Consider the following 1,133,913-nt stretch of genomic DNA (forward strand, 5'->3'; position numbering starts at 1 on the left):
TTAAAAAATTTGCCACAATTATATTAAATTGTATCTATATTTTTGAAAGTAATTCTTCTGTATTGTTTAAGATAAAGTGATCTGAAACCGGTTTCTCCAGACGAGGAATTCCCGAAGTATCTTTTAGTCTTATTACTTTTTTTCAAGTAAAAATCACGAATAAGATGACACACTTAAAAAAAATTGAATGATTAAACTAGTTTTATACATTTTTTTATAATAAAACTAAAGAAAATATTATTAAAAATATAGTATATAATGATTTATATATTTAGAGAATAACACATTAATTCTATTGCAAGAAGATTTCTATTTTATAAGAGCGTTGCGTAAAACTGAACCTATTGTGCATGATGTGTATTTACACATGCAACGGCCCAATATATATAGAATAAATACAAAGGAATATTAAGAAATATTCTAGACAAAATATATATTGATAAAATAACTTCTTACTCATTTAGGCTATAAAATCGAGGTGAGAAAAGTGATTGCGTCATATATTAAAAATGTAAATCTTTTCTCAAGTTTTCTATAGATTTTGTTTCAAAAATCTTAAAAAATTATATCTATAACATAAATATTTTATAATTGCGTATGACAATATTTAATTTTAATATCTAATGCAAAGTACAGCATTATATAATTTGAAGCATTACATTATATGATTCATTATATAAATATAATTTATTATGTAAATAGAATATAACATGTTATTTATTAAGATAAAATATAAAACAGTATAGCAACATGTTTAAAAATTGACATGTTTGATATATATAGAATGTCTACATTTGAGGCCAAAAGATTTAACACACACACACACACACACACACACACATATATATATATATATATTATAACAAATTCTCAACAAAATTAAAAATTTCGTAGAAAAAGCTTGGTAATACATAATTTTTATTTTAAAAATAAATAATTAAATAGATTGGAAGCAGTATAAAAAAGTTTTTCATTTTAATTTAGTTGATTTAATCGGAATGTGTGAAACATATTCCTTGTAAGGCATAATTCATGTAAATAATTTTTGTCGAGTATAAATTTGTCCAGTTTTATAATTAATATTTATAAGTAAACCAAACAGCAAAAAATTATTAATTTTGACTTATAGCCTATTAATATATTGATTATATTAATTATAAATAATTTTTTACATATTAAAAAACATAAATGTACAAGAACATTAATTATAACACTAATTAAATTATAAAAGCACATAAATTACGTTAATATATTGTACATATATTAATAATATTAAATTAATATTATTGTTAATGTTTATATTATTTTTTTAAACATTGTTAATATTTATATTATTTTTATAATAAATACCAATAAACAAAAAATATATCTAATTAATCTATAAGAAGAAAAGTATAACAATAATTTTTGATTAATTAATTAGCGAAACGAAAAAAATAATGCCTATGAAGACTTTTTACATTATTACCAAATACGAGTGAAATTCTATTAAGAACCGGAACTGTGCTCTAACAATCTTTATTGCAATGTTCACGCATGGTGTATATTCAACAATGATAAGCAATATACGTGTATCAGTGCGCATTTATGAAAGTGCACAAATTTGTAATACAAAGGCATTAAAAAACAAAGTAAAATATAATATAATAAAACATAATAATATAAAATATAATATAATATAAAACATAAAATATAATATAAACATACAAATGTACAAAAATATAAAATCTATAAAAAATACAAAAATAAAAAATATAAAAAAATGAAAAAAAAATACACTGTACATCCATAGAAAGAATCAGTATTTAATTCATTTTTTCTGATATTTTCTGATAATGAGAATAGTTATGCCGTAAACATTACATATAGATACGTCAAGGTGATCCTGTTTTTAGAGCTCTCTTATTTCTTAGCCATTTTTCCTCAACTAACCATCATAATAATGATAATAGCATTGAGATGTTTTGCTGAATATATTTTTTACATCCATTTAATTTTGATCTGAAATTGGAAAACACATTTATTTAAACAATATATAAAAACAGCATTATGTATAATATTACATGTATAATATGCAATTCATGTATGCAAAATTAATAATTGAACAAAATAATGTCAATTTATTTTATAAAAACTGCTGTTTAAGCAAAGATTCAGAATCTTTCAATAACACAGTTATGAGATTATAATGAAATTATTAAATATAAAACGATATGAAAATCACTTTTATATAAGTTATATAACGTTCATACATGTATACAATAGACATATACACATATAGATATTTATATGGTGTATTTTTTATCTGTTTATATTTTTTATTATACTATACTATATACTATTATTTCCCTCCGTAAGTTTCTTTCCATATAAATAATTTTGTTTTATTTCTATTTGGAAAATGTGTATGTACATGTATGTATTTATACACCTTCTAAATTATATTAGTATATATGATTAACATATATTATTAGTGTGTGTATATATATATATATATATATGTGTGTGCGTGTGTGTGTGTGTGTGTATGTGTTAAGTATAATCCAATATGTAATAGATATTTCATTAAAATAAAATTCTTTATAAAAGATTTAAATAATTAAATAATTATATTACTAACAGCAATTAAAACATCTTCTATACTTATTATTAGCTGCAATGATAAACTTTATTAAACTTTTGATATTGCATGGAATATCTCTATGCGATATTATATCTATTAAAAAAGTAGATTTAATAAAATTAAAAAATGTATAAAAAAGAAATTTTAATATATTATCATATATATTAAATATATATATACAGGGTGTCTCATAACTAATGAGCCAACGCTCGTGAGTGGGTAGAGTACAGTGAACTGAACAAAAAAGTACTAAGTCATTTTGCGATTTTTGCAATAATTATTAAAATATTAATTAAAAACGCTTAGCGAACAATATTATACATATCTACAAGATGTCCGGTAATAATCGCCCCAACTCTCTAGGACAGATAGAGCAGGTCAAACTGAACATAAAAGTCCTGTATCATTTTGCGATTAGTGCAATAATTATTGAACTATTAATTAAAAACGCTCAGGGTATGCTGAGCGCTATATGCGGCACGCACTCGTGCGCTGAGCGTGTTTAATTAATATTTTAATAATTATTGCGAAAATCGCAAAATGACCTAATACTTTTTTGTTCAGTTCACTATACTCTATCCGTTCACGAGCGTTGGCTCGTTAGTTATGAGACACCCTGTATATGTATATATATATATATATATATATAAAAATATATATATATATATATATATATATATAATATTTTATTTTTTATAATTTATTACAATATTATTTATTCATTGCGATGTTTTGTCGTCTCCGCAGTACTTGAAGGTTAACAAATTATATGCAAAGTGTTCCATAAAAACAAGAAGTATAACGTAGTAGGCAACGCATCGATATTTCAAGTACTGGCGCGACATAGCTTACATAACTTCATTCAATATTTGATAATATGTCTATATACATGGTGATAGATACGCGTAGATGAGATATACACAGATATACACAATGTACAAAGATATACACATATATTGTGTAAATGCAAGTATATTCGCTCACAAAAAAGTCGCGTTTGTTATATTCATATAATATTCAAGATTATTTTGATATTTCTAACATATAATTATAATAAGTATTACACTTGAAATTATGATAAAAAGTAACATAAAAAAAGTAATTTTTATTTATATACTTTTTGTTAGATATTATAAAGTTGTATTTTGTAAATTATTATGCTGTTTATAATTAATAATAAAACATAAAAAATAAAGCCTTACACACACAGTGTTTTATAAACGGTACAAATTAAAATAATTTAAATATAGAAAATATATAAAAAAAAAAGAATTTTAATGTTTATTTAAACTTTGTTCTTTTTTTTCTTTGCTATTGCATTACTTACTTATTATTTTAAACTTTAATTGCACCAGCTGTTTATTGATAATTATATTGCAAATATCAGATATAATGACGTACATTACTGAGAACGCTCGTTGATAATTATCTTGGGTTTTTTAGAACAAAAAGAAATAAAATAGTTGTCAGTATTATAAATGCGAAGTCAAAGTTCAGTAAATTATAATTTAAAATTTAATTCCTAAAATAGGTGAATACCGAGCTAAAATATTGATAATTTGAAAAATAAATTATAGTGTTTATGCATTGCTTTATTATAACATTTATAATACATAAAATATTTTACATTTAAAGATTTTTTTGATAATTTTCGAGAAAATAGAGTAAATGCAATTTAGAATATTTTTGTTACGTTTTTAAAACAAAGTATTTTATTTTTACACACACAATCTTATTTAATTAAATATAAAAATGAGTTAAACATCTCAAAAACGTCGTTTCTAGTTTTATATAACAAATAATAAATTTTGTTTTTACTATTCATTTACTTTTTTTTATTTTAAAGTAATTTTTTTTAAGTGTATAAAACTTATATTACTGATTTTATACATTGGAAGGGAGAGAATTCGATTTCTAAATTATGATATATATTAGATAAAAATTTTTTTCCAATTTTTAGGATCAAGTATTTATCAATCAAGAGATTACTACGGCTCTGTATCTGAAAACAACTTTAAAATTTCTCTGCCCACTAAACGCCGGATAGACTAGTGTGTCAGTTTAATAGAAATTTTTACAAATATTTCTTGGTCTTATACCAAATATATGTAAATAAATCTCTATACTTGAGATTCTAATAAACCCCTATTTACCCCCCTGAAGAGAATAAACGAGAAAAATGTCGGGGCGAAGATGTTGAATCGGGACTTGAACGTGATTCTTGTTGGGCAACTGCTCTTAATGGCAAAATTAAAAATGTTCTTACATACAGAACTATATTAATTTCTTGATTATCAAATCACGCCAAACGGAAGATGACATTATTATTCTTTTTAATTATTAGATCTTTGCAAACAAATATAAAGAAGTATAAAAGGTCTAAATAGTTTTGCGATAAGAGCAGTCGCCTGGCAATCGAAAGATTCGGCTCCTTTAATCTTAATCCTTTAATCTTACTTTTATCATTATTTTAAAGAAAAAAAAATAAAAATATTAATCTGCATTTTTTAAGTAATAAGAAAAAATAATTTTAAGTTGCAGAAGTTTATATAAATAATTTTCTTAAACTTTTAATAAATAAATAAAATTTCTAATATCTTAAGTTTATTATTTTAAATTGAAAATATATAGCAGTTTTTAATGTTTCATTTAAGTTGAATTTTTTGATATTTGCTGATATTTAAAAATAAGACATATAATAATATATATAACATTGAAAAAATGAGCAAGCAAACTTCTAAATATTATTCTACAACAAAATCACCGTCAAAAATATATGATTTGTATTTCTCTTGGTGATCGTTGTGCAACTCAATAGTTATGACTTTCTTTCGTATGACGGAAATGGCACACAAAGAGAATGCTCGAAAAGCTAAAATCATCTTGAAACACACTGATCACACTTTCGTTTTCTCTTAGTGACAACTGTGCTATAAGATTTGTACCATCAAGTAGTTACATAATTGTTTTTAAACTGTACTTTCTTACTCACACACAAATAAGTAGTTTTTATCTTATAAACTGACATGTTAAAAGTCATGCAACTAATGACTAATTGTATGCAGAATGATGACCTGCAACGTAAATTGTGAGTCTTCTGTTTGGTAACGACGACGCTGCTCCTGTTTCAAATAGACACAAGGTCGACCAGATGCTTTGCAAACCAGTTTTCATTTCGAGCCATCAGCTATTTTTCAACGGCGAGTTTATTTTTTCTGCGTATCATTCTGGAAATCTCTTAGATGAATTAAGAAGGAACTTAAGAAAACTTATTTTGCAGAATAATGACTTTAATAAATATAATGCACTACAAATATCACAATTAAGGACATTATTTAATTATTAAAAATAATCAAATAAATTTAATACACCTGTTGATTGACCTTGTGCATCTGCTTTTGCCGTTCATAAACATATAATACAGGAAAGTATATCTGGTTGCTCAGATACAATCATAGGTAGGTAACGCTTAGCCGGTCTCCGATGATAAGAATGATCAGAGTCATGATCATTTCAAGATACATTTCAGTTGCTAAGACTTTATCCATATATCAGAACAATTTTATATTTTTTATTTTTTAGTTATACTTTCAGATTTTATTTCTCTATACATATAATGTCAAATACTAATATTAGTAATTGCTGAAGCATTAAATATAAAAATATTAATAACAAACTATTGTATTATTGCACTTTTTTATCATAATAATTACAATTGATTTTTTGATAATGTACAAACAAATCTGTAAACAATATTCCTAAAAAAATGTCTGTATATATATACACACACACACACACACACACATATAATATATATTAACTGCGTAATTTTTATGTCCAATAAATTATTTTAGATTCGATTTTGCTCAGTAATATAGATGATTTTAAAATCCTCTCATCATGGATAGAGATAAGAGGATTCTAAAATCATCTGTATTACCGACCAAAATCGAATCTAAAATAACAATTTATTTGAATATACATAAAAGTTTTGCAGTTTATATGCAAAATAAGAAAGATTCTTACTTAGAAAGTGCATAAAGAAATATTTATGAATTTTTAGAAAAAATTAGAAGTCTAATAAAATTTCACAGACACTTTTTAATTAAAAATCTTTTTTACTAGGCTTAAAGTTATTTCCAAAAGTTTACTAATATTCTGTTATATTATTCCAAACACGGACGCTATATCTCTTGCACAGACATACCGTAGAACTTTTTATATTATAAATAAATATTGTTATGTTACGACGTAACTGTAATTCTTTAATTTTTTATCATTTTTATATGAAATTATTAGTCCCAGTGTGTTGTCTTTATAAGTACTTTAATTGTGGAGAAAGATTTATCAATCTTCGTAGCCAAAAAAAAGATTTTCAAAATCTGTAATTCACATTCTGAAGGTAATTTTAATCTCCTTAATTAGTGAAAGTACGTTTATTTGTTATGGAACATTTAATAATAATTTGGAAAATAAAGAAACAATAATACGCTTATCTCGATGTATTTTGTGTGCTGATGTATGTTTGTACAAGAATTAATCATAATTATCATTATGGATATTGTGCATTTTGATAGTTTGAACAAGTATTAAAGATTGATAATTTTATTTGACAAGTAATTTTATCTGTTAAGAACAACTTTGATATTGATTAATTTGACATATGGTCTATGTATAACATTTTATATATATTTTATATATTTTATTTTTTTATATATATGGTCTATGTACAACATTTTATATATATTTTTTGGCGTAAATATATCCTATATTTTATACATATTTCCTATGTATATCTAAAATGATAATTAAGTAATTGAATTTAATTTTAAATAGTTTATAATAAATGTCATAGTTTGTTAGTATTTGTTTACCGAGCAGAAAAGTTTTAATCTTAAAGTCAGGACTTGAAAGAATAAACCTTGATGTTTATTTGATATTATACTTTGATAATTTTGTGATTTTACATATATGATTATGCATATGATTATATCAGTGTCAGCAGAAATTAAGATATCTGTTTCTTACAGGTCAATAAATGATTTTTCAAAAGCATGCATGTATTCGAATATATATAATCTTTCATAATTTATAATTATAATTTCCAAATTTGCATTTATTGCATAAATTCCTTCGTAAATAGTACCTGCTGAAAGATAATTAACAACATTGAATATCTCGCGTTCTACGACTCTTTCCCTACTTTACGCAGATTGCGCACTTACGAGGTTGCTGTCTCCTGAAACTGAAAGTACGTTTATACCTGTATTTGAACGTACTAGTCCTTGGATTTTACATCAGTTGAGTCGGGAAAGGTTTACGTATGGCTCGAATGTTTGCTTTCGGGATTACTTAAGAAACGAGATATAGCGCGTTTATTAAATGTTTTGTAATAAAAACAATCAATGATTTGCAAAACAGTTACAAATAATTTGTGCTGTGTTCTTAAGTGTACTTGGGAATTATTCTAATTTATTAATCTTTAGACGGTTCTGGTGCAAGCAGCACACAAACGAAGTGCTTGGATCTTTTTAAAGGTTTACTATAGTTTTTCTCTCCTTTTCTCATCTATATAAATAGTTCAAGTGATACAAGTCGAAAAAACAAAAATTTAAGAAATAAATTTTTTGTTTTTACTATAAAGACATATAAATGATTTAACTACACAATCTAATTGATCTTCTGAAAATCAGAAAAATATAGAGATATAGAGCGTGGAAGTCCCATAAGGAGTGTGTGAATAGAAACATAAGGCGGTTGAAAAAAAAAAACAAAATTGAGCGATCTGGCTCCTTATATAAATATATATATTAGTATAGTATTTAAAACTCGCTTACAAACATGTTAACGTGTTCTAAATATGGACCTATATGAATATCTATTAATAATTGAAGATTAAATATACAAAAATAGAAAATATGTCATAAAAATAGGTTACAGATATAAAAAGTAACTGTTAAATTCGTTACTGTTATTAAAAAAATGTAACTACGTTACCGCTACAGTTACAGAAAAGAAGTAGTAACGCCATTATCACACTTTGTTATCAAAAAAAGTAATTGTAACGGTAACGGCGCTACAATAAGTAACGCGTTACTTCCCCATCCTGTGTATATATATGGAATATATTCTATATAAAATATATAAAAGTCTGTGATTATAATAGTTGATGCTACATTGCATTGTCTATATCTAAAATCTTCTAATAATTCAAAATCAAATTTAAGTGGACTTGTACCATTTACTATCTCAATCACTCATATATTTTACAATCAATTTTTTTTTATTAAAGCAATTAATTTTTTGATTTATAAACTTTTCTTTCTCATTTGTATAAAATAAATAATGTAACCAGTATAATATAAAAAGCAATATATAAAGAATATTGTTTTCATAATGTATTGTATATACATTGTATACATGCGTTCCAATCTTCTTATTGCCTTTTGTTTTATATAATTACTGTTATTTCCGATATATATATATATATATATATATATATATATATACCGTCTAAAGATATTATATATATATATATATATATATATATATAACGTTTCCAACACTTTCCATCTATTACGGTTATGCATTTTTTATCTTCTTTCTCTCTCTCTCTCTCTCATAGCTTTAATCGCATTTAAGATCTAGTTGGAAAAAATTAGTATTTTTTACTTCAAATTAATTCTCCATAGGTTCACATGTTTTTCTCATCTTTCGATACATTGAATGGTTTTCTTACTGTTGTAGACTTTCAAAGGGTTACTTTTTATGTCTTTTATTTTTAAATGTCTTTTATTACTCGATAGGTTTTTAAATCAAATATTCAAAGTAAAACCAGATTTTACTCTTCTTTTGTATTGAAGAAAAAGTTGAAATTTCAATTGTGTCTTCATCTCCAGTGTAACTATAAAGAATTAAGTAACACTCATCTTTCTATATTATATTTTTATGAATTACAGACAGGACAGATTAGTGTAAATTTGTCAGCAAAAAGACTTTTTCACAACAAGACTTAATTTATAACATTTAATCTGATCCAATTTTCCTGCGTGTACGAATTAGATCGAAAATTGTAACAATTTTTAAACAATAATCAGGGTAAAAAAAACTAATATTAATTTTGTTATTTAATCTACACGTTATTGTAGCTTTTCAAATTATTTGGGCATATATATTATATGTATAAAGAAAGTTGGAATAACATAAAATAAATGAAATTACATATACATTTTAGTTTCTTTTTAGAAGAAATGCAATTTTCTTTTTATATATCGCAGATATTTATCGCTTTATTACATTTTAAAAAACTAATTTTAAAATAAATTAAGACAAGATGAGTATCGTGTCTGTCTAATTAATAATATTTTGTCATCAAAGATAACACTGCATCTATACTTGCTGAACAATTACAAAGATCAAAGACACACTTTATATGAATTTAACAATAAATTTTTTTATTGTGATCAGCTGTATGCATCTATTCTCCAAATATTATCAACTGAAAATTTAAAATAATAGAAAATATTTCCTAACTCGCGGATAATAAACAAAATAAAAATATAAACTATTAATTTTTCTGATAATAATTAATATATAAGAGAATTAATATTAGTAAATGTTAATTAATATATAAAGAGAAAATAATTCATCTAATAGACTATAAAAATAAATTATCATAACAAAGAATATTTTATAATTCTCACTCATATAATTCATCCTCATCAATCATATAATCAATCTTTGTTCTGGTTGTTTAAAAAAATTTCTTCTTAAATGTCGAGTTAAACTTCATGTAACTAATCGATCCTCTTTCTGAATACAGTCTCAATTGATTTCTATTGTTGATAACTGTTGTTATTAAACATTTCAAGATATAAAACTTTATTTTAAATATTTTAGTTGTGGTATAAAATGTATTTATAATCGTTAATCAATAGTTATTTATGAGTGGAATTTTTACAATTAGTCGGAAAAATATAAAAAATATTATAGAAATATTATGTTCTTGCATATATATTTTACTTTCTCATAAATTATTTGTAAATTAAACATCGTACGATAGTTTTTACGTAACATCGCGATATATCACAAAGCATAAGCAATTGTTAAACTTTTAATGAATCTACCACCGATCCATAGATCCCCACCATCCCATGTATCTATTACCATTACCAGTATTCCGGGTGAATCTAGTATGCTACTAAAACGGGGTCAAATGCAGTCTTTGCTGAACTTGTGTGACGAACGGAACGTTTGGTTAAGTTTGCAATATCGTATAGTCATACACTTTATACATAGTGCCTTTTTCTAAAAATGCATCAGTATTGTTAATAAAATTATTTTGAGAATCTGTGAAATTTATCAAATTTTGTTAACAAAGTTATCTTAAAATTTTTTGCAAAGTAAAAAATTGAATTAAAAACTGATTAACATTTTTTTCATTCTAAAATATTTAATTTTTCTATCAAAAATGTTATAATTTATTAAAATTTTGTTTAGAAATAAAATAAAATTAAAATTTAAAATAAAAATAAAATGAAAAAAGACGACGTTTTCTATAGAATAAAACAAGTTTTTCTTCAAAATATAAAGTTATAATATAATTATAAATTATATCCATTAAAAAAAAATTGTATACAAAAAGTGTCAATGATATAAATATAATTTATAACATTATATTGAATTAATTATCAAATTGAATCATCGGCCGTAAATCATTCGATAATACGCTTATGCGCTAAAAGTGTCTTTCAATTTTTGCATTGCTAAAAGTGGAACAAGGACAACATTTTTTAAACACACCCATCTTTTAACTACATTTTTTACTTCCCTTTTTTTAAAATTAAATCAATAAAGCTTTTATACGGAATTCAATTTATTTTTACTTTCCAAATCTTCAAATTATAAAGTATTTTAATGTCTACATTATAACAATATAAAGTTAGAATTAATGATGGAACTAATACCAATTCAATTACATATGAATAATAAACTGATTTAGAGGTATTACTATTTATGTATAGAATTTAAATTATAATTTTTTGTCAACAAAATTAAAGCCTTTTTTGTCAAACAAAAAGCATTTTTTATTTAATATATTTCTTTCTAAATTTGCTGATGCCACATTAGATTAGTTTAATTGATGATGATTATGTTAACAAAAACAAGCAATAAAATAATAAAATAATTAAATACGTATAGTGTGCTACAATAAAAACGTACAACAAAAAACAACCAAAAAGAACGGCGAGAAAGTTTAAAAAAACAATAACTGTTTGCTTACTAAATTGAAAGCAAGTGAACGTCAATGAGAATAATATTGTTATTGTGTAAAGTGTCTTTATATTTTTAAAATGTCGTCAGCATTATTATATTATATTATATTATTACATTATATTACTATGAAAGATATTTAAATTCTTGTCATAATAGTAATTTTGAATTGTTGATGATTAACTAATTTTATGACCGGAAGTTTTCTTACGTCAATGATGTCTTTGTACAATCGAAAAGGTCAGTTATTCTCTCATAAATCATGATAATTTATGAAAATGAGCAATAATTCAAAAAATGACTATTGAAGGACTTCACTTTCACTAAAAAAATTGAAGAAAATGATAGATGATATTAAAAATGTGAAAAACTTTGTCTGCTCTTTTTTGAATTTATTTATAAACTTGTCTGTGTGTGTGTGTGTGTGTGAGTTCTCTGTGTTTAATTTATTTACTAATGAGTGTTACCATATTTTTATTGCAAAAATTAAAAACTAATAACTTATTTGTTTTATTTGTTTTATTATTCTTTAAATATATTTCTTAATTCTGCTTAAATTAAGAGGCAAAATTAAATAGACAAAATTAAATAAATTTTTTTTTTAACGCAAATTACGCAAATTTTTTCATTTCTTTACGCAATTTTAATTATAATCTATAAACATAGAATAAAACATTAAAAATTACTTTTGTTTTTTCTTTCTCTTTTCTTATCTTTGTAATTCATAAAGTTACTGGATTTTATTATGTAAATATGACGAGACGAGAGAATGTTGTGTAAACTTTTTGCTAAGTTCAATATTGATACACCATAAAAAAATTAAAACAATTATTATGCTTGACGTATGAATTATATAAACTGTTCTAAATATATTACTATGTATGAATTATAAAGTCATTTATTTTAATTCTAACTGAATTATAATAAATATAACGTCATTTAGTTAATAAATTACTATACTCAAACACACTATCACCCACTTATCCCTCTTACATTTTAACAGCTTTTTTGTAAATAAAATGTTATTAATTTTCTTTGAATATTTATTAAAAATTTTATTTACATAAATAATTAACGTAATTAAATTTTTATTAAAAGTAAAAATTTTTAATTTAAACAAAATTTGCTAAAAGAAAAAATTTTATCACTGATTTATTTCTTAAAATAAAATTTTTCAGAATATATTTGAACACTATGGCATAAATGCATCGACCTAGAATTACACATTTTCTACATCTTGCGCATGCAATCCTATCTATACAGCTGATTCCGACCAACTTCCGTTACGAAAAGATTCTCCTAACGGTAGATAATCCGCGTACGAATTTCTTCAGTACAGAATATACTTACAATTAGAATTGAATTTGATTTATTGAGATTCATTTTCATTTATCATCATCAGATTTCTTATATTATATACGGTGCATGTCAAAAGTTCCGAAAAGACGAATTATCTTGGAAAATATTGATTTGTTGAAAAAATGTGCGTGGGTGTGTGTATTTCAATTGAGCAAACGTTTATATTGACACGGACACACACACACACACACACACACACACGCAGGCACGCACACGCACACGTACGACCAACAAAGCACGCATACACACACACGCGTGCGCTCACATAAAAGAAGTGTAAATTCGACTAGGCAACCTCCGCGTGGTACACTTTGAGTAATGCTAATGCAGGCGGTACTGTAAGTTTCAAGTCTCGTAACTCGAAAAGTACTTTATAAAAAAATACTTAATTATAGTGTTTTAGAAAGCTCTCGAGATGAGCAACAAGAATGTGCAATAAAAAAATAGAGAGTTCCATTTAAAAAAATCAAGATGACTATCATGTGACTTTGACACCGCTACCTATGGTGAAACTAATGAGATTAGTTAATAGATATTTTTAAGCCCTATAACTTTTGTCTGACAAGGAGAGGGCGCCAACTTGGGGTCACCGATTTTAATGGGGTTTTTTCTAGTATAGTACTCTATTAGAAGAGTACTTGAGTAAAGGGATAGGGCGCAACGCTCAACCGTTTTCGAGAAAATTTATTTAAAAAAATACAATGCAATTGTTGGAACTAGCAGTTGTGGAGAACACAAATCAACTGTAAAACCTTCGAAATTCTCAACTCGATAGTTTTATTACAACATTATTATAAGTTTTTTTTATAATTAAACGTAATTTAAAATAATCATGATAAATATAGATATAACATGTAGATCAAATCGACATTGAATTATTGATAAATCTTCAACTTCATCATTTAATGTAATTTCAGTGTAGAATTGGAATGAAACTATAATAAAAGAACGTAATAAATCGTCATAAAATTAAAAACGTGTATATATATTACTCAAAAATGTTAATTATCGACAACATATATGTTAAAATGTGTTAAAATAATCCATGATGTGTTAATTATCGTTATTATATATATATACACACACACATATGTTATATAGCTTATTGTTAGATAATAATAAGAAACAAAATAAATTTACATTAAAATTATACTTTGGAATTACACTCACTAAATAAATGAAACAGACTACAATTTACAAAGAAAAATAGTGCGCAACAATGAGAACAACTATATTCATGAACAATTATTTCTAATTAACTGATTATAAACCTAGTTTCATTGGAATCTCTAGTTTAAGATGGCTAATTAATAAAATTTTTGCAATGTTTATTATAAATAATAATAAATATGATTGAGTACAATATGTGGAGAGCTGTAAATTTGACATTAAAAAATTGAAAATTAAAAATTAAAAATTAAGAATTTTAAGAGTAGTAGTTTATTTCAAATATAGTACCAAAAAAATATATACTAAGGCGCATTAAATTGAAACAAAAAACTAACTGATAAATTAATACAAAAAGCGGACGTTTTGGCTTGACCTTTACTCTTTTGATTTTATCAGAAATATTATCAATGTTTGCGAATAATGTTAATCTATTTTTGTTTTTAATTTTGTTATATAACTCACCTTGTACCCAATCATATTTATTATTATTAATTAACATATAAATTTGGAAAAAGGAAGGCAATATGAGTCAGTTGCAGTTGGTGAGGCGTAATTTAATAATTGTATTCAATTCAAATTAATTACGCCTCACCAACTGCGATTGACTCGTATTGCCTTCCTTTTCCCAAATTTATATGTTAATTTTAACGAGTCTTACTATTTTAATTTATTGATTATTAATTAAGTTTAGAGAGCTTTCATACAACGTTACTGTTTATTATAAATATTTGTCCTTGAACACAGTAGACATGAGAAATATATTTTATCAATATATATTTAAACAACTGGTACTGGGCAACTTTTCTCTGTATATATACCTAGTGACTATAAACAGTTTCAGTAATGCCATATCTTACTTTAAAAAATCGTGGACTAAAACTTTTTATACATATTTTTTATATTTCTACAAAAACTTACTTGAAAAATCGCAAGTATTTGCAGAAATAAAATAATTTTTTGTAAAAGAATTATGTCCTTAATGTGAAAAACATGATACATATAATATTTCCTATAGCCAGAAATATATATATATATACATATATATAAAGTAACAAAATTTCAGTTTCAATTACAATATCTTTGACAAGGTCAAAATGCTCTAATCAACCCTACATTATAATGATGTTAATTTTAATTAATATGCTGATAAACGTATATAGTATGTAATTTGCGGACCATGCTGTGGGGAAGATGGAAAAAATTTACCTTGTCAAAATTTATGTTGGCCATTCTTAAAGTCCTTTCACCAATTTAAAAACTTAGGAGGTGTGTAAAGAAATATTCTCAGTGTTTGCGAATAAGTTAATCTATTTTTATTTTTAATTTGATATCATATTATTGCACCAAAGAGTGCTTGAAAGGTCAAGTTGAAACGTCCACTTTTTATATTGATTTAGCAATTAGTTTTTTGTTTCAATTTAATGCGCCTATTAGTATATATTTTTTGGTACTATATTTGACATAAACTACATATACTCTTAATATTCTTAATTTTTAATTTTTAATTTTCAATTTTAATTGTCAAATTTACAGCTCTCCACACCTTGTACCCAATCATATTTATTATTATTAATTAAGTTTAGAGAGCTTTCATACAACGTTATTAAAAAGTGTACGTAATAAATTGAATTTATTTAAATATTTATTATTATGATATTTATGTGAATTGTAAAAAATAGAAATTAATACTTTTTTACATATGTTGTTACATATTAAAGCGTGGAAAAATATTTATATACAGTAGTCGACTGTGTGTGTACTTAATAATAAATTGTTTCGTTCCCCTAGCGAGGTGAACATTGACAGCATATAAAAGGCAGTATGCATACTAAGGAAACCTTCAGTCTTCGCGTAGCGCGTATTTAAGAACGTCTCGATAAAATTAACGGAGTGAATGTCTATAACAGCCGCATAAAATAAATAATAAAGTCTTTAAAACTTTTTAAATCTATAGTATGTACAGTATTTTATGTAGTTTGTATCTCTTTCGTTAATACATTATATATATATTTTAATTATATGTGACAAAATTAATCCAATGTGATCTTTAGAATAGTTGAAAAATATCTTGGTAGATCGTGAAAACAGAACACCTTTATTCTTAATTTTTGATAATTAATTGAAATGCTGCTTTTATGATCGGAAAAATATTTTTAAAGAAGAAATTGTATCGGAAGAAGATTTGCATACGTATCAAGTATTTTTTGGAAGACAAAGAAAATGTTACAGATTTTTGACTAATGTGGTATGTATTAGTAGTATAAAGATAAATATAAAATATAACCACCAGAGAATGCTAAAATATAATAAAAAACAGATATAAATTACAATAAAATATAAAAATTATAATACAATACGTTATGTGTTCTGTTTAATTTGTATGAATTTTAAAATAAAAAAAATAAAATAGCAAAAAAATATTTCTTAAGAAAGTTAACTAAAATAAAATTAATCGATCAAGATTTAATTAAAAGTTAAGTATTGACTTGTACACATATCGCATAATTTATTAATTGAAATTAAATTAACTAAACAAACTTAAAGAAAAATATAATCTAAATTCTGTACAATTGAGAAAATATAATTTGGGTAAAATAAAATGATAAGTACAACTGATACAGGTAGTAATGGAGTAAAATAATTGTTAATAGAGTAATAAGTTTGTCTTGCAATATATATATATTTAAATTAGATTATTGATGTTAAATCTTATTTTGATACATATTAAATATTTACATAAATTAAATTATATTACATAAGCAAGATAATGTATAATATAAGCATCTTTAAAAATAATTGTTCGTTGAAAAATAGCAAGAATTATATGTAGGAAATATTTACAAACTATATTGTTTATTTTGTTATTAAAAATTTAGTAAATATACTTATATACAATTAAATGAGGCTATATACAATTTTTGCTAGTTTTAAACCAATTAAGTTATTTGTAAAAATCCATCTATTGCACTAGTTGTCTTGCATATGCAATAACTTTTTTTCAACCGTACTAATTTTCGTATTTAAATTAGGGATGTCAATGGCGATAATGACGATAACATATCTTAATAAAAAATTTCTACGTTTCGACTTTGTCATAATTGTGTCGACATTTACGATATACTTGCACAGAAAAAAAGTAAGCGTCAAATCAAAATTTACATACTCATACGTATTCATTGTTTCATATATACGCAACAATTTATAATCTTCTTGGAAGAATTAAAAAATCTTAAATTTTAACAATATTATAATCTTATTTCAGTACTACGATTGTCATTTCAAGAGTAAAATAACTATTTTAACTTTAAGAAAATTATAATCTTCGATTTGAACATGTGTTATTTTCTATCCAACATTTTTTCCTCTCCACTCAACAAAATTATTCTTAAATAACAAGAATATATTTTTCTTGGTTGAACTATATAAAATGTCTTCATCCAAGCAAATTTTCTTTGTTTAACGCAATATAATCTCATTTCAAGATTTACATTTTAAAACTAGCAATATTGTCAAAATAAGAATATTCTTTTTTTCTTTGTAGAGCAAAAATAAAGACACTATCTTTATTGACACTATTTTATATAAATTTAAACTCAAGATATCAATTAAACCTAAAACCTAAAAACTCAATTTGTTCAGAGGTTATTTCAATCTGATAATCTCAACTAGCTTGTGTTTGTATAAAGATACACGGCCTTGCTGTACTACACGCGATTGCTGTGCATCTACTTGGCACACTACCGTGTCTCTTGACAGAGTTTACAAAATGTCTATACAAATGACATTAGAGAAATTAAAGGAAAATAAGATCAACTAACAATGAGTAATAAAACAATGTTTATCTCAGTCGCATTGTGCAATAATTAAACAATTGATTTGACATATATAATTATATTGGCAATATTCTCTAATAAGTTTTTAATATAGCATTTGTACATTTAAGTAATTCTTCACATCATAAAAATATAATTCAACAAAAATCAATTAAATGACCAAAACGAAATATATATTATACATTTCCGATCATAGCTAACATATTATTTTTTCAATTCGTAATTACTAATTCTCGCGAAATATTCGCAAAATTCTCTAGACTTCTAAAAGTTACATTAACTAAATTAAAGATCTATCTAGACATATATTACCAACATTACTGTCACATCATCAAATATTCTTACATAAATATTAAAAAAGTAGTTATAAATTCATATTTTTTAATCATTAAAAATTAAATATATCAATCATACAAATACATATTGATCATTATAGAAACAGATTGCCGCTGTTATTAAGAATATATAATTAAATGTTAAGAAAAAGTTATAAAATATGCAATACGCAAAGAGCAAGTTTTTGTTAAAATTTACTATTTAAAGATTTTATTATAATATTATTTGAATTGCTGATAATTTTGATGCACATTATTTTGTTGTATTATTTTATTTTTCTAAAAATTAATTAATGTAATTCAAATTTCTAAGAATTTAATTAATATTGTGCAATAGACACAATTCACTGATATTTTTTTCATTAATTAAATTATGCCAACTGAATTGATAAGAGAGTGCCGTAACAACTATATTCGCTGTTTATTGCAAATAAAAAACAGTTTGTCAATTCAGCTTCGTCGAAACAATAAACCCAAGTCAGCAGAAAAAGGGATAACCTTAGTAACTTCCATTGTTCATATTTTTTTCTTTTTAATATTCTATTCAAAATAACTTGGATAAATCACATTTTGACATTTATTACTTCAGCAAACACATACAATGACTCATTAAAAAACTTTTTATCTTTTCTTTTAATCATTCTTTAGTTCGTTGCTGCAGGCTTAATTTGTTCTATGCTTATAAAATAAAAAAATTATTAATAATAGATTGATACATATAAATCCTAATGTAAAATAAGAATGTATAAATCTATTGTGAAATCTTGTGAAATCATGAATTTCTGATGACAAAAGGTATTTCAAAAATATGTAAAAAAAATTAGAAAGATCGATCTCTGTTAAATACTAGAAAGATATCAGGACAATTTTCCTATTATTTTTTTCTTTCTGCAATAACACTTCCAAATAGTAGTCGCTCGAGGAAAGACTAGGCAGCGTTCGGATTACCCAAACCAAAAATATATTACAGTTCGATCGCTTAAAAAACAGTCCTCACCGTTCTGTAAAATGGTTAAAATCTATACTTATTTTTTATTGTTTAAATTATAAAAGTGCGTATTAAAATTATATAACTGCGAATAGTACGTAAATATCAAATCCGTAAACATTGTATAAAAAAATAATTAAAATAATATACATACGTATTGAAAATTTAAATATTGTTTCCATTAATAATGTTAATCGAACGTACAAGCTGTCTATAAATAAATATAAGGTAACCTAGAAGAACATGATAAGATCAACTGAATAATAAATCAACGAATGTTTGAATCACACTATGTAATAATTAAGCGTTTGATATGATGTATGTATACATATTATATAATAACTGTAACTATTACCCTCTATTTATATATCATCATGCCAAATTTTATATAACATAAGATAATATAGCAATAAATAATATATATTAACCATTATTAAATATTCTTACGCAAACATTAATTAAAGCAATACAATTTACAACTGCATATTTTTTAAACGTATAAAATTAAATAAAGTAATTATACATATTGAGGGTCATAAAACCAGATTGCCGTCATAATTAAAAAAAAATAATTTAATGTTACGTTCACGTCATAATAATGATATAAAATGCAAAAAGCAAGTTTTTATTAACATTTAGTAATTGCATTTGCTGATGATTTGTTGATAACAACTTAAGAATCTATTAAGAATAATGATTTTGATTAACATATCATTTAATTGTGTTATTTTATTTTTCTAGAAATTAAATAATCACAATTAGAATTTCTGAGAATAATTTTTATTGAATATTTTCTGCGCAATAGATATAATCCTGTTGTTCTAATGTGCCTTTCATTAATTTAATTATGAATTAACAATAAATTGATAAAAGTGTTATAACAATGATATTTTCTGTATATTAAAAATATATAAGTTTATTACAAATAGAAAAAAAATAACTAACTCAAGTCAGCAAAAAAATTACCTTAGCAACTTTTATTGTTCTTATTTTCTTCTTTTTATATTTTATCTTAAATAACTTAGATAAGTCACATTTTAAGATTTCTATTTCAGCAAACATATATAATGAATTATTGAAAAACGTTCCTAATAATTTTTCTATATTATTTTTGTTAGTATAGGCTTAATTTGTTCTATGTCTATTAGAAAGAAAAAACTATTAATAGTAGATTGATACATATAAGTAATCCTAATGTAAGTCTTAACGTAAGATAAGAATGTATAAATCTTGTAAAATCCATTAATTATTATAGATGACAATAAATATTTCAAAAATAAAATTTAGATAGCTCGATCTTTGCTCAAAATTAGAAACATATCGAAATTTTCCTACATTATTCTATTTTCTTTCTATAATATTTTTAAATACTCATCGCTTGAGGAAAGACTAGTCACTTTTCGAATTATTCAAAAACAGAAATATGTTACAGTTCGATCGCTGAATGAACAGTCCTCGCCGCTCTGCAAAATGGTGCAACAAAATGCAGTGGTCGTGAAAAATGCCGTCAAATATTATGTACCAGACAAACTAGTACTCGACAACCTGTACATGACCGTCCCAAAGGGTTCCATGTAAGTAATCGCTATTCATTAAGGTTCATTTATATAAAAAATTAATCACTTTCTTATCGAGTTTCGCTTTAAACTAATTAATTGCAATTAAGATTTCCAACGAAATTGAAAAAGATGTTCACCGCGTGAAAAAATATGATAAAGAAACAATTATATCGATTTGTAAAGAAATTATTTGCGTAGTTTTGAATATTATTCGACAAATATAAAAAAATCTTCATACGATGCACGTCACGTATGTACTTCTCGTACCAAGCTGATATTATTTCAATTACTCCGTCCATCGACTTGTTGGAAGTGGCCTGAAAATTGTCGTCACGCACTTTTCCGCGTACATTCACCGATTGCTTAAATTGCCGTCAATTGCACAATAACGGACGCCGATAATCGCGTGACTTTCTAACAACCGTTCAGATAAGGAGCCTTTTGGATTCTATCTCGGAATTTTACAATCTCGCTCTGTTGTACCTAGCCATCTAAAATAGTTCGATATTTCGCGATATTTCATTGCAACATGAATAAGTAGGTTTATTCATTAAATTCTCAAATACACCTATATTTGTAGAGTTAGGGATCAATAATAATAAGGGTAATAACAAAAACGTATTGGTATTTATTCAAGTACTATTCAACATTTTTGCGCGTTCCGTATATGCGCACATGTATAATTAACTCCCAAGAGCGCTAGAAAGTCTTATAGACTTATTTGTAGATTCGAATGTATGTGTACGTGTACATATAAACGGATTGAAAGTAGTATCTAACATCTAAGATCAAGCCATTTATTACCAGAATCGATCATGCGTTGACGTGTTTCTGGAAATGCATTCCTGAAGGGATCTCTTCGAGATTTTATTCTAGCAATGCCCTGACATCAGCTCATCCTGGGGATCGTTTTTTTTAATCTTTTTGATCCTACTTCCGTAAGATTTTCCGGTGGCAAGACTTCATTTACCGCTTTTAAAATCTCATTGATCAGTATCTTTGTCTTTTCTCCTTCATGAGAATTGCTTTCCATCTCTTTTCTTGATACATAACGAAATTTTTGTTTTTTATTATTATTCTCATCCGGATGAACGATATCCTGTAAGGTTCTTTGAGAAGCAATCTTCGGTTTATCTACGTTTTTTCTCGAGTATCTATCAAATATGACGTGCGTTTGATCCTGTTTTTCTTTCTCGATCTTTTTTACAGTGCTCGTAATGTTCGTACCTGATAAAATTGCATATACTTTCTTCACCTCGTTAGACCGGTTTCTATGATCTTCGAAACTAGTTGCAAGAGATTTGCCATGAGGGATCCTTGTAAATGTATTCATTTTTGAGATTTCTCGATTATCCATATCAGTTTTATACTTATATTTAGTTTCAGTAGATTTGTTCATTATAAAGTTTTGATTGGTGAAATTATTAATATTTTTAACGGTAGAACTTTTATTCTTGAAATTATTACTACTGATATTTTTTAATTGTGGATAATTCATAATTCGCGTCTCAACTTTATCATCCATTATATTTTTGTTTGTTCTTTGAATTTTATTCTTTAGTTTCTCTATTTCAGTTTTATCAGGTTTATCAGGAAAATTCTTTAAACCCTCTTTATTTAACGTGGTTACTTTCTTAATCTTGATCTCTTCATCATTTGCAATGTCGTTTTTGCTTTCATCGCTTGAAAAATTATCTTTGCTCTTTTCTGTATGTTGTGGTTGGTTCTCTTTAATTAGATATTCCAGAAGAAATTCTGCTTGTTTCAGTAAATATAAAAGTCTCTCTCTAAAGCTGTCATCAAAATCATCATGCAATTTAACAGCGAACAATCTGGTTAACCACGACAAACTATCTTGAATTGAAACTATCTTGATGTATTTGAAAAGCAACTCATTTCTTAAATTTAATCTCTTTCTTTCAAGCACAAGTTCGACGTTGGAGAGAATTTGAGAGAGCATGTAATATTCAAGTTCTTGATCAAGATTTATGGAATTTTGATATCTTTGAGGAATAACAAAACATCGTAAATCTTTATGCTGGATAGAGTCTTGATGAATTAATTTTTTGTCACATTGCTAAAATGTTAAGAAACTTATTAATCAAATTGTTTCAAAGAAATACATGTATTTCAATAAATATTGGGAAATTAAATTTTTTTGTGATGTTCTTGCAAAATCATTACTACACAGTTTTTATACAAATATTTTTTTACGTTTCTTTTGTGTTTATTCAGATTTATTCGTCATATTAATGTTGACAATATTAAATAAAGTTGTCAAAATTCACCTCTGAAAAAGAATAAATTTTTTTTAGTTACATGATTACAAAAAAGTTTAGCTTCTTAAATTCTGATTATAATTTCTTGTGTATTTCTATATTGATTATTGTAAGATAATTATTAATAAAAAGTTAGATACATTTTCCAGTCCAGTTATTGCGCGAACAAGTAAAGATAGTTTGAAGTAAATTAGAAATTATAATTAAAAATAAGTTTGAAGATAATTAATAATATTAATATCTCCATGAGCTTAAAAATAACTTTTTACTTTTGTATTTATTTCACGTATAATATATATCAAAAACAAATCAAATCACCAAAACAATCCTGTTTACGATCAGTCCCATTAATAATCTCGATAATCTTCTCTTCCAAATCCAAGTGAATTCGCAGCTTTGCATTTGCTGTTCTCCATTTCTTGATTAATAGGAGATTATTACTGACACTCGATTTATTCGCATGCAAATTTATCGATGTTGTATCGTCATCGATCGTCGATATCAATCCGTGGACCAGTAGGGAAGAGAAAACTCCTCTTGCGAACAGCAGAATTGCGATGATACTAATAACCATCTTGTTGCGGCGAAACTGAAACGAGTTCCGGGTCCGCCCAATGATTTTATGGTTTGTACCAGATGACGATATCATCTTCAGTTATATCGCGATTTAACGGGAACAAAAAATTGCACTGGCACTGACAGTGCCTAAGAGAGAAAAGAGATCGGTCGATTTCTTAATCTTAGCCGACGATTTCAGATTACATAGGTGTACTGTTCATTCATGTAATTAATATTTATACATATATATTATACGCAGAGTTTTCTCTGTTATTTAGATAAAAATAATTAGATAAAATAATTACTAAAGTAAAGCTAAAGCTTATCTTTATTTAAATCATCAAAGTATATATTCAGATTATTATCTTAGAATAAAAAAAGAATATTTGTGTTCTTTAAATTATTTAGATAATATTTATAGCGAGTTTAGTCTACATCAATAAAAACATATAGAATTTCGCTTTTGCATAACATTGGAACCTTTTTCATTACGAGCAAATACATATATATATATTACCAGATAGAAATCGTCAAACAACCAGAAGTTATCTAAGCGGAACATATACATAACATGCATTATTGCACATATGTCAAAATCATATAACTACACATTTGCATATTTTCAGGACAAACTCTAATATTTAAGTTTTGACATTACGAATAGATATAATAAACGTGTAATAATGTTAAATTTATTTTCCGACTCATAAATAAACATTTCATAAACAAACTCTCGAAAATTCAGATTTTGCACACCTAGGCACTGTGTCACTCCACTAATCGTTTTTCGCTAACGAGCTATCGTTACATTCGCACGTATTTAACGATTTAAGTCGACCGAGATTGTGACCATTTTATTAACGATCCGCTACTTGCCATCCCATATTGACTGATTATAATTTGCAAAGGAAATCGTAAAAGCTATTGTTCTTTGACGAGGCACAAAATTCGAATAGATAAGGATAGATAAGGCTTTCAATGGGAAAGTTATTATTACGCAAAATTTTTTACTGCAAAACTAACGGAGGTTTATCTTCAATCTTACTTAGATATACGTTCACGCTCGATACTACGTGTCATGTAAAATATATAATATATATATTAAGCATAGCAATCTATTTTTCTTGTCTTGCTCCAAACAGATATGGACTATTGGGCGCAAGCGGATGCGGTAAGACGACATTGTTATCTTGCATCGTCGGAGTTAAGAATCTCGACAAAGGAAGCATATGGGTCCTAGGAGGAAATCCAGGCAGACAAGGCTCCGGAATCCCAGGACCTCGTGTGGGCTACATGCCACAGGAAATCTCCTTGGTCGGAGAGTTTAGCATGAGCGGAGCTCTGTATTACTTCGGTAGGATTAACGGACTCGAGGACGAGGAGATCGGTAGGAATAGAAAAATATATTGTATCGTCGCATACAATATATTGTATATTACTGAAAGTTTCATTTTCATGAAATACTCTTGAGTTGATTTTAATTTCTACTCTGAAGTAGATTTCTACTTTCATTTGTGTTTGCGAGATTTTATGACGTGACGTAAGTTATTTCGAAACATGTAGCTGCAATCTACCCGTTTATTGTTTCCAAGATGCGAGACAGAAATTCCTCTCGGAATTACTTCAGCTGCCGCCAACTAATCGTCTAATAAAAAACATGAGCGGAGGTCAACAAAGAAGAGTCTCCTTCGCTGCTGCGTTGATTCACAGTCCAGAATTCCTGATTTTGGACGAACCTACCGTAGGGCTGGATCCAATTTTGAGGGAGAAGCAAGTAGATTTGGCTCTTTCTTTAAAGACCTGACATGTATACGAAGAATAGTAGAAAAATATTTAAATGTTCTTTTTCTTTGTGCAGCATCTGGATCTATTTAACCAGGATTACTCAGGAGGAAGGCGTCACTGTATTAATCACGACGCATTATATCGAAGAGGCTAAAGATGCTAATATGGTGTGTTTCATTCTTTATTGTTCTTTCATTTCGTTGAACATTTTCAATATATCTTTGATGCTATGCAGATCGGTTTGATGAGAAATGGTAAATTGTTGGCGGAATCCTCACCGCAACAATTGCTGGACCGATTTCAATGCTCGTCCTTGGAAGAGGCGTTCCTAGGACTGTGCCAGGCGCAAAACAGTCCAATGCTCGCAAATGCTTCCGAGATCCGAGAAGTCAAAGATGCCGAAGATGATACGTTACAGCAAGATGAAGATAGTTATAAACGAATAAAAGTATACATCAAACAATTATGCTGTTTTTAATGCTGTAAAAACGGACAATATATACAAATCAGTAATATTTAAAATCAATTATGTTAAGGATCGAATCGCAGAGTATCGAGCGAGAGCGGTATATAATGTCTCAGCATCGAGAAGATTCAAGGCTTTGATGATAAAGAATGCTATACAATTTTTCCGTTTTTATTCGTAAGTATCTGTCAATAATTAACTTTCAATGAGAAAGTGTATATTATATATTAAAAAAATTTTTAACTATTTTAATCTCAATTTTTGCCATATATTTTTGAACAACAATACATGTTGCATACAAAATATGTTGTATTTAAAAAAATTCTGTTTTATGAATCGTTACACAAGGTTCATGTGAAAACGATAATGATAATATCAAACAGCATATTTCTTTAGAGGTATTGTTTTCGCGGTGTTATTCCCGCTGATAGAAGTCTCCACATTTTTTATCGGGGTCGGTGGTGATCCGAGAGACTTAACGATTGGTATTATCAATCATGAAGCTGGTAACTGTGATTACGGCAATAACACCGGCAACGTCTGGTACAACGAAGAGAGCTTCACCTGCAGCTTTGTTAATCTCAGCTGCAAGTTTCTTCACGAATATGGCGATTCTATCGTAGATCAGGTATGATAATTTAAAAATTGATCATATACTTATATCTTTATTTCTTTTCACATTTTTTCTCAAATTTATTTAAATATAAATTAATAATGATATAACACTGACGTGTTTTTTGGAGAATCGTTATGATATAATCGAAATTGATTAATATAAAACATATGTAAAAAAACCTTTTTTATACAATAACTACATTTTTCATTAAAGAAAAATTGTTATTATTTCATTATTTTATTTTTAGAAATTTTATGACGATATATCTGAAGCGAGTGATGCTGTACGCGATGGTGATCTCGTCGGCGTGATGTACTTCAGCCACAACTTTTCCGAAGCTCTACAGAGACGAATTCATGACTTCTCATTTGCTAACACAGAAGATATTCTGTTCGGTGAAATCGACGTATTTCTCGATATGGGTGGTACGTATATATTATTTATGCTATGTTTCATATAATATTAGTTTTAAAAATTTTTAGGTAATTTAAAAGAAAATTATTTCGAGTAAAAAAAAAACATAAAAAGGGGAATTAATAAATTAATTAAAATATTAGCATTTTAGACTTTGAACATTTTGGCAAACAGCATACAAATTAATTAAAACGGTTCATTAACAGAATTATTGAAGCGTATAATGATTTTTGTTACAGACATGCGAATTGGGCAATATCTGGAGAAAAAGCTGTACGAGCGTTTCTTTGACATTTTTGGAGATTTGATGAAAGATTGTAAATATCCTTCAAAATTAGGCAGTGTGCCTATTCAAGTGAGTATATACAGAGTTACTAAAGTCTATCCCCACCCCTATATTTTGGAAATGATTTAAAATCCTGAAAAATCACAAAACACGTGTCCAATCATTTGGAGGAGTTACTTTTTTAAGAGAGTTAACAGGATTGCAGCTCCAAGAGGATGCAAGAGGGATCCAATTTGAAAATTGTAAATAAAACCTCGTTTTTTTATTGCTCTGACCTCCTTAAAAAAACTCTCAAAATGATCGAATACGGTTTTGTGATTTTTCGGAATTTTGAAAACCGTTTTTGAAATATAGGAATGAGAATAGACTTTATAGAAACACTATATATCTTTTATTATGTTATAATTAAAACTTTTCTCTAACGCATAGCATTATAATGAGATAAAAATAAGAGAACAGAATTTTAATTAATTTCAGTTCGAAGATGCGGTTTATAGTGATATGGAGGACGGTTATGACTATTTTATGGCACCAAGTTTTATGCTAATGTAAGCATACACACATACACTTGCGCGTAAAAACACAATAATCTAAATCGAAATAATAAATATAATCGATTTTTATAACCATTATTTTGCTAAAACTATTTACATTTTTTCAGATTACTCTTTTTTCTATCCACTACAGTTTCTACTTCCTTGATAATCACAGATCGGATGGAGGGTGTTTGGGACCGAAGTCTGGTTCAAGGTATATAACTCATTTTAGTCGGAAATTTTTTCTTTAAAATTATTTCTTAATTATTGATTCACCTTTTATTTGCAACTGTTTTTATCAATAACACACGATTATTTATGACAGGTGTGAAGAACAGGGAAATTTTAATATCTCACATTCTCACTCAGAGTACTCTCATATTTGTCCACGTTACGGTCATAATGTGTCTATTCTTTCCTATATGGGATTTAAAATGTGAAGGATCGCTTTTTCATGTGTTTCTCATCATGTTTCTTGAAGGTCTTACTGGATTAATGTACGGTAAATACATTACACTATATCCTGAAGAAAACACAAGCATTAAAAATATTTTTATACTCGTATATATATGTAAATGAAATTCATCTTGCGATGTATCAAAAAAAAGACAACCAGTAAAAAATTGTTACATAAATGAAATTAATCTCTCATCGGCGTAATATATTCTCAGGGTTTTTCATCTCCGTAACATGCAAGAATCACACTATGGCGAATTATGCTTCGGCTGGAACTTTTCTCCCACTAATAATGATAAGCGGTGAGACTGCACCTTTTTTTCCATTTATAGAATTATTTTTATTTTTATTTATTTATTATTACTATGTTATTACGGAAAAGTAACAGAATACACATTATACAATTTAGTGCTATTGTTACATATAAAATTATTATTAAACATTATAAAATTAGTTTTAAAATTATTATTATACATTATAAAATTAGTTTTAAAATTTTCTAAAAGTATGCTTTTGCTTCACATATACATACAGAGGGTCCGGTAATTGGTGAGAAACCATGTTAATGGCAAATTCTTGAAATCATTTGGAGTCGATTTTTCCTTAGCGAAAATATTGAGAGACGTCATCATGTTTTGCAAGTTTCCAATTTTTATTGTTATATATCTTTGTAATTAAACCTTAAATTAAAATTCTATTAGAGTAAACTCTATATGAAATTAACTGAAGATATAGTTTTGGTCATTTTTTAACTTCAAAAAGTTTAGTTTGCGAAAAGCGCCTTTTTTCAATCACTTATAACTCAGAAATTATTGATGCCTCGACATTTTTACTGAGGAAAAATCGCCTCCAAATGATCTCAATTATCTGCCACTAGCAGATTTTTTACCAATTACCGGACACCCTGTATATATATATATATATATATATATATATAATTATTATATTATTAATATATAAGAAAAAACTTAATAAAAGTTTATTATTATTATTATTGAAGTAAACTTAATATCGATAAAATTGTTTATGGCAAAAGGTTTATAATTTATATTAATTTATATTAATAAATATTTTTTGTAATTTGATAAAACTAGCGTCCATATGGCCGGCAGAAGGAATACCAAAAATACTTCGCTTTGTCAGCTACTGCATGCCGACGACCTTGCCCGCCATAGCCTTGAGAGCAGTCATTTTCAAAGGTTATTCCTTAGCCGAAGAACAAGTTTATACTGGTATTCTAATAAGCGTTGCATACGTAGTGACTTTCTTTATCATTGTATTATTCGGCGTAAGGTCGAAAACTTAAGATGATAACATTTATAAATATAAAGAACATACATTTGAAAGAAAGACAATATTTGCCTCGCAAATAATTAAGAATATGATTCAGTTAGTTAAAGATACAAGGTATTTCGCTTAACTCGAGCCAAAGTATATTGTATAATTTTATTGTATTTTATTTTATTTTAATATTTATTTCTTTAACTATGTGTGTGTATTTACAAAAAATTATTTACTTTGAAAGGATAAATATAATATTACATTACATTACATATTTCTTTATTTAATTACTCTGGTCAACATGTCAAATGCGAATTAGATTTTTCGTAATCATATCGACCAGTGTTATTAATCTATTTTATTCTCTTATTAAAGTAAAATAATTCTAAATTGTTCTTCCTAACATTTAATATTATTTACTCTTATTCTTATTCTAATTTTTTTTCTATTGTACGTTGGGCCTAAGAGCATTTGCCGGCGCATCGATGTTTGCGCAAATAAATCTCGTAGACTAATATCTTTATGTCAAAAAATTTAAATTTTATTATGTATGTTTCTTATGTATTTTATCACATATGCATTTTTATAACTCGCATAATAAGTTGCATCATAATAATACAAAATTGCACGTAATAAGTTTTCAGAGCAATTAAGTGTAAATACGTATTGATTATTATCAAATGTTCTTATATAAGTATTAAAGAACTTACTTAAATATATAATGTGTGTTTGTGTGTGTATGTGTGTGTGCACGCGCGCGCACGTGTGTGTGTGTGTGTGTATGATAACAATTTGAATTGCAAAACGCAGAAACCAATAATTTGTGATAAATCACTTTTATGTATAAATGCATGGGAATATTCCAATATTGTTAGTAATACACTATATATATATGTGTGTGTGTGTGTGTGTGTGTGTGCGCGTGCGTGTGTGTGTGCGTGCGTGTGTGTAAAGGCGTGTGTATCTAACACAATTTATTTCCTTAGCTAGGTAAAAAATTGAGAGTCTACATAAAATGCAGTATGCTTAGAAACCTTCAGTTGTCATGCAGCGTGACTAGAAAAACAGCTCTCGATAAGATCAAAAAATGTCTATGATAGTCGCGTATAATAAACTCTTTAAAACTTCTTTAAATCTATAATATAAACAATATTTTATATAGTTTGTATCTTTTTCGTTAATACATTTTATATATTTTAATGAATTTTAATTATATGTGAAAATTATTAACCCAATGTGATCTTTAAAATAGTGGAAAGATATCTTGGTGAATCGTGAAAACACAATAACTTTTTTCTTAATGTCTGGTAATTAATTGAATTGTTCCTTTTGTGATCGGAAAAATAGTTTTAAAGAAGAAATTGTATCGAAAGAAAATTTGCATACATCGTAAGTATTTTTTTGGAAGAAGAAGAAAATGTTAAAAGTGTTGATTACTGGTACCTATATATTAATAGTATATAGACAAATACACTGTGAGGAATGTTTTGTATCAGTAACCAAAATTTGGTTACAGACGCCAAAACTATTTATTGGTATGTGATCAATTAATATAATATGTGATCAATTAATATAAATTAAATTAAACCGTTGGTTATCGCATCAATTTTAATTCTTTGATTTAATCATATAATAATTCATTTACTAATACAAAATTGTTTTATATGCTGTACAAACATTCTTTTTAGTTAAAAACAAAATATTTTGTTACCAGAACAAAAAAATCACATAAATATCACATTTTGTCATCTTAACAAAATTATCTAATTCTTCTAATGAAAAACGGCAATCTGTGAATAAAACTTTTTTTTTGTTATTATTACTATAACTTTTCTCTCAGTGTAAAAAATATATACACTAAAGGATGATAAAATACAAAAAGAAAAATAAAATATTTAAAAAAATGCTAGTTAAGAAAATTAAATTAGTCATTCAAGATTTAATTAAAAGATACACACTAATTTACACACATATTTACATAATACAGGATGTTTACAAAAGAATGACGGAGTTTAAATACCCATTTAATTCAGTAAGTGAGATACATTTATTCTATTTTTTTCTATTTGTTTATTTGAGCGTATTCAATAACTTAAAAAAATTTTAAATAGAGAGTATTTCCTTTAGAATATCTCTGTTTCTTTTGATAATACAAAAAAAAATTAAAGGCAAAAGTTGTTTGATTCAAAAGGATTAATATCTTTTTTTAATGTAACCTTTTACGAAATTTCGAGGTAATCGACATTTTTTTTAAATAAAAGGGCATATTTTCATTGACGCAGTAATATAGTTAAAAAAAAAATCAAATTTAACAACCTAAAATATGTTGATTTTCAAATGACTTTGAATCACACTGGTATGGACATTGTATGGACACGCTGTATGAACACAAATATAATCGAACTGTAATTAGGTGAAACACCATTTTGTTGAAAAAAAAATAATTTAAAAAAATCCGCTTTTTTTGTCATTCAATTAATGCGTCATTTTCATTCGTGTAGCAGCGTCATTTATTGGCTAAAAAATCATCTATGTAAATTTTTTGAGTTACTGAAAACGCTCGAACAAACAAAGTAAACGTGTTTCACTTATTGAATCAAATATGAATTTTTAAAACTCCAGCCTTTCTTATAAACACTTTATACTTCTTAATTAGATTAAATTAGCTAGAAATTAAAAAAAATTTTTTAAATTAAATAACATAGAATTTGATTAATAAATGGATCATTGAATGGAACATTATATACTTCTTAAACCAATCATATGATTGATATAATCCAAATTATGTATAATATATTATATGTCAATTCAATTTGTGTAAAAAATGATAAACAATAGGACTGATATGTGTATAATGGAGTTAAATAGTTGTTGAATAGATGATATCAATATGTGTTACTCATTTTTCCATTTTACAACTATTTTGTTGTTAAATCTATACTTATTTTTTATTGTTTAAATTATATAACTGCGAATAGTACGTAAATATCAATGCCGTAAACATTGTATAAAAAATAATCAAGATACATAAACATACATAAATTTAAATCTCGTTTCAATATATAATGTCAATAGAACATACAAAGTGTCTATAAAAAAATATAAGGAAAACTAGAAGAACATAATAATAAGGTCAACTAAATAACAAACCAATGAATGTTTGCATACTATGTAATAATTAAGCGCTTGATATGATGTATGTATAAAGTATACATATTATATAATAACTATAACTATTACCCTCTATTAACACAAACATTAGCATTAATTGAAGCAGTACAATTTACAACTGCATATTTTTTAATCGTAAAAAATTAAATAAAGCAATTAAATATATTGAGAGTCAAAGAATTAGATTGCCGTCATAATAAGAAGAATAATTTTAAAAAATTCAAAAAGCAAGTTTTTATTGACATTTACTAACTGCATTTGCTGATAACAACTTAAAAATCTATTAATGATTTTGATTAGCATATTATTTTGTTGCGTTATTTTATTTTTTTAGAAATTAGTTAATCGCAATTCGAGTTTCTAAGAATAATTTTTATTAAATATTCTCTGCGCGATAGATATAATCTTTTTTTTCTAATTGCCTTGCATCAATTTAATTATTCCAACTAACTGAATTGATAAAAATGTTATAACAACTATATTTTCTATATTAAAAATAAGTTTATTACAAATAGAAAAAAAATTAACTAACTCAAGTCAGCAAAAAAATTACTTTAGCAATTTTCATTGTTCTTATTTTCTTCTTTTTAATATTTTACCTTAAATAACTTAGATAAATCATATTTTAAGATTTCTATTTCAGCAAACATATATAATGAATTATTAAAAAACTTTTCTAATCATTTTTCTACATTAGTTTTGTTAGCACAGGCTTAATTTGTTCTATGTCTATTAGATACGAAAATCTATTAATAATAGTAGATTAATATATATATAAGTAATCCTAATGTAAGTCTTAATGTAAGATAAGAATGTATAAATCTTGTAAAATCACATTAATTGTTATGGATAACAATAAATATTTTGAAAATAAAATTTAGAAAGATCGATCTTTGCTCAAAACTAGAAAGATATCGAAGTTTTTTTACATTATTATTCTTTTTTTCTACAACATTTCAATAACATTTTTAAATTCTCGTTGCTTGAGGAAAAACTAGTCACTGTTCGAATTATTAAAAAACAGAGATATGTTACAGTTTGATCGCTGGACAGTCTTCATCGTTTTGCAAGATGGTGCAACAAAATGCAGTGGTCGTGAAGAATGCCGTCAAGATTTATATGCCAGACGGACCAATACTCGACGGGCTGAACATGACCGTCCCGAAGGGTTTCATGTAAGTAATCGCTATTCATTGTATTTATACAAAAAGATTAATCGTTTCTTTATCGAGTTTCGCTTTAAACCAATAATTGCAATTAAGGTTTTCCAAGAAAGAAACAGGCTCATCTCGAGAAAAAAGTATAATACAGCGACAACCGTATCGATTTATAAGGAGATTATTTTTGTAATTTTCGTAATTCGTCAATATAAAAAAAATCTTTATAGGATACGTTTCACGTGGTACTTCTCGTATCAACCTAATATTATTTCAAACCAGTATTATTACTTCGTCCATCGATTTGTTGGAAGTGACCTGAAAATTATCGTCACGCACTTTTCCGTGTACGTTCATTAATTGCTGTCAATTGCACAATAATGGATTACAAAAAGATTAATCGTTTTTTTATTGAGTTCCGCTTTAAACCAATTAATTGTAATTAAGGTTTTTCAAGAAAGAAACAGACACTCACTGCAAGAAAAAAGTATAATACAGCGACAACCGTATCGATTTATAAGGAGATTATTTATATAACTTTCGTTATTTATCTAATATAAAAAAAAATCTTCATATGATACACGTCTCATATGGTGCTTTTCGTATCAAGCTAATATTATTTCAAGCCAATATTATTACTTCATCGACTTGTTGAAAGTGGTCTGAAAATTGTCGTCACGCACTTTTCCATGTACGTTCATTAATTGCTGTCAATTGCACAATAAAGGACACCGATAACTTTCTAATAACCATTCGATAAAAAACCTTTTGGATTCTATCTTGGAATTTTATAATATTTCTTTGTTGTATCTAGTCAACTAAAATAGTTTAATATTTCGCTATTTCGATATTTTATTGTGCAACATGTGTATTTAGGTTTGTTGACTATATTCTAAAATATCTGTTATTTTTATAAAGTTAGGCTCCAATGAGAAAGGAATACAAATGTATCACGGCATTTATGTTCAAGTATTATTCAATATTTTTGCGCATTCCATGCACACATGTATAATTAATCCCCAAAAGTGCGCTAAAAAATCTTATTAGACTTATTTGTAAATTCAAATGTATAGAAATATATGAATAAAAAAATTGAAACTTACAATCTAACCATTTATTACTAGAATTGATTATTTAATTTTTAATTTATTTATTAAATCTAAATTTTACGGGAAAAATACCTTCTAGTACATATGACATATAGTAAATATACAATCAAAGTATAATTATACATAGTAATATAATTATAAAAACAAAAATAAAAGAGCTAATATTAAGTGAAAAGAGAAAAGAAAACACTGTTTTTTTCTTTAAATTAATATTTTTAAGATAATATTTAACAAATTTAATCTATATTAATGCAAATAAAAAATTTTGCTTTTGCATAACATTGGCATCTTTTTAATTGCAAGTAAGTATATATATATATATATATATATATGTATTACCAGATAGAAATCATCGAACGACAAGAAGTTATTTAACCGGAACATATACATGATATGTATGATTGTACATATATATCAAAATCATGTAACTACAGAATTGAATATTTTCCGACCAAACTCAAATATTTAAGTTTTAGCATACGAATAGATATATTGAACGTGGACTAGTGTTAAGTTTATTTTTTGACATTTCATTAACAAACTCTCGAAACTTCAGATTACACACGTAGGTAACTACTGTGCCACACTCTAGTTAATCATTAATCGGTTTCGCAAACCAGCTATCGTTCGCAGATATTTAATGACCAAAGTCATCCGAGATTATGGCCAACGTTTTATTAACGATCCATTACATATTGATTGATTATTGGCAATTTGCGAGGCAAATCGTAACTGCTATTGTTGATTCTTTTACGAGACATAAAAAGCGAGTAGATAAAGAAGTTTTTAATGATAATATCCATACGAGAAAATTGTTATTACGCGAAATTAATTACTGTGAGACTAATGGAGATTTATATACTTAATCTTGCATATTCATGCTCGTGTCACTTAAAATATAAGATTAACCATTGATAGAGCAATCAATTTTTCTTACCTTGTCCAAAACAGATATGGATTATTGGGCGCAAGCGGATGCGGGAAGACGACACTATTATCCTGCATCGTGGGAATTAAGAATCTCGACTCAGGAAGCATATGGGTCCTGGGAGGAAGTCCAGGTAAACCAGGCTGCGGAATCCCTGGACCTCGTGTGGGCTACATGCCACAGGAGGTTTGCTTGATGGGAGAATTCAGCGTGAGCGGAGCCCTGTATTACTTCGGCAGAATTAACGGACTCGAGGATAAGGAGATCGGTAAGAAAAATATATTTGTCGTCACATACAATATATTCCATGCTGCTGAAAGTCTCAGTTTCATGAGATAATTGAGTCGATATCAATTTTTATTCTGAATTTCTTGTTTGTGTCTGCGAGATTTGATGACATGACGTAAGTTATTTCGAAACACACAGCTGCAATACATTTGTTTATTGTTTCTAAGATGAGAGACAGAAATTCCTTTCGGAATTACTCCAACTGCCGCCAGCTAATCATTTGGTAAAAAACATAAGCGGAGGCCAACAGAGAAGAGTCTCCTTCGCTGCTGCGTTGATTCACAGTCCAGAACTTCTGATTTTGGACGAACCTACCGTAGGGCTGGATCCAATTTTGAGGGAGAAGCAAGTAGATTTGGCTCTTTCTTTAAAGATTTCACATGTATACCAGGAATAGTAGAAAAATATCCAAATGTGCTTTTCCTTTGTGCAGCATCTGGCTCTATTTAATCAGGATTACTCAGGAGAATGGTATCACCGTGTTAATGACGACACATTATATCGAGGAGACTAAAAATGCTAATATGGTGAATTTCATTCTTTATTGATCTGATTTCATTAAACATTTTTAATATATTTTCGATGTTACGTAGATCGGTTTGATGAGACGTGGTAAATTGTTAGAGGAATCGTCACCGCAACAATTGCTGGATCGATTTCAATGCTCGTCTTTGGAAGAGGTGTTCCTAGGACTGTGCCAGGCGCAAAATAATTCAATGCTCGCAAATACTTCCGAGGTCCGAGAAGTCAAAGATATCGAAGATGATGCGTTACATCAAGACGAAAATAGTTATAAACGAATAAAAGTATACATGAAACAATTGTTTTGTTTTTAATGCTGTAAAAGCAGACAATGTATACACAAATCAGTAATATTTAAAATAAATTATGTTAAGGATCGAATCGCGGAGTACAAAGTAAAATCAATATATAATGGCTCAGCATCTAAAAGATTCAAGGCTTTAATGATAAAGAACGTCACACAATTTTTCCGTTTTTATTCGTAAGTATCTGCTAATATTTAATTTTCTCGTGAGGAGAGTGTATTTACATATAGAAGAAAAATTTTAATTATGTTTTTCTCTCTTTTGTCATATTTTTTTGAACAACAATATACATTGCATGAAAAATCTTTTACATTTTGATAAATTTAGTTTTATAAATCGTTATACGAGATTCACGTGAGAACGACAATGATAATATCAAACGATATATTTTTTTAGAGGTTTATTTTTCGCGGCGATCTTCCCACTGTTACAAACTGCCTGCTTTTTCATCGGGGTTGGTGGTGATCCAAAAGGCTTAACGATTGGTATTATCAATCATGAAGCTAATAACTGCGATTATGGCAATAACATCGGCAGCGTCTGGTACGATGAAGAGTACCTCACCTGCCGCTTTGATAATCTCAGCTGTAGATTTCTTCACGAGTATGGCAATTCTATCATAAATCAGGTATAGTGATTTAAAAATCGGTTATATATATCCTTTTTTTCTTTTGATATTTTTTCTACGGTTTTTTTCTGGATATAAATAGAAGATAACATTGTTAAAACTGATGCAAGTGTATTTCTCGGAAAATTGTTGTGATATAAAATCTAAATATAATCGATGTAAAACATATAAAAAAAATATTTTTTATATATAACAACATTTATATTTTTGATTAAGGGAAAATTGTTACTAAAATTCCATTTTCAGAAATTTTATGACGATATGTCTGAAGTAACTAAGGCTATACGCAACAGTGACCTCGTCGGCGTAATGCACTTCAGCCATAACTTTTCCGAAGCTTTACAGAGACGAATTGACGACGTCGCAATCGTTAAGCCAGAAGACATTCTGTCCTCTGATATTAACGTGTTTCTCGATATGAGTGGTATAAATATATTATTTATGCTGTACTTCATATAATAAGCTTTAAAAATTTTTAGATAATTTAAAAGAAAAAATTATTTCGGGAGTAAAAAAAAGTCCCATAAAAATTAAGACATAAACTACTTTAGATTCTAAGCATCTTAACTAGCAGCATTCTAATTAATTAATATAGTTTATTGATACAGAGTTATTGAAATTTATAACAATTTTTGTTGCAGATTTGCACATTGGACAATTTATGATAAAAATGCTTTACAAACGTTTCTTTGAGATTTTTAAAGATTTGATGCAAGAGTGTAAATATCCGCCAAAATTCGGCAGTATGCCTATTCATGTGAGAATATATATCTCCTATTATGTTAAGAATAAAACTTTTCTTTCGTGTAGCGTTATGAGATAAAGTAAAAGAACAAAATTTTATTCGATTTTAGTTCGAAAATGCGATTTATGGCGATATAGATGATGGTTATAGTTATTTTATGACACCAAGTTTCATAATAATGTAAGCACCCACTCGTATGCAATTTTAATAATATATATAGAAAATTTTAGTAACATATATAAATAATAAATATAATCGATTATTCTAAAATTATCTACTTTTTCAGATTGCTCTTTATTCTGTCCACCACACTCTCCACGTTCCTGATAGTTTCAGACAGACTAAATGGTGTTTGGGACCGAAGTCTGGTTCAAGGTATATAATTTATTTCAGTCGAAAACTTTTTCTCTAAAATTATTTCTTAATTATTAATTCACCTCTTATCTGCAATTGTTTTTGTCGCGATAACATACTATTGTATATGACAGGTGTCAAAAACAGGGAACTCTTGCTAGCTCACATTCTCACTCAGCTCACTCTCATATTTGTCCACATTACGGTCATAATGTGTCTATTCTTTCCTATATGGGGTTTAAAATCTGAAGGGTCATTTTTACATATATTCTTCCTTATGTTTCTTGGTAGTCTTAATGGACTAATGTACGGTAAGTACTCTACACGATGTCTCGAAACGCAAACAGCAATAATTAAGAAAAATAATTATGCAATAATTATGAATGAAATTAATCTATCATTGACGTAATACATTCTCATTGTCAGGTTTCTTCATCTCCACTATGTGCAAGACTCACATGATGGCGAATTATGCTTCGATTGGAAGTCTCGTGCCGTTATTAATAGTAAACGGTAAGACTTCATGTTTTCTCCATTTCGAAAATTATTTTTAATTTTATTTATTATTAGTATTATGCTATACAAAAAGTGGCGATATACATTATTAAATTTAGTATTGTTGTTATGTACAAAATTGAGTCTAAAAGTCTGCTTTGTTTTCTCATAATGTATAATGACATATATAATAATATTATATTTTTAATAATATATAAGAAAAAAATTAGTAAAAGTTTATCAAGATAATCCTAATATAAATAAAATCTTGATAAAGTCTTTGTAGTAAAGGATTTATAATATATACTAATCAATTTTTAATTTGGTTAATTAAATTATAGGGACTTTATGGCCGTTAGAGGGAATGCCAAATATACTTCGTTACATCAGCTACTGTGCGCCAACGACTTTACTCTCCTTAGCCTTGAGAGCAGTCATCTTCAAAGGCTATTCCTTAGCCGAAGAAGAAGTTTATGTTGGCATTCTAGTTAGTGTGGCATACATAATAATTTTGTTTATTATTGTATTATTTGGCATAAGGTGGAAATTTTAAGATGATAGCGTTTAGAAATATAAAGGAAGTACACTTGAAAGAAAGACAATGCTTTACAATTAATTAACTAAACATGTAATTTAGATAAAAATACAAAGTTTTTCGTTTGACTCAAGCTAAAATATCCATTTAATTATATAAGAGAATAAATATTGTGTAAATATTTTGTTTCTTTGGTTACTTACGAGAATATATTTACTTAAAAAAAAGGATAAATATAATATTGTGTACTACATATATATATTTCTATATTTAATTAGCATTAATCACATAATATTAAATTTATCTTTTGTTTTTGTTTAATGTAGTAATTATTTTTCTCAATTTAGGTCTAATTAATATAAAATTATTGTTTAATAATTATTTAATGTTAAAAATGTTAAATTAATGTTATAAATGTTAAATTTAAAAAAAATTTTTTTTTACACGTTTCTTCCTTTTTAACTCTTCCTTTTTTCTCACAAAAGAACTATAGATTCCATTGCAATCGGTTTATTAATTAATAAATTTTTAAAGAAGTAAGTTGATGTGTTATTTGTAATTGATATATGCAAATTGGAAAATGTTTGTACAACATACAAATCAAAATTAAAGATGATTTTCAATCACAGATATTCTCTCTTTCGTATTTATTATATGTAAAACAATATAATATAATAAAATAATTAAACATGTTGTTATATAATAATTATATAATTAAACAAACAACACGTGAAAAAATTATTTCCTTAGATACTGAATTTTTGAGATTCCACATTTTTTTATCTATTTAGACAAATTATATTTAATTTTATCTTTTTTTTATTTCTGACTGTCAATAGTTACGTGACAAAAAAAGTAGGAGATTGTATAAATTCATTCTAACTTTGAAAATCTCAATTGATTAATTTAATATATAAATTAATAATTATATAATTACACATAAATAAGATATAATGTAGACTAAACAGTCAAAGCTTCTTTGCGAATTCACTATTCGCGTTTTCGGTATTCGCGGAGTAAAAAGCCATTTTTTTCATTCACGACCAGAAAATTCCATATTTGCGGTCAAATTTTCAGTTCTATTTTATTATCTTTGTGAATTTTTCATAAACATATTGATATCAATCGAAAGAGAGAGTTATAAATTTGATTTTTAAAAGAAAGATAGAAAAAGTAATGGCCGAATATAACCTTGAGTTTAGGAGGCTGCAAAGTGCCATAAAATAAGATAAAAATGATCAAATTATTAAACAAATTTCTAATTAAGCGCTCAATAAATATTTAAGTAATTTTGTAGCAATTGTTGCAGTAATTATTGCAATTTTAATAACGTGGATATCAGAAAATATTTTGCAATCATATTGAGTATTAGTTATGTCTAAATGTTAATTTGAAAAAAAATATTATCTTTTTAGAACGCACATACTTTTATACATTATACCATTTCATATAAGTGTTTTCTATATTGGAAGCATTTTAATGGAATCTATTTCCAGCAAATAAAGAACTTCAAAGGTATTATACATAATTTTTTTTAGAATAGCAAATTATATTCAGAGCAATAGTTTTTTCAAATTATATACAGAGCAATAATTCTCTCTTAATTATAATAAATAATATGTGACTGATTTTTATTAAATATTTTATTTAAAATTCTTAAACGTGCTCAATTAAGTAATTGATAAAATTTACATCAAAATATATTATTTATGTATTACGCAATATTCAGAGCAATAATTTATTCAAATTATATACAGAGCAATAATTCTCTCTTAATTATAACAAATAATATGTGACTGATTTTTATTAAATATGTTATTTAAAATTCTTAAAATTGCCCAATTAAGTAATTGATAAAATTTACATCAAAATATATTATTTATGTATTACGCAATATTTATAATCATATTTCATCACTAAAGTAATTTTTAAAGTTATAAATCATAAGTTATAGTAATAATCATAACTTTCTAAAATATTATGTAGTATGCAAAAGATATAAGAGCATATAAAATAAATATTGTTTTAAGATATTTAAAGCATATTTATACAGACGAATTACTGTAACACATACATTCGTCTATACATACAAACTAATATTAATAAACTTTCAATGTTGAAATACGTCATATATATTCATTAAAATCCCATTCGGACCTTTTAAGAGATTGATCTTTATAGTTCGATTTAGTAGTTAGGGAAGTGGCCTCTGAAAATAATGAAAAAACATAATTTTATGTATATATATATATATATATATATTGATTAAAATAATTTGACATTTTATATACACACTATACATTTCTTTCTTTTATTGAATCTCTTTTATTAACTCTACGATATGGCATGCTAGTTTCCTCTTTATTATCAATGCAGTTTTTAATAAAAATTTAACACATTGTATGCAGGAAAAAAGAATTACTATTTTTTATTAGTTTGAACCCGCATACAATGTGTATAATATTAATCGAATTGTAATAATTTTATTATTAAAATGTAATCGAAAATATAAAGTTGTAATTAGTTACGTGAATCATGACTTACTTATATATAGCGTAGGACGTAGCACATGCAAGCACCGCCGTGTTGTTTCACGCATTGTCCACCAGTGAAGTTTGAGTGTTGGTCATTAATACACTTATTATTGCAATGAATAGTAATACTAACATCAGGACTATTATTACAATCATCTTCCCCATCGAGTTTGACTACTTTGAGAAATACCATTTTCCAACTTTTTTTTTCATGTGGCGCCCCGACCCCGAACTCAACGCGGTCTTCGACAGGTATCGGTATTTCATTATCTAAACACATAACAGAAAAATAGTGTTATAATATTAAAACAAAATCACAATACTTATAAAGATATAGTTATTAATATTTAAAAAATTAAAGTAAAAATATAGACTTAAATATATTTGAATTATTTTTAATGTAATATAAAAAAAACATGAAAACAAGAAAACTGTCGCACATGTTATATTTAATTTAGACACGCATAACACATTATCATTTGCGTGTGAACATTCTCATTAGACTGTGCGTTGAGATTAAATTATGAAACTGTAAATATATATTTAGCTTCTGATTATATACTTTTAATAGGAAATGCGATGACGACCGCAGTCACGACCAAAAGAGCGAACACGTAGATTTTCATCTTGAGGCTGAATATTTCCCAAAACTTGTAATACAATCAGCGTTCTCCAAAAAAGATACAGGATGACAGTTTCGCTGCGACTCTAAGCAGACAATTGTCTATTTAACACACTTCTCGTCCATATTCATTACATTGGTAATTTAAGACTTCTCGACACTATTGAAAAGCATTCATTATAAAAAATAAATAAATCTCTTACTTTCTGTATGCATATGGAGTTAAGGATCCCGGGTAATCTTGGTCTAATCTAATTATGTATAAGAAATTACTGACAGATAAATTCTTATTATTTAATTATCGCGAACAAGACTATAGCACTCTATCTCTTTGCGTCCCATCATCAACTGAACGGGAGCGGTCGTCCGAAGGAGATTTTATACCGTAGGAATTCGAGAACCTTCTAGAATGTTTTTGATTTGTTTGTTGAGTGATGTATAGAAAGTCAAAATCTCAAAATTGTTATTCTGCTTTAATGTTATTGTTTTCTCAGTTTCTCCGGACGACCGCTACATGACAAAGTCGAATACGAATCGAATCGAAAAGATGACTTTTGATTCGCGAAGCATGACTTTGAGGCGTGCTAGGATTAGACGGCGCGCGCCGGTGTTATAATGCGGCAATTACAATTTAGTGTGCTTGACAGCTTTATTCTTTTTTTTTTTTACATTAATTATAATATTTTCTCAATCTCTAACATCTTCTATGAGCCAAATAACATCTGCCACAAATTATTTCGTATTTTAAGCGTGCGATTTATATACTAATAAATGATATTAAAATTATAATAGTGGGGACATAGTTCAATGATAATAAACATGTTGGTTTTGCCGAGTAGAAATGTTTCATCGGAATTTCTTTGTTTAGAGGTCACACAGAATAAACATAATATTTATTTGAAATAAATATTTATTATTATGTATAAAATGATGAGAACTTATTTTGACAATTTATTTATCAGCATAAACATCACGCATTTCGAAAGCCTCTACAACTCTTGTAAAGGAATTGCTTTTTAAGACAAAATTAATTAAAAATTCACTTTTATAGAAAATATTTGTACATTCTCTTATAATTCACCTAAAAATTTAAAATTAGGTGAAAAGAATTAACTATGCATGAATGACTAATTGCTGATTTATGTCATTATATTAGAATTAATTTTTAAACAATTTTTGTAATTCTTAAGAGACTTTCTTTTTGAGATAAAAAATATAATACATATTGTACTCAACTTAATTTATACATAATTATATTTACTTAATTATGATTATACAATATTTTAGAGAATAATGGATTTTTCGTGACAAATTGAGAATTTATTAATTAATGATTAAATAAAATTCTTAGCCTTTAAAATGCTCACCTAAATAATTCATAGAGTTTCTACAATAAATGTAATATTGAATAAGCAATTGCATTATCTACGTAGTATAAAATTTATTAGATCATGGAAATTTTCTTAAGTTATGACTTGACCACTGTGAATTTAAGTGTGCTTCTGAAAATGTACAATGAAAAGCAAAGATTTAATCTAAGCACATATATAATTGATTTAATAAAATGATGTAATATCAAGAGATTTGGTAAAAGGATATTTTCTAAGTATATTTATTATATGTATTTCTAATACACACACACATACACAAAATATATACATTATGCATTTTTGATATATTTGTATTTAATAATGCTAAATAATAACTATAATTCAAATAAGCGAATTATATGCGATACATATATCGATTAAATGTTATATTTATCTGTCTATAGACAGATAAAATTATAAAAGAACAATTGTCATAATTGGATTTAGCCGAATCATTTTCTGAAAATAGTGAAAGAAAACTATATTATATTAGGCTATAATATAAAATTAAATATAATAACTAACAGAATATGTTAATTATCTTTTATTAAATTATTAATTTTATGATGTTTTTCTAATTAATTATCTATGTAGTATTTCAAAGAATTTGATTAACAATAATAATATTAATTATGAATTTTTCTGCAACTTATGAAGTCTCTTATTAATGATGTAAATTGCAAATAAATATTCGCTCTTCTCTATTATTATGATGAAATTTCTATTTCATTAACGAAATAGTCTAAAATATAAGACTGTAATTATTGTCGCGCTCGCGCATAAACTTACTTGCAACACTTGCATTCACCATCTTCGGTGCATCTTCCCCTTTTCTTCCTTTGAGAAAACAACGTATAGCATAAACGGTATAGTTAATAGGTTTTGTTAGAACATCATAAGTAATCTCTACGTTCGCGATAGAATTCTTTGGCAGGTGCTAGCAGCAATTCTAAAGAAAATTTTATCTTCATTTTCCATTTCCAATAAGTCTAAAGATATCCATTCATCTTCATCTAGTATTTTTATATTACAAGTTATTGACACAGCTTTATTTTGGAAATGTAAAATTATTAATTCAGACTTTACATAACACGATAAAAAGTTTTAGAGACCAGTTTGAAGAATTCTGAAAAATGCTTAACGACAAAAAGATTATATTTCAAAATTGATTCGCTCAAGCTAAAACGCAAAAGAAAGATACTCAACAAACTTGAAAGCTCGGGAGAATTTTAAAGACTGTTATACAAATATTGAGGATAAGTACATACAAGAGACTGTATTATGAAATAATCAATGTTATTAATTGTTTAGAAAAAAGATTTGAAACAGAAGTGAATTTTCTTTTTTGACGAAAGCAGAAAAATTCGTTTTGGCAGATGATATATTTCAAACATGAAATGGTAGACTATTTTGGTTCAGACATTAATAGTGAACGACTGATTTTGCATCGAAATATGTTACGTAATATATATATATAAAAGCAAAGATAATGCTTTTTTTTATTGTGATAACTCTTGTGTAATATTAAATTTTATAATTTTGAAAAAAATAATAGTATTTTATGTAAAAGTATTTTATATAAAAAAGAATTTCTGTGTTTATAATGGTTATTCAGTTTCAACAAAATAATTATTTAATTTTTTATTACTTATAGTATTATCAATAAGAGAAAAAGTATAATAATTGAATTTTTAAATGAAACCTAGCAAATAATATAAAAAACAGTGTAATATTATATATAACGAACAACAAAATACATTTTCATATCGATTACCGATTATTTCCTTAAATCTGTACAGAAGTAACATATACTTGTGTGTAAGATGGGTAAACATGGGAAGGAAAAATAATCAATAAAAAGAGAGCTAAATAAGAAAGAAAAATCTGCAGCACAAGTTTCATTAAACCTGTTTCTCTGTTGACAATATATTAATCTTACATGTACAAATATACGCATTATTTTCTATATATGTACAAACATACAACATGCCACTTCACTATATTCATTTTGCTTTAATTATATATGATTCTCTCTGTTATAATAATTATATCATTTCATAATATAATTATATCTGACAATAATCCTGAGACAGAGAGATACATAATTTTGGCGATTACTATCGCAACGATATAAATATAATAATTATAATCAAACGCTGCTTATCACAAATTTGTCATCATTAAGCTACACAGTAATAATACACAAAATTCTCGGTTATTATTAATTTTATAATTATTAACTATATAATAATACGTCTCGTATATATATATATTTTTAATAATAATTATGATACAGGATTACATATATAGATAATGCCGATTAATATATAAATATATTAATTATCATTTGACTGTTATAAATAATTTTTATTTCTATCTGTATTTAAACTATATAACTTTTATTTTCTCTGCCTTTTATAGTTATTTTATTTTGGAAATTTTTTTAATTTTTTCGAAGTTTTGACCACACACTTTTATTTTGGAAAGCTCGCATTGAGAGATCTAAAACTCAAAATAGATATCTAGTATTTAGCAACAATTTAAAAACTATTAAATCTCTATCATTTCAAACAGCTAGCTCATGCTCAGAAATCTATAAAAAATAGGTAGCCCCAATCTAATATATTAATAAATCTCTCTTTTCTATTTTGAAGAGCTCATGTTTTAAAGATTTATAAAAAAATAGATAGTTGATTTAATAGAGCGGAATTAGATGTAAGAATGATCGAGATAAGTATTCCGCGTGTTCTTGAAACTTTCAGCGCACTCGTTGTTGTTGTTATTGTTGTTGTTGTTGTTGCTGCTCTCATTGCTGGCAGCTATGCTAATGTCCTGATTAAGATCATTAATAGCGCGATTAGAGTTTATAGCAGAAAGAAGAAGCCGAGGGCCGCAGGTTCGGATTGGTCGTGCAGCAACAAGACAGTCAACTATCTGTCTTATAGTAGGCATGCAGGTTTTGTCGTATCCTGGAAAACACACGTCACATGCTCCATCAGAACTGAAAAACATACACCAGCTATGGTCACGTCATTTTGGGTTTAATTGTAAATTAAGATACTTGCAGTTATATATTTAATTATTTAATCAAAATTTTTCTCAAGGGTTTAAGGAACGAGAAGAATTCAGAATAAAATTTTGTTATATATTCTTGAATGCACGCGATGCAACGATTCGACTTCAAAATTGTAATGTCCTAAACAAATTTCCCAATATATTAGTTTACAGAATCATACACATCGTGAACAGCTTAAAAATCATAGAAAGAGAAATTTTTGTCTCGCAAAATTAAAATATTTTAGTTTTTTTTGTAAAATATCATTTTCATTAATTCTTGATTATTGAAAAATAACTCTAATTCTCTTTCATGAGAATGTTTCGTAAAACTGAAACTTTCGAAATATAATATTTCTTATGTGCAGCAACTCAATATTGAACCCAAAAAGACGGATTTATATACTTTCATTATAACAAAATACACAGATCACCTAAACTTGAACTTTAATAAATGTATACGAAAGACGAACATCAGGGTTGAATCACATGCATATTTAAATTGAATGGGAGGGCAAACATAGCACAGAAATAAGTAGCGAACAGAGAGAAGATCATGAAAATCTGTAAATTATTAAAAGATATCATGAAAACGTCAAGCATCGAGTCTGAAATGAAAGGTCATTTTTTTCCTTTAAAATAATCATCATTGTCAGGTACAGCTTATCGACGATCGTGCAACTTTTCGGGACTCAATGTCGGTAGTTTTATTATTTAAATTTTTTAGTTTTATTATTTTATTTTATTATTTTATTTCGGTTTATCATTTAAAGGTACTCTTGGTGTTATCTGTTTAATTTAATCAAGATGAGAATTATTTATTATCGTTGAATGCCTCAAGTGAATAGATGCGTAATGTTATTATAAAAACAAAAGGAAGAACTTTTAGACGAGTCAGTAAATAAAATTTAATCCACATTAGCATTCCAATACTTGCGCTAATGTAATGGGACTTAAAAATACACCATTATCTAATATGAAAAAGAGATGATTAAGCGGATCATAAAAAAGGGAGGGACAGACGCTATAAAGAAGTCTTTAGACGATCAATAACATATGTCAACATTTTAAATAAGCTGATAATAACCACTAATTGGTTAATTGATAAACTACTGACCGCACTACTAATCTTGTAAAAAAATTTGTTGTTTTACATGTCATAACAAGCCTGACAAAGCTTGATAATGCAAAAATTTCTACTAGTAAAATATAACGATTTATATGCACTTATAAAGCTGAAAAATATGCACGCGAAATACCATTTCATTATAGAGAGACATTAGAGAGAAAGTGTTTCGTAATAATACTTAGCTGCGCAATATATACTCCGCATTTGCATGCAAAAATAAATAGACATACAGATACTGAGTAAAAAATTCATAGGAAAAATGCATAGGAGCTTATTAACGATTATTATGCCATAATACAGATTCTTTCACAATTTCTTGGCACATCTCGTTACTTCCATATTTCGCGTATAAGATGTCCCGAAAAAACGTGAAAATCGATAAATTTCTTGTCAAGTTTAAAATTCATTTTTCTTTGAGACAAAAATGTTAGTGTACTGTTTGGCGTATATCTTTTTAGTTTTCAACAATAGTCGAATAATTAAATTAATTAATTTGCTATAATATTGAAAATTAAGATCTGCGCTAAACATAGAATTGACATTTTTGTCAAAGAGAAGTAAATTTTAAATTTGACAAATTACATTAAAAAACCAGTACGTTAAATTATTAAATTATAAGTGATAAATATATCAAAGTTTTATATATTAAGTGTACCTCAAAATTTGAGTCATTAATTAAATTCTACACCTGAAAAACACCTGGAAGAATCCACATAAGAGAAACGACACATCCAAGAAATAATTTTCTTCATTTTTCGCTCCATATAATTTCAGAGCAAAGCGTTTTATCCTTAAATCGATGTATCGCTTTGTCACTTATAGCTACAATTGTTCTGTGCAATATTGACTGAGTAAATGTTACTAGGATTGTCTTGTTGTGTCATATGCAAGTCTTGCGTAAATCATCCAACAATTTCCCGATCGTTCATCGAGAATAACAGTTTCCATCGTTGGTCCTTTCTAGATATCGGGCTTTCTAGATATCAATTTAAATCGCACTTTAATAATAATTATAATAAAACTATTTTGCAATAATTGCATAATACTGTTACGGCGTAAATGTTTATGCAAAGCCGAGATATCGATGTAACATAATTACGCTTCGATGCTATCATACTATTAATTTGACACTCACATCTTTATATGTCTTATCGTTTAAATTAATTAATTAATTTAATTAAATATATATCAAGTAAAATGTATTTAAAAAATTTTTCATGCCATTAATTGATTAACATTATGTTAATTACTTAATCAATTTTAATCAATTTTGTGTAACGTGTTATAAAAACGTGGCACATGTCAAATTATATTTATTTATTTAAACAAGTTGTTTCAAAAAGCTATGAATATAAATTTAATTAGTTGTTAAAATTCATTAAAAAATCTTAATTTTGCGAAGTCTATTAAACTGCAACACATTTCCCATGTGTAATATATTTAAATATAAATTATATATTATCCTTCTCTTTTTTTCTTTCTCTTGAAAAAGTTTTATCGGTTTTTATCAAAGTAATTGTACACGCCTGAAATACTCATGTTTATAAACCGATGAAACTTTTATAATAATTTTTTTGACTCCATTATTTAACATTTTTTTTAAATTTCTATATCATCCTGTGTATACTTTGGATTCTAAGCCACTACAGAAAAATCTTGCGCATTTCCTTCATACTTATTCGTTCAATGTTTATGTAATAAAAAAAAAAGATTTCTTTTTCTCCATAAAGATTGCTGTCACATATATATGATTTGGTGCGAGACTAACGCGTTTTCTCATTTGCACATTGAATTTCTCAACTAACTTTTAATATTTAAATTGTTCGAAATATTCCATTAATCTACTCGTCAAATCGAACCACTTACGAATACTCGGCCAGTTATAAGGCAGTCTCCTTCTCGCTGATGACCTTGATTCCGTGCTGCGTAAGAATCATTTTCACCGCTTCCTTATCTCGAATATTTGATTTCTCGGTCGATCCGTCAGCTTCGCTTACCTTTCCCACGTTTTTCGCCAAGTCTAGATTATCAGTAGACGAATTTAAGCGATCCACGTCATCAGTCGATCTTTGCAGAGACTTGGATCTCCCTCTCGTTATTTGCAAGTTATCAGCAGATCCGATCAACGTTGAATCCTTTGCGGTCTTGAGCGCTTTGTCACTTGCTTTCGGAGACATTTTCGCCAGTTGAAGACTGTCCACTGAAGAGTATCGTCTTTTATCTCGCGCGCTCCCATCGAAATCCTCCTTCTTCCTAAACAGGGAACCCTTGCGACCGATTCTTCTGGCTCCGCTTGTCAATATAGCTATCTCGTCCTTGGGTATAAAGTATAACTCTCGCGGCTGATCCTTGACCATCGAGGAACCGTGGATGAATAAGGATTGTGACTTTGGTCTTCCGGGCTCTTTCATCTTTTCTTTCTCCGAGAGTCTACTTCGCTCATCAGTCGATTCGGTACCGCTCTGAAAGCCACAGTTCTCGATCTCGAAGCTATCGTCGTCGTCCTGATGCTCGACGAGTTTGAAAGCGTATCTATCTATCGGCATAGAATCCTGATCAAAACTGCCGTCCACCTCGCCACAAATTCTGCAGAGATCGCAGGGAATCTCTTGAACTTTGCCCTCGAGATCGTCAGCGGATTCTTGAAGATTAAGCGAACCGCAGATGTCGCATTCAATTGAATCATTGTCATCGTCGTCGTCAGCTAGCGAGCTACAGGTCGATCTGAGCGTGTAGAATGTCTCCTGATTCGGGCTGCTCACTTCCTCTTCTGTTCGGAAGGTAATCTCATTCATGTAACAGCAGATCGAGCAAAATTCGTCCGGAATGTCGAGCTGCGAACCGCTATTGTTCTTTGTCGACGGCACACCCAGAAACACCTCCTGAATGCGTTTGATCGACTCGTAGCTCTTTGACTTTTTTGAAAACGCATCATCTTTTTTCGGCTTTTGCGCGGACACTTCCTCAGACACGATCATCGAGTCTAAGCTACCTTGAAGAGGTACGTTATAACGCCGCACTTTCCTCGTGTACACATCCTTGATCTCGTTAAAGTCACGTTTCGTTCTGTTATCGGCATCTTTCGTCGTTTTTATCATTTCTTGTCCTTGTTGCGTTCTATCATCGTTCAGTCTCACGGTCTTTTGATCCTGAATCTTCTTCGGGCTTTTCATGGAAGACGTTCTGGAAGAATGCTGAGAGAATTCTTCAGATCGAAACGATTCTCGATTGTCGGCAGATCGAGTTTGCTTTTTCAATTCGCCATAATTTTCGGAGTCTTTCTTGAGAGTTTCCGTTTTTGTTGAAGACTTTTTAGAAGAATCTTGGAAGACTGTCTCCAATTGAGAAATCACGCGATCGTTGACAGATCGATCGTAATTCTTCATTTCGTCGCTTCTATAAAATATTTGACTTTGTTTGCTCTTCTTCGGATTTTTTACGCTTGAGGATGTCCTTGAAGATTTTTGAGAAGCTTTCTCAGATCGAGATGTTTCACTAATGGATCTATCTCGATCCTTAAATTCGCTTTCGTCGATTTGAAGTTCTTCGATTTTTCTAGGACTCTTTACCTTTACGGAAGCAGATCTTGAAGAGCTTTGGAAGACTTTTTCTGCACGAGAGGTTTCTCGATTCTCAAAAATTTTACCTTTCTTTTTAACATCATCTATGTCGTAAATTTGTTCCTCCTTGATTTTTTCAGGACTCTTCGTCTTTGTAGGAGAATCTTGCAATTCTTCAAATTGAACGTCCGGTTCATCGATGAATGTATACTCCTTGATTTCGAAGTCACGAATCTGATCTACCTTGATCTTTCTTGGACTCTTGCGCGAGTTTACGATCGATTTGAGATATTTTCCGTCTATCTCGAGACTCGAGTCGCAAGATGTAGTTCGCTTCTCCGAAGAATGCGTATCACACTCTGATTCCTTTTCCATTCGGCTCACCTTATCGATTTCTTGTGAGATCCCTGATACTTTTTCAGATCGTTCTCCGTTTTCATTAACCTTCTCCGCTTCTATTTCTTGAGACCATTTCACGACAAATTTCGATTGGTTTAGCTCTTCAGAAGATTTCGCTCGATTATTAATCTTTTCAGTCGCGAAATCTTCGGATTTTTTTTCTTGGTTCTCGTGAATCATTGCATTAATCAATACTTGGCTGGTATAGGTTTGAATATCACTTTCTTCGGCACTAGTCTTGCTTTCGCTTACAAAGTCATCTAATATATCTTCTTTTTGATCGTCAATGTATTTCGTTAAACTCGATCTAGCGATATATACATTTTCTTTTTCCTCTTCATCTTCGTTCAAACCATATTGACTAAGTCGATAATCTTCCTTGTCTACGCTAAAATCGGAGAGAGCGCACTCGTGACGACCATCCAATGATGTAGAGATACTTAATGATGAAGTAGTCGCCTTGGCTTCTAGATGTACGACTTTATCCAATTCAAGATTGGCTATTTTCTTTCCGGAAATGATTCCCGCGTCGTCGATTTCAACATTATTCTTCCTCTCTGAATTAAACTTGATGGATTCTATCTCATCTTTACCTACCTTATCCAGCTGTAAATTTTCCTTATTAGATTTATTTCTTTCTTCGTCGAGCTTGCTTTTAAGCTCGTTCGTAAGTTTTTCTATCATTAACTTATGATCTTCCTGTAATCTAACGATACTATGACTTGAATGAGCAGGCTGAACCTTCACAACATTATCAGCATCAATGAAATCTAGCTCAACATCAACTATTTCTTTCTTAAGATTTATTTTTTTGCTACTAACGTCAATTTTTTCCTTCGCGACGCTTTTCACCTCGGGACTCTTTTCCGGTTTAATTTTGCTAAAACTAGATCGGTCTACTTTGTCATTGATCGCATCTACCGTCGACCTATGTCTTTCCTTCGGGACGAGAGTGATCTTATCATCTAATCCTAGTTCTACATCAATTATTTCCCTCTCAGAAGTGATTTTTCGATCGCAGATTTTAATTTTATCATCCGCAGTGCTCTCTCTTGTGGGCCAACAACATTCTCCTAGTCGAAGTTCGCTAGAACTCGGCTGGCTAGGTGGAATCTTCATTATTATCTCACGATCGTTGTACAAACCTAACTCTACAACAGCAATTTCGGTCTTGGATCTCAAATCTGACACTTCTCTCTGTCCAATCTCAATTTTATCTTTACCTATACTTTCTATTAATAATTTACAATCTTCTATTGACACTGGTTCACTAGAACTTAACTGACTAGCTTGAATCTGCATTATTATCTCATTTGAACCTGTATCTGCAACCTTAGATTTCAGATCTAATGCTTCTTTATCCCTCGCTACACTATCTACTCTCGGCTTACGGCCGTCTTCTGACGAAGAACCTCCTGATTGAGACTTCGCCATCGGTTCGTCAAGCGGACCTACCTCGTCTACGATTCGCATGACGCCGGTTTCGCTGGCGATGATCTGTTTCGCCTGACCCGGATACGCGGCTCTAGCTACATGCTTGACGTTACCGTTGTTGGCGTTGTTGCTGATCGCGCTTATGATGCGCTCACGAATCTCGTCGAGCCCGCCATCACCTACATTCTGCAGATTTTTGCGCAGCACCGCGTCCGGCACGTCGATGGACGCGGCAATCTCGATTGGGCTCGGCGAGTCCATAGTCACATCGCTGGGTGACGGTGTTAGGAACGCGGTTAGATATCGGGGATCTATGTGCAGGTAATTGTTTGCGTTCGGTGACGGCAGTTCCAACTTACTTTGGTGTCCAATCGGCAGCGGCAGCGTGAAAAACACGACAATTCTTTTTAGAGGACATTCAGTCTTTTTAATCGCACTTTCGTATAACACAATTCAGTAACGTGAGCTTGTTACGATCTCATCACATTTCTTTACTCGCAGTTGTGAATTATTATTATATATCATTGTATATAAAATATTAAATTTTATATCACTTAATTTTCAAATCTCAGTGGAAACAAAATATATATGTAATTTTTAAAAATTTAGTAATATTCTTAAATTTTTCATAATAATCTAATATATCATTATACAATAATTTAATAGAAGTTAATGATTCTATTATATTACTAATAATATATTACTATAATGATATGTATTTTAGTTTTGACTGAGAGATTTTACTCGTATATCTGCAATTTTGATTTTATTCATTACAACCTTTATGCAATAAATGGAATGAATGAGGTTACAACGATTTCACACAATTACTGAACAGTTGAGCTATCTCTTGCTAACTCGATTCACTGACTTATTATCCTTGAAATATTAATCAAAACTTAAATAGTAAAATTTTGTACTTTTATCTTATTATTGTCATTAATAAAATTTTAACTTTTATTTCAAGAAATTGCAATAATTTTAATTCTTACCTCGTCAGTGAATAGAATAATTTAAAATTAATGTTACTCTAATGATAAACTTAAGTGATGTTATGTCAACCCTCAATAGATACCATGAATTCTTAATTCTTAAAAAAATTGAAATTAAAGATATATTACAAAAATAAAGTTTTATCAATTACTTTATACATAAACCTGTATATATCTCTCATTGTTAATAACAGCAACATTTTTTAATTTATAAAATTTATAAAGTCTACTGAATACTATTTTATGTAATCTACTAAAGAGGTGACATATATCTAAGACTATTTTATCAAAAATATACAAAGAAAAATCTTACATATTATATATTGAATAAAAAATATAAATAAAACACATACAGAATTTAAAGATCAAATTGAGCTTGCTTTTGAACAAAAAGAATACATACATATATATATATATGTATATATATATATATATATATAAATGGCTAACAAAATTTATTCAACATTTAAATGCACATTCAAATAAAATTCTTAACATAATTAAATTAATTGTAGTAAACAGAATAAAATTCTTTACATAAGTTCCTTATAAGACATTGTACATTTAAATTAATTATAGTAAACAAAATATAAATTCTTCCTTATTGAATATTGTGCATTTTGACGAAAGACTGACAAGAAGACTAGATTAAAAAATATTATACATCAGCCTGTAGAAATTTGACAATATTACAGGGCTGAATTATATATATACATCGTTTTTTTAAGTATCATTTTTTTAAGTATCTCATTTTATGTACAATTGCTTCGAAATTGCTTTATAATTGATACCATGATATAAAAAAATAAGAAGAATATTTTCATAGGCACACAGTAAATAATCAATTAAAAAATAAATAATCTTAAATAAAAAGTAATATGAATAAAATTAATATCTGTATTAATAATTAGTTGATAGATTAAAATTAAATAATTGTTCAAATTTAATTTAGTTAAATTTTTTATAGAATTTCATATTGTGTGTGCATATTGTGTGTGCATGTGTGTAATTGTCTATAGTTTTATATTTTTTATCATATACTTTTGAAAAATTTAATTGCAATATAAATTTTTATTAATATATCATTAATTTTGTATTTTAATGATATGACTGTACTCGGAACCGGTTTTTTATTAAACTGCTACAGCTGTTCTCTATTATGCATAATGTTATCATATTTTTTTATATCATGGTAGATGTTATTGCTACACAAGTAAAACATATACCTTTTTTTATAAAATATATAAAAAATTGTGAAGCAATATAGACCACAAATATTATTTACAAAGCCTATTATTCATTACTATTAATATTTTAAAAAACCCATTTTCATTTTTAAAAAAGTGTATCTAAACACAATATTTGAGACTCACATTGTTGTATTTGACGCTCTCGCATCATAGATTTCATGCTTGTAGATATAATCGATGACGGAATCCTGCAGCAGATATCTGATGCTCTGACTGCGCTTCAGAGCTCGCCTAATTCTCGTCGAGCTAACTTCATTCGGGATCCATTCAGTTACAATGCAGATATTGTGCTGAAAATAAAGAAAAATTAATTTTTTAATAGTTAGAAAGAGATTCATCAAAGTAATATCTGAGACTGCTTATAAAGATTAGCTTCGTTGCTTGTAATTATTAGTATTGTCTTTTCAATAACTTCAGGGGTTTCTTTCTCTCATACATAATCTGATAATTATACTTGTCAAGAAAGTTTAAATTAATTGTTTATCTACATTAATGTGTTAAAATCCAACATTTACTTAAAATAACAGACCAGATAACAGGCAATCAACTCGTCTTAACACAAAATCCTTCACAGTATAATACCTCCAATATTTACAGAACAGATATCATAAACAAATATTAAAAAAAAAATTAATTTTTTTAGTATATTATAAGAATAATTTAATAAGCACAATATACTGAGGAGTAAGCAAATATAATTTAACAAGAGGCCCTCTTTAGCAAAATAAATATAATTAATTATATTTACCATGTGTTTGGAAAGAATATCCGAGTCGTAAATAAATTTGTTGGGATTACAACCTTCTCTAGTAATAACCACAAGACCGTGCTCGCCAATGATAGCATCAATCTGCAACAAAAAGATCAATTAATTCTTTTGTTATGATTTTAATTATTTTATTTCATATTCCATATAGTGCTACATGTACTAATTGGCAACTAAAGACTTTATTTCTAAACTGTAAATTTGACTTACGGTTATAGAAGTGAAATTAATCTTAAATCTCATTTAAAAAAAATAAATTTTATAAGATTGTTAGTAAACATCCATCTTCAAAGCAATCATTTCTGATATATTTTATAATATTTCTAATATATATAACTCACATCTTCTTCAAGCCAAAGTCCACAAATACCAAAACTTTCCAGAAGATCTGCACCACATAGTAATTTAATTTGTATTGGTGTATTATCTGAGCTATTTTTAACATTCTCTGGAATCCATTCTATGTCATCCATCTGCAAGTGATGTTTGATATCATTGGAATTACATAGCATAGAATTGAGCAGATTTTGGTGGTGTTGCAAGCACAATCGAGTCTTGGTCCAGCAGTTCTGTCTAGTCTCCCAAGTACTCAGTCGAATCCAATCATTATTCTGCAATGCTAATCGCAACATTGCGCATCTGTGCGTCGCATTAGCTAGTTCCTTCTTGGCATATGCATCATGCACTGGAGAAATCACTCCACCAACAACAACATGTGTTCCCATTCGATGCAAATGATCTCGAGCAATTTCTGAAATGCATTATATGTGTATAAATATACTGTGTATATGTATACTGTGTGTGTATGTGTGTGTGTGTGTGTGTGTGTATACATATATATGTGTGTGTGCAGAAGTGCACCGAGTACATAAAAATAGATTATATATATATATATAATTAATATAGAATAAAAAATTTATATTGCATATTTGCTGCACATTTGTTTACTTATAATTAGGCATATATTTCCAGTTAAATAAGAAGAAAATTAAAAGAAAACTATATAAAAATAGATAATTAGAATAGGTCTCATTACGCAAACGCGTTAACAATTCGTACGCGTGACAACAATGTGACGTCACGCGCAATGACGGAATATGACGTGAACATTCGCTGTTCAATACAAACAGCGCCATTCGAACGAAATGACGACGAATGGATACGTACCGAACATTCGTAGATGCATGTTTGTCGGCGGGTTATAGCTGCCGCACGACATAAGAATTACACGCGTCGGCGCCATTTTGCGCGCTCGTAACTCGAAATAGCATCGACGACTGACCGCACCTCCGTCCCTGTTGTGGTTGAATCGACCTGAGACTCTGCCAAACCGCACAACAATAAACGACACACACGTCACGAGGTCGCGCAACCTACTGACCGCGTTCGCAATGTACGCACCGCGCGTCGATCGCCGCCATGTTATCTCAAAAGTCATCGCTGACCAATAATAGGTTTGCACGGGTGCGCCATCTGGCACGAACTAGAGGCTTCACTATCACACGCAATGACCAATGAGAATATGCGCTTTCTAGAGATATTAATGGTGATATAGCTAATGATACTCTTGTCTCCAAGAAATAAATTTTTCTATTGGATATCGCATGCGATACACTTGTCACTAAGAATACTTCTTGATATGAAATGTTTCATTCAAAATGTAGGAAGAAGCTCTTTTTAACGCTTAGTGCAGAGTGATTTTTTTGGCATAAAGAGATTTATAGTTCTTGCACACAACAACTCGGTATGTGATACGATTAATTAATTAGTATTCTCTACATATTTAATTTTTCACAGAAACGAAAAGTTAATTAATCACATCGTGTAAAATATGTTTTCTCAATTTCTATTCTATTTCTAATAATCTTCCACTGGAATTATTCGAACTCTTTTGTAATACGATTCACAATTTACAAAATTTAATTGTTACAGATTCATTTAGATATTAATTCATTCATAAAGTAATTCATGAAATAATATATTAAATTCTGAAATTTTTTTATAAAATTATGTTTCTACAAAATTATTATAATCTCTTTTTCTTAACTCCCACAAATATATTTTATAAAATTAATGTATATTTTTATCGAAGAATACTTAAACGTTTTTAATCATATATAAATAGATTTTTAATAGTTTTATAAGTTCCTGCAATATCTTTACTTTATAGTAATTTTGTATAAGGAAATTCAAACGTTTGGAATTCGATATTTCAATAATGCAATATAGTTAACTTTTTTCTATTTTCAAATGACTGTCTTATATCTATGCTATATTTCCTTATTCTACGGAGATGAGAAGAGGGATTGGTTCAGTAATACACAAATCTAACTTTATTCACATTTTTTTTTGTTGTTTTCTTTTCCGCTGAATCATCGAAGAAATGATCTTGAGAGAACAGAACCTCTGCGATACGAATAGCAATTACAGTAAATATGTACAATAATAATATATATGTAATAAGTGATGGTTGCCCTTCTTTTTTTTTTCTTCTTCTTTCTTAATAGTCGTCTCATTTCGCTCAACGACAGTCAACCAATTAGCATATTTTAACCGTAATAATTCGCAATAATCAATCTAATCTCTCCCACGCATCCATCTCCATTTAAGCATTAACCACTATCGATCATCGAATATCGCGACAGTATCGACGAATTGACAGAAATGCTTTCCTAATTCAATCCATCAATGTTCAAATCACTGACCGTACTCTTTTTCACTTCATTTCGGAATCATCGCACAAAACTCGCGCAATCAATTTTAATCGCGATGCAAGATGTTTAAACATTTGTTTAAAGGGATGTTGTCAATATTATCTTTTTCTTTCTTTTGCAAGGAATTTACGTTCTACGACTTTAAAATAGCAATTCCCAGAACGTCAACATTTTGCATCGCTCTCAATATGTTCGCTTTATAATTAATTTCATTTATTGCGACCATCGTGTTGCGCTCAATAATTGTATTTTCGCTTCCGTTTAAGCGTCTCCATTTTTTCGTAAAATTCTTTCTCGCAAGTCTTAGACATGTATTTCATTGTCCAAAACCGTACACTCACACACTTGCACATTCGTTTAAATATTACATTATAACGTTATATTCATCTGTTTCTTTCAAATCTCTTTCTCTCTCTTTCTTTCTCTCTATTTTTTCTCCCTTTCTCTCTAATTCTCTTTTTTCATTCTCTCATTCACTCTCATCGTCTCTAATTGCTCGCAATTCATGTAAAGTGAAATGGCTATCTGTATATCAAATATAATCAGAATTTACTTTCTTAGACTTATACGTTAATTAGGTCAAATTATAAATTATCATTTGTAAATATTAATAAAATTTAAAATAAAGTGATAAGTATATCTTTTTATACATGTTAAAACACATTACTGACACATTTGCCGATTTGTTATCTTTAATAAGTGTTATATTGTCATTTCTGGATGATTTTGTATAAATTAATTTTTTTCTTATTTTTTCTACTGTACTGTACTGATTGTTGTACTTATATATTAAATAAGATAAAAATAAAATAAAAAATAATTTATACTAAATAATACCAAAATTGCAATATAACACTTATTAAAAGAAATAAGAGTGTTTTCTCATTTTCATTTTTTATCTAAAAAGTGTCAGAAACCAAACACAAAAATGTTTAATTACTCTGATGCTGATTATATAATTATATTCCATTTCATTCTACTTCAAATAACCAATGGACACGCTTCAAGATGCAAATTTTAGATTTTCAGGCAAACATCCGACACGTATCACTGGACGACATGACGTTGTTAAACTGTCATTAATCCGAGCTAAGGAAAATAACCGACAAGTATACAGTTCATCCTACTTATTACGATTCGTCTCTTTTTTTCTTTTTTTTTTTTTGCTTTTGCTTTGCTGCTAGCTTGCTTATTATAAAGTGATCTTGTCGTCGATTTATTTACTTTTCTGTTGTTTGGATCGTCTATATTAATAATATGTTCGTCAATTTGTGCGTATAACCGTAAAATCCCTGAATATCAAAATCCTGAGATACTTGTCTTTCTACTTTAAATTCATGACTATATTCTTTTGGAGTATTTCTTGAATTTCTCTGAATCCTAAAATATTCCTGTTTTACTCTAATTCATACTTTTCTCGATCTTTGAGAATCTTTTGATCCGCTTGTTGGGTTAATCCTTAGAGTTTTAATGCTTCATCTTATTTTAGCCTTGAAGATTTCAACGGAAATCAAAATCAAGATCCTTCTCTAGATCTTTTCTAGAGTATCAACCTATCAATTATAGATCGATTTAAATAAAAAAATTTTAAATTTAAAATGTTTGCATTTTAAGATCTTCAAATTTCTTGATTCATAAAAAAATCCTGGATAAAACTAAAACCTTGCGAGGAGATAATTATCAGTTTCTACACGAAGATAAATTTTTCCTATCTTCGCCCTTTAAATATTTTCCTCGCTGGAAGTCTGTGGACCTTAAAATCTCTAGATCCTTCAATCATCGAAATCTAAGGATCTTTGAATCTGGGGAATCAAAAGTTACTACGCAAAAATTGACGAAACTTTGCAACAACCCTCAACATAGAGTCTCTCGCCTAGCGAGAATATTCTCCACCTCATTATTATCACTTTCCCTTTGTTTATCACTGCCCATTATTATCATCGCCCTCATACTATTATTTTTCCCGTTCTTCTCTTTTATCATGCCAAATTTACTCGAAGATCATCCTCCCATCGTCTTGTTTGTTGTATATAGAGAGATGAGAGATTAGGTGAGAATCTTCATTTTCTCGTGTAGGACTCACGTGACTCAACAACGACTGAGAAAAGGACCGCACTTTTCGTCTGAAGGAGTATCGCCACGCAAAATTCGCCCTCTTCTGCCTAGACTCTCATCCCTCTTTTTCGCTTTACTTTTTCTTATTATCGTGCTTCTATATTATTACTTCTATTAAATAGTTTCTTCCTCTAACTTGCTTCATATTCTTTATATTTTTCCTTTATAAGAACATCGCTTTTCTCACGTACAGGGATTAACTATCGCCCACAAAAATGTTGATACACCGACAGCTTTCTCTAAGTTTTTCCTAACTTATTATTTTTTTATTAGTCCATCTTTTACAAGTACATCATCTCGATGTACAAGATATTACATAAACACTCAATTATATAAGTATTATATATAACCACTGTTTAAAAATGTTTGGACACCAATAGCTTGTTATTATAAATAACTGGAAATGAGCTGTTCGGGTACTCAACTTCAAAAATGCTAATAAAAGATACAATCTTGCAAAATTTCTGTTGTAATAATAATTTTTTATTTTAATGGCGTCCGAAAAGAGGACCACCTTAAAGGAGGACGATCTTCGAGGTGCGATCGAAAACCGATCTCGGCCTTCAAGGACTTAAAAAATCTGTCGCTACACTTCTTCGGTATGTATCTATCCTCCATCTTCCTTTAATTATCTAAACAATGAAAGCGACAAAACGTCGAATGATGAAAAAGATGTCCCCAAGCGACACTCCAAAAGGTTAATCGGAATTAAATTCAAATTTAATTCGCATACTGTCAAAGTAAAATTGAGAAATTTAATTCAAGATCGTATTAATCGAGAAATTAAATTCGAATTTTATATCTATACATATAATTTATATTTCACATTACATTGTGACTTAATACATCTTTGCAAAATTAAATTAGAATATTTTCGAAATTAAATTATAATTCATTTTGTACATTTATTTATTATGATTTTAAAAAATCTTATATATATGTAAATTAGGAATTAAAAATAAGCAGATTTAAAAACTAGACAATTTAAAAAGTAACATATTGTTGGAAAAAAATTCAAAACTCAAAATTAATTCACACATTATTGAAATTTCAAAAAAATTCGAATTTAACTCACGATTGTATAAATCAAGATTAAATTTTCAGATTAAACGATCGAGCTAATATTAAATCTTACTCGATTAATAGAAAATTAAATTTAAATTTACTTCGCATCCCGCTAAAAATCGCGTCAACTAAGTTTTACCTACATCCTTTAAATCCTTATTACGAGTACTGTAATAGTAGTGTAGTAGTAGTAGTAGTAGTTGTAGTAATAGCAGCGATAATAGTAATAGTTATAGTAGTAATAGTAGTAGTAATAATAGTAGTATTAATAGTAGGTTGTCCTTTTTTTTATTCCTTTTTCTGCTTAAGCATCTTTTTTTAATCCTTTAGTTTTTCTGATTTCTGATAATCTAATAGACATCTAAAAATAACACCTATTTTTTGTTTTCATTACTATTTGTATTTTTATCCTCGGTTTCTCCTTTGCTTTCCTCTTTTTCAAGCAAGCGTTACTTAAGGGACTCCTTTTATAAATTTTATTCTGCGCTCGAAGACCTCCTCGACGTTAACATCTTAATTAAAAAAAAAATATGTAAAATTTCCGCAAAATTTTGAACAATTATTGAAATAATGACAGACAAACCTCAGAGTCGCGGAATTGACTGGTATTGATTTAATGATTGATGTGTTGATAATAATTAATATTTATTTATAATCATCAATTTACACATTTATAATCATCAATTTATAATCATGAATATAATCGGCTTTAATATTTGTTATTATTTGTTATTATTTGTTATCAAAATAATAGTTATTAGAAAATATGTTAAGTTATCAAATTGATTATTAATCGGTTATTAATCAATATTATTTATTAACAACTGCAAAATATATGAATATTAATCAATATTGATTAATAGACGATATCATAAAATATTATTTACTGAAGCTTCCGTGGTAGATTTTATAATAATAATTAATATTAATTAACATTGTTATTGTCGATTAAGTAAGCCGAATTATTTTTTTATTTGTCACTTAATTTGCATTAATAATTTTTAAAGTAATAATTTTTACAAATTTAATTTCTTGCGCACAAGACGACCACAATTATAATTACACAATAATTTATATTTTAACTTATTAATCAATTAATGATATAAATAAATTTTAATTATTAATATTAATTCAATTTGGACATATCAATTATATATATAATTTTTTGTTATTTAATTAGAATTTTTATTAAATTCATATATTTTAAGTTTTTATTTAGTCATTTGTTTTGTCTTTTCAATACCGTGTCAATACTTATTGCTCCTTTAACAATTTTTTCTCTTTCTTTCTCTGAGTTTTTAAATATTTTTTCCTAATTTTTCTGTTCTCTTTATTTTGTTTTCACCTCTTTTTCTTTCCTTTATTCATTCTCTCTTTCTGTTCCTTTGATTTTGATATTGAATTTTTCGAACGAAGAAAGGAATAATATGAAAAAAAGTAATTAATGAAAATTTTTTGTGAAAAAAATATGTACCTACATATGTATATAAAACTATAATTATTTTAATTAATTTAATTTAAACCAAATCAAATACATCGAAAAATTCGGAAATTATTTTAAACCAAAACAATGTAACTCTTTTTCGTGTCTTTCTTTTCCTTTATTTTTTTCCACTTATTTCCTTTTCCAATTCTCTCATCCTTTTCTCTCCTTTTTTTGCCTTCATCCTCCTCTCTTATAATATCAAGAAAAAAATTATCTATACTAAATCAAACACATTATTCAAAACCAAGTTTAATAAGTGAAATTAAGTATCAGCAAGTGTGATCACAATATGTAACTGTTTTTAATGCTCTATTTATCGTATCTATTTTTACTTATTTTTTATTGCAGTTGTACATTTATATTATAAATTTATGTATTTTTTTCTAATTTAAATCACATAAATTTATAATACAAACTCTTGCAATGGTAATTTAAGAGAGCATTATTATATTAAATTAATACATATTAAATTAATATATTTCTTCCTTGTCAATTATTTTTAAATTATATATATACAGAATGTTCAACGGAAATAGAATTATTTTGAGAACAACGGAAATAGAATTATTTTAATATAAATGTGGAAATAATTTAAATAATTACTTGAAAAATTACATGAAGTAAAATTCTTGAAATTTAGTAAAAAGACAGTGACAAGGAAAATTCGTCTTTGCTCTAATTTAAAAAAAATCAATTTTCGAAATTTACGTTGATTTATTGCGTTAATGCAAAGAGTTGTCACATTTTTCTATAATGTTTCGTTAAATAACATCGAATTTATATATTTTAAAAAAAGAGGCTCAAAGAAATGTTCTTCTTGAGCATTTGTATTGTAATTCACCATGGTTCTATTAAAGTTGTGTAATTTCATCTTCAACTTTACTTGACAAATATGAGACAAATCTTCTGCATCAACTTATTATATATTTTTAGAAAAAAATTCCGTCATTATTAAAAATTAAAAACATTGAATTTATATATTTTTATGACGTTTTCGTCTTTAGATTAGCATATCTTCTTAATAATTTATTCTATAATAATTATTTATTTTTATTGTTACAACCGCAATCATCATTCCAATTACACATCCTAAAAAACAGATTTCTTTATTCTCTCTCTAGTTTCTCCATTACATATTAAATATGAATATTTGTATTGCCTTTCGGCAAATTCAAAGAAGGACAACGTGTTCAATTTGACGATGTTTAACTCACAATTACATTCTTTTTTTCAATTTTCTGTAACAATTTTAGCATATTACGAAAAAGTTCCCCATAAATATACTGCTTTCTTGTTAGACATTTCGTACAATATTTTTCTTCTCATTTGGAAAAATCATATAGCGCAATATATTTTATTTTAATCCATTAAAAGCCATAATATAAATAAATAAACTAAAAATACATATTGTTTTTATTTTATAGATTTAAAATTTTTTTAAACAATTAGGTTCATTTAAATATAAATATATTATATTTGAAAATTAGATATTTAAAATTAAAAGAAAAAATGTATAATCACCAAAACTATATAAAATTTATCAAAAAATAATTTATTTATAATATAATTTTAATGATTTTTTTTTCATGAATAAATTAATAGTTTAAAAAGTTTTTGAAATAGTTAACAATAATATTTAATGTTTATAAACTAAATCTTAAAAAAAAATTTTAAATTATATATATATATAAAATTTCGTTATTTATAATAAATTTTTTATTCCGTTTGTTATAAAACCGAGTTAAAATAAAGACGGCATGTACTACATATGCCAATTTTTTTTTAAATTTTGGTTTTAATTAATTGATTTGCTTCTTTAAAATTCTACGCAGAGGTCTCGTTTATTTTTGCGCTTATTTTTTTTAGGGGGGGGGAGGGGAATTTTATAGTTCTTTGTAGCCGTTAGTTTTTTATTTTGGTTCTTGATGATTCCCTCGTTTTGTTCTGCGCGCATTTTTTTTCAAGAACTTTTTATCGTCCTGGCGTACGAAGATCGACGGCGATTCAGTATAGATCACTCTTATTTAAAGTTGTCCCTTTAATTAATAATCAGTAATTAGACAAACAGACAGCATTGTTTTCTGAAGAAACTCAAATCAATCTATAGATTCCTGATTCCTTAGATCACGTTGAATTACAACATTAGAAATGAAAAATCATTTGAATATCAAACGCGTATAGATGATATACAAAACCACTAATTTATTTCGGCGTATTTTGCAAGCAAAATTTCATATTCTATCACTTCTAACGTAGTAATTCAACTGCTATTATAAAGAAACAAGAGGCTTAATGTTTTTTTTAAACAGCACGGAAGCGTATGTTTTTAAATCTAAATAATTCCTAAGAATAAAAATATATGAGAACATTCAACCGAAACACAGAGTTAGATTTTTAAAGGACCAATCATCTTAATCCATGTTTTAGTTGAACACGTACCTAATATTTCATTCAAAAAAAAGGAAAAGAAAATTCTCTCAAATTTTGTTGAAATAAATAGTAAACGAATAAAAGTATCCTGTTTGCAATTTCTATGTAAAAGAAAAAAACATCAAACTTCCTGAGTTGTGTTAAAAGATAAAGTTATAGAGTCACACAATTGCGGCCAAAGCCCGCCATTTGTAAATGTAATGTATTCGCCGCGATAGATTCATGCAACAACCAATATGATTGCGATTTAGTTATAGACGATTGTTGATACAACAATCGATATATGATTCAATATTAAAAACCGCGGCGTGCCTCGCTGAAAATATTTCACTTGGCTTGGTCGCTTTTTCGGCGGGATTTGACCTTGTCCTTTGATCTTTTGTGAACCTTTATCATCTTCGCAATCTCATTCCTTGTCTTCCTTCTATTGGTTTCTGCCACGTTTTTTTCTTCCGTGTGTATTTGTATTTTTTATGTCCTTCGTCTATATTAACCCTGACATACAGTTAACCCTTTAACTTACGTTATACATTTAACTTTCAAGTTTAATCCTTTAAAAGTTAAACCTACGCGCGCGTGCAAGTTAAAGATCCTTTTTTAGTTTTGATTGTTTAAAATATTTTATTTGTTTAATTGTTAAATATATAAAACATTATATATTTAAAGAAAAAAAAATTAATATTAATTCGTACAAAAAATTTTATAATTTAAATTTGTTATAGCTTATATTTGAGATTTTTTGTCCTTTTTTTTTTTAGAGATCCCTGGATTTCTGATTAGATAGATTTTAAATTTATTATAAATTTCATTAGAGTTTACAAATTTTATAAATTTTTCGAGTTTATATATATATATATATATATATATATATATATATATATATTTATATTTATAATCTTGAATTTTGTTTTATTAATTTGTATTATGAAATTATTTTAAAATATTTACTTATTATAGAATACTGCTCAGAATATTATAAAAAAAACAATTAATGAGAAAATTAAATTATTTTCAACATTTGAATTTCTTAAAAAAATTGCTTGACTTAAAAAAAATTTTTAATTTAATATTTGTTCCAATTCTATACATTTTCTTTATGGAGTCTTCAAATTTTAATTCTAAATACAGTCGAAACTTTTAATATTTAATACTAAATTACCAGAATATATTTTCGTTTTGTAAATTAATTTTAATATTAATAATACTGTATCTTAATAAAATATCAAGACAATAAATGTTCAAAATAATCTAAATTAACAGATAAAAGAGAAACATAGAAATGTATACAAAAATAATAAATCCAAAAATGAAATAAAAACAAAAATAATATCGAAATAAGGTATTTTTAAAATAAAATATGCGTTTATAGAGGAGAAATCTTATATTAATTTGTCGTAGAACTTTCTTTCGCAAAAATATCTCGCTTAACCACGTCATATTTAATAAATAAAAAAATCTGTTATTTGTAAATGTTTGTCTTTTTTTGCAAACTAAAATTTTGTTTGATATATTTCTCTAATTTCAATTATTTTAATTATAAAAACACAATATTTAAAAGTTAATGAAATTTCTTGTTTTTAGTTTGTTAAAGAAAAATCTCCTATTAACGAATATTGTAATAAAAAGAGAAACACATTATATACATATTACTTCACTATAATTCGCCTTTGCACTTTAATGATGGATTCTCCGGCCAATTTGTTATCTCACATTTGTGAAGGAAAGTTAAAGGGTTAACCGACGGCATATGTTCTGCGAGGGAATATTTTCCGAAATATGCTTATGAAAAAGTTCGCTTCCAGCCTACAATTTAACGTCGGTCTTCAGAGATCATCCATTACATTTGGTAGTCAGTCTATCCATTAACGCGTCTAAAGCCGATCTTATCGTACGAATCTTTGCCCTTTAAGCCAAGAATTCCGACTTTCAATATTTTTTTAGATTAGGCATCGAAATCGTTATAATTTCGTTGAGTTCTTTCAGTATTTTGTGCTGTAGTTTAAAAATACTATATTTTCCAATTTCCTTAGGTAACAATAATTTTTATATTTCTTGATAAAACAAAAAGAGAAAAGTTATTAAATTAATTATATATCTTTATTCTAAATTGGAAAAAAATGTCAATTACTTTGTTATTCCACGTCAGTTTTCATGTATTCATACTATCGAAATATGAACTCAGCGACATTATATCGCTTTCGATTCACTATCTAGTTTATTTACTTTGTAAATCATTCACGAATGATCTAGGAATAGTCAAAGATCATTCTCGTGAAAAAGAAACGCATCACATAAAAAGGTGGTAACAGCCCCGAGAACACCCCACGAGGGATTTGCGGAATTTGTACTCTTCGAATGTGTACTAGAGTGTCCCTTATTATTTCAATTGCATTCACACAGCAGCCTATATATTGTTTCTTTTATTATAACAACTTTCTTAAATTTTAAGACAATTTTTTCTTCTATAGAATTATTATCTTTGATAATACCTATCTCTTCAATTTTTACTCTATTTTATACTTTAAATTATTTTTTCATTTCTTTTGTTTATAACTTTCTTACTTTTAATTGTTTTTAATCCTTGTTTCTTTTTAGTACAAGTAGATTAATAAAATGCGTTATAAATTCTGCCAAGAGCAAAAATCACTCAGGACTTTTTTGTTTTTATAACTAAAAATAAGGGACACTCTATATTTATGTGTGTATATATATATAATGAAACATCACTTATGCCGTATTATAGTTATCAGTTTACTTTTTTTGCTTTTTATACTTTGCTTTGCTCACTTAATTACAGAATAATAATGACTTAACATATATGTGTAAATGTATGTCTGTATGTGTGTGTGTATCCGTTTACTTGTGTCTATGTAAGTCTGCATTGTAGTCTATTAATTAATCGCAATTCATTATTCATCGAGAAATCAGCCGTTTATCTTTCTTTGTCTTATTCTTTTCTCTTCACTCTCTAAATTTTCCCTTCCCTCACATTCTTCTAATATTACGCGATGTCGAATTTTTTGCGAATTTTTATTTACTTCGTCTTACAAATATGGCGACGGCGCAGGGATTGTTTCTTTAGTAAGTTTACTTAATGAACTATTTATATAGTTTATTTAAATATTGAATGGAAGAAATTCGCAATTTAGTTTGGAAAATGACTTTATGCTTTATCGAATAATTTATATAATTTTTTAAGTAATTCTAATTTTTATACATAATTTTATATTATAAAAATAATTTCGTATTTTATGACCTTAAAATATTATAATTAATTCCAAATACTGCATATATATATAATTTGAATTTTAAATTAAATATACAATTTTATAGATAAATTTTTGTAGAATAATTTTACATTATAATCTATCCAATATATATTACAAATTATTTTAGTAAATAATTTTGTCGTTTTGAGTTAAACAGATTGCTTCGTAAATACTTCGAAATTTTTCGATTAATTTCGTAATAAATTTCTATAAAATAAATTTCTAAATTAATTTTGATAAAACTATAAATTTTTTTTAGAAATTTACTTTATAAAATTATAGTTTATATCTAGTTAGTTCGAAATAATTTTGTAAATTTTTATAAATTAATTTCTATATATTTATTTTGTTTTATTTTTATTCTCTCTCTCTCTCTCTAAATATATATATATATATAACCAAATTTATTACGATATTAATTGAAAAGTTGAGAATTATTTGTGAGTCAATCTCCACAGTTTGAAACAACAAAATTAATTAAATAATTAATTAAATTTTTAAAAATATATTTCTAACAAATTTTTAATTTTGTCAAATATTGAGAAAAATAAAATCGAGAATATGTTTCAACGATCGAGTCTCGAAATAATCAATCAACGTTTTATTTAATCGTTTCTGCGAGAATCTGGACTAAGCCTGCAACAAAACGAAGAACTTCCCTACTGTTTTTGTTCAAAATTTTTATTTTCCATTTCATTTCTTACTTACTCTCTCTCTTTTTCTCATCCATTCTCTCTTTCTCTCTTTCTCTCTCTCTCTCTCTCTCTCTCTCGCATATTTACGCTCGATAAATTTGTTTGTTCTTAAAAATATGTACACTGTTGCTGCGGTTCTCCGTCAACTCTTGATAGTTTACAACTGTCCTCTTTATTTTTTGTATTTTCAAAGTCGCGCTTGTTACCTTTTCATTTTGTTTTCTTCTTTCGTGTGTTGTCGATCCTTTTTTTATCCAAGTTAATCCTCTCGAAAAGTTGCTGGCTTTCTTATTGGTTAAATTTTTTTTTTATTTCTTCTTATTTATTTTTCTCATTTCAATTAGCTTTTCTCTCTCTTAGTTCTTATTTTTATTTTTTTCTTTTTTTTTCTTTTGTCTCTTCTTCTAGTTTTTTTCTTTCTATGTATAACATCATGTTTTACTATCATTTTTAAAAATGTTGCACTCTTTTAATCTGCGTTCATAACTTTCAGAAAGTATCTTCTTTATTGATTTTCTTCTTGATCTAAAACTTTCTTCTTTGATTTTTCTTAAAAGTTAGATGTTTCTAGATATTGCCTTTTCGTTAAGATGTCAAATTCGTAATGAATTGAACACATTTTTCCCCTTTTACACGGTTCTTTTTTTTCTCAGACTCTTCCGTAAGCATCTATATATTCTTTAATACATACTCTTTGGATTATCTCTTTTTTTATAAATTTTTAATGACTCCAAAGTCTCAAAAATTGTTCTTTATGTTGTAGGCTAGTACCAAATGGTATGAAAGACGATTTTTTTCTTCTTTTTCTTCACGTTAGGATTGATGTCTTCCGAGCTCTTTCGAATTTTTACAACTCCTCCTACTCTTCAGTGATTTCTAATTTTTGAACTCTTCTTCGTTTTCTGAAAGTCTTCGCAAAGTTGTGCAATGCTGAAAGTCTTCTTCTTCTTCTTCTTCTTCTTCTTCTTCTCTTCTTTTTTAATGTTGCTTTGCCAGCCAGGCCATATTGGAAGGACACAAATATGAATTTAAATGTGCATTTTGTGTGTATATGTTTATATGTGTATGAATCGATATCTCTCGCGCCGTCAATTTTCGTACGCCCCAATGGATGTTCTTCCTTTCGTTCTATCTTTCCCTCCCCTATCCTTTTCTCTTTTTCAACCGCTTCTTCTTTCGCCGCCATCTCGCCGCCTCTTTGTCTGCAAACAGCGCAGAGGAACCAATGTGAGAATTTATTTGTCAAACATCTACTTCTCCACTTTCTATTCTTATTTTTCGATTTTTGTTCCTTTGATGACGTCTTACACTCTTAATGGATTTCCCGTACCTTAACGTGTCTTTTTCATTATTATAGGACACAATCAACTATAATTAATTGTTTGATCTAATATATTTCAATAATTAAAATCGTAAGAAAATTCTATTTTAATATTCAAGTACAATTCATTTTTAATTAATTATTATTTCTTTTAGAGTAAAATTCCGCACCTATTTTGTTTCATAATTAATCGAATTGTATACGTACCTAAAGATTGTCCATCATTTCGGAAAGAGTCAGCCTGGAGGTGGACATTGCGACACCGCTGTCGCTACTACTCTGTACGCTACTGTGATCATCGGTGTCCGATTGATTGCTCGTATAACCGATCACATCCACTTCGTCTATAACAAAAAGCATAGATTCTTGTTCATAATCTGTTATAATCTAAAAGAGAACAATGGAGATGATAAAATAATCTTTCATTTATACATAGCGCGTGTGACAAACAACAAAAACGGATAAATCACTATTTATATTATTTATATATTATCAAAATCAAAAAAGCTTCTATTATTATGATGAATTTTTTTATTTAATGTTGATTAACGGAAATATAGACTATATATCACAAAAAATTAGTAAAAATTTATTGTCTCGCATCTGTCACTATTGTGATAAAAGCTAGTTGCGTGTCTGAAATCTTCCAAGATAGCAATTGACAACATTTATTAAACAAGATTAATTAATAAAAAAGAAAAAAAGTCATCTTTTAAGTATTAAAAAAATCAATATTTTTTTATTTTTACGACTATATTTTTTTCATCAAATTCTATGGTTTCCATTGTGTTCGCAATTGCTTCGTAAGTTTTTGTCGAGTTCGTTTCATTTTCAAACAATACACCACATATTTCTATCGCAAGCTATTTCCCAATCCTTCTAAAAAAATTCGCAGATAAAAGTGCAATTAATTTAAAAAATCTTATACAAATCATTAGTCATTTCATGCTTTATTTATTATTATTCACGCTTTCATTGTAAATTTATTAATTTTTTGATTATAGACCTAGTAATATTTAACGTTGAAGACTTGTGCGAACACATTTCAAATAGTCTTTCTTTAAATAAGTTTCAAATAGTATTTCTTCCTAATCGAAAGGATTATCTTTTGTGACAAAAAAAGACACCCTAATGTGCCAACTGCACGAACCGGCTGATCAACGAGGAAGGGATGAGTGCCGGTAAGAACGCGACGTTATTATAATATTATGCCGTCAGATGAAGAGATGATAGACAACAAATGGAATGGAGGACGGATTGAGAGGAGAGGAACAAGGAAGAACATGACAGAAAGAGAGAACGAGAAAGAGATTGCGGGGTGAAGTAGCCATAACACCAGCTGGAAGACACGGCTCGAAGAAGACGAGGGGGTGTCGACCACACTTGCAAACCACCCTCCCTCCCTCCCTCCCTCCCCCTTCGCGCCGCTCAGAGCCGGGGGTATTTTTCCATAATCAATAACATGCCTCTATTCTCGTCACACTAAGCGAACCAGATCTGCCCTCGTCACCACCCGCTTCCCGCTTCTCACCCCACTGCGTTGTCGACATCGCTAACCTGTCCAGGTGACAGTGACGCTCAAAACAATAGCAAAAGATTTTCAAAAAGTAAAAAAAAAGAAACTTAAACTAAATTATAAAATATTGAACAAATTTTTGAATATATCAAATAGATACGAAATTCCAATACAAAATTATAGACTAAACCACAGTATATAATATATAGAATAAATGTTATCTCGCGATCGGTTGCGGATATTGATCGGTGAAAACGGGTAGAGAGAACGAAATGGTGCGACTTGAGAGGCACTGGTTAAAACGGCGGTTTAAGGGTTGCACGAGTGGCGAGCAAAAGAGTTCATTAAAACCAGCGTCGTGCGCACCCCTGCCACCATCGAATTCGTTCCTCATCCCCCTAACGTGGGACGTAAAAAATACGCGGGACATTCGTCGATGTTTCCGATTGCTTGCTGAGCAAATGAATTTCAATTTTCAGAGCGAAGCGAATAAAAATAAGTCGTCGTCCCCGCCGCATTTTCCCTCTCAATTAATCATTCCTCGTTATCATACGGTAATAAACAGCACGGCGCAGTCCTGTTGCGTGTCCGCGCGTTTATCAGGAACGAATGGAAGAAAAGGGAGGCAAAGAGGGAGCAGGGGTGGCGGTTGACGGCAGATAACGATAATATTTGCCACGGCCGCGATAATTAACTCTTAGCTCGTTTGAACGTTAATTTTCGCCAAGGTGCATGCATGCAGACATTTTTCATATGCAACGATTCAACATTAGATAACATAAATATCAACGTTCAAACGCGTAAATAGATTCATAAATAAATTTATAAATTACGACTCGATCAATTTTAAATCACTATGTACAAAGCAATAGAAAGGCATCTTCTTGATGTAAGATAAAGAGAAAAAGAGGTAGGAAGCCGCGCCAAACCGTCTCTCTCGATCCTAAATCGTCGACTTCCGCCTACGCTCGACGAACGAATTATCTGGTCTATTTATACACGTTGTCGATCCATGATTAAATCTCAATTATATTCCAAGCCAGTTTGCAATAACTTTTTAACAACGCATCAAAGTATAATGTATACTCATCGATCAGCATGTATTTGACCGGTCACGTGACGTGCGTGAGAGATACGCAATCGCGTCGCACACATCTCGAGAGTAAGGAAATTTTCGGAGAGCCTCGCCGAGAAATTCTGGGCGGTCAATATTTCTGCGCCCGCGGATATAATTTACCGACGACGACTATAAGTACATATGCACGACTGTTGACAAATAGTTTCACCAGCACTCCTGCCTCTTCTCCTCCTTTCCTTGCCATTGTGAGTTTAAATATATATAGAAAGAGACAACTCGCGTGTGGGAGTGTAAGAGCAGGTGCACTGGGCTCATCGAAAATCGATAAATTATTCATTCAGTTGAATCATCTTTCTTTTTTCCCAGTCATTTTTCAAATACATTTCCCAATTCGATTTGAATTAAAATCGGTAATTAAATGAAAAATTTAAGAAACGGGAAAAAATTTAAGATCGGAATTTAGAAATGTACGAAATTTAAAAGTAAAAAACTTTATATAAGATATTAACTTTATGAAAAATAGAAAGAATAATAAAGTCTTTAAAAGTCATTTCAGAATTCAAATGAATTATTTCTAAAGAAATCTAGTCTTCTAATTTTAATTTGAAATTGAAAATTCAGAAATAGAATTGAGAAAAATTAGATATATTATACATAAATAGTATATTATGAAGATTGGATGAAGAATATTTTCTTCTCTTTTCTTCTTCACATACATACATAATATACATGTTGTTGATACATCTAAATGTCATAATTACAAAGTAATCATCTAGCCATTATGAAATTCACCCTGCCGGTTTACATTTAAATTAAGAGAAATTGAGAAAGGGAGAGAAAGAGAGAAAGAGAGAGATAATAGAGTGATCATTTTTCCCTCTTTCCTCTCACGCATATAATTATTTCAAGACAATTTTCTTCTTGCATTTTAATGTTATGAGATTGTTACGCTTAAATAAACTACCAAACATGATAATATCCTTATGAGTTATTTCAAAACAATTACATCTTCCTGACGTCTTAATGTTATATAAAAAAGATTGTTCAAATAAATTAATAAATGATAAAATTAAAATGAATAAACTTAATAAATTGAAAATTAATAAATGATAAAAGTTATAATATAACTCATCAAAAAGCTCTTTTACTTCCAATTCGCGATTCGCATTCAAGTTAAAAGATTTGTTCTTTGTAGTTGAACCTTTTACATTCTTTGTTTTTCTTTTCTTTTTTTCAGCTTAAAAATCTACATTTAGCTCATTGCATTTCGTTCTAATTTCAACTATAAAGAACAAATCTTATGTCTCAGCCCTAGTTGTAATATTACAACGTCAGGATGGCCGAGCGGTCTAAGGCGCTGCGTTCAGGTCGCAGTCCACTTCTGTGGGCGTGGGTTCGAATCCCACTTCTGACATTTCTTTTTTACTCTAAAATTAAAATAACATGATAATTTTGCTTTAGAGGATTAATATTTAAAAATAGATGAAGAGATCATAAATGTATTAATAAATAAAAAAAAAAAAAAAATTAACGAACACCTTCTCTGACGCGTCTCGTGTGAATATTTAGTTTTAGTGTGTTATATAATGTTGTATAGTTGATCAGAAAAATTTGTTACTAATATCTAGAATGATAAATCATAAGGAAAGATATTATCATGTTTGATAGTTTATTTAAACGTAACAATTTTATAACATTAAAATGTTAGAAGGAAGTCTCGAAATAATTATATGTGTGAAGAAGAAAGAGGAAAGAATTGATCCTCTCTTAACTATACACATTATCTATCTTTCTTTTAATTATAAACCAACAGGATAAACATAATTGCACAGTAATCATCTGATCATTACGTCACAATGATGCCAGATGATTACTTTGTAATCGTGACATCTAGACGCGCGTACGATGTCAACAACATGCATATTATTGACGTAAGAAGGACATCGAAGAAAAGCAATTTTTCTTAGCCATTCGAATGTGTCAAAGATATTTAACGGTGAAAATGAAGGTCACTATTATGAACGAGGTAGAAAAGCGCGGAAAATTCGGGGTGGCTTTCGAAAAATCGCCGGCGTGGCACACGTGACTTATGATAAGTGCTTCGCCGGGGATATTCCCGCGGGATCATCAATTTCAACGTCCACCCCTCGCGCGTATACCCCCACCGGCAACCTTCCGATTTCCTTCACCTACCCCGCCAGCTCGACCTCCTTTTTCTCCAGCTCAACTCCTTTGGAAAATCCATCCACCCCCGCATGCAGTAATATTTCATGTGGTAGCGAATGCACTTTTACGACGCCATAGTGGTGCCTCAGCTCAGACAATTACTCGAATTTTTGAAACTTTATCCACGAATATAATTACATAATTTCAAATCGTTGGATAATAAAGAATCGCGAATTATAGTGCGAAAGAATAAATGCTCGTGAATAATCAAGATAGCAATGTCTCTTCTCGTTTATATACAACAAATTAATCAGGAAATAGAAAATACAAATTCGATTCAACTAAATAATTTTTTTTTTTGTTAGTATATAATCATTTTTTGAAACAAACAAAAGATCGCAAGTTTACATTCAGAAAATCGCTCGCGCACCACTGCGTGTCGTGATATAATAGCGTGAGATTGTGAATATATGTATGTTGTATATGTATAATGTGTTATGTGCACGACTGCACGCTATGCTTAAACAATGACGCTTCGGGAAATTAAATAGATCCACTCGCATTTAATTTTACGACGCAGATAGAGCAACCGACGTGGCTTCTATCGTGCCGCTTTCCGTCTTAATTCCAACTCGCGACGATTAAGATTTAATCGGCTGATCAGGGAGAGAAGATAATGTTGACGAAAATTCTCGGATACTTGTCGGGTATTTTGAAGGCTTTGCCTCACGAACGCGATAAGTTACACGGAAAGGATCTTAATCCGGGGGAGAGGAACGATTAAAAAAAAAAAAAAATAAATAAATAAATCGTTATTACGGACAATCAATTTGTTTTATTTTTTTATTCCCGTCAGAGATTAGAATTATATTGAATCGTAGTGTACGAAATATCGGACTCTGTTAAAATTTCAGTTTAATGAAAACCTCTTATAACGGTTGTTTGTTGGATACCAAATGTTTTTGTTTGTATAATGGTTGAAAATCTTCGTGGAATATTTACGATTTCTCAAGTACAATAAATTTAGGAAAGATTGACGAATTAATATTATACTCCGTGATTTTGAAATCGAATATAATGTTGCAAAACAATTCGTTAAAAAGGCTTCGAAAAATGATATATTTAAGAAAATTTAAAACTGAAATCTCGCAAGAATAGATCGCGTTCGAGACTCTGATATACTCTAACAAGGTTTCAGTTTGTATGGGGAAAAAAAAGGATCTTCGACGCAATGTATACAATAACATTTTGCACTCACCGGACTCCGAGACAGATGGACTGCCCGCAGACCTGTCGGAGTTTATGGAGCTCCCAGTGGAGCTGGTGGACGCTGTGCCCAGGGAGCACTCGGAGATGCTACGCCGTTTAGACAGCATCGCCGCGGACGCGGCGGCGGCAGCGGCAGCGGCTGCAGCGGTGGCGGAGCCGGTCGGCGCGCTCGTACTGAGCCCGTGGAGGCCGTGAAGCGCATGAAGGCCGTGAAGGCTGGTCTGGCTCGTCAGCTGTTCGAGCCGTCGTCTCAGATACCTGTGCTCGCGCGACAGCTGCTCCTTGTGTATGATGTGCTTACGATCGCGATCCTCTAGATTCTGCAATGCAATAAATATGATGATATAAAATGTATATATGTGTGTTTTTATATGCACATAAATAATACAATAGAGATTATGCTATTAGAGATTTTAAAACAATTTTCTAAGAGATATAATACTAATTTTTTAATATTAATTTCATATTAGTTTTATTATTTCTTTTTATATTAATTTTTTTAAAAGATTTTTTAGATATATTATTCATATAGTTATATATAGATATTAATGATAATGATTATACGACGGCTGTAGGAGACTACTATTCGCGATTATTATTCATGTACGTTCGTTTGTTGTTTGATCGTATGTGAGAAAATGTAAATCTATTCACTAAACGTTAAACTTTTAATTTAATCATTTGTCATTATATATGTAAATCTTTTCGTTCTCTTTGTTCTGACCGATGTTGGCCAATAATCGGTTTCCTTTCTATTGTACACAACATGCCATTTCGTAACGCAACGATGAGTGCTTACCTAGAAGAGGTTGGTCAATTCCGGTGCAAATTACCGAATGGGAAATAATAAAGCACTAATGCATATACTACTGCGCAGTATTTGAGGTACATAAATTATGAGAGATTTTTCGAATCTTTTCAAACGTCCACAAAATGTAAAGTTTTTAAAATCTTGCATTCTTAAAAGATTTCAGTTTCTAGATTTCAACACTTTAAAATTTAAGATATTAACATTTTAAATCTTAATTATCGAAAAATTTGATCGTAATAGACCTCAAATGTTGTTAAAGTAACTACTCTCTTTTCCTGATTATTCCCAAACAAATTTATGCAAATGCAGCGAACATAGATTGTTTCACTATTATTATCCACGTTATATATTCTCACTCTGCGAACTTGGAATAGTAAGACGATAGCTAGGAATCAATGGCGATCCGAACGTGGGGTGGATGGCACAAGGGTGGAAATAGCAGGTGACGGAATCATCTGATCGTAGATAACAGTTCTACACGATAGGCGAAATGTATCTGCGTGTGTGTTTATGCCGATGTGGCTGGTACCACGTTCGTAGGAAAGTTCCTGACTTCGTGCTCGATTTCCATTCGGCTCGATATGAATTTACAACGTAGATAAAACGAGGTTAAGGCGAGGGTGAGACAAGGTGAACCTCTTCGTAAAACAAATCGACCGATCCTACTTCTATCGTTTATGTTGTGTCGCTGACTGTGTGTATAATCGGCATCCACATTTTTGCAAACACTTTTAATTAATAAAAAAACCCGTGTTCAATCTCATTACAAGATTGACATTAAATTGTTTTTTTATATATACATATATTACAGATAACAAAAAATATTAAAGTATTTTTAGAAAATTATAAATTTCTCTCAAAAAGTCTTGATAAAAATGTTATGCCAAGAAATGAATGGAGTAAAAGATAAAATATGAGAGAGCGTGAAATAATTAGCCACAAAGATGGCGACAAAGATGTCTCATCGAGGGTGTGAAAAAGATAAGGCGAAGATAAGGTGAAATATAGGAGGGAAGAAATTCAGAAAGGCAGACAAATGAAGAATTACACGTCGCCAACCGCGCAAAATACAAGTCCTCTTCGCCCCTCTGCTCACTCTTCTCCCCTATTTCGCCCCTTTCTCTAAGTTTTACTTCCTCGTGGGGATGTATAAGTTATTCTTGCAGAGAAACGATACTTTCGTGTATCTCATTTCCTCTTCCCGTGGCCTCCTTAGCTTCCATTTATCCTCTTTTAATTTACTTCCTTCACATCTTTCCTTCCTCTATTTCGCCGATCAAAATTTTTTTCATCCTGCTGTCATAATTATTCTATAGTCTTTGAATTTTTGCACGCGAAATGTCGGATTCCGAAATTTTAAATTTTACGAAATATTCTTATATATATATATATATATATATATATATATATATATATAAACATCTGAGATAATTAAATATTGCATATTTTTCGGGCTAAAATAATTTTTTTTACGTTAAAATATTACTATATTTCTGATAATGATACGCAATCTACTGCTGCACTTAAACTGTGCGCAGCAACTTTTCTCCTTAAATGGTGGACTGGCTAACATTTTTTCTAACGTATCTAACGCAAGCATATAATGTACATAGATACTTGCAGGTCAGATTGATGTACACGCTGAGTCTCCCACGCGGACTATGCATGCACGAATGAACGGTGGATACGCACTGCTGCTCGCCATTCTACAGGGTGTCGCAAATATACAACAAGTGCACAAAGTCTGACAAATGATTGAAAATTACATCAATGTATAAAGCCTTTTTTATATGATACATTATTATAAAGTAAATATTTATCATTTTTAAATATTTGTTTTCAATTAATCAAATTTATTTTTACTAAAAATTTTATCTATTAAAAATGTTTATTAAAATTATTAAAAATATGTAATAATTTTTTTTTTGGTTTAAACTGATGATTTTCACATCTATACATTTATTATCAAATTTATTTATTTTTTCAGTTATCCTTAAAACTTTTTTTCTCTCTCTAAAAATAAAAAAGAAACTTAAGATCTTAAAAAAGAAATAAAACAAATTAGATAAAAAGTACTATCAGCTTAAGTACACTTCGAAAATACACATTGTAACGTGTATGTAAGTACACAGAGTGAACGAACAAATGGTGTGTATATTTTAAGTACTATTTATAAAGACTATTGCTGACGGAAACAAGAGACGCGTGTTGCTTAGTATCCTCGTCACCTGTTAGAATCCGTGTTCTATCCACGTCACCCTGTAGACTGCGTGGAAAACACCGACGCACGCACACGCACTCACTTACACAGTACACATGCCATTGTCCCTGCCAGTCTGTAATTTACTAACTACGCATCCATTGTGTGCGTCGCCACTCCGTTTGCTGCAACACCTTCTTGCTCTGCCTTTCTTTATACCGCCTGGCTCTTTTTCCGCCCCCATTTTTTTCTTTTCCAAACTCATTCTAACTAAGAAACAATAAGTTTCGAATGCGACACCGGTTACATATTGCCTGTTACATCTCAGGAGTCTTGTGATTTTGTTTAAATATAATAATTTTTCTTTCTCACTACATATGACACTATATATTCTCACGATTGAATGACAAATTTTAAGTATGAACCTAGAGTAATAATTACTTGTTAAAGATAACAGAATAATCTATTTTCAAAAACTTTTTATCTTGCACTTTCTACGACTTGACCTCCAATTTTCCATTAAATCTACCTTGATAAAATCCATCAAGTTTACCTTGATAAAGCGCTTGGCCTTGGTCAAAAGACCTAGCGTAGTATGCCTCGAAGTTTCAGGCCCAAGTGGTACCAACAGTTTCAACTTCTCAAGGCAAGTCCTAAGGTGAGCTCTCCTGCAACAGAAAAAAGTTTATTGCATTATAATTAATTGTAATATTATCACTATTAAAAATTATCAATACTAATACAATACATAATAAAATTAGATAACACTTTCATGAACGTCCTCTCCTATTGTCAATCATTCTTAAAAATTACAATACAAGACGTTAAAAAGTTTGTCTTAGAACAATGTTTTAATCAGTGCGAAATGATGTCTACTTTCGGCGGCACTTTCATAAAGATACGTGCATGTTGCGTGCGTTAAATTACGTTTAATTATAAATATGATCGGTTTATAACTATCCTAGAAAATAGAGACCGCAACGATGGAAGAACGAGAGAGCGGAAGTTTCAAATTAAGATAAACTCACACAAAAAAAAAAAGAAAAAAAAATAGAAAAAAATTAGAATTAAATAATGAGAAGAAAATAAAAAACTGATATTATTTTCCAGACGTTCATAATATTAAATTATATTTAAAAAATCACTTGACTTGTTTTTCTATATTTTCTGCAAATAAATAATTATATTAATGTAATAAATTATTAATAAAATTAATGTAACCTCAGCTTTTTTAAAAATATCTTTCACAATAGAAAATGTATATTAAAAGATTCAATGCTGACTTATTTTTATTTGACAAATATATAATAAAATTTTAGAGCATCAATATAATTTAATACTTAAAGGATTCTGTGAATCTGATTGTTAAAACTATCTTAATATTCTTAAAATGATTAATCATTTTTACAATCCTATTTTAATAACAATTACATAACCGTGTAAAATTTTGTAATATCTTTTAAAAAATGTAAAAATTCTTCAAATAATTATTATATTTTTGAAAATAAATTGTCATGATGAGTATGTTGTTAAGAAGGATGTCGATGACATGTATGGACAAAGTTTAATTAACAATGAGAAAACCGTCCGAAGATAGAGAGAGACGGCGCGTTTGCACGTACATTTTACGAGAAACAATAAGCCAACTCTGGCTTAATGACGTCATCAAACGGTATTATACCCTGCAAGTCGTGAAGTGGACGTGTTTCAAGCGTAAGTAGACGCATTTCTATCCACGTGTCCTTATGTCTATGTCTCTGTCTAGATATGTACTCGACATACATATATACTCGATATACTACACAAGGTGTCTCAGAAACGTCGAATATCTTCTCACTACGGCTTCTTCAAGACGTGAATTACTTTCTTTATAGAGAATATTAAGGCCAATCATATAATACACGCTTATCTAATAATAAATGACACACAAAAGAATATTATGTAGTTTTTCAATTAACAGATAATTAAAGATAAATTTTAAGCCAAAAATCTTCCATAACTTTTGTGTGTCCACTTTTATTCTATAAATTACAGAACCTGTTAAATGAAAATGTTGCTGAAAACCAATATCTTCTTGCATAAATCTATCGTAAATCGCAGGATACTACAGAAGCTTCCTCATCATTCCTAATCACTGGCAACATTTTTGCAGTGGCAGGAAATTAATGAGGAGCGGGAGAGAGGGGAAAGGTAAAGGGAAAAGGTGATCCTTCAATCAATGGCACAGCGCGTGACAGCGGCATTATGAAATTCTTGTAACAGCTATGTTCAACGTACCAGGGGTACGCTGATGAATAAATACTTCGCACGGAATTCCCGCGTTGGAGTCGTTGAGTTTACTTCGGCAAAGACGTGGTTAGGAAGGCGGGAATGCGGATCAGGGGGGGAAGGGGGAATTGCCCTCAAAGGGCAGAATGCCTTGGGGTGCAACGTGAGCGAGCGAAGTAACAGTCGAGTATTAATTCGCTTGCAAGTCGCTGGACGAGGATCCTGAAGCGTCTATAATACACTCTCCCCCTCTTCCATTCGTCCTACTCTTCAATTTGAAGAAATCATCGAGCTATGTTTGCTTTCGTATTTTACGATCGTGAAACAAATGTAACGTTGTTTTTTTTTTCTTAATAAATCGACGATTTATATAATAATAATTAAGCAACTATTCTTGATTCGTCAGATGTAAAACTAAAATTACATTTGAGGCGACCTGTACAAAGTGTGAATAACGTCGCAAGTGCGTAGCCAAGCCTGGCGGGAGCAATGGCCGGCCATGAGTTAGATCGCTTTAACAGCCTCCTGTAAACAGCCTCGTAATTTTATTTCTACCCCCGCTCCAATATCTTCTCCCTTCTTCTGCGTCTACCCCACCACATTGCTGCATCCCTCTGTTGCATATTCGTCATTCGTCCTTGGTCTTTCACTCTTTTTGCCTCTTTATCTCTGCCCTCCTTTTCTACTTTTATTTGTATTTCATTAATCTTCTACACAATTAATTATTAATGCTAAAATTCCATAATTGTACTAATAATGCCATGTGTGTATGTGTGAGATAACGGTTATATATTCCTACGTAATATTATTTATTGCGACATTACATTAAACTGTAAAAAGGTTTATTATTCTAAGAATCCTAGAGTAATCAGCATATTTATTATTCTACCAACAATTAGTAATCAAATTATAATTCATTGCATATTATTGGATTTTAATTAATCTTTAATTCACTCCAGAAAATTTATTTATTATTATTGTGCCTCTCACACATTAGCAAGCAATTATAAAATTATAGCAGTAGAAAAAATAGCTACTTGTTACACTTGCACTTATAAAAAATATTTATAGAAAATTTCGACCAAAAACAAATTAATAGCTTTACCATAAGATACCTTAAACAAATATCGAACATATTCAATAATTTGAATAAAATGAGATGTGAAATACTATACAAAATAAAATAATTAAAGATATAAAATAATAACAATATTGATACCAAGAATTCCTTGAATAAGAAAGTAATTGAAATATAATCCCTCTCGAAATATAATATCTTGACTTTATTCATAATTGAATTTGAAAAAATAATAAAGTTTTATATATAAGTGTACAAAGACTAAATTGTAACTAAAAAAATTAATTATTCTGCATTGCTTCTTAAATGGATTAAAGCTAAATTTTCTTAATTCCAATTTTCTCTTCTCCATTGAAATTAATATCAATCATTTATTTCTAATCGTTTTTTTTTTTTTTTTTTATTAACTATTGACTTGATCAAATTTTATCAATTTTTTGCAAACTATCTCATTTTCGTCGAAATTAATATTCTTGATTAATCGAACAGTAAACAGAGTACAAAGCGGAGTAACCGTTCAAGCAAGATGAGCTTTCGTTTGAGGGTCGATTCGGGATAGTTTAGCAATTCATTAGGACGGACACTCGAAAGTGGAGACTTTGGCGAACTTGGACTTCCTTCAACTGGCACCCGCTCTATAGAGAGGTTGAACAGAACGTGAGAGGAAGAGAGGAAGAGAGAAAGAGAGTGAGAGAGATATATGGTGGAGGCATTACTGCAAAATACCGTTTGTAGACACAAGCGAAATGGGTCTGGCTTAATTAAACTGTATGCAGGCTTCTCAAAACGGGATTCCATTTAAAGTCGAACTTTGCCTGGGATCTCCGTAAGCTTCTTTTCGCGAGATCTTTCCTCATCTTCCACTCATCTTTGACTCACAGTTAATCGCGCAGAATTATAATAAACTTGACCATTCGAGATGCCATGTAAAACAGATGTTCATATAACGAATAAATAATTTGAATTTCTGCATCGCAATATCCTCGCAGCTTAATTTTTAATTTATCACGTAAAATCATAGCAATTTTTCCAGCATTTGAATACAATGTATAGAAAATCTATTAACAATAAATAAAGCAAATTGTTTGCGTCATATTTTGAAATAAATTAAAATTTTTTAAATAATGTTTTAAAATGTCTAAAGTAAATCTCTTGATAAATCTTATACAATAGTAGGCTTAATTTTTCAAATGCAGAACATTTATAGAAATGCAAGAAGAAGAAGAATGATAAATCGTAATGATAGATCGTATTAAAATCGAAGATATAAAATCCATGTTAAAAAATGTATACAATAACATGAAAAAATGTATATTAATATGCAAAATCTAAATATAACTCTATTATAACTACAATTATATTTAAGACACCCGTTACAGTTGAACGTGCACTCATGTGGGTATTCACTGGCACGTGTAAACGCAATACGGACAGGACTGTATGTAATACTGGTTTCGCTTAATTAAGCTGCGTCTACTGTGTCGAAATCTTTAGTGAACGACAAAGGCAAGTCCGCACGTGCTTTCATTAAGACTTCCCAATTTGGAGTAGCGATCCCTGACTATCTAGCCATGTAGCCTGTATAGCTAAAGGGTTTTAGAGATAAACGCATCTTCTTCGATATTGAAAGAACATAGTTTTTTTTTTTATTACTTCTCTTTCTCATTCTTTTTTTTAAAGGGCCATGTACAATTATAGTGTAATTATATTGTAACCGTAAAATCAGTGTATAGCGTTAAATGTTATGCCTATTAAATTTACAATTGATTAAAACTGCGCAAAATTAACTATTCTTGTCCGTGCAGCATCGCGTTCTTATGTCTACGAGGCAAAAGAAAAGAGAAAAAAAAAATGGTAAAAAAATCGTGTATAATCAAATAGGAGCATTGGCCGATTGCCATCTTATTTTTAAAGTCGATGGTACAGAAGAGCGCGTTATTCTCCTCCTTTCTCCCACGCTCTCTCGTCGCACCTCCCCTTTTCTCTCTGTATTCGCGGGTTCCAGATCGCATCTCTCTCGGCAACTTGATCTTGACCTCTCGAACCCGCACGTGATTGTGTCGGCTATTTCTCTTCGTACTCTTCACCGGCCGCTTCGCTTATTTCTCTTTTGCCCCTTCTCTTCCTTTTGCATCTATTAGCTTCGCTCTGTCTATCTCTCTACTTTTTTTTCTTTAGCTTCTTCGCTATATATAAAAGCTTGCATTATAATGCAATTCAAAATATGATTGTAATAAATTTTTCTGCCATATTTTCCTAATAAACATTTTCTGTTTATGCTAGTTTTATATTTTCAACTCGATTTATGAATAAAACGCAATTCTTCATTCATGTCACTCAAAGCACTTCTTCTCTTTCAAGTCTGCTTCTCGAAGACTTTTTGAATCGAGAAAAGCTAAGCATTGGCTGACAAGTCGTTTCGCTTTTCTCGGATGCGAGAGTAAGACTTTGTTGATCGTAAAATTTGGAGTCTCGCGGCTCCTCCTCCTCTTACTTCGTTCTCATACTTCTTCCATAAAACTTTCATCGCGCCTCAAAGTCTCGTTTGAGGTTCATCGAAGAGCCAGCGAGCAGGAAAAATTCGCGGCCGTCTTATCTTTCCCAGCGATATTATATTCAGCTCAATATAGTTCAACTCTTTGGCTTTTACAGCATACTTATCTCGCGTACTTTTACAGCACATTTTTATACGCTTTTATAATACACTTATTTTATTCTAAACGTAGAAAGTGTAAACAAGAGAGTATAACCAAAGCTGTCAATGATATTTTTCAAAAATAAAAGTTCAACAGTTTGTAATGAGCGCTAAATACGGGAGATGTAAATTCTAAAAAATACTTTTTTTTGTTTGTATGTAAACTTTGCAATACACAACATTCATTTACTTTGTTCTCATTGCGCAGTCGCACGGTTTCTCGCCGAATGATAAAATCGCTTATCACCAAGATCCTTCATGACTTATTCAATGCATGACTCGAACGTAAAGCTTTCCCCACCCCCCACCCTGCCAACGTATCTATTCTCATATTCCTATTCTGGATTAGAGATATTTCTGTTCTTATAATACGAAAAAAATATAGATAGAAATTGAAATAAAGATAATAATGTAAATAAATATAGAATATATCAAAACTATTAAATGCTTTCTATCGATAAAAAAAATCGAAAACAAAATTATAGTTCAAAATAATATCTATTAATAAAGATTATCTGTCATCTTTGAATTAAATATTTTTTGTATGTAAAAAAAAACTTTTTCAATTTGTTAAAAAGAAAAAAATCTTAAACATATGCTAATATGAATATTGTGCATCGCGAAAAATTCACATACACACACATAAGTGTTTCTCAAATTTACATGTACATCGTCATTTATTCGTACTTATGTTAGTACACTCATTACAAACTGTTAGCTATTTTGCTATTACTTTTTGTAAAATATAAAAAAATATCGATTGTTTTTGCTGCACTTTTTAGAATAAAATAAACTCTCTTTTAATGCTTTATCTTAATATAATATGTTGTTAAATATCTCAAAAATAAAACATATACATATCATAATAAAATCATACTGAAAAGTTCAATAAATAAAGTATGGCTGATACCAAATAATCATTTATACATGTATATCCACGAACAATTTTCTTGACTTCGTTCGTGGCTTGGGTCAGGTCAAGTAAGAGGGACAAAAGTGCACGACTGTCACGAGTTACGATTACGAATTACACGCTGAAACGATTAGAACCTCACGAATATTATCCGACATTATAGATACAATAATGACTACGTGTTTCTTTTTAATTCCTTTCTTAACGTCTCCTATTTTTTTTATTTATTAAACATAGCATCTAATATTAATATTCAAAACAGAAAATTGTAGAGCTATAAAAATTACGAAGATAGGTATTGTGTTATATAAATATTTCGCAAGTTTTTCACGTAAATTTAGTCATTTTATAAAAAGCTTCAGTCTTTTTATAAAAAAAGACTAAATTTACAAAGAACAATATATGTTTATATGAACATTGTTATTATTGTTGCATCGTTATATCAATATTCAATAAACAATTTTTTAAATATTTTCCCTTCTTTTTCTCTGTGCGCGTATATGCTGCTTCTGGATGAACACAAATAACCCAAGTTAACCTCTCACCGAGCACGTACTATGCTGTTTTCTAGAACGATACAGTTACTTGCTAGAGCACGTCCGACCGTTAGCCAGACTCCGATAATCGCGTGTAGCGTGTCTATAGGTCGATCCAGGTCGAATGCAATATTCGTTGCAGTTGAAAAAGCACGACGATGAGCATTTCGATTCTTTCGCCCTTTCCTCCCTCTTTCCTCTCTCCACTGTATAATTTCAAAAAAATTCCCGCGGAATGTGCCACAAAATCATCTTTTTATTTTTAGAAATAATATAATAAACATTATATATATATATTACATTATAATAAAAAAATTGATTATACTATAATATGGTTTCAAAACATTTTATTATCTCAATTTGTAAATTTTATTGTCATTGAAGACAGAATGTTATTTTAAACTTCATGATAAAAATCGAATTTCAAATGTAAATTCAGTATTACATAAAGTTACATTATTCTAATGCAAATTTTGATATGCAGAATAATACGATGTAGAAATAGCATCGATGATGAGAACGAGCGATTTTGTCTCATCGACAGCGCGCGGTTTCTTTGGATTACCGACGATTTTACAAATCGAGGAACCGATCGTCTAACAAACGAATGTGCGAGAATACCGCTTTAGTTCACTTTCACCTGCGCGGGTTCGATGTACTCGACGACGCAATTGCAATGGCACGGTATACACATCACGTTGGGCTACGTCCAACAACATAGAACTTTGTTAGAGACTTGTCCGAGTTTCACATTTAGGTCTTTGGAAAATCGCTTTCAAATATGAACACACAACGTGCCCAATAAATCAGATTATAATCGACGAAAAAATAAAATTTTTAAAAATATTTATTGATCCTGTAGTTTTCGAGAGAAAAATTCCGTTTAATAATTTTACGGACATCGTAAAAATCAGAGAACAAAGAGAAAAGAAGAAAGGTGTCATGAAAGGTTACGACGTACTACACGATTTTACAAAAAGGAGAGGAAAAGGAAAAAAGAAAAAGTAGTAGAAACCGACACTACGCTCCGGATACCAGTTGGCACGATCTATTGAACGCAATCTTTCCTAGATACGACCTGTACAATCGAGGAGGAGAAAAAAAGAAAGAAATCAATCGTCATCTCGAACGCTGAGAATTCACATCAAATAACAAAAAGAAGACGAAAGGAAGTAAAAAAACCCGCGACTTTGTCTATATCAGAAGTAACAAAGAAATTTTACATTTTTTTTCACTGTTAAATATATGAAAATATTCAATAAAATTTAGATTTTAATGTAATATTTAACTTAAAAATTGTACGATTCTAATTTTCCATAAATTTATTATAACCTGGAAGATTGTACGCATTTCGCAAAAAAAATTAAAACATGTTTAAACAGTATGTCAATGTTAATTAAATTCGTAGATACTTTGAAGTAATAATTCCGAATTATTTCAAGCAATGTATTACCGAAAAATTTCTTAGAACTTCTACAAAATCATTACCAAGAAGTTGTTACTTGAGAATGCAATTCACATCGTAGCCGCGTGAACGTGTTACTCCTCAATTTCCCTTGAATTTCTTTCATAAGAACCCGTTTCTAAGGCGAATCTGTGGACAAGACGATGATCCCGACGTTCCTGCTGGCTTCGCAGGATCCACTTGATCGTTAAGGAAGCGAACAGGAGAACGGGAGAGGATGGAAGGGAGGAATCCCCAAAGTGCACCTCCGCTCTAAATCCTGAGACTTCTGTCCCATAGAATTAGGTGGAGGTCCTTCAGCACGGCTGGAAGTTAGGTTTCCTTCCTGAAGGTCCAATCCCTTTCAGCTCCCGATAGGGGTATATCCCCGAGGACGATGTCGTTCACATCGCGGCAAGGAGTAGGAAAGCGGGATGATAAAGACGAGATGGAGGATAAGGTGGAAAGGAGTCTTATCCAATAGCTGATCCCGAATGTCCTTAACGAGCACAATAGGTCAGGTATTGCGCAAGCTTTCGCTGACTCGACTCGCACCTCTCGCACGAGCCGATTCGAATCGTTCACCTGCGACTTGTCACTTGTCATAAAAAATGCGAAGTGAGTCACATGATTCGATTACCACGGCTATAATATAACTATTTAATGCTGGATTATTTGGTAATCTGTAGAAAAGTATTATTTCACACAACTCTCTCTGTAAATTTCTCTCAATGAAACAAAAATTTAATTGTTCTTCAAAAAGAGGAAAAAAACCAGTGTGCAATAAAAACTTAAATATAAAATTAAAAAGTTATTATTTTATTGTATGTAGCTCTTGCAGTATCTTTTTTAGCGGACAGAAATAAATCCGTAATAAGGTTTTGAATGGTTCGCCAAATATGTTCGAAAAGTTCATTGATTGTTTCGCGGAACATCCCGTATATGCGACGAGGGAATGTTCGATTTCCCTTCATCGCGTCCTCACTTCCGGGTGGAAATGGAAGAGAGATCGATCGGATTGGCTCTCGTGCAGAGAACCACTATGAGAAACTCTATTCTGGAATCGTGCAATTCGGACGACCTCCACCTTGAAATCACAGTTTAGAAGCACGACTCGTTTATCGAATTCACCGTATCGATGATAAGAGTTGAATTATATGATAATTGTACCAAAATATCGCATCTCTTGATGATGACTAGTAAAAACGATACCTTGTCATGTTTGTTTGTTTCGAAAATCAAGCTAATAAAAATATTGTTTACAGTTTATTTTATATTCAGCGATTTCGAAATGACGATAGTCAAAACAAGAAATTGGCATGAGATAAAACTCGCCGGTAAACAATAATAAATGCATATAAAATTATTTTAGGATCATAATAAATATTCAACAGAAAAATTATTTAAAACCTTATGAATATTGAACGTAAACTATTGTTGAAGTAATCCGCACGTATAATAATTCAAGTAATTAAAATGTAAAATTAATATAAATATTAAGTATAAAATACAAAATTATTAAACTACAAGTTATCAATGGCAACAAATTTTTAAAATTAATGAAAATCTCTGATAAATTCATAGTATCAATTTCTTTTTCAAAGAAACTATAAAAATTAAATAATCATTCTGTATAGCAATTATAACATTACATAACTTTATTCTTTATAACTAAACTTTAATTTTACAGAATTCTCTATTAACGTCTATACAAAATTAAAGAATGTTTATTATATATATATTTTATTATATATTTCTCATTAGAATTGTGCTATATTATTTTTCATTTTGATACATAATTTGCATAAATTTAAATGTTTATGATTTAAGAAATGTCAACTTTTGTTAAAGAAATTGATTTGTTAAAAATATATTAAAAAATTTATACGAGATAAGTTATTAATTTATTCAATTTTATTAAAGAAAAATCCATTTCAGAAATTAATAATAAAAAATTTATATGTAAAAGCCAAAAGATTTCTGTCCGGAATACTTTGTCAATTCGATCATGGATTAATTGTATTTCTAAGAGAGATTTGATGCGATCTGTAATTGGAGACTCTTAACGCGTAATTAACGCCATGCTGTTATGTCCTCCCATTTCGACAATGCCTTCCTTTCTACCCTCCCTTCCATTCAACCACAAATCTCCTAATCACCGTGCAAACCGTCAATATAACCTGGATCCTTCGAAAATTACGGGAAACTAGTCAGCATAGAAACGTGCCTCCTTCTGTTTTCATAGTCTCTCTCTACTTCCTTTCTTTACTCCTTCGCCTCTATTCTCTTCGATCTATTCGCGTCCAACAGGTATGCACCTGAATACTGCATTATTGCTGCAATAATTGTCTTATTCCCAAGAATCAATTATCTTTGTCAGAGACAATTGTCTACTCTCTCTCTCTCTCTCTCTCTCTTCTCTTTCTTTTTCCTATTAACGCTGCTTATTGAAATTGAGAAAATAACAATAAATAAATAAAATAATAAGAACATTTAATTAAGAATTTAAAATAATATATTGGATCATTGCATATAAAACAATGTATTTGCGAAAGTTCATAAAATGTTCTAAAGTTTAAAATAAAATCTTCTAATAAATTACGTTATAATGGCACGATTCTTCTAAATCTAAAAAAAGGGAGCCTCTGTATTACTGTATGAATTTAAATGTAAAGAAAAAATATATAGTATTTGGAATATCTGTAAATGTACTTTTAATACTTGACGATTAATTCAACGTGACACGAGAACTTTCCAGTCGTGACGGAAAACGATCTCTTCAATCCCCAAGTATTATAAAAGGGTGTCGGAATGAAATAAAAAAATGTGTAATTAAAAACGCGTACACCACACACCCGTCCTCGTCTCGCATATCCGCTTACAACCGGTTCGGATACGATACTGACATTATGTCATACAAATATAAAAACCAAACGAATGATTTCAGCGGAATGGTCAGCAAAGTTTTATTCGATAATGACAAAGAAAAGCACATGTGTGTGGACACTTCTCAATTTTATATTAAAATCAATTTCAATCTTAATGTTTTTACGTTTCGTGACCATATTTCACTTATAATATTAAAAAAATAAAAATGTCTCTGTATTAACTCCTAATGGATGTATAAAATTTTTAATTTTAAAAATAAAAAAGTTGCGTCAGATAATCAGTTCATCAATTTGATTTGAATCACATAATACGTTTTTTTTCTCGCGGAAATATCTTTACAACTACGTTTATAGAGTTAAAGGCCTGTATTCCGAGTTCACATTTATCATTAAATGTGCTCTTTTAAATATGTTTATATACATTTAGAAACACATTTAGCGATAAATGTGAGCTCAGCATACAGGCCAAAGTGTTTATAATATCTAATCCTATAATTCTTTAATAATAAGTAGAAACAGCTATCAACATCCGAGTGTCCGTAACCGATCATAGTCAAATTTCAAATTTACGTAACTCTCAATCAACAAAGTCTAACGTTCCAAATCCAGTTTTAGGAAATCTACCGAATATTTATTTGCATAATTATAGTGCTACGATTATATGAAATATGAACGAGAATGAGTAAGCACGAATGAGAATCACTGTTCAAGAGAGCTCAAGGTGAACGAGCTTCAAAGTGGCAATGGTGAACCGCGGAGAGCCGCGTCGAGACGAGCGAAGGGTCCGTGGGGCCCTAATGCTCGCATCGTTCCTTACGCGGAAAGTGCACGAAACATTTCCACCCTCCCTATTTTTCTTGCACTTCACAGCTGTACTAATTGAGTAAACAACTTTTGTGAGAGTATCAGTTTATAATGTCTCAAGAGTTTCCAAAGAAACAACATACATATATATGTGTGTAAATACGATAAAACGCAAATACAATGCAAATATATGTACATAAAAAATATATGTTAATGAAAAAATTAAATAACCTTTTTTACGTTTCCCAGACTAAAATGTTATTTTTATAATTACATTTCAATTAAAATAGCAAGTTTAAAATGGAAAAGGAGATTAAAAATCAAGAAAATACCTTCAGCTTTGTAGACTGGATATTAAATTTTATAAAATAATATTAATTTCTCTCTTATTTTCTCTCTCTCTCTCTCTCTTATAAATAGCTCCTCTAAAATTATAATTTATTTTACAAGTTTTTTCATATCTAATTTTAGAAGTTTTAGATGGAGCATTATTACACTAATTTTCTAAATGTATTGTAATTTCAAAAGTTGCAAAAAAAACTGAAGAGCATATTTTTATAAAAAAAGAATCGTGTTGCTTTTATGTAATTTTAATACACGAGTTTCAGAATAAGTTCACTTTACCAGAACATACATAAAACCGAAACTTTCATAGTCTGATACTCCACATACAACGATCAAATATGTGACGCCTCTAACCAAGGTCGGTCGATGCTCTAAACAACATCGGGCACATCTCCCCAACGTTAGAGAATGAAAGGAGGTACACAGGGTGCACGCTCCGCCGAGTCGTCCTTGACCCCGAAGTCAGTCTGCATTCTGCCCTGTACATCTTGCGAAGAATATAATGTACATCCGCGCACGCATATCAATATTTTGATCATTTAAATTATTCTGCTTCCATAGCCTTGTGCCTCTTTTACCGCTCGTTTCCCTAAATATCAGTTTAATTTCTGACACAATATTTTGTCCCAAAAACACTAGACAAAATGTCTATTTATGATTTAAAAACTAATTAAATTAGCAGCCTCGTTAATTCAATTTTTTTGATCAGTTTTTTTTTCAATTCTTTGAATGCAACGATACTGCAAGTAAATAACACAAACATTTATCGACCTTTGCTCTCCAATAATTTGAGAAGTCGATACGATAGAATTTCTTCAAATAATCGGCCCGCTTATTTACGTATCGATTATTTTAATTAACACTCTCTCATCCCATTAAATGATTATCCCGTTACGTAAAGTAATACAGGTTTATTTTATCACTTGTTTTCAGATTTGATTCAACTCTGTAATTTTTGCTTTTTAATCATAATAATTTCTGATTAATATTGTAATCAAAAAATGTCGAAAGTAAAATACAAAATGCTATTAGATATAAAATTTGTAAAATCTATAAGTGTTCAATGCTTTATAATAAATTGATTTCTAATTTTAATTGTTTTAAATTACATAGTTTAATAATTTAATTAATAATTATATTAATAATAGTAAAGTTGTTTGTCCTACAATTTTTTATTAGTAGTTTTATATATATAATTTAACAAACTTATCGAATATGTAATTATTATTACATTATTAAATGTAAAAATTTATCAATTTGAATTATTTAAATATTAATTAATTAACTAAATTAATTAAAACAAAAAGTTTATTAAAATCATAAAAGCGTAACTTTTAGTCAGTCGAGAAAGGTTCAAGTCAAAATTATGAAAAATCAACGGAAGGTCAAAGAGTGAGGATCCGAACCGGAAGTTGGCTATCTCATAGCGGCGGCACAAAGGATGGCACTTAAAAATTCAATGCATTTCAAATGGACCAGGAATCTGTCCTGAGGCGCCGTTCGCGAACGCCATTTTCACTCGCGCTGGCGTAACCATTTGTTGAGTTTTCGTTTTCGGGCTGACCTGTGTGATATCTCCTCTCTCTATATTCGGGAAAATCTCACGATTTTGCATAATGACTCACATAAATAACTTGCAATCAAGCGATTCATTATCACTTCTGTTTGCTAATTTCGATAGATAACAAAATTCTATCTTTAATTTTATCATTCATTATTATCAAATAAAAATTAATAAATTTTTGTATTTAATAATATGTAATAAATACAAATTCGATAAGTTTATGCAATTGTTATTTTAATTCTTTTAAGCTTCAATCCTTTCTGTATGTGTATATCTTTTGTGAACGTGCTGTGTATATACATATGGTATGCAATTTTATATCGTATTTTCTTAATTTTCGATCAATGGACCGCCAATTTTTAATTAAGAGTAATAATCACGAGATAAGATAAACATTAAGTAAAAGTAAAGAAATTTGAATATAGTAACACTATACATGTAAAATTTTCAGAAACCAATGTAGGCAGCTAAGAAAAATGGAAAAAAAAGAGCCTGAGAAATGCAAAACAAGATATCAAAGGCAATTGCTCATCAATCAGAGTATAATCGAACAATCATCAATCGTAATTCAATTTTAATCGTAATTTTAACGCGTGATAGACATGATGTCTAAACTTTACGCGCGCGTACACACAAAACTCGCCGTCAATTTATTTCCGCCGCACAACATGCGCCAAATTTAGGACAGTGTGTCATCGGCTTCTATGCACGCTACATTTGTCACACGTAATGCGTACTTACGCATTATTTACACCAGCTTATTAGTATAGATAGACGCGTAAACAATATTAATCAAGAAATGTAACTTTTTTAAAAAGAAACAAAAATAAATGATTCTATAAGTTCTTATAAACAGTTACTTAAAAAAAAAATATATAATATTTAAAAATATTTGCTTGTCTCCAGATATTTGTCTACAGCCTATTATTTCTAAATATAAAATTATTATAAAATGTTAAATTCTGAAATTGCAATTGCAATTTTATGTAACATCCTTAAAAGAAAATAAATAATTTCGTAACATTTTACATTGTATATCGCGATTCTTTTATAATATAAAAGTAAGTCTGTTTCTCTTTAAATATTTTCAACTTAATTTATAAAAATATTAAAAATAATTCCATACAATGTTATCAATATTTATCAGTTTAAAATCGAATATAACCTTGCAAGAACAGTTCCAAATGTAAATTCCATATATAGAAAAATTCATATTATTATAAAGAAAATAAATCACAAAAGTTAACACGTAATTGACACAGAGCAATTTATACATATATTCATCTTGTACTCGCATATTATCCACATCTCGAAAATTTCTTAAATTGTCTCATTGTTGAAAAATAGACTATAAATATTTGGAGAAAAAAAGGTCAAAATTCTCGTTAGTCAGCCAGATGCATAAAAAGAGAAAAAGAGGGGGTAGAAGAGATGTTCTAGCTCTAGAGAATAAAAGAGAAAGCGAGATAGTCGCAGGCGGACTATCGATTTTTTTTATATCCAAGCAGCCCATGTGCGAATAGTGATCGTGATGGGGAGAGGGATAAGGGGAGCAAAAGAAGTTACACAAAGGGTAGCATGACACAGAAACGGCCGATATGAAAACCCGCTTGTTCTATTACACCTTATATTTGCGTTACATTACGCATATTACGCATATTTTCTCATTTCTGGCTTCGAATTATAACACTATGTTGAAAATTTAATGTTTTGCAATTTTTTTACGCCTTTCCACTTTATCTTTTTCCAATACAAGTTGTATTAATCTCTACTAACACATTTACTTTTTTATTTTCAAAAAAATTAATTTAAGAATATTACAATATTGTTGTATTTTAAATATTTTAATGTTTTATAATTTTAAATATTTGTATTTAAAATGCAGATTTTATTTCAATATTCTTCAATTACTCTAAATTATTTTTCTCGGATAATTTGTGATAATCTTATTCTGATTTATCTTTGATACATTTTGATATTGATGCATAACAAGTTTGCTTCTATAAATTATGAATTTATAAATATATATTTACACTAATTTGCACAAATTTAATTTATAAAATAAATTTATATGAGCATGCTCTCTCTCTCTCTCTCTTTCTCCAACATTTATTATATCTATAATTCTTAATAGATATCACATTACTTATTTTTAATATTTAAATTTACGTCTAAAAAGAAAAGATATTTATAAATATAGTTTATGTTAACGGTTTATAACGGTTAATAACGGTTATCAATTAGTTCACTAATTCATATAGATAATAAAAAGAGAAATTTTCTTTCTAAAAATTTAAATTCCCTTCATAATAATATGCGAGTAAAAAAGTACAAAATAATAAATTATAACTCGTAAAAGTTGTAAGTTATAATTATATGTTAACTTATTGTTAGTATAACACTTTAACAATTAATTTATTATCTGTAAAACACTCACCTATTTTTCTCCAACTCGTTATGCGTCGTCCTGTAAACAATAAAAAGAAATATTCATTATGTTTTTGAAAAGCAGCAAAAACATGATTTATGATAAGACCAGAAATTGACGATAATAGTAATATCAAGACCAGTTGATACAACACAAATATGATACAAAATCGAAAAAGCCGAAATTTATCAGATAAAACATATTGCAAATGTAGCTATAAATAATTTTTAAATTACAGCAACAGAGAGAGAATTTAACAATAGTAATTGCATTTTATTATAAATCATAAACGATTAGCTGCCAATTAGCAATATTTTGAATCATTGCGTATGAAGTGTCAGATTCCGAAGTCATTTAATAATATTTTAATATTTTATAAAATAAATATTTATAAAATTATTTTATAAAATAAATAAATGTCTCTTTATAATAAAGTATTATATTATCACATTACAATGATATTAGACTATTTTTACAAAATCACGTTTCTTAAAAAGTGCTTATAATTTTTCGAATTACAATAAGTTTATAAAAATATAAGAGATTGAAAAATTTGTGCACAATTCAATATACAAAAAATTTGTATAACATAGCTTTTTATAGTTTAAAAATGAATATGACTGTAGAAACAGTTTATAATATAAAAGACACTTGAAAACTTATATTATTGTAAAAAAAAATCAATATTACATAATTAATATAAATATTAACATATGGAATGAAAAAAAATTGCAAAGGTAATTTTAACTATAAAATTTAAATAATTTTTTATGCCATTTTTAAAAAGATATCTGTGTAGACAAACCTGCTGCCTTGGGACTTCTTTGTCTTTGGCCTCTTTGTAACCGTCCGCATATCATCGGGTATTGGCATCGTTGAAGCATAGCCATGTTCAGCTTCTGTAATCATAAAGCAATAAATCGATAAGTGGAATGCAAAATTACGTACAGTTTGCTAAAATTAATGGCCTGAGCCTTACGGAATCAAAATAAGCGGAGCTTATTAAATGGGAGAATAAATATTCTTTTTCGCTAATGTCATCTTTTTCAGCTTCAAAATTTTCAATATTATACGATTTAATTCTTAATAATATTTTCGTATTTTCAAAAAAACAATGCAATTATTTTGATATAAGAGAAACCACGACGTGACTCTCATGAGAAAGTTGTAACTTTCGAAGCTTGTTAAGCTCGTTACAGAGCGAGTGAAGACGCGGACGCACCGATATTAAGTCACGTTTTATTTTCTTAGACCGTTCCAGGAGAGTCACGTCCGATTAAAGTACGATCGTGCCTCGTTTTGTGATTTTTCAAGCAAACAAACGCTCAACTATTTCAATTCAATAAGTGTGTATCATTGAGTTAGGCCCATATTGCTCGAGTATTAAATGTTGTGTAATGTTTACTTTCGTACAAATAGATATCGAATTAAATTGAAATAAACAAATGTATCAAATAGATGCATCAGAAGATATTTGTATAATTAGAGTTCTGTATAAATAGGTTTTAAATTAAGATACGAACAGATACTTTAAATCAGATAAAAATAGATACTTTAGAATAAATTTCCATAAATAAAAAGATCGCGGATAAATTGAGACCAAACTTTGGGGGTTGTATTTTCTTAGATTCATCTCAGATTTACTTTCATTCATCAAAATTTCAATAAAAATCACATATTCGTAATAAATATTCATAGCTTATTTTAATTAAAATTCTGTATAATTTGGCATTTATTATAAGATAAACGTTTCCACAAATTGTTTTTATAATATCACACACACGTCTGATTATACGATCATAAAGTAATTTTCCGATTTTATTTTCCGATCTAAACTTACGATAATTTGAAAAATCGCTAATATTTTATAAAAACGCGCTTTACGATTTGTTAAAAGAATTATACATTATTTTAATACAATATATAATATTTAATCATTATAAACGATGCGCGCATGTTTATGTTACAAGAGTGTTATATAAAATTGGAACTTGCGAAATTCATATGCAAATGAGACTCGATCGCTCTTTCGGAAATCTAACGTCGTACTACGCACGAGGGGACACGCGTGCGCACGCGCGCGGAAAGCGACGTGCGTCCTCGCATGCACGCGGCTCTAAGTGCGACGCAGCAGCATTATAAGTGGAGTGATAAAATGAGATCATCGCGCCGCGTACGATCCACTACGAAAACAAAGATAACCGTGGCGAGATGAAACGTATTTTTAAATCGTATTTTCTTTTTAAAAGGCCAAATTCTAAATAGAAGCTTTTATTGCAAAAAAAATTTATTTGAAAGATTTAAATTATAGTCTCACATATTTAAGAGAAATCCGAATATCCGCATTTAAATTTAATTATGAAAATTCTCAGAGAGCGATTCGATTAATTGTTATGCGATAAACTTTGAAAGCAAATATACATCAGAGTTTAATAATAAAAAGCGACAATTTCTTGAAAGATTTTTCTATCGATATGCTTAAACTTTTAATTAACAAAACAGTGTTTGACATATTGACTCTAGATAGCAATTTCTTTTACATAAAAAATAATACATCAAAAATTTATTTAAAAATATTATATTACAAAAACTACATTATTTTATATAATTAAATATTTCTCTAAAAAATTTAAATCTACCACGATAAAATTGAATCATGACTTATCGCGTATGAAGTAATTTTTAGTTTTTTTTTTTCTATACATTTACATGATTTAATAACTTAACAGGAATCCCATTATGACATTGCATATTTTGTTTTATAAATTCTTAAGAGAATATTTATCCACAATACAATTGATTATAATCACAAGATGTTTATATCACGTAAGCAGAAAAGTACTTAAATTAAATCAGATATTAAAAGAGTATGTGCGTGTGAAAGAAAATAAGAAGCGCGAACACTCACCTCTTTCCCTTCGTTCAATGTACTCGGCGGCCTGCAGTAGGGCAGCAATGCTCATATTTCCTCGGTTTGGCGTAATCCTGGCGGCTTCCGTTCACGCTCACTCTTTCTTCCTCTCCTCCTGCCGCACGCTCCGGAGCCGACACACGCGACGAAACACACACGCGCACACACTCAGTCCACTTACACACCCGCGCGCGCGCGCACGTGCGCGTACGACGGGCGCCTGGGCGAGAATGAAGGGGGAGGGTGAGATACGTAATCGTGATGTCTTCGGCCGCCGTGCCGCGCCGCCTCGGCCGATTCCGCCGCGCTTCGGTTAACTTCGGCCACGTAACTGCGCGCACCAACGCGCACGAGCAGCGAGGAACGACGGCGATGATGACGCGCACCGAGCGAGGAACGTGTACGCAATCCGCGAACGGCGACAGCGACGGCGACGGCGACGGCGGCGAATCGAGATGAATACGCAGAAAGCTTCTTCTACACTGCTGTTCCCGTTTGATCCTGGAGCAGCCTTTCTCGCGACTGTCGCGAACGCGAAATCAGTAAATATTCCAGACGAGTCCTCTCAGTCGTCGTTGAATCTCACTCCGGTTAAGATAAACTTCCACGAAATTCCAATGTGTTATTGAACACTTCCAAATATTCTCTCCAATCGTTAATGTCAACCGATAATATCAAATTTGTCAATATCAATCACTGAACGTTTTCAACACTTGAAATTCCTCCCGAATGTTCGAATGTTCTTTTGTTGTAGTAGCGTCGTTCCCCCAGCGTCGTTTCAAGCACCGTCAGATCGCCAAACAAGTCAGAAGCCGCGTTCCGTATGATCCGATGTGTTTCCCCTTCGATCGTGATTGTCCCAATCGTTTTATTCCTTCCTCCTGGTGTCACAGTGTACTTCTCCCCTCTTGCTCTCTCTTTTTCTCCTTGTTTCAACTCCTTCCACACCGTGTATATCACCACATTTACCGCGATTATACTAAATCACACAAGAAAAAACCGATTATCATCATCGTTGACGTGCTCAGCACTTTCGCGAACGCGATTTCGTGTATACGACTCTAACGACAACAACACAATGCTCCCATAAAGTACCGCGTGAGGTAACTGCGCTTCGAACACCGCCGAGAGAAGCCGATCACGAACAGCGCATACGCACAAGTAAACACAAGCGGGTACGCGTGCACACACACACACACACACACACGTAACATAATACACACATGCAGACGCGAAGCATCGCACGCTGATTGCGAGTGAAAGAGTGAGAGAAGACGGAAGAAGAAGAAAGGGGACGGAATGAAAGAGAGAATACGCCTACGCGCGGTCGCGTAACGCGAGAAAAATAAACAGCAAGTAAAACGGAAACAGAGCGAGAGCGAGAGAGATGGAAATAGACGGATAAATATAGCAAGAGCGATAAAGTAAAATTTATTACACGCTTCGAAATGAAATTCCCTGCTAGTTAAAAACATACGGAAGACAAAAATTTTACATAGCTTTTATTGGATATTTACGTTTTTAATAGTTAAATAAAATTTTACCAGCATAATTCTATACAATGATGAAAACACAAAATCAAATAAACATTTTAATACATATGTGCGTATGCAATCGTATAATATGCCTAGCACTTAAATATTCCAAAGAAATATTAAATATATTAAAGACCTTTCTATTATTAAAAATAAAATATAATAAAAATGTTAAACCTCTTTTAATTTATCTTTATTAAAGTTTTTACTAAAAATTCTTTAATGTTCAATAATTTGTTAAACATTTAATTATGCAATATGTACTTTATGAATTATTTAAATATATAATATATAAAATAATTATCTTTGTCTTTATCCTTATTACTTATATATCTTTAAAACAATAAAAAAGTGCACGGGAATATTTCGTAAACACACATCATAAAACTATTTGATATGCCTTTGATTTAAAGATAAAAATTGGAAACTATAATTCGCGGGTTAAAAATTAAATACAAAAATGGAAAAAATAAATACGCACGTATCATGTTTTAAAAATTAAAAAAAAATTTCTACAGTTGTAATTTAAGTAATGTGAATTATATACTAGTGTCCTATTTGTGTATCAGTAGCCGTCTCATCCTTTTGTAAACTTTTTCCATTGTGTGATTAACACACATTAGTTACACATCATTCCAACAATTATAAGCGGAAAAAGAAACCATTTCAGATAAAAATAATCACGCAACGTGTTTTGTTCGAGAGTACTAAAGAAAAAAGATACTATACGATAAAAGATATACTATGTATGATGTGATCACAAATAGAACTAGAGAAAAAAGAAAGTTTATCAATTCTCTGCATTATATAATGAAACACGCACGAATAGCTATATACTTAACGATCAAAAAATATATTTAGTATAATAAATAATAGATAAATTAAGCGAAATCATAACAAAAAAATTTATTTACAAAAAAATTGTTTATTTTAATTATATTTTGTACAAAAAAAAACATAAAAATACATTTAAAAAACATAATATAAAAAATAATGCACATTTGTACTTGTAAAGATAGCATAAATGAGAAAAATCTTCACAGAAGTTCTGATATAAAACGAGATGTCAAGAAAAAGAAAGAAACCGAGAAAGAAGACATTTTTTTATCTGAATAAACATTTTGACTTTATGTGTCTTAATTTTATTGTTTTAGATATTTTGTCTATTTTTTTCAAGTCTTTTTCTTATTATTAAAAATAGTTCTTTCTCAATCTATTTAATTATGACCTTGTGTCTGAATTTCAGCAAATTTATGGCCGCGAATCAAGAAATGTCGAACAAATAAATGTTAAGACATTTATAACGTTTAGTATACATTACCAAATATCTCGTTTTCTCGCCGCATTGAATATTTGTAGAACATTCTTTGATATAAATTTGAAATTGATTTTAAATGTTCGCGCGACGTTATAATAAAAATGATTCTTAACCTTTTTAACGTCAAATATCACGAGAAAAAAATTAAGATTTCTATTCACATAAAAATCTACCACCTTGAAAGTTAACCGAAAAGCCATCTGTCATTACGATTGAATACGATGAATATATGCATAGGAAGCGAGAAAGGGGGCAGAGAAGGGCAGGAATGAGCCTCAAACAACATTCTCTATAGATGGTTTTGCATAAAACTACTTTCTTTCACGCACGCGATTTTCGAATAAGAGATTCTTACAACTTAAATTCGTCGAAGCCCGTTGCTGTTGCGCGGATCGAGACCGTTATTGTTACGAGGCGTAAGCAACGCGCCAGCTGATAACTCACAAACAAAGAGAGGCGGCAGGCGACCTGCCTCCGCGCAACAGCACTTTCTACCCAAACGTCCACTAGAATGCGCCAGCTGAGATCCCCTCGTCGCGCATACAAGGCGCCCCGTATGCGTACGTCTCTCTACTGGCACATACACATATATACATTGATATCATACATACATTATATACGTCACGTATGTACGTATACAAATATACATTCACGCCCCTGCGTATATTTACGTACGTACACGTACGTATATATACGCCTAACATCCGCCCGATGACATTTGGCACAGGCCACGGTGATAAAGGAATATGCGAAGATAAATGAAAGAAAAAGAGAGTCAGATAAAAAGATATAGAGAGGAAAAAAAAATAGAGAACAAGAGAGAGACTGACAACAGTGCCTGTTCACTTTGTTGTGAGGACGATCAGCTCTGCCCAGCGCTAGCTCTCTCGTAGGTTTCCCACGGGGGCGAAGGGGCGCTCGGCGGCGGCGGGGTGGGAGCGGGTTGATCGGACAACGAACAATGCCGAACGCGAGTGAAGAGCGAATGAACGGCGGCCACGACGGCAAAAACAGCGATTGTGATGCACGACGACTCGAACGACGACGGTAATGACGATACACGAACGATTCGGAACGAACGAATGAACAAGCGGACGAGCGAGCGAGCGACAGCCTGACACCTCCGCGCTTCGCGAGCACTCGCACGCATTTATCGATGTCAAACGCTCTCCTCGGCGGCAGCAGCGCTCTGTACGGCGATGCGCGCGCTTACGGCCGCAGCGATTGGTCGTACGCGGCGGCAAGCGCGTTACGGCGGCCAATCGCGATCGCTGTAACAAGCGTCGCCGCGAACGTCGCGTGCCGCCACCAACACCCGCCGGCTGTCACGTGAATCTCATGCCCGAAAACAAAACAAACAGCTGGCCGCCCAGCGTCGCCGCTGTCGTTCTCTTCCAGTGGGCTGAGCTGAGCGCTGAGCGTTGACAAGCGCAGCTGAACGGAGGCGAACGAAGCCGAACGGACCCGATTCTCCTTTCGTATGTAAATTTAGATCGAGAGATTGAAATAATCTTACTTGAAATTATCAAATTATTAAAAATCAAAATTAAATATAATTTATTTGAGAAAAATTGATCTGCATTATATATATACATAATGTTTGTCTTTTTATTCGAGCAATTTTTTATTGTATAACAGAGAAAAAACTGAAGAAATGTTTTAAAAATTTCTCAGATAAAAATTTATAATTCAAGATAAAATAAAAAGAAAACAAAAAGATAAAAATGTCATATGTCAATGATTTGGAAATATATTTTTTTAAATATGCAATTGAATAAAAATGCAAATCCAAAAAAGAATCAAAATATTAAAACAATAAATATAAACTAATATTAATATATATTATATATTGTATATATATTTAAAAAATCTAATAGAATAACTTTTAAATAAGTTTATAAAAAATTATGTATACAATTGTTATATACAAATCATATTTTATTATTGTTTTATAAAAATTATTTTTTATTAAAGTTTTATTTTTAAATAAAAATTATTTAAATCTTTCCTTTCACGATATTATATCACATTCGCGATACTGGTGTGATATCTAAAATGTCTAATGCATTCTCTAATACAACTTGCAATGCTTGTAACATATACAACCTTGCAAACATCTTAGCAATCAAATGATCACCTCCTTCCTGCAATTTATAAAATATAACTTGAAGTAAAAAAATATAAAATATAAAGTATAATTTGGTATAAATATATATGAAGCATAAAGTGCAACTTAATAAATAAATGCTTTAAACTTTTTCTCTTACCGTTAGAATTTTAATTCTTCGATAATAGACACTGAACTTTTGACATAGTCGTGATAAAAATAGACATAATACTTGTGGATAAATACAAAACTTCGTCTCACACTTTAAACAATCATCTATCATTTGTGGATATCCAAAAATAAAATTATATATGAGCTCCCATTCAGCCTGCAAACGAATCATATATTTCTTTATAAAATCAATAAAGTTCAGATGATTAATAAATTAATTAGCTAACAGAAAATCTTTAAAATAAAAAATATAAATAATAAAAGTATTAAACTAAGTTTATACAAATAAAAAATGTTTGAAGTTTAATTATTAAGTATTTCAAAATTATAAAAGTATAAATTGTTGAGAAATGCTCTTCATACTTCTTCATATAATTGTGAGAAATCTACATTTTCGATATTTGGCAAACTGGGGTAATTTCCACAAGACACTTTCTCATTGTACTTCATTATAATTGTTGCTATTCTGGCAGTGTTGTACAACACAAATGAGGCACCTATAATATTGACATAATTTTTAATTAGTAATGCACACAATTCTTATTTGATTGTCATAAATATTTATCAAATAAAATTCAATAAAATTAAAAAGTAATTATTACTAAATTATTTTTATGATTACAGAAATTCAAATACAGAATATAACTTGATAATTAAACAAATTTAGGATCTAAAAAAGATTAAGAAATGTTTTATCACAATTAATTTAAAAATTTGATTTATTAGAAGTAAATAATTTATTGATATTAAAGATATATAACCTTTGTTATTTGTGATGCTTCTATTGTCTTCAAAATTATTTTCAATAACAACTGATCGACTAGGTTTCACAGCCATTAATTCAAAAGTAACAATAGCATTGGCCAAGTTGTGCAAAAAGTAATCTTTCTTCGTATTATTTCTTTCGTTTTCGATAAGTTTATGTTCACTTAATTCTGCCAATTGGTCCATTTTACATTTTACATATTGCTCCCAAGTGAGACATGTCTCTTTTGAATTTGTGTGGTAATTTGTTACAACGCCACATATATATTTCTCATATCCCTTGTCAACTGATCCTTCTGATTTGCTGGTGAACATGTATTTGTCAGCACAATTTTCCTCAATGGATAATGTGTAACCATGTAGACTTAATGCCTTTGCAGCAATATTTTTTATTAGACATAGCCTGTGAGTAGTGAGATCTGATTGTGCATCAGGCTGATACTTCAAATTAAATGTTTTACCAATCGTCTGAGTCCTTCCAAATGTCATTCCCTGTTCAACAGCCATCCTTATACTATTTGCAATGATATCTTCTCGATTTAAAAACAAGCAGACCCTTTCTCTTTGCAACATACATTGTTGTATCCTTATTGGCCAGCTGCTACTCTTTAGTATTAATTGTCTGAAGACCTGCCAAAATTTAGAAACTTTGTAATCACAAAAACAGTATTTGATTATCAGATGTTTATATTGTAAGAATGTTTCATAAACTTTTAAAATGAAACATTTCATATGCAGCAATACAATTAAAAAAGACCTATCAAATTTATTCGTTTTAGTCATGCATTCTTTGCACTTTGCTTCTTTTTTCTCTATATCCTTCGAACGTAAAAATATACACGTATTATATTTTTAATATATGTATAAGTATATAAAAAACTCGAACAAATATACAGGTAAAGTTTGAAAAATGAGGTTAGTTTTAATATAAAAAAATCCATTAAAACATAAACAATTTATTTTGAGTTTTATTTTATTTATTTACCTCTTCAGTCAAATCTGCGTCTATATTGTCTCTTCTTATACCGTGTATGTGTACGAAATGTTGCAAAATACTTGTGCAATTCTTGACACATGTTGATATACTCTTCCATGCTTTAAAGTTACACAAAAAATGTAGCTCTCCATTTTCAGATAATTTTTCGCTATTTATTTTGATTATTGAAGAATTTTTATGTTTATCACCAGTCAGTTGAAAGACAATGTTGTCGATAACAGACTTAATACAAAATTCTGTCCAACTTTCCATCGAGAATTCCGATGTCAAATCAGCTGATCAATGGCAATGGCAGCAAATGACAGGGATTAACAATTTCTATCGTAGTAAATTGTTTTTACACTATGTATTATGTCATACATTCTGCATTAAGGAGCAGATAAATATAAGTACTAAATATAAATAAATTAATTAAAGGGGAAAAACTTAATAAAATGAATCCTTGCTTAGTTTAGTTGAATTGTCTGCATTTAAAACAAAATAGGTTATGATTACACTTTGGAAAAAGAAAAGGAAATAACACAAAAAGAAACATTTCATCCATTTCATATTTTCAATAAATTCTATTCTATCTCGATAAATCTACTCATTTTTTTAACTATATTTTTATATAATTATTTTAAACAAAAAAAAGTGCATATATACATACTTCTGACAAAGAAAAAAAATTGCACATTTGCATTATACTAGTAAATAAAATATTTGTATGCATTGAAATTTTCTTGTTTGTGCAAAAATGTTCTTATATTGTAAAAATATAGATTGTTACAACTCATTGCCAATAATTCTGTAGTAAATATTTTGTACAATTTAACAAAACAGATATATTCTAGAAGTATGTGAATACAATAGATATTCTAAAAGTTTGTTAATTAGGTTATTAAAATAAAATAATCATAAGGTATCACTCTTTGTAATAATAGTTTAATTATGTATTTGTGTTATACTTAATTATAGATTTGTGTATCTTACAAAATATCACAAAAAGGATTTGCTACTTAAAATATAATACAAGTAATTATATATATTTTTTTTCAGTATACATTAACATCTATAATTTACTTAAGTTACATTTCTATTTAACAAATTTTTTTGTACGTAAAAGTTTGTTAAATAGAATGATGATACTTAACATATGCTATGGCTGCGAGATCTTTGCAAAATTCTTCTGTTACTATAGCGCTTTCATATAAAATATTTTCCTTCTCTCTGAAATATAAATATTAGAACATATAAGAAGAAATAGTTCATGCATAATATTAAAAACTAATTTAATAATGCAAAAGAATTAACTTAAATGATTCTTCATATCTTAATAATCAAATGTAATTGTAGTAAAAAAAAATTTTAGGCTTTGTTTCAAAAAGAAAAAAATATTTTCTAGGACCTAAGCTTCGTAAATATGAATCAGCGAATAAAACTTTATTTTTTATTTAATTTCAAAATAAAATTTATTTTAATTCTGAAAATATTTAAAATTAATTTAAAAACTAATTGACTATTTACAAAAATCAGATCCAACTTACTCTTCTTCTTGAGAGCAATCACTCAGCAATTTCAGCCTTGTTTCTTTCAACATTGTTTTACTCTCTGTAGTTTTTGGTATTTCATTGACAAGCTGTTTGACAACTTTCTGTAAGCACAAGAATAAACTCTTTGTGCCAGGAATCAGAGGTAGCAATGGATTCAGCAAAAATTCGTGCAGGTACGGATGCGGTAGTAACGCCAATTTGGAGATCAATCCTGTAACTTCTAGATTAACTTCATACGTCTGCCTTGGCATGTTACTGACTTTATCGAAAAGCATGCTCAGGAATGGTCCCATGTAGAATCGACCTGAGCAATGGTCAGCTTCCGGTCGCGAGTCGGAACTTGCGGAATCATCTACCATTACCGCCTCCAAAGGCCATGCCATCAGAGCGCAATCGGAAAGTACCGAAGAGTACTGCCGTTCCCAAACTGGCATGTATTTTTCATAGTTGTTAACATCAGGGTCTGTTTGTAAGTAACGTGGTATCAATGACAGGAAACTGAAATAAAAGTCGAATGTAGCATTGATGAGTTATTTATAGTTCTCTCTCGTTTATCTCATTCTCTGAAGAAGCACAACGAACTCACATATCTTTAAATTCGAGATTTCACAATCAACATCCTCAAACCGCTTATTTATTTTTAATTAGTTTTGTTATTAATGTGTCATTTTTAATATGTTATATTCTTACCAGTTAATAACTCGATGGATATTACTGGGTGCTAAAGTACGGCTGTGATTCTGCTCATAAGAAAGATCTAAACAACCCTTCTTTTCCTTCTCTCTTTCGTCTTCCTCTTCACTCCACGAGGCGATAGCGCTATCCGCAGCGGTGTTATCATAATATGCTCGCGTTGATAGATAAATCAGCATAAGACAATGCAATATGTGCTCGCTTCTTTTATCTATCGCCTCTTCGAACAATTTCAATGTTTCCACTGTCAGGTCATTACTGTCCGTGAAGCAGTTCTCTATCAGTCTGTGTAATACCGGCGACGTCCACACATTTGGTATTTCTGGATCTCTATCTTGTCCGACCAACCAATAACTCACCTCTGAAAAATCGTTAAAATTTCAGAGATAGGATAAATCGACAGGAATTCCAAAAATTTCATCAGCTTAGGAAATATAGTTGTAGGTTGCATTATCTTCTAAAAAGATTTCAAAAAATTAAGATTTTGCCTATGCAACACTGTACAATCATTTTGTGTATTACATTTTATGTTTTCAGATTATTCTACACATACCTGTGCACAATATAGAGGAAGTTATCTCTTTCAAACATTTAGTAACTAGAGCTGTAATAAGTACGACGTGATGATCGACCAAGGCGGGCGTCACTATTCTCTCAAAAAACATCACTCTGATAGTCCTCGCCAGCGTTTCGGCGAATTCTGTCTGGGCTTCTCTGATTAACTGGTCGCAGTAGTCGAACCACATAAAGAATGCGGCAACTTGTCGACAACCAGGAAATTTTTTCTCTTTGGTCCACAACGGTGAGTCCAGACCCCACGTAACATCCACGTTATAGATATCCAAGTGATCTACATGCGCTGGAATAGCGTTGAACAAGTTTTCTAGACGAATTGTCACTATCGACGGCAGTTCGCTTCTAGCAACCGTTTGCGCGAATGAGGGATCGTCCAAGGAAGCCAGGACCATTATTCCCTCGCACGCTCGTATTCTTACAGTGTTGTCCTGAAAATGAAGAAATGATAAGCATGGTCAATTATTATATGTACATTACAATTATTAGCTGTAATTAATTCATCAACTGTTTATTAATTAAAAGATCAACAATTATATTTTTACCGCGCTATTTAAATAGCTCATTAGGGCATCCAATAGAAGACACTTAGACTTTTCCGGTATATATGGTGATTTCAAACTTTGATTATCAGGCGCTATGTAACTTGCATCGTCATAAACATTACAGTCTGTATCTAATCGCAAATCTCTCAAGTTTTGCAAATGTTCGTCGATTTTATTTCCTGAATCTTCTTGTCTCTTTTCTTTCCACTGTTCATTGCTCTTTGTATCTATTGAAGGTGAATCGCAAACAGATTTTTGAGCCAGAGGGCTCGATGACATACTCTCCTCTCTCGAAGAGATAGATTCATTTGATCTTCTCGATGAACCCTGCGATGACGTGGTTGCTCTGAAAGACCTATTTGAACGCAGCAATCTTCTCTGTTCTTTGTCAAAGAGATTCGGATTGATTAATGTGACTGCTTGCGTATCCAAAGGTTCAAACAAGGGATTGGAATTATTTCTTCTTCTGGTTGGGACATAGGTCACCTTCTGGATCTCTGTCTTCTCATTATCTTTCTTGGGAGCATTGCTGGTTGTCTGCTCAATTGGCGCATCATTGATGATACTAGTCACATGAGGATATTTGCATACCAGAAAGCAGATTGTGAGCAGAAATTGTACCTAGAAAGAGAAACGATATTTTTGTAGAACTACGTATCTATCTTTGTAATTAAATTATAAGTATATAGTTTTTTCTATAAATGATTTTTTTATATAAAAGATATGTTCATATTAAAGACTTGAAAATTGGTTCCAAATATCCCACATATATATAGTTCAATAAAAATAAATTATTTGCTTTAGCACAAACTCGTCTTTTTATGTACTTTATTCAATAAAATTCTTTTATTCTATCAACAAACTTTGCTATAATAAGTAATTACATGGCAGCAAAATTCTTTTGCTACGTATGTATAAATATATATGTGTGAGGTTATCATATCAAGACATTTTGAACTCGATTTGTGGCGCAATACTGTCGAATACAGCCGAAAATAGACGGATATAGTCGAAACGCAATGTTCTCTACTTGACGTTCGTATTTCTGATTTTCCCATAAATGGAAATTTTTTTCCTTCTAAATAGGATAATCATATTTTAAATTATGATTTCAGATTGATTGGAAAGTCGGCAATCTACCGTAGAATGCAATCGAAAATGCGAAAACGATACATACACGAGTGAACGTTTGAAATGACATTTCAAAATTGCGAAGTGTCTCGGCCATTGGCGCGAAACCGAATGCAGCCGAGCAGAAACGGGATTAGCCGAAGGCGCATTCGAAGTGTAACGTTGCACATCGGTGGATGTGCGGGTAAGCGTAGCGTGAATAAATTTACGATTTTTCGCGTGTGCAGGAAGAAAACTTGGAAAACTCTGACTCGAGATTGTTCCCGAATTACTCCTCATCACGAAACGCTGGTGAGAAAACGAAGTAAGATGTACATACGAGTGTATCGTGACATTTTGGAATCGCGAATTAACTCCATCACCGATTAGCGAAAAGTCGAGTACGATTGAAGGAAAGTGAAATTAGTCGAAGACGCGAATTTCGCGCGTTAACGCGTGTGTTTGAAATCACAAAGTTTGCGAGTATACAATTCAGGAGTGAGATTATTCAAGGAACAGTATTCTGTACAATTCGGTGAACTAAGTCGTTTTGCGGAGATAGACGAGAAAAAGACTATCGGTATAATCTTCGCTGACAAAGCCAAAACATGATCCAGTGGAATTGCGGCAGGTCACGTAAGTTGATATGTAAAAATTTCTCAGATTAGTTATAAATGAATGTACGACTTATATTTAAGCCATTCACAAGGTCTCAATTATTCTAGATTTATATTAATTGAATATTGCAGTGTTTGCATTATTTTTATTTCATTCTCACATTTTAAATATTTATATTTAGCCAATATTATAATATTTATATTACAATTTAATATAAAAAAATAAAAATAATAAAAATGAAATAAAGATAATAATAAACGAATTTTAATAAATTGATTTACTAGTAAATGAAACATATACTTGTGAAATAAAAAAATAAATTATATAATTTTAAAAATATATAAATATAAAAAAGAATGAAAGATTGTAACAAATAATAAATTTTTAAAAAATTATGTAAATTTAAATAAAATACAAATTTTTCTAGTTTTCTAAGATGACTTTTGATTAAAAAATGAAGTTCTTGTGTATAATGAGATATACACAAAAATAAAATAATATAAAAATATTTCACAAGATTTCTTTTGTGAGCTACGTAAAAATATATGAATAGAAAATTTTGCATATAAATAGGCACAGCTCCTAATTTCTACAGTAAAGAATTAAATTCTAAAAAGACAAACAGACATATAAAAATAGTATGCAGAATGAAATAGTTGTAATGCCTTATAATTATGGATTCTTTGTTTTGTTGATTAAATTTGTAAGTGAATTTTTCCTCAAAAAGTTTAGTTTAACTTAATAGATTGCAGTAAATTGATTCTACTACTAACTATACCTCTTCACTTTCAATTGGAGATGGCGGGTTTCCATTGCAAAGTGCGACAAGTCGTTGTATAGGCGCGTAGATAGATGCATGATGTAAGAGAGGATATTTTGATCTACCCAATAATTTCCTTAAGAAGGCGAGACAAACTGTTCGCATACCAGGCGGCGTTTCCGCACTAGCCAAGGTAGCTAGAAGATCCAAAAGTTTGTGCTGTAAAAGATATTCCAAACAAGGTCCTGGTTCATTCACTTCTTTTTCTTCTTGCAATAAGATTTCTAGCAATACATCCAAATGTCGAGGTATATTGGTGTTCTGTACTGGAACCTTGCAATCGGTCAAATGGCTCACATAGAAATTCATCAATTGCTTCCAATGATAAGTAAAATCTTGCAATGGCGTTGCCGGTGGGGCTATCTGAAAATGTAATGGCATACATTTTGAATTGAGAAATCAAAATAGATTAATTCATTCTGAAAATTATTTTAATTAGATTCATAATAAATTAAGATATTAAAAATTTTTAAATGAGAAAGTCAATATGGTTTTAAAATTCACATTTGTGTAGGTCACAATCATAGACATTAACAATTGCAATTGTAGTCCAGAATTATTAATACCTGTATGTCAAACAATTATATATATAATGTAAAAAGAATCATAAAATTATAAATAATGAATAAGAAATCAATTTGTAAGTATTCACATTAGATTAGTGGCCTAAATAATTTCTCTTTTGATTATATTTTTTATTACAAAGAAGAATGAAAGAATAGTACACACATATATAAATTTTTGTTTTGTTTTCCAAATTTCAAATTATGATAACTGATATTATTAACAATTTCTGATGCATTTGCTTCATTTTAATATGAAGTAAAAGACTTTACAAGTTTACATGGGAGCAAAAAAAAAAAATATATATATATATTACATTATTTTTTATAAAGATTTATATAAAGATACAATTGCAGTACATTGAAAGTCTGGAAAAAATATCATCCAATGTTCAGAACGAAACGATTTTATCTGAAATACTAAAGCATGAAAATTGTTTCCAATTGTGAAAATATTATTGGAATTATAATTACTGCGAAGAAGAGAGAATTCTACTTTAAAAGAGATCTACTTATTATAGACGAATGAGCTATATAGAAATTTGAATAAATTATGCATACAACATATTTAGCTATTAGACCACATATGTCATTCTGTCTATTGATAAACATTCTTTTCTGTCAATATATTGTATTCAAATAATTTTCTGTAAAACTGTAGTTTAGTCAAACGAAATGTTTCTTCAGAGTCATTACCCTGCGATCAATGCATCATTAGATTTTTTCCTGTGAGAATTCCTATGGAATTGAAATAAAATAGCACTAAATTTGTTATCTTAAAAACACAAGGACAAACGGAATTGCGTGATAGCAGACGTTCTCGGCAGTCGTCCTTGCCGTCGACGTCGTAACCGACCGATATCTACTCACCACGTCAATGGCATTCTTTAGGGCGCTCTGAATGCCGCTGATCATGTTAACTCATTCGCGGAATACACTCGTGTACACCTTTTGCTTTCATTCGCAGATTCGATAGCCGTTCTCGCGAAGTGCCGTTCCGATATGCTTCATCGCGTGGCGAAGAATAAATTTTCCGATAGCGGCCACAGACCGCAACTTTGACGTGTCCCCGTGATGTTGAACGATCAAAGGTGCACTAGATGGCGACACCAAACTCATAGCGTGTGTAGGAAATTATACCCGGTGTCGTGCAAATAAATTCAGAGAACACGATTCAGTTGTGATCTATCGGATGTGCGCTTACATTCAGCGTAAATTTTTATATTTAAGAAACATTTTTTTTTTTTGTTCATACATAATTAATTTTATCGTTCAGTTGTTTCGTTAAAGTGTCCTTGTGAATGTGAGCGCATCGTATATTATAAATATACTTGACAACAGCTGAGTAAATATCTTCACGCAAACACGCGGGGTTTATGAATGTTTGTAATACAAATAATTACAGCAATATTAAACATTTTAAAAAAATTTTTAAATAATAGTCATTAAAGTTATCTAGTTTGCAATTAGCTTAAATGAAATAAAGAGTAAAAATTATTAAAAAATTATTAAAAGTATCAAATTACATTAGTTATAGAAAACATTCGGCAAAAAGGATTTGAAATTCGAAATTTTTAAGTAAATCAAAGAAAAAACAATGTATGGCTTTTACTCTTCTTTCTGTCAACATATCAAACAATATTTAATGTGTTTTTATAGAGACAATATTTATTAGATAGTTTCTGCAGAAACAATATTCAATTGTTCGAAAATATTTATTTTGTATAAAAGCTGTAAAGAAACAAACTTTTAAAATGCATTTCATATGCAAGAACCCAATAGTTTATGATGGAAATAAATTGTTTCTTCATTTATAATTGTTTATATATATATTCTCAGCATCAACGTGTACATAATAACAACATTAATGATATGCTATTTGTAAAAAAGTCACGAATTCGAGAACGATGTCGATAATATACACGCATTTGAGCAATCAATTTCGCAAGTTTTGACTCTAATATTTTCTCTCTCTCTCTCTCTCTCTCTCTTTCTCTCAATCATTATATATTCTCTTGTGCATTTTTTTGTCCCCATAAATAATTTCTATGACGCATTATGTACGACAGTAAGGAAATATATTTTTTTTAAATTATGGCTACTCGATTTTACATTTTATATTTTACATTACACTATTTAATTTAATACATATACAGCACGCAATTACATCAATACTCAATTTATCGTAAAATTTATTGTTTTGTTTTTCTCTCAAATATTTTTAAACTATCTTCTAAAAATCTTTTTTTTTTTTTCTTTTCTTTTAGTAAACTTACAGATATAATAGGTGTTGCTAATTTTTGCTAGTAGTAGTAGTATTTAAGACTCAAGTTGATTGATTGTGTATGTGTATATGTCACGCTTTGGCTCATATCATATTTCATTACTTTCAAATTTACTCTAAACGTAAGTACATACTCACCAATTTGAGTGCTTGTAATTGTCGTAACATAGCAACAGAAAAACTTGCGTAACTTGCAAGAGAGAATCAAAACTTCCAACTTCTAAAATCCTGAAATATACGCGCTATAATTGAAACCTGACACTTTAACACGTTAATGCAGTTCGCAGAACTTCAAGATTTATCATTAGTCTTATCAAACTTTATCACGCTAATGATAAGAAAGTATGCTCAATTAATAATGACTAAGTTTCTTCTTTATCTCATACGTAATCACACAAGTTATTTGATAATAATGAATAATAGGATAATGCATAACGAAAAAATTCAGTCCTTAAAATTTCAGTTCAGTAAAAACATATGATAATTTATATATTTTTTTTAAATATTGTTTTTAATATTGTATAACTTTTTACATTAATATTGTTTAGTTACACTTTAAATTAGAATTTTATTAAAATAATTCCACGCGTTGCTAAATAATCCCGAAATAAAATAATGTAATTACAAAATTCTTTTTTTAATATATATATATATATATATATAATTTTTTTTCTTTGAAATGAATTAAAGAATAAAAGTTTGATTATAATTGATTTATTTTGTTTTTTTTTTCTGTGCCGCTTAAGTTTCAGTATTTTATTAATTGTTAATTATTCGAAAACTACAACAAAAAATGCTTCTGTATTTGTATTGAGAAAAAAATCATCTGAAAAATCTGTAATAAAAGAAGACATCTGCTTTGGGATACTGTGTATAGTAAAATGAAAGGATCAACTAAAGTAATACTCAATTAAATATCGATGGAGAATTGTGTTTATTCTCGAATCTATCAATTCCTTATCGTTTTTCACAATCAATTCGATGTCACGTGATCGATTTAGTATATCATCGATTAAATTCGTTTGCACTCGTTGATATTTATTAACAACGATAACTTGACATCCTTCTTGCCAGTTAAATTTATCTGACAGCTTTTCAATTTGTTCACACGTATCTAATTTTTTCTTACTAATTTCTCATTGAAGAGTCACGAGATGATTAACCAATTACGGTAACGAGTGGATATGCAAATTATTAATGAATTACGCTAATTAGCGAATATTGTACTTGACTGCCGCAGAAAGAATATCTATGTCCTTGATTTTTCCTGGTTTCTTGAAAGAACATTAAGTATTTACTTAGTACTCTAATATGTTAAGTTACAGTTTTTGTGCTCTATATGTACAAGAATTACTCGTCGCGCAATTTATCTGTTCATTCTTTCTAAAAATTTATTTTCTTGCATTTTCTACACTTAAACTAGGAGAGGTGTGTGTGTGTGTGTGTGTATATGTGTGTGTTTATATATATATATACACATATACGTGTTACTAAAATTTTTTTTATCGAAAAAGGGTTTACACACTCTTTTTCTCGACTAGCAAATTATTCAGACCTTGAAGAAGTCTTAAAATAATAACCTAGAATAATTTTAAATGAATTTAAAGGAAGAAGGACACAGTGTAGAAAATGCAATGTAAAGAAAAATCTTAATTTCTCTGCAAAGCTCTCGCTCGTATTCACTCGATCATCATTCATTCAGATCAACTCTCTCGTACCGCCGTTTGTGTCGGTTTTATGTTACACATAATTAAATTCTATCTCACTACCGACAACCGCGTCTTCACCGCCTCTGTGATGCAACTGCGGCGACCAAAGCTGCACCACGGCCGCTGCCGTCTTCCGAGAGCATTAGATCAAACTACAACAAAAAAAAAAAACGATTTTCACTGAAAATTATTCAAAATGAAATGTTATTTTATTCATTATAATATAGAGCAATTTATGATCTCGTCATTTCGAAAGAATTTTATGTCACGCACAAACATAAATTATATTCGCTGTACATTCTTATAACCGATTCTTCCGAAAATCTTGATTTTTATATCCTACACTTCGATAATTTTTCTACAATGTTGTCGAGAGACACACTCGTCTCTCATATTTTGTCATTGTCCTCACCTTGTACGGTTGGAGTTCGCTGATCTTCGCCGTCATGAGATCGTGGAAGTGCGGATGGAACCGATATACCGAGCCGTCAATGCCCACAGTGACATTGTCTTCGCCCATTTTATTTAGCAATGCTGCTATCCCTGCGCTTACCAAATGCGCTGCTCTTCTCGATACTATCGAACAAACATATCTCACGTTCTCGCAATCCTGATCGCTCACATTTCGCAGTCCCAGCTCGGCCAATATCTCCCGACAGTTCGTATATCTTCCCTTAGGATCGCTAAAAATTCATAAATCTATTTTCAACTTTTCTTCAAGGTTTTTTTGCATCTGTAATGCTCAATTAATTACACATGACAACGGGTTATTTTAGCCGATGTTACTAGACTTAACAAATGGCGAGTACGATTAATTATGTTACGAATCGAATGCTATTGATTGATTGCTAAGAATGATTGCTTTTCACATAATCTAATACAATTTCAATGTGACAAGTCTGAAAATATTATATCTAAATTATTAGATTATATCTAAATCAGATTCGTACTTACTTTTCAATCTCAGAGACGTATTTGGTGAAAAATTTGCCGCGTTTTCTGAGATCACCTGGACATTTACCGCCGAAGAGAAGACCGGCGTTCACCAACTTTTCGAGAACTAGTCTTGTTAGCTCACCCATGTACATCCCTGAGATCATCTTCTCAAACAGCTGTTTCGTTGGATTAATAGAGTTCTCATCTATAGCGCGATCAAATTCAGTTATTATGAAATCCAGAACACCCCTTTCACCGAAAGCGCCCCATTCTGTGTTGATGAGCATATGGGGCTTCTTTTCGGAAAAGTTGCCTGGAATTGCACACTGCGCATTCTTTGTTTTTTCAACGTAGCAGGCATTACTTCCAGTACCTGTAAATGCAGAAAACTTTACTGATGCATTTAGAATTTATAAAGACAAAGAAAGTTAGAATAAATTTGTTCTCGAGAGTGGAAATCCTTTTCCCTTATGTATTTTGATAATTAGATTAGCAGATAAAATTTATCTAGATGGAATACAACTCATTCGTCTAATTAATTAAATTAGTGACATTACAGTAATAATATTAATAACATTATGGTGATAATATTTATATTATACGAAACTTCCTTGTCAATGATGCAAGATTAAATGTTGCATACGTACCAACAATTAAACCAATCCTGCAGTTTTGATTTTTCCAAGCACATGACATTAAGGTACCGATGGTGTCGTTTAGAATTGCGCATACGTCGATTTTAACGTCCTACAGAAAATATTAAATGATTAAATTATATAGAAGGTGTCCGGTAAAGATTGAATCAACGTTCGTGAGCATGTAGAGCGCATTAAACTGAATAGAAAAGCCCTTTATCATTTTGCGATTTTCGCAATAATTATTAAGAAATTAATTAAAAAATATCGACCAATTCGCGCTAATATATTAGCGCTCTGCGAAAAGACAGCCCGCTGTCACGCGGTTGCCAGGAGCAAAACGAAAAGTGACAGCTCGCTGTCACGTGGTCGTTAAGAGCACAGCGAGAAGGCACAGCCCACTGTTACACGGTTACTATGCGTGCGACTAACAATCGCGTCACACCGGGCTCGCTTTGCTTGCCACGTGCTAATCCTCACACGAATTAGTCGATACTTTTTAATTAATTTCTTAATAATTATTGCAAAAATCGCAAAATGGTAAAGGACTTTTATGTTCAGTTAAATACGCTCTACCTGCTCATGAGCGTTGATTCAATCCTTACCGGACACCCTGTATAATATGTATTAATATGATTATACATTAATATTAGATTACACGTATAATTTTCCCGTTTTAATATATCTTTACATACATAACAAATGTTAATTTTTACAAGCTTCATGTATATTATAAAGATTATTTAATTATATAAGTAATTATTGACAATATTATAAATATTAAGGATTAAACTTAATATTCAAATATAAATTGCCATTCTGAAATATTGTGTTTTGATTATTTCTCAATCTATAAAAAGGAAACAAAATTATATTTAATTAACATCTCAAAAGAGGTAAATATTTTATAATACTATAGCAATATATTTGCTTAATATAACTTTTCCTTATTTTTTCTTTTATTTTTATTAATTTTTTTATTATTTTGTTCTTACAATAAGTTATCATGTTACCATATCGAAATCTCCGTTCATTTTTTACTCTCATACTTACGTTTCTTCTGTTAATTGCTTCTTCGAGAAGGGCGACAACGTCTTCACCGATCACACCGCTACAATTGAAACCTTTGGTCCACCTCACCAAGTAACCCTCTGTTAATCCATGCTGGGATAGAGGGAAACTAAAGGTGAAACCTAATGGCAGTACCTCATTCTGCAGTTTCAAATCCTTTACGAATAATGCTAGGCACTGGGCGATGTGATCGAACAGTTGAGTACCGGTTCCCAGCATTAAGCTTTGTGGTATCGCGTAGATTTTGCTTTTCATGTCGAAATTCTGGCCATCCAGCGTGATTAACAACACTCTGAAATTTGTACCACCCAAATCTAGCGCCAGGAAATTGCCTTTCTCTAGGACAAAAAAACGTTTAACGTTAATCTGACATAAATATCTCAATAACTGCAAATATCTTTAGTAGATATTTGTAAAGAAAGACATGTGTAATAACTTCTTCGCAATCTTAATAAAATACAATCGCGTACCTAATAAACTTTTACTGTTAATTTTTCCGTAAAAGAAACTTCAAGATATAATGTACAAAGTTAAAATGTAGGAAGAAATTTTATTTTCTATATTTTCAATTTAGTTTTACGTGAAAAATTACTTGATTTCTAATAATATGAATTATGCTCTATTTTCTAAGAGTTTTATTTTATTTAAAATGTTTTTCTTTCTTTTATGGCTGTAAGAAAATTGGAAAATGTAATGCAACTTGCCGTTGGAGCAAAATGCATTTTTTTTATTTACCGGTGCCATCTGGCAGATCTTGCACGTAAGTGGTGAAGCATTTGACAATTGCATCATCGTGAGTCGCCTTCGCTAAACCCTTGTTTACCTCGTCAATGAACTTCTGCATGAGAAGGCGGAGTTGATCATCAGGCAGGACGAGGTCCTTGCAGGCATCTCGTATCTACGGATAGAGAAACGACCGATGAGACTCGTTATCGATCCGCACGGCAGTGTTATTGGGTGACCTTGAGTCGTCCTTCGATACCACGCGCGTCGCGTTCGCGGCCGAGAAACGTTGCATAACGTTCTTGCTCCTAATGCGCATATAACATCGAGAAACTTTTAACTGAGAAACGATCGATTCTTTCCTATCGATTCCTGGCATCAAACCAGAGATTGTTAACTCCATGGGATATCCCGTATTCACCAAAAAATATTGTTTCTAAGATTCCTTGGGCTAATAAATCTTTATTTCAAAATCGACTTTACTTCAAAGCTATATTAAACTATATACATAAATGTTTTTTTATATATTATTATTCTTTTTAAATAAAAAAGATCCTAAATTATATATTTATATATTTATTTTTCATAAGAACCTTTATGCATTTTTATATTTATATATTTCTTCTTTACTTTATTTTCTTTTCATTTGTTTATAATTTTATTATTTAGTGATTAATTTGACTGGTGGATATCCAGAGATAATTATTTTTAACGCTCAATGTGATAAAAATATTTGATTTTAATTACAAAAGATGTAATGTAATACAGTTAAAATGAATAAATTCTTAAAAAACGGAAAGATAAAGAGGCATATACTTTTAGAAAATTATTTGGAAAAGGAATAGAATAATATAACTGCTATTTTATAATAAATAGTATTTTTTCTTTACATTTTCTAAATAAACTCTTCTAATTTTGAATTTGATTGTACATATATTTAATAGAAGTAAAGAATATATTTAATTCAACAAAAAAATATTTGAAACAATTAGAAGATATTGAAAATATCATATTTCCCGCCAATTCGTTATACTCTTCCTCCCACCAAGAATGAAATATCGATCTGTGACGTCATTGACACACCCGCCCGCTGGCCAATAGGATTTATCATGAATGAATAACATAGATGAATGTGCAATACTCACGCAGATACACTAACTGTAGTGAATACGAGCATGATATGCAAAAGACATAGTAGATAATACACGTGGATTAATATATGTGTTCGAAGATCGAATAAACTTTTTTTTTACAAAAAAACAGTTAATTGGCTAGCATATATTCGCATTGCATTCTAATATCATAAATTCTAACGAAAACGAAATCGATGATTATATTAATAGAACTAATAAACATATATATATATATATATATGTTTGATAATTTCTGATAAAAAATTAAAAAAATTTTTTTTTTATATATATATATATAGTTTTATTTCTTAATTCTTCATGGGCAATACCTGTTGCGCATACAGGTGATCATTATTATTCTGAAATTTATGCAAAGTAGACTTTATCAGTCGATGGGTACAACGCATAAATTCTGAATATAACTAGAATACATAATTATAAAATCAATATACAAAAGGTTTGATTTCTTTGCATAAATAAGAGGTCATTGCAATAATTAAATTAAAGAAATTTTTATTTTCTAAGAACAGTGTCTTTTTGTGATTATTCAATATTTAATTATTTTTTTATTTTAAATATATACTTGGATATTTTGCGAATATTATTTTTTTAAATGTAAAATAGAAAATAAACATTATTATATGTTGTCAATCAATAAAGAAAAAAAACAAGAATAGTGAATACATCATAATCGACCACCTTTTCATTGTTTGCGGACAATTACATGACTACATGCGTATATTAATTACATAATGGTGAATAATCAATATCATACAGATAGAACTGTTTGCGGAAAATATTTTTCTTGCTATCAGTTATTGATATTAATCATTGTTATATTATAATTATCAAATATAAGTATGCTACTATATATATATTGTATATTATTTTAATGAATTCTATTGTTTGATAGGAATTTATGACACAAGATGAAGGTTTGACACGATTATTATTTTCGTTTTTTTAATGAACAAAATGTCGTTTGCCTATTGTATTTCATAGCAGTAAGAGCTATTAAATCACTTGTTTCTATTTGTTTATTACTTGTATATATCACAAGGTAAAAAACGCCCGACATGGTTCTCGGTGAATACGATTAAATGATTCCGTTATCGCACTGTTGACGTCGTCAACGTTGACATTTAGAAGAGACGTGGTTTATACATTTCTTAAGCAGGATTAATTCCGCTGTACCGTAATATTTTTGTTTTGTACATACATGTAATTATAATTATTATAAGCCCCTGTCGCTTAAAAATTTTATTAATATGATTGCAATTTTCAAGAATTTTTATCTTTATAAAATTTTTTTTTTTTTTTTTTTTTGGAATAACGTCTTTCTAATATTGAACAATTCAACTGATGATACTCAATTCAATGTAATCGTAATTTCACCGAAGATATCTTTTCACTCGTTTAAATTTTTAGAGTTTAAGGAGGAAATGTACATATATGAGAAGGAATTTATAATCACAAAATCTCCGATTTTTCCGATATTTCAGGAATAAAATATATAAATTTGTATCATTGTTTATTGTTCGATATATTGTTATTTAATTTTTTTTTTTACGGTATGCTTTTGCTGTCAAGCTTTTTTTTTTATTCTTCATGTTACCTTTGCTATCTATATCTTGGCTCTTCTAATCTAATCTAAACTTATTTCGTTTCTGATATTTCTTAACATTTTTAACTTGCATAATTAAAATTTAAAATCTCAATATATTGTTCTACATTCTCATAAATGTATATATATATATATATACACATGTATTTGTTCCAGACTAAGTTAACAACAAATTTTTATTTGACATTTTGGAAACTTTGTTTATATTCTCATTTTGCTCTCTATCTCCTTAAGTTTTAATTTTTTTTTATTTTGACAATATCAAAAATTATTGATCATTGATTATTGCATTTTATATTTTTTTAATTTGTCTTTTTGTTTTATTATTTTGGAATTTTTTTTACTTTTTACTGTCTATTTAGTTTTTTTTTCTTATTTATCTAACCTTGTCTCTCGCCTTTCACCTCTTGCATCATACAATCTTAATTTACATACAAATGGACAAGAAATTTCTTTTGTCTTTTTATAACAGTAGAAATACCATTTTTCCATTTCTTTTCCCCTTCCAGCTTTTATCCTTCTCTTTAATTTTTTTAACCTTAGCTCCAATCGTATCTGTCAAATTTGCTTCTCTGACATTTTTAATCTTTTTTCGATATATTCCAAATGTAGATTTGATTATTTCTCAAGATTTTTCCTACAATTTCTCAAGAAATTTTCTACAATGTCATCTTATATTTTCTCCCTAATCTTTTTTCTTTAGAATCTCTAATCTCTAACAAATGTTACAATTCACACAAGCACATACGTATATACAATTATCTTTTAAAATAATGACGAAATTACTCAAAAAAACTCCTATCTTAAATTTTGATTTTCTAATTTTCTGATTTTCTCTCGAATGTTGTCTACTTAAATACATATAGTACGTATACAGAAGAAAAAAACCATACACATCTTTAGAAAGAAATTGTATTATATTTTAATGCAATATATTATACTTAATTATCAAAAAGATTATCTAATAAAAATGTTTTCTAAGATAGAAATATTTAGAAGAAATATGAAATTTGATATACAACTTAATATATTTATGTCCTTTTTATTCAAATGCAGAATTATTATAAATATTTTATAGTTTTGCATATTTGCAGTAATTTATCTCAAAGTACTGAAGGAATAGTTAATAATAATAATAATTTTTCCGATCTCATATGTCTCGAGTCTCGCTTCTAACCTTTTGACTTTACCTCAACGCTTTCCAATTTAAGTATTCATAGTAGTTTATATATAAAACACTTTGCTCTTTTAACACGGCTTTCAACACTTATATAAATACAATTAATTCAGAAAAAATTATCACGGTTTTTACAAAAAATTCATCAAGATTTTGATCATTTTTTTTCTTGCTCGCTAGATAATATGTAGTCCTAACAAAACTTGAAATGACAGATGACATGTATCCAATTGTGTTATCTAATTTAAAATGGAAATCATTATACGCTTAATGCATAACGATTACATTCATAAAAAATATCAAAAGTCTCTTTCATCTATTTTTTTAATCGATAACGTCTCTGTTTTTGCTCCTAACTTACCAAACTTCTTTCAAATATCCTTCAATCCAAGTATACATGTTACACTACAGACATGCACAGAGACACAGATACACATTTTACCCTCTAAACCTTTTTTAACCTTCCACTTTTCTATCACTTGCTCACCTCCTGCTTGATCAAGGCACTGGATAATAATGTAGATGTCTTCATGGCCCTCCCAATCTCGCACTCGGTAGCGCAGCCCTCGAGCAGCTTCGTGGTTGCTGATTAGAATGATCAGCGGAAAGACGCAAATTAGACCACGTGTCGTGACTGTTTTTTTTTTTTTTTTTTTTCTTTTTTTTACGTAGTTAACTTCGTGGACGTTGCCGAGCAAGACTATTAACTTAGCTCAACTAGGAAGTGAAGTTTTTCCGATTCCTGATAAATGTGCAAGAGTTACTAGCTATCTCTGTGAACTTTATATCGCGACTGCCTGGAACGACGTCGGACGGCGCCTGTTCCCCACGAGAACGATTCTGGTGGTGGGAATGGAACTTGTTCGCAGTGGGGCAAAAGGAGGCCATGGAGGAGGCAATGGTATCAGTGACGGACTTGTTCTCAAACTCGCCTGTGATTTTTAATGTTACTTTTCTACGAAAATATTTCACAGAATATTCTATTATCTGAGGTCGTTGCACAGATCAAATATCGAATTCCGATACATTCACTTTTAAAACTTTAAAATAAACTTTTTTTTATTCGATTAGCTTCGGAATTTTGCGTGTATATGTAATGATACTTTGCCCTTTCCTTCAGACTATCACGTTTTATTATATTTTATTATGAGAAATACTGAAATATATATTATTTTGAGAAATTATATGAAGTATAAGTGCAGGTTATTAATTTTAATTAATATGATTAACAGAAAACCGCAAAAACAAATGTATGTGTAAGCATTTGCAAATACTTGAAGATTTATGCATTAATTATTATTCAAATTTTTGTCTATAATATATATATATTCTCGAAATATTCATTTTTACATTTTACATTTTTTTGCAGAATTATAAGTAAACATCCTATTTGTGAGAATTAAAATTGAGATTGGGCAATTTTGATTTAATCTAAATAAGCTCAAATTGTTATTTAATTTATTTATATATGTTTTTAATTTCAAAATTTCTTGAAATTAAAAAATTTTAATTAAAATATTTTTTAAATTAATTTTATTATTATAAAAAAATATATGAAATTACTCTTTAAATTACTTAATTGCTAATGTGACTAATAATATTTAATTGAATAGAAAATTTAATAATAAACTTTATTTTATCATTTAATTTAATGATAAAAATCAACAATAATGTTTTTAATTAAATTATAATATCGAATTTTTATCTGGTTAATGATAGTACTATTTAATAAAAATATTTTATTTTAGAAATATTTTTTTAGAAATTACTCTCTTATTTTTTTATTTATGCTTTAATTGCGTGTTAATTTTCGATTAAATATAAAATAAAGGTCGCCCACACATTAATGTCATGAGTCGGCACTGTAGTAAATCTGTTAGAGATGGAAAGGGACGCGCGTGGCGTAGCAATGATAGCAGAGAGAGAGGGGTGACTTTCCCCTCGCTGTTAAGATGGAGGCTCGTCTTTGCAAGGGCAAACGGGTCAAAGGTTTTTTGAAACAATTTCCTGAAATCATTACATTAATATGATTGGTATCAGTATTAAAGCTGATTGACAATCGATACTTAACACTCTTTTCGTTAATTATTCGACATAATAAAATATATTATTTCCGTCTTTTGAATCGAGAAAAAACACACACACACGCACATAGAAGAGAAATAAAAAAAAAAAGAAAAATCTCTTACATTCTAAGTAAGAAACAATTATAATAATTATAACACTTAATTAAATTTAATCGTTGAATTTATTATTTGATAAAATGTTTATCAAATTAAATTCAGAGATAATTAAATATTTAATTAAAACTTATTTTATTGAAACTTGTTTCGTAGCATTCTTGTTGCAAGTATATAATACTCCTATATTAATTCAGATTAATTTCGATTATTTTTGAGAATGAAAAAAATTCCATTTTAGGCACGTTTCGGTTACCATTATTAGAGCTAAGATATATTGAAATTAATTAATTAATATCGAAAAATTGCATCATTATGATGAAATACGCTGTGCGAGACGGAACTTTTAAATTTAAAAGCTGATGCAACGTTTTAGCAGGTTCAAGTATGAGGGAGTGAAAGTCGAGTTGTGATTGGATGGCTCTGGGGGCTCGCCCGTTCAATCCTTCGTTAGTGACGTCACCGAGTCTCTCCGGTTAGAGAGACGGAATTGTGTCTCTTAAACTACTTTTCTGTTCTTTTCAGTGTAATAACTTCTGTATTTTTCTTTTAACTCTATATCTTTCATTATTTACTTTTTTAAATATCTGGTACATTTAATTTTGTAATTTTATTCTTTCATACAATCTTATTCTCTTCCTTCCCTTTCTCTATTCTATATCCTCTTAGCAGAAAATTATAATGTATAAATAAATACATATATTAGATAATAAATAATTAAAAATTACATAATTAAATATTATATTATAAAAACAATATTTTTTATTTAGTTATTGAATTAAAATCTTGAATTATAATTTTGAATAATACTGAGAATTTCGAGATTATTTTTTTTATATCGTGCAGTGTAATTGCTAAGCATTTTCACAATTTATACGTAGCATTACGTTATCTGATTCTACGAAAGGAATTAATTCAATGTTAAGACGTTGATCCTTTCCGGCTTAGACCTATATCTCTCTAATAATAAGTTGTCAATAAAGTCTAAGAACTGATAAACAACGACCGATAAGATAACGATTGCTTAGTCACCGATTATTGATGCAATTTCATTTTTTGCATGTTAATCTAATTATGGAGTATATTTCAAACAGAGAATTATATTACATCAGAGATATGACTAGTGTCATATGATATAATAATAGATACAATATAGTATTGATCTGTGCTATTACCTATGTGTGATTCTTTAATAAAATTCTTATATACGAAATATATTTTATACATTCTATATAATATTATATATTTACTTTAATTGTTTTAAAAGTAACAAAGATTAATAATTTTAATAAAATATTTTATATATATGGTGTATATATATCTATTTTAAACAAAAATTAGTGTAAAACTTTTAACATTTAACTTTTAACTTTTAACATTAAGACAATTTACGATGTACATATAAGAAGATGTAAAATAATATTAAAAGTAATATTTGAGACATATTTTTTTTATTTATAAACTTTACGTCGGATATAATATTTATCTAAAATTATATTTTTTCTTATAATAAAAATAAATATATGATATGAAAACTTTTTCTAAACTTTTCTACATATATTACATTTTGCACTACACAAATAGAAATTTTTAATTATATACCATAAAATTTTATTTTTTTACTGTGAATTTTATTTTATTACTTTGACATAATATATGTATTAAAAATTGTATTTATTAAAATGTAGCAATCAACTGTGTACTTTATTTTTATATATTTATATTTTATGTATTTATTTATATATATTTGAATTGTTCAGATTATGTTTATTAAAAAAAAATATGTTTTTTTTCACTACTACTATTATTATTATTATTATTATTATTAAAAATATATGTGATGTATTAAATATAGATTCGTTAAATAATTTCTCTGATAATAATTCTCTACTTAAGAGAATAAATTTCTCTACTTAAGAGAAATTTGTTTTAAAAAACTAGTTTTGTTTTCATAAACATTAAAATAAATGAGACGGATGTTTTTTCCATTGAACTTGCGGGCTCTCCGATGACGATAACCCTCGACAAAGCTATAATTGATAATCGGTGACTCTGCGCAATAAACGCGATAACAACAGTACTCAATTATATTGTTTATCTGAAAGATTTGTGTTGGTTTTAAACGGAAATAGCCGGTTTTATATACGCTTCGATAACCGAACCGAAACATCGTCTGAACGAGAAAACTTTGCATATACATATATCTCTTATTTTTCTCTGCATTAATTATCTTGCCGACGATCAAAGTCCGCATATCATTCAGATAAGATTGTCACAAGACCCGGTATCATTATTTTAGGGTTATCATAACGATATGTGTTCTGATTGCACATATCCGCTTTTAGGTAAGAAGGAAATAAATTCTGATCACATTCGATATTTTTCTACAGCGTAAAAATCGGTCTCTAAATTAATCAAAGAAGCTGCAGTTAAAGTGACGTTTGTGCGATCACATGTTAACATATGATACATAAGAATAGCCGACATATGATATACATATGGGGGATCCAACTATTGGCAAGATAAACATAATTCAGACACATGTATTTTAGGGATATACCTACTCCGAGGAAATTGCGTACGTTCGAATCCTCAGGTACGCACTCGTTCCGAACTTGCCTACGTGACCCGTTACACACATTCAACGTAACGCGTCTTTGAAATTGAGAAAATTCAAATTTTCAAAATTTGAATATAGATAGTATCTTGAAATTATAAAGGGACATAGACTTGAAAATTATAAAGGAATAGAAATTTCTCAATTTTTTATACAATTTGTTTTCACAAATTTTTATTGTAAAAATCACAATTATTTCGCAACTATTTTACAAAAAATGTAACAAAAATGCATTTTGTAAAAAAATCATATTACTTTAACGTCATCTAGTATGTAAGTATTACTTACTAGTTAAAAAGTCGGAAAAAATATTTACTTTGCAAGAGCAAACTGTAAGACAGATTTTCGAAATTCGATATTTTATATGCAACGACTTAATATTTTAAATAATAATTTCCAATAATTTAACATGTTGTTGAATATCTCATACTTAATATAACGAGAATACATTTTATAATCGTGTATATATAATCGTAAATGTAGGCAGAATTCACTCGAACGCTTTGGACACCGCGTGAAATAGGATCGTTGCAATGTTATATAATAGCTATCAGCAAAAAGTGCGATGTTGTTACACTCATTACTTATATGTGTTGTGCATAGTAATATAAAGTACGTGACGTATGGCAATATAGTCAATTGTTGATGCAGCCAATGATAGAAGCGTCGAATTACAGCGTCTAGATTAATCATGTATAACGAATTAATCTTCTATATTCAAAAGAAAAAAATTGAAGATCTTTCCAAAGTGAAAAAAGAAAATGTATGATGACATTACAATGTGTGACATACCGAGAATTCTTTTTCACACTTTCCGGCGAACTAAAAAAGATAACATTCGTAACACATGATGAATATTCAATGTTAACGACGTCATGCGACAGAAGCTTGCTAGTATGTCAAACGCTTTATTATTATTATTTAGCAGCATACCGACTACTCATTAATATATATATTTTTCGATTTAAAGTTATTTTGTGTCAAGTATTATGCGTAAACATGCAAAACACGCTTTATATTTACTTACTCAAGTAGTACTTATCCATCTATCGAAACGCACACGACGATGAAAATATGCAGAAACAATAATTAGCTTTCAGAATATTTGTGATTTTTTTAAAATTAATAGAATTTCTTTTCATTTTAATTCATCATTTGATATGTCTTTCAGAAATGAATTATGAATTTCATTATTTCAATTTTCTGCTTATTTTAAACAGGCTGTGTCTTTTTTAAAATATTTTATATAGATTAAATATTCCTTCTCTTACATCATATTTTTTTCTAAAAAAATAAAATATGTATATATATACATATATATATATATAATTTAAAAAGTTTAATAGTATATTTTTTTTGCTCTTTCCTCTCAGAATAAGAAGAGCCTTTTCCATAATCTAAATTTGATGTATAATAGAAAATTTATATAAAAATGGAAAGCTTAAAAATTCAAAAACACAGTTTTATATTCAGAATGTCAAAATCTGCATTAATATGCATTTTTTTACGTTAATTATTCTGTCTAAAAAAATTTAGAAAATTTTTATCAAAAATGTTTGTACATATTATTTGATTTTATAATCAAAGAATAATTTATATCGATTTTCTAACTCTCTATATCTTTACTTAAACTTAATTTAAAAAATTGCAAAAATTTAGGAAAAACAAATACATATTTTGTTAAGAAATCATATACTGAATAAATCAATATTGGATTATCAGCAAATATTACTGTACAAGAGTATTCAATAAAGTTGAAATGTTCAAAAGCCAATATTTCATATGCAATAATTAATAAGATTTGATAATAATTTTTTTTATATTGATATCTTTAATCTCCTAATATTTTCAGTATCTTCCCATTTAATTAAATATCATTAATTAACTATCATTAATCTAACCTATATAATCTAATAATAATTAAAATATTAAAAAGAATGGATTGCCTGTTTAGACACTTCTGGGGTGCACATTTCCGCTTCGTTGTTCTTACAACAAGGTCTTCGGATGAACACCGTAACTGGCTAGAATCATTGTGCTAGCTAACTGACATACGAACAATCTTACATATATATAAATAAAAATACACTTCTAAGAAATTTTTAATTATTTTTCTTCAATAATTCTTAATTATGTTTAATTTTTCATTTCCGATAATAATATTTTAATTTATTTATTTTCAATTATTTCATGCAATATCATTGCATATTTCTAATTATATTTAGTTAAAAAATATGTATGTTCCTTTATTTTTGTAAGATATATAATTATTGATAATTTTATTGAAAATTATATACCAAATTCGCTCCAAGTATATATCCATGTTCCATATTTATAAAAAGAAAGTACTTTCTTTAAAGAATACGATTCTTAAGAACCTTGTAAACAACATGTTATAAAATGACATAAGTATAATTACTGTAATGAAGTGTGTTAAAAGCATACGATTATTTTCAAAATAAACGAGCTATTTTTAGAAATCGATAATAAGGCGAGCGAAAAAAGAAATAAAATAAAAATAAAATATCTTACATATAAATGAGAATATTCAGATCACTAACGTTCAAACATTGATGTTTGTATGATACATCTGTAGTACATACAATAATTTTCAGTAATTATAATATTTACTCTCCGTAGCGGAATTTCAATCTTTACTATAAATTTTCAATCAAAATTATTAGGTAAAGATCTCTGCTAAGTTTTAATTAAAGATACATAATTCATGTTTTTTATTTTATGTGTATTTTATTTTTATATAATAATCTTACTGAGAAAAAGAATATTGAGAATATATAAATTAGAGAGTAGTTAGTGGTATTCGAAATAAATCTTTTAAAAAAGAAAAAGAATTTTACATATATAGCTTATTTTTTTTTTTTTTTAATTACTAGATTCAAATTTTATAAGTATATATAATATAAATACTGACTTTTACATGAACAACTCATGTGTATTTTTTCTCTTTATAATATCATTTAATTTTAAGATTAAGATAATAATAGGAACTTTTCGTAGTAATTTTGCAATTAATTCTTTGTATAAGCATATTATTTTTTCGCTATCTATTTTTAGCTATCACATTGAATCTGTAAGACCTATTCATCTTTGTGCTTTTATGATATAAATATACTTATATAAACTTCAGAGATATTAACATGATTATAGATATCATAGTTTCGAATTTATTATTATTTATAATAAAAATAAAAATGTAGCATCATAACTTACAATTTTATAATTTCAAAAATAAATATTTAATTTATAAGAAACTAGTGTCTTGATTCAGCACAGAAAAAATATTTTTAAATGATACATAAACATAAAAAAAGTTTTACAACTTTACATAATTTTTTTATGTAATAATTTAAGATATAACTATTAGAAGAGTTTATAGTTTATTTTTGACATTATTTTAAAAAATTGTTAATATATAATATTTTAGTATTAACATGGAAAGTTTAAGCAATCAGCATAGCTAATTTTAGAATAATAAAATTTTCAAGTGCTACCATAAAAGATGAATTAAAAATTTAAATAATATAACAATTCATGTGTATTTTTTCTCTCTACATAATATCATTAGATTAAGATAACAATAGGAACTTTTCAAAGTGATTTTGTTATTAATTCTTTGTATGGGCATAACAGTCTAAAATAAGAAATTTTCAAGTTTTTTATTTAATTTTTATAATTAGAATTTACATATATGAATTTTTCGTTAATTTGACCCACATGTTCAAGAATTTTTGCAGCAAAAAGGAATCCACAGTTATACGACATGAACAAATAGAACATCTAAAAATTCCTTGAATAACGATGTCTAAATAATAATGTATTCTGACATCCTAAGAAAGACATGTAAATTACCTCGAGTGTCGGACTTGGATGCAGATCCTCATTCTCACATCTCCGCGATATGTCTTTCTTGCTGTAACACTTGCATAGCTTACTGAATAAGGACCTGTTCTTCGTCTTCATTTCGATAATTCACCTTGATACTTTGACCTTGACTTTTTCCACTAGCTTACACTTTCCTAGCAAAACTGAATCCGTGACTAGTCTTTGCACGAATGAATTGCACTGTCCGCTCATTGACTGTCTGAGAACGATATCAGAAGGCATCTGACCCTGAACAAATTCTTACGAAATAATTTTGGTCAGCATGTTAATAGCGCCATCTGAAAGTATTTTCCTTTCAAAGTATAGCACATACACACGAGAACGAAAAATCAATATGACACTAGCCGAAGTCAACCGTATCGCCAAAAATTTTGGAATCACAGATTGTACATACGAAAGGGAATAATACATGATATTGTATTCATAGGAAAGATATCTTTCTTTCCGAAGAAATTCAATTAATATAGAGAAAGAAAAGATGAGATGGGAAGAGCATGTCCTAATTGCATTTCTGTACGAAAGCTGCTGCAAATTTCCCAGTAAATTGAAAAAAAATGTTCGTTATAGCGTTAACGTTACAGCTAAAGTTTATATCGCTTGAAAAACGTCCGAAAAATTTTATTATCCTGTCATTTTTTCTGACAGGATCTCCCTATGTTTTAGCATGTAACTTTTTGGCTCGAAATTCAAATGTCTCGCAAGATGAGAAACACATTGTTACTCCAAATTAAATTTAAATATTTTTTTATTTGTTAAATATTTTTAATATTTGAGAAATTAAAAAACGTCTTTTATTTATTTCTTGCTAGAGATTTCTTGATGGAGATAAGAGCGACTTAGCAATAAAATATTAGAAAACGACATAATTTAAGGATTTAAACAGCGAGAGAAAAAAACGCGGATTTGCACTGTATTAAACATAAATTGCCCAATAAAATCTTTAATACGCCCTATAAATTGTCATATCTTTACAACATCAATAAAGTGCTTGAAAAAATAAGGATATAGGTTATTAGTGATATAGGACATAGGTTATTAGTGCCATATAAAATTTTTTTATTCTTAGATAGTTACAAGAAATTTTTTTGGATTGATGTCAAGAAAACAGAAAGGATTTTTCAACATTTTCCTTTTATTTTACGACTTAATCTTTCTTTTCTTCATTTTGTGTGTGATTGTTCACATAAAATGTATGCAAAAGGAAGCTGCTGTAACAGCCTACATTAGGAATAATAAAAAAAAGTTATATAAAAATATTTCCAGAATGCAAAGATTAAAATTTATTCTCAAATAAATGTATAATGTAATGCTTCTTGATTACAAACTTGATTTCACAAGTCAGATTAGATAATGTGATTGGTTTCGTGACCTTTCTTTTAAGTTTATTTCGCAGCACAGATGGAAATCGCATTTATTATTATCTCATTCCACTCTATTATTGTTTTCGAAATAATAAATTATTTTATGTTATAACCATGTCATGCACGGGCATAATAACTTTGGACATTGTTTTCTAAAGCATTGAGGATCATTCGAATCTGTTTCATGAGATCCGTTGTGTCCATTAAGAATTAGGGCGAATTAATAATTTGCACACAAAAACTCACAATACTTATGCAACAAAGGACAAGGATGCTAAGGGAGAGAGAGAGATCATCGACTCACCGATTGGTCAATGTGCTCCCATTTCTCTCCAACATAATTCCAGACTTGTTCGGTCATCGTTCGCGAGAAGAAAAAGAAAAAAAAACGATGCAAATATGAGAATGAGATATGATAAATATCGATGGAGGTCGTGATTAGCAACAGATAAACACGACTCTCTCGAGATCACTGCGGGCTTACATCACTTGCACTGGTGTTCACGGCCACAAATATACCCAAGCTTGATCCTTGAATGTGTGCGTCTCGCTTCGAGCTGTGATTATGTAGATGCGCTTTCATACGTATTTTCTCAGAGTATTTTGGGCGAGAGCAAACGTAGAGAGATGGGGCTGAGTATCGCGCAAGATAGATTTGAATCAACTAATATAAAGTAATTTCAAATCCCTCGCGATTACTTCAAGACGCGAAAGCAAAACAGAAGATATAAATCCAGAAGTAATAACTTGCAATCATTCTGATTTCGGTCCAAAGATTATTCGTTGTGATTCATAAATTTTAGAACTCAACAAGAGCAAAAGTCTTAGTTCAAGAATACAATTGTTTCAAGGATATGATCATAGATAATCCGAGATCTCAGAGATGAAAGTTCAATTTTGTATGTATTTACATTTACTTATTATTAGTCGGAATTTATTCCAGCATTTGGATTTCATGGAGTGAGTAAGAGACCTATTTATAAAAATTGATATTTTATTCGTATATTAGCAAAGAGCGAGAGAGAGAGAGAGAGAGAGAGAGAGAGAGAGAGAGAGAAAGTAAATTGATCGATTATTTTTGATTGTTAAAATAAATGTCTAGTGTTTGTACGTAAATTTTTAAATCCCTTCTATTTTGAGTAATTGTAAAATTTATGTAATTAATATTGCCGTGTAAGTAATAATATTGCCAACTAATAATAATCCGATAAGATAGAAGAAAGTTCAAATTTATTTATTCTATTTAATTTAAAATATTGCTTTTATTTCAAATTTTTATAAAAAACTTACGAGTTTATCTTATCTAAGTTCGAATTTACTTTGAAATTTCATCAATGTCTATTTTATATTTCTTAATAGAATCGAAGTCGGTAATTTCGATTGTATAATATTTTCCTCAAAACTTATTGCGTAGCTTCTAAACATTCCGTCATTTTGTCTATTTTTATATTCTGATTAAGATCTCATATGAAACTCTTCATTTATTGTATTTCTCTACAATACAAAAGCAAATTTTTATATTTTGAATTGTTTAATCGCGCGATTTGTTCGAGTCTTTGTCTGACTGAGCCTTGATCACCAGGCCAACATAATGTCAGGATGGCCGAGCGGTCTAAGGCGCTGCGTTCAGGTCGCAGTCCACTTCTGTGGGCGTGGGTTCGAATCCCACTTCTGACAAATCCTTTTGTTTCAAGAAATAAAACAACAATTTCTGAATATGGTATATGTATTTAAACATTATACAAAAGAATATTAATATATTATATAATACACTATTATATAATTTTATGTTTGGAACCGACCAGCAAATTGTCAGCAAGTAAAGGGACGAATCTATTTTTTTTTTCGAGAACTACGCTATAAATCTTCCGGATCAATAGAGCAACAATAATAATAGCCAAAATATAAGCAAATGATTTTCGACATCAAAGCTTAACTGTTACCTTATGTTGGCCAAATGATCAGGTAACGTTCATTAATTCAGATGAAAAGACTCGTTCACTCGAGACATATGATGGATTTCGAAATCAACATATTACTTAATACAGTGTCATAAAATAAAATAATTATTTATAAAGTAAAGCAGTAGTGTATATTTAAATGTAAAATCTTTCATAAATGTTTATAGTAATATAGGAAATTAATAAATATTATGTAGGAAAATATGTATTTATTATATATATATATATATATATATATATATATGTAGTCTGTGTCATCGTATGCATACATCATATTTATCATTATTTATGTAACGAAAAATTATTTCCCATACCAAAACAAATCGCACAATCTTTGAACTATATTATTTATAAAACGTACATATATTGTATAAATGTAAGATACATTTGTCTTTTTAATCGGATCTAATATGTAAATATAAAACATGTTCTATTAAAGGTTTCTAAACGCACTACTGCATACCGCATATATCAAGGCCAATATATATGTAATATGAATTGGCGCACGTGCGGCTACGTCAGAAGAAGAGTTGGCAGGGCTGACAGATGGCAGATGGCAGTTGGCAGTATCCACTAGGCATTCGTCGTCAACATGGCGGATAGCGACTTACTCGTTACGATCTCGGGCGCGGCGCTTTCGCTGCTATTCTTCGAGAATGTCCGCAGTGCCGGCAATCAGGTAAACTCGATCGCGTCATAACATTTTAATAATTTTACATGATCTTCTGTCGATGAAAATTCTGTCGCTGAAAAAATTAGACGCGCTTTTACTCTTTTATAACCTCTACGCTCGGTGAAAATGACATTTTGTAACCTACAGATGGGCTTTCTTCTCGGGGAGACGCTCGAATTCATTGTCAAGACCTACACTGACTCTGACAATCAAGTGGAGACCGTCAAAATTCATATTAGTGAGTATAATTACTTCGACACTATACGTCTACTTGTAAACAACGAAAGAGAGATCGAGTGCAGAAAGTGCAATTCAAATTCATTTTCGAGAGATGCAAGAAGTGCAGTTAAAAAGAGCAGATGATAAATGTTTAAAAATGTTTCAGATTTCGATGAAAATATATACTTACTCGTAAGCTTTTTTTATACATAAAAAAAGAGTTTCAATAATTTCAAAGTTATTTTTTGGAATTGTAAAGAAAATAAATCATTCAAAAGTCAAATTTTTAAGGTTAGAGAATCTGTCACGAATCGAATAAGTACGCAAATTTATATAATTATAATAAATGTATAATTGATATATTTTGAGATTATTTGAGTAAATGATTTACTTGAACGTATTTATTAAAAATTCGAAAATTTTCGTGTAATTATACCATAAACTCTCACATTGTAGAAATCTTAAATTTTACTAATGTGAGAAATATATATGCATTAAAATGGAAATACGTATAAAAGATTAACGTAAATCTTTGCAAAATTAGTATATTTGTTAAATACAACTACTATATAAGTTAATGGGATTATAAATTAAAATAATTATATATTGGAATAATAATAATATTAGCATTAATCATAATAATTAAGATATAAAAGTTTGTCAAGTTTTATATCAAACTTTTTTAGATAGAGAAAGCTATATTAATTTTATTATCTATTATCTGTATTGTTAGAGAGAGAGAATTGTATAATCTAACAATAAGAATTAATCGTTCAAATACAACAGTTAAATCTAACATACTTTTACGTCTTAATAATGACTCTAATATTATTACTACTGTTTTTTCTATGTTATTATTTTATAATTTATCATGCTATTAAGAAATATTAATTATTCTTTCAGATGTGGAGGCCATTGTAACATGTCCTTTGGCTGATCTTTTGCATGATTCCACTGACCGTATTAATAAGGAGAAATTGAAAGATTTTATGCGTGATAAGAGTAAACAAGTGATTGGTTGGTTCCGCTTTCGCAGAAACACTACGAATCTGACTCTTACATTAAAGGACAAGCTTCTTCACAAACAATTTGCTTCACATTTCTCTGGTGCAAATGGCTGTAAGGAGGATTTCTTTCTTACCTGCCTTCTCAGCGCTTCTACTTCTGAAACATTTGGCACTCACAAGTTCCGACATGTATTCCTCAGACGTAATAAACGAGGGTAAGTATTGTGTCTGATGTTAGAATCTAAGAATTAATCTTCTATTTATAAGACATTTTTTTATGATTTAAATCTTTATTTTGAATTTTGAATTTGCTAACATGAAATTAATTATTCATAATGATTAGATATCTTCAAAAGTTAAAACATAATTATGAGAATTTTTATCTTCATATATTTTCACTCTCCAATATATCATTATTTGGTTTCAGAATATATTGATTACATATTAGTTACAATTACAATGCATAATTCTTTTTCGATTGATGTAATTTTATATTCAATTGTATTTATATTTTAGATATGAAATACCCTATAACTAAATGATATTTTTAATAACTATGTTCATATATAACAAAAAATTAAAATTTTGACTGTGACAAGTAAGAGAGAGATGAAAACTTATTTATGTTATTATTTTACAGTTTTATTACTTATTATTGTTTATTATATTATCGATTATTATATTATTTATTATTATTGATTATTGTAGGATTTTTGAACCAATATCTTTGAAAATAAATAATCTGGGAGACGATGCATCCAGACACGATGGTTCGGATTATAAACCGACACCTGTTAGAAAGTCTACACCTGATGGCTTTACCGAACTAATAAAATCATTGAAGTGAGTAATATTCATTACACTGTAATTATTGCATTTAATAATATTTTTTGTCTCAAAAGTAAGTAATCATTTTCATAATCTCAATTTATTGATCTATCAATTAAATGTATATGTATGTATATTTATGTATGTAAACGTATGTGTTTTGAACATTTTTTATTTTCTAATAGTTTGAAATCTCGAACATTAAATGTTATAACATTTATTTTAATTAATTAATATTATCCATTCTTTTAATGACTTTTAAAATATGAAATATGTACTCTGTGAACTGTTTATCATCATTTATATATTTGATAATATTATATATAGCTTTAATATCATAAGCTTTTTGACTTTAAATTCAATATTGTATATGCAAATATCTCAATTTTCTATGTTTCTATAAATTTATTTATATATATAGTTACTTGAAAAATTGCAAAATTGTTTTATAAAAATTGTAGCTTATTTTTGAAAAAAAATCTTGTCACTTTAATTTAATATTTGATTAGGAGAAAATATTTATATGAAATTACTTTATGTAAGAACATTGTGTTAAATTAAAATATTGTGTTAAAATAAAAAATTCCGAAATCCGGATTAAAATTTCCGAATTGTTTTATGTTTCAACATTAAAATTTATAACAAATATACACAATACAATTATACAACAATTAAAAATATCAATTACGGATTAATTAGATATGTATTTTTTACAGTTTGGATGTAGTGAGGCTAGGTGGATTAGACTCTGCTATGCTAATTCAAAGGGCGGCTGAGCAACACTTGATGTCACTGATCCCGAAAGTGTGTGAATCTGATTTGGAGGTAGCCGAATTGGAGAAACAAGTGCGTGAATTAAGAAGCAAAATTGCAGTACAACAATTGGCTACAAAGTCAAAAATCAATGGTGAAAACTACAATAGGATATCCAAGACAAGTAGGGAGAATTGCTTTTTAGAAAAAATGGATGCTTCGGCAAAAAATGAGATGAGGATAGGTGATGACGCGCGTCTTCAAAGAGATCACATCCCTTGCGTATGTTATCTTGCATAGATATTAAATAATATAATACATGGTATATCTCAAATAAACTATACTTTTTTTTATTTATTACAGACTTTGTCAAGAATTTTTATATTAATTTTTTCTTGCAAACTCACTTTTCTTCAATTTTTAAAAAATTTTGTTATTAACATTTCAATGTAACCAAGTAAAGTTTTACATTAGACTCTAAGATTGCAAGTAATAAATATTAATGTTCAAATTTAAAAAAAAATGAAACAAAAAATGCATGTGTATATGTATATAGACATTTTTTAAATATTTTATTTATATATTTGTTATATATTTCTTTATATATTTGTATTATATATATATATATATATATATATATATATATATATATATATATATATATATATTATATAAATATTATATATATGTATATATTTATATACTATATTATTCTAATTAGGTCCAACCAGTTACCAATAATCGAACTCCCTGTCGCAATACCGCCGCCTCTATTGCTAAAAGCGCGGAGAAATCTCGTCGATTGGGGCGCAGTACTCCACAAGAAAGTGGTAATCAACAGCAAGAAACACAAAATTCTTTTACCAATAGCAGGCGTCCCATTCCGGAAATTGCTACAGAATCCATTTGTCAAGAAGGCAGTGAGATAAGCATGGGTAAGGGCAGAGGGAGCGGTCGAAGTCACGAATTCACGCCAGGCATGAAGAAAACACGACATATTGCAGGCACACCTCACATGCATTCTTCCTGCGAAAAAACCACCATACCTCTGGAACAGGATTTTTCTGATGCAGACTGCCCTGCTAATGTATCTCTTGGCTCTCCCGTTCTCACGAGGTAAAGAGAAGCGAATATAAATTAAAAAAAAAATAGAAAAAAATAGTTGTTTAAAAAAATTTTTTTTTTTTTTAAAAGAACAAGAAATAATTATAGTTAAAAAGAAAAAAATCGAATAATATTTACAAACAAACAACTATTAACTTAACGAATAAGAGCCATACGCAGATGTTAATGCGTCTTAGAAATTAATTTTTTCCGCGAAAATTGAAACGTGCACAAGGCACATATTTTACTTGGATTTGCTAAGAAATAGATTCTCATTTTTGAAAATTTTGCACGTTTCAATTTTCACGGAAAAAATTAATTTCTAAGACGCATTAACATCTGCGTATAGCTCTTATTCGCCAGATTGAAGTTGTTTGTTTGTAAATATTAAGAGCCTTATATTCAAAATATCGAATAATATTGTTTCTTTTTATTTAATTAAATTAACTGTGGATTATTTAAAGTAAAATATTCTTATAAGGAAATTAACTATTTTACTAACAAAGATATTTTCTTTAAATTGTCAATAAATAATAAAATATAAAATGAATAAAACATAATAAAATTTTATTGATATAAAACAGATAAATACTTAGTTTAGTAATACTTACAATTAATTATGCCTCACAGATCTTACAACCAAGTGACAAAAAAGACAAATCTGGACAAGTGCAATTCAATAGCACCATTGGATATTTGAGAAGACAAATAAAGTCCCAGAGAAATGCTTCGGATTCTCTCTAACTTCAGACACTTAAAAATTTAAAGAAGATGTAAAAGAATCTGAAAAAATAAAGGAAATCCTAATAGAAAGTACAAGAAGGAAATTAAAGAAAAATTGATAGAAAGAAAAAAAAAAGGAAGTGTCATAGTTAAAAAGGATTAAAAGACATCTCTGGAAAAAAAAACTGTCTCTAAGCTTTGAGGGGGTAAATATGTTTATTGTAAGAGATTAAAAACAATTTTTGTATCAATTATTCTATTTATAGGTGCCTTAAATTCCGCAAAAAAAGTCGAGAAAATTTTATTAAGGATTCGACAATAGATTAATTATATATTTTGTTTCTTATTTCATGTTTGTCACTTAATTCATATTGTTTATTGTGCCATTGAGTTTCTATACAAAGTAAATATATTTTGCATATAAAATAACATGTAAACTTTTTAGTTAGTACACTGAAAATACTTTGTAAATAAAAATAAATTGCAAAATAACGACTATTGTATTTTATAAAATGATTAACAATTTATATAATTAATATCAGTTAACTATCTGATCCTTAACTAGGATTGAGAATATTAATAAAAGTAAACGAAATTTTTTTAAGTGAATTAATGAAGTTTTTATTAATTTATATTTTATGCTGATTAATGCTCCTAATTCCTCACTTAAAAATCTACATTTTTTACTTCTAGTATTATAATTTAATAAAACCATAGTGAAGAAAGGAGGCTTATAATATAAAAATTAGAAATGTAAATACAATATGTCAATTAAAACGAATTTTTATTTTGTTAAAAATTTTACGAAAATATTTATATATAACAATCAACAAAAATTAAAATATCGTTAAAAAAATAATCGAAACTAAAAAAGAAAATATAAGAATATATAATTATCACAGAAATCTAAATACTTCAAAAGAAATCTTCGAAAATGTAAAATGACAGCTTGAAAAATATCAAAATCCAACATTTAAAAAATGAAACAATGACATGATGAAAATGCAAATATATATGTCTGAAAATTACATGGTGCCAGTCAAAAACTTTATTTGGAGAATGCAATTTTAGAATATATCTGCAAGATTGTTCGGTACGCCAGTAACTTCCCAGATAGTAGCTGCCAGTCTTCGGGAGTGTTCCAGAACGCAAGTCGATGTGGTCAATCCTAAATGCACACAATACAATTCGTAGATCCGAACCTTGCTCGGCGAAAGTTTGGGAAAACACGTCTCAGTTAGTTTCCTGCAGAAAAAGAAGATTTAGATATTTGTACTTTATGATACTATATTAACTTATAACATTTTATATCATTGTGTTTATTTTGAAAGATTTCTTCATTAATAAAAAATTAATTTGTATTGTGTAAAATATAATTTTAAATATTATATATTCGTAAACATTCTCTCTGTACATATATTAATGCCAAGTAAAAAGAAATTACATTTTGATATATATATTAATAGAACAATCTATTTCTTTCTTATTATATTTTCTAATATGTATCTTAAAAAATTTTAAATTTTTATACACTTATAATAATTATTTTATTTGCACAAATTATCTTAAAAAGATATTTTTAATGCCAGATTCAAGTAATTATAACATTATTATAATTTATAAAAAACTGCTATGGTGAAAGAGAAATACTTAATTTAAGAGAATGTAACAAATAATATAACCTGTAATAATCTCCACAAAGTATACCCGGTACCGGAAAATTTTTCATCACATAATTGAGATAGACTTTACATTTTGGTGGTGAACAGCCCTGAAAAAATATGAAAACGTTCTTTCATACATATATATATATATAGAGAGAGAGAGAGAGAGATTTTTCACGTACAGAATTGTCCTCGAACCATAGAAAGTAAGAATAATTAAATGTGGTATCTTTCCACATAACTGATAAATGACCTTCTTGTAAATGCATTCTACTTTGTTCGACCATGTTCCAAATCTAAAAAGAAACAAAAAATTTCTATGTTTTTACATTTTCTACGTTTCATTCTATGGCAAACAATTAAATTTGACTGACAATAACAGATATAAACTTTTTTATAAATATATCTTTCTACTAAATAAAAAATCTTTACAATTAATGTAATTTAACCTGTATTGATCTATTTCAAATCTAAAATTAATTTAATTGACTTCATATTAAAATTAATAATTTCCACGTATATTATGCTTTATATATGTATATAGTACTTGACAAGACTCACTTTTTTCATCGTAAGAGCGAGCGTCTCTGTACTCGTGAAATCTAACGTAGGTGCAACGAGTCTGTGGGTCGTTCTGTCGATGTAGATGAAGTGTACCAGACCCGGAAACTCTTCAAGATACTTGTTGATAGTTAGGGAAGTTCTTGAAAAATGTATAGCATTAAGGAGATATACTAAATAAAAAATATTTATATATTATCGGATCTTTATATATGTAATATGATTTTATAGTAAATTACATTTTCAACTAATTTCTGGAAGAACAAAATATCTGTAATTGAAAAATTTTAATAATGTTTTTGTTATTTTTCTTAAGATAACAAGTCATATTTTTATAACTTTATTTTGATTTTGATTAAATGAAAGTTTAAAGATGGAAAAAGTTAAAAACATATATACTTTATGTACATAATTATTTTGAAGTAATAATGTATGTACTTTAGTATTTTTGTTTTTTAAATATATTAGAAAACGTTTACTTTGTATGAATAATTATTTATATTTATTGAATTGTTATTTATAACAACTCAATAAATAAACTTTACTATTGTATAAACATTTTTTAGATGAAACACAAATCATAATCATGTTGCTCAAATTTTTTTAGAAAAGGATATGATCCTAGGGTAAAGTTCTTCAGGGCTTTAACTTTCAGAAAATCGCTGAAATCATTTAGCTTTTGCCTCACGAGTCTACCAACCGTCGTCAGAACGTCAATTCCTTGCTTAAGAAAATTTTTATCAAAACAGGTCAAACGTAATAATTCTTTCAGAGTTTCCAGAAAGCCGGAAGTGTTAGCCTCGATCTGCAGAACCACTTCCAAATCTCTAGAGCGCAATAAATCACTGTATTTTTTTCGAACAAAGTCCCACTTAGTTTGCAACCTTTTTTGACACATATCGACATCGTTACTGACATTAGAACGATTCTTTTTAATTCCTTCCAACACTCTTTTTATCGCTATATCGAGATTCTCAAAAGCAGGCTTTAATTCATCGAAGTCTCGTTGAAACTGCAGATTGTTTATCAAATTTAAATAATGGAAACTGTCACATAATCCTGAAGAAATGGAAAGATTTGTGGCTTCAACGATTGTTATTAAGTTGATGGAATCTGATAATTCGAAGATATGAACTGCATTAGCTGTGTAATTATGTTGACTGCCAAGAAGGAGCAATTGGCTATAAAGGTCATCGTCAGTTAAGGACGAAAGGCCTTCGTTCACAGAAGACTCTCTGGAACCTCCTATAATCGATAAAGGATAATTATAATTTATCTAAATTAAATTTATTTTTTATTCACTTCAAATTTTCTATCAAGTGAAGAAATATATTTATCAACCAAAATAAGTAATGTGCTATAAGAACCTACGAAAAAGATTTGTAATATCCTCTGAGGTAGGAGTAGCTAGTTTAGCTCCAAAGTTTAATTTGGTTTCATCACTTTTAGAAGCACTGCTTTCTGGTAACAGGATATCATTGTTATCATCATTACCTTCGCTATCATTACTCTCCGATCGATCATGCTTTCGTTTGTTATTTACCACCCAGCACAATAGTATCATCAACAAAATATCCGAGGCGTATAAATCATGAGCGTTTTTGCTGGAGTACAGTGACAAAAACTTAGAACCCACTAAAAGTAGCACATGCAGATTGCTAAATTCGGGTTGTGAATTTTTTAACTTGTCACAGGCATCATGTAACACCTTCAAAACTGAGGAAGCTACCTCTGCATTTACAGATAACTGTTCCACTGCTTCTGTCAGTATACTTTGTTCACAATTTCTTAAATTAGACCACGCATCTAGTAAAGAAGATACTAGGCACACCTTCTGCCAATTGGTTTTCAATCTGCAAAAAAGCAATTAATTAGCCAGCTGCAGTAATTAAAAATTAAATGCAAAGTTGTTATTATAATGTGATCATTATCATAACTATTCTATAAATTATAAAGCATAACAATCATTTATTATAACCTAGTTGCAATACACAATGCGAGCTAAGCATTGCTTACTTTTAATTTCAAATACAGTTTATTTGCTAATTTTATTGTTTTCTTGATAAAAATTATGAAAAACTACTGTCATTGTAATATCTTAATACATTTGCCACTAAATATGAAAAATATATTTAATTTTCATGATCTCTTATATTCTTTTTATATTTGTCATTTATTTTTATTATACATACTACCAACTACAACCTATTAACTACATACTAACATTGCAATATCTGGACCACACACATGCCGTACAATGGATACACATACTCCCAGTGTGCGTCTCATGAGCTCTACCTCTTTCATGGCAATATATATAAAGGTATAGCCAATATATTCATCAAAAACCATATTAGTTCCATCTTGGAATTTCATAGAAGTATAGGAATTTCCAAATTGTGAAGCCATTACATGCTGAGAAGTAACAATGGGTGAAAATAGCTGCATTATGATATTAGAATTTGGTAAGGAATTTTCCAAGTTTTCAGTATCCTATAAGAAGTATTCACAATTACTCATTAATAAATTACAATTAACAATTTGTTTATGTTTAAATTTTTTTTCGTCTAATATTGCAATAGTTTTTAAATAATTTTTCTATTCTCTTTCCCTCTTTCAGGAATATCTGAAAGAATTTATATACAACTTTGAGACGTTTTCTCTTCAAAGAGAGAGAGAGTTAATGAACATATTGTTATCAAATGTTACCTTATCATCATCGAGCAATCCTTGCATTCTTGCCAGCTTCAAGATGTGATTCGCGAATTTTTTATTGCATTTTGCAAACAACACATCATTCAGGTGATCGAATATCAATATAGCCCTCATTTCGTTCAGTTTCACAACTACTCTTGTTTGCAATTTAATGTATAACTGTCACTCAAATCTCTACTATGTAAACAAAGCTATCATTTTTACTGAATTTCTTATTGATTATGCAGATACTATATATTTATTATTTTTTTTCACGAATCGGCTGGAGAGGAAAAGTTGGAGACTACCCATAGAACATTTGCACATAGAAGACAGAAACTGAGAGGAATTACGTCACTGTTGTTCTGTTTTCCGTATGATTTTTTCTTTGCAGTACGTTAATGCCAAGTGCCAGTTATCCATCTTAGAACCGGCGAAATTACATGGCCAGAGGCTAGATTCACTTTTCAGATGTCCCGATTAAAAATTATCAGTTGTACATCTCATTATAGATCGAATATCACTAATTTTCTGAAAAGAAAGAAGAAATCTTTAATTTTATATTCGTATCACATGTAATTTAAAACCAATAACATTTCAAAAAATCTTACACATAAAGTTGTTAGACATGTCTATATCTTTAAGGCCGGTATTCATAGTCCGTTTTTACACAGAGAAACCTGAGGGTGAAAACCCATGCAGCGAAATAGCGTACGTAGAAAATCGCGGAACGAGAATCTTGACCAATCACAAGCGTTTCATGATTTTTAGGAATGCTTGTGATTGGTCAAGATTCTCGTTCCGCGATTTTCTGCGTACGCTATTCCGCTGCATGGGTTTTCACCCTCAGGTTTTTCCTTCATTCTACAATCTACAATTTCTTTCGCGCAAACGAAAATGAGTAAATAAAATAACAAATCAAATATTATAAATAATTTATTAAGTAAAATATATATATAAAATGGTTTCAGATATGTATTGATAATAATTAATATTTTTGTAAATTCATATTTAATTATTTTTCAACATTTTATGTATTATGTAATTACTTTTTATTAGTAAATTTATGACTTGATTTATATCTTCGAGATTTTTATTTATGAATGTATTCTCATATTACGTTCTTAGAGTGCATGCCATGAAACTGAAGAATTCTAAAAAATCAATAAACATAGTTGGCACTTTTGATTGCTGTATATACATTTCAAAATGTAATTATTTTTTATCCGAATTCTTCAATTGCTTTCGCGAATTTGATTTAATGAAAAGAATCACTTATTGCCAATTACAATTCACATTATCTTAGATATTGTAAATAGAATATATGTTGGACATGTAACTTATTAATAAAAATAGGTTCTATGTATATGGTATCAAGAAAAGAGAAAAACTATTAAAAAGAGAAAAACTATTAAAAAGAAAAAAACAACTATCACAATTTTTTCCGCCTTTTCTTTTATTCAGAGACAGAAATAAAAATTATGTATTAGCAACAATATTATCAATGATTGTTGTTCATTTCTTAGCTGGCTGCTTGGAAGTAGCAGTTTTCGCGGTATCTTTTTCAGTTTTCTTTGCCGAAGTTTTCTTCACTCGAGGCTTCAACTGCTTGATTTTAGCAAGTTGTTGTTTCCTCCTCTTCTGAAGAACAAGAGCCTTCGATGCCAGTGCGTCCTTCGGCAATGTTATCTATAGTGCATAGAATCGATCAATTAGAAAAAGTTTCTGATACATTAACTATTATCACTATTTTGCAGTGGATTTTATTTTATAGTTCATGTTTTTATATTTTACATTTTCTTAAAAAATTAAAAAATACGATATAATAAAATAAATAACACTAAATAAATTATTACTAATTAATTATTTCCTATGTTTTATCTTTATCTAATAACTCGCGTTCACATTGGAGTTTGTCGTTTTTTATAGATTTATTTCACAATCAAGTCCTTTCTATTCATATTAATTTTTTTACTTCATATAATTTTCTTCAAAATGGAAAGTCTTTATAACTTTGATATTAATATATATTTTTCAGATTTAGAAATATTGTTCTTGAATATAAAGATTTCAAATTGTATTATCTGAGAATCTTATATTGTCTTTATACTAAAATGTCTATAAGTAAAAAGATATAGTAAAACTACTTACGCCTCGTTTTTCAGCGAGAACACGATCTCTCTCATGTTGACGCTTTTCCGCGGTCAAAATGGCAGCACGTTTCAAAACGGCTGCATACGGATTGAGACGCAGCATAGCCCGCGTGTTGACCAACGGGTTCAATTTCTTCACTCTGCGCACCACCTTCTTCCTATAATTATATTGAATAAATTGTATCAATCATCAACAATGAAAATGTATGTAATCAAGATGCATAATATAGATTAGTTACGATCATTAGAATAATTAGTGTTCATGCAATACAAATCTGAATTAATGTTACATTTTTCAAAATAGTACTTTTTACTGTTAGATTAAAAGGAAATAAAAATGCAATTACTAGAATTTCTTCACATATATAATTACCTAGGAGCCCTTAGAACTTTCCGAATTTCTTCAGATTTCAAGAGTCTGGATAAATCAGTGTTAGCCATTTTAGGAAATGGCAAATTATATCCTTTCTTAAGTTGTGATTCTTTACGCCAGGTTCCATAAAGAGCGTCTAATTGTTCAAAAGCAGATTTCGTCCAAATAACGAAACGTCCAACATGGCCACCTGGTGCCAATTTCAAAAGATTCATCTTGTTGATGTTCATCAGACTGACGCCAGGAATGTTGCGGAAAGCTTTACGGATACCCTAGAAGTCAGAGATAATTATAATTATATGCTTTGTAGATGATTTTTCATAGTTTATATGAGAGATCTGATAACTTTTATGGACAAAATTTATTTTAATTTTGATACAACTTATATCAATAGGAAACTTAATCTTAAAAGAACGTTACTGACCTGATCTTGACCATAAACAATTAGAGGTCCACGTCGGTGGATGCGTCGGCGATTGCGCATTTTACCTTTGCCAGCACGAAAACGTTGAGATTTGTATACCTAATAAAATAAACAATAAATAAAATATTATTAATCACAGTATAAATAGTTAATATTTAAAATATAAAATATTTTTACAAAAATAAAAGAAAGCTTATAACTCAGGAGGATTCAATTAATTGATTCTTTCACAAAATAAAATCGTGATTATCTTTTAAAAAAAAGTTCTTATACTATCATAAAGTTATTATAAAATTTCTAGTAAATTTTGTAATATAAAAGATACATGACAATATAGAAAAAAAGAATATATTGTTTGGTGATTCATACCCTTTGCTAGTAAGTGCAAATTAACTAGAAAAGAACGCCTGAATACCATGTTTTTCTAGCACCTGTCAGGAGCATCTGAGCTAAACGCACTTAGCAAAAATGCGGACATTTTTTGGGTGCATATAGATGTGACACAAAAGAAACATAATATAAAAGAATTCTTAAGATTAAAACTTAAAACTCAAACCTTTTGAATATCATTCCAAGCTTTGATGCGTCTTAAAAAGATGACAGCTTGCTTGGTTTTCGTGTACTCTTGAATTTTATCAGAAACAACCAGAGGAAACTCTGGGACTTCTTCGATCATGTGTCCTGCATATAATATATAAATGTTATATATTACAATTTATTTATCTTTATATAAAATACGAATAAATTAGATTAAATTAAATATATATCAAAAAGTAATTACAAAATTAATTGACAAACCAATAATACTAAGTAAGTTTCTATCATTTAAAACACAAGAAATTTTACATCAAAATTCAAAAATATATTTAAAAATGTAAATTATTAATATAACTATTGCAAATTATTATTAATTATCTTAAAAATGTATTATAATTTTCTATAATATTTCCATATTAAAGAAAAATTGTAAAGAAAGTTTCAATAAACATTTTCTAAACTATTATTTCTTTTTCTTCTTTAGTGAAAATATTATTTTAGCAAAAAGTACACACCTTTAGATTGTACAAGTGCAGGAACACCAGATGCAGCAATAGCAGAAACGAGGGCATAACGTTTCTGATTAACGTTGACACGATGATGCCAGCGTCGCCATGGCTTAGTAGGAGCGAACATGCGTCCTCCTCGGCACATGTTACCAAACGCACCCTGACCAGAACGGTGGGTACCACCGCCACGTACACGAGGTATACGTGCCACAGCTCGTCCAGTGCCCCATGATTCAGCAGAAGTTTGATGACCTAGGAAATAAAAATTATATTAAATAATTCTATAAAACAAGACACATTAAATGTTAGATCTTGTAGATATATTTACCAGCTTCTTTAGAGACACAATAGGGTTGTCTACTATTGGTAGAAATCAACTGGTGAACAACGTTGACAATGTCTGGGCGAATCGGAGCTTTGAAAACAGATGGCAGAGAAAGTACATCACTCGATGCCTCATTCTTGTCGGTATATACCGTAATAATCGGTCGCGCCGTTGATAACGACTGTAAAAAAATGTATATAATAACTCAAATGTGTCAATAAACTAATATCATCTTATTATAAACAATAAATAGGTACAATTTTAGTAACTTCAGTTCTAACAGCAATAGAAAATCTGAATGTAATTTTGTTAACAAAATTTCACACAGAACTTCTTTATTATCTCTAAGAATTTATGGATATAATTAATAGAGTATACAATATAAAATCTTTAAGAAAATATAAAGCTTTTAGATAAACTTAAAATAACTGACAGTTGAACTTTTTGTATCTTATATTTTATATACTATTTAAAAAAGATAGAATCTTTCCTTCTAACAAAACATTACTAGTTCTTTACAAAATTCTTTATAACTATATATGTAGTTTTACTAAAAAAAAGTTTTATTAAAAGTTAAAAATATATTTATCTCAATCAAATAATTTTCCTTTTAGTATATTTAGTCTTATTTGTATATGTATATATATATATAAATTATAATGTTACAGATATGGATTAGATATTTTATATATTTTCAGGAATGTTAAAAAACATTATTAATATATCTGTAAAAAAAAATTGGTTTAATTTAAATACATTTTTATATGAAATTTTGATATTTTAATGATATATGAATCACGAGGAATACAACAAGAATTTTCAATATTTTCGAATTTCTTAAAAATTCTCCGTTTTTAATATATTATTTACTATGTAATAAATATATATATATTATTTCCTATAAATAAATTCTTTTAATAAAATAGATAATTTTTCTTATTTTTTTTAGGTTTTCTTTCCAAGATAAAAACCTATTGACTTTTACAATGTTTCTTTTAGGCTAGAAATATTATTCAAAATTTAATATAATATTTCATTACTGAATAATTTATAGATTGCACACATTTGAGAGAATTGAAAATTCCAATCACCTGCTCTCGATTACCTGCCTCATTATGCGGCATATGTCACGGAAAAATCATACTTGATTATCGTAGATTATTTTCACTCATAACTTAATTCATCAAAATTCATTATTTTAAAATTCATAATTTAATATAAACTCCTTTCGTTTTACTTCTTTCTCACTTGACGATTTACAGACATGGATATTCGTTTCTTACACAGTATCAATATCGCGTAATGGCGGATTATACCGGATATGCTGTCCCGATCCACGTGCTATCGAAATATGATATACACTAATAATTTTCGCCAGGTTTTGTATACGTTATCACGTTAAATAAGACAAAATATTGTTAAAAGATAAGAAGAGTACGAGTAAAAACATCGGAATATATTTATTTCCAGGATATTACAAATGGTATGCTGAAGATTACACGAGCACGCGACAGGGTACGATCTTTCGGAACAAAGTAGTCCTCGCAAAAGCATGTAAAATCTGCGAAAGAGACCGCGGATCTTGACATAAAATGCGACGAAACATTCGCGTACACAAGAAGTAAAATTTCTTACCATTTTGATAAGTGCTTCCTATAATTTTTCACGCATGAGACGTGTGAACTAACCCGACTACGTTTTCACGTCTCGTCGGTCACGAACAAAAAGGATCAGATAGATTGGAAGTAGATGCGACATAAAAAAATTCAAGTCTAAAGCTGCGTTTATATGTTCGCTTTACGAGTGACTGAGACCTGGCAATCGATTCTGTCTTTCTGAATGAGTGAAAATGCGAAAAATGAACAGCACTGATTGGTGTATATATTGTTAGATTTAAAAGTATGCACCAATCAGCGATCACGCAAGCTGCTAACATTTAACATTTTCACTATGTTTCAGTTACAGAATCGACCTTCTGGTCTACAATATATTCGTAAATTTTTATGGCCAGTAATTATAGTCCGTTCTTATATTCAAGCTCGTCTTAAGTAAGCTCTTAAAATTCTATTCGGCTATCTGATTGGCTGAACGTAGTCTTAAGTCGACTAAAAACATGTCTTAATGATCTTATATATAAGAACGGACTATAAATACCGGACTTAGAGTGAGTTTCCACTAAACGCGTCACGAGTTCAACCAATCAAAACATTTCATTTTACTGCATCACTTGTTACGCAATAATTTAAAGAAATCCTTAAACTACGCATTAATTAATTTGAAGATTGAAGATTAAAAATAAGAATTTAATTAATCAGAACAAAGAAACTCAAATTGTTTTGTCCTGATTGGTCAAATTTAAATCTTCAATGCGTATAGTCTCTGATACGAGGCTTACTTTATCGCGATGGTTACGCCTTGTTGCGGTGAAATTTTGCACTAGCAACTCGGTAGATCGGCCATCTTCGTAAATGTTTATTATCGATGATTGTGCATCGAGTCTCCGTAAAATTTGCCCGCGTGCCGGTTACATACAGTTCGCGCGTGCATAACGGAAAATTGGGTATCTCGTCCGCATTTTTGTGGATTCACGAGATCGAGGACGTCGTGTGCAGAGGAAACATTATTGTTTTTGGAAAGCAAGCGAGAGGTACGTACGTGCTAATGTCATATTGCCGTCACATCCATGCCATCGAATACGCTAATATTTCCAAATCCTTTCGTTTCGTGGCAATTTAAATATTCTTTCTGTGGATTTCGCAGTGTGAGGGGAATAATTATAAATTGAGGAAAAAAGAGAGACACATGTATATTTTTTTTCTTGAACAACGTAATTTACAGTAGCGTTTGAATATCGATATAATAAATGTTCCTTAAAAAAAAAAAAAAAAAAAAAAAAAAAAACGAAATGCAGTTGCTTCTACACTTGCGTTTAAGATAAATGAAGCAACACGGGATAGAAAAAGAGAGAAGATGAAAGAAATAACGTGGGAGAGTGTAGATGCAAATAATGCAGTTACAATAAACATATTGACTATTGTGCAGAGAATGAATTTCTTCATCGATTTGGACGAGATTTGTTATTAATATTGTACGTGTTCATGAATAAAATCTAAATTTGATAATTAAGATCGATGTTTAATACTGGAAACACTGTGATCAGCCATCGAAAAAGCGATGCTCGTTTTAAGGTTAACAATAAATTAATCGGTATAGACTCACATAATATATATTATTTTATTTTTTATAGTAATTTATTTGAGTAAATTTGTGTGACAAAAATACTCGGGTTTTTTGTAACAATATTACAAAGTTTCAAGTTACAAAAATCTTTCATTTCTATGTTAATATGATAAATGATTATAATATCAGAGTCTCTTTGATAAGACAATGAACTGAATTAAATTATAAATAATATAAAATAATGCTCTGCAGTATATTTTATTAAGATAAAATTATTAATTTGATACATAGAAAGAAAGAAAGTAGGAATATGAGAAAGTTTGTTATAGGTAAAACATGCTAGTTAACCATAGATTAAATTAATTGGAATTTTTTATAAAATAAGTTTCTGAAACACAATCTAGAAAAGCACAAAGCCTTCCATATAAGATGTACATTTGTTTAACAGAAAATATACATTTTATTCTATATGTATATAAGTGAAACTAAGATTTTGTTCGCAAAACCATACTTTGCTTAGGCATTATGTGTATAAAAATCTTAAAGATAGATAAACTTGAATATAAAGGACAAATTGTGGTAGGTTTCAGCTGGGAATTTGTTGTCTTTTATTGTGCTTCTTATCTTATCTTCAATATAACAACAAAGATTGCGTAAAAAATATTACAATCAAGAATGCATTAGAAAAACATGGTGTTTCCTTCAAAAGCGCGTACATTGTATGGAATCTCCTTAAATTTTAATGGACGAAGTGCAATTCGTGATCCCTTCATGCAGGATACATGCACAATTATCTCATCTAATCGCTATAACAAGTAGTAGCAAAAACAAGCTCTTTTTTGCTGCGTGAAAAAATTTATACTGTATACAAGTTGAGGTTGAGTTCAAAGCATGACACAAAATCTGAGATTTCAGAATATACAGAGATTATAGAAAAATATATTGAGAATAAAAATTATAATTCTTAAGAAGAATAACTATGCCATTTTTTTTCTTCTGCATTCTGAAAAAGATTAATACGTCACATTTTAAACATACCTCATCCTGCATACAACTACCTTTACTTTATGCTATGCTTTACGTACGCTTATTCTAATTGTAAGGCGTTTGTATAACATTGTAGGCAACTATATATTAGATATAACATTTTCTTATATAACATTTTCTTTATTAATTCGTGAGATGTGATGTCATTGTTCTCATAGTGTAAAAAGATAAAGTATTGTATTGTGCATGATGGCAATCATAGATTCATGAGATCAATTATGAAAATAATAATGAAAGATAATGAAATTAATTTATGGCGAAAAAGTGACTAAAATAAAAATTTATTAATTAAAACGAGTAAATATTTTAAAAAAGCGATTATATAAAACTACTGGAATGAAACCGAAGTAACAAATTTTAAAAATTACGTTATTTAAATCTGTGTATAACGTTTATAATAATTATTTTATATACATATTACTTTTATTATTTGGGACTAATTTTTTATTTGATTGTCCATCCTTTGTGTATTCACGAAAATGTGTTATATCTTATCTTTTTACACCATGAGCGTGTGTTAGATTTCGTTTAACTTTTCTTATTCCTTAGATCCTCTAGTGAGTTCATTTAATTAATTGTAGCAAAAATAAATCGAATGATAATATACAGAAAAGTATAAATTGTGTCAAAATGTACATAATTACTTGCTATAAAGCGATTAATTGTCGGAATTATTAAATGTTTTTGAGGACGAGTATTGTACATTAATCATAGACTCTCTTTATCTCTTCCGATACATTATCTTCTTTCAATCGGAATAACATATATATATATATATATATATATATATATATATATGCAAATGAGATAAATAATATAAAGCAGCTATCGCCTTCGAGATGGTCATTTCTAGATGCAACTTCATCAAGAAGTAGCATTTGTAGCCATCCAGTGTGCGATCCTTTTTTTAAGCCTTGTACAAATCTTTGACTCTTAAGTGCAAAAGACAGTTATAAATGTTGAAAATTTTCATACTTGGGTAATAATTTGTAGAATTTGGCGATAAGAAATAAATATTGTATTCGTGGTTATTTAGATTATTTATCAAGAAGACAACTCTTATCATGTTAATTAAATTAAAAAAAAAAAAAAAAACAATTATTTAACGTATAATGATTATATAATAGGTAATTGAGAATTGCAGTGTGTGAAGCTGGATAGCTTAAACAAATAAAAAAGTATAAAAAATATAGCTAGAACTCTTCTTAATTTATTATGAGTTTCCACAAAATGATGCGAAATGATCAGCTTCATATATACGTTGCAAAATAAATCATTTTTCGATTTTTTAATTATCCGATTTTTAATTATACGACGAATGACAATTTGAAAATATTTCTGTTATAGAAAATTGAAGAATATCTCGAAAAACTTATATAAAAGCGACAAATCTTTTGCACCATCGTGATATATATCGGTTAAGAAATATCGAGATTTAATTTCTAAAAGGATCGCAGAAAGGATCGAAATGTAGTGATTGTAAGAAACGACCTTAAACCTCGAAGGCGTCCCACTGCTACGCGATCATGGCGGCGATCGGGCTGAATCGCATGATCTTACTGAGGAGGATCCAGGCGACCGACGCGAGGGCACAGAGGGTGACACCCCCCCATCCTAGATCCATGCTCCATGCGGTAGTGAACTTTCTGGCCTTGAGGATGCTGCGAGGAACAGGCATGCCGATTACGCCGTCCTCAGGACCTCCGTCCATTACTAATTTGGTCCCGTGGTCCCTCTTGAAATGAATGATCGTCAGCGTAAATAACGCGAAAGTTGCTGAAATGAAACCCAACGATAATCCTAATTGAATCATCGTTGCTTTGATTGCTACACTATACATAAGTAATCTTATCAAAATGATATAAACAGTTATACCTGCAAGAAGGTACATTACTCCCGTCACGAGCACAGCCGATATCTGATGTCTGCATAATCCGAAAAATCCTATAAGTGCGGCACATCCTAGAATGATTAGGCACACTAAAGAGCACGAGATACTCAGATTCTGCATTCCTGAAACAGAATGTGGAGGTTGCAATCGATCCTTATAACTATATTATTTCTATGTTTTCTGATTGATTATCGCATAAAATTTGTGTGTCACAATGATTGATTATCAATCATGTTGTATATATTCTCGGGATATAAGCTCAATATTGCACTACATGGTTTAATTTAATTTGTTTAGTATTCACTTACGATTTTGCCAAGCTACGCGTATTTCTTCGTGCGCATCATCTGGTGTCAAATAATTGATGCATCTTTCTTGCGGAAAGCCCACCTGACCTAACAGCTGTATTTCTTCCTCTAAAAAGCACAATTTGATAATCTTTACCCTTCTCATTTAAATACATAAAATTTGGATTATTGTATTGAGAATTGGTCATTAAGATAATTTTCTCAAAATCATCTGAAAAAAAAAATAAATGCAATGCAATCTTTTTTTTACTTTCGACAAATAATATTGTGTGAGTTTCCGCCCCGTTCTATCTCTTATCGTTTTTTTTTTTGGACGATGAATGCATTTTTCTAAAAGATTTATATAATTTATAGATATGTGATTTGATAATTTATAGATAAAATATTCAGATATTTTTTATTTATCTAAATTAGTATTGTATTCTTCAAAGCGGAGTCCTGCATTCATACATTTAATCCAGCGATGTTTTCATTATTGGAAATACTTTTAGAATTTTTCAATTAAAATATTAACACGATAAAATTTATCAAAACCTTTTCTTTCTCTAGTATTTTGCTGATGCTGATTTCTCTCATATATCTTTCAATTAAGGAAGCAAAAAAAATATGACCGCGGAAGGAAGCTATATTTATGTGTCGGTTCAGGCGAAAAGTTGTCAAATTATGGAAAAGCTATATAAGATCGTGCATTTTTGACATTGCATCGTTGTATGAATCATCGTTAACACTTTGGCCGTATGATATAAATGTAATGCGCAAAACGGTGCTAGGCACTGTACTTGGCGTGTTCAGCCAATATAAGGATAATTTTCTGACAAAAATAACTAAACGAGACAATTAGGCCTCCGAATTCTTCGAATAATCCAAGGTTACACACGTTTGATTAAGTGAAAAAGAAATTATATTGACTATACATTTTTTGTATCATTACAACTTTTTCCGCAATCATGTTTCGAGACATACAAGATGTTCGAGATCGAATCGTCTTTATTTTTGATCAATTTATAGAATTCTTCATCAATTTTAATTTGTAAAATTTACGATTTTTTTCTTAACAAAAATACATATCGATTTATAATTTTTAGATTTTAAGCAATTAACAATGAATGAAAAAAGAATTCTATGGGATATATGCTGCAGTTTCAAAGAGATAGTAAATTTAAATAAATTTAAATATAATGTAAAGATTAAATTAGTTGACATTCAACTATAAATTTTATCAAGAAGAAAAATATTTTCTTAGAAAAATGTCCATTACTATTTTTCGAAGATTAATATATATATCATCTAAAAACTATTATTACCATTAAAGATTATCTCCAAAAACCTATGATTCTTTTTACAAAGTATCTTGTTTTAAAATTAATAGAGACTTTATTAAAAATTTATTTATATAAAAGAGAAATTAATAGAAAAGTTAATATTGTTTTGTAGAAGTGCGATAAATATTTTTTGTTGGAATTTTATCAGAAAGAATGATGTTTATGTTGCTTATACGCGTGACTATATTTAGATGCTACCTTGACTCTGTCGGGAGATATCGAACCGCCGAATCACACTGTTTGAACAGCACATCCATACGATCGCGTGACCGTGAGATTCTCGTCTTTTCCATGGATTTGAGGAAAACATGAGCTTATTAACCTAGACCTAATCTTCGTCCGTTTGCTGATTCATAAAATCGGTAATATTTCTATTGATCGACAAACGAAAAAAAAAATGACCAATGTCAATGTGAGAATTTTAATTAAAATATCAAAGAAAAATAAAACATGGTTCTGAGGCTTTTTATTTAACTGTGAATGAAATATTTAAAAAAATGTATTCATTATTTTGATATCTATGGCAGTATATAATAGTACTTAATAGTACTTAATTTTAATAAGTAATTAAAATCATAATCAGCATTGAAAGCATCTATAACTCATAAATGACTCTCATGAAATAAATATGTGTATTTTTTACATGTTTAGGATAATATTTAAAGGAAAATCTCAAATTGCATTTACCATTATTCTCTAATAAAACTTATTAAAGGGAGAGGGGGAGAAAAAGCTGTTTATGAATAAGAAAAAGTTGATTATAACACACAGTTTTAAAATTTTAACAGCTTGTACCTGACAATGTAACACACATAATCCAAATCCCGCCGTGCATGGGGACCAAAAAGGATGAACTTTTGGTAACACGATTAGTTCGACGACTAACGGAAGACTTTAGCATTGCCACCTGACCGTCCAGATACCACGTGAGATTAACGTTCGCGTGAATTAGATCTTCTTTGTCCCAGCCGATCTCTTCCCAATGATCCGACATTATCGCACCGCATAAGAGCCCCGTCGCTGAAAAATAAAAAAAAATGCAATTATTTGATCGGCGCAAAAGTGTTTATAAAATTTTTCTTTAGTAAAAAAAAATTAGATTTTTTTTGGTGAATAAGACAAGTGCCAAAGTCAGTGTTGAATGTTGTGATTAATAATATTGAATTCGAGATTGTACAATTTTATTTTCATTAGACATTCACACACATATAGCATTTATGCCATTAATTATGAAAAGATGAATGAATGTTGTAATAGCGCGATTTAAAATAGAGATTTTATATTCTCGCTACACTTTTTTATCGTTGAATATTTCAGTAGACACTTCTCTTGGACGAGACGCGATAAATGTCAAGATCATGCTCGAGTTTCATTTTATTTCGATTAAAGTATAAAAAAATATATATAATTATCGAAATATATGTAACGAATCTTTTTACAAATTTCTTTTCAAGTTAGGTATACATGCGCAACAGATCTTCATACATACTCTTTACGCATCATAAGAGAGGCTTAAGACGAACGTCAAGTTTATTTTTCGTGGAATATACGAGAGAAAAGTGTGTTCTCTTTACCTGCGAAAGTCAAGACGAGCGTGGCGAAGAGGAAGACGAGGCGCGGACCGGGGCCCCGGGGTACGCGGGTCGGCTCCATCTGTTCTCGGTCAGCGGGGCGCCCAGGGCGACGCCTGCAAGCGTCGCTCGCGTCCCCCGACTCGTTACTGGCCGATATACGCCCTTGGAACTCGCTCTTCCTTTCTCTATCTCTCTCTCTCTCCCTCTGGACATTCTCGCGATGCGGACGCCCTCGTCCTTCCGCGTCGAAGCGCCGCGATGAATCGACCCACGCGGAGAACCACCCTCGTCCGTTCTTCCCCACCCGTGGGATGCTGCGGATACCCTTCTTATCATCTACATGTCGTGCGAATAATCGAACTGAAGCTCGTGTCTTGCTAAAGCAATTTGAGGAGAGAGATTGAGAATAATATTGCTTTATGATTGATTATTGAACGTCGTTTGACCGTTTACGCGCACGTGGTTCATTAATTAAATTCGTAGGCAAAATGTATTTAAATTCCTGATTTATTCATTCAGCACTTAATATTCTTTTTCAAAAACCTTTTGCGTCATATGCATTGATATTAAAATCATTCGATTAAAGTAATATATCAATCAATAAATTTACTCTTGTAAACGTGTCGTGATATACATATATATTATATGCTGTCTTTTTTTATACATTTTCAATTAGAAAAACAAAAAAAGTCATAGCAAAAAGAAGCAACATTTGCTTTTTATTTTAGACAAGAAACTCGAACGATAGCAACTGAAAAACGTTTTATTTTTATAAAAGATTTAATTAATGTTTCTTTACAACTCGAAATATATTCGAGGAGCATCCCGCATTTTTATAATTTTTTTATCAACTTTATTTTAATTCAAATTTTAATATTACAGGTTTTTCTTTTAATATACTAAGAGATATTAGCACACATTCTTTCAGCTCTTTAACTAATTGTAATATCTAAAGATTGTTTCAAAAAAACATTTAATTTTATTCTCGCGTACATAATATACGTGTACATAATATAGTATTCAAAAAATATCTATGGATGAAATCATGTTTTATGCAGAAATTTTAATGTCCATTTTGTAATAGGAAGTTAATACCACACATATGCGTTTACAATACATATATGCTCGTCGATGTTTTATTATCACAAACACGGCGATGCATTTGAATTTATGCAGTGCACTTACAAGAGAATGATGTGATTGAATATAAAGGTTTTTTACTAATTTGCATTTTTTGTTCCTAAGGAACAATGTTCTCTCATCAGTCGCTGGTTGATTTGACCTATGACTTTGTTCGCGCGTCGTTGGAATGCGAATTTCTCACTCTTGTTTTCACTTCCAAAAATAAGTGATAATTCTTTGTGTATATGGGGATTCTCCCGTCTTTCTTCCTTAGATGGCAGATCTGTCAGAGGAAATACCGATCAAGGATGCCGCGACGGCGATCTCTCAGGGCAAACGTCATCTCCTAGTACGCGATTACAATCTGGCAGTGGCCGTCCTAGCTCAGGCCTGTGAACTTCTTGCCCAGGAACATGGAGAGACGGGCGACGAGATGGGTGAACTCTATCTGCTTTATGGACGAGCCCTTCTGGGTCTAGCACGCGAGGAGGCAGGGGTATTGGGGGGCGGCGTGCCCGGTTCCGAGGAAGTTAGTCAGGACGAGCAGAATGAAGAGGAAGAGGAGGACGAGGAAAACGAGGAGGGGACCACCGCAGAAAGCAATAGTGGTACGGGTAATAGTCCTTGTACATCGAATGGCAAAGAAGATGATAAACGAGAATTGAAAGAAAATGAGGATCCAAAAGATACCACAAAGAATGAGAAGGACAAGAAGACGGAAGAGTCCGTTAAAGTTGACAGCAAAATCGAGGAAAAAACACAAAAAGAGGAAATTCCTGGCTGTAGTCGAGATCCTGATATATATAATGGCGAGGCTTCTGGAAGTGGTACGAAGAGAGTGGAGGATGGAGATGAGGATGAGGAGAACGGGGAGGCAGGAGAGGAAGACGTTGAGAAGGAAAATGAGGATGACGTGAATAACTTACAGGTGATCTTTTTGGATAATTGCAATGTCTAGTTAAATCGTATCAATAAGTTTTCTATCTTTTTTTTCTAAACTTAAATAGAGCTAATTTAACGCAATTTATCGATAAGTATCAATACTGTATTGAATCAATTATATCTATTTATGTCTAATGTTTATTTATATCTAATTTTCTTTTTTCTAGATCGCCTGGGAAGTCTTGGAACTGGCGAAACTGGTACTGCTAAAACGCGGATCTTCAGGATGGAAACTGTTAGCTGAGGCATATCGTCTTTTAGGCGAGGTGGCAATGGAAGGCGGTAACCACGAGAGCGCACTAATTGATTTCAAAGCTTGTTTGAATCTGTTGGAGAAAATAACTCCGCGCGACCATCGTGCAATTGCCGAGATCCATTATCAACTCGGACTGACTCACGCAATGGCAAATAATTTCGACACTAGTGTCGAACAATTCAACCAGGCATCCGCGCTGCTGGAAGCGAAGATTGTGCACCTGAAGACAGTACAGGACAATCCACCTCAATCCGATGATCCCTTTTATACTGTCGAAGGAGAAATCAAAGAGCTGCAGGAACTTCTTCCAGAAATTCAAGAAAAAATCGCAGACATCAAGGACATGAAAAAAGAAGCCGATGTAATCAAAGAAATTAAGGAAGAAAGATTGAATGGATGCTCTAAAGATGGTGAGGCGAGCGAAGCTTCCGGAAGTGGTAGTACATCTAAACCAGCTAGTGATATTTCGCATCTGGTAAGAAAAAAGCGCAAGGCGGACGATGAAGAGGATATTGGTTCTGTTTGCAAGAAACAGTTGCAAGAAAAGGATGTGGCGTGAAAGGTGCGAGTATTTGATTTTATGATGACTAGAATAATCTGAACTCTAATAAAAACCTAGAAAATGTTGATATTTTTCTCGATGATGTAGAGGAATAGTATTTGCTGATATGTAAAAAAAATGTTTTCTACAAAAACGACATCTTATCCATCAGTGAGAATTAATTTTCAATATAGATATCAATAGAAATAATAATTCGGAATATTCAGGAATTGATATCATTCAAAATTTTTGTCACTTGAAATCGCCTTATACTTAATACACAAATTAAATAAAATTGTTTCATAAATGTGTAGTCTGTATAATAGATGAAAAATATTAACTAATATATAATTTTCTTGATAAAGTAGAAAATATTTACTAATGTGAAAAACAATGTTTTCTGAAAAGATTGTTTAAAAAAAAAATTAATCATTTGTAATACAAATAATCGTCAGAATACGCCAAAAATTAATGTATACTTTTGAAATTTATCTCAAAACTTTTTTTATATGGTATAGTGAGATGAATCATTTTATGACCGAAGTTGATAATACTTGATAATAGAAATTAAAAGGATAAATGTAGTAATAGTTTTTATCTTTTATTAAATATGTGTGCACATGTGATGTGCATGTGCGTTGTGTGTGTGTATGATGTATGTATGCATATATTGGTGTGTGTGTGTGTGTGTGTGTGTATAAGGATACCTATCATTTGTAGCTTATTAAAGCATCTCTTTCTCTCTTTTTCTCTTATTCTCTGTGTTGAATTGAAATATATTTAGTTCTGATAGTTTGTCTCATGTTAGAAGAAATTGAGTGTGTGATTCTACAAGTGACTTTACAACCCTACTTTGAGTAGAAATCTCTGAATAAAATTTAAAAAATTATTCAGTAATATATGTATGTACGTGTGAGTGTATTATAAATTAGTGTTCTCATAATTTTTATGTAAAAGAACTTTTATTTTTTGAGTAAAGATTTCTCATTTTTATTTTTTTCTGTTGCAAATATATTTCTTTTAATTGTTGATTTAGACTTCAGCAAATACATTCATAAATTAAAAAATAGACAAATAGAGAATTCTTTTGTATTTGATTTTATGTAATAATTTGCCACAATCAAGGCTGAATTTGTAAAAAATTACATGTGTGTGTGTATGAAGATAATCTTTTGTTTAGAGAGGAGACTATTATGGAATTATTTAGAAAAGTTTTTGATGAAAATAATTTTGTTTTCATTGATTAGCCTTAATAAATATTCAGTTAATATTTCTAAATTTTTTGATTAAAAAGTTTTTGAAATCTTACGAATAAATGCAAAGTCAATTGGTTCAATGGAAATTTTTAATAATGAGAAAAGATTTTTTTATTGTATTGTTTTATGATAGTATGAGGTCTATATATACCAAAAAAGATCCATAAAGATTATAATAATAGTTCAAAGACACAGTAAAAAAACTGTAAAATTCGTGTCCTTTTCATCAGAAATAAAGTTAGTTTCATGATAGATCTCTAGTTTAGAATGATGTATTTATTATTGTAAGAGTTGAAATAGAACAGAACAGAGATCGACACATTGTTTTGAATTATAGACATAAGAATATACAGTAAAGGAATAAGAGATTGTATGAAAATCATACCAATAAATGTTCGAACAATAATTTTTTTATATACGCATGTATTTTTATCATGATATAATTTATTGATTTAAGTTTTATGCGTAAAAAATATTGAAGTAAGATTACAAATTTTTAATTTTCAATATAATAAAAATATCGTGTTTGGGAGAGACACATACGCACTCACACGTGTCAACTTTCTTATCGACAATTTAAAGGTGACTTTTTTACCATCTGTAGTTAACTATATTTCCTCTTTTAGTTACAATAATTGCCAAAAAAGCGTTAGTGTATTAACCATGTGTCTAGCGATGCTTGAATGTATGTATATATTTTGTTAATAATGAAACCTAATGTGTGTAAAAATTTAAGATATTATTCGTAATAAAAGAAAGTTACACATTAACTGATTATTGCAAGAAAATATTTCAGCATTTTCACAGAAAATAGTATACAGTTCTTCATATAAAAGATACAGATCAATATAATATTTTTAAGTTGTAAGTACTTTAATGATTTTAAGATAATAAATAATGGCTTGATAATAATAATAAATAATTGTACATTACAATTCTGTATTATACGTCTGAATATAAAGTATATGATGTATTAATATATTTTAGAATTAATATACATGAGTATGGCTCACGAGAATTGCGCAAAGAAACTCAAGCTTGAAGAATTTGTTATAAATGAAGGAAAAGCACAGATAGTTACAAAAAAAGATGTGTTTTATAATCCAGTTCAAGAGTTCAACAGAGATCTCAGCATAGCGGTATTAACAATATTTGCACAAGACAGATGTAACAAAATAGTAGAAAAAAAAAATTTAACAAAGGACAATAAAACTAATGCACTATGTGATACCGGGATAAATACAGAGAGGCAGAAGGGAATTACCATATTGGAGGCTTTATCTGCGACAGGTTTGCGTAGCATACGATATGCCAAGGAAGTGGAAGGTGTCCAACAAATTATGGCCAACGATATTTCTGCAAAGGCAGTGGACAGTATCAGACAAAATGTCGTGCATAATGGAGTTGAAAATTTGGTAACACCTTATCATGAGGATGCAACATTGTTGATGTATCAACATAGACGAAATCGTTTTGATGCGGTTGACTTAGATCCATATGGCTGTCCTTCGATGTATCTGGATGGAGCGGTACAATGTATAGCCGATGGTGGTATACTTTTGGTTACTGCTACTGATATGGCTGTACTAGCTGGTAATACTCCAGAAACTTGCTATTACAAATATGGAGCGATATCTATAAAATCAAAGTCTTGCCATGAGATAGCATTACGAATATTACTTCAATGCATTGCATCTTATGCAGGACGATATGGACGATATATAATACCATTATTATCTATAAGTGTTGATTTTTATATAAGAGTATTCGTCAAGGTCTTTACAGGCTACAATAAGTGTAAAGAAAACGCTAGCAAAATAGGGATGTTTTATCAGTGTAATGGATGTGAAAGTATAAGTTTTCAACCATTAATAACAAAAAGACCTTGCAATAATTATAAATTGCCAAATGCACCCGTATTAAATCAGCTATGTAAACATTGTCAATATCGGCAACATATGGCAGGCCCAATATGGTTAGGATCTTTGCATGATCAAGAATTTGTATCACGACTGTTATGCAACTTGAATAACATACAGTTAGGTACATCAAAAAGAATAGAAGGTGTTTTGACCATGATACACGAGGAACTGGATATTCCATTATATTATAATCTAGATCGCTTGATGTCCATAGTTAAATGTGATGTTCCATCGATATTGAAATTCAGATCAGCATTACTAAATGCAGGATACAAAGTATCATACTCACATGCGAGTAAAACTTCTATTAAAACGGACGCGCCAAATGACGTGATATGGGATATTGTACGTGCTTGGGAAAAGGAGCATCCTGCAAAACGGGAGAAGCTGGATGGGGATAGTCCGGCTGCACGTATACTTAATGCATCGTTTACGAGAGATATCTCTCTCGCAGAACATCCCTTAGCAAATCCAATTTCTCGCCAGAAACATTTGTCACGCTTTCAACAAAATCCTACTGTAAATTGGGGACCAGGCGTTCGTGCAAGAATCAGAGTAGGTCTTGAAAATAATATGGAAGATTCGAAAAAAATAAAAAATCAAAATAAAAATAGTAAAAAGAAATTACCTAATGTAGAACAAGTAATACAACAATAAACATAAAGAATTTATAATTTATACGCTCGAGGTGTTTATATCTCAATATTATTATATTTTAGATGATTATTTTATCTTTTTTTGACTAAACATATCAAATTAAAAAAAAACTGCAATCCTTTATGTACAATTAATATTTGCAACTTTTCTCAACTAGCTTCATAGCTTATCTATATACTTTGATAAATGGCGAAAAAATTAATTTGTATCAGTGAAAGAGATACGTAAGTTACATATCTTCGTATTTTTGAACCTTATCTCGTAGTACTATCAAAGATTGTAGTATTTTTGCATTGTTTATTTGTGCAAATAATTAAGTATTTTATTTTGATAATAAGATGTTTTTTTTTGCAAATTTTGTAATGTCATTTATATGTAGCCTGTCAATTAATTAAGCATAGTAAGAGTAATTTTTCAGTTCGATTTTTTGAGATTGGATAATCTTCAAAATACTTTCAACTCTTAGGTCATGTGTGTGTGTGTGTGTGTGTGTCTTACGTATATTTGCCATATGTAACTTGACACAAAATAAGTTTCCTGATACTTTATAGTGATAAAGTAAGCTAGTAGTGACTAGCTATTATTTATACATTTCTTTAAAAAAAAGTTAAATTTTTCTTAATAAAAACATGATAATATTTATTTTGAAGAATGGGGTACAGATTTCCTTACTAGAACTTATTATATGGTAGGTAGAAGTAAGTATAGTTGCTTATATAAATAAAATATATCTTATATATCTATAATTTTATAGATATTAATTGTAAATTTTTATAAACAAAAATTATATCTAATTGAACATTACACAAATTTTAACAAATAATGTTTAGTTTTTTTAACATTTTCATCTCTCTAGGTTCTTCTAAAAGTTTTTTATAAAAGTTTCTATTATAGCATACTTTAAGCACTCTCTCTTTCTCTGCCTTTCTCCTATCTCTCTCTCTCTCTCTTTCTCTCTCTTTATTCAGATGTTATGTACATACACAATATATATGTACAGAATTCCATTTGAAATTATAAATATAAATATTATAAATATAAATATAAATATTATTTTAAAATAAAATTTAAAAAATTAGGCTGAACATGTTATCGATGCTGGATATTGACATTTCAATTCCCAGTGAAAAAGACCTATCGAATTGATATCAAATTGACGTCGATTTGATAGGTCTTTTTTCACTGAGTTGTACTTATACATATGAAAATAAAAATTGACAAAAAATCTCAAGATTATTACAGAGAAAATAATAAAGAGGAAGGCTTATCATTAATAAGATAAGCTGGGTATATTCATGTTGTTGTATCTGAATCTTTTTCTAATCTCTATCTTTATTAATCGATTATGTTATCATTAAATTATGAAATTATTGCACATTAACTGTGGCTTGCCGCAGATCGATGCATAATCTTAAGAGTTTGACTAATATGTGGAATCTTCATTTTGATACATTAAAATCTATACTTTTTAAATTCAATATCCGAATATTTTTGATTCTCGTGAAATGACTCTTAAAATATTGCATTATCACAATCATTCTAGATAAGACTTAAAGTTATATCTTTTTATCACATATACATTGTTGAAAGATATAGTTAATGAAAAGAGCGTGATTTGCATTGTAATTTATATTATATATTATAAGCATATTTCAGGTTGTAAAAAAAATTGAAATCATATTCTTGTTTTTACAAATATTTTCAGAATTAATATCAATGAAAAAACAATAAATAGCTGTATCTATTTTATGTCAGATTAGATAAATAAAATGTCATAAAAAAAATCAAACATGAAAATATCTTGAAAATTATCTTGAAAAAACATTATATCTACATTGCCTACTTGTTTAAATAAACATTTTACATGATGTTAAAGAATATTTTATTTTTAAATTCACTAGATCTTCCTCATTATTGTATGCCACAATATTATCTAACCTGACAAAATAGATATTACACTAGTTAATCGTTAAAGCAACAAAAATTATTTAGCGTTATCACACATTTAGTCAGTGTTTTTTTGTTTATGGTAGATTAGCAGAAAATGAGATTGGAAGTGGCATATTCTGGTTACGTAATGGCTGTCCATAAATAGAACCTGAATGGACTATGAGAAACAGTTGTTGCAATCTATGTGCAGCGTAGAATCATAAAATCAAGAGTAGACGTGTTAATATAGTGCCGGTAAAAATATTAATAGTTTTTGATATTTTATCATAAACATGCCAAACGAAACGCAAGTTACCTGAAGTGCATTTTTATAATAATAAAATATATTATCAAATATATTTTTATAATAATTTTTCTGATTTCTAGAAGATGATGAGTACGAAAGTTCTTGAAATCGTAGAAATAGAATTTGATATTCTATTATTGTTTATAACACTAATATAATATCTAATTACATTTTTTTCTTTTTCACTAATTGTACAATTTAAATTGTTGAGTAAAATATTCGTATTAATAAAGCAACATCTGTCCTATATTACATTTTTTTTGAAAATTAATAATTAATTTAATATGTATTACATAATTATAACAATTTTTTTATTAACAAAGAAAGGGTTCTTAAATATTTAATCATAAACAAAAGCTAAATTGATTATTATAATATCAATTTAGAAAATGTAAAATTTTTTTTCTTTGAATTCTGTTGAATTCGAATAATTGTTGACGTTTGATTCTTAATATGTATATCTCACAATACAAACACATCACATATTCCGTTGAGCTTATATTGACACGTGATATTATCGTGTCTCCTAAATTTTGTTTGTATATATTTTTTATCGTTTAACATTATTTGTGACCGTTCTGATCAGAATTTGAAATTGTGTACCTCATATTTATAACATCGAGTGTTCCATATTTAACACAACGTTATAAAATACTGTGTAATAGAAGTAACAAGAGAATCTTAGTTAATCGCAGTGCTTTCTATCACTGATGATTTTTAGTATTCCTGTTTCAGACGGTTTTTATCGACAATCATAATGGCTGATATTCCAACAGTTACATTCTCTAATGGATATAAAATGCCGATGTTGGGTCTTGGAACTTACAAGGTAAATCATTTCGTAACATTGTGCATATAACATATGATATAGGAGATTGCATGTCATAAAGCGAATCACACGTTATTCATTTGTACACGTTTGAAATCGTACAAATTTAAAAACTAAGTTCTCTACTGTAGAAAATGTTTGCACGGAATTAATAAATTTTGAAAGGGAAAAAACGATCCTTTAAAATATAAATATAATTATATTCTTTTTTTTTAACAGTCCGTGAATAAAGATGTAGTAAGAGCTGTTAAAGAAGCGATAGATTTTGGATACCGGCATATTGATACAGCATTTTTTTATGGAAACGAGAAAGAGATTGGAGAAGCTATTCGTGAAAAAATCAAAGACGGTAGTGTAACCAGGGAAGATCTATTTATTACCACAAAGGTAAAATCAATGCACGATTAAATACGATTTGAACACATTCGTTTAAAATCTTTAATGTTTTTTACCATCCATTCTTTCTCTATAAACTCAAATCGTCGTTTTAAATTAATTAAAGCATTTGACTTTGTAAATTTAATTAATATATATTTATATCATTTTATTTTTTTCCTAGCTGTGGAGTAATTGTCACAAAGAAGAACTCGTTGTTCCAGCTTGTAAAAAATCATTGGCCAATCTTGGTTTAGATTATGTAGATCTTTATTTAATTCACTGGCCATTTGCTTTCAAGGTAAGGATTATTGACAAAAAATAAAACAGTAAAAAAATTGTACATTGTATTTAAGCTTCCTGACTACAAAACTCTATTAAAAGTTAAATAATAGAGGTTTCTCCAAGACGCGAAAACAGAATATAGTCATTTAATAATAAAAATAAAAATGTATGTAAAATCAGGATTTGAAGAAAAATGTGCAAATTTTAACATGTAAAGCAGAGCGCGTTATCTTTCAGCAAATATCTTTATTGTAATCTTTCAGCAAATATTCATCTGAAAAATACTGTTTTTTTAGGAAGGAGATGATTTGACGCCTCAGGAGAATGGGAATCTGATTGAATCTGATGTCGATTACCTGGAAACGTGGAGAGGAATGGAAGAGTGCGTTAACCAAGGATTAACTCGTAGTATCGGGATTAGTAATTTTAATTCTGAACAAATAGGTCGTCTGCTTAAATCGGCTCGAATCGCACCGGTTAATAATCAGGTATATGTTAAATATCTTTTCTATCAGCTTTACATTTTCTAACGTCCAATCTTATAACACGAATAGTAATAATCATATAAAAATTTTAATCACGTGAAAAAAATATTAGTTTCGATAATCACTTAAAGAATCTCATAAAAAATTATTAAACTTTTATCTTATAAATAAGATAGATGATCTCATGATGATTTCGACATATCTATGTCGAAAATAATAATGCGTGAATATTTGAACTTGCACTATAATATATAAATTTATACTTTAATTTTTTTCTTAATGCTGTATTAATATATGTTATATTTTAGATGGAGTATAGAGATATTAATATTTATATATGTAAATTTATATATATTTATTTTATATATATTACAATGCTATAAAATTTTATTTTAATGTAAAAAAATTTGATTATAGATTGAAGTTAATATAAACGTAAATCAAGAGAAATTAATAGATTTTTGCAAGAAACACAATATTACTGTAACTGGTTATTCTCCTTTGGGACAACCAGGAAATTCATCAGGTATTGGAAACCAATTAGATAATCCTGTGGTGTTGAATATCGCAAAAAAATACAATAAGACTCCAGCGCAAGTAGCGCTTCGATATGTGGTATGTAATAGAAAGAAAGTGTGATAAAATTGTATATAATTAACAAATTCGAAATGTATGTCATATTTTATGATTTTTATATAGTTCCAACTCGGAGTTGTACTAATACCGAAATCTGTAACTAAAAGTCGAATCAAAGAGAATATGGAATTTTTTGATTTTACATTGACATCCGATGAAATAAACGCTATTCGAAATATTGGCACTGGAGAGAGGGTAGCAGGTTTCTATATGTAAGTATTGTGATGTATTAAAACAATTTATTATTTTTCTCTTTCTATGAATGCTAATACTTTGAACAATTTATCTATTTCCAAAATTTTCAGTCAGTATTTCAATTAACCAGCGTTTTTATTGTTTAAGTGTGTTGCATGTTTAATGTAGTAAAAAGACCTGAAATGTATGATTTATCATAAATTATTCGCAATTTAATACTTTTCCATTTACGTATAACTTTTTTCTGTGTTTCAGAATAAAGCATTTTAAGTACTTTCCTTTCAACATTCCATATTAAATGAAATCAGTATGAAAAAGGGATCGATTTTATTTTTTAAAATGATATATAGTACATACATTATATGAATATATAAAACAAAAAAGCTTTATCGAATAAATCATATACATATAAATAAACTACATATACTACATATTTATCTTAATTTATTTCAATGTTTAAAATATTTAATATAATTAAAATATGCTTTCTAAAATATAATTTAAAGACATTTTCAAATTAACTTTAATAAAAACTTTCTTCCTTCTTTATAATTTAATATAATATTTCTCTTAAAATTATTATTTTATTATCAGATAACGTTGTGAATTTATAAGTTAAAACATAAGTGAATTTATAAAGTTAAAAAGTAACAGGATACAAGTTGTAATACTACATCGTATGTAATTGTAATATCCCCTTAAAAGTGGCACATGTTCTCATGACGGTACTTGATGCTCGTTCGACCCTTGGTCTATTCAATTCCCAGCTATTGAACGTTGCGAAAAATTTCAAAAGGTCTGGACTAAGATCATTCGTGCGATTTTTTATTTGGCTTATTCGTCTTTTTTATGATTTCCGTTTTATTAAAATTACGATAAAGCACGACTTAATATATGTTTGAAAATTTCATGCGTCACAATGTTTAATATAAATCGAGATAAAAGGTTTGAAAGTTGAAGGAAAAGTGAAATATCTTAAATACTTTTATTTCGGTTATGTCTATATCGTCACGTATATAAAATAATTATTATTCTGATTGTTTTAAAGAATATATATACATTATGGACCATATTATTTATATATTTGCAAGTGCATAAATAAATATTATTTTTTCTCTGTGTATCTAATATAATTTTAGCGAAACTTGTGCGTTTTACATTAGGCAATCTATTGCATATAAATATGTATTTCAGTTTCTTTATCGAATTTTGATTAATCTGTTTTTATCGCAAGTTTCTTTATCAAGTTTCTTAATAAATCAATATTTAGTAATTGATCCTGATATATAATATCAATGTAAAATAAATCAATGTCAAAATAAAAGTAAAATTTTGTTGAAACTTCGACTTAATAAAAAGATAATATTTTATTAATTATGTAACTTATGCTTTTGTAAGATACACATTTTTGAAACACATTCGACATAACTTGTTATAATATTTGTTTAGTTTCTAAAAAAAATATTTTAACATATTGACTCTTTAACGATCAAAGTTATATTAAAAATACAAGTATTATGTTAAAATATAAGTGAAAAAAATGTCATGATTTACACAAAAGATATAAAAATCAATATCCATTTTTTCCCATACAACATCGATGTAAAATGTGTTTGAAAGAATTATATTTAATTATTATATATTAATATATTAATATATTAATTTTAATATTTTATATTATAATTTAATATATTAATTAATAAAACAGTAAATTAATTTTTATCCTGAATTTACATATACAAGTTGCATATATATATATATATATATATATATATATATATATATCAATATCTCATACTAAACCTTCCGCAAAGTATTGTTATTCCACAAATATATTACAAATTAAAAATTCGATGATTAATAAAATTTAAATTTAATTTAAAAAATTTAGTAAATTAAATTGATCAATTTTTTTCGTCAGAAAAGAGTTTATAATTATTTAATAATTATTCGATAATTCGAAAATTGTAGAATTTATATCAGAGACAATTATCTATCCCATTGGAATATATAATTATAAATAAAATAAATTTCAAATAACTATACAGTAATAATAATTAGAGACAAGAAATATATGTACTTTGTGGATATATGATATAGATTGCGTTCACTGCTAGTACTGCAAATAATTTATAATTCATAGCATGTGTACACTCTATATGTCTAGATTTTCAGCCTATAATCTCAGTGTCAGTAATATGTATAACTTATAATGATCTGGGTGACTTTCTTAGATTGTACTACTATGAATAAAATATTGTTCTTCCGTCATCGAATCGTCAAGAGCTCGATTCATTGCTCCAAATGTTCCTCAACGATCGTTGTAATTTTCCACAGCGTTGGATTGCCATAAGCGAATTCAGCTACCACTACAAATAAGTCATTCGAATCAGTTTGTTACTGACCATGTACTGTTGATATAAGTGTTGTCTAGCAGTGTGATATCATTATTACGCAAGATTCTCATGACGTAAAAGCCAAAGTAAAGAATTTAATATGTTGCATTTTTCAAGATAAAAAAATGCTATATAATTCTATATACGATAAACTCAAAATGTTTCAATCGTGCATATATATAAATAACAATATTTATTAAAAAATAAAATAAATAAAAATTGCTTCAAAATTAATAATTGTTAAGAATTGAGTGTTTCGAGCACGGAATGGAATAATTTCGAGTGAATATCGTTTTACACATAATAAAAATTTGAAAGATATATATTATCACTGCGATTGCGCCACTAAACATATAAAAGCGTCTTTGTGGGAGTAAGATCGATCTTGTCGGTTAGTCTGAGTCTCCTTGGGTTGGGTTAGGCTACTTATAAAAAGAATTCTGTGAATCAAGTTGTAAGCATTGTGCAGCATCGGTCGGGATTAGTTGTCTCTTCGTCACAGCTCTCAAGATTCAAACTATCTGCCTTTGTGTAGCGAACCGGCACGTTCGACATCTCTGTGTAAAATGTCTTTGAACGCACCCACATTGAAATTTAACAACGGCAACGAAGTACCAATCTTCGGTTTGGGGACCTGGAAGGCAAGTAACATCTCATTGTCCTTTTGCGATCCAGACATTTTTCATACCCGGCGTACGTAATTTCCTTGTTAGATCGAATTTTGTAAAATTCTTTTGTCAAGATGAAGAATAATCTATACAAAGAGAGAGAGAGACATTCTTGTACAAACAAGGATTTTTTTTTAAATTTTAACAGCAGTTTTTGTCATTAACATTCATGAGCTATTCATATCTTTACCTTGTAAAGTGAGATAAGAGATAAGGAAAATATATATTAATGTAGACTTTATAGGAAACTGTTGAATACTAATGTGATATACGACTTACTATTTGCGCACTAATTATGTTATTCTACTGCATTTTTATTTTTTTTTTTTTTTATTGGCCATAAATGCAAATATGTTGCACAATCATATCATATGTTTCAATTTAAATATGAATAACAAGTTGTGATATGTTACATAATACTATTAAAGTAATATAATTAACTTAGAAATAAATAAGAATTAACTTAATTCAAAATCTTATCTTTACTTTTACTATCTCTACTTATTTTTCCAAAATATAATATACAGAATATTCCTATTATAGAAATTTCTTAAAAAAGAGAATTTATTTCAAGATGGTCAAAAACTTTGTTTATTTTAATTTAACTATTTTATTTCAGTCTAAACTAGGTGAAGTTACCCAAGCTGTAAAAGATGCTATTGATATCGGCTATAGGCATATTGATGGTGCTTACGTTTACGGAAACGAGAAGGAAGTTGGTACTGCTATTCACGCAAAAATAGCAGAAGGTGTTGTGAAAAGAGAGGATCTGTTCATTACCAGCAAGTTATGGAATACCTTCCACAGACCCGATCTGGTTGAGCCAGCCATCAAGCAAACACTAGCTGATCTTGGTCTTGATTATATAGATCTTTATTTAATCCACTGGCCAGTTGGATATGAAGAGGAAAGAGAGTCCCTTTTTCCTACAACTGAAGGTGGCATTAGCTTGAGTGATGTAGATTATCTGGATACTTGGAAGGCTATGGAGAACGTGCTGGCAAAAGGTCTGACAAAAAATATTGGAGTCAGTAATTTCAATTCCAAGCAAATTTCTAGAATAATTGAGAATGCATCTGTTAAACCTGTTACAAATCAGGTAAATTAAGAATGATAACAATAAAGAAAATTCAAAGAGATTAATCCTTAATTCAACATAATTCAATATAATTGCACTAATATTATAATGACCCGAGAAAAAAAGTTGGTCATATATGGATTTTGTCAATATCTGATCATGTCTTACCAAGTATAGTCATATATGATATTATATGATAATTAAATAAAATCATATGATATATATGATTTTATTTAATTATCATATTATCATCATATAACTATATTTGGCAAGATATGCTCAGATATTGACAAAATCCATATATAGCCAATTTTATATGGACTTTTTATTCCCAGGGAACTACAAATTGTTTTAAAATAATACTCTATTCATAAAAAGTAAAAGTTTGATCTAATAAGCATAATCAAATTTTCTTTAATTTATCAAATTTATATAAAATGCATTTATATAAAAAGAAATTTATATAGAGTTCTCTTTGTTATAAATATTCTAATTGTTATATTATTTTAGATTGAATGTCATCCATACCTAACACAGAAGCAGTTATCAGATTTTTGCAAAGAAAAGGACATTCTCATTACTGCATACAGTCCACTCGGATCACCAGATAGGCCATGGGCGAAGCCAGATGATCCAATATTGCTGCAAGATGAGAAATTAATTGAGCTTGGACAAAAGTACAACAAGACACCTGCGCAAATACTTATACGTTATCAAGTATGCTATTATATGACATTTTTTGATAAATTAATACATTAAATATGATTGCAAATTTTTAAATTATTAATATTTTAGAATTATAATATTAATATATATATATTAATATTGATATTTTAGAATTCATGATATTTATATATATATATTATTTCTGACATATATTTCGATAATTATAATACATTAAACATAATTGCAAATTTTTAAATTTATATTTTAGAATTCATGATATTTATGATTTTTGACATAACTGATAACTATATATATATTAATACATTTAAATTTAAATAATTTTAATAATTGTTTATAGTTGGATCGTGGCCATATTGTGATTCCCAAGTCAGTTACCAAATCACGAATTGCTGAAAATAGCGAAGTATTCGACTTCAAACTTTCATCTGATGATATTGCATATATTGACACCTTTGATTGCAATGGACGAATTGTACCATTAACTGGGTAAGATCTCAATATTATACATTATTATTTATAAAAATATTTTATACCTTTATATAGAGTGTATTACACTTTTTATATAAAGTATATTGTTAAAATATATTTATGTATATTAGAATATATTTATGCAGGATGTCCGCTAATAATCGCCCGACGCATTTCATGGACAGATAGAGCAGGTCAAACCGAATAGATGAGTCCTTTACCATTTTGCGATCTTGGTAATAATTACCGAGAAATTGATTAACAAAGATTAACATATCCGCGTGAATACAAGCGCGCGGCGAGAAGGCCCATCCTACTGCTACGCGGTTACTAGGCTTGCAGTGAATGATAGGAGGAGCGGTCTGCGACTGGCAATGGCTACGTATGAGCAGCGCACTTAGTAACCGCGTAGTAATGGAATGGATCTTGTCGCTCGATTGTACTCGCACGGATTTGTTAATTTTTTAAAATTAATTTCTCGTTAATTATTATGAAGATCGCAAAATGGTAGAGGACTTTTCTATTCGGTTTGACTTACTCTATCTATCCATGAAAGGTCGGGCAATTATTACCGGACACCCTGTATAATGTATATAGAATGTAGTATTAGAATTGATATCTCAAATTGCAGCATGCATTAATGTTTTTTTGTTTTTTATTTTCAGCGGAGAGGCCAGTCCTTATTATCCTTTCAATATTCCATTTTAAGAGAGCAAAAATTAGAAGTCAATATAATATATCTATGTTTCATTAAATTTTTTACATTAAAACATACTTTCTGTTAATAGTACTATTTGGTATGTATCATATAATGTTATTATTTTACATAATATATTATTAATATATGAATTTTTTTTCTAAATGCATATCAAAAATTGATGAAACCTCAATGTTATTATTTCATAATATTGCAAAAATACGAAGTTTTTTCTATAAATTTATTGTAGCTTTTGTAGATTATATTGTGCAAAATTTATCTAATTGTATATTGAAATAAAGATATTTTCATAATATATAAAATGATTTTATATAATGAGTATTTTTTTATTAAGTGATTGAATAATTGTTTAGATATTAATCATATCGATGAATTTTCGGTGATTTCGCAATCACAAGTGCAACAGTCGCAGAACTCTTCATCGCTGTCGCTGTCCTCTATTTCCGATTCCAAATATAGTTTCTCCGACATTGTCGATTGATGGTGAGTCTTGTCTAACAGCGTAATGCTACAGTCACAGGGTGTAGTCGACGATTCGCGTACGCTCTTTTCTTGACATCTGCAGATATTAATTTGTTTACATGCAGCAGAAGTCTTGCATTCATTGCACGTTTTGCCGAGCTCACATGATACCGAGGATTGTGTTAATCGTTTGAACGCTCGTGTAACATCTGAAAAAATTTATATGTACGTAATTTATTTGTACTTTTGCATATTTATTAATCTTAACACAAAAGAGGGTACTCAAATTCTTATGAGTTTTATGTAAAATAATTTTATATAATTCTGTAAAAAATTTTATGTAAAATATTCCAGATAAAATTTGCGACGTAGAAAATGAGCTGGCGAATATATGCCTGTTTTCGAGACGGCACTACGTAGAGATTCGCAAGAAAGATTCGTCGATGCATAGGGAAATTTGGATTTGAACATAGTGGTAGAGATTCGTTGGCAAGGTGTGCAACATGGTTTGCAACCGTGAGATTTGATTTTGCTATTGTCCAGAGGGATGCAGCACGAAGGCGGCGGGTAGAATTTTTTGCGCTCTTTAAGCAATTCCTTCGACGTTTCCTCGTAATCGATTAACATTACTGACGTCGCACACGAGCAACAAGTCTTCTAAATCAGAAGAAATGCATAGAATTATGGAAGAAAATCTATCTTACGTGATTTACATTTCTTCTACTCACTCGTCCCTTATCTTTAGGAGCATATTTCCTCTTTGTCACATATGCATCGTGTTTGCGATCTTTCAGCGGACACCATAGCTTTCTGCTATTTCTCTCTATTTCCGTCTTCTTTCCGTTATCGCGTTGAAGCTTCTTGCAGGACAGTAGTTTGTTCATTTGTCGTCTATACGTGATTTCCTTGCTCTCGAGCTCCTTGATGCTGTTCTTCAGCTTCAATTCCTCTTCGGCAAGCTGACGAATTTTTTTCAAACATATCAGATCATCAGAGTGAATGGAGTGTAGGCTAGGTGTACTGTATCTTGTCACTTCATTTCGCAATCCTATTAGTTTTTCCTCCATCTCCTTATTAGCCAGTTCCAAGGATTCCAACTGCATGCCGGTTTCTTCTAATTTTACATCTGCATTTATGATCTTTTCCTGCATCGATAAGAAGGGACTGTAAAATTGTCACGATAGATTTTTAAAAATTACATGAATTTATTATGATTTCTTCACAATTATTAATTTTGCGATTTTCAAGGCTCTTTGTTCTATGATAACGCGTTAATATCGCTCACGCGATACTGTTATCGCGGTAAAAAAAGCACACTGGCAAAATTTACCCAGAATTCTTATCGTCGAATGTGTCAATCGTGCCGTACATGCAACTCTGTCGTTTCTCGATGAAGGTCGTCAACTATGCTTCTCAATTCGGCAAGGAGTCTATCGGCGGGATCCGGCTGCGATGATAACTTGTTCACGACTTTGCGCACCTTTTCGCATGACGTGTCTTGGTGATGGTCATCTTCTCGGCGTTCGGTTGACCACAGGTTGTATGCCATCAAAGCCGGGATGGAGCGTTCCAGCGTGACGATTTTGTTCCGAAGGTCTCTGTGGCGGCAGATCAAGTCGCATTGACGTTCCTCGATTTCTGAGGCAACATTCGCCAAAGGCGAACATGAGTCAACAGCTTTACCTATGAAAGAGATAAAATACCAGTTTTATTTAATATATAATATTATTTAATATATTATTAAATATTATAGATAACATATAATACATTTCTAAAATATATTAAATATATATATATATTATATTTATTTAATATACTAATTAGAATCTTTCAGCAATTAATAAATTTTTTTCTTTCTCTTTTTTCCTGCTAATTACTTATCTTTTGAGTCAATAGTTAATAGTTAATTAAGCAGAAATTACTCACTGGTTTTGGTTGACATTTCAATATACGTTTTAAAATATGATGATAAAATTATTAAGAATCGAATTATTTTTACTTGAAACTTTTAAATTGGAATACAAAAGAATGGAAATAGTGAATCACTGCCGGAAAACGGGTATGACAGTTTCGAGTAAAGGTGTATAGCTTCCGCCGACAATATCATTATCGTAGCATCTTTGAAAATTTGATATTTCGATAGTCGTGAGTGATCGAAGTAAATCTAGATCGATCTTTATGTATCGAATACATCGAAAATATACGAAATAAAAGAAATCTGTGACAAGTCCGGGTCTGGGTTCTCGTGTCAATTAAATTCTCTTTCAGGATTTTTTTATATCTCTCAGTCGCGATTAGTATCCTCCAGACGAAATGCGGAATAATACAAACATTGATTGATTGAGCAACTATAATTCTGCAAACCGAAGTCGAAAGATTATCGGGATATTTGAAATCTGGAGAACGCAGCGCATCAAGCGAGTCATGATGATGCCATTCGGCTCAATGAAGAGTATAAATATAATTTTAGATATTATTCGGAAAAGAGTGACTCGGAATTTATTTAGTATGACTCGGCATTCTGATAAATAATCCTATGACTTGCACAATTTGTGCAATTAATATTTTCTAATTTTATTAAGAATGCAAGCTTTTCGCTATTTGTTTGTTACATATTTTTTTTATGAAAAAGCTAAAACATTTCGACCTGTGACTTACTTAAAACGATTATGTAAAAGGTCCTGTATGTTACAAATGTTAAGTGCAAATAGAATATCATTTTAGAAAAAGAAATTAACATTTATGCAGTAAATTGGACGAGCCGATACGTCGGGACGTGGACGATGACGGCTTCTCTCTAGTAACCGTGACTAGCATTTCTCTTCAAGAAAGCACCGGTAGTACCTTCACGGGATCCGTCTGCACAAATTGGGAAGAAAAATTCGCATGTCGCGCATTACAGAGACGAGGCCGTATATTTAATTATCGAAGAAGAAAGATTTATATCGACGATGGGATTTTTAGTGCACCGGCTGGCGTCTGCCCGCGTCGCGTCACCTCGTCGATTATTCGTCGTAATACAGGTGAAACATTTTCACGAGCCATTTTTATCGTTAAATCGTAAGCGGATAAAAGATGAAAGTTGTCATTTTTTAAAATTATTTATTTCCCCCCCCCCCCTTTAAATTAGTAGCATTATCCAAATTCAATGAATATTTTACGGTTTTAATGGTTTTATAATGAAATTTATACACATTCAACATTTATTAATGTTAAGGTTTTACGGAATTTTCTTTTCTATGCAATATAATATAAATATTTGCATATGCAGATAAAATAATTATAGTAAACATCAGTACACCTCTCTTGAGTTATGGCTAAATCGAGACGAAAATTAAAGAATATAATTTATTACTACGAATGATCTTTCTTTTAGAGTATGAATAAGAGAAAAATAAATTATATGTATAAATACACTTTTTTTCTCTTATAGGAGATTCCCGACTCGTGTTTATCTGGCCGCAAAAAGCTAGCAAGACGCGGTTATCGAATTTTCTCGCACCTCTATTTCGCGGTGTCTTGATCGGATTGTTATTCGTAGACGCTTTTCACCTGTGGCCCGGAGAATTTTTACCCACGTCACTACCGTCGAATATGCCGATTTCCTTGCCACCTGTCAAATGCAACGTCATCGAGCCACGTTGGTTTGATAATAACTGAGTCACAATCAGTTTCATCATCGTTTATTGCAAACATATATATTCTTTTAAAGAGAAGAGAATATGATTTTTATTGTAATATACTATACATATAATATTTTTGGTGAAAATAAAATTGTTTCATTTATTGTGCAAACTTACTTGGTTTCTTAAACTGTATTTGTGATAAGCAAACAGATTTGATACGAAGTTTGACGAAAACAAAACAGTTCATGTTTGGAACGCATACTTGGATTATAATTCGATACCATCCCAGCACAACCTCATACTACAGAGAGATATTGGATTTTAAAATTATAACAATTAGGATTTGAAATCATAACAAAGGCATGAATTAAAAAGTTAATGGTATGTACTTAATTTTTCAATTTAAACACAACATAAGATTTTACAGCTACACAAATTTGTAATATCACGACAACACGAAAAAAAGTTTATCTTCTCATGTGATTATATCTGTTTTTTTCACGTAATGCTTTTTTGCATCGAAAGCTGTTTGTTCCAATAATTTACATATTTTCTATCTGTGATAACAATGTTTTCCAACATTATTATGTATCTCGTATATTGCGTCCTGATGAATTAAATTGTTCTACATATAGACATGCGTTGTATAATATCTGTGTATATATGTAAATGTGTAATGTTTTATTAAAAGGTTTTTTAATTTCTATATTTATTTCAATACACAATACTTAACTAGATGCGTTTAGTCAAGTTGACGACTTTTTTTCAATGTATTGAAATAAATGCAATAATAGTTATCATTTCTTTAGTTGACATATTTAAGTAAAATATTTCATATTTATGTAAATAATTTAAATATTGTGCAGAATTGCGATATATTTCTATTATCGTAAGTGTGCTTACATCATTACTGGAACATTAATTACCGGTAAAAAAAGTTTTTTTTCTGAGAATAAAACAAGGATAAAGTAGTTATAAGTAATTATTGTAACCGGTTTGAAAGAAAGAATCATGATTAACGGAATATGCAAGAAGATTACAATATAGTAAAGTTATATACATTATATCATTACGAGATAGAAATGATGATTAAGCCTCATGTTGTTTAAAATTAAGCTTACTATGCATATTGTTAAGTATCCGCACTTAAGAATTAATGCTTACATATTCTATGTATATGTAAATGACAATCAGATTATTATTTGCATATGTTATATATATACATATATATATATATATATATATATATATACACACACACACAAACACAAGCAGTTTTATCTCTTTCATTGTTATAAAAGATCAGTACCCATACGATATTCTCCCAAACGTGTAAAAACGCTCGCGAGAAGAACTCAAATAATATAAGTGATACGATCTTGTGTATTGTGTTGTGTATTTATACATACATCGTGAGTTTGAGTAACGCAAAGCGAGAAAGAGATATATCTAATAGATATCATATGCGCAAATATATTCGTAATTATATCTTAAATCAAGAAAAGATAAAGATATTGTGTAAAAATTAAAAAAAAAATTTATATAATTTTTTGCTTTTCCGTCTAAATACATATTATATGTTTCAATGATAGATTAATAATGAATATAGATTCTGTATTTAAATGAGTTATACGAAAATAATTGAGAAATATTTTATCGACGAAATATCTTTATATTCGAGTTTGATCGGTGATATGCATTAATGTGTTTACACATTATATTAATCTTTATGTTAATAGAGTATCTTTATTAAATATTCTCGGTTAATAAATCACAATAATGATATAAATATTGTATCAATGAAATCTGTCAATAAAATCTTTGTAAATGTATTTATATATATGCATATATAAGATTCTAATATAATTCTACTTTACTATTTTAAATAGTAATTTATGCACTTTTATAACTGTTAAATATATTCACAGATTCCGAGAATGGAGTTAATTTCTTTGATACTATGCGCCTTATTCATTGCTTTAGTAATCCCTGCAATTATATCGACACTTTATCAGCAGTATGTTCTACGACAAAAATTAAAAAACATTCCTCAATGCGGCAGATTTCCTTTTGGCGTGATATTTGAATTAATAAAAATGAGAGACTATGGTAAAACATTTGATAAATAAAATACCATGCTTTTACAAATGTTTTTAGCAAAATATTTAAAATAATAAATTCAGACACATATATCACTTATTTTAAATCAGTAAAATAATTAGCAAATATTGAATATTTGATTATGTGTTTGTCCACAGAACGTGTACAATGGTTTGCGAAACAAATGCAACGTTTTAGCAAAGAAGGAATTTTCATACATTGGCTTGGCATGAAACCATTTATTAATCTTTATAAACCTGAATTTTTAGAGGTAAGAATAAAAAAATCTTGCTAATGTAAAATATGAATTATTATATTTTTAACTATGATACAAATATACAAATAGTAATTTATTATCATAAGAAAGTCAATATTTTTGTAATAATGGAATAGAGCAAACTTTTATAAACGTATTATTAAAAAAATTATTTTATTATTTATTAAATACATAATATATAACTATTAATCAAAAGTGTCTTAATGTGATAATTACACGTAGATAAATAACGTTATTAGTTGTCAATAATATATTTGTTGCTATTGCATATATGTATATGAAAATGACCACATTTTGCTATTAAAACAAATTATTTAATATTATAGTAGAAAAACTTCTTTTGGTATAATAGAAAAATTATGCTAAATAAATTTATTTAGAAATATATTATTTATATTATAGAAATATAAATATTCACTGATAATGTGGAAAAATTTATTTCTAGTAAAGTGCTTCTTGCCATTTATTTTTGATGATTATAGAATAGGAAGTAATTTAATATTTTAGCAAAATAATTGTGTGCGTGTGTGTGTGTGTGTGTATGTGTGTGTAACGCACGTGCGCGTCAAAATTTAGCAAAATTATTTTGAGCAAAGAAAATTAATATTCTGAAGAAATATTTTTTATTGCTATCTATCTAATAATCGATCTAATTTTACTAAGAAAGTGTAAAATATCATTTGCCGGGTCATGATAATTTTATTTCTACGTAAGATGTTTATCAAATCCTTCTTTTGTTAGATAAACAATAAAATGTATTGAGATTATTTGTATGTGATACAAATATATTTTACATTCAGATTAAGAGATACTACTTAGATAATACTTGCGTTTATTATATTTTATTTGCATTATAAGAAAAAATTGATGAGTCTCTCAAGCAAGACAGTTTACGGTCAAATTTCACTTTCCAAGTTAATTTATACATTTTAGCGATCTATTATCGGTTGCATCTTAAAATATTATATAGAATGTTTTGTATCTAATGATATACCAAAAAAACTACCTAACGAGATACAAAAAATAAATTGAAATATGAAATAAAATTTTTGCATACGAAACTTTGTTTTCAAAATAATTAAAAATTTGAAAAAAATGTACAACAAATGTAGTCAATTATTACACATACGGATATATTCTTTTTAAGCACATTTTTACAGATTATCTTACCCAGCACTGTAAATATTGAGAAAGGATATCCTTATGAGATGCTGGAATCTTGGTTAGGTAAAGGACTTCTAACTTCTACAGGTAAACGTCTTTTACATGTATTTTATATCTCATTAAAAATGAAAAGTAAATTATAGTTTACAGTAGATTATACATTTTTGATAAATTTGCGCAATCTTTAACAAATCACAAAAAGACGAAGGAATAAAGTTCAAGGAATAAAAAAGTCATTCTAATGTAAATACGCAAAGTATACATATGTATATATCTATAAAAAAAAGATATTGCTTTTCGTATTCTTATTTTTGTGTCAATTTACTTATGTAACTGATATTACATTGTTATCAATTAATCATGTAAATTAGAGCGTTTGGTAAACGTGCAGAAGAAATGTATAAGAGTATTTTTAGGAGTAAGTCATTATTAAAAAATTATTAACAAAAAAATATTGTAAAACTGCACCTCTATTCCGAAAGGAATAACCTAATAGGATCAAACCGGAAGTTACCCCCAAACTCTGGATTTGTACCGAAATCATCGCTAGTATGTGTCAGAATGTGTAGGATCATTAGTATGTATTTACAAATAAGAATAATGTTCTATTATTTGTACATGGTGTCAAGAAATTATGTTCTGCTTAATAGATTTTTCGCTAATAATTTTTTAATAATAATTTGCCTCCTTTTTTTATTTCATTTTTATAATATTTTTATTGATTGCTATAAAAAAAGTTGAATTTTTCACTGGAACATTACTTTCCGCATTTATCGAGTATTTTAAAATTGGAGAGCTAACAATGAGTTATTTGTAGAATTTTTCTTATTTACATTTCAAATATTTAGTGACGATATACAAGAAAAGTAAAACTAAAATGCGATCAAAACTGAATAATTCGTTTCTTTTATTTTTATTTGTATTATCTATGCGCATTTATATTCTTTATTTCTTTTACGATTTTTAACATGTAAATATATCATATGATTGATACTATTTTAGGAAAACAATGGAACCATGATAGAAAACTCATTGGGCCAACGTTTCATTTTACTATATTGGATCAATTTGCTGTGATTATGTTCGAAAAAGCAGAGATCTTGACAAAATGTCTTGAGAAGGAGATAGTAAAAAATCCAGGGAAAGCCATCAATATATTTCCATTCATTAACAATGTTACTCTTGACGTTATATGTGGTAATAATATATATATATATATATATATATATATATATATATATATATATCATAAAATTATACTAATATCCTTCAGACACAAAAAGTTCGCTGACAGTATATTTTAAGCTGTAATAGCAAATTTTATTAATTATTTGAATAATAAATAAACTTATCAATTATATTAAATTTTAATTTTGCTGAATTGGCAAGCTCTTTCATTAAAATAATAAATCATTTGTTTATTTATATATTTTTTCACTTATTTTGCTAAGCTTATTACTAAAAGCAACGGTTAAAAATATGTTTACAGAAAAAATAGATTACTTTGCATCAATTTTATATTTGTGTTCTCACATTCAAAAATCGACACACAAGATTTTTCTGTTTTGTCGAGAAAATTAATTTTACCTGCAATATCAAATAATTGATTTCTGTATCAAATGCCGTTTGTTTTCACAAAGTGAAATTTATTGAATGTGTAGTGGCAATGTTTTGCTGCAACAGCAAAATTCTTTTTCTTGTGTACAAACACGGATTACAATACCAGTATAATGTTCAATTTTTAACATGAATGAATATATAATTCGACACAAAAAAATCAATTTTACGTCACATTTTATTTAATTGTTGATTAAATATAAAAACTTTCTCTCTTATTTTCGAAGATATTTAAATATATACAATTAAAATTTTATGTTGGTATTAATTCTATGTATAAAAAATTAATTATTCGACTTTATATTATTTTCGCCAGTTACAAGTATCAATTTTATTTTCTTTTTGAAATTTATAAGCAACATAGCATACTTTGACGAGAGAGTTATGACGATACTAAATTATTATTTTGCAGAAACGGCAATGGGTGTGGATGTACATGCTCAAGAAATTGAAACCAAGTATACTTCAACAATTCATAGGTCCGAAAAGTTATGAATTATATTATTTTATTAATATAACAATAAAATAGTTAAAATATCATTATTAATTAATTAATTTACTAAACAGATTTTTGAAAGAATTAACAGTAATTTTATATAATTAAAATAATTTTGTATTATAATTAATTAATACAAAATAATAGCATAAAGTTGCTATTGTGTCGGTTTAACGTCTTAATCGTACTTTTAGAGGATCTAAATTAATATTTGATCGACTCTTGCGACCGTGGTATGGGTCAGATTGGTTGTACGACTTAGTGCCTTCAGGAAAAGAATATAAATCAGTGATTGATACAATACATAAATTTACAAAAGAGGCAAGAAAAACGCTAATAATACATTATAATAATTAAGATATCGACAGAATTTTATTAAATTAATTTACGCTATTTTTTTGTTTGGATAAATTCAACAAGTTAACAACGGATAAATAATAAATTTTAGGTGATACGTAAGAAAAAAATTGCGCGACAATCGCAAAACAATTTCGCCAAATCAGAAAACGAGGATGATAAAATTGATATAGGTGTGATTATTAAAGTATCATTATACATATATTTTTATTGCTTGTGTGTTTGAATTATTCTTATGAAATTAATACTTTGTTAGGTAAGCGAAAGAGAAAAGCCTTTCTAGATTTGTTACTAGATCAGAATGAGAAAGATGAAGCTCCATTAACCGATGATGAATTGAGGGCACAAGTTGACACATTCATGTTCGAGGTGAGTAATAAAATTTAAAGAAAACTCGTTTTTATTCAGATAAATAATATAATTATAAGTAAGTGTTATAAAATAGTAAGGATATAATGTTATAGGGCCACGATACTACTGCAGTTGCGATAACATGGACGCTTTTTCTTTTGGGCAATAATCTTGAGCATCAAGAAAAAGTTCATGAAGAACTCGAGAAAGTTTTCAAAGATTCAGAGACACCAGCTAATGTAAAAGAGCTGTCTCAATTAAAATACCTCGACAGGATCATAAAAGAAACGCTCAGATTATTCCCAAGTGTACCTATGATCACAAGGAAATTAGCGGAAGATGTAAAAATGGGTATAACTGGATTCTATTTCTATTAATATTAAGATATGAAAGAGAGATATTTAAGATATTTAAGATATTTACATTAATCTGTAAATTTCTAAAATTCTTTATAAACAGTAATATTTTCATTTAAATGATGAAGAGCGTATAGTTTTATTAAGATAGATAACTTCTGATTTATTAAAGAATAAATATTTAGTAAAAGAAATAAATATTTAGTAAAAGATCAATAGTTTAAAATTAAATTTAGACGGTCTCTAATTTGCGACAAAAATTTAGGATAAAAAATATTTTATTATTTTATGTCTCGCATTTATATTAAAAAAAATTGTCGATATAAAATTTTATGTATGTGTATTATGGTAGAATATAGTCTATAACAATCTGTTTTATTTTAGGTGATTATATGCTCCCGAAAGGTACTACAGTTTTAGCGGCAATTGGATTAACGCATACAAATCCAGAAGTTTGGCCAGATCCAGAAAAGTTCGATCCAGATCGCTTTCTTCCGGAAAATTCGAAACATAGGAATCCATATGCCTATATTCCATTTAGTGCTGGACCAAGAAACTGTATCGGCCAGAGATTTGCTTTACTCGAGCAGAAAACGATATTAACAGCTATTCTAAGAAAATGGAGATTAAAAAGTGTAAAAACAATGGATGTAATTGAATATAGTGCCGCTCTCATTTTCCGACCATGCGAAGATATATTCATTCATTTTACGCCAAAGAAATAATTTATTAACAAATATTCATTTCTTTTTATCGTGCGCAATCTTTATATTGTTTCTCGATTGTGGAATTAGAATGTTTTTCATCGTTGTGTACATAACGTATATGCTATGTATATATTATACACTTCTATATGTATATAATAATTAAGTTATATGAGATAAGTGTTTAAACATCACGAAATATCAAATAAATATATGCTTTATTATTACATAACTAAGAATTCGAAGAACATAAATGATTCGTGAGCATTTATTTCTTATACAAATATTGTTGATTGTCTTATAATCACAAAATATCAATAATATATGTATATATTTAAAAAATGTATACATATACACAAAGATTTAATCCGTTATCGATAAGATGAATCTTTTACGGCATAGGTCGTTTTTAAATTTTAAATATTTCAGAAGTCAGCAGGAGTCCTGCGACCTTTACAAAAAAACTGTAAAGATATTCTGTTAGCCAAGAAGCGTTAGTGTTCGTCAGGATGTGCTCGATTAAGAATTAATATAAATCGAGCTTGAGTTTTCAATATTATAAAGTAATAATGTATTTTTATTTTATTTTAATTTGTTTCTGAAAAAATTATTTTAGTATGGAAAAATGTTGCTTTTTCTCATTATTTTGCATATGTGAGTTTTTTTTTTAAATTTATCAATTTTCCGTTGTTAAAATATTTATATTTTTTAAAATATGAAATTATACTTTTTAAAATAATTAAAATAATTATACTTTTTGCGGCCGGTATTTTTAAGTCGTTTTTTCAAGGTCTACTCTAGTACTAATATCTGCAAAGTGTTTTTTGTTAATATTTATTTGTTGTGCTTAAAATGAATTTTTAAGTAATTTATCCAGATTTTTGTTTAAATTCTCCAGTTCACAATAAGCGTGCATGCGCATACACGACACACAAACATTTCAGATTAATTTGAATAATACTTTATCTAAACGAAAATATAAGATAAAGCTTGAAGAGGTGGTAGGAGTGGACTGCGTAGTATTGAATGAAATAGAATGTTCATACAGCCGTGAGGAGTAGTAGACGCATCATTTATAGAAAGTTTGGTTAAACTTGCGTTGATTCAAATAGCTACCAGTGTGTTATTTGACAATTTTGTGCTTGGTTTTGTTGAAAATAAATGCTTGAATTTTTAAGAATGTTTTATATATCTTTATAAGAAATGCTTTAACTCTAAATGATTGCAAATACGGTAGTTTTTAAATTAGGTCTTTGTTTAACATATTTAATGAAGTTTTGAATTACTGTGGAAATTTTTATCATCGATCACGTAAGTACAAAAATCTGCAGAGAGATTTTGTTTATTTCAATAAGAGGAGAGGTTAAAATAAAGTTACTTATTTATAATTAATTTCAAAGTCAAACAAAAATGAAGTATTTTTTTGTTTTTTACTGTATCTACGGCATTTATTTATATTTTACATAAGGAATGAAATACATAAAATATAAAATGCAATTTTTAGTTTGTTTCGAAGTTGTTTTTCTCGTGCAAGGTACAATTTTTTGTTTGTGTTTCTTTTCTTGACTGAAGTCTACTTAATTTTTTTAAAATAATAAAACAATTTATATATTATTTATCAATTTTATTTATTGTATTTGAAGTAATAAAACAAATTTTAATTAATTTTTATGGAAATAAGTAATTAAATTTATTTTTCAAATAAAAAATTATCTTTCTTATCCATGAGCATCTTTCATATTTTTTCGCCGATAATAATTAATAGCATAGTTAGATTTTGAAAATTTGACATTTCGATAATTAAGAGTCGAAGTAAATATGGATTGATTTTTATACAATGAATAAATAAAAATACACAAAATAAAATAAATTTGTGATATCTCTATGCTCTTATGCGTCAAATTCTCTTTCCGTCATTTTTTTTTATCTATCAATTGCAATTACAAATAGTATGTATGGAATGAGATATATAATTATATAAGCATTTATTGATCGATCCATTATAATCTTGCAAACTAAAGTTGAAATTATTTAGATATTCTAAATCTAATTTGAAAGTGAGTCATAGTATTGTTATTGAGCTCAAGGACTAACAATGATGACTTGTCAGATCTTTACTCTATGATAACATGCATCGAGATTAAATTACTGTGAATGTAACTTCTGCTACGTCTACACATTTTTTTTATAAAAAAAAGAAAAATTAATAAAAATAGTTTGTGTAATTTATTTGAAATAATTATGTATGTAAAGAACATCCTATTATTACAGGTTGTGCAATAAATATGCAAATAGAAGCAACATTCTTTTCAAATGTAGCGTCATCTAATCACTTATATTCCAAGGTCATGAGTTATTACAATAATAAAAGAATTGTAATCCATTTTTCCTTGTTTACAAGTATATAAAATTTCTTATGGTAATACGATTTTTATTGTATATACGATATTTTCTATAAACAATATTTTCAATAAAAATAAAATTATTTTATTATTATGCAAATTTTACTATGCTTGACTTTTTAAATTCCGTTTCTGACGGGTATAGACAGTTAAAGAAACATCAGACTCAAGATTTAACGAAAACGAGATAGTCATGTTCGGAATGCGTACGTGGGCTGTAATTTAACATTGTCCAACACACTTACAATTAGTCTCACACTATAGAAAAGTATTGGACTTTGGACGTAATCTTAATGTCAATTATATCACAGTGATAATTATCAATTTAAATCAGTGATATGATATTTATTTCACAATTAAAAACAAGATTTTACAAACTATTGATATGTAATGTCACAACACAAAGAGACATTTAACTTCTCATTATTAGATTTAATATTAATTAATATTCTATAATTAGATTTAATTATTAAATAAATTTGCTTACATATATGTTTTTCTATACATAAAACTTTCTTGCATCAAAATCCATTTGTCTTGCAATAATTTGCATATTTTCTTCTTCTTTATTAGTAGTAAAAATATTTTCCATGTACTACTATCTCATATATATACAAGGTGTTCCATTTTAATTCCTTCAGTCGAATATCTCGAAAACCAAGCCCGGAAGAGAAAAATGTTTCAGGCAAAAGTTATTTGATTTCGAGGGAGCCATAAGATGGTATCATTGGTCTGACCTTGAAGAGTCATTTGAAGGTCACATGAACGTCATGTTTAATTTTTTAAATGGGACAGTCTATATATTATTGCATATTTTTTGTAGCTTATCCCGAGTGTTTTCCAAAACACTATAATAAAATATTTTTTCATTAAATACTTTTCGAGTTATAAGGCTTCAAAGTTGCAGTATTTTGACATAAAATACAAGATATCTCGTAAAATATTCATTTTTCGATTATCTTACCCTAATACTTTTATGCACAGAATAACGAATCAATTGGCGTAATTAAAACACATAATTATGTTAAAGTAAAAATATGTAACTGTTAGTTACAAATTCAGATTTTTTTTAAAGCTAACTATGTGTTTTCTTTACACCAATTGATTCGTATCATTATTATGTGCATAAAAGTATTAGGGTAAAATAATTGAAAAATGAATATTTTACGAGATATTTTGTATTTTATATGAAAATATTGCAACTTTGAAGCCTTATCGAAAAGTACTTCACGAAAAAATATTTGATTATAATATTTTGGAAAACTCTCGAGATAAGCTACAAGAATATGCAATAATATATAGGATGTCTCATTTAAAAAATTAAACATGACCTTCATACCATCTTATGGCCCCCTCGAAATCAAACAACTTTTGCCTGAAACATTTTTCTCTCCCGGGCTTGGTTTTCGAGATATTCGACTGGAGGAATTAAAATGGGACACCCTGTATATATGGAAATCTCGCCTAGAATAAATTTTTAATTGCTTTATGTATATAAAATCCTGTATGTGTATAGATGTGCAATGTCATACTAGAAAAAAATTTTTTAATTTTTTTACATTTATTTCAATATACCGAGAAAAAAATCGTCCATTAAACGCGTTTAATTGTTATTTCTTTAGTTTAGAAATATTTAAAATACGTCATAAGTGTCTAATACTTAAATATTTCAACTAAGACAAATAATAACTAATTACGTATTTAGCCAACTGAACTACTTTTGGTTGTTACTGTACAATTGTAATAATATATATTAATATACATTTTAATTAATTATATTTAATTACATTACTAATTAATATAAATTATCTAACACTTGTACATTATTACTAGATATTAATTATTGGTAGTAAAAATTGATTGTTTTCTAATAAAAAATAAAATAAGGGGGGGGGGAGATAAAGCATTTTAGGTACAGTAGGTACATATGCAGTTTCAAATTTATCATCTAATAATATACTCCATATGTAAACAATTACTCGTACGTTATATCGTCATAAAAGATCAACTTTATAATAACATTTTTTTCAACAAGCAAGAAAACTCTATAAAAAGAAATGAGATTCAGTTTTATACATTATATTGTGTTAGTATTAGTAATTATATTGCGTGTTTGAATATAAAAAAAGTAGAGGCTTACGTAATAAAGGTCGAAAGCGCCGTACTATTTCACAGTTGAACCTTGAATTAAAACATGATAAATTTTGTATTATATAATTAGTGAAGCAACTTCTAAATATATCTTCTAAACATACGTATCCAATATCAGAGCATCATTGAACAATAGTGTTTTAATGTAACCGACAGTAAGTATCAAAATGTTTCCCTTTTTTCAGTATTATCTAATATTAAAATTTTTTGTTTCTTTTTTTATTTTTTTCAAGACACGAAATAATTTGCGCAAAATTAATATGTGATATTTTATGATAAAACCAATTTTTCTCTTTAATATCTCGATTCTTTAAACTGTATTATATAAAATTATGGCAAGTAATCATTCGCAAACAGAATTAACTATGTATTTTGAAACTCGTGATTCAGAAATTTCCGAAACTCGACTATAATACATATGTACATTTCAATTAAACAGTAATTATATGGTCTTTTACATTGTTGCGTAAATGCAATAAAATATTCATTGTTTTACAAACGCTTGTTATATCTTCAAATGTTTATTGGAAAAAGAATAATTATAAAAGAAAATTATAAAAAGAATAATTTTAAACAGTAAATCTTTTTAGAAATCTCAATAAAAAAATATGGTAAAAAAATAGAATGGATATTAAATGTACCCATTTAACTTAATTTTTAATGTGTTAATAATTTATAAATTAATACATTAAACATATAACTAAAAAGTTACATTTGGACACATTGATTTTAGCCATCCTCAGTATTACAATCGCACGCAGTCACATTTTATGTTCGAAAAATGAACAATCAATATATAAACTCATATTTAATATAAATTAAACTAAAATTTGCATAAGTTCAATGATATATATCAAAATGTAAATTAATATAAAAATAGGCTAGAATTAAACAGCAAATATAAGAGCGTATGAGTATGTATTGCAAAAATTAAAAACAATTACAATTACATTAAACAGTCGTTTTATTGCAGTGCTTTAAGATCTTCCTCAGCACTACGTAATAATACTAATAATTAAATCGTTACATAAATTTAAAGATCGCAGTTAATGGTAAATAAAATTTAAAGTAAATATAAATTAGAGAAATGTAAATGTTACGTCCTGACGGTCCACAGTTTTTTCTTCCACGAAGATAAAATAATAATCGTCCGATTGGTAATAAAGAAAAGTCGCTCGACAAATAGAACCGTTCCCGTCAAATAATTTTTTAAACATTTGAACGTTATAATCAAACAAATACACAGAAAGGATCGAAACATTATCAATTTCTTCTGTAAACAAAACCGAATAACAGACACTGCTGCATAATTTCAAGAGATAAACGAATGCGAAGAATAAGAATTTCTTAATCTTCTAAGAGCCTACACCAGAGAACTTTCTAAGAGGACTCATCAATCAGCGACAATCAAAAATAAAGCGAAAAAAGAACCCGTCGAACGACAATTTTAATACATATATGAACGAGTTACATAGAAATATTTCGTCGACAAAATATTTTTTCGATTATGTTGTATTAAATAATATAAATTCATATATATTCAATACGTTATATATAAATCTCTGTCAATTAAGTTAAAAGGAAAAAAACTGGAATCGACATTGATTTTATATTCGAATTTCATTGATGATTTACATTTATATGTATTTACATCATATCGATCTTCATGTTACTATCAATAAATAATGTCCTTTTATATCTTGATTAGCAGATCATGTAAATATCTTGTCAATGTATGTGTATGTAATTCTACTTTCAAAAATATCTATAGTAATTTATGCATTTACATATTTGATAACCACAACTTTTTAATATATTTATAGATTATCAGAATGGATATAATCCCTTTGATACTGTGCGCCTTATTTATTGTTTTCATAATTCCTGCAATTATATCGACATTGTATCAGTATTATGTTCTTCGACAAAAGCTCAAAAATATTCCTCAATGCGGCACATTTCCTTTTGGCGTGGCATTTAAATTAATGAAACTGTCGGACTATGGTAAAGAACTTTATAATTAAACGTTGGTATTATGCTTTATTTTAGAAATTTTACTTATATGTGTTTTCAAAAACTTAGAACAAGAAATTGGCGTGCGTGCACGTTATTGATTTTCAATCAATATAATAATTAATAAGTAAATAATCTAAATTTTTAATTATGTGCTCTTATCCACAGAACACGTACAATGGTTCACGCAACGTATGCTACAATTTAAAGAAGGAATTTCCATACATTGGCTTGGCATGAGTCCGATCATTAATCTCTATAAACCTGAATTTTTAGAGGCAAACATAAAACAATTTATGTTAATGTAAAACGTATAGGAAACATATAAAATATGAAAAAGTTGAACTTAAAATAAATGTTTGTAATAATATTTATCTAAGAAATATTATATTATAAATTTACATATAATAAATTATATATATAATTTTATGTAAATTTGTAATATAATATTTTTTAGATAAAAAAATTATTACAAACATTTAAGTTCAATAAATAAATAAAATCAGTGCTCTTTTAAATATAAACTAAGAATAATAAATTAAAATCGGCAATAGAGAGCTAAAATGTGTCATGAAAAACGGAATAGGTAAAAAATTAACGAATGATATAATAAATAACAAAGTAAGGTATATTATAAATGATATTAGAAAATTTAGGACTTAATCATACATATGTCCCAATACACTCAAGTAATAAATTACCAATAAAACTAATTATATATCGCAATAACGCAAAGTTACATGATCAATGATATTAAAAAAACGATAAATGTTAAAATATTAGAAATACAATTAATTACATAGAATGCGGACGTTTCGAGCTCTAATTTTGAGTCTTCTTCAGCGCGATAATTAAATTACAATTATAAAAATTACATAAACCAAGGAAAGGAAGGTTGACCATGATTTTGACTGGGATAACCTTAGAATACTTGATGAAGCTTCATTTTATACCAAGAGGCTTATCTCTGAGATGTTATTTATCAAAAGACAAAGGAATGGTCTGAATCTACAAACTAACACGGAAAATTTACCGAGTGTCTATCATGATATTGTTAATACTCTTCCAAAAATATAGTGGTGGGAACAACATTATAAAAACACGTAACTTGTATCGTTTTTTGACATTATCCGAGCGACCTCCACAGTATACGGAGTTGAGTCAACAAATTATTATCAACCGTCACAAAATATTGTTAAAGAGTGAGTAACCGCCCAACAGTTATTGAATAATGATTATTACAGTCAGATTTTACTTCTTTCTTTTTTTAAACATCACCAATTTTACAGATTTCAACGATCATTGTTTATTCACATACAATATTACCAAGTCAGTGACTTCTTTGTTAATGTTGATTCTGTCGTATGTTAAAACATTATTAAACACCAATCGGAGACGGTCCATAATAGTTAAGTTGTTAGCTTAATTACATTTTTATGTATAATTTATTATTTTTACCGTATCATTTCGCAGTGGAATCTTAAAATAAATAAAAGTAAAGACTTTATACAATTTTTATGTTTTCAAAACATTCTTTGGAAGGATTTTTTTTATGAAAAGATTTTATTCTCTTTCTCTCTTTTTCTCAATTATTTTGGTATGTATTTAATTATATCTACTATATATTCGAGATCCGCAAATATTTCTATTGATAAGTAAAATTGTAATCGCGCAAAGTGGAATTGCCGCGTTATTAATCATCAACGCCGATTAATTGTGGTTCTTCTAGAAGATTCTAATAAAACAAACTCCCGACAAATAAATCTTCACAAAAAATCTTTACAAAAGAAAAAAAATATGTCAAGTTAAAATCGATTATACGGCTCAAAAATAAATGAGATCAGTATAGACAATACGCTAAGTGTAAAAGGTAGATCAATTTTCGCAAAAGTATCATTTGATGTAAAATTTATCGTAGTTTGAAATAGAATATGTTACAAAATTATTTGTATTAATATGGGAACATTATATGTATGCGTGTGTATATATATTACACATTTCGAGTACTTACTAGTCTCGAAATTGAAAAATTGCTATGCATTCGTTCATTTTTCAATTATTATTTATTTCACTAGATAGATCCAGTACTCAAAGAATTAAAACTAAAGTGACAAACAAAAACTTGGGTCGAGGCATTAAATTATTATATTTTTATTCTTTCTTTATATTTTATTTGAACTTGTCATTCTTAAATGAAGAATTTTTAGAATCGCAATAAATATTAAAATTAACAATAAATATTAAATTTATAATAAATCTTTTACATTTTTTACATTTTATGCTACAACAATGATTTCTAATTAATTTTATTTATATTTTACTGATAATTCAAGATTCTCTACTATTCTTATTATATTTTAAATTAATTTTCTAAACTTGTTAGTTGTTTATAGTTTACATTTTATTAAAGCTATGTTATATTTTTAATTAATTTTATTTGTATTATACAGGTAATTTAAGATAATTCTATTTACATATACTTAAATTTGCTAATACATATATACAGTTCAATGCATATCAGTTTTTTTAATGCCTCGATCCGAGCACGCCAAGTTTTTGTTCGTTACTTTAGTTTTAATTTTCAAAAACTAGTTTTGGATATGTCGTCAATATCAACAAAATTTCCAGAGGGATTCATCACTATGAATAAAAGATCGATGCGATAAGCGCGCCGCGCACTTCTTGCTAAGTCTTGTTCGCTATCACAGCACAAGTTGGTCAAATAATTTTCAAGTCGATCGTACGAAATTTGGTGAATATCACTTTCGCGTCATCTCATACTCTGACGTTTCGGTCATTAAATTGTAAAATACTATAAATAGTATCGTTTATTATTAAGTAAATTGCGCCTTATGATAGTTAATTAGCTTAATTGCCGTCCTGCGCTTATCAGACTGAATTACTTCAGTTGTCGCGATACAGTCACTCACGCACATTAGGTTCGTTCGCTCTTTTCGCTAGGTCGCGAACATATTATATTTATATAAAGCATGACAAATTGTAATAAATAATTAATAGTGAAACAGCAATATCTACTAAACATATCCAATATCTTACGAAGCATCATTATTTGGATATTTAGTGCTCCGATGTAAGTTTTAAAACCTTTCTTTTTTTCAGTCATATAATATTAAAACTCTTGGTTTAGCTTTTTATTTTTTTAAAGACACATCCCTGCTAAAAGAAGTAACTTTTTCCTCAGCGAAAGAAGAAGACAAAAGTTATTATTTCTTGCTAGTTTCCAAATTTTGCTATTATATATCTCTGTAACTAAGTCTTAAATAAAAATTTTAATAAAGTAAACTCCACCTAAAATTAACTGAAGAATAAATTGTGTTAATCTTTTAATTCTACAAAGTTTGGTTTGCGAAAAGCACGTCTTTTTCAATGGCTTATAACTGAAAAATTATTGATACCTACATTTTTGCTGAGGAAAAAGTTGCTTTTTTTGGCACGGACAATCACGCTGTACATTTCGCGAATTCTGGGACATTCTGTATACATATATTTCAATTAAACAGAGATTATGTAAGGCACTTATATTTGCGGAAATGCACTTTTATTCAAAATTAAAAATTCAATATTGATTTAATATTTTGTAAACGCTGGTCTTTTAATTTTTATTAATAGGAGAATAATTATATATTTTAAGAAATAAATCTTTTTAAAGATCTCAATAAAGGAAATACGATAAAAAGTTGAATCGTAAAAATTTGACTAAAGAACCGTATGCTAAATGTTCCCTTGCGAAATTTATGGTAATAATTCAAATATTAATACTTTAAACACATATACATTAAACATATATTAATATATTAAACATAATAATTCATATATTAATATCCCAGGTAGCACTGTGCGTTTTATAAACGTTTTCTAAACGTATCTAATACGAAAAGATGCGTTTAGAAAACGTTATAAAACGTTTATAAAACGAACATGTGCTACTTGGGACACTAATACATTAAACAAAAACATACATTTTGGCATATTGATTTGAGCAATCCTCAGTCTTACAATTGCACACAATATCATATTTTACGTTAAAAAAAAATTAACAATTGTAATATAAACTCATATTTAATATAAATAAAACTAAAATTGAATAGGTACAACGATATAAACCAAAAAGTAAATTAATATAAAAATAGGCTAGAATCAAACAGCAAAAAAAAGAGCGTGTATGTATTATAAAAATTAAAAACAATTACAATTACATTAACCAGACGTTTTGATTCAATGCTACTTCAAGTGCTACGTAATGCTAATAATTAAATCGTTAAATAAATATAAATGTCATACTCAATCGTTAGTCAAATTGAAAGTCAATATAAATTAGAGACATATAGGTAAACAAGACCGATATTATGAACAAACAAAGAAAAAGATCATAGAAAATGAGAATATAAAGAAAATTTGCATGTTTGTTTCGAAGCTATAAAATAATAAAGTGAACGTAAACGCTAAATTAAATTAAATTTAATTAAAAAATTCTTATTATCAATCAACATAACTACACTGAATTCGTCTACTGAATTTGTTTATTTTCAAGGTCCGACAGATTATATAGATAACTCATCCTTATATACAATTATAGCAAATGCATAGATAAATTATCCTTATGTTATGGCAAATGCGAACACAAAAGATTTTATTTTTCAAACTTTTGTTTTTTTGAACTTGAAATCCCTTGGCATCTGACAACTCACATATCAGGGTGTTTCACATAAAGTATCACAATGTGTTTTCTTCGAAACTTGACTATCTATAAAAAATGTTTTAGGTAAAAATAAGATATATAGGAAATAAAAGAGATATAGGATATAGGAATATAAAAGGAAAAAATGTTGTCTTGAATTTTGTTTTAAATTTGTAACTCATGAGGCCGACAGGAAATAATACTACGCCGAATATTGCGAGAAATTGATTTATTAAAAAAAACTTAAGGTGTTTTTTAATAAATCAATTTCTCGCAATATTCGGCGTAGTATTATTTTCTGTCGGCCTCATGTTTTTTTCCTATTGCAAAGTCACGATAATAATCGTTTAATTAATGATATAAAAAAAACTGTTTGACAAATAATAGAGCCTCTTGTGCGTGCATATGTGTATGTGTATGTGTGGATAATTTTTCGGACATTTTATTATTTTTTAATGATTATACCATGAGAAAAAACCTTTTGTTAATTTACGTAATCGATTGAGTAAAAATATAATTTTGATTATCTTAAAAAATATATTTTTTTATTCGTAATTAATCCCGTTTCACCAGATTTTCTTAATCTTTCCCTTTTTATTTCTGTAAAGAGAAAAACATGATACAAATTGCGATAAGAAATTATTTTTACCATAGAAATTATTTGTACCAAGTTTTCTCGTTTGTAAAAATAAAAAAAGCATAATTGCTTCAAAATACATCTTTGTGTTTCTTATTGTTAAAATAAAGTTAATTAAAAATTAATTTTAAAAAATTTAAATAAATGTTATGTTGTTTTTTAAATTACGCACTGAAGTGACAACTTTTAAAATATATATTTTAGTTTAAAAATAGTGCCTTATATTAAAAAACGCAAACGTCATATATTGAAAAAAAGACATTATTTTTGACCAATTAAATATATAATTTATTACGTTTATTTATTATTTTTAATTCATTATATAAAAATGTATTGCGATTTTCATATACATTTTGATTAATAAGCACAGATTTCACATTTAAACGAGTTACATAAAAAATAATCAAAAAATATTTCGTCGGCGAAATATTCTCTCGATTATGTTGTTTTATATAATATAAATTCATATATATATTCAATACGACATATATACATATAAATCTCTGTCAATTAAGTTAAAAAAAGGAAAGCTGGTGTTGATTTTATATTCGAATCTCATCGATAATTTGCATTTATAAATATTCACATCATATCGATCTTCATGTTACTATCAATAAAAATTGTCCTTTTATATATTCATTGGCAGATAATAATCATATAAACATCTTGTCAATGTATGTGTGTGTGTGTGTGTGTGTGTGTGTGTGTGTGTGTGTGTGTGTGTGTGTGTGTGTAATTCTACTTTCAAAAATATCTATAGCAATTTATGCATTTACATATTTTGTAACTAAAACTTTTTAATATATTTATAGATTATCAGAATGGATTTAATCTCTTTGATACTGTGCGCCCTATTCATTGTATTCATAATCCCTGCAATTATATCGACACTGTATCAGTATTATGTTCTTCGACGAAAGCTCAAAAATATTCCTCAATGCGGCACATTTCCCTTTGGCGCGGCACTTGAATTAATGAAACTGTCGGACTATGGTAAAGAACTTTATAAATAACGTTTTTATTATGTTTTGTTTTAGAAATGTCATTTATATATATTTTTAAAAACTTAAAACAAGATATTTGCATATGTGCTTGTTATTGATTTTAAATCAATATAATAATTAATTAGTAAATAATCGAAATTTTTAATTATGTGCTCTTATCCACACAGAACGCGTACAATGGTTTGCGCAACGTATGCTACGATATAAAGAAGGAATTTTCATACATTGGCTTGGCATGCATCCGATGATTAATGTCTACAAACCTGAATTTTTAGAGGTAAAAATAAAACAAATCTTGTTAATATAAAGTACTAATTATTATATTTTTTGTATGCAATGATACATAAATATATACAAATAATAATTTATTATCGTAAGAAAGCGAAATTTTTTACAATAGTGAAGTGGAGCTAATTTTGTAAATATATTATTTTTTTTTTTTTGAGACGACCTCATTTTGAAAATGAGTAATGGAAAATGTATTAAGCTATTATGCTTTATAATTTTTGTAAAAGAAAAAACGGGATATGTAACATTTAAAAAAATTTAATACCGATTTGTGTCACGTTCTTCTCTTTGCTTATATAAAGAAAAATTAATTATTTAAAATCTTTTTATAACTAAAAATAAAGTTAATTCAAGAAATTTTAATAAAACGTGATGATTTTTTTTTAAATTACGCATTGAAGACTCAATTTTCAGAATATATATATATTATAGTTAGAAACAGTATGCCTTGTATTAAAAAATAAAACGTCGTCTATTACAAACAAAATGAAATTTTTTGGCCAATTAAATAATACTTGCGTTTATTATATTTTATTTGCTTTATCAAAAAAATGATACATCTCTTAAGCTGGACAGTTCACGGTCAAACTTTATTTCCTAAAAATTAATTTCTTTACTTTAACGATTTAATCTTATTATTGGTTTCATATTTAAAATAGTATATAGAATGTTTTGTACTTAATGATATATCAGAAAAATCTCATCTAACATGAAAAATGACATGAAAAAATAAGTTAAAATATGAAATAAAATTTTTACATACGAGATTTTGTTTTCAAAATAATTAAAGATTTGAAAAAAATATCCTGAAATAACAAATATGATAAATTATTATATAGGCATGGTTATATTCTTTTTAAATTTATATTTTCAGATTATCTTGCCCAGCACCATTAATATTGAGAAAGGATTTCCTTATGTGATGATGGAATCTTGGTTAGGCAAAGGACTTCTAATTTCTACAGGTAAACTCAAACTTTTTTACACCTATTTCTAACATTTTATTAAAGATATAAAGTAAATTATAGCTTAGATTATATATATGATGTATTTGTTATTTGTGAATATAATAAACTTGAGCAGACTACAAAATGATGACAGAATAAAATTTAACCTTAATACAAATGCGCAAATTTGTATTTGTCTGCACTGATACAAAAAAATATTTTTTTTCGTTATTCTTATATTTATTAATTTACTTATATAACTGATTTTTGCATTGATATTAATTATCAATGTAAAGTAACTTTAAAACGGTACTGATAAATTGTTTATTGTATTTTTCTTATATTTGTGTATATTAATACTTTGACAAAAATCATATTCTTTCTTATTATTATTTCAGTGTTTAATTATTTATGAACTTATTTTATATTTATATTAATTATTACATTTTTACATTAATTATTATTATATGAAAAGGCGATCGCTCTAAAACATTACTAAGTTGTTTGTAAAATATTTTTTGTTTACTTCATTTTATGTTATTATTCTAAATAATAACACTATATTACTACACATGTAGTGTACATGTACGCACATTTATATATTTTTTACGATTTTCTAACACGTAAATGTATCGCTGATTGATATTATTTCAGGAAAACAATGGAACCACGATAGAAAACTCATCGGGCCAACGTTTCATTTTAATATATTGGACCAATTTGCCGTGGTTATGTCCGAAAAAACAGAGATCTTGATAAAGTGTCTCGAGAAGGAAATAACAAAAAATCCAAAAAAAGCCATTAATATTTTTCCGTTCGCTAACAATGTCGCTCTCGACATTATATGTGGTAATAAATATATGTATATTATTATTATAATATATATCATATTATTATAATATAAATATCTCATTTTTGACAAAAAAGTTCGCTGACATAGTATATTTTAAGCTGCAGCAATAAATTTTAATCAATTATTTGATTTAAATAATAAATGGACTGGTCAAGTATACCAAACTATAATTTTGTTTAATTGACAAGTTCTTTTGTTAACAAAATAAATTGATTATTTACTTAGCTATTTTTGTTTACTTATTTTGCAATCAAAACAACGGTTAAAAATATGTTTACTAAATAAAATTTATTATTTTGTTTTAAAATTAAATCTATATTCTCGTTAGCAAACTTCATCAACACAAGAGCTTTCTGTTTTGTAGAAAATAAATTTTATCTGTCACAGCAAATAATAACTGATTTCAAATTATTTTTATTTTCACAAAATAAATTTACTGAATATGTGTATAGTGACAATATAGAATAATTTTGCTGCAAAAGTAAAATTTCTTCTTTTCGTGTATGTGTAGAATTACAATATTAGTATAATTTCAATTAACCTGATTTCAACACTGAATATCTAAATTTAAACTGATTTACAAAGTCGGATCTTATGTCACATTATTTTATTGTGAATAAATATAAGAAAAAGAAGATTTTCTTTCTTATTTTTGAAGATAAATATAAATTTAAATATAACAAAAATTTTATGTCATGTTACGACAATACTAACTAAACCATTATTTGCAGAAACGGCAATGGGTGTGGATGTACATGCACAAGAAATTGAAACTAAGTATACCTCAACAATACATAGGTCTGAAAATTTATGAATTATATTATTTTATTAATAGTAAAATAGTTAAAATATCATTAATAATTTATTAAGAAAATTTTTTTAAGTATTAACAACAAATTTTATATAATTTAAAAAATTTTATATTAATTAATGTAATAGAATAAATATGCTGTTTTTTTTTAATTTAACATTTTAATCGTATTTCTAGAGGGTCTAAATTAATACTTGAGCGAATTGTTCGACCGTGGCATCATCCAGATTGGTTGTACAGTTTAGTACCTTTAGGAAGGGAATATAAATCAATAATTAAAATAATACATAAATTTACGAAAGAGGTACGCGCCAAAAACGTTATTCATATACACTAATCTTTATAATGTATTAAGATATTGGCAGAATTTAATTAAATACTTATGCCGCTTTTTATTTAGATGAATTCAATACGTTTATAACTGATAAATAATAAATTTCAGGTGATAGATAAGAAAAAGATTGTAAGACAATCGCAAATTGATTTTGCCACATCCGAAAACGAGGATGATGAAATTGATATAGGTGATTATTAAAGTATCATACATTATACATATATTTTTATTGCTTTTGTGTTTGAATTATTCTTATGAAATTAATACTTAGGTAAGCGAAAGAGAAAAGCCTTTCTAGATCTGTTACTAGATCAGAATGAGAAAGATGAAACTCCATTAACCGATGATGAATTGAGGGCACAAGTTGACACATTCATGTTCGAGGTGAGTAATAAAATTTAAAGAAAACTCGTTTTTTTCAAGATAAATAATATAATTATAAGTAAGTATTATAAAATAGTAAGGATATAATGTTATAGGGCCACGATACTACTGCAGTTGCGATAACATGGGCGCTTTTTCTTTTGGGCAATAATCTTGAGCATCAAGAAAAAGTTCATAAAGAACTCGAGGAAGTTTTCAAAGATTCAGAGAAACCAGCCAGTATAAAGGAGCTTTCTCAATTAAAGTATCTTGATAGGGTCATAAAAGAAACGCTCAGATTATACCCAAGTGTACCTATGATTACAAGGAAATTAGCTGAAGATGTAAAAATGGGTATGGCAGAATTCAATTTTTATTAATATTAAGATATGAAAGAAAGATTTTAACATATTTGTATTAATCTGTAAATTTCTAAAATTCTTTATTAAATAATAATATTTTCATTTAAATATTGAAGAGCGTGTGGTTTGGTCTGATATCAGAAAGATAACTTTGATTTATTAAAGACTAAATTTTTTGAAAGATCAAATGTTTAAAATTTACTTTAGACGGTCTTTAATTTGAGATAAAGTTCAAGATAAAATTCTTTATTATTTTATGTCTCACTTATAAATTCGTCAAATATTTTTATTATAAATAAAATGTTGTCACCAAATATGCTATACACATCATTTAAAGTAGATTTAACATTATATATTACGAGTTTTACACATATCATGTAATGTGTGTATAACAGAATATAATCTATAAAAATTTTATTTTAGGTGATTATATGCTCCCGAAAGATACTACAGTTTCAGTGGCAATTGCATTAGCGCATACAAATCCAGAAGTTTGGCCAGATCCAGAAAAGTTCGATCCAGATCGCTTTCTTCCGGAAAACTCGAAACATAGGAATCCATATGCCTACATTCCATTCAGCGCTGGACCAAGAAATTGTATTGGCCAGAGATTTGCTTTACTCGAAGAGAAAACGATATTAACAGCTATTCTAAGAAAATGGAGAGTAAAAAGTGTTAAAATGTCAGTTGAAGTCGGGCTCACTATTATTTTTCGACCATGCGAAGATATAATGATGCATTTCACCCCAAAGAAATAATAAATAAATAATAATATATAAATAAATAATCAATTTACTATGCAAATGTCTACTCTCTGTATCATGAGTAATTTTTTAGCAATTTCTATTTTTATGCTAAATATCTGGTTTTAATATTTATACAGCTGTTAGTCAATTAAATTATATACAATTATGACATAATGTTAGAAGTAAGTTTTGTCTTGTGGCTTTATTGCATATAAATACTTAATAATAAAATAAAAATTGTCTTAATAAAATAAATTATGAATTCTATATAATTACCGAATCATTTTTATTTCAATTGGACAATAAAAAAATTATTGAAAAATAATTGCAACTTTGCGCATTTTGTTTTGATTAATAAAAATAGGCTAGAATTAAACAGCAAATATAAGAGCGTATGAGTATGTGTTGCAAGAATTAAAAACAATTACAATTACATCAACCAGACGTTTTAACGCAGTGCTTTAAGATCTTCCTCAGCACTACGTAATACTAATAATTAAATCGTTACATAAATACAAATATCATAGTCGATAGTGAATAAAATTGAAAGTCAATATAAATTAGAGATATGTAAATGTTACATTCTAACGGTCCATGTTTCTTCCTTCCACAAAGATAGAAAAATAATCTTCCGATTGATAGTAAAGAAAAGTCGCTCGACAATGGTACCATTCTTTCCAAGTAATTTTTTAAATAATTCGAAATCATTTTTTAAATATTTGAACACGGTGTCCAAATACACAGAAAAAGTCGAAACATTATCAATCTTCTCTGTAAACAAAAACGAATAACAAACATAATTTAAGGAGATAAACAATTGCAAAGAATAAGAATTTCCTAATCTTCTAAAGCCCGTGTCACACTATATATTGAGGACACGAATTTGATTGAGATTGCGGTAGTGTTACACGGGCTTTACGGCCCATACCGGATTTATCAATCAGCGACAATCACAATTAAGGAGAGAAAGTCAGACAACAATTTTAATACGTGAAAGTCTCGAAGTGCTCCCCTTCCCAAAAAAAACCTGAACACCTTCGAGTACCAATCTAAAAAGAGACCACTAACGAGAACGCTGTAATATCATCACTATTCTTCTTTCCGAATTCTAAGTTAACACAACTCATTTTTTTTGTTGCGTTTTTTCATTCAATTTTCTACGAGTTTGCAATCCAATTCGTGATTAGAGTCAGTGTTGATAAAAACTTTAAGCGAACTACCTTTTTCGAGTGGAAGCCCACTAGTTGATTCTCGCACCTCACTCAAAGTAAGTCGATTGTAATTTTTTTAGCTCATTCTTTTTACTCTTAGACATCAGATACTTATTTTTTTTTTATTTTTCTTTCTTTTCTACTCCTATAAAATTATTGTAACTGCCAACCAATATTTAAAATTTAATTGTAGAGTCATATTTCTCTTTCTATTCTGATTAACGCCCACCGAACTAATGTAACACACAGAACACACACACACACACACACACACACACACACACACACACAAACACATACATACACACATTCATAAACGTTTGGAAAAGCAATAATAGACATATCGTCTTTTATCTGCTTTCCGAGTCCTTAAGATTCGTTCGACCGTATCATTCGTCCGTAAAACGCTAGACCTCGAAACAGTTATTGTTAGTCATGCTTTTTAAAGTATTGGAAGCTGTAAAATAATAAAATAATCGTAAACGCTAAATTAAATTAAATTAAATTAAATAATTCTTATTATTAATCAGTATAACTACAATGAATTTGTTTATTTTCAAAGTTAAATAAATATTGCATAAATAAATTATCTTTATTACATATATAATTATGGCAAATGTATAGATAAATCACCCTTATGTATAGTTATGACAATTGTGAACACAAAAGATTTTATCTCTCTTATTTCTCAAACTTCTGTTTTATTTGGACTTGAAATTCTTTGGTATCTGACAACTCACATATTAGTGTTTCACGTAAAGTATCACAACGTGTTTTCTCCGAAACTTGACCTGTATAAAAAATGTTTTAGGTAAGAATAGTAGGATTGTGAAAGGAAAAAAATTTGATGGTCTTGAATTTTAACTAAAATATTTGTAAATCTACTTGATTTTTTTATGTAAATTGATCTCTCGCAATATTCGGCGTAGCGTTACGTCCTTCGGTAAACAAAAGAAGCATGATTGCTTGAAAATACATCTTTCTGTCTCTCATTGTTAAAAAAAAGTTAATTGAAAAAATTCATACAAATGTCACAATATTTTTATATTACGGACTGAAGTGCAAACTTTTCTAATTTGTATATAATTTATAGCTCAGAAACAGAGCTTTGTATTAAAAAACGCCCAAATATTATTTTATTATGTATTGAAAAAAAGACATTACTTTTGACCAATTCAATATATAATTTATTATTTTTATTTATTATTTTTAATTTTATTATATAAAAATGTATTGCAATTTTCATATATATTTTGATTAATAAGCACAGATTTCACATAGTTTTGGTAATTTTTTAACTTCAAAAAATTTAGTTTGTGAAAAGCGCCTTTTTTCAATCGCTTATAATTCGGAAATTATGTTTTGACATTTTTGCTGAGGAAAAATCGTCTTCAAATGATCTCAAGAATCTGCCATTAGTAAAATTTTTAACTAATTACCGGACATCCTGCATATTATTTAACACCTCTACATTATTACTAGAATATTACTGGTTGTAAAAAATTGAGATTTTCTAATGCGAATAAACCAAGCATAAAGTATTTATAAATTATTGTAACCTCTTAAAAAAGAAATAATCATTATTGGAATACAAAATCGTAATGAATAGTTATATAAGTGCATAATTCGTTATGCTAAAAATAAAAATGAATATCGAGATTATATCACATACATTGCTTTAGAAATACATCTGCATTTCTTGAATATGTGCGCTTAAGTTTCATTGCTTACAGAAATTATTTACATATATAATATATGTGTAAATGATTTTTGTCTACCGTATCTTATAAAAGGTCAAGTTAATGATACAGCTCTTTTCATTGGTTAGTACTTTTATTGCGTGTTCGAGAAGGCCAAAGCGAGTAAGAGCGTAATAAAGATCGAGAGTATCGACAGTACCGCTCATTTTGCAGTCGAATCTTAAATCGAATAGAAGTGAAGACTTTATATAACATGTTTATTTTTCCATTTTCAAAAAATCTTTGGAAAGACTTTTTTTTTAAAAAATAATCTATTCTCTATCTCTTTTTCTTTTCGGTTATTTTTGTGTATTGAATTATATATTTATATAAAGCATGATAAATTGTAATATATAATTAGTGGTGAAACAACGATATTTTCTAAACGTAAGTATCAAAATCTTTCCCTTTTTTCAGCATTATCTAATATTAAAATTTTTTGTTTCGCTTTTTATTTTTTTCAAGACACAAAATAATTTGCGCAAAATTAATATGTGATTTAATAGAAAAACTCATCAAACAAAGTACGAACAGATATTTTATGATAAAACCAATCTTTCTCTTTAATATCTCGATTCTTTAAACTATATTATATAAAATTATGGCAAATAATTATTTGCAAACAGAATTAACTGTGTATTTTGAAACTCGTGATTCAGAGGTCTCCGAAACTCGACTATAATACATATGTACATTTCAATTAAACAGTAATTATATGGTTTTTTACATTGTTGCGTAAATGCAATAAAATATTCAATGTTTTACAAACGCTTGTTATATCTTCAAATGTTTATTGGAAAAAGAATAATTATAAAAGAAAATTATAAAAAGAATAATTTTAAACAGTAAATCTTTTTAGAAATCTCAATAAAAAAATATGGTAAAAAAATCGAATGGATATTAGATGTACCCATTTAACTTAATTTTTAATGTGTTAATAATTTATAAATTAATACATTAAACATATAACTAAAAAGTTACATTTGGACACATTGATTTTAGCCATCCTCAGTATTACAATCGCACGCAGTCACATTTTATGTTCGAAAAGTGAACAATCAATATATAAACTCATATTTAATATAAATTAAACTAAAATTTGCGTAAGTTCATGATATATATATCAAAATGTAAATTAATATAAAAATAGGCTAGAATTAAACAGCAAATATAAGAGCGTATGAGTATGTATTGCAAAAATTAAAAACAATTACAATTACATTAAACGTTTTATTGCAGTGCTTTAAGATCTTCCTCAGCACTACGTAATAATACTAATAATTAAATCGTTACATAAATTTAAAGTATATATAAATTAGAGAAATGTAAATGTTACGTCCTGACGGTCCACAGTTTTTTCTTCCACGAAGATAGAATAATAATCGTCCGATTGGTAATAAAGAAAAGTCGCTCGACAAATAGAACCGTTCCCGTCAAATAATTTTTTAAACATTTGAACGTGATAACCAAACAAATACACAGAAAGGATCGAAACATTATCAATTTCTTCTGTAAACAAAACCGAATAACAGACACAGCTGCATAATTTCAAGAGAAAAACGAATTCAAAGAATAAGAATTTCTTAATCTTCTAAGAGCCTACACCAGAGAACCTTCTAAGAGGACTCATCAATCAGCGACAATCAAAAATAAAGCGAAAAAAGAACCCATCGAACGACAATTTTAATACATATATGAACGAGTTACATAGAAACATTTCGTCGACAAAATATTTTCTCGATTATGTTGTATTAAATAATATAAATTCATATATATTCAATACGTTATATATAAATCTCTGTCAATTAAGTTAAAAGGAAAAAAGCTGGAATCGACATTGATTTTATATTCGAATTTCATTGATGATTTACATTTATATGTATTTACATCATATCGATCTTCATGTTACTATCAATAAATAATGTCCTTTCATATCTTGATTAGCAGATCATAATCATGTAAATATCTTGTCAATGTATGTGTATGTAATTCTACTTTCAAAAATATCTATAGTAATTTATGCATTTACATATTTGATAACCACAACTTTTTAATATATTTATAGATTATCAGAATGGATATAATCCCTTTGATACTGTGCGCCTTATTCATTGTTTTCATAATCCCTGCAATTATATCGACATTGTATCAGTATTATGTTCTTCGACAAAAGCTCAAAAATATTCCTCAATGCGGCACATTTCCTTTTGGCATGGCATTTGAATTAATGAAACTGTCGGACTATGGTAAAGAACTGTATAATTAAACGTTGCTATTATGCTTTATTTTAGAAATTTTACTTATATGTGTTTTCAAAAACTTAGAACAAGAAATTGGCGTGCGTGCGCGTTATTGATTTTCAATCAATATAATAATTAATAAATAAATAATCTAAATTTTTAATTATGTGCTCTTATCCATAGAACACGTACAATGGTTCACGCAACGTATGCTACAATTTAAAGAAGGAATTTTCATACATTGGCTTGGCATGAGTCCGATCATTAATGTCTATAAACCTGAATTTTTAGAGGTAAAAATAAAACAATTCTTGTTAATATAAAGTATAAGTTTATATATTTTTTGCATGCAATGATACATAAATATATACAAATAATAATTTATTATCGTAAGAAAGCGAAATTTTTTGCAATAGTGGAGTGGAGCTAATTTTGTAAAAATATTACTTTTTTTAAGACGACCTCATTTTGAAAATGAGTAATGAAAAATGTATTAAGCTATTATGCTTTATAATTTTTGTAAAAGAAAAAACTGGATATAAACATTTAAAAAAATTTAATACCGATTTGTGTCACGTTCTTCTCTTTGCTTATATAAAGAAAAATTAAGTATTTAAAATCTTTTTATAACTAAAAATAAAGTTAATTCAAGAAATTTTAAAAACGTGACAATTTTTTTAAAATTACGCATTGAAGACTTAATTTTCAGAATATACAGGGTGGACCATTTTAAACCATCCAGTCGAATATCTCGAAAACCAAGCCCGGGAGAGAAAACTGTTTCAAACAAAAGTTGTTTGATTTCGAGGGGGCCATAAGATGGTATAAAGGTCATGTTTAATTTTTTAAATAAGACATCCCTATACATTATTGCATATTCTTGTAGCTCATCTCGAGAGCTTTCCAAAACACTTATGACAAAGTATTTTTCATTAAGTATTTTTTGAGTTATAAGGCTTCAAAGTTGCAGTATTTTGACATAAAATACAAGATATCTCGTAAAATATTCATTTTTTTATTATCTTACTCTAATACTTTTATGCACAGAATAATGAGACGAATCAATTGGTGTAAAGAAAACACATAATTATGTTAAAGTAAAAATGTGTAACTGTTAGTTGCTAATTCAAATTTTTACTTTAACATAATTATGTGTTTTAATTATACCAATTAATTTGTCTCGTTATTCTGTGCATAAAAGTATTAGTGTAAGATAATCAAAAATGAATATTTTATGAGATATCTTATATTTTATGTCAAAATACTGCAACTTTGAAGTCTTATAACTCAAAAAATTCTTAATAAAAAATACTTTGCCATAAGTGTTTTGGAAAGCTCTCGAGATGAGCTACAAGAATATGTAAAAATAAGGGTGTTCCATTTAAAAAACTTGAATTGACCTTTACGTGACCTTCTATTGATATTTCAAGGTCAAACCAATGGTACCATCTTATGGCCCCCTCGAAACCATACAACTCTTGTTTGAAACATTTTTCTCTCCCGAACTTGGTTTTCGAGATATTCGACTGGATGGATTAAAATGGTCCACCCTGTATATATTAGAGTTAGAAACAGTATGCCTTGTATTAAAAAACAAAACGTCATCTATTACAAACAAAATGAAATTTTTTGTTCAATTAAATAATACTTGCGTCTATTATATTTTATTTGCTTTATCAAAAAAACTTATACTTTTCTTAAGCTAGACAGTTCCTGGTCAAACCATTTTTTGTAGAAGTTAACTTCTGCACTTTAGCGATCTAATCTTATTATCGGTTTCATATTTAAAGTAGTATATAGAATGTTTTGTACTTAATAAAATATCAGAAAAAAACGCATCTATCAAGACACGAAAAAATTAGTTAAAAATATGAAACAAAATATTTTCACATAAGATTATGTTTTCAAAATAATTAAAAATTTAGAAGAAATATTCTATATAATATAAATGTGACAAATTATTAATAATGTATACATGATTATATTCTTTTTGAACTCATTTTACAGATTATCTTGACTAACACCGTAAATATCGAAAAAGGACATCCTTATCAGTTGCTGAACTCATGGTTAAACAAAGGACTTTTAACTTCTACAGGTAAACTTATAAACTTTTTTACATCTATTTCTAACGTTGCATTAAAGATCTAAAGTAAATTTTAGCTTACATTAAAATATGTGTTAATGTATGGTTATTTAGAAATGTAATAAACTTAAACAGATCACAAAATGATAAGAATAAAGTTTGCCTGAGTATTTGTATTAAATTTGCGATTTGTATTTATCTGCACTGATACAAAAAAAAGATATTTTTTTCTTTATTCTTATATTTATTAATTTACTTATGTAACTGATTTTATATTTATAATAATTAATACATTTTTACATGAATTATTATTATATGAAAATGCGAGCGCTCTAAAATATTATTAACAAGAAAAGGTACGGAAGTGTCCCCCTCCGATTTTAATGCGCTTTGAATATGTTGTAGTCTAGGTCAAAATAGGAGACACATATTTTTTTATACGTGCCCATACGACCGTTAAGGGGGTGAAACACTCTTTTGAAGGAAATCGGTTTTTATATTTTTGAGCAAAAACCGTCGTAACGGTAAAAGATATAAAAAAAGGTTCTAATAGGAAAAGGATTTTCGAAGAGGATTTCGAAGAGAATGTTTCACCTTCTTAACGGCCGTATGGGCACGTAAAAAAATACGTGTCTCTTATTTTGACCTAGACTACAACATATTCAAAGCGCATTAAAATCGAAGAGGGACACGTGTATACCTTTCCTTGAAGTTGTTTGTAAAATATTTTTTGTTTACTTCATTTTGTGTTATTATTTGAAATAATACGTCACGTATTCATCACGTAACCGGTTTCATTTATACAGAATTTTTTTTATCGTTTTTCTGGGTATCGAAGAGAATGATGCGTATAAACTTAAATTAGTTTTTTGTATATAAAATTTTTTTACTTTATGCGTCATACTTACAACATCATTCTATATATAGCATCGGAGTTCGGTAATCGACAGTTTCTGATTCTTACAAAAGCGAACAAGAAAAATTGAAAAATTATCTCTGTTTATCGTTAAAGAATTCACTGTTATCAGTCAGTTAGTTCTTTCTCGTCATCACGCTATCATTCCGTTAACAAAAAGAACTAATAACTTTAGCTCAAGCTTTGCTCTTACAAAAATATTTCTGACACTTGTCCTATTTCTTCCATGCACTTCTGCAGCCAGTCAAGACTCGCAATTCTTTATCAATCAATTGAATTCCTTTTTGTTTCTTCTGTTTATATACGACTTTTCTCTCCCCATACATTGCAAACATTAAGTGGCGATATACAAGAAAAGCAAAACTAAAATATGATAAAAAATTGTATAAAAATGTGTTTTCTTTAATTTTTATTTATATTTACTTTACATGCACTATAAGCGTATTTATATATTTCTTACGCTGACTGATATTACTTCAGGAAACCAATGGAATCACGATAGAAAACTCATCGGGCCAACGTTTCATTTTAGTATTTTGGACCAATTTGCCATGATTATGTCCGAAAAAGCAGAGATTTTTACAAAATGTCTCAAGAAGGAAATAGCAAAAAATCCAGAGAAAGCTATTAATATTTCTCCGTTTGCTAACAATGTTGCTCTCGACATTATATGTGGTAATAAATATATATATATATATATATATATATATATATATTACATTATTATTATTATAATATATCACATTATTATAATATAAATATCTTATCTTGGACACAAAAAAGTTCGCTGACATATATACATATATATTTAAATATAAGCCAATTTTTATGTATGTAGTGTATACAATATTAACTAAGCCATTATTTGCAGAAACGGCAATGGGTGTGGATGTACATGCTCAAGAAATTGAAACCAAGTATATCTCAACAATACATAGGTCTGAAAAGTCATGAATTATAACTATATTTATTAATAATAAAATAGTTAAAATATTATTTATAATTTATTAAGGAAATTTTTTTAAATATTAATAATAAATTTTTTATAATTTAAAAAAATTAATTAATGTAATAAAATAAATATGCTGCTTTTTTATTTAACATTTTAATCGTACTTTTAGAGCGACTAAATTAATATTTGACCGAAACGTTCGACCGTGGTATTGGTCAGATTGGTTGTACGGCTTAATGCCTGCAGGAAAAGAATATAAATCAGTGATTAATACAATACAAAATTTTGCAAGAGGGGTATGAGCAAAAAAAACCTTAATAACACATATAATAATTAAAATATTCACAGAATTTTATTAAATTAACTTACGCTATTCTTTTGGGGTGACATTAACAAGTTAACAACGGATAAATAATAAATTTCAGGTGATACGTAAAAAAAACATTACGCGACAATCGCAAAACATTTTCGCCAAATCAGAAAACGAGGATGACAAAATTGATATAGGTGTGATTATTAAAGTATCATTTTACATATATTTTTATTGCTTGTGTGTTTGAATTATTCTTATGAAATTAATACTTAGGTAAGCGAAAGAGAAAAGCCTTTCTAGATCTGTTACTAGATCTGAATGAGAAAGATGAAGCTCCATTAACCGATGATGAATTGAGGGCACAAGTTGACACATTCATGTTCGCGGTGAGTAATAAAATTTAAAGAAAACTCGTTTTTTCAAGATAAATAATACAATTAAAAGTAAGTAAAATAGTAAGGATAATAAAATAGTAAGGATATAATGTTATAAGGATAATAAAATAGTAAGGATATAAAGTAGTAAGGATATAATGTTATAGGGCCACGATACTACTGCAGTTGCGATAACATGGACGCTTTTTCTTTTGGGCAATAATCTTGAGCATCAAGAAAAAATTCATAAAGAACTTGAGGAAGTTTTCAAAGATTCAGAGAAACCAGCCAGCATAAAGGAGCTTTCTCAATTGAAGTATCTCGAAAGAGTTATAAAAGAAACGCTCAGATTATACCCAAGTGTACCTCTGATTACAAGGAAACTAGCTGAAGATGTAAAAATGGGTATTGAAGGATTCAATTTCCATTAATATTAATATACGAAAGAAAGATTTTAACATATTTACATTAATCTGCAAACTTCTAAAATTCTTCATTAAATTATTTTATTTTCACTTAAATAATGAAGAGCGTGTGGTTTTGTCTGATATCAGAAAGATAACTTTTGATTTATTAAAGAATAACTAAATTTTTAAAACATTAATGTATTAAAATTCACTTTAGACGGTTTTTAATTTGTGATAATATTCAAGATAAAATTCTATTCATTATCTTATGTCGTATTTATTCATCAAATATTTTTATTACTAATAATATTTTGTCACAAATTGCTATACATATAATTTGAAGTAGATTTAACATTATATATTATGAGTTTTACACCTATCGTGTAATGTGTGTATACCAGAATATAATATATAAATATCCTATTTTAGGTGATTATACGATTCCAAAAGGTACTACAGTTTTAGCGGCAATTGGATTAGCGCATACAAATCCAGAAGTTTGGCCAGATCCAGAAAAGTTCGATCCAGATCGCTTTCTTCCGGAAAATTCGAAACATAGGAATCCATATGCCTATATTCCATTTAGCGCTGGACCAAGAAATTGTATTGGCCAGAAATTTGCTTTAATCGAAGAGAAAATAATATTAACAGCTATTCTGAGAAAATGGAGAGTAAAAAGTGTAAAAACGGCGGTTAAAGCCGGATTCATTATTGTTTATAGACCATGCGAAGATATAATGATGCATTTCACGCCAAAGAAATAATCAATTTACTAGGAAATGTATATTTTTTTATTATCGCAGTTAACCTTTGAGTAACTTCTATTTACATTCCAAGTAGCGATTTTAATATTTATACAGCTATTATTATATTAAATTAATATTTATACAGCTATTATTTAATTAAATTTTGTACAATTATGACAAATTAAAAAGTTAAAAATAATATTTGTGTTCTTGTTGTTGTGATTCCTTTGCGTATAAATGCCACTTGATACAATAAATTATAAATTTTATATAATTACCGTATCATTTTTATTTAAATCGGACAATCAAAAAAGTTATTGAGAAATAATCGTAACTTTGTGCATTTTGTTTTGATTAATAAGATACAATCGTTTTTATTCTCTAAGTGAAATGTACTAATAGTGTGACGTATCCATTATCAATTAAATAACTTGCAATTATGCTTTTATATTTATTCAACTATTTAAATTGACATTGATATGAAAATGTGATTGATATTATGCTGCAGTACTTATAATATTCGGCAATGATTTTATGTATTTATTTATTTACGTTACGTTTAAATAATGTTTTAGAAAAAGTTAATCAAATTTAGCAAGCGTGGCATCTCTGATATCTTGTAACATTATTTGAATTTTACTTACACAATCCTAATTAAGATAGACAATTTCTCGTGGGCATGTAGAGTAATCTGATAAGTTTCTATAAATTTTTTTTATAACATATCGTTATCGAGATATTTGTCTTTAAAGTTAAAATTTAAAAATAATTTTTCTCAAATCATTTTTAGATCTTAACTATCTGTAGATCTTAATAGTGTATAAGAATTTTTCTTCATATTAATTAAAAATCTTTGAAATAGCGTAATAGATTTTTTGATACCACCTTAGAGAGCCAGGAACAATGCACTTATAAGACTTTCAATCTACAAAAAACTTTTAAGTCAGTGGCTTTTTTTATTTTTAAATCTGTTTTTAGATTCTCCACATCTTTCTTTAAGAAAAATGTACTCTTGTTTCATTCCATTAAAAAAAAACACTATTTTCTAGAAAAACACATTTTATCGGTCAAAGATAAACTTTCATTCAGATAATCATAACAATGGTAACTGTAAAACTGTACAACTTATTAAAACAAAATAGATTTAATCAACATTACAAAAATACTCAATATGACTTCTCCCGATTATATTTCTATATACTCTGAATTAAAAGATGATTATGAGATAATAACAGTTAATATAGGCTCTCAATTCAAAAATAAATTAATCGATAGAAAAAGCTTTAAAAGCCGAACGCCTGATGAGGAGGCATGAATAAAAACAGTGTTTTTATTAATAATCATGGAATAATCATGAATTTGACTGGGATAATGTCAAAATCTTGGATGTGAAGCCCTGTTTGAAAAAGAGACTTGTGTCGGAGATGTTGTTTATTAGGTGTCAAAAGTACGGTTTGAATCGTCAAGAAGATAAGGAATTTTTGAACTAGGCATACATAAGATAAATTGCAAGCCGAAATTCATTGCCAGTATTGGTAAATTTCGGAAAGCCTTTGTTCACGATTTCTTACGGATGAGTTTAACGGCGCGTTTATACATACATGTGATGTTGCATTTCAACACTCTTTTTTTTATGAAAATTATGCCGAGTGAATTTGGGAAAGTAAACGAAAGAAAGTAACGATAAAAATAACTGTTAAACTCGCTACTTGTTAGCAAAAAATGTAACAAAGTTATTTTTTCCATTACAAACAAAATTTATAACACGTTGCCGTTACAGTTACTTTTTAATATTTGTTGCATTACTTTGTCGATTTATAAAATAAACTATACAGCTCAATATGGGTCATTTGTATTGATCAACAACATAATTGGTTTGTATTGATTAATAACATAGTATGTTGATAACATCGTTACAAATGCACTACCTTGTTGATTTATATAATTTATTCTATAAATTGATTTATAATTACTTCATACGGTATAACTGATAGAAAATTTAATTTAGTGGATTGTATTTATTCAGTTACATCATAAAAAATTATTTAATCCAAAGTAAGTACTTATTTGTTTGAGAGGAGTAAATATACAATCGACATAATGAAATTCTTCAAAAATACCGTGCGCCATTGAAGAAAAGATTTTAACTTATAAAACAAAAACATGACTTAATGATCTGATTAAAATAATCATGTTGACTTAATAAAATTAATTTTAAGTGCACTGATGTTGATTCAACAATATTTTTTTCTTAGTGAATATTCCATTCGATTGCAATTTTCTTATTAATATTAAAAGAAAGATTGCGCGTTAAGATCAATTTTTTTGTTCCTATTACTCATTCACTTACGATGTTAAAACTCTTTTGTTTCAAAATCCATTTGTTTTGCAATTTGCATATTTTTTTGTCAGTAATAAAAATACAATGGAAGCAATAAATTCTGATTTAAAAATAAATTGAAATAACGGATCAATGATCTTTTTTTATTCAGTTGAACCGTCTGACCATTAAATACGTGTGCGTAAAATTTATTACTTATATAATGTATATGTAAACGGATGCTGTCTTTCGTACCTTTTTTATATAAAAGGTCATGTTCATGATTTTTTCAAACGTGTCACACGTTAAAAGAACTAGCATAAGATAAGAATACATTTCATTGTGTTAGTATTTTTATTGCATGTTCAAGAAGTACAAAGCGAGTAAGAGCGTAATAAAGATCAAGACCGTATCATTTTGCATTCGAATCTTAAATCGAATACAAGTGAAAACTTTATATAATTTTTATGTTTTCAAAAAAATTCTTTGGAAAGATTTTCTTTGAGAAAAGATTGTATTCTCTTTCTCTATTTTTTTCTCGGCTATTTTGGCGCGTATTTAATTATACTATATTTATATAAAGCATGACAAATTGTAATAAATAATTAATAGTGAAACAGCAATATCTACTAAACATATCCAATATCTTACGAAGCATCATTATTTGGATATTTAGTGCTCCGATGTAAGTTTTAAAACCTTTCCTTTTTTCAGTCATATAATATTAAAACTCTTGGTTTAGCTTTTTATTTTTTTAAAGACACATCCCTGCTAAAAGAAGTAACTTTTTCCTCAGCGAAAGAAGAAGACAAAAGTTATTATTTCTTGCTAGTTTCCAAATTTTGCTATTATATATCTCTGTAACTAAGTCTTAAATAAAAATTTTAATAAAGTAAACTCCACCTAAAATTAACTGAAGAATAAATTGTGTTAATCTTTTAATTCTACAAAGTTTGGTTTGCGAAAAGCACGTCTTTTTCAATGGCTTATAACTGAAAAATTATTGATACCTACATTTTTGCTGAGGAAAAAGTTGCTTCTTTTGGCACGGACAATCACGCTGTACATTCCGCGAATTCTGGGACATTCTGTATACATATATTTCAATTAAACAGAGATTATGTAAGGCACTTATATTTGCGGAAATGCACTTTTATTCAAAATTAAAAATTCAATATTGATTTAATATTTTGTAAACGCTGGTCTTTAAATTTTTATTAATAGGAGAATAATTATATATTTTAAGAAATAAATCTTTTTAAAGATCTCAATAAAGGAAATACGATAAAAAGTTGAATCGTAAAAATTTGACTAAAGAACCGTATGCTAAATGTTCCCTTGCGAAATTTATGGTAATAATTCAAATATTAATACTTTAAACACATATACATTAAACATATATTAATATATTAAACATAATAATTCATATATTAATACCCCAGGTAGCACTGTGCGTTTTATAAACGTTTTCTAAACGTATCTAATACGAAAAGATGCGTTTAGAAAACGTTATAAAACGTTTATAAAACGAACATGTGCTACTTGGGACACTAATACATTAAACAAAAACATACATTTTGGCATATTGATTTGAGCAATCCTCAGTCTTACAATCGCACACAATATCATATTTTACGTTAAAAAAAATTAACAATTGTAATATAAACTCATATTTAATATAAATAAAACTAAAATTGAACAGGTACAACGATATAAACCAAAAAGTAAATTAATATAAAAATAGATTAGAATCAAACAGCAAAAAAAAGAGCGTGTATGTATTATAAAAATTAAAAACAATTACAATTACATTAACCAGACGTTTTGATTCAATGCTACTTCAAGTGCTACGTAATGCTAATAATTAAATCGTTAAATAAATATAAATGTCATACTCAATCGTTAGTCAAATTGAAAGTTAATATAAATTAGAGACATATAGGTAAACAAGACCGATATTATGAACAAACAAAGAAAAAGATCATAGAAAATGAGAATATAAAGAAAATTTGCATGTTTGTTTCGAAGCTATAAAATAATAAAGTGAACGTAAACGCTAAATTAAATTAAATTTAATTAAAAAATTCTTATTATCAATCAACATAACTACACTGAATTCGTCTACTGAATTTGTTTATTTTCAAGGTCCGACAGATTATATAGATAACTCATCCTTATATACAATTATAGCAAATGTATAGATAAATTATCCTTATGTTATGGCAAATGCGAACACAAAAGATTTTATTTCTCAAACTTTTGTTTTTTTGAACTTGAAATCCCTTGGCATCTGACAACTCACATATCAGGGTGTTTCACATAAAGTATCACAATGTGTTTTCTTCGAAACTTGACTATCTATAAAAAATGTTTTAGGTAAAAATAAGATATATAGGAAATAAAAGAGATATAGGATATAGGAATATAAAAGGAAAAAATGTTGTCTTGAATTTTGTTTTAAATTTGTAACTCATGAGGCCGACAGGAAATAATACTACGCCGAATATTGCGAGAAATTGATTTATTAAAAAAAACTTAAGGTGTTTTTTAATAAATCAATTTCTCGCAATATTCGGCGTAGTATTATTTTCTGTCGGCCTCATGTTTTTTTCCTATTGCAAAGTCACGATAATAATCGTTTAATTAATGATATAAAAAAAACTGTTTGACAAATAATAGAGCCTCTTGTGCGTGCATATGTGTATGTGTATGTGTGGATAATTTTTCGGACATTTTATTATTTTTTAATGATTATACCATGAGAAAAAACCTTTTGTTAATTTACGTAATCGATTGAGTAAAAATATAATTTTGATTATCTTAAAAAATATATTTTTTTATTCGTAATTAATCCCGTTTCACCAGATTTTCTTAATCTTTCCCTTTTTATTTCTGTAAAGAGAAAAACATGATACAAATTGCGATAAGAAATTATTTTTACCATAGAAATTATTTGTACCAAGTTTTCTCGTTTGTAAAAATAAAAAAAGCATAATTGCTTCAAAATACATCTTTGTGTTTCTTATTGTTAAAATAAAGTTAATTAAAAATTAATTTTAAAAAATTTAAATAAATGTTATGTTGTTTTTTAAATTACGCACTGAAGTGACAACTTTTAAAATATATATTTTAGTTTAAAAATAGTGCCTTATATTAAAAAACGCAAACGTCATATATTGAAAAAAAGACATTATTTTTGACCAATTAAATATATAATTTATTACGTTTATTTATTATTTTTAATTCATTATATAAAAATGTATTGCGATTTTCATATACATTTTGATTAATAAGCACAGATTTCACATTTAAACGAGTTACATAAAAAATAATCAAAAAATATTTCGTCGGCGAAATATTCTCTCGATTATGTTGTTTTATATAATATAAATTCATATATATATTCAATACGACATATATACATATAAATCTCTGTCAATTAAGTTAAAAAAAGGAAAGCTGGTGTTGATTTTATATTCGAATCTCATCGATAATTTGCATTTATAAATATTCACATCATATCGATCTTCATGTTACTATCAATAAAAATTGTCCTTTTATATATTGATTGGCAGATAATAATCATATAAACATCTTGTCAATGTATGTGTGTGTGTGTGTGTGTGTGTGTGTGTGTGTGTGTGTGTGTGTGTGTGTGTGTGTGTGTGTGTGTGTGTGTGTGTGTGTGTGTGTGTGTGTGTGTGTGTGTGTGTGTGTGTGTGTGTGTGTGTGTAATTCTACTTTCAAAAATATCTATAGCAATTTATGCATTTACATATTTTGTAACTAAAACTTTTTAATATATTTATAGATTATCAGAATGGATTTAATCTCTTTGATACTGTGCGCCCTATTCATTGTATTCATAATCCCTGCAATTATATCGACATTGTATCAGTATTATGTTCTTCGACGAAAGCTCAAAAATATTCCTCAATGCGGCACATTTCTCTTTGGCGCGGCACTTGAATTAATGAAACTGTCGGACTATGGTAAAGAACTTTATAAATAACGTTTTTATTATGTTTTGTTTTAGAAATGTCATTTATATATATTTTTAAAAACTTAAAACAAGATATTTGCATATGTGCTTGTTATTGATTTTAAATCAATATAATAATTAATTAGTAAATAATCGAAATTTTTAATTATGTGCTCTTATCCACACAGAACGCGTACAATGGTTTGCGCAATGTATGCTACGATATAAAGAAGGAATTTTCATATATTGGCTTGGCATGCATCCGATGATTAATGTCTACAAACCTGAATTTTTAGAGGTAAAAATAAAACAAATCTTGTTAATATAAAGTACTAATTATTATATTTTTTGTATGCAATGATACATAAATATATACAAATAATAATTTATTATCGTAAGAAAGCGAAATTTTTTACAATAGTGAAGTGGAGCTAATTTTGTAAATATATTATTTTTTTTTTTTTGAGACGACCTCATTTTGAAAATGAGTAATGAAAAATGTATTAAGCTATTATGCTTTATAATTTTTGTAAAAGAAAAAACGGGATATGTAACATTTAAAAAAATTTAATACCGATTTGTGTCACGTTCTTCTCTTTGCTTATATAAAGAAAAATTAATTATTTAAAATCTTTTTATAACTAAAAATAAAGTTAATTCAAGAAATTTTAATAAAACGTGATGATTTTTTTTTAAATTACGCATTGAAGACTCAATTTTCAGAATATATATATATTATAGTTAGAAACAGTATGCCTTGTATTAAAAAATAAAACGTCGTCTATTACAAACAAAATGAAATTTTTTGGCCAATTAAATAATACTTGCGTTTATTATATTTTATTTGCTTTATCAAAAAAATGATACATCTCTTAAGCTGGACAGTTCACGGTCAAACTTTATTTCCTAAAAATTAATTTCTTTACTTTAACGATTTAATCTTATTATTGGTTTCATATTTAAAATAGTATATAGAATGTTTTGTACTTAATGATATATCAGAAAAATCTCATCTAACATGAAAAATGACATGAAAAAATAAGTTAAAATATGAAATAAAATTTTTACATACGAGATTTTGTTTTCAAAATAATTAAAGATTTGAAAAAAATATCCTGAAATAACAAATATGATAAATTATTATATAGGCATGGTTATATTCTTTTTAAATTTATATTTTCAGATTATCTTGCCCAGCACCATTAATATTGAGAAAGGATTTCCTTATGTGATGATGGAATCTTGGTTAGGCAAAGGACTTCTAATTTCTACAGGTAAACTCAAACTTTTTTACACCTATTTCTAACATTTTATTAAAGATATAAAGTAAATTATAGCTTAGATTATATATATGATGTATTTGTTATTTGTGAATATAATAAACTTGAGCAGACTACAAAATGATGACAGAATAAAATTTAACCTTAATACAAATGCGCAAATTTGTATTTGTCTGCACTGATACAAAAAAATATTTTTTTTCGTTATTCTTATATTTATTAATTTACTTATATATAACTGATTTTTGCATTGATATTAATTATCAATGTAAAGTAACTTTAAAACGGTACTGATAAATTGTTTATTGTATTTTTCTTATATTTGTGTATATTAATACTTTGACAAAAATCATATTCTTTCTTATTATTATTTCAGTGTTTAATTATTTATGAACTTATTTTATATTTATATTAATTATTACATTTTTACATTAATTATTATTATATGAAAAGGCGATCGCTCTAAAACATTACTAAGTTGTTTGTAAAATATTTTTTGTTTACTTCATTTTATGTTATTATTCTAAATAATAACACTATATTACTACACATGTAGTGTACATGTACGCACATTTATATATTTTTTACGATTTTCTAACACGTAAATGTATCGCTGATTGATATTATTTCAGGAAAACAATGGAACCACGATAGAAAACTCATCGGGCCAACGTTTCATTTTAATATATTGGACCAATTTGCCGTGGTTATGTCCGAAAAAACAGAGATCTTGATAAAGTGTCTCGAGAAGGAAATAACAAAAAATCCAGAAAAAGCCATTAATATTTTTCCGTTCGCTAACAATGTCGCTCTCGACATTATATGTGGTAATAAATATATGTATATTATTATTATAATATATATCATATTATTATAATATAAATATCTCATTTTTGACAAAAAAGTTCGCTGACATAGTATATTTTAAGCTGCAGCAATAAATTTTAATCAATTATTTGATTTAAATAATAAATGGACTGGTCAAGTATACCAAACTATAATTTTGTTTAATTGACAAGTTCTTTTGTTAACAAAATAAATTGATTATTTACTTAGCTATTTTTGTTTACTTATTTTGCAATCAAAACAACGATTAAAAATATGTTTACTAAATAAAATTTATTATTTTGTTTTAAAATTAAATCTATATTCTCGTTAGCAAACTTCATCAACACAAGAGCTTTCTGTTTTGTAGAAAATAAATTTTATCTGTCACAGCAAATAATAACTGATTTCAAATTATTTTTATTTTCACAAAATAAATTTACTGAATATGTGTATAGTGACAATATAGAATAATTTTGCTGCAAAAGTAAAATTTCTTCTTTTCGTGTATGTGTAGAATTACAATATTAGTATAATTTCAATTAACCTTATTTCAACACTGAATATCTAAATTTAAACTGATTTACAAAGTTGGATCTTATGTCACATTATTTTATTGTGAATAAATATAAGAAAAAGAAGATTTTCTTTCTTATTTTTGAAGATAAATATAAATTTAAATATAACAAAAATTTTATGTCATGTTACGACAATACTAACTAAACCATTATTTGCAGAAACGGCAATGGGTGTGGATGTACATGCTCAAGAAATTGAAACTAAGTATACCTCAACAATACATAGGTCTGAAAATTTATGAATTATATTATTTTATTAATAGTAAAATAGTTAAAATATCATTAATAATTTATTAAGAAAATTTTTTTAAGTATTAACAACAAATTTTATATAATTTAAAAAATTTTATATTAATTAATGTAATAGAATAAATATGCTGTTTTTTTTTAATTTAACATTTTAATCGTATTTCTAGAGGGTCTAAATTAATACTTGAGCGAATATTTCGACCGTGGCATCATCCAGATTGGTTGTACAGTTTAGTACCTTTAGGAAGGGAATATAAATCAATAATTAAAATAATACATAAATTTACGAAAGAGGTACGCGCCAAAAACGTTATTCATATACACTAATCTTTATAATGTATTAAGATATTGGCAGAATTTAATTAAATACTTATGCCGCTTTTTATTTAGATGAATTCAATACGTTTATAACTGATAAATAATAAATTTCAGGTGATAGATAAGAAAAAGATTGTAAGACAATCGCAAATTGATTTTGCCACATCCGAAAACGAGGATGATGAAATTGATATAGGTGATTATTAAAGTATCATACATTATACATATATTTTTATTGCTTTTGTGTTTGAATTATTCTTATGAAATTAATACTTAGGTAAGCGAAAGAGAAAAGCCTTTCTAGATCTGTTACTAGATCAGAATGAGAAAGATGAAACTCCATTAACCGATGATGAATTGAGGGCACAAGTTGACACATTCATGTTCGCGGTGAGTAATAAAATTTAAAGAAAACTCGTTTTTTCAAGATAAATAATATAATTATAAGTAAGTATTATAAAATAGTAAGGATATAATGTTATAGGGCCACGATACTACTGCAGTTGCGATAACATGGGCGCTTTTTCTTTTGGGCAATAATCTTGAGCATCAAGAAAAAGTTCATGAAGAACTCGAGGAAGTTTTCAAAGATTCAGAGAAACCAGCCAGTATAAAGGAGCTTTCTCAATTAAAGTATCTTGATAGGGTCATAAAAGAAACGCTCAGATTATACCCAAGTGTACCTATGATTACAAAAAAATTATCTGAAGATGTAAAAATGGGTATGGCAGAATTCAATTTTTATTAATATTAAGATATGAAAGAAAGATTTTAAAATATTTGCATTAATCTGTAAATTTCTAAAATTCTTTATTAAATAATAATATTTTCACTTAAATAATGAAGAGCGTGTGGTTTGGTCTCAGAAAGATAACTTTGATTTATTAAAGACTAAATTTTTTGAAAGATCAAATGTTTAAAATTTACTTTAGACGGTCTTTAATTTGAGATAAAGTTCAAGATAAAATTCTTTATTATTTTATGTCTCACTTATAAATTCGTCAAATATTTTTATTATAAATAAAATGTTGTCACCAAATATGCTATACACATCATTTAAAGTAGATTTAACATTATATATTACGAGTTTTACACATATCATGTAATGTGTGTATAACAGAATATAATCTATAAAAATTTTATTTTAGGTGATTATATGCTCCCAAAAGATACTACAGTTTCAGTGGCAATTGCATTAACACATACAAATCCAGAAGTTTGGCCAGATCCAGAAAAGTTCGATCCAGATCGCTTTCTTCCGGAAAACTCGAAACATAGGAATCCATATGCCTACATTCCATTCAGCGCTGGACCAAGAAATTGTATTGGCCAGAGATTTGCTTTACTCGAAGAGAAAACGATATTAACAGCTATTCTAAGAAAATGGAGAGTAAAAAGTGTTAAAATTTCAGTTGAAGTCGGGTTCACTATTATTTTTCGACCATGCGAAGATATAATGATGCATTTCACGCCAAAGAAATAATCAATTTACTAGGAAATGTATATTTTTTTATTATCGCAGTTAACCTTTGAGTAACTTCTATTTACATTCCAAGTAGCGATTTTAATATTTATACAGCTATTATTATATTAAATTAATATTTATACAGCTATTATTTAATTAAATTTTGTACAATTATGACAAATTAAAAAGTTAAAAATAATATTTGTGTTCTTGTTGTTGTGATTCCTTTGCGTATAAATGCCATTTGATACAATAAATTATAAATTTTATATAATTACCGTATCATTTTTATTTAAATCGGACAATCAAAAAAGTTATTGAGAAATAATCGTAACTTTGTGCATTTTGTTTTGATTAATAAGATACAATCGTTTTTATTCTCTAAGTGAAATGTACTAATAGCTTGACGTATCCATTATCAATTAAATAACTTGCAATTATGCTTTTATATTTATTCAACTATTTAAATTGACATTGATATGAAAATGTGATTGATATTATGCTGCAGTACTTATAATATATATATATTCGGCAATGATTTTATGTATTTATTTACTTACGTTACGTTTAAATAATGTTTTAGAAAAAGTTAATCAAATTTAGCAAGCGTTGCATCTCTGATATCTTGTAACATTATTTGAGTTTTACTTATACAATCCTAATTAAGATAGACAATTTCTCGTGGGCATGTAGAGTAATCTGATAAGTTTCTATAAATTTTTTTGATAACATATCGTTATCGAGATATTTGTCTTTAAAGTTAAAATTTAAAAATAATTTTTCTCAAATCATTTTAAGATCTTAACTATCTGTAGATCTTAATAGTGTATAAGAATTTTTCTTCATATTAATTAAAAATCTTTGAAATAGCGTAATAGATTTTTTGATACCACCTTAGAGAGCCAGGAACAAACCACTTATAAGACTTTCAATCTACAAAAAACTTTTAAGTCAGTGGCTTTTTTTATTTTTAAATCTGTTTTTAGATTCTCCACATCTTTCTTTAAGAAAAATGTACTCTTGTTTCATTCCATTAAAAAAAACACTATTTTCTAGAAAAACACATTTTATCGGTCAAAGATAAACTTTCATTCAGATAATCATAACAATGATAACTGTAAAACTGTACAACTTATTAAAACAAAATAGATTTAATTAACATTACAAAAATACTCAATATGACTTCTCCCGATTATATTTCTATATACTCTGAATTAAAAGATGATTATGAGATAATAACAGTTAATATAGGCTCTCAATTCAAAAATAAATTAATCGATAGAAAAAGCTTTAAAAGCCGAACGCCTGATGAGGAGGCATGAATAAAAACAGTGTTTTTATTAATAATCATGGAATAATCATGAATTTGACTGGGATAATGTCAAAATCTTGGATGTGAAGCCCTGTTTGAAAAAGAGACTTGTGTCGGAGATGTTGTTTATTAGGTGTCAAAAGTACGGTTTGAATCGTCAAGAAGATAAGGAATTTTTGAACTAGGCATACATAAGATAAATTGCAAGCCGAAATTCATTGCCAGTATTGGTAAATTTCGGAAAGCCTTTGTTCACGATTTCTTACGGATGAGTTTAACGGCGCGTTTATACATACATGTGATGTTGCATTTCAACACTCTTTTTTTTATGAAAATTATGCCGAGTGAATTTGGGAAAGTAAACGAAAGAAAGTAACGATAAAAATAACTGTTAAACTCGCTACTTGTTAGCAAAAAATGTAACAAAGTTATTTTTTCCATTACAAACAAAATTTATAACACGTTGCCGTTACAGTTACTTTTTATTATTTGTTGCATTACCTTGTCGATTTATAAAATAAACTATACAGCTCAATATGGGTCATTTGTATTGATCAACAACATAATTGGTTTGTATTGATTAATAACATAGTATGTTGATAACATCGTTATAAATGCACTACCTTGTTGATTTATATAATTTATTCTATAAATTGATTTATAATTACTTCATACGGTATAACTGATAGAAAATTTAATTTAGTGGATTGTATTTATTCAGTTACATCATAAAAAATTATTTAATCCAAAGTAAGTACTTATTTTTTTGAGAGGAGTAAATATACAATCGACATAATGAAATTCTTCAAAAATACCGTGCGCCATTGAAGAAAAGATTTTAACTTATAAAACAAAAACATGACTTAATGATCTGATTAAAATAATCATGTTGACTTAATAAAATTAATTTTAAGTGCACTGATGTTGATTCAACAATATTTTTTTCTTAGTGAATATTCCATTCGATTGCAATTTTCTTATTAATATTAAAAGAAAGATTGCGCGTTAAGATCAATTTTTTTGTTCCTATTACTTATTCACTTACGATGTTAAAACTCTTTTGTTTCAAAATCCATTTGTTTTGCAATTTGCATATTTTTTTGTCAGTAATAAAAATACAATGGAAGCAATAAATTCTGATTTAAAAATAAATTGAAATAACGGATCAATGATCTTTTTTTATTCAGTTGAACCGTCTGACCATTAAATACGTGTGCGTAAAATTTATTACTTATATAATGTATATGTAAACGGATGCTGTCTTTCGTACCTTTTTTATATAAAAGGTCATGTTCATGATTTTTCCAAACGTGTCACACGTTAAAAGAACTAGCATAAGATAAGAATACATTTCATTGTGTTAGTATTTTTATTGCATGTTCAAGAAGTACAAAGCGAGTAAGAGCGTAATAAAGATCGAGACCGTATCATTTTGCATTCGAATCTTAAATCGAATACAAGTGAAAACTTTATATAATTTTTATGTTTTCAAAAAAATTCTTTGGAAAGATTTTCTTTGAGAAAAGATTGTATTCTCTTTCTCTATTTTTTTCTCGGCTATTTTGGTGCGTATTTAATTATACTATATTTATATAAAGCATGATAAATTGTAATAAATAATTAGTGGTGAAACATCAATATACGCTAAACATAATTAATATCTTACAAAGCATCATTATTTACACATTTAGTGCTCCAATGTAATCAAAACCTTTCCTTTTTTTAGTACCATATATAATATTAAAACTCTTGATTTTGCTTTTTATTTTCTTTAAGACACGAAATAATTTACAAAATTGAAATATGATTTAATAAAAAAACTCATTAACTTATTTTGAGTTAATGAGTTATAAAAGATTGTTTTGCCTATTGAATTGTAATCATGTTTTGCAATTTAATTTTATAAACGTTGCATCATACATAAATACATTTGTAAAGAAAAGTACTGCTCACATATATACATATATAACGTAACATAATACATATCAGAATATATGTATGTATATATGCGTTGAAATGTATGTAACACGTAAAATTAAAAACAAATTTTTATCTTAATTATCGCGAATTAGAGTTTGTCTAATTCTTCTCTCTAAAAAAATCAGGCAATATATGAACTCTAAAAACTGAGATTAGATTTTTGATCAAAATTAAATCGAAAGGAACAAAGATTTCTTTGTCCTGATTGGCTTATGCAATGCTAGTTTTCAATGCATAGTCCGATATTGGCTTAAAGCGAGCTTGAAAATATCGAGTATCGAGTGTCATTCTTCGATTTCTTACTCCGTGCACGTGGTTATAGTAGTTATAGTTACTCCGAAACGCGCCGCCACTGTATAAGTACTTATACTGTGGCGCCACAATGGATCGCGCAGTTCAAATTTCAAATCGCTCTTCAATTTTCGCGTTTATTGCTGTTTCACAGTCAGTAAAAACTTTGCGCGAAAAGTTATAGCAAATGTTGGGTAAGTATTTCGTCTTCAACGTAAGTGCATATTCAATCTCGTTGTACGTCAATATCGCGATTTCGGTATTTACGATCCGTTTCGTCGTGTCGTTTTCTCTGTGCGGGAATTGATCGACCGTCTCCCTGTATTTCAAGACATCTTTTCGTCAGCAGAGAATATTGTCAGGTATATATATATATATATATATATATATATTACACATATATTTCTCGAAACTAAATAATATAATAAAGAATGTTTTGTGTATTAAATTTGTGCTTTGTACGATTAAACATAAATCGTTGCAATATCATCATTTTATTTGTAACGACAATCAGTCGTACCAACGTCCAATTAATCATTTGCTTTGTGCAACGCAATCTTTCTGATTTCGTCACCATCATGGTGGGAAACGTAATAGTGAAAATATTCGCCGTAGACGCGTGATAACCTATTTTAGGTTATCCGTTAAGAAATACGCTAAAAGTGTACGTAACGGCATATAATGTTTCGATCATGTCATTTCGCTAATGTGGCCACGCGGGCTATTGCCGTTAGAAAAAGCAATATACGATTTGTAAGTTTTCATAAACTGAAAGAAAGATTCAAAGATTTCTTGAGCATCGGTTCCAATAATTTACCATATAAACATGTTTGCCAAATTGGCGATCCTGTCCTACGTGGTCGTGCTATGAAGATTGAACCAGAAGTCATAAAATTGGCGGACTTTCAAAAGGTATTATTGTAATGTCAGTTTATGAGTAAATAGATTTTTCAGAATTTTTATATATAGAATAAAGTGTTTTTGTAAGTCAATTTGTAGTAACTCTAAAAAATATTTAAAAGAAAAAGCTGTAATTTTTGATTTGCACACAAACATAAATAATTAAGCTGCGATGGTAATAAATATAAGATTTACAAGGATTATATAGAATAAAAAGAAGAAACTTATAACTTGTGTGTGATTTTCAATTCTTATGATTAGTTTATAAGATAAATTTATTTTCTATAAACTATATCTTATTGTAAAACTTTTTTTTTTTTTTAGTTAAGTAGTTAGTCTTTAGCGATTATAGATAATATCAAATAACTTGAAAAATCAATGCAAGAATTATATCTTTTTCTATCCAATTTTTTTACAATTATATTATTTTTTAAATAGTTTTATTATGTATTTTTCTTATTATTGTAAAAATTTGTTTTATTATAATAAATTAAAAATCTCATAATCCAAACATATAAAAATAATATTGCATTACTATTGATTATTTAGGCAATCACACATTTGATAAGCATTATGCGGAGTTATAAAGCATGCGGATTATCTGGACCACAAATTGGACTGCCATGGCAAATATTTGCAATAGAATACACAGAGGAATATATGAAAGAGAGTCACGATATTATCAAGAAAGTCCATGAGATGGAAGTCATTCCAGTGACAATTTTTATCAATCCTGAATTAAAAATTATAGATCATACATCTGTTACTCTTTATGAAGGATGTGAGAGCATTCGTGGATATTCTGCTGCTGTACCGAGAGCTTATGAAGTTGAAATTACAGCTCTGAATGCTTCCGCTGAGCAATTTACATGGAGAGGACGTGGATGGTCTGCTAGAATAGCACAACACGAATATGATCACTTACAAGTAAGATTTAGAGAAAAGAAAAGAACTTACACAGACACATATGCCATGCTAAAATAGATAGATTTTTATGTAAAAAATAATAAAGAATATATAGAATATATATTAAAGAAATAAGAATATACTAAAGAATAAAAACATACTAAGTAAATTTTCTTTTAGGGAAAACTATATGTAGATAAAATGGATATAAGCACATTTCACTGTACAGCTTGGGAAAAAATTAACAAAAACAGTGGCGGAGTACACTTAAGTTATTGTCCGAAAAAATAAAATGTGTATTATTATTTTTATAGACTGAAATAGATGCAGTGTTTACGTAAGAATTAAGTATGTTTTTTCCACAATGTAATCTGTATAAAATATGTGAAACTGAAATCTAAATTTTATCATTTAGTTATTATTTTATTAGTATTATTCTACAAGTCTCTCAGCTATTATTTTTATCTCACATGTATTTTTATGTTTTGTAGATAAAATTATAAATAGATAGATATGGAAGAAACTATAATATCTATAATTTATTTACAGAATGATAAAATGAATTAAATTATTTGGATAATAAGGTAAATTGAAAGGTTTATTTTATCATTTACTTGAAATGTAATTATTAAATAATTTACTTAAAATATAATTATTAGATAATTATTCAAAGTAATTATCTAATAATTATATGTGTCATATATGACACATATAGTGATTTATCTTGATAATAGAAATTGTTTATATTTCAGCACAGATGCATGTAGTCATTTTGTCATATTGATAGGAAATACAGCTATATAAAAAATTAAACATTTTATTTATGCATTTTCCAGAATACAATTATATAGCATACTATTAGACATATGATTACAGGTATGCAGAACTATATCGTATCGAATGAATGAACAGAATAAATATTTTTTTCATGTGAACCATGTTTTTTTACATGATTCTATAGAGCTTATACCTTTTTGCGTTACATTTAGTCGCTATCTTACTAGCGCAACTTTGAATATCGTTCCATCATTTTATATGCTATCACGTTGCTTATATTTTTTTCAATGGTCTCTGAAATATGATATTAAATATATATTATATTAATGATGACATTATGACAATTTATGATTCTTTTTATTATATATAATATGATTTTTTATTATATATATGATTTTATTGTTATTTCTCAATAACAAGAAATAATTTTCTAACTTTTTCCAATATTTTGAAAATATGTACGAATAATATATTGACATAATTTTTTTTTCAAATTATGTTGGAGTTTATATTTTTTCATAGAAGAATTTCAAATAAAAATCTTACCCGTCTATTTTTATTTAGAATAAACTTTATCTAGATAGAGATTTGCGAATAGCTAGAACGGTTGATACAAAAAGCGAGTTATAAATATCACAACAGCCGTGGTATGAAAAGTTTCTTGGTTCCGAGTGTATCCTGTTTATTGTTTCAGCGTCATTCATGTATAGAACTGTTTTGGACCGTTTAGAGAGATGAAGCGTGCTCACTTTTTTCGATAATATGATCTTTTAGCTGCGCGTTTGTTATCTTCTTATTCGTAAATAATCACGATTTTGAATATTTTCTTAATCATATATTTTTTATTATAATTATGCTATTATGTGACGTGTAATATGTACATCTATCTTAAAAAGCGTTTGTTTTCCCAGAGTATTTCTTGCTCCGACAACATCTGAAATTCTAAACGAAATACATTCGTCATAAAGAGAAATTTTAGACATTTTTTTAAAATCCATTAATATTTAAACTGTTCAAACTGGCAATGAGAATAAATAAAGTAATCATATACCTAAAAGAGACATATGTTAAAATAAAGTTTCTTTAAAATATTATGCAAGTTATTATCAAAAAAAATGGTAACATATTTTAATATTAAAATATATATTACAAAATCTTTTATCTTAAAGTTTTATTAAAAGACTCAGACTGGCTTTAGGATAGCAATATATCTGAATTTGTATCATTTTCAAATTTATTTCATAAATGAGTGAAGCGATTAAAATTGAGACTTTTGCAAATAAAAAATAATATTGTGTGAGAAGATTTACTGATTATCTACGTGTTCACAACCACATTCAATGTGCATATTCACATAATTTACAACGTTTAATTTATTAACGAAAAGCTCGTAATTCATTGCAGTTAATTGTGAAGATATATATAATCTTAACTAAAAATTTCTACGTTTGATTTTTCACTTATTGTTAATGTAAAATATACATGAGATTTTTATATTTTTGTTCTTAAGCTTATTGATTGAAGAGAAATGTCTTATCTTTCAACAAGATTAAGCTTTATAGCATTATCTTAAATTTTTTAATTTTTTCGAAAGAATTAACACATAGGAACACGACAATTACGCGATGTTATACATTATAAACTGTTATTTTTTTTTTATTTAAACATTACACTCTTCTAACATCGATTATCCGCGAATCGTATAATGTTCCCGTTTTTGAAAAACATTGTGTATTACTGTTATGGAAACTGCAATATTGGTCCGTCCATCTTTTTTACGTGATTATGAATGATTATGTCAGTAGCAAGATAATTCAATAACCAACAGAATTACAATTTTTGAATTACACCTTCTTACAATACAATACAATAATACAGATATCACAATTAGCCAATAAGTAATCAGAGAAAAACTTGACTAAAGTTCTCGAAATAAAATAATGTATCTTTGATGTGTTACAGAGAGTGACTAGCTGACAGCAAGAAATGTTGCTTCTTCCAAGATGTGATTAAGCACAGCTACGATTCAGTCGATCGCGCAGGCAAAGAGGAAGAGACTAGAAATAGTTTCTTATATCCAGGTATGTACTCGTTGTTGCTGAGAGTTTTCCTCCTCCTGTCAGGACACGTGTCCTCTGGTCTGCGAGGTCCTCCACTTTCTGCCATGACCTCGATGATGAGCCAACAGCCGGTCGTTTCCGCCTCTCATTGATTGCAGGTGCAGTGGTATTCGCACCGTGCCTATCAAATTAGAAATAGGGCTTGTTTGCTTCGATACATCGATTGCTACGTATCGTGCTACATCCAATTATACTATGGTAATTAATAGAGCCGTTTCGCGCCGCTGTGTTTAATCGTATGCGTTAGTTCAGTGTAATTTGCCCGCGAGTGATCGTTCGTTGCCTCGTAACTAGAAAATCGTGCGAGAATCGAAAAGATATATATATATATGCATTTATTATGTGTATGTAACATTTTCTATAATACAACATGTATAAAAAAAAACTTGTAACATAACTAAAGTGACAAGGATATTTTATGGAAATGAAATATATTATACAAAACAAACTTGATAGAATTTTATGAGATAATATCGAAAATTATAATATTAACATATAACGACAATAAAGTTCGCTTTTATTTATAATTGCAATAAAACTCAAGATAGAATTCTATATATATTTTTTTTCATTACACCTATTATATAATATAGAAAACATATATAGGAGAAAAAAGTAAATAAACTCATATATATTAAAATATATAATTATAGATAGATTTCGCTCTTGAATTTATGTGAATGTGTATGTGTGTCACGAATTATAAAATTATATATTCTAAAATAGTTATTTTAAAGAACAAAAAACATTTAATTATTAATTAAAAAAGATACTCTCTGGAGAAACAACGCGTTAAAATTATATATTTCTTAACGTAATTTTACTGCTAAAAATTAATCTCTTCAGAGGTGAATTGACTTGGAATTAGTTGATTCAATTCTTGATCTTGCAAATATATCTCTCGCGAATTAATGATATTATCAAATGAAAAACGTGTAACAATTACAGTTTATTCTCCATCACGCTTATTGCTTTCCTGGCCTTCCAGGTTGCTGAGCCGAGATCGATAACCAAGCGAAACGAATTTAACCTGCATTGTACAACATTCAGCACTGAATGTATCTGATCCTCATTTCTCAGCGAATTTATACAGTACGCAAATAAAAATTCAAAAACGAAAATCGAATGTAGAGAGTCTGTATAGATTAGATATGAATTGTTTAATGTAAAATTAAACGTTCTCTAAATTTAAGTGCACCAGTTTACATGGAATTTCGTGGTAATCAGTACGATGTACAATTCCTGGATGTGACAATCGCGCCATCGTCGCCGACGCTATCGACGATGATATTGGGGGACAAATTGCACAAATCTATGGAGGAAGTTCGCGCGTTTCGTGCCAAATTAGCGTGCTCGGGATGAGGCTGCGATTCGCTCTTAGGCGTCGTGGAGCCAGTGTCGCAAGCGTGCTCTGAGGCGGTGCACGAGGACGTACCGTTCCGCGATATCCTGGTGTGCATGTCCGGGCTACCGGTGCAGCTATAGCGCGACGTCACGGCCTCCGAACGCGATAGGGACGGTTCCGCTGTCACTCGTATCCATGGACACCAGAAAAAAAATTGGGCGAAGCCACGGCGAAATCTGCAGTGTACAAAACACGCAGAGAGATTAGCATTAGTAAAAAATTCTAAATTTATTTTTGAGATTAAATTATATTATGATGTATGAATTTCTAATCTAAATAATCTTTATTCCTTAAAACAATCTTACTGTACTTAAAAAAACTGCACACGAATATTCCTTTATATTTTGTTTTAGAATATGCAAAGTTTGGAGATATAAGTATTAAAAAATTGTCTTTTCATAATAAATCAAGATTATTTGATTCAAAGGTTCATATATCGCATGATAACTTTCGTTTTAGCACTTTTACTTCTCATAAAAAGAAGTTGTAATATAGTCGCTGTAGAGCGTAAAATTTTCTCGTATAGGTCGTCTTTTTTCTATGGTATCCCCGTGAGAAATGAATGATTTAAATAATACATATATAGAGAGAGGTAAAGCATTTAATTTTTCTGAGGAAATATCTCTGTCATTCGATTCACATATCACACCAATCACATATAAATTTGTCTTGATACTTTTATTTCCCGTAAAAAAAATTGTAACATAATAACCGTAACTTTTCTTAATATTTCTACCATAAAATTCTTAATATTTAGTTTTCTTATAGTTTGTCTATTTTCATGTTACGAAGAAAAACAATGAAGAAAAATTATCAAAAAGTACTAACAATAAGAAATAAGATTATCGTAAAAACTACTATTTTTCAAGGAAAATTTATTTCTTAATTTTATTTTAACACTTTATAATTTCCCGCAAAAGTAAATTATAATATAGTAGCTCGCAAAGTTTTCTTACATGGTTCGTCTTCTGTTCACACATTCTCACAAAAGAAGAAATCTTCTAAGAAATGCACATTACTAAAATCACCTTTTTTTTTAGAAAAATAAATATCCCGCTCAAATAATACAGAAAAGACTATAATCCAATTATTACATAAAGAATATATATCGCGTCATTATTATTATTGTTTATTGTCATAATGAGATTGCAATCTGAGCATAGAAACACAATACACATATCATTATATCTATACGAATATTTATGAGAGATTAAAACATATTTTAATCAATGACATATTAAAAAAATTGAAATTCACTATTATCCGTATCTCGCACAATGAGACATATCATATATCTTGTATTCTGTTATTGCTTATTATTTTTTATATTACACTTTTGTACAAGACTATAAATTTTTGCAATGCCGATTTTAATAAGGAAACAAAACGCACGCTGCGTGTGACGTGTAAAAGATCGGGATGTTTGGGGTCAAAGCGATTGCCGATCGTTGCTCTATTCATATTTTCATTTGCGGGTGAAATTATTTCGATAAAAGATTCGTGGCTTTTACCTCGGTTAACGATGTCTCTGGAGCATACACGAGTACAGATCGACATATATGTTCGTATACATATATGAAACAACGTTTCTGCGGTGTTAGTCAGGCCATTCCGTCCGCGAGGACGCTTATATTTTCTATCGGAATCTCGGTCTAGTTGACCGCGCGTTTCAATTAACCAGGAAAAAGGAAATATTCGTCATTCAAAATGGGTCGCGTTTGTGTAAATGGCGTTAATGGCAGCGCAACGGTGTTATTTTCTGTGTTCCGTAATAACTTCGGTTTCCCGTCTACTTTGTAGAAGTATCTCTAAAGCCGGATGAGCTTATCTTCTGTGCTACGTTGGATTAACTCCCGACAGTTTGTCAAACATTCTCGATGAGGTAGCGGCAGCGAAATGAATCGCCAGTACTCGGGTTTTCTTAATTAACAACTTTTAAAATGAAGCTGAATTCAAAGATCGCGATGAATGATTAATCTATTTCAACAGATCTCTATAGTTTCACAAATATGCGAGCGTATCCCGCTTGATGAATTTTTTTATCTCGATGGTTTGAAAGATAGTATATGATCTATATAGAAATGTAGTAATGGAATCTGAAAATGAAATTTATATATAAAAATATATATATTTCATATCACGTTTTAATATACGCGATTTATAAAAATGATAGGAAGAATTCGAAGTATTTCTCAGAGGAATTATTTAATTATTTAATATATATATATATATATATATATATATATATGTATAGGTTTTTCTCAGAACAAGAACGATATATTTTGTAGATCGGGAATCCGTATATTTAATTTGTGTGTATAAATCCGCGCTAATTAACATAGAATAATTTAAGTTGGTCCTCGATATAGAGATAAAGATAAACTTATGAAGTAAAGTACGGTATCTAAAATGACGAGAGGAAAACTTTGGCGAACTCTGTTAATGAATGAGAGAGGATTTGTTGATACTATGTCTACGTATTCGCTTATCTTATGAAATACGAGATGGACTTTCAGGAAATAAATCTGGAATTTTAACCGACATTACGATTTGATTTTAATTATAAATATATCGAAATTATAATATGTAGTATACATTTGTCTTATTAAATATGTGAAGTATATTACTTTGATATATACTTTATATATTTGATAAGACAATATATTGGAAGAATGAAGTAACAAAATAATGCAATTTTAATATAATTGAGTAAAAAAGCATAAATATTTCTTACCTAGTATTCATCCAACAATAAATTATCGGGTTGTACATGCTGTTGGACATCGCCAACCAGTAAATGCCCAAAAAAACCTCCTGGATGTATGGTTCATTTGTAATCTCTGGTAAATAGGACGTCACTATGAAGTATACATGAAACGGAAGCCAGCATACTGCGAATATCACTACTACGACTATCATCATTTTTACGACCTGCAATAAAAAGTATTTTCCATCAGTCGAAAAATTATGACGTCGGTCATTTATCTGCGATTCTCTATGAAGTCTTTCCAATGTTGTTATGAAGATATTAATGTAAAAAAACCGAAAGCTGATGGTACTTGAAATAATTTATATTGTGCATACATTTAATAATTAAAAGACCCATAAAAATAAATTATTGTAAGTAGATAATACTTGCTAAATCTCTTCTTATCGTATCACAATTTAATACATTGATTTTGCCATTAATTTCACAATCAATTATAAACAATCAGAGATATTTATTATTATGCTTAAATTATAATGTTAAATAAATTGTACTGTTCAAGTAGTATAACGAGAAAGACAAGTCTAAGCAATCAGCTTTTCATATCTGTTTTGAGAATTGAAGAGATAATATAAACATTACAATCTGAACAGTTTATAATATTCAAATAATCTTAATTATTTTATAATAGAGATATGTACGATATGCGCGAATTTCATGTCACTAAATTACCAATGATTTTAATGAAAACACCTTTTAGATTTCATTCGCGTTGCTCGTGATACCGCGAAAACGTGAATTTTTCACAAATATTTAATCTTTAAATATTTAAATATTTAATATTACGAAAAATGTATCGAGAAATAACAGGCAAACTCTCAGAATGGATTAATTAAAGTTAGAAAAGGCATGCAAAATTTAATTACAAAACAGCAATAATAGGTAGTAATTATATTCACTATCAATCTATTGCAGAATTTTCTGCAAACTCTTTTCCTTCTAGTCTTTTCCTTTGACATTTTGTAAATGAGTGTTGTACAAAATGATATTGCGCCCATTGAAAGTAGCAGCGTTATTGACAATTCAAGCATTTCTAATTTCTTGCTTGACAAAGCGTGGCAATTAACAAGCTCCGCGTTAATTATTAATGCAGCGCGAGAATAAAACTATCGATTGTGTCGGTTTTTGTTTCGATCCTTTGATCCATAAACACACACACATTAAATATCTTTCAATATGTACTTTTTACATTGAAGAATTGCACAGGTGATTAAATTTGCAACAAAACAAAGTATTTGAAACGTGTCAATTGCTTCGTCGCTTTTATTATTATTGCAATGTTTCTTCTTATTCTTTCTTTTTTCGCGTTAATACTTATATTAAAACGCTCTTGTCCTTTCAGTGAGAGATTTTCTTTTTTCTTTTGAAATTAACGACCTATTCCATTTCGCGCAGGGTATAGTTCTTGTAATCAGGCGAAGACAGCTTGCAGAGGACAGCTACTTGAGAAATAACTTAAATTGGATTTCTTAGGTAGTTACAAGCCGAACTCATTAGCTTCTTTAGATAATTGAAAGATTCTTCTCACGTATATGTATCATGATTTGAGGCAGATATATGGGAATTGCAATTTATATAACCTACAATAAAATTAATAAGTATGTCTCCGTCAATTTACGTTGGAAGAGACAATTTTAATATTGCGAATACTTTCGAAAAATTACTATAACGCAGCGCATCGTGATATTCTATCCAAATATTACTTATGTTGACCTCCGGCAAGTGTCTACGAGGCTTTGCGATATGCTCAGAATTCTTATTGTTTCTAACCCACGTTTTCTACAAAGTCGAGTAAGAATCTGCATTTTTCTTCCTTGCTAGAAAAATCCACGGTAATCGTGCCAGCATTTTGTTCGCGGCAAACAATGAATTTTGAATAGCGCTTAAAAAGTATCTTGTATAATTTATCTTTCCTCTCTCTTTTCTTCGTTTTTGCTTTAATAATTCTTTTTCCTCATATTTTCTTCAGAGTGACTAATGAATAAGTACGTGAATAAAAAAAAATAAATAATGGGGATATTTTGCATTATATCTGCACAGTGTAAAATATTCTGAAATTTGTTATCTTGAAATTCGTCTAAAATTGAGGATAACTCGAAATTATATAATGATTATTCATTCGCATATAATTGCGTTTATTTTCAGGAAGAAAAAGCCACAGTCCAAGAGACCCGAATGGCGAGAGAAATTAGCGGATTCCTATTGATGTCGATTCTTCTAGCAGTTGAACGAAAAGAATTGGCCCCCGGATCAGGATTCTCAAAATAAGCGGAACTATACAATTCGGATCACGAAGCATATCCATTCGCCGTATTTTATCCGGAAGGAGAATGGATACTGAGCGGTTGTCGGGTAAGTCTAATTAAGGTCAAGGGAAGTGCGTCCTGACACGGCTGGTCATATTAATCACCTATCCTTTTTCTCGCGAACAATATCAGAGCCTAGCCTCGCTATTAGTTTCTCCATTATTCTCGGGTTTGTAATAGCACACACATTTATACCTTACAAGCCGTTTCCGTTTCTTGCATTTCTCTGACGTGAATTGAGTACACATCCGATACGATACGATCTCGGAGAGTTTTCGTTCTTTTGCGACACAGTTATGTCGCAAAAGAAATGTAATTGTCCAAGACTATAAAAGAAGTCTAGTCGATGTTTATTACTATAGTTCCAGTATTTTATATTTAACAAAAATGCAAAACATGAAACCAATCATTTTATTATAGAGATATGTGGAACAAGAGATATTTGATGTATAACGTTTCAAGGGCTAATGGGACCATTGCAAATGTACACGCCTAAGTGCCAGACATATTCGCAATTCAAATTTAAGAACGACACTCCGAGGAGCTCAAGTACTTTTCCTCCGGCTTATGTTTCGCAAGCACCTTCTTTAAACCACATATATTTCGTTGCATTTTAAATATCACACGATTGAGAGCTTTTAAATTTTTTAAGAACACTACCGTTATCTAAGAATTGGAAAGGGAAATACAAACAATAATAAAAAGCTTTAGCTTTGCTCCATTCGTATGTAAATTTAATGAAGAGAGCGACTTATATCATTTGACTAAACTGAATTCCGCTGAACAAAGTACTTTCCATTTTCAAATAAATTATTTCTCAAGAGAGAAATTATTAAAATGTTATAAGAAAATTGCAAGTAATTTTTTTTAAAGGAAATAATATTTAAATAGTAGATATAATATATGTATAATATACATAAATAATATATATATATATATATATATATATGTATATTTTTATAGATAATATTATATTAAATATTTTATAATATATTATATTTTTTAATATTATATATAAAAATAATGCATGCATGCCTTGAATGATAAAGTAGCTATATCGCAACCATTGTGATACACCACGGTCTTTACTCTAGTAGATATCGGCCGTTTGTGTCCACACATATCGGTGCGGTATGTCTACATAAGGGCTGCCACTTGTAATACACTGCCTGCTCTGTGACGGACGTGAAACCCGTACGCCTGTATGTCGGCGGTCGGGACATTGCGTCGATACGATATGTGACGGAATGGAGCAGCGATTCCGAATATGGCAGAGCAGACGCCTTTTGTCGTCTAATCGAAATCCAATGGGGCTCTCCCGCCGCGCTTGAACATGCCGAGGAGAGTAGCTTAAACTAGATTCTCCTTGAACTCGCGCGCGCAGCTTATTGTTATGCCATATCTCCCGATTCTCTTCCGCACATTCTCCAAATAAAGGGTTTTTCCCTCTCGGTGAACATAAATCAATAATAATGAATTTATGAATTGATTTATAAATGAAAGAATATGTTTTACACATTCAGAACATCTTAAAAATACATTATTCATAACATATATGTATAATAAAAACTATATAAAGTTCCACATTTAATCTTCATTCTTCGCGCATATATATATATATATATATATATATATATATATATTGATTTATCTGTGTAGTCCTACGTGTACAAGTAAAGAAAACTCGTGGTTTTATGCATGTGAAATAGAAATTATAATTAAAAATTAAAGCGTGAAGACAAAGGATTAAATAATTGAAATTTAAATGAAAGAGTAAGTTATAGTTCTCTCTGATTCATTTTCCGCTTCACTTAAGTTTTCCACACACACACACACACACATATAGCTACCTTTATTATCTGCGTTATCATGCTCGGCGCCTTTGCGCGTATTATTACAGCGAGAAAAAATAAGGTCGTAACAATGATTAATTACCGATTAGATTTGCAATAGACTTTGTTGCACATGTAAAATGTTAATATAAAGTTTCTTTTGAGTTTTTGTTTGAATTTTTAAGAACGTGAAAGAAGAGCGATAAGTTATTAACTTCTGGTTTTTAACTCGGCGATCAATAATTTCAATTTGACGATTTTCACAGATTAAGGTAAAGGTATTCTTATAAAAAAAATTGTATGGCAGTTTTTATTGCGGAGATTTCTAAGATTAATTACAGAAATGTGTATCGCGTTTGTTGTTTTTACATCGAGATGATGACGTATTAGTATCGAATTACGAATATAACTTCTTGGATAGATTCGAGAAAATATGCAACTGATCTTGTTGTACTTGTATCGATTTGAACTCCTTGTCGCGAATTCATTATACATCCATTAAACGACGGTCACTTTTATAGCTGATAATTACGTTTCATCTATTTTCTCGCCCGCGCACCATCACTCTATTCGATTAAAGATCAGTATTATAATTATATTTATTTCATATCATTGTTACCTCGCAAGTGTGACGAATTTTTCATATGTTATATTTATCATTATTATATTATAATCATGCGTGAATAAAAAATGTTCTTCGCTTTAAATGAGCGAAATCGCGCAACTACGTTCGTGAAATAATGGCAACGGCGAAGATACGAAAGGTATATCTTTATAATTTATTTTCTATCATGAAAACAGATTACAGAATGAAACACTCATCGAAGCGGTCGATGTTCGTCGATTTATATTTTCTCGAGCGAATTGAATCGCACGGATATATTTCTTAAAGACAAAAGGAGCGCGTCCCTTGAGGAAATACTACTGTTTCTTTTCTTTCTCTCTTCCTTCCTGTATCCAGAATTAGCTAAGCGTCTCAGCGTCGTATTATTGCCTTTGGAGATCAGATGAAACTTCCTGTCGCGCTTTATTGACCGAGAGTAGATGGGAGTTCAAGTCAAAGCATCGGAAGCAGAGGCCTGCCATGTGACCGAGCAAAGGTGCAGGCCGGGCAGTCTAATTACAAGTTACGGCTTTAGATTTAAACCCCGTCGTGTCTCTGTGGTGTTTCCACTGCATATATTCGTCTTTCACGTGTATACGTGTGATCTTCGACCCGAAGTTAAGCGCCCATCATTGCAGATTGCACCCAATTAGAAAGGCGCAAGTTGCGGCGGAATTTCCGTCGCATCATAATGACATTTGCTATCTCGTCTCGTATGTAGCAAAATATGAAATAATCACTACTACTAAGCTTCGTATAGTTGGTTCTGCTAAATCCTAAATTAAATTAAATGTTCGTGAAGTAAGGTATAAATATTATTAATCATTGTTTCTGAAGTGTTTATAATTTATACGTTTGAAGAAATTGCGCAATAAATTCAGACATGTTTGTCTTTTGTATAATTTTTCTAGCTGCACTACAAGTATAATAGATAGGTATCTATTTTTAGTTTCGAGGAGAAAGCCATATGTACAAACCATCTATCCATCATACAAGCAATAAAAATTGTAAAGCCGTTAAAAGATAAGGAAAGACAAGGACAAATTTCGAAATTCCTACGCATTGTTGCGTGAATATTATTAGAAAATCGCTGATGTTAGTTAAGGGAAAAAAATTGCGGAATCATCTCTCCCTTCCTTCCCCACAGCATCGATAAGCCGGGTTTACGAGGGTTAGATAAAACCAATATCATCAAGAATATTATCATTTTGTATGAATCTTAATGCTGTTCCGCACATTCACTTCCGGATCTGATATTTATTATGCGTAGAATCGCGCGCGCCTCGCAATCGATTTTTTACGTTATTTACCATAATCGATGTACAATTCTCAGAGCTCTCTCTGTCCGATCAACAATGTTAATTTATTTTTCTCGAAAGCTAATGTTAAGTAAACGCATTGACGGCTTGACATTGATACGAAGAAAATGGAAGATCGGAGATTTCAATGAGATATCTTTTGACGATGATAAAGCAAAACAACGGTGAACGAAATATGTCATGATCGCTATCGTATCTTCTCGCTCGCTGCACATAACACCAATAATGCGTCGTACTATTTTTCAACGTATATTGTTACGTCATTATCAAAGATAATCAACAAGACGGTGCTGCTGTAATAACATCAATCGTTAGAATGATTAATAAAATTTGCGTTATATAAATAATTTAGGTATTCGTGATTTATTTAGTATTCAAAAAATTATATAAAGAGAAAAGAGCGGCATATATTATATATATATATATATATATGTGATATAGAACTTTAATTGAGTCATTAAGCATAATAATAAGCATACTTATAATAAATTTTATCGCGAATTCACAAAACTTATTAACTTTTATTTCTTCTTCGTCCATTCATATTAAGAGCAAGAACAATTTATTTTTTCTTTAATAGAATATCTCACCCTTATAAAAAAATCGGACAGGAAATATTTTTGCTGCTGCAAATCGACTTTCGATCAAACGTTTCTTTCGATGAAATAAAAGCAATTTCAGCATCTGATTGTACGCGGGAGGATATTTTTATTTTATTTTATTTATATACGCGATACATACCCTTCGTTTGCTTCGAATGTTCTCGAGCTGTCTGGCTGTGGCTTCGCCGATACTCTGTGAACCCCACAATTCCAGACCGACCCTGGCGTATGTGAATGTCATAGATCCGATTGGTAAAAAGTACGTCAGTATCATAAAGATAACGTTGTACCTGAAAATAGATTAGGGAATCATACACAACTCACACGAGAACAAATTTATATTTTTTTTATGTATATAATCAAAATTTCTATTTTACAAAGCGTTTCGAGAAACGTACTTTTATTTCAATAATCAACCCTGTTTGAAAAAAATTAGAGTCGACTCTTCTGTAGCTAAAAAGTTGAGATCGCATTATTTAAACTCGACATTAAGAATTAAAGTATCTTGCTTTGAATATTCCAAGAGCTTAAACAAGTAGAAAAAAATTCTGTTTTCTAATTAATTTCGCTTTTCCGTAGCAGAGAAAAGTGTAATTTAATGTTTAATTGCACTGCGCAAGTCTTGAACCGGAAATTAAAAATGTAAAAGTAACAGCCGCAATGAAATTTTCGTTAAGGAAATCTCAATTTCAGAGCCGCATTATCAGATATGTAAATTGATCATATAGTATTATTTTTTCATAGTTATACAGTGTTATGTAATGTTATGATTCATACAGTATAATTTATCCGTGTTGATATTTTGTTGAACCATGTTTTCTGTTTCGAGTGTGGTAGCTCACTTTTGACATAGTAAATTTATGTTAAATGAAAACAGAGACGAGAGAAAAGCTCGTGACACGCGATACTCAAAGGGAATGAAAATATCGCGGTATCGTGCTTTCGTTTAAAAGCACCGTCTCTCGTGGCGCGCGTAATCGCGCTTTCGATGAAAATAATTCACCAGCCTGATCACCGCGTGACGTAACGGATATTATAGCGAGTATACATATTATTAGACTTAATGAAGTGACAAACGGTGTGCGCATAGCCCAGATTGTTGTTTGCCATCGACCGAAGCGTATCAATGGCATTATCAAGTTACAATTGGTCGAACGATGATCAGGGTTGACATCAGTAGCATTTTCGAAGCGTGTAATCATTTACACGCGGCTAATGATAATCGTATAATTGCTGTTAAGCTTTAGCGAACGAGATACAAGTATCGATTTGCAATATCGTTATTGAAATTTATGACGAGAGAGAGAGAGAGAGAGAGAGAGAGAGAGAGAGAGAGAGAGAGAGAGAGAGAGAGACAGAGAGAGAAAGAGAGAGAAAGAGTATAAATGAGTAATTTTGTTGGAAAAGTACCAATTTTTTGTCAGATAAAATTTGAGACAGAGCGCGGATTAAATTCAAAAGATTCCAATATTTTATGCGAGCAAATAATATTTCAAGAATAGTAAATATATTTTTTAATTTTAACATTATTATGAAAGACATAAAAAGCGCGTTGACTAAATTCCATCGGACATTTTCGTATGTGAAAGATGGCGAAAAATAGCGATTGTTGAATGACACACCTATTATTTTCTCGATGTTTCCTCTAATTAAAGTTAATCCTCTTTTATCTGCACATGTATTAATTACGTTAGTTACGATGCGTTGCAAAGCGATGTCGACAGCAATTAATTGTTCAATCGCGAGCATTCAGCTTACCTGATCGAGTACGTTGAAACGTACTCAATGTTAGAATTATTAACAAACGATAATGAATTCATTAATCATCGCGTTCGCGTCGCAATCAGATTACGAGGTGTCGCAAGCAACTCACAGTAGCTGAAATTCCCACGTGATTTTTCCATTTGCGAACATCGGTGTTGATCCAAAACGAATAAAAATTGCCGACGCGCGAATTCACCGGCTTTTACTCGCGTAATCTTGATTTAGAACACGCCAACGCGTTTTTATTTTATTAAGCCATAGAAGGCTGGTAAAAAAAAAACGATCGTAAGCGTGTTTAATGGTGGTGAACGAACGGATGCAGAGATCCCGGAATATTCGTGGAACGATCGATATAAATGGCGTTTCTCGCTGCGTTAATACCGGCATTTATACAAATTTGCTTCCGCTGCACTTAATGCGAGGATTAGACTGCATCTGGGGACGTTTGTCCGTAAATATATTCGGAAAATCTTAGCAATATCGAAAGTAACCCAGTCCTACTACTACTGCAGATACATGCAAATTGCTGGAATGTGAAAATCGGATCTTAAAGTACAGAAAAAAAAAATATATATATATATATATATATATAAGCCCTAAATTATGTATATGTTTTGTTGAATATTGGTGAACGTTTTTTAATAACGCCGTTTGTTTGCGAGTGCGCGTGAACTTTTGAACGATTCATTTGAGATGATCGTAAAAAGTGAAAAAGATGCAATCAATGCTCTGTTGCAAGTTTGATCATGTTGAACGGTGATGAAATTCTATTTTCGATTAGGTTTTAGGATTATCTACGATGACTCATACGTACTCAAACGTAAAATGAAGTTTTTACGTCTTGCGTAATTTTTCAGGACATAAAGTCGCAAGAGAGGCTTTATATCTGTACACAGTTTATAAAATATAGTTTATGACGAAATTATATACTTAATATATTAATATACAATAAATTCGATTTTATGGATTATCTTTCGCCATGTGCACGCAGCTTAAAAGAGCTGACGGAAACGGTGGAAATACTTATGGATGAACATAAAGAAAGTCTTAATCTTCGATGAGTTTCGAGGTCGTTCGGCGTTTTTGTATCGGCCAATCGATGAAACGACGATGTTACACTTTGGACAATTGAAGATAATCGAGCGAAGAACGAAATGAACGAGGTTCGAGTGGTCGCGTGAGTCTCGCGATTGCGAGTTCGGAGAAATTCTTAGACCGGCTCGAGATTTAGGACGATGGGTATCTAGAATCGCGAAAGCTTCGATTAAGTGACGCGAATTATTTAGGGAATTAAGTGCCGTTCGAAACAGCGGAGATTAGAAATTCTCCGGTCGTGTGCGTGATTTTATACATGACGTGCTAAGCACGCTAGCCGGATGGGTTCCAAACTATAACATGTCCAAATCTTTCAATTAGGAAACAGGAAACTCGCCTCGGGGTGAGCGTGTTATCTTGACGAAACGTTTTCACGATCCTATCTTAACGTACGGAACGTAAATGTGGAACAGATCTTGATCTATAATTACAACGTGATCAATCCGATTTAATCATACGAATGGAGCATAAGTATTTTGACTCGCGATACGTTTATGGCGCATCGGATTCAACTAGAATTAACTCTATTTAGCGCGATAGTCTAGCAAAAATTTTTAACTTTTTAAATTTCGGCGAAATGGAAGACTTATTATGCGATGGTACGCGTGCATTTGGAATTTATGTGTTTAAAAACGTAAACTACAATTACGCAATTAATTGTATTAATATACGCAAAATACTGGTTTTACACGCGCATGACAATTATGAGATATTTACAAGTTCTTGAATAAATGTTGCGCGCGAAGAAATTTCTATATTTATATTGATTATAGAGAAAAATAAATTTTATGTACGTATCCACGCGATTCACAAAATATATAAATACTAAAGAATTCACAAATATATGTCTGTTATTAAGATAATCAACTTACAAATATTCGTCGTAACTGAGCCCATTGTCGTCTCTGTTTGGCCAATCACTGTAGCAGATGACACGGACCTCGCCATTCATAAAGTTCTGGGTATAAGTGGTGTAGAAAAGCAGCATCGGTAAAGAAAGTATTGCCCCGACAATCCAAATAACGATCGCAACGCATAACGTTGCTTTCTTTCCCATACGTGGTCTCAAGGGATTTACAATGGCCATATACCTAAAACAAAGTTCACATTGAAAATAATAATTGATGAAGAAAGCTAAAATTACACATGATCGAAAGATTTAATAAAAAAATAAAAAAACGTTACTTTTACGATTTAAACCGTTCTGATTGAAACAGATCGATTATAATATTATTTTAAAAATATTATTTATTACATTTTTCTTATTTAAGGTATTTTTTCATAAATATATATAAATGCTTAAAACAATAATATAATTGTTAAGATCAACGGTATATAATGTCTTACAATCTAAAATTACGCTATTACTTTCGCTAAAAAATAAAATTAAACGTCAAATTGCTAAGAGAAAGATATTATGCACGATGTGTCAGAGAATTTTAGATGATGTGAATTTTGTAATAAATTTTTCTTGCTAAGAGAGGACAAACTGTATCGGGAGAGATAATAGATCAGGCAGAGCATCAATTTCAGTTCTTTTTTTCTTTTTAGAGACAAGACGCGTTGCAAAATTGTCTTCGAACGAGGAAAACGCGAAAACGGGATGTAAAAAAAAAAAATAGGATGACAATATTATAGATAGTACGAAATCATGTTTACGCGACTGATGCACCTCGGAAAAGGGCTTTAAAGCTTTTCCTCGCCGTAGGCGAGCGCATTTATATATATATATATATATATATATATATATATATATATATATATATATATATATATATGTAATTTGATTTCTTTTTGAAAAAGAGAGAAAGAGAGGTAGATCAAATCGTAAAACTCATATTACTGATTGCGAACGAAGATTACTAATACTAAAAGAACGAAAAAAGAGGCTAGAGGTGCAGCGTGTTTTCCTGCAATTTCAACGAATGGAAGTTCGTGCGATGCAAAGGCTCGAGAAGGTCAGACAATAAGGCGATGAAAGCGGTCGCGAAATCCATTTTCTAATATCCAGTAGTCAGGCTATTCTACGCGAGACATGATGTTTGTAGTAGGATCAAATCTCAGCAGTATGTCAGAATCATATCTCTCGCGAAATTACAACGCTCTCTTTTCAAATGGCGTCGAGCGATTCTGTCTTTAACGCCTCCGAGAACGGATGTATTCGCGCAAGTCGTTTCTTGAAAAATCTCGAGAAAAACGCAGATATTTACGGAAATTATACGATAATTTTGAGTATATTCATGTAGGTATAATTTCTTTAGTAAACAGAAACGCTAATGAACTGAAAATGGATGGATAATAATGCTAATAATGATGAAATCTTATCCACGGTTATGCGAGCCATCACATAAATCTAATGATTTTAATAGTTGTATATATATATATATATATATATATATATATATAGTTATATATTCAATGTTGGAGATGGATTTTTATAAAATTTAGCTAAAAATAAGTGAGAAAGGTCAGCCCATTAAATTGAACTGAGATTTTCGGATTAATTGCGACAAGACACTTTTCTAAGTGCGCGTTATATGAATCATAATAAAGGAGAATAATACATTTATGGATCGTGTTCACATGATGTAATAAACGTGGCGGTCGAAAAGAATTCCGTGTTTAGAACAGGACGATAGGGTGGAAAGAATGTAACAAAGAACAATGTTTTTTTTCATCTCTGTCCATGACCCATTTCACCGGGTTATTCGTTAGAGATCGCCGTACTTTTAGCAAAGAATGTATAAAGACGAATGCGTCTACGACTGAAACGATTCCCAAGTGCATTTGCGACACATACAAATTGTAAAGATGACAATATTGATAACAAGAATTTGTCTCTCTTTTCCCAAATGACAACTCGTTACGTTTTATCTTGTTAAGAGCCAAAGGTAGATTATTTTTTCTAAAAATAGGAAATTTCGAATCTTTCTCTTTTTCGAGAAGATCGAATCCGAGTTTGATCTTGAAAAGAACGGCGTGCTTTTTTTCTTTTTTTTTCATTTTAATTTATTATATATATATCCAACTTTCAATTCTGTCATTCTATTCTCAAAGATAAAGTTCAGAACGAAGTTTATCCCGTGGTCTGATCGGATTTCTCTCGCTATAGCTAGTTTCTTTTATTTTTTCTCTTCGAGATTTCGTACACAATGATATCCTGTACATAGTTCTACGTTGGCGAGTAGAAAAATCTAAAACTCTTCCACAAATAAAATATATTTCTCTTCTCAAGATAGAAATGACAAAAAACAAATATATAAAATATTATCTTTTTACATGAGAAATATAATCGTTTTAACTAAATATATATATATATATATATATATATATATATATATATATATATATATATTTAAGCATATATTCAGAACGTATTTTTAGCATATAGTTTATGTTACTTATACTGTAAAATTTCAGTAATAAATATATGTATTTAATCGATAAAAAGTACAAACTAAATACAAACTTCCAATATCAATCGTGGGAATTTTTATTTTTGCAAAAATCTTGTTTGATATTTTGTTTTTCAATGTAGACATTGTGTGCAGGATAAACATTTGATCTCTCCAAAATGTCTGACACAATTCTATCGATTTTTCAAAAATGTGATACTTGCAAAACGTATCTCGTATATACAACGTATATATATATAGAATAGAATGATAAAATTGAAAGTTGGATATATATCTAATAGATTAAAATGAAAAAAAAACACGTTCTTTTTTAGTAAGACCAAACTCGGATTCGATCTCCTCGAGAAAGAGAAAGACTCGAAATGTCCGACACAACTCTATCGATTTTTCAAAAATGTGATACTACTAGCAAAACTGACGCTATCTCGTATATACAATATATATATATATATAATATATAATATATAATATATACAAAGATATCTCTCAACCTCAAATGTTCTGTACATTGTTTCGTATATTCGAGATAGGTAGTGGTGGATATGTGCAGCAGGCAGTTGCAACGCGTGAGAACATTGTTACCAGCGCAAAGCGGAATAGAGAGAGAACTCGAGCTTTCGTAACGGTCGTCACAACGAATGTCCTTGACGTTCTTCAACGTGCTTTTTGTCAGCTGTTCCGCGGATGTTAATCCGGAGATGAACTAAGAGAGACACTATGACGTAATATACACATCCCAAATTCTAGATTCTCTAAGTTTGCACGCTTAGTCCTTGCTTGGTAATACCGCGAGGATTTCCATTTAACCGGCTTGCGGCTTAATCCCAAGTTGTGATATCAATGTTCTAATGTAAGGACCGAATATAACATTACGCTCTAACGCTACCAAGTAGATTCTTGAAAGGGAAATGTTATTATTACAGAGTAATTTTCCGAGAGATATAAATGGATCCGTTAGTCGAGATAGATCGGGACCTAAATTTTGAGAATATGAGACGGATAGCATTGCTCGTACGATTCATGTTTTAACTGTAATATATTCAGTTTGGTTAGTTAAAATAGTTGAATTAAGCTCAGTTAAGTCTTTCAATACTGCCGAGTTTATACGGTGTATAATTTTGATTTAAATTTAGACAAATTATTAAAGTTTAATGATACGAAACTAAAAGATTTATAAATATTTAAAAAGATTCATATATTATAAACATATATATATATATATATATATATATATATATATATATATATATATATTAAAAATATAAAAGTATAAAGATTTATAAATATCATTGTTTTTTTGATAGCAGTATCTCACCTATAAACTGAATTTATTAAATACTTTAACATCAATTAATATAACCATCTGTTGTATTTAATTTAAAGTTTTTAGTTGTTTTATGAAATGAGAGAGATGAATCGTCATCATTTTTTTGACAATTTTTATTAAGAATATGATAATATGTGCATAAATAAAGCAGATATTTTAGTGCAGTTTTTACAAGAAACATTTTGACATTTAATGTTATATTGTATATTGATATTTAATTCTGATATTTACTTTATAATAAATTATATTGTTTTTTTTATATATATAAAATTATTTCTTTAAAGTCGAAAAGAGAATTTTTTAAATATTTTGAACTACTTCTTCGTTTTTATAAAAAATTTTTAATTTCGTTCAAATTTGAACCATAATTATACGTCGCACATAAACGATACTGAAGAATTTTCTGATATGCGTTTTTTGCAGACACTCGTTTTAATTATTTTAGAGTTTTCAAGAATATTTCTATATTATCACATCAAATAACAAACATTGATTTTCTAAACGATAAAACTAGAATATTTTTCTGGAAATTTACGAAAACAAACGTTTATTTGAAAAAAGTTTTTTGTCGGAAAATTAATTTCTCAATTATGCTGCAGGCATTAACTTGTAATGTGTGTATATAACGTTGAAATTGGTCAGGATTTTGCAATAGTAGATAGCTAATATTAAGGAATAGGGCGAGCATAAAAAGATGTCTTCGCAGTTATCAGACAAAATTGGATTGTTAGTTATGTAAATGACTTCGATGAATTTTTAAGGTACATATGTTTCATATTCGTCTTTCAAGGTGGGTTTTATTATTTACGAAACGACCGGTTATTCAAGTTATATAGCGAAGGATAGTGATCGAAAAAGGTCTACATGACCTTTTTGCGTCCGATTTATATAGTTACTCGTACTACTTTTGATGGGAAAACTGTTCTTCTCTTATTGTTTAGACTTTAAATAAACGGTCCGTAAAATTTCAAACGAAGAAAATTATCCTGATAATGTTGCCATCTATCATATGTCGAAAATGTAGTTAATCGTTTTACTTTGCAGCTGTTGGCATTCCCATTCGATACAAAGATTCCAAAGCCGTCTTATTTGTCAGACGCCCTTTTAGACGTCTCTTTTGGACATCTTGTGATGTTGCGCCTTGAATTTTAACAAGGCTCGGCTTATAACTTTTTATTGAAGAAAGTCGTGGAAGATAGATGTTCTTCTGGAAAGAAATAGTCTGTCATATGGTGCACGTTTTCTGGATATGACGAGGCGTTTATAGGAAAGTGGGTTATACGAAAACTCTCAGGAGGTTCATTTACTGTCAGTGATGTCGTCCTTTGGAGAGAAGGGAATGGTCGAATTGCACTAACACATGTTTTACGGGATCCGAGGATCTCATCTTTGACGATTCAGAGTCTTGACCCTTCTGAACCCTTGTTGCATCATGATAATAAATTGCGAGAAATATTAACCTCCGACATCTCGAAAAATAAATTTTCAGAACATGTAAATTTTATATTATACACAAGCAATATAAATGATTTAGGAGTTAAAGCGATATTTAATTTTTGCATATTGTTATGCGCGAATTTACGGCTTCCGCGTTATTCCATGAAACATCACAAAATATTATTTATATTTTTTTTACCTTGCGATACGCGTAAGGCTTTCAAAGAAAGTTCTTTCAGCTCGAAAGCGCGAGGATGCCTCCCAAATATAATTTGAAATGCAAATAGAGTGAGTGAGCAAGCGCGGTATATGAAATTTCAACTGGATTATCCATACTTTTTCAAAGCGTATGTAAAATCACATCACCGCATAGGTGTTGATATTGTAATTTGTCAAAACATGAACACGCGATGATAAAATTGCAATGTAATATGATATTTAATAGTTGCATTTTAAGAGATAATTCTTTCGAAATAAATTACCTTTTTTTTTACATATTTATTCCTCATTTCTGTATCATTTTTTATATAATTCAAGAAAAAATAACTTTTTTAAACATAAAAAGAATAATTACTTTTTATAATTTTTTGACGTACTACTCGGGTTTTCAAATTTTTCCACCACGTTACAAATTTGAGAAATTTGTAAAAATTAAAGTTGCAAACACAAATGCAACTTAACAAACCTTTAAGTAAATACATAATTTAATTGAAAACTATTTATTAGATTTTTAATGATCTAATTTTAAACTTTTTCAAAAAATTAGACTTTTTCAATAGATATTAAAAAATTTAATCATAAATATCTTATTAATTATAATATCGATGCAACTAATTTCTAGAGCTGCAAGTTCTATCAACAAAATTATATATTTTAATTTTAATTTTAATTGTAACACAATTTTTCCAACACATTGCACACCATAGCTACATAATAAAGTAATAAAATAAATTAAAATATATAGTCCAATTTTCCAACTTTAATTAAATTTCTCAAAACTATGTGATGGAGCAATTTTGGGACTAGAATCATATTTAACGTAAAAAAGCTTACGAAATATGATTATTTTCTTTCATATATAAATTTTTTTTGCTGAATTCCATTATTATCATGCGTGAATTTTATCGTACGGTTTAAATATACAAGATTATAATTAAACTTACAAACTTGCATTTACGCGCAGTAGTGGATTTTGCTTCATTAGATTCACACCTTGCTAATCTCGTTATTCTCGTCGGCGGTATGTCTTTTTCGCAGCAAATTACATTTTACAGCGGCCGGATAATCGCTCGACCGCTTCGCGGATGCAATGTATATTTTATCAAGCTACAACTTGCCCAACGTGAATCCCTCGTTAACCGCGTAATCGATTTCGATAAACGTTGATCCGGGCGAAACTTGGATGATTGACCGTTGCGGATTAACTCGTTGGAAGACCCGACCAGATTATCGGATCTTCCGCGGTTTCCCGCTTCGGAGCTTCTTATCGTTCCCGTATCTAGACGTTCTTACCCCCATTGTTGTTGTATTATATAACACAACTTGCGTCAGCTCTTCTTGTCCTTTCCATTTTGATTGTAATTGGCGTTGAAATTCGTGTTGTAGTAAGTTGTAGTTGCGCCTTTTGGGAAATTCGTGATTTAGGCGATTCACGTTGCATTATTATTTTTCGCAGAGAGAAGCAGGACGTTGATCGATGATGCGAATCGGTCGCGCGTCGACGTTGACGTTGGCATTGTAATTGTAGTCCGCGTTGACATTCGACTTTACCTGGCAACGTTCCAGGTAGCTTGGCTTCAAACCGACGCAATCAACAACTGCTGTTTCCCTATACCAGCTGTTTCCATTCGAGGCGTCGACTCATCACAATTTACTTTGTAACTCGAGTTGAAATCACGAGGCCTCTCGTGATTTGAATCATTGTTTGCGGCAACGGATATGCACACCGAACGATAGAATTACAACGACAAACGTTACAGCAGACGTCTGTCCAGCCAAAGGTATCGTCGACCAGAGGAGACCGGAGATGCGCGTTAAACCTCTTCAATTGAAATTTAAGAGGTTTGCTTCTCTGTTTATCATTCTCAATTCGATGTGATGGTGATAATAGCTCGTGATGTTTGCTCGCGTCTGGAAATCGATACTCGGTCGAGCGATACTTTCCTTTAAGTTTCACGAATAGATTCGCATCCCTGATTCACTGCTGGCGTCCGATCGATTTGAGTCGGTATTGTAGATTTAAGATTCGCATTCCGTTTTCGTCCTCAATTCTCGAGGATTGCCGTGAACGAGGACCGGCATTGGAATTTTAATCGGTCTTTTAATCGTTGGCGACAATATCGTCGGTATTTCGATTGAAATTCGCGCTGTTGCTTCGCCGCTTATTCGCATCGGTCGAATGACGTTAATGGTTGATCGAGCGAGCGAGCGAAATACTAAGGAAACCGCTCTACGTTTTGGCAGTTTTTCTCTCACGATTAACGCTCGACCTCGATTCAAACAAACGGAATAAGTTGTTTGGCATTATTTAGTCGCCGCAACAGGTTGCAACTCAACAGGTTCAGTCGCCATACACTTGGAGCATCTGTCCAGGTAGCGCCGATGCGTAGTGGAGCTTTCGTGCGTTTAATCTGATTTTCCACCTCGGAACGGACAGAATCACTAACTCCCGTTGTCGCTTACGGATTCCGCGGGAATCCATTCTCGGCGAACATTCCGGTTTCTCGTGGCCTTTGGAGAGAATTGTTATAGTCAACGTGCGAGTTTGCACTGTTAACATCACCATTTTCCTTCGTATTTGCTCGTAGCTTGTGAATTTCGATGAAATTTATCTTTTTCAAACGTATCGATGACGTTTTGATTGATAAAGCCAATGTTTACGTAACGTTGATCGAAACCGGAGACTGTCTGTGGTTCGGGCTGCAGCATCCCCTTTAATAAGCAGAGATCTATCTGCAGGTTTTGTTTCCGGGTTTTGTTCCGGACGGATTGGATACTGTGACGGACGTTTGCGCGGCTACACCATTGTTTGCGATTCAAGGTGGTATTGACACATTCGCATTGGCATGTCCGATTTTACATAAATTCGACCTCCGTCCATCTGCGTCGATTTCCGCTTCGTCACAGTTTTATATCGGCCGTTATCTCTGGTAAATCGTGAATTCCCCGCCGTGAGAGACCGAGTTACTGACGGCTTAAGAGCGGTTTATTCCGATTCCTCGCCGTTTGATTGAATTTCGAGATGCTCGTTTCGTTTCACGAAACACCGATATTCTCGCTACGATCGGTATTGATGTTGGAATTTAAGGTCGGTATTCGCGTTATAACTTGGCCTATTCGCGATCTAACCTTCTTGCCGGCATCTCGGGAAGATGAGCAACATCGCGTCCAATTTTATGGCGCCTAACAGTTCCGAGTTTTTCGCCGCAGACGGCGAAGCGATTGAATTTTTCATGTTTACGCGCGCGATCGAATTGATATTGCCGTCGGAACTGCCGTTTACGTTGTTATATCACGTTGTTGCTCGAACGAACCGTTTATATTCAGATCCGACGCTGCGTTTGATCGCTACTTTTCACGTTCAACGAGGCGGACTTTATATCGCGTCTTTTGATTCTCGTTTATGTTTTTCCCGAAAGCATCGCTTTGTCCGCGATTTTTCTAGCGGAAAATTTTACGTTTTATTTGAAAACTCGGCGTTTCCTTTTTTTTTCTTTCCCATTAAAAGATGGTTCCACTATTAAACCAAATTGATATTATACGCACACTCATCTCTCATCATTCGTTCCGCGGCGATTTTTGGAATCAATTCTTTCCTTTTTTTCACTTGAATCCCCTCGAATCTGCGTTATCCAGCGCAGAATCTCGAGAGGTTCTGTGGCTTCCGCGACAAACGCGATGAATATCCAGGCTGGATTTCGCAGTCTAATCCGAAAAGAGCGAATAAAAAAAAATTGTTCTCGCAAAACGGAAAGCAATCTCCGTCAATATTTACTCGCGAGTTAACGTCGGGGCGTGTCAGGACAGATCGGCTTCAATTTGTGCAAACTAGTCGGTATTCTGCTGTGAAACAACGCTCACGGACAAGCCATCTTCTCACTGTAAACAAACGGCAAACGGCTGAACGGTGCGGGTTTGCATTCTCATGCAAGCTGATGACCGAATCGTTCGGCTAACTGCTTGTGCGTATCTCATTGTCAGTCCTATGGCTTCCGGTAATACGAACAATGTATAAATGTCCGATACGCGGATCGTGAAGTTTCGACAGCCTGCAACTTGAAGGGCGTTTGGCAGATCTAGTAGTTAGATATCATCTGTAACATCTATCAAGATGACGTTTCCGATAGGACGAACGCAATCGAAGAACGCAATCGAAGAACGCGAAGATAAAATTTATTTTCCACCCCCCTCTCTTTCTTTTCAGTGGAAAATCGATAACGCGAAAACACCTGGTGGCTGTTTGCGGTAAAAGATGTTCTCCCCGTCATTCTGATTAATTTTTCTAATCAAGAGTGCTCTTTTCTCAAGGGAAGGGTTTTTTCCTAGGAAATTCCGAGTTTCCTCCACTTTGTCAGTCGAAGGTGGTGTCGGATGGTCGTTAGTAATGGTCGCTTCCTCGCCGTGTCGTCATAACGATCGTTAAAGTTCTTGAAATACTCCCGTTAGCTTTCCATGCGATTCAGTCAAATCCTCCTTCTCTTCTTGTGCGAGACACTTCGCCCGCAGACCTTCGTTTAAGGCGACTCAAACCACCGATTATCGATTGCGGTAACAATCCCCGCGGGATAATCGATGTCCTGAGGAAATTAAATCGCGGGTCGTTGTCGTTTTGAGAAAAGAGAAGACACCGCCGATCGATTGTGGTTGAAGAACTCTAGATTTAACTCTCGATGTCTTTTCCGCACGTAGTTTGATGACGGCCGCAAGATCCGAACATCGTTTTGCTTTTATATTTAGCTTGAAATCGCTATCGGGTATCGCCACGTCTTCGTACTCAATTTTTCGTACGTGATTTGGAATGAATAAGTCCAATCTTCTCTTACTGTATTATAAATGAACACGATACAATAGTTTGTTTCTATCTCCTTCGTGATCTCTGGTTCAAATTTTCCGTTCAGAAGAATATTTTTCGTGATCTGTTTTTGTGTAAGCAACGTTCGTTTATCGCTCAAGGTGGATTATCAGGTTATAATTTGCATTTGTAAATTCTTCATTTTTCGAATGTTGAAGGCTCAGTATGAAGGCTTGAAATAGCATGCTGCTGTCTGATTGTCAAAAATGTTGTCGTGCTGAAAATGTCGTTACGCATACCAGATTTTCTATCATTCTTATCGATTAATTCGCTTTAAATGGAGAATAAACTTTTCAAAGTATCTATTCTCTTCGTTACCTTCCCCTAAACTATCCGTCCATCAGTCTTTATTGACTAAGATCGCTTTTGAATGATAATCTGCAATTAACAGCTTACTGGATGGACGGTTAATCAATAGTAACGATAAAGAGTGAAATTGATAGAGAATTTTAAGCTCAATAATTTACAGCTTTTAATAGAAAACGTCACATATAATTGCTATTATATTAAGATTAATAAATAGTAATTAATAGAATTATTAATTGATTAACTGATTAATAATTAATAAGAAACCAAGAAGACAAATGTAACAGATGCTCATTCGGAATCGAAATTGCATCGCTTCATCGGAGAATTGTCTCTATCTCGACGTGAATTTATATTCTCTGTCTAGTATGAATCAATACGTTGTTATTATTAAGCAGTTTTTATTGGTCACAAATATAGCATGATGACACCATGTTATATTTCGCCCTCTAATTGACTCATTTTTGTGACTTCCCCAATGTATCCCCGAGCGATATTTCAGAATTTATTCTCCGCCTCTTTTCAGTCAGATTCTCTTTCTCTCTTATCACTCTTCGGAAATAAAAACCAATCTTACTGATCTGCAATTATTTTCATTACGTATCTCATTGAATTTCTAAAGGACCATAATTTAGGACATAAGATATGTCAGGTTATTTCTATCGCTGCCTCAAACGTTGTTGTTGAAGATAGAAGAATATTTTTTTTTTTTTTTTTTTTTTTGAGATTTATGTATTTCTCTCTTATTTCGTGCCACACATGCGTCCTTTGCGGAATTTCGTTTGCGGCAATGTGTATTCCCTCCAATACGCGGCTCTCGTTTGAATCGGTATCGGAAATATGTACGTGACATACCGCGCAAGGAGCTAACTGCATCCCCTTCATTCTTCGCTATCAACATCATCGCGATATGTGCATTTCCGTATGGAATAATGGATGCCAAACATACGCGGGGATGTCATAATGACGTCAATATTTAGAAGTGTTCTTCAAACGCAAGCAATTTTTACAGTTTCGCGTATAAATGCGAAACGTTGTCGAATAAAACAGTTCTCTGTGTATGAAATTTACGATACATCCAATATCATATTTCTTTAAGAATGCGAGCTCACCCTATCGTATTATACTCACCACCGCACTGTGGACTCAACTTTATTACCTGATAATTGGATCACAATAGCAATCTTAAAGAGTTGTCCGATATCCAATTTTACAATATTATTAACAATTCGCTAAAGATCGCTTAGTCTTCTGGTTTCTTTAAATATAAATTTTAAATATAATATTCTAAAAATGAGTAGACGAGATTTTTCTGTAATACGTGTCTTAGAACCAATTGAATTGAAATATTGAATTAATCGATCGGCTCCGTGATAAATCGTATCGATATGATTACTTCTGTTAACGTAATATAATAATATATGTAAATACGCTCTTGTCGAGTGAAAACGTATTAGTTATTTTCTATAAGCGCATGAGTTATTTTCTTTTACAGAAAATTGAACGCTCGCGGGTTTTGAAAATGTTTTCCTGTACATATACAAGAGGTAAATAAAGAGAGAGAGAGAGAGAGAGAGAGAGAGATAGTATTTGATGAAAATTTACGAGAGAAAAGGTTTAAGGGAGAGAAAATTTTTCTTGAATAACGAAGAGACCTCAGAATCTTGAGTATTTTTTCGACAATAGTGTCCTTTTGGGATGAATATCGAGCGAGAAATGTTTGCAACATTTTTATTTGGCTTTACAGACTGCACGATAGATTTGCTTCCAATGGCCTTTGAAGCGAAAATAGCCTGAAAGATTAACTCTCGATTCGGCATTCATCTTTGTATGGTCGGAAAATCAGGTATTTTATTATATGGAATATAAAATAATGTAAATATTTTTGTGAAAAATATTCTATAAACAAACAAAAAGAGAAATAATATTTTATAGATGATTCTTGTGTAAAAATAAAATCAAATTATTTATGCTACACGCAATGCTGAATGTTCAATTGCATATTTTATTTGCATTTTTATTGCAGGTCAATTGGAATGTTAGATCAGAATTTAACCAAAAAGAGAAAATGCGTTTAATATTTTATTTCATAATTATTCGCGTTTAATATTTCAACCGCTAATACGCTCTGTCGATCGATAAGAATCGCTTTTATATGATAAAAGTATGCATTAATTGCAGGAACCAATTCTCGTTCATTATGTGCTTGTCACATAAGATCAAATACTCTCTGCAAAATAATTTCCAATTCCTTCTGGGATTATCCTTTTCTGAAGCAAAGTGCTTCTTCGTTCTCTCTTATTGGCGATACTTTCTGATGTCAACCAGTCTCTTCTTTTTTTTCTCTCTCCAAAAGACGTTTCTCTCAGGCTGTAGGAGTGTCTGAAACGAAAATATTTCAAATGGCGACGAGTGATTCTTTACTTTACGTCGCCGGCGCGCGTGACACTTCAAATTTATTTATCCTCTTTTCGTGATAAAAGGAAACTTTGCCGAGCCTTTTTCTCTCTCGGTTACGCGACGATTGCCTTCTCTTCGATCTCTTCAAAATCGACCTTTCCCTCGCAATACTTGGTATCAATATCCTCATGTAGGTAGTGATAACAGCAATATCCTTATGTGCATTTCGAGCGCGCCGGAGAAAATTAACCGACGATCCAATCTCTGAATTTTTTTTTATATTTACGGCAACGTCTGCTACCGACGTACGTTTATGCATATATATGATGCGACGAAAAAAAAATTGTTTGAATTGGAAAACGAGTTGGAGAGAATCTGCGCTTACTCCTATATGCAATAATACTTAAATACGCTCGATCGGTTTAATTGTAAACCCAGCTTTAGACGAGCTATAATTCGTGACAAAATTCGAAATAAAATTCTCTATTTACAATTTCATGCATCGTATAATAGTAAAATAGTAGAAGGAAAAATTTCTATAAATGTAGAAGATATATCAGACTGAACACATCAAAACTTTAAACTGTAACATATAATTCTATTTATAATATAAAATTACAAAGAATTCTGTCTAAACAGACTTATTCCGAAATTATAGATTGTCTAAGTCGGACTTAGGATATAAATGTTAAAGCGCGTCGCATTCGTTATTACACCGAGTCTTTCGATTCAGTTTTTTTCCATTTGATTCGATTCCATCGCATTTACGGAGGTTCACTGCAGCAGCGTCGCACTGTAATACATTTAATACATTTAATAATCTAGATAAAAGCGCTTCCTTGTCGTAGTGAAAATCGATCGAAACGCGTGAGCTGCAATGTCCGTGTTATTTCTATCTTCGCAACGGACGTCGATGCCTACATTCCAATGATTCCCTTTCTCCTCCGTCTTTATCTGTCTTCTTTGTATCGTGGTGCATTGTCGAAATGTCAGATCCCCGACGCTCGTGATAACGCACATTATCAAAGGACTCCCGTTTGCCGATCAAGTGCGATGCACCAGCGACGTTTTGCACGACGAAATGCCATTTTGGAAATGCCACGATATGGATGCCTGTTGCGGAATGCTGGGTTTCGTCGTTGCACAAGCATACCCTCCGGTATCGCTGAAAATTAGTTCCTGCGATAAATCTGTCCGTGCGACATTCGTGGTTATTGTCAATCGCCACCGGCAACAACGAGTTTCCCTCCTCTGTGTTTTATCCTCGGCATAAAAAGCGAATTTCAGAATTTACGAGCGCTGAGCGCCTTCCAATATACACATCGCATCTGTCGGCGACATCGGGCGATCGAAATTTTATCTCGCTCTCCGTTTTTATTGAGATTCCCCCCCCCCCCCCAAAAAAAAGGCTAAATCTTCGAAAAATTTGTTGTCAATACATGTTTGTTTTTAAATAACTCTTGTGAACGTATAAAAATATCTATACGCGGATACCTCGTGGAATTGACTGATATTCAAAATTGTTTTACGTACTAACTCTGGATGCTGAATTGAATAGCGGTTTTTCTTCTGAAACACATAAAATGACGAGCTTCTGCAATTTGCGGAGAGCAATATTCAGACTAATGGTTTCCGCCGCTTGATTCATCCTTTTAAGCTTTGCTTACGTGGTTGAAGCAATCATTCGCTTGGATGAATAGGTTGCGAACTTAGCATAATCAGCTCTGAGAAATCAGGCTGTTTGATTCGAAAAGTAACTGGGTCTTTAATCGAGATTGCGATAATTTAAGCAATCGCGCTCGAAATATTACGAATCCATTCGCATTTTCCGGCAGAATCTTCAGAGTTCGTGATATATATATCGCATTAGTTATCTTGAGTAAGTGCTTTCTCCCTTTAATATCAAAGGAATTATTTTTTGTTCCGGTCTAATTAAAGAATCGTAATCTAGTTGAATGAAAAAGGAAAGAAAAAATGGATTTATGGCAACGGTAGAAAAAGAGCGTTGAATTATGTATTCCGTTGAGAGTATATAATCCCGAATGTTGTTCTCATTCAAGAGCGGGCAAGAACAAGAGTTGCTTTGAAAAATTAACCCGACATTTTCAAGCTGACAGATTGAATTGCACTTGTTCCGATACTTCTCGCAAAAAAAAGCATCCCTGTTTTATTTGTCCGTTTTTGCGCGCGCTCATATTTCTTTTATCGTTCATTGTAAAACAGGTTTTGACGGGTATGATGTAATGTGTGTCTATCCTGTGAAAAGCGATCGTATTAAATTGTATTAATCTTTTGAACCACACATGGTGTCTCATCAGACACTTTTTTTATAACGGTTCTTAATTATTTTAACAAATTTCTTGACATTAAATACCGATTTTTTTGTTTTCACAGAATATGAATAAGTATAAAAAAAATTAACTGGAAATTTTTATTTGCATAATTATTATAAATAAATAAATAATCGAAATTTGTACTTTTTATAAAAAAATATTAATTTTCGACTAAACTATTATTAATAAATCAAAACAGCAACTTATTCAGGACCTAACCTGAAGTATTTTCCACTTTCTTGTTACTGAAAATCCAAATAAATAGTTTATCTCTTAAAGTGGTGATTTTGTGGGTCACTGAATTTAAATCTGAGGTCAGAATTTTTTTTCAAAACTTTTTTTTTTAAATAATCAAAGTGGTGAACTAAAATTTCGAAAAATATATATTTTTGTAAAATCTAATTTTATATTTCATCAGCGACCCAAAAAATCTCTAGATACAAAGTTCCAGAAAAATCAGTTTGACACAAAAATATATGACTTAAAGGCTTAAAGGATTAAATCCTTTAGTTCAGTATGATGTTAATGATGAACTAGTGATGGATTTAGAAAGTAGAACAACTCATCAGGATATTTTTTCGGCTTTTATATTTTTCATACATGCGTGAGAAAAATATCTAATCTGGTGACGATATCTCGATCAATAGCTGCGAATAAAAAGTTAAGATTTGTTGAACTATGTAATTGGATCTTGACGGCTATGAAGTTTCGTCTCGTTTAATCGCAAGACAGCTGACGCTAGAGCGAGTGTTTATCTTTCTCGTTTTTCTTGGCCAACTTTCGACGTCGGATTGATCGCCGTTGTTAGTCTGACAATCTCTACCATTTCGTCATGAAACCTTCGTTCTTAATGCGACGTCATGTATGTCGCATCCACGCTGTGTGTACTTCGATTCAACGAAGTCGTTTAGATAAACAGGAGGAAATGTGTTTTCCTAGGACCGGACATCGATCTAAGGGGTTTCAGCACGGAAAGCAGTCACACGCTAAAACCGAGAGTGCTCAAGCGAAGAGAAAAATAGACAGCTTATCGAAGTCAGGAGCTACGCTATCAGGATTATTGATTGATGTATCTAAGCATCATGATGATAACTTGTGCTTAAAGAACGATTAATATTGATGATTAATATCCTTTTACGTCTCGTGCAAATCGTGAAAATCCTAAATCCTGTTACGTTGTTTTAAAATTGATTTTAATTGATGTTACACTGATATTTGAAAATACGCGCAATCGCTCTCAAGATTATATTATTCTAAGAAGATAGAAAAGAAAAGTATATAAAAATTGACAGGTTTTTAAATGAATTTTTTTTTAGTAGGAAGAATTGATATATATATATATGTATATATATATATAAATATATATAAAGATCCATTTAATTCACTTATCAAAAGCTCCTAATTTTTATATTCATTTATATGTTAAATTATGTACTAAAATTTTAAAAATTCTAAAGTTATGATTTCTGTATGACAAATTATATAGTTTAAATAGCGCTAAAATACCGAGAATAATTTTGTATTGTTTTTGATATCACATCCTTCTACATATTTAAGAATTTTCAAAAAATTCTTTATTTTTGTTTTCATCTGTTTTTTTATATTTATATGATTTTTTTATAGATAATCAGTTTTGAGGCTTAATTAGATTTTAATTAGATTTCAATTTATATATTTCAATTATTCACTTTTATAATAGAAAAGAAGTTTGAAACAATATATCATATAAATTTTTAGCTGTAGTGCTTGTACGATTCGAACTCAAAATAAAAAATTCCATTACTTTTTTCCTCTACTTACCGGTCGATAGATATCGCCATGAGAGTGAAGACGCTGGCGCAGATAGTGAGGACCGCGATGAACTGACAGATCTTGCAGTAGAGCGTGCCGAATGGCCAATGGCTGTTTAGCATGTAGGTGTAATTAAAGGTGACATTTAAAGTGGACACCATCGCGTCCGCGATGCTGAGATTTACTAGGAAATAGTTGGTGACGGTGCGCATTCGTCTATGTGCCAGCACGATCCATATCACTATCAAATTGCCGCCGGTCGCCACTACGATCATGCCGACGAACAGGAGCGTCCAGATCATCTGCCGCCACCATGGCAGCACAAATTGATTACGCGGCTCCAGATCCGTGTAGTTGGTGCCGTTGTGATAGTAGGTGTCATTGTCATACCACAGTATCGTCGTCATCGTTGCCGTCGTCGTCGTCGTCACGTTCCAAGGGTGTGACGTAGCATTGTATGTCAAGTACTCATCTGCGAAGCTCTGCATAGCGACGGAATCGCGAGAGAGGACTCTCTCTCTCTCTGTCTCTCTCTCTCTCTCTCTTTCTTTTCGTCTCTTACTTATGTTGAACGCTACCACGAAACTTCCTCTTCTTACAATTCAACTGTCATCTTCACTCATCTTTCTGTTTGTAATTCTGCTGTGGCAATTTTGCTTTATTTCTCTTTTCAAAAGAGCTGAGTTTTCTGTCGATCTACGCAATCTTTATTTTTTTTTCTCTTAAAATGTTTATTTCATATTCCAATTTTCTTCTCTTCTCTTCAAGATGTGTTGATTTTCTGGTGACTGGTGGTAATTCCTGACAGCAGTAGTATTATAAAGAGACTTTGTACCGTCGATCAAGATTGTCATTAAATATTTGTTTCTTTCGAAAACTGAGGATTACCAAGATATTCAATCTTAAAATTTCCACAGAAATTTCCTCGATTTAAAAGGTAAAGATTTGTTTGAGAAGGAGTTACGCCGGAGAGAGGAGGTGGGAAGGACGTCTTTCGGGGCGAATAACTCGCATATTTTTGATGATCGCGCATACTAACAACATCGGCCGATCAACTCGAGCGAGCTTTCGATGTAACGCCAAGATTTGTCCTCGCATTGCACTTATTGGTATTCTTGATGCTATTATAATTGAGACAACTTTCGAATTTTCTGGCGTAACATCGCCACAGAAGAAAGTTTCCGTAGGTCAAAAAATCGAGAAACACATTTATTAATTGGCGCCTGTGCGTTGAAGCGGAAATATTCGCTCTTGCAGTCGAGCTTCTCGTTGTTTATTCAAGGTCGGTCTTCTGTAAAGACTGCCGGAAATACGAGCTTTTAATTTCTGTCGATTTTTCCATCCGGTCGATCTTAATTGAAAATCGCGGCGACGAGTCGAGGAAATTGATTCGAAAGAGAAACTAGTTCGCGCGGCCTTCGCGGCCGTTCCGATTACGGAAACTGTTAATTCGAAGCCATTTTCCCGTTTATCGACTTTGTCGTTAATATTCGTGCTCTCGTGCGACGAGCCATCTCTCGTTTAGTTTCACGGCGATACCAATTGCGATGGTCGTCGATGATATTACTGTGATATCACTATGTATTGCCTCTGCCTGTATTAGAGACTGCAAGATAAGCGACACGATCAGACAATTCCGGATTCAACGTTTGATCTCACTTCCATTCGTGCTTTATGCATAATGGTTCTCTGCAAAATCCGAACATGTCCCGGATTTTCATTGTCGACTTATTAGCGACCGTAAAATAATAAATGCACTTTGTCTTCGCTGTCTGTCTCCGATATCTGTCGTAACTTGTCGTAAGTGTTGGTTTTATATTAGCTCGCTGTTGTTTTTTTTTCCTCCACAATAAGGAGTGGATGGTTGTCGTTGATTATTACACTAATCTCTCAGCTAGGAAGGAAGGTCCAATTATTTTCCATTTTAAGTTTATGAGAAAGCACCGTCGCTTCAGTCGTGCATTCTATCCCGTCGTTCGATCCCCTTTTAACGATTGCTAAAGCGGTCGTTGATGTTTCGTCGTGAAATTCGCTCGCGTCGTTTTACGACGAGATGGCTTTTTGCACGTCGACTCCTTGCCGCTGAGGACGATGAATATCGCTCCTGGAATTCGCAAGCGTAGTATTCGTCGGGAATATATGTTCCATGCGCTTTGTTCCGGAGAGAAAAGTTCTGTCCTCGGTAGTCTCTGTCATACGATGCTGTGCACCTAATGGAGCTGCGTTTTTGCGATGATTCTCGTCAAACTTTCGTTCTGCCTCGCTCGATCATAACCCGACGTTTTTTTCCATTCCTCGACATTGTACCGCGCATCGAATCAAGTATTCTCGTTACGTTTTTTCACACAAATGGAAAAATTACACTCTATATTTCAGTCTCTTTCTCACGGATTCGACGTCGATTATATGAGCTCGAAAGAGCAACCGTCGTTCACACATAGCTAATAAAATCTTCTCACGTACATCGGAATCCGTATTATCGATAATCTCTCTTCGCGAATCACACTGCGCTCAATTAGATAGCAACCGGAACTAAAGCTCCCGTGTAAAAACGTTTTCTCGGTGTTTTCGCGACACTCTTAACTTAGATACGCCCTTCGGCACTGCATTACGTCGGTTGCCATTCTCGTCGTCCGACACGCTTGGAATTTTAAGGTACGATAGTCTCGCACATTCTTCTTCACTACAGCGACGACACTGTCACTCGTAATCCTTTGCTCGACATTATTAGAATGAGCAAGAATCTCACCTCGTGTATTTCGCGCGAACGCTCCCAGGTATCTCCTTAATTTTCAATTGACTTGAGGATTTCCTTTTTTTTTTGCTAAGTTCACCGCGGGCAAAGTGAAAATTGTTCGTTCATAGCCGAGAGCATTTTAACGAGGTGAGATAAAAGAGATATAAGAGAGGAGGTTGCAAATCGCGGTGTCGCCTTCTCGGCAAGTTCCCGAAGATTCCAGCGTCCGGAAGAAGAAAGTTCGTTTGATTCGCTTCGCGATCGATGCAAAAGTTCCTCGAGAACAATGCGCGTAACTGGTCCCGGAATATAATTTAGGAAAACTCGGAGAGATATCCAAGTTTCTGAGGGCATCCGACGGAGAACTCGACGAGGACTGCGCTTATTGGAGACGAGGAAAACGATGAGGCTCTCCTTTGGTCCGCTGACTAACGTCGGGAAAATGCTTCTCGTAGGCCGAGCATTCTCGGAGAAATAAGAATTTGCTCCATTACTGCTTATATCAAACACGTCGGAGGATTCTCGTCCAAGAATTACCCCTGTTCTTCTTCGTCTCACCGGGATTCCCGCATTTGTTGTCCGTAATTGCGTGTTTTTATGTTCACGAATTCCTCGCGGGCCGCTGCGCAATCATTACGGTTCCATCCACGCCATCACCTGGAAAAATATATTACGACATCTGGGTTATTATTTCGAATAAAGTGCGTGCGTGCGATCGAATAAACTGCGTGCAAAATTGCCGCGTTTTTTTCCTCTCTCGATTCTCGCACGTGGCGAAACGGTGATCGAGTGTAAATAATCGTAAAAACGAAATCCATGAAATTTCATTTTATTTTCAATTAAATTTTATTCTGTCTTGTTTGAGCCGACGACAAAAAAAAGACTATGGATGGAGAAGAACGCGGTCATAGAGAAACGTGTAAAAAAAAAAAAAAAAAAAAAAAAAAAGAGGACGGATGTGTTGATCATGAGCCGTTGAATTTCTCGAAGGAATTCAATTATAAAGCTGGGGGACCGCGTGGTACACGATCGTCTCGATTAAGACGCTCGAGGATTGCAAAATGCGGCGAGAGCGTCTCATGTACCTTCGAGTAATCATTCTGCGAGATTAATGCTTCCTTCTCCCTTCACCCCCTTCCTCCTATTAACTGTTAAGTTGTTGTTTCAGTGACGCTCCATCAAAATGTAATCATCGAGAGACTATTATTTTGTCAATAATCCACGTAAAACAATACTTGTAACAACCACCATGCTACATTTCGTTTTGAAAACGTTATTTTACCTTTTGTATATATATTGCTGATAATGTCCGTTTTATTTTCCTTTATGTCTGCAGTGAAATATCGTTTGCGTAATTGTGTCGTAGTTGTGCTATTCTTTCCATTATTTGTGTTATCTAAGCTTTTTGCACACCAAAATGTAGAATATTACTGGCAAAAAAAGATAAAAACAATCATTCTGTTTTTCTTTTGTAAAATAATATGTAATATTTTAAAAAAGAATATTCATTTTCAAATATGTATATACGCGATATGGTTTTCTATTTTTTTAATTTTCTAGCCTGATCGATATTTATCGATGATGCATAAATGTTATGAAAAATAAACACAATATAACAGAATTGAGATTGTTTTCTTTGCCGCACGTTATTCTCTAGAATGGTTTTAGATAAATGTTTATTCACATTATTTGCTCACAAAATATACTTTCTACATTTCATCGAAATTTAAAGCGTTCTGGAAAATTAAAACTTTAAATTTGTTAATACAACATATAACATGATAAAATTACGATAAAAACATAAACAAAAGATCAAAAATTAAAAAGAAATAAATAATTAATAAACTAACAAAGGTTAAGATTTCCAATTTTTCACGAAAATTCGGTGTTATGTGTCAAAAATAAAAATTATTATTAGATTCCTTAAGATATCTTGAAATACGAAAAAGATAGCTTAATACTAGTAAAGATTTTAAAAGTAGGATTTATTTTATGCAAAAATATATGCGTTAAAAAATTTTATTCTGCATTTAAAAAAAGAAGAATATATTTAAATAAATATACATATATACACATTTTCCTTCTACTATTTCTTTATTTTTAATTTTATATAAAATTATAATAATGTTATCTTTTATAACTAATAATAATTTTTTTAATTTAATATTTGTAGTATAAAGGAAAACTAAAACAAACTGCATTTTTATTTTTTAATTTATACACATTTACTGTAATAGTTTTTTAAATACTATATATGTACTAATTACTTTACATAGTAAAGAAAGAAAAGAAGAGTTTTCCTTATATCAAATATTTCACACGATTTTTTCCCGAGATTGTTGTTCCATCGATAATTGTTCTTACACTTGGTACAAATATTACCGAAATTTCTACAAAACAATTTTTAAAATACAAATATCTAAAATATTAATTATTAAAATATAATATTAATTATTATTAAATATCTTGTAGATATATTTCAAAATAAAAGATATAAAATATATACACTCAATTTAATAAATTAAATAAATTATAAATTGCTCACCTAGTATCTGTTATCAATCAGCATGGTGCCTTTTTGAGTCTTATATTTTCTCTTATTTATTCTTTGCTGTTTTATTCACTCACGCAAATACAGATAATTACGATTATATGCACATATTAATCAAATTTGATGATTGAGCACTTTGTACAATACTCCTGATGTTTATCGCGCGTACATTGTATTACATATCACGTATCAAGCAAATAAAGACGCGAAAACTTATACGAAGCTATCCACTCAATACATATATACGAACAAGTACACGAAATGACAAGAAAACTTTAATTGTAAAGAAATATATGTTTTAGAAAAATTTTATCACGTATTACATATAATAAGCGAATAAATATGTAACTCCAAGAATATATCATTTTATTATCTCTCGAAGAGACCCTAAAACGCGGTCAATCTCTATAAACAATTAGAAATTAACTCCGTGATTAATTAATCGCGATTTATATATTTCTATTAAATGTATATTTGTTATTTTTGAATTGAAAGTTTATATGAAATGCAGAGAATGGAGTGATCACAATATTAACCATGTATTATTACTAATTAATTTGAAATTCAAGGAATGTAGAATGTTCTGTGTGTAAATATATTCCGAAACTGATATTCTGATACCGCGCGAAATTACGCAAATCGAGTTAATAATCATATGATCCAAAATATACAAGCACAATTCATTGCAGTAGTATTGTAATTCCTTTATTTCCACGACGTAAATCCCGTAAAATACACGTATTACAATAAACGGCCGATATATCATAATTATATTCATTACTTGAATAATCGCTCTTATTTGTGTTATTTGTCATAAGAATTAATTAATTGAATGAGGATTAATAACTTAATTGCAATTGTTTTCGACGAAATAATCGTTTTAAAGAATATTATGAAGATATACGGAGCGGCTTATATCGTGACCATCCTGTTTGAATCGTGTTACACGAATGATAGCAAGGCCGCGGTATGTAAACAATAACGCCCGATACGATCACGAAATATATTCAATGAACTATAAAATAAATTCACCAAGCGGAACACATTCTACACTCCGTAAATTTTTAAGTTGAGTGTTATGTATTTGACATTCACACTTTAAATTTTTCGTCGATTTGAAAATACATATTTTATTCGTTATATTTGCACTAGAAGCGTGAATGTACGAATCGTAAGATCAAACGATTAAAATAATGAAAAGTGTGGTACATCAATCGTTTAATAATGATTTTAAGAAGTAATTTTAAATGTGTACCACGTGAATTTATTTCATAGTTTTTAAAGCGTAATATTCTTTATAGCTTTTAAAACGTAATATTCTTTAAAATATGATTATTCCGTACAGTTTAGATTATTAATCTGCGCAATTAATTAATTCTTACAGCAAACCACACGTAAGAACGTTTATTAACACGTAAGAACAATTATTTAATTCAAGTAATAAAAAATTGATATATCGACTATTCATTATAATATGTGTATAATGAAATTTATGTTTTAGAAATTAATTATTATATTATTACAATACTAAATTTCGCTTGTACATTTTGAAAATATTTTAAAAAATAATCATTGCTCGTAAGGATTACATTGAAATAATAAATTATAATTTTTATTCTTATCATTTTGTTTCATATTTGAAATGAATGAATAGCATGAAGTAACTTGCTTTGACAGCCATTTACTCAATATACTTATGAATTATCAATTGTGAAAACTAATTAATCACGCAAATATAATATCTAATTGTTCGTAGAGAATGTATGTGTAATCGTGTTTGTTATCTTTCTTAGTATTCGCAATCATTTATCTTTTGAAATATTAGGAAATGCAATTGTTCTGTGAGAAAGTAAAGCTTATTAACTCATTTCATTAATTAACTCCAGCGATTGAATTATATTAAGTATGAGGCAATTATTTATTAAATATGTTTTGCACGATACATTTTAAATAAAAATGGAAACAATAGGGATAAAAATTATAAATTATCGTTTTACTGTATTTTAATAAATTTTAATCGAACGGTGAATTTATTTTATAAGAGATGTCACTTTCATTTAATATTTAAATTATGTATATATTTATTTGTGTATAAAATGCAATTGTAAAATTGTTCTCTAAAACATATGTATTATTTATTAACAATCGAATATGTATTGCCAGGATTAATTTGCCCCAGTGATTATTGAGTGGATTTTACTTCGTTAGCTTTCGCTATTGAGTTTTCCAATATAATAAAATGTTTGTGTGATTAACATTGGAAATACCGTGTGGTTATGAAATTCTATTAGTGCATGCCCGACTGTAATTTTCTGTTTTTACGAATGAGTGTCATAAAGAAACAGCAATGAATAGGAGAAATCAAGCTTCAACTTTGCGTATCATACCCCTTTCCCTTCCCAGTATTTTCATTAAAATAATAAATTAAATCATTTTACTTTTTAGGAAAATAAAAAAAACATTTGAAGTATATAAAATTGTAAAAAATTCTCGTTCGAATGTGCGTATATGTAGTTAAAATTTTCTAACGTTTGTCCCTACATTATCAAAAAAAAAAAAACATTGCTTAATTATGATACTCTTTGAGATCTTTTAGGATTGAGAAAAAATAATTACTAAAAATTAAATAATAATTTGCTAAAAATCATAATTCAAAAAGACTTTGTTTTGCTTAAAATACTGCTACGCTTTTACATGTATTCTTAAAAAATTCATATCCACTTTTATACAAAATATTGTTAATATTATATATGTTTCGTGAAAATATTTGTTAAAGAATTTTATTTTGCATTTATCAAAACAAGGAAAATGTACTTAATTAGTATAGTATTATTCATTAGAAGTGTCGCATATAATCACGAGAAAATTATATGGCAATACTTTTTTTATTTATACACGCGTACGTTCGAATAACATAGTTGTGCTACATCAAGCAAACTGTAGCTGACACTACATCGGGTAGCGTTGACGACAATTATTATTTTAGGTCACTACACGTAATAGAATTGGAGTTTACGTAACCTGTCTGACGAATATGAACACTGAATTAAGGAAACACTGTATCAAAGATTGCATTTTCGTGTATTTATTTCACTTTAGCTTAATTTGATCTCTGCTATTAATATTTGCATAATATATACATCAACTTGCCTTTCTCAAAGATTTATTTCCGTGCCTTTTTGTACACTTCACAATTGTGAATCTCAATGCTTGATATTTTGCGTAATCTCTGGTATTAATTGGGATTTATTGCCGAGATGCCGAACGTGTTCTTCATTCACCTGCTGTCGCTTTGTTTGCAGAATATACGTGAATAATTCCCCGGAAAGTTCTTAAACTATGCGTATGCACAACGGTCATACCACGCTATATACATACATATATCGCGCGAGTATCCTCCGATTGTGTATGTATGTACATGTGCTGTTTTGCGGCGAGGGATGAATAGCGGGGCGAAATGGAGCAATTAATGCTCGAATATTGTTCCTGAATCTGAAAATAGCTAACGATCGATATAACGGCGGAGAGGCGGAGAGAGAAAGAGAGAACGTTCGGCTCGCGAAGGGCGTCGTGACGTTTGTGGTATTCGTGACGACGTATGTAATTTACGTTTCCGTAACACATTACTAGCCGCAAGGAAAGTCCTCTCTCTCGCTCCTTCTCTTGGCTTTAGGCGCTTGTGAACTATTAGCCTGGATTAAAATAGGATTGTGTCGTGGACCGTAAAATTACGTAGGTTCCCTAATTTATTGGCACGGATTGTGTGTGTTTTGTGAAAATGCAACTAACAGAAGATTATTCTCATTTATGAGAATAGGATTATCCGTAGTAAAAAATTACTTTTGATTATTATTATTCTTTTTGAAATGCAGGTACGCAGCTGAAAATAATGGACTTTTAGTAGTAGCTAGGTTTCTAGTTCTGCTTAAAAATTCAGACTAAATTGATCACTCGAATGAATGATCGATAACTAGTCCGTACTAATTTCGCGCTTTCTTTTGAGCGCGTTGCAGTTTCATGTCTTTTATTGCTGATAAATTCATCGAACTTGATTGCGTCTCTGTACGGACATGTCAATTTATTAACAGTACTTAGGCGGTTGTTGTGGTCGAAAAAAGATTAAAATTTATATATTGGCGAAATAATGCCGGTGAATATTGACCGTCAATGACTTTCGTTAAGGTTTCCGTTAAGGTATTAAGGTAAGAAGGGCCAATAAAACGCGGGTCGCGAATGGAATTGCCATCCTCTCGGTGCGGTGCACGCCGGTAAAGTATGCAAATTGCGAACCACTCTACTGCCGCGCACACAACTGTGGGTACTGTCCTTCAGATTTTCTTTCGCTCTTCTTGCTTTCGAGAAGAAACCAATATTCCGATTGCAATTGGACGAATAAAGGTATTCTGCCATTCGCGTAGAATTGACTGTTCACTAGAGACACGATCTCTTAGATTCTCATCTGGGAAGAGAAACCTTTAAAAAATCCTTTTATTCTGATCGTAATTTTTATCGCTCTCGCTGCAAGTTTTTAAATTTTAAAAAATGCACTGTTTTAAGATTTCCCATTCTTTTTTTTTTTTTTTTTTTTTTTTTTTTGACACTTGAAACTTCTCTGAAGGTGCGGACGAAAATAGGATAATATAAAAAATATAGAATACGAAATATCGTGAGAATATATCAATATATTTGCAAGGCAAATTTAAATTTTTCCTATGCTGGCAATCTTTTTTTATTTATCGATAAATCTACTGAACAAAAATTCGGATGTAATCCGATTAAATGAAATGAATAATGTTTCTAACAATAAGTAATCTTTCAAAGTATAAATATATGGTTCTCTTTTCTCTTTCTCTTTTTTTCGTGAAAATATCAGAAAACTTTATATCTAGAAAAAGCATCACAAGCTTTGACCGAAAATAGTCGTTCTGAGATAAATCTTAGTTAACTTAAAAGATCGAGCTTATTTCTTGCTCGATTTTCCCTTCGTCGCTTCTTCATTCTCTCGTGACTTTGATATTTTCATTATTTTTGGAGGTCGGAGCTGAAATTTAATATTTTGCGCGAGTTATTGTAGGAAAAATTGCTGAATTGTTACAGCGCAGTCTTTTTGTTAAACGACAAAAGTTGCGAGTTCAAATTTCGCGCACGTGCAACATCTAACATACGCACATCTAACAAACTTTCTCTAAATTTCCAACGAAACGTTGTCACGATTTCTTCGTTCTTTATCATGTTCTGAGCTATAACGGCGGAAAATACTCTCTTGTCGGATTATACATACATACATACATACATACATATAATCTGACATTTTCGACGTGATAAATCTCATAATATTCCACATGTTGGCTGGTTCGCAAAAAAACATAGATCTAATGAACACTGTTCATTATAGTTTGCTCGTTATAGCTTGAAGAACCACAGACTTAATAATCTGCCTCGTAGTACGAAGAATAAAAGGGCTCCGTCGAATAAGAGCACCTGTCTCGGATGATCCATTTCGCCATTATCTAATTATTATAGGAAAGAAAAGTGCTTTTTCTCTATAACAGAAAGATAAAGAGGGAGTAATAATATAATGCAAAATACTGCAAAGTCCGTGTGCATGCAAAATTTTAGTTAATATTTGTATCTACATATGTTAATTCACGATTTTCCGTAAATTCGGACAGAATACGTCTCTCGGTAGATGAAAATGGATTGACGTTCACTTTACATCTCCGACAGGCGGAAACCGCAAGCGGAATGCAACGAAATCGTATTCCTCTTATGTAGGTGGTGGCGGAACAAAGTCAAGCGCTCGAAAATGCAGTAACTTTCCTCCAAACGACATGGGGCTCGTGAAATATAAGGCTATTCTAGCAACGACAACAGCACTCGGTACCGAGGTTATCGAGAAGTCAGCGGACCGTTTGTTAAACTTTACCTACGCACGCGGTACATTTACTTCGTCTTTCTCTTCTTTTTTCTTTATCACTTGCGCCAAGTTGATGTTGAATTTAGTTTGCGTCCGCCTCGTTACATTCATTCGCATTTACAAGATAAGAGTAACAAATTTGTTAAATTATAAACGTTGTTTCTCTTACAATACGTATACATATTTACAAAAGACCCTGTGACCTTTCTTCCGATGAAATAAAATTGTAATTTACGGTAGAATAAATTCTTGTCTCGCGGTTATGCATCGATTGCGTAAGTATTATAGAACGAAAACTTTTTACAGCTTATTTTACAATTTATATTCAGAAATTTTACAATTTATATTTAACGTTTCAATGATTATTTATATTGATGAAAATGAGACAATCTTACTCCCTTATAAATTTTACAAAGATATGAAAATTTGCCCAATATTCGTGCAACACAAAGGACGTCGTTCATGAGTTTTGCAATCTTTTGAGAGCATTCTGTTTGACGCGATTCTTTCGGGCATCTCGGATTACAAAGACGTATGTTATAATAAAACGAGCATTGTAGCCAAGACAGGTATACGCGTTAACAATAGATGCTACTTTGCTTGATGGAAAGACTAGTCGTTCATCCATCCATCTCAGATACCATAAAATCCGATTCCGTCCATCGTCGTTTCTCTTACAAACGTTACTCTCTCGCTCGCTTGAAAACGAGACTAATAGTTCGGGAAGAACGCTGTCCGGTCTTAGAATTTTTGTGGAAAGAAATCTTGTCTCGGACGCGCGCGTTTGATATGAATACGATGATGTCTCGCGAGTACTTCCAACTATCACAAGCGGCCGATCGATATGTCACTGCTTGAAACCGCGACAAGTTGCCCTGGCACTTGCCAAACCCTCTTCGTTTCCTCCCTCCCGCCCTCCATATCCACATTCTTCCCCGCGGAATTGAAATTCTTGAGGTGTCAGAAACGTACGATCAAGCGATGAACATTCTGGAAATGCAGAAAAGAATCTAAAGATCCGTTCATAATACATGAGCATTTCGCGCGCCGCCTTTTATCTTTGGGAACGGATGCGGAAACGCAGAACGTCGCTGAAAAAGAGACAATAAAAAGAAAAAAAAGTATATATATATATTGTATCGCGTTGCAACGTGGGTTTATTTCTGTCACGCGGCCAGACTTGAAACTTAGTGTTGCTTACCGAGGCGAGAGAAAAGCTGGAAAGCACGCGAAGTGAGAATTGTTGCGCAAAACGATAGTGAGAACACGCCGTCTTACAATTTCCTCGTGCTTAGCGGAGGAGAAAAAAAGGAACGATATGATACGAAAACGGAGAGAAGAGATGGAGAAAAAAAAAAGCAATGGACCGTAAATATCTCGCTAATCTTGAAGAATCAGATACATTCCGCGAGATGGAATCGAGATGACAAAAAACTCAAAGTCAAAGTCTGATATATCGTTGGTTTTTATTCCTCGATAATTCAACGATCGTTTTTCTCGTATATTCTCACATAATTCAAGAATCTGACGTTATAATAAACGCTAGTCTTCGCGATTCGCCCTCTAATATACACAGTCGAAAGGTATCGCGTCGCACACTATACGTAAAACAAACTGTGCAACGAATTACATGTCCTACTTTGGATACAACTTGAATTTGCAATAAGCGCCGGTCTCGTTTTGCACTCTATTCCCGTCCGCTCGTTACGCCAATCTTACTTTTCGACCGCACACGCTACCTTCTCCATCGCCTTTTCTTAGAGGAGCGGTAACAATTCGAGATGAAAATAGTATAATGGCGAATATGCTCCGTCACTGGAACTGGCTTTTCCGTTTTATTGTTCATACACGCATTTTCTTCTCTGCTGAGCGAGGAGATATTCTCAAGTCATGCTATTATATAATGACACGCGGGCTTAGAGTCCTTAAAGCGGAATAAACGTTTTGCTTGAAAGTCACTTTGGTTTTCACCTCAAAATCCATTATTAACGTTACCTTCCTATCTTCATATTTTTACATATTTGATGCGCAAGAATTCGTGAACACGCAGGCGCGTCTCCTTTAAATCCTCCGAAGACATGTGTCTCTGACGTTATTCAGCAAAATCAGAAAAAGCTGTAGTAATAAATTACGAGCATAATACAGCTTATCGACGAGCTTTAAAACACATATTATGTAGGAAAGAAATTTTATTTTATATAAACACAAAATTTTGTATCTTAGTTTTTTCCAAAGAATTAAATGTAATAATGCACGCATATTATACGTAAACTGCGAATAATTTTTTTTATAAAAATTTTTCAAATTCTCTCTTCACGGATACTTTATTTTTTCGAGAATTAACTGTTAAATTACTTTTATTCATGATGAAAAAATTCTTGTATTTTTAAGACGTAACGATGGCAGTAGAGATTACATTCAGACTCTATTTCAGTCAGTGATTACGCGGTTCCGGGAAAACGTGTAATTTCATGATTTAACATATAAATTGGAATTAGACAAGAATCAACGCATTGATATCTCTACCGCGAGATGAGGTCGACCGATTGACAATTGGACTTTCTATGTTGATCGAATAGTTCAATCTGCTTCATAAAGCACGAATCTGCATAGTTCTGCAATATTCAATCGCAGTAGATTTAAATACATCGTATATATTCAGGAAATACACTTTGAAGAATTTCCTCAAGCGAAATTAGGTTGCTGCAATGGCGACACTTGAGACAGTGTTCGCTGACTTAATACCGGCAGCATTACGTCGAGAAGAATTTTAAGCGACCAGCTCGCAAAGGTTAATATTTTATCACTCTTGTACAAACATCTAGCGCGGAATTTAAGAAGAAAGCTGAGAAAAATTTTATTAACTTCCTGAGTGTGTTACACAAGTGAAGACGCGAAAAAATTCGAGAAATAGTATATTCGCCTTTCGAAAAACGTAAGAGGAAAGATATCACAAGACCAACATATCATTTGACTTTTAAATTCTAATTTTCAAGTGTTTAGAATATACTTGTCAAAGAAGCTTACAAAAAAGAAATTTCGAATTTTAAAAAATAACTCGGTATACAAGACGATTTCGTATATTAATCAATAAACTATGCTTACAATAAATAAATTGTCAAGAATCCGATTTAGATCAGTTATGATAAAGTGTGACACACTCAGTCGCTGGGAAATAAGCGTATGTCGATTTTCGTGCTTTTCCTCTCACGAATGCCATTCTTTTTCAGTTTTTCCTTCCTTTCCTCGACGATCTTGATTCTTACAGCGCAGTTCCTTTCTCGGCATGGCGAATGCACACAGATCGGAGTCCGGTCGCCTTGTATATCCATACACGTATGTTAATGCAAAACGGGGGATGTGCAACGAGATGCGGCACGCTCTTAATACGATTAGCCCCGCGGTAATGGAGTACGCGAGAGCCGCTGGGTTGTTGGCGGAGTGGCGCCTGATCGTGTTATCAAGACACTGTCAATACTTCCCGAAGCAGTCGAAGTGCCGCGAAAGCCGCTGGTCGCAAAGAGAAGACGTTTCTCTGGTGCATCGCATCGGCACAGGAATATACGTAAGTTATTACAGGGTGCGACAAAGTACGCAATATAATATCCCGCGTTGGGATAATATTATATATTATTTAATTCGTCATTACAATCCAATCGGCAATACAGTTGATGATAATTTCGTTAATTTTTATGTTAATGGCATCCTTGTCACGAGAACTCAAATTTGTATGCATGATTAAATGTTAATTTATTGCCAATTTGTCACTTTAATCCCAAATTTGTTGTTCCTATTAATTATTAATAGAAAATCGATATTAATGACACTGACTTGATGACATTACGCTAGCGTCCCTAAATCCAAAAAATACAGCAAATAATAAATAAAAAATTAATTATCCGATATTATTGCTACTTACTTTTTTAATAATATAATCAAATATTATTGCTATTATTGCTGCTTAAAGATACTAGAAATAGATTTCAAAAATATTACATATCATATAAACGTAATATTAAATATTAAATTATATAATATTAAATATTAAATATTACATTTAATAACGTAGGAAAGAGGATAATTATTTCATTACGTTAAATAAGTTTCCGGCCTGCAAATTGCTCTATCACATCACAAATTCAAAAACTGTGCGGTTAAAGTTGCAAAAAAAAAAAAAACGTTTTAAATGTATTTTATTATGTTATGACGTGTATGATATGTTGAAGACATTTTATTGCGACCAAAATAAAACGTAATATTTTTTAAATCTATTTCTAATATCTTTAATATACGTAATAGTACAGAAGATTAAAATCATATAATTGCTAAGTAAGTAAGAAATTCAATATCTAAGAAAGTAGAAAGTTCAATATCAATCTAAAGTAGGAAGAACAATATCACTTTGATCAAATAGTTTTTCGAATTTATTGTTATCGAAATAAGCTTAAATATCCTTTCGAATTTATTGCTCATGAAATAAGCTTAAAAATTTATTGAGAATACCTAAAAGTAAATTATATGCAATTATTTAGTATTTACAATGTTTTTTTCGAAATGTTTCTCGAGATATATTAATATTGAATTTATTACTCATTATTGAACTTAAAAAATGATTAAATGTTAAGTAGTAGTTTGCCGTATAAGAATAAAATATGTTTAACAAAATTAATTATTGTTTCTTTTTTAATTAATTTTTTAAAATATTTCTGAATTAATTGTTAAAATAACTAAAAATGAGCGAGTAATTAATTTCATATGATAACATGTAATAACATATAATAAATTAATAGAATTGTAAATTGCTAATCTCATAATTAATAATTATTTGCTGATGTCTTTTTTAGGCCCCCTCTCTTCTTCTCTTGTTTATCCTTTAGCACTTCTCACAAAACACGATTAATTATAATCGCACCCACACTAATCACCAGAATATGATAGTACTTTACCTAACACTTTCGACATAATGTACATATAATACTGTATTTTCTAATATAAATTATGTATATTTAAACGTATAGGGTCAATAATGACTGTACTTATTAATTAAATACAGTGACGTTCAAATCGTTACGTTTCATAATCACGGTATTAAATTTGCGTTATAATGATAGAGAATTTGAAAATTACATTGGCAATTTTACTCTGATACTTCACATTAATACTATATGAATAATGATTGAGGTGTGATAATTCCAAAAGTTAATTAATAAATCACACAGCTTAATAATTGTCAATTTTAATAATCGCAAAGATTGATTCTATTTTCAGAGATAACATGACGAAATACATAACGTCTCATGACGTTTCTTGCTTATTCAAGTCTCGCCGCTTGCGCTTGAGTGACAATAACAGCGCCCTACTGTTGTCATTCACAGTGAGACGTGAGACTTGAGAAAACGTCGCGAGGCACTCCGTAATATTACTTCTCTTAACGCGATCATTTTCTACGATTGTTAAAATTAGCAGTTACACAATTTAATAAAGGAACTTAAAAGAAATCTTTTAAAAAAATAACCTTTTCTTGAACACAAGAAAGATGATGATTATTTCATCATGCTAAATACATTGCCGGATACAAAATTGCTCTATCACACTACAAATTTAAAAAATGTGCGGTTAAATTTTTTTGTAAAAAAAACTTTTTTAATGTATTTTATCATGTTATGACGTGTATTTTATTACGTATGACATATTAGAGACATTTTATTGTAACCGAAATAAAATATTGTTAAAACTCCTGTCAACCATCAAAAAAGTTTTTCGCAAAATTTGATAGATTTAATTGCCTAGTTCATAACTTTTTCGTAACACATTTTATATTTAATCATAAATATCTTATTAACCATAAGTAATACAAAAAAATTATATTCTGTTTCTTGTACTTTTTTTCGTTGAATTATGTTATCAATCTACACGATTAATTTTTATGATTATAACGTCTCAATCATATATTAACAGGGTGTTTACTCTCTGGAAAAACATGAAAAACCAGGAATAGTCAGAGATTTTTTATACTCGGGAGTATCAAAGGAGAGATCTAACAATCGTAATTTTGTCGGAAATGGTTTGTTCAAGTAATTGCGAGGGAGGAGAAGGGGAGCGAACATCGTGCGCGAACGAGTGTCGGGATGAGTGCGGAATTGAGAAGGCGGACGTTCGTTTCATTATACATATCTATTAATCCGCAAAAAAGTCTATTAACATATCGATTTTTTTTATACGTATAACGCGCTGTGCGCGGTGGTTCTGTTATTTCGTACGACGACATGTAAGCGGGAAAGTATCGATCCGACATAGATTTCGTGTATCAATAAATGTAATATGTATTGAAATCAGGAATGTCGTGAGAAATGTCGCCAAAGTGTTTTGTGAATGTGAAGATGCATCAACGAAGAATTAGAAGAAGACGAGCAGACTTGGAATGGCATCGGACTTTGTGGGAACAATCAGATAATTTATTACTATTATTATTATTCGCGCAATTAATTTTTTGCCGCCGTTATTGCATAGCATACTTCGTGTAATTCCATTTGGGTGTGTGTGAATCTGTTGTCTCACTTCGGAAACTTATTAATTGAGTTGAGTGTTTTGGCTTTATTTTTTAATAATTCTAGAATTCTTGATAAATAGATTAAACAAATAGTGCTGGCCATTAAAAAAATGAGCCGAGAAAAAATCGGAACAAACTGATTGTGAAACGCCAGGTTCACGCTGCATCTCACTTTGTCCTTTGACAATTTTTTTAACTTTCTTGCCGAATTTTAAACACTTGAGAATGCTGCAATAGTTCTACAAAAATTTTTATATATGCGTAAAAATTATTAGAATATTATTTTAGATAATTATATAAATTAGATCGTCCAAGACCCTGGACGTAAATGAGATTCATGTTATACTGGCGTTTCGATATCTAATTTGTTTAATAAATATTCTAACAATTTAGAATAATTATAAATGAAAAATTATCTTATGAAAGTTATTCAGTTTTTTAGTTACATTTATAAATCTAAGATTGAAACTTAAGAGACTTCGTGTTTCCCTTCGTATGAATGAAAAACATTAAAAAATGCATGTAATAAAAAAAAATTTGTTATAGAAAAAATCTTGAAACTATTCTTTTTACTTGGAATTTTGAATACAAATACCTGGAAAATCAGCGACTTTTCAGGGAATTTTTTTACAAGATTTGAATAAACAACCTGATTAATTCGCATAATATCACATAACATGGTGCAGTATTAGAATAAAGTTGATATGACTTTTAAATTTATTAATCATTAATAAAATATCGCGGATGTATAAAACGCATTGACTCAAGCGTCATTGTAATATGTAAAAGCATTTAATTAATAAATATTGTACGTTACTGTATAATATATATTTATAACCTATATTATATATAATCTATATTTTTTAATATGTATTATAAAATAAGGTGCATGTTATGTAGAGAATTACTATATTAAGTGCCGCCCAATTATTCTATTCCGTTGTGCACACGTGATTAACTATAATTAATGTGCTTTTGCGAGTTAGTAAAAAAACAACCAAGGATCAACAAAGAACAGTAACGAAGCAAGTCTGAGGTGAACAACTTTATAACTTTGTTAATTTATTACTTGATACTTGTAAAAAGATTTAATCGCTCAATTACACAGTAATTTTAAGTCTTTAAAGTAGTAATTTACTTAGCGAAAAATTTAAAATCAAAATTGAAAAACATGCAATTAATTATATTAATTACTCTTTTTCAATGATTCTTGAAATTTTATATTTTGCAAGCAAAATAAATATGGAATTAGAATAGTAAGTTAATAATAAAAAAGCCACATATTAATTAGATATTAATTATATATGTATAATAATTGTGTTATATATTCGAATTTGATTTTTCGTGGTGAAAAGTGCCAAAGATCTGATAATGATTCACAGAAGAAACGCGAGAGTTACATATGTATTAAGCGCAGTGACTTTCGGTTTTGTCATTACAACGACTACGTAAAGCTGTTTTGAATGAATTGGTTGTCATCGACGGCCTGTCAATACGAAATTTTCAATTTTTCAATATCATCTTTACTATAATGATAAAGGACGTTGCAAGCGCTAATGAGTTATAAAAGCACGAAGTGGTCGAGAATTTCTTCCGAGAAAGTCACGAAATACTGATAAAAGCGATAGACTTATTCTTAGATGGGGCTTGCATTCGAAATTTTTTACGTGGCAATTTTCAGATAATAATTTAGATTCTTTAAGAGTGAAAACTGAAACTTGAACAAGAATAATTCCAAATAACGATGTTAACACATGTGCATGGAAATGAAATTAGAAATAGAATTGAAATTGAATTTTTCCCTTACAGGAATTTACACGACTCAATTAAATAATGTCATTTGCTCCGACGTTGGTTTGAAATTCATTTTGGAACATGAAATATTTCTCAAAAATAGAGTTTGCGTGACGATATTTTTTTGACGTGAATCAAAAACATTTTAATAAAAAATGACTATCAACTACTACTAATAAAACTAACCAGCTGATAATAATATCTCAAAATGATAAGAAAATTAAAAGAGCGCGACTTGTCATTTACTTCCATAAGAAGTTTCAAAAGAGAAGAAAAAAAAGTAAAAAAAAGCTTTAGTAAGTTAAAATTAAAGAAACGCTTTTATTTTAATTATATCTCTGGTTATATGTATAATTAACTTGTTTCATTAATTGTCGAATCATACGATTCACTTGAAAATAATTCAATCTTGTCTCTGTTTGTTCCATTATAACGCACAATTCTCGAAATATTAGTGAATGTAATCATAGTTATAATTGTTGCTAATGAATTTTGCATTACCGCTAAAGCATGTAAAACATTACTCTGAATAAATGTACAACACAAATGGGATGCTCATCGCAGTTGACATAAATAAAATAACGAGGCAAAACAATCTCTCTTCTCTCGTACATTATAAAGTCACATTACGTTAATTACCGAGCTTCACGATGCTGGTGTCAAGATGCTTTATGACCGTAGTCATTCAGAATCGATCGAGTCACCCTGACCTGCGGGCGATGATTAACGAAGAGGGATAATCGCTCCTTCGATTTGTGCATCTCATTTACATTGATAGATTTGCGCATCGCACTGGCTAATAGAGAAATCTGAATTAGACAAATTATGGCATCATATAACAGAGAGAAAAAAATGAAAAAACTCTATGTGTGTAGGTTCATCTTACAATTCTCCTCCGTGTATCCGACATCGTAAAATTTTATAGGAAATTCACGGATTTCCGAAGGGCTGCACATGCGAGACGAGATTCTTCTTCCATTCAACGGGCCTGCATTTATGATGCTTGGTAAGCATAATTTCTGCCACGTAATATGCGCGAAAGTGCATACAAGGAATATTATGTTTGGCTGGAATTACGGAAGAGCTCTTACGACACTGCATTTACTCGAACTAACCAGATTGGAAATAGTATTTGGCACGAAGCGATTAAGCCTTGTGAATATAATAATAATAGCGGACATTAATATACCTATCTCGTTAAAAATCTCGTTTTATCTAACGATACAGAATTTTTTTAATAACTTTTCAACGTTATTATTATTAACGTAAATTTGACAGAAAATCTTCATCGAAAAAATTCTTATTGTGTTTTACGTTAAAAACGATCTATTTTCTATTAATTTTGAAACGCGCAGGCTTGTAATTTACCACAAAAAAAACATTGACTTTCTCTCATACGGCCGTAAAAATCCGTTTATTTGCGATAATGCATATTCATGCCCCGGCCTACGCGTGCCCCAGCAAACGGAAATGACATTTAAATGAGAAGTTACTATGACCCGTTACTATCGCCCTAGTAGCTTATGAGTAAATAAACGAGAATGCGGGAAAACTACATATATGTAGAACTGTAAACTCATGGTATCCACCACGGGGAACAGCAGCTTCGCAATATGAGTAGCGGAGCGATTTTGCCGCCGATGGCGTAAAGCTTCGATCATCATCCTATAGTGTGTATGTGTGTGTGTGTGTGTGTGTGTGTGTGTGTGTGTGTGTGTGTGTACCTCGCAAAAACATCTCCCAGTGGAGCTGTAGCCCACGTATACGTAGTTGTTCGTCCTTCATATGATGGAGCTCTCTTCCCTTTAGAAACTGCGGTCTCTAACGCGCATAGTTACACGGCTATTGTAACGCTGCGACTCTCCATTGTATTTCTCCTGTACTTGCGTAGCTCAAAAGCTGCCTTCTCCCGATTGCAAATTCTTCGATGCAAGTTTACATTGACATGCATACACATATGTATCTGCTGGATGGATAACAGCTTTTGAAATTATGAAATGATATGACAAGGAACAGGTAGTTATTTCTTTTGTCACACACATTAAAGTATTTAATAAAATAGATACGTGTATTAAATGTTTGATTTTGAAGAATGTTTGATATTTATAAAATTGCATAAACATAGATGTTATCACTATAATGCAGAAGTTATACATATGCAATATTTAATGCTTTTACAATGAATATTACATTTATTAGACATTAATATATATTACATTAATATATATTAATCTGCAATTAATATTACAATTAATATTACAATTATTATATTTACAATTCGAATGACGGCTTTTGATACTTAAAATAAAATTTGATAAAAAAATTAAATTATTGAATAATCTAGTTAATTACTAGTTTAATATTTTAAAATACTACTTATGATATGCTGCAATATTTGTATTTATAATAAATATTACAGTGTAAATATATTAATATAAAATATAAATAAAGTCATTCCATTTCAAATGGTATCCAAAATCATAATGCATATTATATATCCATATCATAATGCATATTATATATCCAAGTATTATACACATAATTACAGTCATATTGTATATATGTAATCACTACTTTAGAAATGTTAAATTGTTAAGTAATTTAATCGTTACATAAAAAATATTGAAAAATATTATTTAAATTAAAACTATAATTGCAATATTGTTCTCATTATAAATATTGTAAATATATAGCTCTAGCATAATACTAGCTTCTGTATATTGTCACAATAATATTAACACTTGAGTAATTTTGATTGCTCCTGGATGACTGATTCTGACTGTTTATGCATGATAAAAATCGGAATAAGACATTTTCATATTTTATTCAACATATATCATATAATATTTTATATATACAGGGTGTCTGGTAATTGGTGAAAAACCTGCTAATTGCAGATTCTTGAGATCATTTGGAATCGATTTTTTTTCAGCGAAAATATCGAGAGATGTCATCATTTTTTGCAAGTTTCCAATTTTTCTCATTATATATCTTTGTAATTAAGTTTTAAATTAAAATTCTAGTAGAGTAAACTTTATCTAATTAACTAAAGAATGTAGTTTTGGTAATTTTTTAACTTTAAAAAGTTTAGTTTTGCGAAAAGCGCTTTTTTCCGTATATAATAAAACATTATACCATTATATAAAACATTATATCATACGTATGTAATAAAACATTTAATATTTTAAAAAAAGAAATAATTTCTAATAAATAAATCTTAATAAATCTCGCTACGAGAAATTTTGATAGGCAATGTTCAATATTACAGAATCTCTTTCTGAATACAAAACCTTCCCAACGTACACCTTGACATTGGTTGGAAGGTCTCAATACCTGGAAGGTTTATCTAATATGAAGAGGAAACCAAGTGGTTAATAATTTTTTGAAATGTTATATAAGACTTGTTTTATATTTATCGTAAGTACAGAAGTGCCATGTAAAGTGTCTTGCGTCAAAGTGCGAGAGTGCCGTATAAGGTGTCGCACGTATATATATCGATAGATTCCGACGATCCTGATAATCTGAAAGGAGGAGCAGACATAGGAGGCATTGGGCCACCAGCCGAGCAACTCTGGTAGAAGTAATTTATTATTTGTATATTAGATAATTATTAATCGCATTTTCGCGGTTTAAATTACTTCATTAATTATGTAAAGAAAAAGATTTTTATTTAAAAGCTATAATCTGATAAAAGTTTCTGTTTTGAGATGATTATAGTTTTCATATAAAATTATTAAAAAGTTATTAGTCTTTTCAAAATTTATAAAGTTATCCCTTTAATCTGTTTATCGAATAGAAACTTCAATGCATACATAATAATTAATAATTTTTTAAAATATTATTAATTATTTTGAGCGTTTTACTAATTTGAATATTTTACATTTGTATGTTACAGATCAACGTTTCAATGTTGTCAACTCCGCTGTTCCGCATCGGTTGGTGAGTCACAACATTTATTTTAAAAACAGGCAACTGCGCATGTAACAATATTTTGCTTTTTTAAATTTGTTGCATACAAGTTTGAATACTTTGTTCTGTATTTGGCATACGTTTTCATCCTTTTTTTAGTAAGATTATTTTATTAAATTAAAATTTTTGTGTAAAAACCGAGCGCATAACTGACGCTTTTTTATATTAAACTGGCATGTAGGTAGACAAAGGTTTGCACGAGATAGAAATTCGATAGATTTAGGCGCATGGATCTTTTCTTTTTACACGGGCCGCACGAAATAGGATATTTTGCCAGCAATATATAGGGAAAGTGATAGCATGTTGCACGGGTTCTATGACGTCCAGCTGAAAATGTAGTTCTGTATTTCTTTTACATCGTGTGAAAGTATCACATCGCTCGGCAACTAGCATCGTCGAAAGAAGCAATTCAATATTGATCGCGTTTGTAGCCTGCTCCATTAACAGCTCGCACCCATTTTGATGCGACAATCTACAACAATTGTATTTATCGGAACTTATTTTGCTATATATCGAATAAAAACACTGGATTATAATATTACGGAACACGTGGCTGTCTAGAACACGGAGCATAGCCAAAGCGGAATAGACGACTTTCATATAATTCCGCCTTCAGGCGACGTAGAATCGTACCGATATTCCGTCGTGATATACGGCAGTAAGGTGAGAGTCGAAAAAAATATGTGCCGTGGGGGATGAAAACTCCGTAAGTACGCGAGGAGAATCTTAAATACCTCATCGCTAATAATAATACCTTTACGATAGATAAGACACGACAATCTCCCTTGAAGTATCTACAGGCGAGATTGTTTCGTCGTAAACTTTGGCGGAAAGTTTTCAAATAGAAATCTATTTCGCGGGGTTATGGATCCTCGATAGCAATATGTACTTTCATATTTATGATTCACGTCAGTGATATTACACATCGGTGACTCATACTGTAATGGATAAAGTTCATGCTCTTGACACAATGTTTCGCTTGAAATTGCATGATTTCTTTCACAATTGTGATATTTCTTGCTTAATAATGCTATAGTTGAAGAAGATTTATGTAAACATGAATCGAAATTAATAATGAAATTCATTTGTAACGTTTCATCGTAATAATAAATAAGCCAGATAATTTATTAATATATTCAGTCTTCTTCCTTGGTGTACATTCTCTGTATAAGTTGCATAACAAGAACATACATATTAAACATTAATTAAAAATATATTAAATAATTAACGGGAGCTGAGCAAATAAAAAATTAGCATTAATAATTAATGTGCGAAAAGTTTTATGAAATTAAGATAAATGAAGTTTAACCGTGTAAATTATTTGATTATTATTCAGATTAAATATATAATATTTTAAAAATATATAGTATTTTGTAATCGGATACGTAAAACGTTAATATTATCCGTGTTGACAATATTGTTTTTTGTTTCATTCAGTCGTGCTTTAGAGATCGCTCGTTTTACGAACGAAGATAACGAAAAAGAGCGTGTAAATACATGTAATACGAGAATTTTACACAGCCCTCTATCGATAAATCAACTGTTTACGTCATGGAAGATCCCCTCCTGATCTTAAAAAGTGATCATTCGAGTCTCCGTAGTGAAAGTAAGATTTATCCGATCCCGATCGCAAGCAAAGAAGTATTCGGCAAAGTGGAAGAAGGGACTCGGGAGAACCATAAAACGTAAGAATCATCCGATTTTACGAGTCGACTACTTCACACATTTTTGCCAAGTCGACATTGATTAGAAATTCACGCCCAATGAAAATTTGCTCTAAAACACATTTTATGTATTATAATTTTTACGATAATTTAAAGCTCGTTAAGGTAAAAATGCCCTAAACGTGATCTCATTATTAATATTGATTTGTTGATTGTAAGAAGAAAAATATAATTTTAATTTGATGATTTTAAATAGTAAATTTTAGTGGCATTAAAAGTTTATATAAATATATATGTATAATTGATATATAATATATAATAAATTAATATAATATGTAATTTTATATAAATATACATATTATATATAAATATATATATATATATATAATTTTAATAAACATAATAAAATATTTCAAGATACATATGTTAATTAGCGATATATTAAAATTAAAGTCCATTTATTTTGAGAGCACTTCACTCTTTGTAATATGCTGTGAAAAGCGTGACTATTACATGAGATTTTAGCATGAAAATTAATGAGCAAAAAGTTGAAATAATTTGATGGACCAAAAAGTCGATTGTCTTGGGAACAAAATGGTTCAGCGGATAAAAAGCATCAAAAGAAGAAGAAATGGGCGAATTGAAAAAGTTAAATCGATCAATTTTTAACTTCCATCCGAGATCGACATGGATAAAAATGTGCATTACTTCTTTATGTCGCTCATCCAAGCAGGTTTTCATATTCGCCGTAAAATAATCATAGGATAATCATTTCCTTGATTATACACTTGTCTTAATATTTATGAACACATCTCTACGAAGAATATTTCGCAATATTTTCATATTTATTAGGACTTATTGCACGAGACTTATAAGATCCTGTAGTTCTTCTTTAGGAAATTGCGAGAAGAAAGATATATATTTTTTGCATCAGTTATATTTTTTTGACCCTTCAGGCTGTCGAAATCAGGAAAGAGGAAAAATTGGCAGAATTAATAATTACTGAAATCGCGGCAAATGTGGAGCGAATAAAAATCAAGACTGTATTTACAATCGCGATACTCGAAAGTTCTTTGAACAAACAATTTTCTTTCACGCATAAGAAGAAAGTTTCGTAACTATGTTAAAGTAAAACAGCAACAGTTCCTAACCAAGTCTTGCGTTGCGGTTAAGCATTATATTTTTACGTCGATGAACCTCGAAATCTTTCGATATAGACAATGAAATTGATGGAAGTTTTAAAATGGACTCAAGCAAATGAAAAATATTTTTTATAACTATTAGTTATTTCTATACGAGAAACATTTTCATTTATCTAATGAAATATCGTCAAATTAAATGTCGCTAAATCTTTGATTTTCAAGGAAAGAGCATCTCACTAATTGTAAGTCATTAATATCCCTAATACATAAGTGCGTGGGTTAATAATTGGAGAGTGTCGGTCAAACGTGCATTAACGAAATCGATACTCTAATTAGGCAAAGTCACCTGCGAGTGGAAGCTAACAAACATGGAATACATACTTGCTGTCTGTCCACAAAACGGATCGCGCTTTATGACTGTTTGTTGATCCCTACGCGCGGTTTAACGTATGTATAAACGTGTATCCCGGATACACGTGCCGAATATACGCGCGCGAATTACGTTGGCAACGCAAAAATATCAATGACGTCACACTAGAAGCACTAACGATTTGATATCATTAAAGCACCGTGGCCGCTAATCCATCAGTCAGATCAAAGCACTTGGTCAATGTCGGTCTCACGTCACTTGGAAAATGATTTTAGCCTGGATCGCCGGGACCGACCCAGAAAGATACGCATACATATGTTGGTGTATTTTAACTTACGCTGCGCGAGAGCAAGTCGATGTCACATTTTTTTTTCGCCCTTATATTAGAAAAACTATTGTCCATCCCCGGTAAAAACACGGTTGAAAACCGCACCTGGAAATGTAAATTCGTTTACTTCCCTTTTGTTTAAAATAAAGTTTGTTAGGGATACGCCTCTGTGATGACTATTTAACCTTTCACGAAATACATTTTAAACTTTGACCATAACACTTTCGAAACTTACGGCATCGCATCACATTGGCCTGTTTCATGTCTGTCGACTAAATCGATCTACCTTTTTCGCACGAACGAATCCGACACACGTCTCCCTTTCTCCCTTAAATGACTTTCTTTTTAAGATTACGGAAGGTGATAATTCGTATGTGTGCGTGCGTTCGCGGAGATAAACGGCAATATCTGCGTATATGCTTGCGCAATCTCTCATTTCCATTATCAGTTTCGCATATTGGTATTGTGATTGCTTCACTGTAACAAGCTTGCGGAGGACATTAGCATCTCACAGGTATGGACAGGCTCCGTTACGGTATGGTCACCTCCGTTCTATAGATCATCATCCTAACAATGCTTTGTAGAATTATGGGATCATGACAATTTTGAGCGCTAAATATAATCATAGAGAAGAGAAAACGTAATAGAATTTTTAAAAACTCAATCAATTTCGTCATCTCAAAAATCATACCTTTTTGCCAGTTATTCGATATACTAGATTGTCTCGCAAAATTTCATGAGAACGCAAAATTATTACATTCACTCATGTTGCACATCATTAATTGTCCGCATTGCGCCCGTATACATGTACGTGCATGTAATATGTATATATAATTGTTAATAAATTTTAATTACAAATGCTCAATTTCTCTCGATTGCAAGCTCTTTTAATATAATATCGACTCGATATTATTATCGCGACAAATAAATAGTATTAGCAGACTTTCGTATCGCGAGATTCATTTTCTATTTATATAACTCGCTTCGCAGCAAAACTCATTATAATCATTTATTAGCAATGAAAGAATTTTTTTTTTGTCATGGATTAAATTAACACGTTGTAATTGCGATTATAAATACAATAGTCATGTAATATAGAATTCAATTTCTGATTAGCCGGCTTGTCGTAGTTTTACGGAATATCGTTTTACATCTTTTATCGACACACTTGGATATTCGATACAATGGTAATACAGATATATATTCTTTATTATGCACGATATGTCATATTATAAATACGAGTATTTATTGAATTTGCAAAAGTAGCGCGGCAATTATCGGAGAATGAATTTTATCGAAATTATGCGTACTGATATCATCGGACAGGACCGGCGACTCCACGTGACAATCAAGCCGCCGTTGTTTTATTCATACACTGTTAAATTTAATCATCGATGCCAGCCGTACATATACAAAGAGCTAAAAATGGTACACAATAATTCTCCATATTTATGTATCTATGAATTTTTCCATTCATATTTTTTACACTTTGTGTGAATTTCGATCTATGTAAATATTTTATATATATTCTGCGAGTATCGACTGCGCTTGTTTTTGACGCTAAAAATATTAGAAGAATTTGATTCAATTTTAAAGTAATAAAGTAATAAAGTAATAAAGAAATTTTTATTCTGATGGTTAGTCAAACAATTTTTAACTTTCAACAATTGTAACGTCAAAACGAACAGTCTTAATCGATCAAGTGTAACAGATGTGACATTTATATATATGCGAGATGTTTCACGGATCACGTAAGACCAAATCTGTGAAGATAAGGTGAAATATGAGCGAATGCTAAACCGGGTTTCGATCAGATTTGCTGCAGACGCCGTGAGATTCAATTTATATAAGCTGTTGCGTACGAGAAGTAAATTTCCCTGCGCATACAGATCGTCGAAAAGCGTAGAACACCCCTAGAATGCTCGTGCTTTTGAATAGCAATCGCATACCGTCGTGGTCGAAATGATAACTTGCGGAAATAGGAATTTGATACACGAAACCCGCTTACAATCTATGTGAGTGCCTTGAACGAGAATCACTAATACTGTTTTACATTCGGTGGTGAAACATATGTAGATGTATGTATGTCATGTACATGTACATGTACATGTATGTACGAACAACACATTTCATTCGCTTACGAAATAGTAGTAATGCTAGATGTTACTCTGTCCTCATTTCAAGCAATAATGGAATAACATAACATACACAGGATTACTTTTATTCCGCTTAATTTCACAGATTTATACATCATAAAGAGTCTTCTTTGCATACCGCACGATAATAATCTTACGTATCTCAATCGTTTCGTATTAATATTAATGACATTTAATGCTCACCGTATGCAATCAATACATCAAGAGCAATTCCAAATTCGACTAATAATCTTATGTAACTTTCGGGTATCATTATTATTATTACATATACATTATATATTCTCTGTCTGCGAAGTCTCAACGAATCTGCTTCGTGTGTGTGTGTATTACACACTCTTTCTCCCTCTCCGATATTGATTTTCCGACATTTATTTCATCGCTCTTGTACCTATATGTCCATTAATCCTTCATTTTATACGATAGCCTCTGCGCGCTCCATTGACATGTAATATACTTTAACAAAGCAACGACGGCGCGACGCTGCGACCAGTCTTTTGTTGATTTTAATAAGGCATCGGAGATCGGTGAGAGGCATCGGCTTTGTGTAGCGTAATTTACCGAACTGCCGGTATGCCAGTTAAACTCCTGGCACATAATCGGCGATTTTAACCGGAAGTTAAATTACAGTCAAGTTGGTTAGTTACAGTTAGGTATTAAGCGTTACTTTATTTTTACACGTACACACAACACACGAAGGATTAAGCAAGATACAGTAAAGTTTCCAAGATTTATCGAGTGTCTTGTAAACTTGACGCTTGCCAAGCCGTGCTGTAATATTGAATCACTCACACAAGCGTTTAAAAGGCGAGTATTTGCGTGAATTCTTCTGACGGGTGAATTTTTGACCGCATCAATTTTTGACGTTTCAGCGAGATTCCACGAATTTTTCTTACGCCGTGTCAATAAAGAAATTTGCTGTTGCTCTGAATGAGAGTAATGCACGTTCGAATACACACACTACAAACAATTTCCAATAATTTTATGTAATGATGGTGTATGTATATATATATATATATATATATTTTCAGTATACAATGATTGAAATTATTATCTAATAATAATAATAATATTATGAAATCATTATTAAAAGTTTTATCTTTTGAAATATAACATTTAAAATTATTGAATTTTTTCTTTCTGGTACCTCTTTACATATATTTCAAACATTTCTCATTTTATGTCTCATTTTAAATATTATTTCATATTACTCATATTATTAAATATTAGTAAAAAAAATAATAAAAAAATAAGGCAAAATACAAATATGTATCTGTTTAAAAAAATATATGTAATTTCATCGCTTAAAAATAATTAAATATGAGTTAAAACATCATCAAAAAAAGAGTTATGAAACATAAATTATAAGAAAAAAATAAATGTAAATTCGTACGATATTCAAATATTTTATTACAGAAACTATGAAGAAGTGATTTTTAATTGTTTTCTCTATCGAGAAATATATATTTGACATATTTATTTTTTATTTTCTAAAATTAATTAAATATTTTAAATAGAGTTTTAATTCTAATTATTTTATATTAATTAAAAAGAAATAAATAAATAAATATTCTATCAGATAGGATCAGATCAAAGATTTCTATCAAATATTTTATCAAACAATAATGTAGAGAAATAAAAATAAATTCGTGAAAATATTTTTAATAAATATAAATTCCTGAAAATATTTTATATAATAATATTTAATAAATGAAACTTTTAATGAGAAATAGATATTTGAAATAAAATTTTAATTAATATACATATATATAAATTACTATTTTACTTCAAGCATTTATAATCTATAGTAGGATAAAATAGTTTATACACCAAAATATATTTTTTCAAATACTATTCTAATATTATTTCGATCTTTGCTAGCACAAAAACCAATACATATATTCATCGTGAGCGTACAAGTCGACGATGTTGAATGTCGGAAGACTGCGGTTGATTGTGGGAACAACATACCGAAACGAACATGGTCAATAATTATCTAACAAATTAAATTTTGTACGTTTACATTGAATAAATAAATACCCGAGGGAAAATTGATGCGCTCAAAACACAATGATTTATATCGTGCTTCATAGACTATTGATATTACAGCCGATACACACAGAAAGTACGAATGTAAAAAAAATATACATGATAGAAAAAAAGCACAAAATGATTTAATAGAGGAATAAAAAAGAGGAAATATAAAAAATTAATATAAAAAATTAATCGCGCCAGAATCGGAATATTTAACGCAAAATGCAATATTGCGATATAAAATTCTGCGATTAGTTTATCATAACGCTTTACATACGATAGAATTTTTCAACGAAAATCGCTCATCTGTCAATCGTGATGGTTGTTAATTCTTCGGTGCATCTATTCATTCCGATTGAATAATTGCATTTATGTATATATAGGTAATTGAAAAGCCACGGCCATAAATCATGCCAATTTACTATATACAAATTGAACAGATATAGTCACAGTGTGAACATTATGTTAATTACAACATTGTAACGTTAAAATTATGTATGTATACATATTTAGAATGTGATTGATTTGGCTATCCGATATCGTACAGAACAGTGAATTAGTAAAGATGAAATAATATATATGTATTTTAAATAAGTTAAGCATATGATTATCTGTATATACTGATTATATTTGTATGACAATAGTTGTTAATCTAGATTAAACTAGTTTTTTAAAAGTAGCTTTTCAATTTACACGAATATTAATAAGAATATTAATGTAAAAACAGTACGTAATCCGTTTACCAATTTTAACTTAACAAGAGAAAACTGGTTTAAATGTTTCAGCGTGAACGAATTGTCTTCTCATTTCGTTCCGCATCAGTTTGCTCTTTCTTCTAAAGTTTCCACTGTTTTAGTATAATTTCTTTATCGTAGGCTGTACCCAGAAGGCACCGTGGGATAATTCATTGTTGATTTGTCGAAGGGAAAAGACTTCTTGAAACTTTCTCATTTCTAAAACGATAATCGTTCTGTATACAAGCAAATTATATTTATGCTTATAACATTGATATAGGTGCGAAAATTTCTATCCATAAAATAACCGAGTATTTGCTCGTACAATTTGTAGAGTTAAGCGCTTTGTAATTATATTTGCAAACCATTAAACCATCTGACTGACACGTCGCGATTCCCCAGAGATTCACGCCTTCGCTCTGGTTTTTTTCTCCTACATTTTTTCTCTAATATCTATATCTTTTTCGTACGTATATACATACATGCACACACACAGAGAAAAGAGTATATATTTATTTGTGGAAAATTCGCGGTTGGGCGATATCCACGTGTAAAAACAGATTCCCGGGAGTACACGAAACGGTTGCGTCACTTTTTTTTTCGCTTAAAAATCACCGGCGGCGTCGATTCGATTGCTCTCACGACTCAACGTATGTATGTATGTATCACATGGATATCTGGCGACATACATATATATATTCAACGATGTATATTGTTCAGATGGATAAAAGCGGAAAAAGAGTCACTTGAGCGAAATCGCTCGGTGGCTTGGAAATATTGTGGAATATTTTTAAAGCTTTCGAGGTTCCGGTAGCATTCTTATCGGACATTTGAGAGAGGTGGGAAGGGGAAAAAGGATCGAGGGTCTGGGCAAAAGGATATGTTAAAATCTCAGCTGTCGAACTAAACAACACGATTCACGGTATCCCTTTGCAATTTTCAACTTTACCGTATGTCCCTCTATGCACCTTTACATATTTAAGAGTCACACCGGCCGAGAGCAAAGTAGGGCTCATTTTGCTCGCCAAAGTTTCGACGCGACAGTTCCGCCTTGTTCGGTGAAAATTGATTTTCTAACGAAATGTGTAATCGGGATCGAGATTATTTTTTTCCATCCTCAAAGAACCCGCCAAGTGATACCGTTTTAGATGGTAATCTAAATCTGGATGAGACAATCCCAACGACGCATACACTGGACGTTTTGAGCTACGTTTCGTTTGAGTTACTGTCAATGAAAAATGTTATATCGATAAAAAAAAGAAGAAATCTGATAAAGATAAGTAATATACAGAGACAGATAATTTTGCAACTACGTGACTTGTATAATTTTCTCTCTCATTTACGTATTCATTTATTCTCTCTCCTTCTCTTTGAAATATGCATGGGATGTGAATTAAGGACGTTGCGTTGGGTGAATCGATTAGTTCCTCAGGAGGAAGGATCATTAAACATACCACGCGTAGCACGTCCATATTTTCAATATTCACCCTACTCTTCGATCGCAGATCTCATTTATTACATAAGAGAGATGAATGATGGTCATTTTTCTAATACACGATTTCTGATTGAATTTCGCAAAGGACACGATTTCTTTCGTTGCTAGTAAAAAGCGAGACTTGTCTGTACACCACTTATGTCCTATGGGAGAATCGTTCATCTTGTCCACCGCATGGAAGAAACGTTCTCCTACGGGAGGACATCCATCATATTGCTTTGGAATTTTCGGGATGGAGCGAGGTTACGAATAATCGGAATGTAACGGTGCTGGAAATCATATTCGCATTTGTACGCACGAAAAAGTTTATGCGCGAAGAAACGATATTATATCGAGTGACATTCGCGCGTGCGCACATGACATGTACAAAGGGTAAAGTTCCTTCTTTGCTTCATATCAAGAACAGAGTTGGCGACCGGGAACGATTTATCGCGTTCACGCTATTATTCTTCCTCGAAATTCTGACATTACACCACATCGTACTGCACTTAGCGCCTTCGTAACAGTTTCAAACTATTCGTTTGACTTTAGTCAGCGACTTCACAATCTACTTTAAAATAACACGCGATATATACGTGCTTTCATTCAATAGAGTTATAATAAATCGTGTACATTAATTATGCGTGAGATTCACAGAATGATTATAGTAATATTTTATAATCATCTCTCACTTTATTTTCGTCTTTATATGTACGTAATAGAAAATATTTAGAAAATTACGTAGAATTCACGAGAGAAGATCGCGAAAGTTTGTCGTTGCAATTTTGAACCTAGAGTTTGCCGGATGAAATCCCGGGTATTCGATACGATGAGCATGATGAGCGAGCAAAATTAACGTAAATTATCGTAGCCAGCGAACCAGACAAGATGCCCTTAACTGATATCATCGCGAGGCTGCTGTTCGAAATTTCGAGGTAATTGTCGGTCTTTATTCGTTCCTTGCTTTCATAGAAGATACAACAGGGATGGCTCCCGTCGCTCTCGTAGAAAGCCTAGAGTCCAATTACACCGGCTGCGGATGATTCCTTTAATAAGCACCTTCGGCAAATCGCCGCATCTTATCCTCTCTTTCTTTTTCTTTTTATAAATTTAATCTTATCCTTATACATATCTTGTAATATAGAAAGTTCTATTTATTTCCCGCATATTTATAAGTGATAACTCCATTAATCCACAATTATAGAAATTAGAAATATTGTGAACATATACATGTTCTTCCATCATAAATGCAATTGTTATGTAGACTATCATAGTCGTCATACATTTAGTAAAGGTGAAAATGTTGTGGAGAAACATTTATACCGCCATTTATATGTACCAGACTTTTCGGTATAAAAAGAGAATAAATAGATATTCATCGTGATTATTTCTTCGGTTGAAAACAGTTGTACGAATTTTATTAATGGTTGCTTTTTGTTAACAAACTCGGGGAATAGCGGTTTTAATAGCGGTACATTCACGCGCGCACGGGGGACGCATAAAACCCGAGCATTAACACGGTCGCGTATATAAGGGAGTAAATCTCGCACCACTGAATCAACGCGTTGAGCTCCGATAAACGGATTCGAATCTATCGGTCGTATACCATAATAAATAAAAGCGAGACATCGTCGCGCCGTTCGTCTCGCATCGCCCGTGAATCGGATCGCGAATTCGCGCGTTGCTGCATGCACAGGACATTAATTATGACGTAATTGAACGATAGTGTTAAAAACTGGGCTTACGTGGCTCTCGTTATCGCGAAACATTGCGCTTACAGCTTTCGAAAGTCAAGATGTCATTTCTGGACATTCGCGCTACTACGCATGATTTATCGAGGAGAGAGAGAGGGGGGAGGGGGATTGGTATTTGACGGGATTGGCTTCGGGACGATTGATTTGCATAGGCTAAAGTCAACTGAAGCGCAAATCACATCGGTCCCGTTGTGAGACGATGTATTACGGTGAATACATTGCGCTGATTCTGAAAGCACTTGTGCATAAATGCTGTCTCAGTGTAGCATTACTCTTGACGGGTTCTCTTCATACTAATTATGGGAGATGTATGGTATTTAGATGATAGATATATTCTAAGTGAGAAATATTAATAATTATTACATTTATATGTACTTGTATATATATTGTTGAAGGTCATACGTCATATTAAGATTTCAACAATGTGTATGTAAAATGTGTACAAAAGATATTTAAAAACATTCTATTTGTTTTCTGTAAAGGTAATAAAAACGTAAAAATCATTTATTTAAAATGCAATAATTAATACTATTAACTAAAATTATAATTTTTAAATTCTTATTTAATATGTAAAGTTTTCGATTTTTTTTGGACTATTTCAAATATTATTTAAAATATTATGCAGTAAAGAAAATAGAAAAGTGACAAAATACGAATATATATTTATTGAAAAATTAATTATTTATATAATACTAATTTGCATAAAAACTATTGTGATTTAACAAAAAAACGGATTTAAGAGTATTGTAAGTTAACAGAGAAAAATAAATGGTTACTGATTACACAAATTCATGAAAATTATTAGATACTATACTTAAAATTTTTAATAAGATGTATATATATATATATATATATATATATATATTGTTATATATTTATTTTTAATTTGTAAAAATTAAATATCTCAAATAGAATTTTCATTGATAAATAAATTATTATATATTTTTCACATACCGGACATTTCTATAATTTAACAAAAAACATATAGCTTTTTTTTAAATATGTATATTTATTTTCTATTGTTTCAAATAATATTTATTTATCTCTGTATATATAGAAGTAACAAACTGTAACATCTTATTTTAGAAAGGTAATATGTATGATTCATAGGATCATGTTAGCTGTTTCATCTTACTAATATCACTTAATTTCGGTTTATTATAGCTAAGCGCAATTATTTTTCATTAATTATCCAAAATAAATCTTAATTAAATTACTATACAAAACTTGTTATTATATAATAAATCGTTGAGAAATCGTTGCTATTATACAGGGTGTCCGGTAATTGGTGAAAAACCTGCTAATGGCAAATTCTTGAGATCATTTGAAGACGATTTTTCCTCAGCGAAAATGTCAAGGCATCAATAATTTCCGAGCTATAGGCGATTGAAAAAAGAAGCTTTTTGCAAACTAAACTTTTTGAAGTTAAAAAATTACCAAAACTACATTCTTCAGTTAATTAGATAGAGTTTATTCTACTAGAATTTTAATTTAAGGATTAATTACAAAGATATATAACGATAAAAATTGGAAACTTGCAAAAACTGATGACGTCCCTCGATATTTTCACTGAAGAAAAATCGTCTCCAAGTAATTTCAAGAATCTGCCATTAACAGGTTTTTCATTAATTACAAGACACCCTGTATAATAAATCGTTGTTGGAGTTTAATCATTGTTATTACTCGTATTTAATGTATTTCGTCAATTATCAAAATAATTAATTAAAACCACAATTCACAACGAGAAATTAATTTGAAAATTGTCTGATTTTGACACCTGTAGATGTAGATGTTAAATGAACTTTCAAGTGACGACACAATTCTGCGGATTTCTAGGGCTAAAAAAGTGGATGATATATTTTTAAATCAAGGTGCACATTGTTCTTTTTGAGCACAATACTTGTGTCACAACACAACGGTTTCTCTAGAGAAATCTCTTAGAAAAATTATTGTACATTCTATATCTCCGGCAAAACTACACTGTCAGGTTTATTAATTATATATCTGAAAAGATATCATAATCAGAAAACAAGTCAACAGATAATAGAAAAATGATAGAAATCATTTTCTGACGAACCAAATTACTTTTTCTTATATAACAATTTTAATCATAACCGTTATATAATAAAATAACTACATTTATAATGCTTTTGTGCATTTTTACAACAAATTCAATTTTCTCGAGGAAAATTCCGACTTGGCAAAAAATATGTTCTTCACTTTTTTGAATGCGCAATCTATGTATTATAAGCCGTTGAGAAAAAGGGAGCAAAGCGTTCTCTTTATTAAACGATCATCCGTTTAACGACGCACTTTGCGAGAAAATATCATCTTGGCTATATAACTCTGGCCATAGCCAGAGAGATGACCACTCGCGAATTATTTCCAAGGCTGCGACTAACATCTTGTCTGGTAGTCGCGTCAGATCGATTGTCAAGTATAAGTTCCGTAACTGGTGAAAAAGAAATATTGGCAGCGACGATATTTCAAACTGCTGCTGTTGAGAGAGAAAACTTGCACGTGACAACTAAATTATGGTCGATCGAGTGATTTGAGGAGCGTCTCCTTGCCATCTCGCGTGATGAGGCAATGTGACTCTTTATCGGCTCTTATAATCTTCCTAGGAGCGATATATCCAGAAAATAGATATATTTTATTCGTATATGTAAGACGATATATTTATGATATATTTACGATACCAAAGTCAGCTCGGAAAGCATACTGAGCAGTATTATCCCAAGTATTATAGAACACACAGAATTGTGTTTGTATTTGTACGGGATGTTAGGACGGAACGTCTCACCCTCAGGACTGAAAATTTGATCATCCAGTATAACATGAAACAGCAACGTGCGATCGGAGAGATTTACATGTATGTTTAAACATGACTTGGAACCGTACTGTCCCATTCGAGGTATTCAATCAAGACTTCGGTGCGAATCGAGAAATGGATTGCGTATCTGAGTGTTTCCATGTTGGAAAATAGAAAAGGGAGTATATATGTATTCAAATATATTTTCTACCGTTCTATAAAAGTTAGTCATCAAAGAGAAAAAGGAAGAGAGGGAAAAAGAGAGAAAAACTCGGTCGCATTTTTACATATTTACATATTTTTGTAGCCAAATTCAATTTTTGCTGCAGCTCAGAATTTACGATATCATCTTTCGTAAGATATAAAACGTTATTGCGGACTAAATTTTGATGCTCAGTCAGGAACGCAAGTAAAAAGAAACGTATAGGTGGAACCATAATTAAATTAACAAAACCTCGTCGCATATCATTAGTGAACGAGTAACAGAGAGAGAGAGAGAGAGAGAGAGACAGAGAGAGGTTTGTCATTTATTTCGACAGACCTAGAAATAATTAACACGCGAAATTGGAGGCACCGGAAAATGTGGCTTTTTATCGCGAACGTTGCATGCGCTAGCGCAGCAAAGAAAATAAAAAAAAACCATAGTAAGCGCGCTAAAAAAATGCATGCAGAATTAAAATTTACGCTCGATAAATAAGGAACGGCTGTTCCTCGTTATAACGATATAAATTGGCGAGTAAAATTTAATACGCAATTATATCAATTGCTACGTTAAATTGCGATAAACGCGTCAAATCTTGAAATAAATTTTCGACGACTGCAAAGAGACGAGAGTACAAAAGGAAACTGAATCAGATGCATTCTCAATATAATTTTCACGCTGAAGTAGCTACCGTAACAATTCTAACAAGCATCCATCGACGTTCAACACAAAGTTGCGATACGTGTCTTTGATAAGCATACGCTGCAATAATCGAATTCCTATCATAAGAGCGACAGTTGTGAATGTTTCACAAAGTTATCTTTTGTACTGAATGACAGAGAGAGAGAGAGAGAGAGAGAGAGAGAGAGAGAGAGAGAGAGAGAGAGACTGGGAATCTGTGTTTCGGTCAGTTGATTCAATCTTGCAAACTTTATACATGTATAAGTATGCGTGACGTGAGTTATATTTGAATATAAAATTATCGATTTACTTGAATTTTATTTATAATGAAAGGAAAAAAGAAAAATAGATAGGTACTCAAAAGACACAAGTTTTTATTTAGCGGGAAAGATAATATAATATAAAGGTAATAGTGTTCATCATTACGAGGGACAGTAAAAATAGTAATTTCAAACTTCGTGATCTTTTCGTTTGTCCTTCAGAATACTAAACGAGTGACTTACACGCACGGTGAAAAATCTGGCACAGAATCAATGTAACGGCCAATTTGTACGACCATTCACAAGGTTTGCATGCAAATAATATCGCGACCCTGTGTATACATCGTAGGTCAAAATTCTCCTCTTACAAACTTCGGGGACGTGCTCGGAAGGTATCAATCTAAAAGTTTCTACGAATACGAAAAAGCTTTCTTCCTGTCACTATTTGCAGCGCAATGTACGTGTATGTAAATTTTTCATTTATCTAAAAAAAAGATCTATTTATAAACTGTGATAGCTCATTAATCATCTTTTATCCGGTCTGTCGGAATTAGAAGCATGCGTTATAAAATTGTTAAATTTTAAATTTATTTCATTTTCGATCTCGTAATCATAGAACGACGATAGATATCAATCATTGCGTTATTACTTTTCCAAACATATTTTGGGAGCATATAAAGAGGATTTTAACTCATCCTACATATTTATGGCCGAGTAAATTTAATCAGTATATAAATAGGGAATATTTTGAAAATTCATAAATTATCAAAGAAGCGTGCATTCATTACACCGATAGTTTGTGATACGAAAATATCGGCGTACAAAAAGCCAGAACGAAATAACTATCGTGTAATATATATTTTACGCAACAAATATTTCTATTCTCATAAAGGCAACATGTTTTGTTAAAGGAAACATGTAAAAGCAGATAAAGGAAACATATAAAAGCGATATTAACGTATCGTTATAAAATATATATTTTACATATCTTTTATAAATATACATTTTGTATATTTTATATATTTTATATATCGTATATGTTGTTGAAAACGAGACGAGGATATAAATGTATTAAGTTGCTTTAATAAACGCGATTTAATGTTTTGTATGACATTAATGAGAATAAATTTGACTTTAATGGATGTACACTCGATTTGGGCATTTCGTTTCTCCGGCCGTCATTCGTGTCGTAGTGAACTATTTGTCATTCTGTCGCGGTGTATCGAATCATGCACGCGTGTTCATCGTTAATCAATCTTTAATTGAATGAATATACCGCAACTGCATAGTGGCAGATATTCGCGCGCGATTCGATTATTATACGTAATTAATATGAGAACACGGTCCATTAGCGACACTAGTTAAGCGAACAATTCCGCGATTTTGTTTTAAATGGAACGCATGTGTGTGTCGCATCCCGTATTATAGTTTTAGCTCATCCGAAAGTCATTAAATACCGCGGTTATTTCACCCTGATGGTATATTCACCTGATCTGCCCCTCCCTCCTCCCGACGTGTGCATTAGATTATTCAATTTACAAAAGAAAGATTAACCGGCCGATTAAACGCTTGGGTGGCTAAGTATCCACTTATTGTACGTGGGTTATATCGGTTTATCGTTTGGAAAGTTTAGCACGGTAAAAGTAAATAGTTGCGAAGGATTCGAACCCGTCTACTAGAAGTTAGCGAAATTCCCTTATGGCATTAAAGTTCTTAATAGTTTTGCACGCAAGTTAAGATCGAATCGTCCAAGACACGGTGAGAAATTGCACACTCTACAAAGGGAAGTGAGATATAAATTTAGATATATGTATATTTATATATGTACATGTATATAGCATATTACGTTGCGCTTGAAATTTTTTACGCTTTAGCATGAATACATATGACTATTAATTATATAATTATTGGACACACGTATTTTAGAGAAAAGTATCAAAAATGGAATTTTTTTAGGTTCTAATTTTTAGCTAAAAGCTGAAAGTAAAAATTTCTACATTTGCAAATATTTACCAAAAATTATCTTAAAATTACACTATTATTACAGTCCCGATAATATTATTTCATCTTTTTCTTTTGAGCGAAAATTGAAGTTGAGATTCTGGAAACCGTAGCTACTGAAATTTACACAAAATAATAAAAATCGTGGTGAGAAAATAATGAAAGAAATTTAGGATATAATTTTTGTAATTCTTTACATTAGAATTTTACTAGAATTATATAATGAATTATTAATAAGAATATTCTACTATTTAAATTATGTAATTTGTTAAAAAAGTCACAAGAGAAAAAGAATTATCAAACTTTAAAAACTTGATACAAACCGGATTTATAAATGAATGAGAGCTTTTAACGAGCAAACTAATTAAGTAAGTTTATATCAATTTGATAAAATGTAACGCTGGAGGCACGTGAGTATGTCGATTTAGGAAACCTACATCGGTTTTGATGCCTTTACTCAACTAATTTACACATACGTATATACACACATATATCTCTATATTACTTCTCTCAAAGCGAATATTTATCACATTCGAAAAGATTAAGCGAAGCGGTTATTCTCTTAATCTGATTATCATGGGAAAAATGCACACGCAGAGAACGGTAATTTTCTCTTTTAGAGGAGATATCTTTATTATAACGTCGACTTCGCTGATGCGTGGTTACTTGTATTTTCATTCTCGGAACAAGCAACGTTATGCAAATAACATACCATATGAAAATGCGGTCTCAGAAGCATCGTAAATCTGTATTTTACATCGGTAACTCGCGATGACAAGTTGCTTGCGTTATTTTACTTGAATAATGAGATTTATCATCGTCGTAAACTCCTACTTCGGAACCTTAAGAAAACTCGGTGTAACAGTATAATGTTTATCAAAGATTCTCTTCGATCTACTTTAGCAAACGCTTGAATATTATTGTATCGCCTGAAATCGCATTACTAATCAAGATGTGATAAATACAGACACTAATATTTATATTATTTCTAAAATATAACTCTCGACTAATCTCTTTAAATTCTTCATGATTTATCTCTTGTGTTAATTTTTAATAATTATAAGCAATCACATATTACATATTCTTATGAATTGATGCATCGAAGACGGTATTCTATAAATTATTGGAAATGCTAAAGTTTTGTGCTACAGGTGTTTGATAAATATACATTTTTATATAATATATCGATATATATCATCAATATGTTACACCTAATAACGAATGATTTCATTAATAACCGCAGCGAGTAATAATAAGCTAAATGATATGTTACTACGTTTGTAACTAACTGACTTGGCCGATAGTTACCGTAATTTAAAGCCAATCCTGCATCGTCCATGATGCGTTAGCCAGGATAGCTAACACACCCATAAATATGTACCTGTCCCTAACGCGCAAATATATACCTTGCGCTTCAGGCAAAGTTCGCGGTGCACGAACTGCACGATATATTATAGCCCGGATTCGCTCAGATAATAAGATTTATTACCATCCATCTCGCCCTACCTTCGTCAAACTTCCGTGTCTCCACCCATCCTTGGTGACTCTCTCTCTCTCTCTCTTTCTCTCTCTCTCTCTCTCTCTCTCTCTCTCTCTCTCTATCTATCTATCTGACCCGCGTGTGTTCGTCACATCGTTCTCGGATGGTTTCATCCCTCTTGATCATGTCAATGAAAAGTCAGAAGCTGTCAATGTGCCTTTCGTTATCTAACGCTATTCACTGCATCTGTTTCATAATCGCTCTCGTGCAAGTATATCTTTGGATTCTTCCATTTCAACGCGAAACAATGAAACATCTCGTACATACATATGTACCTATTAAGATTAACTATGCTGTTAGCAACACTAGCTTCTTTTCCCGCAACTCCCGTTGAACTTTTTTTCACTTTTGGTCTTAATTAAATTCTCACCTTCCGCCAGAGGCAAATTATATTTAAATTTTTTCGCAGTGGTCAGGGTCGTTACGTTTTTTCAAGATTTAGTTATGAGGCAGTGACCAAAGGAGAAGGGAAGGCAGAATCTGTTAATGCTTTTTGTATAATATTTTTATTAGCAATAAAACATATATATATATATAAAGCTTTACGTCACGTTAAAAATTTTGTTTAAAAATTTTTTTCACTGAAAAAATTATTTTATACATAGATTCCGAGGTATAGAATTCCATACTTAAAGGTCTAGTCAGTATCATGATTGTAATGATGCTTCTGTGGTGGTGGTTGTGAATTTCGGAAAGAATCTAGGAAGAATCTGGGCCAGAAGAGGGAAAGGTAACACTGCGTGTTGGTTATAAGAAAAAAAATGATTAACAAGCGAGCAAAATTCTGAGTGCCCGTTGAAGGCTGTAATAATTTTTCATACGATATAAGATTTCTTACAGCAATTAATTTTAATTTAAATTCGTAAAATATAACATAATAAATTTTAAAGCATAATTCCTAATATTTCTGATTAAAATTTTATCTGAAGAATTATATTTTTCAAAAGACCTTTCATATAAAATACGGTAAAAATCGCCGAAATGCGGGAATTAATGTAAAGATATACTACGCCGAAATTATTCGAATATCTTCTCCTTTATTACACGATGAGAATCTTAATCAATCAGACTGTAAACCGCAATAATTATGTAGGAAATAGACACAATTGTAACGGGCCATTTACCTTGTCATCAACTGATGGCGATCAATTAGTTACAGAATTAGACCATTCATATTGATAAGTATGCATAACAGATTAATCAAGTTATCTCACTAACAATAAGCGAGACTTCGAAGTTTATCAAGGAATCACTGGAAATTAAAACGGATATGCTTTATGGACGCTTTGCCATTGTGTTAAACTCTTTCCACGACAATAAATTCACGATTAAATTAATCATGTCGCGTGGTACTAACAATAAGTCAACGTTAGCACGAAAATGCTAAGAAGTCAATATATCATTCCTTTGCATTCGACACGCTATAAAAAGACAGGTGTTGCACGCGTGTGGCGGTGCTCGAAGGCATACGATGAAGTCGAAATTTTACGATCAATCCTCAGCGCACCTTTTCTAACTCTCTCGTGTACTTTTTGCCGTATCAATGAGACCCAAAGAAAGTGCGACAAAAAAATTCTTTCCAATAACGGAAACGCCGAGAAGAATTTCTCGCCACTCTCTCTTATTGTTAGTATCTTTTACTCTTTCTTCTCTCTCTTTGCCTCCAGCACACTTTTTATCGCGTTTGAATCGACCTTTTGATACCTTTTCTCTTTGCTCCGTGTGCACTTCCCGAATGTTCCTATTTTGTTCTCACTACATTCTTTTTCTCTGACTTGCATTGTTCTTCGCATTTCTTCATTATTTATGCAGGTTATTTCGAATTTTATTATTATGAATTTTTCTGAAATATATATTTCGAAAATCACGTATATATATTCCATAAATTACGCAAAAATAAAAAAAAATATATTTTTGTATATTTTCTGTATAACATTATTCAGATTGTTTTAAATTGAATTTGATTTTTTATGTATTCCTATTTTTGACATAGAAGAAATAATTGTCCATAGCACGCATGGTTAATTGTTGTACATCTACAGGGTGAATCAGTTATTAGTAATTTAATTATTTTTTAAACTGTAGCAAAAAAAATTTATTAACAGATTGTGCTATATAGAAAAAGTTATTATATCATAATGATTTTTATAAATTTTTTATAAATGGGCTTATATACTTGAATTATATTAATGTGTCATTTTTATTTTTTTAATATATATAGAATTTTATAAATTTTTATACATGGATTTTTCTCGTCGTCATTCTGCAAATACAATGTTAAAATAAAAGTATTGAAACAGAATCATGAAAAAAATCAATCAACTTACAAGTTATTCCGAAAGTAATTTATTTTGACACGTGACATAAACTTTTTATTTAATTTTCAATGATTTTATCTTTATTTTATTTTTTGTTTCAAATATTACTAATATTAATGCTTTTGTATACAAAATAATGTTCCGTTGATTAATATGAAAGAACACGTAATTTTACGTCAAAAAGTATATATGATACAACGTTGTATTTGAATAAAAATAGATTCAATAAAATTATTATTCTGTGAAACATTGAATGTGTGCACACTTTAGCATAGAATATTTCATATGTTATATGTCAATATAATACTAAAAAACACTGATAAAATAAATCAAATAAATTGGTTTTATTGTTCTATTTTAATATTTTTAGATATAGATTTAGATTATGAGAACTCAAATGTATATGTCAAATTATATGATTTCATTAAAAAAATGTAATTGACAAAATAAATAGATGTAAATTTTGTTCTATATTTTTTTTATATACTTACGCATAAAGTATCTCTTTAGACATATTAAAATATTTTTATAACATAAAGCATCTTAGTCTCTCCTCTTGTTTAACTTTTGTTTGAAATTTTTTTTTAGCTACTACAGTTTCGAAAATAATAAAAACGCAATTTTATGCTTGTCTTATATAATTTTCATTCTTTATAATTTTCAGTAGGAAAATATCACAAAGATATATGTGTATGCGTTGTACTAGTTATTGAATCCGTGGTGTCTGTATATTGTATGTTATACAAGTAATCAAGCCCAACAGTTTAATTCATGTAGAAACATTTAAGCGTGAGTGAAACGGTCTGTCTGACAAGCCAGACAATCAATATGTAGGTAACATGCGTGTAATGAATGTCACTGTAATTTATCCATTTATTGTTAGTGTAAAACTATGGATACAATATAAGAATGCCAGAACTTTAAATCGCGAAATTATTGATAGATATTCCATCATGTTATTATGACTAATTTATTGAAAGATCATATTTCAATGTCATTTGTTATATGTAGAGTAATTTTAAAACTAGACGCGGCAGCCGGTTTAATCGCTATCTGTATTTCAAGTAATTTAACTTCGCTGTTTTGACAGAGTATTGAATTTTCTGACCTTTCGTCTATCATGCTTTTACGGTCTTTGGAATTGTTCAGTCAATGGAAACCGGCAAACAGAAAACACAGAATTCTCATCTTTCGAGAAATTTCCGCGATTTGTATGTATATTATTGAAATGCATTACGTTCGTCACGGTTGTGGTTATGCTGGCCTTCGTTACATTTTTTCCGAAATCGAAAGTTTTGTATAATTTTTGTGGTCGAAGAGTATCAGAGAAAATCAGTCAATGTATACCAATTGCATTCAGAGAGAAATTCAGACAATCTCGAGAATCCTCTAAACTTTCTGCGAAACAATCCATAAATGACTACTCGACTATTTCAATCTCATGAATTTTCTTGCGATGTTATATCTATTTCCGCATTTCGACATTTCTCACCCCTTCAGTCTGTCCCAAATACTCAATGGTACCGTGCTCTTGACTCGTGCAATAACGTTGCATAGCAGTAAGTCTCTGTTTATGTGCTCCTTCTCAAGAGCTTCTTCGTCCCAACTCACTTCGTCCTTCCGTTTTATTTTACAGCAAGCCCAATTGCAGTATTTACGTCCCTTTTATCTTTAGTAGCTTCTCGTATAAAACGATCTACTTCTACTCTGACCGTCTGATCGAAGAAAAGAAGATTTCAAGAAAAGGAAAAAAAAAAGAGAGCAAGAGAGTGCGCGCAGAAAATAACAGAAACAAAATTTAAAAGAAGAAAGACTCGGGCTCTCATAAATATCGTGCATAAAAAATAATTTGTCGTCTTTTTTTATCTCAATCGTAAATTATATTGACTGCCATCGCTTTTTATTTTCTGTTGCTTACTTGTAAATTACGTAACAGGAAAGTGTTTAGTAAAATGCCATATTCTTAATGAGGTTCTCCCTACTCACTGCGGCATACTTGTTGCAATCCGACTGCAAATCCAAAGTTTTCATGAAACAAAGTTTTACAATGCGGCAACTTGCATTTGTTCCGAGTTTTAAATGAATTCTTAAATTATAACTTCGCGAGCTGTCATATATTTCTCGCAAAGCTATTTCAAATATAATTTATTTTCACACTCGTTATGCTCAAGACATGCGTATGAACTTTTCAAATTCTATTTAAACAGAATAAAACAATATAATATCTACTAGCTTTTTGTTTACAATGCAATATTTCTTTGATATTAAATAAAAATGGCTCAATGAGAGAAAAAAAGAGAGAAAGAGAAAGAGAGAGTTTTCCTTTTAACTCGATCAGTCGTCGAAACAATTGTCAAGCCTGGAAATCCCTTTGAATCGCGATGTACAACAATCGCATAATTGGAGAGCCGTGTGTGAATGCGCGTAGGCGCTGATGGAGTCGGTGAATGTAACGGGGCGATTTTCGCGGGATCATATCGTGATTGTCGCGTTGATCTCGTCGCGAAGAGCGTCCTTTTTTTTTCCTCGGTTCAACGAGAGAGTATCGCGTCGAGCTGACTGCGCTCGTCAACGTCGGCGAGCGCGCGAGCGACCCGAGTTTATGCCAATCATCGTATCGTTGTTGGATCGCAGTTGAATTGTCGAGCAAAAATTTTCATCTCCTTCAACCTCCTTCATCCTCGCCCTAATCACAGTTGAGTATTGAAACGGGCTTTACGGTGACATTAATAAACGTGCGCGTGCCCGGAAGCTGATCCGCAAGAATTATGTATATGTGTATATATCTGCGAAACCCGCATCGTCAAGTACGCGGATATCGGCGGCGATACTCCGCATTCGACGCATTAATCGCGTCACGTTCTCATCCTCTCTTATCCTTTTCTCTTTTATGGTCGCGCACGTTCGTGCCGATGCATACATCGGGACGATTATCCGACAACGTTTAACTCTGTATCGCGTCAAGAAACTAATATAATGACGTTGGAGAGAGTATGTCAATCAAATCAATTGACGACGATTCGTATACGTGACACCGAAGTCTACTTTCCGATAATAAGGCTCAATAATAAAATAATACGTTAATGGAGTAATATCCAATTTAGTATCATCTATGCTCTCTTGTTCTCTTTCTTTTTTCATATAGTATATGATTTTTTTAATTAATCCAATTTAATATTTTGTATGTAGTTAATTCAATATCTTAATAAAATGTGTAAATTTTTGATGAGATACTCTAGGAAACCAAACTGTGGCACTTGTATATTTAAGAGCACTTATTTCTGTTGTTTATCTAAAGATTTTGTAGCTGTACGTGAGAAAATGATGTAGACAGAGCTGTATGAGTAAAATGCAGCAATCTTTATAGCGGAGCTTGAACAAGTATTTATAAAAGGCTTTTAAAATTTATGGGAATAGCCGATGAATATCTTCCTAACGGATATACCGTGATCTTCTGCAAAGTCACTTGTATTAACGCTAGATCCAAAATCCGGAGGGTGGATGTTATCTATGAAAAATTCAGAAAATCCAAGAGAAAAGTCAAACATAAAAAAGTAAAGCTTAATATAAATGTCACGTTTTAAAGATATAATAAAATAATTCTTCTTTCTTGGAACGCAGTTACGTTTTTTTATGCACTGAAAAAAATGTTGAATCAACAAGATCGTAAAGTTAAAATTTATTGAATTAATAAAATAAATTTTAATTATAATAATGACGATTCAACGTTATTTTTTCTGTATATATATTTTACAGTTCTTCTCTGGAAAAATTCTATTGTTTTTTCTTCAAATATGATTTCGTCATATTAAAGCAACGAATTATTTTGATGACATAAAGTCGTAAAAGTCATTCTGGTAAAATGAAATGTTTCAATACAACATACCAATACATATTACATTCTGTATCAAAAGATTGAAACATACGTTGAAAGAGAGAACTTCTCGAAGACGCGACTTTGTGCTATACATAACTTTTCTATCAAAATGTGTAGCTAATATTATACTTTCAAAAACATAAAATTTAATCACCAAAGTAGAAATAAATATATGAATAATAATAGATTTGGCATTTATTTGTTCGGTTAAAATTATTAATGCTACATTATACACTTGGAAATAATTATATGTCCTACTGGAATTAATACGATATCACGTACATATGGTAATATCGTGAGATATCTGCGCTACTTTTACTTATTCGACAAAAATCGTGCATGCAAACTGATGCTTCATTTCTAAAGCTCCTCTCGAAATACACGCGCGTGCGATGTAAATAAGGTTTTTACAGTCAAATATCAGTGCATGCCGTGTATTTTAAAAGGATGCAATCAAGTAGAGCGATACGCGGTACTTAATCTACAAGACACTAATTTCCGAAAGTAGAGTTTTCTCGCCATGCAATAGCAACGATAATACCCTTTCAAACACTGTTCATTCTTTTTTTCAGAGATTATAGTGTATAGGAACTTAGTACGAAATGTTCGTAACGATGCCGTGAATTTCTATCTATTTTAACACGCCATCGAATACGTTATTTCGGAAAAGTTGTTCACTAGTCGATTTAATCCAATTTTATGCGCACGTATAAAGTTTGCTTTTTTATATTTCCAAAACAAATAACGATTGACGTAAATCGATATCCTTTGTTACACAGAGCGATGTTACATCAATATGAGGATGATAATGAAACCAAATAAATTTCGGATACACACACATGTATGTATACGTATACACGTGGCTTTGCATTTTTTTATATCAGTAATTATTGCAAATTTTTTCAAAGTTTATAGGGGCGTATCCTCCGCACATGTTTGGCAAGCGATTAAATACATCACCCCTTCGGACGGAATGCGTTATTAAATACTTGTAACGCGTGCGCTTGAGTGCCGATCATAAATTGCGCAATTATCGGCCGGAGCGATTGCCTCGCGCTCTCAAAATTCGCGCTCAACTGCTGTCACGCGCTGTCAACTTTCATTAGATATAAAATCGTGCGTTGAGTTTCTCGGTCGCATAATTTCTCGCGGCTCGGTTTCAAACGGCAAACAATGCCAGCACGAAACATAGAATATTTTTCATATCGGGCTCATTTTATCTCGGGCGTATTTATTCTCATTAATCGCAAGGTCGCATTACGCGATAGAAGCTATCTTGTATATACGATGATTGTTCTATTCACGAAAGCATTGAGATCTTTTTATAGTTTTATAATTTGATAAATTAAAATGGATAGAAATTCGCGCGCCGCTCTCTCACTTACTCCGTTGAAAAAGGAAATAAAAATTCTTCGGGTACTCTAATATTTTTTTACAGCAATTTGTCATTAGTTCGAATTGTAAGGTAAAGTTTTCGAACTAATAGCCGAGCACGCGATGGTGCATTAAGAACTTTCGGCATGCTAATGTAGCATTAACGATCGACCGATCTTTGTTTAAAACGTGCGGGGTTTGTTGAGTACTTCTTTTTTTTTTTTTTTTTGCAAAAAATAAAACATTAAGAAAGTACCGTTCATGTACAAGTAATTACTAAACAAGTCGAAAGATTGTTTTGAATTTGACTCTAATTTTCATTTCATGCTTTTCTTTTTTTCCTCACTTCTTTATTCAATTCAAAATAAAATTCATTAGCTGAAACTTTTATTTTTATGATATTTGAATCATATAAAGTTGTTTAATTCGCGTACAACTGTTTTGTTTCCCTAAATTTTCTCACATCTCAAGTCATGTAAGACAAACAAATTCTGTACAAACTTCCGACGGGGTGAGTAAATTCTTGTTTTTACTTCAAAGTAGTAATGAAAGTATAAAATAAAACTATTGAAAGTATAAAATAAAAGATCCTGCATCTTGAAAGTGATAACACTCGTTATTTCTCATATAATTCGCGATTTTCTGGCAAGAGTCATATTGGGAAGTTCCACGCGCGAAGTATATTACTTCCGGAAAGACATTTATTACGAAAAGCGTTGCTTACATCCTCGCCATTAGAGAAGAAAGATAATATATAGAGATAATAATATTGCCCGTATATACGTGTGTATATAAAAATAAAACTTAGTAAAAGACCATCCTTTTTTCGTGCATTATTTCCTTATTACACCCTCGACGCAACGTTTAATGCTACCGATATTTTCTCTCTCTTTTTCTTGGAACGATAAAAGCATCATCTTTAAAAAATTAAATATTTCGCTCCATTAATAACAGCTAAATTACAAGCAAAAGGGGGAGAGGGTGAAATTTGTCCAGGCGCGGCCGATCTCTCGATTGACCTTTTCCACTTTGCACTCTCGGATCGCAGGGGTAGAACGTGACACTTGAAAAGAATTTTCAAACTCACCGAGAACCAAACTATCGAAGGGTGACGGGTCCCCCCCCCCCCTATATCCTTGAAAGTATCCCTTGCACCCGTCGTTTGTTCGTGCGTGCGCATGTATACGTACGTTGTACACACACACACGGACGGTGCGGCGTATGGGCAAGCGGGATTTTAAGGGTTGGACGATCGCAACGGGTCGCGCGCCTCCACGATACTGGCCGGCCGCGGCGTCTCGCTCTCGCGGCACTCGCCTCGCGACGCCGGCACAGCCAGAGCGCGTACTCCAGACGCCGACCTATCGCGGCCCATCGCCCGAACCCGGGTCCACCGCCGAAGGTGATTCGCGTCACGACGAGGCTTCTCGATATGGAAAAGCGTGCAGTACCATAATCCGCGATCGAGAGCATTTTTCTTTGAAGTTCCTGAACTGAGATATTTTAGCGCGTGTAAATATAATTGAGACTGATTTATAAAATTTAAAAAGTTTTTCTGAGGTTTTACATTGAAATATCATTGCTCGCGTAAATGTGACATAATAAAATGTTACACTAATCGTATTTTAATTTTTAAGAAAATCTTCTAGAATTTAAATATTTCTGATTTTGCGCTCTCCTTGAATGACCGATTAAAACGAGTACTACTAACAATCCGGAGCGCTCAAGTTAATTAATCAAACTGCAGATTCAAATATTGAAGATTGCGAATTACGGAAAGATTATATTTGCTTAATATTTTCATGGCTGATTAATATTTTAATTGTACATTTTATGAAAGGTAATTTAAAGATTTATATTTCTCGACATGCTGACATGAAAATAATAATTCTGAAATAATGAAACTGATTATAATATTTTACATAAAACATGAACATTTAAGAGTAGATTTATACTCGTTAAAATAAATTGCTCTTTTTATTACATTAAAAAATTTGAACACTTATGAGAGAAATTCCATGACGATTTGCGTTGAAATACAAAACATAATTTTTTTAAATGAAATATACACCGAAAAAATCATATTCTCATTTTAAGAATATACCACTTATTTTTAGAATATCTTCCTCTAAAATAGACGCCAAGAGGATTTTCTTAACTAAAGACAGAAATCCTCTAAAAAGTAGAAAAGTATTAGATATTCTTAATATGTAAGAATATATACACTTCTAGTTTGAGGCTTTCGTGGCCATTAGAATTAGAATCTAAACTGGGGACTTCCGGAAGGATGCCGCGTGATTAAACAGCGTAATGCACGCAATGACGTTTCGCAAACGTTGCAGTTTGCATTTTCAGGGCTAAGAGCCCCGATATTGAGCTCTCTTGGGTTGGGGTTCTTATATCTTGCGAGAGGTTTTTCTATCTACAGAAAAAATATACCGTTATGCCCTCTAGTGGTGTGAGCGCAAATAGGGTTTGTATGATACAATTTAAGAATATTTTCTTTATTTCATATACTATTCTTAACAAAAGATCATTAGAGGAATATTCTGAATTGTTTAGAATATTTTATTGGAGGAAAGCATTAGAAGGAATTCTTCTAAAATAGAGAATACAATTTTTTCGGTGTACATATGATTATACAAAAATAAATTAAACTTTTTACTCATTGTCACACGCAATTTTTGTACATAAAGTCTAATCCTTTTATATTAATTTTTGTCTGCTTTTTGCGTTATACAACATATTGCATATAACTACACCTATTTATATTAATATAATAGGATCGACTTATTGTTAAAAGAATTATCATCGCTTTTGAAATCCCAGCTTTGATAAAAATGGTAAAATTATAAAAATGTCGAAATCTTCCACGCGTTGAGATATTTCTAAATTATTATATATTGTATAATTTTATTTGCTCAAAAAACGTACTTTAATTAACAACTTTGATACAAGTTTTTTAGAAACATTTTATTCTTAAAACTCTGAAACCGAACATATAGCGTATATCGAAACAAGTTGATGTCTAAATGATGCAGATAAATTAAAAAATTTGAAAATTTTTTCTCTCATTGTGAAACATTATTATATTTGTAATGTGACATACGTTCTGAGCAAGTTGTTTTGAATGAAATCAATTAAAAAACGCATAATACTGATAAAAACAATCCAGAATGCTTGTATTAAATAATCAAACTGTGAATTTAAATATTGAATATTGTATAAATTAAATAAAAATTTTATTTATTTAACACTTTTATTGCCGATTAATATTTGCTGATTTATTGTACATTTTTAAATGCATTTATTTTTTGTTTATAATTCTTTTAAAATATTTTAATATGTACATTTAAAAATATATTTTTTATATTCTTTCTATATTTTAGTAGCCTCATAAAGTAGCCAAAAATAAATCAGCCTTTGGCAGATACTAATCCTTGATTATTTTTGCGTAAGAAATCGAAGGCGCCGAATTGGTAGCGAAAGTGTTAACCTTTAAACTATCTACAGGCCATTCGCTGCGCAATGTTGATTCTATAACGAGTTGTTTGATTGCTTACAACAATCCCATTCATATGCATTAAAGCCGTACTATATGATGGTTTTATAACTTTCCCCCTCTCCTGCCTACTACTCAATTTTACGACGAAATTCAATCTCGAGTTTGTCGATTGAACGTAGGCGTTTTATTCGCTTTTCGGCCACTGTGGAATATCAATCTTTTAGTCAACAATTTTTTATCCATCGAAGTTGTTTTGCGCCGGAATTTATATAGAGATGTGCAACAAAATAAAACCATTCTCCTTATCGTACTTTGAGATAAATGATATATTTCTTAATGCTACATTATAATTCAGTGAAATAATATATAGCTTTTAATTTATCATCTAGGTAACTGTTTCGTTTCGCTATTTGAACAATGTTTGGGAAACTTCCTATGATTAATGTTGTAAAATTTCATTAAAATTACAAACTTTATAAATGTTTATTTTCGAACTTAATATTTCAACCTGCAGAACATAGATAAGACATTTAGAGACGTTAAGAGACGTGTCATAATTTTATCAACAGCTCGCACTTTTTTAGAAAAAAAAAATTGAGAGAGAGTGACATACTATTTTTAGACGTTCGCCTATTCCAGAAAAGATGGCGGACTACAGCTCAATACCATGATGCGAGACAGAATATATTTTCTGAATCTTTTACGTACGAGAAAAAGATAAAATTTTTTTTTTAAATAGACGATAAATGTATTTTAACGTATCTCTGTAAAAGCTTATTAAATTCCAAAATGGATTTGAAATTTTAAAATGGATTTCGAATTTAATAACTCTTTCAGATGACGTTACAGTCATTGCATAAGATTCGTCGCACTGATCGTTTTTTCCGTATAACGGACTGAATTTCAATCACGATAAAATTCGGCGTAGATTTCGGCGAAATAAAAACCGCGATGCGCACAAATCGATGGTAATTGCGCACGTTTATGACGAGTTATTATTTTACGAAATAGCACAGCTTTTCATATATAGCTCTGTAATTTTGATATACTGCTTGCATAACAGGAAACGAGGAAGATATATGAGAATAGAACTATGTATAATATATTGCAACTTGTTTTTTTTTTTTTTTTTTTTTTTTTTTACGGATTAGATTAAAGGATACAATACTCTTTTGTATAGTAAAAAATTTGACAAATATTACCTTAAGAAATTCTTACAATATTTTACACGTATATGTATATTATGCACATATACAATATGTAGACGCATATATATATATGTATATATGTGCGTCTGTAAATCTTTTTAGAATACATTGTAATGAAATTATGCAACTGATTTTATTTCCGTTGAATATTACATTGTCGTCGTACCATGTTGCAGAACGTACGACAGTATTTAATGATCCATTATCTAATAGAAACAATAGAGCCGACCATGTAGCTTTTATCTCATCATGTTACTACTAAGCGCAATTTTCGTCACCGGACATTTAACATTAAATAAGGTTTCAAATATACTTTTAATATAATTTTCAGAGATGTTTAATTAGAGTTAATATTTTTCCTCCATTTTCTTATATATTGCCAAAATTTTTAAAAATCTAAAAAGCTTCTGTCTAGTCTCATCGATCCTATCATATCTCTTTAATCCATTGATTTTATCGGGTAATAAAAGAAGTTTTTCTAACGATGAGAAAAAAGCACACTTTAAAAGTATCGGACATTTATATCTCTCTATTTTATTTAGATCAAAATATTCTAAAATATTAATAACCATAATGAGAAGAAAAAAGAGAGAGAGAGAAAAATATCACATTCAATGTGTATTTAAAATATGCAGTGAAAGGAATAAAAGAAACATTCATATTTCTTTTTCTCTCTCTTTCTCTCTCCTCTCATTCCTGGTATTATTTTACATATTTCGTATTTTTATGTTACATGTAACGCTATAAATATATAACATCCATATTTTTTTTTAATTTTTTTTTTAACTTAAATGACAGATCACATGTGACGAGACATGTCGTGCTATATGTCGTGTGTCTGTGATATTTTTTTCGTAGTTCCAGTCGTATGCTCTAATTACACGGATAATCGAATTGGCGAAGAAAAAAAAATACGACCGAGATTAATACCGGTCGCGACGCGTCGCAAACTCAATGATTGGAATATTTTCAATTACTTATGCATACAGCACTTTCAATTGTCGCTTTGACCGAATGAACGTTCAGCCAATTACGAGTGGGTACGATATGGAAATGACGCGACGCGCGAGCGCACACTTCACACAAGGAAAATTTAAAAAAAAATTAGGACAAGTAGAGATACATGAATGGCCATTCATCCTTTCCACTAAATCCATTTAATGTATATAATATATATCGCTGACATTTAATATTAAAAAAAACTGTTATTCAATAAAATTAATAGATATATATTATTTTCTGAAACACGCCAGAGAATTTCATTGAAAATTATCGAGTTTTGTCTCGTATTTGAGAATCATTGGCTAAATCCCGGAATATCCTGGAATTCCGGAATATATCGCGTAATAATCGCTAGGAAATGGCTGCAAGCACATGTACAAACACACATGATTCACTCGATCGACTGTTTACTAGTCGTGTAATTTATGCGCAATTTCATTTGAAAAAACTGCATCCTTGTTAAGCCGTTACGATTTGATCTGGCATAATTAATACGCTTACATATACCTATCGCCGTAATGCGGCTTGTTAGTTCCGCGTATTTAATTCTTCTCATTTTTGTTTCGATATTCTTGCTTCTTTAATTATATCTCTTTATGAAGAGAAGATAAATGAAACTGAAACTGAACTAAATTTCAACTAATTAATTTGAATAATTATGAGAAGAGCCCTTCGGGATCGTTAACGAAGATAAACGGTGTAACAATCATAAGTCAACTCCAAACTGAACAGTACAAGATTACATTCGATTTTTCAAGTCTTTTTGACTAAAACGTCAATTGTATTCGTCTCATGTTTGTTGATGTAGTGATTTTTAAAGAATCGCCAAATTGTAGAAAACTTTCATACATTTTTATACTGCCTCGTGCAAAATTAACGAAAATACATAAAAAGGTAAAATTAATGCTTCCATGAATTTGTTAAAAAATGTGTATAAAAACAAAGCAAGAAGTTTTTAGACGAGTATTTTTACGTAAAACTCGTTTTAATTGAATTAATTGCAGGCTCCATTATTCGAGTCATCCGTTTCCGATTTTGTGAGAATCGTACACGCGCAACTGAAAAATACTTTATCACCGTCATTACTGTTATCCTCGATATGATATACGAGCTTCCCGTAATATGAGTTTTCTCTTCTCTTATTTTGCGTCCGGACATAGTTACATATAAATATCGGTATCATTTCGGATTGTTTGGACGTCAGAAAGAGAGGCGTTAGTCCGACTTTATTAAGGGATAGTCATTATTTCGGGGTGAAATAGAGCCGTGAGGATTGCATATTTGTCACTTATGTAATATAACCCATGTGAAAAATATCATCTAACAGAAGAAGGACACACATCAAAATAACTCGATTCGCTTTTCATTACTATAATATTGTTATATTGAAGAGAATGTCAAAAGCCAATAAATAACTCGTTTATTTATTAGTCTTTATAATTTTTTGGTCTTTCGGTTTGTATTTTACATATATGTACATACAATATAATTACTTTTGACAAATTTAAATTCAAATACGCTGTGTATTGATGCTAACGTCATTATGACATATCCTGCAATTCGTTTTCGAATTAATACAATGGCAATTTCCACGCATACGGTACATTTAACACTGCGCTTGACCAATTGCTCCGGAAATGTGTAATCAAATTTTATTTTATCTAGAAAACGTGAGAATACTCAATATACACATATAAATTATTGCGATATTCGATGAGATCGTGTCGGCATTTGGCCTCATAACTATTTTCATGCATACGATAAAATATTTCTCATGCCAGTCGAAGTATATTGATATCCCTCAAGTATGCTCTCGGTGGAGAAAACCGACGTGGCGTTTCGCTTATTCCCTAACTAGGGTCACGAGAAAATATATTAAATTTATAAAAATGCGATATAGGCTTAATAATAATTTACTTAAGGTATTCAAGAAATGAAAAATAAATTGATACATGAGAAAGCAAATAAGTGATATTAATTTTCTCAATTTATATATACATATATATATATATATATATATATATATATATATATATATATATATATATATATAGCAGTATTGTAAGGACAAAATGGCTTTCTATCAAATTTTTATATTATATATTAAAAAATTCAAAAAGAAAATATAATTTTATAATAAAATCCTATATCTTTGTTATATATATATATTTAATGGATTCTTTAAAGCTGAGAATGATTTGACTGCACTCTATTCTCTCCTTGTGTCTTTCACTATTCTTTCAATGTGATTACGCATAAAATAGTTTTAAAACAGTCGCAATTTTCTTAATGCAATCGAATTAAAGAAGTAAATCAGCAGAAAATGCAATTTAGATAGAAAAGTAGATTAATAGAGATGTGAATACTTTAAGATGAAATTGCAAAGGGATTTGGCGGAAATAGTTTAAAAAAAATTAAAAAAACAAGATTTTAACGTATGTCGAAATGAAAAACATTTAGCATCGAATATGATGAAAAGTAGACGTAGACCTATAGGAAAGAAAATAAATAGCATTAATTTGAAAAACTATACGTGTTATTTATTCTGGAATAAAAATCAAATACTTATATAAAATATTTTTTTCTTCACATAATTTAAATATACCGATACCACATATACATAACATATATGCAAAAATATCAACAAAATATGACAATACATTACATATCTTTTGTATTATATATTAATTAAAGTATACATATAAAACACATGATTTTATCGAATAATAATATATAGTTTCGAGAATTTCTGCCATCAGCCTCTTTTCCCATGAAATCTGCTTTATAGTAACTTTGAGCAATTATTTATATTTTCTTACATGAAATAATTACGAGGTACATGTGATCAGTCTTTAATAGATTTTAGAATTTAATCTATATAAATCTATAGAAACACATGAAATAACTCGAGGATAAGAATATTTATCTTCTTCTTTTAAGAATGATTGTACTATACAGTATTTTTTCGATTTATTATGTAATATATTCTACAATATATAAAATAATATCTCTTTCTCTGACTGTTCTTTTATATTGTGATAAAAATATTTGCTTGCGTGTTTTTTTTTTTATTACCACTGGAAGAATTATAAAAAATATTTTTGAATTTTCTTTCTTAATCAGATAAGGAAAGTATGTGTTTTATATTTTCATTGCAATAATATATAACAGTTATCAATATTCTTATAAGATTATTGACATGTTTCACTTTCTTTGGTATAATACATGGAATCCAAAAAACATTTTGTAAAATCACCGACCACGCTTCTATCTGGAATGCTTTGACTCATTCCGTACATTGCCAACTGAAAAATATTACACATTATCAGCATTTCATAAAAAAAAATCTTGTTGCTAAATTTTATTAAATTTTTTAAAAATATTACCTTTCCTTCTGTCAAAGTATTTCGATTTTCCAAAATTGTACTCAGTTCGGACTTGACGTCCTTTAAGAATTGATCAGCTAATCCTGGTTGAGTGTGCATATGCGTAATACATATGTGCACACCGCAAGGGAATTGTAGCGTGTTCAAGTTCCAGCCTTTGACGCTGAGAGCTTCCGATAGTCGATAAATGTGAAATTCGTTAGAACCTATTGCAATGACAGATGTGGCTGGTGTACCAAACACGAAAATGCCATCCATTTCTCTCAAACTATAATCAAAATTTAAAATAATCAATGTACATGTAATACTTGATGCCTTTAATAAATCTTGGATACTTTCGTTCAATATACATACTTTCGTTCAATATATTTTGTAGTTTCTATAATTTTCTTGGTAGATTCCACATAGTCATTGTATCCAAAATACATTAATGTAGCCCAACAAGAGGCGATAATGCCACCAGCTCGAGAACCATTTATCGTTGGAGAACCATAAATACCACCAGGCCAATCCGTCGTTATCGTATATTGATAATGTCGATACATTTTTTTTCGATATAAAATTATCGAAGATCCTTTTGGCGCATATCCATACTAAAAAAATCATCACATATGATTCTTGTGTGTTTTAACTTCTGTTTTTTAATTGTTGCTCAATAATATAAAACTAACAAATATACCTTGTGAGTATCAACTGATAAGCTTGCAACACCAGGTAGTCTAAAGTCAGATGGTGGTAAATTATAGCCAGCATCAGACATAAAACAAGTAAGAAAACCACCCAAACAAGCATCTACGTGAACAGGAATATTGTACTTCACACCTAATTCAGCAATTGCTTCAATGTTATCCATTGTTCCGTAAGGAAAGTTAGGTGCAGAACCTACCAACTATCAGAAATATATAAACTAGCATAAATATAATTTGTAAAATAAGCTTGTATAATTATACCATGTTGTGCCTTACCATTATGGTATTTTTTGTAATTGCTTTTCTCATAGCTTGGATAGAAACTGCATAACTCTGAGGATCGAGAGATACAGCACGTATTTTTATGTTTAAATACTGTGCAGCTTTGTCAAATGCTGCATGAGCAGTGACTGGCATCACTATTTCTGGCTTCTTGATGCCTTTAACCTCACGAGCATAATCTCTAAATGTTTTACATGCTAATAAAATCGATTCTGTGCCACCTGTAGTCATCTAAAAATATTAATGAAAAATTACATTATATCTATACATTTTTTTCTTCCCTTTTTTTTCTCTAATCTATACGATTTTTGCAATTTTAAAAATAATAGGAAAAGCTACTTGCAGTTCCACAAGTTTCTTCATCTCCATGGAACAAGTGGCAGGCTATTCTAACTACCTCCGCTTCCATTTTACAAATACCAGGAAATACATCTGGATGCAATGGATTAGTATACGATGCAATTGTATATACATCTCCCATTAGCTGTTTAAGTTCATTATTAACTCTGTAAACTGCACCAGACACACGACCTGCTTGCCAATCAAAATCACCTAGAAAAAAATTAAGAAAAAAATTAAATTGAAGTACTGCATCAAAAAGACACATTGAAAAGGTTTGTTTGTCTTACCTAAGTGAACAAACTGTCTTACTAAATTTAATATTTCTTCATTATTTAGTCCGTTTTTTGGAAGATGCACAATAAATGAAGCTTCTTTGAGTCTGTGCACAACATCGTTTTCAAAGGTTTCATTAATCTTAACTAGTTCTCCATTTATTTTGTCACGAATAGAAGGGATATAACGAGCTAGTTTGAACAGCTGTTTCTTTCCACGTTCCAAAAGACCTACAATATATATATCAAAATATGTAATAAATTTTGTAAAACTAATGTTAACGCAAAATATATGTTTTTATATATATCTACTTAATATTTTGTAATAATTACTTTTATCTTGACAGAAGATGAAATTCCACAACCACACTGTAGCGAGAGTAGCTGTACTTGTCATAGTTACTATTTGCCAAGGTTCCTTATTTTTAAATACATCATTTACAATTCCTGGTATAGCATTCACGTAGAGGAGACGCATTTTTCCTTAAGAAAAAAAAAGTAATTTGTATTCTATTAAAATTATATTAATGTATGTAACTATGTACACTTAGAGATCCTCAAGTAACTTGATCTATATATATATATATATATATATATATCATGCTTACGTGTTGAATGTATGTACACTATAAAACCTATCAATGATTCAGACTTTTATGAGGATTAGAATGAAAGTAAACGCCGTGAATGACTCGAAAATGAAATCACTTGAATAATTTTATCGTATAAACGGTTATTTAGATCGCAATTGGTTATTATTAGTACCAAGATTTCTTTATTAATTAAGTAGAATGACTCGACACTATTCACATTCTCAAGAACACGTATGACATTGATCAACAAGGATAACGATAATCTAACTAATCTTGACAATCAAACAGCTCACAAGATACTGATGATAGTATCTGGTCTCTGGTGGAAAGAGACTCTAGTTTTATCTGCTAACGCCCTCTCGAAAATATAATCGAAAACAGTTTCTTTATATAGAAATATTAGTGTGATGATAACACCTTTCAAAACATGATTATATATATATATATATATATATATATATATATATATATATATATATATATATAAAAGAAAAAAATGTGAAAAGGTTATAGTGATTAACGAGATATTGTAAAAGATACCGAACATAAATTTCATAAACACGTGGTCTCGTGTCTCATGACATTTCAAAGAAAGATAAATTTATGATATATAGCATATGTATATGCGAGGTTGAGTTTATCTTGCATTAGTTTTTATCTACGGATCTTTTCATGAACATATTTTCGTCAAAAAAAAAAAGAGAATTATTATTTTTATTAAAAATTGGACAAAATACATAATAGTTCAATAAATAAAAAGAAAGAAAAAAAATAAACATTTCTTATAATTCTTTTACACTGAACACGATCCCGGTTTCATCAACATTAATTATTAATTATATGTTATTATTGTACATTTCAGCCCTTTTAAAAGAAATTTGTTGCATCATTATAGTTAATGAAATATTCATATTAAATATCTATTGTGGAAAAATTACGAATTAGATATCATTGAAGATTAACCAAATATTTTTCAATTATGTTTATTCAATTTTTTAATATGAAAATTATTTAATATGAATGTAATGTCGCAAAATTGAAAAATTAAAACTAGTAGAATAAATGTGGCAGATATTAAACATTTATATTTCTGCAACAATGTAATACACGCAGCATTTATCCTTTTATGTATAATATATATATTTTTATATACTTACATCTTTTATTTTTTTAATTCTCATTCAACGACTTTAAAATAATCTTAAGATTCAATTAACATAATCTAATTCTCAACTTTTTCGTAATAAACGCTATAATTATGAAAATTCTATTAATCATAATCGACAAAACAAATTTCTTTTGAGGGCGAAAGGTCTTAACAAAATATCTTGTATTGTTTGCAAAAAAGTTTCTCTAACATTATACACCATATATATACTATGCTATAACATGATAAAATTCATTAAAATAATTTTTTTGCAATTTTAATCATAAATTTTTTAATTGTAAAATGTTAATGAAAAAATTTGAAAGTCAGAATCGTATTCGGCATTAAAAAATTATAAGAAGTGATCATCCTCCTATTTTGTATTCGAACAAAAAGTTATTTTTTCTCGAATTCTTATTTAGACAATGTGATGGATATAGAGAAATTTAATCATCAGCAGAGGAAGCATTAAATCATATGTATATCTACGTTTTACGCGTAGTATTTCCTTTTTTATTTACAAATAGTCTCGCGATAATGTATTCAGTAACAAAATTACATTGCACATATACAGAATTATCGTTATAGCACTAAGGCAAGAACTGAATTAATAATATACGTCATCCGTACGAGAAAAATCGTGTTTCCAATTAGATACAATGAATAAAATCGTCTTTCTCCTTATGATATATTCAGTCGTAAAATTTACATATAGCGTTTCTTTTTTTCCTTAAGCACGATTTTTTGTAACACTATCATTGAGATAAGGAGAGAAACGAAGCATCAAACGTAAAGGTTAATATATTAAGAATTAATTTGAGCTAGGCCGAACATTTTGGAGGTCAGTCACGTGTTGTTAAGTACGCCTGTCGTGAACGATGAATGAAATAAATCAGAAATCGCAGCAGAGATCTATTTTGCGCAATTACTGAATGTGAATTCTGATCTTTTCTTACATTCTTGGAAAATGCATGGCCTAAATGTGCAAATATATGTGAAATACGTGTGAGAATATAACAAGCTTTTCATATGCGGGGGCTTTCGAGTTATGTATTATGTCGTGTAATCTGATGATGAGGCTTGATGTCGAGTATTAATCTCGTTTGTTTAAATAGGCGGTTTCGGTCAAATGCAAATGTAGGCACTCTATTTTTACCGGCGTTGAAGCGTCGCGCGATCTCCTACGAAATACGCTCAAAGTTCTCGAAGATTACAAAAGAGAAGTATAACGCGTATTTTATTTTACTTTATGTGTACGGATAATCACAGCATCGATATTATTTGACTAGAAAATCGTCTTCGCGTTATATCAATATCTTATACAAGGATCTTCGAATTTTTGTCGCGTTGGTAGCATCTTTATATACGAATAACTGATATTATATGCGGAAAATCATAAATGTGCAATTTTCGCACATATTTCAACTCGCATGAAAATGCTACTCGCGTGACAATTTGAATACACCATTTTTGGGGAGGCCTTAAAACACACAATGATGTAACATTATGTCCGTTTGCTCCGCGTGACTTAAATCCGCTTTGCTCGGCTGAGCCGCGAAGGATGCAATATTTTTACAACAAATGAGATATGTTCGAATCGGATGACGTGAGATGAGGTGTTTAAATGATGTGATGAGACACGATGAACGGTACAGAATTATCCTCCAATCGCGCGCGCATTCCAACTTCTGAATACACTTCTGAGATTTCATTTAAACAATCGTCTCCTTTCATTTCCACTCCCTTCCCCCTTTATTCGAGAAAATATGCTATCCATGTGCCTGTTGTCAAGCTCTTTCAATGGTATTCAAAAGTTAGCGGGGTGTGTGTATATATAGACGCGAGTAACTTTATATCACCCCGGTGTAATTGTATTAGGGAAAACTTTCTATTAAATGCAAAACGCGTGCGCTCGCGAATGAAAGAGAAAAAAAAAGTCCGCACTCGGAATATAAAATCTTTCCTTCCATCGTTATGAGAAATTCGCGAACTCATATACTTACGATTTAAATATCAGACAAGTTTCAGAAAAAAAATTCTTTCACATTCTCTCCGACACAATATATTCAATAGACTTTCGCGATTAAACTTTTCGAATCATCCACGTCACTGCACGAGTTCGCGATTCTCGTCATAACGTTACGTTAAAATAGCGCTCGTTATGATTACTTGCTGCGGATTACGAGAGTGTGGAGTAATATGTAGGAACGACTAGAGGACCAATCAATCGATCTACCGTCAACACTTTGACGATCAGTGCGAATGGCGGGCGAAAGTTTCTAAAACTGTGTGCTGTCATTAATGGATAATGAATCCGTCTCAAACGGAGCGGATGTAGATTCGAAATGGTGCGACTCGCGGTGTAAAAAAGGCATCTGAATCCGGATTAATGCCGTTAATTAAATAAGAACTGGACGAATTAGTCACGTCAAAAGTTAATAAAAATAATACATTTTGAGATTCATGAATTTGACATTTTACCTAAAACACTTTTAGCCGCTTAAAATGTAAAATTAATAATTAATTTGTGAGTTAAAATCAAGATTTGTGCAGTAGAATTAAAATTTTTATTTTCATAAATTTTCGGTGATTGTAAAATTTTCATAATACAATCGCTATAAAAAAGTTAATTCGCTATAAAATAATATTTACGACTTTTGTGATTAAGTTATATTCTACAGGGCAAATCTTTACTTTAATTTTGCTTTGGCTTACAAATTAAATTAATTATTAATTTTATATTTTAAAGGACTAAAAGAGTACTTTGCGCAATGTCAAACTCATGAATCTCGAAATGTGTTAGATTTATTAATTTTTCATGTAGCTAATCCGTCCAATTTTTCCTTAAACGAGTGGCTGCGGATGTGAGAAAATATGATCTTATGAGACGTTACGTAATTTAAGATCCGGGCGCAGAGCGGCGAAGAGGAGCATCGAGAAACAATTCTGCATCGCGCGGATCGAGCAGATTGCGAGCGGGAATCTTGTCTCTTATGCCGTCATCGAAATTTTTGCACGCTCGGCGAATTTTTTGTCGACGACGAACACTTTGCGCTACTGTAGTAGGTACGATCTCGTTCACGTCGTCCTTTTTGTATCGACAAAGCGAGTACCAGGTATGATGACTCGTACGATTTATCTCGCGATGCATATACACTCGCTCGCGCATAAACACACTCGGTGCATACTTTCGCTCTGACTTTTCGATATTTCGCTCTCTCCTTAGGATTAGTCTGCCCCGTTATCTCATTAATGGCGAAGACAGGCCGGACGTCAAACATTACGTTACAATCGTTACTCTTATTATTGTTGTTATTTTTATTATTATTAGCGCTATCATTATCATTACTATTATTATCGTTATTTTTATTATACGCGTTAAGAAACATTTAATTGAACAACATGAAACACTCGCCCGTGTACGTGCGAGTCTGTCAATATATAATATTTATATTTATATTTATATTTATATTTATATATATATATATATGTGTATATAAAATTCGAATACACACACTCGGCGAAACCGCAAAAATGAACGAGGTAAACCGTCAACAGCGTTACTAGACTCCAACGTGTCGCATAAACTATACAAAATGAGCGCTCGAAATTGGGAGAAACGAAATATTTTGGACGGTACGATGAAGAAGCATTCAACAAAACATAGCTGCCGACACAAAATCTTTGTGTTCCACTCAAATTCAAATCGCTCGCAACTGCACTCGCGAAAATTAGCGTATATTTTTCACCGCGCATCGTCCTCGAAACTTGCGATTCGCCCACGTCTTAATTAATTATCTTCTCATCCTGATTACGCGATCCTTTTTACCACGGTAGGATCGATGGTGTGAGTCGGAAATTAATCGCTCGGCCATTATCGTCTCGATAATTATATCCGTCGATACGTTATCTCGGACAGTTGGTGAACGGAATTCCGTGATCTTGATAATTATTTTAAAGGCCTCGCGCAAGAGCTTCATTCTTAAAGATCGAACTCTCTCGGATTCTCAACGCGCTCTCAGACACGTACTTCGCAGAGTTTCTTTTCCATCGTATAGTTTAAACGTGTCGGAGAGCGATAGTTACTTAAGTCGTTGCGTGACGTTCGCCAGAGCGACGGCGAATGCTTGCAAAGCGCTGAACGGATACTGGAAATCCAACGTGTACGCGTTGCCGTCTATTCTTCCGAACTGCATTACCTGAAAAAAAAAAAAAAAAAAATGACAAAAATATATTTTACAGCCAAATCCTGAGAGGCTAAGATCTTGAGAGGAATGCGTCCTTACCTGTCTACCTCTGAACTCGATCTGAAAGTTCTTGGCGCTTTCCTGAGTCACTCTACCGCCGAAATCGAGCTGATACACTTGGCTGGACTCATTCCACATGGGCGCCTTATTGTGCATCACGAGTTGTGCGTCGCGTCTTATCGCTTCCGGCTTGGAAATTCCCGCTCCTCTTTGCTTGAGCTGTAAATATAACGCCTATATTTCGATATCGTTTTCCCGCGTGCTTTTTCCAACCCGATACACTGTGTTTATAAAGACATACTCTCTTTCGGAAGTCGAAAATATTGGCAATACAAACCTTCTGACGTAATTGAGCCTTCTGGAATGTTTCTAAATCTCGATAACTCGTCGTCGACGAGGAATCGTCCTGAAGAAGACCCTCCTCGTCTGAGCTTTCGCCACGACTCTTTCGCATCCTTCTGCTTAACAATGGACTGGATAAAAGCCTTCTACGGATCGGAGAAGCCGATGCCGGTCTCTTGCCTTTCTTAGACGGTGCTGGACTACTCGGCGAACTCCTCGGCAATCTGTGTTTATCGAGCAGTTACAAATCAAGTTGTAATAATGTAAGTACATACATATATCGATACGATATAACTACCTCGATGATGGCCGAGGGGAAGGAGGTGGCAAGGAATGACTGTCGTCGAAATCTCGAAGTCTCGCGGCGAGACCGTCGAGCGACGAGACGAACGATCCGCTCGGACTCGATCCTCTAAAGTACAATCAGCCTTTTTATTATTTGAATTTCAAGCGCAAAAGTAGCAGTTTTCTTTTCTCGAGATATAATACGATACAAATTTTTCGAATTGATTATACTGACTTGACGGGTGACGCGACAGCTTGCGGTTGACTCGGCTTCTCTTCGGTTTGAGTCTCGTGAGTAACGTGTCCGTTGCTCTCCTCGCGTTTGTCAATAATCTCACGCGTCGTATCTTTCGGCGGTCCCGATTCGTCACATTTGACCGCGCTGTCCTCGGTGACCTCGGAATTGTTTACTGCCCCTGTCGTCTCTTCCACATGTTCCGGCAGTTGCGGCGGGGAGGCGATTTGCTCGTTGCTCGGAAAAATATCGCTAGAATCCAGACTCTTGGATTTGCCGCAATTGCGCAATCTAGGTGGCTTCGAGCTCGGCTGACTTACGTCGAGTTGCGGCTGAGGCTTGTTCCTTTTTCGCCGTTTCGTTTTTCGCGACACCAATACCAGTCTTTTATTCGGCGCGTCTCTCCGCAGCATTCTCAATGCCACGTCGCACGGCACTAGTTGAGCATCCACCAGGTCTAAATAACCGACGCTGCAACTCCTGACGATCGAGTCGTTGGAGCACATCGGACCGATACTGATCACCGTCGAGGTTCTGTGAACGCCGCGCGATATTCCCGTATCGCCGCAACCGATATCGTCGTCGCTGAATCGCATCAGATCCTCGTCGAGCTTAACGACACCCGTCGTTCCGGCATTCGTCTTGCCGTAACACACGTGACACTTGGAATCCTTCGGCTTCGCGAAACACTGCGAGCACGACGATCCGAAACACTGTTCGATGTTCTCCGGAAACTGATAGGAACACGCGGCCGATACTATCCCGTGTACGCCGTTTTTATTAACAAGTAGACTCGCGGCTTGTCCGATCTGAGAAGAGCTATTGTTATTCGACGACGTCGCATTAAAATTTGCCCCGGTATTTTGATTATTCTTACTATGTACAAAACTGTGAGCGCTCTGCGACATCGCGGATTGATGGACGGCGTTGCTCGCGCACGCCATATTATTTAGACCGTTCAAGTATACAGCCGGAGTACAGTCGACATTCTCGAGGCCATTCGCAACCGGGCTCTGCGAAATCGAGTATCGACTGCTCGATGCTTCCGCGGCCTGACCGTTTTGCATGGAAATGATGCTAGCTGGACAAGTGCTCGACGTCAGGCACGGCTTCTCGTCCGACGCGATCTGATTGAGCTTGTTGTTTTCGAGTTCCTTCTTCGTCGCCACGCCGGACTGTTGAACGTCCGCGAGAACATTCTTCATCCTTTGAATACTATTGGCGTAATCGGCGCCCGCGTTAGACGTCGCTATCAACGTCTGTGTAGGCGCGACCGCGTTTTTCGGTGACTGTAGAGCCGGCACGTCGCAGCATCGTGGCGGATTGTGTCTCGGTGGCGTACGATAGGTGTTGGTGGGAGCATTTCTAATATTTTCGTACAGATTACCCATGTCCTGCAGATCTACGTACGGCACGTACTCGCTTTCATAGCTCTCGATCTTCCCCAACGACGTCGGCAACGTCTCCGTCGCCAGGAACTGATTTGACATTTGCGACTTGGGTCGACTCGGATGATTCAGACGGGCGTTGCGAGGTGTCATGGGCGCGATCGGCGGCGGTTGCGCTTCCGGGGTGGTTCGTGAACTCGATTCTTGATACGATTCCTCCTCGTCCTCGGAGAATAGATTCGGATTGAACGTCGGATCCGGACCTATCGTGACAATTGTATCGTGATAAGCTTTTATAAAAAGAAAGAAATGAAAGTTATGCAGAGCTAGATGGAATTACCTGCAGGTAGATCGTCTCGAAGCTCCGTCATCACGAGCGTCATTTGCCTGGGTTGCAAGTGCAGCAACGACGTTCGATAAGTCACTTGACCTAGGTTCGCGGGAATCGAGTCCGCCAGGCCGTGAAACTTGAATTTCGTGCCCCAGATGTTCGACGTTACTTCGACCAGTCTCGCGTGCTGCGATCAAAAATACCCTTTATAATGTTCCAATGCCGTGTTTTATAGCACTTAATATAAATACGAAAATGAATATTGTATTACCTCTGGCAAAGTATCCACGTATGTGAGATCATTCGACTTCTCCTCTCGCTCCGTCGCTTCGTCGCTCGGTCTCTCGTCTCTTTTCTTTCTGTTCTTCTTCCGGTACCGGGGCGATCCGCATAAATCCGCAGTGTCCTTCTCGGTATCCGAGCCATCACTATACGACGGACACTGCGACATGTCGTCGAACACTTGCAGAGTCTCCTGGCTCTGCGGGTCAAATATCACAAATTCGGGCCGGATTTTGCTGGTCCGTCTACCTTTCAAAAGTGGCACAAGACCGCCCAGATATTCTAGATACAGCGTGTAACACGGCACAGGCTCGACGGCGTGTCTGAGCATGGTGCAATGTAACCGGCTACCTCCGGGCGGTGGCCTCGACACGAAGCGTCGCAGTTCTCTCGGTTCCGGCACTAAACATCTGAAAGGAACGCACGAAAGATGCGATTACGTGTAACATTTCTTCTTCGTCGGGATATTTTGGTCTTTGACGGTCAAAGAATTTCAATGAAAGCTTTTTCTTTACCGTATCGTGTTAGCAAACAGGGCGGCTACCGAAGCTCTCAATCGCGGCGGTAACGGAAGCTGTTGAACATTGGACTCCCTCGTGAGAGCCGCTCTCACCGCTAGCCTCGACAGTAGTTGTAACGAGCCCACTCTCCTGCAAGAAACAACACCTACTTGATTGTCATCTCATTATATCATCACTCCGATAACTCTCAAAGTGTCATTCGCATTAGGAATCTGCATTCGCGAAAACCTGATTATGTCGAAATGAGAAATCACCTGGAGACCCAAGCGGCGTGGACGCGCGCCCCGGTCGCTACGAAGAGTCGCCTGTCATTGTGTCCCCATGTCAGTGCCGACACAGGGCACTGAAGTGCGCGTGAAGTTGTGAAAAAAAAAATCGTAAAGATTAATTATTTATTCGCATAGAGCGACTTTAGATAGATAAACTTTAGGTAGATAGACAGAGAGGAACGAGCATTCTTTCAAACGTACTTGCGTGTACGGAATCTCAGTCGTGTATACGAGAGTACCGTTGACCGAGTAGAACTTGAGCAGATTCGTGTACTCCAGCGGACTTCCCGGGTGAACGTGTTCGGACTCCTTCGTGCCTGCGATAGCGAGCAGTTTTCTAGAATTGCTCCACTCGGCATGCAAAGGCGGCTTCAGGTTGCTGCGTATCGTGATGGGCGACACGTCGTCGAACGATCGTAACATGACGATGTTGCCGTCGGCAAGACAAACGGCTAGGACGTAATTCCGGTCATCTGCGCTTGCACATACATCACCATAAATGCGTGTGCGACAATTTATCTCGATCGGTGCTTTTTTCCCGGACTTAAAAATTGATAGAATCTCGAGCGTCTAAAAGCTGCGATTGATACCTTTCTGAGATCGGTCACATGTCTCATCCTCCTCCATAGTAAATTTCTCGGCGCTCCATGCCATCGATGTGACACCGGCCGCTAATTGTACCTCTGACACCATAGCCCCGTGAACGTCCATCACGATTAACTGACCCGCGGTCGTCCCGAAATAGACCTTTCGTTATAAATGACAGATGAAAGGTGAATAATGTCATCTTATTTTTTTTTATCGGTGTCCTATCTAGAGATGAAGATATTCTCATCGGTGATAAAGAGAAAGCTTTTAACTCGCTACTGGGTTGCTGTCAAAAATGATTGAGTATAATATTGCGCCACAATGCCAAGCAAGAGTGCTTCTATCGGGAAAGAATATATCGTATTTCACGTATGCGATATAACGCTCGTGTTCCGCCTAATCTTCGATGAAAACGCATAAATATTATGAATGGTCGATTGTTTTTGTTTACCACAATTACGATGTTGATAAATTAAAAAGTCATGCAAGAAAAAAAAGTAAGATTAAAATTTTTTTTCAAACCTGCTGATCGTCCGGAGTCCAAATGCCGCAGGTTATCGTCGCTTTGTCGTTGAGCATCGACGACCAATATCTTTGACCGGCGACACTCCCGACCAGTACGAAACCATCCTGCAATAAAACATTGCATTCTCCCAACTGATACTCTGTAGAAACGTGCGCAACGCGTTTACGACGAGAGATCGTAAATAAATACATAAACCTCTGAAGTCTTAAAAAGAGCGCGTCTCTCGACGCGTTGAATGGAACGTGCTTTGAACTGAATGGCGACTCCATATCGATAAAATAAATAACCAATCGACTTATCGATGTTGATTTAACGAAAACAGAGATTATTTCCTCTTTGTTATATATATATAATTATACTTTTAAAAATATGTTACATTTATAAATAACATTATACATTAAATTTATAAATAAATCTATTATATTAATTTTTCTTTTTTATAGTAAGATATTGTGAAATTATACACAGAAAAAAAGTAAATGTCAAATCAAAACTTTTATACTCATATGAACGCGTTCATTGTTTCATATATATACGCAACAATTTATAATCTTAGAAGAATTTAAAAATTTTTAATTTTAACTATATTATAATCTTATTTCAATACTACAATTGTCATTTCAAGAATAAAATAATTAGTTTAACTTTAAAAAAATTATAATCTTCGATTTGAACATGTGTTATTTTCTATCCAACATTTTTCCTCTCCATTCAAGAAAATTAATCTTAAATAATAAGAATATATTTTTTTTGGTTAAACTATATAAAATGTCTTCATCCAAGCAAATTTTTTTTATTTAACGCAATATAATCTCATTTCAAGATTTACATTTTGAAACTAAAGATATTGTCAAAGTAAGAATATTCTTTTTTTCTGTGTAACTCGTGAAAAAAATCACGGTTATTGTTTCGTAAGCTCAACAAATATTGTAATTTACCCTGTAACATATAAGAGCCATGCGACCGTCGTGAGACCAAGAAAAATGCGTAACAGGTGTGCTTCTGTCGTTGATTAATTCTATACTCCATCGTCCGTCGTATTTTATCCAAACGAAGATTACACCCGAACTGTCGCACGAAGCCAGTTTCTGATAGGGTTCGTTCCATTTGACAAGTATCACCTGCAATTAGACAGGCGAAATTTATAAGCTGAAGAAGTCTAAGAATTATTAAAAGTGTCGAATATGAAATGAATCTGTCAGACATTATTTTTTCAATTTTCTATCGATGTTCCGCAAAGATAATTTTAATGTTCTACACGTTGCCAGCTTTAATATAATACATTACCGTAAATTGATCTCCTGTATTTCATTTTAAGCTCTGTAATAAATTGTATAGGTTCTACTCAACAAACTTATAACAATAAGTCTAATTGGTACCATACCAGCGTTCTTGATGAAAATTTATCATTCTTAATCAGAATCATTCCATCGCTTATTTCTTATAATTAATATAGCTAAAATAATTAATATATTTGATATTAAAATATCGCTTTACTGCTGTTTTAATTACGAGACGTAGTTTCGAACGTGCATAACTTTTTCGATAGATAAACCCTGAAGGCTTGAAAGGAAAGGATTAAACCTTCGAAAAATGTAATCAAAAATATTTAAGGAGATTAAATCAATCATTCAAGGAAGGGAATCGTGACCTTTGTTTTTAAGAGCTAATCTCACGCTGTTGGTGGTTAAGGTAAGTCTAGCATAGGTCGTAGTAGAGACGTGCGCGGAGATATCCACGAAGTGTCATTGCTCCATCGTCGATCGATTGCCTTCTATTGCGGTGACGAGCGAACGCGCCTATAATATTTTTATCTTGCTGATACGGCAAATAGAAGTTTATCGGAAAATTAATTTCTAGAATAAAAATGTTAGATAATTCACACTGTGTACTGCGCTCGTTGACTATTTATATCTCCGCGAATTATAATTAATTAAGTGTAACAAGCAAAAATAGATAAAAATAAAATTTAGAAAGATTTTTTAATTGCTCAAATTTATTATGCATATCTTGTAATTTGTAATAATCGTTATATTTTAGATTTCTTCTTTTATCTCTCCCTCTCTTTCTCATGTTTCACAAATTTTTAACTTTTAATAGATTTTACAATGTCTCAGAAAAAAGTTACAAAATAAAACATAAACTCTATAACATTTTTCTCTTCAGCTCGAGTGCCACGTTATCTTTTTCCAGATTTTTGAAATGCATGATAGATTAATGTTTCTATCCGCGAAGCTTTGATACGATAGTCTATATTCTTTAAAAGAACGGAAAATGCGAAAGGGTGAGCTGCGAAAAATGAGAAGGTGGATGCTGTATACTTGACGTGTATGACAAGATGTACAAGAATATGTGCGCCTGCACACATATTTACACGTGCGTGTACGTGTGTATATAACATATATAAAAGAGAAGAAAGTTATCGGTGCTCTCTCCTAGAACAATTTTCTACCATGTGTCGTCGTACAGCTGAATCGTTCTGTGATTGATTAATCTGCAAGTTGCTGCAAATTTATCTTTCTCCTGGGAAAATTGGTGCTTTTTCAAATATAACAAATGTAAAAGTCGCGTTGTGTGAACGTAATAATGGAAACCATTTTTTTCTCACAGATTAACACAATACACATACACGCAAACTTTCACGGCGTCATTATATTTAATCATTGACATTCGAGGGTTTTATTTAAATCAGACCGAAATGACATATTATCCGCATGGAAAAATCTTATTAAGAGAAAATACTTGAAGAAAGTTTTCTCCCTTCTGATTTTAAGCGCGATTCCATCCGAGCGAAATATCGTCAATGAACGAAATTGCGTTACGATAAGCTGGTCTCGCTTGATGGGAATAAACGGGATTTTCCGTGTGCTCTCTATAGGTGCAATAAAATCTGTCTGGGGACACAGGTTGTAAATTGTGGGGACATGATCGTGCGAGAAAGTCGCTGATAGTGCGAGCGTGCTGATCGATACAAGGGCCTTTGTGGATGTTTTCGGATTTTCTCGCGATCGTGCCGAATCTGAGATTGTGGAATACATCCCGGGAACATGTTAGAATTCGCAACTTTTTTAAATATATATATATATATATAAAATTTTCTCTTCCTTCTATGCACATGTTAAATTGTGTGCTAAATGCGTTTACTTCAGTTTGGATTTTTAATGTTGCATGTTTCAAAATTTGTAGATTGGAAGGCTAGAGAAATTGAGAAGAACCGTGTTTCTAGCGGGTTAGATTCGTCGTTTATAGGTGCACGATCGCTACGTACAGCTACAAATTGACGCAACGGTCTATTTTGAGCGACGGAGATGCCTGCTCTCATAATCGCATTCTATGGAGCGAACGGTGGTATTATCAGCTTTTATATACACAGCACCCCCACACTTTTGCTATGCACGCACCACCGCATTGGCCTAGGCGCAAAATCACATTTTTCGTTTAATACGAATTAATCGTTGAATAGTGCTCCCTTGACTTTCCACACTTCTTTTGTCTCGTGTATAGCGTTCATGGAGCGAGAGAGAAAGACAGAGAGGGAGAACGCAACAGCGCGCCTGATAATTCGGTGTAATTGTATTTTCAAATGTAAAGGGCGGCGAATGAGACTGTAACAACGTGGTTGTCGCTACCTTTTTTTCCCCTCTCGCCCGTTAAGGTTCGTTGAGAGTTCTACGATCTGTAACGTATTGCTGTTTCGTATTTTGCCTTTTCCGTTTCGATGCAACCGTACAACTCCGGGAATGAAGAAGTTTACGCGAGCGGAAAGATGTAATTGAAATTATTCGAAAGAAATACTGCCTTTTTTTCGTTTCTCGCTATATTTTTTTCTCTTTCGCTTCTTCCGTGTAATTTCATCTCTTAATCTTTATTCCGAGGGGAAAATGCAAGTCTCGCGTTATAATGACATCAAGTTGTGTCTTCCATATCTCACTACCGTGCATTATTCACGCCAATTTGTACTGTAGAAATGCATATTGATAAAGGATGGAGGACGAGGAGAAGAGTTAAATTTCTTCTCTTCTCTCTTTCTCGAAAATATATTACAACCTTTCTCGCCAAGCCGCTACTTTTCGCCCCGAAAGCAGGGGCAGATCGTCACGTAATCCTTTGACTGCTAATGCATTGCGGTAAAGACTGCAGCAAGTGCCAGAGCCTCGGCAAGCTCGTTTGGTAAATCAATGATGCTCCTTTTTACACTCGTTCTTTTTCAGTGTCAAGGTAACTCCACGCGCGTTTGCGTATCCCACGAGAAATATTTCCTCTCTCCTTCTCTTTATTTTTTCTCGTCATGTTCTTTTGGCTCAATTTCTCACCTCATGATTTATGACGAATCCCTCCGTAAACCAAAATTTACACTTCTCTACGCTCGAAAATTCCTACATTACTTATACATATATATTGCATGTACGGCATATTTTACGAGAGAAATAAGATGAAAAGCGCGTAAACAGAATATTTTTTTTTTATCTTCATGGGCGAAGTGTTTGACTGTTAGACTTTAAATGAAAGAATGTTTGAGGCGATAATGTAGCCGGTTTAATATAAAATAAAAATTTAATAAACAAAATAGATATCTTTCTCTTTTAGAAGTTATCTCTTCCTTCTTCGGAGTAATGCTCGAATATTTATTGAGATGTTATAATTGCCGGAACATGCAGATAAACATGTTAATTCTGCGTGTGTGCGCTTTTAAAATTGCCGATACATAGTATCTTCATTTATTGCATCAATTCGCGCGCACGTTTTACCCCCATTGACGCTACCTCACGTGCTCTTCCGCCATCGAAATACTGCCGGTTCGCGATCAAAGTGTATTGAGTCCGCCGGATGAATAATTTATATGTATAATACAATATCGTCCGTTTAATATTCCACAGAGTTGGTCCACCAGCACGATACGCTCGTTTTAACGGCCCTATTCTGAATGTTAGACCAAAGTACTTGGTACACTTATCCCCGAGAGATTAGCGGGCACGTAGTTAGCAGGGGTTCTGGCATTATGTTTTCGTCGGGGTTCCACTCATCTCGAAATCTCACCAGCGTTACTTATACACGAGAGGGACTCCAACAGAGGACTAATGATGTTAGCTCGTAGAAAAGAAATATCTTGGCCAACATCAAAGTTTCATTTCTTCCGCGAGTAACGCGGCATATTACATCCTCAGGACGGATCTTCTTTTTGATTCGGATGATAATATTAAAACTTAAAATCAACTTAGACACCATGCGCCAAGAAAGTCTAGTTAGAATCCGGCTGAAAGCCGGACGAAAAGAACACGTGAATTTTTCATCATCCATGGATATGTAGGAAGTTTTCAATGTGCGTAGAGCTTTCCACCTCCTATCTCTATTTCACTACCCTAGGCTGGAAGGGAGTCAAAAAAAAAAAAAAAAGAGAGAAAGACATAAACCAATGGAAACCAGTTGATCGTGCAATTGCGCGTCGCGGAAAATGCGGAAATTGTCAGCGCTCGAATAAGTGACAGTTACTGTATAAGGAGCGCAGATATAATCGCGCTATCGATTCGAGGTCCGAACGCGGCTGGTACGGCCTAGAACAGAAATAACTGAAAATACAGCCCTATCGCCGCACAAGTCGCCGACGGCAATCTAAAGAAAGAGGGACTTGTGTTCCGAATTGCGTCAAGCCAAATTGCCTTCTCTCCTACCATTTCAGAATACCAATTATAACACGGAGGATTTTTATTGCGGCACAAGGGCTCGTTATTTATCCTACAATATATATTCGAGAAGCGCGCCGCCCTCTATTTTTAGACAATGACGATGAATAGATATAGAGTGTTTAAATAAAAGGTGAAAGAAAGAAAGAGTAACGTTCCATCTATAAAAGAGAAACGTCCCTAGACAAATAGTTGTAGCCGCGGAAATGGAAAGTTGAGAACCGCGGTCTTAAAACAGCACTGCGTGCCAGATCGATACCATGGCGGCTACTACCCTTAAACTCTGAAATGTGGACCGAAGTATTGTGGACACAAAATTCCAAGGTTTCGACGTTCGTCGTCGTAATTACGTATATACGAGAGAGAGAGAAAAAAAAGACAGGAAAAGAGCAAAGACATTAAGAAGTAAAATGAAAGGCTTTTTATACACGCGAATCGCTCGAGCGGATAATCGAGAGGGTGAACTGTCAAAAAGTCTCTTTCCATCGGAATCTCACTTGCATATATGTTAACTTTTGACCGTGAACGAACTTTAACTCTTCGACTTCGACTTGTTCGACATTCTAGTTTTATATCGCGAAGAATATCGCACACAGTCGACTTATCTATCTAGCGCGAGTGCATAATTCATGCGTATAAATTATAAATCGACATGACATAACGAAATACGAGTCTTCGACTCGTTCTACCTTTGTCCCGACCTGCTTTTTCTCGCCTGTCAAGATCGTTTCCTTCGTATATGCACTTTGAGTAAGGCGATCGCCTCTCGTGCCTGCGTGTCGGTCTCGCGTTGACTTATTGACTGAGGTCCGTTAAACGAGGCGAAAGGTCCGTGGGGTCCGGGAAAGTTAACAGATGAACACAAGGGGGACACGTGAGCCGATAACACACACGCACACACAGATCAGGCAGACATACACGTCGTGTGCACGCGTGCCGCTATCGTGTCCGGAGCAGGCGCCGATGGGCGGGGGAGCTGATCTCGATTTAATTAACGCCGGTTTAAATGCCGTCGAATAATTTACCAGCAGCTTCGAATACCTCATAGCCGAGTAAAGTATTTGATCTCATGAGATGAGTTTGATACGAAATAGTAGAATAGAGTCTGATAGTACGGTATCCATCGGATAATCTGTTGGTTTCGTTTGATTAAAATATCTTTGATATTTTTCGCCGACTAGTGGAATTATATACTCGAGCCGTTTCATCGCCTAAAGGAATGTCTGCTCAAGAATGAACACCTCCTCGAATGGACGACGAGCGAGGGACAGATTCCTCGCGCGAACGCGCCAACGTCTCATTTGTCACGTCACGTGGAGTGCGTTGGCAATGCTTACGTGCAATCCACGACGCCTACCCTCTCTCCTCACATCCCGTTATCTCACGGAACCAACCCCTCAAGTAGAAGTGGCTCGTATCCATAAAAGATAGGGGCGAGAGTAAAGTGCGCACCAGTGATCGTAAGTGCCAATGCGTCCGCACCCGTGAATACGTGTAGTGCGTTGCATCTGGGAGGGAATCTGTGTATCTCGGTGAGAAAAACATTGAAATGAAAAAAAGAAAAGGAAGAGAATTTTTGAATGGCGAAATAGAAAGGAAATAGCTCGGGTTTATCTCGCTGTGTATAAACCATTTATCTCTATATATAATGATCTTCGTATCTATAAGAGCCATATATATTATTCGTGGATTTACGGCGGACAGATGCCATTACTCGCGTTCTATTGTAATGCAAGTCTCCTTCCGCAGCGGGGAAAAGAGACGGCGAAGATCCGGGGAATGTTACGCGAACTTGGCAAGGAGGACCAGAAAACGAAAAGCTATACGTAATAACGCGCGAACATGAGGAAGGAAGGAAGAAAAGCAGGAAGAAGGGTGCAACCCCTGAGATTTTAAGCCGGTGATATTAATATTGGAGAAGCCGGTGAGAGAGACGAAGTAGCTTGACGTATATATACATATATATATATATATATATATATATATATATATATATATATATAGGAGACTCTGTAGTTGTGAAGTCGTACGACGTAGGTAGGTAGGTCTATGAGCACCTGCAGGCAGTTTGTTAAAAGCGCACGTCACACGGCTTAATATCGATTAAGGGCCACAAAGGACTCCTGCTTCGCCCTGGCCGTTTACTATCGATACCGAGATTACACGAAGTTTCGGCCACGACGGCGCATACAGTTGCGATGTATGTATATTTGCGCGATACGCGTTACGAAACTATTAAATTGCTTCCTCCAAAATATTGGCAAACTTTGTAATTATTATCTGCAATACTCCGCAGGAAAATTTCAATCGTAGTGTTTACTCGATAAATCAATCGAGAATATAAATCGTTTATGATATGTGTAAATAATATTAATCGCTCATTTAATTTTATAATTAGCATATATATATAAATTGCGGCGTTTTATATATATATATATTCTAATAGAGAAAATTCATCATAATTCGATTTATATGAAAATATCAAGATTAATATTAATGTCACATGATATATCAAGTAATTTAAAGATAGATCGACCGCTGGTTGAGATGAAAATTACAAAGATTGAACTTTTTTTCATATAAATGAAAATGAACATTGTTGTATGTTTGATGTTTTAACTACAGCTCGATTAATTAATGACCTTTTTTAATACTTTTTAATACCGAGTTGATAAACGTAATTATTATGCTTTAAATTTAGACAATATGGCAACATTTTTTCTAACAACGATAAAGAAAAAGAATAAGTATCATATCATATTTTTTATATTTATTAAACACTTTTAAATAATATCTGATCAGCTGTGTTTAGTAAAAAATTTATAGTAAAAAGTTTTAAAGTGATTTATCTATCCCTTAAAAGTTGGATAGTTGAATCAATTTTAACGAGAATAGATGAACCAGTTTTAACGGAGATGAATCTCTATTTTAAATCATGTATTTTCAAATAAATAGATTGTAGGACATGTTATATACTTTTAAAATAAAGTGTTAAAATAAAAAGAATGTCATTCGGAAAATATCGGAAACTTATTAAAGGATGCTCGACTTATTAAAGAGAACATAATAATTATGACTGAATTTCAAAAGCATTTTGGTGAAATGAAATTTGACATCTATCTGTTCTATATATTATTTTAAAAGGAGAAACAGATCCTAATTCCTTAATTTGTGTGCTGTTTACTTTCTCTCTTTTGCTAAATAAAAATTTTTAGTTCAAAAAAGTTACAAAATTAAAAAGACGTAGGTTGACATTTTAGGTGGATATTAATTTGTAATTAAAAATATACTTGCTTCTATTCTATATAATTAAAAAAAGATGGTCGATCTATTCTCTGTGAAATTACTTGATATAATATATATATAATATATTGATTTATTATAATATTTGTCTTCTTCTAACGATTTAATACATCATCTCAGAGACTCCTATCTGCATCGTGCAACCATCCAGTAGTTTCTTTACCAATTTAACTCACACGCTCTATGACCGGTTTCCGCGACTGGTATCGAGCAGATAAAGTGTATACACACTGGCTGTTATTAAATGATAACCCTCTCGCGCTTCCTTCCATGATATTGCAAAGTAGCAGTGAATAGAATATTGCTCGCGTCGGAAAGACCTGATTTCCGTAGAATCGTATATACATAGCACTTGCTGAGCTCATTGCATCAGTCTGTAAATTACTATTTTGGTATCGTAAGATTTTTTAAATTACAGAATAGATATATAAAAAGAAAAATATTTTTTATATTAATAAAAATTGTCCTAAATAACTAAAACAAATCCAAAGTCTTAAAAAACAATGAAAAATACATTAAAATGGTCAAAGAAGAAAGAAATTAATTAATATCGATTTCGCTCAAACGTTCATGATGAGAGATTCAAGTTGACGACAAGAAGTTAAAGGAGAGAAGCGATACTCACTTCGCTACGATGCCCTCGGAGATTGTAATTTGCCCTGAGTGGAAGTTCGGCGGTTCTGGTGCGACAATGCGATGTAGTAAAAGTTACCCCTACCAAGCCGCGAGCGTTGCCAGTTGCCAGCCATCCTTCTTGGTAGTAATTTGTACGATCGAGCTTCCATCCTTCATCCTGGTAAACAAAAGCAGTCAATGTGTTAGTTATTCCTTCTCATAAAAAGTAACGTGAAATGTCATTCGCTCACGATAATTTATCGTGATTTATGATATATTAGCCTTGATATATTAGCATGATTTTTTTAACAATTCTGTCGAGGAACGATCATGATAGCTATCACACTCATTTTTAAATCTGTAACGACATAAATGGGACTATGAAACGCCAACATGTAGAATATCGTGACCTACTTTATTTAATGATTGAAATTGTTGACTCTAGAAAGCAGCTTAAATAAAATATCTCTGAATTTGCACGAATAAATTATCTACAAATGAGTTGTCATATGACATGAAAACGTATTCTAAAATGCATTTTCTAATGCTGATTCATTATTCATTCTACAGAATTTGTGATAAGAGTTTCATTAGAACATATGAGCTTTTGCTAAGTACATATAAAATTGATGGACAGCAAACAATTATGTTAATGATTAATTACTGCATTATTTATATCAGATAGCATCATTTTAGAAATCGACCAATTAAAATCGAAAATACTTCTCAAAATATTCCGTCCATTGGTTAGTACGTAATATTTTCAACTCAAACATGACATTGTCAGGCGACGGCTTCAATGTTAAAAAAAGGGTTTCATTCTCCAAACTTTATATACTATACATACATAGACATAATTATTTAAGACAGCCTGAATCCTTAGCAATATCGAGATATATATGCACACTACACAAAAACTTCTCAAGTTTATTTACTGTTTAATATTGTAAGCTTTCTCCGAATAGAGAATTTTTACGAGATTTTTGTAATATGAAAACAGGATTAAAATTATATTATTATGCGTTTTAGACTTCGGTTTTGGCACAGAAACCAATCGCAAATGCAGGAAATATTCGATCTGGATAATTTGCGTCTGTGTCCTCCCTCTTTGGCATCTTTCCCATCGATAGACGAATATCTACCCCTGCAATTCGCTGCAATGTCGAATACAATATTTTGAAAGGGCATTCAAATTTTACGTGTGACTTTTGATTAAAAAGAAAGTTTATCATTCCTTATATAATATTGAAAAGAAACATGTAGATAACAGGATAACAAAAGGTCAAGGAACAAAGAATATTTCTCTTTTTTCTGCGTATTTCTGGACTTTTCGCATTTATGTACATATATAAGATCACATCAGAGATTTCGAAGATATGATATAACATTCTTCTTGCCCATTCGTGTTTGAAGTTTATCTTGAATCCTGAAATATCGTGCGGAGGGCGGCGAGATAACGTAAATTATACGCACAGAATTTCATTAAAATTTCAGATTGAATTACGGTTAAAGTACACGTATACTTTGTGGTTCCTAGTAGACAAGTTCGCGTATTCCGACAGTATGCGTATTCATCGGGTTGCCGGTATAATTAAAGCATGATCTAACAAAGATGTTTTGCGTAGTCATAATGAGATGAAGTCTAAGAAGATAGAACTACGCTGAAACAAGAGAGAAAGAGAGAGAGAGAGAGAGAGAGAGAGAGCAGAGCTGGAGTAGCGATTATACGAGAAACTGAAAAGTAATTCGATAGGTAACTTTCGCAGACTACTATTCGCGAAACAATGAAAGTCAGAAGTGAAAACGCTGCGCGATCAAGCCTCGAGACAATAATCCTTCGCGATTGTCGCGAAAAACAAAAAATTGTGTCCCGCTCGTAAATCTTCGTTGCGTAGTCCTCGCAGAATCGCGTCCCGATTTCTATCATCGTGTCGAGACGAAATGTTTCGCAAACGCCACGCGCGTGATCGATGACCACGGGGGTGGTCTTTATTTGCAAGTCACAGTGATATAACAAATAGGGAGGAAAGAGCGGCAAGAGGATGCGGTGGAAGAGAAATCAACGGTAATCCAATCTTCGCGAACACGTTGGATGCAATTCGCGGAAAATGGGGGGCGAGAGGGGATGGTCTCAATTGGTGGAAATCGATGTTGCGCAAAGACGAGACGCTTTCGCGGAACGAACGCGACTCGCGAGCGGCCGCGATATTTTTTTTTTTTTTTTTTTTTTTTTCGTACCTTGAGGGAGAGATTTTAGGGCTCGAAACGGGTCGGTGCAATTTTCCGGCGAACAATAGCGCGTGGAGCAGCGGCTCTTGATATAATGACGTTATCAATTCGTGAGCGCGATTCACAATAAATGCGAGTATAATGGAAACGTACGCGGGACTGTGAATTATCTCGGTTAGCGCGTACACGCGACCGTGATTCACGTGAAACCGGCGCATTCTGTGATTCTCTGACGGATTATGAATTTTTTTTGCGACATCCTTTCCGTCTCTCATTTCAGAGAGGAAATAATATTATCTATTAAATTTTAAAAAGTTTAATTCAATAGATTTAATTTTTAATTCGCAGAATATCTTTTTTATCGCGAGATAATGAGAAAGATCGATCCTTGTTCACGACGTACGCAAATATGGTCCCTTCTAATGGACTGTCATACATACACATATTTTCCTGACGACCTGTTTTACAGAGACATGGAAAATTTATATAGCGTGTAAAGGCTTTCGGACATTGCCGATCGAGACCTCTGTTGTACATAAATTCATAAAAAATTGGTGTTTTTTGCCAGGAACCTCTATATCTTGCAGCAACGATCGTGTATGATCAGACACGACAAAGTATAGTTAACGAAACCGGGCAAAAAAAATGATGATATACTGCGTATCGATCGCGATTTCCTTCCCCGGGGACAGCAGACTCCGAGCGACTCGATCGAAATATTCGCCCTCTCTGCTAAGTCAATTATTTTTCCAGTAATTGCGCCCTCCTCCCCCCGTCTCGCTTCTCCATGGGTTTTCATCGCTCTTCTTCCTGCGTTCCGAGGGCCGGCTTCCGTCCAAATCGTTCATCAGCAGATTGGCAGTCTCCGGCGATGAATTAGAATAAACGCGAGACGAGAAACGTGCTCGTCGATCGAGAAGCACGATAACCGTAATTAATTCTGATCGATTGCCTCGTCCGAGAGTTCGATCAAATTAATCCCCGTTGTACGTCGCACATGTATATATACATATACATATATATATATATATATATATATATATATATATATATATATATACGAACATTGAACCGGAAAGACATCGAACAAATCGTCAGAAGGAAGACACAGAGAACTTAAAATCCTGGAGATGAAGTGTAACTTTATGAAAACGCGTTCATATGAAAATTATTTTCGAAAGCGACGTTTTATATCGAAAGGATATAAAACAAAAAAAAATAATTTTTTTATTTCTTAGAAAGAGGAAAAGTGCTATCCATTGGTTTTTTATATTAATTATAACTTCAAATTATTTTATTACATGTTTTAAAATCTTGAATTATATAAATATTGTAATATCGTAAAATTAATAAATTAAATCATTTGGGAAAATTATCTATAATCTATAAATATTTTTCAATTGTTTACTCAAATTTAAAAATTTTTCAATTCATTGAATGCAAATCTGATGTCAAAATTAAGAAGTTTTAAATCCATATGATAAAATAAATGTAAAAATTTTAAAAATTAAGAAAATATGTGTAATATCATAAATATGTACAATATAAAATAAATGAGTACAATATAATCGGATCTTTAGTATAGTGATAGATGAATTAATTATTGTAAAATGTGAAACAATAGATTTATTGTTTCATCATGAAGATTCTTAATTTTTACAACAAAGTGTGTCTCGAGGGATAAAAATTCATATAATTTTAGTTGGGGAGAAATAAAATATTTTAACTTGTCGCATACTGTAATTATAACGCGAGAAGTTTACAATTAAAATGGGTTTTTTACAATTTTAAATTTCTCACAATTGTAGCTTTTTAAAATAATATTAAGCAAACTACAGGGAAAACAATTATTCCTTTTTCCATTGAATCGGAAAGAGCCACGTGTAATCCTAAAGTCATTTACGCGCGCGGTGGAGTAAATGCAAAATTTCTTCGATGTGAAAAGAAATTTCGCGGTTACACGCCCACACTCCTTCCGCTAGGTGCACATGGTGCCAGTTCGTGTTTCTCGATGACCTCGGTAAGTGGCACGAAACAAAGCCCGTCGCGAGAAACTTGGGCACTCGTTAGTCGGTCCGTGAAAAGATCCACTCGAGACGCCAAGCACGATCCTCGTAGCCAAGTCAGATTTTACACCAAGACGAACCCTCTACTGTGAAATCCCTCACCCTCGCAACGTCGTCTCGTCCTTCTCCCTTCGCCCCCCTCCCCCCCCCCCGAACGTTCCTTGCAATGTGCACACCTCATCCTGATGGATTCCAATCTCCGTTGGTGGCTGTTTTGATGTGGTCGTGCGATTCTCGGCGTTATTGACTTTCAAGACTTCTCGCAAAGAGACTTTCTCGAAAATTGCCTCGCTAGAGAAATCACATATCTAATTGATTACATGTATGATCCGTACAGACGTTGGCTTTCGAGATACTCAAAGTCTGACATTCTATCGTTGTGCGATAGAGTTACGAAACAGCGAATTAATTAATTTTGGAAGATACCGCTCAAGTTCTCGTTTCAGGACTTGAAGCGGATACATAAGACTGTGAAGAGAGTTAACCGGTTATCTTATTTATCTTATTTATTTACTTAACTCGGATGTAAGATCAGGTTTTCAAAAATGTAGTAGGTATATAAACGTGTATATAAATATTATAATATAATATAATGGTAAATATGCATTATGGTACAATATAATTCTATTATAGAGTATAGTATAGTTCTACTAAAGTTGTAAGCAAACGAACGTGAACTAATTGTCCTAGCAGTTTCGCGCGAGACGAGACAAATTAATTTTGCACGAGTTTTCGCCTGAAGGTGAAAAGTTTTATCTAATCATCGTTTCTCCCCCGCGTTGCACGACAATAGCGAGATACTTATATGTGCGACAGCTGCATTTTTATTCATACTTATATACTGTTTTACTGCAGCGCGCCGGCCGCTGTTCGCGTTTATAATTTTGTTCCCTTCCCTTGTCGTCGTGAATGATGGACACGAATGTCACGAAATGAAATTTCATCGAATCAAGAATAAAAATTGATCGTCCCTGTCGCGATTGCAGAGATTTTTTCGGTATATTTCCGATCTGTTATCGATATATTACATAATCCGTCTAAAGACGGAATCTTTCCGACGATGTCGGCGCGATCGACATACAAAAATAACTACGGCCGATCTTGCGGTAGAATCTAAAAATTCTCTGGAGAGGAACCGAAACGGAGATAAACCTTTGCTTGTAAAGCGAGAGTTCTTCGTTGGCACGCAATACGCAACGAATATACATACATGCAAACTTATTCAACAACTTGCTCGCAAGAACTATTATCCGCAGCGCGCGCGTGTTATAATAATGCGTCGTCGAGTTGTTGCATAACATACGCTAATATGTTAATACGTATTATTATTAACGAGTATGAATAACGATATCATTTTACCTAATGACTTGTGGAACGTGATGCGATAAAATACATTTTTAGACTCTTGCATTTGCGCTCGATCAAATGCGTCGAATCTATCGCGCATAGAAATCGTCGAATTTTTCTTCCCGACAGTTTGACTGTCAAAGGGAAAGGCTAGAAACATATTTCTTCTCATATCCGTGTCTTTTAATGATAAATAAAGATCCATAAATACATGATAAAAAAAAAAATAAATAAATAATTAAAGTCAGTGCTCTCTTAAATATAAAATAAGAATAATATAATCGGCAATAAAGAGCAGGTAAAAAAAAAATATTTACATTGGAGAGACGATCAAGTAGAAGAGAATAAAAAACGCTGACGCACCTGAAATAATTTGATAAATTATACTTGAAAAAAATTTACCTCCGGCGACTCGTCCGGCACTTTGCCCATCCAGCTGAGCGACAGGATATTGCAGTCGCATTTGGCGTTGTTATTCTTCTCAAAGTGCAGATGCATGGTTGCGACGCGATCGGCCTTCCCGTCGGCAGGTCCATCAATCTATCGAATCGGCACCGTTTCCCGCGACACCGGATTGACCCGCGGCCGGATTCCACGTCGCTTTTTCCGCGAGCATCCTCGAGCGCACCCTCCTGCCTTCGTTCCGTGACGGATCCCGTGATCGATAATCGAATCACACAGTCAGCTCACACGTCAGCGCGCCCGCACGCGACCAGCGTGTGTCCCGCGGCCCAATCCCTCATGGTCACCCTCGTGATTTCAAAACCGGGAGGTACATATATAGCCTCCTCCTCGCCGAAGGGGCGGAGAGCGCGTCGCGAACGCGACGCGTCTATATCCCGCGATATCACCGCGGCCCGGGGAGCAGGATAAACCGTAGCCGCACCGTAATCTCGCGCACCACCGAGAGGAGAGAAACCACCCTTGGATTTCGCGCGGCTCTCACAATCAGTTTATCGCTGTTCGCCAATCCTCGATCATTTGTTTCTTATCACGACCGCCATTTTGCCGCCCGAGACGCTACTCCACCTTTCGGGGTTGCCGATCCCCGTGCCGCGCTTTACGTGCGGGTGGACGTGCGTGTGCCTCTCTCTTTCTCTCTCTCTCTCTCTCTCTCTCTCTCTCTCTTCCCCCTCTTTCTCTCTCTCTTTCCCTTTCTCGCGCGTGCTTCCAACGCGCGTGAGTATCCCCGACGCGAGCGTGCGTCCGACTGAAAGCTCGAAGCTCGAAGCTCGGCCGCGCGCGACCACCGCCACCCGCCACCGCCACCACCGCGTTCTCGTTTCTTCCGTTCGTCGCGTCGCTTTCGCACGACGAGCGTATTGATTAGAGCCGGCCGTTCCGCGAGACCGTCTCGCGCTCTTCTCCGGTTGCTGCATTAAACTCGCCGCGAGCTTTTCCGCGCCTCTCGCCGCGACCGGCGCGGAGCCGCCCCGTTTACTCTCGCCTCCATCGGTATCGTTTAAATCGTAAATCTAAATTCATATATTCATTTTACTACTTGAAAGTCAGTCTTTAGTCCTGAATACAGTTTTATTATATATTTCATATACTATTGTATACAATAATTAAATGAAATTTAATAATAAAAATAATAGCCACAACATATAAAGGCTCAATAAAATTTTAAATGTCAGAAATTTGGAGGGTTTTTTTTATAAATACTATCGGTCAAAATTTTGAAACACGACCGTGTCGGTATCTTTTTGCCAATATTATTAAAAAAAAAATAATACATTGTAAATTCTTTTTTACTGATACCGATATAAAATATCGATTTTAATACAGCAAGTTACTACGTGCTGTGAAATCGCGAGGGATAAAGCGAGGAGGGAGAAGACAAATTTTACGCCGCTTTAGATACATCGAAATTTTCATTGACAGTAGTCGATTTTTCTTTGCCTCTCACACTATCGATTCATGAACAATTGCGACTGAGACGATAATAAACTTATGTAATAAATTACACAAATATTTTTAAGAAGAAAAGTGTGGATATATCTCTTCAATGATCTTTCAAGTAGATTATTTTACAAAGATGTATTAATTAATTCGAATATGGTAACAAAATTAATAAAATGTTGAAAAAAAAACTTTCTATAAAATAAAAAATGTTTTCTCATTTTATAAATTTGAAAATAAACACTTGTAAAATCGACAGACATTCGACGAATAAATATGAAAATATACACTCTCGATTTCGCGTTTATCATTCATTCTCTTTTCGATTATCGACTGCTTTAGTATCGACTGTCTAACATCCTCTGATCTCTGATGTCACACGCGAGCGCAACAGCTTGACATGATATTTTCTTACTTGCTAAAAGTAAAGTTGTAAATTATATATTTTAGAGATTGTACTTATTTTATTAATGATGGATTATAAAGATGAACAGCACAATGAAATCGAAGCTTTGGAGTCAATTTATTGTGGGGAATTGGAAAGTATGTATGATGATATAAATTACTATATATAACCTCTTTGCATGCTCAATTAAAAGGTAGATGTAATGATCGTTTAATTTTCAACATGGATTATTTATTGCAAGTATTTCAAAGGATCTATATTTTCTCTTTTACACAGTTTTAGCAACAGAGCCGTTTTATACATTTGCTATACCGATTAAAACGGAAGAATACGAGACAGACACTGTCAATGGTCTTAGTTGTCGGTTAGAATTTACATATACATCAAAGTATCCAGATGAACCGCTGCTTATATCGATTGCGGAACTGGAAAATTTCGAGGATGGTGATGATGAGAAATTAAAGGCCCATCTGACAGAACAGATGAGCGAAAATCTTGGTATGGTTATGGTTTTCACATTAGTTAGCGCAGCTCAAGAATGGCTTAATGTACAGTGGGATAAAATAAAAGTAAGGAGAGAAGAGACTGCTGCACAAAAACAGAGAGAGGAAGAAGAAGCAGAAAGGGTAAAATATCTGAATTGAGATAAATCCAGATAGATCAATTGTAATAATATTTTTTGCCTTGCAGAAACGATTTGAGGGAACTCGTGTAACGGTGGAATCTTTTCTGAGCTGGAAAGAGAAATTTGACGAAGAAATGGGTTATACGAAACGAAAAGAATTGGCAGATCGTGAAGGAAAAAAGTTAACAGGGAGAGAATTGTTTATGACTGATAAAACATTGGATCAATCCGATCTCAAATTCTTAGATGATGGTAACATAGTTTGACAAACTTTATTCCTTTGTGAAATTAAATCTAATTTTAATTTCATAAACACTTTAACATCTGATATGTTATTTTTATTATATAGGTGATGCCGTAAAAGTAGATGAAAGTTTGTTCCAAAATCTAGACGACTTAGATTTAGAAGATGATGATGAAGATGACCCAGACTTTGATCCAAATATCTCGGATGATAGTGCCTAAATGGGTTTTAAATAATTAATTTAATTCGGTAGTCACTAATGTGAACTATGTAGAACAAGTTATAAAAAATTTACTAAATTATTACAGAAAGAAAGTGAATAAAAAAAAATATATATATTTGAAAATATATTTTAAGTACTAGAATTTCTCTTGTAAGCTGGATATTATATCTAGTAAAAAATGCCAGTGATGAATCATTGGTTGAGATAGATAACAAATTTCTTCAAACAATATTTCACTGACAGATAAAATTCACAAAACAGAAAATATTTAAAAAACGAAATAATTTTTATACTTATATATATATAAATTTTGTTTATAAGCTTTGTTTATTAAAGAAACGCGCATAATATCTGTTTATGTTAATATTCGCCCTCTTCCCTCTTCTCTCATATATTTATCACACAATAGGAATGACAACAAGATAAATATATTATTAATAGAATAACGATAATAGATAACGAGAATTTAACATTTATTCTTATAATTTTATAACATTATAATTTATAGACTTAATAATAATAATTCATAAATATATATCCTTGTGACCTGATGGAATCTATTTCTCCTGCAATATTCAAGATGTTTATTCATGGCAGCACAATACATTTTTCTGTGTAGAAATTACACAATTTTAAAAACTTATTTTGTGGCAGTAATAAAAGTCTACGTATATAGTCGATAAACACTTGCGTTCCACAGAACGGAGGTACTTTTTTCGACGAAAATTTTATTTAAAATCCATAGCATTCTTTTCCACAAAATATAAGAATACATGTCACACGACAGAATACAAAAGATATTGATATTATAATATTTTTATATATGTAATAATCATACATAACGATTTCTCTGAGTATTTCTCTGTAGCTTATTTGATGCCCGATTGTTAGTGAAATAAGTAAGTAGCTCCATTTGATTTATTTATTTTATGTCATTATTTGAAAAAAATGTAGGAAGAGGAGAGAGCAATTCATCTTTAATAGCATATTAAATAATTATAAGAGAGCAACTATTCATTAACTATAGCTTTAAAATACAAAATAAATATATGATGTATTTTTTGTCCGTATTTTTTGTTATATAATATGTGATACTATTATTAAAGATAGTTTTGTAATCATTTTAAATAAAAGTCTTCAAAAAAGTAAATAATTTGTTATATATTGGAATATTTGTGACAATCTATGTCAAAGTTAGTGAATAGTTGTATACATTATATACTTCGAGCCTATATGTATATAAAATTCTGCGTTGTGTCCAACATCGCTGTTATTAAATATTATATTAAATAAATAAGTACTTGGAATTATTTAAACATAAAAAACGTCGATTATTATAATTACTGTCAATAAGCAATTTCTCAATATTAAAGAGTATATATAATATTTTTTCACTATAATATAATCACTCGCAACGATATTGACATCTATTTTTTCTAAAAAAAATTAAATTAAGATATCTATGTTATGTCAAAGTAGTCGTCTTGCGTTTAGATTCACCAATATATCATAATCTGTTAAGAAAGAAGTCACAGTTAGTCACACAAAACAGTAAGTTTCAGTTTAACCAAGCGATAAAAGTAAATAAATAATATTCTTATAAATAATTTTTCACAGAGAGAAAAGAATGATTTAAAAAAATTGCAAATAAATATGTAGTTTGTCTTCAATTTTTCCAAAGAAACGTAGCTTGAATCGCTTGGATAAACTTGAATGATATTAAATGTATAAATTTAATATTGTTTTCCAGATAACATTTTTTTTAAAGAAATATATAATTACATTCTCATGTTAAACACTACAAGAATGTTTTGGTTATCGATTATAATTGTACAGAGTCTGGCAGAAAAAAATCTGACGGTTTTAAAATTAATTCAATGCTCGATCTTGAGCTTTTGATAGCAATTTCTTTTCAAGAAAGAAAGACTAATGCTGATTGCTTTAATGCTAAAAATTCATTGAATTTAAATATTTTATAATATATAACCTCTGCTTTATCCATATAGTATTCCATTCATACTGGAATCGCAAGTTTTTGCATATTAACATAATAAAGTTCTTTACATAAATATACAGAAGAATGTGTGTCATTTATAAGTAAATTTATAATTTTCAAAATAATGTCATCGAAATACCATTTTTTCCTACACTTTCTTGTAGCTTAATTTAAAAGTTCTGCATTTACGCATCATACCATGTCTTGAGGTATTGCAACAATTTCTTGAATAATTCTGACGAATTGCATAAACTAATTTTCAAATTAAGTAAACAGTTACTTATACGTTTTATACTTATATATATTTATGGCACACATTATTCTGTACATTTATATAAGAAATTTATTGACATAGAAAAATTCGCTTTATGATATTAATTTTAAAACTAGGTTTTTCTGCCGGGGCCTGTAGAAGCTTGTTCTATCACGTTATGAAATTTCAATATTGCACATTATACAGCATGAAACTTTCAACACAATAATAGTTATGATAGACATTTAGAACAATATTAAATATTAATTTAACGAAAATATTGTCACACAATTCAAATCCAATATATCTTTTTTTATAAAAAAAAAATTTTTTTTATTAAGAAACTATATATTTTTGTTTTCAAATCACACAAAGACCTTTAGAAACAAACATTTCGAACAAACATCATTTAATAGTTTACATGTATATGTTATTTAATATTATTTTACACACACACATATTGCATATAATCTTCATAAAGCATTCAAAAATATATTGCTCAAAGCGGATCAAAAGATGCAATCATCATTTTTAATCTCATTTCACTCATAAATTTTAGAAATTACACTCATAAAAATACTATAAATATGTTTTCTCCAAATAAATGTTTACGCAATCAAATCTATCACTAATATCAAAAAAAGCAATTCTGATTTTTGACCAATCTTATTTTTTATTTGTGTATATATATATATATTTATATATATATATATGCACAAGGAAAAATTTTTGACCCAAAAGCATATGTCACGATCTTTGTTGGAGTTTAGGAAACCATTTTCAGATGGATTACTTTTCGATGATAATTGGTCTTTGGGAAAGAAATTAGGGAAAGAGATAAGGAAGATGTTTTCATATCTCTCCTAGATAATCGTCGTCCGTAAATGTGAAATCGGGAAACCTAAATATATTATATATTTTTAATATTCTATGACCGATTAGACTTCTAATAAAACTCGTGTCACAGAAAAATTCTAAACTCTAATCTTCGTTCATTTTGATAAAAGGAACCATTAACGTTTTATCGTCTGATATACATTTTTACATACATACATTTCTTCGGCATTAAGAAACACATAAAAATAATAAAATAATAAAATTTAAACAATTTAGTCATTTTACAAAATGACTATATAGTATAAACTTTCCTTTATTATACTTTCGACTATTGCTTCTAAAAGTATTATCTTTCTTTAATACTGCTGCAGACGAAGAGGAAAACATTAAGATGCTGCTGTATTGTTAACTTATTGCGATATAAGTAACGCTGTCAGCAATCATGCCGCTATTATGTTAGCACTTCGTGCAAATAAATATTTTCTCTTACAATTAAAATGGTTTACAAGCCATTTTGTAGATTTACGTATGCCGTGAGTGACATTGATTATAAGTCGAAGAAACATCGATATTTTTTAAAGGTAATGATAGCCTTCAACTTTATACTCTCGGCTGATGAAATTCACTACAGATGTTTTAAATCGTGGCGGATTTCTATTTTGTCTCTGGAAAAAGATTAATTAAGTTTCAGCAGTTTTTATCGTGAAAATGAATGAATCAAAGAGGCAATATTAGAACAAGGGAATGAATAGAATACTATATGGATAAAGCGGAGGTTATATATTATAGAATATTTAAATTCAATGAATTTTTAGCATTAAAACAATCAGCATTAGTCTTTCTTTCTTGAAAAGAAATTGCTATCAAAAGCTCAAGATCGAGTATCGATTTTATTATTGCGTTTGCAAATATTATTCTGCGAAATAACACATTCATAAACATTAATTTATAAAAAAAAAATGATGGCCAGAAAAGCAGCTTCGTTTACTTTATTAAACACTGTAATTCTGGAAATAAATGCAAAACAAAACATAAGAAAGCAACGTGCAAAAAATTTGCTGTATTAAAACAAAAGATTTTTTTTAGTTCATCTTCTAAAGGCTCTGCAATCGGACTTACTATTAATCCTATTCGTTCAGGCTATCTACAAAGTCGCTGCGACGCTATTGCTACGATTAACTTAAATTTATCTGACTTTTTTGATTCTACGGCTTGTTGAGAAAACGATCTCATCCTTGGGTTGCGATCTATTGTTGTCTAATTAAAAAAACCGTGATTCGAGACCATTCATTGTACTTACTTTTCCGGTAACATACGAGGCTTAGCATAATCACCCGGCCACTCGTACAGATTTGGCAGTGGACTGTCATAGTTGGCATCGTACATTTTACTTTTGATAAATTGTCGCTTGTCTTTCGGTTCCGGATATTCACTCGCCAAACCACCTGTATTAACGATAGCAACAGATAATATTCAAATCAAATAACGATTAATATTTCTCGATCCTGCTATTACTACGATACCTTTGGCGTAAGCATAATCGGCTATCTTAATCGCGATATCGATGGAGCACTCTCGGATGGTATTTAACGGTGGATACACACTACCCCTTTGAAGATCCTCATCTTTCACGTGATCGGCAACAACCTGTGCCGAGATTAAGAAAAGATCCTCGGTAATGTGATGCACTCCGGTACCGATGACACCCAAAGCGATACCAGGAAAAATGTACGCGTTATTGCCTTGTCCAGGCTTATACGTTTTCCCGTTGTATTTCACTTCACCGAATGGCGAGCCGGAGGAGAATATACATCTACCCTAAAAAAACACAGATGGTTTAAAGCAAGCGGAGTTACAACGTTATTCACGTGTGATTTAAACATGGATTGTATTCACATACCTCGGTATGATCGTATGCCTGCTGCGCCGTACATTCAGCTTTGCTGGTTGGATTACTCAGAGCAAAGATCAACGGCCTCTCATTATTCTTCGCCATCTCTCTGAGAACCTCGGCAGTGAAGGCTCCTGCCGCTGCCGAAGCGCCTGCGAGAAACAATTTAATTATATGTACTTGAAGATCGGTTGAAGGAAGTACTATTTACCTATGAGAACGGTAGGCTTAATTTCTTTCACGACTTCGAGCAACGTTTTCATCACTTTGTAATCCTTCGCGTACCAGACCTTGTGGCCTTCCAGAGTACCCTTGGGCCGATTCTTCACGAGCAATCCGTCGATATCCATCATCCAGATGTTATCACGCGCTTGCTGTTGAGTGCAACCGTCAGCCTCCATCGCTTTCACGCAGAGATCAGCTATTCCGATAGCCGCCTATGGTTGAGTAGAGTAAATATTTTTACAACGTGATTTCTCCGGTAGAGATTATTTCGCACTGTCAAGATATACGGTTAATACACCATCTTGAGAATCTACCTCTCCAGCGCCCAGGAAAACGAATTTATTATCCGCCATCCTCTTCTTAGTTATTCTCTTTGATGCCAGGATTCCAGCTACCGCAACCGCAGCCGTGCCTTGTATATCATCATTAAATGTACAATACTTGTTTCTATATTTGTCTAAGAAACGGAAGGCATTGTGGTTACCGAAGTCTTCAAACTGAAACATAAAATAAGAACGCGCCATTATTATCATATCGGATTCACATGTGTATTAGACACGTATCACTGCGTATATTAGCTTACTTGAATAAGAACGTTTTGTCCGTACTTTTGCACGCAGGCAGCCATAAATTCGTCAATCAATTCGTCATACTCGGCACCTTGACTCCTAGCTTTGTTGAGACCGATGTAGTGAGGATCGTTTCTTAGCTGTTCGTTATTGGTGCCCACGTCGATGGTGATCGGTAAGCACTGGTGTGGTTTAATGCCAGCCAGAGCTGTATAAAGAGCTAATTTTCCGACAGGGATACCCATACCGCATGCCCCAAGGTCACCGAGACCCAAGATTCGCTCGCCGTCTGTCACGCAAATGGCTCGCACGGCTTGCTCCGGCCTAGCGATGTGACAGGAGTCGTAAATATAGAAAATGGTGAAAGAGATAGACGCTAACTAGAAATAGAGACGTTACTAAATGCGTAAAATAATCGTTTTCACTTGCCGTACATTATAAGATAAAGATAACGCGCGCATTGTACGCGTCGCGTTCGATTCTATTTTTAGCAAACATACACGCAGACGCGTATTTTCGTTTAAACTCTACGTTACATATACTCGACCAAAACTATGTTCTCTTTCAACTCACGTTCATTTCTTTATCAATCCTGTCGTTTATTAAAAGAGAGACAAGTGCAAATATTATTAAACGCTTTTGTCTTTTTTTTTTCATAAATATGCAAATATAACTAGATTGTAAATATAAAAAATTTGTAGGAAGATATTTTCTCCGATACTGACCAGTTATTCAAGATCTCATAGATATGACCCTTATCGTATATAGTAATGAAGAGGCCACGAGGTCTGCGATAGATCACGCCGAACTTTTGGCAGGCCAGACCAACGGTGGGCGTATAAACAATTGGCATCATCTGTTCGATGTTTTCGCTCAATAGACGGAAAAATAATCTCTCGTTTCTTTCCTGGAAACCATTTGGCGAGAAAAATTAAATTTCATGATGAGGATTTAAAATGCAATGAAAAGAGAAACGCTGCTCACTTGAAGTTCCACGAGATATAGATATCGATTCAAATCCTCCGAGTACTTCATCACCGAAGCTTTACATAGCGCCAGCTGTTCTTCCTGTGTCTTAAATCTGGGAGGTTGCAGTCCGTGTATCCCCAGAGCTAGCCTTTCCTTCAGGGTGAACGCCAAGCCCTGTGTCATTGCGTCATGAAATATTTATACTTTTAAGAAATCGTAGAGTCGCTAGAAAATTTTATAAATACAAAGTACCTTGTTAAGTCGGGGATCTCTGAGATGTCCGATTCCCTTTATCATATTCATCGGTACCACATCTCCCGAGATCTCGTGGATGTCCCTTTGTTGGACGCCGTCTTTCAAGGCGATATGCGTAGGCACTCGCGTCCATGATCCGCTGCAATTTCTGCCACTGGCCGATCTGACACACATACGCGCGAAAAATTATACTCAGAATCTCGCGATTGTATTAAACTGCGCATTATTTAAATATCCGCCTCGCGGAAAACTATTTTTTTTCTTTTTTTTTTTTCATTGCCGACAAAACCGCTGACGTCCGCCGAACGGTATTAAGATCGTCGACCATCTACACTATAATTAATGACGACGTAGGCGGTGAGTCATTCAGGAAATATTAACGGCGTGAGAATCGACTAGAGTAAAAAAAAATTATAACTTTTTGCGAATAAAAACATTTTTTCATTTTCGAATTACTTATATTAAATGATGATGGATAAATAATACGCAATTTGATGAAATTTAGGAAATGACATTGAAATTCGTTAGAAACGGCGAGTCACTCTTATCACATATCGCTGTGCATATATTTGCTTTCATTAACCTCTTTCTAACAGAATAAATAAATAGGTTTCGTACATATGAAAAATGCTCGAAAAAAATTACCTCAATCTCACACTGATACGTGCTTATATCCTTATATTAATATTAATTAATGTTATAAGTATAGCGTTACACTTTTTTCAACTTTAGTTTTTTTAGAAAATAGCATTAAGTGCGAATAAAAAAAATACAATTAAATTGTCACATTTGGCGCAGTATTTGCGTACTATAATTTCCTCTTTACTACTAAGCACAAAATTGATGATAAAATCGATAATTGCCCGATAAACGCAGATAAGGATTAGATAAGAACTGATCGAATATTAGAACTGAAGCTTATCAATAGATTACGATCAATAGAAACTGCAAATATAGCAAATGATAACTCTACCTGAGTTGTTTCTCCGAAAAGAACGCAAGTTCTAGAATAGTGAACTTAAAAATTTGCACACAACAAAAGTAAAGATTTGCCTTGTAGAATTAAAATTTCTATTTTCATGAATTTTTATGAACTATAAAAAATTAATTTAATATCAGATAATATTTACAATTTTGTGATTAAATTATATTCTACAGAGCTAATTTTTATTTTAACTCTCAAATTAATTATTAATTTTATATATTTTAAAAAATGCTTTGCGCAATGTCAAATTCACAAATTTCGAAATGTATTAGATTTGCTACTTTTAACGTAATTAATCCGTCCAATATCTCCTTAAAAGGCTTCAAAATCAAATAAAATAAAACGTTCTTCCGCTACGCCGGTAAAAAAAATTTTTTTCACAGCAATATCAAAGCGAAATTACTTATTTCAATTTTTTTCTTAAAAAAATATAATAAATCAACTAATATAAAACGATATTTCCCACGTAACAATCTTTATATGTTCAAAAATTGTTCCAGAACGATCAAAAAACGATATCGTCTAATTTTAAATCTTGAAATACCTACTGACTCGCAACAAACATTTTATGCTCACAAAATTATCTGACATCACCTCGAGAATCAAAGCAGGTTATGCTATTATTATTGCCATGGCGTAAAGCCAGCTTTAAAGAAATGACCGTGTGAAATTTGCCTCAACTATATATGCCTCTTTTAGCCATAACTTAGAGATATGATAGTCATGGCGTATTAGGCCTATATTAGTCACGCTACATTTAGTGCCTGAATTTCTCGTGAACACGGGTTGCTTTAAATTAAAGCAGCGCGTCCGTAATAAACGGTTGTATACATTTTTAAACATGCTTCGGACGTTCCTCTTCAGCATTACATCGTAAAGTCCATTTTAAACAAGTTCTAATTCATGACAGTGTATTTAAAAATTTTGTTTATTATTTTTACGTATATATATATTTTAATATTAAATTTGTATATATATTCTGATTTTTTTAAACATTTTTATCGTAAATCTAAAATTCTGTCACAATTTTTTTTTATATATTTTTTATATTATTTTATGCGATCTATAATTTTGCGATAGAATGCAAGATAAAATTCTACCGACAATTTTATGTGCTACATAATTCTAACGTTGCGTATGTTCTGATATGTGTTTTATATATATGTGTATTTTTCCTACATTATATAATTTATAATTACAAAATTGCAAAAAGACTATAATTCTATGAGTTTTATGAACTAAAAATCGTGTAAAATGGGCTTTATGACAAATTCCTTCTTCGAATTTACGAATATAATTACGAATATAATTATAATGCATAGAAGGAGAGTAAGCGTTATAACTGTGCTTTTGTGCTTGCTCTGCATTGTCATTATAATCAGAGAGAATATAGTTCCGATGTTGTGATTAATGGCTCGTAGCCCTCTCACGTAAAGTAGATACTTTGTCGTTGTAGTTTCCTCGTTATCATCAAGCGACCGAAACTGTGTCGCGATTATATATAATGTGTGTGTGTAGAATAAAAGAGTCATTAACTATGCAAGGCATGACCAAAATAAATTCACTCGACTCTCTTTATGTATGTATGCAAAATATAATTTTCGCTGATATTAATAATTATGTAACTTTTCTCACTAACTTAATGGATTCTATAAATATCTGACAAATGCCAGTCACATCAATGATATAAGACGAAGCGTGACGTAATCCAAGTTTCACGTTAGAGTTCGCGCTGAAATATGATTCTTATATACTAGGCCTCTTGTCCGTCTTCTTATAACTCTGTGATCGATCGACTATGACAATAGCGGTAATGTTTTTTACATCGATTTGCATGTCAAGAACGTTCATGACACTTTAATCTGAACAGATTATGTATTGATTTAGTTTTACAAGATTCTAATTAAAATAATCACTGTATTTGTGCAAATCGTTAATTATCAACAAACTATGTATATCTTAAAAAAAAGATTGCAAATGTATCAAAAAAAATCAATAAAAAGTAAAAAAATTCCTTCGAATTTAATATTCAGTAACTGTTAGGACAAATATCGTTTTCTCAAATTAAAATATAAGTAAAATATAATTAAGACGTAAATTTTAAATGCTTTTGAGTACAGATTAGTAAAAACTAAATAACATTTATATCTACGAAAAAGTTTATTGTATATAATAAGTTTTCTCTAATGATAGATAAAATGGCAATTTTCTAAATTATATTTAATATTCGACTTGTACGTTATAAACGTGTCGCATCACTTACAAACGAGACGATACGTGCATAGATCGCAAAACTGTTGTATTACCCTAGGAAACGATGCTCAAGTAATTTGCGCAAATAATCGAATAAGTGCATTTCACAAGCCGCGGATGTAGAAGTACATTAAGTATCGTAAACTGAATCGAGCGGAGCGCGACGCGATAGAGTAACTGAGTGCATCTGTCAAACGTTTCGCTTTACCGCGATTGGTGTCCGTATATCGTTGCTATTATCGATTTATCTTGAAACCACTCATAGATAATTTCAGTGGTATGCCAAACAATTATAAATCGGAAATGGTAATTAGCGAGGAAGAAAGATGGCTCGCTTTCTCTTTCAACCAAACGAAAATATTCGGTTGTATTCAGTTGTATTCTTCTTTTCGATAATCATGGAATTTTCCTACTTATGTAGAATAAAGTAAAGAATACAAAAAATATGCAAAGAATGTTATGTATAAATATATAAGAATTATATATATATATATATAAATGTTTTAAGATAAAATACTATAAATATATATCAGATAAAATATGATAAATTAATAGAATCATGTTTTTATCTAATCACTTTGTTTGTGTTTTATTTAAATTTGTGGTGTTTAAATTTATTGAAAGTCATTAATATAGATGATAACTTATATGTATACGCTTGCTGTGGTTGTATCTCTTTCGATCATTATGCATAATTATTAATGACTGTCAAGTCACAACGATTAATAAAACAGTCTTCATAAGTTGAAGTAAATATCAAAATATTTTTGTGCATTATTCATTAATTTTATTTTAATAAAAACTAATTAACAAACTTTTTACCGAATCCAAGTATATACTTCATAAATTATGTCGACTACCTTCGACGATTTTAAAGCAGCTGAAAAATAAATATTTATGTATATTCATTCTTTTTAGATCAAAAATAAAATGTTTCCCTACCGTTCGGTTTCTCGATATATATATATATATCGCCGCGATTATTTGCAAACGAAAATTATTCTTCGCATCATGTATAGTGTAAAAATTATTACTCACTTTTACAATGTTTTTCTAGTAAAAAGCTACAGCTTCTAGAAAAATAGACGCAAATAAAAAATAGAATGCAAATATTTATATCTATGTTATATTGTTATTTTTGTTTGCTATTTAGCTGAAAAATAAATTAATGATCTTGTTATTTGTTAAGTCGTTTTTTCAACTTGAGTTTTGCTGCCGAATTTAAACAGTATAGTATATTTAATCGGCTTTCGGGAATATCGTTTTAATTGAACATTTAATGTAAACTCGCAGCGTTTTTATTTCTTTCGATTTCTACAACTTTACGAATAAATTATCATGTATTACTATACACTCCTGATACTTCCAGTACATCACTATTTTTACATTGACTACGTCACGAAATTATCCATGTTAATTCGTTATTTCCGCTGTCTTGAATTTCGCGATGGAATGTTAGCTTGTATTTAATTCTATTCAGAAAATTACAGTAAAGCTTACAAAAAATGCAGAGAGTTGTAGAGTAGAGGAAAAAGACTTATTGCGCAACATTAATACTTTCGGTGATGTGATAAAATCGAAATCGTGTGAAACGTTACGATAAATATGATAAGATTTACTTATCTGCGTCAATCTTTATTTGTGCAGTCAAAAGCTAATTCACAACCACACGTATAAGGATTTAAAAAAACACTTTAACGAATTATCGAGATCTATGCAAAGTATACCGGTACACACCAGTACTTGTGTATATCGATTGTGTACGTCGATAAGCAATTCAAGAAAGATTCTTAAGAGATAAATTAAGCGAGATAAAAACCTCTTATATGTATTCAAGAGAAGAGTATTAGACTACTTTTTAAAACACCGGATGATCATTGCAAAACGAGGTGGCAAACGAAAAACGTTGCAAAACAAGCAAATTCTCCGGGACAATAATAAAAGTCACGAATGAAGACCACATAACAAAGAGAGAGAGATAGAGAAAGAAACTAGTCCCAAAGAACACCTGGACAGAGAAGTTTGTCTCTCGGTAACAGCTCGCCTCGGTGCGTCAGTAACCTGGCTTTCGCTACCCGGTATCGATCGCCGGTTGCTGGGGCACTCCTATTTTCAGCACCGCATTATGGAACGCAATAAAAAGAGAGTTGGATTACACTTGGCCCTTTGTCTCTCTTCGTCCGAGGTGTCAGTTCCTTTCTGACTTCGCGTAAATTCCCCGTAATATTATATATACACGAAGAGCTCGCGTGCTGTCTCTATCATGTTAATCACACGTGCTAATCTCGTCGGTCGACGGAATCCGGAAGTGATATTCGAGCGAAAAATTTTGCATTCGGATACAGTAACAGTACTCACAGTATAGACTTCTGCAGGACGAACATCTCGCTTTCCTCGTGTTGCTCGCAGCTGATCGCACCTCCCACCCGACAGGATCGGCGCGCGCGACTGCGCGTTCTCACACGAGGAACGTCAGCCGTAGCGCGCCCGCGCCGCACGGTGGACGATTCGCTTCAAAGCGGCAGCCGACGGCGGCGAAGACGCGCCGCGAAAGGTGCGCCGCGGAACGGGACGTGACGCGGAAGAGTTAAAAAAAAAATCGAAGTTTCATTCTTCTTTAATTTTACATTTTCTTCTCGTTTGCGCGCAAGAAAAAAAAAAATATGCAAAATCTTGAAAGATTTACGTGCGTGCGATCAATCTGTGATTCAATGTTTAAATATCTTGCGCAAGTGAAAGGATTTGAACGTACATATATATATATATATATATATATATATATATATATATATATAATTTCATGTTTTTATTATTGATGTATTATATTTATTTATTTTAAATTATTGATTCTCTTTTGAGCAATATATATATATACTGAATATATCAGAAGAAAAATCAATAATATAAAATAAGTAATATCAATAATAAAAATATCAAATAATATATATTGACGAAAAGAAGTCTGTTTAAATAAATATATACTATTACGACTCTATACACAATTATATTAAAATTATATGAAATAATAATATTCAATTAAACTGTGCATACTTTGATATGCAGAATCAAAACCTTGAAACATCCAAGGATACATTTTAAAAGTATTTTTTAATGATCTTTAAATATTTGCACGTACTACAGGAATAGAGATATTCTTCATTTTCAAGAAAGCAGAGCTCTATTCGTTAACCGATGGTTGATGCACTCACAATCAGCTGTGAGTTAGAACGTTGACAGGAAACGACCTGACCGACTTCATTATGTGAAAAGAGAGAGAAATAGAGAGCTCCCCCTTTATTCATTTTTCAAACTGGAGGAGAATGTTTTATTATCTTTGATGCACGCTATCGTTATCATTTGTTGATAATGCAACGAGCAATTAAAGGAAATCATAAATATAATACTATTTCAAAATATCAAAATACAATCGCGATACAGATTAACATATGGAATATAATCGACTATCTCTATGCGAAATTTTGATCAAAATTACTAACACAAGGTAAACTGTATTCCAATTATATAATTAATTACAATTAATATAATATGGTACCATTATTATAACTTTATCGATGCAAATAATTAATTGCAACCGCAAATATATGATTAGTTTCACATAATCGGAAACTATAGTCTGCAAGTTGAAAATTGAAAAAAAAATAGTTATTGACAATTAATCGTGTAAATTATCTCTCACGCACATTTATTAGCACATAGACGTTGTGTGTAATCATGAGAGCTACGGATGAATAGCTAATTTTCTTCTCTCCCTTCCTTCCGTTATTCACTGTTTGAGCAAATGATCATAACGTATATCTCTTCAAAGTACACTTCGTAGTACGCTTGCGGCGGATTGTGCTGAGACAGAGTTCGTTATGTCTGGCTCGGGTTCTCGAAATACCTAGAATAATTATCTCAAACAATTATGCTGAGAAAGACATTAACGTATTGTAAGAGCATTTCTTGTTTCGTAGCTTCTTCGTAGCATAATAAAGCGATCTTCTTTAGAGATCTATTGAAGTTACGGTGGAGTTTAATCGTTTTCAACCTCATATGTAGGTAATTTTTTAAATGTCGGAGAATAGAAGAACTGATCGATCACTAATTGTTCTGTGCATTAGGCTCTTTTGAAAATTTTCATTTTTTTTAACATCTACTTGGCCTAAAGTAATTTGGCAAGCATATAGATCTATGACGCACAGTGTATTTTGAAAATGGGAAAAGGAATGTAGGAAGAGTGTCGCGTTCTTAAAAATATATTCAAAGACTATAAAAAAAAAAACAATCATATCGTGTGAGACGTATGGATTCATACGTGAAGGTTTATTAAGGACAATAACGATGTGTGATTGCATTACATTCTCGTAACTTATGCGTGAGACACAAGTCGGGCCTCACAAAGGGCCTCAAAACAGAATAAGAAAATACATCCGCTGAGTTATTAGCGGATACCGAAGTCGGTGCTCCAACGGTCCTCCAACTGGTCATTCCTTCGTTCCGGAGCACGACTACGATGTGCTTTCGTGGATAGTTTTAACCGCAGGACAAAGTTTCGGGATGCGCCCCAGGCGCGCGCAACTTGGATAATTCAACTTCATATAGGTCCCGATAATAGGCGGTGTGATACGCGCGAATGGATAATAAAAAGTTACATTCTTAGGACTCTGCATTGTCCTTGATTATACCAGCAGCACGTCACTTCACCGGATTTCTTGACGAGTAAACTTCGTTATAGTATTTTTGTTTTTTTAGACGCAAACGCGAAAATGGAAACATGGTTTAGCAAAGAATTTTTAACTCTCTCAGAAACCGCATTGCGCGTCGTGTAAAGCTTTTTTTTCTTTATATCTTTACAAGACACACTGCCGCGGAAGCGGGAAATAAATAATAGTTCCTTTATTGACAATTTTCTCTTTCGTTTGAATTTATCCAGACTTTTGTAGTATATTTTATAAACAAATTATACGTGTATATAGTGGGTGTTAAAACAAATTAATTCTCAATCGATCAATTGATTGTAAATGCCGATAATAAAATTAATATTAATCTATATAATCATGTCACCAAATTGATGATATAATTTGTAAATTTATATAACATATGCTTATTATAATCAATTAACTTTCAATTGATCAATCGATCGTGCAAGCATCGCTTGTAAAATTAATGTCATTATTTCGACGACGCATTAAAAAGTTGATTAATAACAGATATATACATACATATATATATATATATATATATATATATATATATATATGTATGTATATATACATATATATTTTATTCATTGTCGAAGCTGCGATCTATACTGCTTCTCATTGACTCTCTCGATTGGTGAATCGCTAATACGGGATGAGACGGTATGGTTATGTATAGTGACAGCAGTTGAAACGGATCGAATGTAACAATATTTACATGGTGATAGTTACATATATAAGCATTTTTTGTAGTGCCCGATTATTCAACTTACTAATTAGTCAAGTGTGTGTAGGTTGTCCTTTCCCTTCCTCTTATCGTTAAACACGAGAAAACGTTAACGAAAAACAAAGGTGATCTCTGGTCACACACACGTACATTCCGCTTTATTTCTCACACGCACAAATCACATCGCACACACATATACACACGCACACACACATTCCTTTCGCAGAAATCAGCCAGAAACTCGGAAGAAGACCAACATATTATAAACCTATTTAAAAATCACTCACAATAGAGTATCTAACGTACACAATGACAGTATTGCTACCTAGTTATGTATCTATAGATACACAATTTGATATCGAATTCATACAAGTCCGTTTCATTTCTTTCTTTCCACTTGTGTTTTATTCTTCCATCACTGCCGTTCCTCCGATTTCTCTCGAACGAGAAATCGTGCGCTTAAACTTTTCGACACGATAAGTAGTCGACAGCCGGTTATACCGACCTCCGCGCACTTGATGTGTCAGAAAACGACACTATCTGGTTGTCATAATAGCTGTAATAAGCTCGAGGAAATACGTCGCTTACTAATTCCGCTATATAGCACCAACGCCGCGTTTGAAATCATTTTTTGAGAAAGTGGAGAGAGGAGAATTTAAAGTGTCGATGTAGTGCGAGCGTATCCGGTCGAATTTAAATCCCAGAGATGAGTCAAGTAGATCCTCTTTTCTCGCTTCTTAAGTTGTACAACCTTCACGTAAATTATTCTATAACAAGCTATACTTCTCTGCCGACAAGCGCGCACGACTTTCATCGTCTTTGCTCCAAACAATTTTCAACCTCGACTCAGCTCGATGCACACGTATCGCGCATGAAAACGTACGAAATTAACTCTAGTATCTGCCCCGTTAACTCTTTGAAGATGATGGCACATATATATAATATATATGTGTCAGAGCTATGGCGTGTGTGTGCTCGTACTGTAGTATATATATTTTTGCAAGAATAAAGAACTATGTCAAGTAGTGAGTGTTATGTCGACGAATATTTATAACTGTATTATTTTTGAAATAATTTTGAATTAAAATAAAAAGTGAATTTTTTAATCAATTTTTATTGTTCAAAAAAATTGAAAAATTAATATTGCATCTTTTCAGTTAGTATAATAGACTTTTTTTTATTTATAATTAATTTATTTAAAATAATTATATTTAAAACGAAGATTTTATTATATTTTTTATGGACTCGTTGTTAAAATTTAGTAGAGTGAATTTCGACAGTTAATTTCCAGCAAACTCTAGTTTAATACGAATTTAATTGCCAATATGATAAAAATTGTTCCGACGCGAAAAGGACACTCATTAATTTTTTACTGGATAAAAGTAATGAAAAATAACTTCCTAATTTCTCAAAGAATCAATTGAAGACCCTGCTTTAACAAGAGAGATGATGGTAATTAACGTCTCGTATATATATACTTGTGTGTGAGAAAAGTTATATATTAAATTTTTAGAGATATTAATAATAAATTGAGACTGATTTTAATGATGAGTCGATAAAAAAAGTTTGATCAAAATATATATTTATTATATTCCATTCATAGTTGTATCATTAGAATTTAATGAGAAAATGTAGTAATTATAAATTTGTGTCGAGTGCGATTAATTTTCCGCGATAATGTCCGTGTGTGTGTTTTGTGTGTATCAAATATACAATATACATATATATATTGAAAAAGGAAGATTAGAAGATAAACGCTAATGTTCTCTCTCGCGATATCGAATTACACGCTATCGATACGGTCTCCCCACTAGCTCAAAAAGTTTTCAAAACATTTCCTATTAATCGTCAGCGGCCCGTAAATTCGGTCGATCATTCATTATCGCAACCATTTGATCGCACACATTTTTAAGAACACACATTGCGCTTTAATCGCTCCCATATATTCTCGTTAAATGTGTCGATTGATTACGTATTCTCGCTGGATTCGAAATCCAAAGTTAATTCGCGATTTTTTATTTAAAAAATGCTTGCTTGCTCGCCTAAAATTCTGACGATAAATACTTAACTTTCTAAAATTTTCCGCGTTGCAATCGGCGATTAATACAGTAGATCTGTATATTCTAATTATTATACTCGAATACGAATAACGTCCGCTTTCGCACGTACGATCAGACTTGCTTCTGTCTCTAAAGGTAAACTAATAAGAAAGAACGGGAACATCACAGTCGTGTAGAGGATGTAGTCAATAGTTCGTCCGTATATATAGCGTATCTGATGAAGGCGAATCTTTCTCTTACGGTATGACTTTCGAGCGATAGACACGGACGGTGGACTTGAGAAACTTTTTTCCGCGCGGGAGAAGAAGAAAAAAACATTGGCCATCGAAACGAGAAAATCAGGCTTAAAAATACACACCGCAAAAAATACAATGCAACAACTTCCTTCCACAGCACGCGCACTTTTTATTAAATTCGCTCGGCATTGAAAGAAACATTAAAGAGAATTAAAATTTATTCGCGGACTCGTTTTAGCTGCGATTAAGAACTGGGTATAATTTTAAAGGAAGATATCGCGCGCGCGCGCGCGCGCGCTTTCAAGATATATTTCTTTAAATCAAGACCCCGGCGGAGCGACGATTCGTAATGTTTTCGCAGAGAGCCACCATTCCGCGATCTCTCTCTCTCTCTCTCTCTCTCTCTCTCCTCCTCTCTCTCCTTCTCTCTCTCTCTCTCTCTGAAAATAAGAATCCTTCTCGGGAGAATTAACTGTCGACTATAACTTACCCGCGTAGGCTATTAGCGGCAATTTAGCCATGCAGCCAATTAATCCTACTTCCCACTGTTTAACGGTGTAACGAGGGTTGCAACGGACTCTGAACGAATGACATCGGCCTCTTCATCCATTTCTCCTCTCTCCGCGCGCGCCGCTTTAAGACGACGTAAAAATATTTTTTATTGCCAATGTCTTTCTTTCCAGTAGGAGAGGATAGTTGACGTGACGCGAACGAACGAGAGATAAAATGAAGGAAGGATGAGTGGGGTAAATTTAAAACGCCGTGTCTTGGGGAGGGGAGAGGATAATAGATTTTATAGTAACACACGCTCCCTCTCGATGAATTCAACGAGATTGCCACTTTCTTCGGTGAGGAGACGAACTGTTCGGTGATTCTGGATGGCTCCCTCTCGATCTCCAGATTGCGGTTCGTTGTAAGTTGAGCCAGTGAGCCATCCGGATAAATCCACTTCTTTTTTAATGCGAGACTCTATCGCTGACAGCGTAGAGACGACTCGTCAACAGCAACAGCAACAGGAGCAACGGCGAAAGCGCGACACCTTTAATGAAAAAGAAAGAAAATGCATTTACTTTAACTCATGCGTTTGACATATAATAACGCTCTCTCAAATCGATATCTTTTTATTCTCGCTTTCTCCCCCCCCTCCCTCTCTCTCTCTCTCTCTCTCTCTCTCTCTCTCTCTCTCTCTCTCTCTCTCTTTCTCTCTCTATCAAACACGCGATTGACCTCGCGAAGCGAGTCGCGCGAATGTGTTATCGATCCTGGCGTTTGGCCTGGCATACCTGGGTGCTGCGCGTGTGATAACACATGTGTGTTAACGATGGCATAAATTAATAATATACACACATATCATTCGTCTCACAATGCATTCACGTTCGTGTTTGCTTCTCGTAGACCTTTTTATTGCTGCGCGTATGCGAAAAAAAAATAGAATACAACGGGAGGGAGGGAGGGAGGGAGGGATATTGCCGTGACGAGGTAAAAAAAAAAAGGCTGTAACATTTTTCTGACAATCGTGTGTGCGTTACATGTAGGAACTCCTACGATCGATACGAAATATCCAATTTTTTTTTTTTTCCCCCCAAAGATTCCGTAACACAGTCAATCGTTACAAGTAAATTGCGAGTAAAAGAAACAAAGATATTTTTCTCCTCTCTCGTCTCTTTTCTCTCTCTCTCTCTCTCTCTCTCTCTCTCTCTCTCTCTTTTCAGAAAAGGTGCAGCGAACCCTTTTCTCATTACCCGTTCTCCGTATTTATCAAATTCGACGATAACGTTCGAACTGATATCGGATCCTGTTACGACGCTTCGTTCATTATGCAATCTCACGCAAGCTCCTCTGGACAAATATTGCAAAGTCGGCGATACAATCTAGAATATTGAAACTGCCGCTACACAATCTCGCGGAAAATGCCGGCGGGGAGGAGGGGGGGAGGACAGGGAAGAGGAGTGGGTCGCGACATTATCGTTGATTGCCTATAAATACGCGTCACATCCGGCCGAGTCCTATTTGCAACTTGTTTCGCGACAATGGCGAGCAATTCTAGTTGACCGCGCATGCCGGGGCCGTTGTGCCGAAAGTAATTCATATTGTTTGGTTTCGTCGAGTCAATTTCTCGAGCACTATGTACAACCGTGCAAAATTCAATTTTACATAATTACGTGGCCTGCGATGCAATAGCGCAGTATATTCACAAGCGGGAACGCGCGGCAAATCGCGTTATTATTTGAAACTCCTTTGTACGGTCTCAATCGGGATTGTAATGAGTAATGCGCAGGTACATTTTTGTTTAAAGTTGTGACACACATTTGAAATGTACGAACGAGACTGCGTTCGCGCGAGGAAGAATTATCCTTAACGAAATTAATCAAACCGTACAAAATGCACGAATCCGTACGAGAGTATTTCAATTGCGCGCGCGCGCGCGCGCGAGAGAGAGAGAGAGAGAAAGAGACAGAGAGGGGGAGAAAAATAGCGAGAAGGAGAATTTGCACATTTTTTTCCCCCGTTTCCTTTCGCAATTGTTACCATTCGAAAACGGCGTTTAAACGAGCGACTGAACCGAAGCTCGAAGATGTATTTCGGGCTATTAAGCCCCGGCGTGGGCGCCGAGGCTACTCCCCCGTCCAGCGTGCAACAATGCTCCAAGTTGTAACAAAAGTTTCTCACCGAATCCGAGGTATTCGACCCCGTTTGCGCGAAACGAGTGAATAACGGGCTTCTCTCTCCGCGCAATTCGATTTGACGCGGTACGAGCTCTAAAGTACACCGCCTTAATTCATTCTGCTGCTACCTTTTCCAGGCTCCGCGCTCTTCTATCCATTTACGCGCGCGCGCGTGACTTTTCGCCTTCTTCTCGGTAGAATGAGAATGCGAATGAACGCGAATCTCCGTACAATTCAGAAAGCCAGATCCCTCCACCGGCTTTTCTCTCTCGTAGGGCGTTCTTTTATGTTCAAAAGACTCAATTATTTTCCAGAATGTACATCTGCTTCTTTTTTTCTCTCTGTATCTCTCTCTCTCTCTCTCTTCTCTCGTCTACGAAATATACACAGTAAGAAGAAAAATCAGAGAGCAAGAGGGAATAAAATCTGTCATAAGGATTGCGGAGAGAGAGAGAAGACGTTTAAATAGACGGAATATAATAACTATCACGCGGAATATAATAACTATGACGGTTAACAGCTGCCTACGGATTGTATAATGCAAGCTGCGTTAGTAGGAAGAACGAGACTTGGTCCGGTTGAATTTTCAGCAGAAACCATATTAATACCGCGTACAACTCTCTCGTTACGTTACAAGGAACATTATGTTACATTACAAAACTATATTATTAACTCTAAAATTCAATTGAGTACAATATACGTTGTACTTTTAGCTAGTAATATTATGGGTAGATTTCTTTCGTCTTTCACAAAAGATCTCTCTTCTCTCTGTGTAATGTCATATCTTTCGCACAATGATACTTTTATTCGTTTTACCTCGACTATCTCGACCAACTCTACTTGCCGATTTCATATAATAATTAAAATAAGTGCTCAAATTTTTCTATAATAATAAAAAAAAAATTCGCGATAAAAAATACGGTTTTTTTATAAATATCAAGTGGGATATAACAAACATTTTACTATCATATTATGATTTATATATCGCGATCAAAACTTGCGCGATAACTTTGCGCACTCCACAGTTTACATTTTTTTTTTCCTCTGTTTTTGATATTTATCGTAAATTATTGTATTATATATGGAAAGAGAGCATAACATATATAAAGGTATGAACCCTGCGAGCAGTTTTTGGAAATTCAAATGTAGAAATAAACTTATGCGATAAACCAAATATTCTCATGGGAGTTGGCTGTCGCAATTTTTTTTTTTAGCAACTCGCATTTCATATTTCACATTTTCCATAACGAAATTGTCGACGGGGATAAATAATGAACGGTGTAATATGTGTCTAAATGTTCACCGAGTATACCTAACGTATATTTACGATATTTAGCGAGAAAAATTTTAGGAATCGTGTTTTCCCTCGTCGAGGCACACCATACCTTTGTTAGACATCATGTCAGTCTCTCGTCGTTACGTAATGTATTGCGAATGATATAAAAAATGAGAAAATATCTCTTTTCCTGCACAAGTAGAGACTAAGAACGCGCTGCACAGTGATATAATTAATTAACTAATTTCACGAAAGCCCCTTACCATGCCGTACTGATCCGTTGCTCACAGGTATCTTTATCGTGTAATTCTCCTCCTCGTCTAGGAACACGTAGCTGGCATTAAAGCCCGTAGCGTCGAGACGATCGTTACTCTTGAACGTAACGCGGAAGAACTTCCTGTCACTGTAAATGTCGAATTCCTTCATCTGACCGCAATGTCTCTTGTACTTTCGATCTCTGATCATGTAATTGGAGAATTCAACGTAATCACTGGCTGATACAGCTTCGCACCTGCAAAAAATTCCGGATCGTTAATGATATTTCTTATTATATTAATCGGGCGGGAAAGAATACCATTCAATGCTTCGTTTGATTAATTGATCGCAAACACAGACGATTAAAATTGATAAATATTCTGCATAATTATATCTGTAACAAAATACGTATCACTTATGTACGCGTGCAGTATCGATTTGCAGGATCGTTTCGCCACTGATATTAATCACGAAGATAATGTCAACGATAAACGAAGAAAATGTTGCCGGTTAAAAAAAAAATTACTTTCTAAATATTCAAAAATTGGTTGGCAAAATATATGGCAAGGTGTGTTATCGTAAACATTTTTTACATTTATTGTAGCGAATAGAGTACGATTTTTATTTTAACAACGCAGTTGTTTGCAGCCACGTATGTATATAAATACATAGACTTTTATTGAATGTGTGTTGCATCAACTTTGTGTATCTTTTTTTTTTTTATTTATTTTTCATAACTAAATCTTCTCAAATGTATAATCATAAAAAGTAATAAAAACAGTAATAAAAATTGAGTGAGTGATAAAGCGAGTGAGTGATAAAGCACATATCATAAAACACATTATAATCTATTTCTATCGCATATTACAGAAGCTTTGTACATAGCTCTGTATTCTAACTTTATATATGTATTTATATATCAAGTTATCACGTTTTCATATTAAGTAAAACATCATGCGCTCGCAGCTCCGTAATTTTATCGGAATATATCAAGTAAAATAAATATATTCAGGGGATTAGTTAAAGTTTGGATAGTTAAACGACTCACTTAACTTTTCCTTGCAAGCTTTGATGGCTCAAAAACTTTGCCGGTCGTGCATTTCATTAAGAAAGTTATATGTATCTCTCCATCGTCCATTATTACATCTCTCGAAGAAGATGCCCTCTTGTCAGAGGCAGATTCGATTTTCCACCGACTATACGCGTAAAGTCCAAATCTTTCGATAAAATGCACGCGTATCGGCTGTGTATATTTGAGAATACGAGGATTATAGATTATTAAGCATTGAACTCACCGGCACTCGATAAGCCGTTCAACTTTTTGCGCGCGATTTTACATTCTCTCTTTTCAAAATACGTCTCATACGAGATATACAATACATTGATATATATCCCTGATGAAAAATGAACCAGCAAAAAGCTCCCGATATCTACCTCTGGAAGGAATATCGATAAAACCCGGATGACTTTTCTTAACAGTCTTCCTTGGCTACCCTCTCGGTCATAAATTGCATTCATGGCTCCCTCTCTCTCTCTCTTTCTCTCTCTCTTCTCTGGCAGCATTTCCATAAATAATTCAATCTCGGCCTATTATTCACATCATTCTACCGCGAATGTTATATACTTGTATAAGCCACTTTTTTTACGAGAAGAGTAAAATCTTTTGTTGTTGATAATCATCTAATTATTTTAATGATAATACAATATATAAAGAGAAAATCTCTATTGTCTCTATTATTAAAAATAATATATATTATGTATTATATTACCTTCCATTATACGAATGAATTAAATAATACAATAATATGATCTATTATTCTTTCATCGAGCATAATTGAAAGCGACCGTGGTAGCATCGTCCATCAGATAAATAGAAGCGATAAGTAAGATTTACACGTTCGTTTCCGGCCAAGACAAACGATATATCGTCGCGAAAAGAAATATTGATGCGTGAGCGATGGGGCTATTATCGCGGCGATGAAGAATGTATATCGCGCCCGCTAGTTGGCCCGATGACATAAGTGGCAATTCGGGTGATAGATCATCATTTGCCTGGCGCGCGCGTAACCCAAAATGTCTCGAGGACTGTTTACCGGCGCTCAGATTTACGATCGGATATGCATCTTTTTCCTCGTCTCGCTTCGTCGTCGGGGGTTGAAATGCATCTACCGAATAGAGCACCTTACGATGGATATCGTTCGGTCCAATCGAACTCTCATCTCGTTGCGGTTGAGCGAAGAGAGGGCGATATATATATATATATATATTTACGATATTCCATCTCTGAAGTAGCAACGAGGGAGAATCTTTCCCCGATTCCCTCCACGTGTGTCGCGATAAATAGTGTCCTGAGCGACAAAATTATTAATTTACAGAGCGAATCGCGTTGCAAGCTGACCGGGTGACGTGGATTCCACGTTCCTTGCATCGTGGTGCCGTGTGCGACAAACGAGCGCGTTGTGTTATAAAATTCGACAGAAATTGGCGAAACATGATTAATTAGCGGCTTCCGTGTAATGAACGTAGCGTAACGTTGCCGCCGGAATATTGATGGCCCTGCGATTTAATACGACCCAATTAGGAAACAGCTATCATATGACCCGGACGCACCACTGGCTCCTCCTCTTTCCTCCCGTTTTTTCCCCTCGCCCCTCGCCCCTCGCCGCTCGCGACTACCCTCTTTTCCTTTCCTCTTCGATTCTCTGTATCTTCCGCATGCATACGCAAGCTGTTTACGACACCATCTCTCCCTCTCTAGGTAGCCGTCTATCACGCTCCCGTCTTGTTCTAACGTACGCGGAAACTCCGCTCCACCATCTGCTATATCATATTTTCCGAAAAAAGAGCTACGGTATGTTATATTGTTACATCGGATAATGGGTAATATGCTCGTTAATAACTGTCTGCGGCATGGATGACACGTAATTGCCTCCGTTTCTCGATAGTAACGGCCGCCGATACCCTTCACCGCAGGGCTTCTTCCGTGTTTCGATAAGTAGCTGAGAACTTGGATGCAGTTTGATATAACGAGCCGTCTCGGCTCCCAGTGAGAGTACAAAATTGATCGCGATATATTGTCGCAAATATACTCCATACGCAAATTTACTCGAAGAATATATCTATCGAGTCTCGGCGAGATTATTTAAATCTTACGTTGCACACAAACCCATCTCTCTTTCGATATTCGCATTAAAAAATTTCGAGATAATCAATTTGATTCATTATTAATATCTGAAGCATGGATGTTCCATTAAATATTTACCACAATACATGTATATTTTTGCCGCTAATATAATTATCGTCAGTCGCTTTTATTCCATTACCCGATATCTCGCATTATCATTTATATTAATTAATTTTCGTTTCTCATTATTTCACATTTCCGCGATATCATTCATTGACACATGTTTGCTGACGGTGAATTTTTTTTTTTTTTTTTTTTTTTTTTGTTTCGAAATTACTTGCAACTTTAATGACGTTATTAAAGGCTACTGGGTTCTGTTCGCTCTTTGTGAAGGTAAGAAAAGATTCACTTTCGTTCATTAAACTTACGGTAACACTCCCTCGACGTCGAAGAAGTGGAAATGAAGGTGAACTCGCTCGTTAAGCTGACCATTGAAGAAGTAGTGGCACTCCGTGCTACGAGGATACAGCCCAGGGTAATTTGGCGACGCGAACGTACCATTCCGGGTCTCGTTGCTGTTGAAAACAAAGGCACACGGATACTGCCCCTCCTGCCGACCTGTCGTTATCCCGAAGTCTGAAACAACCAAGCATACATTCCTAAGTATGTTGCAGTTTGAATTGAACGGGTCAAGCAAAAGCAGCACCAGACGAGAAAGCTAAAGGAACGTCTTTCCTTTTCTATCTCTCTTGTATTTCGAGATAACAAAACAAAGTGAAAACTTTATTCTTTCAACTACCTATTTTTTAATTAAATATGCTAGTTATCACAGTGTTTATCAAAGATGGAGAGAGAGAGAGAGAGAAAAAGAGAGGAGTACAATTAATTTAATTTAATTTCTGGCGCGTTAAGCGTACAAAGGGAATCTCACTGTTCTCTTTTTTCATTGTTCACATTTATTATCCTCGCGTACTTCATTATTACAAAAGAGGGAAAGGGGTGCATTTATAATCTCCTGATCGGCTTAATAAATATTGACATGTACTAATAGCTGGGTGTGCACCGTAATACAAATCATTGGCGGTACAGTCGTGACGTTGTAAATAAATGCGCCCGAGAAATATGAATAATATCGAAGTAATTACTATTAAATGTATTATTAATCGACAACAGTTTCAATATAGAGACAGCATCAAAATCAAATATTAAATCCCTCGGAGGGTTTCGAACACGCCGTTCGCGCGTGTATACATGTACAAAAGCCCGTGTAAAGCCTGCGGCGCATGATGGCGCTTGTTCCCATGCTATATTGCTTGCAAGGCGGTTCCCTGACAACGGTTTGGTGTCGGAAAATGCGACGCGTGTCAGAACGACGATCTACAAGGCTAGATTCGACGGTGTTTTCGCTGCCGTTGGTTGCCGATGCAACCAACGAGGCGCATCTTCATTTTTAGTTCATTTTTCGTTTACGAGACTCGAACCTCTCTCCATTGTTTGTCGTGTATAACGATGAGTGGAACAATAAATAAAAATTATCATACAGCCTGTTCCTTTAAACTTTAAACGCGTACTCGATTCGTCAAATGCCGCGAAGAAGCAAGCTCATGTGTTCTCAACGAATTGACCGGAATTGATCAGTTTATCTTGCTCGAGCGAAAAAGTCACATGCGCGCGCTTGCTACCGTACTATATTTTTCTCTAATCCTCCTTTTTTTATCGTCGCAAGAAAAATTTATTTTATCTCACGATCGTCTTCGGGGCGCTCGAGATATAGTTAATTCCGTTCGAGGCTTATCCGTCGATGCGACAAACAAATCGAGAGAGGCATTTCGGGCCGGTGGGACGTAAAATAATTGAATAATTCCCTGCAAACATTCCAAGCGTCCGTAGCTGGCGCGACTTCGTGACCCTTTCTTCCTTCCCGACCAACACCCCCACCGATTAAAATTTCTCGACAGAAGCGGCCGAAACCTCATTACGGACGACTCAATTAACTTCGATCGCGACGGACGCCCCAGAGCGACGGCTGCAAACCGGGAACGGATGGTTTAGGAAAGATTCCCGGCGCTTCCTTCCTCCGGGAAACTTTCCCGGAAAGTGATTTCCATCCCTCGTCCGCTTTCTCTTTCTCTCTCTCTATCTCTCTCTCTCTCTCTTGTTGAAAAATATTCGTCTCAGCGATGCGTCGCCGTTGGCGGCGGCTACTCCGAGAAGTGGGATCGTATACGCGACAAGAGAGAGAAACGTTGAGAGACTTCCGAGAGAAGAGTATGTTAATTACGAGATCGGCCCCCGTTGTCACACACAGGGAAACCGTCCGTTTGAAACGGCTCGGTCGCAGTTACTGCGGAACTCCTCTCGAGAGTTCCTAAAGTGCGGTACACCGCGCTGCGAGTTCCAAGTTTCTCCCGTGGCTGTAAACATCGAGTAATAAGCTTCCGCGAGACTTTTGCGCTTAGTTAGCCGCATTTGTTACGGTCACCGTGTATACGGTCACTCTGTCTTGTTGCGGTTGGCTCGCTGGAAGGAGACGAACAACGGGTGGACGGGTCGATCTCCAGGGAGAAAAGTGCGAAAAGCGTTTGAAAAGCGCTGAGAGAAAGAGCGAGAATCGGTCAACCCGGCCATTTTTCTCGTGAATCCCTTTTCCTTTTTAGCTCACCTCGCGATCGCATATTGTCCCTTTTATCCGCAACGCTAGTCTACCCCCTCGCGCGCGACTCTGTCTACTTCATATTCATAAGAAGTGATATTAAAATTCACAGTAGTAATCCACAAAAATTGCGAATAATGCATAGAAATTGGGACTCTATTTGAATGAAAGTAGCTACGTAGAATTTAGACGGATTTTGAAAAATCAATTTACATACCTTCTCCTCCTCTGCGATATTTACGCGTAAATGAATCTCGCGATAAAGAAAAAGAAAAGAAAACACTAATTTCCTGAAGAAATGCTAGAATTGTGCGGGAACGTCGTTCGAACGGAGCTTGTTACCGTAATTGTAATTTTTCAATACCGCGCGGAACAAATGTAATAATAATCAACAGCCTTTTTTATTTCACGTTCCCCCTTTTTTCTCCCCTCTCCTCTTTTCCGCCTGCACAATCGGAGTGAACGTTTCATGTTTCAAATGTTTGCTGTACAAAAAAAATCCTGCAAATCTTTTTTTATTTATGACTATTGTGTGCGTGTGTAAAACGTTTGTATAAAATTTCGTATTGTAGAAAAGCTCTGTATAAAAAAACTGTACAAAAAAAGAGAATGAAATTTCTCTTTTTTTCGTTTGTTGGTCACGACAGTATCAATTCGCGGGAGCATTAAATTCACATTTGCGCATATTTGTTAAAAAAGACAATACTGGATAAAGTTAATATCAAGAATATTATTTTGTAAAATTGTTACATACAAATATTTTATTATTATTAAAGCTATAAACGTATTGTGTAAATAATGCGCGATCTCCCAGTCTCTTTCGAAAAGGAACATCGCGTCCGTCGTTATGACCGGACGATACCGATCGTATATATTCGTCATTTAATAGAACCTTTAAACATGCACACAGTACGCCGTATTTTTGCCGGAGGGAATTGCTCGACTGCAATTAAGGTTCCGGATTCGCGCTCGTCGCGTTGTGATTTTTATTGTTACGAGCTCGTAAAGGGTACTTCTTGACGACGTACGAGAGATATCGCGAACGTTTAAGCATTCGACGTAATACCCTGCAAGCTAAACTGCGTATCCGTGTATATAGGATGTATGAAAAATTGTGGTATAAACGGAAATCGAGGTGATTTCTTATGCAAATTTAAATCAGAAATATAGAATAATATTTTTTCAAGACTCTGTCTGTGAGAGAAAACCGACTTTGGATATTTTGGAATAGATTTTAAATTTGTCGAATATATGTGCATTTAATTAATAATAAAAATTGATTCAAAAAAATTTCGCTACAACTATTGGCTGTTTGTAAACGATGTTATAAATTGGTATGGATAAAAGTTTGCAAGTAATAAATTTAATAATGCATTTATTTCAAATAACAAGTTATATTAAAAATGCCGTTCTTCTTGTCGCACAATATTATCGGCGAATTAAAAAAGTATAAATTGATAATAATATGTTCTAAATGTTTATTTTTTCAAAATTTTGTAATATTGTCTTGTGTAATTGGAGATAATTTTGATTGTTTTTATAAACCATTTCCGTACTCGACAAATCTTTAAAGTTAATCTTCTCAAAAACCAAATTTTATATCATATATAAAAATTTTATTCTATATTTTTTACTTGCTCTTGAAGAAACATCATTTCACTTGTATTACAATTTTTTATACATCTTGTACATTGTTCGAAATACTTTTTGTTTTTTTCATAGCGCGTGTATACTTATGTATCTTAGAAAACCATTGAAAGGACCATTGCTTTTTTTCTTCCCGCATCTATACTATTCGCTGTATAATATTCTCTTTCTCTTTTCCGTCTCCGCATCGCGCTTTCATATCTTGGCTAAAGGAATATCTTGATTTACATAACGCGATATCATCGCATAACGCACCATTCGCAAAGATATTTTAATCAGCCGAGCGTGATACACGAGCATATGATGTTAGTGCGGATCGCAAACCTGTCTGGCGAATTAAGGGTGGAACTCGACGCTGTTTCATTGTTCGTTGTCGTTCTCTGCGATGTAATAAATGTTATGTAATCAGAGCGATTAAACTGATTTTCCTAACGTCGGCCGAAATTTTATTATCAAAAAGAGCAAAGGTTTGATTTAAATAAAGATATTTGGTTTTTATATGGTAACTACACAAGTCTGTGTTGAATTGTGGAAAAATAAATAAACTATAAAAATAAATAAAATGGTAACGCGCGAAAATATTTCCCGAGGGTATTGAAAGATGCTTTGCAAAAAATGCATCGGTCTCGTGCGATGCATTTTTTGCTAACGCCGTATATTAGCTGGTCTCTTAGCTGGATTAAAGAGAGAGGAAACTTAATGGAATTTTTCATCAAAATTATGATGGACACGTTTATTAAAATTCGATAAAACTACAGTAAATACCTTTCAGCAATTGCGACAAATAATAATGAGGGAGATTTTGTTGCTCGTGGAAAATGTGTATAATAATTGTGATTTTTCACAGCCACGTCATCTTCGTAATCTTAGCCCGATCGAGAGTATGATAAAATATGACAGGTTGAGAACGTTTCCCGGACGCGGCACGATTTCGCCGATTCATCGAGAATGAAATGCTCTGCGCGCGTAAAGTGTCGTGTAATTAGCAGTAAATAGATCGCAGCATCCGCACCTGCTTTTAATAGAATTTACCGTCTCTGATGATCGGGATAGTGCAAATATTTGTTGAATTATATGTGTTCCACATTCTCTCTTTAACGTAATGCGGAATAATCAATAGTATTGCTAAATCAGCTGCTTATTATCGGTGAACCCACTGATTACAGTTGAAATTATCACATTCACTATCACGATATACCAGAGCTATATTGTGTCAGATATATGAATCAAATATATACTTGCGCGCGAATACTATGCTTGGGAGATGTGCGAAAATTAGTGACTATGATAGAGAGACTTTCATCATCATTTCAATTGAAATTTAACGATCAACTAATGAAGAATTTTTTTAAATAGAGCGTGAGAAATGTTGAAAAAGCCGTCAAAAGCAATGAGTTTTACATACTTGTACTGTCGTTACACGCCATGCTTTCGCATATTCTTTCCACGGTGATCAATCGGAGTGACTGATGCGTGTGTTCTGTGCGCGTAATTCCTTAATGCGCTGGCGCCGCGCAATTTGTCTCCTGTTCCGACCGTTGAATTTCGACGTCGAAATCGGATATTTATGACACCGTCGCGCTTCGCTTTATGACATTTCCCGATAGCTCGCGACGCCCGGGCAACGGCGCGGTTAAAGGCATCTCCGGATAACGCGTGTTACGTTCGATCGAACCTGGCCGTGATCCGATATTCATTTGCGGTGTCCGGAACGGAGAGAGTGCACAATCCCTACATCACACGCGCAAACGCGCGTATCGAACTTGAAAATATGACGCACGCCTGTAAATTTAAAAATGACAGTTTTTGAATTATTCCATCTCACACGCGAACTCGCGCTGGGAGATGCGATAAATTATTTTTATCTCTTTTTGTGTGATAGTTTTCTCGCTGTTAAATAAATTAATAAATTTAAATCTATAATTAAATTAAAATATATATATATATAGTATAGTAAAATATAAAGAAATAATATATAATAAGAATAATATAAAAATTATATATATATATATATATAGATATATAAAAAATGAAATATATCAAAATTTAATTAAATTAAAATATTGTATATCACAATTTTTCGTTTCAATATTACGTTACCTATTTTGTGTTTGCTAACTTTTATTATGCAAAGTGTATTGAATCCAAGGAAGGATCCCCAAGAAGAAAGTTGCGTAACAATTACTTATTTATTAAGCGCACCGTTAATAAGTAAGAAGCTCGTAATTTACAGAGTGCCCCAAGCATCGCGCACCTTTTCTCGATTGTAAGTTACTTAGGGAATTTGGAATTCATTTTTCATTGTTTGTTTTTTCAACTTGGCAATTTTTAGTATTTAAATATTCTAGTAACTAAATTCGGCATTAAGATTTCATAACGGTGTAGATGGCTTGGAAATTAAATGTAGAAAATTTGTGGTTGTTGGATCACCTCATGTATCAAAAAGCTGGAATCAGAGATTAGATACATGACAGTGAAGTGTCAATCTCAATTAATTCCGAACGGAAAAAAGATTGATAGATTTATCAGCTCCACGTGTAGAGCTGATAATATATGTATGTCGCTGTGCAAAATGTTGTTTTTTACTGAATATCTGTATCTAAATTTGTTTACGATATCGGTTAAGAGAAGCGTTCAGCGAGAGATATTTTAATGTATTATAATTTAATCGGTCAGTTATTCATCCGCGTAGCGGACACTCTGCGTCAGTTATGCGTTGCGTGAACGCGTAACGCATCGTTCATATTATGAATTGGCTGATTTTATTTCGATGATTACCGGCAACGTGCCAGAAAATATAAACTGTCCCGTCCGATTGAGTGCATTACGATATGGAGTGAATAAATCAATATTACTAAGTTCCCAAATGGCATCATATTGACATGCGTATATAGAGGGCATAAATAAACGAGTTTTCCGAAATGTTCTTGTGAATTATCGGGACTCGATGCCAGTAGTGGATTGTACATGTGTGTGTCGATGTTTATTACCGGGGAATCATCAAATTAATACCCGCGAGCAAATAGTTACGCTCGCGCGATGGTTCTTTAATGTTTATCGAATATTTAGCAAAACGCACCAACGTTGAATAACATTGTATATTATCCGCACAATTTTGGCGTTTAAATTTAATGATCGCAGTCATTTATCTCTCTCTTCGCGTTAGTCTCAAAGAATATTATCACGATATATATTGCGAAATATATTGCTTTTACAATTTAACGTTCAAGCGTTGCTATTACGATCTTATTCGTTCGCCGTTTGACATCTATTATTAATTTAAAGTCCCAATTTTGGTTAGTTTGGTTGTGCAATTTTTTTTCTACTTGTATCGTTTTGTTGACGTTTCGCGTTTCAGCGTAGGGTTTTCATTTCGAAATGACCCCGTCCTGGACCCCACACTCGACTCACTCTTTTTTTCTCGGTCACGCCGCTTGTTTCACGCTGGCAACAAGCAATGTCCGCCCTCCCGTTTAAAGTAACGAGACCGTCGCGCGTTTGTCTGCGCTTTGTTCCACATTTTTACAGCAGGAAATTACAGAGTGCTATTTAAACATTATATGTTCCGATATGCAGACCGCGATTTAACAAGGACGATAATAAAATTGATGATTCATGCGAGATAATCGTAATAAGATACCAATTTAACGGTCTCGTAAGCGCTTATTTAACCGAAAGAAATCTTCGAATTTCGTGATTACGTTTTAGATCAAATGTATAAAGTAATTTAGCAACCTCTTGAGGTATGTTAATAAAAAGATGATAATTTTAACGAAATGGATTAGTTGCTATTTTAAATGTATATATATATATATATATATATATATATATATGGAGATTATGTAATATAAATATGTAAAAGTAAATTTCCCTCGATACTTTTGAAAATAAACTGCTTCGATATTTGGAGACTCGTCGAGAAACATTTTACGTGTAATACTGAAATATACATTTTTATAGAAATATCTCTTGAAATGTGAAATAAAAATACTATTATATGAATAAATAAAGCTAAATAAACATAATTTTTACGTTTAAAGTTCAATGCTTTTGTACACATGAAAAAATTGTCACACAATTTTCATGGAATTGCTTTTGATATTTTTCAACAATATTGTGCCCGATTTTGTCCATTTCACATCGTAATAAAAACCTGTCCTGCAATAGTTATCGGTATTTTTAAAATTTCAGCTTTTTCACAATGTTATTAAAAGCATCAACATATACGATATGTCGAGAGAGATGTTCCTAAATTATTTTACATCTGTTACTGATATTATAACCATACATGTTACACGCTGAAGGAGTAAACAATCTCGCTGTATGTATTTGTTGTCGGACAGGGTTTGTGTTACGAACTTTGGTATCGCGGGTACTCTCGGGATTGCGTGTCGGTCGAACGAATCTCCGTTAACCGGCGAGAGAGTTACACGAGGCAGACGAGAAACCTATTTTGTTTTACCATAGCGATTCCGCGATTGAGATTCACGCACGAGTACCGAAAGAGGGAGAAAGGGAGAGTGAGCAAGAGAGAAAAAGAGAGAGAGAGAGAGAGAGAGCGCGGTCTCTTTTGGCTCCGGTATTCGCGGCGGTATCCGGAGAACGGCGGATCCAATAAAATGGTACGTTTAGTTGCCCGTTACTCCGATAAAGCCTAGCCGAGGCGACCTATGGCATCAATTTTTCAAGGTTGCCGAGACGAGAAATTTTCTTGCCAGAGGAGGGTTCCTTCTCTTCCTCCCTCCGATGAAAGCGGATACATAACTTCATGGATATATACTGGGTGTATTGAAAGTTGCCCCATACTTTTCTTTATTTTTACGTTCTAATGTAGGAATATTTAATGTATGTATCATATATCTTTTGTTGAGAGACTTCTTACTATTCTTCTTCTAAAATCTTATCATGACAGCGACTGACCGATATTTTTCTGTCAGTATTTTTAAATATAAATTAGAGAAGATCTCTTTCTTTTATATATATACAGTTTAATTTTTTATCTGGGACAGTATTTCGGCGAAATTAAAAAAGAAATATTAATATTAATTTAAACACGATTTATTATAATTTCAAGATTTATTATTAAGAGTGAAATACTCCTTTTAATCATTTTAAAATATCATATTTTTTATCTTATTTTCAACTAAAAATTTGTCATTTAGTATTTTTTGCTCAAAAAAAGTCAAAGTCGCACACTCGTAGTCCTTTGCTCTCTATGCACAAAATGAGATTTAACTAATTTAAATATATAATCCTCTATCCTAATTTTACATTCATACTTTTTTCTTTCACGTAAAAAAAATGTTAATTCATGTGTAATTTTTAAAATTTTATTACATTCATGTTTCACAGATATACATATAGATTAAAGAAATACATTCATTTATCTTAATCTAATTATTTATCTTTTGTATTTTCAATCTTCATAATTACAATAATAAATCAATGTATATCTTGGAAACATATGTCAATATTTAATTATATACATATGTCAATTTTTAAAATTATTGTACTCATCGAATCTGAATATTCGTAAGCGATTGTACTCAATATTAATATATACTTCTTCACATATATAAAAGTGATCAAAGCAAGTGACGGCAAGAAAGGTACAAGAGATAAAATGAGAGAAAGAGAGAGCTAGAAGGGGAAAGAAAGAGACGGTGTATGCGCGCGCTTATTTCTCCCTCCTTTTTTTCCAGTATACGTGGCGTATCCGTAAAATTGATAAAGTTTTGCAAGAACTTTTATAATACCCGGTAGAAGAATGTTCAAGTATATACGACCTGGCAATTTATGTTACTCCAGAACACGACGCGCTGCATCCCGAAGTCGACCGAGATGGGTGGGAACCAGGACTGTCCCGAGCTAGCGTATACCTACGTATATATCTATATATATCTATATACATACATATATATATATATATATATATATATATATATATATATATGCACGCAAGAGCTGCTTATCACACTTCTGCGTGGGTATAACTGTCGTTAAAATCGTCCGGTGATCTACATTACAAAAGATTCACCGGCGTCTCGTAGTTTGGCACAACGGTGGCGCTTCGGCTTCGCCGAGGCTTCTCCTCGTCGTTTCCTTCCTTCCTTCCTGGCCCTTGCCTCGCCCAACTTTGCAATTGTAATCAACGATAACGATTCCGGCACCTCGTTTTACTATTCGCGCGGAATAACTCTCTCGAAATGCAAAACGCTCTCTGTTCGAAGGTGGTATTTAAAGGACGGTCGCGTCTCGTGTGAACCCGTTCTTTTTTTGTCCCTTTTATTTCCCGTACAAGGTAGTTTGGGGGACGTTTCGACATGTTCGAGATCTCGATTGCCTCATAATTTAGTGACATCGTGAAACTTTAGAAATATAAAAAACGCTGTTAGAATCATATATTGTGGAACAAATTTTAACGCATGTTTTAATGTTATAAATAAAATTAATTTTATGCATTGTCAAAAAAATGTAAAAGAAATAACTTTTTTATACAAAAATTATGATAATTTTTACATCAAATTTCCATATATATAAATTAGACTTTACGTGTGAACATTTTATGTAACTTTACTTCATGTGGTAGTAATTTTATTTCACATTTTAAGAGTTATATGTTTTAAAAAAATATAAAATTTTTTTGAGCATTACACAAAATGTTCAAATTTCTCTCAAGCACCCAAAGTTCAGCAACATTTTTTTTTATTCTTTTTGAATTTATATATATATATATATACAAATTCAAAAAGAATAAAAAATAATTGTTACTGAATTGAATTTTTTATATATATATCATTAATTTTTTTAAGGGTTACATTTATACATAAAATAAAGATTAAATGTTAATCTGTTTCTCAATTTTTGACAAGATTACAGATACATATAATAAAATAAATAATAACTAGAATTATTATTTTTATGTTAATATGTCGAAATGTTTCGAAACTTTCTCTTTCAAGATTTTATAGCGTATATGTGAAAAGCATGCGATCCCATCTTTTCATATCTTAATAGTTAGTACGTACGATTGAAACAAAGTTTAAGTTCGCTTTATATAAAGAGTTACATTATATAATCGAAGTGCAACGAGACGCCGAGCGAGACGTGAACGAGACACCGTGATGATTCTCTGTATATGACTCGGCAACAATGCGATGTACGATGCACCCCTATCAACTTTGTCGAGTTTGTTGGAAATATTGCGTCGCAACTAAACGTTGAAGTTCGAAAGCGGAATACGTCGGGTTACATTAAAGCGTTACCGCTAATACGGTGGTAAGTTTCAAACCGTTTGCTGCCAGCGGTATACGTGTAAATGCGTACAACATATGTACAAACGTGCCGAAACAAACACCAAGTGAAGCGAAGCATGAATGTCGAAACGCGACGACGATATATTGTTTTACAAAAGCGCCCATATCCCACTTACTGCATCTTCCATCGTTACGATGAATTCGTCAATCCGTCACCGTCTCCTTTCGGCGACGAAAGTCGACAACGTTTTTCTTTCGCCAGCCACTTTCGAAGAATACGTCGCTTTCTAACTCGTCTACGTCGACGATATTTGGCCCGTTCGACCGAATTCCGAAACTTCCGGTCGACGTCCTTTTTCCCCCTCCCCGCGAAACTAAACGACTGCGAACACATCGACGTCGTAGCGATAAGTCTCCGCGGGAAAACGTCGACGGTTTGACGCGAAGTACCGTCCACGTCGTCGACGAGGACGAAGTGAACGGAGATCGATGGTCGAAGTCACCCTTCGAAATGGATTCTTGTGTTATCACGACATGAAACTAGCTCGCGATCGACAATTCTGTGTCAAAAGAGAGAAAGAGACAGATGCACTTTTTATAATTAGATTAGAGGGAGAAAGTACCTAATTTACCATCGCGGAAGAACGAGAGACTAATTGCAAGAAGGGTGAATTGCAGTGAGAGTAGACGCGTCATAAATCTCACGCGTGTTTGTCGTTGCGACGGTTATTATCCCGAAACGTCATAACAAAACGAGGAGCGTGATATGTATGTACACGTGTATTATGCGTCGCACGACTTCTTCTCTTCCGAACAGTGTCATGTTTATTACAAGGACTAATTTAGAGACAGCAGCCGCACAGGGAGCAAATGTATCGCGCGACTCCGGTTGACACGCACATATCAGTCCGGGATGACAGTCTGCCGTTTCCCCCCAAAGGAAATGTCCTAGTCAGCGAGTAGAATGTTATTCCTGAGGGAGATTGGCGAGTCCTTTCTAAGACGCGTCATATCGATTCGTCGCCAAGAACGTCGTTGTGCTTGTGACAGTTTGGGAGTAAGAGACCCGCGTCTCTGATTTTCTACGAGAGGGAAGGAGACGGTCGTTGAAGGGCGTCGACTGTGAATCTCTTCCCGCGGTGTCCGTTCCAGTTCGATTGTCGAACGCCTACCTCGATTTGCGATCCCGTCTTTCTCGAGGACTCTTTCGAGTCTACTTATGTGGGCCTCCTCTTCTCCCCTCCCTCCTTTCCTGTTGAGAGGAGAGTACCCGCATCCCTCAGCGCGCGATAATTCAGCCGCAAAGTTTTCGAGGCGGGATGGAGGCGGACGGATACGTCCCGCTCGTAAAAATTAAGCTCAAACTTGCCGGTTAACGTTCATAATATCCGCGGAACCGCCGAGGAGAGCCGGTGACTTTACCGAAAACTTCGCCGCCCCCGTATCTCTTTCCGCCGTTGCGAAATAGGTCGGATCCATTTTGCCGCGTTTCAATTATGCGATAGCGCGCGAACTTTCGACCGATGGTCGGGTAGAGAGAGAGAGAAAGAGAGAGAGAGAGAGCCGCGGGTGGGAGGGCGATAAAATACCCCGGCATAATCGAGCGATATTCATCCCTTAACTGATGATACGGCGAGGTTGCCTCTCCCTTCTCCACCGCTCCTCGCGCCTTCTCGACCTTCTTCTGCATCACTCCCGCGCTCGCGCCTAGCTTGATATTTGAGACAGATTGTTTGCGTGGCTGTGCCGTTTCTCCGCCAAACTTTCCCTCTGCTTAGATGCACTCTCTCGACTTTCCGCGTTACGGAATCCAAGACGAATACACTTCGCGATCCATTTGTTCCGCTACCGGTAGCTGTTCCCGTCCGCGCGCGTTACAATCCGGGCTCACCTGCTGGTGATAAACGGTGCAACGTGGAGAGACGCATTGCTATCGCGATAGAATGCTCGGCGGAAATTGAAATTTTGACGGGACATGGGTGCCCATAGGAGAGAAAGCCCGGAATACGGGATTCTCCCCTCCCCCTTCCCCCTTCCTCCTTTCCCTCACGTTCGCGGGAATATATAAGATCGTACGTCACTTTCCCGATTCTCGCGCCGCGAACACGTTTCACGTCGATAAGTTATTCTCAATGATGCTCGTCGTCCATCTCTGGACCGGAACATTCTTGATCGATTTTCACGGTAGGACAATACTACGTATAAATCTAAACTCCAGCGCACGCTCGTACGGAGAATTCTGTGTGTGCGCCTCGGAGGATTCGATTTGAATTTTACAGCAGGAAAATATACAAGAGCGTCTTCTCTTTACTTTATCCTCCCATACTTGTATCGTCGTATATGTCACAAATGCGAGCTTATTATTAAAGACGATATATATATATATATATATATATATATGTATATATGTGTCAGGCACTTACTTTCCATGAAGGAGTACGTCGCTTTAAAGCCTTTTGAATGGCGGGACGACGTTACTCCTTGAAACTCCAACGAGAGTCGCGGACCGTTGCTCATGATAGGTCGCGGCGGTGTCTCCCCGCAAAACGAGTCTATTTTTTCCTTCTTTCCATCTATGTGCACGAAAGCCACTAGTGAGTCCACTCCTTCGCAGCTGTAAAATAGAGAAGAAATATATGTATTTATATATTTACATAGAAAATACATATATTTGTATATTTATTTTACATTTCGTCTATCTATTATATTTCGTCCGTGTGTAATCAAAATTGATTATTTAATTCATTTTGAACGCGCGCCTCATATTTGCGGGTATGCGCAACAACCAAAATTTGATACCTTCGAGCGCAATAATTATTGCGGAAAACCAACAATTTCCATATAATTTCAATAATTGCAGATAAAATATCTCCCGCAATCATTTTATAATTTAATAATATGAAATGGTATGGAAGAATGAAGAAGATATAACGTGCATGCACACCGAAATTTTATTTAAAAGGAAATTATTATCTGTCTATATATACACAACTGTTTACGATTATTGCACATTTTTCTTACAATGGCAATTTTAGTTGTGATTTTCATTTAGAAGAATCGTTACAGACACATCAAGCGGGCCGCGCTACGCGGTTATATTAAGGAACCGTCTCTCGAATGCGAAAAAGCCGTCACGCGTTACAAAACGCACACTCGATAGGAAAAACTTTTCATTTCCTTGACAAAAGACGCTCCTCCTCCATCCCCGGAGGCAGCCCGTATTTTCCATTCGCTTCTGATTTCACGTCCTGTTAGAACACAAGGAACAGGAATCAAGATGTATTTGTCCCGGTACGCCGCCGGGACACGTTGTGTACGGCAACACGTTGTGCAACGCGTTGTCCAATTTTATATTCCGGCGCTTACGACGCCGCCGGCGAACTTTGAACGATAACTCGACACCGAGTTGACACTGTCGCGCAGTCTGGACTCTTCTTCGCTTCAGGAACTCTCGCGACACTCTCACCGTTGTCGCCGTGAAATTATCCTTTGCAATCTGTTTGTCTCCGACTAGTAAAACGACCAAGTACGATTAACTCAATGTAATTTAATCGCGTTTATTTCTTGCCAATTAATGCAACATATTTTAACGTTTATTGCGAAATTTTATATATACTCAATTTATGTATTTAATCTGACATAATTTTTTAACTCGTTACCACATGTAGCAATGTCATATGTAAGAGAAAAAAGAAAGTTGCTTAAAAGCATATAAATTTCAATTATTACATTTAAACTTTATCTAATTCATTAATTATAAAATGCAATCTCACGATGCTTTAGTAGGTTTGAATAATTTACTGTTGTCAGACATATCATACGTAAATTTAGAAAAATCGTTTTTATAATTTTTCTTAATACTTAGAGATTAATATAAATTTTCAAAAAACTGAAAAAGAGTGAAAAAAATATTTATCTTCATAGTGAAAATATGTTATCTTAAATGATTAATGACTTAAAATATATTTTGTCTTTTCGAAACGTGATGCCATTAAACAATTTTATTCCACAAACGTGTGGATTGATCAAATCGTTTCTACCTGAGGTCACACACTAGTTCAATAATTTGGATGCCTGAATCGATTACGTTGGAATCTGTGCGTTGCATTTATCGACGAATATGCCGCAAAGTGCTATCTTGTCGAAAGGTTTTCGAGAAGCAGCGAATATTGCGTTCGGGAAGCTGTGATACAAATATACCTGCAATTAGTACTCTTACTTTTTCGGATTGTGAGTATATATGTGTAACAACACATTTAACTTTATTTTGAAATATAATATCAAAAATGTTAACAGCATTAAATTTTGAATTAATGATATACCTGTCTTTGTTGTTTGTTTCAAGTTGAATTCAATCCAACTAAAAAATCTGACTATCTAAGATAATACGATAAGTAAAATATACACACACAATGCACAGAAAATGCATTTTTTAAACATTAGAAAAAACTTTAAAGAAAAAGAGTACATTCTTTACATGGTTTAAATCGAGCGTATACTTGTAGAATTATTTTACGTATTGTGTTAAACGTAGAAAAGAAGCAAACGCGTTTATCTTTTCGTTTTTTACGACAAAATGTTATGGCATAAACTTGAAAGGAACATAATCACGTATAAAACTCATTCTCGTATAAAAATAAAGCTTTCCGTTACTGTGCATTTAGCAACGTTTGAGCGCCCCTATTACGTCCTCCTTCTATTTCAGCTCAACCTGTGGTTTACTGCATTATACATTAATTACAAGCAATTGTGCCTCGCGGGCACAATTCACAATGGATGGCTTTTAATCGACCAATTTACGATTACGGCAAGACATAGCTCGAGTTTGCGCTCAAGCCAGCGGGAAACACGCGTAATAAAGAATATTATTCACTCCCGTGTCTGCAAGGCCTACATGTGTGTACGCCAACATCATTGAGCGGCAACGATTTCGTACATGAGCAAATTTGTGCGACTGCATGAATGCACGCGGCCGCTCGAAGGAAAATTTCGGACCAATCCACTCGGATGATTGGAAGGAAACTGGGCAGAGGAAAATCAGATGTCGACGCGAAACTCTCCAATGTCCTATATTCACGAGAAACCCCTCTAGCGTTTGAATGCGCTCGATGGCTTTTCTGCGTGCGTTACGAATAGATATGACATATTATGAAATATATGCTTATAAATACACGTGACAGACGAGATGGTACTTTTCTTCTTCTTTAATAAAATGTATCTTGCTCTTTCAAGAGAGAGGATATAATGTTGTAGAAGCATATCGTAATGTTACTTTCAACACTAGGTTAATATGGCCAAATAATTTTTTTGCTTTCGCTCACGTGACATTTATTTGACATTTTGATCGATAGTTTTTCAAAACTCTTTTTAGGCATGTGGATATATTGAAAGATTATTTTACAAAGTTGGAAAAAGTTTAGAAAATCATCAACTTTAAAAAAACTGTTATTTAACTATGTTTATTTTTTTCTACATGAAACTATGTTTACTTTTTTCTACATGAAAAATCGTCAAAGGGATTTTTTTCTTTGAATACAACTATATATTTTTTAGTGCACAAAATTGCACAAATTCACATTTGAGCGAATACAGCAGCGTTCAATGCAAATGGAGGTGAGATAGGAAAAAAAAAAAAAACAAATATATCTGAAAAATATGTATGTACTCTAAAACATATTATATTAAATATTAAAATATTTTCTTATATCATCAATAGTTTTGAAACTATTTATTTGTCATAGTTTATTACGTGTTTATAATAATTGATGATGCATTTTTTAAATGTAATCCATTATATAACGATTGTAAATTTGTGCGTGTCTGTAATTAAGTAATTAGGTAATTTCCATTGTTAAAAACGCGATTGAAGAATTTTTTATTTAAAACTCTATCGCTTTATATGCCAGTGTAGCGCGAAGAGCAGAGGATGGCCTGATTACCATTCACACACATACATATATCAATCATAATTCTCAGAGTTTATTTGATTGTAATTATCATTTTAAAGAGACAGACGAACTCTCGATTATCGTCGAATGCACGACAAACAATTGTGAAATGTGATTAAGTACCACTTAAATGCTAGTTCAACGGTACGCCGAAACCCTAATTAAATGGTGTTCAAGATCAGCTACCTGGAAAATGAATGAGAAGATAAGTGATCGCGGCCGGTACAATTGTCGAGGAAACCATTGTATCACAGACGGTTTCCCTGGGATGTCGTTCTGCCTTTTCGACTATGATGACAGTTCCTCTCTTCAATTCTACGTTTTCTACTGTGAAATTATGTGTCAAGATGATTTAATCAGATCAATTCATCAAATTTTGAGGAAATTCAATCTTTTTTTGTGGATTAAATTTGCATATATCATCGGTAAACCGATATAGGAATTTCGATAAATCAGTGTTGATTGGAAAGAAGAAAAGAGATGCATCGATATGTCACAAAAAATTTCCAACGCTACGGTTTTATTAATCGTTAAATTGAGACTGATTCCTTCCTTTACTCTTTCAGTATTTCGATCGAATTATAAGATGAAGTACGATAAAAGCGACGAAGAGCGTCTCGTGAAATTTTGAGAGCGCACTTATCGTAATCTCCGGCGCAATTCAAAGATAGAGGCAGATGACATCCGTTACGCGCACAAATACATAATACATGTACCACGCCTTTTGTGTTGCAAGAATGGACTAAGGGTACTAGACACGATGATATGTATCGCGAGAGTGCACCGTTACTAAACGCAACGACGTTGAATACACGCTCATAAAAACACGTCACACGTATTTCCGTAAAATCTCACGACACATACACGGTATATATCGATCGCGCGCGACCCCGAGTGTCTTTCGCGAGGAACAGACCAAAATTTTATTCGTTTCTTTTTTTTTCAAATTCACGTTAAAATGTAAATTTTCAGACACTAATTTTAGCGTAGCCAAATTATCCCTGGAAAATATAATAAACTTACTCATTCGGTGACATTTCGTTCGGCGAATGAAACAGATTCAGATCCTGTAATATCACCTGCACCCGTTCCTTTCCTCTTCCTTGGAAGTCGTATGTACAGTGCGTCCTGGGTGGATACGGGTTTGGATATCCAGGCGACATGACTATGCCCGTTTTCGTCGAATCGCTATTGTAAACCATGTCGCACAGCGACGCTGTAACAAAAGAAGACGCGCGATGACTTAACGAGCGGCAACAGTCGACGAATAAAAAAAACGAATGTAACAAAAGTAATTAATTGACGCGTCGACGAGTCAAAGGGAGGCAAAGAGAGAAGGGGCCAATTAAATTACGCGACAGCTTTCTTTCGTCGCGGCGCGGCGCGGCGCTTTGTTTCTTTCTTTTTTCTTTTCTTTTTTCTATGCCGAAAGATATACGTTATACGAGTTAAATTATGAATATTTCGCGTTTTAATTACAAGTGCCTTGCGCATCGACGGTTCGCTATAATATGCAAACGAGCTCTGGCTGTTGCGTGAAAATCGCGCAAAGGCTGCAAAAACACGATAATAATTATGTGTGCGGTACATACTTATTACAGTGGAATATTAGTGGAAATGAAATATATCCTCTTTCTCTACCCAAATCAGGATGTATGAAAAAAATTTTTTTAATTTCGCTCTTAAAGGCAGAATACGATGACAAATACAAAGAGGACGAAACATTACATTTGTTAGATATAGCGAATAAAAATTTCGAAAAAAACCATTTTTCTATTATCATATACAAAAAGTAATTAAAATTAATTATAACGAATAATATATATATATATATATATATATATATATATATATATATATATATAGCCAGCTTTTTTGTCGCACTTCCTTTCACAACTCGTCGTCGTTATGAATTCGCTTAGTTTTAAGATTAAACGAGTCTCGTGAGGAGCGCCCGAGGTACGAAATTATATAATGTGATAAATATATCTTAACCCCGCGCGCGCGTATAACGGCACACGATTGTGGCGCGTATTCGTTTCTCGAGTCTCTACGCTTTAATCTTCCTGACAGTTATTAATCTTTCCTTAATTTAACGCCAGAATCGCTAAGGTACATTCTGTAAGATGAATCTTCCGAAGAAACGCCGTCATTAAGCAACCCTTGGCGTTGTACGACGTGCGTACTTGTATATATCCTCGTGAATATATTTTCGGCAATTCCTATGAGAGCTCTACTCACTCTCTCTCTCTCTCTCTCTCTCTCTCTCTGTCTCTCTTGATGAAATAGTGCGGTATCTATTCCTGACTATATTATAAAGTATTGGTTTCATAAAACGATTGTAAAATTCATGCCGCTCCTAAAGGAAACAAAAGTTAAAATTATGTGCTTCCATGTATTAATGATGATAAACCACGATGAAATGAAAAATAACATAATGATGACAAATCACTAAATATGGTCACGTCGTTGCGATAATTATCAGAATTTACCTTCCTAAATAAATGCACGAATCATCACATATCGATAGTGTTAATTTATCATTGACTTGGTTTAGGTTGATTGACCGACGGTAATTAATATTGGTATACCAGGCGTGTAATCGAGAGGTCCGAAAACTCGGCTCAGGGCTGCAATAATGCATGTTGAATACGAGGCATGTTGAATATTGTCCCTCCCTGTCTCTTTCATAATTCATCGTCGCCCACGCGCAACATGCGGTCCGAGACGTGTTCGTATGTTCGCGAAACGCGAAGAAATTCGATAAAAGTGTCATTTGGCTGGAGTCATCGTTACTGCAATCTCGACGGTTTCAAAGCCGTCGTCGCCAACGCGAGCCGCCGACAATGGCTTTTATCGAGTTTGGAAAAAGTAACGCAATATCTTGGCCTGCCAGCTACCTTAACGACCTTCGCGTGCAACATGGGCTCTCTTCCTCCCTCGCCCCTCTCTCTCACGCACATATAAACGCGCGCGCGCGCGCGAGAGAGCACATGTACATATATTTTTCTTATATATAAGTATTATATATTTTTGGTACCTAAGAAAAAAAATATATTTGTATTAGTTCCGATGTGGCGCTTTTAATGGTTGCGTTCGAGAAGGAAAGTCGGCATTGATACGACGAGAAAACCTGGATGAACTGGAATACTGGAAGGGCGCAGAAGGTATCAATGCGTCGTTGTCGTCGTCAGTCATGAATGTTGTATGAGTGTTTGTATCAGAAGTGTACTTATCTCGAACTTTGCGTCGCTAGGAGAATATTGGAAATATCGTTCGTGCGCTATGCTCAAGTTTGTCCCTTTTGATCTGTTTTTTCTCTCTTTCTCCTCTTAACGTCGTTTTTAGCTCCATTTCCGCCCCGAGACTACAATATGCCTATAGTAATGTGCTGGGCGTGTTGTAAGGAAATACATATCGGTATGCATGTTTGAAGAGACGCGAACGTTTCCTCGAGAATAGTCTGTGTCAAAAATCTAACACACACTTTATCCATTTTTTTATACATAATTTATAAAGAAAGCCAAGTCTTAGATAGAGAAATTGCGTCTGCCATTAATTTCCTCTGTCGTGTTTCTTGGTCGTTCCGTCGATGCATAATTTTCACTCCAACGGCGTATTATTGGAAATGTCGGGACTGGAAATGCGCATTATGCTATGCCATAATGGTCGCCCTTAAAGCTTTCTTATTGTTGAGCATTGCGTTGCGTCGTATATACTCTCGCGGGGAAAACTTAGGAAAATGCGCGCATCGCAAAAAAGAAACCAGACATTATGCGATTTTGTGGGCATGTAATGTCGTGAAAATAGTATGCGACGGCTTTACACACAGCCGAGCTGTGTTGACCACGTTTTAACGATATTCGATTAAAAATACATTAATTCCATGAAAATTCAGCATTGCTTGGTTTAACTTTATACATATATTATATGCGTATAATCTACGCAATTGTCTTTTCATTAATTAATCTACGGATTTATCAGCTCGAAAGAATTCGATTACGATTTATTTATCTGCATAATGTTTATCGTACCTGTTATTTAAACATTATGGGTATAATCGTTGAATTTTGAATATCGTTTATAAAGGAAGTCAAATAACATCGAACTAAGAAAGAAAAAGAAAGAGGTATAAGAGATACGGAAGAAGCGGCAACCGTTTTAATTTGCATTCATGAGTCGTCCTCCGAAAATTCTTAGAGTCACCAAGTACGTCTTTCGTTTGGAAAACGAATTCACTTACGGCGATCAATTTCTGTATTGGCGAGAATATTGTTCGCTGTCAGACGCGCTCTGTGTATTTCGGCGAGATTGGCAATCGACAGATTTTTAGAATAGCGATCGCGTTGCTTGTACAAACCTTGTACCGCCCATATATTATCCACGAGAAACGATATCGGAAAGAGAGAGGAAACGTTATGTTCTCCCATCTCGACTTTGTTTCCTACGAGTTTGTAACGTACGTGTGTGTGTGTGTGTGTGCGCGTGTGCGTGGCGTGTAGCACGAGCGGTCTCTCCGCAATCGCTCCGCGCGCTAATAATGCACGGAAACGTTAATGTCCTACAGCGATTAACGCTCTAAATACGAAGCGGCGCAATTTCACGCTGTCGCTTTACAACCGCGAAAAAAGAAGTTTTAGAAACCACCTTCCCCTACGGTGACGATTTCACCGTGCTGTTTTAGAAACTTCCACGTCGCGTCGAGTAATTGCGCAACACATGTATATACATATATACACGTACACGTAATATGGGCGTTTGCATGGCGCGTTGTCGGAATAGTTTTAAGCTCATTTCACTGGCACGGCTACGGGAGATATATCCGCACAAGCCGCCTGTATGTGTAAGCAGTGGTCACGAGGCGCGAAAAGCCTCCACGGCGGTCCACTCTTCATTCTCCTTCCTCCCCCTTTCGCGCCCCTTCCCCCCCCCCCTCACCTTCCGTTACGTAACATAAAACCTCCCTCGCCGTTGACAATCCCACCGTCTTACCACAATCGCGGATTTCCTAATTAAACAGCACATTTAGCCGGGAACAACCGAGTCAGCAGCCGCCACCGTCGGCCCCGCAGCGGGTATTAATAATTTACGAACTTTGTTGAAATTAATTTGAACGCCATTTGCGAGCCGCGTCTTGGCGGTAAGTCCTGTCCCAACTCCGCAGATTTAAGCAACTCTCCCCGGCCCCTCCCGCTCTCTATCCGCCTCTCACTCAGCAGAATCCGTACCGCGGGGTAGGGGATATATCCGCCACGGGTTTCCGGTTCCGTTCCAATGATGAACGTTCATATTTTCTTGCGCATTTTGGCGTAACTGTACTGGGTATACGAACACGTCCAATGTGCGCCTCAGTAGCAGCAGCAGTCGACATGGCAAAAAGTTCGTCGCCCCGGCCAGGGAATTTAATTTCAGACTTTAAATCAGACTTCTTAGACACCCGTCTCCGATCATTTCGAGACGATGTGATCGGCGCGATGAAAAATTACTCGCCGCAATATATATTTATGTGTATATTGATACCAGAGAGCTCTTAAATTATACACGCGGATACATTATACGAGAAATGTAAAATTATCGCGTGGAAACCTGCGGAACTGTGTTTCGTTTTCCTTTGGGAATTTACGGAATCTTCTCTCTGAAACTAAATCATTAGTGTGTGTTCCACTTATTTTCAGTGAAAACACATTTTGCTTTTCCGTCTTATGTTTTACTAATTATCGTAGTACCTATAAGATTTCACTTCAAAAACAATAATATATTTCACTGAAAAGCTATAATATATAGTATATTTATATATATTTGCAAAATTTAGCCTTTTTAAGGTTTTTTTATTTATTTTAAATTGCTGCTTTTTTTTTTTTTTTTTTTTTTTTTTTTAGGAAAAGTTTTATACACACACATAGTCGGTATAAAATGTATAATTAGCATTAAAATTCAGAATTATATGCAAATTATCTTTTTCCTCTTAAGATACAATAAACCTTCAAAAAATAAGGAAGACTCTTTATTAAAAATTTAGATATTTTTTAACAAAATATTGTGTGTTATGACTTTATCTTGCATGTATATTGTATTATTTTAACATAAGACACGTATTTTAAAATATCACTTGGTTGAAGCACTATATCACCAACACACTATTGATTCTTTGAATAAGAGATTTCACTGTTTTGCTATATTTATATAATTAAACCTACTATATTAATAATTGAAACTATTTATTAGTATAACCAAATTGATTATATTTAATATGACGCGGTAATTGCGTAAAATTCATAATAACATATATGGTATTATACTAAACGGGCAGTTACACGCAATCAGTTTGCAGGGCAAAACTTATTTATAACATATTATCATATAATTGTATAAAATTTAATCGATAAATGATTATATAAATATTCGCTATTTGAATAAAAATAGAGTTTACCAAGAACGAGAGCAAGATGTTAGCATATATGTATATTAATATGTATTATTAAATTTGCGCGGACACGTCGCTGACGCATTGTCATGTACGCTGTCTCCGGATTTTCTTATCTTTCTCGTTGCAGTATCCAATTTCAAAACACGTATGAAATAATCGTTAATAAACGATTAAGGAAATTATATAAAATATTACGTTCTAGCTGTCTTATATCAAGTTTTTAATCGCGCACACATGCGAGATGTCTTAATTAAGTTATTCACATAAATTTATTTCATACATTTACTTACACACTGGCGAATATAATGTCGGTGCGAGCGTTTTTTGAAAGTTTGCAATGCTATCTTTATATAATTGAAACCACCATTTGTCAATAATAATATATTGATTTTATTTAAGAAAATGTTGTTCGATTCGCGCATTCATGTATTTATTAGTATTTATTAGTATTCATGTATTTATTAGTATATTGACTAGCGCGTTAGGTGTATTTATTAGTAAAATTATACATATAGGAGTTTGTAAATATATAATGAAATAACTCGAGTTTATATATCCGATATAAACTCGAGTTATTTTGCTCGATCGTGATAAAAAGATTGCTAATCAATCTTTCATGTGGCAGTAATTTTTGCAATAGATATACCGAATATTTTTAGAAATAATAAAAGAGTCTCTTCTTTTTTTTTTTTAAAGAGTCTCGGACCATCATCGCGCGCCACCGCTGCTGGCAAGAGATTCTTTTTATAACGCTCCCAACCGCGTAATATGTCGCGTATATGTAAGATAATTGATTAATTACGAAGCTTTCGAGACAACGGCATCATCGTTGCATAAGCGTCACTAAGTGCTCTTTAACGCGTGCCCTTCCTCTCCCTTTTTTGCGTTTCCACCGAGCGGTTGCTACGAATAGATGAAGATAAAAAAGATGTAGCCTGCGGCCTAGAAAAAGGTTATCACCTACTTTACCGGCTAGCGAGCAGCTCGTTTATCGTTTGCAGGCGCATTAAGTGACCTTTGAGATCGCGCAAGTTCAGCATACTTTATTATTCGGCAAAGGTCAATAGTTCACCATTACAATTTTATCTTTCGCAAACCATATGTTTGACGAACCATATACACCAATCTGTCCTCGTCTACGTTCCGTGTGAATTTCGAAAAAAAAAAAAAGATTTGAAGAATTCGAAGAATAAAAATGCAATTTTTTTTTATTTTGACACATCGAATAAAAATATTCTGTAAATGCTGCAAAAAATAATTGAAAAGCTTGGCGGTCGGAATGGCACGCAACTCCATTTATCGTTGAAAAAGAATATGTTTCAATGGAACGTCCTTCAAAATCTCCCACGATGGTATTGAAACTCCCGACGAAACTTTTTTCAATTTCTCCCTCGACGGTCTTTCTCTGCCAAGACTGATAATCAAAAACTCTCGAATCTCACGGTGCGTTAAGAAAGTCGTGACAAACCGACAACGTCCGGCGTAGAATTTTTTCTCTGCCGCTAGTTCTTCGACATGAAGGTAATGGTATTTAATGTCATCGATAAGACACGAGACAGCTAAAAGCCTCGGGTATGACGCACGCCGGAAACAAACCCTGGGTCTTTAGTCCGGGAAATACCGCGGATACACCGCGCGGTTTTGTCTCACAGAAGTCGGTACAACTCTCGTTCCGCCTGGTAAAGAAACGATGAGGAAACGAGACAAAGAGGGGCAGGCGGACGAACTTCCTCCACCGAGAGAGGAGATAAGCTCGTCGAGAGGGGGAGAGAAAACGAGCAAGGAAATGAGGGAAGAAAGGGAAAGAGAGAGAGAGAGAGAGAGACACGAGTGCGGAAGTAAAGGCAGAAACGAGGCGGAGGAGGAGGAGATGGAGGGCGGAGGCGGAAGGCAACTTACTTAACGTTGCTACAAAATGGAACGGTAACTAATTCCGACTAGGTCGGCTGATTTATCGGCTTTTCGCACCGCGTCGTCGCACTTTGTGCGCCTCGCCGCTTCGAGCCCGATGACTCCGCCCGATTTGTCGTCTCCATCTCTATCTTCCTCCCTCTCTCTCTCTCTCTCTCTCTCTCTCTCTCTCTCTCTCTCTCTCTTTCTCGACTTTCCTCATCTCGGTGTCTCGGCCTCTCGACGTGGCGACGTTCGACGCGATTGTCTGTTGTGCTGTTTGCGTCCCGTAAATTATAATTACATTATTTCCCGTCTGTGCGAGTATAAAGCAATCATCTTCCCTTCCTTTTCCCTCCCTTTCCAATTGACGCTGGCCGTCGTCTTTTTTCGTCGCTGCCGCGGCCGAATATTTTGATCGATATCACTTCCAACGTTCGATCGCCATTTCCATTAGCTGATGAGCTCCTCTCTCGCGCGACCGGGAAAAAAGTTCCCGACGACACGATAGAAGGGGAGGAAGGTGAGATGATAAACGTGCTCTACGGCGGGCGGGGGGGGGGGGGAGAGGGGCGGGGGGGAGCGAGCGGTGTCGGTGCGCGCGTTAAGGTCAATGAAATATTTAATCTCTGCGTTTCGCGATTACTTTTCGTATCGATGCGTCTCTCGTTCCTCCGAGAATCTCTCGAGAAGGACTCGGACGAATAGATTATACTCGGGCGAATCATCGATATTAATCTCCAACGTCACATGACAAATTTGCAATAACTCTCTATCTCTCTCGTGAAGCAACGATGACAGATTTAAACGACACGTTAACTCTTCATTTTCTATCTTGCGGCAAATAAATCGATATCCGCAAAACGTACCGTTCGGGATACGTTGACCCCTATATTATGATCCCATAGGTGGAGAATCCATCATCTATCAATGCCAGCGCGCCCGCCTCGGAGTTGGTCCATCGAGATCTCAATTAGCGACGATAAAGCTCACAGAGTATGAATGAACTCTGTCCGCATCAACAGGGCTGTGTGGCCGCAACTTGATAATCCCCGCAAACTCAGTTATAAACTTAATCCTTTCAACACTCCCGCGCGCTAAGTCGTTGCAAAATACTTGTTATACGATGCGCTCAATGCGGTCAAATGACGGGGAAACTCCAACTAAGCAGCGTGTGTATACGCGCGATGGAGAATAGTAGGGGACGTGCAATCAGGGACGATTCTTTGGGAATGACAAGATTTAAACGCAGGAAGAAAAGAGCGCGAGAGAGGAAAGAGATACACGCTCTGGCCCGAGTCCCGCGAAGCGAGATATCTCGCGGCCTCTCGCACCGAAAGGAGATCGGACTAAACTAATTGCCGCGCGAAAAGAATTACCCCATGAAAAAGTATATCAAGTCTCCGGGATACATAAAATCTCTTTCCTCTCTTTTCTTCCTCCAGCCGTAGCCAGCCAACGCCTGGCGATTTATCTTAAAGAGTCGTAAAGGAGGATTAAGAGAGCGAGAGTTCGAAAGACATAATCCTTGCAAAACACTATAATCCTATATTTCCCGCCGATCGATATATATGTAATAATTTGCGAAACGCAAATATATACATATATATATAAGGTTCTTCTCTGCGCGATTCAAACGCACATCTCGTGCAAACGTGATTCGTGGCGATTTCTGAAACGCGCCTTCTCACGTATCTTTGTCAGATATCCGTTAAGACCACAAGCTAACGGGATTCAGACTCGGCGCGAAACGACGGCCATTCTTCACCGGAAAGGATACCACCGTTTATTTTTTTTTTCTTTTCCCTCACGTTTGCGCACGGACGGACTCGAGACGATCGGTAATCGTGACAGCCGATCGCTCTTCCGGAATTCAGCCAGAGGACAACCGAAGAGTTTCGTGCAAGGAGCTCCATCTCCTTCTCTTTCTCTCTCTCTCTCTCTCTCTCTCTCTCTCTATCTATCTACGCCTTTCGTTCTTCTCGTTTTCTTTCCCTCTGTTTCTTCTCTTACATCCCGGAGTCGAGGACGAAGCAGGTGGCAATGATTAACGCGTTTCCCAAGTGTCTACGTGGTGAAACGTGAAATTTTGCGGCTGCCCCGAGAATTCCGCGAATCCGCGGAATTCGCGTGGTCAGAGGACGAGAGTCCCGGTCGTTCATCATGCGAACACCCGCGGAAGAGGCCGGGCCGAGCGCGAACCGAAGAAAACTAGCAATTAAGTGTCACTCGGCGCCCAAGGACGGGATGAAGAATCGTCCGACTCGTTTTAGGTGTATGAGAGAGCTTACTTCGCCGAGAGACGCGGCGCTTATATTAACGCGGGATACGTAACGGAACGGACGGGAGTCGCGTTTCTTGCCGCGCTACCAGGAAGTTTTATATTGCCCCCGTTATATATTAAGGCAAGCAAGGTTTTCTCATGAAATGTTCGGTAGTGAACGAAGCGAGTCATAAAGTGAGTTTGAATGTTAAATATCCCGAGTCGTTAAATAAGCAAGTCTAGATTAACAAACGCTTTCTCTTTCTCATTCTTTCTTTCCCTTTGGCTCTTTCTCTTTTTGTCTTTGACGGAACAAACCGAGGCAAATCTAAAGTACTTTATACCACGCCTTCGGAAGTATTCCCTCGTCTACGTCCGGATTGCGGCTACGATCTTCTGGAAGCGTAAATAGATCCTTGCCGGTAACCGCTCGTACTTGCGGATCCTCAAAATCCTCGATTTCGAGTAATGTCGCCCCGTTTCAACGATATATTTCACGCTGATCACTGAAGTTCTTTCCCTTGTTGACTCGCAGCAAGCGCAGCTGCTCTCGCACAGCCGGTGACAATATATCATTCTCCCTTCCTTTCCTCTCTCTCGCATAAGGTAAATACGATATTGTTCCGATTTTCGGAACGGCGGATAAAAATTCGCTGTTCACATTGCGCGTTGTTTTTGATTGTGTAATATCCGGAATGTCGATAAACCGCTGACGGCAAAAAGCTATAAAGCGCAACAACAACGGCATCGTAGCCGAGTCAATCAAAATGTTATTTAAAAAATTCTAAAATTCATCGAATTAACGAAGCCATGTTTCCTTTATGGCCTCTATCCTGTCCCATTTTATCTATCGCGCGCTATTGTGCGTGAGCGAGTATTAAAAACCGGTATAGAGCGCAGAAGACGAGCTTTTCAACGTTATTCAATTTTTCACCAATGTCCATTTATATATAACCGCGTTATTTACAACGCTCGCGCCAGTAAATGGTATCGCGATGGCATTAAATGCTATTCTGCCGAAAAGATCATTTAAACAATACGTTATTGGCTTTCATGATTTTATCGCGAATGTATATACACGTAGCAAAGCAACTATTTCTCTCTTCCTGTAATGTCTCCTGTCGTCTGCACCATAAATTATCACTTTCTAGTTGAGAGTCGACATATCCATGGTTCGTTATTTTCCCTTAAAGCCAATAGACGCGACATATGTACATACACACATATGTAAATGCGACGGACTTGGCTCGACGTGTCCACTTTAGAATTGTAAATGTTGTAAAATATCTGCTAACCATAATAATCGTTCGCACACACAAAAATATAAATATACATGCACTTTTTTTAATAAATTAATACCTGTAATGGGTACTTTTATTTGATATTTGACTCCAATGACGGAATATTCAGAATTATTATGAAAGAAGTCATTCGTAACTCGCGATGTAATCCTTTTAATTAAATTTAATTGAATTAAAAATAGATATGATAATTTGCCGGACAGAATGACGCGTGTATATATATATATATATATATATATGTATGTATGTATATTCGTGAAATTTAATACCACATTCTTTGATCTCCAAAGCAAAACATGATAACGGTTTTTGCGCGAAATCCAATTTCCATTTCCAGATGCGACCGTCGATGAATATGGAAGTACGAACTTTCCTAATAGGACGCGTGAACATATAACGTCTCCGTCTGTGCGACGGATAATCGCAGAGTCGTGTAAATCGGCCGGAAGCTCACGCAATTACATCCAAATACACTTTCATTCGCGTCTTTGATCACGAGAGACGCGAATGTGTTTCGTTGCCGGGGGGAGAGGGGAGGCGAGAGCAGTGGAGAGAAAAATGCAATTTCACCGATTACTTTAATTATTCGCAACGCATTCTTTCTCTCGTGAAATAAATGTGGCTTTGTTATCCTGCAAATGTTTAATCACCAAATTCGCTTGTCCCTCTCCGGAATTATTATTACTATTGTGTGTAACCATTGTGTGTTTTATAGTCACGACATTACGTATTTGCGACTATATTTGGCTCCGAATGACCAAATGTTATTGTGCGCGATGTGCTCTTCCATTTTATGCAGTCGTTGATATAAAATCAAGTCCCGCGGGACAGTTAATGACGTCCTGTTTTCTGTTCTCTTTCTCTATCTCTCTTCCTCTTCGCCGAGAGTAATATAATATATTTGCGCATATATCGACTTACGGACATTTGTACGCTTGAACTTTTCTTCCCAGGTGAATTCTAGCTTTTGCATATGTAAGAATTAGTATTAATATTTTACATACAAAATCATACATGCTTACGATAAAGTATGGATAATAATATAACCATTCGATGAGTTTCGCGACATAAATGTTATTGCAACGTCGACCTTTTCCGGCTCGCTTTCGACTGCTCAAAGTCGAGTCTTTGTGCGCTCCATATTTCCGCGAGCGTTAGAAAACTTATATAATAAAGTGCATACACCTTCCTCTTTCTCTTCCTTGTATGACTTCCTCACATAAAATGCTTGATTTAAACGTAAGCTCACGTTCGCGGAAATTTTTCGAACCGCGGCAGGCCTGGATCGATATCCTTTTGTAGAAGGCGCGCAACTACAATTTCCTGGCAGTAATACCTTTCTTTCCGCCGTCCGATAAGTACGCTTCTTATAAATTAATCTACGGATCGGTAACCTCGACTCTCTATCCTAAAGTTTTGAGCGCGCGAATCTCGAGGAATTCCGCAGAATTTTCCGCGACAGGCGACGTCGAATTCCCCTCCAATCCTCTGACGAGCGGTTTCCTTTTCACGTCGTCGTCATGGAAAGAGAACGAAATATCCGAGGTCGCTTCGTTTTGCCCCGCGTGAGATTAACTCCCGATGTGCCGTCGTGTCCTTTGTAAATTCAGGGGAAAACAATTCGAAGCTCGCGTGCTCTCATTCCCGTCGTTTACGCGCGTGTGTGTATCGGGGTCTTGTTATATAATTTCTGTCGGGAAAGGACGGAGGAAGAGGGACCAGATTTAGCGCGTGGGGATGATAGTATAGTGGTGCGGTCGAAGCGACGTCTTCAAAGGGAGGAAGACCATATGTTGGGAATGAAGAAAAAGCGCCGCGACGTCGAGACAAAACGGCCGATATCTGTCGGGCGATCTGTAATCTCGTGACGGGGAGTCGCACCCTCGCTTTTATATTCTCGTCTTATCTGTCTTCGTTTGCACGGCCGCATTTGTCTGGTGACCACTGTATTAGTCAGCGAATAGAGGACCGTACGAAGGGAAAGCATACGACGCTGTGTGAAGAGATTGCTTTCGTTAAAAAAAAAAAAAAAAAAAAAAAAAAAAAAAAAAAAAAAAAAAAACAGAAAAATACAGGAAACACAGTTGAGCACGCTAGAGTTGTAAGAGCCCGCGATTTGTACATTTGATACGATCGAGCACCGCAATTGGAGTCTGTTATTTCGCGCCCCTTTCATTACCGTCATGCAGCGCGTCGTTACCGGTGGTTTCCGATCGAATGAAAGTAGTGGCAAAAATAAGGCGGAAAACAGGAATTTGTTGAAACCTCGCTGAAAGGAGAGAAGAAAAATTAGGTATTAAGGAGAAGAGAGAAAGAAGGAAAGAAAGAGAGGTGAAAGAGCCGTCTCTCAAAGAAACGAAAGGCTGAATGAAAATTCTCGTTGGTGAACGCGCCGCTTTTCGTTCGTTCGTTCGTTCGTACGTGCGGTATACGGAGGAATTTGCGCCTCTCTTAGCTTTCCGGATAAATTATTTTATCGCCGTGCACATTCTCTATCTCGTTATACGATGCCCGAACGCAAGAATAGCAGACGGAAACGGGAGCACTGCATCGGTACTCAACTCTGCGCTTTTCGTATCCCGGAAATTCTGGTGGTATTCTCTCTCTCTCTCTCTCTCTCTCTCTCTCTCTCTCTCTCTTTTTTTGAGAAAAAGGTGGCTAAACTGAAGAGAAGCAAGTGGTCGAGTATAATAACACAATGAGTCCACTTTTACGCGATTCTGAAGATACACCGTATCCTCTGCGATTTCTCTTCCAAGAAACTGGACGCCGGTTCTCTTTGCAGGACACGCGTACACGGACTCAGACTTTATCCGAGATAGCGTGTTACTCTCGCTTAGAAGATAAGATTCCGTTGGAACAACGTCCGCCACGAAATCCTCAGTCCTGGAATTGTACCAGGATCCTCGCTCGCGCGCCCGAGATCCTCCGTTTCTGGATATACTACTGCCGGAGGAGAATAAAGGATCTCCTCGATATCCGAATGGCTTTGCGGCGGGCGGCACGCGCGAGGGGGACAACAAAACGCATTAACACTAATCTGTCCGTACGTCGGGCGCAGTCAATGGTGCGGCACGAGTCCCATTTGTCGTCGACGACGTTTCGTGACGTTATGTGCGACTCTGCTGCCGTGGTAGACGGCGAGAACGCGACCGTCTGTACGCGGTGATACGTATAATAGATATAGGTAGGTTGTACATAAGATATATCAGGGACATCTCGACATCGTAAAAGTAATAAATCAACTAACGATTTTGTGATTTACGCCAATTGAAATGGATATCTTTATATATATATATATATAAAATTAGAAAATATAAATCTTTCAAATGTTTGTTAACACATTTATAAAAAGAAATTCCTTCTTATTAAATTGAGTGAAATGTGCGATATTTATCGTGCAAAATTGAAAATTTGTATATTGCTGAAAGCAGACGTTTCGTCAAATATAAAAGCTTTAAGAATTTTGTCGGTAGGAAATATCCTTTTGAGAAAAATACGGAAGCATGATAAAAGCATCGCTGTCAGACACCATTATCGCATTTCACTGCATGTAGAATACGATACACTCGACGTATCCAGGATTCGAAACGATCGAGCTCCTCGCGTGTCGAGAAAGCACGGTCGCTACCTTCGATTTGGTCTGACGAAGTTCCAGCTTCGCTGCGGATAGGAGAAGGTAACCGCGTAGAGATGCTGGAATACGAAAGCGCGCGTGAGGTCAAAGCGGGGAGGAAGAGAGGATTCGTGGGTTCTGACCTGACCGCTTATCGAACGTGGTTAGCGGCACCAGCCACTCCCGGCTTATCCCTCAGGACAGTGTCCACCCACGCCAACCTGACTATCTGTCCTACCGTCTGGCCCTTTGCATTTGGATTAGATGGCACAGATTGGGATGTAAGGTTGGAGTATGACGTAGATGGTTGTTTCGACCTTTTAGATGGAAAGTTGACGGCAAATCCCTAATGAATTAATTCTCGAACTTTATCATCAATAGCGAATCAATGTTTTCAACACAAGTACCAGATAAAAATTAATAATTAAATAATAAAGTTTGAGTATAAATTAAAATAATTAAAATATAATTCTTTTCTCTCAATTATGCATTTTAGTTAAATCGCGCAGTCTGAATTAGACATTTCTATGAAGAAGAAATAAATCGTATTTTGTTTAAAACAAGTCGTGAAAAAAAGTAAACTGATATTTTTAATCAAATTGAAAATAATTGTTTTTATACATAGGTACATATATAATGACAGAAAATATCTATTAAATAAGCATATTATTATTAAATTAATAATCAAAGTGCTTTTTGAAATGTATGTGCTCTGCAACAGATATTTCTGCTCATTTTTTTTGTTATCAACTGCTTGAATGACGTATATCAATTGTTACTCTGCCCAAAATTCTTTGAATGGAATATTTATTCTTTGATATTCTAGTGGTGTATTTTTATGCAAAACATATAATTAACATATAATTGTTATCTGTTTTATAAACTATTTATTTCAAGCTAAATAAAATGTTTAAAAAGAGAAATCTTTTTTGAACCTGATTCATTTAAAATTGGTTAAAAAACTTTACATTTCCATTTAGAAAAATATTATTTATAAATGAAAACTTTTTAAAACTTTTTATACCAAATTTAATAGACTGGATGTTATTTGAGGTTAAAAATATCAGTTTATAATATTACATAATAGAACGTAATATTTACGAGTTCTCTTTTTTTAGCATTTTTCTTTGTTTATATAAAAAATTTTAATTAAGTTTGACTCCGTAATTATGTACTATATATGAACTCGACAATATTAAAAAATATATTACATGTAATAAAATAATATAAAAATATACAAATATACAAAAAAGTCATCTGTTTTATATTTAAAAAATTCGAGTTTACATCAACTAAGCGATTCATATATTCCTAAATTACTCTAAATAATATGACGGATTTTATAGCACTGAGAGAGCAGACTGCATTATAAATATTTTCTCGAGAGATAAGATATAACCGCAGTTATACATGGAGAGATCGGTGTAATTATCTCGAGTATATCCGGGACGTGGTGTCGTTTCGCTATATGACGATCTTAAGAGCGAGAATCTCTGTGCGAGCGAATGCGTATGTACTCGCCGCGAAGTACGAGTTGGGGAAGGGAGGAGAGGGAAGGGAGGGAAAGGGAGCGACATGAGTATGAGGGATTTATTAAAATTCCTATAAAGCCGTCTGCTGCGCACAGCTCGCGGAATTTGGAATTAGCTCTGTCGCTTTGCGTTAAAAGACAAGATGAACTTTGTGCCACGCGTGCGCGCGTGGTTATAACCAAATGACGCACGGAAAAGCGAAAATTGAATTCCGCGACGAAAACCATGCGGCAACCGCGAGCAACACGCATTAAAACGTCGTCCTCTCGTCGCGCAATGACAGCTAAAATAAGGTTTAAACGTAACGCGTCGCGGACGCGCAAAGAATCCTTCCTCAACCCCGACTGAGCGCGATTCATTACGGTGCTTGAATGCGCACGAGGACGTCGTATTATTTATATATGTTGTTTTTTTTTTTTTCTTTTCGACCTTATCAAGCTTCTTCTTCGGAACCAAGGACTCGTATCGTAGGCCAGCTGTTAAACGCGCCTGTAAACGGCTATCGGAACATGCTCTGCGAGGCGTAATAATTAATTAATGCTTTACTGTGCATTTTATTGCATAATGCTTATATCGATAGCAGGTTGGAAAGATATACATGCATCTCGCAAGAATTGAAATTGGTTGCGAGAATCTTGAAATTATGCCGGCGATAAAGATGATTCTCTCTTTCTCTCTCTCCCTTGCTCTATAAATGTACGTATACACGATGCATTCCGCGAGACCAAATTGCACGATCGTGCGAATCGGGCAAGCGTCGAACATTCCGGATTACGCTCTCCCTGGGAATTGCCACGTATAGCCTCGAGAGAGCCACGTATATAGTCATCTATACTGCTGCACCGTGCTATCCGAAATGTTTAAATGGCTCGACAAGAAGCTCGATGCGGGCGAATTATTTCCCGTAATCCTGTAATCCGCATTTTCTCGATGGCACTCGAGTGCATGCTTAGCCCCTAAAATGGAACAAAGTCACGCATCTGATAGAGCCAAGTTATGTGTGACTCTTGTAATTGCGAAAGCGTAAAAAAATGCCGAACGTATTTCGCAGAAGAGCTTTAGATTTTACGTATAATACGATAAATAAAAATGCGAAATAAAAATATATATCTGAAATAGTGCGAAAAAACTATACTCTTATTATAACATTGACTAAATTCGCGCGGAATCGTTCGGACAAATTAAAGGCGGTGTTTAACGAGGCATCGTGTTCCAATATCTGTACGGTTCAAGTAATCGCGTTGCAACGCGGTAACTCGTGCGTGTAACTGCGCTTTAACATTGAAAATAATGCGCCTCGATCCGGGTACGAGTACGCCATCAGCCGTATGCGATGCGGTTTCGATGGCGTTTCGACACGCGTGCGCTTCTAACAACAAGCGATGCTATTACAATCGATAGGCGTTCCCGTCTCTTAGCGCGAGTGGACGGTTAGTGTTCGTGAAAATTAGCGTTTCTCGCGCGAGGGAATAAATGGCAAGCGCGAAACAGAGCGCAAAACTATTTTATGTTACGGATACCTTTTTTTTAGAATTTTTTTTTTTTTTTTTTTTTTTTCCAATTCGTCGAGAGAATTCAACAAACGATAAAAGTTTCCCGTTCGAGCGATTTGTCACGGTATGCGAAAAAAAGCAACACGCTATGAAAAGGAATTTGTCTGATTGGTCGCGTCGCGACGCGGCCCATTTCCGTAAGATTTCATTTTACATGCCCTCTTCTCGCGTAGCGCGGATATCTTCCACTTTTGCGTCGCATCTGAGACGTCTTTCAACGAGAGAGAGGAGAGAGAGAGAGGGAGAGAGAAGAGGGCATCCAATTGATCCACATCCGTGCACGTTTCGAGAGTTATCTCCGGTACGCCGTAAATGCACCCTCTTCAAGGTGCTTGAGCGCACGTGAGCTCTCTTTCACCGCGTTAGTAATCCCGGGACCGCGCATCGGCTCGGCTGTTTTTCCCCAAATTCCGCCGTCGATTTCATCTTATCCTTTATACTGCCTCTTTCGCATCTATGAGTCGAGAATAAAAAAAACGGCGAAGTAATCTTTATCGTTCAAATTGTCTACAGAGACAAAGAGAGAAAAAAGGCTAAAGAGATAAAGGGGAAGATAAAGCGACGTATGAGGGAGAGAAAGACGTAAAAAAATATATAAAATCGCTATTTCTCTATCTTTTATGTTTTGAAACCTATATATATATATAATACCTGTGCTTGTGTGGAAAAGTGAACGGTATCCTCGCAAATATGCACGGTAATCCTACCTTCCCAAATTCCATTCCGCACTTGTTTCATCACCCCGTTTCATTTTATGAAGTCGGCTCGAAAAGAGCGGGATAGGAGAATAGAATGAAAAATTCAGATGGCGTTCGCACGATCTACTCCACTTCTCTATGTGGGACTTTGTTTTACGTTCTCACCGCGACATTTACGAGCGAGCGTGGCATTGCAAGAGATCCGCGGAACGGCCAACCAGTCGGAAATTCCAATCTGAATGTGTTTGGAGGAATAGAGCCGGAGAAGTGCATCCTTCGTATGTATATTATATATACGTGTAAACATGTATTCGTCATTGCGTGTCGTTCCCCGTTGTGCTATTATTCGCTCCTTGCGAAGGCAAGACGCATATATATATATATATATATATATATATATATATGTGTGTAGAACGCATGTAGACGGATGAGAGCGATGAAACGCGGCAAAAATTCGATGAGAATTACATTTCCGAATGACAGAAGAAGAATCTTTGCAACAATTTTGAACGCGCGAGAAGACAATGTGTAACACGATATACAAAACTTTCGAGGGTGTTTTTTTTTCACAAGAAATTAGCCGTGTGAAACGTTTAAATTACTCTGTCTTTGTATCGATGATATACTTTTAATGGGACGCGAAATTTTCGCTTCCCGCGAATTGATAGCCGCGATCGATGCGACTTCGAGGCCTCCCGGCAGCCAATTAATTCGCAGAGAACAAACATGATCCGCAAATAAACTGGATTGCGCACGAGCGCGATTTCGGCCAACTTTCGGATGGCGACCGCGAAACGTCCGATATTCATCTGGTCGTGTATTGACACGGCGCATCGCGATGGATGGTGGAAACACGCGCGCGTGGCCGCGAAGACGTATTGTGCGTAGCAAATGGTGCCGCCTGTAATCACGCATATGCATCACGTGTGCCGCCTGTCGGGCACGAGTGTACAGAGCACAGAGCGCGGCGGGATATGGAAAAAGTTTCCCGTGTCCCGCGTTCTGCGTGTTCGACGAGGGAGTCTCTGCCTCCCATATGGGGGCGGGGGAGGGGGGGGGGGACTCGGTGATTTTTTTTTCGTGGATCGATGGCGGGCGAGTATAGCATAGATCGTTGAGAATCTTCCCATCCGTTCTTCGCGGTCTGTTCTATTCTCTTCCCCTCTTCGTCCGACTTTCGGCTGTCACGTTCGAATGCAAAACACCGGACCCGTCCGTTTCGTTGGACGACACTCGAAGCGTTTAATCGTAATTAAGCGCTCGAAATTTGTGACTTCTCCTTCCCCGTACGGTGCGCTTCAATTCTACCGAATCCAAGCTCGGATAATCCCGTATTATTGATCAGCGTTGAACTTTCGCCGACGGATTACGGAGGATGAATCCTTTTAGCGATATTTACGATTTTCCTTCGTATATAGTTACGTAGTTCGGCGAATGGATTCGACGACGATATACGGAAACTATGGATTGGATTTAAACGCGGCAAAATACATACAACGACAGATTCCCAATGAACCTTTTCGAGAACGATTGTTATTACTGCACTTGTTATTGCGTGTCGTCGCGATCGCGTCGATCACCTTATCGATACGAAACGCTCTTGCAACAGGCGAAAGAAAATAAATGCGGCGCGTACAGCGCGTATTTATGTTTGGTGGTACAGCTGATATTATTCTAGCACCGGTTACCACGAGAAATTGAGAGGGTTGTAGGGGAAGGGGTTCGTTAGAATCGAGGTTACAATTCGGTTACTGGCACGGAAAAAACGGGCGAGAGCAGCGCCAAATCGAGTAACAAAAATCGATGGACGAGGACTATTGTGCCGAAATGGCGGGCCAGGGCGCGCGGGCGAGAGTTTATTTTTTCATTCTGCGAAGCATACAAATCAAGCGGAAGGATGTTATCAAAACTTCCGTCTGCGTGACAAATTGAATTACGGCGGAAACTCGGACACACAGGAGGACACACGGCCGAAAACTGCGTAATACGGGGAAAAACAGAGAGAGAGAGAGAGAGAGAGAGAGAGAGAGAGAGAGAGAGAGAGAGAGAGAGAGACAGACTGGGAGACAGAAAGGTTAAAAATGGTCTCTGTTGTAAATCCATCGGCGCAACGCGGAAATCTGTCATCGCGCGAGAGAAGAACCGCGCCCAACCGGGAGAGATGGAACGGGGAGGAATGAAGGGGCGAAGAAGAGGGTGCATTATACCGGATTTTTCAGCGATCGCACGGCACGAGTACAAAACGCCAACTGCTCAAGAGAATATTTATAGACGGTCGTTGCTATCGTCGTCGTCGTCGTTGTCGTCGTCGTCGTTGTCGTCGTCGTCGTCGTCGTCGTCGTCGTCGTCTTCGTCGGCGTCGTCGTCCTCGAGCCAGCTATTGTCGTCGCCTGCGCGCACGATGACGATGTCTCTCGGAATCGATATGAATTTACGATGTTTTTCTATTGCGCCGACTTGGCAGAACTTTCTTAAAACGGCACGCCCGCGCCCGGCGCGCGGAAACATTATACGATAATTTATTATCCCCTCCCTTCTTCCGCGCGCGCGAGGAGGGTCTTTAGGCGCGGACCGTGTCGGCGGTAAATTCGATACCGTCGAACTTAATAACCCGCGGAGTGCGCGACTCCGGTGAAATTCTACCGTTGGGAGCCCCTCGCCGCGACAAAATTATGTGAGAGAGCGCACGGTCGAGCTTCTTCGCGAAGCTCGGGGAATAAACGCGATCCAAGAATTTTCAGACGTCGTAATTTGAAGAGTAGTTGGTCGCTCGATTTGTCACGCAGAATGGGTTTTTCTCTCGTGTATAATATTCTTAAGCTCCAACGGGGGAGTGGATTAGATTCGCTACATTTCATTTTCGAGAGAAGTATACGTCTTTAAATATAACAAATATTCTTTGGCCAACATTCTTTCTTTCCATTGTCTCGCTGGTTATTTACATACGTTGACACTCTGCTTGAGAATCATACGCTGCTTTGAAACTAATCTGCTCAGTTTACGCGATGTATAATCATATAGGACGTTATTGCGCGTAAATCTCGCCCGTGATGCTCGGATTTTTGAAAAACTGAATCACATCTGCCGTAAAAAAACGACGAAAGAAAGAGAAAGAAAAAGAGAGAGAGAGAGAGAGAGAGAGAGAGAGGGAGAGACCAGGAGCTCTTTGATGTAATTCAAGGCGCACAAGGAAAACTGGAGAAGAGAGGAAGACATTTCGGTGCAAAAGGGGGCCGAAGACTGAAGCGCGTGGGCGCCGCGGGCGAATGTATGCAGATTTGTAGACAGCTCAGCCGTGGTGTCTAGGTCCATGTTTAAACAGAGGAGAGAGCGCCATCAAACATTCGGCTTGAGATGCACGAGAGCGTTTCACGTAACCAAACATACGTACCCGGACACGCCGGAGGAGAATTCTAGGCTGGAGGACACAAGGAAGGTAAGGAAGACCGTCGCGTAATGCGCGACGGAGGGAAAGAGCGGGAAGGAAGGAAGAAAGGGCAAGATGGAGGTGAATGGAGGGTGATCCGGGAACGACAAATTCTGCCAAACACATGAGAGATACTCGTAAGCTGGCCGCTTGCCAACCACCTCCGTGTTGCTCGTTCGTGCATGTTCTCGGGGCGATCTGGAGGGTATACCAAGGCATCCCAAGTTCGCTTTTCTTACCCTCGAGCTGCCGTTACAATCGGGAGAACCTAACCACCCTCTCTCTTTCTCTTCGTTCTACATCCGTCTTAACTCTCTTAGGTATTCGAGCTTCATACGATTCGAATTTATTTTCGCAAGTAAAAAGTAACGCATTTTTAAGGTATTCAAGTATATTATTCGTATTTTGCTGCCTTTAGGCGAAAACACACGTTTCTTTGTTTCCAGTTCGATACCCCGCATCGTTGAAGTGTGATAGTTTCAGCTTTTGAGGTTTTATATTTGTACGGAACGAACGCGGGCAATAAATCGATGACATCTGCGATGCTAAGTTTGCATGTGACACCTCATGATATCGAATACAGTTTATATTGGCAGAATCAAACCGCCGATGGGAATATCTACACATGTGTGTACATATGTTGCATAAAGATGCGATATTCCATGTAACGTTATGACGTTCGGGCGCACGTGCCTCGTAATATTTGAGTTTTTGTCTAATTACAATTGTTTATCTAAGCGAAATTTTCTCTTTAGTAGATTGTACGTATTCTTTTCACATGACGAGCGTTCTTTTCCAAAGTTTGCTGACTTTGCTATTTCAAGTGTATACAGATTACTTTGCCTTTTCTTTTTCTCTCTAAAATAATTCTTCTCTAAACTCTCTCTCTCTCTCTCTCTCTCTCTCTCTCTCTCTCGCACAGAATAGAATTCTGTGGAATGCATTAAAAGAAAGTACATTTACTTGGAGAGATAAGTCACGTTTCTTTGCACAACTTTTCTCCGTTATATTATCTGATTCGAATCGTTGACCGAATATTTCTTTTCAAACTGGCAGTTGAGTTAAAGGAGCGGCATTAAATTGCAATTTAGACAATTCACGCAATGATAGCACGGCTGTTGTTGAAGATAATAAAATGTAGACAAGGAAGACGAAAATATACTCGAAAAAAGGTACTCGTTATCACGATACCCAAGACGATTCGCAAACGTCGTTAAGACACTCGAGTGTAAAACCGCGAGCTGTGTGTTAATCGCCATACGGTATAAAAGCTAAAAGTAAAGCGTGGCGAGGGAAACTTGTACAAGTTTTTCCTCATTAGCGTCTGAGCAACCACGCTTCTCTCGCCGCCCATTTCTCGCCGCATAATGCAATTAGATGCATTGTGCGCGAAAGAGACAAATACGTTGAAGTAGAAAGAACGAGAATGGAAACGACGATAGAACGGCGGGAAGAGCAAGCTGGCCCCCGATCGCAGAAGACGTCGGAATGAGGTGTCTAATTACGCTCGTTTATTAACCTAACACCCGTGCTCCCCGTACGAGCGTTATTTCATCCCTCGGCGAAAAGGGAACCTTATTTACTTTAACGAGAGCTGAAATAATTCACGAGGTTCTCGCAAGAGTACCTATTACACAGTCGCGTCCGACTATCTCTACGTGTTCTTGGCGCATATCCGCTCCGCAAAGGATAAAAAGCAAATCGAAATTCTCTTCCGCCTACGGCGGGTAAAATTTCATCATTATTCTACAAGATATGCATCTTATATGTTGAATAAAAATCTTTCTTAGATATACACACACAACGCGCATCCAGAATCAATGATGCAATTAAAATAAAATGTGGAAATAAGATGAAAATATAGAATAAAATTCTTTCGTACGAGGTTTCTCGCGAAAAAACAATTTTCAAAATTGAAAGATTAATAATATATTTACACTTTTTAAGAGCTTGAATTATTTTTAACAATGTTTTAATAATATAAATTGTTGAATTTGTTTCTGCAGCGGCTGTTATACATATTAAATAAAAAAAGCACAACGTTCCAGTTTAGTAAAACAATTTACAACTTAATACAATTAAATTCAAAAATATAAAAGGGAAGAGAGTTTACTTTTATTTTTTCAATTGAGCATGTTGTGTTTTTATATATGTTTTAACAGCTGCTGGCGAGAGATTGAATGACCTATTGTAGAAGTTATTCGAGTTTAAAAAAAGTGAAAATATGTTATTAACTTTGCAATTTTTGTTCTTTTAGAAAATGAAACTGAAATGAAATGAAATGAAATGAATTTTCTACATTTTATTTCATATTTTCGCCTAATTTTTCTGAGAGAAATCACTTCCTCGCTTCCTTGTACGTATTATTGATTTTAAACGCATCATATATCTACGTACACAATAGACTATCATGATATCTATATTTTAGCGTCGATATTTCACCGCAAGTTTGTTTCGATACACACTTTGTATTCAATATTAGCTACTGAGAGAGAGAGAGAGAGAGAGAGAAAAGTATTGGAAAATAAAACAAACTCCTATAGTTGTAGGTGTTGACGCGCTGCTGCGGCAACGCGTAAATAAAATCCTGGCCGACAATCTAAATGCACTGCAAACTCACCCCCTATCCGTTCGCAACTACGTAAAGTACCGTAAGCGGCCCTCTCGGTATCACTGGAAAAGTACGCGTCGGAATACAGAGAGAAAGAGAAAGAGAGAGGGAGAGAAGTGTACGGGCATGATTGTGCGCGCACAGCCTGCGGAATTACACGTCGGCGGTTTGCAAACCTGTGACTGAAATTATCGTTAATTTAAATGCTCGCGCTTACACCCGGCGAAAGTGCATAATGCGCCCGTGAAGTTTAAGAGCGGCGACGGGGCTTACTCTGCAATCGCGTGCAGCCCGGGCTTTGAAATTTTAACACGCGAATACGTGGCGAAATTCCAAACTAACGCGGAAGGATTTAACTCCTTTGCCTCTGATACCGCGGGACAATTACAGGTAGCCGAGCTCAATGGGATTGAATCTCGCATTGTGTCGAGTTAAATACGCGTATATTTCACTGACAAATGCTTTCAGCTAAACGTCACGCTGTGTTTAATAATGTGACGGGGAGGAGAAGAAGAGGGAAGGAAAGGGAAGGGAGGGTTACTGAAGGCAGGAATACATAATTCTGAGTTCTTCTCTTCGTCGACGATTCGCGGCCTCAATCGCGGCCTCCTCTTCATGAATTAGCGATGCATTGTCTAAAAAGCTCCGACGTTCAATTTCATATTCCGCTTCATTTTCGGCAGCTAAACTCTCGGTGCGTCACTATTACAAATAATTCAAACGCATTGAGTGAAATTAATGTGCGAGATTGCGTGATACTCGAAAGAAGAGACAGAGTAGTCCTAATACAAAGGCGCCTGTTTTAAAATTAAATTCTCATTGTGTCACTTGAGATTAATTACTTTCCACGAATCGTAATAATAGTAGTACCGGAGCTACGTTACTTTGTAATAAGAGAATATTCACGATTTTCTCCGTGTGCGAGGAATATACGTACATTCTCACTGCGGCATTTTCGTCGAAATGCGATACGAAAGAGGAAGGGAGGGGGGAGAGAAAAAGAGAGAGAGAGGGGAAAAAAGAAAAAAAGAACACAATATATTCCTGCTCTTTCACATCGATCCATCAAAAACTTAAACTTTGATTGCAACGATAAAAGCTGCTCTCGTAGCGTGCAATACGCGCGTTCGTCGCAGGATCGAGCATCGCGTTTCCATACCGGCTATAACCGTGCTCGACACAGCCACTGTTATAATAGGTATGAGGGATATATTGTATACATATACTCGCAGTCGACCCCCATGGCGCTTTTTATTTTTTCTATTTTTATTGTTCCCGATGGCAACACCCCTGACATTGTTTCCCTGGGTGCGTATCTATTTGCGGCGTTAACTTTTCCACAATCAATGCGTGGTGCAAATTGTCACCAATGAACGAACGAAAAAGCCTGTCTCTCTCTCTCTCTCTCTCTCTCTCTCTCTCTCTCTCTCTCTCTCTCTCTTCCTCTGTTTACGTTACGTTATTGATATTTTTTTTCAATGGATATATAATTACAATTTATTCCTGTAAACGAGGATTTTTCCATTCAATGGAAACGAGTAGAGCGCGAATGTGTAGCATTCTAGCTGAAAATAGGATTAGCGCAAGGATGACGGAAAAAATTTCTACGGTAACCTTGAAAATCGGATTTTCCGGAGATGCCGGGAGTTACGTCGCGCTTGAACGTGAGCTTGAGCGCTGTAATATGTCATAGAAGCGGTGTTAAAACGGTTCTCGCTCGCACTCTCGACACTCCCGTAGACGTTCGTTAAGCCGATTTCCTGGTGGAGCGTGGCAGTTTGCATTATCGATAGCTTCGCCCATGGGAAGAATGATCGAGCGACGAGAAATACCATCGTAAAGAGTTTCCGCGAGCCGAAACTGGCGATAACGGCAAATAATAATCCGTTGAGCGATATAGCTCTTCTCTCTTGTCGTCCGAATCCGTTCGAAATATCGAGTCGCTCTACAACCATTTTTTCTCTATCGTATAGTTAGGAGGAAAAAAAAAATTGCCTTGATACATGCACAATGGAAGACAGTCGAGTCATTTTTTAAACCAGCCAAGTTCGTTCGATACACGGAGGGGACGCAAGGGATACAGTGCCGGTGTTAACGCTCAGCGAACAGAGAGACGATGTTCCCTCGTGTATTCATAAAGTTCGGGTCATCGTCGTCAAGGCTTTTGAGAGGTCTGAAGGAGCTTTCTTTGTGACATCACGCCGAGGTAAGTGGAAGTACGAATGGCGCGCGTTGTTTGTTCAAGCTTTCTTTTCTCTTCCTGGCCGGTTGGTGCAAGAAAGTCGGCGAGCTACTCGAATCGCGAGGGGCACGGTCGTTAGGTTGCATTAATCATTAATGGAGACTGGTGGCACTTAATGTCCCCCTCGACTGTCACGTGTTTTCTCAAGCGTCGACAAGGCATTCGTCTTACATTCTTTTGAGGGCCGAGTCCGACGATGTCTCGTGAATATTCACGTTAGCTAAATTGGATGATTCTTTGAAGATCGAATGCATATCTCCGTTGTGAATAACACGAACAAAACATATAATATATCAATGTTTTTGAGAGATTAAAAAATGGTTAAAAATAATATTGTCAATATTTTGCGAAAATCAATCGGAGGCTCATGAAAGACTAATCTGTTAAAGTTAAAAAAGAATACGCAACCCTGTGTGTGTCGAATGACCTACATGAGCGACGGCTTTCGACATTTATGTTATACGATGGCGCGGCTGCCCGTTGGGGATGTTTTGTCACTTTTAGGCTGGACGTATCACGCATGTATGTCCGGCCGTTTCATCCGTTGCATCGGTATAGCGACATATGTACATACACAATGTCAGTGACAATATAGATGGATTAAAGAGCGCCCCGTTGAATATAAATATCTCTTTACAAAACATTTTTCGCGAGCTTGATTCCTTTTTTTTTTTTTTTTTTTTTTTTTGTTCAAAGTTTTTAAATATGTGTATGCCAAGTCTATGATTAAGATATGTGTGCAAAATGGATTTCTACAATCCTCCCAAATTCTCTTCGCATACCAACATCCAGACTCGATAATCACGTGTATCGATTTCGATATACGTTTGTTTTGCATTCATGTGACTAGTTTCTGCACATGAAAAATGAAAATCTTTACAAAAAAAAAAAGAGTACAATTTGAACGAATTGATATTATCTAAATTATTTTTTTTCTCGCAAGTTTTATATATGTATGTTTGTATATATATATATATATATATATATATATATATATATATATATATATATGTATATGTAGAGCTCGATGTCATCAAGAAATTCAATGCGAATTTTTCTATATCACAGCATTCCGCATTTTTTTTTTTTGTTATTACTGTTGACTGTTTTTGACATCCCGGAAAGTTTAATAAACGCTTCTGTACCGTCTACCAACAATTTCTGTGCGTTATCCAACTTTTAAACGATGTCAACGAGAACATGTTATATTCTGTTTTTGAAATTTCGCTTTCGCATCATGCTTTTGTCCATCCTGTTTTAATACGTTTTAAATACGCCGTATTTAATCTCACCTATGTTAGTCGCGGTCGATCTCTCTTAATTCGGTCAACGACCGTGTCTCTCCGATGGGAAGAGAGAAAGAGAAAGAGCGGCGATAAAAATTTCCGGTTGAAAACCACCGACGGTGCAAACACGCGTCGCGCGTAATCCGTAGAAATAGCTCCAAGTGTCACGACTATCGCGTAACGTGTCCTGCAATAGCTGTCGCACAACGATCCGGCACTCGTTATCGGAGCACATCGATATATCTCTGGCGAATCCCTCTCCCTTTCCTCTCCCTCCTCTCTCATCTCTTCCCCCTCCCCCTCCCCACGCCTCCCCCCCCCCGATCGTTTTCCAATTATAATCGCCGCCGAGTCCGCGAGTTAACTATCCGAACTTCCGAGCGCGCCGACACCTCGTTACCGTGATTCTTCGTGCATGGTGATCATTGTAACTACGGCCGAATAACGGTGCACGAGGGTGTCACGAGCGGAAAATGTAGCCGGCCGTACACGATGGCGCACGGGTAAAAATTCTCGCGCCGAGCCTCCGAGCGTAAATTAAATTATTTATAAACGTTCACTCTCGTGCGAGGGTCGCGCGGAGCGAAAGTCGCGCGAGACAGAGATAATCGAGGAGATTAAAAAGAAAAAGGATCGAACCGGACCGTTCCGTTCTCTGTGTTTATGCCACCCCCATATTGTGAACGCGCTCCCGCCTCCCTCCTACCCTGAACCGCGCAGCAAGTTCGGTGAGTTAATTGATTCAATTAGCACGCGCGACTCGCGCGCGTATTAAATATGCTGGGCTGAGTCTAATTAAAGGCGGCCGCGGTGACGCCGATGCGTAAAGCGTGTGTTCGATGTATATTGGTCCTACCTCTCCCGCCACCACCCTCTTTGAATATGTGTCGTATGTAAATTATTGATTATTCTATATTAGCAATTTGTATATATTATCGATATCTTGTATTGGTAATATAGTATACATATGCATAGGCGCGAGTGCTACAGCGTGCCGAGAAATATCACGGTGAAACTATCAGCGATTCGATAGCATCGTAATGTTATTAAACGCCTTTGTTTTTTTTTTTATCGGGCAACGTTATATTACGCGGCGAGAGAGGAGAAAAATGGTTGATATCAGCTATGTTTATGAGCGTCTACTTTAAAAATGCACGAGATACGCGAAATTGCGAGCGGCGCAATAATAGCGCGCGTCGTGTACACAAATGGACTGCCGTGATTAAAATGAATCCGGGTAAATAGCGGAGTGGCTTGAAAGGATACCGCGCGGTTTTAAATATTCGAGCGTTGTAACGCGAGAACACGTTGCGTAGGTTTCTCGTTGTCGCGATTTCATTATCTAAAAATAAGCCGTGATATTGTAGCGCGCTCTTATACGTAGAGTGTCGCTGTCGGTTATATTTGTTGAGTACGTTTCTGTTGTTATTAATTGTACACGAGAAAAAGTTCGATGAAACGCAGCGGAAACAACACCTCCGTTAACATGGCACAATGAAAAATTAAATTTAACCGCATGACATAATTAAATGCTAATTTATTGTTAATTGTTGCTGTAATTTTGAATTTATTGCTTATAAAATAAGTTTAAAAAACAATCGAGAAAACGCTTCGATGCGCTGAAAGGATAAATTATATTACTTAATGCAATTAAGTGCTCTCTTTTTCCTCCGATTTTGATTTTAAAATGATTTCCAAATTATTCGCTCTCGAGATATACCTATATTTATAAATTTATTATTTATTATTTAATTTAAAAAACACGAATTGCATATATGGCAATGTTTGCTTGTTTCGTACAAAAGTAAAATATATTAAAAAGAGATCTTTCTCTTAATTAATTGCTCCCTCTTTTCTTTTTATTTTGATACTAAAATATAAATATATTATAATTGTTTTGGAGAGGTATCATTTTCGAATGTATAATTCGTCAACTAAATTTTTAATTAAGAGTAAAATAGTTTTTTAAAATAATTAACCTAAGAACCATATTAATAGTAAAATCAGAAAAGCAATTAAGTTTTTAAACATATTTTATATTTGTACGGCAACCTAACACTTTAATACGTTTCGATTATTGTATAAATTAAACGATCAAGATGATTAAATTAAATTTTCCACTGGTATATCGCGAGAGCAAATAATTTGATTTTAAGATTATATAAAAGAGAACTCTAAAGAGAAATATATTCAAAATTATATAAAGCACAATGTCCAAAAATTAATTAGTATTTCAACAAATAATTATAATGTATAATTAATTTTTTATTCACATTCTTTGTGAAATAAATATTTAATAAAGCAAATTATAAAATTTTACAAAGAATTTATTTTAAATTTAATTAGCACTTGTATAAAATATAATAAATAGAATTTTCGTTCTTTTATAAGAAATACTTGAAAGAGAATTATAAATCGCAAACAATATGTACTGAAATATTTTACACTAAAATATATCGCGAGAATTATTTGTTTTGATAAATAGTTGTCGCCTCGGTACGCGTTATGAGAGTCATCAATCGCAAGAATTAATTTATTGAAACAAATATTTCTTGTGATACATTTGTTTGAAGTAGAAATCTCGAAATGTATATTTATAACATGTGATAGGAATGAGAATTATAAATTAGTATTACAATGCAATACTTACAAACAGTAATTACTTCTTTAAATACATGTATATAATATATGTATATATTTTATCTCAAATATATTTCTCTTTGCACTTCACATTTACTTGTTGATTTAGATGTAATTTGCTAATAAATTTCAGATTGAAAACACATTAATATATAAATTGAAACGTATAGTAATACCGAATCAAATGATTAAAACAGAATGATCAAAGTAGAAATCGTAATTTTAATTCAATTACTAATAATTAATTAAAAATTTAAGAAATATATATGTATATATGTTATGTGAATATATATGTATATATGTTTGTAAATATATATGTAAATATATCTATTTTTTAAAAATATATATATACATTTTCATTATATATATATATATATATATATATATATATATATATATTTATGTTTTATATACAAAATATACATATGACGCACATATATACATTTAGAAAGAGAAAGGAGCGGGAAGAGAGAGAGAGAGAAAGAGAGAGACGTAGGACATAAAATTGTAATTAAAATTCTATCTTGAGTTTTGTAGCGAATTATGTGCAAGTATAAAGATAATTATTTAATGCAATGCGACAGTTTCGCGAAGATAGATAAATAAATAAGTAAATGTGAGGAAGAACATGTGAAATTCATTGTTGAGAGATAGAAAGAGCCGTGGACAAAAAAATTTTTACGTCATAAATAAAGCTAAAGAACATGAGGCTCGAGCAACGCTTGTACAATCTTGATCAGTTTACGTGACGGAGAGATAGAATTAAACGATATATGTGCATATACAACGTGTCTAAAACTCTAATATATAATTCTAGCAATTATTTCTAGGAATTATTTAATAATTCCCAATCATTACAATTAACGATTATTAGATCGCATAATTGATTAACACGCGCGATAAATGACAGGCTATTTAGTCCAAGTACAAAAATAACATGAAATTGATTGTTTATTAATATTTCATATTTCGGATTGAGATCTATGCTTACAATATTGAATTTCGTTTATACATATAATTACTGCGTTTAACGTCTTAATTAGTTATTAACGCGGCTCGCGAAATTATCGCGATGAATGGTAAAGTCGATGTTAAATATATATTTTCACGTTTATTAGCAAAACATCGGATGTAATAAATCGGATATAACGCATCGACTTCGAATCGAGCGACATCGTAATGTGTTTAATTAGTAAATATAGTGATTTTATTAATCTTATTTTGTGCTATAATATTTATCAATCGTGTACCATGTAAATTCAGCGTTTCTACATTAAACACGAGAATTACACGAGAATCCGATCGAAACCTGTCGGCAAATTTTTTTTAAATACTGTAGTCCGTGGATATATTTATTCGCGCTTATAATAAACACGAAATAATAAAATTACTCTAAATGCGTGTACTATACTCATTTTTATTTTTTAAGCGTTTTTATTACGATAGTTGAATATTAAGTTAGCAGGACCATAATTTTTTTTTAATTGGCACGGGGTACAAATTTATTTTCGGTGGTACAAATTTGTACAAATTCAGTATTAATTGTATCTGTTTTGTTTTATTTATTTTTAAAATTTTTTCTTTTGGTCCTGCTAGTTTAATATTAAATTAGCAGTGCCACGATTTTTTCTGAATTGGCATGGGGTACAAAATTATTTTTGGTGATACAAAATAGTACAAAATAAGTATTAAATAATCCATTAGGTCCCATTTGATTTGGTCCTGCCAGCTTAAGAGAGCTGATATTCTTACGTGTAGTTTCTCATAAGAGTTAATCAATTATGTTAACAATTGCTAATTATAAAGATTATAATTAGCTAATCGTATTTTAAAGAATAATACGAAGTACGCATACCTATTCCTTCGACTGTCGTCGTACATATGACAAAAGCAACAGCGTGCTACGTCTGTAAAGGTCGAGCGCCGAACACTGTGTGACGATGTAAGATAACAAATTCCTTATGCCTATAAAATAATATACGTAGGTATACCGAATATCCTTTGTAAGAAATAGTGACGCGTCCTTGTTTGTATCCTTGGTATGCGTGACGTAGAAAGACACGGCATAGGACATAGTGGGGGAAGGCAAGTGGGGGAAAGGACCACCGCGCCGCGTCGCGCAGAAAGCAGAGAGACGAAAAAATTATTATTATTCAGCCAACGCTCGAGAGTTAACAAGTACGTATTTGAGATACATATGTCGTTTATATCAATAAAGTTTTTCTACCTCATTGTCAGTAGCTTTCGATATACGATCTATCTGATTCTTTTGTAAAACTAGTTTTACTTACAACACCTTTCGTTCTTGAGTTTCAAATTAATTTTATTAATAAATGAGTGTATTACAATTTTTCGTTTCATCATTCGATTCGTATTATCTCAATCTGAAAATGTTTAATATATTACATCATCTCAATTCGCGAAAAATCCAAAGTATGAAAAAGCATCTAAGGTATATTTAAAGATTATTATTAGGGAAATATGTATCGCCCGTAATAAAATAATAAAATTAGTTAATAATATTAAATGGAAATCGCGAGAAGTATTGCTATGATATATTCGAAATAAGAATTGCAACTAGATACTAGATATGATGAAAATCATAAAAATTAAACATACTTAGCATCATACGTTTTCAGATTTCCTCCGATTTGCATGTAATTTTCCAATCATTTTTAGATTAAACGTATAATAATATACAAATTAGCTCTCTTAAGCTGGCAGGACCAAATCAGCAAAATCAAATGGGCAGGACCTAGTGGATTATTTAATACTTATTTTGTACTACCAAAAATAATTTTGTACCCCATGCCAATTCAGAAAAAATCGTGGCGCTGCTAACTTAATATTAAGCCAGCAGGATCACAATTTTTTTTTTAATTTGCACGGAGTACAAATTTATTTTCGGTGGTATAAATTAGTACAAATTCAGTACTAATCAGATCAATTTTTATTTTTCATTTTTTAATGGTTTTTATTACGATATAGTCGGACCTCTTATCCTACGACATTTTCGGTCCGGAATCTTCCCCTTAAACCTCTGATCCTACGACAAAAATTTGAGAATGGGGGTACAATTCCTCTTAAGAGACCTAATTTGTATATTATTATACGTTTAATCTGAAAATGATTGGAAAATTACATTTACATGCAAGTCGGAGGAAATCTGAAAACGTATGTCGAATATTATACGTTTAATCTGAAAATGATTGGAAAATTACATTTACATGCAAGTCGGAGGAAATCTGAAAACGTATGTCGAATAGGTCCTTTCCCCCACTTGCCTTCCCCCACTATGTCCTATGCCGTGTCTTCCTACGTCACGCATACCAAGGATACAAACAAGGACGCGTCACTATTTTTTACAAAGGATAGTCGGTATACCTACGTATATTATTTTATAGGCATAAGGAATTTGTTATCTTACATCGTCACACAGTGTTCGGCGCTCGACCTTTACAGACGTAGCGCGTTGTTGCTTTTCTCTTATGTATGGCGACATTCGAAGGAATAGGTATGCGTACTTCGTATATACCGTATTATTCTTTAAAATACGATTAGCTAATTATAATTTTTATAATTAGCAATTGTTAACATAATTGATTAACTCTTTTGATAAACTACACGTAAGAATATCAGCTCTCTTAAGCTGGCAGGACTAAATCAGCAAAATCAAATAGAACCTAATGGATTATTTAATACTTATTTTGTACTATTTTGTACCACCAAAAATAATTTTGTACCCCATGCCAATTCAGAAAAAAACGTGGCGCTGCTAATTTAATATTAAACTAGCAGGACCAAAAGAAAAAAATTTTTTAAATAAATAAAACAAAACAGATACAATTAGTACTGAATTTGTACAAATTTGTACCACCGAAAATAAATTTACCCCGTGCAAATTAAAAAAAAATTGTGGTCCTGCTAACTTAATATTCAACTATCGTAATAAAACACATTAAAAAATGAAAAATAAAAATTGATCTGATTAGTACTGAATTTGTACTAATTTGTACCACCAAAAATAATTTTGTACCACCAAAAATAAATTTATATCCCGTGCCAATTAAAAAAAAATTGTGGTCCTGCTAACTTAATATTAAGTTAGCAGCGCCATGTTTTTTTTCTGAATTGGCATGGGGTACAAAATTATTTTTGGTGGTACAAAATAGTACAAAATAAGTACTAAATAATTCATTAGGTCCTATTTGATTTTGCTGATTTGATCCTGCCAGCTTAAGAGAGCTGTCATGACCTTAACATTGTCGTGACCAGTGACGATGCCAAGTTGACTACACAATTTCGAGTGCGGAGTGGATTGCCGTTAATCTTGTATTCGTTCCTTAGACGCGATATAACAAGTGCGTGCGATTAACGTTGGAGGTCTGTGCAAAGTGTCGTGCGTTGTATTCCGTTCGTGCTCGCGCGATATTAACCGTAATTAACCGTGTTTTCACGATCAAACAACAAGAGAGGAAGAGAAAGCATCAGGATAACGTCGGGTAATAGCAAAAGCTAGTGAGGTGAGCAATTTATAATCTTGTTAATTTACTTGTTATCTAAAATTAAAAATGCTTGTTATGTAAAAATGTTTTTGCTCATTTTTGCAACACTATGTCATCGTGCAAAATATTCGTGCAAAATAGTGTAAAATATTCTAGCTACTGTTTTGAAAAATATACTTAAAATATTTATAATAATATATTTATACATGTAAAACCTTCAGAGCGTATTATTTGAGATTTATAATTCTTTAAATACTTCTTACATGAAAGAATTAAAATTCTGTTTATTATATTTTATACACGTTTATATATAGGTTACAGTTTGAAAGAAATTTATTTAATTTGATGATGTTTTATTAAATATTATTTTTAAAAGAATGTAAAAATTTAATTGTGTCCAATTTTAATATATTTATTATTTTGAACGTTGTTTTATATAATTGGGCTCTATATTTATAATTTATACGCAACATTCGAGTTTATAACTTTGTATATTCGCAATCAGAATTTTTAACTATTTTTTTATCTTGTGCTATATAAAGCTTATAACCGCCTATAACATTATAAAAATAAATTGTAATGCAATTAAATGTTGCAGTACAATTTTGATATTAAAATGTTTTTTTTAAATTATTATTTTCCAAATATATCAATGCCAAATTTATTGTGTGTGTTCATTGTTTAGAAAAATGGATCAAACATACGACAAAAGCTTGCTATATAACATAAGAATACAAATATAATAAATTAATTGGTTTGCTTTTATTTGATTTTGGTACTAAAAAAATTTAATTGTGTCCGATATTTTATTAATATTAATTATTTTGAACGTTGTTTTGTATAATTGGGATATTTATATTCATAATTTATAATTTATATATAACATTTGAGTTTATAACTTTGTATTGTAAAACATTTCCTGTATTATTATTTTATTATTTTATTTATTATTGTATCACTTTTTGCTTCTTGTGAATTTAATGCTAAATATTTTTGATTATTATATTTATATTTTATCAGTAATAAATTCGGAATTCTAATTGTAAGAGATATTTCGGTTAATATGAAAAACAATTTGATATCAAATCGATATTAACTTCCTATTATATATATATATATATATATATATATATAGTATTTTATATTTAATAAAAATTTGAAATTTCACAAATTTACTTATATTATCTTTTTGAGAAGGAGCGCACGTAATCAGTAAGTAATTTTTTATATAAGTTTTTTATCTACGATTTCTTTTAAATATTTTTTAGAAGCAGTTGGTTTGAAATTAAAATTAAAAATATAAATGCTGATTTAGCATTCGTATTTTTAATATTAATTTACTCATACATATTTGAATAATTTGTGAATTAGAATAATATATATATTATAGTAATAAATTTGCATTTAATTATGCTACAAATTGGAATTTGATTTCTCGTAATCCATTAATAGAGCTGAATACAATGAATTAATAGTTTATATTTGTCTGACATTTAAAGAGCATTTCACAAGTATTTTCTACTCTGGAAATTAATTAAAGGCTATTCATCACTTCGATAATTAAATCCTGTTCTATAATGGAAATTTTATAAAAGAGAGAAAATTGGTAATTTAAATCGACAGTTTCACTACTTATTGTTAAAGTAGTTGCATCTTTATTTATCGATATATTAACTATTTTATTTAATAACTTTGAAAAGATTTGTACAGCAAAGAATTCTTTATATTTCGAATATCGATATACTATCGCCTATTATAAGTTTAGAAATAATTATTAGGAATTATCCAGTGTACCAGTTAGTAGTGGTTTAATTAAATATGTTTTATAATATTCGCGCGCGTAAGAGAATTATTGTTTAAAAATGCCATCGCTACATGGGGGCGAGAGATATGATTACTTAAATGAGGAAAGAGAGTTTTAACTGTTAAATGTGTATACCTTTTACAAATAAAGATTTATAATAATATATTTATATATGTAAAATATTCCCGGCATGTTTTATTTGAGATTTATAATTCTTTAATACTTCTTATATAAAAGAATTAAAATTCTGTTCATCATATTTTATACAAGTTTATATTTACACTTTTTTAAAATTTTTTATGTTGTTTTATTAAATATTTAGAGAAAAAATTTAATTGTCTTCAATAATTTGATATATTAATTTATTTGCAAATAGCAAAATACTAACTTTAATATATTTAAATTAGTATTCCTAAAAAATAAATATAAGGTTTCTTTAGGACTTTAGAAACAGTTTTTTAAATTAAAGGTATAGAGGAATATATAAAAACCGAGAGAGGTTTCAGAATTCTTTCTTAATTATCAAAGTCTTTCTGATGTTGGTGTACCTCTGCAACTCATGCCGAAGAAAACGTGCATTAGACATGGACAGATAAAAAAAGTTGTAATTAGCATTAGCGAGAGCTTGAATAATTGGCGCTGGGAAATCGTTGCTCATTAAAGCGTTAAAACGGCGGATTCATCGAGCACACCCCACCGCGTTACCATACTAGGACGACGGTCGTACATCGGAGACGATGGGGGTGGGAGAGGCGGGCAGCGCGAGCGCGGCATGCACTTTGATCCAGGCGCGATTATCTCGGAAGCGAACCCGCTGTAACGTGCGGTGCGTCGACCCAATAGAATTCTCGATAACGCCATTATACGCACGGCGTGCAAACTTGATGCTCGCCGTTCCAACTAGGAGTCTCTAGCGTCGGTAGCCTGCTTAAAACCGGGACCTAAACCCTCCCCCGGTCTATTGTATCACGATGCGGAAACCATGAGCGGTTTATCGGTCGCCGCTGTTGGTGGTTCGTCGTCGTCGTCGTCATCGTCGTAATCGTCCTCCGTCCTTTCCGCATTTCCGCGGTTTGTTTCGTTGCGTCACCGTCGACAGTGACGACGCAGCCCTTTCAGTTTTCCCACCCGCCCTTAACGATGTAACTGCACCAGCCAAGCCAACCCGAGGCAGCCACCACCGGAACCCACGCGGGCGAAGAACTCCGACTATCACCGCGCTTAACGCCATTCTTATTCAACCTTTCAAGTTTTCGATTAAAACTTTAATTGCGCATTATTCGATGCAACGTCTTTGAGGGCGGAGAAGGGAGTAAAAAGCGAGGAGGATGACGGCAGGTATGGGAGACAATTCGTTCGTTGCTCGCCAGGGGGAGGCGACCGAATCGCGCCATCCGCGTTTATCTCACTCGGTAATTTACGTTTTAATAGAGGGATTAAGAGAGAGGAATGCGTCCTCTTTTCCTCTCCTCGGCGTGGCTTCTGAACCGCGGTTTATGCAACCGAATGCGTATTTAAACGAGGAGAGAGAGAGAGAGAGAGAGAGAAAGAGAAAGAGGAGGAGAGCTGTTGCGTCGCCGGGGTGGAAAAGATGGATGAGATTTCGGCGATGGTATCTACGCAATTCCGATAATCGCGTTGTTACGAGTCGCGGGACTCGGCGAAACGGTAATGGCCAATGGCCCGAGGAATATTTCCCGTTCCTGTTTCCTCTGAGTAGGTGTTTTATACAAATCCTGGGATACAATCCTCTTCGAGAGTTCGCTTATCCAGGAAAATATTATCCGAGAAAAATAACAGAAATCGCGATAGATGAATACGCATCACGCGTAATCGAATTTGCTTTAATCCTCAACAACGCAGTCCGGATGCATCCGATGACGGTTCGTAAAAGCCAGCTCCGTATCGGACGGTCGCGCATTTACATAGTAATACATATAGCATAACCGATATATATATGTGTATATATATATATATATATATTATATCTCTCTCTACCTGCTTCATATTCCGACTAAATTTGAATCAATTTTATACGCGCGACGATAGCATCGTAAGCGCTAATATATAAGGTATATCGCATTCAATATTAATTAAGAGCATGTGAAAAATTATACTGTAATACATAGTGTAATATATATATATATGTATCGCTTTATTACGCAAATAATATGAGAAAGACTGCGATATTATTGAATACACTCGCAGGCGGAATAAAAATCTCGTGCATAGTCAAATTATGAGTGATGAGAGAAATAATTCTGTAATTGACTCGTTTTGTTTCTGCTCGAACCCAAGAATTTAATAACGTGTGCGATATGTTTCTGCTGTCTCTTTCTTTTTCTTTTTTTAGGTTACAGCGGTTAGATATCTCTCGGGTTCCAAAAATAATTAAATTTCGTATTATTAAACTCTGTATTATTTATAACTATTGAACGCAGAATAACTCTGGCAAAACTCAAAATATGATATTTTAAAATAGAGGCGTTATTACATTAGTTACTTACATTTTATCAGTTGATGAGATCGGTAAACTTTTTTCCTTTCTTTAGAAAAATTCTATTGATTTATCGTATTTGAACAGAAAAAGAAGTAAAATGAAAAATTATGGAATGTTTAAGATCATATAGATTCGCCACCTTCTCTTTTATATGCATCGACGAGTCTGGATTGTCGGGGAGGGAGAGAGGGAGAAAGGAAATCGTTGGCTATCGTCCAAGATCCTCTCCGGATTAACATTCTCATTCGCGTCGAAAAGTTGAATAGCATTGGTTAGCCACGAGCAAGGTTACCACGTGCATTCATTATCGCGTGGCGAATCTCAACCGCGTGTTATTGCCTCCCTTCGACGAGTCGGAATCTTGATTCTTCGGTTATACATGAGATGAAATGAAAACTTTTTTTCATCTCGTATTACTAGAAAAGTTAAATAGCCAAAATAATTATAACGCTTAATTTAGCAACACGAAGAGATCCGTCGTCTCTATACGTGGTTATAACCACCATGACTGCGCGAAGAGCAGCTCTTACGGAGGAACATGGTGTCCATTAAATGGAAACGATCTCTTGCCGCTGCCGACTTTTCAGGTATGGATTAAATAATGCATACATAGGTCGTTGCATAATATAATACTGCGGATACATGTTACTATGCCCCTCAGTCGCAAACGGAACGGACGCGAATGAAATTTTCTACGCGTGCGCGCGTGCAACGCCCGGCCTGCACTTTTGAAAGGAGATAGAACAAAAAAAGAGAGAAGGTCTTTGCAGGTCGCTAAAAGTGACGTAACGGCCGCGCGCAATCCAGTTTTCAAGGGAATATATAATGTTGTCATGAATCATTCACAAATTCACACACGGCGGAACATTTCGCGCATTATTGTCCGGGAACACAATGAGATCGCCTTGTGTTTAAGAGAGAATCTCGGGAATATATATATATATACAACATCTTATAGTTTATAGTGGACGTGATTTAGCCCTTCTCGTTTGCAAAACTATCTCGTTGTAACGTTAATAATTCGCAAGTGCACGATTCGTTCTACACAAGCATGCACCAGGTCGTCACGCGGACGTGATTTCGTTCCCGGTTCGCGTGACACACCCGATAAGTGGATTACGATGCCGGCGAAGTGAGAGCCGGTAATTTGCAGTTGATGAAGTTGTAATTGAGTTTTATTGCATTTTAATCTAATAAAGTCGCGTATACACTGCGAGGATGCGGTGGCCTGTGAACGACGAGAGCGGTTGGCAGGCTGTACATTTGTCGCCTGTATAGGTTTGCCACGTCATTGCTGGACACAATCCGTTAAAATTATGACAAGAGACAGGTGCAAAGTATCGCTGCAAGTTTCGCCGCGCGATGAAGTGTCAGATTTACCATCTTCCTGCGGGGAAAACACGAGCGATGTTTTTATCATATTTTTTTTCTACAAAAGGAAATGACATTTAGTTGTCTTACTATCAGATTTAGCTTTTCTTTCATATTTAGAAAGAAATGTTGAATTTTAATGCGAAATCTGTTGTATGACTCGACCTTTAAGAGTTCTATATTTAAATCGTGTAAATATAAGATGAACATTTTTAACGATTTTTCATGCTACAGCGATCATATTTATTCAGAGATAAATTTTAAATGCCGGTAGCTATTATAATCAAAACGAATTAGCATGGCCAATTACTTCATATAAGCGTAGGAATATTACATCAGATATCAATCATAATTCAGAGTTCGATGATAATAATCGCTTGCATCAATATATACACACTTGAGAAATAGAATAAAAATCACTGAATGTTATTTTATTGTATTTATTATTTGTAAAAAAATTGGCACTTTAAAAACGATAATAAATCAAAACCTTTTTTGTTGCAAGTGTTATAGCAACATGTAGCGTTAACGGTACATACACACATAAAGATAGAAATATATTTCACATGTACTCTACTGAAAATGATCATTCACATAGTGTATGTCGTATAAAAAAAAGTATTATTGGAACATTTTAGTTTTTAAAAATGATAGACCCAAACGCGTAGGAAATGTTTATTTTAGAGACAATAATTGAAATTATTACTTGAAATAATAGTTGAAATGTATTAATTCTGTAGAAGAATTATTTTATAGAAATCATATTTCAAATTTTGAATTAACCATTTCTAATATTATATTTTTTTTGCATTATTTCAAATAATAATTTCAAGTAATTATGATTATTATTTTGAATGAAATTATATAATATAAAAGAAATCACAAAAATAAGACAAATACGTATATATTTTGAAAATAATTATTGTTTTAATGCTAAACAAATCGATTAACATAATTCAAATGAAATATGAACAAACATGTAAATTGCAAAAAGGACATAAATAGGATAAATAGGAATTCCGGAAAGCAACATTCAGATATAATATTTTACTACTCATGTAATGAGAGAGGTAACTACTTTAATTGATTAGTTGAAATTTTAACGAGAAATATATATATACGTAAAATATTTATTTCTATATCGTAAAATTTCTATATCAATTATGTATTTCAAATAAACTAAAATTTAACTGACATGTAAAAATATGAATTATTATTTCATTATTATTTGTCAGTTATAAATAAGAGAGATAGCTTTTTTGATTATACATTCATTGACATGATTGGATATTCTCATGTAGAAACGTATCATTCTGAAAAATATATGCAATGTAGAGGTGTTGTATCGATTTTGTTTAGTATATTAAATATGCATCCTTTAACTATCGCTCGTCTTTCGGAGTAAAGTTTTTACAAAATTTTTTCTTACAAAACATTTGTAGATTTATACTCGATATTTTTTGCAATTTATCTAAATCCTTGTTTGTGAGAAATGACAGCATCTCGCTGATTGATTCCCCCCCCCCCTCCCTCCTTTCAAAGTATCTCAAATATTCTAAAAGACACACGGTTGCGATAGGAAAATACGTCACGATAACGGTCGAAACAAGATGTAATTCTCTTAGTCGACGCGGCGCATCGGGAAGTGGTTCTCTACCCTGAGGATACGAACGCAGAGTAGCAAAGAGTAATATAATTACATGGAGTATATGCGGAAGAGAGAGAGGAAGGAAGTAACGCGCGGGAGTCCTCAAACGGAGGTGGGTGCCCCTATCGTTCCCCCGTATTGTTTCCGCGACCTTTATGCGCTTCCGTCGTGTAACGAGGTTATTCAGCGACGTCGACGATTCATTATTGTTGTTGACATTCGCATAGTTGGCGGGAATTTTTCGTTGAGCTGATAAACGACAAACGACAAGAGCGCGGAAGGGATTCGTTTCGCTTCTCCCCAGGCGAAACGATCTTGAGACGGAGAGAGTTATGTCTCTTGCGACGAAGCGGATTACGCGAACGTAAAAGGGCCACATCGCGAGGAAAGCGATCAAGAGCCTTTCTACATATATACAAGTTCCAAATTCCATCGGCAAATACCTGATACTTCTTTGTAGCATTACGGCGAATATTTTTTTTTTTTTTTTTTGCCTGAATTTTCTGCCGCGCATAGCGGCGGAAGAAGAGTCTTGTTGTGTCGGGATAATGCGTCGCTAAAGACGACTACAAGTGTATGCAAGTATAGATGCATAAACATAAATATGACTCTGGTGAAAAAAAAATTTATTTATAATTACTCTCGCGCATAAAATATTTAGCTTCGTTGTTGCGTAAATAAAAAAAAAATATAATCTTCTTTACGTGTCTCGTCAGCGCTGAAATGGCGATTAACGATGCAGGAAGAGCGGATTTTGAGAGTGATCGACAGGGATCAATCGAACGACTAGGGATCGATTAAATGCAAATGTCAAAATTCGGCAAGTATTGATGGAGCCGCGCTAGAATACATGTAGCGTCAATTTTTCGTCAACTGTCGGTGGCGCATCACAAGGGATATTCGATCCTCAGGCGGTAAGATGTCGTTGATAATAGAATATTAGAGGAGGCGCCGGGGTCGGGCGCGTGAAGTTAGTATCTAGTTGTTGGGAATAGGCGCTACCGCGCTCGTAAGAGCGCCTGGGTGGAAGAGCCCGTCTCTATAATGCATGAGATGCAGACGCGACCCTCCTTAGATATGCATGATTGGCCATTTGCTTAGCAAATACACTGTTGCTATGGGACCACTTACGACAACAGCTGCTACGTGGCAAATTGCAATTTTCTCGGGCTGTTTGCCCAAGTTTGGTCATATGTGTGTGTGCGTGTGTGCGTATGTATGAGCGTGTGCACGCGCGGTGATTCGTAAAACATCGCGCTCTCTACGCGCGCGGAGAGATATGGATATGGATATAAAACCACGGACGCGTGGAGATTACGTGCTCCATTCGCGTTCCCGTTTACGGAACTCTCTTCTTTCCCACTCGCGAGCGGAAGCTTTATTTCCCACTAGACTCCCGAGCATTTACCCGTGCCATTCTTGGCGCGCCTTTAAAACTCCCCTTGCACACGTACGAAAAACTTTGCGTTCTTTTACGACTGTTTTCTTTTAAATTGCGCTGATATTTTGTAGCGGTTCTTACATTCACGGAATGCCGTAACCAACAATTTGCCGAATTGCGTGCGTGCGTGTGTGTGTGTGCGTGTGTGTGTGTGTGTGTGTGCTGTATCACTAACCGCAAAATTTTACTTGCTAAAAAATAAAATCTATTTATTAATTAAAGATAGAATAATTGAAGACAGGATCGTTATTACTTTTTAAAATGCATTGTTTTTATTTATTAATAATATTAAACTGAAATTCTCACATGTTTCAATACTTGTGTTTTATAATATATTTTAATATAGTACTAATCTTATTTTATATTTTTCGCATATATGATATCTCGTAAATAGTTACAACAAAAGGTAATTTTATATGAAAAAAAAATAAATTGAAAATGTGGAATAAAACTTTCATACAAGGATTCTCTTTTGAGATTAATTTTAAAAATTTAATAACGTATTGTGCTTTTTTAAATTTGCTTGGTTTTACACAACTTTGTATTATACATTATCGAAATATATTTTATAATTATTTTTTAATAATCATCTTGTCACAATTATTAATTATTTCTCAATTATTTTTTAATAATCATTTTTAACAATTATCTTTTGACGAATAAAATATATAGCATTTTTTTATTAAATAAGTACTAATTTTTATCTGAACACTTTTACATATACAGACACAATTTTTTTTAGTAACTTAAATTATTGTAAATTTATTTAAGTGAAATGACGTGCGTTTATATTTCTATATTAAAAATTACTGTGGGAGCGAATTCAAAAACATATAAAACAAAATTATTATATTTCCTCTTGTTTAAAAAAAGTGTAAATATATCATTAATTTTCTAAAAATTTCTAAAAAACTTTTAAAATAAATTTTTTTTTGGTAAAAAGCTTTACCTAAAAAACTTTTCTTGACATTTTAAATTTATTTTTTCACATAGAATCATTACTTTCCGTTTGTATCACAAATTATGAGATGTTTGTTGTGTACATGAAAATACATATACGTACGGCGCAACACGCATGAAACTGTCACGCACAATTTTGCATCGCGGCAGCCGTGCAAAAGGGAATAATACGAGTTTTACTACGTATATACCGCCTGATATCATATATTCTACTTGTCCGGATAAATTTGTGTCAGAGTTGCATACATTGCGCGTTACTTATAGTTAACGTACTTAAACCTCCTGTTCTATCCCTTTTGTGTGCACTTCAAACGCGCGGAACGCGCGCGAAACATTTTCCCGTCGTGGTTACTCTATATTTCACGATTGCCCTCCGACTTGCACCCCCCTCGAATCTCTTTCGCGAGATGATGAACTCGCGCCCGCTTACTGCCACCCTGCAGCCGCATCATCAATAATAAAATAAGCGCAAGCTCGTCTATATATCCCTAATAATACATGGTACAATCTTGACATGCCGCACAAAGTTAGATTATACCCCTAGTGCTACAACTTGCTACTCGGCTGTTGGAGTTTTGCAACTTCGTGCCTTAAGTTAAATATATTCGAGTGTGGATTCTAAAACTTTACGGCACTCGTGTCTTCCTCGATGAGAGTTTTTTTTTTTTTTTTAGCTATTCCCGTTAATCGTAGCCATTAGAATCTTTTCGAAACTTATAAAAAAAAAAAGAAAAAATTCTATTGACGAAATTTGTACCGATGCAACAAATTTTAATCAAGGTTAAATCCCGAGTTTGCTATTTGACATGACTAGCTGCTTATGAGTAGCTCTATTCGAGAGTCTTCATAATGATGGATAGGTAGACATCTCAAGCAGCTCGCGAGCTTTCATCACCTCGGAACTTTAACCGCCAAAGTTTCGCCAACTACCGGGGCAAAAGTTTCTCACGGCAAACCTCGTCCTCCCTTTCTGCCCCTCCCGTTGTCACCCAATTAATATCCGTTATATTTTCGCTGCAGAGAAATCGCCGCGCCACTCTGGGAATCCCATTAAAGCTACACGAACTGTGGATGCAAAGATCGCTGAAACTTATTTAATCGTCGATAGTCGAGAGATAAATATCGAATTGGAAGTCGTCGCGCACCCGGTTAAAATGTATATAAGACGTGGATCGATCGATCGCGGCTTAAACGATGCCGGCTGCAAAGTTGAAATCGTCCATCGCGAAGCAGAAATTTTATTTTCTGCGAAGCGAGCGAGAGAGGTAGAGAAAGAGAGAGAGAGAGAGAGACAGAGAGAGTAAACGTTGTTCCGGCAAAACTCTTAAAATTGTGTTGCATCCCGCGCTATCCAGTTTGCGGCTCCGCACGAAGAACATATTGGTCGTACGTGAACGGGCGGCTTTAGGAGTGTTCTGCATTATTTATCTCTCGGCGGTGCATGCACACGAGACGAGGCGCGCTCGTGCAACGTAGCCCAGCCAACCAGCCAGCCAGCCAGCCAGCCAGCCAGCCAGTCAGCCAGCCAGCAGCCAGTCAGCCTCACGTGGCTTACACAGATCACGTTAATACCTCTTGGGGCATTGTCGTATTTTATAGAGAGAGCTCGAATTTTTGCTTCCTTTCCTCCTCATCGGTACAATCCGTGCTATACTTATACTTCCTTTCTGGCAATAACCGCGTTTTCCGCGGTCCTTCGCGACGCTACGCGATCTCTACATCGATTCGCGTCGCTTCACGGTTTGCTGCGATGAATTTCACATTTGTAGCCGCAATAAAAAAAAAAAAAATCATCCGCAACGCATAATTTTAGCGGCGTTGATGAATAACGAGGGCGCGTTTTGTATGCAATGTTAAAAATCCAGTAAAACGTACTCCCATAGCATCAAATGTATTTAATCATCGTACTGTAAGTACATACACACGCGTACACGTGCGTTGAATGATCTCTATTTCGTGATTTTCGCGAAATAGTGGCATCTGTTTGCGTTGCATTTTCTTTGCTTATATTGCAATATCTCTCAGTTTTTTTCTCATAATTTTATATATATTCTGCTATTCGTAGGAAAGGATGCAAGAAAGAAGAAGAAGTGGTGTATATAACGAAAACTCCACGATCCCGCACAATGTTGCGTTTATTATACTAACAGGAGGACGTGCATTTTCTTACGAGAGCGACTTCTGCGGTGAACTTTGCTTTGATCGCCGCCCGCCGACCCTCCTGACCCGCAACAATGAGAACTTCAAACGGACTCGAATGCAAACAAGGTAATTATAACTAAGAGTGGCTGCCTGGTTGGACCAGTATAAGAAACCACCTCCTTGAGATAGCACTTTTATTAATGCAGCCCAAGGAGCGCTTTATGCTGATCGCTTTAATTACAAGAGGATGAAAACTCCTTCGAGCAAACTATTCGAATCATCATGGCTGTGAAGAAGTCTTTTTTTATTGCTACGCTTTATGTTCGATCTTATTGGTTATGTGTCAACTTGAAATAATTTTTACAATCAATCGATGCGATAGAAATTTTATCAAATAACTTATCTGGAATTTTTATTTAAAAAACATGTTTTTAATTAAAATATTTTTATATATGGTAATTACTATCTTGTAAAAAATCTAATAGTACTTTTTCCTTGATATAAGTTTTCAATTGCTATGTTAGAATAAAATTGTTACAGTTATTATTTCCGAGATGATCTAGTCGATGAAAATTATTTATTTTATTAATTTTTTTTTAATTTTACATTTGCGCTCATGCGCGAGATTTGTTAAAATATAATTTGTTTTATATCTGCAGAAAGAAAAAAATTAGAAAATTTATCTTGAAGAGAAAGCTAACAATAAGTAATCAAACTGTATTGTTAATTTTCAGTGTGTTACAAATTATTCGTCGCGTTTTTCCGTGATTTCGCAATTATAACTCTCAATTCTAGCTTGATATTATTTCATCGATTCAAAGTACGATTTCTGCGCAAAACGGAATATTGCGATCACGGAATTCGGGAGTGCCGTACAAAGTGTCGCGCGTTTAAGTGCGAGAGTGCCGTGCAAAGTATCGTGTGTTTAACAATATGTGCGGGAGTGCCGTCCAAAGTATCGCGCGTGTGAATCAACTAATTCTGATGACTCTGAGAGGAGGAGGAGGCTTAGGAGAGGCATCAGGCGTCAACGGAGCAACTCTAGAGTGAGTAATAATCTATTATTCTTTATATATTATGTTTTTAGTAATCGCGCACGCGCATCTATTTATATTTGATTTATTTATTTAAATAATCTAAAGAAGAATTAAAGAGAAAATTTTGAGAATTTATACATAAGAAAAATAGTTTTTTTTAAAAATTATATAATTATTCTATTAACTAAAATTTGTTTGAACGATGAAAATATAAACTTTGATACATACAACCAAAAGTATTAGGCACCCTTAATTTTTTCTCATTTTTGATATGTAAATACTGAAAAATATTGAAAAAAATAAAAAAAAGTTTTTAAAACTATCGATAACATACTAAAGCTGAAACTTTAAGTTTCAAAATACCTTTTTTAAACTTTCCTACGATGATTTTTCGCAGTATCGATAACTTTTCTGAAAAATACACAAGTTTAACTTCAAAGTTATGTAACTCGGTCAAATAATATTGTAGAAAAGTTTAAAAAAAGCATTTTGTAAAATATTGTTTATGAAACTTAATTTTTAAATTTTTTACTTATGACTTAAATTTTTTTCGAGAGAGATTTTTTTTATCGAGTTACAAAGTGTCAAAGTACAAAAATTATTAGGTACTCTTATTTTTTTGTTTTTTTTTAAATATATATGTACACAAATAAATGCAATAAAATCAGTTAACAGTTTTATTTATTAATAAATTAATTTAGTAATCAATCTAGAAATTATTGCAATAAAAACTAATTAATTATTTCTTAGAAATATGTTAATACCTAATAGGGTACCTAATAATTTTTGTATTTTTTGACACTCTGCAGTTAGATAAAAAAATTTCTCTCAAAAAACTTAAGTAAGTTCTATAAACTACTCTACATCTACAAAATTCTATTTTTTACCTACAAATTTTTTTTAAACTTTCCTACGATTATTTTTGGCCGAGTTACATAACTTTGAAACTAAACATGTATTTTTCAGAAAAGTTGTCGATACTCAGCGAAAAATCATCGTAAGAAAGCTTAAAAAAAAGCATTTTAAAGTTTGAAGTTTCAGCTTTAATATGCTCTCGATGGTTATTAATTTTTTTTTAATTTTTTCAGTACTTTCTCAGTATTTACATAATAAGAAATAAAAGAAAATTAAAGATGGCTAATACTTTTGACTGTACAATAATAATAATTCGAAACATTAATTATTTTGATTGCTATTACAATTTGGATCCTACTTTTTGTGTTACAGATCAATGTATCTTTAATATCATTAACTCCGCTGTTACATTCAACCGGTGAGTAAAAAACTTTATTATAAAGAACGATACTTATTGTTAGAGATAACTCTCAACAGAAAATAACTCAATAAGTTATGTCTTAATTTTTCTCTTTTTTTACTGATTATACATAAATGTAAAATATTTTTTATATGTATTTGAAGATATATTTTCTAAAAACTTTTTTATTAAAATTTTACATATAAATTAATAGAAATAAAATATTGTCTCAATATAAAATTGTACATTGTCGTTGAAACGAAAAGTTTACTCAATTTACTATTCTCCACGTCAATCAGCCGATGCAAATGCTACAATTCGTTGATGCGTACATTTAGCATTTGCGTGGATTGCGCGAAACGATTTAATCGGAAATCATCTCGCGTACTATACAAAGTCAATATATTATCAGTATCGTAGATATATAGCTGTGAACAGGGCTTGTGGGATAATAGAAGCACGCTGTGTTTAATCCGATGAAGTAGTAATGTGCCAAAGCCAAATTTGACGTTCATAGATTTTCGCGTAGAAATGTACTTCGCGCTTTGCTTTAGAGTTAAACGGAATAATGTAACGAGCAAAAAGTAAATACAAGCGAAAAAATAAAGGATTTTTCACATTTTAAATTGCCATATGTAACAAACATTCGAACAATTATTAGCTAAGTAAATATCTCTAGAACTCGCGTACGTACTGAATATATATAAACAATTATGCCCTCACGATCGGAAATTGAAAATAATGCACGATTATTCGCCGACATGAATCTCGTTCCGGCGGTAAATATTGCGGCTGCAAAAATCCGCAAAGCGCTTGCGTTGGATATCGAACAAAAAAAAAAAACTACATGCATTTCCTGTATATCGGCGAGAGGAGGAGGTAGAAGAGGTGGAGTGCGATGGTAACAACAGAGAGAAACGTGGCGCGTGGCGTGCGCGCATTTGAATTTGCATCCGTTGCATGTCGGTCGCTCGGTCGCTCGGTTGGTCAGTCGCGAGAGAGAAAGAGAGAGAGAGAGAGAGAGAGAGAGAGAGAGAAAAGCATTACGAAAGAGACCGTCATTATTTTCGCATAAACTATTCAGTCTTGTGGATAACGTCGTCCAGCGGCATGCCGAGTTTAGCGAGGTTTTGCTCTGCGGGTCGAGGCTCGGCGTTAACGTTAACGTTAACGTTAACATTAATATATACACGTACGAAATCTCACGTGACGCTTGCGCGCCCGCTTGTATCGACGACGATGTAGAGAGGACGTAATGCAGGCCGAGACCCGCACTCTCCTGGGAAATACCGGCTGGCTTTACCTGCGTTCTCTATACCTTTCTTGGCGCGACGCTCTATCGTCCGAGGCAGACCTATCTACTTACCGGGTACTGTACACTGGTTGGGCATCGAGGTGCCTTTGGTACTGGCACGGCCAAAGGCTTTCTCTAGCCTGCCGGGATCAGGCGAACCTTTGGCTCATAAGACGACTTTCTTGCAGAGCTCGGGATCGATTACCGCGCAAGCCCCCGGCGAAGTTGAATTCCACGTCGTTCTTCGTAATCCGCGAAATGTCTTTTCGAGTGTGTGTGTGTGTGTGTGTGTGTGTGTGTGTGTGTGTGTGTATAGGACGTCATTTCAACATTTAATACGACTGGTCGCGTGCGTTATGAAAAACGTTCGAAACGAAGGAATCGAACGCGTGAGGGATGAATAAAAATACGTTACATCCGCAATGCGGATGACAGGATGGTCATTTCGCGTTTATTTATCAGACCAGTTAGAGAACGCAATCGCGATAAGTATTCGGAATAAAAGTATCGTGAATAGAAGGCGAATCCAATAATGTCCGACCAACTTTCCCTTTGCGTTAGTAACCAATGATAAAAAGCAAAGTCGTCTTCCGCGCAAATCTATTTTAGACATTTCATATTTTTCTTCGAGTTTCCTTGAAAATACAGAAATGGAAAAGTCGATACGCATTACGTCTTCTCGGCGATGAGTGATCATCGTCGATTATTTTCTAGAAATCCTTGAATTGCTGTATACGTCGTTTGTTGCGTTTTGTTACATTGAAAAATGTTCAAGTGCTATCGCTCCCTGTTTTTTTTTTTTTTTTTTTTTTTTTTTTATCCAAGTTAAGTATATTGACGGTATGCGTGATTACGATGATTGATTAAATGTCCTTCGATATTAATGCGCGAGAGAAATATTTTTTCAATTAAACGATTTTGAAAGAAATAGCGATGATAAGCGCTGTCACCGTGTTCGCATTTCAAAGATGCTTTGAAATAACATTGCTCATGCTAATCTTTCCAATAAGTATATGAACAATCAGTAAAAATATTACGTTATATTAAAAAGTAGCTTGGATAATTGCGCAAGCTCTTTCATAAAAAGAGAAATGGAAGAGAATTTACGCGTTTCTCTTAAACAGGAGAATAAATGTCGATGCAACGCTTCACTGGCACTCACACATTGCTAATGATTACGTGCCTTTCACAGAAACGAAACACGAAAGGAATGAAAATTCTGCGCATCGCGGTTCGCGCTTTAAAACCGTAATGACTTCACCGGGCGAAAACGCCGCTTTTAAACCATCGTGCACACACGGTGATGGAAACGCAATCGTGAGCATCGACGTGGCGTGGCGTGTCGTGCCAACGTCGCTTCGTCAGGACGGTAAATTCTTGTTTGCCGACGCAGAAGGGAGGGATATTCCGGGAGAATACCGGAAAAGAGAGGAAGAAATACAAACGACATTCCGTTCGAAGAGCGCCAAGCATGACGGATAGCGAAAGTCCGTGTGCATTCGGTGACGCATTCGCCGCGAATTCCTAAAGATATTCGCTCCATTGGACCTCGGCGAGATGCACTTTGACACCTTTCAGACATGTGCCTATACACATTATGCGCCGCGTGTAATCATACTTTCGCGTGTTTCTCTCTCCCTTTCTCTTTCTGTCTTTCTCTCTCTCTCTCTCTCTCTCTCTCTCTCTCTCTCTCTCTCTCTCTCTCTCTCTCTCTCTCTCTCTCTCTCTCTCTCTCTCTCTCTCTCTCTCTCTCTCTCTCTCTCTCTCTCTCTCTCTCTCTCTCTCTCTCTTTCTTTTTGCGTCTTTTCGAGCGCTGTCGCGCTTTGAACAATAACCATTGCAAGAGGGTTGCGTCAAGCACGACAAGTGCATGCTGGAAAAGAAGTTGAAAAGCATTTCGCGAGCCCTCGAGCGCTTGGCTTCCCCCCATTGAGAATCTCTCCTCCTCGACGTTTCCATAAGGGATGATGCGTTATTGCGAGTACGATGGATTGGCATAGAAGAAATCTTTCAATTCTGGTATTTCAAGAATATCTTTTTAACTTTTTTTTTAATTTTTAAATTTCGAGTGGTCTTAACTTTCTATTGTAGCTGTTTCTTTCCCTTCTAAAATTGTAAAGGCTATCTATAGGAATGGATATCTAGAGATGCTGAGAACTTTGTATTTTCCAATAATCACTATTATTTTTTTCTATTAATATTTTTCTTTTTTTAAATCTCCAAATTTGTTCACTTATCTCGAGAAAAAAGGATTTTTTAATTTTATAATAAATTATAACACACAGCTACTTTTTTATATATAATTTTTTCCATCTAAAATATCTTTTACTGCTGCCTCCGCATTAATTTTGTTTGGACCTACTTTTTCGATCTTTTTTCCCTTTATTTCGGAGTATTATAATCATCTAGAAAAAGAGCAAAAGTAAAAGTATGTACTTAGAGAGTAGAGGTTGTAAAAGGCAAAAATAAAGAGCTAAAATAAAGAGCGAAAATAAAAGCATGTTGTATTAAGGTATCTCTGGTATATAATAATTTTGCTCAAAATGTGAAAAAAATATTAGAACTGATGAAAAAGTATAATTTTGTAAATATTACACTAAGTAATAATTCAAATTATAATATAGAATCTTGTGTATTTGAATTTCTTGTACAGATTTTTTTTAATTATGAAAAAGATAAAAAAATTATGTAAAAAGGAGATCCAAAATTAAACGACTACATAGTTGTTCAGGATGAAAGTAGACAGTAACTAAAGCGGCACGGTTAAGCTGCCAGTCTTAAAATTTTCATTATCGTTAAAAGATACTAAAACATGTCTAAGGTACAATATTATTCCAAGTAAATGTCACTTCTATATCGATATTCTATTAACAAAAAAAAAAAAAAAGAATTAATCTTTAAACGTAACAGTTAAAATGAATTTTACATAATAGCGTAGAAAAAAGTGATTGTCAACAAGATCTCAGCTTCTGAAAAAAAAACTCGTCAAGAGAATTCCTATTTTTACAGCTCGGTCGAAAAATTCTTTTCAAACTCGCGACGAGATCACGCGAGTTATCACGCGCGTCGCTTAATGAGGCGGAACTAAGTTCTTGAACGCGATAGATCGAACTTATTTTACAATCTCTCACAGCCCAGATGGCTCCTGATGCTTAGGCTACGTTCGAATCACTGCTCGTTAGATGTCGTCGACTCGAGACGAGGCGCCAAGTCAACGATAATTTCTTGTGAAAAATCAGACTAACCGCAATTTTTCTCGTTCACGATTTTCCATTCGAATTTCCGACAATTTGTGAAAAAGTTTTTCCTTCCGCGAACCATTTTTGGCGCGTTGTGACCGTATCATAAATTATCTTTCAATCATTGTTATACGAAACATCGAGGACATTTGAAACTAAGCGTTTGTCTGCGAGTATCATTATTAAACAATTCAACGCATTGTGCTCTCATAGGATCACGTTGCATCTCGTAACAATGCGATGCGCGCGCGGCAGGTTGCATACAAAACGAACATTTCCTGAAGCTACACGTTTAATCCCGTTCTCATAGAACGAGAGAGTATGTGAAACGTAAGATCGTGGCAACTCGGTAATCCCCGTAACGCCAGAAGTTTGGCCAGTATCTGGAGATGCTAGAGGAAGAGAGAGATAGAGATAGAGGAAGACAAAGATATATATATATATATATATAGAGAGAGAGAGAGAGAGAGAGAGAAAGGAGGATAGAGTGTTAGACATTATCACACAGATAAATCGTGCTGTATATCAGAACGAGGCGCGCGCCTCGAATCGACTTGGCAGGTTAAACCGAGAGGAATTCCCGACTTTCGGACCGCGCAGGTAAATCCTCATAATATTCCGAGCGAGAGAGCGAACGGTCTACAACCTCGGTATTCCAATTTCAGTCAGTTCAGGTGTAGAGAACCGTCCCGTGCGCGTGCTCACAGAGGCGCTTGATTAATTTCCTTTGCCCGTTACACGCCGGCGCTCGTCTTGTTCAAGCGTATACACTTTTGACCTCGGACGACCGTCTCCACCACCAACGTCCCGCTGCTTTCGACTTTAACGAAGCCGCGACGTTCTCCCGTCGACGATACTACTTTTTTATGACGTAAAACGTAACGGGACGACCGCGCATTCTCACATGCCGTCATACGCACACACAACACGAAACGTCATCCTCTTTCGTCATAATCCCATACGCTAGTCGCGCGTTTCCGCCTTTCTGTCGCTAATTATGCGTATCCCGTGGTTCCCGTGCATTCAGGTGCATTCGACCGGCGTTCACTCGCGTTACGATTGAAAGCGCAGAGCCATGCAGAGCTAACTGCGAGCAGAGCAGGTTACAAGCTCGTTTACAAGATCGTTGGTTCATCGTTAACCTCCATCCACGGTGAAGGTATCCTTGAAAATAACGCGCGAGTTCAATTGAGTTCGTTAAAATTCCGTGCTCGCAGCTTTTTGCGGAAATATCTTGCGGCATTCGTCGTTCTTAATCTATCATGGACGCGGTTGGCTTGCGCCGGGATCCGTCGTCCTGAAACTAATTCGATTCTCCGTGTCCTGTGTGTATCCGAGCAGCGCGCGCGCGCGCGTGCAGCCGTCCCTTCGTCCTTCTCATTAATGATACGTACAGATTTCTCGCGGGAATTTCTTCCATAGTGATACGAATATTAACTATATTATGGTAAATAAAACAGATCAGAGCAGCAAGAAATTATTAACCCGACGTACCTCGAATTATATCAAACATTGTTTTGACAATAGTTTCCGCTAACTTCACCGAGAAATACATAATTGTGTCAACGAGGGTTGCGTCGGGGTTTTCGGACTGTGCATAGTTGGGAAATTTTAACAACTCGATGCTTGTTATCGTAAATTCATATTTACATTATTTTAATAAGTGCTACAAGTCTCCAGCATTTTTCTTCTCTTCCTTTCAAACGCATATATGTATATGTATATATATATATATATATATATATATATATATATATATATATATATACATATATTGTACATATAATGTGCACTTTTAAAGCGTGTAATAAATTATTTCACAAGGAGTCCCCCGTATTCTCCGCTCGAGAGAAAAGACGCGCGATATATTTCTTTGAAGGAAGAATTTATTATACAAATACACTTGGCGCGACAAGCTACTGCTTGTCTCCTTTGATATTTATGTACCCGTCTCTTTCTACTTCTTTAATTTTAAAGCCTCATAATCTATAAGGGAGGAAACTATGTTTACATTATATTTTTATATTATATTTATGCAAGATCTTGTCTTGTTAAATTATTCATAGCGAACTCGATATAGTTGAGGGATTATTGCGTATAGAAAATAGGAAAAGAAAAACAATTTTTTTTGTAAACGTTTTGAGTCTTTTTATCGAGTATCAAAAGTACTTGACGTTGAAAACAATTTTTGCGGCCATTTCAATGGTTATTCTCTTCGTTCGGTATATTATGATACGCCATGCGTTCAGAAAGGATAGGAAGAGCGTAATTTAATTGAAAAAAGAGACAGCGAGGCAGACCGGGAATAGGCTCTCTCAATTTAATTGGAAGTCTGAAAGCCGCCTATGGAAATGCAGTCTGAATTCATCGTAGGCACGGTTTTTAAATTGACCACACGAAAACTTACAATTGCGAAATAAATGGATATAAGCGTAAAGAGATATGTGTATTTTACACGTGTCTACATATTTCACAATTAAAGACCAATCATATTATCGACAGGCATTTATCTCTATTACTCTATGCAAATTAATTAGCCCTCTTTTATAATTATCAAATACTAAATATAAATGAATTAATTTTTCGGTGCATAAAGCACTCCAAAGTGCATCCCGTAATTGAATAGTCTAGTAGATTTGATTTTAAACTCCCCGATAAGCAGATCGTTCATTCAATGAAAATATCGATCGCCGTAGAAACGAATACCGAATATCGCTAAAAATATTGCACGTTGGTGGATTCAATTCAACCTATCGTTCGTGCATTTCGAGCGTGGCCACGATTTGCATTCAGCGTTTCTGCTGCATGGATCCAGCGGCATTGTTCGATCTTACCGTACTTTTTACATCTACGCTTTTTCCGTATTACATGAATTTCATTACATTACGTTAAAAATATCTAATCTAACGTTATAAATACGCGTAAGCTGTCTAAATTTAATTAAAAACTTTATACTGTATATATTCTTTCATGTCACACGTATAGTTTTTATTCTCCGCTATTCCGAAAACTCGTCGTTTGCATTTAACACATCCGTCGTTTGCGAAATAAATACATCTGTTTCTTTGTATTTGCGAAACAAGAAAGTGCGAGATAATGAAAAATCTACTCGATCCAACGAAAGTAACACTCTCGTGAGTGAGTGAGTATCAGGACGGCGCCATTATAGCAAGATATCTCTGTAGCTCTCGTCCGGAAAGTAGAATCAGGGCTTTCACGTTCGTAACATGGAAAGAGAAAGAAAGGGATGGAGAGAAGACGAGGAGGACTGCCGGTCTGCGAGGGATTACGCTTCCTTGCGTTATCTTTCCACGATGCTGCCTTACCGTCCGCGTCCGTTCGTTTCCGGAGCAATCGGGGGTAAGTGAAGTTCTAATACGTCCGTTTCTCCCGACAGTATCTTTCGTCATTCCGAAACTCGAATTAGGATTCATGTTAGAGTACCGCAATTTCTGCTACTTTCGAAAACTGTCATTACTGTTGAACGATTCGCGTTTGTCTCTCGTTACGAAACGACAAATATACATTTCGCGCAAAGTTAAATTTTTCGCTCAAATAAATTTGATTATTTCTCTCTCCGAAGATATTTCAATATTATTTTACGATGCTTCGAATTTTTATTTAGCCGAAACGATAAGAGCGAGCAGCCTACCTGCATCTCGTCTACGATGCAGACCGCGCACTGAAGTACCTCGTGTTACGATCTAAGAGCATGGATAGATACTAGAGACTCGAGGGCTGAAGGGTTTAGGTAGAAGGTGGGGTCCAGGATGGAATTATTAACAAGGCATCGCACAGAATCCCACGGTATTAATATATGAGTACAATCGCCGCCCCGACGTGCCGGAGCTAGGCTGGCAACGTTCATCGTGGGCACGTGTACTATCCCTCGATAATCCGTGTAAAGTGTGAATCTTCCGCTCCTGGAAAAAAATGTAGTAACGATAATATCGCGCCGAGAGAGCCGTTACGTGTTCGACGTACCTATATGTACAAGCAATGTTTACGTGAGCCTGAGCAGATAAATTGATAAGTAGTAATGATAATCGCAATTAATTTACGTACATACGTGTTGCGCCAAATTTTTACTTTTAACAAAAATATATATGTTTACATTGTATTACTGTGTTATTAATCGTAAGTACATTATAACAGATCTGTGTATAATCGATTGTAAAAATTAATAAGATTGTGAGTTAATTTAAGTGGAAACTAATACGATATAAAAATTCTTTATTAATAGAATAAAAATATAATGCGAATTAGTAATTGCGATTAACAAATTACACATAAATGAACCAATTAATATTAGACACGATCTGACGAAAAAAAGACCAAGAAAGAAAATAATTATTCCTTGTTGTTTTAAATGCTCGATTAAATATGATTAAAATACGATTCTGGTCACAAAATTTGACAGTAATTTTCACTTTATGATAGATACGCATGTTTCTACAACGCAATCAGACATTTACGAGTTTTGATAAAAATTCGTGCAGATGGAATCCGGAGCGCGGAATAGTTGCCAAAATTTTCGATAATTATCGATGTACAAAAAAAAAAAAAAAAAAAAAAAAAAAAAAAAACAGACTCCGCGAAATGACGAGAACAAGAAAAAGAACGTCTATCCATAAAGGCTGAAATAACTTTGGATATCGTAAACAACGGTCACCGTATCCGCGTGTATATGGTCGCAATTTACCGAAATTACGCTGCCGGCGAAGCTGCGCCGCTCCGTAAAAAAGGAACGTCGTAAAAAAACAGGAATTATTTCTATCGCGCCGCATTGAGAAACAACGCTTTTCAGATACCGAGGCTAAATTCCCATTTTACAAAAAAGAATTACGGTTAATACCGAGTCATTGAATGGTTACACAAGTACGTGATAGCGCGGCGAGGGAAAGTCACGATCGTAGAATAATATACACGGCTACTGTTTAATTTACAGCGGATCACGCGAGTATTAAAAGGCTCGAGATTCGACACTTTTTTATCCCATATCGAAAGCAAAAAGTACCTATATCATTTAAAGGGACGGGATCCGCCCGAGGACCAGCCTTCCATCTCTTGTTCGGCAATCAAAGGGATCAGCTGCCGTGAGTCTCCGCGATGTGATTTATGTATGTCGATGTTGTAATACGCGAGCACGTTCTTCGCTATACACAATAACGATCCGTCCTGCCGTGCTCTTTTTTCCAATCACGGCGGGAGCATGTACTCTCGTTTCACGGGAAAGCGTCGCGTTGTGTCGGGCGGTGTTTCCGCTGGGACCGGCACCGACGACCTTCGAACAGAGTACCCGATGCAATTCCTCCACCGTGCCTCTCCTCGACGCCGCGCCGGGGTGAGATAAGAAAATCGCGGGGACGCGCGCGCCCGCAAACATGATACATTCGTGCCGCGGCGAGTCGTAATTCAAAAGTATCGCGAGGCGGATGCTCGCCCCGGCTTTCGCACGCTTTCGTGAGAAATGAGCTCCCTAAACGGCGCGCGCACGAAACGGTTTCCCCTTCCCTGCCCCGGTCTCTTCTTCTTCCCTTCCGCTTTCTTTCCGCACGCGCTCTCGATATGTATGTGTGTGTTAGTGTCGTTATTCGAGGAAATTATGAGGCAACGGATTCGAGCTGTCTCGAGGAATTTTTGCGGGACGAGGAGAGACCGCGCGGAGCCGCCGCGAAGGAGTAGTAGTACGAGGGGGTATATCCGGTTACGGAGATTTTTACGTTCCCATTCTTATCCATGCGGCAACGACAAGACGGATGGCGCGCTACTTCTTAAGAGCCACGGCGTTTCGCGCATCCGGGCCGCTGAAATCTATGAGAGCTGTCGTCCCGTGTTCCCTTTCTCTCTTTTCCCCTTCCCTCTTCTCCTCCTCTTCGTCCGTCTTCCCCTTCGCGATCGGGGGATGATTTATTTCGAACGGACTCGTATCATCGGGGGAGGGACGGGATGCGGAACGCGCGACTTCTTGATAGACGTTATCGTATATTCGACAATGTACTTTTGGTTTCGGTAACGCGAGACGGAGCATTAATCGTGTGTAATTAATGGACTCTGATGGTTAACTGTGTCAAGGACGGAAATATCGATCGTAGCTTAATTAATCCGCGCGCACACGAATTGACGTAAACCTATTGGCTGATAGTTATATTTAGAAATGTGCGGGAAAATTTTGACAAACATATTGGCAGAATTGAATTTGATCGAAATATAATCAAACGAAAATAAATGCGTTTAAAAAGTACGCTCGCATAACATATACATGTGTTGTGTAAATTTGCTTTCCATGACGACATTGTTTGGATTGCATTGATCCATATATAATGGTCTAATTACGATTGTAAATTGGTATGCGCATAGATATATAATTAGATGTACAAATAATTATAATAATACATCTCGAAATGTTCAACCATCACACGAACGCGTTTAAAAGTCTCTCTCTCTTTTTCTCTATAATGGTCTTCTCGCTTCGTAGGTGGATTCTTATAATAAAATTACGATCTCGGAACGACGATGAGTTTAACGGACCACACACAGTCCGACGGTGACAACGGTTTTTCACGACATTTAGTCACGTGAGCTTTTGGAGCTCTTTACGAGCCGCGCAAATCCAACGATTCTCTTCAAAGGCTCTCTCTGCTATCTCTTGCGACCTACTTGCGTGTCTGCGGACAGTGTAATGTCGTAGATCGTGCTTTATAAACGTTGGAATTCCTTACATGCGATTCCACGTACCGGGGAAAATTACGAGACAGACAAAAATTGCGACGCAAATCGCACACAAAAGCGAGAAATGTTATTTCTTTTTTTTTTTTTGCATCATTTTTATTTTATACGCATGTAAATCAATTAAAATTTAAATTGTCAAACGTTACTAGTGAAATATATATCGATGTATCTGTCCAATTTACATTGCTCGAATTCTAATTGGCTGAAAGTGATTTCATTAATTTCACATATGTGTGGTATATAATAATCCTGCAATTATTGATTATACTAAATACGCTGCTATTTGTAACTGTTTACGATTTACGAGTTTCATGTGCGTAATGCAACGGTTTAATTTTATTGCGAAATATATTTAGCGTGGAGTGGATGCGATACAAATGCACAAGATATCTGAACAAAAGAGGAATCTTCATTTTTCTCAGCAATACTATGAGATACCGAGATTTCCTGCCAATCGATAACGAACTGATCGTGTCTTCCTATTACGGTCATAGCACGACATCATCCAATTATGTGCTTTCAGATCGTGGACGGATAGTAAGCGGACAATCGATTGAGGTAGAGTCGTCTACGGGATGAGCGGAAGCGAAATAAGAAATTTTATGGCAACGCGCGAATTCGCATTTCTTCCGTTCAAGGATCTGAGTTTCAACTGAAATCGAGTTTCGATTTCGCGAGCAAGTTTTAGAAATGTATCCTCGATTCAATAGAGCTTGTATCCATAGAATAGACTATGTAGGACACGAAACAATCGCGAGATATTCTCCTTAATATTGAATCGAGGAGAAAATTATCAAAGAGATCCGAGGTATGAAAGAAGGAGAAATGAGACGTACATTATTTTCAAATTGATATTTTTACGATAAAGCACAGATATAATATATAAAAAATAACTGCGTGATGTTTAAAAACATTGCGGAATCTTTTTTATTGCATAATATCGATGGACTCACGTTGATGTTAATTAAAACAAGAAATAATTGATTAAAAATTTGTCGTTTTTTCTACCTACATCTCACTCGCCATCGTAAATATAGCGTGAAAAAGCGCATGGATATCCGCCGAGAGATGTTTGGTTTTATTATCGAGCACGAAAGCCATTCTCGAAAGAATAAACTTGTTGTTAAACTCGTTTATAACGCGATAATCCTTTCCTATCATGGGAGTCGTAATTGCGTACTCCCGTTTATCGAAACCTCCTTCGAATCTAAAGCAGCATTTATCTCCTCCATTTGCGGCGGATATAATAGATATGGATCATGGATAAATGGCAGTGAGATTAATGAATCTCATAATGCACACGATGCAGTAACTCACTTTTCTCTCTCACCAAATGTGAGCTTTGAGAAATCGGCGTTCTAGGAAGTTGAGAAAAAAAAAAAAAAAAAGACGAAGAGAAAAAAAAGGATACGAACCGACCGTTTCCACACAGACGGAAAAGTTCTTTCTCGTTAAAATCCTCTGGGACAAATTTGTGTGTCGTGCGATCGATCTCGTGCGATTCGAATCATCTTAGGTCTCTACATTAAAGCTACGTTACAGTGCAAGGATACATCAATTGGCAATTTCGTCAGTGTGTTCCTGGATTGTATAATGACACACGGATCTGCGTCTATCTATTTTGAAAGACGAGGGTGAAACAAATCGGATTCTCTCCCTTCTCTCTTTTTTTCTTTTCCCTTTTTTTTTCTTACTAAATGCTAATATAATATATAAGCTAGCTATACTGTAATATATAAGTCTCGTCAAACATAATAATTTTTTATCGCTACTTTTTCGGGCATCCGCTATTTGTATCGTACGACATTTCGCATCAAGATCCTTTACAATGAAATTGTGGGGCTGAGAATGTCGATGTGAAAAATAACGTCCTCTACGAAACGACACTTGCTGAATTTATTTTGCGAGCTTTCATTCGAGATTCTCCCATTCATATTTCATAATCCGATTCCGACTTGTTATTGACTTATTGTGATTTCATAATATCATATCTTATTATAAGTTTTATATATATATATATATATATATATATATATATATATATATATATATATATAATACTTACATATCTCATTCCTATTGTGTATATTGGATTTATATTTCTTATTCTCAAGCAATAGATGAGCAATCTCTTCTTTGCCGCAACCCTTGGCCCTGTAGTTTGAATCCTTCCTCGCATCGACCCGCTTGATGCTCGTCTGCATTATTACTGACACCGTGCAACGCGCCCTATACCGCCCTATACCGCCTGAATCGCCCGCATCCCTTATATAGCACTATCGACTGGTTAAATCATTAACTATCATGTCGTGCGATGAAGCCTTTACAACGATCCTAGAAGCGAACCAGCGTCAGTTTCGCGCGCGTGCTTTTCGATGCTGATACGCGGCGCCAGTCATTGGTATGCATCAGGGCGAAGAGGGAGAGTTTAGATAAAATCGCTACGCGTCGCTCTGTACCGGCTTTACGTTCTATTACACTCTCTTCGACGAAATGAAATCTTTTTCTTTCATCAGACACGAAAATACATCTTTCTCGATGGGCCAGTTTTCGAGACATTGATTCTTCTAAAATTGTTTTCATCCTTTTTCATAAAGTAGGACCGATGGACATTTCAAGTGTAGACAATTGAAAATAATTATTAACAAATGTTGTGTTTTATTTAAATAAAATATTAGTTTCCGCAAAATTATATGAATATATATATATGTATATATATATGACGAGAAATACATATTGGAAATATTTTTCGTATAAAAGTAATTTTTTAAAAAGATTTCGAATTAATGTACAAATAAAAAACACTATTATATTTTATATGTACCCTTTATGATCGAGCAGAGAAGAGAAAAAAAATAGTTCTCTTACATAAATACAATATTTTTATTTTCCATTTCAAATATTATTATTTGCCGACCTTTTGAAGGAACAAAACATTATGTAATATGCAAGTGACACGATACCGTGACACGGTAGCACGCGGTGATTTAAGAGTTACTCTAAATAAATATTTTAGTCGAAGAGACGTGATAGTTGCATCATATCGGTAACTATAACGCGAATGTGACCGTAATTTACCAGCTGGTCTCTCCGTCAAAGAGATACCATTATACGGTGGTCGCCTTAATTACTACGCAATTTCGAAACGCTCGTTAGATGTTAGGTGTTAGAAGTACGCTGTTGAAGGCGGTCTCGATGGGTTCCAAGCGCGTTACGGAGAAACAGAGCGCGCGTAGGCGAAGAGCGGCTAATTAAGCGACACGACGGATCGCTCGTTGTAATCAGCGGGTAGCGTGTGATTAATCGCCCGAAAAAGGTCGGCGCGATAACGTTTTTATATTGTCGTGTAAATAAAGCCCCGTCGACTGAAGCCGCCGCGGGGGCGGCGATAAAGAGCTGAAAATAGGTAGCGCCGGCGTTTAAGGTCGCGGGCATAAAATCGTCGGGGCGCGCGGTAAATGTGCACGCGGGCCCGCCGTTATATATCGTCGGACGGGGGCGAGGGGGGGTCGCGGAGGGAGAGAACAACGGGATAAGGGGGTGGAGTCGGGGAGTAATTTGTAGCCGCGCGCGCCAGACTTTGCGCGCTTCCTCTTTGCTAAGTTTTTTTACGTCCTACATTTTCCCGGGCTACTTAACACATTGATATCACCACCGAGCGCCCGCGCACATGGTCTCCACGATGATCAGCGATCCGCAGCTCTGCACGCTGTAAACCGATGCGCGAAAAAGTCCGATTCCATAATTAATTAATGTCAACGTCGGGAGAAGAGGACGGACGCATTGATCTTCCCGACCGCATAAATTACATCGTTACAAAACGGTGACTCTCCAATGGCGAATCGCGTACTACACGTCGTTGTCGCGTCCCTTCTCCCTCTCTCCCTTTTCTTCTCTTCATCGTGTGAAAAACGAGATTACAGTCGACCTCGTGTTAATCTCGTATTTGCTCCTTTTTCAGTCTCCAGAGCTCTCCATTTGGAATTACGACGGATGTGTGCGAGGCTAAATTATTCTGTCTAAATTATTAACTATTATTTATTTGTGCAGTCGAGAGTATTGTGGGCATTTATAATTTCCGGTAATTTAGAGTAAAGCTCTTCCTTACTTAATAAGAATAACATTATGCATGGATGCATTTTCTTGTTCTCGAATATATCTTTATCAAAATTCGCTCGATACTCATCGGAAGAATATATTTTTTCATAAGCATATTTATATGTATATTCTGCCTAAAACGCGTACGATTATTAATTTACTATCAATTAAATAAATTGAAAACTCGAAATAACTTCCTTTCAAGAAATATATCACGATCCTCTGAAGCACCACGGTAAGATCTGCGAGAGCACCGGCCGGGGATTCGCGCGGGGGCAAGAGGTGGTGGGAGAGTGAAAGAGGGTTGGGCGAGACGATCGTTACGCAAAGGTTGTGCGACGTCTGTTTATTTTTATTTACGCTGGCTCTCGGATCGGAGGCGAAGTTTGCCAAGAAGCTAAATTGCCCTCTTAATAGGAAATGTCGCGGTAATTAAAGTCATCAGTTCATGATGTCGCGCACAGCGAAGTGCACAGCAGCAAGAGAGAAAGAGAAGGAGGGCAATGGGAGTCGTATAATAATAATTTACTCACGAAGCCGCGCCGCAGTCGATATGCACACTTTACACAATATATTTTGCCTCGCGTACGTTGCTTCTTTTATTTTGTTTTTTTTTCCCTTTTTGCTTTATTTTTTTTTCCCCTGTAACCACAATGTATCGACAATGGCAGTGTTGTACATTGCTACATCATGCCATGGAAACGGCGCGAATCATTCGCGGTGTAATAAAATAGGGCGTAATCGACAATACAGGAGGAAGCAGAAGGTGGGTTTTTATTTTACGATACGCTTGTGTTTTCGCGATTACACACACACATATATATATATATATATATATATATATATATAAAGACATTTACCCTTCGAGCGTTAATTAAATCAAATTTTACGCGTGTATTACGCTTTCGACTGTACCCCTTGCGGCTTTTTCTTTAGTTATTAATATGCGTTGTATTGCATTATACCGATGACATGCGTTAATATTCATTAATATTGCCTAAGGAAATATTGTTCAATTATCGAGTTTGTTAGCATTAAAGCGAGGGTTAAAAGCGTAAAGCGAGAAGAATAAATGCATATCATTAAAAATGGCAATCTGACAACGATATATGTACATGTCATCGCTGTAATTCCGTCGAGCAATTCCGTCAGATTGCTCATGTATGCGTATGCGATAAATTATTCATTGAAACTCGGCGCGATAAGTTTTAATTTGTTTCCCCTTAATTATCTTTCTATCTGCATTACTTATGTGAGACGTGGCGACGGCTTCGCTTCGTTGAATGTGTCCCTCGAGAGAAATGCAGTTATAAATTTCTAACACTTTCCCAAGGATATATTTTCAATAAACGGGCGTTCCGCCATTCCTTCGTACCGTGCTGGTAGACGGTTATTAATAAACTCATTCACCGTTTAATTATATACGTCTCGCCGCAGGTTGATACGTGCGAGATAGAGAGAGAGGGGGAGAGAGAAATGCCCGAAAGTTTCTCTTTTGTAACAAAGTTTGAGAAATACGGGGCACACAATTGAAACACAAAGAATTTATTAAAGGTAAATTTCCGAGCTAATTTAGAGAGAGAAAGAGAGAGAAAGAGAGAGACCAAGGCTCTTTAATTTATCCAGATGAGATAAAAATACAACAATTGTTTTACGCACTTTATGGATCGGCTTTTTTTCGTTTCGACGATATTAGTTTTCGCGATGGAACTCTAACCCGATAATCCCTCGAGAGTTGTCACGAAGCGACTCGGCAAATGAGGGAAGCGTTAATGCGTTAAGTAAACGAGCGTCCGAAACGATAAAAAGATTGTGAGGAGAGGGGAGACATGAAAAAGGCGAAAGATAGATAGATAGAGAGAGAGAGAGAGAGACAGAAAGAGGCAGAAAAAGAGGCGCGAGAAGTCGCGTGCACGTGATTATTTCTTCTTCGCATTGCAACGACACGACGTGACTGCGAAACAGCCGTAATTCATAACTAGACGCTCTCGGATTTTATATACGTGACTTAGAGCAGTTACATTCCTATCTTCTTACTCATTGCTCTTAGCTTGTTGGGCAAAGTGCTTCGGTCGGCGACGTCAAGAGGATTAGAACTTTCATCGGTCTTACCGAGTCTCATGCTCGGGTAAAGCGGGGGGAGATGGGGGGAGAAGGACAAAAGCTTATAGTTTGAAAAGATCGTTCTTACATCTACTTTGAAAATAAGTTTGTTACATGCCGACGTAATTTTTCAAAATAATCCCCGTCATTATGTAATGAGATTCCGTTGAACGGTTTCCGCAATTCTGTTAATGCCTCCCCTTGCCTTCCGTTAGAGACGCTGAAGATCGTTGATATCGATACAATTATATCTTTTCATTACAACCTGTTACGTGAAATTTCTCGTGAAATATCTATCCTCTTTCTTCCTCCTTGTGATATCGGTTACTTGTGTACACACAAGACGATATTAAATCATTCGAAAAAATGACATGAAAACTAAAAGAATAAAATAGAAAATTTAATAATTTGAAATCAGACAATATATCGAAAGACATGTATAACATAAAATTAAATTGCGCTCAATAATACGGTCTAACAAAATGTCGCGCGCATGTGTATATTTACATATTATAAACTTTAACAAAGTACAATGTATAGAAATGTGCATACATATCATTTTAGGGAATATTCGTTGTATATGAGATGACAATAAATTGTGCTTTTCAAATGAATTAATTTGTTTTGCAAACATATTATATATATTTGTGCGTTTGAAATATTAAATATCTGAAACACGCACGACATTTAGACGTACCTTTATGACTACAACGTCACGATATTAAATTCGTACTGTTTTATAAATTATACCCGTCTGTTTGCTTTGCGCGTACAACACGCGCCCCGGATCATATCCTAACTCTTTCGCTAATCGCGAGAGAAATATTTTGACGTAAAGCTCTATATAATCGCTTATAAGTTGGATGGTACATAAAACAAGAAGCAATATCGTCGGCGTATATCGCCGCCATCATCCATCGATTATTATTATAGCCCCATCTCCGTTCTCTCCTCGAACTTGGCAAAACCAATCAACGTCGAAGCAGTCAGGCAGCGCGTCCGCGAACTTTTGTTTCTCAAAAGTTTCCTCTCGCGCTCTCGCGCGTTCCGTCAATTAATTAGATGCGTTTAGCTCGAGTGGCGTTTCTCTTTTAGTGTTTCCCAGAGGCTTTTCGGCCGCGGAGGCGAAAGTTTCGCCGCTGATTTCACATTCGGTCTGGCTAGGATCGGGACTAGACAATAAAACGCGGTCGATATCACGAAAGCGACACAGTTTCGTCCAACGAGCCCGGGGGTTTTGTCGCGATAAGTATAAGCGCCAGGATGTATTTATATTCGCACGGTGGGTGGAAGAGAGCCAGCGAGAGCGGGAGAGACTCTACCCTACTACGGTGCAAATGATACATTTCGAGGAGAGAAGAGTTTGTCAAACTCGCGTCACACACGTGTCTCTTTTTATTTCGGTTATTTTGTCGCTGATATAAAGCGCTACGCCATAAATTCTTGCGTTACATATTCTTTATTTACAAAATGAATAGATTCATTGTTAGAACACGAGAGTGAATAGTAGATGTACATTTTAAATATCAAGAATTATAATTTTTATTTAAATAAAATATTATATGTGAAAATTTCTATTTTTCTCGATGATAATAAAATACAAACGCAAGGGAAAAATATTACTTGGTAATAATCGAACTTATTTGTTGAAAAAATGATTTTATATAAAACAATTACACTAGAGAAATTTTTTAAATAATTTTTCAAATAATTTTTGAAATTTTCAAATTTGGTCATTTGTTTTAATTTAATTAAGTAATGATGTTTAAAGTTTCTTTAACAAGAAATACGACAAATATTTACTTCTGAAACACAAATAGCTTGCTACTTTTGCTGGTAAATATTTTTATTCTCTGTATATTCGCTTGCTCATCTGCAAATAGATATCATAGTATGACGTACGAATTTTTTACATGTCCTAGAAATGAAAAATAAGTTTAAATAAATGCTAATACTTTCCGCGCTAAATTTATTAGTAGCCTCTGGTTAATATTAACTTTTATAAAATCATTAAAGGGAGCACGAGAGAAAGATGCATCAGGTTTTAATAGAAATTTTGAGATAATTTCATTTCTCTGTGCACCCTTCTAAGAATAATCTTGTCAGCATTCATGAATATTATACTGTAGATATACTGTGAATATATCGAGACAACAAGCCTTCGTTATCACTAAAAACTCAAATATCGAGTTATCTTAGTTGAATTACAAAACATTTTGGAAGAGCCGTTCCTTTTATTGCTATTATGAGATTAATTCGCGCGTGTTCAGGAGGACGAAATTAATCCAAACTAAATCCATAAGACCCTATATATCGATCATTCGACGAAGCATTTGGGGAATGACTTTGCGCTCGAGTACGCCAACTTTTATAGGTTTCACTGAAGAAGAGACAGAGAGGGAAAGAGGGAAAGAGAGAAAGCAAGCATCGGTCGGAGTGTAAACAGCCGCTCCGCGGTGACGGTAATGAAAATGCGCCGTCTTTGACAATGTCGTTCGTCATAAAATAATCTTAGAAACGGGGTAAGCGCGCGTCTCTCTTCTCCGAGAGTCTCTCAAATAACGTTCCCCCGGAGCGCTTGTTCTCTACTCTACGTTTCCTCTCTCCACTTAGCCGTTTTTCGCTACGACGGTTGGTCCGAGCCACTCTTTTACTTCCTAGCATCCGCTACGGCGATTCCAGAGCCTCCAGAAATGGAATTTATTTTCCTTCCCGACTTTAGAAGCTACGGCTTCGGTGATTTACCGATATGATCTCGAGGAAGAGAAGGTTATGACGGACGAGGGGTCGAAACACGAGAGGTGGTCGACGATATCGTTTTACTTTTATAACCAGCGCGTTTACGTTGCAGAAAATTGGCGGATCGGTTTCTTGTTATTTTCCTCTCACTCCTCTTTCTTCCCGCAAAATTTGCCACCTTGTGTAAGATATCAGATTTTATCTCTTCATTAAAAACTTTTTGGTTTCTTTCTCTCTTTCGAATTCTGCCTTGCAACTGAATTGCCCTTTTCTTCCGATAGTTTCTCAAGTTTACCAAGCACTCGGATATATTTTGTTTCCCGAACTTATAAGGTTTCTCTTGCCGCGCCAGCTTTCTCCCACGGTTTAAAATCGTGTCCATCACGATCTCTACCGTCATCAACAACAGGCAGCAAACGTAGAGGAACGTCGATACGCGGTATACGCTGTGCAACGCTTTGCGGAGCGAGGATATCGAAAATCAATATTCAATGCGCGAGGCTTCGACGGCGATTTATACTTAATTATCGGCAATAAATCCCGAGAACTCGCGCAACGTGGAAAATCCGTCGAGACGATCTACCGAGGGAACCTCAGAAGGGTCTCTCGGCCGTCCTCGATCGTCGCTTAATTCTACGGTCTCAGCGAGCCTAGCGTGTCTTAGCCAGTAATTCCGCAGCAGCGGGAGATTACTTGCGCGGAACGGCTGCGAAATGGACTGACCGGAGAGCCCCGGGACGGACGTACATAGGTCAGGTACGGACACGGACGTTTCTACCATTTCGCTTTACCTCAATCTAAGAAACCCCTGGCGTAGTTGAAGCGAGGAACGAAAATCTGGCCTCGCGGAGAACGGCGACGTGCACAAAAACTTGGGGAAATTCGTCGTCTGAAAGCCGTCTGTGTTGCGGTGCCTCGGGCGGAATCGCATTTTCGTAGCTCGACTCTCTCTCCTATATAGCTGCTATTGCTCTCGAAGCGCGCCACCTTCGCCCTAAGAGGTGAGATCGATTCGCCACCCCTCCCGCGACCCTCTTGTTCCATGCACTTCCGCCAACGCTCTTTGCGCTACCCTCTCTCTCTCTCTCACTCTGTCACTCTCCCTCCCTCCCTTCTACTCGCTTGAATAGAGACAATACCCGCGAATGCGCTGACAGTTTCCCGCGATGTTGACACGCTGTTCGTCAAACATTCTAACGGGTTCTATCAGGCGTAAACGCGATTTCGCATTCGACATGCGAACTTTGTACTTAGAGGATACGCGGGAAGGAGGGTTACTGAGTAACCCCTCAAGCGATTATTCGAGCGCGTAGATAAACTTCGACTCGATATGTATAGAAGGAAACTTGTGTTTGAAATTTGTCGGCAGATAAATGCGATTGGTCGATACTTTTGCTTACATTACACTCGAATGTATCGTGGAATATAGAATATAGAATATTAGATTTTGTAACGCTGCGTGTTATACGATTGAAGTGTTTAAATGCGATCAGTGAAATGTTGATTGTGCGCGATGTATCGTGAAGAGTGAAATTCTGAATTCTCGTTACAGTGTTCATACTTGGAAGTACCTTCTATCAAAGGCAGAATTTCGGAAACTCATACATATCGAACTATCGATATAATTCTACCGATTTTATTCGACGCTCGTAATAATCGTTCGAATTTCTCGCAGAATTCGTTGTTCCAAGTCGGGCCATGAAAGAGAAATCAAAACTTTTGATAGTTGATGTACCGTGAGTTACATCCGTGACCTACGTCAGCGTAGATCGAGTCGCGTCGTAAAGATTATTGTGATTCAGATTGTCGGGATACCCTTTCATCTCTGTTATTCGGTATTTTCGGAGATCGATGCAGCCCCAGAAAATCAGAGCTAGACGGAAAGGGAACACCGGGAAACCTCTAAAAGCGACCTCTAACAACCTTTCCAGATTCTATTCATCAACCGTCTTAATGACATTTAGCCTATGTAATTCGATATAATCGCGGTAGATAAGACGTTGCGGAATTGCGAGCGAATGTGTATGCAGAAATACGATTAGAGCCGTCGTGCACACATACCATAAATAGTAATAGTACCTGAATTGTGTGTACTATTCATATGCAAGAGGATTGAAACATCCTTCAAAATTAAATAACACCGATACATTTGTCAATTATTTTTTAATATGCCAGAAAGTCTTGCTAAAAAATTAAAAGTGTAAATTGAAACACAAGATTTGACATATTTTTTCTTTTCTCTTTTATATTTTACACGTGTCTACATCTGCGATACTTTTCTCCTCGATCTTGTATTTTTTTTTTTTTTTATTTATTGAAGGATATTATTTTTGTAAATAAATGATAATAAATAAATTCTCTACATATAATCGATAAGACTACAATTACATTGAGATACCTACAATATTGCTCGCTGGCGTATATGTGACGCTCTTAAAATTATGCGACCGTGAAATGGTATATAATGCATAAGCACGCAATACGTTGTTGAACGATAACCGCATTCAACGTACCGTATAATACATAGTACAGCTGTATTATGTCGCCGAATATGAAGACACATTATTACACAACGTATACGAATGAATATTTCCGCAAGATTAGGGAAAATTTCATTAGCGCGTAACACGCTTGTTAACTGTGAAAAATTCCTACTGCTTTTTTTCCGCCAGTTGGGACGATTCGATGTTGACCGCGTGATTTATTATCACGCGCAAGTTATAGACGGATGCACACATTAATGCGTCGTGTATTCCCGCGCTCGCGATTTCCAAATTGATTTAATCCGCGCGGTTCGCCGCATGCAAAGCTTTCGGTCATCGGCGGTTAAACTGCGAGGAGTCAGATTACTCCCGGCGCGTGTCGCTGTTGTTGAACATACGCGTTCACCATATACGCGTATATCCGTATAGCAGATAATTATATGTACTCGCCCTTCTACATCCGTCACATATATCCGTTTTGCGAAAAACCAAAGTTATAATAAATCGGAATAATATTCGAAAGAATTTGTTTCTCGCGGAAGAGAATTAGATTAAGCTTCGATTGATAATAATAAGTAATTATTAGCGAGAAAATTTTTTTACCAATGCAGCCGCGGTGATTTATAGGCTCGAGAGATCTATAGCGATACATGCTGTCGATGTCATTTTGTCCCGCGGATCCAGAATGCAATCTCTCCACACGTCGCGAGCCACGGATATATGAAGCATCGCCGTCGAAATCGGGAACAATAGCAGAGAGAGAGAGAGAGAGAGAGCTGGAAGGGGGAGCGCCCACTCGACCACTGAATTTTCACTGCGTCGTAACGGTATGTCGATAGTGACTGCGGTACCTGTAGTATACGATGTTATGAAGCAAAGGGGTGGCAGATGGGAGGGAGAGCCTCTGCGTGCCGTACGCGCGTCGTGAAACGATGTTTGCGAATATGCGGCGCGAGCTACGTCACCGCAGCTCTCTGCTCGAATGACGAGTGGTTCTAATCAACGTTACCGCTCATTACAGCCGTCATATCGACGCGAACCGCGACGCGTAGACGGTGTGTAGGATTGGTCGGATTACTGAAACGGCCAACATGAGAGACCACGGACTCTACCATCCGTACGTCTCTGCGGTAACGGTTAGTTTAATTACGTTGTTAACAATCAATCCGGCCTCTCGGTATTACGCTGCAATTACGCTGCTTCTCTCCTCTAGAGGATACTAATAACGCCGAAGATACCGCACGGTATGTGAAATGCGTCAAAGTAATACTTTGGGGATAGTTTAAGCGGGATTAGGGCCGTTTGAACGGAAACGACGTACTAATCTCTGATTCGTTCAAGCGTGATCGACGATAAATCTCCTTTACCTATACATGTATGTATATGTCGTCTTCTAAGGCTTACAACACGTAATGATTTGCTTGGCGCGCAAATCACACGCTCGAGCGATCTGATTACGGATTATTCCGATTACGAGGGCGTAAATGAAGGTTCGTACGTGACCTCTCATCGGATCGTGGCCGATGACTCGGCGAGGGGTATCAAGTAACCGCCGATATTGGAGCAATTTATGCCGTCGCTTTTCCATTCCGAGGGTCGCGGATCTTTACGGAGAAGGGACGAGCGCAAATATCGTCCGAGCACGTTTGAATGCGATTCTTGGTCCGCGTGCACGAGAGAGATGTATCACCGAGTCCCTTCCCCCTCCCTCCCCGCCTCCCCCGCTACCCCTCTCTCCCCGACGGGCTAAAGATTCTCTGGCGAGCGAGCGATATCGGATGAACTCCCAGGATTTATATCAGTTCCACGCGCGTGCATTTCCTTTCTCCCCCGCGTCTCTCGTAATTCTTCGTTCAGATATCGACGGAGATACTGACCGACTTATGCCGGGATCCAATGCCAAAACGTCGAATCGCACACAGCCCTCAAAAAGCTGATTCGATATCGTTCGCAATCAACGGCGCGTGCAAATGGTCAGAAGTAAATGTATCTCGACTTTGTCAGCCAAAAATTTATCCCTTTTTTCCATGTGTGTGTGTGTGTGTGTGTGTGTGTGTGTGTGTGTGTGTGTGTGTGTGTGTTGTGTGTTGTGTATTCTATCGACGAATTTAGCAGGCGCAATTTTCGTATTCGCGTGACACGCGATCCGCGATTCGGCACAGGATTACAGTCGGTCACATCCAGAGACACGTCCTGGATGGGATCGTATTAGACAGGTGACGCATGAAAAAAAAAAAAAAAGGAAAAAAGTATCTCGTGATCCTCGAAATAGAATGAAGTCGCGGAGGCGGAATAGGAAAGTTGGAGAGTTTGTCGGTGTTGACGTTGCATGTGCGTGTCCCTCTTTCATCAGTGAAAAAAAGCAAAAAAAAAAAAAAAAAAAAAAAAAAAAGAAAGATGTACGTATATACGCTTGTTTCGCGGGACAAAAGTTTTGATTCGTTCGCTTTGTAAACGCGCGACCCTGCGCACACTAAATTCGCTAACGAACCCACGTGGACTGAAACAACTCTTGCCATCTCTCTATTAAAATAATTAAAGTTGTTTTTAACCGCATAGTCCACTATTTCTCCCTCTTGGGAGAGAGAAAGCAGGGGAAGAGAGGATCCGTTTAATACCGCGGTTATCGCGAAAGTTGATTCAACTATTCGTGGGAAATAGATGAGAGAAAGATGGAAGAAAGAGAGGATGAATGTTTTGAATAAAATATCGATCGCGTATGTCATTACACCTCGATTAAAAGGATCTCAATTAAACGCGTTACGTATTTTTTGTACTACAACAAATATTCAAGTTGTTCTTTGAGAATTACGTGCTTCTGGTGAGTAATTATCCTTGTAAAAAAAAAAAAAAAAAAAAAAAATGACGTTTAAAACTCATCGGGATCAACTCTGTAACTCGTTTTGGAGGGAGGGCAATACGTGTACCATACTCCTGCTTCTTGCTCGTCGTTTTCAGTCTTTAACGTAATGATGTAATGGATCTAATTAATTGCTTTCTCTTTTCTCTACGCGAAATCGTAGATAATTAATTATTATATGCTATTCATAGTTATTGTATAGTCCTATACACCTCTTGAACACTCTGTTTATAAGTACGTACATACGCGTACATATATACGCGTGCAAGGTTTACATATATGTGCGAAACATCCCGGACGTTCTTCTCTCGTAACCTTTCACCCACAGATAGTACAATCCCAGTCAAGAGGACCAGTGGCCGTTTCAAAGTCGCGATATATGTATATTCACAGCCTCCGCGAATTAATTTGACAGCCGGCTTTCTGAGAGATCTGTAAATTCACGGTAAAATCAACGATCGCGACGCGCGCGTTCGAATTTTCGCTGAACAAACCGGGATCACTCGGAATGAATTTATAGGTGAAAGATTGCGCGATCCGCGAGATAGCGAGAATGTACATTCGCATACATGGTATGTATATATCGTGATAATGAGAATATGTACTGTGCGCACAAGGAACGCCTAGAAACGAGACGTGGTCGGGATACATCCTCTACCGGAGGTCACGGAAGTGTCAGCAAACGGCAAACTGTCATAGCGTCGCTAACTGCCGCACTATCGTCACGTTTCTGCGTTCCGTATGCGGAAATCTCGCTGCAGAGCGAGGCATGCGGGACTCTCTGGAATTTCGCTTTGCTCTCTCTCTCTCTCTCTCTCTCCCCCCCCCCCTCTCTCTCTTGAATTCTGCCATTAAATTTGATTAGTCGAATAAATACACATTGGAAGGTCTTATTGCGTGAAAAAGGAGTTGTAATGCGGGCGTATTTCAGCAGAGTTAGACACACACACACACACACACGCACACACATACACACACATCGTTTCTCTCATGTAAAATATTTTCTACCGTAATAATTTTCATGATATTTGTTATATATTTTAAAAAACTTCTCAAAGCGATGCATATGTTACAATACGAACGTTTCCACATTAATTGTGATACGGTGTAAAATAATGCAAGAGAATTTAAAAGGAATATATGTATGTATTATAGCACGCCGATTCATTAACATCATTATTATTCATAGATTGTTATTATCAACTCGCTTATACGCGGAATAAAATTATTATTATCATTATGCATTGTGCGCGCTTAAATTTAACTGGTCTCATTAGGGATTACGGTTAATGGTCCGTTAATTCGGAGTTCCGATTCGTCGGCAGCGAATGCGATCGGATATTAACTTCTTGTGTAAAATTGCATTTGCAATGGGACTCCTAGGTTTTTTAACGCTACGCATCGTCGCGTTAAAAACGCGTAGCGCGCGTTGAAATTACGTTTCGAGCCGGATTATATGAAGAAAATTGAAGGCGCCGGAAGGAGCCTTAGCGTAGGAAACCACGGAAACCCGAGAGAGGACTCGCGGAGGACCCCAGACTCTCGACTCCTTCCCGTACTTTCCGCATACATCCTCGACGACGCGAATTGAAAAGGGATACTCGCACGTCATCTCGAAACGGCGGACGCCGTATTTGCATGACGGAATTTTCCACCGGGGCGGAGAAATTTCGCTAAATAATGGAGAACACGACGCAATCTCTCCGTCGCGCGCGATTCTCGAGTTGTAAGGAGCCTCGCAAGATTACGGTGTTGCTCGCGTGTTGAGGTGAAAAGCTTTCCTCGCGCGACACGGGGTTTCCTCACGAATGAGATGGAATAAAATCCGAAACGACGTTACACGCGAATTCGTGTAAAATGAGTTCTCGTCGGACAATGTGCGCGCATGTGGCCTAACAACATCCCGGATGTTCACTCGGCGCGTATTTCATTTCGGCAAACCGTCGCGCATCCCAATTTCATCTCGCGAAGAAACGTCGCGACCCTAAGCGAGCTTAAGTCGGCTTAAGATGGCTTAAGGAGCATATACGATGACGTTGCCCGTCTTGCACAGATCACTCGCAGTGGTCCCCGCGTCGTATCGATCTCTCTCGTTCCCCTCTTCCTTTCCTTCTTCCGCCCAAGTATTCCCGGTGCAGTCTTAATTTAAATGGCAATTATCCGTGAGTGGAAAAAGTCGTTGGAATTAAAAGTTATAGCTGCGATCGAGCGGACCGTACGGCCGATTAGACGCGTTTCGTGAAATGGATTAGCGGAAAATTGCTTCCGTCCTTGTAAGAGCGCTTGTAAAGCGCAACGATGTCTCCACATATAAACACATACACTCTTGAAAAAAAAATTGTATATACATTAAAATTATATACACTCTCATAGTATCGCGATATAATATAAAACAATTTGCACGGAACAGATAATTGCGTCTTGTGTAATTGATAGTACGATTATTAGGATCAAGCTTTCCGTGCAACGAGATTATTAAAAAACTCGAGCTTTCGATCGTAGAGAAGACTACGAAGTCGGCTTATCCACCGATGCGAAACTCTCGTTTAATGGCGGCAACTAAGTGGTACTTCAACGCCATAATTAATAGTAACGTTTAGTGTCCCGTTGTAACGATAAATGTTGTAATTAGAGTAACGCGAGCAGTTGCAGAGATGCGAACGCGCGCCCACGGTATATTAGCGTTCTGTAACAGCTTGTTGTACATGCCGTTCGCCTTTACTCCAATACGTTTGTCCGTTTGTGCATCTGACGCACAATAACAACTTGTGTGAGTCATCCAACTACATTCGTTCCCTAACGCAACGCGTTTAAGAGAGTAATCCGATTACGGAATTAATTATAGCCCGATTAACGACATTCTTTATACCGTAAAATTAACGTTGTTAATAAACCGAGGATATTGATAGCACGTGTATAATAATGTGTTATTATACAACGTTTATATGCTGTGATGCACGCTTGGGGTGTATATAATTCTTTCAAAAAACTCACGTGCAACGCGATCACATTAAATTATCCAATTTATCGGACAATTCAACGAGAATTAATTAAATCCAAAGGACATGCGTCGCCGTCCTTCTTTCGCAAAATACAATTATTCATTCGAAGAATAGATATTTTGCGCTGTACCCCGCAATTTCCGTGATTTTATCCACGATTAAAGTCAAATTAATTTAACAATTATTCTCTGACAATGAGATAAAATACGATTCGCCGGACGTGCGATTGTATTGCGATGTTTCCTCATTCGTAATATTTGAACGGCGTGAAAGGGATAAAATTGTCTTTTTTAAATGTTAAAAAGAGAGAATATGTGTGTCTGGGCTAAATGATTTTATACATTTATATACCATTTTATATTATACAGGCGCACTTCTTGTTGTAATTGGTTGAATAGCATGGCGAACACGAATCACAAGAGAGATAGAGAGAGAGAGAGAGAGAGAGAGAGAGAGAAAGCGGACTTTCCGCAGCAAGGGATGTTTGGATAAAACGTTTGGCGGACTATTACTAGGGACGATGTTTAATCATCTTGGCGTACAATTTAATCGCGTAACAGCAGCCTTCGGCCTTCACGCGTCCGAAACATTCAGACCGACCACAGGTTTCGTAACCCTCGTGCTATTGCGATGCATTGCGAGCCCAAATTTCACGCTCGATAAACAGCCGAGTACAACCGCCGGCGATATCTGCGAGAACCTGACAGCCGCAGTAACAAAAGAAAATATCGATACGTAGCCTGGAGAATCGTGTTGGCCGTTTGCATCGAATGGCCGAACGATGGATGGATGGATGGATGGAATCGATGGAGAGGAACTTTTCGTTCGTGTTACGTAGAAAAGCCCCCGAACGTAGATCCCCGCATCGAAATTCACGCGCGCCTGTATTCTTATTGGCGTGATTATTGTTTCCTTATACGCGGCTGAACGTAATTACAAACGCGCGGATACAATCAACCGCAACCGGGATTTAACGCGGATGTAATTCCACCGCGCCCTCCCAATCCTCCCTTTCCTCCTCTTCAGTGCGGTTCCGCGTGTTTGCGCGAACTCGTTTTAATAAAGCGCAAATTCCGCGCGCGCGGTCGTAACTCAGTCCCCAGAGTGTCCCACGGATTCGCTCTTGCCCCGTCGACTACCTATTCTCCTCCTGGCTTCGGTATCTCGAGACATATTCCTAGAACGTGACTATAATAATTGCAGTTTATTACTGACCCGGAATTATATCCTTGCGGAATAATCGAGGGAGAATGTTTGCGCTCCATCACTACGTACGGCGTAAAAAGAACGCGATCCATGTTACATATAAGTATGTGCGATATGATAAGTATGTGTCAGAGAGAAATAAAAGACACGTTTTTGCGAAAGCCTACCTTTGCCGTCGCTGCCGAGCTCCTTCCCACGTTGCGCGCCGAGTGTCACAGAGGAAGTACAAACCAGCCACCAAAACGTACGCAGCAACATCATTATCACTTTATGTGCAAGGATGTTTCACTTCGGGGAGCGTGTGCCTCGTTACTATATCCTCTCTTTCGTCTGTCTCTTACAGGGTCTCTACCATTCGGAGTCACGAATGTTCCGACAGACGCGAAGAGAAACAGGGATGTCGTGTTACGTCGATCACATTCGTGCGAATTTAAAAGACTGTCATAACGAGCACGCACGTGAAAGAACTCGGCAGTTGCAGTGACTGAATTGACGCGACGCGACGTGTTGTGTCACGTAGGAGAATCGTTTGTGTGCACGCAACTGAATTTTTCACGAAGGAGAGATTCACCGTAGATATCGCGAGACTAACCGTCGGAACGAACTGCCAAGGAGCGAGTCAAAGTTGACGAGACGTCTCTCAAAAGAGAGTCTCCAGTCTCGCGCGTCTTTTCACAGTGCGTAAATTCTTCTTGAGCAAACCAAATTTCTTTTCCTATTAACTTTTATTAATTCTGATCAATTTGTTCTCGTTGAACCGTCGTCTTTAACGTCACGGAACGCGAGAACACGTCACTGATCTTTTTCGCGCTTCAAGAAATTAACCCCTTAATTGCATAAATTCTTGTTGAACAAACAATTCTTTTCCTATTAACTTTTATTAATTCCAATTAATTTGATCTCGTTGAACCGTCGTCTTTAACGTCATGGAACGCGAGAACACGTCACTGATCTTTTTCGCGCTTCAAGAAATTGACCCGTCAATTGACGTAACTAACCAAGTCAAGTCTCCCGGTCAGGAAGTATTCATACTTTGATCGCGTTGACGAGGGTCACGCATGCAGACCTAGTCTCGAACCCCGATCAACCTGGATCCCTTAATAGTGTCCGTCTCTCGTCAGAGGAAGTAATAAATGGAAAAAAAGAGTGGGGCTCCCCTGCGGTCACCCGACAAAAAGGAGAAAGTATGAACTCTCGGTATTCGACTACGCCTCTCTCTTATTGCCGCTGCGGGCATACGATCGTAAAATCGTGAGAGAAAAACAACAAACGAAACGAAGAAATCGTATGATTATCGCACCGAGCGATTCGATCTAGCAGTGAAAAATTTCGCGATCTTCAGGATGGGTTCTACTAATGAACCCTTAAATTTGGGAAAAAATGCAAGTTCTTTCTAGTTTCTAGTTCTTTGTGGAAGAAAGCAATGGGTTAGGTTCCACGGGAAGAAAAGTCAAGGAACCAGCTAAGAATCACGTCCGTTTCCTCTTCGCGCTAACGAGCGAATATCGTTCCGGTTTCTCACTCCTCGTGTTTATCGGCGCGCGGATGTCGGTGCATGCGTACGCGTATGCGTGTATCTCTTTGTATATATGTGTATATATATTTATATATATATATATATATGTATATATATCCAACACTGGGTACGTAGATACGCGAGGCGTATGCTGTATATGCGCGTGCAATTCCGTCTGGACCGAAACTAAGCAGCGAACACGCGACGCGAACGCGAAAGCCCGGCGTGCAAGCCGAGACTGCGCCCTCCAACGTTTCTCCATAATACGCGTACACTCCCTCCCTCCCTTCCTAAACGCCCGTCCTCCCGCTACCGGCGGCGCCCCTTCTCTCTTTTCCTCCCATTGCGCCCTCGCCCTTTGCCTTACCCCCTTTTCCCTGCGACCGAGACCGCCGCCCCTGACTTACCTCCTTGTGCAGGAGTGCAACATTCACCCTCTTCCGCTCTTCCCCTCCCCCCTCGTTATCCTCGTTTCCTCGATAATTCCAGATTTCTGCGGACTGACCGATATACAAACCGAGTGCTCTCTCAATCCGTGTACGGATGCTATCGCGTTCTTCCACAGGCTACATTTTCTCATCCGCCATCAGTTCTTTTATTATTATTATTAGTATTACTGTTTAGTAAAATCTTGAAAAACGAAAAAACTATTTTACTACTTTATAGTAGTAGAACAATCGAAAAGAGTGATTCTCTATGAAAGAGGAATCAAAATTGTAGCATAAAATTTTTTCGTACAAAGTCTGAAAATTTTACATTAAAATTTACATATTATTCATTATTCATTAAATACATATACATATTATTCATTAAAATATTATATATATATATATATATATATATATATATATATATATATATATATATATAAATATTTTATCGCATCAAAAAAATGAAAGTGATTTTGGTAGTCAATTTTTAGTCTACTACACACATATATAACTTTGTTCTTTAAAAAATTGTTTTATTAAATAAATGTGTATATTTATATGCACTTTAATTTTTTATGTTCTATTAAATACATTTATTTGTTTTATTAAATAAATTATACTCATTTATTTATATATTATTTAGAGCTATCATCAAAATAAATTTTTGACGATATATGATGCAAAGTTAAGCTCATGCAAACTTAAATACGAGTACATATACTTTTTAATTCTCAGTTTGCATGAGCTCCAGTTCCGCATCATATATCGTCAAATTTATTTTGATGCCAGCTTTAATATTATATAAATAAATAAGTATAATTTGTTTAAATTCCCATTTAAAAAACAAAATTTCTCATATGAAAATTTTGTTATACATTTTTTGATAAAAGTGATTATTTCGTTTCCGATTGTACCACATTATTAGATTATTCTGTGTTATTTAATTATTATATAATAACAATTTTATTTATAATATTACATAAATTGCGCGAATATTGCGAGATTTCTTATTGAGCAATAATCTGACACAAAAAATATAGAGTTTTCATGTTTTACTCTCGCAAATATCGTAATTGTATTTCGAGCGTTACTGATGCCGTTAATACAATTAATACGATTTAAAGGATTATGTTACATTGAAAAAAGTTACATACCATATGTGATATTTATAATGTACGGTGTGACATAATATCGAAATAATTAATAATGTTATTAACGAACGCGAATATTGTTTTTATAATGATGCCGAAGAGAATACCATCCTTGTCGTCCGATATCATAATACATACTCGACGCTATCAAATAACACTGTGCGCTGTTTAAATTTCCTTTTCTACATAATAAATCAGAAATATCGTACTCTCCACTAACACTACGCCCTTCGTTAGAGACCGATAATTTAAAATCCGTGACGGATAATTCGAGCTTTCGTCCTCCCCTCTCTCTTCTACTCAAGTTTTCAATCGATAACTAAATGCAATTTCTGGTTTAAGTTAACTCTTACAACCATATATTATAGTGCGATATAATATATTTGCGTAATTATTCTTTTATTATATGTCATTTAGACATTATTAATATTATTGTACTTTGTGTACTATATTAAAGCAATCAGTGCTGAATTTGTTTTTGTATTGTACATATCGGAAAATCAAGAGAACGGGACATTCGGTACATTCGCTCTTGTGATCGGAATTCTGGAAACGTGCGTGACCTGGTGACTCGAATCCTTGATCGTTCGTCATGTGCCGTGATAGGTGAGGTAGCATATGCTGCATGGTCGGGTAACATATATATATCGCTATATATAGGGAGGATTTCTCGCCTGTTCCCCCCGTCTGACTTAACAAACTTCTCCGTCTACGCTCCGAGAATTTCTAAATCACTCTCGATAGGAATACAAAATATATAGGATTAACGGATACAAATTAACGGATATCTTTAATATTCTCAATCCGATGACGTTTCGTCGTAATTTTTCCACGCGCGATCGCAGACAGTGGAATATACCAAGTCGCAACTTTGCTGACGGAAAATCGAAACCGAATTTGTTAGAACCTGTCACCGAAACTATCGCGGAGTGAGTCTTGGACGTATTGCGCGCTGTAAATAAAGCGGATTTCTCTTTACATACCGGATATGTTTTCCACTCGTCTCGCTATAGGAAATCCCCAAATTCCTGTATCTTGTGCCTGTGCACGTTCGTTGCTCGCACGCTCAGCGAGAAAACTCTGGAGAAGATTCGAATGGCTCGATAACATCGTCCTCGTGGATCATTTAGTCGAAGATTGATTTATATTTTTGTATTTTGTACATTTATATATAACAAAATGATGGCAATCTTCAACAACTCTCTCTTTTTGTGCAACTTTTAAACTCGTCAAAATTTTGCGAAGCTCGTGAGACGACACGTGTCACTGGAATCTTTTTTTGACGCGATCGATAAAGAAATAGAAATAAACCGGAGTCATGCAAATCGAAAGAACGTAAATAGCCGTCTATTCACTTCCTAAAGATGTTTTCCAGAATTTTTAAGATGTGAAAAGATTAAAGGGCCAAGATTATAAGCTTAATTTGCGCTCGTTTAATAGAGAAATATTGTTTGTACACAATTAACAACACACAAACAAATTTCGTTAGTTACTATGTGGTCGATTCTCTTACATATAGTGTGACAAGCAAGTAATTTTGAAGGAGATAATTTCTATTTTATTAAACTTTTAATTATTTATATTTATAATTAAATAATTGCTCAATTTATTATCTTGATTAAATTGTCCAAATCAGTTTTTACATTCTATTAAATATATCTCAATATATAATTTAATTTTTTGAAATAAATTAATGTTAATTATTTAATTAAAATAGTCATGTGATTGTTAAATATATTAATCATAAATTTCTTTAACAATATATTATTTTTCTGTAAATCGCTTAGTCATTACATTATGCCTCAGAAGAATGCGAGCGCGACGTCGTTTTCCCTGTCTTTCTTTCTCAACAAGTTAAATATATACGTTTTGCTTCTTCGGATTGTCGAACGACGTGACCGAGATATCGTCCGCCAACATTCGTCGGCAAAAACCGTTTACGTCTCGCGCGAGCTCTTTAGATTTTTACGGGATAGTCGCGGACACACAGGTCCTCGACCTCCACTGAGGTAGAAAAAGAGAGACAAGGAGCGAATATCTCTGCTTCCTTACAAAAATAACCTTCGCGAATCGTGATCTTTGGCGCGAAGGCGAAACTTTGTGCCGTTTAAGAATGACAGTTGGATATGATGCTGTTGGATAGATAACGTTAATTAAATACTGGCAGGAGAGGAGGAAGGATGAATTGCTCGGGGATGATTTATCGCATCTATTTCCTTTCATCTCTCACTCTCTCTTCTTCCCCCTCTCTCTCTTTCTCTCTCTCTCTCTCTCTCTCTTTCGGTCATTTCGTACGGATTCTGTAACCAGATCAAAGACTTTGGCATCGTTGCGAGACGAGATCACGGAGAGTAAGCCGTAATAAATTCAACATCCCGCGGATGCACGGATGGACCGACCATAAATCGGAAATGGTTCGGCCGCGCGTGTTCCTGGATATAAACGCTGACCGATGTAAACGGTACGCCTACGTAAGGTAGGTGTACCGTCTATAATGTTTACGATGTCTTTCGGACGATAACCAACCGTGTGAGATTGTGAAATATGATCCTTTTTACCAAACTGACCGCGCCCGATTTAGATTCCCGTAGAAACGACGTGTAAGGGCCACAGAGAAAAATAAATAAGCTTTCGCACGGAGAAGGAAAAGAAGGGTACAGAATGTGAGAAAGGGGGGGGGGGAAGAGGAGGAGGGAGTCTGTTAGAATTTTCGCAAAACTTTTCTCGCCTGCGTGCATTCCTTCGAGACGTGGCACAATATGAAACCTTACTAAGATCGAATCCGCTCTTAAATTTCTCGCAGAATGAATCAGGTATCTCTTTTTTCGTGCTCTCTGCCTCCATTATCACTTCTTACATAAACGAGGACTCTCCTAAGGGACTACTCGAGCGTTAATACTTCTTTCGGATGCAGATAAGATCGAGCACGAGACGGAACATAAAATAGTAAACGCAAGACGGTATGAATTTCTAGTAGTAGGATAGTAACACTGGATCATGAAAGAATTTTGCTTTGTACCTTACGAACAAGTCTCCTCAGTGCATTTTGATATCACGACGCGGATACCAACTACGCGTTTTAACAATGGCTTTTACAAAAGCCAGCGAGTTTTGTTGCGGTGCGATATGTTTCACACGGGCACGGATATTTTCTTTTTCTCTCTCTTTCTCTCTCTCTCTCTCTCTCTCTCTCTCTCTCTTTCTTTCTCAACGTTTCTCTCTCTCCTAGAAAATACGGCACCATTGGTTTATGCTTAAACTTACGTAGATCAGTCTTTTGAGCGCAAACTCGATTCACGCTGTAACTTGCCATAATGCCGAATGCGTTTCGCGAAACTCGATTTGCGTGCAATGCTCCTCGATGAAGCTCCAGTGTCGCGACGCTCCTTTTTGCGTCTTTTTCTTAAAAAAAAAAAAAACAAATAAAAAAAATAAAAAAAGGAAAAAAGAGCAGAAAATTGGTAGATAGATAGATTGGCACCGACGTCACATCGCCGTGCGTCTCCATTAGAGCTCATTGTTTGTACTTCGCGTTACCTTCCAGCGTGTTGTTCTGCGACGGATCGATCCGGCCTACAATTGTGCCTGCGTCCTTTAAACAGAAGCTCTCGTAAGCCCTCTGAATCCGGCCGTCCGTTATAATTCGCTTCCGGTGGATCCGCGCGAGTGAATCCGCTCACAGAGACAGCCTAGATCCTAAATCGATTGCCGGTCGGTCGGTCGGTCACGGAAGCGATCGGCGACGATGCCGTTCGCGGCCCAACTTCGTTTGGCTGTTTTCAAACAGGACGTATAATAAATTCGATTAAACCCCCCAGCCACGGTCTCGGCGAATCGGTCTCGATGTACAGTACATACAGTTTGTCACGATTGATAGTGCCCGGTCTGTGCCGAGATAGTAGCCGGTTCGCGTCACGCGGGAAAAAATGATTGATTACGCTATCCATGCATTATTGTTATGCGTGCACGCGCCAGTGGCAGGAAACGCGTTCCATTAAACCATTACGAGAAAAAATTAACATCCCCCCCCCCCGTTCTTTCCTCTCTTTTCCCTCTCTTTCGCGTGATCGAGCGTTTTTACTAAATCGAATCGAGAAACATTTCGCGCGCTTTTGATATGCCGATTTTGAAGCCTGTCCCGATGATCGGTGATATATGTATAGGTTTGCCAGCTGGCCATCAACTCGAGTGGCGGCAGAGATTGGTACCTTTTTGAAGCAGGGACAGGGAAAGAGAAATCATTCGATGTGTCGAATTAATATGTCATACAGATTTATGCTGCAACATCGATTTAAGTGTTTACGTATTTAACGGGAAACATTCGTTTTTTTTTTTTTTAAATTGTACACTTAAATCGATGTTGTAGCATAAATCTATATGACATATTAATTCGACACATCGAATGATTTCTCTTCCCCTGTCCCTGCTTCAAAAAGGTACCAATCTCTCTCTCTCTCTCTCTATATATATATATATATATATATATATGTAATACAAGTTTTAATTACACTTGCGCCTTTGGGTAATTGGAGGTTCGTAGATTACCCTTCCATCTATATATCGCAAATATAATGCGCCGTATTAAATCCCACGGTTATTCTCGCAGAGATGCAGCGGGATGCATCCGGATATGGTACTCTGCGTTCGCGCGGGAAGACATTATCGATGTTGGGCTACGTTATTCCGTGCGGGAAGTAGGTCGAGGGATAAATAAGCATTAGGAAAGGAAGAATAAAATATAGTGTTTGTACTCCATGCAGAGCAATATTACTGCCGGTTATTGGATTTTCGACTTATTGCGAAAATTGCGAATATAGTCCGAAGGGTACGATAAAAAGGTTAATGATTCTCCGCTTCTTAGCATCTCTCCTTTTCCGGTGTATGTTCAGGAATTTCCGAGACTTTCGAAAACGTCAATTATCTCCTCCGAGATCTCTATCTTTGATCGAAATTGATTTGCGTCGACATTTGCATGACAAATGGAAAATCGTCACGCGGAAGCGCGTTTTGTGCTGGCAATTTGTTTTTCACGTCGCTTTCTCTCTCTCTCTCTCTCTCTTTCTCTCTCTCTCTCTCTGTCTCTCCCTCATTCGCCAAAGTTCCCATTCTCATATCCTCGGCCGCGGAAGAAAGCTCGCGGGATTGAACGGCGAGCGTGAAAACCATCGAGGCTCGAAACTTTTTTTCTCTTTTCAGCGGAAGTAATTTGAATAGTCGCCGCGATGACGAGAAACTTTTTCCGCGGTTAGTTTTGGAATCGGCCGCATATTATCAAATTCAGAGAGGTCTGCGAATCCTCTGTCAACCTTTCTTTCTTTCTTTCCTTTCTCGTTCGATGATTTTTATCGATTCGACCACCGAGTGAAGAGGCAAAGAGACGTGGAACCGCGTCGCCTGAGAAGTGTTGTAGAGGGTAACTAAAATTGTAGCGTTCGGTTCACACGAAAAGAATCCCTTCGACGTTCTCTCATTAAATGTCGGATTGCCGATAATTGGCTGGCAAAAGGACCGTGAGAAAGGCATTGGTCGGGACCCGTTGCCGAGCATAGGGATAAAAACGAGAAGATGAGAGAGAGAGAGAGAGAGAGAGAGAGAGAGAGAGAGACGAGGATAAAGAAAGAAAAAAAAATAGATATATATATATATATATACGTATAGAAGAAAACGTTCGCGAAAGATACGTATACAGCTCACGTTGCGGTCTCTTCCGAGCCGACTCGGAACAAACAGAACGAAAGCTTCCCGCGCCTTTATGCGCGCTATAACCCGATCTCTTTATCGCGCGGGAAATATTCTTTAAGCGTAGAAAATAAAAACGGAAGTAAAAGTTGAGCGGATAGTAAATAGCTGCCGCTTTCTTTCCATTGGCATCTTCCATTCGCAACCATACGCGAGCGAAAGAGACAGAAGATAAACCAGATTGAAAGAAGAATTCGGCGGAGGAAAGAAAGGCCGATGGTGATCGCCGGGATAATAGATTCGGGCAATGAGCTCAAATAAAAGCTCCGTAAGGGATGTTCGTATATACAAGAGTATTTCGTAAATAATGTGATAAACTCTCTCTCATTTTTTCGAGACCTTGAAATCGATTCTCTTTCATTCGAAATTTCCCACGTTGGAATTTACGATTAAATTATCTAATGTCATTGGAATACGTGGGGATACATACATAGTAATTAATCCCAACATTAGTATTCGCTTTATTGGTTGGTAAACCGGTGAATGGCAATTGAGAGGAGATATCTTCCGTCTCTCACTCTCATTCTCTCTCTCGCTCTCCCTCTCTCTTTCTCTCTTTATCGTTAAGTACCCGTTACTATCAACGATGTGTATACATATATGTATAATGTTCCCGCGCATCATCCTACTAGCTGGTCTATAATGAGGTAATGCAGTTGCGACAACTATTTCAGAGGACCCATGCTGCTTGCTTCGGTCGTTAGTGCTCAGCTAATTCGAGTCACCGTCGTCAATTTAAATTACTGTTAGATCGACGAATCTCGATCGAACTCTCAAACTTGCGCAACATACGACGAATAACTATTTTCTACACGAGAGGGAAAGAAAAGCTGAAAGGTAATTGGGATAAAACGCGCCGAACTTTAAATAAAACGATTTTTATCAGCCATTGTGTCTCGTTAGCAAAAACCTTGAAGCCGTGCGATTGCTTTTAATTTTAAATCGCTTCGAACAGACGAAAGAAGATTTCCTTTTTTTTTTTTCTTCATTTTACTATTTTGAGGAAAGAAGATTATTTCGTAAAAAGATTTAAAGAGCAAAGTCGGATTATTTCTTTTTTTTTTTTTTCGCAAACAAGATTGCAGCGATATTTAAATATCTAAAATATTTAGACAAATTTCAAATTCGATTTTCTCTCGCAAGTACTTTTTCGCGGTGATACAGATAATAGTATTCGATGGCGAACCGATGGGTTCCTGCGACAGAGTTCGTACTTCAAAAGCAAGAACGCAATTTCGAGATCAACGAGACGCGCCTCTACGAGAAGAAGTATTGGAGACAAGGAGGAAAGATTAAGCGCCATCATGTTGTTTCTAGACGTGCTTTCCCAATGTGCCAGCGGGCGCACATCACGTTCGCGAACTATACTTGGTCGCGTAACACGGACTTTGTTCTATTAGGGAGGTCAATAAGGCGACAAGAGAGATCTTAATTATATCAGGAAATTAACTTTGTACAAATGAGTTTGCTACGAATGATTCGGTAACCAACGTCCGTGCATCGATCTATGGTTTAGTATAATTTTCATAAATGCCCATATTGTTACTTTCACTTTCTCTTTTCTTTACTTTTAATTAATAAAGAATGCATTGCGTATTTATACAATAAACAAACGACATGTTTCATAATTCAGAGAAATAACGTTTTGACGAGATTATTCCTCGCACCAACGTCCGCGGTCTCTGAAATACTTTGATTACTTTATTGCCAATCAATTAAATTAATTTTATATTATCAGTATATTTATTATTATGAGTGCACAATTTATATTTTCTCGGTCTAAAATAAAAATTAAATATTTTCGTAATATTTTTATAATAATATTTTTGTAAAATATTTAATATTTTCATAATATTAAATATAACGTATTTATAAAACAATAAACTATATTTGCGTGTGTGTGTGTGTGTGTGTGTATATGTATACACACACGATTTCTTAACAATTTTTTTCTTTTAATAACAGTAATTAAGTAATTTTTTAATCACTCTTTTTTTGTGTATCGTTTCTAACACTATTAAGACTAAGCTATTAAAAAGTCAAGTCAAGCGACTCTCTCGTATTATGTTTTAGATATATTATTACAAATTTTTTTTATTTTTTTCATATAATTGCAATATTATAATAAAACACAAATACACATTTAGAAAAAATATTATACATATAAATATAGAAAATATATTAAATACATTGAATTAACAATACAATTGTAATCAAAGCAATGATTGAAACATTTTTCTTTTTTCTTCCCTCTGTCTCTCTCTCTCTCTCTCTCTCATTCTTTTCATGGGCACAAGCTTCAAACTTATTTACATCGAAGCGATGGATTCAAGATTATATATTTACGATTAATGCGCTTAAAACGTTAATTAATCATGCGCGACCGCTTGTAGTGTCATTCATATCTTCCAACGTATAATCCGATTATGTAGTCATGTGTATGTATATATACGATGAGGGATGTTTTACATTCAGCGTGTCATGCGACAGGCCGGTTTCAATTTCTTCCCCTGATACGGGAAATGCTGGGTCGGAAATTCAAGAAAAAAGTCGTGTGTTTTCACACACGTTACACGTTACCACACGAGGGTCCGCAAATTCCACACATTGCCTTCCTCTCTCTTTCACTGTGACTCTATCCTCACAGATAGTAATTTCCAGGCGTTGCATTTGCGTTTTAAGCCGCTTAATGCGCGAGAAGAGAATTTGCCAGGAATTTAATCAACTCGGCCGAACGTTGATTGCCGAATGGCAATTATCGTGTTCGTGATCCTTAGAGAGTCTTGTCGTTAAACATGGCGGAAGTATTTGACACTTCTTATCAGCAACACCGACGTAGGGACGACGGCAGGACACGTCGGAAAGCCATTTCTAAAGGAAAACGAAGTCGCGCGCTTCCGTCGCGGAGGAATAATAACGAGACGTAGTTACCGTCGGATTAATGGGAAAAAATTGCCTGTCGATCTCTCCGAAGAGTGAAGAATGTATAGTTGAGAGAACGGAGATTTTTTTCCTCAATTTTTAAAGGTTGTTGACTTTCGAGGGCGCGCACGCGTTTTTGAAATACCGCACGTTTTGATCTATTAATATCTCTCGCTTAAAATATATATATATATATATATATATATATATATATATATATATATATATATATATATATATTTACATGACATATATACACGATTCAATTCTAAATTAAAATCTTTCGAATGTGTCGTTTGCTTCTTACCTTTTCGACTTCTCTCTTATTGATGAAAAAAAAAAGTTAATGAAAGAAAACTTAACGAATCTATGTTTAAGAGAGAATATTAAACGAGAGAATTTTTTTATAGATAACATATTTTTTCAGAACAAGATATTAACTGTCGGATGCACTACTCAATTTGCATCTAATTATCTACTTTATTACTTTGCTTATGCATAAATATGGGAAGCGATGATTAAACTTTTATATATTCGTATACATTCAACATTTATGCGTAGAAACACACCGAATAAAGTTCGATTAATATTGAATTTGTGAGATACACGAGTTTCTCGTGTGATTAAAAAAATTACCGAGAGCATACTCGTATTTTCATTGTCACAGTATAAGGCCATTCTGTTTCTAAGATACCATGACGGATCGCAAACGGCTGCGCCGCTTTCATTCGCTTTTTTCCTCGTTGCATCACCGTCTTTCAAAAGTATCGAACTGATTGCAACGTACAAAATGAAAGAGGGAGGAGGGGAGATGGGCGGCGGCGCACTTTACTCCACTTTCAAACAGCACATAAAGTGACGAACTTTGTTTCCGTGGATCTCCGGCGTACCGATTGTATTTTCTGGAAGCACGAACTCCTCTAGAAAAAGCGGACCGGAGGTGAGCGCGTCTTTGAAAGAAAAGTCGTCGTCGTTTGATAGAGCAATGATGTCTTGCGCGCACTTATATTAGCCGCGTGCTATCCTTTTGATGTTACAGATCGCAACTTAGGTCTCTCTCTCTCTCTCTCTCTCTCTCTCTCTCTCTCTCTCACTATCTATCTATCTCTCTTTCTCTTTCTCTCATATTGATCGCCTCCTGTGAATGCGGGACACAGGAAAACTCGATCGGACGTGTTATATACGCGTTCGATAGTGTCGAATAGATGCAATTTCCTACCATCAGCGTGTAAATTAATGTTTCTTTGCGCGGCCGCAACAAAAATATACGTGCGCGTATCTCGCGATTCTCGTTAGATCGTTATCTGCTGATTGATACTGCCAGATGTATGCGGGGTCAAAAAGAGCGTAACCGAAAGTATTTGGCCCGTTAAACATATGGGTAATGGATGCGTCTATTTTATCCAAGCGCCGCGTGGCAATTAGTGAAAACACCCTTTTCACGCTATCCTGTAAACACCTGCTCGCACCTCTGCGTCGCTTTGTTTTTCACATGCGAGAATTAAATAGATCGACTCGTTGTTCGCGTTCGCGATTGGTTCATTAGAGAAGAAACAGATAAATTTCATTTTTTTTTTTTTTTTTTCGTTTTGGTAAAATGTGCCTAGCTGTGAGAAAAGCTTTATACAGCATTTTTAGCGCGAACAGAGATATATTTATTCAACGAAATATAAAAACGAAGCGATATGCTTTTATCCCTTCTCCAACTCTAGTGATATTCGATAAATATCCAATCAAATATCAATCACTCAATCTGTTAGATTATTTATTTATTGATAGCATACATTATATGCACATAGTCTACCGTGTAACGCAGTTTTTTTTCTGTTGTTATATTTTTTTTTCCCTCCGCTTTTGTGTGAAGCAAAATTATTGGCATTTAAAAAAAAGACTTAAACGCGTGTATGCGCGTAAAATTTAATCCATGATAAACAACTTTATTGATATCCCGTAGTATGTCTTTTATGTACGTATTTCGAAAAGAATTATGTCTCATCTTCAACACATGCCTCTCAATACGATACTAATTTTTTCTAAGAATATTTTGGTGCATTCTGTAAACTCGAGCTTTATATAACATTTACATATACACAATACAGTATTTACATATTCCATTCTCCGCGACTGAGAGACATTTCGTGACAAACTTGTATTGACGGCGGGAGATATATCCTTAGACGTTTTACCCGGCGCGCGTGCGAGCGAAAATACAAAGAGAGAAAGGTCAGGAGTATTTCGTCTAGACTGAAATATTCGTCTGAAACACGCTTTATCCAAGTTGCCTGTGTAATATATTGCATCGTGCCTACATGCAAAATGTGCAAAATGTGTTCACGTGTAAAGTTATTGATTAATCAGGATTAAAATGAAAAAAAATTTCTTCTACATCTCTTTTAGCGTGTACCTAACCGCAAGGTAGTACGATGTTTTTCTTTTTTTCCGATGTGCGATATAAAAGAACAGCAACTTCGAGATTTTCGCTTTAAGGGGTGTCGTATATCTCTCTGGCGTCAAGCGTAGCCACACAAGCGGGACAGTTTTACGGCCATCGTCGCGTCGTAAAACCATAATCCTCGAGTAAGTAGAAAACGCGACAGTATAGTCTGACGCATAGTTGCCGCTAAGTAGTCTTGGTAACACGATATAGGAATGCAACCGGCTCGTGCGGTCCTTTCTAGTCGTACCGATGTTCGTTTAGCAAATGCGATTGCGCTGTTGAGTTCCCTGTGAAATTCGAATAAGTATCGAGCTTTTCGAAATGCTATTTGAATGAAAATCATATTATAAAATTATACGCTTTGGAGCTTTGGGTTTATCCTTACTTTTGTATATTTCCTCTATTTAATTTATATATGATCTCTCTCAAAAGAACTTTTATACAGATACATTCTGTTACATTGGTTCCATTTTATGGTGATTTTACAAAGATTTTATACAACAGCGGTTCTGTTAAAATACAGAACGAAATTTTCATCTCATGTATTTTAATAGCAGATATCAGTATTATTTATATAAAAATGTCGAACCGAGTATGAGTCATTTTACGAAATGATAGCGTTTTACTTTAAGATACGTATTACGTGATTATGTCGCTTTCTACCGTTTGCTGTTGCACGCGTATATCAAGTACACTTCGGATTGTTGTCTTACGAAGAAGAGCCGCTGACGGTAAACGCTGAGCTCTAACAGCGAAGGTGTGAAAATGCTCCGACAATAAACGAGGTGTTATAATTTTCAAGCTGCAAGAAGACGTGTCGTCCCTTTTATAAACCATAATTCTCGTTGTTTCTATTCTGCCTCATTGTTACGAGCTCTTCTCGTATCATTTCTTCGCAAAATCTTCTCCTATATCGTGCTCACACGACTCATTCTTCCTAAATTTGTCTATTTGATTATCTGTTGAAATATATCCTCGTTTTACACTTATTTATAATTATTCTCCCTCATAATTGGTTTCTTTTTTTTCTTTAAATTGCATGTGAAATACAAAACATGCAAATGATACCGATTATTTATATTCTTTCGTTTGAATATCGTGAGAAATTTGTTCGCGTGACTAAAAATTCCTCCTTTTCGCCATTTTATCTGACGTATTATAATGCAGCACGATCGACGGATGTATAATACTGCGCGTAAACGCAGATTTAAGAGCGTTAAAAGTGCCGGGAGAAACTAAAGGATACCCGGCCACGCCGCACTAAATGAAGAATCATAATTCTCAGCTGACGACGTCATTGTACTATCGCGTTGGCCCACAATCCCCTTCCATTTCTTCGCCCTCCTCTCAAGCGAGCCACTCTTTGCCACTTAACGCAGCCCGAAACTTCCCTTCTTCTTCGTCGCATCCGCGCGATTCTTTGCCCATCGTTCCTTCCCTCTCTTACGCTCTTCACCCGCGTTGCATTTGCAGCCACCAGGCGCATACATATATCATCAGCTGTGTTCCCAATGTACTCATCGAGCCGTGCCCCTCCGCTCCTTTCTTATGTCCCCTCTTCTTGAATCCCCGCGAGGACGCATAGTCGAGTGTAGGGCAACGCGATGCCATAGTTGTAGCGTCCTGTCTCTCTTTTCGGTCCGGGGAAACTTATAAGCCTCCCTTTTCTCTCGGATCTTTCGTTGCTCACTGAACTTTTCTCACTCCTCGTCTTCCATCTATCTCTCTTTCTCTCGCAGGCCATCTCCGCCGGCAAACTTTATAATTTTATCGGTGGCAGTACTTCATAGCGCGATATCCATTAGCGTTAATTCGGGGCTACTTAGCGGTTGGTCAGCTTAAGTGGGCGACACTCGAGCAAATATCCGTGGCCACGGTCCAGGGAGGAAAACTTTCTACGATGCTCCGAGATTCCGCGTAATTGCGTGGACGCCGGAAATCGAGATTTTCTCTTTTCTTTTTTGCAAGTATACACCAATTCTCACATGGCCCCAACGACCATAGCTTTTCTTCCGTGTGCAAGATGAATGCACGCGCCATTCTCAAAGTAAGCCAACCAACCTACTCGCGATTCCGTCCACGACGTATGCAATAAGTCTCTCTCGACCACTCTCTAATGCAGCCAATATTTTTACCTTGTACTTTCATGTAATTCGCCTTCCTTAAAGAGCCTCCCGCATTATTTAAAAAGATCAATCAATATCCATGAGATGTCCAGCTGATTTATCCTGTAAGCGTACGAGTTATTTTTTTTTTTATTATAATATATATTTATAATAAAAATATAAATTTTTTCTTTTCCTTTTTCTTTCAATTCCATTCTAAAATAAAAATATTCTGCAACTTAAATTCAGATGCTCAATTACAGTCAAATATTTTAAAAACTAAATTAGATTCGATATTTTTCACGTAGTTTATGATTTTAAAGAAGAAATAATATCTGATAAAATAATTTTTGTCTAGATAAAGACACTACAGTGAATTCAACATGTCGTATTTATTTTTTTAAATAAAGTTTATGTAATCTCTTTTGTACATACTAATTTTCTCTCCTAGTATATTGCATAGAAGAATATTTTATTGTTAGAATCATAAAAAATCAATCATTTACGAAATATTTTATAATTTATTTTGATGTATTGTAATATAAAATATGAAGTATTTCGTGTAAAGTACTCACTTTTCCATTAAAATATTCGTTAAATTTTCCACAGAATAATAAATAACATTGATCGATGAGCCTATGTATAAGTACATTTCACCTATAACGTGCAGTTGCATATTTGTTTTTAAAAGCATTATGCATTTTTATGTTTTTTTTTTCACATATCAATCAATGTCTATACATAAAAATATTAAGATAAAGTCATTAAAAAAATTAATATTTTACAAAATAGCTGATATTTTATATATCTTTCTCATTTAATATGTTAATAAAAATTATAAAAATACAAAGAAGACTTAATTTTGCGTAACATTATTTTAATATTCTTTCATATGCATACAGAGAGATAATGATTAGAAAAATATCGAAATACATATATATGCAATATATAATAAAAATCACATGATCCATTAAAAAAAAAAAAAGGAAAGTAATTGAAGATGGTAGCGGTTCTATCTGTACATTATTCGAGTCATAAATTTTTCTTAAAATCATAAACATATCGTGAAAAGAGGAATATTAACTCTAATTTGTAATGGTCAAGATATATTTGTCTTATGACTAAACATTTTCTATATAATGTAAACAGTTGCAATAGAGATAGTCATCGAGAAATTCAATGGTCTTCGTTATGTCCGCGCATAACGTGTGCGAGAGAGAAATATTTCTTGTTCCGGTAACTTGAATACGTTGGCAAACGTAAGTACCTCAAGCGCACGACGAGTAGTCACCCTCTCGTAACCTACTTCAAGTTCTACTCTACATCCACGCCCTGCAGTAACTCTATTTCGCCTTCCTGTTAAAGCTACATTTCTACCTCTCTCTCTCTCGCTCTCTCTCTCTCTCTCTTTCGCTTTTTTTCTCGCTCGCGTGCTGTATGGCTAGCGGAATCTTTTTCCGCGTTTCTCCAGCAGCGTTTTTCCGCGGGTCGAAAGGTGAGCGTTTTCGCGGATGCGAGACATTATGCATGGCTGTGCATAAGGTAAGCACGCGACTTGACGAGGGGGGTGCGCGGAAGGGGGGGGGGGAACGACTCTCGCAATCCGCCGACCTACGTTATGGAGGCGCACGCGTGTTTCCCCAAAGGCATGAAAATCTTATGACGTCGGGGAGGTCCGGCTCTCGTAATTCCCGGCGTCAGCCGCGACGAAAATGGGATCGTTGGCCGGTGCTTTTCGTACTGACGTGAGCGAGGACGAATTACTCTCACCGCGTCGAATTAGTAAAGAGCCTGCCGTGCGAATTAGTAATCGCTGCGGAACCACCTACGTTTAAATCCATACTACGCGTGTATTTCTACGAATATGGAACGGTGACTCTTTATCGATCGCCAGCGCTGTGCCTATGGACGTTTGTCTTACATCAATCTTGAAGGGGTTGGTGCGATTGCACCGATTAAATTTTCAAAAATGCAGAGAACTTTGATGTAAGTCATTTTCATTGGTGGACAAATATTTCAAATGTGGATTATTGAAAATGATCATTTAAAACACTGCGTTTCAATAGAATATTATTATTCTATTGAAACGCAAAAAATTTATATATACATATATATATATTTATTTTAAATAACACATAGGAAATATATTTATTTCAAACATGATAATTTAAATTATCAGTTTAATTGATAATTATTGGCTATGAGGACCATTTTAAATATTTCAAATATAAAGGAAATTATTAGAAAAATAACAAAGCAAATATGCATTTATTTCATTTTTTATGCAACGTTAATTTGTGAAAATATGATTTAATAAAAATGAATATAAGAGACATAAGAGAGAAATAAAAAGTATAAATGCATATAAATTCATAAAAATAATATTCAAATATTTTACTGTTCATGCAAGAAGTATAATTATTGCATTCAATATTTTAAAATTCTATAACAAGAAAAAATATATATTTCTATATATCTGAAGTATTTATTTCTGATTTGTAAGTTCAATTAAATATTTTATGTAGCATTTTAATTAACATATAATTGAATTATTATTTTAATCAATAATCATTTATATATATATATATATATATATATATATATATATATATATATATATATATAAAATTTCTCTAGAGAGAGTAGGAGAAATAAGTTGATATTTTTATTATGTAATTTAAATACTGTTTGTATGAATATGATCGACTTTACAAAATTTAAAGATCCTCTTCCTTAATAACTCGGTCGCGGATATTATAATAGTGTAATTAAAAGCGTTATAAGGAAGATTAAGTATTAGGCCAGAGTCCTCTGCTGTTTACAACTAGGTCAGCAGACACTGGTACCTAAAGTAATCCTTTTATTATCCATAGTTTAGGGGTGCCGCGAAGTAATTATGGTCCAGCAATAATTTAACTTCCGCGTAGCAGTAATGAATTTCAGTTATATCACAGAGTTAATGACGTATTACGGACGACAAGGGATCTCGCAAAGGACGGCAAGGATTTTGTGTATAATATAGAGTAAATTAATTTTCATGTAATTAACGATCGATACTTACCTATCGCACGCGGTTTACACGTGCCCGCGTGTTTATCAGTTTTTCCCCCATACAAAATTGATGAACAAACACGGTGCAACCAAAATATTTATTAACTGTTAATTATAAATTGTCAATTAATGAGTAAAAGGAATGCGTAATTTGTTTTTTTTAATAAAACGCATCGTTAATAACAATAATTTATAGAACGGGAAACTGTAAGGCAAAAGGTTGTAAAAAATTACTATGTTCACCTGCGGATTAAACGCGAGACGGTGTCTTCAGACAGATTAAGTTCTCTTCGTGCTGTCCTGCGCCCAATAAACGACGGAGAACGACTTTACGACTTTACGTCGTGTTTTGACGTGCACACGACGGAAGAGAAGTACGCGAGCAGTGGAAGCGATATTTGAGAAATAACATCGAGAACGGATTTACGACGTTTTCACGGCGCGTAGACGACGGCGAAAGAGAGACGAAAAGGAAAGGCGAAAAAGGTGGGATAAAAATGAGGGGGTAAAGGCTGAGAAACGGTAAACATATTTTTGAGCTACGACGGTTAAACCGTCGATCGAAGTTGACGGGGAAGTCTCGAGTAGAAAGGACATGTAGCAGCCGATGCGTCAGAAGGGAGGGACCGGAAATGGGAATTAATGAAGCTCAGGGAAACGAGATAGCGCGAGCCAGCGAGGATATTACGCGTTGAGGATATGGGCTTGCCAATTACAATCGTATCCGAGCGGCTAGCGCTCCCACGAGGCTCGCAGTCGCCGCGCCGGTTTCTATCCAACGAGTATGCATAGGTAGCCAACCCGTTGGCGCGTTCTACACCCATGTTTCGTGTAGAAATATACTACACGTACACCATACATGATTGTAAATATATGATTTTATACACACACACACACACACACGTGTCGCGGGTGCGTGTTTGTAAATGGATATATATATATATATATATATATATATGTGTGTGTGTGTGTATATGACTGCAGAACGGTTGCTCTCGCGGTAGCGCGAGCGGCAGCCAACTCCCCATCGCCGTTTCTATTTTCCGTCTGCTACACCGCAACTTGGAGTCAGTCAACCGCAAAATGTATCATCCCCTAGTTTGTACTCCGTCCGGGTTAAATTAGATTTTATTGGACTGTTATCCATTCTGTGCGCTCTCTCCCGCGGAAAGTACTTCCGGCCGAGGCAATCACAGCGTGGCCGCCGCTCCTGGCCCCGCGCGACCAAAATTCGTCTCCGCTCGTCGACGCGACCGGCCGATCGGGAGAGCGCGCTTCCGAAAAATGGAAAGCTGCCGTATAGTTTCCGGTCGATTCTTTCATGCAGAGCATATATATCGCAATTTTTCGATCTGAATTTTTTGTTGTACATAGACATTATTACACGATAGAGAAAATTTTTTTTTTTCGACGCATTTCTATCCTCCGTGCGCCGTAAAAGGTTAAGCGGATAATCTGTACGAGAAGCTGCTCTTTCGCAAAGCGCAGTTTATACCGGACGACAAATCCTACGTTCTGTCAAAAAAAGAGATAGAGAAAAGGATAGAAAAATAGATATCGGAAGAGCGGAGCATTCGTTGTAATGTAGGAATTTAACTTTAAGCGTTTCGGGCGCAGTAGTGAGTCCAGATTTGAATCCAGCTCTCATATTGAGTAGGTCGCTCGTTTACTATGATTTTTCGATGTTGGAAAGACATAAAGAAAGAGAGACAAAGAGGGAGAGAGAGAGAGAGAGAGAGAGAGAGCGAAAGGTAAAACTGACAAGAGGACGAGAAACGCGTAGGGCGGTTTACTTGTGTCGCCAAGTTCCTTCGATATCCACGCTCGTAGACAGACTGTCACAACTTTCCCGAAATTGTCAAGACTGAACACCCCATCATCCCTGAAACTTCCGTTTTCGAAGACGGGCGCGTGAGAGCGTTTCCGTTTACCTTCCGTCACTCCGGCTAACTTTAAGGAGTAGTACACATTGCACGTACGCATCGATCCGTTTAGCTAATATGTCTCTGCGAATAATATAGTACGTACACTTATTCTTGATCAAAGATATCACGCGAAAAGTCAAAAGGTTATGTATAGAAAAATGCATGTGACTTATTATTGAAATGTATATCGCATATATTAATATATATAAAATTGTATGCGATGTAGATTATTTAAAATTATATTCTTCTAGATAGTAAAAAAAATTTTCATTAAGTAAACTATTTTTATTTGTACATACACACTCAAAGTGTTAATTTTCACAATTACTGGGAGTAGCTGTGAATGTTTATAACTTATGCGTGTGTTTGTGTCTGATAAAAGTACACGAGGATCGTGTCTGTTTGCGTAACATTGTTTGCCATCCCCGTTAAACTTCGCAATATCCGGTTTTTACAGACTTTTATAATGGCGGGGATACACTTTTATTTCTCCCTCTTAACTTGAAATAGTGATCATAAAATCACGACAAAACTCTGCCGCTTGAGAGCACAATTGAAAGGGCAAATGAAAGGAAGATGTCACATATATAAGATGTCCCGAAACTATGGCCGTGCCTTTCATCTACAGATTCTTTAGCTAGTGAATCGATCCTTCTGTATAGCGAGAATTTAAAGGCTTTTTAATATCTTACAAGTATTTACTAAGACCCGTTAGAGAGAGAGAGAGAGAGAGAGAATATTATATTGTTTTATATAATAAATTTTTTCCTTTGACTGTTAATATAAATATTCTTTGAATAAAAGAGAAAAATAATGCCAATGAACGTATCGTATCTTTTAACCATTTTTTATAAGCGTTAATTAAAAAAGAGATGTATATTTAATAAAGGAATATTTATATAACAGAAATAATGATAAACCTAACGATTTTTTTTACATCTTTCAAACTTAAAAATTACGAGATACAACGCTTTTAATGTAAATAATTAATGTTTCAATAAAAGAGGGAGAGGCAAGACTTTCATTATAAATATCACTGATATAATATAAAATTTTTTAATTTTCCAATATAATGTGTTTCTCAATTACTCTCACGTATTCATTACTCTGTTTTATTCGTGACTAACTACAGCAGAACATAATAAAATATTACATATGAATTTACAAATTACTTTCACCCTCCTATACATATATATCTAGATTGCTTTAAATCGACATAAAATAATATAAAATGCCGCAAACTTTGGCGGCGCGCATTTGAAAAAAAGAACGAAAGAGGAAAGCTTTTGATTATTGAATGTTCGCTGCGCTTTAGCTTCTGTTGCGCGGTAGTTTCTTGTACCAACGAATTATCGGAACGACGACTTTGCGAGCGAAAGAAACTACCGAACGGGCGTTTCATTCCCGTTCTCTCTTCCGTCCATGCAGCGACAAGCTTCCTTCCACGAGTGCAACTAATGATAATTGTTACGACCGTCGCGTGGCTTTTGCAGAACTGTCCCCGCCGCAAAAACGCGAACGTTAGCGTCGCGTTTTGCGCAAACTTTCGGGGCGGATGCGAAGATTACGCGGCAATAACTCGCGCTCGTGTAATAAATGTATTCGTTCGCGAAAAAAAAGTCGCCGGTAAAATTCGCGATCTTCTTTACTATACTAGGTGTCTTTGTTATACAACATTTTCCATCTCTCTTGTTTCCCTTCCCGTCGGGTTGTGGGACGTTACCACGGGAGGGGAGGGAAGGGGAGGGTCTTATTTTTTCATGATAGAGCAAATCGTGTAACGTGAGCGTAAATGTTTTATCGCGCGTTTTACAGGTGGAGGAAAATATGGAGAGAAATGATTTTCTTCTTCCGCTGTAAATTAGAACTCTTCCGAGAGCCGTGTCTATTTAATGTCATGGAAACGTGTCTATTTAAAGTCGTAAGCGAGCGCGCGCGTTACATTTGAAGGCTTTGTAATGGAAACTTGACGTTCTATTGTGACGTCGAGTCTAATCGGATAAAGTGGCCACAAAGTTGCCTGTATAGATTGACAGAGGCAACCAAGTGAACGGTTATACGCTTTATCAATGCTCAAAGACGCGCAACCGACGCTTCTTCTGTTACATTTTCTTCTCTTCCACGCGAATCGAAAGTTTGAAACAAGATTAATACACCGATATATAACGTATTGGCAAAAATTATTAACTAAATTTGTCGGGGATCTTGATATCACCTCGGCAAGTTTGCGCTGAAGCACAAATTTTTTAACGATTGCATCCGATTATTTTTCAACGCGACGAGAGAGACGAGATTAAAGGCAAAAGAAAAAAAAAAATCGGTCAAGTTTCCAAATATATCCTATCTATGACAATTCGAAATGTCATTTAAAATCATCAGACAATATTGGAAAGCACTTAATTCGATATTTCTATTAAAATGGTATAATTCTAGCTTAAATATTATGTTTATGTAATATGTTTTCGGAGCGAACTCTCGTTCAAAATCCATCTCTCGCGAAAGAGGAAAATATTTGTTTACTGTTTAACTGTACCGGTCCATAAAGAATTTTTTAAATGCACGGCACAAACGCAAGAGAATCCTTTTCAAAGGCCGATTGAAAAATTAATATGGGCTTCTTTGATTGTCCGTGCCAAGTTGCGGGAATATGTCGCGTAACCTACCGGCAGCACATATCGAATCGGGCTACGACGCTATAAAATAAGCATTTCGACGGTAATATTTAAAATGGTTAAGTCCCAAGGGGGGCATTAGCTGGAATAATCCATGGATTCACGATTCTGTCGACCAGGGCGCACGTTGTGTGTGTCTCTCTTATAACTCGCCTCCTCTAAAATTTATTTACAAGCTTCCTCTTTTCGGCGATTTTTCCAACGATGCGGTCGAAGAGTCGCAGGACACGTCACGTTTTCAAAGCAATGATACAATCCATTTTAATCACGTTGCGATAATTGCTAATACAATCGAATAATAATAACTGTATAGTTGAAAATTGTTTGCCCGAATATTTCATTATGCATCGGGAAATATACGCGTAAATTTAATATCTGTGATACATAAACACACACACACACACACACACATGTATGCATATAAAAAAAATATAAATATATATATATATATAATCTTTTATCTGTGAAAACTAACTTATCATTGGCAATTATACAATTGTACCGAAAAAGTATGATTGATGTGCGACCGAGCATTGAATATACGCTTATGCGACCAATTTTCAGACTCGCAAATCGGACAACTCGTTTGTCTTTATCATCAGCGAATGGTGTACGCGGTGGTAAACGGCACTCTTTCGTAACGATTTGAATACACGGTTCATTAATTGTGTAAATGTGACGTTAACGTCTTCGTTACAATTCCGTGCGGGAATTTTAGAAGATAAATGCGGACATTTTAATCATCGGTCAAATGTACATACATCTCTATCTCGTTTGCGTTATGGACGTGCGAGAAATTTTAGAAGAAGCCATTAATTCGTCACGACAAACGCTGGAGAATGTGTTGCCGCATGTGTATTCGCGAGGGAAAGGCTTGAATATAAATTTCACAATAAGCTACGGGTAAATTACTATTACACTTTATCGATCGCGGCCGATATGGAAGCCAATATCTCATCTTCGCTTGCGGTCTTAGATTTCTACGGTTTCCGGAACGATGAGGGAGGAAGAGGGACGATGAGGTCACCGAGTATCTCTCTCTCTCTCTCTCTCTCTCTCGTTGCTCTTCCTTCTTTCTTCATGGAGAAAAGGGCTAACGTAAATCGCGACTCTTTCAACGTCAATCCCTGAAAAGCGCGCGAGAGATGGATCTTATACATTTCCGACAAATCCGGAGAGATGCGGAATGCCCGATTTCGAATATCCCGACCGTGCACACAGCCAACGAAATCGATAACTGGTCTCGCCGAATCGACGGCGTTCGCCACCACCGCGGCGAGATCCACTGCTCGCAAGCCGTGGCGATTTATTGGCGTTCTGTATGATTCCTGCAGTGAGGCGTGCGAGCATTTCCGGCAGCTACATGTTAATTCTAGCCGTCATTGCATAATGTTTATGAATAGTCTCTTGATATATACTTGTTATCTGTAAGGTATCTTATTACTGGCGATACAACCAAAAAGCTAATGATTTTACATGGCAAAAAACAAGTCGAAAATCTGTAAGTTTTTTTTCTACAAGGCTTTGTTTTTGAAGATTGATTTAAAAAATTGGAAAATTGATCGAACGCTATTATTACACTATTTTACACAAGATAATTAAAGATCATTTGAGGGTAAAATATATTTTATTAATTTTTTTTTTAAAGTCAATTTTTGGGAAACAAATTACCATGTATGAAGTTTTGCACAAATTTTTCAATTTAAATTTTTGTCGCATCGACTTGGTTATCTTTTAAATTTAATTTCGACATCAGATTTTTATTACCGAGAAACTTTTAAGTTTCAATAAAGAATTAAAAATGTTTTCCTTAATCTCTCATAATCTTCTATAATCTTGACTTAATTTATAATTTTTTTACAATAACCATTGAATTGCAAAAATCTTACCTTATCCTGATATTAAATTAATCAACTTCTTTCCAAGATTGAAAGTTCTAACGATATATTTAATTTTAAAAACATAAAAACGGTGATATAATAAAATTGGTTTAAAAAACTTTTTACAAGTTTAACTTTAAATTTTCTAAAATTTTGACACAAGACATCTTAAAGGAATGGTATAAAATCAATGTAAAAGTTATTATAGAAATGGATTATTTGTTTTCTTGGATTTGAAAAAGGAATTGTTCCTCATTCTGAACTTCGTAATTCGTTGATATTTGTCGCGATCGATTGATATTACCTTTAAATCCTCCTCTCGTAGTTTACACGTGAACGCAGCAATAATTTCCGCTGTAATGTCCGAGGAGATCTTGAGGAAACTTTCTTCGATGGAGAAAAGAATAAAGCGAGCACAAAATGTAATTCGTGCCGTAAATTTCGGCAATCGCGTACGTCGGACAAGTGTCGGTAATAGGCTCCTTTTTCTCGTTTTTTTTTTTTTTTGTCATGGCCAGTTTAGCACCCGCTTTATCACGTCGTTTCGAGTGGACATTCTGCATCCGACACGTAGACGCAGGTGGACGCGCTTTATGACCGACGTTATATTATGATCAAAGCTCATTTGCGCGTCGGATATCGCAGGAACGAGAGATAGCACGCATTATATTGTACTTACGGGATTTCTCTCCCTTCTCTGTCGACAACATAAGTTAATTTCGTCGTCCACCGTTCTGTTTGCGTCTCTTTCTCGTATAACGATTTTGCGTAAAACCCACCACGCGATTACAACGCGTTTGCGACAATTCCAGCTTCCTAAATGAGAGTTCTGAATGATCGTCCATTCAAAAGCACAGTTATAAACTTCCAGTGAATCGCGATAACGTAATTTACCGTGGATTACGCTTGTCTGCGTTTTCGGAGAATATATATACTTCTTTCGTGCCGACGACGTTGTCAGATATTCGCCTGGTTGATAAATTAATAGTTGCGACAAACAATATCCTGTGGACGCCGCAATGTGTACGATATCGATGCAACTGTCTATTATGTACCTACATGACCCGTTATACGGCTCTATACCTGATCACAACACTCTAGTCGAATGTTTTTAACTAGATGCGTGTGCAATGCGCTAGACTAGACGATCGTGCATATTCATAACGTGATGAATAACGTGAATATTCAAGAATATAAAATTGGAGTGCTTGCGCTCCACTTACGGTCATGTAAATTTGTCATTTGGGTTCATAAATTATAAACTTCCCCCTCACCCTCCCCCCCCCCCCTTGCACTTTCCCTATTCCGCATCGCAGTTGTGCATCAATCTAGAATTTATCAATACATTGCCGTAGCGGTATACATTATCACAATTATGGAATAGCGCGGTTTATGGAATCTGTGGCCATAGTCGATTATTCGAGATTCTTCAGATAGTCGTATTGTACATTCGACAAATATCGACATGCAATATCGATCTATCAAGCCGACAAAATACCCTCTTTTCCTTCTCGCGTATAAATGAGATTTAGATTTTGAAGTACGATGTAAGAGAGATCTTGTACAACAAGAATCGTGTACATAGCGCGCGATACAACTTTACTTTCTAGATAACATTCTCGTAAGTCAAGAAGAATCCTCTTATACTAGCTCCCGACAAGAGGGAACGATATTTCATCGACAATTAAATCGCGCTGATAGCAGTGAAGGAAATTTGTTATCGCGAACGCGCGCGGTAAGTCGCGGGAAGTTTGCGACACTTACGTCTTAAGTGTAAAGCGGGTGCGCGCGCTGCTAGAAAGTTATTATTAGTTTCTCGCAGGAAAGCGTACTCTCTCTCCTCCCCGCCATGGTGAGACGAGCGTAAAATAGCGGGAAACAGTGTTATGTCGTTTGCAAAGTTGGCATCGCGAACGCGCACGGGTATAACGCGTATACGGCACGGTAGCGCTTTCCCGAACACGAGGACGGAGAAAATTACCAAGTCTCGATCCATCATTCGCCTCCCGTTTCGCTTTTTCTCCAGACATTCAGAATTTACCGTGCCACACGGCACTTTGGGGCATTATCTCCGGGACGAGGAGGAACGCGTTATTTTTCGACGAGCTAATGCGTATGTACGTTTAGCGGAACATTACCCCCTAGAGCGGACGTTATTTATTCGCCTCGTTCACGGTAAACGAACGTTTCTCGTGGAGAAGGGAGGGGGATGCTAGACGCGCCGTTCGCTGTTGGCTGTTCGCGTGCCGTGTCGATTGAAAATTGGAAAACTTGCGACGTTTCGTGTTTTAGAGAACGACTTTCTATGCGCGTCTATTTATCGATGCACTTTATTTCTGCACGTAATTGCCTTATCGACGCACAGTCGGTCCGATGAGAAAAAGAGAAAGACGCAGAGGAAAAAGACGGGGAAGTTGACCTCACTTTGGCGGCGTGAAAATCGACGATATTTTCACGTAACCATCCAATTACGCAAATGAAACTTACTCGTTCGACGACATTGCTCATTCTCACTTTATGTAATTACTGTTTGCAGAAACGCGCGCGCATCGAGATCCGCGATCGAGAACCCCTACGGATCCGGCTTTCAAAACATTTCAATCTTCTTCCTGTTACCACATTAACTCGTCCTGTAACGATCTTAAAGCCGAGCTGCTCGAAACTTTCGCCGTATCTGTGTGCGTAGTATATGCTACTCTATTACATTTTGTATGATATCAGAGGAAAGCTGTAGGAAAATGTGTGAGCTTCGTAAGCTGACACCCTTTATTCCACGACGATTAAGTGCCGCACTTTATCAGAGATGATATGAACTTGGTCTGCTTACTTAGCTTAGTCATTAGAAGCCCGTAGTTTATATGTTATTCATGTTGTTCGTTTATATGCTAAATCGATATATCGAGAATTTTTGAAGTTTTGAAAGCTTTTCTTTCCTGTGAAGTTTTTTGCAGAAAATTTGTATATAACGATCTCACAAATACTTACAATAGCGTATCTTTCGATATATGTAGATTTCAAAATTGTTTTATTTTTGTTTTTATCCATTTTATTATGAATTTTATGATATTTTTCTAGTTTTCAGTATGTACGTTTTGTTCAATAGTTTGCAACAATTTGATCAAAACTGTGATGTAATTCAATAAAACACAATCTCTATAGTAAATATCTGGATATATATAAATTTCTATGTTAAATTTTGAGAGATTTTAGAAACTCCTTCCAAGAAAATGCGACTGAAATGCAGAGAGTACATACTTTGCGAGTCTATAGTGCAGTAGTGCGGATAATTTAGGATACTCGGAGCAAAGAATCGCGTACCTAAGAGAAATATGTGGATGGATAAAAACATGTATATATGTACGTAAATATTGTACATTGTGCGCGCACCGTATTTTACGGTAAACCGAAGCGTGTCGCATGAAGAGGTAGGTTAGAAGACAGGGATAGGGATCGGCCTTCCCGCGCGTAAGCTTCGGTGTCTCATAAGGGTGGCGGCTCCCATTCGAGCCTCGAGCACTCTCATGACTCCGTTGTGCTGGTTAGAGGCTCTCATTGCCACGCGCGTTTCTACCCTCCAACGCCACTGTTGTTGTACACCCGTATTAGGAGATAGATTTACATGAGTAAACACGTTGAGGTCTAGGGTTCCACGTACAAATTGAGATCGGAGTTAAACCGTGGAATATAGAGGAATGATTTGAATATACGTATTAATTAAAGAACGTGAGTAAGCACGTATTAAGAACTCTTTAGAGATTTACAGAAATTTGTTATAAAAAATATGACACGCATATTTTATATAATTGAAAAAAGATTAAATAGATTTAGTGCGCGCCCTCTTTCTCATCATTCTTTTTTTCTTTTTTTTTCTTCTCGTCTAGTTTATTTTCCTCTTTTATCGTCAAATACATTTTTAATAATAATAAATATTATATCGAAGAATATTATATAAGGCAACCAAATACAAATGTAGCTAAACCGAACTCGCATTATCTGTGACAATAAAAGAGAGAGAGAGAGAGAGAGAGAGCACATTGAACTCTGCAACAGAAGTTGGGTCATCGAGACCAGAGCTACTTGTCAAGCGTATTTACGGCGGATACTTAGGATATAAAACGAAGATCTTATTTTCATGAAAAAGCCATAAAGTTCGCCGTAGTCCGTCCGTGCTTTCAACGCCGGTCGTCGTAACATACGGGATGATGATTTCACGGGCGCAAAGTACTCACAAAGTTTATATGCCGTTGCGTTACGTTAGAAGTTATGTGCCGTGGGACCCTCCCCGGGGAAAATCATATTTCTACACGTATTCGCCGACGCGCGTTTTACGCTGAAGATATCAAAATAATCCCTTTAAACAACGACAGGCACCATGTATCTTCCGGAGGTCGGCGTTACACTTATTCTTTCAGACTTCATAAAAGTATGTTACGTATAAAGTAAAATTTTATTTTACATCGTGGTATCCTGTTTTTCCCACCGCCTCGCCTCACATCTCCCAGATTACGTTTCAGTTGTCGAGAAAAGTGTCCCGTGGGGGTGACAAATTTTTTTTTTCTCACTGGCATGCGAAAAGAAATCTAATAAATTTGTCACGAGTTTCGGTGAACAGTTTTGCTTATCGAAATTGAGGTTTTCATGCTTTTTTTACGACGAACCAAAGTAACTTTCGCTGTCACGTCTCTCTTCGATAAGTGACATCCCGACCTTGCTTTAATCCCCTGCTTTACCTATCTCTCGCGTACCATGGGACGCAATTATTGATTAAGAAAAGTGATAAATCGCGCGCATGCTATACTTACTCGTAGCGCTGACAGCTGGTCCGATGACCGAGTACCTAGGGTTCCCCGTAACGGCCCCCGGGACCTTGTCCGGCTCTGAAACACATTATTGTAATTATCCTCGGAATATACAGTGCCGTTAATTACGACAGGGAGCTGCGTATGCGATGGACCGCGGCCAATCTACCTTAGCACAAAGGACCCACCCGCATGATTCATCACCCCGTAAATACGTAAAGGCTGTCGTGCTTTCTCTGGAAAATACCAGCACGTTACGTCAAAATGCATTAGAATAATCGATCGAAGTACTGAAATTGATCAAATTTATGTAGCGCATGTAATTCACAATGAATATAAAGACGACGAATGATCTAGAATATGGAATTTAGGCAGGAAACTCAATTATCATTTCACAGTCAATCTCGTCTGTTTATCGTTCCATTGTATATCTGTCAATGGCAATGTCGAAGCACGTAGTATGTTACAGGTATTCAACGGGTAATTCAATGGTTCGAATGTTTGGAAAGATATTGTTGAATGGTTTGAATCGCCATTATCAAGCAAGCAACGGAAATATCTGTAGAGAAAGCAAGCTTTCTCACCCTCTCCGGGTATTACCCTCTTCGGGTTTGTCGGGAAGCTTCACAATCTTCCTTGCCGACCGTGAAAAGCTTCGGTGGCATTACCGGAAAGCTTGCGGAAAGCTCTGTTTCATGGCGCTTTCGTACCTCAGCACAGCGACACGTTATGTTGAGCTTTCGAACTTATCCCGTTTGAAACTAAGGTATCGATCGAGTCCGCGATCCGGCGCGCGCTTCATTATAATTTCATCTCATCAGAACTAAATTTAATAACTACTTACTATCTGATTTTATACGAGTATACCTCTTCGATCAATTATTCAAATTGATACATGAGTGTAAATATATATACAATATTTTTATGAAAATATAGAATTTAAATAAAAAATATCATCTTGTTTGTAGAAGACAAAAGATTTTATGATTATATTATGACATTTTTTTTAATGATCGAGAGAGATCCTTAATAAAAAGTTTGAAATTTTACACACGTGCTGGTCTTCCATAATACAAATCGCCGCGCAAATAGGGGGGATGGACAATCAATGGGTGAATGATTCGCGTGAGTTCAGCGGAGAGATGCTTCGCTGGTGCACGATGCCGAAGTAACGGATAATTTAATGGCTCGTCTCGTGGCTTTCAAGGATTCATCCGGTGGCGGAAGCGTCTGGCTGCGGTCTTACACATCGCGAAACGAAGCAATACCGAAGAAAGAGGATGAAAGGGAGGGATGATCGAAGAAGGGTTCGTGAGACGGATAAATTTTCGTAATGTCCGATCCAAGAGTGACCGTCATTCGTTACTGACCGGGATGCGGCGCGTCGTCCAATGGCTGAAATTGGAACTTCGCCTTGAAGCCCTGGCCCGGCCAGTCGGAATTAGCGACGAATTCGACGTAGATTTCTGGTCCCGTGCTGAGTACCTCCACTTCCGCTCCTTGGTTGCAGAGCACGGCTATTGTGGGCGCTCCTGAATCCGTTCCGTCGTGCACCCTGATTAAATCCGCCCTATTCAGGCAACTGTAACAAGATGCGCGCTCTTCGTTAGAAGACGGCGACTTATCGGTACATTAACCTCATGCGAGTGACTAACCCGACCTCTCCGTCTCTTTCTCCGTGAGAAACTACAATATTCACTTTTAATCCAATTGCCACTCTCGTGCTTTTAAGAAGAAATATTCACTGATAAAATCTGCGCTAAATTAATTTTGCTACCTTGCTTTCCTCTTATAAGACCTACTAAGCCCGTCTTATATTGTAAAAAAAAGTTCGCCTCCATAAAGATTCAAATCGGAATGGGATGCGCGAATAAAGGAGAGGGTCTTGGAGATAGTCGGCAACGAAGATATTCCAAGTCCGCTTTGAAGTCGTAGTATGGCTCGTCTAGATAACGCGCGCCTACAGGAAAAAGGGAACGGAAGGAAGGAAGGAAGGATGAAAGACAAGAGAGATGAGAAGCAGGACGAACTGAGACAGTTCGATGAGGCCGAAGGTGAAACTGTAAAGAGTGGTGAGGTGACAAAGGAGGAGGAAGAGAAAAAAGAGAGAGAGAGAGAGAGGAAGGCGAAGCCGAAGAGAAAATCTCGACGACCGCGGGCGATTTCGTTTTATACGTATACGCGAACTGTTCCTCGCTCGATAGAACCAAAGAGGAGCATTACATCTTCCTCGATGTCTTCTCCCATTCTCCTCCCACCTTTCCGGCTTTACGAATCGCGCGCTATATCGACTGGATTCGCCGATCCGATCGATTTAAAAGGCTTGATCGATGACGGCCGGCGGGATAACCTTATTACTTGCACGGGTTAAGCAATTACGTTGGCAGAGAAAGATTATCGTCGGAACAGCCAGAGATTAAAGAGCCGCTTTCCCTCCCCTCCTGTCCCTCCAGTCTGTTTCGCCCCCTCGCCCGTTGACCTGCACGCGCGACTTCTGACCTCGCTCGCTTAATACCCATGGCGTTCCTTGTCGATGTAGCCCGGATATACGCTATGCGATATTATATATATATATATATATATATATATATATATATATATATATATATGTACGAATAGGTGCGCAGAAAACGTGAGATTATTTCCCATTCCGTGAATTTGAGTCAGTTTACGCACACATACATATAGATGCACAGATTTTTACGAATGAACGCGAGTGAAATTCGTTGAAGACAATCAGATCGAAAGGTTCAGACCCGTGAAATTAGAGGTTCGCGCGAAAATTCGACGCTGAAGGTAAGCAAATCCGTCTATCAAAGTTAATCTAGCGTGACATCGCGCCCGCGCGAAGTGTATACACGGAATTCTTCAAGTGTGTCCGATAAGATTTACTTACGGGCCCATCAGCGGGCGAACTCCGTCGAGTTTCCCTTTAGTCGATTTTATCCGCGTCTATCGTGTCTCATAGTGGCCATTCCATGAATATCGTTGAGAGGGTAGCGTTTACCTCTGGAGAGATTTGAATTCAGGCGTGAAAGCACGCTCAAGTATTTCGAACGGGGTGATGCTGAAAGAATCGCTCTCCTCTTTTCTTTTTCCCTTCCTACCTCTTATCCTAAAGCTTCGCAAGTTGTCTCGCGTACGTAGCGCGAAGAGATTATTCATACCCATTACCTGCCCATAGGAAGAGATTACCGGTACTGTCGATACTATCGATAGTTCCCCCGACAGATAACTTTATACGCGCGTGTGTTATAAGCGTGCACTTTCTCGAATAGAGTACGGGATTGTATCGAGGGCTGGATGGAGGAGTCTTTCTTTCTCTTTCTCTCTCTCTCTTTCGCTCTCTCTTTCTCTCAGTATCCATCAGCACCATTCACGATAATATCCGAGTGCGTCTGACGGAGCGGCTTAACGTTGATATATGGAGGCATTTCTCAGCTCTTACCCAAGCTCTTACAGATTTTTACCAGCAGTCTTCGAAGAAAGTGCCATCGGCTGCGACATAAATTAACGCTATCGATCGCAGATTTGTCCACACCACTTCCCGTATCGCCCTCTTTCGACTTGGTTGATCTCTCTTTTTTCTTTTTTTTGTCGCGTTGGATTTATACTACGATTATAGTGTTCGGTACCATGTATCTCGACAAATTTCTATTTAGATAAAAAAGGACTAACTAAGGGAAACTTACAATCTTATTTTCCGCGAATGTAGAATATAATTTATTTCTCGAATTTTTGACAATTTATTATTGCACATTATATTGCGCGATTTCTCGTTGGAATATAAAGTAATTATCGGCGCGTATATATAATCTTAATAATTTTTTCTATTTATTATAAACAAAAAAAAATCTTATTATAATGATGTATAATGATTGATATTTTATATATATAAGTGTCAAGTGAATAAATGCACGTGATTATATTTGACCACGGATTCGCGTATTCCCTTTTGATTTTGATATTACGGCAAAAGCATTCATCTCCATCTCTGGTATAAATACGTCAGCTAATGATCAATTTATCCTGCTACACGAACATTGGCGGATTCATCTACGAAAGATACATCCGATTAATTTGCACGTAATTTCGCGAAGCGTGTCAGAAATATTACTCGTATCTGTTGAAGAATCGATACCATTCCTGATAAGGAGATTATTGCCTTTATGGTGAATAAACAAGAGCTCGATATGCGGAAAATAAGCACATCTGAATACGGATAAATTATGTAAAGGGAACCGCGTGAAATAATATTTGATCACAAATTTTCCTGCAGTCAGTAATGGTCGGTTTTATAGACGGTGAATTGCTCATGAATCACTACGTTTTATAGCCGGATGCCTTCGGTAGAACGTGCGAAACAGAATATAGAGTGAAGTTTAAATGAGTTTCGTTATTTTACTGCAAAATAAAACCACGTCCTGAAATAAAGCTGCTAACTTAAACATTGACATGTGTCTGCAAATTGTACGTATATGTATTTATGAAATATTTAAAAGAAATTCTTAATTTTAAACTCTCCGATAAGGATGCAGATCGATTATAATATCAGCGGAGGTGTCAGTAAATGTTGTAAGAGCAATGACGTTAAACTTTTCAAATATTATATCGCAAGTTCACGCAAAAACTTATTACTTCCACAATGATATTTCCTTTCCATTTTCAACTATGTTCAGCCTCCATACTGAAACTTGCGTAATAGTATAATGCGATTTGAAAATTGCTTATTATTCGTATCTCGTCTCGCGTCACGAAAATTACATTTGCTTTCGCATTATTCTTAGCTAGATCCAACCGCACGCAATTTTCTCAAATTTCATTCAAGCTTCTTCATCTCACACGTGTTCGTAAAGTTACATTATATCTGCAAATGTTATTCGAAAACGCTTGTATAATTTACGTTCTCGTGTAACTAAATAATAACTCGTATCAATTTAACTTGACTTGATGTTAATTTCACACGCGTTAATTTTCTTGTGTATTTTTCATCCATCTGAGATCTCACCAGCTTGGTTTCGGCGTTCGAAGCTGAAAGATCACTGACGGAATGAAATTAAGGGAGCTCAATACTGAATTAGGGCGGAGTTCGAGGATTTATCAAGGATTAACTCATGCACGCTGCAACTGCAAGTCCCCAGGCGCCTCTCGTTTTCCCAAGTCGACCTCGCCATCACCATTCTCAGTTCTAAGTCTTCGCGCAGAGAGGAACTTTATGTGGTTTAAGTAGAATCATGGTTCACGTTCTGTTCAAAGGATTTAAAGGTCAAACATAAGCCGGTATACACACACATACACACACACACACACACACACACACACACACACATATACTATGGGATTTTAAAAAATGACAAAATAAAAAAAAAAAAGAAAAAAGTACGCTATCGCTGTTAAATCGAGATTGTATTGTTGCAGCTAAGTTAATTACGGCGAATGTGTAAAATTCGTATGTAAATCTTTATATCCTTAATAAAGACTGGCAGAAACGCAAGCTCGGGTGTTAGAGAATTCGTCGTAAATATATCTCCGGTAAGATATTCGTTGCGCTAGCTAGACTGAATATGAAGTTTACCGAGCTACGAATAAGAAACATGAGAGAGGGATATATATATATATATATCTCGACGTGGGAGAGGTATATATCTTGACTATGTCGCGAGCGCGAAATATATGTAGGACTTGTTTGAAAAAATATTCCGCTTTTCTCGGTTCATGCGCAGTCCAGGCTTGTCGCATTCTCGATGGCGCGCTAACCGTGGGAAATCGAAGGGACAGGACAATCTATGGTAGCCAGGCTGAAGAGAATCACGAGCTCTCAGTATTACCGTCTGGCAGATTTATGTCAGTAATATCAGAAGCATTAGCCGTTTGACGTATTGGCGATCGTAAAATTTCGTGTCGCGCACAGAGGGGCGCGAAGAGCTATCTCTCATTCGCGTGGATTGATAATACATCAGATTCTGTGTCCTTTCCGGTCGACGATGGTGATTTGCGTGTTCCATAACTGCACAGGATCGAGGTGCCCGCGTACCCTAAGTACTTCTCGCGATTGTGAAAGATCTCCCATCTCACGAACGCTCCTCTCGCGCCGGAGCGCGTAACGAGATATATCTAACCATCGATTATTCTCGGCACGCACGTGGAGCGCTCGTGAAACGTAGCAGGAAGTTCAATACGTACGATGGTGTTCGAATTACAGCCAACTCTCGTCCACAGATCGTTCGTGCGTTTGTTCACTAGTCACTTAATATCCTGAGTAAAAATTACCGCGCAAACAAACCTATTACCACAAAAATAAATATTGTTACTGTTTATTAAAATTTTAATTTTTTTTTTTTTGGTATATAAGAAACGAATCATTTTTTATATAACGTAGTTTAGAGACGTGATTTGTGAACGACCTTGACACTTTTATAATTTAACGTTGTAAAAAAAGCTAGCATTTTAAAAATATGCTAATTGATAACTATATGGGTTGCTAAAAACGTTAAAAATATTTACGAAAATTATGTGACAATTTTGTGCATGTAAAAAACTGGATTTTACGTGCGAAAATGGTAGCTGTTTTTATTCATATGATAATACACTTTTATATCTCAAAAGTTATATTTTTAAAAAATATTATTTCAGAAAAATATCAAAATTTTTCCAATGAAGTATCCAAATGTTTCTTGATGTAATAAAAAAAAGCAGTATTTACTCTCACGTGAATATCAAGCGTTTACTTTGAGTTTATTTTATAATCACATTTTTTTGTGCATGTAAAATAAAGATCAAAATATTTATTTTTAGTTAAAAAATATTAGAATATTAATCGATTAATATTGAAAAGAATATTTTTATATTAACATGTAGTATCTCTAAATTATTTATATGTCTTGAAACTTTTAACCAATAATATAAAACTTATTTGCAAAGTCTTCTTTAAAACAGATAAAAAATTAACAATAAGTTATTCAGAGAGAAGAAAAGTTTTTTATGTCTTACATTTATCTCGAACGCTAGATAAATCTGTACTTTTCAATTTGCAAAATCGATGTCCATGACACGTAACGACGCGCAAGGCGACCCTCACTTGTCGTTGTCGCTCCAACCATCCTTTCTGTATCCTACAAACACACGGTTGGCATTATCTACGTTCCGCGATATACTCTCCAAGACTACATGCATCAGAGGGAAGACATTGTAAATGTCTTAAAGAACGGAGAGACAATAAAAGATACGCTCTTCCTGAAGTTTCTCGAGCGATTGCGCGCGAATTGGGGTTCTACATCAACATTCCTCGCTTACATCACGGCCATCCCTTTACTCTTCGGCAAATAAACCAGTTTTCGTTTGATTAATTTAATGGTTCGTTTGGCTTTACGCCTCTCCCTCGAGAACGCCGACAAGTCTCTATCTCGCGCCACCCCTACTCAAATGTTTTACCATAGCCGACCGGGCCGATCGACGCCGATTATCTATTCGTGTCGTCGTCTCTCCTGGCTAATAAAATTCTCAGATAGCACGGAGTGACTTTTACGATCGTTGGCGACTTTATTCTGAAATTAATCCGGAACGGAGTGGATTTGATCTTCCGGCGACAGATCAGATAGCGCTCGCGCTGCCGAGCCGCATGTTTTCGCCGGTTAATTATAAGCGTCAATTACGCCGGATTAGGTTTAAAGCGTGTAAACGTAGAAAATTAAGACCGGCCGGAAAAGAGGGAAGGAAGAGAACAGAGACGACTTTATCGCGCGCATAAATCTCCATTGCGTGCTTAATCCATCTGCCGGTCTTTATTGCCGACTGACTGATTGTGAGCTGTATAATTGTTTGAGCAAACGTTTGCGATCGTGTATCGGATGAGAAAGTTTTAAATAGAAAAGTTTTACGCCCTCGATTCTGACGCTCGTTAGATCTTAAATGTTAATAACCGAATAATGGCGTTGTAATTCACGATTAGTGTAACGGAGCGCCCACGCGCCAGAAAGTCTTTAAAATTTACCACACACTTCGTGAAAGTGCATGCAAAAGCTTCACCGAGAAAAGTGCCTCGTGATTAAATCGTTAAGAGCGAGACAGAGATGCGCACGTTTTCTCGTTGGTGTAAATAAGTAATAAAAGGGCTAATTTCTGATTCTATAACCTACGAGCATTCTTTTTCTCTTTTCGAAGTTTTTTCTTATAATTAATTCTAGTGACTCATGCATTAAGAGACGAGTGTACTTGAAAATATATAATTAAAATATTAAAATTATTAAATTTTTAAAAAAATATATAAATAATTTTTTAAGAAAATATAAATAATTTTCGAAACATTTGGAATTGTATAAAATCATTTTTTAAATATGTCTAACAATAACAGAGTATTTATTCCCTGGAAAAACATAGGAAACTCGAAATTTTCAAAGATTTCTTTTGTCTGGAAAAATCAGGGAAAGCTCATAGAATATTATTGGAATTCAAGGAATTTTTTTGAAAAATTTTTTTAATCATTGTGCCCTCATGTTGTTGTATTGATGATTTTTTTAAGTACTGATGATTTTTCAACAGATTTTAAGCACTTGAAAATTCTATAATAGTTCTACAAACATTAACGCATAGAACTCTCATTAAAAATTAAGAGTAATTGCGAAGTTACGCAAAATCTCTTTAAAGTTGATAGAATTATCTAAATACGACTAGCGTTTACTTCGATACTTATACTCGGGGACGATTTAATTAGTTTAATAAATATTCTAACAATTTTTACGCATAAAACTCTCGCTAAAAATTAAAAGTGATTGCGGAACAATACATAATCTCATTAAAGTCGATAGAACTATTAAAATAAGAGAGTGTCTCATCTCGGTATTTATACGTATGGCATCTTGGATAATGACATTTCGGACGATTATTATTTGTAATAATAATAATTTCTAAGTCTAGAAATTTTAAAATAATTATTAAAAATAAAATAAAACTCTCAACAATTGAGTTTCCACGAAGTGAAATGCTTTACACAAATCAGTCAGTAAGTCAAACAAATTATGCGTTTAAAATATATTATAAATATATATATTTATATATGTATATATATATTATTTTTTGTTTATATATTCAATGTCTTAATATAATATTGATTATAAAGCACATATTCTTGTAATTCTTTTTAATGATAAATTTAATGAAAAATTGTATGCATGTAAAAAATGCTTATTCAGTTTTTTAATACATTTACAAATCTAGCACTTGGAACTTAATAGGCTCTGTGTTTTTTCTACATAGGTATGACTGAAGAAAATTGAAAAAAGTACAACGTAATAAAAAAATGTATTTTAGAGAAAGTTGTATTATAAATCTTGAAGATATTCTCTTTACTTGAAATTTTTAACAAAAATACTTGGAAAATCAGGGAATTTTCAGGGAATTTTTTTACAATATTTGAGTGGTAACACGTTATTTAATCGTCGAATAAGAATGAAATCATCAATGTCAAAGAGCAGCATCCGGACGTATCACGTGTCCGCATGTTTCATTTTATACAGCCATCTCTCGTGGTTTTAGGGTCGCGAACTGTTTTCAACGCACCGCATGTCCAGGTTTAGGAGGTTTGGGGAGGGGCGGCAAGCGACAGTTTCAAAGTTTTAAATCGACAGATCGCACCAATACCGTTCTATCAGCCGACGGGGCTTAATGGTCGCATCTTTTACATGGACGAGGCAGCCTCCCTTTTCTCCCTTCCCTCGGTCATACTTGGTGAATTCGCGACTTTGATCCCTTCTGCTAAATCTCCCTTCCTCTACCGCCATCTCTCGGCCCTCGCTTTTTCTCTTTCGCAAGTTGTAGAACTCAATTTTTATCCTGAATATGCGAGGGACGTACGGCAAACTTTTCTCGCGGATGCACCGAACGTTGCTCTCTCGCAAATCTATCAACTTCGGGAAAAACGCGCCAGAAGGAAAAATTTGTAAACCGTTTATGGTGGAACAAAATTTTTCGAAACGCGACGTCACACACAGGCGATCAATATAATCTCTAATTCATCGATATATCTTCATTGTTTATCGTTACTTGTCTCATTGGATACATATTTCGCCTGGTTTGTTGTCGCCAATTCACAAACTCAACAAATATATAAAAATAAAAATACAATTAATACTCGCCTGAGATCTCCTTTTTGCAGCGAAATCTCCTCGAAAACCAAACGGATTCTCTCCTTCAATCTGAAACAGGATCAACCGAGTTATTCTACATTATAATCCCACTTATTACTGTGTGTGCAAGCTATTTTGAACGCGCGTTATTAAAGCCTGCATTTTTATGAATGCGGGAATATTATTACGCACATTTTTCGTCCGCACGGCGGTTTATCCTATTCCCAGCGGTACTAATGAAACAAGATGGGCGGAGATTGTAATTAATTTCATTATAAGCGCACCTAGCGTATGAATTTGTTAAAACGACGGCGGTAGTGGTGGCTGTGAACAGCGTGGCGGGACCACAAATCTCTCTTTGCGCAAAAAGATTCATAGTCAAACGACAGAGAAAGAGAATATACTTTTGTGAAAAAGAATATCTCTGAAAAAAACTTATATCGTAAGAAAATAGAGAATCGAATGTTGTGTGAAATTCTATTATCTTTCCTTGTATCTTTCTTCCCTTTTTCTTCCTCATCTCCGGGAACAGCTGTCGAGATGGCTCGCTCGCAGCGATCGCTACGTGACACAAAGGCGAGACCATCATCAGAGTAGTATAGCGCGTTAATATAGAGCGAGTGTCATGAATACCTGGAGAGTGAATAGACTGCACGTGCGATATATATATATATATATATATATATATATATATATATATATACACACGTGCACACACATCCGTTGGCTTTATAGCGGGCGGCCGGCTATGTTGCGTTGACATAACTGTTAGACATAGGGGAAGTGAAGAGGGAGAAGGGAGTGAGGGTGAGAGGACTGCGCACGCTACTTTGATACAATTACGGCAATTAAGCAGCGACCCACAATACTACGGAAATCATATCCGCACGTACGGGCCGCGATTAAATTCATCACGATTGAGCGACGTTCTGACTCGACACCATTAACCATTTCCTTTGATCGCCGTACACACGGATCAGACCTCCACCATGACCGATGAACTGTACAGCGCGATACGTGAGATGTGAGTTATGACGTTTACAGATAGATAATCTATTATGCAAAACTAGAAATCTTACTAGATAAATAGAATCCTATTAAATAAATTAAATAAAAGTTGAGAAGAGCAGAATCATTTTCCGGGGAGATAAATCATTCGGAAAGATATAGACAAAGAAAAAAAATCATGTTTCAAGAAAAAATAGATTAAAACTTTTAAAGAAAAAAATTATAGAAAAATTTTGTTTCCTGAAAAAGATGTACACACAAATAAGTTTGTATTATATTTAAAACAATAAGTTTTATCATTATATATATTATTCAATAAATTAATAATTTATTGAATAATATACATAATGAAGCTTTTTGAAACCCGCAGACGTGTCTAAAAAATTTGCATGTATTTATGACCACTTTATTGCTTAATTATTTAAATAGCAATTTTAAATTATTACTCTATTTTGAAAGCTTTTAAAATTGAATATTTTTCGTTGATATTTTGTTGACCTTGTTTTTGTTCTAAAAAATAATTATAATCTATTCTATATTTTATTTAGATGAGAATACATAATTTAAAAAAGGAAATTATTTATTTAAAATATTAATCAACTAGAATTTATTTATAAAAGTGGAATTATTCTTTTTAATGTATAAAACATAAACATCCCCACTATATTGTCGGTTAATATTGAATCGCGTTTTCGCGAATAAATCACGAAACGAGAGTCCAAGTAGTCTCGGCGCGTTTTGCGGAACCGGCTGGAAAATAGTGGCTCTTCCTGTGGGGGATCATGCCAAGAACTTGCCACTTTTTCCTCTCTAGCTTCACGGTACGCTTTTATGGCGTTGTACTGCAAACCAGCTCGGGAGAGAACTTTCGGCGGCCGCTAGTAACAACAAGAAGCCGAGATGAGAAAGGACGAAAGTTGAGCTGGTCAGGAAGCCAGAAAATTTCCGATGACGGCAGAAACGCGACGGCACGAAAATTCAGTGTTAATCAGTGCTGATTCGAAACTAACGAGAGACCCGAGAGAGATTTAACGGTTGAAAACACGAAATTTGAGTGTTCCTTTCGGAAGTTGCGCGAGAGAGAAAGAATTGCCAATGTCGAGTATGAAAAATGATCAAATACATATATTCTCTGTATACACCAGATTGGACATTAATTAACTGCGAGTAGGATTACGGACTGTCGTCTCGTTAAATTCTCTAAGACAGTAGTAGATATATATGGCGACGGTGGAGATTAGCCGCAGAGATGCATTATATATGGATTAGGCTTTCCCCTGCTTTCCTCTTTCCCTCCATCCCTCTCTCTCTTCCTCCCCATAGAATACAGTGCGCGCAAGTTCACCACTAGGTCGGATTACAGTTACCTTGCCCGGAAGAGGTAGGAGCACCGGATGTTCTTCGGGTAGGAGGACGGGTAACGCGGTGAGTAAAATCGTCCGTAATGGGGCGTCGATTGCGAACTGACGAACTCGTGATCGCACATCGTGCCGGGCACCAGTAGGCCGTCCGTCTCGAATAAACCTAAAACAGAGAAAGAAGATACGCGTTATCACACCTCTCTTGCGCTGCGATGATCCGTCGTTTAGCAAAAAAATTATTCATTTCGAAAAATGTTTAATGCGAACTGAGGAATATTTTTAAATCTCTTTTGACCTAAAACGAAAAATATAGCAATAAAATAAAGCGGTATAATAATAATTTTATTATTTTTTCTTATTTTTTATTAGATTTGGAGAAAAAAAATAATCTTATTTTATATATGAGAGATTCTCACGCTTTCAATTAGTTTTAATTTCTCAGAGAAAATTTTTATCCTCTCGATTTCAACAAAATCTTCTCAATCGATATCGTTACGAGCAACCTTTCTTTCGCTACTTTGAAAAACCTACTGATAAATATCAGGACACGCAAAGGGAATCCTATTTGAAAATTCCGCTGTCTCTCGCGGAAATAGAAATCGAAATGAAATAAAATTAACGATCGCTGGCTCGTCCTTAGAGCGTGCAAATATACCTTATAGCAGAACCCGTTACGTATTGATTAACTAGTCGTATGTTTCACACTCTCCGTTTAAAGGCGTCGCCACGGTAGAATGATTCTGTTTGTGTCGTCACTTACTTACGATTAACAGACGGGTATAACGATACAGATGCGCGTATATACCGGACAGAAAGTTAATCTTAATTCCTTTTAATTAATTACTTTCTGCAGAGAATAGCCGCGCGAAATAAAACCGGGCGGTGCAAACAGTGTATACGGAATATTTGTGTATAATGGCGATCCCGATCCATATATGGTATTTTATATAGGATGTCGAATACGCGGATTAGCGACTCGATAAACGACAACGATATGGGAATTCAGTACTGGTCGATTTTGTTCGAAGCACGACCGGAATTATCGCTCAGAGTGCGTATAAAAGGACGATTGTGCCGTTTTTAAATTCTACGATTTTTACGGAATACGTACGGGCAATTACGTTGGTTCGCGCGATTCCCAGAATGCCCGGGATCGTTCTTTTGTGCTTGAAACAAAGGCAAGAGGAAAAAGCGGCAGTTTCCGAAAGATAAAAAAAAAAAAAAAAAAGAACGGACATGGGAGTTAGAGGAGGCCGCCGCGCCGGTTGCGTCTCTGTGTCTCTTTTTCTATCTTTCTCTTTCTCGTTGATGAAGGAATTCCGCGAGAGAAAACGTCGAGTTTCAGGACGAATTAATCGTTAACACGCCCATTGGCAAAGTCCTATTGTAAGTAATGCGAATAGTAGTTAAGGGAGAGAAAGAGAAAGATAGATCTGGTGCATTGTACTCGATCAATTATCTTGATAAATGGAGTTTCTATTAGGCTTCATGATATTTTAAGAATGTAATCAGATTACGAAACAATGATTTATCAACTTCTCGAATATGCTATCGATATCGAAGATTCAAGAATCGATACGCCCTCAAGATGTGGAATAAAGCAACGTAATAATAGCAATCGTAAAGGTTTGAATGTAGCGTATACTTTTCTTTTTTTATAGCCTTTTAATTTTATAAAAATAAAACGGTTACAAAGGTACTCTTTCCTTCAAAAGATACAAAAGAAAACATAAGAAATTACATATAAATGGAATTACTTTTTCATTAAAGTGAACTCAAAAAATACTTTACATAAAATACAATGGTTTGAGAAATTAAAGAGTTTTAACAGAATCTAAAGAATTCAGAAATAGGATATTTTTAAACATTGTGTAAAATTTTCATTTAAACGATTTTTATTTAAAGATATTATTTGCCTATTTATTTAAATATAAATTTTATATAATGTTACAAAATATCCTAATATTGGTTTGATTTACTAGATTCATATAATTCCTTAATCAGATTCTCCGAAAGAGCGTAAAATCGTCGTATCATCAAATATAAAAAAAGTCATGTAGGCGTGAAAAGCTTGCGTTTCGAGTCGATATGTATCGCCTGTATTGTTGCCTTTTTACCACGTATGTGATTGGCAGTCGATGATGTCGTGACAGAGAGAGAGAGAGAGAGAGAGAGAGAGAGAGAGAGAGAGAGAGAGAGAGAGAGAGAGAGAGAGAGAGAGAGAGAGAGAGAGAGAGAGAGAGAGAGAGAGAGAGAGAGAGAGAGAGAGAGAGAGAGAGAGAGAGAGAGAGAGAGAGAGAGAGAGAGAGAGAGAGAGAGAGAGAGAGAGAGAGAGAGAGAGAGAGAGAGAGAGAGAGAGAGAGAGAGAGAGAGAGAGAGAGAGAGAGAGAGAGAGAGAGAGAGAGAGAGAGAGAGAGAGAGAGAGAGAGAGAGAGAGAGAGAGGTGAAAGTTATCGCGGAAAGTTCGATGACAGTTTAATGAGACATTCTGTTCATACGGGTGTCTCATAACTAATGAGCCAACGCTCGTGAGTGGATAGAGTAGAGTGAACTAAACAAAAAAGTATTAAGTCATTTTGCGATTTTCGCAATAATTATTAAAATATTAATTAAAAACGCTTAGCGAACAATATTATACATATCTACAAGATGTCCGGTAATAATCGCCCCAACTCTCTAGGGCAGATAGAGCAGGTCAAATTGAACATAAAAGTCCTGTATTATTTTCCGATTTTCGCAATATTTATTAAAATATTAATTTAAAACGCTCAGCGTATGAGCCCGCGCATATAGCGCGCATATAGCGCTCAGCATACCCTGAGCGTTTTTAATTAATAGTTCAATAATTATTGCGCTAATCGCAAAATGATACAGGACTTTTATGTTCAGTTTGACCTGCTCTACCTGTCCTAGAGAGTTGGGGCGATTATTACCGGACATCTTGTAGATATGTATAATATTGTTCGCTAAGCGTTTTTAATTAATATTTTAATAATTATTGCGAAAATCGCAAAATGACTTAATACTTTTTTGTTTTGTTCACTCTACTTTACCCACTCACGAGCGTTGGCTCATTAGTTATAAGACACCCTATATATAATTAGATATAATTATATTCCATAGAATTTAGAAAGATTGCAAACATAATTAAAATGTTACAGTGTGATGCAACATATTATAAAGTATAGTCTTATATATTATATATAACCTAATATATATATATATATATATATATATATATATATATATATATATATGTATATTAATAATATAATATATATGGAACTAAATTATAATTATAATTATAATTAATAATTGCGTGCATGTCTTGTATCGTCGGGAGTGCCGAACATAACAACGGGCGGTTATTTCTTTATTATTATTAGTCTCCACAATCGTGATTTACGTCTTTCGATATTTGTAAACGACATAACTGAGATAATTTATCGCGTTGCAAATGGATTTTGACGGATTTTGAACGAGTGTCGGGAATGCCGAGTTGATAAACAGAGAATCGTTTCAGGGTATTATTTATTAATTCGCGCAAAATAATGCACCGAGTTTTTGTATCGTGTATTATATATAACGCGTTGTACGTGTAATTTTATTATTCGTGTGGCGACAATCAAGCGAGAAAATATCGCGACGTATATCTGTATAATGTAATATCCGAAAATATTTAGTTATATAATTTGCCGATTGCTCGCGCGATGAATACTATTATTTTTTTTGCATTATTCTATGTCGTAAATAAAACAAAGTTCGGGCCGAGGAGTGCGATTATTACCGGGAGTGTCGTGCAAAATGTCGCGCGATCGTCATAAGTGATTAATTAGTGTACTCATGATCATTTAAGTGCAAGTGTTTTGTGAGTGTTTTGTGCTTTCGAAAATACATCGACAGAGGATTAGGATAAAACTTGGGATGACATCAGGTTTTTAATAATAAGGTAATTTACTACGTTTTCGTAGAATTAATTTTTTTTTTTTTTTGTCACGATGATCGCATAGCATATTTCACGCAATTCCATTTGGGTGTATGAAGCTGGATTTCATTTTGTGAAAACTCTTATTAATTAATTATTAATATTAAATTCAATAGTTCTAGGTAGATTAAATAAATAGTTTTACCTAGTTATCATTTGAAAAAGCGCAACAAAACACAGACTTATGATAAGAGTTGTCGAGCAATATATCTATTTATCTAATACAATGCAATATTAATGAGAGTACATTTCTATTGAAAGAGGGCACTTGTCAAATGTATAAAGATATGAATGATATATATATATGTGTGTCTTCGATATGTACATGTATGCCGTATTTGCCAAGAGTGATTCTAAAATCAATCTTTCGGGCGGAACGGAAGGAGAGATCCCTTCAAGTTTCAAGTTTTAGATCGTAGAGAATATTATTTCTGCTCTCCCTCGCGCGTTTCGAACTTTAATACGAGGAGACGTGTGCCGAGAGACATTTGGAGAGGGTGAGAGAAAAAAATTGAACAGCACCGAATGATGCATACTCTCCTCTCGATATTCGATTCATATCATGCTGATGCTGATAGCCTCGTAACGCGTCAGGTTTTTCAATAATTTTCTTGAAATTTGGAACACATCACGCAATTAACCCTTATTCCGTACTGATGGATCATTTTTGTCTGTGATTTTTCTAACAAGGTCAATTTCTCGAAAACAAATAATCATAAAATAAGTAAATTATTTTTCAAATTTATTATTTTAGTCTTTATTTAGAATGTTCAAAGAAGGTATATATATTTTTTCAGATTTTTTAAAACACTTTTACATATTAATAAACTTATTGAAAATACGCTGACCCACCTGTACAGTTAGAAGGTGCCAAAAATAACAATACGGAATAAGGGTTAAAACTGCTTATAATTGACTTGTAATCAGCAATCTCGCAAGACATCATTTATTAAGAGACTAATTACGAGTTTAAATTTCATTAATCATTGAAGGTACACGATTATTTCGGTGAAAGAAAGAGAGAGAAAATTCGTGTAGTTCTAAGTTTATTACTCTTTCCCGTGTTTTCCCTCCCATTAAACGTAGTATCGCGATTCGACTGAACGAAATTTTAAAACAAACTTTGGTAATGCATTATCCACGTAATACATTCGCGCGAACATTATCGTTGTAGAGTTATAGTTACATGTAGGTCGCCGAAGCGCATGCTACAGGGAGAGGTCAAACACAAGAGAAGAGTGAGAGACGCGAAATGCAGTGTGTCATTCCAACCACTGCCATTGTCCGGAGCCATATTGCAGTAACGCAAACAAACAAACGTATCGCATATCGGAGCTCAATCGTTCCAATTGCCTTAATTTGTACCGAGGCGGATAGATTGATAATGAATCGCAAGCATCATTACGCAATTAATTTACGAAATTCAATTACGCGTGCGCGTGGGAATAACGGGCGTGGAATCGCATGGTTTGGATTTTCGTCGCATCCCGATGAAAATTACGCAACAGTAGCGCTGCGCATGTTTGATCAGCCGTAACGACGTAAACAAATATTGTCACGCTCGCACAAGCGGCTGCAGTTTGAAAAACGCAAAAATCTCAGCCACGGACAGGTTTACTCGGATGTTGTTTACCCCCGATACTAGGTCGACTCCGAATAAATGATCGAACGACGAACGAAATTAATTTCAGATGAAAACATTCGAAAATTGTGTAATTATAATGACGTGAACTTTGAATAAATGTGTCGATGAGAAATGCTAAATAAAATTAACTTTATAAATGTTTACTTTATATAATTAAACACACACACACGGTTTTCGTTTACAACCTATCTCGGAAATATTTCGATAACAGATTTGATTATCAAATGAAACTAATATAATACTAATAAGAGAAATATAATTTTTTTTTATAAAAACTAAATAATATAATAAACAAATAAATATACATATATAACATACTATTATCATAAAATATACATATAATATACATATAATCTAATAATATAAAAAATTAGAAAGAACTGTGTTTGGATTTTCTTTTAAGATTGCAATTAAAATGTAAAGATATAAATGGTTTCTGTTGTGCATATCTTAAATCTTCGATTTATCGAAGTCTGCTCTTAATATTAGATTGGATAATAAAGTTGAAAATCTTCGCCTACGTCATCCTTGCGGAAAATAACTTACGTAATAAGATTAACTTAAGAAGACAGAAATATAGATGGAGAGAGAGAGAGAGAGAGAGAAAGGAGGGGAGAGGGAGCAAGTGTGACGAGATGAGAAAAGATTAAACTGCGAGAGTTAATCCGACAAGGAAGCGGCTAATGCAGAAAGGTTTGCCGCGTTGCTTCCATAGGAGAACCCGAACATTGTTCAATCATTTCGATTCATTCCTCAGCATTTATTCGTTTATATATTTACTCGTTTTATTTGAGAATAATCGACACTTTATTCTTATTTCATATGTCGTTCATTGCGCAATTCTTATGGTTTTAACGTAAAAAGAAGAATCGTAATAATTTCTCGCTTGTATAATAATTTTTTTAAATACTTTCTCTCTCTCTCTCTCTCTCTCCCCCTAAATATTTCACGACCCGCGGTACCCTTTGTACTCCGTGGATTGATCGTGGATTGCATCGGTCAGTACATCGGTGGCATGTTCGGCCAAGTGATGGCTAAGTGTTTGTATACGTACGCCACTGTACATCACATAGATACATACACATACATATACATATACACACACACACACGCACGCAAATATATACCCACAGGACATGCATGAGGGGATACGTATTACACGCGCGCGGCTCACCGGCGCAAAGTGACTACGTGTCCGGCGTACCAAGCCCATTAAAATCTATTTGCGGGCCGGGCGCCGGGCCTCGGCGAACGTTGTAAGCACAAAATTCGGGAAGAATCCCAAGGAGAACTTATGTCGCTCCCTCCTCCCCCACCCCTCCTTCCCCCTTCCTCTGTGTTGTGCCCGTGCCGTTCAGGAATCGAGAGATTTCTGAAGAGAGGAACGGTCGGACGTTCGACTTCCTTCCGAGCCACGTGGAGCAAAGATTGGCTCGGAGAGATGCTCGTCTCTCGCGGGAGAGAGAAAAGAGCGCAGCTTATTCCCATCGCGACCCCGGAGCACTCTCGTTTATCGCGTCGACGCGCGATTCTTTCAGATTTGCATAAACAAGCGCGAAATAAAGCGATTAGATCTGCGAAGCGCATAAAGTACACGGAATATCGAATGAAGCTACTATCTCCATCGGAGGCACATAAATATTACAATTTATGTAATAGATAGAATAAATAGACGCTGTTATTGAATAAACACAGCCTCGAATAAAATAGCGCAACGAATTATCGTTACTTGGCTCGCATCTAGGAATATGCAGGATTAATTAGTATCGAGTAATGTAGGAAGCATAGCCAAGCGAGAGGAACGAATTATTTTTCCATGAAGAAAAAACGAGAATCACAATTTGTTTGCTGATTCAGTTTGCGTTTACTAATCTGAAAAAAAAAAAAAAAAAATATAAAGTCGTCGAACTACGTAATCTCGTCGTTAATGTATATTCGTTCATGAGCACGCGGATACAAGACGAATTTACAAAAATGATTTATTAACTTATAGTCACAATTTATGGTACACGACATGTAAACAGTGCACGGTATATTTTGTGCGCATGCTCGCTTGTCGTAAATACATTTATCATTTTAAGGACACATCAAAGTGCTCGTACAAGATTCCGTCGCAGCACGCAAAACGGCAATTTGAAAGGACTCCGCTCGCGATAGAAACGAACTTTAATTATAGAGAAGGAGAAGAATCCGGCTTGAGCACAATTGGCTTTCTCGTATTTTATATACGATAATACGCGATCCGCTCGGTGTCTCTGACGTAACGATCCTCGAGCACCGGAAGATCCTCTGTTAGCGACCTACGTGCAGATGCGACCGACTTTATGTAAATAAATTAATACTCGCCCTCTTACGCGATACTATTGTGCGATTCTGATCAAACCGACGTAGTGCAAAACACACAACGCTTAATTATCTGGTAATTAGCGTGTTGTCGAATGATAACAATGCGTAGAAATATAATTAACAACTACAGTATACACACATAAACGTATATATATATTTATAAAATTCGTAAATGCTTATTCATACATATATGATATAATCAATGAGTAACGTTTAAACTATTTTAATGAATAATATTACACAATGTCCATAATTAAGCAAATGCTATTGTTACGTATTAAATATTTTGACATTTTATTGATGGATTAACAAAAGCGTCGAGAATAATTTACTTTCCCTTTCTCTCTCTTTCTCTTTATCATGTTTTGTTTATTAATCAATTTATCAATAAAATATAGGCGCACCAAAGGCATCGTACGTAATTTCTATGTCACTTTTTTCGTGTCAAAGCTTAATTATCATTTTTTAATCTTCGGTAATTTATGCTTTATAGATAAAATATCAGGCAATCCTATTTTATTGTTATGAAGAATATATTACTCACAAAAAGGAACATATTTAATATTCATTAATTTATTTATTTATTTACATTTTTCTCTCATTTATTTATTGTATTTAATTATATATACATTACACACATATTTTCTGTATATTCGCGCACAGTTTGCATTGCAATTATAAATGTAAAATTGTAATGATTGCATGATTATAAAACTGATTATAAATTTTTGCGCAATTCATAATTCTCAGATTTTTATTTAGCAACTAATTTATATTTTTTATTAAGTTCTCTTTTCAAAACAATCCCATCACAAGATATAGTATGCGTTTTGATGCTGAGAACAATCTGCTACACACCCGTGGAGGGCAAGCGGTGACACAATCGCTACGAAGACTCTCATTTTTCAAAGAGTACTAGCGAAAGAGCAGCAAGACATATCTTCCGCATCGCGGGGAACTAGCACGTCGGCACTTTCTACATCGATCGCTCTAAATAACTCGCCCGGTAAATTTATTATCGGCCTCGGCACCCTTTCAAAAAGAACTCTCGCGCAAAACTTGTTCCACCGTGTGGAATCTCTTTTTTCTTTTTTCTTTTTTTTTTTTTTTTTTTTTTTTCTACGGAAAGCTCTCTTTCGTACTCGCGAAAAAAATTGTACGCGCGTATATCGGGAATTGACATACAGGAAAGGAATTAACGCGTGTAAAATGCAACACGCGTTATATTCCGTGAAAATACGTGCATCTAGCGACAGTGACAATTCGTTAATTCGCGTATCGTGCGTGTCACACTTCGTTTGCGATTCGGTTTAACGGTAGTGCTCGCGAAAATGACTGCTACCATAAACGGAAGGCAGCACAAACATCCTTAAAACTCGTATTATATTTGATGATTTTTAGGATTTAATTCATGTTCGCTGACCTCGCAAATTAAACGTGCAAATATCGCGGACCAAAGTCGCATATTCGCTAAGTAAAACGTTCCGGTCTCTCTAAGCAAATTCCGTTTTACTCTTCGAATCTGAATAATTATATGTGAGCAAATACCGTGGCACACAGTGCAGACTGAATCACAAACATATACCAATTCCACTAACGAACTTCACCTTTCTCTCAGACCTCAAGACAATAAAACATACACTACCCCGTATATGTGAGGATATGCTATTTGCATCTCCGATGGTGAAAAAAAAAAAAATTAATATATCTGCGTAAATGCCCTGAGACATACAATCTTATTAGCAAAGATATGAAAATATTTGAGATAAAACAAATGCTGAGTAATGAGAGGAAGAAGATTCCCTGATGTTTTTCAATTGCAAGGTACCATTAGCGCAGACAAATAAGAACACGGGGCGGAAGAAAATTAAATTTTAGTAAAGAAAAAAAGGAATTATGTAAAAGGAGACGACGAACACAAAGGCGCTGAGAAAAGGCGGAAAAAGATAAGAATCTTGAGAAAAAAAAGAAAAAAAAAAAAAAAAAAACAAAACTCTCCACAAAAGCAGAGAATATTGCGGAGAAACACCTTAATAAAAAGACGTCGCAACAATTCTACCGAGGGATTAAAACTGAAAGAACGTAATGTGCTTAACCAAGATGCGCTAATCGTTTCGCGTTCGACAATAATTTTAAATTACCCTACATATATATGTAATTTTTTAAGTTACAGATACGATAATTTAATTGCATAAGTTATTAGAAGAGACTCAATTAAAGACATTTATCTTTTTGTTCCTTTTGTTCGTTACATTTCTATCGTGCTCTACATTTAAGATCGTTTTACGCAAAGTAGAATCTTTATATCTACGGAAGTTTATCGCGCGTTATCGAGATCTTAAGAATATCTAGAGGTACTTTTCTCAGAGAGAACGCGCGTGATAATCGAGTTTTGCAGAAATAAGATTGTCGACGAAAAAAAAAGGCTGCAATCGTAGAACGTGAACCCTGCCGTATCACCGGCGACCGATTCTGGCGGTTGATAGGACCGGATGGGCTCCATTTAAATTTAGTGGCCAGTTTATTTCGCATATAAAAGGAGAAACGGGAATCATTTATACCGGAATGAGAGTATCGCGGCGTTGTTCGTGGAGGAGTGGAGAAGGATACTTCAAAGTTCGGAAATCGAACGTAGTCTCGAAACGTTAGGGTAAAAGTCTTAAACTATTCTCGAAGGTAACATTATTGCAAAGAAACGCTGCTCGGCTTCAGAAAATGCGCGATCGTAAATTGTAAAGTTGGATTTAAAATATCTTGAAATTGAGATTATGGAGTTACGCTTCATACGGGATTATTCTAGAACTCCATTATCTGTCAGAAAAAAAATTCTCATAATGAATATAAAATGGTATTTAATGAATAAAGATTATCAAAAAAAAAAAAAAAAACGCATCAAATGAAAAATTGAAGAAATATTAAATTAATAAAACCAACAGTAGTATATGTTATAAAATTTTGAAACTTCAAAATTTGCTAGCTCTGAAATGTCAGGTAGAGGTGCCTAAATCATTCTCAAGGGAAATTTGGTAGACTCGTTGAGTAAAATCTTGAGAGAAAATAGCCTCTCTAGCAAGAACTCAGAAAAACTTCATTAAACTTAAAAAATCAGATGTAATATATTATATTTTAACAACCGAATGATCATCCGATTGATCAAATAATTTATTATAAACTTATTGCAAATTGTTATTCTAAATATAATTTCAGTGCGCTTTCTTTTATTTTTTTTTAATCAGATTAAAAAAAAGAAAGTATGATAGATAGTGATTAACAAAATATATTAAAAGTGTGATTTAAATTTTATAATTTTTTCTATATTTGCGTTAATATTCTAAAGCGTGATGTTTCTTTTCTTGGAATGCAATTACATTGGTTTATAGTGAAAGCTACAACGCCTTAGAAAGCGTCTTCGATGGAAAATTGCGAAAGTTCGTTAGATTCCAAGACACTTTCGGGCACTTTGCCGTACCGCCTAATGCTCGTACAGCAGAATGGTTCGAACAGTTAGAAGGGACGATAAATTTCGAGGATTTCGTTGGTCTTCGCGTTCGAGGATGCTGGAAGGTTGTTCGAACGGTAGCGAGAGAACGGGCCTATTATCAATTGTCTGCGATAAGGAAGGACCGATCGGCGAGTGAGCCCGTTTAGGATGGATATATCCTGTGGACGGAAGATATCCTTTGTGTAGTTCGGAATTTCGCTCCTGAGAGATCTTAAACCGTACTCTCGAAATTTGACGACAGAGCTCGTCAACGATGCTATCGACACCTCACAATGTTCGGTCATTGACATTCATTAAACGTGGTTTCATCTAAGGTTTCTCTCTCTCACACTCACTTGAGGTATAGTAGAGCGTTTATAAATTAGATCGAATAGAATTTCTATCCTTCCTTAATACAATAAAATAGCATATTCAAGAAGATTCTAAAGGAATATACTTTTAAAACATGAGGAAAAATACTGTCAATTACAATTAAATTTAATATTGTTTTAGATCATACCTTTCAAAAAATCTTTATATATTATATAATCCTTTAACGTTTGAAATATAATATACAGAGTTCGCCGAAAATATATATATATAATGAAAGAAAAATAATTTTACGATAAGATAAATAAAAAATATCGAATAAAATTTTTTTGTACGAGAGTTATTATCCAAGAAAAAATTAAGAAGTTCAAAATTAATATTTTTTTATATTTCTAATAACCTTATGTTATACATTATCTAATTCATCGCAGGTTCAATCGTGGCTATAAAAAATATATATATATAACATTTTATTCTTAAACAAAATTAATTTAATATTGATACTTTACATTTGATAAATTTTTCAATATTTTTAATAACTCGAATTATTCGAAATTATTTTGTTAAATAAAATATGCTTTTTTATTTATGTTAATAGCTACCCTCAAAATGAATGCGATGATGTATGATCGTCAGAGATCATTAAAGCTTAAAAAAAAGTAAATATATTACTTATTTTTGAATTTTCAAGGTCTATTTTCTTGAAAGCAAAATCTCATGTTATTTTCGATTTAATTATGAATTACCCAATTTTTCGAACGTATTCTATATATTATATCACCACGACGTAAACAGTATTGACCCTCATCGTAGAAAAATTTTCCCGAGAGCCCATCGCGATACACATCGCGTAGCACGAACGAAGCCGCCTTCATTTGCGATTTGCAGCGATGATCCAGTCTTCCCGTCCGTAGAACGCTTTGCTCATTTAGACTTCGCGCGCGACTTTATAATACCGTATTGTCCCGCGGCACAATGAATATTGTTCTCATAAAATCTCAAAGCTAATACTGACCCCGTTGTTCGACGCTCGAGGCCGGTGGCCATTTAAGATATTTCACAACGATGCGCGTCGCACTCGATTATAGAAATGCGGAAGCTACGCTATCATAAATACTAGTTTCAACATCATAGTGCACTTTATCGCAAAATTTAGGACCGATTAACGATCGCGAAACGAAAGATGGATAGCTCGAGATATATTTGTATTCGCATCTGCGGTATCTGCAGTGATACGTATCTGCATCAACCTGCAGCGCTTCTCGGTATTCGTCCTGTGTCAACGTACGTGTAAAATTATGATTGCTCGTACGCTTCTCAAATAACATTTAACGAATGTGCTTTTGCACGTAATAAAAATATTGCGCACGTGCATAATTGTTGTCAGGTGACATCCCAACGCAAGGAATTTTTAAATAAACAAATCGTGATGCATGATCTGTGAAAAACTGATGCATTGCAATCGAGTAAACGTGCATTTCATTAAAGAAAGATAATTTAAAATTTAAGGACATCTCAACGAGCGAAAACTCTCGACGCTTTTCAAATTGTGAGTAACATTGTCGAATATTAATACGAAACGTTTTTATTATGACGACGTTGATGGATGGATAAGATTAGGTTTAATACATTATGGAGTATATTAAAGCTATTTCTCCAGACAAATGTAACGGAAAATAAAATGCAGAAAAATTAGAGTTTATGTGCAGTTTTAAGTAACTTTATTCATACACGGTAATGTTTTTATTTCAGGAGATATATATATTTTCCACAAAAATTATATTTCAGCATTTTAAACAAAATGTCCACATTTGCTTCAGTATTGTTTATACTTTTCTTTAATGTATTACAAAATGTAAATTATTTTTTATGAATATTAACTAAATAAAAAAATAAATATATATATATATATATATATATATATATATATATATATATATATATATATATATATTTATATTTATATATATTTATATTTATATAATAAATTATTTTAATGAGTATTAAATTATATTTTTATATTTTAAATCTTTATGTCGTTGTATATATAATAAAAATTAAAGTACTTATTTTAATTTGTGAAAAAACATGAAGATGTACTAATCAATTAGTCCAAATTATTATTATTGTGTCAAGATGTTCCTGCATTATTCTGTCATTTGATCTGAAAAAGTAAATCTAATTTCCTCATTCACATTCTAAATCCACTAATTAACAAGGATATCGTATTATCGATCGCAGTTAATTGTCAGCCGTATATACTATACCTCGATATCCGTTCTCGTTGCTAATGCATATTATGTAGGCTGTTGTTTTGTAGGATTACTGAAATTTGCGTTTGCTTCCAATTAATTAATTTTTGTTATACAGTTCGTAAATTTGTCAATTTGACATTAATCCTCAAATGTCAACATTAAATATTAATATTGCAAGAAATTTATTGACATGTATAATATAATACTACTACATAATTGTATTCTAAATAGTAATTATGTTGGAAATCGATATTTAACTGAATTTAGATATACAAACAAACCAATAACGTTTGTTTGGCACAAAAATTGCATTGCAGCGTTTCTCGTCGACACTTGGCGGACGATAATTTCGATCATAATGGAACCCGCATTCGCGAATGTCACTCGTGCGAACATACGTAGGAGGCCATAAACGTACGCGAGATACTTTCGGCATTCTGTGTGAATAATGTCGATCGATAGTAACGGCTGTTATTTATCTGCTTTTAAACAATGCAAATTACAATTACGGGTCCGGCTCACGTCGCGCCGAAGCCATTCGCGTTATTTACCGTAAAAGCAGGCGCACTGTTATTCCATTATCAAGCTCGGGCGTTAATTATCCCGCTTATCGTGTCCTTCCGATAGCTACCGTATTTGGCATCTCCCAGATAGTCTGGCTGTACACAGTATAAGCGATGTCATCTAGCATCCAGTAGGTTTCATTCATCACGAAAAGAAAAAAATGAGAGCGACGCGCGAATGTATCACCAGCACGGCATTTGTATCCAAAGATAATGCATTCATTCTTATGTGTGTCATGCTTATACATTTTCTACGCTTACACTTTTGCCACCGATGCGTGACGTCGCGTATAAAATTTAAATAAATTGTATTATTAAGTTTAGGGGGGAGAGGGAGGAGAGAGGAGGGGAGGTTTGTCGTGTCTACGACATAAAGTCGAAGCCTGCGGTCTTACACTCTTACCATTTTTTTGCTTTTTTCCCCTTTCCATCTTTCCTATCCATGCCGCGTCTTTTGCTTCTCATTTTCCCCGCCAATTTATATTCCGCTTAAAGTGTCGGAAGAAGCATTTTTTTGGCTTTTGCAAACAGGCCGAAGATTTTTCATAATAATAAGTTCAACAAAGAGAAATAACCATTTTGTGAATACAAGAAAGAGAGTATTATTTATCGTAATTTCTTTCTGCTAAATAGTATTCCTGGATTTCTCAATCATATCATCGCAACTTTGATGCAATTAAAGTTGCCTTTTGGTAAAGTTTCAATGATGTAATTCGCAATCTTTTCGCGTATTTAATTATAAATATTTTATTAATCATATAATCAAAATAACAAGTTCCTCTTAAAAGCTGAAGGTTCTAACAATGTAATTAACTTTGCAACAAAATTTCTCCAACACATCATACATATCGTAGCTATATAACATGATAAAATATATCAAAGTAATTCATTTTGCAACTTTAATTAGAAATTTCTCAAAATAATAATATTATAATATAAAAATAAAATAATATATTAAATTATTATTTTCTTTGTGTGTAGAATTTTTTGTTTTGCTAAAAATCCATATACCTATTCGAATTAAGATTCTTCTCTTATTTTTAATCTAACATCTTTTTTAATATTATAAATGTATTATTCTCTTTTAAAATTATTTACTTTATAATTTTTCCTCTTTCTTAAACCTCTAGATGGAAAACTGTTCACTTACTGTTTACTTGAGGTACAAAAAGTAAGTTTAATTTCCATAAATTAAACCTATCGAAATTCTGTAGAATTCATAAAACATGAGAAATTAAGTTTGAAAATAGAACTAAAAATTTGATTCAAAGAGATTTTACGAGTTTTAAACCACGCGCGGACTTAATATATTCACACAACTTCCAGTTTTATATATTTAATGTTATGCTGCTTTTGTAAACATCCGTGCCGTGTTCAGCATCGCACATGCGAGTTTACGAATCTTTGACGATAAAAAATGTTGCAGAACTTTTCTCTTTGGTTGCTGGAATAATATGCCACGTTCCATTCGCCGGAAACAATAAACCGAAAATGAGTCGTGCAAATATCAACCGTGCGAATTTGTCTAACCATGACCAGCTATAACTCTGCTTAATTATTGCCTCGTAAACTACACGCGGTAGCTTGTTGGTATTATTTGCTCGGGTTTACTGCGTGGAAAGACCTGCGGCAATTTACTCTGCGGGAAATGGAATCAGAATCGAAGAACAAGATTTCTCTCCAACTTCTTTGTACAAAGATTGTTCATTGAGGAAGAACGAATCAGCTGGACGAATCAGCTACGTCAAAAGTTAATAAATCTAATACATTTCGAGATTCGTGAATTTGAAATTACGCAAAAATACTTTTAGCCTTTTAAAATACATAATTAATAATTAATTTATGAATTAAAGATTTATCCTGTAGATGTAATATTAAATCTCAAAATCGTAAATATTATCTTTTATTTTAACTAACTTAATTAAATATTATTTTACATAACTAATCTTAATTACCTTTTTTAATAGTGGTTGCACTGCACAAAAATTCATGAAAACAAACATTTTAATTCTACAGGTCAAATCTTTACTTAACTGACAAATTAATTTTAATTACATTTCAAAAGATTAAAAAGCTAAAAGTGTTTTTGCGTTATGTCAAATTCATGAATCTCAAAATGGATTACATAGATGTATTAACTTTTGACGTAGCTAATTCATAATTTCTCTTTAAGTTTCAGCACATTAACATGTTTCTTTGATAAATGTCATGCGCGCGATTTATCGATTTTGGTACTACCTGCATCTACCTGCATCATAAATTTATCGATTCCATCCCGACATTCACGCTTTGACAATTATCGATTGTTACGCATCATTAAACACGCGCGCGTTCGGGTATTTGTTATTACTATTTAATGTAATACAATATGGAAATTAAATCGAAGGTAATAAATTGATAGACGATGAATTAAATATGAGAATTCTATTAAAATTATCGAAGTGAGAAAAAAAAATATTTAATAATTACGCACAAATAAAATTATCACTTTATTATTAACCTTATCATATCACTTTTTTTTAATTAACATTTATTATAAATGATATTAATTTATGTTGATTAAATTAATTAATTTAATATTTTTCGTGTATATATTTTTTTTTATTTGTGTCACATTTTTTTATTTATGCTATTAAATATTACGTTTCTAGTCAGTGAAGAGAGAGAGCTTTTTTTCATGAATGTTCTCTAAGAGCGCAATAAATATTAATGATACATAAATTTAATTATGCGGAATTTTTTATTTATACCACATGTATATTTATAAGAAGCTTTTTCATCACGATTTTTTCATCCAGATACGGTGCTTGTAAGCAGCAGCTATGGATTAAGGACGTTAGAATCTACCCATCCCAGTATATTGCCAAGATATATCATTTTGAGTATAAAGTGTAATATTGTAAAGTTCGCACGTCCGCTATATAATTTGAAAATAATCACGAAAGAAAGAGAGAGAGAGTTCACACGTCGCGAATCCCGCTTAAAAAAAAACGTGCGATTTTACATAAAATGTTGAGTATATCCGCATGCGACATGTGGACACACCTCCGCTGTGTGTATGTGTTTCGAAGTAAGTTCGAATAACTGTGTTCACAATAATAAAATGAAACTTGAAATCCCTGGAGACAAAAGTGTGCGGAACTTGGCGCGGCATGCGGAAAAAAAATGCGAAAAATTCGTATCTCTACTCACAATGTGCGACACTTACATTCCGCTATACGTCAGCTTAATGTGTGATCCACGTGTGTTTCTTTCATTCGTCGTCGTTGTGTCCCATTATAGCTCGTTGCTCGTTTTATTTTTCGCTCGTGTCATATACCGTACTTTTTTTTTAAAGAGAAATAACGTTATAAGCGTTACAACGCATCGTATTCCTTTTGCGGTGTAAATTGAAGGCTACGACATGCAACATGCGTAAGAGAAATTGCAAGCTTTTCCTTTGTAAATGTGGGGAAGAAATTACATGCTGCTCTTATTCCGCGAACGAGCGTGTTCATTGATTATCGAAACGACGTATATATATATATAATTCGACTTTTATTCTTATCAAGATGCCACATTGCAGAGGTATTTAGTCGCTTTACTTGTTATGTCTGTGATTTCATCGCGATCTGATTAGAGAACCGAAATGTTTTCTTTATCGTATCTCGATATTACTTTGATTAACGGAAATTTCTATGACTTTAAGTGGCATCTTAAAAGCTACATGTTTTTGTCAGGAATTTAATAATTGATAGATAAGCCAGAGAATTGACAGATAAGTCGCAGAAAAGCTCAGACTACTGTGGGTATTTAATATAAATAGAGATTATATTTTTTTATCATTTCATGTGTTTATACAAAAAAATACCTATCCTATAAAGACAGCCTTATTATAAATTAAAAAAAATTAGCTCTCTTATAATCTGAAAGCGTCACGAAATATATTCTCAGTATTCACAAAACTGGCCTTACACTCTGTTTAATTAAATAAGAGTGGATGGGATACGAGATCGCATAGAGGCGTGCATCGGACGTAACGGATTTGTAATTTAAAATTTAATAACGTTAAGAACTTGATTTCTATTCCTTTCACCAGAGCCAATACTGATAAAAGTAGATAGACCGTTTTCTTTCAATGACCGAAAGCTCACTGTAACGGTAATCCGATTATAAGGGAGAGATACATATATATATACGTATGTATATAGTGGATATTCTGTTGCGTTTTTGCAGTTTAAATCTGTAATCCTGATCCGATCGCGGAGAATTAAGATAACAATTACATATTTGAGAAAGAAGAAAAAAGAGGAAAAATAGACCGACGGCATTTCATTGAGATGTAGACATATTTACAAAGACTCAGAAAAAATGTTTCTCTCTCTCTCTCTCTCTCTCTTCAAAAAGAGAAATATGTACATATATTAGAAAAATACATGCGCCTTTGTATCTTACGTTATTATGTCTCGAAAATGAACATCTGTGACAAATTTAAAAGAGCACGTTCATCTCGGAGAATACTCGCAAGGTCCTTCTCCTCCGGCTGCACATTTCCACGAGTAACGCAGAAAGATCGGTTGTGCCGACAAAATTCTAAATTTTCAGCCTTTTGTCACTTAACAAGTGCGACTGGAGACGAAGTTGCGTCGCATTCACAGCGACAATGATAAACATTGAAGTTACAGAACAATCTCTGCCTCGAGTTGTGCAGCAACCCTCGTTTTCTCGCGTGGTCTTATCATTCTAGAGCTAAATGAATTCGCGAAACATAAAACACAAAATTCAAAAATGCTGCAAATTTTTGAAACTCTCTGAGAAGATAAAATATTATAATGAACATAATAGGAAACATATATTTGCAATAAAAAATTATATTGCATCTCCTATAATTTAAATCGCGATCCGCGTCGACTTTAAAGCCGTAGCGACTTACTAGCAGAAAGGAGGCCTTTTTCCGTGAATATCGAAAATCCGAATGCAATCCGCTTAGAGACATAAAACGCGGCATCCGCGTATCGATTACTTTGGCTTCTTTCCGCTCGAGGTGCTGAGAAGTCAGGCATCAAGACCGCGTACCTTTTTCGTTTGAAGCGGGAAAAGTGAGTCTGAGACGAAAGTATTCATTTTTATTCTCCTGATATAACGAGGAGAAATACATATATATATGAAAATTTAATGGCGAGACCCTTCCTCTTGTCGGACGCGATAATCGTTGACAAAGCGCGAATAAAAAAGATCAGGGATTTTACATTGCATTCTTCGCTCATAATTTTCCGCAAAACGCAAGGTGATGCGCGCATGTTGACGTATAAGCGAGATAACGTTTCTGTGCTCTTGTTCCGGTTGATAAGAGAAATCTTTCAAGATTCAATCGTTCTCTGCGTTCAAACGGGTTGAATCGACGGATGGAATGGTGACGAAGGAAAGGGCAGATTGATCGGAAAATGCTATCTCTTCTCGTTGTCATCGATATTCCGCCGCGAAACGTCTCTTCTCGCTGTCGCCCGCGACAAACGTTTATCTCTATGGAGATTTCGCGCGAGTAACATATATAATAATTCCATATCGTTGAATATTTATTTCTTATTTATTGAAATGCGTCACATATTATTATTCATATTTTATGTGTCGGTACTTATTTTAATTATCACTTTTATCCCGATATTTAGCCCGTTAATTTTTATCATACAACATTATGTATCTATTTACACTATTAACTCAAGAAATTATAGGACTAAAAAAATAAGATACATTTTAACATCGTGTTTATTTGAACAAATAAAAATCCTTTTTTTGATTAAAAAAATATATTTTTAATAATAAAATTAAAATAATATAATTGCAAAAGATATTAAAATAGGAGAATAATAAAAAAATATTGCATATATAATTGTGTGCATTTACGTCATCATGGCCAAAATTCAACCTCGATAAATTCTCTAAACAAAAAAAATAAACACTTTTGCATTTTTACATTTATTAATTCACGGAGAGGATTTACAAAAAAAAGTTCTGCGAAACCGAATATATCTGAACTTAGAAATTGATTTTTTATAAAAAATTTTATTCTATCTTTTTATAACTTGAAAAAGATAGAAATTCGATAATAGTCGCTGTAATAATGATAAATATAAAAATACTTATTTTTATTTTAAATAATTTATAGATAATTTGATAATTTGTTTAAAAATATATTTTTATACATAATATTAAAAAGTATTCCATATTTCGATTCGCTATATTTTTACAACTCTTTAATAAATGCTTACTTTAATTAGCGTACAATTCTAACATTATATATAAAAGCGTAATTAAATTTCGCAATTATATTTGTATGTCTCTTGGTTGAATTTTTGCGTGCCCTTTCTCTATAAATAAAACTGTTGAAGTAATATCGAAATATATAATGGAAAATCTGTATCCATGTGTCTCTTGAATGTCTCGAGTCTCTACATTTATTGACTTTGCTAAAACGAAAAATTGATGAAAGTTGAAAGCAAGTCATCCTCAAACTGATAACGGAGTATCTATTCGCTTGTCAGTAACTTCCGTTTGGAGAAATTTCTTTTCCTTTAGAACGGCTACTTCCTGATAGAAAGAGATCGAGTCTCCCGCTTTCTTTGTAATTCTATTGTGGAGGAGTCGTCGTTCGAATATCAGATATTGTGTACCTGTGCGGGACGATCAATAAAAGCATTTCTTTTTTATTTTTACTATCCGAGATATAACAAGATACAGTGAAGATAATTCTACAATCTCTTGACACCCCGCTGCCATCGGCTTTTCGTTACTTTATTTTCAAGAATATCTCCCTCTGTCTTTCTCTTTCTCCTGTTTCGTTTATATATTAGGCAAATTTTAATTCACTTTTACGTTACTTTAATCCTATTACAATGTAGCAATGTTTTGCATTCCGAATCATTCGGCATAATTAAAAAGTACATAACGCGATATTTCAAATTAGTTCATAGCATCACCGATTCTTTTATATATACAATATACCATTTATATTTATCTCAGACACATTTCTTGCCCGCTGTTCCTTAATTATTAGAATATCTCGTATCACAATTAGAAGCAAAGCCAGCTTATATATCCAGACAATTAACGGTACGGAGCTTGCTCGTTAAAAATATAATGTATCTAATAAGTGGATTCATATCGTCGCGATATACCATGTTCGTCGCGGGTTTTAACGTACAACGCGGACTTTTAACGAGCAAGCTCCACATCGCTAATCATCTGCGGATGTAAGCTAGCTTTGCTTCTAATTGCAATACGAGCGGTATTCTGACAATGAGAGAAACGGCAAGCGTGAAGCGCGCCTAAGATATAAATATGAATGGCACGCGTATTTAATACATAAGAGGATCGCGCAACATCATTGCGAAGGAAGAAGTATTCGCGTGAGTAGCAGTGTAAGGCAGGATTGGCGATGCTATTATACACGTGACATAGAAGCGAACGAAGAAGGTAGTACGCGCCCCTCATCATCCGGACAAGCACCCTGTGGCTTCTTTTTACAGCTACATTATATGCACTTGAGATCTTCTTTACGTAGGCTGCTTTATTAGCTCGATAAAATAGGATTACTTAAGCATGGTTTATAAGAATTGTCAGCTTTATCACGTCGAGCTAGAAGAAAGAAAGGGGAGATGACTTTTTTCTCTCCTGGTTTTAACACGAGAGCTAGCTGGTATAACGATATTATTGTACTCCATGCCACAATATATAACAATTGAAACATCTCGATACTATCTGCGAGATATTTGTATTATAACGAATTGTATGAATTAAAAACATGCTGCAATGTTACGATCAATAGACCGGGACAAAAAATTTAATGAATGCGGAAGAACTGAACAAAAATGTGCTTAGAGAGATGGCTTTATTTATTCGATTTTTATACGATTTATATTATATATTCATATATTATATACATATATTTAATATACATAGAAATTAACTTCATTTCATCATCACAAAAATGTGTCAAAATTTTCCCCCTAAATATCAATCTTCCTGAATGTAATGAAAAGTGAACAGCTTTTATGAATATTAAATTTACTCTTAACTTAATTTATATTTTATAATCTCTTTACTATTTATGTGAACTATATATAAAGATTGAAAAGCAAATATTGTTGTAAAATTTATGTAAAAATTTGTGAAACGCGAAAAGAAAAACAAATCCATTAAAGTAGAGTTATTATTTTTGTATTAGCATATTGAGAAATGTCTAACTTACTCCGTATTACATCTACAACCTGGAATGATAAATTTAACTCCAACAAATGTTAGCAATTAAACTTCAAACAGTAAGTCGATGAACACCATTCATTTTCGACTTATCTAAAGCATAATACATGATATAATTCAAAATGAGCGGAGTAAAATAGGAATCTCAGTATTGTCAATATGTCTAAGTTTGCGTTCGTGTAGTAAGAAAGTTGTAAGGAGTATAGGGGCAAAGTACTCTTGAATTTAACCTGTTACTACCGGGATGGGGTGCGCGAGGGTTGTTTACAAGAGTGCATCTCAAGCTGTGCACTGTTCCGCGAACCGCGCGCTTGTTTACCTTTTTATCTGACAGCGCTCTTTTGCTCCGTGAGCGACAGCAGTTGTCTCTATCTGTGTTTTCCGAAAAAAATAAAGAATCTTAAGAAGCGATTCTTCGTCTTTCTCTTTCCTTCTCTCTTTTTTTTTCTTTTTTTTTTTTTACGTGTAACTATCGTACTTGCATCGCGCAAGATCCGCGAGTCTCGCAACTCCGGGAAACATCCTGTATATCGCCATTATCTGTATTACTTCTTTAAGAACCGAGATTTCTCCTCCCACCAACGGTGGTAACGTTCGTCGCGCACTTTGCGTAAGTAGAAAGAGTCGTTTGGCGAGAAATTACTCAACGAGGGGAGCATTTGAGTATGCCGGGTGCTCACTATCCGCGTTAAGCGTCTAGCAAAGTATTTAGAATGCTTATAAGAGGAGCGCGGCGTGAAAAATAAACGCACGGAGGGCCATGTAATCTCGCGTGAACAGTGAATCAATTCCATTGCGGTGAATAACATATTTCGTAGTCTTCCTCGCAGGAAACTTGAATGATGAATCTCGAGATTTCACCACTCTCACGGTTACACACAACATCACGGTTGCGCCATGAAAGCGCAGTATTCTCTTCTTGTATGTGTGTATGTGTGTAGCTTTCTTGGCTTAACTTGCGTGTACTTTATGTGTTCGTTCATGCAGGGATTTCGGATTCATGGAAGATTTCGCGAATACCCATAAAGAAATCAAGAAGACGGTGCGCAAGGATGAGATCAAACAGAATTACGTCGAAAACAAGCTGGCTGTAAGACGCCAATGTAAAATACCAATGTGCATCGTCTTAGGTTCGTTGCAGTGAAAATGAATGCAGGTTATTGATCCCTTTGTACTCGACCGTCAATAGAATACTACACCAAGTCTTTCCCCCCCCCCTCTCTCTCTCTTTATCTCTCTCTCTTTCTCTCTGTACTGCCTTATTCATGAACCTAAGCCTTTTAAAGTGGCAAGGTTGAATCCATAAGCTCATAACTTCATTCAACTTCTGTCGCAGGTTAAAGTACAGGGTTGTTAAAAGCCCTTGTTATATATAATTTTCTGTTGAAATATTTAATATGATACAATTATGTAATTTATATAATTAAATACACGTACCATCAATATTACATTGTTGAAATAACCATGATTATGAAAAATATCGCACGATTGTAGCGAGCAATGCAATCTGTCAATCAAAATTCTCGGAATATGATTCTCTCACAAGATGTCTATATATAACCCAAAAATTAAAAATATTAGTATCTAACTATGAAAAATATGTAAGGATCTTTAGAAATATTATACATTAATTTTTAATTGTCTGAATTTAAAATAAGTCCTTAAAATTGACCTAATCGTCATTTTTATTTTATATTATTCGCAAAAACGAAAAGTAAAATAAAAGAATTTTATAAATAAAAATTTCCGTAAAAAACTAATTCTAATATAAAACAATTAATTCTTTAAATAATTTATGATTGTTTAAATAATTTACAGCTATATTGTAGATTAATGAGATTATACAATTTTTATGTATAAAATTTATTTATATTTTTTTCACGCGTGTTCGAGAATAATAAACAGGAAACAATACCACAGTTTCCGGGAATATTTTATTTTCTTAAAACAAATTTAGGCAGCGAACAAAAATAATTTATATACCGAGAACATATATTTTCATAGCTTCATAATTTTTCTGAATTTCCGACTCAGGAACCTTTCTTTGTCAGGTTCCAGCTATTCAAAAGAGAAGTTTCTTAACTCTCAAACGACACGCCAAGATGTAACAACGTCACCGGGAATACGTTCCTTCCTTCTTGTCTTTTTTATTTCCATCTACGTCGTCCGTTCTCTATCTACGAATGTCCGAGGATGTGACATGGAATTTTATGCATCGACACTGGGCTACGCCCGTCACCTTCGTTCTATAAAATATTCAGATAAGATCTGTCGGGCTATGTCATCTCATCTATGGAAGCTCGATATGTGCATACGCGGGACATAAAAGCGCGTTGTATGGAAATTGGAAATTGATCATCGTGCCGTTATATTGGCACGTCATTTTTATAGGGATGCTAATTCGCTGTTTTGGCGTAATTTTTATTAATTAAGAGAAAGCGTTTTGATGTGACGCGGTCGTTTAAAAAGCGCGTTGTCCTTTCATGCAAATAAAAGTATAGAAACAGAAAAAATCTCGTAATTTTGTGAAGTATTATTATTTTTATTATTCAATATTTTTATTTTTTTCTAAGAAACTTTAGTATTTTTCAAACTTTCGTTACATATGAATTTTAATTAATAAATATTTTTTTAAACTTTTATTGCGTAGTTGAGCTATTTTTTATGTACTTGGTCTCATAACTCTGTACATTTAATCGAAACTGCATCGATACTCTCATACTCCCATACCCCATACTCCATACCCAATATCCTTTGATGCAATATGGAATATGAGTCTGCATAATAATGAAAAATGCAACGATAGAGAAAAAAAACATTAAAAAATTAAACATTGAAATATTTTGAACATTTTTGATCTTGTTTTCGGGATCAACGTGACGTATGAGAGGGAGAAAGCAAGAGAGTTTGATTCGCTACTAGATTCGTAATTGGAATTGGATTCCCAATGGAGCTATTTCATAATTCAAACGTATGCGCGGCTCTTTTCCCGATAACGCAAAAATTTGAAATAAATCAGTGTGTCGGGAGATTTACAGCAAGCATTAAGCATACAGTGCATCGGAAAATCACGTCGTTAATTTTGACCACGTGCGATATGACAAGTGCCTCTCTTCAACAGATTAATCTTACGTGATAGATAACGCGAATACGATGAATATTTAATAGAAGATTTGTTGAAAAAAACATCTTTGAATTTTCGATTCATGTAAGATGTTATTACAAACGTATAGTTCCATGCAATTTTTTGTTGCAACGTAAATACTTCGATTTTGAATGTTATCGAAAACGGAATTATTCGATGTTAAAAGCAGAGGAATCCATTCGTCTCTAGAATAATGTTTCTCGCTTTTCTTGCATCTAACGCTCGGTTTTCTACAGCAACAGAACAGAATGTTCTTGCAATCTGCAACGTGACATTACGGCGTGCGCGACATCATCAAATGTGCAATTTCGCGTGAAGAACATATCGCGCGCTCCACGATTTCGGTCCAAAGAAAGCTTCACCGAAGGTAAAAACAATGAAATTAATATGATGTCGACTGTATGTGTTTTATCAATTTTCTCTGTCTTAGATTTTGTGAGAGATGAAAGGTTACTCTTCTTAATCTTTATTTCTGTTGTTCCGCGGAAACCGCATTTATTTCGCAGACCGCAATGTGACATCAGATAGCAAGACGATATCAGACGTCCAGTACTCGTACAGTCCTCCTTCTCCCTCCTCCTACGAAAGATAGGTTACTGTATGCATGTGTGAATGTATGTGTATGTGAAGTCAGTCTCACACAGTCTTATCCTAGAACACACCGAATTAAACTTCGAATAGTTCGTCAAGATTCGGAGAAGAGAAGGAGGAAAACGCGCAAACGGAAAAAGCGTATTTAAGGATCGAACAAAATTAATCAAAGGTTCCAATTTGCGGGGAGAAGAAAAAGAAAGAAATAAAAAACAACGCGTCACTTTTTCACGCGCGAAAAGGGCAAAGTTCTCCACTTCACTTTTCTTTTTAAAAGAGAAGTCCAACGTGGTTTAATAGCAAATACCTACAAGAAATGCGCATGCGAAAGAACACTTAAGAGCAGTGTAGAAAATAATTAATACTCGTGAGAAATTCTAATTGTTGTTGAGAAAATGCATTTTCTGTGATTCTCTTATGTATTTATACGTTATGTTTCTGAAGCAGTCGCGCAATTTAATATTTCGCGATATTAGCTTACTGCGATCGATACTATCTAAACAGTTTATATATCGTGTCCTGAACTTATAATATACGTATATCAAATAAGCGTACACACAATTCAATGCAACATATAATTGTCAGAACGAGCCATTTAATTATTGAAAATTCAATATTCTATAGTTATAGATTTTATATAGTTTGTCGATGTTTGTGACTAAATAAATGGAATATAATGCTCTTGACATATCGCACACATAAGAAAAATACACTTGCGTCATCCCTACTACCTGGGAAACGTCACGAATCCATTTTGTTCGATCCATCATCCGGCGAACACGTCGTTGGCGTATAAGCGGGAAAAATGATGCTATCGGCAAAAGGCATGCCTCTTTTTCCCCGGCACGTCTCACGTTCAAACTGTTTTTAGTGTCTTCTTTGTAGTTGTCGGTTACACATTTTTATTTCCTCGTCATCATTCTCCACCGAGTAATGAGATGGATTTTTTCACAAATTAATAAATCTTGTAAAAGTTATACGTATCTTAAGTACAGATATTCGACGTGATATAAAAATCAAATAGATTAAATATATTAACTTTAAGCGTAATTATTACCGCGTAATTTTTATTATACAAAGAAATAAAAAAAAGCTGCATGGAAACGTTACTGGTGTTGCAGTTTATATGTATAGTGCATAAAACTTTTGAATTTTCAAACAATAATCTTTGCAGTGTAACATGCATTGGATCAACATCGAAGACACAATAATAAAACTGAAAAAAGATCCATTTGTTTTCAATGTTATGTTGCAGTATTGATTGATAAAGAACGTTATAATTGTGGAAAGACGCATATCAATAGTTATTTATAACGTCATGATTAATGCAGGATAATTTGTATTAAAAAAATCAAATATAGTAATAACTTTAAATGAATTTTGTTAAATTAGTGTCCAATTATAAAACATTTTTACGAAAATATGCTCTGTAAGATATTCTAAAAGTATAAAATTTCAATTCTTTGATATTTTTGTAGTCATATCACGTGCTATCATTTTTTCTATATTACTGTAATATGTTTTTTTACTGTAATACGTTTTTTTTCAACTTAAGGTATATAATAGCAATTTTTTAATGTTTCTGTATAAATTCTTTAAAATGTAAATTCTTTAAAAATATCGCAATATATAGTGAAATTGATAACACGGTTACATCATCGTCGCAGGCTAAGTCATTTATTACGCTTCTTCACCGATGGCTTCAATCTCGCCCAAATCCGCCAATTAATGAGAAAATTGCGAAGGCGTCTCGCGTCTCTCGTCGCGATTGCTAAAAATATTCTACTCTCGTGCTTCTTTAGAGATTAATAAGGATATTCCTGTTTTCCCTAGATAATTATCGAAAATTTAACACGAGACGAGGTTAATGAGCAAGTTTTTGCACATCGTGTTATTTTCCAAGAATTATTGTATTATTTCTTTCACATCGTTTGATCTAAAATTAAAGAAAAATGTGTATTTCAAAGTTTAACAACAAAATATAAAGAGAGCAATGTCAATAACTGTCCGAACGATGCGCAAACTTATGATAGGAAAATAATGGTATCTCTCAAGACGTTGTCATTATCTAGTAAAGTTACAGACAAAATTCTAAGTTGACTTTGAACGCGCTTATCGTTATTGATAAAATGTGCCATAATTATGATACTGATAATTATGAAAGACAGAAAGAAAGAGAGAAAGAGAGAGAGAGAGAGAGAGAGAAGAGAAGAAATATAACAAGTAAGAAAGTCCTTCGGCTATTATTTGCGTAGTATTGATTATAAAGTGAGAGATTTAGTCTAGACTATTTTCAAGTTCTCCTACCGGCGACGCCAGGTTAATTACTCGAAAAGCGCCGGACCTATGCCGAGATATCAACTCCAAGTCGATATTCCGTTATCAGGATCCATTTTATATCTTCCGGCAATTAAAGCGCATTACACTAATGCATATTTCGCTATTCGTTGAACATGAATGTCTTTATTAAGAAATACGTCGTGCGATCAGTAAATTTGATGATACAAAATTTCCGATTGCTTTATTAAAATTTTTTTACTGACAATCTGCGCGATTCGCTGACGATAAAATACTCCTTGGTAAAAATAAAAATTTTAAAATAAAATAAAAAATATTTGTATCCTTTGTTATATGTAATCATTTATTTATTTTGATGCAGAGCTATTATACATATATTCACTTACGTCAGTCGAATCATTGCAGTCCCGTGAAAATGTATTTCCTGGTATATGTAAATTCGTTGATTATTTGAAAATTTTGATTACTTATTAAATTTTTTGCCGAGAATCTAGGCGAATCGTATGCTGCACGCGGTAAAATCTCTCGGATAAAATAAAACTTGATTTCTCAAAAACTACAGAATATTTGTATCATATTTGTATATATATCTCTGACCATTTACAAGTTCTTTGATAATAATTTGATAAAATTCCTAATAATATTTGCAGTAATTTCATCGAAACTATTCGCTCTATCATGATCTCTCTGCGCAGTTTCCTACCTAGCCGTGGGTATTTTCCGGTTGCTCGTACCTTCGAGACATCTGATACGCGCGAAAAGTACTTAAAACTCGTAAAGTTTTTCAGAGAGTCGAGAGTTAACGTAAATCTTGCCTTACGGAAAGCAGGCTGAGAGAGAGAAGAAGGTACGAAACTTTGACTCGGGATGTCTATCCATTTCACGGCCCCGTAAACAATTTCGAGTGTCATTACGAGTTTTATAACGAATATACCTGACGGTGAAGTAATTTAATGAAAGCGGTAGGAGAAGGAGAAAGATGCTTGTAGGCAAAATACGCGTGATATTGTATATTGACCAAAGATTAAAGTATGAGCCTTAGGCGAGAGGCGAGAGGCGAGATACTTGGAAAGTACTTTTATACAATTTATTTAGAAAATATAAAGTATCGCGCTTGTTTCGACAAGATTGTCAAACGTGTAACTTTAGCAAGAGAGTATTTTGAATATGAAGCACTAAACTTGACTTCTTTCTTCCCGTGGGAAAATGCGATATGTACATCGTTTGCTACACGAATGTATCTACATATGTTTTGAATTTCTTCCTACCGTTATATGTATATCACTCACCAATTTTATTACTTTTTGTTTAATTTGTGCCACTCTTGTCCGCTATTATTTTGCGTCGAGTTAAAATGTCGTATGGCAATACATTGCGAAATAATAATCTGCAATCGATCAGAGATTGGCACTATAAAAACAGATACGCGCAGATTTTGGCATAGGCATATCACGAATAGAGATCTGGCATTTTTTTTTATTACGGAGTACAGAATTTTTCACACGCGGGAAAAAGTTGCAGGAACATAAAGGGGATTTCGCAGCCAGTGTGTAGAACAAAAAAATAGTACGATTCCAAATTGTAGAGGGAATTCTCACCCGCGCTATGGCAGAATTATGTCACTGTTATTCCTGGCATACGTAAGCCGACTGCATACACGTGAGTAAAATAAAAAGTTCGCGGGACAACATGTGTTTAAAGCATGTGTCGGACAGTTATGTTGCGTGAAACGCTTACTAACGAACCGTTGGCTTAAAATCCGCAAAATTTGAGATCAGTCATATGAGTCTAAAAAAATTTCAACGACCTTAATCTCGCGAAATCACAGATTATTTATCCATTAAAATTTTATTAATTATTTATTATTACGAGTTACGGGAAACTGTTTTGCGACTTTGATTGTCTCATTTCTGTGTTTGTGTCTGTTTGTATGCATTTGTATGTGCGTGTGTGTTTAATGTTAATTAGCGTCATTCGAATACGGGCACGCGTTATCAGGCCACTCGCAGCGATCTTCTGATAACTTGAAAATAATTTTCTGATCAAGCGGCTTTAAATTCGAAACGAATTCGAAAGAGTTTCATAAAACAAGATCTAAAATTTCTCGATAGCGATGCAGCAGCTCAATAAATAAAGATTGAATGAGCTCTCTCTCTCTCTCTCTCTCTCTCTCTCTCTCTCTCTCTCTCTCTCTCTTTCGAGTCAAACGAGTTTTCCACTTCAGATAGAGAAACGAAAAGGTTTTCGTTTAAAATGCCACGAGTCTTAATTCAGTTTATTTCTCATCTTAAACGCTTTTGATTCACTGAAAACGTCAATTTCTGACTATCGATCGAAATGAGCAGACCTCATTTAAGATAGCAAAAAATTTTTACTGAAGTTTTTTTTCTACAGGTATGCATTAATTTTTTCACAATCTTTTTAGTGATATATTCTTACAAATAGTCATTATCTTTATATAGATTTGATAATTTTTTAATAGTTTGAAAGATCAACTTTACGTGCACTTTAACTTACGTCTATCGATGAAACGAAAAACGCCGGAGAAGCCGGTGGCATTAGATGGTGAACTCTCAGTGTGAAACTCTAGAATAAGCCTGGATCTTGAGCTATAAAGGACTTGTGGGATGTCACGCAGCTCTCCGCAAAGCACGCCAGACCAAGGAGTGTACTCGGAAACGCCCTTGCCTTCCAAGTGTAAAAATAGCTTCAAGTAATCTCCCCTGGAACAACTAAAACGATATATCATTAGCTAGAACAATTTACGATAAATGAAATGATTAATTCGGGAGTACGTGGTTTTGGACTGCTCGGCACAATTTGATATGAATTTGTCGCGTCGTATAAACAAGTGCAATCAAATTTGATATAAAGTTTAACTCAGGTATCCCCGTTAAATTTGTACGCTAATATGCTCGAGATCCTACATAGTTCGCATAATACGGGCGCAGTAAACTAATTGACTAATTACACACGGTATGCTGAAATGGAACAGGTGTTCGCAAGTCCCACTGTACACAGATTACCGCAGTTCACCGTGCTTCGGGAACGTCTGCGATCCTGTGACTTAAAGCGAATACAATGCCGAAATTAGCGCGGCTTATGGCAAAGCTGAGAAGTTCATGCTCGGCGACTGGTGCCGACTCGCAAAAACAATTGGCCGCTCGCAAATTAATTGGAGAATTCGTAGCAATCCTCTCGGACGAAACTGCTTTTCCACCGGTTATTGGCTTATCGATGGCTCGACATGATTAATGCCGAAATTACTCCCTTAAAGTTTTGCCTTGTATTTTCGCGGTGAGACCGAGTCTGTTTTACTCGACAAGGCGCGCGCGAAGCCATTAAATCGAAATTATTTACAGGCAGCGGACGACGAGAGTGCGTTAATTACGTCGCTACAAGTTCGACCCGAAATTCACCGAGATATCTTAACGATCCCGTTACGCAACCTATTTATCACAGTCACTACAGTTCGGACAGGTCTTAATTAGTCGAGGCGCGATACATTTGTCGTGATATTTTTCGCCCAAAGCTCGCAATAAAAGGAATTAATTTAATGTGTACGGTTTCTTCCCGGGGGACACAACAAAATTTTTCGCCAACGAATAATTTATCAATACACACATGCAATTCGTCATCGTTAGCCGACGGGCCATCGTCGGAGAAAGATGTCCCAGGGGCAGCCCTAGGGAATAACGAGCTGCGGGTGAATACGAAAGCCGCGGGTGACCGCGCGTATCGACCGCGAGAGGGCCGCCGCCATCCTGGCCTGGTATATTAATTTCGCACCTTAATTTCCCAAACGTATTTCCGTCGACGCTCGGATCTTACGATTCCCGTACGGCTACGTAAGATACGAGCGTGTCTGCGGCGGTTAACGTTTGACGTCGTTAACTGACGCAAGGGAAGGGACGAAGGGCAAAGACCGGTCTTCTGTACATCGCGCCTCTACTGTGTCTGGTAATGAGATAGGGATAGACGGATGTTAGGGTGCGCAATAGCTGGTCCTCGTTTGGTCCTTCGACTGGTCTCTAGTGGCAAGATTCGCGGAAGTTCCGTTGGTCCAATGAAGATAGGGGGTGAACATTCACCGGGAGTGAAATTACATACCCTTCTAAAGAGTGTTTGTGCTTGAGTGATGGATGCGCGATGTCTAAGAGAACGGTGCATTAATAGCGAGACGCGAATCAACGTTGCACTTAACATATTCAAGCAATATTGTTTCAGTTAGAGACCGAATATCGAAGTAATTTCATTAGCTATTGTATTCCGGAATCGTGCCACTCTTATATTATAAAACCATGATACTCGTTCAATTATACCGGGTATCGGACGTCAAATAAATTTTCATAATATTGGCGCACTGGTGTTTAATATCAGAGTATTACCGCTATTATATTTTTGAATGCCTCAATATTAGAATGGAAGTTAATAATGCCACTTTTCTTTTATAACATATGTGATATTAATATTAATGATGCTAATATAAAATTAAATATTAAACATAAAGATTAAAAGATAAATATTATACAAAGAAATGTAAAGAGCGCAAATTGCAAAAAAAAACTACATAATTGTAATTAATTAAATATTTATTTCTATAAAATATATATTAAATAAAACATTTTTTGTACAATAATATGTCATTCTTGAAAAATTATGTAGGTACATATATGTGCGTGTTATAGTGGTATTTGTACTAATCGATTTTATTTGATAAAATTATAAAGTCGAAAAATCTCTGTATATAACCGGTATTTTTATATCGATTTTAATAGTTAATTCTGATCAAGAAGAAAAAACGTTTATATTATTTAACTTTTCTAATATATTAAACTTTACACAATCCAGAAATTCGTAAAATAAATGGCTCTATAAATCATGATAGAGTACTGGAACAAACGACAGGAACGATTTAGCAAAAGTAGAAAGGAAGGGAAGAGCTAGGACAGATCGGTAGATTCAGATCGAGGGGTGACATCGCGTGAGTCGGAAACTAAGATGTCTGTAAAGCTCGACGAATCGAGATTTATGCGAGATTCTTTCCATGAGATTCCGTATAGTATACGCGTGAGTATATCATAGTACGCTAGGTCGCGTTCTCGAGGGGGGTAGAAATATCAGCGGCTTGTTTCGCAGTTTCGAAAGACTCGCTTGTCAAACACGCCAAGAAAGGCTAAAGCCATACGTAAAGAGCAAGAAGAGAGACCTATATGATTCAAGACTGCTGCCACTTCAACGTTCGCGTTGCTTTACACCGTTTTGCTGTCGGTTCTCGTGGCGTGACTTTTCCCTCCTCCCCTCACTCCGCGCTGGTTGCACTGACTGCCGGCTACCGCAATTTATTACGGTGGTTCGGGAAACGAGTTTCTCACTTTCCGCGCAATGGTCCGGCGATATTTTCTAAGGTGAGGAGACAGACAGACAGACAGAGAGAGAGAGAGAGAGAGAGAGAGAGAGGGGGGGGGAGAGAAGGGGCGCGAAAACGGGAAATCATCATGAACGATCGTGCTGGTCGATCGGCGAGAACTCGACGGAAAAAATAAATCGAACCGCTGATGAATCTGTCGGACCCTTTGGCCACGTTGGACGGTTACGAGTTTTATGAGAGAAAAGCGGATGACGATGAAATATGGCCGACTCTTTTCTACCTTCCCCCCCCCTCCCTTTCCTATTTTTTTTTTTCATCGTACATCAAAAAATCGAAACGTGGTTGAAATTTTATTATGATCGAAACCTGTATGGTTGTGATGCTGCACGCGCGATATTAATGGAGAGAGCTTCCCGTTAATATTAGAATGTACAGCGGGTTTCGCAGTAACTTCTTCCCACCCATTGCTTCATTCGTACATACATATATCAAAATGTCGAAATGCGGTAAAGCGGAGGAGAAGCGCTTACCTTCGTATATAACGATTGAGTCGTGGTTTCCACATAATTTCACCGAATATATCAGATGAATAGAAACGTTCGCATCGACTCTTTCATGCTAGCCGCAAACATGGATATGTATAAATAAATGAATGCAGAGGGAGTAGAGCTCAGGAAAGTTGAGCAGGAAACTTTACAGACTGCTGTTATACGCGAACGTACCATGATGTGCTATCGATTACCAAAAGAGCATTCGAAGATAAACATATTTCCGAGATAAGACTTGTAAGTTTTTATTGTGTACGATGTATACAATATTATACATAATTTATTTAGACATATCGACTATATTTAAATACAGCAATCTAATGATCGATAACGAACATAACTTTATTGTTGCTCAGGTAGTGGCGACTGCGGTTACTGTTCGATATTGTGCTAAATGTAGCAGTGTAGCTGTTGAAGGTAAAGTGTTACACGGAGTGAGTGAGAGAGAGAAAGAGAGAGAGAGAGAGAGAATTTATATCTACCACTAAGAAAAATTAATAAATAAGTTGTATATAACCACCGCATAACCAACGAAGCGAATTGAAGTAGCGATTCACATTACTTCAACGATGAAACTGTCGAGAAGTCACTCAAACTCTTGGAATAAGGGTATAAAGTCTGGGATGGCTTGTGATAGGGGCAAAGATCCTGATTAGCGTGCGACGGTTCAAAAGTTTTACTCTCAAGAGTCTGCGGAAGTCGTCAGTGTAACAGTGAGCGGGGAAAGCTCAAGTTTGCGAAAGAAGAAGTCTTTTTGTGTGATTGGGCTCCTCCATGCCAGACTACCGTATATATGAATATTTTTTTTTATTATTACAAGAGGTATTTATAAACAGTTAATCGAAATATTAATGGAAAAATAATATTTAATAGGAAAAGGATGCTACTGTAATAATATTCTCTCTTTGTTTTTCTGACACAATAATATATGTTAATATTATTAATAATAACATAAATGCGTACAAATATAATATTAATATTAATAATAATAATATAATTATAATTACAATGTGAATAATTATTAATTATAAATTTATCAATAAATTATTTTACATCTTTTTTTACATTTATTTCACATTTTATTTATACTTTTGTATCATCAGTTATCACTATAGCTATCCTATAAATACAAATTACAAAAAACATTTGTTCAGTTCCATTTTTCTAGAAGAGATAGAGAGTCAAAGTTAAAAAGCGGTTTCTCTGTCCTGATTTAACTGTCGTATGAGTAACTTGACAGATCTGAGGTTAATGTACCATTAGGAGCTGACATTTTGCCGATTTCCCGAACTATATTCCGCTATTGACGTCCCAAAGGTTTTCTCGCGGCCTTCGTATATAACACGTTAACCGTCACGGTTCTCTTATACTGCCTGATCCAACCACGTCGCGTGATTTAATTCAAAATGCATATACCGTAGCGAGGTTACATATACATTATATACCAAGAGACTTACCCCGAATCTAGCGCCTGCGGCGTTTTACATGTTCGTCCTTATCCCAACAGTGAGATTAACTAATCGGTCGCGCACAAATACGTATGTACATCGTAATTTATCGTTCTCTGTCTCCCCCCTCATCCCTAAAGAGGCGACTCGAGCTATCAATATATATCAGAACTTGATTATCAAAAAGATATTTTGTTAAAAGAAGCATGGGCTTGTTTATATATGGTTTAATTTCAAATTACAAAATACATAACTCACACTTCGAATACTAAGAAACGATGGAATTAAAATGATCAACCAATTTAAATGATCAATAACCTTTCGCATTACATCAGAAGAAACTGAACCTAAAGACATGCTAATTTTCTTTTTGATAATAATGAAAGTTTTAAAATCACCAGCTTAATCGCATCGGTCTAATCAAGGTCTATTTATAACCTGAAGAATTATGTGCTCCGCGCAATTGTTTAATTTTCACCTGGAGAGAAAGTTTGTTTTTAAATTTCTTCAATAAGTATCTTTTTACATTAATATCATTTGTATAAATTTTTTTTTATGTTTACGAAAATTCGTGCACGCTCTTGATACGTTGTGTAATTTATTTGATATTACTTAGTTCTGTATTTACAAACTTTTATATTCTAACTTTTATATTTTAACTTCTTTCATTTTAACATTTTTTTTTGTATTTTTACAAATCAAAGTTTTTGAGTGAAGCTGTTATACATAGAAACATGTATTCAAGGAGGCTGTAAGTACTTTTATATACAACATGCTTTTATCTTTGTTTTATATCAAGTAAAATTATATTATAATGCTTAAAGTTTTTTTTCTAAAAAAATTAATGCAAAGGTAGCACAGTAAAAGATATTTTATAGAAAGAAATCTATAAGAGTCGTTGCAACATATTATAAGTTTCAAGATCACTTCTTTTACAACAGAAAAAGAAGAACACGAATACAAAACAAATTATAAAGTATATACAATATCCACCGTTCTTAAACATAACCATTCTTTGCATTTAGAAACGATCTTCGAACGAAAAGAAATTATTAAAAAACGAACGCGTTTAAGTAACATTATTTCTCTAAAAACTATAAATTTTTATTCGAGCTACATAAATATTCAACATCACAAATATTTAAAATTAAAATTAAAAAATAATTAAAATAAATAAAAATTAAAGTAAAAAAAGTATTTTTCCTCATATATATTCACAGTCTTTACTTCGTATTCCGTCAAAAAATTTGATGGGCTGCTCCTTATTTCTTTTTTTTTTTTTTCACGAGGGGCTACGCAAGCAGCGCTATACTCGTAACTTTGTTCTCGCCCAACGCTTCGTCGGATCTTTCGTGGCGTTATTTCCGCGCAATTCCGGCTTGTAATTTCCGCAGGCAGCGGCAGCTCGCTTACGTGGAAGTACCCGTCGTGTTTTGTGTGATGACTTGAGAATTCGTGGAAAACCTCGTCCTATTACACACGCACAGTCAAGTTTGATATATTGTTGACGAACACGTGTATTTTTTTCGCGTGCTTTTCGTTATTCGAAGAATCACGTAGTGATTTTTAATGCTCCTTGAGAATACGCCAACGCATCGAGATTATCGATCCCGCTGTTTAAATTACGCTAATTAAATCCACAGGGAGACATTAATTTTCTTTTTCTCTCTTTCTTTCATCACGTGTATCATCTCGATGAGACAGGAGTCACGTATTATTGACTCTACAGCTAATGAGAGTAACTTTTCAAATATGTATAATCTTGCTCTTTGTAGTCCGGGTTTTTGTCTTTTGATTTTCTCTCGGTAATTCGTAACTTTGTGCGTAAAATTAATAAGCGTATACGATTTTATTTTTGCAAAAGTATAAAGGGAGAAAGAGTTTATCTTTCTGTTTTAATACACGAACAAAATTTTACAGTATAAATTACATGAAAAATATATTCTCTTTCACAACCTTTATTGTAAAGCTGGAAAATATAAGGATATATATTACTATAGAAATTGTAAATTGCATTTGTTTTATTGTTAGTTAACGATTATGCATTTATTTGGGCATCAAAAATGTGATTAATTATATAATCCTTTGTAAAAATATAATATGCATATAATATTTATTTAAATTATGGAATAAAAATATCGTGATTTCTCTTATACATATATTAGAAGTATGCACGATTACAAAAAAAAAAAATTATATTGTAATTTTTACTGTACACGTAATAATATTTTTTTCGTGTATTTGCGTTCTCTCTAAAATAACTTTACTTTATTTTGACAGAACTAGATATTTTTTGACAGTACTTCGATTTTATTCTGGCAGAAACACTTATTGTTAGTCTCACTCATGTTCTGCGAATGTTTTCACTTGTAAAAAAATTCTTTTTTCGTCATATCTAATTGTAACTGTTCGTAACACATAAAAAAAATATTCAATTTTAATTTGTTTATACTTTTACGAATGTTCCGCTTGAATCTAGTGAAAAAAACGGGAACATAGAAAAGCGAACGGACAGCGCGGTCAGCCTTGCATTGTTTCTAGATAAGACCTGAGACGGCTCGGGCCCGAATCAGAAAATGTAGCTGCACTCAAATGGCTTTACACCAAATGGCTCGTACTGAGGATGAGCTCGTAAAAGACGTCTGGTCAGCGCTACTTTAGCGTGATACGCGCTTTCCATTAAAAGACTACGAGTATCGCGCGCGTGTTGTGTGTGTGTGTGTGTGTGTGTGTGTGTGTGTGTGTGTGTGTGTGTGTGTGTGTGTGTGTGTGTGTGTGTGTGTGTGTGTGCGCGCGTGTGTGTGTGTGTGTGTGTGTGTGTGTGTGTGTGTGTGTGTGTGTGTGTGTGTGTGTGTGTGTGTGTGTGTGTGTGTGTGTGTGTGTGTGTGTGTGTGTGTGCGTGCGCGCGCGCGCGTGTAAGAGGAACAAATTCTTTTCTCCTCGTTTATCTACGCAGTGACGCATGTCTACACAGTCGAGAGCATGTTACTCGCTCTTTAAATCGTAGTCTGCAAAATAGAAAACTAAATGGCAACGTTAACACATTTCTACAAAACACGTAAAAGGAATAAAATTTTCTTTTGATTTATATATATATATATATATATGTGTGTGTGTGTGTCTGCGCGCGCGCGTGTGTATGTATCGCGTTATTGATATAACTAAAAGTGCATACATGCTAATAACCAGTTTTAATTAGTAGTAAAAGTTAATTAAAATAAAATGTAGTTAAAATATATAAAATATTAAAAAATTTAATATTTGTAAGGCACACGTTTGATTCAAGAAAAATTTATTATAGTTGGCATTAAAAAGGGTCCTTGAATAAGAATATCGAGCTCTCGCTCGACGATAATTTTACTTTCCAACTTCGAATCGTTACTCGCTGATTTCTCTCCAGGTTTAGATTATCGACTTTCCTCCCTCAATAAAGCAATCGCGCATTCCTCTTTCTATATGTCCTATTCCTTCTACCGTTTCTCAGTGTTCCATGATATCTTACTGAGCTTATAAAAGCTTTTATCGGCTTAGCGGGATTTTCGCTGGACGTTTCAAAAGAATTCCGATGCCCATCGATATGACCGATGAGTCGACAATTCCTTGATATACGTTTCAAAAAGAAATTGGCGCCACATTTTCGTCAAACCTTTAAGTAAATCCCCAGCTGCAAAAGGATATGATATTTCTGAACATATGCGAAAGAGATTATTAAAAAAAAAATTCGATAAAAACATCCGATTTAATATTGCGCATTCAACTAAGCAGTTGTTGGTCTTGGCTGACCAAAGATAGAGTTTAACTACTTATCGAACGATTTTGTGGCGTAGTGCGTGTGTAGTGAAATTAATAATACAAATCTTTCCATTCTCATCATTTACATCTCCCATTACTGTAATCACGTTTGTTATTAATAATTTTGTTAAACAAAGATTGTGTAACTGGGGATGATATCATTAATATCCCATTGTAATATTACGTATCATCATTTTGATCCATGACAAAATTAGAATAAAACGGTTTATATTATCTGGATTATGTCAAACATATCTGAAAAGAAAGAAACGTTATTTAATTGATTTTGTCGACGTAGTAATTGCAAATGATCATTATTTTAGTTAGAGTTAACTAGAAAAAAATCACATCTCTCTTTTTTCTCTTTTATTATCGCGCTACAGTATGACAATATAACAATCTGAAAAAATCATTATTATTTTGTTACATAAGCTTTTAATTAATATTTATAATTTTTTACTATTAATATTTATAATTATTTACAATTATCACTGATTATTTTTATTAAATAATTATTTAAATTAGTTTCTATATTATTATTATATTCATGTTATTGTTACGGTATTATAATAAAATACATTAAAATAATCTTTTAATAATTACAAGTTCTCAAAATTATAAGACGTGATAAAGCAATTTGAACATCGAAATTGTATTCAGATTTGAAAAAACTACGGGAAATCAATACTCTCTTTTCCTTCAAAAACAGTTATCTTTTGTTGAACTGTATTGTTATCGCGTCACACATCTTGAGGCGAGACCAACGTCGTCAAAAACAACCGACAGCCTCAAGCACGGCTATCCCCCGTTGTTTGTAAAGCGTAAAGCGCAGCAAAGTCCCCGTATTGTTTTCCTGGATGGGTGACAGTGTTTGTCCATCGCTCGATCTGTGCGATGGCTTAGCCCATGCGCGAGCCTACTCGCTCGCAATTGTACTCACCGCGACGCGTGACAATGGAGATTTAGGAATGCGAGGTCAGCTAAACAATGGAGCTTTATGAGAACCCTAAATCTACCACAATAGACGGGCAGTTACTACATCGCCGTCGTCGTGCGTTCATTCGACCGATCGATATTTTAAGGTGCTTCGAATGTCCCTCACCACGTGACACGGAATAAACGGAATTGCCATCTTTTAATCCGTCGAAGCGCACGTGGACTTGAGTGCGCTGGTCCAATTCAAACATCGATCCTCCTGCAAACATCTCTTGCATTATTAGCACAGAATATACATACATGCTCGCGTGTCTCATGTAAGACAGTATTCTGTAATTACCCTTGTCTGTTTATAGAACGAGTTTCGAGATCGTTTCCCTATAACGCTTAACTTGCCATTTCTGTCAATATTTAATTGCGCTTATTAGTTTGTTAAATAGTTTAATTACGATCCTAATTAAAAACAGAACAAATTATTAATTAATTAGCAATATATTTGTGTAGTTAGAGAAGTCGTACTTTTCGCTCGTATTATCTGTCGTTACTTTACTTTCACGGGATTTAAATAGTCGAGCATCAGCCTGATATTTCTGATTAAAAGACTCATTGGCGATGTACGGCGGAATATTTTCTCACGTCGGAAAATATGATCGTTAAAAGCGTTGTGGGACTTTGTAATCACTTTTGATATTACTCTCATCGATCGTACGGCCTTAACTCGTTCCTTTCAAATTTTGACAAGTACTTTGTAAGAGAGAAGGGAGAGCTAAGCTATTCGCCGTATTCTAAACTGAAAATATGAATATTTGAAACTCGAAATCTTCCAAGTCAAAGCAGCAAAGATTTGTTCACAGTTCACTTGATAGAACACAAATATATATATATATATATATATATATATATATATATATATAAAGTTTCTCAAAGCTCGTAATATCTATGCGTTTTATGGTGCATCGATCTGGCTTGAATATCCAATGTAATTTGCATCACGTTTGAAGGTAGAATCCTTATCCGCACTAGAAGAATAATATTCGAAATTGTTGAATTTACTAATGCGAGGGCGTGCTGATAATCAACCTGGCGTGCGGATAATCGTTACCAGATATATTACATCGGACCTTAGGTGTGCATGTAATGTTGCATCCGCTCGCTCGACAAAGGCCGCAGTCAAATACGTTACGACGCACGCGAATCGTATCGTGACTCTCTACGATAACTTATTTCAACGAAATTCTGTAATTCGAGAACGCAAATATCGTTGCATTCTGAATAATCATTGTTATTAAACCAAGCGGCATTTACGGTAATAAATAGCGTTGGGGTTCCTTTTCCAGAAAATCTGGCCACAGTTTTTTCTTTGACCCGTGTACTTTCTTCATTAAAAAAATTGTATATTGTATACTTTATAATAATACGTATCAAAATGTAAAAACATGAGATAGAGATTTAAATGATGCTTTCGGCACTATTCAAGGAAAAAAGTAAAATCTTATCCATTTAGAGAATCCATCATAAAAGAATATTTAAAAATAAATTTCTAAAATACCATAATAAACAATGGTTTCAATTTCTTATAATATAGTTAACAGTATTTTTATATCTTGCGTGTAAACGTGATAGATTGAAGTAATCCAATTGATAAAGAATATTCTGCCCGATGTATCTTTTCGTCTAGTTATGTCCTTCGAGAATAAAGGCATTTATCCTGTTGATATGACGCGTCCTCCGGACTGTCTTCCTTCGGGAATACGACTCCTCGACGATGAAAAGTGGTCGCCTTATGTAATAATTCAAAACCGATGTGAACCTGGCGCCCGACTTTATGAAAAAAAAAAATTAATAATATAGTTCGTTTGTACGTCGTTTGTACCTGTTTGTACCACACTTTTTTTTGTTTGTACCTCAACCGGTTCGGAAATAAAAAATAATCAAAAAATGGCCAGCGCTCGACTTTAAGATATTTTAATTTCAATAATGCCATTCGATAGAGAATCGTTTGTACCTGTTTGTACCTCTTTTCAAATCGTTTGTACCTCAACCGGTTCGGAAATACGACCATTTTTAGTTTTAGAGTAACGTTATACCGATATTTCCGCTATTTTTTTAGATATCGCGAAACGGCCAACGGGGTTCGATAGAGAATTGTTTGTACCTGTTTGTACCTTTTTTCAAATCGTTTGTACCTCAACCGGTTCGGAAATACGGCCATTTTTAGTTTTAGAGTAACGCTATACCGGTATTTCCGCTATTTTTTTAGATATCGCGAAACGGCCAACGGGGTTCGATAGAGAATCGTTTGTACCTGTTTGTACCTTTTTTCAAATCGTTTGTACCTCAACCGGTTCGGAAATACGGCCATTTTTAGTTTTAGAGTAACGCTATACCGGTATTTCCGCTATTTTTTTTAGATATCGCGAAACGGCCAACGGGGTTTGATAGAGAATCGTTTGTACCTGTTTGTACCTTTTTTCAAATCGTTTGTACCTCAACCGGTTCGGAAATACGACCATTTTTAGTTTTAGAGTAACGCTATACCGATATTTCCGCTATTTTTTTAGATATCGCGAAACGGCCAACGGGGTTCGATAGAGAATCGTTTGTACCTGTTTGTACCTTTTTTCAAATCGTTTGTACCTCAACCGGTTCGGAAATACGGCCATTTTTAGTTTTAGAGTAACGCTATACCGGTATTTCCGCTATTTTTTTAGATATCGCGAAACGGCCAACGGGGTTCGAAAGAGAATCGTTTGTACCTGTTTGTACCTCTTTTCATTTCGTTTGTACCTCAACCGGTTCGGAAATACAGCGATTTTCGAGTTTTGAAATTAACGCTAAACTCGTATTTCCGCTATTTTTTTAGATATCGCGAAACGGCCAACGGGGTTCGATAGAGAATCGTTTGTACCTGTTTGTACCTTTTTTCAAATCGTTTGTACCTCAACCGGTTCGGAAATACGGCCATTTTTAGTTTTAGAGTAACGCTATACCGGTATTTCCGCTATTTTTTTAGATATCGCGAAACGGCCAACGGGGTTCGAAAGAGAATCGTTTGTACCTGTTTGTACCTCTTTTCATTTCGTTTGTACCTCAACCGGTTCGGAAATACAGCGATTTTCGAGTTTTGAAATTAACGCTAAACTCGTATTTCCGCTATTTTTTTAGATATCGCGAAACGGCCAACGGGGTTCGATAGAGAATCGTTTGTACCTGTTTGTACCTCTTTTCAAATCGTTTGTACCTCAACCGGTTCGGAAATACAGCGATTTTCGAGTTTTGAAATTAACGCTAAACTCGTATTTCCGCTATTTTTTTAGATATCGCGAAACGGCCAACGGGGTTCGATAGAGAATCGTTTGTACCTGTTTGTACCTTTTTTCAAATCGTTTGTACCTCAACCGGTTCGGAAATACGGCCATTTTTAGTTTTAGAGTAACGCTATACCGGTATTTCCGCTATTTTTTTAGATATCGCGAAACGGCCAACGGGGTTCGAAAGAGAATCGTTTGTACCTGTTTGTACCTCTTTTCATTTCGTTTGTACCTCAACCGGTTCGGAAATACAGCGATTTTCGAGTTTTGAAATTAACGCTAAACTCGTATTTCCGCTATTTTTTTAGATATCGCGAAACGGCCAACGGGGTTCGATAGAGAATCGTTTGTACCTGTTTGTACCTCTTTTCAAATCGTTTGTACCTCAACCGGTTCGAAAATACAGCGATTTTCGAGTTTTGAAATTAACGCTAAACTCGTATTTCCGCTATTTTTTTAGATATTGCAAAACGGCCAACGGGGTTCGAAAGAGAATCGTTTGTACCTGTTTGTACCTCTTTTCATTTCGTTTGTACCTCAACCGGTTCGGAAATACAGCGATTTTCGAGTTTTGAAATTAACGCTAAACTCGTATTTCCGCTATTTTTTTAGATATCGCGAAACGGCCAACGGGGTTCGATAGAGAATCGTTTGTACCTGTTTGTACCTCTTTTCAAATCGTTTGTACCTCAACCGGTTCGGAAATACAGCGATTTTCGAGTTTTGAAATTAACGCTAAACTCGTATTTCCGCTATTTTTTTAGATATCGCAAAACGGCCAACGGGGTTCGATAGAGAATCGTTTGTACCTGTTTGTACCTTTTTTCAAATCGTTTGTACCTCAACCGGTTCGGAAATACGACCATTTTTAGTTTTAGAGTAACGCTATACCGATATTTCCGCTATTTTTTTAGATATCGCGAAACGGCCAACGGGGTTCGATAGAGAATCGTTTGTACCTGTTTGTACCTTTTTTCAAATCGTTTGTACCTCAACCGGTTCGGAAATACCACTATTTTTAGTTTTAGAGTTAACGTTATTTTATATATATATATAATTACATTTATAATTCATTATAAATTATATATCTTTATTATAAAGAAATGAACCCCGTTGGCCGTTTCGCGATATCTAAAAAAATAGCGGAAATACCGGTATAGCGTTACTCTAAAACTAAAAATGGCCGTATTTCCGAACCGGTTGAGGTACAAACGAAATGAAAAGAGGTACAAACAGGTACAAACGATTCTCTTTCGAACCCCGTTGGCCGTTTCGCGATATCTAAAAAAATAGCGGAAATATCGGTATAGCGTTACTCTAAAACTAAAAATGGTCGTATTTCCGAACCGGTTGAGGTACAAACGATTTGAAAAAAGGTACAAACAGGTACAAACGATTCTCTATCGAACCCCGTTGGCCGTTTCGCGATATCTAAAAAAATAGCGGAAATATCGGTATAGCGTTACTCTAAAACTAAAAATGGTCGTATTTCCGAACCGGTTGAGGTACAAACGATTTGAAAAAAGGTACAAACAGGTACAAACGATTCTCTATCAAACCCCGTTGGCCGTTTCGCGATATCTAAAAAAAATAGCGGAAATACCGGTATAGCGTTACTCTAAAACTAAAAATGGCCGTATTTCCGAACCGGTTGAGGTACAAACGATTTGAAAAAAGGTACAAACAGGTACAAACGATTCTCTATCGAACCCCGTTGGCCGTTTCGCGATATCTAAAAAAATAGCGGAAATACGAGTTTAGCGTTAATTTCAAAACTCGAAAATCGCTGTATTTCCGAACCGGTTGAGGTACAAACGAAATGAAAAGAGGTACAAACAGGTACAAACGATTCTCTTTCGAACCCCGTTGGCCGTTTCGCGATATCTAAAAAAATAGCGGAAATACCGGTATAGCGTTACTCTAAAACTAAAAATGGCCGTATTTCCGAACCGGTTGAGGTACAAACGATTTGAAAAAAGGTACAAACAGGTACAAACGATTCTCTATCGAACCCCGTTGGCCGTTTCGCGATATCTAAAAAAATAGCGGAAATACGAGTTTAGCGTTAATTTCAAAACTCGAAAATCGCTGTATTTCCGAACCGGTTGAGGTACAAACGAAATGAAAAGAGGTACAAACAGGTACAAACGATTCTCTTTCGAACCCCGTTGGCCGTTTCGCGATATCTAAAAAAATAGCGGAAATACCGGTATAGCGTTACTCTAAAACTAAAAATGGCCGTATTTCCGAACCGGTTGAGGTACAAACGATTTGAAAAAAGGTACAAACAGGTACAAACGATTCTCTATCGAACCCCGTTGGCCGTTTCGCGATATCTAAAAAAATAGCGGAAATACGAGTTTAGCGTTAATTTCAAAACTCGAAAATCGCTGTATTTCCGAACCGGTTGAGGTACAAACGAAATGAAAAGAGGTACAAACAGGTACAAACGATTCTCTTTCGAACCCCGTTGGCCGTTTCGCGATATCTAAAAAAATAGCGGAAATACCGGTATAGCGTTACTCTAAAACTAAAAATGGCCGTATTTCCGAACCGGTTGAGGTACAAACGATTTGAAAAAAGGTACAAACAGGTACAAACGATTCTCTATCGAACCCCGTTGACCGTTTCGCGATATCTAAAAAAATAGCGGAAATTCGAGTTTAGCGTTAATTTCAAAACACGAAAATCGCTGTATTTCCGAACCGGTTGAGGTACAAACGATTTGAAAAAAGGTACAAACAGGTACAAACGATTCTCTTTCGAACCCCGTTGGCCGTTTCGCGATATCTAAAAAAATAGCGGAAATACCGGTATAGCGTTACTCTAAAACTAAAAATGGCCGTATTTCCGAACCGGTTGAGGTACAAACGATTTGAAAAAAGGTACAAACAGGTACAAACGATTCTCTATCGAACCCCGTTGGCCGTTTCGCGATATCTAAAAAAATAGCGGAAATACCGGTATAGCGTTACTCTAAAACTAAAAATGGCCGTATTTCCGAACCGGTTGAGGTACAAACGATTTGAAAAGAGGTACAAACAGGTACAAACGATTCTCTATCGAATGGCATTAATGAAATTAAAATATCTTAAAGTCGAGCGCTGGCCATTTTTTGATTATTTTTTATTTTCGAACCGGTTGAGGTACAAACGAAAAAAAGTGTGGTACAAACAGGTACAAACGACGTACAAACGGACTATATTATTAATTTTTTTTTTTCATAAAGTCGGGCGCCAGGTTCACATCGGTTAATTCAAAAGGCAGCGAGAGAGCGATATGTCTTAACTTTTCGTCATTGCCTTCATTGGCGACGTCACGTCGATGTGTCGTAATGTTCCGTTTATTAGACTAGTGCGCTTAATAAAACTTCTTTTAGAAAAGGGAATTTTATTGCCTGTACTTATAGCAAGAAAATCATAATAAAGAACGATGTTGCGTAATGATGTTACTCCGCAGCTCTTTAACGAGCAATGTGCGGTACGTTATGTTATGTTGCAACGGCGCTTTCATTACTAGCACAATGAATGAAAAGTTCTCGGGAATATTTTACAAACTTTCATTGAAATAACTAAAATATAAAAAATCACGTATATTAATAAAATTAATATTTTTTATTCAGCCATTATTAAAACTAAAAGAGCATAATAAAATTATTAGAGTGATAATTTGATAAAAACGTTTTTGGTTTTATTTTATATTTATATTATACACCTACACCTATTATCTTGATTTTGTACGTGTTATAATTTTTAATTTTTAACTTAAAAATTTATTCGACTATCGATTATCATACGTGTATACTTATAAATCATGTATCGATTTATAAGTATATATATATAGTATTTACGATTAGTATATGATAGTTGTTAAAACATTTAGCATACACGCGACGCATGTGTACATACTATGTTGAACATTTTCCATTGTATATTTCATTCCCATGTGCATCCTCTCGGATTATGCCACGTTGAGCTGGAATGTTAAAGCCAGATAATATTGTCGAGTTACCGCAGCTTCGTACCATTAATCGCTATCCAAAAGGAGACCGTTTATCTCGACTAATATTCTCTTCTTATATTCTATACATATATATATATATATATATTATATAAATTATGTTTAATATAGAGTGAGGGATTAAATCTAATTTTGGTATAGATTCTTTCTATGTGTAATTTAATTAATTTATTCAATATATAAAATTCGATATTTATGTATTTAATTAAACTCTCTATTTAACATGTGATAGACTAACGTCTATGTATACATATATAGGGCACCATCTCAATTACTTAGCTTAAGCACATCGAAAATTGCGGGTCGCAATTTCCGTTTGTTTTCCCGGAAATGTCGCACGGAAACGAGAAAATACGCGAGATTTCGGAGTATAATCTCGACTAGTCGTTAAGTAGACAGGAGAGCGGAGTAAGTTCGGCGCGCAACAATTTGTTCAAATCCTACGAAATCCCGATCCGCGCACACGGTCGACCGGCCAAGTCCTCGGCAAACACCACTAAGGGACTATCTTGGTGACAGGAGATTTGTACTCTTGTGCGCCACACGGGAGGAAACATGGTATTCGGCTTCCCAACTCCCAACTTTCGAAGAATAGCGCATCGCCCTCGTTAACACGACGCCACGCTCGATGAAATCGCACGTCTTTTTATGCTGCGAGATTTAGCGATTAAATAATATAAATAAACACGATATTAATAAATTTATTCGATCGGATGTTGCGGCTATGACGTTTAAAGGATTCTCGATTTCGGCTGAATTTCGGATTCACATTTTCGCATTTTATAATCGCACACAGGTGCACTCAACACACGGGTAGAATACTAGTTTAATACTCTTCCTCAGCTTCGCACCATATGGCGTCTCGAAATTACGAATCTGTGATTCTTTCAATATCACGACCCTCTTGCAGGAACATCTTAAGTGACCTCGACCTTATGGTGATGGATAATAATCTGGAACGAATTTTGTAAGAAAAGAAACGCTCAATATTCTCGAAATATATATATGCGTACCGTTTACCACATTTTAATAAACCTAAATCATCTTTCCAACTATAAAAGAACTAAATAATTTTACGCAAATTATCGAGTTATTCAAAGATTACGCGATAAAGACGAGAGGAATATGTACGACGAGAGGAGTAACGTAGCGTATTAAACTATAAAAAAAGACTGATAAAACATTTCGCGTTGAATTTGGTGAATTGGTCGAACAGGCCTTTTGAATAAACGATTCGAAGCCATACTCTTTACGTTTATCCGATGCGGTAACAATAGAAAGCTTTGTGGTATCGAAGTCATTACATCGAGCGTCGAAGCTTTTCTTGCCGATCTCTCCATGAGAGAAAAGCGCATCCACATCGATCGTGATGGCTATTTCGCGATAATCCTTTATTGTTTAACGAAGATCGAGAACAATAAAGAATTGAGCAAAAAATAAGTGCAAAAAAGCGAGAGGGAGAGAATGAAATTTAAGGGAATAGCCGAGAAAGAATTCGACAATCACAAACAATGTCGTATCAAATATTTATCGTGAAAATATTTCATTAATACGTATTTAGTTAAAACTGTTAAAAGAACGCACACAAATACATGGATATATCATATATAATTACAGATCTTCCAAGAATATGAGCGATCGTAATATCATTGCATAAGTATGGCAAAAGCATAAAAACGCAAGATTTAATCCTGTATTTGAGCGATTATTCCAGCACGTGCCTTAATTTTCTCGGCGCCTTTTTCCTTGTCTACCTCGTTGTCGACAACTACTACTTATTCTTCTTCACTGCGATATTACATGATGATTTTTATGAACCATTTGGCGAACCATCGTGAAGTAGAACATTAGTGTTTTCGAATCGCACATTTCGAGGATCCTTAAGATAACTTTTACATTAATTATTAAATAAAGTTTATTCAATATGCACATAAGAAAATATAAAATTGTAATTTTTACAAAAATCAGTCCTTGAATTTAACAAAAATTTCTTTTTCATTATATATATTTTAAATAAATCAAATTATTTATAAAAATATATTTATATATTATCTTATTGATAATCTTAAAGTTATATGTTTAGATTTAATGTGTGCAGCTTTGAGTCAGTTGCATTTTGAATTAAGTAGGAATCATCTTACAATTAGATTGCCAAGATGTAAATAATTATTAGGCAACTCATAATTTAAGACCCTCGTTTTCCGCGCGAAACAAGGTCCATCGCAAACGGCCTCCTCTTTTCTGTGTGAAACAAAGTACAACGAGTTAATATAATTTAATGTAATCTAATTTAACCTACCTAACCTGGCTTGTTCTGACCCTGAACCAACTACTCAACACTGTATTTTCCGGTGAAATATGTTTCTCGTAAGAAACATGGAATGATGAATATACACATGTATATATATATATATATATATATATATACACACACACTAGATAACTTACCCTCTTATATACAATATTAAAAAAATTATATACAATATAAAATGTCAAAAATTATATTTGAATGTTTTTATATCTCTTTTACGTGTAAGAAGAAAGTAGCGAATAATTATGTTTAATAGACTGACTTAAATTAACATTTTAGGAGAGCTGAGTTTAACTAATTTGATTTTGTTTCGTACAAAGAAAACAAGTAAATTTTTTAACAAAATTATAATTTTAAAGCATTTTTTCTCATCATTATTCCTGATATAAATGTGAGTCGGCTAATTCTGGTTAAAATCATTATTAAATAAAACATGTGTATCTTTAAATATATTAGAGAGAGAGAGAGAGAGAGAGAGAGAGAGAGAGAGGTTCTATCCGACAGATATCGTAATCTAGAAGTATAAGTATTGATTTTTATAAAATGAGCGAATATTTCTTGCAAAAGAGTAGAAAAAATATTTGGTTAAATTCGTCGGGGGAGTTAATAATACATGGTAAATAAACTCCATAATAGCATCCGCCCGCGCGGAACCGATTCACCCATTGTGTATCAACCGTATCCGCGCGAAGATGAATCCCGCACAATAAACTCGGACAACGGCTCGGCACCGGATATTTTTGTATACGCTCCTCCTGTACAATGGGCCGTATTTTTAGCCGCCGGGAACGGTGATGGCCTATATTTATTTCTGAACGACGAGAAATCCCCTTTCCATTTTCCCACACGCAGGCGAGGCGGTGCGTTTCGTGTTTCATCGGGCGCGTAAAAAATCACACCCCTCCCGCTTTTCATTAATATTTCACCGCTACGCTTTTATCACGAAGCCAATTTACCTTTCCGTCTATTCTCGCTCTCTTGCGTTGGCGTCATTTAATTAAGACGGCTTCGCGTATCTAACCGGACCGGTCGATTCGACCCTGGTCCGAGAACTCGTCACATTCGAGGTACATGATTCCATCGCGACTTTAGCTGGCAGCGCGCAGAGGAAAAACCCGGGCGATGCAAATGCGCGACGTTTCGCGACGCGACGTAAACGCGAGCGCCGAGAGCCTCGTGTCGACGAAACTGCGCGGATAAATAAAAAAAGTGTCCGTATATATGTACACGAAACTTCGTATAGTATATGTATAGTATATGTGTGACCCGGCGAAATTTTTTCCACGGGATTGCCGGTGTTTATCGGACTTGTTTTGCGGACGTAAATAACATTGGCGTTCCGTGCCGGAACTGCTCGTGGACCGTTCTCTTTTCGCGAATTGCAGTCGTATCTCATAAAGGCCATCCCTGTACGAACATTAAAGAGTTTACCGTGACGTTATACCGTGTTTATATACGTGAACGTCATACGGCATCCGACGAGCATACCTTCTTCAAGACTCGAACGTAACTTCGTGTAAATGTCAAATTATTAATATATACCGTGTATACGACACGCTGCGCGACGCTGTCTTACATACGTCGCGCATCCGCACCCTTATGTTTTTAAAAAGAGGCAATTTGCGCCACTGAAAACGCCATGTATTATTCCCGACTCGATAAATAAATAAGCGTCGGCACTTCTGTGCCGCGACATTTCTGTGCTACGTAAGATATGCAATGTCACAGTTGTGCCCTTAAAATTCCGATTCACTAGCGTTTCGCACGCGAGGATATCCCTCGCAACGCATCCCATCGCTGCGGCTTTTTGTGCTTGAAAATTCTAACTTTAACTCGTATAATAATGCAGCAAATAATTTTACCATGGTGAATAGTACGTTAAACTATCTGGTTTTCTCCGCCGCTAAACTAGATACGTTTTAGGGCAAATTTACACGCTCGTTTTAAAATTATAAATTACAGTTAACTATGGTCTCTACGAGACCGAGATATAATAGCATGCAAGAGAGAAACTGATATTTAGTGACGCAACAATGCATAACCAGGTTTCGTGTAGCCTCGTGTAGTATTTTGGTTTATCCTCATATTTTGTCGTGGATCTGTATCCATCTAGGCGTGACGAAAATTCGGACGAATTTCTTTCTCTTTTTTTCGGTCTTTTTTTTTTTTTTTTATCAAATGTCAGACACCGCGTACGTGATTCGATATATCGAGATGCTATCGGGAGGTCGCCTGAGCTCGTGACCCGCTTCTCTCCCATTGTATCTTCTCCGCTCGAGAAGATCCTCTCCCGCTTTCCGCTCTCCCCTTTCCCACCCCCTCCTTCTCCCCTTTCGAGTTATTGTCTTCGAGTGGAACAAAAATTGCATCGGCGGCGATGCCGGCCGACTCTCGATATGGGCTTTCAACTATTTTCATCGTCGACTTCAAAACGGCTGAACACACCGCTCGTGCGATTTCTGCGCTTGTAAAGGGAACATCCACTTCCGCTTGCCACTTGGCTTTATCGCGTGAAACTGTATTATACGCTTGGCAAGTGCGCGATAGACAGATTGCTTCGTGACACGTACGAAGTGTTCGCGATCGCTCGACAATCGGGGTCGAATTACGATTTTGTCGATTGCAGTTCTAGTAATCGCGGAAATCAGGAAATCATTTACCATCTTTTAGGTCTTAACAATATTATTATTCATAAACCCATTTCAGATAATTTTATTTTATAATTCGCAAAGATAGCAGTCTTTTTGCAATTGTATTGTATTATATTGTTTATTTTATATATGTGTATATATATGTGTATATATATGTTTTTTCTTTAAAAATTTTTCATTGATTTTTCTTTAAAAAAGTTTTTTTTTAAATAAAGCATATGTATAAATGTGTGTAATATAATATGTGTTCTTTTTATATATTTTTATTTTTTAAAAATGTTTTTAATATTAAATTTATTTTAAATAATCTACAATAAATTTGGGACATATTTTTTTTAGCTTATTTAAAATGAATTTGATATTAAAAACATAGAATAAAAAAAAATACAAATATATAAAAAGAAATTTTTATTTAGATTAAAATTATTTGAAAAATCAGAATTTTATATATATGTACATCTACAATAGTTTTTACATATATATATATATATATATATATATATATATATATATAGCATTTTTTATCAAAATATTGTATGATTGCATATAATAATACATGAATAAAATTTTATTTCAAATTCTATCACAACTTATTAAATGGATCATCAAAAGTGAAGTTTAGTCGCGAGTACAAGTAGAATTGATATATCCGTGATTAAGAATGTCCAAAATATAGTGTGACAACCAAAATCCCTTCCCGTTTGTAAAAATAACAGAATCAGGACAAAATTGGACAGAAAATAGCGATAGAAAAAGTTGTCGCACGACACACGGATTGACAATATATGAATCCCTATGGATGAAGCGATATTTGGTAAGAAAATATTAAGGAGCGGAGAAAAGGATTTTAAAACTGATATTTTATTTAGAATTACTACAATATTTCTAGTACATATATATATATATATATATATATATATATACACAACGCGTACGAAATTACGAGCGTAAAAGTGAAAACTTACTGATTGCAGGGCGCTAATTGTAGGATAATTATTACTTGTTGAGAGGAGCAAGAGCTTCCATAATAATTGCGCAAGTCATTCACTTACTCTCTCGCGTTCCGATTTCAACTCTCGACAAAATCTTTCTACGATGGGCCTAATGATGAGCTTCGGGGCTTGTAATATCATTGCAATCTAACGCACTCGGAGGCCCTTCGCTTCTCGCTATTGTGTTCAGGACGTTCTATCGATCCCACCTCGTTTTCCGCTTCTTCCTGCCTCTTCTCCCCCCCGCGTTGCACCTCTCCCCCGCATCTTCGTTTCTCATTTAGCGCGAGAGATTGCAACGGATACAATTCCAGCTTCTTACCGACGATTACTTACGCGCAGGGGAGAATTTATGGGGCAAAAGGCGGAAGCGTCCGTCCTCGGTTGCAAGTAAAATACAGGTCGACGAACGAATGTGCTGTCGCTCTTGAACCAGAAGGGGAAAGGAATGGGATAGAGAGAAAGAGAAGGAGAGAGCGACTCGCACTGACAAACGAAGTTGCCGTCTGCTTTGGACAGCAGACCAGCATCTGTCGAGAAGCTCCCGTGTGCTAAGAGAGAACTCGTCTCTCATAGGAAGCGCGTGAAAGTAAAAGACAGAAACGTAGTAAGGAGACGAAAGTAAGAAGTTCGTCGTGCGTGATGGCATAACGATAAGAATTTACGCTCGCATTTTACTGCCGGAAAAGAGTCGCGGCGATTCTCTTATATCCGTGAAAAACGGCAATCACCTGTGAGAGCAGAGCGCGATATGAGCAATAAAATTCTTAATATCCTTCTTGTACTTCTTGTACTTTCTCGACTTATATCCTCTGTTCTCCGGTGTGGCACAGCGGTATTTTTCAATCGCGGTGAACGCACGGACGGGCTGTATCGCTTTTTACGTTTTCCGCGCGCGTCTCCCTACACTCTCCTTCTGCAGGAAAGTAGAGCGACTAACGTGGGCGAACAGTGATTTGATGGACGTGGGAAAGGATGAGAAGCCGCGCCACGGTGACGAGACTCCTTTCGAAGAAGGAAGGAACGGCAGGACCTACGGAGAGGCGGGCAACGAAGAGCTTCCGGTATTCACAGCACGATTCGGCTCGCTCTTGTCGTCACATTTTATTTGTAATACAACGCGAAGCTCTATTCGTAGGAATCGGAGAAGAAAAGCGCCTCCCTTCCAGTCTACACGCCAATAAAAATGTGCAAGACGGTGTATTTTAATTTTCCATGAATGCGCGCGGGATCTATAATACTCGCAGAGAGTTGGTGTTTAGCTCGATCTTATTCGTGGCCTCGTTTCTCCTCGCACGCTTCGCTAGTTTCCCTTCTTTCTAGAGATGTTAACTCTGTTCACTCGCCCAAAAGAGGAAGCGTCCCCGCGACCTTTTCCCGAAATGAAACCCGATCGACCATGCCTGATTCTGTGACCCGAGTGTTGAGCTATTATTTTCGCTCTTTCTTTCTCTCTTTATTTCGAGCTCGAATTAATCGAACCCACTTTAACCCGCGCGAAATCCGTCCCGTCATCTTTACATTATTACGGCAGCGCGCCAGATCCTTTTTTCCTGCCGACAACGATCGCGTCTCTCTTTCTTATCCCATTCAAAGGGCCGTGACTCGCCTGGCCGAGCCTTCCTATTCTCCTTCACCGTTCTCTTTTCCGATGAAGAGAAGTACCTGATTTTTGTCCGATTAAAAAGTTTAATCTCGAAGTTTCGAAGTAATGAGAATACAGTGACGACGAGCGCAAACTTCATCTTTCGCTCCTTATTAATGCCGGGGGTACTGAATATTTCAGCTGGTATAAAATCCATTTCGCGAGGTTTCATTTGTCATTAGTATAGTCGAACTTTTTTTGTGCAACTGTGTTAAATGTCGTTGTTTTGCCTCGCAATTAATAGATTTTTTTTTTTTTTTTTTTTTTTTTAGATAAATTTATATTACTAGGAAAATACCATCAATTCGTAGCGAAAATATATAGTACGGTTCTTTAAATCTTTCAACTCTGGAGAAATATACGCAAGAGATATTCGCAATAAAATCTTTTGCTACTGCAAAATATTTCAGTCGTTCGACATTAGAATCTGTTTCAAATAACGATAAGAGATTTATCATTGATTTATTAGGAACGTGCTACATTTTCGAATGGCTCGCTTGGCATTCCCGTTTTCATCCTCTGTAACCGTTCTCGATCAATTTAATTTCCTTCCTGCTTTTCATGAAGCCTTCCATCTTAAAGACGACAAGTGACGGGTTATTTGCTTGAGTATACTTCGATTTAACATCCGAAAACTGTAATGTAATCAAAACTAATCGGACTAAAAGCGCTTGAGATAAAAATTGGAAGAGCGCGTCAATATTTTATAATACATAACATTATAAAAAGATTAAAAATTACACAGAAATACAAGATAAACGATGTCTCTTCTTCTCACAAAATACTTATTTTTCTATTGAGATTATTGAGACACGAGACTCGCGTAACGATAATATATTTTACGATAATATCTTTTATTTTAAAGAAATAAAAAAAAAATACAATATAAATAATAATAATTTTAATAATTGAAAAATTTAAATAGTGCTATTAAAAAAAGAGAAAAAGTAATAATAAATTTTAACTTTTGCATGTATGATCGGGGCAAATTTATATCGATAAGACTCTTATCGATATAAATTCTGCCACAAAACTTTATCATGCTTCGTAAGAAGCGACAAAGTAGGAAACGCGATCTCGGCAATTTTCAGAGGTATAAAGTAGTTGCCCGGCAAGTAATACGAAATCTCCTTTTTAAACTGCGCACGCTTACATCGCGTCTCGTGACAAGACATTTCCCTTGAAAGTTTAACGTCGAACGAGAAAAAGAGAGAGAGAGAGAGAGAGAGAGAGAGAGAGAGAGAGAGAGAGAGAGAGAGAGAGAGAGAGAGAAAGAGCAATGTCGTTCTTGCAACGATAATTCTTCTGATGGTCTTAAAGCAGTGGCGAGCGCCTTTAATTATCACGCAGTTAATTAAAATAAATCCGGCATGAAGTTAAGAGTGCTCAACATTCTCGAGTAAAATATGAGATGAGGCTAATGCCGCTTCTCCATTATTTCTCACCTTCTCATGATATTGCGCGCGTGCGACGTAAACGGCGATTAAGTTCTTTCGGAGTAAATCACTGAACTGTATATACATACGTCAAGGTGCGAACATCAAGAGGAAAAACTAAACCTAACATAAAAGAACGAAAATGGAGTGGGAGGAGATGAACTCTTTTTTTTCTCTTTCTTTTTCTCGTAGAAGATTACACCTTGCGTTTCTCATAAGAGTCGCTACTCGAGTTGCGAAACTCGAACTACATTGCGATAATTAGAGATTGTTTCGCGGAACAAAGTGGAGTTTAAGTTTCATGAGCGGCTCTCCGGTTTCTTTCTCGCATCCGGTTGGAATCAACCCGCGTCGTATAATTATCGCTGAAATTGGACACCGTTTTTTTTCTATTATTTTCTATACAATTATTTTCCAATAATTATCGAGAAATTATTTTCAATGTGAAACAACATTTTAAATTGAATAATACCTTAATACCTTTTGCAGAAGATTTTTACGGGCAGGAAATAGCTGTCCTTCCTTACTTATCCAACGTTTATCATTAAATGTTTTCCCTCTTCTCCTCATACATCATGTCTCGTCTGTCGTACTTGGCGTGTTTCATCCTTATTTAAAAATTAATTAGGGAGAAACTTGCACGACCATCTTATCGATCGATGTCAGGTAACTGTCATTTTATATATTGACATCCCTCGATAAAAGGTACTACAATCGAATGGAAGAAAGCCGTGCTATTTCACCGATAGCCCAGTTTATGTTTTTCGTCGAATTTCGCATTGGTATATGATGCACGATAAACAACGACGATATGTCTTCGTATCGCGACCACTTACGTTTAGTGCTCATAAAAGTCAAACAGTTTGATAGAGCGGTTAGAGTCGTGAAATGAGATCACTGACCTACGTTCGTTTCTTTGTCATCGAAAAAAATAGCATCGAGAAAAATTCTAAGAATAAATTGCACGAATCAACGTTTTGTCCTATTTTATAAATAATTGCACAGTTTTAACAAGAAAAAAAACACAAGAAAAGAAGATAATCATTTAGATCTTTCTTTGATACTACATCCCATACATTTTGCAAATTACTTTATCACGTCACAGTTTTGAGAAAATAATTTGTAAAGTTGCAAAAATAGACCATTTTAATGTAATTTGTCATGTTATAACTACGATATGTCATGTGTTGAAAAAATCTTATTGCAATTAATAATGTTGTCAAGACTTTCAGTCTTTAAAAAGAATAAAAAAACATATTATATCAATTATAATTAATAATATTCATAATTAAATTGAATCTATTATAGAAAAAAAGCACGAATCAGATCATTGAGGATCTACTAAATATTTTTGACATGATGGATTAATTTTATAACTAGAATCGTGTATTGAACATTAAACCAATTACGGTATTATTCTTTCTTTTTGTATTTGAGTAAACAAAAAAAACATCAATTTTTTTATTAAACTGTGTATCGTAAAAATATTTAATTTTTTGATACTTAGATTTTTCTTGACTTTAAAATGGCAAACATTTTTTAAATATACGTAAAATCTAAAAAAAATATTGCTGTATACTCTTTCTATATATCGATAATAATACACAGAAGGAAAGATCGAACTCATAAGTCGAACATGGAAGGATCTTTTTTTTTACGCGCAATATCCGTGCAAGATTTGGAAGTAACTCGTGCAAATGCTGCGTGACGCAGTTAAATCGCACGCCGCTTCGTTGCATCGTCATGATGCCTCTTTCATGCTGTCATATCGCAACGGTGATGCAGGCGGCGAAGGAAGCGCTGATAAGGTGCACTTTTTAGCGAGGCGAGCGCAGTCACTCTTTGTTATAGAAGCGACTTTCAAAATATGATCTGACGTCTAAATTATATATCGTGCCGTCGAACATTCGACAGGAACATTTTTTCCTCGTACGATTATTAAATTAATATTCAGTCCGAAATGTTTGGAAAGAAAAAATAATTGCATTCTCTGGATCAATCGTAGCGTCTTTCGCTTGGCATGATCAGTCTACTCAAAAATATTATACAAGACAAAAAAAATTAATCTGTAATGCTTTTATACAACATCCTACTGAAAATTGTATCCCTTCCTCGCCTTAAGCGACTCCTTCCTCGTTCACGTGAGAGTGTCTTTTAATATATAAATAATGACAAAGAACATTAAATCGTAACGTGACTTTCTGTATGAGCGCCCATCCTTCTTTCATGGGTGACCTACTTTCATATTATTATTAACGTATTATCAAAGAAACGCGTCGCAAAATATAAAATTCTTATACTTGTTCGGGATTTTGTCAAATGTAATATTGCAACATGCACACGAATATCAAACTCGAAACTATAAAAACTACTTGATATCTTGTTCCGGATTCTTTTCCGTTTCATAGCCGTATCACAGCTTGTAGGGAAACGTTGTAGGTGCTGTATTTCACGGAAAACAGTCCAATGTACATATCGTATTTCCGTAGCCAACACTGCTTGTATTTCTTCTTCAAGATGTTCCAAGCGGCGTAGAATATCAAAGAACACCGGGATATAATTAAGTCAAGCTGACCTCTTGTAATAGAATAGTACTTGTATGTATATCGCTTATAGGTGAGTTTATTCTCGAAAAAAATGACCAGTTCTACTATCGAGCACATCGTTTATGCACGCAGAATACATACGCGATATATATGTATATGATATTCTTCAGCTGACTGATTGTCGGAATAGGTCTGCCGCACATGATATAATGCGCGAATGATGATAAGTGATAGTATAATAATGCAAAATAGTATATCTCGTTCTCATATACAATCTGAGAGACAGAAACATATTTATGTATATATGTATAGGCGTACATCTTACTTTTGTGCGGCAGTCTGGAGAGAAAGTGGATATGGTTATTTTACCACATTTGCAACACATTTCCATGAATTCTTTCAGTATATGCAACGTATATGTCCGCAATATATACAAATGACAAAAGAAAATGATTTGGTGTGAAAAAATAAAAATGTATAATAAAATCTTTTCATATTTATGGAAAGCTTTATGTTCGAGAAAAGTAACTATTGAAAAATTTATATTTATGCGTTTTTAAATTTGATACTGCGAACGATCTCGTATTAAGCATCATCAAATTCATCTTCGATAGATTTATCAAGGTATAATAAAAGATATTTTATATACCTATTAAAAAAATAAAAGTAAAATCTTGACATTTTACACATTCACATAATTTTTTTCGTTAAACTCGAGTAATTTTAAATTGTTTTACCAAATGTAAAATGTGTTGCGTACTTTTTTTATTTATATCTTGATAGACGTTGTCGAGATTTTTCACGGTTATATCACAATTTCATTTTGCACACAGGTTCTTCAATTATTTTACACAGTATTATTACAGTTACATACCCAAGCAAGCTAAAAATAATATATTTAAATATCTAACATTATACAAAATTTTAGTTGTATTAATGTAGCTATAAAATATATTGATAATATGATTATTTTTTAAATCACTTTTAATCCGATTATAAGTTTCGAATCTCGCATCGATCTTCTTTATCCGACATCGAATTCTTATAAGTAAACCGAAATAGGGGCCGAGATGCGGCAAAGTGATTCACGAGGAAAACGCGCGTCGGATACGGAGCGAGTGAAAGGTCAAAGCTCAGACGGCGTTTCGCGCGTGCATTTAAGTATGCAGAGGGTCCGCGCGTAAGAGATGAAATGGTCTGTAAAGAAGCCGCGAGTCTCGCCGTGCAAACGACTGGGGGGCGGGGAGGGGGGGGAGAGAGAGAAAGAGGGAGGGGAATGAGGAACTAACGTAGACGACGAGCGCCAAGACACGAGAAGATTGCGGAATGCGGAATGTGGCACCCGCGGGGGTAGGTTCGGAGGGGGTTGAACCAGGTCGCGGGCAGAGAGAGAGATGGGGGCGAGAGATCTTCTGCATTATTCATTCGAGGAACGATGCAGGAGAAAAAAATGACTACGATGGAACTCGCGCAATCAGGAAGCGGACGACGGGGGGAGGGGAAGAAGGAGCCCCCCGTTAATTCGCGCGTTTCGCACTCTTCTCTCTCTCTCTCGCCGTTCCTTTCGCGCGTGCCGCTTACGAAAGGGTAGGATGCGAAAGGTTAATCATCGAGCGTACGACCTCACCACGTTATACGAGAGACGGGGCGGGATCGGGGATTCTCTAGCTAGACGGAAATTGGAAACTGTCCCGCGAACGGAATAACGAATGCCTGAGCGCTTTGGCCCCTGATGGAAAGTAAACATCGCCGCGAGACGCTACGCGTTACGTCAACAGAACGTACGTAGCACGATGAAACGCGGATTTAAATAGTGGCCGGAAGCATCGCGACATCGAAAAACTTCGCGCGGTAACTATACACGCTTGGAAAGGTCGACTATGATGGATGAGATCAAAAAAGAGAATGTAAACAGATTTCTAACCAGAATTATTATGTTATCGTCGATGTGCCAGGATACAAACTCGCTGTTGTATTTACGTTAAAAGTTTCTATTGAAATGCTTTCTCCGGCGACTTTGAGAAATTTCTGACACATTTTCTTTAACGCTCGTAATACTCGCACGTAAATACAAAGATGCGCGTAAAATACGGATATCATTGAATGTCTCGAGAAAAAAATTGGTATTAAACTAATCGGGTAGAGTGGCCTTTCGTTGGAGACATCGTGCAGAAAGCACTTCGCTTTACACGATATTTCACTGAACCGACCCGGTTGCATATTTTAAAAAGTATTAGAGGCAGAAAATAATGTTACTGAAAAGAAAAAACAAAGTTTTAGTTTTTTTTTTTTTTTTTTTTTTTTTTTTGTTGAGGAAAAGCTTGTTTATTGTATTTCAAAAGAGGAAAACGAATAATTCTCCGCTTTGGAATTTGATAAAAAACGATTATTGGATACACGCGCGATATATCTTTATCTTTTTATGCAGCTACTTTTTTCTATGATGTACATCTTGTTACAATAGAGAGAATAACGTTTCGATTTTCGATGCGACTTCCATCTTTTTGTTTTATGTACGCAATTGTACATATATAGAAAAGATCCGATAATGCGGGTGTTTGTCATCCAACCTTTCATCCTTTATTCCACAAACGATCGCCCCTTTTTCTCTGTTCTTTTCATTTTCTTTTTACATAGGTCTTAAATATTTTCATCTTTCGATCGAGTTTTATATGCGATCGTGCGAACTCGGGGGCACCCAATTACACATATCTATTTTATATTACCGTTAATGGCGAGTAAAGGCGTTGCTTCCTGGCTCAATGAAAGATACCTCGTGCTCTTTTTTACGACATTAGCGGTGCCCCATTCATTTTCGTAGGCGAGGCTCGATAACCTACGCGCTCGTTCGATGTCTGTCGTTACATTGAATATTTCATGAAGTCAACGTTGCTGCATTTTGTATGTTAATTGAAGGCACCATCGACGGGGAAGATTTGATGCACATAATATTTACCATCTCGGCGAGTATTCAAATACGTTCCAGTCTAACTATGTTGTCACGTAGGCGGCAACTATAAAGGTTTAACGACGATATTGTTCGCGCGAATTGCTAATATAACATAAATTAAAAATACGCATCATCCTTCATCATTCGGATATTCTCGATTAATTTATGCACTTTACGGAAATAGTAATACAAGTAAAGAGTAACAAAAGAAATACTGTGTACGATTAAGAGATGGAACTTATAACGATTACTAGTGTGCACGATTAAGAGATGGTTATGATTACTACGCCGTTTTCTCTTTTTTGAGGGGATTATTTCTTCCTCCCTCTCTCTCTTTTTCTCTTTCTACCTAAAGGCGCAAAAACATACCGGCTGCAATTTCAGATAATGGTGGCCTTTTACGAAGAGAGGAAGAAAGATATCTCCATAGCCACGAGACCGAAGAGCAAAGTTTTCGTCCGGCGAATCCAATCCTACCTCTTGTTCCGAGAGAAGCTGAAATATTCATGACAATTAAAAAGAAACTTGGATTACAACTGGAGAGTCGCGAGGATATTTTAGGGTTTCGACTATAGGTCAAATTCAGGCATTTTATCCGTCGTTTCGTGCGACTCGAGCTTCCAGCTAATTTAATCTCCGAGTAGCAAAGTCGGGAGATCACAAACGTAGACCTCGGACTGGTATAGTCGACTTTCCGGGGCGGGGGGGGGGGAAGGGGGGAGGGGAGTGAGTGGACAACGAAACCGTTTTGAATTGTCATACTCCGTGTATCCAGGAATTTCATCTCGCACATAATTAATCTCAGCCGACAAGTATAATTCCTAGTCGCGGCTCGACCGTTAGGTATTCGGCCGTTACGAGAAAGCCGATGTTGTAGCTAGAATGTCCCGCCGTTGCCGCAAACTCGAGGTTGCCTCTCCTTCCGGAATGGCCGACCGCGCGTTTTCGTGTACACACAACACCACGCTAAACCACCTTGTTCGCCTCTCAGGCGTCCGCATCGCCAGATACTGTGCCAAGATAGCCCGCGCATTGCGCGAAATTACGCTAAACGAACAAAGTTACACGTAATTCCGAAGCTCTTAGCTCTTAGGAACGTTCTATTCAAGATACATAGATCTTGTTGACGATACAAATAGCAGAAACACACTGTTTCATCTCTAGTTTCTCGCCGAAAGTTCAAACTGAAAATTTATATTCACGAATATTTACCGGAGACCGTTCTCTATCACACTCTGTGTCATATATTTTGAGAATATTGTTTCAAACTTTCGAACATACGGTCTCTCTGTAAAGTGAACGAAAATTGAGGTCTGAAAAATTGTCTTCGAAACCGATATACTCGCTGGAAATACAATACATACAATATAATAATATATGAATATATCAAAAACATGATAGAAATATGAAAAAATACTGTAACAAAAATTGTAAACATGTAAACATATTTCTTAAATTTCAAATAAAATTACGTATTTTATTTAGTCGTGAAAATAAATATTTTTTTCATTTCTGAAAAACAGAAATTTTTAGCGCAAAAAAATTGTTCGTAGGAAATATTTATAAAAGGCAAATAAAAATAAAATCATGAATTTATTTATAATTTTAAATTGATATTTTGAAATAAAATATTAGATTATATCGATGTACAGTATCCATAGAGTATTTAAAGAATATTCTAATCAGTAATTTATCGCTATTTATAAATTAATAATTCGTCAAAAACAATTGTAGGAAAAAAATTATTGAATTTCAAAAATTTAATACAAGCTAATTGAGCATATAAAAGAGCGACAAAAGCCACGAATTCTGGATGAATAAATTAATTAAGCGGATCAAATTTATATTAGTTTTATAAATAAAACACGCGGCAAGATGATTAAAATTAGAATTTATTTGTCGAGAGCAGAATACATAATAATTTAGCTAGTCAGAGACAAAATCGATATGTAATTAAGAAATGTCAATTTACCGATATTCGTGTTGCATTCGCGAGAGCCGTCGAGGAGCCCTATCGTGCGGGCTCATTTAATAGTTAGAATCCGTGGGGTATCCATTAGGAGATCCTTAGTTTGCGCCGGAAACTTCAAGCAGTATCTCTTGCTCGTATATAACTCGTAAGGGGAAGCGGCTTACTATCGGCGCCCTTGGATATAAAGCCGAAGTTTCCTCTCTTCTCCGAGGGATTTTCTAAGCTTTAGGACACACGCGGCACACTGTAAACGATCGCCATGCAGCTCGCGCGAGCGTGCGCCATATTAATAGGACCATCTCCATAGGTTAATATTGGACCCGAGGCGCACGGGTCTTGGACGCGCGACCTTAGAAGTAGTAGAAACGATTTATGACCGCCGACGGTGGGAGGATTTGTAAATAGAATCTCGCTTAAAGAGTGTACCTGGGAGTAAACGCGCGCGTGTGCTCGGCATAAATCGGCGCGGTGGATTCTCTCAACCAACTTCCGCTTTTGCGAAAATATTAATCCGCGTGGATTGTATACAGACTTTCATTCGGTCCGGATCTGCGACTCCGTGGAAAAAGGTGCGGGATTCTTTTTCCATTACATTCGCCAACAAGTCTCAATGGGATTTAACAGAAATAACTAGCAGGGCGCCGACTTTGGCAGAAGCTTTCCGTTCTTTCGTAGAAAATTTTTCAATTAACTACTCAAATATACTAAAGCGAAAAGAAAATAATAAACTCAATGAGAAAAATGATTCTTGTGTATGAGAATGAGATGAGCAACTCATCTGATTCCGACAGCGAAAAATTAATTGCGAAATGACAAAATCTTGCGTCGAACAAATCAGACGACCCTTCACATGTGCGTTCTGAATTAGCAAATGACCGGTCGATTTCTCTGTAGATTACGTTCCTGAGGGACGCTTCGGCAGGAATAGGCGAGCGTCCGAAAACCAAACCGCGGAAATTTCCGACGGGCTGTAACTGACGACGGACGAGGTAATGTAACTGCCGAAATGATCGCTCGAGCGATTTGTAGCAAACAGCTTCGCAAAGCTTCGTTGCGCCGTTACTGCGGATTGTTGTTTGCCGTTTGCATTTCCAACAGTCCGTCTTGCCTGTCGGAAGTTCCGCTGGCCGACATCGCAGTTCGATGCATAATGCGCGATAGCACAAATTCCGTCGCCCCGCATACGTAAACGCGGCCGCGGACCGCGCGCTTTACGGCGAACGATTCACGGATCGTTTGACAGTTTGGTTGAGAGACGATCGACGACGACATTACCGGATCCTTATCCCGGCGACGGCGGCGACGGCGGCGACGACGACGACGACGACGACGACGACGACGACGACGACGACGACGACGACGACGACGACGACGACGACGACGACGACGACGACGACGACGACGACGACGACGACGACGACGACGACGACGACGACGACGTGCGGAGATCGATCATACGCGAATTTTTCCTACTTAAAAGTACTTACCTTTCGTCCTGTCATTCTATTTGCGAATCGACGCGATATTACATTTCCCGTGCGGGAAATGTGGATAACGGATTTAGCAAGCGGAAAGTGCAACCGCGCTTTCAGTTCACAAAAGAGAGATTCATATTCTCCGCTCGTAAGAACGGGAAACCAAGTTCGCGCATGGCGGCGAAAATAAAATCTGCATCCCCCACCGACCGCGAACGTAGAGTAGACGTACCCTCGGAGGAGCATCTACCCTTTGCCTGTCGACCATAACTTCCTCCATCCTCAACTCCCGCGACCCGTCCGCCTTTCCGCTCTCTTCCTTCCTGTTCCCGCATGACTTCGCTAACCCACACCCACCTAACCCACGCCAAGTTACCTCGCAAACCAACCGGCGAACTTCAACCGCCGTGCGACACGGATCCCTTGAACGGAAATTTCGGTGCGCGAGATTCAGGTCCGGCGTGAGTTGTTGTTCCTTTCGTCTCGGGGATCTCCCAGATGCGCGATACCGAGACGGTAAAGGGGAATAACGTGAAAGGGGTTGGCTGCAACGGAACTGTACGACAGTACGACAACGCAACCGGTGTCGCGGTGCCTGTATCGTGTCTCGTTGCGCGTCCCACGTCCCACGTCCCACGTCCCACGTCGCGCGTTACGGATGCTGCAATCGGGCTGGCAGGTCACTGCGGCCAAGTGTCAAGGGAACAACGTCGTGCAATCAGCCACGGCGTTGCATGCGATGCAACCAAGGTGCAAGAGGGTACCCTTTGCCACGCTATCCTGGGACTTGACGCGCGGCGAATGCAAGTGAACGAGCTTGGGACGAGACGCCTTCTGTTCGTGGCATAAAACTTTTTTTAATCAAAGTAAGTATCTTTCGTTTAAAGCGACATACGTGCGTAAAATTGTATTGTCAATATTGTAGCTCAGTTTGCGAGCACATGTTAACAAGATATCTCTACAAGACTATCTGTATCATTAGTTATTAATATTTATTATTTATAAAGAAAAAATTTAGATATATCAAACGTAATGTCACAAATCTCTGAACACTTAATAGAAAAATGTATCCACATTTTTGTTTATATATATGTATTTAAAATATATCTTATACACATCCGCGAGCTCAGCCTTCAGCCTTTTGCCAAGAGAGGAGAGACCCTCTACTTGAAATTCCTACCTACAATAAATTGTGGTACAGGTGAAGTAAACGTCTCGCTGCAGCGGACTTACGCTCGTTTTAGATCCTAAAACACTGCATTCAGGCGCAACGTAAATTTTACGAAAAGCGCGAGCAAAATCCTCGACGAATGTACATAGATTATTAAAGTAAAGCTAGATTTAAAGCGTATTTAACGCTCGCTTTCGAACAGCACGCCATCTAATTTTCTATCTAATTTTCTATCCTGTTTTACGATTTTTACGAATGTAATTGCGCGATGAATCGAATACGGTGTGGAGTGACGGAATCTGTGGCGTCTCAGAAAGAAAATCTCTCTCGTTAAATCTTTATTCGCGTTAAGTTTCTCCTGCGGGCAATGAAATGGCGGTTCACAAGTTTTGCGCGAGCCACTCTGATACGATGCACGATTTACACGATTGCGTTACCACCGTCGCGCTTTCCCCCAGGTAACCGAAGTACATATGTAACGCGCTACAAATTGGCTACTAGCTCTACTCAAGCACTACCGGGACTCGTGCCGTAAGTCACGGCACTTGTTCCCTCTTCCGCTCTCACCTTGGGACGAATCGCATCCCGAATTCAATTTCGCGAAACAGTCATTACACCACGAATTTCTGAGTTTTCGTAAAGCTAGCGTATAAGACGTTGAAAGAATCGGATTGAATTTTATATCGTGAAATTGCTCAATAATTCAATATTGCCATTTTTTTTTAACGATTTAGATTAATGGTTACAGAGAGAAAGAGAGAGATCTTGCTCACACTTTGTTAGAAAATGTCCTTATCTAGATTCACAGACGGATACTTAGAGAGGAAGAAACAATTCTTGAAAAAAAGAATTTAAATCGGCCAATGCATTAGGAATTTAATCACGCTTGATACAAAGTTAATGAAGCGAACGCTCGTTAAAAGAAACTCCCGCTATGAGCACTTTACTTTCCGCCTGCCTTTACACGGCGTGACCCCGGACGCTCTTAAAATCGTATTACTATGTCTCAGGGATCTCGGGCGCTGAATTTTTGGTGAACCAAGATATCTCGGAATTCCCTTGCGAACAAGCACAATTTCTTCGTGGAAAGAAATATTGCAATGTCCGTAATCATGTTTACGAAAATAAAAATCATGTGAAAATCGACATTACTCAGTCCGCTGACAATACAACGCGTAACATTCGTAATTCTGGTATGCTTTCTTTTTCTCTTTCTCTTTCTCTAAATATGTACTTCTAATATGTAATATATATTCGCGTGCGACCGTATCTGTATAATTTGACGTACGAAGCATAGGCCTGCCATTCCGTCGGTGGCAGACAACCGCGAATAGACTTCGCTGGACAAGCAAAGGACCGAATTAGGTAGCAGGGCAGATCACTCTGCGCGTGGATAATTTATCTGTTGACATAATACTGCCTGCCAGTTCCGAACACTGGCGAGAAACACGATCTGTCTAATTATAATCTATGTATGAAAGCGACGTGCTGTATCGTACACATGATTGCACATAACGTCAATTTATGAGCGAGAAAAATCTGCAAACTGCGTTATAATTGCCGAGCTATGGTAAATGTAATTAAAGAGTTAGAGTAGACGTTTAAAAACTGATATATTCTGCTTTTAAAGAGCATAGTTTCGATAGATACGCACGTAAATTTTAAAATGCTCGAATTTATAATATCTCTCAATTTAATATTCCTCAATTTATATATCCATATTTAATAAATAAAGAACTTAATTACATGGAGAGCAAAAGTATTAAAACCAACAAATAATCCTTTTTGAAACATCATACCCATATATTTCAGAAATTATATGTTACGCTTTATTAAAGTTGATTTGATTTACTTAATTAATTTACTCATAAGCCTACATTTTGTGCATTCTTCGTTTGGATATATATATATATATATATGCTAAGTTGATTTCAATTAAGTTCTTGAAGTTTAAAGCTTTTTTACTAACGCTTTCTTTTAGTATCTTTTAATATCTTTTTTATAATATTACGTGATTCTACATGCTTGTAGATTTTTTCTATCCATTTTAGTTTTCACTTTTATTGTTGCTTTCAAAATGCAGGTAAGAAAATTAGATTAGGATATTCCACAAACCGATATATTCTTTGTGGTTTATATATTGATATAATATGACATTTTGAAATTTTTTTTTGAAATATCCATTTAAAGAATATGAATAAATTGGCTGATTTTGTGTAAATGTCTCATATGAAAATTTTACTCATTGAAACTGATAGCTTTAAAAGATAGAAAGAGATTATAAATAAATAAGAAAGAGAGAGAGAGAGAGAGAGAGAGAGAAAAAAACAATATAATTTTATTTCAAACTTCATAAATTTATGTATTCAATAACTTTCATCGCAGTATTTTTCTATATCTATAACATATTCCCTATTTGTAGTTTTTTAGTGAATTTTTTAATGAATATGTCGGTTTCGGAAATTAATTTTTTAAATTTTCGTTTGTGCTTTATAAAAAGATTATTTGATTTAAAACAATATTACTAAAATCGTGATATAGTAATAAAAAACAAAAATCTCTAAATGTCTATTAAATATGTAAATGTTTATTAAATATCATTCAGAATTTTTAGCTAAAGATTAAAGCCCAGAAATAAAATAATATGTTGGTTTTGGTGCCTTTCTTTTTTTACATTCCGTCGTATAATGTAATCGATTTTCCTTTAATCAAAGATAAGATGCAAATGGAATAAAAGGTTTTAAATATTTGCTCTTTAAATTTACATTACTTACTCAGGCCAGGCACGACGAATGTTAAACTGATGAAACGTTAAAGCGATGATCTCATCCGGATGACCGATGAACGTATAAAGAAGGCAATCAATGTTCGGTGGGTATCGTCTGGGAAAATTGGGGGATGTAAAAGTGCCACCTTGAGGCCTGTCCGAGCTGCTATATACAACGCAAGAACAACCTGAAAAAGAAAAGTAATACCGTGTAGACATCTGGCAAAATCTGAAAGTTCGGAGAAATAATGTAAGGGGCGCGCGCACAAACACACGTACATACACACACACACACACACACACACAAACACACACACACACACAGATGGACGAAGTAACATAAAGTTTTAGTGATATTTGACAGTGTGTTCGACAAGTCGTATCTAATCGAGAAATACCGCAAGTTTTCTTGGACGTCGATGTGTCTCGCGCTGAAACGATTTTAATGTAGAGATATCGGGCCTTGTCAATAATGAAATTCACCATCTGACACTAGTTCCCGGGGCGAGAGTATGCTCGCGTGAGAGAAAAGTTTTCTTATTTTCAAAATGAAGCCGTCGGTCTGCGTATCGATCTAGTTTTTACACTACTGGAGTGCAAAACTCGAAGAATTAAATTATATATTTTGACATTTTGGGGACAAAAAATTTCCGCGATAGGGAATATATGATAATTCAATCGGATGATCAAAAATGTGTGGTTTAATAATCGTTCGTCGCAGGATAGATTTTCGTTACAAGATTCCTTTTATCCACTTGCATTCGCGTGATATAAAAATTATGCAACATAAATTTGCCCCTCCCTCCTCTCTCGGTGAATCAGACAGCAAATGATTAAGCAATGCGGTAATTTATAGAAGAGTCATCGGCCAAAAGCCAGCGTACGTGGCTCCTATTATCTGAGAAGCTTCCGACCGGCTCGCACGACTGGGAATAGCGAAAATTTAATTTCCTGTTTTTCAATTAACTTTTACGTTAGTCGGGGCAGCGGGATTTCTCCTCTCTCGGGCGAGCGGACACACCGGGGAGAATGCAAAGACCTGTCGTATCTATGGTTAAATAACGGCATGACACTTGAGTTATACCGCCGGTACAAAAGAGTGCCCGAACATTCTCGACCAGTTTTATGCTTTGGGGACCCTATTGTATCCCGTAACTCGATGTAATGCAGGAGGGAGGGAGTATCTCTCTCTCTCTCTCTCTCTCTCTCTCTGTTTTTTTTTCTTCTTTATCCACAGAGGTACATGTACCGGGGTGTGTAATATACCGGTTTATTGTGCGGCCATTGTTGTAGAAAATAAAGCGATTCGGATGTGTAGAGCAACCGACTGCAAGAAGTTGAAATTCGACCGCGAAATGCTACGAAGCTGACGCTCGTAAAGCACGACATTCCGCCTCTCTTCAAAGATAGAATAACGCAAAAGCTTTCGAAAATTGCCTACTTCGACATTATAAATTTTAAATTATGTAGGAGAGATCCAAATGTATTTCTTGTTATAAAGGAAAAAAGAGATATACGTTTAAAACATCTAAAGTGTCACATTTGATCGTGAGCAAGAGTTTTTGACCAATATCATTTTATATTTCTTATACGAACAATATCTATACGTCACAAGATCGTCTCAATGGCAGGAAAAATGTGAATCATTATGGGATGCCCGTTAATGCGAAAACAATCATTTATTCAAGATGATATCACCATCCGTACGCTACCCTCGTGATCCGTCTCTGTCGGCGCGCGAGTGCTTTGCAATGATTATTCCGGCTGAAGCGATCCATTAGCGCGGGGCATTCGTTCAGCACAGCAGAACTAATGCAAACAAAGCAATTTATAAGGATAGTGACGCAATTAATCAGCCTTTCGAAAAAGCGAGACATGAGGAGAAGGGGAGGAGGAAGTCGCGCACCAATGGAAAGGACATATCGCGTTTCGCGCGCAGCGAATTAATAGCCTCGCAAGCCACAAGTCGGAAGGATCTTTAGTAAATTAGCAAAAACCGAGCATGTTCTTTTTGTCCCTCTCTCCATGTCTCCCCTCCTTTGCCTGCTCTTTCTCTATTTAACCGAAGTAAAGTGTTTTCTTTCATTTTTAGCCTTTTTTTTTTCTCTGGCTATCCGATTTTTCTTCCTTCACTCTCTTGGTCTCTCGCCATACATTTCTCGTCTAACCATTTTCAACTCTCTGCATCGTCGTATAAAGATTTCTACAATTGGAAGGACACCCAAGCGACCTATCGCGTGAAACGTAGCAGTGGTACTTGAACTTATTTGTCCTGCCTCGCGTAAGATACGCTGTGACATTTGCAATTTTCTAACATGTACAATGTTATTCATTTCATCCTCTTGTGTTCTATTGTCCACAGATTCTTTAATAAAGTAAATTTAATTATCTTCATTTCCAATTGTTGATACAAGCTGTTTGAAATAATTATAATTTTATTGGAAAGAAAAAGCTGTATTATTAAAATTATTAATTCTATAGTAATAATATAGTAGGGAACATTTATAATATAAAAGACAATCGGAGCGAAGGTTATAAGAGAAGTCTAGGTCATCGAAATGATCGATGACAATGCTTTTCGCAAAAATCGCTGGCGCGATGAAATCATGAGAGACCTCTTTAAGTATAAGAGAGCTGGTAAATGTTTTAATTACCGGCAGAATTAATTCTCCTCTCGTCCAGAGTCACATATGTATATATGTATGTACAATGTTATAAACGACCACGGCCTCTTGGTTGTTAAAGTAGAGCGCGCCAGGCCGCTTTAAAACACTCGGAGACATCATTGTTCAGTCACGTTCACCGGCACTGACTCGAGCGTTCTCAAGCTGTGCTCTATTTATAACAGAAGCGAATTCCGCGATAGTTCTCGAGAGAAGAGACGATAGGTTCTTTCTCTTGAACGTGGAAAAACGCGCATACGATTAACGACGTGGCCTGAAAGTGTTCCACGTCGGCGTCGAACATGCACGTTTTACGGCAAAATCGACCGTGATCCTAATATACAAAATCTATAAAATAGATTGTCTTTGAATATTAAAGAAACTTATTTATATACAAGAATGAAAATGAAAATAGACGAAAAGAAAAAAGTGGAGAAAATTTTAACCAACAACAAAGATCATCGCTTCTATCTACTGTTAACAATAAATATAATGCCGAATGATACATGTAATTTTTTCAGATGCCATTTTCCGCACAAATGCTCTTTTATCCTTTTTCTAATAAAATAAAGATAGACAGAAATTATATTTAAAACAGGATATCAGAATATTTATAAATCGGATGCATTAAGCCGTTTTTAGATTGCTATTATTTATCGATACATAATGCGATCTTTTTCTCGCGAGACAAAACTATCGCACATTTCCTCAAGCATTATGGCTATACACCTGTGAGAACTCTGACAGGTGATCCGTGTGACGCGGAGAAGCGCGAAGGGACCTTTCTTCCCACGACTCTTCGGCTGTCTGTATTGTATACTATTATACTAGAGACAGTGCAACACACAGACAAAGATATAAGATCAGAAGAGCACACTAAGAAACGGCAACGATATTATTGCCGCCCTGGAAACAGCAGAAATCACTTAGCACTCAATTCCAGCCGCAAGTTGACTTTTCTGAATTTGGGCCGATGTGCCACAAGCTGCTGGCAGGATAGGAACTTGAAACTTGGTTTCCGCAAAAGCAAGGGAAACTCTGACCCCGCGCCTGTTCGGTTCCTCCTTCGTACATTTATATATATATATATATATATATATATATATATCCTGTGTATACACAAGGTGTTCCATAAGCATCGCGCACACAATCTGCGCTATCGACTGTGAATATTATTATTGATATAAATCAAACTTGAGAAGATATTCTTTTTTTCCAATGTTGAAAAACCGATATTTATAGTTAATTAAAAATTAATCGATAACAGACTTGACTTTAATAGAATTTTAATTTGAAGTTAACTATGTCTTAAAAGTTGAACATAGTTAGGAGAATCAAATTTTCTTTGCGAAACACACTCACACACATACACACACAATATGGACTCTACATTAATTAAAGAATCTATATTTCAAATATAACTGTGATGAATCTGAGACATTCTGTACACGTAATTTTCACGATTAATGCATACATATGTAGATACATAAGTATATATTACATATACTTTGTATACTATTACTATAATTACTTCAAACACTATATCAATTAGAGGAAAATTTAATTAATGAAAATTACACAGGACGAAAAGAACCTATAACGATGATAAGATTTTTATTTGAAACTTAAGAGATATAAAAAAAAATTAAATCAGAAATATGTAATTTTTTATATTATTATATAAAGTAGAATTATAAGAATTCAATAATTTATGAGATAATTTATTTTAACATGTTGCAAAATGTGAAATATTTTGTGAATTATTAAGCTTTCCATTTTCATTAAAATATCTATTAAATATTTCACACGATAATGAATAGAGTCAATTGATTATGACCTCTTTCCCTTCTCCAATTTAAACATTATACAAGTGTAACAGTTTTAAATATTTGTTTAAATACAATTATTTTTTTATATCAATTAATTTGCCTCATTATTTTATGCATAAAAATATTCAGATAAAGTCATTGAAAGGCAAACACATTTCGAGATATATTATGCACATATGTTACATAACATGTCAAAATAAATTATCTATAAATATCTTCTAAAATATTATTTAATGTTTTAATATATTTATATGCACAAAGAGAGAATGTCTAAGAGAAAGCACATATATAAAAATTTTATATAAAATTTTATTAAAAAAAATTAAGATGGTTATTTAACTTTATTTAACTCTCAAGTAATTCCATCTATTAAAAAGCTTATTACTATACAATAGCTCTCTCTGTACAACGTAACTTTTGTTTGATGAAATTTCTCGTTCGCTGTTATCATTTCGGAAATAATGGAGGTAATAATAGTTACTTGACTACCTTTCTATGTATTTACATTTATACACATATATACATAATGCAGATAGATCTATCTAGGCACAGATGAAATATATATGAAATGCTTTATCTATCTCAGACGATTAGAGGTTCTTCGCGATGCAGTAGACTGCACGATGCAGCCAGATAGCCTGTTGAAAGCACAGCTACCACCATACTTAGATCACGCGATTACTTGGTGGACACAGAAAGGCTTCTGCTAAAAGCAGCCGGATAAAGAGGCAATGAAAAAAGAAAGGGGAAAAAAGCCGGAGAAACGAGAAGGCGGAGACGGGGAAAGGGTGAGGGGGAGGATAGGGAGGATAGGGAGGTAAAAAGTGCATCGCGCGTTAAGGAGCAGTATTTCCCGCGGGACTGGTGTATCTTCTGACTATCTCCGGTTAGAAATATCGTTTCTCAAAGCACAATGGCTCCATACTCAATTACCCCAGAGATGCACTCGGGGAGAGCAGCAGAAATCGCTCTTTGACTCTTCTTTCGACGCATCGTTCGTTTGCGCAAATTACTGTTGCGCTAAACTTCTCGACTCTCTTCTTACGTACGATCCTATCTAACCACACGTTTCTCGATAACCAATTTCTATATTGGCAACTTTTCGTTCCCTACGGCGCTTGTCGTAATCATAAAATCGAATGTTGTCGAGGCTTATAAGTAAAAAAGGTTGGAAAGAGAGATTTTGAATTTTATATGATTAATTTATATATAACCTGAAAAATTCGCTTAAAAATTGATTGCATTTTTAACATTAACCACAATTTAAAAACAAACATTCTAGGCAAAAATAAATAAACAAGCAAATAATATCTCGTAATCAAAATTTTATCAGACTGCAATAATTAACGTTATAGATAGAGAAATAAAAAGATATTAATAATGATAATTTCAAATCGATAAAAGACAAAAAAAAATAAAGATATTTTTGATGAAAACTTTTTATTTATAAGCCTCCTTCCTTCGAGTAGAATTGCATAATGTTACGAACCATAAATGGCAATGAGCCGGAAGGTATGCTAGATAAGATGCGTAGAGAGTATCGATTTTCAAAAAGCTGCCGCTATATTATCTTCCTTTGAGTGCCGATGTTGCAGAGACAAAGTTAAGAAAGTACAAGATATAAACTGTTAATACTTTTCCTTCCGCAATCACATCAAATGTCATTTTACAAACTCGTTTTATCTTTCAAGTCGTTTGTGACAATAGAATGTGCCCGTAAAGATTATCCTCGAATATTTCTCATTGTCGGAGAATAATAAGAGAGAATATAAATATTCAGGAACTACATTGGGCACGTTTCTTAATTTGACATTTTCTCTTTTATGAACCTCAGCAACTTTTGATAAAATCCCAAACATGTCAGCCTCCAAACTATTATTTTTTATAATCTGTTTAAAAAAAATTGAGAAAATTAATATTACAAATAGTGAAATTGCACCAATTTTTGTACCCACTGAAATAAATCGGCTTTGATCGAGGTATATACCATGTTAGATATTGAAAAGTTTATCAATAAAACGAATGCTATTTGTCCGCGCTATTTCTACTCTTTATGGATGTATTATAAAATTGCTACCGCTTATTCTTCCGCGTGCATACATATATGTATCTACCTGCGTGGAACGGATAATTCACACTAAACCGGAAATCGGTCAGTAGCTGCGTGAATCCCTTTTTACTCGACACTGTATACGTACATACACGCGCTTCGTAAATGTTTTGCTAAACGACTTTTAGCGTGTATGCGTGTCGTAACAGCACCTACGTAATGTCAACAACAATCGTGCATCACACTCTCGAATGTGTCCGCAATCCTCCCAATCGCGTCAGAATAAATTTTAAAAGCCGCTTTTATATATTTCAATTATTCTTCACACTCAATGTACAATTTATTGGAAAAAGCCTCCCCCACATACGTATTTCTATTTTGTACATCTACACGGCAGAGAGAAATGTAAAAATGAATGGTTTTTTGGTGCAAATTAAACTTCATTGTGTCCACTAACATTGAGATAAATTTGGGGATAAATACTGATAGTACATATAAAATATGAATTCCAATAAAGTTTGCCAAAAATTTTATCCGTACACATTTTATAGGTAAATATATGCTATATGTACATACTGTATATAAATATGGCCTTTTTTTGCAATAGTAATAATAAATGTGCTTTCAATCCGTCAATCGATATTGATGAAACAAAGACAAAAGATTGGAATAATTGAGTTGATTTTGTCAACGGCGGTACCTTTAATCACAATGCGTCGTATCACGCATAGGTGCTCACGATCGATATGAGGAGGGAGAAATATCGTGCAATCTGGACTATCGGCACTTCTTTATGGATCGCTTGGCGCGCAACACCGATTTGATAGGTCCTACGATGTGCAAGGGAGCGGATATCAATCTAGGAGCAGGTGGCCGAAATATTCGCAAACAAGCTAGCAAGAATTTATATACAGCCGTGGGTGGTGCCAGTACACACGTTTTATTTCGTCGTCTACTATTGGCTGGGTGAATTTTTTTTTTGCGATGCTCTCTCGTGAATCGGATTTTTTTTAGGGCGAGCAGGTATTTATTCATGAATCCGGAATGACAATGTAGCCACAACGCTTTCTCGTCCCGTGCGATCGAGTTCTGTCACGCGACCCGAAGGTTACAGATATACACACATATGTATGTGTATATATATATATATATATATATATATATATATATAACTGTGTATACTCATTCGTTTTTTTTTTGTTTTTTTTTATTTTACTAATGCAAATGTTAAGCGCATTTGAATTGCAGACCGCCGCGTTACGCAAACAGGTGTTTAAACATTAATCTTAATATTTTTGATGTACTTTTGTGAGAGCCTGCGGATCGCTATTGCGTTTTTACATTTGGGTTCATTTGCAAATTAATATGAGTAGGTATATATATATATATATATATATATAAATGAGAGAAAGAGAGAATTTTCATAAAGCCTACCTAAAAATAATACGAGGCATAAAATGTCGAAAGGAATAAAATATTTCAGTTTCAAGAGCCGATACTGATCTTATCTCTTCGATATAGACCCTGCCAGAACTCCGTGCAGCCCGTATAGCCTGAAGTAGAAAAGCTCTTCACATAATTTCGAAGGCCAGTTATTCCCGTTCGATAATTTCCAAATGTCCAAGCGTAACTTGAATTCACAGGTGTCATACGAATTATCGAAATAGTCGCTCGGAAATTAACGAGGTTTCCATTCTCTGCGATATCGACAATAATTTATATTCAATTTTCATACACGCGCACATGCATCCCTCCCTCTATGCCGGCCGTTGAAATTCGTACTGTCGGAATACATATGAATCGTACTGAGAGACGGTATACACACGGCATTAGTGAAATCGTAATTGAAATATTAATTTATGACGCATAACGGCCGCCTAGTAATTAACACGCTCTGTAACCCCGTGTCAACGGATGCGCAATGCATGCATTACGGCGCGACACGGCCGCATTACATAAATACCCGGCTTTAGTCTGGCCTCGGCCAGATCATAATGGGCGAAGTATACAATTCTGCCATTATATCCCCGCTGAAACAGCTTACAGTGAAAATCCGTGAATGTATATATATATATATATATATATATATATATATGTGTGTGTGTGTGTGTGTGTGTGTGTGTGTCTGTGAGGGACATGTGAGAGAGGAGGTTTGTGTCCCTTGCGTTAAAAGTGTCGGTGCGTATATCAGTATCGCGTTAAATTGTTACACAATAATATAAACAAAAATATTTATGTTTGTTTATCATCTCGATTCTCAAATTTCTCTAGTTTGGTTATTCGAACCGATCTATTCATGATTGCGTATACTGATATTTCGAATTAAATTTCACGAAAACAATTCTAAATAATTTCGATTGAATTTCTCGGGAAATTAACCTTTCACACTTTTTTTTTTCCTGGACATGTATGGATTACAATATTTAGTCACAGTTTTAACTATTTCAAAATGCTTGAAAATAAACTATATACATATTCCTTGACATTTGTAGAAAATAATTATACATAACAAAAAACTAAAAAATAAATTTAAAACTTTTTTTTTATTGATTAAGATCTTTGAAATATTTTATTGTTAAAATATCAATGGGGTCAAAATGATCTATATGTAACGTTAATTATAAAAAGAATTAACTAATCGCACGTAATGAAGTTTTGGTGTATTTAAGATATTTTTAAAGATATGATTTATGTTTTAAACGGTTTTAAACGAATAGAATGCGATTATATATATGCGTTCACTTACTCTCCTGCGAATCTGAAAAATGTGAAAAATTCTGAACACGCTCGCCGAAGATATTGAGAAAAATGCTGTAGACGTAGCCGTCGTTATAAATCGCGCATTATGTCATGGAGATGATGCACCACCGTATTATCGGCCGTTTACAACAATGTTTTTTTCTTTTCTCTTTTTGCGCATCGAATCGAGACACGCAACAACACGGTCAGCTCGTCGTGAGCCATGTATCAATTACATAGGGAGCAGCATCATACGAATAAATAGACTGTTAGCGGTTATACATTCAGAGAGAACAAACGTGACTTCCGTTGCCCCGCGTGTTGAATATCAGCTGGAATCGATGCTCCCTTTTAATGGAGATATTCGCTGCATTGGATATAGGATGAGCGCCCACGCTGAAATTATTCCGAGATAGATCGAGCATTATGATGGATCGGCTTTCGTTTTGCCGTTTTGGTAACCAACACATTGAGAGAATATACACATGTTGACTCTGTGGTTGAAAGTTGTGAATTAAATCATGCACATTAATAAGCGTTCGGCAAACGGGATAATATTAACTATTAATGGGAAAATATATATGAAAAGGGAAGGGGAAACGAGAGCGAATACAATTATCGCCTAAATATAATTTCGCCTCCAGAAATGTCATAAATTTATTAACTCGTTATCACGCAATATTAACTGCCTATTTTTATAGCCGTTATCAAGTAAATAATTATCAAGTGATAATTATTTTCTTCTCAGCTTATAATAGGGTGAAGAAACAAAGCTTAAAAAATAAATAATGCCAGAAATATATTACAATTGATTTCTAATTATTTGATAAATTAATACGAAAGAGACCTAAAACAAACACGATATAATTAAATAAAATAAATAAAATAAACACAATGCATTTTGTCGATATATAAATGCAGCTAATTAGTACTATTAAAGTTAAGCGTCCTCCCTTCACAGTTGGATACAATTCCTGCTGCTAGCGTAGAGTATATTAGCAATTATCTCGGAGTGAGACAAAACTTTAGCGGAGCTTACACTGGAAACTGCGAACGACAGACTACGCGAACACTTGTGGAACTTTCATTTGCAGTTCTTCTGATGTAGAGGACAGATTATAGACGTACATCTAATAGTCGGGAGACCACTTACGCTCCCGCATAATGAAACAAATGTTTCCAATGCGACCGCGTCTGTTCGTTTAAAAATAAAAGAGGTAATTTCTATGCCGCGCATACCATCGGGCATTCCACATACGAAATTCTAGCCTTAGTAACCTTAGTGTACGTAGGGCGACGTGACTGTAACGCAACCGCGCAAAGTGAATCGCGCCAATATCAGCTGCGCGACTTTGTATTACCCAGAGAATACACCCGGTCTCTATATGAACTCGATATTTCGACCACATGCATCCAGAACGTTTGTTTTTCTATCTTTCTAGTTGTATTGGTGGTACATTTTTTTTTTTTTTTTTTTTTTTTAGGTATAAGAAACGAAAAAAGGGATATCTATTTAAAACTAGAATTTGAAAAAAAAAATGAAAAATAAAAAATTTTCGTGAAATCTGAGTTTCTAGAGCAAAGATCCCTGACCAGCTTTTCGTTGCTCACGACAGCAATGAACGAGCTGGTTGTATAACTAGATTCAACTGCATAATGCAAGGAAAGACTAAACAACTTTCATATTACAGTGTACGAAGCGTATGCTGACGTCACGCTAAACGCACTTTTAAATATCCTGCAACATTTGCAACAAACAATAATTTAGTTTGCAGGGAACTAGATAAGAATATTTTATTTATTGACGCGTAAACTTGAAGAAGTGTCTTGTTGTACAGTATTAAAGCTAATATTTTTACTGTGCTCTGAATATTATTTGTATATAGATTTTATATACGTATTTCGGTAATGCTTGTATTATATATTCCATTGTATTTTCCATTGTATTTTCTATTGTATTTTTCATTCTATTTTCTATGCTCCCGGAGGATCAATTATTGTCAATGCGACAAAAGATTTAAATCTAACAGAAAGCAATGCAAAATATTTACATATTTATTTTTTTTTTATTATTGTGCATATATAATTACATATTTTGATATACGTTTAACGTTTATAACAAAAAATTTAATTATATATATCGCTTAATCCCTTTGTAGGAAAGTTATATAAATTTTACATTTCTGAATGAAAAATACAATTATTTCGCTTAACTGCCTTTTTTATCGCGCGAAGCGAGAAATCTGTCAGAAAATTGTATGCGAAAATGCCATTTCCTCTAACGAGAAAATTATATCTTACAGTCGCGTACAAGCCGCGCGAAAGAGCAGGACGCGCTCATAAGAGAATACGGTGTTCGCTAGAAGCTTTCTAACTGATAACAGACGGAGATAACACTCGTTGTGAAAAGAAAAAAAGTACGAGGAGTGCACACTATGCGAGAATATGTTTTCCTTTTTTTTCTCATGTTACCGCGAAATGTGAAGACATTTGGAAAGAAATTACAGATATGCATGTAACGAACGTGACGCGTTTCGCGATATCTATCTCTCCAAAGCTTCTCTCATCTCAAAATGAGATATCACGTTGTTGTTTTCGCGTGACATTTTCAGTAAGCAAAATGGTCATGGTTAATGGGTTCTCACGTCTGCTACATTTCTCTGTCATTGTTTTACAAATTTGTAATGTATTCACAATGACATAATGATTGTTCACGACACTATTAACGATAATGAGAATGACGTTAATAGCACTGATACATACGTGGAAATGCAGAGATATGTATTTATAAAATATTACGGAGGGGAAAAGGGAGGCGGGCGAAAAATATAATAATTGCACTTCGCATTTGCTATCTTGTTATCGTTTTATTTTGGGGAATTAAAGGAGAGAGAGAGAGAGAGAGAGATAGAGAGGATATACAACCAAAACTCAATTAATTTGGGTCAGTAAATTCAATATCCATATAATATATATACATGGTATGTCTATTTGCAAACTGAAAAATCTTATACAGTTGCATTGATTGCAATTTTTTTAGATATCAAATATAGAGGAATGTCGGCGTCGGTATCTCGTTCATTCAATTAGAACTCAAACACTCCGACAGTGAAAGATACACGGATGTGTGTTTCACGATTGATAAATATCAGGTTTGACCGGGGAGGAAGACGGGGGAGGAATTCCAATGATACACATGAATCGCACGTATTGCCTGAAGCAAGAAGACAGCTTTAACCGATTAACGTGCAACTGCCGAGTTCCGACCGGCGTACAAAGGGGTGGATATTGACCGATTTCGCGCATCGATGTTTGCATATAAGAGCTGTCCATTAAAAGCAATGGAAGAGATAGGATCGGCCAGATGATTACCGAGAGCGCAGGAACGCTCTCATCTAAACTGGTTACAATGTCATCATCCGTGATCCACCTCCGATATCTTCCGCTAATGACAGCTTGTGTTAGTGACAGGCTTCCCCGCATCGATAATTTTCAAAATTTGCAATATAGCCTAGTCCACTCGTATCAAGGCTAAGAGTGGCGCCTCATTTATTAATATTATTTTAACACAGCGGTCATTTAATCGCGATATTTAAAATCAAATATTTTTAGGATTTTATTAGATCGATAAATAAAAAATCTTTTTCCCTCACAAGGATATTTTTTATCAAGAACAACTGTCGTCGATGATCGTGGAGAACATGTTATATATTGCGTTTTTACATTGTCTACAATAGTTTCTAAAGCAACCAATCATATTATCCGTTATATTTTTTTATCCAAGCTCAGCTAAGTGGAATATCGTGCGCGTTTTCTTTTGCGTAAAATTTTATATCCTGAAGATTTTCCCGAGTCTTTGATCTAAAAGAAATACTCCATTTAATTCTCCGCATGGAAATCTCGAAAACGCGACAAAGATATGTATATTCGTTTTCTTGTTAAAATGCACGGCATAGGAATGTGAAGGAGAGAAACCCCTATATTTATTTCCCAGCTTACCGTAAGTTCTTTCCAATCTCTCTCCGGTATTATGCGTCATACCATGGACCTCACCCGCGTAATCCCGAGTGCCAAGGAGAGAGAGAGAGAGAGAGAGAGAGAGAGACTTAAGAGCCGCGATGCCAACCAAGCGAGACCCCTTTGCTTGCTCGGGCGAACGGAATCTCAAACGATATTTCGTTTCGGGCTATATACCTACACACGTATCAAAAAGTGTTGCTCAAAGAAATGTAACGGTAAAACTTGCGAGCTTGTAAAAATGTCACGTTTGATGATATAAGCGGAATTCCTCGGTTTAGAGTAGGAGACGCAGCAAGCAAACACTTGAGGAAGTTTATCGTCAAGTCCGCTCGACTTTTTCCTTTAGACTTATGTCATCTAACTTCTTGTGCCGCCCGTTCTGATTTACTATACGAAACCTCGATTTCGACCACGAAGACCGTCGCACGATTTCAGAAAAGTGGAGAAAAACCTCCTTTTACCTGTCCAACTGAACGAAATGTCGCCAATACCGCCTTTATTCGTCGCGGTGTCAATGTGGTTTTTTTTCTCACGTGAAGAAAAACTAAAATAGAATGTGTCAAATATACTCATAAAATATCAGCAATCGTTTTATGACAAATATTTTTTTTTTACGTCATTAATTTTTTAAAAATTTTTGTGTCGACTGCGACAAAAAGTCTGAAGGAAACTCTTGTAATTTTCACGGACAAAATTTCACTGCCGCGTGCCAACATCTCATTCATCTTTTTCAGTCATACGGAAGATTGCACGGGTTCTTGAAGAATGAAACTGTCCTTGTGAAAGAGTACGAAAACTAATTCTCGGTACTCTCGTTTAGCGAGAGATGGGACACATCCACGTTATTCTTGTTCATTGTAATGTACTTTTATGTCACAGTATTGTAACTTATGTACTAAATACACAGGATTTTCTTTCTGATCTCGTGAAAAGAATTTATTTGTGAAAAAAGGTCACCGAACCAACCCGTCCAACTCGGCATTTTGTTTGTAAACTTTAAAGATAAGCTGAAAACTTAAAATAAACATTTAAACACAAATATTTACAAAAATATACAAAAATTAAAGGTTATTTCTTCTATCAGATTGTATCATAGTTTTCAAAATATTATTTCAAACTTTTAATTAAAACGCCTTTTGTAAAGTAAACTAATTGAACTCCGAGAAATCGTTGTTGAAAACCGAGATTTATTTGCTGTAAAAACTGCAAAAACGTGGTACAACAGTAAGAGGTAATGTATTGCAAATTATTAAATTTATCAAATATAAAATAAAAAATGATATATTTCATCTTTTATTTATTTCTAAAAGGAAACTAAAAGTAAATTATTAATGTGTGTGTGTGTGTGTGTGTGTGTGTGTGGTGGAGAAATTTTATGTGTTAGATATCTATAAAAAATAAATACAGATTAAATTAATCAATTTATTCATGTTCTTAAATTAAGACTTTAAAACAAACAAAGCTTACGTTGATATATAAATTACAATTATATAAGTATATCAGTTTATGCGAAACGTTCTAATTTTTTAAATTATATATTGTGAAAAAGTAATAAACATGAAAGAAAAAAACATTTAAAAATTTACAAATATGTAAAGAGAATAATTAACGTTATTAAAAATAATATTATTATTTGTACATTTTTAGGGAACTTTTCAAAAACTTAGTACAAGCTAATTAAATGTAAATAAACGAATTGCAATAGTTGCACGAAGTATGGTCATTTAATAAGTAAATTCATTACAACTGGGATAAAATGCATTTAATTGCTACAAAATAGAGATATATTGAGTTAGAAGATCTTATCCAATTGTCGGTTTTGATACTTTTTCTCTGAGATTGTTCGTAAAAGCATCAGCTTGAATGATTCGATTTAATCAGTTTCTTATAGAAAAATATAAATTGTAGCCATTGCACAATCCAATTATATCTTTTCGTACATATCAAATTAACGGATAAAAACAATTATGACACTTTACTCACATGACGATGAAAGAATTATATTATGGAAGAGGTGAGGTAGGAGAAGGAACGCAACTCATTCGAAGTATCGATTTTCCATCGCCATTACGTGGCGGTATCGGTGGTTCCGTTTTTCGTTAATAATTCATTTTTTCGCGACTTAGTTGCGAAATGGCCGACTATTAATCTTGTCGTTGCGGTGATCCCTGAAATTGAATTTCCGCAGTGACAGATATTCGCTGAGGACTGCGAGATGGTTATATAGAACAGTCCATAGAATTCGCGATCCTCGAAACGCGACGTCCATTTTCTCTTTTCTCATATTTTTTTTTTTATTGTTTGAGTATACAGAATTTTATGGCGATCAGTCCATTTGTCTCACGGACCAACTGTTTCATCGAGTGTCTCTTTGACGTTTCGCTCATCGATAGCGGAAAAGCGTGCGCACGACACACAATGCGTGACTGTGGTATGACTTTCGATATATACATACATATACAGACACATACAGACAGATATATCCTCTGATTTAATTCCTAGATTGTGCCCAAAAGAAAAATAATAATAAAAATGATTTTTCTTGAATTTTCCTTATGCGATGGTAGTTGCTTGTTCGAGAAATCGCAAAGATATGATAGTCTCGATTGATGAAAGATCGCGTGATCAGGTATTTGTCGTGTATGTGTACAACCGCGAGGGATGGGGGGATACGTGTATAGTATACGTATTCTCGCCTTTGCGAGAAGTGGGCCGTGTGCACACCATCTGTCGTTACCGAGCCTCGTTACCGTTCCCGTCACGTCAGTGGTGTGTGTTGCTGCGATAAATCTGGCATGCCCGAATCTCGCGCGTTATTACTTTGCGCTTTTACTCCCGGGGTAGCACCGGAGTCAGCTGGTATATTTCATCGGACCTTGCAACCCCCGTTTCTTCGGACTGTTACACGCGCGCGTCCTTTTTATTATGACGATAATCATAATAGGACTTATCGTTGTTTCTATAAAGAAGTCGTAAAAACTCTCTTGAAGTATAAAAACGAAAAAAAAGGAAAGAGAAACTGATGTCGAAAAAAAAAATAAATAAATAAATAAAAGTCAACGAGTCCGTTTCTAGCTGATTCTATTAATAAAATGTATAAATGAAATTATTACAATTTGTTAGAAATATTAAAGCCTTATGTAATGCGATTTTCGTCTAAGCCGCGCGCTCGCGAAGATGTCTTTCAACGTAGCAGACACAAAGGATAAACTTCGAGCTGGTACCGAAATTACTCGGAAGCCAGATAAAGTTTTGCCACAACTTAGGTAACAGCACGAGGTCATCAAACAATCGGGGTAGCAGCCCGCAATGAAACCGCGCTATTGCCAATTGATCGAATCGGTTCTGATTTTCAAGTCTTCAGGATAGTTTCTACTCGGTTAGGATCGATAGGGGCAGTTCGCGAGGGCCTTGGTTCACAATAAGGAGCTAAGAAGTATAGCTCGAGATCAATTGAAAAGTATCGACCTCGCTTTCCAAGTGTTACCCTCGGATAAAGAATTACGTCAATTTATATATCGCGCGAGTTTTGGGCGCCCTCACCCTTCACCGTCACCCTTCGCCCCTCCCTGGCTTGTTGCGGGAAACTTTCGTCGTAACGTTAAGCCGCTTTACGAGATTACACCGTCGGCAATTTACATACGATTGAGTTACGACGGCGCGGAGGCGGCGCTTGTGGTGTGAGAAAGACAGTTAAAAGTATAGTGTTCTCGTGTCGCCTACATATTATTCGCACGTCACACAAAAATCTGAGCGAGGCTATATCGAAAATGCTCGCGAAAATGTAAGTTTCGACAAGTTGTTTTTATACTAAATGTACGTGAATTAATCGCATCGAACTTTGACCCACGTATTTTCCATATATAAAACGCGGATACACAATATCCAACGGCGGAAATTTATAACTTCGTAATAAGATGCTCGTGTTTATTATTCTTACTTTGCTCTCGTAGCGCTTGCAAAAGGTACCAAAGTTTCAAGAGAAAATATCGATTGTATACCGAAGCGCGAAAATTCCAGAGACGCGCATTAATTATTGCACATATATACGCAGAGTCGCGAAAAAGAGAGGTAGCCTCTGGCTTGATTCCCGGACTGTGTAGCCAGTTTTTCGTAGACTTGGTTTAGCATCGAACGAGAGAGAAAATTTAACTTGCACCTACGCCCTGGAGAACTCGGAAAGATAAACTCGGAAAAGTTTGTAATTGCACGACGATTACAACTTAAATATGCGCTTTAGCGCGACCAGAGAATTTACAAGTACTCTCTTTTCTTCTCTCCCTTTCTCCCCCCTCCCTCCCTCTCTCTCTCTCTCTCTCTCTCTCTCTCTCTGTCTCTCACGTACAGTGTCGGACCTTTAATGAATATTGCTCTTGGATCGGTGTATCTGGCTGGTGTAACATGAGTACACGGGCAAATCCGACGAGATATAGACCGGGGCCTCAAGTTTTGTCGCTTTCCACGAGCCGTATTATTAAACTTCCGGCAAGCCGAAAGCGAGCATATTCCGGAGTAGCTTCAGTCTAAGATGGTAATAGCGAACTTTTGCCCCCCACGAAGCTACGACGAGATTTCTCAGCCCATTCGCCAACGGGAAACTGAGCAAAATTATTCGCTAGCGCGTAACGCGGCCGAATTGATTAGATCTAAACTTGCTTCCGCAAACGTGATATCCAGTAGTGCTCGGACGTGACGACGGACATTACAAAGTAGTAAACGAGAAAGAGAGAGAGAGAGAGAGAGAGAGAGAGAGAGAGAGAGAGAGAATGAGAAATTAACGTATCGTGTTTAAGCCAGCGTCGGAATTTTCGGCAATTCCGCTTGATGAACCCGAACGTTGCGCTAGACGCGTTGACAGGCGAAAACCATCGAAATATTTCCGCACGCGCGAAAACTGAAAGAGAGGGACAGCGAGAAAGAGTGAGAAAGCGAGGGAGGACCGTTTGTTCCGCGCTGTTAACCGCATGTGCGATGCGCGCACGTGTCTATGTAACTCGGGCTCGATGATGCTACGCGACCGGAGCAATGAATATCCATGTGTCCCTCATGGCTCGACGAAATTAAATGTGATACACTCGTGCGCCGCGTAACGCCGGTCAGTTATACGCTGCCAGTCGGCGTATTACCAAGCCGCTCGTTTTTCTTCTTCATCCATTGCCAGAAAAATTGCGGCCCTCGATCCACGCAAATGCGCTCTAACGCCTCTCATCTACGTATAATCAAATTACAACGCGTTACCGCACTTGATTTTTCGCTTCAAATTTCACGCGACCGCGTGCGCTATGTTTGTTATTCTTTGAAGATCACATATGGGTCATTTTGACACTAGTGATATTCTGTATTTACCAATCTTTGCGTGTAAGTAATTAATAGAAATAAATGTTTAAAATTTTATTGTTTAACCTTGTACATGATTATTTACTACACAGATGTCAAAGAATATAATATATAAATATATATAGATTTTTGTAGATTTTTTTCAAGCCTTTTGAAAGAACTATAGGTAGAAACTGCGATAAAACATTTTAATCCAAATGTGATTAGGAACAGAAAGTAAAATGTGTGATCTACAAGAATTAATAATTTGCCTTCCTCTTCTTATCTTATAAAATAATTACTTTCAAGTTTTTTTTTATAAATTTTTAACTTTACTTTTATCAATGCTAAGCTTGTAATGAGAGAGTAAATATGTACTTTCGTAAAAGTCACCGTTTATACAAGTTTTAATATATTATTATTAAAGGCTAAACTGACGATACGATTACAACACTAAATTTCAACTGGTAAAAGGACATTTTACATCGTATCGATGTTTCCTGATTTATGGGTCAGCTTCGGAGCTGACTACTAAAGCAATGAATACCGAGTCGCACTGAGCAATCCATCAAGCCGAATATAATTCAGCGTCTGCATCTGACGTCATATGACGTAGTATGCAACGTATAACTAAACGCCGTTCTTTTTGTAAACGTCTCGCTCATGCGTCATCTCTGCGCTCGCCCGTGCAAAGAAAATGCAAATATATACGTGCGCATGTATATGTGTACGGTTACGTTATGGTCGACACGATATTACCCCGAATAGCATTCTCATATTTTTACAATCACTCACTTACAACTTTAAAATGCATGCAAGCGGATTGTTACATACATACATATGTTGGGGAAATGCAAACTTCAACGTAATAAGCTGTTCCACTATAATGAAATAGCATAAAATTCGATATGCTTCGTCTCGCATTAGAATAAAATACCCGTATACTAAGCAATACCCGATATGTTTGTAATAGCATAATAGTTTGCTCATGCATTATCATTAAAATATGCTAACTGATAATTTTACTTTGCATGTGCATACAAATTAATATTATCTTTCTTGGAGCATACTCAAAGAATGAATAAATTGAATAATATAGAAAGACATTATTATATAATTATAATGTAAACAAAAAAATTCAATGAAAAGAATGATTGTTTTCTGTATCTTTTATGTTTAATATAATTTTTATTTTAAAAATACTTTTTACTCATCACATGATGTGAAAAAATTAAATTCTTTGTATGATGAGAAAAAAGAAAAAAACTTTAAATAAACAACTATAATCACTTTCTTGTTGAACTATATTATATTATCAATTATCAAGAAATAATCGATTATTGTTTTCCCTCATCTTATTTCATGCTTTGCATTTAGAATAGGCGGCTTATAATCTTTCATCTGTTCTATAATCTTATGCCTACGAATGTGTTTATCAGAACAACCACACCATATCTCGTGCATTATATAGGAGAGAGAACAAACATATCCTCGCAATTCGTGACTTTGCCAACGGTACAGGCTAGCCGGTCGAGGCCGGCTCATGGTAACAGGGGCATTGTTTTTGTCGGACACGTTGCCTGGATACTAATGCGTTCGGGCACCTAACGTCCGGCTATACGTTAAGCCCGATGCGCCAACATAAATGCGGCTTACGTCCGCGCACGATAACGGATCCTTAAACCGACATGTGTGTGCAATATCGGGTCGCGTTAACAGTAATCCGCCTCGTCGAGGCATGTCAGAGAAAGAATCTCCTATCCGCGGAATAATAAAATCCCCCACCCTTTCCTCCTTTGAAATTTCGCGATCCGGTAACATGACACGATAATATTCACCCCCTTCGCCCTTCTTCCTTCCTTGTCCCCCTCGTTTGTGATATCCAGGTTTTAGAAATAAATCGATATTTACCTGGATTTACGGCGTGGCAGTGGTTGAGAAGCGGCAGCCAACAGAGCAGTAGCACCGCTCTCTGCATCTGAAACCAAAATTAACGCCTGTGAAACGTTTAAGCATAAATCGTGCATATATGCTACGTCTAAAATTACGGCATATGCGATCGTTCATAAAATATTAATATCTCAAAAAATTGATTAGAAAGCGATTAAGATTATAATTACAGTATTCTATTAATTATGTTTATGGTTAAATTCTTTGGTAAACTCAAAATTGATTTTTTGTTAACGAAAAGTTTGACAAGAATCCTACAATAATTGTAAAGATAGTTATCGTTGGAAATTAAATTGTCTTTTAATTTTTCTACAAGTCTAGAGTTTTAAAAATATAAATATCTAAGGAATACTCGTTTCTGGTTTACTTTAACGAAGACTTAAAGTGAGTTTCAATTGACAAGACATATAATTCTTTTTTAAGCCTGTAAAGTTCTTAGTCGAGAATAAATGGTAGTCTCGTGCGTCAAACTCTTTAAGGAAGGTCAGCTCAAAGTTTTTCAAATTAGATCTGTCAAAGTTCATCGTGAGAACGCGGATTAGGTTACTCACTTTAATTTTGATCGTAACAATTAATTGATTTTATAGATGCAACCAACACACTCCATACGATTCTGGTACAACTGTAGCATGTATCTCTTTGTAATTAAATTATTTCTTTTGCAAGAGCTTCAGACAGATTTTTAATTTAATAATTTTCAATAATTTGCAATTGAATTATTATGTAGATTCTTCCATTTCACACTTTCTTTGTTTCGTAATGAAATTTTCAATATTAATGTCTATTAATTTCATGTACGCGTTTAAGGCCGTAATGTAAAATAATCTCGGCGTTATTAACGAGCTCGTTACATGCGTGTAAATATGTATATTGAAACCTCGTGTGAGAAACGAGAAGTCCTACATACACGTATGTACACGTAGTAAATGCATAGGGAGAGAGAGAAAGAGAGAGAAAATAAAGGCAATTCTTTTTGTTGTTTCTCTCTCTCTCATTGTGCTAATAAAAAATGAACTCGGCGTGTGCGTGCGCTCGTCACAAGAGATATATTCACATACGACCGCGCAGTACAAAGGCAACTGTACAAGAAATATTTGTACCGAATTTTTACAGAGAACGCAATTCACCTCTCCGCTATAACTGCGCGTCCGCGTAAAAAGAGACCCGATGCGTTCGCGAGACCTACGTATCTCACGAACGGAACGATTTGTCAGTTGATTCCGATATCACACACATATACACACACACACACACACACACACATCGCGAGAAAATTTAAAATTGCAACATCCACGAAGTGCCGATAATCGGCGCACTACTTTGATTAATATTCACTCGAGGGGAAAAAAGAATGCTATTTTGTATTATGGCAAATCTTTGCACGTATTTTTCAATTATTCCTTTTTATCCGATTTATCCTTCGCGAAATATATGCATTAAAATTTATCATTTTCATAGATTTTAATATTTTTTTCGCGTACAGGAGATATGTACGATGTAAATAGTATGCAGTAGTATGTAATACGAACGAGATTAATAAAGCGAATGGAAAAAGTCGTATATTGACATGTAAATGAGTGAAATTCTGGCTCGTGCATTACAAAATATAGTCGATACTTGTGTAAATTGTACTTGTGATTCGAATATCGTTATGCCGTTTCAAGCTCATCACGCGACAAGGTATCTTCATGTCGATATACAAATAAAAGTGTCGAATATTTTGCTTGGAGCAGTTTATACACTTGGCGGCAATATGCATCAAAACACAAGTATAAATGAATAATCTGTTTCAAAATAATACTTTTACAAAAAAATTGCTGCATTGTGTCAAATAATGACTCAATTTTCACGGTATTGATGAACGATATTAATCTCATTTTGCGGGAGATAGGCACGAAAGGTCGCGTCGGGCCGAAAGGTCGCACAGGTCAAAAGTGCACTGACGATTGTATCCCACTGAACGTACGGGTTGATACGCCAGGTTGAGTGGAATAGTCGATTAAATGAGTTCGTAAGTTCTCTCGATGTCCTCACAATTAATGTTCCATTAATCACTCCTATGCGTTATGTTAGTAATTTAAAGATATCGCGATATGTTTTAATATAAAAATAATAACTTTTTGGATTAATTGATTTGTAATATTTTATAATGCCTTATAAACCAAAATAGTTTTAATCTATACATATATGCGTATTATATAGATTTATTTTATATATACAATATATAAAATAGAGAGAGAGAGGAGAGAGATACGTTTTCTTTATAAAAGCAAAAATGAAATAGAAACATTTATTAGAATGAATTTACTCGAAAATAAATTGCTTTTTAGTTACACATTTGCTATCAGAAGCAAACTGTTTTCATTGTTTTTAATGTCAAAATAAAGTTCAAAAACATCTTTATGCTATAGAAATCAACAGTACAATGCCATCGACGGCCTCATTCTATTTCGACAAGTGAACTTTTTAAAGGCCTTCGATCCAATCGTGTATAGCCGTCTTTGTTAAAAATGTAATAAAGATGCCATGAAAACATGATGACTCATCCAACGAATCGATTGTTATATACTGTCTTAAGTCTGTCTTAACTTTGTTCATCTCTCGTGACGTACATGAAATAAAATAACATTACTTACGCGAGAATATAATCGATAGGTGTTTCTTCTTTTTTCTTTTCTCCCCTTTAAAATATTTAAAATAAATTTAAAATATATAAAGTATTCAGTCTGAAAAACTCGGGTGAGATAGAATAGGACGGATAAAACCTATATCTCCGTAAAATGAAGAGATATGAAAAGATTGATGCGGAATTAGAGAAAATATCCACAACATCCCCAAAGTACGCAATAACTCACATGTCTGACAAGGAGACGTCAAGAAATCATTCCGGATTGCTGTCCGTCAAAACTCTTTCAGGGTTCTATTATAGTCGGGAGAGACTGTTTTCGCGTTGACACATTGGATGACCTACTTTGACGGTAGGTACCCCTTTATGACTCGTCGCCTTATATAGACAAAAATGTTAGATAGAGCCGACTCCTCATCATGAAGCTCCGTGCCGGGTAAAATACTAGATGATACGGCATGTCAAACGAACAGAAATATTGTATCTGGTTTCTTTCACGTTTCAGAGTGGCCGCGTGCCAATAAACGAATCGCGTCGTTCCAGTTCGTCAGGAAACAAAAAGAGAACAAACGATATTATAACTTGGCGTATTATCTTAAAATAAAGCTGATCGTATTTAATAGCTATACCTCGTGATTTGTTTAATATAGCAATAAGCTCACAATGAATACGAAATTTCGTGGAGCAAATAAATTTGTACGTTAAATCAAGCAAAGTAGAGATATGCAAAATATGGTGATTAGCCGTTCATGTTTTGCGAAAGCGACAATTACAAAAGATATATGAGAAAAAAAAAGGACAAGTAAAATTAAAAATTTTGGTTTTCATAAATTTTTAGTAAACAATTCAACAGATGAGAACTGGAATTTTTTGTTGGTATATAATAAAAATCAAGCTTCTGCATGTCTGCATCAGTCATCAGCAAACAATCAGTTTAGAAAAATTCTCTCTCTTTTGCAAAATATTCTGAATCATAATTTAATGTTTCTGTTTATTAGAAAGATGCATCCTGAACTAATGTTCCGGGTGCTGCAAAGTGCTGTGTTATTTAATATTATTTCACCAGTGTTATCAAAAAATGCAGAGAAATATTACGTCGGCGTATTATTATATTCTGTTGTCGAGTATTATTGGATGCTGCACCATTTTGCAAACAAACTGCGCGCGACATTTGCTCCGCGCTTCGTTATTCAAGTAACATTTAATGATGTTTATGCGCGCGAACCGTAATATGCGTGTTCTACATACACATATTTCAGCAATCAATAATTAATCAAAATAGGAAAGGCATACAGAGAATAAAAAACATTATATGAATACTTAAGAAATAATAAGCTCTTTTTGTAACATCGCTTTACTTTTAGTTTTATGTGGAAAAAAAAATCGTGTAGATATTATAAAAGGACTCGCGTGACTATATTATGACAGTTGAGTACAGCGCGATTATATTTACGAACGAATAGAAATATTTTATGACAAGAACAGGAAGAAAAATGCTGCACGAATGTCATGGATTATTAGTCGGTAATAATAAATTTTAAAGTACTACTATATATTGTATGTACATATTTATATATAAATATGTGCATACAACATATACTTTACAATATTTACTTTATATACACACATACAGATATATACATATATCCATTTTTAAATCAAAGAAAACCGTTACAAATTTCTCGTAAGCTCGAAAGATTTTCAACGTCTGCAAGAACGATCGCGATTCTGTTCTCGACGTTACTCGCATCGTCTCTGACTGATGTAAGTAAATATCCGTAATATCAGTTCAATCGTTTTCTGTCGCTCATCGGAATGTCGTGTCGCGACACGTACAAAAGCTATGCTTCGTCTACAATGCGAAATCTGGAAAAGAACTTCGAAATTGTTCGGAAGCGCAAATCTGTTGCGTATGACATGGTCAAACAAGCACAAAGAATTCAGAGAGCACCGACGGTCATAAAGGAAAATAAGAGCGGCGAACAAACGATAGATACCGCCAACTATTCGTTACAGAATTGATATAAAACTGGAGGGTTCTCGGCTAAATATCAAGTAATGAGTATTTAAAATTTTTTAGATCCTTGGAGCTTGCGATTTTCCGTCAATGTCCAGGAATTTCCCATCGAAGTTTCGCACGAGGTCACCCGCTTTGAAATTCAAATCGTGCTCTCGATCTTAGCCAATACAAAAGTAATGATCGCGAGGAAATTTAATTCCGTTATACATTATTTATAATTATCGCATATTCATAAAAAAACGATTGAAAGGATCAATTTATGCGAATTTGCGCGAGAAAAATATATAAATAAAGAAATATTTCCAACGTTTTTTTTTTTTTCCAAGAAAAAATTGCAATTCGCATCTTCATCTTCCAGGCGATGGAAAAATATTATTAAAAATATGACGAGAAAGTTTCGCGATTCAATTAGTAAGAATAATTAATTAATCGCGAAGCAATGTCATGCTCATTAAAGTTGATTATCCAATAATATGTATAACAACTCGACGTCGCGCGACATCTTTAACAATATCTCAGGCAGTGTACGCGAGACACGTAAGTTACAGCGAAGCGCTAATGCGATTCCCGACTGCTTTACAAGCCTGTGCCGGCGGCTTTGCGCGACGACGACGAATCATTCCGACACGAAGCAGCAATTTGAGCAGACAGCTCTGTGTATCGCGTATGCACGACGAATTGCATCCCGGGTAGGGATTGGATGAGTCGCGCTAAAGTTCTCCACGTTGAAAGTTTCCATCCTACATCCAGCGTTCGCGTCCGTTCGCAACTTGTCCGGCTGCGATTTTGCGCACGCAAGAAATTCGAGCAGCAGATTGCAGTAAAAGGGGGATGAAGTGTAGCGGCAGCATCCCTGCGGCCAGCCGGCCGCAACAACGAACGTGTCGATGTAAAACGGTAATGGTGCGAGAGAAATGCAAACTCTTTCTCCCGTCCAGTGATCTCGGCAGAAGAGCACATATGTGCTCTTTCGTCGTTATTGGAATAAAATATCCAAACATATAGAGAGTTTCGATAAAAAGTACGAATAACCTTATCTCTCGAAGAAAACTTTTCTGACCGTAGACTTTTCCAAGTGGATGTCTCGTAATTAATCGAAAGAGTTCATGACATCTTAACGTGAAGTTAAAAGATATATAAATCCGATATATATATATATATATATATATACAACGTCGTTATGTAATATTAGGTTAATATTGGGTTAAAGTTTAGATCGAAAGTTGAATCGATTCAAAGTTTTGCGAACAAGTGGAAGAAAAAGGGCTGTGACGCGCGTTATTAAACTTATATTTAACTCTCGCGAAGGGAGTTTTTAATGTCTTGATATCTTGGCGGTCGTTACTCTCGCCGGACACGCGTGTATTACGATGATTTAGCATCGCAGCACGCTATGAGGTTCGATGACGGATGCTGCTTTCGCTGCTGTGTACCTATATACGAAGTTCCATTTCGACACGAGCGAGCAGTCATAAACTCCGACGCGACGACGCTAAATCATAAAGTAAGAACGACAATGAGACTATCGCATCATTCGCACGGGCAAAACTTCACTGTATGGGTCTGACAGATACATACGTGCAACGAACGGCAATTCTACACGATTGTTTCCGGAACACGGAGGGCGATCATTTTTATTTCGCTGATACAGTTAATAAAGAACATATTCGGAAATCGAGGGATGCGTTAAAGCGTGCCGTGTTATGGAATAGAAATTCGCGTCGCAACAGAAAGATTCATAAAGCTGAGAGTTAAAGCATTCATTCGGCAAACTTGCTATCACATCTCGCGCGCGTAGAATTAATATCTCTCGCGAGTTTATTATTCATCCGCCGCGCAATTCCAATCGACCATAAAGCTGGAAAATTTATATGAATATAACGGTGCATGTGTGTGTGTGTGTATATTTTTGGTGTACTAAAGTCAACTTGATCAAACAAAAATACGTAGGTAGGAAGATCTCGGGGATTATCTATGAAAGTAATATATCTTCCACCGAAACTTCCGCCGAGAAAGTATCACGGAGAAACTAGCAGGATGCGCGAGTTAGCTATTCGTGCAGTCATGTAGAGAACATAGAATTGATTTCGAAAACATCCGTGGCTAGTTTTCGCGTTTCGCAGTTACCTCTGATCATACTGTAGAACAAGACCTGAATACTCAATGATTTTCCCTCAAAAGGCCACTAGAGTTGGACGAACTCGATGCTGAGATGGATAGTACAAGATTGAAAGTGGAAGAAGACCGAGACGAAGGATAATAATATGGATAAAGAGAAAAAGAGTAGGTAAAATTGGAAAAGAGAACTCTTCGAGCGACTTAAACGACACGATTGCCCGACGCTATCGAAATTAAAGATACGAGTGAGAGGAAAATAATTACGATAGCAATGTTAGTCAGGACTTTTAGTACCTCAGCAAGACTGAAATGCGAGTCCCGTGGTATCATCTTTCCAAGCTGTCCGCTTTAATTGCCGAGTTGATAGGATGGCAGCTAGAAAATAAAGGAAAGGAAGCTCGAGATAAGTATTTAAAAAAAGAATTAAATAGAATTATAAATTTCATAAAGAGAGAGAGAGAGGTAATTTTATGTTTAATTCTATGTTTCACGTCTTGCAACTACCGTATTTATAGGCTTAAAATGTTTAAAAAATGTAGTACTTAAAACCTATGTCTATAAAATGTTGTTATTAAAACTTTTTCTCTGAGCGGTTAAACATGCAAATTTATTTCTGCATATATGTATTCACATTTACAATGAACGTATTTAATTTTATGATAACGATATGCCATTCACGTCTCTTGAACTTTTGTCTTTTCTACGTGATGAATGACTATGCGAACAATCAACCCAGATAACTAGGTATAGCTTAGCTGTCTTTTTTCTATCTGCTAATTTTACAGAAAAATTTCGAGTTTCTTATTCACGATCCATTGTCGATTCGTTTGAAAGGGCAAAAATTTAATCCAACGCATTTTTTCTTTGCTATTGATGATAGATCGGAATATTAAAAGTTAGTAGAGATTGACGTTTTTTAGACTTATATGTGTAGCAAAGCTACATGATATAAGACACAAATAAAAAAACGAAAACTGACTTAAAGAAAATTATATCAGTTTTTCTATTCTTAAAAAAATTTATATATGAATTTACTATGTTGAGTTTCTTCGATACATATTAACGTATGTATTATATAGACAAGAAAATCTCTATAGGAAAATCAATTAGAACTGTCTATCAAATTTTCGTTGAATAAAAATTTAATTTAAAATTATTTGAATTATATTATAATTGTGTGTTACATATTATGTACATTGTATATACTCTGTAACGGAACAAACATAGGAAACTACTTTCCAATTTCCATGAATTAATAAGTGCTTGCATACAATGGCTAGCTATACGACTAGCGCAGAATCGAACAGGGTATCCTTTGCGCGGGGATACCATAATCCTCGGGATTATAATCCGAATGTAGGCAGACACGATATAACGATAAAAGGACTGCGCTTGTCCGAAGCCGGGATTTGCGTACTCGCAAAAGCCATGGATTTTCAGCCAAAATCCTGTGCGTTAATGAATATCCACGAAATAATTCGTAATTACCCGAATAATCGCGGGGTGGTCCGAAATGCTGTGGCCCAGATTATATATATATATATATATATATACTAGGCGCACACCTGCGGCAATAATATCCGAAACGGACATCGTGCAGGAATGAAATTAAACATTCACGTGCACGACAAGAATCTCCGCTATTCCTATTTGACACATTCTACGAATATTTTATATTGTAGTTTATCGAAATTACGCTCATGTTGTCCCGTGATTTTTGTTTTTACCTTTGGTTTCCCATGGAATTCGACGCGACAAATCATCGACAAATCCCAACCGCTTATAAAACTGCAAAGAATCGCGTTTGCTGCGCATCAATTATTCTTTTCATCGCGACTGGAAATGCGATAGAAATTCGGAATAATACGAGATGAATTATCCGTGCGTTTAAAAAGAAGAAAGAAAACGGGAGGAAAAAAAGAATCTTGAAAAATCGTGAATTTTCATACATTCGTTAAAAGGGAGAATATAGATAGAAGAAATTCGATGTTTGCACCAAAATGCTACGTTCCCTAGAGAATGGAAATGTAGATCTGACTTCCGATTCATGCTTCCTCCTTTTTTTTATTTATTTTTTTTGGAACACTGCTGCAAGTAAAGCCCGCTTTGGACGATCTATGATTCACAACAGAATTCGGGACATTCTATTTATAACTTTACTTCGCGTATAATACATTTGAAAACATTTGAAGAAGCAAAATACATATGTAAACAAAATATATGTAAGAATGCATATATTCGAAGACAGGTTGTATATAAAATTATATACCTAAATATGTTTTTCCCCTCTGTTTTGAAAACTTTGTCGCAAATTTTGATCATGTAAAATGATTTGAAGAAATTTTAATCAATGTAAATAAGTTTTACAGTGTAGCACTTGAAATATAAAGAATTAGATAGTTTTATATATACATATATGTACATCGAATTACAGAAAAAAGATATAAATTACAATTATACAATTTTAAAAAAAAATACACACAAGAGGATGATTATTTTTTTTGTAATTTTGTTGATTGTATAAATATGATTCTGCCTTTAAATTATTTTGTCACAATTTTGAGAAAATTGTGATTAAAGTTGCAAGAAAAGACTATTTTAATGCATATTTTTACACGTCACATACGCTAAATAATAAAATACGTGGAACAATTTGAAAGTCGGAATTTAGTGTCAAATAAAAATACGGTAAATATTTCTTTCTAATAATAAAAAAGCAGTATTTTTTTATTGAGTTGTATTATAACTGTATTAATATCGATTTACTTTAATATGGATTCAATAAAAAATTAAATAAACTCACAAATCTAGCATGGATATATGCATGAGACACATCATCATCTTTTTAAATGAAGTTTGCGCACGTGGACTTACTTGGAATAATTCAAGAGAGATGGTAATAGCGAGAAAGATTTTCCTTTTTTCACTTATGTTAGAATCCGCTTGCTTACTACATTATTTTGTTTGCATTAAATAATTAAGAAATTTGCATTTATTTCTCTTTACAACACATTTGCATTTCGAAGAAATTCTGCATCAATATAAAAAGCGCACTTTATTTGAGAGTATTACGATGTCGAGAAATAAGAATAAAGCAAAAGGGGAAAATCGATCATATATCGCGGTTGTAAAGGAATTTTGTCAAAGAAAGATAGTCATTTAAAAATTGTACAAACAAAGAAAAAATTGCATAATTTCATCTCGATAATAAAATATTTATAGATGGATCCGTGCAAAAGTAAATTTAACCTCTAAGTATTTTATTTGATATGCACACGAGATCGCGAGATACGTGCGCACGAAGAGAGTCTCGACTACCGTCGACCGGTTGAAAACTACAAAAGCGGACGATGGAAACTTTAATGAAGGGCTCGGATACTCTATGGCGCGGAAACGAATGCGCACCGAAGGGAGGGAAAAAAAGCACGAATTCGTGTCTGCCGTTGAAACTTCCACTTCTCTTAGCCGGAGGTGAGGACTTTACGAACTTCTGTTCGTGGTATCGCAACAATGGACGGGTGACGCGACGGGTATATTCTCGATTCCGTCTGGAATCGTATAACGAGCCCTATACATTCCCGTTTTACTCGCGCGGAGAAAGCCTCCTATGTCTAGAATTCACCTTACAACATCGTACAATCGGCGGGTCTCAAGTGTCTCTCAATTGTTCAATCTGAGATATCGGGACTGTGTATGAGAATGGAAGACAATATTATCGGAAACGTCACGCGAAAAACCTTTCGAAGCCTTTAAGCACAAAGCAAATATTCTACGTGCGGAGCATGCAAAAAATATGTATATCTTAATTCTTTCAAATAAATTGTATTTGCGATTGTGTTTTTTTATTTCTTGTATTATTTAAATTCGAATACATTTTACACGCGCGCACACACACACAGCGAAAGAACACAGTATATAGTAAAAGGATACGATGAGAATTATTAAAAAAGACGAAATCGTTTCTCTCTACGAGAATTCGAGAAATGGGACGGAAGCGAGAGAGATGGTGAGCGTCAGAACGGAGGACAGAACGTACAACACTTCCGTAACAATGCTGATCTCCGCTACGAAATAAAACATGGTAGACAAGTTTCGGGGATGGGACGAGGCTAGAACGAGCACGGATAAAGGGAGGACATGAAAGAGAAGAAGAAAAAAGAAGCTACCGTGCTGTTTGGCGAGGAACTAATAAGGCTCCGAGAGGCAAACGCGTCCCGGAAAATGGAAATCGATTTTCTCTCTCTCTCTCTCTCTCTCTCTCTCTCTCTCTCTCTCTCTTTCGTTTCACGGTACTACTCCCACGCATAGACAATTATCGCGATGAGTAAGTTACATCTCGCACGATTCCCGCTGTTGATCCTTTGATATCTCGATATACAGCATCGTTAATCTACAGACAAATAATGACGTTGGATTTCTACTCAATATCGGACCACAACTTCATAGGCATTAAATTTTATATGAAGTATATTGGATAAGATAAAACATTTTTTACGGTAAACCGTAAAAAAAGAAACGTACAACCCAAAACGTGAAGGGATTAAGTCGAGAGAAGAGTTCATCTTGTTACACGAAAATGTCTGTCGATAAGACGTTAATAATTGAACGATCGGAAGTAGTAGATTCCCATCATGGATACCGTTCGCAGTCGATCGAGAAGAGGACGATGCTACTTGTCGATAATCTTCGTACTTTCGTACTTTAGGCAAGTAATCGTTTCTATCGCTTCGGTGCTTTACGAGCTAACGGCTTTATCCGAGGTCATTGGAATCCAAGTTAGGATTAGATGCTGTTATCGACCCAAGAATACCAGTATATACGTATATACCAACCTGAATCCTCACCTTCATTATCCCCGACGGCTATATACAACCTAAGCAATGTCTTGTAACATCGAAACCTTTCTGTGCTTATTATGTACTAAACCTGATTTTTAGAATTAAAATTTTAATATGGAATTCAAATTTATCTAATTCTAACTTTTTGGATATTTTTATTGAACTTTTTCAAATGTTTTTCCAAAGAATTATAAATGGATGTATTTTTAAAATAACTTTTCATATTTTATAATATTAGCTAATTTGGTAATGGCTAGTACTAGATAATAAATTAGATAAATTATACACGTAATTATGATAGTGCAATGAGTAGCAGATTTGTTATGACTACGTCATGAAATAAGCTAACTTGCAAATAAACAACACGCTTATGGATACTATCAAGTATCAAAATAGTACTTTGGACTTTGTTCAAACAATTATATATACTAGACATTTACACAAGAATATTCGAAGACGTTTAGTTATTCATTTATTTTATTGCATATAAAAATCGTATAAGTGGCTAAATTTTATTTTCGCTTGTTTGCAATGTGCCGCATAAAATTATCGGAAAACAATCGCGGATATTCTTCTACAGTTTGACGAAAACTGTTGCTAGCTTTCAACAGCGTTAACGAATATTGATTATTTACGGATTCATGCACGTCTTTACACTGAAAATTTTAAAAGTGAGAAATAATGAGACTACAACTTTTGCTCGATCTTACTTTTGTTATCTTCCATCTAATCACACCGTAAAAGATTAAATTCGAATACATAATATAATTAAATGATAATAATAATTGTTTATATACGGTGATCTTGTCATCACATAAATCGGCAAATCAATCACATATTCTTGGATATTTATCTCTAATTTATCACTAATTTTACTGGTGTATCTATTCACTTTTATGTCTATATGGATAATAAGAAATAGTAAGAGTACCAATAAAATTTGTGTTCTTTATTAGTAATAGAAATAACATTATGTAAAGTCAACCGCCTGATTTTTCAATGTCAAATGAATCATAACTTTGTGCAATTGTAATTTTCGCGTTTTCCCAATTTAGAACTACATGTGTGTCGTGTACAATTAATGTCAGAAGTGCTGTGTAAAGACCTAAGCAATCATCGTATTCTGGTGTGTGCGCGATCGTAATTTTCACGAGTAAGTATCGTGTGAGTACCATGATGAAGTAGAACAAAGAGAGCAGGAGCAAAATTTGAGAAGACAGAGGAGAAAAAAAAGAAGGAGATTCATGAAGAAGACATCGAGCAGTAGAAGAATAATGTATAATTTTATTAATTTATTATTTGTTATTTATAAATATAATTGCTTATTTTTGCGATTTTCATTTTACACTATTGTAATGCATATGAAACATTTTATTTTATTATTAAAAAAAAAAATATATATATATATATATATATATATATATATGTTTATATAAAAGTGAATCTCTCGCAAAGATAAGCAAATGATTATATTTATAAAGAAATAATAAATTAACAAAATTATACATTACTTACTTCGTTGCTGTTCGATGTCTTCACAAATCTTCTTTTTTTTTCCTTCTCCATCTTTTTGAATTCTCCTCCTCTTTGCTATTATATGTAATATTTCAGCATTGCTTAGGAGATTTACAATTTTTTAGATTACTTATGCAAACTAAATTTCTACTTATTCAGGATGTGTATTCCCTGGGAAAACAAAATACCGGGAATATTCAGAGATTTTTTTTGTATCTGGAGAAATCAGGAAAGTCTCATGAAATTTTATTGATATTCAGGGAATTTTTTCGAAAATTCTTTTTTTGATAATTTTGCTTTTCATTTTATAGATAGTCAGCCATGTGTATGTGAAACTGGCATCTCACTTCGTAAAAACTCATTAATTGTTGAAAGTTGTTTTGGTTTTATTTTCAATAAACTATTTTTCTAGAGTTCTTGATAAAATTAAACAAATAATTTTAACTATTAAACAAAAAAATGGCTCGAGACAAACCGAGATGTCAAGTTTACTGCGTCTTACTTTGTTTGTTGACGATTTTTTATCATTTCTTATCAGATTTTAAGCGCTTGAAAATTCTACAATAGTTTTACAAAAAGTTTTATGTGTCAAAATTATTAGAATATTAATTAAACAATTAAATCGATCGAGATACCGCACATACTGAGACGCTTGTATCTCCGCTCGTCTACAATAAATTAATTGTGCATATTTACAGAAGGCATCATTAATACCTTTATAAATAATTTTATGCATATCGATACAATTATATACTTTGTATATACTTATATGGAAAATGTATGTTTCAAAATGTGCATAAATTTATGTGTAAAGGCATTAATGATCCTTTCTGTACAAACTATAAAAATGATAAATTATATATTTAGCCTATTGTTGATTAACGATTATTTGTTCGTACATCAAAATATTTGAATAATTGTATAATATTTCTTCGTAAAATATATTACTCGTATATAATATTCATCTATATATTATTGAATAAAAATATCACACATGATTTTATACATATGTTAATATATTATAAATATTATATATTGTAATTTTTATTATTATATTTTCTCCGTGTAGAGAAAAATTACTACTATATTATTTCGTCGCGGAGCAAAGGATAAACACGTGCGGTACGAAGCGTATTACGGAGAAAAAACATCAAGAACAATTCTCGGTCGACGATTTTATTACACGCAACACAGTCACGCAGTGATAGGAGGTACGGATTCCATCCCTACCACATGACAATGAGTCGAGAAAATAAAAATTCTATAATTATATTTTTTTAGAGTAAAACGTATAGGAAACATATAAAATATGAAAAAGTTGAACTTAACATAAATGTTTGCAATAATATATTTATCTAAGAAATATTATATTACAAATTTACATATAATAAACTTTATATATATATATATATATATATATATATATATATATATGTTATATACATAATTTTTTATGTAAATTTATAATATAATATTTTTTAGATAAAAAAATTATTACAAACATTTAAGTTCAACTTTTTTGTATTATATGTCCATATATTTCTGATATTTATCTATCAGAAAAATATTATTCTTATATGCAACATATTAGTCGACAATTACAGAAACAATGCATTATTGCAAATTCATAACATTGCAATATTGCTATAATATTTTGTTACAATCTTCCTAAAGGCGGACATTTTACCGTTGCTGTAATCCTACAGCAATAATGCAGCAACATTTTGCAGTGAATTTGCAATATGGCGATATTACGGTGAAAGATTGTTGCAATATGTATACAATCTTTCTGTACTATATGGGTGGATACCCGTGAGTATTAAAAGAGAGATCTAACAATTGCAATTTCGTCAGAAATGGTTTATTTACTTTTTTATTATTAACTGATTGTGGGGCGAGGGGGGAAGGGCGTTTGTTTCATTATACATATCTATTAATCCGCGAAAAAGTCTATTAACACATCGAATTTTTTGTACGTATAACGCGCTGTACGCGGTGATTTTGTTATTTCGTGCGATTACACGTAAGCGGATAGATATCGATCCAACGATAATGTATCAATAAATGTAATATGTATTGAAATTGGGAGTGTCGTGTAAAATGTCATCAGAGTATTTTGTGAGTACTTATGAAGATGTATCAATAAAGGATTAGGTAAAGACTTGGGATCAGACTCCGTGGACAGGTAATTTATTACGTGTTATTCACGGAATTAATTTTTTCTCGCAGTTAACGCATAGCGTGTTTCATTGCAATTCCATTTGAATGTAAAACTGGCGCCTCACTTCGTGAAAACTCATTAATTGAGTTGAGAGTTTTGGCATTAATTATAATAATTCTAGAATGCTTGATACATATATTAAACAATAGCGCTGGCTATTAAAAGAATAGGCCGGGAAAAAATCGAGACAAACTGAAACGCCAGGTTCATCCTACACCTTGTTTTTCGACAATTTTTTTAACATTCTTGTCAAATTTTAAGCACTTGAGAATAGTTTTACAAAAAATTTTATATGTGTGTAGAAATTAGAATATTATATTAGGTAATTATATAAATTAGATCGCCCGAGACTCTGGACGTAAATGAAATTCATGTTATGCTGGCGTTTCGATATCTAATTTGTTTAATAAATATTCCAACAATTTTTACATATCTAAAACTTTGTTCAAAAAGTATAAGTGATTGCAGAAAGACACAAAAAAACACAAGATCTCATTTAAAATCGATAGAACATTTAAAATATAACTAGCATCTCATCTCACAATCAGTACTTATATGTTTGGCATTTCGGCCAATATAATTTATTTAATAAATACAATGTAGTAATTTTTACTCATAGAACCCTTTCTGAGAATTAAAAGTGATTACAGGCTGACATAAAATCTCATTAAAGTCGATAGAACTATCGAAATACGACCAATGTTATCTCGATATTTGTACATTTGGCGTTTTGTGAGACCTATTTGGTAATTTGTTTAAATTTGTTTAATTATTTGTTTAATTATATTCTAATAATTTTGATATATATAGAATCTCTCTTTCTCTCTCTCTGAAAATTAAAAGTAATCGCAGAATAACACGAAGTCTCATTAATCCATAAAATTATCGAAATGACTAGTGTTTAATTTGACAGTTTAATTTGTTTAATTAATATTCTAATAATTTTACGCATATATATAGAACTTTTTGTATAACTATCGTGAAACTTTTAAGCGCTTAAAGTCTGGCAAGAAATACTTAAAAAATCGTCGGCAGATAAAGTGAGACATTGTAAACTTGGCGTCTCAATTTGTCCTTCGTATGAATGAAAAACATTAGAAAATGTATGTACTTAATAAAAAAATTTATTTTAGAGAAAATTGTATTAAAAATATTCTTTTTACTGGGAATTTTGAACAAAAATAATGGAAAATCAGGGAACTTTCTTACAATATTTGAGTAGACACCCTGTTTATTAGCAAAAAATTCGTAAATAGAGTAACAATAATTATCTAATTGTCAAATTAACACTAAATTAACATCTAATTGTGTCATATCTATTGTTTTTGGTTATGTTTATTATGTTTATTTTTCATAATGCAGCACAAACTTTATAAGCAACATGAATTTATAATTTTCATATCTTGTACGTTTACTAAGAATATAACGCAAAGTCAGTTATCGGTTTCGAAAAATGTGAGTCATAAATAAGAGTCGCCGCAAGAGTTTATTTCCGCAGGTAAATGTAGCGCAGTTAGTTTCCTGATAAGTATACATGGCGCAAAATTGTGCAGCATATTTTGCAAATATTGCAAAATTTTCTAAAGACTACATAATTAAAAAGTAAGTAAGTTCAACAATTATATATGTATAATGTATATATTTAAAAAATTTGTATTTCATATATTACTTTTAAATATTTTAACAGTACAACACATATATCGCTCGCGCGTAATTTATGATTTATATTCTAATTATTATATTTCAATATTCATACTTTGATACATATAAATTGTTGATCACGATTTTTATAACTTGTCAAATTCAGTCGAAGCGTCATTATTTATACTGATTTTCAAAATTTGCTCATTATTCTCTCTCAACAGCTTCGTAAATTACAAAAAAATTTAAAGGGTATTTTTTTTAGAGAGTAGATCTGTTTTTGATCAACTACTAGCAATAATGATTCATCGATATGCAACTCATTAATCGTTCAATGTAAAATGCAGAAGGCCGAATGCGCTTTAATGTCCGAGAATATTGCAAATTACATTTTATCATCTAATATTTCAGGCCATATTAGTCAAGCCATATTTATGTGAAGATTAATATGATTCCGAATAAATTTGTATATGTAGGTTGCTCGCATAAATATTAACATAATCCCTTCTACAAGGTCTCGAATAACATTATTGTATGATATTATTTCTCGAATAATATTATTGCATGATTTTTGATAACATACTATTGTACGAGATATATTTTCAGAATAAATAGATTACAATTAATTTACATCGTTTGTGAATCTTCCGAGAGACATGGACAAAAATTGAAAAAGCGGGGTATGGGCTGGCAAAGCCTGCTCCAGCGTGCTTCCTTAAAGTTATCTAAAACGTCTCCGTGCGGTAGGAAAAAGGACGGGGGCATATCCTTAAAACGCGTCTATTAAAGTTTCTCCTCCCTTATTACAACGCGGTGGCTTAAAGTTTCACGTTAAAATGAATAGCTTCCTTACGTAGTAGAAACGGTAGAGGTACTAGCTAGCCGGTCCCAACGACCAAGACCTCGAGGTGCAACGACGTGGCAGACATTATATTATTATATTCACGAGAATAAAAGGAAACAATCTCTTCTTTTCTCCATCTTTCTCTCTCTCTCTCTCTCTCTCTCTCTCTCTCTCTCTCTCTCTCTCTCTCTCTCTCTCTCTTTCTCTTTGCTCAGGCCCATTATCGCTCCGGCATAAAAGCGCAGCTTAACATTTTCCGCGGAAGAGTTTGCTCGTCCTAGTCGTCCTACAACAGCGAATAGAGAAATATGCCCGAGCTCGCTACGAAGTCAGTCTAAGCCTTCTTAAACTGCCCGAGTGCGCTGGGAAATGTATCCCTTAACTTAAGCGCGATGAATCTTTGATCGTAAAACGATGTCCCTCCTTCCTGCTCTTGCCCTCGCTGACAGAATTCGCGCGTAAATGCCAGTTATTAATTATTAAAGGTAGAGAAAATTCGTCGGCAAGAAATGTCGGTTTAGAATAATCTTGTGAGCTTTCGCGGAAGTCCGAGGAAGATTATTGCGCATATTCCGGGCTCGTGTTAACAGACACGTGTATAAACTATGCGAATAACTAACTAGACGTTCAAGTATCCCGACGCATATTCTCCTACTATATTTTTATTTCACGTATCTTCGTAACACTCGTCTTCCACGGTAGCCTGCGCGCATTAATTATCATTCGCTATCATATACTTATGCAACTCATTTATATATTATTCTCGTGGAAATAGAACAAGAGAAAAGAGACGACTACCGTGCACAGTAATACGAAACGTTTAACACTTGGCACAATTTCTCTATTTCTTTGCCAGACTTTAGTAAAACGGTTGTATTCTTATAATTGAAGAATATCATTGCAAACAATGGCATTTACAATTGTGCGAGTCTCATCATTAATAATAAGCTTTTCTCGATTCCAGCGAAGCTTTGTCGATACTGTTTAACAATGAACAAATCGTAACGATGTATCTCAATCTTTGATCTATGAGCGCTCACGCATATTCGCGAAATTGTCAGACGGCCGGGTTGCAAACAACAGCAATACGGCCGATCGCCGCATTTTCGATGGTCGTTGTGTTGCACGATTATTCAACGGATTTAATGAATTCGCAAATGCACCCGCCATCATGATTTCAAACAGTTTATTAACGATACGGTGTGATGATTTCGCCATTATTATTATTTTAACGACGAGTATATCGGCGATTATTATTAATGAACAAAGAGCAGGCAATTATGTATAAAGATTATTCATTACGCAATTATGAAATCCGTGAATTAATTGCCATAAAATAATTAAACTAGGAATCGGCCTCCAATTTTCGACAATTGCTCTCTTTGATTCGAGCGATTTTGATTATTGTAATCTTCGTTTCTTTCTACGATCGACTAGCTTCGCAAAATTCGGATTTCCGCGGGATCGAACGTACGCTGTCTCTGTCAGTCAATTTACCGTATGAGGTTCCGTTTGGACAAAGGTGAAATGCTTCAAAAGGAACCGTTTTGCCGGACTGTCGGTCGTCTTGCATGGAGGGATCTCACGTTAGAATCCTAAAATTCTCCAACAAAGGGATCGCCCATGGCCGGGAATTTCCGACGAGTTTCTCTATCTGTCGAGCAATTATGCTGATCGTACTGTTTCAACGAAGAGAATACGTCGCGAACTACTACCGATTTCTATTGTAGTATACAATACAACAGAGAACGGTAATAAGCTTCTCCCGATCGTAGTGAAGCTTTGTCGATATCGTTCGGCAATGAACAAGGAAATCTCGAAAGTATGCCAAGAACTGCCAGAAACTCTCTCTACTTCAGGAACTTTCATATAAAATCCGAAAGTTTTTCCAGAGAATCTTTTGAAATACGTAGGAGAATAATTATTGTCCATAAGGATCAAATCAAGTTGGAATTGATTGAGTATTGAAAAATGGTGAAAATACTAAGCTGCTTCGAAGTTCACTTGGCAACAATACGTCAATTGATTAAGACTGTTTTGCGGTCTTAATGCAGACGTGGCATTGTAGAAACTTATCTTCAGATCCATCATATTACAAAATTGCGTATTTTTACGCTACGTACATTAGTACGTTATACAATATTAATAACGAGCATGGTATACTTGTCAGAAAGTTTTACATAAATTTATTCTTTATTGGACACTCAGACGACACAATATATACTACATAGCGATCGAGAGAAGTCTCGTGATTCCAATTTACTCGGTGCAAAAAACTTTGATAAAGTAGCTTAGCTGACTTAAATGATGTTCTACTTGAATAAAACTTCAATCGTAACCAGGTCACCTTTATTATGGATTACGATGATTCATTATTTGGGATTTAAATTTACAAGACATAATCGTCGATATATCAAACATTCAGATAAAAGCAAAGATATCATCTGTTAACTTAAACCAGTTTGATTATACGTGTGTAATTATCTATCTAATGTTCATAATCTAATTTTGAAATTGTTTACAGCCACGGATGGATTCAACTGAAAGTATGACGACATTAATTAATTCCTGTTTCACATATCCATTAATTTTCTGCAATCAATTTCACAAATTGCTATCAACATAACCACAAATACCCCCTCGTCCATTTCCAAATTTATTCACTAGAATTGTATATTTTATACATTTACTGGATATACACAATTCGACGATAAATACGCTTTGAGTTAATGGAATAAATGTGTTTTCTATAGAAATATAAACTCAAATGAGTATACAGTACGTAGTAGCAGTTGTTATGGCAATGTAATCGAAATATAATTTTTTGCAATTAATATAGCTTTATATATATATATATATATTTGTTTGTATAATTTGAGTTTGTATAATTTGATGATGCGTAAATTCATTAAGTCATTACTGTATATTTACGTATGCACTGTAATTCTCATCCTCAAGCCACAGGGATTTATATGAACAAAAGGGAGTATTACGACACGCGAATATTACGAACGCATTGTTACTTCAAAATTCATATGGTCAGAAGGGTGATCCGATTAATAATTTCGTTGACGTTGTACGGCGCCGGCAAATTGCATTGCGAATTACATGACATTTATGAGCATGTCCACTTACAATAATAATCCCGTTTCCGCGTTTAATAGTCATACATTTTATGCGATGCGTCTGTTAACGTTGGCGTGAACATTGTACACCGCAATAAATATCGATCCGCGATAAACACAGATAGAAAAGCGGTCAATTTTCACGTTCATGATATCTGACAGTATCACTTTCACCCGCGATCGAGTCACACATACAAACACATATACACCCCATATATGTATATTCAGCTTTAAAATTAATTAACATTAGAGTAAATATGTATATGAAGCTGGAAGAGTTTAGAAGGAAATAGCGAAATGTTTGTACTGAGATATATACACAAATTATATCTGTATACGTCCACGTGTATCGTGCATCATGTAAATCCTTCTTAATCGCGTATCATGTCGGTATATAACGGACGCTCCACTCTATTCCCTCTGATCCGTTTATCCGTCTGAGCGGAGTTCGCTCCAGAGGATGGAATTGTCACGCTCGCGATCTCCCGTAAAAGTTGAATTAACATCGTAAACCTACGGATTTACGCGCAACGCGGGGTGAAATCGCCGCCGATAAAGCGCTATACGTGCCCGGTCCGTATGCTTTGAGCCCCGGGGCGAGATGGCCAGTTTTGCGGCCGTTAACAGGGTAGTAGTTCGCAGAATGCGGCCACGCATTTCTGCCTGCGCCGCGAGATTCGACGCTCGGATTCTGGTTTACCGCGAACTTACGTGCGGTATATAATCGGTCGTACGTTCGCTGCGCGCGCGCGCGCGCGCGTATGCCTAAGTGCTCTCTTGCTATGCTAAATGAGTCACGTTTCCGCCTTAGACGGGATGCGCTCCATAATCGTGGTGCAAAAGGAAGGAAACGATGATTCCTTTCCATGCGAAAATAGAATAAATTTTATAGAAGAGATTTTTTACACGTGGCTTCTCTCGATATTACGATAAAATTACGATTAAATTAAAATTTATCGTTAAAGGTTGAAAAATAAAATATTTAATATTTAGATTCTTTTAAACCTGCAGCATATATATTGTTTAACTTATTTTTACTTTATAACATATAAATTTATATAATACAATTTAACAAAACAATACGATATAAATTATTGGAAAAGTTATGCGCGAAATAACAATATTTATTTGTTGTTTTATGCAATATATTAGACTTCTTTACATATACAGTTTGGATATCATCGTTATTATCGAGATGAATTCGATAATCTGCAATAATGTCAGATATATGTTTAAAATAGGTGAAAATATGTTATTAAATTTTTAATTTTTAATTTTTAATCAGTTTTGTAGAAAACAAAACCATGCATAAAAAAGTTTTTTAGTATTTTAATTTGCAACTTATTTTTCATCTCTTTATCGATTAATCACTTCAGACATTTTTGTATTACCATATAAATTTCATTGATAATTATTAATTCATTCCATTAATAATTATTAATTGTTAAAAACATATATAATTTTCATGTCACATGTATAGTTAATATATTTGAACCGCGATTAACTGAGAGATTAACTTTGAATTCGGTTACGTTAAAAGCATTTTAATTGATACCTATCCTGACACATTATCGGCTTGACACCATATTAGAATGCGGCGACGTGAATTTCACGTAAGCCAAATCAAAGCAATTGTGACCGTTTAGAGTGGTTGAGCGTGTTTGCGAAACAGAAACGGTCGGAAATAGAACAATGCTAGTGGTAATTGGTACCACGGGTCTATTAAGTCGGAATCGCGTTAATTTGCATAAGACGTCGGGGCTGATCCTCCCCGAAACGTAAAATTCGTACCGAAACAGCAGGCAGGAACGTAGCTGTTATCATAACAATTATCGTAAAAGCGCTCCACGTAAGCGATGCACGTTAATCGTTGCGGGCATTTGGTGAATGAGGAATACGCTAGGTACATACCATATATCCCGTGTTCCGAAGAAAATTACATAGTCGCTGTATAAATACGATGTAATAACCTGCACCGATGTCATTCGCCCTGTCAGGTCAGGTGAATGCGATTACTATAAAAGAGCTTAAGCGGACTATACATATGTACACAATGTAGACTCGATGAATGACGTGTACGCCATAAATCCTGGATCAATTAAGTCGAGGGGATCGCCGTATATCGCATAATCCAGTCAAACCAGTCGTATTGGACAGAACGAGGGAAGAAATGAGTGCGCCTCTACCTTGCGATCGGCCACGTAGATCGCATACTTGCCCGCGTCTTTCTAAAAGGGAAATCCCGCATACTTCGCTGAACTTCTCTTCGCCAAGTTTTTAGTAGACCACGATAGACCAATGGCTTGGCCGCGCGACTACGCGAACCAAAAGCGAAGTGGAAAACGCCTTGGTCTTCTCGTTCTGCGTATTCCGCGTGGACCATTATCCGTGTATCCGTGAGAGCAACTTTGTGAAATATCGAGAGGCGAGACATTGATCGTATACTTATTATAAAGTTTCTATAACAGAGAAGAAGGCTTCTCTTTAGCAAAGAATCGATAAATTGATGTTTTTGTTACATAACATATGATATACTTTATATATATATATTATAATACATATTATAATATTACGCAAGGTAGTGTTAGAAATAAAACTCCTTTTCGAGGATATGTTACTACTGTTAAAATCAAGTTTTATAAACCTTATAAATCACACACATCACACTCCACATAATTTATTACACTATATCGAGAGATAAATACTATGTGAAATAATATCGCTTCCTGTACAAAGCGATCCTCGAGAACTTTTTGCTTATCTACGAGATATTACGAATGACGAATGCATACACACAAATTTCTATCCATCATCGATCGCTACTGATTTATATACTGGACTGTCACAGCGTGTGTCAATCTACGATACGATAAAATGTATAGTACGTTACGTACATATATACGTTTCGCGACTGGCTCTTCGAAACTAGGGGGAAAAGGGAAGCGTGAAATGCGATGGGCCTCGAACAAACATCCGCTCATCCTTGGAAATTAGAAAAACTTGTTTTCAATCGATCCGCGTAAGCGGAAAGATCTCGTTCGCTCAATCTTTAGGAGAAGGAGAAAAAAAAAACAAGAGAAAAATTTAATTGGACTGAAAACTTTCAACGTCCCGCCTCTTTCGAGTCTTTCCAATCGCTCGGTCTGTCCGCGAACTTCGATATAACGTTATCTTTTCCGTTTTGAGAGAGGAAAGCAGAACGCTAACTCTCGGCCACGATATCGCCGAATGAAAAATTTCGAGCTTTTAGTGCCGTCATCGCTCTATTCGATTTCGCAGCTTCTCGCACAAGATCGATAAAAATTCTGTAAGATAAATTCTGTAAAATTACAGGGACAACAAATGCCTTTTATCCATCCTTCTGCCCCTCTTTCCCTCTCTTTTCCTTGTAGATTCGCAATTCGCGGCTTTATGACGTCAGATTTATACCAGATTTATTTAGCCTCTCGAACGCATTTTCCATTTCGCAAATCCGTGGGAATCCAATTTCGCCGTGGTTAATGGAAAATCTCGGAGTCGAGAACACGGTCCGCACATTCGGACACGCGGAAAAATTTGTTTTCCGAGTCTCTCTCGTATGTACGAGATTAGCATATCGCGCTTTGAGCGCGATGAATCTATCCGCGTTTGTAGAGAATTAGCGAAGCGAAATATAAAATATATTCAGCTAGCATTCAAGTATGTAATCCAACGCTTGTTGAAAATTGTCGATGTTAACGGATTTGTAAGCAATAAATACAGATATGTACAATATATACACATATGTGTGATTTGTAATTTGTACATTTATATTCTCTGAGAAAAATTACCCAGAAAACGACGTCTCGTTCTCCATCTCCTCTTTTTCTTTTTTTTTTTACATCCTCGTTTATGTAAAAAAAAAGTAAGCAATTTCTTATCGAAACGCTGACCTCATAGCTTGCGGGTTAAAAGTCGGAAGACTGCTCGGGTACTTGGACGATGCGTTTAGCGGTACGCGCGAAATGGAACGGTTCGCGAGGAAAGGAAGAAACTTGTGAACCTTAAACGGGCGGGCCATAAATCTTCGCCGTGTCGTCCGGCTTCTTATTTTCGACGAAAACGAAGCGGCGAATTATCTTTCTCAGGGTGCACATATCGTGTTTCACGAACGGTTCTCAGTCGTTCGGTGCTCGATAAGAGCGGTACCGTGTTTAATAAACGTTCCCGCGACACACGCGCGGGTCGATAGAGAGATAGCCAACCACTCGATAAATGCGTTCCCGTTCAATACGCATGGGAACAGAACTCGCAACATGCGGCAGACCAACCAGAGAGATTTCACCGAGATATTAGAAACTCCACGAATATCGATTTGCCATGCACTTATTAGAAATGGGATCAATATATACACATATATACAGCATGTTTTGTACATATTTGCAGTATAATAATAATTTTATGCACGTAATGTATGCATGACAGTGTTTGAATGTTCAATTATCGAGTCACAGTTTATTCGATAGACATTATCAGTCATTTTCAGTGATAAAGAAAAAAATCAATGGAAAATGTAAGCTAAACTTTTTTCATAAAAAAACTTATCATTTCGAGAGACTATTAATACAAATATAAAAATATGATATACATGTTCCATTCATTAAATAATTTAAAATAATAATTTAAATATTAATTAAAAATAAGTTTTATCGAAGAAAAATGATGCATAAAAAGTATCCAGATAAACTTCATTTCTTTTAATAGAAAAAAAAAATCTGTTGTGAATTAAATAAAATTTTTATACATATTTTATAATAGATGTGAGATAAAACGTATAATATCGAGATCGTTAGGCGTCATTCAAGCTTGAAAAAATGAAATGTGTTATAATTTCGCAATTTTTTCAATCAATTTTTTTTAAAAATAGTTTATATAAAAAGTATTTATATTTTTTAGATTTATTTTTTTATAGAATTATTATTTTCTCTTGTTGTGTCCAACTAATTACGGGATCTATGTAACATGTGCCAATTACTGATCCTATACATATAACCTATTAAGCACACACGTAAATATGCAGTGTGATCAGGACTAATGAATAAATTTCGTACTATTTTTATGAATAAAGACTAAAGGAAAATATAGGAATAGATTTTGTTAAAAAAATTCACTTTGCAAATATTCCATTTGCTTCTACAAAAGCGAGATTATTTTTTTTTATAAAAACTGATAGAATTACGAAAATCAAACAAGTTTCCAATGTAATGTATGCATGACTGTGTTTGAATGTTCAACCACCGAGCCACAGCTTACTCAATAAACATCACGTCATTTCCAGTGATAGAGAAAATTGAGTTTTCACACAGGGTAAAACACAGAATCATATAACGGGTTTTTTAAAATCCATATGTTCTTTTGGATTTTGGAAACTGCTCTAACGAAAATTCCATTTTTCATGCTCCGCCTTAACGAGCGTTTTCACAGGATAGCTCGCTGATTGGAATTTCGCATGTAGATGCAAAAAGTAATTATCGTTGCGGTCGATTGGTGGGAACGTTGTAACCTGGATCGCATGCTGCTCTGCAATCAGGACTAACATGCCGCGAAGAGGTTAGCGTTGTCAGTTACTAGTAAACACGTTGTTTAGCCGGCCAGCTAAACGTAGCTACATCGGCCGCGCCCGGTTTTCGGAAGCGAATGTGTTCCCGATCGCAGTTGGATAATCTTGACATTTCCACTGGAATAAATATCTGTTCAATCGTTCCGAAATCTATTCGAAATAATTGAAAGAGAATGCGATATATATATATAACATTATACGAAAATATAATACATATATCTTTAAATATCGCGGCAAAATATTTCCGCTGATTCAGAATAATAATAATCGTGCGTATTAAAATCGTTGCGTGTTGAAAGAGAATTCCCTCCACACTTCCGACCACACTTGAATTAATATTTTCAATGGCAGCTCGCGTGTACCTAACTCTTGCAGTTACTTAATTTGCAAGCGGTCGAACTCGAATCGTATCAAGAGCGCGATTATTTGGGTAAAAAGCGGAACTACGATGTGCGACGCTCTCGATAACGCTAATAACGCATATTTTGTCATTGCTGAAACGGGCATTCTAGTCAAAAGTTGGCGATGCGCCAAGTGGGCGGTGTTAGTGGGATTCGTGGCTTGAGCTAGACGCCAAATCGAGCCGCAAAAACGGTTGATTTATTATGACCAGTAGTAGTTCGGGGATGCGCGCGGTTTTGCAGGACCTTCCTCCCCTCACGTAGAATCGCATTCAGCGCGATAATTTGCCTACGACGGAATATCCCGCGGTAACGAGAATGCGAACTAAATAAATAAAAAGGGATATTATTCTCCACATATACACATTTCTAACAGACGTAATTAAAGTTTCATTCCATCCGAATCGCCTTCTCGAACGAGAATCGAAACTCTCGACCTTCTCGTTGATGGATATAACTCGCGAACACTCAATACTCTCAAGATTGTGAATATCTGAAAATTTCTCCCATTTAAGAAAACACTATACATAGACAATAGTCAAGTTAATACAACGAGATAGTGAAGATCGCGTATGTTAGTTTGCCGGAAGCTCTTAGAGTCTGCTATTACTCCTCCGGCTCGGAAGATACACCGAACTTGTCGAGCTTGTACCTACACCGGGTCTGCCACGTTACCTCATTTGCATAATAGAGGCACACTATCGAAGGGATCGACAGATTCGCGTAGACAACGCGCAACAAACAGAAACCGGATCCATTAAGAGATCCACCCTGTGACGTAAATGATCGAGTCCTAGACTAACACAATTCTCCTGCCAGAGAGTAATCCACCTCTGTCGACGTCTCTATTAGGTGTCGACGTTTCGTCGCCCTCCCCGACATCAGATGCCGTTCGACAGCTACCGAATATTCAAGGCCATTTTGAAGGGATACCGACATATTTGCGGTGTGATTTATGGCCGAGCCAGAAGGAGAAGGTGGCGATCGATTCCCTGAGAGTTTGGCCGACGGCGAACCAACTATACCGTGGAATCTCCACTATATTCCTCCGCGCGATACGGCCTTACTTCTTTTTTTTTCACATTCTTTCGCTCGTTATTCCGCAACACAAGACATCCATTTACGACCGACATCTTTTCTGGTCTCGGTCTACCCGTCGTTCGCCAAGTAAGTAGCTCGGGCGATATTAAATCGTTCGTCATCATTGTAACCTTGGCGGAGATAAGACGAATATGCCCTCGTGTGAATAAAGTTTTATAGAAAATGTAAGTTTCTTTTCAATCGAAGAGCAACCTCTTAATAACATTACTTCGTATGTGTACTTTTCTTATAATTGGACCATTTATTTCGCTGCGAGATATATATTTTATAATTTTTTGTCTATACGTTTATTTAACGGATTAAAGATATTTATATTTTCTTTCAAGATTTAAAATAAAAAGAAATCAAAGGCGCACGTAAAAACGGGCGGGCGGTTTTCCTCTAAATAAATTAACGAATACATGACATCTCTAAAGTGTTATCGGTCCAATCGCCGAAGCGTACTACCAAGTTATACGAAATGGAACTAACGTCGTCGCACCAAGTGGAAGTACGGATAACGAGATTCGAAGATGCGCAGCATCGCCTCGTATAGTCGCATAGTCGCATAGTTGAGTATAACTTCGGCATAACTGTGAAAGCATTCGTAAGGGAAGAATCCAAAGGTCATGCAATACATTTCCTAACGTTGAATACCAGTTTCTTCAAATAACAAAAAAAAGAGACATAATGTTCTCAGTACACTAAACGCGTAAGAAGAAATCATAAAAATCTCTTTACATATTTATACGCAAGAAAAGCTCTTTTTACTTACATTATGTCATTTACGTATCATCACTTTAGTATATATATTTATATATGATATATAACAAATACTTTTAAAATATACAAAAAAGAAAATTTTACTACTGACTCTATTCCAGCGAAAAATTCGTAATGATAAAATTTGTACGTAAAAATTTCCGTCGTTGCCATTCTAATTGCATTCGCATATGCAACTATTGATTGTGTAAATCTACCGTCTTTAGCTATTGAAAGCTATATAACATCGTTCTCGAGACAAGAGGTTACCATTATTCTACGATGGTTTCATAGGCGTCCTTCATACATGTTTGGTTCTGACACCGGTGACATAGCGCGAGGAAATTCTGTCTCTCTATACGTCATATGAATCTAGTCACATGTGCACATATGTACTATGCGAAATATACAAAAGACAGTAGGCGACGTATCTTGAAAGAAATCAAGTTGCAGACAAAACAGTATAATATTTGAAGGGATATGCGGATGTAGTTTGTAGTTTACGATCGCGCTGAGAAACGCTGTGTCTCTCTCGAAAAATATTCATAACTATATATTGCATGCATGTGGGTACACATCATTTATTTTATATGTATATGTATATGTATAGCCTGCCTAGATAATAAACATAGTAATATACGTAAGCTCTTATAGCTTAAAATGTAGTTACACGTATGGCACGGTAACTTCATATACGTGTTTTGGACATGTTAGTTTTGGCAGCAAGTGTAGCTTAGTATAAGGAGATTTCACGCCGCTCCATAGCGTTCCATATGCATACACGCGTCTTGGCGAAGGGTACATATATAGACTCTGAGGATAGACTCTTGTAGCTCCTACCGTGTAATCTATCCCGCTCTCACGAGCTATTGAGTGGAACGCTCGTATCTGTGATTCAAATGGAATAATCGCGGGGAGGAAATCATGACAGCGCAGAGACGTATCGTATTCAAAGGGATCACGTACAATGCCTAATAACTAATGAACGTATCCGTTTATATTATTTTCCGCATATATGTACATACATATATGTTAGGCATATAAAAGATCTATAGATTAAATCTATAGATCTATAGATTAAAGATATGTGTATATAATTATTTGTATACATGTATTTCGTCTTACTTAACTCTCCGCTTGATTATAATTGACTATTTCTCGTAATTAATAAATTTGTAAGAATGTTTAGCTAAAATGGGCAGCTAACTAATTTTTATATGACATTAATAAGCAAATCAAAAATTTAAAAAAAAAATCTTTATTTGTGCATATGTGGAATATAAAGACGAATATGCAATATCGTAAAATTAAATAAATTCGAAATCGGGGCCGAATTTTTTTCTTAGTAATAATGCGATTCATCGGACTTTTATCGTTGCATAAAACTTTGAACGATCGAACGGCCGGAAATAGCAACAGTGTAGATGCGTGACGTTACGAGCGTCGTGCGCGAATTTAATAGGTACTTGCGTGCATTACGCGAACGTTTCTTTGCATCTAAAATATAACGAGATACGAGCACTCCTTAAATCTTATGTACATCGTGTATGCGCTATTTTTTTCCTCGTAAAACGGTCTTTCTACGACTTCGATTTGCCGAGGAAAATGTTTCGTAGAATGACAGTAGTGATCGCGCTTTTATAGGAATAGATTGCCAATCATTTTTTTAACAAATGATGAGTTAAGAGAAATATGAGAAGTGATATCTATGTATGTATCTGTAAAACATGAAGGTAATTTAGCATCAAAGTGGATTTTTCTAGAAGCAACCACGTGTAAGTCACGCCCTAGTGTCCTACATGCCAAGTCGCATGCGCGATTCATATTTAGTTCAAACGTAAACGTGTTTTTTCAAATTATGTTGCTGCTTTCTAGATACGCTGCACGCGACCACAAAGTTCTAAAAGCATGTTTACGATCGTGAGCTTTCAGTACACGCTGACCACGACTTTTGATACGCTTTTACCGTATTAATAATATATATCCTCAACTCTAGAATAAAGATAACACGTGAGTAATACATACAATGTTTGGTAGATATAATTATTTTGAAGTATTATATTGTGTACTAAAAATTACGTTATTTACACTATTACAATTATTACATTAAAAAAATATTATAAAATATACGGTATCTGAGTTATTTGAATTAATTAAACAAATAGAAAGTCGCTTTGTACATGAAAGGGAAAGGTTTCTTTTTTTTCATTGATGTGATGTCTCTATTTAACAAATATATTACACTACTACATATAATGTAAGTGATAATGCTTCTTTTTATATATCCCGAGATTTATATTTACATACTAAAGTAATTAAAAACTGTGTCGCATGCATTTTTAATTGCAGACGAAATTATTCTCAAGAGAGTTGATATAATATTATTAAGTACAGGAATAAATATCCGATGTCACATCACAGAAAGATAAGATACGAATGATAAAAACGTCCGGTGCGCGAGAATAGTAGCACATATACAGAATAGTGTCAAAAATATCGAAAGCATCCCTTGTCACGAATGACATGTTGTTGTTCTGCATTCGCACGTATTACGTCAAACTCCCCCCCTACTCTTTCTCTCTCCATCTGTACGTATTATTCTCATCTTCGGAACAATGCAACGTGCACGATCCCATACGTGCGCAGAGAGAGAGAGAGAGAGAGAGAGAGAGAGAGAGAGAGAGAGAGAGAGAGAGAGAGAGAGAGAGAGAGAGAGTATATCGCGTTATACATTTTATTGGACACGAACGACATTTCGCTTCCGTCAATTATTTCGCCAGTATCAATGGACTTGACGTTGTAATATCAGGGACCACCATTAAGCGGACACGGTCTCGCAAAATTGTGCTCGCTGTTCTCAATTTTATGCGAATTTCGAATCGAGCGCATCGCATATAACGTCAACATTTAATCGTTACCTCTATCGAGTTAAAAATCGCAAGTAGCCGCAATGACGAACGAGCTCTCCGATTAAGCCGGAACGACGTGATAAGTGGAGTTAACAGCGCACGCGTGCTCGTGCACCATCTGTTAAGCTTATCGCGGCCCGTAACGCACAATTCAAAATAACACACGCGTCTTTATCTCGCGTCTTTTTTGCACGATAATTCGCAGATACGACAGACCACGTGCGGTCTGTACCTACATGCGTGCCCGTTGGTCGTTCAGTTACGTCAGTACTCTCGTACAGTTTTTAATTTATCGTGCACCGAGTGTAGAGCACCAAAAATTTTTTTCACGTTGCATAAAAAGTTTCACGCGACTGTACGACGGCAATTTTGTTACTCCGTCGGTTATTTTTCTTTCAGACTTTATTCCGGCTTCGCCTCGGGCAGCGTGAGTTTCGCTCGTGTTCGCGCGCGTCTCGCATTTAGAATATAAAATCTAAGCCGTAGGGAAAGGCTGTTAGATATCGATCCTTTGGCTGTTGCGCGTTGCATTCTAGCCGTCGCACCGCGGTAAATATTACATGCACCGGGGATGGTAGACGCGTCTGCAGTTCTAGCGCGTATTTCAGTATACGAGTATATACATATATCCTTCGCGTCGATATAAACGGCGATTACTTTCTCTCGCGGGCTATTCATTTTCATATTAGCTCGAACAAATGGACCGTTTCACATCTTTTATACTGCACCATTGAACGGGCGTTACCCGGTGTAATAACGTCTGAGTTACTGTCGAAAATCACGGAATCTTTATTGACCTCGTCCAACTAAGTTTGAAAGATTAGAACCGGTCAAAGAAGGAGATTGTAATTTTCTTTTGCTCGCTAAGTCGAAATACTTTACTCCGTCCGAATTTCGCGTTGAAAGAAGCGTCATGTTTTATTTCGCGTCTTTACGATTCAAATGTCGAGAAAGAGAGTCTTAACAGCGAACTACTGTAGAAGCTATTTTCAGTCGCGATGAATATCGAAGGAGCGAACTTTATCATTTTAAGCGCATGACTTTAAAGCTCATACTCGCCGAGAAAAATAATTTGCACTCGTGACTTTGTCGCGATGTTTAATACCTTTCGTTAAATCGATATCGAGGAATTTGATAATCTTTCCGCCTCCGCGTTATACACGACTTGGAGAAACGACACGTCGCTACGCGATAGTTTTGCCGAGTCCGCGCGAAAACAAATTTAAAATATATGACTCATAAAATATCTCGCGTGAACGAAAAAAAAAAACTCCATTTAAATTGCCGATTGGTACTCTGGCGGATATTTCACCGAGATTTTGTCGTAGCGGATTGCTGGCTACGGTTAATTTACGGCTTCAAACTGAATCGCGCCGACATATGAACGAGCCGATGTTGGATTTCGAGAGTTTACCGATATGGTCGCGTGTACAACTGTGTATGTCTAATTGCATAACGTCGCATCGCGCGAGATATACGTGTCACCTCGTGGAACCTCTCTCAAGGGATCAATCGTCTAGATAGTGATCCCAAAGCAACTCGTTACCAAAGCGATCCATCTCGCATATAGATTCAGTTTCCAAGATATTGTTTTATATAAAGCTAGTAAAATTCAACTCTTATAACACAATTTAACAAAAAAAATTTTTTTAAAGGAATATAATTATTTTTTGCAATTTTTGGTACAATATGATTTTGGCTTCAAAAAGGTTCTATCGCATAATAATTTTGAAAAAATTAAAGTCAAAATTGTAAAGAAAAATTATTTTGATATTAACTATGTTAAAGCTAACGGTAACGTACTAAAAAATTTCATTTTGTTCAAAATTAATCATACTGTTTTGATTTAAAAAAAAAAAAAAAAAAAGATTACAATTAATAAGATTTTTGATAATTGAATATTAAACTAATTATCATAAATACGGTATATTTAATATATTGGCTCCGTCAATTTTTAATCTATGTTAATTTTAACATTGGTTTTATATATAATTTGAGAAATACATACAAAATTTTGCGAAAATATTTTAATAATTGGGACATCTGCTATATTAATCTCAATATTTTGAGTTGATTGTGACATAATTGTAGTCATTATTTTGAACAACTTGTAAAGTTTAAACTTTAAACAAAAAGATGAAAAATATTCAGTAGATTGTCCGTAATATTTAATAATTTAATTTACAACTTTTTCTCGTGGTAAACTTAATATTTTATTACAAAAGTTTAATTAATTTTAATCCTGACAACAAATTCCTTACTATAACATCTGCAGAATTTGTGAGGTGACCCAAAAATAGTTATCTTCTACAACTTTAAATTAAATTTAAAACTGATAGAGAATTTTAAAAGTCAAAATTGTATTTAGCACCAAAAATATTATAAGGATTTTCTCACTCTTCTCTTTTTCACTACTTTGTTTTTCTTCAGTTTAAAAATAAATCTTTTTTCATTGTAAACTGTATAATTTGACAAGATGTTCCGGCAAATGCGAGAATATATTTTTCGAAATACAGCGAGCCAACTCTCCGGCTATAATTTACTGATCTCTCGCCGTGACACTTTCTAGCTGTTCTTCCGTATTACGTTTGCTTATTTATCGATCACTCGAAGCTCGAATTGGCAAGTCGGAGAAGGTTTACGACTTCGTTCTGCCTCATACGAATCAAGCTCATATCTCCGGGAAACAGTATATCCGCGAGCTGCGGCGCCTGCAACGGTCGTAAATGCACGTGCAACGTCGGTACATGAACGCCAACGAAATCGGTTTACATGCGTCAACGTGACTGATAATGCAATCTCCGTACGAGACTAGGGAACCGCGCGCTCACGAAAGTGTAAATAAAATCTTGCGGTTTGTAAAAGTGACGTTGCGAGTGTGTCTCACTTATGCCTCTCATGCTTTTGCTTTCCTACTTTGCAAGGTCGAAGTTTGTGCATATATGTATGTATTCGGATTGAAATGCGGCTATGCTACACACGCACATACATGTCCAAATGAGATTAGTCGTGAGACATTTTAATGCCATTAGCTCGTAGCGGTTTATCTCGAACCGCATGCATGCATATGCAGTACTATATGTGTATAAAGTCTGGGTAATATGTCACGTAACCTCCTCGTGGATACGAGACATTGGGGTAAATTGACACAGCTTTGCCTGACAAGCGGTTAAGATTATTAAGCAATTTCTACACGTTTAATATTATGCTCGGTCATAAACGAAACGTATTTATCATGTCAACTTTCTCTCTTTCTCTCTCCCTCTTTACGAATCAAACATCTACATTGTTTCTAAAGAGTATAGATCTTTTTCTAAAATTAATCTCTTTAAACCTTTTGTGTGTGTGTGTGTGTGTGTGTGTATTACAATAATGAATCTTAAATTTTCTATTTATAAATTTACAATCACGGGAATGAACAGAGGTTGTGAGATTAATTGAAATAAATCATCTGTACCACTTTCGAAAAAAAAAAAATTATTTGATGTGTAAAGAAGAGAAGCAAGAGTGTTTTAAAAGAAAGATATCGGCAGACTGTAAACCTCATAATTCATGTGTACACCGTATTTGAAAAGACAGTTGTACAACGTGTATCGTGGCTTATGATGATCCCTGTCACGTGCTTGAACACGCATACGTTGCACGCATGTCGGATACTACACGAATGTCACCCGCTGTCATTCCACGAACATCGTATAAATCATTGGCGGCGGGAGATATCCTCTGTTTGCTCGACGGCCGAATCTCTTGCTTTTGAAAGCTTAAAACTTGCCGATTCAACGTCGCGTATACGCGCATTGCAATAAACTATGAAGAGTGACATTTTATTAAACCGTCCAGAAATAACCAAACTAAAGTAACTTGAAGAATATAAAGTCGAAAGTAGAAATATCAAAGTTTTACTCTAAGAAGTCGTTAATTATTAATTTTCTTACAAGGCAAAATTGTTTGCTAAATTAAATTTTCAAAGATGATCTGAGAACTTTTGAAAATAGGTTGAACAAATATTGGAGTAACAGTATAAACTATACAATCGTTAAAAGCATGAGCATATCTCAGTTATAAATCAAATGTCAAATGTTTTTTTTTAATGCGTCTTGCGTCGTTTATATATTTAATTAAAAGTTAATTCTAATTCTGTAATTAAAAATTGTTATATGCACTTAATTTGATAATATTGCGCGCCTTACGTTTTTGTTATTATTATAAAGCGAGATAAATTAATTCATATCGAAGAACATAAGAATGATTATGTATTATTTCGTACACGTGTCACGTACGAACAATCGATCGAATAATTAGTTCGATCAATCACCGACCGTCGGTTAGGTCCGCGTAACAATGTATGTGTCGAGTTGGAACAGAATAACATAGAATCTGAAATCGCGGGAACACCATTGTGTCGCTTATGTACATACTTAGGTATGTAGATTGCGCACCTCGACACGTGCCATTAATGGCTGATGGCTCTGAAACTCTCACGCCATTTTCCATCCTTCCGCGCTCCATTCCTACGAAAGGTCAACTCCTTCGACGCGGTCTTTGTCGCGCGCGATAACAATTCGTATATTACGTAAATCGCATACAGCGCCTTCCTCTCCTCGACCTACCTTCCCTTTCATCACGCGAATTCGCACTTTGCGAGGCTTACGATTTTTCACTCGCGTATCATCAATTCCGTCATGTATGTACGCCAGCCGGTGGGTTCTTATTCTCGAAAGCGTTATTCATTTCGCAACAGTAACAATATTCGCCAAGCATCCAACTTATCTTGAACGATTGTTTCAAAGCACCAGGATATATGTACGAGCACTCTGTTACGAGCACGTTCTGATTACGTTTATCTTACGATAATCTACCCTATTGTTTTCGCGAATTGAATAGTGCATAACACGTTATAACCCGGATACAGGAAATAATAGCACCGAGCTCACCATTACGTCAATGCTTTCGCGTCCCTCATGCTTTGGCGTCCGACGCGAACATTCCTTGACGTGCGGACGACTGGTTGTCGGCCGAATCAGCGTGCGCTCGCACGTCGCGCCGATTCATGATCGATGGATGCACTGTTCCTCTTTGCGAATACGTCACGCTTCCACGCGGACCACCGGAAATGGGACGCGCTCGGGATGAACGCTATTTCGACCGAATTCGCACCCGCCAGTCACATTGAACGATTATGTTCGTATGAAATGCGCCCGTTACTCTTCTGCACTCTCACGATTTCCCGGAAATCGATTATTCCGTTAGTTTTCGATCGATGGAATTCCGATTAAGAATCGTTCACCATCGTTTATAATGTGTCGAATCGAATTTCGCGACGCGTACGTATATTTCACATCGGGGTGATTGAAAAGATTTTTTTTTTTTTGTTTTTTTTTTTTTTGTTTCCGAGAAAAGAACTGTTGCACTAAAAAAATATAAACAGGGTCTCGAGAGAACGCTTTTAAGTCTCGCGCGATTGGCCGCGCTCCGGAAGTACTTTTTAAAATTCCGGACTTAATGTCTCGAGCGACGACGAAACGTGAAGCCACGCAAGAAAAAGGGGGTAGAGTTACAGGCTTGGCACAGCCAAGGCCGAGGGTGCGATGCGCACGACTCTCCAGCGGCAGTTGACGCGACACTAGAGAAAATCCGAGTCCGTGCTTGCCGCCACAGGACTCCGGACGCCTGCGCTCTCGGTTCTCGCCGCCACGAGCCACAGGATTTCGCATAAACAGCGTGTGTCCGCGACCCGCTGCTATGTGCTTTCCCCTCGAAAGATGAATGTACGTCCAAAGTTCCTTACACGCTACGAATTATTCCCGATCGAAAGTGTTTACTCGGTTAGTTTTCCCGGAACAAACATTTTCGGAGCACACGCAGAGTCAAAAATATAGCGGACAAGAATATTTTAGTTATGCACATTGGTAACTGAAAATTTATTTATTTGTATTTGGATCGATGCGGGCAGTAGCGTAGAAGAAAAAATCGATGGCAATATTCGTACGTATATGATGGCTAATACACTTCCGCGATTTCTATTACGAAAGATTACCGAGTTCTTTACCACAACGATAAAGGTAGATGCGCCTTACTACGTATAATGGAATCATAATATTATTCTAGATAGAGCGGTTTCGCGCAGTCGCGAAAATCAAGTGAGATAGATCAGTTTTGATCCGCGCATTCAGCAATCGTTATCAGGAATATAGTCACTACAGTCATTTAAATTATATAATTAACGCAATAACTATTTGGAATATTTAAATATCATCTGGCCGTCGAAAGTTTACGTAAGCGGATACATATCAGTACATATCGCGGCCTGATTATACGGACATCTCGTATAGCCAGCAATAAAAGGAACTTCCGCTTTAATTCGATATAACGTCGCAGCCCATTAAACTTGGCCGTTCTTCATCATTTTATCGCCAAGAAACCTCGTGGGTACATTGGTCGCGCCGGCGAACGACGACTCCGAATGCCACTAAATAATGTCGCTACGTGAACAAAATAATTGAATTTGTTCGATTCACTGCTACATATCGTAAAAAATGTATGTTTTGCACGATCTTTTATTAAACGTTTATTAAGAATACAATCTATTTTTTACATGATCTATAATTTGCGATAGAATTCAAAATAGAAATCTATTTTGATTTTACGTATTCTGACATGTATTTCAGTATTTGTGTGTGTTTTAATTCTTCATATATTTTTTTTAATATAAAACACAACACATAAAATTATAAATATAATTATATATATTTCAATTTTATCATAAATCATCAAATTATCTAAAATATACATATGCTCAAATATATGTTTTTATTTATATATAATATATATAATATATATAAAAGCAAAGTATTTTTTTGCACAAAAATAAGATGTGTCAACTATAATTGTACATATGTATGTACATACATGTCACATAACATACGTATGATTAAATTGGAATACTAAAAAAAATTCTTTCTATTGCAAATAACAAAGTGCATTATACGCTAATGTGACATGACTTATTTCAAGAGCCAGAGACTTCTCCTTGCGCTTTCTCCCGCGGCTGACTGTTTTAAAGTTTATTACGCGGCGTAATTCCTTTTTCTTTTCATGACAAAGTTCGTCTGACGTAACACGGAATGATGGTCTCGTTTAAGTTTGCAAAGCGCTACGCCACACAATGGTTTTAACCGTAGAATTAGCTTTCCTTACGACCGTGCGTTTAACGAAGATTGAGACGACGACCGAATGACGGAGATGAAGATAAAACAATTATTTCTTTTGATATTGAATCAATTGTGAAAATAAAAAAAAAAAAGGCAAAAAGACATTTGAACAAAAACATGACACAGTACTTTGCTTATTTTCTCAGTGTGCTAATGAATATGGAGGAAAAAACTCTTACGAAGAGGAAACGAGACGTAATGATGACGTTTGAAAAATGAGCGAAATGATATTCCTATGGAAACGCTCTTATATGTCTATTTGCATCAGAAGCGTTTCTCCATCATCCATTATAACTGAAGAGCAGAGATTCCAATATTTCTTTACCCATCCAATACACGTCTTAATACCAAACTATCTTGAGACGTGAAATCTTTTTTGTTCTTGACATAAATTACTTACTCCGGAGACATTTTTCACATAGAATCATTAATTTTAATCATAATTATTGTACAGGATAAATGTACATGTTTTATGTTGTGAAAAAAAATTAGCGATAATTTTACAAAATGATTCAATCAATCCAGTATCAAAGAAAGAGGTTACGCATATTTCGTTCATTATCATTCTCCGTTTTAATCGAACCCGAACAAAATTCCCTCCGAATGATAAAACGACAGAGTTTTCGAAACTTACGAGCAATCGACAATTGTAAATGAGATTCCGACAATGTTACCTGGCGCGATTCCAATCTTTTATCACAGGTCGTAAAGTAGCTAAAGCAACGACACGCGCGTGCGAACACGTCGTTTTTCACCATCCACGCAGAGTTAAAAATTCGGCGGATGTTCGGGCAGGCGATCCTTGATCTCGAGCACGACGTCCAAGAGACGTGATTTAAATGCGGGTATCGTCTCGCACTGATATCGTATAAATTTTGCTCGCTCGTCGTTGTACAGGATTTGCTCGATTTTGTTGGGGTCGTTACGAAGATATTGCGCGGTTATCGGTTCAGACAGCAGCATTATCTGCAGATTGAGCGCGGCATAAAAGAGCGCTATGTTTCGTCCATCTTCGTAACTTTCGCGAAACGCCGTCCAGGGTAGATGATCGTTAATGTCGAGGCCTTCTTCCGCCAGATATTGCGCGAGCGAATCGTGATAGATTTTTGTAAAAGAATCGAAATAACGATTCCAGGTAGCTCGAGTTGTGGTTTGATATATGCAGCAAGCAAAATCGATCACTGGTGGACAATAACAAAGAAACTGCCAGTCTACAAAGTAACAGCCATTTATATTGCCGGTCGGATCGTATCGTAACATTATATTATTCGTCCAGATATCGCGATGACACATGATGTTTCTGTGTCTCTTGGACGGTCCAAATAATTGCGAAACTTTTTGCGACCAAACGGCGATACGGCGTTTAATATCATCCTTAGCATCATTATCGAGGTCCTCAACGAGATCGACCAACGCATTAAAACCCGTGATACTGGAGGCAAGCATCGTCGCTCTGTCATCCGCAATAAATTCGGGGTAAAGAACATCGATCAGCAGGTGTCCGTAGAAATCGTAAATAGTCCGGTTCTCTTCCCGGCGGAGTCTCTCGTCCAGTATGAAGGACCTCGAGTGAAACTTGGAAAGAGTTTTCAGTAACCAGTCGCAGTGCTCCTCGTCGAACGGCACGTATTTATCCGGGGTGACATAGCCGTCTAACGACGCGTCTTCCAAAACGATGATGACATCCTGTTTGCAGAGATAACTCTCCACCGTCCATTTTGAAGATCCACCCATGCCCATTCGCTGCATTACATCCGTATAAACGGCGATCTCTTTGTTGAACGTGTCGAAACGGGTCACAAACTTGAACTGTGGACTGTCGGGCGGCGGCGGTGTTTTGGCGAAGAACTGCAAACTCTGTATCTCTTCTCCGTTCGCGGCACATCTTGCCGTAATGTGCAAACGATAATATTGGCCTGCGAAGCCGAAAACGTTGCTGGGCTGCTCCAATCTCCAACAAACCAGTCGAAAGTTACCGCTGCCGAATTTACGCTCTAATATTTTGTTAACGTCACGATCAGTCAGGAGGGACGTTTCCCGATGATCCTGCAGCGAAATCGGCAACGCGCAGCACGTCTTGTCGACATTTATCGCCGTCATGTCGCACTGTATTAGATCACGACGACGACGTTCACGCTAAATTTATAGGCGTCGGGCGTCTCGTGATCGCAACAGAAAATACGATTGTTTCCGCGAACTTGGCACGATTTTATTTGCGCAAATATTTAACTTACTATCTTTTTGATACGCGATAGATGGGCACACAGATTGCAAATAGACGGCTCGGTGAAGTGATGCAATAGTAAATATCTCCAAGCGAAGTGCTGCAATTTATGTCGCATCATAAATCTATCTGATACACCTTAGCAATGTGACGAGGAAACGAATTTCATGATATATATATATATATATATATATATACCGTTTCTGAGGGTAAATAAAAAAAAAAAAAAAAAAAAAAAAAAAGAAAGAAAGAGAAAAAAGCAAGAGTCATGTATCGCGATATCGTGTCTGTGTACTACCGGAAATTTACTGGTACAGCTCGCCAAACCGTGCGCGGTCGGCTCGAGAAAAATGTTGCGGGGATGAAGCTGGAATACTTGCGGCTTGCAGTATTTATCTTGGGGTATATATCTCGCGCGCCGGCGCGAAACAAACAGTTGTTGCAGTAATTATCGGTTTGCGGATTTGACGGAAATAGAATGTGAATCTAGAATCATCGAGAAACACTGTCGATCGCCCTTGCATCGAGTAAATTAATGCTGAATTATAGTTGTAGTTCGATGAAACATCGGAGGACGGAACTTGAATTCGTACGTATATTGTTAACAATTAACTCGTGGTGAAACCGGCACGACCATTAATTAACGCCAATAACGTGCCAACTAAATATACAGGTTTAAAGGAAATAGATCGTTGACGTTAATTGTTCGAGTGTGTTAATAGTAGTGAAGTAGCGACGTAAAAGTAAGCGCACGTACATTCGCTTTCGTCGCCGCGATTCCTAACGAATACTACTTGCGTGATTGCGTCGAGAGATGCGCGAACGGAATGATATAATAATAAGTATAATCCCAGGCAGAGAAACCGTTAAAGTCCATCGGGTACTATAAAACAATTCGAGGGAGAAACTTCACGACTCCCCTCGTAACCGCCAAAATTTATTCGCCCTCACTGCGCAAACGCATCTAACTTCTCGGGAGCAACTATTAATGGGGTCACACTCTATATAGCCCTTTCGGCTACGTTACTTTACGGTACCAAAGGTAATTCGATTAACTGCGTCCCGAAGCCGAGAACGGAGACGAGCTCGCTAATATCAATGTATACGACGAAGTAACCAATTTAAAATTGCTCCTAATAAGGTTTTCCCACAATGTTCATCTACTATAAAGCAATTTTTCTCGCCGGTGTAAAGGCACAAAAATCAACCTGATATGTGATATATAATAATTTTAGGTATATATTTAATTAGCAAGTATAAATTTTAATGGCTACAGCAGAGATTAAAAATTGTTGCAACTACCTATATATTAAAAGAAATCTAAAAATATCATAATCTTCTTAAAGTTGTAAATTTTACAACAATTTTGTTGCTATTAAAAAAAAATAACACAAAATAAAATTTGCTCCAAGAGCGTGAAAAAATATGTGCGCATCATATAAATAAATAGTGACGAAAGAAAATATTGCGAGGAGTCTGCAATTGCTAGTCATCACGCAGTGCCAGAACCGACGGGAACGTCGTCGATCTTTTCCTTTTTCTGCGCGAACGCGAGAAACGGCCACGTAGAGCCCGGCAAAAGTGGAATTCTCATTAATTGACGCGGTACTAATTAGACTTTTAATTAACGAGTCGGAAATAAACAACGATTTGCGAACAGATGTCGCATTTCTCGTATCTCTAATGATTTAACTACCAACAGCGAGAGAGAGAGAGAGAGAGAGAGAAAGAGAGAGAGAGAGAGAGAGAGAGAGAGAGAGTCATGTCGACCGCCTATTAAATGCACATAAATTTGCGCACAAGTCCTCAGTGGCGATTAGCATTTCGCGGAGAGCCGTGACGTGACGTGCGACTCATCTTCGACTTTAGTACTAAATGCAAAGTACACAAGTCCCTTTTCGGATTTTTTTCTCCGCAATGCATTGCTTAATACGATATGCACGCTTTCGTGGGAAAAATCTACCGCGAGACGCGACGGAGCTCTCTGCATGCATATTCGATTATAAATTTAAAACTCTCGTCGTCTCCAATTATAGTACCTACGTCTGGATAAAGTCTCATCCTTCACTATTGGTCTAATGATGCAACCGTGTATTATTTATTCGATTGCGCGTCCTTCGCGTCGCGTCTTTTATTATACGCTAGCAACGTAGCTCCGTTCTGTCTGAGAAACGCCTGCCTTAAAATATGTAATAACCATTTCAAACGGTTGACCTACCGTCGCGATGCTAGATGGTTACGTCTTCGGGGACATAATGCCTTTGGCGTTTGAGTGTCGAAGTAGGTACAACAATTGTTCGTAACATCGTGGGGCGCGATATAAATCCCCGGGCGTTATTTCCGCGACGTGTATATAAATATCGTCGGTAAAAAGAGAAAAAAAAATTCTTCCTGACACAAACGTCACCGGCTAAAGTCGGCACTTTCCGAGTCTTGAGTTTCAAGGCTCTCGCATGAAACTCGATGCCGAGTTGCTAGCTAAGGGCGGAAATTTATACTGTGTGCATACGCGCTCTTTTCCTTCTCTCTCTCTCTCTCTCTCTCTCTCTTTTCGTGGCATTTCCTTTTGAGTATTCGGAAGTAAAGCAATCCCGGTATCAAGCTTGCTTCCGTGGCATAGAAGTGGCATAGAAGACGGCGGAGAAAATAGAAACACCTAGGGACACGAGAGATGTCCACGAATTGCTTTGAAAAATACGAGATCAAACTGTTTTGATCGAAGACGAGAAAAATGCATTAGAATCGTTAAAAAATGCCAATGTTATAAAAATATAGGATACGCAAAAATTGTTGCGCATTTTGTCAAAAGAGTATTTCCGATTATTATAATAATCGAAATGTTCGTAAAAAAGATTTTTTTACGGGTATAATTAAAGAATATAAAAACATGATAAATATGCATAGTATATATATATATATATATATATATATATATATGTATACACATAATAAAGAGAGATTTCAGAGTCTATGAATAAGGTAACTATATGCTAAAGATATCGAATTTAAACTAGCCGGTCGATATATAGTCAATATAAGTCGTGAAAGTAGCTTTATGTGGCACTATCTATACTTCATCTTTATGTACATAAGATTCTTTTCATTGGTCTATCCGAGAAATAAATCTTGATAGTGAATTATGTTCTCAAACGCAATAATAGAGAAAGCGAAAGTTTGAGAAAGAATATCGCATCACGAAGGATTAAAATATTTTACTCTAAAAACGAGACCTATAAAGGTCGTTTATATAACAAAATAATGGGAAATACGAGTTGTATAAAATATATATATAAAATCTCTCTGAATCTCAATTATATATTATTGAACTATCCTTTTAAATTTGCTGGCGATTTATCGAGGACAACGAGAGCGAATAGAGAGCGAGTGAAATAACAATATCAAAAAATTCCAAAGTCTCAGTTGCACATGTATGTAAGTCAGCTACTAGACAAAACAAATCTCGAGGTTCCGCGCTCGCTCAAGTAGAGGATATAAGGGGACACTTATCCGAGAAGAATATTTCTCTTATAGCCGACCTTTACTATGTACCGAGAGCACAAGATATTCGCGATGTAATAACGTTGTCTTGCAGTATCAAATTACTATACGGGATCTCACTATGTGAGATAAAATACAGCGATAAAAATTTCGCTTTCATTAAATGAGATGAATAATGACAAAATAAAAAACATACGTACGTTACAGAAGAAAATTTTTGAAATTTTAATATGCATTTTCTAAAAATTAATTAATCCATTTGCGTATTGAATAGTAGAAAACTTGCACAACATCCCTTCTGTTGAGGTAAAAAAATATGGTATGTATATGTTTTATACACTGCGACAAAAATAATTCATTAATCATAGGGAGTATGCGAGACTATAAATCCATGGGAACGTAGTTTACAGCATATCATACTTTACCTGTTCTGCTCCGGGACAAATCCTATATTTTGTCAATATTGTTATATGCTTACCCAATGTTTGAAAACACAACATGATGCGTTAATATTAATAAGCAATTGCGTTAACATTCCCTGTTCTATATGTCAAATACTCATTTACCGTGTCGAAACATTTGTTCTAATTCTAGTTTAAAATACTGGTAAAAGGACTAACAATAGCGCGTGTCGATTTTAAAATAATTCTCACAAAAGTATTAAAATATCGAAAACGAGAGAGAATAATTCGATAATTTTTGCACAAAATTAATTCAATATTATCAATTTTATAGCAATATTTGAATAGAATAAAAATAAAACAAAACATTTGTAAAATAGATATTTGTTACAGTGTACAAATTCTTTAATTATTAATATTTTCATTTTGCTTAACTGCATTTTATATCGAAAAACAATGTTGACACGGAAATCTCGGGTTCGCAAGACGGTAAAAGATGTTCAACCTACGAAGCGTTTCGTTCCGGTCTATCGGATGTTAGATCGGGAATCCTGTTTCGGCTATAGAAATCCCTGGTTTTGCTCGATCGAGCAAATCTCATGTCCGGATAATCGATTTGGATTCTATTCGGTCGACTGTACCAGTGATTAGCAGTCATCGGCACGACGTGACGTTTGTTCTCCTCGTGTATCTCCGCCCAAATGAGACTTGACTTGGTGCGATCGCATCGCGGTTTACTCGGATCGTAGGGAGTTACGTCGTGCAAACGATCGTAACTCGATCTCGCGTCAGCGATTCTCCTCTCACGCTTGCGATTGTCGAAATACGTCGTCGCATATCGCTCGATCCACGGTTCCGCCTTAAATTTATCGTCTCAAAAATATACAAATACATCCGCTTGCTAACTTTATTTAATTTAAGAAACTCTTCTCTCCTCGCTTTACAGAGTTTTATTTTAATTATTATTTCAAACATGATTGTGTGATAAGACTTACTCTATATCTTATGTGAATATTTTATTATTTTAAATGTAATGCGAAGTAACAAATCCCGTATAAATGTCTTTTTTTACGATATATGTTGTAATATGTTGTAAATATCACACTTTTATTTTTTTTTATGGCGTTGCATTATCTTCTACGAGAATATCAAGAAAGAAATGTAATGACAGGAATTAGACAGTCGTACTTACTACACTTAAAAGTTTTTCCTTTTTTCGTATTTTAACCTCCTCCGCTCGCATCCGTATCCATGGCGTGATAAATTCAGTACGATACATGTTATCCAATATTCACTGACGATGTTTGCCGAAATACGCATTACTTACTATGTAAATAATCAATTTTAAATGCGGTATTCTTTATACAAAATATACGGGAAACGTATGAATAGAAACTCATTATGAAAGACGCACGTGAATCGTGAATTGCACCGCGCTTTAAAAGAAATGCGTCGAATAACAGCCAGGAAACGCCATCTTACGAAACGGGCAAATACTCGGAATGTCATTAGTTCAAATAGTTTATGTCGCATGGCGCTGTCGGTACACTCCCGGCGTAAAGCACAAGCATGATATGTGCGTGTATCAATTCAGAAATATGAGAAAGAAATGTAATTAAAGTAGGAACAGGTAATATGTATGTATAATAAAAGTAATAAATATATATAAAGGGAAAATATCTAAAATATATAAAAGTAAAAAAAAAATATATATATATATATATATTTTTTTTATTTTTATATATTTGATATATATATATATATATATATATATATATATATATATATATATATATATATATATGTTAATTATCGAGAAATATTTGTTTTTGAATATCAACAAAGAAATGTAATTAAAATAATAACAGGTAATATGTATAATAAAAGAAATAACTACATAAAGGAAATAAAATATATATAAAAGAAAAATATATAAAACATACATGTTAATTATCGAGAAATATTTGTTTTATTTTATTTTATATACTGTATGCTTATATATATGCTCATATATAGACAGAACTTTATTGTTGTTATTCATAATCAAATCTTATTTACATTCGAGAGCGTCAGAATTAATGTGATTTATATAATTTGAATGTACGTAATAATTATATTATTTTAATTATAATTAGTCGAAACAACATTAGTGGCAGTTTCTTATCTGTCATTTGAGAACTTTGTTAGTCTAGATGTATAAATTTTGTATATTTGTGTATAATATAAAATTCGGCAAGTATAGGCTGACAGATGATTCTAAGCTTTTATATTTTTTATACTCATTGTCAATAAAAAAACATGGTGCACAATCATAATAATATAAGTTTACAATTATATAAAGATTAATTAAAGAATCATTTTTAATCTAATTTTTCAATTATATCAATGTTTGATAAATACGAAAGAAAATTCTCTTTATCTTTCTTTCTCAGCGAAATTAAAATTAATTTAAAATTTATCAAAGTGAAGCTAAAGAAATTCCTTTTATTTATTATTTAATTTTATATCGTAAAAATTAATGGAATCCCGCGGTTCGTAAAAATGTGTGAAAAATAAATAAAAAAAAAAATTTTTTATATATATAAATCTCTATACATAAAGTTAGTATTTTTAATCATGTTTATATTTAAATAAATTTTTAATTAAAAAGGTTTATTTTAAATACGTTGAAACTTTCAATTAGATAACGATACATATAAAATTTATTATGAATGACAGAATCGTATTCTGTCGTTTTTTTCGATCAATATCATAAACTTTATCAGTGAACTAAGTTTAACGCAATTACATGCAAATGCATCTCGTATCATCTTCTCTTGTATATAAAAAAAGACAAGACTAAACAAATATTTGATTTTAATTTAAATAACCAAGAAAAAAGGCAAGAAAAATAAAAAATCTTTTTTCTTACTTTTGGCATTTTTTTTAACTTTGTTTGAAAAAAATGATTATCTAACTTTAAGATTCTTTTGCTGAATATATTAAATTTTATATACATCAGTCTACGATGTTTTTTCGCAGGTCAGTCCTGCGATTCAACGTAGACACATATCGCACGTTCTAAACTCTTATCACAAAAGGACATACTCGGGAGATGCACAATGCGCTTTTTTCGCTCGTTCTCATTTCCGAGTAAAATAGTAACATTTACAGTTCACAGTAAAGTCAAGCTGTACTTATGAATCTCATACAGTCAATTATTCATTTAGGTTTTTCTATACTTTGTACAAAATACTTTTTTTATAAGGTTTATTTTTAATTTAATTCTCTTGTGCTCAATTCTTTATCTTTTTTTAAAAATTTTATTAACCTTCATATAAATTATATATTTGTTAACTTTTCTTTGCAAACTTAATTTAGATGAATATACGCGTTTGAAAAGTGGAAAGAAATAAAACCTCTGCAAAATGGTATATGAAATATTGAAAAATTTCCTTCTTTTTCTAAATTTTCACGATAGTGTTGGCACTGCAGAAAATCAAACCAACTTAGTTCGTTCTGCGCTCTTTCGAAAATATTCGCAGCTGGTGTCTGTCGCGATTCTCCAACCAAATCGAATAAAAAGAGTGTCCTTCCGTCCTTGACGTATCCAAAAGATGAATCGCTCGTTGCACCGGTGCACCATATAGGGTCGCATTTCTACGAAGCAATCATCTGGCTTCCACAGAATGCTAACTGGTAATTAACAATTGCCTTTCTGTTAAAATGAAATTTCTGCTCTCGATGTCGGTACGTTGAGAGTTCGAAAATTTACTGATTTGCTAATAAAGCTCAGAAAATAAATTAAAAAAAAAAAACGATTATTTTTCTCTTGTTAAAATAATTAGTTGACGAGAGGTGTGAGTTTAAAATTAGCGTTTATTTAAAAAAAAGAGAAGAAATCTAACGATTTAGATTTTTTACATCAATTATATTTCATGGCTTCTTTTTCGACAAGTAATTGGAACGGTCCTCTCTTACACTATTCAATAGGAATATAGCGTGTTCTCTTTATTGACTTTTTTATACCTTTTATTATTTCATTAACAAGAAATCTATATGGTAGACGTAGAGAATATAGTGCACGACAATCTACGTAACAGAATTGAATTTCCGAGTAAATTGTATTTTGCGGAGCTGTTAAAGCGACGCTCTGAAAAAAAATGCAATAACGTTAACGACGAAAATCGATCTCGTAAAGTCTGGGAGCGTCTCTTGCTACGTAAAAACTACAACTACAGAAGCTTCGATTAAAGCGCATTTGCTTAATTTGCGTATACGGTGACTGTTCTTTTTGTCACGTTCGTTACGTCGCCGACGTGCATCGGGACGAGGCAAATCTAGTCAAATCAAATTGAACGCTTGCGTTGCGGTTAATTATCTAATGAAATTAGTATGAACAATCATCGGAATTGCCAGCAGAATTTCTGACCTATTCACGAATCACGTTCTATCGTTTGCCAATTCCCGCTTTGAGGTTGATTATATTTTTTCTCAAAACTTATATTAGATATGCGAAACCATATAAAAGAAACCTGTATTGAAACCATATGTGAGAAAAGTTCTTTGAGTAGAGTCTCGCTTTTTAGAATAGCTACTCATACTAACAAAGTTGGTGAAAAAAAATTCTTTCGTAAAATTGTTTCTTGCTTTAACCGAATTCGATTCAGCACAGGGAAGAGGACGGCTGTTTTATGTCAGCAAATCTTTCGCGTTTATCCCTAGCTACTGGAAGAGGAATCCGATCGAGGAATCGTATCGCTGTGCAAATCGTGCGCTATCCTCCAAAAAAATCTTGATCGTGACGATCTCGAAGGGAGAGAGAACAAAGGTATACGTTTTCACGGAATATTCGTATTCCGGATACGCGATAAAATCCGCGCGAGCCGTGTTATCGTAATTCTGTCGGAAAATATGCTCCGATCTAATTTCGAGATAACAAAGCTCGAGAGGAGAGCTCGATAAACTTTGAAGAAAAAGAATCCGCCGTTTCCTCGGATGGATCGACCCGAAAAAATTGTTCGTTCTGAAAGGCGAAGGCGAGTAAGCGTGTATACAGAGTTCATACGACACACGAGCTTAATCAGGTTCGACTAGTTGGCAGGTGCGAGCATCGCAGGCAAGAGCGACGAACTCCTGGTCTCCAAGAAACTACGTGGTTTTGTTACCTGGTGCAACAAGTCTGGACCGATATGTAGCAAAATGTTGCTTTGCGATGTGTAGCAAAATGTCTGCTCTGTGATAGCTCTCCGCTTTATATATTTAGAGAGAGAGAGAGAGAGAGAGAGAGAGAGAGAGAGAGAGCTTTGTCTCTCATTTAACAAATGGAAAAACTTTTTTAATAAGCAGGACGCTTTTCGCTGTCCGCAATTTCCTCGCTGGACGTTTGTCCATCCAACATTTCGTCGTACAATCTTCCTGCAAGCGCGTCTGTCATTTTCCTGCTTGTTAAACTTACTAAGTCAATTCCTGAGCTTGAATTTTAGTCTTTCCGACTGACGTGTCGATGTGCAATCTTTCACGAAAAATTCCGGCTACGCGCGTCCGACTGATCTTTCCTTCATGTAAGTAAACTAATCTTTTACTGTTATGCCAGACACGACAGGCATTTTTGCCATGTCTGTGACTGCGCCTATATTTACCGTGGTTCACGTTCCAGGGAGGCGTCTCTTTCCCACCTCTCTTCTCTCTTTTTCTTTCATGGAAAGTAGGGACCCCGCGGAATAAGCGCATAGAACTCGGATCCTCGTTACGACCGGCCTCTACACGACCGGCGTCGAATCGTCGAAGCGTTCGTGTTAATGGCAACGTGTCTCTCTGGTATACCGTTAAAGCCACCGCGATGCCCACTGAACCTAATTAATGGCGCGTTCGCGTTGCGCCGGATACACCATCACTACATCTATAAGTTGACCGGCCATTGAGGATGACGCTCTCGAGACGCTCACGCACGTGCTACCGCTCAACATCCGTCTTACTGGCTGTCACGCTATTACCCACCGCACTTCAACTACTTAGTAGATAGGCACGGCTGCGTGAATAGATAGACGGCAGACAGCCGGCACGTGCGAGCGTTCGTATCATATTCACGCTCGTGTATTTAAATATGTATACAATATATGTATTATATATATGTACATATATACATGTATGCATGTATAATTATTTCTTCCTTTACGTTATGAACCGAAATCTTGCGCTTCCGGATAATATATATAATAATCTCACGTTGCATTCCGCAACGATCCTTTCGAGCGGCGCTCGATGCCTACGTAAATCAGAGACGTTATGTGCGGATCGTTCGATCGACTTGCAAATAACACGGAATAATGTGTAACTGCCTGTAGTCTCTCACGTCGATTCCGTACTCGGGATATAAGATTAAGTATCTCCGTGTACTCATACTTAATCACGAACGGTAACATCGTAACACTCATCGGTTCCGCTCAAGTAATGATTTATGTTTCCCACGCGCGTATACAGGATGTAGCAAAAGTTGCTTATTACGTTCACGAAACGGGAGCGACGGATGAAAGAAAGTCGGCCAAAATCGACATACTATCCTATTTTTCAATCTCTAACTTTGCATCATATTTAATCATGGTTTTAATAATATTGTTTTAAATTTTTCAGCAGATAATTTCCATAAGAGTGGATTAAAATCAAGATCTCTGAAAAAAAATTGTCGCATAATTGTCGAAAAATTATAATGAAAAAGATAAAGAAGTATATATAATATAACAGATTAAGAAACCTGTAGAAAAACGTAATATCGAATGTAATTGCTAAAAAAGGATATTCTTCTCTATTATCGTTATTTATGTTATTTAGTTTGAAGAAAATTAATTACAAGAAAAATACTTTCGAATTTTAAGAACTCCCGAGTCCGATTTAACACGTAAAGAGGCAAACAACAAATATACAAACTATGGGCTTGTGTTGAGTAAACTAATTAAGCGGACCATGTCAGAGAACTCCGGTAAAACTGCCGCTCTCAACTTATCGTTGAGAAATTCAGAGAATACTTGCGTATGTATGTTTTGATGCTTTCTTTCACGCAACATGTACAACGTATAGTTTATTCATGTAAAGAAATCTGCGATGAACCAGCGACACGTGTGTTGACTCTATCCAAAATACGCGTCGTGAATCTTCCAAGTACTAATTCATTTAGCACTTTATACAAAGAACAAGGTAGATTCTACTTGGGAGTTTGGCACGCATAATCGCCGGTGTACGTGCGCCGGAATGGCTTCTCTCGTAATGTCGAGATAACCGAGTTCTGAAGGAAACGCGGTGTCAAGGGTCCGGGTCGAGGCGTGGCACGGCGTGTTCCGTGTAAGTCGCGTTGCGAAGAGAAGCCGTTGCCTCGTCTACCTCGAGGAGACGAGGCCTTCTTCGTCTTTTCTTTCGCGCGGCTACAGCTCGCGTGACGACGACGATACAACAATAACGACAATCGTTGGAGTCACTCAAAGTTGATGCTTAGTTAAGTAATGGGCGACGCGAAGCGGAGTCGCGAGCTAAACAAATAATAGGCCAGCACTCGACGTGATGGCAACGGCCATCGATTCGTCGTCCTTTTCTCCCAGGTAACGGGCTACCTCGTCTCGGGACGGCTAATTCAGCTCTGCCTCGGAAATGAAGGATGCGTTTTACCCACTCGAGCCACAAGTCGCGGAGTACGTGTCCATTGAATACTCCATACGGAATAGCGATCTTGTGTATAGCCGAGACCCTTGATCTCTCTCTCTCTCTCTCTCTCTCTCTCTATCTCTCTTTCTTTCTCTCTTACATCCCCGTGACGCACGTTGTTGTAAGTACGAGAAACTGCGGAAGCCAGTTTGTGTTCCAGGTAGCAGTCAGCATTGCGGATGAAAAGAAGCGCAGAATCGATGCTTCTCCGGTGGTTAACTGAAATTTGCTTCTCGTCGATGTTTGCGTTCCTGTAATAACACAACATCGTGTTTTAATGATATTTTCCTAACGTAAATTATAACAAGATGTGAGCGAATGTACGAAAAGATATATACGTGAAACAGGTCCTTAAATATACAACTTGCGTTTTTTTTTTTCTCTCGTCGATATTTGTTAATAATAGACGTGAATTATTGTCATTTTTCTAGATAGCGACATCGCTCGTAAATATCTTGATATTAAACACCGCGATTACTTGATATTTAAAACGCAGATACATGTTAAGCATCATATGAATGCCATTTGTAATTAATGTGACGTGATTATCGTTCGAGTTTATTTATAGATGAAAACGGGGAAGTAGCAATTACAAATTGTAGTACAAAATTGCTATTTTACGCGTAGGAACGCATTCAATTAACTGCATGTCGTTCTACATACAGTCTTGCCAATTGCGTAGCATACGCATAACATGCTTAACGTCCGGCTGTTCCTAAATCCTGATTTTGATTGTAAGACTAGATAACGGGTACATCCGTACATCAATCTCACTTGATTTCAGACACATGTATATCTTTGAAATTACCGCATCGTTTCACTAAGCGGCTTGCACGTAACATCAAGTAGATTTAAAGTTGCAATCGTCCGACTTTTCTCGTTTCCATTTAATTCCTTTATTGGTACACGCACGCTTTTGAAGATCTTCAAAAGTAAAATTTAAATCTCATATCAAACAAGGATAGAAATTATGCTCTCTGCCAAACATTTCTCGCGTTTTACCTTGATATATTTAGTTATCGCGACAATGGCTATTATCGTCTTTTACTCGGTTTAAGATTTAAGAAGGCGCGACCTTGACCCCGCGCAGCAATTTCCGTCTCCTTTTTTCCCTCTTTTTCTGTTTTTTCTCGCTTTCTATCCGCATTCGCTTCTCTCCTCGGAACCTCGTTGATCTGCACCAATAATCGCAATATCCGTATGCGCGATATGACGCGTATCGCCGCGTATTCCGTCGGTTTCACCTACAAACTAGCTATAGAACTTCAGTACCTGAAATGAATGTAGCTCGCGTGCAAACACGTCCGACATGATTTGAATGGGCCCTACGAGTATAGTAATGGCATTATTACCTTCTCCCGAGATGAAATATTTACACCTTTAACATATTTTAACGATTTTCTGCAAGAGCCATTAATTGAAGGAGGTCAGCAGACTTTTGCGCGAGTAAATATCGATTCATCAGGTATCTTAAATTTTTCGTCTTAGAAGAATCGATCAAGCATCAAAGTATTTGCCATTACGTATCGTGCATATCTAAACACTCGTGAAAGTACCTTGGTTTAAAGAATTAATACTGCACAAAATTAATACTCCTCGAACGAACATGTCTGTACTACAGGGTTCGCTGGATATTTGCTTGAGCAAGTATCGGCGTGAGTGCCATTGCTAATCGTTTGGCTCTTCATGGACTCGACACAAGGCGGCTCACGTCAGCCGGCGGTATCCACAACGTATATGCACCACTTTCGAACTTTTGACCTGAAAACGAAGAGTATAGTCGCATGGGGAGCACGTAGCCGTAAGTTAACGCGAGGCCTGTAGCAGAGAGATGCCACTAAATCTCGCTCAAAGTTCAAAGATACTCGCTCGACCTCCGGGGCAAAGGTACCGCATAAAATATCCGCATGTACCTGAAATTCAACAAGAAGGCCTCTCAGCAAGCCCCGCTACCGATATTGTTTTTTTTTTGCTGTCGGAAATACCGCACTATAAAATTATATTTAAATTTAAGATCAATTAAAATATAATATTTACATGGTTCGACAGAAAAAAAACTCTCACAAAGGAACAGCCATGTAATATTTTTCGTGCTCAATTTTGCTTTCGTAAGTGCTCTCTGTTGCGTAATAATTTTAAGAAGAGCCAAGAACGCGAAAAAATATAAGTACCGTAAATAGCTCTCGCCATTAATTATTCGGCAAATGTAAATGAAATTATAATTCCATTAATTAAATATAGCCAAAAAAAAACTGTTTAAGAGCTCAACATGTGGTGTGGTCATTAAAGCAAATATTGATGAAACAAAAACGGTAAATAAACGAATAAATGCTAATAATATAATAATAGTAGTAGTAATAGAAATGTCTCTTTCCTTTTACGGTCCAATTATAAATGTTTTGTACGTGCTATATTTTGACATCTTTGTCGACTCATTCACGCTGGGCTCTATCTAAGAGTGCCTGAGAAGATACTATCTCTCTTGAAATATATCAGACGATGACGAGTTTCTATACTTGAACAATAAAATACTATATGCTTGTCACTCCTGTAAGAAACGTCAAAGAGACCTTGCTCGTTCGAATTGAAAATATCTAAACATCGACACGATTCATAGATTCTGCCGCTATTAATCGCATATTTTAAATTGACACCAATAATTGTAACCCAAGGCGAAAGAGTCATGTCTATTAAAGACACTGGGCTCAATATTTACCCCTGAATACGAATAAACTGAAAGAAGGAAAATCAGAACATTTATTCTAAACTTTGTTTCCGCAATGATTGTCGGCCGTTGTTATCGAACGCTACGCAATTGACATACGATACGTCGCGCGACGTTAATTGCCTCGACGTTGCCTCGTTACTTGATAGAACAGCTTGCCTTTTGATTGGCCATGTTCATTGATATGCAGCCTGGCAGCCTTCGGGAGTACTCGTCGATACAAGAGAACAAGACAATGGCCGGCGACGTGTGTGTATGACCCTGTTCCGCGGACGAAAATGCGCGTCACGTGCGCCCGGACGTGGTCTGCGGCTACCAGCGCGTCTGGAAGTTCAGCGATTCGGATCAATGGTCCGCGGGATACCAATATAAGATGGCTGAGAGAAAGGCTAAGGGCGCCCTTTCTTGTGAAGCCATTCCATACATTACTATCTCGAATGATGGATGGCCGAGATAAATAGATAAATTCGTGATTATACCGCGGCGGAGAAATCTTTTCTTTTTCACGCTCGTTCTATTGCGTATGTGTGTGTGTGTGTGTGTGTGTGTATGTATGTGCGTGCGTTACATCTCTTTAATATATCATTGGTATTTATCGAGCGTTTTCGTAAATAGCTGAGAGCTACGAGAGTTACGTCTCGGAATAATCGATCGGATTATACCGTGTATGCTTGGGACTCGCAACTGTGTGATCGCACATTGCGTGAGAGAACACATCTCGCCCCAGGGCATTCTACTCCCAGAGACAAGAGTGACTAGAGATGGCAAAGAGAGAAGTGCTGCCTTTTAGGGCAGTTAAGTGCACAACGACGACTACGACGGCGCGACTCTTTGGCGTTTCCTCGTCTCTCCTCATCGCCTCTTCTCCGTTCGCCTTCCGTGGCCTCGCCTCAGATCGGATCGACCATCCGTCCGAGCGTTCTGCTCTGCCTCTCGCACCACATGAACGCGTTTATGTGGACGATCCCGCGACCCCGATTTTTCTTAGAACGCGCGAAGAACTGCATAGCGAGTTTTTTTAGCGCGGTCGTGAAAACGGAAATTGTTTTCCTTTTTCTTTGATCGCAAAGATCACAGTCGCTTGCCGTGAGTGGCAAAGCAACGCTTACTAAACTGAGAGTTACTTTGTAAGCATATATATATATATATATATATATATATATATATATATATATATATATATTAAATGAATATATATAATTATTATATTATGCGTGCATAGTAATTATTCATAATTTTATTATACATGTGTAATAATTGTACGTATATTCGGAAAAAATACCGAACAAGGATAAGAATAAAAAAAAAAAAAGAAAAGTGTATAGGTGACAATACCGATGATTAAAGATGAGGCGACGTGATAATTTCGATGATGACAAGGGTGGAAGAGATCCGCTTACGAAATGGCTCATTAAAATCTAGAGAAAATGTAGAGAAGCCGATTGAGAACGACCAACTGACGTCTATGATGATCCTAATTAGATAATTTCTAAATGCTTTCTACTCAATTTTCTACTCCGAGAATATACTTCACCGTGAAAACTCACTTTAACGATCAAGGAGTCTTTGATGGATGGTTTACTACACCGGATGGTTATCGAGACATTTATATAGAGATCAGGGTGATTAGAAATAAATTTTAATACGCTGGAGGATAATAAGTTTCTCACCTCAGAATCTAGGGAGACACGTAGAAAAGGTAATTGAAGCGAAAAGATCAATTATAAAATTTTTTAATGATAGACGAATAATAATAAATATAGTTCGCGTGATTTCGGCATTTAATTTGATCCGATATCCGGGAAGGCACGCCGCGCCGTCGTCGATCGTCAAAAATTCTCGTCGGGAAGGCGATTGATCGATTTCGAAGGGATTCGAAGAATGTCGTGGAAACGACAGTGGCGTCGATGGCGGTGGCGTAGTTTTCGGGTAAATGTGTCGGAGCCCGAGAGAAATGTCGTTGCCCTCTTCTTTTCGTCGTTGACTCTTGCCGCCACCGCCGCCACCACCGCCGTAGCTACCACCGTCTCTTTCTCTCCCTCTCTTTCTCCGTCACTTTTTCGCTCTCTTACGATACTGCCACCGCCGCCACCACCACCGTCGCCGCCGCTACCTCCGCCGTTACGGAGGTACTATCCCTAGTCCCCTCCGCGGGACCATCCTCTTATTCCCACTCCTCCTGCGGAGCACCTGTCGTGCCAGGGAGTTCGGCGTGTTAGGGGCGCTCGACGCAGGTAAGTGGACGACGGGTTATCAGTCGGCAGAACATCTTGGTCGCGAACGGAAACGCAAGTCCCGGTCGTGGTAACGTGTAGATCGAGGAACGCAGGTATCGGGAGTGGAAACGTTCATGTCTCTATGCTAGCCAATAGCTCACTCGCTCGCGGATTGCTGTTTCGTACAATCGCCCGTAAAAGAGAGATAAAGGAAAGTCCGAAGGAAAGAAATTCGCGCTGTCAAGTCCTTTGCTAGTGCGTTTCATCTATTTTTCTCTTTAATTTAAAGATACTTAAAGATACGTTATCGCGTATACATACCGACATATCGATACATTCCGCGAGAGAGACCCGGTAAGTTGCAATCGCACGATGACCGCGACCGCGCCAAGGTAAATGCCAGCAAGGAGGTCACGGCGCCGGTGAATTGTGTTAAGTGCGCCAAGGCGAACTTATCCGTCGTCGAGGTGGCCCATCCTCGCGTCGCGCGGCAGTGCACTCGACGGCGAACGACGAACGCCCCGGCGGTATAGAATTTCTAACGGTCCCTCGATATCAAAAACCGGAGGAAGAGGAGTGAGACTACGTCCTCGTACGTTGTTAGAGTAGTAAAACTTCCGGGACGAGAGAGAGAGAGAGAGAGAAAGAGAGAGAGAAAGAGAGACGAGAGTGGCGGAGTAATTGGGCGAGAAGGAGAGAACCTGCCGGGATGCTGCACGAGGAGCTCCAACGGAGCTCCAGCTAACACGTGGCGATTACGCACGCTACTCTGCAGTCGCAAGGTGAGTCTTACTCTTGCGAGCTGTTACTACTGCTTGCTGCTACGGGTTCAAATGTGACAGAACATTTCTGTACAAAATGCTTTTAAGTATCTCTCTATCTTTTTTCAAATTAAATAAAATATATAATATTAAAAGATTAATTATAATTATGCGAGCGATAATAAATTTGTATTAAATTACAATGTAACATCAATCATTGAATGAAAATGTATATATATATATCTATGACAATTTCGAAATATTTCTACGCGCGATGCACGTGATGTTTCTCACGCAATCATAAATAGCAGATGTAATCTCGGTAATTAACTATTACATTCATCTTTATTATATAGTAATCTAATAAAGATGAATGTAAAAAATAGTAAATTCTATTGTTTAATTAATGATGCATTCGTAATAGAGTATTAAATAAACTGAGATTAAAATATCCGATATTATGTCCGGGACCTTTGCAAATGAAAGATGAACAATAGTGCATCGTAAAGACATTACGACGTCTGGCAATCCTCTAAAGGTTAATCGGGATCAGTGCTAATCCACGTCGATTGCAGACAGTTCTAACGTGTCGCGAAGTACATGCCGTCTGGCATGATGCAGAGGAGCGAGATCAGCGGGGACGAATTACGATCCGCGCTTGCGTGATCTGCTTACCGATGTAAACGCGTGCGAATAGAACGACCGCGCCGAAACAACCAGGCGGATAAGGTTCTTGTATGAGGAAATTGGGAGGGGAGGGAATGTGGTCGGTCGACAGGCAAGGAGGCCTCACCAAATTTTCGTGCCGCTGGTCCGGACGCAATGTGCCTGAGATCCCCACGTGCTTTCGGACCGCCCCTCCCTCTCTCTCTCTCTCTCTCTCTCTCTCTCTCTCTCTTTTTTTTTTCTTTTTCCCTCTTTATTTCTCTTTCCCTCTTTCGCTAACGTCTCTTCGTGTCCGTTCGTCTCTACCTCGCTCTTTCGTTGCATCTTTCTCTCGCACATACGGATAAAGACTTCGTTCCCGCGGATCACCGGCTTCACTCTCCTCTCTACGTTCCTTTCTTTTTCCCTTTGTCTCTTTTTCTTTCTCGTCGGTCTTTATCTCTCTCTCCCGCTTTCTCGAAGTCGAACTGATCGGCTGACCAGAGCCTCGAGACGGCGAGGAGTTAGCGCGCGCATTCCGGTTAGCGGTCCGGCGAATCGCATCGCCGTTGCTGCTTCTTTCGCTACCGCCGTCGTTGCCCTCGTGTCTGTGTCGCCATCGATCCGCCGTGAATGTCGGTCAACCCTTACTTTCTCGATGTGTAGGAAGGATGGGTCCACAGCTGGGTTACCTGCACGATTCAACAATTACATGAGACTTAGAATCGCGTAGCGGTGAATCACATAACTTGTATACCTACTTTACCCAATCGATGCGGAGGAAAAAATTAATCGATCCTGATGAAAAGTATCACGAATTATCAACAGCTTAATGTAAACTTTCTTTTGCAATGCGTGAAAGAACGCGATCAGATTATAGTTCTTTTCTTTTTTTTTTTTTTTTTTTTTTCTTTCAAATCGGAAATTTCAGGATGCTGCCTGCTGTGCGGCGGAATCGAAACTGTTTCATTTTGCGGCATATAAATGCGTGTACGTAGACCGGATTCTGAATACAAGCGCGCGTGCACACGCGTGTGTGTTCCGTATACATGTTAATTCGGAAAAAAATTTTTCGGGATGAATCACGCACGTACGAAATTGTGTCAGACACTTTTGCGTGCGCTAACGCGCTCTTGATTCCACGCTTAGGAATAATATTCGTTTCAAAACGGATGCCGTAGCAAATCGCGCTTCATTCACATCATTTTTATCCACACGCGAGATACCTGATGCGGCAAATCGTAATTTAAGTTCGCTACACGCTCGCGCGTATCACAAGCGGAGAAAGATATTAATCCCACCATCTCGCGCGGAAGGTTTAATATCGCCACTAGTGATCAATCATTTCGAATCGGCGATGTCAAACGCCGCGTCGTTACATTAGGTCTGGAATCCTTCATTTCCGGGATGGATTGCACATAACATACCAGGCCGAATGCGCGCGGCGGGCATTCTTTCCGAAATTTGCATCGAAATAAGTCGCCGTCCACTCGTCCTCCCCGCCGTCCCGGACGGGCAAAAGGAGTACGCTAACGGTTTTTCGAACAGGTGTCATCTCTTTTTTCCGCGCTTCATGAAATATTCACCAGGCATATACGATTACGTTAGTACGGGGGCCGGACTAATCCGTCTGTCGACGACGACGGCCGGGGCATTCAACCTCCTCGCCGCAATACGTCTTGGAATCGCGCCCGACATAATTTTGCATTCGTTTGCCAATGTAATTCCTCGGTGAATTAACATTAACGTGCCGCGCGACTTCGCCTATTTGTACGGACGGTACCGTGGGAATTGACGATCGCCTAAGTTTATTTCGCTTTGGCAGTAACTCTTGGAACTATCGTTCATTCACGAACGGCTTGATCCGAGGAGAGACATTTCTCGCGCGAAGTGCGAGAATTTTAATTCTCTCGCAATTAGCGAGTCGATGATTCTCCGAGTCTGTGTTAAGGATCCAGCGGAGTATATAGCGTTAAATATCCCTTTGCATTCGCTGATTAAGGATAAACAAACATGATGTAATATATTATATAATTATGTAACTTTTTGATATTTTTTAATTATTTTTATTTTACTTTGACTAATATATTATTCTACTATCATACATTATTATTATTATTAAAACGACACATGTCGAAGATTAATTAGCAAGTCTTATCTTTATTCTTGGAAAGCTTTTAAATTCTTTACTAGAATACTGTAATAATAACTTAATGTATTAACGTATTATAACATCAATGTTCACGTATTATACAAGCTCGTATAAATCCACGTGGCCGTAAGATATTGCAGTCACCTATTAACGGCGCATACTTTATCGCTTCCGGATGTTTACACGAACACTAGTAACGACTATCGGTACATGAAAGTGTATGGACCGCATCGGTTTTCCGGTTTTTTAGCGTCTCGCGAAATGCGTTAGCGCATTTTATAATACTCGCGACTGCGGCAGTTTATAATACTTTCCGGCAATTTATGATACTTTATATACTTCATATACAAGTCGCGTCGACCGCGTGAATCGTAATCGCACGACGAGTTAAACCACAAATATGATTGGAATCGCCACATATATTACACAACTAATCTCTATATGTATTTACCAGTTACCTACATTTATCTCGGTCGCCCGCTACGTTTTCGTCATAGCGTAAATTTACGATAGAATATTTGGCAGCATCGAAAAAATTGCAATTCAGACAAATGATAGGTGCACACGTTTGCGAGATCGAAAACGCACATAGCGAGAATGATTCGTGCGTTCCTCTCCGGCACTCTTGAAAACCGGTATCTCTCACCATATAGAGAAAAGAGAGAGACAGAGAGAGAGAGAGAGAGAGAGAGGGGGGTCGATATCCCATTATACATTATCTGTCGTAATATTACGTTTATATTTATGCGACACGCTTATGGTATACGGTTACAGATGTTACTACTACGCATGTTAATTCCTAGCGAAGAGATACGAGTAATAGCCACGTGCACGATAATATGATACATATATATATATATATAGAATTGTATTATTAAAAGCGTGAGAAGAAAAATTTAATTCCAATTCTATTTATATTTCATTAGTTTTATATTTTCTATAAAAATCTTTGAAGTCTTTAATTAAATAGATACTTCATATATTCTATTTTGATATAATTCTAATAAAAAAAGCTATAAAATAAAAATGTGTAGCAACATCAAGAAGTGAAAATATAAAGATGTGTTCAGAATTATAGAGAAATATAATTATATTTATTTAAAATTTTTCACTTCTTTTTTTCTCTTAATTCAAATAAATTTCTGATTCTATTACGTTGTACAAAATGCATTAAATATCGTCGGAAGAAATTCAATTGGGCGACAAAGGCGGAAAAATTAAATCGAATTTTGACAATTAAATATACTAAATAGATAAAGTATACGTAACACAAATAATTACGGAATCGACCGATTGCGATCTTAATTAATTTCCAACCAGTGCGAAGACGCGTCTATCTCTCATCACAACCACCGTAAGATAAACGATAATCGATAATACTCGTCGATCACATAACATAGGCATGAGAAGCCTATACGAGCGGCTTTCGATGAAACAATATTAACGAGGTCGAAGACTCGGAACTTATAACGGGTGTCCATGCCTAAATTACATCCTGCGGAGCGTGACTCGTTAAGAATCGTGTGCTGGCGAATATACTGATTCTTCGTAGACTGCCTCTGTGTATGCAGAATGTATCGAGATGTGACTTCAGTTTTATATTTATATACATATATATATATATATATATATATATATATATATATATATATATAACAATTAGATCGATAGATATTTATTTAATTGCGAATTTAAAAAGTTGTTCTTTTTCTTTATTTCTAACAAATAAGACAACATCATTATTTGAAGAAATAAATAAATACACATCTCAGATATGTTTGTGTGCATGTAATGTATAAGTTTCTTTATATTTATGATAGGAAGCTCGTAGAAGTACGTTTATCGCCGCGGTGTCGATAACTACACAGCCGCCAGCGACTGCAATTCTTACCCTATGTTTATCGGCATCGCGTGTGCACACGCGTAACGTATCGCGTGCGTGCGTGCGTGCGTGAGCGTACACGCACTCTCTACAGACGCGCTAGTTCGGGTGGACACGTGATAATTACAATCGTGCCAGTCGCCGCGACAACGATTATCATCGGGTCGCATTAACCGTTAATGTTAACACAACCGATCTCGATCTTTCGCGATGAATGGATCGTAAAGCCAATTACAACTGAGCGCCTCATCAACCGATTTCTTTCTCCGCCTTCTTTCGCGATTTGCCGAGTAATAAATTCGCCGAGCACAGCTTGAAAGAAGAGAGGATCAAAGCCGGAGCAGTTAATCCGTTGGTTATGCCGAGCGAAACGATAAATCTCAACTAATGTCTCGGTGTCATTGGCCGATCAATGGACGATCAATTGTGTCACGTTTTATATATATATATATATATATATATATATATATATTTCCTTATAATAATATAACTTTCAGACAGAGTGTCGCACGCGTGCGCGATTTAGTCGATACGGATATTTCTGTATTGTATCATCGTTATGTTACGCGAACGCATGTACAATTTTATATAGAATAATTTCTGTAGATGAGATAACGGTACAAAGCATAATCGAATCTTGTAAGAAATGAATTAATGATGCAATCTATTCTCATCGCGAGTCAATGCTGCCGATATTTTTCTTACCATCTCAATTTTATCGAGATGCTCTGTGTTTATATACCCGTGCAGAGGATACATTATTATTCACGAGATTAATATACATGTATGATTGTTGCAACATCAGCGTGACATGACGTGCGCTTATTATATTAATTTTTATATCACGGGTTGTGTCCAGATGTATTGTGCCTGACTGACCGTATGATTCTACAATAACGATCGACAAGAGAAACATGACGATTTAATACGTAAGAATGAATACTTTGGAAGATACATAAGATTCTCCGAGTACTGTAAAGAAAGGATACATCAGCTGCAAATAGTTCTCAATGCAAGATATTTGCGCGATATATAAATATCTAGTATAAAATCCGACGTTTCTCCAGACATTCCAGAAATACTCCGCAAAATTCCTCGAAGGATTCTTTCTGTTGTATCAGTCGAAATATGAGATTCTGTCTCTGAAAAATCTTTTTAATGTCGTTGTCAGTACATATATATTCTTAACGAATATATCTGGCATCTTTCAGAATATAAAAAACTGATAACAAGAACGTGGATAATATTCAAGCGTGCATAAAGTTGATGAGTGAATTATGTCACAAAAAAAGTTTACGGACGATTTCCAACAATGTACAACGTAAAAAATCGTATGTTAGGTCGAAAATTTGGCAGTTGCATTTACCATATATTAATATCGGTCATTACCTCCGGCGCTAAGCGGTACGTTTGTCGGTACGCATTTTGCACGATCGTTCCCTGGGGAATTTATAAAGCTTATCTCTGCGCGGCTGTCGAGCATTAAACGGCCAGAAGAAGAGAAGCCGAAGCTGGTAACGCTATCTTGACCCGGTTCGCACCGACAAATGTTTCGCCAAGTTCTTTTCGTACATGAATCCGCAATTAACACACTCTTACGCACTTCGCTTCGATAATCGTTTCGATCATATCACGTCTAACAAATACCGGGATCGCGCGATCAACCCGAAATTATAGTCTTGCGAAAGATTTATGGCATTACATATGTTTAATATGCTGTGTGTACCGAAAAATTGACTATAGAAACGTTCATAATTGTGTGAACGCGAATGTTTCTAGCACAAATAGCGGTGAGACATTTCTTTAGAATTACCTTTCTCTTTTAGACAACGTTTCTTTAGAGCGTGTGCGATTGCCATCTTTTACAGAAAATTTGACAACACACTGTGTTGAAAAGAAAAAAAAATGAAAAAGATATAGATGCAAGTAATGATGCAATTTCATCAACGTTTGCGGATACGTCGCGGATAATTCTAGATAAATCGCGAATGCACGTCGTCCGTCCGATGTATGGAATCACGACCGCCACCTCGGGGATCGACTGGAATTCCAGAACGGTCGACGCGAGACAGAGTCCTGTCGTCGCCTCGAATACCATAAACGACGCGGCAGCCGATTTGATATTGCGATGCACGTACGCGTAAAGACAAATCGCCGTATGCGCGTTCGCGCCGAGGAAGAAGAAGGTACTGTTGCCGATGTTGATGAAAGAGAGAGAGAGAGAGAGAGAGAGAGAGAGAGAGAGAGAGAGAAGAATGAGAAGGGTTAAGTTAATGCATCTGGAAATGGTACTGTGAGAAATTAACGTATCGAGACAATAAGAATGCACTCGAAGAAATTTTATACGCGTAAAGTTCCATTAGTAATTACTTATTGCTATCAGTTAACTATTTAATACTACTAGTAAAATAGAAAATTGATCTTATAATGCAGATATCGTCAAAACTTTATGGTAAAAATTTTTTCAATGCATTAGTCTATTTATAATAAATAAATATGACCAAATAAAATATTCTTTAACTTTCTTCTTCGTGCTTTGGAAAATTAATAAATAGCTGTTTTAACACTTGAAGCACCGCAATATTAAAATTGCGCAGATAACATAATTTATAATTGAAAAAATCAAGAAAAAATAATTACTTAATGTATAATAAACTATTTAATAACATATTAAAGGGCTACTTCAACCTAATTTATTATGCTATGACTGTGACATGTAATGTGCTAAAAAATTTTATTAAAGATTAAGTATGTTATAGAACTTTCAACCTTCAAAAGGAATTTGTTATAAAGATTAAAATTAATAAGATATTTCGTGATCAAATATTGGATGATATCACAAAAAGATTACCATTAATTATATAAATTCGATTTGTCGCATTCGAAAATTTTAACATTCTAAAATTTGTATTTAATAACTTAAGAAAACCATTATATATATATATATATATATATATTTGTGTTTGAAAATTTTTTAAGTTTGACATTTACATTAATTTCACTATTTTTAAAATTTAGCTTTGACATTAGTTTAATTTGCAATTGTTCCATTAATGTAAATATTGTTAATTTTAGTTTTTACAAGAAATTTCTTTTAAGGATTGAAAGTTGTAACAAACATATTAACATAACTATATAACACATATACACACACGAAGAAATATATATATTGAAATAGTTTTTTACAATATTAGCAAAATTTGTAATAGAACAAATGTGATGAAACATTTTGAAAGATGAAATTGCATTTGACCTAGAAAAAAATTACACGGAATACGATTACTCCTATTCTCATATAAAAAAGAGAAAAGGAGTTATTGTTTATTGAACTGTGTAAATCACCTTATTTAATGCGCGTACGACCAACGTCGTGGCTCATCGGTCGAGGAAAGGAAAGGAAAGGAAAGGCGGCTAGACAACGTTGTCACATTAAAGCGTCCTGAAATGGTGCCGAGGGGAGAATTATTAGCGTGGGATCTATCGCACACACGGTGCGCGAACGGGAAACACCGTTACGAGACGCGTATAATCCACAGCCGATCCGATCGAAACATTCCAGGAATGTATTGTGCGCGAGTCGTCCGTCTGCGGTAATCCGTCTTTATTGGCAATCGGAATCGGCAGGTGTGACACAATGCTTCGGATCGAGCACCCTTCGTAGTTTCCGTAAAGGCTTGGAAAAGCCGGGAGAAAATCATAAACGCGATCCTAATCGCGCCATGCTAATAACTCACGCGAAAATTTCCCTTTCACGGGTGCATAGGAATATCTATCTTGCATATAGAGATCCGTTTGAATTACAAATTGGTTTATTACGGTCGCTTTACCTATTACACACCTTGGTTACTTGGATAATTAAGCGTGAGCGAGCGCACGTATATTAGCATCCGCGGATAAACGCGAGAAAATGATAGCGAGGCGATGAAATCCGTGTACTCGTGCGTCATGCGCGCGGCCCGGAGTCGGTTATGCACAGCTAATTAATGCTTTCTGAGCCGGCATGCTCGAGGCGGGCGAATCAAAAACACGCAAAGCATTCACGGTGCTCGTGTATCACGAAACAGCTCCTTGCTCCGATTAACCCTTCCATCATCGGGGGACCACCCGTTTCGGCCTGCTCTCTTCCTATTAACGTGTCGGCCGCGTAACTTTTCGTGGAATATCGCGAGCGCATATCCTTTTTTCTTTCTTTTTTGTTCTCGTTAATGATAAAGAGGGCATGTCCAATGTAACTGTAAAATGAAAATGGTATATTAAGCGAGAATGGTGTAATGCAAATCGTCTAACTATCGGCATATATGACAACCCAATTGGAAATAATTAAACATCGCGAATGCAAAAGGCGGACGTATAAATTCTGCTGTTAATAAAACTACGGATGTAAATGTATATGAAAATTAATAAAATATATATGAAAATTATGCTCGAGCGATGTCGCAAAAACTTTTACAGGATACGACTGTAGTAAAATATAGAATAATATTAGAATAAAATTCTCAAGGATTACAAACGATAAAATTCGATGCCGTTAATATTCGCCATTTAATATGCGTAAATTGCGCCATGCAAATTACATACAGCTAATAGCGCAAAACGGAAAGAGAATTTCCCGAGCGTGATACATTCATCTCGAGTTTGGATCAGCATCGCGTAAACTGGATACGCATCGCAATATCTTCGACTATAGATTCCTTGGCAAAAATTTAAATACTTATTAGAAATTTTTTAAAAATTATTTTAACGCCCAGCATTGCTTTGTTGGCATACTTAACATATAATTTTATACATACGCATATTCTATTTATTTTTTTAATTACCGGTAGAATTCTTACAAAGCTTTACTTATGGATGTTTCGATGACTTTTTAGTTTAGTGAGTAAATATTAATACCAAGTGAAAATACTTCTCGTACATTCTGTATATCCGGTTTCACGGTACATGCCGATCCGCCGGTCGAATCGTTCCGGTACCTATAACAATCATGGAATTATAGCGCTTCGCGGAAGGTCGCGAATCATTAGACAATCAGCGCTAATTGCTCGATATATCCGTCATTGTAAATCAAGATCGAAATAGGCGTAAATGTTAACCTTTGCCAACGTCGGTCAACCACGATAATCACACGTGTTCGCGATACAATGGCAACGGACGACCGCAAATGGCGTCACGCATGGATATTCGCGAGCGCTTAAACCGACGTTTAAACATTGTCCGCGATGCACTTAAGCGCGAACAACATGCTAGTTAACTAGATTTTAATTAAAGTCGTAATACATGGTCCGCCGGTTGGACTTAACAACCGGCTTCTTTTTTCATCTCCCACGAGCAGCGCCGGGATTACAATTGACAGTGCGCGCTTGTTCCGAATTATGAGACTCGACGAACGTCCTCCTTCAAGCGCCAACGGGATTTCTCTTGGGATAGGTTCAGGTGGAATTTTTCTTAAACGCCGCTACAATCTCTACGTACGAATAGATACAGTGCACATGAAATATTATTATCCGATTTAAGGAGAATATTCATTTATTTAATTTCCATTCCTTTGATTTTATTAAAAATCTCAAGGATGTGTGCTGACTCTTTCATAATAAAAATAACATTAGAGATTCTTGCCACCGAGATTGCTGGATACATGAGATCATATCTCTTTCATCTCATCAAAATCTTACGAGATATTTAAATATTTTAATTGCAAAATTTAATTCGAAAATATTATACAGATCCGCTAATCTATCCGACTATCACGTTTGACAGGAAGTTAACGTATAATTTACTGCTCGAATAGTTACGGAAGCAGCGGAATCGCTCAATAATCGATTTATTAATCTCAATCTGCGAAGATAGCTGTCAACATGGGGACCATCGGAAGCATCGGCGCGACGATGCGTTTATAATCCGGCAAAAAAGATCCGACGGAGTTAATGGGCCGCGAAGAGCCTTGAAATCGGTATTGAGTTTGTTCCCCATCTTGTCGCGACGATCACGCGTGTATCGTTCTCGTTTCAGACTTGAGATAAATCTTTATAATGCGATTAAAATATTCCTTTATTAGCATAACATCTCCAAGGGTTTTTAACAAATCGCAAAATCAATGTAGCGGAATAGTATAATATAATAATAACCAACAGGAAATGGAGAAAAAGAGAGAGCGAGAGTTATAAAATATAAAAGCCATATATTATACCCCGTTTAAGGATTAATTGATAAATACTTGTATTATATGACATTGTTAACGAGTTTCTTTACGAGTATTTAATGGGCTTTATCATATTCGTCTTTTCTTCTCGCTAGAAAGGGGATAAATCACACCGCAAACGAGCGTCATGCCTTATTACTAATCTGTCAGCCTATGATAATTTTTGGCCTTTGTTCTATTTCGGTCGGACGATACGGATCGCTTACCGCAAATGAAATTGTTGCAAATGAAAATACTGGTTAGACTGGTCGTAAGTGTTTCTGTGCATACACGTGCATTATTATTAGAGCCACGAGGGAGCTAAGAAGCTCGGCATAACCGGCAACACACATCACTCTTACAGATTCATTAGCGACTCCTCGGTCGCTCACGAAGATGATGAGTAATGGCTATTAAGTAGGCCGGAAAATGAAGGCACGACCTTAGACCTGTTTGTTTTTTTTTTTTTTACATTCTTGTATCATGAGAAGAAAAAAGTAAGCGTATAAAAACAAGAATATAACTCTTGTGCGCGTTTAAAATATCGTAAAACCAGCAAGGTAGCGAAATTCTTTTCGAAAGAACCAATATCTTAAAATCTTCCTACAAATTTCTGGCAAAACATTCCTGTTACGGACGTTAATTAGGAGAAAGCATGGGTCGCGGGACGTAGTATTTTATAATGAATTAAGATTCTTTGTGCGGCAATTAATTAACGACTGTGTATAAACGCGCGTAAGCGAATAGCATGTAAAACAAGGAATTGGTATGTCACTGTCACTGCACAACGTGACGTTTATCTTCCATTCATAACCACGGTTATCCTTATGTCCATTTTACGCGGCGATACTCTCGATAGCGAAACGCATTCACAATCTCGCGTCGCATACCTTCATGTCACCTGCGGGTCAATTATATAAATGTGCAATGCGGCTTTATGCTGACGCACCGTTATATTGCCTGGTATCCCTCGGTGACAACATTATTTCGATAATCGTGAAAGTCGTAAAATCCGCAATAAAAAGATTTAATCACAAACGATTTACCTATCTCATTAAATGTATTCAAGTATTTTGCGGATATAGCGACGAGTTTTTATTCTCTTCTTCTCTCTTTCTTTTTATATATTGATATTTCTTTAATTTATTTTGTATGTTATGTATAAACATATATACGCATACACAATATATATAAAAAAAAATTAAATAATAAATAAAGGAATTTTTTTCTAATTTCTCTCAGGAAGGAAATAAATTGAAACCTTACCTGCGTAGATTTCTGAACTGCAATGTGCGTGAGAAACGGCAGAAATTATGCCGGCGTTAACTCATGCTGGCATAATAGCGTCGCCACGGTTGTTACAGCCGTGTCTGAGATTACAAGTTGTAAACGTTAATGAGAACAAACGCGCATGATAATAAAGTATCGTTTCGGTTTTTTACTCTCACATGATATCGTCGTACCTCGTCCGTGACGATAATTACCGTATCGGTGTAATTCTACGCACAAATGGATGCACAAGAATCACGACGCTACATCCTATCCGCTGCATCCGTCATCTCTCGATTGAAAACACGCGAACAATTTATTCGTGCGGGATTAAGTTATCTTTACGAACATGTACCGTTATGACTATCAATATCCGTTTTTATGTCGCGTTTCACACGATACCGCGTCGTCGCGGTAATCTTATAAATTAATCGAAAGCGATAAAAGAGCAATAACAGACGTAAAAGGCACCGCGTATGTAGTAAAGTTCAAGCTCGGAAGGAGAAGAGAGAAGGGGACCAGAGAGAGAGAGAGAGAGAGAGAGTATTTTAATTAATACCTAATCAAAAGATATATTTATTCAATTAATCTGTAAATCGACTCGATACTCTCAAGTAGATACACATACATACATATATATAGATAGTCCTCTTGAATTTTTCATCGCTTCCTGTGTAATCCGGATTTCGTGAACGCGCGTGTCTTTACTTGAAATTCCATAGCCACGATTTCTCCATGGGCGGATCAATTTTGCGCTCGAGACCTCCTTGGGATCCGAAGCGCGACCTGCGCGGACGGCAGCCGGTTAATTTGCTCGCTAGACCATGGTGGTCGGATAAATTAAAATAGATCCGGCTTCTCCGGATGTGTAGCGTAACACAAGTCTGGCAGTGTAGGCTGAAATTTTTCGCGAGGTCCTAATGCGAGTTTATATTTTTTTGCAGGGCAGGACGGTGTTACGTCGCGAGAGGCTGGGACCTCCAGGATGCCAGGGGTGTGGAAGTTGCTACGTACGCTGATCTATATGGTGAGTGGCGAATATGCGAGAGCCGCGCCCGCAATTTGCAAAATTGGATATCGGTGCGAATTGGAATATCGACTCGTTAGCAACTCTTGCGTGGGCCCTCGGTCCGTGTTACACACGACGAGAAATTTCAATGGATTTTGAATTAGTGCCAAGTTGACGACATTCTCCCGCGTCTCCCTCTCGCTCGCCCCTTCCAGGAATTACGAGATAATTTATCGTCTAACGTTGTTCCTAAATTCTCGGAGATTAATTCTCGCATCGGAGATTAATGTAACGTTTAACACACTTTGAGTAAGATGTCTGCCTGCGATACCAATTCCGCGTAATTCCCATTGTTCAGGTCGGTGGTAATGGTGGTAAATAATTACGGAGCGACGCTTCGTCTGTGAGATATCGCTCGTCCTCAATTAGAAAGGTTCATCAGCGGCGAAGACTATCGACGTTGGAAATACGAGACGTCAGATTCACCGTCTTAATAACGAGCGAGCTTACGTTAGACGGGAGCACGGGAACAAGCGGTGTATTGACTAGCGGCGGCGGCGGTACAAGAACTCACACGAGAAAGACTCGTGACTTGCGTTACGTCCTGCTCGCGCGCGCGTCTTCTAGCGGTTTTCTTTTGTCGGTCAATTAGGCCCTAGAGCACGATGCACGTATAATGCCCGCCTAGTGGATCCCTGTAGTTCGACCCCACTCGCCTACCGATTCTGATAATGGGCCGTAATTCCGAGTGTGTTTGGCCAATGGCGTCATCTACGCACCGCCGCGTAGATCCTATAATTAATGAATAACGGTCCCGCGGCGATATATACCAGTCCTTCGTCACGTAATAGTCACATTTACGATCGCTTGTCTGCGATAACTGTCTTTTTTCTTTTTTTTTTTTTCCGCGGGAAATAAAGGGGACCCCGCGCGTTGGGCCCGCGATAATTCGCGGGAATTCGCCGGGTCTCCGTTTAGGATGACAATGCGATGACGTGGCGGGAGCCGCCGCGACAGCTTGCAGGCGGATATTCGTGCCTACTCTAGGTACCGTTATCGCGTCTCGAGGTCCCCTTTCCTCTCGCCCCTCTACCCGGTTCCCCTCTCATTCCTTCTTCTCACGGGTTATTCAGAACCGCGCGCGCAAAACTACGTCGGGACGGTACCGTGCGATGAGAGAGAGAAAGAGAGAGAGAGAGAGAGAGAGAGAGAGAGAGAGAGAGAGAGAAATGTATCTTTGCGACCTTGCTCGCGAAATAAACGTGTCTTGCCCATTTGACGATTATTATACACCAGACCGCTATAATTTCTTACAATGTAGACCGGGACGGACGAGACTAGTATTTAGGGATACCGCAGTCTACAATTCAGAAAATAATGATAAAATTGAGTGTTAATCCTCCGTGAGTTTGGGAAAATATATTTTGCGCTAACCGAGACCTATTACAAATTTTCGCTCGGAGGATAATCCAGCAGATTCCATCAATGATTGTATAATCGCGATAGGAGTTTCCGAAGGTTTAAGGAAGGTCAGTAGCAAAATCGGTCGTAAGCCTCTCTACATTCTCGTGTGTGTCGACCCCGATCCTCCCGATCGGCGCACGCGGGCCGCCGGCGAGGTGGCTATTTCCGCTGTCACGAGAGAGTACAATCGACTACCCGCAGACGGACATTAGTATTCGAACGCGAATACGGTGCCGCGATGGGAAACTCGCCTACTGATGTGCCTCACGTCTCGAATAACTTGGAATACCGATGTATGCGCGAGAGAGGTCGTAACCAAGAGTCCCGACGAGTCGTAAAACCACGGCCCCGACGTATGCGAATATTACTTGTCATTTTTTTTGCCGCGAGAAGGAGAATATTCCAGCGATGAGTCGACAAAGCGTTCGCTTTTTTTTTTTTTTGTCTAACGGCGATGAATAATTTAACCGACTGATGGAGAGAGTACCATTTTATTCGAGCGCTCTTCCGAGGAGAAGGGGGAGGGTAATAGCTCCGCGCGAGAGTCAACGATCGCACGTATATCGATATACGCGACGCGGCGCGACGCGCACGCAAAAAGGGGTACGCGCGTCGGGCGTCCGCCAGGTGCGTAATCATTTCTAATGAAACGCTGTCATTTAACAGTGCGATTGTAGGAGCATAGAGAGAAACATGTTTTCACTTGTGCGAAAAACGGCGACCGTTAATGCAGCGGTAAAGACGCTTCTCCCGTTACGGCGCGAGCGTGGAATACATAGGGAACACCTTGCTCGCTTCGACGACGATGCAACTCTGATGTCTAGTATTTTCCGTGATCGCGGACTAATACATTGTCGTAACGTATATCGCATCTCTTAATTTTGAGAAACCTATTGCCTAGTATGACACGCCTGATGTGTCTCACGAATTGTCGACGGTGTTTTCCATCACTATACATCTGTACAGTGTGTGGTGATTTCATCTCTCGAGTTTGAGAATGCTATGTGTTAACTTCTTTTTATATAACTATACAGTTTAAGAAAAATTATTGTAAGCAAAAGGATAAGTGATTATATAGTTATATTGATCGTAAAATTTTTTTTATGCTTGCGGTACATGATTTTGCTTTCAGAAATTTCTGTCACGTTATAATGTGTTGAAAAGGCCGAAATTAAAATAAAGTAAATGAATTTTGAAAATCTTTTTTATTTTAATGTTTGACATTATGTTTATTTCATTATTTATTCAATACTTTACGAAATATATGAATTAATTGAAAAAAAAAAAAAGATTAATATCGCTTACTTGAATATAAAGCTAATATTAAACATAATAAACGTGTTTATTCGCATAATGCACAAAGAGAGAAGTTGTGTAATATAACACAAGCGAGAGTAAAAAGTACTGAAAGGTAGAGTATCTAGATTGAATTTAATAGAGCAGATGTATCGAGGTGCTTAAAGTTTCATTATGCTATAAATGAATCTCGATAAAGTACATAGAATACAAAACCCAGAACATATACATGCATCTCTCCTATTACGGTAATAATTTCTCGCAACGAGATTGCAAACGCGTGCGGTTAATGGATTTATAAATCTTGCGTCCATTTTCATTCAACGTTTTATTGCGCTATTTTTTATTATAAATTTTAAAAAGGAATAAACGCGTTATGCATAAAAGAGAGGACGTGGTAACCATTTATCCCGGAAATATATTATGTCTTTTTATTTTTTTCATTTATCACTTTTTTTATCTCTTATTGTAGTTGTAATTCTACTTTAGAAGTGAACAAAGTTTCTCTCATCGGAAATAAACTTTCCCATAGCGTGCCGGGGGCATGTATATTGCACACTATCAATCAATGCAGTATTATATTACAAGAAAATAAATATCATCAATAACAGTATCATATTATTAAGATAATAAATACGGCGAGATAATAAATTTAATTATCGCCGCGCCCCGGCTCGATTTATGAGATACGTTACACGTTACTGCGTGAGAACCAGTCAAGCAGGGCATGCAAAACAACATCATTGCCGTTAATACTTTTGTAATTTTGCTAAATATTGCCATATATGTATATATATAAATTTATTTCCGACGAGAAACTTTGTTTAATTCTAAAGTAGAATTACAAAATAAAGGATAAAAATAAAAAGTAAAAAAATAAAAAAAAGATAATAATATATATGCATATATATATACGCGAAGGAGAAGGATATAATAGTCGCAATATATCTGTGTTCGAAGTAGAAAGAAAAAAGCTGTACACATATGTGTGTGTGGGTTATTGATTAATTCGTGATGGACATGCCGAGATGCGCACTCTTGTCGTGCGACTCGCGCCGCGATTACCTCGGCATCGTCGGCGAAGCGAGGGAGCGAGATCGTCAGTTTCCGATTGAGCGTGAGAGGTATTTACGGTTAAATCGTATGGATTATCTTGGGTCTAATGGACGGGCGGAGCGAAAACACACGGATACTTAAGTTTTCATTACGGCCCCATCCTTCGCGCGGTAGACCTTTCTAAGCGCGTCGCGTGCAAAAAAGAGGGACTCGATCCGCGAGTACGGTAATGAACTTGATTTATGGCTAATGATTTCCGACGTGGACATATTAGGAGAGGGGAACGGATGTTTCAATTGAATTGAACTTCGTTATCTCGTCGAGTTATTCCGTACAATAGTACACTTGTTTATTGACAATTTTACTTTGTATTCTCATGTATATTTCTTTTAATCGATATATTACAAACGAATCGCAGAGAGCAAGAGAGACAAACTTCGAGAACGTTTATTAAGTTATATGATGATTGAAAATACATTTATGTAAATTTATGCGCATTATTATCTGCAACGATCGTGACTTACGCTACGTAACGTTCTCGGTCGAACGTTTTCGCCAGATATAGCAATCTTGGCATACGTTTCGACCCGATGACCCCTCTGTGCACCGAAGAACAATTTTCTTGCGCCACGAGGAGAGTAGGATTAACAACCGATATTCTTACCGTTTTTACGTACGTAACTTCGAAGCCGCGAGCGCTACGAGTCGTACGTGCGTGTCGGACAATGAGTCGGGAAGCGGAGGAATGGCGGAGAATAAAGAATGAGAGAGAGAGAGAGAGAGAGAGAGAGAGAGAGAGAGAGAGAGAGAGAGAGAGAGAGAGAAACAGACAGAAGGAAGGAAGGAAGGAAGGGAGTAGTTCAAAAGACAAACGTATAATAGTTCCTCGAATGCGCAGGTGGTTGGCCTGAGGAGCGTCAGTAGCAACAGCGACATTTGGCCGCTGGAGAGGCCGGAGGGCATGCCGGCCATCCAGTCCTTGGAGGTGATGTGCGGAAAAGACCATATGGACGTCCACCTCTCGTTCTCGCAGCCCTTCGAGGGTATCGTTTCGTCCAAGGGTCAGCACGCGGATCCACGATGCATCTACGTTCCACCGTCTACCGGTCAGACATTCTTCTCCTTCCGGATAGCTTATGCGAGGTAAGTTTTCGATTCCGTAGATAGTGTGCGATTAGTCAAGGAATATAATATAATAGCTCTATCTCTGAGAAAATCTCATTTCAAACTTTCACGTGCATTTATTTATACGCAACGCTACGAATAATAAGACGTGAGATTGTTTCGCTCTCTTGCGTGTCTTATTATATTTCGTTGAGCCACGCTTGTACATTTATTATTAGCCATTGCAGAGAATCTCTATTTCTTTATGTTTCTTCTTATTTTACTCTCCAGATGCGGTACAAAACCGGATATGCATGGACAGTTTTACGAGAATACCGTGGTGGTCCAGTACGATAAGGACCTACTCGAAGTTTGGGACGAGGCTAAACGATTGCGGTGCGAATGGTTCAACGATTACGAGAAGACCGCGTCGAAACCGCCGATGGTTATCGCGGACCTCGACGTCATACAGCTGGACTTTAGAGGTACGGATATTTACGACTATACTGCCATCAGATGATACTTCTTAATGGAGATGAATCATCGGCATACATTTCACGAGCTCTAAGAACGGCGAACGATCGCGCGACATCCACGTACACGAGAAACATCTTACGATTGCCATCTGCTGTTGTAAACAATATTAAACAACGGAGAGAATCGCGTTCTCTCTCCAATGTTCTCTCTCGAGTCTTTCTAATATCGCGGTTAAGTCCATTTCATAATGTTACGCGATACGCAGCCATCCTGTATTAAAGCAGCATGTACGGATACTCTGCCTGAGAGAGATAGACTACGGTGCATTTAATACACGAGTGAATGAGATCACGAGACATACATTGCAACTCGTGCACCCGTTCGCGGTTGACCGCAGGTGAAAACCGCAGAGTCACACATATCGGTTAATTTCAGTTTATCTTACGTATATAAATCGTAGCCGCTATAAAGCGAGTACCTCACGCGCTGTAATACATGATATTTATGTGCAAGGTGCTAATATACACGCGCGCGCGCGATTTGCGTCTGGTATTAAATAATAATAAAATTTTTCGTAACTAAAATATTGACTCTACTATTATTGCACTACAGAAATATTGCAATTGGTTAATTATTAATTAAAATATTTGTCATATTAAATTCATTATTATTTTATTCGTTAATTTTAACAAGAGATTCAGTAATTTAAAAAATTTTTTATTTTAATACCCATCGTATTAATTTAGCCATTTTGAATTTATTTTCATGTTGGTCTTCAATTACTTGATTTACAATGTTGATTTGAATAGATTCGATATTTAATCACAAATCTTATTAATTTTCATCTTTATAATAAATTCCTTTTTTAAAAATTCAAAGTTTTAACAATGTTGTCTCTATTTTATTTCGAAAATAAAATTTCTTCGATACATATGTATGATAAGGTATATATATTAAAAATTATCTTTTCTATACAATTTTAATTTTAAACTCGACGTTATGATTGTGTGATTTCCGATATTGTCTGTTAATATTGAAAAATATAAATTTTCAATACTGGCAGGAAAATATCGAAATGCAACCTATGATCTCATCGAGCCGAAATAATATTTAACAGCAAAAAATTACAGGAATGATTATTTTAGATCCTCTCTCAGAAAAGTTATTTTTTTATTTAAGAGCTGTAATTATATCAAATTAACTTTAATGCACATTTAAATAACGTTTATAACCTGCGCTAATCTTAAATTTCCATCACAATTAACATATCTTTTCTCATAATCTCGTTTGCAGGTGATAACGTGGACTGCTGGATGGAAATTCAGCATGGAAAGGGCCCGTGGGCACCGCCTGTATCCGGAATTGTGCCTCTTGGCTCCACTCTCACTCTGGTCATCGCCATAAACGATTATCGAGGTAACGAGCTCTACAACAGATAGAGCTTCTATAGCTTGCTCAGGTTTCGCGTGGACGAACGCTAACGTAATTCTCTGTTATTAACCGGGCGCAGGTGAGTTCGACATGCGGGTCAAGTCGTGCGTGGCTTCGGATGGCGGCGGTCATACGATACAGCTCAGCGACGAGTTCGGTTGCGTGCTGAGACCCAAGATGATCAGCCGGTTCTTGAAGGCGCGCGGCTCGGACGACCGCGCGACCGTCATCACTTATGCCTTCTTCCATGCGTTTAAGTTCCCGGACGCGTTAAGCGTTCACATCAAATGCAAAGTATGTGTAAATGTGTGTGCGAGAATGCGAGATTGTTAACATTTTTTTTTTTTTTTTTTTTCATAAAAAGAGATATTGCTTCTAATAAATTGGAAAATATTTTTACGTTAAGGTGGAGATATGTCGACACGGTTGCCTGGATCACTGTCAACTAAGCGGCTCCGTAGTTCATTACATTCAGGAGAGGAAAGATCAGGTACGACCGCAGTATATAGACAGCACGGTGGCCTCTATTGCCTCGAACGATGATACCAGCGCGGACAAGGATAGCGAGGACAGCGCGGGCGGGGAGCACAGTGACAGCTCTCTGTACGACGATGTCGTACAGAATGGCGACGAGGTGGCGTCGATCGGTGAACACTTTCTGGACGTTGAAAAGTCTATTCCCAAAGCTCAGGCGCAGACGAGCAATCGGTTACCGCCAATCGTGACTGCCGAAACGCAGCACAATAGTGACGAGGTTCCCCTAGATGAGATCGATTTGTCGAAGCCGCTTATGGTAAATGTTAACAAGACCATTCTCTCTTAAAAAAAAAAAAAAAAAAAAAAAAAACCGCTTGCAAAACACAACTCACCGCTTCTTTTTTAGGACCCACTGCCACCAGTGACCAGATACGACCAGAGCGAGCAAGAGCAATTCCCGCACGGGCCGCGGAATCTCGAGGAGGATGGCGACGCGATGCCGGCGACGCCGCTCACCGCGACCGCTCGCCGGAAACGCTCGGTGACGGTGACGGATCGGAAGGCGCGCAGCGCCGACGTCGGCGTCAGCGGTATCTACGAGGTCATCTCCGAGGCGGATCTCGCCTTTAGTCCGGATGCGCACGCCGAGGCGGTGACGGTCTTCCAGGGCAGGATACGCGAAGAGGTCGTCTACGGGATTTGCTTGCCAATGCCGGGTTTCAGCGCGCTCTTCATCGTCGTCGCGCTCTCAGCGGTCATTTCCGCTCTCGTTGCCGGCGCGATGCTGCATCGGTTGCAGGCGCAGCGAGAGGTCACCGCTGGCAACAGGGAGAACAATCAGACCGACGTACACACCAGTAATAACAACGGCTGGCTGTCGTACGGTCTGCTACGCGTACGTTGCACGGCGCGATCCGCTGTTCCGCATAGTCCTGAAGAATTGAAGCAGACGAACGTGGTAGCTTCGCAGGTCGCTGCGGATCAGTCGGTCGAGCGAGGCTGACGATCAACTTTAAAGGTGCGCTTAAGGAGAGACAATGTGCAATAATACGCTGTACAAAGTATCGTAAATGCGTAAGAAACTGCGTGCTCGATCATACTCTATCGAGAGAACAATCGGGCGCAACGTGCAGAGGCGGGGAGGAAGAAAACTGTCGGCATTAATTGTTCGATTGTCTTCCTGCGAATCGCGCGACGACACCGAGCTCTCGCGAATCGCAGTCGACGAGAACCTTCCCCCCCCCCCCCCCGTTTCTGTTAAAATACGTATGTAGCCTGATTTAGCGAATCTATTAGATTTAGCGTTAGCTTTCATAACATGAATATCATCCTGATTTTCTTTGTTTCTTGATCATCAGAATGTTCAATAATTAATTAAATACTAATAAGTATTGTTATTTTGTCAGAACATTTAATTAATTTCGCGTTATATTTATCTTCATACAAGTTTCTTTTTATAATTATATAATTCTATTAATCTAATTATTTCAGCAAAATATCGTCAAAGGACGAAAAATACTCTGTTCTCTGAAAAATACATATATATATTACAGATTATAATATATATATTAGGAAATTACATATAAAGACAAACTAAGTATAAATAAAAATCTTTAAAAAATGCATTAAATCAATGGAAAATTATAAGAGCGATTTGTCATCAATACAGATGGATTACGTTTTCACGGAGATTTTTTCGGTGCCTTCATAAGTAATAAAAAATCGTAGGTATATCGTGTATGTGTGTGAGTGGAGAAAATAACCTAAGAAAATTGAAAGTAATCATAATTATTGGAAGTAATCATAATTATTGTATTAGTAATACATTTTTATTAGAGTTAAATTTTTTGTCATACCAGTAATGGAAACGATACGCAGCTATGATTGCTCCGCCGCGTTAAATTGTCTTCCGAAGATGCGAATGCATTCGGGATTTTGTTGTTGACGAATACAATGGGTCACGAAGCATCGCTTACGGTCTAAAAAGTTTTTGTTTAGACACTATTAACACACTAGTACTATAACATATATATACAATATATATATATATATATATATATATATATATATACAATATATATATATATATATATATATATATATCGTTTATGAGCCGGAGGCTCTTGAGTCGTCCGGTGCTACGACATTCTATTTACCTAGAGATAGAAATCGCGTTAACGATTTGCTCTAAGGAGGCTAAAAGTAATATTTATATCGGATGTGGCAAATGTGTATAAAATATGCGTTAACAATTTTTGGGAAGTCTGTGTGGAAGTGGAAGAAAATAAATAATTAATATTTAATTTCCCAAACACATCCTTTATCTTCTAAAGCTTCTACGACTTTGCGGACTTTTGTGCAAGACCTGACGGGAGGCTTTACGATTTGCTATTTTTATTCTTTTTAAATCACATGTATAGATAGACTGTCGGAAATCGTAGCACATTATATAAACTGTCATCACGAACATATGATTCGTTACGACCGAGTTCTTTATACCTGAGTATACGTAAGTGAATGTACTGCTAATGTTCATACCGAAATGTTTTATACAATAACTTTTTTAAAGGTATTTACGGTATGAATGTTCTTTTTTATACGGTCTGTTTTTGTTATTACGCGAGAACAGGCCGATCTAAGCAGATTTTAATAACGGACGAATGATTTAAAGTTACATTTATTTTACTCGTCCAAATTAACTTGCGAGCTGCCAAGTATATAATATTTAAGCCTAGATTCTAAGTTATTCATGCATGTATACATGTGTAAAAATTTCCATACGCTTAGATTGAGCAAATTTAATTTAAGCATGATTAGTACTAGGGAAATAGGTTTCAACGCTGGCATTGCCTGACAGCGAATAGCAAACCGGGCAAAAGTAAAAGGCGACAATATGATTATTTAGTTAAAAAAGATTATGTTTTTATTTAATATATATAAATAAATAATAATGGCAATAAATAAATATTTACAAAACTTTGAATATACACGGTTGAATTCCAATTATCATTTATTTCGTATACAAAAATACATCAACTATCTTTGTTGGTTAATGAAATAATAAAATATATGTATATGAGATTAAAAAAAAAAAGAAAATAAGGTGACCGGCGGAAATACACAACACTTGACACCTCACATATTAATTTAATATATGTAGGTCTACCTTATACTAAACACAGATCACGCTGCAATATAAACTAATGACTGCACAATTGCGTATATAACTTATCGAATTAATAACTTTCTTCACTTAATCGTTTTCGCATTTTTAACGCGAGTTTACTTTAGTACTGCATTGATATTATAGTAAACAGTGTTTCACTGATCGTAATAATAATATACAGTGCGAAAATAAGTGAAAATTGAATGTCACGATAATTTTATTAATCATATTTTCTTGAAAGCGTTATTTGATATTCATACGACATAACAAAACAAAACACTTTATCTTAAACTGGAATTGCATAATTTATTATATTTATCGATTTATGTAAAATTAATGCAACATTTTGGCACAACTTGTCATTTTAAGACGAGCAACTTAGAACGAGCTATTAGAGTAACACTTAAATATTAAGTACTTTTATATAATTGAAAATTTCTCATTGATGCGTCGTATTGCATACGAACGCATTGTTTATTATTAATTATTTAATTTATTGATTGCAAAGGAATGATATATATGTAATACTTTTTATATCTTATAATTTTATTTTATTTGTTTGTCTCATATATATGAGAATTTAATAAATTCTGCCTGTAAAAATATTTTTAAGAAAAAATTTAGATAGGTAATAAATATAAATAATTATAAGATATATTATTAACATTACTTAAATGCTGCGTTGCTTGTGTAGGCTTATTTTGCGAAATTTCAGCCTTACTTACTGTCACCCAGTCACATTGTTGAGCAACGATTTGTTAAATGATAGAGTCCCAAATACCGAGAAACGAAAGAAGAAACTAAATACAAATACATACATAGGTAATAAACGCAGAAATAGATTTGATTATCTTTGACTAAATTTTCGGCGTATATCGCCTATGTTTGCCTGTATAGGCCTGAGCTTAAGTTTCATTATGACGAAGCACGACTCCACGTGGAGGCCACGATATCGAATGACACGAGTATACCGTATAGCGTTATAGTAAAACAATATCGTTAATAGTATCCCGTCCCGAAATAAAAATTTCACGTAGAATCGTGCTTGCGACACTCGATAGCCTCTACGAAACCTGAAGATTCGTGATTTCGAAGACCAGTTCATGCAAAGCTTTCCTCGCCAGAAGATGCTCCGTGAGCCGTTTTATTAAAAAATTCCGCATCCGCGTGTACATATATAAAAATATAAATACTGTCAGTTAATGGCCAAAAGTATTTTAAAAAAAAAAAAAAAAAAGAAAAGCACGAACGTGATTCTTCTACCCGTTTACCGCTAATTTATTAGCTCGGCGTGACGTGGTGGCCGAGACCAATTTCCTTTTTCCTCCGTGCGACCGCATTCGTTCTACGGACGTACTGACCTCCAACGACGGTTTCAACGATATCGCGTAAGAGAACTGCGTAAACCGGTTCTTCCGAGAAGAGGGCCGTGCAATTTGACGGCCTCTCTTCCGGCGCGGATATCGGGATCGCGATGGAATGACTCAGGGTGGACGTGCGGCAATTTCGTGAGTATATCTCTATGAGTAGAAGCACGTTCTCGAACATTTCTTCGTCACGCTGCCGTTCTGTCCGGCGACGTTGGATTTCTTAGCCCTCGCCGAAAAGGGCCTGAGACGCATGAACAGGTAGGCCGAGAGCACGCACGAAGAAAGTAGAATAGCGAGTAGTACGATGAGAGTAATCGCGAATCCGGGAGTAGTCATGCAAATCATGGCTGAGCTAGTTGCGTTGTCGTGAACGCGTTGCGGGAATATCATCGTCGGCCCGCCGTTCAACAGCTGTTCGCCGCTGTTGTTGCCCTCGTCGATGGAGAAGGTCAGGTCGCCGGTCGAGACCACCCGAATGATTCGATTTACACCGACAGCCTTTTGTGGATTATGCGAAATCTCGCGGGACTTCCTCCTCCTCTCGTCCCGAGGCTGCCCAGCTGCCGCCTGTAAATAGGCCTCCAACGGCAGCGGGATCGGAGGCGGTAAACCGTATCCTACATCGGGGTGTCCGTTTATCGCCGCCGCGTGATGATGGTGATGGTTCTCCAGAAGACCTTGATTGTCCAGGAAGGGCGACGATTCCGAGCACTGTTCCGGACACTGGTACCGGCAGATCTGTATGGTGCATTGGAAGTGAACCTCCATGGAGTCCGGGAATTTAAACGCCTGGAAATGGGCGTACGACAGCACCGACGCCGAGGCGCCAAAGTTTTTGATCTTGGTGAATCGAGACATCAATTTAGGTCGCGTTATACAACCGCGCTGATCCACCAGCTGTATCGGCGCGCGTTTACCGTCGTGCGCCATGCAGTTCCTCACGAGCATGTCAAACTTGGAATCGTCGTCCTTGATCGCAAGCACCATCGTCATCGTCTGACCGATCTTGACGAGTCCCGAGACCTCGGAGGCCCACGGTCCCTTTCCTACCTGTATCTGCATCCAACATCCTACATTGTCACCGGCAAAGTCTGCGCGTACCACGTCCAGCATGTCGACGGGGAACGGACGGAAAGTGACCGACTTCTCGTACAGATCGTGCCAGGTGCAGCGCAGCTTGCGCGCCTGATCCCAGACTTCCTGCACCTGGGGATCATACTGCACTACTATGATGTTCTCGAAGTACGTTCCGGAACCAGACTCGGCGCCGTAGCCGTATAGTCCGTTTTCCGTGTTACCAGCCGTGCCGCACGCGTGTATGCTGATCTCAAAATTGACAGATGTGCGACCCAGTCCCGCCGGCAGGTGAACGCAATTTACATTGCTATAATGGCCCTTGCTGAAGACAATGCCGTAAAACGGCTTGTCGAAGCCCAGGTAAACCTTCATCAGATTCTTCTCGCATTTCACGTCTAGCGATACTATTTTCGGCATATCGGGCGTCGCCACCGGCCAGGGTTCGACGCCGACCGCGGTGCTGATACCGCCGCCGCCGGTCGTGTAGAGCTTGTCCATCGCTTCCGGTTGCGCTTTAGAAGGCGGCAACGGCGGCGGCGGACCGTGATAAGCAACATTGTGATGTGGACGTTGCAGACTTAGCGCACCTCGACCCGGTGGTAGCAGAGGGTGACCTCGAAGAGCTCCTGGCTTGTAGTGATTTCCTCCCGCATCCTTCTCCGCTATTGAATCTAGTGCCAATTGATCGGAATTGCTTAACTCGTTGTCCTGACGATTCAGCGCCGAATTCTCGCTCCGATTATCCTCCCCCGGAATTGCCTCTACGACCTCTACTTCTTCGGCTCGAGCCAGCTGCAAAAAGAGTACGAGGAATCATACATTGTGCGAATAGATTCGATCTTTGCCTCCAAAAAGATCCTTTCAAAAAAAGTCTCGTAAATTTAACAAACGATCGAAAGAGCGGATTAATTAAAATACGATCGTGCTACCGCGAATATAAGAATTTATTAGATTCCTTTGAAACCAGTCATGTATTTATAATACCGCCTTTTTCCTTCTATCTCCTCGCTTCCTTTCGTATCATTAATTATTTATATCACATTCGACGTATGTTTACGATCGATTCAATGAGGCTACATTAGCATACCCGGCATTCTATTCACCAATCTTATTTTTAGTATTAATCACGCGCGCGTCAATGTATATTTACGAATGTTGCTTTAGATACACGCTAATTTTTATACACGCGTATATATATATATATGTATCGAAAAGAATCAGAAGAAGAAAAAAAAAACGACCATACAACGGTATCCGCTTCTCACGCGCTCAATGGGAGGCCTAAGTGTGTCAAGCTCGACGGAATCGCGACGCGCGCTCGCCGAGAAATGCGACGCGGGCTCGATTATCGGATCGGACAAATGGAGCGATCGTCGAAAGAGTTATTTCCGGTGGCGGGACAGCCGAAGGTGATGCGGCGCGAGAGGACGAGAAGGAGAAAAAGCGACAAAGTTGTCCGTCGCTAGTTTGAACGAATGCGATCGGCGACGATGGGGAAGGGGAGTAAGAGAGGTCGGGGGAGGAGGAGAAGAGGGCCGAGAGCCCGCGACGGAATAGGAGCAACGAGTCGGTTGCGTATAGAACTTGTACGTTTTATAGTGGCCGATTGCGTCACGCGTGTGACCTTAGGGCATAACGGACCACCCGTGTCTTTAGCCGCGGGTCAATCGGCCAGTTCCGCGCGGAGCGTATACGTTCGGCGCAGTTCTCCTTCTCATCCCCCTGATTCTTGCCCCCCCCCCCCCCGCCTCGCCTTCCTTTGCTCTACCCCGTCCACTTATCCCATCTCATGGATTTTCAATGCACGCGTCCTATAATTCGCGACAGACCGAAGGCCTACTGAGTCACTTGCGGCGAATCTCGACAGCGATGCCGAAGAAAAGCGTACAGCTGATGGTGGTCCATGAATGGTGGAATCACGCCACCACGTTATGTTACGTCAAATGCATTCCGATAATAATCTTTGGTCTTGGTGAACATTATTCGTGTTTGATTCCGACGACATTCTTTTCTATTTTATAGATCGAAAACATAAGCAAATATAAATAATTATATTACGCAAACATTTTTTTTTATACAGTTATCAAGGAGACACAATTTTTTTCTAAGGTATGTCCGCAATAACTTTTCAAGGTCCGTCTCGAAACAGATAGCTAGATTTCGATAAAACCGTTATCCCGCATAATTCACGAAGAGATATCGACGACCCAACAGACGGGGAACACAGAAGACTGAAAGCGCGGACGCGGTAACGACGCGCGCGCGTTTCATTCATATCCCGTTCTATCTCAGCATCGTTCTCTTATAAGGCTAACGATAATCGTCGACCGAGAGTTGAGACTGGGAAATAAAGAAGACGCGCGCGCGCGAGCCGATGAGCGCACATGTGCATCGAAAATTGTGTCGGGCCACAGGAATGCAGGAATGAAAAGGGTACACCGACCGCGTGCGCGCGTGCAAAGAAACCGGTCGTTCCGCGCGCGGGATTTTTATGCACCACCTTGTAAGAGAGCGGACCCGATGAAACGTTACTCGGGTCTCCTCGCGGTAGACAGCAGCATCAGCTTCGCGCACCATTTTGAGACATCGGGACAACCGAGTCGAACCGGGCGAGTTCTGCCCTTAGCTCTGGGTCAGAGCACTGGGTAACGGCATTGCCCGGCCACGTGCTCTTGTGTACCCGTCGCGATATATCTGGGTTATAATGTAATAATTACCTACGCGCAAAGAGAGAGAAAGAGAGAGAGAGAGAGAGAGAGAGAGCGAGCCTATTCCCCCATGCCGCGTCCCCAGGTGGTCTCGCTCGAGATGAAACAGAGCCAATGGCAATATGTATGGCGACGTATGTGTCTGCGTGAATCTCGTTCGCCGTCTTTCTTTCATCTCCCCGGAATGCGTTCGATCGACGACGATGTTACGCACAATCGATCGAACGTCTTTACGATGATGGATCGAATTCGAGACCGGTGTCTTAACTCTCTCCACTTTAACGTGCATTTTCTTGGAAAAAGCTTTCGTAAGGAAAGTAAAAAATGTATTTTTGCTTACCCCCTTCAATAGGAGACAGGCTAGGATGTAAATGCGTAACTGCATACCGCGTTGGCGTCCACGGTGGACACTATACTCGTATCACTGAAAAGAGAAAATATCATACATTGTTGAATGAGTATTGAATATTTTAATATACATTATATAGTATACAATGAATATAATATAACTCAATAAAAGAATTTTTTTTTTAATCCAGAAAATAGATTAATCATTTTTTATGCACTTTTCTAATACTATACAAACTTTGCATATTTCAAAGTTAATAAAATTTTAATGTTAATAAAATTTTAGCGTATTAATATAATCTGCAGCATATGTGATATATTGAAAAAGTTTTATTTCATTCAAAGTTAAATGTATTTATATAAAACTCTTTTCAAAAGATATTTGTGAAGATTACTAGAAATGTGAGGGTAAAAAGAAATCTGATGACAAAATTAAATTTAAAATGCAACACGTCAATATAATGAATATTAAAATTAAGAAATTTATTTTGCAAAAATTCATGTAGAAATTTTTTAGATTATTAAATATGTGTTGTGAGAGAAATTTGTTAAAATTTGATATAAAATTGAATATAATATAACAGTTGTAAAGCAGCTAAATTAATTGTAATTTTTTTTGCAGTACAATGGATTGAATATATTTGATCACAAAAATTGTATTACTATTCATTTGTACAATAAATTATATATGAAGAATTCTAACAAAAAAGTTTTTAATAACAGTTCTTAATAAATAAAAGTTTTAATTAATTTTAATTCTTAATGAAATCTAAACTGAATAAAACTTTTCTAGCATCTATCGCAATTATAGCATGGTTACATTAAAATTTGTCCAAGTTTATCGTAGCTATATTGTAAATTATGTTAGAACGGCCAATATTGGGTCTAAGAAAAAATTACGAATGAAATGATTGTTCTTTTTCCTTTTGTTGAATTGTATAATTTAACTGTAATTAATGTTGTGCATTAAATAGAAGTTCGCGTTCCGAATAGATTGATGAAAAAGAAGCGTTGCATGATTTCTGAAATGGATATCCGTACAAAAACTAACAATTAGTTTAAAACTAATATGTAATAACCGCAGAATAATTTACCTGTATAATTCCAATTGTATTTCAAATGTTCCTTTAAGCCGAGAGATCGTCTCTCACAGCGAATCGCACTAAACGATCTTGAGCGATCTCCTTCTCGTCGGTGTAACCTTCGATTGCTCGATGCAATCTGTAATTAGAATTTTTTAACTAACGTAAAGAGATCCATAATTAAGAAGGCCTTTGGAAAATATCGATTTTGTTATATCATTTGCTTGCTAATATCTTGAAATACAAGATATTTTTTGCAGTCAGCAAACTAATTAAATAAGCAGGATATTTAAATGAAAAATATTTCGATAATTGAATTGATACACAAAGTTAAAGTACATTGGCCACTGGATTCTACTGTCCAAAGCTTGTGATCGGAGCGAGCTTTACAATCGCAAAAAAAGACGCCACGGTTACTGTTAACCGCTGCTCACATTTCCGCTACCCGGGGGCGATACGTCTGCGGGACAGCCTGTTGTCGCGTTTCGCTCGTATTTGATCGCCAATTATCAGGCGACGTGTTCGCTTCGCGCAACCACTAGGCCATCTGTCCCAAATTCCTGCCGAATGTCCTGGTTTTTGCCTCCGTTATCTTGTCGGAACCGCAGTCCCTGTCTATCGCCGCGAGTCAATTTCGCAAGATTCGCAGAAACACGCGTAGAAACCTCATTCAGTGCGCTGCTGTTTTCACGCGAGCTGCTAAATAAATTATCCAACACCAGATACTTAATAGCTTGCACCTTTCAGCTCGAAACGACATGAAATAACGGGCTACCGGAATATAATTTTGTCACACGTATCTTCAACAACGGCAGTGAAAAGATAGGCGACTAGAGTATGTCATCTGACCTGTCGTACATACCGCTACTCTGCATACACATACGGCAAATCAGATTCTTGATGCAACTTTCTTTTCTTTAACCAAAGTACCTACCTAATCACAGAAGAGGAGGAAGTGTGTAAACGAAAAAAAAGAAACGTGCATTAATACACATAATGACGCTCGTTGAGGCTTTTATTGCAGAAAGTAAATTAGAGAGAAGGCAATCGGTCGTAAACGGTGGGTGAGTAAATTTATGTCGTGAGCGTAGATACTAATTTGTCTAATTGTCGCTCTCGGATTTTAATGCCCGAGGAACACACTGCGAGAATACCTCCGTTCCTAGACATTCCTCTTTGCAGCATAACATATGTATAATACATATGCATGCGCGCATATGCGTGTGACACGGACTCTCAAATTATTTATCTTTTCTAATTTTCGGCGTAATTTTCGTCTAATTCTCGATCATTGAAGTTTCAAATTAAAAATCTATCTGTGAGGAAGAGAATCAAAATTGTTGGTATGTAACTGGAGAACGACGGGACTGCTTTCGCGCACGCACGAAAGAGAAAAGCCAGAGAGACGATACGTGGGATACCTGTGCGCGTTAATGTGTGCATTCCCGATGTCCGAGTGGCATGTTTGACGCTCTATGAATGTAGGCAAGTAGGCTCCTGCGCGCGGTTGATCAACATGGAACCGAAGTCAGAAGGACCAACCGGTTAATCGGGCGCGGTTGCCGCGACGGCTGTTCGTCCAATTCGCGAATATATACCCTACTGCTTTTGTACATTCACGATAGATTGTAGCACATTTAAAACTTGACCTACAAACGACACACTTGGCTCATTCATGTCCGATCGTTTCCGCGTCGTCTTGATATTTTTATGCGCACAGCTTAATTGTAATTTTTAATTTTTATTTAATTCTTATCTTTATTTATATGTTTATAATCTTTTATAATGCGCTGACAAATAAGTTGTTATTCTTGCATAAATAGCTGTTACATTTCCATATTTTTCTCTATAAAAGAAAATCTTATTCCTGAATATGCATAAAGAAATAAATTTTTAAAAGCCTGAGAGAAAAGTTTTGACTTTCAGAAATCAAACTATTTTTTTTATAAATTTGATTTCGAAGAAATTGTATGTTTTTTCATTATTTTTACTTGATCAATTTTTGTATAAGAACTCATCATGTTTTTGAAGCTACAATTGTTAAAATGAGGGATTCAAGAAAATTGTTTTGACATTTTCTACAATTTTATAGTTATTTTTTTTCAAAATTATTTTCTATCAAATTGTTTAAAACAATTTATAGTTAATTTTTATAGAGAAATAATTATTAATTATTAAAAGAAATCGATTAAACATGAATAAGACTCGAATTAAAGTACTGCAAAACATTCTGTATTACAGTTGCTTTGATCAATCTAATCTAATTGATTTTTTCAAAGAGTCTTTGAAAAACCGTTTCTCTGTTAAAAAAGAAGAGCTTATAGAGATATTCATATCACTGTAGCCAATCGCAAAATTTCTCCTTTAATCAGACATATTTAGCATAATAATCAATTAACAAAGTATCAACAATGTTGCAAATTTCAATCGTTATAACATATTCGCGAGCATTCTCGCAAAATTGTATATTAGCTGTTATTCTGCTTTTACAATTTGTGTCACGATAAACCGCGACACCTGTCCTTCCTCTTACAAGTTGTCCGTGTACTCGAATAAAAATCACCATGGTCTCGACTGTTTACACGTCTCTCGTTCCGCGTTAACCATGTATCAGGTATGCCGAAGATGTGGCGTGGTGCCAAATACATATAACGGTTCCGTCAGTGTGGTGATTCCGAAGTCGGGCGTTCGCATAATGAGCGCCTAATAGCGACCCATATAGAAAGAATGTAGCCTCTCCGTGTGTTTCCTCCGTCCCCACCTTCCTCTCGTTATCTCCTCTCCCACATAACGGACGTCGCGTTATAAACAACATGTGTATTGCTAATAATATTCGGAAGTTAATACGGAAGTACACATGTCCATAAATTTACATTAGATATCCGTTTCTTGCTTTAATAGACTTAGAAGCACTTGCCATCGTCTAATATACTTGTTCCACTTTTCCTCTTTTTTTTCAAGATTTTATCTCAGCCGGTTAATTTGCTTGAATCTCGGCAACGCTATGCACAGTTTCTCGGGAGTAAGGACCACACATTCGCAACGTAACTTAATCATCCGTTGAAGATAGCCGGTAATCTCGTCGATAAATTGAAATTGAACGAATCGTGCGCGGTATCCAAGTCGCAATTATTACGCGTCTATCAAGTACCGATTGATAAGCAGATGAGCGCGTGCCGTCTGCATTGCTCGTCTTGCTAGTCCGCGATGCGGTAATTGCACGGTAATCGAGCGTAACGAATAGAGTCGATCGCTTCTACATTTGCAATACAAAGAGGCCGCTATCTATTTAGAATTGATTTTTAATGGAGATACTAATTTATATATAGAATTTTAACTCATAAATATATCTACACGCAATTTATGAATTTGATATTTTAAATAAATCTCAGAGCTTTCAAACAACTACACTTACAAATTGTGTGTATGCATGCGAAACGTATTCGCATTTTTAAAATAAAAATATTCATTAGAAAGATGTATGTATTTCATTGCTTTCTTATAAAATTGTGCACAAAATCGTAGAAAGATTCACGATCTACTTTCTTAAATATATGTTCGACCTCGTTGGCTCACGCTTAGGAAGGCGCTTTTTGATTAACGATGCAACGATTGTTTCTTCGCTCATTGTTTTTGTTTTTTTTTTAATGACAATACATTATATAAATTAAATTATAATTAAAATATTTATTTATATTTACACAATTATTACGATGAGTAAAAATCACAATAATAATTTCAGAAGTGTTTCAGACGATACAGTAAAACAAGTCCGCGCTGGACGTACGTATGGTTGGATAGAACGGAAACGTTCATCACGTGGCCGGCTATATTTTCTGCGGCTCGACGTATAATTTCTCTCACGAGCTCACACTCCGACCATGCTTTATTAACACATTAGCGGAACGCGAACGGTGACGTGCGATTTACTTCTAATAACTTAATCGGTGACATAACGTTAATTGAATTACTACGTCCAACACATACGACATTAACCACCGGACTCAAGACAAGAAGCACGTTTAATAGCCGCGAATTACTTATAACGATGCATGCTCGCTACGTAGAGTATTCCGGGATTAAATTACTGCTATATCGCGTGCATTACAGTCAGCTGTCCACGCGTAGCGAAACGAACACGTGCTCGGAATGACGCGTGGCTAATACTTTAGCCACTGGTTCTTTTCGTCGCGAAGGACGAGTCTCTCTCTCTCTCTCTCTCTCTCTCTCTCTCTCTCTCTCTCTCTCTCTCTCTTTCTTTTTCTCTCTCTCTCTCTCTCTCCCTATTAATATATCGGATATTAATTTATCGATAATAATTATTTCTCTTACTTGTCTTGAGCAGTTCAATAATGAATTGTAATTAATTTTACATATACAGCAAGGTGGAATTGGAACAGTTTCCAAGTTGACGCAATGATACCTTATTTTCTCGAGTCGATACCCAAGTGAATCCGGACGCGAGTGGTTGTCAAGTATGCTCGCTCTTCCTTCGAGAGGGTGTCAGATGAACGAAACGTTACCACACCGATTGATCAGGATCGAACGTTAAAAGTCCTCGGTGCACAATCCCGGCCGATTCCGCGATTTGCGGACGCTGCTGTTGGCGAGGCGCCGAATTTCGCATTCGCTCGGGTGAGATTTATAAGAGCCCTCGGAAGCTTCGTGCGTGCGACTGATCACCTCTCTTCGTGGTGATACGACGCGATACTCCGCGATGCCCGCGACAGCTAGAGAAAGAGACGCGAGCGGGGCGGCGTGTGCAGCCGGTCGCCGGTCTCGGAGGTGCACGCGGGAACCCGAAGAGCCTCGGAATAGGGTACACCTGTCCGATATACGGAGTATACTACAAACGTAGCGGCCCGCCCCCTGACCCAGACAGCCGGTACAGTTATATAGGTCCCTCGTGTGGCGGAGTGAAGGATATCTCTCTCCACACGCTACATTCGCTGTGAGTCTGCGACTCGATGAACGACGCCTCGTTTTCGTCTTGTATTCGTGTTTGTGAGAAGAGATAGAGAGAGAGAGAGAGAGAGAGAGAGAGAGAGAGAGAGAGAGAGAGAGAGAGAGAGAGAAAGACACAGAGAGAGGGAAGAATCTCTGTGTGCACTTACATCTCACCGGGATGTCAATGATACCCTATTGTACACCGCCGAGAGCAGAAACAATGTGGGATGTTCGATTTAGTGATAGATTGACGACGAAGATCGAGTCCGATGTATCTCTCGATGAGACTCAGAGGATTTCGATTAGAAATCTTGGCAACCTTTGACAACACACCCGCATGTCTCTTTAATTCTTTACTATATGTATGCTAGAAAAGCGCTCGTAAAGGAGATTAGATTAATACGGAATACCGTCGCGCTCTTTCTGCAATAGTCCGCATTTGCACATCTTGTGTTGAATTATGTGCGAATGATAAAATATTAATATGTTGCCGCTATACTTAAATTGATGATACTAAATATGCGATATATTACACGTCACGTACACACGTATACATGAATCAATATTTAAAATCTATACACTTGCCACAGCTCATCTTTGCCCTCTACTTGTCATTTATCACAGTGACTTTCGCATTCTCATAAGAACGGACTACTCGTTAAATAATCAATAACGTTTAAAGTTTTGCATTTCACTCGCTATTTAAACATGTCAGATACAGTATATTTATTAATTAACGATCTGTGAGATAGCTATATATAATGTCCCTAATCTGCCGCATTACTATTTAACGATGGATGCTGGATATTAAAATAAGAAAAATATATGTTTGAGAAAATATGCTATTTTCAGTAGTTTATATTGGATTTAATAGTTTTATTGCACAGGTAAATGATTATTTTTAATATAATATATAGACATAACATTACATAATATAGACTATTATATAGTGTATAATATAAATAATATATTAAAGAAAATATAGTATGTAAATATAATAGTATATACATCTTTTTATTTTAATGTTATTTAATTAAAAAGCAAAAGAAATTTTATTTTTTTTAAAGGTTGCAAATAAAGTTTTTTAAGTAATAATTTATTTATTATCAAATAATTTATTAAGACATCTTTCTCGATGTTAATGAATTTATTTAATTAGAAAAAAGAGACAGATTTTGTCGATTATTAAATTATATTTAATTGAAAATAAACGAAAAAATCTATTGACAGAATTAATTAAAATACGTCTTTAGTGTCTTTAATTACTGATTATATCAGAAGTTAGCGATCTCTGACGTTGCAGAAAGCAGCAATGTACAACAAATGCTGATAATTTATCGATCAACGGTTACATCAGAAATACATTTACCAATTAAATGTATAATAATTTTTATTTCAAAAATATTTGTTACATATGTATATACTACAGGTGTATACATTTGAATGTATATACATCAAATTATTGGTAAAATGTTACTTAAAGATATATGACTGTCGATAAATTATCATGTCTATCGAGTAAGCTAAAAGATAACGTGAATCAACCGATTGCCCATAATATAATGCGTAAGAGTCTCAGAGAGTTTTAGACATTTGAAAACATAAAAATAAAAAAAAGAAACATATAATATATTATATTAATTACTAAGAACAACAATATATATAAATATTGCATTATATATACCAATATGTGTAAAATAATATTAAAAAATATTATGGGCCATAATAACTTTTAACAACATCGTTTTCCTTTAACAAAGTTTATGGAAATGTATCAATTTTCAAAATTTTGTAATATAGCTGATAGAATGCATTTTCTTGATCTTTTATATAAATAATTTTTCGCGTAAAAACACACACTTTGATAATTCTTACATCTATTATAATTGAATTTCTAATATTTTTAATAATAAAATAATTGTAAAAAATTTTTAGTTAAAACAAAATAATTTTTTTTATGGCAGCAAAGTTTTTTCTTCAAAAGACTAACAAAGATTCTTTTTTTTATTCTGTTACTTTATTTAATGTTATATATTACAAATGTTTAATAACAATAAAAGTACATGATAATTTTTATTTTATTAATATAATCTCTGCAACATGGATGACACAAAAAATTAGATATCTCGAAAGAAAATAATGCATTTCTGGAAATTTTGTCAAAAAAAAATACTTATTTTTTCTTAAACAAGAAATACAATTGTATCTGTTTGTATATATATATCTAGGGACATTACGTATATATATATTTTATTTACTACATATATAGGTACAATTTAATAAAAAAAGTTCTTCCTCGCTAAACTATTATTGGAGACATTAAAATTTCTTAAAGTATTTTATAGCTTTGTACAGCAATTCTTGATAAGCCTTTTATATATCACGCTATAGTAGCTTAATATGACATTTATGTAAGTGTTCAACCTTATATTCGACATTTATAATTCGTTTGTGGACGAAATATCCGCTGCTATCAAAGATCAAGCATAAATAAAAAATTCGTGTCTGCTACAATAGGATTATACTCTCAGTAATCTTAGTATTGCTTGACTGGAAACGTCTTTCGAATCGGAAACTTGTAGCAAAAAGCATTCTGATAAAACATGAAAACTGTAAAAATATTATTTGTTGTTTTTGGTGTATCGCTTCTACTAGTAAGTAATTTAAATTTATTAATAATCTGTTAACAAACAAAATTATATTTGTTTTTCTATAAAATTTCTTACATTTTCCAAAAGTATTGTTAGAAACGTTTTAGGTAATATTAAAAACTGCATTTTTTAAATACAAATTCAAAGTTGGTATATATATTTCCATGTATTTATACATGTATTATAGTTTAATTACAGTATACTAATAAAGATTGTCTTGATAAATAATTCCGATATTTAAATCTTAAAAAGTATTGAACATAATATAAACAAAGTTTCTTAAGTTAATTAGGGCATATTTATAAAATTTATTCAATTTTATATGTTCGAGCACGAGCGGATATCAAACGAGAATGTCGGCAGCAAACGAATGTTTCTTGGGGTAATTAGATTGCTCGCATATAATTGAAAAGACTGAATTTGCTTTTCTTAATTGGATTATTTGATTCAGCATCCTTAAAACGATTAAAGGCCGGTAACGTTGAGGAAAATGATATAAAATTAAAATGTTATTTGAGATGCTTTATGATAAAGAGTGGTATTCTTAATGAAAATAACAATGTAGATATCGAAAAAGCTCTGCGTCATCTTCCGCGTAGCATGCAAGAATCGTCGAGAAAAATTCTTAATCGATGTAAATCGATTCGTAAGTCGTTTTTTTTATTACCTTACTGTACAGCTAAATTAATTTTTTCATAATTAATATAAGTTATAGAAGGTACGCGTATATACGCAAATTGTACGTTTTCTCTCCAAAAAAATTGTACAATGGAATACACAATAAGTTGGAAAAAGTGAAATTGATTGTTAGCAAAACCTAATTAGAAAATTAATTTTTAGCAGGGGAAAATGCTTGCGATAAAGCTTTTCAAATAGCCAAATGTTATGTTAAAGCACAACCAGATGTAAGTATTGTAAAATATAGAAGTTATATATAACTAAAATAAATTAAACTTACAATGAAACTTATAATTAAAATAATTATTATATATAATTATTATTAAAATTCATATAACCTGTGCGTTTTATTTGCAGATTTTAAAAAATGTATCATTTGTTTAAAGATAATAATAGCTTTGCGTTTAAACATATAAGACTCTGCATCAAGAGAACATAAATAGAAGTAGTAATACGAAGTAACTCTATTCATATACTATATATTATTTAAAATATATGAAATATGATTTTCCTGTAGCTTACAAATATATTGTATAACTATTTAAAAAAAAAAAAAAATATATATATATATATATATAAATGACTTATATATTTATGTATTTATATACGTATATATTGCTTTTGAAGAATTAAGAAAATTGTAATACACTCTTATTGAATTTCTACAACACATGGGAAGGCTGTCATTGCAAAAAATGCGTATTTTAACAACTCAGAGTCGTTCAAGGGCTCAGTAGGAAATAATTTTATGTGATTTTAAAACATAAATTTTATATCAAATGTACTTTGAAGCATGTCAAAAAATTTTAACACACTTATTTTGCATAATTGCCTTAAACTATAATTCCGATTAAATGTCATATGTTCATATTCACATATAAGTATACTTTTATGCATCGATAAAGAGACAATTCTCTTTCTAAATTAAAAATTTTTTTAATTGTAGTTTATTAAATAATATAGAACTTAAAAAATATATATATATATTTTATATATAAAAAATATATATATATTATAGTTTGTAAAATGCGTTTCATATGTGTGTTTGAAATATCTTGAAAAAAGATGCCGATAGAAATAGATGAATGACCATGGTAACGCATAATATTTATTTATAATTTACGTTAAATTTTTTTGTACTCAATATTACACACTTTGCCGAAATTTCAAAATTTCTTCGGGATAAAAGATTGATCGATTAAAGCGTACGCTTCTCATAACGTCAAAAAGATCATCATGTGTGATCATTGCGCGTAAGTAATACTCTTTTATTATATGGAAAGATTTTAACCTCTCACATCGTGTTTTGATGTTTAAAGAACGAATTTATTTATACATGGTACTATATTGTAAAATTATCTTATGAATAATGTCATACCATTATAAACATTTTGTTTTTTTGACATAATATTATATGTATATAGAATGTTAATGTGATCCCTTTTATAGCAAAGTTACTAGTCAAAAAGGATACACTGGTCAAGTGACCTGTCGATGCGACCAGTAAGTTCTCATATATATTTATGAATTTATAAATACGTTGGTATAAAATTATTTTCTAAAGCTATACTCTATGTTTTTTGTTTGTTTGAACGATTAATGCATTCTTTTAAATATTTATGCTTTGTTTAGCATATGCTAATAAAATAATTTTTTTAAAAATAAATTTAAAAATAAATTAATATTAGTTTATTCAAATGTATGCTATATGCATAGCATGTACATACATGTGCATACATGTATATGATACATTATGCTTGTAGGGCCGAGAAAAAGAATGATGTGGTTAAGGAGAAAGATTACGGCGGATGTTGCAGCAAAAAGTAAAGAGATATAATAAAAATTTTTAAATAAAAGAAAAGACATACGTTTTTAAACACCTATATGGTCGCCTGATTACGCGATAACGATTTCACGGGCGTTTCACTTGCGATGCGCAAGTCCCTCTCAGGGACCTTGATAATTCAATGATTGTGACTCGACTGTGCAGAGAAAAAAAAACATATGGAGGATGTTGCGGTGCCAAATGTTGCGCCGGTACAAAGGAGGAACGTGGCGGATGTTGTAGCAGTGCCAGCACGGATCATAAGAGCTGTTGTCCAACAGGAAAGTAATCTACCGACGGTCCCACTCGAGTCTTACAAGGTTAAAATATAGGCGGCCATATGGGCTATCTTGAATTAATTCGCAAATTTGCTCATTGAATTTATTGTTACGACTCTGGCTTAAGTGTGCTGGTCAGACACATCCGTTTGACACATTCTTATATTGTAGTTTACACATTATTTAATAGCATCATTCCTTTTTTCTTTTACTAGAGCGAGAGAGGCAGCCGGTGGTTGTTGCATGTCCGGTTGTTGCAAATACAAAGATGAAACGAGAAAGACAGATTCAACAGTCGCTGATTGTACCAAACAGATGAAGGAAACCGTAGGAAGATGTTGTACCGAAAATCATAAATAGCTTTGAAAAATATTTATAATATGCATTTTAATTTAAAAATAACAACTTTCCGCCATTTCTGTTCTACGTATATATCTCATAAATCGATGTCATTTGGATAATAAAAGTACTAAAATTTCTACGTATAATAGTAATGTGATTTCAAAGTAAGCATTGCAAATTTTGCAAAGCGTGCCAACAATTCCGTTTTTCGTTTATTCTACGCAAAATATTGCATGTGGCGTTGCTCCGACATATTACGTTTCACTTAATAAAATGTTCATCATGTAAAGGCGTAATATATGATAGGGTTGCCATTTTGTTTTTAAACGTGTCTCGTTAACATATAAGAATAAAAACCGGAGACGAGAATCCAAATATAATAAGATTATAAATATATATATATAATCAGGAAGTAATTAAAAATCGAGTAGGTCGGCGTCTACTTTATGACGTTATCTCGAAAGAAAATCCACGTCATATCCGTATATATCCGCGACGGTGACGCAAAGAAGCAGGGTGCCTCAAGCAAAGTTGATAAGGGTAAAAATGCATGTATGTGTGTATGTGTGTAGATGGATGTGTCTGTGTATGTATGTATGTATGTGTGTGTATGTGTGCGCGCGTGTGTGTGTGTTTGTGTGTATATGTGCGCGAGCGGGGATGATGCGGCTCGATGCGGCGCGCAAGCGCGACGGGTGCGGAGCTTTTCGAGCCACGCGATAGTAGCAGTCGGCCGTCTAAAACCGCGAAACACGTAACCCGCGTTCTCGTTATAGGAGAAAAATATCCCCCGTGAGACTCTTCTCCGTTCGAGCCACCCTAGTCCCCGCTTTTAATTGCGTACGTATATGCGCGGCGTTTAAAGCGAAAATTCTCGAGGACGCGTTAAATACGTTTTTTCCCCGTACCCTTCCTCGATCATGCTCCTACCCGTTCGCTCGTGCCTGATACCGACATCCGACAACGCGAGCCGGATCACGGCTGATATCAACAGCACCAACGTTGTCATCATTGTCTGTGCCACAAACATCCTGACATCGTGACATCAATCCGGCGAATCGATTGAATCGAACCGGCGATCGGGAGAAGCCGTGACCTTGAAGGTTCACGTTGCAAGCGGAACGTGTCAGATGATTAGCGGGGTGGGGGGCAATTAACGCGCGTTATCCGACGATGATATGCTAATGGGGAACGATCTCGCGGTACCCGCGTTATTTTCCTCCGAAGAAAGAACACATGATTGCTTTGCGATGCACGTAGGATATGCAATGGTGCGTACAACCCTTCTTCCACCCCTTTCGCGCGCTTCTTTATTTAATAGCACTCTTTCAACTGTCTCTTCAAAGCACTCTTCTTCGATTTAACTGATTGAACGAATCAAATCACTGAATGAGTAGAATGTGCAATATCGTTGATTGTTTAGTTCTCCATCCGTTGCACTAATATGTGCTACTTGCAAAGGATTCTATGCTAGATCGTACAAAAAAATAGTTATAAATTCTGATATTTGCCTCTTTTATTAATTCGTAAAAAGAAACAATATTATATGATTGTAGATTTATTCCGACTTTATTTCTATTTAATTTTTTTTTTATTATCTTAAAAATTAAACATTTTTTTTAAATCTCGAAAACTAACACAAGTACAGCCAGATATGCAAAACATTCATTAAGCTTGCAAATCCTGTTTTAATGTTAATTTTAAAAGTTAAATTTTAAAATTTCTCAAACTTATCACGTTTACGTTCCAGTAAGATAACTCAAACTTTTTTGCATAGAAAAATATTTTAAATACATATTCAAAATAAGATATATTATGCAAAGAGCATTAATGCGATTCGCGCAGCTTGATATATACGGCGAATAAAATTGGTTTCGTCAATGTACACATAGACTTTAATATTTAAAGACTTTTACGATAACATCCAATCATTTTTTTATTTTTTCAATGTTTTTATACTTTCTTTCAATATTTAAATAATATTTTAACGCTTGATCAAATATTTCATTTAATATGTCTTCTATTGAAAATTGCACATTGTAATGTCCAGACTTGTCCAAGAGATAAAATTTACGTCAATCGTGCGATGCAACGAAAATAGGAAAAGACAACGGCAAAAGAGATATCTATTCTGTAACAAGACGGGATTACCGAAGATTGAAAATCTATCAAAAGAACACATTTGCCATTTGATCAAAAACTAGAAGAATCAGTTAACGTTACATCTCTTAATCGAACAGATTAATATTAATAAAAAATATTTTGACAATGTAAAAAAATTCTCTGCATAGGTGTATAGTATATATTCTGTTTTCATGTCTATTTTTACCTTGTTTGTTTGTCTCACTTTTCAAAAAATACGTTTGCGCAAAAGTAGGATTAGTTATGTGCTAATTAAGAATTTTTAAGAATTTAAAGGCCAAAGAGGAAAACAAAGACATCCGTACAGCATTCAAGCTATACACGTAGTTCTCGCACACTCATAAATTGCGCCGCGTAATTTTCAAGTTTAATCGTGCATCTCTAGCCATGTGAAAACATTTAAAAATGCGGATTTAAATCATTCAATTATGTCAGGATAAAGAATCATTTTATTATGAAATGAAAGAATCGGATAAATTCTTTGAAATTTTTCCTTTATTCATTATGTCACATTAGTCATTCGTGTCTAACGCAAGGTAAAAAATAAGGATCTCTCTCTCTCTCTCTCTCTCTCTTTCTCTCTTTCTCTCTCTCTCTCTCTCTCTCTCTCTCTCTCTCTCTCTCTCTCTCTCTCTCTCTCTCTCTCTCTCTCATAATTCAAAAATTATTAATGTGAAATCTGAAGATATCTTATTTAATTTAAGATCTTTAAAATCTAGAGAAAATTCGACATGCATTTATTAATAACAATTTCGTATGTCTCTTCGATTTGGTGCGATGCAGAGAATTCATTTTCATTCTCGTTATTAAAATAATTCAGCGTAAATATAACCATTTACCTATTCAAGGGAGCAGATATTTTTTGCCGAAAGTTAATTAAATCTTACACGTGTAAAATGAACGAATATGTCTGGAGAGTTACAAATGATAATAGACTATTGACACCCACTGACTTCCGGCTTACATGATTACCATTTGGCCAATCTTATGCAATTTTACAATTGGCCGCGACAGGGTCACACAAACGGGAATGTGATATCAAGCCTTGTAAAATAGATTTCTCTTTCCTCTTCGACTCAACAACGTTAATTTATGCTATCATTTCATGTTGGTACCTCGAGACAAAAGATTTTATAGTAGGTACAATACTAGATAATAGATAAAGAACATTTGCCTTTGACAATCATTATATATTCTCAATATTTTACCTTCGATTCATTTTGCATTGCCATATTATTTTGTTTTACTATAATTTTTATTAATTATTGTTAATAAAAAATATATCTAAGAATAAAAATATTTTATATCTGAAAAGTTATTTTTTAAACTTTATAAGATTGCATAAATAATTTAGTTGTTTTAAAATAATTTAAAACAATATTATAAACATATGCTGACATATATATATATATTCTTTCATGTACGTATTTAGTAAATTTCAGAAAGTATTTACATTTTATTCTCTCAAATTTTTCTTTCAATTTCTCGCCTATCTGCCTTTGATGTCTTTTCTTATTCTCTGCCGATCAGTTACGTAAGTTTATCTCTACCTACTCTTGAGCCTCCTGTCGCAATTTCGTAAGTTCTTAAAGAAACAGGGGAAGAGATCGCATATATATCTAACTTGATCCTCATCGAGAAACGCGCGATATAAGGATTTGTTCTTTGAAAGAAATATTCTTCATTACAAACATAGATTTAGAGTATTGTACTTTTGCATATTTTAATTCCCAAAATTGTTTCCGAATTGTTTATGATTTATTTCACTTGTTTAAAATTAATTACATATATATGTATGTATATACTAATATATAATAAATCACATTATGTTACGCATTTAAGGATATTTATCAGTTATTTTGGGGGAACAGTAAGAGGGAAATGTCTATATGCTTAGATTATATAGTTAGGAACACGTATAAGCACTCATGTATAAGACCCTATTTTTAAAATTAAATTTTTCAAAAAATAAGTGATCAAATTATTTAAAATTTAAACAGCCGATTCTGTCGCATTATTCTATCAATAACGTTTTACAAAAATTGCATATGATTAAAAATCCATAAATTGCTGCATATAAGAGTTAAAAAATAACAGTTACACAATTATTTTGCACAAACTAAATATTTAACGGAAAATACCGAATATAAGTGTGTTTAAAATTTATAAAATTATTCTTTTCATCATGTAATATTATAATATAAAACATGTTAAATCTGCGCAGATAAGTCACACATTAAAATATTTTTATGCTAGTTTTATTGGCTTTCTTACCGTATATTTTTATATAATTTTATATAATTTTATCTTTGAAAGAAACATTTGACTCATTTTATTCTTGATAAAATATATCCTGCAATTAACAATAAAATCTGAATATAGTTGTTACATTTGAAAATAAAAAATAAATCCTTAAAATACAAACTTTTGTAGAAATAATTTAAAGCTAATTTGCTTTTTCTGATTTGTACGTACATATTAAAAAAGTGATTTTAACATTGAAAACTTTCGAAGAAGCAGATTATTTTTGATCCTCCAGGAAAATGTGTTCTTCATTAATGAGTTGGCTCTTCTACGATAGAAAAGTTATTTTTTTATACTACTATGCATGTATATATATATCGATCGCCATTGGTACTATTCATCCGTAATGACCAAGTTCAACGGCGGCCTTCTCAACGGCTATGTGTGTAAGATCGAATATATATTGCACACTGCTAAAACAAGGGAGGCTACGAGGACGCGAGGGTGCGGGGTCAAAGATGATCGTGATAATCACTCAACGATGAATATCCATAAATAGGCGTAGAGTCGGGGAGTGGTTTATAACGCTGAGAGAGAGAGAGAGAGAATGTGGAAGTTTTTTGAAACTTATTGTTTACATATGAGACGAATAATTCAGATTTGTTTGTTAATATTTGTGCTTTAATGTATGTAAATTAAAAAAAAGTGCGACTAAAAATATTATATATTTTTATGATCGACATATTGATATATTGCAAGACTTAATCTAGTATCGACAATTTCTCGATAAACTTTTACCTGTATAATAGCTCCATTCGATATTCTGTGAGCGAAAACGATTTCCAGAGGAAGATCGGAGACCCATATGCAAAATAGGATGACGCGGCGCGATAGCTTTAATATCGCTTCGAAAGAGTTTGTCATGCCTCGAGGGAGATTCTTAGACGTCATGTCCCCGGTAGAAAATGGAGCCGTCAATATTGGTCAATAAAATTGTCGAGGCGAGAAGATTCACTTAAAGTTAAATTACGTTAGGATATGCGTTTGTCTTTCACTTTGATTGACCATGAATCCGCAGCAGCGAATGCGGTAAAACGAGTGAAAATGCATAAAACCAATATCTGATCTTAAACACATGAATTCAAATATTCTGTATCAGGAAATATATGTATTATATCAGGAATAGAAATAAAACAGGATTTGAGAAGCGCGAACGTAAACTATACGTTATGTTAAAGTTTACAAATAAAATTCCTTCGACATCAAATTATTTCAAATATCTATACAGATAAAAGTCTAATTTAATTTATGTCCTTTCTTTGGGCGAAGAAAAACAATCATGAATCTCTCTTCTTATCTTACCGCGTCTTACGCAACTTTGCGACTTTATTTCCAACTTATTATTAGATGGTAAGGTAAAGTAAAATGAGATTCACCGTGCTCTTTTGAAGATACAGGAAATCTCGACTTAAAATCTAGAATCATAATGTTGATTTTACGTTACGCACTAAAAACTACATAGTCTTTATACGTCTTATCTAAAAAAAAAAGTACCGTCTTATATTTTAATATATTTTATGTAAATTATATAATTTTCCATACAGATTGTTTTTATCTGCAAGGGTGACGCGATAGTTTTGTTTCGGTAAAAATGGTATTGTCGCCTGTTATTTTTGTACCATCGATACGACCTTTCGTGTAGCCCGCTCGATGAATCGTAAGCATAAACATACCATCGTTCTATAAACACTCGTTTGACGATAAAATATCTGGCCAAATGAGAAAACTCGAGATTAATTTTTTTCTCACAGATAAAATCTATCAAGAATCCTTATAAAGATAGTAAGGGTTAGAAAGAAAAAGATTTGTAATAAACCTTTTCAAGTACTTTTTTTTTGGCAAATTTGTATCCGCTACCAATTAGAATCATATTTCAAAAGAATGTTTATTTTATTGGAGATAAACGAAGGAAATTAACGTCAGACCTTCTTCAACGAAAGAAAATATTTGCGCAATAGATTACAAGGACACTTAAGATATAATACGAATAACATTATCTGAATTGCGAGATTTTTCATCTCACTTTCTTTATTCTCTTCTTCAAAAGACAAACTTACTTTCATGAAACTTACTTATTTGTTTCAGGTATTCGCGAAAGACAGATAATTTTAACCGAATGAAAATACTGCTGAGATAGAAGTCTGAACTTTTGACATTTCTCGATTATGCCATTTCGTGTGTTCTGTACTTACTTTAATATCGCAGCCGAAGAAGATATATTGTGCCAAATTTAATAGATACGCGACAAGTGTGTTGAGACAGAGTTTAATCGGTCTTTATAAAAAAAAATATATATATAATCTAATCCTAGATTATCGAAAACTTGAAGACTGATTGAACATCGGACTGTCTTATCGGAGTGTATTTTACGTGTGATTTTAATAAATATGTAAAAAAAACATGAGGATAATCCTGTTAGGATTACAATGATTTTTCGAGGTGTCTCAATGAAAAAACAAAATGAGAAAACAGACGAGAAGGAGGGATCTCGTGAACGTAAATGCGACGCTGATACTCTGACGTTCAGCCGTCTTGAGAACGTGGCGAGAATCACCATCTTGGACGATCGTACGTCGGGGTGATTGACGGTCGTGAGAGGACCGTCGTCGTAGTGACACGGCTGCGCACGGCGAAACATGAATGACAGCGAGATCTATTTATTGAGCTGGGAAGACGAGGCACACGCATTAAACGACGATCTGGTCGGCAAGAGTTTCTACAACACGAGCTATCCACCATTTTCTAATCACACCTATGAGGATCTCTGGGGACTCGCCTCGGATCGAATTGGTCTTGCGATAGTTTTATTGCTCTTCTCCGTAGCTACCGTTTTCGGTAACTCGTTGGTGATCCTCGCGGTGTTTCGCGAGAGGCATTTACACACAGCGACCAACTATTTCGTGACCTCGTTGGCTTGCGCCGATTGTCTGGTAGGCTTAGTGGTGATGCCGATCAGCGCGGTATACGAAGTACTGGAGAATCGTTGGCTCTTCACGACAGACTGGTGCGACGTTTGGCGTTCGTTGGACGTACTCTTCTCCACGGCATCCATCCTGAATCTGTGCGTCATTAGCCTAGATCGCTACTGGGCTATCACCGACCCCTTCACGTATCCGATGCGTATGAGCAGGAAACGCGCAGCGATCCTGATCGCCATCGTGTGGATCTGCTCGAGCGCGATCTCCTTCCCCGCGATAGCGTGGTGGCGGGCGGTACGCACCGAGCAAGTACCTGAAGACAAGTGTCCATTCACGGAGAATCTCGGCTACCTGATATTCTCGTCGACAATTAGCTTTTACCTGCCGCTATTCGTGATGGTGTTCACGTATTACAGGATCTACCGCGCCGCCGTGATACAGACGAGAAGTCTGAAACTCGGTACGAAACAAGTGATGATGGCTTCCGGCGAGCTCGAACTCACGCTCAGGATGCACCGGGGCGGTGTGTCCACAAATACCGTGAACGACGCCAGACACCTCTTCCGCACCGCTTCGAGCACGCCCGAGGATCTTCAGGATCTCGAGGAACCGTTAACAGTTCCACTCCACAACAATGGTCTCACTAGAGTGCCATCCGTGCGGATCAACAACAAGCAGCATCTGGGCAAGAATTTCTCTTTATCGCGGAAGCTTGCCAAGTTTGCCAAGGAGAAGAAGGCAGCGAAGACTCTTGGTATCGTTATGGGTGTCTTTATTATTTGTTGGCTACCGTTCTTCGTTGTGAATCTATGGTCAGGATTCTGCACGAGGTGCATATGGCAGGAGGAAATCGTGTCCGCTGCCGTCACCTGGCTCGGCTGGATTAACAGCGGAATGAATCCCGTAATATACGCCTGTTGGAGTAGAGACTTTCGTAGGTGAGTCCTTGTATGTTAATTGATTTTTACCTTCCGGAAATCAGAATAGCCAGAACACTTATCAATTATCTCATTATACATTTTATACATTTTGTCTTTATATGTTTTTATACAGTATTAATATAATAATATTATAATAATATTGTTGCAATTGGATTCGTCGACATTTTTTTAATTACTTGATAATAATTCTGTGATTTAAACTAAACTATGGTTAGTATTTCATAAATAGACCGAAATTTATTTTATAAAACACTTAAATGTAAATTCACTTGATTCTTAAATGAATACTGAAAATGAACCGTTTTCTTTTCATTACATTAAAAGAGCGTTGGACATTCTTGGAAGACAATTCGAATATTATACAGAATGAAACAACTAATGTAATCACTTTAAATTACTCGCAGGCATGAACTGTTTGTTGTGTAAAAAATCTGTTGAAAAAAAATTTTTTTAATAAATTAAGAGTATAAAAAAGTGATTGTTATATATATACATTCGCTTTGATGTCAGCAACTTTTGTTTATGAAACATTTTTTATATGAATTTTTTCATATAAATTTATGAGTAAATTAAATGTGATTGCAAGTTTGATGTGACTCATTCTATATATATATATATATATATATATATATATATATATATATATATATATAATATTGAAATAATATAATTATTTCCAAAATAGTTTATATATATTACGTACATATATATAATATCTGAACACAATGTTTTGACGCATAAAACGTAATTATTCTGCATACGACAATCTTCACGTAATTATTGCAGAAACAATTTCGACATTCCTTATAACATTCCTCATTGCATTTAATTTTCTACAATGTCATAATAGAAATATTTTGTAATGATTAGCAGCATTTTTAAAATTCCAGCTTTCACGCAACGTTGCTACATTAAATATATTGTACACGACTGGTGTTTCTTGTATGTCAGAAACATTCCGCTATGAATAAGCAAATTCGCATCTATGACGTTATACCGTACATTTAGTAGCGAATGTTAATGTCGGATAGATATATGCATATATTACTTTCATCTACATCCCTTTCTTGTAATATATGTATAGGATACGAGCAGTCGTGCTAGGATATTAACGCGTTTATATATGTATACATATCACTAAGTTACAAGCGCAAAATGTATATAGTAGTTTACAATCTATCATCGCGGGTTGACATTACCCGTTAATCTCACACCCAATTGTCAACATTCTCTTAATGCGAATATCAGTACTGTCTCGTTTCCCTTTCTTCGTGATTCACCAAGTATTAGTTATCTAACATCGAGGAAACGATAAAGGTGGTAACACTTCCGGAAGAAAGAAAAAGAACCATTTGAAAAAGAATACTCGCGAGATTATAGATCGATTTCAAACCAAAGCTCCACGGAACTTTCTTAAAACATATATGTATGGTGGAAAGCATATATATATATATATATATACATATAGAGAGCTGGAGGAGAAGGGGGAAAAAGAGCGAGAGAGAGAGAGAGAGAGAGAGAGAGAGAGAAGGAGAGCAGGGATTTTCCATAGAGAGACGGAAAAAGAGAATTTGGCTGGCGGGGATTGTGGGTGGATTAGGCAGAGACCCTTTAGCAAATTACTTTTATTCGTTCGCGTGAAATGAGCCCGAAGTTCAGGACGCCCGCGCATCCGGCATTTTCTCTTCTCGGAGCGTCAACGAGCGCTACCGGGGCATTCAGTATTTGTGAAAAACATTTATCATCTTAAATACCTTCTTGACTTGATAATAGTCATTAAGAATTTTCCTTGCACCTTTATGACGCGCGAGTCTTTGTTTGCTTCAAACTATTTGATATATACAATGATTTTTTTAACAAATAAAAGATAATAATAGATTTATTAAACTTCTATTCAATTTTTATTTCAGCACAAATTAAATGGATTCTATAATTGTATAATGCAATATGGTCAGGGCAGATAAGGAAAGAAACAGATTGATAAATTACTGTATTATACAGAAAATACTTAGCAACATCGTTCTAATCCCAATGTGATGATGGATCGTTAATAACAAACATATAATTGAAAAGGAAAAGTAAAATGTGTATCGTGTACATGTGTGTAATATAAATTAAAAACATTTCGACACGCTATTTTAGAAATAACATTTCTACATTTAATACTTTAAAATTACATTTCTGGCCAATAAAAACTTTTCGCAATAAATGGAAGTGTTTTTCGAAATCCGAGCTTTTTAGTGTTGTTTATAAAAGCGTCAAGGTCTCTCAACCATTTTTTAATTAAAATAATATCATAAAATAATAGATTTTATAGGAGACTAAATGTAAAACGAGCTAAATTTAATAAACTGCGAAAATAAGAAATAAAAGACATTGCACGTTAAATAAAATGAAACAAATCATTGTTAATATACATGCGACGTTAATATATTGGTCGGATTTTTGAAATAAAAAATAAAAAATAAAAAATTAAGAAATAAAATGAGAAACCGTCTGTGTGCAAGTACCATTGCTATTGCGAGCAATGAGCAGTGGATTAACGTCGCTGATCTGTCTCCGCCATGTGGACATGTTCGCATGTTAAATCACGAATCGCGTGGCACAGCGAATTATGCTACATGATGGGGGGGCGATGTAACGCTGACGTTGAATAGAGGAGCCGATACGGTTTGGCTGACGCCAAACGACGTTGTGTACAGCAATCCCACGTGTAACTATCACGCTTCACGGATATTTACTCCGTGCATACAGGTAAATGTAAAATCAATAGACCGCGTGCTTTCTTTATAGTATACATAGGGCTGTGAGGGCCTATCTTCTAGGTCGTAAAACGTGGTAGTTCGATCGCTCCAAACAGGCGGATATTAATAAAAGGGAGGTAATTGCAACTTTGTACATGCGAAAAGAAGCTGGCGATCGCAAGTGACACTATAACGTGAGAATAATGAAAATAATAATCGATACGATTCGATCGATGTTATCGTGATAACGAGATGGCTTAGCAGGTTTAGTTTTTCATTATAAGAGAAAGAATTCGAAATGCGCGAATTGTGTCGCGCATTGATCCGAGTCCCACGTTTCCTGAAACGCTCTCATATCCAGTTAATTATAATCGAGTCGTTTAAACGGAATCCAGGTAATCCTTTTTTCAATATCTTTAATATCCGATATAAAATTACAAGTTTAAGCAGCGCTGAGATAGAGTAGCATGTCTTTATTAAACGACGTTATTTATTCAGCTGACTTCATCCAAGTACGATGACAAACCAGAGACAATCATGATCGCGCTTGTAATAACGACTCCATTTAAATGTTAAATAAAGTAGTGTCGTAAACTCTCTCTCTTTCTCTCTCTCTCTCTCTCTCTCTCTCTCTCTCTCTCTCTCGATTAAATTTCGATTTAATTGTAGAGTAGACAGCACAAGCTTAATTATATTCGATCTAAAAGTCTGAATTAATGAATTTTACAACTTATCACGAGTTTTAGAGGTTGTCGTTGTTTATCCTACGAAGGACCATACGCGCGAGGGGAGGAGATTCCTCACTGAAATTGCAAAGACTTTTCGAGTATGATGCAATTAAAAGTTTCTGCGAGTACATAGAGGACGCGGAGATGTAGGTACGCGTTCCGTTCCGCTTCGATTGAAATAGATGTGGATTCTTCCGAGACCTTCTATGACGACGCACTAACGACAAAAAATAACGAGAAATTAAATAAAGAGAACTTTTATCGAGACGCGAATAGTGTGGGATTAACTTGTTAACGAGTAATAATCAAAATTTAAATTATGTAAAAACTTAGGAATAATCAATCTTCACATATCATCTGAAACATCATAAGAACTTTGAAATACACGGATTGATATCGCACTCAAACAAAAGCGGCATTACCGAAAGATCTAATCTGCCTGCGCGAGTTCGTTAAAAAAAATTCCAAATTTCACATTTTAAACTTTTACATCACATTGCATCGCGTGGATTATTTCAACGCTTTGTCCCTGTTCGTTTCTCTGCTATCTATAAGCTGACAATAAAAAAAGATCCGGTATGTTTCAACAAGTAATCCATGATAAAACATATAAGCTACATACGAAGACAGAAGTTGTAAAAGCCTGTGTTTGAGATATTACGTTTCGAATTTATGTATTTACTTGTTTACTTGTCCAAAAAAAGCTTATATATGACGTGATTATATTTCTTTTTACATAATACATTTTTGCGAGATATATAAGCGCTTAATAAATTTGGGTGACATATTATTACATTGCCCTATGCATTACCAAAATTACAGATAGATCATTTACGTTATCTAGATTAGGGAAGATATTTTCTTAATAAAAAGGAAGATACAAATCGGGGTTTATCTGAGGTTTGAAAAGAGGGATTGAAGAGAGGAAGAGGAGTGCGGACGAAGGAAGGAAGGCAGCCGATAACACTCTATTAGCTGGTGGACCGAGCGAAATCAGGTCACCGATCTCATAAAGAAACTCTGAATTCAAGGACGGCCGATTTTCCGTCGTTGTTTCGAATAATCACGAATGCTTCGCGTTCTTCACAAATAATATCTGCTTCGTCCTTCTTTTATCCGGGCATCTGATACGGCCAATATGTAAATTGAGCGCGCGACAGAAATAAGATAATGGCTCGACCTTTAATAGGCAATAGAATCTTGTTTCGCTGCTGATTATATTGGTTGATAACCGTGCATCTTGCTTTATCGGAGAAAAACGGAGGCGGAGTTCTTAACGAAAAACAAATTTAATAAATATGTATTTTATACAGATTGTCATAAATATATATAGTGCACGACTCATGTTGAATGAACATGACTAAAGCGGAAATGAGAACGAAATATGAAGATTGAATTTTTTTTGAAATGATAAAAATTTTTGCTCGCGTCTTGCACCTTATCAAATCTTTTACGTCATTGCTAGAAACACCATGATGACTGCGATCAATAACGTGATAAAGATCTAGGTCGTTCATTACTAGCATAAGCTAAAGTGCAATTGAAAACAGAAGCATTACATGGAGCGAAATAGAAATCCGATGAAAATATTGTCAAAAAAAAAATAGACTACTTTGCATAATAGTACAGACGAATCACACACATTTTATTCTTTTATTTTTCGAGTAGCTTATCCGCTTTTCCTTTTTCTCATTGATTGTATAGGCCAATAATATCTAATTCTCACAAATTAAATACAAACATCATGTGCGATTAGCAGTTCTAAATTAAATAAAGACATATGAAATTATGTCGCGTTTTATTTTGATGTAGGTTACATAGTCGAAAGTATGCCAAGGTCTGCCTAAGTAATTGACTTCCTCTAACAACCTTCTTTTGCGATCGACGATGCGGAACCGACATTCACATTGTGAGAAAAAAAAAGAGAAAGATAAAAATGTAAGCGAGACCCATACGAGTGGCGCAGTGCATGGTCGCCAAAATTTGGATTCAACATCGTCGAGACATCGCGTCGCCTCGTGTCCGGCGCCAAAACGTCTGTATATACGTCGCTGTTACTACTCGTTAGGTTACCAAAAATATGAGAAGAGAAAGAGAGAAAGAGAAGGAGAGAGAAAGGGGGAGGAGGGAGGGGAGTAATTCGCCTGACTAAGAGTAATAAGATGAAGAGGGAAAAAAACAGAGAGAGGGTATAGAGTTAAGGTAAGATCGCTCCAAGATCAAGCTCGGTAAGCCATAGTCGTAAATCTCCCTACAACGGCTCTCTCTTTGGTTCCCCCTGGAGGTTTCCTTCTTAACTCTGTTATCTTTGTTTGCTTCACCATGAACTTGAGAGAGAAAAGAGAGGAGAGGGAGAGAGAGTTTGACTCTCGGATTACTTTGTCTCTAGCGTAGACCGGATCGACTTTTGGCCGCCTTCGCTAACGAATACCACAGATTACGCGCATCCGTGCATGTGTTTTGATTGTATGTTTGCGAGTTAGCTTTCTCGTTCTGTGTGCCGAATTATGCGCGAAATAAATCTTACCAGCTCGATTGATCTTTAAAGTTGCACAGAGATAGCGCGTTGTTACAGCTCTTTCGCTATGTTTTTTCAAACAACTACATTTCACCCATATAAATCTATAAATTAACTGTCTAGTGTTTTAAATTTATTGCTTAAATATCGGTTATCACATTCTTTCATTTCCCTATTTATCCTATTGCAAAATTACTCTTGTAATTGCACAAAAATAGTGAGATGGTTTTTACACGAGACTTAATCGGATTTTTGTAGTAGTTAAATTTCCACGTTAATATTCATTATGATTCGCTGCGACATAGTCATCGATTTCCGGTTTGGTATGTCGCACACTCCGCTCAGATTGCATTCCGGCAGAAATGCATTCGGCGCACGTTTCGCTGTCATTAGAACGTAAATTCAACGCCAATAGCTGATTACGAGCGTCACGCGCCAATCGGGACCCTTACGTTCCACAATTCGGTTCGTTTTATCGTCGATTTCGATCTGATGACCGGAAATCACGCTCGGATTCGCTTTGATTAACGACGTCATCTTGTTCTTCGACTTTTTCGTACTCGCACAAAAGTGCACGAAATGTGATCGTAATTCGACCGACGACGTATCGTGTGATCGATCGTGTAATAGTGCTCCGATGCGAAAAGAATAGAATTAACTTCTTTTCCGTGTTAATTGAAAGAGTTACTTTCCGTGCCATTAATCTACTAATGCATGAGAAAGGAAATAATTCTTGCCTATAGTTTAATCCTTTTCATTCTATTAATCGAAAATTGCCAAAGTTGTTGTATATATCTACTTTTTTTATTGTGTAATTTATATTGAATCTTTTACATGCATACTGATTATTTATTATATTATTAATATAATTACATTATATTATATTAATATAATTATATAATTAATATTGTATTATTAATCATAATACATAAAAATGCACAATATTAATATTACATATTTAAATATGTAGTGAATATTAAATTTTCAAACGTGCTTTGAAATTCATGTAAATTGCATAAAGTTTTCTTAAATCAAAAGATTATACACATATAAGAACGATAATATACTTATTTTGTACGTGTATTTCCACAATACTTAACTAGCCAGTAATAATAATAAAAAATACGATTAAAAATAAAATTTAAATAAATTTTTAATTCTTAAATAAAAATATAACACCAAGATATAGAATTAATAATCTTTAAACAATCTTATTCCAAATATAAACTTGTAATATTGATATTTCTGTAACTCATTTTAACTTGTAATTAGTTATCAGTAGCTTGTATAATAACTAACATATTTGTCAGTCAAAAACGTACTCTATGTATAAGTAAATATTTCGGTTCTTATATCTGGCAATGATCAATCGCGCACGTTAAATAAGCATTGCAATATCACGTCAAATTAATCAAAAACACAAAATTCGAGATAGAAAATGGCAGAATAAAAACATGATATTGTTAAATTTTTGATCAGTAACTATGAGGAAACGTATTCAAGAAATAACAAGTATTCATCATCGTTATTAAACCAGTTCTAAGCATCTATCATTGTATATATAAGTATAGTAGATATAGAAACTTAAACCAAAGTAAAATATTTTTTTACTACTTTCTCATTATCAGTCTTAAACACATTCTTAACAAATAATTATAATATCTTAAATATTAGATTTCTAAGCATTGCCTGAGACAAAATTTACTCGGAACAAAAATGTTATCTTTGACGTCTCGAAAAGAAAAAAAAGAATCTACTGACTTTTTCAAGATCTTATCTTTTGATTTGCCATTTTGGTCGCAAGAGTCTATCAACATGAGTTTGTAATAATAAATTAGGTATACATTAATGAAGATAGAGTAAGATAGATATATATTTCATACCCATTTTATGTGTGCATGTAATGATATGTGTTACAAATGTTTACAAAAGGCACAACGTGCATAAATTAAATCACAGCTAATAATGTGATATCGCAAATTTTATAATTTGCATTTTACCACTGCAAGTTTTACCTCGTCCAACGAACTGAATAGAAAGGTTTAATGAAATTAGCTCTGAACTTTTCTAATTAACTCGCCGTAGGGCGAGTTCTCTATCCGAGAGACGCAGTTAAATATTCCACAGATCTTAATAGACTTATTATAAACGGTTAATGAGTCAAGATAGTTATCGTGTTGATAACTGAGAAAATTTTTTTTTCACACAACAGGATATGACAAAGATATCTTCAAAAACTATGAAACATCAGCGATGTCGTCTTTAACAAATCTTCAATTAAGATAAAATGAAACATTTAAATTAGACATACATGAGTGAAATTACATTCTCTTTATTTTTAGTTTAATCGAGGATTAATTTTTGCAGTATATTTATTACATTTAAAATTATGTACATGATATCAGATATTAAAATATATATATATTTTCAAGACCATTTTAATAAAATGTTTGATAAAAACACTTTGTTTACAGAAGAGATAAATAAAAATAAATATACGACTAATGGAATACATTCAAACGTTTGAAATTACCGTCTACCAGATTATTAGAAAAATGATCAATTTTTATTATAATATAAAGATGAATTTATGTCAGAAATTTAGATGGATACATGATAACTTCTGCAAGCAACAGGCAAAATCCACCGAGATATCCCATGATTAAAAGAAGAAAAGCTGGTGCAAGATCGTCGATTTCGATGTTGTCATCGTCATCTTTTTCATCATTCGCTGATAAATAAGTTTTATTCATTTCCGCCATACTTGACCAGAAATCAACGAGACCAGCTTGAACGAGCATTTGGATCTTGAAATTAAAATCGTTCAAGTATGGGAATCCTTGCCAAGTGGCGAGGGCTAAGGGATAAGAGCCCACTTCGTCTTTCATAATGTGAGCATTTTTTAACTTTAACATACGGTGTATATCAGTCAGATTTAACATGACAAGAAGAGCTACAGTCTTATTATTTCCTTCGATGATATCTAAAAACAGGTCAACATACTCATGCTGTTTGAAAATGATGAAATTCTCACGGATTATACGTTCGACGTTGTCTTGGTCGGTTTTGTCAGGCGTCTGCAACAATTGAGCTAATCGCAGACTTCCACCCAATTGTAGTCCAGATTGAACTAGTTCGTCCATGGTTTCAATCTGACTATCCGTCGCACTATTGAGCTGATCGGCCAACGATCCTAAATAAAGGTTCGCAAGAAAGAAACCGAATACACTGTAAGATATAAATAGAATTTTGCTGGAAGTTTTTTTCGGACGATTGGTGGCCACGCCGAGTACCAAAGCTGCCATATCCAGGAAGGAGATGTCATGAATTAAGAAATGCTTTACGAGTCCGCTGAGGAATAACGTGCAGATTATGGCATACCAAACGTTTGGGCTGAACGGTGTTATTAAACCGCGGAAGGAAACGTTCACTTTCATCGGTATTAGCCACACGATCTGCACTATACCGTAAGAAGTCATGTACTGCGTCTTTTGATTGGGATCCCACAGAAGTCCACCAAATACCAAATCGTCAGTTGCATTGTTAAGTCTCAGATACAGCTCTGCGTCGATCGTGGTGTTTTGCTGCCACTCGATCACAACTCTGTCCAGTTTGAGATTCATGTTTTGCGCGATCACTTCCACTATCGAGCCCTCGATACCGCTGAATCTCGAATTATTCTTGTCGTCGATGAAATACGCGTACGGAAAATTGTGGAACATCGCGGCGTTCACGACGGAAGTGTTGTATGACGGCGATATTGTTTCGAAACGCTGCCATTGAATCGCAGTGGTACTTTTCTGTTGACATTTGCCTGCAAGTACCGGCTCGGCGAGCATGTACAATTTGTCGATCCGAATGGGAATGCTATTGGCGAGCAGAACTGATTCTTCAGTCAACGCCAATATTGCTAGCTTGAACATGGGTTGCAATGACATTAGTTCTACTATTGCGAGAGCTTCTATCAAGAAACTTTCTTCGTTGTCTAATTGATTTGTTAGCATTATTACAAAAGTGCATTCGTGCTTGCAGTAGTTGATGAAATGGGAATAGTTTGTTTCGAGAGTAATTGCTTTCTTTGCTAGAATAACGATGTTTTCAGAAACATCGTACGTATCTAATATGTCTGTTGGCTTTTCATTTGACAGTGAATACACAGTGCCGCTTACATACGGTAATTCGTTCATCAATGATTTTATGAGAGCGGAAGCATCCTCTAGCATGCTCGAGACCAAGAGCGAGATTCGATCCGCATATTCGAAATATTCCATGATGAAGGGCGCTGCACAGGATATTAATCTTGATGATTGTTCACGTTCGTTCTGGACTTCCATGAGATTTTTCCAGAGAATGCGTCCATCGGTTGCATATTGTTGCAATTGTGCGGCGTCATAACGTGACGGTGTCACAATAGAGCAAACAGCTGCTATTAGTATAATAAGAAATAAAAAACGACTTAAAATGCCTTGTGGCTGATAAAATTCCAATCTAATATCTATATTCATGTTGTCTCGATACGTTCATACTCGTTTACGATATTGCATCCGAATGTTACGTTTACTGTATTCCAACTGCAACGATTCCAAATGCAACAGTCGCATAATGTGCTATCCAGTATTCGATCCGTAAAAACGTAAAAGTGTACATTCAAAATGGATAATATCAGAGAAACAGTGTAAATATCATGTAATGTCATTCGTGCAGTTCTAGGAAAATGATCTGTTTATTATGCATTTAACGTTGCATACTATTTGTGTATATTACGATATAATAATATTATTATATGAATATTATAATGGTAATACATGTGTGTATAAACACGCGTGCGTATATTATTTTTAAAAATATTTAAAATTATTTTACGACAAACGTCTATTATAAGTCGACATATAAGTTACATATTAAAGAACGCATTAATAGACTGAAAAAAATTTTGGATCCTCTGATAATATCCAAATAATGCAAGGCACACGCAATCATCGATCGCGTGTCGCATTTTCATTGCTGTGGCCTTTATGCAAATATTCGTATACACGATACTTGAAAAAAATGTATCAGTCATGCAATCTTGACGTTAAAATATATTCGGCGTCACAACACTGCGTCGTAACATTGCACAAACGCATTTGTCTACGTCGCAATAGCGCAATTTTGATCAAAATATATAACTGGGTCTCTTGGCCATATAATAAATAAAAAAGAGCAATTTTGATATAAATAAAATTTTGTTTTACAATTTTGTAGTCTGACTAAAGTTACAAGGCATATTATTTTCTCCTGTTTCAGAGCTTTTGTCAGAATTCTATGCTACTGTTGTCCCAGACGAATAAAACGACGGTATAAACCGGCATTTAGATGTAAACCAAGTCAGGTAAGTTTAAATTAAGCGATAATTATCGTCTCTTTGTTATAGATTTTTAAAGTTAAAGTAGTATTATTAACATACGATTAGCTTGTTAAATCGTCCCAAAACTAATTCCCGATTTCGATTCACCTTTACTTAACACTAGAACAATTTTGCTTAAATTCATCTAGCGTTAGTGCCCCTCACAAGCTGTCCCTGTATCAAACTTTGTTAAAAGTGAAAATATTTTATTTACAAATAAAAAGACTAAAATTATGATGAAAAACAAATCTATGCTGAAAAAACAAGAATATATATAGGAATATACAAGAATATAAGCATATAAGAATATAGGCATCTTTATTTAGATAAAGAAAAGTGAATATCTTGTAAAACATTTATGATATCACACAGGAAAATTTTCGAGAAATATGAATAATTTAATTTAAGAGTACAAAAGAGGAAAGGTGTCAAAATCGATGTTTCTTTAAATCGTTATATTCCATATTTCTCAACAATTAAAATCTGCGTTTTATCAAAACTGACATGAATTTAATCCGTTTGATTACTCATTAATACATCATACAATATTATCAAGACTATGATAAAGTTTGATAGGAGAAGTTATTTTCAATAAATATCAATGGAATAAATTCTTATTTTAAATTTTTAACTGGGACAAGAGTTCAAGAACTTAAGGGTACATCGGTTTTAACATCTATCCTCGCCTTTACGCGTCCGTCTTCGCTAGGACACCTTTATCGAAAATTAAACAAATAGACACATCGCGAAGATTAATAGCTCTCTTTGCTCTATACTATCTTATCGAGAAGAAATAGATTTGGCAGAAAAAAAACGAACAATTTTATATTTTAATTTAATAACGATAACAAATATTAGGAAATTAAATAATTTACATTTTACATTGGAAATATGATAGATTACAAATATTCGTTAATACACTTCAATAGATATTCCCTTCATATAATTTTATAGAGTGTTAATTAATAATTAATTACTAATAATTAATTTATATTAAAATACTCATCAGATACGTCATCTTGATCATCGTCTTTAACTGTGTCAATAAACGATGTAATACCGAAACATATATCATACTTAATGAACGAGCATAAATGGGAATGCTAAAGGGAGCAATACGTTATACATGTCACAGTTTTATGAACAGTGTCGCTAGGGTTGCTGAAGCTAACTATTAGGTACGGGAACGAATCCATATTGCTTTTTTCAGAAATTCGCATCCGGACGGTACTACTCCGCGTATTCGATCCATCACGTACGGAGAAGCCGAGAAAATTCCGGCGAGCAAACCTACATTTAACAACGGAATACCATCGCGAGCTGGCCGTCGATCATTGATCGTAGAATTCCTCGAGACCTTTTCTCTATCTTTTATTTGCGTCATTATTTTTTCTTCATCCTTTTTAAATAGAATATTTAATAAAAAGTTTAGCAATTAATTTCCAAGAGTAATTCCCGTATCTATTTTCCAAGACCCTTACGTATCAGAGATCGACGAACATCTCAACCAAATATCGACGCATTCCCGTAGAATGTAAATTCTCGGTATGTTTACTAGTAAATGTGACACTCTCTTGATACGCACTTGCACATAGCACAAGTATTATCTAATAGGATGCACCTTCTTGATATAGATACTTGTCTCGTTATTCATCTTTTGATGTAATTTTCTTAAAAGATAGGTTTTCTTTTTATTTTGATTTTTTTCTTATTTAAAAATTTGTAAAATTTTATATGTATATATTTGTTGAGCAAACGAGCTGTAAAAAAATTTGCGCGCGAATTCATAAAGTGTGTTTGAAATAAAAGCTTTGATTAAATCCAAAAAAACACTAATGATTTTGCAAGTGTTAGAAACGGTAATGGCGCACGTACAACAGTAATGCATTTACTCCCGGATTCGGCATTTTTGAGTCAGACCAATCGTATTTATTAAATATTTATTTAATATTATATATATGTTCCATGGTTGTTGATTTTAAAAAAAGTCGACAACATTATCATTGTACAGAAAATGAAACAGATTATGTTATGAATATTTGATGTTTTTACATTAATGTAATATTTAATTTTAATAATTCAGATAAACTATAATCATTAAAGTTTGTCTCGAAATTAACAATCATGATGTGCAATTATGCTCTATGTCTGATCCGTAAATGTCAAGTCTAAAAATAAAGACATTATTAATGTTTACTGTACTTTGTGACGCGCACGCGTTTTATATACCTATTTGACGTTATGTTTTTTAAGTGTAAAGATATTTCTGGACTTTCATATTATTTTTATGCTACTTCTGTGAGTTTCTAACAAATATCTAAATATTTTAATCGCACTTTATCAATGTCGAGAAAAAGTATTTAAGTATTAAAGTGTGAAAGTTAAAGTGTTAGGCGTTTTTGTAGAATATTTTTTATCACAACTTTTCAATGTCGAAAAAAAAGTATTTAAGTATCAAAGTGTGAAAGTTAAGGCGTTTTTGTAAAATATTTTTTATCACAACTTGATATATCTGTCTCTATTATGAGAAAATTAATTGGGGTGATTGATATATGAAATAACGTATATTTCATTACACAATTTTGAAATGTCAACAGACAAAATGTTATATTCTAAAATAGAAAACAAAATTGATACGTCCGCGTATGAAAAAGAATATTATATTGTAAAATAGAAAACAAAATTGATATGTCCGCGTATGAAAAATCTAAAATAAACGCGCAATTTCGTGCTATTTCCAATAACCTAGATAGATACTTTTAGTTTCATGACCGTGTTACCAAAACGAGAGAGTCGCGCGAACATACGAGATATCGGATCATAAAAGAGAGAGAGAAGACAAAAATAAGGAAAACCATTTGACCTTGGGGAATTCAACAGCCGATAGGACAAACGAGAAAACTCCAGTGCGGTCACTATCCCGTGAGACACGGGATGACGAGAGACAAAGTGAGCGTACAAAACTTTTCACAAAGTCTCTCCTCTTTTCTCTGCGAATTATCGCACAAACTATAAGTACGTGATACTTAAAAAAATTCGCCTTTCAAGGAAATGTTAAGTGTAAAGAAAAATTTATTAAAATTCAGAAAATCATTAATTCAAAAACATATTAATCATCAGACGTGCATTGTCTTTTCTTAAAAAGATGAAAAAATTCGCAAACACGAGAGTAAACGAACATCTGTTTTGTTCACTTTTTTTTGTTCGCTCGGTAAACTACAGATTTGAAATTCCGACTGGTTCGCACTTGCGGTGACATTTTTTCCACGGCCGGCCGAATATTGAATTATTTGCTTTACGGCCAGGAGCTATCGAAAAACCGTTTAAACACCTCTCCCTATTCAACAGGCACGGGTTGTTTCTTCGACCGCACTGTTCGCACGATTCGGCGCAAAGCTATGTGTACATGGGATATGAGCGTGAAGTGTAAAGCTTGTCGCTGATCCGTGGCGACCTTTAAAGGGAAGGCAACAAGCGCGGAGAGACAGGTTGCGTTTGAAGTGAAACCGATGGATCGATTGTCCCTAGGACGACGACAGGAAAACTCGGTTGTCGCGTCGGATAAACGTGCTCGACTACTTTCCGAAGGAAAACGAACACAGTTTAGCGAAATGGCATTTTAAGAAAATGCCTGGCGGCAGCCAGCGATCTAATAAATAATCTCAAAATCGCGATAAAAGGATAACGGGACCGTATATAAAACGAAACTGTTGTCGTGGGTTGTGTTTAAAAAATAAATTAGGTATTGAAACTATAATCATGAAATAATCGTATTTCGGCTGCCAATGAAAATTCTTACCGCGTTATTAAGAATTCGCGAGATACACTAATTCGAAAAGATATGTAAAACACGAAAAATCTATATGTATACTATCAGCACAAAATAGAATGTAATTGCAACATGCACAGAACGGAGTAGAAGTCTATTCATGTAAATTAATGTGCTAATTACAAGCAATTACGATTTAATTATTAAAAATCTATTTTAGTTCAAATGAAAAATACGTATATGTTTCTAAAAGGAAACTGAATGACTGAAAGCACGTTTACGCGTAAATATTTGATGGTACTTCGATTTTTGTTCTCCAACGAATTTCTTGGTAAATTCATCTGAAAAACGTGAATAAAAAAACCAATGATGAAAATTATTCTGTTTCAGTATATTTCCGGAATGGCAACGGGAGGACAAGCGAGTAATGTAAGCTACAGTAGTGTCAGCCAAAGCAGCGATGGTGGTATATGCGCAACCGGAAGTGGGCCTTCTAGCGGTATGTGACGTCACACGTCGGCCCGATCGGGGCCACGTCGAGAGCGAGCAATTCGATTCCGTGAGGCTTGATTAGTGACACGATCATGTTCGAGAAGAATCGACCTTCAAGAAACTAGAAGAAATTTTCTGTGCAATTTAATTTTATTGAGCTTGAAAAATGTCAAGAGAACGCCCTTTGAGAAAGCACTCTGGACGGTATTACAATTCATTGCTGCCTCTGCGAAATGAAAAATATACGAAGAAACGTGTTATAGGTGGATGGGATAGAGGCGGCTTTGCGAGTGAACATAGACCGCGAAATACCTGAAGCTGCGAAACACGTACTTAACAATGGACTTTCGCAACGGCTTTCAAATTGCCACGATTTAACTTAAAACGAGTCGTTGGACTCTGGTTTCTATGTATAATCGTATTAACGAGCGAGCAAGTGCGCCGCGAATGCACTCTAGCATCTCGCGCGTGGGCTCTTGAAGAGAAATTTGTAAAAACCAACGTGGTCAGCTCCGACCACGTAATGCGCCGCAAGAGACTAAATTTGTAGATGTTCTATCATGTTGCGGAAAGAAATCTTATAGAAAAAAGTATCCTTGTGGAATTTCAACACACGCGCGATCTCTCGTCTAAGACGCTGATTGTACCAATTACCGATCAATGCTACCTCTAATTAGTCAAACTTTCTGAATCTATTTGCATTATTAATAGAATTATATAAACGTGTAAAAGTGACAGTCAATATGAAAAATTACACAAATGCTAGTCCAAGATTAATTACCTAATACTGTCGATGCAACCGAAGATAAGATATTATATGAGACCAAACTAGATATCTGTGACAATTTATTGTTAGATAAGCTCGCAACTACTCTCGACGGAACTTATTCGATGGCAAGAAGAAAAACAATTACGCGCATATAAATGAGAGTAAATGTAAGTAACAAACAAAAGCAATATACATATAAAAGTAAAAAAAAAGCTCTCAAACCAGAAAAGAAATGAATATTTGGGCAATATATATTTCACATCCTTTGAATATAAGGTACGATAGTTTTGTAAAAAAAAAAAAAAAAAAAAACTAGTCACATGTGTATTGAATAGCCTTAAAGATAGAAAAAGAGTTAGAGGAAAAAACATCTGTTTTTTGTTTAATTTTAAATATTTGTAAGCAAAAAAATAAGAATAAGCTACGTGCTTTATGCGACTGTACAAAGCTTTTTTAGATAGATGCAGTCTTCGAGTTCCTTCTTTTAAAATCAACTTGATTTTATTAAATATTTTTATATTTTTTTATATTTTTTATAGTAGTATAATACTTTTTATTTTTATAATAGTCTATACACTTCCTATAGCTTGTTTCACTTGATTATATGTCAATTAACGCATTATACACAATTCTCTTTTCAATAATCCAATAATTTTCTTCAATAATTCTTCCGACAATAAAAATATCAGAGAAAAATTTTAATACAAAACATAGATAAATCAAGAAAAAAATCGTCAAAATAAAAATATTCTGATTATCTCTTATTACAGAAAAATTAATCATTCTTCATATATATATATATATATATATATATATATATATATATATATATATATATATACTTAATCAATAGTTTAAATATTCACGTAAGCAATCAATTTTTACATATAAATAAATTATATAAATTGTATATATATTAAATACATTTTCTATAAAAACAAAAAAAATTATAATTTAAAATATTTTTGTTTAGATTTTTTTCTTGTGTGTATTATAATATTTTCAATAAAATATTTCACGCATTAAAAATAATTTTACTTTGTACATTTAAAATCATTTTCTTTTATCATCAAAAATAGCTTATTTGTCTTCCGTCTATATAGTCATGACTATGGGACCAAAAGACATTGACCTCTAACTTTTTTTTTTCATCATTAATACTTTTCGAAATACGTGACTTGTTTATTCTTTCCGTGAGATGTCTTGTAGATATAAAGTGTCTCGGCAAAAATCTCTGCACACGAAGCTCGTATTTATATACGAGCGATTTCATATTAACACGTTCTATTAACACGGTTATGAGACTCTAATAAATATCATTTAACGTCTTAGCGAGACATGCTGCATTATAATTACGTTATAGTGAATTAAAATCTAATACACAATCATAAACGACCAAGTTGAAGTTTTAAACAGATATAAATGACAAAGTCGCGCGATACGAAATTGCATCGCTATTCTCAACGAAAAAATATAGTAACGTTCTTTTCATTATTATTATCTGGTAATGCGACCATTCTAGTGATATATATGTATATGTTATACATGGAATTGACAATGTGATTTTACTGTATCTCTGCCATATGTTTTGTCGTTTTGCTACACTTACGCAGTTGTCATTTCGAAATACGAATGTGTTAAGTGTGTTAAATTCGGTAAACGAAAATGTTTAAATTTTCGTTTCTAATATTTTTTATATACCTATTGTTTTTTAAATAGTTTATTTAATTAATTTTAATGTCCTTTTTACATGCGACTTGGCATTTTTAAACAGAAAACTAACTAAAATGATACAGTAAAACATCGTGAAACGACAAATCGACACATAAACAAATAAAATGTAAAAAGTAAAATGTAAAAAAAATAACAAAATGACACGATCGCTCTTGTATATACTTTTCCAAGGAACTAGAGGACTAAACTCTTTCTCTTTGGCTGTAAATATTATTTAAGTATCGTAATGACAAATTAGAGAAAGGATATTACTTTTTAATGAATATAGTCTTGTATGTACAGTGGTCTACAGAGTCTATTTAGAATCTTAAGACTGCACCTCGGTACTTCCAGAAACTGTGTCTATATATATGTATATATATATATATATATATATATATATATATATATATATATATATATAACGTATTGCCCTTTATAATAAAATAATAATTATAAAAAGATAATTTTCCTATCATTGTATTCTTTATTTTTACCTCCTAGTTTGCTTCGTTCTCTCATCTATTTCAAGCGGAAATAAATTATTTAAAATGAATGTGTGAAAGTAATATTTTGTTTTATTTGAAACATATTATTAAGCGTGAACTAAATTTTATTTACAATTTAAAATGTTAGAAACAATAAATAGTTACGTTGTAATAATATATTGCTATATAGCGACCTTCTGTTATTTTTAAAAATATAATATATGAATTATATAAATTTATATAAATAATATTTAAAAATTTATATAATAATCTAAAAGTTTTTTTTTATCGAACAACTTTACAGTTAAGTATCTCTAATCTCCAGAATACTAAACCTCGTTAAGTCGTAAAATTCTCAACGTTTTCATACAGTTAATAAGGTATTTTCGTTACGTCAGGAGCATTAAATTCATAATCAGACTTTACATTGAAGATCGAAATCGCATTAAACTTGTCCAATTAGATAAAAAGGAGTAAAGACTTTTTTCGTCCTAATTGATTTAATTCTATAAAATTGATAAGTTTGCAAATTCACAATTATGGATTATGGATTTAGGGTGGACACAAACCAATCTTGTTTTATCATGGAACCGAAAAGTAGATATGCAGTTCCACAGGCTCTAAAATGGATCTAGATGGCGTTAGCGTACTTCAAGAAAAATCTTTGTGTGAAAATTTGAAGAGTTGGCAAGCTTGTGGACATTCCGGTCTCTTTCTCGGTTAGGTCAAGTTAGATTCAGGATAAGTTAGGTTTCAAATATATATACAATCTACAATCGTGCATATACATTCGCGTAATGGTTCGTTCTGTTATTGTACGAAAGTGAGATAGAGAAAGTGATTATTGTCGATTGATGCAGAACGGAGATTTCTGTAATTAGTCTTTCTCTGTTGGCCGCATGTCATATTCGTAAATGACACGATGTTGCAAAATTACAGAACTGTAATGAGAACGGGCGATAGGCATACTTGTAAGCTCATCGCTTAGGTTCCATAATGATAAAAATGACGTATCCCGGGTTAGTACTCCTTGTCGGAGTTGGAATTGGACTGGCGACATTTCTGTATTATGTGTTCAGCGAAAATCGCGAGGAGGGACAGCAGCACTCGTATTCGAGAAATGCGAGGCCGCCTGAGGATCGCTACGAAGATCGTTCTTGGTCGATATCGTCAAATAAGGCTGAAAAGTATCCATCTTAATATATACATGCATATATGTATCGTTGCCTGTACTCGCGATTGTTATCTAATTTTCTCTTGATATTTACTTTTCCCTTGTTGAACTTATGATTATTCTTTGGCTTGTATTTTTTTGACAATTAAATTTGTAAATATGACAAAAGAATTATCGTTCTTTTATCTACTAGGAATAATGGTAGAAAGATCATGACATTAGGAAATGTTACGTACATCATTCCTCAGTAAAATATATTTATTTCTAGCACGACATTCAATAGACGAAGTTCATCAAACTCTATAAAAAGTAAAGATGGGAGGGAACCTACAACGAGTAAGGATGATATGAGCAATTGTTCAATCTGCCAATATGCATTAATTGAATCGGACGTCATACAATTGCGTCCTTGTAAACATAATTTTCATAAAGATTGCATTAATGAATTGAGAAGATTTGACCCTGGGGTAAAATTTAAAATGCCTACTACCGTTATAATTTTTTACGTTATACATAGAGATTCATAATTGTGCTCTTTATGTTCCAGGCTTCTTGTCCTAATTGCAGAAGAAAAATCAGACAAGCATTATAAATTTGTCAGAAACGTACAATTGGCTTGCACAGCCATTGCGTGATAAATATTAATTGTTATACGGTTATTTTACCTTTATTATAGTTAAATAATATCTGTTTAAAGGTAACACATGAAATGTTATATATATAATATTATTGTATAAATATTATTTTTCTTAGATATTTTGATAGTTTAATCAAAATATTCCAAAATTTTTAGATTGTATATTTTGCAAGAAGAACAAAAAATAAGAGTTTTCTAAATAGTCAAGTATATAAATGACTCCTGGTTGTAAAATTTTTAATTTATATATTTATAAGCAAAGTCATCATCCGCCCAAATCTCGAGCGAGTAGATCTAAAATTTTATCTAATGCAGAAAGTCAACATTTTGTAAGATTTAATCTTTGCTAAAAATTGATTGCTTCTTATCTCGCTCGAGAAACTGCTGGCTGAAGACTTATGATATAGTTCTTCAAAGATAAATAAATTTGTGCTTCAATTATAGAAAAGTGGTCGATTTTGAGCAGCTTGTAACTTGTTTGTATATAACACTGGGAGTCCCTGATATTATACTCAAGTTTTTTTTCATTAATATTATTTCAAATTTATAGAGATTTTGCAAATATTATTTGTCTGTTACATAAGGAACAAATAAAATTACAGGGAATAAACAAATTGGAGTAGTACTCTATCAGTGTCTTCCCGCAGTCAAACCAAACTGAAAAATTTTTTTATATTCTTTCCTTTGACAAGTAATTGGAGATTTTCAATCTTTAAATTATGATATCTCGATATTCTTCGTTAAAAAGAAAATGATGATAAAGAATTTTTCGATTTGGTACTATGAATACGCTGTTAGAATAATGCTCCAACTTTTGTTTATATTCTGTACATAAATGCACAAATATAGAATCTATTATATAAGCAAAAGATTTGTGATCGCAAGATCTAAATATTTCCTAACAAATAATTATTCAGGTATATTTTTTTCTATTTTTATCGTCTTTAATTTAATAGAATAATCTCGTTGTATTGAATTGCGATTTACATTAAAATTGAATCTCTGCTTAGCTTGAAAATTGATGGTACAAATTTGAATTATATTTACTTTAGGAAATAAATAATAGCGAATGATAATGCAGTATTTCATTGGCAACATTTTATGTGTAAGAAATTAGTTTTATTTATCTTTAATAAAATAATAAAAAATATATTATGTATAAATATAATATATTGTACGAATATCTTTAAAAGTGTGTATGAATAATTAATATAATAATACGCTACTCTCTCTTTCATTCTATTGTTCCGCTTTCCTTTTCGTTTGCCATAACTTAATTTGGATCTCTTTCGTAATATCTCTCGAGCATCGCGCGCGCGTCTGGTTACAAATGTGCGTATACCTCCTGCAATACGTACGTGCAACTGCAACGTTTGTCTAGTGAGCGGCGCGTAAAACGCGAGGTAGTCGCGCTTTAGTCAGTTATCCAGGAAGCGTTTCGATGTCGAAGAGAACTACCTTTCCGCGTTATCGCTTCTCTCCGTATAGGTGTTAATCGCGAATCGTAGGAATGCGGAAGTAAATGAAGAAGAACGCGGATCGGTGATTATGGATCACATTCCTTGTGTCAAAATGCATCGATGGAATGAACATGACTGGATTATTATTTATTATACTGATGTTGACTCGTGATGCGGTCGCAGGATTTCGACTATCCGCGGCCAATGAAAAACGAGGTATGTATCTCGTTATATGAAATATATATAGATCGATATAAACTTCGAGTATATTTAAAAGAAAATTAAGCTGCAAGTTTTTTGTGTGTAAAAAATAATATATTTATTGCGCAGAATTTTTGTGGTGCGCGTTCAACATTCAAGTGTATCTTAAATTGTTGAATTAATCACGTGATTTATCAATATATGAAACAATCGATCCTTGATCGATTAAAGCTGTTCGCTTGTGATTATAATATTATTGGTACTACAATTAATCGGATTTGTAATTATATAAAAAGAATTATAAGAAAAAGAATGCCGTTTATCGAATTTATGTAAACAGCGAAAAATGTAATAAAAAGAATTTTTTTCATTTAGATAATATATAATAAAAAAATCATTTAATAATAATAACAAAAGTATCTCAATAATGATAATTCAGCCACTTATAATAAAGTATAAGATGTTAAATCCCTATCAGTACACATGTTCAAAAAGATGTTTATAAGAGGATGTAAAATATGTTTTAACATTCTATGGATTTCTTAAAAACATCTTTTGAACATGTGTGCTGTTAGGGATATAATATATAAATAGTTGATTATATACATTGTGTGCAAAGATTGCACAACACGGTCGTAAAATATAGCTCGGGATTATAAAACTTTCTTGTTCAATCGTTAAAAGGCATATTGTAATAGCGAAATATACATATTTAAGATTTTAAAAACGAGTGTGATAAACTTGATGTTCAAGAAATGGTTGTCTTATACGAAACATTCGCATTTGTTCCGCGTACTCGAACAAACAGGTTGTACAGAGTTCAATATTGGTTGTCCCATTTCTGGACCGGTTCCAGCATGAAAAGAAGCAAAATAAGTTAAAGCGGATTAAAACGGGTTACGTATTAATTTTCGATTTCGCTCATAATTCGGTATCTTTAAAGATCTCAAGAGCGCGTATATTAGAATGTTTTATCTAATTAAAACAAACTTGCTTAGTTAAATTTAGTTATTATGATTTATTATTTTGTAGTAATTCATTAAAAGAAAACTATGAATGAAAGGCTTTTCTATTTCTGTGAAACCACAGACTGCCCGAGTCAATCACAGGCTGTCTATGAGTCTGCGTGATTAAATGTGATTTTATTATACATTCCATACATGCGTAATAATCTTTTCGTTCCTTTCATCGTTGTATAACAAGATAGTTATACAAGAATATATCAGCAAGACTGTTTAACCGCTCTTAGAGACTCGTATAATGGGGTTACGAGAATCACGCGCTGACCTACGTGCCCGTTTCTCGCGATATAGCGAAAATGAGTATGTAGTCGAACCGAGAGTTAGAGGTGCACTCGATCTCTGGCATATATATGTGTACACATATATATATATGTAAATGCGTACATTCGCTCATACACGCGGTTCATTCGGCAAACATTGTTAAATATTCATAAAGGATACCTCATCAATAATTTTAATATCAATATTTTAAGATATTTCGTGAAGTCGAATTTTAAATAATTTACATACCAAATTCTTTACATGATAGATATTATATATTTATTTAAAGATTAAATATTTTCTTGTTTGATTTTTCAGTGAAAAAATTGATACGTGATTGGGCACCTCTAGTATGGCTCGCGCCAGGAGAACGATTCTTACCCCTTGGTGTAACTGAATTTCTCGACAACGTACAATCGGATCAATATTATCTTCGCACTAGAATAGACGTAGGTAAATATTCAAACTAGTTGTGACATATGGATAATGTGACAAGAAAGATTATAAAATAAATAAGTACTGCTCAAACATATATTGTTGCGTAAAGTGTATGCAAATATATATCTATGCAAAAAAATTGTGTTACATAGTCACTATCAATGTTTTGAATTTTTTGACAGAATCTTTATTAAAAAATCAATCGTCTTTCTTATATGGTCGAAAACCCGCTGAAACTGTACCTGTCTACGCTCTTGTGAAAAACTGCGTATCCAAAGACGCGTGGCTACGTATAACGAGAACTAAACGGAAGTCGAAAAGCGAACAGAATACTTTACCGCTGCTACAGGACTCTGGACATTTGTCTCAACGACAATCTAATGATGCTAATGATATAAGAACACAGATTAAACTGCGAGAACGAATACAACAGGTATAAAATACGAAAATAAAACTTTTTTCATATTGACTTTTTTGGACGTTCCAAACATCAAAATTTAAATTGACTTTTTTACTCTATAAAGAAACCTCTAAAAAATTTGTATTATATTTTTTCTTATAAATATAAGTTTCGTTCTTTTTTTTTTTCTTTCACGTAAAATTAATCTCAGACGAAAACAGAGCGATTCGATAAAACCAGAGAAGAGAATGGATATCGGAAAGTACACTTTCACGTGACCTATTGGATGTTCTACCCATTTAGCGAGGGAAAAACTATCTGCGTACTAGATCTTGGATTTTTCGGCAGCTGGCCGATACCTACTATGGGTGGTATGTGCATAGGCACGCTTAAAGAATACGGCAGTCACATCGGAGATTGGGAACATATGAGTCTTTATTTCAAGGTAAACTCTACTTTCTTCAAAAATCCCCCCGCAAAATTTTGAATATTGTAATTAGTTATTGTAATTAAATTTATATGTACATAAATATACATATATATATATTTTTAGGATCACGAATATCCTTTGGCGATGTATGTATCAGCCCATGACGCTGGTGCATTTTATCGATACGATCCGCGAAATGGCACTTTTGTTTACGAAAGTCAGGAGACAAGAAAGGGTCTGTTCCAGAAGCCGACGTTTCCTGAAAAAGTTTATACCGCCAACGGATCGCATCCGATTTTATTCAGTGCGCGCGGCTCTCATGGACTTTGGACTGCTCCGGGAAAGCACAAATTTGTTCGTGTACCACGTTTGTATGATGAAAGCGGATTCGGGACCGCCTGGCCGACGTGGAAAAAATTGGAATTGCTTTTGGAAGAGGACAACGAGCCTTTACCAGGCTGGATGACGTTCAAAGGCAAATGGGGTAATCCCAGCAGTAATTGTCATCCGCTAGCGAAATTAGGTTTTAACATTTGTGAATTTGTAGACGGACCAACTGGAATTCCTATGAAAAAATTTAATTTTCGATGTTAAGATTTACATTAAAGATACGTTTAAATAAGAACCGACAATTCACGACATTTTGCTGTTGGTTCAACTTTACGAATACAATAACGTATGCTAAATAATAAACTGGTGAGACTTTGACGAGGTGCCAAACGTTATTTAAAAGCCACAGGAGAATTTTAATTTATTTGTTTTAATTTATTTGAATGATTAATCTTAATTTTTTTGATATATGAATACATAAATAAAAAATGATTTAGTGCCTTGCGTTAAACGTGTTCATTTAGCGAAAATTTCGTCGAAAATTGACAGTCGACAGTGACATATAAAACGATAATAAAATACAATTTGCTCGTTATAACCTGTGTGAATACATAATTAGCAGACAATAAGTGTCATAGCTTTTGCAGGCATCTCGCGTGTGACGTATGCTTAAGAATAGCAACAGTAGGCAGATTATTTTATCTTGTGCAACATTCTATTGGCCTTTCACGATTGTTATCATTTTTATACTGGAATGCTAATTCCACCGATTATTCGAACTTTTAATATTTAATTTGGCAAAGCTCAACGCTTAATATTTATCATCGAGAACACGATAGCAGGCAGATTTACTCAGAAACTTCATCTTCATCCACTCCTTCTATACCAATACTACGTATACCATTTCTTAATAATGGTGTGCCCTTATCCTTTGCCAAAACGCGTGCGTTCAATACAATTTTCAATGGCGTACCTGACAAACAACACATTATTTCGACATCTTCCTTTAATATCTTTTCTTTATATGCCAGTAACTTTATGTTCAATCTGATAAAAAAAAAGAATCAATTATTTTAATATTTTATACATCAATAATGAAAAAAAATTTATTTAAAAGAAAAGCTATGAGTATTGAGCATGAAAGAATCAACAATATTTAAATAATCACATTAAAGAACAAATAAAAGCCAGGCATGAATTTATTGTGATTAAACTATTCAATTTAAACACATATAATGAAGATAAATAAATGTTTGAATCTTAGAATCATTTTCAATAATTATAGTGACACTTTATTACCAAAGATGATCTTAAAGTAGATTGAAACATTCATTTATTGTCATTTTGTGTTTAAATTGAATTGACTATTTGTGACGTAAATCCGCACCTGACTCTTGCCCTTCATTTTGATTACTTGTATATTGTCAGAGCCATTTCCACGTAATCAGATTCGTTATGGAGTTTTATTTATTTTAGAATTTTATTTATTTTATGATAAAAATATATGCAACAAATTTTATACCTTAAACCGTCTTTTTCTTGTACGAAATCGACAATGTGACAATTTGGATTGTGCTTTCCTGCAATTATTGCTAGAGCTATCAATTTTCTTTCTAGATGGACACATGTGTTCCATGGTATTGAGAATTCTATGTGATATCTGGAATAAATGTACATTCATACATACTTATATTCAATAGGTCATGTATTCAGTATATATATTTTTACACTAATGTTTTTTATATATTTTTTGTATATATTAAAAAAATATTAATAAAAAAACTAGAAAAATTGCAATACAAACTATAATTTATAAGTTTTATAAACCTATGATGTAATTGCAAGAATCCTAAGTGAACATCAATATGGCCATGTCTCTGTGGCTGTATCATAATATTGTTGTCTTTTCCAAGTCCACTTCCACCACTAAAGTGCACATGATGCTCTAAAAGCATGAGTTAATTAATTAAGAGAGAAACTTTCTAGACTAAATATACATGTATATATGTATATGTAAAATATCAAGACACTAATATCTTTTAAGTTCAAGTTTTATATTGATTTTAAGTTTAATTAGAGATTAGAAATAAGTACTTTTTCACAAACTAAATTTTTTAATAATATAAATAGATAAAGCTATTCAACAACACTATTATTTAATTAATTTTCAAATAGACTTTACTTTCACAGAAATTAGATTTAAGGATTGATTAGAAAGATGTATAATTAAAAAGTAGAAAAAATTATTTTAAAAATTATGAAAAATAATAATCTTCTTTGATTATATTTTTGTGGATAAAAAATCAACTTCAAATTCACCAAATAATATTTCTTCAAATAAAAATTATAAATAAGAAAAAATAAAAATTAATATTATCTTAATATGAAAAAGAATTGTTGTTGATAGATTTGTTTTAATATCTTCTATATTATTATTAAACAAAATTTCATATATCTTTATTTTATAAATAAGGTAATCTTTAGATTTTATTAAAAAATTAATACTCTTTAAAATTTTACTATTGAAACTTATCCACTAAGAGCCCTTAATTTTAATTGTTAAATTTATTTATTTTAAAGAAAAAGATTGTATAAACTATGTTTTTAAATACATATTTATTGCTCAAAAAGATTGTGGAAATCACACATTTTATTACGAAAGAAAAAACATAATTACCTTTATCTCCCATGTTTCATAAAATAGTTTAGCAAATTTGATAGTGATACTTTCATACTGGTCGTGGTATAAACTAAATTAATATAAAATCAACTCATAATAAATCTTAACTTAATGTTAGGTTCAAGTTTAGGTTAGGCTTGGATAAGCTAGCTAGAGAACTACTCCAAATCGATTTTAGCGACCTCGTCCCCATACCCGTATGGTGAAAACAGAGAGAAACTTGAAAGCAGCTACACCACTGTTTTTCATACGATGCTTTTCTTTGTACGCTTGTAGCGCCAACTAGATTTATTTTAAAAACTACATAGCCAGTTTTCCGATGTCATGGTAAAACGACTGGTTGGTTCATGTCCATACTAAATCCATATATAATTAGTGGATTTGAAAAGTACACGAAAATATTATGAATTTATTAATATATATTACATTACGTATTATTTTAGCTACGCTTAATCTTTTTTAATTTTAATAGATATTATTTTAATAGACTATTATATAAGAATTATTTTATGTATGTATACATATAAAATATATAATAAATTTACATATATTTATAATATATATATATATATATATATATATAAAGTTTATAAATATATAAATTATATAAAGTTATAAATATATAATAGAAATTTTGTTATACATATAACAGTATTTAAATAAATAAAATGAAAACAAAATAAAGTAATTTCTTATGCAAATATAAGTGGAAAGTATAGAATTTTTTTATAAGACTAAGTTTTTGAGAAAATTGATTCTGAAGATCCGCAAGTGAGATCAAATATATGTGCACTTGATTAATTAAAGTCGATTGATCTCACTGTACATAACAAAAAAAAAAAAAAATACAATTACGGCAAAAAGGTAAAGATTTGAAATATATTATTATTACATAATTTATGTGCTTTCCTAGACAGCACATGTCCCTAAAAGATGACTTAAACATGACTTAAAGACTCATTGTTTTTTAGATATCTTTAAGATGTCTTTTGGTCTTTCTGTGCTGTATGGGTTCATTCATCTAATAAGATATTTTACGTGCGAGAAAAGGACATTTCCAGTAATTTGTAATTTAATGAAATAATTATAAAACTATTATAAAACGAACAATTAAAACCCAGACAGAAATGGAACCAGAATTAATAATCATTTTTAGTTCAAAAATGTTTTTTTAGTCGGATCATACTGATTCTGTTAAATTTATAATACCGAAATGATAACCAGACTGTTAAATTATTTTCCGTTACGGTTCTTTTTTTGGTTCTTACAATTTATTTCTAGAAAAAAATTTTATTAATCAAAATCAATATAAGACTCTCGATTCTAAATTAGCAAAAAGCAGGGAAAGAAAAGCTTGAAGAGCCAAGCACAGAGTAAAGGTATAACAGGTAAAGAAAGCATAAATTTTTTATGAAAAGAAAACAAATTTATTCAATACAAATTTTTTGGTCCATTTTTGGACCATCTTCAGTATTACAGAAAGAGATGCTTATATAAATATCAATTCAACGTGCTCTTAACAATGCACAAGTACACGCAAGATGTGCCTTCCAACCCCCAATGAAAACTCGCAACTATAAAAACCAATTATAAAGTGCATACATAAATACACCCGCTAATGTAAATGTAGCGTCATAATGGCGAAATTAAAAAGTGAAAAAAATTGTGAAGAGATCCGTCGATAAATATCGATTACGCAAAATGAAAATATTTTTATATTACTAATTTTTTTATACTTTACCTTTATAAAGAAAGACACGTAAATTCTATGCTACATATGGAGTTAATTATATTACAAATATATATTTGACAAAATAGGATATAAAATTTAATACAAATTTAATACCAAATTTTATTTAATGGAAAATATAATTTGAAAAATACAAAATAATTTATTACACGAAAATATCCGAAATGTGTCTAATATAAAATTTATTAGAAATTTTTAAATCAAACGTAACTGATAGTCTATATATCGTAATAAAAAAAAATTATTAATAAAGTCGATTACGTCTTTCTCAATTAAGAGAACCTAGAATTTTAATGGAATTTTGTACTTCCAATTTTGTGTAATTTACAACAGATTTTTTTACAATAGATATACAATAAATAAGTACAATGTTATAAGTACATATAATATATAATATAGTATATACATAAAATATATATATTATATACAATTACAAATATACAATGTGAATACAATGTTACAGATATAATATAATGCAACTTAAATGTATCTTATACCATAAAGTTACATTTTTTATAGTTACGTTTTATATAATTAAATTAAATTTTATCATAAATATAAATTTAATTTTTACCTAACAATTTTTTTATAATTTATAATTGTTTTTTTTATCTTGTTTATGCGCAATTTGTATTTAATTAATTATTTAAATTAATGTATTTAAATTTAAATACATTTAAATTAATTAATGTATTTAAATGTATTATATTTAAAAAAATATTACATTTTTATATTTTTTTCACTCAAAATAAACTTTATTTTATTTAATTTTATAGCTTTAAATTTTATTAAATTTTCTTTTCTTTTCTTTCTTAATATCTTAATAGCCTAGCAGACCTAGCAGACCTAGCAAATCTAACAGACCTAGCAGATCTAGCAGACCTAACAGACCTAGCAGTAGCAAATCTAGCAGACTTGGCAGACCTAGCAGACCTCACTCTATTTGCTGACTACACAAAAACCTGTGATAAAGTTATGTGGGGAGTCCTAATTGAGAATTCGGAATAACGCAAAATTTGGAAATTTGCGATACACATATATATTTTTTACATATTTTGAAAAGTATTGACTACGTATTTTTCAAGTTGGATCCACCTCTGTTGCTTCTGGCCAGTTGGACCTACCTTTGTTGCTCCTGGCCATTTTGACTCGATTTCTACGAGCCAAGGATCGAGGAAGAAAATTCTCCCTCTAGTGCCGGTTAATAATTATTACCGGCAAATAAGACGACTTGTATTTGTTTATAATCAATATTATGATAGTACGATTGTTTTTTGACACGTCCTTTAAGTAATCAAAAGTCGCAAAATACAAATAATCATATATATGTCAAATATATTACCATGCATACAACCCTCTGTCGACGGGTCAAAGATCTGTACCTTTAAAATTGTTTTATAAAATTCATATATTTATATATGAAATATATTGAAATTATTTCATATATGTCTTGCATAATATTGCATTTAAATATCATGTATTTAAAAATATTTTTCCTTTTTCTTTAATTTTTATATACAAATAATATTTCCACATATAATATATATATATATATATATATATATATATATATATATAATATATAATAACACATAATAATAGTTAAAAAATAATGAATTAAAAATTTAACATAAAATTTTATCTTAGAATGTAATAAGAGAATAAAAAGAAATTTTTCTGATTTAAAATTGACCCAGAGTTCGCCATGTACGTGACTCCCGCCGTCCGAGGGTTAAAGCAACGAATTTATCTACAATCTACATCTCTAAGTCTATCAATCTACATCTACAGTTTCTACACAAATCCGTTGCTTTAAAATATAATAAAAGCTTTTTTGTCACTCACCGACTGATGCGCAGCGGAGTTGTCGATATTAAAACCACGTTGTCTGTAACATACAAATATAAAGTCTAAATTATAGCAGCGCTTAAAATAATTAATATTCAAGAATTTATTATTATATTTATAAAATTTTATATTCGATGAGTATAATAATAAGCAGATATATAAATATGGGATAATTTTAAAAGTCTTTACCTCTGAATTTCTCTTGTTTAATCATTCCAAATAAATAAACCGAATTAATTTATAAAAGTATTTATAAAAGTATTTATTTATAATAATTAATATACAAATAATATTTACCCCAGGGTTGCTCCGCCGGTGCAGGATGCCTCTCCTAGGCCTCCTCCTCCTCTCAGTTGTTAGGAAATATTTTATACGCGCGATATACTTTTTTAAATTTATTTAAATCGCACAAAAGTAAAATTGCGCAATATTTTAAACCGCACAAAAGTAAAAACGCGCGATAGTTTGACGGCACTCCCGCATTTTTACGCGCGATACTTTGACGGCACTCCCGAATTTCGAGACAATCGAAAATCCTATTTCATCACGCACGAGAATCATACTTGAAGTCGACAAGTCGGACACGACCAAACTCCGAGCAAGAGTTAAGTCCGAAGCGGAAAAAGACGAAAGATCGAGGGAATTGATCGCGAATGGGGTTCGTTCGATTCTCGTCCGCGCAGATCCGGATCTCAGGTCGACTCAAACTTATTAGGCACAATTTTGGATGAGTATATGTGTCTATCATACAGATAGTCCACAGGATACGTCATAGGGCTGATAGACGGATCAAAAGGAACAGTTCAGATTGTTGAACACCCATTTCATAAATGTTCAACAATCTGAACATTCATCAAATGGATCGAACATCTTTACCGAGCGTAAATTATGACCTTAATCCTCCAATCGACGTCCTCAATGCGATACGTATTTCTGGTAGACGGTACAAGAAAAGGGACCCATCAACGATTTATTCCAACAATCGACCGACCTCTAATCGATTAGAACCGAAATCTATTGTCCGAAGCAGATCGTGCTCTCAACAACCGATTATTGAACGTTAGCTCAATATTAACCGCGTGTTCATGTATCTCTCTATACTGAACTTACGTCTACCTACGCGGCCAGCATTCACCTCAGCCGCGATACTGAGGCGTGTAAACGTTGTTGCCCAGTAAGAAATGACGATTGAAAAAACGCCAAATAAACACCGATAAACGACATCGATTCGACATCTTCTTCAATCAGTCATTTTTCACTGGAAAGCAACGCTGACAGAATTCCATTTAGTCGGCGTCAAATACGATCGCTGACAACAATTTCGTGATCGAAATCAGAATCATATGAACGAAAACACGACCGCGATCGCGATTACGAGATGAATGTGAACAATAGCGCGCTATATGTCACCAAGGTCGAATGTTATTATTTTATTATATTTCAGAATCTTTTTAGACGTATTTTAACACGTTAAGATTCATCGCGTAGTATTATTATACGTATTATCGTCGCGAGAAACGACGGTGCACTCGACCTCGAGGTGACCGAACGCGAGACGCACGTGCCGGCGCCGGCGCCGGAGTAAAAGCACGTGCGCACACTGACACTACGCCCGTCGGACTCGAAATGAATGACTCGCGGCTGTCACGGGTCACGTCCGCCGTACGTTCTCCCCTCTCCTACTACGCAACGCGTGATGTCAAGGAGTAGGGAGAGTATGCTCTCTCTCTCTCTCTCTCTCTCTCTTTTTCTCGTGCTAACAAATACGCATTATACAATGATAAAATTTGATGCACTAAAATATAATAAATATTGTATCAAGTAATTCTATAATACATGTAAAATTCTCTAACTAAAATTATATTATTATTAGATGCATTTAACACGCTAAGCAGATACGTGGAACACAATTACGAAATTTAATACATAATAAAGTACTTTAACTAAAGTACTATTATTAAAGTAATATTATGACTTCCTGTATACGATTTTTTTATTACATTTATTATAATCACAAACATTGTAACGAAATTATCTCAATGGTGTTAATAATTATTTGTGAAAAATAAAAATCTTCCAAGATATAATTAATTCATTAAATTTAATAATAAGATATAATTAATTATATCTTAGAAAATTTCTATTTTATATATATAATAAATATGTAAATATATATTACATATATTATACATATATATTTTTATATATACATACATCAAATAATTAAAATAATTTCTCTAATAGTATATATACCTATTGTTATCCATAACATGTATTAAAACGAAAAAAATTACGTGCAGCTAAAATAATATATAATGAAATATCTTACTAAACCCATAATATTTTTGTGTATTTTTTAAATCCATAATTATGGATTTAGCACGGATATGAACCAATCGGTTGTTTGACTAGTTTATCGTGGCACCGAAAAATAGATCTGATGTAGTTCCGCTCGCTTTAAAATGGATCCAGTTGCAGTTAGATACTGCAAGGAAAAAGCGTTGTATGAAAAACAGCGATGTGGCCCCTTTCAGGGTCCTCTCTGGTAAAAATACAAAGATATCGCTTTTATGGCTCCAAGAAATAAATTCTCAGCTTCCATATGTGACTAAATCATTGACAAAATATATGGCAAGAACGCTACTCGCAAGAAAGCTAAACAGAAACGCAACAAAAGAAATAGTGATATGTAGCAACAGTCATAGACATAAACATAGAAAAATCTTTTTTTATTTCTTTCCTTTTAAGTACTAGAGGTAGTCTACTATAAAAGAGAATGAATCTTGGGTATTTTTACACTTCTCCAGATAGCAATAATTTCAACAGTGAATCAATGATAATCAATATTTTTCAAATGTTTGCACAATAAATTGCAAATATATAATTATACAAGTTTTAAATATTTTTGCGATAATTTAATCAATATTAATTATTTTCTTACTGTACAAAATAAAAAGTTGTTGCAAGAAAACATATTTTTCTATTGTTGGTAAAATATTTTTCTTTATTGAAAAATATGGTTATAACAATTTTTATATAAATGATTATAAAAGAGTATATTTACAGATAATGAAATGCGTCTTTATCATTGTTAAGTAATATTTATGCTAATAATAATAGAAACATATTATTTAATGAGAAAAAAATATTTGTATATATATATATATATATAATTTAATTAATTTTGTAACTTGACTTTAAAAAATGATATCGTTAAATGATATTGTCAAAATAATTGCTTTTAGGAACCACCAAGAAAACTTGGATTCAATTTATTTCTCTAACGGAAATTCTAAGTTTTCAACGTAGCATCGAATGGTATCATAAGAACCGACGAAAGATAACTTTTCGCGATGAAGATCCTTTCGATTCTGCGGCGATACAAACTACGCATTTACTAGTGTTTACCTGACGAGAAACAACGATTACGATCCTTCGACTAGACAGCAATTTTTGCACCCAAGAATGTGAACAAAATCCGGATTTATAGCAGGATATATAATTAATTATTTCTGCTATAAATTCCATTTAGTGAATATTTACATGATATGAACTTTGTGATAATAATTTACGTTTATTGTAATTGAAAACGAAATAAATTATCCCATTTTGCAAATTTTAACTCCAAACAAGAAACACTGAATTTTAATAAGCGTAATTTATATAACTAATAATATACATTTTGTAATATAAATTTGAGCTGAATAATTTCTGTGTTTCTGCATTTTAAATTAACTTCGATAATCAACATATCATATAAAGTCTAACGTTTATCTAAAAAATATAAAAAATATAATTTATTTTAGTTTAAGAAAACTATATGTGTAAATTAATTTATTATGTATTATTATTTTACGCTAACTTTTTATATTACGATTTTTAAAATTTAAGATTTGTTAATTATAGTTTATTAAATAATATAGTTATAATATAGTTTATTAAATAAAGCGTCTTGCTTCTATGGCAACTTAATATACTTATTAATTTCATAAACAGATATATTCATATCTCTATCAATCAATTTTCATTAATGTTCATACTTTCATTTACAATTTTATCGGTTAGTCAATAAATCAAAATAGCTATACAAATTATTCGAAAATGTAAATTAAAACGATGTAAATGTTTCTGCTGATTTTATTAACTATTCCGGACCGTAAATGGCATCCTTATGCAAAATTTTGACATTTGGAAAATTAAATTCCATTTGGACAAGAAATCAATATGTCCTTCTGTGATAAAATTGAAAGCAGAAGACGATGTTTTAGCACCGATTACTGTGGTTAGTATATCAAATATCTAAAATTGTAAGGATAATTTGGCAATATATGTATATATAAAATAAAAAAATATTTATTTGTATTTTGTTCAATGATTTTACCGAGATTTACAATTTTCATTTTTCGTACAAAACAGTAGTTATCACGATAAAAATTAGGAGACCACTCTCCTTCAGTATTACCAAAATTAGTTTATAATTAATGAATATATTGCATGCGTTTATTTGAAACGTTTAAAATATTCTTTAAAGTTTCATAAGCAAATAACTATATTTATTTTCATAATCATAAAATATTTTAAATTAACTCAAGATAAAAGAGTGTAATCCAAATTTTTTTTTCTTTTTTCGGGAATCTTATAATCTGCAATCTTGAAAATGTGATAATCTTAATTTGCATTATTATCAGGAAGTAGTGCATCAAACAGAGACAGCTGTTCCGAGGCACGCATACCTTCGTGTAATTGCCAAAGTAACGTAGGATGCCTGGATCACAGTGATTGCGGTGGTTTGCGATCTAGCCGGACAGTTGTGACAGACGCGTATCCTGGACCCTGTCAATGCATCCAAGAGGAAATTTGGAATAGTAACGCGCCGCCTAAACCGAATTGCCGATGGTTGAATAACTTCGTCGAGCTGCGGCGTCAATGGAGCGATTACGGTCGCCAGCAGGCTTGCAAATGCTGCAACTGTAGTCGATCGTGGTAGGCTTAAATAACGATATTTAAGTATGAGAGGAAAAAAAATCAATATTGCTTATAAGAATTATATGCGATGCGATAATGAAAAATATAAATTATATAAATGATGTAATATACATATATAAAATACTTGCTTTCTTTTTATTTTCAAAGATACGATATTTTGCCTTAAAATGATAAAATTCAGTTCTTGGCTATTTTGTGTAAATATTTAAATTTAAGAAAAATGTTATTTGCAATGTTTTAAATTAATTGATAAATTAATTTACTGAAAGAAAGAATTAGAGTTGTCTAATCTTCATTTATTAAAAACTGTATGTATAGTAATGCTGTTTTTATACAATAATAAAAAAATGTTTGTAAAAAAATTTGAATGATAAGCGAATATTTCTTTGTACAATATTGAAAGAGTTATTGGATTTCCTTATTTTACGTTCCATGTTGCATGTTTTGTTCGCAGCAGAACTGTCGCTCCAGGCCGACTATATGTTTCATCAGCACCGCCGTGTTCCGGTACCATTTTAACTGCGTCAGTCTGTCAGGTACACTGAAGCAGATTCCTTGCCAAGAATAGAAAGCGCTTGAGATTCCTCTAAGGTAGTAAATTTATATGTATTTACTTTTTGAAGAGAGATGAAATTAAATTCCAGAACCAAGAAAACAACGGATTTTCTTAATCCTGTGCAATTGAATTTAAAATTGTTCAATTTACTCCATTTTTTGAATATTTTTGCTCTTTTTAAGTATTAATCTTGACATTTCTTTCTTGACTTTATTACCTTTATATATTGTTTTTCAAAAAGTATTTATATAAAAAGAAGAAACAAATATGTGTATCTAAGCAAAATTATTTTAAAAGATATAAATCTATCTGAATTCGAATGTATGCAAGGTGCGTAGAATGAACTAAGGAGCAATATGATTAATATAGAATGAATATATTATATATAAGATGCACTTAATGTTTCTGACGTTTGCTGCGTTTTAATTAAGTTTGATAGGAAGATTGCAAGAATTCAGGCACGATTAGTTTGTGCACTCAATTTATGTAAATTAGCATCGTATAGTTGAAAGTAAGCTAGCGTTCAAAGTTTCTTAATTATTCGGTAAAATCCGTAAAGTTGACTAAACTAATTTGTATACAGACTTTAATGGCTCAGTAATTGAAATGTTTAAACATCTAAAATATGATTAAAACTTAACTGTTATAATTTTTATTCACGGTTCTTATACTTATTTTTTCCACAATAAAGGTTGCTATTACATCACATTACGATTTCTATAAACGAATAATATTTTAAGCGATGAAATCTCAGGAAAAATGCTCTGAAGGATAAAGGTGTCCTATATTTTGTAACTGTCGTCAGATTTTTCTACTTTCGACAGAAATGCTGTGAGAGCCGTCGTTTAGCGGGTGGAGCAAGCAAATCGGAAATGACATCGATAAATAAATCGTCGTCGCCTGAACGACCCTTGAAACGGGAAGCGGGCGGTGGTTGTCCAAGCTGTATTTATCCATCGACCTGCTGTTGTTCTAACGCAGACTGCTCGTCCACCACCTCGTCCTGCTGTCCTTCGCAATGCAGACATTCTCAAGTTTCGTCGCGACAGGCAAACGACTGTCAATCCTGCACTTCGCCTACCGCTTTGAAATCCATTTGGAAGAAGCGCAATTGCTGTCAGTGTAACACGAATTATTGCCTATGTCAACCGATGTCACGTGGCTGCAATTGTCCGCTGCCGGCCCAGGTAGATGTACGCGTTGCTCGCGAGTGTTCCTGTGACTGTACTTCCAGTCCAGAATGTGCGTGTCCACCCAGCGAGCGAAGGTTCCCGAAAACGACGGTCAAGTGTCCCAACGCGCGTCTCTGCTGTCCCCTCTCTCGATTACCACCAGCTCCCAAATGTCATTGCGCGCGATGTCAGTCGTGTCTACCGCCAGTCTGCCATCCATGCACGTCCACCAAGTGCCGGGGACCAATTCCACCGAAGAATTCTTGTTGCCCTCGCTTGCCTACGTCGTATCCACCTTGTCGACCGGCTTCAGCCGCTTCGTCTTCTCATCCCCCCACGCCTCGTAAAAAAATAACTTTCTGCACTCAGCGGAGCAGCCGACCCTCTTCACCCTGTACAGGAGCAGGTCAGTCTTTGCATGGTTGCATAACTGGTGATAGAAACTCGGAAAATAGCATTTATGACGAGGGAAATGACATTGAGGAAGGGGAAAAATACGATATAAAAGACTGTGACGATCCGTGCGATTGTTGCTGCGCTGCAGATCGCACTGAATCTGAAAATGGATTTGAGCACTTTGAAAGTTGCGATTTAACACTGGACAAGAGATCTGAATTAAAGAATTTCACGTCAAATATGCTTATTAATTCGTCGGAAATCACAAAGCCTTCGAAGTCTGTCGATCCGGATTTGCTCGATATGCCGGAAGAAAAAGGTAAATTTGAAAATGCAACAAAGAAAGAGATACGATCGAAAAATCTTCGAAGAATTCGTAGCATCTATTTCGCCCATCTTACTTTGTTCCGATAACAGGGCAAAAGTTGATTGTTACATTTCGTGGGGAACATTTGCCCGTTGGTAAAAACATCTCTGGGAATTCTGTGCTCGCCAGATTCTTGAATCACGTGAAATCACCTACTCGGGTAAAACGTAGAATTTATCGACCTGTAATAAATTATTGTCTCGGTAAGCCGTTGCTTTTCGCGATGTTCCGCGGACACATGTCGGGTCGTTGGTGGTTTCAGTGAACACTTCGATAACACCAACATGCGGAATCGACAGACGACGCAGGGATGGTAAATCCTTGAAAGAAGACACAATAAATTCTAGCAATTTATTTCAAGAAAATAATGTAATGGAACGTGTTAAAAAAAATATCGTTTCTTACGATTGTTTAATATCTGTTTTGCTTATTTTTAGATCAGAGCTACTATCAGTTTGTTATTTTGTAAATCAAAACATCTTCTTCTGTTACTTTTTATAATAATTAGAAATGATAGAATTAGGAGAATATCTGTAAAAGTTCTACAATTGACGAGAACAGAATTAGCTTTCATTTTAAATAAATCTAAACAATTAAAAAAGTAATTAAAAATAGATAAACTTACATTTTGATAATCTCTTCTTTTAAAGAGATCTTTCATTTAAAAAGTAAATTTTTTGTGTATAATTATATATAATAAACATAAATTATAATACTTTATAATTAAAAATTATAATATATTACAATTTAAAATTATAAATAATAATATTTTTAATTAATTTACAGCTTTTTTTAATATATTTTACAGAGTGGCATTAGAGAGAGATATTATATTTAAAATTATATACTTTTAATTTTATAAATTTTAAAATCTTATACGCGTCAGATGCACAGAAAAAAAATTAAATTTTATGTTTCTAAATTTTGATGATTTAGAAATATTTAAACTAACAATAAGAATATTCAGTTCTATCAGTTCGATTATTGCGTTAGAGACTAATTGACATTATTCGTATCTTTATGTTGTGTGTGACTAAAGGACCAATGTGACACGTGGTGCGTCTGGTAGGTGTCAGCTGTACATCGGAGGGAACATCAAGTGCACACGCGCAAACACATGAAGGGAAAGAAAAGAGTGCATACTGCAATGTGTTTTCTAATTTCGGTGACATCGGTTACTCAACTCTCGTGCCGAGCCCGTTGGCATTAATATCCTTCGCTCTACTGATCCTTATAGCTGTCACCTGGTCCTCCGGTTCAGTCTTTTATCATCGTTACTTATTGCGCAAGAGAATCTGTTGGAAATATTTGAGCTTGTAACTATAATAAAATAAAATAAAATAAACATGTTTAAATTTATTAAAATATACAATTTCGCAAATAATATTAACTTAATAAACACAGTCTGTAAATTATGTATTTCAAATATAAAATTTCTATACTTACGAAAAATAAAGAATTCGTTAACAAATATGTATATATATTGAGCGCGTTCGGGGAGACACTATATAGCCCTGCCAACGTCGTTCTATCTTTGTTCAACTTTTAATGAGTAACAAAAATAGAACGACACTGGTAGAGCTATATAGTGTCTCTCCGAACGCGCCCATTAAAGTGTATGCAGAAATAATATTTTATTTTATGTTATTTACATAGAGTATTTACAGTTGATTTTTATAAGTTAAAAAATATACATGATGTTAATATCGCGCAAGCATGGTGATTATCTCTGTTGAGAGAATTTTTATAATATACGCAGTGAGCATACGCCTCAACCTCCCTCTTCACAGCGGGAGTGACATGGCGAATGACACTCGCGCTTTCTGTCAGTAGGCGAAATGACGCGCCGGAGAGCGTTTCCGCTTGTGTTTTTGTCAGCGTTGGTGTTCTGCGTGACATTCCAACAAGTCACTTCCGCTGAAACCATTGAAAATAAGAGCGTTACTGAGAAAGAGCAACCACTGGGTTGCATTGAGTGCGGATATTACAGGTATAAATACAAGAGTTTACATAATTAAAACTAAATATGATCGAATATTACATCGGATTGCATAGTAATTATAGTTTAGAAATAGAGAAGGGTTTAATATTAAGATTAACATTATTAAGATAACATTTTTTTATATATCTTAATTTTGTTTTAAATAGGTGTCCAGAAAACCCTGGAAAATGTTTGTTGGGATCGGTACCTGATCCTTGCGGATGCTGCCCAGACGGTTTGTGCGCCCGTTTTCTTGGCGAACCATGCTGGAATTCGAGCATCCCTCTTCTGTCTCCAAAGAACCGTAACTATGGATACTGTGCAAGAAATTATCTGTGCGAGTTGCGATCTGACTTACAAGAAGAGGTACGCATGTAGTTCATTTCCATAAGAAAAAGAGACTGAAAGAGACAATGATTAACTTCAAACATACAATAAATTTCACTTCAATATTTAATGCTTGAGAATCGAAATCTGACATGTTCAAAAATTATTCTGTTTAATCTTATGTATGTTGACGTTACAGATTTTTGGAATATCTCTAATTTCTTCATGTTATATATATATATATTAAAAATATTACTTACTATACATATATTTTTTTAAATTAAATTTTACATATGTGTAATTTATATATTTTTTAATATAATCCACAAGTAACAGCCGATTCTTTTAAAGATCGAATATGTGAATCGCGTGTTACTGTTATGTGTGATATTTGTCACCTTCATTAAGTGATAAATTCATTTTCTCAATTTGGTTCAAGAGATCATGTTCTAGATTTCTCAATTATAACGAGTTTAGCATTGAGATATCTCGTTTTCTGGGTTAGTTTAACACAAAAATAGGAATTATGCGTTATTGCGCAGAATGACATCAGTGTAATATCTAAGGCAAACCCGTACACATTATCCACCTACTGAGCTACGTTATCAATCAGATCTATCGCAGCTTTAAGATCATAGCCAGTGACTTACGGTCGCTGACCCGCTCTGTTGGCCTTTTCGCATCTAATTTCATCTTGTCGTGCATCGTGGGTCGTAATTGCATTGTGAGAATATATGCGCATACACGTCATGCAATCAAACAATCAGGCAAGCCGTTTATGATAGAGATGCGGGATGAATAAGAATAATACTTTGCTATATATCCTTAAGATTGAGCCGTATTTAAATAGTTGAATCAAAATTTCCTGTCGATTACATAAATACTATTCATTTTAGCTTAACTATCAAGTAGACTAATTTTCTAAATTTAATTATTTAAACGATCACTAATTATTCATAATTGAGCAAACTAACAATAACTATCTACGATGATTATTAACGTTATAAGCGTTACGTCTGTGCCAAGTTCCGTAAAGACATTTAGGATATAGCGAAGACGTGCTGGCTCACAAAGTACCACATTACCAACTTCAAACGATTTAACTTCTCTAAAGTAGAGAAGGAGAGAATTATTTTGCCTCGGAATATATCCGATGATAGTCATTACGTTTATGAAGCGAAAATAATAGTATCAAAATATGAAAAAAGCTATAACAAGGACTTCGAGTAATACGGTACAGAGGGGGGGGGGAGAGGGAAGAGTCGTGTAATTTAATTAATAAATAGGATTAAATTTTTGTAGGATGTTCCAGAAGCAACCTGCGTCTGTATGGAACAAAGCCCGGCGTGCGGTAGCAATAACGAAACTTACACGACGCCATGCGCTCTGCACGAAGAGGCGATGAAACTCAGAAACTCATCTTCCTTGAGGTTGCAACACCTCGGTCCTTGTGAGAGCAGACCTTGGATTCTGTCAACTTTGAAAGACATTGCCTCGCCCTTCGGTCAACGTGTCGCATTAAATTGCGAGGCAAAGGGATTTCCAGTGCCGGATATCTTTTGGGAATTTCACTCAGCTGACGGGAGAAGAATATTGAAACTGCCTGGTAAAGTAACACAATGTATCAAGTATTGAGATAAAATGTTTTGTGAATTTTTGCGCTCTAATAAATATCAATAAATATGATCGTTTTGGAACAAAAAATGTAAGAAAAGTATGACTAGAAAAATGATGTTAAAAAACTGATTTAACATTTTAATAATAAAACAGTGTTTCTTAATATTTATGCGTTTTGCAAATTATAATAATGTGATATATCATAGAGTTTGGTAAATAACAATTTTATTCACAGGAGAGGAACATGAGGCGACGGTACATACGAGCGACGGTCCAGAGCCGCTTATGCGAACATCTTGGATGCAATTGAGTCGGCTAAACAAAGAACATATTGGAGTATATCATTGCATTGCTAACAATTCCATAGGAGAAGCAAGCGCGACTTCATTCGTGTCCATGTCATGATATATCACGCTTTTATGTATTTTGTGTGAGATAATTTTTTATATAATTGCGCAGGAATATAATATAATAAGAAAAACCTATTCTGGTATTCAGAAAGTATGTATATTTCTTTTTAACAAACAGACATATACAGAAATTTTCACACAATTCTAAGATTGAATAGATTTCATCAAAATAAATGGCAGTCAAGTTTTTTTGTAAAGAAATTTGCTTACGATAAACCAAACACAAGCAAAAGATTTATTTTGTACGATTTATACTTTAAGCTTCTTCAATGTTCTTGCTATATTCTTGCCAACTCTGATGCCATTTATATTAATATCTTTCCGAACCTGCTTACAACATGAGGTCTCGTTTTTTGTCATTGTTACCAATCGCTTTGCGGCAGCGGTGGTGGACTGTAAAATATAATTTCAGCTATAAATAGGATTCAAGATCAATAATTTATACAGGCTTTATATATGCTTTTATAAATATAAAATATCAAAATATATTAAATGTATCTATAAGTATACTTACTTTGGCGTTTGCCACGTTTCATCATTCGTATCAAGACTTTCCCTAACAAAAAAAAATATATTTTTATTTTTATTTAAATCATCTAAAATTGAATAAAATTTATAATAAGATATACTAACGCTCTTGTTGGTAGGATAACATCCTTCATGAAGTGAGATGGTTTCTTGTATAATAGTGATAAAATATGAGCTATTGGTGTGCTGGCAATCATAACGACTACACATATAAATGTAGCGAACCAGAAACCGTTCTAAATATTAATCATATAAAAAGTTTTGTTAAACATGCACTTAATATTTTATCATAAATTTTATTAACTAATTATCATTTATTGTTAGATATTAAAATAATTAACAGTTTTAATTGTACGTACAAAAGGACTTAAGATGTGACCACACAATAAGTGTTTCATTCCCTCTAAAACGTCCCATAAAGGTCGACATTTAGATACTCCCGTATCCATTTCCGACAGAACGTGCATCCGCCATTGATCTAGATAATTCATCATTCGGTCCACGTACGACTTTGTTTTCTGCAAATATAAACGGTGTATTTTAATATAATTTAACTTAAACATTTTCTATTTTATGGATAGGAAATAGCAATAACTTAATAATCTAGGAGAATTTTTTTGCTCACCAATTGAGCTATCTTCTCTCCCTGATGGTCTATGTAATATTGTATAGTTCTCAAATGAGAGATCGATTGATTGACCTGGCGCCAAAGAGGTTGCACCTTCAATTCCAAAACTGCGAGACGATATATCAAATCGTCCTGGAATTTCATTAGCGGCCTTACCCGTCTTAATGTCAAATCGCGCATTGTTATCCCAATGCTTTGCAGTTCCCTAGCAATACTTCGATCCTGCAGCTGACGGGATATATTGTCTAATTGATCGGACATTGTAGTCAAATCTTTATTCAGAATTGGTCCTTGAATCTGCAAGAGAACAAAAATTATAATATTAATAAATAATTTATATTGATATTAAAAATGATATTTATAGAGAGTTGTTTTTAATTTAAATTTTGTCAATTAATTGTAATTAATTAATATACGATACATGTATTATTATAAACTATGAAAGACAGCATTTGTTAATCATATTTGAATGACGTATATACATGCAAAATGAAGATATTAAAATAGATATATGCGTGTATGCATTGTGTACTTGATGAATTGACGTAGCTATACACGCAACTAAATAGATTTTAATTAGTAGCGGCATTGAAGCGTAATCATGGGAACAACTCGCTATGAAATGCGTGTCGTTTATCATACTAGCCGTCTAGTATTACGTAGTTATACAGGTTGTTACTTTTCTTTAATATGTTAGTGAATTTTTCCTTCAAAAAAATTCTTCAAAGCTATGATAAGTAAACTCGAGCTTTAATAAAATTAATAAAGTCTAAAAAACTTCCACTTTTATTTTTACACAAAAACCACATATCTTGCTTTCACTTGAGAAAGTATGAAAATAAAAAGCTAGAAAAATATGAGTAACGTGAAATTCTTGTAAATAAATGCAAGTACCATTATTCTGTGCGCCGTGAGATTCAAGCCACAAGCGTATAAAAAATCCTGAAGGCTTTGTCGCAAATCCGGCGTTAATATTCGCAGACCCTTTAAATCAACTTTGATGCTTGAAATTGCCCTAGACAAGCCTAGCCATGTCCAATGTGCAGTCAAATGTTCCAGTTTCATCATATTTTCCAGCCCGAAGGCGGGATAAACTGCCTCGTTGTTTCGACATTTTCTAGAAATAAATATTACCGCTGAAAAGTGTAACACTGTACAAACTCCGCTCGCTATGTTTGTCCCTCACTCACAATTTGTGAGAGAGGTATATCTAATAAAAAAATATAAATAAAAGATATAATGTACATATTGACTATGTCTCATTAAATAACATAGCTATATTTATATTGAATGTGTCTGTGAGACAATGATATATTATTATTAAAATGTCATTTACTTTATTTTTCTTTGATAATAAAAATATAAAATATAAAAAGTTTATTTAATTTTTACAATTAAATTATGATTAAATTACAATATTAATTTAAACATATTTTCTCTTAAATAAAAATATTTTGCTCCTTTTGTTATATTTAAAAATATCTTATTTCTTTTAACTCGTAACATAATTATATATGCATGATCTGCAATTTTTAGTTTAACCTACTTCTTTTGAGATATAATATCTGCATAAAGCTTGATTAGCTTGATTATAGTAACATAGCTTACTCAAAGAGCTCCTTGAGGGATACTGCAAGCCTTCTTCCTAAAAACGCTCGGGTTTCCAGTACGGCTTCTATAATATGATAGTCAGGATCATAGAGCGGTCGACACATCAACATTTCCGTGTGGCTAGCGATGCCCAGAGCGACAATGATTACTGCCCAAAGTGTAATCGAGACAAAACAACTCGTAATCACACCACTGAAATTCGATCAACAAACTTGGCTTGACGATCTGTTTTATTAAATCTACAGAATTACTTCGATTAAGTTGTTTGCTATCAGATTAAATAATAATCTACAATATAAATATAAATTTATATACGTTGTAATATTGTTAATTCTGCAATATTAATAAATGTCTATTGCATAAGATATTTCGAGTCATAAATATTATTTATTTCAGTTATATATTTGTAGCTGTTTTGTATTTTTTCAACAGTACATTATTTCAATAAATTTCGACTCCCTATGTAATATTATATGTATATGTGCATATGTACAAATGCGTTTTTTAAAAGGATATTTTTTAATATTTAATATAAACATGTAATACATGTAAACTTGATTTAATAGAATAAATTAAATAATTAAACAAATAATAATCCCTGAATTGTTTCACTATACCACAACTTATTACAAAAAGCAAAAATTCTCGTTCAATGTAATACTTTACAACAATAAAAAAGAAAATAGAATATAATATTATTATATATATAATATTATTATATATAATATTATTATATATGTATGTATAATGCTTACCATAAGAGAGTTGGGCGTACTTTACTTTCGGATGATCTCCAGCGACAGCACAAAGCCCCAATTAGTAATGAAAAGACCAGCAGAATACATAGAGTACTAACTGCACATTTCATAAACAAACCGAAAATATGCATTATTTTCCGCAAAGTCATTTGCTTTTGATTGTAAGAGAAGCATAATATATGTTGATATGTTGTATTATTAAATGGAATGAAAAATCATGTATTACGACCAATTGCAACAATTTTAATTTAAGTATAGCAAACATTGAAATCTCATTAATTGTAAAAAAATCAATAATAATCAGCAACTCAACAATTTTATTATCTATTCAGTAAATTATCCATTCAGTAATAAATGCTTTATTAATGCCTGTTACGCGAGGTATTACATCTCTGGTGTGGGCTTTAGCAGAGGTTTGAAATACTCACACACGAAAATCACTGCTTTAACAATGACATTTTTGCTATACAATAAAAAAACGTATTAATGTTTTCCGCTACATACATTTCTCTCTATAATAAATTTAAAATATATATTTAATTTATCGTGCACAGGTGTTTTTTTTTACTTTTATTTTTTATTCAAATATATATATATATATATATGTTATTAAATAAATAATTCAAATAAGTATCGTTAAATCTTATTTAAATTTTGATTTTAATAAATTGTATGTATTTATACATTTTCGTTATTAAGAAAATGTAAGAAATATTAAATCTTTTCTCAAACATTCTTAAAAATATTATTTTAATGTATATTGAAGAAATGCATACAGAGGAATGTGTCTAACTCTTATATAACAGAATTATCTTCTTAAATCCTTCACTGACATGCAAATGCTTTCCATGATCTTCGTGATCGTTTTTCAAATACCAGAGCCAACGCGGTGAATAACGGAAAAATATTCAATGTAATCTTGAAAAATTCTACGTACCTATACCAACGATCCACCTGATATGCTCGAAAGCGATGACACGAGGAATAGCGTAATCCGCAATGCTTTTCACAGAATCCAGCTGCTTTGAGAGTTTGAAACTATTCGTCTCTACATTGCGCGTTTGATCGACAATCCTGGCACGTGCTGCATTGATCTCGCGCCGAATCTCTACGGCAATATAGAATTTTTCTACGTTCTTGTCATCTCAATTTTTCGCTATTTAATGTTGATCATGGTTATTTGGACAGAGAAAAATAGTTATAAAAAAATACACACTTAATATACACTAAAAATATACTCTTTTAACTGTTTTCCGAATTCAACTCATAATTTTTAATTGTTGAGTTCAATTAATATTTTGATACAAAATGTATATATATATATTTTTATATTTATATGTACATATAAACTTTAATATATTTATGACAATAATAAATAATATGATTATTGCATTAATATTCTCAAGATACTCCAATAAAAAAATTCTAATTCAAATGATAAGATTATATTACACTGTTCTGACAAATAGTTTTTTGCATAATAATTTTATTTATATCAGTTAAAAGACAAATAAATGTAATACGTAGAAAAACATAATTATAGTGTTTCATTTTTTCTAATAATTGTACTGAATATCGTTAACTCATGGAATCTTGTAGGAAAGTTGATTTATATAACGCTAACAGACAGAATACTTTAACAGCAAACTTTTCTCGTATCAATTCAGCTTTCTTCGCGAACGTGCAGAAACGTTAAAACTGGCAGCAATCTCCGATCGACAGATGTTGAACTGGTTCGACTTTATCATCTCGGCAATGGGTCGAATCTTTACAAATTTTTTGCGACTTTTTTTTCACAGAGTAATATTAATGTGATATGGATTTCGCATTAGATCCCCGCCGTCATCTCCCTATCGGATCTGTCTACCGGATGGCGACGGGCGACAAACATTATTGGTCGATGGCGAGTTAAGAGAAGTCGACAAGAGTACACGCTCGCGTCGCTTCGGTTCATCGACATTCCAATGACATAACATCCATCATCTTTCGTTTCATCGAGGGATATTCTCAATTTTCTTTATTAATAATTTCCTTGAAATTTTTCCGTTTAATTAGTCAAAAAAGCAATGCTCATTATTCAACAACATGAACATTTTACAATTATAATATTGTAATTGTAAATTATTTTGTAATGTTATAATTGTTTTGTAATGTTATAATTTGTAAATTGTAAATTATAAATGTTATAAATGTGCTTATTGTAATATTTATCTACATGTGTAAATCAGTATTATATTAATTGAAAACATTCGCAGAAGCAAACAAATTATATGCATGTATTCTATTACATTAAATTAAAAATGTTTATTGTGAAAGTTATACTCGTTTATTAAAGTAATTAAAGCTAGAATATTGTATATCAATGAATTGATTAAAATAAAAAGATATAAAAATTTAGAATTTAGGGAAAAAATTATTAATTTAATATTTTTATGCCCGTTGAAAATTGTTTTAAAATTTTTAAATTTAACATCTTAATGTTTTTGTAGTTGTAGAATTGTTTTTTTTTTTTTTTAGATCGGCTTATATTTTAATTCTAAATTTTCAATTATCTATACGAGAAATAGCAAAACGAATTGATAAATAATACGTAATATTGTATGCTCATAATAATGACACGATTTGTATTCCTGAATTATTTTATAAACTTATCTTGTTAACGTTACAAAGCACACATATCGATATCTAGTGAAACAGTAAGTAGAATAGGTCCGTGATATTGCCCGACACGACAGGCCGTCAAAGCGCGACTCGCTCAGCATCAATCATCGATCCCAACGCGAAAGTTTATACGGGTACCTCAGGGGAGATATATAACACGATCGTGGTATCTCTACCAAGATGTTTGCTCAAAGCATTTACCGCATTTCGTTTGTCTATTAAGGATAAAGTCCCCTGACTTTCCCTTCTTTGCCGAGATCTCGAGTTCATCACATTCTGAGGCAGAAATGCTGACGCGTATTCGTTCTGTGACGAAATATCGTTTATACAGTACTACTGGGAAGAGAGTAGAAAGGGTGTGCAAAAACGCTATTGAGAAACGTGACGTTCTACGTTAAATTACCCGATCTAAAAAGTAGCATGAAAGAAGGGAAAGAAGAGAGGTGTAATGGAATCTTTTTAATAAAATGATTTAGTTGTGCATGTGAAAATCTCATAAACTTCTTTTCATTCGGTTAACATTTTTCTACTTATATATAATTTTAAATAAATGCAATACATGCACATAAATATATTACATTTATAGAAATTAATACATATATAGAAATAAATATTCGGATTTACTTTAATCTTTAATATATACTTTAATTTATTATTTAAAAAATTATGATACTCTCTAAAAAGTATTATTTAAAACATAGAATATTTCAGTAATATAGATTCCATTTTAATAGTCATTTTAATAATATAAACCCGATTTTAAAATAATCCTGCATTTGGAAATAATCCATTGCGTGAATATATTCAAAATATTTCACATTGAATTCATGTGCATTCTACATAATACTAGGAATTAATATATGCGTCATATTTCTTGGAAACTATATATCAACGTTTTGGAACACTCTTTGAACCAAAAATAAAATATTATTTATAAAGCTTAGCAGAAGTAGAACTGTGATCTTACATAATTCAAAGATAAGAAATAATCTTAAAAAAAGTCTTTTGTTATACAAGTAAGATTAAAGACATAAATATAAATTTTGTTAATGTAAAATAAATAAAAAATATTATAGTTGTTGCATTTATGTTAACTCTTCTGGCAATTCATAAAATTTTAAATATTAAAATTTTAATTATTAACAAATGCACTTTTTAAAATCGATTTGTATTTTTCCTATTTTATTCACGCTAAAATTTAATTTAGCCTATCTTGTTTATCTTCAAAGTTATAATGTGCCTTAAACACATCACTGTGTGACTGAATGATATATAGATATATATAGATATAGTGTAGTGTAAAGATAAGGGAGAACATGAAGAGAAAAAGAGGGAGAAAGAACACTCAGCGGAGATAATGCGCATGTTATGAATCTACAAAAAGGATATCTTCTTCGAAACTTCACTTTTTTATTTCATCTTCTACTTTCTCGATATTGGCTTTATGTCGAATTTAATGTCTATGAAATATTACATAGAGAGCCCAAAAAATTTTGAAAGTTTGAAATTGTCGGATTTTCAAAGTATGCAGCGTTCAAAACAAATTTTATATAATCGTACAATTTTTTCTATATGAGAAATCTATTTTTAACTTTTTCTTTGTTCCCATCTACGATCTAAGAGTCGGCTTTCTTCGCCGTTATTTCTTCCGTGAAAGTTTTCAAGTTATACAAAGTGCTGATATCGGTGGAATAGCGAGAACTCGTTACACACTCTTAAAACAAATATACCTAGTGTATTTCGCAAAGTCTTGATAAGAAGACCTTCATAGAGTGTAGACATATTTTTCTTATCAAGACAAAACAAAATTCGTAATAAAACATGTTTTTAAAGTGCTTTGTTAAAAAGTTAATAATGCACGAGACGAACTCATGATGAGAAGAATCCAAAATTGCATTACTTCAAGCGGTGAACATTTTGAACAAACTTTGAATTTCTTTTTTTTTAATTTTTTAACATTATTCTTTTTATTTTCTAACTTTTTAACATTAAAATTGAAATTTAGTTTTTTCATTCTTTTAATTTTTAGCTAGTCATTAACTTTTTAATAAAGCGTTTTAGGAACATGTTTTGAAGGACCTTGTTTGTTTGTCTTCATGAGAAAGAATATGACTACGTATAACCAGATTAACCTTTACTAAACATACTGTATATTTTTATATAAAATTTCTATGGAATTGAAGTAATTTTTTTTAAATCCATCCTTCTTTTTCTCAGGCTTATTTCTTTAAAAATTCCCGTAACATTTCCCTTCATTTGTTTGCTTTAAATTAGTCGAAATATGCGGGACGTATTTTGTATGTACAACGCTAAAATGCAGCTAGATTTATCAGTATTTCCTATGGTTTAATCGCGGCGAAGGTTCACCAAGGGTCTCTTTTTTTTATCTTTCTCTTCTATTGTTTGTGGCAGTAGATTGCGTTCTTCCCGATTGCCATCTGAATTTCTGCGATGGAAATTATTCCATGAATGAGCAGACGCATCTGTTCGTACAAAGCTTTGAAATTAATAGAAAAACTGTGTGACGGAAATTTAAGAGCAACTCTCTATAATCATTATTACAAATTCAATTTAATAATTTTATTATTATTAATCTATAATTAAGATAAAACATTACCCAATTAATACCGAGTGCTTGAAAAACTATTGAGATGCGTCTAAACTTGTATCGTAGAACAATTCATCTCACAATAAATTAAATAGTACGTAGATAAAAAAAGTAAAAAGTAGATAAAAAAAATTGCGAGTGAAATCTGACAGGAAAGCGAAGATGTACATACATTTTTGTTTTTGTAAATTCGCGAGTTATGTCGTGAAATGGCAATTATTCGTGTCATTTATTACTTTCCCAACAGAACAGCATGAGCCATTTATTCAGCTTAACTCACGTCATCTTGCATAACATTTAGAGAAACCTGGCGTTGAAGGCACTAATTTAGCTTTCTTCGAGTGCGCGAGCTCTTTGGCGAAGTTTCTACGCTGAAGTGTCGTCGCGATCTCAACGTGTCGTCGCACGTGCTATAACGTATCATAATACATGACATCAATGCCGGAAAGTTTTCCGACGTTATATAGCGTACATCGTTCTCTCTTCCCTTCCCTCCCTTTCTCCCATTTTGATTCTTCAGAACCAAAGAGTTATACGCTCAACTAAATTTTGCAGGGTCCACATTTGTAAGACCCTTCCGAGGTACGTTTGACTACATCGGCTGACTTGTATCGAAAAAAGCTCTGTATTGAGAACGCAGATCTCGCAGCTTTTTCCGATATAATATCAATTTGGAGGAATGAAATCGTGAATATTCTACCTACGGTTACGAGCATCCAATGTGGTCCGGGCGATGTGATGCGGTACGTGAAGGTATTCTCCGCGAGCTTGGCGTCCTGCTTCCGTCAAATTTCCCTGACTGATGCTCCGTAGACGTAGCAAACGATCGTCTTTCAACAGCTGCAGCAAAAAGTATACATAGTGTTTCAGAATAAGCGAATCAAATTTTAATAGCAAATGTTTTGATCGTCGACCTCAATCTCTTTTCAAATCTCGAGACAAATAATGTGTGTGTGTGTGTGTGTGTGTATGTGTAATTTTTCTTAATACTTTTTGCTATAAAAATTTTTAATTTTATCATTGATATTTGATTTGCTTATTTTGAGCCAACCTGTACAATATAAGAATAGAATGATTCCATCAGAGTAAAAAATGCATTGATATTATTATATCAAAAATTGACAAATTTGCTGAGACAGTAAATTTGTGATGTTTTACGAAATAGCAGTGTATTTGAATATACATAATGTATGCGAGAAAGTAAATTTTATATAAAAAATAAATAAATTATATATATATAGAGGTACATATATTCTGTAAGCACTGTCCATTAATTTATGTAGTAAGGTAAATTTAAATCATAAAAAATTGAGAAAATTGAATGCGTGATAAATGAGATGAAAAAGTGGAAGTTGTGGAAGAATAACACCGCTATTATTGCGTAACGTGCTTACATTCATTCGCTAACGATGAGAAAAATGGGTGCACTTGAATCTAAAGTGTTATATATTCGCATGTACGTGTGTGAGAATGTGTGAGATTTCAAGCTAACGAAAAAGAGAAGCCTTTGAAAAATTTTCGCTACAGTACTCTCTTCCCCTGTAAATCTTTATACGTTGCCCATTTAAACAATCACTGTTTGTGATTTAAAATTTATATGAGTGTTTTGAGTATGAGTAAATTAAAATTGTTTCCTAGAAACTGAAAGAAAAGTAAAAATTACCACTGTTTATTTTATTTTTTTAGTAATTACATATTAATAACAAAAATAATGTAGTATATACAATAAAAAATGAAATATGTTGGGAGTAGAAATGAAAACAAAAATAAATACAAATATAAATGTCGAGCGAAATTTTAATTAAAAAATAATGGTAACAAAACATTTCTATAACTGATTAAAACAAATGTGAACTAGTATAAATATATATAACTGTCAATTATAATAGTCAATTAAATTGTTTGCCTATTTGTATGTATTTAAACAAATCTTGCTTTAGATGAATAAAATATCTACGTAGAAAAACGTAATAAAAATCCACCGCAAATCAAATTGTTTATTTGTTGGGAACACATTAGACCTAACCAACGCCAATCTTAAGTTTACTCACCCGATCTATCCGTAGATTCAAGCGAATCCCCGAAGAGTCAATGACAGCACAAAGAGAACGATCTGGACCCGAGCACGCTCTCACCGCACCTTCCAAGTCTCGTCGTATCTCGTCCGTTTCCCTACTCAATTCCAATCCGAGTTCGTGAGCTTTCTCACCCTCCTTGAGCAAAGATTCAGTTCTGGCAGATAACTCTTGCGTCGCTGAAACATACGATACGATATCATTAATGGCGTATATATCCTGTATTCACTGTTCTTATGTTCGGTTACTCAACACCTTTAGAAATTGACATAGAGAAGTTACCCAAGTTTACAGAAATCAAACCCACTGAAATTATACCTCTATTTCTGTTCAAAATTCTGGAGAAACATTATTAGTATTGCTACATGTCGAGCACACAGTGCTCATTTATTAATAAGAGATAAACTTTGAATATAGATCATGAAAGATACGAAGGTTAATGTGAGATTTTCGTAATTTAATAACAAGCATTCATCTTCGTCCGTTTGATAATCGAGATCGATAGCATTAATAATCTTAGAACGAACTTTCAATATACTGTCTACTCAAATAGATTATCAAACTATTAACCGACAACTGAAAGTAATAACGCGCGGTGTAACGAAGCAATTTATAAGATGACGCCACTCGCCTATTAATATATTAGACTTCGTCTACACTGATGGGAAATATACGATAACGATATCTCCTATCGTGTCTCCGAACATTTTCCACCGTAACAGGTTTTCATTACTTGAATTAATTCTACTACAAACGCACACCTTCGTGAGGAACCCTCCAGCCCTATGGCTATGTTTTCAGACGAATTATACGGAGTGTGATACAAATTTATAATTGTGACATAGCGTGTCTAGAAAAAAGTTGAGAAAATTATAGTAATATAAAGCATTCTTTATATATAGTCCATTTGAAAAACCGACATGATATTTAATAGTTACCGTGCAACGATTGAAACAGTAAAGTCTTTAAGAACTTCATCTCGCAGTTGAAATCTGTTCTAATTAAAACTTTTAAACGGTGGTACACACAACTTTCTTATTTATGTTGGCTCAATATCGGTAACCCGTTATTTATTCACTTTACAATAATCTGTGTATACTTTTTAAAGATTTTCTTAACGTTATATAATCTTTATACTTTCAAATAAATCGAAAGATAAAAACTGTATAAATAGAAATTATTAACTAAAATAAATTTTCAGCATCGGTATAGAAAGACATGTGTTTATTTTGAAATATAACCCTCGCTACTTTTATTGATAATTCTTTTAAGTAAATAGTGTGCTAGGGGATAATTATATTTCGAAACACCCGGTAGATAATACAAAAGCATACATAGCGCGTACGTACGATACACGTGTAGTGATTATGCAAGGGGTTGCTCGAAAGGAGATAGCAAGAGCAAGAGAACCGTAGTTGTGGTAGTACGCTAATTTAGTTAGTATACTGTTAGTAACTTAGTATCCTGACTAAGTGTCCTCTCTAGGTCGGAAAGGTCACTTAACGACGAGAAATTCACTTGAAGACCGAATGATCTTGCTAGAAACAACCTAAACCACCGTTGACGTCGAATTAATTTGCGGTCCCAAAAGTAACGTTTACGTATGTACTTTGTATAGATGTATTAATTACACATGTTTAATTAATTAGATAGTATCAAATATTCGAAACCAATAATATATATATATATATATATATGTTTATTAACATGAAAGTTTTCGGTATGTATTTGATTTTCAAAGTAAGTAAAACTAATATTTTCTATTTTCTTTGACAAAAATCATTTATTTAATTTTATTTAGCGTTAACATAATTGAAATTATTAATCTTTACAACTCTCATTCTATATCGAAATATTAAATCGTTAGTGTTAAATGAATGTTGCCGCATGATGCGTCGCAGAATGCATTGAATCCACGGCAGTCGTGAGATTTATTATGACCACGCGTAGTTTGCGAGACAAGGATGAGTGAACGACGTGGTCGCTTTTCCATACGGAACGTGTAATTCGACGCATAAATTAATATACGTACGATGAGTACGCGCAACGCGTAGATATTACAGTTATGAATATGCAAACATTCCGGAGTGCATTGCCACCTTCTGACAAACAAACTATAATATTGGCACGGAATATTCCAAAATATCCAATTCCACTAGCTATAGTACTTGCAATTACAAAATCTTAAGCTATTTTTTACACTAGAATTTAGTAATAAAAAAAAGAGTACGTTCATCTATAAATTATGAATTACTGTGTTGCTTAATTGTAATCCCAAAACGTAAAATGTTAATCTCATCATTATTTGGGATTGTATACCGAATGATTTTGATAGAATAATTTGCTGCAATGCAGTAATTTATCTAATTACAATTTACCATTTGTCAAATCAATGAGTGCATCCAATGCCACGTCAAGTCCAGTCTCGGCTGAGAGTTCGGTCTGAACAGGTTTGCCTAATAATTCCTCGACATCTGTAAAAACAAGCAAAATATTGTTGTTAGATATACGTCTATCTTTATTCTATAAACATTTCATTAACATGAGAACATTATATGTGCTTATACAAACGATAGTCTGTGTCACAAGCACAGATCACTTCTACATTCTAGAGCACTTCAGATAATATATCGTCGGAGAATTGCCTGCCAATCACAGTTCAAAAGTTTTACGAAGAGAAATTATTATACGATATCATAACAATATCAGAATGAAAATATAAAGGGCTGTGATAGAGTGAAAATGGGAAATGGATCGTTAAAAATGGATCGTGATCGCCTCGAGCTAACGAACATATATGTAGCATATATGAACGCGACATTGTAAATCCCGTCACGTCGGTGCGTGGCAGTAATAATTTATCCACCCTGTATCCGCATCAGTTATCGCGATCTGATAGGTATTTTGAGGCAGTGTGCAGGTGGTTTGATAGTGTACTGTAGATCTTTAACGATATTGCGCGAAATTTCCCTGTTAAAAATTAAAAATGCATGCATTTTAATATAGAGTCCAGCAATTTGTAGATAAAATAGATGATATAGAAAATTCGATATAAAAAATAATATTATCAATATAAACGTTGCGGAGAACATATTGGATAATACTTTGTAATCTCGAATTTAATTCACGATATCAATTGTCGTAAAAATAATTTCGTATTATATATATATATATATATATATATATATATAATATATATCTTTCATATAGAATTCGAAAGAAACGATACACGTATAGTCACGTTGCCAATAAACCGGTATCGTTGTCGTTCCACTTGGCGGGTGGTACGTGATCTGAAATCAAGACGGGTCGACAGTATGAGCAAGAGCTTTGTGATGACAAACATGCATAGTGTCCAGTAGTTGCATTGCACTAACGAGCTCAATTTGCTCAAGATTGTTAACGTGCAAGTGACAATGGGCCCATTAAGCGACGATTATAGACTGTCGATAGCTTTCATTAGATGCATATGTGTCTTTAGTTGCGGGAAACGTCATTAGATGATGGTGCCAGACATTGGAGCTTTATCTCGATAATTCATGTATTTGGATGAAAATATAAACTAAACTATTTGCTTTTGTAACTGTGCAATATAGGTACATAGATTTATAAATATTTGAAATTATTTTCAATTTAATGAAGCAAGTTAAATTTAGTACAATATTCTATTTCTGCCAAAGCTAATAATTAATTTTTAAGTTCTAAATCCACGTACCTATAAGGCGGATTAAAACTTAATTCTTTTAAACTATCTGTTTAAATAACCAAGCATGTCTCGAGATTGCACAATTTTATTGTTAATTAATAACTAGTCTAAAAAAGTTAAACATATTTATATTTTAAAATTTTGCAAGTATGAGCTTTAAACTTTAGATTGTATATTTTTTCTAATAGTATATTTTAGAGAAACAGAATTATTCTAACTATCAAAATTAAGTGCTCTCTGATCAGATACTCGTTTTTCCTCCAATGTCGTTGATGCAAATTAAATTAATTGGATTGTTACCATTAGGTGTAAATGAATTTATCATATGTGCAAGTGAAATGATACATTACATAATAAAATATTAGGAGCCGATCTATTAGAGAGAAAGAGAAAGAGAGAGAGAGAGAGAGAGAGGGAGGAGGGAGGGAGGAAGGGAGAAAGAAAGAGAGAGAGAGAAAATGACCAAAAATATTACAACCTGTCAGAGAATACATTAAACATGCTCTGATATCATACATGAAATGAGTAAAAAAGAATCATTCCAAACAAAAGCTTTTGAAAATTTAAATTCTGTATATAATTTTAAATTTACTTTTGTCAGACTGCATGAGACATAAATATTAAAATTTCAGTGCTGATATATATTGTCCTTCATTACATACATATTTACTTTTTTACATTTCAAAAAAGTTATTATTGTATTATTTTCATTTTATGTTAGTTACAAAATAATTTTAAATTTATCATAGTATAATGCATGTATGATTAAACTAAATTTATATTTAAAATTCATGAACGATATAAAAATCATAACATTTAAATATTGACATATATTATATACATGTCATTTACAATATTAGCCGCTCAAGTTTCTTATCGTGTTAAACTTAGACCATAAACCGTTCGATTTTGACTACGGTCAAGTTCATGCATGCGACATAATAGTTTAAATCTGACAAATCGTATAGATAGATGAATTTAACATTAAATGTGAGCATTTAGTGGTAGGGTTAGCCAGCTTTATGGCTACGTTCAAGAATCAAGGATGGAGAGTTGCTTGTAACTGTTAGGTTTCATCAAAGGTGCAGAATTCCAGCATTTCGAACCGCAAGTGGTTCTCCGCTTTCCACAGTTAACCTCCTCTGGAAATTAGTTAATCGGCTGTTAGCTGTATTTCTATTACCGTTAGCAGTCACGTTACAAGTAGTTACTTGCTCTATTAATAGGAAAAAAAGAATTTCTTTTTAATTAAAAGCGAAAGAACGCGAAAATAACGTGCAACAAGCATGCAATTTCAAAAACGCAAATAATTTGTAAAGATTTTATTTTGCTTAATTCATTCCTTATCACAGCATTTTTGTATTTATAAGAAAATCCCACATATATTATCTATATAATTTAAATTTTTCTTTCTTATTTTTTAATTTCTATTTTTAATACTCTTCACACGTCGAGTACAAAAATAGAAAGTTTGAAAATGCAATTAAGATAAAGCATGATTATAATAATTTGGATATTGATAGTACAAGAAAAGGAGAGCATTTGATAAATATAAAATTGTGTTGCAAATCTTATTGAAAGAGATTAAGCGCCTTGCTTTCATTGCATATGATAATAACGTGTAAAGCGCATTCTTTATGCTCGAAATCAATTTTCCCTGACCAGTGTCTTTGATGTCGCGAAAAAAAAATTTTACTCACTGTCCAGATCCGCGAGAATCGCTTCGCTGGCCACGTCCAAGCTTCTTGTAAGGCATTTTCGTAGCTGTGACGTGGTATCCGCATGGTAGTCCTTTAAATCCTGCAACGCCGTCTCTACCGTCATAGGGAACTTCCTGATCCCAGCCGCCACCGCCTCGTTGCATATTATCATTGTCACCATGCAAGACCTGTGAACCACGCACCAAGGATTATGAATAACGTAGCGAGTGCTTGCTCTAGGTAAAAGGTTTTCCAGCGTCATAGCAAGATGAATAGCTACATACATATACCTACTTAGGCCTCCTTCCCGTTTTCCTATCTTCATTTATTCTCGTCATTCTTGTACTTCTTCATTTAATATTAATATAGTTACATTCTAATGCAAATGTATATATATATATAAGAAATAATTGGTACATCTTTATGTACCAAAGTGTAGTTACTGCATATGAATTGCATTTTAATTTTCTACCTTGGCTATTAACTGATGATTTTATTAAAAATAAAATATAAAAATAATTATACATTTATACGAAGCATAAAGTAATAAAGAAATATGTAACATTAATGTAAAAAGTCAATGTAATCACCAGAATTTTATCATCTTTCTAAATTCGCGAAAATTACATTCTCACAGAATGTAATCAAGAAGGATAGAAGAATCAGGGAACGCGAGTAAGGTTGGAAGTGACAGTAATAAGTTCTCAAGAACGTTGTCTAAGAACAGGGAATCGTCATGGATCCTACCCGAGCATAAAGGCGAGAACGGCGAGGAGAAATGCGAGAACACCAGGATGCTGAGAGGGTTTATAATCCTGTCTGATTGGTCGACAGGCAAGCCAAAGTTCTGTGCCAGGAATTATGCAGGCCAGTACGCAGCACACGCCTGCTAAGCCCAGAAAAGCTGCTTCCACGTGCATGGACTGTAAAAGTTACAATGAGGGTTGTGACAAATTTAACAGTAATATCCGTGTGACATTAGATCGCGATAATTTATGTACTGCGCAAATCTCATAAAATTCATCCTTCCCGAAATAAGGGAAAAAATATCGAGAGAGCAGCGACGATGCTCTAATGAAGACTTTCTTTAATGAACTCCTCCATTATTCGCCAGTAGTTAAATTTCTCTCAGCGTGATTTTACTTTACCTCTGAAATCAATTTGATGGTGCTTATGCGATTTTCCACAACATTCGCCAGTAAATCTGTAAAGAGCGAAAAGGAATATAATTTTCTCTCTACTAATTGAAAGAAAGGCGCTAATTGTTTGATATTATCGGGAAATCTATTAAATTATTTGGCGAACCGAGAGTTATTAAACGGTAGAATAAAAATATTGAAATGTCGCTTTTTATACAGAAAAGATATTCTTCGATTACAATTTGCAATTATCTATTGTATAAAAATTAGTCGATCATAAAAGTGAAAACTATAACAAACGTTCAAACGCATGAATCGTGCTTTGCAACACACGTTTGATACGTGCAAAGCGCTTTTTTTTACATTAAATATGAATTATTAACACAACTAAATATTTCACAAAATGATTATTCGAATTTAAAACGTATTTCTGTCGAAACATACGTATGTCCTTTAAAAGCTTATATCTCATCATTAAAATTTTATCACAGAAACCATTTATGATAACTTTACCGATCGGTACATCGTAAGGTTGCACAAAGGACAGGAAGCTTCTAAGGTAATCGAAGGCGAACCATCCTTTATCGAGATGTAAACTTGTCATCTTGTAACGCTCGTCCATGGCAAATTTTGGAAACTTCAGCTTTGGTTTCTCGTCCCAGTCTCTGGACGAGGTCAACGTTCCGAGATACGACACGTTCAAGTTGTTCCTCGTATCCGTCATGTCCATCCTGTTCTCCTGTTTCTCTTCCTGCGTCTCGTTTGATGAACGAAGAATGAGAAAGCTGTCGGTGGTCGAGCAATTGTTACCACCTGGGGTCAAATCAGTTGAGACTGATTCTTGAAGCGTGTACGCCCTCGAAGAAACGAAGACCAGAAGGAATGCTATAAGTTTTAGAGAAGTGGATCTTACGTGATGTTATCGTGATTTGCTGTTTCCGCGCGCGAATCGAGATGATAATAAAAATTTGAGTTTTAAAATTTAATAAATTGTTAAGAGGATTATTTCAATAGATATTATTTAATATATAATTTGAAATTTTATAAGTTCTTTATAAGTATTTATAATTTTTTATACATATGTAATAGTTTAGAACTCTATAATAATTATATTTATAATACAATACCATCTTTTTCTTACCTGTAGTAATGCTAAAATATATATTATCTCAATGCACATTATATTCAATACATACGTATAACTAATATTTGATAATAAAATTTTAACAAAAAAATTATATATTTGTACGTTCTATAGATGCATTTTTAATAACATATGACGTTTTCACTAATACAAAAACAAAATAAAAATAACACTTACGTACATCATAATTAATGAAGCCTAATTGCAAAACATTTGCTGTGTCAGTTACTAGCGATTAATATAAGCACAATTTATTATTAATAATAGTTTAATAATACAAAGCAAGCTTTTTTATAATATTGAGACTTACATATACAATATATGTATATTAGACATTTTTAAGTCTGTCTGTTAAGAAGTAAGGAATGTAAGACATTATATCTATTCAAGATGTTAAACGCGTTTCTCAACGAACATAGATCTTTCCTCTATCCTCCTTATTAATGTTATTCCGTGATACGCGCTTGAAGTCAGATTGCACTGCCTCAAGTTACGTTTAAATAGCACTGAAATTGAAATTCCAACTAATGCTCTGAAGATCAAACATCAAGTACAACTTTATACCCTTCTTAAGTCATAAATAGGATTATGACGTTGCGATGATATTGAAAAAAATTATGTATTTATACAATAATATATTAAAAACTCTCTAACATGTAACTCTTATCTTTATTTAATAATTCAACTGTTGCATTAAAATTAATTAGTTATGTTTAAAAAATCTCGTCAGCAAATGATTTAGCAATTTCATCGTTATACTTTTATTTAATTTGCGACAAATTAGATTACCTTTTATGTAACAATTAATTTTAACTCTCGACAAATACATCATCAAAATAGTACTAAAAATTAAATAAAAATATAGCTACAGATTGTAAAGTACAAATAGGAAAATCTGCAATTTATTCCGTGTAAAACAGTGATACTTCTTGTCGAAGCAGCGTCAGAATAAAACGTTGTTTCTTCTTATATGTTTTGTATTAAATTGATTTCGAGAATAATAATGTATTAACATAAGTGCATAATAATTTATCAAAAATAATGTCTTAAAATGTATCTTTAGACAGCGAGGAAATATGTATAAATAAGATGTAAAATACTACATGCCTTGGATCAAAATCATTTTCCGTTTGGATGCTCTTTTCCGACGTTTCCTCCATACGATAATGAACACTAACAATATGTCTCTATCAACTCGCGACTACTGCTAGACTATCATTTCTAGTACTTGTAGAGGCTTCTGCGAAATCCCACAAGTGTGTCGAACCCTGAGAAGACAACGAATGAGATGGGGATTGAACAGGCGAGACTACGATATCGATAAATCTAAGAAATTGAGAACGTGCATGATGTAATTAGGTCATACAAATTTTAGCAAAGAACAATACAGAAATAAAAATACGTTATAAGAATGAAAAATTATAACAATATATATTGTATTTAACCTATATTTGATTAATTAATAATTAAAATTATGCGTTAATGTAAGCAAATTTAAAAGCATAAGTAAAATCATAAACAAAAAGAGTAAATAAACCAGATTAAGTTTTCAGCACTTTGTAATATATTGAGCAAGTATTCGTATATAGATCGAAAAATGTTTTGCAACATTTGAGTTTCCATTGAATTAAGTGCATAATCGCTGACTCAGGCACCAACATGTTTAGTAATGAATACACTCCAAAATAAGGTTAACGTAACAAACAAAAATTAATTTTCGCTTAGTTTGTGCAACATCGACCATATAAACTTTCTCATCTAATGCAAACCGTCATTTTTGTATGATATGTATTAATGAAATGTTAATGCACTGCTGGGCACAATTTATTTCGTTCCTAGTTAGAAACAATCTTGCTCGCAAAAAGTTTGAAATGAAAAATCAATCTTATCAAACGAAAGTTGGTAAAACTTAACTCGATAAAATTTTTGCTTTGGCAATTTGTAACACAAGTTATTTAATAACAAAAAATTAATGAAGTCTCTCAATTAAAAACTTAAAATGATAAAATGCCGTGAATTATTTTTGTGTCCTTTATAACTAGAAAGCTTCTGAATTCTTTGCTCAGACGTTCAATCGTTCTTCGGACCATCCTCAGTGACACAAAAATAATAAATAATCTTATTTATAGTCACTTACAATTGCTTGATTACATTCGATATAATGAGTCACCTAGCGGCCTCTTACTAAACAGTTTAAAATGTAGAAGTGCATATCCAAATGGACTCTCAAATGTAACGCCATAATGGCGAGATTAAAAAATACAAAGAAGCCAAAAGGAGATCCATTATAAACATAAGTATGCGAGACAACGCTCAACCATCAACCGAGTCAAACGTACAAGTGAAGACCACAAGAGCAGAGACTGTTTATCAGACGTATATAATAAACGTCAATAATAAAACACGACTCTTATAAGAAAGCGAAAGTATGGATTAAGTAAAGGACGAAAACTCTCAAAGACATGTTTTTCACAATTAATATGTATGTCTTTTAATAATCAGGCAGTCTGAAGTCTGAAGAAATTTTCTTATTTTGGAGTTTTAAATTTATATTTTTAATTTATATTTTTAAGTTAAAAAAATTATTATAGATATTTTATAATTATTATAGATATTGTATAATTTTAATTTTAATTTGTTTTATTCTGTTTAAAAAAAAATGAAATAATGTATTCTTTGAATTTTCTGATATAAACATTTCCAGAATATCATTACTGTTTTAAATTTTATTTTAATTGAAACAGAAGGAAATATAAGAAAGCACTCATGTAAGTTTTAAAAGGTTGAATTGCCCGCAGGGATTAAATATATCTCCTCGGATGTGATCTGTTCACGTACGTACTTGTACAACGTGGCTGTTCTACTGATAAGAGCCTTGAGCCATGGCAAAATGGTAGATATTTGCGTAAGAAAATACAAGAATAAAGTAGTCTGCATAACTTTACAGAGACATGCAAAATGTCAAAATGTACAGTATTGATCGTGTTAGAATAGATTTTTAGACAATTCAATGCTCTTTAATAAATATAGTCTTTACAAACGCGCAAACTTCTCCGCATCTTTTGATTCCCACAGCTTCGTTTTACTACTTATGAAAATAAAGAGATGAATACTGGCTTAAACGATTACGTCTGTACAGTGATAATCCTCCGAAGAAAAGGAACTGTAATCTGTCTTATTGTTCACTGATTTTTTTTGTTACGAAATCGTGGAGTTGAAATATCTTTTTAAGTTATGGATAAACGAGGGTAACTGACTTGCAAATTAAAATTTCTTCTCGAACCGACAATTCGCGATCCATCAAATGTGTCCAACTATCGATGGATATTATATTCGTGGAATATTCTCGTCGAATAACTCAGAAAGTATTCCGAGGGTATGTCCAAGAATGTACTAATAGTTGGAATTTTCGTTTTATCGGCGGCTGTCCATTTTACGCCTTATTAGATAGCGCTGTGAAATTCACATCACATGATTCCGATCCGTGCAGTATATTTATTGAAAAACATTGCAAGTGTAAATGTAGTTAAACGATGAGAATTAAGCTATCTCATTCGTACTTCTTGTCTAGGAACTTTAGACAAGATAGTCTTACTTCAATATTTGCTCATTTATTACACAAGTTTGTTGAACTGTGACTGCATAATTGTATGCAGAAAATTGATGTATAAGATGAGATAAGAAAATAATTTAATTCACGCGCGGAACAATTGTGTTCTAATATTATCACATATATTTGCGAAATCCTTAGTTTTTCCATAAACTTTAAGCGTTTTTAATTGTTATATTTTTTATTCTCCTTTCTCAGTGTTGTTGTCTTCAAGATTGCAAATTATTGTAATAAAAAAAGAAGATAGTACATATAAATAATACATTAAAATACAAGTTTGAGATATACACGATGTAGAGATATATAATCGTGTATATTTGTCAAATTTATTACGATTATAAAATAACAAAGATGATTAAAGCAACAACAACGCGATATTTAAAATATCGTGCTACTGTGTATGCACATTCAGTAGTTCTATTTAAATTTTTTTCTTTCGCGAAATCTGAATCGCGCGCAATTTGATCCTTTTTCTTCGACTGATAGCTCCCGTTTCTGCACGGTTAGACTTGTGTAGACGAACGACGATTCCAAAGATTCGAATCCACTATAGTTGCTTCCAGTATGTGGTACTAGAATTGGGTTGGCTTGCTAACAGCGGTGCCCAACCGTGGCTAAATCATGGCGGACAAAGCGCGAGATTACTTTCACCGATGGCAAATGACTGGGTGCTTGGCACTAGACCTCTTCCATCAGTGAATAGGCTCTTTTACTGTTATACGAAGGTGTATACTTGGTCTCTTAATTGGCTGCACCGTGTAATGCCTGCGTTCCATTTCTCAAAGCAATTCTCTTCCAAAATACGGCTGATTGTATGATACGGTTGTGAGTAAATATTTCCAAACTGTAATGTTCCAACGTTGTAATATTCTGTATCAAAAACGAATGCTTATCGCAGCTCAATTTAATATACGGAGAATTATAATCATATATTGACATATTTCAAGAAAAATATTTTTTTTACACAATTTATTATACACGTATGATCCATAAATATTTATTGCTCTGTAATTAGTAAAATAATAATAGCATTTTTTAAATATCCTATGTATTCTTTTCTTATATTCATATTAATTTTATAATCACATTATATACATTTATGAATACAAGTATTGCTCTATAATTGCGACCATTTTATTTGTTAAGAGTGCATAATGTATCATTCTTAAACAGTGTGCAAAGTGCAATATATTCAACAAAGTTTAAAATGGCTCATTTATTGCACGTGAAGTGGTCAGAAATATATCATAACGTCTACTAAGGAAAGTAGGATCTAGAGAGCAATTATTAATGTGTATAAATGTTATCATGTATTATTATATATTTCTGTAAACGTTATATATGTTGCAAAATTTTTTTATCATCAGTATCAGCTATTGCATATATCTATTTTATCTATTATTAATTCCTTTATAATTTATTACCTACAATTACGTAATTTTTAACAAAAATTTTAATAAAAAATGCAGGAAATTTTCTGAAATACAAGATAAAAAAATGTGAATTGCAGATATGTATAAAAAAAAGAATAAACGATAGCACAAGTTAATTAATTGCATTATAAATTCAAAAGCAATCTAAAAAAAAACAAGTTTTTCTTCAAATTATTAATATAATTAAGAATATGATTAGAATTACTATGATTAAATTTATATAACATCAATCACACAAATTATATAATTATATAATACTTTTTGCAGAGAAAAAATAAAAATGAATATATAATATGTAATTTATATTTTTATACATTCTCTATATATTTAAACAAATATGACCTCTTGCATAATTATTTGAAATAATGAATTATTTATAATTGTCCATGCGAAAAATAACGAAATAAAATCCGATTACGGTGATATTCATTAATAAAAAAAAAGAGTGTTTTTCACATTCTTATTCGCTATGCAGTATATGTTTCACATGTGTCGATATATGTGTGTATGTGTATTTTATTACACTTTATCAAATTATATATTTAACTTTCATTTTCTACAATTAAATATTTGTTAAAAAAATACTCGGTTAATTATATTACTTTAATCACAAAGAGATATGTATGCATTTTTTTTATAAGTTCTCGTGGTTCATCATGTTCATGATATAAAAGTGCATCATATAAAATGCGACCTCATTAAGAAGATTCATTATCTTTATAATTATAGGACACACCCAAAATATGTATACATAGCTTATGCTACTTTTCTATTTTACGCGAGATATTTTTATCTACGGACAGTGAAACCTTCAACGAAAGTATTTACCGGATATACCTTCGATTCTCTAAAATAAGCTTTGTTATTCCATGCGTTCCATGCCATAGTCGTCGAAAGTGTGTCGCGTTTCCCTCTTGCGCGTCAAAGATCGCGTGCGATTCTCGATCAACCGAGAACGAAGATGCATAGAGGGTGTCCGCGAGCGCGGGTGCGTGGGTGGATGGATTTTGGCACAGCGGGAGTGTGTCGGTACAGTTAGAAGATCGGGAGACTGCATCCTCTCCTCCCTCTCTTTCTCTCTCTCTCTCTCTCTCTCTCTCGTTTTCTCCCTTCTCCTCCCACCCTTCATCTCTGTCTCGTATTCTCTTTCTCTCTTACTCAGCGCGACTACTGTCGGGAGCACCCAGGCGGGCAGTCAGTGCGTCGTCAGCCTCCGCGTCGTCGCGACGCTCCTCTCTCTTTCTCTTTCTCTCTCTTTCTTGTTCCTCTCGGCTCTCTCGGTGGCGTCCGTAGCATCGCGACGCGTTCCGTCGACTATTCCATCGAAAGAGACGCCGTCATTAATTTTCTTACGATAAATACAAGCGACACGAACTTGATCATTGAAAACGACCATAATATCAGTTGATATATAATAAATAATAATCAAACAAGTACTCATCGTCATCACTCGAAAGTGTTTCCTTCGATCCACACACAAGCAGAAAAGGTATCGATAAAGATATGTTAATGTTAAAGAAAAGAAAGATTTTTGTATTTTATATTATGTATGTAATTTCTTTTTTTATCAATGGAAAAGTTTGGCAAGAATACGTGGAAAGTTTTTAGGCGTATGATAAATATTGAGATACTTGAAAATTTTAAATTATTTTTTATTTGCGATTAAATCATGTTTTAAAATAATTAATATTTTACATAAAAATACCGAAAGTTTGTAAAAATGTACAACTTTGAGAAAAAACTCGTAAATTGCAATATTCACGGAAGATAGAAAGAACTGTCTTATAAAAAAATTTGTTTCTTCTCTCTTACTTCTCGTTGCATATTTTATATTGAAGGAGATGCAATTCGCAATTTATTACACTAGCATAAAAACTCTTTGTCTTGTACAAAAAAAAAGAAAGAGAAGAAACGAGATTGAGTGTTGGCAGTACATGTATTTTCTACAGAGGAGTTATTAAAAGCAAAGGGGCGCTTTTTTTTGTGTCAGAAGGGTGAAAAAAGAGAGTATTCAAATGAAGTTTTATTCGTGAAGTTTTATTAGACGTGATCCATCTTGGTGTTCCGATGAAGTGATCTATCGATTCTTGTCGTGGAACATATCAATCCCTCAAGATTCTTCGCCTCCAAAAGTCACGCACGAGCGTTTTTTCACCCTTTGCCTTTCGGAAGCGTCGCGCACTCACTCAAGCCTTATCGACACTCGTGGATTTACTACTGCCGAAGTACGTATTTAATTGTAGCAACTGAAGCTGAATTCTTTTATTTTGCATGCCTTTCGGAATAGGAGAACGGAATAAAATAGAGTGAAACATTTTTCTATTAGAGTTACAAAAAGGAAGTCGTTTTTTATTTCACCATCAAGGGATGCATTTTCTGCTCCATGATATATACTAGAAAAGGAAAAAATAAATAGGTATTTGTGCCTTCTACGTAGTGACGCATTATTTTAAAATATATCTAATAATTGAATGTGTATAAAAGTATGAAATAATATAAAAATAAAATTGTGGTAATTTTACGATAAAATACAGATGCGTTTGTAATTTATTAAGAAAACTCCTTTTGATGTTTAAAACTCGTTATACTTATCTGGTTGATACTGTTGTTAAAGCATTTATCATCATATTTTTCCGTTTTAATTATAATTGCAATTAAGTGTCTAAAGATGTAGCGTGTTAAGAATTAAAATAATAAATAACAAGCACCGCGTGCATCGTTTGTAATGCATAATTTGTAAGGAATTACACAAACCAGAAGTTCTGTTTATATCCTTCTTCGAGATAAATTAATGAAGTAATTATATATAAATAATTGTATTATATATGATTGATATAAAAAAAGGAGAGATTCAAAATATTAAAATTTAATTACAGTTATTGTCACAAGTCAAATTTTTTTTCTAACGGTATTTACATCAATCAATGGTTCAAAATTTTTAAATCAATCAATGTTCTATCAATGGTTGAAGTATCTTGTTATATAAACTATTATTGATTTTATGTCGTTCGAAATTCCACCTATGTCAATATTATTCCACTTAAAAAAGATGTATATGGTTTGGAAGATTGATACAAATTACATAAAACAATGTACCATAGTTTGGCAGATATCGAGCAATGCATTCGTGTCAGGTTTGTGGTTACGAAATATGTAATTTGAATAGCTATTTCACTGACCAAGTTTTCAAAACTTCCTCGGCAAGCGCCTTTAATATTAAACAATTTTTTAGATCCAAAGTATGCAAATTTAACAACAGCTTTTTACTTGTTACTTTAAAAGCTTTTTATTTGTTACTTTTAATGGTGCATGCTTTATATTTGAGTTTCTCGATTATTTTTACCAATAATTTTACAAATTAATGTGAATGAATAATTGCTACAATTATTTGTATTTGACACTGTTCTCGTGCCATTATACCAATTATAAATGTATAGACTTTGTATATAAAATTGTAATATAGTCTTTTTAAAACTTTATATCAACAATTATTTTTCAGTACGATATCGTTACGTTGGTTGGTAGATAGGGGTTCGTTGATTTTAAAAAGACAATTTTACGTAGGTATCGCTAATCGAATTAGCACGGCGAGAATTTAATGGCGCGAAGTAAATTTTTAATTGGTTTTACGAAATATAAATAAAGAAAATTTTATTTTGCGATTATACATTTCTAGAGAACAGTGACGCGAATTATTATTAATATAAATAATACATGTACTTTTATATCAAGTCAAGGGAATTGGATAAAAACACCAATTATTAGGAAGGATCCTATTGTTGCTTTGTGACAAATTCAATATACGGAAATAACTGCATCCATCGAAAGCTGCCTTTCAATTTGTACTTGTAAATGCCTCACCTTCAATAGTTTTCCAGCGGCATCGCTGCTGATAGCTAGTCGTTTTAAATTGATCGCAAACTCCGCGCGTGATATCCATTTTAGTGAGTCATAACGGAATTTATTACATTTTTCGACGATCATCGATTACGATAGAAAGTGGCTTGTCAGCAATATTAAGTATAATTTGAATGCGGAACGAAGAGCGGTCTAAAAAAAAATTGTTTTTTTTTATTGTTTCCTCGCTAAGTATATTCTGCTTTATTTTCTCTTGTATAGAAACGCCATTGTTTATATATAATATAATCGCCGTATACATATATACGGCGATCATTCGCAGATCTCTTTATTATCACGTTGCAAAAGGGTATTTACATTAAACGTTATCCTTCTTTAAGCTTCCGAGTGTTTTAATTAATGATTTTACTATAAACGCTGCGCATTGTCTCTCGTCATTTCTCGACAAAACTTGAAATGAGACTTACTCTCGAAACACAAAACGTGTTTGAGTGAAACATTCCTCACTTTGTGTCTATTTCTCGGGAGCACACTGCCAAGAATGTGTCTCATCAAAATTCGATAGCACTCCTTTGCTTTTATGATATATCTGATAAAGTTACAAAGATTTTGTATGAAAAGGACAAATTCATAAAATAAGATTAACGAGACTCATATTGTTAAAGATGCTTTCTTTAAAATTTTAATTATTATATATCAAAATTATTTAACTTTTATATATTAATAATTATAAGTTAATTTATCTTATTTGAGAATTATAATGTACACATATCGATAACGATCAAAATATCGCAATTAAAAAATATATTTTAATTGGCAGTTTTAGAAAATAGTAAAATAAAGCTAGCTTTTTTATGCGTGAAATAATCGATATATAAATAATTAAAAATATATTTTTTATCGAATTTTTAATTTAGTTTAAATATAGAAAAATCTCTTTAGAATTATGTAATAAAATCATAGAAAAATACAAAATATAATATTATATAGGCAAACTTATAAAAGATGTATAATTATTCGCTGATGACACATATGGCAGTAATACATTTTCGAAATATTTCGAACAGATATTTTATTGATAATTTTTATGGTTGAATTGGCGGCCTGCGCTTAAATGGAATTATTGCGAATTTTTATGGAATTGTTGTGTGTGGTTGGCAATGTATGACAATATAAATTGGCTATGGCTTTTAATTGCGACACCTCTATCGGTGAATACTAAATGTAAACATTCCAGCTAACGACATTGTTATGTAAAACAAAGACCGCATTAACACATTTGTTAGACTTAAATTTTTGAATATTTTCTCGTTTATTCTGCATCACACAATAGATTTAAAAATGCTTTAAATCCTGTATTATACGTAATATTTCAATTGTTATTTAAAAAGATTTTGAAAAAATCGTTTTAGTCTGTTAATTGAGCACAATATTTGCATAAACATTAAGACATATATTTTTATATTATTATTTACGTAACTTTTACAGTTATCATAATTTTAATTTTGCAAATTTAGTTTTGTTTTGTACGAGAACAAGATTTTGCGATGTTTTATTTGCATATTACATGCAAGATTATAATATTGCTCGGAAAGTCTGTTAGCGACAAGACGACTGACGTTGAAATTAAACTTTAGTTAGACACAGTTTGTGATATCTTGCGGCACTATAACTGTAACCGCATCTTGATTTAATATCGACATTTAGACCATTTTAGATTTCATCTGAAGTTTACTATTTTGAACAATTACTCTGCAACATTGATTATTATGAAATTGTTGCATTCGAAAGTTGTATTGGTCGTTTTGTATTAGTCTTTACACAATAGCTACTGTTTAAATATTGAATTGGTAAAAATATAGTGACAAAACTTTACTTTGCAAGCCCTCAATAATTGAATTGCCATATTTGAAAGTTCGAATTCCGTATTCAATTATTGTAATCATGAGTTCCATAATCAAACTGAATTTGACAATTGCGTGGAAAAGGGCAAATAGCTTAATTATCGAGTATTTTGACGTTACGTACGCTATGAAGGAGGAACTAACATAACGCAGAAAATTATGCGGTTTGCGGACATTCATGTGATGTAACTAGATAATCTGAGTACATATGAATTTGCGCTTTAGTCGACGAAGTATTTAAAACGATGTGAAATCATTATTTTGTTTTTCCTGAAGAAGGAAAAGTAGATTTATCAAAAATTCTAAATCTTCTCTTTATATTTAGTTTTCTTTAATGTTTTTGTATCTAGGGTTTTTTAATGCCTAATTATGTCTTATACATAACAATTGCAGAAAATATTTTTTTATTATGCGTTAATAATTAATTAGATAAGAAGTATCGTTTAAGGAGCTTAAGGAGTGAATAACAGAATAGAATATAAATAAAGTAAAATTTAATATAATAGATAAGATCAAAATTTAAAATATACGTTAACGAATATTGCGAAAAACTATAAAAGACGCAATTATGTATAATAAATGGGCGCAAAAATTTAATAAATTGACAATTTATGATGAGACGCAAAGAAGAAAAAATTGATTACAAAATTTATTAAAGAATTTATCTAAATACTTTATTAACTTAATAACTAAATTAGATCGTATGAACTGGAAACTATATTGACATTTTTTTAATATAAATATACATGGAAATGAATTATTATGACTTGAAAAATGTCTAAATAATTATAATGCAAAAACACGTATCTTCGCGAACACCCATCAAGATTATTTCAACGTTTAGGATTTATTTAGATTATAAAAAGCATAAATGAATAACTAGTACTTAATCAACACTAATAAATCATAATTTAATTGTGAAGCTAAAAACATTTTCTAAAAGCGAAAGCGATTATTACAGGCGCAGAATTTGTAACAAAACTCTCACTTTACACGTTCTCATTTTACCATCATCACTATTTTTTTTTTTTTTTTACAATTGAAACCTTACACGGTCCTTTCTACTGAATACGAATATAAAATCGTTGTTACAGCACTACAGTTTTATTTCCAATTTCCGTGTGTACGCAAACAGGATATTCGGTGTAAATCCACTTCCGCAATAAGTTTTGCATAGTTTTGCACAAGAATATTTGTACATTTTATATTCATTGTATTCGCAGAATATTTCCTAAAGGTTGTATAGAGAAACGACGAATATCTTGTTAATATCTTGCGCAATAATACGCAATATTTATTTATTCTGCACAAGTTGGTATTGTTAATAATATCGACGATTCGTTTCAATTCGTTGTTACCAACAATAATTTCAGAAATATTTATGTGACAAAAAAACAAGAACTACTTTAGCGAAAAAAGTATCTGTACTTTATCAAATTGAGGATTATTTCCTCCTCTATTGGTTCCTTCGTATCCGACTTACAATTTCTTCATAGGCCATTTCGCGTTTTAGTATGCATGGCCGTTATCATCATGAGAAATTCTATACTTTGAGATTTCATGTTAAGTAAGATAAGTAAGCTAAACGAAATTTCTTATTACAATACAATTTCAAAATTATGTACGACAATTGGTATATAACCGAAATATTTAACATTTTTATTCAAATAAAGTAAAGATAATGATTAAATCATCGCTGCTTTTTTCCTTTTTCTCTTGATTTTTTTATTTATTTTTCACTAATAAATTTTTTAGCGAATAATTAGAATAAGAATTAGATTCAGAATATTATACTTTCATGATTAATTTCAAAGCAGTAAAAAAAAAAACAGTAAATAAATAAAAATTATTATTTTTTTTGTTTTTTTTCAAGACTTAAAGTTATATTTGCGATTTTTATTATTGATTAAATTTTTAAGTATTTAGAAAATTTAATATATGTTATATATTAATTTTCTCTCCATTCAAACAGCATTAAATATGTGTATAGTATTCATTCCGTGCTCTATGATGACTAATCTTGTATTATACATTATTAATATACTAAATGTATTTATTGCGATATTAAATTATTAAATAATGCATTCATATTTTGTCCATCTCGCCGAACTGAATCGGTGCATAGTTTTTCGTCATATCGGAAAATCATTACGCATTCGATGACAGATGTCAGCAATCCGTTTATTGTAAAATGGTGATTCGGATAAAATACCGAATGCTATCAACTTATATGTAGTGTACAAAAATTATACATAGATATTGTTATACATATACACTGTTATATATACGCACATACATACATACACACACATTCTCTCTTTCTCTGTCTCTCTCTTTCTCTCTCGTTTTCTCTTTACACGATATGTGTGATATGATAGTACTGGAGGTAAATGATAAACATTATTGCATCAGTAAAATATTGCTTAAACAAAAATAATTTTTGCTGCAAATTTTTTAATTTTTATATCTGTGTTTTCATATTGTTGGTTTCTTTATTGTACTAAAATGAAAAGATATAAAGAAACAAGCAACAAGCTTTTCCATGCCACTGAAAGGGAAAAAAAGAATTGGTTTTGTCTTCACTGTGTTAAAATTTCGAGATGTTAGATGTCATATCTAACGGAAAATTTAAAAGACATTCTGGAGTTTGTCCGTTTTACGAGCTTTTCCTTTCTCATGGCGATATAAAATGTTAGAAATATCATGTCGATAGAAGAAAAATTTCTCTGGGTTTTTTTCCCTCTAACAAATACTGCTGAATTTGACAAATCGTATTTCTAGCTTTATCAATATGTATTTTAAAAATGATGTTATCGTGTACAGATTCACAAGCTGCATTTTTCAATATAAAATTGTACTAAATTGGAATAGAAGCGTACCTTTAAATCATTACATATCGCATTTCGCTTTGCATGTGTCATATTACTCAAGTTGAAACTCAAATCTCTTTTACACATTGAATCACATATCGTGCTGGACAGAAAATTAACAACAACAGATCATATTTTACAATATTTACACTTATAAGGAAAGTTATACACGCTTGGATCTCACCGGATCAACAGGTACAAGACTACTGCTATTTAGTCTGCAAGGAGAATTTAGTAGACGTATAGCATGTGAATCCTCGCACATGCACGTGTAAGAAAAAGCAGTAAAATATTAATGTTCATATATTATGTACCTATATATGTACTCGTATATTTCTTATTAATACAATTTCAGACTGCTCTATTAGCTATGGATTTAATAAAATGAACTAAGTGAAACAGGCGCCCTTTAATTTTTGTTGAAAAAATTAAATATTGAAGTTATACATTCTCTTTCTTTCCCTCCCAGTAAATTGCACTTCTTTTAGAGGCTATAAAGTATATAATATTAGTAAAATATGTTTGTTAATATCTGGCTTTTATTAATTAATTTATTATTTGTCAAGAATAAAACAAATTTTTTAAAATGTTCTTAAAGTTTTTATATACAAGGAACTACATAAACGTACTTAAAAAAATTGGAGAAAAAACTATATTAGGAAAAAGTGAAGATTGATATAAGTAGAAATTATCACCGACATTGGCGCACAAAAAATTAAAATCAAAATTTATTTAGAAAATTATCAACCGCAAAATTTAATAATCTCGGAACTGAAAACAGTGGACTGAATAAGCGGGAAAATTATCTTACTCTAAGTAAAATCGTACGCGGTTCACACGGAACGCGCAATCATCGCCCTTCGTGTACTCTCACTCGCAGACTTTTTCAAGCGAACCCCTACGAAAGTTTTAACATGCTCGACAACCTCGTTTCCGGCCGGAAAAAACTTTCCTACGCATTAATTTCTACCGGGCTTATTTATGTCCTCGGTTCTTCCTGCGTTACGACGGCGTAACGGAAGTCACGATGGAGAGAAACGCAGCGAATGGCGTGAGTGAAGAAGGAAAAACACAGAATTCTTTCACCCCTTCCTCCCCCCTCCCTCTTTCGAATTCTCAACGAGAGACGATGGGAGAAGAAAAAGAAAAAGAGAATAACATTGTCGCGACAAATTGTACGGCGTAAGCTATAATCGCGATAGAGTATTCATTTTTGATTAAAGATATGTCTTGTCGTAGCAAAAACGGAAGTCATAAGAATAATAAATTTTTCGATAATAAATCTCCTAAATTAGGCTACGTAATTTCTGCATTGTAGAATTAATAAAACAATTTTATATTCAAAAACTCCTAAATGTAAATAAAATAATAGTTTATTTTTTTTCTGCAAGATTCTACTTGAATTTCATTGTTGAATATCTTTATTTTATTTTATTTTATTTTTTTATTTTTTTTTTTTGAAAATATGATTCAATAGCGAGTACTATGGGTGAATAACTTTTTTTATACTGTAAAAAAATGTTATATTATAAAGAGTACATAAATTTTTATGAAGCACATTTTTATAAAGAGTGTTCTAAAAAGTTAATGAAAGACTCAGACATGCAACACTACAAACAGCAAATAAACAGTTTTCCAAATTACGCGGTAATTTACAAAATAACCAAACATTAATGCCTCTATCATCTATAGCTTAGGAAACAATTATGCTCGCTGCTTAAAATGCAATTTTACGTGCAACGTACGTTCAAACATGCGCCGAAAACAAATCTATTCGAAATTGCGTTTTGCGTTCATTTGAAAATGGAAATAATGTCGTGGTCGCTGCATCCCACTGCGATAGGTGATGCATGGTGCAATAGTTTACATAAATTTGAATCGTATATTTTCGAGCCGTATATTTTGAATAAGATTTAGAAGTTTCTATCATTCTTGTCTGCTTATTTGCATTCTGAATAAAATGGTGAAATATTATGAATTTTAATCAATGTTAGATGTGTTTATCATTACACACGACATCGTTACATGAGTAATGAGGTAGCGCACATTTACAATATGTACAAACTTTACAAGAATAATCTGAAAAATTTTTCATTTGCCAATAGCAAATACCGTGAACGAATAGTAAACATAAAAGAAAAGAAACAATTTACATAATTAATTACTATGCTAATTGACTAACTTAGAAAATTAGCTATGGCTTCGTTAAAACAAATGCCTTTTATAGTTTGCATCAAATTTATGGAATATATAAATGTAATTATTTTACAACGTATTTATTATATGATTTAATCATGCAATATATACATGCCTGACTGCAATGATTGTAACAATAGGCACAATATATTCGAATATAGGTTGTAATTACCACTGGATCCAATATTGTGTACTGAATGTCATGCGTTGATCCTTTGATGCAAACAAATATATTTCCTCTATTAATTATGTTATTATATCTATATCTCTATATCTTTATTATTTTTTTCTATCAATATAAAAATAAAGTACATGTTATTGATTGAAATAAAACAGTAACAATTAAGTCTTACAAAAATTTAAAGCAGAGAATACGTCTATTTATTCAAAATTTGATGGTCCGTAACACGTTATGGCTGGGACGTCAGCTCACGATTCATTCCACTGACGTCTACCTCGTCCAAACAGCTAAAGTTACTTGCACGAACGTATACGACAATGCGTGAACACGAGCGTGGAGAACAGTCCCATTATTTATCGGCGGAACTTCACCGAATACGACACCTTTGGGAAAGTCCGATCGAATCGTGTGCGCTCCACCTTTTCCTTTGAGTTTCTATTTTCCTGCCAGGATAAAAGATGTCTCCGACGACGTAAATTTTTACGCCAATAATACGACAACTTGAAATATGTTCTAATAAACTTCACTGAATTGTCATGCATCGTAAATTATTACACGGTTTGCTTGTTATAGTATAAAAAAAATCAGATACGCGAGAAGTATATCATTCAAGAGAAACTAGTTCAGAAAGAGACATCTCTGCCGCTACATCGTGCTTGTTATATTCGGACTTGACTTGAGTGCAGTTACGCGGCTAAAATATTCCATCGGTTTTTACGAGTTGTACTTACGTCATAAAGATACATTGCAGAAAGTTAGATCATTGTGCATTTTATCGATATCATGGAAGTACGTCGGTACAACGGTAAAGCACGGGCGAAGCTTTATACTTTTTATGAGCGACGGTTCGCTTGCAGCTTCGCACCCGTGCAAACCTTCGAATTCATTCTTTTACGTCCTTTACGATATTGCACGCACCCTCTCGTCAACGTCAGACTTTTAGTCGTTACCACAGCCACCACTACGTCAATCCCTTCACCGCGTGTATCTCGCTTTCGTTCCGATCGTAACTATAAGATTATATTGCCACAAATTTTAGAAACAACAGCCGCCAGATATAGAAAAAGACAGTTTCTGATAGAAATTGGTTATCCGGGAACGCGATTTATATTTGCGCGTGATAATAAAACGGAATGTTGATTTTATGCCTCGTAGGTGTTTATAGGGTGCTAAACCCTAAGAGGGATGAACCGTTTTCTATTTGAAGTTGGTCCTCAGAGCAAAATACCATTAAGTCAATCCAGTTAGTGTGCTTTTGTAATACGTATCAGATAGGTATGTTTGAAAGTTATGAGAGGCGAGTGTTATAATAATTTATATTGCAGTATATAATGCTATTTTATCTTAAAAAGTGAAAAAATCTTAACCGTCGACCTGACTGGCAAGAAATATTTATTTGATTCTTTATAAAATATTACATAACGTTTCGACCCTTGGTTTGGGTCTTCTTCAGATGTACAAGTTCTAAAAAAATATATCGAAAGTTGTTAAATACAAAAGCAATATACGTACGACTAATGCCCCGTTATAAACCACAAACAATGCAAACAATAATATTACCTAACCGTATATTGCTTCTGTATTTGACAACTTTCAATATATTTTTTTAGAACTCGTACATTTGAAGACCCAAACCAAGGGTCGAAACGTTATGTAATATTTTATAAAGAATTAAATAAATATTTCTTGCCAATCAGGTCGACGGTTAAGATTTTTTCACTTTTTAAAAAAACTACTGGCGACTATTAATATTTCTACCTTTGTATGACTATTTTATCTTTTCGCAATAATTTACAATCAAAAATATAAGAGAATAAAAAGATATACTGCAACCCACAAATAATAACAGTATACGAAGTTATATAAAATTTTATTATAAAACTTTTGATAATGAAATTAAAAATTATCATTTAACCTAACGTAATAAAAACTCTAACTTTAATAAAAAATTTCCAGCATAATAAATAATAATTTCTTAAAGTTATCTTAAACTTCATAAACAATATAATATTAAATTTATTATTCATATTATTTAAGTATTTTATATTTATCGCTGGAAAATAAAATTTTATTTAGTTGAATTTTTGTTATTTCTTTTTACAATCATATAAAACTACAAATATTCTTTATTATTCTATATTATCGAGAATTTAAAATAATAAAATAATAAAATAAAATAATAAAATAATAAATAGTGAATAATGGTTTTATTAACACAATTAGGTCGCTTTTATGCGTAGTGATGCATAAGAAAGAGAATTACTTACGCTTAGTTAAATTTCTGGCGGCTGATCTGACTCAAGCTTGTACTACTGCCGCTTGTTGGAGTAGTATATAAAAAAGTATTACCTCGCTTTCTTTTTCAGTTTATCTATTTACTTGTGCAACTCGGTTAACTTAACATCGTAATGCAAGTTTATTAGATAAAAATAAAAAATAAGAGAGATACAAGAATACAACAGATAAAAGAAAACGATACAAAATTATGATAAAAATACGAGTAAGCATATTTGCATAAGTATATTTAAAACACGTGACAAAAATAGTCTTTGACTAGAATATTTAATTCATATTTAAATAGCCATCTTGAATTTTTATTAAAAATAAAAAAGTCATAAAATGAAAAGAAACACTTTTCGTGAATTGCTATTTGCACTTTTCAATCGAGATAATACTTTTACCTCCCTTACGTTTAATACTCACTTGTACTCAGGTTAATTCTTTCAATCGTCAAGATCAATTTGCGGAATCCACTTTAGTCGTTATAAATTTCTGTTGCCATTTATTTGCTCTCGTATGTTGGAAAATCTTTATCATCGCAATTGACACATATTCTCAATCATTTACCCTATATTTTGCTGGCACTTTCATAAAATCGATTATATACCCGGTATATATGTATTAAATATGCATAATTGGCATAATTTTCAGTTACCTCGGATTAAATTGATATTTGACACGTGTGATCCCTAGCGCTTTTTGCAATTCCATTTGCAACATGAATCGAAAGTTACATTAATAAGACAAGAAATACAACGTTGGTAAATAGGTAATAATAGGCTAAATACAGGAAACTTATATAGATGAACTCAAAGTTTGTGTATAAAGTATATAAAGTTGTGTATGACTCTATATATATATACATATATACATGTAAATGCATTTTTCTTAAACGTATATTTAATTATATAAAAGTATTTTAATTTAATATAATTTTATTTACAATTACTTCCGTTAAATTATCCACATAATTGAACAAAGAGAGTGAACGTTTAACTTGTAATCTAGTTTAATTTATTAAGTATTCCATTTCGATATCATATCTCTTCTGTACCATTCATCCTTGATTTATGTCCGATTCCAGGAACCCAGATACGTTTTACAGAGATAAATACGCGAGAATATAGCACACCGACGTGTTCGTCCGACATGACCTGCAAAAACTAACTCGAGTATAATCCGCAAGCGCAGTATACACGATACAAATAATGCAAAATATTCATAACTCCCTCTGAACTCTCATCTCAACAGGAACGAGACAGTAGCAAAATCTATGCTCCTACCAAAAAGACATTCAACTATGGTAACCATCATTTATCGTTAACACTTCGTTAACGTGCGGCCCAATCCGTTTAGGCGCTTTTAAGCCATCAAGCTATGCATTTGCGAGACCGGGAAAACGCCAGTGCACTCAAGAAAAGCAGATTGGATGTTCGTAAAATTTATGATGCTGACTCACATACAAAACGTAAATGACATAACCGTTTTCCAGCGGGTTCACTATCGCACGATTTAACGCTCTTTCTCGGTCGCTCTTTCACCTTTTCACGGATGTCACGTTTGCATCTCGTTCGCGGAAGCATCTGTTTCTCGAACTCGGGATATCCGGATGCATGCGGGCTGAATAAACTTTTTTTTCTTTCGCTATGTATCGACAATATTAACGCGTGTCCTACTTAAAACTTAACTGAATATCGGATCGCGTTCGTTTATTAGGAATTCCCCTTTTCATTTATAATTCACAATATTCTTTTTTTCCACAATGTGTCGTAGGATTGTGTCATCGATAGGTCTCGTAAATATCGACGTGCACCTTTCAATGATCATTTTGCCGACTCGAATGGAAAACGTAACACAAAAATTTATGTCATAAATGTGATATATAAGTATATATATATATATACATATACATATACATCCCAATAATTTGTATGCGAAGAAATAAAATTCCACACGTTCGCACTTTTCGCAGAAAATGCGTTGGAGGAATGAAATGGGTATGCTGAGTTAAGTTCTGGTATTGAAAGATGTTCACCAAACCCGACGGCATACTGCAAAATATCGTGCCATATTCTCCCTATGCACGTAATACAATATATCCGCTTGAACTACTGAAAGAAATAGAAAATTCATTCGTCTGAAATTTCCCTGCTCTTACCTTTACATTCCGGAATAAGGGTTTGTCAAATACTCCTATTTTGTTCATATTTTATCACATATCTCGCCAAATGTTACGCTTCGACAAAGAAGAAATTTTCTAGTCCCTTTTTTTTTTACGAGTGTCTTTAAGACGTAAAGACGTGCGTGACAAAAATGGCAATGACAAACGATTTGGACCATTTCAATTCCGTTTGGCTATTTTCAATCTATTGAAACTTTTCCTATTGCACGCTGATGACTCAGAATATTTTTTGATACGTACTATTATTACCGTAGATGAATCTCGAGTATGAAAGAACGCGTTTATTTTCACTCAGTCTGCGAACTTTGCTCGTTTATCTGTCTGCTCGGCCCGTTACTCAGTACGCTCGTAAATCTTGCGATTACGGATCGTCGATCGACTCGTGTTATCACGTGACGCCAATTTTGAAAAATGTCATTTACAATTAGAGTTGCGAGTTTATCGGCAAAATTGCCGAATGTTCATTTGATCTAAGAAATTTACGTAATGTTACTTTAGCAACGTATACTGCACATTGTAATCATATAAATAAAAAGAATATTTACAATGTAAAATATTTAATATTTGCATTTGCTTCATTTGCATATGTAAGGTATCCTAAAAAATCAGAGAAAGAGAGAGCGAGAGAGAGAGAGAGAATATTTTAGAAATAAATTTTTAAAATATTATAATATATATTTTGATAAAAATTTATTAAAACGTTTTATCAATAAACAATTGTTAAATGATTATTCAGGTAACTCGCTCATTAGTATAAAAGGATATAAAAATAAAAAAAAAATAAAAATGTTTCAAAAAGATAACCACTAATAAATTATGTCAGGTTATATTCATTTATTTTGTATACCTACTTCGAATAATGGCTCTTCTCGGTAGCATGTCGAAAAATGTTCCCCGCGTTTGCGTACGTTTTAATTTAACCAGACTTAGTCAAGAGCAAACGCATACCGTTTCGACGGCGCATTTGCAGTTGGAAACTCTCTGCAGTTGTATGTGTTATTCGTGAAAGCACAGAAACGTCAGCGTCGATTCTACCGCGCATACGGTTTCCTGAACGCGCGGTTTAACCGCATGGCACGGTAGCTGAAATTTTTCTTCCGCCACTGGTCCCTTCCGGAATAGTAGGAAACAATTGGAAGACCTGCCCTTTTTTCTCTATCTCTTCCTTTCTTGCAATACATATTATTCTTTGGTCGTGTGCTAGTAAAATCTGTTCTCCCAATGATACAGATTTGCTACATAATTCTTGCGTGTGATTTGCACAATAATAAATTCTGATGATCGCGATTGTACCAACGTTTAATGCTGCGTGTAATACGTTAATTGAAATTTGATTATTATTATGATACAAGCGTTCTGGAAAATAATAAAAAACACAATTTAATATTTAAATGTCAAAATAAAATAGACTGTTTAATTGTTTTCCCAAACGTGTTTATCAGAACATTTTGTTTATCAAACCTAAAACTATATTATTCGAGTGATTTATTTTATTTTATAAAGAACTGATTTAATTGCTTATATGAAAATTTAATTTTATTCACATTTGTGGCATAATTACTTTATGCGTAATTAGGTACTTCAAAAATTTTTATTTAAATATAATATTTAATACAGGATAATAAAAGGTAAATTATAATTTCCCTGTGTTTTTATTTATGAAACTCATCTTTAATTTGATTAAAAAAATCTATATCTTTTTCTGTCGAAAAAAATTGCAATGATAATATTTTTACACCAAAATAAAAAATTTAATATAAATACTAAATGTTATGTTTAGTTTGTTCGATTTGCTTTTATTATTTCATAAAATGTATCTTTTGCTTGACGAAATATACGTATAAAAATATTATTGTTGTGAAAAATCAATTTTAAAGGCATTGTATTTCCAGTACACGCTTTAGTTAGATTTTTATTTGACACGTAAAATGTAATTATTGGGTTAAATTTAATTGAAAAAATTTCGTATGAATTGTGTGATCATAAAAGAATTGTTTGAAATAAATATAAGCACAGTTTACGCTTTCATGATACGACTTAATGTATGCAATGGACGTAATAGATTTACTTTGCGGTAGAAACGTCTGATAAAGATTTATATACACAAGGATTATTATAGTTGCATAAAACAACTCTCTTCTCTCTCTCGAGAGAGTTTATGCTAAAACTTTTCGGATCAACTAAACAATAGCTAGAATTCTGGAAATATGCACCGGTATACGTGAAAGAGAGGGAGTATAAACTATGCAATGCACTGGTTAAAATAATGGGCTAACAAGCACAAATTTGAACTAATTGTGTCTATAAGTGATACTAAGTCCTAATTTTTTCGCATTACACTGACAGCTATTTTTATTTAAATATATTTATAATAAACATTTTACTTACAAGAATGTATATAGTATTTTATTCATATAATAAAAGTGTTTTGCTCGTGTGTACGGTGCTCGCTCTTGGATATGATCAAAATATTTCCGACAGTACACGTCACATCTATCGCAAATATTTTCTCGTAGCTATATATAATCTGATCCCTCTATTAACGTTCTAGAGGCCTAAAATCGTGTTGATCTCGTGAATATCACAATCTCGGAGAATCGATAGTGTCCCGTTCTTCGTGTCAAAGTTAATAGCGATTGTACGTAACGTATAGGTTGTATATACATAATTAGAAATCAGAAAATTTAAAATTTATAAATATAGTAAAAATTTTGATAACGTAGAAAATGTTTTATTAAAATAAACTTTAACAAAAAAAAAGTTAAAAAATTATATAAATATATTCTGTTAAAATAAATTTTATTAAAAATACTACAAAATTTACAATTACAGTTCTAATTTCTAATAAAAATAATTTGATATTCCGAGCTCGAATATAATTCTTTCTTATGCATAACTTTTATATATAATAGTTAGAGGATTAATACATTGCAATGTAATATTAGAAAAAAATTAATTATTCAATTGTATAATATTTTTGGAATTAGGAATTAGAGTTAGAATAATTACACAGGTTTTCTCGTCATTATAGTTTCTCATCTCTGATTCTGATACAGCATAATCGCCAGTGACATTTAAACTCGTTCCTGTCCCTATGAGATGCGCTAGTCCCTACGAACGTAAACACGTCAACAAGGAAGTCCGGATATGGCCGCGGGACGAAACGAATGGGGATAATAAATGGTTATTTCGCACGGAACTAACGACTCTTCTTTTTGTTATACGGCCGCTTCTAACCGAGGATCAGCAAAAAGAAGAAGGGTAAAACGTTTTACGAAGTTGGATTCGGCGACACCACTTTTATGGATATCTCTCTTCTGCAGTAAGATTTTTTTTCCAGATTACTTCTTTTATGAAGAGAGATGTATGGGGTCAGCAAGTGCCTTACCGGCCGACAGTGACGAATTAACGGAGTAGTGCACAACACGTTTTCCCCTTTAAAAGAAAAATTTTTGCTATAAGAGGAACATTTCTGTTAAACCTTTACAGACGGTCATAAGATACATCTCACTTGTCAATGTTAGCGTACGATACTTGTCGATATGCTGGCAAAACGTGATAGTCGATAGTTGGCGATGGAATTCACGTACGACTTATAAATTTTAACGAATCTTGCTGTTTATCTAAAAAGGAGAGATATATGTGAAATGATTTTAATTACTTGCAATATAAGCTACCGCAAAGTACACCTATTAAATGGCTGTTTGATGTATTCTGGCGTCAGTTGCAATTGCAAAATGTCATCGTGCAAAAATACATATCGTAATACATGACAATAAATAATAGAGATGTCTTGCATCCATAGTGGCAGAAAGAAGGCAAAGTTGTACGGGAAAGATATCATCTTTCATCAGATAATTGGTACGTGTACAGAATGCTTTGTAAAGTTTGCGTGAATATACAAAGATTCTTTTACGATAATTAAAGCCGAACATAATTATAAAGGCGTTTAACGTTGCAAATTAAAAGATTTTAAAATAAAGAAATTGTAAGTACAAAAATTTTTTATTTCTTAGTTAATTTCAAGATAACTTAGCTAAAGTAAAGTTTTAATTTCAAGATTAATTAGGTACTTAACAAAAATAGTCCTTAAAATTAATCACATTTAATTAAAGTTTAAAAAAAAACGATATTATGTTTAAATTTACAAAATCACTTCTCCATGATGAAAATATTCAGAAAGTTGTTGAATTTAAAAAGAGAATTGTTATGTGTCCATTAATTTTCTAAAATAAAGAGAGCCTTTAATATAAATCAATATAAATTAATATAATATAATATAAATTAATATGAATACCTCATTAAACAGAGAAGAGATAATATAATATATGTTACGATTTATTTAACACACGTTTGTGCATAATTACATGTTTTGTCATACATACAATATGCACGCAGTTAAATGTAATCAAATTACTTTAATAAAATATTTATCATAATTTAATAAAAAAAATAGAAGGATTGTTAAAAATCAGATAAGTTTATTAATCAGCACAATTAATTCTCAACAATCCATAGTATCCCATCACAGTTATGAAATATAATAATATGATAAAAAAGGAAAGTTACGGAATATTAACGTAAAAAATTGAATATGTGATATCGCAAATGCGATAATATATTCCGAGTCAGTATAGGGGTTTCTAGAAAAAGAACGAAAACATATATATCCTTTAGAAATCCATGGATCCACGACAATATATCCTGGCTATAGAAAAGCCACCACGGGAGATAGTAAAAAAAAGACTTACCACACGGTTCCGTCTTCCACCATTAGAGCTAACGACCATCGTAAGTCGTTACGTACGCCGATCGAACCATGCTAGAATGCACTTGGCGGAGCATATCCCATGTATAGCCGAACATTATATGATCGTAGGTCTATGGATTCAATGCATGACGAACACATTCGGGATGGCATTCCGTGGATCAATAAAAAGGGAATCTCGAAGCTCTAAGAAAAAAATTTTAATTTCTCATTTAAATGCATCCAGTGTTGTTGAGATTAAATTGTCGATACGCAACGAGTTTCGTTACGGGTGGATGGTAGATTCTGACATAATAAAGCTATTGCCCATTTAATCCCCTCAGCCTCGCAGTCGCGAAACACTTTGTATCCTACCGTTGTCGTGTTCTCGGTATTTCACTTCGCTACTTGTATCGGCCAAGTGACTGCAAGAGCGAACGGTGTCTGAGTCGACAAAGTTCTTAGAGTGGAATGTCCGTGCTGTCTTTTGTTGCTGCTCTCGCGATACGAATCGGTACAAACTTACGCGACTTATCAGTGTACGCTACTATTATCTGTTCCATGTCGCTCAACTGTAACGAACTTGAGCTACGGACTCTCCAAGGAAAGGCAAGTTACATTCCTTCCGAGATTTCTTCCTATTGCATCAGCTGCACATGTTATATCTATATTGTGCTATCACCTAGGTGTAGATTTATCGCTCCTATTGGAATTGTGCAGAAATGATTGCATTTTTTGTTGCTGCGTTTCAATAGTAGTATAAAAGAAAGAAAATATCAGGAAAATCGAATTTTTTTTAATATTATTTTATAATATTATTTGTCTAATATTATTGATTATAATTCTATTAGCATTATATTTAATTCAAACTCGAAAACATAATAAATATAATAAAAATTAAAAAATAATATAAAAATTTAAAAATATAATGAAAAATTAAAAGCAATTAAAAGTGCAACATAAAATTGAAAAGATTGTTCTTGTTTTTGTTGCAAAAATATGCAAGGGATATTGAAAAGTTCATAAGTTTATAAAGTAAGATGCGAATAACGGTGGAGGATTATTCCGTTAGTACGTAAAGTGAGAAAAGCTGATATCGTCAGGAAGTTAGACTATTTCACTTTGGATGCTTAAATATTCTGTGGACTTCATGTAAGACCAACATTGTTTTCGCAAATGATATACTGTATAATCCCACACGAAAAGAAAGAAGAACTTTTCAAAGCTTGAATGTATCTTAGAAAAGAAATGTATTACGCCTACTAAGAATGAAAAAACTTTTAAGTTAATTTCGCAACACTTTTATCTTATCCTTTCGCAAATCGTTTATTGCATAAAGAGTGTGTAATATTCGCGTTTATCACGTTTATCACACTTACGATTTACAATATTGCGTAATAATACTAAAAAAAAATTTAAGACACTAATTAAAGAAAAGTGAGCAGTAACGAGTAAATCAAATACGAAATATATACAAGATATCCTCATGTCAGTTATAATTAATCGATTTAATGACTTGTACATATTTACGTTAGCGGAAGATTTTCCGCAATTTAAGCATAAGTCTTGCTTACTCCGTGCGTTTCCGAAATTTGCGATTATCGTGAGCAATATTGCGGATGATCCAGCTCGGACCATTCATTAAAATTTGCCGCATCATTGCGCGCAACTCTGTCAATTTAGCCGGATCGTTTGCAATTATCGACATCAATTATCATTGCAACGAGAAATAAAAATGTCATGTATGTATAGATATATGAACATTTAAACTAGTAACATTAGAGAAATTAATAAATTACAAAACGCAACTCTGCGTTAACTAAATATTCTCTCTACATATATTAACTAAATATTTTTCGAATATCTAGTTTAATAGTCAATTGCGCGGAGGAAAATTTTGACTCTGTTCTGCATGTTATTATATTTTAATGAAGCAACGATGCGTTGTTTATGCGATGTGTAATTGCAGGAAACGAAGCTGCTCACCTTTATTCGCTGATAGCGCGCAAGTGTGCGTAACGTATATGACATATCGATCTACTTGTGGAAAATGTAAATGCGTGTGTTGTATTGGTCTATATAACCTGAATAATACGTGCGTATATGGGATACAAGACTGTTTCCATTCCATTCGCCTTTCTATTCAAGCGTGAAAACGAGACTAGCTTGCAAGTCAACATTATTTATCGATTGCGCATCAACTAAATGAAACCGAAGGCTTGAGTGCAACAACTACGCGAACACATTTTTCTCGATAAACGAATCAGTTTTGAATAAACAGCAGTCTGTTGTATAGATATAAAAAATTTACATACTAACAACAAACGAATAGATACAATAGGAGGAATAGAATGAAGGAATTTTGATAATCAACATTTGTAAAAATATTAATAATGACGGTTTCTGTAATGATACATTTTGCAGAGATGAAAAATTACGAATATTGCATATTTCATATATTTATTTTACTAAAATAAAGAAATATATGTGATCTTTTAAAGTTTGATATTTTTGTAAATATTTTGGTAGAGCACTTTATCAAACAAGCTATTATACAGAAGAGATTGTTGGCAGTGTGCGTTACAAAGGCACGCCAGCTGCATTTTTGTCTCGATAAATGCAAATTGAATAACGGGAGCAGAACCTAAAGCAGTAGTGCGAATAATAGGTATGAATACGTTCGTGAATAGAACAGGCTTTAACGGCGGAACGGTGTCTGTCGAATTATTAGAGAACGAGAAGAATCTCCACGAAAGCATAAATGAAAGAAAAGAATATCCGAGCCGAGAATTAATCCGAGAGGAGTTTATTTTTTAATTATATCCAAATCTAATATCGTTAAAGACGATTTCGTTTTAATTATCTTCTTGTTTTGTCGACCCGCGCTATCGACTGTGCACCATTAGGGCACAGATAATTTATCTGATTCTTTCATAAATTAATTGATGTAAAATAAAAAAGTGTACTCGTAAATATATAATGAGTGCCAAAATGCATTGCTCTCAATTCAGGATGCAGGGAACAATATCGCATTCGGGCTGCTGGCGAGTTTGACTGCAGTTTTTAGATTTTTCATTTTGAAATGTGTCTTCACCAGCAAAACGCTCACGGCCATATATTGCCGCTTGGAAAATAAATGTACTGTACAAACATATAACAATATAGTATATTTACATTCCTGCACAATGTTTTTGTTGCATATTATTAAAATGTATGTAGTTTATAAATATTGCTTATAAATTATTAAAATTCGCACTGTGAAGTAAAAAAAAAATAATAAAAATAAACATATTGATAAACAATAAATAAAATGTTTATATGTATAAATTATGATTAGATGTAAATTGACTTATACACACACATACACACACACACACACACACACACACAAACACATACATATATATATATATATATATATATATATATATATTTTAGACAGAAACAAAGACATGAAGTAATATTTTTAATGGCATTAGAATAATATTATATTTTGCTTTTAGAGAAATAAGTTAATTTTACGGATAAATATTATTATCCATAAATTCTTACCTTTTAAATTTTTGTATCCTGATTTTCTCAACTTCGGATTCTCAATATAAATTGTTTGCGTCTCGTGTTTTCGAAAACTGTTATTACTGACATATTAACGGACGTTATACGATATGATATCATGAGATGAAGCAAATCATATTATTATTAATATATTGCTAACTGAAATGTTGCAAATGAGCTTTTAAACAATTAGCGTAATAGTAAATATAAAACAATATAATAAATGATTGATTTATTAAATCGCAACACTAGTAGACAAATAAAGTCAAATCCGTTTAACAATTTAGGTTTTTAAACTCATCTCGCTAAACCGCTTAATTTCACATTAATTTTGAATTATTTGTCCGCTCATTCGCTAGAGACCAATACATTAATTATCATCAGAAAATCAGACGGATAATATTAACTGGTAATGTGTTCTCTTTCAACAAAACTCGCGGTGAACAGTAAAGCTCAATCTCTAGCCTGCTGAGATTCAATTAATTTTTCCATTTTCGCCATTTCGACGCGTACGCGTTGCAAACAGATCCTTTTGAATATTAATTTTTCCGCGCATCATCCATATATCAGAACGGAAAATGGGCTTCCTACGACCAGCGAGCGTTAAAGGTTTATAATTAATTACTCACAGTTCCCGAGGAGTCGAGCTTATTACGGAAGCGTATGATCCGTATGAATTCACAGAGATCTATTCGGCTTCGGGATGATGCGTAACGCATCATCGATTCACCATCCGCGGGAACAGAATTGATGCTTGCGATCGATCAACGTCGGATTCGCGGACGAACGACTTCGTTCGTTTACGCGGTACAAATAAAATTCTCGGAAACGTGGCAGGATGCGTCCGTACAGTTGATTGTTGGAGATATTGCGGGTAAGAGTAAATAAAACGTTGCAAACGCCAACTCGGAAACGTGCAAGTTTGTAACGCAGTCTGTGATTCCGTAGAGAGCTCTCTACAGTATTGGATCACTGATGGACACACAAAAAGTGATAGTTGAGTTTAGAGATTAATTACTGTTTAATGTATACATTGTAGGTTAAAATCGAATTCCCCTTAAGAGAGCTTTCGCTTACATTTTATGATATACGTAATATACGAGTAATTTACAAATTTTCCTCTAAACACATGATCTATCATTATACTATTTCTTCTAGTTCTCCTAGTCCTGAGTTAAGATGCGAAGATATTGTTCTTTCTGCATACATGCGCACCACTCCCGAAAACTTCTTCCACAACAGCTGACATTTACTTACCGAGAAATTTACCAGTTAGAGTACGCCTAAAATAAAGTTTCATCTTATTTTATCATAAATTTTACTTGATACATAGACGGCAAAACAACCGCGACAGCTTGCAAACTGTCAAGTAGAACTTTTCTCCGGTTCGACTTTGTAACTTGCGCGTAGAGGGAGCGTAAATTCAGCCGGCGGCAAATTGAATTTTATAGTATTTTTATCCGGGACCGTATCTTTTCTCCCTTTACAGAGCTCGTCGACTCGTCTCCGCACGTCCGTATACGCGGTGGATGCAAACTGCGATGCATCGTGCAGTAAGGGTGCATTACCAGAGGTCGAAGTCACGCATCGTTTTTCAGATGCGCATGGAGGACTCGTGAGTCACGATTGGTCTTTCGAGTGCGTCATCAGATGCGCTCACACGCTCGTAATCGTGCAGATCCTCGACGCTCTCGACGATGAAGAAGCAGTGTTTAAAAAAATTGGTTGGCCATCAGCGAGACAGGTTCTCGAAAACTCGCGATCGACAGGGATGAAAGGTTCGTTGCAGCAATATTTGATCGTCGAGAAACGTCGCTCCCATCCTTTTTTCTTTTAACTTCTTAAATTTCTTCAACCGTTGAATTTTATTGACAGAAAAAATATTCGTTCTTAAAATAAGTTTGAATTTTCTTTTTTCGATTATTTCAAGTAGAGATTATTTCAAGAATCAAACAATATTTTTAATGCTTTCAACGTAGAAATTATTTGCCAGCTTTTTATTGGAATATTTTTTATACATACACATACGTATATATACACATACATATATAACACAATTTAAAAATAAAATTTTTGCATTTATTCTTGCACTATAAACGATAATCGATAACCTGCTAAAATAATTACAAAATATTACGATGAAAATTTATATGTATCTACAATAATTAGATAAATATTAAATGTTTCTATTTGCAATCATCTATAAAATGATAAATGTCATAAGATCTTGTTTGATAGGTCATTCAGAAACGTACAAAGTACGTGTGCCTCGAACGAGACACGGGTGTCTCGTCTGGAGATTCAGCACCGTAGTCACGTGGGGAAATAAGCGGTTAACCGATGACAATGGAACACAAACAGACAATCTTGTTGGCACCATCATTGAGCAACAGCAGCTGCTGGCGAGGTGGCACGTCCGAAGCTACTTGGACAGGTCCGGGTCCTGGAGAACTGATACGAGCTACACTAATATTACTGCTAAGTCTTGGAATTCTGTGCGCCAATCTTCTAGTGATATGCGTTATCAATAGCAGGCGATATACCAAGTACATACATGCACAGGTAAGTAATATTGCATGTATAATTAGATTTTTAATGATGAATGGACCAATCCTCTTGACAAGTTTTATGTCTTGTTGAAAATGAATTGAAAGAAATTAACATTTCGCGGCTTACTTTCTTTCAATTCATTTTCTCTATAAAATCTTTTAATGAAATTTCTGTCGAGAGTTAGAGATTATTTTTTATAATATTTCTAGAGTTATTATGATTTAAAATAATAACATGTTATTATAATTTAAAATAATAATAATAATATTATTTAAATTTATAATATTAATATTATTTAAATTAATAATAATAATAATATTATTATAAAAAATAATTTCTAATTCTCGACAGAAATTTCATTAAAAATACATTTTAAAAAAGTAGCATAGATTTTTGTGACAATTTTATGTTAAATATTAATATAATCAAAGAGAATTCAGTAAAATTAACATTTCACTAAAAAGGAAAATAGCAAGATATGATATGATTAATATTATATTTGTTTTGTGTATATCTTGTGAAGAGAATTACAGTAAGCGAAATATTAGTTATGTGGATGTATGAAGATTTTAGTCAGCGCGATAATTCATAGCCCGTGATGGAAAGGTCCACGGTATTTTCTTCATTTCTCTCTTCTTGCTATGTAAATTAGTCTGAAATGGTTAACTGCACGAAATACGGGATGGTCATGTTTCTGGATTCTAAATGAGTACCGTCGAGTTGTAGAGACTAATGACGACGGCCGCAAAAAAATTAGACATTATTCGTGCGAATGTTCCATCTTCCGTCTACTCGATTAATTAAACCTTTCCGGTCCACGATGGTGTCGTAATATGTAAAATTGAGAATACATTTATTAGAGCTCAGTGTGTAATATGTTGTTCCATAGTATTCATCGCTTCTCTTCCTCATGAATATGTAAATCTTTTTGGTGAGCTAAATATACAAACTGGTTACCTTTGGTTGTATCGTATTCAACGATATACATTTATTTCGTTGCATCTGAATGGTTTTGAGGAAACGTTTTTTCAAATAATTTGTCAAATTTATTTTTGGAAACTATATGTATAATTTTCTATGCTATAAATATTTATCACTGAATTTTTTTAAAGTTTTTTCATTCTAATTATAAACTTCGTACTTGTATCAGATCTACATAATTTATGCAAAAGTAGAAATCACATAGCGTTATATATATATGAAAGTAATTTTCGTAAATATTCAAGCAATTAGTGCTGAGAATAGAAAGCAGTATTGTTAAGACTGAGACATATATTTTTTATTTTATCTGAAAAATTAATTTTTTTTATTATTAACACATGTTATATAGTTCGTTAAAAATATCTAATATTAAATTAAAGAATTAATTCAAAATTAAATTAAATAAAAAAAATCAGTTAATATTAATTCATGCTTACAAAGGTAATCCACAAAGAATTAAATGGAATTTTAGTTAAGTCAATCGATATTTTTTTCTTACTACATGCTTCCAAATGGAATTAATGTCGCGCGACGTTATACGACAATTCAATCGTTTAGTACAACGACGTCCACTGACACTGACCAAGACAATCAACAGGTTCTCTTCAACTTTCTTTCACAGCCCAGATATCTGCTGACAAGTTTAGCGAGCAACGACTTAGCGATTGGTCTTTTAGTGACACCTTTTGGTTTCTTACCAGCTGTTTACGGATGCTGGCCGTATGGCGAAGTTGTCTGTCAAATTCAGGTAACTATTACGATATATTATAGCTATATTTTTTAATTAAAAATTTATGTTTGTTTATTATATACAAGTCGTGGTAGCATACCATTTTGCTATATACAGTCAAAAAATCAATCGACGTATTTGTTATTCCATTTGACTTTAACTACAAAAATGAATATCGCGTGAACATAAAACTGATAATGTATCGATTATGTAGCAACGCGGTTTTTTATATCCGTAATGCACCATAATACACTGTAATAAATGTTCCTTTGATACTATAATATTGGAGCTTACGATATCTCTTATAATGTTATACGCATTAAGAAGCCGTTCAATAACCTTGCATATCTCAACAGCTTTCTTTGCCAGAAATCGAGGAATTTATAGGAAATCTTGGAATGGTGTTCACGATGCTTGGCAGGAAATTATTATCGTTTGAAACTCACGGCTGCGCTTCCGGCAGCCGGCACTTCTTCCGCTATTTCCTCCACCAGTCGGTGGCTGCGACGTTATCGGAGTTCCTGGCGATAATCTTTACGCGTTGCACCTTTCCCTCCTAGCCCTTCCCTCGTTCTCTTCGCCATCTTCTGAGGTAACAGCCTGATTTGTGACCGTATATTTCTTCATTTCGCACGTGCTAAACTCCAAAGTGCGCCATTCCGCCAGTATAGATCCTGAATTTCGTCGTATTTGCTTATCTAGCCGAAATAGGAAATTGTCGTAACGTTCTCGAGAGGAGAATTAGTAAACACAAAATTGTATGCAAATTTGCCATATATACTATACTACATAATTTATAGCTAATATTTATCGTGCATTTAAATAGTTGCGAATTAATATATGTTAGAAAAAAGATTTCTTTTTTTTAACAGTAGAAAAAACATATCATATTTTGTAAAATATCCGTATCACTCTATTAATTATCTGAAATGTAATAATCATATTTTTAATTAACTTCAAGTTATATACAATAAAGAATACGTTTGTATTTCTGTAAAACTGTTGAGATAATTATATAATTTTTAGTAACTGAGTAATAAAATTTAGAAAGAAGTTTAATGAAAAAATTATAACAGAAATTTCCGTAGACCATCCTATCTATAATATTGTTTACAGTACTTAATTTCTTGGAAATCGATTAATTAACGCGGATTACATGTTTAATAAACATGAAATAAATATTTATTAATTTATTTATGTTTATATAAAATAGATGAAACAGAAAAACAACAGATTTAGAATAGCTGATTGAAACATGAAAATATATCATAGTTACTTAATATGAAAGGTAATGACGTCATTTTGAATATCGTAAATTACATTTGTATCTGTAACAATAAATCATTTTTGCCGCATTTTCGCCGTAATACTCCATCTGTATATAACAGAAATATGTATATTGCATTATGTCGATAATATAATATACATATATACATATATACATATATATCGAAATATTTTTCTCATATCTAAGATGTGATGTCTTCCGATGTTTCGAGTTTGGATCAGAGACGTGCATAATGTCCATGCCATCAAGATTTTTACGCTACGTCGATTTTGTTAGTTGTATACGTTGTAACTGTATATAAATAGTGTAAGATGTAATTATCAACTCAAACGAGAGAATAGAGTGAAGAAATGAAGCAATCTTTATGCAAATTGTGATGATAACGTTGAAGAAAATACAAGTCAATCAAGCATCTTGCAATAAATAAAATACAATTTATGGCAAATAATTTTAGGAAGATTTCTTTTTTATGAAAAATATTTCTCAAACAAATTTTGAGAATTATAATAGAGCAATAATTTATAGAATATATATACGTATAATGTGTATATAATGTTATGCAATATTAAAAAGTAAAATCAAGGAAAATACATATTTTAAATATTTTTATCAAAATTGATATATAATTTGTGAAATTTCTCAAAATTAAAAGAATAGATATATTAAAACTAATAAGAAGACAGTTTATTCATACAATGTGTATGTTAATAAATAGCTTCATTTCTTAAAACACTTCTAGAAACTATTTTAATAAAGAGCATTGTGTTTGAGGACAAATAAGAGGACAAGTAAGTGGCCAAAAAGAATAAAAGATGACGTGATAATAAGTGGAAACCAAGCACAGAGAATTAATAAACACGGAGAAAACAAGTTTCTACGTAGCTGAAAATAGGTCGCAAATTCGGCGGAAATGCGGTACAATTAATTGCTGAGAGGAAGCAGATGGCAGAAAATTAATAAGCAGACGCGGAACGCAGATGTTGGGTAATTAGAAAAAATTCTTGGATAATTAGAGAAACAAAGATTAAAAGTAAACATAATACATACAGAGAAAATACGTTTGCAAGCTGCATCTTAATCTTTATAGATCTTTTATTATCTATATTATTAATCTTTATATATCTTTTTGTACATAAAAAAAACAATTTTCAATTTTTTAAAATATATCTCAAATTATTTTACATATTGAAAAACATATACATATATATATAATAATATAATAAAAATAATATAAATATAAGATATAACTCTTTAAATGTACTGGTGCAAGCTCTCGTTTTTTTCTCTTTACATATACCTAAACAAAATATTCCGATAAGAGGTACTTTTGAAGATGGCGTATACCATGTACGACAGAAATGTGTAACAGCTGTATAGAGATGCAGATCAGATTCGATTTCTTATTGCGAACAATCCTATAAAACTTTACGAGAACTATCAACTCGAAATCCAAAGTTGAGATCCCAGCATTTTCACAACAGGAATTTCATAAAACCATAACATTGATATTTCTGTATGAGTAGTCTCGTCTTGAAAAACATATGTGCGTGCATTTCTTATTTCCAGTCTTTTGAACCGTATATCTCTCAAATGGAACTGCGGAGGGCTAACATTTCCAGTTTGTAAGCGAAGTCTTGTTTCGTGCTCTCGAATCGTTCTCACGTACGATACAACATCCTGTATGCACTGCTACATCTCGACCTCTGCCACTTTCTTTTATAATTTAATACATCATATAATATATCCTTAAAAAAAGTTTTTTTCTTGAGAATTCTGAATTTCTCCTCGTCTTAAAAGAGGTCTATTATATTGTAAATACGCGATTATAATTATATGCAAATCATCATTTATTAACAATACTCAATAAACAAGTAAAAATACTAATATATCCGATCCACAGTATCATTATCCGTACAAAGAGAGCGCGTTGAAATTTATCAACTCTGGGTGTAACGATAGTGCTGATGTTGTGCTACTGGTGAGAGAGAATGAGAACGTACAAACAACTAAAGTTCTAAAGTGTAAAACTTTACGTGATCGGCAAATCAAGACGATGCAACTAACAGTATGCTCGTAGTTGCGATCTCGTGTCCTTTTCGTCGAATTGATCGGCATAAATTATGAATAAAGTTAAATCGAATTTATAAACGCGGCCAACTTATAGTTTATATATTATGGGTCGAATTCAATATTATTAATTTACTTTTCCGTTACGATCGCGGATGACTTATCCATTCGTTGAATTTGAACGGTGAAAGAACATTCGTATCTACTTGGCTAAAATACAATAACATCCGAGTTATTAAATGAAATGTTGCATTTATATCGATATTTAATTGCGTCGGCTGACGTATTCGTAATATATTATTGTTTGCAATATTATTGTTTTCGTTGAATTTTTTAACAATAGTATGTACATAGGGACGACACGCTATGTCACATTTATATATTGTGGAAAATGTTTAGCGGTGTTATAATTTTATTCGAAAAATTCCAGAATTTTTAAAGTCGATATTGTAAAAAAAAATAAAGCGGCTGTTTTTTTTTATTTCCACTTTTCATTAATTCTATAGTTTGCAATACTGATCATTATAAATATATAATTAACACAAAATTGTTTTTTTTAACTTTTTATAATTATCAGAAATATAAAAGCGATTGTGTGTGTTCTATAAATTATTATTTGTTGACACATTCTCAGTTTTTAAATTTTTAAAATTATTAATTATTCCATGACGTCTAGAATTTGATAAATTAAGACAATATTTTTCTTACTAAAAATAACATGTAAATATAAGCAGTTAATTAACGTATTATATTTTAGCTACTGGATTTTTTATTATTGCGGCTTATATTAATTATTATTCTGCAGTTGTGCATTCGAAATTCTGCAGCTTGTTATTGCATCTCGGATATCGCCCGTAGTTATACATGTAATTGAGGACGGGTTGATTCACAACGCGTTGTTGTATAAAAAAAGTATAAAAATGATACGCGAATTGCTATTCCAAGATCTTTTCTAGTCACTCGATATTCATAGAATCTATTCTTAGTGGCAACAATTTCTCATGTCTACGTGATAACCTCGAGATACAGACGGCTGCGATGGGTTTGTGTATTCAGATATCCGCCTGAAACCAAACCGTAAACTTCGATAAACTAACACAATGTTTGTTCTTGCTCAACGATCCACCCGAATGGGATCACTGGAAACAATCGTTACAATATTACGATATTACAATGTTAACACGTTTGTCAGCTTGGTATTCTTATGATACACAAAGTATTATAATCTCTTAAATGGCACAATATTTCGGACCCTTTTTTAATAAAATTAAAATGACTTTTTTCTGTACTTTATGTACTATTCTTAAAATAATTTTTTATATAATATAAATAAAAAACGAGCATTTTTGTTTTAAATATAATTGTTATAGAAAGTTTGTATCGCTTAAATATATCAGAATTTACGTCACACAATATTTTCTCTTTAATATATTATCTCTAGAGTGAACGATAGAATTTACTAACAAGTTCGTTCGCTAATTATGGCTTCATAAAACGAACTTTAGACTCTCTATTGGTAAATTCCCCAGCGCTCGCTATCTGTATTTAGCCGCATAATGTCATTACTTGTCCGCAGAACGAACTACGATGTAGTCGAAGCTACGACGTTGCTGCTACTGCTCCGGCAACATTTTCTTCTTTTTTTCACTACCTGAACAATTTTTGCACCGCCACGGCAGTAATACAATTACAAATTTAATATTCCACAATTCCCTCCGCATGTACGTCCCAACGGCGCATGCCAATTGCCATGCCAATGCTCGTTTCAATTAATTGCCGATGCGTGTAGAAGAATTATATCGTGTCGATAGAAATAATCGTGAATTTCTATGAGAGATACGGCACGTTTCATGTGCGTGATACGGCGATGATATATTTCAGATTCAGTAGCATGCGTGCACGCTACGTAACCCCATGTGAGAGGAATAAATCCCTGAAATTTACCATCTTCGAGCGAGAAATTAACGCTACCTGATTGTTGAATTTATTTTCCCATTGCTTCTGTTAACATGGTGAAATTTTTTACAACTGAGCGCTCTTGCATTTGCACGAATTTCCGTGGCACCGAATTTCAACCAAAACCGAGCGTTCTCCGGATGCGCGCTCGCAATCAGCCCAAGAGCCCAGACAAATGCAATTTCGCGAAACTCCAAACGCTAGCGCTCGTCGTTCTTTCGACGGCGCATCTCACAAATGAAGAAATCGAGCTCGTTATACTCGACGCAATTATTCCGGTCGCGGCCAAATAAAAGTTAGCCGTGATGTTCCATTAAAGTTCTCGTTGTAGACCGACGATAACGACAACGATGACGACAACGACGACGGTCGACGCGATGGGTTAGCGGTTGCTTGGGGGCTAGATCGGGTAAGTTAGTTTGTGGTGAAAATATTCGGTTAAGGTCTCCCCGGAGTGTTTCGAGGATAGCTCGAAACGAGGCCAGACCGATCCTGGCCTCTTCAGATTATCAGAGCTTTCTCTTGGCAGTACGCCAACAGTCACCATGGCAACCATCTTAAATTATACTTGGTACACATTCGCGCACCCTTGCATATCGTGACTATGTCTTTATGGATACACTGATATCACCGATTCATCGAATCACACTATCGTCTATCGCCTTCGGCGACTCACAATGTTTGGGACCGTTTTCTTCTCCAGAGATCGACATACATGTCTCTCTCTCTTTTTTCTTCGTCTCGCCGAGCTTCTACCAAATAGAACGTGTCTGGAATCACGATAGTGTACATCTTGTTACATCCTGTCCCGTTTCAAAGCAAACCGACATATCGAACCGGACGTATCGAGCCCGAAAATGACGGTTGATAGAGTTGGTATACTACAATAGACAGATATAAAATTGTCTAATATAAGGTTGAATGTATATGCTATATAAAAGGGAACATGTATTGTAAGTAAAGTATAACTTTTTAAGAAACAAATGTATGTACTTTTTCTTCTTCCTATTATCTTTAGCAGAAGATCGAAAGAAAACAAGATTTTAGAGAACAATTTTTATATATTTGCTTTGAAACAAACTTATATATAAATAACTCTCAAAAAATGAATTCTATTATTTTTTATTTATCTGCAATCTTGTTTTCAATAAAGAAGGAAAATTTTTATATGCAGGAAAATCTAAACTGATCAAATATACAAATCTTTTTCTAGTTGTATTTCAGTATAACAATAGTTTATTATTTAGCAGGTTAGATAGATGAAAAAAATATATGTATTCAAAATAGATGGATGGAAAAAATACATGTGTTCCAAATTTTTTTTAATTTATAGCTTGAATCATATTTGTATCACATTACATTTTTAAAATTATTAAACAATCAAATTAATTATAAAATATAATTTTTCAGTAAAAAAAAAAAGAAGATGATATATTTATGCATTTAAAATTTATACATTCTAAAATTATATATTCTAAATTTCACGTAATATAATATACGTTAATGTACGTTTGGAATAACAATTGTGATTCTTTTGCCAAACACGGAGGTCAGTTTCGACTGGGTAGAAGAGTTGGCTATGTGATACTAATCGTCAATTTACTCACTTGGCGCCTCACAGCTTGTTTCGAGTAAAGCATGTACGTTTATAGAACGAATTAGCGATAGTACGTTCGAAGACCGGGTTAGGAGAAATTGACCCAGTATGCGTTCCTATAATCAATACAGTGTTACCTATATATTGACCATCAAATAATGCGCAATCTAAAGACGAACGTTTAATTATTAAATAATCACATTTTCTCAAGAGTTCTTTACTCAATCCTTGATAAAAAGACATCTTTTAATATATATATATATATATATATATATATATATATGTATAAAAGCAATTTTTTTCTCTTCAATTTATTCGAGAGAAAAGATAATTATATTATTATATTCAAATAAAAATATTCTAGAAATATAAATATTATATTTGATTTTACTTTAATAATTTTATTACATTTTCAAGTTTATCACAAAAACGATAGAGTTTTATTAACGTTTGAAAAAAATCTATGAGATTAAACTGAACAAACTGACTGTGTTCTGCTGTTGATGATAATGTATGATATTAATTTCTGTGTAAAATCCTGTTTCACGATTTCGTCGCAATAATATGCGTTAATTTAACTTCGCCCGTAGTGTCAACATGCGCGAGGAATTTAAAAAAACAACGTCACACACTGCTTAATCACAAATTAAAAATCGCAGGCAGATACAACGATGCGGAAATAACATTACATTCTGATGAATGCGTTGCCTTTTTATTCGAGCGCGACATTTAATTACAACACGGAGACTCGGCACAAACTTTATACAGTTCACAAACGATTCCTCATACAATTAATTGTGTGTTATGTAATGTTGAAAAGCGTAAATATGTGATTGGTGATACTAAAATGTTAATTAAAGTTATGCCATAGTCGATAATTAATTAGATGATAAAATTCTATCTCTACCTGTTCTAAAATCAGTATAACAGTCTATACAAATTCCAATAGAAGCAAAATTATACCACAATGTTGTGATATCGGTGGTATACCACAAGCTGTCGTTCATTATATAATCGCAAAATCGAATTTTAATTAATTCACGCACAGAAGGACATCTAAACCAATCAATTAACTAATCATTTAATCAACATTATTTTCAAAGAAAATGTAATTTTACATGTATTATTAAAGTATTATACATGTATATTAATAATATTTAAACATAGTAATTTGTGCAGTCTCTGCTCTTGTTAATTTTTTCAACAAACCAAGAGGAAAAATGTTTAACTTATAGATTTACAAAATAAATCTATAAAAAGAACATGATAAGAAATATGGTTGCTTACAAGTATAGTTAGTTTTCTCGATGTTCTCTTGACCCATCAAAACTTGTCATCTAACAGCGATTTTTCTCGTAACGTAACTTGTCGACCTATGCACTTTTCTAGAAAAGTTATAAGTTATTTTATCTGAAAAGACTGAGAAAACGACACCCGAAGAATCTCGTTTGCTCTTTCGGAAACTTTTACTGTTCCAGGCACTTCTTAGAGGCGCTTTGACTCAACAGAGCGCTGTTATTCTTGTCTGTATGGCAATCGACCGTTACGTTTGCATGCTACATCCTCATCGCTATCATAAGCACTCTTCTAAAAGGGTAAGTTTATTGTTTATATTTACTCATCAACTATCAAACTAACATAACATCTCTGTTACATATTCATCTCCCGATAGTATCTGTTCAGATGAAAATCAATTGCAACTTTTGTGTAAAATATTTTAATACAAGTTATTTATGTTTTAAAAATATCAGTTTTTTTAAATTTAACAATAACTCTTTTTACGCATAAAAAATAATTCGCAAATGTTTGGTTCTTTATTGCAATAAAATTACATTTATTTAAATTATAGATGTATATTCAAACGAGAGAATATTGTATATATACTTGTATATTTTTTTATATAAAATGTTATATAAAACGTGTGAAAAATTTCTATTTTAAATGCTTGAACATATACAAATTTTCTCATTTAGTAGTACAAATTGCTACTACGATAAAGCCGAATGGGATTTATAATTATTTTAAAACGAACTTTGTACTAAACAACATATAACCTGTTTTAAACGTTTCTTTTAGAGAGAGATTTATTTTCTCTATTCATCCTGTCTATCGACAGGAAAATTTACTCTTGTTAAATACGATATCTAATAAAACAGATTAAACAATTGACTGACTGTGGATAACTGTCGTTTCACGTTAAAATAATTGCAATAAAAAACGACATTTATTTGTAAAGCTTATTTGACACTTTTGAATTTACGAGAAAATATAGTCCTTTATCTTGATTCAACTATAATCATTTCATTTGATGTAATCATTTCATTCATAATATAGTCTGAAAGCCTAAACAAACACTTATGTTGAATTTGAAGAATAAAAATATATTTCTTACTATTTGTTACAATCAGTTTATTTATAAGATATCTAATAATAATCTAATATCATTTATCAATCATGAATTATCGATATATAAATTTAAAGAATAAAAATGTTTCTCGTTACATAATATCTAGAAAGTTAATATCGGTAATATCGGTATAACTGAAATATCGATACTCCGAAGCTATCCTCGCAAAGCTTATATATGTATATCTTCATTTATCCATCTATTATGTATTATGCAGTTATATGTAGATATATCGTATGGTGGTACGTCAAACACATACGAGCTATTCATTAAAATAAAAAAGATTGAAAAAGAGATTCAACAGAAAAGAATATAAATGCCATTTGAAAAATAATCTCTCTTAGTCTCTTTGAGATCTAAAATATCCCACGCTACTCAATGACGGAATAAAAATAATAGTAACCGTTTTTTATTTTGACAATAGAATAAAAAAGTATGAAACTTATATAGACACATACATCTGTACTATTTCTATAATAATAAAGAATAAAATTAAATTAAGAGGATCATTATTTATATACTTATATTAATTATACCATTAATTCATCTACAAAAAACACACACATATCTCCTTATAGAAAATTTAGGAAAATATATTACAAAAGAGAGAGAAAGAGAGAAAAAAAATTGAGCGCATTGCAAGATATGGTTGTTTTTTACATGTTTTTTTTTATATTTTCCTAAAGGTTGCTTGAAAAGGAAGCTTGCGGAAACCAGTTTATCTGAACGTGCTAGGAAGTTCTTAATCCGTTGCTCTCAAACTTAGACCTGTCGATTACTACGGATCAAGTTATAATCCAGTAATTGTGCATCATCTTCCGACCAACAACAAAAGCGATTCGGTTGGTCGCTTTAAAGGCAACTTTTGCGTTGCAATTACAAAGTTTGCTACCGATATCAGTGAAATCTTCTCCTGCGGTTCATAGCTGTGGTTTCACACTGCCGTTTGTCGAAGCTTGGATGTGCGGTTACCCTGGCTTAAGCGCCAAAATGAATTTCGGAGGAGATTTAAAAGCGCATCAGAATGCAAAGTGCCACCACGGCCTCTCATTCACCTACAGAGTATCTCTCTATTCCAGCGTCCATAACAATGAATCATAATAAATGGGATAAAATCTATGTGAAGACAGAGGTATATAAGATAGTTTAAAATTATCATACGATAATTTTTTTTAATTAGTTTGAAATGAATAATTTAAATAGAGAGAGAGGAGATAAGATATAAAGATAATGGATTGTCGACTACAATAAAGTATTATCGAAACATTTCTAGTCGATATTGAATTATCATTATATTTTATCACATTGATTATTTGAAATTATCACATTGATATTAACAACATTGCTAGTGTCTTGATTCGTTCTTTTCTTCATTATAAATGTTCCGATACAGCAAAGCTATAATAGAATTTCTATTTGCACAATCATTAAAATGAGAAAATGAATGTATAATGTATAAAAATCAGAGCTAAAAGCAAAAAGTCCAATGAATCGCTGAATCGTATTTTCCATTCATTCTGTAATTTTCCGCCTATCGAACGTTCGGTCATTCATCGAATTCTAGCAGTCCTCGCTTCTACCTTTTTTACGTCTGATTGGTAGAAACTGTTGCTTCTCATCAATTTCGAGAAAAAAGACTTCATGAATTTAATATTCTCTTCCTTCCTTTTACGATAATTTTGTAATTTTTGTCTGTTTGATTTTAATAATTTTAGAAATTAAAATCTTAGCGGTTTTAAAATCTCCTAGTGTATATATTTAACAATATATTTTTAATATTTTTTTAGTTTTTATGTACACATTCTTTAGTTTTATAATATATTATATTTTCTCTTGTCATACTAAAGAAAAGTAAAATAATTTATTCAACGAAAAACCAATCTTATTCCTATATTATTGTTTACATTTTCTCTTATCATACTATGTTGGTTTGGGATTTCGCATTATATTAGCTATATTTGGTGCAATATAATTTAGTCATATTTAGTTCAAAGTTTACAGTAAAACTTTGTCCTTGTTATTTACCTCTTTGTTATTTCTATAATATGCGGGTTGATAATATATTCAATAATATTTTCAGAGATTCATAATTTACTAACTCACAATTCAGAACGTATCTCATAACTTTTATGCATATCTCATAAAATTTAGAATGGCATCTATATTATGCACGTTATTCCATTATTTACATATGTCAGCTTTGTTTAAAGTGTCATTCATGATTATAAGTGATATTCATATAATCACAATCATTTTGATTCATCTTGGTTTTTCTTTCACAATCTAAACAATTGATATCATATTAAACACTATTCACGTAAATCAAATATTGAATTTCGTGAATAAAAATGTATTCTTTCTCGAGTTTTTATATCCTCCCAAATAAATTTTGTGTTTGATATATCATCTCTTAATGTTTTAATATTTTTTCAATATTTTTAAATTAACGAATTTCTTTTTCTTTTTCACATCTGTGATAACAAACAAAAATAGAAGATATTGAAGAAGCGTCGATTCTTCCTGCTCAGGGAATAGTAGGGTCGAGTGTCATTCCCACTGATCGTTCTTCGAGATCAGAACGAGCTTCACCTAATCTCGATAATACTTAACACACCGGGTTTGTCCGTAAAAATGGACCGTTGATAAAACCGGTCTGTGGAGCTCTTTTTATTTGCTGAGAGATTTGATCAGATGGAAAGTGAGTTCGTTAAAGCTACAGTGCGTCTAAAAACATAGAGGAAATCGTTATTTTAAAAATCGAACTAACTTTCAATATTAATAGACTTTTTAATTCCAAAAATTTGGAAAAATTTAACGTTTATAATTTTATCGTTTTTCTACTCTGTCTCTCTCTCTCTCTCTTTCTCCTTTTTTATATTTTTTTCTTCCTCTTACGGTTACTAAATAAATAAATTTAATAAAATAATCTCATGAAATATGAAAATATAATACTTAAGATATATATCTAATTTAAGACATATTTTAAGCAAAATATATTAAATATCGCATTAGAATTGGGAAATTTTGCAATTTACTTGAATATATAAAGTAAAATGCAATTTTTACACACACAAAACTATTTGCATACAGTTTTACTTTAATTCACAATAAAATTGCGCAATATATTCATGTTCACGAGCTTACAGTTTGTCGTATATATTTGTTTATTTACTACATACACTGAGCATTAGACTTTTGATCAAAACGGATGGCCCCGAGTGGAGATTTGCAATATTCGCTCTGAAATTTTCGATAAAAACGGCACACAGTAATCGTTTAAGTAAACAGTCCACGATATGCACTATGTCATGAAATGCGGAATGTATGCAAACAAACTCCTGCATAGAGAGGCATATATAAATAGGCATATACATGTATCCAACACGCACATACACAAATACACCCATAACGTGCTTGGCGCACATCGGTGAAAAAGAGTGATCGTTTTCTGTCTATGTTGACACAGTATTACATGCGGCAGGGTTGCGTGGCAGTGATGTCGACCACCTGGATAGCGAGCGTGGCGATCTTTGGGGTTCTCGTACTCCCCAGAGGCGGTTACTACTTCAACGGATCTGGCCTTCTTGCCTGCGATCCCTTCTTCGCTAGGGCGTCCCTTAGGTATCTCCACTGCGAATGCCGGTGATAAGAGTGATGTTTCACGATCCTGGCTCACCACGTTTGGTCGTCGCACTGGCGATCAATTGCGAGCAATTGCAATTTAATGTTGAGAGGATTGTCACGGCTGATCGCCTTGGAGGATGCACCTGAGGGCGATCGACTGTGAAAGATAGTGATATCCGTGTGTTTAAATGTTCCTTTCCCGTCTCTCTCTCTCTCTCTCTCTCTAAACCGGTGTTAAATATAAAAGATCGTTCAAACTGTCGTAATAATTTGCGCTGGTAGTTTAGAAATTGCTCCCCGCGTCATGATTAAATTATCTATTTATTGGAATTATCTATTTATATTACGGCTTTATTTTTCTAAACATTGAAAATGTGAAAAATGAATAAAAAAAATTTTAATGCATCTTCGGCATAAATTAAAGCGCAAAGTCTAATATTGTAAAGTACAATAATCATATTAATTCATAACAGAAACCAAGAGAAAGAGAGAGAGAGCGTTAGAAGAGATATATCGCGAAACTGTTTCTATCGCATTACAGATATGAGTACTTTGACTTCGTGCACGTATCATCAGATTTCGTGTAGTTTATTTCTGTGAAGTTATTTTTTTTATTACGTTTGCACGTGTGATATTACCTTCATTGCACCATTTCATACATCTGACACTTTTCTGAGCTAGAAAATGCTCTTTATTGTGTCTCCTTTTTCAGGATCCTGGCATGTTGCTGTTTTTATTTTCCGACGACGATGGTGCTGATGTACTGCTACGGCTCGGCCTTCCACGTTAACAAGCTACGCTTGAAAAGAGTAGTCTGCGTTAACACGCCAGAAGTTGTTAGCGGTGGCCACATAGAGAGGGTAAGTCAAGTTTATTCGCTTTGTGAATAAGCTGCGAATCGACCAGCATCTCGTTTAATAACAATTGACAAAGCAACCCCGGGAAACATAAAATAGAAACAATGTTTTGCTATCGACGAATGATTGGATACGCATAAAGATTGTTACGCAACCATGCCATTGCGCGATTGGCACTCTGCAAATTAAACATCGTTTGCTGCTTTTCACGCTTGACAGTTAAAAAGAATTTAATACCTATACTATTTTGTTTATTGAATGTTTTTGTACTTTTGCTGGATAGAAATTTTACACACATTTGTGTAAAAAATTTAAAAGAATAATATCAATTTTAGAATTAAACCCACGTATCAGTATTGTCAACACCAAGCTGCTGAAAAAGGATAATATAAGATTATTTTCAACGGTTACGTTTAAAACTTTCTACATAATTCGCAATTCACTTAAAATTTGCAGTTCTTCGGAGAATTATGCAATGAAATTATAAAGCTTATGAGCAAGTATACCAGCAAGGAACTTTATGCAAGAGTTTACGAAAGATTTCCCAGCGCATTCTCGCGAAAGGGCAACAACTCGTAGTCTAGTTTCCAAATCTGTTAAATTTTGTTGAAATAACGCACTTACACAGTCATACACATTTACACATACACATGTAACATAAAACATAAAAGATGGGAAGCAACAAAGGAACTCGAGAACAGTTGATATAAAGAAAAATCGACTAATCGTTTACCAGTAAATATCTTTTAAAACAAAGTCGTCAAATAACAGCTCTAGTTTCGAAGTCAGAAACTTTACTAAAGGCAGTATCAGAATATCGCAAAGGAATGATGTGAAAGTACTTTCAATACTAAAGGCCGAATATAATCTGTCCAAGTCCAAGTAAAATGTATAGACACGACTAATGAGAATCAGAAATCTTAAGCTATCCAGTGAATATTAATTACTTTAAATATAATGAGTTATTTTATATTTCTACACATCAATGTACACCTCGACATATTGTCAGCAGTAAACATTATTATTATTTGCAAATATATCCAAATATTTTTACATCTCAAGAAAAACAATATAGATATTAAATAATATAAGTATTATTAAATCTAATAGAAAAAGTCAATTAAAGCCTGGATGCAGTAAATGGCGCGTAATAAAAACAAAGGCCTGTATTCTGAGCTCACATTTATTGTTAATGTGCTTCTAAATGTGTTTATGTACACGTGTTTGTATACATTTGGAGGTACATTTAGTGATAAATGTGAACTCAGAATACGAGCCAAAGTTTCTTGTACAAAATAACACAAATGTAATAAATGTTAAAAGTTTCAGTCCCTTTCGGATCCTTTTCAATGGTACAACAAATTAAAATATAAAATTAAACAAAAAAAGTTATAAAATCATCGCAAAAACAATACAGTTGATAATTTAACATGAATTATTATGATATAAAAATCGCATTGCAAAACAGATGACATTGTGTACAAAGAGTTCGCAGAATAAAATGAGCATAATAAATAAAGAAAGGCGTCAAACATATCATTTTATAAATAATAGATATAAACCTTGTTATATCGCATTTCGCAAAAGTATACTGTTTTATTTCGCAAATTCGTTCTCTTATATCGCAATAATTTTGTCATAATAATCTATTGAATTCATGTCATTTTAAAAAACTTGAATAAACGAATGGGCCGATGTAATCGACGTACAATGAGATTTGCACTGTTAGTTGTTGGAAGAGTTATCGTAAATATCTGTAGTAACCACAGAAAGACGCGCAATTTTCGTCGATAAAACCCGCATCGATGCCTCTTTGGACCGATATCTTAGACATTACCGGGAGGACAAACGTCCGAAGCAAGATGGATGGTCTGAAGACAGCTAAACCGACATCGCTTGAATTCGCTATCGCTCGATGTCGCCGGCGATGCATTGAATTCATCCACGATAACGAGGTTCTCAGGTTGTCCTCGTTGGCCTAAAGCTATATGTCAGACATTGAGCGATCGTGGCAGCAACACTGACCCTGATCGTCGATCTAGCAAACCCGGAAAATAGTTTCGAAAGTTCGACATATGCCGAATACAAACACGTTGACTTTCTCGATAATAAATTAAATTCATAATCATTGTGTTTGATAAACAGCGATCGCGAAAATATCGAGAATAACTGCCCTGTACAACAGACTGCTTGCATATTTACTTCTTTAAATTTGCATCAAATAAAATAGGGTGAATTCAATACCTTCTTATTACGGATATAAAAGTTTGAAGGTCAAAGCAACAAACTACTTTCTACTTTCAATTTCATATAAATAAGAAGGTACTTTAAAGAATTCTTCTTTCAGAATTATAACTCGAAATTTAAAGAAAACCATTGTACGTATATAAGATGCTATTTTTCTATAAATTCTTTATTAAATAGTTGCTTTCAATTTGTAAAGAAATAACGGGTCTACAAATAATAATATCATCAATGAAATAAAGAAAATAGCGTGCTCTTTTCTTCTAAAAATACTCGCAAATAAGTAATAATGTCCGTTGGTGAAAATACGTACATCGAGAAACGGATCGCAAATTATAGACTTCGCTGTGCTTTTCTCTCGAGTCATGCAAGAGACCTTATATGACCTGATTTAAGTAACCCTATTTTAAAAGCTTCCTCCGCTTAATTCCGCTCTAAAAACGAACCTTACGCCTTGAAAATTTTGGCAAGCTACTCCGACATGAGAGCCGACGAGCTTTTGGCTTCTTCCATCTCTATCCCCGCCACCGTGATCGAACCACTACCAACGTCCTCCTTCAGGATGTGCGCCCCAGTTTTCGCGGCAAACAATATTTTTCTTCTTGCGCCCCCGCGTCGCCTCACGTTCCCCATTCCGTTTGCAGGAAATCGCATTTATCTTGACATTAGCCAAAGCCATCCTGCCACGAGGCAAGAGAATTCCGACCTTGTTCCAACTAGGTGCAGTTGCTTATTTCACTTTTTTTTCCATGTTATGTTCTGTCACTTGTATTAAGTAGTCTTATCTCATAACATTGACAAGGGACACGAAGGAAAGATTAACGGATCTCTGTTATGTATCATGTCACTAGATTATCTCTTTTAATATATCTTTTATATAAAAATAAAGAAAAGAATTTTATTATTTAAAACCTTACAAAAAAAATGTTTAATAAGTGAATACATTTTGTTAATAAACTTCTATTTTCTCGCGCATATTATTGTAATACATCTCACAATTGAAAGTCTCTTTAAAAGTCAAGAGAAATAAAAGTGGATCCATCAAAAGTTCCACATTAAGGTGATTCTAATTTGAGATTCTGATACTCTTTCGTGACGATAAGAATCGCTCGAAACTTCTGCTCAACTAACTTTGAATCCAATAATCCTATTTCTATCTATGTCTAAATTCTAGTTTCGACGCCAAGTAAGTCTTCTCACCGCGATTCTCTAGAGCTCTGCCATCAAGTCGAGCGTTTAAGATCTGAGTAAATCAAGAAAATTAAAGGCGCGTCGATTAAGTCAATCAGAACCTGGTAGAAACGCTTTCAAAGAAACTTGTGCCGTTTCTTCCTGACAAACAGTGCATTCAATAAATTTTTCTCTCAAGTATCAAGCTAATATGTGTATTATTTAATTGAATACAAATATTAATACACTTTAAAGTTGTCAAGTTTTAAAGAGGTAGAAACGCGTAGCGCATAATCAACAGCCTATTTTTTCAGCTAAAATTTTATATCATTGTTATTTTCTTTCGATAATTTTACTCAGATATTGAAACATTGACAAATGATAGTTTCTTGGAAATTCATTTTATGAAAAATCGATTTTAAATTTATCAAACGAGCTATCACGTTAGAATGAAAAACGGCGGCAGTGCTGAGTCATCCTATAAATGTCATATTCGCGCAATTTATGTCATATTTTTAGAAATTTTAACACTTTAACAAGAGTTAAAAAATCGATATTAGAAATTATTGCTTTGTCTAATCTAATGTCGCAAAGCGCTAAAAAATTACTCTTAAGCACCATGAATGCTCGTGACGGCTTAATCATTATAAATCATCTCGTCGCGATTATTAACCCAGTTCAAGAGACGGTCTCCATAACGATTACGTCGCGCGTTATTTCTGCTATGTCGTCGCCAAAAAATTTTTTTCGCGCATCTCTCTTCTAAACGATTTCTCTTGCGCGCGCAAAATAATGCCGCATTAGCATTACGTCGATAAATTCCTGGCCCATGCAACATGTCAGCATAACGAAACGGTACGATTCGAGTACGGACTCAAGAGCATCCGAAAAGGAAAAAAAACGAGAGAGAAAGATCACGGCGTTTCATCCGCCCCGACTCTTCGCGAGCTGCATGACAAGGCGCATTAAAACGCGCATTAAAACGCGCGTGTCCGCTTCTGCACTTCATCGCAAAACGCTCCTTAATCGGTCCAGAGTCCGCGGATCGTTAAACTCTCCTCTGCCGGCTCATATTTTCCGGGTAGGCAGGATCTCGAGACAAAATGGGTTAAGTGCACGATGCGAAGACAGAACGAGGAATTATAGAACAAGGGCGGAGGGTGAGAGAAATTCCCAACCTCGACGACGTCTCGAACAATCTCGGAGGATCACTTCTCGTGAGCGGCGTTCATGCTTTATGTCATGGTCAATGTCCGTTGTGCTTAATCGTTTACGATAATAATAAATCAGCCGCATCAATTACTCAGATGATCCGGAATAATGCTTACAAGGCAGGATAGATATTTACGCCTTTTGAATGAATTATTATTATTTTTAACAATATTGCAAAAATTATTGGCTAATGTGATTTATTCGACTTTTGGCGAAATTTAGAAAAACGTCGTGTCTATTATATCTCGCACTGTAAGTACGTACTAAAAATCTATATTATAAAGCAGAAAGAAGTTTAAAAGGATGAAAAGAAATATTACACTAGACATGTCTTTCCCACAACGTACATTGTATATCAAACAACGCAAATATATTTTTTTCCCTTTTTTCATAATATTCTTAGATTCTGTTGTCATCGCTGTCCTGTAATAATGGAAAAAATCCTTTTGTTATAAAGCAACAGAGTTAGCGATGTTTTTATACTCAAATTGAATAGTATATTGACTTTAATTATATTCTTTCATGTGTAGTGTTATTTCAAACAGAAAATAACATGTGCATTTTTCTGTATAGTCGACAAACACGAATCAGATATTAAAATTAAAATTAAAATTTTGTTTTATAATATATGTATATCAGCATTATACATGTCCTTTTTCTTATGTATTTAATATAATTATCTTCTTTCCTTACAATATTTCCATTAATCTAACATAATATAGTGTCTGATTTGTAAAAAAACGTTTTAATTATTAATTAAATAAATATATTTAATTCAATTATTATCAATCAAATAAATATATTTATTTAAAATTTTAAGATTAGAATAAAAGAATACTTTAATATCTTAAAACAAAAAATCTATTTTAAAATTTTATAAAAGTGTAATCTTTTTTATATAATTTTAGAAGAATAAACTCGAGTACCTTTTTTGACGCCACCAACATGAATAAATCTTCATTAAGATGAAATAGAACTCATCGCATACCCGGTCTTTTTTATTTTACGCGGAACGTCATTGCGACCCACTTCTCTTATGGCAACAACTTTTTAGCGGTTTTCAAACTTTTAAAATCAAGCACTTTATACCACGATATTGTCAGGTTGCTCCGCTTTATTTCACATAACTTGTTTTCTGTCTCTCGTCGATCAACCGATAGAGAAGCTTGCATACAAAAAAAATTAGCAATCCGCTTTTCTCAGGAAAAACTTTCGTCGCCAATAGACGATATCGTTAATGGAAAACGTCGGAGCCGGCTTATTTACAAGTAACTATCCGGTCGTGCCTATATCATTCTGTCTTTTTTTTTTTTATGGTCTGTGACCCTTATGTAGGTCAATGGATGCGGTAATGCCTTCTAAAGGCGTCTTCTGACGATGTGTGAGAAATGCTATACAAAAGAAAAAAAAGAAAAACATCCTTTTTTATTCAAAAGGAGCAAGAATGAAGGCCATTGTAAATTTGTTAACAAGTAAACTCAGATAAATGTATGTAATCAATCAGTATATTTAACTCTATCATTACGTTATAATAATCGTATCGTTTAAGTAAATACATTTCTAGAAATTAACGATGTCATGTGAATTTTTTTAACATTTCACATAAATGTCAAAAAAATCAAGGGCATTTCTCTCTCTCTCTCTCTCTCTCTCTCTCTCGCTCTTTCTCTGAAATGATAAAACTATTTATTATACCTCGCCCAACATATTCTTTGTTATAACGAAATTATTGAATATCTGGTATTGAGACCGGATATTTCGTATTATTTTTATTCGTGTTGGCGATAATATTCTCTGGTAGTTCCTTGCGCCTCTACAATTTTCTTACATTCAAGGTTTTTATATCTTATCGGGTATGTTATTGAATATTGCTCAATTTTCACAAACTATTATTGGTTCCTTGAGATGTACGATAGTGAAAGAATAAAATTTCGATAAATTTTGATAAATATGTTAGCGAAACGTTATTGTTAAGGAATCCAATTAACCGTCTTGCCAATGTTGAGAAACTGTCCTACAAATAAGATTTTTGAAAAATACAGAAAAGCAAAAAACCAGAAAAAATTTATCTTATAATCTATAAGTAATTCACTGAATTTAAAAAGTTTTTAATTGCGCGATGTTAATATACATATATTCTATATCCATCATATAAAATTACTGTTATTTTTTCAATTTTTCTTAGAACTCTTCTAAGCACTATAGCAAGAGCAATCATTTACTTCAATTGAATCATGCGAGGCACTATGGCTGAGTACAAAGTTACCGATCATATATCAAAAGGTTTTGATGGTTTCAATGGTCACTTTGTTCTAATAAAAACGTACACGATTGTATATTACTGTCAATGTAATATAATGTACGTGATGCTAAACTGAAAACAAAAAGACAATTTTTAATACAATACTAGAATACATAATGATATTGAGTAATTCAGAAGTAGTAAAGAATTCATGATTTGAGAATCAATATAATTTACATATGAGAAAAAAGTGTTTACAGAACTCAAAATTTTATGCTGAAATACAGTTAAAACTTTAATGACAATATCAATAATTAAGAGTAATAAAAAACGAGAAAATAAAATGTGACATTGGATAATACCCAGGCTATGATGTCGAATCTAACAGGTCATTTGAAATTCGCAGAGGTATCATACGGTCACCGAGCATCTAAAAGATTTTAAAGCCACCTTCAATTTCTTTATCCCATTTTGTTCGTTTTTCATCTCATGCTGCTCCTACTTATCGCGGAATAACGAGGTGGAACGAATCAAATGAGAAATCAAATAAGTTCGAGACTTCATACTGAATTCACGGATTTCATTAAGGATTATTCCCGAGAATGATTCCTTCCCTTCCATCTGCCCTTTTTTCTCATCTACTCTTCCTCGACTCTGTTCATTAACGCTTAATTTTTATCAATACCACTTTATCCGTTTCGCTTCCGTGCGTTTTCATGATATTAAACTACTTGTTAAATAAAGCATATGTTATATATTCTATATTCACACACACCATCATATTCCAAAACCAGAATAGCTAATGAACTTAATTCTTAAAAAGAAAAATGTAAAAAAAATGTGTTGAATTAATGAATAATTACTGTTTTTCTTAATTCTTTTAATTCATAAGTAGTTAGAATATTTTTTTAATTAATCATTGCTAGAACATTAATATTTAACATAATTTTTTATCATTGATAATATTTTTTAATTACATTTTTTGTACTTTCCGATTTTGAATAGATATACGATCTTTTCTTTTTTCCTTATATAATTGTTTTATTCCATGTAATATACATATGTAGGTAAAAGAATCTTAAGAGATTTCCATGTTGGAAGAAAATCTGTCTATTAATAAATATTATGTACGGCTCACGAACGCACATTTTAATAATACCAGAAAAAAAAATCATTATGCGATACAACTTATTGCATGTACATAGTTTGATTATACGTATTGTATTATTCTATTATTCTTGAAAATATTTTTTTGAATGCGTTCTCGAAACTCAAGTTGAACTTATTCTTAAAAAAGCGTCTAATATATTAAATATAAATTATTAATTAACTTGAAATATACAAAAACGATATTAACATATGCAATTTTATTTAAAAAACCATAAAGTACATAAAATGTTTTTAATGCAGCAGAGCATTTTAATGACAAAATAATAATGTGATTTCTGACTTCGCTGACAACTAGAAAACGTCGAAAGTCTCTCTCACGTATTGTGGCATTGTTACATATTTTTGGTAGCGAAAAAAAGATAGATTGTTACAAGAAGATTACACCTGCGAGAGATGTTTTAATCCTCCTTGCGTCAGAAATGCCGGTTCCCGTTTTCGCGGTGGGAAAGCATTTTCCACTTAAAATCCCTTTTCCCAGATGTGGCGTACACCGTAACTAAAGCTGTGATGTCTTTCAGAGCGGCGTTTATGAGACTTTATTTATTTTTCCTCGCGCATTCAGTAAAAGAAAGAGAGAGGAAGACAGAGAAAGAGAGAGAGAGAGAGAGAGAGAGAGAGAGAGAGAGAAAGTGAGTGAGAGAGAAGGGGAGGGGGAGGGGACAAGGGAAGGAAACAGTAAGTTCACGCGTAACCATCTAGTAGTGCGATAAGAGCGGACGCTGCATACGAACCACCGTCGGCTTACTTCCATCACAATGAAGCAAGAAAAAAAAGAACAAGCGCCGGAGTCCTTTATTAGTCCCACCTACTCTTCACACCACGATCCTCGTCGTTTACTTGTAATTTAAGCGCAATTTACGCGAAAGTATCTCATAAGTCTCGCCGGCACGAATATTTATCCGGAAATTTATGAAAAATTTCAATGGAAACGCCCTTCTTCGCAATCAGAAAATAATCCGATAATGTAACAAAAAGAAAAAATCAATAGAAATAAACCATTTAACAAAAGATTTTTTTTAAACAACATATCTGGCAATTAATAACACATGTTGTAGAAAATATATATAATTGAAGTTTTTATTTATCATTAATCACTGAAATTAGTTTAAAACAAATTCTGTTTCTTTTCCTTTCTGGTAAAAGACGTCTACACTTCTCTCCTCACACATAATAGAAATTCCGAATATAATAAAGAATAATCAACAGAAAAGAAAGAAAGTAAAATAATAAAATATAAATCATCGTGCAATTATAAGCTGTTCGCTCTATGTTGAATTGTACAAGATTAAACGCTTGTATTGATATAACCTGTTGTGGAGAGATTCACATTAAAGAGAAGATTGAATGTGGTTACTCTCATTAAACATACGATTATCATTAACGTGAATTTAATTATCGACCATAATTATTTCCGCGGACATTTTCGATGCAACAGCTGAACATCCTGTATAATGCATCAACTGCATGTAATTAATGGGGTACATCCGATAATTAGATTATAGTTGTAAAGTTTACAAGTATATATGATGTTAATCTAATAAACATAATTAAAACTTTTTTAAATATATTAGTATCACTTTTATTCAAGATTCCATTAAATAATGTTTGTTTTAAAAATAAATTGTTGATTTCAGTTGAGTGGATTTTTATTAAGTAATGCATTTTTTTCAATTTACTATATCTCTGCCATATATATGTAGTACAATTATATTGTAATGCACATTTTTAAGAATAATTTTTTCACAAGCTGTTTAAGAAGTTCACATAATTGTGCGAACATTTCCATATGTAATCACTTTCATAGATAATCTCTTTAATGTGCATCCACATATCACATGAATTGCTCTGAAATAGTATAACACCTTGCATAATTACGACAGAAACAATGTTCACATTGTTGTAAATGCGCACATTCTGCGAATGGCACGTGGAGAGATATGTAAATTTTACGCTGCATACTATGCATCTCCTGTGATAATATGATTATTCGTAGATCATAAACTATGTTAAAAGCTTGCTTACTATGTTATAATTAATTATAATCATCTAGGACTGCAAATCTTTATCACTCTTATAGATATGTTTCTTTTTATGTATTTATGACAATATGCAAGTTGACAGGTATATATTGCAAAAATATATAATATTTCTCATTTCCTATATAAATGTTATAAAAAAGAATTAAATATATTTTTATTTTTGAAAAACGTGAATTAATATCTATATAAATGTTATAAAAAAGAACTAAATATATTTTTATTTTTGAAAAACGTGAATTAATATCTTTTGTACTTTACAATGTATTAATTTGAAAAGAAATAGACAATTATCACAAACGCTCTAATATCTTATCATTCCTTTCATAACATATTGTATCACTTTGATTGAAATTGCTGCAACGAAATTTTCGTGAATTTTATTTAGATTATACAGTAAGCGTCGTCAATTCTTTCCCTTCAAAATTTATTTTCTTTGTATGAAATTCAAAACATCTTCCAATTTTTTCCGGAACTGCTATGCAACGTTGTGATAGATAATCTCAATATCTCCGGAAAGTCATAAATTTAAAATCGCATAACATCGGAATACAGATCATTGATAAAATAGTTCTTCGACGATGGAATGAAAAATGCTTCATGTGAAATACGCTATATCATATTGCTATCAAGGTTTTTAAAATTTATGTTGTTTCGTAGTCATACGTATTCTGTCGGAAATAGATGAAATAACCCGCTTAAGCATATGGTCTAAAATAAAATTTGCAGTAAAATGTATTTTTTTTTTAAATTCATGCAAAACAATATTAAATGATACTCTTCGGATATTTTTCGATATTCAAACTTTGATATTTCAAAGAGATTTTTATATAATCGAAAAAATCTCACTTTATTAGTGAAAGCTTAACTAACTATAAGCTCGATAAGAATAATCTCGATGCGATACGTAGGCGAGATGCGTTAAAGAGAGCACCAGGATTTCCTGCTCGCTAAAGTTGGGACGATAAATCGAATCGGAATGCTAATACTTCGATCGAATAGTTTATCTCGCGCTTTGTCTTTCCGCCACCAGTATGATATGCTAATAGCTCGGACGGCATTTCCGTCTGGATTCTTGTCTTCTTCAACCTCGCCTTTCCCTCGAGATCCTGTATATTTTGCAATCCTCTGCTAATCCATTGAAGCTTTGTAGATGGAGGAAGCACAACATACTGTTAATGAATAAGAAATTCTTCCTGCCATTTAGAATATTATATAATTCTTATAGTATTTCTATATAATAAAAATAATCTGCATATTTAATAATATATTTTAAAACATGTGTGTAATAAATGTGTCCAATATTACTTAATATAATTTTTAAACAATTAAAATATAATATAATTTTTAAACGATATGATATATACAGAAATCATAGAACTATACTCGTTTAGTATGATATATCTCAACTACTGTATCCTTCTGATCGGTTTTGGACGGACGTTAGAAGAATTATATTATTATCGATCTGAGTCATACTTTCTAGGCATTAACGTCATAATCCCGAGACTTGTGAAGAGAGCCAATACACTGTACCGCGCAAAAGGTGATGCGAAAGAGAACTGAGTAAGAGAGAAGAGAAAAGCGGAGGAAGGAAGTAGAAATGGACGGATCCAGCTAAACGAGCAGATTCGTAATCCTTTTACTGCTGCGCTACGAAAGGCTTTGATGCTGACGAGCTTAGCGCTTAGCGACTTTCGTAACCGTGTCAAGCCGGCCTAAAAGACGAGTCAAGCCTGAGACATGTCTGCGAGCCTTTCCCGTGTTAAGAGCCATTCGTCCGACTCTTTTTTGACATTACAACTGCCTTCGAGATTATAATTCCGAGACTATAATGTGACGTATATGCAGTCGTGTCTGACGAAAAAAATATCAAACTTTTCTTCCGTTAGATCCGCCTTGTTATCGTGGATGTAATTTTTTTACACACAATTGTTATTTCTAATCCTCCAATATTTTAACTTTTCCCTCTCTAAAAATATTATTTTAACTCATCATAAACAAAAAAATTAATCGATAATCAAAACAATTCTTTTACCTCGCATTAGAACGTTTTTTTTAAGTAACACACAGTTTATTATTGAATCAATGCTATTGTTTGATTTGACTTTTTTTTGCAATAATCTGAGAAATTTCGCGAAAGTTTTCGAGACTAGTGTTAGCGGGCTTTTAAGAAAATATCGATAATGTGCAGCCGTTACTTTTCCGAACGATTGCATCGGCGAATATCGGCACAGAACAGGTCGTTACAGATTTAGGACGTCGACAGTGACCGTAAAAGACGCATACTTAAAACTTATTTATGGAATAGACTTTGAACTTTAATAAGGTTATTTGCAAGGCCGTAACGATATTAAACTTTCTAACATTTTTACATTAGAAAGTAGAATTTGAAAGTTTTATTTGCCCATTTTCTGCGACACTCAGAGCTTAATATGAAGAGAAAATAGTCCTGTTTAATCTTTCATTCAAATTTTGCTCACAGTATAATCATTGTAATTAAACATAAGCATCAAAGTCTGAAAGTCGACAGTAAGTCAAGCCAACGTTAATTCAACTTTCTCTTTTAAAATTTATTAGCCTAAAGTGTTATTAAGAAGATGAGTTCCATCGTCTGACAAGGATATTTAATGAAGAATGAAACGTCTCATTAAAAATAGATTTCTTCGTCTCGTGCAACTTTGATACACTCTGTGACAAAATTTAAATCATTGTTGTTAAAACATAAATTTAATATCATAAATATATAAATTCAAATTTATATATTTATGATAATAAATTTTCTACTGCAATACATACTGCAAACGATATCTTGAAGGTATCTAAAGAATGTCTCAGAATCTCGAAACATATTTTAGATGCTTCTTCATTTTGCTGTCAGACATTTGTATTGTCTAGATATTCAGTAAAAATAAAATACGGTTGCTTGCTTATTCTCTCCTTGATCGTATAAGCAGGTTTATCGAGAGAAGCTGTATCTAAATTTCCATCTAAACGAGGTGAGTGCACTACGAAGGAGACGTCTTACATATTTCAGCTTGTCGCCCACGAGAGACGATTGTCGACCTCGGCTTCGCGAACAATGGCTGCAATGAGTTTGGGTTTCATCGTCATGGTCACGCCGTGGACAATTCAGGAAGTCGTTGTAGCCTGCACCGGAAGCAAGCCACCGCCGTTTCTCGACTTCTTGGCCACGTGGCTGGCTCTCTCCAACAGCTTTTGGAATCCTTTCCTCTACTGGCTGCTTAACAATCATTTCCGCCGAATTTCGCGGGAGCTTCTTTACACTAAGGTAAGCATAAACGCTTATACATACATTTTAAATCTGTTACTATTTATCATGTTATTTATTTTAATAATAAGTAAAAACATGTTTAAAAAACATACTCTCAATAGGAAAATGAGTTAACATAGCTGTTTAATTTTACTTTGAGAGAGGTAAAGTTTTAAATTAAATTGAGTTTTAAAATTGAATTTCAAAATTGACTATTTAAAATTCAGAAGATAAAAATAGGAGTTTTATGCTTTTAGTTCAATTTCAAAATAATCTATAAAATAATAAAATATAGAATTTAATTAGTTTGTCCTTTTTTGCGCTTATGCCAAAAAACCAGCTCATACGGGTTTTATGAATTGAACACGCTAAACTATTATAGTCTAGCAAATACTATTTTACATGTGTGAGCGTCGCGTAAATCTCGTTACGAGCGAGCGCATGTTTTCAAACATTCATTAAAGGCCAGTCCGATGTACTTGGTAAGTGAGAAACCATTTTTTCTGCCTGATGCAATAAAAGATCACACCTTCCGTTTAAAATAAATCACAAATTACAACAACAATTCAAATCTTTTTTTGCACAGAAAAATATTTATCTTCATCAAGAATCATTAATAAAAATTATATTATAAAAGTATAAAATTTCCTCTCTATTCCGTATTTTTAAAATTAATTTGAATATATATATTAAAAAAAAAAAAAAATTGCAAAGAGAACAATATTCTACACCTTACGAAAAACAGTAAATTTATACGATTAGAAAAGCTCGATAGATTCGCAAGGTGAACATGGGATTTCCTTTTGTTTACCATTTTCTTTTCCTCCGTTCATTTTATCTTTCCGTTACATCTCACGGGTGTGCATCTACTCTCTTCCGATTTTACGCTTCGCTCCCTTTATTCCGCGAAATCAATCGTACTCTCGGCATTGCTACGGAATCAGTAAATTTCTCGAGGAGGATGGCGATTCTCTGATGTCGTCGACGAACGAATGAAGACGAACGACTTAACATGATCCCTCTTGCCCCAACGGAAAGCACGGTACCTGTCGGGAAAACAAGATTTATCCGGTGCAAAATGCGTTACGCAACGGACCCGATGTTCTCCCCACACGACAAATCCAGCATCCGCAGTCGGCTATCCCTTCTTCTTCGCTGAATTCTCTTTTCGGATTCAGCAGGAACGAGAGGGAAAGGCCGCACGTCGCGTACGGTCCGGCCACATAGATCTTGGCGCTTCGACTTTACAGGCCATGAATTCCGAAAAGCTCGTCGGCATGCAGTAAATCTTTAATCGCAGCGTGAAGTGCATCGCGGCATCCTCTCTCCCATGTTCGCCGGATGCGAAGCTACATGCGAGCAAAGTGTGTGCGCGTACAGACCTTTTGATATTCTTTTACAACTCGCTCGCGCCGTCATTCGATTGACGGTCGATAAACGAGTTGAGTCTGTACGAGATAAACGTTGCCACTGCTGGTGTATCATATGGAATAGAGGTTTGTCCGCTATTTTTGTGAAAAATGGAAACCATTTGGCAAGGATTATTGGATTTGCACAATTTCGAGGTGGCAATTAAACTGGTGTTTGCGCTTCAGTTTTGGAATCGTTTGCAACGCTAATTAAGGTTACATTTTTCAGCATTAGGCTTTGTTACAAAAATGTTGGAAATGTGTAGATTTAAAAAAAATGCAAAAAAATGATATTTGATCCCTGAAAATTTTCGAGTTAGCAAAAATAAGATTTAAATTCTGCGAAAAATCAATGATTAATAACGGAGATGTGCAAATGCCTATATAAATGACAAAAAGAATGAACGTTATAAGATAAATTATAGATTTGCCAAAAAATCGAAATGGTTGCTTTTATATATACTAAATTTTTTTTATAGCAGATGACAATATTATGTATGCGTTAATATTATGCGTTAATTTAAAGCGATAGATCAACCAACTTATGGGAATCACGTTGCATAAATACAAATACGCTCTTAATAATATAATAAGTACCCAAGGGATCATATGCCGGATATTGCTCTTGAATCTTGGTTTTTACTAGCTTAGATATTGCCCATGAAATTTATATAAGACGATTTCACATGAAAATGTATTTCAAAACGAATCGCGAATATCGTGAAATTTTTTATGCTGTATGGAATAATGGAACAAAATGTATCTTATTTAATAATCCATTTGATAATATACATATAAATGTTTGTAAATTCGCACCTAAGCAGTAAGCCATAATAAAATGTCAAAACGTTCTCTAACGATTATTATAGATTTTATTGTTATTTGTAAAAGCACTTTTGCTTGTAGAAGTTATAATGCGAGCAAAATTTAAAAAAGATATTATATCTTATAATTGAATAAAATGGAATTGTTTAAATATAATTAAGTAAAATACTTAATTAATTTTAATTATATATTTTACTGTTTGATAGACACTATCTTAATGATTAACATATTTTTTTCTTTCAATTGACGATACAACTATTTATTTTATAACAACTACCTGAATAGACAAATATATACCTATCTGACAATAAATTGTATTCCTCGGGGATCGACGTTGCATTTCAAGTATTCTGTTGCGGAGCATCATATTGCACATAAAGTTTATCATACGTAGAAAGCATACCGATGTACATATCACTCACAATTAGAACTACTTTACATTTATATGATAAGCAAATGTATGAATATATTGTGATAATGTATTTGATTACCATAAAGGCCGCAAGATAATATGATTATTTATTACTTCGTTCTCACGGGAAATAATCTTGACTTCATCGCACAGAGACAGAGAGAAAGAGAGAGGGAGAAGGTGGGATGAGTGAGGGAGGGATAATCAATAAAGCTTATAATTTAAAATCTGACTTCATACTTGAATTGATTTATCCGTTTGTAAGCTAACAGGCATTCTTTCACCATCGATGCAACGTGACCGTTATGACTGATACCCTGGACAAAACCTTTAACTTTCTTTTTAATATGCAGATTCTGTGCAGATCTAAGCCGTTAGGAACGAAGCAGCACTGCTGCGCGACTAGCACCGGTGGCTTGGATGTTTGCAGCATCGCCGGTGTCGACCTATCAGGTATGCTAAACGGATGTCATGTCGAATTAAAAGCAAAATCAGTCAATCGGGAACATTTCTCTACGTTAAATTTCACATGTATTGATATGCAGAACGGGCTCAACAGAAACCGTATTTGACCAACAGAAATGTATATTGGAGTTTAGAAAGCCGACTTTACACAGCCAGAATTTTAAGATGAGTTTACAATTTATTCTCTCACACACACGCACATATATGATATTTTTCTAACGAAAAAAATAATTTAAATTAAAAAATATATCTCAACAGTATGGATTTCCATTTTCATGCTCATCATTGGATTAATTATAACAAAATTAATCAGTTTGCCTTTACACTGATGATTTCACACCGACGTGACGGGATTAACGCAATCAGTGTTTTGCACTAATTAAACCGAGGGAAATCAGCCTTTTGACGGCATCCATTATCAAAATTAACTACATTCTCGCGCTCTATATCATAAGCATAAACGGAAATTTAATGCGATTGCTAGTAATAATCAATGTCATCACACACATACGTAAATGCGAACTGTACCTTAATCATGCTTGAAAGAGTATGTATCACATCAAACTTACAGCTGCTGCATATTAAATACCTATGCTGCAACATTTTGATATGTAGATTACTGCGAAACATACAAATTATCAATCTTTTTTGGCATCGTTTAATTTTTACTTTGGCTTGTTTAAAATTGAAAATAGATTGGTCCGAAGATCAGGGATGTCAAGAATTTTATAGTAAAAAAAATATATTAAAATTTCAGAATAAAAATAAAGATAAGAAGTTTTTAGAGAGATAGTAAGTTTATTCAATTTAGTCTTATCAATTTTAAACATCGGAAGAGATATATTTTCAATTTTCTGTTGCACAGGGAAAAAGATAGAGACTAGTATAGTATGTAAAATAAATCGTTTTAAAGTTGCTAATGAACTGTACTTTTTAATCAACATAAATGTGTAGCGAATGAATACAATATATCCTTGCAAAACAAAATTTTATCTAGATTATTTTTGCGAAACCATATCGCTAAATCGCATTGGAGATGCTGTAATATTTAATTATCTGCTGGTCAAAACAAAATATACCGAAGAGAAAATCTAATTAGTTCGTAACTAAATACTATTCAAATTCTATTATTCAGCAATGGAATTTTACGCTGCGTGGAAATAATTAGTTATTATTCATGTGATCGTAAAAATGATTACTATAGTCTGTGGATTTTTCTTTCCAGGTTTGGAGCGTTGCTCAATGGAACGATGCTCAATGGCGCGTTGTTCCTCGTTATCATTAGCGAATACACCGCCACCGCTCCCTTGGGAGACCGGACACATGGCACATAGCGACGCAGCATCCACGTGAGGTACGCCACATAAATATATGCCTTTGTTATATTATTCATTATTGGTTCTGCCACGTGATTTTATATTATACGTCTCCATCGTATTAAAATTTAATAATATAGACTCTTTGACCAATTTCCAAGTAATTTTCTATTAAATGAAAATATATTAAATATGCATATGCATATGCAATATTTTATTCTTAAATTGTAAGTTAAACTTAGTTGAAATTAAAAGGCTTTTGTGAATAAGGTTTGCAAAAATAAAAAAAATAGATAGCAAATCTTTCTGATTCTTGAATTCTCTCTTTCGATCCAAATAAACTTTGTCAAAGTATTAATTACAAAATGTTGTTTAATATTGAATATAAAAAATAATACAATAGATGGTAATGAGTATCTTTAAAAAATATATAACAAAAAATACATCGAAAAATTATTATATTGTAGTGAAAGCCAGAAAATATGTTCTTTATCAATTTTTTATTATTACAAAAAATAATATTTCTATTATTTCTTTTTATTGACTTCTTAGATATGATAATATATTCTTCTACCCTTATCACTTTTATTTTAATTATAACAATTAACTTTTTTTTAATAAAAAAATATTAACTTATGCCAAAGCTGAGAAAACCATTTTTAAAATATTCTCTAAAAAATATTTGCAATAGTATCTCATGTTAAGAAATATAAAAATTTTATATTAATAATTAAAATTAAAACTATTTTGATATTATTATCTCAGATGTGTTAATAATTGGAATCTATATTATTAAATTATTATTATTATTTAGAATATTATTAATTATTAAAAATAATATCTGTTTCGTGTTTATGTGATTATACAAGTGGCTTAAATGATCTATATGTAATTTTTTAATCAAAAAACAATCTTTAATAATTTAAATATGAAATACTTTTTATTTATTAAACTGTTATTTCGTCAATGTTAAAATTTTCCAAGTATCTTAACTTTATAGCATAGCCCGTATAATTGATTATTTTCTCAATAGCTTTTGCCTGTGCTGTCTAGTTAATTGATATTAAATACCTATGGCAATTTCCAGCCATAGATGCCGCCACGCAGACGGAGGATTACGGATCTCCGGACGACGCCAGTTAGTACAGCGTGGCGGCAAGCCGGCAACCGACTCTGCTCCAACGGTTCCGGGCACAATATCCGTCGTCTGTATCTCTACATTCGCGGAATGACGCTGCACCCTCGCTGGCACGAGGGGAATCTTCGCGCGTCGCGACGGTCGGGCCGAGCCAGCATCATCGACGCGGTCGACGGCGTCATCATCATTTCGAGTACGCGCGCTTCAGGAGTCTGCCGGATCTCGTTCAAGATCTAGAATCGCGGTGAAACACTAATTGCGAATCATATTATCGAATCAGGGTACTACTGCGCCGCTGTCGCGTTGCGGTTCGCATAAGAAGGCTTGATTTCATCAGCATATTATAAACGCGAATTCCAACGCTCCGAGACGAGCATAGCACGTGAAGCGTGTATGTCGACACACGACGATTAGTTCTCGTCGCGCGACAAGATCGATTACGGAAATTAATTACGGCACAGACGGGGATACTAATCGCTGCTTTCGACGATGTACATGGAAATGTTTAATCACGATGAAGCACTCGCAGAGTGCTAACGTCGTTTTCGCGCCCGCATTTACCTCGTTCTCTACAATTAATTATTAACGCGTGAATGTTCATACTTCAAACGGTGCGCTCAAGCATATAATTGATCTTTCTTCTAATTTTTTAGAATACGAAATGATTGTTTAATGATTGAAGGTACAGATCTTAAGTCCACAGTACCTCTTTCAATAGTTTTTTGATCAATTTAAAACTGAATCTTTCTCTCTGAAAGAAACTTATTTTCTTTTGAACACATCTTAACAGGCAATTCAGTCACAGTTCAGGATTATAAAAGACGTAAAATCGCGTATCGAATAGAAATAAAATAAAATCTTGGAAAAGGAAGATTTATTTTAACATCTAATTGTTTGCTCAAGAGCGCTCATTGGTATACGACCAATAATTCTTTACATCCACGTCATAGATATTGTTGTTATATATACTTCATAAAAAAACCGACAAACAGATGGATGAGGGGAATATAAATATCGGAAATCACTCTTTTAATATCGCGAAGTTTTATACTATAAACGAACAAATGGAACGTACGATAATGACAATGTTCCTGCATTTTCAAAAATAAATTTAATTCAATAATCTTAGGCTTTCTGTAGAAAATCTCGTATCGCTACTAGGAACAAATTATCTACAATGTTTCCCAGGAAGTTTGTTCCAATGATGGCATTGCAAGGCGAATTAATTACATTACTTTTATTGAGTAGAATGCAGATGGGACAGTACAAAAACGGTCTGATAATTTTAATTACGATAAACCTGAATTAATTATGACGTAGCTTTCTATGCATTTTCATGGAAAATACAACAAGCACCTGGGCTTTTGTTTGGATTATTAAAAAAATATATGAAAAATATTAAGTTGATGCAAAAGGTTTGCAAAAAAGGTTTATAAAAAAATTTACAAAAAGTTTGTCTCATTTTTCCAAACTTTATATTAAATAAAGTTAAAAATTCGGAGTTTTTTTTTAAAAAGAAAATAATTAAAAAATTTCTTTTCATATAAAAAAAATGTATTAAAACGAGTGACAACAATTTTTAAGCTTTGATTTTGTTTTCAACTTTGAGAAATGACAATCCTTTTGCACCAGCATAATATATGTAATTGTAGAATTAAGAAATTTTTAAGTACGAAGATAGAAGACTAGTATAAAATTACATTATCGAAAAATTCATCAGAATATCTATGAAACAATTGTATATCTGTTTTAAATGAGAAATACAGAATCGATGCTGTACATACATGTTTTAGCGTTACGCGTTATGGAATATATAATCTTCTTGTGTATAAGAAGAAATTACTTTTCACTGACATTAGAGCGAAATAGACTTTTCGAAAAAAGACAACGTCGAAACGATAAGAAGTGTAACTTCTAACGAAATCAACTGATACACATCATACACATCATTCTTATGAGTAAAATTCGATTTCTCTCTTTTTAGATTTTAATACGTCTAAAATATAATTATACTTTCAATTTAATCATTTATAATTAGAAATGTTATGTCATCTGATTCAAGACGATTCATATATATATATATATATATATATATATATATATATATATATATATAAGAAATGATATTTATAGATTAGTTTTTTAATAAGATCTTATGTTTCTTTTTACTCGCAATTTAAATTACGTATTTGTGCCTCCATATCTCAGGAATACGTATTACATTTATATAAATAAATTTATTTTATATGTTTAAACTCTTTTTTAGGTACTGTGTAAATATTATGTACAATTTAATTTTTACTATATATTTAAATGTTTTCTAATAATATGTAAATCTTTTTAAACTAACAGATTTCGTACGATTCATGCCAGATATCGTAAGTCATGTAAAAATACATACATTGCTAGCCACGATAAATAGTAAATAAATTTTTCATAAATTTATGTGTCAAACTTTGCGATACATTTCTTGATGAAAGGAAAATAGATGCTGTTGCTAAGCACTTATATGCGAATATTTGTGAAGTATTAAAATCCTACTTTATTCGCTTAAATTAATATACAGCTAGCTGGTGGATCATTATTTATTTCGAAACTGTTGATAATTAAGCACACCGTGCCTCAGACGGCAATACGGGAATCTTTGAAGTATTTGCTTCAAGAGTTTTATCTCACCTCGTTCAAAATCTCAACAAGAGGTTGCTTTATTAAGAGTATTTTTTATATGTTGCGTATAAGAAAAATGATCGGAACATCTAAATTAAAGAAAGCGCAAACGGTAATACATATATATTCTTTAAATGTGTTGAAAAGAATGTTTTATTGAATAATATAATTAATATTATAAATGCCAAAAATAATCTTGTGAGAAAAAGAATCATTTAAAAGATTATAATTCGGGAATACTCAAGTTCTTTTATAATATCAAGTTCTTTTTGATGCAGAAAATTCGAATTGTGTGCCGAATTAATGAATCTGTAAAATTTTTAAAAACAATAACAAAATTGGTTTTCGTATTTTAGAACTCGCTGAGTTTCTTTATGAATATTTGAATGCATCGAGAAGAAGAGATTCTAACGTAACTGTACATACATATATTTTCAAGATGTATCGTACTGTTAAAATCGCACAAATTGTTTAGCAATGTCGAGAATCGTCACTGAAATCTCTCAACGTGATAAAACTTAAACGCAACCTTAACAATAGCGTTACAAGACGATATAAAAAAAAATTAAGAAGATGCACTATCTCGCTCTTCTAAAAATAGCAAGCAAATGTGAAGGCTCGAGTTGAAAGGACAGTAAAAACAACACTGCCTGCAAATGATTCACCATCGATATGAGACGGTTCATTGTCCGCGATGATGCCATGATCCACGTTAGTTTGTATCGAATCGAATGCGAATCGTATTTGTATTCACTAATTCGATATATAGCGCGATTACGCATAGATAGAATTTTAAAGTAAGATTATTAGTCGAAAAACGATGATTAATTAGATATTATTAAATAATCATGAGACTTTTAATAATCACACCACCGAACGAATGCCTTAATCAGGGAATCTTTTATAAATCGGCAGCATAGACTGAAAGGGAGAAGCAAATATTGTACATACTCTGCAAAAAAAAGCTAGCGTTAGGTTTAATTTGGCTATTTCTTGCAGAGTAAATAGGAATTGAATGCCATAATTTATTTAAGTACAATAGTTGCGCGTTTTATATTATTCATATTTGAATTATCATTAGACCGATTACTATTGCTGTTGTAAATCATCACAAAAATAAAATCTCAATTCTTTTTAGAGATACGTTAAATTATTGTCCTGTAAACAATTTGTTGGGAAATAGGGAACATAATATTATACTCCCTATAATAAATTTTAATTACCAACTTGTTAGCAATAATAATAATTATTTATAAAAAATGTTTTCACAGGACAGTAATTATGATAAATTCTTCAGCGTGTAAAAAAAAAAGACAGACGTACAGGAACACATGGGTATAATATGGTGTACATGGGTGTACATGAATGTAAATCGCACACAAGGCGATACTAGCCGTACGTATATTTGCAATAAAAATTTACTTATCTGCTATGTATTGTTTTCTATATAATAATAAAAAGATTATTAACAGTTAGTCAAGTGAAAATTGATCGCTGGTCGATAATTTTATTCTTGAGTCAACTAAAGTAAGGGAAAAATATTTTTTTAAATTTAATTAATTATTTACACAATTAAACTTTCAAATCATTGAATAAATTACAATTATGTCATAATAAGAAAACAAAAACATTGTGTTGCACAAATAAAAACTTTTGTTCAAAAATCCTTTTGTTTGAATATTTTAATAAAGCTTTTCTCGTAGTATTTATATTAAAATTTGTAACGTGATAATTCTATTTACATTATTGCAAATGGTTGTAAATGACTGTAACGCCAAATAATGTATATACCTATAATATGACATATATTTGTCAATAAATAATTAATTCGTGCAATAAATGCTATTGCAATTTATTTGCAACGTATTCTACCTGAATTGTCAAATAGAATGATTTAAGTATAAACAAAAACTCTATAATATATCGAATATATTTATTCGTAATACGTATTTTGCAAAATTTATTACGTATACATATAATGTTGAATATTATTAAAGTTTAGACAATTTAAATAGATAAAAAATTTAAATTTTTGCTGATACTAAACACTACTGAATAATCACTATAATGGCTACATATATGACACAATAATATTTTAATCTATTGTTTTGTGATATTATAAAATCCAATATTTTGATTGAAAAAAATCAAATTTCAATAATTTTATTCCTGATATTCGTACTAATATGCAAATATATAGTAAAAATTTTTCACATCTGCATTTTAAGTTAAAAATGCAAATACACTGTGCAAGCTTTTTTTTAACATTTTATATAAAGAAAAATATAAGGTAAAGATAAACATGTAATTAATTTCGCAAAAATATATATAATAATAAATAATAAATTAAATAAATTATTTACCCTATAACAAATTACTTACCCTATGGTTTCTGTTGTACCTCTCCGGGGACTTCCTTCTATTTATTCGTCCCTTGCTTTTTTGGTACTTACATGTTCTCTTTTTTGTCTGGCACATTCACTAGCGAAAACGCGATTATAATCACACACGCGCATCAAATTAATACGATGATCGTGCGGCACTTTAAATGACATTCTCGACATTGATTAATGATTACTAATCATATACGACATCAGCCATCATTAATTCTAATAACTGTAGGGGAAATAATCGCGTTTCAAAGTAGAATTAATTAGAAAAGTTGACGCGCTTATTTTTCATTCGCTCAACTTTCAACAATTAATTATTAATAACCGGATAATATATCACGATTTTTCATTATTAAACTCACTTAATTTTATAATTCGTGTAATATAACGCATTTTAACATAAAAATATCTGATAAATTATGTTTAAATCTGCACAAAATTTTTTATATCGTCGTAGTATTTTTCAAAGTACAAGTATGATAAACGCGATAATTCCTTACAAATTAATTACGGTTAAATTCCTTACGAGTTAATTACCGTTAAATTCCTTACAATTAACTACGGTTAAATTCTTTACAAAATAATTACGGTTAAAGATTGTTAACGCGATTAATTCTTATGAATAACTTTGTAAGCGTATTGAGACTATTTATTAAAGCAAAGATTTCGCGCACTTTTATACGCATTTCAAATAGGAAACGATAGGAAATCCGACGAAAGATAGGAAATAAATTCATTGCGATATTTTCGGGCAAAAATATTTCTTTGACAATGCTCTCATTCGTATATATCTCGCTTTGAATGTTTCGCTAATTTAAATTTAATTCTAATTTATCGCACTTACTTGTAAAGAACACGCAGTATACACAAATCATCGAAGTAAAGAAAAATCGTGGTACATAAACCGTTCATTAATAACGAAAAATTGTACAAGTAATTATAAAAAAATAGTATCTTGCGGATAAATATGTGTACATGTTTAACACATAAAATATTTCGTAACGGCAACGAGAAAATATTACACTGTGTTCGACCGTGTTCGACCTTCGACTTGTGACACTAGATTGACATATGTGTCGTACGATAAATTTTTCAAGCGTATTCATTGGCCGCAGGATAGAAAATTTCTAGAGTACCTCTCTATCCGACAGCCAATCAACACGCTTGAAAAATTTGTCGCGCGACAAATTTAATATCAACCTTCACGCACATGTGGACGCGTCGTACTGTCACGTCATTCGCGCGGTCAGCTTCAAGTCTTCAAGAGGAGCAGCAGTTTGTGTATCTTTGGGAAAAAAATGCGATTTCGTTATTTAAAATTATTAAAATTGATCAGCACAATTGTTACCTTCCACAACTTATAAACGTATTAATACGACGGCTATTCAATCAAATATCAAAGCAATATTTCACGTGTATTTCAAATCGAACTGAAGCGTACTAACATATGAATCGCATTAAAGTAAGCCGTGATATTCTCCGTTTAAAATTAACAGCTATGTTCCGCGGAATGTATCGTTTAAAATAGACGGTTGAAATATTTTGCACCGTTTTTTAAATATAATAATAGAATTTGTATCGCGTTCGATTAATATCGGGAGTGCCGTTTAAGTATTATCGCGCGATTATCGAGTAATTAAGCGCGAGTGAGTGTCGCATAAATGTAAAAGGCAAAAGAAATATTAAAAGGACACGGTAAGGATGAACAAGCTACAACAACCCGTTATTGCGCATCTTATGTGTCGGTGAGTTTAAAAATTATTTTTTATATCATTTTCATTAGTAAAATATACAAAGTAAGATATATGAATTTGTGAGAATTATATATTATATATAATATCTCATAGATCCACTATCTCAGAATAGGCTAAAAATAAAATAATGGAGAATTTTATATTACATTTTATTTCTTATATACCTCTTTAGTGGCAATTGCAATAAAATACAGATTGCTTAATGTAGCCGAGGTAGTGAGCACTGTTTAATGTGCTATGATGCAAAAGAGTGGCTTAAATACTTGGTGATTTAGTTACATTTTTAAAGTCAACTAAATAAAATACATATCAAAGTGTACTCACATAATAATTGTCTTATGTACTATTTACCTACATACTTTTAATTCAACAAATAGAATATAATATTAAAATTATATTTCCTAAATTCTTTTTTTGTGGAAACATTAATATTATTACAAAACGATTTTACATATTTCAGTTATAAGCTCGTTTTTGTAAAATCCAGTTATGTACAGTAGAATGTTATTAAATTTTGACCAATCCAAATGTATTTTCAGCATTTTTTAAATCCAAACTGATATTTATAAAATATAGAAAATGCAGAAAAATATTTTCTTACACTTACGATACAGTCCATAAAAAAAGGATTAAATTCATAGATTTGGCAAAACTTGCTTATGCAGTAACTAACATTAAAAGCTAAAACTGATTAATTATCGGTTATAATTTTCATTATTAAACTGAAATAGGTCTGTAAATTGATATACATATATGTATTGTTATATCAATATTTGTAAAAATAATCTCACTTCTTGAACATATTCTTAGAGCTTATTAATACCTATTTAAATCTTATTTAACTATTCAATTTTTTTATTCAATAATTTGTGTCAATATTAATAATTTTTACTATTTTGAATAAAAAAAAGATTATTTAATTTATTATATTAAAATATATATATATATATATATATATATATATATATATATATATTATATTTTTATTCTTTAATGGCACAATTTAATCAAATGTAATATAAAATTATTAATTATGCTACATTATATTTATTTTCAAAATTAATAATAAATTAAAAATACATTTTTCTGATACACACTATTTTCAAAAATACTCAGAAATTTATCATTATCTATTAATTTTAATATTTCTAATGTCTTAAAAATATATTTTATTAATTTATTAGAAACATATATATATATTATTTATAAAATAGCAATTATTATTCATGAACATTGTAACCTCAAATTTGTATACTTTAACTAAAAAAAAGGAAAAACTAAATATTTTATATACGCGATTCTTCTGAGTCGCGACAGTGTGATTATATAATGTAGCACTTTTATTAATCTTAATTTTTTACATCGCAATATATATTTTTTTAAATATCTATTATAACGAAGTGTGCGATGCTGAAAATTACAAGCAAATTAACAATTACAACATACATTTTAACTTTATACGAATTTCTAATTGTTCTCATAAAAATTTCACAGAAATAACAACTCAGAATTTTTAGTACTATCTATAATACACGTATTTAGATAGCCGCATACATTTCTACACGCATATACATATGTCTTCGATAAAGTTATGAATGGATCTTACAACATTATTCAAATATATTTGACTTCTCATTTCCTGATATCTAACGCCCCTAGTATTAATGTTCAGCGAATGGCGCATGTTAATGAATCAAAAAATTCATTTTAATGTCGAATAACGACATCGCAGGAATCCACGAGAAATGTTCTCGAATATACATCTCAGTATTTAATGTAATACTGTGATATCTTCAAGTTCTTTGCAAATTACATAGTATATTAAAGATTAATCATTTCTGTACAAAATTAGATTAAATGTTTACGTATGGTTATATACTAAAATCTTTTAAATATACCAAAATTGAATATTTATGTGTGTTATAAAAATGGAATTAGTACTCATTGCATCTTATATAATCAATAAATATACATATCTTTAAAATGTCTCCTTTTATCAAATTCTTTTATCTCCTTTTATCTCCTGATATCAAAATTACTATTTTCATACAAATGATAGAGAATCATAAATCCATTGCTGTTTTTAATAATCTTAAAAGCAATTAATACAAATTAAAATATGATAATAATGAAGATTGATTCGTGTTAAAGATTTATTCTATTATAATTAATTTACAAACTTTAGTATGTACAGTTTACATACTATTTCCACATTTTTCAATACAATAATTTTTTTAAAATAATATTTTATTTATAATTAATCTGCAGATTGTTGCGCCAATTTATTCTTTTTAAAGCATTCAAGAAATCGTAAATAATGCGCACTTTGAAAAAAGTAACATTCATATAGATACAGTTTCATATCATTTGTTATGAATTAAGTCTTTGCAGTGAAAATAGTTTTTTGTAAAAATTATATTGATGATACATATGATTTAAATAATAGAAAAGTAGGGAAAGTATTCCCTTTTTATTATGAATGATTTGAATGCAACATATATATTTATCGCATTCGTCAAATAAAGTTTATGAAGACATCTGTAATTGCTAGAATTTTCATATTATGCAATGCGAAAGCTACTGTCGCAGTTTTATTGTATTATTATAGAATTCGTATTTTTCAAACTATATATACAAAGATTTATTTCTACACATACATTCGTGATATTCATTCAGTTTCACAACAATCGATTCTTGATAAACTGACTTGTCGGACACGCTTTTGAATCGTTTCAGAGTTTACATACTTATTCATCTATCGTTCGATATGATTTGCGTATTTTCATACGAACCTCTTTACACATATGTCGCTAGGAATGTTCAAAATTTATTAATAATACACAGACTTTGTATGTGAAAGAAGGTACCAACCGTTATATTAAATTCTTAATGGAATGTAATTTTTTAAATGTAAAGAAAAAATTCGCTATACCTTGCTGACAAACATTATCAGTAATGTTTCGTAAATAATATGGATTGTATAATATATGTATTTGATGTGTGTGTATGTATATAAGATTTTTTATAATTAAAAATTCATATTGATATGCTCAATAGTTTCTTAAAAAGTGACATGTGTAATGCAGTTAGTGAAAGACCATATATATATATATACTTTCTTTTTCGACGGATATATTTATCACTCGCGTCATCGTGTCATGCAAAATATATACACAGTTATTTGTCAGCAATGTATAACGTGGTTTCTCTGTTGAAACTTATTTATTTTTATAAGATGTCATTTATAAAATTCCGATATTACTAAACTTATTCTTTATATCGGCAGCGCTTACAGTCCGTATAAATGCATATCAGTCAAATAATATTAGCAATTACTTATCGACCAAGGTAACTCACCTTGAATTGAATAATGACCGAGATTATCATCTATCTAGCTTTAAACAACGTTTCCATTCATAATAATGAACAAAATATATTACGTATCAGAGCTAACTATGTATAGTGTGGAATGTATACGTAATAATAAAATTAGTAAGCCAACTATAAATAACCCAAAAAAATATATATATAATATGAGATTAGCACTAAAAATGTGCTTCGTCATATTATCACGAATAGTTCAATCTAAACATAGTATCTATCGCGCGCATAGTACACCTGAAGCCTGATAATTTTTTTAGCTTTTGGCTAAAAAATTTATCGCTTTTTTGTATAGATAATGAGTTTAATTACGATTGTCACCTTAGCCAATATCCATTACATTTTTATGATATGATAATTAAAATTTGAACAAATATTTTATATATACATACATACATATATATTTATATTTATATATATGTATGCATTAATGCATATCGTGAGAAATGAAATATTTTTCCGGACTGCCAAAATATGATACAAAGTTCATTAAATAATATTTATAGATCTAGATTTGGTAATGTTAAAACATATTAACTAAAGCAAACAACGTATCATCTAATGATGAAAGATAACATTGCAATAATAAACGTTGGTACACTTAGGCCAAAACTATTTGCTGACGCACAGTGGAGATAGTCTTTGTGATAAAACGTAGAAGGTGGGTGTTCATCCCCTGGCTTGCACCATTCGCCTCGTGCTTTAAATTCCGCCTTGAAAAATAAAACAATTTGATTATTAAATAAATTGCACATTTTATCGCACAATATTTATACTCTCTATGTTAAGAATAAACTATAAATATATACATATTTATATAATATTCATACTTGACAAATATCTCGGCAGGGTGGACAGATTAGAGCACCTTTATGCAGCCAACCGTTCTGCATAATTCTTATAATAATTTCCTGTCCAGCATGGTAGCAAGTATAAGTATAGTTGCCGACCTGAAAAAAAGATACCAAATTTTCTCTTCATCTATTCATTATAATTATATACATTAGTGTTTAATTTATATTTGGTCTTTATAAAAGCGTTTATATATCGTCATGATGTAATAAACTCACCATAATGTGCAGTCTGCCGACTTCGCACTTATACAAGTAACAACCGGAGCCCCAATGTTGCCATTGTCGCGCTTGTTTGCAAGTTCTCTCTTCCCACATGTCATTAGTGTGGTCAAAGCATCTCGAATGAGGACCGTACTTCTCTAATGCAAAATTCTTGTCAGAGTCTAAAAGAAGGATATTTTAAAAGAGATTTGTCATACATTTCTTTGCGACGCGCGTGAGATGTGTACGCCATGCAACTTACGCGGATTATTCTCGTCGTAAAGACAGTGTGAACCCCTGACTACTATATTCTTTGCTCTCCACGTGAATTCCTGTATGTAAGGACAGTAATCTGCCAGAGATACCGAACCGCCATAGTATTGTTCCTCTCCCGGTGGTACGTGAGGTATTTTATCGAAGTTCTGCAATAGAAGAAATCGTCAATCCAGATTCTTCACATACCGCAAATATTCTCATACGATCGATAACCATCGTTTACGTAGACATTTCGCTCTCTCCACTCTCTCTCTCTCTCTCTCTCTCTCTCCCCCCCTCCCTCGCCTTTCACTCTCTATTTTTTAATTTATTATATATAATAAATTATTATATATTTTTTACTTGGTATTTCTTGGGCAGCGGTTGCGGGTGTTTTACTAAATTACACAAGGCCACTGAACTTCGATCGTCCGTACATTCGGTTTGCAACGGGTCCTGTTTCACTTTATTGCAAAAAGGATGTATCGACTTTCCCCTAAAACATTAAAATATTCTCGCATAATCATTGAGATACACGGTTCTCTTTCCTGAATATTTCAGTATACATACGATAGCGGGGATGATTTGGAAGATATCCATTCCTTACAGGATCTCATAGCAAAGTTGCATCCTAGATTTCTTCCCCATCCTAGCTCTTGAGCCATCGAATAGTTGGCGCTATACCAACCGGTATCTTCCATAAGAGCGAGCGTTATTTTCGAGTAAACTGGATTTTGCGTGTGTGTGCCCGTCATCGCTTCGTTCTGAGTAAACAGAAAAATCAATTTAGAATAGCAAACGTTTATCTAAATTGTTTGAAATATTCAAAAGTACAAACTATAGGCTATGCGTATATAGATTCGTGAGAATTAAATTTTTTTTAAAATATTATTGTATTAAATATAAATATATTAAAGAATTAGACCGGAAGTAGTATTACGCATACTTCGAACACGCGTTTCTCCCAATGCGTGAGAGCCGTGCCGTCCTCACCCTGGTCCTCCAGTTCCGCACCCTCAAGCTCCGGGCAATTGAAGTGCGCTTGAACCTCGGCGCGGACGCGAGGCGTGACTATCATTTGCATGGTCCTCTCCACGTAACCGCCGTGCACTTGCCAGCGAGGTCTGACCACAGTTTTGATCGTGTTCTCGCTCCATTGGTGCGTTTGTAATCTATCCGCAATTCGAGTATCAAACATTATTAGCATATGTTGATTTGAAAGTTAGAAGCTGCTGTTGTCATTCGATATAATAATCTCACCGCTGTCATCTATCAAACTGTGGATATTCACGAATGCTCAAAACTAATTAGAATTTTGAATAAACTAATATATCTGCAAGAAAGCAAATAATGAAACAAAATAATCGACATTCCTCAATATCGGAATATTTAATTTATCTCAAAATGAAAAATTGATCAAATGATCTGTGTGCATTTCAAATCACGTCAAACGTTTCGCATGATCGTTATCCATTTTTTTCATTATTTTTTTTTCTCTCTACTTTTTTCTATATAATGTATCTTGTATGTTCTCTGCGTATACGCTTTCTTCTCGATTTATATCTCAGCAAGGTAACGGAGGGTTTTTTTTCATAACATATTTACTACATGTCAAACGTTGAATATCTCCATAGCTTCGCAGTGCTAGGCAGATAAATATAATTGTACTTCAATCTCTCTCTCTCTCTCTCTCTCTCTCTCTCTCTCTCTCTCTCTCTATCTCTCTTTCTCTGTCGAGTTTTCCCTCTCTATCTCTCGTATAAAATGATTGATGTGATACGTCGGCGAAACGCTGTTTTCGACAGTGAGCGGCCCCTTCTATATCCTATTTCGACATGACGGATGAATTCGCGAATGGCCATTTTGCCGGGAACGAGCACGAGATGAAAAATATTATTACGCTTGAGCATCGGCACAAAATTGCTCGTCAACGTATCTCATATGCATAAATTGTTGAAAATAGTATATAACATATGATAGATCTCGAGTATAGAAATCGAACGTTGCTCGAGAAAAGAATCGTTTTAATTTTACGTTACAGAGGAGATTAAATTCATGTAAAATTTCTTTGCTCGTGAAAACGCTTTTGAATCTCATCGAAATGCGTTTCGAAGTTAATTCGCAACAAATGAGTTATGAAAGTATATCGCCATTCGAATATTGTTTCTTGTCAATTTACTTTTGCAACTTAAAACAATGATTTCGCAATTATGTTATCAAACTCACATGTTTTAGTAACGCAGATAATTTGCATTTATGTCAAATAGCTGGTTAAAACGGATAGAGAGAAATTGATGTAAATGTGCAACTAATTAACGCTAAAAGCTTAATTACTGTTATTAATAAAAATAAATTTAGACAAAAATAGTATCGGAATATTTCCATGAAAGATGAAGCGAACAATTATAAAGCTAATAATTGGAAAATTAATTACAGTATTAAAATTATTTATTCTAAAGACAATAGTAGCTCTTCATTTTACAAACAATTGTATATTTAATATCATAGCATTGTATTACAAAATCGATATTTTATTGAAATCTAAGATTAAAGTTCCCTCTCCCCCCCCCCTCTCTCTCTCTCTCTCTCTCTCTCTCTCTCTCTCTCTCTCTTTGCATGCGTTGCTGCAGATTAGCGTAAACCTTAAATGTAAGAGGATCCCTGTAGAGATATTCAGACGCGGTGGGGTGAGAACGCTCGCGTTCACGAGCAGATGGATGGCAGGAAATGCAAGGAAACGCTGGAATTTGTAACAGAGAACGCGCAGATTGCGAAGCCGAGCGAAAACGGACGGAAAGGACGACTAGAACTAAAACGAGGAGCAGTGAAGGACGACGGAGGGTAAGAGGGTTTCTAGTGAAACAGACGAAAGGTAGAGAGGAAGAGGCAAAATTAAAAGGACAAGCATCTACGAGAAAACGAGAAGGAGCGAACGAGCAGCTATCTCCGACGAAAATCTCTGTTCCTCAATTTGAGTTCTGGGACATCGTCGGGAAAGAATCAGAACTCCCTGGCAAAAAGTTCTCAAGAGTTTAAGAAGTTGTGCATACATTACCGAGTGGCTTCATAATTCTCCAACGTTATGCAATGCAATGAGTGATGTTCTATCAAAGAGAGAAAGAGAGAAAAAGAATTTTTATCTCTGTCATCATTCAAAATGTAAATCAACGTGAGAATTTATGAGATCAACCGAAATAGTTAATCACGTTGAAGAAAACGCATTGAGAACATATTGCAAAATTATACGCCAAAACGAACTTTAAGAAGAACCAGAGAATGCCTGAGTCATTCTTGAAATTTATTATAACCTGCTATGAATCTATTTGGAATTTCACAGTTCAAAATAAAAAGGCATCGATTTTTACTGCTTGCTACAGACTTGCGAACAAGATAGCAAATAGAAAAAAAAAACGAAGGAACAATGGAAAGTAGAAGATGTAACTAAGAGAATAGCGAAAGGTAACGGATGCGAAAGGAACGGGGAAACAGAAGGAAAAGCATGTGAAGAAAGATCGTGCGCAGAAGAACTTGCATCTGCCAACGCCGGAAGCCAGTTTGTTACGGTCCGTCGACTTGGATAGAATAAAATACCAGGAATTTTCCAATTTTAAAGGCAGATACACCATCAGACTGATAAAGGAAGAAGAGAGAAAAAAGTCAACAAGAATCACATCCGTAATAGAATAATAAATTGACGAAGAAGACAAAATGCCCGTTTCTGTCAATATACGAAAGCATTGTACAATAATGTCAGTAAAATTAAATACACATTAGCTGGTTAAAAACTATACCATAGAAAATATCATAAAAATCACATTATTAAGATAAGAGGGTTTAAGAGGGTTTAATCGATGTGTATGTGTGTGTATTGTGTGATGCCGCGATATTATATCTGTATGATCAATAATATCTGTCCGACGTTCTAATTTTGAAAAATCCTTAATGGTAATTTTATGCTAACGATTTAAGCTTTATCTATCGGTAGAAATCTACATAAAAGGAATCGATCGCAGATAGTGCGATATTTGGTATTCTAAGTAGAGTATCAGACATTCCTTGAATACGTAACTGCATCGTATTTGCAATCGAATTTAAAATACATCTCTGCATTCGCGATAAACTATTAATTTTTTATATATATGATAATAATTTAATGCCCGTGTAATTTTATTTTATACCTTTCGCGCGCGATAATAAAGGAACTTTAATATAAGACGTACAAGAGGCAGAACGTACTTTTCATTAAGGGGTGGTTTTCCGGTATCGCTTCTTCTGGGCGTCCTGGGCTCGCCATTCTCGTCCCTGTAGAAAGCGTATAAGCTTACAGAAAATCCTAAAGCGTGCAGGATCTCGTGTTTAACAGTGCTGAGCAACGTTTCCAACTCCTGCGGTTTCGTGCTGATGCTTCCTGGGCATAGGTTGGCATGACCAGCTATCGGCCTGGAAACAATTAAGTTCGTTTCAGCAGCTGCTAAATCTCCTTTATTGTAATTACAGCATCTTAAATTTGTATTATTATTTCCTCGCGCAAAATATACTCAAAAACATTTCAAGACGTTTTTCAGGACGAAAAAAAATCGATACATATATATATATATATATATATATATAGTATAAGTTGAAACGTGTAGAAAAATTACAGTATATTTATCATGAAAGATTTAATCGATATTAAAGCAGTATGAAACTACATTATGTTAAATATATTTTTTTGCACTCCAATATTTTAAGGATCTTCCCATAAGCCATGCAGCAACGCGACGCAGGAATATCGTCGATCTATCACGATCAGACGTCGTGCGAATAATAAAATTCGCGCAACACCATTTACATCGACCGTAGTACGACGTGCGCGACGTATGTACCTGACAGACAAATTTAATCTACTCAATATGCGTTCACGTTTCGGCAGATTCATAAAGTTAGACGTCAAATCACACATAGCGTCGAGCTTAGCTTTGACGAATTTTCTATTACGAATTCAGACCTATAAATGTTTACTAAATCACAACCTATTTGTTTCTCATCCATAAATAATCAATAATTTTAATAATAAAATCTATTTAGTCATATAAATAAAATAATTTGATTAACATAATGATTAATAAAATTGTAACAACTATTTAGTAACAAATTCGAAATAAAAATAGATTCAACGCTTAACAATTATTTGTTGCATAAATAAAATATATTTTTTTTAAATTAAAGACATTAATATGACTGTTTGCCATTGTTGAATCGCTTGTACAAACAATTCCTCTTATAAATCCTGTCAAATATTTAATCCGACGTTCTCATGAAATATATTCGCCAGATGTTGTTTGCCTTCGTTCTATCCTTCTGTTCATACAAACGGGAATTTCGCATGTTTCAATCATATGACAGACCACTTATTCAATATATTATTAATTATGTTCTCTCAAATATCAAAGTATTGTGAAAACTATATTAATATTTAATATATGTAAAATTTTTTCAATGATATTTTATAAACTGTTAGTAAAATCTATTACATACATATTATTATTATTAAATATTACTTTCACCGAACAAAACTTACCGGTCTAAAGCAGCTTCCTGTTGACAATGAGCAGCGTAGGCTACTGTTAAGCCTTTGTGACATCTCTCAGTCTGCATGGCAGATACATAGAAGACAAAATCGGCACCGTCGATTCCCGGACCTGCTTTACTCCCCTCAGCAATTCCGCAATTGTGTCCTGTCGCGTTACATGTTCTGCAGACCTGTATATACATGCATATTTGAGAATATATAGCAAGTCATTCGAGAAAATACTATTGGTGTCTTAAAGAGACCAACACACACACGCACACAATTACACAAATACACAAATTTGATTTCAAAGTAATTATCAATTGACTAAAAAAAGAGAAAAAATATATTCCTATAAAAGTATATATTATATACTCCGAGTCTTTTAACGTCCAAAATTTTACAGCAACATAAAATGATACAGAAACAGTCATGTTTGTCGCATAATTAGTGTCAGATGCAAAGTACTGTAAAGAAGATTGTAGCCTGTAAACGACAAAGTATCCGAAAACATTAACGCTGATGAACGCGAGTGTAGAATCGCATTATCGTCAAGACACCTTCGGTGAGGAGGTAAATAATTTTACGCCATCAGTGAATACTGTCAACGAAAAGGATGATGCTTTCGATCTAATAAGTTATCCGACACCAATTCGCCTCTCAGGGCTACTCATCAATTAGCGCTTCTCGTTTTCAGACTGCTATCGTTGAAGCACATCCCTTTAGTACGAGCCTCGATAATCGATCAAGATGAAGTGTCAATGAAATATCGTGCCTCTTATTTCGATGAATATACATGTTCTATGTGAAAATATAGAGATCGTGCCATCTGTCATGATCACAGACTATTAACTCTTATGAGCAAAAAATTCTCTGAGCTAAATATTATTTTCATATATTACGAATAATAAACTTATTATTTCTTAAATAAAAATATGAATAAAATTATGAAAATGTATACTTAATCACGAATAATATTGTAACTTAATATAAATTATTATAATCATTATAATATCATGATCATCAATTTTGATAATTATAAACTTAATGAATCGAGATATTCTGGAAATAATATTAAAATTTTTAATGTATTTTAACAATATTAGAAACAACAATTCTGGATCAACATAAACGCGTTTATTTCGATTCGAACATCATCTGTCGCTGTATTCGTATATACATATAATATCATAAATAATACAAATGTTTGATTTTCTAATATATCAGAATTTATTGTTAAATATCTAGTAATGGACAAGTTGTAATTTAATTAAAAGTTAAATTTAATTTAATGAATTATCGAAATTAAAGTCTTATCAATTCATATTAACTTTTTTTCAATATTTTAAAATATTTGTAACAAAGTTAATGTGTGTGTATTTAAGGTATACATTTTTATTATTTATATAGAAAATAATTACTAGAGGTAAATAATAATAACATATTCCTATAAATAATAATTATACATTCCTCTACATATTTATTTTTCTCATAATTTTTTATTTTTTATCATGGAGAATATCTGAATATCTAAAGTAAATGTTAATTTAAAATTAAATAAAAAAAAGATATGAATTTCTAATCATTATACGTGTAACAAATAACGTCAAGTAGGTTGTGAATTTCATACAGTTTGCCATTGCACGAAATAGACCACTCGATCTACTCCTTTGACTAGCTTCGATATTTATTGCACGGTTCAACTCGACTTAGGCAACTTATCGGGTAATTACTTACGTCAAGATGGTCTTCCGGGACGACTACCTCGCCGCACATAGTAACAGAGCGACACGTATCTATACAGTGTGTGTGGTGATCCTTGACGAAAACTTGACTACTCTCGCATTTCCTGCAAGCACATCGAAAAATATAGGTGTAGATATAAAACTTATGAGAGAGAAAATTAGATCGAACTTCACATTAAGACACTAAAAATTATTTATAGGAATAAAACTCGTTAAAATTAAAATATAAAATATCGTGTTAAATTAAAAATAATTTTTTCAACATTATTTAATAAATTCACAATATAAATTATGAATCTTTCTGCGGGATATTTATTCTGCAGACTTGTATAAATATGAGAGTTTCAATATAAATTCTCATAGCATTCGTGATAAGTTTTCAAACGTTCAACAAAAACGTTTCGTATCGTCATTCACATAATTTGTTCGTAAATCAGATCATTTTAAAGAAGGAAATAAGAAATAACTATCAAGACTTACAAATGAAAAATGCAGGATTTTATTTTCATATTTTATTGAACATGTTTTCTGCAAGAATGTGCGGAATTACTAGCCGTCACTTAAGTGGAAACCTAAGAGGAAATCAGTTAAAATTGCAAATATTAAAAAAAAACTTCAAAAGAAAAGTTGCTTTAAACATGAAAGAACATAAAATACTTACAAAACCTCGCATTATATAAAAGCATAATCTTATTTGAAAAAAAGAAAAAACTATTGACAATGTAATACCATTATAATTGAAAATGTTTCTATACATCGGACATTGTAATTTACGATATAATATCATCTCTAATGCAAATTATTCTTTAAATATTGATTTTTTAATTAAACGATATTATACAGCAGAAAACATTTTAATATATGCATATATCAATTATAAGAGATTTTATAAATCATACAATTACATATTTTTTTCCTTTTTAGTAAATTTTTATGCATAGCTAATATTTACCAATTTACAGTTATAAAAAAAATATCTGAATATTTAAATTTCAGATTAATATTTTATTACTAAAATTTACTTAAAATTAATTATGTAAACGTGCTGTGTAAATTAGTATTATATTAACACTGACGTGATATCGCAATGAAGTTGATTTTAAAGTTCATACTCTTTTCTTTACATGGAAAGTATTTTTTTAAAAGACTATTTTCACACGCGATTTTGAGCAATATTATCCACGAGTTGAAGTACAGCGGCGATGACATCCCGATGGAACTGAAAGTACCATCGCAGGACAACGATCTTCCATCGACATTGTAGACGATATCGACTCACTAGTATATACTTTTATAGAGTAAAAGTGGATACGACTATATCAGATACGATGGCGTTACCGGAAAGCAAGGATAAAGAGAGCTCCAGGGAGAGGTGAGCACTAAAGAAAAGGTGCACTTCGCTAAATAAACGTCGTGACACAAGCGTGTTTGACATCCCCAACGAAGATGTTTCCGCTTGATGTTGCACCAAAGTTGAAAAGAAAAGCGACATACTATCTAGTAATGAATCTCCACGGAAATAAAAATTAATTAATTCTTACAATATAGAGAAATATAAGTCTACATATAAATTAGCTTGTTGCAAGCTTTATTAAAGAAAAAAAAATTATGCGTCTTTTTATCTTAGAGCGAAATTTGTATACGAGTGTCGTATATTTTTTAATCGTTCAGTTTCATCCGTTTTTGTTATACATTAATTGTATTCTGAACGTTATGCATAAAATATCAAAGTCCTGAAAATATCATCGATATTAAATTTACTATAGACAATTATAATGTATATAATGTGTATTTCAAGCGATAATAAGGAAATTAACCAGATAGGGTATTGTGTTTGTTGTATATGAACAAACGGACTAATTTTCATTTTGAACAACGTGCAATACGCCAACATTCGATATTATATGACACTGATCATTGCAAATGAAAACAATGCAAGGACTGAAGAAAGGAATTAATTAATGTTGCATAAATAATGAGAAAATTTCTGCTGCGACGTAATATAAATTATGTATGTTGCTATTGAACACGTTACACATTTCTTTACAATAACAAAGGGAAAATTAACTCCCTGACAAATGTGATCGATATGTCACATGTGAATCCAAAAAACTCTAATCGTTCGCTAAATCTTGCCTCTGCGGTTTCCGAAAGGTGTATGCTAAGTGTTTAAGTCGCTAATCGGATCACCATCAGTTGAGTTAATTTGCATAAAGTAAAGTAGGTTTCCGGTTCCGTCGAGGAATTCCAGATCCGGATCGCCGGAAACGGACATCTGCCTATTCGAGAGATTTTCGTTCACAGAAAAGCTACTCGCCACATTTATTCTGTGTCGTAGCAAGAATATTTTTCAACACGTCCTAAAATTCGCTAAAATCACAAAGAAATAAATCTTTCAACTTCTTGGGTTTTACGATTTTAATTTTGCGTAATGACGAGCTAAAAAATGCAGACTTCGAAATCGACCATAAGAGAAAATGCAGTCCATAAATAGCGTAGCAGTTTCCAGGCAATTTACTATTCCATTAAGAGTATCCTTCGACTTCTTCTCTTACCTTCCCTGTTCAAAATCCTCACAAAGAGGTGCGACTTAAACCGCTTTTCCGTTGCCAACGCGAGATACATTCTTGTCAAGATAGAATCTTGCAATTTCGGTGACTTTGTGAAGTCGGCTCGATATCGCTACCGGTTTTCCAAGAAAATTATGCACATTTTCCTTTTTCTCAAAAAAAGCGAAACAATTTAAAAATGTCTACTTAAATCACAGAATAATATACATAATTTTAAGCTCTTTTATTTCTTGATTAATTACTCCAAGTATGATTTTCTCTTCTTTTTAAAAATCTTGAAAGATATCAATAGTACGTTACAAGTAAAATAAAAAATATTCACAAATTAAATTTTACTTAAAAAATAAATATAAGAAAGTTTTATTATCTATTTAATTTTAATTTAGTTTTATTTTAACAAAATTCTAAATTTAATTACATCACAGTAATTGTAAAAATTAACACAACAAAAAAATAACGTACAACCAAATTTTTGTTAGAAAAATATTAATTTCAAATTAATCAAAGAATGTATAAAATTTTCAAATATGTATATATATATATATATATATATATATATATATGTGTGTGTGTATATATTAATCTGTATGGTCTGCATTAGCTACAGCAAACAAATATTAGTCGAGAAAAGCACGAGCGTATTTAAAATCTAAAACACACAAATTGATATCGCTTATATAATAATGATTCTATTTTTCAAAAGACCAATAAACAATAATAAGAGACGAAACAAATCCATATGTTCTCTTCAGTGATAAACATTTCCCATTATTATTCCGTGAGACATGAATTAAATATTATTTTTATTTAAAATTATTTTAATTCTTCGCATGAAAGTGTATTTATTATGTTCTCTCTGTCTCTCATACTTTATACTATAGCAATTTATTTCAGAGTAATTGCCTCATATTTGCCCAACGTGCAAATTTAATCCAATGTGAGAGCGCGGGCTTACAGAGTTAACGCTTAATCCCTTTGGGATGACGATTGATCCTACCAAAATGACGTTCGATCCTATCTAAATGCACACATATGTGCAAACAATGAATAAGCGAAAATCCTCTCTGTTACGGTAATCAGCGATCCATTGTATTATAGATGTATCAGTTTATACACATAATACACATGCACACACATGCACATCATAAATCATATCATCGTTCTATTATAATTCCAAATTTATACATTCTTTGCATATATGTATGAGATTAAAAAATATTAATATAATGTAAAATGTAAGTAAATTTTAACTGAAAACATGTCAAACATTCTTTTTAAGAATTTAAAATCTTTTATTAGTATGTTAAAAACTTTCAAATTAAATTTTCTATTTAAAAATGTGACTACCATCGTTCATACTCGCACATTCTATAATTATCAAATTATAAGAATGTTTAATTATACACGAAATCCTGTATTAAAAGCGTAAAGTCGCCCTTGGACCTTCTTAGCCGTAGCCTCTGATATTGGAATTTTCAAAATTCAGAAATACTTTTCGGTGAGGACGAAGATGTTGATGGTGACTTCCCCAAAGAACTTTATCGTTCAGGTAACTTAAAGGAATCCCGAGCACTTTGAAAGCACCACTCCACCGCACTTACTCGGAACACGTAATGTCGGGAGTACGGATTTGTTGCAGTGACACGCTTTCTGCATTACCAAGAGCTCGTTGGGTACAGGCACCAACCCAGCATCCTTCGGTTCCTCCGAAGTCGTCTAACAGCTGGTGAAAACCGCATGATTCACAGTTATCATGTGATCGGGCGAAAAAAATCAATTAAGAATTGATTTTGTTAGAACAACATTTTGAATGTATACGGAGGTGATGTTGCTCCTATGTATACATATACGTATAGAAAATTTACAAAAATTTTTATTTTGCTTTCTTAGCATTTGATGAATTTTCAACTGCACGTAACTTAGGCACGAAAGTAAAATTTCGAAATAATTAAAAATATTCATCTCTCAAAAACAATATAAAAACTTCAAAAGTTTTATTGACATCGTTATACGACTGTAAAATTTCGTAGTATTCAAGTTATACTGTTCTTCACTTAGCGCTCGAGTCTTTATAGCGAGAGATAAAAGCAGAAGGCGTTTATGCAATTTATATGCTTGCATATATGTAAAACTGTATATAAGTATATAACCGAGAATGTTCATTTTCCTTTGAAACCGGAAATCCGTTATATTCGTTCTTTTCCTGCATCCTTTCGGCAATAGTCTTTTGCATTCTCTTTGCTATAATAAGCAATAACGCGATTCTAAAACTAGTCTCTTTTCCGTAGAAATTTAATTTATTCATATTCGCTAAATTCGTGTTGTTTTACGATAGTGTTCTTGTATATTATTTGTTGTGTATCCATGTATTAATTGATTTATTAGAACATTAGGGATGGATTAAATTTAAACGTATTCATTATCATTATTATTAGTGTAATTTTAATAACTCGAGTTTTAGTGAAGACTAAGATTAAGATTTCATCAAACTTGGAATAATATAACGACGTATATAATCCATACAAAAGAATGGCTGTTCACTGCATACGCATACTCGTAAATTTGGCACAGACATTAAATAAAGTAGCAAAGTGGTTAAGGATAAAAAGTATATAGTTAAAGGAGAAACTTTTCTAGAAATATAACGCGGCAGTCACTATTGCTGAGTGGCACATCTGGCACGTCGGATGTACAATGTGTGCCTGCATAGATTCTTCATCGACACTAAAGTATCTGTGGTTGTATACTCGGTCGAAGTCAACAGCGATATGAACTACTGCGGTTTACGGGTCAAGTGGTGGATTCTCGTATATGATCGGCCTATACCGCTACGTAAATATTAGCAGATTCTATCTTCCGCAGTAGCTAAATCCACATTGAAGATGATCATTAAAGACTAGAACAAATTACAAAATGAATCTATCAATAGGCATTATGATCATGTTGAGATATCGCAATTAATATTTATGTAGAAAAAAATACACTAATACTGCTGATTCTTAAAATTGCCATTTCAATAATTAAGTTAACAGCGAGTGCAATTCCAAATACGTCACGAAATTTATTTTGATGTTGAGAATGACAGATCTTAGAAAAATCTAACCATCAGTGATGGTGATAAAAGATCGAGATAAATGAGATAAATGCGAAGTCATCGAAACGAAGATTAATGCAGTCGCGTTAAATGCTTTATATTTTTCCTTGAAACGACAGTAGTTTCCTCAATAATGACCAGGTAAAGCTAAAAAATTAAGTCAAGATTGGAAAGAATCACGAAGACAGCGAAGAAAAGGAAAAGCGCAAGCACTATTATTGATTAATTTTACGCAACAGCGATAGATGCCCTATGTCGTTTTCTTTATCAACTGCATTATGCTTAAAAAAATAAAAAGAAAAATAGTGAGATTGGTGTCAAAAGTTTCCCTACTTGATGTAATTTGAATGCAATAAATATTCACAATTCCTTTGTTGCTGGAATAAAAGAAGAAGAACTAAAAAAATGCACAAGAATAGTCAGTATCTATTGTTCGCTGGAGATTTATGTATTATCTTTTGTAAAGGAGATACTAAAACGCAGTGTAATAAAAAAGATCATGGATATAACAAGCATTACGTATATAATCATGCTTATTTGAAATATCGTAATTAATATTTAAAACACAAGTATTTGTGTGTGTGTGTGTGTGTGTGTGTGACAGAGAAAGAGAGAGAGAGAGAGAGAAAGGGGGGGGGCGGGAGGGAGAGTATATAATGTACTCTTTAATTGAAACAAAAATAAAAATAAGAAAAGATCGATAAGACAACGATTTGATTGTTGTATTTCTGACCTTTCTTCTCTATGAATGAGAGGTGTTAATTAAGAACAGAGAATGTTAAAAATAGAGTGTTAATTAAAAATAAAATAATAGTCAATTTTAAAAGAACTTTACTAAAATTACATTTAAAGATTGCTTTTACTTTTCAATTATCAGATAAATCATTTATATCGATCTGCCGTATTCATTGCAAGAATTAGAAATATAACTTTACAATGAATTTATAAATGATTTTAATATAATTTACGAGGATAAATTAAATGTTTCTGTTAAGAAGCTACCTAGTTCAAAAAATAGATAAAGTCATTAATTTACACTCGAATTTAATTTTACGCATTTCATTATTCCTTTATAATTTGTATATATGTAATATATACAGTTACAATATTATTCCTTTATAATTTGTATATATGTATATTTGTATATATGTATATGCTAAAATTTTCTTTTACATATATTTATATCTATGAGTCGTTAATGTATACCGTACAAAGAAACGAAATAAATAGATAATAAATCATCTCATGAGGCTAAATTTAAAGAGCGCTGACGTTAATTAGAACGATACGTCATTATTTCTTTTCTGTAGCTTACATTTCTCGTTTCTTGTACGTTTCTATTACGTCATGCTCCACGTTACGAATATAGAGAACGCTGCGGGTATATGAGAATTGGAGAACTGATGAAAGAGAATTGGTACCTTTCGGCATAATTATGCCTCTTTGATGTAATTATTTGACACGTCTGGATGAGGCATATTTTGATTTGACGAAACGCTTTTATCCATTTTTGAAACTGCAAGAGCTTCATACATAAGATTTAAAATAAGAAGCAACGAAACGGACGAAAAAAAAAACTTATTTTAATAATCTATTTCTTTCATTATAAAATATTTTATTTTTATCTCCAACAGACAGATACATGAAAATTTTATAAAGCAAAGTAGTGTGTATTTTTAAAAGAAACTGTTTTATTTATTCCGATCAATAGCAAATAACACAAATAAATTATATTATTGGATGACCAATATTATTGAATGATAAATTAAATTTTACAATTAATATGCTGAAATTATAATATAGTGAAATTCATTCGCGTTAATTAAAGTATGTTTGAGTGCTGAATATATGTATATAAGTACTGTCAATCGATGCTATGAAAATCTACGATAAAAGAAAATCTCTACCAGTACGAGTGAATAGTTAAGAAGATTCAAGCAGCGACTTGAACGCGCGAGATAACGGAGATCCAATTACAATGCGATCTGTTAACGCACTCGAAGTTCACTAATTATCCTTTGTAACCCTGTAACCCTTTTGATACCGCGTACTTAAAGCACAGCCGACGCTAAGAAAATTTTTCACAGCTGCTAGCTAATAATTAATTTTCGTGCAATGTCAGCGTAGCAACGAAAAAAGCTCTTTCAAGTAGCAATACGTCACAGGGACACTTTAAAAAAAAATCGTGTCTTAGCGGGAATACCGAAAATGCAGTATTTCGTTAATTAGCTGGTATTAAAGCGCTCTTCTTTCTCCAAGAACAATAGTATATTGTTTTCTTCGGTGTGAACATCTTTGTTAGAAGAGTTGAAAGTAAGAATGATCGTATTTACGGAGTATAAGATGTCCTTTTGAAAGCATTTTATAAAGGCTGACTGAGTTCTTCTTTCATTCTTAATGTTTAAGCTTTTCACGGCGGCGTTTACTAGCCTCTTTGATTGCTTGCTAAATTTATCTTTGTCGATGGTAACTTTTAATTTTATTTGCTAAATAACTTGGATAAAACCACGCTTCAGTTGTAATGATACATTCATTGTTTGTTTGTAAATTAGTAGCAATTTCGCATTTTATTACTCAATAAAACGGGAATTAATTTAGCGACTTACCGCGCTAGTCGTGAAATCCCGCGAATGAAAATATTAACTTCAACTTGCAGAACATCTTTTAATACGAATTCTACGAATGGAGAATCGGCTGCTTATGGCTCAACTTTCCAAGAGAGAGAGATAAAAACTTGTCTACCGTAACATTTTCCGGCAACTTTACTACCCTACCGAGACGCAAGGCGAAAGCAAAGTTTCCATATTACTTGCCGCTTCGAAGGGATTGTAGCAACGAACTCGATCGATCTAGAATTTATTTGCGCCTAAGGAGCAATACACGAAAGCGTTTTATTGCCATTTTCATTGCATTATATTAACAATCGCTCGTTACTATTTTAGTAAAATAAAAATAAAATTAAAGTACCTCTATGTATACAATATTATATGAACTATCATAAAAATCTGTATCAAAATCATATTTTCATATATTGGTAAACTCTCTCACAATGAACAATGAATGAATTTATAATTTATTTTACAATGCATCAAGAAAGGCCTATCCTAGTTTATAAAATTCTACAGGTATATACAAATTTTTTTAAATATATTATAATGAAATAAAAAAACAACATACATATATTGAAAAAAATAAATATCTTCTTCACACATGTATGCGTGTCATGTAGACCTAAATATTATTTTTACATAATATTGTGTATATTTGTGTATATATATAGTACGTAATATTATGTACACAAATCATTCAATCGGAATAGATTACACAATGTGAGATTTTGGAAACTCGGATCGATTAAATTTACATATCCAAACTTGTTTACCTAATGCTAATTTACATAATGATAAACAAAATTACAAATTGACTTGGAATATAGTGTAGTATAAAGTAAAATAATAATAGAGAGTAAAATAAAGTAACAGGAATCGAAGCAGATTCGCGAGTTATTACGGTTGCATTCGCGTTTATCCCTCGTCAATTTTTTGGATGTTACACAGAAAGAGAGATCATTGTTGTCGGAATACAACGCAAAAGTAAATTTTGCGCTCGTCTGTTGCGAATAATGGATTCGCGAGCGGAGGAGAGTTACATCAACGGTGCCGGGAGCTTGTACCGATAGCGAGTATCGTGCAGATACTCACGGGAGCCTTTTCAGCGGGGTATTATAGCCGGGGGATATTTATGAATCGAAGGAAGAGGATCCCCCGGAAATCCTGCAGGAGATGCTATCCCATCCTATCCCGTGGCGCTATCCCATCCAGTCTTCCGTAATCCCTATTGGATCTGCCGAGGTTGATAAAGGAAAACCGTATGGCGTAGAAGAGAAACCATACCATACAGAACGCTGTCGTTCTACGTTCAAGCACTGGTTGCGCGGCCGTTTTATCGAATGCATATACTAAGCTCTGCAAAGTCGAAGTGAAGTATACCTGAACGACCATCGAGACTGATCCTCGAGATTTGTTATTAATCTTTAATCCGTCAAGCGTACAGTAGAGTAATTTTCAATAATGTTTTTGAGATTAAGTGCACTACATGTACTACTGTGTATGTGCAACTATTATAAAACCTACAAAAATCGTCTACTTCCACGTACATATATTGAAATATCGTTCCTACATTTCATATTCCGAATTTAATGAATATATATATTTTCTGCAACATCTGAAATATCCATAGCACGATTATTAAAATATAAAGTTATAAATCATCAGAGAATGTTGTAAACTGACAATATTCGACAAATATTCGAAAAGAAAAAAGCCGAAAATAATCATTTGTACGTACAATGCACGGGAAATGTTCTAATAGAGGAATGCTCGATCGCAGTCGCAAAACTAAAGTCGGAACGTGACAAACATACACAGATTCAACTGTACGACAAAAGCAAATTGCGCGTCGATACAACGGCAAGGTTTCCCCCGACAATTCGTCGAGAAGCGCGCGTGTTTTCTCCGTCTACGATTCCAGCCGTCGTCTCTCACGCCATTCATGCGCGAAAAGAGAGTTCGGGCACGGTTCCGCTTGACTCCGGCGAATTGGCAGGGGACGTTCGTAGGAAAAAGCGATCCGGCGCGGCGGTGAAAGGTGAGAACGACGGACGGAAACAACGGCGACGGGCACGAGATGGGGGCCGAACCGGGCCGGGCCGGGCCGGAGACGGAACAAAAATAAACGCCGAGAAGCGATCCGATTAAAAGTTTGAACGGGCACCCACTAGTCTCGCGGCAGGACGAAGCGCTTGCGCCGCGCGTTCTCGTAATGGATTTTAGAGTACCCAGCCGAGCGAACGTGGTACGAACCTTCGTGAATTTTTACGACGGTCTCCGCGTGCTCCGGATATCGTAGAAGCTATGTCTACGCGTGCGAATTCATCATTCGCGTGCTCGCTCTGATTTTGCTTTTTGGGAAAAGCGACGCGATGTGGTCAGACATGAAAATCTACGAATTAATACCCCTTAGAAAGATAATTATATGTGATAAAAAAAGTACTTGGATAGTTGACAACTGACATAATATTAAATTATGATTAACCATATTTTAGAATAAAGAAAAAATTATTTTTTTAATATACCGCATGTGATTACTCTTTCGATTTTAAACACTATATTATTACAAGAAATATTGAAAAATCAATGGAGCACAGAATTTAATTCTATTCGAGATATTATGTTATTTCGAAATCAAGGGTTTAGTGAATGCATTGCATAGCCTCTATTTTGCATCCCATTTTCGCCTACTGTGTGGCAACGCAGTTGTTAGTTTCGCGGAACACACCACAATTTTCGAACCCCCGCTGATTTTATTTCCGAAATGGACTCGAGCGGTATGACCACGATAATGCGACCGCCGCTGATGCTGCCATTAGTCTGTGGACTTTATCACTTCGTGACATCACGAGCGATGAAATTTTATCCATGGTGGAATAATACATACAGACTCGTATATCATTAATTAAGCATGTTGACGATACCTAATTGTAATTAATATTTTTGTTATTCTCTTTTTATAATATCTTTGAAATCTAATTTAAATTTAAAACATTCAAGAGACGACTACATAATGTATATTATTATTTCAAAATATTATAAAGGTTACACCAAAGTAATTTAATTTTTCATAATTTTTTAATTTCTTATGAGACGTTTAGATAATATAATATTGAATTATTTCTTCAATTTTATCATAAAAGATATAATATTTAGATAACTTAAACAATTTAATTAAAATATTTAAAAAAAAGTTACGTCTCATTACAACGTTATATAACGAAAACAATAAATTCTACGTGACAATACTAACCATGTACACAGTTATCGAGAGTAATATATGTACGCAATATACATTTGTAGTCGTCACTGCAAAATATTTATATAATAAATTATAACTGAATATGAAAACTCGCCGTAGGTTACAATCTGATAACTTTTGTTAGATCTGCTGGCTCTTGTCTGATATCTGACATTATAATCTTCTCCATAAGGCAGATCGTAAAGTTTGGTTATTTTTGCTATAACAGCAAACGTAAAGCATAGTGTAATACGACGCGTCTAAAATAATCTACTACATACATATATCCGCAGGGCTATCAAAAATGTACGTTTTGCAGAATATATTTTACCTGATTACGTTTTAATTCTGCAACATGTGTGCCGAGATAAGTAACATAATGCTTTGCTTATTATTTTATACTAATTTGTAAAATATAAAGTCCAGTAGTAAATATTGTAATTACATGTAGTTTCTCTGATATTTTTCTGCAATTTACAGTACTCTATAAACATCACTTTAAATAAACACGTAGCATCTTTCTCGAAATTAAAATAGCGCATTGTGCTATGTCATAAATCTTACTACTTGACAGAAACAAGGAATCCTCTTCCTTTTCCTGGTTCTTTCTGCGCTCTTAAAAAAACACTAATTAAAAGTAATATAATCTCTGGCACATTTCGAGATAAAATTTTCTCGAATTAATTTTATTTTTATAAAAATAACATCTCGGGAATGAAATGAAAGTTAGATACCTACTGATTTTAAATTGAAAACTCACTCACCAATTCACTTCCGTTTACTTCAAGTTATTCAGCTAACTTTTCCGATTGCCAAAGAGTGGTAACCTTAATCCAGACATTATAATTTCAATGAATTTAAAATTTTAAAGTGATTTTTTTTTCTCTCTCTCTCTTTCTTAATCCTACCTAACTACTATTGTATTACGCAATTTTATTTGCACTCAAATCACTACGCTGTTCTTTATTAAATAAAATCATTTGCATTACCTTTCTATTATTAACTTTTATCAAAACAATTTTAATTTCCTTAATATGGGTTTCGCAAATTAGTTGTCACATTTACACAATGTAAAGCTCACACGTTGATTATCTTTTAAGAACAATGACTTTAAATCCGTTAACTTTGCTCTTTCCCTTCCTTCTATCTTGGATTTTCCTGACAAGACAATCCGCGTTCTTCGTCCGCGTTTGTCCCTTTGTCTCGATTGGATTTTTCCTTCTTCCGGCACGCCTTGTTTCAATCTTTTTGCACCGGTACACGGCCAGTATCTCTTTAGTTCTTTTTTTCCAAATGCGCCGTCGCAACAAGCTCGTTCCTCTTCGTCATCCGGAAGTGGTAGTGGTAGCGGCGACGGCGGTGGTGGTTAGTCCTCGGTATACGAAAGATTCAAAAAGAAAGAGTTAAAGGGTGGTGGCTGTGCAAGATCGATACCGCGATACGGATTGGCGCGGGGGAAAATGTCACATCCGTTTGCTGTGCGGTAACGAATAGTCTGCACGGTCTCATAGTATCGAGATTAAGATTAATAACGGGGACCGATCCAAATGTCGGTAACTAATGTCGGGAGCTCTGCTCGTCTCGCAGCCCGGAATTAATGCATCTCGCTGTCTCGCTCTTTCTTTCCCTCGCTTCTGCCCTATTCCTACGTCTCTCTATGCTAATCTATTCGTCTTTAGCAGAGATAGATCATGCTTGCCGACCGGATAACATGGAATACGTATGGCACGTGCCGATGCAGAATAACATCGATATATCGTGCTTACTTGCAAAACCGGATTAGTATCATGCATCAATATATCACAAAGTATAATGAGAGAATACTGAAGAAGATTATGGATTTGAATTACAGAGATAAAGATCTGAAAATAATGTTATCGTGTATCATTCGGATTATAACGTATGTATATAGCAGTAAATTATATTAAATTATTGGATACCAACAAGGGAATATCTGAATAAAATATAAATAATTAAATATAAAGAGAAATTATATATAACAGAATATATAGCACAATGGATATTGCTGTTAATGCGCTTATTATTAAATAATTTACAATATAAAAATTTCCATCACGCATAATAATTTAAATAAATTTATTACAATATAAATACGTACATACACACACACACACACACACACACACACACACACACACACACACACACACACACACACACACACACACACACACACACACACACACACACACACACACACACACACACACACACACACACACACACACACACACACACACACACACACACACACACACACACACACATATATATATATATATATATATATATATAGAGAGAGAGAGAGAGAGAGAGAGAGAAAGAGAGAGAGAGAGATGCTTGACCTTTGTTTCATATTTACATCATTAAAACATAACTGGAACTTTTTCAATTTTGTTGTCAAACTATATGATATACATTTAATAAAGCATATTACTTGAAAAACATTTCTAACAACTCTATTGTTAGAAAAAACAAATAGTCTTTATCAATTTCAAACATCACCATCATTAAATTAACGTTATTCAAGAGTTAGTTAAACTTTCAATCCTAAAATAAATACGATGTAGTATTCCATTATCATTACGCTTTGCTTTTCTCTTTTTATCATATTTTCAGCAAGCTTTGATTTCTCATTTTGCATGCGTTTGATGTCTCCTGTTTCCGTGAAACGCAATCCATGATGCAGAATTGAAAATACTCTTGCGCGACGCGGTATATGATACCTCATATGATTTTCATACCCTTAATGTTACCTGTGATCACGGTAAAACCAGGAAGGTTGATATTCCGTGCATGCCAAGTTCGATTAAAAACGGTGGACATGGATATGAACGACATCTGTGCATGCTGTTTTTATGTCAGGTTCGAAGATGAATATTTGTGCTTTATCGGAGAAAATGATAAACATTTTTCATACATTCGTACCGATTGATTTCCGGTTGTTAGAAAGAAAAAAGTAAAAGAATTTCTATGCAATATACATATATACGTATATATAATAAATTATATAAAAAAAATTATACAGTCATTTAGTGATTATATCATAATTATGAGAATAATTATCAGTGCTGTAAAATCTATTAGTTACATATCCTTAAAGTTGACAATATTGTCAATTTGATCAAGAAAATAATTTGCAGTATCAATGACAGTTGCGTTTACAGTACACCTATTCAAGAATGGCGTGTATTATTTTTCAATTCCATTCTATTTCTGACGTACAAGCCGGAGGCACTACGTTTTTATTTTGAGGAATTTTTGGAGTGAATTTTAGAATGCTCTTCATTTCCGTTGATGAAAGTTGCGGAAAACATGTCAATATTTTTACGGATTTTCATTCATAATATTGATCTACATCAACATTGTCGTGAAAACAATTTTTAACTTTATATCTATCGAAAATCTAATTATTTCTATTACAAAATATTTTTACAAATGAAAGTGCATTCGCAAGAAAACGCTATACTTTTTGTTTCGTATATCTAAAAGTACCATTATTACTAATAATAATAAACATCGTGACTTGAATTACATTAATTATAATTCAACATTACTTATAAACATCTCTTTTAGAAAAATGAAATCATACTCATATCACATATATTTTCCATATAATTTTTGCGTCTAAAACGCATCTTTTGATGGATTTAAAGCAAAGCGTTATTCGCCAATGCACGTCCCTTGCATTTTCCGCTTCGCTTAATCTCTATCGTATAGCTCGATCGATATTTACGGGCGTCCATGCAGCTACACGACAAATTCGCACCGTAGTGCCGGACACTCCTGGACAAGCAGAGTTGTAAAAATAAGAAACGCTCCCCCCCCCCCCCCGTACCCGGTACGCTCGATCCGCGTCCACTGAATAATGCAACGGTTTTCTCTTTCGCGTCGCAAAGAGCAGGACGAAGGGTTGTCATTCGCTTCCTTCCTCGTGTCTTTTTACATCGCGTCGAGGGTTATAGAGGAACACCAAAAGTCATGAAAGATCCCGAAAGTCTCGTGCAAAATTGATTCGAGGCATATATTTCGTTATAGCTCTCAGTCCGGAGCTCCTGTAAGCAGCAAGGGAATACATAAGCGGGACTAAACTTAGCTTCCTCTGTCGTTGCGTCACAAGAACCGAGGAAGATGAAAAGCAGGCGAGCAAGGAAGAAGACGAGGCGGAGTAAATCCTATCGCGCGCGTCTCAAAAGGATTCAGGAATTATTGAATGTGTTTGAGAAAGAGTAGTTCTTCGCTGTACGCATTTTCCAGGCCGTATTTATCCTTCGTTGATCGTCTTCTACTCGATGAGAAAGATTATCGTTAATTCGTATCTGATTTGGTTACACAAGTATATATACATAATAGAGGATTCCAATATCATTGACAATCCGACACAGGTTTATTGAAACAAGCTTTCTTCTCTTAAACATTTGCGGTTGCAAGTTGTTTCATTATCATAATATTAGTAAAATGTGTGATCAGCTAATTTTCATGCTATCATTGCATCCTTCTTTTTTTATAATACGTAACATATTTGCATAACGACATTTAATTAATGTCCATATAAGAAACGAAATGATGCTGTTTGCATGATGTGTATAAACTAATATAAGATATAAATATAAAGGTCACAGGTAAAATAAGATAAACTTGTAGACACATTGTTTGCATGATAATTAATTATTGCCGTTAATTAATTATATCATCCTGCGGAAAACAGTATACAAAATTACGAATACGATTTTTTTTTTCTACTAACGCTTTTTTCTTTAGATTTATTGTTCCCGGAATAGTGCGCGCTTTATTCTGTGAAAAATTATGGACAGGTGACAGCGAAACAAATTGCGGCAACGAACCTTGTGCAAACAATTGCATCTTGAGACGTAGAGTTCCCGTTGTTATGCATTGCACAGTAGGAGATGAAGGAAAGGATAACACAGAGAATGCACTGTTTGCTCAAGGCGGTACGACAGCAGCGTTTTGACACGATTCTCGTATAAAGTACGGTGGGAGAGTACGTTCAACTAGTGCCCATAACTTCATTTGCACATAAAGCGGCATTTATCAAAATCCGTGAGAGGCGACGCGAGCGTGCGCGCGCGTGTAGTTTTAAAACTTTAGATACACAAGATGTCATGCATTTTACAACAAAGAGAAGAGCAACGCATGGGATTTTTATTTTTACGTTGACCTCCGATGGGAGAATTAAAGCCACGAGAGAAAATGTAAACGTAAAGAATTTATTAGAGGATTATCATCGCAAATCAAAATCACAACGAAAGCGAAGATCTGCCGAGCCGGAAAAACGGCCCCACTCGAGAATCGACTATTTGCCAATTAATTAACGCGGCTGCCGGCGAAACTTTCGCTATTAGCCTAAATAATTGGAGCGGGATTACCAAGTTTTAACCCAAGAACCTGCCCATCCCACTGAAGTATCGCCAGGCTTTCAAGTGGGAAAGCCTGCTTTCTTCCTTGCCTGGCAGAGCTTTGCCGAGCATACAGTGCTGCACAAATTCTCGATAAAAAGTCCATTACGAATTTGGAAGAGCTGCAAGTAAATCTTAGATACTTAACCTTCTATAATTAATCCATAGAATTACGTAAGCGCAATTTTTCATATACCTATAACAATATTTTTATTATGTTGGTTATATTTTTCAAATTAAACAAGTAATAATATGCATTACATATACATATTATGTACATAGTTTATATCTTAACAATATGTAGTAAAGATTTTTTATTTTTTATATTTTTTTCTTATATGTTATAAAATTTAATTTTTATATTTAATTCTTTTTCATTTAATTTTCTCGCAAGAGAAATGTATATTTAAGAATCGAGACACAGGTAACTTAAAAATACCGCCATCAACGCGAATACTGTTGTAAAGTACTGGTTGTAATTAACGCTTTAAGGATGTCGTTCCTTACTTTGGCACGAATTGAATAATTTACCACCGAGTAACGAATTCACATAGCATTGCTATCTATTTCGCTTTCTCACGAAACAGGTGTACGCATCCCAAATTCGGATCGTTTATTTTGAATAATAAAGTGTCGCCAGCTGCTGGTTGTGCACGCATAATAGCAGAAGAATATGAAATGTAGTTCGATGAAATAGGACATAGACTCGCAGATTTAATTTTTTTTTTTTTTTTTTTTTTTTTTGTTAACGCTGACTAGTCCATCGTATATATAATCAAATGTATGAAATAAAACATTATAGAAGAACTTTTGAATTAAAACCATATCGTGAAAGATCGTTGTCAAAATTTAAATCATAAGCAATTTAAAAAATAAGTAGAATACAGCAAAATGCGAAAATTGACTTTTTATATTTTAAAATTTATTTCTTTTTTTAATGTCATAATTTGTTTCTTTTTCTAATTTAATATAAAATTAATTTTATCTATGTATAAATAATATTCTCATTTTTATTTGTAAATAGATGATATTCATTCAATTAAATACCCACACACTTCGTCAAATAACTTCGTTTTCGCATTGCTTGAAGATTTTTTACTGTCACGTCGGCTGAGAGAAGTGTTCAGCATTCAATAATTTTGCGAGCAATGTCGACTATGCTCGCAAATACCGATGTAAATCCCAACAGAACGCTATTCGCTGTTCGTTAACGGGCAATCTAGGCAGCCACATTGTGGTTATAATCCAAACCCCGCAAGATGAAATTCTATCGGAATATTTCAGTCTTTCAGGTCTCACTGATGTACAAGTTAGATATCGTTCTCTGCATATAAATCGAAATTGAAATAGAAAGTAAATAATTTTACTACAACGTTCGAATCGAGATTGAGCAAACATTTAAAATATTATAAACGTAAAATAAATTGCATATATTTGCTTTCCAAATGAATGACACCTTTCTTGCTATTTTTTGTATGAAATTAAAGTAGGAAACAGGTGCATTACGCATTATTGAACTATCAATATACAGTGAAAGACTATCAAAATGCAATGAAACATGACCCGAAATTTTTTTCAGAGAAAATACAATAGCTGTCATTGTAAGCGCGATACAAGGATTACAAAACTAATTGCCCATATTCTGATATTTGTCGTTGATGGAGATATCTCGTATCCACTCTATGTGACAATCAAGTTATAACAGATGGGCCAAAAGCCAGAAGAGAAACATTTGCTATATTCAGCTAGTTATAACTGCGGAAACATGATTTCGAGAAACAAGCAACTAGTGGATGATTTGTTCAGTTAAACGAATACCTCCCTCGTCAGTCTGTGATCGCGTTCGATGATCACTTGAGTGATTTAGCATAGCTTTCGCACAATGAAACCATTATATATTATAAACGGTTCACAGAGAAGATAATAATTACATTAATATCAAGTTACTATGTAAATTCTTTCGCATAAAATGCTATCTAATTTTTAATTCGTAATATCAATCAATTTCATTAAATAATTATATGCGCATATGTATTAGCATGCTGTGTTGTACCTATATCGTTTATCTTTTATACATTCATTAAAGTTTTTCACGTGCAAATTTTTACTATCTTATTCTCACATTTTTGCTATAAAAAATAACAACACGTGTCTATATTATTTAATACTATATTAGTGCGGCGTGGTAGGGACGCACGCCAACGAAAATATACCGATATAAAGAAAAATGAAAAAAAAAAAAAAAAAAAATTATTATTATTCGAATCAGCATTCATACGCCGAAGTCGTAAAATATTTTATTCATTAATAAAATTCCTTATCTATGCAATCGTTGTGATTGCAATCTTCACTTCAAAAATTTTCCTTACATTACATTCGAGGATGTATATAAATAATAATCATTTCTGCCTATTCCTTTGTGTTCTACTCATCCTCTATTTAAGAAAACTTTTATTGTTGAGAAGTGCTTGAATGGCGAACCAGGAAAGAAGGACAGATATGAAAATCCAAAAAACAGAGAAAGAACAGAAATAAAAAGTAAGGGAAGAATATAAGCAGCGTTCTTCTTCTAGATTCGATGGTCAGAGAGTACCAACGTTGAGAAAGTTTTGATGAAAAAGTTCCATCGCTCTTACTTACGACGCGAGAACACAAATGAAATGATCAGAACTGGAAATAATGAAAACATCGAACATAAAATCTAAGTCACGTAAGTTAAACGAAACGTAATAAAAAGTATCGGAAAAACTGATCATCAGATACGGAAACCTATTAAAAGAAGTTTTTTTTAAATTAAAGACAAAGATAACACGCATAAGAAAAATAAATTATATTCATATTTATAAAATGTTAAATATATTTTGATGGCGGCAACGAATTAATTATTTACTTTTGCTTTTTTAATCCGTTATTATTAAAGTGTACGGTTGTCATTTGAGCGACGCAACTTGAACGCAATGTTCCGTGTATTATTATTCTTCAAAATAGTGACGAGCATTAGGAAAAAACAATTATTCTCTACAAATAAAAATTTTACCTAATTATTATCAGTTTGATAATTTATTCTCATTGTCGACGATTCTTAAGTGTATCGAAGTAACGGATATTTATCAAAGCAGTTATTTCGCGCAATATCTTTATTTGTAAAATAGAAATAATGCATTCATTTTTGAGAGGATTTACGTGCTCAAAATACACTGAAATCACTTTTCATATTATAAATATAAAAAAATAAACTTTATACTTTAAATTTAGATTTAACGTCAAATTCTCATTAATTTTTTTGTAAGTTATATGATCTCAACTGCATCTTTATATATATAGTATAATATATTTTAGAGCAATCAATAATATTATATCAAATTGAATTTATATATTTGCACGGTTTTAAGTTCAAAATCAAACTCAAAAATTTACTGATGAGGACGACCATTCCATGTATTCAACAATAAACTGATTATTTCGGCACACAAATTAGAACAAAACATTCATCATAATTTTTGAAGTAAAATTAATTTTAAGTAAATTCTTGAAGTTTGTCCATGCATGACGCCGTGCATCTTAAAATTTAATTTACTCCTTTGTGACCAAATTACAACAGGCATGTTCTGGTATAAGGTAGATGAAAGGTATTGGGTGCCAGAGATCATTAAAATTTATTACGGTCTTGCACGGCTAACTAAAGCCGGTCGTATGTATACGCATGCGTACGTAACAAAGTTTCTGATATTAACAAATTATGTCATGCTCATAATATATGCCCGAAACGCAAAAAACATATTACATGAGATATACATATATTGTACTTTTGCGAAAAGTATTCTTAAGCATCTTAAGGAGAAAATTATATTAAGAAAACAGAGAACGTTTTATTACATAATGAAATAGAAACTGAAAATATATATTGAATTAGATTAGATGATTTTTTTTACAATTAGCAAAAAAAAAATTTCGACTGTTCATAATTTAGGTTTATACATATTAATACGCATATTAAATTCAAACCGTATACGTAATAGACGTCTGATAATAAAATTAAACACGTAATTATATGAATTGGAAATATTTGTTACATTTATTACATTACCTCTATACTCTCCTTTATTCATATTCAGTTAAATACGAGGAATTTTATATACTGAGTATCGTGTGTAAATATAACTTGGTTAACATATGATCAGGAGATTGTACTATTAACGTTCCCACAGAAATTTCAATGATATATACACCACTTAATGATATGTTATATATCAAATGCGCAGTTGTCAAAGCTATTGACAATAATACAAAACCGATGTAAATCAAAATGCACAATATCTTGATTGCAGTGCCTAATATCTGTATTGTAGAAAATAGAATGTTCATTAAAACTATTTAATTACAAAACATATTTTAATAATATACTTTTATTTTATCATTCCTAAAGAGTTTTTATTTCTAATATGCTAATAACCACATAAAAAATAGTACATTTGGATATATAGAATATATATAGGAAACGTGTAACAATTTTTAAAATAAAATAAATAAATAAAATATAATTTAAATATTTATTTCTTGTCAGATAACAATAGAATATTTGAAATATGTATTGAAAAATAATTTGAGAAAGTTGTTCGAATAAAATTAAGTAATATACTCAAATGGCATTCTATATCCTATCTGATAAAAAATAAATATTTAAGTTATATTTCATTTTGAAAACTGTCAGGTTTCTGTGATTCACTCTATACAATAGCCCCGTGAAATATATCGAATTTCGAAGCTTTACAGTGCAATATAAGTGTGTATACACTTATATTGCACATATAAATTAATATCTTTTATTAATTAAATAGCACATTCAATTATTATAATTGATTTGATTATTATTATAATTTGATTATACGTTATACGTTATACAATAAATTACATCAGTTGCATCCACATGCTGTTTTAAACTGTCAGATTAAATAAAACAAATAAATTATTCTATAGATAATTTACTCATTATGACTCATGATTTAAGTAATTAATTTATATCTAAAAAGATGAAAATAAAAAATAATCGGTTGATTTTTCAAACTAAATAAATATTTAATATTTTCTTACACAAGATTGGGAGGCAGGAAAGAAAGCAGGAAAGTCATAGAGAAATATGAAAAAATAAATTATCAATATAAATTTAATATAATAATTTATAGCTTATACTTGAATGTATCCAAGTAGTTAACGATCTACTATTCTTTATTAGATATAGTGAAGAAATTATGATATAAAGGCAGCATAATTAGTAAGATGATCAAAAAGTAAAACGTACTAAAAGAATGGTCTTAATTGCAAGATATATAATTCGCGTTAGCGCGTACGCCCACAGGAGCATTCTAATTAATACTATTAGCGGAAGTTAACACGTTTCATCGTTACTTGAGATTTATGTTCGACGCGAAGTAATTACGCCTTACTGTTAGGATTCGGTCTCTTTAAAGCTACTATTAGCCATCTCGAACGTAAAATTATTGTCGCTGTTTCGTCGTATCAGATAAACACAAATGTGTCAAAATCATATTTTTCCTTTTTCATTTATCTCTATCATCAATAATTTTATAAATATTATTTATCTTATTAATATATTTCTTATATAATATTATGTACATATTTATATTAGCTTTCATATAAATAAAAATATTTTACATAATTCAATTGACAGAAATATGTACGTTGAAATACACATAGACAATCACTTTTACATTCATTAAATAAAATATAATTACACTTATCGAGAAAAAATTTAATGATAACAGTTCATTAATTCATTATTCAAAATTATTTTATGTATAATGCGATTTTTTGCAATTATATTGATTCTATCTTCCTATTAACAATAAGATCTTTGCAACCATAACAGAAAAAATTAAAAAACGCGCGATATAAAATGTATACATATATATATACGTAATATAATTAACATAAAAAAGTATTTTTTTTCTTTATACTGATTTTTTATTCTAACACATTTACATCACAATTATAAATTGAAATATTATAGATTTTCAATAAAATCGAGAAAACATTGGTTATTTTTATATGATATATATGTAGAACTGACACTATCAGTAATTAATATAAGAAACGTAACACAAATATTTCATTGTTATCTTCAAAATGTATAAATAGTTTCAAATGTAAATGAATGTAAATAAGAGAAATTTATATGATCATATTTAAATTCACACAAATGTTGATGCATGTGTAGAAATTGATATGTGATTCATTTTACTGCCAAATCAATTCTCACGTTAAAATTGATTAATGCATTTTAATCAATTATCTCGTTAATGCATATAAACTTGTACAAATTCGCAAAGTCAATAAGTTGACGTTTTAGTAAAATGTATAAACATAATTGTATAAGTTTTTAATATATAGTATATTAAAAATCCACCATTACAAGAATTCAATATTCTAAAAACCTATCACTAACCCCCTGCATTCCAGTACTTTTCAATTATTAATTTTTGGTATGGTATGGTATTTTTTTAATTTAAAAATATTAAAAAAAATTTTTTAATATACCTGATATATACTGACGTTTATCACATTTCATTTTGCCTAGATAAATATACTAACAATAAATAGACATAGAAACAATTTATAGAAAATACGTAGACCAAATATAGTAATGCAATATAATAAACAAATTATTTTGAAGAAACAACAAGTTAAAATATCTATGTTAAACAATATTTTATGTTACTAAGATTTATACATATTATACAAATAGTCGACACAAGATCGAGTCCTGTTCGTACGATTCAAATCAGAGTGAACACGAGCTAAACCGCTTCGTTGCAAATGGTAAGCGAGCTAAAGAGGCTCTCGAAGCATCTTCAATCGCCAGCCCGATGTACGGTCTCGAAGTGCATTAAAGCGTTACAGTCGTTATGCCATAATATCGTGTCATGTAAACGACCCGCGAATCATCCCTCGAATCGTCTCTCTCTTCATCCCCTGCCGTCTCTCTCGTAGCGCGCATTCGACCGATAAACGTTACACGCGTGCTCGCCCCGTTTAAACGCGGTCGGCTCTCTCTCAAATCGAATCTCCTTTGACGCGTGCTCGACGCAATTCTGTGTGCCCGTGCATGGGCACCCCCGCTCAGTTTCATTTGATCCGATTCCACTCTACATTCTGAGCGACAGACATTACATTTACCTTTTGCGAAGACCGACGCGAATTAATGGTGCCCGTCCATAATCCGGTACATTGTACACAATAGTGCAACGCGATTAGTCCTCGAAAAACGTAGAGCATACAATTTCCTTAATATCTTTTGAAAAATTACCTGTCTATTTTTTTTCCTATTAAAAAATGTCTAGTCAAAGATAATTCGTCAGAAGAATCCTGCACTTGAGATGCTTGTATAAATTCAGATGGAATAATTAATGATGTAGCGGTTCCTCGATTAATCTTGAGTGCCCGTAAGCTAATGTCTAAAAAATTGTGTTATCAATTTGTAAAAAAATTGAAAAAAAAATTGACAATTCTTCTCTGAAAAAAGAATCTGGGTCCATGGAAAATTGCACGATTCTACAGCAAATCGTGCCTTTCATATGCAGTAGCTTATCAAAGAGGATAAAAAGAAAAGAAAAAAAGAAAAAAAACGAAGAAAAGAAAAATATACTTTCAAAGAATTTTCGACATTGTTCACGAAAATCTCCAAATGCTTTCAAATCTAAAATATTTTAATCCTCTTATCGATATACTTATATATTATTTTCTTATACTTCCCATGGTATACAAGTTGCTTTTGTGTTATAGAAGAGAAATCGTTATCTTTTTTCTATAAATATTCTCTCTATAAATATATGCAAAAAATCGTTTCTCTCACATTTTACGTTTATCGCTATATTTGAAATCTCTTTTTTACCTTGGTATAAAGTTAATCCTGCTGGAATAATATCGTTCTACCTTATCACGAATACAAAGCCCGAAAATTCTCGAAATACGCGACTAACATAAAGTATGCTAATGATCGTTCGCACTTTCCGAAATCTGACATCTCTATTCACGCGAGTATTCGATAAGCTCCATTAAACATACTTTAATGGCGAACGGATACCGGCTTTATCTCCGAAGCACCGGTGGAAAGGCTTGCGCCGCGACCGTGACGGGAAACCGTATATAATGATACATAGAAGATCGATAAACGTCGTGCAAAGTTTTTCGCCAGGAGGCAGCTGACGCGCGAAGATTACCACCAGTTTCCCGCTTGGATTTTTATTGGCAGCGATAGGAGTGAGAGCCGGTGAGAGATTGATGTATGTGCCCTAGAATCGAACCCGCGTTTCCTCCTTGTTTTATTACTTCACCCGTTTCTCTGTATTATATCCCGCATCTCCCTGCATCTCCTAAGCTCTCCTCTTTTTATCCACTGAACATCAACATCCTATAGAGGAATATTCGCTCGAGCACAATAAAGAAACCCCCGTTGCGCACGTCTACCCCCATCGATCGAATTTGCACTGACTGTGGCTTAAGCCAAGAGGGTGGTCATCATCTCTCGCGTAATTTTCACCCTTAACGCTCTTTGTGGCTCCCTTGCAAGAGTGAGAAATACCGGAAGTGTGAGGCTTTTTTTCTAACAGAATACTCGCAATAAGGGGACTTAAATAGCAGAGTAATTGATTCATTATCAAGTATTGTGTGTATAGTGCGGTGTCTATAGTGACATTTTTAATGCACACATGTTTTAACTTTTTATATTGCTGCATTAAATGAGAAAAGTAAGAATAAGAGAAAGTATAAAGAAAATAAAAATGGATAGACGTGATATCTAACATAAATATCTTTAGTACTAAATTCTAATAAAAATTGAAAAAAAAAAAATATAACTTTATTACATATTTAATTTACGCCTACTTTATTACGGAAATGTTCTATTTACGTAGTACAAATGATATCTTTAGTGTTTTATGTGAGAAAACTCGATATGTATTTCGATATCTTTGCACTAACAATAAGTCATCCTCATATGCTGAGCTATAAATCTGTAATCACAGAAACCTCATAGCTACATTGTTCTCACGAATGGTTGTTCACGCGAGATAATTCGCGCGTGATTTCGGAAATATAGTGCCAACGCAAGAGATATCGTGGCGAAAAGTCATGCTCTGTTAGAAACACGAGAGGAATGTAGAGCTTGTTTACACGGTGCAGAAAACCACATAACTATGCAGTTATGTGTACGCGGGACTTTATGTCCATGCACTTCCATGTGTTCTGTTTATCTGGTCGGCGGACGCGGATGCATTAATTTCGGTTGCTAGCGTATCTGCGGCCAAACTAATGCCGGCCACTGTGTCCGGAAAAAGGTCGAGAACGAACGGCAAACATTTATCTCTTTCTGATGTGTCTACCAACATAGCACACTAAATCCTGCGATAATTATAAAAAAAAAAAAAAATTTCGGATAAGTCAAAATTTAATTCTTTTTCCATAAATCTTTGATGCGATGAATCAATTAATATTATGCATTAATTGTTGCATATTTTAAGAATTAAAATCTCACTGAAAGTTGTTTTCAAAAGTGATAAAACTGGTGATAAAATCTAAATAAAAATTAATAAACAAATTTTTTGTGATTTATTCTTTCTCAAAAACACGAAAAAAAATTTAAAGGTAACATTGAATGTTCGTATGGTCAAATCCTCGTTTGTTAAACAATCCTCTTTTAATAAACGTACAAGTTCAATCAATTACAAGTAACAGCAAATACGTATGTTATAATGCTATATAAGAACCAATATAGCCGCTACGTGTTTCTACAACAGTAAATCAGATGAACGGTTGTACGAACGTAAATACGTGCGATACATATTCACATGCTTTTAGCTTAGCATCTCGATCTCTATGCAAATAAACGCGACGACTGCAGCCGCATACATACGCATGTTAAGACAGGATAATGTGTGCTTTTCAGTGGACTATATTATCTAGTGTTAATATTCTTCTCTCGCATTTTCTTCTCGCTATTTGTAAAACAGCTTTTTCCAGTCATTAATTTCTACTGTCAACATTAAAATAAGAACTTGTATCTAGACTCTTTTAAAATATATTTATAAGCTATTTACAAACGCTCTCATAAAGTTTAAGAAAAAGTTTAAGTAAGAAAAAGATAAATTACTATTCTATCCTTTTTGTTTATTATATAAATATATAGATATTTTAAAAAAAGAAAGATTTGATTTATACATGTAACTGGATACATCGATAATTATTTATTATTATCAATCATTTAATATCGTGTTAGAGTAGTGCAATCAGTCAAATTGGAATCATTAAAATATATCATAAATCGTTAAAAAAACGAAATAATGTCCATATTTAATTGAAAGCGATGGTTAAAAAAACAAAAAAATAACGAAATAACGAATCAACTAATTGGATAAGCAAATCGAGAGCTTACCTGTTCAACCTAATGGTACTCTTCGTCTCTCGCACCATCAACGCTCGTTCCCAAAAGTGCACGGCCTCGGGTAGAATGGTATTCTGAAATTGAATGACGAATAATTTTTTTGTTTTTTCTTTTTAATTCAATACAAGAATACTACGCGAATAACATTTACATGTGACGTGTCGCACATCTGACGGACAGATTAATGCGCTATATTACTCAGAAACAAAAATGTATATACGTAAGTGAGTTACATGGATGCAACCGAGTTTATTTTAAAACACATCTTCACTCGAGTAATTTACAGACGTATGTAAGAAAAAAAATCTAACGGTATTTGAAAGAGAAATATCATCGCGAGTCCCATTACTGTGACGTAGTGAACAGGGATAACGCAACCATTACGCAACACTCTGTATTTAACGTTTTTTTCTCCCTCTCGCTAACTCTCTCTCGAAACGCGGCGCTGCCAAGCAAGACATAGAAACATGACGCGTACGAAATCGCGAAAGAGCGAATGAGCGAAGTAAAACGGACGATGAAAAACACCGAAAGAATGAAATAATGTAAACTCGACAAATGGAAAAAAAAAGCATTTGGTTTACTTTTATGAAGCTGCGCTGGCGTGTAATAACAAAATTACGCCCTTCTATAATGCAGCACAATCAGAATCTTGTGAAGATGCAATGCTTTTTGGGGTTAATCCTGACTAACAGTGTTGGATTGTGTGCGATTTTTAATTCCTATATACGCTATACAATTTATATCGGACGTAAAAAGTCTAACATCAATTCCAGAAGGCCGTCTCTTTGTCCTGTGCATTTATCATGATTATGTATGCTGAGTAATCACAGTTCTTCGCGTTGAATAAAATATCCGATGGAAATATCATAACGCTATTACGACATATTTTAGGAAAGGAATATTTTTCTGCGCAAAGTATAAAAGATAAATAAAATATTAATAAATCTGAATATTGTAAAGCATGATTATGTAATTTTACATAAACTCATACACACGGCATATTTTGAATTATCAAGTTATCATTTTTCAAAAATTTACAATATTCGAAAATAATAAAGAAAAAAAAGAAATAAATACAATGAATTTTCTAAAAGTAGAGATTAACACAAAAAGGCAACAAAAAATGATAATGCATTACAAAATAATTATAAATGACTGTAATCGATATAAATTCTAAATATTTTTTATTGCATTTTTCTTTTTTTTCGAGGTCTTGCTTATAATTTTGTATCTTTGAATGAAAAAATAATAAATATCATTATATAAAAAAAGCAATTGAAATTAATTTCTAAAAAAAGTAGTCTAGATATATTTTAGTTATTACAGTTTCAAAATGTTCAAAAGTAATGAAACTCGTAAAGAATTAGTAAGTTTTGTAATTTTTTTGTATAATATTTTTTCATTATATTTTCAAGTTATTTTATACACAATATTATATATATCATGTATGTATAACTATATGTATATATAACTATAAAATAAATACTTTATAGCACATTATTATTTTGCTGCAGCAAGATATAAAAGTTGCAAATTTTTTTTATAAATATAATAATGTATGCAAAATATGCATTTTTCATGTATTATGTAAAAGATCAGGAGACCTAACGAACGCGAACGTTTCTTTTTTTCTTTTAGTTCCTTTTTTTATTTCACTAAACGTGTCGAAGAAACGAAAAGAAAGAAATGGGGCGCATTATTTTTGGTTACCTTAAACAAATGATCTCTACTGTCCGAGAATGCGCTATTGAAGCATGTACGTATACAGAGAGAGAGAGAGAGAACTTTACGTTTGAACGGACGCACATCATTAATATCGGCCTAGTGGCGAGCTCCTGATAATTAAAACGGATCCGAACGAATGGAATCTCGAACACGCGAGCGCTTGATTTTCTTTGTCTGCAATTATTTTTCGCTGATTGCATCGTGGAAGGAGAACGGCCGTTAACAGAACCTCGCGCGCGCTTCCATTACGTTTTCTTCCTATTTACAGGCATTGGAAAGAAAAATAAACTGTCGCATTGCCAGAAAATTATGGTTCGTGATCAATATTCCATTTGTGATAATAATCAAGACTGTTTCAAAAGATAATAGAATAATAGTACTATATAGTCGCTATTGTAGCGATGCAATCTTTTAATGAAAGTATTTAATCAATGTCACATTTTCAATAAAATAGTTAAAATATAGACTTTATCAGAAAGAAATGTAAAGTAAAATTCGCAAGACAGAATGCTTGACAAAAATGTACTTATTAATATATTTCTACCAACACATACAGAGCAAAATATATAAAATAAATTCTGTTAGCAATATTACAACACTGTTTTTAAATCATAATAAATTATATTAATAACATTTTATTATTTTATAATATATTACAATGCAATTTTCTAATATAGTGTATTATGAATATTAAATTAGGTTATAATAATTAAGTTAAAATTATCTATTCAAGTTCATGAAAAATATTTTCTTTTATATACATAATATCGTAATTAGTTATAAATATAAAATGTTAAAATATTATAAATAACTTTTTAGTATATTTCTTATTTATAATTAATATGCAGAGAAATATGAAAAAGAAATTTATTTAATTTCGCAATTAATGTCTGTTAAAGTTTGTTTAATGTCGCAATTAAATTAAAATGTATATTTATTTAATTACATCAATATTATTGAAGACATCGTGCTGTGACCTCTTTTACTAATTATTTTAAGTCCTTTAGAGAAACTGATCTTGTGAAAGGTAAACCTTTTGATAAATTAATTCTCGTCATAAAGTGAGACGGTTAAATATATTTTTATGATAAACTTTCATCCTCACGTTTAACTGCACATTTAACTACACGTGTAACAAAATGCAATACCTTTTTCGGGAAGTCTATCTAATATATTTAAACAGTGACAAACAGTGAACGTGCGGAGGGAAATAGAATACCAAGTAGATGGAACTGAGGTAACTTATTTAAGGAAAAAACGGGCAAAGAGATGACCGTAAGAACGCGGAAAGGGTGGAATACAAAATTAAACGCGGACAGATACAGGGGCCAATGTTTGGGAGCATTTTGCGCCTCGTTACGCTCGATTTCCGCGATGAATAAATCGATACGCACCGAGTAAAATATAAGAGAGGAAAACCGACCACGGTCGGTGGCATCGCTATTTTTTTATACATATTTTTTTTCCTTTTTTTTTTTTGCATCACGTTCTCTCATGACGCGGTTGCGGCTGCAGCGCGCGACGAGAGAAGAGGCAGCGTGCAAGATGGAAAGAGGGATGCGCGACAACTGGCCGATTATTGTTGACAGAGACGACACGCGGATGCTCTCGCAAAATTATTCACGAACCGTCGCGCGAGGCTGAATTCAATTTGGCGCTGCGTCAACGCTCACTGGAAAAAAAGAGACAAAACGAGAACGGCGAGAAGGACGGATGCTAAAAGGGTTGCGGAGGATGAGAGACCCAACAGAGGACTGGTCTCTCTCTCCCTCTCACTTCTCTATCTCTCTCTCTCCCTTTCTCTCTTTGTCTCTCTCTCTTTTTCTCTCCCTCTCTTGGTTTTTCACCAGATTTACCGGATTCCGCAGCCATGCCGGTGAATCGTAGCACTCCGATCCCCGGGAACGACCTATTTAGCGTATGCGACTGCCAGCCGGTTCCATTGTAAAATCGCGAGCGATTAATTCGGCCGCTCGAATTTTATTTTGCAAATTTCGCATGCGTAATGCGTCCGGGGATTTCGAAAAAAAATACAATTCTGAAAACGAGAACGCAGGGTCAACGACCATGATAATGATTAGCCAGCTCGCGATGTCAGTTCTCGACCTGTCTCATTTTGATGGCGGAAAAAATTTCGACGTTGGAAAATCCGTGCATTTTTACACAGATGCGACGCGATATAGGATGCGGATGCACCTGAGAAGTTTTGCACATGCATGGTTCTATATCGTGACAGTAAAAGAGTATCCTAGAGCCGAGTGCATCAACGGATTGAAACTGAAAGAAAAATAATTCACGCTGTGAGATTGCTTCTTCACCAAAATCACTTGCAAGATTTTTATCCGTTATGATGCGACCGGATGGTAATGTGGATAAACACAGCAAGATACAACTGTCAAAATTCCCATAGATAGTAACATGTAAAGCACAATATTATTTTATCCCTCAAAATACACAGAGATCTTTATCAAAATTCTATCGTCACACTCGATACCCCCAATCCGTTATTTTACGCGGTCATAGCCATGACTAAAAATATTTTGTTGGACATGTCTATAACATTGGTTTGAAAAAAAAAGAATCGATGTATCATGGGGATATTTTTTTATGAACTTTATACAATTTATCTAGAACACAAATTTAAACGAACGTTTATGAAATTGCTGTTAATCTGACAAGAAAAAGAGCTTCGACGATTTTATGTTCAAAAATGTCAATTCGAATTCGCGATCAATAACGCCATTTGTTTGAAAACTTCATTAATGAAAGTCAATTTGAAATTCCTTCCTGCCCGCTAATGATATCCGCGTTTTACCGGTCGCCGTGTATATATAGCACACGTGGCGAGAACCGTGTTATATAAGTCCTAACGAATTAATTCTCCGGTGGGAAAAGCGCGATGGTGGTGGCTCCAATTTTTCTTACGGCCGGGCATGAATTTCAGCGAGCCCTGTCCATTACGCCGTACCCTTTATCCTCGTTAGTCGGCGTTCCTCTCTCCGGTGCCTCTCCATGTCCCGTCGAGCGTTCCTCGCATCGTGCGACGGGATGCTGGGCGTCGCTTTTCCCCGCGTCTGCGAGTTTCCCCGTCGCGTTTATCACCTCTACACAGAAGGGACGACGTTCGCCTTTATCACAATATTGCGCAACTCCTGCGGCCTTATCAGTTGCTTGCCTTTTCCGCCATCAGGCAAAGGTAGGTTAGCTTCCTGTAAGGGATATCTGCGCTCGTAAAGTCACGACTTGCGCTATGACGATGACGAAACGGAGCGAAGATGAAATTAAACACCGCGTTTCTAAAGCCCTCTCTGGCAGGAGATCAAGCACGCTTTGCCGGTTGAAATTATTGGAGGGTGAATATGCCTAGCGGCAATTTCGGCGACGTTTCCTTTAATCTTGTTGTAGTTAGAATTAAAAGGATAGAGGTACTGTCGCATATCTTCCATTATAACAAAGAGAAATTCATCATGATTTAGTAAAATGATCGTACCTTCATTAACATTTTTTATAGCGTTCATACTCTTCATTAATTATTAATGAAAATTTAAACAAACTAATTCATTCTTCTGTGATACAGCCAGCAAATATCATTTATCTTTACCATGTGTGTATATATATTCTGTAACCTTCTTGAATTTATTAATATACCTCCATTTGGTTTCTTCGTTTTATTTTAAAAATTGAAGGAACTTTCCCGAGTGTATCTCTTTCTTATCTGTACGTGAACTATTCTAACGTATAATGATAGTATAAATCAGCAAAGACAATACACAGTACAGTTACTGTATTCAACAGTAAACACTTCTTTTGAACTGTGTTTATTTTCTACATGATATACGTATAATATAATACTAATCAGGTTTGATTACTGTAAAAAAACATTATTTATACACATACACATATTCATGTCGAATTTACATATCATGTTGAATTATTCATTGAGCTAACATTGACAACGTCATTATGCCACATGGGAAATATTGGCACAAAACCAGTAATAGTCTCTCTTTCAAATTGTATTAGAATTAAAATATTTATAGCTAATTGTAAGTTATAACTTATTAAATTAAAACTATGTACATATACAAAGTTACACCGACATATGCCACGATAAATGTATGAATAAAATTAATTATATATTCGTTTAATTTTAAAACCGCGCAAAAATACAATTTTATAAGGAATTTGTTTTAATTGTAATCAAAAAATATATTATTCATATCTTGAAATATTCCTAACGTTGTCAACTAGCGGATAAAATATTCTAACTCTGTTACTACTCTAGTCTTCGCATAACGTGAGTTGACGCAACTCCATTTTAGCGCTTTGACATACTGTCGTCGAAGCAATCAAAGTAGCCGTTCGTATTGGGACACTCAGTGACAGCTCCCGGGATAGACTTCAAGGCTATACGGGGACAGGCCAAAGTTCGATGCTACATCGTTGATGAAGTAATTCCTTTCGTGTCATGTTCGAAAGCGTATCTGCGTGCGAGCAATCAAGTGGCAAGTTTCCAGTATAACCGCTGTCCTAAACATCAACTCACAATCGCAATACTGTTTTAGAACTGTGCGCGAGTACACAGAGTTGACCGTAATAAACTTTTATTCTAGATAAACATTTTTTTCATTCCAACAAATATTTTTTAAATCCCACGCGTGAGAGAGAACCTTTTCTCTCTCTCTCTCTCTTTCTTTCTTTCTGTCAAAATACATGGGAATTATGCATTTTAACACTAAATAAATGTGAAAAATTCTATTCTAAAGTAATCCTCCATTATCGTAGATATATCATTTTTATATGAATAATCATTTTTATATGCTTACAAATATTGAACTTATTAATATAATAATCAATGTTAATATCTAGACAAATGGAATAATGATGAAGATTACTTCGTCAATCGGCCTTTTGACGCGTTTTCAAAGCTGTCTGCGTGTCACGCAATTAGATGACACGTTAACGGTATAATCGTGCAGCAAACACTTAACAGTTGCGTATCCTTACAAGAGTGTCTGTTTAGGGCGGCGAATCTTGCGGCCACGTTAAGGGTGGGTGGCAGATCTCGTGGTTGGTCTCGCTTTATCGAGCTTCGTATAGTTAGTTAGACGTCGGTATTAAATGCAAATGTGCCAGGCGCCCATTTAAATTTTAGATGCAATTAGATTCATTTACTCTCCCTCTCCCCTCCTCTCTCTCTCTCTCTCGAGGAGCGGCAATTATTCGACTTACTGCGCAAAGCATCCAGAGAGGGGAGAGTCGGGAATCGTATCGTGGTGAAAATTTTCTGAATAAATCAAGCGCCGGGCGATGTACGAATCTCACGGCTGACCTCGCGCACTGTTTCCACTTGGACCTGAAAACGACCGCGGCATGCTTCTCGCAATTTATGTTCTCGATAACTAGCGTTTTATTCATAGAGTGAGCGCTCACCGCCTTTCTGGTGACTAAGTAACGGTCGGTAAAGAAAGAAAATAATGTGTGTTGGAAGACGGATTGTCCTGACCCACCGTCACCAACAATTGGTGCGAATTCGACTCCAAGAATAGAGTTTAAAAAATATATATCAATTAAACATGAAAGTTCTAAACGCGTTGAAACTTAGAGCCATTGGAATAATAAAATTGCGTTTAATTTTTGATTTGTTGCGATAATATTTCTTATATATAAATAAATCTACTTCTCTCAATAAAATATGAATAACGATATCGCTGTGGAATCTATTAATCTGGAGGAAATACTCGTGCACGTCATATGACGAATAGTGGAATTTGGCGGAGATATTGTAGGGAGAGTCAGTATATTATCGCAACTCTCTCTAGTCGGTGTTCCGGACTGTCACATCGTGACAGTCTGCAACCGCACGTCATTAAACACATGCGAGGTATTAAGATCTGGTTTCCCTCAACCGCCGATAGCTGTCCTAAGTTTTAACAGGATCATTTGTCTATCCAAGTTCCCGGATGTATATGGATTAATAAACCTCGTATCCGCAAACTTTAAGCATTATTCTATCATGATAAATCTGTAGATTTAAATCAGACGTGATACAATACAATTTCCGATAGCATAAAAGAAAAGCGCATCATCATTTTCGCAAAGGTAAACAAGGAGAGAGACTCGTGTTTTTATATATATATATATAAAGTATAAATATTTCTTACAAATGTCATGCATCATTTATCGTTATTACAAGATTGATATTTAAGACAATCAAATTGAGCGTTCTAAAATATATTACCCGATTTCTCTGTGTATGTATATGATCCTCTTAATAGTATCAGCTATCAAGACGATAAAGAGCTTTCGAGAAGAGCGCGACTTTGCTTGCCTTTGCGAAAACGGCTTTTCTTCCATGGTATCGGAAATTGTATTTGACGAGAAAAGAGCCTGCTTTTGCACAGGAGTAAAGAGGTAAATGCGATCAATAGTCTACACAGAATATTGGTACACATTAAATGTTTAATAAATATAATATATTGATAAGATTATATGTATATTATATAGAATGCACTCTCTGACTAAAACGATAAAAATATATTATTAAATATATCCAAAAATTTAATATGTATAAGCAGAATGTAATCCTATATATTATAGCGAGTAATGAAATCGAAAAGTACGACAAGATAAGTGCATAAGCAATGAAAAGATTGGATATATTCTGATTTTTATTCCCCTTTATTTAAGCGGATCCATTATCTACTTTATATATTCGTTCGCACCGTCAGCAAATTGCAAACATGCAGTTGCAATCGCACTAACGCGTCATGCAATTTACAAAATTTATTTTGGAATAAATTTGTTGGCGAGTTTTCGTAAACCCCGAGCAATTTACACAACGACTGGATCGTCAAGTTACTGTTTTTATCCGGCTAATTATTTCCATTGATCAGACTAGTGCACGAGCAGGAGCGCACGTGTTATTTCATTCGCTACGCGTATTCTAGCAAATAAAATCAACAGAACAGAAATGAAGGTAAAAAGGGGGTATGTACTTTTCGCTATACTATTGGGGATTTGTGAATGCGGGTATATTATATGATACGTTTGCACGCTGAGCACGTGCGTAACATATTCGCGGGTTCACTCGGCTTGCAAATTAATATTTAATTTTGCCTTGTTGCGGCTTAATCTATCTGCCGTCACACCGAGATATCGCTGCTGCGATTATAAAGCGAAAACGTACCCACATTTGCCATCATCAAAACTCTCAGTTTGAATTCAGTTATCGCTAACAATGTGGGAGTTGAATAAAAATTCAAAAATCCGTTTAATTAATCCTCATTCTTCGTTGCATCTCACGTCTATTAAATGCCATTGATAGCGTGCTATTTATTGCAAATTGTAAAAAAAAAACTTCAATTAATTCTTAAAGCTGATGTTTGCATTAAAATAATGATAATTACGAAAAAAAATTAAAGTATAATTTAGTTTATCGAAATTGTCGAAATATTGATTGGATTGTACATAAAATTCGTATTCAGAAAAGACATATATACATATATATACAATATATATATGTGTACGGATGTGTGTGTGTGTGTGTATGTATTTATGGATATATGTATGTATAGTTGTATGTATAAAATAGAATGTTGCATGACATATGTCTCGATAGTATATGACGAATCGATACACCTGCTTGCAAATGCTTCAATTTGTTTACACGTTTCCGTTTCCGTTGGCCAAAATCCAAAACTCACTATTGTCAGCTATAAATCGCAGCCCTATGGAAATATATCATTCGCAGTGTTTCGTGAAAAATCGTTTCTCCTCGTAAAAATGTCTCATAATATATCTTTGATATTACATAAGTTATATATATAAAAAAATAAAAGCTTTTTTTTCAATAAATATAAAAATATAAACAAAAAAAATGGAAGTTTATTTTTAAAAATCAAGATTTTTAAAAATAATAATTCTCTTAGTATATTTTTTTTTTCTAGGTAACGCAACAAAAATTTGAATTAAGTGCCGTGCTTTTATTTATTTTTTTTTTTTTTTTTGTTAAAGGTACATATCCACAATAATCGGAAGATAAATGAAAAAAAATATGTAGAAAAATACAATTTTTTTAGAATCGTACATTGCAATCGTAGGCCGCAGATGTACAACAATCTTTCTGTTATATTTAGTGTCAAACTCGTGCACGTGCGGCTTAATTCTGAGAATTTATTTCAACTCGAATCGAGAGACACCTATACGCTAGAAGATAAAGTGGGTGTACCAATTGGAATGTATAAAAATATCAGTTTTATACGTTTTATCAAGCGTGATAGTCTTATACCTGAAGCTCATAATCTGGAACCTCTAGTGAATAGATCTGAATGCACAATAACTTATAACGAATCGTTAAAGCAAAAATCATTACGTTCATTTTACTAATGCAAATATGCGATTTCTAGAAAATAATATATGCATTTATCAGATATAAACATATAAAAAGATAATTTAGAATTTAATTTAAAAATTAGGTTTTAATTTAAAAGTGGAATATAGTAAATAATTTGTGAAAAGCAGCAATCCTTGTGCAAATTAATATTTAAAAAGTTACAAAATTATTTATTTATTTCTCCAATATTAAATAATCAAATTTGTCTTGTTAACATAGTTATTTGTCATTGAATTTCTCTCTAAAATGGGACCAAAAATCATAATAAATCATTCAGGAAAACAACAGAATATTCGATGTAGAAATAGTTATATGTATATGTATAATAGTTTGCATCATTAGCCACATTTTGTGATGCAATTTAATACCGATGATTAATCGTTAATATCAAGACAGTGTATTAACAATGATGCTAACCGCGAGATAAAAGGAATATGAATATTCATTTGTGTGGAAATGAATATAATTCTTGCGCTAATACGGATCATTTGAATCAGTTTTCGCTTTTATACTCGCGAAATTCGTTCGTGTATAATTCGTAGTATTAACGTCAGAATCAAACTCGAGAAAAAAGAAGGGAAAGAAAGGGAGAAAGAGAACGCAGTGGTACCTCGACTATACCTAACTGTACCTGACTGTACCTGACTGTACCTGACAACTGTTTCCAACACATTGTTTTGTCGTTTTGGTGTGTGCACGACAACGATTGCGGGGCGATAGGAGCAACGTACACAGGTGCAGTAGCCAGAAGTAGGCGGATATTTAACGCGGCGGAAGAATTAATTTAAACAGCACTGTTAGAAAGTTCGTCGAGTTAAATGCCCCTTTTCCATCAGCAACCCTCAGAGTTAAGAAGTTTTCTGATCCATCTTAAATCGGATTGAAGTGTACCGATGCATAGATAAATTACAAACGTGCTTATATATTTGTGTAATCTTATGAAAATGTTTATAAATATGTATATTTAATATTAGACATTTAATTTATCATTATCGTCGTGACAAGAGTTTATCTTATACATTTTTTCTTTTTTACGCCCCCAAGATTTGTTAAAAATTAATACTATAACTTTTTAATTAAAAGAGAATTTATTTAGAAAAATTAATAAATATATTCTCATATATTATATTAAACTTTAAGATAATCTATTTATCTATAATATATATAATATTATAGGTATATATATATTATCTAGAATATAATAATGTAATATCCACCTATCTGTCAAAACATGTTTGAAAAATGTTTGTTTTATGAAAGTTGAGCTTATTTATTGAATTTTGTTGTAACGAAAAAAAAACTCAAGATAAATGTATCTTTGTGTAAGTAGACATATAATACTTTTCTGGAAAAACTTGTATCACGACGAAACATATATAATAGGGCAGGCGACAAGATGATCGCGCCATCTTTCTTCATAATGTTCATCGATCTTGACGCGAAAGAAAGAACCGTACCATTGTCTCATGAGTCGAGGGTAAAGATTCTCATTGAGCAGAACTTTCTTTTTCCTACTTTTCAAGAAAAAAAAGACATGCCACGAGGAAAGTATGGAACACGCCTTCTTTGTGCGCATACCCCCGGAAAAGTTTCCGTGATCGAACTCTTCGCACGAGAGGCAATCGTTATACTGGATCTTGCCATTGTAAAATTCATTATTGAATGTTCCGTCGCCATAAAGACAAACTCCTCCTCTATCAGTGCGCCTCTCTGATGCTAGATAATGATTATAAATGGGTTGTCTGCTTTCTATTCATCATCAAATAAATAACGTAATACAATGCTTTAATTTAAATTGCCTCGGGTGAATCATATCTAAGAGAACTAAACTCATTAACAAGTTTCTATTCATGGAAGCTACTTCGCAAAATTGTCAACGGTAATAATAGATGTGAGAAATATTGCTATGGGATTGTATATTATTAAAAAAAAAATTAATCAGGGAAAGTTATATATATATATTCGCATATGTACATATGGTCGATAGTTTCCAATTATATCATAACTTATAAAGTGCGTATAAAATTCACAATTATAACGTCAAATATTATAATTCAAATTATAACTTTGTTTAGTTATAAACTCAGAATATAGAGATGTAGCTTTTGAATTATTAGCTTCGAATATAAGTTTTGTGAAAAGTTTTTTAAATTAACTATTGTACAAATATAAATACTAACAATAAGACATCATATTACTCTGTGTTTAATATTTATTATTATAATATAATATTGTTTTACTTGATCAAAAAATTAAATAAATTACTAAAAAGATTTATAGCTATTTATTTCCGAAAATATAAATTATACCTAGTTTACAATTTAATAAAAGATTTTCTTTTTTCATATAACAAAATTTTTAAAAATTTTAATTATTCTTCAATCAAAAGCAAAATATAAATTTTACTATATTTAACAATAAAACCTCATTAATGAAATAAAAATACTATTTACTGTCACATTTATAAAATTGTGTACAGCAAAAATAAGAAATAAGTTTTGGTAATACATATATGGCTTAATATAACAAAGTTTAATTATTAATGTCTCCTCATATACACTCCTCATAAACACAAAGACAAGAATTAGACCAAGAATAATTTGTAAAAAACACGAGAAAAAGTAGAATAAAAATAGAATAAAATCTTTTTTTCATGAAAACAATCACGAATGTCATTCTGTGATAATATGACATATACGAAAGGTTGTAGAGTAGACATTCCCCTGAGATTATCATCACATACATTGCAAAATGATATGCAAATAGAAGGACTTGTGTTGCACAGCATCTCACGGAAAAATGCATTTCATGCATTTTTAATAATAAAAATAGAGTACATTAGTTATTTAGATGAAATCTTGGTCAAATCGTTATAAATATAAAATTTTTCACAAGAACATACAGAAATATAATGTAATCAGAAGTGAATTACACGATAATTACATGGTAATTACTTTAAAATTTTGACGTAACTGTTAATGTACAAGTCTGCCGTTGATTCGTTTGGCTCACGTCATTGAATTGCACGAGAATTCACTTCGGCTATTAAAGAACGTATGTCTGCTGATCAAGGCAGTAAGGTTTCTGCAGAGCGAGGAGCACCCTCGGGAGATAGTGTCCGAGAAGAGAGTGCGATGAAAACAAGTGGCCGAGAAAAATCAAGAGAACAGTTCGACAAGCGAGAGGAGAGTAGCTCAGCAATGAAACGCAAGCGGAAGATTGTAGAGTAAAGGCACTCTCTTGAGATTGCTAGTGCACATGCTCGATACTGATATCATAGAAGAGAAGGAAACAGAAATAACGACTTCTCAGTACCTTGGTATCTACGAAAATTGCAAAATATATATACTATTTTAGTCGATTTTCTTATCATCAATTATATCACTTATAAAACGATGAGAGAAAATAATAAACTTTTTAAGAATTTTCTCGCTCGTTCTCTTTAAAAAAAAAAATAATGTATGTATACAATTCACATTTATATATGCAAGTTAACGATTATCAAAAATAATTTATGTCCGTTTTCTCAAAGCATTACAAAAAAGAGAGTGAAAAAATGTAATAAAAAAATATATTTTTTCATCTTTTTATGTATCACAAAATGCTCGATAAAATTAAACGAAATATTAGGATACATAATATTTTCAAGATATTTAATTTAAAAAGTTTTTGCAAAAGAGAAAGAGAGAGAGAGAGAGAGAGAGAGAGAGAGAGAGAGAGAGAGAGAACATTATTTGCATACGTGTTTATATCAGAAGGCTTTATGTACGATGTCTCAACGTGGTTTGCTGAAACATTTGACCGCAGGGTAGACTTAATGAGCTGTACCCCTATCTCAAGCGAAGCACAATTACCGCGCAAAGGTAAATATAGATGGCTTCACCAAACTCAAAGACGGTTGTTTTATTGCATTACGCGTGAGGTATCGTAACTACCGCAATTGGAACATGTTGATAAATACAGCAATGCACAATGGAGATAAATTTGCGGCAATGCTACACGATATTCCACGATGTTCTAATTTAAGTATGCAATTTCGTAGCGCATGTAATACGATGTAGAACATAGGATGTACACACACATATACACAGGAAAATAATTTTCAATATTCAAGATGATGATCATCGTATATAAAATCGTTTTTCATTGAATAAATTTGTTTCTTTTCCATTGTAATTTAAATTTTATTTTATATTGTTGAAAAAGACAAATTTTAAAATATTATTATTCGCTTGTCATATAATGCAAAATCCAGTAAAATTTTGTCGTTTTAGTATTTATGTAAATATGAACATTAAACATTATTATAAACGTGTTGAAATAAAATTAAGAGTTAATAGTAGAATTCTTTACAAGAAATTGAAATATTTTGACAACTTTATGTTTGTATTTGACTTTCTAATAGCAAAAATTTAATTGGAGTCTGATATTGGCGACAATTTTTAGAAGTTCAACTTTCTTAATTTTAAACTTCTTAATTATTATTTAAACACACAAGTTAATATTATACAAAGTAAGAAATGAAATATTATACGATATAAGAAATAATATATTATGCTTTATTTATATTTTCGAGAAAGCCGTTTAATTTTATCATTAAATTTACCTTAATCATTAAATCAATAACATTGATATCAAGTTACATATATATGTTTATAAATTTTCCGTAGAAGAGAGAGAAAATCAGTATCAAATTTATGAACAAATCTACTATTAATTCTCATATTTTACGGTATATATCTCGTATATATTGTACATATAATAATATGTATATATGCGAGTGATAAACGAGCGACCCCCTTCCATTGAATATAGAGATCATTCACTGTAGCTTTACCGGAAAAGCGATTCTCTAGAGAGAAACCGGCAATTCCCCGAGATTTCCCGGTTCGATTTGAGAGATTATCATACAAGCTAGGCATCTATTTATGCGGAACAAACGATGGCCTATGCGACGGACGTTGCTGGACGGTTCTGATTGAAATGCGCCCAGTAATTTCCGGTTATTTGGCGCATACAGTTACGTTCGCGATGCGGTGCATTAGGCCGCCATGACGCCAGCAACGTTTGATATGGTTCTAGTATGGTCCATTTCCATTCACTGAGTCCCGTATATCGACGTCGATCAACGTCGACGAAATCGTATGGAGGCTTTCGCGATTACAGAGAGCTAATATCTCGCGGGCTTTTAATCGATCCTTTACAAAGAGGACTAAGTTGTAAAATAATTACATGACATTCTCACAACACAGGGACAAATTATGCGTCCTAATTATTTAATATTATATATTCTCTTTCACAAACTAAATTTACATCTCTCTCTCTCTCTCTCTCTCTCTCTCTCTCTCTCTCTCTCTCTCTCTTTCTAGCGGTAATAAATAGCATCTATAATTAAACGTTCTATTGTAATATATTATATTGTTTCTTTGGAGTTATGTTAATTTAAAAATTGTTTTTATTAAAAATTAAGTTACATAATAAATAATAATTTATTATTAATATTGTTTTTACTTTCACTCGCTATTTCTACAATTGGATATTTTTTTATCAATTTTAGAAAATTTCTTAGATAAATATAATTTTTAATCAGTAATTTTTTTTAACATTGTTATCTCACAAACAAGACGTTTAATTAAAGTAGAAGATCAAATCTTTTTTATCTTATTGAAAGTACTTACGTTAATGAGATCCAGTTTCTCGTCATCCAACCTGCAACAAAAATTAAAGATAGCCTTTTAGATGGTTGTAACGCAAGGTAACAATTTCGAGACGTTTCACTGACCAACGTTGAAATGTCGCCCAGAATGAACTGTAATAACATTAGAACTCGACAATGTACGAGATGACTCGTCGACGACAGAAAACTGTGTTCCTGGTCGTGCCCCAGCCCAACCTAGCAATTTCAAAAGTTCGTGGTAAACTGGTGGCCAAAACTAATTTTCCAACTAATTTCCGAAATAGGAATCCCAAACGAGAAACCGCTCTCGTAGATGACCGAGAAATTACCTTCGCAACACGTGATGCGCAGAAGTTTAGATAAAATCGTGCAAGGCGGGAAGGAAAGGTGTATTCCATTCATCCTGTATGCACATTATTTCTGATATTTTTTACCTCAAAATTTCATAAATATACATTTCTAATCCTTGGGTTATAACGTATAACACGCGTACCAAAAATGTATAACCATTTTCGCAATCTCATAAATTTCAAATACTTCAAATAACATATAAATAATAATAAAGTTGTAACGCAATATTTCTCTCTCTCTCTCTCTCTCTCTCTCTCTCTTTCTCTTTCTCATAATTAGTTTGATAATAATTTAATCTATTACAATACTACATTACATTTTGTTATATATATATCTTTAAAATAGAAAGTTATTATTATCTCTCTGTATAATCGTACCAAGATCTGCCTATCATAAGATAAGATTCTCACTAGCTCTCTTCATACTTCGTTAACATTAAACCCGATCGAAGTTCGACTTTCGAGCTTCGTTAATCAAGACAGACGACGTACGGGCGAAACCAAAGTATACCCCGGAACGAACCTTCTACTTAACTGGCTAATTCCTCGATTAACATTTTAATTACCCGGTGCACGAAGCGAAAGTTTGAGCGAGCTGCCCTAAGCTTCCACGAGAGAAGAAGATTAGAGTCTCGTTAGGGTGGCGCAGAACCCCCTACCTCACCATGTCTACCTCCGCGTTTCATCCTCAAGACTAATTTGATCCGATATACGTTGAAGAAAATTATTCGTCGGTTTATTCGAAGTCGGCGTCTACATCTTCTGTCCAAAGGAACAAGTTGTGAAAAATGAAACGGAGAACGAAGAGTGTCAAATACTTTTATGGACAAAGCACAAAGAATTTTAATTTCAGTGAAAGATAAAAAAGATGCAATGTGTGCGATGACATGTGATTTTGCAGAGAGTACTTTTACAATTACGCTTTATAAGAAACGTCAAAAGACTAATGGCCATTTTCCTTGCCGCATATTTCGCAACTGACAAGCCTGAAATTTTGACGATTTGAATTGTAAGTAGTTCTTTATAGCAAAAGTTCTTCATAGCCAGCGTTATTTATTGCTGGTTCCACTTTCCATGCAGCAAAATGAAACATCAACATTGTAAGATGCAAGTTCTCGTTAAAAATAAAAACTAACTAAAACCGGCACAAGTATGTATATTGTCCTAATTTAAAATTTTTTTATATTTTTAACTAGATGCAGAAAAAGTATACAAGAAAATTATATATAAAACAAAAACGTGAAATATATTTGACATTAATTGTATTCGCGTATTATTTAAATTATTATAAATAATTTTAAAGTGATTCATTTTTGTGTTCTTATAAAATTCAAAATCTTATCAAATTTATATTAACTTTTTAATTTTCGATGAATAGCAAAATATTAAATCACGTTGTCTGTTTGCTGGATCATATTTCATCGTTTTCGAAATGTTTATAATTATCAAGATTTTATTAATGTTATATCACATCTGCTTGTGTGTTATAACTTTGATTGGATCGATTTTTTTTAACTCGCAATGTTATTATACAAGAGATATAACTCAAAACACGACAATGCATCGTGTTATACAACTGTTATTTTTAATACGTCTCGAGAGGATAAACAGTGGAACGATTCGTTGTTTCACATGAATGAAACAGTATTATGAAAATAAATTTTATGTATCACTGAGCGTTTTTCGCGAGAGACGTGACTTCTCTGTAAATAGAAATTTTTAATTACCAACACTGTAACAATGAGTGGTATATCATGAACAAAATATTAATAAAGATTAAATTGCGGCCTATTATAAAGAAAATAGCACATGCACAAAAGCATTATGCTAAAATAAATTAATCTGCTGTCAGTCAAATATGTCGGTTATTTAAAATTATTCTCTTCAATTCAACATTTTTCTTTTGGTCCTGCTAGCTTAATATTAAGTTAGCAGCGCCACGATTTTTTCTGAATTGGCATGGGGTAGGAACAAAATTATTTTTGGTGATACAAAATAGTACAAAATAAGTACTAAATAATCCATTAGGTCCCATTTGATTTTGCTGATTTGGTCCTGCCAGCTTAAGAGAGCTAATTTGTATATTGTTATACGTTTAATCTGAAAATGATTGGAAAATTACATTTACATGCAAATCGGAGGAAATCTGAAAACGTATGATGCTAAGTATGTTTAATTTTTATGATTTTCATCATATTTAGTATCTAGTTGCGATTCTTATTTCGAATATATCATAGCAATACTTCTTGCGATTTCCATTTAATATTATTAACTATTAATTTTATTATTTTATTACGGGCGATACATATTTCTCTAATAATAATCTTTAAATATACCTTAGATGCTTTTTCGCACTTTGAATTTTTCGCGGATTGAGATGATGTAATATATTAATCATTTTCAGATTGAGATAATACGAATCGCAGGATCGAATGATGAAGCGAAACATTGTAATACACTCATTTATTAATAAAATTAATTTGAAACTCGAGAACGAAAGGTGTTGTAAGTAAAACTAGTTTTACAAAAGAATCAGATAGATCGTATATCGAAAGCTACTGACAATGAGGTAGAAAAACTTTATTGATATAAACGACATATGTATGTCGAATACGTACTTGTTAACTCTCGAGCGTTGGCTGAATAATAATAATTTTTTCGTCTCTCTACTTTCTGCGCGACGCGGCGCGGCGGTCCTTTCCCCCACTTGCCTTCCCCCACTATGTCCTATGCCGTGTCTTCCTACGTCACGCATACCAAGGATACAAACAAGGACGCGTCACTATTTTTTACAAAAGATATTCGGCATACCTACGTATATTATTTTATAGGCATAAGGAATTTGTTATCTTACATCGTCACACAGTGTTCGGCGTTCGACCTTTACAGACGTAGCGCGCTGTTGCTCTTGTCATATGTACGGCGACAATCGAAGGAATAGGTATGCGTACTTCGTATATACCGTATTATTCTTTAAAATACGATTAGCTAATTATAATCTTTATAATTAGCAATTGTTAACATAATTGATTAACTCTTATGATTAACTACACGTAAGAATATCAGCTCTCTTAAGCTGGCAGGACCAAATCAGCAAAATCAAATGGGACCTAATGGATTATTTAGTACTTATTTTGTACTATTTTGTACCACCAAAAATAATTTTGTACCCCATGCCAATTCAGAAAAAATCGTGGCGCTAACTTTCCTGCTAACTTAATATTAAGCTAGCAGGAAAAGAAAAAAATTAAAAAAATAAAACAAAACAGATACAATTAGTACTGAATTTGTACTAATTCGTACCACCAAAAATAAATTTGTATCCCGTGCCAATTAAAAAAAATTGTGGTCCTGCCAGCTTAAGAGAGCTCTTCAATTCATATCTTTGTGAGAGTTGGCAACTAAATGTAAGTCCAGAAATAATATTTTATACAATAAAAAAAAAGACGAAATTACACAAAAATTATTTGTAACTCTCTTTCATATTTAAACTAAATAGTACTTAACATTCCTGCAAGTTTAATGAATATCAACTTTTAAATTACAATACTAAAATACGACTGTGGCAATAAAAGCCGCGCATGCAGAGGAAACGAAGTTTCCGCGGCAGAAAATTTTATTGCTTATGTAATCGCATAGTTTCGAAACAAGCTCGTTTTTAATCATAGCGCGTATGCTGCTGTTAAAACTACAAAACTGAGATTAAAACGACAATGTATTATGTCGTTGATAAAAAATAAAAAAGAGGAGATTTATCTGTATTCTTGCTAAGGTCGCTGTATAACGTATAACTCACACTTACACCATTTCACTCGCGCAAAGCGTCTCCAATTCACCGAGTACGTCTCCTATGTCCTTTGCTCTTGACTCTTTCGTCGACCGTTTCTCTCTGACCGTTCTTTCAACCTTCCACAACTTCTCATCCTTTTCTCACTTGTACTTCAAGTCTGTTGAACTTTTTGTTTTAAACGCGTCGCACCTTCCTCACACGCAAGTACGCGTATACTCGGTGCCGATTTCATTTCACCCGAGTGCACATTTTTTTTTTTTTTTTTTTTTTTTTTAGTTCATAGGTGATTAAGACGCTTAATCTGTGTGCGTGAGTATAGGCAACCTACTCCTCCGCTAAATCTCCGTTCATCGCCCTTTTTCTTATACCGGATAATTTCTCAGCTAATCCATTTTCAGCCATCCGCCTTTCTCCCCTCCTTTTTTCCGTTTCCATCGAAATCTTCCTAGTTTTTATTCTCTCATTTACTTCGTTTTTTTATCGCTTTATTTCTTTACGTTTTTTTTCTTTTTTTAATTTTCTCTGTTTTTCTTTCTCTTTCATTTAACATATCGATTTCTGTTCTTAGTATTTCAGCGTCTCCTGACTATCTTTCTCATTTTCTTCTTTTTACGTAGCCATTCTTTTTCTTCCGTGTCTTTATCGCGCTATTTCCTTTACATATAGGATACAATTTCCTGTACATGCCCTACGCTATCACATATATCCTTTACATCTCTTCTAGCTTTTATCTCTATTATCTAAATTGACGTGCTGTGCGAAAGTTTCTCTTTTTTCGTATCCTCCATCAGATCAATATTTTTATCATAATGTCACACGTATATCAAATGATAAATAATGAAAATTAATAATATACTATGTATTTGTATAAATTGTGATATTGCGCTTGTGTTTTTTAAAAGTCATCGTCTGACATAAGAAATATCAAATACAATAAATTTAAGACAAAAAGGAAGATTAATATTGCTATTACATACTTTTTCTCATAATCGTGATTCGTTCATATCATGAATCTTCTGGCAACGATAGTCTGAAAGTTTGCGTAGGAAGAGAAAAAAGTTTATACAAATGTACTTGATTTAGCGAATTGCTCGAGACGAATTACGTAGCAAAATCAAACGAGATACCACTCTGGTGTTTTAGCGCCGCGGAGAACAGCGTGTTGATTTAGGACGGTAAGTTATGATCTCGTGTACGACTGCAGTGCTGTAGTAATATCGCGTAGAATATGGAGGCGCCAGATAAATTTCAGTAGCAATTAGCGGCCGTCGCGATAAAATCCATAATGTCGCATCGTCGCGGAGTCGCGCGCGACGCCGAGAAGCGCAAGTGTTAATTGAGTGTAAATCTGGCTATAATACTCTGCAGTAGCAGAATTTTGAGTAGGCTTTCTAGATTAATTACCATGTCTAATTACATAACAGTTACGTAATGCTTACGGAATATATTTACAGCGAATCAAATCAATTATTACAATTTATCACATTGACAGATGGTATTTCTGTGACATAATTCTGAAACTTTTTAACTCATATTCAGACTGTTATATTATAAATTTTTCGCAATTTTATTGTAAAAATCAAAAACACACGATAAATATTGAGTTTGAAAACTGATGCTTGTAAAATTTCATTGGTAATTTGCAATCATGTTTTAAAAATATTATACAGACAAAATACGATTTATGATTCAAACTTCTGAACAAAAAATATATTGAAGAATAATTGCATTGAAGAATAGTTAAAAATATGTGATCAATCATAATTTTTAAATAAGTTGCAAAATTTCAACCCTTATCTCTTGAATTCTATGAATATTCCACTAGTGTCTAATTTCGAGATAATAAGATGAAATGCAATTCTATGCGAAAACTCGTACATGTTTTATCTTTGCGGTTGAAAGTCACTTTAGATCGCTGAAATCGTATTATTCGTGGTCTTATCTCTTGGCTATCTCGTAATAGGATATGAAAACCACGCACTATATGCACGTGTACTCACTACATTAACGAAATCAGTCATCATTCGTAGCACAGAACACCGAAATCTGACCGCAGTGCTAATGTCCTGCAAATTGCAGGCCGCGTTACGGTGTTGGATTATTGATGACACAGAATGGCTACGACTATGCGTCTCTATTATCTTTACGATCTGCAAATGGGACTCGCGGTCATTCGTTGCTTTGAATAAATATGGCTATTCTATGCGATTGTTTCGAGCTTAACGCATCCAAATATCACGCATCTGCCATTTATTGCAAAAGATGCAAACCGAAATGTTGCTGACAAATTAACAAATGCACGTTATCGAAAAATATATGAGATATTGAAAATAATAAAATTAGATAAAGATATATTACGGAAATGGCAGAAAGATTTAAAAGTTACAAATAAATCCACTTCTTCATTTTTCATTTACGCGTTTTCTTATTGATACTGTCAACTTTTTATTAATATCCGTAATGTAAAAAAATGATGTTACGTATATAATCACTATTCATAATTCTTTATGCCTACATGTTCGCCAGCATAAGTGTAGTGGAACGACTTTTAGAGAATAAAAATTCATGTTGCCACTAAAAGAACGTTTCCTCGTGTAATCGCGCGCTCTATCCACGTAAATTCAGATCTGCTGAATTTCCGCCGTTATTCCCAGCATAAAATCCTTTTAAATGTTCTCATTTTCTCTAGAAAACATACGCTTTATGTTGCAGTAAAAGTAGTAGTAGTCAGTCGCAGCAGCTTGTGTATTAGAGAGGGAGAAAAAGAGAAAGAGAGAAGTCAACGTGCCATCTAAAATCCTCATTAGGATGCAAGAAAGGTGCGTGAGATACAATACAGGAGGCTAAACGACAGTTACACTTCGCCGTCTCTTCAAAAGTCTTTGAGAGCGCATGCATGGGTAGTAAGATTTTTCAAGTGAGCCCGTTGTCTACCCCGTTACCGTTTTCGTGCCGTTACATCGTAGTATCTCCGCTTTCAGACCGCCTATTGTCGCGTAAAAAACACCCCCCGGTCTAGCGAAAAGAGCTCTTTACGCGAGATAAAAGTCTGTGAAGCACGCGACAAAATGGCAATATCAGGAATATGAAAATATATCTAAAAGCTCTTTCACATATTTTTACACCTTTAAAAATACATTTCTTATAACGCTTACGAGATTGCGACACGAATGGTTTAAATAATTATAAATTAGGCACAAAATTTCATGAGATTTTACTTTTATATGGATGGCACAAGATAAGTTTGACAAAATATAGCTAATAAGTAAAAAAGTAAGTTAATAGTAAAAGAACAGAGGAGAGAGATTTTGTGCTCGACTTTTTCAAACAACGATGCACGTGAAAACAATTTTCACAATTTTTATAGGTCGCTTCAATGCGCCTCACAGCATTATCTATCTAAAATTAATTTTACGTGAAATTTTAAAAACTTTCCTATCTTAATTATTAAATTGGCTGGCTTTTACTTTGTCCCAAAACAATCTGCGCAAATTGCAGCTTATTAATCTCTAATTGTTAATTTTATCATGTGCATAAATATTTAGATAAAATAAAAGTGGAATAAAAGAATATTAAATTATCATTTTCTTAACTTGTAATTTTCTTCAAATGCAGGATAATTAAACCAGAAATATTAAATTATAAAGCAAAAAGAATGTTCTTATATCAAAAATATGTTACTCGTCTGTTCGTATAACAGAAAATGTCACGCTTATTACGTACTTTGTACAAACAGAATGTTTGAAATTGCATTTCTCTCTCTCTCTCTCTCTCTCTCTCTCTCTCTCTCTCTCTCTCTCTCTCTCTCTCTTTGTTTCAAATATACCAACTATATACAGGTACCATAGTATGATTATTGCCAAACCACGAGTTAGAACATCCGTGAGCAAGAATTTACATACTCGACGACGTATGCGCGCGCACAATTTGCATTTATGTAAGTGCATAATTCGTTATGAAACGCGAACACAATGACTATTAGCTCCCAAGATTAGTTCACGTCGAGGGACGATTCGCAGCGTCCTGGAAATTCTATTGTTCGCAAGTGACTATTAGATTTGAGAATACTATTCAGTCTTTATTCGAATTAACTCGGAGACGAATTGTATGTTATCATACGGTGTATGAGTACTCAATGCCAAATTTTTGTCATTTAGGTTATCGGAGTGATGTGACCTACATACATACATACATAGCGATCATACATGCAATCATAAAGTAAAAAAGAAATTTATGCTTAATAAAATATCTTGATTATTATCGACAACATTCTTGTTACACCAAACTGTAGATAATATGTGATCGCAATCTATAATCTTCTAGGCTTAACTACTAATGACTACTAATCACGTATCTATTTGGGATGCTGATCTACACGACATATACTGCCACATGTATGTACTGCAAAGATAGATTAGATGTTTATACAGTTTATACAGTTGCGAATATCTCGAATATCTCGAATAGATATATCGAGAGGTAGTTTTACAATATTAAACATATTGACAGAACATATTGCAAATGCTTGATATTACATCTTCTTATAAGAAATAACGAATTTATCGCGCATTTCCCTAAACTCTTAGGCGCTCGTCTTTTATTATTAAAATAGAGTGAGATCAATCAAGGATCTTTCTTCTTTAATCAAATTCATCATTTCATTGTCAATAATATTTATGTTTATTATAATCTATATAAACTAATGAGAAAAAATATGAATTTGTGCAAGCTTACATAGTATCAGCGACGCAATAACTTTTTCGCTCGCTATCTTTCCACCGTAAACATATTCTTTACTCCGAGCGGTCGTAACGATTTGGCGACCGTTTCATATTTAAGATGACAGCTCGCCGTGAATAAAGAACCGCGAGCGAGACTTAATGCCGCGGCAGTTTAACAACATCGATCCTTTCGCACACGTTTTGCCGACTATACGACACGGTCCGCCACGCTAAACGCTTTAGCGCGTTATTACCGTCCTGTTCCACGCGGGAGAGCACGTGGACGCGCCATCTCGTCTTTTACGTTGCGAAAACCTAACATCGTGAAGAAAAAGTCATTTCGCCGGGCCGTGCGTTACGGGCGTCCTGTAATCGCTTCAGCAACACGATATTTCGCCGTGTCGCGAGATAGCGCGAGTTAAATGAGATTTTTATTTCGCCAAGGAAACCGTCTTCTTAGACGGTGTCTCCGCCGCCGCGCCGTCGAATAAATATTCCGACTACGTCGCGGGATTAGTACTTTTCATTAGCGGAGAGCGCGCGATTATATGCATTATGTATTTATTCGTCGGACGATCGAGGGCGCGTTTGATATCCGACTTTTAATCGGCCTCGTTAAACAAGAGCCCCGCTCGAGAATTTGTCGACGATGACGACGGAGGCCTTGACGACAGCCCATAAAAAATTCATAAGCACAGTAATTTACTTCCTTCGTCGCGAACCACGCCCACCCTTGATCTTTCACCCTTTTACATTTTCCACGGAAGAAAGTTCTACGTCGGGTGGAGTCGCGTCGACATCGCTACGCTTTAACCTCTCTCGTCGGCGGAGATTTAGCGTCGCGATATGAGAGAGAGCGGGCGCTTTCCCGAGGACAGCTTAAGGAATCGGCAATGGCCGGGACGGTTATACAGGCGAAACATCGTTTACCCGATACGGAGACCATCCGTCATGGCAACGATAACGAAAACTATTTTCCACCATCCATTACCGAGATCGCTTAAGCTGCATCGCTCAGCCCCCAGTGTGATTTCGCTAAAGGGGGGCTGCTCTTTTTCTATTAGAAAAAAAAAAGACTCCTTTGAGATAACGACCGTGTCGTTAGTGCAGAAACCGTTTGTAAACGTGCGATAACTTCGATCGATCGCTTGTTGCCAAGGTATTTCTTTTTCGCGGCGGCCAACATAATGACGACGTTTCTTCAAAGTTTCTTTCATTGCACGCCTGTATTATTTTCGCGTCCGTGGCAAATCGACTCGGCGAAATCACGAACTTCATTTGCTGGTGCATTAGAGCCGCCGTGTACCTTGATTGCATCCGCTAGACGTGTAGCTCATAAAGTATTGTCGTGTTCAACAAACACAAAGCAAGCAAATATCGTCAAATGATGCGGCTCTATCTCGCGTAAATAAATCTCTGTACGTCTCTCTGCACGTTTATAAAAATCTGACACTATTCAAACGGAAATCGAATCGCGCTAAAAGAATGTAATAGAGTAATTAATAAAAAGAAAAATAAATTTAGATTTAAATCTTCGACTACTTTTTTATGGATTCAATCTTATATTACATTTTGACATCATATTTCCTTATATTATCTGCGTTGTCTTACTGTCATTATTGTGATACGCTCTCGTTAACTGTTATCTACCGTAAAATATAATTTAACTTGTGACTTTTGCAATCAGTGTCTTTCTTATCTACATAAAAGCGACAAAATATAAGTTTGGTGTATTAAAAAGACAACAGAAAAAAGACGATAGAAAAAATAAGCAGAAAGGTTGAATCATATAAGTGATAAACATGAGTCAAAGAATATAAAATCGAGTGAAATCACACACATACCGATGTGAAACTTCACTATGTAATTTTCTGGGACGACATAATACGTCTATAAAAAAATGAGGTTGTAAAGCCTTGTTTATTGAATGATATCACGCTACGTTCAACTTTATTCATAGATCATATCCTGCTCCTAGCAATGCACTTGTCCCGGTCTCGAAATACTCTTCGATAACGAATGCCTTGTAATTAAGTTTTAGCTTATCGCGCGTATAAAGGAAGATAGAGCAAGAGGGTTATCAAAGTTTTTTAGATCCATAAGACCTTTAAAGCTTCAGCGCGAAACATGACTTGAGACTCATTGTGATAGAAAAATGTTTCGCTCACGCACTTGTCAGCTTTAAATCGAGAACAAATATCACATTGTTACAAGCAGATAATCAGATTATCCCGAATAACTAGAGAGAGAGAGAAAGAGAAAGAAAGAGAGAGAGAAAATATATCCTGTTGCCATTGGTATGGAAAGTCAGCGAGTAATTTAATAATGCTTGAGGCAGCAACTTCATCGACCTTAACTACTTTCTCTCTCTCTCTCTCTCTCTCTCTCTCTCTCTCTCTCTCTCTCTCTCTCTCTCTCTCTTTCTCTCTTTTCCGCCCGTTTAAACACGATAACGTGAGTGGCCTCGCGCCAGTGCAGTCGTAACAGCCGATAACAGCGACGATATGGTAACTACTCTGGTACTTTCATGAAACGATTCAGGATAGTCCGCTGGCAATACAGGTCTCGTAAAATACTGTGGGACAATGAAAACGACAGGTAAATGATATCGCTTCGTCGATATTTCATATGAACGTTTCACGCTTTGTAGTAGCGAAATGTCGTCGTGCCTTATGCAACATACACTTCGATACATTTGTCCGCTGTAAATAATAAATACATACAGAGTGATTTTCTCTCGTGCCCTCTCTTTGCAATGTGAATGTGTATATTTTGCAACGTGCGATGTTAATTTGATTCTTAATTTTTAATAACTGTTATGTCAACTCAGATTATATATACAACAGTTTTAAAAATCAACAATAACAATTTCATTATCAAAAATATTAGGACTGAATATCGTTTGTACAGAAAAAAAAAAAAAAAAAATTTGTCCAGAGAATGTAAAAAAATTATTAATTTAGTTGAATAGTTTATTGAAAATATCGAATTTATCTTAGTCCTTGTTGTAATGTATATTATATCACATGTATTATAAAATTATTATAGAATGTAAGTAAGAGACGAATTGTGATATTGAGCTTTATAAATTGGCTGCATTCGCGTTCATATATCGTTGACTCATACTACTGAAATCGCGATCTTTATATTATGAGACACTGTAATCAGTTACTTGAAAGTTTTTATATGTAAAATAATTATATAATTATTATTAACGATTACAAAAAATCGCTCTTTTATTAACAGTTTTAGATAAAAGATAAATAAATGAAGATATCGTAAGAGATCTAAATATAAAGATAATAAAATAGATACGTTTCGATAGTGCTTCGGTCACGCACACGACTCTTTATTACGTTTTGAAAATTTCGTTCCTCTGATAACGCATAAGCAAATTTGACGTCAATATTCAAGAGTATAAAAAGTGTTCGCTATTGTACTCGCAATTACCTCTGCGATGTTCCGTTGATCGCAGCTTTAAAGTAGCTTGTCGACCAAAAGGTAGAATGGTCAACGGTACAATGGTGTCACGCTTCATTCGGCTCCCCTGGAGAGAGCTTCGCTTCACGCTCCGCAGTTCAATTACAATCGGAGAGTGCGCCCTGGCCTCTCCTCAGGTTTTTCGACCATTTCGCGGGGGGTCGTGAGATCCTTTCCCTGATCCTCCGACACGCTTCACGCTCCGAAGACGCTCGTTCGACCATTCCCGCGGTTTGACCGCATCCACCGCGTCGAATCGATACACCCACACCTATAGTCGGGTTGAGAGGCGAGCGTAGAAATAGGTACGCGTGTCGCGTTGCGGCGATATATACACGAACGTGTATTTCTTTTTGCGAATATAGACGGGGTAACCCTGTGTGTTTTTCCGTATTCGAGCGGTGGAATCGGCGGGATCGCGAGAGAATGGCGTATGTGTACACACATTCGTGAAAGCTTAGCCATGAGTAATGGCGTACAGTGCGGCGGCAGGGAAAGCCCGGACGGTTGCCGGTGGTTAATTATACGGTGGGATTAGCTTGGCCGGCATCGCCGCAAACCCACCTCTATAATTTTCTCGAGGGTTCAAATTCGAGCGTAAAGCGGAGCTACTCGAAGGTGGGAAACGAGACGAGGGGGATACGTAAGTGGAGGAAGCAGAGGAGGAGGCAGGGATGACCGGCGAGGCTTTGCATGAGATAGCGCATGTTGATTGCGTTCACGCTACAGCCACGTGTATGTTCTATTTACTATCTATTAGAATTCAGTTCTGGAGAATAAACACGAGTTGGTAGAGAACGAGAAAGAAAAAGAGTTTTTAATTCCACCGCGTGAATTCCGCGTGTCCGATGGTCATTCGACATAATAATTATTTTGCGCAATCGGAATCAATTATGATATTGAGATTATCAAGAAATTGTAGCTTATGTACGTGCATATTATGCAATTTAGTTTACGTGTAATTAAAATGCAAAATGTGAGATATAAAATTTATTATTAAAATTATATATGCATAATTTAATCGCTTAATATCAAAATCTGCATATCTCTTTTGTAAATAAAAAAGGATTTATCGGATTCTTCGTATACGTTTATTCTTTCTAAAATAGTTTAACTTATATTTAACAGAAATATATTTAAATAAGTATTTTGCGCGGATACAAACTATTATATCCTTCTATCTTAAGATAAGTTTGCGTATTCTATCTATAAACGCAAATTCTTTTTCTTCTCACGCGGAGAAACATATGATAAAATATATTTTTAATATTCTTCACATTATTAATTTTATTTTAAGAACATAACATTTTTTGTATGAATATAATTATGTATGTGTATAACAATTTTACATATGTTTAAAAATCTTATATTTAAAAAAAATAAGTATTATATAATTCCATATTAATATAAAATTGTACATATTTTTGATTAAATAGACTTAATTTATTTTTACTGCAAATAATACGAAACGTACGGTCTCTCGACGATCGTACAAAAAGGCGACGATTTATCGTCGCATCATTCGTTTTCTCTCTTGTACCAAAGTTTGCGACTCCTACCAGCATTATCGATCGACATGTCCCCTATGCGAAGGATCAAGTTGGATTCCTGATAAAGAAAGAAAAAAGAGAAAAACAGCTCTGGGAAGGTAAAAGATAGATAAACAGATAGCGGGAGAAAGAAGAGAGAGAATGTTATCAAAGATCGAGAAGAAAAGATCAAAACGTAACTCGATGATAATGATATTATCTCGAGAACCTTCCTCCCTCGTAGATAAAAGAAAGAAGGAGAAATCATGTCTCGTGGATCATTAGACTTGTCAATTATAATTAAGTACAGTTTGTTAGCACACAAGTCGTATCACTGTGACACAAAGAGATCGCGAAAATGACTTCTTTAACTGACGATCGAAAAAATTCGCTGTCTGATTCGATTACAAGTGATATCAAGTATTCTTTTTCGATTCACGGGTTTTAAAACTCTTCGACGCTTTAATTCGAAAAATTCTGCACCTCGTTACCCGATTGTGACGCGGAAATCTTGACGATTGACTAAAATGTAGCGACTTTGAAGTATGAGATACAGCAGCTGGATAAATCAGAAAGATAAAGCGATAAGGATGAAATAAATCGGAAAATTTATATTATACGATTTACTGACCGGAAAATTGAGAATTTGAGGACACTACTGTTTCATGTTCTCGTGTTCTCGATTTCCGCTCAACAAAGCTTTCCTTTTCTGGAAACAATTAATTCATCTATACCAAAGAAATACAGAAAAATTTATTCGTTGAGCGAGGTATGATGAGAATATCGATGTTTTAATGTTAATGTATGATTTCTAAAACAGACATAAGTAAACATAAAATAAACTTTTGAAAGAAACAATACATATTTATTCATATATTTTTGCATGTTAATATTTTCATAATAAATAAATTGCAATAGATCTCTCATAATCAGAGACAAAAATTACCAGAGTGATATAAATTTATAATTAATATTAAAGACGATCATGCAAAATATATAGAATAAAAATAATAGTGATATTATAATGAAAAGTGCAACTGTGATAAATTCGAGACTGATAAATTTAGATCGCAGAAATGTACATGTACATATTTTATAATAGCAAATTACAAAACTTAATATCTCAATTTCTTCTGAAAAACCGTTATATATTTTTGCTGAATATAAGATATTTTTAAAAGCTACATTCATGGCTTTCTATCTTTAAACAGTAATACACTTTCAGATCCAAGAATAAATAAAACATACGGCATTTAATATTTCCATGTCACTGGATTTAAAATCGAACAATCTTGATATTTTTGAGATATTAAAAATATTAGTGACATATTGCATAGTATCAACCATACAAGTCAATTGCAAGAAATAATTATAGATTTTCACGAATTTTTCATAAAATTGGAAAATGTATCTGATACATGTCACACGAAATTTGAAGACATGTGTCAAAAGCTATAGTCTACTAAACGATAATTATAGAACAATAATAATTTTTTAAAAAATCCGATACTGAGGTCTAAAAAAATTGAATCATACATTATCATCGACGAATCTTGTCTCTCACATTCAAAGATTACTGAATTATTTCATTGTTGAATATCACGAAGCTGTTTCGTCGCACGTAGTGCACGCTATATTTGATTGCTTTTAAATTGTTTTCAGTTATGTGCATTCTCAGTTCTCCTTATCTGTTATAGTTAAAGACGCCTATATGCGAATTAAACTCGTTTCTTCGCGCAACATCCAGCACGCGGGGGTGAAATTTGCGCGGACGTGACGTGATGGGCAACGCGTCCGAGATTGACGGCGATGCGATGAATTCGGTGGATTTGGAATAAAACCAGCGGGTTTACGAGGTCGACTTTGATTGCGCTATCGGTTCGTGCACGCTATTGCGACGCGAACGAATAATCGAAGGGACTGCCAGGTGGTTGTCAGAACATTCGGCCGGGCCCCCGACGCAGCAGCACGCCCCGGAGCGACAGATATTGCTTTTCCACGGCATCGTAAATTCACGGCAGCATGTATTAATGCCCGTCCCGTCACGGAGAGGAACGCACGAAATTTCCGTACTCCGTCTTTCTCCCGTTCGTCCCTCTTTTCGCGCCGTTATTCATCGCCATGCCGTCGCGCCTCCGTATACTCTTACTTTGTAATCGATGAGGTTGTTGCTTTGTGAAGAAGATGCCTTTGTAAAATAGGTGCATACGTGACGATGGTACCATAAAAAAGACGAGACGTTACTAAAGGCGGCGCGTCTATCGTGATGCCTTTTGCAGAGTATTTCTGCGTTTGCATTTTATTATAAAAAGAACATAGGAATTGAATTCAAAATATAAGCATAAAGAAAGCGATTCGTAAGAGTTAAAAAAATACAATTTTTAATATTTTATTTACAAAAGAAAAATGTACGGAGATAAATATATAGTTTACATTCTGTATCGATCGATTTCTATAATTTTATCAATTTTCTCACGTATATATATATGTGTATATATATATATATATATATACATATATATTTGTATATATATATATCACACAACACACACACACTCATATATATATATATATATATATATATATATATATATATGAAACCATTTTCGTTATCGATTTATTACGAATAAAACTTTCTAAAAATATGACGCAGCGTGTAAAGCTTTCACGTGTCATGTCTTCAACATCATAAAATTCTGTTCTTAAATACTTCTTTTCTTAAATAAAAGATGCCAATCAAATTCCTTTACTTCTCTTTTTTATAAAATTATATAATCTTATAATAATTTGAAAATTGAATTTTCTGACAACCAAAATTACTCAAATAAATGGAATTAATATAGAATAATATTAAAATAACTATCTGTTGAAATACGTATATGCTCAACGTCAATCAATATACTACATTTAGCAAATAAAATGTTAAAGAAGTTTTTCATGAATTTTTAAAAAAACTATTTTTAATTCAAGTATTTTGAATGAAAAATAAAAAAAAAAAACTAATCTAACATTAATATTCGGCATAAATAATTGCATTAAATTAAAAAATGTTTTTGCTCAATGTAGTATGTCATAATTAAATGCATTAATTAAATACAATAAAATGTAACAAAGGATTAACCGAACCGGCAAAATTCCGTCCGTTGTTACAGCGCAATATATCTCTCGTGTGAAGTTGATAATTTGATAAGCGAAGCAGACGCGTCATATCGCGAGAGACCGAAGTAGCGAGGCAGGGGTGTCGGTAATGAGCTATCCGAGTTAATTAAGCACACCGGCGAGCGTATCTCGCGCATCTTGCGGCATCGCACAACCAGCCACTTGCGGTTGCACCTCTGCTCCGGTGTAACCCCTCACGCGGAAGGATAGAAATTTGCTGTAACGTTGCTGATCGCGCTTTCCATTCGTGTAAGCGCGCAACTACCCACCGGCGGGCTGCTGCTTTATGCTGGGCGGTAAGGTATTAGCGTAGGAGCCGTGTCGCGATATAAACGGGAGAGCACGGCCGGACTAACGAGCTAAGCCGGAATTTACGGTTTTGAGAAAATTGCGCGCGCGACGACACCACGGGATGTGAAATTGCTACATTATAGTCGCCGTATATATATATAGGAAGTATGTATGTCCTGGATATTCGCGTTTCCTCGAGGAGATTCTGGGAGATACTCTTTAAAAGATACGCGGCATCCTCAAGAGCATGAGATACGATTTAATAAGCGCACGCATGCTCTCATTTATTGATTTCATTATGACACTGGAGATATTTGTTTGATTGGAAATTGTCGCGGACAATAATTGCATGGCTCGCGCATGAAATCCTAGTATATCCATATTTGCGAAAATTCCTATTATTCGTTATATGCAGAATATTCATGTAAAGCCAATTATATTGAGTTGAAAAATATTAAAGAGAAAAAGAAACAAGCGAGGTTTTTTTTTTTTTTTTTTCTTTTTAGCAAAATATGAGCCATCTGATTCTCCCCGGATGAATTATTATAAAAATATCTCAACAAAATATCTCTCTCAAAAAAAATTACCTCCAAAAATCAGGACATTCTAACGCGCGTATACACGTAAATATACATGAAATGACTACGTATTATTGTGCGGATTATGAAATAACAGAATATACGAGCGCTGTGAGACCTAAAGAGTCGAAAAGTCACGAGGTGCCGCAAGCTATTCCCAGCGGCGTCATGTTTTATGAGATATGGGATGTACATATGAAAAAATACACGCGCTTGTATGGTCGGAGAGACTCTTGGCTCTCGCGCGCATATCTACCCTTTTCCAATCTCGCCGATGTCACGTATAGTTTTTGTCTCGCAACGAAAGGCTGACGCGCGTACGCGTATGAGTTGACAGATTTTCGCGGCAGCAGCGCGTCGCGACGCGTCGCGCCATCGGGATTGCGCCCCGGGATTACATCGAACGTGTACCATCCTCCCTCGCGCTTCGCGTTCGCTTCGTATCCGGCATGAAGAGTAATCTCTGTGCGTCTGTCTCTCTTCTCGTTCTCCGCATGTCGCGCGGCGCTTATAACGCGGCATGCCGCGGCATAGAGAGACGTCGCCGACGAGAAGTTTCGGTAGACGTTCCTCAAGAACAGAATCGGGAAGGGGTAGGAGTACGCACCGATGGCACTTGAAATATGCCCGCGAGACAAACGGCTGGTCGTATAAGTTTAATCCTACGTGACGATATAACTTTCCTAGAGCTCCACCCTATGTAATTCTCCTCTTCCGCCTTCTTAGCCTCTATTTCGACAGAGTAGAAGAGGATTTTACCGATACGAATAAGCCGGTTTTTTAGTTTTTATAACTGTTTAATTATTCTCATTTTAATTCTATTGAGCTGTATATTGGATTGTACAAAGCCATGCACATATTATATGTAATAACTGCATCACATGCATAAGTCTATGAGAGTCCACTTTACGTGCTTCAAACTGTGAATCGCCTGGAACACGTACAGCAGTGTAAGGATTGGCGAAAATTAATTGAGAACGTTGCTGAGAGATGACTTACGTATATATATCAAGAGTAAATACTTAACTATATAATGCTGCTATTCAATTCAATATAATACTTAATATTCAAGAGGTATTAAGCTTATAATAAATTTAACGATATTTTCCAACTGGTACCGAATTGATCAAATGAGAAGCATTGATAAGAGCAACATGTTAAGTATCGAAACTGATAGATAAAAGATGTTAATAAATCCTTCTCATCGATAATGTCGTCAAAAATTCAATTTTAAAATTTCAAATTGAAGAATCTGTCAAAGATCTCTTTTTTGTGTATGTTAAAATATTCATAAATACAAAGTATACTATATAAATACAAAATACAAGTCTTTTTCATGCAAAAAATATTCTGAAAAGCGCTGAGAGAGAATTTTATTTTTCGTCAACGACGAAAGCGGCGACGTTAGAATTACCATCGTTTTTTTGATACAGGATAAGTTGGCATTGCGAATGCGGAAGTTACGCGACTCAAATGAGACGGTTGTGTACATAAAGTGGCATTCAAAGTGTCCCGCTGAGCGGAAGATCGCGGCGACGAATCCATTCGGATTGGCGACACGTGCTAAAGAGATTTGACAGCAACGAGAAGACGAAACGCGGAGGGGTTAGATTTTCGCCACATTGGCGCCCGCATTGACTAGATACCTGTCCGCGGAGCAGTGGAGTAATATCGTGAAATTTTAAAAAGATACCCGAGATGAAACCTGTGGACACAGGACTTGGTCATATCTCACGCCCAACTCCGCGCCATAGTAGTTTATCTTCAGTTTGATATTCTGCCGTCGTTTGTAACCGACGATATAACCCGTCGCGTTATACTCGATTTAATCCTTCCCTAAATGCCACGTCTGGCGATAGTTATAACGTCTCGGCGGAAGTCAGGAGTTTCCCCCTGACTTGTCTCGGTGCATCGCGATAGCGCACGAGATTCTTCTTGTGGTTCAATATCCAGTGTCTTTGCACCAAATTACTAAACAGTAAATAAATGAGAGTTCTTGTGGTTCTTATTTCTTTTCTAAATAATCTTTATAAGAAAAATAAATAAAATTTTTTTTTGTACACTTTCCACAATATAGTTTTATATTGATTCAATAAAAATTACTTTTATTTACGGTAAATATTTGATTGCTTCTCTCGGAATCTTACCTCTCCTTACAAAGAAATATCACAATGCCTATATGATTAAATTGCAAAGTTTGGTCAAAGGAGAGTAATGAGAATCTACCATGATAAATATTGTTTGAACTTTCATCCTTCGAGCTTTGCGTGGCTTAAGCGATGCATTGCAGCTTTCCGAATCGTCTGAGTAGAATTTAATGTTTGGTGTGTCCGTGGTGTAACGTAGATGCATCCCTTTCTCTCTGAAGTACGGCTTACGTAGTATGCAACTTAATCCGCAGTCCCAAATCTCGTGCCTCGCAATAACACCGGCACTTCGTCATAATTTCATGCTTAGTTTAACGTTGCGACTGTATTCGCGCCACTGGCACTGCTCTGCGCAGCGGAGACGAAATACACTGTGATATACAATTTGGTGCTTTCCGCTTTAACGATTTGCTGCATGATATAGAATGGAAAGCGGGTTGCTATATTAAAATTTAAGACAATACGGCAAAATGCGCAAAATAATATTTTATTGTTCCTTTCGTGAACAATATTTGCCTTTGCGCGCCGACCTGCATTGCACACGTTTCGCCAGGCGCAATGCAACGACAAAATTCACATTCTGAAATCCAATATTCTTCCGCATTACCTTTGATGTTACGCTAGTCTCGAGACCGACTCCTTTCTGTGCATCTCATTTTTCTTCCATTTGCCGCTCAGCGAATAATACAAAATTTAATGACGCTCTCTCTAATCCTTCTGCCAGCGATTTAACCTTTCGGGATTTTTATTTGTATAGCAGAAGCCTCGCACAATATATGTGATTAAATATATAAATAAAACAGCATTTTATAAATCTATAATAATCATAATCCATTTTCACTTAAAACTTTTATTAATGTGTGTAACATTTTGTTGTACGAAAATGAAAGAAATGCAATATCGAACGTAAAACCATACAGAAACTTGTAGGTATAAAAAAATTAAAAGTAAATAAACTAATTAAATTATTACTAAACATAAATACAAATTAGATCATGTTAATGAAATTATCATTATAAATGTAATTTAAAAAATATTATTTTTTTGATAGAAAATTAGTTGTTAAATAATCAATGTATTAGAAAGAGGTGATTTATCACAAAGTATAAATTTTATATTTTGAAACTGTACAATCAGGCAAACATAATTTATAACTCATATTTATAGGAAATAATAATGAAGAGGGAAAACGCGCAGTTAATAACTAATTACGAATTAAGGAGGGCTATTAGTCCCTGCATCGAGAAATATCGATTAAAGGATTCTTTAAAGTTGCAAGCTTATTTCATTATTACTGTCCATTATCATATAAACAATATCATATAAACAATACAGTGAGACACGATGAAAAATTCATAATGAAGGTAATGGGCGATAAACCCCTCTTCGCGTCTCTTCTCTCGGATCGCGCACAAATATTCAGTTTTTCTCCGCTCAGCGGTATAGATCCGATTATAAACCGGCGAGCCTTTCCGCGGTCGTAATTTTCATATTAGCGCCGCTCGGCGGGCAACCTAATTCGATGATACTACTGTGAACCGCGGTCGCTGTTCGACCACTACAGGGCAGCAAACTCACCCTCTCGTCCGCGACTCTTCGGAATATTTGCTGCGCCATCCATGGGGGATAACGAATATATCGTACGCCCGTAACGACCTTTCAATAAATCGCATTCCCGTCCTCGCCCACATCAAATCAAATTTCCGGCTTGGCCTCGGGCTATCCGCCGTGTGAGAAATTCGACGATGATCCGGAACAAGGTTTACGCAGTTCGGAGATCGGTACGGGGGATGGGACGAAACGGGACGAAACGAGGTGAGACTCTTCGGCAGACTAGCTTTACCGACAGAAACGGATTGCTTTGCGCCGAGTGAGATATGAGACCGGAACTGTCGGCTCTTCGATGGTTGTCTTCGAACAAGCAATGGTTCAACAAAATTGAATCTTGGTGTCGAGTGGGATAAAGTAGCACTTGTGAATGATCAATCACCCCAGTAGCTTCATAAATCTATAGTTATTCAAACAATTTCATATTTATAAAGTATAATATTGTTTCTCTTCCAAAATAAGAATACTATACGTGTTTAGAAATATATTATCATAATTAAATATAAATTAATACGTGTTAAATTTTTATCATGCATTTGTAAAAGTTGAGGCAAAACATAAAGTTTCTATATACTCTGGGAAAAAAAAACCCACGGTTACAACCCACTTTGGGGCCCACGATTAGTAATCAAATTATTTGGATTGCTCAAAACTAATTTTTGCAATTAGCTATTCTATTTATTTCAAAGATTTTTAAGTTATACTAGCCAATTCTTTCAATTAGTTCCGTCGATATCCAGTTACGTAAAAATAATTTTTACTTAAAGGACACTAATCAAAATGTTAAATTGCATAACTAAAAAAAATGGTCAAAATTTCTTTCAAAGTAATTGTAATTTTTAGTTATGCGGAATTAAAAGTAGATTATTTACGTAAAATTAGGGTTACGAGCAATTCAAATAATTTGATTACTAATCGTGGGCCCCAAAGTGGGTTGTAACCGTGGGTTTTTTTTCCCCAGAGTATATAGAAACTTTATATTTTGCCAGAATATCCTTGTCTTGTTGTATAAAGTTGTAAAAGTCGACAGATAACATAACAGCATGACACGTACATCGAGTATCCGTGAAATTGTTGATGACATGTCTTCGTGTTTTCAGCGAAAATATTCAATATTTGATGTAGCACGATACGACACGTGTTGAAAGCTTTCGCACACAATATAAATATATAAATGTAAACGTTAAAAATATTGCTAAAGATATAATTCATAATTGTGTATAGAGATTTCATTTATTCGTTAAAATATTTTAAAACTGTACATACATATGTTATATATATATATATATTCAAGATTAAAATTAATCACAGATCAAAATTCTATTGATATTTCATTGTTGCTTAAATATTTTCGTGTATGTTAAAAAACAATTAATTTTTCGCAATTAGAAATATTACATGAAATTTGATACTATATTTCCAATTATTATATCGTAAGAAAGAAAGGATTACAGATTTGTTTTCACGCCCGTGCAATCTCGACAGCCTCTCACGCTCTAGTTGATCCCAAGTCGGCCATCGAATATCCTTGTAATTTCCGGCGTGCAAGAATGACCACGGCGAATATACGAAACCGGAAATGAGTGTCGCTGTTCGCCTCGCGACTCACTTCCGCAAAAGTTCGACCCTTTAACGACCGAGTCTTTTGTACAACATGTGGAAAGTTTATTAAGTCACTTGGTACTTGTTACATATCAACGATTTTCTGCGTTGTATGTAATTTTATAGATGTGCTTAAATATATATATATATATATATATATATATATATATAGACAATGTCAATCAATTTAGTGCAGTCACGATAAAAATTAAAAATGCAAACTTTATAAGTAATCCAACAGATTGTCTTATAAATATATTATGCTTAAGATATAATTGATAAAAAGAGAATTTCAATCTTTATTATCTAACATTTTCAGCGATTAATTTATTTTTGCATTATTTTAAGATTTAAATATTATATAATTTATAAAGCCTATCGTCATACTTAATTGATCGCGTGTTCGTCAATAAAATTGTTTTGTTAATCTCAAAACATTAAAAAAAAACTTTTAAAACGTTACATTTATAAAAATCATCTGTGTATTAAAATCAATCGTGAGTGCGAAATGTTCATCTCCGGATGTTTCGCAATTAATGCCAGGACTATATAGAAAATTGCAAATTTCTAGTTTTTCGATTAAAAATCAGAATGCAATTGTTCGAAACTCGTCTTTTAGTTTTTAATTGCCAATCGTGGTTTTTTTGAAAGCGTTGGCTTTGTTCTGCAGAATACAAATAATAAAAATAGAATCTTTGTACAATATACATGGCTTTGTTTGTGAAAAACTAGTAGTTTTATACTTAAACGAAGAACTGAATTTTTAGGTATATTCGTTTTTTTTTAAAACTATTTTATCAAAATATCAAATATAAATCTCACAATAGAGTAAATAAAATACCGAATTCCTTTGAAAATGTAAAATTATTTTAATGTAACTGTCTCACAGACCTCTAAGAAATGCATAATAATATTCAAACAGTACAATAGCTAAATTTGTAGGAAAACAATTCAATTTAAAACTCGACATCGAACTCGACTTCATTCGAATTCATTCAACGACACTTCATTCGACATCAATCACCAAAAGATATCAACTTTTTCTATAAACGTATTTAACAAAAAAGCTTCTTCTTACCACATGCAAGTATAGAAATGGTGTTCAAATCACCTATATTACGCGTACTGATAAGAAAAAAGCAAACTTTGCAGATGATATCGATCGACAGACAATTCACTCGGGGATATGAATTAAGCTTGCTTTGCAGTTATGCTGACATTCAAACGCAGACTGGACATATGCGTGCGTATTTCCTATCTATTTTTTTGCCGAAGATAAGTCCGATTCCATAGTATTCTGTATCTATATAGAACTTGTTTGTTACTATATGGCTAGAAGCTATTTACCTGACTGCTTCGTTTCGAACGGAACAACGCGAATGAGTATTGATGTAACTCTGCAAAGGGCAAGTTCCACGGAATAGCAGTTCGCCTTTGCAGTTTTCTGCTTTGTGTAAAATTCCTGCAAAATCTTGGCGAAACCGTTGTAGTCCGTATCTCTGCGAAATCTGCAGCTACCACGTTGACTGTATATGCAAACCGTATCAATAATATTTTCGTTCGTCGGAAAGCTGAATATATATTTGCTGCATTGCAAATATTAAAATCGATTTGGCTGTCGAGAAACGTACCAAACCATATGCATATGTTACTTGCAGAAACTGTGATTTTACCAATAGCAGAAATCTAGTATAAAGAACATATGTATTAACTTTTCAAATGTCACAAGGATTTCAAAGAAGATAAAAATCTATAAGTAAAAATATATATAATATCTATAATAAAATAAATAATACATCAATATAAAATAATAATAATAATATTAATAAAAAAAGATTTCTGTTATTATAGTGCACATATATAATATAAATACTATTTTTGAATTATAATTTTTAAACTATTCATAAAAACATTTAAAAAACGACGTAAACTTCACTGTGGTTTTATATTTGTAAAACAAAACTTATAAATTGGAAATGTGTCTTTCGCCTATGTTAGATGTTGATCGAATTTTCTATATATTGGAAAAAGCATCGAGATTTTTCAGCAATATGGCTTATTCGTTCGCAGATTAAAACGATGGAAAATTGAATTGTTGTGAACCGTAGAATCTATACGGGTCACGTTCAGCTCGGAAAATTCCAGCGGCTTTTCGCGGTCTACGAAGCCTTCGTTGTTCGTTCGGTTACCATGCACTTCATTTTATTAGCCAGTGTTTTATAAAATTAGATAAATTCACTTTGATTAATTAATTTAATCGAGCGTTTATCGTTGTCGTAAACTTGTCGCAAAAATTCGTCACTGCAACTGTTAATAAACATAAGTCGGACACGAAATAACTCTATTAGCAAAAAAAGTGATTAGCCGATTAAACGTAAACGAGGCAGGCGTGCTAATCCATCCAGACGCAAATTTAATCGCGTGCAACCTAACGAGTAACGACCCACGACTCCTTTTTTCTCTCGTCGATCGCTGAATCAGGTCCCGAGCGCTCGATGTGGGCTTTGCAAGTCAAATACGATGCTAGACCTTACTAGCTGCACCGTTAGGAAAACGTTCGATAAACGTGATTTATCGTAATAAGGTCTTTCCGCGTCGCAGGTTTTGCACAAGTTTGCGCCCCAGGAATGCACCTTTCGCCCCTTCGGATTATAGTGGTTTCCTGGGTCACGAACGGAAACTTCCCCACACCCACGTGCTCGAACGGATGAAAAATGAAGGTTATTGAGTTATGTCTCCCCGTGGAAGGTAATAATTCGCCGACGATGATGAAGTATTAGTCTTATGCCCCGCTGCAGGTTTCACGTGCCCATGAGATAATTTTAGCGATCGAGTGACATTACTGGCGAGATTCACTTGGTTTTTAAGCAAGAAGAACGAACGGTTCTTGTTAAAAAAATTCCGCACGGTTCATGTACGGGCAGAAATATATTTTCGATCGATTAAACTAAATTTAAGACCGCATGTCGATAATATGAAACTTTGCGCACGTCAAACACAAAGTTTTTAATCGCGAGGCGACAGTTTCTTAATGTTACGTCATGGTGCGGATGCATAATCGTATACTTGCCGTCGAAGTTTCTAACAAAGTTAGACAAGACACCGCAAAATAAATTCCTTGTCACGCAACTTTAATTCACTATCGACATTTGTGACGCGCAAGTTATAGTGTATTTTCAACTATTTATCATGCATTGGTTCTCTCTTTATCGGTTATTTTTAGAAATCTTCGAAGAGATTTCATGAATATCTTAAAATTGAATAATATTAATGTAATATGAATAATATTAATATAATTGTAATATTTTATATTTCAAAAGTTAATCTCAAACTTATCTCATATGACAATATTAATAAAAGATGTTCATTTAATCATACTGAAATATTTAAATCAATTTAGATCAATTTTTTAATAGGTCTGTGAAATAATTCACATCAAGGAAAAAAATAGACATTTAAATATCCATTAATTCGCTTGATAAAAGAAAAGTGATTAATTACAAAGAAAATCTGACAATTTTACACATGATCTCTTGATTACAGATTTTTTTATATTAAATTAAAAAAAAAAAAAAGAAATTTACACAGATATAATTCAATTACCACACACAGATAATGGCATAATATAGTATTTCGCAAAAACACCATTATTCTACTTCTAAAATGTTTCCATGCAAACATGTGTACACAAAAGAAAACTCTATGCATAGATTATCATAATTGCAACAGTACGTTGATTACATCTTCATTTATATGTAGGTACGTCCGCGGAACGAGATTACAATATCGTGTAATAATTTTCCGCAGCGCTGACATCCCGTTATACGAATGAAGATTATTAAGATACGTTTACGCTCTATCGGATTTTCACGCTCGATCCGATTTAATTCTGTCCATTTAGGCTCGCCAAACTAATAGCTTTCAAAGTTACTCCCCTTATGCGCTGATCGAATTTCAGAAGCGCCAGGCCGGTTCGATAAATTGGCAAATCCGTGGCAATGCTTCTGGAAGGGCGCCAATTATTGGACGGGATAACGAGGATCAGTGGCGACGAAGCGAAGCGAAGCGACGCCCATGCTAGACCTAATTAGATAAACTGATCTTTGTGAGCGTCCAATTCCAACAAGCATATACCGCAACCCTTTAATGTATGGAACAATAAGTGTGTAAATACGTTCCGGCACGTATGCTGGAATTGCGATTAAACGGGCGCTGGCTGTTCGTAATACGGTTATTCGGATACCACTTATTTAAACTATACCTAATACCGGAAATGTAATTGTGTAGGAAGCGTATTTGACAGTATGAAATTCTAGAGATTATACATCAATCATATTGTATAAATTATGCAAAGTCTTCGAGATATTAAATTAACCTTTTGATGACCCATTCTCCTCCAAGAGAAGACTTAATTATTGTATATTAAGCGTATCAATATATATTCCAGTATCTTTATTTGACTCTGTCATTAGCATTTTTCATATCTCAAAAGTCCATTTCTTTGTAAGTTTTTGGTTGAAATCGGTAGCATATAATATGAAATCGTTTATTTTACGAACATTCTGGCGCAAAGTGTTCAGTGCGACTCATGAGAAGATACGAGTTTTAATTAGTTTTAATTTCGGTACCCTTTTCTTTTTGTACGCGCGCGCCGACAGAGCTTTCACACGGCTGCTAAGCTCCACGAGACGCAATTGTCCTAGGAGTAATAAGTGCGGGTAATCTCTCTCAAAAGAGATTTTCGCGGTTGGCAACCAGATGGTAACAACTATAAAATTGATATACCGCGGTAAGGATCGAGCTGAAAGTACTCGGCTTGTAAGAAGATATGCTGGTGGTAAGGAGATTAAAGGAATGAAGTTTGAATAATTTACTCCATAATCGGCCCAATTCCATTTAAAATTCATGACGACATTGCTGGTCTTGCTCGTTGCATAAATCTTGCTTTAGGATTTATGTAATTTAATATTAAATATATATGCAAGTAATAAAGAATATTACATGTATATATATTATTATACGTCAAGCTTTTAATCAACTATGTGAATATATAAAAACGAAAAAGGTCTCGCTATTTATTCTATCTAAACTTTGTCAAATCTATGGAATGTTAAAAATTAAATGAGATTAACTTTGAGAACCAGGGAATTGAGATTAACTAAACGAGATTAACTGAATGAGATTATCTTTGCCACGGGAAAAAGGGGGTAAAAAATTTTAATTGTATCAACGACAGGAAATATCAAACAGCAGTTTTCTTGTACTTTTTATTAAATTTGCATTTTTTTCTTTCAATATTGCGTACAACATCGTAATAATTTTAAAAGTTAGAACTATAAGTTTCATCAACTATAAGTTAGAGTCAATTATAAGTACTCTCAGTACTTACAGTTTGTCGTCTATAATATTATGGATAAATATGATTAAATAATAACTCAAATTAAGCGTTATTATTATAAGTAATTTATCCGGAATTAAAAGAAGAAAACTAGTTTTAACGCGAGAAAGCAGTTTGCTCCTCAGACGCAAAGAAAAGAGAGATGGTAAGAACAGTCGGGATAAACCGCATTACTAGTTGGAACTGAGTCGGAGCTGGGAATTTCAGCCGTGGAATACACGTGTGCACGCAGTCGGGTGAAAAAGAACGATATTCTACGAGAGATTTCAGCGGCATTCTGGCAGCCGCCACCACCGTCGCCGCTGCTGCCGTCGTCCAACGATGATAGGAACTGAACTCAAGAATCCAATAAACCCGGGCAAAAATCCGTGGGACGAGGAATCACGGATGCCGTTTAACAATCGGGATTTCCCAAGCTAGATAGTATATTTACCACCAACGTAGCCGCAGAATCGAAGTCAATTTAATCTGGTTGCCTGTCGGGTAAATTTATCCACGATTTGCGGCGATTTTCTCTTGATTTCAACGCCGTATGCCTTCCAGCGATATCTATCATTTTGCATCTTCCCTCGATGCTATGATCCCAGAGATCGTCTTTCGTACATACATACATACATACATATATACATATATATATATATATATATATATATATATATATATATATAATATGCACGCGAGTATGCATGCAGTCACATATACAATGTATCCAATACGCTCGATGATCAAGATTCGATTACACTCTGTATCCGAAATATCAACAAAATTTCCCCGAGAACAATCGTGAAACCGATCGGATAGTATCCGTGATGTATACGATACGATAAGCTGCGGCTTATATTGTATATTGCATATAGCGCGGGCTTTCGATCGCTCAATCATTCTTAAATGATCGTCTTCAGAATAACTTTTGTATACAACTTTGTAACAAATCGTATTTATAAATCAATAAAACTGTCCGTTCGAGTTTAAAACTCTTAAGTAATTGCATTAATTAAATATAGACAGTAAGAATTTCAACAGTATTAAATTGTATAAATTATAGTACGAATATATGAATATGAGAAAAAGAGATATAAAACACAATGCACTTGAAAACAAAAAAAAAAAAAAAAAACTGATTCGTGTATATATAAGAAGGGAACATAGTTGGCATGTGGAAACGTAACTTTCTGCGAATAACATGCTTTTCCACGCTGTTTCGTGAATGAGACAAGAGATCGCGGTTATTTGGGTAATGTTTCGTACGACTGTTATAACTTGGGAGAAAATTCAAGGATTTCACAACAACCCATTTCATTGAGAATACTCACGGATGCATAGAATTTTTTATTAGACGAGAAGGAAATTTTTATGTATCACCCGACGCAGGATGAAGATGAGTTACGGAAAAAACTCGGAAAAAACGCGCGTGATTTGCACTGAAAGCTCGTTTACCGTTGATATTAATATAATCGTGTAATGAAATTGCACTAAATGAGATTATTTTCGAAACTCGATAAACACTAAAGATTTCATTTCCCGACAGCAAAGTTGCTGAGGCTACGGTTAATCTTAATGCGGTACGCCAGAGATTACATTTAAAGATAAAGTCTGGTTCCTGTGAGATAAAATTAACAGCCGATAAAATTAATAGATAATATGTAAATTATATAAAAAATGTTTTTTCTGTAAATATATATATATATATATATATATATATATATATATATGTGTATATATATATATTTATGTATTTTATGTATCTTTTCATGTGTGCATATGTGTGTGTGTGTGTGTGTGTGTATTAAAAAGATTATTTTTGTTATAATATAGCTATTGTAAATATTTCGCATTAATATTATTATTTAAACACAAAAACTAACTAATCACCGAAAACAAAATCATGTTAAATTCTGTGACTCGCATATATTTGTAATATAAATAGATATAAAGTATAATCATATAAAATTTCTATATTAATAAATAGCGACGTGTGTGTAATACGTGGACAAAGCCGCTTGCTATCGACAGTCATGATATCATTCACCGTGTTCAATTAATCCGAAATAACAATGTGTCACGTGCATAAATTAACAAAGGAACAATCCCCGCGAGACAACTGTTAAATGTAACAATCAAAACTGTATGACATTTTCACATATCAAATTTACTAACACATATCAAATTTACCAACTAAAGCTATTGATTTATACTTGATAGTAATCATTCATTATTGTTACGTGTAATGACAATAATTATATTCATTAATATGTTACAAATTTATATAATAATCCTTAATTTAACATTACCAACATTTCAGATTTTAAAGTAATCATTTGTTTCTTTTGTAACACAAGTACGTGTTTAACTTCTTTTTCACAGTTTTATAGATATAAGTAAAATTTGAAATACAATCTGTGTAACTCCAAATTTAAAAATCTTCGCACACACATATACACTTAACTATCATTATTTATAAAACCAATATATTATCTTACGCACTTACATAGATTACGCACAATAAATCGTATATATGTATATATCTTTAAAACAAGATTATATCTTTCAATCTGTCATTCAATAGAGAAGCGACACGTATTAAGCTTAAATAAACAAGTCATCTCACACTGTTTACCTTGCCATGCATTATATATTTTACTAAAAGCGTCAGCGGAAAATAATAGCACCACTCTCGATGATGCATCTTCTCGATACAGAATACGAAAAAGAAGAAATAGCGACAAGGGAATATACGAAAAAAAACTCTCGAGGGAATCCAAAACCAGTCAAACGCGACTTCGCATTTGCATTCGTATTTGCATTTTGTCACTCTCGCTTTATATTTTGCGTTCTCGTTAGATTCGTCTTGCGGAATGTCGAATGAAAATCTTAACTCCACTAATTTCAATTTTTGATTATTTAGAATTGTTCGGATATAGATTTACGCGCTATCAGATTATGCTCCACGCTTTACATATCCAGTTTCCGCATACATGGCTACCACGTGCCTATTTGATTGACAAGCAAGCACCAAACACATTAGTCATCTTGATCAAATTTGCAATTGTCTACAAATGGCCGTTTTCTATTTTGATTAATCTATTTTGATACATCAAATTGACACATGCATAAGAGATATGTAATACTTTATATTTTCTGTATTCAAGTGCATAATTTTAATTATATAATATTAAGATACGTTTAATTGGGAAGTAAAAAAAACATTGGAAAAGTTGGAGGTATGTTTGATTGTTAAATGATATATCCAAACAAAAAGAATAAATCGCATATATCACTCAGAATTAATTTACAAAACTACATTACAAATTGTTAAATTAAACATACGTATTTGATGTTGTTATCAGCGTTTGCGTTGTTTGCAACTTTAAATTACGAATATCAAAAATTTGGATATTTCGCGAATACTTCAATTTAGTGTATACAATAGTAATAAAAAAAATAATAGCAATAAAAATTGCAGAGATAAATAATGAGAAAATATTTTATAAACAAGTATTAATAATTTGAATATTTAATTATTTGAATATTTCTTTTATTATATACGAAGAAATCATCCAAATGCATTACATTCATGTGAGTTTATTGATATCATTGAAATCGTGATTATTTAATCTTGTTTTGTACGCATCTTTTTACACGTCTCACATATCATTTATGATTCTAAACAGGAAACTGCGAACTAATAGTAGAGCGTGCGGCTGTACCGTTGGTTCTTCGCGCCGCGCGATGCGGATAATTAACATTTCGGTCAATAAATTCCGCAGTTTGCACGCATCCTCACAGCTCTGTTAACCGATTGCATTTCTAGTTTAACCTAATGTCCGTTCGTGCCGCGAATTACACCGCCATATTCATTAATCTCTCATTAATCTCTTACGCTTGGCGCCTTGCTGCTTTCCAGAGCAATCGTTTCGCGGTCGAACATTATGGTATCCATGATGAAACGCGATGAAACTGCTCATCCGAAATGCAACGTCCTTTCGGCCAGGAAGAGACGAATCGCGAGCAGCAATCGCGGATGTGCAACAGGTTCGCCGAGACGGAAAGAGAAGAAGAAACGGCGCTCGCGAGCGGTGAGGAGTCATTTCCTCGATAAGTCGGAATCTCCGGTACGTCCGGGGCTCTTGAAAACTTAACGAAGAGTAATTACGCGCGCTCTTCTCGCGGAAGTTATCCGGAATGAATACCACGTCGTCCTCCTCGTCGCCGTCCGTCGTAGTCCGCTATCGGTGAAACGATCGATCCTCGGCGGACGCAGGTGCGCAAGCCTCGATCTGATTGCGCTCGTACGCACGGGATTTACCTTTTTCAATTTGGTGAACAATCGACGAGCGTGTTACTTCCGTTCCACTTCTAAATTTGTGAACACCGAATGTTTCGATAAAAACGCGAATACTTTACTAGTCTCGGCAAAACGTTTTAATTTTTAATTATAATTTATTCTCGAACAGTGCGACACATTAGACATGCTCATTGTAAATGTCTTATTATAAGCAGACGTTATGAATAAATCTTTTACTGACCTATTACTAAAGATTAAAAATATCTGAGACTATATTGCAATTGAAATATATCATTATGTAAATTATTAAAATATGTCTTCTTTATATAATAATAGCAATAACCTGACGTGTGTTTTATTATATATATATCCAATTATACAAAACGTCTAAAATTAAAATGTCCCTTTCATTATTACAGATAAAATATTTTAATAATTATAAATATCATTAAAATATTGATTGTTCAAATATGTGCCAATTAAATTTATCATATTTATTTCAATAAAAATTAAATACATGATAAAAATTATTATTTTAATAATAATAAATAATAACATACTGTCATGCAGAGATTAAAAGATATAAAATAATATAAATGTTAAATATAATGTTATCTACAATAGATGTAATAAAAAATGTTATATATATCTGAAAATAATATTCATATTATGTACAGAGATGCAGTTTATTAAAAAAAAAAAAAAAAAAAAAAAAAAAAAAAAAATGTAAAAAGGTGTTAAACTGGCGTCAAAAATTATCAAAATAATCAAATTCGGTGGATATTGGAAAATCATTATTTTCCTCAGCTTCATCACGAATATTCTACGCGCACGGCTTGCATGAAATAATTAAATTTGTAAACAATAATATGATAAAGTAGTTTCGCTGTTACGAAGAGTTATCGATATCCAATGCATCGGCTGTTGTACGTTAATGAGAAGAAAAACATTGGGACCCACGATAATGAAATTTTGCGGATTTATCACGACTTGGTATATGCAACAATGTTGATTCGCAATTATCGCCGCCGAGAGAAACGCAGTTTAATCCATATTTGCAAAGCCGTTGATTCGCTACAACGTACGGTGGTCTTGTATTTCTGACCCGAATTAGGTTTTCCGGAAATCCGAGTTGACATCTCCCGTTTCAACGAAAGCTAGAATATCGCAGGTGGGAGCAATTCGCGTATTCAGGATGAAATCCTCTGCGGTGATTACGTTTGCGCTCAGATCATTTTCCTACAGGATTGAGACGATTTTCCACGAGAATTCGAATTTGCACGTTCTCGCGCGCAGTTATAACGAGAATGTTATTGAAAAGTTTGCTGCTAGACTATATAACGACATGATAGATGTACATAATGCTAATGCTTTCGTATGTTCATACAAAAATAGATACATATAAAATCTAATTAGTGGTCACATTCGAGCTTAGTGCTTTCATCGATATTTAATCATAATCAACCTGACCCTTTGATCTCTATTTTCCTCATGCATCATCAAATGCATTTATTAGGCACTCACTCATGCCAATATAAACAATTGGGGACAATCTCTCCATCTAAATTTAACACCCACTTTCTAGCTAAATGTATATATATGTGATAGAAAAATCAAATTTGTTTTTCATATAGCCTCATAATTTTTTAAACAACTTAAATAAAATTAAAGTTATTCTTTGTTGTTTTTTTTTACACTGTCTCTATATTGTAACAGATTTTTATATTTTCCTAGTATATAATAAATGTACATAATAACAGAAGTAACAACATTATTTGACTATGGAAATTGAATTATAGAGATTTGTGAAAAGAAAAAATCTTATGCAATTGAGAAAATACACTTCACGATAATAACAATAACCGCCTATGTAGAAGAAATTATTATTTATTTTTTTTTATTTACTTTGCCATAATAATAAGCTTCGAAGCCAATGATTACTTGAGATTGCACGCAAGAATATCCGGGAAAAAAACTACTACAATTTTTATTTTCCGACTCCTCGAATATGTCACTGGGTTAGTACGAGATCGTATAAGAGCGGCGCTCAACATTTAATTCTCGAGGTCACGTGGATTTGTGGGATCCCGAGACAACGATCCGTCATTGTTCTCTCTCTCTCTCTCTTAGAGAGCATCTATGCGTGTAATTTCGCAAGTACTTAACGCTCCGTCTCGACAGTCACGAAGAGGAGAGAACAGCCTTGTAATACTTGCTGAAAGCTTACCTATTCCCATCTTCTGCTCAACAACGTATACCACCTGTTCTATCTTCTTTCTACGTGCCATATACATTGAAACGCTCATTACGCACAGATGCTGTCTTTATAACATGCTACATCATTTTCTCTATCGCGTAGGTAGGTAGATAGGTAGGTGCCCAGCCAGATAATCATTTTATAATTTCTATCGTTAAGTTGTGAAACAAAGAATAACGTGGGTTTAGAACAAATAACATAAATAGTACATAAAATAGTATAGTTATTACGTTATATATGCAAATATATTATATACTTTTAAGTATTATTTATATTTGTATTGATATATTATAATTATTTTTTAATGCAATCAAATGTCACGATTCTTTCTTTAGACCGTTTCTCGCTGCCTCTTTCTCCTGCATATTGCCTTGTCTGTACTATATAAAACGTCTAGATGAGAAGATACCTTTCACTCTCAACCTCGTGAAGAAAATCTCTCAATTGCTGTCACGAGAGCACCGATAATGAAACAGCGGTGATCGCGTGATCGCCGTTATGCTCGACTCGTAAGGCACGCGAGTGCAATGCGCCCGAGAATGCATTCGCGAACGCCTTAAGGCTGCCGCACACCGGAAGCCATGCTAGCCGCGCTATGAACGTCGGTGACCTGCGTTATGCGCGCCTCGAATAGAGGATCGTGTGGTGCGTGCATTCAACAGGATCGGACCCCTCGGGTCTTGCACATTCATTCGGAAAAAGTGTGACATACAAAGTTCAGTCGGAATGGTTAAAGCGTTACTTTACAAGAGAGTTGCGCCAAGCGCAACAATTTCTGCCACCTATGCGTATTCATGATTCTAGTAAAATCCAATTGTAGGCAAATAAAACCATCTCATTCATGTCCAATGCATACATTACGGTCGTTACCCTTCACTACCGACACGAACTCTCTACCGCCGAGCCGTCCGCACTGAATGCTCGATTTTCCGATAATCTCCTGAACTATTTTTGAGCAAACGCAATTTTCCTTACCGTCTCTTCTGATCGTTCGCCGATCTACGGGAGCCAATATTGCAAGCCATTCGTTAAGCGTATAACTCTTTCGATGAGAATATAACGAGGAGAATTCTCTCTTTCTTCCCCTTCTCTCCCTCTCTCTCGCTCTGATTGCGTTCGTCGGAGATATTAATGGATTCATAGATTGCTTGAATGTCGATAAGCGAATCAACTGCCAGACGAAATATAATTTCAAACGATGAAAAGATCAGCTAATTATTTTTTTAAAATATCTCTCACTTTTCAATATTTTAAATATCTTCACTTTTCAAATATTCATCTCATTCTTTATTCTTTGCGTGCATACATGTGTGTGTCTCAATCTTATTTTATATATATATATATATATATTAGATATATGTAGACATTAATCAATACAGTTAACCTGTTCTTCTTTCTTTCTTTCTCTCTTTAATAAAAAAATTAAGTATAAATTAATAAAAAATATTTAAAAAGTTCTAACAAAAAATATTAACATATCCAGCTTTCGCAATTCTTTTTGACAAATATTTGTTGAGATAATATAACATAGTTTTGTAATTTTATTTTCCTTTTTTTATTAATTAATACTATTAATATGTACATTCTGCATCATACCTCAATGATTATTATAACTTTAGAATTATATGCTCTAGTATAAAAGTAAAACAAAAAATCAATATTCTAAATATTTCAATTTAAAAGAGAGAGAGAGAGAGAGAAACTTGTTAACTTATAGTATAAATATATAAAGACTAAATTTTAAATTTAAACATGTAGTTCTTATAAAAATACAAATAAAAATAATGAATAGCTATTAATTGAATAATAAAAAAAGTTATCTTCGTGGTGATAATTTATTGAATCAATACTCGCCATAATCACGTGATTTAATGTACTAACGAATCATGACTATCGATCGGCAGCAGAACGTGAATACGACATTTAATCATTTGATGTAAATATGTACGTATGGTGCGCGGTAACGTTTCATCCGTTAATGAAGCAGGTGGTCCTCGTCCTCCGTTAATACATAAATAAACTCAATTGCATAATTAACAGACCGACTTTATAAATATAGTATTTCTTTAGCGACCGTAACTCGTCATTTAATTCAAAATAGCACCTATTAGTAGTAATTAGTAATTATCTGCAATAAATAAATATATTCGAAATGTACAAACCGCGCAAATTAATGTATAAAATATCCATTATAAAATGCAATAAATAAATTACTTCAACGCGATTTCCAATGTGAAATCAGTAAGCATTCATCAATTACTTGGAGGACCAGCAATAAAATTCAAACGAAATGTTAAAAGCTTTACAAAAAATTAAATTGTAAATTCAAGTGAATCATAAAAAATTTTATTTACTAAAAAATTCACTATGTTGCCTTTTTGATCAACGGCACACAATTCGTGCACAATAGACCTAGATCGTGAACTGCCTCAATTAGAGACAGTGGAAACAGCCTGGGAACAGTACGCCCTTTGTACGCCAGCAACCTCTCGTGATTGTGAATCTGCTTCGTTTGCATTATCATTCTTAAACAACTCACTTGGCAAAAAGATATTCGCATAATTTTAAAATATTTTATTTGACTATTGTACTCTAATATAAATATGTAATAGAAATATAGCTCGTATACTTTTTAAGACATATCAACGAATATTCATTAAAATATATTCGTTTCTGTGTAATACAATTTTTTTCTTTAAAAAATGATATTTTTAACACATATAAGTTTTATTATAACATTATATGTAAATTATAATAATCATTGATTGTTATTATTCAATGTGTCTCATCGATTGTAACATTCTTTTTTTCTAATTTTAAATAATATATAATATTCTGCATAAAGTTAATGCTATCTCATATAAAGAGAACGGTGTAAATTGTAGTTTCCAACGTATCTCATTACACTGATAGTAGCAGAAAATTCTATTGCACTCCGAACGGATTAAAATCTCAGCGTGAGGGTATACGCGAGTATGGTAAAGTTCGAAGCCGAAAGAAATCAAAGGACGCGGAGTCTAATCGCCGGATTAAAGCGTTGAGATTCATCCCGGATTAAGGGATAACTGGTCGGTCTTGCTGCTGACGACGAAGGGAATAACGAGTCCAGTGCGCGATCTGTGAAGCGTACTATTCACGTTTGCAACTTTTAGATCCGATAAACTCATTGCGCGAGATGCCCTTTGACACGCGGCGTACACTTCGTAGTCTTCCCACGTTATTTTTTACTTGGCCGAACAATATCGATCTTCGGCTAGGATCGGTTTGGATTAAAGGTCCATATTATCTTCAAATATCATCTTCTCTTCAAAACTATCATTCTCTATTATATTGTTACTCTTAATCATGCTACGTTTTGATTAGAATTTTAGTATAAATTTACAAATCCTTTTCTACTTCATCGATTTACTAATTTTCACGTCATGAAAGCGAAGAATGTAGTTGTTTTACTGAATAATTATGCCAATAGAACGTAACAGTTAAAAAATTAAAGGAGAAACAATTAATATAAAAGACATAAATTATTAAATTTTTGTATTTATTTAGTTAAATATTACATATAGTTAGTTACCTCGTCATGTCTCATTTTTTATATATTGTAATGAGAAAGTTTTTTTTTTTTTTTTTTTACGAAAGCTTTTTTTTAAAGAACTACCATAATTGAATCAAGAATCTCCAAAAATTTTCAACATTTTTTTAAAATAAAAAATCACGTTTAATCTCAAACTGTTCACACGATTAGAAATTTCCAAACTATTGCACTATAATCGATCGATAGCTACTAACTTTAAAACTAAAACTAAAAATTTTAATGTGCAACGGTTGCTACATTATTAATATACTTAAATATTTTTTTATCAACAATATAATAAAAAATTGTTAACCTATTTTACTTTTATTTATTTTTTTCTATATAGATAAAATTATTCTTGTGTCATCACAAAAATAAAAATTTTTATTTACATTTTATGAATTTTTGTGCCATACAGTTAAATCGTGATACAGTTATTATAGAAAAGTTAATTGAATGTAATATTTATGATTAATATTTATGATTGATATTAAATTGTGTTCTACAGAACAAATCTTTACTTTAACTTAAAAATTATTACATTTATAATTATTAAATTTATATTTGTAAAAGATTAAAAGTGCTTTGCGCAAATTTATGAATCTCAAAATGTATTAGATGTATAACTTTTGACATAGACGATCTCTGTAGTTCCTCCTTAAATCACGTTGCTTTTCATTCAGTTCAAAACAATCTCTAGTTCAAACACATTTGTCTGTAATTTCACTACACATTTTCAGAAATAAACGACAGTATTTCCGAGATGCACTCGTGCGTATAGATATTACGAAATCTATTCTACGCATCTTCGAGTGCACATCTATATATACATCCGTGCATGCACACACCTTCGATCGCGTATGCAACAGGTTTCTCGCCGGCGTAGCAAGGTCGACATCATCTTTCTAAAGATACGCATAACATCGCTAATGTCGTGAGAAAATTCGCAAAACGATCAGAAGCAAATATCAAGTTACAATGTACGATTTCAGTAGATTTATAAAGATCTTCATGACAGAAAGCTTGGATCAGCCGCGATTATTAACGCAAATGTCGAACGACATCTGAAGAAGAACGCAAATTTATGTATAAAATCTTCCGAGAAAAAAAGAAAAAAAAAACCCTCAACGTTATCCCGAGAGAGGTTCTTCGTCCGTGAGGAAGGATTAGTGTCCACGTGAGAGATAAATCGCTGCTTCAAGGGATTTTCCGGGCTTCGTTAAAAGAGATCGAGCTACCCGACCTTGGCGAAGAGGAGGAGAAGAAGGCGGGATATAGCGTGAAATATGGGATTTTGAGTTACGCGCTGCCGGTGTGCACCGAGACGTTAAGAGGACGAAGTAGCGCAAGCTTTGTCTTGCACAAGGAAAGGTATGCTAAATCTCAGATCGCACGGGTCGACAGACAGGCTTTTAATTTTGGGTTGCATCTCGAGAAAGATGCATGTTTTATTCAAAAGATTACAATAAATAAAAAAAACTAAAATGTAATAGAACTAAAAATAGTAACGTTTCAAAATTAATAGCTATTAAATATTATATATTACATGTAGCTATTTGTTTATTCATCGAATTTATTAACAATTTATCTATCATTCTTTATTGTATTTTTGACACTCAATAATTGACGATAATAGGAATTTGCAGAATAAACAAAATTTTCTATTATCTATCATAACTATGTGTACGTATGTATGATATATATATTTTATGATTAACATCGCTATTGCACAATCAGTAATGTCAGAAATGTAATGTTGCGAGAGAAAAAGTCTCGGCAAGAAAACTATTTTTCATTTCGGTTGCGCATAAAGCGTCGTTAATGAGGACGCATATTTTTATGCAGACGCAAGCAATGTGTTGGTGGTTTCTGAGGAAAAGTGTACACAGGACTCTGTGGTGGAATAGCGTGTTTATCATACGCGCGGCATCATTAGTGGGACTTCAGAGTGTTCCTCAATGGGAACAAGAGGCCGCAGAGATTTTTTACTCGCATTTTTATCATGTAATTCTTTGCGAAAAATAGCATGACATTATTGTATATTATTAAGATGCTCATTAAGAGTTCTTCGTATACAATACAGTTTAGATATGAAAACAAAGAGCGCATCAATTTTTTTTTTCAAATAATGTATTAAGATCACATATATACATTTAGTTTTATTTAAAAACTAGAATTTTATCGCATACATGTAAAATACATTTAAAAATACATTAAAATTTATTCTGATAGCTTTTAGATTACGTATAAAGTATCCACATCTTTTTTTTAATTAATTATTTTTTAAATTAATTATTTACTTTCTAAATTAGCGTCAAAAAATAAATTACACACACACACACACACACACACACTCTCTCTCTCTCTCTCTCTCTCTCTCTCTCTCTCTCTCTCTCTCTCTCTCTCAGATCTATTAACAGAAATAACAATGACGAGACATCCTGTTTGTGAAATGCCCAACAGGTGCCACGCATATATAATTAAAATAAACGTCATACTATCAATTTTCCGTGTTTGCATAATATTCACCACATCGAATTATCGTCGCGCTAATTAGTTCATAACCAGTGATTTTTCTTCAATAGAAATAACGCTTTTTATTTCGTCGATTCGTGACAACAGAGCGTGCACGAAACTCGCGGCTCGTTTTTTCTCGTCAGTGCGCTTGCACATTGGTACCGTCGATATTAATTGAGCGACGTCACGTGGATGCCCGTCACGTCTGTGATGGCCGTCTCGTTTCAGCTTCACAAAAATTGGGCTGTCAAATCTACACCGACACAGTGACTGAACGCATACCCATTTTCTGCTGCAACTATGCTTCCGGTTCTGCGGATGAGAGAACTCGATCGACGTGCAATAATTATTTACGCCCAATCGTATTGCTCACATATCAACGCTCCCTATGACTCTTTTATTTCCATTATTTGAATTGATATTCATGTCATATACATATATATTCCCTTTTGATAATTAATAGCAGAGCATATTCTGCACTAGTTTCATATTACTGTTTTGTATATGAGATTGATTCTTATAATTCGTAGGCACAGTATTGCTTAGTCGTCAAAATAATTATGTAAATTAATTCCCTTGTTAAAATAATATACGAAAGGCTCACATGACAGGTTGGAAATTCGCATAATCAAATGTACATTTCGAAAACATGTTCTCTATGCATAATATGATCTATAAGCGGCATTATGGCCAAATAATGTGGTCCGATGCTAATTAAATAATCCATTAACGAACCATGCGTATTATTCAATATCGCATGTATATGCTGTCTGCGATATTCAATTTACGTTTTAATACAATTTTTATCTTCATGAGAAATATCAAAGAATTTCTAATATTTATTTGTAAATATCGCCATTAAACAAATTAATTATTTCTAAGTTTTATAAGTTGCAAGTATTTGAAAGGTCATAAAATCAACGTACTAGAGATATAAATATCTAATTTCTTATTTCGACGCTTCATACAATCTAAAAACATTTAAGCTACTTCCAAACTTATGCAAACTTTAATCCTTGCAGCCCTTTTTTGCTTCTGTATTACAAAATAAACACTGATCCTCAGCAATACGTCACGTACGTGATACAGTACGTTTTTTCTACACGAGAGTAACGTGCAAAAAAAAAATAATCGAAAAACGTGCTTTCTGAAGGAAATAGTCTACGTAAACTATTTCGATTTAATTGATAGCTATCTCGTGAATGTACAGTATACGTAATTATATTAAGAAAGATATCAAATACAATTCCGATACCCTCCCCCCCCTTACGTATTTTTAAAAGAATTTTTATTTCGTTCCAACTTATTGTTAATTCTTACAGGCACAGAGCTGCCTTATTTAGCCATAAATCCATCACCAACTGATCCTGCTCAATATTTCATGTTCCGGTACGGTGCGCGTTATTTTATACGAGTACTTTTTTCACGCTTACAGTCACGTCCGCGACTAAAAGAAAAAAAAAAATCAAATTAATAGCCGAAAAGCAGGCGTCCGCGATGAGATCCGTCGTGGGTTAATTGATGGCCGAGTCGTGAACGTGCGTGTATCAGAGACCGTTTTCGCTGTTATAGCGTATAGCAGCGTGGCACAGTTGGAGTGGCCGAATCAATTTGTGCTGATGTATCATGGGGTCATTTGCTTGTACAATCGAGCGAATTACGAGCGTTTTGCCTTTGCTACTTCAACGTGGCCGCTCGGTTCTGGCGCGCGTTTTGCCTCATCCTCATCAGTTTTCTCTCTCTCTCTCTCTCTCTCTCTCTCTCTCTCTCTCTCTCTCTCTCTCTCTCTCTCTCTTGTTCGCTCGTCTCACCTGCTCGCTTGTTATCCGGTCATCCAGTCGATGCGATGGCATTGTTTACGTTGACGCGTATAACGCACATAACGATAACGCTCGTCCGCGAACATCCAGCCTGATGTCGTTCTGAAACGTCGATAATGACGACGCGACCGTAATTCGCAGAACGGTCGATTGTTGCCACCAGCCCGGCACGATCCGGTCTGGTCCAGACCGATCTAGGGATCATCGAACGAACCGACGTTGCATCCCGCAAGTGGACACGATCGAGAATATGTACGATCGCTCCTATCCGCACGTAGACACGAGTGGCGGCAGCAACGTCGATATAATCACAGTTGAAAAGTGAATCCGCATTATGGTTTGCATGTAATTTCTCTGTAAATTGACGCACATTTATTCACGCATAATAATCATTTACCTTTTGACGACGGTCACGAAAAATAATCGCAAAAAGGTCGCATTTTTGTGATAAAATAATCGGATAAATTTATAGTCGTGTCAAGTTATTTTTAACGATGATTTATGAATAATCATTTTTTCAAACACTTTACATTTTAAAAAATATTAACATATTTGACAATTTTAGTAAAATCGATATAATGCTGAAGATACGATTAATATTGTCGGATTAGTGTTGCCATTATAGCATCGCGTTATTTGTAACAAATCTCTTATTAAATTCCTCGTGGCTATCAATCATTTTCATTACCAACAAAATTCACGTAGTTTACGTTATAAGCGTAATAAAATTAATGACGGGTTCGCAAACCATCCATGACATTTATAAGGTTATCCAATAAGGCTTTATTGGGTTTTTCACTTATATTTATTAACAAGCTCTCTCTTTCTCTTTTTATCTCTCTATTTGTCTTTCTGAAAATTTTATCATGAAACCAATTATGAGTTAAGAATCATTCGAGCTTTTTCTTTGTTGCATTGAAAAACATTCTTGAAATATAAAAAATTGTTGGGTGAGAAAAAGAAAAGTAACAGGTATATAGTACTTGCTTTCTATCCATAAATATAATTATATGTGCACAGACTGTTATCGTATCGAGAATACCTTCAAATAATGGATCCGCCAGTTTCTATTGTGTCGACAGTCCATTGTAATGATTTCATATCAACAGAGAATGAAAGCTTTCCTATCGATATATCTGTACAATTTAGAGTTTCAGCATATTGTACAAGTCAATACGTTCAAATAATTATTGATTAGTTATCCATCTAGTACACTGTGTTTTGCTATTATAACATGTTCATCAGTTATATGTATTATATAACTAGGATGAGACAATTTAGTACAAAGTCACAAAATCATTTATTTAATCTGGAGAAAAAAAATTTCCACCGAGAAAAAATGAAATAGAGATATAAACATAATCATGATTATAAAATGCCTGAAAAATCCCTTTCCCCTGCGTGGGATATTTTTGATATACGCGAGAACTATCATATATTTTGAACATTGAGAATTATATACCTTTTTGACATTTTATCGATCGAGCCATCCTACCTCAGGCGTAGGAAATAAATTAATGCTCGCGTAGATCGCTCCTAGGTGTGTTCATTTACATGAAGCACTCAGCATTCCATCTGAGTTGGCTGACACTCGGCAACCGTTTCAAAGTCTCTCTAACACGAGAAAAGCCAAGCGGAATTATCTGTGAGGTTCCCTGTCACACACGGTTGACTTTTTGTACGGAGCTCTTACCTTCAAGTTTCGTCAGTAGCGAGTAACTTAGCGTGAAACGGCTAGAGTCTGCAGCAGTATGTTAAAAGACATCAGAGTAAAGTCTTTTGTCGTCGAAAGGCGTGCAATTTATTCATATATTATATACAAGTGCCGGAAGAATATAAAACTGCAGCCGCATTTTTTAAATACGCAATAAACGGCATTAATTGAAATTAAAATAAACAAAATTATTATAGTTAAACCGAAGATACAATAATAACCAAAAATAAAAAGATAATATACATATATCGTGTAAAAATTTGATATAGTATAATGAATTAAACTACAGATGCCATAAATGTAAATGAGAAATGTCGCAACTGTCTATATTATTTACAAAATAGCTGTATACTGTTTCACTATGTTGAACGTAACTACAATTTCGAAACGCCTACGAACTTACAGAACAAGTTGATGCTTTGCTTCTTGCGTGAACTTTTTTATTCAGCGATCGATCATAATGCAATAGCAAAGCGAATGGAACTGCAAGAACTTCTCGTTTTTATCATGCATAAAGTGGGCGTACAATTCGAGTGACGCAAACACCTATCGATTATGTAGATACAGCGACAGACAATTTCTTTCTTTATTCAACATTTTTCTTGTCCAGGGTTTAAGAATATTCAATTACATTTCTCAGAATAATCAATTTGTATAATATATTTTACTGTGGATTTATAAAAAATACACAGATATAATGTACTTAAAAATTAAAAGGATATAAAGATAAGTTTCTCCAATTACATTGAAATATTAATAAAATATGTAAGATTTTATGCAGTATGTAGTAAAAAATTACGATTTTCAATACTTAACATAATCAGTTTATATAGTAAAAAGTTTGACATACTTGTTCATATTCTTAATGTTTGTTCTATCACGTATAAAATGTTTTAATATAAATATAATCTCATACACATAGAATAGAATAAATTAATTTTGGAGGAGAAGTAAATAGCAATCCATTACATAATAATTTGTCATCCGTCACTAAATTATAGAGATTAGTACTACGAGATAATTTCTGTTACTCTGTCATTAATCTAAAGAAACAGTATCAGGAACTTAGAAAGGGTATTAATTATACATGAATATCAATGTCAGTTTCATTTCAAATGTAATTCGAACTGTATAATTACGACTATTTGCAAACATAATGAACAAGGCACTTCTTGTGCACGAGATCTACAATACTACCAGAAGGCGCGTATCTCGCCAAATCGATCGTATAAGCGGTTCATGCTACTCCGATTGAAAATCCATATGCAGAACATCCAATGAATCAAGCATCCGGTAGTGATTTACAACCTTACGAGGACGGAGGCGACGCGTTTCTCTCGTGGAGTTAAGGGGAGACCGTAAACCTTGCACTATACATTGGAACTTTATGGACGTTATACGCAGATCTATCACGATCAACGGATTTCCGGAGACGTTTAGGAGCGATCACTGCCCTACGCTAAGCTCGACACGCGCTATAACTGGAGTATATATGTGCTGGGAAGCTTTAGTTCATGAGAGCCGAGAGCGTTTTCCTTATATCGGAATCCATTGAATTCCGGCAACAATGACTCTTGGTAGCATTATTCTGTACGTCCAACAATACAACTTGGAATAGAAATTCGGTAGCACAGTACAAATCGTCAAGATGTAAAGAGTAAATAGGCGAATAAGGAGCATTCGAAGAAAATTTACATATTTGTATAATTTTATGTCTTTTTGAAACAAATGTGCAAAAGTATTAATTATAAACGTTAAAAACATTATATATATATATATATATATATATATATATATTCTATAACTTTTAAAATTATAAAATAATATTCATTTTTGTTATTTTTTGGAGAAAAAATGTGTCTATATATATTGTATGCATATTAGAATATATACACACATGTGTACATAAGAAATACTTATTTCAAAAAACAACTATGCATGTGATTTTGCGTTTTTTTTTTTTTGAACAATTAATCGGAAAATTGAAAAATATTAATCATTGATATAAAAGAGTACAATAAATATAAAATAATAAAATATAAAATAATTAATTTACAATTTTTTAAAAATACATCATTGTACTCGTTGTTAAGACAAAATTTCGGCCGAGGAAATTTAAGTTTAGATATACAGAAGAGAAGATTGGTGTATTCAGACCTTACAAGGGAAGCAAAACGGAAGCTAGGAGAGAACACATGGATAAGCGCAAAGCCAGCAACTAAGCTGGAATATACAAGACATGTGGCGAGTATGTTCAAACATGATAATAATCATAATATCTCTATTATCCTAGAAGATGAAGCCCCATATTGTCCATTGTAACTTTACGAGACAGCATTTATCATGCATTGTAATATTATCACGTCGAGAACAGACATAACATGATTAACCGCATTGATAAAGTATGTCATTACAATTTCGTACTAAATTTGTCGGGTGAAATTTTCACCATTAAAAAAATCAGTGAATATACATATAATGTAATAATTAAGTAAACTATATTAATTGATTTCTCCAGTATTTTTTTCCTTATCTACTGTTGATGCAAATATAAAACTTCACATTTTCACTAAGCTCAAAAAAAAAGAGAGATAAACTAACATTAGTACAAGTAAAAAGAAAAATTGTCCGGTGGTTAGCGGGAAGTAAAGGCGACTAAGGCGAAGATAGGCAAAAACCAAGAGGTAAAAAGCATGGTTGAGGATGTGCGGAAATACACGGCAAGCAAGATACACAGCCTCGTCCCTTCCGCGTCGTTGAATTCGACTGCAGGTGTAGCTGCAGACACTTTAATTCTGGAGAGTGCATCATTTGCATCCTGGCTGTGCGACCGTTACGCGCGAGTACCATGAGCTTGGGATCAAATGGGCACCGGCGCATTTCGCAACAGTCAGACAGATGCGGACAGCACGCTCCGTCGTGCCCCTTTTTTCTCCTTTTCTCGCGTCGTCGCATGGTAGATACGAATAGAAGAAAAGAGAATCCATGAAGAGATTCCGAAAACGAACGGTGAAAGATCAAAATCCCATGTTTTCCTTGCTACGAGACGCTTTCGCCATGTGGGGTGTGTTTATTCGCATGAGAAGGAAATAATGTCCCTCAAACAATGCTTGTTCGAGCGAAAGCTCGAACGTGCAATTCCCTTGTCGAGAGATATATAATGAAAGTAACACGCTGCTTAGTGTTTTAAGAACGACTCTAGTATAGTCTCAAGAGAACGCGATAATAATACGATTCGTAAAATACACTTTTGTTTTCCTTTACTTTCTCGAAAATGAAAACTGTTATCCTATTATTTGTAAATCAATTCTTCTCATTCAGCAAAAATTTCTAAAATTTATTTTAAGCGCGCGATATAATTTTTTTCGACAAAATTTATTCCGAATTCGCCAAACGAATAATCGAGCGTGATAAAAAGCGATAAAAAAGATCAAGGCTGGTTCATTATCGGAAAGGAAAAAGAAGACGATCGAAGCTTCACCACAGATCCGGATATCGTTGCGATAAAAGGGAAGCGGTTACGTACTTGGTACTTGAGGGTCGGTATTAAGCGGGACGCGACGATGTGATGGTGAAGATGGGAAACGCGGCGAAATGGTTGCGCCAAGCTGCACACACAACCGGGGGTTCGGAAGCTGGTGGCATTGTCGGGTGCGCAACCACGCTTTTATTGTCGGCATTCTAGACGAACAATAAAGCTCCTGTTCCACATTTCGCGCTTATCGTCACATTCATATCGACCGGGGGTGCCTCGTTTGTCGCTAATGGAGCGACACGTCAACCCTCGGATTCACCGAATCCCTCCGAAAGCGACTTAACGTTTCCAACGTTACCGCTCGCTATCGTTCGCCCAATGATGCTGCGAAAGGTTGAATTCGAAGCTTTGACCTTTCTCGCTTTCTCGCTTCGTCGTTTCATCGATAGTCCCCATAGTCATTTAGCGGGCTCGAATTACTTAATACGCAGAACCATTCATTTGATTAACGATTGCCTAGCTAACCGGATGACGAACTTTAATGTCACGTTCTAGATTAAGACGAGAGATAAAATGGAAATTTAACCCTCTCATGAGAGATGTCTTATATTATATTTGCGCTTCTGCTTACATATAATGGATATAACATATAGTTTTTATAATAACGAAAATTGACACAAAATACTTTTCAAACACCTATAAACAAAAATAAATTTTTTACTATTTTTTATTGAAATGTAATTTTTTCCTAGCAGGCAAAAGAAGACTTACGTATTAAGAACATGTGATTAAGAAATAAAAAGAGAAGCGATTCCATCTTTTTTTACTACTTCATATCTCAAGATTATATCTAATACGTTCATATTATTGTAAAATATTTTAGACGACTTAGTATTTTAAAAATAACTGATACTGATGATAAAAATAAAATTTGTGAAACATTCACACTATCCTAACAAGATTTGACATCAGGCAACAGTTTCTAAATGATATTTTAATCATTTTATTAAAATGATTTTTAATGATAAACAAAATAAACATATTCTGCATTTATTTTAATATCTTGAAGTAAGGATAATGCAACATTTATATTTTAATATAATAATATAATATAATAATATATAAATATTGAGTTTGTTTTGCATTGATATAAATATTTTGTATATCTTTCAGATGTTATTTATCATTTCTCTTCTCCATTTTGGACATTAATTACACGGATGATAAGTCTCGTGAATTTAACAGAATTTACTCGATTAAGAATAATAAAATCCAACATTTTCGAGAAAGCGCAGAATAATCACGTTGTAATGTGAGATAAATTATTATCGATCTCGAAAGTATATATATGCCGCTATATCACTTTTCTTTATTCTGTCCCCGTTGTAAAACAATACTTCGACACCATTCGAATATATGTATATACGCTTTTATCGACTATGTTTCCAATTTTATAATACCATTTATTGCGAAATATGATATGTGCTCTTTAGCATATTTGAAAAAGAATTCTCTGCTACTTTATGCCATCAGTAAGGTATTATCTTACACTCTTATTAACTTATATTTTTCGTATCACATAACAACACCACATTAGATTTGATTACGGATGAAAATGTCGTAATTTCTGTGTTTATTCGAAGAAACGCTGCGAAAAACGATTCAACGTGATGGTCGTAACAACAGAGCGTACGCGAGACCACCGTACCTCATAAATATTAATTTCACGAAATGATCGTAGGAGCAAAATAACCGTTACATTATACGATATATGTACGTACGCCAACGCATATATGTGTTCTTTCCGGGCTTTTAATTAGTTAATTAATAACGGATGAAAAACTGTTTCGACGTGAATTAAAAATTCGGGGATCCGCGTAATAATTCATAACAGAGCGTACATCTCGCGACAGGTAGTAAAAACTCACGAGAAGATAATGATATTCTCTCGATTTGTTTTATAATAAAAAGAAAATGGGATAAATATATACACGGACGGCAGTTGTGGTCATCGCGCGCGAAAGTACGATGGGACCGAATGAATGAGGGAAACAGGAATCTGGATTTTAATATTTTTCGCGACCCGTTATAAATCAACGTACTAATTTATTCCTTTAATTAACCGCATTAATCGGGCTCGCGCGCGTTATTTAGCGCTCTGATTCCCCCGGTTAGAACCGCGTTGCATCACAAAGAATCGCGTAAAAGCACCGGAAACGCTACTAACGCAAACTTCATTCTTGCGCGCGTATAATAAAGAACAAATGTACAGAGAAAATGCGCGATAAAAACAATTACCTTTGTGAAGCGCCACTACCGCCTCCGCCTCCGCCGCCGCCTCCGCCGCCGCTGGCCGCTGCCGCTCGCGCGTTTTCCGGCTGGACGAGGAAAATCAAAGAAGCGAAGGTAATTTAGCTTATCTCGCGAGAGCGATTACGCTGATGTCGGAAATATGACGAATGTAAACGATAGAGATCTCTTTCACATTGTCCCTTTGTTCTGTCATGCAATAATGATCATCTTAAAATCAAGTTGTGCAAAAAAAAAAAGATAACAAAAATACACGTGTCTTTCTCTCAGAAACTATTCATTAAAAAAGAAGCTAGTTCGATTTCGTCAACTGTTTAATTTCGCGAATCGCTAATTAAAAGATTGTTCTGCATTAAAGCTGTTAATACTTTCAATATCGGATGTAATGTACTAATGAAAAACTGGACACGCGTTCTCATCGGCGACACGTGCACGTGTGCATTCAAAAAATTCGAATTAATCGAAGGAATTACGCCCGTTAGCGCATTAATAAGTAAAAGGATTTCCACGACGTGTTTAATTAATTAATCGTCATGCTCACCATCCTCACCACCGCTAATCTTTCCACCGCAAGTACAATTCGTTTGCTGTAGGAATTGGCGCCGATCGATCGTCATCTTTGAGCTCTTCCCATCAATTGCGCCCGAGTTCCGCATTTGCTGCCGCAATCTTCGAAAATGATCGCGTTAATCGCAACGACTATTAATTACGGATCCCCGCTTGGAGAGCCGATGTGAGAGCCGAGTAATCACGCTCTCGCTTTGTGCCGCACCGTTTGGCGTTCCGTCGGTGAGCTTAATTTCTTCGATGCTACCCCGAGTACGGACAGGATCTCCGACATCGAAACTACTGATCCGTTCCACAATTCCATCATTATCGTCTCGCTACTAATAGCCCCCGTTACGCTAATTGGACCTTCGGCGCGTCGACCGTGTTAATCGCTCTGGTAATGCCATCATTAAAACAACGCGCTTGATGAAACGTGAATGTGCGAAAGATCGAAAGAAAACTCGTTTATTTTCCGATTTTTATAGTTTGTGCGTTCTCGTCACATTAAATGAATCGAGTCAAACGTGTCGATAATATTAATTAGATATATTATTCTATTTTTTAAACACCTATAAAAATCTGCTAAAAATGCAAGGATATAATTGAGTAATAATTATATTAATTACATCGTGACGATACTTGTTTCAATATTAATGAAATTATCATAATCACCCTAAATAAATTAATACAATAAATACGTAGAAAAAAGAAATAATAAAAGTGCAGTTTCTCTTTGGTTTTTATCTGTCATGATGAGGCAGGAATACGTCGAAACGCATTATTATCAAAGATTACGTCATCCGTGAAAATCTATGAAGTGTAATACTTTCATGAACAAATTCAAACTCTCTTTATTACGTTATATATATATATATATATATATATATATATATATATATATATATATTTATGTAAAAATAAATAGAAAGAAATAAATCATATACGTTTGTGCACTGTATGGCAATTATTAATTGAAAAACGATTTATAATTTAAAAAAAAAGACAAACGAAAATTTTGTAATCACATCAAGAATAGATATTATTGTACAGAATATTTCTTGACATAATGCAATTATTTGTGCATTATATTATATTAAATGAATAAATTCATACTGTATAGATTAGCACTGATCGTGTAAAATTTCAAGTTTTTATAGTCTAAAGAAAAAATACTAAAATAATAATTTATATATTCATATAAATACTCAAGATTTTCTTCAGTGTCGACTGACAGTTGCAATTAAAATTGTTTAAAAGGATTAAATAAAAGCTCCGAAGAGTAATAAATGGAAAATGAGAATAAGATTTTGATCGATTCAGACGAGATTCGGCGGGAACATCTAAAGACGGATTCAACTGTGAGGCTTTACCTCGTCGCTTATCTTACTAAATCTCCCAGGAAACTTTATCATTCCTAAGGCGACGTAATCTCTCTTTTTCTCATTCCCCATCATCCTTTTGATCGATCAGACACTGTGGCGATTTTCCACACATTCCTATTCAGCACATCCTCATCCTCAACATTTTTATTCGACGGTTAAAGACGGTACTAATGACTACTTATCGAAATTAAAGTGCAACTGGAATTCGCACAAAAAATTTTCAAGAAACAGTCCATTTTTACAAACTTTGATTTGTGTTTTATAAGCATAATGTAGTAAATGTCAAAAATATATTTTTTAATGTTAAAAGTTTAAAGATTATTCTATCAGCAATATTTTTCTCTCTCTGTATTTATTTCGCATATATTAAACCTTTACGTAAAAATTTCTAAAGTAATAAATAATAAAAGATAATTCTAAACAAACCTTGCTTTATGATAAATTTAATTCGTTGTGAAAATATTAAGTGAAAAGTAGAGCTGGAACAAAAATTTTAAAATATTTTCTTTTGACACATAGAAAATTCTCGAATTAATAAATGACGGATCTAATTAAAGATCTGCCACTTTTTGTGCAGAATTTTAACGAAATATTCATCTTCTAGGAATTTCTATAATACATACCACACCATAGTGATCGTCAGTGATCTGGACAGACATGTTAAACTTGACAAACGCAAAACTTTCGTCGGTTTCGGTGGCGTTAATGCAACTTTGCAGTAACGGATAAGTTCTGACCGATATAATCGAAAGTAAATCCCATTACGAAACCTTCGGCGTCTCGTGGACGCCGCGCTCATTCGGGATTCCGAACGGGGAGAACCAGTTCGTTGACTTATTTAAATGTCTCTAGTAAGTTTCGAACTGGGTATAAATGCCGGATGAATATTCAGGAGCGGCCATGTATACCTGTGCGCGTTTACCGCAGGTGTCTCCAGCTGTTCGATGACGACTAGCTATTCGCGATTATATACATCTGCTACAACTTCCGCGATTTTTGCGCGCGTATACATAAATCTCGACGCGCTCACATTAATTTCTGCAATCTGTTAACACACGTGTGCATCGACCGCCCCGATATTTCACATCAATTGTTACAGGGTCAGCAATGTTAAAGAGGATTCACGCCCGGCATTGATCGACGCTCGTCCATTATCGACGTTTACTGCACTTCCGTTGCGGAACTCACCGTGCGCAGCCGGATATCGATGATGGAACACAGTCGCTTGTTTCAAAAAATATTTTTGCTATCGTCGATGCCGAGAGCGCGGCGTGTAATTCTAGGACGGACCGACGGTTTTGCTCTGTAAACAGAGTACGGTGCGGTAACTCGTTACGGAGTTTTTTCAACTATTCCGCGCATGGTAAAAAGTGCCGCTATATCGTTGCATTGGGATCAAACGTCGGGCGGTAACGGGAGAACCCGAAAAACCGATGACATGGGTGTCCGATAGAATAACGCGGTTTAATAAAGAGAGTGATCGATCTTACAAGCGCTGATCAAGCGCTTTAATATTTCCATTCAAGTTTCGATATTGAATTTTATTTATTAAAAAGATTTTAATGCCAGTTTTTGCATGTTCACGTAAATTTTAACATTTTCAAAGATTTTTTCATGTAGGACTTTGCTATTATTATGCTTGATATTTAAAAAACACAATTGACAGACAATATATCGGTTATATAAAATAACACAAAAATTATTTCAGCATCTTTTCTGAATACGTAATAAGGTTGCCATGGTATTGTATTTTATAATTTGTATTGTCGATAGGAATCGACGGATCGGACTCTTTCATATAAAAGATAACACGTTGAATGCGCCTATTTAATAAGTATTTGAGATTTAAACAAAAGAGACTATCTACTATCGTGTATCTAAAATAGACTTTTCGTTTCGTGATCGGACAACAATCCCAACAACATAATTGTACAATGTACGTGATACTATTCAAGAGCAGAAAAAAATTTTAATTCAATAAACAAATCAAGACAATATAAATAAATAAGGAACACTGTAATCTAGCTGTCAATCATAAAAATGTCAAAACGGATTTCATTCGCTAATTAGAGCTTCGTCATAAAATAAGTTAGCACAAATCGCAATTTTATTATTATTTGCTTATTGATAAAATTCAATCGTGTAATTATTTATTAACACATAATTCCAAACTAACTTTTTTTCAATTTAAAAGATAAAGTGCTCACAGCTTTGTTTAGTCAAAAGTGATAGATTGACGAAATTTATTTGAACTGATTATTAGATAAAATATTCGGGATAAATAATAATGGAAATTTTCCCTCCACTGAAAGCTACAGATAGAAAAACGCGAGATTGTCAAAAAAAAAAAAAAAAAAAAAAAAAACACGTAGAATGTGAGAATAAATAATTTGCTGGGAATTGTGTATGTTCTCTCGTCTCTTTTCTCTCTCACTCTGAAATTCCAATTCCCTCGTGCAAACTTTTCGACATGTAACACCCCGTCTCGCATTTATCCGTCCGTCTGCTCTGACGCGGGACAACCGAACGGTAGTAACGGGGCCGTTGCGCCTGAAAGTTTTACGCGTAACGAAGCAACGCGGGAAAGCTTTATGGAAAAAAATTGTTTTACACTCTCGCAGAGTCGCGTGAGCAGAGCCGCCCCCGCCATCGATTGTCACGCGTTCCATCGTCGAGTAATTAATCCGTCCCGGCCGTGTGAAAGTTTGATAAAGCTCGCAAGGTGGCTTCACCGGCCGCGCCGTTAGCGAGCGCAAATCGCGAATAAATCGACGGTGCGAAATTAATGCAAAATGGAGCGATGCTCGCGTGTTAGAGGATATTAAACGCGCGCGACGAGATTTACGCGGCGCATCCGGCCGAAACGCGTATTAAAAAAAAAAAAAGAGAGAGAGAGAGAAAGAATAAAGTACACTCGCATCATGACTGCCCTTTTTTTTTTCATGCGCTCGTCCGTCGCGCGTTTTCGCGGCTCGTTGTAACGAGCGCGTGGATTTTGCCGGTTCGGGCAAAACCGAGCGTGGCACGCGCGCGCTACGGCTTTGCGAACTGTCACGAACGGTTGAATATAAATGCAAAATCGGGTCGTCGTCCCGTCGGACACAATGCGGCGAAAGGGAGAAAGCAGAGAGCGTAAAACGCCGGTGTTGTACGTCGAGAGCGCAGGCCGGAACCGACGGCCGCGGCGACGACAGAGTGAGGGAAGAAGAATGCGGTAGATTATGGATATATGACTGTGGAGAGAAGGGTCGTCATTATCATAAATTTATATACGGACTCGTGTTCGAGCGATGATACTCGTCGTGTGTCGCGTGATCGCGCGGGCGTGGAGCGGGACACCTGCGGGCCGCAGCCTGGCACAGAGCCATCGCGATTCTCACGATTAAATAAACAACGGCCCGGAGGAGTACACAGTGAATGCAAAACATCGCTCGGAAACGTTTCCTCTGTGCGCGCCCTATCGATCTACTTTTTCATCCTAACTTTTTCGCTCGCGCCGATGCTTGGCCCGTTTGCCAAAACACATATAAGTGACTGAAGCGTATGTGAACCGATGGACGCGATTATAATTCAAAGGGGATATCTTTCACCAAAGGGAACTTAATCCCTTCGAGTGTGTTTAAAGCCATAAAGGTATAGAGCAATGACGTCATTCATAACGTTCACAATGTTCGTATACATATATACGTTCCCTAATTCTGAGATAAGAGCAGAGAAAGAGATTTCAAATTAAAATAATTACAATTATTTATTCGCTGGAAAGGCGAAATAAGAAAATTATATATTGCTGCGTTTTTTTATAAAATATGTTATGAGATTTTGATAGAAATTATAAAAATGTGGCAAAACAAAAAAGATACAATAAGAAAATAAATGCAATGCAGCGTTTATAAACTGTACTTGGCATGACAAAGGCAGCCCGTAAATAAAAAAAAAAAAAAAAACCGATATAATGATATGCCTGAAAACATAGCATACCTATTACAAATCAATTAAATTCCAAAAAGCTTATTAATCTTGTGATTCAAGTAGCGTCGTTCGTGAGTAAGAGAGAGCTTGATATTACGTTGTATCCAAGTAGATATCCAATTACCCGAAACTTTCGGTTATCTCAGGATCGCAGCAATTCGTTATCGGATATCCTGCTTTTACGAGTTTGTAATCCGGTTATCGATCGTAGGCAGTTAATCTCGAAATATTAGGGACCCAAACCATTACAATATTATTTTATATGTGTATCTCTTGTATCTCGCAATATTATTCATATAACTAATCTGTGCAAGAAGCATTTCTCTCCAATTACCTTAATAGATAGTTATATCGATTACATATGGAATAAAATGGGTTATATTTTCTACCGAAAACCGCAAATGGTAAAATTTATGTCTGACACGTTAAATTGAAATGCGATAAAGTAATATTCGTTAATTTTTAACAAAATATAATCTCAGCTTATCCAATTTTTGCAATTTTTATTTAATAAATATAGGCAATACAAATTATTAAATTATTGAAGATTATCTAATTCTCTTTCTAAATGATTTAAATGATTAATATGTAATAGAAAGCATAAAAAACATAATTACACAACATTAACATACATTATCGTTATATATGTTATCACTATATATTACATTATATCAGTATATTTGTGTGTACAGTATCGTTATGTAACTATTTCGTACAAATACGATGTAAGACGAATATTTGTCGAGCAAAGAAATTGTTCTGTAATTACCTTTATCGTTCCATGTATATCAATTTAGCTAATCAGTTTCTGCGACAATGCATTTATCTTCATTAAAATCGAATTATAAAAGATATAATGATCTTTTAATATACATTTCAATTAACCGTTCATTGCTAAGTGTAACGATGTGAATAATTCAAAAATAAATTTGTTATCCAAATGCGTACGATGGCCGAATAATTCGATACAAAATAAAAAAGAAAGAAATCAACGATATAGTTGAAATATCATCATCAATCCTGCATTGGTTCTCGCTATATTTTGTAGATTTTAAATAAAAAGAACCAGGAATAATAATTAATTAAAATTTTATATATAAATTTTCTTTAGAGAATATGATACATATACCTACTTGTATAATTTAGAATGATATTTCTTTATAAATTTAGACACAAGACACGTACACTCACCTACTTTATAAGTAATTAAAAAAATAATCAAATTAATGATGAATCTCAAGATGAATCTAGAGATGAAATCTATTTAAGTGGTCCTACATTTTCAATTATATCGCAACTGGAATATGTAATATTTAATAAAAATGTGACATAAAATTACATGTTTTTCTCAAATTATACTTTTTCCGAGTAATAATCCTTCCCTTCGGAAGTCAACACTAAGGGTCTATAAACTTGCAAACGTGCAACATATTATTGCATCCGTACACGCTACACTATAAGCGTTCATCCCTTCAGCAACCTTACGTTCCATTCTTTATTCTATCCTCTTGCTACACTTCTCTCCTCTCTCCCCATTTTTTCCGTGCTTCATCGAGCTTCCTCTTCTCACCGATCTCTCCCATCCTATTCTTCCATCGTAGCCCGTTTTTCTTTTTTACGCGACCACCCTTGCCGTTATACATGGTATGCATATATTTTACAGCTCGTCGTAAAACACCCTGTGTCCCCTGGTCCCTCCTCTTTCCCTCTTCGGGGGGGGGGGGCAACTACCACCCCCTTTGGGTATGAACGTTATCACGACCCCTGAGCTGGTCGTACCCTGTACCGGCTGGCTATAAACCGTCGAAAGATAACATCGAGATACGAAATGCGTGTTCGCGCGTAAAAGTTGCGTACGAACGCCGCGCTGGCACCTATGTATCACGAGATTTACAGTATTTATGTAATCGGAATCCTTTTGTGTAGAATTTGGACGACCGAGCCTGACATTGTGATATCGCTGCAAGCCAATTGCGAGTGAAACAAATGATGATTTCAATTCAAAATTGCATAATACACATAAGCAAGAGAGAGAGAGAGAGAGAGAGAGAGAGAGAGAGAAAGAGAGACAGATATATATACATAGAGGAACAATTAAAATAATGAAATATAAAATGTGAATCAAAGCGGAAATTAAAAAGAAAAGTCGCGTATTAAAATTTAGTTGTAATGCATGTGATGTAAGAGAGACAAATATATAAAACAACTTAAAATTTCAGTTGTTTAAGTACGTCACAGATACAAGAAATGCTGATTCGAGATAAAGAGAAAGACTCTCTTCGTTAAGCATATAATACAATGATAAGTTAGAAAATAAATTAAACTTACAAAATAAAAGTAAAACTAAATAATAGAAGGCATAAAGTAGCTTAATAATAAATTGTAACATATAAATATGCTTTTTGCATAAAAGAAAAAAAAGAGATAAAAAAATATCATTGCGTATACTAACTGAATTGTCATTTTGAAAAATATTTGGTCGTATATTTTTATCTAGAAACATTTTCCAATTTTTTGAGGAATACTTTCCAATTTCTTATGTATTATGAAAGATAGGAAGGTATATACTTTTCCCTTAGTCTTCCCTCTTGTTTATGATTCCGCTGAGAGCCCGCAAAAATGATTAATTTTAAGTTTCAAGACCACATCACCAGTCACTCTTGCCGCAAAGAATTTCGTTCGGGCAAAGATGGAAATTTTGGATATAATTAATGTTTTCTTGTGGAAACTGTAGTATATATAAATAAGATTTTCGTCATCTCTTTGCGATGTCATATCTTGCTTTGCAATGCGTAAATATTATAAGGGCTTCGCTGGCTTCACGACGCTTTAACGCAAAGGGTAAAAGTACTTCACGTGGAAACAGAGTTTAGTCCTGCAGAAGCCAGGAGCTATGTGGTGATGGTCGTCGTCGTCGTCGTCGTCGTCGTCGTCGCGAAATTATACATCACCGGCGTGAGAATGGGAAATCTCTCGAAATACGGTTCCACCGGAGCGAAGGATGGAGAAGGGTGTCATGAATTTCGCAGTGGGCAAAAGAGAAATTCTGGCGGAGAATAACGGCCGAATCGTTAAAGTAATAAGGAGAGTTGATATCTGTTCGAGACAAGGTTAACGACAGGCTCAGCTGACGAGCGACGTGATCTCGCGAGAGAAATATCGTCATCGCGTAGACAGAATGATATTCTGCAATTTTTTCCCACTGACATGCCTTTCAATCTCGGTTCGGCGCATCATTAATTTATTGTAGATGCACAAATAAGAGTAAGAAAAAATATATTCTTGTGATACCTGAGAGACGATGATAATAAAAAATCTCATATAGAGCAAAATCATAATGCAAGAGATTTATAAGAATAAAATTTTGAAATACTTTTTAAAGAATGCAAGAATTGCATTATCCGTGTGACTGAAATATTTTCTTCGATTATGGGCTTTTTTTATAGATGTTGGAAATTATTCTATATGTTATAGAATTATTTTGAATAAATATATATGAATTATTTGTACTTTAATGTCGGATCTAATCGAACAAATTTTCACAACGAATCTGCTCCGCTAAAATTGTGCATCGACGAAAATTGAAAATGCAATCCAATTTACCCAGATAGTATATTTATACATATATCGTGATTTAACAATTCGGCCTGCTCGTTAATAAAACTCAAAACAATCGTTGATAAGTTGAACAGATTACTTGTGTTTAATGCGGCGTTTCCACGTGTTAACTATGCGTTGAACGACTGCAAAGTAAAAGCGTAATGTATATCAAACTGTCTATTGTTCGACGGCCTGACGGTTCTGGGAGCTACGATTAATAATTCCATTCGATAATTTTGACAGCTCGCACGATGCATCGTCCGTTATGCATGCCGGCGATGGACGATCGCACCCGTACTTGTGTAAATCGTCGACGAGGGAATCACAGTGCGCCATTTATCACGCGTCGCTACGATTAACACCGTCGCGTATGACGCCAACGAATTGCAGATGACGGTATTATCTTTGGACGTCCGACAAACTGGCACAGGGTGTTGAATAAAATCGTCTGTCAGATTAAACGAAACGAATGTTCGTTAGGCCGCGCGCGCCCCGCTTGATAAAAAAATAACGTCATTGCATATTAAATAGCAATGTCCGAGATGAATTTCTGTCAAAAACGTCAAATTTATAATTATTCCCTATCTATTTATCGTCAAAAGGGTATCGTTTCCAAAAAGGTATCGTTTCACATAGATTTTTCTTTTAGCTGAATACATAAATTCCAATATCTGATAGATAGCTTCGTATAAAATTTTTGCAATCGTTTTTTATATCCATGTATTTCTCGTTTTTTATAGTTACTTCTATCTATGCATATTAGAAAATTTTCGTATTCACATTCCTTCCACATTTTCGATATCTTTTTTGTCAAGTATCCTGAAGGTTCGATATACAAACATCGTGGAGTCACGCATGACTTTGAAGACGAGTTCGTCGATTTAGGTCAAACGTGACGGTACTTTAAGAACGACCAACGATTTAAGCGATGGCGTTGAATATAGACGCTTGTCGTTTCATCTTTTTAAACGCAGGTGAAGAAAAAGAACGTTTATATTCTAATATAAAAAAATAAACTATTACACGACCTATTATATCACAAACTGTTACATATTATCCCCTCCTCCTCCCGATATTTATTTCATACAATCAATCAATATAATTTTGACATTGTAATAAATATAATTGATAATTTTAATTAATTTGAGAGTACTTATTAGATATCATTGTTATTAGATCTCATTATTAAACACTGTTCGGTTAATAATAATAATATCATCGCACCACACACACAGTAATATTATTTATCTCTCTATTACAATAATTTGAATTGATTATATTAGATAAAATCAAAAATATGATTGCACGTTGTATAAACATTCGGAATTACATGTAAGAATGTATATATTATACCTACAAAACAATCATTCTTATCAAGAAATTTGTTCACAAATAATATGACAATACATAGTTATAGAAAGATAATTTGTTGCGCTTTTCTCTCACAATTCTATCTAATTCCTATTCACTCGGAAAATAGTAGCATACTTTTACCGTCCTTCGTTATCCAAATAGCAGTCGCCAGTAATACAAGAACATGAAGATTATTGCAGATTGCTTTACAGTCTCGTTAAAACAGCGAGCAGCGTTATTATACCGCGTTAAAAGGGGAAAATGCTCGTTCCGATCCTTTTGTACCATTATGAAGGCAAATGAACTATGTGGAAAAGAGATGAGAAAAAAGAATAGAACGCAACAGAGTCGCGGAATCGGCGAAATCGCTCAAAAAACGAAGGCGACAGTAAAGTGTTTTTAAAACGTGTCTTCCGTCACGGGAATTATTCTCGTATTAAGAATACGTTAACGAAATAGAACCTCCTTTATCGCTCGATCAACCGCGGTTAAAGCTGCGAAAAATATTTCCACCTACTACCATTTCTTTCTTTCGGCCACGTGAAGTCGAAGTCCTTAGTCGGCGGTTTTTCGTAGGTTTCTCTTTTGCGCGAGAGCTTCAAAAGGGGCGAAGAGAGCGCGAGCGCGCAGAAAGTTTTTCCGCTCAATTACTTTTCGGCGGGAGTCTCTAGTAGTTTGGCTCTCTCGGAGAAGTTTGCTCTCCCATTCGTGAACAGACTACATATGATGGACGATTAAAAAAGGTATCGAAAGTATGAAAGTGCTCTTTCAGCCAGGTATATATGTGCGCCAACAAAAAGTTTTGCCCGCCAACCGTTCGCCGTTTGATATCAATTCGGTACTTTGCGGTAAGATAATAGTGAGCTCGCGGCAAAATGAGTCTCGTAAAAAATCCTTAAAAGAAAATAGAAAAGAAACGAAATCACCAATAGTTGCACCAATTGTTACATATTAGATGTAGATATTTTTTTTCAGTTAACACGGAATACAGATTCGCTCTTACTTAAAAAGGAAGAGAGATAGTGATTATGAAATATTCAAATTTGACAAATATTTAATTATATCTTTTCTATATATTAATCATTTTTTACGCGAAAAAAACTTGGTAATCGTTTAAATTAAGCGAGAAGTAATTAATCGAAACATTTACAAAGAAATTAACTTGAGTAATATTGATATGTGTCGTTAAATATTCAGGTAATAAACTACGTGTAAGTTTTCATTATACATTTATATTTGTCGCGTGTTCTAAGACTGTTGATTTTTAAAATAATGTAGATACTGCATTACATTAGCATATAATATACGCATAATAAAAACATTGTAAGTAATTAGCATTATATACAAACATAGTAGTCATGCAATACATAAACTATAAAAAAAAGAGATCTTTATATTCTTCATTTATATATAATAATTCACATCTATCATAAAATAATTAAATAATTATATGTAAAAAATAATGTATACAAAACCTCAAAAATAGATTTAAATTTATAAAAAAAGAAATATATATATATATATATTATTTTATCATTAGAATGCAATAAACATGAGCTTATTTGTAGAACGGCTTTTAATTTTTTTATCAATGCATTTTGTTGTGAGTGATACATTATTTTATCCTAAAAAATTAATTGAACGGTATAAACAAATTCGACCCTTTGCATTTTAAATATTCACCCCAGTTTGAGTCTGTATGCCCGTATACTGCGCGTCATTATTTCAACTACATTCTCTCTCAGTGTCAATCATCAATTTTACATATTTACTGCACGAATCGATTTCGGAGGTTACATATATTTCCCACATAAGACATCTTTCGCGGAAGGATACGGGCTCCTCGTTATTCACTCAATAGTGCTTTGCGGTTGGCAGCACATAAATAGCGGCATGATTAACGACCACCGAGATCTCTATGAAGAACTTTTCGAGAGCGACAAAACGTGACCCGGTTGTCTCTCCACGGCAAGTAAGTAATTTCGTGAAAACCTGTCGGGTGCATCGCGCGCGACTTCTGTGTTTTCCTTCGAGGCTTCCTGGCTGCTCTAAAGATCAATGATGATTTCCTTTCGCGTTTATGGTGACCTGGCCGACTTACAAGTTTTTCCCATTATGTTAATATTCCGCTCAGACGCGTCGTTCAACAATATAAAGAGGGTTCGAAGTTTCAAGTGGCTTCTACATTGTCGCGAGGTCAAAATCGATAAGAACACCTTCCCTCTCGACGTGCAAATCAGATTTGTTCTCGGTACACTTTGCCTAAAGATATCTACGGTAACATTTCATATTCTTAACACGACGTATCTGTTAACCTATTTTTTTTTTATCAAAATTTATATTTTTAATACAAATTTTTTAACTCGGTTTTTATAAATACTCTTCCAATTCATTCAACTCTTTTAATTCGTTCCAATTCTTCTTTGATCATATCTACTTAATGAGCCATCAAAGATGAAAGTACTCGGGAAGTATTTTCACAAAAGCCATTTACTTGATATTAAGTTTCCAAATCAATTTGTAATGTATAATAGTAAAGTATATAATCTCATATTCTAAAATTATTAATACCATATTTTCTTAATTAAACAAATAAACAAATTCTTAAAATATTTGAATTAAAAAATTAAGATGTTTTAATATTCTAAAACAAAATATATATATAAAAATAATTTATCAGATTTTTTACATGACTTTTTTATATTTACTTTAAATTTATTTATTTAATTAACATATAGTTAGAATAATAATACGTATGTATAATACGTATATATAATAAAACACATATTTTAATCATAAGTTTTTTTTACTAATTTATTAAAAACTATGTAAATTAAAATTGTCAACGACAATTAAAAGTTCTATTTTTTTAAATAAATTTTTTTGATAAAATAGACCAGAACATTTAGATATCCATCTACTGATAAAAATAGATTAGTTTTTCTTTTAACGATTGACATGAAGATTAAATGCCTTAACAGCGAACGTATCGATCATCATGGTTACACCGGTAAAAAATGAAACTGTCAAACACGCGCGATAAAATCCATGTCGCTGAATATTTCAAGGACATTCGCGATATAGAAGGCATTTTTTTTTTACGATCAGGACTCAGCTGCACGAACGATCCGACATATCGTTCCGCGTGAAAATACCAGAATACATCCTTCATCGGTTCGACGGCACTATATGTTTTGTCATTTGGTAACACACGCGTGGCACAGCTGCGGCTCGTTCACGAGCGTGATCCGCCTGCTTAAAACACGGCACTTGACAACGCACACGCCGGTTTACACGGTCGTTAAGCCCCGGACGTGTCGCCGCGCCATTATCGTGACGATTAGAGATCAGATCGTTACGGGTTCAAGTTATTGTGCAACCACGGGATGCAGTTACGAGGTTTCACATACGGTGTTACCCACGCGATCGCATTCGCGGCTCTTCATTTTTCCGCTATGCCAAAATCAGGCATTGAATACTGTTTTTTTTCTACGTATAATTAATATCGCAAATGGATCGTTAAATCTATTCAGAACGAAACAAAAGTTAATATTCTAACACTAAATATGAGCCAAAAATAATTAAAATATATAAAATAATTAAATATTATCTATTACAAAACAAAAATATGAAAATCGAGATTATTATGTGAGAGAGATATCTATTCAGAATATAATATTTTTTCCAACATATATTAATGCCAACAAAGTTTTACTATACTATTAAATAATTCGGTACAAATATGTAATTTATCGAATTTAGTTTCATTATAGACTATGTAAAAAAATATATGTGTAACAAATAAATTTATTTAAAATTTTAAAATTAAAATCTAAAAAAAAAACTTAAAAAAATATTCATTATTAAATAAAAAAAATGACTTTAAAAATCTGATAAAAAGTATTTTCGTTCGACATAACCATATCATACATAATATAATATGTATATTAAAAGCAGCGATAAAATTCATAATCTTTAATATGATTTTGATGATATAAGAATAATGCAAAAGATTACACAAAGTACATTAGGTACATTTTTTGTAGGAATGTCAACCTTAGTATTATCAACGCGAGCGCATGGTGACGGTATAGAACAATTTAATCTGTTCCACGGAAAACAACTTGTCGCTTTGGAACGCTTCGCAAGAAAACAGGAGACATAGGCGAAAGAAAAAGAGAGCTCGCCGGGAACGTGTAAACCCGAGATAGAGTTTACGTATTTTCACGGACGGAACCAAGTTGCTTGGTAGATTTTCCAGTAACACATTCCACCAAACTTTCCACTCGCTTCTCTACCTTACACGATCTTCTTCTTATTCCATTCCTTTTCAATAGAAAATCCTTATCAGACACTGACATCAGCGTAAATCTATGTTTATTCACACATTTGTACAAGATTAACAATTAATTATTTTACTTTTATTGGTTGTAATTTTAATATAAAATAAAACGCTAGATAATAGCTATATAAATATCACGATTTTACTGTAACTATGTCTTTTAAAAAATTATGTATTTAACATTACATTGTAGGTTGATCTTGGAAACTAGATATTGAAAAATGTTTAAATGCATGACGAGGGACGCATAACACGACAAACTGACGGCGGCGGAGATCGAATGAAATCAGTGTCAGGAGGATTTCCATGCAAATTCAATGGAAAAGTCTAACAGGATATGCCTCGAGGGATTGAAAATAAAATCCGACTTACGACTAACTAAATTTGAATTTTTATGAATAGGCATTGAAAAAGTAGAAATTTAAAAGTAGACTATTTTAGTAAATAAAAAATATTTTGAGATATATTTTCTCGATAAAACCGAAAATATTCCATTAACATATATAATGCTAATTAATTCTAGTGGTGAGATACGAAAATAAAAATAATTTTTGGTAGCAATTTTTTTCATATAAAATAAAAAGCAATTTAACCGTGTTAGAAACGACGATAGTTAATCATTACTTAGTTAAAAAATACTATTTAATATGTAAATTTTTCGGAAAGTAAGAACTAAGGAAAATTTCAATGTTTTGGAATACAATGTTAAAGTTGAAAATTAAATTAAATTAAATATAATAATTTCGCGTATTATACTGAAATTAAAAAGTTTCCGCAAAAATGTATTTATATATCAAATAAAATATTCGATATAAACCGTAGTATTATTATAATTACTACCGACTCAAGGAAACTTCTTAATTAGTAATTACGAGTTTCGATAGAGCAGCCTGAGAAAGAACACTGTAGATTATATAGAAAACTCATGTGATCCCGACCTGACGTATGAGAATTAAAATAGAGAAGTAACTAGAAATTTTATACGCGTGTCATTCGCCAGTTGAGTAGTATACAAGTGTGTAACAGGAAACGCCTGACTTTTTTAATCAAGATTATTGTTTTGTCACGAGGTCAGCCACGTCGTATTCTCAACGATTTTGCGTCCAATTACTTTCCTTCCGCAGCTTTGTTGCACCCTGACATTTGAGTACCCTTGTATTTTCGGGAAAGCGATATCGCGTTGCAAAGCTGACCTGGTTTCGCAACCACGCGATCTACGCTATCGTTCGTAATATTGATACTTTATAGAAGTAGCAATTTTTTCAATAATCGCGAGATATATAAGCGAATGATATGAATAAATAAATCGATTGAAACCTAAATAATTTCAAAATATTACGTTTTGCGATTAACAAAAGATAATAATATCACTGGAAATTAAAAATAAATATATTATTTGAATGCCTCAAACAGTTTTTATTTTCCTCGTATAAATAAAGCGTATTCTCTGAATTTGATGGATTGGGCCATTGTAATGCCTTGCACAATGCGCGCATCACAGTTTTTCGTGCGTTATTTATAAATATTACTCATAAATGTATTGTATTAGATTGGTTAAAATTATATAATATTTTTGTGAAAAGGTGGTGTATATAATCCCGATTTGCACAACCTGTGATTATGAAATATTAATGCAAAATTCAATTGCACACTGATATTAACGATATCCTATGTAAGGTTCTTCCATAGTACTCATGCGTTAAAAAGTTACATGTTTAATATTTTAAATGATGAGCCATTATTTAGCTGCGATGATATACAATATTAAATTCATCGATCTACGCAATATAATTAATTGCGCATTCAATGATTCCGTTATCTACTTCGTTTAATGTTTGGAGTGAATAAAGCGCAAGAGCCCACGTTACAAACCGTATTAAAATTATTTATCCGCAGTACGTACAAGTGCTCCATTTCGACGTCCGTAATTATATATCCATGAAAGAAGAAATGTATAATTTCCGCTAAAATGTTGACGAGGAGAAATTCGCACAAATTAAAATAATGAAACCAGAAAATTAATATCTTTATTTATTTACATCTTTCGTCACGTTTAACCGTTGTACGTAGAGGAAGAGCGTATGAATAAGTAAATCGATTAATGTGTGTTAGCTCATTTACAAGATTAAAAAAGTGACTTCAATGAAAAATATACTTTCAAGTTAAAAATATATCTCTAATTACATAATACAAATCTCGGATTTTTATCTTTTCAAAAATATCGCAAAGCAATCTGGTTGCCGGTTAAAGCTGTAAACGTAAAAACATTTTAAATAATTCACGTTTATTGTGCTAGGCTTTATGCGTGCTGCACTCGTGCATGCAATACTAAGCATATTGATCCCCTCTTTCATAATATCGGTATCGTTCTGTTGCGCTTTCCGAGCGCTCTCTGTTTTAATGCGGTGAAAGTGCTCGCGAACGGCAAAAGTCAAGTTGAATGGCATGAGAATCAAGCGCAGCAGCAAACGCAGTAACGTTCACCATACAATCGTCAATATAGCGTGTTTCGCAAAAAATTTTTCGTTACCGTGCAGAATAATTAAATGAAACAGTAAACTATGTGCCGTACTGTAGATTACATATAAAATAGATGTCGCACAAAATCATATAAAAAATTATTCGTCTTTTTTATACATCGCAATTATCATTACATAGAAATTATCTTTTTGTATGCATAATGTTATGTATATTTAAAGCCACAAATATCCAAATTATACATTTCAAGTGCAAAAAAAATTGTCCTGTAATATTAATAATCATTAAAATCGATTTTTTTATGCATTAACGTAATTTTCTTGAAGAATTTTTTGATTATATGTATATATCTATATGCATATAATGTAGTGAAAATAGAATTTAAAAATGAAAGCTCATTGTTAAATTTTCTCCATACTTTTGAACGTCGTAATTTCGAAGCACGTTTATGACGATGACGCACCAGCTGGAACAAATGGTTGCGTGCATAGGGCGAAGGGACCGAATTAATCAGACGCAGCTGGAAATGAATCGAATTAATTATTGCAATTACGGCAATTAACGGATACCGACGGCGGCCGTACGTGATTCTCTCGCTAACCAAATATGCGAATACGAAGAGCTTTATAATGCAGAGGCCGTGGAGAGATTCAAGATGAGTTTGCAAAGATTTCGCAGAAAAGTATTCGGGAAATAATACATATTTTTTTGTACAAGCTAATTTTTTAAATAGCTATCGTTGTAAAGAGCTATCAGAGAACATTTTACTTTTTCATTTCTGAGAAAATAATTTTTTGTAAATTAGAAATTAATCTCTTTATCCAAATTAAACAATTATGTGCAATTATATATGTTATTCTATTGCACTATTTCACTGTAATTTTTATTATTTTAAGTGTGTAATGCAAGAAAAATATAATAAAATTTTGCTCGCTTTTCAAACTACTACTTAAGATACTTATTCGTGTAATAAACTTACGAATAATACAAATAATTAATAAGATTTCAAATGTAAATGTATGGTAAAAAGCAAAAGCTTCGAAGAACAGATAGCCCAAGATGAATTTTACAATTCAAACCAATAGGAAATGCAGATATCTTCAAACTGACGAACCGAAATGAAGATTTCATTGGTCTTTCGCACTAATCAAAATGCAAAAGACAATATTGACTCATAAAATTGGTCGATTATGAAAGAGGTCGATTTATTGGTTCCTGAATAGCTAGTCTAGAAAACGAATCATTATCTTTAACATTACGAAATCGTTTTAATTACACATCACGCGTATCATGACAAATTATTCTGTTTTAAGACAGATTGAAATGATTGTGACGAGAAATGATTGAAACTCGATCTTACGAACGTACGAGAGATCTCACCTTCAGTTTCACATCTTAAATATCAAAGAATATATTAATTTAAAGAAGAATACTAGAGAGTTCGAGAACTATCAAATATATAGTAAAACACAATCGTGAGCATTTGGTAGTATTAATAAGGATTATTAATTGCGAGCGATCTATGTACCTTTGTCTTGAATCAGGTTCATTCACGAACATACAAGCCCGGCTTCTATCCAATTCCTCTTTCCAGACCTGTACCGTTTTCTCGATGTTCGGAAGGTATGTTTCCGTCTGTGCGCGTACCCTTGCCGTGAACTCTCTGCCACATCCCTTCGGTACTCGGGAAAGTCTTTTAATACATCGCCATCCCAACTACGGGATAAAGCGATTGCCGAAGTTCGTTAGAAAGTTTAACGGCGAGGAGAGTATTGTTTAAAAAAGCAATAGGAAAGTTTCGTTCATTAGCAGCATAGAAGGCGTAAGAGCTGGCCCTGCGATAGATAGGGGAGCTGCACTGTAGTTACACGGAGAGCTGAGAAAGTAACGTAATTTCTACCAATTTTAACTGTGTGTATATTACGATCCGACTCATTCCTGAAGAACTGTATATCACGATTGCATTACGCAAAAGTCCGTGACGTCGATGCGGACTCCAGTCGATCGGTTTCTCCCAATTAATAAAACAAACCAATGGCCGGCAGCTTATCCAGGGATTTGTCTGGTCTTCGCTATCCCACAATTCCAACTAATCGCGTAATTTCAAGATCACGAAAAAGATAAAAGACTATTCTGGTACTATCACTTCTCTGATCTATAATTGAATTCGCGTAAATTATGGTCGACAATTCTCGATCTAATATGTACTTTAAATTTTTTTATCCTATTGTACATACGAATGTTTGAAAAAGTTGTCCATTTTCGTGAAATTTATGTAAGAAATATACGAGAGTCATGTATAAAATGTAACATAAGCGCATAAAGAGAAACATATTTCGGTATTATATTAATAATGTCGAAATTAATGTTTAAAATTTTGCTCAACTTAGCGTTGTTAATTTAAACAGTTTTTTTTTAAATAAATTCAATATAATTAATATTTTAATTTATACAAACATCAACTGACTTACCTGTATATTTTTAGAACACATCGCCATCAAAAGTTAATGAACGTATTTAATTATTATGCTTGATTTACAATCGATGAGTAAAACTAACAAATTTGCACGAATATCGCTCCAGAGTATTTCGACTTGTTACCGCATTACATACGACAAAGTAAACATTTATCAGGAGAAAGATAGTAGATTTGTTGACGTAAAGGAAAAAAGGAACGAAAATTGAAAGAGAAAGAGAGAAAATTTGAATGAGTATTAGAGAGAGAGAGAGAGAGAAGGAAATAGCAACGTACAATTTACGCGTGCAAATGCAAACAACCAATTAGGGCGAGACCTTTGACGTAAAAACGGGTACACACGCCGCACATAGACTCGGTTTCCTTTGAAAAACGCCAGCTAATATTTTATAAATGGCCGCTGGCATTGGTCTCTGCCGTACATGGCTATACGAAGCATACAAGTGGCGAACAGCACGGGCAGAAAATTACCAGGTTTTCACGGTTTACGGTGTTTTTGACACTATCGTGAAAGGCGACTCGTGAAATGTGAAACTGGAGTGCTCGATTAAGCAGACGTTTATTAACAACAATTTAAGCGGTTTAAATTTCCTCGAATTTTATAAATATATATATTAATGAAGATAAAAGAATAAAGTATCAAAATGTCAAAGTAATTAAAAGGAAAAAAAAAAAAATACTTTAGATCTTTTTTACAACTACATATAAACGATATTTTTATCTTTTACATTTTCACGCTGCTGTGTTAAAACATAAAAAAAAATATCTGACTGAAAACTACGTATAATTGGTCGTCATTTCATATATTGTATATTAACACTTTATATATATAATACGTACACTAATAATAATACGTAGCCAATTGTTTTAAAATTAAAAGAATTTAATTTATTTTATAAATCTGTTGTAAATTGTAATTCTATTTGATTCCAACATTAATACACAAACATTTTAAATAAAAGATATTCTTGCAAAATTGCAAGTTTTTTTGTTTCAAGTTGAAAGAATAATGTCTTATAAATTATAAAGTATATTAAACAATAAGCCATTAACACCTACAAAAAAAGTTCTCTGTTCTAACCCTCACGAACAAGTTTATAATAGAAAGTTTCTGTGAAAAAATTTCGCCTTTAAGGAAAGTTTTTCTCAACTATAGATTTTTCCTAAGAAATATTATCAGAAACTTTTCCATAGAATGCATTTCTTTTTTTTATAGCCGTACAGAGTGTAAATTCGCGCTTTCGTTTAACATCGAGCCAATTAGCTTTCATTTTATGAATAATAAACGTATATATTTCACACATAATGCGCCAATTACTATATGTATATAAAACTGTTATATATGTTGTTAAATGTTATAATAATGTTGTTATAAATAAGATACTGAGATATGACAAATGCAAATATATGCAAAATTACATTAGTTTTTAAATATTTTCAGCAGCTTTAAAAATGGAAAATATATGTAAATGTACTAATAACATATAAATATAAATAATTCAAATTATCACATTTCCATATTTAATAAAAATTATTGTACTTTACGTAAATATGATTCATTGATAGAAAAAATCCCATTAAAAATCACATTTTTCTTGCTGTCTTATGGTGTCTATGGGAGAGCTTTTCTTTTTTTCTCTCTCTTTCTCTCTTATAATTTCAATTAAATTTATTTATTTTATTAGATATGATATACATTTAAAATATTATAAAAATATTTTTATAAGTTTGGAGTAAATTATGTATGTGTGAATATAAAATATTCATTTTAATTATATTTAATATATACTCATAAACCCACACACACTCATATATGCTATTCTCTTTGCTCTTTTATTCCGTTTTTATACATGAATTAAAGATGAGCACGTGGATAAAGGAAACTAGCCATGCAGCAAACAAACTATCAGTATCACAGTACTTGTTTTCGTATGCAGAAGCAAGGATGTTAACGTTTTAGAAATTGTTGCTAACTGGGGCCCGTTGATGAAGCGCCACTTGGGTCAGGAGCACATAAATATGCACATGGGAACGAGCACAAAGGGCACAAAATTACCAGACTCTTTCCCTTTACCGTGTTTTCTACACTTTCATTGCGAATAACCGTGCTCATGAGAACTGACTGTGTATTACGTCGCAAATTCATTTTAACAAATGAACAAACGTTTTCTGTACTTATGCACAGGATAGAGTTTCTACATTAATGAGAACGTTATAAATTAATTTTTATTTAAATCTATTTAGATAATGTGCTTTAACGAAAAGAACAATACGTAAATGTATTTGTCGATAATTACTAATATTAATATTGGCAGCAAGCATTTAATTTTTTTATTCCCACGTGAGAATATGAATTTATATTTAATCGCAAACAATTTTTAATCTAATAATATATAAATCTATATATTACAAAGTGGGTTTCACGACAGGAACATAACAAACTTCTCCGTTTAAAACGAAATATAGTAGTCCAATAACAACGTTAGAGAACTTTCTTGTAAACTTGTCCAAGAAAATTGCGCTCGGTTGCGCTCGTGTTGTTCGAAAAAGCTTATATTTTATAAACAGCTGTTGGCATCGAATATACACATACGGAGACTCACACGAGAAACATGGTGCCTCATTCTTTTTTCACGCTTACAATATTCCCGACTACCTTGCTGAAAACGGAGGTAATATGTGCACTCGTAAAATCCAAATGGTTACATCCCATACCGCAGTCATGCCAACGAATGTGCAAACATAGGTGCGACTCGTGCGAGCCGGGTTTAATTTTCGAAGTAACATCGATATCAATCTAGAACTTGCTACTTATTCAAATATGATACTTTACTGAAAGTGCGAAGACAGAAACGGAAGTTCATCGGGCTTATGAGTCGCCGAACTGTATTTAAAATAATCAATATCAAGGGAATATACTATTCGTTATCAAGATAAAGGAGTCATCAAGTGTCTATTCAAATTAGTTTGTACAATCTTCGAAAACAAGTAAGTCTACGATTTTCGCTTCGTTATATTCTGAAGACTCATCTCCCTTAATGAATTCAAGTTTCTGTGAACTGTAAACTTGATTCAATCCAATTATTAGATTGTATACAAGACGAAAAATACAAATTCTAGTATCATGGTTCGACAAAGCTGAAAGGTCTACAATGAAAAAGTAATGGCTATGGAAATAATCATAGTTGAATAAAAGAATATGTTGATTAAACAAGAGGAATTAAGACACGAGCTTTTTTCTTGAGACGCAAATATAATATATCGTATGTAAGCATAGAATGTTCTAACTTTCAAGCTTGAGATATCATCCGTTTACGCTTAACGAACTGCCAAGGCTAATGCGTCACGTCTCTGTACAGAGAAGAGCGCTACGGAATTCCAATATGCGCAATTATATTGAAGACTGTGCATCCTGCGCACACCAGAATGAAGGCGGAAGTTCGTAAACAGCAATATCTTATCTGAATTAAGCACTTTACTGTATCTCATATTACTCTCTCTCTCTCTCTCTCTCTCTCTCTCTCCCCCTCCCTCCCTCTCTCTCTCTCTCTCTCTCTCTCCCCCTCCCTCCCTCTCTCTCTCTCTCCCCCTCCCTCCCTCTCTCTCTCCCTCCCTCCCTCTCTCTCTCTCTCTCTCTCTCTCTCTCTTTCTTTATCAAAGTAAAAAATAATAATTTTCAAGATTTCCCGCCCAATTTACGTATACTTGAAAATTGCATGTGTGTATTATATGCGCATCTGCAGTTTTATATTTATCTAAATTATACCTCGACTCTTTACTTTTGGCACTCAGATTTTTCACCACTTAAACATGAAAATATTTATGCTGCAATATTCGACGACTATATCTATAAAATAGGAGCAAACATGTGCAGTTATGGATAAACCTCCTAGATTGAGAGCTCCATTTCCAGCGGCGGTACCGATGCCGAAATTCAATAAGGCCGTATAACTGCGAACGAGCTTTTATACAACGTCACTGCGGTTCCTCTGGCATGTGGCCAAATTTTGGACGCTACATAGCGAAAATTTCGCCCGCTTTCTGTCGGACGGTCCCGCCAACTATACGATCTCCCGAGAGGAATCGTCCTACGGTCGAATAGCGACAATATCGATGGATCTCTCCTCGCCGGTTAATTCAAGCTTTTTTTTTCATTTCGCCGCGTACGGTCAACACGGGATTAATTATCGGTAACGAGGAAACGCGATTAATTACAAGAAACAAGGTGCCTCTAGGCAGGAACGGCCGAAATATGAATGTATCACAATTTACCGAAAATTGAGTGCATTTCGCTCAATTAAGTAGTTTGTACAATTACAATACATTTTTATATAAATCAATAGAAAACTTGAAATAATAAAAATAATACAGACATTGTTATCATATTGCTTATGTTAATATTATTAGTGCAAATCTTAAGAATTTAAGCAAAAATATTTACTTCCAATGTGCATCTGTGCCATATTAATACTTACACAGTGTAAATATGTTATATGAGACCTAAATACACGAGAGACTTAATTTCTCAAGCATATATTTTTGCCCACGCAGCTATTTATACAAAACAAATGTAACAGAAATTGATCGGATCAATTCGTACGTACATCCGGTCGGAATATATCCGGAAACATAAAACGCACATGCACACACATACAATTGAAAATTTCAGCTATTTGCGGATAGTCTATGCCCGCAGCGAGAGACGCGCAATACTCACAAGTGCTTTATCAATATAACATGGCCATATCGTTCTACAAAAAATATTGCCGATTGTAATCACCGCAGATATCGCTCGGTGAATCGACTCACAAATAACAAGCATGACCGAATATGAAAAACAGACGAGGAGTTAATAATCGGGATTATTAAATGAAACTGACAATGAGAAAAAGGAATGGATTTCGCGCCATCGTAATAATAAAATGGCGATTCACTGGAAATGAGAGGAACATATTTGAGCCGACGTTATATAGATTCCAATGGATAAAATGTTTCGACATATGCACATGCTACTGTATCTATTATCCAGCTGCGGTAGTTATTGCTTCCTAAATTCATCCCATGTTACGTTTGCGCAAAGGTAGAATTACATTTTTTTTTAAATCCATCCATCTCGCCGTATTTTAACTTTTGACTCACTCGTTAATTAATTTGCTGTTTGCGCTACGCGTTATTATTCCACGTTGCTCGTATAATTTGTATCCGTCCGCGAACGAATCTACTAATAGTACAGCAACAAAATAACAGAGAAATGTCATGGTAGCAAATGAGAGTTTTCAATCTGTATGATAATTCTATGTAATAGAGAATTGTTCTCGTTGTGTGTATAAATATGTAAAGTTTACATTGTGTAAACAATTTTTAAAACAAACTTTGGTGACACGTTCAACAGTTTTACATTATATACTTTGCTGTATAGTTATGCATAATGAGTGAAAATGTGATATCGCATTTATTACATTTCAAAACGGAAAAGTGAAAATCAGACGATTAAAATGTTACTATTCGCTTGGCTATTTTTGAAAAACCGCTACATGTGGTATTGCCAATGATATAGGAATGTGGTTTTATGCAATTGAATTTTTCAGAGCGAAAAAAAAGGAAAATAAAAACAGGAAGTTCAGAAAAATTATCCAATAATTTATTTAACATACCTACGTGACAAAAAAAATTTTGTTTGCTAATATCTAATATGCGTTGTATTTTATTTTTTATTTTGTTGACATACTTCACGCAATTTCTTAAAATAATTTTACAAATTATGCAGTGAGAACTAAAATTATTATGCCGCATGGATCAATGTCAACTGCAATATTTAACTTTTTAATGCAATTTTTTATTAGTCTGGAAAAAAATATGAGTTTTTATAAGAAGTTTCATGCTTTTAGCATAATAAATTCATTTAGAAATTACAGGCTTAACGATATGGATATCACTGTAATAATATCGCGATAATACGTAATGCGCAGTTCGTCGTCAATTTTCGACAAGTCTTACAAGGAAGTGGAATCGACGAGTTCTATCACGATTCAACGCTCCTCCGCGCATGCACGGATAGGATGATACTAGCGCGACATAGGTATAATAATGGTGCACAGAAAACGGTGCATAATGACATGCTGTCGCGCACCTGTGCAACGCGACGTGACCTTATCTCGCGAAAACTGGAGGTCCACGACTTTCATACAAACGCGTCGTGGTGCGTCGCGACATGCGTCACGATTGTGTCAGTCCGACTTTTGAAACTGTTCACGTATCTACATGACATGCACATCGTTGTTACAATATCTCAAAATTAAAACATTATCCTAGAGAAAAAAGAGGATACAAATGTATCCTAAAACACAAATAAAAAATGATTAAATGACTAAATAAATAATTAAAAGATGTTAATTACATTAATAACAAGAATTATCGAAATAGTTAATATGTGATACGATATAGTTTAACTCAGGTAATTCGAAAACGCTTTAAGTATCTGCTGTATCGCTGTCACATTCAGCGACGTCGTTGAAACCGTATTAAAATATTTACGCTGAAAAGTCCTTTGTGCATAGTCAAAATCTTGTTTACAGATGAATACACGTCCAAAGAACAAGATGCGCGGTTAATGCAACGTAGAAACTTACAGGAGCCGACACTCCAAAAGTTTCACCGAGTGCCATGGAGGCATTTAACAACTGCTGCGAACTTTTGCTCTCTCAAAAGTTAAAAGTTGCTTCGTCGCCCCGGTCGGCATTTTAAACTGAGTCTTATGCGAACCGCGTCATCGCCATGTGAAATGACATATTTCGGATGTTTCCAACGGTAACATCTTAGTTATTTTTATCTGAGTACGAATTGTTTCATTCCTTCGATCACTACGCTTATATTCAGTCACATTATTCGATTATCCTTCGATTATCGCGAATAAAAATTTATACAGTCATATCTTATTCCTGCGATATTCCGGCTTTTCATTATAATCTTTCTATTTCTTTGCGCAAGGCAATAATGAAAATTTGTTTTCCCGAATTCAGGATAACGAAACTTGCCAACTCGAGCGTGTGCGTACTTATTCGGATTGCACTTCCAATCCAAATAATGCAAATACGCGTATAGCGAATACAATTCACATACAGAGTAAAAACTGCGCTAAGAAGTCTTGGCAAACTCAGGGTAGTGACAGAAATCTTTACTACAATCGGAATAATGTGACAGTGTTTCCAACCGGGCTACCATGGAGAATACCGTGCATCGTTAATATATATATGCGTCAGTCTAAAGACATAATTATACGTTCACGACAAAAGGGAGAGAGAGAGAGAGAGAGAGAGAGAAAGAACATTGCCTATATACATGTCGCATCAAACTTGGGGGAACAGGGTCAATGGTCTGTGAATCGCTGGCAAGATAGGACTTGGCAATAGTCGTTTCGTAACGGTTTGCGTCGCCGCGTTGCACTTCATGACACGCCGGTACATCGACTTATCTGACGATCGCGAGAACGGAAACGTTTCTGAGATTGTACGAGATCGAAGCTGAGAGATGTTACTCGAACTCACGTTCTACGCGAGCGAGATTATTTCAGAAATTAATAGGATCGAGATGGCTGATTACAGTTACGTGACAGCGACGTAGAATTACCTCCTTCGCAATAGTAAACGAGTGCGACAATAAAAATAATTGCTTTATGAACCTCTGTAAAGACATTCGTTGTTTACGTGATGATTATTATCTTCTGAATCGAAGGAGACGATAAGATCACACAGAAATGAAAAACAGGGTAAACTTTTATTTGTTAATGATAAATCTCATAATTTTTGTTAGAAAAAACACGAAATAATAAAAAAACATTTTTATTATTTTTATTTATAGATAAAATCTCCATTGTTTAAGGAAAACATTATATTATATTGCAATCCAAGTAAAGTAGTCGTTTATTAATGTATAAGCATCGTTATGGAGTGCTAATGGTAATATCATATACCATCCTGATATTATCTCACACCAGCTACTACGGAATCGTCGTTTAGTGCAGTAACCGTATCTTTGCTTATCATGTTTCCAGCTATTATGGCCTTAACGCATTACCTTCCACAGCAACTGCGGTAGAAGACGCTAAGAGATGCGGTGGAGATTATCCGCAATGTACCTAAATTTCTAGAGTGCTATCTCTGAGAAATAACCGAGGCAAAAATATTAGAACTTTACAGAAAATAATATAAATAATAAGAATAATAACTCAAAATACGCCGTTTCGGTGTTCCATTACCGTAGCTCTTCAAGACGTTACTTGGCAATATTGAAACTCACGATGGAATTTTCGCGCTAGACAATATCTCTCTCGATTCAAGTAAATTCCTCAGAAACAGCAAACGCGATAAAATAAATGTTCGCGATATAAGCGCTTAAGAAGCGTCCTACAACATTAAGGTAATCTTTTTTCACGCGCATTAGAAGTAATGTCGGCGGCACCAATTAAAATTAGAAACTATTTTCGCAAGAGAGAGAGACGGTGAATTGTATTATTCTTTCCACGATGCGAGTAAGCGACAGGTAACCGGAGAACGTTGTACTGTAATGAAAATATTACACGATATGGTCGAGCTAATTTCTGCCACCATTTTCAAAAATTAAGCGACGAAGAAAATATTTATGGGCACTTTACTAAATTAGCTTCGCGCAAAAAAAATTCTACCGTTATATAAAATGCGTAGCGGATTAGACACACCCGTTGCAGATGTGATAACAAGATGACGTCGACAAAAAATTTAGTTATTCGAGTGAGCTTCGAATAACTACGTAGGCGGATGTAGAAAATTAATTACTACAAGGTAAAGAAATTACGAAGCGTATAAACTCATTGCATGAAAATATTACTTTTCGGAGCGGAAAACTTATTCCTCCAAGTTTTTAATCGTCCTGTATAATATGTTATGACCTAAGAAATTGAATAACTATTTTAAAGCTAAAACGTGAACTAAAAGTTACTAAAAAGTTTACACATTATTTTTGCGATGTTTTCTTGAATATTAATCTATGTTTGTTACAGAAATGTAATTTTTTAAAATTCAAAATTAAAAAAAAAAGAGATAATTATGAAAGCTTTTTCTTGTAGTTTGATATCTCTCTCGTTCCTTTTACAGTGCTAAACAGAAACATGTGAATTTCATATATAAATAAAATTACAGCTAAATATTCCTCTATTTTTAATTGTTCGCAGGAGAATGTCGTTTAAAATAATTAAAGCAATTGTCATGTTTACGAATTAAACTCGATTTGTGACTCAATATAATAGTCGATTCTAACTCTTTATAATTTTATACCTTCGACAAATCTCGTTGAATCTTGTATGCATGACTGTACTGACTCACCTAAAGACACTCTCGTCGTAAGATAACAGGATGCGAACTGGTTGACTGATGCTACGTTTTTTTACTTCGTGTGCCGGCTCAATGTGCACGCCATGGATAACCTGGAAAATAAAGATATAATTTGATTAGAATTTACGTAGATAATACTAGGAATATCGTGTACTACAATTATAATACTACAGCTGCATAGCTTATTAATAAATACGTTAATCGTAAAATAATGCAAAGCGTTATAGTTAAAATAACCCGGCAGTACCTGTCTTATAATTCTGCATTTGATGTTTAGCAGAAAATAAGTACGTACATCAATGTTGAATATACCATTATGTCTAAAAAAAATTAAATACAGAGTCATTTTCATAAGCAGCTATGATGATTTATAATATATTACAAGGAAAATTTTGATAAGTCTCATCGATTTATAGAATTATTTTCGAAAATTTATATTTACAGCTATCTTCGTATATCTTTACCTTATTTTTCAATAATTTCCCTATTTATTATTAAAAACGAGCTGTGTGTATAAAAATATACATAATATTTATAATATCACCGATACTTTATTTATGCAATATTTTTCCATTAGCAATTTTTATTAAAAGGTATAAAGAGTTTTTTTTACTGTTTGCGCAGTGTAAATAAAGCCAGTTATATTTCCGTAAAATTGCATAAAGATGCGGTATCTTGCACTTAAGAAACTCGAGGTTTAGTGTGGGTAGAATGGTCATGAATGCTCACGCTAAAGTCTATTCGTGATAATTGGTCGAAAGTTGAGCTCGTTACCGACAGATCTTAGTAGAAGATGCGCTAACTATGTTGAATCGGGCTTGGTATTATGATGCCAGCGGTGCGTAAACCTGATATGCTCTTCGGTGCTCCAGGTTGCGAATTCTACAACGAAGCGGCTGCAATCTCGCGTTCGCAGGAATAGCAGTTTGCGGCAAAGGCCGCAGCCGCGTTTACAGAGATTATAAGAGGGAAGAGACAGGTGCATAAACTAGATATAAGTTTTGGTTAACTTCACCACGACCTGAGCTTCAGTCAGAAGTTGTGAGCGATAGATTCGCGGAACCGAACGAAGATAATGAATAGAAGGAGCGTGAATGGAATTTGAACACAGCGGTATAACCGCAGTGAACTACATTGTTCGCAACACACACACACACACACACACACACACACACACACACACACACACACACACACACATACACCGAAATGTACAAATTCATAAATATAATCGACATTTTCATTATAAATATAAAAAATAAATCAAAATAAATAAATCAAAATAACAATGAGCTAATATATTACATGAATCTCAAGCTCACTGACTTTTTGATTCTACAATTGGCTATAATAAGCTAGAAAAACAAATTTATCAGTTTAATATGTCAATTGAATTTAATTTAAGTCACTAATTCGTATAGCTCGGATTCGCCAATCTGTAATGAGTTTCGCCGCAGGAAGGATTTGGCTTGCGGACAGGCCCGACACTTCGTTTAATAGAGCTTCGTGTAATCGAGAAAGGTCGCAATGGGCAGCGTGCTTGTTAGAAATGCAATTATGCGAAGATCCACGTTAAGTTTTAATCCGATCCACTTTTATACTTGCGGAGAGTTCCTCGTCCTGCGCGGAAAGCTTCTTAGTGATAATGCGATATCTTAAGAGGATAGGAGTGGCATTAACTGCGCCAGCCAAGGAGCACGAAGAGGACCACGAAGACCGGATCGAAGGTCGAAGTTAACGTGCAATAGCGCTAGAATATCACGTATATAGAAGATAACGGTAGCTAAACCACGCGCGCACTCCGTCGTAATTTACAAACCACTCTAGCGAGTAGTGCTCTCTTAATTATCAAACTTTAGACCGTTCCTAATTTCCATCCTTATACCCACGGTCTATCCGGTATAATACGCGAAAGGACGCGCGTGCCAACGTACACTTCTCAACCCGGCGAAGTATCTTTAGCTTTTATAAAATTCTACACTGAAACGTTTAATTGCGTATAATATTAATAATTTACTTGCTATTATTCAGCAAGGAAGCATAAGATATGATAACGCATTATAAAATATTAAATTAATTATAAATAATAGAATATAATATGAAACATTAATCAAGCGATTCAAATATATAATATAATATATAAACTTATGTGGTAACTGATCCAGAGCTAATATACTAAAGAGAAAAATTTTATACATATGATACCTTTATAACACCTTTATCATATTATCTAATTTAATCATCTGGCGAATGGAAAGGAAAAAAGAAACAAGATTAAAAAATTGAATGGAACCTACTAATGAAAAACAAAACAATGGAGAGCTATAAATTTTCTGAAGGAAAATTTCTTATAAGTGTCACATCCATCTAGATTATTAACCTTAATTCAACAGTAGCCAGAATAGGCGACATTAAGATGATTTCCACAGAGAATCGATATCTCTTCCACAGTCATGTCCACTGGTCGCACAGGGATAATAATGATAGAGGCAGTATTAGCAAACTGCACGAAGCAATATTATTAAAGTAGGTACAACAGTCTGAGAGATAATCATTCTTAAATATCCAAAAATAAGAATAAACGTGAAACAACAAGCATTTACTTTTTAAATTGAAAAAATGCAATTTATTAAATTGCGTTTAAAATTATGCATATAAAAAATTGTATTCTTTTAAATTTAAAGGCAAATACTTGATTTGACATTTACTATCTGATAAGAATATCTACTAATCTTTTTCTTTTTTTTTTTTTTTTTTTTTATAATAATATATCGATTATATATTGATCATAAAGACATTAAAAAAATTGATTAATTATAAATATCTTTGTTTAAATTCATTCACACTTCTCAAAGAAAAAAACTTTCTATTACTTTTGAAAGAAAAGAAAAGCATCTACTCTGTTTATTTATTTATTATTTTTTCTAATTAACTTGAGTATAATTACATTTTATTATATTTTATTATATTTATATTTATTATATTTACATTTATTTTATTTGTATTTCGAGAATAAAATTATGTTATATAGATGTAAAAAAGCATGAAATGTATAATAAAATTATGTATATTACTAATTGTGAAAGTTTATATTTACGCAAGAATGGCGAATGAAATTTCAATAATATTTCCATTACACATGGCGGTATTTTCTTCTCCGGATGAGAAAGTGCCTCGATGCACTTCGATTTATCATATATCTACGCGTCGAAATAGGGGCCAGGGAATGAAAAGATCGTGGAAACTGGGCAGGTGGGCAATTTCCGTGGTAGCTGTCTACCGTGATATACCCATCCCTTTCCAGTCGTACCGCATTTACACGCGGTGCGATGAAAATTTTGTGTTTCCTACATGTCCCTGCACTTTTGTAACATTTTTATGTTTGTCCTTCTCTACGCGCCGAAATAGAAATGCAAATAGCCTAAAATCGATTGTTCGTACGTTGCCTCGAGGCTTACAATTCTGACACGTAGCATCAAATGACGAGGAATAAATTGTTGATTATTACCGTTCGTGAATCGATCCGAATCCGCATCGTCTATTTCACAATGCCATCACTATTCCATTTTGATGCATTTACATGATGCATAATTTAATTTCGTTCATCCATTCTCTAGTTTTTATTTAATGTTTCGATCGTTCTAAAATTTAATTTTTTATGTGTGATAATATAGAAAGACCACGCTGATATAATACAAAAAAAAAACAAAAATAATTTAAAAGAATTATAAATTATAAATTCGTACAAGAAATCTTATAACATATTATATTAATGTAAAAGTACAATCAATGATTTTTATTAATGACTTAGTTCATACTCTATGTTTAAGTTTAAACATAGCTGTTTGAAAAGAGCTCAAACTGAGATCGTCAATTATGAACGAATTTTCGAAACAATCTGTTTCCGAAAACTGGCGTAATGTAATGCAGTTTCTCAAGTAGTGCGAGTCGCTCGGTTGCCTATCCAACCAGCGAGGTTGGAGAATCAAGGAGATTGATCTACGGCGGAAGTTGGGCGCGTGAATTTGAGGACATTATCTGATCGCATGGAAAAAGTAATTTATGGGAGTAGTTTAGCCGCTTGCGATAAAACAAATTCCTTCCTGGAAGAATGAACCGAAGAACGCGAGCAAATTCTCGAGATTCCCAGGACCCTTTATTCCGAGGTCCGTCTTAGGTTCGAATAGCTTTAATTAACTGAATGTAGTTTTCAAGTATTAGTGATTGATCGCATTGTTTCTATAAATGGAGCATGCTAAATTAAATTCTCTGCCGCTTTAATAATATAGTTACACGGGCAGAATAAAAATATATAAAGCTTATATTAAATTAACGTTAAATTAATGTATATTTAAAATTTTGATATAATTTATAAAGTTCTAATTTCTTCCTCGAAAAGTTTTAATATGTTCCAAAAAGATATAAAAAATAAGCATCCAAATATGAAATACTAGTTTCACATTTTTATTATATAAACAAATAATAACTTCTTTATTTCAATCAAAATCAATGAATTTTAATACTATTTAATATGACTTTTAAAATGATATCCAAGATTAAAAAAAAATATATTAGAATACTCTTAAGTCTCTCTTAAGTATGGGAATATGGAAAGAATGAAAAATCTGTCGAGAAATCCAATGTGATTCAAATACGAATTGAATAATAATAAAGGTGCAAAATCGACATGGTTTTGCGAAACGTTTAACGAAAATTCACGATTTGTTTTTCCTGACAAGCGCGGAAGGAGAGAAAGGAAAATAGCCAAAGTTTGCCTACCAAGAAACAATGCTGGTCTTCGTCAATTAACGAAACGTGCGAGTGAGAGATTAAATGAGCTCTGTTATTTTATCATTTGTAACTAGTTGTTCTCAAACTGCCAGGGTCCTTGCCCGTCGCACCAACTTCCTCTTCCGTTTATTCTGATTGTCAGAAGACAGTCCCTGAACTTTGAAAACACGTTGGAGAATAGCTTTTGTGCTGCACCGTCGACAGCGAGATAAACTTCGTCGTCTATATCTCAATGTGCGTCTTTGCAACGATAAAATTCCATCCTGCTCAAATTCATTATCGCTAACAAGGAATTAACATCAGATTCATATTTCGAATTAATTGATAAGCGTAAGAAACTAAACATTTTTTAACGAAACTATTCAACTAACGAGATAGGGATAAAAATCCTGACTCAACATCGAGGCGAGTTAATGTCCTTGCTGGAGAAAACTCCTTTCGACAGAGGTGGAACACTGAAAATAGGGGAAAAGACACGTCCGTTCGAAATGAGATTTAAGGGGATCGCGGGGAAAGGCGGAAAATCCTATTTCTCTGCCGCGCGCAGGCTCGGCAAAAGGTTCCTCGTACAATGGAGAGCGGTTACGGCGACAGAGAGTTTGAAACCGGACTAATTGTTGTCCGAGACGAGGTAATTCCCCCGCTTGACGCCACGGCAGAAATCCCGTAATTGCGATCCACTTCACTTTTTCACCATCTCCCCGCCTTCGCGTGACGACAAATCGAATAAGCCGACTTCCATCAGTCATCATCAGGCCTGTCCGATATCGGATAATACCAGACGCCAGACAAGACGTGCAAGTACGCGGAATTATGCGCTCTCGAGTTTCTGTCATGATCATAATGCTGTGCAGTGGGGACCTGTCCGAAACACCGCAAGCATTATTGCGGCCATGCCACGGCGCGAATCGAAGCGGAACATGCTAGTCGGCGTAATACATCAATTTCGCTTTTACATTGCGCGAACAGCACTTAAGTCGGAAAATATACGTCATATGATATCGCGGCCGCGTTGAAATACGTGTTCGGTAGTTTTGGATGTCACTTGATACGGCATATCTGAAAACGAATCTCTAGAGTTTATTGTTGTGAAATACGATTGACGTATCTCTCGTGTTACCTATTTTAATCATGTATTTCGCAGAGTGCAGTGAAAAGCGTAAAGCTTTACATTCGATGTGTTTGGGGTGTACCATTGAAAAGAAATGGGAAATATATATCATGGAAATTAGAAACAAAAAATACAGGGAGCGCATTGCGATTTACGCGGTACAATTATCGATCATTCCGAGTTTTCCAATTGCAAAATGTAATTCTGATAAAATAAAAGACATCTTTGGGAAACTTTCGCACGGTTTAAGATTAAAAGTTCTATTCTTTTAAATGAAAAGACAGGCGCACAAAGTACAATTATCTCATTGAAATAAAGTCAAGCTAAAGAAAAACGGAAAAAGTACAAAACATGTATTTGTAGAGTTTCTTTTAAAGTAAAGGATAAACTTGACTAGAAAAATTGAAACATTTCAAGTTCCATAATTTATAGGTAGTATAAATATGATAGATTTTTTAACATTGTAAAAAAAGTAATAAAAATAATTAAATAATATATATATATACTTTCTATAAAAAGATCTTTTACCGCATCAAAACTTTTAGGATTGCGCATATGTAACGGTTACAAACTCGTTAAAATTACTGAATTGGTCAAAGTTTAATTTAATCTTTCAACGTCAAGAGAGTTAAAAAAGAGTCTATAAATATTCATCAATATGTGTGTCATTAGTGTGTGTAAAACTGGCAACTTATTTCATAGAAACAAATTTATCGTTGAAAGTTTTGATTTTATTTTTAATAATTCTAAAATTCTTGATAAATTAAACAAATAATTCTGACCATTAAACTAAAAAAATGGCTCGAAACAAACTTAAACGCCAAAAATTTACGTTGCATCTTACTTTATGCCCCAATGATTTTTTAGCATTAATTAATATTCTTATAACTTTTATGCATAAAACTATTTGTAAAACTATTGTTGAACTCTCAAGCGCTTAAAATCTGACAAGAAATGCTATATAAAAAAATCATAGGAGAACAAGATAAAATATGCAGAGTAAACTTGGCTTCTCAGTTTGTCCCGAGATATTTGTTTAATGATCAAAACTATTTGTTTAATCTATCAAGAATTCTAGAACTATTAAAAATAAAATTAAACTGTCAACTGTTGAATTTTCCCAAAGTGAGATACCAGTTTTAGCTACATTGTACAAAAGTAGAACAAATTAGTCGTAAATATTGTAAAATTCCGTTATAAAAACAAAGTGCCTTCAATGTTTTCCATCTCTCGTTTCTGCATAAGCTCGGTAAAAATTTGAGCACGCATTTGGGAAGTGTAAGCACTTTTAGATACTACGTGTACGTAGAAACGATTGCTTGTACGTGGAATCTTTTACCATTGGGAATACGAAAGGAAAGATGTCGTTTCGGAGTCCCCCTTGCACCGTTGCCTGCAAAACGTGGGTATCATGTAAAAGCATTTCTAGCGAAACCAGACTCTTCCTATTCGTAGCTTATTTAAGAATCGCGAGGTTGTTCGATTGAATATTTCGTGTTCGAAAAAAAAAAAGAGTATCGCGAGTATCTTCTAAATTTCACACGAGTAATCAGGTTTTCAAAGTCAGCAAACCGCGCATTACCATTGTGGCGCGGTTACATTCACGATTTTTGGATTAACGGGGATTGGAAATACTGAATTCCCATATAACCACAGATAAATGGCTATTGCATTTTGTACAGCTCCTTCATGAATATGCAACTGCATTGTGTTATCTACAGAATTATAGCTAGCAATTTCTATAGCCACGCAAAATGGGTTATCTTGATAGGATATTGCTTGCCAAAGATATCGATAAGTAATATGAATATATTTAAACATAGTACGCATTTGCTGTTTATGCGAACTTATTACTTTGCATTATACACAAAAATAATAAAAAAAGATATATAATTTTATATTATAATTAATTTTCATATATAAAATATATAAAGTATATTTAGTACATAAAGTTATTAAATAAACTTATTAAATAAAATTATTCGTATTATCATGAAACGGCGTATCAGTATATGAGAAATATCAATATTCTAGCATTGCGCAAAGTATTAAACTTTTTGGCGAAATTACGCGTACATAGTATACCCGAAACGGTACGTTTGAGCAATTGAAACGCCACTTAAGGAACCATTACCGCAAACTTGTTTCCACCATCTCGCTTAAATGCAAAATCATTAGAGCAGAGGTTTTCAGCTTTTACTCGAGCGACAGTAGTTACAAAACAATGTGCGAGCAGCTAAAGGTCTATTTATGTTACACAACTTTCGTTGAAAATGTCGCTACAGCATCGACATTTAAAGGCCCTCTTTTTTTACTGTATTAATAATTAAATAAATAAAAAAATAAAAATTTAAATAAATGTCTAGACTGTTAATATATTTTGCTTCAAAAAAATTAATTTTAAAAGCATAGAGGTACGTCTTATATATTTATGTGCAAAAAGTATTCAATAAATTACAAAACACACTCCCTTTTGCTAAAAATAAATTTTATATGTATTTAATAATATTTATTTATTTATTGATAAAAATTAATTTACATAATTTATATAATTATTAAATATATATTTAGTAATTTAAATAAACATATTTTTTGTGTTTTAATAAAGTTATCCGTCTCTCATAAATAATGTTTATGTAGATACGGCGTAAAAAGAATATCCGGAAGTTTCGATAGAAACTGAATTACATATACCATCGCCTGACATTAACATGATTTCGATATCCATTATAGTAGCGTGTAAGGGAAAAAAGGGTAGCTCGCTTTCGCGATAATATCGTAGCGCGTATGACTAGGGTTCGTTGCACTCACGTGTCTCATATTTCCTGTCGTACAGAGTTTTTTCAGCACATCACACTAAAAAATCGCATAGTTAAGTAATCGCTTGGTTAAAGTAATAGGAAACTGTATGTTGCTTCTGTCCTTTTATAGGTATTCTCTCTTTTTAATATTATCATTTTGTAACACATGTACCGCATTAAAATGTATTCGAGAGAGAAATAAAGTTATTTAATTATGTAAGACCATTTTTAGCCACGTATAATTATATCCGAAACTTGACGCATAGTTGTGTACACGCCCATATGCGCGTTTCTATATTTCTCCTCGGGTAGCAGTTTTTAAACAAACACTAATAATAGACGAAATGTAATAACGATAGGTACACATGCTCTGAAATTAATTCCAAAAAAATTGCGCTTTAATCATTACAAACAAAATGTATGCATTTAGCCGTAGTAATATATAATCTTCCCATTTAAAAAAGAGCTTTTCTGCAGAAAAGCATGAGCGTAGCAAAAAATGAGGAAAATCTAATTAAAGTACGGGAAATCAAATACACAGCGGAGAGACGGTCGACCATTTTGCTTCGCTGTGTATTCCCCGGTTTCACATTTAACATACTGACACAAAGCATGGGTCCGAGGTTAAATGCAAGATCTCGTGCACGCATACGAATGCGAAATGCAAGCGCTACGCTCATCGAAATGATATCGGTTTCGAAATGGATGCGCACATACACGCAACCAATTCGAATGCTCGAGTTACATTCAGAAAGATCGAATGACATTTCGTGGCGCGATAACAACCGCTAATAGCATATTCGTGAAGCGAATTCGCTCTGACGTATTTACTATCCTTGGTGCTCACCGAATGCAAGACGTCGCTCTCTAGATCTTATATGCGAATTGATTCCGCAGGCACTTCGGTTACGTTTATTACCCTCGATAGTACTGCATGCGGATATCTCTCGCATTCATGATCAGATACGTGCACGATGCCTTATCTGACACAAAGCCACGCACATGAATACGGGAGAGCGCGCGACGGTTAAACGTCTAACACACCGTAGTGTGATCAACTGTGTTTTCGACCTTACGTACCTGCAAACATGCATAATGCACGAATGGCATGAACGTGTGATGCATAATACGACGAGAAAGAGAGGCACGAACTTAAGGGTGAGTCAACTTGATTTTTATATAGAATTCATTTCATCTTCAGTTGCAGCACGAATCTTTTTCCAGGGTTAAATTTAATATATAATTATGTAACACCTTTTTATTTCGGAAGACGAATTTAATACGTTTTCTGTGATTTTACGAGAGACGTGCAATTTTTACGTTACGATTGCATTATAATCGAGGCGAGGCGACAACAAACATAAATATCTACTTTCCGCGATCGTGTTTCACAGAAAACTTTTCTCTCCGCCTTATATCTTATATATTCTATTATATACAGATACACAAACACACACACACACACACACACACACACACACACACACACACACACACACACACACACACACACACACACACACACACACACATAATTTAATGTATACTATAAAAATGATGCGAGAGAATACACTTTAGTATATATTTCAAAGTAAAAGAGAGTAATGCAACAAGATAGGTTTATATAAAAAAATGAGATTCTTATAAAAGACAAAATAATAATACAAAAATAAAATCTTGTCAAGAAGAGCTTTGACAGAAGAGCTGCTTTATATCACGTTTCACGCTTAATTTATAGTTTCGTAAAAGCGAGCATAAAGACAATCCGATAGAAAGCGAGAGTTCTTTATGCTCGGTCAGCGCACTGCACGATTGTTTCTGTCGGTAAATAATACGTGCAACAGCCGTGTCTACGTCAAGGCAAGCTAATTAGTCGAGCGTATAGCTGAATCGACTATAGACATGAAGGGACCTTGCTCACGTCGGGAATCCATTATGCAAGACATTGCAACCGGCACTAACGAACTAATTTGCTGCGCGTCGCATAAAATGGAAGAGACATAAAGATAGGATAAAGGAGGACACGGACGCGTACATATCCCTACTATAAGTGTGCAGTTATTAGATTTCGCGCGACAGGATAGACTGGAGTAAAGTTAATTAGATCGGTAGGTTAAGAAGAGATCCATTTTGGAAAACATTATTAAGAACCGTGTTAATGTCTACGTGAACAATCCTGAATTATGTCTTCGAATGCGAGAAAATAGTATTTGTGAATAATTTCTATATAATTTATGCCCATATCTCGACAAAACTAATTTAGTTTGACAATGCAGACTTATAACTGTACCATAAACATTAAAAGATAATTATATGTGAGAATAGTACAATAATTGTATTAAATGCAATTTTGAGAAATCTATTCGTTTTTATATTTCAAAAAAATTAGAGATAAAGGTATTGTCGTAGTGTATCCGTGTGTAAAATTATATATTTTTATCAGAAGCAATTAATATCTATCTATAATATGTATTAGATGATAAAAAAAATTTTAATAACGTCTTAATTTTCAGAAATTTGAGTTTGAAATTAACGATAACAATAAGAATTTTTCGCATTATAATAATAAAATTAGTTTTCACTAGCCTTAATATTTTTATCGTTTGAAAATTTCTGTCATTTGGTTAATCCCGCTCTTATTGCTTAGAGAAAATTTCCAGACGCTCACGTCGCAGCGAATTCGTAGCAATTTGTGCAACGTGAGCCCTAAATAAATTTCGCGTCGTGGGGCTTTGTGTTCTGACACGACAGGGAATTCCCGCGTGCATGTGAGTATGTAAGTGTATATATGCTCCTAGAGAATGTTACAAGGTATTTCGGGCAGATGCTCTTTCGGTCTAGCTGCGTCCTTCCCACGAGCTTCAGAGTCGAACTCGGAATGATCTTCAGTAAGCCGAGATCTATACCCCAGTCCATTCAATTTGCAAAAATCTTAGTCAATTTGATAACTCAATAATTCAATGTTTACCTACAAAGTATTTTTTTTTATATGTATATAATAAAAATAATTTTTTTTTTAATGTAAATATTGCGAATTGATTGAAAAACTAGAAAAATCATATAAAAAAATTTTACAGAGTTGAGAAACACAAACATTAATTTTCAAATATCAATAGCCTCTGCACATTGTGAATTAAGCCTATGTCATATAATTGTTAAATAACAACCTGCGTGTTCTATCTGACATATACATTTATGTGCTTAAACATCAATCAATGGATAATTTAAAAAAATAAGAAAGATATTCAAGAGAAAATTTCTTTGTCACTACAAGTACAAGTATTAGCGACATAAAATTTATAAAAATTTCCGATGTAATAATGATATCGATATACACGCGCACACGTGTGTTATATATACGTATATATGTATATAAACGATACACACACTCTATATCGTCGTTCATATGTATATAGCGTATATTAAACCACCACTCGACAATCTAGTCACCACCTCCGCCTCCTTCAACTTGGCACAATGTGATCTACACGTAGCAATATTGCACCACATGCCGTGAATTCTCTCAGAGCCATTTCGCCTAATCGAGACGGCGGTACCATGCGCCACTCGTGCTTACGATCGTCGAAGTAGCCTCGTAGCTAGCTAGTGACCGTTAAAAGGTAGACGACGGGATGAAGGGTATTTGTACAGGCAACCTCATGTTGCCGCCGCAACGCAGTAAATGAAATTGGCAAAGAAAAAATCACTCACCCGAAAGGCAGTTGTCAATAAGGATGATATAGATGATGTTTAATTATAACAATATATAGTTGTGCCAAATTATATATGTATGTACCATATATAATCAAATTTAACGACCTCTATTTCTGCATAAACATCATATACGTCAATTATAAAAAGATTCACAAGCGTCATAACATGATCACGAATTTTATTCGGCAAAGTTTTATTGTTCAGAAAACAGAACACGTATTAGAACGAAAAATACTTAATTCATGATAAATGTTACTTCTACATTACTTCCCAGGTAGCACATATTCGTTTTACAAATGTTTTCTAAACATATCTTTTCGTATTAGATACGTTTAGAAAACGTTTATAAAACGAACAGTGCTACCTGGATTAGTTTACACCTTAGGTGTTTGGAAAATATCGTAGTTTCACTATATATACATGCCACTTTAGCAGGTAAATTTTATAGATGTTTACTTTGATTTGATTCAAGGAAACATATATATTTAAAGTAAAATTATTAATGAAATTTCAATATTCAAATAATGTAATGCTAGATATAAATAATACCTATAATATTAATAAACTTGATGAAAAACTTAGTTTTCAATCTGTTTATAAGCATTTTATTTAATTTTTAATTTTACTTGCATATTATAAGTTGCGAATCATAAGATTTAAAACAAAAATATTATAAAGTTTTTAATGTGTATGATTCTATTATTATTGAATTTAAAAACGTTATATGTAAAAAATAGTATATTTCCTCAATTTTTATCTCAGATAGATACACGCATAAAAATTTAATCTTTTAGGTACGCTTTCAGAGCAAGAACCTGATATACTATGAAAAGCTCTTATATTGATCGTGTCTCTTCGACCTTGGCCAATCCTATAATTCATCAATTGTATACGACCATAATCCTCTTACTAATTCGCCGCATATATTACAGGTTAGAATTGCGTAATCCAGGACCCTCGGATTGACAAAGATTATATCAGCGCATGCAAGTATTTTTACGTCGGTAATAGGTGTCAGCTCAATCAGTATACGAGACGATAGATTATTCGATAATTGATAGGCGCCGTTACTCATAGGATATGTCACATATATCAATAAATATTTTTTTTTAACAAATATGAATGTACGTGTAATATAAAAACTGATAAATGAATATTGTCGACAATGATCGATGTACATATACGACATTCGTTCATTTAAATTAACAGGATTGTAGAAAAGTTAATTTAATGAACAATAATAGGATGACGGTCATCGGTCAATAACCCTGACGATGCATCCTATGTTAAGTTAGAGAGTTAATCAAACGTTAGGCTAGTACCATAAATTTCTCTCTGGCCAGCGTGGAAAACAAAATTTATGACCTCACGTAGATCGATCGCCTGTCTCGAGACCAAATGGAGTCTGAAATTCTTCCGCAGCCGACTGAAAAAACAAGATTTACGATAATTGGATTTTGTAATTCCATCGCTCTTGATTTTAAACTGAAATCCAAAATTTCTTCGAAACAAATCTGATTTGCAGTAATTAAGTCTCGCAATTCAATGACTTTAAATGAGAATCCAATAAATTTATTTAAATATATATTTTAGTTTCAAAAATATAAACTGCGATAGTCAATTTTAAGTAGAATTAAGTGCGCCACAAGAAATAAAATAAAACGTCACTACACATGTTAACTTTCAAATTAAAATAAATATGAATATCTAAAAAAAATCTATAAAAAATTCAATTCAATACTATTTCTCTCGTGAAATATATTTCTATTATTCGTTGTATTAAAAATATCGAAAAGAGACAGCTCTGTGACAAAAAAGAGAACGTGTTTTGGAAACCTTAGACTTGTTTTTTTAAACGTTACGGGACGTGTCAATAATCTGTGGCGCCTTCGAATAGAATAAATTTCAAATTCACATATAAAAATGTGCGCATCAAGAGCCGGGAAAAATGGCGACCATCAGAGATACGAACGCTTCAACCAATTCCACGAAACCGCAGCGAATCCTCTTTCTCACTAAAGTCGATTTCAACCGAGAAACCTATCTCCTATCTTTTTGAATATGCGATGCATCTCCGATATTACGAGTCTTTGCTCATCCGGTTCGCGGCTGACTTGACGTTGTTTATACTATGAATTATGTATAAGTAGTTTATAGTTTCATCTCTCTCTCTCCCTTTCACACATACCCAACGCAACGGTAAAAAGCTCTACGACCGCATTATTTCAAGATCTGCGATGAAATGCACTTTCGCGAAGCAGTCTTGCGTCATACTCAACGGTTAAAGCCCACCTGAGTCCCGAAATACAGTTATCAACGCAGATGTGATATCTTCTGCCAAAAGGATAGAAGTAGCTGACAAAAAACAATTCGCTTTTTGAACTCTTCGTTATTGAATTGTGTCGATCAATTCATTCAATCTTACAAAAGTTATAATTCTTTAATATGATTTATGTGAATATTAAAGCTAATGTAACTATTATAACAAGCATACATTTTTCATAAATTTTTTGCAATTTGTATTCATAATAATAGTTCTAATAATTCTGATGTAAATAGGTCAAAATGCAATAATTATTAGAAAGCATCTTCTTGCTCTTAATAATGTATACGTTGATCGCAAAAATGACACGCTACTAAACTTTTTATCGTGACAGTTAATCTCTATTAGACTAAAGGTTAATGTTCCTTGAAGATATCATTCTTGCAAAATGATCGTAGCATCTGCATTATTAACCATTCTTTTCTCTCTTTTTTTTTCTGCTTGTCAGATATTTTCATAAAATGCTAACCATAAAATATCAAAATTTATTATTTAATTTTTCTCTACCTCATAAATTGATTTGTAGAAAAATAAATTTGTTTGTATCTACATAACATATATAACATATTAACAGTATATGTAATATATTGGAAACCTTATCTACATAATTAATTTCTTTATTTGCCTGTGTGACATTTTATAATTTATGTATATATCATAATATATAAAAATGTCACGTAGGTATATAAAAAAATTAATTAGATAAATAAAGTTTAAAATCAATAATAAGCACCGTAGAGTTCAACGCAAATATTAACAATATACAATAGAATAATATATAAATTTTTCAAAGATATTTCGCGAACGTTAAAACTATCGATAATTACAATAGTTATGTTAATCTATATTAGAATTTATTGAACAATTTTGTCATCGTAAGTAACACATTGACAGAGCAAAGAAGACAATACTAATAAATCAAACATGACTGCAAGTTTAACATCATTCGCGTTTATTGGATAAATGTCAGTACATCGAAAACCTTTTATCTCCATTACCGTGATAGTTGACGTTTCTATAGGATATCGATCTAAACGAGAATCGAGGTAGTTATAAGGTCACCAAACTCGAAATTTGTACAGTACCTAACACTTTCGTTTGGTTGATCGTGGTTGATTACAACCACGGAGGCGAAAACATTACATGTAATGTCGTCCGCATGTCTAACATGCACGCACCTTTGCGTGCGTGAATTTACACGAACCACATATTTATATTCACAATTGTTCTCGTAATACGATATATACGAAATGCTACATACACACACAATATTGGAAACAAATATCAAGTTAACGTATTTTCATATCATATTATTACCTAAATTTCTAATTAATACTAATATTGATTCTAATATTAATATTAATATTAATTATGACACAATTTATTATGACACAAATTGCAAAAAACATCGTTCACTGATTATCTCGATAAATGAAAATAACACAACAAGTTACGATGTAAAACATTTAAATTCTAGTAATTTTTGTGTTTATTCCGATTCGAGTGCAACTTGCAAAAGGATTTTCGAATAAAATCCATGTCCATTTATTGTGATTTTAATTGTAATCATGATTTCAGACAAAATACAAATTAAAAATGTACGTTTCTAAAAACGAGTTTTATAAATGCTTATTTATTTTACGAGAAAATGGGAGGACAAATTTTATATCATAAAATTATAGAACGAAACGGAGTAAATATATTTTACAAATACAGCGCCTTCCCCCTGTTTATATTCTACTATTCCACAATTTTTGCTCCTATTGCGAGACCTTCAAATGACGGAATACGACTTGCATGGTGCCAAGCGTGGCAATCGATGCTCAGGCACGTCCGCCGGACCCAAACCACCTCAATCTGGCTGGCAGTCGCCAACCTGACCAAACAACAGTCTCCAGGTCCCGTATAAATTAAAGCAATTTGCATGTCACGCGCGCTCACGGGTTCCAGACACGAAATTTGGCACGGTAGAAACGGCCAAGACCGAATGTCGTTAGTCGAACAATCTAGCCATTTCTGCCGTCTGGTCTCGCTCACGCACGACGATATTGCTCGAAATTTCCAGCTACGAATAGAACATGAAAATAGAAATTAAATGCATGTGATGCATCGTATAATAAATCTCTTTACTTATAAATCCATCAGTTAAACAATTTGCATAAAACAATCTCTAATGATTTTGATGTCTGATTATAATTGCAGAAACATATGAGATTGCATTATGATTGCCACATATCTGTCATATTCTGCAGTTACATTACATCCAGCTTAAGTAATAAAGGATGAGTAAAGTCAGATATGGTCAATATTACATTAGTTTTTGTGTTATAGAATCTCGTTAAATGATATGCATTTAAAACTTCTTTTTTATTTTTTTTTTAAATCCATAATTTGTGCGACAAAAGTTCAAATATAATTTTATACATTGCACAGAATAAAAAATATTATGGAAATAAAATGCATATATATTAAAATGGATTTAAAGTTGAAAAAGTCTAAAAATAATTTTATAGATATTCGTCGTCATATTTGAGAATCCCTCCACTTTAAGCGACATCCCTTCCCTAACATTTCATCATCTCATTTTACCCTATTCCATCCCATTGTATGTTAACTCTCCGCGTCCATACACGTCGTATCTGTTAATAATGTCACAGGCCGACCTCTGAGCTCTCTCCCTCTCGCGCCCCAAGCACCTGATACCGACGACGCTAGCAGGACGGGCCGAAACAGCCCTGCGGACCTCGCACGGACTGCGTTACGTTCCATTATGCACGTCGGTCGATTCTGCTCGAGCGATTTAACATGCATTAACTTGTAAACTCGCGACTTGCCGTGTACTCGATAATGCAGCCGCCACCGAAGCCGTCACCCGCGTGGCGACGGCGACGGGGCGCCTTTTACGAGAGGCATGGCACCACGGATCGACGTCCTTCTGTTCTCTCCCTTCCTCCCCCCTCCCCGCCTGCCCCATCGCTTCCCGACCTCGACAGGTCCCAACATCGACATCCCACGTCGGCGTTCCATCTGCTACCCAGAAGACTCCAAGAGCTTTTGATAATACATTATTAATGAGCCAAGCGGAGAACCGCGAGTCTCGATTCTTCCGAATTCGGAATTCTGATTCTCCGGCAAAGAACAGGAATAATATTTAAATAATTATCGGTACACATAAATTGTCCGTGACTGAAAAAACTCGTGACGTTCTCTCGATTGCGTATTCATGATAAATATTTTTAATTAAAAAGTGTCATTTAAGAAAAAAAAAAAAAAAGATTCTAAAACAATTCTTCTGTATAATTAATACTTTTCTATTAAATGTTATTAATAATAATTTAAAGTAAGAGAAATAGCAATTCAATATAAAAATATATTAAAAACTGATTCTACATATTGTGTCAGATAAAAAATCTATTGAAAATCAATTTGTGTGATATATAAACATATCAGATTTATATATTTTTGTTTCCAACAATACAATGCATATGCAGTACAATGTGTATTATGTATCATAACAATTATTTTCTATAATAAAATGAAACTGGGAATTTATGATAAACAGTAAATTATGCATTTATATATGTGACGTTTATGTAAAAATGATGCTCTAAAAGAATTATGTATTGCAAAATTCACTAATTGTCAATTTTCTCTTTTCAAGTGAATCAATTACCTTATTATCAATATTTTGTAAGTAAACTACGTCAAATAATTTTTAATTCGGTACTTTGAGAATATAAATACGTTTCGTGTATAATATCCTTTATGAACTCTCTTGCGATGAAATCAGATTTTTTTTTTTCAAACGCAACAATCTTTTCACAAGCACAAAGAGATAGATGTACAAATCACATAAAATCTATTCAGTTAAATTTCAAGCCGCACAACTATGTTAACGACTTTTGTCGTTGCTCACGATGAGATTGAAAAAGTTACTGCGTCCCCTTGGGCACCGAGCGACAGAGTAGTCGAGAGGGATGTTAATCGACGGCTCTGACAGGACGCAATTCGAACATTTGGAAAGTAGATGAGGAAGGAAGCCGAAGAGAGGAGGGTGGCAAAGGGTGAACGCGATGAAAGAGAGCGCAAATGTCTACGGGGACGAAAGCGAGACGAGGCGGTGCACTGGTTGCGTAAGTGAACGTTGGTGTGTGTGACCATTCAAATGGAGGTCTCTCCTGTCCCATCTCTCGTTTTCCCCTTTTCCATCGCTCGCTATTCCCTTTCCGTTTCAAGTGGTCAGCCCTCGGCAATCGTCCGGTGCGGCGAGCGAGCTCGCGAATCGCAATCTGTCCCTCGTCGAAAATCACCGCGGAAACAAAGTAAAAGCTCCCTGCGGAACCTCGCACCACAGAATTTCTAATCGAAACTACGGGCCATAGCCCGCGGACTACGTGCACAGAGAATCGAGCGGATAATCGATAGCCCGATGCCACGCAAATTCGAAAGGCGTAAGGTGCGATAATTGCAGACGCCGACACAAATGTCGATAATTATTGAGCCACGCGCGGAAGTTGAAATGCACTTTAACAAACGCACTCAACGTCTCAAGAGTAACTATTTGAGTGATATGATTTTTTATTAAACTGATCGAGTTAAAAGAAGCATCATCTTGAAAAAGAAGTACCGTTTCTCGTATTTAACACAATTCTAAATGTTACGATATTCTACGAAGACCGGGACAAGAAGTAGCCACGACGGGAGTCACTCGAGAAATTACTCCCGCAAGATAACCGCCGTGACTCGAGTGCTCTCAACGAAGGCCATCGTGGTTTGCAGCCGCAAAACTATTTTCCGATAACGACCGACACTCGCTTGGTGGGGTATATTTGTTCCAGACTCGCACCCTGATTGCGCGGGACGCCCGTTTTCCCCGGATGCATATTTTATCCTACTGACAGATTTATTGTCCGCATGGTTATCCGGCCGCGCCAGCTTCTTCCTCGATTTTATTATTTTTTATTTTGTGTATCTGTAGGAATCATGTCTCTCTCTCTCTCTCTCTTTTCAATTATTATTGCAATAATGTGCAACAGCATACAATACAAGTAACGGATACAAGTAGGTACATTATCGAAATATTCGATGACGAATAGCATTATGCTTCACGAAATGAGGCTTAACTTTGTGGAGAAATGGAATGGCCATCTAAAATTGTGATATAAAAGTATCGAGAAAATTAAACATAACAGGGAGTTTGTACGGTGTTTTCAGCGTAAAACAAAAGCTGGCTATTGTACTTATGTAGTCAATATAAATTATGAAGCTACTTCATTCAAGTACTTAATTAAAGTAGTTAAAATTTAGGCAGCCTATTCATATTTTTATCTGAAAAAATTTATGTATATCTATATCTCTCATATCTACTAAATAGGAATATGAGGAAAAACTTTTCATTTTAATTGAAAGTCTGATATAATATCATATTATAAACCCTAAGTTTATTCTTAAATGCCAGAACTCTATAATTTATTGTTACGAACTGTCCCGAGAATTATGATGCATGGTTGTACAAGAGTTTTATACGTTCCGATGTTTTTCCCAACTTTTCTGCCACTTCAACATAGATATATTATTCTGTAACAGAAATATCTTCTTCGCACGTTTTCTTTCACTTGAAATCGATGACGTTATATTGACGTAAAAATTATTTGATATATCAATAAATATAAGTAAATTGCACAAATGAAACATTATTCAGGCCAATTTAATTTTTTTCCGACAGTTACTTATACCATGTGACCTAAATTTCGATACGTTCGCATGTTACCTATCTACAGGCGGTCGCAGTTTCATAACGTTGGCTATTGTGAAAAGTGCATAAATGTGTGTGTGTATTCACACCGATAAAATCCTAAATTCCAACCAAGCTGTTGAATCAATTTTTAACAAAATTGCAATAAAATTCAACGAAAAAATAGTTCTTGTTTTAATTACTCTGTGCATAAAGCCATCAATATGTTCGAAAATTATAAAATTATTACATATTATACTTGTATAAAATAACTTATAAAACATATTGAACTTGTAAAAAAATTTCGTAATATTTTTGTTGTAAGTAAATTACTTTAAATCATTTTAGAGAATTCCGCATATTGTAATAAATATGCAATTATTTTTTTCAAGACATCTCAATTAAACAATAAAAAAATAAAATTTATTTTATTCATACACACAAAATTGAAATGTTTATTCTTATTTTATTACAAAACGTGCTGCTGATGTGTTATTTTTATAAAATTCCCGACAAAAAATGAGTATAATATGGTTTTATGTAAATATAGGTACATAATTAGATATGAAAAGATCTGATAACATATGTAATTTTATATGATATATAATAATATCCGAAATTTAGCGCGATATGATCTTATGTGACCATATCTTTATATAATTACATTTGGCTAGATCTGATTACATATAAAAACAGATCTAGTCGAACATACGAGTATAATTATATAAAGATAAGATCATATCACTAAATTTCGAATATTATATATGGTCAGATCATATCGTCAAATTTCAGATTTAATTATGGACAAATCATATTACATATGGCCAGACGCCCAATTTTAATTATATATATAATTATATACATATATATATGATTATATATAATTACGTAAGTTTATTTTTTTCTCGGGTTATTTAAAATACGTATATTAATAAGACATTAAAGTTAATTACGGAGTAATTAAGATTATGAAAGTATAAGTAACTATCGGATAACATAAGAGTTTTTGGAAACACTTTCCTAAAATACAGATATGTAAGAAACAACAAAGTATTTTCCAGTTCTGAACATGTGAGTAGTTTCAACTTTTGGCGAACGAAAGCAGGCAAGTAGTAATGCTTGCACGTATGTCTCTTTATTGCAGAGCTCCTTTCCAATCACTCGGACAGCACCACATACGATTCTTACGTGCAGCGATCTACCAACATGCCTTGCGCACGTGCAAACAACCTCATGGTGTCTCGGTTCATCGAACGTGGACAGGATACGCGATAAAATCACGTAAAATCACATAAAATCACAAAACTATGTCCAATAACAGACATAGATATTTTCTACAGAAGAATCCGCGTATAATCCAAATATGCGATGGAAAAATGTATAAAAATAAAAATTTGGAAACAATTACTCGTCGTAGATAAATATATAAGAATCTGTCCATAAAAGGGAAATCTGTTCTTTTTTTACATTTTTATCTAAGACAGGAAAAAAATTGTATGCGAGCAAAGTTGTAATTAAGTTCGAAATAAATCGATAATCTGAAATGCAACAAACATCTCGAGTAAATTACTTTTGAATGACAAAAAAACGCAATTCAAGAACGAAACCTCTCCAGGAATATCGCGTTCGCGTAGTGTTTAAAATAGTTTCCAAATTCCACAAGATATTTCGAGCAGAGTGCTTGGCACATCGTAAATTAGATTCCGCTCGTTCACGCACGCAAGTATTGATTATAGAGGCAACCCCCGCACGCTCAAGCTCACTTCGGTTTGCCCAAACACACCCTTCGCGTTACTATGTTCCGGCCACTCCCGATCACAGAAGTCTTCCATTCCCACAAAGCATTGATTTGCTCTATATGTTGTGGTTGCGTATCGTGTGAAGTTATTGATCCATTTTCTTTAACATTCATTTCTCCAGATAACAGTTATATTTTCTACATTCATAGCTTAGCTAAAACAGCTTCACCATATTGTGTAAAAACTGCTAAAGAATAAACATGCAAATCATATGCGAGACGATGATAAATGTTGCGCCCAAATTTCAATATACATTGCCAGGCTCAATATTTCATTGTACTCTTGCTCTTTGAAGGATTATCAGTCAGAGCTTGGGATATTGATATCGGTTTTATCGCGAATCTTTCGTTTCTTTTGTCTGATAAAAATACTGTTGACGGTAATATTCCAGCGTATCTTTAAGACATATTTATATGCATCGCGTCTATAAAACTGAACCTCTAATTAATCTTAATGGAATATAATAAAGATAATACATCGCGCGATAAGACACGCACGAGTTCACATTTTTGCCCGTATCGATATCACCAAGCATATTTATAGTATAGGTCAATACGTTGAAACACGATTACACAAAATTAATTCTTTTTTGTTTTTACGGTCGCGGGGATACAATCGTGAGGAAGAAAAGTCGCAAGGGAATTGGAAAAATCGAGAGAGATGCAATGCGCGTGATTGGCGAGAAAGTGAGTTACGTACATTTGCAGAAAGACGTGTTTTATCGCTATGTTGGACCGAGAAATTGGGATAAGGTATAAATTCACATTCGATGGCGGCATTATTTGACGTTGGCGTAATATGTGGGAATATGGCGGCGAGCCGCAAGTACGGAATGACATCGAGGAGGAAGAAAAAGTTCGGAACGAGAGCGCGAAGGGCGGGTTTTTCTCAGTTCGTATTACGACGCTCGACTACGGAGGAAACGGTGGATAAATCGAATCTCGACCCTCTCCTCTTCCCGTCCTTTATTCGGTCTTTGCAGCAACGTAGCAACGAGAGAAGAGAAACGGCAAAACCGGCTTTAATTACTTTTTGCAAAACAAAGAAAAAAAAAATACATCGGGGGTGCACTGTAGGCTGAGAAGATTGAATTTTAACACGGCAAGAAAGTCCGCAAACCTCGGACGTGAATTTCAGGCCGTGATAGAATACTCCGTCGCTAAAGAGACCCAAACCGCAAATGTGGTTTCGTATGAAAATTTAAAAAAGAAAATTACCCTTCCTCCTTTATATATAAAATATTTACAACGTAGCCGTATATAATCAGAGAGATCTTAAAAAAAAAAAAAAAAAAAAAAAAAAAAACACTATATAAATTATCAAGCACATATGCGTACTTCAATGCATGAATTCTCGTTATAAATATGCTGGGCGATGATAAATCGATTGAGCGTAACTGAGTGATTTGTTCGCTGCATCAGTATCGGGCGAATTCATACAGTCGAGTGTACAACAGAGTGTTTGAAACGTAATCGTTATTGAAAATATACCCGACACACAATGAAGCAAAATATCGCATGTCTGTTTGAAGAAATTAAAATTTTTAATTTACTTGGAGAGAAAGATAAAAAAAAAAGATAAATAAACCAGCGATATTTTTGTTTGTCTCTTTCCTATTTCTATTTTTGACAGAAAGATAATAATTTAGTTCAGTCACGTATAGTTCGCGTAATTCTATTCTGTGACATAACGTCCTCCGACAGATATAAACAAATCGCATAACCGATGAACAGGATGAGGGAAGAGAAAAAGGAATGACTTTTTATATATTCTCCTCTCGCGCACCTGCTCGGTTCATCGATGCAAGTGCAGTGAAAGGTTCGTCCGCATCATCCCCAGCAGACAAATGTAACGCATGAATGACACCGCCGAGAACTAGTGGCTCGTAAAGTATCTACGTCATACGACGTATACGTGACGTGCGAGGTAAACGTTTCTAGGTCCCTTGAGGTCCGCCCAGATCGAAACTCGGGAGTGGCGCAGCTACTCCGCACCATCGAGGGACTGTTTATCAATCAAGTTACGCAAATACCGTACACATACCGTACCGTATTGCGGAACGCTGTTACATTTGGCACATCTGTATGTGCTCGCATCGCATCAGCTCCTCCATGGAGCGTAAAATACACTGCAGAAATCTTGAGCATCATTTCGTGGCGAACAGAATGTCAAATCGATTAGATAAATTATTAAGAAACTGTAATTTTTGTGTAATATTTACGAGCACTAGAAATTTATGTTTCACGTTACAGTAAATCTTTAAAATAATAAAATTAATAAATATATGTAAAACATATGTAATACTGGGGGTTTATACATTCAAGACATATAATTCAAGAAAGTATATATAATCGAGATTTCTATTTCCATAAATCGTATCGGTAAATTCACATATAGGTTGATCAAATGTTCTTAGCTACATAAAATTTGCGTTACTCACGGTTAGAACGCATATTGAATAAAAGATAGACCACTTTACTACACTTGCATGTTTCGAGAGTACAGAGTTGCTTGATACATCACGATATATTCTTACCGCAGTAGAATATTTTCAGATATGTCAAAGAAATATCTATACCCATCCACTAATTTTAGAACAGATACAATATCAGTATATTTGTCTACAATGTAAAGTATTAATATTATACTACTTAATTCTGATATTGTTAAATTCTGTTTCAGAAATTATATCGATAATAATACGAAACATGAAAACCTATCATATAAGCGTGAAATTATAACAACTATGATCTATCCTGATATATGTACGAATTATTGTAAAAATATTCAATTATAAGTTATTGATTGTCTCGACGATATTTATAGTAACTTGACGTCATTCTAATTTTCTCCATCAAAGTGTCTTTCGATAATACACAAATATTACGTTTCAAAGGAAGCCATTATTAAGTGAGTTAAAATTACACAAGACCACGCTGTCACGTTATATTAAGGTATTCTCCAATTCTATGTCGCCTTTTCCCTTTCCCTTCTTCTTCTTCTTATTTTCTACGTCAAATCTCTTCTCCTTTTGCTTTTCCTAGAACTCTGCAATATTCATGATAAATGAGCACATGCAAACGGTACATTTGGATGAAATGCGCCAAATGTGATTTGGAAACAGCAACCATTTCACTTTACGAAGGCGCATAAATATATATGCAGGTTTACAGGCACAGACGAAGATGCAAATCCACGTAATCACTAGTAGTAGCACGATAGGTCCGCGATAATCAAAAGGAAAAACCATTTCTATGAAAATAAAGTCGGACGAGATAGAATAAAAACGAGATAAGCACGATATATTTGCCGTGGTAAATCTTTTTCCAAATTGATTATTATTTCTTTAATTACTACGTCATCACATAAATCTCGCCGCTTATCTTCGCAACTTAAGGATCCTTAACCACATTGTTAATAAAAGCTTCCTTAATGACGACATATATATAAATTTCTATCATGTGATGCAAATAAGTTACATAAATATGTAAATATATTCTGACCCATGAAACATATTTGCACAACGCGCAACGAACAGTTTTGACCGCGAAATATATACGCCTGACCTAACCAAACCGGTGAAAACTTCGCCAACAAAAGTGTTAAAATTATTCGTCTTCGAAACAATAAAATTACAGTGTCAACGAATACACGGTGCGGAGAAACTCTAGATAAACGCCCTGATGCACGTCCGCGACCAGCAGTGATGTATGATTCTGGCAATGTTGCCGCAAAGGATGCCAAGTTAAAGGTTCCTCGTGGTTGGCGAGCTTTACGACTTTCTGGAACGTTTCACTGAAATCGTTCCTTTCTAAGGGATTCCTGAATTGCTTGGTCGTCTTGTATTTGCCAAATAAATTCGCCTGATGCGGGCAACAAACTTCTCCGTCTTCCTCACATTATCGCTAATTAACTTGACATTCGCGTCACGAGCTCTCCCCCCCCCCCCTCTTCCGTAACCTTTTAACTAACAAAAGACACGTGCTCGAAATTCAACTGTTGTGAAATACTAGGAGGTCACCAAAACGCGAAAAAAAGATCGAAAAGTCAAAAGCCATGGCTCTAAATGAAAGTTTTGGACAAATCAAGAAAGAAGATCAGAAGGAAAAAAGGAATGGATGCTTGCGAATCTTTCGCAAGGCTTATCGGTTTTAAACACTTTCGAAGAACGACTCGCCCTTCGCCGATACAAGATTAGATACGCCTTAAACTTCGAAACCACAAATCCTTCTCACTTACTACCAAAGGAACTTGCATCCTTGAAATCGGGAATAAGATTTTTAATCGCAAAATTCGATTTTCTTTTCTTCAGAAAAGTTCTTTTCCTTTCAAACTTTTTACTTTTTTTTTCACTAAGAGCCAAAGTTCAATTGAAGGGCTTAGGTTCTTGTAGTTGTTACTCGAATTTCATCTTAAAAGCGTATCAGGTGAAATAAAAAGTTTCATTTCTTGAAACTGTATATAATTGATTATATACATTGAGTTTATAACTCTTCACCTCCACTCGTAAATATTCTGATAATTTGCAACCTAATGAACTAAAAATTAAAACATAGTTTCAGTTAATTTCAATTAAATAATTATCATTGAATTGAACCATCCGCATTGTAAGATATTTGAAATTCTATTTCGAATATCTCATATAATTCGCTCTTTGAGACGAGATTAATATAAGATAAAGCATTAAAAAAGTTATTGATTTTATACGAGAATTCTGAGGAATAGTAGAATTAAATAATGCGACATTATTTTATAATAATAAAACATATCAAAATCGTCATTTATTTGTAAATCATGTTTTAATTCATACTTTATAAATTGTATGCATATAAAAACAACAAATTTCTATACAACTTAATAAATGTCTTTAATATATGGACATTGTAATAAGTTATATTTAAAAGTTATATCCTTCAAATATTAAGAAAGAAATTTGTAAATCGAGACGCTTTTACGATTAATCCTGCATGCTACCTGACACAAGACACAAATAGCCATTCGAATTCCATGAATAAAATTACATAAAAATGCATGAAAAACTAATTCATCAAACTGTGCATAGCTTGTCTTACTTAGGAATACGACTGTAAAATCACTCACGTAAACAGATATATGCATCTTGTTATATTTTATTTAAAATTCTAAAAAATAACTACCTAGATAAATGCGCGCTAAAATGCTGGCTTGCACATCAGTAATTTTCATCTAGCGAAGGAAGAACTTGAATGCTTTGTACGTGACCAGGTACGGTTTTCAGCTTCGGTCTTTTTCGGCCTTTCGTCATTTTACCGTTGCAGAAAAACAAAAAGTAACAAAAGAAAAATCAACTGGGTCGCGTCGTGAAATGAATATTATTGAATTCAACAAAACAGAAAACTAAATTTTACGTATGTTAGCACATTCACATGTTACGTAAATTATATAAAATAATAAATTATACCGAAATCAATGGGTTTGAAAGATGTATAACTTAATTTAGTAAAAAATCATAATAGGAATATCACCATATTTCCATCTTTTCTATCAAATAACATCAATGTCCATTATGCATGCCACGTTTTTGATAAAACGAAACAAAAGTCCAGAAAAATGTTTCCAGTGATGCTCGCATGTGCATAGATAGCGACAATATCATTTCCGTTCGTGCAAATTTAATATGCGCGCAAATTTAACACTCGCGCGCAGATAAAATAAAAACATATTTGAATGCCATGACGGAATATCGGAATAATAAACCGAGCGTCCAAAAGTCGAAAAGTGCTTTCTCTCCATTTCGCTGAAATATACAATTTATATTCTTATAAAATAAAAAAAACATGTTCAATTAATAAATATTTATTGATGAAAATATTTATAATAATGGACTCATGTTTCCACAGGCGCGACCAAAATGCATGATTAAATATGATATATGATGAATTGAAAAAAATGAAGAGAAATTAGGCAAATAGAAGGTAAATCTTTTATCACACGATCGCGTTTTAATCTCAGGAAATATGCTATTTTTTATTTTTGATAAGATCTCTTCTATTGTAGCTACTTTGTTTTTCCCCCACGAAAAATTTTTATATTATTCAATCCCGTCTAGGAAATAGATTTTAAGTCGTATGTGTATGATTCAAGAGATAGGATATTATTTATAATACAAAAACTAAAAAATATAATATTATAACAATTCACGTACAAAAACAAAGAAAATAGAAACAATGTTGCATGTATGAAAGAAAAATATGCAATGTACAGTGGGCATAAAGTATTTTATATTCTATTTAAAAAAAATATCAAAAATTTTCTTAAATAAAGTAAAAATTTATCTTACTTCAAACTAGCCTTTTAACTCTATAAAAATTAGTCACAAATATTTATTTCGAATTAGTATAAATACAAAGTTTTATATAAATATATAGACGATTTCGATTCTAATAGCAAGTGTAGGCCAAAGATTGTCAATTGCAATATTAATGAATACTTAGGTTACTTATAAAATATTGTTGCAAGTATCAAAGTACAAAGTTACGGTGCGATTGCATAGTCAAAGTATATGTGTATGTGAGAATGTCTGTATATGTGGGAATGCAAGGAGAGAAAGCTTGGTAGTTGACACAAGACTTTGTTGCAAATATCTTGTCCCCTCTCGTGACGCATGGTAGCGGAAACAAACAGATTTCGCACGACTGACACATCTTACAAGAGTTGAAGACGACAAGAGGGAAAGACAGAAATTGAAAACGTAAACCAAGGCGTTCTGCACGCTTTGGTGCAGGGATTTGTCGAAAAATGGAAAAAGTCCAAAAACTCGAATTTCTTTTCTCGATTCGCGAAAAAATTTCAACCAAGTGACAGAAGAAAATGAATCTTACTGGTATAAATAAAAGACTTATCTAATAATTTCTTCCATTATATTATAAATAACTACAAAATCGCAAAAGTAACGGAAATAACACCTGCCCGCCTATTGTTCCAAAATAAAAATCGGGCCGCGAATATGCAAAATTAATGATACTTACGCAAATTTCTTCAAATCACGTAAACCTTTTAGCATGTTAAATCTATTTATTTTGTATAATTTTTTCATTATTCATACAACTTATGGATATTAACTTATTGAGATTTTCTTTTATACTAAATAATGTGTGTTACATATATATGAGTATAAATTTCTCAATGTTTATTTCAATTAAAATTTCTTTGATTTTTAAAAGAAAATTGAATTGCATCAAAGAATTTGGAAAAAAAATTAACACATAGATATAAGTAGTAATAGATACGATATGAATGTCTTTCTTTAGAAATATCTAAATAAAATCGTATTTTATTTCTTTTTTTCATTATTAGCCGTTAAGCTAATTTCAGATTTTGATACTTGTTCATAAAAGGATAGCTTCAAGTATGAGTAGCGATCATGTTAAATTAGTAAATGGCAAGATGCCAGACACAAAATCTTGAAAGTTTCAAAACAGATAGAGGATTTTTTTGTAAGTTTCACTAATGTATAAGGATTTAAAAGGCAAAAAGTATGAAGAGGAAAGAGAAACAAAGACATGAAAAGTGGAAGAGTACAAATCGCAGTTTTAACAACATTCAAGCGTTTATTGCTTCTAGTGAATTATATATCTTCCTCTCTATATAACTCACAGGCCATCTTATTGTTAGTATCTCTCACAGCTATCTCGAGTACTCGTAAAATAAATCCCTCGATTCCATTTGAGTTATATTACCACGTATAGTAAACATTATTTGCAATCCATCTTATACTTCACATAGCAAGCGTTATATCGGTGATACTTTCTATTTCTTGATTAACTTTTTATTGATAGGAATGTAATACATCGCGTTTACACCACGCGAACCCAATTTAAATTACTACGCGGTAACGCGTAAGTACTAAATATATGTATGCATCTTAATTCCACTTTAGATATGTGTATCCGTATAATTTACACACAAAACATGTATATTTATATATACAGTATTCAAAGCAAATTCTACCAACTTTCTTGAAAGGCTAGAACATATTGAAAGGCGTAATTTACGACATGTATATTCTTATCACAACTTATTTTATCATCTGTAGAAAATTAGAGTTAGGTTCCACCATGTGCGTAGTATCAGAGGTGGATAATCACAGCGATGCGACCAGTGGCCATAATGTCAAACGTCCTTTCACCCCGTTACACCCTTTCGCCATCCGTCACGGTAAAAATACATAATAATAACAATTATGATGTTGTACACACCGTGACTCGAAAATCTAATTTTATTTACAAAGTCACACGTGAACATAAAAGAAACGTTGCCTCAGACGGCAAATCATCGTGAGTGGGCGCCACAGTTTCTTTGGAAAGTAATCTCTCAAACGAGTAAACGATTCACCAGAGCGGCAAACGTGCCTTCCATCGTTTTAATAAAAGCACCGATGCGCGCCGCCGGTGCAAGGAAGCTGTCTCTCGCACGTTAAGCTGCTTGTAATATATGACTCAGCTTCGCGACGTTAAGAGCCCACTTTAAGGTCATATCGTGAAGATGATATTTTGCAATCGACGAGCGCGTTTTAGTGTTGTAAGAAAAGCGACTGTTTACTTTGAGATGATAATAATATAATTATAATTAGTCAGAAACAATAGTAATTACATATTGACAATAATAATAATTGTAGTTGTAATTAATAAATATTTGTCGTAATTATAATTATAAATATTCATATTTTGCTTTATTACAAAAATGAAGTAATCAATAATAACTTGATAATTATATGATACATTTCCTCAGCATAAAAATTCATACGAAACATTCATTAAGGAACTCGAATTCCATTGGAAAGAATTTATATTATAAATAAATAAATTATATTAAATCAATCAAAAGCAATATTAATAAATATCTATCTTAATTTTCTCGTATTAAATTTTGAACTAAAACATGTTATCAATTTCACACAGCAATCAGACATTAAATCAATTAATTTGATAAAATAAAACTATGACATAAATCATAAACTAATAAATATAAAACATAAATTTAAAATTATATGAAATTAATGATAAAATATATATTATTTTTAATCATATATATTAAAATGCGTCTCGAAAGAAACTTTGTCTGTGTATGTGAATAACTTTGTCTGTGTATGTGAATAAATTTCTTTTAAATTTAAAGTACAAGTAACGTCTTAACGTACTTAACGCGTTGTAAGCGATACCATAGTTGCGGTGAAGTTCTGCATCTCGCTTCCTAAGCAGTAAACAGTACCCGTCGGATATTTGTCGAATTTCGCAGCCGGAAGTTTGACCGTCGGTCTAGCCAGATAGTTACAATGTGCTTCCACTCCCACGTGAAGCAAACGTTTCTGAAAACGTCGGTGGTCAGACTCTACGGGGGATCCTTGTACTACTGGCAAACCGCAAACATTTACCACGGTAGCGTTCAGCTCAGTCACAAACATTACTGACAATTAGTCCGTATCTTTGAGTCTTCCTTCGCCTGCTACCATCAGAAAGGCTTTCTCTCCGAATTTCGAGTAACGTGATAAACTTTGGTCTACAGTCGAGAATCTTGCAAAGTCAACTTTCGTGTATAAAAAACTAGGTACAAGTTATACCGTCATTTCAAACACATCGCGAGAGAATTTTGATAAATAGATACAACACACTTCTCGCATATCGTTTGTCAAGCAAAGATAGTATAATAATATAACGTATATGCATAATTTTTTAATCATCCCGTATGTAGCTTGATTTATGATCTTAAAATGTATAACGTACGCTATGCATACTTACGTTGTGCATTATAAGGCTTTAGAGTGTACTCTATAGGGTAATATCTGCATTGTAATGCATCTTCCTTACGAGTGTTATTTATTACTATCTACCGAGATTTATCGGTTTTCTAACGTCGCACGCTTTTCTCTACAGGAGCTACACGGAAGAAGCTTTTCCGAAATTCATGTCAAAATAAAACGATGACGGATGGAGATGCAGATCGAACGATAAAAAAGAGAAAAAAGGAGATACCCGCTTTCGCGTGAGAGGACGCATCATGGATTCAGGCAAACTCACGATCTTCGTCGGCTTCTTATAAACATGTACCTGTCTCAGCAAGAACATTCGCATAATCTGAGAGAATTTCGCTCGCGTTGCAGTTTCGCATATTTGCATAAACCTCGCCAAACCTTGTCACATGTAGAAAGTGAGATAGGATAAATGAGTATAAGTATTGACAGATATAAAAAACGAAAGAGAAAGAGAGAGAGAGAGAGAGAGAGAGAGAGAGAGAAAGAGAGAGTCCACAAGCACATTTCGGACTAAATCAATAACATATTTGGAAATACATATTTGAGTAAATTTAATTGGTTTAAGATATATCAAATCAATTTTATTTGAAAATTATTATAATTAGTTTTACTCATCTTTGATATTATATATATCTTTATGTGATAAAGCTAATTTTGATTGAGAAACATTTCCGATATTTTTTCGATATTTACCTGAACAAAAAATTCGAACATAAAATTATAAGTTAAATAATCACATACTTTTAAAATTTTGTAAAACATATAAGCAATTTTCACGTACATAAAACGTAAAAAATTGACCATGGACTGTAATTCGTTCACAAAATATAAGTTAGTTAATTTTGTATTTCTCAACAGAATTTCATTATAAATTTAATGAAGATAGTATAAATGAAAATATAAAAATTCGTTCTGTCCTTTATGTTTCTGCTTCACTAGCTTTACTGTTATTTTCATAAAAAAAAGTAACAATTGTGTTGCGAGATATGATGCTGATTCGTTGATTAAAATGACGCTCCTGGAGAGATGAAACATCTTCAATATCATTGCAAGTGTAATACGAAAAAGACAACTACGAAAACTAGAAGCACAATAAGTGAGACACAATTTCGCCAGAATACACTATATTAAGAGTATCTATGTATTTTCGCTCTTGAAATCCAGCAAAGATTTTTAATTCCCTGTCTCCCCTACACAAATAAAAAAAGATTATTGTTACTGCAAAGAAAATAAAGTATATTTGACACACTTTGTTATATAAATATATATATATATATATATATACGTGTGTGTGTGTGTGTGTCTTTGTGTGATAAAAAAAATTGTGCACGATTTGTTGATTTTATACATATATTTCAAACTCTCACAAAAAGTGTGTTTAAAAGAAAATAAAAATATTTAATGTTATCAAGACATAAGACCAACAGTATTAATTTAATAATAAATAATAATAATAATAAATATTTAAAAATACAAACACAAGTTACAAACAAAATAAGTATTTCTAAAAATAATGATATATATTTAAAAAAAATTTAATTATCTTTACTTTTTTTTCAGAAAATCTTACAATGTTTATGCGCTCGTCAAACTTCTAAGTGCTAACTTACATATGTAAGATAAAAATTTTGAATATTATTAATTTATGTTATTACATTATATAAAATTAAACATTGAATTTTTCAAGTAACTGACGCATATAACATGAATTATTTATTAGACATATTAATATATTTTAGAATTTTCAAATATAATATTAAATAAGGGTAATAATATTATATTGTACTAATAAATTTAAGATTAAAAGGAATAATATATTAGTCCTTCAAATACACTCCCAAAGCACAATAAAGCATTTCTTACCATAAAAATCTACAACTTGATAATATATACAATAATATATATTGTACATGTATATTCTAATACAACTTAATAATATTACATATAAATTTAACACCTCAACCAAATTGCCAGTTGTTAATGAAAATCTTTACAATTTTATACAGCAGTAGAAGACTTCAGATTACTTTTAATTTTCGTCTAATTGTATTTATTAAGAGAAATTTATTTTCTGCGACTATCACATCTTTCTTGTCTACCATTTTGTTTGAGTTAATCATTGAGCTTATTTCATTTCAAATGTGCAACATGCTTTTTGCGCGGTGCAATAAAGTCGTTCTTGCCTTTAAAACGAGCCGAGCTGCGGGACAGATAAGACGATGATGTCGCTGAGAGATTCGCGACGCGTCTTCCTGAAATCGAGGAAGAAGAAGAGAAACGGGTGGAAGGACGATACCGATGGTGGTCGAGGCTAGAATTTTAAGAGGCATGAGATCTATCGCTCTCGCGACTGAAAAGCCGCTGATCTTTGGACAGGGCGCCTTAAGCGAATAGAAGAGATATTGTACTTGGGATTCAGAATGGCACCAGCGTTATCTAACCTGGTGATACTGACACCGTTGCGTCGAGGGTTCGCAAAATACCTCTAGGGGTGCAAGTGAAGAAAGAAAAAAAACTGTGAAAAAACGCACGAGCGAAAAAGCAGTTGGTAATGCGTGCTCGGCATATTAACTAATGCTTGCTAACGAGATTTCGCGTCAAACTTAATGCAATCGACGAAAGATGGAATAATGATATTAAATTGGAAGTAAAAATTTATTTGAATATAAAATTTTTGTTAAAACTTTTATTACAATAATAATTTTGCACAGTAGTTGCGTAATCAAGAATTTATGAAACGAACGTGATGCCAGTAACATTCATACATAATAATCAATTTTATATACGTGTGATATTTACGATTATGTTTATGTAATTAATTTATGTAAAGTATAATTCTCTACTAAACTTATAATTTCTCTATAAAATTAATCTTCATAAGTTATTTATATTATTAATTTTGTCAATTAAATATTGATGTATAATAGTATCATAATTATTATACATTATATTTGAAAATAATGTAACATAATCTATAGTCAAAAGAAAAAGAAAATCATAATCTGAAGACAATGTTCTGCATTGACTGAGATATCATTTACGCTGACGCTGCGATCGACAGTCTGATAAGGATAATAACTTTATAGGAACGGGCGGTTTTATAGAGACTTATCGGACTTTGCATATCAACGTCAGTTCGCGCGTGTTGACACGAAGGAGGAAAGTAAAAACGGCGATTTTATGGGCGAGTACCCAACTGCTCGTTTCGCTAAAATCGTAAATCAAGAGAAACGCGCGGGTGGTGTTTAGGTCGTTATGCATGAGCGCGATTGTCGAACATTCGTGAAGAATATAGCGTCTTCAGACTTGAGATAAAGTACCTAGACACTTACGTATAAGTCTTTGATTCTTTTATATACTTTATGTTACTTTACGTTAAAAAAGTAATATAAAAAGGACAAAAAATATATTAAGTAAATCTTAATTGACTTTTTCTATTTTCGTAAAATTGACGTAAATAGCATTCATAATTTTATTTATTAAAATCTACTGTGCAAACAAAATCTATATTCAGAAAAATATAATTAAAACCTCTAAATATTTAAGATATTATTGAAAAACGTCACGAGATATTATAGAATGCATATAATTAATTCATAATAAGTTTATTTTTGATACTTCAAAATATCCACACAAAGTTTTCCCAGACATACGATTGTTAAAATCAGAAATTTTAAACTTGTGGAATTTCATCAATAATTTGTAATACTACTAAAATATTGAAATACGAATTATATTACTTATTGGGAATAAGAGATAATATCTCTCTGTGTATCCTTATGATAATATAATCCCTGAATTTCCATAGAATTAATTGATTACCTTAAATTAATATGTACAGCTGCTGTTAATTAAACCAAACGGTATCAGTTGGCACATAACACGCTATTTACAGAATTTACATACTATCTCATGTATCATATCAGTATCTAATTCAGCACAATTTAGAGCATATACATATAACATTTTAACCATAACAGAACGCGATAGCAGGTAACAAAATATCGAATCGGTCACTTTAATCTGTTTTAATTTCGCTACGTTTCAGAGCGGAAATCTAGAAACGCCAAGGCCGTGTCAAAGCTACATGTGACATATTTCGACCGATGGTTATAATATATAACACATATGTATATGATGTAGGACGCAATAACCTCCGCGATGAAGATCAAGTTCTATAATACTGGAGAAATTGCCGCATCGCGAATTGTGGTCGATTGTTGGTGGTTATACAGTTTTACTGTTACAAACACAACCACGTCCTTTGACGTCCTCCTCGCAGACTAGAACAAAACGCATGCTGGTACCGAACCAGTTGCAAACACAAGGGTAACCATGTACACAGTGGTGCACAGTAGACGCGTGGCGATAGTATGGCGATACAATGATTTTGAAAGCGGAAATGAAAACAACGTTACGCTCGACAAATGTCGAGCGAAGATAGAGTTCGAGGAACCCGCAGCTTTTGTCGGGCATTCGAATACGATACCATAAAATCGACGGTCGTACTACGCGATCGGAACGACGACAGATTCATTTACGAGTTTCGTGATTTCGTACGTTTTCGGTGCGGTGTGTCGACACGTTTTCGATTCGTATCGCCGTGTGTAGATATTTCGGAGGTATATGTCCAGGCAGTTTTATAGACTTTAATTTGTCGTCGTGCGCTGCGAGCAAACGTTTTCAATGCCTGTGATTCGACGGCGGAAACCGACGTTTTATGCATTCATGAAGCGCCACGATTACCACAATAGATTTTGTAGTGTATTTACACGGTCAACTAATCAAAAAGGAAGGCAATAAGATATTATACATTTTTCTTTCTTTTTATTATGTATCAGATAAAAATGACTCTTTTTCCATTTTAAATATCATAAAAATAAATCCATTATCAAAATATCGCGAAATTGGATTTCAACATCTTTTAGATATCATCGATTATGCAGCTTTATGTTACGTTTCGTTTCGTTCGCGATATGTTCGCTCGATCCATATTAATTTTATGATATCCCCCATACACACACCTCTAATAAATGAACGCATGCCGCGTATATCGAAATAAATATCCATATGCTATATACACGTGATATAGTATGTGAAGTAATAAAATTCGCAAATTCAAAATAATATTATATGAGAACAAAGACCGATAAGATTAGACTGGAAATTAAATTAAAACGATAATACGTATAATCGTTTCCGGAATATTATATTTATGAGTCGTTTAATCTGTGACTAATTAATACGGGTCCGTCAGCTCTTACTCAATTATTCGCTTGCGCAATAATTGATGAAAACGTCGAGCTGTTTTCTGTTTTATGCGTAATGATCCCATGGTGCTCGTTCAGCCGATTAAGTAAAATTGTATCAAAATTCCGTGCCACACGCGGCTGATTAACTAATCGAATTCCAGCTTGACGCGTTAACTCGTAAATGTCGATGGATGTCGCGTCGGTGTATATACGACAATAATACGCTCTTTAGAATAGACCATTGCCTCGCTATCGATTTTTTACGGTCATGCATAAGAATTTGAAAAAAAAAAAAAAAAAAAAAAAAATACACGATTTCATTGAACGATTGGATTTCATTATGGCGAGCACGTAGGTGATGCGTTGGCGGTATTTCTCGAGGAAGTTATTCCATAAATAATAAAACGATAAACAATAAATTATATAAAACTGCTCTCGAGTAAAGTGATCGCCTTCTTTTTCCTCGGGAAACGATAGAGGAGCAACGCGGAGAAGAAGGAGCAGAGATAAAAGAATGAAAAATTTGTGAGCATTCCGGCAATGTCGCGGACAGCCAATCGACGGCAGAAGATTAATACGATTCCGGAATTGTGCTCGGTCCTCGTCGCGTACTTGACTCATGACAAACGAAACGAATAATTCCCGCAGAAGCACAGCATCGTATACTGACCTTTGATAAAATACCTTTTCGAAATTTTCTCACTTCATATGACTGTCGAAATTTCACAAGAAGTACATAAACAGACACGAAATAAATAAGAAAGCGAAACGAGGCGTTATTTCTTTCACAAAAAGTTTGTACATGCTGTTGCAAAATTTTTATTCCTGATACCTTTTTTGTAAAAAATTGCATAACTAAGAGATATTAAACTTTACAATACTTTATACGAAATTATATCGCTATATGATGTCTCCTAAATGCCTCCTATAATGCCTGCCTTCTATTGGTTGTTTCTTGACTTACAGGCGAGAAATCGAACGTAAGATTAGATGAAAAAGTATCATAAAACTGAATTTCATTTTCTTATTTGGACCGAAGGGTAATCGGCGTTGGGGGATATATTCGATGGCGCAGACACGAGAAGACTGAGCGTTAGCCGATAAACGTTTTCGGATTTTAAAAGGAGCGCAGTGTATACTTGTCTCACGCCGTAATGGACCTTACAAGTGACTTCAATCGCTACCATTTGTCAACTTCTTCCACCTCCAATGCCGATAAAATCCGAGAGATCCGGATACAGTGAGAAAAAGTAGAATATCGACGACATTCGCCAAGGTAAAAAGTAGTATAAACACACTAGATACAAACACATATATTTCAATCTATCGGGGCATTAAAATTTCTAGTATAACTTTTAGCACGATGTACTTGCAATTCCTTTCGTTTCTCTTTCTGAATATTACATTAGAATAATTTAATTCTATTTTTAACACACATTATGTTAGTTTTATGTGAATTTAGTCACGGTGGTTATTCTGATGGAACACAATAACATATCCATTATCGATATGTAATCTCACATCTCAAAATATTATATTATCTGATTCAATATTAGATATAAAATTACTAGAAAATCAATAATCACAAATAATTAAAAATACAGCATGACTAAATATCCGATTAAATTCAAATATACAAGTATGAATGTTAATAATCGCGTATATACATATCAAAAAAAAGAATGTATTTATCACAGAGTGCCGTTTATAACGAAGAACGAAGATAAATGTGCGACTGCCATAGATATAGAGCTGCCTTTGTTTCAATTCAATATCTGTTCCTGTTATCGAAAAGCACATTATTTCTCAGTATAATGATACGGTAACGTTACGGCTGTCTCATTTCTATATCATTAGTGGATATAAATTTACCTACTTTAAAGTATTGAATATATTACCATAACTATTTATCGTGTTTGTTAAAAACCACCAACTGTGCAAACTAATAGTATCATTGAAGTTAGCACGATATTTAGCGTGACCATACGAAACGATGTCATAAATTCAAATAGAGTCATATTAATATATAGAAAAACAAGTTGTCTTATATAAACACAGAAACATTATGTCTATTTAATAAACTGACAGGTGAAAATGAACATATTAAAAAGAAAAAAAGAAAAAGAAGTTTTTCACGATATCTTATTACTGCGTTGATGATTTTAGCGCAAAACCATAAAATACAGCTTGTGACTTATTAGGCTGCATTATCATAAAGGTAACGTGCAAACGAGAAATAACGCATGCGACTACAATGGGGGCAAGAATAATAGCACAGTGAATCGTATTACGAGCAATGGACAAAGCTCATGTCTAAGTCTCGCATGTACCGACATTGCGGATAGGATTCCACTATAGGATGAGGAGGGTATGTTCATAGATATAGGGACAGAGAGAGAAATGATGCAAAATTTTGAATGAAAGCCTAGTGTCGCGGACGCCAGAATGTTTCTGGTATGCCGTGCACCCAGAGACAATAATCGTACTGATCGGATTGCAGCACGACCGCGAATCGCGCGATCGCGTATTTTCGCATTCAACGTTGACCCCGATATGTACGGACGTCGCGACGAATAGGCGTTCAGAACTATTGAAGCACGTTTGCAGATTTTTGGTTGGCAAGCACGTAAAACTTCCAATCTGCATTTCCAATCTGTACACGTATCTTTGCGTTTCACGACGATCTCTTAACGACAATATCGTATTGCGTACGACGCGAGAATTCATACGAATCTATAATTAACCTGTGCAAAATATCAACTAAACTGTTTGTCTGTCTTCACATTATTCGCGCCATTAAATTAAACATTTAATTCAATTAGTTTTACATTTTGAGTTACCACGTCACATTAATTGCTTTACGTGATCCATTAAAAATTAGAATTTACGTAATTAAAACATTTTCAAAAAAGAGAGAATAATTGAAAAAGCATTTAACTTAGTAAAACCGAATAAAAGTACTATTTTTTGTGTTATTGCGAAATGAAAATGTCCTGCATTGATTGAAACTTTATTTATGACTATACTGCAATAATTTAAAATGCGTATGCGATACGATGCAAATCGATAATAAAAGAAGCTAATGTATATATGCAATATGATATATAATACTTATAAAAACCCTAATAAAATTTATATTCCTTTACTCTCGTAAAATTCTATATTTAATGTAACTCTGAATTTAATTTTAGGCGGATAATATTCCGTTGTAGTTCTGTGAAATATTTTCTTTTATAACTGTAAAATATTGCGCTCTCTTGAATTCGCTCAAGAAGAAATTCGTAGTGTTGCATTCTAACTCGTTTTACGAAGCATCATTCAAAGAAGATGCACAGAAGGAAATACATGTACATGTATATAACATATTCGCAATAACTGAAAAGTGCATTATAGAGCTGTAGATATTACGTCATGCATGTTACATCATATTACACCTGAAAAGAAATTGCACGCATATGTCTTGTATGACGTAAAATGACAGTAAATAGCGTCTGAACTAAAAATAAAATAAAAATTATTCTTGATTTTGTTCTTTTCATTCCAAGATAGAATTTATAAATATAAAAATTTTTACTCCTATGCATAATAGCACATAAATGCAAAATAGTTCAAGAAATATTAAGCTCATTGCTTTATTCTTATTTAATGTACATTTTAAGAAATATCATGAGTAACTAATCTATTAATGGATGCATCAAAGGATCCATTATGTTAATTAAAGTGCCACTTGTGCAAGACTGATATAAACGACTCTCATACATAAAGTTGTAGAATTGCAAAAACAACTAACATAAAGTTCATAAAGCACAAAATAGCAGTTCTAGTAATATTTCGTACATAAACATGAAATTGAGATGTACGTTTACTATATAATTATCAAAATGAACGCTAGACTAAATTAAAGAGAGAGAGAGAGAAAGAGAGACTTCTTTCTTTCTCTTTTTCACTTTAAAAGACACAAATTTATAATTTTATATATTTTATTATAATTTTATATTTTTGTAAATTTGTTTTTTAAAATAGCAAGCGGTACTTTTCGTATATAAATAAAGCCATTAAAATCAAAAAGAATTGTGTCTTGACATACGTGCTTGAAAACGTATCAGAGCCATCAATCTTCCACGTAATACGAATATGAACATATCTCAAAAGCAATATTTTCACATAAAATCCTTCTTTCTTTACCGTAGATTTATGCACCTTGATACTTCTTCGTGATTTTTGTCGGAGCAATCAGTGACGCGGCTACATGAATGTGTCATCCGGTATCAGAAATCGACCCGATCGGAACCCGAGACCGGAGGACCCGATGGCGTCTATATTTCCGTCGTACTGCCATCACGTGCCACACTTTGTACGTGCCTCACCAGCACGTCAGAACAGCAATAATCCGCGTTCGTAAAGCGATGCCCCGCTTCACGACGTTCCTAACGTAGCGATTTCGCTCGACGCGGTTAGGTTGAGCTCGGCGCGCTCCAACAACGTCGTCCATCGGCTTTTATTGTCGCCCAAGGTAAAGTACGTACCTGGCGAGTAGACGGCTTCGACCGGCTGAGTGGTAAGACTCAACGTCGGGCCGGGCGCACGTAGGACCGCAGGCATAAAAATAAGGCACTCTGCCGTTCCTCACGTGCCAAGAATATCGCCAAGAAATAACGGCGAACATGCCATCGCGGTATAGTTTTGCGATGTTTTTCGAACGTACGCGCGTGGTAAAAGTGAAAAATGTGGACTTTTAGTAGCGCATCGGTGCATCAAACTGTGATCGTGTGTGAGAGCAATTTAACAATACGATCGTTTCCCCGAGATTTATAGAACATTCTTCTATTTGCGCCTTTTTACTATGAGTATATAGACGAGGTGCGTACTTAAAAAATTTATTTTTTTTTTTACTCTACCAAATGATAAATTAATGGACATTAAAAATACTATAAATCAATAACGGATAATATTTTCTATTGACGATTTTTATGTAGTCGCTGATCTATAAGAATTTTTTCTTATTATTTTAACACTATAAATCTAGATCAATCAATAATTTTTACATCAAATAGTATTTATTTAATGTATATTTTTTATTTCTTTTATTATTATTTTTTTTTTTTACTTTTATAGTAAAAAAGAAATGCGTAAATATATGCTAATGTACTAATTTAAATCATGATTTCTCAGCTGTTACACTCTTGGGTCACATAGAAAAGGCTAGACATCTATTTGTTCCATATTTTCTAGTTATATATGGTCGTGTTAAGTCAAAATGAGAGTTTGTGTGAAAAAAGAAGATATATGTATAACCGTTGTTAACTATAAAGAATAGTTATCGCCGGTTAGATTTATGATCCGACGGACAGACCATATTTTTCGTTCGCGTTGCTAATCATGAGTAAGTACACTCACTCGTTCCTCAAAAGTGGATATGTTCGAACATAAAAGCGGCTGCTACGATATATACGCAACACTTATTATATTCTTTCAAAAATCGACAATTTCACGGACGAAAAAGATACACATCCGGAAAAATCTCGAGTATCTATATATAACCGAAAAAGTACCCGTATCTGTTCGCGGTTAAAAAAGCATGGAACAACGAAGCAATTGGTTGTATAATTCCGTATGGCGCGAGATTATTTTATTTCATAGAATTATCCTCGCAATTTTCACGCGGTAGACGGCTCGTCGTAATTCACGCTGTTGTCGCGAAATGCGCGGGTATATCCTCATACATAGATGCATGTATGCATGTGCTTCTGCATATGCATGCGCGTATACTCGCGAAATATCACCGCACTGAAAGAAATCACAGATAGTTCCACCAAAATTCATCAGAAAAGGACAGAGAAAGAGAGAGAAGGAGAGAGAAAATATAGAAAGAGGTAGAGATAGAGATAAAGAACCGAGGCAACGCATGTACGAACGCATTCAAAAGGGAATTTTTCCGGACTCACCGCGTCCGACGTCCACGCTCGTATTCGAGAAGCTCTTTATTCGCGGTTACTTCAAAAGTATCCTGTGTGTATGCACCCATACACGCTCCATATCATTCTATCCTCCCCCCCTCCCCCGCGAATGATAACGCAGCCGTATATTTCTCTACTGCGAACGAACGTTTCGACGCACCCGTGATTGATGCGCCTTCTCTGACTCTTCGTGAGGATCATATTAATCAACGCCGCGCTACGAGCTTGTACAGCATCGCTCGCAAGCCTGGGAATAGCAGGAACCGATGTGGCTCCTGCTCGGCCCCACGATAAATCGGATTCGCGACCGACAACTCACGTATCGCTCGCGGAGAGAGCCCACGAAATGTATCTGCCTATACCCTTAGCCGCATTCACATGCACTCTATGCAGCGGCGCTTACATAGGAGCGGCTGCTATGTTCGCTGCGAGACCATGGCTGGCCGTTTCGAGATAACGTAATGCCTCCGCACGTAGTCGAGAATTTTCTCTCCTCCAGATTAAAATGGTCGCTACGTGGCTATACATAAAACTACAGTGTGCGATAGCGTCAATATCGGCGGGAGAACAGAGAGAGATTTTTAAATTTTGCACCTCGTAACAGTAAAAAAAATGTGACGTATTAAAAATCTGCATATTAATAACGTTTCTTATAAATTAATTATGTAATGTATTATTCGTCAGAGTGCAGCATTTCAAAGAAAACGCTTTTAATGAAATAGCACAAAACTGGTAAACATAATTTTATTTATTACATGTTGCTTCCATTATGTTTTTTAAGCATACAAGTTTATCGTTTGAGATCAATCTTTATGTTATATCGCGTTGTAAAGTTTACACCCTGATTTTCTACGATACTTGTTATAAAAATCTTGTATATCTCGTATACATACCCACGCGCGCATGTACGTATATGCATGTGATCATGTATATATATGTATAAATATTTTTCTTTATTAAAGAGTAAAGTACTTATATCGCCTACATCTACTTTACTATCTCGTACAGACACTTTATCTTAATCTCGCTGTTATGGAAAACTAAGATTATCTCCATGTTATATCATCGAGTACATATAGTAACAGTCTGATTTTCCAGTCTATTAAAATCTTGAGAAATATCAACCCCCTATATAAAAGAAGCGCTTTGATTGATAATTACCTAACGAAAAAAGAGAATAACAAAAAAAAGATAATTTAAATATTTTCTGATACATGTAAAACATGTCAAAGCGATACGAAATATATTCCTGAAATTCAGGCGATTAAAAGATTGTATCCCTCTGAAAAATTTATCTCTTAAATTAATTATTTTATCTATATGAAAAAAATTATTATATTTGAGTTATATAAAAAAACAAATAATGTTGTGTTGTCTTTCTTGTGGAAAATATTGTAAATAAATATTGTATATGAATATAATAATCTAGAAATTTTCATTTAACTTTATATCGTATAAAGTGCGTGCTAAATAACATATCATTACGTGTGTAATGATAAGTATTTACGTGTGTATTTTTATCAATTGACATTCTTGTTTACGAATTAAATTTTATGACGTTTATTTTGTTTAGTTAAAAATTAATCTCACAAAGAAAAGTGAGTAAATATGCTTGTTGTAAACGTATTAGTTACAACATGTGAGAAACTAAACCTGGCGCAAGATGCTAATGGTGATGTATTCATAAGTTTCTGTTTAGCCAAAGTTAATCATCAGTTCGCCCGACGAAACACTTAGATACGCCAACGGCTGCAACATGTAATCGATCTAAACAACGAGATTATCCCACTAATTGGTGCGCACATTCTAGGCATCCGGAATGGTGCGACACGATATTCAGGGAAGGATGCCCGCGATCTGTCGAACATGCTTCAACTTGATGGTCCTCAGTGCAGGTCATCCAGTTGAGTCACCTATTCATCAGGCCGTCTATATCACACTTCAAGATTATCTTCGGTTACCTACAGGCCACTTGCTGGCCAACCCAGTGTAATAATAATACCGATATATGATATCGGATTGTATACACGATAATTGGCGAACAAATATTGGTACAAAAGCTATCGCACTATCGATATAAAAAAATTTTTAATCTTAGAAAGGACTTTTTTTATATATCCAAAAAATGATGTCAATTTTCATTACACATATTGTATATAGACTTGTGTATAAAAAAATCTGCTTCAAATATGTATATAAAAGTAGCAATAATGTAAGTATTCTTCTGCAGTTATATTCTTTCAAAATAAAAATTTTATATATTGTAATAATCTCCTTTCTAATAGTTTAATGTGATAATTAATCCGATATAAATAGATAAATTATTTTGCCAAAAATTGTTTTTTAATTAGTAGTTTATTCTTATTTTCCAAGACTCATACATCGAGTCTTTCATTACCCTAATTTAATCTTAATGTATTATTTTATCGCGTGTTTCTGTACCCGCAAAGTACAATAGAAATTGATCATACATTAAGACAATTTAATTGTCTCTAGGAAATATAAGCCGCATGAAATAGCGTCAATGTATTAAAGTATCGTTGATTGAGAAAAACTTTCGCCAAGAACTAGTCTACCTATCCACGATACTTGGTTCTATATATATATATATATATATTGCTCGTCGCGCAATGTGCTGTGCCTGTATCGCTTTCCAAAGTCTTTTATCCCATCGCATCGCCGTCGTAAGAAACTTCGTCTCGCGCTTTACGAGCGCCGTTGCGGGATAACGCGCCCCCGATTCTCCATTTGGAAAGTGGAACTTCGAACTAATTCTCTTCGATTCTCGCTCCACGTTGCTCCCATATCGAGAGCTCCGTAGAGGATATTACTATAGTAGCTAGACACCTTATGACATACGCAGAGTTCACGTGTGTTGGTGAGAAAAATGTTGCGCACGACCAAGCTTCGTTGTCACGTATCGCACTTTCCAGTGAACATTTTCAAAGCCAACTATTACGAAATTATAATCTGCTATTACAGTGAAATTGTTCGATCGTGAAACATCGAGTCCTTTAAAATAATTTCACGTACCTACTTCAGCAAAGCGAGAGATCGAATTTATGAAAAATACAAGTACAAATTGAACATTTATTTCGTACAATTTAATTATTGGTATTTATAATTCTTTTTTCAGAGTAGAGAAAGAGAGAGAGAGAGAGCTCATATTTATTATACGCATCTCAATATTTCGTCTAATAAATATTTATTATTTCTGTGATAAATCTAAGCGAAATAATCAATGCGCGCAATCTCTATTCCAGAAAGTAGAAAATGCACGTAATCATGATCAGTTCTAATCTTGCTGAAACACCTGCCTCCGTTCGATCGATGTCTTCAACTTCCTTTTCAGGAAGATACAAGAAGAGAGTTTATCGCTTAAACCGATGTACTATTTCTACGTAGTTGTATATGGTTTGCCTTGATTATCGATAATACATCAGGGGTTCCCAAAGCTTTCAGTCTTGTCTCATTTTGTTTAAGAAACTTATATGTTTTCTCAAAACAGTGTTCAACAAAAGATCAACAGAAGGTTAACAATCAATTAAGAGTTTGTAGTATAAAATCTCAAAATCAATTTTCAAACATAAACTTCTCTTCTCAAGTTATGCATCTCCTCAAGTATATCAGTTGAGAACCAACGATGTAGATAAACATCGTGTAAATTCATTGATCCTATCTACATTAGCACGAACTTACATTGCAAAATCAAAAGAAACTCGGTGTATCTTCGTGATAAAAATTTATCGTTGCATGTTCTTGTTGCTTGATAAATTTCGTGGGCGCACATATTAGTTTGATAAAGCAAGTTAATTTAAAAATGAAATTCACAAATGATATCCACAAATTTTATAAAGCAATCTCTCATTTCCTGGTAGCACTAATTTGATTATGATTACACAGTTTACAGTAAAAACTATTAGAGATGAATATGCAGTGCATTTAACTATACAAATTCATTCGTCACAACAATGTGTCTGCATTATATGACAATATAATAGAGATTTATTAACTCCGTCATAATATCTCATTTGTAACATATAAGCTTTGTAATATAAATTATTGTGCAATATGATACACAATATAATATTATGTATATGTCTATCTACAATATATGTATAAAATGTTATTCGATGTATCTGCTCACATTTAACCCATAAAAGAAAAAAACGTATCTTGCGATAACACAAGTGGTATAAATATTAAATGAAATGAAATGATTAAAAATGCAAGAGCTATTGAATGAAGATCTTGGGGGTCTTCCTACATTAATTTTGCGCGCACGTATCCCGCTATACTTATCCAAGCGTCACGATATTATCATTTGACGAATAGTATATCGTAGCGTTGGGAATACTTACATCTTCAGCACGAACTGATTCAATGTCACGCCCAAGGCGAATTGAAACCAATTATAATTAGCATTGAGCGTTGAATGCTGCTGTATTGATCGAGAAACGTTAACCGGTACATTGACCAAGAGTAAATCTGGATTAGGATTACATTGTACACATGCATTAACCTGCGGCGATAGTTGATTTCAGAAAGATTCAATAATTATATATATATATATATATATATATATAATTATACTTTAATAAAGACATGCACGTTATATGTGTACATAAATCAAATTCTTTACTATAAAATAAAAACTTATCTTTTAATACAGATTATACATATATAATTTTTTTAGTAAATATATATATATATGTGTATACATATACAGTAATATCAAAGAAAATGACAATCTAAATATTCAAACATCAGACTTTTGAAAAGATAAATAATAATTGACATGCAAAAATTTTAATGAACTTTTACAGACAGATACAAGATGAAACTTAGATGAAGTGATCTATGCATAATTGATTTTGTATTTTGAAATAAATTCTGCTATCTACGATTGCAATTTTTAATAAAAATAATATCTCAAAAGAACAATTTGTACCATATTACGCTTTAATAATGACTGTCAAATTAGGTGAAAAAAAATATAATTAACTTCATTTTAACATAAAAATGAAATAAAATGCAATTTTGTCGACCGAGAAAAGACACTGACTTTCAAGCTATTGACACATGAAATTACATCTAACTTTATCGTATTCCAAGTGTATTTACGAAATAAAAAGGCAAGCTTCTTATTTCCAATAGCGACACCATTGATTTCTATTTTTTCTTTTAACTTCTTCTTTTTACGTCTGCCATGTATGTGTACATCTATGCCAAAAATATTGTATCTATAGAACTATATCCTCGATCAGCATTTCCTTTTAATAGTGAAGATTACACGAGTATCCAAATCTGTATGCATACTATAAAAAGTTTAATAATATTTAAACATTTAGAAGTGGAATTTATGTAAGTAAAGATACGTCTATTATCTTGATTGTAATTTAACAGTAAATAAATATTATAACTATTATTTAATGCCTAAAAAAATAATGCATTGATTCTAATTACAATATTTACGGGACTTCCGATGTTTATTTTTATTAAATAATTCTAAACTTCTTTATTATGTTGATAAAAAATTATTGTTATACTAAATTAATTTCACAATGGTAGAAAATAAGCTAAATATTTGTACGTGCTAATATAAAAATCGCATATTTATTCACAAATGCATAAAACTACAAAATTATTTGCACAGGCTTCCTGTCGATGTTCTACTTCAATAAAAGGTAAAATGAGCGAGCATTTCATTGTTACGATTTTCAAGCTAACTAAAGGAAAGAACCACCACATGGTGTATTGTGTATGAAGCGCTCAATGCAAACGGCTTCTCGAATGGTGGAGAAGTTGAGTCGTGTAGACAATAATCATGCTCGAGGAAAACAATGTGAGAAAGTGACAGCCTGATAAGACTGGTCGTACTGGACAAACGAACTGACGCGCGATATATTTCGCTCTTTTGGCTGGAAATAGAAAAAAATCAAAAACGAAAAAAAACATGAGGATCACTGCCGCCCAGTTGAATATGGTATTAACTAGACAATATCCTTTGGCGAGGAACGTTTTTTCGACCGTAGAATCGCAATTTTGCCAGGGCAAAAGATTTTCACGACCGCGTAACTTTGCCGTGACACGTTATGTCCGCCATGTATCTCTCGCGACGCCGACAGAAAAATTTTACGAACGCGTGCACAGGATAGGACGATATACATATATGTTTAAGCGAAGCTTGTTATCGCGATGATTTAACCCCATGCGATATATCGTTGCGACGAAGAATGCGCGTATATTCGATGTTCCCTGGGAAATATCAGATGAGAATATTACAACGCGTCGCTTTGTATGCATATGGTTTAATGCACGAACATATTTCAATGTCTGACATGTATGCAATATAAAAAAATTAATATATAAAACGAAAATTCTCTAGTATTTCCAACAACATAAAAAAATTTTCTTTTAATAATTATTACCGTACGTATTACATGCTCGTGATACGTACATATATACTACAATATAATTTTTTAAAGCACAATTCTCTTTTGATTCCTTTTTCCTGATCTCGCAGGAACGTGCTTTTTCTATGCGAATAATTTGTATCTTTGCCATTGTATTTTCCAACAACACAAATTGCACACTTGCTCGTTACCATTATTATAAAGTACATGCATCGACATAGCTATCAGTGTTGCTACGTCAATACACTTTCGATGAATTATCTTTGTCGTTAAAATATACATTTCACGTGGAACTCAAATACTACAATAAATTACCGTCGTGTGTATATGTATATATAACACATATAAAAGAATGCGATCGGGGCAAGCAGGGTTTCGCAACGATCGCAAAAATGTGTGCAGTCCTCGCGTATGTATTACGAGCCAATTAATTACCGAGTCGTCACGCAAGTACACCACACACGACCCTATCGATTAACATCCGACCAATCTCACCTCTCCTACCTCTCCTACACGACGGTTTTTGCACCGCACCCACTGGGTGAAGCTGCGAGAGGACTTAATAAAGCCAACTCGACAGCTATCGATCTCTCCCGCCCATTCACGAAAGTACTAAATTTCATCCATTGAGATCGGCCAAATGACTTTACGTTTTTTATAAAATTTCATCTTCGTTACGCTTTCCACGTCGCGGCTATACTTCCCCTTTTTAATCATCCGGCTCTTTCCAATTTAAATTATATGAAAGATTTGTTATTATTTCACTACGTTCACGTACACACACACACAAACAAAAAGTTTTTTTAACGAAAGCTAAGCATTCTTTTTATTTGCATCAGCACATCGCTAACGTAGACAAAATTTTAAATTCAATCCTCTCGGCTTTGATAGCGCAACCTATTTTCAAGAATCTTTTATAAAGCACAGTATTTATTTATTTTGAAACTTTTAAATATAACAATTCTCACTGCAAGATTTCCTTTCAAATATACAGCTTTTTCATTTGGATATGCTTTGCATTAATTTCCTGATAATTTCTGCATCAAGAACTACATAAATATCATGTATTAAAATATATTCCAAGAACAAATGTGGGTTCTTATTATTCACAATCAATATATATTAATTATGTTTCCCATATAATGAACCTAACCGGAATAAATTGCAGTAAAAGTTCACTAGAGTCCCTTTAATAAATCTATCTCCACAATCTATCACTCTGGTCTAATACGATATGCTGGGGAAGAATGATATATAAAGTCTATAGACCCATTGGGACTGAGTAAACGATTGTTTCTTTCATAGCGCGAGGTCACTCTCTTCGTTTATCTATCGTCGTTTCCTGTTTGTGCACGTTTTCCATCATCTCTTTCATTCAATACGAATAATCTTTTTATTACCTACCTGTGAATACATAATCATAATTAGAGCAATGTAATAAAAATTTGTTAAAAATATCTAATAAATTAAACAAAGTTATATAAAGTTGTATAAAGTTATATATAAATATTCTTTACAAAGAGTACTCTCAATAAAAAAAGTTATAAATTTTATCCATAGACACATTTTTAACGTTTCTCGCTAAAAAAAAAAGCTAAAAAAAGCTTTTAAGCTTTATAAAATAAAACTTTTAAAGTAGAAAAGAAAATCTCGAGGAATTTCACTCAATACATTTTCTACTGTAATTGCATTACAAAAAATTGAAACAAGAAATTCACTCTACACAAATATAGGACGATGTTTTCGATAAAACTGTAAAATCGATCGATATCGTAATCATTTGTTCAAAAGCACCACGCTATATCAGCATAAATTGAAAAACGTTAGTCTGACGTTTCGTTGTATTAAATGGAAATTCGCGGCTCAAATAAGTTTCGTCGGAGATTTGCAAAATGGAATCAGACGCGGCTGCGAACTACGTCGATCGAAATGACCGTAAATCTTGGTTATATTTGAAACTCGACGAAACGAAACAGAATGCCTCACGGCTGCCCCGACTCGAAAGAAGAAGGAGCGGGAAGTTAATCCGTGGAATCATTGAGAACTCACGAATCTATTTGCGGCTTTGGAGAATTTCCTCCGTAAAGTTCTTCTGAACGAGGTTAAGAGATCGGCCATCGGAAGAGCGCGGCAACTCAGCAGTCTCACGGTATTTACGATTTGCACCGTGTCGCAACATTTTGCGGACTTCGAGTGTCCGAAGTTTGCAGAGAGAAGTTTCCTCTGTGTTGCAATTAAGGGGCCTCTCAAACGGTGGTTTCAACTTACGACCAATCCTCTCCTCTCCTCTCCTCATGCGATCGCGGTGCAACTCCGGTACAGCCGAGCCTCTCCGAAGCGAATTGCATTCGATATAGGTAATGCACTTTCACTGTGGCCCACCGCTTTGCAATCGATGTTGTTTGAGACTTCGAGTGAGATTTAACCCGCTTCTCTCCCTCAAAGTTACAGTAAGGGACAAAATTCTTTGATGCCGGACTTTGCTAATGCAAACATTTTGTGTACCATAAACATTTCATTTTTTTTCGCAGAATTCAACGATATTTCAATGACATTGCATTAGCCAATGTTTGATTTATTAGTTTACGCAAATGCGATAAAACATATCCGGTATGGTAGCTTTAATAACATATTATGTGAAAATGTAAATTATGACAATAAAAAGAGAAATTTAAATGTAGCTGTCATTTAAATCTTTCGCTAATCTCGTCCGCCTCTATTATTTAGCTTTGATAATCAATCTATATGTGATCTATATGTGATTAGGTCTTTTGATTTAAATATTGCGATAAATTTAACAGATTATATAAAAACTAAGTTCTTGTAATATTTATTACCGTATAGCGTATATTTATTTATTTTATTTATATAGTATTTATATATATTTTCCTAATGTAAAGTCTCTTAAAATTAACAAGAATCAAATCTATATATTTTACGGAATTATATTGCTTACCAAGCAATACTATATAGCTTTTTTAACATCTAATAAAGTACGATTTAGTAAAATTCAATTAATAATGATACAAGCAAATAATAAAACAACGTAAATTCGAAGGAAGTTAACATTAATCGTATTATAAGTAAATTTCTAAATAAATTTAAATTACTATTACAAGTTTGATGTATGAAACGTAATATGTATAAAAAATAAGATGTCTTATAAAAGAACTGTTTGCTTCAAAATGAATCAATGATAAAAAGCAGGTCCGCATATTATGTAAAAATTAAATAATTCATCTTTAGAAAATATGTGCTACGACATAAGTTTTACATCTCAGAAAACGGATACAAGAAAAGAAAATATATAGTAACCTTGACAAGTGATTACTTCTTTAAGTTATTACTGCGCGTAAACTTTGCAAGCACGCACAAAGAAATTTCCAATTAAGGTTGCCATAGTAACGGCAACGACTGCACGCGCATAGACGAAGGATCAGAAAAGCGATGGAACCACGTAAAACACCGCACGATGTAGTAGGAAGAGCTTGAGATGATGTACAAGTGCTTTGCGGTCGGTGTAGTTTACGGTATAAAAAAAAAAGAGAGAGAGAGAGAAAAAAGTGTTAGGTCGCGCGCGTCTAATTTCAATTTCCGCGAACGTGGTACCATATCGCGCGCGTCTCCGGTTTAATTAAATTTGTTTAGAGATCAAGCAAAATGGCCGGTGAGAAAGCACACCGTGACACAGCTTGTGAAGACGCCTTAGGGCCACAGGTCGTTGCCGTCCTTCGTCTTCGCACGTGTCACAAAGACGCTATAGATATTTCCGACACCCCTTATCCAGTTACAACGCTCAATCCGATCGAATTTGACGAAGACCACGTTTTGCAAAGATCAGAACTTGTGACAAAAAAGCTTTTTCTCTCCTGCTCCGAGATTTCGTCTTGCAGAAATGAAAAGGTTTTTCTTAGGGCTCGCAATCTCTCGCAAGAACGTATTTTCGATTGTTCACGCCCACGAACGATGGCTCGTAATCGTCGTAAACGTTGAAAATTTAAAGAAAGATTCCTTGCGGTCGTACAAGGAAATGTTAAAGGGTAATGATCAATCTCGAAACGCTTTTCGGCAACTTTATGTTTTTCGAGTCTGCGTAAGATAAAAGTAAAATAAAATACGTAATACAGGAGTCAAATCGATTGCTCACTTTTGTGAGAAGAACTCTAATGCATTGTCAACAATTAATATATCTTAAGCACATTTGATTCAAAATACAAGTAAACATTAGTTATCCAATTTTGTGTCTCAATTACATATATAATTTTTTTCCTAATTATCACGAAATCAAAACGATTTAATTTATCCTATCTAATTTACTTACTTAATTTTTTTCAATTTATTCTAGTTCTTATAATAATGATTATGATGATACTATCTAGTTCGCCATTTAGTATCAAATAAAATAACATAACATTAATCGAATAGAGCAAAAATCTTTTTCAACTAATGTGTAATATATGAAATTGCAAAGCTTGATGAAAATATATAATTCATAAATATTTAACAGCAGTTGAATGAATTTCACATATTTATAATCGTTTATATTATATTTTAACTCATCTTTAAATTGTTATAGAAAAAAGTGTTGTTGAGTTAATAATATATGGACAGTGTGTAAAAACTTATTTGAATAGAGAGGAATATATATATTGGCCTATTATATGCGTTGTTAGAAAGGATAAATTATTTTCAAAATTAATTAATATTTGCTTTAAATATTGTAAATATCTCTCTTGTAATGCTTCACAAAATAGCAGAATTTAAAACTGCAGTTTGATCCTATTGATATAAAAGCTATTCAGTTGGGTTTAATTCAATGTCTTTTGATAGTATAAATATTTCGTTCTTCTATTATATGCTTTATGCTTCTAGATAAATGCGGCATGAATGAGACATGAAATTTTGCGCGATAAGGAATGTTATAGCCAGCAGACCGCAATTCATTGGAAATTCTACAAATTTCTGCTATAAGCCACGTGCTTTCATTGCATTCCATTCGACAAAATTGTAACGCAGTCCTCATGACGCGTCATTCTATCCGTATGCATCAAGTACTGCTTGATGTAGCCACATTAAATGCCAGAATAATTGCTTCCCTTTCACATGCGTCCCTGTACAAGGTAATTTATGTGCATCATGTTGAAACTTTTGCCTTGGAGTTAAAAAGGGTTCTAAACGGAATTAAAAAATCGATAAAATTCTGCATTAATTTTTTGCTGAACTTTTGCATGCTATAATTGTTCTATAAGTGTACTTGCTGACTACAATTACTTCATAGAAAGGGTGTTCTCGTTCTCTTCATTTCTCTCTCTCTCTCTCTCTCTCTCTCTCTCTCTCTCTCTCTCTCTCTCTCTCTCTCTCTCTCTCTCTCTCTCTTTCTCTAAACGGATCTCACTAAAGCGAGATCAGACTCGTTAACTGAACGCAAGCTCTCCTTTTTAGTCACCCTTCTATTCTACAAACTCTCTCCAAGCCCTTGCGTCTCGCTGTATATCTATGTGTTTGTTGTGTGTATGTGTGTGTGTGTGTGTATGTAATGCGTGAGATGCAAATTGCGATAACTCAGCGTGATTGTAACACGTTGCGAATCTATATATGAATCCATAGGTAGGTACGCCGGAATCAGCAAGGTTGAACAAGATCGATCGACAGAAGCGTGCAGGTTTACGCGTAATACAAAGGATATTGTGTAAGCTTAGTATAGTTCTATTCCGGAACGGTATCGGTTGAACGCGCACTAGTATTCGAGACATGAGGCATCCTGTTTGATTCTGGTATGCTACTGGCACCTAAATTGCAAATCTTTAAAGTACAAATAGATTTCTAGAACGCAGTTTTCTGATAAAATTAAAAATATGCAAATATTGCAAATATCTCAGTTTTATCGTAATGAAAAATATTTTTTCGACATAAATAATTTCAAACATGCAAAATATTTTTTAATAAATGTCAATCACATTTTTATTTTTCTCTATGTTAATAAATTTCCGTTAACATTATATTTCAAGAATTAAATTCTTATTAAGTGAGATAAAATATCATGTATAGTATAATTCTCTTATTTTTATACATTTAACAAATATGACAAATCGGATTGAAACAAATCAATACACGTTTCTCTAACTATAAAAAACGCAGTAATATTTTAAGTGATGTGTAATAATCAAAGATTCTGTATCTTCAAACTTGAAAGTATGTCATGAAAACTTCGCAATGCAGTCATCTGCTATGCTAATGCAATAATTTACCGCTCAATACACGATTAGCGTTCCAAATTGGATCAATATCAAAGCAGACACTGATGGAGGACATTCGGAAATTGGGTATCGAACATTACCAAGCAACCGGTGTGAGTCAAATTACGTACCGACATCAATCGGCGTAACGGACATGTTCCTAGAATATCATTAAAGAGCAACCATTGCGCAGAATACTACGATGATAACGTACTTGTGTACATACGGGCGCGGAGTAAACTATATACACACACACACACACATATATATATATATATATATACACAATATGTATATAGCTTATTTTATATATATATATATATAATCATATACATCTTGTATTTGACCTATTTTATACTAGCAAATATTACTTATAAATATGTATTACGCGTTTAAAACGAAATACGCGACGAGAATAAAAAGTTTCTGCGGTAAAAGTTTCGACACCGTCGGTATGACAAAAGAGTAATTGTAGAACCAAGATAAAGCAATCAGTTCGTAATTTTTGCATTTCATCCCTTTCTTGTCTTAAAGTTAAACTCTTATAATAAATTCATTTTTTATTAGTATAATTTTTATATAAAAAAAATGTTCTACTATTATTTTTATATAAAAAAAATAGTTTCTATATCACGCTAGATTATATTTTAGATTTTTTACAACTTTGTATTATTCAATCGGTTTAACTTTTATATTAGAAAGAAAATTTAATATGCATTTTGTATTTTTCGTAAGAAACTTAGACTTAATGCAACAGCTAATACGCTTGGGCCTTCACCTTCTATTCAGAATTAAAATGCAGCCAAGTTAACGGTACGCAGCGCATGGCTTTCACGATGAAGTAGTTAAATAAGCGCATCCTTACGTACAGGTACACGGCAACATTTGGCCATAAAAGACGAACTTGCGAGCTCTACATCGACGTTCGTAGGAGTCGAATGAAACATATAGAAATGAGAAGCAGACGGCAGCTGTAAGTAACTCGCGCTGCCTTTCATTCAATAGTTGCGCCTGAGATCTTTACTCTACCATGAAATTAGTACGACTGCAACCAATTTTCGCTACTTTGCTCGACTATAGTAAATAATTCTCCGTCATTTTATACCATTTGGGATAAGTGCCTCCCTGTGAAATTGGCACCGAGCGAGAGCGTTACACAGGTTTTCCTCTCGACATCTGCGTAACTTTCGTATCAATTTCTTATATCAGGCATATCATTCATGATTATATCTTTACACTATTTTATAAATCAGCAAAAAAATTGTAACGTACAATATAAATTGGAATTTAAATATTATTTATATATATCGAAATTTTCAGATAATTATAATATTTATTAACTTTAAAGATATAATTGCAGCGATAAGTTATAAGTCAAGAATAAAAATTATTGTCAAGTTTTAAAGAGCGAATAACCATCGCACGATAAAATAAGCTTCTAAAAAAAATCTTTAAGAAAATATATTTTAGACATAAAATTACATTATAGTAAAAATTGTGCAGGTTATTAACAAAAAGATTAATGTCGTTCGTTTATGCTAGCCATAAATTAAAATGCCTGATATTTATTTTCTTTGATATTTTCTTAATGCTTTCTACAATAGCTCAGATTCCATCTGATTCATTAATTTCTCGAATGCCGCAAAAATAATTAATGAGCTTTTTAAAAAAAATAGCATAAAAATTATTTCTAGTAGTTTCGTTTATTCGATCAATTTGTCTCTTGCCTATACAAGCATATTTCTAATATTAGATGTATAGTGATTTTTCTCTACCAATTCAAAATAATAAGTTATTCATTGACAGATACATAAGCAAGGCATGCGATAGATAAATATTGTGAGTAGCATCACAATCAAAACTCAAGACATTATTTTAAAAATAGCTCTTGATTAATAAATTATTTGGCGTGCACTGTCGTTGAAGTAATCCCAATACTTTCAGAGAAAGGATTTAATTTATGCCTGAGGAAATACAAGGGTCGTAGAAACCAATTTTTATAGCAATTCACGGAACGTGGCTTAATGCATTTCCAGATATACGAAGGATAATGCGTTCCGTTTGAAGAACCGAGAGCACGGAAATCGAGATGGAATCCCTTTGAACTTCGTGCCAGAACACGAGCCATACTTCAAACGTATCGATCGTTAATCCTCAGGCGGACTTTTACAGTTAACAGCAAGAAAGAGAGAATCGCGATGTAACCTCCGAGCGCCGTCGTCGTTCTAAGGATAAATCATTGTAAATAATGCGACGAGCAGTTTCGTCGGTTTGCGTTTCTCACGCGAGCGCTGCTAAAATGCCACCGATACCGCGAGCGCGCCAATCGCGAATCACAATACGGAATTAAGATCACTCGATAACATGCGTGTGCACGTGAACTCCGGACACGACAGAAACACGATTTGCACATAGAACAACGAGGAGGGTAAAGTACAAAGGAAATGTTTTTCAGCGCGCTTAAAAAAGTCATTTCGAGCATGATTGCCTCCAATTACTTCAAAATTGTAAGTACAAACACATGCTAGTCTTTTCAAAGATGCGAAATATATATTGACTAAAAATTTTAAATACATTTAAAGATTTTTTTATAGTATAACAAAATTCTTTCTCCCTCCCCCCTCCTCTCTCTCTCTCTCTTTCTTCTTGCCATACATTTATTATACGACGATTATACGGCATTTCGGATCGGTTAAAATCAGAAGGAATAATGCAAGCAGTTTTAACGAAGACGCTTATACAGCGAGACGGTAAATTTGGATTTTGAAATTCACCTTGCAGGATATCCATCACGTCTAGCAGCCACTCTGCATAGCAAATAGAGCGTATACGCCGAGCACGATTGGGCGGGGATTTCAGAGGCAAGTGGGCCGCCATCTTAATAGAATTAGGATTATGCTCGGATTATCTAAGCAACGGTTCTGACTGTCTAAACAGTGCATCGCGGTACCGGCGTCCTGATTGTTGTTAGTTACGAAATTTCTGAGAATACCATCAATCTGCATTCGTGATTAATTTGCGATGCAATTATTATGAGTATACGCACCTTCCCGTAGCCAACATTCATCAAGAGATACTGTACTATCAAGAGATTCTTCGTGCTATCGGCCTTCCTTTCTCGATTACTTTCTCTCACTATCTCGCGATTCATTTCCGCATCGAACATCTACCATTCGACCTCTCATTTACCTTACTTCGAATATTTTAATATTCGCGACGAGAGATGAAATCCTACCTACCTCGCCTTTTATTCCTACAGGCACCATCATTTTCGTGAAATATTCATGACGATTTCACACTTTATACAGCAAAGAAAGCGCGCTCATGAGGTGATAATAAGAGGAAAGTATTCTGATAAAGTTTAGAATGTGACAGATAAAGAAACGATCCAAAAAAAAAAACGTAAGAAAAAGAAGATAAAATTATATCATCGTATCTTGTTAATATAATTTTAAATTCATATTTGTTCTTTTGCATACTAAATTAAAAAATTTATATATTTGTTAAAAAATGTTTCTTTACAGTATAAAATTATGCACTCTTAAAACAATTTGTTTTTATATAATTAATGGTAAAAATTCTATTAGTTCCTCCCCCCACACACATACAATTATGCTTGATAGTAAATAATATCTATAGTATGTTTACTAAGCGTGATTAATATTTAAAAATATTTCAATTAAATTTAATAATATAATATATTTTTCATAATAAAACTCGAGCTATTTATTATTCATTAACCCGGTATGTCTCGTAGCAATTGCAAAATATTCATTTTCTCAAGATATTTTCTCGCCTCTAGCGAGAGTTAGCCTCCTGACAATTGGCGCAAAAAAGTCAATCTAACAAGACAGTAGAATATCTAACTTACAATATTATTTTAACAAAAAAAAGTAGCCACATGCCAATTAAACATTTCTGATATTTTAAGGTTTACTATTGAATCTTTTATTAAAAATATTAAATCATATTATCTTTCATGAAAATATAGATTTAATTCTCGTGCAATTATTCATAATCTCTATTTTCATAAAAAAATTATTAATTTATCATGAAATTTTTAATATTTAATCTAATCAAATCGTTTAAGCTTTTAACGTCAAAGTCATATATATCTATTTTTAAAATTAAATTTACAGTCTTAATTTCTTATAATTTTCTCAATTTTTTACTATTAAATCTGACTAAAAAAAATCTAATAAAAAATTAACAAATTAATTCTCTTTTCAACAATTTAAAAATATATTCGTAAAAAGAGAAGATTGCCGACACGTACATCGGTATTAAAAATTCCAAAAAGAACATAAATTGCACGAACATGCGCTGTTAATTAACGCAAATTAAGAGAACGCTGGAAAGCCTCAACGGACGACGGAACCTGACGCCACGTCTCGACGATATATTAATTCCACGGAATGTAAAGATCCCCTTCAACTTGGCGTACGTGGTCGAGTATGTACTTGACCGAGGCTCTTTCGGATGTTAAACATACCGGATGCACCCTTGGTTTCTTCCGCGAAAAAAGAGAGAAGGAGGAGGAGGAGAGAGAGAAAGAGAGTCCGCAGGCCCACCACCTTCATAACTCATCCCCGGCCTTTGCCGGCCTCCGGTCCGCGAAAGCGCATACATCACATCGTTACATTATAGAAACGGGTCGCGTAGGGAAGTTGCGCAGTAGAAGCGGCGAGTCGGACTTAGCGCAGTCATAATTTCACTTTTACCATCCTCTCCGTTCTCCGTTCGTCGTGATAATGTCCGACATTTCCTCTCTCGCCTTATCCCGTCGTCCCGTACCACCGCGCGTTTTCTCGCACGTCGTAAGAAGCGAGAGATGATAAATTTGGACGAATATATATTCGCGTACACGAACCGAAGGTCGCGAGAAAATTACGCTAAATTAAAGCAAAAGACGTGCTGCCCAGTAAAGAGGCTAGGGTATAGTCGGTAGACGGTTGAATATGATGTATCGCCGTGTCATATACTGGATCTTAAATTTACCGAAAAATTACTCCTCTGTAAAGCTACACGAGAAAGTCGATTACGGCAGGTGTTAAGAGCATGTCGCCGCTGCGCCCTAAGGAAAATGCCCTTTTTGGCAAATGGGCCATTACGAGGGCAAGTAGGAAGGTATATTGGCTTTGAGTGGCATTAGAAGAGTGAAAAAAGAACCGATAAGAGGGATGGCGACAGCGACAGCGACGGCGACGGCGACGGCGACGGCGACGGCGACGGCGACGGCGACGGCGACGGTGGTCGACGGGAGATGGAAGGAAAAATTTTGTATTATATAACATAAAACTGCTACATTGTACCGGAAGACAGAAGCGAAAGTAAAAAGAAAAAGAAAAGGATAGTGAATTTATTATATCATGCGACACGGTAGATCGCGGAATTGAAGTTGAATATTAAAAGATAATAATCGAGGTCGATCGTATTTAAATAATATCTAAAAACTCTTTTGATAGAAAAAAGATTAAATATGAAACAATATTTTTTTTAACGATAGAGATTTGAAGAAAACGAAGCGTAAAATTGAAAAGAATGAATGTAATATTCATAATGAATCAATGTCAATGGCTATCAATGTCAATAAAAGTAAAAATAAAATCACAAAGAATATTCTCCCAAAAATAGAATTGACAATAAAACAATAATAGATATGTTTAAATAATAAATGTTACTCGAGCTTACAGTTATAATGAGACGTACCTTTAAATAAGAATTGATTTTTTGTTAACTATATTCTTCTTCTTAATGCTATATTTACACAGATGCACTAACGCATAATCACGCGTACGATGTAATACAAGCGAGAGTGAAAGCGTATCTTGGCATACGCAATACATATGTGTGCATGATCTTAAGGTAGAGACCTAGCCTTGTCTTGAGACGAGAGATTAAACTCGAGTAGAGTATCCGCAATGTTTACATGCGTAGCAATTAGGATTAGCATCTAGAGCTCTCTAGACTTAGCAACGCGCTTCATGTTGTACGTTAAGGGATCGCGCGCGATTATGTTTAAACAACGAATGAAGTATTAGCGTAATGAGAATGAGGAATGCAGACTGTGCAATCTGTCAAAGATTACACATAGCCTGAAAACAACAAATGCCAAAGACCAGACGATCAAACACTACAGACTAATAATAATCGGGAGAAATGGATATTGTCGGTGTGCAGTATCCCTGTTCGAAGTAATACAAGCGTCTTTCCATCTTGTGCCCTCAGCGCGGCCTTCCTATCGTAGGGTTCATCGAACCGCATCGAGAACAGGCGGCGCACCTCAATTGCGAAAGAATTTTCTCCGCGACGTCAAGAATTCCGCCGATAAGGCGTACGCAGATTCTGGGATTGCACGCCCTTCTGCGAGCTGCTCCCGAGAGCTTATTGCGCCGCCGGGTGGATATTGAATTTTGTGTAGAAGAGGATTTTCCCCGCAAAGCTATCGCGAGGTGAGCCGTGTGAATCGGGTAACAAGGTGGGTGCCATGCCGTATGCCAGTCGCTTTGACGCGCCGCGGGGGCGGCTTGCATGCCTCGGCAACACCCAAGACGCGAATGCAATCAATGCTGATATTTCCGCGTCCCTTTTTCTCGCCAAGGCGCGACTCGATCGCTCCCTGTTCTCTGCGACTGCTAGCTATCAGTCAACACGAGAAAAGGTGAGTTTTCGCTCGCGTATACACAAGAGAAAACATCGTGAGGAAGCGAACAACGAAAATTCTTCCCTCTCGTCGCTTTACCACAATAACAGATCTTTCACCTGTGTGCAATTCGCAGGAGCGGTGAATTTTTTTTTCTTTTTTTTTTTTTATTTTTTTTTTTTAACTTTATTATCTCGTTCGTTGTACGGGAAAAACATCGCGTTTAAAGTAAAACGTCATTCTTCGAAGCGAGCTTTTCCGATCTGAAAATATTTTTAACATGACTAAATCAAAGCAGAGTTATCAGACTTTTTAATTATGGACTTATACAGAGTATAAAGATTGAACTTTATATATAACGTTGTATTGTAATTATAGAGAGATGAAAGATAAAAAGTCGAAACATATACAAAAACTGTGTGCAAAGCGCTTCGAGCAATCAATTTTACAAGAGAAATGTATAAAAGCTTTCGTAAAGCTGAGCGTTGAAAATAATCAAGCCGTCGTTATCCCGCTATCGTTCGATATGAATGCAATAGGCATTAGTTACGTCTCCGTTACAGTTATATAGAAATATATTTGTTTGTATTTACGCAGCAAATGAGAACATGTACATGCAAAAATAACATCGCGGTATCATTGTTAAGCGGATTCAACGCTTCATTCTGTCGAGTCGTGTTCATTAACGAGAAAACAATTCCAATATTCTCTCAGTTTCGCATCTTCCCGTCCGTAAAACGTTATGTTGCGTGCACATCGCAAGATAAGCAATGAATTAAAGTGCGAGATGTGAATTAAGAATAGAATGCTCATTTTCTCGTTTTTTATGTATATATATATATATATATATATATATATATATATATATATATATTAACAAATATAATTACAGCTGCGCTTATACATAAAATGTCTAATAAAAATAAAACTTTATAACTAAAGTTACATGATTAATTCAAAATCCGTATACATTTCCCATCAAAGATCGAAATCGAAATAAAAAAAGAACAAAAATAAAATATAATTGTTTAGATTAATTCTCATGAATTCTTTACTTTAATAGAAAATAAAATCCGTCAAATTTAGACTTAGTACATTATATGCAACATATTTTATTCAAGTTGAAAAAACAGTTTTCTATTTCGATCAAACCTACGATAATTATATCATCGACATTTTTTGCTATTTCTGACAATGTAAAATATCGCTTAGATATCAGTAAACAAAATTGTAGTTGTATATATAAAATAATTATCAAAATATAAATACAATCTACTTATTATCACTAAATTTCTTTCGTCGAAAAGAAGAGAGGATTATTTGTTAGAATTAAGAAGATGTGAGCAATTGCTCTATTGATCAGTATTATGTTCATTGTACTATCGTTGAGCAATTGCATTAATGCATGCATGTATTGTGTGTATTAGCCACAGTTAATATTTTCAAGAATTAGTGAAAATTAATATCGGATTCTCGCGCAGTAATTCTTTTTTATTGCCGTATATATTCTCTAACGAGTTTGCTCGTTCCTATAAAGCCAGTAATATATCAGTAAGCGCATTACGTATAGCGCTTATTTATTTAAGTATTTTCTATTGCGATCTTTATGATAACGTTGATCGATATTCGTAAACTATCCTCAGCATCGTTTCTCTCATCATTCCTTTTAGTTATATATCTTATTTGCTTTTATCGATTATAAATATACAATGTCATTAACAGAAGACTTGAATTCTGTATTATTTTTCTTCTTTTACGTCATCTCATAATGATGTCCGATAGTTAAAATTCTTTAATAGAAAATATCATATTATATAATACTTTTTTTTAGTTTTAGCGTATATTAGTATTCTGAGAAGATGAAGTTTTTGCGCTCCTCTGTCGACTACTAAATTATTCGTCTAACAATACGAAGAGACCATACAGCAGATAAGGCGTATCGAAGAAAAAGAAATAATTAGTAAGATACAATACAGAAAGCTAGATTACGAATTCTGCATTATTTTTCTTCTTTTATGTCATCTTATAATAACGTTATCTATGACATGACTAATAATCCGATAGTTAAAATTCTTTAATAGAAAATATCATATTATATAATACTTGGTTTTAGCGTATATTAATATTCCGAAAAGATGAAGTTTTTTGCGCTCCTCTCTAGACTACTAAATTATTCGTCTAACAATACGAAGAGACCATACAGCAGATAAGACGTATCAAAGAAAAAGAAATTAGTAAGATACAATACAGAAAGCTAAATTATGAGTGGCCAAGCTTTGGACCTCGTTTATCATTGTTTACCACTATAATTGCAGCATAATTCTAGTTCGCCACAATTAACTTGACCTACATGATAAGATTGGCATGTAGTGAGTATCCATCCAATGCATCCTTATCAATTAAATGTACATTCATCACTGACACAATTAATGTCGGCGATATACACAACTATAAAGAAATACTAATTAAACAGCGACAGAAAGCAATATATCAATTTACATTAAGTGAGACACAAAATCACTAGCAAAAATAAAATATAAAAATATTTAATAACTTTAAAAAATAACTACATTATCTATATATAATTATATATAAATACATTATATTGTCTCTCAATAAAATATCCTATCCATTCAAAATACAGTCTTTAAAATATTGTTTCTTATTGGATCGTTCAAAAAATGTTATTATTCTTGGAACGGATAGAGAAACAATATACAAAAAGGTTAAAGTTTTTTTCTTATTATGTACATATATTATTAACATATTTATATAATATATGCGTAGAATATCTCTTAATTGTAATTATCATATAACATTAATATAATATTTGATATAAAATATGTTGATTGTTATGATAATACAAAGACAATATTGTCTATGTACGTGAGCAAGAGGTTCAACGCAATCGCGAAAGATATCGAACGTCTGAAAAAGTATTACGTATGTTCGCGACGTCGGCGGATGGTGATGCAGACGGAACTCGCGAGTCGTCCGGACCGAAAAAACGAACATCAAAGACTCCCGTAGACAACCAACTTTGTGCATGCGAAATCCCGAAGTTAGAGACCGACGGCTGCAACGTCGTTTTTCTCACTTTGCCAAACCCCGCGGAAATAATTCCGACGAAGGCAAACGCGGGATCGTCGATCGCGTCGCACGGTCATGCGAACGAGACACGTGGGTGGAAAATGGTTGTGCGTCGAAGCTTGCTGGCAAAGCAAACGCATTGTGTGCGACACAGAATAGATTTATCGATCACTAACGCAAAACCCGATTCTCTGTCGTTCCCGCGTTTCTATTTTGCATACAGAGCGCGTGTCTGAGAGACCGCGCGAAAATGCATTCGTCGAATGTTAAAATCGGAACAAGCTCAAACGTTGCCGTCTTTCGAGCAGAAGAAAGCAGAAAATGCAATCTGTCAGTCGCGAGAGCGTAGATTGCCGAGATCGTGCTCGTTTCAACAGCAATCCCGGTGTTACGTTTGCGCAACGTGAAAAAAAAAACTCTGTTGCGTGTGTGAAGATAATAAAGATCTTATTGTTACATTAACGAAACTTATATCGTTCGCACTGTGTAGCGGCAAAATTTCTTAATCACTCTTTCCTAGTTACAAATTAAAAAGTAAATCTTCTTTTTTATATATATTTTGTTTATTACGTTAATAATATAAATTTAATAAATAAAAAATATATATATAAAACATACAAAATATGTGAAAAAAATTTATTTTATTTTACCGTTAGAAAGAATCTGTTAAAATAAAGCAAGCACGCATACATATTATCTATGTTTCGTTATTATGTCTCGAAATAATTGAATAGATATTCAATGCTATATGTTATACACGATTAATATTCAAATTAGATTTATTTTATTATTAAAATTGAAACCAGCATGATGATATGCATGAATGTTGAGAGATCTCCATTTTACCATCATAAGAAACATTCTTTTGTCGCCTCCGCTGAAATACCAGTAGATAATTTGCTCTTTTCAACTTTCCCTGACACATATAATACTAGACATTACGCGTCCTCATTGCAATCGCGTGATCTATTCATACAAGTTGCGTGATCTCCTATGGAACAAAATATTATCGTCCTGTGAATCTGCTATAATTAACAAATAAACGTATGCAGAGAATATACTTAATGATCATGTCGATATGTCAGTTTAAAAATGTATGTAAATCTAGTCCTATGTATAACGAATTTCATAGAGAAGTAATAATCACGGATAAAATAACATTACATGTCGGTATATATTTACGCCATACATTACATTTAATTTGTAATGTCAACGAGCGTGAATCTTATTATGTATGCAATGTATACATTATAATTAATAATTATTTATTCATTAATTTACTTTGCTAATTAGAAGTCTGTTAATAGGTCAATGCCTCTTCTGTAAACAGTAAGTGAGTTTAATGAGTAAATATTTTATCAATAAAGAAAATTATGCAAATTAATCAAATATGATGCAACAATTTTTATAGAAACATCTTTGTAACCTAACCGAGACAAAAATAATGTCTATAATTCCAATATCGAATGTCAAAGCGATGAGAGTTGAATCGAGTAAAAGTGAATCTAACGATCGGACTTTTTCATCGAAATGTCGTCCAGTATCGCGACATAATAAATCAATATGCCGATAATTCATAGGAGCGGCAAATTGCGGTCAAACGAATTTTTACCGTCCATATCGAGAGAAAGTTATTGCGCTCGCCATACTTGAAAGCCTAATGGAAAACGACCGTCTGTTCTCGCGGTTACATCGAGAATGGGAGGGAAAGAGAATTCTGGTTATTTCCCTCCTGCGCGCGTTTCGCACCCTGAAGTTACCTTCTCTTGGGAAACGTAACGAGTCCGGAGCCTTTTTTTACCGGTCCGTTGGATCCGCGTAGGGTAGATATATGTAGCACAGCGCTCGACAGGGCAAATTGCTTTCGAAACGGAAGACTGCCCCGGGGTAAAAGAGAGTTTTAAGGGAAAATGATTCGCGTTGTCGCTCGGCCGTGAAGAAACGGTCCTTCTCTCTTCCTTCTTATTTTCCCTTCCTCCCTCCCCTCCCTCTTCTCTCCTTCTCACTCTCTCTCTCTCTCTCTCTCTCTCTCTCTCTCTCTCTCTCTCTCTCTCTCTCTCTCTCTCTCTCTCTCTCTCTCTCTCTCTCTCTCTCTCTCTCTCTCTCTCTCTCTCTCTCTCTCTCTCTCTCTCTCTCTCTCTCTCTCTCTCTCTCTCTCTCCATCCTCATCTTTTCTTCCTCTCTAGTTCTCCTTCTCTCTAATCTGCCTCTTGTCCTTTTCTCTCTATTCTTCTTCAGACTAACCTTTCTTATCCGGTATTCTCTTTTTGACTTTCGCCATATCTCACTTTCTCTCTAGCCTTTCGATTACGAGTACGCGCAAGCGCTCCTCATATTCGAAGTTCCCCTTTCCAACGGAGTCGACAGTTATACTCTTGAAACCATTCATCACCGAAATGCATTTAAACAAAAAAGACAGCGACAGACGGCAGCTTGATGAGACGCTAGATAGCGTCACGTTGCTTGATATTGGATAAACGATATGTGCCTTGTTACGAACGCGATTTATGAATTCATTGTAGGTATGCAGATTGATACGATAACACATTCCGTATATACCTCGTTTTCAAAGAATAAATTATTTTCAGTGAATAAATCAACTTGCAATTCTGTCGTCCTTTAATTTCCGTTTTAATCTACAATTAATTAAATTATTTTGAAAACGCATTCTCAGCTAAGACAGTACAATAAAAATTTATTTGTCTTTCCTGCTCGGTATTTAAACATGCATCGGATATATTTCTAATCATACGTAAATTGCACAGAGCTTGTAACAGATTTTGGATTGTCACCGTGGGCGCTAAAAACTCTGTTTTTATTTGCGTAGCATACCTTAAATTAAAATGTGCCATGTAGCAGAACGAGTCTCTTTCGTGTGCAACGTGTCTCTCGTTTATCGGATATTTCGACTATCTGCTCGGTGCAGATTGCAATTTTCACGTCGCGTGGTACTGTGCATATGCATAAACAGACGAATGCATATACAAAACGTTTTTTTTTCCTCTTTTCTCAAAATGAAACCATTCGCAAGTACGTGGACAAACTCTTTGTACGAGGCGCTTCGCGCTCTCCAAAGCGTTGTAATAAAACAAGGTAAATGATCACTGATAACGAGCGAAAAACGCGACGCTCTCGTGCGCTTCGTTTCCCGTATTTCTTGCAATACGCGGCGAAAGTACTGTCGAAAATCGATTAATCCGAACGTATTTCGCGTGATTAATGACGGAAGGTGATATTCGTCGGAATGAATTGTGATTCCCCGCGGAGTAAGTAACGTGAAATATCATGTGTCAATTAACACGTCTCACGTGACCATCAGATTATGATGAAGTAGAACATAGTATGAAGTAGAAATTTCCTTCCTTCTCACGCGAAATGTGTGTAAAATGTTGAAAGTAATTTTTAACACAAGTTAAAAAAAGAAACACCAACGCTATAAAACATACCACTCATACTGACCCGATTTCATGTTGGTTTGCCACATGTGTGTTTGCTGTTAAACGTGTCATACATTTGCGGTAATGGACGCTCATGACATATCAACATTTTTGAAGCTCGTATTTTGAGTGCGTATTACCGAGTTACATTTTATTGCCGAGTAAAATTCTGCGTACGACATTGTCCCGTCGTTTCCTGGATATTTCAACACCCGCTCGAAGTGTTACATTTTTTACTATGTGAAAAAATTATTAATGTGCGTAAACACACAAATGCGCGAGAAAGGCAATTTTTATTGTTAAATATTCGCATAATTAACATATCACCGTTTCTTTACCCACATCAAAACGATAAAACAAGAGCTGCTAAGAAAATAAACGCTGCATCGCCGTTGTAAATATGATAATTTAAGAAAACCGATATATACACATTCTTTAACTAACAATAAGTCTCTCGTATCAAGCATTCGACGTATATAACCCTAAATAAAAGCTTAGTGAAAGCATTGTGATAAGTTCAACTATACTCGACATGTTGTAAAGTACAGTTCAAAGCTGTTGCCACTTTGCAAACTATTTGATTTCATTATAAACTCTTTGGACTAATTTCCGAGTGTTTCTAAAATTGGATGAATTACGTTAACGAAGGAGAAATGATATTTAACATAATTCAAACGCTCTGATTTAGCTCGTAATGTAAATTTCATTTAGTTTGGTTGATGTTTATTTTACTTATCTTTCGTAAATTGTGTGATTGAATGCCTGTTTGAAATGTCACATAAATGTTAGTCCTCTCAATTTAATGAGATACTTTTGTCATTTTAATAGCTGCGAAGTATTTCTATAAAAACATATACGCGAATGTTATTTAATACTCGAAGCACGAACAATTCAATATGAATCCTATCCTCATTAAAACAAATAGATATAAAATATTCTATAAATAAACAACAATCAAAAAGTAAAAAAAACAGGAAAAAATCAATTTGTATACAATAAAAACTTAACAAGATATTTATAAAATTTAACATATATTTTAACGTGGGTATTTGCTTCGACTAATGAAAGTATTTCCACAAACATGAATATAATATCATCATGTATTATAACAGAAATCCATACATTTTATAAATGTATTGTGCTATCGAATAAAAATAATAAAATATAAATAAAATTGTTTGTGCATTCTATACGGTATGCAATTATAAAAATGCTATTAGTGATAGCGGTAAAACTATACACTTGTATACGATGACATAAATCGTTAGCACAATATGATTTTTTCTTAAAATTCTATATTTTCAATACATCATTAAATATATCGATAATCATCGAATATTCTCAATATACATATAACACATATCGTAAAAAGTAATGTCTACGACATAGCGTAATAATGTTAAAAAAATAGAAGCAAAAATTAAAAAGGAAGTAAATACATAATCTGTAAGATATTCTCATTTATTTAATCATTTATTTGCCTTATTAAAATGTATTTATATACCAAATTTATGTACCTACGTAATTTAAATATAATCTGAATACATTGTTTTTAATTCCGAGAAAAAATAACACACAGCGCTACTGATTAAATTAGCGCGTTACTTTTCATTTTCTTCCGGCAATAAATTAACAAACAAAAATGGATTCAGCACAATACAAGATAGAAAATTTTATGTCTGCAAGGTGATTTTGAAAACAATAAAGCAAAACGAGGAAATACCCAACTATATTAAATTGTTAACAACATATTCTGAGATTGCATCGTTGACATATCTACGCCCTACAGTTGCTGTCGCCAGAATATTTCGCTACTAAATTTTTTTACTACAGTTACGAATTCCATTTGTTCCTGTGCAAAAATATGACGACCGCTTTTTTTACTGTCTATTTTTTTTCAGTCCCGTTATACTCACTGTCGCGAGGGAATACAGTCGGGAATATTGTACATATACGTAGAAAACTACTATTCATGTATATATGGACGACTCATGTAAACATTTAGAGCCAGCATTGGTGTTACTACAGCAGCTTGCAATATGCACTAGGAGCGACAGACGGTATCGATTATTTTTTAAAATAACGTGTGTCCAAATGAGTTCCGACAGTACGAAAATAATACAATGCACAACGAAAGATGACAGAGCTTCCGTGTTTCCTGCGCACAAAAAGAATAAAAATCTACCTTATTATAAATTCCACACAATAATCGTTACAACATCGATAAAAAAATTCTATACATATATTAGAATGATTTTAAAATCATAAAATTTTTTTTCAAGCAGTCTTCTGCAATTATTTTTTTTTTTTTTTTTTGTGTAACAACAAAAATATCAAAATATCTATAATTTTCATAAACAATAAAAATATTTATAATTAAAAATATTTAAATAGATAATAAGACATTTTAATTTTTGTAAATCCTCTTTACTTCAGTAAAGTTTTTAATTTAAAAAAAGTTTAGTTAAAAATCAAAGCATGCATCAAATATTAAAAATTAAGAAATTATAAATAAATATATCGATACATTATTCTCGTCACACATTATTTTAGAATCGTGCTGTATATATTTTTCATCTTGATGAGCAAGTCTCAATGGCGGCAGCAACGTCAATACGACGTTTAAATTTTATCGATGAAGAGGATGAGAACAGGTAAAAGTCAGTGCGTGAACGACGCCGATAAAGTGGTTCGATAAAAACGCATCAGAAAGATTTGGCCTGAAAGTGAACGGAGAAGAGTGCGGAAAACATCTTTCTTTTGTGTAAGATGGAAGATTAACGTTGACTCAAATAAAGCAGAATAGACGGAAGGTGCAGCCCTCGCGCTGAGGGTACAACGTAGCGGTATTTCGCGCAGAACGATACCGTCTACGCCGCAAGATATAAAAGCAACTAGCGACTAAAGCTCCAATTTCAATGGCTTCGATCGCGATTATTCACAGCGATTTCTCTCTGCGCGTAGCGTTTACTTTAAATTAAAATGGCTCCTATATAAACGCAAACGTTTGTACGTTGTTGGGAGCTGATTGCATGTAATGCTGACAATGAGTGATATTTCGCGTAATATTTGGTAAGATATAACATCTGTATTCTCGGTTTCGCGGATAAAAAATAAAATAATAAAAGATAAATTATAATAAAATTTTAAGTTTTCCTTTTTTAAGCTCGACATATATTTTTTTTTTTTTTTTTATTACTATAATGTGTTTGTAAAAATTTCTTGCATTCTGTATGTCAAAATATTCAACACGTATTTTTTTAAAGGTACTTTATGCTGACGTACAAACGAGCAAAATCACGGTTACCGCATTTTTGAATGCGAGAACTGTGACATGGATGCATAAGAACGGCGCGTACGTAAATTCACAGACCGCTTACTTTCAGAGAACTTTCTGCCACGACGTTGACGGATGCTCGGCGATGGAGAAGAACGCAAGCAGAAGAAGAAGACGTGCTAGAGAGGTTGGGATTTCGGTGAATCTTTCGCCGAGAGAAATCGGGTTTCGAGTGGAAGCGAGTAATAGAACGGCGAGAAGATCGTAAGACCGACTCCGTTGGTGAGACGGAGAGGGAAAAATAAAAAAAAGAGAGAGACAAGGGATTTTATATTCACTTTAAAAGCGGATGGGAATAATGTGCATGAACTAGTCGCTATTTGACGTCAAGAAAAGAAAAAAAAAAACTACTTGCAATTTCATGGCGATTTGCTACATTTTAAGTTAGTAGTGATTCTAATGATCGTCGTTCTCGTCCGATTTGTTTGGCCCCTTCGTGGAATGTGAAGAAATGAGGTTCGCTGTAAGCTCTTCGCGCAATCAGGATCTTACCTCGAGAGAGTCTCCCTTGAGAGAGACTCTCAAGATTCAAGTCCAGGAAAAAACTGCTAATTGTAAGACTCCTTATGAGAGTGCATAAACAGAGTAGATTTCCCTAATTGGGTAATTTTAACTCGAAACAGCTTACGAAATTGCACGGTCATTCATGAGATATAAGAAATCTGAATCGCCTCTCTCACGTTTTCTGTATTCTATTCACGTAACGATTTTAGAACGGCTTCTTTACGAAAATGTGCATTCAACGAAAACACTCTTTCTATTTTTGATGTATCTCAAAATCCAAAAAAAAAAAAAAAATACAAATGATAGTTTATAAACCGAGATGAAAAAATATTCAAGCATGCAATATAGATAAACATGATGGATCAGCGTAAAGCTATTACGAACGATAAGGAAGAAAGAAAGAGGAAAATAAACTTCGTTCATAATTTCATGCAGGTTTGTTCCGCCGTTCGTGATTTTAATGAATGCTATCCGTTTGCTATTCTTCTCTTTCTTCCTTACTATGAAGTACGTCGTACCTATGGAAGTGAGGCAGAAATAAACGCGGTTTAAGATCCTCATCGACTCAAGCTCTTATCTTAAAAAGACTCTTCAGACAATTTTAAAGCTCGTTTAACGTAAGAAAATTCTTTGTAGAATCAATCATCAACGCGAAAAACTAATATCTGGATCGAAATGAAATGTCTCAAAGTTTAAATAAAAAATACAGTCGCATAGATATTAAATCTTCAGTATCACGAAATTCATCGAAACGATTAAAAACAATCTCAATTCTTTATTTTATAAATTCTTTTCACCGATAAATGGCAACTAGATTTAATTTGGCTCAACCGTGATTTTTACACGCGAAGAAAACATCCGACGATACATTAATCTCGTAAATCGTAAATCGACGACGATACATGGATACTGCTAGAAGAATGATGGATATTGTAAGACTTTGAGTCACGCGATTTCTGACTTTCAATTCGATAAATAATAATAAGAGAGTCGTAATTAAAGGATACCGTGTCATTTTACAATTGACCCCGATGCGTAATGTACAATGTCGTTTATGACAAAAGGACATATTTATCATGGGAAAAATAAAAGAGATCTCGTCTCAACGTTGGCGATGACAGATGCATGAGAAACCTAAAGCTCGTTGACGGTTAACGACGGAGGACGTAAACAAACGATCGGCAACGCTCTTTGCTAGTATATCAGAAGGCGATTTCGACCGCGTAGAGAGTGACACGTGCTTTTAATGCCACCCACGGTGGCGGTGAATGTCTGACTTACTGAATCGAAAATGCCAGTACGGAAGATGAATGGAAACGCTAGTGACACAGCGATATGATAATTAAACTGTTCATTCAGTTATTGAAAATTAATTAATCTCTAGAAGATTGTATCTATATAATTGAGCTGTGCGCTTTTTATAAAATATACAACGCCAACAATTCTTTTATTTATAGTCAACGAAATGAATTATTAACTTGCTACATATTTCATATTGGGTATGTTTTTGTGTTAATTATATAATTGTGTTAACTATAGTGTTTTAAAATTCTGTCTGAAATTTTTTGAAATAAGTTTATTATTTTTGTTACGCGCGACACGCAAAGAAATGATAAAATTTTATCAAAAATTAGAAAGCTGATTTTTTTCAAGAAAAATAAAGTAACAAATTAGCAAAAGAGCGTTCAAAGTTCTTCACACATTTCATTCGATTATTAAATTAAAATGATTGTATCAACTTAATGGGTCTAATAAAAATAATTCTCAACAACACATATATCACTATACATATGTCACCGCCATCCGACGTCAACGTTATAACTACTATTTTTTACTTCCTCCCCTCTTACTCGACACCTTCTTTCTCTTTTGTTGTCTTTTTTTGTCTCATATCACCGAGCACAATTCTAGGCGCGCTGTGCGAGGGTGGAGAAAAATAAAAAGTAAAGTAGCGGAAAGAGTAGGGTGGAGAAAAATCACGCGTGAGAATGAGATAGATTTCAACAAAGAGGAACAAGAAGAGAAGAGGGGTGGGAAAAGACGAAGAAAACTCACGTTCTCTTTATAGTACGTTAACACGTCTCTCTTGTATCTCGTATCGAGCAAGCTTTGCGGAAGGCATGCACACATGCACATTATAATTGTAAATAATTGTAAATAATTAATTAATTGTAATTGTAAATAAAGAACGTCCAAGAACCTGTGAACGAATTGTTTCTTAAATGTAAAATATCGCACATGTGTATTTTCTCTAGAAATTTGCCAAATATACTCAAATAGAATCAATATTAGAAATCAACATTGTTGGCATCTTTCATTCAATAAAGAAAACAAAAGAGAGACAAACATCGATGTCGCAAAATATTAATGTTTTTGAAGAGAGCGTCGACATTTGCATTTCATTTATTGACAGTATGAGAAATAATCTTCAATACTTTGAAAGATTCTTACGCGCTCTTTCTTGTAAAAGTCAAGAAGTATTTATATTTGATACAGTCGGAAGGAAAGTATTGATCGATATGTCTCATCGCAAAGTGTTATTTATTTTCTGCGATAAACGTAAATATAGCTGTTATTTAATATGCAATGAATGAGTACGCAATTATACAAGACAACCGACAGAGATATCCACAAACTACGCCCTGCGGTGTCATGAGCACATTCCGCGAAATGCATGGTATTGCTTTATAGCGAGCGATGATTAATTAAATACTTCGAGATTCGACCGCGAAACACGTGGAATTCTACCGCCTAATACGAAACGTGGTCTGAGCGAGAAAATACAAGACGGTGGCGTTACGAAGACGGATGATTAGATGTATACACATTTATATGCGCGTGGAGTTGCGCGTTTATTTTATCGAGGAAAAGCACGCGCAGAGGGAATGGGAATTATGTAATAATACAACCAAGATCTATATTAAGATAGTGTGAAATAATTAAACAGCATCACGATAAAGCGGCATTGACGCTGATTGATAGAGCGACAAATGGCGTTCTTGAAACAGCGCGTAAACAAGTGCAATAGAATAAAACTTTCTTTCACATTAATATTCTTTAACACACTCGTGTTCCATTATTTACTTTATAATGAATCGTGCTACTGTTTCGATATACTCGAGACTTATTCTACGATAACGCGTTCCGAATCCTACTTATCATCGCCAAGCGAGACTGACTCTGATCGAACCTAATGCACAGTAACGTGCACGAAGTCGCGACATCGAAGACGCGTCTTCGTAGACGGGTAATCTTCATCTAACCGACGTGCACGCTTTCCTGCACACACGCGGAGGCATTGTTTAAGGCACGGTGACACGCGACACGACAGCCACGACCGCGGGCAGGATGAGGGCTGACAGCGGAGCGGTTACCTTCCGGAGCATTTAAATGGCGTCTTGTCGGTGGTCCCGCATAATGCATTGCTTAAGCCGGTAGGTTGCTCGAGCTGTGGCGGACAATGAATCTCAGGATACAAAGTGCCCTTGCATTTCCACCGCTAAAGGCTCTCCCCCTCACTCTCTACCCCGCCCACATTCCCGCTCGTGGTGCTCACCACCCTTCCGTCGTTCCCTCGCATCCACCTCTCGTCGCCATGTATAACTGGAGACGACAATTCGCGCTCGTCGACGAGATGCAATCCCTCCTCCACCTACCCTGGAATAGTTACCGCGAAACAAACGAGAACATGAATTGCTGGAAATGTCTGTCGCTTGATCAGCGCGGCAATGAGAGCGTATATGTATGTACCAAGTAATAATTTCCACGTATTTGAGCAGTTGTAATACATTGATCCCGCGTCTCAATAATAAGAATAGAAAAGCGATAAATTCCTATTGAGCCAATATGAATATTACACGACAAAATATAATACAAATGTATAAATAATGCGCAACAAAAATATATATAAAATATTAAAATTAAAAAATTGAACAGAGTTTAATTTTTAAGTTTAAAATTAAATTAGTACATTAACATTATGTGTCAGTATTAGAATAAACGTTAATACATTTAATTCGAACTTTATGTTTGATATGGAGAATATTAATTATACATTGCCGAGTTCTGAAATATTCAGATTCACGTATCTCGCAGTCGAGAACGGTCGATTTAACCGTCGTCAGCTCAAGAAAGAGATACGGCATAAAATACTGCCATTATCTTCGCGGCTGAAACCACGGCCGTTGAATGGTCTTGTTAAAATGTACCTCGCGAAGAAAACGCTCTTCTAACTCAACTGGCGGACGATTCAGCAAAGCATAGAGACTTTCGAAACGAATCTTCAGGAATCGTGGTGGAAATGAATGCGCGTGCAAAACTTCGATAGTACAAGATAAAAAATTAAGATCCTACTCTTCCCTCTGGGAAAAGTGCTAAAAATAATCTCCGTTAAACTAATAGCGTCCTCATTATAAAAAATAAAATTCAGATATGGCGACAGAAATTGCGGGCATAAGATGGCGAAAAGAAGGTGTCGCTTCGCGACGACAGGAAAGAACCAGGTGCATTGGTATCTCGAAGCGAACTCTTAATTACGTTATCTCGGTTCGGCGCGTCTCCATTTTCCCGGCTATATCGCGAATCCTCAGTTGATTTTGGCCGACTGCCAGAAATCGTCACTGCCAGAAATTGTAACGTCGGAAAGAGACGCTTCGAAAGATTGGAATTGTACAAGTTGGCAGACTCGTGAAAAAGGATTTTAATTAAACCGACTGCGCTAAGGGCTATTTGTAGTTTATACTTTCACGTAAAGAAACAACAAGACAATATCAAAGATAGTGGAAGAAGCCATTTCTCTCGTCTTATTAAGGCAACTCTAACGTATTAATGTATTTAAGCTCGCGCGGAAATAGTTGAAAATTAGTTTAATGATAATGGGCCACTTTCTTGGCTGACATGCGGTTTCCAAAAAAAGAAATTTTTTTTTTAGATAAAATAACGCAAAATTTCTGACTCTTTCTTTTTTTCTTTGATAAATTTAGTTAAGTTTAAATAGATCTAGAATAAAGTTAAAATTTCCATCCATTATCTATTCTAATCAGTATAAAAAAGTAAAAGATACGTAAAAATGTTGCATTATATTTGTGAGCATAAAATGAATTTTTATTTTTGAATTTTAATTTTCGTTTTACAGCAAGTTGTATATAGAAACCAATTTGCCGGAAGAAGCGACGGAGCGGTGTATAATGTGATGTCGGATCTGCCAGACGTATCTCACGAAGCAAGGATGCTCATAGATAGATAGAGAAATGAGGAATTACGGAAGATGGATGGAAGTGAGCAAGAAACTCGACGTTATATTACCTCAAGCACGATAAACGTCATCTCTTAAAGCCGATATATCTGTATCTTCGCTGTATAAGCATCTGCGATTGCGCGATGTTAAAGCGATTGAAACAACACAATGAGAAATATAACATTTTTACATGATATTCCTTCAATGTTTCACATGCCTCCAAGAAAGAAACTAATAAAATAAAAAAGCTATGTATGCTTCAATATACGCTGAATATATCAAAAATTATTCCTAATCGATAAAATTATTCTCGTTCATGCATAATTTAAGGATATTACCAACTTCTAAGACAAACAGAAATAGCTTTCTTTTCTCTTTACTATTAAACTACTAAACTTTTTAAAGAATATTTCTAATGCTTTCTAGTAAGACAAATTCAATTAAGATAAATATCCAAATAATCTTATTTAAGTTACATTTAAATTTTAAAAACGTTTCTTCGCAGAGATATTTTTATGCCTTTGTAAATAGTGTATATTTTAGAACTTCGAATTTTTATAGCTTTAAAAAACATCTTAAATATTATTGTCATTATCAATATACCACTAATGTATAAAAATAATCAGTAAGTAAATGTGTCAGTAGCTAAAAATGATAATTAATCACATTTAAATTATAAATATCTTTATCTTTAATAAAACAAGAAGAAAAAACCAAAGAATTCTTTATTTTCACTATGTTAAAATTTAAAAAAAATTAATTTTTCAGGAGATCAACGGCTCAAGTTTACGAAAATTTACATATATTAAAACAAATTTCCAAAACAAAATAAAATATATTATTATGTTATAATCTTTTCGTCTTATATACATGAATTATTAATCGCACAAAAGACAATGTTTAAATTAAATACTTCATTATTTTTTATAATTAAATAATCGGTGATCATTAAATAAGATGTTTACGTTTGTGATTACTTAGCTCTCAATTAAAAGTTAAAGATACGATTTATATATATATATATATATATATATATATATATATATAAATCGACAAGCCGAATTATTAATAAAAATGTCACATCGCTTTTTTATCACTAATTAAAAACTCCATCTTTATTCGCACGATCGTGTTTTTCACGCAGACGTGCGAATGCCAGAGCGGATGAATCGTTGGATTATTATACCGTTGGCTTGCGAGCACGCGATTCCAGAGGCTTTCAACGATAATTAGAACGACCCAATTAAAATCCTCTGTAACGAAGTAGCGACTCCATCATTGGAGTTCTATGTTTTCCTTTCGTTTGTTACACCTATCGGGTAGAGACACGTCGCCCTTTACATCAACGTGCTCTTTCCACGTTTCCCCGTTTTGCAAAAGCGGAGGTACTGAATTAATCAGCAAACCATTGCACGATTAATTAAAGCGCTTTCGCCAAAATAGACTGTTTTCAAACGAATGCTCACGCTCGAGAATTTGCTACAAAGAGCAAAAGAACGTCCTTTCAAAATCGAAAACGTTTACGTTTAATCTGTCTATACATATTCAATCCTTTCAAGTATGTTTCATTTCAAATGTTGACTTCTTGTCAGAGGGAAAATAATCAACCAACTTTTTTGAGTAACTCTATGAACTCTGGTAGATGTTCTTTGCATTCTTATTCTCGTCGTTTGTGCATCAGCATTTTTAACATATCAAAGCTATAGTTTTTAGAATCAATCGATTTATAGCAAAATACAAATGTTTGTAATTCAATCTTCATAATTAGCCATACATCATTTAATATGCTGCTAATCTCAGCGTAATTAGTAATACAACAGTTTACATCAAAGTCTATGTTAATACTCAAATGCAAATATTAATTAATTTAGTATTTGCCTCTTGCTCATTTTGCATAGAACTGCTAAACAATTAAACTGAAAATTAATTGTATTCAACAAATTACATATGTAACAATATGATAACCATGTATGTTTCATAATAAGACTATGAAAAGCGTTAATGCCTTTTGTGATATCGATTAGGTACCAATAAACACCGATGTAAACCAATGAGATTGCAGCTATAAAGACAATTTTATGATGAACTCATAAAGATGCGGTAATGCAATGAGAGACGAGATTTTGAAGAATATATTTGAAACTCGATATTCAAGTGAATTCTCAGAGATCTTATTACTCATCTTACTTTCTCAGTCAGAAAATATAACTTTTCAAACTATTAAAAATTGTTGTTGGAAAATTTACATAAGATAATTAATATTAATTATGTAAATTTGTATATATATATAATATATATTAGTCAACTCAATAATCTGATTGTCAATAAGCTTTCATCAATGTATGTAAATATATTGTCTATAAGAAATCGTGAAAATATTATTTCATTAGTTAACACACACAAGTACGAGAGCTAACGTAACCAAATATTGTTATAATGATTAATTGTATATTTGAAAAAGCGTTGTGCAAACTTTACTGGTTTGTTAAAATAATTGATAGACATTCATAAATAACATAAATCAGTGATATATTCTCTTCAACATCAAACTGCTCTTAATTGAAATTAACAAACGAAATTACGCTGATTTAATCGAGGCAAAAAAATACAAGACGGATGAAGAAAGAAAATATTTCTGTAATGCGGCAACAATTAAAACTAATAATGGAAATTTTCAGCAAATATCTGTAGTACAGATAACCAAAGCATACTATAACTTGGCAAATTATTAAGAGCACTTTTCCTCAAAGAACACAGAGCTGAATTGCCATATATATTAATTTATTCGCATGTAGACGCTTAGTTAATTCAAACTTCGATGATTTTATTAGCAAATGAATCACGCTCTCGCTAGTTCGGCAATGCGCTTAGCTATTCCCCGTGATGTCTTAGCCTCAACTTCACGTGCTTTACAGTAAATGGCTAAATGAGAGAGCCAGTCGCGGGAAGATAACCAAATATACGGAGTAACTAGTTCTTCGACCGGAAAGTTGCGCGGTACAGGAGCTAGGAGAAAGGGCCTGCGAGTCGTATAGCTCGTATAAACTGCTGATATTCCACGTCTCCAACCTGCTACGTTCTTACGTGAGCGTATTACGCCTAGGTAACTTGCGTCTTCTCTCTTCTCCCACCCTCTTGTAGGTAAGTGGCATCCGGAGCGGCGGATTCGGCGGAACGGAACAGCAAAACGGGTACCGAAACCAGATGGGGAACGAGAATTCAGACTCTAAGTTTTGATTTATGTCGCTAATGCGCGGTTAAAGACGAGCAAAACGTGATGCGAGGGCGGTAAAAGCATGACGAGGGCGGTTTGCTCCGAACCATATGCGGGTAAACACGATATATCGGGATTAAGTGTGTTGATAGCCAACTTGACAATAAGCTACTACTATTACTCCAAAAAAGAAACCAGGAAAGATTTATCCGCAACTGTGCCTTTGTCGATATTTCTATCCTTCACTCTAATCGAGACAAAAAAGAATTTTGCTGTATAATATAAGACAATACAAGATAAATTAATAAACTATTTTTCACATTTAAAAGACAAGCGAATTAATATTGTCATAATTTAATTGTTATAATGTGATATGATCCTATCTTATAGAGAGACAAAAATTATATATAATATAAATATAATAATATAGAAGCATAAACTAGAAAATTTTCTTGAAAATTTGTTAAGAGAGCCGACATAATCGACATGCCATTATCCGCAGAATGTTCTTTCCCATGCAATGAAATATTGATTAATTAATATCCTTTGTTATGGATTAACGGTGTAATACATTTCTATCCTGACGGAATTAGGTTAGCCTGTCCGCCTATAACGCAGAAAAAAATACCTTATTTAATGCCTCATCCGTCAAAACATTTATCAAGTTTCAGTCGATGGCTGTTTTGGCATAGAGCAAATATAAATATATATATGTATATACACACATTATTTAATGTTGTTATAATTATCCATAATATTATTAATTTGCGTTGGATTTAAATTAGAAATCTTTATATGTAAAGGCAAACACATACACACAAACACACACACATTTGTTCTAGTTTATCAAAAAAGCTATTAAATAATACTTAGTAAGATATATCAACAAAATTGTAATAAATATTAAATACATCAAATTAGGAAGTAATAATTAAAGAGTATATAAGCCAATATGATATAAAATATCCATTAATGTTCTCATATTTAAATATTAGAATGTAATCGATTACAATGCTCTCTCCATTATGTGTATATCAATACATTTTGTATGAACTATCATCTGTCATTTTCCTCCTTCCATACCAAACGCATTACATGATTATGAAATTTGAATTTGCATATATTCGCTAACCATAAATATTTTAAAAACATATTTTTACTAAAAAGATTTTATGCCCACAATAAATACAACATATTACAACATTCAAACATTTGAAAATTGTGATGTATATAGTTTGCAAAACGATATTATCTGTCAATCATCAAACAAATGTGCCACAGATAGAAATTATGCTAGACATTTCTTCAATGTTATATTAGATTATAAATCATGACGGCATGCGACATGGACTAACCGTTAAAACGTTGACTGCCAAGTATCAAGACATTTATATATAAGTGTCCTTTGACCTTTCTTTTCTTTCGATATACGTGACCTTTTGATATTCACGTACGTATATAAAACGAAAATCTAACATACCATGCTCATAATCATTTTCTTTTACCATATGTATAAATAGTTAGCCTTGCTGGTTTATTCATTTTATTAATATATATTCAGATGTATTTAAATTAACTTTGATGTGCATTAATAGTTTTTCAAATATTGTTTATTGAAAAAATATTATACATAAAAAATCAAAATGTTAAATTGTCGAAAAAATTGTAATATTTTTTTCTACAAAATTCCTGCATTTTAAAAATATAAAAATAAATTAAAATATATTCCATTAGATCAGCAGGATTAAGAACTTAACTTTTTAATGAAAAACGGACTTTTAGTTGTAGTAGTTCTTTTTAGTTCTTTACAAGTAGGGCAAATAGATATAATAAATTCTCCCGGTGGGCACAGTGTACCGTGAATAGTGTACTCTGAATAAGTATCCACTTGAGCGTTTTTATCTTTGCGAACAACTCTTGTTAATAAAACTGTCAAATTTGCAACTTACACGAGAATCCAACTTCAATGCCGAAGGCAAACTATTTGTCAACATATTCATATATTCGTGTGTAATGTAAATGTAACACACATACAATGTTAAATCGAGAGTATTCAAAGACCACTGTGTGTCACTCCGTGCTTTGTACACAGGAAACAAAGCGCAAAGCGTACTACATTACGAAATAATGTACAGATGAAAGACTATTGCGCGCACATCGCGTAATGCGAATGCAAGGAGCAGCAGGATGGCAACGCGCACCCTCTTTACGACGGTTGACTTTCATAGAAAAGACGGTGAATAGCATATTTGTCGAACGACAGAATTGCTGCTTAAAGATCGATGCGAGCAGCTATTCATCGATTCGCATTAATGCTCGCCTTTCTCCCTTTATCCCTATTATCGCGCGCATGCAATTGGTAGGATCACTTGTAAATGCTTCGCGGCAGAACTACCGCAATCACGTTAATGACAAAATCTTCGCGCCACGCGGGAACTTTGCAAGTTCTACAATGGCGCGCGATGAAGGTGCGACAATTCCAGAACGTGTATTGAGTTTTAATAGCAACACGCCATGAGTCTACTACCGGGAAAATCGTATGCAAGTGGTAATTTGCATGCTACTTCCCCCTGCTACACGTCATTAGTCGGCCTGTCATTTTATACAGCGGGCTATTATGCGTGCATTTCTTTGCGCCGTGAATTAATGAACATGCAAGCATCCCGATGCAGTTTATGTTATGCTAAATTATATTTTAAAACTATATTGGTTGCATTATACAATAACTAAATAAATAAATAAATATATATGTGTGTGTGTATATGTAACATGTATAAATATATATAAGAAGTGAGCATTTTCATCGAGCACATGGACTGAAAAATAGCATATTCCGTATATATTTTCCCAATTGTTTTTATATTTATTTCTACATATATAGCTATGTACAAAAGTATAAGACCTTTAATTTTTTCTTATTTCTTATTATGAATGATTAAAAAAGTATTAGAAAAATAAAAACATTGATAGCACGTTAAATTTGAAATTTTAAGCTTTAGAATGCTTTTTTTAAAACTTTTTTAGAATGATTTCGCCAAGTATCGACAATTTTTCTGAAAAATACATATTTAGCTTCAAAATTACGTAACTCGGTCAAAAATAAGCATAGGAAAATTTTAAGAAAAGAATTTTGTAGATAAAATGTTACAGTTTATACAAAGTACATAAATTAAAGCACTCGTATTTTTTGTTTTTTAATATATACGTAAAAATAAATGCAATAAAATCTGTTAATTTTATTGCATTTATTAATAAATTAATTCAGAAATTGATCTAAAAACTATTGAAATGAAAATTTATTAATTAATCATTTTTTAGAAATATGTTAATACATAGGATGTCTAATAATTTTTATATTTTTGACACTCTGCAGCTCGATAAAAATTTTCTCTCGAAAAATTTAAGTCAAGTTCCATAAACTAGAATATTTTACCTACAAAATGTTTTTTTTAAAACTTTCCTACGATTTTTTTTTGCCGAATTACGTAACTTTGAAACTAAACCTGTATGTTTCAGAAAAATTGTCGATACTAGGCGAAAAATCATCGTAGAAAAGTTTAAGAAAAACATTTTGAAGCTTGAAGTTTTACCTTTAACATGGTATCAATATTTTTTTAAAAGTTTTTATTTTTTTGTAGTATTTTTCAGTATTTACATACTAAGAAATAAGAAAAAATTAAGTGTGCCTAATACTTTTGGACATAACTGTATATATACATTACCAGACAGAGCGCTCAAATATAGGATAGAGTGTTTAAAAATATATATGTAGAAATAAATATAACATATAAAACAATTAGAAAAATTACACATACATGTATACACACATATGTATACAAATGAATAGATTGTTAAACTCTGAGTTTCTATTTAGAAACGGTTAAGCAATCCCATGATGAAACATGGGTGTAATTTATACGAGATATGCTATTTTCCAGTCCGTGTGCTCGATGAAATCTAACTTCTTGTGCCTCATTAAAGTGCCAAATATATTGGTCTGTACTAAAGCTCACAAAAGCCGTGTCGTAAAGCCATCGTAAAGCTTCGAGAAAGCTCAGTGAGTTCACACCGTAAAACGTTCCGAGACATAACGTTGACGCGTTCAACACTGATCGTATATCCGTTCAGTGCACACGCACTTCCTTTCGCAGCAGACGTAAAAACATGAAATATGCAATTATAAAAATTGCAGTAATGTAATGATTTGAGGTCACTGTAAAGCCATGCGGAACCGAGAAACCTATTTGTTAACATAATTGAAATCTAAACTAACAGCTGATCAGTTTTATCTTTCAGATTAATGACAATTCGTTATTTGTGAATAACTATTAGAATATTACTATCCATATGTAAGTTTCTAGAAAAATATCGTGATAAACTAAAAGATAATAATGTTTAAAATAGTATAGAAAATTGTTACACACATCATTATAATACATACATACATTAGAACGACTTATGAAACGTGACGCTATATAGGTAATTCAAGTGAAAAGAAGAGAAACCGGTTTACGTGCGCGACTGGCCTCGTAATTTTTTCTATTTATCCACTGTGTTGAAATATGTAAGACATTGATCTAGAAATGTATCGTAATATACTCGTTACAAGTCGCAGCAAACGCGAATAGAATATAAATATATAGAACGATGAACTTGACTTTCGATCATAGGTATCTTTCTGAGAGATGCCTGTAAAAAAAAGATACAATTTTTCGGTTGAAAAAACTTATGTGTTCGACATACAACGTGTTCGTTACGAAACGTATTTGCTCTTGTCATCTGCATGACATCGACGTACATCTGAGATTCTTACACGCTCGTCATGGGCAAAAGTTCTTGGCATAGCTCATACTTTATGCAACGACGAAATATTCTCCGATACCTTTCTCCGATGCAAATTGTTATCAGCGATCTCTACAGCTTACTTGACTCAAGATATATTTATGCAACAGATTACTTCCTTTTAAATCGAAATTACTACTGCGTTGGAGAAATACACGTTATCATAAATACAAGCGGAAATCCGTACGCCACAAGCGAAAAATGTCACAGTGTGAAATGGTGTAGTAAAATCAATTTATGTATGGCGCGCAACAAAATCCTTACTATATTCTATAAAACTTTTTCGTATAAAAGAACTAATTCTCTTTAAGAAATTTCTCTGAATAATTCTCTTTTAACATATTTTCTATCCTGAGTGTATTTAGACGAATAATTAAATACAAATAAAGAGCGACATAATATTATATAAAAACGCCCAATGCAAATACACTACAAAAATAACGTTGACTCAACATCATCATAGTTACAATTTATTTTATTGACAATAACATTATTAATTAAATTAATACGTCACATGTATTAATCGATTGATAATGTTGTTGATTCAATATTATTTTTTGTCTGTGTGTAATTAAGAGAGTAATCAGTGATAATAAAATATATTTCGGGAAAGGTATTAGCCGTTTCCAGTGCTTGATCGATGAGTTTGCTTAAAAGTATGTGCTCTCACTGTGTAATTTCCGATAAACGCGATACTGGCTAAAATCTATAGGGCTGTAAAGTCCGTTAAATTGAGTCTGGAAGGTCGCGTGTTATGTAACAAACGGAGAGATAATACGTAAGTATGTATAGTGGCAAAATCATACATTATACGAAAAGAAAAAAGATAATTAAATAGATAAAAAAAAAAAATAATTTAAGAAAAAAATTACGTGAGACGAGAAATAAGAGAAGCGTAAATCTAAAAAAAACTGGAGGAAAGATGAGAAAAGAGAGAGAGAGAGAGAGAGAGAGAGAGAGAGAGAGAGAGAGAGAGAGAAAGAGAGAGAGATAAAAGGAGAGAAAGCCTTCGAAGAAGGATAAGTGGCCGAGCAAGTTGACGTGAGATAGCAAAGGAGCCGTAATCCAGTTTATCAGGGCGAAGTGCATAAGATTATGCTAACCCCCTTCCATACCTAAGACTAAGAGTTCCGTCGGATAAACGATATTGCAGGTTATGTCAGCTCTTCCTACCTTACGCTCTTATGGTTCCTGTAACGTCTTCATAAGAGAATTTTACGAGGAATCGCAGCGTTTCATGAACGCCAGTTCTGTGTGACGTCGCAAAACGCTATTTCTCCAAAGTCCCGCACGTTCAATATTTGACTCCACTTTACCACGTGAGAGATATAATGTGTATATAATGTGTATGCATTATTCAATAACGTTACTTTCGCCCAAGTATCAGAAAAGTGTTTACTTCTCGTTTAAAACTATTTTATCATCGCAAAAATTTCGTTAGATATTATTATTTGTTTTCTTATACAACTGTAGACATTTTAATTATATTTCACTGCGAAATGTTACTTCTACAGTATTGTAAGAGAACAATAACCACAAAGAAATAGCAGAGTTTTGCAAAGAAGTATTGTCCGCTAGTAAAGCTAGAAAGCTGCTCCATGAACTTCAAAGGTATGCCCCGGTCTCGAGGAAGATAAAGTTTGTGGTATGCGAATACTGAGAATCGCAGTTATCTAAAGCATCCTTCTTTCCACGCAAATCTGCAACGTGTAGTAAGTACGTCACAAGTCGTGTGTTGTGCGCGTGTCGTAGAGTAAAAGCGGAGATTGCTATATCTACTGTTGTCGCGTAAATATCGATCCATATAGTAGTACACGATGAATGCACTCCGACGAATGATATCAGAAAGAGAAGATAGGTGAGAGCGCAGATAACGCTTAGCATCGCGACGTAAATGAAACTTGCATAGAGCGACGTATATATATCGTTCTTGATTTAACGCGGAAAGTGAATATACTGATAAAAATCATCTTTAACAAAATAGCACTTTGTCGCACTCTTATATTTATAATATATTTTTGATATTTATTAAAGAATATATACGGCTTTTAAATCAAATAAAAAATAATAAAAAAAAAAAAAAAATAAATAAATCGCGGCAAAGTAATATATGACAAGATGTCTGATAAATCTAATTTTCTGCATTTATTGTAAATGTTTAATGTTTATATGACATATCCTCTGTTTATAAAAAAATTATTTGTTCAATATTAAAAATTATAAACCAGAAAAAGCTAACTAAAAATACGAGATACAGTGTAAGTATAATCTAGCTATTTTACGTATAATTATCGATAGTTTAAATTTTACACGTGAGCGATTCGATTCATTCGATAATATCATAAAAATGTCTGTAGTTACATAAAAGTGATTCATGAAAAATTCGAAATTATACTGAATAAATAAAGATTCGATATCCAAAGGTTAAGCACACGATAGAGGCAACGACCCGGTTGGTCAAGGGACTCGATAGATAGCTGAGACACCCATGGGACGCCGTAGGAGCCTTGCGTGATCTTCAAGACACATGTGCGCGATTTTCCGGCTATATCTGCCGCACGTACGTTACCGTTGCGCGAATATAGATCGCCAAGTGGAATCGAATGGTCTCCCGTCGCGATGGAAATCGAAATTTATGGTCGGACCGACGGTGTTCGCCTCGCCGCTCATGGAATTCAAGGATGTCGGTATCTACCCGCAGAAACGTACAGCAGCGAGTTTGAGCCATGTATACGATCCTCTTGCACACAATATTGCATGTGCGTATGTGCGCGTCTTTCAATGCGTGTGCCGATCGCATGTGCATCCACGACGGAATCGAGCAAAAATGACTTTTTTTTCATCGCTTGTTACATATGCGATACGAAAACCGCATAGACATAGACTGAGAGCGGCGCATAATGTATACACAGAGTCTAAGGATGTTGTATGGAAAATTGGATCGTCGAATCGTATAATTTCATTCGATTCGTGCCTCGACAAGTCCCCCGCGGCTGTCGATAACGTTCGCGATCGTTCCGTTTCTCGATATTGATTCCAACATTTCCGCGCGCGTGGCCACGATAAAAAGAATATCAAATTTTCGTGTGGGGGATCCAGCGAACAAGTGTCGGAATTCTACTGCTATTCACTTTGTAAATAAGGCGCCGCAGCGTGTACGTGCTCGTTTCGCAAATTGAATCTTTTCGATTTATCCGACTATCTCGTTTCTCTCGCAGGCAGCATCTGGCTGCGCCGCGCCAGCTGATCGTGCGTCGCAACGGGCTGTAACCCGAACGAGAATGTAATTATTTCCTCTCGGACGCGAGAAAGGAACTCGTCGGGAGATCATTACCCGCACTTAACGCCCCGGAACAACGACTTTCGGAAGTACCATTAACTCGTACGCGCCCAATCCACGGTTACAAGCAAATGCGCGCGCAAACTCGAGTCGCATAAGAATTTGCCTACCATCAGCATATATCACTAGAAGAAGCGTCGCGATGGAGATACGGTCAGGTCAGGACAATGAGGTTTTGACTGTGCCACTGCTACTGCGAAGACCGGCAACAGCATTGGCAAAGATTTCATTACAGATACGGGAAAATGAGACTGACATCGCACAATGGCAATAATACTCCGATGCGCTACAACCAAGGACCGAACGTATACACGAAGCCCGTACATCTCGGTGCAATACCCGTTGGAGGAGAGAAACGTGTCGCACAACGCGTCCGATAAGGTCGTATTATCCTTTCTTTTGAAACATGCGATATAAAAGGATTATGTTTAGAGACATTTTGGAAAAAGGCTGCGAAAGGAGAGTCGTAGTTTTGAAGTTCAGTAAGATTATTATACAAACAAAATAAATAGTAAAGCTGAAATTCTAAATCTACATATATCTAGCGAAAAAAAAAAAAATTAAAACTGTTACGCAATGTGTCAGTCGTTTAAAATGATACAGTATGTACAGCAATCTCAAGTGGAAAGAAAAATGCTATTAATATTGCGGTATTATACACAAATTGAATCTATAAATTATAGCGATTGCAAGAACACTCACAACGCTACGAGTTAATCAATCTTCTATAATGCGGCGGCACTCTCAAGCTGTATGTTTCGCATCTTTATGTGCATTACACGATTACGCAGCAATCGTGACGTACCGGAATACGGCTCGTTAACTTTCTCGGGCAACGCTTTCACGTATACAATCGTTCGAATGGCAGTCACGTTATTGTCTGATTATGGTCGGAAACTCTTTCGTACACTGCAGTCGTTCACCCCTTCAGCTAAAATGCACTAACCTTATTATAGTGATGGCTTACATTTCATTCGAAAGGGCTTCTCACCCTCGCGAGTCGCTCTTGCAAAGCAGCCGACCATAAAAGATTCCGTTACATTGCTATGCGCACACACATATGTGGCTTTTTAAATTCATTGAAAAAGTAAATGTTCATGCGAAATTTTGATTAAAATGTTACAAGTATCACAAAACAAATCATAAAAGCTAATGAAACTTCACAAACATACTTTACTTTAGTTAGAAATTATAATTCTAGTTCTATTATTTTTATAACAAAAGTACAGTTTTACAAAAAATTTATATATATTTTAAATTTTATAATTTATAAATTTACACTTCATGTAAAAAAAAAATTAAAGTTAAAATTTTAAAAGAGAGAGAGAAAGAGAGGATATGCTTATAAAAAATATAAAAATGTTTATCTTTTTATATCTACAATTATATATTGTATATTTTTATCGATCAACTCAGATATTTAGGAAGTTTTCATAGAATTTATATACGTATAGTTAATGATGAACTGAAAGAGGATGAAAATATACAATAATTTATATATACTTGAAATGATGTGATATACGATAGCAAACTCGTGGAGACGACATATACACGGCACACGTCGTCTGATCCCGACATTAATACGAACGCTTTACGAGCCGCCATGTGTGTGTAATGCGTCGAAAAACGTGTCAGACAAATATTTACGTACTTGTACGTCGGACAGTAATTACCCGTTCTAATACTCACTCGATCAGTCTCTTTACGTAACGAAACAAAAATTTATTATACTGCCACGCGCCATGAGCAAATAATGTATTACACTCCATATCATATCCATATATGTATATATCAAATATTTTCTGTGCAAACACATCATATCCATGTTAAAAGATTTAAATATTAAAAATGTATGTTTTTAATTGAAAAAATATTCCTTTTTTATATAATCTTTCATTCTGTTTTAATAAATTTTTGAATGGAATAAAACAGAATTAATAATAGTAAATTACGAATTATAATTTTTTAAAAATAATTAGCTATATCTTGTAACAAAAAAAGAAAAGAGACATAAATATATTTCTTTTCCTATGATGTACTGTGCTTCTATATATAATATTATATACATATATTATATATCATCTATAATGTATATTATACTATACTTATATATTATATTTTCACATATATCGTATGTATATTAATTTTGTATTCACTCAAAACTTTATTCCTTACAATTATATGTATAATTCATGTTTTATTTTTCTCTATACCGGAAGTCCTGAAACGACTTTACACTTTACTTGCATCGGCTCGTATCTACCATACGCTGTAGGCTATAAAAGCTTGTGAGAAACATAATTATATATTTTATCACGTTTCAGAGGTAATTTGCATCGAATGAGAATTTACTATCTATAAACGACGTTTAACTATACCTCAAAAATTATTTCTGTATAAACACGTTAATCAAACTTGTCTGTCGATATGCTATCAAATAAAAATTGGCAAACACAAGAGCTATTACAGGTGTCATTTCATACAAATTTGCGATGGTAGATAATGTCTTTATAATGAGTTACTAACATCGTAAAGTTTATACACGTTACTATAATTGCAGATAATACGACTCTATAATAAAATATTGTTTGTACGACATAAATATTATACCAACATTATCGTCTCTTTTCATAAGTATATATATATATATGTATTATGAGTCATATTCTTCCTTTAATAGGGCACATTATAATTCGAGTGTAGCCATTAAATAAGAACTCAGAAATAAGTGATCTTTATAATAGAGAATCGTTGAACAAAGGAAAAGTTTAGTCTTCCAATAGCCTTCCAATTAAAAAATTTAAAACAGAACAAAATTATTAGAGAGGAGTAAATTGCGTAAAAAAGAAAACATAAGAAATTTCAATAAGAATTTTCTTCACTTCAATTTTCTTACGAATTACATCAGTATGCAGCAAACAATAACCGCTATAAAATATTTCATATTAAAATGTAGAAAAATTAAATTCGTTTTATTAAACTAAAAATTGAAATGCAATTAGAATTTATTTAAAAAACATTATGTATAAAAATAAATCATAATAAAATAAATATTTACAATATTAATCAAATGAGTTTATTCTTATTTACAATATTAATCAAATGAGTATATTCTCTAACAGTTTGAACATTAAGTTCTTTTCGCCAATTAATTTTCAGCATATGACTATTTCATTATTTCATTATATGTGCTTCAGACAAAAAAAATAAATAATATATTTATTCTTATTCTGTTTTATTAGAAAAAAATATTGTACGAATCTTATCGTAATATATTGTGTATTACACAAAAATACACACAACCATGTAAATTGACGTTTTTAACGACCATCTATCATCGCCCCAAAACAGTGACATCCTAATTCATAAAAGAAGAAAAGGCGCAACTAAGAACGATAGATGCGTCGTTAAGATTAATCCTCTCAATTCCCGCGATCGATGGTTCTAGTGAGCAAAATGGATTCCTTCGTCACTCTAATCTTAACTGTCGGAGGAAAGAAAGAACGGTGAAAAACGGAAAGGTCTCGAATGGTCATTTCGCAAGGCAAGGAAGCAAAATTGCTAAATTGAAAGCATAAAAGAGATCGTGTTCTCAAACGTAGAAAGTGAACTGAAAGAATCTTTACGCGATCGTTATCGTAAATCTATTTTAAACTGAAAATTCAATTGCTATAAATTCGAAATGATGCTCGCAGTCATTAATACCAATTTGTAATTTCGAATGCTTTTAGTGAAACCATGTCGTTTCTACAATCGGCAACAAAACTAATTAAATGTATCGTTCTATAGAAAATAATGGTTAATTTGCAACTATCCATTCCCATAACCATAAACCAATCATTATTAATATCGACAATAACTAAAGATTCGTGATTGCTTTGCATGTTTAATAATTTTCACTTTTTTAATATCGTATCTGTGATAGCTTTTGACGCACTTCTATATTATTATGATTCATACAAATTCATATTAAATAAAAAATTTTTTAAAACATGAATGCTTTTGTTGTAAAAAAGCTGTCAAAAAAGAATTAAATTTTATTATTATATTAATATAATAATACAATAAAAAAATAAACATCCGTAATAACAAGTTAAAAGTTTGTTATATAAAATTAGTAATTTTACAAAAAAATTTTTTAAAATTCAAAGCTGATAAATATTAAATTTTCTATAAAGATTCCTACCAGTATAATTGAATAATTGAATGTAATGTGTTACTTTTTATTTGCGATATTATTCTTGCTTGTTATCGATGAAATCGACAATTCGTACTACGCATAAAGGAAAATAACGAAGAAGTACTTCCAGCAAGATTTCTGAAAAGTAAGGTACAATATTCATGACTCTTGTAGCATAGAACGAGGAAATTTTCTCGTACATTAGGAAATCAATAGCGTTGAGCAACTTTAATCTCTCATCATGTTGTTACTTTTTCAAGATTTAACTCTTGTACCTCAGTACTTAGTTTCACAAAGATCTTTCATAATGCCTTATCCCGTACTTATTATTATTGTATATAAGAATAACAGCAAAGTTATCTTAAGCTGTATTAATAGAATATTTTAACGCCGAAAGTTTTGATTCACAAAACTCAAAAAGTTATCTTAATATTAAGCAGATCTTATGTAATAATTCATCTCCAATCTCTATCATTTATCATTCTTATCTTTTTAATTAATATATCAATTTTTCTTTATTAAAAAGAACAATCACAAAAAAAAAAAAAAAAAAAAAAAAAAAAAAAATAAGATACCTACTTTAGGGAAAAAATTTAAGTGAAATATTCTTACAAAAATCAACATTCGCTTGTTTGTCTTTAAAGTTTGTCTTTAAAGAGCGTAAAAGAATTACTTTTCGTATTAAGTTCTGTTCATTATTTTAACAATTCTAGGAGAATTCTCAACATTTTATCGACTATATCATTAAACGCCTACATTTAGTGTTGTCTACCATAGCAAATATCTGCATTTACCATTCGCGCATCCGCTAATTTTCGAACGTCGCATACCGCTTGGTTTACAGTTTGACACGTAACATTATTACCACATTTGCGTAATTATTATGCGCATGGTGGACGTAAAGTACCTGCAATCTGCACACGATTCCGCATATATGTTTGTCGTAAACTCTTTAATGTTTACAGTAACTGAACAATTTATCGACTGAACATCGCGGTTTGTGTTACGGTTGTGTTATTGATACTTCAGTAATAATGCTATATGTACTATGTCAATACACCGGTACATTCATATCTATCTCCTATTCCTATGTCTCTATCCGTACATAAATGGATTTAAATAAGTGCAAAAGCAATGTTATGCCTTGTAATAATTTTGAACATAAAAAAGAATTATTAGCGAAACGATCGATAGTATCCGGTCGTATATAAAAGATCATTAAAAAGAATTGTAAAGAATTTATATTTTTAAACTTTGATATAATGAACTAAGAGAATAAAATGAAAAACTATAAAAAACAGATAGTGTTTAATTGTATGTGCAGTTAACAAATTATGATAAAAGTAATTTTTTTTTATAACGGTTGTTTAAAAAAATAATGATTTTCCTTATATCAATTTGTCTAATTATATCCTCTTGTGTCGAAATAGTGACTGAAACAAATCAATGAAACTCTCGTATACATTATCATTAAACATATTATTCTCTTTCATCTACATTATTTATTTAGTCGAATTCAAATATCGCATATATTTCGGGAATATAAATGAAATACAATGCACGCTCCATGAGAAAGATACCAATCGATTTTCCGCTTCCTCTCGTCCAGAAGCAGCAGATGGGAATTTAAAACTAGTGAGGTAAGCAACATAATTCTCACGCGCGCTTTTCATGGATATCGATATCATTCAAGTGCCATGAAAGCTGGCTAGGGCAAGATCCATAGCCGTTTCAAAACATCGCGAAGGGTGCTCATTCGCTTTACAACCAATCTTGCAAAACAATAAAATTAAGAGCAGAAATCGTCTTACATCATCCGCGATAATATAACGAAACTTTCGATTACGTCAGAGCAAAGGCAAGCTGTCGGAGAGATGAGCGCTATCGATTTCACGCTGAATCCCACGTGCAAAATAAAATCCTATACAGTAAAATCACAGCCAAGTGATTGTAATTTGTAAAGAAACCGCGTACAACGGCCTAAACCGAGTGCGTTTCCCGTCGCAATATGTAAGCCACTGGGTTGTCGAGTTATCGGTATGCAGTACCGAATTCAAAATGGTCTGATAGCCGGCTCGAAATTCTTGGCACGAACGAGACTCATAGCCTTCTCGCTTAGGAATACTTAAACGACGGCCTAATATAAGGCACCAAAGATCGATTCGCGACCGCGACAACGGCTAATACTCTACTTACTCTACTAAATGCTTTGAATTAGTACTTTCTTGAAACGCACAAATTGTAAAAAAAAAAAAAAAAAAAAAATAAAAGAATATATATATAAAATATCATCAATTTAAACGTATAAAAAAATTTTGAATTTTTTATACAACATTTTTTGAATATTTTTCACGACGAACAGAACAAAAAATATGTTTGCTATACAGATATATTTCATTCGATGATAAATTTTTTAGCGAAATACACTGGTCATCAATTACTCACGGTCAAACAATTAACGCGCGTTTGAAATTCAGAATCGTTCGTCCGCCAGATTTCGCCTGGCATACAAGTCAATCATCGATGACGTTGAAAAACTTCGCTTTCACTAGTTAACAATTCTCGCAGCATCATTATATTACGTTTAATTATTAACGATGAATTGCGATAATGTCCGTTTCCGATGTAAAACAATAAAAATATGCATGATTTTACATGAGATAAAAATATTCCTTTACGTAACAAAATCAATGATACTTTCATGTTAAGAATTGTTACGATTATGATATACTTCGTAACACATACAAAGGCAATATTTCGTCATCGAAAAAGTAACGGTGATTGCATGTTTAATATTCCTGTTTTTAATTTTCCTTAATAGAAGAATACTGATTAAGCGCACTCGTGTGTCCTCGCTATGTAACAACTTCCGCAATAAAACTCTAATTGTAAGTTTAGAATTCATTATAAGGTATATGTTCGCGATATACTTATTCCTCTCGTTCGAACTCTCTAATTTAGTATTACAAAATTTCGAAATACGAATCTATTATTAATGTATATGTGGTTTTCGATACACGTAATGTTTCGCGTATCATAATTTATATTAAATAACTCAAAGTCAAGAATAAAAAAAAATCAGATCGCGATATTTTCAGCGTGGTGATATTTTGCGGATGTCCAAACAGAGCGAATGGAACATTCTTTACGCAAGTATTTCTCAATAAATATGTAAAGCTCGTCATACAGCTTGCGGCTCTTGCTTCCGGGCAGATCGATATTACATGGCGAGTTGACTATGTCGTGAATCCGATCGGAACTTATTTTGACGCTTCCCGTACGCGAAAATCCCATCCAACGTCCACCGAAAAAAGAGCAACTTCTAGTCAATCCACATCCGTGATAGCTACAAGCGAGCTTTTGTTCCGATGGTGTAGCCTAGATCTCGCTGGATATATATATATATGTGTGTGTGTGTGTATGTATACTCTGTGCACCCTCGATTTTCGAGCCTGTGGAGGTCTCTCGGTTCGTGCCCCGCCTACAAACCCGATCTGATTAGACGAACAAGCGGCCAACCAAGGGAACCAACCAGTCGATTCGAATTCAGGATCTCAAATTCGCGCCGGTTACGTGCCGTCGATCGTTACTTGTGTGTTATGTGCTCTGTGTGTGTATGTATGTGTATATCACAGCATACTACATCATTCCGCTAGCATCATCCCCGTGCATTCTGAGATAGAGACTCACCTAGATCACAGCAAACGGCTGGTGAGCTGGTTGTTGCGCCCCGAGACGGATGGCGCGGGGATACCGGGTGTACGTCCTTTGAGACGTATCAAGATTCGGCTATCATTTAGCGTGGCTCTAAGTCGTTGTTAAGACGCGCATACGCGGCACCTGCATGCATTGTGTGTATACCGCATACGCCGGCTGCCTTGCATACATGTGCATTGTATTACCCGCTAACTGATGAGCCCAGTCGCTTCCTCGGGACAAATCATGCTTGTCGACGTGTATGCGTCACTTATACACGGATAAGACTAGACTGATAACGCATGAGCGATCGATACATGTTAAACTTATGTTTTATATAGAATTTCGCCGAATGCACCGTGTATGCAAAAATATCCTATCATATGATTTTTTAAATGTAGCACATAAGTATGTTTGTTACCGCGCAAAGTTATTCTCGAACTTTTGACATTTAAACAAAATTGTCATAATTAGAGTAGAATTATATAAACACAAATTTTACATATAATGTATATATATCGTGTACATATTTTCTCTTTATAAGAGCTCTTGTATATTAAATAATTAATAAATGTTTATTTTAAAACGTAATAAATAAAAATTTATAAGCAATCTCGATATTCTGAAACATTTAAAAGCTCGAATCGAGATACATTGAAAAGTTCGATAAACTTCACAGATGTAGAAAATGTGAGTTTATTAAAGTACATGTCGTTTAATGTAACCCGCAGAATTTTTATTGACACGAAACAGTTTAAATTTTATGATAGGAAGACGGTCACGGAAATGCACGCAATATCAGTATTTTTCTACTTGCACTTGTACAGGTACCTTCAGAAAGTAACCAGCTGTGCATTCGTGGCGACCATAAGTTATAGTTGCGAAAATGCAGTGTGATTTATAACCAAGTTGATCGTACATTTTTCTTGCTCCCATTACCTTATCATTCGTTCCATGAGCACTATACTTACATGTCAGTTATTTGCATTGTAATTACATATAATGTTATTTTGTGTTTCAAATAAGAACATTATTATATTAGAAAAAAATTGATAATTTACATAAGAATTTGATAACATATATTATTTAATTTTGTTCCAATCGTCAACAATACATTTTAAAGATATTCTTAAAATTTCCACATATCATGAATATTTTCATGCAATAACTCCAATATAGCATAATTAAAATTCTAAAAATAAAAAAGTTAAAACTAGGCATCGTAGTATTTCTAAGAACAATATTTATATATCGTAAAAAATTTCAATCGTTTTGTGGCACAGTCAACAATCTATTTTATAGTCATGCAAAGCCTTGGTAAGGTATTTAAAGTCATAAATTTAACACACTAACAATTGCTATACTGTATTAATTTATATCCACGATCTGTCTTGCAAATAAAAAAATTTCGTTATATCATAGAACTAAAAGAGATTCACTAACAATTTGTAATTTAATTGCAACTAAATGACGTATGAAACAATTTATATAACAATAAAAAGCATAAATCATATCAAGATAAATTTAATTAATGAAAATCTTTACTGTTTAATATTTATTTGATTCATGCGAGCAATTAAAGATTAGTTCACTTTGACGCCCCTATTCAGTTTCGATAATAAGATAATACATAATAGAAATCAAATCAATCGAGCCGGATGTTGCGAACCAAATAATTGCGTTTCAAAATACAGACTCTGTAGAGAATAATCAATATTTGATATTATAATTCATGCATGTCTTCTCTCCTATTATCTGAATGATATATGAATATTTATGTTAACGATCCATGATTTATATCAATTCCCTTGTTTAGCACTTTCGATTTAAGCGCATTAAGTTTTTCACATTATGAAAAATATTCATCTGGCTTCGATTTAATTAAAGAGAATCTTGCGTTCATCGCCAAATTCTTATGACTACTTTAAAATTTTAATTGGAAAAGTTTCAACGTGCATACAGCAGGATACAAGTTGCAGAAACTAACCTTTTAATTAATGCCGCATTGTGAATGCATTTAGTAATAACGAGGCGGCTAGGAAAAAGCGACACAAGAGGAGCACTTTTGTTTGCGCGGTATACTTTGCGGTTGTAATTAGAACAACTCACGTTCGTTACAGAAACGCGGTATTTAAAGGAATCACCAACACTGTCGGCGTTGTTGCGAGAGAAACAGTTTTTATATAGAAGCCATACGGCTCCTGTGTAATTGCCGTTCGTGCTTACGAGTTAATATGCCTGACGCAATGTCGCGTTTGTATTTATGCAGAATCTAAGGCAATTATTCAATGCCGCTATAAGTGACGCGAGAAATGGATTTGCGATAAGCTTTATGAAATATTTTTTATCACGCATTTCTAATTAAACTTGTAAAGAAAAAGAAAAACGATATTCCTCAAAGCTATTATAACAAAAAAGAAGTCGAGAGAAAGAAAGAAAGAAAGAAAGAGAGAGAGAGAGAGAGAGAGAGAGAGAGAAAGAGAGAGAATTTAATTCGTCCTATGTATTTGGAAAGGGATTTTAACGCGGCACGGTTGTAATTAGTTTTTTAATAATAAATAATATATTGTTAATATATAATAAATAATTAAATAATATATTCTTAATAATATTATAAAGTAATTACATTAAAAATTGTATCTAATTTTAATTTGTCAGACATAATTTAAACTGAAAATCGCGTTCATTATCACATAAGCTGAAAATTGGCTGTACATTTAAGTTTTATAATGTTGAATTTTACATTGATCTCCATGCGTTCTTCTAATAAATTATAAAATATCATTCTTAAATAATTCAAAATAAATCATATTTGAAATAAAGTATAGACAAAATATATAAAATTATATTTAATGCTAAATAAACATGATTTTCTGTAACTTCTATAAGAGAGAAACGCGCAATTATTTCTTTAAATTCGCTCATTGTGTCACGCAATATATGTAGCATCGGGTGCGTATATCTGTGGAAATGCCTTATCTCAAAAGAGAATAGACGCTAGAAAACGCAAACTTTCACCCGCACGCGCAAGCGGACGGCGTCCTAGCTCGCGGAATAAGTTTAGCGTACGAAACGTTATTTGCACAAGAAGTGGTAAACTCCGAACTCTTCAGCGGAAAGTTTCGCGGACAACTTCTCGAGTTGTAAAATCAAGCGACGTGTCCCTCTCCGGCAGTCCTTCGTAGATATCAGAGATTGCCCTCCGACCTCGTCCGAGAGGACGTGCCGTGAAACGCATCTCGAGCGAATGAATCTCATCGAATCGACACAGTTGTGTTCTAATCTCACTACTTGTCATTCGCCAGTGGATTCCAATGGAACACAATAAGCTTCTGGCATGATTTACCCTACAGTTGATGGCATAGCTAATACAATCGTGATCAGGAACTCTCTCTCTTTCAAATATCATAATTCAATTTGTTTAATATGAACTTTATTGCATTATATTTTATTGCACTATTTATCGTTTAAGATTATAGTCTTTCGTTTCTTTTTTTTTTTTTTTTTTTTTCGAAACTGTGAAATTACTCAAGTATAATTTTCAACGCAATTACACATATACAATGGACACTATTGTGATTTGTTCATAATTTCGTCAATTTTCTGGCTGTAACCCTACGGACAACTATCTGCACATTATGATGCTCAACAAATTTTGCGCTTTCGACTATAGATAAGCTCTAATAAATATTATGTTAAGCTATGTTGAGTAAATGTATAATAGAAATTTCTTAAAAGTATATTTCGTATTTTATATCATAAAATGCCTCAATAGCGCTACCAATATGTAAACTAAGAGAAATTTAAATTTAATTTATATGCATGAGTAACACCGGACGCGTTCAAAACTTTCAAAATTTTTTTAATGAACATATCCGTGTCAAAGAAACTTTTGGATAAATGTCGCAAAACCTGTGTATTTCATTATGCAAAAAAAATTAAGACCCTTTTAGTTAGGTAATTTAGCCGTCGGTAATATGATTCATTAATATTATTACTTCTATTGTGGACTGTGTAAAAGATCTACAGTTCTTTATATTTCAGTGCACAATATTAATGAATGTTGATGTTCACGGAGTGAAATAAGTAAATTAAAATAACACAATTGTAAACACACACATATATATACATACACGAGATGTAATTTATTTTCTGCCAAACAGTCACTAGTAAACCAAATGAGCAATTTCATCGAAAATGTAACCGTATAATTTAGTCGCATTTATAGAATTTATACTAAACGTCGCCGTTCGTAAACGTCAAACGACTGAATAATTAATAGTTTAATCTAAGTTTTCGTGGCACACACGCGGTACGATTACGGAAAATATTGACGTTAAAAAGAGAACACAACCGCATATATAATGTCATCGCTGTTCATTCGATTTCATTCTGAATCAATCATTCATTATTAGCCAAATTAATAAGGCAGTGGCATCGTGATGAAAGCTGATCATTATTTTCATCTCGCGCTAATCCGTCAAATCCGCTCTATCGTACAAACATTTGCTTTCCCCTAACCGTCGAGCCATTTGTTCATCATAAATATTGATACGTTTAAGCCAAATGAGGCAATTCGAGATTTAATTCTCTAATAAACGTCTATCTGATATTGCAAAATCATCTGGCAATTCGCTAGCAACATGATAATTCATGTTTAATTAAAGGACATCTAATATTTTTGATCAGTTGATCTTTTATACAGAATTATTGACGCACAATTGAAATATTCATCGTTAAACAATGTATTCAAAAAATGTAAAATACTAAATACTAAATGTAAATATATATTTACTTAGATTGAAAAAAAACATCTGACATAAAAAATGACAAGAAAACAAGAACTAGTTAAAAGTAGTTAAACAATAAATAATATTAATCGACGTTAATATCAATAATTTATAGAAATACTATGAGAAAAAAATAACATTCTTCCGAACTTAATATGTCTACTTGGCCGGCTACCAATTCGAAAAAATCTCCAATTGCAGAGCAACAAAAAGGTACATACGTCTTCTCGAACACTGATTTATGTCACAATTAGCAAGAAGGAAGAAATCCTGTTTTGTTCTGTCAGGGCTTTTCGTATACGAGATAGCGCGTATATACACGTGCGAATTGGGCGATCGATGGGCGTAACTTAACTTGCCTCTTTTCATTCATTCTACCTTCGACCATCAACGAATACTATTCGCGTACATTGGCGTCCTCGCATACACGAAACCATCCGTATGAAAAAGGAACTTTTACCGAAGAACGAAAGCGACGTAAAGCTCCGACCAGATTGGTTTACTTCTAAGGCCACTTCGCTCCGGATTCTCGTTGGACGTGCTGGATCTACCATCGGAAATCTTCCGCGTTTCATTCGCGAAAAATCTCTACGTACTCTTTTCTGTCCGTTTCTCTTCCTTCAACGCGGCCATCCTCAACAACCCCCTCGTTTGCAAACTTCGTCAAGAGCGCCAGAATTACAACACTTGTGAGAAAGAGCGTGACGTTGTCTAAGGGTTTAGATTTGATTCAGTGCCAAGAAATTGTGTATCGCGGAGATGTCGACACGCAAATGTTCAAAGAACGCAAATCCAAGAGATTACTATTTTACAGGGCAAGATGACGGATGATAGAAATAATGGAAGCGAGAATCGCAATTGTACGTGGAATGCATAATAAATTCAATTTCCGCGAGTTGAGTGTCAATCATAAAACTTAATTAAAAATAAAAATATCAAAAAATAATTCACATGCTTTATAAAAATAAATAAAAATTTATTTATAATTTAATTATTTTTTTCTTCAAGCATAATAAATTTGTCGTTTTTAGAAAAGTACTAAAAAAATATTTATAATTCTTGATTGCAACTCTTAACTTTATTTCGTTGGAATTTTATTTAAATTATAGAAATAAATATTGCATTCTTCAAATGTTTGGAAGAAGAAATATTTACATTCTTATCCGGTTGCATTCGAAAACACCAAGCGCGGTTCACAAATCTCTCATTTTTTGACGTCGCGCTATGAAATACGTGAAATATTATTCCGTCATAGTCTGTCGCCAAAGTTTACAAGAATGGTGTAATTTTTCGCAATCAAGACCGCGTTGTTGAAAAAGCGAGCAGATTCAACAATGGACCGGCGAACTCTCGGCGAAGAAAGGCAACGCGATATCCTGCGCAGCAGAAAATGCAAAGCGCGGCAGTCTCTTTGCGGAAATGGAATATTAAGCTCATCTGCGGATGGTCCACTAATTAGCGCAACGGCGATGTTCCCGAAATGTTTCGTACCCTGCCGCTTTGAACCCTATTCACCGTCGCCTCGAGTTTACCGTGACTGCCATTGTCTGTTCAAACAATCCGCCGTGATTAATCCAGAACGTTTCCTGCGAAAACTACGACCCTAGTGGACAGACGGCCCCGAACATCCGTCCACATTTCCGCGGTCTGACTGCGGGATTTATGCCAATAAAGTTTCTATAATAACATAGTAAAGATTGTTTCAGCATGCAAATCGAATAATTGTAAACATGATAAATAATACAAAAAATCAAACACATAAGCAATCTTGGAGATTGGTTCTAAACTGTCAAATAAAATCAGATATGAGAAGAATTCAAGACGTTCTACCAAACGTTATAAGGCAAGATACAGGAATTCAAGAAATACTACGAATCTAACAATTTCTTATTTTACTAAAACCGTACGAAGAGAATATTTTTCTCAACATAAAATTTTCTTTTAAGGCTGACGTCCAATCGTAAGATATTTCTGAAATTCCAATAGATAAATTCTCTTTCTCCATGTTGGAAAGAAAAGAAATAGAAGGTAATTGGAACGCATAGAATATTCTATTATCGCGTGACAAAGCATGCGTGTGTTTAGAGTAGTTAAGGGTGGAACGCATATTAGATTTGTACTAAATCGGTTTTACCAGAAAATCAATTGTTCTATCGACAAGCTCGCGCCACATTATTGTAGCTCACATAAAATGTTATCTAACGGGTAAATCGCATCGTAAGCATCAATCATATCTCTTTTTACCTGAATATACAGACAAGCCGTAACGGATTCTGATATGCCTATGCGGGAAATTACGCGGCAGTTTTTACCATCGAATCGACGTCCCAAACGGGTCGTTCTTTATTAACGAAAGGACGAGCCGAAGGTGCCGCGCCGGCAGAAAGTTCCGAATATGCATGGCTATGCAATTTGCGTGGTCCCTAGAGGCGCAAAAGTTGGTCGGGCAAAAAACGGGCGGAAAAATGGGACGTAAAAGGACGAGAACAAGCGCAGCAACGGTAGGAAAGAGGAGAAAAAAAAAAAAAAAAAAAAAAAAAAAAAAAGAGCATGTCGCGTCGCACGAAGCGGCCGGTCATCCATTTTCATTCGAAGCGTGCGATGCCCCGAAACTTTCAAAGCGGCCGCAAAGGCAGTACGTAATCCGGCTCCGGTGACGCGCGACTCCGCCAATTTCACGTCCCACTATTTTGATCGAGGTTAAGGTTACACCGTTATATACTATTCCCGAGTGAGCGATTCGTTTTATTAAATTCTCAGGCTGCCGAGAGAAAGTTTGCATTTCCCAGCAACAGCGAACGTGAAAAGCGACTCTCGAAGCGTTTTAATTTGCTTTTGTTCGTACACAGGTTTGATGCTGATAACCATCAAGACGTGTATGGAATAACATTCCACTTTCGCTGTATAAGATGAATATCAAAGTTCCCGGAAATCGGTTTTAATAATGTACTTTTCAATAAATTTATCCTTTGACGTCTTCCATCGCGTAAAATGTTGAAAATATTTGCAAGTAAATTAGGAAAGTAATAAGCTTTAAGAATTAGGAAAAAAATTATATATTAGTTATATAAAAAATTTATTTATCTTTCACAATTACGTAATCGCTCCACTTATCAGAGATTATTCGAGATCAATATTCTATGCAAACACAAAGAGTTAAATCTCAGTACGGAGTCACTCTAGATTAAACAAATTCGACTTGATTGCAAGTTCGATTCATTAATCGGGGAACGTTTCATTGAAGTTATTTACGTTCATTCAATCATGATTCTAACTGTCGAGTTTAAAATTGGATTTATTTCAACATTCGTTAACAGTCCGGGTTACCTACCGACCATTTACTATCATGGTACTTTGCTTCAGACATACAGAGAGAGACATCTTTATCAAATTATGAATCAAAACATCAGAATTCTAGCATATTTAATTTATGACATAATGGAATGTAAACGTTATTACGTTTAACTTGCTCGTTACGATTGTATCATTAATTACTAAACAATATATAGCTAAATGCCAGTATTATTAATTATTATATTGGTTCATTAACTGCTAAACAATATATAGCTAAAGTGTCTCAGTATTATTATTATTATTACTATTATTATATTCATTATCTATATAAAATTACGTCGTATAAAATATGTCGTAAAAATTACATCCGTGTTATATACATATGCAGAATAATTTCAAAAGAAAGCTAGTTTAAATTAAAGCAAAATAATTTGCCACGTAAAAAGAAAAAAACATATTCCACAAATGATACACACTTCTATTATACAGCATAATTTCGATGTGTTACAGAAATCTTCATTAATATATGAAACATATTTGTGCAAAAGATATTTCGTCGTGCAAAATTTCCCCGCAACGCAATACCATGCCACCGCTGATAGTGACAATAAATACCGATAATGTGAACAGATTTGTCGAACGAATACGTCACGCGCCAGGAATATTTTGATGAAATGATTAGAGTGACGACAAGAACGTAGCGCATATCGAGAGCGACATACAGCTGACGCGCTATGCGGGTAATAAACATTATCTATTGATAAGGGTGGAGGTTGGGGGGAGTGATGGAAGCTGCGGCGTTAGCACAGATCACCGTTATATTACAAACGATATAGAGACGAAATTTAATTTGCACGTTCAACGCGCCCCCGTTACTATAACACACCACATCGGATATAATGCATGGCCTTGGTTATATATGGCACGATGTTGGCGCGATACGTTTGTTACTAAATCCTCCCTGACACCACCGCTCGCAAAAGTGATACAATATTCAAACAACAATTTAGAAAGCTTTGTTGCACACTGATTTAAGTAGCCCGCGTAATCAGAAGCTACTAATGAGAAGTGCTGTGTGCCCGACCTGATTAACAGTTAATACGGGTACATTGAAGTGAGTCGCGCGAATGTTTCGAAGCGCGCTATTTTTATATTCACTCGAAATAAAATGCGACATAATCACACGTGCCTTGAGTTTTAAAATTCTTCTCGATCTGCGTTTGCAAAAAATCTCAATCTATACTCCTTACTTCAATATATTATAATCCATTACATAGTTTAAATAAATAAAACTTTAATATAAATTGCAAAAAGTTTTTATATTCATGTGATCAATAATTATGTTGTTGTTTTAATTAATAATTTATAAATTATTATTAAAAATTTTGAGCAAAATTTATGCCTGTTGAAAATTCTAATTTATATTTAATTTTAACTCCTATAAATATATATATATATATATATATATATATATATATATATATGTTGCAATATTGAAATATAACATAAAAAATAAGAGAAAAACTGATATTTAATTTATTATTATTTATTATTAGATATTACATTTTGAAAAGTGTATGTTAAATTTTGTTAATAAATATGCTCTGCGCGTGTTTTGTATATTGAAATACATTTTAGCTAACATTAAACGCGTTGTTTAAAAAAATCACATATATTTAATAAAATTGAATTAATTTATTTTATTAGCACCATGTTTGTATTTTAAATTCAGATATGTTTATGTGTGCATATGTATACGTATGCGCATGTGCACGTCTTTATTTTGCCATGTTTTACTTCTCACAGTTCGACAAGCTCGCGAGATTATGAGATATTTTTTTAGTTGTGACTTTGATTACGAATATTATTTCCAATTGAATATAACACGGCTTACGTAATAATATTTTTATTTATCAACATCCGCATTTAATCGACCATTTGTAGGCATGCAATTCTACATACATTCGCAAAAATTCTAATTAATTGGTAGATATGACTAGACTGCAAAACTATAATGTAAAACATATATAATATAAAAAAAAGTTCGTAAAATTTAAATTTTATTAATATACATCCTTTTCACAGCAAACTTTGTGTACTCAATGTTGTGTTTTTATTAAACACACGATCTTTTATATATAATGTGATATTTTATATGTAACTTTATATGCTCTTATTATAGTGCGTGAAGCTGATGTCTCACTTCGAAACTCATTAAATAATGATAGTTCTTCATTTATTAGCTTTAGTTTTAACTGTTCTAGAATTCTTGATCGGTTATATAAATAGTTCTGACTTTTTATTCTATTAAACAAATTAGATCGCTCGATACGCCAGACGTATAAGTACTAAAAAACGTTGGTATTTCGATAGTTCTATCTACTCTAAATGAGATTTCGTGTTATTCCGCAATCACTTTTAATTTCTAGTAAGTTTTATGTGTAAAAATTATTAGAATATATATACATATATATATATATATATATATATATATATATAAATCACTCACTATATTTTTATGCAATAATATTATATATAAATATTGTATACTAATATTATATTTTATGAAGAAATATTGCAATTATTCAAATATTTTGAAGCACAAATAAATACATAATCGTTAATAAATAATAGGACAAATATTATACATAATTTATCATCTTTATAGTATGTATATATATATATATATATATATATATATGCACAATTAATTTATTATAGACAAGTGGATATACGAGCGTTTCACCTAGATATCTATACGTTCAACATCTTAGACGATCTAATTTCTTTAATTAATATTCATACATTTTTTTATTAATTATCCAAAATTATATTATTAATACAAAATATTAATTTAAATCATATATATACATATACATGTATATTATCATCATATTTAATAACAAGATCCTCAATATTCTTGACAATTTATCACATTTAGCATAAGATTTTGCAACGTAATTACTCACTTTCAAAAGATTGCAATATTAAAGTTTAGAATTGCGTAAAATTTATGCTCAATACATTTTGTTATTTAAATCTTACAACGTATCAAATTCATTATCATTTCAAAACTAAACTAACGCATCAGATTTATCAATGTCAAGAAAGTCAAGTTTCACAAAAGTAATTATCTAGAATTTATATACATTTCGTATATAATATGTACAACATTTAAAACTAAACCAACGCATCAGGTTTATCAATGTCAAAAAAGTCAAGTTTCACAAAAATAATTATCTAGAATTTATATACATTTCATACATAATATATATAACATGTGTAATTGAAATTAAAAAAATAATTTTTAATGTATTGTAACTAATTTTAATGTTGCGTAAAATAGTAACATTTAATAGTTTCTAACAAAATTTTTGTAATATGACATTATACAAAATATCTTTTTCGAAGAAACATTTAAAAAGTAAGTTTATAAACAATGTCAACGGTATTCTTCAAGACAGAATTATTAAATGAAACTTAGCAAGGCCTCATTTAAGTAATAAAAGTTAATTTCTACAAATATTTCCACGTGCATTAAAATTGTTCAGTTTTTTACGATCAAAATTAAATATACATTTTTATCTGTACAATTACATCTCTATCTCTAAATCCAATCGCATTGAGAATTTCGTTGAGTATGTATTTCATTGTAGGAAACATGTATTTGTGAAATAGAATTTCTTTGAACGAGATATGCATATAAATATCGATTGGCCGGATAAAAATGTATCAATGTTGACAATCCACGGTATACGTGATTATCTTAATACTTTCGATCGATTGATCCGAATCGAAAGATCATCGAAAAAAATTCAATAATATAAACATAAAGCTCGCGTGTCCGATTTCCACGATGTCCTCTCTCTTGAATCTCTCGCGCTGTCGCGCGTATATCACAGCACGTCTCACGAAGCCCATAAACTTTGATGGGAATCGAGTTTCTTAATAACCTTCCTGCACACGAGATTTCAGCCGACCGCCTCGTAAATAAATCAGTGCTGGAGAAAAATATCGAGCTACGAACGCGAACGTATATGTGTGCGCCGGCAAAATTCCATTCCCGTACACTTTCATTGAAGCGCTCGTAGGAAAGTTTTTCTTACGGAATCGTGCGACCTACGTTTTACTTTTATTCTCGCCACGACTGCAGGAGAGCACGAAGTACTTCCGATAATCGTAATGAAAACTTGACACTTGCGCGCCGCACGTTCTTCTTGCTACTGGAGAAAATTACGAGGATAATCGTAATGAGAACTCGACACTTCTCGCGATGAAAATGGATTAGGAGATATTACGCGCGTAATTATCTCTTTTATAGATATTACGACTGTAATTTTATCACCAGAAACAGATCTAAATCGTGACACGACGATCGCGTATGCCCTGATTCGTTTTAATCCCAAGTGATTAATTTTCGTCGTGTAATTAAAGTTGCGGTATAAAAACTTGTATATATTGATTTATGTCATAAATCATGTAATTTACGCAGAGAGAAAAGGATGTGAAAGCTATATTTTCCTGCAGCAAAAGATTTACCGAAACATAAATTCACATTGCATATAATATCGATTTGCACTAAGATATGTGCCGACTTTCGCGTATTATTAGATTGGCGAAAAAGAAAGGGTAAGCGATAAACAGCTGGCTGGTCGCCAAATGGATGAATACATAACTCAACCGCACCTTCTTTATCAGGTTCTTTATGGAATAAAAGGACCGTATCAATATGTGAATTATATTTTTAAAAGAATGCGAAGTCGGTACGTGACGGCGAGATCGTTGAATAGGAAAGTTTTGCGAACGCTGGTGCGAGATGTCATAAGGTGGCAAGCATGCGAGAGTGGTGCGAGCGCTACGTCGACCGTAAACTTTTATATTGGCATTCAAATGCTCCTTGAAATAGTCCTTAAAGCGAATATATCTACGTAAAAAATGCTACCATATGATTCGACTAGATACAGCAATTCATCTCCTGTTAAAAAGACCAATTTTTAGCACGGGAAACAAGTTGATTTATCGCAATTATTTATTTAATGTACTCTTATGAAGAGTTGAAAATTAATAACAATAGTATAACATGTATGATAAGTTATTTCGTTTTTCTGTTTATTTTTCTTCCAATCAACAAATTAATTGTTAAAAATTTTTTTATTTGAATAATACCTAAATGCTTATATAGTTACATGTTAACAACAAAAATGTCAGAGCGCTGAAACACTAACAATAAGTTACCGGTGACAATATTAAGTTATCGGAATATTCTTGTTTTTTTTTTTTTTACCTAATTGTACATATATATAAATATAACTATTTTTTACAGTTGAAGTGTAAGAACTAATCCGAAAAAATACGTTTTTAACTCTGATTTGTATTTTAAAATAATATGTAAAATTATTTTTATGTTATGGATAAAAAAAAGTAATTAACGTATGTAAAATGTTTAATGTAAAATATATCACACTAACAATAAATATAAAATCTCAGCTTCAAAACGCTTGATGTCCGACAATTTAAAAAAAATCTGTTTTTGTGAGAGAAAATCTATCTCAACTTTATCACGAATTGAAATTAAGAAACCTGTCACGCTTGTATTTCTAAAAACATTTTTAGCTGTATCAATATCTGTGAACGGAAATTGCCAAACCGAGTGAAAAGTCAATCAAGTTACTTCGTTGGACGAATAGAGAATCATCTGCACACTAGCCGTTCTAATCCTACAAATTGATTCTATTTTTTTGTAAACAAAAAAGATCAAAATGGAAATGACGGCTTGTCTATTCACCGACGATTTCAAAACTTGTCCCGTATCTGTCGATTGTGTTGTCATGTAAAAAAATAGCTTACTCTTAAAAAGAATAAAATTAAAATTTCCACAAACTACAGTTTCTAATAAACGATATTACAAACTCTTCATTATCTTATTTTTTTTTCTTTCTTTAGAATTTTTAATCAAAATTACGGAATTATTATTTCGTTAACCAAAGTTTGATAAGAAATTTTTTTCAATATTATTTAAAATTATTATTATATAACGCTTCTAATTAAACTCCAATTAAAATATTTTTAAAAATTGATTAGAAGATCCAATTTTACAACTAAATTAGATGATAGAAGACGGAAAATTTTTCATTTTTAAACATTTGTAATATAAAAGCTATTACTGCCTTGATAATTTTATTCAGTAGCAGTAAAATGTTATAATGTTAGAAAATGCGATGATTCAAAAATTAAGACATTTAGCATATTGGATGACAATTAATATTTACAATTATGTTATTAATATTTACTTGGATAACAATTAATATTTACACAACTATGCTATTAATATTGCCTAGTTAATATTCATCGTGACACAATTGTTACATTATTCATCGAGCATCAAGTGTCAATAAAATTCGTACTGTATCATTGCACTGTAGTCTCATCTAAAGAGTATGGCAAATAAAAAAGTTTGAATAAAACAAGCGATAATTATATCAGTGAAAAATTTTAACGGGTCTCAAAATGTACAAAACAACCAAAGAAATTAAATTATAACAAAGATGTTTCTTGTTAAAGAAATTAAATTATTCTTCATCTTACAACATCTGATTTAAATGTAATTCCATTTCGTCTTGAAATGATGGTACAAACAACAACTGATATAAAAGTGCGTAAATCAGTGACACAATATGCAAATGCATTGATTTCTCTTAAAATATATATTTATTATAATTACCTTACCTGTAACAAGAGATGCAATATGATCTATAATAATAATTTATGTTTGTATATTGTTCGTAAATTAAATTTTTATGCGCTTTTATTGTCCCTTCAATATTACATATTGATAACTTTATATCCCGTTCATGCGCGTGTTATATGTTTTGAATATTTTATCACACACAAATGCAACGCAAAAATAAGCAATAAGCGAAAAGATTAAAGAAAAAATATCAATGTAATGCATGAATTTTAATGATTATGTAAAATATATTTCAAGTGCTAAATAAATGTAAACATTAACAAGATCGATTGTTCGCTTAAAACGTGACGCGCAAACTATTAGAGGTCATACGGCGAGACATTCCACAGCAGCACGTGTCTGCCGCGAAAACACGTGTTTCTCCCTCCTCCTACTGGGCATGAAAACATTCATCAGTCTTCTGACAGTAAAAGGTGAAACTATCGCAAAAATAAGAATCAAACATACACACGCAATTTAATACTATAAGCATATTAATATCACAAGGCGATGCCACTTCTCAAACACTCGTAACTATGACAATTGATAAATCGTCGACAAGTCTACACACAACATTGCATAGACACTATTATATATATTTATTTATTTAGATTATTGTTAATATCAAAATATGAAATTTTACAAGATTTCATAAAAGATGATAGAGAAAATATACCTAAACGTTTCAGTTGACATTAACACGATTAATCCATAGAGAGACACGTGTAAATGTATTCGAATGTAAGCGAACATGTTTATATCATTTCTCTCACGCATATTTACATAGTGATCGCATGCTTTCTCATACAACTATCACCGCGAATGATAGTAACTGGACTCGTCGCGTTCAGTAAACAATTTCTTTGACAAGATTAAAAACTCGTTGAGAAACGATAAAGAAGAAGAGAAACGCGATTGACAGACGTCGGAATATTAATAATAAATCTGACAAGCGAGAAACGACGAGATGGAAATGTCGTATTGACACATGTACTTACGCGAAGAAAGAAAAACGTCGACGATCGTCGACATAGTACAGAGCGGAGAGAGGTTAGAATCGCCCTTCGCAATGCTCGTGGATGCACTTACCTCGTGCGCCCGTGGTTGCTGATGATCGCAGTGCCGGTGCTCGAACATCCCACTCACAAGACTCGACACAGCGCACACCGCAAGCAGAACGGCAATCGGTGACACGCCGATGCCGCGACGAATCTTCAACCGCACTCTAGCCGCCATCACGGACGATGTTCGCACTCGCAACGCATGACACATACTGAGCGCGTCCGCCGGCGCCGCGCATTTATATAGCTAACGCGACGGCAGGCAGCGCCGCGCGACTCACGTTCGATACCACGAGCGCGACGACGGCGGCGGTCGCGGCGGAGGCTGCACTCCGACGGCGACGACGATGATGCTGTCGCTGGGATAAACCCTTCGTCGTGAAAAACCTGAGAAGAAATCGAAAGATTCTTATACGATGCGCCGAGAAAAGCTTCAATTTATGTGAATTTATTTGCTCTTGTTAAATAAATAGTGAAGAAATAAATATAAGAAAACGGAGCAAATATCTTTTAGTTTTAAAACTAAAACTGTTGCAAAATTGTAAATTAGATATAAAATTAAATTACGAACATTATGTGTTATGGTTTAAAAATTATTGAGTTTACATATAAAATGCAATAACTGTTTTTCTATAGCGATAGATATGATCTCTACGGTCTGATTGTCGTGAAATTATTTCAAGAAAAAGCTACCAAGGCTAAATATAACGTCGAAATCGTCGATGCATTTAATATAATCATAGTTTAATCTCGTGGAAAAAGTAGAAAATGCGCAACTCGGACAGAAAATATATACATTCACACAAATGTAAATGTTATGCTAATAAGAACTCGATATTTTATTTAAGAATTGTGAATATCATATTATCCTAAATTATGCTGCCAGAAGCGACGAACTCTTAGCAAATGTAAATGTAATTCGTAAGTGTTTACAGTTCGTAAATGTTTACATAAATAACCTTTCATTAGCAAAATTACTTTAATAATTAATTTTTAATAAATTACTAAAGGAATTTACGAAAGTTTTCACAACAAAATATAAGAAATATTATAATTTAATTAATATTATATATACAGGAGTTTTACAAAATATATACATATATGTAGTCCATATGTCCTGTTTACTTCTTCAATTATTAACAAACATACACTTTTTTTATATAACATTTTATAACTTTATATATATATATATAAAACAGATTGTATATAATTAATCGTACCTTTAATTAAACAATTAGAATTTCATACTTAAAAAAAAAAAATTTATATACATAATTTCAATATCACAGTAGTTATGAAATTTTACATATTGTTACATATTTTAGCGTACCAGCTCTTGCTAGCATCGCAATTTAAATTTACACAATGCGGACATCGCGTTAAAAATTTAGGATTTATAGGTTTTTGCGACCTAAGATGAGAAGCAACAATGTCCGCCAAAGCATCGATGAAAATAGGGTGATCGTTAGGAGCCGCAGCCCTTCGTATCCTTTCGATACGCAGCTGAAAAGATTAAACATAAAATATTTCGTTCGTTCTGTTCGTTTATACAAAATAGACAATAAAATATCGAGGCACTTCTTACTTCCTGGGCAAGTTCTTGACAATATTCTATATCCAATTCATGAAGAGTTTCAATATGTTCATTTACAAATGCAATAGGTACCAAAAGAAAATTTTTCTTGCCTTGTTTAACATAGCCTTTTAATGCTTCATCGGTAAAAGGCCCTAGCCACGCCGTAGGTCCAACCTAAATATATATATATATATTTCATAAAACATAATGCAGCATGCAATGAAATATTTCTTCTAAGCTAGCTTCTTTAAATTTTAAACATATTTATATTTATATGAATGTACCTTCGATTGCCATACCAAACTATATGGATTACAATAATTTAATTCCTGCATAACTAATGCTACTGTGGCTCCAACTTCCGCAGGATAAGAATCCCCTCTATTTACAACCTAGTGATTGCGAAAAAAACAGTAATACTAATTTCTAAATGATTACAAAGTAAATATATATTATATTAAAAATGACAACCTGCAATGGCAATGAATGAGCTGAAAATAAAATTATAACGTCGTCTCTTTTTTCGCTAGGAAATTGTGCAAGCTCATGTTTAATCCTTTCAGCAAAGGTTTTTACAAGAAGTGGATGTGTAGCCCATCTATCTATTACACTCCATTTCATCTCACATGGCAACTCTCTGCAAAAATGTAATTTCTATCTGTTTTACATACACATATATTTTTATATATTCGATCCTCTGTATTTTATTTATTTCTATTTCTACATAACATATATATGTGTGTGTGTGTGTATGAAAATAATACATAATTTAAATCATACATCTCAGGCAAATTCTGTGTAACATAGAATAAACAAATATGTATACAACGAAGCACATTATATGCAATATGTATGGGCTGCAATTGTATATAAATTTTTCTGATTCTAAAAGTAAATAAAAAATAAAATAATCACCTAGTTTTATAATAATTGTAGATAGCATTAAAACTGGAACCTGAAGTTGAACAACTATATTGAGGATACTGAGAGAAAATAACAGTATGCTGCAAGCCATCACTGGAAAAGTAAATACAAAAGATATATAATTAATTCAAGTTATATCTTTTAATATTAATATTTTTAGATTGCAGATGTTTACATTATATTTAAGAAAATATGATATAATCATACTTGCGTATCCTCTCAAGAGTATCCTCTGTGAGAGGATCTGCGTATCGAAAGGCAACATAATATTTATGAGGTGCAGTTTCAGGCGAAATTTTATTTAATTTTTCGCATAAAAGTTCGCCCTGTTTATTTGTCCACTGCAGAATTGGTGATCCACCACCAATCTCAGAATATTTTTTTTGTACTTCTGGAGTACGACGTTTGGCTATCCAAGGACCTAATTTACTGTAACATAATTTTATAAGATATCTCTTTTAGACAATACTTGTTACTGTATAAGATATATGCGTTGAAATATAGATAACCTTTGTATTGGTAATTGAATCATATCACGATCAGTCATTATTCTCAATAAATAATCATGGACTTGATCAATGTTGGTAGGGCCACCCATGTTTAACATTAATATTCCAGTTTTTGGTTTTATACTGTTATCGTTTGTTAGATTTGCAGCAACAGAAGCATAGCATCGTGTTATAGTAGAGAGTTTTCTACCTTGTCCTATATAACATCATGTTACTATTATGTAGAATTCTCTCTCATTTAATTATTCTATAGAAATGATTATTGTATAGAAATCATCTCAAGGATCAATGAAAATAATAGATTTGCAGCATAGAATTATTAGATTTGCAGTCAAAGATTGTGAAAACTGTAGCTTGATATATAATAGTATCCTGTTTAAACTTACACATTTTATAAAATTAAGGTTTATATATAATAACTATAAATAAATATATAATTAGTATTGCTTGTCATTCTAAACAATAAAAAGAACTTTGACTTTAATATTAATACATATTGTGCAGCTAATAATTTTATAAATGTCATAAATAGAGAGATTTATAATATTGCTAGGTTAATATTAAGTTTAATATTCTCTTATCTTTACTTAATGCAATCAATTGATTATTAATACAGATTATAAAAATCAAGTCAGTCTATTATTTACTTACCAAAAGATAAATTCATTAACAGCTTGCTAACACTCATGTTTAAATAAATAACTTGACAATCTAAGACAAAAAGTTAAAAATTGTGAAATATAAGTTAACAAAAAACGTGCACTATCACGATGACAGCAAGTACCGTTAAACAAGTCCAGTCGCGACGATAAGGTTATGTTCAACACGATACACGCAAATACAACCATGCATGCAATCTACAAATAGAAAAGGTGTAAATGTATTGGTTGGAATTAAAGAAAGCTCTTTAGAGGCTACTGCCATCTAACCATGAAATTTGGAAGCAACACAAATGGTCTTGCTTCCACGTTGAAATTTATTGGACCGGTCCACGACTAATAAATATTATCCATTTAGATATTTGTGCACTTGTCTGATTCAGAATTTGCTTATAACAACGTGGTTAATCAGTTAACAAGCGTGGAATTCTCACGTGACGAGATTCGATCGTCTCGGAAATATCGTTCGACAATCAGACTGAGAGAACCGCAATAAAACTATGACAGAGCAGGAAAGCGAGGAATTGGCAGCATCGAATCTAGGCACTCTCGAGTAGTAAGTAATACATACCGTGATCCTGCAACACTCATAGTGCATTACTCGCAGCTTTTGCTTCACGTTCCTCCGTATTTCTCGCAGCTGGGAGAACGCGTACGCCCAGGAGCTCGACAACTTCCGCGATCACGGCGACGTGGGCGAGATATGGTTCGGCACTGTCAATTCGCGCAAGGTCGTACGGTAAGCGAACTAGAGACTAACCGCGAACACGCGTCTTACACACCGCGCGTAAACAACGCAACGGAAAATCGATAGACTTTCGCGCGAAAATGTAAACACGACGCGACCGAGGCAGTTCCTCGCGCGTTACTCGTGATGCCATCTACGGAACTATTTTCTCTTTTGACAGCATTCTGTTGGTATCTGCAGCAATAGCTTTTCCTACTGTAGATAAAATAGGTATTTTAGAAATGTAATTTTATATTTCCTATCTATAAAATGATCTTCACAAATATAATCTGGAAATGTATATTTATAACATGTGTTTAAAAATATTAATAAGGCTATTTGATGCTCGCATTAAGATTCTTTTTTCTATTTGCCTCTAAATGCATCTTTAAAGTGTTAGAATGATATAAAAAAATTATGTAAAATCTATAATTTTATATATAAAAAGAATACGAAAACAAATTTATTATGTTAGTACATTACATATTTTATATTGTATGATTTTACTTCTAAAATATAATACATAATTTTTAACTACTTGACGATCTCTTTTTTATAAATTGTAAATGAATGATATAATAATATAATGTTATATATGTAATTAGAAAAGATAATTAAAATTTAAGTTTTGTTAAAATAATAAAATTATAAAGTCTACCACGCTTTTTTTCTAAAAATATCAATAAAGATAAAAAATGGAAATAAAAGAAAAGAATTATTATATATATGGGCAAACTTTAAAATTAGCAAACCAAATCTTTTCTAGGTGGATTACTATGAAATTAGATTTAAACAAAGAAAACGATAAAATAATCGACGTAGGATGCGGTAATGCAATGACTTTGGTAGAACTCGCGAAACAAGGATTCGCAAACTTGACGGGGGTGGATTATTCACAGAAAGCGGTGGATCTCGCTCGTATGGTGTTGAACAATAATAATTTACCAAATGTGAAATTAGAAGTCTGCGATATTCTCAATAATACATTATCGCATGATTTTAAAGTTGTTCACGATAAAGGCACTTATGATGCTATTAGCTTAAATCCAGAAGATCCGGCAACGAAGCGACAGAAATATGTAGAAAATATACACCGCATTCTTTCGTCTAAAGGATATTTAGTATTGATTTCCTGTAACTGGACCAAGGAAGAATTATTAAAACACTTTGCGAATCGTTAGTACAATTTATAATGAAATTTTAATAGCTTTGCTTATTAATTCTCTAATAATTATATGAAAAATATATATGTTTTGTGATATAATTACTCTTTACAGATTTCGAACTCGAAAGTGAACTTCCTACAGATACCTTTCAGTTTGGTGGACAGACAGGAAACACTGTAACACAATTGGTATTTAGGAAAAAGTGACAATGAAAAAATATTTTATATGTGTACTACATCACAGTGTATTACATCGAAATAAATGAGATATTTATGCATAATTCGTATAAAGATTTTGATAATCACCTTTATATATAAGAATAAATAAGTGTTTCAAAAAGGTTCAAGGTTTTATTTGTGCACAAAATATTCAAATACATAACACGATAATAGAGTGAAACTAATTATTAGTTCTACATATTCTTTTAACTGTTATTATATTACAAAGTTTACAAAAGATACTTATACTATAATAAATTAGAGTTTGCAATAATTCTGTGATTGATAAATATTCTAAACATACGATAGAGTACAGAGGAATAAATACATTATTTATTATTATAGTGCATTTATATTAGTAATGAAGGCATTATTGGTAAAAGTTCATATTTCTCAAAAAGATTTTGATGTCACATTTAAATTGATTGATAGAATTAAGATGAACATTTTTTTATTGTTTTAATACGATAAAGAAAATGTAGTACATACATTATATAATACATACATTAGACAATAAATTAAACTAAATATATTAACATTTGCATCTAATAAATAAATGGTTTTTATGCTCTTAACATATGAAAGCCCGTAATATGAAGCTTAATCATATAAACACTATAAAAACAGTAACTATTAAAGCTCGTTTTTTTATCTCGATTCTAAAGATATTTAAATCCAACAATCTAATCAATCAATCTAATAATAAGTTTTATCTGAGTTATATTAATATTATACTTTTTAATAATCTTTCACACTTGTGTGATTATTATAACAGACTATGAAAATTAAGATATATGAATAGTAATTAAATGACAGACACTGTAATCATTACACTAAAAATACAATGACATAAGGTAAAATCGATAATGATATTTGTTTGAATAAAAATTAAAAGTGGCAAGAGCAAAATCGTTTATATGGATTCAAAATTAAAATCATATCCATTATCTTATGGAATAAATGCAAAGCTTGAATTTTTCTTTATATAATTTAAAGATAGTTTTAAACATAGTATTACACATCTTATCGTTAATTATAGAATTTATGAATTACAATATATATATGTTAGTTATAAATATAGATATAATTTTTCAAGTTTAAAATTACTAAGAGAATTAGAATTGGAAAATAGATTTTATATATTATATAAGACTTTATGCATATACTTTACGTATATATATATATATATATATATATATATATATATATACTTGCAACATATACTTGCATTTTATGTAGTATACAGTGTTCCAGAAATCGCACATTTTTTAAATTACTTAAAGAATAATTTCAGTTATTTGAATATGAAAAAAAACAGTTTTAAATAATTATAAATTTACGAAATATGTTAAGGTCTTACCATTTTATAAGAGTCGTTGTTAAAAATATGCAGAAGAAGAAGTGATTAATTAAACTTTTCTTCACCAAAGAAAAACTGTTTTTCTAAAAAATCTATAAACGCAAAAAAAGTGCGCGATTACTGGAACAGTTTACAGTCAAGATATAAAACGTATGACTATTTTACACATAAATGTGCTTTACACTATTTTAAAATTTGAACATATTCATATATGTATATTGTATATATTATACTTAAATGCGTCATTAAATTAACGAGATTGATGATACTCTTATAAATAAGTGTATTCTAGCGTATATTCTCACGTAATGTCGGATTCATTAATTCGAAGAATTATCGTTTTTCTACTATAGGTTATCATACAAGTTCAGGAATTGACGAGATAATTTTTGAAAGCTTAAAGATTTAAATATAATTAAGTCTTCCGAGTATAAGCGAAGTAACCAGAAAAGTATACTGCGCGAAGATGGATGAACAACCTACAAAAGATATAAATAACGTTTTAAGCTGATGATATATTTTTTATTATCAACACATTATGCGTGTGAAAAAGTGATATGCAGTTATCTCAGAGTTAGTTTTATAAAAATATTTAAAGTTCCGTTATTACACACATTTTTTTTGTAACTCATATAGATTACAAATTTTAAATTAATTCAACAATATTTAGTACATTAATATATTTCTTATTGATTGCAGTTGATAAGTAATATTTAATACACAAATTATTATCATATTGTTTTAAATCTTTTACTGCATATATCACAGACCAAAAACATCCTGTTTCTAGGATGAGAAACAGATATATTAAATATTTATTTTAAATAAGAATATTATCCAATACACTAATTAAATATAACAATAATCAACATGTTAACTTATAATAAAATTAAAAGAATATTTTCTTCTATTTAACAGAATATCTTATGATTTATACAAAATTTAAAAAAAATGAAAATTTCTTTATAATATTAATACATCTTCTTTATTTCTTTATTAAGCATCAAAATTTTAATAAATTTATTAGTTTAATGATAATTAGCAAATTTTATTTTGATAGAAATTTCGACTTTGAATAACATTATTAAAACAGCAGTAATAAATTGTTGCATAATTTCTAGAGATTGCAATCAAATGTATAATATATTATTCTGCTGTATAAATAAGCATTTTTTTAAGATGACAATAAATGATGATTACCGTTACAAAAAAATGGAGTGTCTTCAGAAAATCCATCTTGGCAATAACATCGTTTCCCTATGGAATTGTTGCGCGCAACGCAATGGGCATCTTCTATGCACTCTCCGTCGTCATTGCAGGGTGCATGAAGCGCTACAAGAAAAGAACGCAAATTTTTAAGATGATTTAACGATTTGCATAAGAAACTGACCAACAGAGAACAAGCTTTAAATGTCTTGCCTTTCAAGAAATAAATTTACTTTCACAAAGATTTTAAACATTTACAATTAAATGTATAATATACATATGTGAGTTTGTGCAATTTTAATTAGTTACTATATAAATACATAGCACTATTTAATTTCTCGAACATAATTCTGACAAAACTTTAAGCAGCGATCGATTTGTAACTGCAGTTAATTGCGCTTACTAAAATGTCCGGGCAATCATTGGCAACTTTGCCGAAAATCACAGATAGGAAACGTGCATAGTGATCATCTAATCAAATAAAATTGCCGGGTTTCCGGGTCGTTTCACGAACCTCTAATATTACGTATCGAACTACAAATCACTTGGTTATATAGTTACACAGTTTCCAAAGTTTTGAGATTGAGTAGTTCAATTTTATTGCAGTGTGCCAGGTACGGTTATTACTATCATTTCTATCGATCATTTATAATCATTTAATGTAATTTAATATAACAATTATGCAGACGTCTTTACTTATATAAGTATGTTTTATAATTCTTGTAAAATGTTATAATAAATACATAATATTTTTTACAGTGTAATTTGTAAAAGATTAATGATTAAATGTAATATTTTTTTTTAATTTTTGTTGTTTGTTCTATTATTACGCTTTCTTCTGTCGTGCAGGGAACACTGCAGAAAAACGGGTAGTCGGTGCAACTATTGAAGGTAGGTCGGGGCGGTACTCTTTACCCGTACCAATTTGCATAGATAACCATAGACCAGCTAAGAACACCGTCATATGTTCACATATTGCAATACAGCACGTAAGTATATGCAAATCTTGATACCGGCTTCCATTATAATCATCCCATCCGAAATTTGACTATTTCACGAAATTAAAATAATAGACGTAATGACATGCAAAACATCGGAAATATTTTGTCGTGTATACAAAAATTCGAACAAGAAAAATTATGTTACATATTACGAGTAGAATACAGCATGCCTATAAATTCTACAAAAAATATTTCAACGGTTGATTTTTTGACTAATCTGAAACTAATTTTCTATCTCTGCAAATTTCTCGAAAAATACTTGTCCATTGTTGTAGGATATTTCTTAAATAATAAAGTCGATCTCGCCAAGTAAAAATTGATCTTATTTTGCTGTCTTTGTCTATTATATAATGGATAATTAAAAACTGATAATATAAAACTAATATTGTGAAAATCTAATATCTACCTTTAAATTTATTAGTGCAGGCACCATTAAGAGGTGCCGAGTAATCGCCGCAGAGGCATCGAGTTCTTCCATCTCGGGGGTCCGACATGCACGTTGTATTTTGAATTCCATCACAATCACTTTTTATCTTGCATTCGCGAGCTTTACCAACTGCAATTATAGATAATATTTTACAATATATACGGAATTGTAATTTTATTGAATTCTTAACAAATTTAATACATTTAATTCATAAAAAATTTATGCAATATTATTTCAAAAAATTTCACTAAAGATTAAACTTGCAAATGTGAAATTAAAGTAATATTTTAAATTCCTTATAATTACATTTTCTTTCTATGTTTGTTATTTAATATTTAAAATTTATTCAAAGAGATTCCCTAGAGAATCTCTCTATCATTTTCTCTTAGTAATGAATAAAGTAAAACTAAAGAATAACAATTTATGGAGTAAAATCTATAAATATAATTATATTTCTTGATTGTGCAAGGAATAATATAAAAAACTTATTGTTAGAATGGTAATCGTCAAAAAGTCATACGAATAGAACTCTGACATTCAGCAGAGCATTAGTATTCATCTGCATTTCAATTTAACCTTGACTCTAAAATATATCAGATTTTTATTTCTACGCAATTTTAAATAAAATTTTAAATACAATTGCATCTGATTATATTAGATATTAATTTGCATATTTTTAGAAATGCCGATGTTAGATGATAGTATACATTTTTGTAATATCTATAATATAATGAAACTTGATATGTATATACATATGTATGTATCGAATAAATACAGTAAATAGAGTATTATTTATACGATTTTATATAGAGCGTTAAACTGACAATGAGATTTTTAAACATTTTATATACAGAAATCTAAGTTGAAGAAATAAGGAATCTAGGTATGATTTTAAAATAAATTAAAATTTCTATTTAACATAAATTCTAAATAAAGTTAAAATAGAATTACTATATGCATTAAGATATTTATTTAATATAAATTTGCCTTGCTAAACATGCATTTTAAGATATAATTCAAAATATTAATTAAATTGTTTAAACACCTTACGGTAAATAATAATTAATAATTTACTTGTGTAAAAATCTAATTTATCAAATATTTTTTAAAATAAATATTTTTTTTTCTAAATAATGATAATATAATATAGTATAATTAATTTTTCTAAAAAATATTATGAAAAAAATAGTAAACTATTATATCATTATTCTTAGAATACGTTTACTTAGATATACATGCTACTCGAATCATTAACTTTAAATTTTTATTATTTAATTTATATACGTACTTGGTGTTGGTGGCGGCGGTGGATTTGTATTTTGATTCTGCGGATTGGTCTTCCCAAAAGTAGTAAGGGCACCTGACATTGGCGGCGAAAATATTGATGCCACCAATAAAACGGATATAATTATTCGGAGACACATTCCGTCGTCTCTCATGGTTTCTCGACAGATTGTTTTATGCAAATAATTAAATTGTTATCACTTACGACGTCACTAGTCACAAACGGGGATTCTAGTAAAGAGATAACTCACGAGGAGAAAAATCACTTTCTTGTCTACATAAACTTTTATTTCACTCGGCTCTACTCCTTTTTTTTTTATTTCTTAACAAATTGATCTCGACACAAGATCACTCTGATGATGGTCTGATGTGAAACCAACGACTGTTAACTTAAGAGAGAATACTTCTCACACTTTCGATCCACTTACACGGGATACAAGTATGTTTGATTCCAAGACTGCGTGTTACAAGGACGTCGGAAGGCCTTTTAAGCCTTCGAAGCATCCCCACTACGAAACACCCGCCGTGCTGCCACCACTAAAGCAGAAAATGCTCTACCATAAGGTGGTTACCTTACCACCTTCTTTGAGAATCTGAATACGAAGCTGGCCGGCTGAACTTCGATCGCCACGAAAGACGCGATTAAATGTGGCTATAGTCTGTTACTAACAAAATTTATGAGAACCCAACATATAAAGCCTAACTCCTTTTCGGGACGCTACCAGGAAACAACCCTTCGACGCATTCTCTGCTTTACAACGTTATCAACTAACATCTGTTCCCAATATAGATCCCAATATATCAGTGGTTAAATGGCAAAATTTAACAATTCTTAATAAATTATACATGAAATTAAAAAGAGTCCATAAAAATGTGTATAACAATAACGCTTTAATTTTTGAGAATATTTATACTTATCTCAGACAAACTTTCGTAATTATTCTCTGATTGCATCAACAATTTAAATTTTTATGATCGATTTAAAGAAATTTGATTTAATCTTTCTAATAATATATATGTATATTTTGCAATTACATGAGATTAAATTTGAAGTAAAAAATTCGTCTCATGCTGATAACGTGTATGAGTTACATGAAACCCCGCAATTTTTTAATCAATTTAAACAATACGTCAAATCAAATATTTAATCTTTCATCATTCAATCAATAAAATAGAATTTATTTAAATATCAAAAACATTAAATAATTTCTAAATTGTTTGTGCTTATATACATATATGTTGTTTATTCTTTCTTTCAAAAAAAAAATTTACGTTATTCTTTTTATGTGTCTGCAACAAATAATTTACAAAAATAACCAACGTTGCAATTATAAGGAAAAGCATTTTATATCATTATTTTTTTGCTATTTTATAATTGTTTCTAAACTTTCCATTCCACTAATTGTAAAAGTAATCTAACAAGACCATCAGAAAAAATCAGTAGTATAAATTCATTCAAAATTAAAACATCTAATGAATATAAAATTGTATTAATTATATGCTATTTTTTCATCATCCTTATAAGTAAACAATAGAAATAAATTTATCAAAATTGTGCATAGTTTTTCTTACAAAGTTCATTATTTCTTAAAGCTTCCAGCGTATTTCTTATAAAAATTTATCTGAGTATCTAGCACAGTTTCTTCGTGCTATCACTTTAGGTGCGCCCCTTATCGCGTCTCGTCGTCAGCGAATACGGTCGAGTTTGAAATGTTAACTTTGCAGATTACAAAGGAGGCTCATCCGGCCGCGTGTGCACGAAAGCGACAGAAAATTTATCGTTATGTTACTAGTATTTTATGGCCAGACAATAGGAATGTGTTTGTCTACACGCCAAGTGCATCGCGCTTTACCACATTTGTTTACAGAATCCAGAACTGTCGTGTCGTTTTTACAACAATCGCTTCGCCTCTTGTGTCGACTGTCGACAAGAAAAGGCTTGCATCGATCATCGATCACGAAGGCTCGCGTGTAATTCATAAATTTAACAAGACGCGTGCAGGACGTGCCGTGATTTACAAGGCAATTTGCCGGAATGCTCATCCGGCGATCGAAATACTGATCGAACTGTCGTGGTCGATCTTGCATGTTTCACGAAACTAGTAAGGTGTAAGGTCAGCGCGCGATTAAACCGTGATTGGCTGTATACTGACATTAATAAAGAAGTGCAACGCTATATCAAATCAATAATAAACTTGATAAGATCAGCTATCATACTTTATTAAACGTTCCATTTACGTAACTTTGAATATTTTGCAGCATTTTCGATCAGTTTAAATGTCAGAATTATTGAATAAATCGATTGAACTTTTTCACGCACGATGTTGAAATTTGTAAAAATATATGCTTTATATATAAGAAATATGCTAGGAATTTATTAATTTACATATTTTTAATAAACAATAACATGATATATTGATATACGTCAACATGAAATATAATAATAAGTATCTTCATTAAATAGAACGATGTAGTACAGTTGAATTAGTAAGTAATAATATCGATAAGAATTTCATTACCATATGTAAGTATATTAAAGAAGACATTTGTACTGTAGCAAGATACAGAATTATGATCTAGAATTTATTTTTAAAGTAAAAGTGACATCTTAAAAGATTACGCATAATCAAGACCTATTTAAAAGATATACGAGCTTGACCTACTTTGCCAATTTTATTATTTATAATTTTATAAGGTTAATTGTGATCACCATTCAACTAACGCATGGAAACGTTATCGGATTAACGCAGCTACGTATAAATTGTAACAAATTAGCATGAATAAGTTCAAGGCCTATGCGCAGGCATATGAGCAACGCACTAATTATACCATAGCATGCTTTTGTCGAATATCCAAATTTTACGAATAAATTTTATGTAAAAGAGAATAATATATCAAATATATACATATTAAATATTATATATTAAGTATTATATTAAGTATTATATCAAATATAATAACATATTTAAAGTAAAAAGTAATTAAAATGTACTTTATATGTACATTACATATGTATTATGTATGTATCTATTATTCTCTCTTTGATTAAATATTAGTTATCATAAAAGATATGTGAATGTGTGAATGTGACAGTCAGCATAAATAAAAATTTTTTAATATTTTTATAAATCATTTTCATAAAGTACAAAAATACATAGTATACAAAAATAGGAGTGTTAATATGTATTATGTATTTTCCATATATATTATATATTTTACCTTATCATAGGTTTATTTTTTCGTATGATTTTCGGCCTTCTTCAGTTTTTATCAAAAATTCTTTCGAAACATAATCATCGTCCAATTTATTAGTAAGAAGATGATGTTCATGAAGTCTGTCAATGAATGCAGCAAGAGTCTCCATTTTTTGAAAAACTCTTTTCAACTTTTTTGGTAAGTTCACATTTGTATCAACTTCTTCCAATGCATTTGATACTTGTTCTGTAACATAAAAAAATACAATTTTAATACACACGTATTTAAAGAAATAAATATAGAAGCTTGAAAAAATGCCTCTAGTTATAATATATTAAATTACAATACATTTATTAAATTTATTTAATGAAATTGTCACATAAAAATTGAATGAAATTATATTTGACATAAATACCGGTAATATTATAACTATCTTATTTAAAAATTCAGATAATTGTTCAAAGTTATTTATTATAAATAATATATATTTTATGATAAAAAAGAAACAAATTTGTTTATATTTGTTTATATACTTTTTTAATACAATAATTAACATACCATGTTCCTTCGATATTGTTAGATCATCAGCCATTCGTTTCTTTCTTACTTCGAACTTGAACTCTCTATCGTATGGATTTCGATATTCCAAGTCTTTTAAATCATGCTCTTCACGTCTTAAATCTGAAGATGGAAAAAAGGTGGAAGGAGACATGCTGTAAATGTCCACATTATTATCTTTAGAAGAAATTTTTGGTAGCTCCTGTTCCATGATATTCGGCTGAAGATTATTAAATTCAGAAAATACTTGCTCTTCTAAGGCGTGAATATGTTCCTTATTTAAATCCCCAAAAGCTTCATCATTTTCGAAATTTAAAAAATCTTGTTTTTTTGTGACTTTTAGTTGTTTCGGTTGTTGTGTATTGAAAACCTTCAACAGTGGATTTCTTTCCTTGTTAAAATCAACGGTACCTGAGTGAGATTCGTGAGTAAAGGAAGATATTGTTGTAGAAGAAGAGGCTATTTCTTGTTTTATTTTTCCTCTGTCTGAATTTTTAATTGTATCATGCTTATTGACTGCTATTCTATCAGGAGAATTATTTTTAAAGAGAAAATTAAATAGGGTTTCATCGTCTTTCAAACTTGTTTCATTCTGTATGCTTTCTTGCATTGCATTTATTATTTTAGATACACTATTCGGCAAGTCTGCAACTATTTTATCAAAATTCTCATTAGAAATTAATTCATCCTTCGATTGCTCGCTTTTATCTTTGTCATAATAGTCGATATCATAATAGTCTTTATCATAATCATCTATATAGCGATCGAAATTATTTTTAAAATTAATAATGTTTGACAAATCTTGGAAATTAATAACGTCTGAAAAATCATCTGTATCTATATTAGAAGAAGCAAGGTCCAATTCTTCATTAAACATAATTCCAGGACATTTAACTTTGAAAACATTCATTTTGATTTTAATCTGACATTGATCATAAAATTCATCTTTTTCTGGAGTAAAAGCGTTAATAGTCTCTGTATTTTCAACCGTTAATGATGGGTTTTGTGTGTTGCTTGATTCTGATACGTCTTTTGATCCAAACTGTAGATCATTTGCAAAAAGTGGAGGTGCATTAAACCACTGAAATTTAACGTTTGGTGTCGAAGATTCCACACCGTCTTGTATTTTTGGTTGCGAAAACTCGAAATTGAAAGAAGGCTCAATATTCTTCATTAATTTATATTTTTCTTCTTCTTCTTTTGTGTTTGCGGTAATTTCTGACGAAAAATAATCTTGTGGATTTTGTATAATAGGTATATCAAACCATTGTTCATTGCTTCTGGACGCAAATCTATCAGATGATGCTGACATATTGTTATCATCTGCGTCATCATTATCATTATTTTTTATATCATCACTCAAAACACTCAAGGAATTTTTTAATGCATCTAACATTTCCGGTGCTAATACAGATTGTAAAGTCGAAGAACTTTTGATCGGCTCTTCTGAAGATATACCAGAAGATTCATAAGATTTACAAGGTGGACATATAACAAAATCTGATTCTGAAAATGCATTTACTCGTTCATTAGTCCAATCTCTCAAAGATTTTTTCTCACCATGATCATCTTGTGCCACATTTTTTATTAAATCAGACAATTTTTGTTCCGGACTTTGCACATTACTTTCAAGGTTTATTTTAAAATCGGAATCTTTATTTAAAGTCGTTGTAGCATCAAGTCTTAAACTTTCAATTTTATTAGATGTATCTAATGCATGATTTTTCTGGTTGTTTAACGTCAAATGATTAGTATCTTTAATAAAACCATACTTGTTTTCTATTTGTTCTAAATTACTAATTCCTAAATCACTAATTCCTATTAATTTAGCTATATTTTGTAGTTTTTCAAGAAATTGTTTAAAATCAATAGAATTTTTGTTTCTGTTAATAGTAATAATTTTATCGACATATTTGATTGGAAAAATTTTCGATTGCATTAAATTCTTCATAAATTCTTCGTCATATACTAAATCTTCCGACAGTAATGTCATCGGTGAATTATTGATATCACTTGATTTCACCATATCTTCATCATTACTTAGCATGTTAATAGAATTCTGCGTACTCGTTTGCATTATACTATTTACATTTATTGCACTTGTCTTACCTTGTTCTTTATTATTAGTTAATTTTATAGCTCCTAAAAAATTATTTAGCTTATTTGTGATGTCTTCAGTTTTAAACAACACGGACATTTCTGTAGTTGGATGTGATTTCTGTACTTCAGACACTGATGGATATTTTTCACGAGTGATAACCGTAACCTCATTTTCCGTTACTCGAGAATGATAACTTTGTAAGATCATGTAACAACCCCATCCAAAGAATAATGTCAGTTCAAATAAAAATATCAGTCTGATGTATCGTATCCATTGTTTGCAACAATTGGTGTTATATTTGAGCTTGTTTATATATTCCTGCTTCTCTTGTTGTAATCCTTCTTCTAAAATAGCTGCGTCTTTTTCTGTATAAATATCAATTTTTATTTATTTATACATTTTATTAAATGATAAACTGTATTTAAATAAACCTCAAGATAAAATAATATATTAAAAAATATATGAATTTTATTATATGTATAATAAATTTAAAAAAATAGGTATAATAATTAGAAAAATAGGTACGCGCGGCAACAATCTTGTATATTACAAGACATCATTATTTTGTAATAAATAAATATGTAAATAAAATGTAAAAATTAAAATATGCATATTATATAAATTCAGTAAAACATACTTTTAGATTTTATTTTTTAATATTTTACTAAATTATATGTAATTATGATATAAACAATTATGCTTTTATATTCAACATAAAAACGAGAAAAATATATATTATTGTTTAATCTCACCACTTTTGCACTGTTCCTTCATGATGAGCGAGTAATCGTAAACTGACCATCTCCTACTGAGACAAGACTTTAAATGTTCAGCGCAGTTGATAGTATGGAACGAATCTCGACCCGGCAAAGTAGCATACAGAAGTGAAAGGTTGCGATTAAAGATATCTCCCTCTACATCTTCAAGTACGAGGAAGACATTCTTTGGGTCGTCGTTTATCTTTCTCGGGTCAGTCACGCCGATGACTACACTTCGTTGTCAACAGAAACTCATCAATATATATCGCCTCAATTTTGAACTACATTAATGTACAAGGCATAAAAAATTTGAAGAAAAAAATGTAAGTTTAAATTTATGCGTTACATAATATTTATAAAGCTTGTTATTAATTATGACGCTGTAAACCAAATACAATAAATTTGACAAGTTATTGTCTGCATCGGATCAATCGTGTTATTTTTTTTTTTTTTTTGGTTCCTTTTAATTATCAATATTACATGACATTTTTTATAGTAACAGAACTTAAAGCAATTGTTTCAAGTGATTGTTATGATTGAAATCATTTCCATTAATCGTTGCAATAAACGATCAGACATATGTTTATTTGATTAATTGATATCGGTTGATCAAAGAGCGTCTCATTCGTGGCAACGGATGCACGACATTACGTTATATACTAGGAAAACAATTTTTTATCTTATAGTTATACAAACATTTGGTCTTATTTACGTTTTATATTATTTTCATTTCTCATGATACATTGAAAATAAGTTCAATCACTTATTGTATATCCATGCCATACATTATTTTCTTGCGAGATTGAATCTGAAAAATATCATTATAAGACAATACTAAAGTGTTGACTATAAAATTTTCGCATGTTCATGAAATAAAAAGAAAAAAATTAATACTGCGAATATAAGGCTCTTAATGTTTATAACAAGCAACTATAAACTTGGCGAATGAGAGCTAAAGCCTTTTTGCCCTGATATTTTTCTCGCCTACGTCTCTTTAGGGAGGTAAGAAGGGGTTTATTAAATTCTCAAAAATGAGAATAAAAATATTGATAAATACACCAAGAAAAATATGTGCACTGTGCACTTATCAATTTCGCAGAAAAAATGATTTTCTGCGAAATCGACGTATTAACATTCGCGTTTGGCTCTTATTCGCCAAGTTTATAGTTGCTTGTAAATAAATTAATAATAATTTTAAGTAGATAAAGTAAAAAAGGAATAAAATAGAGAAAATATTTCTCAGAGGAAAGTGCTTCCATATGGATTCCGCGTGTCGTGACAGCGTAATGCTGACGTTTCGCAAACATTACAGTTTGCATCTTCAGGGCTAGAAGCTCCGATACTGACAATGAGCCCCTTGGATTGTGGTCGTCCTTATATATCTCTTCTCCCCCTGGCGGGCGGGAAGGGGGAGGGGAGAAAATATTTGTTTAAATTTAAATATTGATTTATATATATAGGAGAAAATTAAGATATTAAAAACTAAAAATAACAAAATAATAATAATAAACTTTAAAAATGCCCAAAGCAACGCATAAAATATTACTCACGTATAATATTTTCGTATAATTGACCGACATATTTTATTCATACTTCTAGGACGGAATTCATAGATACATCTTACATTCAAGACCATTTTAAATAAGTTTTCAAAATTCCATTTAGCCATCTCAGTGACTGAAGAGAGTCTTAAGACTTAAAACTAGACTTAAGATGTTCTTGTATGAATATAAGACCGGTTTATGAATTCCAGCCCTAGTCTATTAATCGGGTCGCAATAATTCATTGCCAAGCAATTAAGCCTATTATCAATTGTGATATAATTAGCGTGATATGAATAGAGAAATGAGGCTATATATAGGCAGCGTGTGATTTGAGTACTGCTATTTCCGACCGATGAGATTGATTAAAGAAAAACTGCATATTCTTAAGGTTCCGTCGGACGTGATAAGGGAACCAAATAGCTGACACGCGAGCCGCGCCGGCTGTACTCATTAAGACCGTTTTTACTGAACGAGCAATGCTCTTGAGTCTTACGCTTTCAATGACGTCATTGGTAAATTCAAGACACAAGTGACGTTGTAAGACGAATAGAAAAGAGAGGTCAAGGCGTATTATTCAAGTATATATCCTTCGTGCAATCGACCAGTACTCTTATCAAACTGGTAATGTCGACCCCGCATCAAAGAAGAAAATAAACGAATTACTGAGAGTAATTTATAATCTCTAATTATAAACGCCTTGAAATAATGATAATCTTTCCAGACATTTTTCGAAAAATGTAAGAATAAGGACATATACAATGATATTATTATATATACTTTAGAGAATTAAATTTACCAGCATAATATTATTTTCAAGAGCTTATGAAACAACATAAAAATAACAATTGTTAGCAAATATCCGAATAATATATCTATAAAATTTAGAAGTATTTTCTTATAATAATTAATATGTTCTAAGTATATATCCTGTTTGGATATTATTGCAAACATACTTGTTCGATCAAATGCTCGAAATTGACCTAATCATTTTACATTTTTACGCGTTAAGAGTGACGTCAAATCCAATTCGCTCAATTAATTTTAATTTATAGTTTCTGTCTACGTGTTGTTAAACACTGAATCATCAGCTGGTCATATTGTGGCCGTATAATTCACATCTTGAAGCTTTTGTTTCTTACGAGTTGTACCATAGGCAATCCAGTTCCTATTCAATGCAGTGGTACGTGGTTGACGAACATTATGCGTCTCGCCAATGCAGATACAAAGGGTTCATTACATTGACCTTATTAGAAATTAACGTTCTTTTATCAAGAATCTCAAGATCGACGACAAGGCATAGTTTTTGCCATAGTCGAGTTTAATGTTTTTTTTTGCCCGACAGAAAATTGTATATAGAATATTTTAAATTTTTTACACTTTCTAGATTCTCCACATATATTATTTTAAATTAATTTTGTTATAACGATACTATAAAAATTATTGCCTGTGAAAAAAAATTTCACAATTTTGCTTTAGCGTGTTGCGTCTATCGTGAAAATTACAATTTGAATAGTGCATTACGAGCAACCTCGTGATCTTTTGTACCCTTCTACACCTATACAACCTCCATTTGTATGACCCAAGCGGAATTGCTACTTGTACTATGTGTGACACAGATACGAAAAATCAGATTAAAGAAAATTACTTCTAACAATCGTAGTAATAAAGTACTGATCTTATCAGAATATAGGGTTGACAATTACTTGCTTAAGCAGATAACTATATCTTCTTAATTTAATTATATGGTCAAAAATAATAAAGATATTTTGTTTTTCCTAGATACAAGCAAATAATATTTTATTATTTCTGAATAATTAATATAAATTTTGTATATTGATATGTACACTGATAAAAACACTGAAAAGGCGAAAACTTTGACTTTTGAACATATACTGATTGTTACCTATCACTCTAAAGGTAATTTACAAAGAGATTTTGCAAAGAGTTTGGTATAAAATTCAATTTTACATTAAATTTCGCTAATTTAGTTACATGTAATTATAATATTTATTAGTTAGTAACTAATTTAATTAATTAAATTAATTAGTTAGTTAGTTTAACTAATTTAGTTAATAATTAGTTAAACATTGTTAAGTTAGTTAAAAAGTTGTTTTATAAAATATAAAAATTTTTGTTCAGATATCTCTTAAACTAATTAAACAAAGAAACGTATATATATTTTTTCATAATACATCTTTCCCCCAAATTATCATACGCATTATTGTTCTACACATAATACTTTGTTAACCAAATTGCAAAAAATTATCAATATATATGCATCTTGATATATATTCTCTAATTTACTAATATGTAAAAAAATTGTCCATGTACGAAAGCTTAACCGAATGAAAATGTTATGTACAAAATTAAATGATGAAATGTAGATTTCAAACGGTTCTGAACAGCTGTCATCGGCGACACAACGGTACATGTAGAAACAGGGAAATTCAATTAGTTACGTAATTGCCGGCGCAGAGATGATATCAAGTGAAGATATCATAATAGCATGGCGCAAAGACAAAGGTAAAGACAATAGTGTTACAAAATCGATATGAAATCAAGTATTTCACATATTTCGGAGTCTCAAATTTCTTCGTAGAGTGTGTAGCCGAGTATACAATCAAATTTTATGTTATATATTAATTAATTATATAATATTTCTTTAAAAATCAAGACTTTTTAGAACTTAATATTTACATAAGCTTTCTAAGCGTTATTTATAATTTATAATCAATATTTAATATTATTCCTGTCACAATTATTCCAAAATCAAGTATTAGAAAATATTTTTAGGGCTTAATTGAATTTATTATTTATATATTTACTACACACATTTCATTAAACGCAATTTCTCTTACAATTAATTTTATTTCATGCTGAAATTGACCAGTTGTTTTATGAGATATAATACTAAATGCACGTTTTTATATACGAATATTTGCCATAGACAAATATAAAAATTAAAAAGAGTAAAAACTTTGACTTTATCTACGCTTTTATCATATAGTTATGTAGATGAATCCACGAAATCCAAATTGTTCGTTTATCCGTTATTTGCGCGACCAGGTAACGAAGGGATGCGAAAGGTCACACGCCAACCAGATGGACAACCGATAGAGGCCCGACCTGGCTTCTTTCTTCGTGAAATGGGTCAGAACTCGCTCACGCGGATAGGAAGTGACGACGCTACCGCAAAGATCGTGGACACGAAATTCGAAGTTTTACACACGATCAAACCATTGAATCTTCTTGCACTTTTCAATACTATAAATTGCTCTGGCATAATTTTATTCAAACTTAAACAGTAAAACATACGGAGATAAAACTAAACAATTAAAATTTAAACTTACCAATGCTATAATACATTATTATTTCCTTTTTTTTGGCAGATTGTTTTTCTTGATATATTATTTATATTGCAAACAATTATTATCAAATAAATGTGTATCTTAATATCTGAAATGTTAATGACTACAGTAGCTATATTGACAACTTTTTTTATGCAATGGAGACGAATTTAATATTATTAATTTAATATTATTAGCCTTGAAAAATATATTACAAAAAATTTAATGATCTAATAAAATATTTTTATTATAATATATGTAAGTTTTGATAATAATTCATAACAATTTTATTATCAAATAATATAAGATTGTGATGTAATTCATAGAACAGTTATTATTTTTCTTCGCTCACGATTTCTTGAAGAAACAGTTAAAAGGCGTAACCAGAGTCATTACAATTATATACACATAAAGTCATATTGATATTATCTATAAGTTACGAAGAAAATGTAACGCAAAGTTGATACAGAAATTATAACTTGTGGCTAATAGGTTTGCATTTCTTGTACTGTAAAATATCCCAGCTATACACAAGTATCACGCGTGGTTAATGCAAGAAAAAAAAAATAATAAACTAATATAAAGATCTGATATTGCTTCTGGTCACACCGTAATTCTCCGTGTAATTTCTAAGGTCGAGCTTGCACCGACACCGATCTAGGACGTTGTGGAGAATTCGTGTCTGATATCTCGTTCTCCGCGTGCCCGTAACGAAAATCACTATTGAGAAAGACGTCAGGGTTAAGAAATTCAAAAGTTAGTCCGCGATCTGCAAGTGCAAATTGCAGACACCCTCGTGCTGACCACCCTGGGTGAGCATAAATTCTCGTTCACCCATGCTTATAAAATGGCAACGCGGAACGGACGTCGTGAGTTGTGTCGCAGCGATTTTCTTGCAACCCGCGTATACATATCGGATCGCGTGTCCAACATTACCCGCCCTTATGTGTCATGCGTTATATTATACAGTGTCAACGGAGGCCAAGGTCGCAAAACCGTCTAAACCTGAGACTACGCAACGATCTATCAAATAGAGAATCGATTTCGTTCAAGCTTCAATTGAACCGATAAATGTCTATCAGAAGAAAACACCTCGCACTGTATGCATGTATCGATTTCTAAAAATTATTTTTCATTAAAAAAGACCCAATGTATCAACACATATCAATGGTCAGCCACACATATAAATTGAAAATATAGAATAATTTGTTGTATATTTTTCATATAAGTAATATTACTAAGAAAATAATTTGTTTCGGGATTTTTACTTGATTATAATATTTTATATCATATCTTATGTTTTAAGGGCTATATTAAATATGTAACTTAATTTTATTCGGGTATAATAAAGTTAGATAAAATAACATTTAAAAAGAGTAGTTTTTTATGAGTCTTACAAATTTATAGATATGACTTTAGATGATTTTGTAACTTAAATTAAATCCTAGAGATACGCTAATATAGTATATTATGTAGCGGAAAGTGAACGTTGGAAAAGACGATTACGTTTAGGTGTTCGTTAAACTTGCGCACATTCTTTATCAGATTCCGAGGGGGTTGCCGCAAAATGTGACGTCCGATCGTATCTGCATAATAAGTGTTTTTTAACGCGCATGCCCAACACCATCCTATGTTTATATATGATCGCCGTATACTTTATTTTTACGTTTTATGAAATGGCGCTCGGCACCAGCAATTGTTATTAAAATGAATTTCGCATATCAGGCACGCAGCGTGACGCAGCGTTTTTGTGAATTCATTAACATCTGCTTATGACGAAAAAAATTACACATAATAAAAGACACGAAAGGAATAAGACTTTGTTCTCAATTTATGCCCAAGTCATAGTTTTACGACGACCTCGTCATATTGCCCGCTCGATTAGTCATAATTTATCACCTCGCTCAAAATTAGAAATTTTTTTATTGCTGCCCTTGTAAAACATTAAAATATCAAATTGAAATAAAAAATAAATTATTTGAATAATATATAGAGTTGCAACAAAAAATAAATTGTTTGAATAATACAAAATTTTTTAATGAAATAATCGCAGTTTTTGACTGAGATTTTATAGGGAGAATTATGTAAATTTGCGCATTTATATTCATAACGCCGTTTACAAAAAACATGTAGCTTTATCGATATATACGACTGTACATTTTGTTTCACAAAAGTATGTGAGAGAGAAGTTTGTGTTGCCATCTACCAAAGGAATCATAAACTTACTGTTTCACATAGTAATTCTCAGTACAAGTTCAACTTTACTAAAATATTAAAATTACAAAATTATTTAACAAGTGTTATTAAATATTATCATTGCCATAACTTTTATAAAATATATTAATCCATATTTAAAAAACTTTTCATTTTATAAGCTAATTAAAATAATATTAAAAAATGTAAAAATTTATTATCAATATAAAGCTATAAACAATTTCTTTGTTTACATGTCAAACTTAATTATGTATTCGATAAGTAATATATATTCGATTCCAAATTAGCAGTTTTAATTAATATTATAAATTTTATTTGATTATTTTGTATTATTTTTATCAAACATGAGTTTTGTCTGAAACATTATATAAAATTATATTGCGCCTTTATCTATTTTACTTATGCAGGAAATTAAAATGTTCATGTATACAAAACTCTTCCTGTATAATACATCATCTTGTTTTACAATATGCAACACATGAAGAATCCAATTTGGATAGTAGCCAGAAATTTTCTGTTTAATAGCTCGATATATATTCACTTGCAATTATCATTCGTTGATATTCAGGCTGATCTGAAAATTTGTAGAAGGTAACAAATGGAAAGTTTGTGGTAACTTCTGCAGAAGTTTGTAGAAAACGAATTTTTCTCCTTTTTTTCAATATTTTATTATTGAAGTTTAGCTATTTTTTTATATTTTTGATTTATATAAATTTTCTCGTTTTTTCAAAATATTAAAAACGCGAAATAAATATAATATTTATTAGATAAAAAATATGTCATTTAATATGTTATTGCATTATTGTAAAAAGTATTATGTAAAATGAGATACAATAATATAATACAAGTATCGCCTCAAATGTTTTTATTCTTGCAAAATCAAAGATCAATATATGAAAATATATTTAAAAAAAATACTTATCTTTAAAAATACAAAGTTTATCATTATATTAAGTTAAATAAATTGTGCACATTTTTTGACACTATATTACATTGTAAAAAAATATTCTCTTATGATATTATATGTTTATTTTGTTATTGCAAAGAACATATATACAATCTATCTCTTTGTGCTAACTTTGACTAACGCTATAATGCTCTAAGCAATAGAATGTATATATTTTTTGTACGGTCTACTGTATTAACCAAGGGTAGCTCTAAT

General features: G+C 33.4%; 45 protein-coding genes, 1 long non-coding RNA gene and 2 other non-coding genes across 105 annotated transcripts; 21 read left to right on the forward strand and 27 right to left on the reverse strand.

Moving 5' to 3' along the window:
- The first annotated feature begins 8,088 nt into the window (after nucleotides 1-8,088).
- LOC140671618 (ABC transporter G family member 23) lies at nucleotides 8,089-31,027 on the forward strand. 4 transcript variants are annotated; one of them, XM_072903064.1, is made up of 16 exons: nucleotides 16,243-16,378; nucleotides 16,477-16,670; nucleotides 21,014-21,155; nucleotides 25,120-25,364; nucleotides 25,570-25,747; nucleotides 25,836-25,929; nucleotides 25,998-26,210; nucleotides 26,299-26,405; nucleotides 26,625-26,856; nucleotides 27,092-27,269; nucleotides 27,498-27,613; nucleotides 28,022-28,092; nucleotides 28,206-28,294; nucleotides 28,406-28,582; nucleotides 28,752-28,838; nucleotides 29,631-31,027. In XM_072903064.1, the coding sequence occupies exons 3-16, from the start codon at nucleotides 21,052-21,054 to the stop codon at nucleotides 29,840-29,842; spliced, it is 2,103 nt and encodes a 700-aa protein (XP_072759165.1). In that variant the 5' UTR covers nucleotides 16,243-16,378; nucleotides 16,477-16,670; nucleotides 21,014-21,051; the 3' UTR covers nucleotides 29,843-31,027. The 4 variants fall into 4 exon arrangements, with proteins under 4 accessions (XP_072759166.1, XP_072759162.1, XP_072759164.1 ...); XM_072903065.1 differs by lacking the exons at nucleotides 16,243-16,378; nucleotides 16,477-16,670 and adding an exon at nucleotides 8,089-8,160; XM_072903061.1 differs by lacking the exons at nucleotides 16,243-16,378; nucleotides 16,477-16,670 and adding an exon at nucleotides 12,011-12,136.
- Nucleotides 22,030-24,068, reverse strand: LOC140671976 (uncharacterized). The gene is made up of 3 exons (XM_072903758.1): nucleotides 23,738-24,068; nucleotides 23,468-23,490; nucleotides 22,030-23,217 (listed from the first exon to the last, which is right to left on the reverse strand). The coding sequence occupies exons 1-3, from the start codon at nucleotides 24,066-24,068 to the stop codon at nucleotides 22,030-22,032; spliced, it is 1,542 nt and encodes a 513-aa protein (XP_072759859.1).
- Nucleotides 31,028-31,069: 42 nt separating the features above from the next.
- Nucleotides 31,070-40,324, forward strand: LOC140671619 (ABC transporter G family member 23-like). 2 transcript variants are annotated; one of them, XM_072903067.1, is made up of 15 exons: nucleotides 31,070-31,206; nucleotides 34,026-34,163; nucleotides 36,206-36,450; nucleotides 36,638-36,815; nucleotides 36,904-36,997; nucleotides 37,064-37,276; nucleotides 37,367-37,473; nucleotides 37,694-37,925; nucleotides 38,172-38,349; nucleotides 38,567-38,682; nucleotides 38,780-38,850; nucleotides 38,957-39,045; nucleotides 39,159-39,335; nucleotides 39,451-39,537; nucleotides 39,861-40,319. In XM_072903067.1, exons 2-15 carry the CDS (start codon nucleotides 34,060-34,062, stop codon nucleotides 40,070-40,072), a joined length of 2,103 nt encoding a protein of 700 aa, XP_072759168.1. In that variant the 5' UTR covers nucleotides 31,070-31,206; nucleotides 34,026-34,059; the 3' UTR covers nucleotides 40,073-40,319. The 2 variants fall into 2 exon arrangements, with proteins under 2 accessions (XP_072759168.1, XP_072759167.1); XM_072903066.1 differs by lacking the exon at nucleotides 31,070-31,206 and adding an exon at nucleotides 31,216-31,352 and having other exon boundaries at nucleotides 39,861-40,324.
- Nucleotides 40,325-41,757: 1,433 nt separating this feature from the next.
- On the reverse strand, nucleotides 41,758-43,582 carry LOC140671620 (uncharacterized). Its single transcript, XR_012047776.1, has 4 exons — nucleotides 43,414-43,582; nucleotides 43,151-43,296; nucleotides 42,599-42,858; nucleotides 41,758-42,263 (listed from the first exon to the last, which is right to left on the reverse strand). It is a non-coding gene; the product is annotated as an uncharacterized lncRNA (long non-coding RNA).
- Nucleotides 43,583-46,450: 2,868 nt separating this feature from the next.
- Nucleotides 46,451-58,560, reverse strand: LOC140671687 (nicotinamide/nicotinic acid mononucleotide adenylyltransferase 1-like). Of its 3 annotated transcripts, XM_072903209.1 has the most exons (6): nucleotides 58,332-58,560; nucleotides 57,506-57,915; nucleotides 57,147-57,248; nucleotides 56,522-56,688; nucleotides 54,178-54,514; nucleotides 47,370-47,549 (listed from the first exon to the last, which is right to left on the reverse strand). In XM_072903209.1, exons 1-6 carry the CDS (start codon nucleotides 58,405-58,407, stop codon nucleotides 47,520-47,522), a joined length of 1,122 nt encoding a protein of 373 aa, XP_072759310.1. In that variant the 5' UTR covers nucleotides 58,408-58,560; the 3' UTR covers nucleotides 47,370-47,519. The 3 variants fall into 3 exon arrangements, with proteins under 3 accessions (XP_072759312.1, XP_072759310.1, XP_072759313.1); XM_072903211.1 differs by lacking the exon at nucleotides 54,178-54,514 and having other exon boundaries at nucleotides 46,451-47,581; nucleotides 58,332-58,559; XM_072903212.1 differs by lacking the exon at nucleotides 54,178-54,514 and having other exon boundaries at nucleotides 58,332-58,557.
- On the reverse strand, nucleotides 47,588-54,167 carry LOC140671686 (uncharacterized). Its single transcript, XM_072903208.1, has one exon. The coding sequence runs from the start codon at nucleotides 54,154-54,156 to the stop codon at nucleotides 50,644-50,646; it is 3,513 nt and encodes a 1,170-aa protein (XP_072759309.1). The 5' UTR covers nucleotides 54,157-54,167; the 3' UTR covers nucleotides 47,588-50,643.
- Nucleotides 58,561-69,701: 11,141 nt separating the features above from the next.
- On the reverse strand, nucleotides 69,702-105,188 carry Mxd (MAX dimerization protein). 4 transcript variants are annotated; one of them, XM_072903585.1, is made up of 8 exons: nucleotides 104,873-105,188; nucleotides 101,171-102,152; nucleotides 99,068-99,161; nucleotides 98,272-98,301; nucleotides 81,853-81,967; nucleotides 78,278-78,608; nucleotides 72,467-72,603; nucleotides 69,702-72,140 (listed from the first exon to the last, which is right to left on the reverse strand). In XM_072903585.1, exons 2-7 carry the CDS (start codon nucleotides 101,223-101,225, stop codon nucleotides 72,467-72,469), a joined length of 762 nt encoding a protein of 253 aa, XP_072759686.1. In that variant the 5' UTR covers nucleotides 101,226-102,152; nucleotides 104,873-105,188; the 3' UTR covers nucleotides 69,702-72,140. The 4 variants fall into 4 exon arrangements, with proteins under 4 accessions (XP_072759686.1, XP_072759684.1, XP_072759683.1 ...); XM_072903583.1 differs by having other exon boundaries at nucleotides 104,865-105,188; XM_072903582.1 differs by having other exon boundaries at nucleotides 104,857-105,188.
- On the forward strand, nucleotides 76,184-76,267 carry Trnal-cag (transfer RNA leucine (anticodon CAG)). The gene has a single exon. It is a non-coding gene; the product is annotated as a tRNA-Leu (tRNA).
- Nucleotides 105,189-106,010: 822 nt separating the features above from the next.
- LOC140671693 (uncharacterized) lies at nucleotides 106,011-108,518 on the reverse strand. The gene is made up of 5 exons (XM_072903225.1): nucleotides 108,055-108,518; nucleotides 107,066-107,699; nucleotides 106,668-106,801; nucleotides 106,294-106,461; nucleotides 106,011-106,170 (listed from the first exon to the last, which is right to left on the reverse strand). The coding sequence occupies exons 1-5, from the start codon at nucleotides 108,316-108,318 to the stop codon at nucleotides 106,051-106,053; spliced, it is 1,320 nt and encodes a 439-aa protein (XP_072759326.1). The 5' UTR covers nucleotides 108,319-108,518; the 3' UTR covers nucleotides 106,011-106,050.
- A 468-nt stretch (nucleotides 108,519-108,986) lies between these two features.
- LOC140671880 (FHF complex subunit HOOK interacting protein 2A) lies at nucleotides 108,987-117,308 on the reverse strand. Of its 2 annotated transcripts, none has more exons than XM_072903573.1 (7): nucleotides 116,943-117,308; nucleotides 113,916-114,320; nucleotides 111,410-112,030; nucleotides 110,845-111,295; nucleotides 110,289-110,652; nucleotides 109,593-110,096; nucleotides 108,987-109,275 (listed from the first exon to the last, which is right to left on the reverse strand). In XM_072903573.1, the coding sequence occupies exons 1-7, from the start codon at nucleotides 116,970-116,972 to the stop codon at nucleotides 109,176-109,178; spliced, it is 2,475 nt and encodes an 824-aa protein (XP_072759674.1). In that variant the 5' UTR covers nucleotides 116,973-117,308; the 3' UTR covers nucleotides 108,987-109,175. The 2 variants fall into 2 exon arrangements, with proteins under 2 accessions (XP_072759674.1, XP_072759673.1); XM_072903572.1 differs by lacking the exon at nucleotides 116,943-117,308 and adding an exon at nucleotides 115,391-115,608 and having other exon boundaries at nucleotides 108,988-109,275.
- LOC140671884 (BRISC complex subunit FAM175B) lies at nucleotides 112,548-143,548 on the forward strand. 2 transcript variants are annotated; one of them, XM_072903580.1, is made up of 8 exons: nucleotides 112,548-113,155; nucleotides 138,274-138,513; nucleotides 138,655-138,745; nucleotides 139,630-139,948; nucleotides 140,442-140,576; nucleotides 141,278-141,596; nucleotides 142,036-142,430; nucleotides 143,049-143,547. In XM_072903580.1, exons 2-8 carry the CDS (start codon nucleotides 138,427-138,429, stop codon nucleotides 143,116-143,118), a joined length of 1,416 nt encoding a protein of 471 aa, XP_072759681.1. In that variant the 5' UTR covers nucleotides 112,548-113,155; nucleotides 138,274-138,426; the 3' UTR covers nucleotides 143,119-143,547. The 2 variants fall into 2 exon arrangements, with proteins under 2 accessions (XP_072759681.1, XP_072759682.1); XM_072903581.1 differs by lacking the exon at nucleotides 112,548-113,155 and having other exon boundaries at nucleotides 138,415-138,513; nucleotides 143,049-143,548.
- Hex-a (Hexokinase A) lies at nucleotides 117,720-136,333 on the reverse strand. 3 transcript variants are annotated; one of them, XM_072903577.1, is made up of 7 exons: nucleotides 136,178-136,333; nucleotides 121,891-122,053; nucleotides 121,138-121,493; nucleotides 120,097-120,196; nucleotides 119,468-119,822; nucleotides 118,926-119,196; nucleotides 117,720-118,665 (listed from the first exon to the last, which is right to left on the reverse strand). In XM_072903577.1, the coding sequence occupies exons 1-7, from the start codon at nucleotides 136,232-136,234 to the stop codon at nucleotides 118,588-118,590; spliced, it is 1,380 nt and encodes a 459-aa protein (XP_072759678.1). In that variant the 5' UTR covers nucleotides 136,235-136,333; the 3' UTR covers nucleotides 117,720-118,587. The 3 variants fall into 3 exon arrangements, with proteins under 3 accessions (XP_072759678.1, XP_072759677.1, XP_072759679.1); XM_072903576.1 differs by lacking the exon at nucleotides 136,178-136,333 and adding an exon at nucleotides 134,480-134,729; XM_072903578.1 differs by lacking the exon at nucleotides 136,178-136,333 and adding an exon at nucleotides 126,300-126,882.
- Trnal-cag (transfer RNA leucine (anticodon CAG)) lies at nucleotides 137,467-137,550 on the forward strand. Its single transcript has one exon. It is a non-coding gene; the product is annotated as a tRNA-Leu (tRNA).
- A 158-nt stretch (nucleotides 143,549-143,706) lies between the features above and the next one.
- Nucleotides 143,707-148,723, reverse strand: Hps1 (Hermansky-Pudlak syndrome 1 protein). Of its 2 annotated transcripts, none has more exons than XM_072903575.1 (9): nucleotides 148,672-148,723; nucleotides 148,076-148,591; nucleotides 147,591-147,859; nucleotides 146,738-147,219; nucleotides 145,984-146,611; nucleotides 145,367-145,487; nucleotides 144,988-145,101; nucleotides 144,824-144,912; nucleotides 143,707-144,386 (listed from the first exon to the last, which is right to left on the reverse strand). In XM_072903575.1, the coding sequence occupies exons 2-9, from the start codon at nucleotides 148,193-148,195 to the stop codon at nucleotides 144,209-144,211; spliced, it is 2,001 nt and encodes a 666-aa protein (XP_072759676.1). In that variant the 5' UTR covers nucleotides 148,196-148,591; nucleotides 148,672-148,723; the 3' UTR covers nucleotides 143,707-144,208. The 2 variants fall into 2 exon arrangements, with proteins under 2 accessions (XP_072759676.1, XP_072759675.1); XM_072903574.1 differs by having other exon boundaries at nucleotides 145,367-145,505.
- Nucleotides 148,724-149,456: 733 nt separating this feature from the next.
- Nucleotides 149,457-154,128, reverse strand: Rpl4 (ribosomal protein L4). Its single transcript, XM_072903405.1, has 8 exons — nucleotides 154,017-154,128; nucleotides 152,385-152,562; nucleotides 152,063-152,308; nucleotides 151,567-151,691; nucleotides 151,011-151,109; nucleotides 150,587-150,858; nucleotides 150,212-150,371; nucleotides 149,457-149,749 (listed from the first exon to the last, which is right to left on the reverse strand). The coding sequence occupies exons 1-8, from the start codon at nucleotides 154,017-154,019 to the stop codon at nucleotides 149,576-149,578; spliced, it is 1,257 nt and encodes a 418-aa protein (XP_072759506.1). The 5' UTR covers nucleotides 154,020-154,128; the 3' UTR covers nucleotides 149,457-149,575.
- Nucleotides 154,129-154,851: 723 nt separating this feature from the next.
- LOC140671568 (tRNA (guanine(26)-N(2))-dimethyltransferase) lies at nucleotides 154,852-173,873 on the forward strand. Of its 3 annotated transcripts, XM_072902952.1 has the most exons (9): nucleotides 166,530-166,684; nucleotides 166,808-168,297; nucleotides 171,357-171,464; nucleotides 171,684-171,851; nucleotides 172,024-172,140; nucleotides 172,421-172,612; nucleotides 173,027-173,224; nucleotides 173,309-173,457; nucleotides 173,696-173,873. In XM_072902952.1, the coding sequence occupies exons 2-9, from the start codon at nucleotides 166,819-166,821 to the stop codon at nucleotides 173,736-173,738; spliced, it is 2,454 nt and encodes an 817-aa protein (XP_072759053.1). In that variant the 5' UTR covers nucleotides 166,530-166,684; nucleotides 166,808-166,818; the 3' UTR covers nucleotides 173,739-173,873. The 3 variants fall into 3 exon arrangements, 2 of the variants coding, with proteins under 2 accessions (XP_072759054.1, XP_072759053.1); XM_072902953.1 differs by lacking the exons at nucleotides 166,530-166,684; nucleotides 171,357-171,464; nucleotides 171,684-171,851; ... (3 more) ...; nucleotides 173,309-173,457; nucleotides 173,696-173,873 and adding exons at nucleotides 154,852-155,028; nucleotides 163,100-163,753; nucleotides 163,935-164,576; nucleotides 165,373-165,386 and having other exon boundaries at nucleotides 166,824-169,097; XR_012047765.1 differs by lacking the exons at nucleotides 171,357-171,464; nucleotides 171,684-171,851; nucleotides 172,024-172,140; ... (2 more) ...; nucleotides 173,309-173,457; nucleotides 173,696-173,873 and adding an exon at nucleotides 170,433-170,580 and having other exon boundaries at nucleotides 164,579-166,684; nucleotides 166,808-169,087.
- Nucleotides 156,067-161,889, reverse strand: LOC140671569 (uncharacterized). 3 transcript variants are annotated; one of them, XM_072902956.1, is made up of 5 exons: nucleotides 161,704-161,889; nucleotides 160,925-161,149; nucleotides 158,808-158,915; nucleotides 158,484-158,621; nucleotides 156,067-158,384 (listed from the first exon to the last, which is right to left on the reverse strand). In XM_072902956.1, the coding sequence occupies exons 1-5, from the start codon at nucleotides 161,780-161,782 to the stop codon at nucleotides 158,125-158,127; spliced, it is 810 nt and encodes a 269-aa protein (XP_072759057.1). In that variant the 5' UTR covers nucleotides 161,783-161,889; the 3' UTR covers nucleotides 156,067-158,124. The 3 variants fall into 3 exon arrangements, with proteins under 3 accessions (XP_072759057.1, XP_072759056.1, XP_072759055.1); XM_072902955.1 differs by having other exon boundaries at nucleotides 156,067-158,408; XM_072902954.1 differs by having other exon boundaries at nucleotides 156,067-158,621.
- A 2,278-nt stretch (nucleotides 173,874-176,151) lies between the features above and the next one.
- On the forward strand, nucleotides 176,152-179,534 carry LOC140671661 (aldo-keto reductase 1B). Its single transcript, XM_072903159.1, has 5 exons — nucleotides 176,152-176,477; nucleotides 177,124-177,603; nucleotides 178,093-178,299; nucleotides 178,607-178,755; nucleotides 179,403-179,534. Exons 1-5 carry the CDS (start codon nucleotides 176,403-176,405, stop codon nucleotides 179,443-179,445), a joined length of 954 nt encoding a protein of 317 aa, XP_072759260.1. The 5' UTR covers nucleotides 176,152-176,402; the 3' UTR covers nucleotides 179,446-179,534.
- Nucleotides 179,535-179,697: 163 nt separating this feature from the next.
- On the reverse strand, nucleotides 179,698-181,926 carry LOC140671662 (uncharacterized). The gene is made up of 5 exons (XM_072903160.1): nucleotides 181,844-181,926; nucleotides 181,287-181,600; nucleotides 180,646-181,062; nucleotides 180,313-180,571; nucleotides 179,698-180,126 (listed from the first exon to the last, which is right to left on the reverse strand). Exons 1-5 carry the CDS (start codon nucleotides 181,857-181,859, stop codon nucleotides 179,816-179,818), a joined length of 1,317 nt encoding a protein of 438 aa, XP_072759261.1. The 5' UTR covers nucleotides 181,860-181,926; the 3' UTR covers nucleotides 179,698-179,815.
- A 728-nt stretch (nucleotides 181,927-182,654) lies between these two features.
- Nucleotides 182,655-183,580, forward strand: LOC140671624 (uncharacterized; the record flags this gene model as incomplete). The annotated part of the gene is made up of 2 exons (XM_072903072.1): nucleotides 182,655-182,940; nucleotides 183,351-183,580. Coding segments are annotated over 2 exons (513 nt in total), but the record flags the coding sequence as incomplete, so codon positions are not given.
- Nucleotides 183,581-183,713: 133 nt separating this feature from the next.
- Nucleotides 183,714-191,094, forward strand: LOC140671660 (cytochrome P450 4C1-like). Of its 3 annotated transcripts, none has more exons than XM_072903156.1 (11): nucleotides 183,714-183,924; nucleotides 185,472-185,652; nucleotides 185,802-185,914; nucleotides 187,081-187,171; nucleotides 188,087-188,281; nucleotides 189,114-189,180; nucleotides 189,392-189,518; nucleotides 189,646-189,727; nucleotides 189,811-189,923; nucleotides 190,019-190,256; nucleotides 190,646-191,093. In XM_072903156.1, the coding sequence occupies exons 1-11, from the start codon at nucleotides 183,922-183,924 to the stop codon at nucleotides 190,984-190,986; spliced, it is 1,551 nt and encodes a 516-aa protein (XP_072759257.1). In that variant the 5' UTR covers nucleotides 183,714-183,921; the 3' UTR covers nucleotides 190,987-191,093. The 3 variants fall into 3 exon arrangements, with proteins under 3 accessions (XP_072759257.1, XP_072759258.1, XP_072759259.1); XM_072903157.1 differs by lacking the exon at nucleotides 183,714-183,924 and adding an exon at nucleotides 184,820-184,955 and having other exon boundaries at nucleotides 190,646-191,091; XM_072903158.1 differs by lacking the exon at nucleotides 183,714-183,924 and adding an exon at nucleotides 184,866-185,022 and having other exon boundaries at nucleotides 190,646-191,094.
- Nucleotides 191,095-192,000: 906 nt separating this feature from the next.
- Nucleotides 192,001-208,734, forward strand: LOC140671647 (cytochrome P450 4C1-like). 5 transcript variants are annotated; one of them, XM_072903131.1, is made up of 12 exons: nucleotides 198,426-198,733; nucleotides 198,821-198,939; nucleotides 203,680-203,860; nucleotides 204,039-204,148; nucleotides 205,034-205,124; nucleotides 205,761-205,955; nucleotides 206,691-206,757; nucleotides 206,948-207,074; nucleotides 207,213-207,294; nucleotides 207,376-207,488; nucleotides 207,584-207,821; nucleotides 208,253-208,734. In XM_072903131.1, the coding sequence occupies exons 1-12, from the start codon at nucleotides 198,577-198,579 to the stop codon at nucleotides 208,585-208,587; spliced, it is 1,815 nt and encodes a 604-aa protein (XP_072759232.1). In that variant the 5' UTR covers nucleotides 198,426-198,576; the 3' UTR covers nucleotides 208,588-208,734. The 5 variants fall into 5 exon arrangements, with proteins under 5 accessions (XP_072759234.1, XP_072759233.1, XP_072759232.1 ...); XM_072903133.1 differs by lacking the exons at nucleotides 198,426-198,733; nucleotides 198,821-198,939 and adding an exon at nucleotides 192,001-192,276 and having other exon boundaries at nucleotides 208,253-208,729; XM_072903132.1 differs by lacking the exons at nucleotides 198,426-198,733; nucleotides 198,821-198,939 and adding an exon at nucleotides 193,237-193,384 and having other exon boundaries at nucleotides 208,253-208,730.
- Nucleotides 208,735-209,696: 962 nt separating this feature from the next.
- On the forward strand, nucleotides 209,697-219,719 carry LOC140671648 (cytochrome P450 4C1-like). Of its 2 annotated transcripts, none has more exons than XM_072903137.1 (11): nucleotides 209,697-209,842; nucleotides 213,591-213,771; nucleotides 213,949-214,058; nucleotides 215,773-215,863; nucleotides 217,248-217,442; nucleotides 217,639-217,705; nucleotides 217,889-218,015; nucleotides 218,145-218,226; nucleotides 218,306-218,418; nucleotides 218,574-218,811; nucleotides 219,243-219,719. In XM_072903137.1, the coding sequence occupies exons 2-11, from the start codon at nucleotides 213,600-213,602 to the stop codon at nucleotides 219,575-219,577; spliced, it is 1,530 nt and encodes a 509-aa protein (XP_072759238.1). In that variant the 5' UTR covers nucleotides 209,697-209,842; nucleotides 213,591-213,599; the 3' UTR covers nucleotides 219,578-219,719. The 2 variants fall into 2 exon arrangements, with proteins under 2 accessions (XP_072759238.1, XP_072759237.1); XM_072903136.1 differs by lacking the exon at nucleotides 209,697-209,842 and adding an exon at nucleotides 211,693-211,912.
- A 2,579-nt stretch (nucleotides 219,720-222,298) lies between these two features.
- On the forward strand, nucleotides 222,299-230,736 carry LOC140671829 (cytochrome P450 4C1-like). Its single transcript, XM_072903468.1, has 11 exons — nucleotides 222,299-222,564; nucleotides 225,691-225,871; nucleotides 226,050-226,159; nucleotides 227,045-227,135; nucleotides 227,774-227,968; nucleotides 228,704-228,770; nucleotides 228,961-229,087; nucleotides 229,226-229,307; nucleotides 229,389-229,501; nucleotides 229,596-229,833; nucleotides 230,260-230,736. The coding sequence occupies exons 2-11, from the start codon at nucleotides 225,700-225,702 to the stop codon at nucleotides 230,592-230,594; spliced, it is 1,530 nt and encodes a 509-aa protein (XP_072759569.1). The 5' UTR covers nucleotides 222,299-222,564; nucleotides 225,691-225,699; the 3' UTR covers nucleotides 230,595-230,736.
- Nucleotides 230,737-234,696: 3,960 nt separating this feature from the next.
- LOC140671538 (peptide deformylase, mitochondrial) lies at nucleotides 234,697-238,824 on the forward strand. 5 transcript variants are annotated; one of them, XM_072902884.1, is made up of 6 exons: nucleotides 234,698-235,071; nucleotides 235,609-235,986; nucleotides 236,146-236,313; nucleotides 236,457-236,549; nucleotides 236,718-236,841; nucleotides 238,705-238,824. In XM_072902884.1, exons 1-3 carry the CDS (start codon nucleotides 234,841-234,843, stop codon nucleotides 236,254-236,256), a joined length of 720 nt encoding a protein of 239 aa, XP_072758985.1. In that variant the 5' UTR covers nucleotides 234,698-234,840; the 3' UTR covers nucleotides 236,257-236,313; nucleotides 236,457-236,549; nucleotides 236,718-236,841; nucleotides 238,705-238,824. The 5 variants fall into 5 exon arrangements, with proteins under 5 accessions (XP_072758983.1, XP_072758986.1, XP_072758985.1 ...); XM_072902882.1 differs by having other exon boundaries at nucleotides 234,697-235,071; nucleotides 236,515-236,549; nucleotides 236,718-238,824; XM_072902885.1 differs by lacking the exon at nucleotides 236,718-236,841 and having other exon boundaries at nucleotides 234,697-235,071; nucleotides 236,515-236,549.
- Nucleotides 238,800-322,141, reverse strand: LOC140671537 (tachykinin-like peptides receptor 99D). Of its 4 annotated transcripts, XM_072902879.1 has the most exons (7): nucleotides 321,961-322,141; nucleotides 270,647-274,031; nucleotides 253,429-253,647; nucleotides 249,837-249,987; nucleotides 243,002-243,198; nucleotides 240,298-240,443; nucleotides 238,856-238,983 (listed from the first exon to the last, which is right to left on the reverse strand). In XM_072902879.1, the coding sequence occupies exons 2-7, from the start codon at nucleotides 271,123-271,125 to the stop codon at nucleotides 238,862-238,864; spliced, it is 1,314 nt and encodes a 437-aa protein (XP_072758980.1). In that variant the 5' UTR covers nucleotides 271,126-274,031; nucleotides 321,961-322,141; the 3' UTR covers nucleotides 238,856-238,861. The 4 variants fall into 4 exon arrangements, with proteins under 4 accessions (XP_072758981.1, XP_072758980.1, XP_072758978.1 ...); XM_072902880.1 differs by lacking the exon at nucleotides 240,298-240,443 and having other exon boundaries at nucleotides 238,800-238,983; XM_072902877.1 differs by lacking the exon at nucleotides 238,856-238,983 and having other exon boundaries at nucleotides 239,528-240,443.
- Nucleotides 322,142-329,106: 6,965 nt separating this feature from the next.
- On the reverse strand, nucleotides 329,107-332,466 carry Sply (Sphingosine-1-phosphate lyase). Its single transcript, XM_072903479.1, has 9 exons — nucleotides 332,168-332,466; nucleotides 331,893-332,042; nucleotides 331,575-331,790; nucleotides 331,289-331,497; nucleotides 330,940-331,176; nucleotides 330,654-330,863; nucleotides 330,329-330,567; nucleotides 329,975-330,242; nucleotides 329,107-329,893 (listed from the first exon to the last, which is right to left on the reverse strand). The coding sequence occupies exons 2-9, from the start codon at nucleotides 332,035-332,037 to the stop codon at nucleotides 329,780-329,782; spliced, it is 1,638 nt and encodes a 545-aa protein (XP_072759580.1). The 5' UTR covers nucleotides 332,038-332,042; nucleotides 332,168-332,466; the 3' UTR covers nucleotides 329,107-329,779.
- Nucleotides 332,467-335,091: 2,625 nt separating this feature from the next.
- On the reverse strand, nucleotides 335,092-358,842 carry Tusp (WD40 superfamily protein Tusp). The gene is made up of 15 exons (XM_072903289.1): nucleotides 357,957-358,842; nucleotides 351,923-352,090; nucleotides 343,252-343,434; nucleotides 342,310-342,417; nucleotides 341,790-341,946; nucleotides 341,401-341,672; nucleotides 341,185-341,273; nucleotides 340,925-341,059; nucleotides 340,399-340,819; nucleotides 340,137-340,314; nucleotides 338,409-340,059; nucleotides 338,187-338,300; nucleotides 337,884-338,112; nucleotides 337,586-337,765; nucleotides 335,092-337,498 (listed from the first exon to the last, which is right to left on the reverse strand). Exons 1-15 carry the CDS (start codon nucleotides 358,050-358,052, stop codon nucleotides 337,382-337,384), a joined length of 4,098 nt encoding a protein of 1,365 aa, XP_072759390.1. The 5' UTR covers nucleotides 358,053-358,842; the 3' UTR covers nucleotides 335,092-337,381.
- Nucleotides 358,843-359,788: 946 nt separating this feature from the next.
- On the forward strand, nucleotides 359,789-361,360 carry LOC140671642 (RWD domain-containing protein 1). The gene is made up of 4 exons (XM_072903116.1): nucleotides 359,789-359,999; nucleotides 360,139-360,488; nucleotides 360,553-360,739; nucleotides 360,837-361,360. The coding sequence occupies exons 1-4, from the start codon at nucleotides 359,927-359,929 to the stop codon at nucleotides 360,950-360,952; spliced, it is 726 nt and encodes a 241-aa protein (XP_072759217.1). The 5' UTR covers nucleotides 359,789-359,926; the 3' UTR covers nucleotides 360,953-361,360.
- A 302-nt stretch (nucleotides 361,361-361,662) lies between these two features.
- LOC140671641 (NADP-dependent malic enzyme) lies at nucleotides 361,663-373,688 on the reverse strand. 5 transcript variants are annotated; one of them, XR_012047780.1, is made up of 12 exons: nucleotides 371,241-371,533; nucleotides 367,947-368,112; nucleotides 367,710-367,868; nucleotides 367,451-367,632; nucleotides 366,740-367,049; nucleotides 366,471-366,653; nucleotides 366,143-366,368; nucleotides 365,941-366,083; nucleotides 365,564-365,858; nucleotides 365,341-365,485; nucleotides 364,531-364,705; nucleotides 361,663-362,468 (listed from the first exon to the last, which is right to left on the reverse strand). XR_012047780.1 is itself a non-coding variant. In XM_072903113.1 (11 exons), exons 1-11 carry the CDS (start codon nucleotides 373,569-373,571, stop codon nucleotides 364,666-364,668), a joined length of 1,875 nt encoding a protein of 624 aa, XP_072759214.1. In that variant the 5' UTR covers nucleotides 373,572-373,688; the 3' UTR covers nucleotides 361,663-364,665. The 5 variants fall into 5 exon arrangements, 4 of the variants coding, with proteins under 4 accessions (XP_072759214.1, XP_072759216.1, XP_072759213.1 ...); XM_072903113.1 differs by lacking the exon at nucleotides 371,241-371,533 and adding an exon at nucleotides 373,546-373,688 and having other exon boundaries at nucleotides 361,663-364,705; XM_072903115.1 differs by lacking the exon at nucleotides 364,531-364,705 and having other exon boundaries at nucleotides 371,241-371,542.
- Nucleotides 373,689-378,297: 4,609 nt separating this feature from the next.
- Nucleotides 378,298-656,700, reverse strand: Sol1. Of its 3 annotated transcripts, none has more exons than XM_072903292.1 (13): nucleotides 654,157-656,700; nucleotides 617,506-617,591; nucleotides 596,985-597,165; nucleotides 558,153-558,367; nucleotides 526,765-526,921; nucleotides 524,399-524,458; nucleotides 515,639-515,850; nucleotides 514,272-514,346; nucleotides 404,759-404,951; nucleotides 400,211-400,401; nucleotides 386,660-386,867; nucleotides 383,116-383,363; nucleotides 378,298-379,949 (listed from the first exon to the last, which is right to left on the reverse strand). In XM_072903292.1, the coding sequence occupies exons 2-13, from the start codon at nucleotides 617,570-617,572 to the stop codon at nucleotides 379,867-379,869; spliced, it is 1,890 nt and encodes a 629-aa protein (XP_072759393.1). In that variant the 5' UTR covers nucleotides 617,573-617,591; nucleotides 654,157-656,700; the 3' UTR covers nucleotides 378,298-379,866. The 3 variants fall into 3 exon arrangements, with proteins under 3 accessions (XP_072759393.1, XP_072759392.1, XP_072759391.1); XM_072903291.1 differs by having other exon boundaries at nucleotides 617,506-617,572; nucleotides 654,157-656,041; XM_072903290.1 differs by lacking the exon at nucleotides 654,157-656,700 and adding an exon at nucleotides 624,603-624,697 and having other exon boundaries at nucleotides 617,506-617,572.
- On the forward strand, nucleotides 439,720-698,413 carry M (zona pellucida domain-containing protein miniature). Of its 4 annotated transcripts, XM_072903294.1 has the most exons (11): nucleotides 439,720-439,744; nucleotides 451,516-451,718; nucleotides 452,327-452,638; nucleotides 453,857-453,902; nucleotides 689,000-689,082; nucleotides 693,779-694,023; nucleotides 694,276-694,469; nucleotides 695,755-695,877; nucleotides 695,972-696,186; nucleotides 696,299-696,685; nucleotides 696,776-698,413. In XM_072903294.1, exons 5-11 carry the CDS (start codon nucleotides 689,041-689,043, stop codon nucleotides 697,370-697,372), a joined length of 1,803 nt encoding a protein of 600 aa, XP_072759395.1. In that variant the 5' UTR covers nucleotides 439,720-439,744; nucleotides 451,516-451,718; nucleotides 452,327-452,638; nucleotides 453,857-453,902; nucleotides 689,000-689,040; the 3' UTR covers nucleotides 697,373-698,413. The 4 variants fall into 4 exon arrangements, with proteins under 4 accessions (XP_072759395.1, XP_072759398.1, XP_072759394.1 ...); XM_072903297.1 differs by lacking the exons at nucleotides 439,720-439,744; nucleotides 451,516-451,718 and adding an exon at nucleotides 451,798-451,927; XM_072903293.1 differs by lacking the exons at nucleotides 439,720-439,744; nucleotides 451,516-451,718; nucleotides 452,327-452,638; nucleotides 453,857-453,902 and adding an exon at nucleotides 611,341-611,509.
- LOC140671734 (uncharacterized) lies at nucleotides 656,844-658,556 on the reverse strand. The gene has a single exon (XM_072903298.1). It carries the CDS (start codon nucleotides 658,531-658,533, stop codon nucleotides 657,202-657,204), a length of 1,332 nt encoding a protein of 443 aa, XP_072759399.1. The 5' UTR covers nucleotides 658,534-658,556; the 3' UTR covers nucleotides 656,844-657,201.
- Nucleotides 663,036-663,947, reverse strand: LOC140672091 (uncharacterized). Its single transcript, XM_072903929.1, has 2 exons — nucleotides 663,749-663,947; nucleotides 663,036-663,415 (listed from the first exon to the last, which is right to left on the reverse strand). Exons 1-2 carry the CDS (start codon nucleotides 663,833-663,835, stop codon nucleotides 663,062-663,064), a joined length of 441 nt encoding a protein of 146 aa, XP_072760030.1. The 5' UTR covers nucleotides 663,836-663,947; the 3' UTR covers nucleotides 663,036-663,061.
- An 89-nt stretch (nucleotides 698,414-698,502) lies between the features above and the next one.
- Dy (transmembrane protein dusky) lies at nucleotides 698,503-757,953 on the reverse strand. 2 transcript variants are annotated; one of them, XM_072903408.1, is made up of 5 exons: nucleotides 756,682-757,953; nucleotides 756,382-756,424; nucleotides 706,133-706,259; nucleotides 705,031-705,114; nucleotides 698,503-702,774 (listed from the first exon to the last, which is right to left on the reverse strand). In XM_072903408.1, exons 4-5 carry the CDS (start codon nucleotides 705,073-705,075, stop codon nucleotides 701,056-701,058), a joined length of 1,764 nt encoding a protein of 587 aa, XP_072759509.1. In that variant the 5' UTR covers nucleotides 705,076-705,114; nucleotides 706,133-706,259; nucleotides 756,382-756,424; nucleotides 756,682-757,953; the 3' UTR covers nucleotides 698,503-701,055. The 2 variants fall into 2 exon arrangements, with proteins under 2 accessions (XP_072759509.1, XP_072759508.1); XM_072903407.1 differs by lacking the exons at nucleotides 756,382-756,424; nucleotides 756,682-757,953 and adding an exon at nucleotides 710,544-710,924.
- Nucleotides 717,555-742,267, forward strand: Dop1r2 (dopamine receptor 2). Of its 5 annotated transcripts, XR_012047779.1 has the most exons (5): nucleotides 717,555-718,112; nucleotides 723,373-725,143; nucleotides 736,423-736,507; nucleotides 737,733-738,067; nucleotides 740,682-740,793. XR_012047779.1 is itself a non-coding variant. In XM_072903097.1 (4 exons), the coding sequence occupies exons 2-4, from the start codon at nucleotides 723,924-723,926 to the stop codon at nucleotides 740,796-740,798; spliced, it is 1,422 nt and encodes a 473-aa protein (XP_072759198.1). In that variant the 5' UTR covers nucleotides 717,555-718,112; nucleotides 723,373-723,923; the 3' UTR covers nucleotides 740,799-742,267. The 5 variants fall into 5 exon arrangements, 4 of the variants coding, with proteins under 4 accessions (XP_072759198.1, XP_072759199.1, XP_072759200.1 ...); XM_072903097.1 differs by lacking the exon at nucleotides 737,733-738,067 and having other exon boundaries at nucleotides 740,682-742,267; XM_072903098.1 differs by lacking the exon at nucleotides 737,733-738,067 and having other exon boundaries at nucleotides 717,557-717,681; nucleotides 740,682-742,267.
- LOC140671635 (uncharacterized) lies at nucleotides 733,676-735,839 on the reverse strand. The gene has a single exon (XM_072903096.1). The coding sequence runs from the start codon at nucleotides 735,639-735,641 to the stop codon at nucleotides 733,725-733,727; it is 1,917 nt and encodes a 638-aa protein (XP_072759197.1). The 5' UTR covers nucleotides 735,642-735,839; the 3' UTR covers nucleotides 733,676-733,724.
- On the forward strand, nucleotides 744,505-746,176 carry LOC140671740 (uncharacterized). 2 transcript variants are annotated; one of them, XR_012047788.1, is made up of 4 exons: nucleotides 744,505-744,940; nucleotides 745,196-745,394; nucleotides 745,475-745,624; nucleotides 745,721-746,176. XR_012047788.1 is itself a non-coding variant. In XM_072903308.1 (3 exons), the coding sequence occupies exons 1-3, from the start codon at nucleotides 744,750-744,752 to the stop codon at nucleotides 745,517-745,519; spliced, it is 435 nt and encodes a 144-aa protein (XP_072759409.1). In that variant the 5' UTR covers nucleotides 744,505-744,749; the 3' UTR covers nucleotides 745,520-746,176. The 2 variants fall into 2 exon arrangements, 1 of the variants encoding a protein (XP_072759409.1); XM_072903308.1 differs by having other exon boundaries at nucleotides 745,475-746,176.
- LOC140671741 (uncharacterized) lies at nucleotides 746,843-750,370 on the forward strand. Its single transcript, XM_072903309.1, has 5 exons — nucleotides 746,843-747,240; nucleotides 748,827-748,961; nucleotides 749,129-749,379; nucleotides 749,558-749,791; nucleotides 749,900-750,370. The coding sequence occupies exons 1-5, from the start codon at nucleotides 747,150-747,152 to the stop codon at nucleotides 750,368-750,370; spliced, it is 1,182 nt and encodes a 393-aa protein (XP_072759410.1). The 5' UTR covers nucleotides 746,843-747,149.
- On the reverse strand, nucleotides 749,774-752,992 carry LOC140671739 (adipose-secreted signaling protein). Its single transcript, XM_072903307.1, has 4 exons — nucleotides 752,784-752,992; nucleotides 751,934-752,051; nucleotides 751,629-751,766; nucleotides 749,774-751,153 (listed from the first exon to the last, which is right to left on the reverse strand). Exons 1-4 carry the CDS (start codon nucleotides 752,794-752,796, stop codon nucleotides 750,955-750,957), a joined length of 468 nt encoding a protein of 155 aa, XP_072759408.1. The 5' UTR covers nucleotides 752,797-752,992; the 3' UTR covers nucleotides 749,774-750,954.
- A 4,840-nt stretch (nucleotides 757,954-762,793) lies between the features above and the next one.
- Nucleotides 762,794-768,709, forward strand: LOC140671812 (uncharacterized). Its single transcript, XM_072903419.1, has 5 exons — nucleotides 762,794-763,504; nucleotides 765,695-765,851; nucleotides 766,010-766,208; nucleotides 767,472-767,775; nucleotides 768,022-768,709. The coding sequence occupies exons 1-5, from the start codon at nucleotides 762,799-762,801 to the stop codon at nucleotides 768,189-768,191; spliced, it is 1,536 nt and encodes a 511-aa protein (XP_072759520.1). The 5' UTR covers nucleotides 762,794-762,798; the 3' UTR covers nucleotides 768,192-768,709.
- Nucleotides 768,462-788,015, reverse strand: Prom (prominin). The gene is made up of 17 exons (XM_072903417.1): nucleotides 787,862-788,015; nucleotides 786,124-786,495; nucleotides 785,620-785,675; nucleotides 785,219-785,394; nucleotides 784,472-784,659; nucleotides 781,444-781,539; nucleotides 779,042-779,244; nucleotides 777,695-777,830; nucleotides 772,659-772,829; nucleotides 771,719-771,818; nucleotides 770,961-771,155; nucleotides 770,247-770,469; nucleotides 769,350-769,649; nucleotides 769,084-769,242; nucleotides 768,830-768,960; nucleotides 768,711-768,752; nucleotides 768,462-768,589 (listed from the first exon to the last, which is right to left on the reverse strand). Exons 1-17 carry the CDS (start codon nucleotides 787,875-787,877, stop codon nucleotides 768,559-768,561), a joined length of 2,595 nt encoding a protein of 864 aa, XP_072759518.1. The 5' UTR covers nucleotides 787,878-788,015; the 3' UTR covers nucleotides 768,462-768,558.
- A 4,991-nt stretch (nucleotides 788,016-793,006) lies between these two features.
- LOC140671750 (trace amine-associated receptor 9) lies at nucleotides 793,007-854,598 on the forward strand. Of its 9 annotated transcripts, none has more exons than XM_072903322.1 (12): nucleotides 793,007-793,286; nucleotides 793,636-794,022; nucleotides 817,060-817,348; nucleotides 817,809-818,132; nucleotides 819,724-819,849; nucleotides 828,218-828,334; nucleotides 832,613-832,767; nucleotides 833,483-833,630; nucleotides 846,739-846,993; nucleotides 849,975-850,074; nucleotides 851,312-851,440; nucleotides 852,490-854,598. In XM_072903322.1, the coding sequence occupies exons 4-11, from the start codon at nucleotides 817,911-817,913 to the stop codon at nucleotides 851,437-851,439; spliced, it is 1,251 nt and encodes a 416-aa protein (XP_072759423.1). In that variant the 5' UTR covers nucleotides 793,007-793,286; nucleotides 793,636-794,022; nucleotides 817,060-817,348; nucleotides 817,809-817,910; the 3' UTR covers nucleotide 851,440; nucleotides 852,490-854,598. The 9 variants fall into 9 exon arrangements, with proteins under 9 accessions (XP_072759423.1, XP_072759425.1, XP_072759426.1 ...); XM_072903324.1 differs by having other exon boundaries at nucleotides 793,747-794,022; XM_072903325.1 differs by having other exon boundaries at nucleotides 793,788-794,022.
- A 5,960-nt stretch (nucleotides 854,599-860,558) lies between these two features.
- Nucleotides 860,559-1,112,352, reverse strand: Invadolysin (leishmanolysin-like peptidase, invadolysin). The gene is made up of 15 exons (XM_072903972.1): nucleotides 1,112,217-1,112,352; nucleotides 1,108,006-1,108,364; nucleotides 994,654-994,754; nucleotides 914,548-914,578; nucleotides 898,738-898,820; nucleotides 871,331-871,442; nucleotides 869,603-869,784; nucleotides 868,279-868,482; nucleotides 864,989-865,214; nucleotides 864,613-864,806; nucleotides 864,406-864,538; nucleotides 864,050-864,209; nucleotides 863,803-863,969; nucleotides 863,563-863,682; nucleotides 860,559-863,445 (listed from the first exon to the last, which is right to left on the reverse strand). The coding sequence occupies exons 2-15, from the start codon at nucleotides 1,108,186-1,108,188 to the stop codon at nucleotides 863,287-863,289; spliced, it is 2,055 nt and encodes a 684-aa protein (XP_072760073.1). The 5' UTR covers nucleotides 1,108,189-1,108,364; nucleotides 1,112,217-1,112,352; the 3' UTR covers nucleotides 860,559-863,286.
- Fech (ferrochelatase, mitochondrial) lies at nucleotides 1,109,070-1,112,355 on the reverse strand. 3 transcript variants are annotated; one of them, XM_072903973.1, is made up of 10 exons: nucleotides 1,112,217-1,112,354; nucleotides 1,111,771-1,111,843; nucleotides 1,111,638-1,111,697; nucleotides 1,110,987-1,111,182; nucleotides 1,110,685-1,110,906; nucleotides 1,110,469-1,110,570; nucleotides 1,110,025-1,110,190; nucleotides 1,109,838-1,109,945; nucleotides 1,109,563-1,109,727; nucleotides 1,109,070-1,109,480 (listed from the first exon to the last, which is right to left on the reverse strand). In XM_072903973.1, exons 1-10 carry the CDS (start codon nucleotides 1,112,241-1,112,243, stop codon nucleotides 1,109,280-1,109,282), a joined length of 1,320 nt encoding a protein of 439 aa, XP_072760074.1. In that variant the 5' UTR covers nucleotides 1,112,244-1,112,354; the 3' UTR covers nucleotides 1,109,070-1,109,279. The 3 variants fall into 3 exon arrangements, with proteins under 3 accessions (XP_072760074.1, XP_072760076.1, XP_072760077.1); XM_072903975.1 differs by lacking the exon at nucleotides 1,111,771-1,111,843 and having other exon boundaries at nucleotides 1,109,071-1,109,480; nucleotides 1,112,217-1,112,355; XM_072903976.1 differs by lacking the exons at nucleotides 1,111,638-1,111,697; nucleotides 1,111,771-1,111,843 and having other exon boundaries at nucleotides 1,109,071-1,109,480; nucleotides 1,112,217-1,112,352.
- Nucleotides 1,111,933-1,113,818, forward strand: LOC140672115 (EEF1A lysine methyltransferase 2). Its single transcript, XM_072903977.1, has 4 exons — nucleotides 1,111,933-1,112,201; nucleotides 1,112,286-1,112,384; nucleotides 1,113,139-1,113,548; nucleotides 1,113,650-1,113,818. Exons 1-4 carry the CDS (start codon nucleotides 1,112,146-1,112,148, stop codon nucleotides 1,113,742-1,113,744), a joined length of 660 nt encoding a protein of 219 aa, XP_072760078.1. The 5' UTR covers nucleotides 1,111,933-1,112,145; the 3' UTR covers nucleotides 1,113,745-1,113,818.
- A 1,274-nt stretch (nucleotides 1,113,819-1,115,092) lies between these two features.
- On the reverse strand, nucleotides 1,115,093-1,119,906 carry Sosie (oogenesis-related potein sosie). Its single transcript, XM_072903270.1, has 4 exons — nucleotides 1,119,039-1,119,906; nucleotides 1,117,730-1,117,879; nucleotides 1,116,317-1,116,448; nucleotides 1,115,093-1,115,595 (listed from the first exon to the last, which is right to left on the reverse strand). Exons 1-4 carry the CDS (start codon nucleotides 1,119,187-1,119,189, stop codon nucleotides 1,115,522-1,115,524), a joined length of 507 nt encoding a protein of 168 aa, XP_072759371.1. The 5' UTR covers nucleotides 1,119,190-1,119,906; the 3' UTR covers nucleotides 1,115,093-1,115,521.
- A 1,517-nt stretch (nucleotides 1,119,907-1,121,423) lies between these two features.
- Nucleotides 1,121,424-1,125,784, reverse strand: LOC140671720 (uncharacterized). Its single transcript, XM_072903269.1, has 3 exons — nucleotides 1,125,641-1,125,784; nucleotides 1,122,788-1,125,253; nucleotides 1,121,424-1,122,475 (listed from the first exon to the last, which is right to left on the reverse strand). Exons 1-3 carry the CDS (start codon nucleotides 1,125,660-1,125,662, stop codon nucleotides 1,122,258-1,122,260), a joined length of 2,706 nt encoding a protein of 901 aa, XP_072759370.1. The 5' UTR covers nucleotides 1,125,663-1,125,784; the 3' UTR covers nucleotides 1,121,424-1,122,257.
- Between the last annotated feature and the right edge of the window lie 8,129 nt (nucleotides 1,125,785-1,133,913).

The sequence above is a fragment of the Anoplolepis gracilipes genome, chromosome 12 (genome assembly GCF_047496725.1).
Source record: "Anoplolepis gracilipes chromosome 12, ASM4749672v1, whole genome shotgun sequence".
NCBI classification, from domain to species: Eukaryota; Metazoa; Arthropoda; class Insecta; order Hymenoptera; family Formicidae; genus Anoplolepis; species Anoplolepis gracilipes.

Bases quoted from the DNA above. Each gene is read 5' to 3' on its own strand.
- LOC140671618 (XM_072903061.1), top strand. From the start codon at position 12,088: ATGACCGGAAGTTTTCTTACGTCAATGATGTCTTTGTACAATCGAAAA. The intron at 25,930-25,997 runs GTGTGTTTCATT...GATGCTATGCAG, and splicing joins AGGCTAAAGATGCTAATATG to ATCGGTTTGATGAGAAATGG. The intron at 28,093-28,205 runs GTAAGCATACAC...ACATTTTTTCAG, and splicing joins GCACCAAGTTTTATGCTAAT to ATTACTCTTTTTTCTATCCA.
- LOC140671976 (XM_072903758.1), bottom strand. From the start codon at position 24,068: ATGATATCGTCATCTGGTACAAACCATAAAATCATTGGGCGGACCCGG. The intron at 23,491-23,737 runs GTGATTTGATTT...AATTATAATCAG, and splicing joins TCGTAAACAGGATTGTTTTG to AATTTAAGAAGCTAAACTTT. The intron at 23,218-23,467 runs GTAATCATGTAA...TTAACATTTTAG, and splicing joins TTAAGAAGCTAAACTTTTTT to CAATGTGACAAAAAATTAAT.
- LOC140671619 (XM_072903066.1), top strand. From the start codon at position 31,300: ATGTTTTGTATCAGTAACCAAAATTTGGTTACAGACGCCAAAACTATT. The intron at 37,277-37,366 runs GTATACATGAAA...AATTATGTTAAG, and splicing joins ATAGTTATAAACGAATAAAA to GATCGAATCGCGGAGTACAA. The intron at 38,851-38,956 runs GTAAGCACCCAC...CTACTTTTTCAG, and splicing joins ACACCAAGTTTCATAATAAT to ATTGCTCTTTATTCTGTCCA.
- LOC140671686 (XM_072903208.1), bottom strand. From the start codon at position 54,156: ATGGCGAAGTCTCAATCAGGAGGTTCTTCGTCAGAAGACGGCCGTAAG.
- LOC140671687 (XM_072903209.1), bottom strand. From the start codon at position 58,407: ATGGCGCCGACGCGTGTAATTCTTATGTCGTGCGGCAGCTATAACCCG. The intron at 57,916-58,331 runs GTACGTATCCAT...AATGCATTTCAG, and splicing joins CATGCATCTACGAATGTTCG to AAATTGCTCGAGATCATTTG. The intron at 56,689-57,146 runs GTAAATATAATT...CTTTATTTTCAG, and splicing joins ATATTCTTTCCAAACACATG to CACAATATCTGCATTGTAAC.
- Mxd (XM_072903585.1), bottom strand. From the start codon at position 101,225: ATGAGCATTGCTGCCCTACTGCAGGCCGCCGAGTACATTGAACGAAGG. The intron at 78,609-81,852 runs GTAAACTTGATG...ATTGCATTGCAG, and splicing joins AGGCCAAGCGCTTTATCAAG to AATCTAGAGGATCGCGATCG. The intron at 72,604-78,277 runs GTGAGTGCAAAA...TTTTTGTTATAG, and splicing joins TCCATCTGTCTCGGAGTCCG to ACGAAGTGGATGTGATCGGT.
- LOC140671693 (XM_072903225.1), bottom strand. From the start codon at position 108,318: ATGGAAAGTTGGACAGAATTTTGTATTAAGTCTGTTATCGACAACATT. The intron at 107,700-108,054 runs GTAAATAAATAA...AAATTTTGGCAG, and splicing joins ACGCAGATTTGACTGAAGAG to GTCTTCAGACAATTAATACT. The intron at 106,171-106,293 runs GTAAGAGAAAAA...TATAAATTGCAG, and splicing joins GAAGAATTAAAATTCTAACG to GAAGGAGGTGATCATTTGAT.
- LOC140671880 (XM_072903572.1), bottom strand. From the start codon at position 115,435: ATGATCAGCGGCATTCAGAGCGCCCTAAAGAATGCCATTGACGTG. The intron at 114,321-115,390 runs GTGAGTAGATAT...TTACATTTTCAG, and splicing joins TAAAGAATGCCATTGACGTG to ATAGCCCCACCGGCAACGCC. The intron at 109,276-109,592 runs GTAAGTTGGATC...TTTATATTTCAG, and splicing joins GATTGCTCTCAAGAAGAAGA to AGAGAAGGAAAATATTTTAT.
- Hex-a (XM_072903576.1), bottom strand. From the start codon at position 134,590: ATGAAGACGAAGAACAGGTCCTTATTCAGTAAGCTATGCAAGTGTTAC. The intron at 121,494-121,890 runs GTAAATAAAAAA...TTTTTGTCCTAG, and splicing joins AGATCTGCCAGATGGCACCG to AGAAAGGCAATTTCCTGGCG. The intron at 118,666-118,925 runs GTGAGGACAATG...TTTTTGTTGTAG, and splicing joins GCGAACTCCAACCGTACAAG to TTTGATCTAATGCTCTCGGA.
- LOC140671884 (XM_072903580.1), top strand. From the start codon at position 138,427: ATGGCGGATAGCGACTTACTCGTTACGATCTCGGGCGCGGCGCTTTCG. The intron at 141,597-142,035 runs GTATGTTATCTT...TATTCTAATTAG, and splicing joins AAAGAGATCACATCCCTTGC to GTCCAACCAGTTACCAATAA. The intron at 142,431-143,048 runs GTAAAGAGAAGC...TATGCCTCACAG, and splicing joins GGCTCTCCCGTTCTCACGAG to ATCTTACAACCAAGTGACAA.
- Hps1 (XM_072903574.1), bottom strand. From the start codon at position 148,195: ATGAGGGCTATATTGATATTCGATCACCTGAATGATGTGTTGTTTGCA. The intron at 147,860-148,075 runs GTAACATTTGAT...TACTTCTTATAG, and splicing joins GATTGCTCGATGATGATAAG to GATACTGAAAACTTGGAAAA. The intron at 144,913-144,987 runs GTACGTGAAAAA...ATATTTTTTCAG, and splicing joins TATGGTTCGAGGACAATTCT to GGCTGTTCACCACCAAAATG.
- Rpl4 (XM_072903405.1), bottom strand. The intron at 150,859-151,010 runs GTCAGTAACGTT...TCTGACTTCTAG, and splicing joins TTGTTTATGGTCAAGATCAG to GGTATCCGTAAAGCTTTCCG. The intron at 150,372-150,586 runs GTAATTATATAT...ATATAATTATAG, and splicing joins AAAGTTCTAAGGGCTCCTAG to GAAGAAGGTGGTGCGCAGAG.
- LOC140671569 (XM_072902954.1), bottom strand. From the start codon at position 161,782: ATGGAGCCGACCCGCGTACCCCGGGGCCCCGGTCCGCGCCTCGTCTTC. The intron at 161,150-161,703 runs GTAAAGAGAACA...TTTATTTTTCAG, and splicing joins GCTCGTCTTGACTTTCGCAG to CGACGGGGCTCTTATGCGGT. The intron at 158,622-158,807 runs GTAAGTGAATAC...ATTCTGTTTCAG, and splicing joins ACGCGTAGCTTGGCAAAATC to GAATGCAGAATCTGAGTATC.
- LOC140671568 (XM_072902953.1), top strand. From the start codon at position 163,100: ATGGCAGATCTGTCAGAGGAAATACCGATCAAGGATGCCGCGACGGCG. The intron at 163,754-163,934 runs GTGATCTTTTTG...TCTTTTTTCTAG, and splicing joins ATGACGTGAATAACTTACAG to ATCGCCTGGGAAGTCTTGGA.
- LOC140671661 (XM_072903159.1), top strand. From the start codon at position 176,403: ATGTCTTTGAACGCACCCACATTGAAATTTAACAACGGCAACGAAGTA. The intron at 178,300-178,606 runs GTATGCTATTAT...AATTGTTTATAG, and splicing joins AAATACTTATACGTTATCAA to TTGGATCGTGGCCATATTGT. The intron at 178,756-179,402 runs GTAAGATCTCAA...TTTTATTTTCAG, and splicing joins CGAATTGTACCATTAACTGG to CGGAGAGGCCAGTCCTTATT.
- LOC140671662 (XM_072903160.1), bottom strand. The intron at 181,063-181,286 runs GTACGGCACGAT...TTATCGATGCAG, and splicing joins GAGAAACGACAGAGTTGCAT to GAAAAGATCATAAATGCAGA. The intron at 180,572-180,645 runs GTGAGTAGAAGA...CTGATTTAGAAG, and splicing joins CTCCTAAAGATAAGGGACGA to ACTTGTTGCTCGTGTGCGAC.
- LOC140671660 (XM_072903156.1), top strand. The intron at 189,519-189,645 runs GCAAGAAAAACG...AATAAATTTTAG, and splicing joins TACATAAATTTACAAAAGAG to GTGATACGTAAGAAAAAAAT. The intron at 190,257-190,645 runs GTATAACTGGAT...GTTTTATTTTAG, and splicing joins AGCGGAAGATGTAAAAATGG to GTGATTATATGCTCCCGAAA.
- LOC140671647 (XM_072903131.1), top strand. From the start codon at position 198,577: ATGATATTGTTAATACTCTTCCAAAAATATAGTGGTGGGAACAACATT. The intron at 204,149-205,033 runs GTAAAAATAAAA...TTATATTTTCAG, and splicing joins ACAAACCTGAATTTTTAGAG to ATTATCTTGCCCAGCACCAT. The intron at 205,956-206,690 runs GTAATAAATATA...CATTATTTGCAG, and splicing joins CGCTCTCGACATTATATGTG to AAACGGCAATGGGTGTGGAT.
- LOC140671648 (XM_072903137.1), top strand. From the start codon at position 213,600: ATGGATATAATCCCTTTGATACTGTGCGCCTTATTCATTGTTTTCATA. The intron at 214,059-215,772 runs GTAAAAATAAAA...CTCATTTTACAG, and splicing joins ATAAACCTGAATTTTTAGAG to ATTATCTTGACTAACACCGT. The intron at 217,443-217,638 runs GTAATAAATATA...CATTATTTGCAG, and splicing joins TGCTCTCGACATTATATGTG to AAACGGCAATGGGTGTGGAT.
- LOC140671829 (XM_072903468.1), top strand. From the start codon at position 225,700: ATGGATTTAATCTCTTTGATACTGTGCGCCCTATTCATTGTATTCATA. The intron at 227,969-228,703 runs GTAATAAATATA...CATTATTTGCAG, and splicing joins CGCTCTCGACATTATATGTG to AAACGGCAATGGGTGTGGAT. The intron at 229,502-229,595 runs GTGAGTAATAAA...ATAATGTTATAG, and splicing joins TTGACACATTCATGTTCGCG to GGCCACGATACTACTGCAGT.
- LOC140671538 (XM_072902882.1), top strand. From the start codon at position 234,841: ATGTTTCGATCATGTCATTTCGCTAATGTGGCCACGCGGGCTATTGCC. The intron at 235,072-235,608 runs GTATTATTGTAA...TTGATTATTTAG, and splicing joins AATTGGCGGACTTTCAAAAG to GCAATCACACATTTGATAAG. The intron at 235,987-236,145 runs GTAAGATTTAGA...ATTTTCTTTTAG, and splicing joins ACGAATATGATCACTTACAA to GGAAAACTATATGTAGATAA.
- LOC140671537 (XM_072902877.1), bottom strand. From the start codon at position 271,125: ATGCAGAGCTTCGCAGATGAGTACTTGACATACAATGCTACGTCACAC. The intron at 253,648-270,646 runs GTAAGTAGAGGA...ACTTTGTTTTAG, and splicing joins ATGGCGATATCTATCGACCG to GTATATGGCCATTGTAAATC. The intron at 243,199-249,836 runs GTATGTATCGCG...TTTTTATTGCAG, and splicing joins ACATTCGAAGCAAACGAAGG to GTCGTAAAAATGATGATAGT.
- Sply (XM_072903479.1), bottom strand. From the start codon at position 332,037: ATGCGTCTCCTCTACGTGAATGCTATACCAGGAATTGTAAATGATGTA. The intron at 331,498-331,574 runs GTAAGACAAACA...ATTTTTTTCTAG, and splicing joins AAGACAGTTTGTTCACTTAG to GTGATTTTGATTGGCAAGCA. The intron at 330,568-330,653 runs GTATATTTGTTA...TGATTTTTTTAG, and splicing joins TATCAGTTGATACTCACAAG to TATGGATATGCGCCAAAAGG.
- Tusp (XM_072903289.1), bottom strand. From the start codon at position 358,052: ATGCATCTGCACTTTGAGAAGAATAACAACGCCAAATGCGACTGCAAT. The intron at 342,418-343,251 runs GTAAATTACAAT...GTTTTATTGCAG, and splicing joins TGGCTCTTATATGTTACAGG to GATGGTTTCGTACTGGTCGG. The intron at 337,766-337,883 runs GTTTGTATTGCC...TTATATTTACAG, and splicing joins AGGCTCAATTACGTCAGAAG to CTCAAGCAAAGAGGAGCGGG.
- LOC140671642 (XM_072903116.1), top strand. From the start codon at position 359,927: ATGATGGATTATAAAGATGAACAGCACAATGAAATCGAAGCTTTGGAG. The intron at 360,000-360,138 runs GTATGTATGATG...TCTTTTACACAG, and splicing joins TTATTGTGGGGAATTGGAAA to TTTTAGCAACAGAGCCGTTT. The intron at 360,489-360,552 runs GTAAAATATCTG...TTTGCCTTGCAG, and splicing joins AGGAAGAAGAAGCAGAAAGG to AAACGATTTGAGGGAACTCG.
- LOC140671641 (XM_072903112.1), bottom strand. From the start codon at position 371,290: ATGCACTTATTCGATTATTTGCGCAAATTACTTGAGCATCGTTTCCTA. The intron at 366,084-366,142 runs GTAAATAGTACT...TGTTTCTCGCAG, and splicing joins TAAGCCTACCGTTCTCATAG to GCGCTTCGGCAGCGGCAGGA. The intron at 364,706-365,340 runs GTAAGTACAATG...ATCTTTTTCCAG, and splicing joins CCTCGTATGTTACCGGAAAA to AGACAAAATAGAAATCCGCC.
- Sol1 (XM_072903290.1), bottom strand. From the start codon at position 624,638: ATGATACCACGGGACTCGCATTTCAGTCTTGCTGAG. The intron at 524,459-526,764 runs GTAACTGTAATC...ATCCTGTTTCAG, and splicing joins TCCTACCTCTTCCGGGCAAG to ATTGAAGGAGAGAATCCGTT. The intron at 400,402-404,758 runs GTAAGTTTATTA...TCTATTTTACAG, and splicing joins AACGAAATGTCACCGAATGA to CTGCGAAGGAGTGGACTCAC.
- LOC140671734 (XM_072903298.1), bottom strand. From the start codon at position 658,533: ATGACGGCGATAAATGTCGACAAGACGTGCTGCGCGTTGCCGATTTCG.
- LOC140672091 (XM_072903929.1), bottom strand. From the start codon at position 663,835: ATGTATCGTACTGAATTTATCACGCCATGGATACGGATGCGAGCGGAG. The intron at 663,416-663,748 runs GTAAGTACGACT...GATAAATTTAAG, and splicing joins AGGAAAAACTTTTAAGTGTA to GCGGAACCGTGGATCGAGCG.
- M (XM_072903294.1), top strand. From the start codon at position 689,041: ATGCCAGGGGTGTGGAAGTTGCTACGTACGCTGATCTATATG. The intron at 694,470-695,754 runs GTACGGATATTT...TCTCGTTTGCAG, and splicing joins CATACAGCTGGACTTTAGAG to GTGATAACGTGGACTGCTGG. The intron at 696,686-696,775 runs GTAAATGTTAAC...CTTCTTTTTTAG, and splicing joins ATTTGTCGAAGCCGCTTATG to GACCCACTGCCACCAGTGAC.
- Dy (XM_072903408.1), bottom strand. From the start codon at position 705,075: ATGCAGTTACGCATTTACATCCTAGCCTGTCTCCTATTGAAGGGG. The intron at 702,775-705,030 runs GTAAGCAAAAAT...CTCTTTTTGCAG, and splicing joins CCTGTCTCCTATTGAAGGGG to CTGGCTCGAGCCGAAGAAGT.
- Dop1r2 (XM_072903097.1), top strand. From the start codon at position 723,924: ATGAATGACAGCGAGATCTATTTATTGAGCTGGGAAGACGAGGCACAC. The intron at 725,144-736,422 runs GTGAGTCCTTGT...CTCCTGTTTCAG, and splicing joins TGGAGTAGAGACTTTCGTAG to AGCTTTTGTCAGAATTCTAT. The intron at 736,508-740,681 runs GTAAGTTTAAAT...ATTCTGTTTCAG, and splicing joins TTAGATGTAAACCAAGTCAG to TATATTTCCGGAATGGCAAC.
- LOC140671635 (XM_072903096.1), bottom strand. From the start codon at position 735,641: ATGAATATAGATATTAGATTGGAATTTTATCAGCCACAAGGCATTTTA.
- LOC140671740 (XM_072903308.1), top strand. From the start codon at position 744,750: ATGATAAAAATGACGTATCCCGGGTTAGTACTCCTTGTCGGAGTTGGA. The intron at 744,941-745,195 runs GTATCCATCTTA...ATTTATTTCTAG, and splicing joins TCGTCAAATAAGGCTGAAAA to CACGACATTCAATAGACGAA. The intron at 745,395-745,474 runs GTAAAATTTAAA...TTTATGTTCCAG, and splicing joins TGAGAAGATTTGACCCTGGG to GCTTCTTGTCCTAATTGCAG.
- LOC140671741 (XM_072903309.1), top strand. From the start codon at position 747,150: ATGAACATGACTGGATTATTATTTATTATACTGATGTTGACTCGTGAT. The intron at 747,241-748,826 runs GTATGTATCTCG...TTGATTTTTCAG, and splicing joins CGCGGCCAATGAAAAACGAG to TGAAAAAATTGATACGTGAT. The intron at 749,380-749,557 runs GTATAAAATACG...AATTAATCTCAG, and splicing joins TGCGAGAACGAATACAACAG to ACGAAAACAGAGCGATTCGA.
- LOC140671739 (XM_072903307.1), bottom strand. The intron at 751,767-751,933 runs GTTTATAAAACT...CATTTATTCCAG, and splicing joins TTCTTGCAATTACATCATAG to ATATCACATAGAATTCTCAA. The intron at 751,154-751,628 runs GTATAAAATTTG...TTTTTTTATCAG, and splicing joins CAAGAAAAAGACGGTTTAAG to ATTGAACATAAAGTTACTGG.
- LOC140671812 (XM_072903419.1), top strand. From the start codon at position 762,799: ATGACATCGATAAATAAATCGTCGTCGCCTGAACGACCCTTGAAACGG. The intron at 763,505-765,694 runs GTCAGTCTTTGC...TTCTGTCAGTAG, and splicing joins TTCACCCTGTACAGGAGCAG to GCGAAATGACGCGCCGGAGA. The intron at 766,209-767,471 runs GTACGCATGTAG...AAATTTTTGTAG, and splicing joins GATCTGACTTACAAGAAGAG to GATGTTCCAGAAGCAACCTG.
- Prom (XM_072903417.1), bottom strand. The intron at 771,819-772,658 runs GTACGTAGAATT...TGAAATGTGCAG, and splicing joins CAGGTGGATCGTTGGTATAG to TTAGTACTCTATGTATTCTG. The intron at 770,470-770,960 runs GTAAGCTATGTT...ATTTATTTCTAG, and splicing joins TCCCTCAAGGAGCTCTTTGA to AAAATGTCGAAACAACGAGG.
- LOC140671750 (XM_072903321.1), top strand. From the start codon at position 817,911: ATGACAATGGAACACAAACAGACAATCTTGTTGGCACCATCATTGAGC. The intron at 833,631-846,738 runs GTAAGTCAAGTT...TACATATTTCAG, and splicing joins GCGGTGGCCACATAGAGAGG to CTTGTCGCCCACGAGAGACG. The intron at 850,075-851,311 runs GTATGCTAAACG...TTTTCTTTCCAG, and splicing joins CGCCGGTGTCGACCTATCAG to GTTTGGAGCGTTGCTCAATG.
- Invadolysin (XM_072903972.1), bottom strand. From the start codon at position 1,108,188: ATGTGTCATGCGTTGCGAGTGCGAACATCGTCCGTGATGGCGGCTAGA. The intron at 869,785-871,330 runs GTAAGTAATTAC...ATGTATATACAG, and splicing joins TCCCGGAAGACCATCTTGAC to GTCTGCAGAACATGTAACGC. The intron at 863,683-863,802 runs GTGAGTTTATTA...TCTTTTTTTCAG, and splicing joins TCGGCAGACTGCACATTATG to GTCGGCAACTATACTTATAC.
- LOC140672115 (XM_072903977.1), top strand. From the start codon at position 1,112,146: ATGACAGAGCAGGAAAGCGAGGAATTGGCAGCATCGAATCTAGGCACT. The intron at 1,112,202-1,112,285 runs GTAAGTAATACA...TATTTCTCGCAG, and splicing joins AATCTAGGCACTCTCGAGTA to CTGGGAGAACGCGTACGCCC. The intron at 1,113,549-1,113,649 runs GTTAGTACAATT...TACTCTTTACAG, and splicing joins ATTAAAACACTTTGCGAATC to ATTTCGAACTCGAAAGTGAA.
- Fech (XM_072903973.1), bottom strand. From the start codon at position 1,112,243: ATGCACTATGAGTGTTGCAGGATCACG. The intron at 1,111,183-1,111,637 runs GTAAGTAAATAA...GATGTTATATAG, and splicing joins GTTAATGAATTTATCTTTTG to GACAAGGTAGAAAACTCTCT. The intron at 1,109,946-1,110,024 runs GTTGTCATTTTT...CGCAATCACTAG, and splicing joins CTCATTCATTGCCATTGCAG to GTTGTAAATAGAGGGGATTC.
- Sosie (XM_072903270.1), bottom strand. From the start codon at position 1,119,189: ATGAGAGACGACGGAATGTGTCTCCGAATAATTATATCCGTTTTATTG. The intron at 1,117,880-1,119,038 runs GTACGTATATAA...CTATAATTGCAG, and splicing joins ACCGCCGCCACCAACACCAA to TTGGTAAAGCTCGCGAATGC. The intron at 1,115,596-1,116,316 runs GTAATCATCATT...TATCTTTTGTAG, and splicing joins CACTCCATTTTTTTGTAACG to GTTGTTCATCCATCTTCGCG.
- LOC140671720 (XM_072903269.1), bottom strand. From the start codon at position 1,125,662: ATGAAGGAACAGTGCAAAAGTG. The intron at 1,125,254-1,125,640 runs GTGAGATTAAAC...ATATTTATACAG, and splicing joins GAAGGAACAGTGCAAAAGTG to AAAAAGACGCAGCTATTTTA. The intron at 1,122,476-1,122,787 runs GTATGTTAATTA...TTTATGTTACAG, and splicing joins AACAATATCGAAGGAACATG to AACAAGTATCAAATGCATTG.